Source organism: Scyliorhinus torazame, chromosome 10 (genome assembly GCF_047496885.1).
Source record: "Scyliorhinus torazame isolate Kashiwa2021f chromosome 10, sScyTor2.1, whole genome shotgun sequence".
NCBI lineage: Eukaryota > Metazoa > Chordata > Chondrichthyes > Carcharhiniformes > Scyliorhinidae > Scyliorhinus > Scyliorhinus torazame.
Genome location: NC_092716.1, coordinates 62616875 through 63770307, shown reverse-complemented (window position 1 = coordinate 63770307; position 1153433 = coordinate 62616875). Strand labels below are relative to the sequence as shown.

Genomic DNA, 1153433 nt, shown 5'->3' with positions numbered 1-1153433 from the left:
AAAATGGATGACAATCACATGTCATATATCCTGGCAGAAGGCGATGCCACGCAGAGAGCACAGCTTGACTGGATACCACTATTACACGTGAGAACACCACCCACCAGGTACGCGGTACATACTCGTGCGACTCGGCCAACGTTGTCTACCTCATACGCTGCAGGAAAGGATGTCCCGAAGCGTGGTACATTGGCGAGACCATGCAGACGCTGCGACAACGAATGAACGGACATCGCGCAACAATCACCAGGCAGGAATGTTCCCTTCCAGTCGGGGAACACTTCAGCAGTCAAGGGCATTCAGCCTCTGATCTCCGGGTAAGCGTTCTCCAAGGCGGCCTTCAGGACGCGCGACAACGCAGAATCGCCGAGCAGAAACTTATAGCCAAGTTCCGCACACATGAGTGCAGCCTCAACCGGGACCTGGGATTCATGTCGCATTACATTCATCCCCCACCATCTGGCCTGCAAAATCCTACCAACTGTCCTGGCTTGATACAATTCACACCTCTTTAACCTGGGGTTACCCCATCTCTGGATCTGTAAAGATTTAATCACCTGCTAATGGTCGCATTTCAAGCATTGTTTGGCATCTTTGAATCTGTCTATATATGTGCTTCTGGAACATACCTCTTCATTCACCTGAGGAAGGAGCAGCACTCCGAAAGCTAGTGACATCGAAACAAACCTGTTGGACTTTAACCTGGTGTTATAAGACTTCGTACTGTTCTCATGGATCAATAGAGGGCAGTGTTTCATTAGAAATGATAATGCTAGGCCTCTGCGCAAACACACTGGTAACCTTGGTAGCATTGGATGTTTGGACATGTAAACAAGATCAGTGCTACAAAATTCAGGCCATGTCCCTTATAGCCTATGCACCGTGTAATTGCCACTGCATATATCTTATTAGCAATCCAAACTTCTCAACACGTTCCCAGCACTAAGAACTGAATAAATCATAAACGTGTTGTGTTGCCTTCACTTAATTTTAATAGCTTGAATCTGGCAGCTGAGAATATTCTGTAGCTCTGTGTTTTAAAGTCTCAACTATTTATAGGACAAGAGAGTCGTTTGAAGGTATGCCACAACTCTGTACTTCACAAAGCACTTTGCCCGTGGGAAATCGGAATGCACTTTTGGACGTGCTCGATTTAATCAGGCTGGACCCTTGTCCTGCCTGTCTCCACATTCTGAAAGGCAATGGAATGGTGGCAAAGAGTGAAATGAAAATGCCGTAAACTCTCAGCAGGTCAGGCAGCATCGGTGTACAAATAGTTAACATTTCTTAACTCTACAACTGTGCAATATATGAGTTGGGGATGAATTAAAACATCTCTAACTTGGCATTGCCATGACCAGAACTATCTGATTGGTTTTCCACCAAAAGGGTAGTTTCCACTTTCAAATTCCCCGCTGTGTGCATTCTCTGGGTCTTGATGCTTAGTTTGCACCTTACAACACAGCTTAGCTGATCCCACTGAGATCAATGTCAAAATGTCCCTTTTATAAAATGTTTAAATGTTCTTTCTTAAACCTCAATTTTAACTGAACACATTTTTCACTATGAACTGATATTGAACTGGAAATGTTATGCCAGAAGATAAGTTCCTTGCTTTAAAGAAACCAGCAAAGAAAATATTAATTTGTTCTCAATCTAATGTGGCTTACTTTGCAGAGCTTCAACTCCATTTAGCTAAATAGGAAGCTCAGCTTCAGCTCACATTGTTTTCATTAAGGAAGTTAATGGGTGTGTCACAAAAAGGAACATGTCAGACGGTAATGATGTAATGACATTTCACAAGGGTTCTGAGTAATATAATTAAGGAGAAAACCCGAATGGTTGAGGTGATTTGAGAGCAGAGCAGCTCCTTATCTCTCGGGACCACGTTCCTGCAGAGAAACTCGAGAAATTCAATTGCTCTCTTTGTGCTATGCACTGTGATCCGCGCTAGCAGTGCAATGTACACATTACTACTAAAAATGTACGTGATATATAAAACTTGATGCACTTAGAATATTTTCAGCTGTTAAAATGCAGTCATCTAATTTGCAAAACAAACAAGAACATTTTGTTCACGTAATTGAGGAGCAAATAGAAGTTAAATAGTAAATAACAAGGGCAGAAATCTATTGCAGCTCTACGGTGGCAAATCTCACAGGAATTGTAAAGGTCCTTCCAGTTTGTACTAGATTTAACCATCAGGTGATTGACTGACAGGAATGTGCAGCTGTCAATGCATTAATAGTACAATTCCTACTGTTATAACCTGTTGTGTTATGTACTCTGGGATAACACACGCTGCAACTGGATGCAGCTTTAACCAAAAGATACTCCAGACCTTGAAGGCAGTTCAATCTGATTTATTGAATCAGTAGCACAGTTAGCTCAGTTCTCTATGAGTTCGACTCTCTGCTAACCTAAGTGTGGTTACTCTGTCTGACTGAACCAGACTAGCTCTTAGCCACGTGCTGGAGGCGTGATACTGTACATACACCCTGACTCACTCTGGAGATGTTCATCAGTGGAAAGAGGTGGAGTGTGAGCGCCTTGTGCCTTTTATAGTGGGATACCACTCCTGAGTGTCCTGCCTGCTCATTGGTCATGTCCTGTTCTTTGTGTTCATTAGCTGCCTGTCTGTGCCTGTCTGTATATCATTATCTGCATGTCTGCATATCATGACATCTCCCCTTTTTTTATGTTTTGTTGCACATGGGAACATACTTACATGTGGTGGCATATATTAACATATTTACAAATGGTGGCATATGTGAACGTATTTACATGTGAAGACAGCTGTCTAATGTGAGAAAACAGAACATAGCAAACAAAACAAATGTTCATAAGTCCAGTCTCCGGGGCTTGCGTCTGATCCTTGTCGACCGCCGGACAGGTGGTGGTGGGGACGACGGAGCCTTGACAGGCGGGATGGAAGCCTGACTGGTGGCCTCGTAGTTCGAGGTATCAGGAGGTGGTAAAACAACAGACAGAAACGGCGAAGAAAGCAGTTGCTGGCAGGCAACTTTGCGCAGTGCCTGTCTGTTTCGTCGCACAACAGATCCATCCATCAGCCATACATACAACATACGAGTGGGGCGCAGCCTGTCGAACAATGACAGCTGGAGCAGACCAGCCACCATCGGTATCTTGATCCTGACAGTGTCTGCCGGGGATAACACGGGCAAATCGGTAGCTTGAACATCATAGTCCTGCTTTTGCTGGTTTCGGAGCTGCTGCACCTTCTGCAGCACCGGGAGGTGATCCAGGTTGGGCAAGTGTATGGCTGGAAGTGTCGTCCGCAGGTTCCTGTTCATCAGGAGTTGAGCCGGCGACATGCCTGTGGACAGTGGGGTCGCCCTGTATGAAAGCAGTGCGAGGTAGATGTCAGAAGCAGAATCCGCGGCCTTGCAGATGAGCTGTTTCACAATGTGCATCCTTTTTCAACCTTCCCATTGCACTGCGGACAGTGTGGGCTGGAAGTGACATGTTTGAATTGGTATGACTTGGCAAACAGACCACTCGTGGCTGTTGAAGCACGGGCCATTGTCACTCATGACAGTGAGTGGGCTACCATGCCTGGAGAACGTCTCCTTACAGGCCTTGATGACGGTCCGAGATGTGAGGACTGAGAGCTTCACGACTTCAGGGTAATTGGAGAAATAGTCAATAATCAACAAGTAGTCACGACAATTCGCACGAAAGAGGACGATGCCAACCTTGGACCACGGGGATGTCTCGATTTCATGCTGCTGGAGTGTCTCCTCGCTCTGCGCTGGCTGGAAGCGTTGACAGGTCGCACAGTTGAGGACCATGTTCGAGATGTCCTGGCTAATACCGGGCCAGTAGACAGCCTGCCTGGCTCTGCGTCTGCACTTCTCGACGCCCAGGTGTCCCTCATGGATTTGGCGGAGCACCAAGCTCTGGAGACTGAGTGGAATGACAATCCGGTCCAGCTTGAGGAGGATACCATCAATCACCATCAGCCCGTCCTTTACATTGTAAAATTGAGGGCACTGCCCTTTCTGCCAGCCATTGGCGAGGTGGTGCATGACACACTGCAAGAGGGGGTCTTTGGCTGTCTCCTCGCGGATACGAACCACCTTCTCATCAGACGCCGGGAGGGTGCTAGCACACAGCTGCACCTGTGATTCAATCTGCATGGACCACTGGCTTGGTATCAGGTCATAGCAGAATCTTGTATCAATATGGCAGCGTGCCCATCCCGTCGAACACATCCAGATACTGAGCAAGAATGTGGTCAATGCGGCCTGAAGATCCACATTGGAGGATGTCATTGTGTAAACCCGCTGCACGAGGTTCAGCTGCTTACAGGCAAGCGCGCCAAGTAGGGATGTCCTGTCTGGCTTGACAATTTCAAAATGTAACTGTGCATGGGTTTTCCGGTTGGAGACGAGTAGATGGCAGGATCCCAGTGCCGTGATGGCATTTCCATTGTAGTCCAGGAGCCTGCAGCCGCTGTAAGGACCTTGGGGGGCTTCTTGATGCGTTTGAAATCTGCCTGTGAGAGGAGGTTGGAGAAGCACCTGTGTCCAGCTTAAACTGGATGGAGCAGTGGTTGACGTGCATCACCGCACGCGATTCATCCGCAGAATCCACAGCGAGGATGGATGAATTTGTGATGAATTGGCATATTCAAATTTGGTAATGATGCCCACACAGTAGGCGGAGTCCAGGCATTCTTCCTCTGGATCCGTTGTGCTGCCAGGATCAGAATCCTGTAATCGTTGTTGCACACTCTGACCGTGCCGTCGTCGGAATTGGGAGCGCTGGCCCCTGACTGGTGGTGCAGACCTGCACAAGGCTGCATAGTGTCCACTTCACAGTGACTGTCAAACTTGTCCAGGATGGTCTGAAACTTTGTCTTGTCCTGGCCTTCGGCGAAGTGAAACGAGTTGAAGAGTTCGATGGCTTGATCACCCGCTGTTGAGAGGAGAAGCGCGATCTTCCTTGCATCAGACGCACCCTCGAGGTCTGAAGCTTCGATGTACAGCAGAAACTTTTGCTTGAATGTCCGCCAGTTGGCACTGAGATTGCCGGAGGTCCTGAGCTGGTGAGGAGTCTGAATCTTCACCATGGTGCCGGGATACATGCGCTGGTCGTCACGGAACGGACTGAGGTAAACCACCTAGATTAAGCAGTCTCCTGGTAACATGTTGTGTTATGTACTCTGGGATAACACAGGCTGCAACTGGATGCAGCTTTAACTAAAAGATACTCCAGACCTTGAAGTTAGTTCAATCTGATTTATTGAACCAGTTGCACAGTTAGTACAGTTCTCTATGAATTTGACTCTCTGCTAACCTAAGTGTGGTTACTCTGTCCAAGAGGTGACCTATCTGGGCTACCGTGTGGACCGTTATGGCCTTCAGCCGGCCGAAGATAAGGTATGGGCCACTCAGCAGGCCCCCGCTCCGGAGAGGGTTACGGAACTCTGTTCATTCCCGGGACTCATCAATAATTACAGCAAGTTCATCCTAGGCCATGCGAAGATGTTGGTCCCCTGCACAGGTTCCTCAAAAAGGACCATTCGTAGACATGAGGTCGGCATTCACGGAGGTGAAGAAGCAACTCTCTTCTTTCTGGCTTCTCACCTATTTCGACCTCAGTGCTTGTGGGGCAGTTTTGTTCCGTCGGATTAAAGATGGGAAGGAGAACCCAATCATTTTTGCCTCTCGGATACGCGCCGTGGCTGATCTTAGAATCCCTACAGCGCAGAAGAACGCCAATCAGCCCATCAAGTCTGCACCGATCCTCTGAAAGAGCACCCGGCCAAGCTATTTATGGGTCATCAGCTCCAGACCCCTGTCAGCCTCGTGCTACCCTACATAAGTAGGAAGATTCGCCGAAGACAGGAATGGGTAGAGCATGGTCCTGGACATGCATCACCTTAACATTTTGCACTAGGAGACACGGTCCATGTGTAAAATCTTGTTGAGTGTGCGAATTAGGTCCTGGGCGATAAAGGTGGAGATCCAGGTGGCGGCCAAGGTGGCTGTGATGGCTGTATTGGTCGCCATGCAGATGGCGATTGAAAGTCTGGGGAAGAAGCCGGAAATTCAAGGGAAGACGATGCTGGAGCTCGAGAAGGCGTCGACGGACCAGAGTGACAGGATTATTGCTTTGGAGGCCAAAATGAAAAGGCTGGTGACAACCCAGGGGATCCTAAAAGAGAAGGTCAAGAACCAGGAGAACCAGTCCCCCTGGGAGGGGTCAGGGAGAGTATCAGCTTCATGCAGGCGGGGAAGGCACCGGGACTGAATGGGTTCCCAGTGGACCTCTAGAAAAATTTGCACCAATCCTGGCCCCGCACCTACGGGAGATGTTCGCAAATTCGCTAGCGAGGGGCACCCTTCCTCCACCGCGAACACAGGCCACCATATCGCTAATACCCAAGAAAGACAGGAACACAGTAGCACAGTGGTTAGCACAGTTGCTTCACACCTCCAGGGTCCCTAGTTCGATTCCCGGCTTGGGTCACTGTCTATACGGAGTCTCTGCACGTTCTCCCCATGTCTGCGTGGGTTTCCTCCGGGTGCTCCGGTTTCCTCCCCACAGTCCAAAGATGTGCAGGTTCAGTGTATTGGCCATGACAAATTGCCCTTAGTGTCCAAAAAGGTTAGGTAGGGTTACTGGGTTAAGGGGATAGGGTGGAGGCGTGTTCCTAAGTAGGGTGCTCTTTCCAAGAGCTGGTGCAGACACGATGGGCTGAATGGCCTCCTTCTGCACTGTAAATTCTATGATCTATGATCCATGAAGACAAAAACCTGACAGAATGCGAATCACACAGACCGATTTCGCTGCTCAATGTAGACGCGAAGATACTCACGAAAGTCCTGGAGAACTGCGTACAAGTGGTTGCAGAGGACCAGACGGACTTTGTCAACGGTAGACAGCTAACCGCAAACATCAGATGATAGATACTGACCCCATCTGGGGAGTGAACACCAGAGGTGATCATCTCCCTGGACGCATAAAAGGCCTTTGGCAGAGTTGAATGGAACTACCTCATTGAGGCACTGGAGTGGTTTGGGCTAGGGCGGGGTTCATCTCGTGGGTGAAACTCTTGTACAACGGACCCAAGGCGAGCGTTCGGCCCAACACCACCAGCTCTGAATACTTCCAGCTGCACTGAGGCACAAGGCAAGGATGCCCGCTTTCCCCGCTCCTGTTCGCCCTGGCAACCAAACCCCTGGCGATCACCCTGCAAAACACGAGAGGCTGGAGGGGCACCCGAAGTGGAGGCAGGGAGCAGAATCTCAGTCTATGTGGATGACCTGCTCCTCTACATCTCGGATCCGCAGAACGATCTGAAAGTAATCATGAAGCTCCTGGAAGAGTTTGGGGCTTTCCCGGGCTACAAACTCAACCTGAGCAAGAGCAAGGCATTCCTGATGAACGTGAACTGGGAAGAGACGAAGCTGGAGGGTCTACCATTCAAACTAGCCCAAAGCAAGTTCCAGTACCTGGGGATCCAGACTGCCCACGATTAGACACAGATCCACAAGTGGAATGTGACCAGTCTGGAGAGGAAGTCAAAAAGGACCTGCAGAGATGGGATGCACTCCCGGTCTCCCTGGTGGGAGGGTGCAGATGATTAAGATGAACGCATTGCCAAGGTTCCTCTTCCTGTTTGGACACGTAGTGATCTTCATTTCCAAGGCCTTTTTCCAAGGAATAGGCAAAATGATTAAGGTGTTTGTATGTGTGAGTGTGTGTGTGTGTGTGTGTGTGGGGGGGGGGGGGGGGGGCAATCCAAGAATCCCCAAGACTAAAGTGCAGAGGAGAAGAAACATGGGCGGCCTTCCAAACTTGCAATACTACCCACTGAGCAGCCAGAGCCGAGAGAGTGAGGGAATGGGTAAGGGAACCGAGTACGGAATAGGTGAGGCTGGAGGAGTCCTCCTGTAAGGGAACGACCCTTCGAGCCCTTGCCACTGCACCGCTCCCCCCCCCCCCCCCCGAACAAAATACACATCCAGCCACATTGAAAACATGGAACCAGATGAGACAACATTTTGGTTTAACAAAGATGTCCACCATCTGCGGTAACCACAAATTCCCGACAGCCATGGTCAACGCCACTTTTAAGAACTGGAGACAGGACGGGGGGACGCTAGCGATTAAAGACTTTTTCATGGTAGACAGACTCGCAACCCTGGACGAGCTGACGGAAAGACTGGAGCTACCGAACGGACAGGAGCTCCGACACTAACAAATCAAAAACTTTCTCTGCAAGGAGACGACGAGGTACCGTAGAGCCCTGAGAGACACATTGCTGGAGGAACTGCTGGACGTGGACAGTAGGGAGAAGGGAAACTGTGGGGACATGTACTGACGGCTTTTAGAAAGGGTGAGAACACCATTAGATGGAGCAAGACAGAAATGGGAGGATGAACTTGGGGCGGAAGTAAGGAAGTAAGGACGGCTAGAGCAAAGCACTAAGTAGGGCCAACTCCACCATCTCCTGTGCAAGGCTCAGTCTCATGTAGTTTAAAGTGGTACACAGAGCCCACCTAAGCAGAACCTGAATGAACAGGTTCTTTCCGGAGGTGGAGGACAAATGTGAACGTGCCAGGGAGGTCCGGCCAACCACGCCCACATGTTCTGGGCCTGTCCCAGATTTGTCGGGTTCTGGACAGCCTCCTTTAAGGCAATGTCCAAGGTTGTGGGGGTGACGGTGGAGCCGTGCCTGAGAGTGGCAGTATTCGGGGTGTCGAACCAGCCAGAACTACATATGGGGAAGAGGGCCGACGCCCTGGCGTTTGCTTCCTTAATCGCATGTAGGAGAATCCTGCCCAGCTGGCGATCAGCAGCAGCGCCACCCACGGCTGCAGACTGGCTGGCAGACCTCTCGGGATTTCTCCACCTGGAGAAAATCAAATACACCATCCGAGGGTCGGACGAGGGCTTCCAAAAAGTGTGTGGGGCTATTCATCAGCCTGTTCCAAGACAGGTTCGAAGCCAAGACTGACTAGGAAGAAAGGGGGGAGGGGGGACCAATGACGGCAGACAAGATTGCACAAAACAAAGGAACAAGGGGGAGGGTTGGAGCAGCAAGGAAGGAACCCAGGGAAGTAACAGGAAGGGACATGGGAAAAGAACAAGGGCTGGGAGGTGGCAGCAAACATCCCCCCCCCCCCCCCCCATAAAGCCATAGGGGTAACAGCAAGAATCACAAAATGAAAGAAAGAATATAACAATACAACACCCGTGTTGGAAGAAGGGGCCATGATGGAGCCCGACTATCAACAGGGAGATGAGGGGGGAAGGGGGAGCAAGGAAAGGGGGAGGGCCGATGAAAGGGGTACATGTAAATTGTACCTAAGAAACGGTTTATTCTGTAAATATTATGTGTTTAACATGACTAATTGTTAAATTATTAAAATTGGAAAATTCTAATAAAATATTTTTTTTAAAGGAACTCCTAAGCATAGCCAGGAGATATCCCCAAAGAAATGGGTTGATTTATGGAGATGGCTGGGAGTGGGGGTGAGTATGAGGTGAAATCAGCAAACAAAACAAAATAATCTCTTGAACAAAGCAGTTGGAAGGGGAGAAGTGTGTCCTCATGAATTGAGTGAGGAGGAGATCCCAGCATTAACTGAGGTGAAGGAAGTGACGCCAAGACGTAAGTGACCAAGAAACCAGTATGAAAGCCAACCTATGCTGAAAGTGGACGAGGAAAAATGGCAGCATGAAGTGTGTTGAAAGGAAAAGAAAGAGCGGAAAAAGTGCCATTATGCTTCTCTGATTGCTTGAATTGAGAGAGGAGCAGAATGAACCTTGAATGAACTGGAACGAGGGTGAACTGCTCCAACAGCACTGTGACAACCATCTGAACAATTGGATACAATGACAAAGGATACCCTCACACTTATATTCACCCACTCTGCACTGTTTAGAACCAATCAACACTATAGTGACAGTAGGATGTGTAAAAATAGCTTTAAAACAAGTAATTAACTGCTAATTTTCTGCTCTAAAGAAAATCCTTTTTACTACAGGCCAATAAAAGTGTCAATTATCAATACACTTTAAAACATCAATGGCAGAAACCGCAAGTACTTGAAACTGCTGTAACTTCTTAAATAACCATTATGCAGTTGACAGAAGAGATCAGCGTGCCAAAGTTGTTAGTCACACAATATTCTCCCTGGGGCTCAGGCATTTCAAAGGGCGATTGGGTTTTTGAGCTCTCAGTTAAGCCTCATTATGTATTCTTGGCTGAAATCCCAGATTAAAATGCCCTACTGTCACTATAGGGTTCATTGGTTCTGTAGTAGGACATGGAAGTTCCATAACTTAGCAGGAGATGCATGAGGGGCCATAGGGGTTAGATGTGTGGGGTTCATTCCTCAAGTAGTGGGGCATGAAATTGCATGGTTGGCGTGGGAAGTGCATGGGGGATGAGAGGGTGTGAAGGCTAGAGGGCCTTACTTTTTTCATTATAACTGTGGCAATGCCCCACTGCACCAAGATCAACCTTTTAAACAGCCACCTTTGTACCCGGCGGTCCCTATGACTGCCTCAGAACTCTTTCCCAGGATGACTGGCCTGACTGCAACTGGCCCCCAACAATGAAAATCCCATCTTTGCTGAGGAAGCCGGGCTGAGCTGGGAAATGTCCCGACTCCCACTATCTGCCTTGAGGGTGAAAGTTCAGCCCGTTGTAACACATTCATGTGTCACTGCACTTGAGGTATAACTACTTCCTTCTGATCCTGTCCTGAAGGACTCCAGCTCTATTTCATTCCTTCTCTCCCTAGCCTACTCTAAGTACTCCAGTTTTAAGATTTCCCTCCACTGAAAGTGTAAAAGCTGCAAAATTGGTGCTGTGGAAATTTGCTGGTTCAGATACTAATGGAATCTGTCAACACTCCCAAAGCTTACACTGCCGAACCATAGCTATATTATCAATTGGACTGCTTCCTAACCCTCAACTGCAAATAGAATAATGTTACAGAGCTGCTCCTTCATCGCCATCCACGCATATTGGAGCTCCTGCCTTAATCTGCTCCCTTGTTACTTCAACATTCTACTTAGAACCCTCCTGTATTCTCGATCTAATCCAGCTTTGGAACTTTATCCTTTCACCAGCATTGAGCATCGAGCCCTGCTGTGCTTCCAACTGCTGATTTCAATCTCTACACCCAATCTGCTCCCTGTAGCTCTTGGACACTCTCCCGCCCTGTACAAATGGCATCTAACCTCCTACCCTTTGCCTATTCCCGATATGTAGATGAAACATTTGTTATATTTGAATCCGCAGCTGCATGTAAAACCTGCCTTATACACCTTACTGGGCTACATCCTGCGCTCAAATTCACCTTTGAATTGGAGCTGTCAAATGAGCTTCTTTTCCTCACCATGCTAGTTGAGAAATGCCAAATAATATCTACCACAAGCATACCTTCACTGGTGAATATATGCATTGGGGTTCTCACAGTTCCATGTGCTATAAGATTGGCCTCATCAGCAACCTCCTAAACAGGGTGCGAGCCATTTGCTCACCGTGCAAGCTTGATGCTTAAACGATGGAGTATCAAAGACTTCCTGTGAGACATTGGCTACCCTCATGAGATCATTGTTCACTGTATACCATGCAAACTATTGAATGGGTCTAAGACTGCCACTTTTAGTCCTGAAAATGCACCACTTATCTCATATTACCCTGGAAGGGTGAGGTATCTCAGAGCAACAGGTGAAGCCAGCAGTTTCATGCTGCTACTTTGCAGTAGCAACACAGGTATATACTCCACTAACAAGATGCTGCTGTCAAGCCAAAAAGGCGTTCTGCCAATCACAGAAATAATTAATGTGGTATATGAAATTCCATACCGGTGTGCTGGCAGACATGTAGCCCGTCCAGATCATATCAAACAGTATATCCATTCGCAACTGACAACATTCTGACTGTACCTAACTCGTGCGTGCTTGCAAATTGCAAACCATAAGCCAGCGTTTCCTGGCCCCATGGTAATGTGACCCATCATGGGCGATCCGGCCGCCCAGCCAAATGTCCATTGACTTTTGGCAGGACTGGATGAAGCAGCGGTGGGACTGGATGACCTACCGGTGGGACTGGACGATCCAATGGAACCTCCATCCATAGTCAACAACATTAGATGTGATTCTGTGATTGGACAGCCCTTACTAAACAATCCTGATTGTGCTAAAAATTGCACTGACAACCAATTTGTCAGGCTCACGGGCAGCACGGTGGCGCAGTGGTTAGCATTGCCGCCTCACGGTGCAGAGGTCCCACGTTCAATCCTGGCCCTGGGTCACTGTCTGTGTGGAGTTTACACATTCTCCCCGTGTTTGCATGGGTTTCGCTCCCACAACCCAAAGATGTGCTGGTTAGGTGGATTGGCCATTCGAAATTGTCCCTTAATTGGAAAAAATAAATTGGGTACTCTAATTTTTTTTTAATTGTCGGGCTCACCGTATGATTCACACACACATGTGAATAGATACCTACAGTCACACTCGGGGGCCTATCCTTTGCAGACAAAAGGAAATCTCCATGCATTGTGTTTTTTTCAACTAAACAAAAATTTAGGGGACAACCATTTATGATGTTCCTTGGTCATCAAGTAGCCTGTGAAAACTCACACAGGAAGAAGAAGAATTTAAAAGAGATACAGGAGAACTGTTAGCATCTATAGAACTTCACGTTCATTAGCACATTGAGGGGAATTAGGGCATAAAACAGAAACTGGGCAAAACATTGAAGATACCAAAACTAATAGTCTAAAGTCTAGCAGAACAGTATGTTTATTTCTTTAAAAATGATACTAAAATACAGTTTTCAGAGTGAGAATTAAGTGCAGAATTTACCTGCTTCAATGAATAGAACCAGATTGTAAATAATAGTGTAAAAAATTCTATTATTAGCAGGTTCCCTGCTCGGCATCATTTTATTCTGAACAATAAACGCACATAGTATAATGTGTGATAAACCTTTGTTAAGTTCCTGAAATTAATGGGCAATTGTTCTGTTTTGTAACACTTCATCTTTTTTTCAATAACTGATATGTGCAGCATCAGCTGATTTGTCTGGTGACAGTCTGAAATGCTGACTTGCTTGTTTAATGAAAGTAAATTTGAGCTACAAACTGCACCTCGGAGAATTTCCATGGTTTGTGGGCCGTGCCACTTTGGTTATAAAGAAATATGAGTGATTGCAGCACCACTGACTTCAATGGAAATAAAAACTGTGGAAGATGTAAAATGGGCTGTTGACTCACAGTCGTTCTTTTTGTACTGCAGCGTAACAAAATTATCCCCAGGTGCTCTAATGCTCATTCGCTGGAATCCATTCTCCATAAATTATAACTTGCCTAAAACACTGCCCATATATCTTGTCCTACTTGACCATTACTTCAGCCTCGCTGAAGTTAACATGTTCTTTCCCCAAGCTGACTCTGAAATTACATCCATCTCAGTCCAAATGGTCTGTTCCTCTGATTCTGGCCTCCGATTCCCAACCAAGCACTCTGCCCACCATTGATGGCACAGGCTTCAATCCCACATTTTGGAACTGTTTAAAAAATCTTCCCAAATTTCAACGTTCCAACCTTTCAATCACCTCTCCTAAGTGCTCCTTTCCTGGTTCAGCAGCTATTTCTTTGGCCATTTCTTTAACCTCAGAAATGGTCCACCTTTTTCTTGTTGCAGTGTTTTCTTGTCACAATGTTCAGGGATCCCAGGGAAACTTTGCAAGTATTTTGGATAGAAGTTACAGTGGATTGTGAAAGTTACCTATTCAACACATAAAGTGAACACAGTAGTTGTTGGACAAAAACCCATTTAATTTGAGCTTGATGCATTTGTTTAGGTACATGAATAGAAGTAAGCGGTTTTACAACCCCACTGCATTCATGCATGTCTAATTACGGCAGTACATTATTCAATAAAGCAGAGTGTATATTGTCTGTCAAGCATATTATGCAAGTCACTGCAATAAGAAAATATTCTGTTTTATCTATCTTTCAATTGTTTAGCAATTTACAAAGATCACCAACCAAACAATGAGTCATAAAATGATGCAGAAGAGCGTTCTGGCAATCTGCCTCACCAATAAGGTTCTAATCTTGCCAATAAAAATATATTAAATGTTTGGCTGGGACCAATCGCCAGAAAATAACTCAGGGAAAACATATCCTATGAAAAGCCAGGTGTGGCTAAGACCCATGACAGTTCCCATAGCAACACCTTTTTCACTTGGAGAAAGTGAACAATGCTAATGGTAAAGTTTTTCAATGTGAGGTCATATTCAGCCAGGCAGAAGAGACGAATGATAGCAGCGCCGTGTCCTCATCTTTCACCCCTTCTGACTTCACATTTCATACCTATCTCCCAACATTTCTGTCACCAGCAAAAGCATCTTCCCTTCCACTCCTTTTTCTGGTTTCCAAAGTGAATGTTGCCTCCAGTACACCTTAGGCCACTATGCCACACCCTTAATAGCTGCTCTTCTTTCACCAATAGCTTACCTTCCAAGAACAGGATACCTAACAACTGCTCTTGTTTTAGCCACTATCCAGAGACACAAACATTATCTTGGGGGCACAATGATTTGCCTGTATTTCTACTAACCTATGTGTAGAGATGGTGGTGGCCGTGTAACTGCCATCAATTGTCATAAAAACCCATCTGGTTCACTGATGTCCTTCAGGGAAGGAAAACTTTTTTTCTAAATTTAGAGTACCCAATTCATTTTTTCCAATTAAGGGGCAATTTAGCATGGCCAATCCACCGAGCTTGTACATCTTTGGGTTGTGGGGCGAAACCCATGCAAAAACAGGGAGAATGTGCAAACTCCACACGGACAGTGATCCAGAGCCGCGATTGAACCTGGGACTTTGGCACAGTGAGACAGCAGTGCTAACCACTGCGCCATCGTGCTGCCCTGAAAGTTGTCATCCTTACCTAGTCTGGTCCAGATGTGACTCCAGACCCACAACAATGTGATTGACTCTTAACTGTACCCTAAAATGGCCTGGCAAACCAGTCAGTGGAAGGGCAATTACAGATGGGCAACAAATGCTGACCTTACCAGTGACGCCCACATCCCATTGAATAATAAAACAAAATGTGGTCTCCTCTGCATTGGGGTGACCAAATGAAGATTGGCTGATGACTTTGTGAACAGCTCTAATCTGGGTGATACCCCTGAGCATTGAACTACCTGCCAATTTGAATCCTCGATTGTACTTCCACTCTGAGTACTCTGTCTGAGGCCACCTATAATGTTCCAGTGAAGCTCAATGCAAGCTTGAGGAACAGTACCTTGGGCAGGATTTTCCTGTGGGTTTCAGAATTACCCTGTCAAGCTCAAATGGGGACCAGGAAGAGGGAAAAACATACTTGATTTCATCCTCACAACCTCCATTACAGTATCAGTAGGAGTGACCACCACACAGTCCCTTAGGAGACGTTAACATTGAGGGTACCCTCCCTCGTGCTTTGTGGCACTACGGCCATGCTAAATGGGATAGATTTTGATAAGATCCAGCAACTCAAGATTGGGCAACCATGAGGCATCAGCAGCAGCAGAATTGTATTCAACCACAATCTCAAGACCCAGCACATCTCCCACTCTAATACTACAAGCAATCCAGGCCATCAACCCTGATTCACTGAAGAGTACAGGGCATGTCAGGAAGAACACCAGGGAGACCTAAAAATGAGGTGTCAACTTCATGAACAGTGGTTAGCACTGTTGCTTCACAGCGCCAGGGTCCCAGACGATTCCCGGCTTGGGTCCATGTCTGTGCGGAGTCTACACGTTCTCCCTGTGTCTGCGTGGGTTTCCTCCGGGTGCTCCGGTTTCCTCCCACAGTTCAAAGACTTGCAGGTTAGGTGGATTGGCTATGCTAAATTGCCCTTAGTGTCCAAAGAGGTTAGGAGGGCTTAAGTGGATCGGTGCAGACGCGATGGGCCGAATGGCCTCCTTCTGCACTGTATGTTCTATTTACTTGTGACAGTCAAAATTAGTATTATTATTATGAAGCTACAACACAGGATTTGTGTACTAAACAGCATAAGCAGCAAGTAAGCTAAGCGATTCAACAACCAAAGGATCAGATCTAACTCTGCAGCCCTGTCATATCCAGTTGTGAATAGTAATGGACAATTAAACAACTCACTGGAGGAGGAGGCTACACAAATGTCCCCATCCTCAATGATGGAAGAGCCTCGCACGCCAGTGCAAAAGATAAGGCTGAAGCATTTGCAACAATCTCCAGCCAGAAGTACCGACTGGATGATCCATCTTGGCCTCTTCCTGAGGTCCCCAGCCTCACAAATGCCAGTCTTCAGCTAATTCACTACTTCACTCCACGTGATATCAAGAAATAGCTAATTACTGCAATGAACACTGCAAAGACTCTGGGCCCTAACAATATTCCAACAATAGTATTGAAAAGCTAGAGACTGTTCACAGTCAAATGGAGTTAAAGTGACCTTCAGCATGTAACCAAGGCTCTGTTTACTGCAATTTTTTGGTAGGGCAGACGGCAGCAGCTGTAGTTGCCTCTGTTATGAATATCCACAATATTTAAAGATGGCTTGAAGGCCTCACGAAAAAAAAGCCCTCAACCTCCAACTCTGCCTTCATACCCTTATTAACCACACCAGCTGCACGTTCATGGAATGGTTCACCTTTCGGTTTGTGAATGTCACCCCATCTTAGGCTGATACTTTTAGGGGACAAGCGTCCCATCGATCATGGCTTGGACCTGGGGCATGCCAGCAATGGCGGCGAACTCCATTGCCCGGGCAACCTGGTGGACTCAGTCCACTAGTTAATATATTGTGCAGAATGGGTCTCCTTGATGGTGCGGATGCACCCGTGTGAGGTCTGCGAGATCCCAGACAGGTCCCCATTGGAAAGACCCCGTGGTGAAAAGGTTCAGGGCGACCGGCACCTTGACGGCCACCGGGAGAAGATGTCCCCTTGCCCATATCTATGTGGTTCTAGGTGCGCCATGATCCAGCAGATATGCCGCATTGTCCCCCTGCTCAGTCAGAGTCTTCGACGGCATGCCCAGTCTGGCAGGTCCTCGAAAGACAAGTGCTGCCTATACACACGAGGCTTAATGCAGCGCCTCCTTCCCACCTCCTTTTCGGCCTGTTGGGTGGCTAGCTCTCCATCTTCACCAGCTGGCTCCTGTTCTGGGGCAAGCTCTTGTTCTGCAGGGAACTTCCCCGAGCAGCTCCTACTCGCACGGCCTCAGTGCATCCCCCAGGGCTGCGGCAGCAAGGCAGATGCCAACCATTCCTGATTGGATTCCAAAATCCATTGGCTGCAGGGGGTGAAAGGTAGTCATGTTAGCATGTGTGTACCCCCGTGCCCAACCAGATCCAATGGGCTACACAGTGGCCCTCGCCTGTACCACAGCCCCAGCTTTCACATGTCCCACTCCCCTCCTCCCTCCTCTCCCATCCCCACACCTACCCCAGGCTGTTCACCCTGTCATTCTGCCCTCTGCACTGCACCTCTGGCCCCGTCAGTATCCAGAACCTTGGGGGCCTCTGGCCTCAGCAACCACCCCTGCCGACAGGAGAACCGGTGGCTGGTGCTACCTATGCCAGCAGTATGCTTTGTGGTCCCCGTCCGGCTCCCTCCTGCAGCAGCTACTGTGGACGTCCTCCTTGGTGGGCCACGTGATGCCTCATCAGCAGGGTGGTGCCCAGTTGTGGGTGGGGGCACCCATACGGTTGATGTCGCTCTGCAAAATGTCTGCCTTGCAGGCTGTGGCAATGGCGGTCTGTGCATGTGAACCCTGGTCCCAGGTGGATTCCCTACCCCATGACCCTTCCCCTGGTCTCCCGCCGCCTCCCGCCGCTACTCCCCCTGGCCCTGGCAGGCTCCCCCCAACCCCCCCGCCACCCCCACCCACCCTAGTCAGCCCTGCCAGCGGCTGGACCTGCAGCTCATGGCTGCACCTTTGGGAACATGTCCTACCTCCACGCTCTCTCCCTGAGCAGCCAAGGCGCCTGTTTCCTGATTTTAAATACCACAAGCAAACCTCGCCCTCGGTAATTCCACCTGGTGCAGGCGGAGCAATTCGGGAGGCCTGGAGAATACTGGGGAGGGCCCGTTAATGATATGCCAATGGCGATTACTGTACATGCCGCTGTCGAGGCACCACAGCTTGGAATTCCGTGCGGCGCGATTTTCAACTGACGTGACATTCTCTGCCCGGTCGTGCTTGGCGATTCTGGCGTCACTGGTTGTAGAATCCGGCCCGAATACTTTGTTCCCTGTTCTCCCTCAAGGTTTTTCTTATGCAGGAGGACAGGGGGGCGGTGGCAGGGGGGAGGAAGAGGAGTCAATGGAGACAATTGACAAAAGCATCCCTTTGTGATTTTGAATTTTAGTTCTTGTGAGCTAAAGGCATCAATATTGCACTTATGTAAGCTGTACCTGCTGGCGCAATAAAAGCCGCCTAGATTATATCTCAAATAATGATTTCGCCAGCAACAGATCAACACTTAATGGCCTCCATGTGTAATTAAGTTGTTGCTTGTGCCATTTTCCTGGCGTCTGCAACCTTCTGCAGTTGCTAAGTGTTGTACCCTCAATAACGACACAAGAGTGTGGAATGGTAAATGAAGGCTTTAATAAGCAGAGAACTAACCAGCTACAGAGACGTGTGCTTACTGAGTGTCGCCTACAGGGTGTCGCCTTTTATACGGCTCCCTGGTGGGCGGAGCTGGAGGCGGAGTCCCCCAGAGTTCCAAACCCGGTCTTAAAGGTGCATCACCTACATGGTGTTAAGGGTACAGTAACCATTCATCACATTCACCCCTGTTTAAAAAAAATGCAAAGTCCGTCGGGGGTGAAGTGGAATTACATGTCTATTCTTTTCGGTGGCCTGATCGTCCTCATCGACCTTCTCAGCTCAGGCGGTGGTGCGGCGGACACAGACGTCTTTGGTGAGGGTACATCCAGGCGCACGGTGGTCGGAGCTTTCGTCCGGGTCGGGGTAGGGGGTTGGGGGTTGGGGGGATAGCTGGGGGAAAAGCTGGGACTGGGGGTAGCGGTGCCGGCGCCGGCAGGGAGTGTGGGGGGGGGGCACGTCCGATGTCTACCGACGGAGTGGGGGTCCGGGGGGGGCATCAGTGGGGGAACCAGCGGGTGCCAGGTCCCTAAGGGGAACCGTGAGGGGGGAGGGGGGTTGCATCAGTGGGGGAACCAGCGGGTGCCAGATCCCGGAGGGAAACAGTGTCTTGCCTGCCGTCGGGGTGTGCGACGTAGGCGTATCAGGGGTTCGCATGTAGCAGTTGGACCCTCTCGACCAGGGGGTCCGTTTTATGGCTCCTCGCGTGCCTCCGGAGAACAGGTCCGGGTCGTCAGCCAAGGTGGAATCGAGACCCCAGAGGTGGACTTCCTGGGGAAGACAAACAAGCGGTTGTGCAGGGTCTCATTCGTGGCCGTGCAGAGGAGCGACCTAATGGAGTGGAGGGCATCGGGTAGGACATCCTGCCAGCGGGTGGTTGGGAGACTTCTTGACCGTAGGGCCAGAAGGACAGCCTTCCAAACTGTCGCGTTCTCCCTCTCCACCTGCCCGTTTCCCCGCGGGTTATAACTGGTCACTCTGCTCGAGGCGATGCCCTTGCTGAGCAGATACTGATGCAGCTCATCGCTCATGAACGATGTACCCCGGTCGCTTTGGATATAAGCGGGGAAACCAAACAGGGTGAAGATGCTGTGCAGTACCTTTATCACGGTGGCCGAGGTCATGTCGGGACAGGGAACGGCGAATGGGAAGCGGGAGAACTCGTCGATGACGGTTAGGAAGTAGATATTGCGGTTGGTGGACGGGAGGGGACCTTTGAAGTCCACGCTTAGTCGCTCAAACGGCCCCGAGGCCTTTACAAGGTGAGCCTTGTCTGGCCGGTAGAAGTGCGGTTTGCAATCCGTGCAGATCTGGCAAGCCCTGGTCATGCCCTTGACCTCCTTGGTGGAGTAAGGTAGGTTGAGGGCCTTGATAAAGTGGGCGAGCCGGGTGACCCCCGGGTGACAGAGGTCATTGTGGTTGGCCCGCAGGTGATCCTCCTGCGCGTTGGCGCACGTGCCGCGGGACAAGGCATCTGGGAGCTCGTTGAGCTCCCATGGACAATACTTGATATCGTACGGGTAGGTGGAGAGTTCGATCCTCCACCTCAAGATTTTATCATTTTTAATTTTGCCCCGTGCGGTAATCACCACTGTTGTATATATTAGGAGATGTGTGGTAAGGCCCTGTACTACAGGTATGGGGGTAGTCCCTGCCTGCTGGCTCCGCCCAGTAGGCAGAGTATAAATATGTGTGCCCCCTATACAGCAGCCATTTCGGCAGCTGCTGTAGGAGGCCACACATCTTAGTGTAATAAAGCCGCAGTTGGATTCAACTCTCGTCTTTGAGCAATTGATCGTGCATCAATTTATTACACTAAAGTTTCAGAAGATGGACCTCCGCTTCAAGCCGGATCGCCTGCAGCTGGATCCGCAATCAAGCAACATCAAAAACGACTTTGAACGCTGGCTAGCTTGTTTCGAAGCTTACATCAGGTCTGCACCAGACCCAATTCCGGAAGATCAGAAGATCCAGATCCTCTACTCACGGCTGAGCTCCAACGTTTTTCCACTTATCCAGGACGCGCTGACCTATGATGAAGCCATGGCGCTACTGAAAGAGAACTACGCCCAGCGGACAAACCGGCTCTTCGCCAGACACATACTCTCTACTCGCAGTCAGCTCCCTGGTGAGTCCGTAGAAGATTTCTGCCGTGCTTTAATTCCCCTGGTCAGAGACTGTGACTGTCAGGCCGTCACAGCCACGGAACATTCGAACCTCCTCATGCGGGATGCTTTTGTCATGGGGATAGGGTCAGACCACATCCCCCAGCGACTTTTAGAGGGGGCCACGCTCGACCTTGCGGAAACCAAAAAGCTGGCGCTATCGACGATAATCGCCTCGCGCAATATCCAGGCCTTCAACCCCCGGCCGCGCGGCCCACTCCTCCTACGCATCGTGGACTCCGCAGACAGCAGCCCCACCGGGGACCCCACATGCCAATCCTACACCTGTGCCACGCAGCAGCCAGCCAGCCCCGGGGCCCCAGATGTTACTTCTGTGGGCAGCAAAAACACCCCCGCTAATGCTGCCCGGCCCGCAGCGCCCTTTGCAAGGCCTGCGGCAAGAAGGGGCACTTCACCGCGGGTGTGCCAGGCACACTCAGTCGCCGCGATCGCCCGACCCTCCCCTGCGTACGGCCAGTGGGCGCCGTCATCATCCCCTCCTCGGACCACGTGCGGCCCATGGGCGCCGCCATCTTATTCAACCCCGCCACGTGCGGCCCGTGGGCGCCGCCAAATTGTCCACCCCAGGATCTTCAGACCCCCCAATCTTGTCTCCCCCATGGCACATGGGTGCCACCATCGTACCAGGACCCGTGCCCCCCGGGCACCCCATCGTCCAACACCAGCGACAACCAGCCGCGACTCGTCTCGGTCACGATTGACCAGTCTCGCCCGCACAATCTAGCCACCGCCTCGATAAGCGTGAAGATCGATGGGCACGAGATCTCCTGTCTGCTGGACTCCGGGAGCACCGAATGCTTCATTCATCCCGATATGGTAAGGCACTGCTCCCTCGCGGTACACCCCACCAATCAGAGAATCTCCCTGGCCTCCGGGTCCCACTCCGTGGCGATCCAGGGGTACTGTATAGCCACGCTCACGATCCAGGGCGTAAAATTCAGTGGCTTCCCCTCTACATCCTCCCCAATCTCTACGCTGCCCTGCTACTCGGCCTGGACTTCCAGTGTAACCTCCAGAGCCTAATATTGAAATTTGGCAGGCCCCTATCACCCCTTACTGTGTGCGGCCTCGCGTCCCTAAAAGTCGACCCACCTTCCCTATTCGCAAACCTAACCCTGGATTGCAAACCCGTCGCCACCAGGAGCAGACGGTACAGCACCCAGGACAGGACCTTCATCAGGTCCGAGGTCCAGCGGCTGCTTCGGGAAGGCATCATCGAGGCCAGCATCAGCCCCTGGAGAGCCCAAGTGGTAGTGGTGGAAACTGGGGAGAAACACCGAATGGTCTGGACTACAGCCGGACCATCAATCGGTACACGCAGCTCGACGAGTACCCCCTCCCATGCATATCTGATATGGTCAATCAGATTGCACAGTACCAGGTCTTCTCAACTGTGGACCTTAAATCCGCCTACCACCAGCTCCCCATCCGTAAGGCGGACCGCCCATACACTGCCTTCGAGTCAGATGGCCGCCTCTACCATTTTCTTAGGGTTCCCTTCGGCGCCACCAACGAGGTCTCGGTCTTCCAAAGGGAGATGGACCGAATGGTCGACCGGTACAGGCTGCGGGCCACTTTCCCATACCTAGACAATGTCACCACCTGCGGCCACAATCAGCAGGACCACGATGCCAACCTTGCCAAATTTCACCACACCGCCACTCTCCTAAACCTCACCTATAACAAGGAGAAGTGAGCATTCAGCACCAATCGCTTAGCCATCCTCGGCTATGTGGTCCAGAACAGAGTTTGGGACCCGACCCCGACCGCAGGTGCCCCCTCACGGAACCCCCCCTTCCCCACTGCCCCAAGGCTCTCAAACGCTGCCTGGGGTTCTTTTCTTACTACGCCCAGTGGGTCCCAAACTACGCGGACAAGGCCCGCCCACTCATCCAGTCCACTCTTTTCCCCCTGACGGCCGAGGCTCAACAGGCCTTCAACCGTATTAGAGCCGACATCGCCAAGGCTGCGATGCACGCAGTCGACGAGACGTTACCCTTTCAAGTGGAGAGCGACGCATCAGACGTCGCCCTAGCCGCCACCCTCAACCTGGCAGGCAGGCCCGTAGCATTCTTTTCACGAACCCTTCATGCCTCTGAAATTCGACACTCCTCCATCGAAAAAGAGGCCCAGGCTATCGTTGAAGCTGTGCGGCATTGGAGGCATTACCTGGCCGGCAGGAGATTCACTCTCCTCACTGACCAACGGTCAGGAGCTTTCATGTTTAACAACACAGTGGGGCAAGATCAAAAACGATAAAATCTTGCGGTGGAGGATCGAGCTCTCCACCTACAACTACGAGATTTTGTATCGCCCCGGTAAGCTCAACAAGCCCCCTGATGCCCTATCCCAAGGTACATGTGCCAGCGCACATGGTGGACCGTCTCCGGACTCTGCATGACAACCTTTGTCACCCGGGAGTCACACGGTTGTACCACTTCATCAAGGCCCGCAATCTGCCCTACTCCGTCGAGGAAGTACGGGCAATCACCAGAGACTGCCAGGTCTGTGCGGAGTGCAAACCGCACTTCTACCAGCCGGACCGCGTGCGCCTGGTGAAGGCCTCCCGCCCCTTTGAACCCCTCAGCGTGGATTTCAAAGGGCCCCTCCCCTCCACCGGCCATAACACATATTTCCTCAGTTTGGTCGATGAGTACTCCAGATTCCCCTTCGCCATCCCATGCCCCGACATGACGTCTGCCACCGTCATCAAAGCCTTCAACACCAGCTTCGCTCTGTTTGGCTTCCCCGCCTACATCCACAGCGACAGGGGATCCTCATTCATGAGTGATGAGCTGCGTGAGTTCCTGCTCAGCAGGGGTATCGCCTCCAGCAGGACGACCAGCTATAACCCCCGGGGGAACGGGCAGGTGGAGAGGGAGAACGGGATGGTCTGGAGGACCGTCCAGCTGGCCGTACGGTCCAGAAATCTCCCGGCCTCCCGCTGGCAGGAGGTCCTCCCCGATTCACTGCACTCCATTTGGTCGCTCCTATGCACTGCGACTAACGACACACCCCATGAACGTCTCTTCGCCTTCCCCAGGAAGTCCACATCCGGGGTGTCGCTCCCGACTTGGCTCGCAGCTCCAGGACCCGTACTCCTCCGTAAGCACGTACGACTCCACAAGGCGGACCCGTTGGTTGACAGGGTGCAGTTACTCCACGCTAACCCCCAGTATGCCTATGTAGCGTACTCCGACTGCCGCCCGGATACGGTCTCCCTCAGGGAACTGGCACCAGCAGGTTCCCCACACACACACACACCCCTCCGGCCCAGCGCCACCCTCCCCTCCCCCGGCGCACCCAGCAGCAACCCCCCCGGGATCATCAGTCCTCCCCCTGCCCACACCCGAGGGTGAGGAGGATTTCGGCACGCTCCCGGAGTCATCGAGGACCAGACCGGCACCGGAATCACCGCCACCACTGCGTCGCTCCCAACGTCAGATCAAGGCCCCGGACCGGCTAAACCTGTAATTGGTTCGGGACTGTTAAAGCACCATGTATAGGACTCCAAAAATGTTTTTGCCTCTGTATATTAAACTTGTTCTGTATATAGTTCTCCGCCACCCCCGCCGGACTCAATTTTAACAGGGGTTGAATGTGGTAATCACCACTGTTGTACATATTAGAAGATGTGTGGTAAGGCCCTGTACTACAGGTACAGGGGTAGTCCCTGCCTGCTGGCTCCGCCCAGTAGGCGGAGTATAAATATCTGTGCTCCCCATATAGCAGCCATTTCGACAGCTGCTGTAGGAGGCCACACATCTTAGTGTAATAAAGCCTCAGTTCTATTCAACTCTCGTCTTTGTGCAATTGATCGTGCATCACCCCGTTGTGCGTCATCAAACATGAAGGCTACCGACCATTGGTCGGTAACGAGGGTGAACCTCCTACTGGCTAGGTAGTGCCTCCAGTGCCACACAGCCTCCACAATGGCTTGTGCCTCCTTTTCGACTGCAGAGTGTCGAATCTCGGAGACGGTGAGGGTCCGGGAGAAGAATGCTACTGGCCTGCCTGCCTGGTTGAGGGTAGCAGCCAGGGCGATGTCTGACGCATCGCTCTCTACCTGGAAAGGGATGGTTTTGTCGACCGCGTTCATAGCGGCCTTGATGACATCGGCCTTGATGCGACTGAAGGCCGACCGGGCCTCAGCCGTCAGCGGAAATGTTGTGGTCTTTATGAGTGGGCGGGCTTTGTCCGCATATCTGGGGACCCACTGGGCGTAATAGGAGATAAGCCCCAAGCACCATTTGAGGGCCTTTAGGCTACGGGGGAGGGGGAGTTCCTTAAGGGGGTGCATGCAGTCGGGGTCGGGACCAAAGAACCCGTTTTACATGACGTAGCCGAGGATGGCTAGTCGGGTTGTGTGGAAACCGCATTTTTCCTTGTAGTAGGTCAGGTTGAAGGCCTGGGCGGTCTGGAGGAACCTTTCAAGGTTCGCATCATGGTCCTGCTGATCATGGCCGCAGATGGTGTCATTGTCCAATTACGGTTAAGTAGCCCGCAGGCCGTACTGGTCCACCATTTGGTCCATCGCCCTCTGGAAGACGGAGACGCCATTTGTGATGCCGAAGGGGACCCTGAGGAAGTGGAAAAGCCGGCCGGCTGCTTTGAAAGCAGTATAGAGGCGGTCTTTCGGTCTGATAGGGAGCTGGTGGTAGGCGGATTTTAGGTCGACAATGGTGAAGACACGGTATTGAGCGATCCGATCGGCCATCTATGCTATGCGGGGAAAGGGGTGTGCATCGAACCGCGTGAAGCGGTTTATGGTCTGGCTGTAGTCCACGACCATCCATTTCTTTTCCCCGGACCGTACTACCACCACTTGTGCACTCCAGGGGCTGTTGCTAGCCTCGATGACCCCCTTTTCCAGTAAACGCTGGACCTCTGACTTGATAAAAGTCATATCTTGGGCACTGTACCGCTGGCTCCTGGTGGCGACGGGCTTACAGTCGGGGGTGAGGTTCGCAAATAGTGAGGGGGGCAACTTTCAGTGTTGCAAGGCTGCATACCATGAGGGGGGGCAAGGGTCCGCCGAACTTCAGGGTCAGGCTTCGGTGGCTGCATTGGAAATCCAGGCCGAGCAGCAGGGGGGGGCGCAGAGGTGAGGGAGGATATAGAGTTTGAAACGAATGTATTCGGCGCCCTGGATCATGAGATTTGCAATACAATACCCCTTGATTTGGACCGAGTGGGACCTGGAGGCGAGGACTATGGTTTGGGAAGCGGGATAGGTGCGCAAGGAGCAGTGCCTTACCGTTTTTGGGTGGACAAAGCTCTCCGTGCTCCCGGAGTCGAAGAGGCAGGGAGTGTCGCGCCCGTTGATCTGGACCTGCATCATGGAGTTCCGCAGGTGCTTTGGCCGCGATTGGTCGAGGGTGATCGCTCCCAGTTGCGGGTAGTCCGAGTCCTCAGACGAGTCGGATTCACAAAATGGCCGCCGTTGTCAGTCGCACGTGTCGGGTCTAGAAGATGGCCACCGCCACGATGGCCGCCCCCATGACTCGCACAAAGCCGATGACGTGTCAGAAAGGGCGTGTCCGGCTGGTGCGCAGCCGGCTTGTGGGGCCTGCGGGCCTGTGAGCTCGATTTCCGGGCCTGGTGAGCTTTTTGTTTCTGGGCCTTGGGCCTGGCCAGGCAGACCCTCGTGAAATGCCCCTTCTTTCCGCAGTCATTGCAGATGGCAGAGCGGGCTGGGCAGCATTGATGTGGATGCTGGCCCTGCCCACAGAAATAGCACGGTGTGCCCCCGGTCTGGGCGGGTCGTCACGCAGCGCAGGCCCGTAGCGTGGCCAAATCTGGCGAAGTCCGAGGGGGGCTCGCAGGGTCCGCTGGGTACGTGCCTAGGTTGTGGCGGGCCACTTCCAGTGAGGTGGCCAGCGTTACCGTGTCCTGAAGGTCTTTAGCTCCATTTACGAGGAGTCGCTGCCTGATATAGGTCGAACGGATGCCGGACACGAAGGCGTCTCGGATGTGCAGGTTCATGTGGACTTCCCCCATCACATCCTGATGGTTGCAGTTCCTGGCGAGCGCGGTGAGCTTTTCCACGTACTCGCCCAGCGTTTCCCCTGAGCGCTGCCGGCAGGTAGAGAGCAGTGCCATGTGTGTACCTCGTTTATGAGTTTGATGAAACGCTTTCGCAGGATCTCGATTGCCCCATCGTAAGTGGTCGCCTTCTCGATCATGGCGGAGATTCTTTGGCTCACCTGGGCATGGAGTAGGCGCAGCTTGCGAGGGCCTAGGATGGGAGCTTCCGAGGATTCCAGGTAGGCCTCGAAGCAGTGGAGCCAGTACTTAAAATTTTCTTTGGCCTCCGGTGTCCGTGCTTCCAGGTTGAGCTTTTCTGGCTTGAGACCGGCGTCCATCCTAATGTAGTTCAGCTTATTAAATTGTAGCACCCTCAATAATGACACGAGAGTGCGGAATGGTAAATGAAGGCTTTAATAAGCAGTGAACTAGCCAGCTACAGAGACATGTGCTTACTGAGTGCCGCCTACAGGGCATCACCTTATATACGGTTCCATGGTGGGCGGAGCCGGAGGCGGAGTCCCCCAGGGTTCCAAACCCGGTCTGAAAGGACCATTCATCCAAGTGTTTTCTTATGCAGGACGGGGGGGGGGGTGGCAGCAGGGGGGAGGAAGAGGAGTCAACGGAGACAATTGACAAAAGCATCCCTTCGTGATTTTGAATTTCAGTTCTTGTGAGCTAAAGGCATCAATAGAGCACTTATTTTCTTTAACTGTGTCAGGATGGAACTCTGTAATGTAAGCTGTACCTGCTGACGCAATAAAAGCCGCTTAGACTATATCTCAAATAATGATTTCGCCAGCAACAGATCAACACTTAATGGCCTCCATGTGTAATAAGTTGTTGCTTGTGCCATTTTCCTGGTGTCTGCAACCTTCTGCAGTTGCTAAGGAAGGTGGTGAATGGGCCAGTGAAAGGACAAGTTGTTTCGTTGCCCATATCAGGTAGACGTGATCATGTCAGCCATTCAGCCTATCATGAGCAGATACATGACCACTTTTGCCTCTGGTGATGAGCGTTTACATAAGAACATAAGAACTAGGAACAGGAGTAGGCCATCTGGCCCCTCGAGCCTGCTCCGCCATTTAATGAGATCATGGCTGATCTCTGTGGACTCAGCTCCACTCTCCGGCCCGTACACCATATCCCCGAATCCCTTTATTCTTTAGAAAGGTATCTATCTTTTTCTTAAAAACGTTTAAAGAAGGAGCCTCAACTGCTTCACTGGGCAAGGAATTCCAGAGATTCACAACCCTTTGGGTGAAGAACCCTTTGGGGGCAGCACGGTAGCCTTGTGGATAGCACAATTGCTTCACAGCTCCAGGGTCGCAGGTTCGATTCCAGCTTGGGTCACTGTCTGTGCGGAGTCTGCACATCCTCCCCGTGTGTGCGTGGGTTTCCTCCGGGTGCTCCGGTTTCCTCCCACAGTCCAAAGATGTGCAGGTTAGGTGGATTGGCCATGATAAATTGCCCTTAGTGTCCAAAATTGCCCTTAGTGTTGGGTGGGGTTACTGGGTTATGGGGATAGGGTGGCGGTGTTGACCTTGGGTAGGGTACTCTTTCCAAGAGCCGGTGCAGACTCGATGGGCCGAATGGCCTCCTTCTGCACTGTAAATTCTATGATAAGAAGTTCCTCCTACACTCCGTCCTAAATCTACTTCCCCTTATTTTGAGGCTATGCCCCCTAGTTCTGCTTTCCCCGACCAGTGGAAACAACCTGCCCGCATCTACCCTATCTATTCCCTCCATAACTTTATATGTCTCAATAAGATCCCCCCGCATCCTTCTAAACTCCAATGAGTACAGTCCCAGTCTACTCAACCTCTCGTCATAATCTAATCCCCTCAACTCTGGGATCAACCTAGTGAATCTCCTCTGCACTCCCTCCAGTGCCAAGATGTCCTTTCTCAGCTAAGGAGACCAAAACTGAACACAATACTCCAGATGCGGCCTCACCAACACCCTACACAATTGCAGCATAACCTCCCTAGTCTTGAACTCCATCCCTCTATCAATGAAAGACAAAACTCAATTAGCCTTCTTAATCACCTGTTGCACCTGCACACCAACTTTTTGCGACTCGTGCACCAGCACACCCAGGTCCCTCTGCACAGCAGCATGTTTTAACATCTTACCGATTAAATAATAATCCATTCTGCTGTTATTCCTCCCAAAATGGATAACCTCACACTTGGCAACATTGAATTCCATCTGCCAGACCCTAGCCCATTCGCCTAACCTATCCAAATCCTTCTGCAGACTCCCGGTATCCTCTGCACTTTTTGCTTTACCACTCATCTTAGTGTCGTCTGCAAACTTTGACACATTGCACTTGGTCCCCAACTCCAAATCGTCTATGTAAATTGTGAACAACTGCGGGCCCAACACTGATCCTTGAGGGACCTCACTAGTTACAGGTTGCCAACCAGAGAAACACCCATTTATCCCCACTCTCTGCTTTCTATTAGTTAACCAATCCTCTACCCATGCTACCACTTTACCCTCAATGCCATGCATCTTTAGTTTATGCAGCAACCTTTTGTGTGGCACCTTGTCAAAAGCTTTCTGGAAATCCAGATATACCACATCCATTGGCTCCCCGTTATCTACTGCACTGGTAACGTCCTCAAAAAATTCTACCAAATTAGTCAGACACGACCTACCCTTTGTGAACCCATGCTGCGTCTGCCCAATGGGACAATTTCCCTCCAGGTGCCCCGCTATTTCCTCCTTGATGATAGATTCCAGCATTTTCCCTACAACCGAAGTTAAGCTTACCGGCCTATAATTACCCGCTTTATGCCGACCTCCTTTTTTAAACAGTGGTGTCACGTTTGCTACTTTCCAATCCTCTTGGACCACCCCAGAGTCTAGTGAATTTTGATAAATTATCACTAGTGCGTTTACAATTTCCCTAGCCATCTCTTTTAACACTCTGGGATGCATCCCATCAGGGCCAGGAGACTTGTCTACCTTTAGCCCCATGAGCTTGCCCAATACTGCCTCCTTAGTGATTACAATCATCTCAAGGTCCTCACCTATCATATCTTTATTTCCATCAGTCACTGGCATGTTATTTGTGTCCTCCACTGTGAAGACTGACCCAAAAAACTTGTTCAGCTCCTCAGCCATTTCCCCGTCTCCTATTATTAAATCTCCCTTCTCATCTTCCAAAGGACCAATATTTACCTTAGCCACTCTTTTTTGTCTTATATATTTGTAGAAGCTTTTACTATCTGCTTTTATGTTCTGAGCCAGTTTACTTTCATAGTCTACCTTATTCTTCTTTATGGCTTTTTTAGTAGCTTTCTGTTGTCCCCTAAAGATTTCCCAGTCCTCTAGTCTCCCACTAATTTTTGCCACTTTGTATGTTTTTTCCTTCAATTTGATACTCTCCCTCGCCTCCTTAGATATCCATGGTCGATTTTTCCCCTTTCTACCGTCTTTCTTTTCTGTCGGTATGAACCTTTTCTGAACACTGTGAAAGATCGCTTGGAAGGTTCTCCACTGTTCCTCAACTGCTTCACCATAAAGTCTTTGCTCCCAGTCTACCTTAGCTAGTTCTTCTCTCATCCCATTGTAATCGCCTTTGTTTCAGCACAAAACACTAGTGTTTGATTTTACCTTGTCATCCTCCAACTGTATTTTAAATTCCACCATATTGTGGTGGAACTATGAGATCCCGAACTATGAGATCATTAATCAATCCTGCCTCATTACACAGGACCAGATCTAGGACCGCTTGTTCCCTTGTAGGTTCCATTACATACTGTTCCAGGAAATTATCCCAGGCACATTCTATAAACTCGTCCTCAAGGCTGCCTTGACCAACCTGGTTAAACCAATCGATATGCAGATTAAAATCTCCCATGATAACCGCTGTACCATTTCTACATGCATCCGTTATTTCTTTGCTTATTGCCTGCCCTACCATCCTGTTACTATTTGGTGGCCTATAGACTACTCCTATCAGTAACCTTTTCGCCTTACTATTCCTGATTTCCACCCAAATTGATTCAACCTTGTCCTCCATAGCACCAATATCATCCCTTACTATTGCCCGGATGCCATCCTTAAACAACAAAGCTACACCACCGCCCTTACCGTCCATTCTATCCTTTCGTATAGTCTGATACCCTTGGATATTTAACTCCCAGTCGTGACCATCTTTTAACCATGTTTCAGTAATAGCTGGTTTGCTGGTGTTTTATGACTGCCATAAGAGGCTCAGACTAATAGCATCTCTATTGACGGTGTACATCCTCACTGCCTACACTCAGACACTCTTGTGTACTCCTTTGCTGCCAAATTCATGGGAGTAATTGGCAGGAGAAGTAAGTGGTGTATAAAGTGCCTCTTCTATTTCATTGAGTTGACAGAACTGCTAAAATATGGGCCTCTTTCCTCAGAATTAACATGGTGAAAAAGAATCTGAACAAAAATGCAGTAGAGCAAATAAGATGCAAAATTTTAGAAACAGATGGCATCTCTGCACATGGCCAGTTCCAGGACTTTTATGCTGCTGTGCATGGAAACCTTTCACGAGTAGCAGGAAATTAAAGTACAGCAGTTCATTTTATGGAAGTAAAGTCAAAACAGATAAACATAGACTTCAAGTTTACAGAGGTTGGGACAAACAATTTTCTTATGATGAGAATTGAGTTATGATGAACAACTTGTTTGGATGTCTTTCCATTTGGGACTGCTTGTTTATTTTCACCACTCATTTCCAGAATTCCTCATTAAACTTTGACAGCAAATTATGTCATGCAAACAGGAAGAATTACTTGTCTGACATGTAAATCTCGAAATATTTCACCATAGTTTGAAATAGAGGAAATGACTTTTTCAGCAAAACTACTTGAAGACTTAAGATAATCTGAAAAGTTCAGCTATATCATTTTAATAAAATCTCTGATCCATGTTAAACATTATTTTGAAAGTGATTAATCTTCAAATGTCACCAAATATTCAGATTGAAATTAATGTTTGGCAATTAGTCAAAATAGATTAGCTTTGGCACAACACACACAGATGATAAGTACTGTGTTGTAAATCCTATTTAAGCCATCGTCGTTCTCGTGCACTGGAATATTCCCAGCAGGGTTCTGCCTCATTCTTTCTCTCTCTCTAACTTAGCTGTGTTGATAATTAAGTCAGATTCCTTTCCAGGAACAATATACTTGCACAATAAGTCTTTTAATCCCCTGTTACCAGCTAGATTGAAAAGGTTTATTCACATAGAGTTATTTCCACAAGAATACTGCAGCAAATATTTGGCACTGAACAAATTGCTCTCATTTGTCATGTAATCCTTTGAATCTAAGTTGAAAAACACTTGAGGAGTATAAAAATTTGATTCCTTTTCTCTTAAGAAAGCTAAACTTGGAAATCTGATTTTTAATTGATGATTAATTCTGAGGGCTTTTAAACTGTGTTTAAGCAGATACAGCAACTTGATTTAAGATCACTTTCTTCTGTGCTACCAATTGACAACAATGAAAATCATATACCATGCTGCAACATTTTTTAAGGATTACCAATTTGTAGAAGGGAGCAGCTAGTGAAAAGGATATGGGTCAGGATTCAGGAACCGACCAGAAAAAATATTTTCAGGTTGGTGCTTTCAGGAAATTACATTTTCCTGATGGAGGCACTGCTATTAGCAGAAGCGCAGTTTGTTATGTACCTAGCAAAGAAATGACTAGCATTCCTATAGTGCTTTTCACAACATTGGGATATTTTGAAGCGCTTTACAACTAATTAAGTTCTTTTGAAACGCTTGCCGAGTTTTCCAGCCTTGCCGTGGCGCAGGAGGTTTGTCAGCCCAGCCAAAACTCCATTGACCTTTGGCCGGAGCGGATGATCCCGGCAGTGGGCGGGATCAGAAATCCAGCCCGTGGTCATTGTTTTAGAATAGGTAAAAGATATTTGTAGAAATGATCAGGAATCTGTGGGAACTTTCTATTGCAGGATACTGTGACCTTGTGTGCGGAATTAGAGGAAACAACACAATGTAAACACTTGTAAGGTCACCGTTACCATTTAGCTTGTCTTATTTGAAAACTACACAATGTGTTGAGTCTACAACTGGATAAAATATCAAATGTAGTGGCTCCATTCTGACCCCATTTTCAATTATTGTTTCCACTATATAGTAACAAGTTAATACAGTCACAAACGGTTAAGTCTATGAAATACATGTAATAAGCTTTGGCAGCTGAAAGGGTTCAATGCTGTTCCCAGAAGGAGGGTGATGCTGATTTGTATTTAGACTTAACATCAAGCAATCATAAAGTTTTTTATGATTTTGCTTGTTCAAAACAATTGGACACAATAATATAATGTGGCAGCCTACTAACATTAAAATAATTTGGTTAGGATTCGTCAGCAGCTCCTCCTCACTGGGATATCAGTCAGAAGAGCTTTGGATACCAGTAATTTTTCAGCTCTCCTGACAGAACGTCACATACTTAACATAATAACATTATAACAGAATGTAAAAATCTTGTTGCAGTCCCTGTAGAGACTGGTAACTTTTTAAAAGAGATTAATTTCCCAGCGACTGACATAAAACAATTGAAATACAAGAGGCTGGATTCGCCGTTCCTGAGACTAAGTGTTGACATCGGGGCAGGATTCATGGACTTCCATGACAGCGAAATTGATGCCGCACCTGGACCAATTTAGTGGCTATTAAGGGGCTAGCACCGGCACCACGTGGAACTCAATCGGTTCCATTGAGGTGCCAGATTCACGATTGACACTCAGGAGGCCAACACGCTGCAACCGCTTATACACACTCCTTACACACACAACCCCAGCCAATAAGATGGCACTGGTTATGGCTGACAGGTCGGCTGGGGCCAGAGGGCACCAAGAGGGGTGGCCTGGGGGGACACCCAAATGACCCGTGGCTCTATGTTCACAGTGGGCAGTCAGCAGAGTGCGCAGCTGCATAGCTGCCTTGCAGGTTGCGGCAATGGTGTTCCATGTCCGTCCACCCCAACCTCACAGCCCACCTCCTGGCCAACCCACGCTATTCCCCCGGCCCTGGCAGAAGCCCCCCAGCCAGCGGCACAACTGTCAGCAAACTATGGTAATGTTGGACACTTTCCGTACCCTCTCACAATTCCTCATCAGCCACAGCACCTGCTTCACGATTTTTAAAAACACAAGTGAATCTCACCGTCAGCAATTTAGCCTATTGGACGTGGGCAATCGCGGAGGCCCCAGAGAATACCGGGTCAGGCCCGCTAATGATATACCACCGGCGTTTAGTCTATGTGCATTCTGGAACGCATTGACGCTGCTGTCGAGGCAATGAAGAATTGCGATTTGGCGTGAAATCGTCGTCCACCGTGATTTCGACGTCAGAACCGATTCTCCGCTCAATCGCGTTTCCAGGTTACTACGTCAGCCGACGGAGAATCCCGCCCAAGATTCCATATTTTAAGACTTTTACTATCTTCCATCCTGGTCATTGTCGCTAACTGAATCAGGCTTAGTGTATCCTTTGTGTTCTATTCAATTCTGAATTGACCGTCTGACCCCAAATCCTCCAACACAAAGACTAATTACTTCCTCTTTCATAACATTTCCCACCTCTGCCTTTATCACCTTCTGATTCAACTATTCTAGCCACAAGTGAATTATAGCAGGAGGAGTGGTTGAAGGGTTATGGTCCCAGGAGAGGAGTAGGGAGTGATGGTCGGCAGCAAGGGCAGGGATATGGCTTTCAGCGGGCTCGCCCCCTTCATGAAATCGGGTCCCTCAATCAGGAAATGATCAAGATTTGGTTTTCCAGGTTAACAGTGCTATGTAAATGCATATTGTTATAAATCATGCTATAAATTATGCTTCATATTTTCTTTGTTTTCATCGCTGTCCACACAGAAAATCAATGGTATCAGTGACCTATTCACCAAAGTCCGCACATATATTTCCTGCTTTGTCCAAAGGTGCATTGTCATTTAACCTGTCATCCACATTCTTGCTTCTTTGTCATCTCAACAATGTTGAACTGCATTCTGCCCTCTCTCTTCATTTATTACAATTATCCAAATCTTCATGGATTATCACATATTGGTTAACAACATTAACCACTTGTTACAATCACTGTAGATCTTTTTTTTTTAAAGAAGATATTTTCTAAAAAAAATACATTTGAATTCCCAGTGACTGCCTCAAAGGATCACATGACAAGGTTTTACATTTTAAACTTTTACAACATTCAAATTAAAAATCAATGTAGACTACAAATCATTCAGCAGATAAATAACTTATAAAATTACTAAAAATGTCTTGCTTATTGACTTTAAAACTACCAAAATCCTCACGGTATGATTATACATTCTATTGACCCTTAAGTGGACATTTCATTCTTCAGGAACCAGCCTCAGAGTTATTCTCACTCCCGATGACTTGCTTCCCTTTTTCTTCCCAGATGGGTAATTTCTAATCCCAGAACTGACTTTCACTGAGATGCAGACTGGAGATTTCTTCCTGTAATTAATCGAAGCAAAATCTTCTCGCCTCCTTTCAATCCTCACCACCTCAATCTCTTCAACTGCAGTCTGTATGATGACCAACATAAAAATGCCTTTGTCAGTCTGTGATCTTTTGTGATATAATAGAAACTGTAACCCGCCATCTCAATAACCTTTCTCCTGACTTTTTCCTGCCCAATGTGAATCACATTGGCCATGTATCCAGGCAGAAATGCTAATTAACTATCTTCCAAACCCTAATCCCACTTTATCATGAAATGATAGAGACAGATTTAATGATAATCATTTATAAATTCTGGCATTTATAACACTTTGCCTCTAGTTTGATGTGACTCACAAAATTAATGCTCTGGACCATCGTCCAGATTCCCAGACATTTATAATGTTTTATACAGTGGTACACCTGTTGTAAGGTTTTGAGAATTCAACTAATTTTCATAGAATCATAGAATTTACAGTGCAGAAGGAGACCATTCGATCTATCGAGTCTGCACCAGCCCTTGGAAAGAGCTGTAATATCTAGGGATTTTATTCTGTAACCACAGTTTAAAATTAAGTGGTTCAGTTTTGACTTATTGTTTGGCAACTAATTACTCTAATCCCACTTTCCAGCACTTGACCCATAGCCTTGTATGCCTTGGCATCGCAAGTGCACATTTAAATACTTCTTAAATATTATGAGGGTCTCTCTCTCCACCGCCCTTTCAGGCAGTGAGTTCCAGGGTGTTTATTTTTAAACTAGTTTCAAGGGATGACTAAAGCAGTGTGAACTTAGATGAAACTGTTAAATAGGAAGTGGTCTTAATTGTTGATGTTAACAGCTTTAGTGTGGTCCTGGGTTAGGATATGTTGATGAGAGGATGTGACTTTATTTACAACTGCTTGCTATCAAGAGGAAACGTGCCACTTGTTTGCCATGGAATGTTTTCTTCTGGGGTTTGAGAAGTAACAGTGGAATTGCGTCTCAGTTTACAATCCTGAAAGCTGGGGTTGTTGCAAAGGTGGGGTTACATGAGGTGAATTGCATCCTATAGTCAATAGGAGGAGTGAATTTGGACCATTTCCATAAAAAAAAGGAAGGAGGAATGGGAGACCAAGGGTTACAATTTTAGAAATCATAATTTTTGTTTGCACAGTGTTACCACGGCTTCTGGGATATGACTCTTCTGGACATAGTTCAACATCACTTAAAAGACAAAGAGGAGATATATCATCTGCGCTGAAAATACCAAGCTTTCCTGGGATCGTGAGAGATGATAAACTTCTACATTGTCTTCACTGCTTCTTTACAGAATCATAGAATCCCTACAGTGCAGAATGAGGCCTTTCAGCCCATCGAGTCTGCACATCCCTCCGAAAGAACACTCCACCCAGGCCCCACTCCCCTACCCTAGCCCGTAACCTCACCTAACCTGCACATCTTTGGACACTAAGGGGCAATTTAGCATGGCCAATCCACCTAATTTGCTTTGGACTGTGGGAGGAAACCACAGGACCCGGAGGAAACCCAGTCAGACATGGGGAGAACATACAAACTCCACGCAGACAAGGCTGTAATTGAACCCGGGTCCCTGCCGCTGTGAGCCAACAGTGCTAACCACTGTGCCACCTTGCCGCACTAAGTGCATGTAAAATCTTGCTTAATAAATTCAACTTGATTCATGAATATTAGTTATTTATACCTTGTGAGTCAAGCACAACTGAGGACTGTAGTGTTAGAAATTAAAAATTCAGACCTTAGAGTTTGTTTTAATTAGAAGGGTTTTATGCCTCAAAACCCTAAACTTTACACTCTACAGGGTATTGCTAAGACTGCACCTAGATTACTGCATAAAGTTACCCAGCCCTGCTGGCGTATTATGCCACCACCTCCCGTCCCACTCACCTGCTGTATTAAACAAAACTGGCGGAATGATGTCAGGGACGGGACCCGACGTTATTGTGCCCCACCATCTTCAGCTGCTTCATCGATGACCTCCCTTCCATCACAAGGTCAGAAGTGGAGATGTTTGCGGATGACTGCACAATGTTCAGCACCATTCACAACTCCTCAGATAATGAAGCAGTCCGTGTCCAAATGCAGCAAAACCTGTACAATATGAAATGAAATGAAAATCGCTTATTGTCACAAGTAGGCTTCAAATGAAGTTACTGTGAAAAGCCCCTAGTCGCCTCATTCCGGCGCCTGTTCGGGGAGGCTGATACGGGAATTGAACCGTGCTGCTGGCCTGCCCTGGTCTGCTTTCAAAGCCAGCGATTTAGCCCTGTGCTAAACAGCTAAATATCCAGGCTTGGGCTGACAAGTTATGTTCGCGCCACGCAAGTGCCAGGCAATGACCATCTCCTCCAAGAGAGGATATAACCTTAGGGCAGTATGGTGACACAGTGGTTAGCACTGTTACCTCACAGCGCCGAGGTCCCAGGTTCGAACCCGGCTCTGGGTCACTGTCCGTGTGGAGTTTGCACATTCTCCCCGTGTTTACTTGGGTTTTGCCCCACAACCCAAAGATGTGCAGGGTAGGTGGATTGGCCAAGCTAAATTGCCCATAATTGGAAAAAATGAATTGGGTACTGTAAATTTATTTTTTTTAAAAGAGAGGATATAACCACCGTCACTTGACATTCAATGGCATTACCATCGCTGAATCCCCCACATCCGGGGGTTACCATTGATCAGAAACTCAACTGGACTAGCCATATTGTGGGCAGCACGGTAGCATTGTGGATAGCACAATTGCTTCACAGCTCCAGGGTCCCAGGTTCGATTCCTGGCTTGGGTCACTGTCTGAGCGGAGTCTGCACATCCTCCCCGTGTGTGCGTGGGTTTCCTCCGGGTGCTCCAATTTCCTCCCACAGTCCAAAGATGTGCAGGTTAGGTGGATTGGCCATGATAAATTGTCCTTAGTGTCCAAAATTGCCCTTAGTGTTGGGTGGGGTTACTGGGTTATGGGGTTATGGGGATAGGGTAGAGGTGTTGACCTTGGGTGGGGTGCTCTTTCCAAGAGCCGGTGCAGACTCGATGGGCCAAATGGCCTCCTTCTGCACTGTAAATTCTATGATATATTAATACAGTTAAAACAGGGGAGGTCAAAGGCTAGGAATCTGTAATAATCCACAGGAGGCAGGGGTTCCGTCACCACACCAGTATTTATTTGCAATAACTTATATACAACAGCAGCTCCAAACAGTGCTGCTAGCATTCCAGTCAACTTAAGACTGCCTCACAAAGCCTACACAGGTGCTTATATGGGTCCCCTCAATGAGCTATCATTGAGGGAGCTCATACTCCAATTGGCCAACCAATAATGCCAATTGGAGGTCATTACACCCCTCCCCCCCAAGGTCCGAGGAATTCCTGCCAGCTGGCATTCCTCTGAGCTTCCTCCTGTCCGGGTCTGTCACCTCTATGTCGTCCGCCGGGTCGTTCTCTGACGTGGGTGGGGTGTACCTTATAGGTGCCCGTCTTTTCCTTGACGACCTCCTTGGAAGTTGTACTTCCTCCTCCTCGGGGAGAGGTGTCGCGGCAGCCTAGTCGAACGTGTCCATCTCCGACTCTGACGACTGGATCTGGAGAAATTTCTCAGGGCTGGGGTGTGGGTACCTTTCCCGTCTGAGCTATCCTAGCTGGAGGCGGTCCTGCTTCGACTGCCTCCAGGTGTGGTTCCGCTGGCCTTATTTGGTCGAGGTGTTTCTTCAGCACCTTACCTCCTATCGAAACTTTATATGATATGGGCCCTGTTTGGGACTCTACCGTGCCTTTGACCCACGTTGGTCCATTCCCATAATTCTTGACCCAAACCGGTGCCTCCACCTGGAAATGTCTCTGCTGCCGACTATTATCATGCCCCCTGCGTTGGACCTCCTGTTGTTTCTCCACTTTCCCCGTTAAATTTGGGAAAAGGAGACTCAGCCTCGTTCGCAGCCGCCTTCCCATTAAGAGTTCAGCTGGCGGTATGCGCGTTGTGGAATGCGGTGTGGTCCTGTAATCAAACAGCCAGCGGGAGAGCTTTGTGTCCATTGACGCTGCCGGCTGCTTCTTGAGTCCCGCTTTTAGTGTCTGGACCACTCTCTCTGCCAGGCCGTTGGACGCTGGATGGTAAGGGGCCGTTTTGAAGTGGCGGACTTCGTTTCCCTTTAGGAATTTTCCAAATTCCCCACTTGTGAATGCCGTTCCATTGTCCGACACCAATACCTCCGGAAGTCCATGTGTTGCAAACGAGGCCCTGAGCTTTTCAATTGTCGATGCTGTGCTTGCCGGCATTTACCCGGTGGACGTCCAACCATTTGGAGTGGGCGTCCACTATCATCAAAAACATTGAGCCCATGAAAGGGCCAGCGTGGTCAATATGCAGGCAGGTCCACGGTCTGCCTGGCCATTCCCACGGGTGCAATGGCGCAGCTGGTGGCACTCTTTGCCCCTGTTGGCACTCCTGGCACCGACGTACCAAGGCTGCTATGTCTGTGTCCAATCCTGGCCACCAAACGTAGCTTCGAGCTAGCATCTTCATTTTAGACACCCCTGGGTGTCCATGATGTAACTCGGTTAAGATTGCCCGACGGCCCTGAGCTGGGACTATTACCCGGGCTCCCCATAATAGGATACCATCTTCTACGGTTATTTGGTCCCTTCTGCTCCAGTATGGGTGCATCTGGGGCTCCACTGGTCTCTCCAGTTCCCCTGTTAGCAGTAAATGCTTCATCTTGGCTAAAACTGGGTATTTTTGCGTCCACAACCGAATATGTTGTGCGTCCACTGGTAGGGTGTCCAAAAAATTTTGAGTCATTACTTTCTCCTCTACTTTCGGTATTAGCGGCGGGGTGTCTGGGAGGGGAAGTCTGCTCAAAGCATCTGCATTTGCAACTCGCGTTCCCGGTCTGTACTCCAGAACGTATCTATACGCCGCCAGTAGCAACGCCCAGCGTTGGATTCTAGCTGATGCAATCGGGGGTATTGACTGGTCTTCTTTTAATAACCCTAATAACGGCTTATGGTCCGTCACTATGGTGAATTTCCGCCCGTACAGATACTGGTGAAATTTTTTTACTGCAAATATCACCGCCAGTCCTTCCTTCTCGATTTGGGCATACTTTCTCTCAGCCATCGCCAAGGTCCTCGAAGCATAGGCTATTGGCCGTTCTTCCCCATTCCTTCCTCTATGGGCTAAGACGGCTCCTACCCCATAAGGTGATGCATCACACGTGACCACCAACTCCTTCCTTGGGTCATAATGCTCGAGTACATTTTCGGATGACAGCTGTTCCTTAATGTCCCTAAATGCTCGATTTTGGCAGGCGGACCATTTCCATTCTTGTCCCTTTTTTAGTAGCTGGTGGAGGGGTTCTAGGATGGACGCCCTATTTTCAATAAATTTGCCATAATATGTTACCAATCCTAGAAATGACCGTAGCTCCTGGACCGTGGTGGGAGCTGGGGCTTCTTTTATTGCCCTTACTCGGTCTTCCAATGGGTGTAAGTCCGACTCGTCTACTTTATATCCCAGGTACGTCACTTGTGGGGCCAGAAAAACACATTTTTCTCTTTTCAGCCGTACGCCTGCCTTTGTGAAACACCTGAGCACTTCCTCCAGGTTCCTTAAGTGTTCCCAGTTTGTCCTACCCGTGATTAAGACATCGTCCAAATAAATCGCCACCTGTGGAAGTCCCTGCAGAATATTTTCCATTGTACGCTGGAATATAGCGCAGGCTGATGACACTCCGAAGGGTAGCCTAGTATAACGAAAAAGTCCCTTTAGGGTGTTGATCGTAGCGAACGTCTGGGAGTCCTTGTCCAGTTTTAACTGCAGGTAGGCGTGGCTCATGTCCAGTTTCGTGAACAAAAGCCCACCTGCCAATTTGGCATATAGGTCGTCTATTTTCGGGATCAGGTATTTGTCCAGCAGTGCGTATTTGTTTACCGTCTGTTTGAAATCTCCACAGAGACATATCGAGCCGTCTAGCTTCAAAATTGGTACCACCGGCGCTGCCCATTCCGAGAACTGTACTGGTCTGATAATGCCGTCGCGCCGTAACCTTTCTATTTCGACATCTACTTTCTTCCTTAATGCAAAAGGTACCGGCCTGGTCTTACAAAATTTTGGAAGGGCTTCTGGGTCCACGTGCAAAGTTGCTTTGGCGCCTATAATTTCCCCAAACCTTCTTGGAAGACCTCCGGGTATTTTTGGAGTACTCCACTCAACTGCCCGCTTCCACTCTGGAAAATTTTCATCCAATCTAAGTTTAGGTCTTTCAGCCAGTTCCGTCCTATTAAGTTCGGTCCGGAGCCCTCTACAATCGTCAATGGTAATCTGAGCAATTGTTTGTCATATTCCACGGGTACATGAGTCGTGCCTAGAACTTCCAGGGGTTCCCTCGTGTAGGTTTTAAGTTTCGTCAATGTTTTTGTTAGGGTTAGTGGCTGGAGTCCATCTTTGATTTTTTTAAATGCTGCCACTCCCATTACTGATACGGCCGCACCCGTGTCTATTTCAATTATTGTCGGCCGAACGTTCACCCATGGGGTAATCTTAATAGATTCTGCTTTCTTCGTCGCAATATTATATAACTGTTCCCCTTTGGAGGAGGATGGGGCATCTAGGTTGTGTACTTCCCTGCGTCCCCACCTGCTATTCCTCTTTTGCCACCTCCTTCTAGGGTTTCTGTCGCTGTTACCCCACTCTGTCTGGTGCCAGAAACGGTACTTCTCTGTTGGGGGAGCCTCAGCCGGTAGTTCCCTCTGTCTCCAGTTAGTCCTAGCAGACTTGGGGGCAATTCTGGGGTTTTCCTTTGGCCCTCTGTTCCTCAGGCTTTTCCTGAGGGCGGCTATCTGGTAGCTGGACCCATTGTTGTAGTCCCTCTCCCGGGTATCTACCTCCATTGGCGTGCCCTGTAGTTCCTGCGCCCCACTTGCTGCCTTTTCTAGGGACAGTGCGAGCTGTAACGCCCGCCTGCAGTCTAGCTGCATTTCCGCCAACAGGCGCTTCTGTACTTGGAGGTCATTTATGCCACACACTAACCGGTCCCGAAGCATTTCATTTGGCGTCGGGCCGAACTCACATTTTTCCGCCAGCCTTCTCAGGCGGGTCAAGAAATTTGTGACTGACTCTCTGTCTTCCCGCTTCGTTGTGCAGAATCTGTACCTACGCAAAATGAGGGGTGGTTTTGGGTCATAGTGCCCTTCCACCAATTTCGTTAATTCTTGGAAAGGTATCGTGTCCGGCGTATCGGGATAAGTTAGAGTACGTATAATGGTGAAGGCTGAGGGTCCGCACGCCGACAGGAGTATAACCCGTTTCCTTCCGTCCTCGGTTATCTCATTGGCCTGGAAAAAGTAACACATTCTCTCCACATACTGGGACTCAATAGTCGGGTCGAATGCATCCAACTTCCCCAAAAGAGCCATTTTTGAAAGAGCAAGGCTTACCCTCCGAGTGCGGCAGCTGGTCTCCGCAAGGTTCTTTGTTTACCTCGTCGCCACTGTAATAATCCACAGGAGGCAGGGGTTCCGTCACCACACCAGTATTTATTTGCAATAACTTATATACAACAGCAGCTCCAAACAGTGCTGCTAGCATTCCAGTCAACTTAAGACTGCCTCACAAAGCCTACACAGGTGCTTATATGGGTCCCCTCAATGAGCTATCATTGAGGGAGCTCATACTCCAATTGGCCAACCAATAATGCCAATTGGAGGTCATTACACCCCTCCCCCCAAGGTCCGAGGAATTCCTGCCAGCTGGCATTCCTCTGAGCTTCTTCCTGCTCCTCCTGTCCGGGTCTGTCACCTCTATGTCGTCCGCTGGGTCGTTCTCTGACGTGGGTGGGGTGTACCTTATAGGTGCCCGTCTTTTCCTTGACGACCTCCTTGGAAGTTGTACTTCCTCCGCCTCGGGGAGAGGTGTCGCGGCAGCCTAGTCAAACGTGTCCATCTCCGACTCTGACTCTAGCTCATTGAGGGAGCTCATACTCCAATTGGCCAACCAAAAATGCCAATTGGAGGTCATTACAGAATCCTACTTACGTAACTCACCTCCTGACTCCCCAAAGCCTGTCCACTGTCTTCAAGGCACAAGCCAGGAGTGTAATGGAATATGTAGTGATCTGTACATCTGTACATGCATCTGCACATACACCAGTGACTGCAGCACAGATGTGACAGCCACAGCATCACTAGAGAGAGCATCAGAGATGGGTATAAAGGGTCCAACCCAAGGCACAGAGCTAGTGAGCAGCAGCACACAGGGACAGCTTAGTATAGGCAGTTTACCTTGGTTTCACTGGTGATACCTCTTGACTGTTTTACATCTAGTTGAGCTCTGGAAGCAGAACGAACCCCTTGAATAAAGTGTTGTGTTAACTGTAAGTCTACAGTCGTTATTCAGAATTAGAGACTAACATATGGTACCAGGTGTGATTTCAGCAAGCCAGCTAGACACCAGCAAGAGAAGAGAACTTAAACCAGACATTCGACCAAGGAAGGCCTCGCAGCATTCGGACCCTTCAGATACCAATCGGTACGATGGACCCAATCCAAGCTCCATGCCTGCTCAAGACCACTGGTAATATGCATTCCAATTGGAAACTTTTCATACAACAGTTCAAAATATATCTAGAAGCTAAGGATCTAACCTCAGCATCTGATACCAGGAAGATAGCCTTGCTCTTATCCCTGGCAGGTCCGCAGGCATTAGAAATATATAATTCCTTTACCTACCTGGAAGAGGAGGACAAGCGCAAGCTGGAAATAATCATCAAAAAATTTGAAACCCACTGTCAATCTGAAGTCAATGAGATATTTGAAAGATTCAAGTTCACCAGGCGTTTACAAAAACCGGGACAATCTTTCAGCAGATTTGTAACTGATTTAAAATTACTCGCTCAATCCTGCAACTTTGAAAACCTCCGTGACTCCCTCATCAGAGGCCAGATAGTCAATGGTATATCTGATGAGGGACTTAGAAATTCCTTATTAAATCGAAAAGACCTAACCCTAGAAACAGCCATGCAAAGATGCTCTACTTATGAAAAAAGTAAAGAAGAATATGAGGAGTTTACTTACCGGGACCAAGGCCTTCACCACGAGGTCGAGCCCATCAAAATAGTGGCCCAGGCGTCCAGAAGACGCTCCTCTCGCGGCAATCCTGCGCGCGCGAACCTGGATGCAGGCCACATGCATGCGCAGTTCTCCCGAAGATTTGACACGGAAGAAAGGCCTACTGCACATGTGCGAGCGTGGAGGGACAGCGTCATGACGTGTCTCCACTGCGGACACGCCCACTTAAAAGGGCAATGTCCAGCTTCTGGAAAACAATGTTTAAAGTGTGGCAAATACAACCACTTTGCCTCACAGTGCAGAGCTGCACTGCAAATGAAGACAAGTCAGAAACACATGAACTTCAACGTAAAAAGCATAGACTCAACGGAGCACAAAAAAAACCAATGATGAGTATTCCTCGGATGAGGACAACCTCGCTTGCGATAACTCGTTTGTCGTGGACACGATCGGGACAATTGAGGAACATGACGCAACAATCGCCACGCCTCACCGGTCAACAGCATTGGTTCCAGCAGTGAGTGGACTGCGACTGTGCAAGTCAATGACTTTCCATTCGTCTTCAAGCTTGACACTGGGGCCTCAGCTAACCACCTCACTATCAAGGATCTCCATTCGATTCCAGGAGACCATGAAATAATACCCGCTGCATGTCGGCTGAAGGACTACAACGGCAATCAGATCACCTCAAAGGGATCATGCCATCTCCGGGTGGACAACAAGACGATATGCAAGCAGCTACAATTCGAGATTGTAGACAACAATAAATCATCACTGTTAGGCGCTAAGGCCTGCAAAGACTTGCGGCTGGTACAACGCATCTACATGCACACCCAGGATCCATCAAACCTGGAAGCTACAATCCACAGCATGCTACAAGAATACCCCGACGTATTCAAAGGCATGGGCACCCTACCCTGCCAATACAAAATCATGCTGAAGACAGACACCAAGCCGGTCATTCAGCTGCCCAGGAAGGTTCCAACTCCACTGCGGGAGAAGCTGAAAGTGGAACACAACAGACTGCAGTCACAAGGCGTAATATCGCGAGTCACACAGCCGACTGACAGGGTTAGCTCCATTGTCTGTGTTAAGAAACCTTCTGGAGATCTTCGCATATGCATAGACCCGAAGGACCTGAACCAGAACATTCGCCGGGAACACTACCCCATCCCCAAGCGTGAAGAGATCACATCTGAGATGGCGAATGCTCGTATCTTCACCAAACTCGACGCCTCGCAGGGATTTTGGCAGATACAGCTCGATGACTTGAGCAGATTACTGTGTACGTTCAACAAGCCATTCGGACGTTTCTGCTTCAATCGCATGCCCTTTGGCATTATCTCTGCGTCAGAGATCTTCCACAGGATAATGGAGCAAATGACCGAGGTAATCGAGGATGTCAGAATCTATGTGGATGACATCGTATAGTTCACCACTGAAGAAGAACACCTCTGTCGGCTGAAGAAGGTGTTTCAGAGGATTCATAAATACGGTTTGAAACTGAACCAGGCAAAATGCACATTTGCGAAGGAGTCTGTAACCTTTTTGGGTGACACCATATCATCTCAGGGTGTCAGCCCTGATGAGGCGAAAATCGCTGCAATATGGACCATGAAGACGCCACACGACAAGAAGGCGGTGCTCCGATTTCTGGGCTTCGTCAACTTCCTCGGCAGGTTCATCCCAAACCTGTCCGCATGGACGATAGCTTTACCCAATCTCCTACGGAAGACCACTGCGTTTGAGTGGACACAACGTCACCAAAATGAATGGGTGGATCTCAAACAGCAACTTGACGCAACCAGACCCACCAAGATCTCCATTGACGCCAGCCAGGACGGGATTGGCGCCGTTCTCCTCCAACAGGCCAACCAGTCTGACTGGGTCCCGGTGGCATACGCGTCCAGGGCCATGACCGCAACTGAGTGCAGATATGCACAAATCGAGAAAGAATGTCTCGGACTCCTCACTGGGATTCTGAAGTTCCATGACTATCTGTACGGCCTACCCACGTTCATAGTGGAAACCAACCACAGACCGTTGGTCCATATCATAGACAAGGATCTAAATGACATGACACCTCGTCTGTAGCGCATCATGATGAAGCTGCGAAGGTATGATTTCACTCTAGTATACACTCCAGGAAGAGATCTTGCCATTGCCGACGCACTGTCCCGATCAATTGGCACTGACAACGCACCACCAGCCCCTGTCAGAGAAATCGAGGCCCAAACACAGTTATGCATGAAGAATTTGCCTGCTTCGGATGAGAAGCTTTGTCTAATCCAACAGGAGACGCAGAAAGACGCAACCTTACGGAGGGTGCTGCACCTACTCCATCACGGTTGGACGAGAGGACAATGTCCACAATTTCAGAATGTCAAGTCAGAACTGATTGAAGTTGACGGCCTGCTGCTACGCAATGCGCAGATTGTGAGTCCGGCCACACTCCGCGCTGAGATGCTACGTAAAATTCATGAAGGCCACCTAGGAATTGAGAAATGCAAAAGGCGAGCATGGCAGGCAGTGTACTGGCCCGGCATGAATCAGGACATAACAGATATGGTCATGACATGTGACACCTGTCAAAGACAGCAACTCGCACAGTGTAAAGAACCACTGCAGCAACAAGAACTCACAATGGCACCGTGGACAAAAGTGGGCATTGACCTATTTCATGCCACAGGGTGTGATTACGTCTTGATCATGGACTATTACTCAAACTATCCGGAGGTACTGAAACTCCATGATCTCACGTCTTCATCTGTCATCAAGGCGTGCCAGGAGACATTCGTGTGACATGGACTCCCGCGTGTGGTGATGTCGGATAATGGTCCCTGCTTCGCGAGCTGGGAATGGAAAGAGTTCTCAGACCGATACAGCTTTCGGCATGTAACATCCAGTCCGCGCTACCCACAGTCAAATGGGAAAGTGGAAAAGGGTGTCCACATTGTTAAACAACTTATTAGCAAGGCAACAGATTCACGCTCAGACATCAACCTAGCGCTGTTGTCCTACCGAGCAACCCCATTGAGCTCAGGACTGTCGCCAGCGCAGATGCTCTTCAGCAGGATCATCCGGACAACCCTCCTGGCGATTCAATTCCGAGACCCCGATAACGCTCTGGTACTCGACAAAATGCGGGTACTACAGTCCAAACAAAAACAATGCTACGATCAACATGTGATCCTACTCAAGCCACTGAACATGAGCGACATCGTCAGGATCAGGGACCCAGAAGGCGGATGGTCTGAGCCAGCCACGGTGATCAGGCAGGATCAGAGCTAGGGAGCAGCAGCACACAGAGACAGCTCAGCATAGACAGTTTGCCTTAGTTTCACTGGTGATACTTCTTGACTGTTTTACATCTGGTTGAGCTCTGGAAGCAGAACAAACCCTTTGAATAAAGCGTTTGTGTTAACTGTGCTGTTAGGGAGGAGGTCCAGGATGTTGCTCCAGTATTGCTTTTGTGGTCTAGGGTCAGGTCCTGTGATTTGAACGGAACCAGTCATCTGGCCACAGTCCTGTTTGTGGGTCGCGAATGCTGTCCTGTGCTTTTGCAGAACTGCCCTAACCTGCTTGTCTGTGCTAATTGTGGTCGGGTCAAACCAAAATTCGCCTACTGTGTTAATCTTGTTTGCGTATTCACATATTGTGAGCGTTGCGGGGGCTCTTGCGGATTTTGCCATTCTCCAGACATATTGGTTGACTGGATCAAAGGACAGGTTGTGGGAATTCATAAAATCGATGCATGTGTCCCTGCTGTGAGTGGCCTGTAAATCCGCTGAGGGTGATGGTGGCTGTAGTGGGCCATGTGTCTTTCTGGAATATGGTGGAGGAATTTATTGTGGTGCGGGACCCTTCTGTGTCCCAGAGAAATTTGATGGGCTGCCCCCGTATCTTTGCTGCAACTACTGGTCGGCCGGACCTATCCCAAAGGGTGTCGCAGACCCAACTGGGGGAGCCCGAACACCGTCAGTCCGTTCCGTTCAGGTCCGTCTGATCTGAACGGGTGCTAATGCTATGTATTGGCTTTGTCCTGGTTTTATTTAGAGTGCCTGTCTGCTGGGCTCTCTGTTGCTTTTGTGGGGCATTGCATTCTCTTGCAAAGTGTCCCAACTGTCCACAGTTGTAACACTCCTGTGACTTTGTGGGGGGCTGTTCTTGCCTTCATTCACCCATGTGGGGTTCTGGTGTGCCTTAACTGTGTGTATGTCTGCTTCTGCCTGCTGTTCTTCGGGATTTTTATTCGTGGGTTTGTTTTGAACAGATTGCTCCCAGGCGCAGGACAATCTTTTTAAAACCCATTTCTCATTATGAGCCTCCTCTGAGGGATCATAATTGGCACAAACTTTTTGTCCTGTTTCTGTGGCATGGGAGATAAGGGTGCGGGTCCATTTGGCCATATTGTCTGGGGACAAATGGGCGCGGTCTAAGTCTCCGAAAACTGCTGCGAAATGGATCCACAAGTGTCCAGCAAACGCTGTGGGGTGCTCGGTTTTCTTTTGCCTGCACTTATTGAGGCCTTCTACGGGGTCACACCGGTTATACCTGATCGCGTCTAGGATCGCGGTATGCATTTCTGCAAGGGTGTCTCCTCCTACATTCTGTGGGTCGGGAAGGGCTGCTACGACCAAAGGGTCTAAACTCAAAACTGTGAGCTTTACTTGCTCTCGCTCATCCAGGCCGTACATGGTAGCCTGCTGTTTTACTCTGGCAAAGAAGTGGTGGGGGTCTGAGGTGGGGAGGAACGGTTTGATTTTATCGCACGCGTCCCGTAATTGGATCACTGTTAAGGGGGTGGTGTACAAAAATTCTGTGTTGTCCGATGTGGCTGTGCGGTGGGTGGTGACTGGGTTCATTGGAGCCTGAACTATCTGCTCTGTGGGGGGTTGAGGCGCTTTCCTCTTCTGGCGCTTTCCCTGCGCACATGTACCCTGAACATATCTCTGCGTGTCTCACTCAATTCTTCCCAATCAGGGCCATCTTCCTCATCTAGCTGTGATCCAAAGGTTTCCTGGAATCCTTTTTGAACTAAAAGCAGAGATTGCAGTTCTGCAATCTGCTTCCGGCACTTTCCGTGACAGAGCCAGCTCCCAGCTCGATAGAGATCGGGTGTCACCTGTAAAGACTGCCCCAATTAGCAAGGACGTTTTAATCCTCCCTCCACCTCCATGTGGACAATCATCAGGGGCTCCAGCTACCCGGATAATCATTGGGAACTTCTGCCCCCCCTCGCGTCCCCCACCCCCACCCCCCACGCCCGCCCCCCACCCACTGCCAGGGTGGCACTGTCAGCCTGTTCTGGGGCATTGCCAAGGGCAATGCCAGGAAACTGTCCGGGTACGTCCATCTACTCCCTTTGCATTCCCTGAGGAATACCCTCGATTGAATACCATTTTTAAAAAGCTGTTGTAAATATTTTGTGGGAATCATCAAAATCATAGAATTTAGTGCTGAAGGAGGCCATTCAGCCCATCGAGTCTGCACCGGCTCTTTGAAAGAGCACCCTACCCAAGCCCACACCTCCACCCTATCCCCATCACCCAGTCACCCCACCCAACACGAAGGGCAGTTTTGGACACTAAGGGCAATTTAGCATGGCCAATCCACCTAACCTGCACATCTTTGGACTGTGGGAGGAAACCGGAGCACCCGGAGAAAACCCACGCACACACGGGGAGGATGTGCAGACTCCGCACAGACAGTACCAAGCCGGGAATCGAACCTGGGACCCTGGAGCTGTGACGCAATTGCGCTAACCACTATGCTACCGGGCTGCGCAGGGGTGGGGTCATGTGGTGGTGAGGCCTATTAATAATATTAAAATATAGTCAAATATATTTAAATTAAGTTTCCACCCTTTGTGGGCATGAACCTCAGGATTGGCTGCTGACGGCCGGGGAAAATTGGGAGACATGGAGCCAGATTCTCCAGAAATTCCCACCTGAGATCAATGGACCTTTGCATGATCTGCGTCCCGTGTTTGGCGATCTTGTGGTGGGCAGGGCGGAAGAATCCAGCCCATGATCTCTCCAGAGAGAATCATGGTCTCTCCGGGGAAAATCTTGTTTCCTGATTTTGTCCGTATTTTCCGTCCGCATCGCCATTCTCTCTGATGGCGATTGCAGGCTGCAAATTGCCCCCATAATCTTCAGAATAGTGGAGAAGAGAATGAGGAGGGGGAGGAGAGTGAGAAGAAGGACAGAGTGTGAGGTCCAGGATGCACTGGTGGTACAGTAAGAACCTAGAGCTGCGCCAGACCCGGAGTGTAATGAAGACGTCAAACATTCTCAGTGGAGGCAGAGGAGGTCTTATGCAGCCCCTCAAGTATACATACAGAGACTGAGATATCTGCAGATGTCAATGCAAGATTCAGGAGATCAAGAGCCAGAGTTACATCACTCAGTGACACGCTTACAGGGGAACTCCCTTCGAATTACTCGGTGGGGTGGGGGGGAGCCTGTAGCTTTGAAGATCAATGTCTCGCTCAACTTTTTTTGACAGTCTCCTTTCAGGCAGCATGTGGAAACCCCAAAGGCAAAACACAGCCTGCTGCTTACCACTGAATTAAGGCCTTCACTGATGTTATATTTCTTTTTAAAAATGTATTTTTATTAAGGCATTCATAAATATATACATAAAACACAACCAAAGCCAAGAAAAAGAGAACAAGCAGGAAGTCTCACAACCAATAAATAACACCCCACCCTCCCTGCCATTCCTCTCCATCGACCCTGCCTTCCCTGTTTTTGCACCCTATAATCCCCCCCCCCCCCCCCCCCCCCCCCCCCCCACTCACCCCAACACCCTCACTACTGACATTTTAACTATCCCTCCAGCTTTGGACAAGCCCAAAACATGTGGACATCGTACGCGGGCCCCCCCCATACACCCCCTCAAAGAATCAGCCCATTCTGGCCACCATCATATGTGCCCTATGAACCACTTTGAATTAAATAAGGCTAAGTCTAGCACACAAAGAGGATGCGTTCGCTCTCCTCAGAGCCGCCTCCCATAACCCAGCCTCCACCTCTCTCCCCAGCTTTTCCTCTCACTTCTGTTTAACTTCTCCTATTGGGGCTCCCTCCCAGTCAATTAACTCCTTGTAAATCTCCGACACCCTACCCTTGCTAACTCCTGTTTTCAACACCAACTTGTCCTGCAGTCCCTGGAGCGGCAGGTCGGGAAAGGACGGCACCTGCTTCCTAACATAATCCCGTACCTGTAAGTACCAGAACCCATTCCCACTGGGCAGCTCCTACTCCTCTCCCAATTCCTCTAGGCTCAAGAAGCTGCCCCCCACAAATAGGTCCCCAAACTGTTCGATCCCAGACCGCCACCACCCCCGGAACACTGCGTACCACACCCTTGGAGCAAATCTATGATTCCCACAGATTGGTGCCCAAGCCAAGGCACTCTCCTCGGTGCTTCCGCCACTGCACTGAAGCAATGTTTCGAGGGGCATTACATCTCTTTCACATTAGATGAGCAGAGTAAACTGGATGAAACCTGAGGGTTTGTGGTGATTGCAGGTTTTCCAAGTGTACAGGAGCCATTGACTGCACACACATCACCATGAAGGCTCCTGTGGGATAGCTCTGCATCTTCACTAACAGGAAGGTTTCCACTCATTGAACATCCAACCAGTCAATGATCATCATCGCCAGATTATGTAGGTATGAGCCAGGCAGCAGCCACGATTTCTTCATTCGTTGCAACTCACAGGTATCAGACCTACTCAGCAAGCCTGAAGCTCTGGATGGATGGCTTTTAGGTGGCAAGGGTTACCATTGACTAGATGGCTAAAAACAGCTGTGAGGATGGCCAGGACAGAAGCAAAGAGGAGGTACAATGACAGCCATGGAAGATCAAGGGCCATCATCGAGCAGACAATCAGCCTCTTGAAGATGAGATTCAGGTGCCTTGACAGATTTGGAGGGGCATTGCAATAAGTTCTCTCATGTGTTTTTGTGATGGCTATAGTGTGCTATGCCCTCCATAAGCTCACTATCCAAAAAGGAGATACCCTGGAGGATGAGTGTACACAGATGAGGGCTGTTCCCCAAGAGGATGAGAATGAGGACAAGGAGGGGGATCACAGTGACATTCAGTTTGAAGGTCCTGGTCAGGATTACATGGATGGCCGTGACACCAGAGATGCCTTAATAAGACAAAGGTTTCAATAGTCTCAAATATCTAGTATCAGAGATGCATGGAAGATATATGTCCAAACCTTTACCTGTATGACTCATGTCACCATCATGCAAAGACACCTACCCTTTCCAAATATTAACATGCCTTGCATGAATATTGTCAAGCTTTTGTTTATCTCCCCATTATGTCCAACAGCCACAACATAGTATGAAAATATCAACATGAGGGACTATCAGATGTGGATTTTTTTGATGCATTTACAGATGAATAAAGGAGTAAAGGGTTATGGTGTTCGGGCGGGAAAGTGGAGCTGAGTCCACAAAAGATCAGCCATGCTCTCATTGAATGGCGGAGCAGGCTCGAAGGGCCAGGTGGCCTACTCCCGCTCCTAGTTCTTATGTTCTTATGTTCTTATGCCCTGGTGCAGGCCTCCCCCCCTCTCTTCCCGCTGCACTGGAGAGAGGCTGCTGATCTGTTACCTCCCTTTTCCTGGAGAACTCCGGAGGGTGTCCTTAGTGTGGCTGCAGTCTTGAGTGGTCAATATCTGATGGACGGAGGAGATGTTGCCCCATCAGAAGTGCCCTAACTGATGCTTCCAGATGGCACTAGCTGCTTCTCATCCTCCACCACTGGGAAGTTTGGGCCTCGCTTCCTATCTGTGAGGTCCCAGGATCTGGGTCAACACCCATGTTGCCAGCCCCCCTGTTGCCCTGGCTCTGAGGCCCTGAGCTACAGCCAAACTCACTTTCCTCCTGCATTTGTGACGCACCCTATAGCCCACTGGCACAAGATTGCACACACTGAGGACGTATTCATCATGGCTGCCCTCATGAGGTCATTGAGCCTCTTCTGGCATTGAGTGCAGGTTCTCCTCAACAATCCAACACCTTTGACCCTCTCAGCTAACTCCACACAGGCAACACGTGTTTTGATGGGGTTTCTCCTCTTCCCACCAGATGGGTTCAGCTCCTCATGTCGGTTCGGCACCGCAGTGAGGTGGGCTTTGAGGAGTCATCATTAAATCAAGAGGCTGGTTTTGCCCTTCCCCCCCTGCCTCTCCCCTGGCTCTAATGACTCAGACATCTCTGGAGGAAAACATGCAACAACTAGATGACTCCTCAATGCAAATATATGGAAAACTTGGACAGGTTCAAAAATATAACCTCCTCTACTCAACGGCAAAGTTTGAACAAAGCAGAACTCAAATAAATGCTCATTCACCTTAAAAGCCTGCATACCGTTGAAATCACAATGCGCTTCCAAATTCTGAACAGTCCCAGCATTTGCTAATTAAATTACTGGTCATTACCTCATTCTGAGTCATGACTCACAACCTTGGAGCCCAGACTCCCCGCCCACCGGGTGGAATTAAGGCCTCAAACCCGCTCTGCGATTTCAAGTGCCACAATTAGCTCTTTCTTGGCCATATTTCAAGGGTCGGCCCTAGTCAGAAGGCCATGGCTTCCCGGTGCAGAGACCAGCTACTCTGCGCAGCATGGTATTATCCACCCCATGGTGTCTTTATTTAAGGAGGGATGTACTTGCATTGGAAGCAGTTCAGGGAAGGTGATCTAGGTTGATTCCTGAGATGAAGGATTGTCTTATGAGGAAAGGTTAAGCAGGTTGGGCCTATATTGAGCCATGCGCTTTAAATATATATTTGATTCTGAGGAGGCTTAATGCTGAGAGAATTTTTCCCCTTGTGGGGGTACAGTTTCAGAATAAGGGGCCGGGATTCTCCGATCCCGCGCCGGGTGCGTGAGAATCCCACCACGCCGGACGGCCGATTCTCCGGTTCCCGGAGAATCGCCGTCAATCGCGCCCGCGCGGTCACCAAGGCGGCGGTAAGGGCCGCTGAAATAGGCCCCCATTGCAATTCTCTGTGCACAACGGGCCAAACTCCTGCCGTGTTCCGACGAGTCCCGCCGGTGTGGTTCAGACCTGGTACCACCCGACGGGAGCCCAGACCCGCGGCCGATGTGGACGTCCTGGTGGGGATCTAACTCCGGGGGGGGCCTCCATGGGGTCCAGGTCCGCGATCGGGGGCTTCCGATCGGCGGGCGGCCGCGATCTGGAGGGGGCCTACCTCCTGCTGCGTGGGCCCGCTGTTCGGTCGCCGACATGTTGCTCCACGCTGGCATGGAAACAGCAACCAGGCGCATGCGCCGGGGCGGAGATGGCCGTGGCGCGCATGCGCGGACCGCGCTGGCTGTGTAGGTCCGGCTTTCGGCGCCGGAGCAGCGCATAGCACTGCGGCGCCGTTCTAGCCTCCGAAGAAGAGGAGAATTACTGGACCTGGAGGCTCATTGATGCCGGCATCGCTCACGCCGGTTTTGATACCGGCGTCATCACTTGGCCGCGATATAGGTGAATCCCAGCCAAGGTCTCCCATTTAAGATGGAGGTGAAGATGAATTTCCTCTCTCATAGGCTTCCTCTCAATATTCTCCATCCAAAAGAACTGTGAAGGCCGGGTTATTGAATATATTCAAGGCTGTATTATACATATTTTTTTATTTTCAATGGGATCAAGGATTATGAGGGTGGTTGTGGGCAGTGGGACAAGCCGGAAAATGGAGTTGAGGATCAGATCAGCCATGATACTATTGAATGGAAGAGCTGGCTAAAGGGGCCAAATGGCCTAGTCCTGTTTCTAGTTCTTGTGTTCTTAGGATGCGAACCATGTGGGGCTCCATAGTTAGGATTTGGAATGCACAGTCTGCTCGGGTGACGGAAATAAATTCAAGAGTATCTTTCAAAACAGAACTTGAAAGAGAACTTGTGATAACCAGATTGTACTTCAAAAGAGCTGCCACCGACTGGAAAGGCCAATTGACCCACTTCTATACTGTATTATTCTATCAGTCCACAGGCACCAGGTTTGCAGCTGACATTTCTGCACATACAACCATTTGTCTTCCCTCGGTTTTTAGTTTCTCAATTCTCAAATTTTTTATTTTCATTCCTTCTAGCTGCTCTGTGCATTGCCCTGAAGACAGAGCATCTTCATCACTGAAATCTCTGCAGCCCCAAATTAAATAACTGTGATACAAAATCACTCCTGTCAGCACTTTCTCTAATGAACCCATTAATAGGTGGAGTATCAATTTCTCCCACTCCCTCCCGGAACCATGTGAAGACACCCCTCGTCCTCACCAGTCTTCATGATCAATGGATCATCCTCCACCATTTTTGGCAGCTCCAGCATGATGCCACCACCAAACGCAAAGTCCCCTGCCTTTCCCTTTTCAGATTCTGGGGAGATTTCTCCCTTCATGACATCCTGGTTCATTCCTCAGTTACCCTTAATGACCCTCCCTTCCCTATTGCACAGGAGATGCAATAGTTATCCTTTCAACTTGTCACCATCCAAGGCCCAAATGCCCCTTCCAAGTGAAAAAATGATTTACTTGCACTTCTTTCAATTTAGTATATTGGATTTGCTGTTCACAACGTTGTTGTGTTATGTAATTTGGAATAACACAAGCTGCCACTTGATGCAGTTTTGAGTAAAAGATGCTCCAGACTTTGAAGTGAGTTAACTGTGTTTTATTAAACAATTAGCACAGTTCTCAATGAGTTCGACTCTCTGCTAATCTAAATGTAGTAACTCAGTCTAACTGAACCAGCCTTGCTCTAAGCCACGTTCTGGGGTGTGATGCTGAGGAAACACCCTGTCTCTCTCTGTAGATGTTGGTCTGTGTGTTGCTAATTGTGTTTCTCTTAATTTGGCTCTGAAGCTGGCGGCCAATATGGTCGCCTTCCTTAATTCTAATTACGTTTGCTCTAGGGTCGCCAGGTATCTTTCGATACCGCCACAAGGTTCAAATCCGAATACTGATCAAAGACTTGAGACACCAGTTAGTAAGTTCAAACTCAATGCTCATTTATTTACACACACAGTCAAATATACGCATGCACAAAACTCTACAAACTAAACTATCACTACTGCTAAAAGCCTATACTTAGCTTCGGGCGCCCACTCAGTCAGAGGAACAATGGCCGTTGTTCGGTTCTGAGGCTGCTGGGGTCGAATTGGTTCGGAATAACAGGTAGGAGCGTCTGTCTCGTAGCATGCATTGACCTTGGACTTACATGTTCTGATGTTGCTGTTGGGCAGGTCTCTCCTCGGTGAGAGCCGGAGCCACAAGAGAGCGATTCTCTCTTGTGAGATTCTTCTTATACCCAAAAGGGGCTTCGCACGCTTTTGGGCGGGCCTTGAACTTGGCCCCAATTAATTGGGCCGTTTCCCAATCGTTCTCATAGATTTCCTCCAATAGAGGGGTGGGTGCCCTGATTGCTGGGTGTGTCCTAGGTAGCCGTTGGCCTGCTTTGTTCTGGCCTCCTCTGGCACCGGGGTGTCTGTCGTGGTATTGTTTACTTAAATGTTGCCTTTTTGTTCCCGGGGATGGCTCATTGGTATGGAAATGGTTTACAGTATCGGTCTTGTCTGGGTGATATGGCTCCAATCAACAGACAAACCTTGCACCTGCTTGCTTTCTTAGTATTGTCCATTTTCCCTGCAATCTTTGCAAAGTGTCCATTTTGTAATCGGGAAGTGGCCATCCCAGATGGTTACATGTGGAAAAAGGCTGGGTGTGTGTGTCTCATCCCTTTTATAGTGAGATACCACCCCTGAGTGTCCTGACTGCTCATTGGTCGTGCCCTATTCTATGTGTTCATTAGCTGCATGTTTGCATATCATGACAAATGTGATCTCCTCTATGTTAGCGAGACCAAACTACACTGGGTGACTGCATTGTGGAACACTTCGATTCAGTCCACAAGCATGACCCTGACCTTCCTATTGTCTGTCATTTTAACTCTCCACCTTGCTCCCACTCTGACCTTTCTGTCCTTGGCCTACTACTGAGTTACAATGAAGTTGCAATAATAATAATAATAATAATCACTTATTGTCACAAATAGGCTTCAATTAAGTTACTGTGAAAAGCCCCTAGTCGCCACATTCCGGCACCTGTTCGGGGAGGCTGGCCCACTGTGTTAAACCAGCCCCTATGAAGCAATGGGCAGTGCTGCCTCACAACGCCAGGGATTTGCGTTCAATTCCGGCCTTGGTGACTGCCTGTGTGGAGTTTGCACATTCTCCCCATGTCTATGTGAGTTTCCCCCAGGTGCACCAGTTTCCTCCCACAGCCCAAAGATGTGCAGTTTAGGTGGATTGGCCATGCTAAATTGCCCCTCAGAGTTCCAAGGGTAGGTCTTACAGCAATAGGATGGGGGAGGGATCTATGGAGGGTGCTCTTTCAGAGGGTCGGTGCAGACTCGATGGGCAGAATGGCCTCCTACTGCACTGTAGAGATTCTATGATTCTATAAACTCAACAGGAGTTTGAAGAATAGCACCTCATCTTTCGTCTCAGCACTTGACAGCCTTCTGGTCCCAATATTGAGTTCAACAACATTAGACCATAACCTTTGCTTTCATCTTGATCTTTGTGTTCTTTTAGGTGGGGTGGGCGGAGATGCTTGCTGACTTGTTTCTTTCTTTACCACTTCATGTTGCATTCATTTGTTATGAAATGAAATGTAGCCATTCACACCTCATGTAGACACAACCCTTTGTTCCTTTATTATATCCATTTGGCTTTTGCATTATGAAATCTTTTGTGAATTCATCTCTCCTCCACCCTATCATATACCTTCCCTTTTGTTGTTCCTGCCTCTCCCTCTCCTATGGCTGAGAAATTCTGACCTTTCTATCTTTCTTCAGTTCTGAAGAAGTGTCATCGACCTGAAACGTTTCTCTCCACAAATGCTGCCTGACCTGTAAAGTATTTCCAGGCTTCCGCAGTGTTTTGCTTTTTCACGTATTACCAAGGACATTATTGAGTGTCAGACCTGTCTATTTGAGAGAGTCAGTCAAAGGAAGGGACCCAGATCTCCACCATTTAGACTACTAATCACCACAAGTAAATTAATGTTCTCATCATCCAAATTCTAAACAGTTCCATTCATCATCCTTGTCTGAGTCCCAATACAGATAATATCAACACAATTATTCCATTACACTTTAACTTCATAAAAGTTTCATATTAATTTTTAAAATGTTATCGGTCTTACAAGCTTTTCCTATGGAAAATAGTGGTGGACTAGGTTTTACATAAAATATTTTCCCTATTAACCACAAGATAGTGAGTTGTATACATCCATTGCACTGGTTCATTCATAATTAACAGAGGCCCAGTAGTTTTAAGTTGTCTTCTAAGTGCCTGTAATAAACTAAGCAACACAAAATAAATACTACATGTGTTCATTAATGATTTGGGATGTACTTTGTTAACAAGATTCATTGATGAAAAACAATGTTTGCAATAATTTCTGAAAATCATACCTGCATCAATATTTATGTCTTCCACACTGCTGCTTCTTCAATTTCTCCAATAGCATCCCAGTGTTGCTCTTTTTATTGAGTGGAATACTATACCCCCAGTGTCACCAATAATGTTGCCAAATCAACTAGATATGGCAGTTATTAATGATAATATTGCTGTTCAGAGTCACCAGGCATCAAATGATACCACCACAAGGCTTTACCGGAATCGATCAAAGACCAAACAACCAGTTAGTCAGTTCAAGTTCAAAGATAGTTTATTTGCACACAAGCATTACTTCGACATGCAACATAAAACATTACAAGTTAAACTACACCAAACAACTACAATAACCTATACTTAACTTCAGGGCAACTGGCTCTTTGCAGATGAACAAGGCCTTTGTTCGGATCTTGCGTGGCTGGGTGGAAGAAGTGGCTTCGTTTCTGCTGGGCTCATCCGTCTGGTAGCGATCGTTGGTCTTGAACTTGTCTTCTGGTCGTAATGCTACACTTGGTTTTAGGCGTAGGCAGGGGCCAAGAGAGACCGGACACATGGCTGTGTCTCTTTTTATCCCTCTGGGATTTCGCGCTCTTTGGGGCGGTACTTAGCTTTGGACCCAATAATTCAACAGGCTTCGATCACTGCCTTCGATTTTGGCCAATAAAGAGGTGGGTGCCTTGATGGCTGGGCGTGTCCTGAGCGGTCATTGACCTTGGCTGTTTGGGCTTTCTTAGCAAAGGGAGTAGCGCCGGTTAGTTTGCATCTGTATCGGTTACCTGGGTACAGTCCTTTTGTTCTGGGGAAATGGGCCATTAGAATGCAAACAAGCTGGGGTTTTCGATCGCGCCTAGCTATCTGGGTTGCAAATACACACAGGTGGCCATTCCAGATGGCTACACCAAGCAACCCCTGGATGAGATAAGGTCAGATGCAAATTGATGATCACACAGACCAGAATCTTACCAAGCCACGCAAAGCAAAGTGTGAGTTGAGGGAGGGCAGTAAAATGGCATGGGAAAGTGAGAGTGTCGAGCCTGGCATCTTCCCGCCAATATGGTTGAATCCACAGGTGCAATTGGTTGGAGGTGGCCAATATTTCCATGTTAGTTGAGATGGGCTCCTGACTCTCTCCAAATCCCTGTGCCAGGTTGGCGCTGAACGTCTCCTCCTCAATATTAAATGCAGGTTTTCCATTGCACCAACCGTTTGAAGTGTACAACCATCAGCCGTATTCTGTAGCCTGGCTGATTAAAGACATCATCAGCAGAATCCTCCACCACAGAACTGGTTCTGGCCCATGCACCATTCTTTCCTCCTTCCCTGTCCACAGTTTACTACGAATGAGTGTCACACCACATACAAATCCTTCCTTTACCCTATCCTCAAAATTATGCACAGTGCCACTATCTGAACTGGTTGCTGCAACTGTGAAATTGAGTGAAGGTATCTCCATCTCTACCATCTTCTCTTCTTCTACTGCCTGGCCAGGTTGTACTTCTTGACTATTGGGAAAAAGCCAAGGGTAGGATTGGGTATGTTGTTGGTGGGAGTGGCGTGACGATTTAGCAGCTGGGAAACCTAGAAGTATAGGATTCCTGGGTGGTCCTGCTGAGGTGAATGGCTGTTTTCTATCTCCAGGCAGTCACATAGAAGGCTGTCAGGAAGATAGGCCTGCAACCCCAGGCAGCACCTATAGACCTGGCATCGGCAAGGGTGATATCCGATCAAAGAGAGTTGGTAACTGAGGGGTGTCGGTAACTGGGGGGTGTCAGATGAGATGTGGGTATTTGGATGGATAGAGATGAACTCCAAGGGAGTTCACATGGGCAGCCAGGGGAGTTTACTTGTTGGGTCCTCTCCTCTTGGCCCACCAGCAGTGCTGTAAAGATACTTTACCTATTGTGTCCTTTAGCTGTGAGGTTTCCCAGAGTCCTGGAAATTTTGCCTGGTGGTTTTTCAGACTATTTTAAGGAGGCTAAGTACCTCCATTTTAATGTTGCTTTTTGGACCAACCTACTTTCTTCCAGTGGATTTGTTACCCCAATCTGCTGCTTCAAATTGCAAATGGGGAATTTGCTTTTCGGTTACCTAGTTTTCTTTTAACCCCTTTACCCATCCTGGGATCTGAAATTACCCAAATAAATGTGGGGTGTTTATCAGCATAATATATAATATAATACAATATGATAAATTGTTTATTGGTTACAGTCTTTGGAAAAAAGATGCTTTGAAAAAAGGTGCTTTTGTACAAGTAGCTTTCTAAACCCAGCATGAGAAGTAAGTGGCCTGATCCTTTCTGTGAATAAATGGTCATAAGATGCTGAAATGTGACAATTCCTCTTCACGTTTCAGCATTTTACAAGTCCAGAGACAGACGTCCCGCAAATCTACGGATTCCTGTGAATATGCCACTCCTCTGCTATTTTCATCTTTGTTCCAGCAACATCGCACCTTCATCTTCACTGCCCTCCAGCAAGTCGGATTTCTGGGCAACTGCAGTCGAGAGCTCCTTGAGGCAGTAGCTTTCCTGATGTTTTATTTGCAAATTCATTTGCATGTGCAAAGAGGCCATTATTGTTCTGCCATGTAAATTAACAAAAGCTGTGGTACACTATTCATACCCTGTGTTCACCCAATTCACTCAAATTTAAACAACGTTCTGGTAGGTGTGGTTGGAGGGCTGTTGCTTAGCAAAAAAATAACAATCATTCATAGAATATTATTAGAATGCCAATTATATTTTAGTGTTTAACTGGAATAATTGGGAATTACGAATCACATTTTGTTGATTCCATACTAAGTCTTCCCATCATTTTACTCCCTCAGGTTTTCCTGCATTTGCACATACACATGGATTGTATGGATGACAAGGATAATAGCATTCCTCAAATATGTGTCCTCTGCTTTATCATTTTTCCCCAGTCTAGCATTATCAGTAAGTCACAATATAAAGCAATCAGCTTAATGCCGCGCAAATCTTTACTTTCAATATTGGTTGCTTGGAACCCTCATGGGAAATCGTTGCAGCGCCTCTTTGTTCTTGAAATCTGATCAGCTTACCAATGCTATTGGCTTCCCGCCTGATGAACTCCGCAGGGGAATATCTCTGGGCAACAAGCAGCATTGCTCAGTGACTTCAGGGGCCCTCTGTTTCATTGTCCATTATAACCCTACATTTTCTCTGACAGATCAGGATGTTTTCAAAATCGTCAGAACATTAAGCACCGTACAAAGCAAGACGCTGAATGTGAAACACAGTCTGCATTAAGGGTCCAAGAATGCCAAAGAGCTAAGCTAAAATGAATGTAATGATGCAATAGTAATTGGAGAAGTAATGTTATTCATCCTGATTCAAACCTCATTTTTAGTCGGTCTTTAAAACGAAATGCTTCAAACAAAAGTATCGAGAGGCAGAAAGAGGGCAGTATTTTACACAGCTTTGAAAACAGGAAAAGTAAATTGCTGCATCAATGCAGATAGAGTCTTCCGTTTTAAAAATATTAAACCAACCACAATTTATTCATATTTATTTCTGAGTCATATAACAAAATAATCTTTTATTTAAATAAAATTTCATGTAATAAAACATCCCATGGCACTTTACAGGAGTGCAAAAAAGATTTGACATCGAGTCACAGAAGGACATAATAGAACATAGAACAGTACAGCACAGTACAGGCCCTTCAGCCCACGATGTTGTGCCGATCATTTATCCTACTCTAAGATCAACCTAACCTGCACCCCTTCAATTTACTGCTGTCCATGTGCCTGTCGAAGAGTCGCTTAAATGTCCCTAATGACTCTGACTCCACCACCTCTGCTGGCAGTAAATTCCACGCACCCACTATTATCTGTGTAAAGAACCTACCCCTGACAGCTCCCCTATACTTTCTGTAGCACAATCAATCACTCATGAGACGAGATGAGAAGGAGTCGAACGATGGCTTTATTACGCAGATTTGTTTCCCCAGCAGCACAGTTACAGAATGCGGCTGCTGGGAGAACCCGGGCTCTTATACTCCGCCTTGCTGGGTGGAACCAGCAGGCGGCTGATCCAAACGGAACCCAGTACCTATCCACCAATAGCCTCTCGGCATCACAGGGTACCTTAATACCCCTAATACAAACCACCACATTTACCCCTTGTTAAAAAGGAACCCGGCGGGGTAGTGGGCCGTATGGTGGTAGGGGTTTCCAGAGTCGGTACCTAGGATGCCGCTAACACGGTGGCTATGCTCCGATATCAACTACTTACAATGCCACTTTTACTGGACAACCCAAAAAAAATTATTTACAGAGGCATTTCTTGCTTAACTATACTGATTTGATGAGTCGAATGGGTGCCCTGGTCATCCTCGCCGATCGTCTTAGCCCCGGTGGTGATGCAGGCGCTGGTTCGGGCCCCGCCGTCTCTGTGAGCGTCGCAATGCCTCTTCCCGCTCCAATACCCCTATTCGGGGCCGGGGGAAGGACCGATCCACCCGGAAAGGGGGCGGCTGTGCGGTGCGCTGGCGGGAGGGAGGGGGTGATTGGTGTTGGGGGTGTGTGTGTGGCTCCAGAGGGGGTCACTGGTGTTGGGGGGGTGTGTGGAGCTCCGGCGGATGCCAGGTCCCGCAGGGAGACCGTGTCATGTCGGCCGTCGGGGTACGACATGTAGGCGTATTGAGGGTTCGCGTGGAGGAGATGAACCCTATCGACCAACGGGTCCGATTTGTGCGTCCGCACATGCTTTCGGAGCAGGATGGGACCTGGGGCTGCCAGCCAGGTCGGAAGTGACGTTCCGGAGGAGGACTTCCTAGGGAAGACAAGGAGGCGCTCGTGAGGTGTTTGATTCGTTGTTGTACACATCAGCGACCGGATGGAGTGGAGGGTGTCCGGGAGGACTTCCTGCCAGCGGGAAACTGGGAGACTTCTGGACCGTAGGGCCAGTAGGACGGTCTTCCAGACCATTCCATTCTCGCTCTCTACCTGACCGTTCCCACGGGGGTTGTAACTGGTCGTCCTGCTCGAGGCGATGCCCTTGCTGAGCAGGAATTGACGCAGTTCGTCGCTCATGAAGGAGGACCCCCTATCGCTATGTATGTAGGCTGGGAAACCGAACAGTGTAAAGATGGTGCCGAGGGCTCTAATGACCGTGGCCGCGGTCATGTCGGGGCAGGGGATGGCGAATGGGAACCGGGAGTATTCGTCAATCACGTTCAGGAAGTACGTGTTGCGATCGGTGGTAGGGAGGGGGCCTTTGAAATCCAGACTGAAGCGTTCAAAAGGACGGGAAGCCTTTATCAGGTGCGCTATATCTGGCCGGTAGAAATGCAGTTTGCACTCTGCGCAGATTTGTCAGTTCCTGCTGGCGGTCCTGACCTCCTCGATGGGGTAGGGCAGATTGCGGGTCTTTACGAAGTGATAGAACCGAGTGACCCCCGGGTGGCAGAGGTCCTCGTGGAGGGTTCGGAGACGGTCCACTTCTGCGTTGGCACACGTGCCGCGGGATAGGGCATCGGAAGGCACGTTCAGCTTTCCGGGACGATACAAGATCTCATAAGTTATAGGTGGAGAGTTCGATCCTCCACCGCAAGATCTTGTCGTTCTTGATCTTGCCCCGTTGTGCATTATCGAACATGAAGGCCACCGACCGTTGGTCAGTGAGGAGAGTGAATCTCCTACCGGCCAGGTAATGCCTCCAATGTCGCACAGCTTCCACTATGGCCTGGGCCTCCTTTTCCACTGAGGAGTGGCGGATTTCTGAAGCACGAAGGGTGCGTGGAAAAAAGGCCACGGGTCTGCCCGCTTGGTTGAGGGTGGGCGCCAGAGCTACGTCGGACGCGTCGCTCTCGACTTGGAAGGGGAGGGACTCGTCAATTGCGTGCATCGTGGCCTTTGCGATACCCGCTTTGATGCGGCTGAAGGCCTGGCGGGCCTCTATCGACAGGGGAAAAACCATGGACTGGATTAGCGGACGGGCCTTATCTGCGTAGTTGGGGACCCACTGGGTGTAATAAGAGAAAAAGCCCAGGCAGCGTTTCAGGGCCTTGGAGCAGTGGGGGAGGGGGAACTCCATGAGGAGGCGCATGCGTTCGGGGTCTGGGCCTATCACTCCATTTCTCACTACGTAGCCGAGGATGGCTACACGGTCGGTGCTAAACACGCATTTTTCCCTATTGTATGTGAGATTCAGGGCGTTCGCGGTCTGGAGGAATTTGCGGAGGTTGGCGTCATGGTCCTGCTGGTCGTGGCCGCAGATGGTGACGTTGTCGAGGTATGGGAACGTGGCCCGCAAACCATACCGATCAACCATTCGGTCCATCTTCCGTTGGAAGACCGAGACCCCGTTAGTGACGCCGAATGGAACCCTTAAAAAATGAGAGCCGCCCATCTGCTTCGAAAGCAGTGTATTTTCGGTCGCTCGGGCGGACGGGGAGCTGGTGGTTGGCGGACTTAAGGTCCATCGTGGAAAAGACCTTGTACTGTGCAATCCGGTTGACCATGTCGGATATGCGGGGGAGAGGGTACGCATCCAGCTGCGTGTACCTATTGATGGTTTGACTATAGTCTACGACCATCCTCTGCTTCTCCCCGGTCTTTACAACTACCACCTGGGCTCTCCAGGGACTATTGCTCGCCTGAATTATGCCTTCCCTCAGCAGCCGCTGTACTTCAGACCGGATATGGACAGCACGGTAGCATTGTGGATAGCACAATTGCTTCACAGCTCCAGGGTCCCAGGTTCGATTCCGGCTTGGGTCACTGTCTGTGCAGAGTCTGCACGTCCTCCCCGTGTGTGCGTGGGTTTCCTCCGGGTGCTCCGGTTTCCTCCCACAGTCCAAAGATGTGCAGGTTAGGTGGATTAGCCATGATAAATTGCCCTTAATGTCCAAAATTGCCCTTAGTGTTGGGTGGGGTTACTGGGTTATGGGGATAGGGTGTGGAGGTGTTGACCTTGGGTAGGGTGCTCTTCTCCAAGAGCCGGTGCAGATTCGATGGGCCGAATGGCCTCCTTCTGCACTGTAAATTCTATGATAATCTATGATAAAAGATCGGTCCTGGGCGCTGTACCATCTGCTCCTAGTGGCGACTGGTTTGCAATCCGGGGTGAGGTTCGCGAACAGGGAAGGCGGGTCGACCTTGAGGGTCGCGAGGCTGCAGGTAGTGAGTGGGGGTATAGGGCCGCCGAATTTAAACGTTAAACTCTGGAGATTACACTGAAAATCCAATCCCAGGAGTGCGGCAGCGCAGAGGTGGGGAAGGACATAAAGGCGGTAGTTCTTGAACTCCCTCCCCTGCACCGTGAGGTTCGCGATGCAGAACCCTTTTATTTCTACCGAATGGGACCCTGCCGCCAGAATTTTTTTTTGATTACTCGGGTGGATCGGAAGGGAACAGCGTCTTACCGTATCGGGGTGTATAAAACTCTCCGTGCTCCCAGAGTCGATCAGGCAGGGTGTCTCGTACCCGTTTACAAATATAGTCGTTGATGCTGTTTGGAGCATTCGGGGCCGCGACTGGTCCAGGATCACAGAAGCCAGTCGTAGTTGCTGCATCGGGGCGTTTTCTTCAGGCCCCGTGTGGCCGTCCATCCCGGGTCCTTAGTTGTCAGCCAAGATGACGGCGTCCACAGGTCACAAACGGTCGGCAGTGGACAAGATAGCGCCGCCTATGGATCGCACGTTGCCGGGGGAGCGCAAAATGGCGGCGCCCATCCCTCCCGCATGGAGTCCGGGACCCAAGATGGTGGCGCCCGTTGGCCGCACATGGATCGCTGGGGGGGTTGAGTTTGGGGTTCTCCCCCGGAGATTGCGGCTACCCCCCTGGCCTGACACACTGCTAAAAAGTACCCCTTTTTGCCACACCCTTTACAGAGGGCCGAGCGGGCCGGGCAGCGCATTCTGGGGTGTTTCCCCTGCCCACAAAAGTAGCAGCGGGGCCCCCCCCGGGTGATCTGCCGCTCTGGCAGCGCAAGCCTGCGGGAGGCGGGGGGTCCCGGGGTTTCGGTCGTGGCGGGGGTCCACGGTGCCCAAGGGGCTGCCGCGCAGTCGGGGGCGTAGGCGTGGGCGTTCTGTGGCGCCACATCAAACGAGGCTGTGAGGGCCTGTGCCTCTTTGAGGCCTAGTGTGTCTCTTTCCAGCAATCGCTGGCGAATTTGGGATGAAAGCATACCTGCCACGAACGCATCTCGAATCAGCAGCTCTGTGTGTTCATTAGCTGAAACCGATGGGCAGTTGCAGTTTCTCCCCAGTATTAACAGCACATTGTAGAATTCGTCCAGCGATTCCCCAGGGATTTGCCGTCTCGTCGCGAGCTGGTGGCGTGCGTAGACCTGGTTGATGGGCCGAACGTAGATTCTTATCAGCATGGCGATCGCCGTCAGGAAATCGTCCGCATCCTCTATGAGCGTGTAGATTTCAGGGCTCACCCTGGCATGCAGGACCTGGATTTTCTGTTCTTCTGTAAGTATGTCGGGGGCCGTTCGGAGGTATCCCTGAAAACACGCTAACCAATGTTTAAAAGTGGCCGCTGAGTTTGCCGCGTGGGGGCTGATTCGCAGACACTCCGGAATGATTCGGAGTTCCATGTCCTTAAAAGTTTGCGTAATAAATGTAGCACAATCAATCACTCACGAGACGAAATGAGAAGGAGTCGAACGATGGCTTTATTACGCAGACTTGTTCCCCAGCAGCACAGTTACAGAATGCGGCTGCTGGGAGAACCCGGGCTCTTATACTCTTCCTTGCTGGGTGGAGCCAGCAGGCGGCTGATCCAATCGGGACCCAGTGTCTATCCACCAATAGCCTCTCGGCATCACAGGGTATCTTAATACCCCTAATATATACTACCACACCTTCCTCCAATCACCTTAAAATTATGTCCCCTCGTGACAGTCATTTCCGCCCTGGGGAAAAGTCTCTGGCTATCCACTCTATCCATGCCTCTCATCACCTTGTACACCTCTATCAAGTCACCTCTCTTCCTTCTTCGCTCCAGTGAGAAAAGCCCTAGCTCCCTCAACCTTTCTTCATAAGACATGTCGTCCAGTTCAGGCAGCATCCTGGTAAATCTCCTCTGTACCCTCTCCAAAGCATCCACATCCTTCCTATAATAAGGCGACCAGAACTGGATATAATATTCCAAGTGTGGTCTAACTAGGGTTCTATAAAGCTGCAGGAAAACCTTGCGGCTCTTAAACTCAATCCCCCTTTTAATGAAAGCCAACACATCACACGCCTTCTTAACAACCCTATCAACCTGGGTGGCAACTTAGTGGGATCTATGTACGTGGACCCCAAGATGCCTCTGTTCCTCCACACTTCCAAAAATCCTGCCTTTAACCCTGTGTTATACCGTCAATTCATGTGAGACCGTGAGAACGAGTGAATACTAGGCTTTATTATCCAGGAACCCGCCTGCCAGTATCTGTTGTACCAGTGAGTGCCACCCACAGGTGGCCAGTCTATATGTCCCCTGGTGAGGGCGGAGCCAGAGGCGGAGCCCACCGGGGTTCCAGTACAGTACCTTGAAGTAGACCGTATTATCATTTCCAGGTCATAGGTCACAGCACTATACAGATAGTTTATACTTAGGTGAATACATTCACCACATTCACCACCTGTTAAAAAAATCAAGTCCAGCGGGGGTGACGTGGGGTCATCAAATGTTCAGTCTGTCTGGAGGCCGGATCGTTCTTTTAGACCTCCTCAGCTCTGGAGATGCGGCAGGCACGGTTGTTGCAGGTGATGACTCCAGGGGCGTGTTGTCTGGAGCTTGAACTTCAGTCCGGCGCGTCGGAGACAATTGAGGGGTGGGGGTAGGCAGGGGGTTGGTGGGTGGCGGCAGGGCAGGTGTGGGGCAATACAGGAGACATATGGGGGCGTAAGTGGCGCTGGGGGTGGTGGTAGGCAGCGGGGGAAGCGCATTGGCAGCTGGCGCCAGGTCCCGTCGGGAGACCGTATCTTGCCGTCCGTCCTGGTGCGTGACAGGGGTTGGCATGCAGAAGCTGGACCCTCTCGACCAGGGGGTCAGTCTTATGGCTCCTCACATGCTTCCAGAGAAGGACAGGTCCCGGAGTTGTCAGCCAGGATGGAAGCGAGACCCCGGAGATGGACTTCCTAGGGAAGAGGAACAAACGCTCGTGAGGGGTCCCGTTCGTGGCTGTGCAGAGGAGTGGTCTAATGGAGTGGAGGGCGTCGGGGAGGACCTCCTGCCAGCGGGGGATCGGGAGACCTCTAGACCGGAGGGCCAGAAGGACGGCCATCCATACCGTCGCGTTCTCCCTCTCCACCTGCCAGTTTCCCTGCAGGTTATAGCTGGTAGTCCTGCTCGAGGCGAAGCCTTTGTTGAGCAGATACTGACACAGCTCATCGCTCATGAAAGATGTGCCCCGGTCGCTGTGGACGTACGCAGGGAAACCAAACAGTGTGAAGATGCTGTGCAGTGCCTTTATAACCGTGGCCAAGGTCATGTCGGGGCAGGGGACAGCGAAGGGGAAGCAGGAGTACTCATCAACGATGGATAGGAAGTATACATTACGGTTGATGGAGGGGAGGGGCACTTTGAAGTCAATACTGAGGCGCTCAAAGGGCAAGGAGGCCTTTACCAGGTGGGCCTTGTCTCGCCGGTAGAAGTGCGGTTTGCACTCCGCGCAGACTTGGCAGTCCCTGGTCATGGCCTTGACCTCCTCAGTGGAGTAGGGCAGGTTGCGGGCCTTAATAAAGTGGGTAAGCCGTGTGACCCCCGGGTGACAGAGGTCATCGTGGATAGCCCGAAGTCGGCTATTTTGTGCGCTGGCGTATGTGCCGCGGCACAGGGCACTGGGGGCTCATTGAGCTTCCCAGGACGATACTTAATATCGTAATTGTAGGTGGAGAGTTCGATCCTCCACCTCAAGATTTTGTCATTCTTAATTTTGCCCCGTTGTGTATTGTTAAACATAAAGGCAACCGACCGCTGGTCGGTGACGAGGGTGAACCTCCTACCAGCTAGGTAGTGCCTCCAGGGCCGCACGGCTTCCACTATGGCTTGTGCTTCCTTCTCGACCGAGGAGTGTCAGATTTCGGAAGCGTGGAGCGTTCTAGAGAAGAAGGCTTCTGGTCTGCCCGCCTGGTTGAGTGTGGCGGCGAGGGCGACGTCTGACGCATCGTTCTCTACCTGGAAGGGAACGGACTCATCCACCGCGTGCTTTGCGGCCTTAGAGATGTCGGCCTTGATGCGGCTGAAGGCCGAGCGGGCCTCAGCCGTCCGGGGAAATGTGGTGGTTTTAATAAGTGGGCGGGCTTTGTCCGCAAATTTGGGGACACACTGAGCATAGTAGGAGAACAGCCCCAGGCCTTGAGGGCCTTGAGGCTGTGGGGAGAGGGAAGTTCCGAGAGAGGGCGCATGCGGTCGGGATCGGGCCCTAGGACTCCGTTCTCCACGACGTAACCGAGGATGGCTAGTCGGGTAGTGCGGAAAAAGCACTTCTCTTTGTTATATGTGAGGTTGAGGGATTGGGCGGCCTGGAGGAACCTCTGAAGGTTGGTGTCATGGTCCTGCTGATCGTGGCCACAGATGGTAACATTGTCCAAGTACGGGTATGTAGCCCGCAACCCGTACTGGTCCACCATTCGGTCCATCTTTCTCTGAAAAACCGAGACCCCGTTAGTGATGCCGAAAGGGACCCTGAGGAAGTGGAAGAGTCAGCCGGCTGCTTCGAAGGCAGTGTAGTGGCGCTCTCCCAGGCGGATTGGGAGCTGGTGGTAGGCCAACTTCAGATCGACCGTTGAGAACACCCGGTACTGTGCGATCTGGTTGACCATCTCCGCTATGCTGGGGAGGGGGTACGCATCCAGTTGCGTGAACCGGTTAATGGTCTGGCTGTAGTCCACAACCATCCGATTCTTTTCCCCGGTCCGGACGACCACCACTTGTGCTCTCCAGGGGCTGTTGCTGGCCTCGATGATCCCTTCCCTCAACAGTCGCTGGACCTCCAACTTGATAAAAATCATGTCTTGGGAACTGTACCTCCTGCTCCTGGTGGCGACGGGCTTACAGTCGGGAGTGAAGTTCGCAAAGAGGGAAAGGGGGGGGACCTTGAGGGTCGCGAGGCTGCATACCGTGAGGGGGGGTAAGGGTCAGGCTTCGGTGACTGCATTGGAAGTCTAATCCAAGCAGTAGGGGGGCGCAGAGGTGAGGGAGGATGTACAGCTTAAAACTAGCATACTTGGCGCCCTGCATTGCGAGGTTAGCGATACAGTACCCCTGGATCTGAACCGAATGGGATCCGGAGGCAAGGGAGATTGTTTGGGATGCGGGGTAGATGTGAAGAGAGCAGCGCCTTACCTTGTCAGGGTGAACGAAGCTCTCCGTGCTCCCGGAGTCGAAAAGACAGGGGGTCTCGTGCCCGTTGACCCGGAAGACCATCATGGAATTTTTCAGGTTCTTTGGCTGCGACTGGTCGAGGGTGACTGCGCCAAGCTGCGGGTAGCCTGTGTGGTCGGCGGTATCACAAAATGGCGGCCCCCATGAGTCGCACGTGCCGGGCTGGGTCGAAGGTGGCGACCAAGATGACCGCCCCCATCGGTCCCACGTGGCGGCCGGTGCCGGAGCTGGCGGCCAAGATGGCGGCCCCCATGAGTCGCACGTGGTGGTCGGTGTTCGAGCTGGTGGCCAAGATGGCGGCCTCCACGAGTCGCACGGGGCTGATGACGCGTCTGAAGGGGGCGTTCCCGGCTGGCACGCAGCCACAATTCGGGGTCTGCGGGCCTGTCAGTCCATGGGTCGGGCCTGGTGAGTTTTCGACTTCTGGGCTTTAGGTCAGCCCAGCCAGATTCTGGCGAAGTGTCCCTTTTTGCCACAGTCGCTGTGCGGGCTGGGCAACGCTGCCGGGGGTGTTGACCCTGGCCGCAGAAGTAGCACTGCGGTTCCCCGGTCTGGACGGGCAGCCGCGCAGCACAGGCCTGTGACGCAGTCGGGTCCGATGGCAGCCGTGACAATAGTGCCCACGAGGGGTTCGCCGGGTCCGTGGGGAACGCACTGAGGCTCTGGTAGGCCACCTCTAACGAGGTGGCTAGTTTTACCGTGTCCAGCAGGTCAGTGGTCCCGTTTTTCAGCAGGCGCTGCCTGATGTAGTTTGATCGGACTCCAGCCACGTAGGTGTCCCGGATCTGTAGGCTCATGTGCTCCTCCGCCGTCACATCCCGATAGCTGCAGTCCCTTGCGAGCAGGGTCAGGTTTTCCAGGTACTCGTCCAGCGATTCCCTGGCCCGTTAATGGCGAGTAGTGAGGAGGTGTCGGGCAAACACCTCGTTTACGGTCTTCACGAAATGCTCCTTGAGGATCGTGACCGCCGCCTCGTATGTGGCAGCTTTCTCTATCATCACGGAGATTCAATGGCTCACCCGAGCGTGGAGGAGTCGCAGCTTGAGGGTTTCAGAGGGAGGCGTTGTGGAGGAGTCGAGGTAGGCCAGCAATGCCAGTGTTCGAAGATCTCCTTGGCCTCTGTCGCTCGCGCGTTGAGTTCGAGCTTATCTGGCTTAAGAGCGGCTTTCATGGTGCTGTCGCTGGATAATAAATTGTCATACCGTCAATTCACTGTGAGACCGTGGGAATGAGTGAATACTAGGCTTTATTATCCAGGAACTCGCCTGCCAGTATCTGTTGTACAAATGAGTGCCACCCACAGGTGGCCGGTCTATATATCCCCCGGTGAGGGCGGAGCCAGAGGCAGAGCCCACGGGGGTTCCAGTACAGTACCTGGAAGTAGACCGTATTATCATGTCCAGGTCATAGGTCACAGCACGATACAGACAGTTCATACTTAGGTGAATACATTCACCACAACCTGTATTCCGCATTCAAATTCGACCTTGCAAAATGAATCACTTCACATTTATCAAGGTTGAACTCCATCTGCCACTTCTCAGCCAGCTCTGCATCCTGTCAATGTCCTGTTGTAACCTGCAACAACCCTCAACACTATCTACAACTCCCCCAACCTTTGTGTCATCGGCAAACTTACTAACCCACCCTTCCACTTCCTCATCCAAGTCATTTATAAAAACCACAAAGAGCAGAGGTCCCAGAACAGATCTCTGCGGGACACCACTGGTCACCGACCTCCAGGCGGAATACTTCCAATCCACTACCACTCGCTGTCTTCTTTCGGCCAGCCAATTCTGTATCCAGACAGCCAAATGTCCCTGTATCCCATGCCCCCTAACTTTCTGAATGAGCCTACCATGGGGAACCTTATCAAATGCCTTACTGAAATCCATATACACCACATCCACACCCGACCTTCATCAATGTGTCTCTTCACATCCTCAAAGAATTCAATGAGGCTTGTGAGGCATGACCTGCCCCTCACAAAGCCATGCTGACTATCCTTAATCAAACTATGTTTTTCTAAATAATCATAAATCCTATCTCTCAGAATCCTTTCCAATATTTTGCTCACCACAGACGTAAGACTGATGGGTCTGTAATTTCCAGGGATTTCCCTATTCCCTTTCTTGAACAGGGGAACAACATTTGCCTCCCTCCAATCATCCGGAACTATTCCAGTGGAGAGTGAGGACTCAAAGCTCACCGCCACTGGCACAGCAATCCCCTCCTTTGCTTCCCGTAGTAACCTTGGGTATATCCTGTCAGTCCCAGGGAACTTATCTATCCTGATGCTTTTCAAAATTTCCAGCACATCCTCCTTCTTCATATCAACCTGTTTGACTCTATTAACCTGGTTCACACTGTTCTCAAGAGCAACAAGGTTCCTCTCTCTAGTGAATACTGAAGCAAAATATTCATTTAGGGCCTCCCCCATCTCCTCAGACTCTAGGCACAAGTTCCCTCCACTATCCCTGATCGGCCCTACTCTCACTCTGATCATCCTCTTATTTCTCACACGATTGTAGAACGCTTTGGGGTTTTCCCTAATCCTTCCCGCCAGGGCTTTTTCATGCCCCCTTCTAGCTCTCCTCAGTCCATTTTTGAGTTCCTTCCTGGCTACCTTGTAACCCCCTAGAGCCGTGCCAGATCCTTGCTTCCTCAACCTTACGTAAGCTTTTTTCTTCTTTTTGACTAGAAGCTCCACTTCTCTTGTCATCCAATGCTCCTTTACCTTACCATTCCTTCCTCGTCTCAGTGGGACAAAACTATCCAGCACTCGCAGCAAGTGCTCCTTAAACAACACCCACATTACTGTTGTGCATTTCCCCAAGAACAATTGTTCCCACTTTATGCTCCTCAGCTCCTGTCTAATAGCAGTATAATTTCCCCTCCCCCAATTAAATACCTTTCCATTCTGTCTGTTCCTATCCCTCTCCATGACTATGGTAAAGGTCAAGGAGTTGTGATCACTGTCACCCACCGAGATATCTGACACCTGGCCTGGTTCATTGCCGAGCACCAAGTCCAAATGGACTCCCCACTAGTCGGCCTATCTACATATTGAGTCAGGAATCTTTCCTGTACACACCTGACAGAATCTGCTCTATCCAAACCATTTTCACGAAGGAGGTTCCAGTCCATATTAGGGAAGTTGAAGTCACCCATGACAACAACTCTGTTACTTCTGCACTTTTCCAAGATCTGCCGCCCAATCTGTTCCTCTATCTCTCTGTTGCTATTCGGGGGGTCTATAGAAAACTCCCAATAAAGTGACTGCTCCTTTCTTGTTTCTGACTTCCACCCATACTGACTCAGTAGACAAACCCTCCTCAACTACCTCCTTTTCTGCAGCTGTGGTGCACTCCCTAATTAACAGTGCCACTCCCCCTCTTCTTTTACCTCCCTCACTATTCTTCTGAAAACATCTAAACCCCGGAACATCTAACAACCATTCCTGCCCCTGTGAAATCCACGTCTCCGTAATGGCCACAACATCGTAGTTCCAAGTAATGATCCATGCTCGAAGTTCATCCCCCTTATGCCTGACACACCTTGCATTGAAACAGACACACTTTAACCCATTCCACTGAGTGCAACTTTGCCCTATCAACTGTCTATCCTTCCTCACAGACTGGCTGCATACTATTTCTGCCTGTTCAACAGCTACCCTATCCTCTGATCCATAGCTCTGGTTCCCATCCCCCTGCATAATGGTCAAAGAAAAGTGGTTAAAGGATCAACTTAAAGTGGAACGAGAGGAAGAGAGGTTTCAGGAGGGAATTCCTATGTTTAGGGCTTTGTGGACTGAAGGCATGACCACCAGTAATGGAGTGATTGAGATTGGGGATGCAACAGAGATACGGAGAGAAACACAGATATCTTAGAGGGTTATGGAGTTAGAGGAGATTATAGAGATAAAGAGAGAAACACAATTATCTTGGAGGGTCATGGAGTTAGAGGAGATTACAGAGATAAAGAGAAAAACACAGATATCTTGGAGGGTCATGGAGTTAGAGGAGATTACAGAGATAAAGAGAAAAACACAGATATCTTGGAGGGTTATGGAGTTAGAGGAGATTACAGAGATAAAGAGAAAAACACAGATATCTTGGAGGGTTATGGAGTTAGAGGAGATTACAGAGATAAAGAGAGAAGCACAGATATCTTGGAGGGTTATGGAATTAGAAGAGATTACAGAGATAAAGGGAGAAACACAGATAGCTTGGAGAGCTATGGAGTTACTGAAGATTACAGAGATAAGGAGAGCTGAGACCAAGGCAAGAGTTGAAAATAAGGATACAAATTTTAAAAAGGAACCAATCTAGGTGGGGATTTTCCCCTCCCGTTTTTTTCCGTCAGGTTTGGCGACGGGAGTAGAAAATCTCGGAAGGTGCCCAAATCCGCATTTTACACTGACGTAAAGCGTGACAAGATTGTCCTCAACTCTGCCAGTGACGTAATGGGATTTCCAATGTTAAAACTCGGGAACATCATTTCCATACATTAGCATCTCATTATCAGGCCTTACACCGGAATCATTGTCCACAACCCCCGAAAGAAAGTCCATTCACGTCAGTATGAGGGCAGAACAGTGTGAATCACAACTGGTCTCACAATTCGTGTAAGTGGTGAGGTCCAGTAAGTGCAGCACTCAGGGGAGGGAGGATCATGCTCAGGCAATACCTAGGTAGTGGCCCTGGCACTGCCAGGGCACTGCCATAGTGCCGAGGGAGGTTGCATGAGGGGGGGGGAGCGGGTTGAGGGTTGTGTGGTTGTGGGGGAGTGATCCTGCTTACCTTTTGTGCACTGAGGCAGCCTTTAAAAATGGTGCCCTGATCTTCGAAAAATTAAGTTTCAAATTTTTTACTAAGTCTGGGACAATATGGCAGAGAAAGTACTTTTCTCACCTGTTTTCGGCCTTTGCCGCTGTTTAGGAAAATTCCGCCCATACGTTTTTGGTTGACTTCAAGTGTACAAAGGGTAGTATATGGGAGGCTTGTTTGGAGGGCTTTTGAATAATCAAGTCTAGATATACAAAGTCACGAGGTGGGATTCTCCATTTCTGAGACTAAAATGTTGATGCCGGTGCAGAATTCAGCAAAACTGGCGCTGCATGTCGACCGATTCTGTTACCATCAAGCGGCTAGCACTGGTGCCACGTGGAACACAATCGATTCTAATGAGAAATGGTGAGGGATTCGCCAGCTTCACAATTGACACTCAGGAGGCTGACAACCTGCAGCTGCCTATACACACTGCACTCCCCACACACACCATCCCAGCCAACAAGATGGCAGCAGGATGCGTGGCCCCACGTTTCATGGATGCCGAGCTGTGGGCCCTCCTAGAAGTGGTGGAGGAGAGGTGGATGACCCTGTATCCCAGACCAGGAAGGAGGCTGCCAGCCGTCATTATTCGCCGTGCCTGGGTGTAGGTGGCAGAGGTGGTGAGTGCTGTGGGAAACACTATCTGACTGGACAGCAGTGCCTGAAAAATCTGCACAACCTCCTCAGAGCGGTCAGGGTGAGTAGGAAGCACTGAACCTCTGGCACTCACCCAGTCCCACACACTCATAACCCTACACCCCCAATCTGGAGTGCAGCAGAACCCCCACCCTGCACCACATGCCGGCAGCCATACTGGCCACCACGGGCTGGTGCCCTGGCCACTGAGGCCACCAGCTACCCACCCCCTGGGCTGTATGCGTCAGACTGTCTCACACTGTTGTTTTCTGTTTGCACCCCCCCCCTCCAGGAGAAGGCCGCCCACAACCACCGGGAGCGGGCGAAAATAGGAGAGGGCCCCCAGAATTGTGACCCCTCACCATGGCAGAGCAGGGGGTCCTGGACATGGTTGGCGGCCTGGAGGAAAGGGAGGTCGGCGGGTAGAGTTCGGCCGTGGGTGAGGAAGGGAGAAACCGCTTAGTTGCGGTTCCTTGTGACACGTGTGTCAACCCCCCCCCCCCCCAACACCACCCTCATCCCCACACCATCCTCAACCTCACCCCGATCCTTACTCCCACACCACCTTCACCCACACCACCCCCCTCCTCCCCCAGCCCACGTTCTAATCATGCCTCTTGTCTCGTGTCTTGCAGGACCTGTGGGTGATGGGGTGGGCCCATCTGGCGACCCCACCCCCAGCCAGTGCCACAGCCGGTGCCTCCTCCCCCCCCCCCCCCAGTGAGCCGAGCACCATTGCAGCAGTTCGGACACCAGCCCTCCGCCCGAGACTCAGGACATCCCGGAGCTCCGGTCGGAGGATGACACTGACTTCCCGTCACAGCTGTCTCCAACACCCTCCACCATTCCAGAGACACTCACCTCGGTTGGGCACTTTAATGAAGAGGCCCCTGGGACACCCTCTGGTGTGCACCACACAGCTGATCCGGTACAGCAGGTGGAACACCCGAGGGGGCAGACAGTTGGAGGGCGGGCCGACCACAGGGACTAGTTACGCGTTTCAGGCTTCTGGAATGTGCAGTCCCATCGATTGTGAAGATGCAGTCGCAGAGCCAGGGACAACATGAGGAGTTGTCGGCGAGCATCCAGCACCTGCAACGCAGGCGGAGGAGTCCAACCGCGTGCAGGAGCAGGGGGTGGTGCCAACAATGCATGCCACCCAGGCCAACACAGCATGGATGGTGTCTACAGTGGAGGAATTGGGGGCGACAGTTTTGGCTATTGATCAGCATGTTCAAGGCCTGTGGCATTCTGTTCAGGAGCTGGCTGAGGCCCAGGACAGGGTTGCTGCCTCACAGGCAGCAATGTACCAGCGCAACCTGGAAATCGCAGCCGCACTCTTTTTTAAATTTTCTTTTTATAAATTTAGGGTACCCAATTCATTTTTCTCCAATTAACAGGCAATTTAGCGTGGCCAATCCACCTACCCTGCACATCAGTGACCCAGTGCCAGGATCAAACCTGGGACCTCGGCGTCGTGAGGCAACAGTGCTAATTACTGTGCCACCATGCTGCCCCGCAGCTGCACTCCTGAGCATGGCCCTGTCACAGCAGGCCATGGCTGGGAACATTGGCGGCATCACCCAGGCGCTAGCCGACGTGAGGCAGACAAAAGGAGAGGTGGCACAGTCCCAGAGGGAGATGGCGCAGTCACTGGCTGATGTGACACAAACCCAGAAGGTGGTGGCCTTCAATGGGTGATGTGCGGCAGCCCCAGATGGAGATAATCCACTCCCTGTTCTCCATGGCCGCGAGCATGCAGACCCTGGTTGAGACCAGAGCAGGCCTCCAGGACTGGCAGCGCCAGGTCATGGAGGAGCCTCAGGGGTTACCACTGCTCGCACCCCATCCCATTGGCCATCGGGCATCCCAAGGGAAGAGGCGAGGATGGGGCCCGTGCCAGTGACTCCTGCAGGGGAGGTGCCGGAACACGACAGCACCTCGGACTCCACCCCTTCTGGTGGGCAGTGGGTAGACAGGGCAGATTTGTCAAGCAGTCTGAGAATTTAGAGATAGTGGTTGGGTCAAGAGAGGCAATGGTGGGTATGTAATGTAGGCACTAATGCTGTGTGTTCAGATGATGTTACCGAGGGTCAGCATGTAGGTAAAAATAGGAAAGGGCTAGGATATGTCCTTGGCAGACAGGATTAAGCAAAATCCCAAGACATTTTATATGTATATTAGGAACAAGAGGGTAGCTAGAGAAAGAGTTGGTCCATTCAAGGACAAAGGAAGGAAATTATGTAAAGAACTAGAGGAAGTAGGTGAGATCCTTAATGAGTATTTTGCATTGGTATTCACAAAGGAGAGGGACACATTGATTGGTGGTGTCTCAGAGGCATGTGTAAACACTTTAGAAAAGGTCGTTATTACGAGGGATGAAGTGTTAGGTGTGTTAAAAAGCATTAAGGTAATCAAATCCCCCAGGGCCAGATGGCATCTTTCCCAGATTACTGAGTGAGACAAGAGATGAAATTGCTGGACCTTTAACAGAAATCTTTGCATCCTCGTTGGCCACAGGTGAGATCCCAGAGGACTGGAGGATAGGCAATGTTGTACAGTTATTTATGAAGAGTTGCAAGGATAATCCGGGCAATTATAGGCCAGTGGGTTTAACATCAGTGATAGTGAAATTGTTGGAAAAGATTCTCAGAGCTAGGATCTATGCACATTTGGAAGTGAATGGTCTTATTTGCGACAGACAGCATGGTTTTGTACGAGGGAGGTCATGTGTCGCTAATTTAATTGAATTTTTTGAGGAGCTGACAAAAATGATTGACGGGGGAAGGACTATGGATGTTGTCCACATGGACTTTAGTAAAGCATTTGATAAGGTTCCTCATGGCAGGTTGGTGCAAAAGATTAAATCACATGGGGTCAGGGGTGAACTAGCTGGATGGATTCAGAAGTGGCTTGGCCATAGAAGACAGAGGGTAGCAGTGGAAGGGTGTTTTTCCAAATGGAGGTTTGTAACTAGTAGTCTTCCACAGAATCAGTTCTGGGACCTGCGCTCTTTGTAATATATATAAATGACTTGGAAGAAAACATAGCAGGTCTGATTAGCAAGTTTGCGATGATACTAACATGTAGGAGTTGCGGATAGTGACGAAGATTGTCAGAGAATACAACAGGATATAGATAGGCTGTAAAATTGGGCAGAGAAATGGCAGATGGAATTTAACCCGGACAAATGCGAGGTGATGCATTTTGGTAGATCCAATTCAGGTGGGAGCTATAAAATAAATGACAGAACCATCAGGAGCATAGAGACACAGAGAGATCTGGGCGTGCAGGTCCACAGATCCTTAAAAGTGGCAGCACAGGTGGAAATGGTGGTAAAGAAAGCACATGGCATGCTTGCCTTCATAGGACGGGGTATTGAGTATAACAACTCAAAAATTATGTTACAGTTATATAGAACATTGGTTAGGCTGCATTTGGAATACTGTGTCCAATTCTGGTCACCGCACTACCAGAAAGATGTGGAGGCTGTGAAAAGAGTACAGAAAAGGTTTACCAGGATGTTGCCTGGTATGGAGGGTATTAGCTATGAGGAGAGATTGAATAAACTGGGATTGTTCTCCCTCGAGAGACGGAGGCTGAGGGGCGACCTGATAGCAGCTTATAAAATTATTAGGGGTATAGATAGGATGAACGGTTGGAGACTTTTTCCCAGGGTGGAAATGACAATTATAAGGGGGCACAAGTTCAAGGTGAGGGGAGACAGGTTCAGTGGAGATGTGCGAGGAAAGTTTTTTACACAGAGGGTGGTGGTGGCCTGGAATGCACTGCCAAGTGAGATGGTTGAAGCAGATACGTTAGCGACCTTTAAGACTTATTTGGATAGGCACATGAACAGACGGGGTATAGAAGAATTCAGGCGGTTGGTCTAGATGGGACTCGTGATCGGTGCAGGCTTAGAGGGCTGATGGGCCTGTCCCTGTGCTGTGCTGTTCTTTGTTTTTTGTTCTTTGATAAATGTAACAGATGTAAGTTGCATGATATTATTGCTGCATTTTTCTGTTGATCACAACCATACCAATCTTAGAAAAAGAATTGGTAAAACAATAATGTTTTTTGAATCTTATTTGAAAATAAGATTACATCCAGATCAGATTGTCATAATATGCACCCATGCACATCATGAGGTAAAAACAGGCAGTGACAGACACCCAGGTTAGCCAATCAACATACAGGACAGAACACAACCAATCACCAGACAGAACACCAGAGGAGGGCTTCCAGCTATAAAACACACGAGGCATCAGCACTCCGCCTCTTTCCACTGGTGACAACTGTAGTGACAGTCAGGGTGTATATATCAGTTAGCACCTTCTACACGTGGATCAGAGCTAGCCTGGTGAGTTAGTACACTTAGAGTAGTAGAGTGTCAACCCACAGCCAGTTGTGTGCATTGTTACAGAAGTTCAATAAATCGTATTGAACCAACGCCTAAGTTTGGTGTCTGCTTTACAGTTTATCTGCATCCTGTTGCAGTCCATGTTACCCCAGGGTGATATGATACCAGTAGTCTACTTCATCTAAGTAATTTACCTTGAATAATTCAGTGACGACCAGCAAGTGCCTTCCAGCGGCATGGAGAAGAACCAGGCCCCACCACAGCTCCGGATCTCCGGAAATCTCGGCGCCAACTGGCGGGTCTTCAAGCAGAAATTCAGTCTATACATTGAGGCCTCGAGCCTCGAGGATGCATCCGATGCCAGAAAATTTGCGCTGCTCCTATCGACTGCGGGGGACCAAGCCATCCAAATCTTCAATTCGCTCACTTTTGCCGACGGCGAGGACAAGACCAAGTTCCAGACCGTGTTAGCCAAATTCGACAGTCACTGTGAAGTTGAAACGAACAAGAGCTTTGAGCGCTATGTCTTCCAGCAACGCCTTCAGGGTAAGGGTGAGCCTTTCCAATCCTTTCTAACTCATCTCCGCATATTAGCGCAATCCTGCAACTACGGTGACACCGCTGATTCCCTCATCAGGGATCAGATGGTGTTTGGGGTCCACTCCGATGCCCTGCGGGAGCAGCTCCTAAAAATAAAAAACATGACCCTGACAGTAGCCATGGAGACGTGTAAAGTGCATTAACAGACGAAAAGTCGCTACTCCCGCCTTCAATCGGCAGAACAGTGTCATAATATCCATGCATGTATATAATGAAGTGCAGACAGGCAGTGATTGACACACAGGATGACCAATAAGCACACAGCACAGTGCAGCCAATCACCAGACAGGACACCACCACTATAAAGCCAGAGGGCACTAGGTTTCCAGCTCTCTCTGGACCCAGCCACTGAGACAGTCAGAGTCCACGAGCTAGCACAGTGCAAACACCATGCGGTAGCTAGTAAGTCTGGTCAGGCTAGTACAAGGTCTCCAGTCAGTTCAGTATAGTGTCGACCCACAGTTAAATATGTATGTTAGTTCTATCATTCAATAAAACCGGGTTGGATCTTCTACAGTGTTGGAGGTCTGTTACTCGCATCGCTGCATCAAGTGCAGTCCACACCGAACCGACCTGCCTAACACATCATGGTACCACGGAGTGATACTGAAAATTGACGGACCTACCTCGAGTGAATCAGCATTGACCAGCAAGCAGCCATCCGGTGACATGGAAAACATCCAGCCTCCTCCGCAGCTCCGCATCTCCGGCAACCTCGGCGCAAATTGGAAGCTCTTCAAGCAAAAGTTCCTCTGGTACATCGAGGCCTCCGACCTCGAAGCAGCATCGGTTGCCAGGAAGATCGCGCTATTTCTCTCCACCGTGGGGGACCACGCCATCCACATCTACAACTCCCTCACGTTCGCTGACGGCGAAGACAAAACGAAATTCAAAACAGTCCTGCTGAAGTTTGACAGCCACTGTGACATTGAGGTGAATGAGAGCTTTCAATGGTACGGTTTCCAGCAGAGGCTTCAGGGTAAGGATGAACCTTTTCAGTCCTTCGTCACCCATCTCCGCATCCTAGCGCAGTCATGTAACTATGACTCGACGGCTGATTCCATGATCCGGGATCAGATCGTTTTCGGGGTCCACTTCAACTTCGGCAGCAGCTCCTAAAAGTCAAACAGTTGACCCTCTCTGTCGCTATCGAGATGTGCATTGTCCATGAGCATGCCAAGAATCGTTACTCCCACATCAGGGCAGCAGAAACTGCGAAGCTGGCCTCCCACGAGGCGGACCGGTGCAGGCCATTGCACAAATGCAGGGCCTGAGCATCGAGGAGAGTGGCCGTTTCGCCCGCTCTTCCCGGGTCCCTGCGCATGCGCGCCACGACCGAGTGGACGACGAGTCCGACAATCCGACTGCGCAGGTACGTACGTTGACCGACCGCACTGTGCATGCGCAATGGCGCACAGAACACGCTGACGTCGGTGTCATGACGTGTCCGAATTGTGGCTCCGCCCATTTAAAGCGGCAATGTCCGGCAAAAAGACGCCGGTGTCTACAGTGTGGCAAGCTTGGCCACTACGCAGCCCTTTGCAGAACAACTCCACCGCTCAGCAGCCAGCGATCCCAGCTGTGGCGCAGAAGTGTCCGCTCAATAGAACAAGGAATGCCAGATTACGATCCCGACAGCCCAACAGACCCTGATGCTGAGTGCCTCAAGTCCCCATACCGGGTGGGCATCATAACTACACATGCGCTGCCTTCCTCCACCACCACACCTCTCGATCCTCAGTGTGGGTCCTGACAACGAGTGGTCTGCTGTCCTCACAGTGAACAAGGCCCGCATCCTGTTCAAACTGGACACCGGCGCATTGGCGAACCTCATCTCGAAATCCGACCTCGACACCATCCGCGCCAAACCAAGCATTCTTCCACCGACCTGCCAGCTCCTTGACTACATTGGCAACGTCATAGCTGCCAGTGGCTCGTGTCAACTGGGGGTATCCAATAAGGCGATGCTGCGGTTTGAAATCGTCGGGCCTGACAGAGCATCTCTGCTCGGTGCTCGTGCCTGCAAGCTCCTGAACCTGGTGCAACGCGTCCACACAATGTCATCATCACCGGCGACGGCCTCGCCCGATGGAAACTTGCAAGCCGACATAGATGACTTCATCACGCAGTACCACAGTGTGTTCGACGGAATGGGCACGCTCCCACACCGATACAAAATCCTGCTCAAGCCGAACGCCACCCCTGTAATTCATGCACCTCGCCGGGTGCCGGCACCCCTCAAGGATCGTCTGAAGAAGCAATTACAGGACCTCCATGACCAGGGCATCAAATCAAAGGTTACAGAGCCCACAGACTGGGTCAGCTCCATGGTCTGCGTCAAGAAGCCGTCAGGGGAACTACGCGTTTGCATTGACCCTAAGGATCTAAACCGCAACATCATAAGGGAGCATTACCCAATCCCAAAACGTGAAGAGTTGACCAGTGAGATGGCTCATGCCAAATTCTTTACTAAGCTCGATGCCTCCAAGGGTTTTTGGCAAATACAACTGGACGCGTCCAGTCGCAAGTTGTGCACGTTCAACACCCCGTTTGGTCGTTACTGCTACAACCGGATGCCTTTTGGAATCATATCTGCCTCCGAAGTATTTCATCACATCATGGAACAGATGATGGAGAGCATCGAATGGGTGTGAGTGTACGTTGACGATGACATTATCTGGTCCACAACGCCCCAGGAACACATCGCTTGCCTCAAGAAGGTATTCCAAAGAATCCATGAACATGGTCTTCAGCTCAACAGGGCCAAGCGCTCATTTGGTCAATCGGGGATCAAATTCCTAGGTGACCACATCTTGCAGCAGGGCGTACGGCCAGACGCTGACAAGGTCTCGCCGATTAACGCCATGAAGACCTCGGAGGACAAAAAGGCGGTCCTCCGCTTTCTCGGAATGGTCAACTTCCTCGGGAAATTCATTCCCAATATGGCATCCCACACCACGGCCCTCCGCCATCTCGTCAAAAAGTGAGCGACAGCGAGGTAGGTCACGACAGTCCCGGTCCTCCCGTTCTTCGACCCAACCAAGGAAACCAAGATATCAACTGTGCAAGCCAGGACGGCATTGGGGCGGTGCTCCTTCAGCGGGATGACTCCACGTCCTTGGCTCCCGGGGCGGATGCCTCCAGGGCCATGACACCCACTGAGCAACGGTACACTCAGATTGAGAAGGAGTGTCTAGGCCTCCTAACAGGGATAGTCAAGTTCCACGACTATGTTTATGGCCTACCGAAATTCACGGTAGAAACGATCCACAAGCCTCTAGTCCACATAATCCAGAAGGATTTAAATGACATGACACTTCGGTTACAGCGTATTCTTCTAAAGCTACGCCGCTACGACTTCGAACTGGTCTACACGCCAGGTAAAGAGCTGATCGTTGCAGATACCACACCGCATGAACAAAGTGACTTCATCTGCCACATAGAAGCCCAAGTGCAGTTGTGTGCCTCGAACCTTCCGGCCTCCGACGAGACAGCCAAGGATCCTCTGCTGCAGCGCGTGATGCAGCACCTCAGCAATGGCTGGCAGAAGGGACAATGTCCCCAGTTCTATAACATAAAAGACGACCTGACGGTGGTGGAGGGAATCCTTCTGAAACTCGACAGGATCGTAATTCCTCAGAGTATGCGTGCTATGGTGCTGGGCCAACTCCCTGAGGGTCACCTTGGGGTCGAGAAATGCCGACGCAGAGCTCGGGAGGCGGTCTATTGGCCGGGCATCAGCCAGGACATTGCCGACACAGTCCTCAATTGCCCTACCTGTCAGAAGTTTCAGCCAGCTCAACCCAAAGAAACGTTGCAGCAGCACGAGATTGTGACCTCTCCGTGGGCCAAAGTCGGTGTAGACCTTTTCCACGCCAAGGGGCATGACTACGTACTCCTGGTCGACTACTTCTCCAGTTACCCAGAAGTAGTGAAACTGTCCGACCCCACGTCGAAGGCGGTAATCAAAGCCTGCAAAGAAACGTTCGCCAGGCATGGGATACCACTCACGGTAATGAGCGACAACGGTCCATGCTTTTACAGCCAGGAATGGTCTGACTTTGCACAATCGTACAACTTCCGTCACGTTACCTCCAGTCCCCACTACCTGCAGTCAAACGGGAAGGCCGAAAAAGGGGTCCACATTGTAAAGCGGCTGCTGTGCAAAGCTGCAGATTCAGGCTCCGATTTTCACCTGGCGATGCTGGCATACAGGGCGACCCCACTGTCCACTGGATTGTCTCCAGCCCAGATGCTCATGAATCGCACTCTGAGGCCCACAGTTCCAGCCATCCACATTCCGACCTTGACCAACTCACGGTCCTACAGAAAATGCAGCAGTCACGGGCCCAACAGAAAGCCACGTACGATGCCCATGCCACGGGTCTGCCCGAGCTGGCCCCAACTGATCATGTTCGCGTACAGTTGCCTGAGGGCGGCTGGGCAGCCACAGCTGTTGTGCTCAAACAAGTGGCCCCAAGATCATCCCTTGTCTGCATGACTGATGGCTCCCTGCTACGGCACAACAGACGGGTACTGCGAAGAGTTCCACACCCGCTACCTGACCAGCGTGCCCCGCCGCCTACGGTGCCTCCTCCGGACGTACCCGACCACGAGGCCACCGATCTACCAGCAATCCTGTCGGTCCACGCGCCCACCTCGATGCCAGCGATCCCGCCTTTCCAAGCGCAGGCGGCTCCTAATCCGCCTCGGCGCCTATCAACAAGAATTCGTCGCCCACCACAAAGACTAAATCTATAAACAGAGCTTTTGTACATTTTTGTGACTTCACCAATTGGACCTCTGGAAATATTGTTTTGTTTGCCATGTATCTGCACTATCGCAACCTTCCTATGTATATACATTTGTTTAGACATCTTTCTGTATATAGTCAGGCACATATATATATATATATATTTATAAGCATCCACACTGTAGTATTTATTTATTTTTTAAAAGGGACAGATGTCATAATATCCACGCATGTATATAATGAAATGCAGACAAGCAGTGATTGACACACAGGATGACCAGTAAGCATACAACACAGTGCAGCCAATCACCAGACAGGACACCACCACTATAAAGCCAGAGGGCACTAGGTTTCCCGCTCTCTCTGGACCCAGCCACTGAGACAGTCAGAGTCCACGAGCTAGCAAGTGCAAACATCATGCGGTAGCTAGTAAATCTGGTCAGGCTAGTACAAGGTCTCCAGTCAGTTCAGTATAGTGTCGACCCACAGCTGAATATGTATGTTAGTTCTATCGTTCAATAAAACCGTGTTGGATCTTCTACAGTGTTAGAGGTCTGTTTCTCGCATCGCTGCATCAAGTGCAGTCCACACCGAACCGACCTGCCTAACACATCAAACAGGATCAACTTTACTCCCACGAGGCAGAGAGTGTACAGGCCATTGCCCGAATGCGGCGCCTTAGCATCGATGAAGGCGGCCATTTTGCACGCTTTTCCCAGGGTCCCACACATGCGCACGACAGACGGGAGAACAAAATGGCCGAAGACCACACTGCGCAGGTGCGAGCGGTGGCTGACCACACTGCGCATGTGCGCCGACGCACGGAGCATACGACGTCAACATCATGACGTGCCAGAACTGCGGCACCACCCACTTAAAGCGGCAATGCCCTGCAAGAGGCAGGCGATGTTTAAATTGAGGGAAGCCTGGCCATTATGCAGCCTTGTGCAGGTCTGCACCTCCGATCGTGGGCCAGCGATCCCAGTTCCAATGCAAACGCGTTCAAAGTGTGCAGCAAGGGCTGCTGGATTCGGAACCTGGTAACACCACGGATCCAGAGGACAACTGCCTGGAGTCTCCATAGCGTGTGGGCATCATTACCACGTATGACAAGGCCTCCTCAAATTCAGCAACATGCCTACCCATCCTCAACGTGGATTCTGCGGACGAATGGCATGCTGTCGTACAAGTCAACCAATGCAGCATCCGGTTCAAGCTGGACACTGATGCTTCAGCCAATCTCATATCTCAAGCAGATCTTGCTCGCATCCAAAGGCAGCCAAAAATTCTTCTGCCGGCCTGCCAGCTGCTTGATTATAATGGCAATGCCAATACTGCATTAGGGTCTTGTCACCTGCATGTCTCCAACAAGGCCATCAAAGCCACACTGCGATTCGAAATTGTCAAGCCTGACAAGGCTTCCCTACTTGGTGCCCATGCATGCAAGCTACTCAATCTCATCCAGCGCGTACATGCCATGTCCTCTGCCAATATGAATCTTCAGGCTGACATTGACAAAATCATGTCACAATACCCGCTTGTGTTCAGTGGGATGGGCACGCTGCCGTGCCGCTACAAAATCTTACTCAGGCCTGATGCCACGCCTGTGATCCATGCACCACGCCGGGTGCCGGCTTCTCTGAAGGACCGTTTAAAGGTGCAGCTGCAGGAGCTCCAAGACCAGGGTATAATCTCTAAAGTGAGGGAACCGACTGACTGGGTCAGCTCGATGGTCTGTGTGAAGAAGCCCTCTGGAGAACTGCGCATATGTATAGATCCCAAGGACCTTAACCAAAACATAATGCGGGAACACTACCCGATCCCGAAGCGAGAGGAGCTAACCAGTGAGATGGCACATGGAAAATTCTTCACGAAGCTAGATGCATCGCGTGGCTTCTGGCAGATACAACTGGACAAGTCCAGCAGGAAGCTCTGCACGTTTAATACACCTTTCGGAAGGTACTGTTACAACCGCATGCCGTTTGGTATTGTTTCAGCCTCTGAAATCTTTCACAGGATCACGGAACAGATGCTGGAAGGCATTGGGGGTGTGCGGGTTTATGTTGATGATGTCATTATATGGTCCACGACCCCATAGGAACACTTATCTTGTCTCCAACAAGTCTTTAGACGCATACATGCCAACGGCCTCAAGTTGAACAAGGCCAAATGCTCCTTTGGCATGTCATCAATCAAGTTTTTGGGTGATCAAATATCCCAGCAGGGCGTGCAACCGGACTCGGACAAAGTCAAGGCCATCAACACCATGAAGACCCCGGAAGACAAAAAGGCGGTACTCCGCTTCCTGGGTATGGTTATCTTCTTGGGAAAGTTCATTCCCAACCTCGCATCACACAGCACGGCTCTCAGGCATCTGGTGAAAAAGTCCACTGCCTTTCAGTGGCTACCCACACATCAAGCAGAGTAGCTTGAGTTAAAAGCAAAGCTCACCACTGCTCCGGTACTAGAATTTTTTCACCCAGAGCAGGAGACAAAAATCTCCACGGACGCCAGCCAGGACGGCATTGGTGCGGTGCTCCTCCAGAAGGATGACTCCCCGTCCTGGGCTCCAGTGGCCTATACGTCCAGGGCCATGACTCCCACTGAGCAGAGGTATGCTCAAATAGAGAAAGAGTGCCTGGGCCTCCTCACCAGTATTGTAAAGTTCCATGATTACATCTACGGTCTACCAACCTTCACAGTAGAGACTGACCACAAACCCCTAGTCCATATCATTCACAAGGTCTTGAATGACATGACGCCCAGGCTTCAGTGCATTCTCCTTTGACTCTGCAACAACCTCCCGGCCTCAGACGAATGAGTCGTCAACATTCGAGAAGAGACTGCCAAGGACCCTCTTCTGCAGCGGGTCATACATCACCTTGCAAATGGTTGGCAGAAAGGGCAATGCCCCCAGTTCTTTAATGTCAAGGATGACCTAACAGTTGTCGAGGGGATCCTCCTCAAGCTGGATCATATCGTTATTCCTCGCAGCCTCCAGAGCTTAGTGCTCAAACAGATCCACGAGGGACACCTCGGTATTGAGAAATGCAGGTGCAGGGCCCGGCAGGGCCCGGCAGGCTGTCTATTGGCCTGGCATCAACAAGGACATATCCAACATGGTCCTCAATTGTGCGACTTGCCAGCATTTCCAGCCTGCTCAGCCCAAAGAAACACTCCAGCAACACAAGATCGTGACCTCTCCATGGCCTAAGGTGGGAATCAACCTTTTTCACACCAATGGACGTGACTACGTGCTTATAATTGACTACTTCTCAAGTCACCCCAAAGTGCTGAGACTGTCCGACCCTCACATCAAGGACTGTCATCAAGGCCTGCAAGGAGACATTTGCCAGGCATGGTATTCCGCTCACGGTCATGAGCGACAACGGTCCCTGCTTCTACAGCCGAGAGTGGTCAAACTTCGCGAAGCTATTCCAGTTCAAGCACATTACCTCGAGCCCGCATCACCCGCAAACTAACGGGAAGGTCGAAAAAGGGGTCCATATCGTGAAGCAACTGCTCTGCAAGGCTACGGACTCAGCTTCTGACTTTAACCTTGCGCTCCTGGCGTACAGGGCAACCCCTCTGTCCACTGGTATGTCTCCAGCACAACTCCTTATGAATCGTGACCTGCGGACAACTGTTCCAGCCATTCAATTACCTGACCTGGATCACCTCCCAGTGCTGCAAAAGGTGCAGCAACTCAGAAACCACCAAAAGCTGACATACGATGCTCATGCTACTGATTTGCCTGTGCTCTCTCCGGAAGATGCTGTTCGCATCAAGTTGCCTGGTGGAGGCTGGTCAGCTCCAGCCTTTGTTGTTCGACAGGCTGCTCCCAGGTCGTTCGTGGTTCGCATGGCTGATGGATGCATTGTTAGGCGCAACAGAAGGGCACTACGCAAACTTGCTTGCCCACCACCAGATCTCAAGTTCCCAGCTGTCGTTATGTCTTTTCCGGACACCTCGCTCCATGAGGCCACCAATCTGGCTGCAATCCCGCCTGTCAAGGCGCCGTCGTCCCACCTCCACCTCTCAGGTGGTCGACAAGGATCCAACGCCAGCCCCAGAGACTGGATTTATAAATATTTCCTTTGTGCATATTGTTCTGTATCTGCCGCTAGATACCTTACATGTACATATGCCTTCACTCGCCATTTGCTTTAAATAGTTATATCTGTAAATATGTTGTATATGCTCTAAGCAACCGACAAATCTTTTTTGAAAAAGGGGGATGTCATAATATGCACCCATGCACATTGTTGCTCTTATTAGCCTTAGTTTTATTAGCTCTAATTCTGTCACCTTTGCTCACGAGTCGCCAGGTATCTTGCTGATACCGCCATGTGGTTCAAGCTCAAGTAATGATTAATAATACAGTACACCGCTTAGTAAATGTTAAATCAACGATCATTTATTATATACAGCAATAAATACTTATACAATAATACTACTCTAGACTATTACCTACCACTAAAGGCCAATACTTAACTTTGGTGATGGCCCACCAGGTCAGGGAAACGAATGGCTTATCGAATTGGGTCTAGCCTGCGGTATTCAAAAAGGCTGGTATGGGTCGATAGTCTGGAACACCTATCTGGTAGCGATCGCTGGAGTAAGACTTACTTGTTCTTTCGCCGAAGGGTCTCGAAGGTTGCGAGTAGGAGAAGAAGGGTCGATCTGAACTTGGCCCCTATCTTTATAGTTCCCAGGGGCCTCCCGCCTCTCGGGGCGGACCTTGACCCTGGTCCCAAGTGATTGGACTTGGTCCCAATCACTGGGTTCGATATGCTCCAATAATGGGGAGATTCCTTGATCGGGGGGTGGTCGTTCACCTTTCTTTGTCTCGGCCACTGCTGGCGCCGCAAGGTCTGGATCGGCTTTCAATTGCTAATTTGTAGCAATTGTTCCCGGGGATCGCCGATTAAACTGCAGATGGCTGGGTTGATGTGCTGCTAATGGTTGCAGGTATCGGTCTGGGCCGACTTCCCCAGAGCCGAATACACTGTTCTTTCTGCAGCTGTCCGTTTGTGTCCTGTTGGCTGCTTTTCCCATCAGCCTTTTCAGTTCACCATTTTAGATCGGGGTTTGGCCAAATTAATTGGGAATCAGCCATTTTAGGTGGCTACATTCTCTCCTTGTGATCCTAACGTGAAGCGTAAAGGATCACATGAATTTGTTCTTTCTGTTCCCTGACCGGGGGGACGGGGGGGGGGGGGGGGGACACCTCCTACATGGCCACTGCTCTGCCCCTAGCTAGGCACAAAAATTTTACCTAAAAATTCTAAGGGCGCTATGTCAGGCAGGGACATGCATTAAAAATTAAAAACTAGGAACCTCTAATTTTACCTTATTACACTATGCTCCATAAACATTGCATTAGCCTATCTTCCTAAAATATACAACAAAAATCACATCATTCTATAATCTTTCCAGGCTTGGCAGTCAAGCTCAGGATCATACAGTGTTTTGTTCATGAAAATGTTGTACATTCCTTTATTTACAGTCATAACGCAAGTAAATGCTCTTTATTCTTTTATTTGCGGGGGTCGGGGGTCTGGTCGTAACCGAATATAGGGGATCTGATCCGATGTACCGGGGTTCAGGCACGGTAGGCTCTCCTTCGCCATTTTCGGAGCCGCATAGTCTGCACTATACAGCAGAGTATCGCCAACGCTAACAGTGCTTCGATTACGTAAGACAGGGAGTACCAGGTTATGAACTTGGCACACCAGGATAATGCAGCGTGGCTGGTGACTGGGCCCTCGGTACTGCGGGGCAGTGAAACATTAACGGCAGGGAGGTTTGGAGTAATGGGGTCCGCGTTCCCGCGCAACCAAATGTTCATAAAAAATATGTTGAGCACGATGAAAGAAGTCCTCATGGCTGTCCTGGCTGTCCTCTTTCCTTTTCCTTCTGGTGTTCTTTTGTTTTCTCCGGTCCTGGAGCCTCTGGAGTTCTGTGAAAACAAGCATAGTATCTGAAACTACCTTGGTTTAATATCCGGTGTGTTAGTGTGTCTGTCCTTTTGGGGCCAATTATTCCCTTATAATTGGTCACTATTTGTGACTCCCTCATTTTTTTTTCAAAACAAATTTTAGGACATGGCACACTTCCCAATGGTGGACCAGTGCTTATTTACCATCCAAATGTTCCAGGATGTAAATAGCAGATGGCAGCAACCTAAAGGTCGCCTAAACAAATACAATCTTTTTGAAATGAAAAATGACAAATGAGGTTCGTATGGGCCGCGATGGGTAAGATTTGGATGGAGTCTCTGGGCAGGACGGCTACCAATGCCGTATCTCCCCTACCCGAGCGTGTTTGACCAACGGGGGAGTCCTCAGGCAGGGCGGGTCTCACGCCGTTTCTCCACTGCCTGAGCAACCGACAAGAACGGGCAAAAATGTAGTCATCGTGGTGGGGTTGCTACCGTGATTCTACCCTCGAATCACAAGAGCAGCTACGATCGGGCATCTGATACCCGAACCGGTATCAGCTGAAGTGTCTGCAGACAAGCTAGTTCTGCTGAACAAGCGTCTGGTCTGCTGACCAGGTATCTGCAGATAAGTTGGTACCTCTGAACAAGCGGGTGGAAAAATTCTCCTGTCGGACGAACAACACTTAAACAAACGTACGAACAACACAAAACATCCTGCAGGTTTCATCAGGAAGGACAACACTTCTCCCAAGCGTTTCCTTTAACATCACGTGGACATCTCAGTTCTCTGTTGCGAACAGGGTCGCAAAGGGGTTGGCGGTGTGGGAGTCGGACTCGAGGTCCTCCCCTTCTCCCGGGTGCCAAACTCTGGAGTGAATTAGGGCTGAAAGGGCTGCTTGGTGTGAGTTGGGGTTGCTTTCGTCGTTGCGGACGAGTCTGTAGGAATTGTCACGGTGCCAATGGGTTGTGTCGAGTTGTGTGGTGACAAAGTCGGGGTCGTCCGTGTGGTTCGGTGGTCGGTGGTGGGATTTGTTTAGAAAAGTCATCATGAAGGGATCACTGGAGTCAAAATCGGAGTCGCTGGGTGTGGGTCTGGTTGTATGGTGATAGTAGGGAGGCGTGCTGTGGCTATCGTCCGAGTCACAGTCGCTGTCTCTGCTGCTGCAGTCTGTGGGCATTCCGGGGTGGAGTGTAGATTTTGGGGGTGGGGTCGAGGGCGAGTCCGTATCTGGGCTTGCCGTGGTGGGGGTTGGTCTGGTTACGTTGGCTGTGGGCGGGGTGTGGTCTGCTGCGTCAAGCATGACGTGGTGGCCGTGGTTTGACTGTGCTCCATAAGCCTTTAACTGGTTGATATGAAACCACGTAGTCTTACCATTTGGGTATTTTATTTTATTTACCGATGGGCTTACTTTATCCGTAATGGCGTACGGACCCGAGTATTTTGGAGACAGGAATGTGCTGGGGTTATATACAGACAACATCACTTGCTGTCCTATATCATACTCCTTTGCATGCACTGCCTTATCGAAACAGACCTTGCTCTGTTTCTTTTTGGTGCCCAATTTAACTGCGGCTGCTAACTGAGCCGTTTTTACATTAGCAACTAATTGCTCCACGGCTTTCTCGTGAGTGAGGGCCATAACTTCAGGGCTGGTCAGGTCTAAACCTAACAAGTATTCTGTCCCTTTCATGGGGCGTCCGGTCATGAGGGTGTGTGGGGTGTAACCTGTGGAGGTGGAAACAGCATTACGCAAAAACATCAGCGCAGAAGGGAGGACTGAGTCCCAAGTGGTGTTGTTCTGCTGGACCATTTTTTGGAGGGTGGTTTTTAGGGCCCAATTCATGCGCTCCACTATACCACTCGACTGTGGGTGGTACGCAATGTGAAATTTTTGGGTTATGCCAACGTTCTGCATGACCCGTCCCATAAAGTGAGAACCTTGGTCCGATTCAATACTGCGGGGGAGTCCCCATCTTGTAAAGATGTGGTGGGTTAGGATCTTGGCTGTGGTTTTCGCGGTGTTGGTGCGGGCTGGAAATGCTTCCACCCACTTTACAGATCCAGAGATAGGGGTAACCTCAGGTTAAAGAGGTGTGAATTGTCTCAAGCCAGGACAGTTGGTAGGATTTCGCAAGCCCAGGCCAGATGGTGGAGGATGAATGTAATGCAACATTTGTTGAGGCCGCACTCATGTGTGCGGAACTTGGCTATAAATTGCCTTTAACCTGGGGTTACCCCATCTCTGGATCTGTAAAGACTTAATTACCTGCAAATGCTCACATTCTAAGCATTGTCTTGCATCTTTGAATTTGTCTATATATATGTTTCTGGAACATATCTCTTCATTCACCTGAGGAAGGAGCAGTGCTCTGAAAGCTAGTGTCTGAAACAAACCTGTTGGACTTTAACCTGGTGTTGTAAGACTTCTTACTGTGCTCACCCCAGTCCAACGCCGGCATCTTCACATGTTCGCAGTTTGCTTTTGAAAGTCCGCACCAGGTTTTCCAAATGACATCTTCAATCAAAGCTTCCACTCCACTTCTGAGAGTGAATCCAGACCAGAATTTTGCACCAACCCCTTCAGAATTTCATTTGTCTTAACGGCTTTTGCACAAATTCTGAGATTCAGCCACCGATTTGCATTGTTATTTCAACTCACGTTTCGCAGGCTGTAGTAAAATCTCATAAACCTGAAAATCACTTCAGATCTCTTTCTAGCATCGCAACCTTCTTCTCAGCTCAGTCTATCTTTACTGAACAATGCTCTGTTTTAGTACCTCTAACCTCAGCCATCTTGGAAACTTCTCTTCATTTCTCTAGTTTCCTTAGCTAGCTGTTCTTCAGATCTCTGCATTGTTTTCTCAACCATTACTCCATAGTGTGGCTTTTCTTCCAGCAAAATTAAGAGAGATGTTCCATCTCTAACCTTCGAAAACAATTGTTTCTAGCAGAGCTGTGAGAGCTGCCTTCTCTCTCACTACATATCTCCAACTGCAATGAAATTAATTAACTAAAACCTAAAAGCTTTGGGCAGCATGGTGGCGCAGTGGTTAGCACTGCTGCCTCACAGCGTTGAAGACTTGGGTTTGATCCTGGCTCCGGATCACTGCCTGTGTGGGGTTTGTACCTTCTTCCCAAATCTGTATGGGTCTCACCCCCACAACCCAAAGGTGTGCAGAGTAGGTGGATTGGCCGTGCTAAATTGACCCTTAATTGGAAAAAAATAATTGGGTACTCTAAATTATTTTTTTTACAACCTAAAAGCTTCTCTACCTTATAAGGCCCCAGTTGCTAAACAACACCCACATGCTTATGCCTTTTATTTATTCTTCACGCCTTGCCCCTCTCTAAGCACCATGGAAATTCAGTTGGAACTTAACCAACACCCATATATACAAACATCTTTGGCCGGCATGAATCTAACATAGCGCGCGATTTAATGAAAAGGTTTCTAAGTGTGGGAACGAGCGGGAACGGATGCGAGCTTCCTGCCGCTCAACCTGGTGAGGCCATCACCGGTATCAAACATTAATTGGTCCACTTAACGAGGCCCCATGGGCTTCACGCCACAAATGATGGACCCACCAGCTGATTCACCGGGACTGCGCCCACCAGCTCCCCGCCAATAAGGGGGAGAAGCACTTAAATTCATCCTGCAGAGCAAACCCCACACAGCTCGAAGTCATGCCACTGAGGAGGCCAGCCCCACGATTCAGGGATACCGACCTAGCCAGATTGTTGGACGCGGTCAAGTCCAGACGGGATGCCCTATTCCGCCGAAGGGCTTGTAAGTTCAGCCACAGGGCAGCCAGTGTCGCCTGGGAAGAAGTGGCAGCAGCCATCAGCTTGGGAAGCGTCACCAGGAGGATCAGCACTCAAGAAGATAAACGACCTCCACCAGGTCGCATGGGTGGGTTGGCACGGCCCTCTGGCCCCACCCGCCACCCCTGAACCCGCCGATGACCATGCACATGCAAAGAAGCGTGCCTGCTCACGATGCCCCCCCTATGTCCCCGCAGGAGAAGATGGCCCACAACATACAGGAGAGAGCCCAAACGGGAGGTAGGGTGCCGGAAATCAGAGTCCTCACCCGCTATGAGGAACGGGCTTGAGAGGCTGCGGGGGTGGCCGAGGACAGATCGGTCACCGATGTCGAGGTTGGACTATGGCGTAGAGGTGAGGATCCACCAGCCACCACCCAGAAGACCTGTCACACGTGAGTTGTTAATGCCATACCGACTGACCCATCCCTCCCACTGCCACATGTCCATTATCCCATAGGATCTCCATCCAACGGTGCCGGCCCATCCGGGGTGGTTCTTCCCTCCCAGCCCCCACCTCCCATGAGAACACCTTGGAGGGAGCTCCGAGAACACCACCATATTCGCGGCACAGCTATCATCCCACCCTCCACCAGACAGAGACACTCACCTCGGTGGGTGACAGTAGTGGTCAGGTTTCTGGGCACAATCTGGTGATGCACATCAGGTGGCGGCAGGAACGCCCAGGCGAGACAGCTGTCAAAAGTCTGCTGGATCCCAGGGCCCAGCTGGCTCCCAGTCAGATGCTGAGCCTCTGGACCAGGTTTACCTGGAGCTGATGTAGTCAATAGGGTGTGGCCGGGACATTCAGAGTGGGGTGTCAGCGACACTCCAGCAGGTCTCTAGGTGATTGGAGGAGTCCCAAAGGTCACAGGCGCAGGAGATAGCGCCGGTAATGTGTGGCACCGAAGTCAGCACGCCTCGGGTGGCAACCGCAGTGGACAGCCTGCTGCACAAAGTCAGCAGCGTGAGTGGTGGTGTCCAAGGCATGGCTCAGTCAGTGACACCCATGGCTCAGCACCTCGACAGCATGGCCCAGTCGCTGGGGACGTGTCTCAGTCCCAGGTGGACCTCTCTGAGGCACTGTGGAGCATGTCCCAGGCACAGATGGGCATAGCCGAGGCACTCCAGAGCATGTCCCAGGCACAGGTGGACATAGCCGAGGGACTCCAGAGCATGTCCCAGTCACTGAGGAGCATCGCCCAGGGCGTCAACATCATGCTGCAGACATTCGGGAGCCACCAGGGCTGGCAGAACCAGATGGCACAGGGACAGCCAGGGCTCAATCCAGCAGCCCCTCCGTCCTGAGGTTAGGGGGAGGAGTTGGGAGGGGTGGGGTATGGGGAACGGCACCATTGGAGCTTGGGGTAGCTAGGGGGACACATGTACAGTATTAAGAAAACGTTGCATCTGAGATATATGATACCTCTGGTACTTTCTTCCACAACGCGGGCCAACCACTAATTCCCTGCCCCAGCTCCCCAGCCATTGTTATCCTGGATTTCCACCCCTCTGGCACACCACATGCGGGTGATGGGTGTGAGCGAGCACTCAGCAGACAGGCAGGAGTCAGGCTGTGGCATTGATTGAGGAGCACCAGCGCTTTGCACACAGCAGGTAGTCATCACCATCCACCTTGTGTAATATCTGTAAGGAATTGGAGGGAGTGACAACCAGTTGTGCCTTCCACCCCAGCACCCTCCATTCTCCCATTGCTCACCCTCCATATCCCCTGCAATTTGACACTCCCTGCCCAAGCACCCTCGGCTGAAACGGGAGCCCCTGGTCACCTGACCCCAGACCCTGTACCTCGAACACCCACACGCAATGTTAGCTGGACCGGGCAATAGTCCCTTCCCTAGCTCGCCCGACCTCTGGTCATGAATATGTCCCCAGTGCTGGGGCCCAGCCCTGGGTGTTCGGATGTTGGCTGCTGCATCTGTGTTGTTGCTCCTTGTATTGTTCAGACAGTGTCCAGAAATCACGGTCTGATTGGGATGCTGGGCAATAGCTCCCACATGCTACATGGCACGGCTACCCATGGGAATCTACTTGGGAGGTGCAAAGTGCTCACTTAACTACGATTGCCAATTCACTATTAGCAATAGCTTTTAGCCGCACGGCCAGAGGCCTATACAGGCAGTGGGAGTTATGGGTGGTCAGTGGGATAGATAGGCAGGGGGTGGAGCTGCCTCCTTTATGGGTACCCACGATCCAGGGGTTAGCAGAGTGGACCTGCGGGTGCTGAGGCCCCCCTCCCCCCTTCTACAGGTGGAGGCCCGCAGCCCCCACCAATCGAGGCCGCCCCCCACGGAGGCACCCCCAGCATCCCCCCCAGAGCACTGTGGCAGCAACCCCAGGCCCCCGGGCTCATTGCCCAGGAGCGAAGATGGCTTCTCCCCTCCCCAGAGCCCCACAGCAGCCATTCCGCCAGCTTCACATTGTTAACAAGGTGTATCAATCGGCCCCATGTGACCACTTGCTGAGGAGGTGGTTAGATCATGGGAGGCCGTTAGATAGGGGGTCGCTCCCATTAATTGCATGGAGATTGGCACTAATTGGTGATTATTGGTTTCTCTCCACGGTGGGATCCTGATCTCGCCAATGGGAGCGAACCGGTTGGATTGCAAAGTGATCGACAACCAGCATGGGTTTTGATTTTGGCCCCTCCCACAATCTAATGACCTTGTCGTGCTCTTGCTCAAGCGCGAAGGGATCGCAAAATCGGACCTAATGGGCGAGATTCTCCACTCCCGCGCCGGTTGGGAGAATCGCCTGAGCCGCCAAGATTTCCCGGGACGCCGGTCCGACACCCTCCCGCGATTCTCCCAAGCGGCGGGAACGGCCAGGTCGAGTTTCGCAGGCCGGAGAATCGCCGGAGACACCCAAAATGGCGATTCTCCGGCACCCCCGCGATTCTCAGGCCCGGATGGGCCGAGCGGCCAGGCCAAAACGGCGGGTTCCCCCCGGCGCCGTCCACACCTGGTCGCTGCCGTCGAGAACAGCGCAGGAACGCTGGGGGGGGCGGCCTGCGGGGGGGAGGGGGGATCCTGCACCGGGGGGGTACCTCAAATGTGGCATGGCCCGCGATCGGTGCCCACCGATCGTCGGGCCGTCCTCTCTGAAGGAGGACCTCCTTCCTTCCGCGGCCCCGCAAGATCCGTCCGCCATCTTCTTGCGGGGCGGACTCAGAGGTGACGGCAACCACGCATGCGCGGGTTGGCGCCGGCCAACCCGCGCATGCACGGTTGACGCCAGTAATGCGGCGCCGGCCGCGTCATCTATGCGGCGCCGCCTTTACGCGGTGACAAGGCCTGGCGCGTGTAGATGACGTGGCCCCGATCCTAGCCCATTGTCGGGGCCTGAATCGTTCGGGATCGGGGCTGTTTCGCACCGTCGTGAACCTCGACGGCGTTCACGACGGCGTGGGCATTTCGGCGCGGGAGTGGAGAATCCCGCCCTATATGTTTTACCCTGCCAGGCATAGAAAAATTAAATTAAACCCACTTAAAACTACACCTTATTTCTAATGTTTCCCAATACAAATTTAAATCCCTTAAAACTACCTATTCCTCACAAATGTTCAATATAGTTTTGCAATCAAATGCACTCAAAACATTCAGCGACACTATTTCACATCAAAAATTGTAATTTGGAAGGGTTTTCATGGCAGAAACCCTCGTCAGTTGCTGTCAAGAGATCACTGGATTAACTAATCATCAGACATCAGGAGCAATCAGCGAGCATCAAAGGCAATCACTGGTCCTCCCTCTCCCACCCCCGCACACTCTCCCATGCCCTTCAATCTTCACTCAACACCTTACCCACTCATGCCCTGCCTGCTATCCCACTTAGCCTCCACTCACTCAACGCCTCCTCCTTCTCCACCCTCACCCCGACTTGGAATTAAGAACCTTGCCCAGATGTGGCAGATCTCCCACCATTCCCTTACCCCAATTTGAGATTATTGTCTGCCTCCAGATTTGGGATCCCGGCTAGATCTCCTTGACTATCAACTCAGGCCTACCACCAACCGTCTGCCACAAGACCCGAGGGCCTGGTTGGATCTCTCCCAACACAGCCACTGTTTCAGGCCTGAAATGTGTACCACCGCCACTCTTATCAATCCCGACCCTCGGGCCTCACATTCCACCATTGCTGCTATTCCGCTTCTCAGGCTTTACCTTCTGCTACTTCTCCGATGCTCGCGCCATGCATCCAGCTGTCACTCCAGTACTCCAGCCTCGCTCACTCATGGCACAATATTTAGAAACATCAATCACTTCAAAGAGAATTAAGTGCTGTCAATTTCCAACTGAGCATTTGATTGGAATGCACTTAACTCTCTTTGAAATTATTGATGTTTATAAACATTGTAGTTCAAGCACTTCAGAGTTATTCAACCATGAAAAAAGATGAATGGAGTAAGGCTGACAGCTGTGTGTGTGTGGAAGCTGTCAATCACAGCCTAGTAAGGGAAATGAATGAATGGCCTGCAGCTCAAGGATTGAGGGGTTTAAACATAGCTGACTGCTTCCATTTTCAGGAATGTACACGTTTTGCATTGTGGGGGGGAGGGTGGCCCTCAGATGGACTGTGGGGCAACCCCCTGAAGGGGTTACCCACTTGGCCCACCGTGAGGCCCTGCGCCAGGTACTCATTTGTCCTTCCCTGTGGTTATCCTCGCCCACGTGATTCCCCGCTCAGAGGACCGTGGAATCATGTGGGCCCAGAGGATATGGTGCCCGGCCCACTAAATGAAGTGGGCGCGAACCTCGTTCCCGCCGCCAGCGGGGGAGGGGGCGGGGAGCAGAGCATCGGAAACAGGTCGATGTCAAACGTCGATCCCATTTTCTTCACTAATGCGGGATTCTCTGGGGAGAATCTCCTCCACTACTGTCAGTGTGAGCCAGAGGATCCAGCCCAACATTTGTAAATGTTGCTTCTGTAAATGACTGCATCTATGAGCTAATCAGAAAGAAAGTCTAAAGTAACAGGAACTTAAAAAATAAGATGATGCACGATCAATTGCACAAAGGCTAAAGTTGGGTACAACTGTGGCTTTATTACAGTCAGATGCGTGGCCTCCTGCTGCAGCTGGCGAAATGGCAGGGCACTGGAGGTCATGCATATTTATCCAGTTCTCCGTGGGCGGATCCAGCCGGCAGGAGCTACCGGCGAACCTGTAGTGCAGGTCCTACCTTACATCTCCTATTACAGTGGATCACCACATTCACCCCCTGTTAAAAATGAGTCCGGCGGGGGTGACGTGAAACTATATACAATTAGTGCAATTATGTACAGTGGCAGGGAAAGAAAAGTCCATGTTGACGGTCCGGAGTCCGTCAAAGGTTCAGCCAGTCCGGTGCTTTGGCGCTTCGTTGGGAGCGGCGTAATGGTGACGGTGAAGTCGGTGCTGGCGGTGGTGGAGGTGGCAGCGATGGCAGCGATGGCTGTGCTGATGCTGGCCAGTCATCAGGGAACTCCGGGAGCATGCAGAAGTCCTCTTCGTCCTGTTGTGCGGAAAAGGGGAGGGGGGGGGTGGTCTGGTGGGGTCAATATTGGCGGCACGGTGGGATGTGGGGGGGGGCGCATTGGTGGGGGGGGGGGATGTGTTAGGGTAGAACCTGACGGTGCCAGGTCTCTGAATGAGACAGTATCTTGGCGGCCGTCGGGGAACACAGCGTAGGTATATTGAGGGTTGGCGTGGAGCAAGTGGACCCTGTCCACCAAGAGGTCTGCCTTGTGGAGTTGGACGTGCCTACGGAGAAGGACCGGTCCTGGAGCAGCGAGCCAAGTCGGGAGCGGCACCCCGGATGTGGACTTCCTGGGGAAGGTAAAAACACGTTCATGGGGTGTATTATTAGTGGCGGTGCACAATAGTGACCGGATGAAGTGTAGAGCGTCAGGGAGGATCTCCTGCCTGCGAGAGGCTGGGAGGTTCCTGGACCGTAGGGCCAGCTGGACGGCCCTCCAAACCGTCCCATTCTCCCGTTCTACTTGCCCATTTCCCTGGGGGTTGTCGCTGGTCGTCCTGCTGGAGACTCATCCCCTGCTGAGCAGGAACTGACACAGCTCATCACTCATGAATGAGGATCCCCTGTCACTCTGGATGAAGGCGGGGAAACTGAACAGGGTGAAGATGGTGCTGAGGGCCTTGATGACGGTGGCAGACGTCATATCGGGGCATGGGATGGCAAAGGGGAATCTGGAGTACTCGTCGACCACACTGAGAATGTACATGTTATGGCTGGTGGAGGGGAGGGGCCCTTTGAAATCCACGCTGAGGCGTTCAAAGGGGTGGGAAGCCTTCACCAGGCGCGCACGGTCCGGCCGGTAGAAGTGCGGCTTGCACTCCGCACAGACCTGGCAGTCCCTGGTGACTGTCCTGACTTTCTCGACGGAGTAGGGCAGATTGCGAGCTTTGACCAGATGGTACAATCGAGGGACCCCCGGGTGACAAAGGCTGTCGTGTAGGACCCGGAGTTGGTCCACTTGTGCACTGGCACATGTACCTCGGGAGAGGGCGTCTGCGGGCTCGTTGAGTTTACCGGGGCGATACAAGATCTTGTAATTATAGGTGGCGAGCTCGATTGTCCACCGCAAGATTTTATCATTTTTGATCTTGCCCCGCTGTGTGTTATTGAACATGAAGGTTAACGACCGTTGGTCCGTAAGGAGAGTGAATCTCTTACCGGCCAGGTAATGCCTCCAATGCCGCACAGCTTCACCGATAGCTTGGGCCTCCTTTTCGATGGATGAGTGTCGAATTTCAGAGGCATGAAGGGTGCGGGAAAAGAATGCCACGGGTCTGCCTGCCTGGTTTAGAGTGGCGGCAAGGGCGACGTCTGAAGCGTCGCTTTCTACTTGGAAAGGCAGTGACTCGTCCACTGCGCGCATCCCGGCCTTGGCGATGTCTGCCCTGATGCGGGCAAAAGCGTGTTGTGCCTCTGCCGCGAGGGGGAATTGGGTGGACTGGATGAGTGGGCGAGACTTGTCCGCATAGTTTGGGACCCACTGAGCGTAGTAAGAAAAGAACCCCAGGCAGCGTTTGAGGGCCTTGGGGCAGTGGGAGAGGGGAAGTTCCATGAGGGGACGCATGCGGTCGGGGTCGGGCCCGAGAAGTCTGTTTTGGACTATGTAGCCGAGAATGGCTAACCGGGTCGTTCTGAACACATACTTCTCTTTGTTGTAGGTCAGGTTGAGAAGAGTGGCAGTGCGGAGAAATTTAGCGAGGCTGGCATCGTGGTCCTGCTGGTTATGGCCGCAGATGGTGACATTATCTAAGTACGGAAAGGTGGCCCGCAAGCCGTACTGGTCGACCATTCGGTCCATCTCCCTTTGGAAGACCGAGACCCCATTTGTGACACCGAAAGAGACCCTAAGGAAGTGGTAGAGGCGACCGTCCGCCTCGAAGGCAGTGTATGGCCGGTCCGAATTCCGGATGGGGAGCTGGTGGTAGGCGGATTTCAGGTCAATTGTTGAGAAGACCCGGTACTGCGCAATCTGATTGACAATATCAGATATGCGTGGGAGGGGGTACGCGTCGAGCTGTGTGTACCGATTGATGGTCTGGCTGTAGTCCACGACCATCCTGTGTTTCTCCCCAGTTTTAACCACTAATACTTGGGCTCTCCAAGGGCTGTTGCTGGCCTCGATAATACCCTCCTTAAGCAGCCGCTGGACTTCGGACCTGATGAGGGTCTTGTCCTGGCTGCTGTACCGTCTGCTCCTAGTGGCAACGGGCTTGCAATCCGCAGTTAGATTGGCAAAAAGGGAGGGCGGATCGACCTTGAGGGTTGCGAGTCCGCAAACGGTAAGGGGGGGTAAGGGCCCACCGAATTTGAGGGGAGGCTCTGGAGGTTGCACTGGAAGTCCAGGCCCAACAGGAGTGCAGCGCTGAGATTAGGAAGGACATAGAGGCGGAAGTTACTAAATTCTACGCCCTGGACCGTGAGGGTGACTGTACAAAAGCCTCGGATCGGGTAGGAGTGGGATCCAGAGGCTAGGGAGATCCTTTGATTGGCAGGGTGGACCGCGAGGGAGCAGCGCCTTACCGTATCTGGGTGAACGAAGCTTTCGGTGCTCCCGGAGTCCAGCAGGCACGAGGTCGCGTGGCCGTTGATTTTAACCGTCGTCGACGCGGTGGCCAGGTTGTGCTGGCGAGATTAGTCCAGCGTCATTGAAGTGAGCTGCAGGTAGCCATTGGATGCTTTGGGTGGCGAGCGTGTGCTGTTCCAATGTCGGGATGTCCGGGGACCCTGTGGTGAAAAAGATGGCGGCGCCCATGGTGCGCACATTGTGGGGTCAGGACAAGATGGCGGCGCCCATGGTGCGCACATTGCGGGGTCGGGACAAGATGGCGGCGCCCATGGGGCGCACGTGGCCGAAGGGGGACAAGATGGCGGCGCCCATTGGTCGCACATGGACCCGGGCGGAGAAGATGGCGGCTCCCATTGTGCGTCTGGCGTGGGAGAGGGGGTGATAGTGGGTGCAATCGCAGCGACTGCGCGGGCCTGGCACACAGCCGCGAAGTGGCCCTTTTTACTGCAGGCTTTACAAACTGCAGTGCGGGTCGGGCAGTGTTGGCGGGTGTGCTTCTGCTGACCGCAGAAGTAGCAGCAGGGACCCCCGGGGTGCGCGGATCGGCATACGGCGCAGGCGTATTGCGAAGGCAGGGCAGCGGCTGTGGAGGTCGTCGGTGGGGTCCAGGAGGGGTAGGAAGGGGTAGAAGGGTGGGCAGCGCGGCGGGAGAGGTACGATTGTACGTGACGGGATGCGACCGTCATGGAGAGCGCCAAGGTTTTTGTCTCCGCCATTTCGAGCGTGGCCCCTTCCAGAAATCGTTCTCGGATGCAGTCCGACGCAATCCCTGTCATGAAGGCATCGCGCATGAGGAGATTCACGAGTTTGGCGGCCGTAACAGCCGGACAGTCACAGTCCCGGACGAGTGGAATTAGGGCCCGCCAGAAGTCTTCAATGGACTATCCAGGTAGTTACGAGTGGGTGCCGGGTACATAAGAACATAAGAACTAGGAGCAGGAGTAGGCCATCTGGCCCCTCGAGCCTGCTCCACCATTCAATGAGATCATGGCTGATTTTTTGTGGACTCAGCTCCACTCTCCGGCCCGAACACCATAACCCTTAATCCCTTTATTCTTCAAAAAACTATCTATCTTTATCTTAAAAACATTTAATGAAGGAGCCTCTACTGCTTCACTGGGCAAGGAATTCCATAGATTCACAACCCTTTGGGTGAAGAAGTTCCTCCTAAATTCAGTCCTAAATCTACTTCCCCTTATTTTGAAGCTATGCCCCCTAGTTCTGCTTTCACCCGCCAGTGGAACAACCTGCCCGCATCTATCCTATCTATTCCCTTCATAATCATATATGTTTCTATAAGATCCCCCCTCATCCTTCTAAATTCCAACGAGTACAGTCCCAGTCTACTCAACCTCGCCTCGTAATCCAACCCCTTCAGCTCTGGGATTAACCTAGTGAATCTCCTCTGCACACCCTCAATGTGAGTCATACAGTCTGAGGTGGTCTATACAATGTTAAGAACCCCGCTGATGTTACCTGCGAGAGTGTCTCAAAACCCCGAAGGGCAACCTGAAACACAGGTTCTTAGTGGTGTATATTTGTTTGGAATAATGTGAGAAACAATGTACAACCCAATTAGGAACAAGTTCAGTTGTTGCGTAAAGATTATTTATTATTGTAAAAGAAAAGGAAAAACACATGACAAAAGATTAATATACACTATGACACTTAAATATATTAATAATTACACACACCATATTATCTGAAGTTATCTTTTGTTCCCAAAATATACCCACGCTCCCTGAATTCACTGAGGCACCCTTTTTACCAAACAACATCCAATTTTAGTAACTCTATAGGTCAAATCCAGCTAATAGTTTCCACGCGATATTGCTTAGGGTACTGAGTCGAGGAAAACATCTCTTCCTCGTTCAGCGAAGGCACAAATTGCATTTTTGGAGGAGAATATCTGCATCAGGTAATATGTCTCAATGACTACCGTCTGGTGGCCCGGACATCAGTCATAATGAAGTGCTTCGAGAGGTTAGTTATGAAGTGCATCACCACTATACTCCAAGAACGCCTTGATCCACTGCAATTCACATACCTCCGCAACCGGTCCACAGCTGACGCCATCTCCCTGGCCCTACATGCATCCCTAGAGCATCTCGACAACAAGGACTCCTACATCAGACTCCTATTTATTGACTACAGCTCCGCCTTCAACTTCATAATCCCAACCAAGCTCATCTCAAAGCTCCAAAACCTAGGACTTGGCTCCTCACTGTGCAACTCGATCCTCGACTTTCTGACCCACAGACCACAATCAGTAAGAATAAACAACACCTCCTCTACAATAGTCCTCTATACCGGGGCTCCGCAAGGCTGTGTACTTAGCCCCTACTCTACTCCCTATACACACACGACTGCGTGGCAACATTTGGATCCAACTCCATCTACAAGTTTGCTGACGATACAACCATAGCGGGCTGGATCTCGAATAACGACGCGTCAGAATACAGGAGGGAGATAGAGAACCTTGTGGAGTGGTGCAACGACAACAATCTATCCCTCGATGCCAGCAAAACTAAAGAGCTGGTCATTCACTTCAGGAAGCAATGTACTGTACACAACCCTGTCAGCATCAACGGGGCCGAGGTGGAGATGGTTAGCAGCTTCAAATTCCTAGGGGTACACAACTCCAAAAATCTGTCCTGGTCCACCCGCGTCGACGCTACCACCAAGAAAGTACAACAGCGCCTATACTTCCTCAGGAAACGAAGGAAATTCGGCATGTCCACAGCCCAGTCCATCACACGAACCTGCCTCCCACCTATTGATTCCATCTACACCACCCGCTGCCAGGGGAAAGCGGGCAGCATAATCAAAGACCCCTCCCACCCGGCTTACTCACTCTTCCAACTTCTTCCATCGTGCAGGAGATACAAAAGTCTGAGAACACGCACGAACAGACTCAAAAATAGCTTCTTCCCGCTGTTACCAGACTCCTAAATTACAGTCTTATGCACTGACCTCATTAACACTACACCTCTGTATGCTTCACTTGATGCCGGTGTTTATGTAGTTACATTGTGTACCTTGTGTTGCCCTATTATGTATTTTCTTTTCTTTTATTTTATTTTCATGTACTTAATGATCTGTTGAACTGCTTGCAGAAAAATACTTTTCACTGTACCTCGGTACACGTGACAATAAACAAAATCCAATCCCAATCCAATCCAATCTGCTGTAGCTCTAAATGTTAGATGGAACAAGCCTCCATGGCTCAGATCATAGCTGGAACTGGATTGTCTGACAGTTGGATGGAGAACTAGCATTTTTTCTTAGCGAGGAAGCTCACAGTTATACTCTTCATTCTGTTTATACTCTCCTGTGGATTCAGCTGTCTACCTCTCTCTAATTCCTTGTCTTAAAAAGTTATCATTTGTATAGCCCCATGAATCTCTGGTAAACAATATTTCTGATATGGCCCTCAATTCGCCCTCAATGTCTCTGGATGCCTGCTACTCTTGTTACTGGGAAAATCGCATCTCATTATTTCTTGAGACGCCCGGTCATCTTGTTACTTGTCTGTTAGTTTGTTTTCATCTTAAGTTCACTGTTAACTCATTTATTTCCCAAATTCCTATCAATTCCACTCCCCTCAGTTCACTATGGCTAAACGGCTTAAACTGCGGCCTTCCCTCCTTGCGCCTCTGTGACGGTTGTTCCAAGTTTTAATGCATCCCACGTAGTCCTGGTTTTTGAATGTGCCAGTCTGCAACACTCGGTCGGGGGCAACTCTTTGCACTGGAAAATCAATATGTTTTGGGCAGACCAAAGAGCATATTTTATCGAGTTGATGATCTTTCAGCAGCAGCTGATGTTTGTCTCAGTGTGCATCTCTAGGAATAGCCCACAGAGCACAGAGACCAGCATCAAAGAGCTGCTCGGGATGAACCAAAACCACCTCATCTCTCTCCAGACTTTCTTTGCAAAGGCACGTTCCACAAGGAGGTGGACAACGGTCGCTTCCCCACCATAGTCATCTCCAGAGCAACATGCAGGTGGGCTGAGACTCATGGTGTAGGAAATATCTGACAGCGAGGGCTTTTCTCACCACCAGCCAAGCTAGGTCTTGGTGCTTGTTTAAAGTTCTGATGATGAGGCATTTCTAACAAATGACCTTGGCATCACTCTTGGTAAGGACAGAACTGAGTCCAGGTGCAAAGTTCTGCTGACACTTGCTGTCCAGGTTCCCACATGAATGTTGGCCTTTTTGATGAGGGTAGGGGTGGCTATCAGTGCTTGCTGAATGCCAGCAGCTTCAGAAGATGAAGAAAAGAATTGATATATTTTATGACATCAATACAGTTCTTATGATGCATTTTTATTTACATTTAGGAACAAGAGTACAATAAATACCCTGTTTCACTAATCCTTAATCTCATCCTTACATTCCATGAATGTGGAATGAGTTGCACCTCCATTTTGTTTCTCTGTTGTTAACCAGTCTTTTGTTCTATTGTTCACTCTGACATTGGGAACTCATGACGTGCGGATAAGATCAGAGGGTGGAATTCACATATTATCTGTCCAATCAACATGAAGGGTGCAAATTAAGCATCAGCAAATGATTAACCCATGGCAGCAGTAAAATAAAAACAAATGTTTCAAGCATACATGTCATCCGATTGGTCATTTGCATGACCAGTGCAACCAAGAATGTTTCCATAGTTGCAATAGCCTCAGGAAAAGTGGTACATATCCTTTTACTGCTATGCTCACAGGTGAGAGGGCAAGATCGTGTTGACAGCTGTTTGAGTGAGCTTTTCTGACACAATTGCACAATCAAATCACAACTTGTCCCCCATCTTTGTTAACGTTCATTAACTCATCTGCAAAACATTAACCCTCAAATTAGTGGTCAAACAAAAAACTATTCTGTTTAAAAATAAAATTTCATGGTGGATATCCTCTGATCACAAGGTAAAATCCAGTTTTTAATAATGAGTTGACACGGATGATTTCACTACAGCACCATTCCCAGCCAAAATGGTTTTGTGTGGATCATTCAACTGTTGACTCCCAACAGAAGTCAAGGGGGGAATTGTCATCAAATTCATGAAAAACTAATTCCAAATCAATCTTCTTTAACTTGACTCATCCAACATCTACGCGTTTAGCAGAGCTCCCCAAATATGTGAGAACCCAGCTAATCTTCCTTTTCCTTGCTGAGGGACAACATACCAATTGCAGCATCCCAATTACTGTTTCAGCTGAGATTAGTACACCCCAGAGATTACACCAGAGACTTTAGGCAATATCACATAGCACATATATCCGCTGTGTGAGCGACGGGAGTAATGCATGATTCTGACTCTTTTTTGTAAAAGTAAGTTTCATTAGTTTCCCAGTGTTTTTGTGTGGGAGCTTCATAATCGCAGCTTCCTAACATGACAATTTAAATAAATTTTTGTTCAAGTCTAACTGTTAATGTTATTTTTGGTGTCATATTTTTATAATTTGTTTCTTGTGCCCTAAAATTTCTCCTCTTGCCTCTTTCCTGAAGTAATGGCTGCGATTCTCCCAGAAAATGACTGTCCCCTTGGGCGAGGTTGGCAGGGTGTTTCCTGCCAGCTTTTTGGATGAGATCCAGACCTGGATTTATCCACACTTAGTCATTTATTTGGGCCTTGGGGAGTTTCTTCCTGGTCTAGCCCAGTTTTTTCATCAGTGGGAAGCTGAACCCGCCAGCGAACCCAGCTCCTCAGAGATCGGGGTGCCATTTTGAAAGGGTGCTTTAATCTCTAAATGAGCTTGAGGATCTCGCACAATCCCACCCAAGGACAATTCCACGATTCCCCCCCCCCCCCCCCCCCCCCGCAGACATGGGCATCACCCCCCTCTCCCAAGTGAGCACACACTGCTATAGGGTCAGTGAACGCCCACCCCCTTTTAGCCTCCCCTCCACGACCCCCGCTTCACCTCCCCAACCTTTATGACACCCTTCATACCCCCCCATCCTTCATAACCCCCCTTCACACCCACTTTCATGGGCATGGCCCCTCTCAGGCACACTGGCACTGCCATATTGCCAGTTGGGCAGTGCCAGATAGTATCTTAGCAGTGCCAATCTAGCACCTTGGCAATGCTTGATTGGCACTGCCAGGGTGCCCGGGTGCCAGGAGATGTGCCAGGGTACTGCCCTTCCCCTGGCCACCCAGGGTTCCAATGGCCTGAGACCCTCGGAGTGGCCATCATGCCTGCTCTCCGCTTGTGGTGACTCATACTAATCGACCCCCAGTTGAGGCCACGCTGGTGTGGCCGGTGATTCCCGAGCACCTGAAGAGCGCAACCTCAAAAAGGCCGCGCATATTTTAAAGAGCCTAATGGCTCTTTTAAATATGATTATCAGGATCACACCCAGGGAGATCCAGATCGCACCAGGCTCAGTGGGTCGGTTGACTTGTGAATGGTTTTGCACCCATCGCAAAGCCCGATTTGGGCCTCTCCCACAACGAGATCGGCGCCGGGTGCAACGGGGTGGTAAAACCGCACCCACTAACTTGGACTGTGTTCCACAGTGGCAGCCTTGAGTTCCCCCCCAATTGGTATGAGTTGGATAACTGTGAGTCATTGGACCACTGAATAATGGGAATAATCACAGCCACATTTGGACAGTGCACTTCCAACCAAAGAATGGGGAAGCCCAGCCAATTTTCCTTCTCCTTGCCTACAGGGGCACTGAAGCACATTCTTATTCTCCATAGCTGAGGGTACCTAATTCAGTACAGGTTAAGAGTCACACTTACCCTGCTTTGTGTGGTGATGTGCATCAATGTAAATGCATGTAGGCTAGCTAGATACTAGAGGGAGCACCGGAGACATGACACACAGACACTCAACCAATAGAACAGTTAGATAGGACACGACCAATGGGCGTTCACGATACACACAGAGGTGACACCACCACAGGGGGGCATTACACCAACCCATATATAAAGGACACCACACACATGATCTGCCTCTTTCCAGTGGAGACAGTCAGTGAGTAGAGACACAGGGTTGATTCAATATTACACCCACCACGTGGATTGCAGCAACTGGTTAGTCAGTCTGGGTATCTATAGTAGGATTAGCAGTAGTGTCGAACCCGAGTAATAGAAGTGTAAATAGTTGAATAAACGTGTTGAAGTTATCTCCACGTCTGAACCTTCCTTTGTCAAGTGCACCACAAGGAAGCCGCTTATGTTACACCTACAGCATAACAAATCACTTTGTATGGCTCAATGCCGCATTTACAATTCACTTGCCTGCGGAACCATTGGAAAAAAATATCATCCTACTCAATTTCTTAGTACAACTGTTCATGTGTGATCTTCAATATTATGACAAATAAAATGAAATCATTGAATTATTTGGGAAAAAAAAGGACTGTTTGTATATTATTGTGAAGGATTATATACAACTTGGCAAAGTGTGACTGACATTAGATTTGGATGGTTTGGTTAACACCTTTATAAATAGATACCAGTTACACATTGATGTGAACGCAGCAAAATGCTGAGTTAAGGAATCCCAACATTCTCTGGCATATACCATAACAGATACACTGGAATTTGTAACTACTTCAAATTGCTTCTTGTTAAGAGGCATCAGGGAAATTAACGCAATCCTCCTGTATGTGTTCCAGAATAGAGCCTTGACAGTGACAACACAAGTTAACTCCCCTTGCACTATTAATTTCCTGCACATAGTCACTATTGCTGGCTTCAGGGAGTCGTTTGTAAAATTTCATTCCATCCGAGCATCTGGATCTAATTGAGTGCACAGAAAATTGCGTGTGAGAGCTGGCTGTCATCCAGCCTCTTGCAAGAAGGTAACCATTTATCTGTGTCCTCAGAATAATCTGTTGCTAGATCTACTGTACCCTATATGAGCAATTAAAAACTATAAAAGTAAGATCTAAAATGTAAACACCTGAAGTTCCCCAATAATCCAGAGGATATGCAATACATTCCCTGCCAACATTACATGAATGTAGTGTGAATACATTGCATGTGCCCTCGCTTATTAACGTGAATGTTCCGTCAGATTATTTATGCATTTGTCCCCATTTACTGTCATACTCATCGCTCTCCATTTTCCCCTCACCAAGACATTAATCACATAGCAGTATTAATAGTAACTTCTTAATGTCAGAATACTGTTTACTTCCACCAATTGCTATCAGACTAACTTAACAACTATAAGATTTAATTGCACAAAAGATAGATTCATCAATTCCTTTTTTTAAACAAATTTAGAGTACCCAATTATTTTTTTCCAATTAAGGGGTAATTTAGCGTGGCCAATCCACCTAACCTGTAGATCTTTTGGGTTGTGGGAGTGAAACACACGCAGTCTCAAGGAGAATGTGCAAACTCCACACAGACAGTGCCCCGGGGCCAGGATCAAACCTGGGCCCTCAGCGCCGTAGACAGCAGTGCTAACCACTGCACCACCACGCCACCCCTAGATTCATCAATTCTGAATTCCCAACAGGGAGCTGTACTCAAGGAAGGCATAGCTTAGAGACGGAGTTGCAGGATAATACCTATGACCCTCACTCCCCGTGAGCTTAGCAATCAATGGAGCACACTGATATTCCAAATGTTTCTTGTGTGATTCTTTAATAAAATCATGTCTTTATGTTCCTTTCGTTATGCAAATACCACCTTTGGAGGGCGCACAATCGTTTTCATGGTCTCCTTAAAAATGAACGTTGGCCTTCAGAGACGACATTGGCTTTCTGAGAAAGATTGACAATTGAACCGTGAATGTTTCCATAGAATCTCGGTAGCATTTTTAAAAATCCACTTTGTTTATCCTTGACCACCTTCCCACTGATTGGTGGATGCATGGATCAGGTTAGTTCTGCATTGAGCCTGCCCCTCAATCCACCAGTTGGGAGGGCAGAGCAGTAAAAAAAATAATGGCAATTAAGTGAAGACAAACACTCAGGGAGTGTGTGAGGTGAGGGTAGCGAGTGCCAAATAGGCTATTTGATCATGGGGAACATCACTGCTAGGTCCAATCCTGCCACACCTAAGTCTCCTGAGATCATCAAAATATCTGGTTCAGCTTTTGTTTGGGAACATTGAATTTTGTTCTAATTTCCACCTGGATTGAAGGGTAAATTAGCATTTTATGTTCCTGGGTGCCTGGCCAATATGTATCCCTTAATCAACATCAGTAAAACAAACTATCTAATAATAATAATCTTTATTGTCACAAGTAGTCTCACCGCCATCAGGCTTTCTAAAATCAAAATAATTAACATTGTTACATTTATTTGTGACTTTTTGGATATGTTGAATATTATAAGAATAATAATCTTTATTAGTGTCACAAGTAGGCTTACATTAACACTTCAATGAAGTTACTGTGAAAAGCCCCTAGTTGCTACATTCCGGCGCCTGTCCGGGTACACAGGGGGAGAATTCAGAATGTCCAATTCACCTAATAGCACGTCTTTCGGGACTTGTGGGAGGAAACCGGGGCACCTGGAGGAAACCCACGCAGACACGGAGAGAACATGCAGACTCTGTACAGACAGTGATCCAAGCCAGGAATCGAACCTGGGACCCTGGTGCTGAGAAGCCATAGTGCTAACCACTATGTTACCGTGCCATCATCATATCTTTGCGGGAGATTTTGTGTCCAAATTGATTGCTGCAGTTCCTACATTGAAACAATCATACACTGCAAAAAAATTCTTAATTGGTTGTAACGCTCTTTGGAAGTCCTGTGGTTATGGAAAGTGCTACATAAATGTAAGTCTTTCATTCTTTCATTTTATTTTCAATAGGATATGCCAAAGAAATTTCTTTATACAGGAGTGATTAGAGCAGTAATTTTCAAAGTGACTATTGCAACCCGTGGGTGGGTCAAACATTCCTGATCGCGGGAAGAAGTGCCTAATGGCCGCCATCGGCTTTTAAAAATGCCAGCCATCCCCCGCATGCCCCTTGGTAGTACGCAGGTCGGAGCCAGTGAGGCAGACCACCTCCTCCTGACGTCTGCACGCTGACCCAGGAGCAAATTCTTTTTTTTTTTTTAAATCGATGGAGTCTGCTCTCCAGCAGCGGGGGCCTAGAGCAAGCCACACGCCTGTACACCAATGTCATTTGCTCTGGGCGCGAGAGAGATTCCTCCATTTGTAACTGCCGGCAGTGTTGTTGTGAGCTCCAGGGTCTCTGGTGAACAACCCATGCAGAAGAAACTGAAAACAGGAAGAAAGCAATATAAAGATGATTTCTTGAGGTACAGGTTTATTAATTGTGTCACAGAAAATCAGGATAAAGTTTGTGTGTGTTATATGCAGGGAAGTACTGGCACATGAAAGATTAAAACCCTCAAAACGTCAAAGGCATTTCAAGACTAAGCATGCCGAGTTCGAGGACAAACCTTTTGATTTTTAAATCATCAGCTGAAGTCCTTAGCAGAAATGTAAGAAAGCTCAGAGGAACAGATGGATCTTGTTCCCAGATCCCTGAAGGTGGCAGAGCAGGTGAATAAGGTAGTTCAAAAGGTATATGGTAAACTGTTCAGGCTTCCAAGTTTGTTGGACATGCAGTGCACTAATCATCCTCTGAGACATGGCACCTGTGTCTTCAAGGAGGCAATTGGGAGTTCAGGGAGCAAGAGCGTGAGGTCAGGTGTAGTGCCTGGATCTGGTATGTCTCTCTTGTGGGGCCCATGAATTAAATTCAATTTGAATTGGTTTTTGGAGCAGGCAAGGAGCTGGATTAGAGGTTTCTCCCTGTCCACACTCTGAGCTCTGGCTTTGTAACTCTGATAAAGTAATAAATAAAAACAAGGCTAATTCCTAATTTGAAATAGCCTTCAGCTGTGAAGGAAAATGATGGGACCAAGAACACTCACTCATGTTCCCTTGTAGTCATTGATTTAAAAAAAAATTTAGAGTACCCAATTAATTTTTTCCAATTAAGGGGCAATTTAGCGAGGCCAATCCACCTAGCCTGCACATCATTTTGGGTTGTGGGACCTCGGCGCCGTGGGCAGCAGGACTAACCCACTGCGCCACCGTGCTGCCCTCCTCATGGTCATTGATGCTCCTGCATCCCTTTCTGCTGCATTTGGGTGTATAGTCACCCTGCTCACAATCAAAGGGAGTGAAATTAACTTTCAGGAAACAAGCTTCAGCATGGCCATGTCCTGGGAGAGTTTGGTGAGTTGCATGCCAGTAAATGAAAGGGCTACTCACCTCATCATTTGCCCTTTATTTAGGATTAATGATATTCTCGCCATTTTTGGTCAAGATCCGGAACTCGCCATCATGAGTGGTCCGGGTGAATCACAAAATAGTTCACGCCCGTGTGTATCTTGCTTTGTCCTCTCCTGCTACTCATCCAGAGTGCCGGAACCCGTGCCGGGCGCAATGCAGTCGCTGAATCGCGCCCAGGGGTCAAACTATTCATAAGCTTTCCTTAGCTTGTTACCTTGTACTTACAAATCAGAGTAACAGCATTCTTAATTGGCAGCATCTGTTTGCATCACATGTGAATTTTTGTCAAAGGCACAATTCCAAGTGACAAACAAGGCAGGCTGAGTCCATCAGAATGTAATATAATTCCTGCTAAATAACCTCGTCTGGCAGAGTGGTTGTTCTCTACAGCTGGTGTGCGTGTTTCTGTCAAATGTTTGGAAGTTCTAATTGAGGATAAATTTAAGACTGAATTTTACCAGACCCTTAGTGAAAAACTGGGAGATGGGAGAACTGGAAATATTGTGGGGGAAGGTAGCTGAGGGAAGTCCAACATCTTTCCACTGCCATGACATATTACCATCAGTGGCATCGAGTTGTACAGCGCAGAAAAGGCCCATTGGCCTATTGAGTCTGCACCGATAATAACTACCCCGAATCTCGCACTAACCCCACTTGCCAGCACTTGTGCCATATCCTTACATGGGATGGTGTTTCAAGTGCTCATCCAATTCACAGTAACTTCATTGCCGTGTTAATGTAAGCTTAGTTGTGACAATAAAGATTATTGTTATTATTATGTGCTTTTTAAAGATTATGAGGTTTCCAGCCTCCACTATCTTCCCAGGCAGGACATTCCAGATTCTCACCACCCTCTGAGTGAAAAGAAGTTTTCTCAAATCCACCCAGAATTTCCTGCCCCTCACCCTAAAACTATGCCCCTTTGTGATTGACCCCTCAACCAAGGTGAACAGCTGCTTACTGTTTATCCTGTCCAAACACCTCATATGACTCGGCTTGGGTCATTGTCTGTGCGGAGTCTGCACGTCCTCCCCGTGTCTGCGTGGGTTTCCTCCGGGTGCTCCGGTTTCCTCCCACAGTCCAAAGATGTGCGGGTTAGGTGAATTGGCCAATGATAAATTGCCCTTAATGTCCAAATTGCCCTTGGTGTTGGGTGGAGGTGTTGAGTTTGGGTAGGGTGCTCTTTCCAAGAGCTGGTGCAGACTCAGGGGGCCGAATGGCCTCCTTCTGCACTGTAGATTCAATGATAATCTATGATTAATCTAGGACAAAGGTTCGGCACAACATCGTGGGCCGAAGGGCCTGTTCTGTGCTGTATTTTCTATGTTCTATGTTCTTATACACCTCAGCCTTCTCTGCTCTAAAGAAAACAGTCCAAGCCTATCCAGTCTCTCCCTTCAGATGCTCCAGCCCAGGCAACATCTTGGTGAATCTCCTCTGTACCCCCTCCAGTGCAATCACTTCCTTCCTATAGTGAGGTGACCAGAACTACACACAGTACTCCAGCTGTATCATAGATTATCATAGAATTTACAGTGCAGAAGGAGGCCATTCGGCCCATCGAGTCTGCACCGGCTCTTGGAAAGAGCACCCTACCCAAGGTCAACACCTCCACCCTATCCCCATAACCCATAAACCCCACCCAACACTAAGGGCAATTTTGGACACTAAGGGCAATTTAGCATGGCCAATCCACCTAACCTGCACATCTTTGGACTGTGGGAGGAAACCGGAGCACCCGGAGGAAAGCCACGCACACACGGGGAGGATGTGCAGACTCCGGACAGACAGTGACCCAAGCCGGAATTGAACCTGGGACCCTGGAGCTGTGAAGCAATTGTGCTATCCACAATGCTACCGTGCTGCCTCCAAGGCTAACCATTGTCTGTACAGCTCCAACATAACCTCCTTGCTCTTATATTCTATGCCATGACTGAGAAAGGCAAGTGTCCCACATACCTTCTGAACTACCCTATTCACCTGCTCTGTCACCTTCAAATATCTGTGAACAAGATCCATCTGTTCCTCTGAGCTTTCTTGTGTACTGCCATTCATTACATACTCCCTTGTCCTGTTTCTTCCTCTTAAGTGCATTACCTCACACTTCTCAGGGTTAAATACCAATTGCCACCTCTCTGCCCATCTGACCAACCCATCTATATCTTCCTGTAACCTATGACCCTCTTCATCACTGTTAACCACCCTACCAATCTTGATGTTCTTTTCTCGTCTATATCATTTATATATATAAAACAGAAAATAAGGCACCCAACACTGCTGGCAAGTGTGAGCTTGGGACCACTATCTAATCCTGACATTGGGTTCACAAAGCCTGCAGGAAAATTCAGCTGTAAGTGTCCTTCAAGCCACATCCTTATATACATTCATCGCAAAAGAATCCTTCCATTTAATTAACCTGACTGTTACATTTGTATGTCATCACATCGCATGCTGACATTTCGGCATTACTGACACAGCATCCTGATAATTGAGAATTCTGACTTATTCTATTCTGGTTGCAGGAGATCACTGTTCTTAATAACAGCGGAGAACCCTGTAATGCTGATTCTATAACCCTATGTTAGGAGAACATTGCAGTGTGTTGATGAAAAAGTGAACTAGCTCAGGTGTCATGAGAACTCCTGCTGCTCTTGCTTGTCATGCTATCTCTTCATTCATTCACTGATAACAAAACAGTACTTCACTGGGTCACTCCTTCTGCTATGAATATATCTCGTAAGGCAAATATCATAATCTCTCTTTCTCCTCTCTTGCCCTAGGTTTGCCCAAGGAAACATTGTCAGGCCCCATTTCCACCAGACACGCCACCAACAATCCAAAACACACTGTTACTTAATCTGCTCTACCTTAATGGTGGCAGATGACTTTTTGCCAGATGATTTTGACAGGTGAAGCTACACTTACCAAACCGAGACAGTGCGCGCGATTCTCCAGCCTCGTTGCACTTTTACTCAAGCGAAATGAGGCAGGTGAATAGTGGGAGAGGCTAAAATGAGAACTGTGCCAGGTGCCAAACAGTTTGCGATGCAACCAGCCCGCTCCCGTAGGCAAAATCAGGATTTCGCCATAGCGTGGCGAGAAACCAATTATCACCACGTAAGCCCTATTTCCGTACAATTAACGGGAGCCATGTAGCATGTGGGGCTCATTGCCTAGCATCACAATCTGCCTAGGACGTCCCTTGGCCTTCAATGCCCCAGGCGGGCTCTGGGGCTGGAATCTCCTCAGTGACTGGGACCTTTCTGTAGGGCCTCGGCAATGCCCACCTGCGACTGGGCCAAGCTCCGCAGTGCCTCAGTCATTCCCTCTGAGAGCGGGGCATGTCCCACAGAACCTCATCAAGGTCAGCCTGGTACTGGTTGACATCTCCAGCGACACCTCCACTAATGGTGCCGACATCGTGCACCAAGCTCTCCACTGCAGTCGCCGCCCAAGCCTTGGTGTGTTACATTGCCAGCGACATCTCTTGCGCCCATAGCCTCTGGGACTCCTCCAATTGGATATGGACCTGCTGGAATGTCGCTGAGATCTCCCTCTGAATGATATGGCCACACACTCCATTAACTCCCGGTAACCCTGTTCCAGAGGCTCAGCATCAGGCTGGGACCCAGCTGTGTCCTGGGATCCAGCAGACCTCTCCTGGGGGTTCCTGCCTCCACCTGATATGCATCAGCAACTGTGTGGCACTCACCAGACTGTCCTCCCGAAGCCTGATCACTAACATTTTCCCTCTGAGGTGCATGTCTCTGTGCTGGTGGAGGGTGGGGATGACAGCTGTGACACCTCGATCATGACTTCCTTGGAGTTCTCCTCCGAGGTGTTCTCCTGGGACGCTGGAGAGGGGGCCGCCTGAGTCGGTCTGGCGCCATCTGCTGGAGGACCTGCAGAAGAATGGACATGTGATCAGTGGGAGGGATGGGTCAGTCAGTAAGGCAATAACATCTCATGTTTGACTGGTCATCTGGCTGGGGCCCAGTGGTTCCTCACCTCTGCGGCGTTTGCCAGCCTCCGCATTGGTGACCGCTCTGTCCTCAGCCACCATCGTCCTCTCCAGGGCCCGCTCCTTGAAAGTAGTGAGGATTCTTATGTCCGGCACGTCTCTGCCAGTCTGGGCCGTCTCCCAGCAACTGTGGAAGAGCTTTTCCTGAGGACACACAGAGCGACCATCATTAGTCACATGCATGGTTCACAGTGGTGGGAGGGTGTGTGTGAAGGAAGGGTTGGGGGGGGTTGAAGGGAGAGGGGGGAATGAAGGGATTATTGGGGTCACATGGAGAATTGGGGGGGTGGATGCTCACGTGGGTGTGCAAAAGTTTTGAGGGATGGCGTTAGTGTCTACTCACACGTGCTGTCCAGTGCATATCATTGACCTTTTAACACCAGTCCTCCTGGTCACACTCCCAGTGCTCACAGCCACCGCCACCTCATCCCAGGTAGCACTGGCTGCCCTGTGGCTGACTCTACGGGACCCTTGGGTGAACAGGACATCACTCCTGGCCTCCACCGAATCTAGGAGTCTGGCCAGATCTACATCCCTGAATCTTGGGGCCAGTCTCCTGGGCTCCATTGTTGTGAGCTGGCTCGGTTGGCTGAGCAAGTGCTACTTAAATGCTGCTCAACCTTGTTAGCGGGTGCTGGCGGGCGCGGTGCCGGTGAATTGGCTGGCGAGCCTTCATTTGTGGTGAGAAGCCCATGAGGCCTCGTTAAGTGGACCAATTAACGTTGAATAGCATTGCCGGCCTCACTGGACCGAACGCTGGGACGCTCGCGTCAGTACCCACTCGCTACCACACTTAGTAATCTTTCCGGAGAATCACACCCAGTATATTACTATGACAATGAACCCTTTGTATATATGCAATAAGTTTTGTTTTCTTGTCCATTCTTATCATTTATTCTAAAAAAAAATCTCAAAATAAGAGTATCGATGGATAGTAACATTAAGCTCAAGCCACATGATGGGTGCACTCAGTAAAATTGCAAAGCCTTCACATGCTACTGTTGATTGTCAATAATTAAGGAGATTAAAATTGCTTTCTCAAGCAAACAAAGCTTCATATGTCTGTGGATGGACGATTAGCTTATGTTGTTGATCTCTCCAATGGGAGGGGTAGCCTAAAATGTTCCCAAAGTATAAAAATTAAGGGCTGCTGTGACTTCAATGACTGGGATAATAGTGTCGAACTTGTGGATACGTTAGGCTGCAGGTTCATTATTGGCTCCTTTGTCCATTGTGTCGCCACTCTGCTGGTAGTTCAAACAAGGCAGGGCAAGAACAATTGCTTCGCTCACCCCTGAGCCAGCAAGGTGGCAACAGAGAAATAAAAACAAAGCAGAAATAATCTCCACTTGCTCCTATTGATGTTCATTTTAAAGCTATTTAAAACTCTTTCTGTAAACATCACAGTCCCTAGGAACATTATCAATAATTTTGTATGGGTATATAGGTGAATTGGCACTGCGCCAACATGAATGCTGGAAAATTACATACCTGCTATTGTACATGGGTCACTTGCGTTGACCATCTATGAATTTCCAAGTATTTCCAGAGACCTTCAAACTGAATATTGTGAACAGGAGCACATTTCAGGAACTCAGTTATGGAAATCCATGAATCCCACATGATTTTCTCTCCAGAGAAAATGTTTTATTCTGTATCTACTCACTCGAGTCCCTTTATTATTTTAAACATCTTGCTCAGATCACCTGCCAACCTTCTAAACTCAAAGGGCTGGATTGTGCACTCCCCACTACTGGGTTTGAAGGCAGGGGGGGCTCATAAAACCTGTCTGCCGCCCACCCTCCCTTGATCTAGTTGAGATTTTACAAGAGGTGAGGGGGAGGTGTGAGGCAGCCCACTCATCCTTGGGCCTATTGAGGCTCTTAAGCAGTCAGTGAATAGTAATTCTATCTATGGCACCCTCTAAAATTCAGCCCAAGAGAATACAAACTGTGGTGGTATGTATTAGGGGTAGTACAGTACCTGTGAAACCGAGAGGCTATTGGTAGACAGACACTGGGTCCTGGTTGGATCTGCTGCCTGCTGGCTCCACCCAGCAAGGCGGAGTATAAGAGCCCGGGTTCCCCCAGCAGCCGCATTCTGTAACTGAGCTGCTGGGGAACAAGTCTTGCTTAATAAAGCCTCGATTGACTTCATCACTTCTCGACTCGTGAGTAATTGTTGTGCTACAATTTATTAAGCAGACTTAAAAAGACTATGGAGCTCCGGATCGCCCCGGAGTGTCTGCGAATCAGCCCCCATGCAGCAAACTCGGCGGCCGTGTTTAAACACTGGCTAGCATGCTTCGAAGGTTACCTTTGAACGGCCCCCGGCCGGACCACGGAAGACCAGAAAATGCAGGTCCTGCATTCCAGGGTGAGCCCGGAGATCTACACGCTCATCGAAGACGCGGAGGATTTCCCGACGGCGCTCACCATGCTGAAAGGTGTCTACATTCGGCCCATAAACCAGGTCTACGCACGCCACCAACTCGCGACGAGATGGCAAATCCCCGGAGAATCGCTGGACGAGTTCTACAGCGCGCTGTTGATATTGGGAAGGAACTGCAACTGCCCGTTGGTGAGCGCAAACGAGCATACGGAGCTCATAATCAGGGATGCTTTTGTGGCAGGTATGACTTCTTCTCAAATTCGCCAGAGACTGCTCGAGAGAGAGACTCGTTAGGACTCACAGAGGCACGGGCCCTTGCGGCCTCCCTCGACGTGGCCTCACAAAATGCCCGCGCCTACGGCCCCGCCCGCGCGGCAGCCCCTTGGGCTCCGTGGACCCCCGTTGCGACCGACTCCCCGGCACTCCCCACCCCCCCCCCCCCCCGCACGCTTGCCAGAGCACCAGACCATCCGGGTGGGCCCCCTGCTATTTTGGCGGGCAGGCGAAACACCCCCAGCAGCGCTGCCCGGCCCGCTCGGCCATCTGTAATAGCTGCGGCAAACAGGGGCACTACTCAGCGGTGTGCCAGTCCTGGGGGGTTGGCGCAATCTCCGGGGGAGAATGGGGACAGCAGACTCAACCCCCCCCAACGATCCATGTGCGGCCCGCGGGCGCCGCCATTTTGGGTCCCGGACACCACGCGGGGAGGATGGGCGCCGCCATCTTGTGACCCCCCGGCCACGTGCGATCCATGGACGCCGCCATCTTAGCTGATAGCCAAGGACCCCAGCATAGACGGCTCAACGGGGTCTGAAGAAAATGCCCCGATGCAACAACCACGACTGGCTTCGGTGACCCTGGACCAATCGCGGCCCCGGACACTCCAAACGGCAACAACAACGGTGCTGGTCAACGGGTACGAGACGCCATGCCTGATCGACTCTGGGAGCACGGAAAGTTTTATCCATCCGGATACAGTAAGACGTTGTTTTCTTTCCATTCGTCCGAGCACCCAAAAGATTTTCCTGGCAGCGGGATCCCATTCTGTAGAGATCAAAGGGTTCTGCATCGCAATCCTAACGGTGCAAGGGAGGGAGTTTAAGAATTATCGGCTTTATGTCCTTCCCCAACTCTGCGCTCCCACTCTCTTAGGGTTAGATTTCCAATGCAACCTCCAGAGCCTAACGTTCCAATTCGGCGGCCCAATACCCCCACTCACTATCTGCAGCCTTGCGACCCTCAAGGGTGAACCGCCTTCCTTGTTTGAGAACGTCACCCCGGATTGCAAACCCGTCGCCACTAGGAGCAGACGATACAGCGCCCAGGATCGAACGTTTATCCGGTCTGAAGTCCAGCGGCTGCTGAAGGAAGGCATAATCCAGGCCAGCAATAGTCCCTGGAGAGCCCAGGTGGTAGTTGTGAAGACCGGGGAGAAGCAGAGGATGGTCGTAGACTATAGTCAGACCATCAATAGGTACACGCAGCTAGATGCGTACCCTCTCCCCCGCATATCCAACATGGTCAATCGGATTGCACAGTACAAAGTCTTTTCCACCATGGACCTCAAGTCCGCATACCACCAGCTCCCCATCCGCCCGAGTGACCGCATGTACACGGCCTTCGAGGCAGACGGGCAGCTCTACCATTTTTTAAGGGTCCCATTTGGCGTCACGAACGGAGTCTCGGTCTTCCAATGGGAGATGGGCCGAATGGTTGACCAGCACGGTTTGCGGGCCACGTTCCCATACCTCGACAATGTAACATTCTGCGGCCATGACCAGCAGGACCATGACGCCAACCTCCGCAAATTCCTCCAGACCGCTAACCCCCCTGAACCTCACCTATAACGAGGAAAAATGCGTTTCTAGCACTAACCGTCTGGCCATCCTGGGATACGTAGTGTGTAATGGAGTGATAGGCCCCGACCCTGAACGCCTGCGCCCCCTTATGGAATTTCCCCTCCCCCACTGCTCCAAAACCCTGAAACGCTGTCTGGGCTTCTTCTCGTACTACGCCCAGTGGGTTCCCCAATACGCAGACAAGGCCCGCCCGTTAATCCAGTCCACTACCTTCCCCCTGTCGACAGAGGCCCGCCAGGCCTTCAGCCGCATCAAAGCGGATATCGCAAAGGCCACGATGCACGCAATCGACGAGTCCCTCCCCTTCCAAGTCGAGAGCGACGCATCCGATGTAGCTCAGGCGGCCACCCTCAACCAAGCGGGCAGGCCTTTTTCTCCCGGACCCTCCACGCCTCAGAAATCCGCCACTCCTCAGTGGAAAAGGAAACCCAAGACATAGTGGAAGCTGTGCGACATTGGAGGCATTACCTGGCCGGCAGGAGATTCACTCTCCTCACTGACCAACGGTCGGTAGCCTTTATGTTCGATAATGCACAGCGGGGCTAAATCAAGAACGACAAGATCTTAAGGTGGAGGATTGAGCTCTCCACCTATAACTATGAGATCTTGTATCGTCCCGGAAAGCTGAACGAGCCATCCGATGCCCTATCCCGCGGCACATGTGCCAACGCACAAGTAGACCGCCACCAAGCCCTCCACGAGGACCTCTGCCACCCGGGGGTCACTCGATTCTACCATTTTGTGAAGTCCCGCAACCTCCCCTACTCTGTCGAGGAGGTCCGTACAGCCACCAGGAACTGCCAAATCTGCGCTGAGTGCAAACCGCACTTTTTCAGGCCAGATAGAGCGCACCTGATAAAGGCTTCCCGTCCCTTTGAACGCCGCAGTTTGGATTTCAAAGGCCCCCTCCCCTCCACCGACCGTAACGCGTATTTCCTAAACGTGGTGGACGAATACTCCCGTTTCCCCTTCGCCATCCCCTGTCCCGACATGACCGCGGCCACAGTCATTAAAGCCCTCGGCACCATCTTTACACTGTTCGGTTTCCCCGCGTACATCCATAGCGACAGGGGGTCCTCCTTCATGAGCGACGAACTGCGTCGGTTCCTGCTCAGCAAGGGCATTGCCTCGAGCAGGACGACCAGTTACAACCCCCGGGGGAACGGTCAGGTAGAGAGAAGACCGTTCTACTGGCCCTACGGTCCAGAAATCTCCCAGTTTCCCGTTGGCAGGAAGTCCTCCCGGATGCCCTCCACTCCATCTGGTCGCTGCTGTACCACCACTAATCAAACGCCTCACGAGCGCCTCCTTATCTTCCCTAGGAAGTCCTCCTCCGGAACGTCGCTGCCGACCTGGCTGGCAGCCCCAGGACCCATCTTGCTCCGAAAGCATGTGCGGGTGCACAAATCAGACCCATTGGTCGAGAGGGTTCACCTTCTCCACGCAAACCCTCAGTACGCCTACGTGGCGTACCCAGACGGCCGACAGGACACGGTCTCCCTGCGGGACCTGGCGCCCGCCGGAACCACACACACCCCCCCCAACACTAATCACCCCCTCCCTCCCACCGGCGCACCCCATAGCCGCTCCCTTCCCGGGTGGATTGGTCCTCCTCCCGTGCCTGCCCAGGAGTAAAGAACCAGGGACGAACAGCGCAACGCTCCCAGAGACGACAGTGCCCGAGCCAGCACCTGCACCACCACCGGGGCTGAGGCGATCGACAAGGACGACCAGGGCACCCGCTCGACTCGTGGAATCCGTGTGACAAAAATCTGTAAATAATTCTGACAAAACCTGTAAATAGTTAACTGTTGAGCTCAATGCATAGCCACTGTACGAAAATAGTTCCAGGACCAGCTTTGTAACCCCTACCACCATGCAACCCACCACCCCGCCGGGTTCCTTTTTAACAAGGGGTGAATGTGGTGGTATATATTAGGGGTAGTACGGTACCTGTGAAGCCGAGAGGCTATTGGTAGACAGACACTGGATCCTGGTTGGATCTGCCGCCTGCTGGCTCCACCCAGCAAGGCGGAGTATAAGAGCCCGGGTTCTCCCAGCAGCCGCATTCTGTAACTGAGCTGCTGGGGAACAAGTCTTGCTTAATAAAGCCTCGATTGGCTTCATCACTTCTCGACTCGTGAGTAATTGTTGTGCTACACAAATCAATGTAATAAATTCAGTATTGGATTTATAAATGTTGCAAGGCTGCTGGACAAGGGGTACTAGTACCTGCTTCTTTAATAATTTGTAAAAGTGCCCAAGGCAAAGTTTACAGGAAAGCCAGAAGTTTAAAAAGGTTAAAAGAAAATGCTTGAAATCAACTGAGGGATTGAAGGAATGCTTAAGGCAACAAAATCGTAACCACGAACCCCCTTGATAATACAGATCAAAATGGCAGACAGAGAATATTCATTGAAAAATCCTAAAGATAACAAATACATATTGGTAAGGGAAGAGAATATTGGATGGTTCACCGCTGTTTAGGTAGTGAAAGAGATTAAAGTTTTGAGATGCACTGAGTATAAATACAACAGAGACAAGAAAGACAAGCTGAATGAAAAAGGATGTGTCAATCATTGAACAAAGGTAATAGAAGAGGCTTCCCACAATTGGGAACAATATTCAAATTTTGAACATAGTTGGGCTTTGTGCATAATTTAGAGTTATTAAGGGGGAAAATATGTTTACCTCAGAAGAGGAAGATAGCTTGTTGAAGGCAGCTCTCACCATGTTAGATATGTGGGAGTTGCATTTTGAGGTCAGATGGAATATGAGCCGCAGAATGCTAGCAGAGGTTGAATGATTAAGAGGGGACCCGTCAAAAGGAGTAACACTCATTGATTAGAGTGTGTGATTTATGAAGAAATGTAATCCCAAAGAGCCATTGGTCTAGAAATTTGATCGCACCTAAAAGTGGGTGTGCAAAAGACAAACCGCGCATTCTTCTGTTTATGTGGGGTTAGGGGCCACATTAAATTATCATGTTTCAGGCATGTTCAGGGTATTATAGACTGTCTGTCTATCTGAGGGGAATGAGAATTCAGGTTTCACTGGTGCCACTTAAAAGGCAGCTAGTATCTCTTAAAGTAGAGTTTTGTTCTGGCTGCAGGAACCCTTCAGAATCCAGAAATGGAGGGTGCCTACAGAGCAGCCTGATTCACATTTTCACTACAGAACGAGCATGCAGCATATTGGGCAATTAGGCATCCATTTTCTGCCTGAAAAACAGATGTATTTTTAGGCCACTGTGTTTGCTGTACATTCATTGGATAGAGGCATGAAGCAAATTCTGGGATGGGATAGCTTCCTCCAGCTATCCACCTTATTTCTCCAATGCCAGAGTTTTCTACATCCACTCAATTTCAGGTGTGAAGGGTGTAACGGAGAGGAGCACCTCTCACAGGTTGACTTGCCACACTCTTTGGAGTGACTAATCTGGGGCGGGATTCCCCGATATCGGCGCGATGTCCGCCGACCGGTGCCAAAAACGGCGCGAATCAGTCCAGCATCGCGCCGCACCAAAGGTGCGGAATCCTCCGCATCTTGAGCGGCCGAGCCCTAACCTTGAGGAGCTAGGCCCGCGCCGGATTGATTTCCGCCCCGCCAGCTGGCGGGAAAGGCCTTTGGTGCCCCGCCAGCTGGCGCGAAACTGACTTTGCCGGGCGGTGCATGCGCGGGAGGGTCAGCGGCCGCTCACGGCATCCCCGCCCATGCGCAGTGGAGGGGGTCTCTTCCGCCTCCGCCATACTGGAGACCGTGGCGAAGGCGAAAGGAAAAGAGTGCCCCCACGGCACAGGTCCGCCCGCGGATCGGTGGGCCCCGATCACGGGCCAGGCCACCGTGGGGGCACCCCCCGGGGCCAGATCGCCCCGCGCCCCCCCCCCCCAGGACCCCGGAGCCTGCCCGCGCCGCCTTGTCCCGCCGGTAAGAGAGGTGGTTTAATCCACGTCGGCGGGACAGGCATTCCAGCAGCGGGACTTCGGCCCATCTGGGCCGGAGAATCGCCGGGGGGGGCCCGCCAACCGGCGCGGCACAATTCCCGCCCCCGCCGAATATCCGGTGCCGGAGAATTCGGCAACCGGCGGGGGCGGGATTCACGCCAGCCCCCGGCGATTCTCCGACCCGGCGGGGGTCGGAGAATCTTGTCCCTGGCATTGGTCCTCACCTTCAGCCACCTCTCACTTGTGGTTCAAAGTAGCTGTTTGTGACAGTGGTCACGTCACACTCCAGTCAATCATTTCAGTGGGTGAGTCAAACCAGGTGAGGGTAGATGAGGGAGGGGGGGGTCTCCTACTCTCGCCGCCATTTGTATACCCTGACATGCGAAAACTGATTCTGGTGGTTTGGGCGGATGATGAGACCACTCTAGGTCCAACGGTTTTGAAGGCAGTTCAGCACCGTGTTGTGGAACACATAGAGCACATCGGTACAATAAAGATGTTGTGGTCACGGGATACATCCGGATCTTTCTTCAGCTGTATAGACTTGCCATGCCACTGGACCATGGTAGGTCAGGACAAGAGAGTGATGTTGACAATGCGCAACCCTCCTTCACTGTAATCCAATTCATGCACAAGTCGTGATCATCGAGATTTTATCACCTTTATATCATGTCATCTGTCATTCATCTTCTTTCTGTCGGAAATGCTGTGGCGATGGGTGAGCAATATAGCAGCAGATGTGGAGCTGTAGTCATGAACCTGTCCACAGGCACTTCAGGCCATTGAGTAATTTTGTTCACAGCAATGAAGCAGAAGTGAAACAAAATGAGACTTGTCTACTTTACAAGGGTCAGCTCAAGGAAACTGGTGGCAATTAACACATTCTTCTGGAGTGACCTTGGGAAAGAAGAATGGGAGAGCTGGTGTAGTCTTTGCTGTCATGAGCCATCTCGCCGGTAAGCTTACTTGCCTTCCCAAGGGTGCTACTAATCACCTGATCATGCTTAAACACAGCAACAGGAAAGTAGTTCTCACCAGTACTGGAAAAAAAGTAAAGAGTAAACTGTAGTGAGATTGAATGAATAAAGACATAAGGGAAACTTTGAAGGTTAGGAAAGGGGCATACAATATGTCCATGTACAGCTAAGGAGTGCATGATAAGAGAGAATGGGAGAGAAATATAAAAAACTATTTGGAAGGTAAAGATGAATTATGAAATTAAATTATGAAGGAACATAAAACAAAATAGTAAAATATTTTACAAATGCATCAATAAAAAGAAAGGCAGACTGTGATGGAAATAGAACCATTATAATAATAATAATCTTTGTTGTCACAAATAGGTTTACATTAACAGTGCAATGAAGTTACTGTGAAAAACTCCGACTCGCCACATTCTGGCACCTGGTCGGGTACACTGAGGGAGAATTCAGAATGTCCAATTCACCTGACAGCATGTCTTTCGGGACTTGTGGGAGGAAACCGGAGCACCCAGAGGAAACCGTTGCAGACACGGGGAGAACGTGCAGACTCCGCACAGACAGTGACCCAAACCGGGAATCGAACCTGGGATCCTGAAGCTGTGAAGCGACAGTGCTAACCACTGTGCTACCGTGCTCCCATTAAAGGCTAAGCAGAATATTACCACAAATAATTATGGAGTGATGGCAGAAATATTAAATTATTATTTTGCTTCAGCAAGATAAGACAGGTAGTCAAGACATTGAATGCTGAGATGCGCAATGGGACAACTGTATTTAAAATAAAGAGGGGTTGTATTGAATAAACTCAAACAGGATAAAGCCTCTGCTCTGGTTGGATTGTACGGACATACTTTAAAAGAATCTGGGGAAGAAATAGCAGAGGCAGCCTTCCGGTGATGTCACATGTGGTGAGGACGCTCGCATCGCAGCTCCCATCAGGATCCGCTCTTGGAGCGTTTTTCGCCTGTTCTTTTCATCAAAATGCTTTTTATTGTTTACAAAGGATCCCTCAATCACTGCAATGCTGAAGAAAGGGCTTAAGCAATCCACTGTAAGAAATTCCTCGACCAACTCGAAGGCGTTGTACAGATCCTCCGTGGGTAAAATGACGAAGGATGTGTCGGCGACGGCAGACTCCCCAATTACTGCCGACATGCTGTCCAGTGTACTAGCTAAAGAATTTGGCGACCACTTCGATAAGCAGTGGAAGCGGATGGAAGAAAAACTATCTCAGTCATTTGTGTAAGCCATGGGCCCTGTCCGGATGAAATTAGAAAGAACAGCGGAATAGGGCAGCACGGTAGCCCAAGTGGATAGCACTGTGGCTTCACAGCGCCAGGGTCCCAAGTTTGATTCCCCGCTGGGTTACTGTCTGTGCGGAGTTTGCACATTCTTCCCGAGTCTGCGTGGGTTTCCTCCGGGTGCTCCGGTTTCCTCCCACAGTCCAAAGATGTGCAGTTTAGGTGGATTGGCCATGATAAATTGCCCTTAGTGTCCAAAATTGCCCTTAGTGTTGGGTGGGGTTACTGGGTTATGGGGATAGAGTGGACGTGTTGACCTTGGGTAGGGTGCTCTTTCCAAGAGCCGGTGCAGACTCGATGGGCCGCATGGCCTCTTTCTGCACTGTAAATTCTATGATGATTAAGGTTAAAAAACAGGAAGAGGTGATCAAAAGCATGGAAAAAGAACTGACGAGTGATGGGGAACAACTTGCCACACTAGAAGATGAAATAGCCGTGGTGGCTGCTGAGAACAGGAGGCGTAAAGCTAAATGACCTCGAACACCGAGCTAGAAGGTAGAAGCTTAAGAGTCGGGGCAGTGGGCCTGAACCCAACTGCATACCTTGCTCGAATGTTCAGGGAAATGATGGAGGAGGGTGGAATCGTGTCCCATCCGGATTTGGATAGATCCCACTGGACCCTTCGCCAAAAAGCCTCAACCAAACGAGCCGTCACATGTGATGATAGTGCACTTCCATAGTTTTCAGGAGAAAGAGCAGGTCTTGAAATGGGCCAAGGATCATCAGGATTGGGATAATTGGGAATGCGATCTCATGCGGATATACCCAGACGTGGGAGTTGAACTGACGAGGAAGAGGGCAGCCATCAACAAGGCGAAGGCCGCCTTGTACAGGAATGGAGTTTGGTTCGAGGTGGTGTACCTGGCGAGGCTGCGGGTCACTTAAGAATCAAGGGGCTTCAATTTGATACACCCAAGGATGTTAGACATTTTAGTTGCTGTGATATGAAGAGTCTAAAGTTCTGTTCCTTTTTCACAAACACACATTTATTTCCTTCCAACAGCCTTTGCACAAAACTCTCACTATAAATCACCTGACAGAGGCCACCTGAAGCCCCTTTACATATCAGTGTCAATTAATGGATACTTAACTTAAATGAAACAACTAATTGCAATGTCTCTTAAACCATTACTTAACAGTCTCCCCTTCCTTGGAGAAAAAAAAAATTAGGTGAAAACAAAATTTCAAGAAACTCAAAAACAACACACATGATTTCCCCCCTTTGTTTTTGGACGAGAAAGAAAAACAGTCACAGAAACAAGCGCCCTTCATTTACAATTTCCAAAAGTTTCTGTGAACTCGCCCCTCTTTTCGTAAAACAGTCTGACAGTTGATAGCTCCTGTTGACCCATTTAATTTTTGTTATTTCCCCTCTGTCCAACATCTGCTTCAAACTTGCGATGTCTATCCGTAACCTCTTTTCATTGACACTTTTTGTAGAGTGCACATTTTCCCACAGGGATTTATTGTCAATGTGACAGTCAATAGGTATATTACCCAAATCCCCTAATCCCAAAATTTCTGTCAATATCATACTGATATAAAAGGCCATAACCACCGCCTCTACAAGGCTTAGCGTCTCAGCAGCCAAAGTGCTTTTTACCAGTCTCCTTATTGTCTTTGTTTCCCACACAAGCATGCAACATTTACCATTGTTCCCCAAAAGGAAAATTATAAAACCTCCTGCGCTTGAAACCCCATCACATAAATTTGCGTAGGACGCATCACTATAAACTATGAGTTTCAAGTGCCTAAGGTCACCTAAAACCGGGAACTTCAAAACACACTCCTGCATTTTTAGTTTGGCCAACGCTTTATTTGCTCTTATTATGTCTTCCACTTTGGGATCATTCATTTTTGTACTCAACTCTAAGACATCAAAACTCACGTCTGGTCTAGTCTGTCTACCTAACCAGTTCCGTTGCCCAATTAAACTTCTATCTTTGAAACAATTGCGTCTTTTTGTGAAACACAGCCACGACTAATTGCTATTGGGGTGATGCTTTCCAAATAAGATTGCTGACGTAAAGTTGCCCCTAACTTAGTCTGTCCAATTTCCAGTCCAATATATTTAAAGGAGCCTGACTTCCAACCCTGAATTCTTTCCACAAACCAGAGATTACAATAGCTTCAAAATCACTAGTCCCACCCCACAAAAAATCATCGACATGCATCACAAAAACGCCAGAAAGATTTCCTTTATAGTGCCAGTAAAACATTGCAGGATCTGCTTTCAACTGGCAACAGCCTAACTTTAACAAAACTGACCTTACCAAAAAATACCAGACTCTAGATGCATCATTTAATCCATATACACATTTGTTCAACTTCCAGAGTACCCCTTCTGTGTTAGCTACTTCTTTAGGAGGACGGAGAAAAATGTCTCTCTGGAGCTGATGCCCCTGCAAAAAGGCAGCTTTTATATCTATAGATTTGCATTCCCATGCCTTTGTGGCTAATAGAGCCAAGAAGATCTTTAAAATAACCTTTCCTGCTGTAGGTGAAACTACCCTTAAATCCTGATCTTCTAAATTTTCTTCAAATCCCCTTGCCACAAGCCTGGCCTTTGTCTTATAGGTTCCATCCAGAAGAACCTTTTCCGTGCAAATCCATCTGTGGGATAGAGCTCTTTGTCCCCTATCCGGTACTTCCGTGTATACCCCAAATTCACTCCAACTATGCAATTCTTGCTGTTTAGCTTCTTTGATAACTTTTTCATCTAATTTATTTGAAGCCACCAAAATCTCACGTGCATGTGGGCTTCTACTCCTATTAATATTCGTAGTCTTACTCATGTTCCGAGGTCTTGATAAACTACGTCCCCTCTCCCGTCTGGTATCTCGTTCTGTACTGCTACTGCTTGATCTTTCCCTTCTGCTGTGGGATGTCCTTTCAATAGTTCTCGACCTTTTCCTGTAGACCTGAGTACTATCCAATGTACTATCTGAACTGGCACTGCGTTTCTGTGCCCTCCATTTTTGAACTTCGTTTTCCCAATCCATTGTCTTGACTCCTTCCCCTGAGTGCTGTACATTCAACCAATGTTTATACTTTCCAGTGGCCTTCCCTGCTCTACTAATAACAGTTGCATATTTCCATTGACCAGACCCTTCAGGCAAGTATGTCACTTTTGTATCAACTTTTGGCAGTTGCCCTTTCGGAAAAATGGCCTGTTCTAATTCACCAGAAGTGTTGTGTTCCTCCACAGAAACCCTGTCTATATCAGTTAATTGGTCCTCATAGTTCTGTAACACATGCGTACCAGATGACTCTGGTTCCTCATCATGTCTGTCTGCTCTGTCTAAATTTGAATATTTGTAATCTGTACCCATTATCCTTGATGAATGTACCCTAACAGTTTGATTACCATGTTGCAAAATAATTGTTTTGCCATCTATGCCTATGATCTTCCCTGGGCCTTTCCATTCATTAGAATTGTCTCTCTTATAGTATGCCATGCCTCCTTGCTGAAAAACGGCATCTACTGGCCGTACGTTATGTCTTAAAGCTCTGCAAATTCTTTCAGAGGCTTCTGCTTCCAAAAAAGTTTTTCTACTGCTATGTAATGCATTTAAATGTTCAGCAAAACCAGAGCTAATTGTAGTCCCCTCCCAAGCTGGAGGCTGGTAATCCAAAATGTACAGAATTTTAGGATTTCTACCAAACACTAATTGATAAGGACTATAGCCCCCAACCAACTGCAATGAATTCTTTGCATGTACTGCCCATGCTAAAGCTGAATTTAGCCTGCAATTTGGTTGATCTGCCAAAATTTTCCGAAGCATGTCATCGAGGACAGCATGATTTCTTCCACAGACTAAATGGGCTTTCTGCAGCCGTATTCATAACTCTGATATTCATTTTTTCACACATATCCCTAAACTCATCATTAGCAAATTCTCCCCCATTGTCCGTAAGGAATTTTGCCGGTGGACCCATTCCTGTCCCTATCCATTTTTCCATGATTTGATCCAGAATTACTCTCTTTTCTTTACGTCGTACAATCTTTGATTGACTAAATCTGGTTGCTAAATCTACAAAATGCAAAATAAATATATTATTTGCATTATTCCAGATCGTACGGTCCATGGCCACAATGTCGTTAAAATCCCTGGCCAAAGGTAGGGTTACTATCGGTCATGCTGGTGTCCTTCTGTATTTCCTACAAACTTCACAGCGGTCACTAACCTGTTCTATCAGTTTAGTATAGTCGTCATCCCTTACCCCTGCATCCTTTAATAAATTTTTCAGCCTCCGAGGAGACGGATGTGCAAATTGCCTATGCAGTTTTAATACCACAAGCTTTTTATCAGCGAAAGTCCCATTTTCAACTGCCATTAACACATCCTTAACCACTCTACTTAAAATATTATTTGTCAGTAATGGAATACAATAGTGTCCCGACTGTGTAAATTGTAAGTCCACCGTCTTTCCAAAAACTGCTGCCTTATCCTGTTCCATATCCAGTTTCATGTGTGCTTTCTTCATCGACAGTCTGCTCAGAAGCAAAGGTATCTCACTTGACACAACATCCGTGCTAATGAAATGATTCACTCCGGCAATATTCCAAGGGATCACCACTCTTTTCAGCGACTTCAGAGTATTATCATCCCCAAACCTGAAACTTGTGGAACTTTCAAATTCCTTCACCTTGTTACGATTTTCAGCATTCAAAGAGTCCAGGTAACATTTTAACCAGTCAATTCCACACACAGTAGATGTGCAGCCACTGTCCAATACAGCACAATTGAAGGATTCTGCAACCACCACCGTCATTACCGGCGTAAAACTGCTTGTCAATAGGACAATGCCTTCTTTCTGGTCACTATCTTTTTCCTCTTCTGACTCTTCCGTGTCATGTGTCGCTTCAAACACTATATCATAACGAGTTGGACAGTTGAAAGCATAATGGTATTGAGAGTCACATCGAAAACATCGATTTATCATGCCCCGTGCATTTCTGGGGTTCATCTTCCTATTGTAGGTTCTAACTGGGTTTCTGTCTTCATACTTTCCTTGTCTCGGTCTCCTTCTATAGCCTTGAGCCCTGTTCGTAGCCATACGACTTCGCCATCCTGTTAGTAGTGTATCTTCCATATTCTGCCTTATTGCAGGCTGACCTATTTGGGTCATCAGAGCCATCGGAATCGAATGTTTCCCCAGAAACTTCTGTAAAGCTTTTGTCATCTGTTCGAATAAGGTATCCTTATCAGTAAACTGAACTCCAGTCACAACCAGGAGCCTATCCATGTTGCTCACTCTAGCACAGTCAAGTAATTTAAAGGGCAACACAGACTGTGGAAATTCCAGATTGTGTTTCTGCAGCCTTTTATATAGTCTGCCAAATTCCATTATAAAGTCTTCCATGGAGATATCCTCCATTTTCCGGAACTTATCAAAATCCGACCATGCTTCATACGCACTTAACAAGTCATCTTTCTTATAAATCTTATCCATATAATGTAATAAAGTCTCCAGACCTTCTTCTGAGTCTAACTCTTCCAATTCCAGTTCAGAAAGTACTTTGTTTTGGATTTTACTGCTTATGGTAAAGAAAGAGCCAATGCCATACCTTGTTTTCTCTTTCCCAAAGCAGTTACCTTAGTCCCCATAACTACTGCACTTCTCCATTGGTCGTACGATTCCCTTTCAGAAAATAAATAATCAATTAACAGGATCTTTCGGCAAGCAATCAGAGAGGCAAAGGCCATCACATCGGCCCCCTTCCCCTCGAGAAGCTCTGGCACTTCCGACACCCCAAAGATCGTCACCATAGAGTCCGGCCTGACCTCCATCCCCACTATCTTAGATAGCATCCCAAACACCACCACCCAATATCTCTCCAACTTCTCAGAGCCCCAGAACATGTGAGCATGATTCGCTGGTCCCAGCCCGCACTTCTCATACCCATCGGCCATCCCCTGGAAGAACCCATTCAACCTCGCTCGAGTCATGTGTGCCCTATGCACCACTTTGAACTGAATCAAGCTCATCCTCAACGAAAGAGAAAATGCTGGAAAGTCTCAGCAGGTCTGGCAACATCTGTAGGGAGAGAAAAGAGCTAACATTTCGAGTCCGATGACTCTTTGTCAAAGCTGATAACTTGCCTCACGTGGTGACTGGGTCCCATAGGCTCTGCTCTTGGGGGACGTTATTCACCAGTGAGGGGTGGCGCCCAATGCTGTTCACCTCCATATCCATGGAGCCCTGGAGTTCCTGGACTCCCTTCTCTGCGTTTTTACACAGGAGGGATAATTCTATGTCCTTCTTTAAGTCCAAAGAAGTCCAAAGCTCCAAAGTCCAAAGAAGTCTCCAAAAGACCAAAGAAGTCCAAAGCTCATCCTCATGCAGGAGGAGGTTGAGTTCACCCGCCGCATTGCCTCACACCATTCTGGATGCTTGTTGGTTCACACCAATCTCATGCTTGTTGTTTGGAATTGCATCCATTAAATTGCGGTCTGAATTTTCCTGCTGATTTTACTATTTCCATAATGAGAGTTACGGATCTCTACACCAACTTTACGGTGTATTCTCCAAAACGGACGTCCAACTGCCTCCACTGATTCCCGGTCTTTCATGGAGATATTTTTCTTGCTAAAATAAACCAGAAGCATGAAATAGGTTAATAGTAACATGTGAAAAATGTTTCAGCTGGTGTACAGTTGAAGTATTACTGTTGGTTGCTTACTTTTTAAATGGAAGGAAGAGGTTTTAAAGTTCATTATACAAGTATTTTGTGTTAGCGGAGGTGAAAAGACAGCTTGTAAGATACTCAATTAGTGTATCCCGACCTCTATGCAAGGTGAAGAATGATTTGTGCAACCATTCCTTTTGATAGGGTGAACGTTGGATGCCCATCGATGAAAGAGAATGGTAGCTGCTATGTACGTTTACCTACCCTCATCAGGTAATTGTCCTTTCTTCAGTAGTGTTCTGCAGTTTAGGGAGTGAGAGAATTGGCATGGTTCCATTGTCATCTCCCTCCATCTGATAGATGAGACAGGTGCTAATGATTCCTCTCGTGAGCATCCAGTCATTTCTTTCTCCCCTTTGCTGCATTTCATCCAGGTGTGTCTGTAGGTCAGCCTCATACAAATTATCTGCGCTTCTTTTCTCTTTCCTTTATGCCCTCTCTTCTTTAAAAAGCTGCCTCTGGTCTTTCCTGAAGTGGAAGGTATTTTCTAAAATGCCTGCAATAATCACACAAAAGTTGCCATGTGGATACCCAGCAGACCACGTCCACAGATTACCACTTACCTGCCCCCAAAACCGCTGACGAAATCTCCAGCCATTCAAAATTTTTTACGTTTTGCAGTTATATTGCTCCGCCTACCCCACTGCAACTCCTTGTGCAGTATTTACATTTTATGTAAGAGTTGTGCACAATCATTCGCTGGTGCATGTGAATATGGACGTGAATGACCTGATAATTTGCAGTGACCAGGTGGAAGTGTGACTCTTTGTCCATCACTCATTGAAGCTGAGAAATAACTAACTGGCAGATTGTCACGTCCATCCCTCTTCACATCCTTTACACCACAGTTGTCAACTGCCATTTACAAAACATTTTAGTGACAAACAAGAGAGGATTTTAACTAACAAAGAGAATCTTAGTAATAGTACTATAAAATCCGGATGTAAAGAATTGTGATTGCTGTTCCTTAGTGTGAGAGAGCCAAATTAAAATTGACACTGAAATCTCATGGTTGTTTAATTATTCTGGGATAAGTAGCGTACTTTGTTTTATATTAAAATACCTCGCATTTGAAGCTGAATAACTCTTTCTGAAGTAGTTAGGTTGCTAGATTCATTGTTCAGAGTGATGGTAGCACAGTGGTTAACACTGTTGCTTCTCAGCGCCAGGGACCCGGGTTTGATTCCCGGCTTGGTTCGCTGTCTGTAAAGAGTCTACATGTTCTCCCCCTGTCCGCATGAGTTTCCTCCGGGTGCTCTGGTTTCCTCCCGCAAGTCCCGAAAGACGTGCTGTTAAGTTGAATTGGACATTCTGAATTCTCCCTCAGTGTACCCAAACAGGTGCCGGAGTGTGGCGACTAGGGGACTTTCCACTTCATTGCAGTGTTAATGTAAGACTACTTGTGACACTAATAAAGATTCTTCTTCTTATAATATTCAAAATATTCAGAAAGTCACAAAATAAACATAATAATGTTAATTATTTTGATTTTAGAAAGCCTGATGGCGGTGAGACTCTTTTACAATATCATCATTGATATTGAATAAAATTACAAGTCAGAAAAAAAATATAGACCATTCATCATTTAGATTCATTCCACAAATGTCACATTGTGAAACATTTCAATTTCACAAACAAAATCCAAACTTTAAAAAATAGTAATAACTACTTCTAACTTGTAGATAATTCTGTGTGGTTCGGGAATCTTTGATCTGCTTTGCTTTTCTACTTTTTCTTCCTTGAGGCAAAAGCTTTGTGTACACTTTACTGCCACTTGCTGTCACAAGAAAAAAAACATTGTAACTTCTTTGAAGTGGTGAGACATTTTGGTTTTACATTTTTGTTTCCTTTTGGTTGCAGTCTTTATGCTTTGATTTAAGATGTTCAGAGAGGTATTCTATTTCTAAATGAATAAAACTGTTTTTATTGCAATGTCTAAACGTCTCAGAATAATGCAGTGTGTCTGGGTATATTAAATGTTTACTGGAGTGGATTTAATCTCGAAATATGCATGGAATTCATAATATTATGTATTCCTGTAGCTGCATGCCCTGTAATTTTTTAAAAATGTTTATTTTCCCCATTAAGGGGCAATTATAATATCTTCAGGAGTCCTGAGAACGTTAAACATTGAAGATTTATTCAGGCAAACAAAAGTAAATGTCGCAACGTGGCATGCAGCACATAAGTCCCAGTCGGGACGACCGATCATTCCCAATCCTGGCTGGTTTTTAAGTACCCGATTCACGAGCCACAGCTGCTAGGCTGCCGCCCCTCAATGGGGGAGCTCGCATTCCACGAGCCCCACAGGGAGATCAATTGGGTTATCCCCATTGGTCTTGTGAGGGTTATTACAACCCTCTTGCACCCCACCCCCCCCACCACGAAGCTGTAGGTCCCTCTGTCATTGGAGGTGAAGGAGGTCTCCTTTGCCATTTGCCCCCAGCTGTGTTTCCAGTGGTTGTGGGGTTGGGTCGGGGGGAGGGGGGATGTAATGCGTCGGGGAGTGCCACTTCCACGCCGATCGTCTGGGGGTCCTGTTGGCAGTCTCTCCTTGGCCAAGCTGTCGGCTGAGGCTAGGGGTGCTTCCGTCTCCATGTCTGACCCAGAATCCTCCATCCCGCGCATAGCTCTGTCCTGGTCTTTGGGGAGTATAGCTCCTTGGATAGATGGTGGGCAAGAGGGTAGAGGAATTAATTCATCTGGTGGATCTGGCTATGGTGCGGGTTCCCTGCTTTGGCAAATGTCTCATTTTATGGTTTCCTCCATGCTCACTTCTGATGCTTCTTTAGGAGTGCATGTAGTGCTGCCAATATGGTTGCCAGATTTGGAATTAATTTTCCAGAATAGTTTATGAGCCCTAGGAAAGACCGTAGCTCTGTCATATTGAATTCTCCCTGTGTACCCGAACAGGTGCCGGAGTGTGGCGACTGGGGGACTTTCATAGTAACTTTATTGCAGTGTTAATGTAAGCCTACTTGTGACAATATAGATTATTAAAAAAATTAATTGCATTCACTTGAAAGAATACCACATTCGTTCAGCATACTGGACCCAATCTTCTATGCCTGCATCAAAAGCCTCAAGTCTCCCAAAATGCGGTATTTTTCAACTTGCTCAGACCGTGATCTTGTGCAAAGGCGTTCAAATGCAGACCAGAATTGCAGCTGCAGCTTTTTCTCTTCACCAGTTTAATACCTTCAGGCGAACCATGAAGGTTAAACAACAAAGGTTTATTTAGGCAAACAAAAGTAAACGGCGCAACACAGCATAGAACACAAGTCTCAGTCTGGACTGCTGATCATGCCGGTCTCAATCCTGGCCGGCTTTTAAGTACCTGGTTCACAAGCCCCAGCTGCTAGGCCTCCGCCTCTCAGTGGGGGAGCTCCTATTCCACGAGCCCCACAGGGAGATCAATTGGGTCATCCCTGTGGGTCCCATGAGGGTTATTACAATTATCCTTCCTAATGAAAGGGTAATGCAAATTTGCAGATAATCAAGTGGATAAATGTTGCTCCTAAGTGTGTGGAACAACAAATGAAGATGAGAACAAACCAAATAATAGAAGAAACATTAGTTGTCCTCATCGAGAAAACCCAAATTGAATAGAAACAGTACAAGTAGCTGTTTAATAAGACAATGGCCTGCACTAAGCTTTGTACTGCAGATAATGGAATTGCAGAGCAGTTAATAACTTGTGCAAATCATATCCCAGAGTCCATTAAATTATGAAACCCTTTAAGCACACATTAATTTAACACTTAAATTTTGATTTTTTTAAAAATAGTTCCTTATATTTTCTAATTTTTATTTTATAATTGCCTATGGGAGGTAGCTGGCAGTTCGTACACACCAGTAAATCTTGGGTAATTTACTGTTCAACTGTAGCAAAAATAAACAAAGCACCCTATGAGCAAATGTTTTATACTTTTTATTTTATTTCCAGTCCTCCAATGTTTTGATCTGTGAATTTCTGTTGTATTTTACATCTTACGTCTCTTTCTGCTTCACTGTAACCTTTCTTAAAAAATGGTAAAAGCTCCAGTCAATAGGATAGATTTTCAAATAAATCAACGTTGGGTAAGTGAAAGGCAGTAACTCAGGCAAAGATCCATATCCAAATCACACAGAATACACTACCACCACAAACACCCTCAAGCACTCTTTTAGGCTGACCTAAAATGCTCCTACGCATTCTACATGAGAATTTCATTTGTTAAGAAGGAGGAAAATTAAGATTAAAAAAGAAAATACAGAGTAAAACAGAAAGTTGATTAGAGGCAGGCGTCTGAAGCGATGATGAGATGAGAATTTGCCTATTAGTGGAAAACAAGTATATTTACATATGTGGCTGGAGAAAACAATGGAGCTATAGAGGTGGGAACTTCAAAGTGGAGATATAAGGAAATTCACACGTACCTGCCAAAAGCCAACTCCACAGGGTGGGTAACATCAAAGGGAAAGAAATTGTATAACTGTAGAACACTAAGGAAAGAGAGTGAGACAGATAACATCAGAACTGCAGCATGTTGCAGATTAATCTCTGAAAGCAGCAGACATTTTCTGCCTTTGCTGAACCTGAAGACGATTTACCAGACGTGGCCACCTTAACCTGCATGTGGTAATTATTTTCAGGATTTAGCTCATAAAGTTACTTAAAATTGGATGTTGTTTGGGGAAAGCGGTGTTCAGAGTTCAAGTAAACGTAGGGAGTTGGGGACCAACTTCTGAAGGGCACCTAGGGATGGGCAGTAAATGCTGGTATAAACCAGCGATGCCCATATCCCGTAAATTAATTATTTTTTAAAGGGATAGTTTCACATAAAACTATGTGCATATAATCATCAGTCTATTTAAGTGTCATTGTGTATTACAATCCGTTCTGCCATGTACATTTTTGTCTTTCTTTTAAGTTAATAAATATTCTTTCTTAATTGTTCACACAACGACAGGACTGTTCCTCACTGGGTTGTACACCATTCCTCACATTATATCAAAAAAAGTGCATACACCACTACGAACTGATGTTCCAAGTTACCCTTCTGGGTTTTGGGATACCCTTGAATTTAATATCAGCAGGGCTCATAATACATTTTAGATGTGAGCCCATGGAAATTGGATTTTCAATGATTTTCTCATGGAGAATGTATTGTATGCTGAGAGCACCCATTTATAATAGGGGTTGAAGGTCAATGTTATTTCAGTCTACCATATGGGACATAATAAACATATATAATTTTTTGATATTCATGTATCAGGTCACTGATGTGTTATTTACATGGAGCAACACTTCATTTATTCCTGAAGGAAAGCTAGCAACCAATGTGAAGATGCTGATTTCTCTATAGAATAATTAATTAAAATTGAGGACATTTGTAATGATACTGCACTGGAAACAACAGCATGATGGTTATTTTACTGCACTAGTAACCCAGAGCCTGGACTAAACATCTGAAGCCATTGTTCAAATCTCAACACAGCAGCTGGCTTAATTTAATTTAATTAACCAAATAAATCTGTAATCAAAAATTAGTATGTAGTAATGGTGACCTTTGTAAGTGCCAAGACCCATGAAGCATCCCGGGAGCCTACAAGTTGGTAAGTAAACTCTAGCAATAATTGGCCTTAATTCGCTATAAACTAATCTTAATTGCATACCCACCACTTGTAGCCGGCTAGCTCTTATTCTGATCCCACCTTCAGGAAAATAGCCTGAGGGAGGTATCAACAAACTGGCAATGTCGCCCAAGGACACAACATTCTCGAGATGAAAATTCTGCCCTTGGATGATAAATATTGATTGAACTCACCAAGTCCTGAAGGACATATCTGCCAATCTGGGCTTGTGACAGGTGGTGAGAGAACCAACAAGAGGGAAAAACCTACTTGGCTTTGCCTCATCAATCTACCTGTCGCTGATGTATCTTGTTGACCGGGATCCTCACTCCTGTCAATTGATAGACACAACACTTTTAACTTTGGATCAAATCACTTATTTATTGAACACAATATAAAAATCCCAATGCTTATCACTACTACAAGAGAGGTTCTATCATGCACTGTATCAAAACACATAAATGGAGCTTCCTTCCTTTGCTACCACCATAAGTTCACAAGCATAGATTAAACTGTTATTACTTATCTAACTTCTAATTGTGAATTTGTGAAGGACATCACTACCCAATCACACTGGTCAGGCACAAGTGGCGATCGGACTCCATCTTCAAGTTGGAGGCTTGAGGCTTCTTCCTTCTGTGATTGGTTCCTCAAGGTTTCGCTGATGACACTTCTTTGTCTCTCCTTCTTATTGCTACAATGTACCAGCCTTCAGAGTGACTGAGATTCATCCTCAGCTCTAAAGCTAAGAGGGATTGAATCCCCCAGCAGCCTGTTTTCCTTCTGATACAGATCTCGCTGGCTCTGATCTCATGCTTCCAGTTGTTAGACGTTTTAGTTGCTGTGATATGAAGAGTCTAAAGTTCTGTTCCTTTTTCACAAACACACATTTATTTCCTTCCAACAATCTTTGCACAAAACTCTCACTATACATCACCTGACAGAAGCCACCTGAAGGCCCTTTACATATCAGTGTCAATTAATGGATACTTAACATAAATGAGACAACTAATTGCAATGTCTCTTAACCCATTACTTAACAGTATCCCCTTCCTTGGAGAAAACAAAAATTAGATGAAAACAAAATTTCAAGAAACTCAAAAACACACACATGATTCCCCCCGCCCCTTTTTTTTGTTTGGACGAGAAAGAAAAAAAAACAGTCACAGAAACAAGCGCCCTTCATTAACAATATCCAAACGTTTCTGTGAACTCGCCCCTCTTTTCGTAAAACAGTCTGACAGTTGATAGCTCCTGTCGACCCATTTAATTTTTGTTATTTCCCCTCTGTCCAACATCTGCTTCAAACTTGCGATGTCTATCTGTAACCACTTTTCATTGACACTTTTTGTAGACTGCACATTTTCCCACAGGGGTTTATTGTCAATGTGACAGTCAATAGGTATATTACCCAAATCCCCTAATCCCAAAATTTCTGTCAATACCATACTTATCTAAAAGGCCATATCCACCGCCTCTACAAGGCTTAGCGTCTCAGCAGCCAAAGTGCTTTTTACCAGTCTCCTTATTGTCTTTGTTTCCCACACAAGCATGCAACATTTACCATTGTTCCCCAAAAGGAAAATTATAAAACCTCCTGCGCTTGAAACCCCATCACATAAATTTGCGTAGGACGCATCACTATAAACTATGAGTTTCAAGTGCCTAAGGTCACCTAAAACCGGGAACTTCAAAACACACTCCTGCATTTTTAGTTTGGCCAACGCTTTATTTGCTCTTATTATGTCTTCCACTTTGGGATCATTCATTTTTGTACTCAACTCTAAGACATCAAAACTCACGTCTGGTCTAGTCTGTCTACCTAACCAGTTCAGTTGCTCAATTAAACTTCGCAGTTGCTCTTTTTCTATCTTTGAAACCATTGCATCTTTTTGTGAAACTCGGCCACGACTAATTGCTATTGGGCTGATGCTTTCCAAATAGGATTGCTGACGTAAAGTTGCCCCTAACTTAGCCTGTCCAATTTCCAGTCCAATATATTTAAATGCACCGGAAGCCTGACTTCCAACCCTGAATTCTATCCTCAAACCAGAGATTACAATAGCTTCAAAATCACTAGTCCCACCCCACAAAAAATCATCGACATGCATCACAAAAATGCCAGAAAGATTTCCTTTATAGTGCCAGTAAAACATTGCAGGATCTGCTTTCAACTGGCAACAGCCTAACTTTAACAAAACTGACCTTACCGAAAAATACCAGACTCTAGATGCATCATTTAATCCATATACACATTTGTTCAACTTCCAGAGTACCCCTTCTGTGTTAGCTACTTCTTTAGGAGGACGGAGAAAAATGTCTCTCTGGAGCTGATGCCCTGCAAAAAGGCAGCTTTTATATCTATAGATTTGCATTCCCATGCCTTTGTGGCTAATAGAGCCAAGAAGATCTTTAAAATAACCTTTCCTGCTGTAGGTGAAACTACCCTTAAATCCTGATCTTCTAAGTTTTCTTCAAATCCCCTTGCCACAAGCCTGGCCTTTGCCTTATAAGTTCCATCCAGAAGAACCTTTTCCATGAAAATCCATCTGTGGGATAGAGCTCTTTGTCCCCTATCTGGTACTTCCGTGTATACCCCAAATTCACTCCAACCAAGCAATTCTTGCTGTTTAGCTTCTTTGATAACTTTTTCATCTAATTTATTTGAAGCCACCAAAATGTCACGTGCATGTGGGCTTCTACTCCTATTAGTATTCATAGTCTTACTCATGTTCCGAGATCTTAATAAACTACGTCCCCTCTCCCGCCTGGTATCTCGTTCTGTACTGCTACTGCTTGATCTTTCCCTTCTGCTGTGGGATGTCCTTTCAATAGTTCTCGACCTTTTCCTGCGAACCTGTTCACTATCCAATATACTATCTGAACTGTGATGTGGAGATGCTGGCGTTGGACTGGGGTGAGCACAGTACGAAGTTTTACAACACCAGATTAAAGTCCAACAGGTTTATTTCGATGTCACTAGCTTTCGGAGCTCTGCTCCTTCCTCAGGTGAATGAAGAGGTATGTTCCAGAAACATATATATAGACAGATTCAAAGATGCCAGACAATGCTTGGAATGCGAGCATTAGCAGGTGATTAAATCTTTATAGACCCAGAGATGGGGTAACCCCAGGTTAAAGAGGTGTGGATTGTGTCAAACCAGGACAGATGGTAGGATTTTGCAGGCCAGATGGTGGGGGATGAATGTAATGCGACATGAATCCCAGGTCTCGGTTGAGGCCGCACTCATGTGTGCGGAACTTGGCTATAAGCTTCTGCTCGGCGATTCTGCGTTGTCGCGCGTCTGAACTGGCACTGCATTTCTGTGTCCTCCATTTTTGAACTTTGTTTTCCCAATCCATTGTCTTCACTCCTTCCCCTGAATGCTGTACATTCAACCAATGTTTATACTTTCCAGTGGTCTTCTCTGCTCTACTAAGAACAGTTGCATCCTTCCATTGACTAGACCCTTCAGGCAAGGTTGTCACTTTTGTACCAACTTTTGGCAGTTGCCCTTTCGGAAAAATGGCCTGTTCTAATTCATCAGAGGTGTTGTGTTCCTCCACAGAAACCCTGTCTATATCAGTTCATTGGTCCTCATAGTTCTGTAACACATGTGTACCAGATGACTCTGGTTCCTCGTCATGTCTGTCTGCTCTGTCTAAGTTTGAAAATTTGTAATCTGTACCCATTATCCTTGATGAATGTACCCTAATAGTTTGATTACCATGTTGCAAAATAATTGTTTTGCCATCTATGCCTATGATCTTCCCTGGGCCTTTCCATTCATTAGAATTGTCTCTCTTATAGTATACCATGCCTCCTTGCTGAAAAACGGCATCTGATGGCCGTACGTTATGTCTTAAAGCTCTGCGAAATCTTTCAGAGATTTCAGCTTCCAAAAAAGCTTTTCTACTGCAATGTAAAGCATTTAAATGTTCAGCAAAACCAAAGCTAATTGTAGTCCCCTCCCAAGCTGGAGGCTGGTCATCCAAAATGGATGGAATTTTAGGATTTCTACCAAATACTAATTGATAAGGACTATAGCCCCCAACCATCTGCAATGAATTCTTTGCATGTACTGCCCATGCTAAAGCTGAATTTAGCCTGCAATTTGGTTGATCTGCCAAAATATTCCGAAGCATGTCATCGATGACAGCATGATTTCTTTCACAGACACCATTACTAAATGGACTTTCTGCAGCCGTATTCATAACTCTGATATTCATGTTTTCACACATATCCCTAAACTCATCATTAGCAAATTCTCCCCCATTGTCCATAAGGAATTTTGCCGGTGGACCCATTCCTGTCCCTATCCATTTTTCCACGATTTGATCCAGAATTACTCTCTTTTCTTTACTTCGTACAATCGTTGATTGACTAAATCTGGTTTCTAAATCTACAAAATGCAAAATAAATATATTATTTGCTTTATCCCAGATCTTAAGGTCCATGGCCACAATGTCGTTAAAATCCCTGACCAAAGGTAGGGTTACTATCGGTCGTGCTGGTGTCCACCTGTACTTCCTACAAACTTCACAGCAGTCACTAACCTGTTCTATCAGTTTAGTATAGTCGTCATCCCTTACCCCTGCATCCTTTAATAAATGTTTCAGCCTCCGAGGAGACGGATGTGCAAATTGCCTATGCAGTTGTAATACCACAAGCTTTCTATCAGCTAAAGTCCCATTTTCAACTGCCATTAACACATCCTTAACCACTCTACTTGAAATATTATTTGTCAGTAATGGAATACAATAGTGTCCTGACTGTGTAAATTGTAAATCCACCGTCTTTCCAAAAACTGTTGCCTTATCCTGTTCCATATCCAGTTTCATGTGTGCTTTCTTCATCGACGGTCTGCTCAGAAGCAAAGGTATCTCACTTGACACAACATCCGTGTTAATGAAATGATTCACTCCGGCAATATTGCAAGGGATCACCACTCTTTTCAGCGACTTCAGAGTATTATCATCCCCAAACCTGAAACTTGTGGAACTTTCAAATTCCTTCACCTTGTTACGATTTTCAGCATTCAAAGAGTCCAGGTAACATTTTAACCAGTCAATTCCACACACAGTAGATGTGCAGCCACTGTCCAATACAGCACAGTTGAAGGATTCTGCAACCAACGCCCTCATTACCGGCTCAAAACTGCTTGTCAATAGATCAATGCCTTCTTTCTGGTCACTATCTTTTTCCTCTTCTGACTCTTCCGTGTCATGTGTCGCTTCAAACACTCTATCATGATGAGTTGGACAGTTGAAAGCATAATGGTATTGAGAGTCACATCGAAAACATCGATTTATCATGCCCCGTGCATTTCTGGGATTAATCTTCCTATTGTAGGTTCTAACTGGGTTTCTGTCTTCATAATCTCCTTGTCTCAGTCTCCTTCTATAGTCTTGAGCCTTGTTCATAGCCAATACGATTTCGCCATCCTGTTAGTGTACCTTCCATATTCTGCCTTATTTCAGGCTGACCTATTTGGGTCATCAGAGCCATCGGAATCGAATGTTTCCCCAGAAACTTTTGTAAAGCTTTTGTCATCTGTTCGAATAAGGTATCCTTATCAGTAAACTGAACTCCTGTCAAAACCAGGAGCCTATCCATGTTGCTCACTCTAGCACAGTCAAGTAATTTAAAGGCCAACACAGACTGTGGAAATTCCAGATTGTGTTTCTGCAGCCTTTTATATAGTCTGCCAAATTCCATTATAAAGTCTTCCATGGAGATATCCTCCATTTTCCGGAACTTATCAAAATCCGACCATGCTTCATAAGCACTTAACAAGTCATCTTTCTTATAAATCTTATCCATATAATGTAATAAAGTCTCCAGACCTTCTTCTGAGTCTAACTCTTCCAATTCTAGCTCAGAAAGCACTTTCTTTCGGATTTTACTGCCATATGGTAGAGAAAGAGCCAATGCCATGCCTTGTTTTCTCTTTCCCAAAGCAGTTACCTTAGTCCACATAACTACTGCACTTCTCCATTGGTCGTATGATTCCCTTTCAGAAAATAAGGGAGGATAGTCATATCCAGCCATCTTTATCCTCGGTTGAGCCATATATCCCCTTTTTTTTCCCTTTCTCACTCACTCCTTGGTTTGATCTGGAAAAGTTGTATCTTTCAACCCTTCACATTGACACAGCAACCATCCTCTGCTACCAATTGTTAGACGTTTTAGTTGCTGTGATATGAAGAGTCTAAAGTTCTGTTCCTTTTTCACAAACACACATTTATTTCCTTCCAACAGCCTTTGCACAAAACTCTCACTGTACATCACCTGACAGAGGCCACCTGAAGCCCCTTTACATATCAGTGTCAATTCATGGATACTTAACATAAATGAGACAACTAATTGCAATGTCTCTTAACCCATTACTTAACACCAGTCATGTGCTCACAGGGCAGCACTAATCAATCAATACCTTTTCTGGTCACAAATGTTCAAGGAGTCGTGACTCACTCGGGGGTCATATTTCTTCTCAGGAGCACAACACACAGAAGTCTGTGTTTAATCACTGTCTATATAAGGCATTGTCCAATCGGATCCTGTGCTCACTCCCTGGCTGCACATCCTGTTCTTCACTGTTTCTGTTGCTTCTGCTGATGTAGAGTTACCCTTTCTAACCATCAGGCTTTGCTAGTGTCTTCATTTGCTGGTGCATTTACAAATACCCGTTAGACTCGTTTAACTTAGCCGTATTTCCCAGTATGCTTAGGGCCAGGGCTACAATCTGTTTATGACAATAGGATGGTACGGTGGCGCAGTGGTTAGCACTGCTGCCTCACAGCACCAGGGTTCAATTTCGGCATCGGGTGACTGTCTGTGTGGAGTCTGCACTTCCTCTCCATGTCTGCATGGTTTTCCTCCAGGTGTTCTGGTTTTCTCCCACAGTCCAAAGATGTGCAGGTTAGGTGGATTCGCCATGCTAAGTTGCCCCTTATTTCCCAAAAGGTTAGGTGGGGTTTGGGGGTTAGGGTGGCGACGTGGGCCCAAGTAGGATGCTCTTCCCATGGCTGGTGGAGACTTGATGGACCAAATGGCCTACTTCTGTATTGTAAAGATTTTGTGAAAAAATATTCGTAGGAATGACCACTGCATAGTCCTTGAGGCAACTGAGTTGTTTCTTCACACAGAAGGCACCCTCCATCGTGTTACATGACACTCTCACTGTACTAAATGGGACAGATTCCAAACAGGTCTAGTAGCTCAAAACTGGGCAATTATGAGGCCACCTTTACCACCTGGAGAAGTAAGAGCAGCAGGTGCATGGGAACACAGCCAACTGAAAGATCCCTCCAAGTCACACACCATTCAGACTTGGAAATATGTCACCATTCCTTCAACATTGCTGGGTCAAATCTCTGGAACTGCTTACTTATCAGCACTAGGAGTGTACCTACACCCCACAGACTGCAGAGCTTGAAGAAAGTTGCTCACCACCACCTTCTTAAGGCAATTTAGGGATGGGTATTTAACCCTGGCCTTGCCAGCGATGCCTGCACTCCCTGAGTGTATTGAAAAAACCCGACCCTAAGGATTTTTAAATTACAAGTGATGTAATTCTTCAATGTTGAGTGGCCAATAATTCATCTCACGACACCCTGGGCTAATGCGTGATCAATTCCAGCCCCACTTAACCCAGACTCGCAGCACAGGTGAAATTAAATTTTATTTAAAATAACTGAGGTCCTTGCTTAAACCAAATAAACTACAGTCACCAGGTTTGAAACTTTACACCACAAGTAACCTTTATTATGTACTGAATTTTAATTAAATAGACAGAAAATGTAACTATCTACTGGGCCTTTCCCAATCCCCCTTCCTAACTACCCCCACTCTCTATACACACACATACAAACACACACACACAGACAACACAGAGGGGAAAGGGTGGAGGAAAGGGAAAGAAAATATTAATAAAATAAAAATATAATGATCTTTGATGCACTGGGATGACTTCCAGTCAGTGTCTTTCTGAAGTTCAGCTTTTTGTTTTGGTACTTCTTCCTTCCAGGCTTGAGATCATTTTCTTTGGAAAGGTTGTCTACCGTTTCTGCAGACCCTGCATCATTTCAGGTTAACAGCAAAGGATGTGCCAGGTCCTCACTTCTGTCAGAACAATGGGGCAGTTCTTTCACATCAGCAAGCAGGAGAGAGAGAGAGACAGAGCGTTCCTTTCACTTCTGAGGTCTAAACACTTCTGCTACCTTCTCTCAGAAAGCATCACGCAGGAATCAATCACTGACCATTGTCAGGCAGAACTCCATCCCTGGCCAACCCACTGGTTGCCAGTTAACTGATCGATCCAACTCCCTCCAAAGCTGGTTCCTAAGATCCACTCAGTGCCGAGGAGTCAGGCATCTTCCCTCCAAAAACAAACCCTAGGAACGCAGTGTCTTGACTAACAGGAAGTTTCAACCTTGAGTTTTCTGCCTCAAGGCATATCCTGATTATGGGTACACTGACTAAAATAACATTTAAAAAATGGAACAAAGAAATAGACAGGAAAGACACTTACATTAACAACACAGGATCATGCAAGTGTTTGCCAGTATCCCAGGCAGGACACATTATTCCTTCATCTTAAGATGTCTGGGTTATTTGAAGAAACCAAAATAAATGAAGAATGGTTCTCAGAAGAGCAAGGGTCTTTAGACTTACATCATGACAGCATTGTAACAGCCATACTCACCAGCTGAGACTAGATAAGGGACACACACAGTCATCATTATTGAGAATAATATTGGCATTTTGAAGCAGTGCATCGGGCGCTTCCATGAATCAAATAGAAAAGAAAATCCAACGGGATGTATGATAAGCTACCAATCCACCACCCCATTATTTGTGCTCTTGAAAGCTGAATTTAATTTCCATAATGGCTCATATTTAGAGTGACACGGGTCTGCCAAAAGAAAAGAGAAAACTATTGCTATTAATGATGCTGGACCTGAGATTGTTTACTGGGAAAGTAATTATTTTGATGCTACTTCTCACCTTGCACTAATGGTAACTTTCATATGTCTGCTCTTCCAAGCAATACATTGGGATTAATGGGAAATGTTCAAATAAAGTATTGATTTAACAGGTTTCTGAATGGGTATTGAGTGATATTGGGCTGGATCTTATAATGGGCTTTGGAACCAAATGGAATATCGAGCCCACACTTGCCAGAAACACAACCACTGGTACACTGTTCCCAGAGACAACCTTCTAACTGGCAGGCTCTCGATGCTGCCTGCCCAATCACAAGACCAGTGAGCCTGCAGCTATGGAGTCTTGGAAGCCCTACCGGGAACCTGCTGAAGCAGGTTGGGGATCAGAAGAGTGTCTCAGCATGGAATCACTTTCTGAGGAATTGAAAATGAAACAAAATAATCTGTGGGGCCACAGCTGCCAAGTGTTCATTACGAAGGGGGCAGTCCTCGCTATATGTTGGCCTGCAGCCATGTCTGTAACCTTCACAGCTCAGTGTATCAATGCTGGGCTGCTTTGCAAGATGACCCCTTGAAACTTCAGAAACCCCTTCCCTCCACCATTCCACACCCCCAACTCAAGCTGCTGGCAAGAGATTGCTCACCTTCCCGCTATGGGCTTGTAGGCATGTTGGGAAGCCCATTTGTCATCTGGAAAAGCCAGATAACATGTGAAAAATGCCTCAATTGCCCCTAAAAGCTGCCTCCCTGAAAAAAAGCCAGAGGCAGGGACATGGCGGCAGAACAGCTCAGCTGCCAGTAGTGAGAAATTACTCCAATTCCCATCCCTGTAACTGTGGCAAAATCCAGCTCACAGCACACTGTCTTTTCATCTCTGGTGTCTGTATTTGAATTCATTCTAGGTCAATAGGATAAAAATGTCTTATCACTGCTATTCACGAAGATCCTATTCGAAATGAGTGAGTAGTTTCCACGTTATATTCACTGATTGCAGATATACTGCACATATATACTGACTAAGTTATAACTTGCAACTCTATTGGTAATCTAATTCAAAGATAATATAAAGAAGACGTTGGAGTTAGGAGTGGGATAAATTGTACAGATGTAGTGGAGGAGCTCATGTGTTTGGTTCAATGCATTTTGTTGAATCAGGGTGAAGGCAGGTTTAATCTGTCTAGTGGTCACTTGGCTCAGTTGGTTGCACACTCACTGCTGAGTTAGAAGGTTATGGGTTCTAGCTTGTTTCAGCACTGAGAAATAATTAGGCTGTCACTTCAGAGAAATTTTGAACGAAGACTGCATTATAGGAGGTGGTGCAGTTCAGATGAGATGTTAAGCCAAGCATAATCTGTCTTTTAAGTGGAAGTAAAATATCTATTTGAAGATGAGTAAATAGTGACATCCTTACTAAAATTCAATGCTCAACCATCACCAACAGATTAACTATTTTGTTGCTGTAGTGGAACTGTTGCTCTGTGCAAACTAGATGCTGCATTTGCCTACACAATTACTGTATCTGTATTTCTAAGGTAATTGATTAAGTGTGAAGTGATAAGAGCAGAAGCACATAAGAAATAGAAGCAGGATTACATTTGGCCCCTCAAGCCTGCTCCGCCAATCAATAAAATCATGACTGATCTGACACAGCCTTATCTCAGCTTTCCTGCCTCTCCAAAACCCTTGAACCCCCTCATCAACAAAAATGTGTCCAACTCAGTTTTAAATATATTCAATGTCCCAGCCTCCACTGTAACGTCCTGCTGAGAGAAGAAATTACGCATCTCTTGTCTTAAGTTGGATGCCTCTTATCTTTAAACTGTGTCTCCTAGTTCTAGATTCCTCCTCAGGAAGAAACATCCTCCCAGCATCTATCCTCTCGAGCCACCTCAGAATCTTAGATGTTTCAATAAGATCACCTCTCAGTCTTCTAAACGCCAATGAGTATAGGCCCACCCTGCTCATCCTTTATCTGTAAGACAACTCCTTTGTCCCAGAAATTAGTAAAACTTCTCTGAATAGCTTCCAATCCAAGTTTGTCCTCCTTAGGTAAGGTAACCAAAAAGGCACACAGTACACTGGAAGTGGTCTTACCAATGCCCTGCACAGTTGTAGCAAGACTATTTTTATACTCCATCCCACTTGCAATAAAGGCCAATAATCTATTTGTTTTCTTAATTACTCCCTGTATCTGCATGTTGACTTTTTGTCTTTCATGTACAGGTCCTAGCCCCTGTTCCGCAGCATTCCATAGTCTCTCTCTCTCCATGTAAATAATGATGTGGAGATGCCGCCGTTGGACTGGGGTGAGCACAGTAAGAAGTCTTACGACACCAGGTTAAAGTCCAACAGGTTTGTTTCAAACACTAGCTTTCGGAGTGCTGCTCCTTCCTCAGGTGAATGAAGAGGTATGTTCCAGAAACATATATATAGACAGATTCAAAGATGCCAGACAATCCTTGGAATGCGAGCATTAGCAGGTGATTAAATCTTTACAGATCCAGAGATGGGGTAACCCCAGGTTAAAGAGGTGTGAATTGTGTCAAGCCAGGACAGTTGGTAGGATTTCACAGGCCAGATGGTGGGGGATGAATGTAATGCGACATGAATCCCAGGTCCCGGTTGAGGCCGCACTCATGTGTGCGGAACTTGGCTATAAGCTTCTGCTCGGCGATTCTGCGTTGTCGCGCGTCCTGAAGGCCGCCTTGGAGATCGCTTACCCGGAGATCAGAGGCTGAATGCCCTTGACTGCTGAAGTGTTCCCCGACTGGAAGGGAACATTCCTGCCTGGTGATTGTCGCGCTATGTCCGTTCATTCGTTATTGCAGCGTCTGCATGGTCTCGCCAACGTACCACGCTTCGGGACATCCTTTCCTGCAGCGTATGAGGTAAACAACGTTGGCCGAGTCGCACGAGTATGTACCACGTACCTGATGGGTGGTGTTCTCACGTATAATGGTGGTATCCATGTCGATGATCTGGCACGTCTTGCAGAGATTGCCATGGCAGGGTTGTGTGGTGTCGTGGTCACTGTTCTGAAGGCTGGGTAGTTTGCTGTAAACAATGGTTTGTTTGAGGTTGCGCGGTTGTTTGAAGGCAAGTAGTGGGGGTGTGGGGATGACCTTGGCAAGATGTTCATCTTCATCGATGACGTGTTGAAGGCTGTGAAGAAGATGTCGTAGTTTCTCCGCTCCGGGAAAGTACTGGACGACGAAGGCTATTCTGTCGGTTGTGTCCCATGTTTGTCTTCTGAGGAGGTCGGTGTGGTTTTTTGCTGTGGCGCGTTGGAACTGTCGATTGATGAGACGAGCGCCATATCCCGTTCGTACAAGGGGATCTTTCAACGTCTGTAGATGTCTGTTACGCTCCACCTCGTCTGAGCAGATCCTGTGTATATGGAGAGCTTGTCCATGTAAATAATACTCTGCTTTTCTATTGCTCCTGTAAAATGAATAACCTCACACTTTCTCACATTGTACTCTATTTGCCAATTTTTTGCCTACTCACTTCATCTGTCTATATCCCTTTGCATTTGGTTCCTTCATCCAGTTCATTAACATGGAAAGCACACTCGAAAATAGTTGAGGTTCTATCACTGAACCCTGTGGCACTAATTTGCCAACTTGAAAATGACCCATTTATCCCAACTCTGTTTCCTGTAACTTATTCAGTTCTCTGTCCATGTTAATATCATACCTAACACCATATGCAATTGTGTTTTAACCTTTTATGTGGCACCTTATTGAATACCTTGTGGATATCCAAATGCACATCTACAGGTTCCCTTTTACCCACCCTACCCGATACACCCTCAAAGAGCTCAATTTGTCAGGCACCATTTCCTTTTCACAAAAATATTCTGGCTCTGCCTGCTGTATTATGATTCTCCAAATGCCCTGCCACTATCTCTTTAATAGCAGATTCAAGTATTTTCCTGAAGACAGACAAGAGGCTAATTGGACTGTAGGTTCCTGTTTTTGTCTCCCTCCTTTCTTGAACAAAGGTGTTACATTTGTAATTTTCCAATCTGCTGGGTCCTTTCCAGAATCTAGGGAATTTTGGAAGACTGCAACCAACACATCCACTATCTTTGCAGCCACTTATTTTAATCCATAAGACCATAAGACATAGGAGCGGAAGTAAGGCCATTCGGCCCATCGAGTCCACTCCACCATTCAATCATGGCTGATTTCAACTCCATTTACCCGCTCTCTCTCTATAGCCCTAAAATCCTCGAGAAATCAAGAATTTATCAACTTCTGTCTTAAAGACACTCAACGTCCCGGCCTCCACCGCCCTCTGTGCAATGAATTCCACAGACCCACCACTCTCTGGCTGAAGAAATTTCTCCTCATCTCTGTTCTAAAGTGACTCCCTTTTATTCTAAGGCTGTGTCCCCGGGTCCTAGTCTCCCCTGCTAATGGAAACAACTTCCCTACGTCCACCCTATCTAAGCCATTCATTATCTTGTACGCTTCTATTAGATCTCCCCTCAACCTCCGAAACTCCAATGAATATAATCCCAGGATCCTCAGACGTTCATCGTATGTTAGGCCTACCATTCCTGGGATCATCCGTGTGAATCTCCGCTGGACCCGCTCCAGTGCCAGTATGTCCTTCCTGAGGTGTGGGGCCCAAAATTGCTCACAGTATTCTAAATGGGGCCTAACTAATGCTTTATAAAGCTTCAGAAGTACATCCCTGCTTTTATATTCCAAGCCTCTTGAGATAAATGACAACATTGCATTTGCTTTCTTGATTAAGGACTCAACCTGCAAGTTTACCTTTAGAGAATCCTGGACTAGGACTCCCAAGTCCCTTTGCACTTCAGCATTATGAATTTTGTCACCGTTTAGAAAATAGTCCATGCCTCTATTCTTTTTTCCAAAGTGCAAGACCTCGCACTTGGCCACGTTGAATTTCATCAGCCATTTCTTGGACCACTCTCCTAAACTGTCTAAATCTTTCTGCAGCCTCCCCACCTCCTCCATACTACCTGCCCCTCCACCTATCTTTGTATCATCGGCAAACTTAGCCAGAATGCCCCCAGTCCCGTCATCTAGATTGTTAATATATAAAGAGAACAGCTGTGGCCCCAACACTGAACCCTGCGGGACACCACTCGTCACCGGTTGCCATTCCGAAAAATAACCTTTTATCCCAACTCTCTGCCTTCTGCCTGACAGCCAATCGTCAATCCATGTTAGTACCTTGCCTCGAATACCATGGGCCCTTATTTTACTCAGCAGTCTCCCGTGAGGCACCTTATCAAAGGCCTTTTGGAAGTCAAGATAGATAACATCCATTGGCTCTCCTTGGTCTAACCTATTTGTTATCTCTTCAAAGAACTCTAACAGGTTTGTCAGGCACGACCTCCCCTTACTAAATCCATGCTGACTTGTCCTAATCCCACCCTGCACTTCCAAGAATTTAGAAATCTCATCCTTAACAATGGATTCTAGAATCTTGCCAAAACCGAGGTTAGGCTAATTGGCCTATAATTTTCCATCTTTTTCCTTGTTCCCTTCTTGAACAGGGGGGGTTACAACAGCGATTTTCCAATCCTCTGGGACTTTCCCTCACTCCAGTAACTTTTGAAAGATCATAACTAACGCCTCCACTATTTCTTCAGCTATCTCCTTTAGAACTCTAGGATGTAGCCCATCTGGGCCCGGAGATTTATCAATTTTTAGACCTCTTAGTTTCTCTAGCACTTTCTCCTTTGTGATGGCTACCATATTCAACTCTGCCCCCTGACTCTCCTGAATTGTTGGGATATTATTCATGTCTTCTACTGTGAAGACTGACGCAAAGTACTTATTTAGTTCCTCAGCTATTTCCTTGTCTCCCATCACTAGATTACCAGCGTCATTTTGGAGCGGCCCAATGTCTACTTTTGCCTCCCGTTTGTTTTTAATGTATTTCAAGAAACTTTTAATATCATTCCTAATGTTACTGGCTAGCCTACCTTCATAATTGATCCTCTCTTTGAGCTGGTAGTTGACTTCAGGAAGCAAAGTACTGTGCGCACCCCTGTCGGCATCAACGGGGCCGAGGTGGAGATGGTTAGCAGTTTCAAATTCCTAGGAGTGCACATCTCCAAAAATCTGTCCTGGTCCACCCACGTCGACGCTACCACCAAGAAAGCACAACAACCCCCAAACTTCCTCAGGAAACTAAGGAAATTTGGCATGTCCACATTGACTCTTACCAACTTTTACAGATGCACCATAGAAAGCATCCTATCAGGCTGCATCACAGCCTGGTATGGCAACTGCTCAGCCCAGGACCGCAAGAAATTTCAGAGATTTGTGAACACCGCCCAGTCCATCACACGAACCTGCCTCCCATCCATTGACTCCATCTACACCTCCCGCTGCCTGGGGAAAGCGGGCAGTATAATCAAAGATCCCTCCCACCCGGCTTACTCACTCTTCCAACTTCTTCCACCGGGCAGGAGATACAGAAGTCTGAGAACACGCACGAACAGACTCAAAAACAGCTTCTTCCCCACTGTCACCAGACTCCTAAATGACCCTCTTATGGACTGATTTCATTAACTCTACACCCTGTATGCTTCATCCAATGCCAGTGCTTTTGTAGTTACATTGTATATGTTGTGTTGCCCTATTATGTATTTTCTTTTATTCCCTTTTCTTCTCATGTACTTAATGATCTGTTGAGCTGCTCGCAGAAAAATACTTTTCACTGTACCTCGGTACACGTGACAATAAACAAATCCAATCCAATCCAATTTCTCTCTTTGTTATCCTCTGTTTGTTTTTGTAGCCTTCCCAATCTTCTGACTTCCCACTACTCTTTGCCACATTATAGGCTTTCTCTTTTGCTTTGATGCATTCCCTAACTTCCTTTGTCAGCCATGGCTGCCTAATCCCCCCTCTGATAACCTTTCTTTTCTTTGGGATGAACCTCTGTACTGTGTCCTCAATTACTCCCAGAAACTCCTGCCATTGCTGTTCCACTGTCTTTCCCACTAGGCTCTGCTCCCAGTCGATTTTCGTCAGTTCCTCCCTCATGCCCCTGTAGTTACCTTTATTTAATTGTAACACCTTTACATCTGATTCTACCTTCTTTCTTTCAAATTGGGGATTGAATTCTACCATATTATGATCACTGCCTCCTAAGTGTTCCCTTACTTTAAGATCTTTAATCAAGTCTGGCTCATTACATAACACTAAGTCCAGAATGGCCTATCCCCTCGTGGGCTCCATCACAAGCTGTTCCAAAAAGCCCTCCTGTAAACATTCAATGAATTCCCTTTCCTTGGGTCCACTGGCAGCATTATTTACCCAGTCCACCTGCATATTGAAGTCCCCCATGATCACTGTGACCTTGCCTTTCTGACATGCACTTTCTATTTCGTGGTGCATTTTGTGCCCCTGGTCCTGACCACTGTTAGGAGGCCTGTACATAACTCCCATTATGTTTTTTTTGCCTTTGTGGTTCCTCAACTCTACCCACACAGACTCCACATCATCTGACACTATGTCGTTTAGTGCTATTGATTTAATTTCATTCCTAATTAACAAGGCAAACCCGCCCCCTCTGCCCACCTCTCTGTCTTTTCGATAGGTTGTGAATCCCTGGATGTTTAAATGCCAGTCCTGAACCCCCTGCAACCACGTCTCTGTGATGCCTACCACATCATACCTGCCAGTCACAATCTGGGCCACAAGCTCATCTACCTTGTTCCGTACACTGCGCGCATTTAAATATAGCACCTTTAATTCTCTATTGACCGTCCCTTTTTGTTTTCTTAGTGTGGTGGACCTTGGTTTACTGAGCCTTTCCATACACTGTGTCATATTTTGTGGGATGGGGACTATTGTAACCTCTCCTGAGTTCTGTCTTTTCGTGCTTTTTTGTATTCCTAAGCAGCTACGCTTCCCACTGATTACTTCACCGCTTGGTTCCCTGACTTTCCCTTCCCCCCCAATCTCTAGTTTAAAGTCCTATTGACCACCCTATTTACTCTTTTCGCCAGAACACTGGTCCCAGCTCGGGTCAGGTGGAGGCCATCCCAACGGTATAGGTCCCCCCTGTCCCAAAACTGATGCCAGTGTCCCATGAAAAGGAACCCCTCTTTCCCACACCACTCTTTCAGCCACGTGTTAACTTCCCTTATTCTTGCCTCCCTATGCCAATTTGCACGTGGCTCAGGCAGTAATCCGGAGATTATGACCCTTGAGGACCTGTTTTTTAATTTGAATCCTAGCTCTTTATAATCTCTAAACAGGCCCTCTTTTCTAGACTTGCCTATGTTGTTGGTACCGACATGGACCACAACAACTGGATCCTCCCCCTCCCTCTCCAGTATCCTTTCAAGCCGGTCAGAGATGTCCCGCACCCAAGCACCAGGCAGGCAACATAGCATGCGGGACTCTTTATCCTGCTCACAAAGGATACTATCTATCCCCCTGATAATAGAATCCCCTACAACTACAACTTGCCTATTTACTCCCTCCCTTTGAATGGCCTGATGAACCATGGTGCCTTGGTCAGCTGACTCATCCTTCCTGCAGCCCTGTTCGCCATCCACACAGGGAGCAAGTGCCTCATACCTGTTGGACAGGGTCAAGGGCTGAGGCTCCTGGGTTCCTGACTGCTGGTTCCCTTTACCTGCCTGACTTGCAGTCACACCCTGCTGTCCCTGGCCACTGGCAGGATTTAAACTACTTACCCTGACAGGTGTGACTGCCTCCTGAAACACAGTGTCCAGGTAAGTCTCCCCCCCCCCCCCCCCCCCCCCCCAGTGTTTGAAGCTCAGACTCCAGCTCATCAACTCTGAGCCGGAGCTCTTCCCCTAGGGTGCAGACCACCAGGGCCAGGGGACTTGCCTAAAGTTTAATTAGCATTCCAGTTACTTTTTCCCTAGTGACCAGTGATTGTTCTACGTTTCTTCCTCCTCTTGATTTTCAACTATTTTTGGGATGCTTTATGTGTGCTCTACTGTGATGACAGATACAAAATATTTTTTCAAAGCCTTTGCCATTTCTTTGTTTCCCATTATTAGTTCTCCAGTCTCACCCTCTAAAGGGACCATGCAAATCTTTCTACTGCCTGTCCTGAAGATGATTGCTGTCATTACTTTCCCAAATGGAAAAACATTTCACTAACAACATTAATATCTCATTTTGCTGAGTTTAAAGATAATGTACATACACACGCACATACACATATATATACATTGTTCTGAATATCCAGTTCATAGTTCCTGTTAATATTTTGGAGGTAATGGCCGGGATTCTCAGTCCATTCACGCCAGCAGGATTCTTCATTCCCGCTGAAGTGAATGGAGTTTTGGCTGAGTACCAAATTCTCCGTTCTCACTGGCAGTAGTGGCGGAATGAACTTGGACCGGAGAACCCCGATCAATGTTTAACTCTGGGAACATTAAAGTTGTAAAGGGTAAGATAAGTAAAATGCTGAGCTTTGGAGATTGCCAGAACACCTGAAGTGAAATGGCAGTTCAATAGGTTAGCCTTGTTTGTTTAATAGGGTAAGGGTAACAGAGATAGACCCATGAAGCAGCAGGTGGGCTTATTTAGCTGGAGAACTGGAGACTGGTGCCCACACTGCTCACAAAGAAATGTGGTCTAGAGAGATATTTTGTTTTGGGAGTAGGAGGTAAATTATTTAAAAAGCATCTAGTGAACCCTGTCCACACTGTCATGGAGATGGGTGGACCTTAAGAAGTTTTTCTGGTTGCACTTTATCTCTGTGCTTGCTGAGGGAAGGTAAGTTGTAACTTGGATCTCATGTGTTTCACAGCTGGGAGCTGCCAGCAGGCTCTGAGAAGGTGATAGAAGGTAATTGGTTCTGTGCTGGAGAGAGTTAGGCTCAGAAGAACCCTTGGGAGCCATTTTATCTCAGTACAGCCAGGAGACTAGAGTTCAGAGAAACCAAGGGGGTGCCAACTTAATGAAACAAGCATTTTACAAAACAATTGGAAATGCGCCAGTGATTAGGAGTAAAGCTTTGTGAATCCCATGAAACAAAGATCCAGGCAAAGAGATTGAATGATCATTAGGTGATCAGTGGTTGAGACAGTCAGAGGCAAGACTGAGGGAATTCAGAGGCTAGATCTTCAAAAGTGAAATGTGATGAATGTAGGAGATTGTTATCATAGATTATCCAGTCTCTCCCTTCAGATGCTCCAGCCCAGGCAACATCTTGGTGAATCTCCTCTGTACCCCCTCCAGTGCAATCACTTCCTTCCTATAGTGAGGTGACCAGAACTACACACAGTACTCCAGCTGTATCATAGATTATCATAGAATTTACAGTGCAGAAGGAGGCCATTCGGCCCATCGAGTCTGCACCGGCTCTTGGAAAGAGCACCCTACCCAAGGTCAACACCTCCACCCTATCCCCATAACCCAGTAACCCCACCCAACACTAAGGGCAATTTTGGACACTAAGGGCAATTTATCATGGCCAATCCACCTAACCTGCACATCTTTGGACTGTGGGAGGAAACCGGAGCACCCGGAGGAAACCCACGCACACATGGGGAGGATCTGCAGACTCCGCACAGACAGTGACCCAAGCCGGAATCACACCTGGGACCCTGGAGCTGTGACGCAATTGTGCTATCCACAATGCTACCGTGCTGCCCCATATTATAGTTTATATTTGTTACAGTAATGTTATTAAAAACTCTGGCTTTAGGTACGTGCAGGCTAAAGCTGTAATTGATTTTAACCATTTACTTGTTTACAGATAGATGGCTAATGGAACATTGTTTTGATTTTGGAGGATCCCTGGGGTGTAAATAATTTATGAGGGATGGTGCTTAGTCCTGAATAACAGGTCATAGGACATCTTAGTGGGAGGCGACCGGAGACTGCGTTATGATGTAATTAATATGTGGAGCCAGGTCTATATGTAGTTTTGAAGTTTGCCATAGGATTTTAGTTTGACAAGACTGAATTTCAGCTTGCTCCTGGAATATTCTCTCCAAGATCCTTGCAGAAAAAAAAGCAAGTAAACTTAACTTTATTTATGTGTGTTTTTTGAACTATATTGGTTTGCTTAATTGGGGGATGTATATATAGTTGCAGGTGTATGGAGTAAGTTTAAGTTTTTTCCTTCTATTTAAGAATTGTTTGAACTGTTAAATGTAAAGCTGTTATTTTGTTGTTCATGTGATTGATTCTGTGCTTAAATTAAAGTTTGCTTTAACATAAAAGATACCTATTGGTCAGTGTTATCGCTCCTCGGATGAAGTATCCTTTCCTCACAATTTTACAAATTGCAAATTGTTGGGTTTCTTGACCAGGATCCATCAGAAACGTTGAAATCCCTCATGAGAGAGGCAGAGTTTTAATGAGTTATTGTAACTCATAGTGGTCATTGACATCTGGGTGGAATGCTGAGAAATCCATGGAACCTTCCTTGGTTCCATAAGCCATTAAATGTACGGTGTACTGTGTTCGGCCACAGTTTTCCTGTTAATTTATATTTACCTTATGTTAATTCTGAATGTTAGGGTATAAGATAAATTTTGTAGATTGTTTTAATTTTTTGACTTTGTAATGTGAAGTTTATTTTGTTTGTTTAAAACCATGGAATCTTGTGGCTTTATTCTTCTAGTGGGTAACTGGAATTTTAAACTTTGTTCACTTTAAACAAAAAGTTATTTGTCCCTGATCCGATCATAACTATATATATATGTATTTCCATGCTAAACAGCAATAGAGAACCTAATCAAAAAAAATATGCAGCACAAGATACACATGGTATGCAAAGATTCAGTTTAGATTCAAAGATTCATTGACATTAAAATTGTTGTTTATTCTACCCAAATCCTCAAGTTTCTTACAGTCCCATAGGGGATCCTGGGAATTGCTCCACTTCCAAAAATGCCTGTGAAATTGGACCAAAATAACATCAGCAAGTGAATAGCTCTCTGAGTCCAATGGAGATCCTTGCAAATTAGTGACTCAGGCTTGTGGCTCTATTTGAAAGCCGATGGCGTCCTGGTTCATCTCCTGTTTGTAGTGCACAGTGACTAAATGACAACCTGCATTCCACAGCGCAGGTTTGCTACACAAATTGCAGCGATGTAAAAACAGGACAACCAGATGGCATAGACTGCACAAGGTCAGAAAGAAGACAGAATTCCAAACAAGTAAAGACAGAAAATTAGAATGTTGGAAGATTACAGCTTAACGTCAGTAGCAATGAATGTGAAAAGACGAGATGAGAGGAAGAGAAAAAGGAGACACGCCTTGCCAATGATCAGTGAAAAAATCTGAGGAACGAAGGCCATGTAAATGCAAAAATTGAAACAACAATAAATGACTGGTAATCCCTGCAACTAGTGTTTATACATTACAAAACAATATTTTAATTTCAATTTATAACTTCATTTTCCCTCCAGGAATATCCTTATGCCTGGATTTGTGCAGCAAGCTCTGTAACTCATTATCTTCCCATCATGGTACATTTGAGATAGCAAGCGAATTCCAGAGGGAATCATGGAATGGAATTCAAATCATACCAGTTCTAAATAAAGTGCTTTGGAGTGGAAAGCTGCTGTGCTGCTTTGCCACCTATATATTTAGAACCTTACAGAAGATTAAACATGTCAGTGACTGAAATGACCAAAAATCAGTATAAAAACCAAAGGTAACTATCATAGGTCAATTTTCATACGTTTTAGGAGGAAAAAATAACTTTCTGTTAAAAAATATTTTGGGGGGACTTCCTGGAGGTCTTGGTCTCACAATTCTACTGGCGATCAGAGGCAAAAATAGGAAAACACATGCCGCATAAAAAGTTACATTTGCACCATGCAAGAAACACAAAGTACTGATTTTCGCTGAGTCGGGACAACTTGAGAGGCCTTTAAAAATAGCAGGCAGGACCTGATTCTGGCATTACCCCTCCCTCCCCCCCTGCTCCACACAGGGTCTTCTTGAAGCAGATGGGGACTTCGGAACAGAGTCGGGAGAGGTTGAAGATGTCCGCAAACACATTTGCCAGCTGGTCCATACAGGATCTGAGTGCACGACCAGGGACCCCATCAGGAACCGTCGCCTTCCGAGGGTTCACTTTCAAGAAGGCCGATCTGACTTTGGAAACTGTGCCGATGGGTATGGGCATGTCCGGGGCTGCTGGGGCAGTTGACAGCGTTTTAAAAGTTTCCTGCTTGAACCGAGCATAGAATACATTGAGTTTATCGGGGAGGGGTGCGCTGCTGCCGGAGATTCTGCTTGGCTTCGCTTTTTAGCCCGTTATATTGTTCAAACCTTGCCACAACCGACGAGAGTCCGTGACGATAGTCTGTGACTCTAGCTTGGTCTGATATTGTCTCTTGGCATCACTGATTTACTTGAGTAAGGGTGAAACATGTGCAATTCTCCAGTCCTCTGGCTCCACCCCTGTACCTAAGGAAGATCACAAGATTATGGCCAGTGACGCTACAATTTCCACCTTACTACCCTCAGCATCCATACATCTGATTTGTTCCTGATGATCTATTAACTTTAAGTATAGGCAGCTACCAGTAGCACCGATTGCTACTGCGCCAGTATCCTGGAACTTGGTATTTAAGAAGGCCTTACGAGTGCAATTGGGGATAGGCAATAATTGGTGGCCTTGCAGAGATGCGCACATTCCATAAATTAAAGTATGTTTAAAGGAAAATTCTTTGTGACACAGAAACATTAAAAGCTATATGGGAGAAGAGAGGAATTTTAAAAAATGTATTCTTTCGCAGGATGAAGGTGCTGCTGGCTAAACCAGCATTTCTTATCCATCCCTAATTACCTTTGAGAAGGAGGTGGTGAACCACCTTTTTGAACTGCTGCACTTGATGTGGTATTGGTACACATAACATTGTCCAGAAGTTCCAGGATTTTAGCCCAGTGACAGGGGAGCTTGCAGGTGGCGGTGTTCCCATGTATCTGCCTTCCTAGTCCTTCTTAGTGGTAGGGGTCATGCAGTTGGAAGATGCCATCCGAAGGAGTTTTGGCGACTTGCTGCAGTGTATCTTGTAGGTGATATACACTGCTGCCATTGTACTTCAGTGATGGAACACGTGATTGCTTAAGGTGTTGGATGGGATGCAAAGCAAGCTGGCTACTTTGACCCAGATGGTGTCAAGTCGTGAATGTCATAGGAGCTGCACGCCTGGTAGGAGTGCCAAGCAAGTGGAGAGTACTCCACCAGTCCTGACATGTAGATGGGGCCCCACTCTGGGGAGTCAGGTGAATTGCTTGCCACAGGACTCCCAGCCTCAGTAGTTATATGGTTGGTCCAGATCAGTTTCGAGTCAATTGTAACCACCAGGATGTAGAGGAGGATTCAGTGACGGTAATGCCACTGAAAGTTAAGGAGAGATGGTTGATTGTCTCTTGTGGAAGATGGACATTGCCTGGCACCTGTGTGGCGATAATGTTACTGGCCACTTATCAGCCCAAATCTGGATGTTGCCCGGGATTGTACTCAATGGACTGCATGGAGAAACGCATAGCACACAGGCCTGAGGGGCGAGATGTGTCTTATTTTTTTCTGTGCTGTAACATGCTGCGATTCACTAAACCGCGTCTTCGAACTTTGCTGCCAACCGACTGACGCCCACCGCGGGAGGCGCGGGAAAGAGCGCGAGGGGGCGGAGTCCGGCCGGCGCTGATGATTGGATGGCCGGCTGGAATAATTAAGCGCGTCGCGCGGGCAGGTGAGCGCGTGTGGAGCTCGAGCGCAGGCGGCGGTTAGAGAGAGGCGGCCCAGCGCGAGGGGGCGGAAAGCAGCCGGTCTGGGAGAGGCGGCCCAGCGAGGGGGGCGCGGAAAGCAGCCGGTCTGGGAGAGGCGGCCCAGCGAGGGGGGCGCGGAAAGCAGCCGGTCTGGGAGAGGCGGCCCAGCGAGGGGGGCGCGGAAAGCAGCCGGTCTGGGAGAGGCGGCCCAGCGAGGGGGGCGCGGAAAGCAGCCGGTCTGGGAACGGCGGCCCAGCGAGGGGGGGAAGGCAGCCTGTCCGGAAGGAGAGAGGCGGCCCAAGGAGAGGGGAAAGCAGCTGGTCCACCCCGGTCTGCACAGAGAGAGGCGGCCCAGCGCAAGGGGGAAAGCAGCCGGTCCACCCCAGTGGAGCCAGTCGGTGGGTCAGAGCTCGCTTTGCCTGGCTGGGGGCGGGGGGGAAACAAACAGCGATACCTCCGGGTGCGGCTCGAATTTGCAGTGTGAAGCAGGTAAGGGCGGTTAAGAATCGGACCTTTAAACGCACAAAGAGGGAGGAAGAATTTTTTTTAAATGTTGTATTTTGGTTGTTGGGCGGGGAGGTCAGAGTAACCCACTGTGCGTGATGCAGGCGGGGGAAGCACCCGGACTTTGTTTGTGTTTTCCCCTCCGGTCTGTTGGGGATGCTCGCCGTTGGCGGAGGCTGAAGCGGGAGCGGCCTGTGTTTATTGTTTGGGAGAGGCCGCCGGCGTGGCCCAGGGTTTACTAGGCCGCGGCTCTCTGCTCTTTTACTCTAACTCCCTATTGTTGTCAACAGCTGCCGCGCTCCGCTTCCTCCCTTCCTTTTTATTCCCCACCCATTGAATCCTGTCGGGCAGCCCTCCCTCCCCCGAACAAACGTGGCTTTTTGAAGCTCAGTTTCCCGAACGGCCGCCCAGTCTCTTAGCTGGTTCCTTCCACAGTGTTCGCTCCCACCCCCTCTCTGCAGCTCTCTCTATTTTTGTTTTGGGGTGACACAACGGAAAGATAAACACAAATGGCACGCTGGCGGATTGTTTTGTGATCCGAAAGAGTTTAACCTCGTGTGCGATGTGTGTTTTGACACAATGGAGATGTTTGTAGGCGGAAAAAAAAATCTCCCGGCCACCGCGTCTTTGTTCGGTGTTGACAAGTCAGTCGCTTTATAATTTAATACAATTCGCCCAAGGATCACAAGGTCTCTGGTCTGGCGCAGTAGCTGCTGAAGCTATTCTTCGGTTAACTCGTGAGAAAAGTACGCGTGTGTGTGAATTTTAATAATACAGGCAGTCCAACGCTACGTACATGTTGACGTTTTTTTTTAGATGTAGCAGGTGCAAACTAGGCCTGCTGTAGAGGGGTTTTCCAGCTGTTTTCGGTCTCTTCCCAAGTCGCCCCACTTTGTTAAATGCAACCTGCTTGGATGGAATGGCTGATCTGGTTGCTTAGTCACTGCTCAATTTGAAGTAGCTTACAGGAACCAGGTTAAATGGGAAAGATTACGATGCTGTGCAAAACCTGTTTGAAAGGTGACTTTGATTTTGGGGGGTTGTGGGATGGACGAAGGGTGAAGAAGATGGCAGTGAGCTGCTTCCATTGCGTGGAACCTTTCCTCTGACCGCTGATGGCAAATTTGATCTTTTCTAGCCTTAGGAATTCTGCCAGGTCAGCCGTCCAGTGAGGTCTTGGGTGGAGATGCTGACCTCCAACTGAGTGGGAGGCGAAGGCCAGGGCATTGTCTCCTTTTGAGTTCTGGCACACCAAAGACCGCCACTAATGGGCATGGCTCACCCACAAACTTGGACATGGCCTTGAATTATGTGGGCCAGGATCAGAGGACCAGAACATGTGGGAATGGTTGGCTGGACTCTCCTGACATCGCTCATCTGTCTTCACTCCTAGGAAGAAAGAACCTGCTCGTATATCTCCTGGTCAGGTATGCCCTGTGCACCACCTTCAGTTGCATCAGGCTCTGCCTTGCGCATGAGGTGAAGGAGTTCACTCTGCAATTCTCGTTTCAGTCTGTGCAGCTGACACTCCCTCCCTCCCATCTTTCCTTGTTTCGTCCAATTGGGGGGGGGCAGGCAATGATGCCTCCTTGCAGAGCAAGTTCAGTATCTGAAAACACTGGAGCTCGTTCCTCTTCGGGAGCTGGAGTTTCTCCCCCATGGTTGCCACTCTGACATCTCTATACAAGTCTCTGACCTTCACCCCTTCCGCCCTTCTCCAGGTTTCATACATGGCATCCATTCTGGCTGGGATGAATCTATGGTTTTGCAGATGGGAGCTGAGATGGACTTTTAGCTCAATGGTGGGTAGGCTGCTTCCTGGCTCTTGGTGAGGCTATCACCACCCGGCTCGTTGGGAGAAATGAGTGGGGTGGTGACCAGTGTCTGCAGGGATGACCCTGCACTCTTCCCTCACTTGTTACCCAATAGTAGAACAAGAGGTTTGGAAGTGCTACCCCCCCCCCACCCCCCACGTTTACCACCTCTCTGCAGGACCCTGGGGTTCTTTCTGCCTGCACATAGGCCGATATTAGTTATCATGAGCCGGGTCTTCATCTTTATTGCCTGCACTCTCTCCCTGACAGGGAGAGTCCTACCTTTGCAGGTCCCCCTTCACCAAGCTAGACAGGTTCCACTTATGGAGCTGAACCTGGGTATCTGAATCCACGGTAGCTGAACTTGGTTTGGGCCAATTTGAAGTTTCGGTGTCGGGACCTGTTCTCTTGGCCGTCTATCTTGGCCAAGACTTGTGGCGCTGACAACCTCATTAATTTGTCCTCGAGCAAGGTTCCTTTGTTTTGCTCGGTGACCGCTTTCTCCAGTTCCCGGATTATTGCTCCACCCTGTCCATCATTCCACGCAAGGAAGCCAGCCATCTTTATCACCAGCATTATGTCCTCCTTTACTGCCTCCCTGTGCTTGGAGTCCTATCACGATGAACTCCATCAGCCTCTGTTGATGACTGGGATAGCATTGGTAACTCTGGGTCTGCCATGTTCGGATTTGTGTTGGTTCGGCTTTTTCTCCGGGTCAAAAAAGGCCCAAAAAGTTTCCAAGCGGGAGCCACCTTTCCACCTTTTGTGCAACTGCTCAGCTCATGTCTGCCACCAGAAGTCTTGTGTTTACAATTTTTAACGAGAGGCAATTTAGCATAGCCAATCCACCTATCCTGCACATCTTTGGGTTGTGGGAGTGAGACCCATGCAGACGTGTGCAAACTCTGCACAGTCACCCAGGGCTGGGATAGAACCTGGGTCCTCTGTGCCATGAGGCAGCAGAATTAAAATGTTTACAATGTGAATGTTTAAACCTTTGGACTCAACTACAGCTCTCGGGCAGTTGGTGCTGTGTATAATACAGGCTGCATCTGTGAATCTCAAACGTTGTGGAATGGACATCCTGTCAGTCATAAGCCATCAGACTGGCCTGCTTTTGTGGTCTCTGCTATACACTCCAGTTCAACAGAGGGTTCTGTTTTGCCCCCACCTTTTTATCATATTGTGACTATTTATATTCATCCTCTGGATCTCTGTTTTTCCAATTTCATTCTCTTTTGTTATATCATTTATTCCTTCTGTCATTTTGTCCTAATCTAATTACAGTACATCCCTTTCTCCTCCACTGTTCATGAACTTGCTATCTTTGAACTTATCAAATTTCTTCCACCTGTCTTCAGTTAAGGATCACCAGGGTATGTCACGGTTCAAGTGAACGTGGTTCATTGTTTCTGCTGGCCAACCTGTTGAGTCGGATGGAAAATGTCAAATAAAAAATGACTTTGCAAAGAATCTGGCATTGTATAGTATCTTTCATGGCTTTGGGGCAGCCCTTGCAACCAAGTTTATAAAAAAAAAATAAAAAAAATGTTGTAATGTAGGAAATGTGGCAGCCAATTTGTTTGTGCGCAAAGTTCCTAATCAGTAATATGACCCTTTTTAATCTTTTTTGTGAAAATAGTTTTAAAATTATCAAGCTCAAAAGAAAAATGGACATTACCCATGTAGAGTAAATTGATGATGGGGCAGGCACAGGAAGTTTATGCTTCCCTGTTGGGTCAATGACTAGGTTTTTAAAAAAAAAAAAAAGAAGCTATTTGGGGTACATATTAATTAGTTCCCGAGCAGTTGGGACAGATGTATGCCAAATTTGAAAGGCAAGGAAGAGCAGAACAATGTTAATAGATGGGTAGGAGCATTGGGAGTTGAAACTACCTCTTGAGAAGTCATTCTCTTAAACACGTTTAAGAATTCCCTACCTTCTGTGATGAGAATCCATGTTGAAGACAAAAGGTGAAACCACCAGACCAACTAGCTGATGATCCATCATCCCCATAATTTTGAAAAGGATAGAAAGTGGGAGAGTGAAAGGAAGGTGGGGAGCATGGTAAGGGATGGATAGCTGGGAATGCTGAGTTTCTCTTCCCCCCCCCCCCCCCCCCCCCCAGACCAGGAAGGAAGATACTGAGGGTGATGGCGAGACTGTTAAGGTGGGACACATTCATTCAGCATGTTGGAAGTTGCAAAGAAAGCCCGTGGGACTTTGAAAAGGGAACAAAAGTGGCGAATACTACAGGGCAGACTGTAGCTCTAACTGGAGTTGGGAGACCGGAGATTGGATTGGATTTATTTATTGTCACGTGTACTGAGGTACAGTGAAAAGTATTTTTCTGCGAGCAGATCATAAGTACATGGAAAGGGAATAAAGTTGCAATGTATACCTTGTGTTACCCTATTATGTATTTTCTTTTATTCCCTTTCCTTCCCATGTACTTAATGATCTGTTTGAGCTGCTCGCAGAAAAATACTTTTCACTGTACCTCGGTACACGTGACAATAAACAAATCAATCCAATCTCCGGTCTCCCAAGTCCAGTTAGAGCTACAGTTTGCCCTGTAGTGAACACTGTTGTGGGAGCAGGTATGATGAATGTGATAGATGAGAGATATAACAGGATTTTTGTGTAAGGGGAGTGTTGTGGAAATCATAATAAGGAGAAATTCCTAGAGGTTCGGTAAAGGAAATTTATTTACACAAATTTATTTGCGGAGAGCGAGTGTTTTAGCTGCAAAGCCATTGCACTGCCCACTGATATTCAATTGAAGACAGCATGTTTTATAATCTGAAATAACAGCTTGAAGTAAACAGGTATGTTTATATTAAATAGACCTTGGAAAGTACGCAAGATGAAATACGTAGTACGTATGAAGGCCGAAACCAAAATATTAAGCAGTATTTTGTTTGTTACCACATTTCCCGGCATGCTTCTAAATTGGCAGCTCATTCATTTCCCTTCCACAATTCCCTCCTTGTTGATCTTTTGATCAACACCTTTTAGTAAATTATCGTGTAGGGTGGGTTATAAGGTAAGGGGATCGGACGTATGACAGTTCCCTGCGTGTCAGGAACCTGGTAGCAAGGCGGCTAGGGCTGTTCCCGCGTTCGTACAATAAAAATATCTTGCGCAACATTAAAACAGTAACCATACAACAATCAAGATTGCAATGGCGATTATAATCCAGAACACAGTCCCCTGTCCTGACGATCCTAATCACCCAAAGCCAAATACCCATCCCTCCTTCATGTAATCTTGTCACCTCTCTATGAATGTGATCCACCAGATTATCAATTTTTTCTGAGTTATCAGGGATGTACGTGCAACAGTCACTTGCAATCAGGGCACAAGTGCCTCCCTTTTCCGCTAACAAGAAATCGAGAGCCATTCTATTCAGCAGGGCAACCGCGTGGGCACGGGAGCAATAGGTCAGAAGGTGAGAGCATTGAGGGAGAACTAGGGAATAGGGACAGTGGCTCTGAGGCAGAGCAGACGGGGAGAAGTTGCTGAACACAGCGGGCCTGGTGGCCTGAAGTGCATATGTTTTAATGCAAGGAGCATTACGGGTAAGGCAGATGAACTTAGAGCTTGGAACTATGATGTTGTTGCCATTACAGAGACCTGGTTGAGGGAAGGGCAGGATTGGCAGCTAAACGTTCCAGGATTTAGATGTTTCAGGCGGGATAGAGGGGGATGTAAAAGGGGAGGTGGAGTTGCGCTACTTGTTCGGGAGAATATCACAGCTATACTGCGAGAGGACACCTCAGAGGGCAGTGAGGCTATATGGGTAGAGATCAGGAATAAGAAGGGTGCAGTCACAATGTTGGGGGTATACTACAGGCCTCCCAACAGCCAGCGGGAGATAGAGGAGCAGATAGGTAGACAGATTTTGGAAAAGAGTAAAAACAACAGGGTTGTGGTGATGGGAGACTTCAACTTCCCCAATATTGACTGGGACTCACTTAGTGCCAGGGGCTTAGACGGGGCGGAGTTTGTAAGGAGCATCCAGGAGGGCTTCTTAAAACAATATGTAAACAGTCCAACTAGGGAAGGAGTGGTACTGGACCTGGTATTGGGGAATGAGCCCGGCCAGGTGGTAGATGTTTCAGTAGGGGAGCATTTCGGTAACAGTGACCACAATTCAGTAAGTTTTAAAGTACTGGTGGACAAGGATAAGAGTGGTCCGAGGATGAATGTGTTAAATTGGGGGAAGGCTAATTATAACAATATTAGGCGGGAACTGAAGAACATAGATTGGGGGCGGATGTTTGAGGGCAAATCAACATCTGACATGTGGGAGGCTTTCAAGTGTCAGTTGAAAGGAATACAGGACCGGCATGTTCCTGTGAGGAAGAAAGATAAATACGGCAATTTTCGGGAACCTTGGATGACGAGTGATATTGTAGGCCTCGTCAAAAAGAAAAAGGAGGCATTTGTCAGGGCTAAAAGGCTGGGAACAGACGAAGCCTGTGTGGCATATAAGGAAAGTAGGAAGGAACTTGAGCAAGGAGTCAGGAGGGCTAGAAGGGGTCACGAAAAGTCATTAGCAAATAGGGTTAAGGAAAATCCCAAGGCTTTTTACACGTACATAAAAAGCAAGAGGGTAGCCAGGGAAAGGGTTGGCCCACTGAAGGATAGGCAAGGGAATCTATGTGTGGAGCCAGAGGAAATGGGCGAGGTACTAAATGAATACTTTGCATCAGTATTCACCAAAGAGAAGGAATTGGTAGATGTTGAGTCTGGAGAAGGGGGTGTAGATAGCCTGGGTCACATTGTGATCCAAAAAGACGAGGTGTTGGGTGTCTTAAAAAATATTAAGGTAGATAAGTCCCCAGGGCCTGATGGGATCTACCCCAGAATACTGAAGGAGGCTGGAGAGGAAATTGCTGAGGCCTTGACAGAAATCTTTGGATCCTCGCTGTCTTCAGGGGATGTCCCGGAGGACTGGAGAATAGCCAATGTTGTTCCTCTGTTTAAGAAGGGTAGCAAGGATAATCCCGGGAACTACAGGCCGGTGAGCCTTACGTCAGTGGTAGGGAAATTACTGGAGAGAATTCTTAGAGACAGAATCTACTCCCATTTGGAAGCAAATGGACGTATTAGTGAGAGGCAGCACGGTTTTGTGAAGGGGAGGTCGTGTCTCACTAACTTGATAGAGTTTTTCGAGGAGGTCACTAAGATGATTGATGAAGGTAGGGCAGTAGATGTTGTCTATATGGACTTCAGTAAGGCCTTTGACAAGGTCCCTCATGGTAGACTAGTACAAAAGGTGAAGTCACACGGGATCAGGGGTGAACTGGCAAGGTGGATACAGAACTGGCTAGGCCATAGAAGGCAGAGGGTAGCAATGGAGGGATGCTTTTCTAATTGGAGGGCTGTGACCAGTGGTGTTCCACAGGGATCAGTGCTGGGACCTTTGCTCTTTGTAGTGTATATATAAATGATTTGGAGGAAAATGTAACTGGTCTGATTAGTAAGTTTGCAGACGACACAAAGGTTGGTGGAATTGCGGATAGCAATGAGGACTGTCTGAGGATACAGCAGGATTTAGATTGTCTGGAGACTTGGGCGGAGAGATGGCAGATGGAGTTTAATCCGGACAAATGTGAGGTAATGCATTTTGGAAGGTCTAATGCAGGTAGGGAATATACAGTGAATGGTAGAACCCTCAAGAGTATTGAAAGTCAAAGAGATCTAGGAGTACAGGTCCACAGGTCATTGAAAGGGGCAACACAGGTGGAGAAGGTAGTCAAGAAGGCATACGGCATGCTTGCCTTCATTGGCCGGGGCATTGAGTATAAGAATTGGCAAGTCATGTTGCAGCTGTATAGAACCTTAGTTAGGCCACACTTGGAGTATAGTGTTCAATTCTGGTCGCCACACTACCAGAAGGATGTGGAGGCTTTAGAGAGGGTGCAGAAGAGATTTACCAGAATGTTGCCTGGTATGGAGGGCATTAGCTATGAGGAGCGGTTGAATAAACTCGGTTTCTTCTCACTGGAACGAAGGAGGTTGAGGGGAGACCTGATAGAGGTCTACAAAATTATGAGGGGCATAGACAGAGTGGATAGTCCGAGGCTTTTCCCCAGGGTAGAGGGGTCAATTACTAGGGGGCATAGGTTTAAGGTGAGAGGGGCAAGGTTTAGAGTAGATGTACGAGGCAAGTTTTTTACGCAGAGGGTAGTGGGTACCTGGAACTCGCTACCGGAGGAGGTAGTGGAAGCAGGGACGATAGGGACATTTAAGGGGCACCTTGACAAATATATGAATAGGATGGGAATAGAAGGATATGGACCCATGAAGTGTAGAAGATTGTAGTTTAGTCGGGCAGTATGGTCGGCACGGGCTTGGAGGGCCGAAGGGCCTGTTCCTGTGCTGTACATTTCTTCTTTGTTGTTCTTTGTTCAACCATCTCCGTTTCTATCTGGTTAACAGCTTCTGCAGTGTCATTAGCTACCTGCTCAAGGATGTCTCGTAGTTCGTATGCATTAGTGGCCATTCCTAATGGTATCATTCCCAGCATTTGTGTCCATGTCATAACTCTTGTGTCGTCCTGTGATGGGGATGGTCCTGCAGTTGCTGGACGTGATGGACATAAGGGACTACATATCCCAAATAGCAGGAGCCTTTCCAATTTTCTGGTATGGCCACAGATAAAATGTGTGCCGTTATATGCGGTCAGGTTTCCTTTACTATCAGTCAGCATTAGTCTAATCTATCCCCTTCCCAGGAGCCTCCAATGGTTAGATTTTGAACCACTGACCAGTCAAAAGATGACTAGTCCTTTAGCTGTAAGGTGGAACATAGGGGGTTGCCAATTCAAGGTCTGATCACACTGACTCGTGCCTACTGAGTGGGTCCCATATGTTTTATGATTCTTAAAGCATATACTTCCCTTTGGGACTCCAGTATAATTGGGAAGGATCAACCAGGGCAGTTGACGTGTTACATTAAACCTACATTACACCATTCCTCAGATCTATTTGTATCGTATCCAGCTAATCTTCAATCTAACGTTGTGTATCTTCACCATGCCCTGTACTATTTTGTCTTCAATCCCATTCTGCTATCTCTTTACTGGTGAATGCGATGGGTTGCATGGGGATGCCCTCCCCAAGCATCTGGGGATTTGTGAACAAACCCAACAACTGAATTTATTTACCCTCTCTGCGTATGAGTGAGACACGTATATCCAGGTGTTAGTGTTCAGTTCTCTTCAGGTCAGCGTTTCACTAGTACCCTCAAAGTTCTACCCTCAAAGTTCTGTATGATGTAGTTTACACGAGTTGCGTCGATCCCATCTGGCTTTTCTTTTACTTTAACGGCTGTTTGGGTTGTTAGCAGCGCTTGGTGGGGTCCATTCCACCTAGGAGAAAAATAATCTTTGTTTAGTGCTTTCACATATACTTGATCTCCAGGTTTAAAGGGTTTGTATTTCCGTATTTTGGATGCACCTGAGCCTGTCACACCTTTTTGATGTTTTTAAAAAATTATTATTTTTTTCCAGTGGTTTCACACATGGCCTGGGCATATTTTAGTGATGCCTCATCTGTCTATATTAAGGCTACTGCCGCTGGGGTCATTGGGGGTTTAGTTCCAGTTGTCATGGGATGTTCCATTAATATCTCATACGGGGTTAAACCCGTATTACGATTTATCAGGGCATACATTACTATGGGTATGGCATCTGGCCATAGCCCATTTTGTTGACACTTTTTGTAACTGCAGTTTTAATTATTCCATCTGCCCTTTCCACCATTCCTGAGGATTGTGGCTGATATGGTATATGCAATTTCCAATCAAATCCCATGTCTTTTGTTAGGGCTTTAGTCAATTTGCTAGTGAAATGAGTTTCCATGTCACTGTTAATACCCATTGATATCCCAAACCTAGGTATTATTTCCTTTAACAGAATATTTACCACTGTTCTAGCATCGTCTTTTTTGGTCAGAAAAGCTTCTACCCACCGGGAAAGCATGTCCACTATCACCAGCATGTATTTAAATCCCTTAGCCATCTGCATGTGTACAAAATATATCTGCAAATTTTCAAAAGGCATTTCGGGCTGTGGGAGATGATCAAAGACGGCGCGTGTTTTGCCCCGATTATTCCTCTGACAAATCATACATGTGTGGGCTACGTTTTCAATTGTTACCGTAATACCTCGAGCATACCATTGTTGACATATGGCATGTCATTCCTCCTTTGCCCACATGAGCCTGCCTGCATATGTAAAGGTCTCCATTTTCTCACTCTGGTATACACTCCGATTCCTCTTCTGTGTATGCTTTCTGATATGTTTTATTTCTGCATCTTTCTGTTGTAACTCCGCCAATTTTCCTGAACTAAAAATATCTGCCTCATCCTCCACCTGTTCTTTTTCAACCATCTGATCAAAATTTGTTTCTGATAATTGCACTTCCTTTCCACAGGGAGGATCACCCCAGATCAACCAATACAGCCAAGTTTAAAACTATTGTAAGCGACATGTGTGCTACTCCGACTCTCTTACAGGAGAAGTTTTGTTTTCCATCCAGATAGTCCAAGGTATTAGTGAAGAGGGTGGGGGGGGGGAGAAAAGAAGAGAGGAGGGGAGAGAGAAAGTGATATTATAATCCGGTTCTATTGTATGAAGTACAATTGAGTATTTGGTGTCCGGCACTATTTCGTGTCCGGTACAGTAGTTGTCTGTAGTCAAGGAGTTGCCAGTGGGAATGATTTAACCAAAGTGAAGGTTGTGGCTTTACCCGTGATTAAAGTCTGAGGTAAGTACTGTGGACAGTGCATGAGATACCAATAGCAGGGCACGTGGAATTAGGAATACTCATTGGGCATTAAATGATTCCAGATCACACCAAATGACAATGGTAGTGAATCAGATTCTGCTGATATTGATGGAATTATCTCTACAAGAACGATTCCACAAGTTTGTCAAAGGTAAAATCTAGGGACATCTGTATTCGGAGCATAAATAGATGTTTCAGCCCTTCAAGCCTGCTCTGCCATTCAATCAAATTATGGCTGATCTCTTCCTGGTCTCAAATTCACTTCCACCTGTTCCCCATATCCCTTTAACTTTTTTAAAATCAGAAATATATCTACAATTCCGATTCATAAGACATTGTAGCAGAATTAGGCCACTTGGCCCTTCGAGTGTGCTCTGCCATTCAATCATGCCTGATATTTTTCTCATCCTGCCTTCTCCCCATAACTCCTGATCCCTTTTAATCAAGAAACTACTTATCTCCTTGAGAGTTTGTTATTTGGCCTCCACAGTCTTCTGCAGCGAGTTCCACAGATTCACCACCCTCTGGCTGAAGAAATTCCTCATCTCTGTTTTAAAGGATTGTCTGAGATTGTGCCCTCTGATTCTAATTTTTCCTCGTAGTGGAAACATCCACTCTATCCAGGCCGTGCCGTATCCTGATTCCACCGTACTATGGGGCAGTGAATTCCACAAATTCACCAGCCTCTGCAAGAAGTAATTCCTCCTCGTCTCTGTTCTAAATCCAACACCTCTTAAACCTATATTCATGACTTCTCGTTCCCTGCAAGGGGGAACATTTGGTTTACGTTTACTTTATCAATCCATTTTGTATACCTCTATCATCAATCCATTTTAGTATTTATATACCTTGATCAGATCCCCATATCTTCTAAACTCTAGTATGAGCTCAAATTGTTTAAATTCTCCTCGTGCGTCAACCCTTTCATCCCCGGAATCAATCTGGCGAGCCTCCTCTGAACTGCCTCTATTGTCGCCACCATTCTTCCTCAAATAAGAAGACTAAAACTGGGCACAATACTCCCGATGTGGTGTCTCCAACACCTGTACAATTTCATCAACACTTTATCTTTCTTTTATACTCCAGTCCTTTTGCAATAAACACTAACATTCCATTTGTCTTTTTAATTACATGCTGTATCATTCTGAATTCTCCCTCTTGTGTACCCGACTAGGGTCTTTACACAGTAACTTATTGCAAAGTAAGTCCAAGATTGTTATTATTATCTGCACACTGACTTTCTGTGATTCCTGAACAAAGATACCCAGATCTCTCTGCCCAAACTTCTTCTAAATCTGCTTTCCACTTGGATGATAATTTGCCTTTTTATTTTTTCGGCCAAAATGGATAACCTCTCCATCTTTTTATTTTTTCGGCCAAAATGGATAACCTCTCCATCTAGTCGCAAACCACATTGAGACTAAGACTAAAGAGCAGTCCGAATCTAATAATAAGTGTAGTTCAGATGAGTTGAGAGTTGTGAATCTGATTATCCTAAACAACTGCTACCGGATAGGCCTGTCACTAATTGATCTTGAACAACTGGGACATGGATCTTCTAAAGCTAAGGAAGAAGACAGCAAACCCGTAACAGCCTCCCCGAACAGGTGCCGGAATGTGGCGACTAGGGGCTTTTCACAGTAACTTCATTTGAAGCCTGCTTGTGACGAGCCATTTTCATTCATTTCATTCATTTCAAATCCGAAGGCGAATTTGACTTTCCTAGAAGTAACTCGTTACAGCCCCTTGCAGTAAAACCCTTGCCATCTACTTCGGGTGCAAATATTTCCCAAAGCATGCCTGGTCTTCAAGGAAAATGTACACAAGCATGGTATCAGCTCTTCGGGATGAGAATAGCAATGACTGAAATGATGGCAGGCAAATGGCTGATTAACCTGTATCCTACCTGTGGGCCTTTTATTTTTGATTTAAAAAAAAAAAAAAAACATTTTGTTCAGGTTTTTCATTTCCTACAATATATGTAGACCAGATACAATTTACAAAAGCCAAACATTGGAAATAACCCGCCGACCATCCCTGTCCTTTTTGTTTTATTTTAAAATATTTTTATTGAATTCGTACATCTGTACACTATAGAATAGGTAAGCAAGACGGTTCGTAGGTACAACTTGCATGTTTCCCTTTCATCGGACTTCCCTGCCCAACCTTTTTGTTGTTCAGACTCCATCTTGGGCCCTTTCTTCCGTCGTACATGCTGTAGGCCCTCGTTTATTTTGGAGTTGTTACTATTGCCCCATGGCTTTGTTTGTGGTGGGGGGGGTGGCTCTGGCCCCCTCCTGGGTCTTTTCCTATGTCCTCTCCTGATGCTTCCCTGGGTTCCTTCCTTGCGCTTCTCTTTCTCTTCTCTTTTCCTTTTCCCCCCCCCCCATTGCCAATTCCTATCTGCTATGTGGTCCTGTCTGCCCTCCCTTCCTATCTGCTATTGGCCTCGAACAGGCTGATGAATAGCCACCACGCTTTGTGGATGGTGTATTTGATCTTCGTGTAATTAAGCAAGCAAGGGCATCAGCCCTCTTCCCCATATGAAGTTCTGGCTGATTTAAAACCCCGAAGATCGCTACTTTCGGGCATGACTCCACACTCTCACCCCCACAACCTTGGATATTGCCTCGCGGCAGGCTGTTCAGAACCTGACCAGGGTAGCACTGGTTAGCGCTGCTGCCTCGCAGTGCCGAGGATTCTGGTTCGATCCTGTCACTGCCTGTGTGGAGTTTGCACATTCTCCCCATGTCTGCGTGGGTCTCATCCCCACAGCCCAGTGATGTGCATGGTAGGTGAATTGGCCGCACTAAACTGGCCCTTAATTGGAAATAAAAGATTTGGGTACTCATTTACTCACTTACGTTCACACTTGTCCTCCACCTCCAGGAAGAACCTGTTCATTCAGGTTCTGATTACATGCGCTCTGTGCACCATTTTAAACTGCATGGGACTTAGCCTTGCATAGGAGGAGGTGGAATTGGCCCTGCTTAAGTGCTTCGCTCCAGAGTCCCCGACCCTACCTCCTTCCCTAGTTTGTCCTCATTTCTGACTTGCTCCATCTCATGGTGTTCTCGCCCTTCTAACAGTCGTCTGTAAATGTCCCCATAGTTTCCCTTTTCCATACCGTCTTGACTCCCACAGTTCCTCCAGCATTGTCTCCCAGGTACCTCGTCTCCTTGCGGAGAGCGATTTTGATTTGTCGATGTTGGAGCTCCTGTCTGTTCAACAGCTTCAGTCTTTCCATCAGCTCATCCAGGGTTGCACTTAAGTGGCATCTAGCATGACTGGTGAGAATTTATGGTCCCTGCAGATGGGGGCCAAGGTGGACACCTTGGTTAAGCTGAAGTGCTGTCTCATCTGGTTCCAAGTTTTTAAACATAGCTGCCACCACTTGGGCCAGATGTGCACTTTGCCTTGAGGGGGTGGGGGTGGAAACGGGAGCGCTGTTGTGGCCAGGTCAGAGGATAATTCCTGTACTGGAAGACTATTCCTTACTAGGCACCCTTACCCCCCCCCCCCCCCCCCCCCCTCACACTCTTAGCTGCGAAGTAGTAGTATTGCAGGTTCAGAAGTGCCACGCTGCCCATGTTTCTTCTCCTCTCCGCATAGAATTGGGGATTCTTGGTCTCTCTCTCTCTCTCTCTCTCTCTTTCTCCTCTTCCTTCCCCCCCCCCCCCCCCCCCCCCGGCACCACACACACAAACGGCATAATCATTTTATCTATTCCTCGGGGATGAAGATTGGTATATATCTAAACAGGAAGAGGAATCTTATGCCCTTCCCTTAAGATTTTTTTCTCTGTCCTGGAACCGTTGCAGCTTCGTGATAATTGCCCTGGGCTGCTCCCCGACTTTGAGCCTGGGCCGAAGCAACCCGTGTGTCCTGTCCCTTTCTGGGGGGGTTTGGAACGTCCTCCCTCTCCATTAGCTTGTCCTGCATTTGGGCGATGTAGCCCGTTGGGTCTCTACCCTCTATCCCCTCTGGCAGGCCCACTGTTCTGCCGCCTGGACCTGTTTTCTTGGTCCTCCACATTCCCTCTTGGGCTCCCCTGGGCTGTCACCAACCTTCTCACTTCGGTTTCCAGAGCTACGATCCTGTCGCTCTGCTCCAGGATTGTTTTTTTTTCCTGTGCCTCCCACCTGCACGGTATTGTGTTTGTCGCCCCCGACATCACCTCCTGCATCATCGTGTGGAGCTCCATCCTGATCACATCCTTCATGGTGTTTAGCTCCCTTTTCAGCACACTTCTCCATTCGTCCCCCTGGGAGGGGTGGTCACCTTGTCCTGCTCCCGCTCTGCTGTTCGGTTCGCTGGCTTTTCCTCTCCTGGTTCGCCTGAATTTCAGCGCCTCCTCGTGTGGCCGTCAGTCTGCACGCCTGCTGTTCCTGCCCCTTTCCTTTGCTGCTGCTCTTAATATCTCGCCGTCCCCTCATTTGTTATTGCCAGGCATGTTCCTTTCTTGCTTGTTTTGTCTTTGGTGGACTTTTTCAGCCGAATTCCTGATAACTTGTCTCTGTTGGGTTTGTTTGGAAGGAGAGCCACCTGATGTGCGTCCGTTCAGCACATCGCCACCACCGGAAGTCTCATTCCCTAAAAGTGGATCAGGCACCGCTCCCACCCTTGTAGGACTTTCTGCGTATTGGCATAAAAACACTCCTGGATTCATTTTAAGAATTCTGCCCTCTCTAAGCCTTTCACGCTGACTATTCCAGGGGCCCCACTCCAGCAATCTGATCGCCCCTTTTTTTGTTACTGAGTTCCACTGATTATGGCTTCATTTGAGGAATCTATTAACATCACACTAAGCACTGCCATAATGTTCCCCCTAATCAATAATGCAATTCCTCTTTTTTCTTTATGCCAGACCCGAGACCTCTATACCCTGGGATGCTTACCTGCCAGTCCTGCCCTCCCTTAAGTGTGATTGCAATAATGTCATAATTCCATGTGCTGATCCACGCATGGTCTTGCCTGTCAGGCTCCTTGCATTGAAATAAGTGTAGTTTAGCCTACCAATCCTTCCATGTGTCTTATACCCCTCTGTCCTCTGCCCACTCGTCTTGCCTGGTTTATCCTCTATATATTTGACTTCCATCTTCTCACCCACTGTACTGTTTGGATTCCATCTCTTTCCCCCCCCCCCATCCAAATTAATATAAACCCATGCCTAATAGTGTGAACAACTGCCCTTCTAGAATGCTTGTCCCCATCCTGGTTCTCCAGATCCCATCTGCCCCAGAAGCAATCCCAATGATCCAAATATCTAAAGCCCTCCCTCCTGCTCCAGCCGTTTCTCCTGCACCATCGTATGACCTCTGCCTGATCACCCTCTCCTTTCAGAATGTCCTGTAGCTGTTAGACATAATTGTTCAGGGGGGGGGGGGGGGGGGTTGGGCTGGGATAGGGTGCTCTTTCAGGGAATCGCTGCTGACTCGCTGGGTGGAGTGGCCCCCTTCTGCACTGTATGGAATCTGAGGTACTGGGCACAATGATATTGACAGACTGCATAGAGCGAGGGGGATTAGTGAAGGATTATTATCGGCTTCTTGTATCCTGTCCACGGCAGACGGCCATGTTGGGAGAAGCCCCAAATGGAACAAGTATTCGGGTGTTAAATGGATTGTCATTGTTACAATGAGCTGAGTGTTGTGATAGGAGAAAATAAATGCTTTGTAAAAAAAAGAGGAATCTGACTTTGCAGAGTGGAGAGGCTGAATAGACTGGGACTTTTTTTCCTGGAGCGCAGGAGTCTTAGGGGTGACCTTAGAGGTAATGAGGAGCATAGATAAGGTAGATAGTCTTCTCCCAAAGGTAGGGGAGTCTTAAAACCAGTTTAAGGTGAGGGGCGATACACAAGGGTCCAGGGGTAATTTCCAGAGGGTGGTGAGTGCCTGGAACAAGCTGTTAGAGGCAGGTACAATTATGTCTTCTAAAAAAAACATTCAGACCGTTATATGGGTATAGAGGATTATGGGCCAAATGTGAGAAATTGGGACTAGCTTAGTAGTTTAAAAACTGGGCGGCATGGACAAGTCGATCTGAAGAGCCTGTTTCCATGCTGTAAACCTCTATGACTAACTGAACTCACTCGGCTATCTTGCTTTCCTTAGGAGATATAAACTTGCAGTACGCTTTGGTCAGCCACCTGGTTCTACTTTCAGATTCACTTTTTCTCCTTTATCCTCCCAGCTTTGTTCCCTAACTGTTGTCGTCTTTGGGTATTTTGTTTCGGCTATTTAAAGATTGTTTTCTTTCTTCCCCCCCCCCCCCCCCCCCCCCCACCACCAAGTCAGCTTACTGCTTTCCTGTGATGTCACTCTTGGAACTTTTATTTCAATTCCAGCGTGCATGACAGCAAGAAGGTTGTCCCTCAACAGGTCCAACTGTTTCTGGCAAAAGTGCAGTCCCCGAATCTCTCTCTGTCCCAGTAGAGGTGTCCCTCGCAGGTCTGACAGTCTTTGCTCCTGGTGCAGGCTCTGAGCCTTGTGCTGTATTTATCCTCTGTGGCAAAATGATCGGTCACACATTAATGCATAAAACAAAGTGTCTTAACAAAGAGTCTTGAACCTCAAGAGGAGCAAGTTGACTTGATTTGGAAACCCACACTAAACACATTTGTGGTAGCCAGGTGATATCTCATTACGGTGAATCAACTGTGGATAACACGATCAAAGGAAGTGGCTTAAGGTTGCCAAGTGGTAAGCCTGAAGATAGGAAGCAGTCTAGAATCCAGCAAAAGAGGACCACAAAGTTGGTCAGGGAGAAGAAAACATGATTACACAAGCTAGTGAGAAACATGAGGGAGGCTGTAAAAGCTGCTTTTAATATGTAATGTAATATTTCCAAATTCACCAATATATTCCCAACTATTTTGTGTTGAGGGTGCAAGGAGGCTTCACGGGGATGTGGACAGGTTGTGACTAGGCAAGAACATGACAGATGGAATATAATGTAAACTAAGTGAAGGTATCCACATTTGGCAAATTTCTTAACTGGAGAAAGGTTAGAAAGTGTGTCCACAGACCCGAGTGTCCTTTTTCGTGAGTCTCAAAGTTAGCGTGCAGGTGCAGCAAACAATTAGAAGGCAGGTGGTATATTGGCCTTGCTGCAATTGTACAGAGCCTTAGGTGAGATTGCACCTGGGATATTATGTGGTTTGGTCCCTTAGAAATGCATTTTAGTTTCAGTAGACTAATCCCCAGGATGGTGGAATTGTCTTGAGGGGAGAATAAGGAACCGAGTTCTCTCGTGATCTCATTGACACTTTGGTGTTTTCCCCTGGCTGGGGAGTCAAGAATCAGAAGACCGTCTCAATAAAGGGTGGGCCATTAAGATATGCGGTGAGGAATTTCTTCAGGCTGGTGATCTTGGGGCATTTTCCAATTCCAACTCCCATCATTTGAAAACATTCAAAACCGAAATCATACTAATGACATCCAGCAATGTGTGAAGTGGTGTTTGATAAGGACTGCCATGATGTAATTTGATGGTGGAACAGGCTAGATGGCCTGCTCCTATGTTATGTATAGGCCCACCACTTCCATAAAAAAATGGGGAAAGCGCTTGCTAGTATCACCCACTCTACAAATAGTGCTAAGGGAAAAGTTAAATTGCAGTGCCTTTGAGATGGTTGAGGGGTGTTTTTCTGACTGGAAGCCTGTGACCAGTAGGGTCTTGCAGGTATCCGTTTTGGGGCCCTTGCTGTTGGTGGTTTATATAAATGGCTTAGGAGGGTTGATCAATAAGTTTGCAGATAATACAAAGTTGGGTCGGTGGTAAATAGTGAGGAAGATGACCTTGAGTACAGGAGGATGGAAAATTTGAGGCGATGCACTTTGGCAGGACAAACCAGGCAAGGAAATACATGAACAGCAGGACTGTAAGAGGGTCCTTGGGGACCTTGGTGTGCACATGTAGTAATCTTTATTGTCACAAGTAGGTTTACATTAACATTGCAATGAAGTTACTGTCAAAATCCCCTAGTTACCACACGGCGCCTGTTTGGGTACACCGAATTCAGAATGTCCAATTCACCTAACAGCGTGTCTTTTGGGACGTATGGGAGGAAACCAGAGCACCTGGGGGGAACCCACACTGGCACAGGGAGAACTTGGAGACTCCACACCCAAGTGACCCAAGTGGGAATCGAACCTGGCGCCCTGGGGCTGTGCAGCAACAGTGCTATCCACTGCTACTGTGCTGCACACCACCGGCCCTTGAGGTAGCAGGGTAGTGTAAGACGGCATATGGTGTACTTTGGCTGAGGCATAAGAGTTCAGAGCAGGGTGGTTATGCTGGAACTGTATTAAACAGCTGGTGTTATGGACAGTTCTGAAATCCATGTGAAGAGGGGGAAGGGTGAGAGAAATGAAATTGAGAAACATAGGATAGAGAGGAAGAAACCTATTCCCTTGGTCAGGCAGCCTAGGTTTTAAAGTGTGTGGCAGGAGGTTTGGAGATGAGCACTTGCCAAGTGGGTGGTGGGAGCTTTGAATTCTCCTGAAAAGGGAGGTGGATACAGAGACCCGTGTAACATTAGATGTGCACTTTTGATCCCAGGGTTATGGGCCAAGTGCTGGAAAATGGGATTAGAATAGTTAGCTGGTTCAAAACATTGGGCTGCAGGGCCTTTTCTGTGCTGTCACTATGATTGCTATTGCTTTAGAGCTTTTGATAATGCAGATAACTATGCAGCATAATAACATTAACTACAGTTACCAAAAAAGGGACAAAATGCTGTAAATATTCAATGGGTCAGAGCATTTGTGGAGAGAAAAGAATTGGTAGCCAATTTCTTGTTGACTCCAAGGTGTTGCATGACCTAGAGGATTTCCAGCTTCTGCAATATTGTTTTTAGCTATAGAGACTTTGCTGATGTCAAGGCTGTCATCCTCGTGGATCTTGTTCAGTCATGTGTAGGCACTTAACAAATTTGGGGGCAAATCAAGTCTATTAAAGCCATCTGCTCATCACTGGATTTAATAGCTGTTTTTCAGAGCATAGTCCTACTTTGACTACAGGGGAAAAAATGGATACATGCTAAAAGGGGAATGGATCAGCTCCATAATGTTGGTAAATGCCTGGGTGGAAGATGGTATGGAGGTTTTAAAGGAAACATTTTATTTTGTGGACTCATAAATGCTGCAGTTCTAACTTTTGTTTTCTCTTTTTTTTTTCAGAAATGAGTCGTCAGACTGCCACAACACTCCCCACCGGTACATCAAAGTGCACTCCTGCCCAGAGAGTGCCAGCATTGGCAGGAACTACAGCCTCCAACAGTGATTTAGCAAGTCTATTTGAGTGTCCAGTGTGCTTTGACTATGTGCTACCACCAATCCTTCAGTGCCAGAGTGGCCATCTTGTGTGCAGCAACTGCCGTCCTAAACTTACATGCTGTCCCACTTGCCGGGGCCCTTTGGGTTCCATTCGCAACTTGGCTATGGAAAAAGTGGCCAACTCTGTACTGTTCCCTTGTAAATATGCCTCTTCAGGTTGTGAGATAACACTGCCACATACAGAGAAAGCAGACCATGAGGAACTCTGTGAGTTCAGGCCATACTCGTGTCCTTGCCCTGGTGCCTCTTGTAAATGGCAGGGTTCTCTGGATGCTGTAATGCCACACTTGATGCATCAACACAAGTCCATCACAACCTTACAGGGTGAGGACATAGTTTTTCTGGCCACAGACATTAATCTTCCAGGTGCAGTTGATTGGGTTATGATGCAGTCCTGTTTTGGCTTCCATTTCATGTTGGTCTTAGAAAAACAGGAAAAGTATGATGGCCACCAACAGTTTTTTGCCATAGTACAACTAATTGGAACACGCAAACAAGCTGAAAACTTTGCCTATCGACTTGAACTCAATGGCCACAGACGGCGACTGACTTGGGAAGCAACTCCTCGATCAATTCATGAGGGTATTGCCACAGCAATTATGAATAGTGACTGTTTGGTATTTGACACTAGCATTGCACAGCTTTTTGCAGAAAATGGAAACCTGGGAATCAATGTAACAATCTCAATGTGTTGAAACTGACATTTCACAAATTCTCTTGTCAGAGGCCAGTATTGGGGCATTAAATGGTGTACAATGAGCTCTGAATATTGGAGGCATTGCACAACATTTGCTGCCAGGCATTTTTATCAGACTGGCTGGTTGGATTGTTCAGTCTGGGTCATAATGGTAAGATGCAGAACGCACTCATAGTGAAAGTTAACACTAATTATAAATGCAGTAAACCACTGAACAGAAGACCCTCTTTTTTTTTTTGTAGAAGGTAGTGCTATGAATCTTAAGAAAATGGGCATAAAAACAGAAATGCAAGAAGTGCTACAACTTCATTTTGATTGTACTGTCAGCTAATAGGTGTTAAACATTTGTTCTGATTGTGTCTTTACTGATGAGCCATGTTGGGCAGTTTAAGTTGCTGCTTTTCTCATTTGTCACTACATAGAACTGCTGCTGTTTGTGTAAATTTTTCTGTGTATGGCTATTTTCATGAATTTGCTTGTTTTTCATCAAATTCCCTCTTTTTTTTTTATTTTTTATACAACCAACCCCTCAAAGCCATTTAGTTCATTTAATATCTTGTTCAGTTTACAATTTTTTTCTAGATGTCTCATAATAAACTCCTCCAAGTTGACGATAAAACAATTCTAAATCCTGAAAACGCTTGAGTTGCTGTATCTAATATTACATAATGGATAACTGAACCAACATAATGCACTTTCCTTAGCTATTCAGCATTAAGTCCAGAAGCATTTATTTCATTTCAATTCATGAGCCTAATACACAAGACACTTGGGCCTGTTTCTTTCTTTCTCTTTCTCTCTCTCCCCGCCCCCCCCTTCCATTGCACATCTTCCTACGCCACCATTGTTTCCTCAATGGCACTGCCTTGTTACCTCAGTCCTTTGGGGAATAACTTCCAATTGTAAAATAAATGGAACAGGAGATTTGGAGATCTCATTTCTGTGGAGAGGATATATTGGAGCTACTTCAGTGTCAACTTCAGAATCTCTCTCTTCCCTTTTTTTAATGACCTCTGCTCACTTGAAGACAAACCTGCTTTAAAGTATTTTATTGGTAGTTGGATGTGATTAGCTAGCTGATTAGAATTGCCAAGCCAGTCTATTCTACCTACCTTGTAGATTGTTGCTTAAATGCAATAAGTTGCACAGTAGTTTTTTTAATTTTGTACAGGATAAATCAATACTTCCATATTGGTCCTTTGATTTAATTTTGTGATCATGTTTTAATGACTTGCAACTACTTACCTGAAGTTTCAAAGACTTGTCATTTCACTGTACATAAAGGTTCAGTTGTGGTCCGAGTTGTGCAGATTTTCAAGTGTCTGCAGACTAGATTAAAATTTTAACCAACTAAATCTTTCAAGTAACTTCCAGTAACTAGATCTAGCCAGCCTATACTTGATGTATGTATGAGACCCAAGCCTTTTTAAGTAGAAACTTTGAATTTCTTCCCCATAAGTTGTAGCCATGTTTTAATACTGTTACAACAAAGTACAATTTTCTGCCTGTCCCCTGTGCAGCCCTCTCCCACCCCTCACTTCAGTTGTATCTAATGAATTAGTAGTCTTCTCCTTGGTTTTGTGCTTTTAAGATGGATTAGTGGTAGCCCAGGAGTCAATATTGCCTAGAACTCTGATGCCTAAAATTAAACTTGATTCAAACAAATGTCTTTCCTCTAACTAGCAGCTTTGCAGCAAAAGATAATGTAATATAGGATGATCCAAGACTGAGTTTCTATTCATGTAACTTTTTTTTGTGAAACTGGTAGTTTTTTAAAGTCCAAACCAGTTGGGTACAATCCTATAAATGTACTAGAAGGCAGGGGTTTAATTATTTTCAAATTGTTTCATTTTAAGGAAAGCAACTTTGACTCTCCAATTGCCATTACTTAGACAGTGTTACAATGACAACATGATGCATATTAACAGTATTTAATGTTTAAAAGTTAACTAATATTAAAAGTTGAGCTCTGCAGTTAAGTAATTTGCATTGTATAGTGACTAATGTGCTAGGAGTAACTGGATTACTTTTAATAGTATGCACATGGTTAAGTTTTGAAACTACAGAAGTATAGCTTTTGATTTTTTTTCTTTATCCTTGCCTCACCTGACCAAACTTCAATCAACAAGTGTAAAATGTCCTCCTATAATGCAGTCTGCGAAATGTCAACTTGCTTTTCCGTGTATGAGCAAACTGTTTAGGTATCCGAACTGACATCTACTCTTCTAATGAATCATTGTGCAATAAGGATTTGTTCAGGAACCTTTCCAAAAATGCAGTGCCATGCCAGTAGTATAAAACAGCTACCAGCTTGACACACAGCCATTTGAGTGGTATGAAAGCTTATGACTAACTTTGTGTAATAAAACCAGCGTTTTGTTCATACAACAGTAAGCTGCATAGTTCAAGCTTGGGAACAATTCTACTACATTCAATTAGTTTTTCCATTTTCACTTGTGGAAGGAACCTACCTACAAAGAATCCTTGCTAATGAGGTAGAGTACTAGTAACTGTCATACAAAATCCCAATCCCATGTCTGTTCAGGTGTTTGTTGTCTTAAGTATGTGGAATTTCATCACTTGTACAGTGCATTACCTCGAGCTGGTCACGTACTCCTTTTTTAAACTTGATTTGGAAGTAACCAGTTTTATCCAAGGTGGTTTCTTTTCTCGTCCACTGTTTGCCTGTCTTTTCTTCAACCCCCCCCCCCCCCCCTCCTCCTTCTCCATCTTAATCCTTTAACTAGCTTTGTGGTAAACCCATTTTCATGATGCTTAAAACCATGCTGTTGTACAGTAAATGCTCTGTATGGGTTACAGTTGAAACTTTTAATACTGTTTTGCCTGAAACTTGATTTGTGTGTTTATGCTTTTATTTTAAACTCCAATAAAAGTTGATATCCCTACTGTTTTTAGTATGTTTATTGAGTTTTTACATTGCATTAACAAAACCTCTCTCCTCTCTCTCTCTCTCTATTGCCCCACTAGAAACTTGGAATGAAACTGGATAGACCCAGCACCACTTGGATTCCAGACCACTGCACCCATGTAAGAGCAGTTACCCATCCTAGCAAAATGTACACACAAATCTCATCTACAGGGAGTTACATACATATTGACAATGCAACAGTACCTCTCCCAAAAAGAGAAAGGAAATTGTCTTTGATAAAACACCCACCCAAAAATAACTCTTGCCCTGGAAAGTAGCAACCCAGAAATCATCCTCCCTTCCCTCCTTCAAACCCCCCAAAAAACACCAGAACAAATCGGCCAAGAACGAAACCAGAATAAAGAAAAGAGTGTCCAAAGAGGGACACTTGGAAGCGACAACCCTCGCAGAAAGAATATCCAGGCAACCTCCTTCCTGAACAGCCCAACCACCACATCCTCTATCTTACGACTGAACTGACCCTACGGGTAGTCCGGTGGTGGTGGCTACACAAGATATGGAGGCAATTTCGGCAGCACAAGTTAGGGGCAGGGTCGAAGCTGATGTCGATCCGAGAGAATCACGGGACGGGTTCTTCAATTCAGAATAAGTGTTGACGGCGTAACAGAAGCGGTGGACTTCGAAGACAGCAAAATTGGGGCCGTTCCCAGACACATTCATCAACAGTTAATGGGCTAGCACCGGCACCACGTGGAACATGATTGATTCCAATGAAAAACTTTCAAAGGGTCGGTATTGACACTCTTCTGATGAGCTGCAGCCGTATATATAAGCACTCCACTCCCCACACTCATCCCAGCAAGGAGAGCGGCGCCCCAGTTCACTGACGCTGACCCCGAGACCCTGGTTGGACGCCGTGGAGGAGAGGCGGGTCACCCTGTATCCCAAGGTGGGAAGGAGGTTGCTACCCGCCACTGTTCAGCGGGCCTGGGTGCAGATGGCAATGGTCGTGGGCACCGTGGGCAACACTGCCAGGACCAGCCAGCAGTGCTGTAGAAAACTGCACCAACACCACAGGACGGCCAAGGTGAGTAGGCAGCACTGCGCTCCTGGCACCAACCCCCATCTAGCACACCCGTAACCCTACCCCCCCCCCCCCCGAGGGCAACCGAACCCCCACCCTGCGCCACCGTACAGGGGCCAGGCACGCAATCTAAGGGCACACCGACCCCAGGGACTAGCTGCTGTACAGATGGGGTTTGGGCTTCGAAAGGTCCCACAGATAATAGAGATGCAGTCACCGAGCTAGGGTCAACATGACGGGCTGTCAGCAGCCATCCAGTGCCTGCAGGTGCAGTTGGAGTCCAACTGCCTGCAGGAGCAGGTGCTGCCAACCATGCGTGCCACCTAGGCCAACACCGCATGGGTGGTGGCGTGGTGGAGGCCTTGGGGACCAAGGTTTCAGCCAGGGGTCAGGATGTCCATGGTGGCCGAGGCACTATCACAGGCAGCCGTATCTGGACATCAGAAGCAGCTCCACAGAATGGCCCAGTCCCAGCGAACCATGGCTGAAGGCATCGGTGGCATTGCCTAGGTGCTGGCTGACATGGCACAGACTCTTGAGGGAGGTGGCACTGACTGATGTGGCACAGACCCAGAAGGTGGAGGCGCAGTTAGTGTGATATGGCATAGTCCCAGAGGGAAGTGTTCCACTCCCTATGCTCCACGACTGGGAGCATTGACCCCCTGGTCGGGACGGGAGCGGGCCTCCAGGGGAGCCTTGGAAGTTTACTTCATTCACACCCCTGTACCATGGAGTAGCCCGGGTGCCACTGGCCCCCCGAGGGAGCAGGAGGTCATGGGGCCCGTGTCAGACCACCACAACGCCTCTGCCGCCCCCCCCCCCCCCCCCCCCCCCCCGGCATAACTGATGGGCACATGTTCACATCATTTCAATCTGATTGGGTGCTCTGTCAGAAGGGTGTGAGGGAAGAGCTGGGCTGGCTGCAAAGGGGCTGTTAGGGGCAGGGAGATGGGCCAGGACCTCCAGTTCAGCCAGGGCTCACCACTCTGCCCCGCCCCCTTCCTCTCCACCCCACCCCAAGAGTTTGGTGGGACCTTGTGATGAAATGGCCAGCTTACATGCAGAATCACCCAGGTGGACGGTGGAAAGTGCTACCGGGGGCAGGAGCCAGATGTTGTCAAATGGTGTGGAGCACCAGCGCTCACCCCAGACCAGGTTGTCGCATGCTCCATCCCATGGACCAGGCCTGCTGTTAGTGCCAACCCAGGGCCTGCACCCTGTATTGAGGCACAGAGGGGGTTGCAAGGGGGCGAGGGTGGCCGATCAATGTCCAGGGCCCATCAGCCCTGGCATGCACGGTGTGCGGCCTCCTGTGCCTGCCCTTGCCCCATATCCAGGCCATCCTCGCCCTTCCCCACATCTTCCTCATCGGACTAGGCCTGCTATTCATCCTCCTTCAGCATGTTGCCCTTCTGCTGCGTGATGTTGTGGAGGATGCAGCAGGCCACCACTATGTGGGTGGCATAGTGGTTATCACTGCTGCCTCACAGCGCCAGGGACCCAGGATCAATTTCAATCCTGGGTCATTGTTTGTATGGAATTTGTGCATTCTCCCAGTGTCTGCCTGGGTTTCCTTCCACAATCCAAAGATGTGCAGGTTCGGTGCATTGGCCATGATGAGAAATTAGATTTGTTTATTGGATTTTGTTTATTGACACGTGTCCTGAGGTACAGTGAAAAGTATTGTTCTGCGCACAGTTCAGACAGATCATTCCATGCATGAAAAGAAAATACATAGGGCAAAGAAAATATACAATGTAAATACAAAGACACAGGCATCGGGTGAAGCATACAGGAGTGTAGTACTACACCGTAGAGAAGATGTGTGAAGAGATCAGATCAGTCCATAAGAGGGTAGTTTAGGAGTCTGGTAACTGGGGAAGAAGCTGTTTGAGTCTATTCGTGCGTGTTCTCAGACATTTGTATCTCCTGCCCAATGGAAGAAGTTGGAACAGTGATTAAGCCGGATTGGGAGGGGTCTTTGATTATGCTGCCTGCTTTCCCAAGGCAGCGGGAGGTTTGGACCGTCAATGGATGGGAGGCAGGTTCGTGTGATGGACTGGCTGATTTTCGCGACTCTTTGTAGTTTCTTATAGTCTTGGGCAGAGCAGTTGTGATGCAGCCAGATAGGATGCTTTCTATGGTGCATCTGTAAAAATTAAGAGTCAATGTGGACATGCCGAATTTCCTGAGGAAGGATAGGTGCTGTTGTGCTTTCTTGCCCCTTAGAATTCAAAAGGTTAGATGGGGTTACGGGGTAGGGTGGGTTATGGACCTAGGTACGGTGTTCTTTGAGAGAGACGGTGTAACTTAATGGGCCGAATGGCATCCTTCTGCAATGTCATGATTTTGATTCCATGTGGGAGGCTCTCCTAGTGCTACACTGTAGGCCCCCTGCAGAGCAGTCCAGGCACCTGAACCACATCTTCAGGAGGGCGAAGCACCGCTCGAGCACGCTCGTGGTTGGGACATGGGTCTCCATGTGGGTCTGTCACCTCCGAATAAGCGCCATCAGCTACTGCCGCAGCGGATAACCCCTGTCACCCAGGAGCCAACCCCTCAGCGAGGTGCACCTCGAAGAGTTCAAGAACCATTGAATGGCCAGGATGAAGGCGTCGTGCCCATTGCTCAGGTATGGGGCGTAAACGTGTATCATGTGCATCTCATGGTCACACACCAGCTATACGTTCGAGTCAAACCCCTTTCGGTTTGTGAACACCGACCTGTCATGGGCCAGTACTCAGGGGGACATGGGTCCTGTCGATCACCCCCTGGACCCGAGGCATCTTGGCGATGATGGAAAACCCTGCTGCCCAAGCATGCTGGTGGGCTCAGTCCACAATTTAATGCCTCCATGACTGCACTGATGCACCTGTGCATTGAGGTCTGAGAAGTCCGGACTGTTCCCCACTCGGCACCTGGAAGGACTCGTGCCATAAGTGTTCAGGGTGACCAACAACTTGATGGCCACTGGGAGCTGGTGTCCTCCCCCATATCCCTGCAGTGCCAGGAGCGCCATGGTCTGGCAGATGCGTCGCACTGTCCCTCTGCTCAGCAGGAGTCTTCAGCATGCATGGTCCAGCAGGTCCTCAAATAACAGGTGCTGCCTGTACACTCGCGCCCCATGCAGTTCCTCCATCCCACCACCTTGGCCTGTTGGGTAGCCAGCTCTCCATCCTTACAGGCCGCCTCCAGTTTTTCTGGGGCAGGTTCCGCTGGTTTAGGGTTCCCCTCGAGCAGCTCCAGCTTGTACAGCCTCCGTGCATCCCCCAGGTCTGCGGCGACTAAGATGAAGGCCACCATTCCTGGTTGAATTCTGAAGTCCATTGTAGGGGGAAGTGAAAGTCAGACATGTTAGCATGACGTGTACCCCTGCCCATTCAGGCCCATCGGACTATAGTGACCCCGGTCGTCCCCTGGCATGTTCGGGGTGGGGCGCTGGGGTCATCCAGTGCAGGTCCAGCACTTCTGCATGTCCTAACTCCCCTCTCGCATTGATTTCCCCTGGCAGAGGCGGAGTATCCCGGAGGCCCAGGAGAATACTGGATCATGCCCGCTAATATGCGAATGCCATTTACTGTACATGCCAAGTAGAACGCATTGACGCCGCTGTCCTTCCATGACTTTGGCTTCATGATGGATTCTCCGCCCAATCGCCTTTCCCGATTTGGATGTAGGCCGACGGAGAATCCCACCACGTGTTTGAACCGGCGAGATTGGATGCTAGGTTTCGGGGTGGTGAAAATGAAGGACTTATTTTTGGAAGGGCAGCTTGCGAGCTTGGGGGAGTTGACGGAGAAGTTTTGGATTCCATGGGAGGTATATGCATATGCGGGATTTTGCAAGGAAGGTTCCTTTGACATTTCCGATGACACCACCCTCCTTGTTGTTGGAGGGGATGTTGTCAGTGATGGGTTTTGGGCGGGGTTATTTTGGCGATTAATGGGTGGATTCTAGAGGAGGATACGGCATTGTTGGAGAGGGTTAAGGGCAAGGAGGAGGAGCTGGGGGTAGCGCTGGAGTAGGGATTGTGTTGTGGAGGGTGAATGCCTCAACTTCGTGTGAGACAAGGGTTAAAACAATTGAAGGACACACTTGACGAGGTTGAGTCGGCTGTTTGAGGTGGTGGAATACAATTGCGACGGTGTGAGAGGGGCCGGGCCAACCACGTACATATGTACTGGTCCTGTCCGAAGTTGGAGAAATTTTGGAGTTTTTTTTCAGCACCATGTCGCCGATCTTGCATTTGGAATTGGAGCCCGGTCCCCTGGGGGCCATATTGGGGTGTCGGACCAGCTGGAGCTGCAGACGGGGGGTGGGGCCGGATGCTTTAGCCTTTGTCTCGCTGATTGCTCACAGTCGGGTCCTGTTGGGGTGGTGGTCAGCTCTTCTGCTCTGAACCTCAGCGTGGCTGGGGGACCTGATGGAGTTTCTGTATCTCAAGAAGGTTAAGTTCACCTTGAGGGGTTCTATAAGAGATGGGGGCTGTTTATTCTTCACTTTAAAGAGTCGATCACCGTCACGGAGAGGGGGAGTTTGGGAGGGGGCAGGGATGGGGTTTGTGGGGGGTCATTTGTCAAGTAATATGTATGTTGGTTGGTAAAGTGGGGTATTTTCTTCTGTTTCTTCTTTGCTTTGCAATTGTTTTTTATGTATAAAATGTTAAAAACCCCAAAAAAATATTTTCAAAAAAAAAAATTACTGCAGATGCTGGAATCTGAAACACAAACAAAATACTGGACAATTGCAGTCTGACAACATCATTGGAGAGGGAGCTAACGTTTTGAGTCTGGATGACTTTGTCAAAGCTCTCAAATCCAGGCCAAGATGGACTGTTCCCACGTCGGTTCCTCAACATATTGGTCCAGAAAACCATCCTGTATACACTAGAAATTCCTGCTCTATTGTACTGTGACTAATTTGACTCACCCATCTATATGCAGTTAACGTCACCCATAATCACAGATATTGCATTCCTGATTTCCTGTTTAATGCTGTTCCCAACATTACCACTGCACTTTGGTGGTCTGTATACCACCTCTAAGAATGTTTTCTGCCCTGTGGTGTTTCTTAGCTCGACCCATACAGATTCCACATCGTCTGTGCTAATATCTTTCCTTCATATTTTCTTTAATCAATAATACAACTCCACCACCTTTTCCATTCTGTCTGTCCTTATTTAAAAACTGAAGAGCTCTCTATTTTTAATTCCCATCCTTGGTCACCTTGGAGCCACGTCTCTGTAATCCCAACTATATCATCTACCTTTACATCTAACTGCGCAACTAATTCATCCATTCTATTTTGAATGCTCTGAGCATTCAAGTATAAAATCTTAATGCAAGTCCTTTAAATGTTCCTTGACCCGTTCCTACAATTTGTAGTGTCATTCTAATACAGGACCCTGGCTTCTATGCCCATCACTTTTCTTATTCCAATTGCTGACTTTTTCTCTTATTCTTGATTTCCCTGCTCTGAATCCTTACATAGATTCCCACCCCCCCTGCCATATTAGTTTAAACCATCCCCAAACGCTCTAGCAAGTAACCCCCAAGGACATCAGTCCCAGACCTGCCCAGGTGTTACCCCTCCAGTTTGTACAGGTCCAACCTCCCCCAGAACCGTTCCCAATACCCCAGGAATCTGACACCCTCCCCCTCACACTATCTCTTCAGGGTGTATTCATCTGCTATTTCTACTCTGACTAGCACGTTGCATTGGTAGTAGTGATCACTATCTTTTGAGGTCCGACTTCTCGGCTTTCTTCCGAACTCTCTGTATTCTGCATTTAGGACCTCATCCCTTTTACCTATGTTGTTGGTACCGATGTGTACCATGACCAGTGGCTGTTCAGCCAACCCTCCAGAATATCCTATAACCACTCCGAGACTTACTTGATCCTAGTATCAGGGAGGCAACATACCATCCTGGAGTCTCATTTGCAACAGAAACGCTTATCCCCTTAAAATTGAATCCCCTATAACTATTGCATTCCCACACTTGCAATGAATTTGGCCATTGCTGCTTTCCCCTGAGAGGTCATTCCCCTCAACAGTATCCAAAGCAGTATATCTGTTTTGCAGGGGGATGGTCACATGATTCCTGCATAGACTGCCTAGCTTTCTTGCTGTGCCTGGTGGTCACCCATTCCCTTCCTGCCGGTGGAGTCTGAGCCTGCGGTGTGACCACCTCTCTATACATGCTATCCACGACACTCTGCCTTGCGGATGCTCCACAATGCCCCTAGCTGCTGTTCCAGCTCTGAAACTCAGGCTTCCAGGAGCTGCAACTGGAGACACTTCTTGCACACCTGCTGGTCCTGGGAACTGGAAAAGGTCTGGGTCTCCCACGTGGAGCAAGAGCAGACCATGGCTTGGAGCTCCGCTGACCCTTTAAATTAAATTTATCCTAGTATTAACTAATTCATCCATTCTATTTTGAATGCTCTGAGCATTCATATATAAAATCATAATGCAAGTCCTTTAAATGTTCCTTGACCCATTCCTACAATTTGTAGTGTCATTCTGATACAGGACCCTGGCTTCTATGCCCATCACATCACCATGGCTTGGAGCTCCGCTGACCCTTTAAATTAAATTTATCCTTCTAGTATTAACTAATTCATCCATTCTATTTTGAATGCTCTGAGCATTCAAGTATAAAATCTTAATGCAAGTCCTTTAAATGTTCCTTGACCCATTCCTACAATTTGTACAGTGTCATTCTGATACAGGACCCTGGCTTCTCTGCCCATCACTTTTCTTATTCCAATTGCTGGCTTGGAGTTCCGCTAACCCTTTAAATTAAATTTATCCTTCTAGTATTAACTTGGGCCCTTCTTCTCTGCTTCTGGTCAGTATAGAATATATAAATGTACTCACCCAATCAGCTCTTGATTTCCTGGTTCTGTTTTCAGATTCATTTATCCTCCAAGCTTCGTTCCTATTATCTTTTTCAGTTATTTAAGTTCCAGCTATTTAGACACAGTCCCTACTATCAGTCCCTACTACTGATCCCCAACCAATCAGCGTACTGCTTTTCTGACGTCTTCAAACCCAGCGCGGTGCTTGAATAGCAAAGAGGCTGTCCTCGCAGCTCCGGTTCCCTCTACTGCCTGAAGGTGAGTGCAAGCCTCGTGTTCCTTTTATCCTCCGCTCCCAGTAGAATGTCCCTCGCCGGTCCGGTGCTCTCTGCTGCCTCCTAAAGGCGAGAGAGCCCCCAAGCCTCGCGTTCCTTTTATCCTCCGCTCCCAGTAGAATGTCCCTCGCCGGTCCGGTGCTCTCTGCTGCCTCCTAAAGGCGAGAGAGCCCCCAAGCCTCGTGTTCCTTTTATCCTCCGCTCCCAGTAGAATGTCCCTCGCAGGTCCTGTGCACTCTGCTGCCTGAAGGTCATACATTCCTCTCTCGATGTCCCTGCCTGTCCAAATTGAGTTGAGGAAGGGCAATGAACACAAAATGAATGTCAGTGTGACCACAAGATACTAAGTGAAATTGAAAATGTAATCCAGAGTGCAATTTCAAATTTTAACCATTACAGTAGGCAAACATTTAAAAGGTCGAGTGATTACATTTCTGATCCTGATTTCTCTGCAGGAATAGCAACCTGTTAGTGAAAAGGTGTGGGATTTCAAATTTTGGAAGGGAAATGTTTTTTCTAGAGGTTCACCACTCAAATGTAGGAATTTCAGTGGTAATTGACAGTAAATGTTAATCATTTGTAAATCTTGGCAAACTGAATTATTTGCAATAATTGATCTAGATTTCAAATGCTTAAGATATATCAGTCAAATGACTCAAGAATTGAATAGCAAATTGAGGAGGATGGCAGGCTATTAACAAGTACAACGAGTTTTAATGTCTTAGGCTGAATATGACATGCATGAGAACTGGTAGAGAAATCCATCAATGATCAAAGGCAAACATAGCCCTAGAAAAAGAGCACTTTGACGTTCTGGACTATGTCGGTGGGAGTTATATCGAGATGCAAGCAAGCCTGAAAGAGGGGGAGCACAGGATAGGGTCAGATGATTACATCCAAGTATTCACATGGAAAGGCATAAACAACATGTCCTACACACATTTTGAGAGCTTTTCAGATTTGAGATAATCTTGAGTATTTAAACTGGAAATGATAAACTTAGGAAATTAACCTGCAAAACCTGAGCCAAGGGACATGGGTTTAAACTAACTAATGGAAAATTAGAATTGAATGAATCCCAGAAATAAGTGGAAGGTGAGAATGCTGGAATTATTTTAAAACTATTTGGATGATGCATTAGGAGTCTTCAGCATTATTCCAGAGCAGGAAATATGAAATTGTTATGAATAATCTTGCTCTTCTCTCCAGTATGATCTAAAAGTAGCCCATGAGGTTTGGATGGGCATCAAGATGTGACCATGTTGCATGAATGGGTTTATCCAGACTGTCTATTGTTCACACTTTATCCTTACTGGATTTTTAATGCTATGAAGGATCAAAGTACACCTGGCAAGTCTACTATAGCAGCATTCTGGAGTCCTTAGCGGATGGAGTTAGTTGTAATTTGTATTTTCTGAGATCTTTGTCATTTTACCCAATACCAGTCCGAGTTGGAGATTCTGCGATTAGGAACATTTTTTTGTTAGTGTCATCCATATGTGCCCTTAATTTGTTGTCTTGACCCTAGTCCTGCTCCCAGTTAATGGGAGGAAATATTCTAAAGAGGAAACTGGATCCTTTTAGTCCTCTTGTGTGAAATTGTAAAGGACAAGCACACCATTAACATTTACAGTTTAGTCTGTGTCAGGGAGTCTGTTAATACATTTAAAGATAGTACTGGTGAAATAACAGTGGCTTCAGCCGACTTTGGAGGAAGGTTATCCAGACTGGATGCAAAACAGCATTTACTTCTTAACATAGGTGTCTGTACATTTTTAAAAAAAATGTATTTTCAAGTTTTTACAATTATCACACCAAAACAAATGAAAGAGAAAAAGCCGTAGTTCTCGCTGCAAAACAGGCATAGCACATAACAGGAGTCATTACAAGCATAGTAACAAATAAGACCGAGTGAGCCGGGGACAATATCCCCACCGTGTTCCCTCTGCATCAAGGCAGGATACAGTCAACACAGAGTTATCATACCCATAGCTTCAAAGCAAAGTAACAGGAATAACAAACCCGAGAACCCCAGAGCTAATGGGGAGTTACACTGACACCCACAACACAATCCAACTCCCTTCCAGGCACAGAGACAACGACCATCACATGACTACAAGGAGAGGACCGGGTATCAGTCCAAGGAAATCTCATACCTCAGACCTCAAACCCAGGGTCTCCCATTGAAAATTAAGAGAGCAAAAACCCGAGCTACCAAAACCACTATCAGCACCCTTCTTGGCCTTGATCACCACCATTTACATTCACTGGCCCTCTATCCAATCCCACTGCTCCACGCTCCCCCAAAACAGTATCAATCTGATCCAATTTCCAGTTCTCTAAATTTGACAAACAGCCATCCAGACTTGAAACGTTAGCTCCTTTCTCTCTCTCCACAAAAGCTGTTAGACCTGCTGAGATTGCCCAGCATTTTCTGTTTTTGTTTCAGATTCCAGCATCCACAGTAATTTGCTTTTACCACAACTGAAGACCTGCACCTCAGAACCGAGATTTTCAGCCTGAAAAGCATCTTCGTTGGCAGCCATCATCCACCGGTGCACACAGCACCGTCAGAGCAGGAGCCCGCTCAAAAGCAACTGCGCCACTAAAGGCCAGGCCCCACCAATTCCTTCCAGCCGACACAAACATGCGAGGATTTAAACATTCTAACTCGGCTCCATCAGGCAGAAACACTGGCTAACAATTCTCAGGACATGGTATAAACCATGTAGAACAAGAAAAGGCAAAAAAGAAATATGCACAAGGATGAAAAGATGGATTAAAAGATGACCAGAGTCTGGAGGTGGTGAAAACGCAACTGCTCCCCGCTCACATCACGTGGCCCCCCCCCCCCCCATACCCGCACATTTTTGGATTTTTTCCCCCCTCCTTGGCGTGCAATTGGGTGAATTTTCCTTCCCCCTTTGGTAGGCTTAATCTAGTAAGTCGGAACTTTTTGGCATCCTCCCACTGTAAGTTTTACTTAAATACCTTGGGTTCTTCTACGTATGCAATACCTAAAAAGGGAAAATTAGAGGTAATCCAGGAGGTGTGACAGCTTTGGAGATGGATGAGGAAACCACCACTGCAACACAATTGACTATACAGGCCCAAAGATATTGAGTAAGCACTGTGGGTGCAAATACACCAGGACCAGTTCAAGAAGGTAGCTTGCCATCATCCCAGGGGCAACTAGGGATACACAATCAATGTTGGCCTTGACAATGACACCAACATCCCAAGAATAATTAACAAACAGTAGAAACTGCTGCCATAGACTTTTCCAGAAAGAAACAGCTATGTAATTATGCTAACTTTTACAGAGCATTTTCCACTTTGACCTGGCCCCTGAAACTTTAGGAAAGTTGGGGAATTAATCAATTTTAAAATAAATCCGAGGAGGAAGCATAAAAAGGACATTCAATTATGACTTTGCTGATTTCCTCAAGGTGCAGATACCATAAATGGGATCTACAATGCATTGCAGTGCCCTCTTGTGGACTCTGCTGGTTTCCACACCTGTCACAAAATTCAAAGGGTGGGATTATCCATCGGCCAAAGTCGAAATCGTGAAACGCAATTGGCCGAAGAATCGGTCGTGATGCCAAAATCGTGGCAGGGGGCCGAGTGCACACTGGAATGCCATGTTCAGGTGCCCAGACAGTGGCACCAATGCATTCTACTCTGCACGTACAGTATTTACAAAAAAATAAATTGAGTACCCAATTATTTTTTTTCCAATTAAGGGGCAATTTAGTGTGGCCAATTCACATACCCTGTACATATTTTTGGGTTGTGGGGGTGAGACCAACACAGACATGGGGAGAATGTGCAAACTCCACCAGTGGCCGGAATTCGAACCCATGTCCTCGGTGGCATGAAGCAGCAGTGCTAACCACTGTGCCACCATGCTGACCTTGCACATACAGTAAATACCATTTGCAGGCCTGACCTGATATTCTCTGGGGCCTCTGTGATGCTCCTCCTCCACTGGGGAAATTACCGATGGCAAGTTTCACGTGTGGTTTTATAAATCGTGAAACAGGCGTCGTGGCTGATGAGGGCCGGAGAGGAGGTAGGACACGCAGTGGTCTGACCATATGCTGCTGGTCCTGCCACTGGCAGGGCAGGCTGGGAGGCCTCCGTCAGGCACAGGTGGGACAGCAGGAGTTTGACCAGGGGCTGGGCCATGGGGTCCGACAGATCCCCACACAACCAGGGTGTCGAGGCACGGACCGCCATTGCTGCGGCCTGTGAAGCAGCTGTCTTGCTGCGCATCCCACTGACCGTCCACCTTGACCCCTGGTTGTGCAGAGTAGCACCAGCCATATGGGAGCCTCCCACCCGCATGCCACCTCCCACCCTAGGGCAGTAGCCCACGCAGGAGGGCGCCAGACAGTGGCTGTGGGTAGCGCCACCCAACAGTAACCCTGGCAGGGATGGCCACCAAGACCAGAGGATCCTACGGTGCCGGGCACTGATGGGGCCAGGGGTTCTGGGGGAACTTTCGGGTGTGGGGATTGGGGGGGCGGGGGGAAGGAGTGGACATGCAGGGGCAGGGTCTGCAGTGTAGACCGGGGCCACTGTGTAGACCTGGTCAGGCACGGGGTACGCACCACGCTAACATGTCTGCAAGCCTCTAATGACAATGAATTCAACCAGGAATGGTGGCCTTCATCCTAGTTGCCGCAGCCCTAGGGGATGAAATATTGTCACAAGTAGGCTTCAAATGAAGTTACTGTGAAAAGCCCCTAGTCGCCACATTCTGGCGCCTGTTTGGGGAGACTGGTACGGGACTGAGGCTGTAGGAACTGGAGCTGCATGGGTAGGACCCTGCAGCAGCGGAGCCTGCCCCAGAGGAACAGGAGGCAGCCGGTGAGGATGGGGAGCCGGCCACCCAAGAGGCCGAGGAGGAAGTGGGAAGGAGACGCCGCATGAGGCCTCATGTGTTCCGGCAGTGCCTGTCATTTGAGGACCCACCGGACCGGGAATGCTGTTGAAGACTCCAGCTGATCAGGGTGACAGTGCAACATATCTGCCAGTTCACAGCGCACTTGGCACCGCAGGGGTACGGGGAAGGACACCCGCTCCTGGTGACCGTCAAGGTGATGGTCGTCCTGAACCTTTACGCCAGGGGCTCCTTCCAGTTGCCGAGTGGGACCTGTCTGAGATCTCACAGAGCTCGGTGTGCAGATGCATCCGTGCCGTCATGTAGGCCCTATACAGTCAGCACAATACATCCATTTCAATGTGGACCAAGCCCATCAGGATGTCCAGACAGCGGAGTTCGCCATCATCGTCGAGATGCCCCAGGTTCAGGGGGTGATTGACGGGATGCATGTCGCCCTACGAGCATCAGCCCATGACAGGCCAGACTTCACAAACTGAGAGGGGTTCTACACAATGAACGTGCAGCTGGTGTGTGATCACGAGTGGCGCATCATGCACATCCGCGATCGATACCCCAGCACTGTGCACGATACCTTCATCCTGGAAGACTCGAAGGTTCCTGACCTCTTCATGGCACAGCCCCGGCTGAAGGGTTGGCTCTTGGGCGACAGGGGTGATCCACTACAGCCATGGCTGATGACGCCCATCTGGAATCTACAGACCAAAGCGGAGACCAGCTACAACAACACCTATGCCAAACCAGGGCTGTGATCGAGCAGTGCTTCGGCATCCTGAAGACGCATTTCAGGAGCCTGGATGACTCTGGAAGGGCCCTCCAGTATAGCACTAGGAGAGTCACCCACATTGCGGTGGCCTGCTGCATCCTCCACATTATGCAACAGAGGGGCGACGTGCTGGAGGAGAAGGGTGAATGCCAGTTCTCGTTCGACGAGGAGGATGCAGGAGTGCGAGGATGGGCAGGACATGAGGCATGGGAGGCCTTACATGTCTGCGTCTGGGCCCGCGCGCATGGGACGCTCTATTTGCCTCCAGGTTCACCAACGAGGGGGCCTGACCAGCGGCACGGACACACCACCACCCCCTCCAGTGAGCCCCCTCCCATGAAAACCCTCCCTGCGCAAACTCCACCCCCCCCCCCCCCCCCCCGCCTCCCACTCCCACAACCCCCTCCATGATTCCTACATGCCTCACTACGGGGTGCTGGCCCTGGATTGGCAGGAAAAGCCGGTCTGGTACATGGGATTGAGAATGATGACATCCGCTCTGCGATAAACTCTGGTGCTCCGCACTGTCTGACATTTGACTCCTGCGCACGGCAGAACTTTCCACCATCCAGCTGGGTGAACCCTGCATTTCAGTTGGCCATTCCGCCCTACTGTCTCACCAAATCCTTAGGGTGACCGAGGTGGGGACGATGGAGCGGTTGGGGGCGGGAGGAGAGAGGGATGGGGTGCAGAAGGACTTCGACAGGCTAGGAGAGTGGGCAAAGAAGTGGCAGATGGAATACAATGTGGAAAGGTGTGAGGTTATGCACTTTGAAAGGAGAAATGGAGGCATAGACTATTTTCTAAGTGGAGAGATGCTGAGGAAATCAGAAGCGCAAAGGAACTTGGGAGTCCTTGTTCACAATTCTCTTAAGGTTAACGTGCAGGTTCAGTCAGCAGTTAGGAAGGCAAATGCAATGTTAGCATTCATAGCAAGAGGGCTAGAATACAAACCAGGGATGTACTTCTGGTCAGATCCCATTTGGAGTATTGTGAGCAGTTTTGGCCCTGTATCTAAGGAAGGATGTGCTGGCCTTGGAAAGGGTCCAGAGGAGGTTCACAAGAATGATCCCTGGAATGAAGAGCTTGTTGTATGAGGATCGGTTAAGGACTCTGGGTCTGTACTCATTGGAGTTTAGAAGGATGAGGGGGGATCTTATTGAAACTTACAGGAGACTGCGAGGCCTGGATAGAGTGGACGTGGAGAGGATGTTTCCACTTGTAGGAAAGACTAGAAGCAAAGGACACAATCTCAGAGTAAAGGGACGATCCTTTAAAACAGAGATGTGGAGGAATATCTTCAGCCAGAGGGTGGTGAATCTGTGGAACTCTTTAACGCAGAAGGCTGTGGAGGCCAAATTACTGAGTGTCTTTAAGACAGGTTTTTGATCAATAAGGGGATCAGGGGTTATGGGGAGAAGGCAGGAGAATGGGGATGAGCAAAATATCAGCCATGATTGAATGGTGGAGCAGACTCGATGAGCCGAGTGGCCTAATTCTGCTCCTATGTCTTATGGTCGGGACATCGGAGCTGGCTGAACTAGGGCCCCTGCGCCAAGCCCACCACCAATATCCGCGCATTCCCCCCCTGAGCCCCTGAGCCCCCTTTGTGGCTCGCCCAGACCAGCCCACCCCATCTCTCACCCTTCTGACAGCACCGAGACAGGTTGTGATCAGGTTTTTAATGTGAACAAATAAACATACATATACAGGTTTGTGCTCTAGCCTCTATTGCTATCCTATGTGCTGCGCCCGTGCCAACTTAGCGGGTCCTAATTATATGCCTCGGTGGATCCCCAGATGGTACATTGGGAGTGGAGGCGGTCTGCTGCGAATCCCACGCTATAACTTGGATCCCTTTGGCGGCCGTCCTTTGGGGAGACTGGGCCTGCATGGGCTCGGCTGTTGCTTGGATGTCCCAGGTGGCATGGTGCCGCTCTGTTCTGCCTGCTGCCCATCAGATCACCAGTGACAGGAGGGGGGCAGTCTGAGGTGCTGTGGTATGCTGGCACCTCCCCTACAGGAGTCACCGGCATAGGCCCCATCACCTCCTCCTCACTCGGGTGCCCGTTGGCCCCTGGGCTACTCCGTGGGCTGGGGTGTGAGTAGAGCTATCCCCCACCACCTGGTGCTGCCAGTCCTGGAGGCCTACGTCCTCCCCGACCAGCGTCTCTATACTCGCGGGCATGGAGCACCTCTGGGACTACGCCACATCACGCTGCGACTGTGCCACACCTTCTGGGTCTGTGCCACATCAGCCAATGAATGTGCCACTTCCCTCTGTGCCTGTGCCACGTCGGCCAGCGCCCAGGAAATGCAACTGATACCCTCAGCCATGATCTGCTGTGACTGCTCTGGAGGGCTGCTGCATTGTCCAAATGGCTGTCTGTGATGGGCAGCCCTGTCCTGGGCCTCGGCCACTACCCGCACAGAGTGCCCAGCCTTGGACATACTGACCCATGGCCAAAAACCTCACCCCAAGAACTCCACCAAGGACGACACCCATGCGCTGTTGGCCTGGGTGGCACGCATGGTCAGCACCACATCCTGCCGGCGGTTGGGCCCCCTCCAACCGCACCTGCAGGTGCTAGACCCTGGCTCGGTGACATTTCCACTATAGATGGGACCACCATTTTCAGAAGCCTTAAAACCACCCAGACAGCTTTGTCCCTGGGGTTAGGCCGACCTCTGACTGTTCGCCCCCTTGGGGGAGCCTACCTTCATCTATTGTACCGTACCAAGTGTGTGGTGCGCACCTGATAGTGCACCAGGAGCCTCTTCACCAAGGTGTGCTACCGAGGTGTGTCTGGGATGGTTGGGGGTGTTGGAGACAGCAATGGCAGAAAGTCAGTGTCATTCCCGGACCGGTGCTCCCGGGTATCTCGGGCTGCTGGTCGAAGGCTCCCATCAGTATCTATTTCCTCCTCTCCCCTCCTCGCTGCGCTCCTCCTGGCATTGCGGATGGGGTCAAGGGGCACCAGACGGGCCAGCCACATATCCAGGAGATTCAAGTCACAAGACAAAATGCATGTTTGGACCACGGGCTGAGGTGGCGGGTGGTAGAGGGGACTGTGTGGGATGGTAACACACGTGCCATGGGGAACCACAACTCAGCAGGGTCACACTCGCTCGCCTGATGCTGCCCTCCGCCTCGCTGACCGCCTTCCGGGCCCACTGATCAGGTCCAGTGCGTGCTGCTCAGCTACGGTGAGGGGCCGGAGGTCTGGCGGTGGCGTTGCAGTTTTTCCCCTCATTCAGGACTGGTGGGCCGACTTCTGCTGGGGGGGTGGAATCGGGGAGACAGAAAATGCACTGTGTCAGACAGCATGCAGAACAAGGGGTGGGTATTTGGTGGCCTTCATGGCAGCTGGTATGGGTACTGGCAGGTTGGGGGTTTGGCGCCCCCTCCTCCCCCAGGTAAGGGGGGGGGAGGGATGGGGTTACGGGTGGGTGGGTGCCAGGGCCACAGTGCTGCCCACTCACCCTGGCCATCCTGAGAAGGCTGTGTAGTTTCTTGTGGCACAGCTGGCCGGTTTTGGTGGTGTTGCCCACAGCCTCTTCCACTTGCTCCCTGGCCTGGTGCATGGGGTGCAATCTCCTCCCCCTGGGGGTATAGGGTGGCCCACCTCTCCTCCACTGCATCCAGTAAGGTCTCCAGTTCATCTGCGAACTGTCTTGTCAGCTAAGATGGTGGGTGTGGGCAGTAGAGTTTATATGCAGCTACAGCTTGTCAGCCTCTCGAGTGTTAATCCTGACTCCGGCAAATTGGACACTGTTTTTCATTGGAATCGGTTGTGTTGCACGTGGCGCCGCTGCTAGCCCATTAACGGTTGATGAATTGCTCTGGGAATGGCACCAATTTTCCCATCATAGAACACCACCGATTCAATCCCAGCGTCACCACTTGGTCTCTGAAATGGAGAATCCCGCTGAAAGAATTTGCCATGAAGTTATCTTGACAATTTTTGACACAAGGTGATCCAGTTTTTCAGCTGCATTTGTGCAAGCTGACATGTTCCTGGATGGATTCCGGCGAACAAGTATACCCATTGGTTCCATGTCTCATCTCTCCCCCTCATGCTGATGAATGTAAGAAATTGGTATATATATTGTATTATATGTATCTGGTGCAGTAATAACTTTAAATGTCTGGGTTAAGGTGTGTGTATATTTGCTGCAGTAATGTTTTCTAAAATCTTAATTTAAAAGACAGTCACTGTGGCTGCAAAAGGAGGCAATTAAGATATCATAAAAGTTAGATCATCGTTATTTCAAATCATGCTTATGTTTCAAAGGAGGCTAATGAGTTATTATTGTGATTTCTCAGGAGTAGTTAATTAGAGACATTGGACGGGATTCTCCGTCCAGCGGCACCGGAATCGTGATCGGGCAGAGAATCGAGCATCGGCTGAGAATCGAGGTCTGCATGGGCACCCACATAATTCCATGCTCTTGTGCCTTGATGGTGACATGAATGTGTTCCAAACCCTACACTGAAATGGGGATGCAAATTGTACTGTAACAGCCATTGGCATATCATTAGTCTCCGGACTCTCATGATGCTCGGCCTCTGCTAGGCATAAGTGACACCGATGCGGTTCACTTGTGTTATTTAAAAACAGGAACCAAGCCCCGTGGCTGCTGAGGGCGAGAGGTAGGACATGTTTCTAATGGCACAATCGTGGGCTGCTAGTGCCGCTGGCGGGGGGGCACCTGCCAGGGCCGGGGGGAGTAGTGTGGGGGGGGGGGGGGGGGAAATGACCAGGAGACGGGCCATGGGTTCAGGGCGTCTCCCTCGGGACCGGGATTGTCATTGTCGCAGTCCACAATGCAGCCAGCAATATCTCAAGCTCTGCACCTGCGAACCTCAAGGCCACTCCAGGGTACCAACTTCTTGGCTGGAATGAGAGTGTGTGGGGAGTGGAGTGCGTATATGCAGCTCCAGCTTGTCTGACTCTCCTGTGCCAATGCTGACAGCAGCGAATCTGACACTGCCGTCATTTGGAATTGCACTAGTTCCATACAGTGCAAGTGCTGGCCCATTTGCATGTCCTGAATTGCTCCGGGACTGACGGCGCCATTGAGACCACCTCCCATTCTGTCCCAGCGTCAGCACTAAGTCTCTCAAACGGAGAATCCAGCCCATTGTGTTTAAACTTAAACAAGTGGATCATGGGATTTTGGTGGAATGGGGATGATGTAATTAATGGGAGGACCCAGGTCTGGGGCAGTGTGCTTTGAGTTAGTTGAGATTTGTCTGTAAACAGAACAGCAGGTTCTGCAAAAGGCTGTCAGGTTAAGCAGTTGTCGGACACAGACAAGAATCTTCAGGTTGTTTCCTGACAGGATCACTCTTTCCAAACAGTATTTTAAAGGGGTTCTTCTTCCAGAGGCTGGCAAGTAATCCTGTGTTTTATAACTTTATTTAAAAGTGGGGTTTGACCTGTGATGGGTTTTGCTTGATTGGAGATTTAAAGTGTTTCATTTTATTGTTCAATATTATTTAACAGGTAATTGTAGGCTATATATTTGTGTCGTTATAGGTAGTTGTATACTGTGTTAATAATAGTTTGTTTTAATATACCATGTCCCTATTTGTGGTTGGAATCACTCCTGGAGTGAGGTATCCTTTCTTTACAGTGTTACAAATTAAAAAAAGATTGGGGTTTCTATCTGGTATTCTTGCAATTGTTGGGGTCTGGTGCGGGATAATACGATTTGGGGCTCTTTTATCAGGATTTAAAGTATGGTTCCTAATTTGGCTTGGGATTAGTGAATTTAAAGACAGCGAGTTTGTGAGGAACTGGTGCTTCCTTTCAGGTGTTGCAGTTTAAATAGTGAGTGACTTGTGAAATGGCTCTTTGCATTGCAAAGAATTTCATTGGTATGGAAGAGGTCACTCTGGTTGGTTTACAAAGGGTGGTTAAAACAGAGCTTTTTGGATTTAGCAGTCAAGCTGCAGTTAACTTTACCTGAAGGAGCGAGGAAGATGAATACAGCTCAGCATTTACATTTGCCGGAGATACTAACTGTATCATTAGAATTAGCTAAAATTAAATTAGAAATGAAAAAATTAGAAATGTAGGAGAAAGATAAACAGAAAGAAATAGAAGTGAAGAAATTAGAAATGCAAGAAAAGTTGAGAGTGGCTATTGCAGAGGAAAAAGAAGAGGGCTTTTCAAAAGGAAATGGAAATAGGAAACTTGATGTGGAAATGGAAAGATTGGCAAGGGGAGAAATGGATAAGGGAAGAGAGAGATAGGCAATGGTAGAAACAAAGGAAAAGAAAGAGAATTTGAACTTTGGAAAATGGAAATCCAAAGAGAACATCAACGGAAAATGTGAGAGTTAAAAACAGAAGCTCAGGAAAGTCTAGAAGGAGAAACCCCATCTAATCAAAAGCCTAGTGGGGCTATATTTAAATATATTCACGCACTACCGAGGTTTGACGAGAAAGGTGTGGAAATCTTTTTAATCTCATGTGAGAAAGTGGCTAAAAAACTGAAGTGGCCAAAGACCATGTGGATATTGTTGGTTCAAACAAAGTTAATAGGTAGAGATAATGAAGTATATGCATCACTATCAGAGAAGGTATCTAGAGATTTTGGTGAGGTGTGAAAAGCCATATTAAGTGCATATGAACTAATGCCAGAAGCCTAGACAGAAGTTTAAAAATCTAAGGAAAGAACCAGATCAGACATATATAGAAATTGAAAGAATTAGATAACGTTTTGATTGGTGGATAAGAGCATTAAAAATAGACCAAATGTATGATGCTCTTAGGGAAAGGATTATTTTGGAAGAATTTAAAGATTCGCTTCCCACAGTAGTGAGACGTCATGTGGAAGAATAAAGAGTTAAATCTGCTAAACTGGCAGCAGAAATGGCAGATGATTTTGAATTAGTTCATAAATCAAGGTCTGGTTTTCAATATCAATTTCAATCTGAGAAGGTTAGAAACTGGAAAATGAGAAATACACAGGTGGGCAAGGCAAAGGAAGTCTAGTTGGAGATATTAAGGAGAGCTTGCTTCAGGTTAAAAAAGAAACCTAAGATAGTGAAAGAGAGATAAGAAAATGTAAATACTTTCATTGTAATAAAGTTGGACACATGAAGTTGCAGTATTGCTTAAGAAAAGTACTGGGAAGGCAGAGTGATTAAAACAAGATAAGCCAGTGGGGTTTATTAAAGTGGGAAAATAAACCATAGTTCCAGCGAAAGAGGTACAAAAGATTTTAAGGGATACAGCTGCAAGTAAATCTTTAATGTATGTATCTGCTAGATTTCCAGAGGCCATTCCATTAAGAAATATTAAAGCTAAGAGGGTTGTAAAATAATTAACTAAATATTTTACCAGGTATGGACTACCAAAGGAAATCTAATCAGATGAAGGATCCAATTTAATGTCAGTTATTCAGGTAAGTTATGGATAGCTTAGGAGGAAAGCAATTTAAATCAACTGGGTATCATCCAGAATCACAGGGAGTGTTAGAAAGGTGACATCAATCATTAAAGACCATGTTGAGGACCTATACTCAGGATTATCCAGAGGATTGGGAGAAAGGAATTCCATTTCTACCATTTGCAATTAGGGATGCACCTAATGAATCAACGAAATTCAGTCCATTCGAATTGACTTTTGGTCATGAGGCAAGAGGACCACTTAAATTGATCAAAGTTAGTGAGTCAGTGTTCGGAGACTTACTTTTCAGTGGCAGCGGCGGAGCTGACCTGGGATGAGAACCTGTGGCTCAGGAGAGTACAAAAGAGCAGTAATGTAAGGCTTGATCCACTTACCATTTCAGCGGTGGCAGGGCAAATCAGCAGTAATACAGGGACAGGCGGCAGCGTTTCAAAGTGACGTCACAGTTCAGAAAGTGGTGTGGGACCAACAGGAGCAGCTGATTGGTAAGTCCTGAGGCATTGTCCAACTATATTAAATTGTAAGTCGTTGCTTAAGCAAGGGTAGGGACTTATTTATTTATTTTATTTTTATAAAGTCTCCTAAAGTTTTAAATTTAAAGGGTATAGTCATGGCAGGAGAGCTCAAAGCCATGGTATGCTCCTCCTGCTCTATATGGGAAGCTGGGCACATTTCAAATTCCTGGCACCAGCTTATGTGCAGGAAGTGTGTTCAGCTGCAGGTCCTGGAAGATCGGGGTTCAGAGCTGGAAGAGCGGCTGGGGGCACTGTGGAGCATCTGGAAGTCTGAAAGCATCATGGGTAGCACATTTAGAGGTGGTCACATTGCAGCTGAAGGGACTTGAAGGAACGGAATGGGTGACCACCAGGCAGTCCAAGAGAAACAGGCAAATAGTTCAGGAGTCCCCTGGGATCCCGTTCGCAAATCGGTATTCCATTTTGGAGGCTGATGAAAGCGCTAGTTCCTCCAGGGGGTGCAGAAAGAGCCAAACTTCTGGCACTTCAGGCAGCTTCTCTGTACAGGAGGGGAGGAAGAGCACGCCTCCTGTTTGGTCCTCTTAATACAGGTTTGCTCAGTGTCAAGAGAGGAAAATCCAGACCATTAACTCTTGTTTGACTTTCCACGAATGATGCCAGTTCCTTTTGAGAATTTATAGCATTAAAAAATGTTTTTAGTTCAGTGTCTGCAGAATTTTCCTTTTTTGTAGTCCTTCCCATAATCTGCTCTAGCTGTGATCATGGTTTTACAGACCAAGGCAAAATTATTAACCAATTCATCTGAAACAAAATTTTTAACTATGGTTCCCCACCACATTGTAGAGAGTGGCCCAGGTCTTGACTCCTCCTAAAACAATTTGTGAAGGTTACAGGAGGAGTGTCCAATGAAAATGCAGGGAACTGGGATTAAGACAATGCAAATACAGATGGATTATGTGGGATTGCTGGCAGTGCAAAACGTTGGCTTTGGGAGCCTGCTAACTTTATAATGCCATTTCTTTGTGCAGAATCAGCACATGGCTTCTGCAGAATTATTAAGCTAGACTACATAAGAGCAAATTCATGAGTGTGTGCTTTGACATGGAGCTTCACTTAGAAGGCCTGCATACTGGGAAGTGCAGCTAGTTCCTCTGCTTATTCATAAAGCCTACCATCTATATGGAGGATGAAAATATAGTTTGGCATATTAGAATACTATCTTCAGAAAAAAATGATTTAAAACTGCTTAAGTAGACATTGCGATATTTAAGAATCCTTTGCACTGAATCAGAACTATTACATTATTCTTTATGCTGCAAGTCACTTTCTTTTCAGAATCGTGCAAACCAACAGCTCCATTATATTTGCTTCAGCAATGAGTCTTTAATTTTTGTTTGTGATTTTGTCCTGAATAAACTTTGGCTTGATCACTAAGGAAATCACTGGAGATAAATTTATTTTGTGCTTTCCATACGACCAGGGGATTTTCACAGTAACTTCACTGCAGTGTTAATGTAAGTCTACTTGTGACAATAATAAAGATTATTATTGTTAATTTCCAAGGAACTTAAAAGAAATATCCAGCCTAAAATACAATCCGCTCTGCGAAACAAAATTATGGGCAAAGATTTATTGCAAATTTGTTTGGACAAAAGAAACAAAGCATGATTAGGTTGGAGAAAATATTTTTTTGCCAACATTACAGCTATGAGCAGTAACGGTTAAATATCATCACTTTATAGATAAGTTTTTATTAACAGATCCATAGAATTTACAGTGCAGAAGGAGGCCATTCGGCCCATCGAGTCTGCACCGGCTCTTGGAAAGAGCCCCCTACCCAAGGTCAACACCTCCACCCTATCCCCATAACCCAGTAACCCCACCCAACACTAAGGGCAATTTTGGACACTAAGGGCAATTTATCATGGCCAATCCACCTAACCTGCACATCTTTGGACTGTGGGAGGAAACTGGAGCACCCGGAGGAAACCCACGCACACACGGGGAGGATGTGCAGACTCCGCACAGACAGTGACCCAAGCCGGAATTGAACCTGGGACCCTGGAGCTGTGAAGCAATTGTGCTATCCACAATGCTACCGTGCTGCCCCTATCCATCATCGTTGTTGCTGGGCCCACAGCTCAATAAATTTCTTGACAGTACAATTTTCATTACATTGTATGTGTCACAATGTAACAGAAATATTGTTAACTTTTTAAGAAAGAATTTTGGCAAAATAGATTTAATGTATTTATTACTCATTTTGTTTGATATTATTCTTTATCTCCAGCTCATATGTAATTTCTTGTCGAAAAAGCCCAAGTCAAAAGTTAGCCACTGGATGGTATGCATTGTGGTCCAAAACAATTTTCTCTCTTTGCCCAAGATAAGTGTTTTGCCTTCAGATCATACCTTCCTTTGACAACATAGCACAGCTCAGGGTGTAGCCTGAATCCAACCATTCTGTAATGCATCATAAATCAAGTGCAATAATTTCTTCAGAAATGATGTATTAGTTGCATCATGAAACTTGCATTAAAATTTAACCTACAATGAAAACAGATTTAAGTAGCAAAGATTTTAGAGTTTACTATTCAGAATACTATGTTTTGAGTCAGCTGGAAATCCTCCATCAAATGCAGCATTAAGTACATCATCCAACCAAAAAGCAGTTACAAAATCCAGATCTTCCCTCACATTGGCAGGAATCTCATCAAGGTCCTTCTCATTACGTTTTGGTAGAATAACTCTCTTCAGACCAGCTCTGTGTGCAGCTAGAACTTTATCCTTTATTCCACCCACCTATTAGTACACAGAAATTAAAAATGTTAAACAGATAATAAATAAAGTAGGTAGGTTCCAGTTCCTCCAAAAATGAAAACTGATAATTTAATCACATAGCTCCTGTTTGAGAAGCACTAACAATAACACTCCCTCCTTATAAGACAATTGTATAGAATATATATATACACACATTATATATATGAAAATGAACTGAAAATTGCTTATTGTCACAAGTAGGCTTGAAATGAAGTTACTGTGAAATGCCCCTAGTCGCCACATTCCGGCACCTGTTCGGGGAGGCTGGTACGGGTATATATATCAAAGTTTTAGCATAATGTTTCCCATTGAAAGTTGAAGATTTTCAGACTGTGCCCACCAGGTGTAGATGCTGTTAATTCTTGCAAACTGTACTGCCCTGAGATAAGAAACCCAGGCAGCCTGACATTAGGTACTTTCTCCTTTACAGATTGATTGATTTATATGCAGCATGAAGGAAGGCAGGGTGCTTAAACAAGATCATCTGAGATCGCAACAGAAACTGACATTGCTGAGGCAAGGAAAGGTTTGCCACAGCATTGTGATAGAGTTGTTGATTGAAGAAATTAAATCCTAAATTCAAAAATGCTGTCTCTGAATGTAACCTCTTTGGCTGTTTAGTCAAAGAACTGTTTACCAATTACAGTAAGAAGTCTTACAACACCAGGTTAAAGTCCAACAGTTTTGTTTCGAATCACTAACTCTCGGAGCACAGCTCCTTCCTCAGGTGAATGAAGAGGTGGGTTCCAGAAACATATATATAGACAAAGTCAATGATGCAAGACGATACTTTGAATGTGAGTCTTTGCAGGTAATTAAGTCTTTACAGGTCCAGACAGAGCAACTGGAGAGAGGGATAATCACAGGTTAACGAGGTGTGAATTGTCTCAAGCCAGGACAGTTGGTAGGATTTTGCAAACCCAGGCCAGATGGTGGGGGGTGAATGTAATGCGACATGAATCCAAGGTCCTGGTTGAGGCCGTACTCATGTGTGCGGAACTTGGCTATAAGTTTCTGCTCGGCGATTCTGCATTGTCGCGCGTCCTGAAGGCCACCTTGGAGAACGCTTAACCGAAGATCAGGGGCTGAATGCCCTTGACTGCTGAAGTGTTCCCTGATTGGAAGGGAACATTCCTGTCTGCGATTGTCACACGATGTCCGTTCATCCATTGTCGCAGCGTCTGCATGGTCTTGCCAATGTACCATGCTTCGGGACATCTTTTCCTGCAGCGTATGAGGTAGACAATGTTGGCCGAGTCGCACGAGTATGTACCACGTACCTGGTGTACTCACGTGTGATGGTGGTACCCATGTCGATGATCGGTGAAGCCACCGAGTTTGCAGACTGCTTTGGGCTCACTTTATGCCTCTCTGTATCATGCCATGTGGCAAAATATTGTACATCTCGTCCTTCTTTCTCAGCTCTCCCAGTGAAAGTACAAAGTTGCTGGATATCCCAATCTCGACCAGTCAACCTCAGTTGGTGGTTAAAAGCCTTTCATTTTGGAAATGCCTCAAATCTTATCAGCAGAATTCTTCATGCCAAAATCTAAGTGCTGACACCGGGACTGAATCGGTGATGGTCTATGACAGCAAAATTGGCACCGTTCCCAGATCAATCTACCGTTCCACTGGCACCATACGGAACACGACCGATTCCAATGGAAAACTGATTCGGGATTGGCACTCAAGAGGCCGACAAGCTGCAGCCACATATAAACACTCCACTCCCCACACGCACTCATCCCAGCCAACAAGATGGCAGCAAGGAGAGCGGCACGGCGGTTCACCAACGGCGAGCTGGGGATCCTACTGGGTGCAGTGGAGGAGAGGCGGACTACATTGCTGTAGTCGCCGAGGCGAAGGTCGACATCGGGTGAGCAAGTGAGACCCTGCTGAGTTGTGGTTCTCCATGGCATGTGTGTCACCACCCCCACCACCACCTCTCCACACCCACCTACACCACCACCCCCACATCCCCTCCTCCACCACCTTCCCCCACAACCACCCCTCCACACCCACACCAGCATCTCCCCACACCCCCACTACACTGCCCCCTCCCCACCACCCCATCGCACTGCGCACCCCTCCTACACAAACACACACCTCCTCCCCCACACACACACCCTCCCCCACACACCCCCTCCCATATTCCCCTTGCACTCCCCCTCCACACTGCCCCCTCCAGCACCACACCCTCCTTCTGACTGCCACCTCCATCACCACCCAAAACTCCAACACCCGGTCCAATCATACGTCTTATCTTGTGTCTGCAGGATCACAGGACTGCCCTCTCACAAGCAGCCATGTGTCTGGGCCACCTCAGTGGGCCATGGCTGAGGACGTTGGCGACATTGCCCAGGCGCTGGTCAACATGGCACAGACCCAGAAGGTGGTGATGCAGTCACTGGCTGATGTGGCACAGACCCAGGAGGTGGTGGCACAGTCGCAGCGTGATGCGGTGCAGTCCCAGAGGGACTGTTGTCCACTCGGTGCTCCATGGCAGTGAGCATCGAGACCCTTGTCGGGTGGGCGTGCGCCTCCAGGACTGGCAGCGTTAGGTGCCGGGAATCTCAGGAGTTAGATCCGCTTGCAACCACATCACATAGAGAAGCCCGGGGGCTATAGGGCAGTCCAGGGAGGAGGTGGTGGTGACTCCCTGATGGGAGGTACCGGAATAGCACGGCCACCAAAAGGGACCCAGGTCACAGTGCTGGAATCGCAGCAGGCTGCCTCCACTCCTGATGTACCGCCTGGGGATTTAAAAAAAATTTGATCATGGGACATGGGCATCGCAGGCTGTGCCAGTATTTATTGCCCTTCGCTCATTGCCCTTGAGGGGTTAGTTAAGAGTCAACTGTCATGTGAGAGTACCCTTTAAGAAATGAGTGTTTAAGAAATGTACCTTTAAGAAATGGAGCTGCTCATGTTACTGGAGTGATGTCAGAGTGTGGGTGGAGCTGAGCTCCACTTCTGCTTTTTAGTTTCAGTTTGAGAAAGAGCTTGGGGGTGTCTGTGTTTTTCAGTGAGCTGAATCTGAAGCTAAAAGTGAGCTGCATTGCTGTGATCTCTGCCATCCAAAGACTATCTATGAAACTAAAAAGCAGAAGTGGAGCTCAGCTCCACCCACACTCTGACATCACCCCAGTAACATGAGCAGCTCCATTTCCTAAAGGTACATTTCTTAAACACTCATTTCTTAAAGGGTACTCTCACATGACACAACCACATTGCTGTGGATCTGGAGTCACATGTAAGCCAGACCACCTAAGGATGGCAGATTAACTTCCCTAAAAGGACATTAGTACACCAGATGAGTTTTAATGACAATCGACAATGCTCACACGGTCACCATTAGATTTTTAATTCCAGATTTTTAAAAAATTGAATTCAATTTTCACCATCTGCAGTGGCGGGATATGAACCTGGGCTCCCAGAGTATTACTCTGGGTTTCTGGTGTACTAGTCCAGTGACGATACCACAATGCCACCATCAGGGGTATGAAGTCGGAGAACGCCCCTGGGCCGGATGGGTACCCGGCGGAATTTTATAAGGAATTGTGACAGACCTGGCACCACACCTGTTGGGAGCGTTTAATGAAGCACTGGAGAAGAGGATGTTGCCGGAGATGATGGCGCAGGCAGTAATCACACTAATCCCAAGAAAACGGAAGGACCCAGTGGAATATGGGTTGTATAGACCCATATCACTATTGAACACGGATGTGAAAGTATTGGCTAAGTTGTTGGCGGGGAGTATGGAGGATTGTGTCCCGGGGTGGTTGCAGAAGACAAACAGGTTTCGTGAAGGGCAGGCAGCTCGCGAGTAATATAAGACGGCTGTTGAATATGGTGATGAATCCGTCGGGGGCTCTGGTACCGGAGGTGGTGGTGTCCATGGACGCGGAGAGGGTATTTAATTGGGTGGAGTGGCGGTACCTGTTCGAGGTTTTGGGAAGGTTTGGGTTTGGGCTGAGATTTGTGGCATGGGTGCGGTTGCTGTATGTGGGACCAAGGGCGAGGGTGAATGATGAGCTCACAAACCTTTGACTTACACAGGGCTATGAGGCAGGGATGCCCGCTGTTGCTGTTTGCGCTGGCCATAGAGCCGTTGACGATGGCTGTCGGGGTCGGTGGAATGGCGGGGGATTATATGGGGACAGCGGGAACATTGGGTGTCGCTTTATGCCAATGGCCTCTTGCTGTATGTTTCGGATCTGTAGGAGAGTATGGGAAGGATTATGGGCCTGCTGGGGAGGTTTGGAGGATTCTCGGGGTACAAACTGAATGTAGGGAAAAGCGAGGTATTCCCGGTGAATGCCCTGGGACAGCGGGCTAATTTAGGGGGGGGTGCCGTTTATGGTAGCGAGGGATAGGTTTAGGTATTTGGAGATCCCGGTAGCAAGGGAATGGACGGGGCTCCATAAGTGGAACTTAATGAAGCTGATGGAGGAGGCCAGGGAGGATCTTAGGAGGGGAGGGTCCAAGCGGTGAAAATTAATAGTCTGCCGAGGTTCTTGTTTATCTTTCAGGCTCTCCCAATCTTTATACCAAAGCCTTTTGTCGGAAGGTGGACACAATCATCTCGGACTTTGTATGGGCGGGGAAGGAGCCGAGGGTGGGGAGGACCCAGCTCCCTGCTACAGAGGCAGCAGGGGGGGTTGGCGTTGCCGAACTTGCTTCATTATTATTGGGCAGCGAATGTGGACAAGGTGCGGCAGTGGTGGGAAGGAGAAGGGGTAGAGTGGATTAGGATGGAGGAGGAATCTTGTAAGGGGTATTGTTTGAGGGCTATGGTGACGGCAAGGAGTGAGGCACTGCGAAGGGTAAACGGGACATCCTCTTGTGCAAGGATGAACCTGATACAGTTTAAGGTGGTGCACAAGGTGCATATGACTGGGGCGAGGGTTCTTTCAGGGGGTAGCAGATGAGTGTGAGAGGTGTGGGCGGGGGCCAGCGAACCACGCACACATGTTTTGGGGTTATGAAAAATTGGGAAGGTTCTGGGTGGGAGAGTTCACCGTCTTAGCCAGGATAGTGGAGGAGGAGGTGGACCCGGACCCTTTCATGGTGATATTTGGGGTTTCAGAGAAGCTGGAGCTCATCGCGGCCTTTGTCTCTCTGATTGCAAGGCGACGAATTTTGCTGGAGTGGTGGTCGGCATCGCCACCGGGGGTAGCGGCTTGGTTGCATGACCTGTACGACTTCCTGCAGCTAGAGCGGATAAAGTATGAGTTAAGGGGCTCAGAAGGAGGGTTTGAGAAAATGTGGGGGATGTTTGTGACCGTGTTTGAGGAGCTGGTCGGCGCAGGGGGCTGGGGGATGGGAGGGTGAAAAAGGGGAAAATTCTGTACAGACTGTATAGTTGATTGTTGGGAAGTATATTTCCCGGAATGTTTATTTGCTGTAACCTGTTTTCTTACATGTTTGCTTTGAAAGCAGACCAAGGCAGACCAGCAGCACGGTTCAATTCCCGTACAAGCCTCCCCGAACAGGCGCCGGAATGTGGCGACTAGGGGCTTTTCACAGTAACTTCATTTGAAGCCTACTTGTGACAATAAGCGATTTTCATTTCATTTAATTTCAAATACATTTAAAAAAAACCACAATGCCACCTAGATGTAGCATTAGGGCGCGCAAGGCCAGAAAAGAAGGCATAAGTTATGTCGGCACGGGTGCAGGGCACAGTATAGGATTAGTGGCGAGGGCACAAACGTGTATATATTTGTTCACATTAAACACCTGTGCACAACGTTACAACCTGCCTCGGTGCTCTATTAGAGGGTTGGACTGGTCTGGACTGGCCTTGCCCAGGGAACGCATTTCAGCCAGCCTCACCGCTCCTGTGACCCACCCCCCATCCCGTCCCACCCACGCCCCCATCTCCACCACTTCAGAAATTCAATGGAATTGTGTGATGGAATGGCCAGCTTGCGTGCAGGGATCGCCCAGGTGGATGGGCAGGAGTCAGACGTCGAACAATGCGGAGCACCAGAGCTCATCCTCCATCCCATGGACCAGACACGCTGTTACTGCCAACCTAGGGCCCACACCCATAGTGAGACAGGTAGGTATCACGGAGGGGGTTGCAAGGCGGAATGGGGGTGGGGGGTGTTTGTGAGGGAGGGGGTTCATCGGGTGGGGCTGGGGGGAATAAGATGTACGTGCCGCTGGCCAGTCCCCCGAGTTTTTTTTTGATATTCTTTTTTTTTAATTAAATATTTTATTGAAAATTTTTGGTCAACCAACACAGTACATTGTGCATCCTTTACACAATATTATAACAACACAAATAACAATGATCTATTTTAGAAACAAAAAATGAATAAATAATAAATAACAAAAATGAAAACTAGCCCTAATTGGCAACTGCCTTATCACAAGTAACACTCTCCAAAAATATAATTTAACAGTCCAATATATAATTATCTGTAGCAACGACCTATACATACTATACAGTATATATTAACAACCCTGAGAGTCCTTCTGGTTCCTCCCCCCCCCCCCCCCCCCCCGATCCTGGGCTGCTGCTGCTACCTTCTTTTTCCCATTCCGTCTATCTTTCTGCGAGGTATTCGACGAACGGTTGCCACCGCCTGGTGAACCCTTGAGCCGACCTCCTTAGGACGAACTTAATCCGCTCTAGCTTTATAAATCCCGCCATGTCATTTATCCAGGTCTCCACCCCCGGGGGCTTGGCTTCTTTCCACATTAGCAATATCCTGCGCCGGGCTACTAGGGACGCAAAGGCCAAAACATCGGCCTCTCTCGCCTCCTGCACTCCCGGCTCTTGTGCAACCCCAAATATAGCCAACCCCCAGCTTGGTTCGACCCGGACTCCTACTACTTTTGAAAGCACCTTTGTCACCCCCATCCAAAACCCCTGTAGTGCCGGACATGACCAAAACATATGGGTATGATCCGCTGGGCTTCTCGAGCACCTCGCACACCTATCCTCCACCCCAAAAAATTTACTGAGCCGTGCTCCAGTCATATGTGCCCTGTGTAATACCTTAAACTGAATCAGGCTTAGCCTGGCACACGAGGACGACGAGTTTACCCTGCTTAGGGCATCTGCCCACAGCCCCTCCTCGATCTCCTCCCCCAGCTCTTCTTCCCATTTCCCTTTTAGGCATCTACCATAGTCTCCCCTTCGTCCCTCATTTCCCTATATATATCTGACACCTTACCATCCCCCACCCATGTCTTTGAGATCACTCTGTCCTGCACCTCTTGTGTCGGGAGCTGCGGGAATTCCCTCACCTGTTGCCTCGCAAAAGCCCTCAGTTGCATATACCTGAATGCATTCCCTTGGGGCAACCCATATTTCTCGGTCAGCGCTCCCAGACTCGCGAACTTCCCATCCACAAACAGATCTTTCCGTTGCGTTATTCCTGCTCTTTGCCACATTCCATATCCCCCATCCATTCCCCCCGGGGCAAACCTCTGGTTGTTTCTTATCGGGGACCCCCCCAAGGCTCCAGTCTTTCCCCTATGCCGTCTCCACTGTCCCCAAATCTTCAGTGTAGCCACCACCACCGGGCTTGTGGTGTAGTTCCTCGGTGAGAACGGCAATGGGGCTGTCACCATAGCCTGTAGGCTAGTCCCCCTACAGGACGCCCTCTCTAATCTCTTCCACGCCGCTCCCTCCTCCTCTCCCATCCACTTACTCACCATTGAAATATTAGCGGCCCAATATTACTCACTTAGGCTCGGTAGTGCCAGCCCCCCCCTATCCCTGCTACGTTGTAAGAATCCCTTCCTCACTCTCGGGGTCTTCCCGGCCCACACAAAACCCATGATGCTCTTTTCAATCCTTTTAAAAAAAGCCTTCGTGATCACCACCGGGAGGCACTGAAACACAAAGAGGAATCTCGGGAGGACCACCATCTTAACCGCCTGCACCCTCCCTGCCAGTGACAGGGATACCATATCCCATCTCTTGAAATCCTCCTCCATCTGTTCCACCAACCGCGTTAAATTTAACCTATGCAATGTGCCCCAATTCTTAGCTATCTGGATCCCCAGGTAACGAAAGTCCCTTGTTACCTTCCTCAACGGTAGGTCCTCTATTTCTCTACTCTGCTCCCCTGGATGCACCACAAACAACTCACTTTTCCCCATGTTCAATTTATACCCTGAAAAATCCCCAAACTCCCCAAGTATCCGCATTATTTCTGGCATCCCCTCCGCCGGGTCCGCCACGTATAGTAGCAAATCGTCCGCATACAAAGATACCCGGTGTTCTTCTCCTCCCCTAAGTACTCCCCTCCACTTCTTGGAACCCCTCAACGCTATCGCCAGGGGCTCAATCGCCAGTGCAAACAATAATGGGGACAGAGGGCATCCCTGCCTTGTCCCTCTATGGAGCCGAAAATATGCAGATCCCCGTCCATTCGTGACCACGCTCGCCACTGGGGCCCTATACAACAGCTGCACCCATCTAACATACCGCTCTCCAAAACCAAATCTCCTCAACACCTCCCACAAATAATCCCACTCCACTCTATCAAATGCTTTCTCGGCATCCATCGCCACTACTATCTCCGTTTCTCCCTCTGGTGGGGCCATCATCATTACCCCTAACAACCTCCGTATATTCGTGTTCAGCTGTCTCCCCTTCACAAACCCAGTTTGGTCCTCGTGGACCACCCCCGGGACACATTCCTCTATTCTCATTGCCATTACCTTGGCCAGGACCTTGGCATCTACATTTAGGAGGGAAATAGGTCTATAGGACCCGCATTGTAGCGGGTCCTTTTCCTTCTTTAAGAGAAGCAATATCGTTGCTTCAGACATAGTCGGGGGCAGTTGTCCCCTTTCCTTTGCCTCATTAAAGGTCCTCGTCAGTACCGGGGCGAGCAAGTCCACATATTTTCTATAGAATTCGACTGGGAATCCATCCGGTCCCGGGGCCTTTCCCGCCTGCATGCTCCTAATTCCTTTCACCACTTCTTCTACCTCGATCTGTGCTCCCAGTCCCACCCTTTCCTGCTCTTCCACCTTGGGAAATTCCAGCCGATCCAAGAAGCCCATCATTCTCTCCCTCCCATCCGGGGGTTGAGCTTCATATAATTTTTTATAAAATGTCTTGAACACTCCATTCACTCTCTCCGCTCCCCGCTCCATCTCTCCTTCCTCATCCCTCACTCCCCCTATTTCCCTCGCTGCTCCCCTTTTCCTCAATTGGTGTGCCAGCAACCTGCTCGCCTTCTCCCCATATTCGTACTGTACACCCTGTGCCTTCCTCCATTGTGCCTCTGCAGTGCCTGTAGTCAGCAAGTCAAATTCTACATGTAGCCTTTGCCTTTCCCTGTACAGTCCCTCCTCCGGTGCTTCCGCATATTGTCTGTCCACCCTCAAAAGTTCTTGCAGCAACCGCTCCCGTTCCTTACTCTCCTGCTTCCCTTTATGTGCCCTTATTGATATCAGCTCCCCTCTAACCACCGCCTTCAACGCCTCCCAGACCACTCCCACCTGGACCTCCCCATTATCATTGAGTTCCAAGTACTTTTCAATGCACCCCCTCACCCTTAGACACACCCCCTCATCTGCCATTAGTCCCATGTCCATTCTCCAGGTTGGGCGCCCTCCTGTTTCCTCCCCTATTTCCAAGTCCACCCAGTGTGGAGCGTGATCCGAAATGGCTATAGCCGTATACTCCGTTCCCCTCACCTTCGGGATCAATGCCCTACCCAGCACAAAAAAGTCTATTCGCGAGTAGACTTTATGGACATAGGAGAAAAACGGGAACTCCTTACTCCTAGGTCTGCTAAATCTCCACGGGTCTACACCTCCCATCTGCTCCATAAAATCTTTAAGTACCTTGGCTGCTGCCGGCCTCCTTCCAGTCCTGGACTTCGACCTATCCAGCCCTGGTTCCAACACCGTATTAAAATCTCCCCCCATTATCAGCTTTCCCATCTCTAGGTCCGGAATGCGTCCTAGCATCCGCCTCATAAAATTGGCATCATCCCAGTTCGGGGCATATACGTTTACTAAAACCACCGTCTCCCCCTGTAGTTTGCCACTCACCATCACGTATCTGCCCCCGTTATCCGCCACTATAGTCTTTGCCTCGAACATTACCCGCTTCCCCACTAATATAGCCACCCCCCTGTTTTTCGCATCTAGCCCCGAATGGAACACCTGCCCCACCCATCCTTTGCGTAGCCTAACCTGGTCTATCAGTTTCAGGTGCGTTTCCTGTAACATAACCACATCTGCCTTAAGTTTCTTAAGGTGTGCGAGTACCCGTGCCCTCTTTATCGGCCCGTTCAGCCCTCTCACGTTCCACGTGATCAGCCGAGTTGGGGGGCTTCCTACCCCCCCCCCCTTGTCGATTAGCCATCACCTTTTTCCAGCTCCTCACCCGGTTCCCACGCAGCTGTATCTCCCCCAGGCGGTGCCCCCCCGCCCATCCTCTCCCATACCAGCTCCCCCTTCTCCCCAGCAGCAGCAACCCAGTAATTCCCCCCTCCCACCCCCCCCGCTAGATCCCCCGCTAGCGTAATTACTCCCCCCATGTTGCTCCCAGAAGTCAGCAAACTCTGGCTGACCTCGGCTTCCCCCCGTGACCTCGGCTCGCACCGTGCGACGCCCCCTCCTTCCTGCTTCTCTATTCCCGCCATGATTATCATAGCGCGGGAACCAAGCCTGCGCTTCTCCCTTGGCCCCGCCCCAAATGGCCAACGCCCCATCTCCTCCACCTCCCCTCCTCCCCCCATCACCACCTGTGGGAGAGAGAAAAGTTACCACATCGCAGGATTAGTACATAAAACCCCTCTTTGCCCCCCACATTCGCCCCACCACTTTTTAATAACCCGCTCATTCCAGTTTTTCTTCCACAATAAAAGTCCACGCTTCATCCGCCGTCTCAAAGTAGTGGTGCCTCCCTCGATATGTGACCCACAGTCTTGCCGGTTGCAGCATTCCAAATTTTATCTTCTTTTTATGAAGCACCGCCTTGGCCCGATTAAAGCTCGCCCTCCTTCTCGCCACCTCCGCACTCCAGTCTTGATAAACGCGGATCACCGCGTTCTCCCATTTACTGCTCCGAGTTTTCTTCGCCCATCTAAGGACCATTTCTCTATCCTTAAAACGGAGGAATCTCACCACTATGGCTCTGGGAATTTCTCCTGCTCTCGGTCCTCGCGCCATCACTCGGTATGCTCCCTCCACCTCCAACGGACCCGCCGGGGCCTCCGCTCCCATTAACGAGTGCAGCATCGTGCTCACATATGCCCCGACGTCCGCTCCCTCCACACCTTCAGGAAGACCAAGAATCCTCAGGTTGTTCCTCCTTGCGTTGTTTTCCAGTGCCTCCAACCTTTCCACACATCGTTTCTGATGTGCCTCCTGCGTCTCCGTCTTCACCACCAGGCCCTGTATATCGTCCTCATTCTCGGCTGCCTTTGCCTTCACGACCCGAAGCTCCCGCTCCTGGGTCTTTTGTTCCTCCTTTAGCCCTTCGATCGCCTGTAGTATCGGGGCCAACAGCTCTTTCTTCATTTCCTTTTTGATCTCTTCCACACAGCATTTCAAGAACTCTTGTTGTTCAGGGCCCCATGTTAAACTGCCACCTTCCGACGCCATCTTGGTTTTTGCTTGCCTTCCTTGCCGCTGTTCTAAAGGATCCACTGCAATCTGGCCACTCTCTCCTCCTTTTTCCATCCGTATCCAGGGGGGATTCCCTTCTGGTTTACCGCACAGTGTTTTTAGCCGTCAAAATTGCCGTTGGGGCTCCTATCAAGAGCCCAAAAGTCCGTTTCACCGGGAGCTGCCGAAACGTGCGACTCAGCTGGTCATCGCCGCACCCGGAAGTCCCAGTCCCCCTAGTTGATGAACCTGGAGGCGATTAGAGTGCCCCGTGCGTGTTGGCCCTGGCGCACACATTGTGCTGCCTCCCGTGCCTGCCCTCTGCCAGCATCTTCCTCATCGGACAAGGACTGGCGTTCATCCCCTTCCTCCAGCACTTCACCTCTGCTACTCGATGTGACGCAGCAGGTCACCACAATATACTGGAGGGTCTCTCTAGTGCGGTCCAGGGACCTGAACCGCATTGGCGTCGTTGTAGCGTTTCTCCGTGTCAGTCTGTGGCCTCCGGATAGGTGTCATTAGTCACTTCCGCAGCGGATAACTCTGTTGCCCAGGAGCCAATCAGAGGGGCACCTTGAAGAGGTCAGGAACCGTAGAGTGTGCCATGATGAAGGCGCCGTGCACACTGCCCGGGTAATGGTCGGAGACGTGCATGATGCGCATCTCATGGTCACACACAGCTGCACGTTCATCGAGAGGAACCCCTTTCAGTTTGTGAAGATCGGCTTGTCATGGGTCGGTGCTCGTAGGGCTTATTTTTCAAAGAATTTCACAATTGCTACAATTACATTTTGCCTCGTCATGTCTCAATTTGGCTCTTTTCCTTATGCTTTTGGGCTCTTGCAGATCAACAGCTGCAGAAGTAGCATTTTCGATAGACAGTCAAAGGCCAAGCAGAGATTGGGAGAGTTTATTCTAGGGCCAAACACAAGAAAATGGGGTCGGTGGGGGCTCAATGTGGCTGATGAAGAAGTAGAGGGGCTTATGAGAGACAAGGTTGAGAGGATAGCTAAGAACAGCAAAGAATGACAAAAAGATTAGCATGGAGTGAAAAATCAGAGTACGGGAGAAAGATAGTTAGAAATATAAAGAATTTCTATAGATATTTAAATAGGTAAAGAGTTAACAAAGTGAGCGTAGGTCTATAGAAAGTGCGTCTGGGTATTGATAATGGAAGCAGGGAGATGGCAGATGAATTGAACGGGTATTTTACATCTGTCTTCACGATAAAGGTCACAAGTAACATTTCAGAAATAGCTGTAAATCAGGAAATGGAAGGGAAGGAAGAACTCAGAAAAATTACAATCACCAGAGAAGTAGAACTGAGTAAATTGCTAGGGCTGCAGCTAACAAATTCCTGGGTCCAGGTGGACGTCATCCTAGGGTCTTGATAGAAGTGGCTAGGGAGGTAGTTAATGCAGTGGTTATAATTTTCCAAAATTCCCTAGAATCGAAGGTTCTACTAGATTGGAAAATGACAAATTAAACATCTTTATTCGAAAAGGGAAGCAGAAGTGGGAAATTACAGGACAGTTAGACTAACATTTGTCATAGGGAAAATGTTTGAAGCTATTAGTAAATATGTTATAGCAGGGCACTTAGAAAAATTCAAGGCAATCAAGCAGACTCAACATCATTTTGTGAAAGGAAAATCATGTTTAACCAATTTATTGGTGTTCTTTGAAGGGGTCACATGTGTTATGTATAAAAGCGAACCGGTGGATGTACTGTACTTACGTTTCCAAAAGGCATTTGATAAGGTGTCACATCAAAGGTTATTGCGCAAAATAAAAGCTCATGATGTAGGGAGTAACATATTGGCATGGAGAGAAGATTGGCTAGCTAACAGGAAACAGAGATAGCATAGGAAGTAGTGATCACAATATGATATTCAGTTTGAGAATGAGAGACTTATATCGGAAACAACTGTGTTTAACTTCAGGGGAATTACAATGAAATGAAGATAAGAGTTAGCTAAAATGGACTGGGTGGATAGGGGCAGCACAGTGCCAGGGACCCGGGTTCAATTCCAGCCTTGGCTGACTGCGTGAAGGTTGCACATTCTCCCCGTGTCCGCGTGGGTTTCCTTCGGGTGCTGTGGTTTCCTCCCACAGTCTAAAGATGTGCAAGTTAGAGAATTGGCCATGTTAAATTGCCCCTTCGTGTCCAGAGTATGAAGTTGAAAGAAAAAGCATATAAGGAAACAAAAGTCAGTGATAGCCCCGAAGACTGGGATAAATTCAGAATCCAGCAAAGGAGGACTAAAATGATAAAGAGGGAGAAAATAAACTACAAAGGCAAACTAGCGAAGAATATAAAACTGACAATAAGAGCTTCTTTCAATATATCAAATGGAAGAGAGAGGTCAAAGTGAACATAGGCCTCTTATAAAATGAATCTGGGGAGATAGTAATGGGGAACAAAGAAATAACAGAGGAGTTAAACATATTTTGCATCAGTCTTTACGGTGGAAGATACTTCAAACATCCCATTAATACTCAATAATATGGGGGAGGAATTAAATGCCATCACCATCACTAGAGAAGTAGTATTAGACAAACAAATGGGGCTAATGGCAGATATGTCTCTCTGCCCTGATGGCTTGTATCCTAGGATCCTAAAAGAAGTAGCTAGAGATAGTGGATGCATTGGTTGTAATTTTCCCAAAATCCTTGGGATTCCGGAGAAGTACCAGAGGATTGGAAAACTGATACCTCTATTCAAAAAGGAGGCAATAGGATAACTATAGGCCAATTAGCCTAACATCAACCTCACAAAAGGTTAAGTCATAAGATAAGAGCTCATGGTGTTGCAGGTAAGATATTGCCATGGAAAGAGAATTGGCAAATGGGCAGGAAACAGCGAGTGGAGATAAGGGATTCTTTTTCACGTTGGCGACCTGTATCTAGTGAGGTTCCACAGGGATCAGTACTGGGATGTCAGCTGTTTACAATATATATTGATGACTTGGAGGAAGAAAGTGAAATGTACTGGACCCAAATTTGCAGATGACACAAAAATATTTGAAAAGGCAAGTTGCGAGAGGGATACAAACAGCTTGCAAAGAGATATTGGTAGGTAAATGGGCAAAAAGTTAGCAAATGGAGTATAATGTGGGAAAATGTGAAGTTCTTCATTTTGGAAGGGAGAACAAAAGAACAAGATTATTTAATGGAGAAATACTGCAGAAAGCTGCAGCACAGAGGGACTTGTGGATACTTGTGCACAAAACATAGAAAGCGGGCACACAGGTGCAGCAGGTAATCAGGAAGGCTAATGGAATGTTGGCCCTTATTTCAAGGGGGTTGGAATAAAAGACGAGGGAAGTTTTGCTGCAGCTGTGCAAGGTACTGTTAAGACCATATCTGGAGTACTATGAGCAGTTTTGGTCCCCTTATTTAAGGAAATATATTATTTCATTGGAGATGGTTCAGAGAAGGTTCATAAGGATGATCCCCGGTATGGAGGGAATATCTTATGAGCAAAGATTCAACAGATAGGGACTCTACTCATTGGAATTTAGAAGAACGAGAGGTAATCTCATTGAAACATATAGGATTCTTAAGGGGCTTGACAGGATAAATGCTGAGAGGATGTTTCCCCTCATAGGAGAGTCTAGGATCAGAGGGCATAGTCTCAGAATAAAGGGGTGACAATTTAAGACTGAGATGAGGAGGAATTTCTTCTCTCAGAGGGTTGTGAGTTCTTGGAACACCTTGCCACAGAGAGCTGTGGAGCAGAGTCCTTATGTATATTTAAGGCTGAGATAGATAGATTCTTGATCAGTAGGGAAATCAAGGGTTATGGAGAAAGAGCAGGAATGTGGACATGAGGAATGTCAGTTCAGCCACGATCCTATTGAATGGCAGAGCAGGCTCGAGGGGCCGAACAGCTTACTCCTGTTCCTATTTCTTATGGTCTTATAAATGTGTTTTTTTCTGGTTGGCAGTGGTATGCCACAAGGATCAGTGCTGGTGCCTCAACCTTTTACAATTTCTATAAATGACTTGGATGAACATTTGGTTGCAATATTTGCTGATAACATACAGATAGATAGTAAAGTAAATTATAAAGAGGACATCAGGAAGCTACAAAGGGACACATTACGTGAGAGGGTAAAGAGCTGGCAAATAAAGTATAATGTGGGAAAATGTGAGATTGTCCATTTTGATAGAAGAATAAAAAATAAACTTATCTAAATGGTGAGAGATGGCAGAGCAATTTAGGTGGAATAGGTGCCAGGAGGAGAGGAGAGAAACCAAGATGTAATAAGACCACACCACCACCATGGTGGCTTGGCATGTTAGATGGTGATAGATTTTGTAAAATGGGAGGTTTCAGTAGGAGTCAGGACATCGCCATTCAGGGTGCACATCCAGTAAATATTTAAATAAAAACAAAGAAATAATTCAAAAATATTCTCTGGTAAGAAAGGTACAATGGTATAACTGGAGTTGAAGGCTAGCTATCCTTGACAATATTTAACATACATAGAAGATAGGAGCAGGAGGAGGCCTTTTGGCCCTTTGAGCCTGCTCCGCCATTTATCACGATCATGGCTGATCATTCAACTCAATAGCCTAATCCTGCTTTCTCCCCATAGCCTTTGATCCCATTCTCCCCAAGTGCTATATCTAGCCGCCTCTTGAATATATTCAATGTTTTAGCATCAACTACTTCCTGTGGTAATGAATTCCACAGGCTCACTACTCTTTGGGTGATATATGATATATTTTCACAAGAAAAAGAACTGCAGTGTGAAGAGTGAGACTAAATTGGAGCCACAAAGAATCTAATTAATGTCATTATTAATATTTGAATAAAGTAAAGTGAAACTATATACATTTATTAAAGTTTATCTAGTTTATGTGTTAAACACTGATTAAATCTTCTCCATATTGATGCATAATTGTAATACGAGTGAGAGTTAAGGATAATTTTCTTCAGAAATTTAGATACTCACAGGTAGAACAAGGCCTCGCAATGTTATTTCACCTGTCATAGCAACATCAGAACGCACCAAATGGCCACTGAACAGAGAGGCAAGGCATGTTACTATAGTGACACCGGCAGATGGTCCATCTTTTGTAACAGCTCCAGCTGGAAAGTGTAGATGTATATCAGTGTTGTCAAGGAGATCAAAGCTTCCACCAGCTAAAGGGGAGAGACAAGTTTCCATGGTTATTGTTACATTAAAAACATATTCCCATATTAAATGAGACCATTTTCTGGAATAAATTTCTGCAGATAAATTTAAAATTCTCATATAACCATTGGTTCCATACTTTTCTGCATGGGGCTCTTAGAAATAATGATACAAATTTTGGAAGAACTTGTATAATTTCAAACATCTCCCCAAGGAGTTCCTGACGAGAACTACTTCCTTCCGCAACCTCCTCTCGTGTTTTTTTAACTTCTTGCATTTTAAGCTGAAATTCTCTCTCCTGCTCTCTTTTTCCTTTGTTAATCTTTCCATTTCTATATCAAGTTTCCTCATTTCAATTACCTTTTGCAAAACTTTCTCTTTTTCTTGTTTTCCCATTCTTTTTTCTTTTTCTGCAGCTTGAGTTCAGAATTTTCATCATTATTTCCTTTTATAATGGCATCTTAACCAATTCAATTGTCTCACTTTTTGTAGAATTTGGTCTATCAGGCAACCCCTGCAATTTTAAATATTTCACTATACGTACAATAATCTCAGCTTTCCTTGTCCCTGTAGGTAATCCTAATTTTAATTTATCTGCCAATTCCAACAGTTTAGCCATAAATACATTTTTCAATTTTGCCACAGTTATGTTATCCACTTCCAAATAAGTCTGAACTAGAGTGAGAGCCATTTTTTCTGCAGTCTTTTTGCTTTAAATAACAAGTTTTCACTTGCTTTCCACGTTTCTCACATTTGTTACCTTTAAAAAGTCAAATTCTCTAGACCAAACAAACTATGCTTTTTAAAATATCCCAGTCCAAGAACCCTCAATTTATATGTTACGAAATCCCGCCAATGTTACGTGCGAGAGTGTTCCAACCTGAAACACTGATTTTATGTTTTGGCTATTAGTGAGACATGTCTGCGGAAACTGAGACATCAAACCTCTCTTTCATTAAACAAAAAAAGTATCTATTAATGTAGAAGAAAGATAATGAAACACTACAAATAACAATCTTATACCTTGGCACATTAACAGTAAACACTTAATCCCTCAAAGACTGGAAACCCAAAAGCATCTGCCTACGTAATGCTAAACTCGACTGAGACCACTCCATTTCCCAAATGTAGGAGGGAAAAAGAGCCTCCAGAGGTACACTTACGGCAGCAAGGAAAAGCCTGCCTGGAACCTAAGTCTCCCAAGAACTTAATCCAATTAGCATAGTACAAGCCAGCATGCCACAGGTAACACATCTTCCACTTCAGCGACAGGAACTAATAGGACAGTGATCAGCCTGGCCTCTGGCCTGTCTAGGAAAGACATTGTACAGCTAGCTACATGCAAATATCAGGGTCATGGAGCAGTTACCACCCCATCACGGACCGATTGTTTAGACACGGTCCTTTTGTATTACAAAGCAGGTGGGCAAAATGTACCTCCAGAACGATTAGGAGCAATGTATGTAAAACAGTGTATCCGCGTCATCTAATCGGGAATGACTGTAATCCCATCACGTTGCCAGTACCGATAATCGGTTGCATTGTACTATTTGTATCACTCATATCATGTTGTATCATTTTAAATCTCTCCGTATCGAACCAAAACAGTATAAAGAATTGCGTGGGGGCTTTGTTCGGGCAGAGCTACTTGGACCGAGCTGCAGTTCTAACAGCCGAGTTTAGCTCTCCCGCATGCATGTGGCATTAAAAGACTTTTTGCTAAAGTTTCATATGGTCTGAATAACTCGACTCATTTAACGCCGCTAACACCAAACAACCACAAATCTATTGGTCAAATCTAGTCAGCGACTCCTGCACCATTTGGCTTAATTGACCAGGGCTCGAATATGTCTTTGGTTCAGTGAAGAAAATGATCTTTTGCACAAACAGACTTTTTGCCTTCAGCACCTCACTAACTGAGCTGTTTCCTGAGATTGGCAGCCCCTCTCGTGGTTTTGAAAACCTCGAGCACAATCTACCAGCCACCTCGCGCCAGGCGAGAGAACGAGCAGGCCGGTTAGATAGCGAGAGAGGCCGAAATTGGGAACCATGTCGGGCGCTGATCGGTTACCGATCTAATCGTTGGTGAGATCAGGATCCTGCACGCGGCATGGCGAGAACCAATAATCATCAATTAAGACCAATCTCCATCCTATTAACAGGTAGGACCCACTATCGAATGGCCTCCCGTGATCTAACTGCCTCCCCAGCGAGTGGTCACGTGGGTGCCGTTTAGTACACCTGTTTTAAAAAAGTGAAGCTGGCTGAGTAGCTGCTGTGGGAATCCGAGGTGGTTGAGTAACCATCTCGGAAATCGTGCAGTCAGCCCGGGGAACTGGGGCCGCTGCCCCAGTGTGCGCACACGAGGGGGGGGGGGGGGGGGGCGGTTGTTACTGCCTAGCATCAGACTGGAAGGCCTGAATACTTTGACTGAACCCCGGAGGCATCAACACCACAGAGGCAGCAGCCAACATTCCAACACCCAGGAGCTGGGCCACAGCACAGTGGACATCCCCGCGACCAGAGGCTGGGTATGTGGACTGGTGAGGGGACTAGCACCCGGTCCAGGTAACGTTCGCAGAGGGTGTTTGGGGTACAGGCTCTGGGGTCTGGTGCCCAGTGGACCCTGAGGTGGCCAGGGTGTGGGGGGGGGGGGGGGCATGTGCAGGGCAGGTTGGATGGCACCCTGAGAGCTGGAAGGGGATGTAAGGGTAGAGGACGACTAGGGGATCCAAAGATACCGGGTGGAAGCCACATCTGATTGTCAGTCTCTCACCCTCTCCAATTCCATAGAATATCTCATAATGGATGATATTGTGGACCCTGCGGAAACTGCCATTGTGGTGCTGGTTGCAGGCCAGGCAAACAGAAGCCGGAGAAGTCAACGGCAGCAGCGATGACAAAGGCTCAAGGCAGCGGTGCATGTGCAGGGGCCTGCCTCACACCCCGAGGACCTTGCCACACATCAGGCCAGGGAGGAGCCCAGAGGGGGAGGCCTGCGAAGGCCCAAGGTGTACAGGCGTTGCTGGTCCTTCGAATAGATGACACAGCATGTGCTGCAGGAGACTCTGCCTCAACAAGGGGATGATGGAGCACCTGTCCTTGCGGACTTAGTACCATATGGAGAAGGGTGATACCCGCTTCCTATGGCTGTCAAGTTCACCGCAGACCTGAACTTCTACACTTTGTGATCGTTCTAGGGCTTAAGCTCGGACTGGTGTGGCATATCCCAACCTACAGCCCATAAGTGCATCTGTGAAGTCACGGATGCCCTCTTTGCCCGGGCAGCTGACGATATAAACTTCAACCTGGACCAAACACAACAAGATGCCAAGGAAGCAGGATTCTCTACCATCGCCAAGATGCCCCAGGTTCAGGGGCTAGTAGATGGCACGCATTCGCCATCAGGCGGTCTGGGATCAACACCCTTCATCAACAGGAAGGGGTTCCCCTAAATGTCCAGATTGTGTGCGACCAGCACGTTTATGCACGTGTGCGCACGCTTCCCCGGGATGTGCTTGACAGCTACATCCTGGGGAGTCTTTGTTGGCTCATGGGGGGTGAGGGGCACCCGCTTAAGAACTGGCTGGAGACTCCGCTACGGAGGCCGATGACTGATTCAGAAACACGATATAATGAGGCCCATGTGGCCACCCGGGCTGTCATTGAGCAGTGCACCGGACTGCTACAAATGCGTTTCCAATGCCTCGACCGCTCTTGTGGTTCAATGAAGTACACCCCCAGGAGGGTCACCTGCCTCCACAACCAGGAACAGCAGCGGAGCAACATTCTGGAGGTGGGGGAACATGTGGCCTCCGAGGAGGAGGAGCTGGACCAGCAAGGGCTAGAAGACGAGCCTGAGGAGGAGGCGGACGAGCCTGAGGAGGATCCATGGGACTAGCCGGAGGATGGAGGGCAGATGGCTGCGGCAAAGGATCGGCATGCCCGGAGGACCAGGGAGGCCCTCATCCTCATCCCTTCATTTAGGACGTGGCTTCATTCGTCATCTCTCCCCTGCCCCCGAAAAAAAAAGTCCGCCTCACCCTGCCCCCTCAAGGCAATTAATCCACTCAACCACGCCCCCCCCTCCCCCACTCGAGTCTCCAGGGTGATGGGGCTGCGTTGGCACTGTCAATATACAAAGTAGGAGGGTGATGGTACCCCGCTGTGAGCTGAGCTCTGGTGCTCCTCAATTTATGCCATAGTCTGACTTCTGTCTGTCTGCTGAGTGTGCGCTCACACTCATCAACTACATGCTGTATGCCTTGGGGCGGCGGCAAGGGGGGTGGGCATTCCATAGCACAGAGCCCAGGGGCTGGTGCTGGGCTTGGGAGGACAAATGGGGGGATGCAGTGTGGAGTAACGTGACAAAGGCTTCACATGTCTTGGGTGCAACGTATGTTTAATGGTATACAAGTACAATAGTGCCTCCAACTGTGTTGCGAGTTTCTTTTACTCTGTCTTTTCTGTGGCTCTGTTCCAATTATGGCAATCAGTGAGTTTGCCCTTCCTTTTATGTCATCTATGTCCGAATGCTTAGAGTCGCCAGGTTAGGTGAATTGGCCAATGATAAATTGCCCTTAATGTCCAAATTGCCCTTGGTGTTGGGTGGAGGTGTTGAGTTTGGGTAGGGTGCTCTTTCCAAGAGCTGGTGCAGACTCGGGGGGCCGAATGGCCTCCTTCTGCACTGTAAATTCAATGATAATCTATGATTAATCTAGGACAAAGGTTCGGCACAACATCGTGGGCCGAAGGGCCTGTTCTGTGCTGTATTTTCTATGTTCTATGTTCTATGTATCGAATAATACCACCACAAGTTTCAAATGGCTAGCGATCAAAGAGCCAAACACCAGTTAGTTAGTTCAAGGTCAAGGGTATTTTATTTACACACAATTAGTCATGCAACATAAACACTACTAGTTAACTACACCTATCAACTAAGACAACCTGTACTTAACTTCGGGCACCCGGCTTAGGTCAGAAAACAGTAGCCGCTGTTCAATTCTGGATCTCTTGGGTTCGAAGGAGTAACTGCTGCTCAGCTGGGCTCATCCGTCTGGTAGCGGGCGTTTAACTTGGACTCGCTTCTGGTGTTGCTGCACTTGGCGATGGCCGTGACCGGAGTATCAAGGCCAAGAAAGAACGAACATATGGCGAACTCTTCTTATACTCGGGGGGGTTTTCGAGCTCTTTTGGGCGGTCCTATGATTTGGGCCTTACTAATTGGGTGATCCCTGATCACTCCGTTCGATTCCTTAGCCAATAAGTGGGCGGGGATCTGGATGGCTGGGCGTGTCCCAAGCAGTCCCCGCTTGCGTTTCCCTTGAACAGGGAGTGGCGCCAAAATGTCTGAGACTGTCCCGGTTGCTTGAGTACCAGTCCTTTGTTTTGGTGAAGATGTGCCATCAAATGTTAATCGGCCCCATTAAAATGCTACTTGGACGGAGTTTCGATACCGTCTGGACTTTTTGCTGACAAATATGCATTTCAGGCTCTGAGCCTGCCTGAGTCTTGGCTTGTCCATTTTACCTGCCAGGCTTTGCGAATTTCTCTGTACCTAGTTGGAAGTGGCCATCCCAGATGGCTACACTCTGTCCTCTTGATCCTCAACGCGAAGCGTGAAGGATCACAATACTGGGTCTTCTTTGTTATCTGAAATGCCGGGTACCCTTAACCAAGGACAGGTTCTACTCTACTCTGTCCTATGGGTCCAAAAACATTTACCTAATTTTCCCTAAACAACACATGTCTAAGAATTTCTAAGGGGCCATTTAACATTCAGTAAAAGGGAAACCTCTAACTGTCTCTAACTAGACTACACTCATGCTGCGATTTAACAATCAAAGAACTTATCTTACAATACAAAATAAATCTGATAGCAGCATCACATTTCTTCCTAATCTAACATTCACATACAGAGAAGTAACTTTATTAACAAAAACAACAACCGCGAATTTATTAAGGAGAAAGGTTCAGAAAGAGTGTGGGGTTTGCTGGAGTCCGAGGAATGGGGCTCGAAATGTGTATACTGGAGGGGCGGGATGCTCTCCTTTTCCATTTTCGCAATCTAATTGTCTGAGTGACACTGTACAATATGGCTGTCACTAGTAAAGCTTCCACTGTGTAGAACAGTGATTACCATTTGACGAGATTCTCACACCATGTGGGGGTATCGGTGGCTGTGTGTGTATGTGGTGTAGTGTCCGGGCTGGGTGGTGTTGTGCTGGGTGGTATTGTTCGGGGCCTGTGTGGTGAGGGGGTAGAGGTGGGTAACGCACACAACTGGACAGTTCCAGCGACGATCATGATGCCGATCATCAGGGTCGTCTTCATCTTATTCGGGCTTTCCTTCGCCGTCGAATATCTTCGTATCCTCCTAGGGGAACAAGCGTAGTATCTGTTATAATCGTGTTGTTTAACATCTCGTATGTCTGTCTGTTTCTCCTTAATGTCAATTTCCCATTATAATCGTCACCATATGTGACTCCCTCATTTTTTTTTTTTAAAACCCACCATTTGCGGAGTCAAGACATCCGAAGAAAAATTCTGTGTCACAGTGCGAGCACGCTCGCAGCCTGTGGTCGATGGGCTGAGTGGGCGGACAATTTCTCCGTCCGTTGCAAACTTGTTTTTCCAACCAAGTGTTCCTGACATGTAAATAGTATGTGGGGGATAGCAACCGAAGGGTTGCCGGAAAGGGCAAAAGTTGTGGCAAAATGCATTCTTTAAACCACAGGACTAGAAAAGAACAGCAAAAGAGTTTTGAAAACAAGTATCCGAATGGGGTGGTGCGTATGATCCACGGCAGGGCAAGAATGGGTGGGATCCCCGGATAGGGCGGTGATCAGTGCCGTTGCTCCACTACCCAAGCTTGGCTGACCAAATGTGTAGGGGGTCCCCAGGCAGGGTGGGGATAAGTGTCGTTACTCCATTGCCTGAGTGACCTTCCAAGAGCAGTAAGAATTTGTAACTATATGGGCTCCAGACAAACTTGTTTCACTAACTGCCATGTGGCGTCAGACGAGTAATTATGGCTGCATCAAGAACTTTGGTGTGAGGCCGAAAGAATAAACTGTATCAAGAAACGTAGTGAGATCGACACAAATAGTCGCACAAAGAACAAACATTCAACATTCAAAAATAACAAATTAAAGAAAGAAAAAGCGGGCTGGCTCCATCAGGGTACAGGACACCGTAAATCTCCATCGGTTCCTGACTCTCATCATCTGGACACCTCAAGATTCCATTTCAAAAAGATTTGCAAAGGGGTTACCATGGTGGGAGTCAGACTCGGAGTTGTCACCCTCTCCCCGGTGCCAAACTCTTTTCTGGAGTTTGCGTGCTAACGCGGCGTGTGCTGGTGTGGGGTCCATTTCGTCATTTCTCGTCAAGCGACAGGAATTGTCATGGTGCCAGTGCTTCATGTTCCGTAGGGAGGTTGCAAGGGGGGTGTCGCTATCGTCGGGTGGCGGGTCAGGTTCCGGTGTGGGCAAATAAATCGTTTCAAAGAGGCTGAGCGTATCGTGGTCGGGGTCTCTGGGCCTGTAGTGACTGGGGCCTGTTTCATGGGATCTCTGTTCGGGTCTCTCAGGGGCTTCAGTAGTGCTGTCGCTAGCAGCCAAATCAAGTGTCAGGGTGAAATTTGATTCTGGGGGCATGGTTAAGGTCGTGTCTGTGGACGTGCTGCTGCTGCTGGGGGAGGGGGAACTTGGGTTGTCAGTGGGCGGGTCCTCATTGTTTGCCATCGCCAATGAGAGGAGGTGCGAGTGGCTGCACTGTGTTCCATAAACCTTAAGCTGATTTACATGGAACCATCCTGATTTTCCATTCGGATACGTGAATTTATAAATTGAGGGGCTTACTTTGTCCGCGATTGAATCGGGTCCTGCAAATTTAGGGGAGAGGAATGAGCTAGGGTTGTATAAGGTGATCATTACTTGCTGTCTGACTGTATACTCTGTCGGGTGTACTATTTTATCAAAGCAGGCTTTACTCTGCTTTCGTTTAGTGCCTAGTCGAACAGCTGCAGCGATCGGTGCTGCTTTAATATTCTCTATCTTGTGCTGGACTGCTTTCTCATGGGTCAGGGCGGTGACCACGGTGCTGGCCAAATCATGTCCGAATAAGTATTCGGTACCCTTCATGGATCGTCCGGTCATGGGGGTATATCCTGTTGAGCTCGACACTGTGTTCCTAATAAACATCAGTGCGAATGGGAGCACTGTGTCCCATGTTGTGTTGTGCTGCTGCACCATTTTCCTAAGTGTGGCCTTTAGTGCCCAATTCATGCGCTCCACAATACCGCTGGACTGCGGGTGATAGGCAATGTGGAACTTTTGCCTAATGCCAAATATCGTCATCACATTTTTCATGACCCTTCCCGTAAAGTGGGAACCTTGGTCCGACTCAATACTACGGGGGAGTCCCCATCTCGTAAAAATTTGGTCTGTTAAGATCTTCGCCGTGGACTTGGCTGTGTTTGTTCTCGAGGGAAACGCTTCGACTCATTTCGTAAATGTGTCTATCACCTCACACATACTTGTATCCATTTCGGCAGGGGGGGGGGTGGGGGGAGGGGACCAATATAATCCAATTGCAGGTTTGGTCACGGGCCACTTACAGGGCAGGTGTGGCGTAGCTGGGCTTTATTTGCATACCTATCGGGGTTGTTTTGAGCACAAATTAAAGTTTTCGATGTAATGGGACACGTCGGTTTTTAAATCAGGGCACCACCAGAGGGGTCTGAGGTGGGCAAGGGTGGATTCAATCCCTTGGTGTCCATGCCCGTCATGGAACTTACAAATTATCTCATTCCTGTCCTGGGTGGGGACTACATAAATTCCATCTTTTAAAACGATTCCCTCATGGACCGTCAAAGAATTCCTAAACTTTTCATCGGGAGCTGGGAAGTTCCCTCTTAAAATGTCTTTTAACGCTTCGTCTTCTTTCTGTGCTTGGGCTAGGTCTTCGATGTTGGTCTGTGAGTCCTGAACTGCGTGTACTGGGGCCCTCTCGGGGGGTTGCCAAAAGTGGCCATGTCGTGAGCCTGCCTTCGCTAGGGCGTCAGCTTTCAAATTACCAGGTGGGGAGGAACGATGGTGACTTCTCACTTTGACGATGCCATATTTCCTGCCTTTAGCTGTCTGAAGGAGATGTTTGAGCAGCGGGGCTGATGGTAGAGGTTTCCGTCGGCGGAAATAAATCTACTCGATTCCCACAGGGGTAGGAATTCCGTTAGGCTGTTGCAGACATACAAACTGTCCGAATATATGTCTGCAGGGGTCGGGAATGAATCGGGGTGCTGGACAATGTAAGCAATGGCCGTTAACTCGGCTGCCTGCGAATCTAAGTGTCCAGGCAACTTTAAAGCTATCTCTTCTAAAGCGCATCCCTGCACGTCCTCTACATAAATACCACAGCCTGTTATCCTTTTTCCCTCAAGGACTGTGGAGGAGCCATCTACGTAAATTCTCAGTGCTTTGTCTGTGGGCTGGGGCCCGATACCTGTCTTTCTTGGAACCGACTTGGGAACAAAGGGGCCTGTGCTGTGCGTTGGGGCTATGATCTCGCACTCATGTGGGGCTCCTGCAGAATGCAAATTATCGGCCAGAAACGTGTGCGTTTTTGTCCGTTTTATAATGATGTCGCATCCCTGTAGGAGTAGAATCCATTGCGCTGCTCGGATTTGGCTTACTGTGTCGTCATTTAGTCTGCCGTCCGATAAAAGCTGTGTCGGGGTGTGCTCGGTCAAAATGGTTACTGGATTGAGTCCGGCTATATACGAGAAGTGTTGTACCACCCAGAAAACTGCTAACAGGTGCCTTTCGCAGGCTGAAAATCCTTGTTCCACTGGATCTAAGACTCGTGAGGCATAGGCTACGGGTCCGAGACGATCGTGCCTTCCCTGTAGTACAGCCGAAAGAGTTCTGTCTGTGGTCGCTTCCTCTATCGCGCATGGGGAGTGGGGATCTGGAGCTTGCAAAGCGGGGACTGTGCTCAGGGCACGTTTCAATGCATCCATGGCATCCGTGTGCTGTGGAAGTCATTTTCATGGGGCCTGTTTCTTCAGTAGCTCGGAAAGTGGGGCTGCTTTTGTGGCGAATCTGTCTATATGGTTCCGACAATATCCACCCAGTCCTAAAAATGACCAGAGTGCTGTAACGTTTGGGGCAAGGGCAAATTTACAATGGAATCAATGCGTTTGAGTTCTATTTCACGCTTCCCATGCGTGATGACCGTACCTAAATATGTGACTTTTCCCTGAAGGATTTGGGCTTTCTTGGGGTTAATTTTGCATCCAATCGTTGTAAGGAGTTCTAATAATTCAGAAAAAAGCGAGATGTGCTCTTCCTTGGTGTCAGTCTGTAGGAGCAAGTCGTCCACATACCGAACAAGGCATTCAGGGTGGAAAAATTTAGATAATCCGTTTGCCAATTGTCTGTGAAAAATGGAGGGGGTAGTTGTGGAAACCTTGTGGAAGGCACGTCCTTGTGTACTGCTGTCCCTGGAAGGTAAAAGCAAATTTATACTGGCATGCTTTGTCCAGTGGTATGGACCAAAAGCCATTACTGATATCTAATACCGAAAAAAATTTCGACTGGAGTCCCTGTCTCAACATGGTCTCGGGACTTGTGGCAACGGTGGGGGCTGCTAGGGGAGTCACTTTGTTCAATTCTCTGTAGTCAATGGTCAGTCGCCATGATCCATCGGGTTTTCTTACTGGCCAAATCGGGGCATTATTTGTCGATGCAACAGGTCGAATCACGGCTTGATTCATTAAACTTTGAATTACCTTGGCTATCTCTCCCTCGGAATTCTGGGGGAAGCCGTGCTGTTTCTGGGGCTTGGGATCGGGACCTGTAATGTTTACTACTCCTGGGATTTTGCCGCAGTCGTGCTTGTGCTGGGCAAATGCTGTTTTATGTCTTTTCAAGACCCCTCTAACCGCTTTGTCTGTGGTAATGGTTTGTGGATCAAACTAGTACTCTCCTACTGAGCTGATTCTATGGGCATAATCTCCTACTGTGAGCGTGGCGGGGGCTTGCGCTGCTCTAGCCATTTTCCATATGCATCGGTTGACTGGGTCGAATGAAAGGTTGTATGCGCTCACGAAATCGATGCCTAGGATGTGTTCTGCTGCCTGGGGCAAGTCTACTAAAACAACCAAATGTTTTGTCCTAATATTACCGAGCTGTACGTCCACAGGGGACTGTGATGTGTCCCTGCTGGAGGTGACCTGTAAAGCCACTAACGGTAATGGTATCCGTAGTGGGCCATATCTCCTTCTGGTACATGGTGGAGGAGTTTAAAGTGGTTCAGGACCCTCCTGTGTCCCAAAGGAACTTTATGGGGTGTCCCCGGACTGTGCCTGCAACTACTGGTCTTCCGGACTTATCCCAAATGGTATCGCAGACCCAAGTTGGGGAGCCCGAACACCGTCAATCGGTGCCACTCATGGCCGAATTATCTGGTTGGGCGCTAACGCTGTGAATGGGTCGGGTAATGTTTCTGGGGGGGGGGGGGGGCATTTGAGTGCTGATTCCTTTGCTGCTTCGGGGGGGCTTGACATTCTCGGGCGTAATGTCCTTTCTGTCCACAATTATAGCAGTCCTGTGTCTTGGGGTGCTGCGCTGTACCTCTGCCTTCATTTACCCATGCGGGGTCTTGGTATGCCCTTACTGGATTCATTGTGGCGTCTACTCTCTCATGCTCTGTCTTTCTCTGTACAGACTGTTCCCAAGCTCTGGACAATCGTTTCAGAACCCACACTTCATTGTGTGCTGGGTCTGAGGGGTCGTAACTGGCGCATGCCTTCTGTCCTGCCTCTGTGGCATGGGATATACCAACGTCCGGGTCCATTTGGCCGTATTGTCTGCTGATAAATGGGCGCGGGCTAACTCACCAAATACAGCAGTAAAATGGATCCAAAGGCATCCAGCAAACGCTGTTGGATGCTCTCCTTTTTTCTGCCTGCACCGGTTGAGTCCGTCTACCGGATCTCCTCTATTATATCCTATGGCGTCTAAAATGGCCATTTTCATTTCTTGGAGGCTACCTCCTCCTACATTTTGTGGGTCGGGAAGGGCTGAACTAACTGAGGGGTCTAAGCACATAACTATGAGCTTAACCTGTTCCGGCTCGTCTCAACCATACATGAGGGTTTGTTATTTCATTAACTCGAAAAAGTGACGTGGGTCCGATGTGGGGTGGAAAGTATCTATCTTCTCGCGGGCATCTCGTAACTGGGTGATAGATAATGGGGTGGTGTACACAAAATCGGGTTGGCCTTCCGTGGTAACCCTGCGCTGTGTGGTGATGGGGTTCATTGGGTTGGGTGCTGCCTGTGCAGTCGGTGATGCGGGTGCTTTTCTTTTCGGGGCCTGGGGGCTCTATTATGATTCTCAGTCTCGCTTACGTACCGTTGGGCAGTTTCATGGAGTTCCTGCCAATCAGGGCCGTCTTCCTGGTTTAGCTGTGGGCCAAAGGTGTCTCCAAACAAATTTTGAACTGATAGCAGGGATTGCAACCTTGCAATTTGCTGCCTGCATTTGGCATGTTCCACCGAACTCTGTCTCTGTTCCGTGATGGAACTGTGGAGTGCTCGGAGGGCTGCTTTTAGATCATCGCACTGTTTCTTTAACTGCTGTACCTGATTCTCTGTCTCTTCTTTTACCATTACAGCACGTTGTGTGTCCTGGTAGGCCTTATCGTATTGGATTTGGAAGCTGCTAAGGTGGGCGAGACAGGATTGATGTGCCCTCTTGACATCATCCATTTCCTTGTCTTTCGCTGCTAACTGCTCCCGGAGCTGTACATTTAATCTCTCGCTTTCACTTAAATGTCCCTCTCTACTTTTCTCCTTCTCTAGCTGCTTGCGGGGCGTCCTCACAACCTCCTCTGTGCCTCGCAATTGTGCCAGACAGGACACAATTGCCATCGGCTTACGAACCTTAGTCAAATTCTTTTTATGGATCTCGGTCAGGCTGTCCCACCAAGTCTGTCCTATGCTGCCAGGACCTGTCTCTTCATTTGTGCAAAACTCAGACCATAGGGGCCATCCTTTCCCCTTTAGGTACTTCCTGATCTCTTCTTCCCATACGGGACACTGTTCTGATCTATTGGTCGCTGCGACCTCGGGCTCTTGTGGATGCATAATGCGTGCCATTGCCTTCATGGCCATCCCTACAAATATTTCTGTCTCCCGGAAATTTGGAACAAGGGAGAATAAAGCGGTGGTGCAAACACGGGTACGGCTCAAGCTATTTTCCGGTTTACGCAACTCCCGAAAGTTTCACGCAACAAAATCTATCGAGTTTACCTTATATCCCTTGGTTAGTACGCAAGCAAATTACACACTTCTGAATTCTGGAGGTTTGATCAAAATTGGTTTCGCTTGTGGTTTCTTTTACTTTGCCAATTTGGATTCTAATCCAAATGCTTTTGTGGGTTCTCTCAGAGTGACACGGTCACTTCTGGGTCGAATCCCGTCAGATATCGCCAATAACTGTTGCTAGTTTCTTTTACTTTGTCTTTTCTGTGGCTCTGTTCCAATTATGGCAATCAGTGAGTTTGCCCTTCCTTTTATGTCATTTATGTCCGAATGCTTAAGAGTCGCCAGGTATCAAATGGTACCACCACAAGTTTCAAACGGCTAGCGATCAAAGAGCCAAACACCAGTTAGTTAGTTCAAGGTCAAGGGTACTTTATTTACACACAATTAGTCATGCAACATAAACACTACTAGTTAACTACACCTATCAACTAAGACAACCTGTACTTAACTTCGGGCACCCGGCTTAGGTCAGAAAACAGTGGCCGCTGTTCAATTCTGGATCTCTTGGGTTCGAAGGAGTAACTGCTGCTCAGCTGGGCTCATCCGTCTGGTAGCGGGCGTTGAACTTGGACTCGCTTCTGGTGTTGCTACGATTGGCGATGGCCGTGACCGGGGTACCAAGGCCAAGAGAGAGCGAACATATGGCGAACTCTTCTTCTTATACTCGGGGGGTTTTCGCGCTCTTTTGGGTTGTCCTTCAATTTGGGCCTTAGTAATTGGGTGATCCCTGATCACTCCGTTCGATTCCTTAGCCAATAAGTGGGCAGGGATCTGGATGGCTGGGCGTGTCCCAAGCAGTCACTGACCCCGTTGTTTCCCTTGAACAGGGAGTGGCGCCGAAATGTCTGGGACTGTCCTGGTTGCTTGAGTACCAGTCCTTTGTTTTGGTGAAGATGGGCCATCAAATGTTAATCGGCCCCATTAAAATGCTAATTGGACGGAGTTTCGATACCGTCTGGACTTTTTGCTGACAAATATGCATTTCAGGCTCTGAGCCGGCCTGAGTCTTGGCTTGTCCATTTTACCCGGCAGGCTTTGCTAGTTTCTCTGTACCGAGTTGGAAGTGGCCATCCCAGATGGCTACAACTGTCCCTTGCTACCGATGATCTACCCACTCACTCTGATCCTCAATCTTCCTAGGCCTTCGAGCTCTATCGCTACGTTTACCTGTTTCCCTAGGATGCACATCCGAGGTGGAGGCACCCTACTGCCTATGGCGCCTGTGGCTTTTGATGGCCTGGCGTGCGTCCTTTGGAGAGCTTGGGGCTGGAGGGACCCTGCCAGCTTGCCGGTGGCACATGCTTTGCTGTGCCACCCTGTTCTATATGCTGAACCCAAGATGTGCCCGTGTCAGGTGGGGTATACTCGGGAGGGCTGATGACCGCCGTCATCTTCCTGTAGGTGGGCTCTAACTCGGCCTCCAGCATTCCCTCCTCCCAATCGGTGTCCGTAGGGCCCTGTATGTCACCTTGGGAAGGGGGGGGGGGGGGCAGCTGGATTGGACTCCGGCTGCGCCACGTTATCTGGCGACTCCCCAAAGCCATGGTGCTGATGCCCTGGGTGATGCTCCTCTGTGATGGGGCCGTGCTCTGCAGTGCCTCACCTATATCCTCCTGCTTCTGCGGCACAGTCAGTGACTGGGACAGCCCAGGGGCGCCTCAGCGATGTCCACCTGAGACTGGGCCATGTACCGACTCGGCAATGTCCACCGCTCAGCCATGGCAGTCACTGTCTGATGTCAGCACCACTGATGCTGCTGACATCATACTCCAGGCTCTGCACTGCGGTCGCCACCCTGGCAGTGTTGGCTTCAGTGCCACACATTGCCGACACTGTCTCCTATGCCCGTAGCCGTTGGGACTCCTCCAATCGACTATGGACCCACTGGAGTGTCGCTGACATTCCCTTCTGAATCTCTCAGCCACACCCTATCGACTGCATCAGCTCTGGGATAGCCTGGTCCAGAAGCTTAACATCTGACTGGGACTCACCTGGGTTCTGGGATGCAGCAGACCTCCGGCTACTGTTCCTGTTGCCAGTTGCAGGTGCAATGTGTTAACCAGGGTGCAGGGTAAGCACATTCCCTTTAGAGTGAAGGGCAAGGCTGGTAGAAGTAGGGAACCCTGGATGACTCGAGATATTGAGACTCTGGTCAAAAAGAAGAAGGAGGCATATGACGTACATAAGCAACTGGGATCAAGTATATCCCTTGAAGAGTATAGAGATTGTCGAAATAGAGTTAAGAGGGAAATCAGGAGGGCAAAAAGGGGACATGAAATTGCTTTGGCAAATAATGCAAGGGAGAATCCAAAGAGATTCTACAGATACATAAAGGGGAAAAGAGTAACTAGGGACAGAGTAGGGCCTCTTAAGGATCAACAAGGGCATCTATGTGCAGAGCCACAAGAGTTGGGTGAGATCCTGAATGAATATTTCTCATCGGTATTCACGGTGGAGAAAGGCATGGATGTTAGGAAACTAAGGGAAATAAATAGTGATGTCTTGAGAAGTGTGCATATTACAGAGGAGGAGGTGCTGGAAGTCTTAAAGCGCATCAAGGTAGATAAATCCCCGGGACCTGATGAAATGTATCCCAGGATGTTGTGGGAGGCTAGGGAGGAAATTGCGGGTCCCCTAACCGAGATATTTGAATCATCGGCAGCCACAGGTGAGGTGCCTGAAGATTGGAGAGTGGCGAATGTTGTGCCCTTGTTTAAGAAGGGCAGCAGGGAAAAGCCTGGGAACTACAGACCGGTGAGCCTAACGTCTGTAGTAGGTAAGTTGCTAGAAGGTATTCTGAGAGACAGGATCTACAAGCATTTAGAGAGGCAAGGACTGATTCGGGGCAGTCAGCATGGCTTTGTGCGTGGAAAATCATGTCTCACAAATTTGATTGAGTTTTTTGAGGGAGTGACCAAGAAGGTAGATGAGGGTAGTGCAGTAGACGTTGTCTACATGGACTTTAGCAAAGCCTTTGACAAGGTACCGCATGGTAGGTTGTTGCAGAAGGTTAAAGCTCACGGGATCCAGGGTGAGGTTGCCAATTGGATTCAAAATTGGCTGGACGACAGAAGGCAGAGGGTGGTTGTAGAGGGTTGTTTTTCAAACTGGAGGCCTGTGACCAGTGGTGTGCCTCAGGGATCGGTGCTGGGTCCACTGTTATTTGTGATTTATATTAATGATTTGGATGAGAATTTAGGAGGCATGGTTAGTAAGTTTGCAGATGACACCAAGATTGGTGGCACAGTGGATAGTGAAGAAGGTTATCTAGGATTGCAACGGGATCTTGATCAATTAGGCCAGTGGGCCGACGAATGGCAGATGGAGTTTAATTTAGATAAATGTGAGGTGATGCATTTTGGCAGATCGAATCAGGCCAGGACCTACTCAGTTAATGGTATGGCGTTGGGGAGAGTTATAGAACAAAGAGATCTAGGAGTACAGGTTCATAGCTCCTTGAAGGTGGAGTCGCAGGTGGACAGGGTGGTGAAGAAGGCATTCGGCATGCTTGGTTTCATTGGTCAGAACATTGAATATAGGAGTTGGGACGTCTTGTTGAAGTTGTACAAGACATTGGTACGGCCACACTTGGAATACTGTGTGCAGTTCTGGTCACCCTATTATAGAAAGGATATTATTAAACTAGAAAGAGTGCAGAAAAGATTTACTAGGATGTTGCCGGGACTTGATGGTTTGAGTTATAAGGAGAGGCTGGATAGACTGGGACTTTTTTCCCTGGAGCGTAGGAGGCTTAGGGGTGATCTTATAGAGGTCTATAAAATAATGAGGGGCATAGATAAGGTAGATAGTCAACATCTTTTCCCAAAGGTAGGGGAGTCTAAAACTAGAGGGCATAGGTTTAAGGTGAGAGGGGAGAGATTCAGAAGGGCCCAGAGGGGCAATTTCTTCACTCAGAGGGTAGTGAGTGTCTGGAATGGGCTGCCAGAGGTAGTAGTAGAAGCGGGTACAATTGTGTCTTTCAAAAAGCATTTAGATGGTTACATGGGTAAGATGGGTATAGAGGGTTATGGGCCAAGTGCGGGCAACTGGGACTAGCTTAATGGTAAAAAACTGGGCGGCATGGACTGGTTGGGCCGAAGGGCCTGTTTCCATGCTGTAAACTTCTATGATTCTATCTGCAACTGTGTGGTGTTCTCCAGATTGTGCCCCGACCCTGTGACTAGTCTGCTTCCTTACTCACAGAACTCTGGCTACTAAATATATCAACCACAAAGCACACCCTGTTCCCTATTCTTAGTTTCTGCCCCGACATGCTTTACAAAATTCATGGCAGTTTGATATTATTTGTGCAAAACAATACATTCATTTTAATAGCATCTTATCATTTTGTGACAATAATTCAATCATTTTGCATTAAAAACTATAAATAAAGGAGGCAGCATGGTGGCGCAGTGGTTAGCACTGCTGCCTCACGGCGCCAAGGTCCCAGGTTCGATCCCGGCCCTGGGTCACTATCCGTGTGGAGTTTGCACATTATCCCCGTGTTTGCGTGGGTTTCACCCCCCACAACCCAAAGATATGCAGGGTAGGTGGACTGGCCACGCTAAATTGCCCCTTAATTGGAAAAAAAATTGGGTAATCTCAATTAAAAAAACTATAAATAAAGAGTAAACTTTCAAAATTTATTCAAGGTGTCATGAGAATGTCGCTTTAAGAAATATTTGGCTGCTCATGTTACTGCAGTGATGTCAAGAGTGTGGGTGGAGCTGAGCTCTGGTTCTGCTTTTTAGTTTCACTTTGAGAAAAGCCTGGGTGTGCCTGTCTTTTTGGTTTCGTTTTTCAGTGTGTTGCAGCTGAAGTTAGCCAAAGCAGCTGTACTGTTGATCTCTCTGCCATGAAGGACTATCTCTTGATCATTTGGTGAATTCAGAAATTTAAATGTTTTCAGTATTGAATGTAAACCCTGATGTGCTTCTGTTTAAAGTTTGTTAAGTCTTTTGGATGTTAAAAGGACAGCTTAAAGGATTACTTAGTGTTGTATTCTTTGGGGGTTATCTTTGAATTAACGGTTGCTAAGATATTCACTGTTTGTTTTAAAAAGGTTAACTTGAGTTCATAGAATAAACATTGTTTTGTTTTAAAAAATACTTTTCCATTTCTGCTGTAGCACTCCTTTAGAGTGGGCCGTGTGCTCCCCATACCACAATCTATTAAAAGTTGTGGATCAGGTGAACTCCATGATACACTTTGGGGTTCTCTAAACCCTGACCCATAACAAAGGGTTTGAAAAATATTGAGCTGGATTCTCCGATCGCCACAGTCGGGTTCGGCGATCAGTCGGAGAATCCACTTTTACGCAGGAATCAGGGACGGCGCCATTTTTGTGATGCTCCACCCCCTCAAAAATGGCATACTTGTGTGCTGACACTGTTCGGGGACCTCGCGTAGCGGCTGCGGACTGTGTCCAGCAGTCGGGAGGGAGGGGGGGTGGGGAAAGAGAGCCATTCCGCTGACAGGGGGGGGGGCTTTGGCGGAGGCTGGGGGGACCGTTGGGGCGTGGTCCGGGGGTGGCGGGGCTGGTTACAAGGGGGCAGTTTTTGGCAGTCTGGGTCCACGCACGGCGGGCGCCACCGTGCGCAGCCACTGACCCAGCCATTCTGCGGCCTTAACCGTAGGTAAAGCCGAGGCTATACACTGCGCAGCTGCTAGCCCCTCCACCGGGCAGAGGATCGATGTGGGGGCAGCGCCGACTTTCTGGTTGTAAGACCAGACCGATCTTTCTAGCCTGTTCCACAACCCCCCCAAACTAAATTTCACTTTGAGCAATATATATCCTCAATCAATGTCACTAATGCAGATTATCTGGCTATTATCTCATTGTTTGTAGGTCGTTACTGTGCATTCATTGGATGTCACAGTTCCATACATTAGCACGGCTACAGTTTACAAGTATTTCACTGTTGTAAAGTGCTTTTGGGCATCAGGAGGTTATGAAGGTTCTACATAAATGTAAGTTTCTTCTTTCATTTTTCTTTATAGCCTGGTCCAGAAGCCAAGGATTTTGTTAATTTTTTCGGTAAATTTAAATTCTACAGGGAGATCTAATCATACGATTGGCATAGGTTTAAAGAAGCACTTATACTATCAGAATAATCTATAGACTTCCCTCCCAGTTCTCTGAGCTATAATTATAGATCTGCATTTATTTGAACAATATGGAAATTTCACACAAACCTTTTATTTAGAATGCAATGTTCAGCATGTTTCCCTTGACAAGAAGGAAAAAGATAAGAAAATAAACCTTTTGAAAAAAATAAGCTGACTCCACATTCTGGTAGGTAAGGATGTTAATGGAACTTTGCAAAAATAAATGATACAAGGCAAAAACCTCAGTGGACGAGAAACCAATCATCATGAGCCCAGAACTCGATCAAATATTTAAACTATGCTGTTCTTAAGCATGAAAGGTTGAGTGTACTTAAGTAATATACAACAAAAAAAGAATTCTGGTATCCAGCAAATGTTAATGATGGTGTGCCCTGAACTTGAGCTAATTTTGTACAAGATTGGATTCTTGATTGTACGATGTCCAATCATGACCAGGAATTGAATACTTTATTTAGGGCATATATAAATGCTCACAACATCATCAATTATAATTGGAGAAATTTGCTTGCTAGAAAAGAAAAAATATATAAAAATATCTGGGTGTCTTATGTTTCCATCAATCAAACAGTGAAGTTACATTTCTTACAATCATAATGAACACTGCTTCACCCAGGCTGAATCAGGTCATTCAGTCTGGACCAGGTCAGCTTGACAACTGAGGCACTATTTTTGATGCTAAAACAGTCTATTTCCACGTCTCTTAGTACTTGTGGTAAAATTTATATTCAAAAAATCTCAAATCCCCATGTTTTCTTATATTCTTTTATAGGTTATGAGCATTGTCCATTGTGAATTGCACTCGAGAAGGTGGTGGTGAGCCATTTTCTTGAACCACTGCAGTCCATCTGGTGTAGGTACACCAACATTGTTGTTAAAAAGGAAGTTTGAGGTTTTTGGCTCAGTGAGAATGAAGGATCGGCATTATAGTTCCAAGTCAGAATGGTGTGTGGCTTTGACGAGATGCTAGAGATGGTGGTGTTTCCATACTTCGGTAGCCCTTGTTGTTCCATTGGGTAGAGGCAATGGGTTGGAAGGTGCTGTTAAAAATTTTGCGAGCTGCTGCAGTGCATCTTGTACATGGTACAAACTACTGCCACCATGTGTGAGGAGCGGAGGCAGTAAATGTTTAAACTGGGTGGATGGAGTGCTGATAAAGTAGGCGGCTTTGTTCTGGAAGGTGTCAAGCTTTTTGCATGTTGTTGGGACTGCTTTCATTCGGGCACGAGTGGGATATTTCATCACACTCCTAACATGTGCCTTGTAGATCGTGGATAGGCTTTGGAGAGTCAGGTGGTGAGTTCTATGCCACAGAATTCCCAGCCATATGTAGCCATTGTACTCTATGCCAGGCATTGTCAAACTCGGGGGCGCGACCCGCGGGTGGGTTGCAGGCAGGTGTCGGGAGGGTCTTGGAGCCGTCCGTCGTGGCACTCCCGATCGCGCAAATCCGCGCGCAACAGCCGGCTTTTAATAATGCTGGCTGCAAGCGGCCTTCAAAATGGCCAGGAACAGATTTTAAAAATGCGGCCGCACTGCGCATGCGTGCCCGATCATAGTTCTGCGCATGCGCACCGATGATCGGGCACGCATGCGCAGTGCGGCCGCATTTTTTTTCATATGGTCGCAGCCTTTTTTCCCCCAAGTTCGGGGGGGCCAAAGGGACCATTGGGGCCAAAGGGACCCAAAACCATTTCCTCCATTTTTGTCAGCAACAAACAAGGTAAGAGAAAATGGTGGGTCGCACAGGTCGGCCGGCGTGGGTCGCGAAGGTCGGCCGGTGTGGGTCGCGAAGGTCGGCCGGCGTGGGTCGCGAAGGTCGGCCGGCGTGGGTCGCGAAGGTCGGCCGGCGTGGGTCGCGAAGGTCGGCCGGCGTGGGTCGCGAAGGTTGGCCGGTTGGTAAAAATGGGTCCCCGGAAAAAAAGTTTGAAAAGCACTGCTCTATGCTCTGTATTTAGTCAAGATTTATTTTGTCTTTTGTAGCATTAAGAAATAAATATTTAATGGATGAAGACTGCAGCTGTCAACAGACTTTGTTGAAATTATTATAATGGAGTTCTTTTCATTACAGAGTTTATTTTACATACCATTTGTGAAGTGATACTTCTTTGCATTGCTGCGCAACCAACTTATTGCAAGATGGGCCGATTCCTTCATAACATCCCCTAACTGCCCTGTTAGAGTCAGTTGACCCTCTCCTTCCATTCGGCTTGCTTCCACAAACATGATCTCACCACCTAATGGTGTCCAAGCCAAGCCTATTGCCACCCCGGGCTGGCTCAAACGCTGGGATACCTGTGGAGCATAAAAGAGGAAAAAATTCCAAGTTTTATTAATGGTGTTCATTCATTTATTTTCCAGAAAATTCAATTTTAAAGCCATATTTAAGTAGCCTTCCAATGGTTCAGTTGCTAATTATTCTGCCTTGTGTAGAATTGCACTGTGAAGGTTACAAAATGTCAGGCCTGATCTCTGATCTGTACTACTGAGGTTATGATAAGGGTGCCACAATTTCTGCAATGCACTTTGGGAAAGAAAGAGATAAGAAAATCAGCCAAGATCATTGTCTAATGATCCCTGCTGTAAAGCAGAAATATGAAAATACATGTAAAACTATGAATTAGGAGGAGTAGGCCATTCCGCCCAAGCCTGCTGTCATTCAATATGATCATGGCTGATTTGATTGTGGCCTCATTTCACCTATCCCTGATGACTCTTTTGTTAGTCAAAAATCTACTCTCCGGAGAAGAGAGTTCCAAAGACTCACACCCTCAGAGAAAAAATTTCTTCTCATCTCCATTTTAAATGGGAGACTCCTTATTTTGAAACTGTGTCTCCTAGTTTACGTCTCTCCCAAAAGCAGAAACATTCTTTCAGCACCTATCCTGTCAAGTCCCCTCAGGATCTTTTTTATGTCAATAAAATCACCTCTCCTTCTTTTAAACTTCAATGGATACAGATCCAGCTTGTCCAACCATTCCTCACAAGATACCCCCTCCATCCCAAGTATCAGTTGAGTGAACCTTCTCAGAACTGCTTCTGAAGCATAAAGATCCTTCCTTAAATAAGGAGACGAAAACAGAAAGTCTCTACACACCTCTCACACTCATCTGTTACCCCCTGAAAGAACCCACTCATTCTCACCTCAGTCATATGCACCCTGTGCACCACCTTAAACTATCAGGCTCATCCTCGCACAAGAGCAGGTCCTGTTTACCCTTCGCAGTGCCTCACTCCATACTCCCCAATTGATCTCCCATCCCAACTCCGCTTCCCATTTCTCCTTGATCTTCACCACCCGCTCACCTCCCTGCTCCCCAGTCACTTGTATATATCCTCAATTCTTCCCTCCCCTGCCACATCTGGAAGCAGCAGTTGCTACTGCAGGGTGTATCCTGGCAACTTACGGAACCCCTTCCAGACCTTTCGCGAAAAGTCCCTAACCTGCAGATACCTGAACTCATTCCCCTTTCGCAGCTCTACCCTCTCCCTTAGCTCCTCCAGACTGGCGAACTCTTCCTCCAAATACAAATCCCTTACCTTAACCAGCCCCACTTCCAACCAGCCCCACTTCCCTCCACCTCCTGTATACGCTATCCATCCCCCCCACGGCTCAAACCCATGATTCTCGCACAGCGGCATTAACACGGACATCCGTTCCTTCCTGAAATGCCTCCTCAATTGATTCCATATCTTTACCATGGACTGCACCACTGGGCTCCCTGATACCTATTCGGAGCTTTGGCAACGCTGCCATCACCACAGCCCTCAAACTAAACCTCCTACAAGATTCCTCCTCCATACAAATCCACTCTACCCCTTCTCCTTCCCACCACTGCCGCACCTTGTCCATATTCGCCGCCCAATAATAATGAAGCAAGATCGGCAACGCCAACCCCCCGCTGCTGCCTCTGCCTCTATAGCAGGGTCCTCCCCACCATCGGCACCTTCCCCGCCCATACAAAGTCCAAGACGATCGTGTCCACTTTCCGAAAAAAGCCCTTTGGTACAAAGATCGGGAGAGCCTGAAAGATAAACAAGAACCTCGGCAGCATATTCATTTTCACGACTGAGACCCTCCCCGGCAACGTTAAGTGCAGTGTATCCCACCTCCTAAGATCCTCCCTGGCCCCCTCCACCAGCTACATTAAATTCCACTTATGGAGCCCGTCCATTCCCTCGCTACCTGAATCCTCAAATACCTAAACCTTTCCCCTTGCTACCGTAAATGGCATCCCGCCTAGATTAGCCCGCTGTCCCAGCTCATTCACCGGGAACCTTGCTTTTCCCTACATTCAGTATGTACCCAGAGTACCCTCCAAACCTCCCCAGCAGGCCCATAATCCTTCCCATACTCTCCAACGGGTCTGAAACATACATCAAGAGCTCATTGGCGTAGACTGACACCCAATGCTTCCTGTTCCCTCATGCCGACTCCCTGAAAGCCATCCCAAACAGCTCTATGGCCAGCGCAAACAGCAACATTGGGCACCCCTGCCTCGTACCCATGTGTAAGTCAAAGCTTCGTGAGCTCATATCATTCGTCCTCACCCTCGCCGTTGGTGCCACATACAGCAACCACACCCATGCCACAAATCTCGGCCCAAATCCAAACGTTCCCAAAACTTCAAACAAGTACCGCCACTCCACCCAATCAAATGCCTTCTCCACCTCCATGGACACCACCACCTCACCACCACCTACGGTATCAGAGTTCCCGAGGGATTCATCACCACATTCAACAGCCGTCTTATATTACTCGCGAGCTGCTTGCCCTTCACGAAGCCTGTTTGATCTTCTGCAACCACCCCCGGGACACAGTCCTCCATCCTCCCCGCCAACAACTTAGCCAATACTTTCACATCGGGCGGATGTGGCGCAGTGGATAGCACTGGGACTGCGGCGCTGAGGACCCGGGTTCGAATCCCGGCCCTGGGTCATTGTCCGTATGGAGTTTCCACATTCTCCCCATGTCTGCGTGGGTTTCACCCCCACAACCCAAAGATGTGTAGGTTAGGTGGATTGGCCATGCTAAATTGCCCCTTAATTGGAAAAAAAAATAATTGGGTACTCTAAATTTAAAAAAAAAAATACTTTCACATCGTGTTCAATAGTGATATGGTACATTCCACCGGATCCTTCCTTTTTTTTAGGATGAGTGTGATTACTGCCTGCGTCATTGTCTCCGGCAACTCCCCCTTCTCCAGTGCTTCATTAAACGCCAACATATGTGGTGCCAGGTCCTCCGCAAATTCCTTATAAAATTCCGCCGGATATCCATTCAGCCCAGGGGCCTTCCCTGACTTCAAACCCGATACTATCCAGCACCTCCTTCCTGATACTATCCAGCACATCCCTCAGCCACAGGGGCTCCTCCAACGCCTGCCTCTTTGCTTCCTCCACATGGGGAAATTCCAGCTTGTCCAGAAACTGCCCCATGTCCTCCTCTCCTCCCCAGGTCCAGCTCGTAAAGCCCCTGGTAGTACTCCCTAAATGCCTCATTTATCTTCTCTGGCTCTGACACCACATCCCCAGCCCCAGTCCGTATCTTCAGTATTTCCCTGGACGCTGCCTGCCTCCGCAGCTGGTGTGCCAGCATGCGGCTCGCCTTCTCCCCATACTCATATTGCACCCCTCTTGCCCTACGCAGTTGCCCTACCGCCCTCCCCGTTGTCAGCCTGTCAAACTGCCCCTGCATCATTTTCCTCCTCGCCAATCTCTCCACAGTGGGCACCCTTGAATATTCCCTGTCCACCTCCACTATCTCGCTCACTAGACAGTCATGTTCCTACTTCCTTTCCTTATCCGCACGAGCTGTAAACAAAATAATTTCTCCCCGAACCACTGCCTTCAGTGCTTCCCAGAAAATACCCGCCGACACCACCCCATTCTGATTCAACTTCACATACTCCTTAATCGCCGTCTGCACCTTCTCATAATAACCTCCATCCACCAACAACCCGAATCAAACCTCCGCCTTGGCCTATGCTCTCGTCCCGTTCTAAACCGAATCTCCAGCCAGTGGGGTGCATGGTCCAAGATAACTATCCCCGCATACTCTGCCCCCTTCAACCTAACCAAAATCTCCCGACTCACTACAAAGCAGTCAATCCTCGAATGCACCTTAACGACGTGTGAAAAGGAATACTTCCTTTCCCCTGGATTCTTGAAACGCCTTGGGTCTACCATACCCATCCTCTCCATAACCCCCCCCCCCCCCAGCTCCCATTCGTACCCTACCCATTGACCTGAGGCTCGGTCTATCCACCCTCAGCTCCAGGACACAGTTACAATCTCCTCCCAACTGGTAGGTGGCCAAATCCGGGATCACTGCCAACAACCCCCTCAAAAAACGCACATCGTCCAATTTGGGGCATACACATTTATCAACACTACCAGTGCCCCTTCTCACTCACAATCACATATCTCACAGCCGGATCCCTCACCTCCTTCGCACTCACAAATTCCATTTTTTTGGTCATTAAAATCGCCATTCCCCTCAATGTTAAATCAAACCCCGAGTGAAAAGCCTGCCCGACCCACCCTTCCTTAACCTAACCTGGTCCTTCACACGGAGGTGCATCTCCTGCAGAAAGACCACCCCCACTTTCAGGCTCCTGAGGTGCGCGAATACCCGTGACCTTTTAGCCGGCCCATTCAGTCCCCGGACGTTCCATGTTACCAGCCTTACGCCTCCAATCCCCTCTACCATCCATCATCTTCCCTACTTAACTCCCGCCCCCTTAATTCCACCCTATACCTAGCCCATCCCAAATGGCCCCTTTCTCCGCCCCTGACCATGTCGTCACTCACCCTCTGCCACATCGCAGCAACCTTCCCCCCACCCGCCCCTCTCCCCCCGGCCACTCTTCTCGGCCTTCTCCCCCACCGCCTCACTTCCATTCACCAGCATAACGTGCTAGCGCAGCCGCCCCTGCCAAAAACCACCTCCCAATGACCTCCCCCCGCCACTCCTCAGCACAAGGAAGAAGGCTCCCTGCTGACCATACCCTCCCCCACCCAAACAAGGACTTCTCCTGAACTCCAGGCAGCCTCATCCAAAAGCAAACAAACAAATATGAAACAGTCCCATAAAACAGCAGGGGGGGATTGGAACATCCATCCCCACATAAACTTTTCACCCTACAACTCCTTACAATCTCAACATTAAAAAGCAAAACCCACACCAAAAAAAAGACGAAAATCCCCCAATCCTTACACCCACTTCAAACATGCTCCCGACCATTACGAAGTACCAGCACCCCGGTACCCAACCATTGCCCGCTCAGTTCTCCCTCAGTTTTTGCTCCTTAATGAAGTCTTCGGCCACTTCTGGGGTCTCGGAATAATACTCCCGGCCTCCGAACGTCACCCATAATTTCGCCGGGTAGAGCACCCCAAACCTGATCTGCCATCGATACAGCACCGCCTTGGCCTTGTTGAAACCTGCCCGCCGCTTTGCCAACTCGGCTCCAATGTCCTGATAAATTCAAACATTATTTCCCTCCCAGTCGCAGGTATGCTTCCCCCTGGCCCATCGCAGAATTTTCTCTTCCTCCACGAATTTGTGGAGACTCACGATCACCGTTCGCCGCAGCTCCCCAGCTCTAGGCTTCTGCCTCAGAGACCTATGCGCTCTGTCCACTTCAGGCGCCTTATCTAGCACCCCTTCTGCCACCAACCCCGCCAGCATCTTCGAGACGTACCTCGTGGCACTCACACCTTCCACTTCTTCAGGCAGGCCCACTATTCGCAGGTTCTGCCTTCTCGAGGTATCCTCCTGTTCCTCCACCTTTGTCCTCAACGTTTTACACAGGAGCCCCACCTCCATCTCCAGAGCCACCACACGATCGCTGTGGTCCGAGATCACTCCTTCGATCTCTCGAATCTGTGACCCCTGTTCCTCCAAACACCTCTCCACCTGTTTCAGAGAACTCTTCAGGGGTGCCACAGCTTCTTCGATGGCCTTTGCGCGAACCGCGCGCATTTCTTTCCTCTGTTGATGGAATTCTGCCGTGATAAAAGACATCAGCTCGTCCATCTGGGGCCTTCCAGCCCTTCCCCCGCCTGCATGTTTACTGTGGCTGCTGCAGTACAAGCTTCTTCCAACTTTTCAGCCAAATCTCTCAGTTTTCTGCCGGGTCTGGTAACCAGCAATCATACCACTCCCGGGGGAAACTACACCTCCAACATTCACCTACGCCTTTTCATCAAAATTCCACCCAGTACTGGGGGAAAAGAGCTCTTTTCTGTGACTTTAAGCAGGAGCTGCCCTGTGTGTGACCACTCACTCCATGGTCACAAACGGAAGTTCGACCAACACCTTTCAGTATTCCAGATGTGGTCTCACCAAAACCCCATACAACTGTAACTATGCATCCCTACTTTGATAATCTATTCGCCTTGCAATAAACAAAATTCCATTAGCCTTCCTAGTCACTCGCTGTACCTGCATACTAATATTTTGTGATTCATTTACCAAGGCACTCAGATCCTTCTTTACCGCAAGTGTTCTGCAGTCTCACTTCATTTAAATAATATGCTACTTTTCTATTCTTTCTACCAAAGTGGATACATTCAGATTTTCCAACATTATACTCCATGTGCCAAATTTTTACCCACTCACTTAACAGATGGCTCTTTTGTAGCCATCTGGGATGGCCACGTCCCGATTACAAAATGGACACTTGCAAAGACTGCAGGGAAAATTGGACAATGCTAAGAAACAAGCAGGTGCAAGCCCTGTCTGTTGATTAGAACCTTGAACGTCAGACAGGACAGAAACTACCAAACGATTTACATCTCCGGGGACAAAAGGGAAACATTTAGATACACAATGTTAGGACAGACTCCCCGGCGCCAGAAGAAACTAAGACAAAGCTGACTGACCGTCACCAGGACATGCCCAGCGATCAGGGAACCACCCATCTATTGGATGATTGGGAAAGACCCAATTAGTTGAGGCCAAGTTCAAGGCCCGCCCAAAAGAGAGCGAAGCCCTTTTGGGTATAAAAGGTATCCCCCAAGGGAGAACGCCCTCCTTTGGCTTTGGCTCTCACCGAAGAGAAGAGAGAAACCAGCCTAGCAGCTACAGCAGACCAAGTAAGTTCCAAGTCAACGCACGCTACGAGATAGACGCTCCCAGTTGCTACCGTGTAAACAGCTCAACCCAGCAGTCTCAGAACCGAGCAATGGCCATTGTTCCTCTGACTGAGTGGGCGCCCAAAGCTAAGTATAGGCTTTAGTAATAGTGGTAGTTTAGTTTGTAGAGTTTATGCATGAGTAGATTTGACTGTGTGTAAATAAATGAGCATTGCCTTTGAACTTACTAACTGGTGTATCGAGTCATTGATCAGTATTCGGTTCTGAACCTTGTGGCGGTGTCGAAGGATACCTGGCGACTCTTGAGCAAACGTGATTAAATAGAGCCAAATTAAGAACCATCCAAAAGTTAGCAACATTTACTGGTGACGTCTGACGGGACTCGATTTAGAAGTGGCCTAACCACTCCCGAGAGAACCCAAAATTTGAATTGAGAATCCAATTGGGAACAGAAAAACCACAAGCGTCAAAACAGTACTGATCAAGTCTCTGAGATTCGGAAGTGTGTTAATGCATGCGTACTAACAGTAAACCTGAAAGATTTTGTTGCGAAAAACTGTCGGGAGTTTTGTAGGCCGGAAATTAGCGTAAGCCGTACCCGTGTTTACATCACCGATTTATCACCCCCTGTTCCAAATTCGTTAGAGATCCTAGTAGAGAGAATGGCAATGAAGGCAATGGAACATCTTATGAACCTCCAGGAATTTGAGGTCGCAGCGACCAGCAGTAGAGTAGGACAATGTCCCGTTTGGGAAGAAGAGATCAGAAAATATCTCAAAGGGAAAGGATGGCCCCTTTGGAGTGAATTCTGTGATAATGAGGAAACAGGACCCGGGACTATAGGACATACTTGGTGGGAGAACCTGTCAGAGATCCACAAGAAGAGCTTAGGGAAAGCTCGCAAGCCGATGGCAATTGTGTCCTGTTTGGCACAATTGCGAGGCACAGACGTGGTCGTTAGGACGCTCCGTAGAGAGATAGAGGAGAGAGACAGAACCAGTGAGGTAGACGTGAGTGAGGTAGAGAAAGAGAATCGAGATCTGAAAGAGCGGTTAGCAGCAAGGGACAGAGAGGTGGATGATGCCAAGATGGCACATCAGTCTTGTCTCGCGCATTTGAACAGCTTTCAGACACAATACGATAAGGCCTACCAGGACACGCAACGTGTGGTCTTGGTAAGACAAGAAACAGAACAGCAAATTGAGAAATTGCAGTAGCAGTGCAATGATTTAAAAGCAGCCCTACGAGCACTCCATACTTCCACGATGGCACAAAGGCAGAGCTCTGTAGACCATGCAAAGTGCCGGTAGAAAATTGCAGAATTGCAATCTCCGCTGTCTGTGCAAAATGGCTTTCAGAGTACCTTCGGACCCCAATTAGATCAAGAAAACGGCCCCGATTGGCAGGAATTGAACGAGACTGCCCATAGATACGTACATGGGACATGTACGCAGGAAAAACCCCAGAAAAGGAAAGCGCCCCAACCCCCAACCAAACAGGCAGAACACACCCCCATGAATCCTGTGACCACACACCGCAGGAGAAGGAGAAGCAGACTTCCTTTACACAACCCCGTTAACCGTGACCCAATTACGGGACGCGTGTGGAAACATTACACCGTTCCATCACACATCTGACCCCCACCAATTTTTCGCGAAAGTCAGACAACAGGCTACCATGTACACCCTGGACGAAAAGGAGCAAGTGAAGCTCACAGTTTTAAGCCTCGACCCTTCAGTCGTAGCAGCCCTTCCCGACCCACAGAATGTAAGAGGAGGCACACTCCAAGAGATGCACACAGCGATCCTTGATACGATCGGCTTTAACAGAGGAGAGCCCGTAGAAGGCCTAAATAAGTGTAGGCAAAAGAAGACAGAGCACCCCACAGCGTTTGCTGGACGTTTGTGGATTCACTTTACTGCAGTTTTTGGAGAGTTAGCCCGTGCCCATTTGTCCCCAGATAATATGGCCAAATGGACCCGAATTCTTGTCTCCCACGCCACAGAAGCAGGACGAAAAGCTTGCGCAAATTATGACCCCTCAGACGAGGCCCACAATGAAAAATGGGTTTTGAAGAGATTGTCCCGCGCTTGGGAGCAATCAATTGCAGGCAAAATCACATTTATAACACCTGATGAAGAGCAGGTAGAAATGAACCCAGTTAAGGCACACCAGAACCCCGCATGGTTAAATGAGGGCAGGAACAGCCAGCCCCAGCCAAAACCTCAAGAATGTTATAATTGTGGACAGCTAGGACACTTTGCACGAGAGCGCAACGCGGCCCTGAAGCAGCAGAGAAACCAACAGACAGGCACCCTAAACAAGAATAGGGCAAAGCCGATCCATAGCGTTAGCGCCCGTTCAGAGAGTACAGACATGAACGGCACCGACTGACGGTGTTCGGGCTCCCCAACTTGGGTGTGTTTGGGACAAGTCCGGTAGACCGGTAGTAGCAGGCAAAGTTCGGGGACAACCCGTGGAATTTATCTGGGACACAGGAGGGTCCCGCACCACACTCAATTCCTCCACGATGTTCCAGTGAGACACGTGGCCCACAACAGACACCATTACACTCAGCGGTTTTACAGGCCATTTACAACAGGGACACATCACAGCCCCTATAGCAATACAGATAGGGAACATCGCAACCAAGCACCCCGTAGTTTTAGTTGATCTGCCCCAGACAACAGAACACATCCTTGGGATCGACTTCATGAGCTCCCATAACCTTTCTTTCGACCCAATGAACAAGTGTGTATGGAAAATGGCTAAGGTGAGCCCCCGCCATGCTCACAGTAGGAGAATACGTAAATAGGATTAGCTCAGTAGGAGACTTCTGGTTCAACCCTCGAGCTGAGAATATGGCTCAAGCTATAGAATGTCAAACAGAGTTGTAGTCTGGAGCTAGAATCAAGCTTGATGGGAAAATGAAATGTCAAAGAGAGTTTTTGGTCTAATGGAATTTCAAGGCATTTTTGTTATCTCTTGACTTCCGGGTGCGGCGATGACCAGCTGAGTCGCACGTTTCGGCAGCTCCCGGTGGAACGGACCTTTGGGCTCTTGATAGGAGCCCCAACGGCAATTTTAACGGCTAAAAACATCGTGCGGTAAACCAGGAGGGAATTCCCCCTGGACACGGATGGAAAAAGGAGAGGAAAGTGGCCGGATTGCAGCGGATCCTTTGGAACAGCGGCAAGGAAGGCAAGCAAAAACCAAGATGGCGTCGGAAGGTGGCAGTTTCATATGGGGCCCTGAACAACAAGAGTTCTTGAAATGCTGCGTGGAGGAGATAAAAAAGGAAATGAAGAAAGAGCTGTTGGCCCAGATACTACAGGCGATCGAAGGGCTAAAGGAGGAACAAAAGACCCAGGAGCAGGAGCTTCGGGTCGTGAAGGCGAAGGCAGCCGAGAATGAGGACGATATACAGGGCCTGGTGGTGAAGACGGAGATACAGGAGGCACATCAGAAACAATGTGTGGAGAGGTTGGAGGCACTGGAAAACAACGCAAGGAGGAACAACCTGAGGATTCTTGGTCTTCCTGAAGGTGTGGAGGGGGCGGACGTCGGGGCATATGTGAGCACGATGCTGCACTCGTTAATGGGAGCGGAGGCCCCGACGGGTCCGTTGGAGGTGGAGGGAGCGTACCGAGTTATGGTGCGAGGATCGAGAGCAGGAGAAACTCCCAGAGCCATAGTGGTGAGATTCCTCCGTTTTAAGGATAGAGAAATGGTCCTTGGATGGGCGAAGAAAACTCGGTGCAGTAAATGGGAGAACGCGGTGATCCGCGTTTATCAAGACTGGAGTGCGGAGGTGGCGAGAAGGAGGGCGAGCTTTAATCGGGCCAAGGCGGTGCTTCATAAAAGGAAGATAAAATTTGGAATGCTGCAACCGGCAAGACTGTGGGTCACATATCAAGGGAGGCACCACTACTTTGAGACGGCGGATGAAGCGTGGACTTTTATTGTAGAAGAAAAACTGGAATGAGTGGACTATTAAAAAGAACGTTTGGACAAAGTGGTGGGGCGAATGTGGGGGGCGAAGAGGGGTTTTATGTTCTAATCCTGCGGTATGGTAACTTTTCTCTCTCCCACAGGTGGTGATGGGGGGAGGTGGGGAGGGAGAGGAGATGGGGCGTTGGCCATGGGGGGCGGGGCCAAGGGAGAAGCGCGGGCTTGGTTCCCGCGCTATGATAATTATGGCGGGAATAGAGAAGCAGGAAGGAGGGGGCGTCGCACGGTGCGAGCCGTGGTCACGGGGGGAAGCCGAGGTCAGCCAGAGTTTGCTGACTTCTGGGAGCAACATGGGGGGAGTAATTACGCTAGCGGGGGGTCTAGCGGGGGGGGTGGGAGGGGGGAATTACTGGGTTGCTGCTGCTGGGGAAAGGGGGGAGTGGGTACGGGAGAGGATGGGCGGGGGGGCACCGCCTGGGGGAGATACAGCTGCGTGGGAACTGGGTGAGAAGCTGGAAAAAGATGATGGCTAATCGGCAAGGGGGGGGGGGGGGTCACGTGGAACGTGAGAGGGCTCAACGGGCCGATAAAGAGGGCACGGGTACTCGCACACCTTAAGAAACTTAAAGCAGATGTGGTTATGTTACAGGAAACGCACCTGAAACTGATAGACCAGGTTAGGCTGCGCAAAGGATGGGTGGGGCAGGTGTTCCATTCGGGGCTGGATGCGAAAAACAGGGGGGTGGCTATATTAGTGGGGAAGCGGGTAATGTTCGAGGCAAAGACTATAGTGGCGGATAACGGGGGCAGATACGTGATGGTGAGTGGCAAACTACAGGGAGAGATGGTGGTTTTGGTAAACGTGTATGCCCCGAACTGGGATGATGCCAATTTTATGAGGTGAATGCTAGGACGCATTCCGGACCTAGAGACGGGAAAGCTGATAATGGGGGGAGACTTTAACACGGTGTTGGAACCAGGGCTGGATAGGTCGAAGTCCAGGACTGGTAGGAGGCCGGCAGCAGCCAAGGTGCTTAAGGATTTTATGGAGCAGATGGGAGGTGTGGACCCGTGGAGATTCAGTAGACCTAGGAGTAAGGAGTTCTCGTTTTTCTCCTATGTCCATAAAGTCTATCCGCGCATAGACTTTTTTGTGCTGGGTAGGGCATTGATCCCGAAGGTGAGGGGAACGGAATATACGGCTATAGCCATTTCGGATCATGCCCCACATTGGGTGGACTTGGAGATAGGGGAGGAAACAGGAGGGCGCCCACCCTGGAGAATGGACACGGGACTAATGGCGGATGAGGGGGTGTGTCTCAGGGTGAGGGGATGTATTGAAAAGTACTTGGAACTCAATGATAATGGGGAGGTCCAGGTGGGAGTGGTCTGGGAGGCGTTGAAGGCGGTGGTTAGGGGGGAGCTGATATCAATAAGGGCACATAAAGGGAAGCAGGAGAGTAAGGAACGGGAGCGGTTGCTGCAAGAACTTTTGAGGGTGGACAGACAATATGCGGAAGCACCGGAGGAGGGATTGTACAGGGAAAGGCAAAGGCTGCATGTGGAATTTAACTTGCTGACTACAGGCACTGCAGAGGCACAATGGAGGAAGGCGCAGGGTGTACAGTATGAATATGGGGAGAAGGCGAGCAGATTGTTGGCACACCAATTGAGGAAAAGGGGAGCAGCGAGGGAAATAGGGGGAGTGAGGGACGAGGAAGGAGAGATGGAGCGGGGAGCGGAGAGAGTGAATGGAGTGTTCAAGACATTTTATAAAAAATTATATGAAGCTCAACCCCCGGATGGGAGGGAGAGAATGATGGGCTTCTTGGATCGGCTGGAATTTCCCAAGGTGGAAGAGCAGGAAAGGGTGGGACTGGGAGCACAGATCGAGGTAGAAGAAGTGGTGAAAGGAATTAGGAGCATGCAGGCGGGAAAGGCCCCGGGACCGGATGGATTCCCAGTCGAATTCTATAGAAAATATGTGGACTTGCTCGCCCCGGTACTGACGAGGACCTTTAATGAGGCAAAGGAAAGGGGACAACTGCCCCCGACTATGTCTGAAGCAACGATATCGCTTCTCTTAAAGAAGGAAAAGGACCCGCTACAATGCGGGTCCTACAGACCAATTTCCCTCCTAAATGTGGATGCCAAAGTCCTGGCCAAGGTAATGGCAATGAGAATAGAGGAATGTGTCCCGGGGGTGGTTCACGAGGACCAAACTGGGTTTGTGAAGGGGAGACAGCTGAACACGAATATACGGAGGCTGTTAGGGGTAATGATGATGGCCCCACCAGAGGGTGAAACGGAGATAGTAGTGGCGATGGACGCCGAGAAAGCATTTGATAGAGTGGAATGGGATTATTTGTGGGAGGTGTTGAGGAGATTTGGTTTTGGAGAGGGGTATGTTAGATGGGTGCAGCTATTGTATAGGGCCCCAGTGGCGAGTGTGGTCACGAATGGACGGGAATCGGCATATTTACGGCTCCATAGAGGGACAAGGCAGGAATGTCCTCTGTCCCCATTACTGTTTGCACTGGCGATTGAGCCACTGGCGATAGCGCTGAGGGGTTCCAAGAGATGGAGGGGAGTACTTAGGGGAGGAGAAGAACACCGGGTATCTTTGTATGCGGATGATTTGCTACTATATGTGGCGGATCCGGCGGAGGGGATGCCAGAAATAATGCGGATACTTGGGGAGTTTGGGGATTTTTCAGGGTATAAATTGAACATGGGGAAGAGTGAGCTGTTTGTGGTGCATCCAGGGGAGCAGAGTAGAGAAATAGAGGACCTACCGTTGAGGAAGGTAACAAGAGACTTTCGTTACCTGGGGATCCAGATAGCTAAGAACTGGGGCACATTGCACAGGCTAAATTTAACGCGGTTGGTGGAACAGATGGAGGAAGATTTCAAGAGATGGGATATGGTAGCCCTGTCAATGGCAGGGAGGGTGCAGGCGGTTAAGATGGTGGTCCTCCCGAGATTCCTCTTTGTGTTTCAGTGCCTCCCGGTGGTGGTCACGAAGGCTTTTTTTAAAAGGATAGAAAAGAGTATCATGGGTTTTGTTTGGGCCGGGAAGACTCCGAGAGTGAGGAAGGGATTCTTACAGCGTAGTAGGGATAGGGGGGGGCTGGCACTACCGAGCCTAAGTGAGTACTATTGGGCCGCTAATATTTCAATGGTGAGTAAGTGGATGGGAGAGGAGGAGGGAGCGGCGTGGAAGAGATTAGAGAGGGCGTCCTGTAGGGGGACTAGCCTGCAGGCTATGGTGACAGCCCCATTGCCGTTCTCACCGAGGAACTACACCACAAGCCCGGTGGTGGTAGCTACACTGAAGATTTGGGGACAGTGGCGACGACATAGGGGAAAGACTGGAGCATTGGGGGGGGTCCCCGATAAGAAACAACCAGAGGTTTGCCCCGGGGGGAATGGATGGGGGATATGGAATGTGGCAAAGAGCAGGAATAACGCAACTGAAAGATCTATTTGTGGATAGGAAGTTCGCAAGTCTGGGAGCGCTGACCGAGAAATATGGGTTGCCCCAAGGGAATGCATTCAGGTATATGCAATTGAGGGCTTTTGCGAGGCAACAGGTGAGGGAATTTCCGCAGCTCCCGACACAAGAGGTGCAGGACAGAGTGATCTCAAAGAAATGGGTGGGGGATGGTAAGGTGTCAGATATATATAGGGAAATGAGGGACGAAGGGGAGACTATGGTGGATGAACTAAAAGGGAAATGGGAAGAAGAGCTAGGGGAGGAGATCGAGGAGGGGCTGTGGGCAGATGCCCTCAGCAGGGTAAACTCGTCGTCCTCGTGTGCCAGGCTAAGCCTGATTCAGTTTAAGGTATTACACAGGGCACATATGACTGGAACACGGCTCAGTAAATTTTTTGGGGTGGAGGATAGGTGTGCGAGGTGCTCGAGAAGCCCAGCGAACCATACCCATATGTTTTGGTCATGCCCGGCACTACAGGGGTTTTGGATGGGGGTGACAAAGGCGCTTTCAAAAGTAGTAGGAGTCCGGGTCGAACCAAGCTGGGGGTTGGCTATATTTGGGGTTGCACAAGAGCCGGGAGTGCAGGAGGCGAGAGAGGCCGATGTTTTGGCCTTTGCGTCCCTAGTAGCCCGGCGCAGGATATTGTTAATGTGGAAAGAAGCCAAGCCCCCGGGGGTGGAGACCTGGATAAATGACATGGCGGGGTTCATAAAGCTAGAGCGGATTTAGTTTGTCCTAAGGGGGTCGGCTCAAGGGTTCACCAGGCGGTGGCAACCGTTTGTCGAATATCTTGCGGATAGATAGATGGGGGAAAAAAGAAGGCAGCAGCAGCAGCCCAGGGTTTGCGGGGGGGGGGGGGGGGGGGGGGGGGATGGGGGCGGGGGGAGGTGTAGCTTGTGACAAGGCAGTTGCCAATTAGGGCTAGTTTTCATTTTTGTTATTTAATATTTATTTATTTTTTGTTTTTTGTTTATATAAAATAGGTCATTGTTATCTGTGTTGTTATAAGGTTGTGTAAAGGATGCACAATGTACTGTGTTGGTTGACCAAAAATTTTCAATAAAATATTTATAAAAAAAAAAAATTTTTGTTATCTCTTATGTTTTTGCGCTAGACAGTTTGCAGTAACAAAACATGGCCTTGGGAATCGTTTCTAATTCTACAGATAACTATATTTTAGCTGAGAGCCACAGAGTGCTGTAATTCTCAGGCCTCCTCTAAGGGGGCTGTCCTTAGGAAGGAAACATTGTCATTTAATTATATAAGTAATTGTCTGCTGTATTAACTTCGACTTATTACTGTAGACACTCTGATGTACAGTGCTCAAGTCCCGGCCGTGAATAAACGTACGTTGAAGTAACTTGGTGTTCGATTGATCATTTCATCCGGACTGAAGGGAAACGAAAATTCACATTTGGTAGCAGAGAATGGTTCTCACAGAGCCTTGCCAGGAGTAGACGGTGTAACTGGCAGATCGTGTCCGGAGGCGAAGGAGGAATTGGGCCCCCAAATGTGAGTACCCTTGTTACCACTTTGGTTTCCCCCTCCGCTGTACCGAGCGCGACCTCGTCCTACCATCTGTTTCTGGAGAGACTCTTACGAGATCAGGTCAGTCCGGCGAACCCGTTACAGTCCGGGTTAGAGGCCCGGGAAGGGTTGGAGTCCCGTAGGAGGTTAGAGTCCTCCTCAAATTCCAGGGTTGGAGTCCCGTAGGAGGTTAGAGTCCTCCTCAAATTCCTGGGTTAGAGGCCCGTAAGAGGTTAGAGTCCTCTTCGAATTAGAAAGGTGCTTGGCTGTTGATGATCCTTCTGGTTGCTTGATACCTTCGCGATAAAAGGTTGCCCTTAAAACAAGTGATTGTCTCAACCAGTGTCTCGACTTGGTCGACACTCCGGATTGACGATTGGCTACAGCGGAGAACGGATAACTCCGTCTAAATTATAGTACTTCTCACCAGGTGCGGATGACGCCTTAAACTCCACAATAAACAGGGTTTCACCATTGCGTACCCTGTCGGAACACTCAAACAATTTCTTAAATCTGTTAGTTCTGTCTTTAATTCTCTGAGTCTGTCTGTCTGTTGTTCTGTCTTTGATTCCCTGAGTCTGTCAGTCTGTTTAAATCAGTCCTCTATCTCTCTCTTTTCATGTTTCATTTCCAGACTTTGACCTTCTAAAAGTCACTTTCGAACAATTGCCTAAGCCTCCTGATTGGGTAACGGGGCAGGATAAACCCGTTTAAATTCTTGATTGAATAGGCGATTTAGGATCGCTACCAAAATTAAATAGGTAACCACAAGGATCATCCGAGGATAGGAGACAATGGGTAATACTCTGGATAGCACCTCTGATAGTGGAAGCACGCTTCAGACTCTTTGTGAACAGTATTCGGAACATTCTCAGCAGCTGCGGCAGTTATCGTGAGAATTGCATAAGAATTTGGGAAAGGGGAAATGGCCCCTGGGAGGATTAAAAGATTTGCCTACGGTTATAGAGGCACAGCAGATTATTTGGCAACATAACCGTAGCTCCACGGCTAAGAAATTGATTGAGTTATGGCGTGAGTACTGCCAAAAATTAAAAGCTACATCTTTATTGGCTAGTTGGCAGGCTAACGCTTTAAAATTGGGTATTGAATTAACAGAAGGGGGAATTGTTAAGACTGCGGAGGTTTTGAGAAAGGAATGTGCCCACCATAGAAAAAGACCCAAGTCTGTAAAACCCCCCATTTCTAAATCGTGTACGGTCAAATGGCCGGCCTTGCCTTGACCGAGGGAGACGATGAGGATGACCCTGAAAATTGGCAATATAGGGGACGACCGACCGTTACATCGCCACTACGACCGCCTCCACCTTACATTCAAGCCCTTTATCCACCACTTCCACCGCCAGCACCTCCACCGTCGCAAGGAGGTCCGGCGACTCGCACTCGTTCTAAAACCCATGCTAATCAATTCCCACAGATGAATCAAGAGTTAGTCCTGGGAAAAGAGGGGGCACCAGAGGTGGATTTCCCTGATTACCCAGACGATTATCAACCGCAGTGTCAGTTCCCCGCTCGGCAAGTTCCCAATATAGCATACAACCCTGCCAACCCCCGAGGCCCAACAACCAGGCATTTCAAAATAATTATTATAATTAATAAATTAATCAAATTTGATACTACTGATTCAGTATTAATAAATTATACAATATGTTAATAATACAGTCAAACAGTTGATTGATCAGTAACATTTCAATAATAGTATTTCAGCTCAAATTCATCAATTGGGGGTACAGTTGGGTTAGTTTGAATCATTCTAAAAGTTGGTCCCCTGCGTTTAGCGAAGTTTTTTATGCACTTAGCACATTGGTATGTAATGTAAATGATGAATACAGCTATACAGGAGAATAAGATTATTCTTATTGTGGACATTCCAGTGTGTCCAAGCCACCCACAAATTTTATCCCAGAGAAAGATAAATTGGGGTGGATCAAGTTTTTTGATTTCTTTTTGGATATGTAATGCCAAATCTTTAACTTCTTTCGAGTTATTGGGAATGAAAGTGCAACATTCTGCACTTTGACATCTTCTGGATTATACACAAAAGCTTGTTTGACGAATGTGATATAAAATAGTTACTTTAGAGATATTAGTTACTGTAATGTAGAGATAGGCCAGTCTCATTCTGGTGAGTTCACAGACAAAGAATTTCAGACCGCATGGCAAAGCAAGGAGGAGGTGTGTCCACCAAAGGAGGAGAAAAGGATGCTGGGTAATAGGGGCCAGAGGAAGGGATTGGAAGTGAGCCAATCAGAATGTATGACCAGGTCAGGAGGGGTATAGGATGACCTATGGGAATCGTGTATGTGAAACTTGATACCATTTGAATTGATTTGCAGAGATCCCTTTGTCTCTTTGTTCATTCGCTTTCCGGGGTGTAGGAGACTGGATGTGCCTTATGCCTCTGTGAAATGAATCAGGCTTGCAAGCCAAATAAAATAACTAATGCTGTACCTGCAAATCCATCTCGACTTTTATTGAGGCCAGACTGACGGGTAAAGAAATTTGTATTTTGTCATTTGGTGCCGAAAACCCGGGACTTCTCAAGACGGTTCTGACCAACCGCGAAATCAGAATTAGACTGATTATGAACAGGGAGAGTGGGAAGAAGGGGCCCACAATGTATAGCTGGAAAATTACCGCGCATTGCTTTTTCCCCTCTTCTTATCGTCTGATTAGTCTGGTCACTCGCGGTTGGTACGGAAAGATCGTCTCGACGAAATCAAAGGTCAGTCTGGGGACTAGCAAATTAAACTGATGGGATATCATAATTGATAGTTCAGTTTTGGGTTAATTGTGTTGTTGACGACTGATGTGACTTCAGCAGATGAGGGTTCAGTTAAATAAGTGTTTCTAAATCTGAAGATGGTTCAATTCCATGTGTCAGTTCTGATTCGGCTTGGGTTAGGTTATGGGTTGATGTGACATCTAAATCTGAAGATGGTTCAACTCCATGTGTGAGTTCTGATTTGGCTTGGGTTAGGTTATGGGGTGATGTGACATCTAAATCTGAAGATGGTTCAACTCCATGTGTGAGTTCTGATTCGGCTTGGATTAGGTTATGGGTTGATGTGACATCTAAATCTGAAGATGGTTCAACTCCATGTGTGAGTTCTGATTCGGCTTGGGTTAGGTTATGGGTTGATGTGACATCTAAAACAGATGATTCAATTCCATGTGTGAGTGTTTTAAATCTATAGTTGATTAAGCTAAAATTGTACCCTTGGACTGTGGTGGCGAAGGGCGCAGTTCTGAGGACTAGTTGAGATTGTGGGGAATTGCTTGGATAAATTTCAAGACAAAGAACATCCATAGAGCTGGATGCTGCATGTTGGTTGAAGCAGAAGTCTCTCAAAGGGTTAACAGCAGCAGCCGAAGTTAAAGACGACAGACAGTGCTTCTCACTCAGGCCTTGAGATAACAGCAGCAGCCTGTAGTGTAATCGGATACCTTTCCTTTGAGTCAGTGAACTCCAGCAAAGTTACGTTTTGAATTAATTAAAGGAAACCAGTGGGTTTCTCCACCTCTTTGATAAAAGTTATTATTTTCGAAAGCAATTGATTGAAATTGCCAGAATCTTAAGTTTTACTTACTTGAAATAATGTTTATCTCATTTTATTTGTGAATTAATAGAAACTTAAAGAAGATCACTGACACCATTTTAAAAAGTGTAAATCTGGAGATGACAGTTGACTTTGCTCCGGTATACATCACCTCCCTCATTGATAGCAGCCAACATTTTTGAGAATGTAAGAAAAACTTGTTAAAAGAAAAATTGTTAAGATAAAGAATTAATTAAGTTGTAAATGTTAATTAGATTATGGAGACAATATTGTCAAGAGGAAAGAGATAGGATCATGTTATCAAGTTGGCAGGACAATGCCCTTAAAATGGGAATTCCAATTAGTGAACAGGGAAAAAAAAACATTACAGGTCTTGAAAAAGGAATGTGCATTCAAAAAAAAACGCGCAAGTAAAGACAGGAAAGGCTCGGGTCAAACAAAAGATGGGCTACATAGTTCAATGGCTGGTCTTGAATTGACAGGAAATGATCAATTCGATGATTTAAAAATGTCAGTAAAAGTTCCGACTGCACCTGTAGCATTGTCTGCACTAATTCCAGGACCACCAGAGTATAATAATTTATATCCAGTCACTGCTCCCCAGATTCCAATCATGCCAGTAACTCCAGCCCTTTTGGTTGATAGCGTGGGTCCCGATTTACCATCTTCACGATCAGTAGGGGAAGAGGAGCTCTGTTCCGCAAGCCCAGTTAGCTCTAGGACCCGATCTCGGACAGCGAGAGAAGGGCTTGATCCTAACCAGAAACAATTAAGCATACCACCTAAATCCCTTCAGACCAAGGGGAAACCGCAAATTGAGAACAAAGGGAGATGCCAGGATTGAAAGAGAAAGAACTCCCTCTAGTGACAGGGAGGGACGTCGAAGTCTTGGAAGAACCAGAGGAAATAGCTAGAGTGCCCCCTGGTGAGACTCGGAGACAGTTGCCGATTAGGAAGATACCAATCACCTGAATTATGCTAGCCACGCCGCACTTCAGCAAGCCCATGCGTTAGACTACGATAGAGGAACACAAATCCTGAATGCGTTGAATAGCACATTTCAAAAGCCCATAAATATTTCTGCTATCTTAGAACTAAAACCTAAGAAGATTGAAGAGCCAGAGGAATTTCTGGAACGTTTTAATGAAATCTACCATGGGCAGTCAGGCGACTTGCCATATCAAAATGGTCAGAATTCCCCTCAATATTGTGCTATGTTAGTGCATTGCCTACCACCTTCCGTGGCTACTGCTGTGAAATGTAATAACATGAATTGAACAGAGAACGACCCTTCCCAGATGGCAAGGGCAGTCAGATTTTATTGGAAGGAGGGTGTGGGCCAGGAAGGAGGCTCAGTTACAAGAATTAAGACTGAGTATGTAATGAAAAAGGATGATCTGCGACCCCAACAAGCGGCAGAAACGGTAGCTTACCAGCTGGAGCCCCAATATTGTGACTTTGGGTGAGTGGATCAGCGAGGGGGAGGATATCAAACCCACCCAAAGGGACCCTCAGCTCCTTTTTATGGCCCACCATATGCACCAACAGCTTTACAACCGCCGTCCCCTCTGAGGGGCCATTGGTCTACTGGGAGAAGAGGACGGGGCAGATATAGAGGGAGCAATGCATGTTTTAATTGCAGCCGTGCAGATCACTGGCAACAGGAATGCCCCTTTAAAAGACAGGCAGCAGAAGGAGGGGGTACCCACCAAGGGGAGGACAGACGAGATACACTGACTTCTCCTAGGCAAACCCTTTCCCAACACAGGATTGACTAGCTAATTTAGTCATAAGGACTCTCCAATCGGACAGGGAACCGATTAACTCTCTGCAGATAGGAGATGAACATCACCCATTTGTAATCGACACTGGAGCAGCCATGTCTTCTCTGTAATCAGAACTTCGCCTACCACTATCTGACCACACCCAGCATTTGTCGGGGTTCCAAGGACAGGTGTGTGAGTATCCTATTTCTGAACCTGTGACAGTCACTTACGAGAATAAATCTGCAGATCATCAGTTTGTAGTGACTACTGGATTGGACTGTAAATTGTTGGCCCGAGATTTACTGTGTATCTTCCAGCTACAGCTAGAGTACGGAGACGAAGGGGTAACGGTCCAATCATGGAGGATGAGACAACAGTGCTATATTTCTATCACCCCCAGTGGTGGACATTAGACATTGAACATTCACTGCATCACGTTACCCTGGCCTATGACAGAACCGGACAAAACAGGGAGTTAGAGGAGAAATACCGGCAATTAATTGGGACCGAATGGCCAGTCAAAGTTACAGCCACAGTCACGGGAAAAGAAGGTACAGCCGATTTTGTTACAATACCACCACATTTATGGCCACAGTCAGCTTCGGTAAGCCCTCATATTACACGTCAGGTCCACGACCAGTACCATGCCAGGGATTTGGGGCCTATGGTAAGGAGGGCAGTGGATCATTCAGATCCAACAGAGTACGCACTTCAAGTCACGCCAGACGGCACTGCCATAAAATATTTTGAGGTCCCTGAAACGATTAACACTCGACTGCAGCCCCGTCTATGGACAAAATTAATCCGAGAGCTGTTGCAACAGGGTATTTTGGTCCCTTGCCAATCAGAATGTAACACCCCCATACTTGCTGTGCCTAAACCAGCCAAGCCAGACCAGTACTGATTTGTACAGGATTTACGTTCAATCAATGCCATCGCATAGCCGTTACATGCTCTCACTCTCCAACAGGATATTACGGTGTATAGCTTCCACTCGGTCATCGCACTACTGAGGCAACTGCAGACTCAGCATCTTACCGCAGCTCGTCAGAATAGGTATGAGATATACCTTTTGAACAATCCACGTCTGACATTTAAACACTGTACCACTATCAATCCAGCCTGTTTTCTTAGTGGTCCCCCTGTCCATGAAGACGCACCTGGCCACGACTGTTTAGCCTTGATTCAGGAAACTACACCAATAAGGGACGATTTGAGTGATATTTCGTCAGAACAACCTGACATGATTATGTGTGGTCAAATATCCCACCGGGGTTTAGTTAATGACTTACTGCAGGCCCTCCTTATGCCCGTGCAGATTTGTCGTCATTAAATGCGCTGCCCACACAAATGGTAAGACCCCAGTTGACGCTGGTAATGAACAAGCAGATTGTGCAGCGCGGACAGCCGTGCAAATTCAGCAAGAGATGGTGCCTAAAATGTTACGTCAGACTAAACGATCTACTATAAATATGTCTGCTTCTGACAAGTCAATGCCAACCATCCAAGACGTCATAAGGTTACAGGAGGACACTCCTGAGAATGATAAACAAATGTGGAAACGGTTAGGTTGTACATATGATTCTGTTTCCTCTTTATGGACCACGCCAGCACATCAGACTTGTATGTCTGATGTACTGGCTTTATGGGTCATCGAATGTGTACACTTTGCAACTCATTGTGGGGCTCGGGGGACTAGTGATTTGTTGCTGGACACTTGGTGGCACCCTAAAATGCAGGGGTTGGCCCAGAGTATCAGTAATCGGTGTTTGATTTGTCAGCAATATAACACCGGAAAAGGTATCCCTTGTGGGATGGGGCAAACCCCGTTGCCCAGTGGTCCCTTTGAGACGCTACAAATGGATTACATTGAGTTGGAAAGGTGTCAATGTTATAAATATGTTTTGGTCATTGTGGATGGGTTCAGCAGATGGGTTGAGGCGTATCCGACTACCGATAATAAAGCTGCTACTGTGGTTAAAGTTCTGATGCGGGAAATCATTCCCCGGTACAGTATACCAGCTCAGTAGAGTTCTGATAACGGGCCTCATTTTCTTGGACAGATTAACCTGCCTCCCTTCCCCAGTGCTATTTTACAGGTGTGGAGCATGATGGGGTGGCTACGTACCGTCTGTGTGATATTCGGCCTCACCTCGCTTGGAGTGTTATTGGCGACGGACATGGAAAAGGGAAATTTGATTTTGGATGTGTTAAGATTGGTGCGATAAAGGTAACATCAGACCGTCAGGAGAGCGTAGGAAGAGGCTGTGAGAGAGAGAGAGGGACTAGAGAGAGGACGGGGCGTGTGAGAAGGGAAGTACAGCTAGAACGTAGGTTATCGGGAGATACACTTAATTTAGTTAAAGGCCAAACTGAGGAAAACCTGGGTAGTATGAATCACTTCTACCAGATTTACCACCGCTTGTCTGGCCACGGACGGGTTGTCTGCTACCCGAACCCCGCCGCGGTGTCTAGGTTATTTTCTGTTTCACCGCTTTGGGGCACTCCCCAAACGGTGGTTCATTGTCAGCGTTCCGAGCCACTGCCTGAGCAAGTCTCTTCCTTACGATCCGGGTTCAGCATCACCAGTTATTTGCCTTCCCCTTCCTCGGGATAATCCCCACTCACAGTATGATAGGCTGCAACGGTGGAGGGCGTACATACCTAGCCACTTCGCTCCCAATAGGGATTCCAGGTCGTACGAGAATTGTTTCAGCAGTGAAGGATACGGCTGTTTGCTGGTAGAGGTGGAAACAAATATAACATGTCTGTTCCCCACCTGTACGGACAGGAGGTGTCATATCACCCAGGCGTCATATCACCCAGGTGTCTGGCCAATGCGTTTGTTACAACACCACTGGCGTTCTATTGAACGCCGGCCTCCAGCTCCTTTGTGGCTGGGCGAATGTTTCTCATATCACTGTTGGGACTAGGGCTTTCCGCATTGCTAGGCGGCCCGAATGGGCGTTCCAAAGCTGGATAAACTGGGCTACTGGGGGATCCTTATGCAACCGATATGCTGATTGTGATGCTAGCCTGCACACGGAGCAAGGATACTACTTTTTAGTAAATGGCACAGCGACCAATGTTTTGTCACCCCCATTTCCCCGCCAAATTGCTATTGGGACTCTAGTCCCTACCACAGTCCCCTGCCCTTCGGCGTGGATGCTGCATAATCAGTTAGCATGCCGGGCAGTCTCAGCTGAATTCTGCGAGAACTGGAAAAAACCTCAGGTTCTCGCACCCAACCGGGGCCCCTCAGCCTGGTGGGGAATTCGGAGCGTCTTGACACTGGGAGGTGTGGGGGTTCCTTGGCTGTCAGCGATAGGAATTATTTTATTTGTGGCCTTACCATCTTGGGAAATGAAACCTTGGGAGTCCTCGGGGCAATAACCAAGGAATTGTCTCAGCTGCGGTTGTTTGCAATGCAGAACCGGTATGCTCTTGACTATCTTCTGGCCCGTGAGGGTGGGGTATGCGCCATAGTACAGGGCAAGTGTATCATGGGAGTTCAAGACTTAACCGCTAACATCACTAAATTTATGGATCACATACGGGATCACCTGGACGGAATGCAGGATCCTGGCTCTTGGGGAAACTGGGGATTTGGAGGTTGGAAGGACTGGTTGGTAAATATGGTCATGTATTTAGCAGTGGCTATTGGCTGCATCTTTGTGGGCCCAGCCATCCTTAAATGTGTGATGGGTAGAATGCGGGGTACACTGGAACAGATCAACACCCCTAAAATCTTAGCTGTCAAAATCCATGAGGGTGCAGCAGATGAAGGGGGGCTACGCCAGGAATTGGAAATGCAGTGACGGATCTTTTTAGATGAGGGACCGTAGCTATGGATTGGATAGTTCGGTTATCATGGAATGAAAAAAGGAGAGAATGACGAATGTGATATAAAATAGTTACTTTAGAGATATTAGTTACTGTAATGTAGAGATAGGCCAGTCTCATTCTGGTGAGTTCACAGACAAAGGATTTCAGACCGCATGGCAAAGCAAGGAGGAGGTGTGTCCACCAAAGGAGGAGAAAAGGATGCTGGGTAATAGGGGCCAGAGGAAGGGATTGGAAGTGAACCAATCAGAATGTATGACCAGGTCAGGAGGGGTATATGATGACCTATGGGAATCGTGTATGTGAAACTTGATACCATTTGAATTGATTTGCAGAGATCCCTTTGTCTCTTTGTTCATTCGCTTTCCGGGGTGTAGGAGACTGGATGTGTCTTATGCCTCTGTGAAATGAATCAGGCTTGCAAGCCAAATAAAATAACTAATGCTGTACCAGCAAATCCATCTCGACTTTTATTGAGGCCAGACTAACGGGTAAAGAAATTTGTATTTTGTCATGTTGAAAGGGTTAATTTTCTTGCAGAGACAAAAAGAGGCGTATAGCTAGGAATGATGCCATTCGCATCTCTAAACTTAAAAAAAAAAATATTTGTCACTCAAATGGACTAGGAGTAAAAGTTGGATTGCTGCCAAATTCCCGTTATCAAATGTCTTTGAACGATCTGTTCTTTTGGAATATAGATTTGCTTTTAATCAGAGCTGTTTTGGTTTTTTTTTTAAAAACCAGCTTCCACATTGTTTGAAGTTTTAATTCCCAGGCTAATTCTAAACATTTATTTTAAAATATCAAACACAATAACTTATTAAACATATAACTGAACCATGCTGTCTCTTGGTTTTCTGTAGATTAATTTGTTGATTCTATTAAAGAAGGCACTACTAAGATATGTTAATTTCTTAAAATTAATAAAGCAATATTCAGAATAATGACAGTTCTCTTAAATTGACAGTTCTTGACTATCCCGCCTGCACTCAGATCCTTGCTTCTATTTACAACAGCCTCCAGTCAGCGGGTAACCTTACCCTCCAGCAGGACATTGTGGTTTACAGTTCCCACTCTGTCACGGCACTGCTCGGACAGCTCCAAACCCAACATTTAACCATGGCTCGGCAGAACAAATAAGACCATAAGACATAGGAGTGGAAGTAAGGCCATTCGGCCCATCGAGTCCACTCCACCATTCAATCATGGCTGATTTCAACTCCATTTACCCGCTCTCTCTCCATAGCCCTTAATTCCTCGAGAAATCAAGAATTTATCAACTTCTGCCTTAAAGACACTCAACGCCCCGGCCTCCACCGCCCTCTGTGGCAATGAATTCCACAGACCCACCACTCTCTGGCTGAAGAAATTTCTCCTCATCTCTGTTCTAAAGTGACTCCCTTTTATTCTAAGGCTGTGCCCCCGGGTCCTAGTCTCCCCTGTTAATGGAAACAACTTCCCTACATCCACCCTATCTAAGCCATTCATTATCTTGTAAGTTTCTATTAGATCTCCCCTCAACCTCCTAAACTCCAATGAATATAATCCCAGGATCCTCAGACGATAAATACGAGATTTATCTCCTGAATAATCTCAAGCTCCAATTTCGCCACTGCACCACTATCAATCCAGCAAGTTTTCTCTCCGAACCACCCTCGGAATGCTCACAGCCGGGCCACGATTGTCTGACGCTCCTCAGAGAGGAAGCCTCCGTGCGCGATGATCTCACTGACACTCCCCAGCCCGATGTAGACTTAACTGTTTTCACCGACGGCAGTGCTTCCGTCAGCGAAAGGGGGGAGATAGATTATCAGGGTACACTATAGTTAATCAGCAGGGAGAAACCCTGGAAGCAGCAGCATTTGAAATGCCGTTCTCCGCCCAACAAGCCGAGCTATTTGCACTTATCCGAAAGTGCGTGTTAGGAGAAAATAAGAAAATAAACATTTACACAGACTCCAGATACGCATTTGGAGTCACACACGACTTTGGTCATATGGAAGAACAGGGGATTTCTTACATCTGCAGGCACTCAGATATCCCACAAACAGTTAGTTACACAATTACTATAGGCTTTAATGCTCCCTAAACAAATAGCCGTAATAAATTGCGCTGCCCATACGACACTGGTGGACGCAGGTAATCGGCAAGCGGATCACCAAGCCAAAGAGGCTTCTCGCTTAAAAGACATGGTGGTACCAAAATGATGAGCCAGACTAAAAGCTCTAAGGGTCAGTCTCCCTCTGAAAAACCAATGCCGACCATCACTGACGTCATTCAGTTACAGGAGGATGCTCCTGCCTGTGTAAAAAGACTATGGGAAGAATTGGGATGTTGTTATGGTCCTGTAAACAAATTGTGGGTCACCCCGGCAGGGCAAACTTGTATGCCCGATGCATTAGCAGCCTGGGTCACCGAATGTGTTCACTTTGCAACTCAATGTGGTGCGCGAGCTACGGGTGATGTATTGCTCAAAACTTGGTGGCATCCAAGACTGCAGGATATAGCGCAAAACATTAGCAGTCGTTGCCTAGTATGTCAGCAGTATAATCCTGAAAAAGCAATACCCTGTGAAATGGGTAAAACCCCGCTACCGGAAGGTCCCTTTGAGACACTCCAGATGGATTACATTGAGTTGGAAAGATGCCAATGTTATAAACATGTATTGGTTATTGTTGATGTATTTAGCAAATGGATAGAAGCTTACCCCACTGTAGATAACAAAGCTTCCACGGTAGTAAAAGTTTTGATGCGAGAAATTGTTCCTAGATTTGGGATTCCATATCGATTAAGCTCTGATAATGGACCTCATTTTGTGGGACAGATCAATGAGGAATTTTGTACTCCGCTGGGAATAAAACAACAATTACATTGCGCATACCGACCCCAAGCAGCGGGAATGGTAGGAAGGGCTAATCAGACATTAAAAACAAAACTGGCAAAACTACAGGCAGAGACTGGACCCACTTGGCTCAAATTATTGCCTATTGCCCTCTTCCAAATACATGCAACCCCAGCTGGAAAGACACGACTGAGTCCCGCCGAAATTTTATACGGAAGACCATTGCGTACTCCTTGGGATCAAGGGAAACATAAGGAAGTACAGTTTCACCATATGACCACTGAAATGGCCAACTATGTGATAGCCTTGACTAAAGTACTAAAAGGCCTCCATTCACGGGTACGAGCTGCTTATGAGGAGATACCTCCCTTGTCTAGTTCTGTCACTATTAATCCGGGGGAGTATGTTCTGATTCGTAATTGGGTTAGGAAAGGATTAGAACCCCGATGGGAAGGATCACACCAGGTCCTACTCACTACTCCCACTGCTGTAAAAGTGGAAGGCAGAAATGCCTGGATCCACATCCACCATTGTAAGGTTGTGAAAATGCAATAGAGAATAACCCTCTGTTTCGAGCCCTAGGTAATAACTTCAGCATCATTCACGGGATGAAGGACAGCCTTATTATCGTAACCCTGCTGGGACTTTTGGAAACTGGAGGAGAGGCCAAGCGAAGAACCTATGGCCCCAAGGGAAGACGGACTCATCACCTCTGTCGAGGAGACACCTTACAATGCACCAGTCAAAGCCCAGGAGACGGACCTTGGAACGCGACCCCTGCGGACGGATGTTCGGCCTACGTACAACGATGCAATTGGACCATACTCATCAGGGGAGTGACTAAGGGCAACCTACCCTGTCATCCGGTCAACTGTAAATGGGACTATAGCTGCAGAAACAAAAAAAAGGCTTTACCCTTGGGATGCGTTGACCAAGGGAGGGTAAGGCTGCGGAAAAAAAGGGAATTACATGTAAACACGTATCTGTATATGTCATATGTGTACGCAAAGGACATGAATGTTTCTGGTTGCTGGGTATGTACACATATCCCGACCCATGCTAAGGGAGGGATCCCCCTCAGACCTGTCCGCTTAACCTGTCAGAAACAGTAGAATGGTATATTTACCAGAATGGTACTCGTCAATCCCCCAGGACTATAAGAATTGCATCTATGGTAAGACACCCAGACGGCGGGGCAGCTTCTAGTTTATCGTTTCTCCCCATATCCCCAAGACCTTGGAAAGAGGGGGGCTATCCAATGAACACCTTTGAGATGTGGTACCAACCAAGTTATAACAAATCTCACCAGCCTCCGTTTCTTACCCTCACTAATACCACCAACATGGGAAGACCACTGGGAATAATATGTTTAGTAAGGAATATGGTTAAAGGGATATTTGTAGGTGCTAGTCAATGCGAGCACAGATTTGTGGTGGCCAACATATCCGAGGTCTATCCCGTATATATGTCTCCTCAGTTTTATGGGTGTACACTGGACGTCCCCTACGCTAACGGGATAGGTACCTTCAAGTACTCCTTGATGGCTGAAGGGTTTGATGTGGACAAACTCACTTCGTACAATGGGACGTAGTTTATTTGTGGCCACAAGGCATATCCCTGGCTGCCAGAGAATTGGACGGGATCTGTTATCTGGGGTATGTAGTCCCCTTTATACACCACCTCGCCAATTTAGGCAACCATTACCAAATGATGAAGTGACAAAAGAGAGAAATAACCAAAACGCAATGATACTTTGGGATCCTGCTTCCCCCTATCGGGGTAGCTCTTGCAATGAAGGAAATAAGGAAGACAGCAAAAATCCTGGAGGAGGTAGCAAATGACACCACTGAAGTATTGACTGAGATAAATAATGAAATGGTGGCAATAAGAACCGTAGCCCTACAAAACCGAATGGCCCTCGATTACCTCCTTGCAAACAAAGGTGGGACTTGTGCCATGATCGGTTCGGAATGTTGCACCTACATTCCCGATAGTTCGGAGAACATCACTCACCTCATGGATCATATCCACAAAGTGGTTAAGAAACTGCATGAAACATCAAGGGATGGGTGGTTAGATTGGTTATTTGCCGGATCATGGGGGTCTTACCTGGTGCATGGATTAATAATCCTGGTAGTTGTAATACTTGTAATAATTATGCTTAGCTTCCTAATGAAATGCTTGTGTAAAAGTGTCAGTGCAGCAGTAATTTCTCAACAGTTAATGCAGCACCATGAAGTGCGCCTTGAAGAGTTAATGGATGTGAAAGAAAGTGCAGAGGAACGTAAGAAAATGATAGAAGTACAGATAGAATGGGAGAGACTGAGACGATTGGCTATGGATTAGAAGTTATCATGAAATGATAAAAGGGGGGAATGAGAATATGGCTCAAGCTATAGAATGTCAAACAGAGTTTTAGTCTGGAGCTAGAATCAAGCTTGATGGGAAAATGAAATGTCAAAGAGAGCTTTTGGTCTAATGGAATTTCAAGGCATTTTTGTTATCTCTTATGTTTTTGCGCTAGACAGTTTGCAGTAACAAAACATGGCCTTGGGAATCGTTTCTAATTCTACAGATAACTATATTTTAGCTGAGAGCCACAGAGTGCTGTAATTCTCAGGCCTCCTCTAAGGGGGCTGTCCTTAGGAAGGAAACATTGTCATTTAATTATATAAGTAATTGTCTGCTGTATTAACTTCGACTTATTACTGTAGACACTCTGATGTACAGTGCTCAAGTCCCGGCCGTGAATAAACGTACGTTGAAGTAACTTGGTGTTCGATTGATCATTTCATCCGGACTGAAGGGAAACGAAAATTCACAGAGCCATTAGTGTAGACAAACAGGTTAGGGCAGTCCTGCAGGAACACAAAGCAGCATTTGCACAGCACAAGCACAACTGTGGCAGTTTGACTGGCTTTGTGAACGTTACAGGTCCCTACCCTAAACCCCAGAAGCAGTACGGATTTCCCCAGGAGGCAGAGGGAGAAATCTCCAAAGTGATAGAGTTTGTTGGATCAAGGCAAACTCAGATCAGTAGCCTCCACAAACAACGCACCGATTTGGCCCGTCAGGAAACCGGATGGATCATGGCGATTGACCATCGATTACCGGGAATTGAACAAAGTAACCCCAGCAGCAGCCCCCATCATAGCCACGAGTCCCGAGACCATGCTCAAACAGGGACTCCAGTCAAAATTGTTTTCGGTTTTGGACATTAGTAATGGCTTCTGGTCCATTCCATTGGCTAAAGCGAGCCAGTACAAATTCGTCTTTACATTCCAAGGGCAACAATACACGTGGACGTGCCTTCCACAAGGCTTCCACAACTCCCCCTCCATTGTCCACCGACAGCTGGCAAATGGATTAGCAAAATTGTCCCGCCCAGATTGTCTGGTCCAGTATGTAGACGATTTGTTACTACAGACAGACACAAAGGGAGAGCACATTTTGCTTCTCGCCGAGCTCCCAGCACTCCTAAAAGAAATTGGTTGTAAAGTCAACCCCAAGAAGGCCCAGATTCTGAAAGAAAAAGTGATTTACTTAGGAACAGTGATCACTCATGGTAAGCGCGAGATCGAGCACAAGAGGACTGACTCGATCGTCAAATTGCCCCTTCCCAACGCAATTGCTGCCAACTCTGCTGCATGCGAGGCTAAGTGTCCTGGCAACTTCAAGGAAATTTCATCCATGGCGCGTCCCTGCGCGTCCTCTACATATATACCGCAACCGGTAATTCTCTCTCCGTTTAACACTGTGGATGAGCCATCCACATATATCTTCAGGGGTGCGCACGTGTCTGTGGGCTGGGGTCTCTGGGGTGTACTACCTGTTTTCCTGGGAGGTGTTTTGGGAATAAATGGGCCTGTGTTGTGTTTAGTGGTGATGATCTCACATTCGTGGGGGGTGCCTGCATACTGCAGATTATCGGCAAGGAATGTGTGGGTTTTGGTTCTCTTTACCGTGATGTCCCGTCCCTAGCTCATCTCAGACCGCTTTGCTGGTGGCCTGATTTAAAAATCGATGTCACACACTACGTAGAGAATTGTTTAATCTGTGCCCAGAACAATCCGGACAGATATGCTAAAAAGGCTCAACTTAGCCATACCCGCCCCGTTAATGGACTCTGGACAAATCTCCAGATAGATTATATAGGACCCCTACCCCCGTGCAGAAATGGTTACAAGTATGTGTTAGTGGTCATAGATACCTTCACAAAATGCCGTTTCTCCACTGCCTGAGCAACCGGCAAGAACGTGTAAGAATGTGATCGTCGTGAGGGGCTGCCTCTCGAATTAGGAGAGCAACTATGAAGCATTTCCGTCACGAACTAATACAGCCAAGATGACGGCTAAAATATTAACACACCACACCTTTACAAGATGGGGCCTCCCACGCAGTATAGAGTCCGACCAAGGCTCCCATTTCACCGGACGTGTAATGAAAAACGTCCTCACGATTTTCGGAATTACAAAAAAGTTCCATATCGCATATCACCCCCAGTCAAGTGGTATAGTAGAACGAATGAATAGGACATTGAAAGCCACCCTCAGGAAAATGGTTCAGCAAAATAATAGTACCTGGGATTCAGTACTCCCATTTGCTTTGATGTTTTTAAGAAACACAGTATCTACATCCACAGGTTACACCGCCCACACCCTCATGACCGGACGCCCCATGAAAGGCACTGAGTATTTACTAGGACTGGATTTGGCCAGCCCCGCAGTTACAGCCCTCACACATGAAAACGCGGTCACACAACTAGTACAGAACATAAAGGCAGCCCAACGCGCCGCAGCAGTGAGACTTGGAACCAGGAAGAAACAGAGCAAGGCTTGTTTCGACAAAACAGTACATGCCACTGAGTTTACAGTAGGGCAACAAGTTATGCTTTCCCTTTACAACCCCAGTTCATACCTCTCCCCAAAGTTTTCCGGACCGTACTCAATTTCGGACAAAGTCAGCCCCTCAGTATACAAAATAACTTATCCCAATGGTAAGTCTGCGTGGTTTCAGGTAAACCAGTTCAAGGCTTATGGCTCGCAGAATAACCACACACACATCCTGCTCGCAGCAGCAGACGATCACGCCCCGCCCACAGATGAAGTATTCCTACCCTCCCCCAACAACTCAATCCCGTCCTCAGACAAAACTTCAACTCCGCCCCCAGAGGCACGACTCCGCCTCTCCCTTTCCTCAACCAGCAGCAACAGCGACAATGATAGCGATCACAATGACGACAGCCACAGCACACCACGATACGACTACACCCTTGCACCAGGCCCCACTCCCAGTGAATCTGAGCATGATTCTACCGACCCATTTGAGATCACTTATATCAAAGCCCCTGACCCAGACCCACCGCCCGACGATTACGGATTGAAGCATAGTAGCTCCAACCACGACACACGATTCTGGCACCGAGACAATTCGTTCAGGCTCATCCGGACTGATGAGGTGGACCCCAATTCGCCCCAAGCAGCTTTAGCACGGTTACTACAGACAAGAGTTTGGCAGCTGGGAGGAGATGGTGACTTAGAGTCTGACTCCCACCAAACAAATCCCTTTGCGACCCTGTTCGCTATTGAGCAGTGAGATGTCCAGATGATGCAGAAAAAGGAACCGATGGAGAGATACGGTGTCCTGTCTGATGGAACCTGCACCATGGGCATCATTCTCCGACCCCCCGCCGGGTTGGAGAATCGCCGGGGGCTGCCGTGAATCCCGCCCCCGCCGGTTGCCAAAGTCTCCGGCACCGGATATTCGGCGGGGGCGGGAATCGGGCCGCGCCGGTTGGCGGGACCCCCGCTCGATTCTCCGGCTCGGATGGGCCGAAGTCCCGCCGATAAATTGCCTGTCCCGCCGGCGTGGATTAAACCACCTTTTGAACGGCGGGACAAGGCGGCGTGGGCGGGCTCCGGGGTCCTGGGGGGGCGCGGGGCGATCTGGCCCCGGGGGGTGCCCCCACGGTGGCCTGGCCCGCGATCGGGGCCCACCGATCCGCGGGCGGGCCTGTGCCGCGGGGGCACTCTTTCCCTTCCGTCTCCACCACGGTCTCCACCATGGCGGAGGCGGAAGAGACTCCCTCCGCTGCGCATGCGTGGGAAACTCAGCGGTCGCTGACGATCCCGCGCATGCGCCGCCCGGGGATGTCATTTCCGCGCCAGCTGGCGGGGCAACAAAGGCCGTTTCCGCCAGCTGGCGGGGCGGAAATTCCTCCGGCGTCGGCCTAGCCCCTCAATGTTGGGGTTCGGCCCCCAAAGATGCGGAGCATTCCGCACCTTTGGGGCGGCGTGATGCCCGTCTGATTGGCGCCGTTTTGGGCCCATACGCACCCCATTTTGTCTCGTTACGTTCAAAATTCTTTTGTTTCGTTTTGGCAACCCTCAGGTTGCTTCCCTATGCTATTTACATCCTCAAACACTGGGATGGTAAATCACACAGGCTGCGAGACGGCTCGCAGTACTGCAGTATTTTTTTGAGATGTCTTGTCCAAATATTCGTTTTTTTTTTTTAAATGAGGGAGTCACAGATGGTGACCAATTATAAAGGGAAATTGGCAGTAAAGGACAGATAGACAGACATACGAGATCTTAAGCAAGATAATAACAGAAATTATGCTTGTGTTCACAGAACTCCAGAAACCACAGAGGAAGACAAAGAAGTCCGACAAAGATGAAGACATCCTTCGTGTTCACATGGATCTTAGCGGGATCCCTTCAGTTGCGCGCGGACGCTACCCCCCTGACCCCTACCACACAAACCATAAGTGACCCTCACCCCTGTAATACACGGAACCCCGAGTTAACTAGCCCAGCGACAGCTAGCAATACCTCGACCTGGTGTGATAAGTTTATCACCTGGTACTCACTCTCATATGTAGTTGAAGCACTCTTAGTGCTGGCGATACTTTGGAGTGTCGTGCAAACGTTTAGAGTCAGGAAATGGCGAAACAGAGCATATCGCTCTCGCACCCCGGTATACAGATTTAGGTCCCCCATTTTCGGATTTCACCAGACCCCCGAACCCATTGGGACTGATTAAAGAGCATCCATTTTGTGTAATGTATTCTATGGAATAAAGAGATGTAAACCTCTGTGTCTGACTGCCAGGCCAGAGAAATTTGCGTGCTGCTATTTTGTACAGTTTAAGATGTGTAGATTAGTTTTGGAATATTTGTATTTTTGGATTGTTTAAATAAGGATAGTTTATTGAGAATAGTTAGGAAGTTCCAGTTTTTTTATTTTTCTGTAATACATGTATTGTCATAGCGTCCCGTAGAATTTTTTGATAATGAACGTATTTAAAATGGTTAAGGTAAAATTGTGTTGCATAGGATAGGTCAGTGTAGAGCCTAAGTATGGGTGCCCCGGGGATCAGAGGATGAAGACGCCATGGTAATGTGATCCTTCACGCTTCGCGTTGAGGATCACAAGGAGGGTGTGTAGCCATCTGGGATGGCCACGTCCCGATTACAAAATGGACACTTGCAAAGACTGCAGGGAAAATTGGACAATGCTAAGAAACAAGCAGGTGCAAGCCCGGTCTGTTGATTAGAACCTTGAACACTCAGCCAGGACAGAAACTACCAAGCAATTTACATACTAATGAGCCATCTCCAGGGACAAAAGGGAAACATTTAGATACACAATGTTAGGACAGACCCCCCCGGCGCCAGAAGAAGCTAAGACAAAGCTGACTGACAGTCACCAGGACACGCCCAGCGATCAGGGAAGCACCCCTCTATTGGAGGAAAACCGATACCGATGATTGGGAAAGACCCAATTAGTTGAGGCTAAGTTCAAGGCCCGCCCAAAAGAGCGCGAAGCCCTTTTGGGTATAAAAGGTATCCCTCAAGGGAGAACGCCCTCCTTTGGCTTTGGCTCTCACCGAAGAGAGAGACCAGCCTAGCAGCTGCAGCAGACCAAGTAAGTTCCAAGTCAATACACGCTACAAGATAGAAGCTCCTAGTTGCTACCATGTAAACAGCTCAACCCAGCAGCCTCAAAACCGAGCAATGGCCATTGTTCCTCTGACTGAGTGGGCGCCCAAAGCTAAGTACAGGCTTTAGTAATAGTGGTAGTTTAGTTTGTAGAGTTTATGCATGAGTAGATTTGACTGTGTGTGAATAAATGAGCATTGCTTTTGAACTTACTAACTGGTGTATTGAGTCATTGATCAGTATTCGGTTCTGAACCTTCTGGCGCTGTCGAAAGATAGCTGGCGACTCTTGAGCAAACATGATTAAATAGAGCCAAATTAAGAACCAACCAAAGGTTAGCAACACTTTACAGACTCCTTAAGTCCTCTACACAACTTACTTGCCTCTCAATCTTTGTGTCACCAGAAAATTTAGCAACTGGTCCCTTTATCCAAGTCATGGATAGCAATGATCTCTGTGGCACTCGGCACATCTTGCCAATGACCCATTTATGCTTACTCTCTGTCTCCTGTAAGCTAACCAATCCTCTATTCATACTAATATCTTACCCCCTACAGCATGAGCTCTTATTTTGCTTTGTGAACTTTGATGTGGCACCTTGTCAAATGCTTTTTGGTAATCTAAGTACAGAACATCCCTCTTTTTTTAAATATGTTTATTCAAGGAATTTTCGATTTTATACAGAAAACAATAAGAGATATTACATCAAAAATCAACCTTCACAAATCATCCCCAAACCTCCCCGACCCAGCCCCTGCCCCGTTTTAACTGTAATAACAAAAGAAAACCCCCAAAACCCATCCCCTTACAACCCCACACAATGCTGATGCTTCACCACTCATTAAAGAAGTCGATGAACAACCTCCACCTCGAGAAGAATCCCTCATCTGTGCCTCTAATCTCAAACTTTATCTTTTCCAGGTGCAGAAACTCTGCTAAGTCACTCAGCCACACCGTCACTTTAGACGGCTCCGAGTACCACCACCCTAACAATATTTGGCTCCGGGCTATCAGGGAGGCAAACGCCGACACCATCTGCACTCCTGGATTCTCAGAAACTCCAAATATTGCCACCCATGGGCTTAGAGCCACTCCCCCCCACCGCCAGCAGTTTCAACAGAGTTCCTGCAAAGGCCTCCTAAAACTCCTCCAACTTTGGACATTGGACAAAAATTTGCTGATCTCCTTGTACAACGCCCGCATCAATGTTCTACTCCTGAAAAGAACGGACTCATCCTTGACATTGTCATGCGCATCCTGTGCACAACCTTAAATTGGATGAGACTCAATCTCACACAGGAGGACGCGTTTATCCTCCGTAGAGCCTCGCTCCATAGCCCAACCTCTACAACCCCCCTCCCCCCCAGCTCCTCTTCCCATTTCCGTTTTATTTCCTCCACCGAAGACCGCCTTCTCTCCATCAACTTCCCATACATGTCCGAGATCCTTCTCTCCCCAAACTCGTCCTTGGATAAAAGTTTTTCCTACAGGGCTGAGGGGACGATAGCTTCGCAAATGCAACCAAATCCTTCCAAACAAAGTGCCTAACCTGCAAACATCAAAACCCATTCCCCCCTTGGTAGCTACCTCTAGCTCTCCCAACTCTGCAAATGTCCCCTCCACAAACAGGTCCCTAAAGCACTCTATCCCCACCCTCTCCCACACCCGAAACGTGGAATATAGGCCTGTCAGAACAAAATGTGATTGCCACAGTTACATCCCCTCCATCTTAAAATGCTGCTGGGGTAGACTTCCGGGTGCGGCGATGACCAGCTGAGTCGCACGTTTCGGCAGCTCCCGGTGTAACGGACTTTTGGGCTCTTAATAAGAGCCCCAACTGCAATTTTAACGGCTAAAAGTACTGTGCGGTGAACCAGAAGGGAATCCCCCCTGGATACGGATGGAAAAAGGAGAGGAAGGTGGCCGGATTGCGGTGGATCCTTTAGAGCAGCGGCAAGGAAGGCAAGCAAAAACCAAGATGGCGTCGGAAGGTGGCAGTTTAATATGGGGCCCTGAACAACACGAGTTTTTGAAACGCTGCGTGGAAGAACTCAAAAAGGAAATGAAGAAGGAGCTGTTGGCCCCGATATTACAGGCGATCGAAGGGCTAAAGGAGGAGCAAAAGACCCAGGAGCGGGAGCTTCGGGTCGTGAAGGCAAAGGCTGCCGAGAATGAGGACGACATACAGGGCCTGGTGGTGAAGACGGAGATGCACGAGGCACACCATAAACGATGTGTGGAAAGGCTGGAGGCGCTGGAGAACAACGCGTGGAGGAACAACCTAAGGATTCTTGGCCTTCCTGAAGGTGCGGAGGGAGCGGACGTCGGGGCATATGTGAGCACGATGCTGCACTCGTTAATGGGAGCGGAGGCCCCGGCGGGTCCGCTGGAGGTGGAGGGAGCATACCGAGTGATGGCGCAAGGACTGAGAGCAGGAGAAATTCCTAGAGCCATAGTGGTGAGATTCCTCCGTTTTAAGGACAGAGAGATGGTCCTTAGATGGGCAAAGAAAATGCGGAGCAGTAAGTGGGAGAACGCGGTGATCCGCGTATACCAAGACTGGAGTGCGGAGGTGGCGAGAAGGAGGGCGAGCTTTAATCGGGCCAAGGTGTGCTTCACAAAAAGAAGATAAAATTCGGAATGCTGCAACCGGCAAGACTGTGGGTCACATATCAAGGGAGGCACCACTACTTTGAGACGGCGGATGAGGCGTGGACTTTTATCGTGGAAGAAAAATTGGAATGAGCGGGTTATTAAAAAAAAAGAACGTTTGAAACAAAGTGGTGGGGCGAGTATGGGGGGCGAAGAAGGGGGGAAAGAGGAGTTTTATGTTATTAATCCTGCGATGTGGTAACTTTTCTCTCTTCCACAGGAGGTGGTGGGGGGAGGAAAGGAGGTGGAAGAGATGGGGCGTTGGCCATTGGGGGCGGGGCCAAGGGGGAAGCGCGGGCTCGGTTCCCGCGCTATGATAATCATGGCGGGAATAGGGAAGCAGGAAGGAGGGGGCATTGCACGGTGCGAGCCGAGGTCACGGGGGGAAGCCGAGGTCGGCCAGAGTTTGCTGACTTCTGGGAGCAACATGGGGGGTGTAACTACGCTAGTGGGGGATCTAGCGGGGGGGGTGGGGGTGGGAGGGGGGAATTATTGGGCTGCTGCTGCTGGGGAGAGGGGGGAGCTGGTATGGGGTGGGATGGGCGGGGGGCACCACCTGGGGGGGGACACAGCTGCGTGGGAACCGGGTGAGGAGCTGGAAAAAGGGGATGGCTAATCGATAAGGGGGGGTGGTAAAAAGCCCCCCAACCCGGCTGTTCACGTGGAACGTGAGAGGGCTGAACGGGCCGATAAAGAGGGCACGGGTACTCGCACACCTTAAGAAACTTAAGGCAGACGTGGTTATATTACAGGAAACGCACTTGAAACTGATAGACCAGGTGAGACTACGCAAAGGTTGGGTGGGGCAGGTGTTCCATTCGGGGCTAGATGCAAAAAACAGGGGGGTGGCTATATTAGTGGGGAAGCGGGTAATGTTTGAGGCAAAGACTACAGTGGCGGATAGCGGGGGCAGATACGTGATGGTGAGTGGCAAACTACAGGGGGAGACGGTGGTTTTGATAAACGTATATGCCCCGAACTGGGATGATGCCAATTTTATGAGGCGTATGCTAGGACGCATCCCGGACCTAGAGGTGGGAAAGTTGGTAATGGGGGGAGATTTCAATATGGTGTTGGAACCAGGGCTGGACAGGTCTAGGTCCAGGACTGGAAGGAGGCCGGCAGCAGCCAAGGTGCTTAAAGATTTTATGGAGCAGATGGGAGGAGTAGACTCGTGGAGATTTAGCAGACCTAGGAGTAAGGAGTTTTCGTTTTTCTCCTCTGTCCACAAAGTCTATTCGCGAATAGACTTTTTTGTTTTGGGAAGGGCGTTGATCCCGAAGGTGAGGGGAACGGAGTATACGGCTATAGCCATTTTGGATCACGCTGCACATTGGGTGGACTTAGAGATAGGGGAGGAAACAGAAGGGCGCCCACCCTGGAGAATGGACATGGGACTAATGGCAGATGAGGGGGTGTGTCTAAGGGTGAGGGGGTGCATTGAAAAGTACTTGGAACTCAATGACAATGGGGAGGTCCAGGTGGGAGTGGACTGGGAGGCGCTGAAGGCAGTGGTTAGAGGGGAGCTGATATCAATAAGGGCACATAAAGGAAAGCAGGAGAGTAGGGAACGGGAGCGGTTGCTGCAAGAACTTCTGAGGGTGGACAGGCAATATGCGGAGGCACCGGAGGAGGGACTGTACAGGGAAAGGCAAAGGCTACACGTAGAATTTGACTTGCTGACAACGGGTACTGCAGAGGCACAGTGGAGGAAGGCACAGGGTGTACAGTACGAATATGGGGAGAAGGCGGGCAGGTTGCTGGCCCACCAATTGAGGAAAAGGGGAGCAGCGAGGGAAATAGGGGGAGTGAGGGATGAGGAAGGAGAGATGGAGCGGGGAGCGGAGAGAGTGAATGGAGTGTTCAAGGCATTTTATAAAAAATTATACGAAGCTCAACCCCCGGATGGGAGGGAGAGAATGATGGGCTTTCTGGACCGGCTGGAATTTCCCAAGGTGGAGGAGCAGGAAAGGGTGGGACTGGGAGCACAGATTGAAATAGAGGAAGTAGTGAAAGGAATTAGGAGCATGCAGGCGGGGAAGGCTCCGGGACCGGATGGATTCCCAGTTGAATTTTACAGGAAATATGTGGACTTGCTCGCCCCGCTACTGATGAGGACCTTTAATGAGGCAAAGGAAAGGGGACAGCTGCCCCCGACTATGTCAGAGGCAACGATATCGCTTCTCCTAAAGAAGGAAAAGGACCCGCTGCAATGCGGGTCCTATAGACCTATTTCCCTCCTAAATGTAGACGCTAAGATTCTGGCCAAGGTAATGGCAATGAGGATAGAGGATTGTGTCCCGAGGGTGGTCCATGAGGACCAAACTGGGTTTGTGAAGGGGAGACAGCTGAATACGAATATACGGAGGCTGCTAGGGGTAATGATGATGCCCCCACCAGAAGGGGAAGCGGAGATAGTGGTGGCGATGGATGCCGAGAAAGCATTTGATAGAGTGGAGTGGGATTATTTGTGGGAGGTGCTGAGGAGATTTGGTTTTGGAGATGAGTATGTTGGATGGGTGCAGCTGTTGTATAGGGCCCCAGTGGCGAGTGTGGTCACGAATGGACGGGGATCTGCATACTTTCGGCTCCATAGAGGGACAAGGCAGGGATGCCCTCTGTCCCCATTAGTGTTTGCACTGGCGATTGAGCCCCTGGCAATAGCATTGAGGGGTTCCAAGAAGTGGAGGGGAGTACTTAGAGGAGGAGAAGAACACCGGGTATCTCTGTATGCAGATGATTTGTTGTTATATGTAGCGGACCCGGCGGAGGGGATGCCAGAGATAATGCGGACACTTCGGGAGTTTGGAGAATTCTCAGGATATAAACTGAACATGGGGAAAAGTGAGTTGTTTGTGGTGCATCCAGGGGAGCAGAGCAGAGAAATAGAGGACTTTCCGCTGAGGAAGGTAACAAGGGACTTTTGTTACTTGGGGATCCAGATAGCCAAGAATTGGGGTACATTGCATAGGTTAAATTGAACGCGATTGGTGGAACAAATGGAGGAGGACTTCAAGAGATGGGACATGGTATCCCTGTCACTGGCAGGGAGGGTGCAGGCAGTTAAAATGGTAGTCCTCCCGAGATTCCTCTTTGTGTTTCAGTGCCTCCCGGTGGTGATCACGAAGGCTTTTTTCAAAAGGATCGAAAAGAGTATCATGAGTTTTGTGTGGGCCGGGAAGACCCCGAGAGTGAGGAAGGGATTCTTACAGCGTAGTAGGGATAGGGGGGGGCTGGCACTACCGAGCCTAAGTGAGTACTACTGGGCCGCCAATATCTCAATGGTGAGTAAGTGGATGGGGGAAGTGGAGGGAGTGGCGTGGAAGAGATTGGAGAGGGCGTCCTGTAGGGGGACTAGCCTACAAGCTATGGTGACGGCCCCATTGCCGTTCTCACCGAAGAAATACACCACACGCCCGGTGGTGGTGGCGACTTTGAAAATTTGGGGACAGTGGAGACGGCATAGGGGAAAGACGGGAGCCTTGGGGGGGTCCCCGATAAGAAACAACCATAGGTTTGCCCCGGGGAGAATGGATGGGGGATTTGGAATATGGCAAAGAGCAGGAGTAACGCAACTGAAAGATCTGTTTGTGGATGGGAAGTTCGCAAGTCTGGGAGCGCTGACCGAGAAATATGGGTTGCCCCAAGGGAATGCATTCCGGTATATGCAACTGAGGGCTTTTGCGAGGCAGCAGGTGAGGGAATTCCCGCAGCTCCCGACGCATCAGGTGCAGGACAGAGTAATCTCAAAGACATGGGTGGGGGACGGTAAGGTGTCAGATATATATAGGCAAATGAGGGACGTGGGGGAGATTATGGTAGATGAGCTGAAAGGGAAATGGGAAGAAGAGCTGGGGGAGGAGATTGAGGAGGGGCTGTGGGCGGATGCCCTAAGTAGGGTAAACTCATCGCCCTCGTGTGCCAGGCTAAGCCTGATTCAATTTAAGGTGTTACACAGGGCGCATATGACTGGAGCACGGCTCAGTAAATTTTTTGGGGTAGAGGATAGGTGTGCGAGATGCTCGAGAAGCCCTGCGAATCACACCCACATGTTCTGGTCATGTCCGGCACTACAGGGGTTCTGGGTGGGGGTGACAAAGGTGCTTTCGAAAGTAGTGGGGGTCCGGGTCGAACCAAGCTGGGGGTTGGCTATATTTGGGGTTGCACAAGAGCCGGGAGTGCAGGAGGCGAGAGAGGCCGATGTTTTGGCCTTTGCGTCCCTAGTAGCCCGGCGCAGGATACTGTTGATGTGGAAGGAAGCCAAGCCCCCGGGGGTGGAGACCTGGATAAATGACATGGCAGGGTTTATAAAGCTGGAACGGATTAAGTTCGTCCTAAGGGGATCGGCTCAAGGGTTCACCAGGCGGTGGCAACCGTTCGTCGAATACCTCACAGAAAGATAGAGGGAATGGAAAAGAAGAAGGCAGCAGCAGCAGCCCAGGGGGGAGGGGGGGAGGAACCAGAAGGAGTCTCAGGGTTATTAATATATATGTATAATACGTATAGGTCGTTGCTATAAATAATTGTATATTGGATTGTTAAACCATATTTTTGGAGAGTGTTTATCTGAGACAAGGCAGTTGCCATTTAGTTTTAGTTTTCGTTTTTGTTATATATTATTTATTCTTTGTTTATAAAACAGGTCATTGTTATTTATACTGTTACATTATTGTGTAAAGGATACACAATGTACTGTGATGGTCGACCAAAAATTTTCAATAAAATATTCTTAAAAAAAAAAACACCGCCAAACATAATAACCCGGCACCAACATGCAGTTCCCATCCCTCCCCAGGTGTATTCACCCAAATTCCAATGTTGTTATGAGTCCCCCAGTCCATGGTCCCTTAAGAACTTACTCGCAAAAGTGGGCTCAGGAAGGAAGGTGGCCTCACACGCGCAGGGAGGCCAAGGGTAAACGGGGGAAGCCGAGGTCAGCCAGAGTTTGCTCACTCCCGGAAGCAATATGGGGGGAGCAATCAAGCTAGAAGGGAATCTAGCAAGGGGGGGGGGGGATGATTAACTGGGTTGCTGCTGCTGAGGGTAAGGGGTAACTGATACGGGATGGGATGGTCGGGACGGGAGGGCGCCGTCTGGGGGACAAAAGGGTGCGTGGGACCCGGATGAGGAGCTTGTTTAAAAAAGGGGATGGCTAGTCGACGATTGGGGGGGGGGGGGGCGGTTTGGTGAGGCGGTGGTGCTGGTGAACGTATATGCCCCGAACTGGGATGACGCGGGTTTTATGAAGCGTATTTTGGGGCACATCCCGGACCTAGAGATGGGAAATTTGGTAATGGGGGGGGACTTCAACACGGTGCTGGACCCAGGGCTGGATCGGTCCAGATCTAGGACCGTGAGGAGGCCGGCAGCGGCCAAGGTGCTTAAGGGGTTTATGGAGCAGATGGGAGGAGTAGATCCCTGGAGATTTGCTAGACCGAGGGGTAAAGAGTTTTTCTTCTTCTCCCACGCCCATAAAGTATACTCCCGGATAGACTTTTTTGTCCTAGGAAGAGCGCTGATCCCGAAAGTGGTAGGAACGGAATATTCGGCTATAGCCGTTTCAGATCACGCCCCACATTGGGTGTATCTGGATCTAGGAGAGGAGAAGGAGCAGCGCCCACTTTGGAGATTAGACATGGGACTGTTGGCGGATGAGGGGGTATGTGGAAGGGTGAGGGGATGTATTGAAAGATACCTAGAGGTCAATGATGATGGAGCGGTCCAGGTGGGAGTAGTATGGGAGGCGCTGAAGGCGGTGGTTAGGGGGGAGCTGATTTCCATAAGAGCCCACAGGGGGAAACAAGAGGGTAAAGAAAGGGAGAGACTGATTGGGGAGATTCTGAGGGTGTATAGGCAATATGCGGAGGCCCCGGATGAAGGGCTATACAGGGAAAGACGGAGACTACAGATGGAGTTTGACCTGCTGACCACGGGTAAGGCGGAGACGCAGTGGAGGAAGGCACAGGGAATACAATACGAGTATGGGGAAAAGGCGAGCCGATTGCTGGCTCAACAACTTAGGAAGAGGGGGGCGGCGAGAGAGATCGGAGGAGTTAGGGACGGGGAGGGAAGAATGGAGCAGAGAGCGGGGAGGGTGAACGGGGTGTTTAAGTCATTTTATGAGAGGCTCATATGAGAGGCTTTTATGAGAGTCCCACCCCCCGGAGGGGAAAGAGGGAATGATACACTTCCTGGACCAGCTGGAGTTCCCGAGGGTTGAGGAGCAGGAGGTGGCAGGTTTAGGAGCGCAGATTGAGGCGGAGGAGGTGATTAAAGGAATTGGGAACATGCAGGCAGGAAAGGCCCCGGGACCAGATGGGTTCCCGGTGGAATTTTACAGGAAATATGTGGACCTACTGGCCCCACTCCTGACGAGAACCTTCAATGAGGCGAAGGAAAGGGGGACACTATCCCCGACAATGTCGGAGGCGACGATATCGTTGATCCTGAAACGAGACAAAGACTCGCTGCAGTGCGGGTCATACAGGCCCATCTCCCTCCTAAATGTAGGTGCCAAGTTACTGGCCAAAGTGATGGCGACAAGGATAGAGGACTGTGTCCCAGGGGTGGTACATGACGATCAGACAATGTTTGTTAAAGGGAGGCAATTGAATGCCAATATACGAAGGTTGCTGGGGGTGATGATGATGCCCCCACCGGAGGGGGAGGCGGAGATAGTGGTGGCGATGGATGCAGAGAAGGCATTTGATAGAGTGGAGTGGGACTACCTGTGGGAGGTACTGAAGAGATTTGGGTTTGGAGAGGGGTTCATCAGATGGGTTCAGCTCCTGTACGGGGCCCCGGTGGCAAGCGTGATTACAAACAGACAACGATCCGACTATTTCCGATTACATAGGGGCACAAGACAGGGGTGCCCCCTGTCCCCGTTACTGTTCGCGTTGGCAATCGAGCCATTGGCCATAGCGCTGAGGGGCTCTAAGAAGTGGAGGGGGGTGCTCAGAGGAGGAGAGGAACATTGGGTGTCATTATATGCGGATGATTTGCTGCTATATGTGGCGGACCCAGTGGAGGGGATGCCAGAGATAATGCAGACACTCAGGGAGTTTGGAGAGTTCTCGGGATATAAATTGAATATGGGAAAGAGTGAACTTTTTGTGATGCACCCCGGGGAACAGGGCAGGGGGATAGACGATCTGCCGCTGAGGAGAGTAGCAAGGGATTTTCGATATCTAGGGATCCAGCTGGCCAGGAACTGGGGAACCTTGCATAAACTTAACTTGACGCGACTGGTAGAGCAGATGGAGGAGGACTTTAAGAGGTGGGACATGGTGCCCCTATCATTGGCGGGCACAGTACAGGCGGTTAAAATGGTGGTCCTCCCGAGGTTTCTTTTTGTGTTTCAGTGCCTCCCCATACTGATTACAAAGGCCTTTTTCAAGAAAGTGGACAGGAGTATTATGAGCTTTGTGTGGGCTGGAAAGACCCCGAGGGTAAAGAGGGAGTTCCTGCAGCGCAGTAGGGACAGAGAGGGATGGGCACTACCGAGTCTGAGTGACTATTATTGGGCCGCCTACATGTCTATGAAATGTAAGTGGATGAGGGAAGACGAAGGGGCGGCGTGGAAAAGGCTGGAGATGGCGTCTTGTAAGGGAACAAGTTTAAAAGCACTGGCGACGGCGCCGTTACCGTTCCCCCCGAAAAAATACACCACAAACCCAGTAGTGGTGGCGACTTTGAAGATTTGGGGGCAGTGGAGATGACATAGGGGAGTGACGGGTGCCTCGGTGTGGTCCCCGATAAGGAACAGTCACAGGTTCGTCCCGGGGAGGATAGATGGGGGATTCCAATCTTGGCAGCGAGCAGGAATTGTGAAGTTGAAGGACTTGTTCTTGGACGGGACGTTCGCGAGTTTGGGAGCATTGGTAGAAAAATACGGGTTGCCACCTGGGACTGCCTTCCGATATATGCAAGTGAGGGCATTTGCGAGGCAACAGGTGGGGGAATTTCCGCAGCTCCCGGCGCAAGGGATCCAGGACAGAGTGATTTCGGGGGCATGGGTTGGTGAAGGTAAAGTGTCCGATATATACAGGGAAATGAGAGACGAGGGGGAGACGATGGTAGAGGAGCTGAAGGGTAAATGGGAATAGGAGCTGGGGGAAGAGATTGAGGAGGGGCTGTGGGCAGATGCCCTAAGTAGGGTAAATTCCTCGTCCTCGTGTGCCAGGCTTCGCCTGATCCAATTCAAGGTTCTACACAGGGCACATATGACGGGAGCAAGGCTGAGCAGATTTTTTGGAGTGGAGGATAGGTATGGGAGGTGCGCGGGAAGCCCGGCGAACCACACCCACATGTTTTGGTCATGTCCGGTATTGCATGGGTTCTGGGTGGATGTGTCAAGAGTGATCTCAAAGGTGGTGGGGGTGCGGGTCGAACCGAGCTGGGGGTTAGCTATATTTGGGGTTGCAGAAGAGCCGGGAGTGCAGGAGGCGAGAGAGGCCGATGTTTTGGCCTTTGCGTCCCTAGTAGCCCGGCGAAGGATTCTATTTATGTGGAAAGAAGCCAAACCCCTGGGCGTGGCGCCTGGATAAACGACATGGCAGGGTTTATAAAATTGGAGTGAATAAAATACGCACTAAGAGGTTCGGCTCAAGGGTTCACCAGGCGGTGGCAACTGTTCCTTGACTATCTCCAGAGTGATAAGGGAAAACAGGAAAGGCAGCAGCAGCAACCCGAGGGGTGGGGGGGGGGGGGGGGGGTGTATTCGGTGTTTGGGGGGTTTCTTTTTTTTTCTCGTTTGTTTTTTCTTTCTCTCCATGCTAGTTGTTTATATTTATTTTTTCAGTATTATTATTTTTTTTTTTCTTGTTCTTTTTCTGCACTTGTTGTTAGTTTAATATATTGTTTAAATAACAGTCAATGTACATTTTGTTACAAAGTTGTAAAAATGGAAAATTCTTTTTGATCAAAATCTTTAACAAAATATATTAAAAAAAAAAAAGAATTTACCCGCCTCATCCGGCATATCGAAATAATATTCCTGACCCACAAACGAGCAGGGTACAACACTCCAAACCGCACTTTGTTCCTGAATAGGGCTGTCTTGACCAGCTCTGCTCCCAGGTCCTGATAAATGCGCACCGCATGACCTTTCCATGTACACTCCCTTGTCTCCTTTGCCTAATGCAGCATTTTCTCCTTGTCCAAGTAGCCGTGTAGCTGCCCAATGATCCCCCACAGCAGCTCTCCCAAATGAACTAAGTATGGGTGAATATAAGTCACGATCTTGCCATTACAGCCAGCGCAAAACATTCTGTCAATTTCGCCCAAAATGAAGTGGGTAAATCGCGCCCTAGAATCTTTTTCTGTAGTGAGGAGCTAAACTCGCTGGCAAGACCAGCGGCTCAGAGATTGTAACACCGTTTTGAAAGGAAGCCCCGAACTCAAAGAGAGACCCCAAACACCCTATCCATGGACAATGCAAACCCCCGCAGACATGGGCAACACCTCCATCCTCAACCCTCGAAGGGAAACCTTCCACCTCCCCCCCTCCCATCACGAAAAGTTAGTGTGGCTCATTTAAATACAATCATCTGGATGAAGCCCAGTGAGGAGGTGATCCAGCTCACTCCGGGCATAACAAGTCGGGGGATTCATGATCGGCTCAAAACCCGTTTGGGTCTCTCCGGCAGTGCTCCCGGTGCAACGCGGTGGGAAAATCGCGGCCAGTAAGTTCAAGTTTTTCCTTTTGTTTTAGAACTGTTTAACTGGTAATTGTAAAGCTATTTTCTTTTATGTTAATGTGGTTAGTACTGTGTTTAAATTAAAATTTCTTTCAACATAAAAGATACCTATTGGTCACAGCCATCACGCCTGGGGTAAAGTACCTATTGGTCACAGCCATCACGCCTGGGGTTTGGTCACAGCCATCACGCCTGGGGTAAAGTACCTATTGGTCACAGCCATCACGCCTGGGGTAAAGTATCTTTTCCTCACAATTTTTACAAATTAAAAAAACTGTTTGGAGTTCTCGTACAGTATCCAACAACTGTTGGGGTCTGGTCTGATATCCTAACATCAGTTTCTCTGCTCTTCACCCCCTCAAATAATTGTATGAATACTGTAGAATGCCACACGAGCTCACATTTTCTTAAATTAAATTAAAAAACACAAAATTACTTTGTCACCTCTAGGTATTTAAGAATAACTTTAGAAAAGCTCAGCAGGTCTGTTAGCATTATCGGGAGAGAAACATAGTTAGCATTTAGAGTCCATTGACTCGTCGGCCTGCTGAGCTTTTCCAGTATCTTCTGTTCTTGTTTCTGGTTCCATCATCAACAGCATTTTGCTTATTTAAGAAAAACTCTTAATTTTGTAATAGGTTTTCTCTTTAGGGTTTAATACAGGAGTTCTGGGAGCTTTATCTGTCAGTTAAATCTGTTGCAAAGTAATAAAATTCTTCTTGATATTATTAGCTCTGCAGTTAATACCTTCTGGCAGCATGGCGGCACAATGGTAATCACTGCTACTTCACAGCACCAAGGACCCTGGTTCAGTTCCAGCCTCCAGTGACTATGGAGTTTGCACGTTCCCCCAGTATTTGCAAGGGGTTCCTCCGGGTGCTCCGAATTCTTCCCACAGTCTAAAGATCTGCAAGTTACGTGGATTGGCCATGCTAAATTACCCCTAAGTGTCCAAAACTTTTAGGTGGGCTGATGGGGCTAGGGTGGCCGTTTGGGGCTGGGTTGGGTGCTTGTTCGGAGGGTCGGTGCAGACTGAATAGGCCGAATGGCCTCCTTCTGCACTGTAGGGATTCTATATTATAACTAGAAATATGGAAAAATGCTTATCGCATTTTTTTTGATTACATGTGAAATAGAAGTTGGTCACTGTCCTACATTTATTTAATAACAAAAGTAAAAAATAACCCCTCCCTTCCTAGATAAAGCTTGAATCTAGTATTATTCTCCCAGGTCCTCTGGTCAATCTGAAGGCACACTCCTACCTGCCACCATACCTCACCTACCACTGTGATAGAGCTTTTCTAGGACACCTCTACAATGAACATCACAACGCAGCATAGGCAGTGTGGTACTTTACTCAAGTGGTTCTAAAACCTCAATAACATTTATTTTTAAACAGAAGTGGCTGGTAAAGTATAACTTTCTTCTTTTGAGAAAGTGGTATTTACTTCCTTCCAATTCCTTCAAATATCCAATAAGAGAGAATCTGACTATCTCCCTTTGACCTTTAATGACATTACCATCACTGAATCCCCTTCCCTCAACGTCCTTGGGGTTACCATTGCCCAGAAAATGCACTGCACCAGCCATATAAACACGGACTACAAAAGCAGGTCAGAAATTGGGAATTCTGCAGCAGGTAACTCACTCCTGACTGTCCACCATCTACAAAGCAGAAATCAAGAGTGTGATGGAATACTCTCCACTTGCCTGGATGAATGCACCGCCAGCAAGGCTCAAGAAGCCTGACACCATCTAGGTACAAAACACCGGCTTGATTGGCACCCATCCACCGCATTAAATGTTAACTCCCTCCACCACCAAATCACAGTATCAGCAATGTGTATCATCTACAAAATGTACTGCAACAATTCACCAAAGATGCTTCAACATCATCATCCAAACCAGCAACCTCTTACCACCTTGAAGGACAAGGGCAACAGATGCATGGGAACACCACCGCCTACAAGTTCCACTCAAAGCCACACACCATCTTGGATTGTAACTATATCACTGTTTCTTAAATGTCGCTGGGTCAACATTCGTAAACTTTCCCTTTTAACACCACTTTGAGTGACCTACACCATATAACCTGCAGTGTTCAATAAGGCAGCTCACTTTCTCAAGGGCGAATACAGAGAATAAATGCTGACCTGGAGGTGCCCACACCGATGAAAGAACAACAAAAACAAATATTGATTTAGAGGGGCATCTGCCTCTGGCATTCCGCCAATGATGTTCCTTTGACTGGCCACAAGAATTGCTTTTTAAAATAAATTTAGAGTACCCAATTCTTTTTCTTCCAATTAATACGGAAGGTATACGGACCCCTTAAATGTAGAAGATTTTAATTTAGACGGGCAGCATGGTCAGCGCAGGCTTGGGAGGGCCGAAGGGCCTGTTCTTGTGCTGTAGTTTTCTTCGTTCTTTGTAAGGGGCAATTTAGGGTGGTCAATCCACCTACCCTGCACATCTTTGGGCTGTGGGGTGAGACCCATGCAGACACAATGAGAATGTGCAAACTCCACACGGCCAGTGACCTGGGGCCGGGATCGAACCCGGGTTCTCATTGCCGTGAGGCAGCAGTGCTAACCACTGCTCCACCGTGCCGCCCATTGGCATGAGAATTGACTAGGTTCTTAAACATTTTCTCTCACTAAAGGAACATGCTCCTGTTTAGCGCTTTGTGTTAGCAAAACACAGTTCTAATACAATCACTTATCTCTTCATGTTCAACACCTGATACAATTCACAAAACCACACGCTGAAGAGACTTGCTCCACTGATGCATACCAAAAAATCTCTTAAACAGCTTGTTCTCATGCTAATTGTGCATTAAATGAAAGTAAATAAATGTGAAGAGCCATGCTCCACTGTAAATCAGGACGTGGAACGGGGAAGAGGAACTTGCTGAAATTAGGATCACGAGGGGTGCGGTACTGAGCAAACTGATAGAGCAGCCGGACAAGTCTCCGGTTCCAGGTGAACTTCATTCTAGGAGGTGGCTAATATGTTTGTAGATGCATTGGTGTTAATGTTGCAAAATTCCCGAGATTCAGGAAAGGCTTGCGAGGGAGGCAGAGAACAGGGAAGTCTAGGATAGTTTGCTTGGAGTCTGTCATGGGGAAGGTGTTAGAATAATCATTAAAGAGGTTATAGCTGGGCACTAAGAAAAACTCAAGGAATCGGGAAGAGTCAGCATTGTTTTTTTTTTTAAAAGGAAAATCATATTTCACCAATTTAGAGTTCTTTGAAAGAGTAACATGTGCTGTGGATAAGGGGGAGCTTGCAGACTTCTGTACTTGGATTTCCAGAACAAAATCGATAAGTTGTCACATCAAAGGTTATTGTGGAAAATAAAAGCTCATGGTGTTGGTGGTAACAATTAGCTTGGGTAGAAGATGGTTTTCTGCTAGTCAACCAGAGAGTATGGATAAATGGGCCCTTATCTGATTGACAGGATGTGACGAGTAGAGTCCCACAGGGGTCTGTGCTGGGGTCGCAACATTTTGCAATTTATATCAATGACTTAGATGAGGGGAGCAAATGCATGCTAGCTAAATTTGCAGACAACACAAAGATAGGTAGAAAAATCTATTGTGAAGACATAGGAGATTGCAGATGGATATAGATAGGTTGAGTGAGTGGGCAAAAATCTGGGGGATGAAGTATAATGTGGGAAAACATGAAGGGCAGCACGGTAGCCTTGTGGATAGCACAATTGCTTCACAGCTCCAGGGTCCCAGGTTCGATTCCGGACTTGGGTCACTGTCTGTGCGGAGTCAGCACATCCTCCCCGTGTGTGCGTGGGTTTCCTCCGGGTGCTCCGGTTTTCTCCCACAAGTCCAAAGATGTGCGGGTTAGGTGGATTGGCCATGATAAATTGTCCCTTAGTGTCCAAAATTGCCCTTAGTGTTGGGTGGGGTTACTGGGTTATGGGGATAGGGTGGAGGTGTTGACCTTGGGTAGGGTGCTCTTTCCAAGAGCCGGTGCAGACTCGATGGGCCGAATGGCCCCCTTCTACACTGTAAATTCTATGATTCTATGTTCGCGTTGGTGAAAGAATAAAAGAGCAGAGTATTATTTAAATGGACAACGACTGCAGAATTTCAAGGTGCTGAGGGATTAGGTATAATACAATGCATGAGTCACAAAAAGCTAGTTGGCAGGTACAGCATCTAATCTAGAAGGGTAAGAAGTCTGGCAACACCAGGTTAAAGTCCAACAGGTTTGTTTCAAATCACTAGCTTTCTGGAGGACTGCTGCTTCCTCAAGTGAATCATCTGAGGAAGGAGCAGTGCTCCGAAAGCTAGTGTTTGAAACAAACCTGTTGGACTTTAACCTGGTGTTGTAAGACTTCTTACTGTGCTCACCCCAGTCCAACGGCGGCATCTCCACATCATAATCTAGAAGGCTAATGGAATGCTATTCTTTATTACAAGAGGAGTTGGACAAATAAGTAAGGATGTTATGCTTCAGTTCTACAGGACATTGGTGAGACCACATCTCTAATACTGTGTGCAGTTTTGGTCTCTTATTCAAAGAAGAATGCAAATGCATTGGAGGTGGTTCAGACAGGGTTTACTAGTTTGATACTTGGAATGAGTGGGTTGTCTTCTGAAGATAGATTGGACAGGCTGGGCTTGTTTCCACTGGAACATGTATGTGATGCACAACCCACAGCAATGTGATTGACTCTTAACTGCCCTTTAAAATGACTTAGCAAACCACTCAGTTCAAGGGCAAGTAGGGATGGGCAACACTGGCTTTGCCAGTGACATCACATCTCACAAACAAATACAAATTTTGAAAGTAATTTAAAAACACAGTTTGTTCCTGATTTTCATAAATATTCTGACAATTTATCCTGGTTATTTGCTTCAGAAATATTTTCCAAGGTTTGCTAAAATAATAATTATTAAATTCAATCTTACCTCCATTTCATAGATAGGAGGTCCTAGAATGTCTTTCAGTGCGTGCCGATCAATCACAATTGGCATTTCAGGAGGCAATGCAACGTCAGTTGTGTCAGTGATGGATTCAGATTTGTTCTCCTCAGGGACACCCTCTTTTCCTATAATAAAGGGGGAAAAAGTTACTATTTTTATAAAGACATCACCTTGACCAGCTTGCTATGAAAATATATTTCTCAGCATCACAGAAATAGACATATGCTACCTTGAAAAATTGGATAAAGCCCCAAAATGGGGGTGGGGATTGTAATGGGCTGTTAATGTGCACCTGTTCACTGCAAGCAGCACATAAACCTTCTGCTGTCTGACTCATCATGATTGCAATGTTGCACACTAAGTGTGCTGCTGAGTGCCTGCATGTCTCAGTAGAGGATGCAAAATCTTGAGAGGTTAGCATTTTTTAGCTTTGTTCATTCAAGGCTTGTGGGCATCACTGACGAGGCCAGCCTTTATTGCCCACCCCTAACTGCCCTTGAGAAGGTGGTGGAGATTCACCTTCCTGAACCGCTGCAGTCCTTCTGGCAAAGGTACACCTATAATCCTGTTAGGACGAAAGGGGTTTCAGGATTTTGACACAACGACAGCGAAACAATGGCAATATAGTTCCAAGTCAAGGTGGTGTGGCTTCGAGGGAACTTGTAGGTGGTGCTATTCTCATGCATTTGCTGCCCATGTCCTTCTCAGTAGCACCGGTTGAAGGTTTGGAAGGTGCTGTTAAAGGAGCCTTAGTGAGTTGTTGTAGTGCATTTTGTAGATGTACATTAGTGGTGGAGGGAGTGAATATTTCAGGTAGTGGATGGGGTGCCAATCACGAAGGCTGTTTTGTGCTGGAAGGTGTTGAGCTTCTCGAGTCTTGCTGGAGCTACACTCATCCAGGCAAGTGGAGAGTATTCCATCACACACCTGACTTATGTCTTATAGCTGGTGGACAGGCTTTCGGGAAGCAGGTGAGTTGCCACATATTACGATCCTGGACCAAACCCCCAACAGTTGCTAGGATACTGGACAGAAACCCCAATATTTTAACTTTGTAAGACTGTGAGGAATGGATACCTCACTCCAGGTGTTATTTCATACAAAAGAGGGGTATGGTATTTTAAAACAAACTTTATTATTAACACATCACACAATAAAATAGCTTACAATTACCCCTTAACCAATGCTAATCAATACAGTGACACAATAACCTTTTACTGCACAGTGCCAATATCTGAGCTGGTGGCTGCGAATGTCAGATCGAGCAACAGTATTTCATCACTATCCAACTTTTCACAGCTTGAATACACGGATGGCACGCCAGCAAAATTGGGGTTTGTTTAAACTCAAAACCGAGTTCAAATGGCCCTGCTGGTTCAGATTTCACCACTGTGTGAATCACATCTCACCCCTTTTCGCTGCTGGCGAAAACAGGAGCTGTTGAAAATGGGAGTGAATCATCCGGATCTGGGTCCTGCCGCTATTTGGCTAAGCCACAGTCGCCACAATCACAAAAATCCAGGCTCATAACTCTGTAATGAAGTTTTGATCTAAACCATTTAACTCCTTGTACTGGGAGTTAATCTATTTTATTATAAATGCTTCGTGCATTCAGAAAAAGAGCCTTTATTTTTGTTTTACTACTATTCTTTGAATGAACCATAGGATTATAAGTCGTAGGAGTTGAAGTAGGCCATTCTGCCCATCGAGTCTGCTCCGCCATTCAATGAGATCATGACTGATTTGATATGATGATCCTCAATCCCACTTTCCCACCTTATCCCCATAACCTTTCATTCCCTTACTGATTAAAAATCTGTCTATTTCAGCCTTGAAGATACTCTTTTTTTTCTTTCTTTTTTTAAAATTTAGTGTACGCAATTAATATTTTCCAATTCAGGGGCAATTTAGCGTGACCAATCCACCTACCCTGCACATCTTTAGGGTTGTGGGGGTGAAACCCACACCAACACGGGGAGAATGTGCAAACTCCACACGGACAGTGACCCAAAGCCGGGATCGAACCTGGGACCTCGGTGCCGTGAGGCAGCAATGCTAACCACTATGCCACCGTGTTGCCCAGCCTTGAACATACCTAACGACCTAGTCGCTACAGCCCTCTGCAGTAAACAATTCCACAGATTCGCTACCCTTTGGGAGAAGAAATTCCTCCTATCTCTGTCTTAAGTGGGTGATCCCTTAGTCTGAGATGGCCCCCTCTTCCACAAGGGAAAACAATCTCTCAGCATCTACTCTGTCAAGACCCTGATAATCCTATGTCTCAATAAGATCACCTCTCATTCTTCTAAATTCCAATGAGTACAGACCCGACCAACTCAACCTCTCTTCGTAACATCCCTCCATACCCAGGATCAACCTAGTGAACCTTCTCTGTACTGCCTCCAATGCCAGCATATCGTTCCTTAGATAAGGAGACCAAAATTGTTCACAGTAGTCTAGGTGTGGTCTAACTAGTGCCTTCTAAAGTTTTAGCAAGATATCCCTATTTTTATACTCCATTCCCTTTTGAAATAAAAGGTCAACATTCCGTTTACCTTAACTATTACCTGCTGAACTTGCAAGCTAGCTTTTTGTGATTTATGCATGAGAGCTGCCAGGTCTCTCTGTGCTGCAGTTTTCTGTAATATTTCTCCATTTAAATAATATTCAGCTCCTTTATTCTTCCTACCAAAGTGCATAACTTCACATTTTCTTACATTATATTCCACCTGCCAAGTTTTTTCCCACTCGCTTAACCTATCTATATCCCTCTGCAGACTCTGTCATCCTCTACCATTTCCTGGTTCCTCATTATTCCTTCTCCTGTCTCATTCTGAGTCGCCCATGTTCACTTTGGCTTCCCTCTTCCCTTTTTACACATTTAAAGAAGTTCTTACTGTCCATTTTTATATTACTTGCTAGTTTACCGTCATAGTTTATCTTCTCCCTCATTATTAATTTTTTGGTAATCTTCTGTTGGTTTTTAAAACTTTCCCAATGCTCTGGTTCATCACTAATCCTTGCCTTTTTTACATGTTGACTGATATCACAATCTGTCTACTTTTCATATTTGTGATGCACACTCTTAACCGCCACTCTTAACGCCCTCACCAAAATAGCAACCCTGGAAGTGTACTCACACATACGAATTTCATTCAGCACCCAAAACTCCATCTGGAGCATATGGCAGTATGGGGCCAAGTTCTACAGTTCAAGCATTTAGGGAGGACCAGATTGTTAAGGGAAGGAACTTTTGCAATATTTAAATATTTTAAAAAGAGAAATACATCAAAGAACATAATAACTAGGAGCAGGAGTAGGCCATCTGGCTCCTCGAGCCTGCTCCACCATTCAATGAGATCATGGCTGATCTTTTGTGGACTCAGCTCCACTTTCCGGCCCGAACACCACAACCCTTAATCCCTTTATTCTTCAAAAAACTATCTATCTTTATCTTAAAACATTTAATGAAGGAGCCTCTACTGCTTCACTGGGCATGGAATTCCATAGATTCACAACCCTTTGGGTACAGAAGTTCCTCCTAAACTCAGTCCTAAATCTACTTCCCCTTATTTTGAGGCTATGCCCCCTAGTTCTGCTTTCACCCGCCAGTGGAAACAACCTGCCCGCATCTATCCTATCTATTCCCTTCATAATTTTATATGTTTCTATAAGATCCCCCCTCATCCTTCTAAATTCCAACGAGTACAGTCCCAATCTACTCAACCTCTCCTCATAATCCAACCCCTTCAGCTCTGGTATTAACGCAGTGAATCTCCTCTGCACACCCTCCAGTGCCAGTACGTCCTTTCTCAAGTAAGGAGACCAAAACTGAACACAATACTCCAGGTGTGGCCTCACTAACACCTTATACAATTGCAGCATAGCCTCCCTAGTCTTAAACTCCATCCCTCTAGCAATGAAGGACAAAATTCCATTTGCTTTCTTAATCACCTGTTGCACCTGTAAACCAACTTTTTGCGACTCATGCACTAGCACACCCATGTCTCTCTGCACAGCAGCATGTTTTAATATTTTATCATTTAAATAATAATCCCTTTTGCTGTTATTCCTCCCAAAATGGATAACCTCACATTTGTCAACACTGTATTCCATCTACCAGACCCTAGCCCATTCAATTCACTTAGCCTATCCAAATCCCTCTGCAGACTTCCAGTATCCTCTGCACTTTTTGCTTTACCACTCATCTTAGTGTTGTCTGCAAACTTGGACACATTGCCCTTGGTCCCAACTCCAAATCATCTATGTAAATTGTGAACAATTGTGGGCCCAACACTGATCCCTGAGGGACACCACTAGCTACTATTGCCAACCAGAGAAACACCCATTAATCCCCACTCTTTGCTTTCTATTAATTAATCAATCCTCTATCCATGCTACTACTTTCCCCTTAATGCCATGCATCTTTATCTTATGCAGCAACCTTTTGTGTGGCACCTTGTCAAAGGCTTTCTGGAAATCCAGATATACCACATCCATTGGCTCCCCGTTATCTACCGCACTGTTAATGTCCTCAAAAAATTCCACTAAATTAGTTAGGCACGACCTGCCCTTTATGAACCCATGCTGCGCCTGCCCAATGGGACAACTTCCATTCAGATGCCTCGTTATTTCTCCTTGATGATAGATTCCAGCATCTTCCCTACTACTGAAGTTAAGCTCACTGGCCTATAATTACCTGCTTTCTGTCTACCTTCTTTTTTAAACAGTGGTGTCACGTTTGCTAATTTCCAATCCGCCGGGACCACCCCAGAGTCTAGTGAATTTTGGTAAATTATCACTAGTGTATTTGCAATTTCCCTAGTCATCTCTTTTAGCACTCTGGGATGCATTCCATCAGGGCCAGGAGACTTGTCTACCTTTAGCCCCATTAGCTTGCCCATCACTACCTCCTTAGTGATAACAATCCTCTCAAGGTCCTCACCTGTCATAGCCTCATTTCCATCAGTCACTGGCATGTTATTTGTATCTTCCACTGTGAAGACCGACCCAAAAAACCTGTTCAGTTCCTCAGCCATTTCCTCATCCCCCATTATTAAATCTCCCTTATTAGGAGGATTATTAAATTGAAAATTGCTGTAAGGAGAAAAGCGTTCCCTAAAATATTCCACTTAAGTAAATACAGTATCATGCACAGACATTATTGTGTGCCTGTCTCTGAATTAAATTTCTAATTAGTAGTCACTCAGCACATAATTCATATCAGCATGTGATTTAAATAGGAAGTTATATCAGGATGCGATGAAATAAAGTTTGTATATTACAAACCTCGGTCATTGGAAACGCACGTATGCTTCTGCCACTCCTAAGTCATAGCTAGTTGAGTACATGATAGGACTAAACAATTTATAGAAATAAAATTAATGAATGGGATATAATTTTTCCCAATATATTTTTACAAATAACTAGGTTTTGTTTGAGAGGTTGCAGCATCCTAAAGATTCAGATCTAACAGGTACAGATGATATATGGATTGCTGGAGTTCTCTACATCTCTGTGAGGTATATGAGAGTCAGAGTCATAAAACTCACATTTTCATTACCCGATTATCCTAATTTTGTTCTCCCAGTCGCGGCAAAGGCTTAGACATTTGCTAGTATTCAGGGCCAGAACAACACCGCAACTTCCAGGGACCCCAATTCCACTCAAATTCAGACATTGTGGTATGCCTCAATGGATTCCAGAGAGCTTACACTCATGGTCTTACTGGATCTTGGCAGTGTAAATACTTGGTTTGACTGCCTTGCAGTTATACCTGTACTTATAATGATTTACTTACGTTATGGAGTGCAGTCCTTTAAATCAACAGGAGTATCCGCTCTTTGTAAAACTTTCAACCATTTCCAAATTATTACATCTTGTATCAGGTCTCTGGAATGTCTCAGATTGCTGGACTAAGCTACTGAGCTATTTCAATACGGTCATTATTTTACAGGAAAACGTGGTTTGTGAGGTGTTGATTAACTTCCATTACAGTAAGAGACAACTAGCCCCTCTCTGCTCGGCTCCCCAGTCCCACGACAGTCAGAGAAGAGCTGGCAGGGGTATGGGGGGAAACATGAGGAACTGGCCTACAATTTGAATAATAATAAATTTAAAAATTGACTAATCACCAAGAACACTCATGCATCAGTGAGCTGAAGGTAGTGCTCAAAGGGCATGTCTTCAACTCGTGACATTAGAAAGGGCCTGGCTTCAACATTATTGCACCATGCCACTAGGCCTCCGCACTCACCTCACCGCTGGATCCTTGTTACAGCTGCAAGGGCACGTCCTCGCTGCAGCCAATGAAAAATAATTGGCACATCGTTTTTAATGCAGCCAGCAGTGTACACCTCTGTTTCGCCACTGACTGCAAGATCCAAGCCATTTTGTGAGCAGGATACTGCCGAGGCCTATTTGTTGGGAAGCCATGTTTACTTCTGTATCTCTATGATTTGAAAACAATTTCAATACTCTGTGAAGCAGAGGTATCTAAATAAACTTTTAATCCATAACGTACACTCTTGACAAATACACAATCATTGTAGCATAATTGTTGAGCAAATAAAGCTTTGCTACAAAAAAAATCATCTCCATGACTATCTCACTGGGGTTATCTCAACTTGGTTCAGTTGGTGGCACTCTTGCTTCAGAGTCATAAGGCTGTGGTTTTGACACAATTCAAACAGACACTAAGCTGGCACTGCAGTACAACACAGAGGGAAACAAACAGTAAAAACTGGGAAATAAGAATTCTGGTTCGAACTGTTTTCTCTTTCCTGGATACAGTAAGTATTCTGCATTGTCAGAGAAGCTGCGATTCTCCTCTACTAATTCAAGTGGATTTTAAGATCCAACAGCGTTATTTAAAGAGCATAGAGTTTGCCTAGTATGCTGGCCTGCTCTTCTCCTTCAAGCAATCAACAGCATAAAAAGTATTTTATGGTTATTCATCTTATTAATGTGGAACCCTGCCACTGAATTTGTCTCTGCAATGGTCTCAACACTGAATAAAAAATTACATTTCTGAAACCTGATGAGATGCTAAAGAAATGCTATAGCTGAATTTAGTTTGTCATTCGTTGTAGCATAAGCTCATTGAGCTAGAGGATTGAGAATAGGACTTCAGTCCTCAAGGTTTCAATATTAAAAAAAAAATTTAGTGTACCCAATTATTTTTTTCTCCAATTAAGGAGCAATTTAGCATGGCCAATCCACCTAACCTGCACATCTTTGGGTTCTGTTCTTCTCTTGCAAAACTACAAAAAGAAACTTGGGTGTTCCATAAGAGTCCATGCATCTAGTCTACGGCAAAGTTCTCATTCCGGGGCCAACTCTAGCCCCTGTCTGTCTGCCCCACTAACTACCCATAACTCCCACTGACCGCTGAAGCAACTAGCCGTGCAGCTGCGGGTTATTGCTAACTGGGAATTGGCAATCGTAGATAAGTGAGCACTTCACAACTCCCAAGTGGATTCCCGTGGGTAGGCACGGCACGTAGCATTTGGGAGCCATTGCCTAGCATCCCAATCAGACCGTGGTGCCTGAATGCTGCAGGATGCAAAACCATGGGCACAGCAGCCAACATCCGAATACCTAGGGGCATATCTGCGACCAGAGAGTGGGTGTGCACAACATAGCGCCCGATCCAGATAAAGTTACATGCAGATGTCTGGGATACAGGGTGTGGGGTCCAGTGACCAAGGGCCCCCTCTGTGGCTGGATGGCAGGGGGTGGGGAGCAATGGGAGAATGGAGCGTCCCGGGGTGGAAGACATCACTGGTTGTCAGTCTCACTCTCTCTAATTCCTTACAGATATTACACGGAATGGATGATATCTTGGACCCTGCGGAAGCTGCCCTCGCGGTGCTGCTGGCAGGCCAGGCAGCCAGACGCCAGAGAAGGCAATGGGAGCAGCATCGGCAGAGGCTCACGGTGGCGGTCCATGTCGCAGATCATTTCTACGACAAAGTTCTGGAAATGATAACACATTCTCAGGCTTATCCTCCATTTCTGTTGAGGAACATGCGAGGGGTGATACCGTGTTTGTTTTCTTGAGAAAATGAGCTGATAAAGCTTTGTATTGGTACCAACATGGAACAGTGACTTTTCATTGTAGTTTAATGGTACCTGTGCTTGGTCCCTCTAATGCTTCCGGCAGGAGTCAGGGGTCTGGGGTCTAGGGGTTCCTGCTGTGACACGGGCTTCAGCTCGCTGGATGGCACTCAGAGAAGGGAGGACACATATGGGTGGGGGATGTTTGGGGGATTTGAGGGTCCAGAGGGAAGCCATAACTGGTTGTCAGTCTTGCCTTCTCCAACTCCTTCTCCTAGATAGCACGATGGATGATGTTATCGACCCTGCAGCGGCAGCTCTGACGGTGCTGGTGGTAGCCTGGGCGGCCATACACCAGAGAAGGCGGCAGCAGCGTTGACGTAGGCTAGAGGTGGCACGCCACGCACCCTGCCGTCCATCAGGCAGAGGAGGGATCCAGAGGCGGGTGCCAGCGATTACTCAAGGTGTACAGGTGTCGATGGACGTTCGAGGAGATGTTGGACAGCATGTGCCACAGGAGGCTCCATCTCAACACGGACGTGGCACCCATGGTGGAGGAGGATGCCCGCTCCCAGTGGCCATGAAGATCACCGCAGCCCTGAACCTTTATGCCACTGTATCATTCCAGGGCTCGAGTGGGGACTTGTGCAGCATATGCTGCAGGATGCAACACCATGGGCACAGCAGCCAATATCCGAATACCCAGTGGCATATCTGCGGCCAGGGAGTGGGTGTGCATAACATAGTGCCCGATCCAGGTAAAGCTACGTGCAGATGTCTGGGATACAGAATGTGGGGTCCAATGACCAAGGGTCCACACCTGCATCAGTGAGGTCACGGATGCCCTGTATGCCCGGGACACTGACAATATCATCTTTGAGATGGAACAAGCCTATCAAGATTCACGGGCAGCAGGATTCTCTGCCATCCTGGAATGTCGCAGGTCCAGGGGGTAATAGATGGCACGCATGTTGCCTTGTGCACACCAGGGTAACAGTGAGTGCCCTTCATTAACAGGAAGGGGTTCCACTCCCTGATGTTCAACTTGTGTGCCATTACTACCTCCGGATCATGAATGTGTGCCCACTTCCCAGGGAGCGTGCATCTGGGACAACTCCATCCTGGGACACTCTTGAGATCCCCGTTGTCTTACAGGATCACCCCAGGGTGACAGGTTGGCCCTTGGGGGATAAGGGGTACCCGCTGAGCTCCTGACTGATGATGCCAGTGCGGAGGTCCAGAAGGCCCATGTTGCCACACATTCTGTCATCGAGCGGTGCATTGGACAGCTCAAAAGCAATTCAGATACCTGGACCGATGCCTGGTGCACTGCAGTATATCTACCACTCATCTACTGCTTTGTGGTGGTGTGCTGGCACAGCAGCGAGGCGATGTGCTGGAGGAGGAGGGATATGTGGCCTCGTCGGAGGAGGAGTTGAACCAGGAGGGGCTGGAGGACAGGCAGCAGTGAGGATCTAGCTTGCCCAGAGGGTCAGGAAGGCCCTCATTCTCACCAACATATCGTAGGATGAGGCTTTGTCTGTCAAATCGCCTCCTCCCCCTCCCCCCCCAACTTTCACCCCATCCTTCCGACCCTCACACTCATCACCTGCACAGGGACTGCATCAGGGGCTCTTGCTCTAGGGCAGGCGGTGTGGGAGTGGAGGGCAGTTGAGGATGTGGTTGCAGGCTCCACATCAGGCTGTGATTAACGTCACAGAGGTTGCACATGCATCAGGTGGAACATGTTTTAGCAGTGAACATTCAAAACCTCCATTGTTCCTAGCTACAGATGATCTCACGGCCGTATCCCAGTATCTGTATCGGCTTTGGGATAACCTTGCCAGAGGCTCTGCATCTGGCTGGGACCCAGCTGAGTCCTGCTGACTCACTTGGATGTTTCTGTCTCCACTTGATGTGCATCAGTATCCATGTGGTGCGCAACAGACTGTGCTCCAGAAGCCTGTCCACAAATGCCGCCCACCGGGGTGTGTCTGTGCTGGTGGGGATGACAGCTGTGATGTCTACATCGTGGCATCCTCAGAGCTGACCTCCGAGGTGGTCCCTTGGTTGGCAGGGGGGTGGACGACACCGGATGGCCCTGTCCCATCAGATGGAGATCCTGCGGGAGAAGGGACATGTGGTCAGTGGCAGGGAAGGATCATTTTGTCTGACATGAACAACTCACCTGAAGCAGGTCATCTCGGTGAAGGGACAATGGATCCTCACCTCTGCAGTGCAGACCAACCTCACAGTCATTGAGGCAACCAAGCAATCTCCAGGACCCATTTCTCATAGGGGATGAGGACGGTTGTCCGGAGCTCCGCCACGCATCCGGGCCCTTTCCCGCCTTTTATGGACTAACTTCTCCTGCAGGGCAGACAGAGGGTATTGTGAGCCGCGCACTTGTTGCATTGGGGTGAGGGGATTATGGCAGGTGACATGTGTGGACACTGCACCTGAACATGAAGGGGTTGTGCTGGTGGGTGTCAGGATGTGCTGGGGCACAAGTGCGATTATCAGAGGTGAGGAGGGTGCGACATGCCAGCTGCTGACAGGGGGGTGGCAAGCGGAACTGATTCAAGGGGGCCGGTGTTAACTTACCCTTGCAGCCCAATGGAGGTTGTTGATCTTCTTCCGCCATTGGATGGCGGTCCACCTTGTCACGCTGCCCGAACTGACAGCTGCTGGCACTGTCTCCCAGGCGGTTTTGGTGGCCCTGCTGTTAGTCCTCGGACTCCTTCGGGGGAACAGGGTGTCCCGTCTCACCTCCACAGCATCCAGAGGCCTGGCCGGGTCGCAATCCCTGAAGCGTGAGCAGGTCTGTGTGGTGCAATGCTTGCGTGTTGACTGGGAGTGAGTTCGAAGAGAGTATCTAAAAACAGCTCCCCCATGTTAGTGGGGGTCAGGCGAATCAGCTGTTCCGGCCTGAGGCACATGTGGTATCACTGAATGCCGTTAAATACAGGCCGCGGTGTCGACAGGTCGGCCGGTGGGAAACACCAAGGAAGTCACGCCCAATACGACACTTAGAACCTTTTCCATTAAATCGTGCCCCTTATTTCTGGTATCAAAGAACAAAGAAAAGTACAGCACAGCAACAGGCCCTACGGCCCTCCAGGCCTGCGCCGACCATGCTGCCCGTCTGAACTAAAATCTTCTACACTTCCAGGGTCCGTATCTTTCTATTCCCATCCTATTCATGTATTTGTCAAGATGTCCCTTAAACATCACTATCGTCCCTGCTTCCACCACCTCCTCCGGCAGCGAGTTCCAGACAGCCACTACCCTCTGCGTAAAAAACTTGCCTCGTACATCTCCTCTAAACCTTGCCCCTCGCACCTTAAACCTATGCCCCCTAGTAATTGACTCCTCTACCCTGGGAAAAAGTCCCAGACTATCCATCTGTCTGTGCTCCTCATAATTTTGTAGACCTCTATCAGGTCGCCCCTCAACCTCCTTCATTCCAGTGAGAACAAACCAAGTTTATTCAACCTCTCCTCACAGCTAATGCCTTCCATACCAGGCAACATCCTGGGAAATCTCTTCTGCACCCTCTCTAAAGCCTCCAAATCCTTCTGGTAGTGCAGCGACCAGAATTGAACACTATACTCCAAGTGTGGCCTAACTAAGGTTCTATACAGCTGCAACATGACTTGCCAATTTTTATACTCAATGCCCCGGCCAATGAAGGAAAGCATGCCATATGCTTTCTTGACTACCTTCTCCACCTGTGTTGCCCCTTTCAGTGACCTGTGGACCTGACACCTAGATCTCTCTGACTTTCAATACTCTTGAGGGTTCTACCATTTACTGTATATTCCATACCTGCATTAGACCTTACAAAATGCATTACCTCACATTTGTCCGGATTAAACTCCATCTGCCATCTCTCCGCCCAGGTCTCCAAACGATCCTGCTGTATCCTCTGACAGTCCTCATTGCTATCCGCAATTCCACCAACCTTTGTGTTGTCGTCCGCAAACTTACTAATCACACAAAGGTTGTTGGAATTACGGATCAACTTTCTAATCTAGTTTTAAACTTTATCTGAACCCCAATACCCTTTTTCTAAAATGGAGATCAGAATTGATCATAGTATTCCAAATGGGTCTAACTAAGGTTCTATATAAGTTTGACATTACTTCTCGGCGTTTCAGTTTTATTCCTCTAGATGATCACTGCTGAAACTTTCACCTTCCAGTGAAGTCATGCACATAAAACAAATTATGAACCAAAAAATGAATTTGTCAGCAGAAAACTGCTGTTTAAAATCTTTCTACCGAACACATGATTAAATCATACCTGCTCTCTCAAGAAGTCAGTAGGCTTATCAAGTCAACAGCTGAACAACGGTGACAAAAAGGGAAAAGAATCATGTGTTGGATGATCTCATGAACAGCAACTGAGTGCTATGGTATAATTGTTCTTATTCTTAGCATTCCTGGTATAGAATGGAGAACGGTGGGATTGGAGTTAGGGGGGGAGGAAGGTGGAATCTGACAAGTTTCATGCTTCTGATCGCTATCAAGCACCCCTGTTGGAAGGAAATGCAAGCATGTATAGGACAGTGAAGGCAAGAGGTTCAAATATCCGAGCAAGAAATCAACAGCTACAGGAGATGGGGAATAAGTAAATTGCATGGAATAAACAGACACAGGTTATTAAGCCTAACTTTGCTTGTGTTTATACTCCAGGTGTCTCCTCCAATTCCATCTGCCTTGTCTTACCCTTCCAGTATATCTTCGTATTCCCTTTTCTCTCATTTACGTAATTAGTTTTATGTGGAAACTATTTACCTCAAGCACTTCCTGTGATACTGAGTTACACATTCTAACTGCTTTTGGAGTAAAAACATTTCTTCTTCATTCCCCATTGGATTTATTAGAAACTACCTTGTACTTATAACCAGTTAAGTGAGTCATTTCACTTGCAATGTATGATTGTGCCACTGATTGGAGTCAGAGAGAGAGAGACCATTTGAATGTGATTGCTTTCACCTGCAGCAAGGGGCTGGTGCTGCTCCTGCTGGTGCAGCATCTTTTTTGGGTGGTGCTGAAAGGCCAAGGCCTAAGACTTAACAAGCCTATAGAGAATACTGGAGCAGCAGCTTGAGGAGAACACAGTTTGAAAAGAAGAACTTACATAATATCGAGAGGTTAGTGCTTCGTGTTGAAGGGAAAAAGGTCTGTTTTCCAACTGATTGATTGTACTGAGGTGGGGATGGGTGAAGACAAGCCTTCAGTTTAGACTTAAGCCAGGCCCCTCCCGAGATGAAGACCCTCATCTCCACCCAACATGGGGCCCATGTCCATCCTGTGCCCCCTCCTCATCCTCCCTCCTATGCTCCCTTTTCACTCTCTCATTTTCTCTCCAACAATAATCCTAACACCTGGAGGAAAGAGTTCTTCTAATTCCTCGCACTCCCCCAACATCAACAACTAGAAAAATCACTTAGAATGGGTGTAACACCACCGGAATGGCGGGCGTCACCATCTTTGTTAGTGGCAGGGCCACCTATATAGGAGTGGCGGCTTCTTAGGCCCCGGTCCTCCTTGGGCCCATCACCCTTCAAATTAGCAACAAAAAAACTAGAAGTGAAATGCTACACCCATCCTAATATGAGAATAGAGGCATGTGTCAAGGCAATGGCCGGGGTTGTTGGCCCCGAGGCTATTGTTGCAATCTCCAAAATGTATGGCAAAGCCATCTTTTTTGTGAAGGTCAAGCAGACGGTCAACTTCGTCCTAGAAATGGCGCTCACAGTGGGTGGGGCCTTCCTGGTGATGGACCCATTGGAGGCCACTGCTCAGAGACTCATAATATTCAATGTCCCACCCTTCATCCCCATTGAGCTCCACCTCCCCCACTTCCATCAACTGGGAGGTATGGTCCGTGGTGGCGCCGATCCCGCACGGCCTGAAGGAAGCCTCCCTCCAGCATACCTACTCTTACCGGTGCCATTGTCTACCTGAAGGAGTGCACGGAGGAAGGCTTTGATGTTATCTACAAAAGGGCCATCTGCCACAAAGAACAAAGAAATGTACAGCACAGGAACAGGCCCTTTGGCCCTCCAAGCCCGTGCATACCATGCTGCCCGACTAAACTACAATGTTCTACACTTCCTGGGTCCATATCCCTCTATTCCCATCCTATTCATGTATTTGTCAAGATGCCCCTTAAATGTCACTATCGTCCCTGCTTCCACCACCTCCTCCGGTAGCGAGTTCCAGGCACCCACTACCCTCTGTATAAAAAACTTGCCTCGTACATCTACTCTAAACCTTGCCCCTCTCACCTTAAACCTATGCCCCCTAGTAATTGACCCCTCTACCCTGGGGAAAAGCCTCTGACTATCCACTCTGTCTATGCCCCTCATGATTTTGTAGACCTCTATCAGGTCTCCCCTCAACCTCAGTCGTTCCAGTGAGAACAAACTGAGTTTATTCAACCGCTCCTCATAGCTAATGCCCTCCATACCAGGCAACATTCTGGTAAATCTCTTCTGCACCCTCTCTAAAGCCTCCACATCCTTCTGGTAGTGTGGCGACCAGAATTGAACACCATACTCCAAGTGTGGCCTAACTAAGGTCCTATACAGCTGCAATATGACTTGCCAATTCTTATACTCAATGCCCCGGCCAATGAAGGCAAGCATGCCGTATGCCGTCTTCACTACCATCTCCACCTGTGTTGCCCCTTTCAGTGACCTGTGGACCTGTACTCCTAGATCTCTCTGACTTTCAATACTCTTGAGGGTTCTACCATTCACTGTATATTCCCTACCTGCATTAGACCTTCCAAAATGCATTACCTCACATTTGTCCAGATTAAACTCCATCTGCCATCTCTCCGCCCAAGTCTCCAAACAATCTAAATCCTGCTGTATCCTCTGACAGTCCTCATCGCTATCCGCAATTCCACCAACCTTTGTGTCGTCTGCAAACTTACTATTCAGACCAGTTACATTTTCCTCCAAATCATTTATATATACTACAAACAGCAAAGGTCCCAGCACTGATCCCTGCGGAACACCACTGGTCACAGCCCTCCAAGTAGAAAAGCATCCTTCCATTGCTACTCTCTGCCTTCGATGACCTAGCCAGTTCTGTATCCACCTTGCCAGCTCACCCCTGATCCCGTGTGACTTCACCTTTTGTACTAGTCTACCATGAGGGACCTTGTCAAAGGCCTTACTGAAGTCCATATAGACAACATCCACTGCCCTACCTGCATCAATCATCTTTGTGACCTCCTCGAAAAACTCTATCAAGTTAGTGAGACACGACCTCCCCTTCACAAAACCATGCTGCCTCTCACTAATACGTCCATTTGCTTCCAAATGGGAGTAGATCCTGTCTCGAAGAATTCTCTCCAGTAATTTCCCGACCACTGAAGTAAGGCTCACCGGCCTGTAGTTCCCTGGATTATCCTTGCTACCCTTCTTAAACAGAGGAACAACATTGGCTATTCTCCAGTCCTCCGGGACATCACCTGAAGGTTGTGAGGATCCAAAGATTTCTGTCAAGGCCTCAGCAATTTCCTCTCCAGCCTCCTTCAGTATTCTGGGGTAGGTCCCATCAGGCCCTGGGGACTTATCTACCGTAATATTTTTTAATACAACCAACACCTCATCTTTTTGGATCTCAATGTAACCCAAGCTATCTACACACCCTTCCCCAGACTCAACATCTACCAATTCCTTCTCTTTGGTGAATACTGATGCAAAGTATTCATTTAGTACCTCGCCCATTTCCTCTGGCTCCACAGATTCCCTTGCCTATCCTTCAGTGGGCCAACCCTTTCCCTGGCTACCCTCTTGCTTTTTATGTACGTGTAAAAAGCCTTGGGATTTTCCTTAACCCAATTTGTCAATGACTTTTTGTGACCCCTTCTAGCCCTCCTGGCTCCTTGCTTAAGTTCCTTCCTACTTTCCTTATATTCCACACAGGCTTCGTCTGTTCCCAGCCTTTTAGCCCTGACAAATGCCTCCTTTTTCTTTTTGACGAGGCCTACAATATCTCTCGTTATCCAAGGTTCCCGAAATTTGCTGAATTTATCCTTCTTCCTCACAGGAACATGCCGGTCCTGAATTCCTTTCAACTGACACTTGAAAGCCTCCCACATGTCAGATGTTGATTTGCCCTCAAACATCCGCCCCCAATCTAGGTTCTTCAGTTCCCGCCTAATATTGTTAGAATTAGCCTTCCCCCAATTTAGCACATTCATCCTAGGACCACTCTTATCCTTGTCCACCAGCACTTTAAAACTTACTGAATTGTGGTCACTGTTCCCAAAATGCTCCCCTACTGAAACTTCTACCACCTGGCCGGGCTTATTCCCCTTCCCTAGTTGGACTGTCTACATATTGTTTTAAGAAGCCCTCCTGGATGCTCCTTACAAACTCTGCCCCGTCTAAGCCCCTGGCACTAAGTGAGTCCCAGTCAATATTGGGGAAGTTGAAGTCTCCCATCACCACAACCCTGTTGTTTTTACTCTTTTCCAAAATCTGTCTACCTATCTGCTCCTCTATCTCCCGCTGGCTGTTGGGAGGCCTGTAGTAAACCCCCAACATTGTGACTGCACCCTTCTTATTCCTGATCTCTACCCATATAGCCTCACTGCCCTCTGAGGTGTCCTCCCGTAGTACAGCTGTGATATCCTCCCTAACCAGTAGCGCAACTCCGCCACCCCTTTTACATCCCCCTCTATCCCGCCTGAAATATCTAAATCCTGGAACATTTAGCTGCTAATCCTGCCCTTCCCTCAACCAGGTCTCTGTAATGGCAACAACATTATAGTTCCAAGTACTAATCCAAGCTCTAAGTTCATCTGCCTTACCCGTAATACTTCTTGCATTAAAACATATGCACTTCAGGCCACCAGACCCGCTGTGTTCAGCAACTTCTCCCTGTCTGCTCTGCCTCAGAGCCACTGTCCTTATTCCCTAGTTCTCCCTCAATGCTCTCACCTTCTGACCTATTGCTCCCGTGCCCACCCCCCTGCCATACTAGTTTAAACCCTCCCGTGTGACACTAGCAAACCTCGCGGCCAGGATATTTATGCCTCTCCAGTTTAAATGCAACCCGTCCTTCTTATATAGGTCACACCTGCCCCGGAAGAGCTCCCAGTGGTCCAGATAACAGAAACCCTCCCTCCTACACCAGCTGTTTAGCCACGTGTTTAACTGCTCTATCTTCCTATTTCTAGCCTCACTGGCACGTGGCACAGGGAGTAATCCCGAGATTACAACCCTAGAGGTCCTGTCTTTTAACTTTCTGCCTAGCTCCCTGAACTTCTGCTGCAGGACCTCATGCCCCTTCCTGCCTATGTCGTTAGTACCAATATGTACAACGACCTCTGCCTGTTTGCCCCCCCCTTCAGGATGCCCTCTACCCGTTCGGAGACATCCTGGACCCTGGCACCAGGGAGGCAACATACCATCCTGGAGTCTCTTTCACGTCCACAGAAGCGCCTATCTGTGCCCCTGACTATAGAGTCCCCTATTACTATTGCTCTTCTGCGCTTTGACCCTCCCTTCTGGCTGCTGCTGTTTTCCCCTGATATCCCCCCAGACAGTATCCAAAGGGGTATACCTGTTCGAGAGGGGGACAACCACAGGGGATTCCTGCACTGACTGCCTGCCCTTTCTGGTGGTCACCCATTTCTCTGTCTGCACCTTGGGTGTGAGCACATTTATATAACTGCGATCTATGACGCTTTCCGCCACCTGCATGCTCCTAAGTGCATCCAATTGCTGCTCCAACCGAACCATGTGGTCTGTGAGGAGCTCCAGTTGGGTGCACTTTCTGCAGATGAAGCCATCCGGGACGCTGGAAGCCTCCCGGACCTGCCACATCTCACAGTCAGAGCACTGCACCCCTCTAACTGACATTGCGTCAATTAATTAGTAAATTAAAATTAAAAGTTAAACATTTTTTTTTTTTAAAGTTACTGTTAACTATCTGTTTCCTAGCACTAGATTTCTACTATAAATGTGAAAGCTAAATATAGTACTAAATTATAATTAAGTAATTATGTTTAATTAGTTACCAATGCTTAATTTTTTAAAATTTAGTGTAGCTTCCTAACCAGCCACTCAGGTCACAGCTTTTCTGTGATGTCACTTCAGTTTCCACCCCCCCACACACAATTTGAAAAGGTAATAAAAATAAAAATGAGTAAAAATCACTTACTTACCTTCTTACCTTCTGAGGGTCTCAGATGTTCTCAGGTTCTCTCCCTGACAGAGACTGCTCCTCCTCCTCCGAACGGCTCCCGAAACTAGGCCATGATCTTTTTAAATCTCCGCTCCGACTCGCAGCTCCAGCGCTTTTTAAATCTCCGCTCCGACTCGCAGCTCCCGCGCTTCTTAAATCTTCTGGTCTGTAGACAGTGTGCCTGTCAGAAAGAACTGCCCCACCTCCAAGGCTGAAGATACCCGGTCGGCTGCAGCTGGTACCCCCGCACCTCCCTCCACCATCTCTCGATCTCCACCTTGTAAGGAGGACTGATAATGACAGCAAATGAGACCAAAACAAAGCCTAAACCACAGCAGCCGAGAATTCAAGCTGAGGGGAGCGAGGGTGGAACAACCCCTCCCTATCGTGGTCTCCCTGACTTCACCCGGAAGAGGTGCCACTCGCGGGGCGGCGGGGGGCTTTCCAACCAGGAAGGACAATAAAACATGTCCCAACCTTGCCAAACCCCATGAAAGAGACATGGCGTCGCTTTCCGGTGGGTCAGAGATGCTCCGCCGATCCGCAGTGTCCTAAGCAGAGCCCTTCGGGGGTCGAGGAGAGCAATGGCCCTGGGCCACACCCCCAGAAACTCCAGCTTGTGACACTGAGACCCAATGATTCGCCGGGGGAACTGTGGCAGTGTCACAGATTTTGGGTCATTGGATGGTGGCAGCGAGGAGGGCTCCCCTCTCCACCCCAACCTTTAATGTTGGGCACCTTTGTCATGGGTCCGCAGCTTTTTCCAGACTCACCAGGTGGCCCGGCGTCTGGTGGGTAGAGTGGGTCTGAGCCACTCTTCTGGCTCAGAGCCTCGAGAGGAGCCCAAGGAGGATCCCTCTGTCATCAATCTTAGGTGTGGGATTGGGACGGAGTCAGGGCTGGTTGGCGGATCCATGCCATTCGTCGTACTCACTGTGGCGGAGGCCTCTGACCTGGATGGCGACTGCCCAGAGGAGGACGGCTGCTCAGAGGTAGGCACGGGCGATGAGCTCGAGTTCATCTGGAGCGAGACAGTGAATTCCCTCGTGCCCCCTGCCAAGTCACTCCTCATCCCACCGGGGGAACTCCAGGACTTCCAGTTCCTCAACCGCCATTGCTGGAAGAGAGTCCACCTGGCCTTTGTCAAGCTAGTTGGAGCTGCCGCTGTTAGTCCAGTCCGCGAGTGCCTATGCAAAAGGGGCGCTGGACATGGACCAGAACAAGTGGCGCTGGCTGAATGGCTTCCTCACCGGGCTCCTGAAGGCGTGGAGGGGCACATGCCTCCTCTCCATTTGAGCATTAAAAAGTGGTGATTATGAAGGTGACCATAGCCAGTCTCAACATCAACGGCAGCAAAGGGGCACTATGCAGGTTCCAGATCTTCTCAGTGCTCCAGCGCATGAAATATGTGGAGTGCTTCCCCGAAACCCATACCGTTCCGGAAGACAAAACCACATGGCTCCTGGAGTCGCGAAGTGGGAGGTCTACAAGAGTCATCTGGCCTCTCATTCTGGCAGGGTTTCTATCTTGTTGGCCCTGCATTTTCAGCCGGCGTGGGGGTCAAGGAGCCTGTGCCAGGCCGATTGCTGCACCCAAAGGTCCGCAAAGGGGGCGTGGTGATTGACTTTGTGAATGTCTACCCTCCTCTGCCTAGCCAAATGACGTTCGTTGAACAGCACGGTGACAGTGGTTAGAACTGTTGCCTCACAGCACCAGGGATCCGGGTTCAATTTGGGCCTCGTCTGTGTGGGGGTTTACACATTCTCCACGTGTGTGCGTGCATTTCCTCGGGTTGCTCCGGTCTCCTCCCACAGTTCAAAGATGTGTGGATTAGGTGGATTGGCCATGCTAATCACAAATTCACAGAATAATACAGTGCAGAAGAGGCCATAGGCCCATCGAGTCGGCACCGAATCATGAATGACACCTGACCTGCCTACCTAATCCCATTTGTCAGCACTTGGCCCATAGCAGTGTCCAAAGATGTGAAGGTTAGGTGGGGTGACGGGGATAGGGTGGGGGTGTGGACCTAGGGTTGAACTTGATGGGCCAAATGGCCTTCATCTGCACTGTAACAAGTCTATGGAACAAGTGTCCACTTTTCTCGGCTTCATCAACGCAAACGAGTGCATCATCCTCGAAGCCAGGGACTGCCTTGGTACTCAGCGCTGCACATTGGGGGACCTGGTCGGTTCCCTTGACTTGGTTGATGTATGGTGACATCTTCATCCTGACTCCAGCATGTTCACTTACGTGAGGCCTGGAGTCAGAGCATCCAGAATCAACTGCCTGAGCATCCAGAATTGACTATACATTTCAAGGAAGTACCTGGCCTGCATTCTGTTGGCTTCTGTGCAGCAGGTGCCATGCTCGGAATGCCGTCTGGTGTGGGTGGAACTTGTTTCAGAAATCCAAGGTCAAGGACTTGGAGAAGGGGGGTTTGATCTGGTGTCATGTCTTGGTCAGCCCGATGAGGACCCGGCCCTGCTGCTGGTGTATGAAGAGAAGAAGGGGCAGGCTGAGGGACCGGAAACTCGTTGGGTCCTGCAGTGTGTACGTGAGGTCGCGGATTTGTTTCCTTCTGAATTTGGACCATGGCTCCCCTTTCTATTGCTGAAAAAAGCCATTGGGTCCGCCAGCAGCTCTCTATGCTGCAGGCCGATGACGGATCCCGTGTCTCAGATCCGGAGGGCGTCAGCGCCCATATCCAAAGTTTCCACACTGCCGTTTTCTCTCTGTATCTGTCCAGCGAGGATGCTTGCAGAGTTCAGTGGGAGGGCATGCCACAAGTTGACCCGGACAGTCCCATAAAGCTCAATGCCCCAATCAGCCTGAAACAGCTGACTGATGCCCTCACCAGTCTCTCCAGGAGCAAGACCCCAGGGCTGGATTGGCTGACCATGGGGTTCTTCACGGTGTTCTCAGACATCCTGGCGAACAACTACGCGGCGGTCTTGGGGGAGACTATCGTGAACGGAGAGATACCCCTTTCATGGTACAGGGTTTATTATTGACCTGCTGCCCAAGAAGGGGGTCTCTGCCTGCTAAAAGACTGGCACCCGGTCTGCCTCCTCAGCACGGACTATAAGATTTTTGCCAGGGCACTGCTTTCCTACTTTGGCACGGAGCTGGACGATCCATTCTGACCAGTCCTACACGGTCTCGACCATTGGCGATAACATTCATCTGGTCCAGGAACTGATCCACCTTTCCCAGAGGGCTGGGCTGTCAAGCGTCTTCCTGTCTCTCGGCCTTGAGGATCACGAATACTTACTCAGAACACAATGGGCTTGCGAGTTGGGGGTCGCACTTGGTCACCTAGATCAGACTTCTCTACACTTCCACAGAATGTCTCATTAAGGTTAATGGGTAGCTGACAGTGCCCCTTAGGACAGGAGTGGATCAGGGCTGCCTCTTGTCTGGCCAACTGTATTCTGCGCTTCTTGCGGAGGGTGTTGTCGGGAATGGTTCCGAGCCGGGCATTGGGGTGGTCCTTTCGGTCTATGCTGATTACGTGATCCTCATGTTCACAGACCCTGCTGACTGTGGAGGGTGCGTGAGTACCAGGATGTGTACTCTGCTGCGTCCTCTGCCAGGATCAACTGGGCCAAGTGTTCCAGGCTCCTGGTCGGTCCATGGCGGATGGATCCCCACCCAGAGGAACTTATGCCTTTCACCTGGAGCAGGACCACCCTCCTCAACCTGGGAGTCCATCTTTGCCTGGCTAAGGAATACTGGCTGACGAATTGGCAGGAGATGGAGGCCAAGGTCACCGCTTGCCCGAGACATTGGGCCAGGACTATTCTGAGTGTTGTCTTACAGGTTCTGGCCATAGCCCAGCTGGTTGCCTCAATATTGTGGTACCGGCTGCTCACTGACCCCTCCCCTTGTCACAGAAATCTAGAGAATGCTCATACAGTTCTTCTGAGACAAAAGACTACTGGGTGGCTGCTGAGGTTCTGAATCTCCCGCTCAGGAAGGGTGATCAAGTGATGGTATGCCTTTATACCCAGGTGGCAACCTTCTGCCTTCAGCCTCTGCAATGATCCTTCTATGTCGAGCTCCCTCCTAGATGGTGTGCCCTGGCAAAGTATTTTTTCCACCAGGTTCAGGACCTGAATTATGTATGATGTGCAGATCCTGCGCATAGACCGGACAGGCCTTCGTAATTCCTTGCAGGCATTGCCCATCTTTTACCAGGGCCTACTTAAAGGCTGAAACATGGCCTCCGCGTGTCACAGCTCCCTCCCGTCTGGAGTAGCGGCAGTCACCAGGGAGCTGCTGTTCAGGAATCCGCACCTCCATCAATACTATTGGCTGGCGGGAGAGGGGGTTCCTGTATGGATTGTTGCAACCTGTATCTTTAACTCAAGCAGAAGCAGTGACCCATGACTTTAAGAAAGCAGTCTGCATGAAGCAGTCTTTAATTCAAACAAGCAGATTGCAGAGGGCTATGCTGCCTTTAGTTCAAACAAGCAGATTCCAGAATGATTTGACCGACTTGGCTGGTGGTCAATGGACTGGCTCAAACTGCTGGCCTATGCCAATAGCCTGTAATAATTGGTTCTGATTTCTCTAGAATATCTTTCTCCAGTAAGGCAGTGTTGGCGTTTCACTTTCAGTTCAGAAGCTCGAAGGACCTTCTCTGATTATGATGAAATCTCTCTGAAAAATCCAGTGCAAGATCTCTTTTCTTTCCCCAGGAAGGCTGAATGCCATTCCAGTCAAATTGCAAAGTTTCAGATTGAAACTTAGGCTGGATGCTGGGTTTGATTCGAGAACATGGGGCGAGATTCTCCGACCCCCTGCCGGGTCGGAGAATCGCCGGGGGCTGGCATGAATCCCGCCCCTGCCGGTTGCCGAAGTCTCCGGCACCAGAGATTCGGCGGGGGCGGGAATCGCGCCGCGCCGGTTGGCGGGCCCCACCGCTCGATTCTCTGGTTGCCGAAGTCCCGCCGCTAAAATGCCTGTCCCGCCGGCGTAAATTAAACCACCTACCTTACCGGCGGGAAAAGGCGGCGCGGGCGGGCTCCGGGGTCCTGGGGGGGGGCCCCCACGGTGGCCTGGCCCGCGATCGGGGCCCACCGATCCACGGGCGGGCCTGTGCCGTGGGGGCACTCTTTCCCTTCCGCCACGGTCTCCACCATGGCGGAGGCAGAAGAGACTCCCTCCACTGCGCATGCGTGGGAAGCTGTCAGCGGCCGCTGACGCTCCCGCGCATGCGCCGCCCGGAGATGTCATTTCTGCGCCAGCTGGCGGGGCACCAAAGGCCTTTTCCGCCAGCTGGCGGGGCGGAAATTCGTCCGGCGCCGACCTAGCCCCTCAATGTTGGGGCTCGGCCCCCAAAGATGCGGAGCATTCCGCACCTTTGGGGCGGCGCGATGCCCGTCTGATTTGCGCCGTTTTGGGCGCCAGTCGGCGGACATCGCGCCGTTTCCGGAGAATTTCGCCTAAGAATCTTATGAGAGAAGTAGACTCAGAGGTGGACTTTTTGAGTTGAAAGCCCACCATCACCAACTGTACATTGGGGGCTTTAATCACTCTGCCTGTGGGAGGACAGCCTACTGCAAAGAATTCAACATCAAAAGCAGGACACATCCATTTTTACCTTGATCCCTATAATTCTCACGCCTTTCCACCCCTCTGACTTTGTTTGTCTTATGTGTGTGGGTAGAGGGTGGGACAATAATCATAGAATCATAGAATTTACAGTGCAGAAGGAGGCCATTCGGCCCATCGAGTCTGCACCGGCTCTTGGAAAGAGCACCCTACCCGAGGTCCACACCTCCACCCTATCCCCATAACCCAGCAACCCCACCCAACACTAAGGGCAATTTTGGACACTATGGGCAATTTAGCATGGCCAATCCACCTAACCCGCACATCTTTGAACTGTGGGAGGAAACCGGAGCACCCGGAGGAAACCCACGCACACACGGGGAGGATGTGCAGACTCCGCACAGACAGTGACCCAAGCCGGAATCGAACCTGGGACCCTGGAGCTGTGAAGCATTTGTGCTATCCACAATGCTACTGTGCTGCCAAAGGGGGGGGGTAGTAGGTTAACTTGCGTTATTCTGTTGTAATTACTGGATATTTCATCTTTAGTTCTGTCAGTAATGGCGTCTTCTGGTGACGGGATATGCTGGGAAGTCGCACATTAGGTGGTTTGCCTCCCACAAACCCAAAAATAGGCTCTTTCACCCGAAATAGCCCACTAATACAAAGAAAATAAAAGCCCCACACCTCAAACATCAGCAACCCGAAGTGAAATGGCAAACAACAGCCACGCCAGAGGCCACGTGGAAACTAGAAGTAGAAAAAGCCAGGAGAAACAAACGGCTGAGCCAGCAGACATACGAGGCGACGAAACTAGGGCCTCGCCAGAACGAGAAGGATTGACCCGCTGCACAAAGGGGATGGGTGGAGTTTCTCAAGGAAATGGAGAGAACACAGGGAAGAGACAAAAACCGACATTCAAGCTGCAGTCAGGGGTTCAGTCGCGGAAGCTCTGGCGACCATGCTTCTGGCCTTAGACAAGGCGGAGTGACGACTGGAAGCTCAGGAAAGCACTATTAAAGAACCGGAGAAAGCCACAATGGACCATGGTGACCGGATCGTCATCCTGGAAAAAGAAACAGCAAGGTTGGTCGTGACATAGGGGGTCTGAAGGGAAATATCGACGACCAGGAAAACGAATCGAGGCGCCAAACCCTTCAGATTGTGGGCCTGCTGGAGGGGACTATGTGGCCCAAATGCTGGGCAATCTGGTGGAAAGGGATAGCGCTCCAACCCACCAGAAATAAATAGAGCCCACTGGTCGCTCCGCCCAAAGCCCAGAGTCGGGGAACAGCCGAGGGTAATAATCACTAAAATGCACGGGTACCAAGACTGGGAAAGAATCCTGCGCTGGGCGAGGCAGACAAAAAACTGCAACTAGGAAGGTCACCAGATCAGGATTTACCAGGACATTGGGGTTGACCTGGCCAAGCGGCGGGCAGAATTCAAAGGGCAAAGGCTGCCCTGTACAAGAGCGGCGTAACGTTTGGGATGCTGTACCTAGCCAATCTCTGGGTCACATTCTAAGGCAGGGAGCACTTTTTCATGGTCCCTGCAGACACGGACAAGTTTGTCCTGGAAAACGGGTTTGAGAAGCGGCAGCAGGGGCAGCGGTGAAGAGATCATCTGAAGAGACTTTTTTTGTTTATTTGTTAACTGTGAACCAACTTGATGAACACTGCGCAGGACTGCACTGCCTCGTTCTGGGGACAGGAGGTGCAATAGAAGAAGGAAAGAGCGAGGTCAGCAGAGCGCAGGAACGGGTGAGAGGAATAGCAGGCAGGGAGCTCAGAAAACAGGCGACGGGAGGACACACAACCAACCCCAGGAGGGGGGCCACCACACTCGCAGAGAAGCTAGCACCAGGAAGCGTGAAGGAAAGAGAAGCCGCGGTGCATCTTCTGCAAGGGAGTGTGTGCCTGGCAAGGGGGTCGGCAAACATCAGCAACAGGGGGATGACTGGGGGTAGAAACAGAGGGAAGGCAGCTGGGGGAGGGGGACGACGACAGCAAGCCGGCCCGGGGGGGGAAAGAGAGAGGAATACCACATGGGGAACATAGGAACAAAGAGAGAAGGGTATTAGGCTGGCTGCAATAGGCCACACAGGCGACTTGGAACAGAAAGGCACTGCAAGCAACCACTTTGAAGGGTCCCCAAACAAAGGGAAACCCTAGAGTGCAGGGGTGCATCCACCAGGTAAGTATGGTTGATCCCACATGAGCGTGGGGACAGAAACCCCCATCAAGATAGTCACCTGGAATGTCAGGGAACTTAACGGCCCAGTGAAGAGATCCAAAATCTTCATCCACCTGGAAAGTTTGAAAGCCAACATAGTCTTCCCTCCTCCAAGAGACACACCTAAGAGAGAGGGACCGACTGCTGGTAAGGAAGGCCTGGGTGGGACAGACCTACCATTCCTGTTACTGGACAAGAGCCAGGGGGGTAACCATACTACTAAATAAGAGGACGATGTTTACTGCGACGAGGACAGCAATAGACCCAGGGGAACGGTACGTCATGGTCAGCGGTGTTCTAGACGGGGCACCAGTAGTCCTGGTTAACGTGTACGCTCCCAACTGGGATGACACAGGGTTTATTAAAAAGAACATGGCAGAAATCCCCGATATAGTCATGCACCGACCAATCTTGGGGGGGGGGGGGGGGGGGGGGGACTTCAACTGTGTACAGGACCCACGGACAGACAGGTCGAATACCTAAACAGGAAAGACCTCTAACATGGCAAAAGAACATGGCATATTCATGGAGCAGATGGGGGCTGTGGACCCATGGCGGTTCACCCACCCAGGGGAGAAGGAGTTCTCACTCTTCGCCCAGGTACACAATGTACATTCACGGATCAACTTCTTTGTAATGGGGAAATCGGTGCTTCCAGGGCTAGTAAGAGCGGAATATTCCATGATCGTAATCACCTATCACACTCCACATTAGATGAATGCGAGGTTGGAGACGGGCCATGCCCAACGCTCCCATTGGAGGTTGGACATGGCCGTCCTGGCCGATAAGGCTTTCTGCGAGAGAATATCACAGGCCATAGACGAGTACATTACTAATAACCAGAATGGGGAGGTCTCATCCTCCACGTTCTGGGAGGCGTTAAAGGCTGTGATCAGGGGTGAAATTATCACCTACAAAGCACAAAGGGAAGAGAGGGTGGGTTAGGCAACAGCTTGTCGACTCCATACTGGAAGTAAACCGGCGATACTCCAAGGCCCCGACCAAAGAGCTCCTGGCGGAGAGGAAAAAGCTACAAATGGCCTTTGACCTGCTCTCCACGAAGAAAGCAGTGCACCAACTCCGCCAGGCACGGGAGACCCTGTATCAGCACGGAGACAAAGCCAGCCACCTGCTGGTTCACCAGCTGAGAAAGCAGGCAGCAAAGAGGGAAGTACCCCAGATTAGGGACAGCAAAGGCAACCTAGTAGCGGAGCCACAAAAGGTCAACAAAGTATTCAAGACCTTCCACCGGGGCTGCATACCTCCGAGCCCCCAGCAGGGGACTTGAGGATGGAACAGTTTCTCAATGGACTGGACAAACCAGTCGTGGGAAAGGACAGGAAACAGGGGTTGGAAGCTCTGCTAGAAATAGGAGAAGTCATGGAGAGCATCAACTCCATACAGGCAGGGAAGGCCCCGGGACCAGACGGATTCCCGGCAAACCTCTACCAAAAATTCTCGATGGCACTGGCCTCACACCTGCAGATGTTCACAGACTCGCTGGCGAGGGGCACTCTGCTGCCCACGCCAGCACAAGCCTCAATCTCGCTATTACCCAAGAAAGACAAAGACCTAACAGAATGCGGATCCTACAGACCCATTTGGCTGCTAAACGTAGACTCGAAAATATTGGCCAAGATCCCAGCCAAAAAGCTGGAGGACTGCGTACCAGAGTGGGCAGCAGAAGACCAAACAGTCTTTGTCAAGGGTAGACAGCTAACATCGAACATCAGGCGCCTGCTGAACATAATCATGACCCCATCTGGGGAGAGAACACCTGAAGTGATCATCTCCCTGGGCGCAGAAAAGAAAGGCCTTTGGCAGAGTCGAATGGAAGTACCTCACAGAGATGCTGGTGTGGTTCAGGCTTGGATAAGGGTTCACCACCTGGGTGAAACCCCTGTATGCTCCCACAGAGAGCATACAGACAAATACCACCAGCTCTAAGTACTTCCAGCTGCACAGAGGAAATCCCCGCTACTGTTCGCCCTAGCGATCGAGCCACTGGCGCTCGTGCTTAGGGCTGCAAAGAACTGGAAGGGGATCCGGAGAGGAGGCAAAGAGCACAATGTCTCGGTCAATGCATGTGACCTGCTCCTCTACATCTCGGACCCGCAAAACAGCATGGAAGGAATCATGGCACTCTTGAACGAGTTTGCAGACTTCTCAGGCTGCAATTCAACCTGGGCAAAAGTGAGGTCTTCCCGGTGAGCCCGCAAGGGGGAGTGGCAGAGCTGGAGGGAATAGCATTTAAACAAGCCCAATACAAATTCGCTACCTGGGGTTCCAAATCACTCATGACTGGACAGGGATCCACAAATGGAGCCTGACCAGCCTGGTGGAGGAAGTAAAGAAGGACTTGCAAAGATGGAACACACTCCCACTCTCGGGGAGAGTGCAGACGATGAAGATGAATGTACTGCCCAGGTTCCTCTTCCTGTTCAGATCCATTACGATCTACATCCCCAAGGCCTTCTTCAATTCATCAGAAAAACTAATCATGGCATTTGTGTGTGTGTGTGGCGGGGGGGGGACAGCACTTCGGGCTAACCGAAATGTCCATTAAGGCCGCCATCTGCAATAACCACAGGTTCACGCACGCGACAATGGACGCCACCTTCAAAAGGTGGAGACAGGACGGATGGACGCTGACAGTTAGGGACTTCTACACTGACAACAGATTGACAACACTCGAGGAACTAATCGAGAAGTTCCAGCTGACCTGGGGTGGGGGGTGGGGCACGAACTAAGAAACATGCAGGTCAAAAACATCTTACATAAGGAAGCGAGGATATACCCACGACCACCACAGCCATCGTTATTAGAGGACCTACCGGACGTGGACATCTTAGGGAAGGGGAACTGCAGCAACACGTATGGGCGACTATTAGGGAGGGCTAATCCACAACTGGACGAGACAAGAAAAAAGTGAGAGGAGGACTTGGGGTTCGAAATAGGGTGGGGCTCTGGAGCGAAGCACTGCATAGGGTCAACTCCACCTCCACTTGCGCAAAGCTAAACCTAATGCAGCTGAAAGGGGTACACTGAGCTCACTTAACTAGAACTCCAATGAGCAGGTTCTTCCCGGAGATGGAGGACAAATGAAACGGTGCCAAGGAGGCCCGGCCAACCACGTCTGTATGTTCTGGTCTTGCCCCAGACCTGTTGGGCTTTGGACAGCCTTCTTTGAGGCAATATCCAAGGTAGTGGGGATGAGGGTGGAGCCTTTCCCAAGATTGGCAGTCTTCAGGGTATCAGGCCAGAGCTCTTCATGGGGAGGAAGGATGACGCCCTAGTTTTTGCCTCCCTAATCGCCCGCCAGAGAATCCTGCTCGGCTGGCACAACCCAAAGATGCAGACTGGCTGTCCGACGTATCGGAATTTCTCAAGGTGGAGAAAATTAAATTCGCCACCAAGGGGTCGGGACAGGGCTTCCATAAAATATGGGAGCCTTCGCCTAGTTGTTCCAAGACCTGTTTGTAGCCAACTGCCAATAAGACAGAGGAGAGGTTAGCCACAGTATAACGACAGGGGGGAAGGTGGGGGGGGGGGGGGGGGGGGAAGGGGAATAAAGAGTCATGGAGCCCAACCATGCCCAGCAAATAACAAAATACACGGTATCACACCAACCCAACAGTAACAGGTTATAAGAGCTGATGAGGGAAGAGGGCACAGAGCCAGACGACTAGAAGGGAGAGGGGTCAGGAAGAAAAGGGTGAGAGCAAAGCAGGGGAACCAGCAAGAATAAAACACCTACTGGAGAACATAAAATAAGCTCTAGCTGTTGTAATTAACAAAAGATAACCAATGTAAATAATGGGAGACGACCGATATATTTTGTATAATATGAAAAATCCTTTAACAAAACAGTAATTGTGATTCAATTTTCAAACCTGGTGACCAAATTATTGGCCAGCCAAGGGCCAACCGTTAGGGAATTCTCACAAATTATTGGTTAATTCACTTGTGTTGGGACTCTGGGGCTGGAATCGATCGAACACTGCCCAGGGTGTCGTAACAGACTTAAGATTCACAAACCAACTGCTTCCAGAAATGGGTGGCTTTTCTTGACAAGAATCAGGGGGCACAGAAAGCAGAACAATCTGTCAGAAGAGTGAGGAGGAACGGGTTCTCAGCAGGCGTACATATCTACTGAGTGTCCTTAGGGAGAGAACAATCTCCAGGAGTGGTGTGATGTCCTGGAAGCCCCTTTGCTCTCGTATTCAGAGCCATAACAGTCTGAGTTGCCAAGAAAACAAACTGAGATTGCATGACAGCAATCTTGAGCTTCCACTGTAGCACCTGGGAGACATTGAGCAAATGGTGCTTGTGCTGCATTGAAAGCTGAGAAATCAGCCATCAGAATAATTAATGCAGCTGGCTTTACATCTCATGCCGAATAGGATGAGCTCCAAGTTCAACTTAAAGACCTGTATGAAGTTGGTACCAGATTGCTCCATGCTCCTCGACATTGAATGTAGGTTTTCTGACAGGTTTTCCAGTACTTCAGTAATTTCACTGTAAAAACCCATCAACTCTCTTCTGTAATAAAAAGAGAAAATGCTGAAAAACTCAGCAAGTCTGGCAGCATCTGTGGACAGAGGAATAGAGTTCAATATGACTCAACTTAGTTATCATCCGCACACCGCATCTGAACTAGTAAGTGATCTCCCCCTATTCTTTCCCCTTGCTCTGACTGCAGCGTACTTGTACCCGGTGTCTCATTACGTGTGGAATCCCCCCCTCTAATCCTGTATATGAGATAAGTTAGACCTCAGCTGGAATATTATGTACGGTTCTGGGCGCCACACTTGCTCATGCAGCAAACATTATGGGCAGGATTCTCCAGCTTCTGAGCCATGTGTTTCTTGGCAGCGGGAGGCAGTGCGCCATTCGCTGGCAGCGGGATCATCTGATTCCGCTGCTGTCAATGGGAATTCCCACTGAAATCACCCCATGCCGCCGGGAAACCTACGGACGGAGGTGCGCTGCCAGTGGGACCAGAGGATCCCACCACCAGTGAAAGGCCAGAAAATTCCGGCCTATGATGAACAAACGACACCAATTGGGCCTGCTAACTGAATTATACTCAGCAGGTGTGGGTTAATCATGCATCGCAATTCTCATACCTTTTCGGGGCAAAGCCAATTTAACCCCCCCCCCTCCAGAACTGCATACAGTACTTTAAGAGCCATCTAATCAGAGCTCTTTAAAGTTTAATACTTTAGTTTACTGCTTTTAAATTCTATGTCCCTAGAACAGTGCCTTGTTAGCATTTTTAATTATTCTGCTGATGATGCTGCTTTTCTTGATTTGTTCACCCATATCCATAGATGTCTTTGCATTTACTTGAACCATATTTACTACCGAATAGTGCAAGATCAGTTTCTGTTGACACAAGTTATTGTTTATTGTATTCTGGAGAGCTATTTTAAACTTCTACCTAGCAGCTTGGTCAAGAACTAACAAATACGAAGGTGAAGTCCAAGTCTGACTTGCAATCATGGACTCTGATCTCATGATTCTGAACTAATGTTCATACCGAGTGCTCTTAATCCCGTGGCAACTCTAAAAGGCCAAATGCCAGCCCAGATGAAACATGTCTCCAGGTCTCTCCTAAATAACTTGGTTTCAGTTATCCTTGGCAAAGCATGCATCCTTCCCATTCCAATTCTTGGTTTGACAGTTACCGATTTTTCATTTCATTCTCAAAACACAGCTAAGTAATCTGAATCTATCAAGACTGTATTCTATCATGGAAGGGAAGCAGTATCAATTCCCATAGAGATGTATTTTATGATTAATCAGTCAAACAAACATGAAGCACATGAAAAAGTGGAAGTTTTCATGAGGAAACAATGTTATGGGTGGCACGGTAGCACAGTGGTTAGCACTGTTGCTTCACAGCGCCCGAGTCCCAGGTACGATTCCCGGCTTGGGTCACTACCTGTGCGGATTTGCACTCTTCCCCCGTGTCTACGTGGGTTTCCTTCGGGTGCTCCAGTTTCCACCCACAAGTCCTGTAACACGTGATGTTAGGTAGTTTGGACATTGAATTCTCCCTCTGTGAACCCGAACAGGTGCCGGAGTGTGGCGACTAGGGGATTTTCACAGTAACTTCATTGCTGTTTTAATGTAAGCCTACTTGTGACAATAAAGATTATTATTATCCTATTTGACCAGCAACATGCATACATAATGGTTACAAACAAGTCAGGCACAACACATCCTACTTTCTCAACGGCAATATTGTTGCCACACAGGTTTCCTACAATAACGGATGTACAAGAAAAAAATGGGCAGAATTTTCTCAACTATGGCAATGAAACCGCCAGCCCCAAAGTCAGCTTTCCCCACCGTATTGTGAGGCACATAATAAGAAACAAAGGGGGGGGTCCAATGAAATCATTCTGGCAGGGTGGGCTCTGATTTAAGCTGCCCCATCAGCTACTTCTGTTGTAAAAGATCAGCAATACAAGAATGAAAGAATAGAAACCTCCCTCCCACCCCTCACAGCAACCCCCGGCACTTCCCGGGTATGACCTTTTCCCGTGAGCCAAGCACACACCTAAACGTCTGCGATGAGGTCTGCTCACCCAGGTGCACACTGTTGGTGACCTGTCGTGATTCACAATAGGCAGTATAATTGGTTGGGGGTGGTGGTACTATCTGGCATAAAGGACTGATAATTATATTTAAATATATTCAAATGGGAATCCCAATGTTCAATGTCAGAATTCTCGTTACATCATTGGTGGGGTGCAGGGACAATGGAATGGAAAATCCCACCTCAGTAAACTGCAGTTTGGGACTGCTTCAGGATTCCCTGTTCCCATCACCAATCCTAACCCCCTAAACAAGCACGCAAAAGCCCCCCAACATGTCTAATGTACTATTTGGACTGTTAACAATCAGTTCACCTGTACAAAATAATTAAGAATGGCAAATCATTCTCCCCATGTTTGTGTGGGTTTCGCCCCTACAACCCAAAAATGTGCAAGCTAGGTGGATTGGCCACGCTAAATTGCCCCTTAATTGGAAAATATGAACTGGGTACTCTAAATTTTTTTATTTTTTTTAAAAAAAGAATGGCAAATCATTGCAACTAACGAGTGAAAATAAATCTGATTTTGAAAGGAAAATTCAACAAAACATCCCCTGTTGATAGTTATTGCTTTCCAATCTTCTGAAGCTCTGCTGTCAAATCAACTTCAATTGATTTCAAGCATATGGCTAATCCAATCCATAGACCATGGCTGGGATTCTCCATTCCGGAATCTAAGTGCTCCCACTAGCGTAGAATCGGGACTGGACGCCGTTGGTGCAGCATCAAGGTACGGGTCACAGTCCTTGGCCATGCAGAATTTATGCGTGACAGAAGCGCACTGGTTTCCATCCAAATGCCGATATCAGGTCGCTATATTGAGCGGATGGCCCGATCCAAGTGTCCAGTGGCAGGTCCCGCTCCCCCGCCCACAATGCAAATCCAGCAATAATAGCAAGACTGTTTATGAATATTGTGGTTAGCTTCAAAGCAGGGTACTTGAGATGCATTCAAGTGCAAAGGGAAAGATAAATAAACAAACCTCCAGCAGCTGTGTCTGAATCATTGTCAATCACAGGCTAGTGAATTGTATTGCTCTGTGAAATTGAATGGATGTTTAGTTTTTCAAAGGATCTCAGGCTAGTTGAAGCCCTTTCAAGTGTTCTAGACTTTTGAGGCAGCCTCTGACACTTCAAAAAGCAGCAGTTTTAAAGGCAAAGGGCAGAGGGGGCATATGTTAGGAAAGGGAAAGTGTTCCTGCACTGATTCCTCACTGGACTGCCTGGACAGATCTTCAGCTGTCTGGCAGAGCAGCTCAGGGTGAGGAAGCCACTTCAGAGTTTAAAAAATCAGACCAGGAGGATGTTGTTGAGCAGAGGGCTGCCTGAGATCACCATGCCAAGAGTGATCTTCAGGTTGTCCAGGGCTGGAAAGGACAGTCCTGACGCGGGTCTCCCAACCCGGGGGAGGATCCAGGGGTCAGTCCCTTAGCCACAGCCCATCCAGCCTCCAAGACCCTTGGGGGGCCTCCCCCTCTGCAACTTGGCAGCGGGGCACATTAGCTATGGATCGACCCCCTTGACCCCCCATCAGGGTCCACCATGCCAGGGCTGCGCTTGGCCATAATTACACCAAAGTCCGCCTGGTGGATTTCCCGCTGTGGGGATCCAAGCAACACGCTGGGGGTAGAAGAATCAGGCTTCCAGCCTGTTAATTGCATACTCATACATGCAGATCAGCAATTTATATTTACCTGCTGGCAGAGGGCGGGTAGCCAGCTACAGGCAGCGTGGGAGCGGAGACTGGAGACAGATCTGCTGCCTGGCACTGATCCCATTTTCAGCAGATACCCCATTCTCCATCCAATCAGAATTCTTGATTGCAGCGGCAGGATATGGAGAATCCCGGCCTATGTCTTCTGTTTCACACTTCTCAATTTCCTCTCTATCGAAGCATTATCATTAAGCTCAATAATTATATCCAATAGTAGCAAATTAATAGCTTCATCCTTTTTCCAAGTCTATAAGAAGCATTGTAGAAATAAAAAAGTTATTTTTCCAAATACAGAAGCATATCAAAATGTACTTCTGCGTGCTAGCATAAACATCAGACATTTGGTAAAATAAAGATAGCTAGTTGCAAGCCGAGGAAACTGCATTCACTTATGAAGGAAAACATTAAAATATGCACAGAATACAAAAAAGTTCTCAAAACAATGACAAAATCAAAACTCAATTTACCTCCTTAACTTATCTCAATGAAATTACAAAGTCTAATTAGGAGGCTATGGAGGCTGGACAATTTCCAACACTAATACAAAAACTGAAAATTAAAGAGCCCGCATAATAAACCTCAAAATGATTTTGATTGCTATTTTTCACTGATAAACAAATAACTGAAAACTAAACACACCTCAAACCATGGAACCTTAAACGGCATTTGCAACCAAGGGGTTGCTATCTGGATTAAGCTAAATATTGAATTACACTGATAATCAGTGTAATGTCCAAAAGTGCTCCATTGTGCGCAACTGTCTCTACACTTCTAAATCAATTCCTAAAATAAGCTGGTTGACCTGCACTCATTCGCAGAAACTCAGACTGGGAAAAACCTAAAAGACCTCTGATCGAAAACAAACTCTCCCACAGCTGTGCAATAATAACAATGTTTTTTCTGACTTCAAGTTTAAAGAAAATTAGAAAAGTACGATGTATTTCAAATATTAATACTAGCAGGCATTGAGAGCTGTTTTCTGCTGTTGGTGGAATTAGCGTGTAAAAGGCTGAAATTTAATATACTGACATGTCAAATTATCGCACTGAATTGATTTGGGGAACAAATCTAATCAATATTTTGGATATTGTTGCAACAAATTTTCTCGCAGATTTCACAATCTATCAAAGTATCAGTCATGTTGATGTTCGGGGAAGAAAGAGTGATACTGAAATTTTCACGGCCAGATACAGTGTTTTAAATAAAACTCAAATTTACAAAGCACTTTCTCAACAATGAAATCCTCCCAGTGTTCAAATCCATAACTTTCACATGGAACAACAACATTACCACACTATTTGCATATGCTGTAAGAGTTGTACTAGTTTCACAGGACAATCAAATATAATTTTAACAGTAAAGAAGCTTAGAAGAATAAGGTCAGTAGTAACACATCATGGATGAATAAAGAAAGCAGGGGAAATTTGTAACTAAAAGAGGCAATTTTTTTGATTGTCTCTTTTTTCATCAGGGTGATAAAATCACATTTGCTTTTCTTACAGTCTGCTGTTTTTCTCATTACAGTCTAACATGATGATAAATGAAAAGGATGCCCTCTGGTATCTCCTTGAAGAAGTCCTTATGTAACATGAACGATAAAGGAATGGTTGACGAAAACAAAAAGATTTGGATAGAAGTCAACAAAACAATTAGAAAATCAATCAGAAAGTACGGAAATAAATGGTCAAGGAATATAAAAATAATGTAAAGTATTCTCAAAGCATATAAATAAGAAAAACCAGGTTAGGGATGGGGCCGGTAAGTTTACATTATTCCTATAAAAAAAGGTAGCACAAGACTTTAACGAAGTAACAGAAAAATGTTGATTACGGGAATTAAATGGTTGTCGCCATTATGAATTTTAAAAAGGCATGTTACAAAGCACCACACAAAAGAAAACAAAATTGAGGCTCATGGAATTGAAGAGGTTGCATCAACTTGAATAAAAGAAATTGGCTTAAGGACAAATAAAAGTGAGTGACGGCAAATAGTTGTTTTTGAGACAGAGAAGGGTAGGCAGTGATGCTCCCAGCTAGGACGACTGTTTTTGCATATAAATGACTTGGATATTGAAATACAGAGTAAAACTTCAAAATCTGCCATGATACCAAACTTGAAAGTATGGCAATTGACGGGGATGTTAATTCGCTTTCAGCTTGGTGAGATGAGGTCATTGCTGGGAGGAGCTATGGCATCAGGCATTTTGAGAAAGCATTTTCAGTTGAGTTCTGATCTGGCTGAAGCCTGGGTGGCACGGTAGCACAGTGGTTAGTACTGTTGCTTCACCGCGCCAGGGACCTGGGTTTGATTCCCAGCTTGGGTCACTGTCTGTGTGGAGTCTGCACATTCTGCCCGTGTCTACGTGGGTTTCCTCCGGGTTCTCTGGTTTCCTCCCACAAGTCCCGAAAGAAGTGCCCTTTAGGTGAATTGAACATTCTGAATTCTCCCTCAGTATACCCAAACAGGTGCCATAGTGTGGAGACTGGGGGATTTTCACAGTAACTTCATTGCAGTGTTAATGTAAGCCTACTTGTAAATATTATTATTACCAAAACAAAGTAAGGCAGTTTGTTCTCACTGTAGATTAGTTAAAAGAGATTAACTGTATTTAAAGCAGTGCAGACTTGTCTGAGGACAAGAGGGAAATGAAACAAGCTAGTTGAGACAGCTTTTGAAGACATTCAGCCAGAGTTTCTGCAGGGGTTCAGACCTGAGTCAGATCTGTTCTGTAAAGCAGCGTCAAGAGATCAAATTCTCAAAGAATAACTCTGTAAAGCAAGTATTACCCTGTGCCATTGGTATTTAAGGTGGATTGAGAGCAGAGATTGTTTATTTCCTTGTTGTTTAGGTGGGAATAAAGATAGCAAGTAAGGGTATTGTATTCAATGTGTTGGGCAGTATTGGTCATGGGGTAATTGCAAGCAATTTTCAGGTGTGATGTTAAAGATTTTAATACTGTGTTAGTAAATAACATTTTTAAAAAAAAATTCTTTGTACAATCACTCCTGGAGCAAAGTATCCTTTCCTCACAGTCTTACAAAATTAAAATAAAATATTGGGGGTTCGGTCCAGTTTCCTAGCCAAGGTTGGGGTATGGTCTGGGATTGTAATAAGCGTGATCGAACTTAACGGGATCAGCATGTTTTAAGTACTTCAGGGAGCTTCTATCACAATGTGGGAATTAAATCTGTACAAATCCTGGTGGCAACCATTAAATGCCTTCAATTATCAATTCACCTGATTCTATAAAATAATTTCATCATGTATTATTTTATGTTAATCTGCATTGAACAGATTGTCCCTAGAACTATCTCATTTTCATTTTTTCTTCCTACATTCTGACTGTGACAGTTTACACTAAGGTTTTCTTAATGCAACCTTGGCATGGGATAGGAGACAACTTTTTTTTACCCTACCCAATCTGTTCTTTATTGTGGCCCTAGAATTAATAGATTGTTGACTTATTTTCTGATTGGACTCTGACATTTTTTGAATGATTTTTATTGTGTACCTGAACAGGTGCCGGAATGTGACGACTAGGGGTTTTTCACAGTAACTTAATTGCACTGTTAATGTAAGCCTACTTGTGACAATAAAGATTATGATTATTTGGTTCCACAATTCTACTGCTCCCTTTCAAAAAAGTTGTCAAAACGTCCTTTTTCGCCCTTAACTTTATGCTATTTGCCTGCATCGCAAATCCTGAGCTCAATAAGAATTTTCCCGAATCTAAATTCGTCATATTTCTCTTCTCCCAAGAAAAAGGTCTCAAAGTAGACACTTTTTCCTCAGTTTAGCAATCAGTTCTAAAACCCTTCTTTTCCACAGTAATGAAACCATAACTGAACACAGCAACCAGTGTAGCCTCACCAAGACCACATATATTTTCAATGTTACATCCTTGGACATGCAAGTCACACCTTTAGTACGTATGTGTCCTAAGATTTTATTTGTTTCCGTCACTGCCAAAGACAGTGAACTAGAAATGTTATCCACCAAAACTCTCAGAACTCATTCATGCTCTGTTATCTCAACCATATTGTTATTTAATAAGTAATATACAATTTTTCTTATTCCACCTAATCTCATTATTCTACATTATGCTGAGGTCCAGTTTGCACCTCTCATCTCACTAATTTAGCTTGTCTATATTAGTTCAGATGAATGCATATTGGTTAGCATCAATTAATTTGACCATTGGGCACGATTCTCCGTTTGGGAGACTATTTTCTCCCACTGCAGGTGAATTGCTGGGAGTGCAGGTCAGGAAGAGATTCACTATCCTTCGCTATGCAAATTCATGGATGGTGAGGAATACGAGGGGTGGCCCCCACTCTGCTGTGCAAAGCAGCATCCCATCTGCGGATCTTCTGGGTCTGCACCCCCTGCACCCCCCCCCCCCCCACCCCAAGTATGGGGGTGGCAGTCTGGAAGTTGGATCACACACACAGCTGCATTCATGAGTAACTCTGAAGTGCTCTAACCACAATGTTTGTAAACACTTCAGAGTTAAGTGCATTCCAATCACCCCCCTTCACACTTGAGTGATTTTGAAGTGTTCAGCTGGAAATTGACAGCACTTAACTCGCTTTGGTGTGGTTGACCTTTGTAAACATTGAGGTTCAACACTTCAGAGTTAGTCAAGCGTGAAGGGAGATAAATGAAGCAAGGCTAAAGCTGTGTGTGTGTGGATGCTGTCAAACAAAGCCCAATGAGGGAAATGAACAAATGGCTTGCAGCTTTAGGATCTGAGGGATTTAAACACAGGTCACTGCTCTCTCTTTCCAGGAATTGACACATGATACTTCTTCTGTCTGAGCCAGCAGGTGTATGCCCAGGTGAGTGTTACAACTGTAATTTTTTTCACTGCCTCTGGCTGGACTGCTCTCTAGCTTCCAGACAGGGGTCTCTTTTCTGGGGAGGTACCTGACAGATTTCTCTTTTCTGGGGGGTGCATCCTGACAGGGGACTCTTTCCTGGGTGGGCTTTCTGAGAAGGGTCTCTTTTTTGGGGCGTCTCTGGGGGTCTCCCTATTTAGAGGTCTCCCTATTTTGGGGATGGTCTCTTTATTTAGCAGGGTCTTTGTGAAAGGTCTCCTTTGTGGGGGTCTCCGGGGGGGGGGGGGGGGGGAATGTCCTTCAGATGGACTTTGAGGGCAACTTCCTTAAGGAGTTACCCCCTTGGCCCATGGCGAGGTCCAACACATCAGGGCCAAGCTTGACAGGACCAGCAAGTGATCCTCAGCAACCTGATTCCCGGCCCAGAGGACTGGAGAATCACAAAGGCCTGGAGAAAATGATGCCTGGTCCATTGAAGGGATGGAAGTAGGTAATTTGTATCCTCCTGCTGGCGCATGGACGCGAACTTCAATTCCGCCACCAATGGGGGGCCAGCGCCCCGGAAATGGGGGCGCCGATCCCGATTTTCCCCTGACGCCCAATTCTCCATCACATCTACTGGTGGCAGAGAATTTTGCCCATTATCTGCCATCTTGCACACATAGAACAATACATCTGCCTCTAAAGCCATTTCTAACAATAATAATTTACAGCAGGCAGTGGCCCTAACACTGACCACTCTGACATTTCTTCACATGCATTTACATTTACTCTCTGCCTCTCAGTCACATAATAATCCATCTTTTCCACGAGTATGAACTTTGTCAATTAGTCTGTTATGGGGAACAGTACTTCCTTTGTGGTCTCCTTATATCTAAGTGTCACAGAATATTTTTGTATGATCAAAAAGATGATTTTCTTGAATAAAAAGAATTGTGAGCTCACCTTCTTTCGCAGCCACATGTGTGCTACTGGAATTTGTAACCTTGTGTTGACCTTCTGCCACTTTTACAGCCACTGCACGACAAATAGCTCCAATCTTTCTCTCAAGAGAGCGAACACCTGCCTCCCTGGTATATCTGGAAAGCATCAAAGCTTTTTACATATATAACTTGTTCTCAAGAATATTTATTATAAATTATGAATAGGAGACATTGGGTGAAATTTTCCATTTGAGAGACTAAATGTTGATGCCGGGACTGAATGACATGGAGTTTACGTTCCCGTTGGGGGCATTTGTTCTGGAGCAATTAAGGATATGCTAATGGGCCAGTAGTCTGCCCACGTGAATCTAGAGCAATTCTCATTCCCGCCGGCATTGGATTCGCTGGGGCCGGAATTGGCACTGAGAGTTTTACGAACTGGAGCTGCTTATAAGCACTCCACTCCCCAAACACACTCATTCCAGCCAACAAGATAGCTCCATGGAGAACAGCACCTCACTTTGTGGATGCCGAGTTGGATCGAATGCTGGATGCAATGGGAGAGAGGTGGGCTGGAGGCTATCGCTCACGGGCCTAGGCGGTGGTGGCAGAGGCGGCGAGTGCTGTGGGCTTCATCAGGTGGACTGACTTGCAGCATCGGAAAAAGATGAATGACCTCCTTAGGTCAAGCTCGGGTGAGTCACCACCTCTGTGCCCCTGGCATCATTCCTGTCCCTCACTCCTCAGCCACCCTACCGCCCTAAGGCCAATCAAAACCCATCTGCCCACATCTACCTCACATCCCACCCTGCAGCAAACCCCAACATCTGCACTGTCCTCTTTGACCAGGTGCTTGACACACATGCCACCAGCTACAGACCCCCCCATGTGTCTCACCATGTCCTTTATGTATCCCCGATGAAAAGACGGCCCATAATCGGCAGGAGAAAACTGGAGGGGGAGAGACAGCACCTCAGGGCTCTCACCCCTGCCGTGCAGATAGTGCTAGCCGGTGAGATGGAAGGGAAGACTATCTCTGAGGCGGAGGTCTTTAGTATTAGTATTAGAACATACAGTGCAGAAGGAGGCCATTCGGCCCATCAAGTCTGCACCGACCCATTTTTTAAGCCCTCACTTCCACCCTATCCCCGTAACCCAATAATCCCTCCTAACCTTTTTAGTCATTAAGGGCAATTTATTATGGCCAATCCACCTAACCTGCACGTCTTTGGACTGTGGGAGGAAACCGGAGCACCCGGAGGAAACCCACACAGACACGGGGAGAATGTGCAAACTCCGCACAGACAGTAACCCAGCGGGGAATCAAACTTGGGACCCTGGCGCTGTGAAGCCACAGTGCTATCCACTTGGGCTACCGTGCTGCCCACAATGGGTCTGAATGGGACAACCAAGTAAGCCCCCTAGTGTAAAGTGATGTCCCGATAGCAAGTGAGTCATTCCTGTCCCCCAGACCATTCCTTCCCGAGATCTCATACTGTGTCTTGTCTTTTGTCTTGCAGGATCACCAACAGACAAAGCAGACTCGTCTGGGATACCTCGCACCCCCCACCCACAATTCCAACACACACCAGAGGACCAGTCCAGGGCCGACACCAGCCTCTCGTCACTGCATTCACCATTAACCCAAATACTATTATCTCAGTGGGTCATTTTAGTGAAGAGGCTCCTAGGTCACCATCCGGTGCGCACGTCAGGTTCAGCATATCAGGTGGAGGGAGCGACTCCTGAGGGAGTGGGCAGTCTGTGGGTTACCTGATCCCAGGAAACAGCTGTAGTCCAGACAGGTGTATCACTTCTGAAAAGGATGATCCCATCACTGATAGAGTTGCAGACACAGAGCCAGGGCTTACACAAAGGAGTGTCAACATCCTTTCAGTGACTGCAGGCACAGCTGGAGGAGTCCAACTGCCTTCAAGAGCAGGAGACGGTGCCAACGATGCGTGGCACCTAGGTCAACATTGAATGGGTGGCAACCGCGGTGAAAGCCTTGGGTGAAAAAGTCACAGGTATGGGTCAAGACGTCCAAGGCCTGGGGTACACTGTGTGGTCGATGGCCGAGGTCCAGACAGGGGAGCTCAGTCACAGGCAGCCACATGGAAATTGATGCGGCACGCCAGATTTTGGCCCAGTCACGAAGGATCATGGCTGAGGGTGTCGAGAGCATTGGCCAGGTGCTGACTGACCTGGGCCAGGCACAGAGAAACATGACTGAGATAGAAAGGGACATGTCCCAGTTTCAGTGCAGAGGGCATCAAGATCCTGGTTGAGACAAGAGCGGACATCCAGGACGGCAGCTTTAGGTGGCGGTGGAGCCTCCAGAGTTCACTCCTGCCTCACCTGCACCCCAAAGAGAAACCGGGGACCATCCCAGGAGAGGAGGAAGTGATGGGGCCCATGCCAGTGACTCCCGTAGGGGATTTGCTGGAACACCTCATCGCTTCTGAATTCCCCCCCTCCTGACATTGGCACATCTGATGGGCAGCGGCAGAACTGTGTTGCACCTCGTCACCGTTGACATCCAAAAGTCAGCCGGGTCAAACAGGTACAGGCCCTCCAGAGGACAGCCGCCAAAAGCATCTCAGGTCAGAGGGCGAGGTACGCAGCAGGCATCCTCCACATCTGATGTGCTGTCCTGGGTCACACCTAGGGTCACACCTAGAGGAATGGTAGGCCATGTAAGATAATTGTGCAGCACGGTAGCACAGTGGATAGCACTTGGCTTCACAGCGCCAGGGTCCCAGGTTTGATTGCCCGCTGGGTCACTGTCTGTGCGGAGTCTGCACGTTCTCCCCGTGTCTGCGTGGGTTTCCTCCGGGTGCTCCGGTTTCCTCCCACAGTCCAAAGACGTGCAGGTTAGGTGGGTTGGCCATGCTAAATTGCCCTTAGTGTCTCAAAAGGTTAGGTGGGGTTATTGGGTTACGGGGATGGGGTGGAAGTGAGGACTTAAGTGGGTCGGTGCAGACTCGATGGGCCAAATGGCCTCCTTCTGCACTGTATGTTCTATGTTCTCTATATAAAGTTAGACCCAGTTAAGTTGGCACGAGTGCAGCCATAGGTTAACGGTAGGGATTAGGGCACAATACTATAAATGGTCATGATTAAGCACCTTTGCACCAAAACTGTGACCTGCCTCAATCCTCTGTCTGAAGGGTGTGAGGGGGTCGGTGGTGTGAGGTGTGGGTGCTGGAACATGGCATTGGGCAGGGCCCCCAGGACAATTGGATGTTCCACCTGGGGTCACCCTCAGAGGCAGCAGGGAACAGGGCCAGGCGTGTAAGGCCGCCTTGTAGGATAGCTTACCCTGTGAGTGACCCATTACCACTCACCATCTTTATAACACCCCCACCCCCACAAATAATGTGGGCTAGTGAGATGGAATGGCCAAGACAGATGCAGGGATCAACCGGGCAGACAGAGAATTCGGAAGGCAGGAGTAACAATGAGGAGCACCAGAGCTCATCTCACAGCGAGTCATCATCATCTTCTGTCCAGTGGACAAAACCCGCTGATACTGCCAACCAAGGGCCAACACTCTGTTGTGATGTTGGTGGCACCCTCAGAGTGGGGAGAGGGAGCTGGGGTGTTGAGATGGAGTGAAGGGAGGAGGGAAGGGATGTAACTGGCCGTGGGGAAGGGGGCACAACTTGAAAGGGGCAGCGGGTTTGGGAGAGTATGGAGAGGTGAGACTGGGTAGCGGAGCTTCTGATGGCCAGGCCTCTTAGTTTGAAAATCGGGTAGTGATTAGGTTTTTTCGCGAGTGGTGGTCTTGAAGCACATGCTGGGTGGCCTGCCATGCCAGCCCACATTCTGTGCCCAATCGTCCTGGACGCCCTCCTCACCCGAAGAGGCCTGTCGTTCTTCCTCCTCCTCCAGCATATCACTCACCTGCTGCGCGATATTATGAAGGACGCAGCAGGCAACCACGATTTTGGACACCCTCCTGGGGCTATATTGGAGCGCACCACCAGAGAGGTCCAGGCACTGGAACCGCATCTTTAGGACGCAGAAGTATTGCCCGATGACGCTCCTGGTTTCTGCGTGGGCATCAGTGGAATAGTTCTCCACCTCGGTCTGGGGCCTCTGGGCTGGCACCAATGGGTTGGCACCAATAACCACCACTTCAGCGGGTAAGTCTTGTCAGCTGGACCTGGGGCATGCCAGTTATGACAGCAAATCCCGCTGCCCAGGCATCTGGAGGGCTTAGTCCAAATTGAAGGTGATATAGTCCACTGCGCAGGCAAAGAGGGCATCCGTGGAGACTTCCAGTGACGGTGATTTGCTGAGCAGATGCACATCAGGTGGCTCTCCTCCCAACCAGAAACAAGATGGCCCCGCAAGCAGCCACCTTGGCGGATCCCTAAACAAACGGAAACCCCGGAGTGCAGGGGTGCACCCACGTGGCGTACATATAGTTGCCGACCATGTTGGGAGCCCACTGGACAAAGGGAAACCCTGGAGCGCAGGGGCTCGGCCTCAAGGTGAGAATGGTGACCGCGGCCATTTTGGACGGCCCCTAACAAAGGGAAACCCCGGAGTGCAGGGATGTGTCCACCGGGTAAGTATGGTTGATCCCGCAGGAACAGGGGACAGAAACCCCCCACCAGGATTATCACCTGGAATGTCAGGGCACTCAACGGCCCAGTGAAAAAGTCCAGAGTCTTCGCCCACTTAAGAAGTCTGAAAGCCGACATAATCGTCCTGCAGGTGACACACCTGAGGGAGAAGGACCGACTGCGGGTAACAAAGAGCTGGGTGGGACAGACAAACCATTCAAGTTATGGGAGGAGGGCTAGGGGAGTAGCCATATTGATTAGTAAGAGGACAAGGTTCACTGAGACAAAGATGGTTACGGACCAAGGGGGCCGGTACGTCATGGTCAGCGGTGTCCTGGATGGTGCAATGGTAGTACCGGCAAATGTCCCCTCGTGCCAGCCATTTCCATCCACGGGAGAAGGCTCTCACTGTCCACCCTATCCAACCCCCTGATCATTTTGTATGCCTCTATTAAGTCTCCTCTTAACCTTCTTCTCTCCAACGAAAACAACCTCAAGTCCATCAGCCTTTCCTCATAAGATTTTCCCTCCATACCAGGCAACATCCTGGTAAATCTCCTCTGCACCCGCTCCAAAGCCTCCACGTCCTTCCTATAATGCGGTGACCAGAACTGTACGCAATACTCCAAATGCGGCCGGACCAGAGTTCTGTACAGCTGCAACATGACCTCCCGACTCCGGAACTCAATCCCTCTACCAATAAAGGCCAACACTCCATAGGCCTTCTTCACAACCCTATCAACCTGGGTGGCAACTTTCAGGGATCTATGTACATGGACACCTAGATCCCTCTGCTCATCCACACTTTCAAGAACTTTACCATTAGCCAAATATTCCGCATTCCTGTTATTCCTTCCAAAGTGAATCACCTCACACTTCTCTACATTAAACTCCATTTGCCACCTCTCAGCCCAGCTCTGCAGCTTATCTATATCCCTCTGTAACCTGCTACATCCTTCCACACTGTCGACAACACCACCGACTTTAGTATCGTCTGCAAATTTACTCACCCACCCTTCTGCGCCTTCCTCTAGGTCATTGATAAAAATGACAAACAGCAACGACCCCAGAACAGATCCTTGTGGTACTCCACTTGTGACTGTACTCCATTCTGAACATTTCCCATCAACCACCACCCTCTGTCTTCTTTCAGCTAGCCAATTTCTGATCCACATCTCTAAATCACCCTCAATCCCCAGCCTCCGTATTTTCTGCAATAGCCTACCGTGGGGAACCTTATCAAACGCTTTGCTGAAATCCATATACACCACATCAACTGCTCTACCCTCATCTACCTGTTCAGTCACCTTCTCAAAGAACTCAATAAGGTTTGTGAGGCATGACCTACCCTTCACAAAGCCATGCTGACTATCCCTGATCATATTATTCCTATCTAGATGATTATAAATCTTGTCTCTTATAATCCCCTCCAAGACTTTACCCACTACAGACGTGAGGCTCACCGGTCTATAGTTGCCCGGGTTGTCTCTGCTCCCCTTTTTGAACAAAGGGACCACATTTGCTGTCCTCCAGTCCTCTGGCACTATTCCTGTAGCCAATGATGACATAAAAATCAAAGCCAAAGGTCCAGCAATCTCTTCCCTGGCCTCCCAGAGAATCTAGGATAAATCCCATCAGGTCCCGGGAACTTATCTATTTTCAGCCTGTCCAGAATTGCCAACACCTCTTCCCTACGTACCTCAATGCCATCTATTCTATTAGCCTGGGGCTCAGCATTCTCCTCCACAACATTATCTTTTTCCTGAGTGAATACTGACGAAAAATATTCATTTAGTATCTCGCCTATCTCTTCAGACTCCACACACAATTTCCCATCCCTGTCCTTGACTGGTCCTACTCTTTCCCTAGTCATTCGCTTATTCCTGACATACCTATAGAAAGCTTTTGGGTTTTCCTTGATCCTTCCTGCCAAATACTTCTCATGTCCCCTCCTTGCTCGTCTTAGCTGTCTCTTTAGATCCTTCCTCGCTACCTTGTAACTATCCATCGCCCCAACTGAAACTTCACACCTCATCTTCACATAGGCCTCCTTCTTCCTCTTAACAAGAGATTCCACTTCCTTGGTAAACCACGGTTCCCTCGCTCGACGCTTTCCTCCCTGCCTGACCGGTACATACTTATCAAGAACACGCAGTAGCTGATCCTTGAACAAGCCCCACTTATCCAGTGTGCCCAACACTTGCAGCCTACTTCTCCACCTTATCCCCCCCAAGTCACGTCTAATGGCATCATAATTGCCCTTCCCCCAGCTATAACTCTTGCCCTGCGGTGTATACTTATCCCTTTCCATCATTAACGTAAACGTCACCGAATTGTGGTCACTGTCCCCAAAGTGCTCTCCTACCTCCAAATCCAACACCTGGCCTGGTTCATTACCCAAAACCAAATCCAACGTGGCCTCGCCTCTAGTTGGCCTGTCAACATATTGTTTCAGGAAACCCTCCTGCACACACTGTACAAAAAACAACCCATCTATTGTACTCAAACTATATCTTTTCCAGTCAATATTTGGAAAGTTAAAGTCTCCCATAATAACTACCCTGTTACTTTCGCTCTTAACCAGAATCATCTTTGCCATCCTTTCCTCTACATCCCTAGAACTATTAGGAGGCCTATAAAAAACTCCCAACAGGGTGACCTCTCCTTTCCTGTTTCTAACTTCAGCCCATACTACCTCGGAAGAAGAGTCCCCATCTAGCATCCTCTCCACCACCGTAATACTGCTCTTGACTAGCAGCGCCACACCTCCCCCTCTTTTGCCTCCTTCTCTGAGCTTACTAAAACACCTAAACCCCGGAACCTGCAACATCCATTCCTGTCCCTGCTCTATCCATGTCTCCGAAATGGCCACAACATCGAAATCCCAGGTACCAACCCATGCTGCCAGTTCCCCTACCTTGTTTCGTATACTCCTGGCATTGAAGTAGACACACTTCAAACCACCTACCTGAACACTGGCCCCCTCCTGCGACGTCAAATCTGTGCTCCTGACCTCTATACTCTCATTCTCCCTTACCCTAAAACTACAATCCAGGTTCCCATGCCCCTGCTGCATTAGTTTAAACCCCTCCAAAGAGCACTAACAAATCTCCCCCCCAGGATATTTGTGCCCCTCAGGTTCAGATGTAGACCATCCTGTCTGTAGAGGTCCCACCTTCCCCAGAAAGAGCCCCAGTTATCCAGAAATCTGAATCCCTCCCGCCTGCACCATCCCTGTAGCCACGTGTTTAAATGCTCTCTCTCCCTATTCCTCATCTCACTATCACGTGGCACGGGCAACAACCCAGAGATAACAACTCTGTTTGTTCTAGTTCTGAGCTTCCATCCTAGCTCCCTGAAAGCCTGCCTGACATCCTTGTCCCCTTTCCTACCTATGTCGTTAGTGCCAATGTGGACCACGACTTGGGGCTGCTCCCCCTCCCCCCTAAGGACCCGGAAAACACAATCCGAGACATCACGTACCCTTGCACCTGGGAGGCAACATACCAAACGTGAGTCTCTCACGCTCCCACAAAATCTCCTATCTGTAATACCTCTACCTCTTTGAGGTACTGGAGCAGTTTGGGCAAGGAGCAGGGTTCATCTCGTGGGCGAAACTCCTGTACAGTGCCCCCCAGGGGAGCGTGCAGACCGACACCGCCAGCTCTGAATACTTCCAGTTGCACAAAGGCATACGGCAGAGATGCCCACTGTCCCTGCTCCTGTTCGCCCTAGCAATTGAACCCCTGGCAATCGCTCTACGAGACCCGAAAAGCTGGAAGGTCCTCGAAAGAGGGGCCAGAGAAGGGTCTCAATCTGTGCTGATGACCTGCTCCTCTACATCTGAGACCCAGAGAATGGCCTGAAAGCAATCATGCAGCTCCTGGAAGAGTTCGGATGAGAATAGGAGCACGGTGGACACGATGGGCTTGAACACAGCTGGTGGTCCTGCGGAATGGGCTAGCTGATAGCGCAGAGGCCTTCACCAGTGACAGGGAGAGTGACACTGTGCTAGGGAGGGTGCCAACGGCCATGGTGCATGTGTCCTTTGTTTGGGGGGAGCTCTGCTATTCACCTGTTTCCTCTGCAGTGGGGAACTGCTTCTGACGAGTGCACTGGGTGCCAGCACCTGGTGGGCCACTGATTGAGTTTGACCACACCCATCCCACTGATGGGTCAGCTGGGGCCTGAGAGTTTCCATAAGGGTGGACCAGCGGATATATGGATAGCAGTCAGCAGAGTGAGTCGCCAGGGGCCTGTAACCTGTACCAAGTGGGTGCAGCAATGGCAGCCTGAGCCAGGCCACCGCACTCCCGAGGGGAGACACCCCAAATCCACGGTGCTGTCACCAAGTCACTCCCTGCTACTCCCCACTGCCCTGGCAGCCACCTCCCAGCAAGTGATACAATTTTTAAACAGTTTTTAAAAGTTTGCTTACTTTCTCTCTCTCCCTCAGCAGCCATGGCGCCCAGTCCCAGCTTGTAAATACCTGTAGCAAACCATGCCCACATGACTTCCTATGAGGGGCGTAGAATTGCAAAGGCCGGAACATATTGGGTCCAACCCGCTAATAACATGTAAATGAGTGTAAATGCTTGTTTTGCATGCCACCAGCGGCGCAGGACGCAAACCTAGTTATTGCAACCAGCGAGGGACCAGAGCATGGCATTCGATTCGGCGCAGGGCACGAACCTCGATTTTGGTCAGATGCTCGATTCTCCACTGATCGCAGCTCGCGTTGAGGAGCAGAACATTTAGCCCATTATGAGCATAATAGTACATTGTGCATTAACATAGGTGGGATCATCCCTAAACTGTTAATTGATCTTTGCTCCCATAATCACCCCATTTCCTCTTTGCATAGGGAATTTATCAGCACCAAAGCAAAGATGAGAATGAGAAGGCCTATTTTGAATGGTCCCACTGACAGCTTCCTAAATTTGAGTTGATCATTGCAATTTTGTATCAACACCAAGAAATCTTTAGAATGGCCTTTAGAAAATAAGGTCCTGTTACTGCACTTGAAAAATATCCTACGCACCCATTCCCCATACTTCCAACCTACAGTGCTTTGACAGGCAGGAGATTGGTCTTCAGTTTGCACTGAGTTAGAAATGAGTAGCACACTCCAGCCTCATTCTTTTTTCAACAACTATTTTATAAGGTTCATGAACCAAAGTTTAATTTTTTTTGAAAGCACAAAGCAATGTTTATTGAGATATTGAACAGAAATTTCCTACAATAGCATAATTTCAAAATTACATCATAACATACAGTTTTACATTCCAATTTCCATAATATACTTTCAATCTAATTTGCATATAATGCAGCAAACTCAATAAGTCCATAAGATATGGGAGCAGAATTAGGCCATTCGGTCCATCGAGTCTGCTCCGCCATTCAATCATGGCTGATATGTTTCTCATCCCCATTCTTCTGCTTTCTCCCCCTAACCCCTGATCCCCTTATTAATCAAGAACCTATCTATCTCTGTCTTAAAGATACTCAGTGACTTGGCCTCCACAGCCTTCTGCGGCAATAAGTTCCACAGATTCACCACCCTCTGGCTGAAAACGTTCCTTCTCACCTCTGTTTTAAAAGATCATCCCTTCAGTCTGAGTGTGTGTCCTCGGGTTCCGGTTTCTCCTACTAATAGAAACATCCTCTGCGCGTCCAGTATATCTAGGCCTCTCAGTATTCTTTAAGTTTCAATCAGATCCCCCCCTCATCCTTCTAAACTCCATCGAGTACAGACCCAGATTCCTCAACCGCTCCTCATATGCTAAGTCCTTCATTCCGGGGATCATTCTTATGAACCTCCTCTGGGCGCTCACAAGGCCAGCATATCCTTCCTTAGATACGGGGCCCAAAAGTGCTTACAATATTCCAGACCAGAGCCTTATACAGCCTCAGCAGTACATCTCTGCTCTTGTGTTTTAGCTCTCTTAACATGAATAGGTACATTGAATTTGCCTTCCTAACTGTCAACTGAACCTGCATGTTAACCTTACTACTTAAGAGAATCCTTAAGTAGGTCTCTGAAGTCCCTTTGTGCTTCTGATTTCTGAAGCCTTTTCCCATTTAGAAAATAGTCTATGCCTCTATTCTTCCTATCAAGGTGCATAACCTCACACTTTTCCACATTGTATTCCATCTGCCACTTTTTGCACACTCTCCAAGCCTGTCCAGGTCCTTCTACAGCCTCCCTGCTTCCTCAACACTGCCTGTCCCTCTACATGTCTTTGCATCATCTGCAAACTTAGCAACAATGCCCTCAGATCTTCCAGATCGTTAATGTATATTGTGAATAGTAATGGTCCCAACACTGACCCCTGAGGAACACCACTAGTCACTGGCTACCATCCTGAAAAATACTTCTTTATCCCCACTCTCTGCCTTCTGCCAGTCAGCCAATCCTCTATCCATGCCAGTACCTTGCCCCTAACACGATGGGCTCTTCCCTTATTTAGCAATCTCCTGTACGGCACCTTGTCAAAGGCCTTCTCGAAATCCAAATAGATCACGACCACTTGTTCTCCTTTGTCTAACTTCCTCGTTACCTCCTTAAAGAATTCTCACAGATTTGTCAGGCATGACCTCGCCTTGACGAAACACATGCTTACTAAGTCCTATTTTACCATGCACTTCCAAGTACTCTGCAATCTCATCCTTAATAATAGACATCTTACCAATGACCGAAGTCAGGCTAATCGGCCTCTAATTTCCCATCTTCTGCCTCCCTCTCTTCTTAAACGGGATGTTACATTCACCATTTTCCAGTCCTCTGGGATCCTCCCTGCCTCCTGTGATTCCTGTAAGATCACCACCAATGCCTGCACAATTTCCTCAGCTATTTCCTTCAGAACCTTGGGGTGTAGTCCATCTAGCCCGGGTGATTTATCCACCTTCAGACCTTTGTTTCCCCAGCACCTTCTCCTTTGTGATGGCCACTCCACTCACCTCTGCCCCCTGACTCTCATGGAAGTTCTGGCATGCCACTGCTGTCTTCCACCATGAAGACTGAAGAAAAGTACCTATTCAGTTTTTCTTCCATTTCTTTGGTCCCTATTACTACTTCTTCAGCCTCACTTTCCAGTGATCCAATGTCCATTCTTGTCTTTCTCTTACCTTTTATATATCGAAAAACTCTTGCAATCTTCTTTTATATTACTAGTTATTTCATCTTCTCACCACTTATTTCTTTTTCAATTCTCCTCTGCTGGCTTTTAAAGGCTTCCCAATCTTCTGGCTTCCCACTAATCTTCACCACATTATATGTTTTTTCCTTTACTTTTATGCTGTCCTTGATTTCCCTTGTCAGCCATAGTTGCCTTCTCCTCCCCTTAGCAGTTCCTCCTCCTTGGGATGAATTTCTGTTGTGCCTCCCGAATAACCCCCAAAACTCCCTGCCATTGCTGTTTCACTGTCTTCCATGATAGGCTCCCCTTCCAATCACTCTGGCCCGCTCCTCCCTCATGTCTTTGTAGTTACCTTTACTCAATTGTAAAACAGTTACATCTGATTCCCTCTCAAACAGCAGGGTAAACTGTATCATATTGTGGTCACTGCCTCATAAGGGCTCCTTCACCTTAAGTTCCCTAATCAAGTCTGCCTCATTACACATCACCAAATCCAGAATTGCCTGTTCCCTAGTGGGCTCCACCACAAGTTGCCCACAAATCCCTTTTCTCGGGGTCTTCTACAAACCTGATTCCCAGTCCAACTGCATATTGAGGTCCCCATGATTACTGTAATATTGCCTTTTTTATATGTCTTTTCTACCTCCTGGTATATTTTCTGCCCCACATCCTGACTACTGCTGAGGGACCTGTTCACAACTCCCATCAGGGTCTTTTTTCCTTTGCAATTCCTCAATTCTACCCACAGATTCTATGCCTTCTGATCCTCTTTCACTTCTTTCTATCAATTTAATTTAATTCCTTAATAACAAGCAACTCCGTCCCCTCAGCCATTCTTTCAGTCCTTTCGATAGGACACATATCCTTGGATATTTAGATCTTAACCCTGATCGCATTGCAGCCACGTCTCTGTGATGACCATAGCATCGTACCTGCCAATTTCAATGTGCGCAAGCAGTTTACCTTGTTTCGTATATTACGCGCATTTAGGTACAACACTCTCAGTCCTGTGTTGACCGCCCCCCTTCTCATAGTTGTTCCCTTTTTGCTGTGCCTTAAGTTAGATTCCTGCCACTTTCTATACTCTCTGTTCTATTACATGTTCTGGAAACTTTACTAAGCTTCCCTGAGCCCTCAGCCCCTTTAACTAGTAAAGTCCTCATCATTAACCTGCACACCCGCCTTCTCCTTTAACTTTGATTTTCTAATTTTCCATGCAACTGAACCCTCCTCCCACAATTTATTTTAAAGCCCTGTCTACAGCCCTAGTTACGCAATTCACCAGGACTCTGGTTCCAGCATGTTTCAGGTGAAGACCATCCCATCGGAACATCTCCTTCCTTCACTAGTGCTGGTGCCAATGTCCCATGAATTCAAACTCATTTCTCCCACACCAACCTTTGAGCCACACATTTACCTCTTTAATCTTATTGATCCTGTGCCAATTAGCTCGTGGCTCAAGTAGTAATCTGGAGATAACCACCTTTTTGGTTCTGCTTTTTAATTTAGCTCCTAGCTGCTCATATTCCTTCAGCAGAACCTCTATCTTTGTTTTACCCGCCGTTGGTACCGACGTGGACCAAGCAACTGGATCTTTACCCTCCCACTCCAAGATTGGTGGCACGGTAGCACAGTGGTTAGCACTGTTGCTTCACAGCACCAGGGTCCCAGGTTCAATTCCCGCTTGGGTCCCCGTGTCTGCGAGTGTTTCCTCCGAGCGTTCCAGTTTCCTCCCACAAATCCCAAACGACGTGCTTGTTAGGTGAATTAGACATTCTGAATTCTCCCCCAGTGTATCCGAGCAGGCGCTGGAGTGTGGTAAGTAGGGGAGTTTCACAGTAACTTCATTGCAGTGTTAATGTAAGCCTACTTGTGACACTAATTAAGATTATTAATATTAAGTTCCTCTGCAGCCCAGATGAGATATCCTGCACCTGAGCACAAGGTAGGCAACATAACCTTCAGGACTCTCGATCCTGGTCAAAAAGAACAGTGTCTATACCCCTCACTATACTATCTCCAATTACAACTACATTTCTTTTTTCTCCCCCAACTTGAATGGCCCCCTATAACCACAGTACTGAGGTCAGTTTGCTCATTCTCCCCACAGTCCCCGCTCTCATCATAGGGAATAAGAATCTTGAACTTGTTGGACGACAAGGGCTGAGGCTCCTGCAACCCTGGCTCCTGAATCCTTCTACCTGCTTCATTCATAGTCATACCCTCCTGTCCCTGAACACTGGCCGAATTCAAGGTACTTAATCTAAGGGGTGTGACTGCTTCCTGAAACACAGAGTCCAGGAAATTCTCCCCCTCCCTGATGTCTCGCAGTGTCTGAAGCTCAGACTCTAGCTTATCAGCTCTGAGCCAAAGTTCCTCAGGCAGCCAATACTTGCCACTGATCTGCTCACTAGGAACCACAGTGGGATCCATCAGCTCCCACATCATGCAGACACAACACATGTAGGTACAACACATGGTGTATATGTTGTACAACTCAACGGCACAGCAGGGACCTGAGCACAATCACAATCTAAGTCCAAGGAGAGCTACCAATGACATGACCAGGATAGACAACATAACAAACTCAGCATGATCTTCAAAAGAACAGAAATGTTTATAACTAATTTTAAAATGGTTACTCAACAGCAGCTCAATTGGACATTCCCTTGCCAGGCTGTACTGGCAGAGATGGATAATACACATTTGAATTGTGGGATGAGCAGCTGCTTTCAGCAAATTAGGCACTATAAATGCCAGATGTCTCTATTTATTCATGAAGACACTGAGCAGAGTTAATAAACTCCTTAATCTCCATTGGTCAAGGAGACAGGTCTTTTACAGTGGAACACCAAAAAGCCAGTAAGGCAGCAGCAAGCAGCAAAGAGAAATCCTATTTCAAGAACACAATTCAATGATTGCATCGCTCCCTAAGAAAGCAGGAACCAAGTAGCAGAATTCTCATAGAAGCTGGTACCATTACACATGTACCTTTCACACAATAAGTCAACAGTTTGTGCAGGACCTATATTTTCCTCTTGATTTTGCACCAGAAACACAGGTCAAAAAAAACAAGTCATAAAAATGGCATACCTACCTCTTAAGTCTTGGGTTGTCATGTTTTGTTCATCAAAAATTTCACTGTCCATATCCTATCTCACACCATTAAGTATAATACCATTGTTGCACTGGCACAATTTACTTGGTAACATTTTAAAATACACATTTTTGCTTTGTTTCATTCCTGTGCTTCTAAGTAGATTCACCATTATCAAAGTTGAATCTGCCCCTTTTCATCCTGAAGCCCTCCCATGCTCCGCTGAGCAGGCTTTGAAGCGTGACCACCTTTGAGCAAATTATTTATGCTTAAGCAACTTTCATTTTGCAAAGCAAGTTAGAGTCACAGAGGTTCACAGCAGAGAAAAGGCCTTCAGCCCATCGTGTCTGTGCCGATCATAAAACCACCACCTAAGTATTCTAATCCCATTTTCTAGCACTTCCATAGCTTGTATGCCTTGGCATCACAAGTGCACATTTAAATATTTCTTAAATGTCTCTGACTCCACCACCTTTTCAGGCAGTAAATTCCTACCACCCTCTGGGTGAAAATAGCTTTCCTCACATCCACTCTAAATCTCCTGCCGCTTACCTTAAATCTATGCGCCCTGGTCATTGATCTCTCCACTAAGTGGAAAACTTTCTATCTATTCCTCTCATAATTTTATACATCTCAATCATATTCCCCCTCAGTCTCTTCTGCTTCAAGGAAAACAATCCAAGTCTTTCCAATCTCTTCATAAGTGAAACTCTCCAGCCCAGGCAACGTTCTTGTAAATTTCCTCTGCACCCTTTCCAGTGCTTTCCCATCCCTCTATAATGTGGATTCTTGAACTGCACACAATACTCTAGCTGTATCCTAACCAATGTTTTATTTTGTTTTATAATCTTAGCGTACCCAATTCATTTTTTCCAATGAAGGGACAATTTAGCACGGCCAATCTACCTAGCCTGCACATCTTTGGGTTGTGGGAGCGAAACCCACGCAAACACGGAGAATGTGCAATCTCCACACGGACAGTGACCCAGAGTCAGGATCGAACCTGGGACCTTGGCATCGTGAGGCTACAGGGCTAACCCACTGCGCCACTGTGATGCCCACCAACGTTTTATACAGTTCCAGTATAATCTCCCTGCTCACCATTGTATCCAGCGACTTGGCTGGACACACGCTTCCAGTCAGACAAACAACCCTCGACCATCACCATCTGTTTCCTGCCACTCAGCCAATACTGGATCCAAGTTGCCAAATGTCTTTGGATCCCATTCGGCTCATACCTCGCACACACACACTTACACACACACACACACACACAGTCGCTGCTTTAAGGTGGTCTATTGCAGGGTTTTTAGAAGTGCGGGTCGCAACCCACGGGTGGGTATCGGGAGGGTCGCTGAGTGATCGGTCACTCCATTTCCGCGGTGGTCCTGATCTCGGGGGAAGCACCCAACCTGGCGCCACTTCCAAGGCTTCTGTCAGTGCGGTAAATGTGAACTGCGGTAAAGTCCCGAAGGGCTAATAACTTGGAGACTGTTATTGTCAAATAGCACCCTTTCACTCTCGATGCTGAGCTGGTGTTTAGTTGGAGGCTGAGGTTAAAGAGAGCAGCCCCGTCCATCACTGCTCATCATGTCAACTCAGATCCTCCGTGGCATTGTCCCCCGTTTGCATCGTGTCATTGGGCCCCTGCTTGCACCGTGCCAAGGTGCAGCGAGGCTTTTACCCTGTTACACTGCCCCACAGCTGTCCACTCATCAAAAGTTTAAATGTCAACTGAGCACCAACAGAATGATGGAAGCAAGCGGAAAGAAGCAACAGTAAACAAGAATTAACTGCTCACAGGATCGACACCGACCTTTTGTTTTCTTTATTCACAGCCGGGGCAGCCAGAACAAGTGCAGAGTTCGCGAAAAGTCAAACGGGCAACACATTGGCCGATGCTTCAACAGTAGCTAAAGTTACAACATCAGTTCCTATAAAGCCTTTAAGGTTAGACGAGTGGAAGAAATTGAAAGTAGAATGATACAATAAAACTTGTTTTGAACATGATGGGAAAACTACTGTCTACTCGTGATGTGGCTAAATCACTTTTAGTTTTTGTGACAATGGAAACTGGTACTGTTGATTATGAACTCCTTCTGAAGTACTTGGCATTGTGTGTCCAAAAGCTACGTCTGAGCGAGATGCTTGATTTATCTGTCATTATGCAAACTAGATTCAACGTATTGGACGTTGGAGTTTCCATCCTTTTCACCAGTGGTTTTAGTATGCCAGATTATTGGAGAGAGGCTGTGATGCTTTTAGATACAATCAAAAAAATGATTAACCCATCACCACGGAATTCCGAAGATATCATTATTTCTGCACTCTCGCATAAAAGAGTACAAACTGCTTGGAGGTTATTTAAAGATATGGAAGGGATAAACTTAAAACCAAATGAAGAAACCTTACTAGCTTCTTTTGATTGTGGCAAGTCATTTTGTCATGATCAATATGAAAATAAGATGACGTATATCCTTTCTTACCTGAGAGACAATCAGATTTATCCTGGGAAACATTAAATACACAGCATTCATTCATGGTTTGCGAGGTAAATATTTAATTACAATGCCCTTTTTCAAAGTTCTGCACTGTAGGGATTCTCTGATTCAATGTATAGCCACTACATGCTTTTACATCGCGAATGGCAGCTACTGCCACCTTTTAAAGTGGAAATAAATTAGGCTGTTTGGACTCTTCCAGCCAGATGCGGCAACTGTAGCCACCTAAAGTGGCCAACTCCCGATTTAAAATGGCAAACGGCAAAGGCTGATGGGAAAGTCAGCCAACAAGACAGAACCCAGCAGCTGCAGGTTTGCTGTGTATTTACCTCAGCAAAGCCAGACAACCTCGATACCAGCGGCCATCAGCATAACAAAGTAGCAGCCATCTGCATACTGATGAGCAATCCCCGGGAACAATAAGTAACATTTTTGACACACAAAGCAAAGCCAGACTCCTCGGCGCCAGCAGGAGCCAACACAAAGGAGGTGAACAAGCACCTCAAGACCGCCCATCGATCAGGGCTCCAGTATTGGAGAAAATCGAACCAAGCGATTGCGACAAAGTCCAATCACTTGGGACCAGGTACAGGGTCCGCCCCAAAAGGCGGGAAGCCCCTGGGGACTACAAGAGTTGAGCCCCAAGTTCAAATCGCTCTCTTCTTCCTGCCCGGGTCACCCAGCAACATGAACCAACATTGACCGTGACCGGTGCAGTGACTCCAGTGATCACCGAAACCAGTAAGTCTTAATTGAACGCTCGCTACGAGATAGGCGCTCCTAGCTACCAATCCGTACCAACTTCGAATCCCGCAGACTCAGAACCCGAACGAAAGGCCATTTGTTCCCTTGACCTGGTGGGCCAGTCCAAAGTTAAGTATAGGCCTGTTAGTTGTAGAAGTAGCTTAGACGTAGAATTTGTGCATGAGTAGCGATTACTGTGTATAATAAATGTGCTTTGATTTAAATCTTACTAATCGGTGTATTGGGTTATTGATCATTACTCAGACTTGAACCTCGTGGCGGTATCATAAAGATACCTGGCGACTCGAGAGCAAAGGTAATAAAACAGAGCAATTGAACCAAGGAGAAAATCAGCAACACAACGGAGAGCATTACACGTGATGTAAAACACTCTCCAGATACGTGCTTTTGGCACCAAATTACAGAGCAGTGTTGCTTCCATTTTCCAGCTGCAGGCAAGCAAGCGAAGTGAACTGTGAAGGTGAATGGTTTTCTTAAAAGTAAGAGATGGCCAGAGACTCAAACAGGCAGTTTATCTATTGGACAAAATCTTGCAACAGAATCTACTGGAGAGCGGCACAGGAGAATCCAGGAAACTTAACCTGGGAACAAAGTAGTGTAAAGATGATTTCTTGCAGTGTGGTTTTGTCAATTATGCCAATGCAAATAAGAATGCAAAGTCCATGTGTATTAGATCCAGGTAAGTACTGGCAAATGAGAAGGGAATTTTCAGATTTTGAAAGAGAAATGGTGGATGAAAAGTTCTTTTGAGGTCGAGGCTCCAGTGTCAGTTATTAACTTGCAGCTGACTCCAACTAAAAGATTATGCTGCTGTAGCTGACCTGTGAGACCACATTAAAAACACGTCAAAAGCCCATGAGGCTTTCAGCATTCTGGTGTAGCCATCTCCCAGGTGTATCTAGTGCTGAGCAAAACAAGCATTTTGTTGCTATTGTCCTTCATGAGGAACTACACGTGCGAGGTTGGATTTTCTGTTTTCATAAACAAGAAGACGGCAGAAAGGAACTGGCTGACGTCTGCACCTGATCTGCCCATTGCCCTCTTCTCCTATGAACCTGATTCAAGTGAGATCATGAGAACCAACCAGGCTCCGCTTTCGCATTAAAGGTAAGCAAATGTGGCGTGTATCACAAAAGTCCGTTGACATGGGTCGTGAAGGTCAGACGGCATAGGTCCAGAAGGTCAGCCAGTAGGCAAAAAATGGGTCCTGGGAAAAAAAGTTTGAAAAACACTGGTCTATTGTGCCCTCCACAACCTGGCACAGCAGTGGGGCGATGTTCTGGAGGTGTTGGAGGATGAATATGCGGCCACCGAGGAGGAGGACAACGAGGAGGATGAGGCAGATCAGGAGGGGCTGGACCATGAGTCCATGGAGGACACACAGGACCATCTGGAGGATAGAGGACAGGAGGCAGCGGTGAAGTTCCGGCGTGCCCAGAGGCCCTCATTCTCACCCACCTCACATAAGACGTGGCTAATGCCCCCCCACCAATTGCCCAGGGCCGGCATTGTCAACGGGTCCATGTCGAGGGCAGGAGGGTGATGATAACCCGCTGTGAGCTGAGGACTGCTGCTACTCAGTATGCCATAGTCTAACTCCTGTCCATCTGCCAAGTGTCGCTCGTACCATCACCTGCAAGTGGTATGCCTTGGGCAAGGTGGGGATGGGGGTCAGATCCAGGACCAGATGCCTGTGGGGCTCGAGCAGGGGGTTGGAGACCGGCCCGCATTACAGAATAACGTGCTCAAGGTTTCACATGATATGGGTGTAACGTGTTTTCTTGTTGTACAATAGTGACCCCAACTGACTCCAGCCCCGATGGTGCAGCCCCCTTCCACCCTTTCCCTGCCCCCCCCCCACCCACCACCCCCCCACAAACCTCACCCCACGCCCTCACAGTGATCCTTACCGTGTCCCGTGGCTTTTAATGGCCCTGGCAGATGACCTCTGGGTGCCCTGGGACAGGAGGGTCCTAACCCACTCGCCGGTGGAACATGCAACCTTGTTTCGGATGCTGACTACGAGATGCGTGGTTGTTGGGAGTGGGCGCCTTGGGAATGCTTGTGGCCGCCGTACGGGCACTCTGGTCAGCCCCCTCTTCGCAGTCAGTGCCCTTAGAGCTCTGGGGATCACCTCGCGATGGAGCTGGACTGATCTCCGGATGCCCCTGCGTCATCTGGCTCTGGCAGCCCAGATGGCTCTCCAATGACTGCACCATAGTGTCTATGCCTTCAGTGATGCCCCTTGTGACTGGGCCACGCTCTGCAGTGCCTCGCCAATGTCCACGTGCGTTGGGACATGGTCCTCAGCGACCGGGAAATGCTTTGGTGCGCCTCAGCGATGCCCACCCGAGACTGGGACATACTCCACTACTCCCCGTCCAGGTCCAACTGAGACTAGGACATGTCCCCCAGTGACTGGGACATGCTGCCGAGGCACTTAGCCATGGCCGTCCGATTGGGCAACGCCTTGGACACCACCACTCATGGTGCTGGCATCGTGCTCCAGGCTCTCTACTCTGGTCACCACTAGTGTTTGCCTCGGTGCCATGCATTGCCGGCACTATCTCCTGCGCCCTCAGCCTTTGTGACTCTTCCAATCGGCTGTGGGCCTGCTGAAGTGTCACTGACATCTCCTTCTGAATCTCTCGGCCGCACCCTATTGACTGCCTCGGCTATGGACAAACCTGGTCCAGAGGCTCAGCATCTCACTGGGACCCAGCTGTGTCCTGGGATCCAGCAGACCTCCGGCTGCTGTCTCGATTGGATATTCCTGCCTCCAGCTGATGTGCATCAGCAACTGTGTGGTGCTCACCAGAATGTGCCCCAGATGCCTGTCCACTACTTTCGCCCACCGAGGTGTGTGTCTCTGCACTGGTGGAGTGTGAGCATGCCGCGACTATTGTGTTGGCATCCATGGAGCTGTCTTCCGTGGTATTTTCTTGGGAGGTGGGGTGGGGGTTTGGGACACCACTCTGGATGGGCCAGCCCATTGGATGGAGATTCTGTGGGAAAATGGACATGTGGTCAGTGGGGGGCAGGAATCATAGAATGCCTACAGTGAAGGAGGCCATACGGCCCATCGAGTCTGCACCGTCCTTAGAAAGAACATACTTATCACCTAACCTATTGGACACTAAGGGCCAATTTAGCATGGCCAATTCACCTAACCTGCACACCTTTGGACTGTGGGATGAAGCCAGAGCACCCAAAGGAAACACACAAAGACATGGGGAGAAAGTGCAAACGCCACACAGACAGTCACCCAAGGCCAGAATTGAACCCATGTCTCCGGAACTGTGAGGCAGCAGTGTTAACCACTGTGCCACCATGTCGCCCATGGATCCGGGATCAACATGCTGTTATGTACAACTCACATCTGAACTGTTCTCTAGTTGGGGGCTGGTGGTTACCACCTCTGTGGCGCAAGCCAATCTGCATCAGTAACAGGCGGGACTGATGCCAGGGGTCGATGCCAACTCACCCCTGCGGCCCAGTGGAGGTCATTTAGATTTTTGCAGCACTTTGTGACGATCCTCCGGGTCACGTTTCCCACCCAGGTGGCACTGGCTGCCCCTCGTGGGGCATGGTATCCTGTTGCAACACCACAGCGTCCAGCAAGCAGGCCAGGTTGACATCCCCAAATCTTGGAGCCGGTCTCCTTGGTGGCATGGCTGCATGCTATGTGGGGTTACCTCTGTGGGATCGTTGTAAGCATTGCTCCCCTTTGTTACCTGGGTGCTAGTGCGGTCCCAGCGAATCAACCGGTGGGCCAGTCAATTACAACTTGAAGCCCGTGACATGTCGTTAAGTGGAGCAAGTAACGTTTGATACCAGTGGCGGCCTCGCCGGTTCAATCATCGCGAAGCGTGCGGTAGTTCCTGTTCGCTACCGCACTGAAGAAACATCTCCATTAAATTGCGGCCCTATTGGTCTTCCGGTGGCAGTCGTGAGCGGAGCGGGCGCAGCAAAAAGGCTCCCGCAGGTCCACGAAGTCGGGGCTACTTCAGGTGATTGCGCCCGAAGCCCAAAGCAGGGGACCACCCGAAAGCAGTTATAGCTAAACTGCACCGGTACCAAGATAGGCAAACAATCCTGCGCTGGGTCAGGAAAAATAGATTCTGCAAATGGGAAGGACACGCATTAGAATTTACGAGGACATTGGGGCAGACCTAGCCAGGAGATGGGCCGAGTTTAATAGAGCAAAAGCAGCTCTTCACAAGGGCAAAGTGCGTTTTGGTATGCTGTACCCAGCGAAACTCTGGGTCACATACCAAGAAAGAGAATACTTCTTTACAGCCCCTGCTGAAGCAAACAAGTTTGTCGAAGAACACAGGCTGGAAGACCACCAACGAGGGTAGAAATGAGGGGCCCCTGGCAAGGGGCAACAACATGCCGACATGGGGGGGGGGAGGGGAGGGGTGAGGCAACACCGGGCCCCCCGCACCAGTCATGATGAGCGCACCCTGAACAAAGAGCAAACCACTGCCCGAGGGACCGCTTCAGGTGGGAGGCCAGGCCCCAGCACGAGGGAACGAGAGTAGCGGAGAAGGGAGAGCAAGCATGAGGAGTGCAGGGTAGGATAGGGGAAGAGCGGGCAGAAAACCGCAGAGGCTCGGCAGGGGAGAAGCGAGACAGTAACTCCCGAGAGGGGGGCCACCGTACTAGCAGGAAAGCTAGCGCCGGGGGCATGCAACAAAGCAGGGTTGCAGCGCGCCCCCAACAGGGGGGAAGGCGCCAGACTGGCGGTGGGGGGATCACTCAACAGAGATGGGAGAGCAAATGGGGATGGGAACAGGGAAAAGTGGGACTAAGGAGGCCTTGACAGAAATCTTTGGATCCTCACTGTCTTCAGGTGATGTCTCGGAGGACTGGAGAATAGCCAATGTTGTTCCTCTGTTTAAGAAGGGTAGCAAGGATAATCCAGGGAACTACAGGCCGGTGAGCCTTACTTCAGTGGTCGGGAAATTACTGGAGAGAATTCTTCGAGACAGGATCTACTCCCATTTGGAAGCAAATGGACGTATTAGTGAGAGGCAGCATGGTTTTGTGAAGGGGAGGTCGTGTCTCACTAACTTGATAGAGAAGGCAGAGAGTAGCAATGGAAGGATGCTTTTCTAATTGGAGGGCTGTGACCAATGGTGTTCCGCAGGGATCAGTGCTGGGACCTTTGCTGTTTGTAGTATATACAAATGATTTGGAGGAAAATGTAACTGGTCTGATTAGTAAGTTTGCAGACGACACAAAGGTTGGTGGAATTGCGGATAGCGATGAGGACTGTCAGAGGATACAGCAGGATTTAGATTGTTTGGAGACTTGGGCGGAGAGATGGCAGATGGAGTTTAATCCGGACAAATGTGAGGTAATGCATTTTGGAAAGTCTAATGCAGGTAGGGAATATACAGTGAATGGTAGAACCCTCAAGAGGATTGAAAGTCAAAGAGATCTAGGAGTACAGTTCCACAGGTCACTGAAAGGGGCAACACAGGTGAAGAAGGTAGTCAAGAAGGCATACGGCATGCTTGCCTTCATTGGCCGGGGCATTGAGTATAAGAATTGGCAAGTCATGTTGCAGCTGTATAGAACCTTAGTTAGGCCACACTTGGAGTATAGTGTTCAATTCTGGTCGCCACACTACCAGAAGGATGTGGAGGCTTTAGAGAGGGTGCAGAAGAGATTTACCAGAATGTTGCCTGGTATGGAGGGCATTAGCTATGAGGAGCGGTTGAATAAACTCGGTTTGTTCTCACTGGAACGAAGGAGGTTGAGGGGCGACCTGATAGAGGTCTACAAAATTATGAGGGGCATAGACAGAGTGGATAGTCAGAGGCTTTTCCCCGGGGTAGAGGGGTCAATTACTAGGGGGCATAGGTTTAAGGTGAGAGGGGCAAGGTTTAGAGTAGATGTACGAGGCAAGTTTTTTTACGCAGAGGGTAGTGGGTGCCTGGAACTCGCTACCGGAGGTGGTGGTGGAAGCAGGGACGATAGTGACATTTAAGGGGCATCTTGACAAATACATGAATATGATGGGAATAGAGGGATACGGACCCAGGAAGTGTAGAAGATTGTAGTTTAGTCGGGCAGCATGGTCGGCACGGGCTCGGAGGGCCGAAGGGCCTGTTCCTGTGCTGTACATTTCTTTGTTCTTTGTATATGGGAGAGGGGGAAAAAGGGCGAGACTGGGAGAGGAGGGGACACAGGGAGGGAGAGACTGGGGAGGGAGGTCACAGGGAAGGAGGGACAAATAAAGTTAGAAAAGGAATAGGGCTACAAAGTGCCACAACCAAGGGCTCAAAGCAAGGAATCGCTGCAAGCACCCACCCAGTGCGGTCTCTGGGCGAAGGGAGATCCCAGAGTGCAGGGGACTACCCGCATGGCGGACGCACAATGGGCGGCCATGTCTGGTGCCCCCGGGACAAAGGGAAATCCCGGAGAACAGGGACCCGACCGCATGGAGAGAGCAGTGACAGCGGCCATCCTGGACGGCCCCCTAACAAAGGGAAACCCCGGAGGGCAGGGGCGCGTCCACCAGGTAAGTATGGTTAATCCCACAGGAGCGAGGGGGCAGAAGCCCCCCACCAGGATAGTCATCTGGAACGTAAGGGAACTCAACAGCCCAGTGAAGAGATCCAGAGTCCTCACCCGCCTAAGAAATATGAGGGCCGACATAGTCTTCCTCCAAGAGACACACCTGAGAGAGCAGGACCGACTGCGGGTAAGAAAGGGCTGGGTGGGACAAACCTACCATTCCTGCTATGGGACAAGGGCCAGGGGGCTGGCGATATTGATCGGCAAGAGGACGATGTTTAGGGCGACAAGGACGGTTACGGACCCAGGGGGACGGTACGTCATGGTCAGCGGGGCCCTGGATGGAGCACCGGTAGTACTAGTTAACGTGTATGCACCCAACTGGGACACGAGTTTCATCAAGAAGACTATGGCAGAAATCCCCGTCATAGCGACGCATCGACTAATCATGGGGGGGGGGGGGGGGGGGGGGAACGGGGGGGACGACTTCAACTGTGTACAGGACCCAAAGACAGACAGATCAAACCCCAAAACGGGGAAAACCTCAAGCATGGCAAGGGAACTCAAGTCACTTAATGGAGCAGATGGGAGTGGTGGACCCCTGGAGGTTCGCCCACCCGGGGAGAAGGAATTCTCCTTCTTCTCCCCAGTACACAACGTATGCACCAGAATTGACTTCTTTGTGGTGGGGAAAACGGTGCTTCCGGGGATAGACAAAGTGGAATACTCCGCAATTGTGATATCAGACCACGTTACACACTACATGGACATGAGGCTGGAGACGGGCAGGGCCGAACGCCCCACATGGAGGTTGGACGTCGCCCTACTAGCTGACAAGGCCTTCAACGAAAGGATATCACGGGCCATTGCAGAGTACACAGAGAACAACCAGAACGGGGAAGTCTCACCCTCCACGTTCTGGGAAGCGCTAAAGGCCGTTCTCAGAGGGGAAATCATCGCTTTCAAAGCGTGAAGAGATTGGGAGGAAAGGGCGGCTAGGCAGCAGCTGGTCGACTCCATACTGGAGGTAGACCGTAAACACTCCAAGGCCCCGGCCGTAGAGCTCCTGGCGGAGAAGACAGAGCTACAAAGGAACTTTGACCTGGTCTCCACCAGAAAAGCAGTGCACCAACTCCGCCAGGCACGTGAGACCCTATACGAACACGGAGACAAAGCCAGCCGCCTGTTGGCACACCAGCTGAGAAAGCAGGCAGCCACCAGAGAAATTGCACAAATCAGGGATACCAGAGGCATGTTGGAATCAGAACCAGAAAAGATCAACAAAACCTTCCAAGAGCTGTACACCTCAGAGCCCCCAATAGGGGAGTCCAGGATGAAACGGTTCCTTGATGGACTGGACATACCAGTCGTGGGGGAGGGCAGAAAACAGGGCTTGGAAGCACCACTAACACTGGGAGAGATCATGGACAGCATTAGCTCCATGCAGGCGGGGAAGGCGCCGGGACCCGACGAGTTCCCGGCTGACTTCTACAAAAAATTTGCGACAGCACTTGGCCCGCATCTGTGGGAGATGTTCACAGACTCGCTAGCTAGGGGCACACTGCCACCCACGCTAGCACAGGCCTCAATCTCACTGATACCTAAGAAAGACAAAGACCCAACGGAATGTGGGTCATACAGACCCATTTAACTGCTGAATGCAGACACCAAAATACTGGCCAAATCCTAGCCAAAAGGCTAGAAGACTGTGTACCTGAGGTGGTTGCAGAGGACCAGACGGGCTTTGTCAAATGTAGACAGCTTACCTCGAACATCAGGCGCCTCCTGGGAGAGAACACCAGAGGTGATCGTCTCCCTAGATGCAGAAAAAACCTTCGACAGAGTTGAATGGAAATACCTCATAGAGGTACTGAAGCGGTTCGGGCTTGGAATAGGGTTCACCTCCTGGGTAAAGCTCCTATACAACGCTCCCATGGCAAGCGTACGGACCAACAATACCAACTCCCGATACTTCCAGCTGCACAGGGGCACGAGACAAGGATGCCCACTGTCCCCGCTACTGTTCGCTCTAGCAATCGAACCACTAGCAATCGCGCTCAGAGCAGCAAAAAGCTGGAGGGGGATCCGAAGGGGAGGCAGAGAGCACAGAGTCTCACTCTATGCAGATGACCTACTCCTCTACATTTCGGACCCAAAAAGCAGCATGGACGGAATCATCGCGCTCCTGAAAGTGTTTGGTGCCTTCTCCGCCTACAAACTCAACATGAGCAAAAGCGAGATCTTCCCGGTATACCCACAAGTAAGTGGGGCAGCACTAACGGGACTGCCGTTTAAACAAGCCCGATACAAATTCCACTACCTGGGGATCCAAATAGCCCATGACTGTAAAGGGATCCACAAATGGAACCTCACCAGTCTGACGGAGGAAGTAAAAAAGGACCTACAAAGATGGAACACACTCCCACTCTCCCTCACGGAGAGAGTCCAGACGATCAAAATGAACGTACTGCCCGGGTACCTCTTCCTACTTAGATCCATTCCGATCTATGACACCAGCACTGACTGACGCCACCTTCAAAAGGTGGGGGCAGGACGGAGGGACACTGACAGTCAGGGACCTATACACGGACGGCAGCATCGCAACATTGATGAACTGGCAGAGAAATTCCAGCTAGCCAGGGGGAACGAACTAAGGTATCTACAGCTCAAAAACTTCCTACGAAAGGAGACAAGGACGTACCCACAACCGCCACGACAGACACTACTGGAAGAACTAAAGGACGCAAACATACTAGACAAAGGAAACTGTAGTGACATGTATGACCGACTGATAGAAAGGGCCGACACTGTACTGGACGCAACAAGAAAGAAATGGGAGGAGGACCTGGGGATTGAGATAGGGTGGGGACTCTGGAGCGAAGCACTGCATAGGGTCAACTCCACCTCCACGTGCACAAGGCTCAGCCTGACGCAACTAAAGTGGTACATAGAGCCCACTTAACAAGAACCCGTATGAGTAGGTTCTTCCCGGAGGTGGAGGACAGATGTGAGCGGTGCCAAGGAGGCCCAGCCACGCCCACATGTTCTGGTTTTGCCCCAGACTTGTGGAGTACTGGACAGCCTTCTTCGAGGCAATGTCCAAAGTGGTGGGGATGAGGGTGGAGCATGCCCGAAAGTAGCGGTCTTCGGGGTTTCGGACCAGCCAGATCTATTCCTGGGGAGGAGGGCGGACCCCCTTGTCTTTGCCTCCCTGATTGCCCGCCGTAGAATTCTGTTCGGTTGGCGGTCAGCAGCACCGTCCAAAGCTGCAGACTGGCTGTCCGACCTCTCGGAATCTCTCCAAATGGAGAAAATCAATTTCACCATCCGAGGGTCAAACGACGGCTTCCACAGAACATGGGAGCCATTCACGCAATTGTTCCAGGACCGGTTTGTGGCCAATGAACGAGAGGAAGAATAGCCAGGTAGCCATGAATCAGGGGGAGTAGCCGGGGCATGGGGGGGGGGGGGGGGGGGGACGACGACAGCTAAGCCTACGAGGAAAGAAAGGTGAACCATGGGAGGGGGGGGGGGGGAGAGAGAGGGAAGGAGTGAAGAGACAGGGAACAAGAGAGGAGAATCGGGGGGGGGGGGGGGGGGGGGGGGGGGGGGGGGGGGGTGAGAGGAGGAAGGGAAATGAGAGCCGGAGGGAAGGCACGGGGTATAATAACGAACAGGGCATCTCCAGGAGTAGGGAACGAGGAGAATAAAGACGAAAGACGGAAGGACGCAGAAGTGGTGGTGAGCACGAGACGGCAGCGAGATCCGTCTGGGAGAAGCGACAACAACACCAAACTCATTCGAGTATTGCCCACTGTAATTGTCTCTCCGGCACCCAAATGTATATTTACCTCCCCGGTCTCCACCACGCCCCCCTCCTCCCTCCCCCCCGCAAACAGTCGCCTACCTATGTGTTGTAAATAATTTTGCCAGTTGTACAGAATTGCTGCTGTTGAGCTGGTGCACAATATCCTACCAGTTATCCTATTTTTTTTTTTTTAATTGTATTTTCTTTTTACTATTTACTATTTTCTTTTCTTTGGTTTGTTTGGGTGTGCCCTTCTCTTCTATATATGTGTGTATATATATATATATATATATATATATGTTTCTTATCCTGTGTACATAACAGGATATACTTTGTTCAAAAACCCAATAAAAAACATTTATTAAAAAAAGATTACGGCCCTATTTCTAATCATAGAATCATAGAATTTACAGTACAGTAGGAGGCCATTCAGCCCATCTAATCTGCAGTGGCCCTTGGAAAGAGCATCCTACCTATGCCCATACCCGCAACCCAGCAACCCCACCTACCCGTTTTTTGGACACAAAGGGCAATTTAACATGGTCAATCCACCTAATATCCATATCCACCCCATATCCTCCATTTCAATGAGTAATTTGTGTCAAGGACCTTTTCTCGGCTGTGCAGCTTTAACACTCCATAGTTATCCCATAAGAGTCAAATGAAAAGCACGTGGAACTCCTAGCTCAATGAACAGAGGGTGGGATTCTCCATTTCTGAGACTAAGTGTTGACTCCGACGCAGAACCTGTGAACTTTCACGACAGCAAAACTGGCGCTGAGGCTGAATTGAATCAGCAACTGTGGAGGGGATAGCACCGACACCACATGGAACACAATCGATTGCAATGAAAAACGGTGCAGGAATCGCCGGGTCCATGTTTGACATTCGGGAGGCTGACAGGCTGCAGCCGCATATACACATTACAATCCCCACACACACTCATCCCAGCCAACAAGATGGAGTCCGTCCATTCAGCTGATGGGTTGGCTGGGGCCAGAGGGCACCTAGGTGGTGGCCTGGGGGGACACCTATATGACCGGTGGCCCCAAGTTCACAATGGGCTATTAGCGGCATGTGCAAGCATGGCTGCCTTGCCAGCTGCAGCAATGGTGTTCCGTACTCGTCCACCCCTACCCCACAGCCCACCTCCTCTGCTACTCCCCCTGGCCCTGGCAGAAGCCTCTGCGGCCAGCGGCGCGACTGTCAGCAAACTATGGCAATGTTGGACACTCTCCGTAGTCTCTCTCTCTCCCTCAGCAGCCACGATGCCTGTTTCACGACTTTTAAAAGCAGAAGGAAACTCGGCCCATCGGAGGTAGAGCATCGCAGAGGCCCTGGAGATACTGGGTCGGGCCCGCTAATGACATGCAAATGGTGTTTCCTGTATGTGCGTTCCGGACCGCATTGACGCTGCTGTCAAGGCGACAGAGAACTGCGATTTGGCGTCAAATCGACGTCTGACGCAGTTTTAGCATCGGAACCTATTCTCCACCCAAATCGTGTTTCGATTTTCCCTGGAACCCCCCCCAATCAGTAAATGTTCACGCCACTCCTCCCAGCCCCCACACAGGCATGAGAGTGACTCAGCCCCACCCCGGCACCAGTGCTAGCCCCTCAATAGTAGCGGAATCAGTCCAGGTGTAGTGCTGGTTTATCTGTCATAGAAGTCCACGGATTCTGCGTTGGCATCAACACAGAAACAGATAATCCCGTCCCTTATCTTTTTAGGAATGGCATACGTGGTGGGTGCACTAAGACATTTAATTAATTTGATGGACATTAGTAAATTTTAAGTAATGACCAATGCTTGGATAACAAATCATGTTCTAAGTAACAGACAGTTGTTTGAATGAATCAGAAAGCCTCAGCTGAGAATTAGAACCAATGAGAGTAAATAAGGGGTTAGACCACAGATATGGATTCCCTTAAAAGACTTTGAGGAGTTCTCGAATTCCTACTTTCCTGAGTTCTTGAATCATCTATCTGTTATCTGATTTCTTTATGCTTTTATGTTTAACACTTTTCGCTATGTTCTGACTAGTTTATGTTTTATTTGATCTAAGTTCTGATTCAGTTCTTATGCTAATGTTTTTAACTGAATATTTAGTAATAAAGTGTGTTTTGGACAGGACACCTCCATCAACTGGACTAAGTACCTTATTTTTGGGAGAAAAAGAAGAAATCCGACAGGTGGGGGGGGGGGGGGGGCTGGAGCTGGCCAATCTAATGAATTACTACTGGACGGCAAATATTGCTATGGTTAGGAAATAGGTCGTGGGGGAGAATTTTCTATGCACTTTTCTCAATTCCATTCATATGGTTTACTTTAGGGCACCATATAATGCTTTAATTCATCATTTGGCTCTTTTGGATTATATTTATCAATCATTAAAATAATGTATTGTGCAGCATTCCCAACTACCTTCTCAGTTTCTTTAATTTAGCTCGATAGAAAAATTTAATGTGAAGAAAAGTAATATCCAGTTCCCCACTTGCTCCAGTAATAGTTCTCTATTACTTAATTTTGCCCAGAAATTGGAGGTGTCTGGTCATAAATTAAGCTTTTAAGCCTTTTGTTTCCGAAAGAAGTGTTTTACTTCAAATATCACTGACCTGCTGATGATACCTTCAGTTGCCTCTTTTGGAATTTGAATCTGTTGAGGTGTTAGCCCATGGAGCTCTAACTGTTTAGGAATCAAGTGTCTGTGAGCAATTTCAATCTTCTCCTCTTGAATATAACCTAGTATTTAAAGAATCAACCAATTAAAATAGTGCAAGTGGCTCCGATGGTAGGAATGAAATTTAACATATAGCTGTACAGAAAAATTAACTTCCAATTCTTATTGCTTCTATTTACTTCATAGAATTCCAGTTTGCATTGCTCCTTTGTGAAATGCAAACGTTATTCCATACTAATTTTGCAGTATAATACTCCTAATATGGTTTAGACAGCTTTTAAAATATGAGAAGAGCTGCTCCCCAAGGAAACGTTGTTTGATGAGACAGCTCAGGATCTCTGATCTCTGTGATTAATTTCACAATGTTTGTTTACACAGGTCAAGTAGTTTCAAAGGTTTGTGGTTTTTGAAATTTTAAAAGAGCTTGGATGATTGACACTTTTATTTACTTGTACTTCAGACTTTTGTTTCAATAAGAGAAACCTCTCAAAGAATAACATTTCCCAGTTTTTTTTTTTAAATACATTCAACATTACACTATAGGGTTCATTATGTGCAGTGGGACAATTGGGATAGAAGTGTCAGAGCTGGTATACAGGACATGAGGGATTTACTTTTCAAGAAGGTCCACTCATGTAGACTAAGATTCACGACTCCTCTAAGGGGACATGAACCAAAGCTCTTTCAATAATCTTGCCCATCCCCATGAAAATTACAGAGGAGTTGAAGTGCTCCTTTTACATTGTTAAAAAGTTTCACGTTTTACGTTGGCGTAACCGCATGATGCAACTGTCCCTTCCCTGGTCAGTGATGGGATGCGTTTCATCTGAATATATTAACATGAATTATCAGACCCATACACTGAAATTATCCCGTCAAAAAAACAATCCATGGCGGCATGACAGCACAATGGCATGAAGCCCAACTGGTCTCCAAAGATGTATACCTTGTGAGCAGACCTCCAGGTGGGGGGGGGGGGGGGGGGGGGGGTCTCAGGTGAATGCAGTGCTCAGGGGAGAGGGTCATGCTCAGGTAGTACCCTGGCATCCCGTGGCACTACCTGAGCAACCCAGCCCCAGAAGTGCCTGGGCAGTGCCAGGAGGTACCCAGAGTGCCCGGGGGTTTCCAGGGTTAAATGGTTTGATCATTGTGCGCTGGGGTGGCATGATCCTCACGTTTCTAAGTTGCTGGAGGGCAGGCGAATCAGAGGCCGCTCTGTCAGCAATCAGTCGTGGGACCCATCCCTTGAAGTGTGTTTGTCTCATTCCCGGACTATATGTTGGCAAAAGCTTTTCCTGTCCAAAAATGACCTTTGCTGACATCCAGGAAAACCTTGTCTCATGCTTTTCCAAGTGGCTGCTAATTTTTTCCAAAATTATTTTTCTAAAAGCTTCGCCACCACTGATGCTAAATAACTGGCCTGTAACTGCTAGCGTTTTAACCAAGGATGTAACATTTGTAATCCTACAGCCTTCTGGCACCATCCCTGTATACAAGGAGAATTTGTTGTCAGCACCTCTGCAATTTCTAGTCTTATTTCACTCAAGAACCCAGATTGCATCATACATGGGATATCAACTTTAGGAATTGTCAGCCTTTCCAGTTCCTCCACTATAGCTTTACCGTATCCCAAATCCCAGCAACCTCCCCATCTACCATATTCCTTGGTAAACATTGACACAATGTACTTGTTCAGTACCTCAGCCATGCCTTCTATCTCCAACAGCAGACCTCCATTTTGATTCCCAATCCCTCTTGTGCATCACCCCATCCTTTCACCCCACTACTGAAAGTTACACTCCTTGGTCTCCCTTCTCCTACACAGCCCTCAGTAAAACCATATTTGATCCACATTTTGGACATCTCATCTGATATCTCCTTTACCTTGCTATGTATCTTTATTTTCTGCTTCTTTGAAGTACTTTGGGACATTTTTCAACATAAAAGTCACTATATTAATAAAACATTTGGCTGCTGTTGTGTACTCAGCTGGGTAGTGTTTTTTTCTGTTCACCTTTTGGCAACAGCTGGAATACATTTGATGGTGAATAGATCAACTTTGCATTTGATTTGTAAGTAATAACATCAAAAGGCAATCCCCAAAGTAAAATGAGCATTAATCTGAATACTTAATGACTTATTAAAATAAAAATATAAAATTTTAAGTAGGTAACATGTGCCAAAATTTACTTCATCTTTATAAAAATCATATTGCCACAAATTTCAAATTTTGCAATATACTGATAGCTCTTATGATACATGTTCATTACATCAGTTAACATTTTAAAAACACATTTAAGGTAGCAGCCATCACACCAATTAAATAGAGAACAAAAAGAAAACAAAGAACATCATTATGCTGCACATGGACTGATTTTGAATCTAGTATATATTTATATCAGTGCATAGTTAGTTTACCCAAATTATAAAATCCCTCCCTACATGTTCCCCAGACCTTGGAAAATAACACAAAAAACGTAAATGTAAGCAAGAAGATTCCCACTCTGAAAGTCATTTCCCATTTCTGAAAGTCAATTAAATCCACAGGATCAGTTTTATGTTAGGAGGCATTACGAGTTATCGTAAGAACATAGGGCGGGATTCTCTGACCCCGCGCCGGGTCGGAGAATCGCCGGGGAGGGCCGCGTTGAGCGGCATCGTGTGATTCGCGGCCCCACACGATTCTCTGACCCGGCGCGGCGTCGGAGAATCCCAGCCTATGTTCTTACATTTACTCATAATGCCTCCTAACATAAAACTGATTCTCCCCGCGCGATGGGCTGAGTGCCCGCCGAGTTTGGCCGAGTCCCGCCGGCGTCGCTCTTGTGTGGTCCTACCCGGCGGGACCTCTGGCGTTCATGCTGTGGGGGGGGGGGGGCCTGGTAGGGGGAAGGGGTGATCCGACTCCGGGGGGGTCCTCCACGGTTACCTGGCCCGCGATCGGGGCCTACCGATCGGCGGGCGGGCTTATCCCCGTGGGGGCCTATGTTCCTCCGCGCCGGGCCCCAGTAGGTCTCCGCCATGTTGCGTCAGGGCCGGCACGGTGAAGGCAACCCACGCGCCTTCACAAACCCGCGCCGGCCAGGAAGTGCATGCGCAGACCCGCGCCGCCCGTGCTGGCGCCCATATCGGCAGCTGGAGTTGTGTGAGGCTCTCCAGTGCTGTGCTGGCCCCGTTGGGCACAGGTTCGCTGATCCTAGGGGCCAGATGACGGCGTCATAAAACGCTCCGGCGTTTATGACGGCGTCAGCACTTAGCCCCAGGATTGGAGAATCCCGCCCAGGGTCTAGGAGGTTCCATCTATTAATTTTAATTAATAAAAACAATGGGCTGTGTGCCTCAACTTCAAATCAATGTTCCTTGCTCCACTGCTTGCTGACAGCATAAAATCAGCCCCAAGTTAGTAGAGAGTTGATAACAGTTAATTTCCCAGTAATTTTTAAAAATTAAATCAAGAAATTCCACATATGCAAAGGAGCCACAGGAACCTTTTATTTTTTTCTTTGCACTCATGCTGCTGCTCTGTAAAAATTGTTGTTCTAATAAACAAATCTCCCGAAGTGTAACTTATCTAAAATGTTATGCTGGGCGGGATTCTCCAATCCCTCGGCAGAGTGTCCACTCCGTCGTAAACGCCGTCGCGTTTTACGACGGAGTGAACGGGCCGCTCCGACGTCTAATTCTGGCCCCTACCCTGCCAGCACGGCGCTGGAGCGGTTTGCGCGCTCATGCTGCAGATCCCGGTGCGAACTGGGCGCCGCGGGATCCGCGCATGTGCAGTTGCGCCAATGAGGACATGCTCAGTGGCGCCGGCACCAACGCGCGCATGCGCAGTGGCCTCCATCAACGCGCCGGCCCCGACGCAACATGGCGCAGGACTACAGGGGCCGGTGCGTAGGAAAGGTGGCCCCCAGCCACAGAGGCTGGCCCGCCGATCGGTGGGTCCCTATCGCGGGCCAGGTCACATCGGAGGCCCCCCCCCGGGGTCGGACCCCCTCTGCCCCCCCACAGGTTGCCACCCGACCCTTACACGCCGAGGTCCCGCCGGCTCAGAGCAGGTTAGAACGGCGCCGGCGGGACTCGGCTCCTTTCCTACGGGCATCTGGGCCGGAGAATTGGTGGGCCGGCCGCCTTGAGTGGCCCGCGACTGGTGCCGCGCCAACCATGCCGCGGAGAATCGCGTGCCGGCATCAGGGTGGCGTGGCCCGTTCACGGGGATTCTTCGGCCCGGAGCGGGGCTGGGAGAATCCCCCTCCGTGGTGTCTGAAAGTGATCATTCATTTAAAAAGTTGTCAACTCCTGCTTCAAAGCTTTGAACACTTTAGGAATTGTTTACCTGCCACCTGGATGAGTTCCATTCTATCGAGCAAGGCTGGGGGAATGGTAGCAGTAGTGTTGGCTGTCGCTATGAAAAGCACTTGGGACAGGTCAAAGGAGACATTTAGGTAGTGGTCAGTGAAACTATGATTCTGCTCAGGATCCAACACCTGATGATAAATAAGGTAAATAAATGATAAATGTAACAAACACTTTACAGGGCATTGGAAGAATAAAATGTTGACAACTGCTTTAAAACAAGCATTTCACATTAAAAAAATCCGAACCATATTGTTAGCTTTCACAACTTTTTCCACTTCTAAATGTTCACCATTGCTAGACAGACTTCATTCTCAAGCTAGTAGGAGGAAAAAATTGTTCAACAGATCCCCACAAAAGGAGTACTAAACGACACCCACGTGATTTCTTGCTGGGGAGTCGAGTAATTCTCGGGAGGCCGCTGCATTCAAATTCAAAGTAATTCATGCAAATAAGGGTTAATGATATTCTTGCCATCTTTGGGCGAGTTCCAAACTCAATATCAGGAGCAGGCCGGGTGAACTGCAAAATGGTTTATCTAGATTTTGGCTGTTCCCGCTATTTACCCGCTGCCCTGATCCACACCGGTCGCAAAGTGGTGGTTAAATAGTGCCCTCCAATGGGCCGAGTTCTGACGGCACAGTTCACGTGTGCTTTTAAATATCTTGAACCTGGCGTGGTGGCTGCTGAGAGAGCGAGAGGTAGGACACGGAGAGGAGCGACTGCGGGCTGCCGGCCCGGACACTGGCCATGCTGGCTGGGGCCCTGCCAGAGCCGCGGGGGGGGGGGGGGAAACAGGTCAAACGGCCGGAGTGACCCCCCCCCCCCCCCCCCCCCCCCCCACGGGACTGGGGCGGTGCGGTGCCCAGGCACCGACCACCATTTCAGCGACCATCTTGCCCACTGACCACTCACTTGGCCCTTCGTTCACCACAGTGACACATTTCAATGTGGACCGAGTCCATCAGGGTGCCCAGGCAGCAGGGTTCATCGCCATTGCCAGGATCCCCTGGGTCCAGGGGGCAATCAACAGGATGCATGTCGCCCTACGGGCACCTGCGGATAACAGGCCGCTCGACACAAACTGAAAGGGGTACCACTCAATGAACGTTCAGCTGGTCTTTGACCATCAGCCGCATCATACCCGTCTGCGCCTGATACCCGGGCAGTGTGCACAATGCTTTCATCCTGGCACACACGGCGATCCCCGACATGTTCGCAGGCCTCGACTGATGAGGAGGATGTGGAGGAGGGCGAGGATAGGCAGGACATGGGGCCCAGGCAGGCACGTGAGGCCACCCAACGAGTGCCAGGGCCATGCACACGTGATGCTCTGATCCCCTCCAGGTTCACCGATTAAGTGGAGGAGGGCTGGCCAGGGGCGCACGTCTTCTGGGCCGCTGCTTGGGTGACCCAGGTGGTATGGGGCTGCCCTGTTCTGCCTGCTGCCCACCTGATACGCCGGGTCAGGAGGGGGGAGGGGAAAGAGTCCGAGGTGCTGCGGTGTTCTGGCATCTCCCCTGCAGGAGTCACTGCCACGGGCCCCATCACCTCCTCCTCCCTCGGAATGCCCGATGGCCCCCGGGCTACTCATGGGATGGGAGCGGGAGCAGCGAGGGCACGAGCGGAGCTATCCCCAGAAGCTCAGCTGCCACAGGGCCTGCACGATTGCGGCCATGGAGCACAGCGAGTGGACCATCTCCGTCAGGGACTGTGCCACATCACGCTGCAATTGTGCCACCACCTTCTGTGTCTGTATCACATCAGCCAGTGACTGCACAATCTCCCTCTGGGACTGGACCACCTCCCTCTGTGCCTGTGCCACACTGGCCAGCACCTGGCAATTCTCAGCCATGGAGCACCGCAGCAAAGTCCAGGTGGCTCTGGCACATGGCTGCCTGAGGGTTAGCCCTGTCCTGGGGCTCAGCCAGCGCCTGCACAGAATGTCCCAGGCCTTGGACATCTAATCCATAGCCGAAATCGTCGCCCCAATGCCTCCACCGCAGACGCCACCCTTGCGGTGTTGGTTTGGGTGGCACACATAGTCGGCAACACCTCCTGCTCCTGCCTGAGGTTGGGCTCCTCCAACTGCACCTGCAGGTGCTGGATGCTCGCCGACATCCCTTCATGTAGTCAATGGCTCTCTAACTGCAACTCCACTCTAGTTGGGACTGGATGTTCCAGAGGCCTGGGACCCATCTGGACGACAGCTAGTTCCTGGGTTCGGTCTGCCCTCCGATCAGCCGTCCCCTTGGATGCTCCTACCTCCACCTGCTGTACCGGATCAGCCATGTGGTGCGCACCAGAGAGCGTCACAGAAGCCTCTTCAGTAAAGTGCCCAACCGAGGGGAGTGTCTCTGAATTGGTGGAGTGTGTTGGAAATTCACTGTCAACCTCCGACCCAAGCTCCGGGGTATCTGGAGTCTCAGGCAGAGGGCTAGTGTCCGACCTGCTCTCCTCGTCACTGCCTGGCTGACAGGGGGGCTCCAGCTCTGGCTGGGGCTGCCAGATGGACCCGCCCCATCTCCGGCAGGTCCTGCAAGACACAAGATAACAAGCATGATTAGACCGCAGGCCAGTGTTGGTGGTGGAGAGTGAGGACGGTGTGGGACATCGACCAACTTGTCATGGGGAACCGCAACTCAGCACTGTCTCACTTCCTCGCCTGGAGCCACACTCCACCTCGGCGACCTCCCGTTCCTCTGGGCTGCCACCCATGTCCAGGGCCCTCTACTCGGCCATGAGGGTGAGGGGCCGCAGGTCTGTTGGAACCCTCCGATCACATACAACGACAGTGTTAGACAGTCCTTCGCAACGACAGTGTTAGACAGTCCTTCGCATGCTGCCCAGGGGCTGGGTAGCTGGTGGCCTTAGTGGCCAGGGCACCCGGCCATGGCGGCTGGTATGAGTGCTAGCATATGAGGCAGGGATGGGATTCGGCCGTCCCCTTGGGGGTGGGAGGGGAAGGGGGGTTAGGGATGTGTGGGAGGCAGGGTCAGTGTCAGGGGCACGGTACTGCCTACTCACCCTGACGGTCCTGAGGAGGTCGTGAAGTTTTTTTGGCACTGCATGCCTGTCTGGACGACGTTGCCCATTACGCTCACCAACTCTGCCACCTGCGCCCAGGCACGAAAGACAGCGGTGCCTGGCAGCCACCTTCCTGAGCCAGAGTACAGGGTCATCCACCGCTCCTCCACAGCGTCCAGTAGGGTCTCCAGATCTGCGTCCGTGATGGCTGAGATGCTGAGTGTGGGAGGAGAATTGTTTATGTACTGTTGAGGCTTGTCAGCCTCCTGAGTGTCAATCATGGACCCGGCGAATCCGCACCATTTTAAATCAGGATTGTTTGTGTTCTCCATTGGCATCAACACTTAGGGCTGGGTTCTCCGATCGCTGACACCAAAATTGCAGACAATCCACTTTCACGCTGGAATCGAGGGCGCAGCCGTTTTTCTGATACTCTGCCCCCTCAAAAACATGCCGTCGGGACGGCCTCAGGACGTCACCTGAGGCTCTCCCCCGACGAGCCGAGTCCCCAACGGCGTGGGACACGTGTCCTTACAACTTTCAGAGACCTCGCATGGTGGCTGCGGACTGTGTCCAGCGCCGCCAGTCGGGGGGGGGGGGCAATTCCGCTGGCAGGGGGGCTGGAGGAACAGGTGGGGGGGGGGGGGGTCCGGGGGATTACAGGGGGGCAGTTTTTGACAGGCCGGTTCCGCTCGTGGGCGGCACCATGCTGTACGGCGCGGCCGACGCAGGCCGTCACCTTGCGCATGCGCAGCCACAGACCCGCCCATCCTGCAGCCTTATCCGCAGGTGGCTTTACGCGGTGCAGCTGCTAGCCCCACACTGGGTGGAGGATCGGTGAGGGGGCACCGCCGACTTTCTGGTCGTAAGACCAGATATATCCTGCGGGCATAGCTGCAGAATCGGAGAAGCCAGCCCATGCTCGTCTGTTTTGAAACTTCAATGGAACTCGGCGTTTATACTTAAGCCAAGAAAAATAAAAGCTCCTTTGCATAAGATTTATTCTTATTATCATTTGCAGTGTTCAATGCAGACTAACGGGTCAAGTGCACTCCTTGCCCACATCAGTCAGTGCGTAATTTAAATTCTGGAATATTCTATTTTGTACCTCCAACAGAGCAGCTGCAGGGTCTCCCTGTAGACTTTTTCCTAATTTATCTACTTCATCCAGCAGGAACACCGGATTATTCACGGCAACAGTCCTTAGCCCATTGATTATTCTGCCAGGCATGCTGCCCACATATGTTCGCCTGAAAGACACAACATTCAAGTACTGTAGAAAATAAGAGCCAAGAGGATTTTTGTTGAACAAGGAGAAATCTTAAATGCCAAGATCAATAAAAAATGGCACTAACCAAAATGAAGAGAGAGGAAATAAGGCGCGCTGTCACAGATTATGCATGGTCTCTCAACACTTGCTTTTGCTTAAAAGTGTTACATTTCCACAAACAGTTCAGGTCGATTTTGAACTAAAATTTATACTCTATTTATAATTGGGCAAGTCAGTATAATCTAATTGCGGTAATTACTCATTGTTGGACAAAGAAATGGGACTGTTGAAGGCATAAAAATAATACACTACCAGAATAATACATATGCACCAAAGTTACTTAGTCAAATTAATTTGGAATAAAAGAGTCAAAAGATGCAGAAAGATGTTCAAAAGGCACAATTCATAAGAAAAATAAAACTGGAATCAGTGCACAAGGAGTTAATATTCTCTGTTCAGAATGGTGGTTCTTCAGACTGAAGTAAATGTTTGAATGAAACTGACAGGCGTTTTCCCAGAGCTTCCTACAAACCCTCGCCCAGTGATCACAATTTTGTACTTCTACACTCAACAGCCCTCTGCTGTTCTCGCACTATAAACCCACTCTTCCCATATTCCAAGGTCACCTTCCCAGCATACTAAAACCATATCCCAATCTTAATAATTCCACTTCTCTTTCTGTCGCCAAGCTAGAGCATTTCCCCCATCATTTTGCTCTGGATTCTGGACTTTTAGAAAGGGCAAGATACAAGTTCATTCTAAACAAAAACCTAGCAATATAAATAAGCACTAAAGTTTGCTTCCACCTCTGCCATCACCTCAGCTCATCAGCTGCTGAAGCACTCGTCCATGCCTTTATTACCTCTAGACATGATTATTCAGAAGCTCTCTGGGCCAACGTTCTGTCTTCCTGCAGCTCACCCAAAACCATGCTGCCCATATTCTAACTTCTGCCTATACTCTGTACTCAATACCACCGTGCTCACTGACCTATATTGGCTGCAGATGGGGCAATGCCTCCATTTTAAAATGTTCAACTTTGTTTCCAGATTTCTCCAGGGCTTGTTCCTCCCCCAGTCCTACATGCAGAGATACTTCAGCGGGATTTGGATAGACTGAGTGACTGGGCACATGCATGGCAGATGCAGTATAATGTGGATAAATGTGAGGGTATCTGCTTTGGTAGGAGGGCAGAGTATTATTTGAATGGATGCAAATTGAGAGGGGTGGATACTCAGCGAGACCTTGGAGTCCTCGTGCATCAGTCGCTGAAAGTAAGCGGGCAGGTAGTTTGCAGTAAGAAAGCAAATGGTATGCTGGTATTCATAGCGAGAGGATTTGAGTATAGGAATAGAAATGTTTTACTGCAATTGTATAGGGCGTTGGGGAGGCCACACCTGGAGTATTGTGTGCAGTTTTGGTGTCCTTATCCGAGGAAGGATGTTCTTGCTATGGAGGGAGTGCAGCGAAGGTTTACCAGGCTGATTCCTGGGATGGCGGGACTGATATACGAGGAGAGACTAAATCGGTTAGGATTATATTCATTGGAGTTTAGAAGAGTGAGAGGGGATCCCATAGAAACTTACAAAATACAAAACTCTAACAGGATTAGACAGGGTATATTAAGAAACAATATTCCCGATGGTGGGGTGTCCAGAACTAGGGCTCATTGTTTGAGGATAAAGGGTAAACCATTTAGGACTAAGGTGAGGAGAACTTTCTTCATCCAGACAGTGGTGAATATGTGGAACACGCTACCACAGAAAGTAGTTGAGGCCAAAACGCTCTGTAATTTCAAGAAGAAAATAGATACAGCTCTTGGGGCTAAAGGGATCAGGGGCTAAAGGGATCAAGGGCTATGGGTGGGTTGGGGGGGATCAAGGTATTGAACTTGATGTTCAGCCATGATCATAATGAATGGTGGAGCAGGCTTGAAGAGCAGAATGGCCTTCGCCAGCTTCTATTTTCTATGTTTTCTGGTCTCTGCATTCATCCAATTCTTGTGCAGTCCTGACTATCACTCCACTATTAGAACAAAGACCAATACAGCACAGGAACAGGCCCTTCTGCCCTCCAAGCCTGTACCGGTCATGATGTACCGGTGGCCAAAACCCTCAGCACTTCCTAGTACCTTATCCCTCTATACCCATCCTATCCATGTGTTTGTTAAGATGCCTTTTGTACGCCATTAATGTATCTGCTTCCACAATCTCCCTTGGCAGCGTGTTCCAGACACTCACCACCCTGTGTAAAAAATCTGCCGTACACACCTCTAAACTTTGTCCCACGGACCTTAAACCTAAGCCCCCAAGTGACTGACCCCTCCACATCTGGGAAAGAGTGCCTGCCCATCCACTCTAGCCATGCCTCTCATAAGCTTGCAGACCTTCCTCTATCAGGTTGCCCCTCAACCTCCGTCGTTCGAATGAAAATAGTCTGAGTCTATTCAGCCTCCCCACAGAGCTAACACCCTCCAGACCAGACAACATCCTGGTCAACCTCCTCTGCACCCTCTCCAAAGCCTCTACATCCTTCTGGTAGTGTGGCGACCAGAATTGTGCACAATATTCCAAGTGCTGTCTTACCAAGGTTCCATACAACTGTAGCATGACTTGACAGGTTTTATACTCGATGCTCCGTCCAACAAAGGCAAGTATTCCATGTTTTCTTTACTACCTTGTCCACTTGTGTTGCCACTTTCAAAGATTTGTGGACCTGTACGCCCAGATCTCGGACTTTCTATATTCTTAAGAGTTTTGCCATTTACTGTATATTTCCCCTCTATGTTAGACCGACCAAAATGCAGGACCTTACATTTGTCCGGATTAAACTCCATTTGCCATTTATCTACCCAAGTCTCCAACCTATCTATGGCCTGCTGTATCCTCTGACAATCCTCAACACTATCTACCACTCCACCAACCTTGGTGTCATCCGCAAACTTACTAATCTCACCAGCTACATTTTCCTCCAATCGTTTATGTATACTACAAATAACAGAGGCCCCATCACCGATCCCTGTGGAACACCACAAGTCACAACTTTCCATTCAGAAAAACACCCTTCTACTGCTACCCTCTGCCTTCTGTGACCAGTTCTGTATCCATCTTGCCATCTCACCTCTGATCCGATGTGACTTTACCTTTTGTACTAGTCTGCCTTGAGGCTCCTTGAAAAGGCTTTACTGAAGTCCCCATATCAATCATCTTTGTCACCCCCTCAAAAAACTCAAATCAAGTTAGTGAGGCATGACCTCCCCCTTCACAAAACCATGCTGTCTATCGCTAATGAGTCCATTTGTTTCAAAATGGGTATAAATTCTGTCCCTGAGAATTCTCTCCAATAATTTACCTACTACCGACCTGAGACTCACCGGTCTATAGTTTCCTGGATTATCCACTTAAACAGCGGTACCACATTAGCTATTCTCCAGTCCTCTGTAGCCAATGAGGAAACAAAGATATCAGTCAAGGCCCCTGCAATTTTCTCCTTTGCTTCCCTCAGTATTCTGGGGTAAATCCCATCAGGCTCAGGAAATTTATCTACCTTAAAATCTTTTAAAACACCCAATACCTCCTCCTTTTTGATGTCAACATGACCCAGATTAACCACACACCCTACCCAAGAATCATCTTCCACAAAGCCCTTGTCTTTGGTGAACACTGACGCAAAGTACTCATTAGTAACCGCCCCCCCCCCTCTCAATTTCCTCTGGCTCAATACATTGATTCCCCCCACTGTCCTTAAGTGCTCCAATCCTTTCCCTGGCCATCCTCTTGCTTTTTACATACGAATAAAAAGCTTTGGGATTCACCTTAATCCTACTTACCAAGGACTTTTCATGGCCCCTCCTAGTCCTCCTAATTTCCCGCTTAAGTACCTTCCTACTTTCTTTATGCTCCTTAAGGGTTTTGACTGTCCATACGCTATTAGACCATACAAAAGCCTCATTTTTCTTTTTGATGAGGTTCACAATATCCCTAGTCATCCAAGGCTCCCAAAACTTCCCATACTTATCCTCCGTTCTCTCAGGAACGTGACTTTCCTCAATCCTAATCAACTGTCACTTGAAAGACTCCCACATGACCAATGTTGATTTACCCTCCAACAGCCTCACCCAATCCAAATTTTTCAATTCCTTTCTAATGTTATCGTAATTTGACTTTTCCCCAGTTCAGCACCTTAGCCTCATCCCTATCCAAAAGTATCCTAAAACCTACGGAATTGTGGTCACTACTCCCAAAAGATTCCCTGACTGAAACCTCAACCACCTGTCCAGTCTCAATCCCCAATACCTAGTCCAGTACTGCCCCTTCCCTAGTTGGACTATCTGCATATTGCATCATGAAGCCTTCCAGGATACACCTTACAAACTCTGCCCCATCCAAGTCCCTAGCACTAAGTGAGTCCCAGTAGTCACGTGAGAGTACCCTTTAAGAAATGGGTGTTTAAGAAATGTACCTTTAAGAAATGAAGCTGCTCATGTTACTGGAGTGATGTCAGAGTGTGGGTGGGGCTGAGCTCTACTTCTGTTCTTATAGTTTCAGTTTGAGAAAGCTTGGATGTGTCTGTGAGCTGCACTGCTGTTGATCTCGGCCATGAAGGACTATCTCTTAATCATTTGGTGAATTCAGAAGAATTATAAATGTTCTCAGTCTTGAACGTAAAACCTAATGTGCACCTGTTTTAAGGTTTGTTAAGTCTTTTGGATGATAAAAGGACAGCATATAGGTTACTTAGTGTTTTATTCTTTGGGGGATGTATTTGATTTACTGGTTGCTAACATGTTCACTGTTTGTTTTAGAAAGGTTAACTTGAGTTCATAGAATAAACATTGTTTTGTTTCAACAACCACTGGTCCATTTTCTGCTATACTATACCTGTAGAGTGAGCCGTGTGCTCCCCATACCACAATCTAGTAAAAGTTGTGGGTCAAGTGAACTCTATGATACACTTTGGGATTCTCTAAACCCTGGCCCATAACAATTGGGGGCTCGTGGGGGATAAAAGTCTATCTATTGGATTGGCTTAGTGAACTTAAAGACAGTGAGGGGTGAGCATATTGTGGTTGCTTTTCAGGTGTGGTATTTTCGTTTAAGTGGGGAGTGTGTTGTGGACAATGGCTCTTTCAGAGGCTCTGAGGTTTTTGGGGGTGGAGACGGTCACACGCAGTACCTTACGGATAGAGACTAAAAGCAGACTGTTAGATTTGGCAAAAACACTGCAGTTAACACTACCTGACAAAATGCAAAAAGATGAGATAATTATGGCGGTGGCTAAGCACTTAAAGTTGCCTGAGATACAGTCTGACTCATTAGAAAAAGATCCAGTTGCAGATTAAGCAACTTGAACATGAAAAAGAACTAAAGCAGCTTGAATACGAAAGAGATAGAGAGGAAAAAGAAAGAGAGAGAGGAAAAAGAAAAGGAGAGCGAAGAAAGGAGAAAAGAAAAATAGCCCTAGCAGAACAAAAAGAAAGAGAAAGGGAGATACAGATCAGGGAAAAAGATAGAGAGAGTTTGTACTTCAGAAAATGGGCATGAAACATGACAGTCAGTTAAAATTGGCAGATGTAAAGAGAAACATACAGTTGGATGATAGTGATGACGATAGTGAGAAAGTGCATCAAAGTCAGAGGCTTGGTGAGGATCTATTTAAATAGGTCCAAGCATTGCCAAGGTTTGACGAGAAGGAGGTAGAAGCCTTTTTCATTTCATTTGAGAAGGTAGCTAAACAAATGAAATGGCCACTGGACATATGGGTATTACTGATTCAAACAAAGCTGGTATGTAGGGCTAGTGAAGTGTTTGCATCACTACCGGAGGAGGTATCTGGGACGTATGAGGAGGTGAAAATATCCTTCTTAGGTGCATATGAACTAGTGCCTGAAGCTTACAAAGGATTAGAAATTTAAGGAAAGAATTTGGCCAAACATACATGGAGTTTGAAAGGCTGAAACAGAGTAATTTTGAGAGGTGGATAAGGGCTTTGAAAATAGATCAAACGTATGAAGCCCTCAGAGAAATTATACTTTTGGAGGAGTTTAAAAATTCAATTCCTGATGTAGTGAGAACTCATGTGGAAGAACAGAGGGTTAAAACTGTGAGATTCGCAGCAGAACTGGCAGATGGTTATGAATTAGTTCATAACTCAAAGCTTGGTTTCCGACATCAGTTTCAGCCTGTGAGGGATAGAAACTGGGGACATGAGAAATACTCAAGTGGGAAAGGTAAAGGTGATCTGATGGGAGATAATAGGGAGGGTGTACCTCAGATTAAAAAAGAAATCCAGGAGGGTGGAAAAGAAATGAAAAGTTTCAAATGTTTTCACTGTAATCAAATAGGCCATGTAAAGTCACTGTGTTGGTGGTTGAAGAAAAGCACTGGGAAGCCTGATGTGGTAAAACATGATAAGACAGTGAACATAGAACACAGAACATTACAGCACAGTACAGGCCCTTTGGCCTTCGATGTTGCGCCGACCTGTGAAATCAATCTAAAGCCTGTCTACACTATGGGTTTGTTAGAGTGGGATAGGAAAGCCCAAGGGAAGCAAAGGAAGTGCAAAAGATTGTACAGCCTGATGAAGAGGTGATTGATAAGAAGGTGCCAGGTCACTTTAAAGAATTTACTTGTGTAGGTAAAGATTACTCATGTGTATCAGGAGCAGGTAAAGAAGTCACAATTTTAAGAGATAGGGGAGCTAGTCAATCTTTAATGGTAAGAGATGAGGAGTTATGTAGTTTGGGAAGAATGTTGACAGAAAAGGTGGTAATATGTGGAATTCAGGGCGAGAGGAGTAGTGTTCAATTATATAAGGTAGGTTGGAAAGTCCAGTGAAGAGTGGTGAAGTGGTAGTAGGAGTAATAGAGAAACTATCTTGTCCAGGAACACAGTTTATCTTGGGTAATGATATAGCTGGATCGCAGGTGGGAGTGATGCCTACTGTGGTTGATAAGCCAGTGGAAAATCAGACAACTGAATTGTTGAAGGACGAATATCCTGGGATTTTCCCGGATTGTGTAGTAACAAGGTCGCAATGTCACAGGTTAAGACAAGAGGAAAAATCAAAGAGTGAAGATGAAGTTGAAGTGCAATTATCAGAAACGATTTTTGATCAAAACAGGTGGAGGATGAGGCGGATATTTTTAGTTCAGGAAAATTGGCGGAGTTACAACAGAAAGATGTAGAAATAAAACGGATATATCAGAAAGGATTCACGGAAGAGGAATATGTGTACCGTAAAAGTGATGTCTTGATGAGAAAATGGAGACCTTTACATATGCAGGCGGATGAAAAGTGGGGAGAGGTTCATCAAGTAGTGTTGCCGGTAGGGTATAGAAAGGAGGTGTTGCGAGTTGCACATGAGATACCAGTGGGAGGTCATTTGGGAATAAGGAAAACTCAAGTTAAAATCCAAAAACATTTTTATTGGCCTGGACAACATAAAGATGTGGTTAAATTTTGTCAATCATGTCACACATGTCAAGTGATAGGGAAACCTCAAGCAGTGATAAAGCCAGCACCCTTAATACCTATTCCAGCATTTGAGGAACCTTTTACAGGGGTCCTAATTGACTGCGTAGGACCGCTTCCGAAAATAAAAAGTGGGAATCAATATCTTTTGACTACAATGGATGTGTCTACTAGGTTTCCAGAGGCCATTCCAGTACATAATACTACAGCTAAAAAGATTGTGGCGGAATTACTTAAATTCTTTACTAGATATGGACTACCCACAGAAATACAATCAGATCAAGGATCAAATTTTACCTCGAGGTTATTCAAAGAAGTAATGGATAGCTTAGGAATAAAACAATTTAAATCAATTGCGTACCATCCAGAATCGCAGAGAGCGTTGGAAAGGTGGCATCAGACATTAAAGACAATGTTGAGGGCTTATTGTCAAGATTATCCAGAGGATTGGGATAAAGGAATTCCATTTGTACTGTTTGCAATTAGGGATGCACCTAATGAGTCAACCAAATTAGTCCTTTTGAACTAATTTTTGGTCATGAGGTAAGAGGACCACTTATATTGATTAAGGAAAAATTGGTGGGTGAGAAATCGGAAATTACATTATTGGATTACGTGTCAAATTTTAGGGAACGATTAAAGAGCAGGTGAATTGGCCAGACAACATTTGAAAATTGCACAAAATGTGAAGAAACGGGTCGCAGACAAGAAATCCAAAGTTCGTAGTTTTGCCAGTGGAGATAAAGTTTTAGTATTGTTCCCAGTGGTAGGTGAACCTTTAAAAGCTAGGTTTTGTGGACCTTATCAGATTGAAAGGAAATTAAGTGAGATGAATTATGTGGTAAAAACACCAGATGGAAGGAAGACTCACTGAGTGTGTCATGTGAATATGCTTAAAAGGTACTTTGACAGGGAAGGAGAGAAAAAGGAGGTTTTAATGATTCTAACTCAAAGTGACAAACCAAATCCAGATGACTGTGATTTCGACATACCTCAAATTAAATTGGAAAATGAGGATGTTCTTAAAAATTGGGATAAATTGTTGAATTATCTTCCAGAGGAAAAATAAACTGACCTGAAAGAGTTATTGATATCGCATGGGCAAGTTTGTGGAGATAAATTGGGAAGTACTAAAATGGCTATACATGATGTAGATGTGGGAAATGCTGTTCCAATCAAAAAAACATCCATATAGACTTAACCCTTTAAAATTGGCACAGGTTAACAAAGAGATTGAGAGTATGCTTTAAAATGGCATAATTGAAGTGGGTTGCAGCCAATGGAGCTCACCCACAGTGATGGTACCAAAACCAGATGGTACCCAACGGTTGTGTGTGCACTATAGAAAGGTTAATGCAGTTACGGACTCTTATCCTCTCCCACATTTGGAGGATTGCATTGAGAAAGTGGGACAATCAGCTTTTATTTCCAAATTGGATTTGCTTAAAGGTACCTTTATCCAAAAGGGCGAAGGAGATTTCAGCTTTTGTGACTCCAGATGGTATATATCAATTCAAGGTTATGCCATTTGGCATGAAAAACGCCCCAGCCACATTTCAACAGTTGACTAGCACAGTCATTTCAGGATTGCCCAATTGTGCAGTATACATCGCGATCTGGTAATTTTCAGCCAGACATGGACAGAACATTTGAAACATCTGATGGAGTTATTCGATCGACTTCAGGAGGCGGGTTTGGTTATAAACCTAGCCAAAAGTGAATTTGGAAAAGCCAAAGTCACTTTCCTGGAGGAGTTTCCGATACCCTCGAGCCAAAGGGAAATTATGCGATTTCTTGGCATGAGTGGATTTGATCGAACATTTGTGCAAAAGTTTTGTAGCGTGATTGCTCCACTGATGGACTTGCTGAAGAACCGTCGCAAAGTTCAATGGGCAGCGGACTTTTAACAGGCATTTGACTGCCTGAAAACTGTGATAACCAATGCTCCTGTGTTGCAGAAGTGCAAGGGACTCTATGATCAGATTGAACTAAATTATCTGACTTTAAAGAGAAATGCCGAGGCGTAGAGGAATTGATGGATCGTGCAGAGACTTTCTTGTTCAAAGAGACTGTCAATCGAGAAGGATTTCAGTTGCACGAAGAATGGAAAAAATGGACTATATTATTGTACCTGTTTGCGTGTGTTGTTTTTTTTAAAACGAAAAGTATATTTATTGTGTGCATTTCTTAAAGGATGGTGAAATGGTGAAAACTGAAACCATCTTGAAGCTGATGGGAGTTTTTTTCTTAGGGGGGCAGGTGTCACGTGAGAGTACCCTTTAAGAAATGGGTGTTTAAGAAATGTACCTTTACGAAATGGAGCTGCTCATGTTACTGGAGTGATGTCAGAGTGTGGGTGGAGATGAGCGCTACTTCTGCTTTTTTAGTTTCAGTTTGAGAAGGCTTGGATGTGTCTGTGAGCTGCACTGCTGTTGATCTCTGCCATGAAGGACTATCTCTTAATCATTTGGTGAATTCAGAAGAATTATAAATGTTTTCAGTCTTGAATGTAAACCCTAATGTGCTCCTGTTTGAAGGTTTGTTAAGACTTTTGGATGATAAAAGGACAGCATACAGGTTACTTAGTGTTTTATTCTTTGAGGGGTATATTTCATTTACTGTTTGCTAAGATGGTCACTGTTTGTTTTAGAAAGGTTAACTTGCGTTCATAGAACATTATTTTGTTTTTAACAACCACTGGTCCATTTTCTGCTATACCATACCTGCAGAGTAAGCCGTGTGCTCCCCATACTACAATCCATTAAAAATTTAGGGGGGATGCTATTTACGGTAGTGAGGGATAGGTTTAGGTATTTGGGGATTCAAGTAGCGAGGGATTGGACGGGGCTCCATAAGTGGAACTTAACAAGGCTGGTGGAGGAGGCCAGGGAGGATCTTAAGAGATGGGATACACTGCACTTAACATTGATGGAGAGGGTCCAAGTGGTGAAAATGAAAATTCTGCCGATGTTCTTGTTTATCTTTCAGGCTCTCCCGATCTTTATACCAAAGGCCTTTTTCGGAAAATGGACACGATCATGTTCGGGCTTTGTATGGGCGGGGAAGGAGCCGAGGATGGGGAGGACCCGGCTACAGAGGCAGAGGCAGCAGGGGGGGTTGGCTTTTCCAAACTTGCTACATTATTATTGGGCGAAGAATGTGGACAAGGTGCGGTGGTGGTGGGAAGGAGAAGGGGGAGAGTGGGTTAGGATGGGGGAGGAATCTTGTAAAGGGAAGATATGGAATCAGCTGAGGAGGCATTTTAGGGGGGAAAGGATGCCGGTGCCAACGCCGTTGTGCGAGAATCATGGGTTTGAGCCGGGGGGGGGGGGGAGATGGATAGTCTATACATGAGGTGGAGGGAAGTGGGGCTGGTCAAGGTGAGGGACCTGTATTTGGAGGAACGGTTCGCCAGTCTGGAGGAGCTAAGGGAGAGGGTAGAGCTGCTGAGGGGGAGTGAGTTCAGGTATCTGCAGGTTCGGGTCTTTGCGCGAAAGGTCTGGAGGGGGTTCCCTAGGTTGCCGAGATACACCCTGCTGGAGCAACTGCTGCTTCCGGATGTGGAAGGGGAAGGAAGAATTGGGGAGTTATACAATTGGCTGAGGGAGCAGGGAGGCGAGCGGGTGGTCAAGGCGAAATGGGAAGCGGAGTTGGGAGGGGAGATCAATTGGGGAGTATGGAGTGAGGCATTGCGCAGGGTAAACGGGATCTCCTTGTATGCAAGGATGAGCCTGTTACAGTTTAAGGTGGTGTACAGGGTGCATATGACTTGGGCGAGAATGAGTGTGTTCTTTCAGGGGGTAGCAGATGAGTGTGAGAGATGTGGGCGGGGGCCAACAAATCACGCACACATCTTTTGGGGTTGTGAAAAATTGGGACGATTCTGAGCAGAAGTGTCCACGGTCTTAGCCAGGATAGTGGAGGAGGAGATGGACCCGGACCCTATGGTGGCGATATTTGGGGTTTCAGAGAAGCCGGAGCTCATAGAGAGGAAGAAGGCCGATGTCGTCGCCTTCGCCTGTCTGATTTCACGGGCAGCGAATTTTGCTGGAGTACGGCATCATCACCGGGGGTAGTGGCTTGGTTGTGTGACCTGTACGACTTCCTCCGGTTAGATAAGATAAAGGATGAGTTAAGGGGCTCTGCAGGGGGTTTAGAAAACGTGGGGGATGTTTGTAACCTTGTTTGAGGGGCTGTTCATTGTTGGGGGGGGGGGGGGGGGGGGGGGAGTGAAAAAGGGGAACAATCTTTACAGACTGTATGGCTGATTGTTGGGAAGTATGTTTTTCGGGGTGTTTGTTTGCTGTAACCTGTTTTGCTACATGTCTGTAATGAAATACATTTTTAAAAAAGGTAATCGAATTAAATACTTAAACTCAAGAATATTACTGGGACATTCATAATACTTTGAACAATGGATAACTATAATTCAACAATCTGGTTAGTATAAAACAGTATATCTTCCAACACCAAAGGAAAAGACAAAAGCATGGGCCTGGTAATATCTCCAAGCAGATAGTGCAGTGGCTGGTAACAGTGTGGTGGCTGGTAACAGTGTGGACAAGTCTAGACATAGAGAACCAGTTTTCTGTCACTCTTAGACGACACCCAAAGAGCAACAGGGCATTGCGTGGTAAAGCTGCTGCTGGAATTCTATAGATTTAAAAATCTATAAGAACTGTTGCCATCAGAAATCTTCTTATAATCTTTATTGTGGGTGGCACGGTAGTATAGTGGTTAGCACTGTTGCTTCACCGCGCCAGGGTCCCAGGTTAGATTCCCGCATGGGTCACTGTCTGTGCGGAGTCTGCACGTTCTCCCCGTGTCTGTGTGAGTTTCCTCCGGGTGCTCCGGTTTCCTCCCACAAGTCCTGAAAGACGTGTTTGTTAGATGAATTGGACATTCTGAATTCTCCCTCAGTGTACCCGAACAGGCGCCGTAGTGTGGCAACTAGGGGATTTTCACAGTAACTTCACTGAAGTGTTAATGCAAGCCTACTTGTGACAATAATAATAAAGTTTATAAAGAAGAAGGCATGAACTATTAAATCCAAAATATGCCTCGAAGCTAAATGTAAATTTGAAGTAGCTTGTGTATATAACACAACAAATAGGATTGGATTTTGTTTATTGTCACGTGTACCAAGGTACAGTGAAAAGTATTTTTCTGCGAACAGCTCAACAGATGATTAAGTACATGAAAAGAAAAGGAAATAAAAGAAAATACAGGAAGAAGGATCTGTCCTTGCTGAAAACAATTCTATTCCCTGTCAGGGACCTATAGAGAGCCATAATGTAATTAAGAAACTATTTCCTGAAGTAGTTTAAAAATGATCATTTTAGAATTGGTCACTGATTTTGGAACATTTCTGTGATTCTGCAAGTTGTCACAGGTTACCAAAATAACACACATCACACAGTTAAAATACTGCAACATTCTACTCAAGCCAATTGAAATATTATTTCAGAAATCACAATTTTGTATTTGGATTAGATGTCACCTTGCCCAAGTCTGGTCAGCTGTTCTTCATTTGGTAGAGTTAACTCTACAAAGATCATGGTGGAGTGCACAAAAATGAACTTTTAACTGACTACCATTTTACTACCGAGTCTACTGAATTTTACTACTGAATTTGCCTAACACAGTGGCTGAGGGCAAATTGTTTGCAGACATCAATAATAGTAGTTTACAAGACCAATTTACTATTCAACTCAGAGCTGCACTTTCTACATTCTGACTTCTGCACAGAATGTGTGTGACTGACTGACTCAGGGAGCAAAAGATCCAGATGCATACGGTTCTCCTTCTATTTTGTCATTTTACTGGTCTATTATTGAGTTATTCAAGAGGTGACAGAAATTTCAAATAAAGAACTAGAAGGTAAGAAGCATCACTTGTAGGAGGAAAGCAAGTGTAGTTGTTTAAAGGACCACTGTAGGAAAAAGACCTGTACAAGGGGATCGCTGACAAAACACGGTAAACAGCTGTTCATGGAGCAGGTCAGCCACGACAAAATTCTATTTTTTTTAATTTTCTAATCTAATTTAATATCTGCTAGGCAAGGATCAAACTGGGCCTTACCCTGGCCTGCATGTGCCAGTACTGTACCATAATACACTGACTCCGGAGTCATAAATGACTAAACCTGCTTCAAGTTTTAAGAAATAATGTATTATTATAATTGTCCAATGGTGTAATGGAGCTAGAGATTAGGAAAGTTCCCAGACTTTGGCCTTAAGTGCTCCCGCCTGCAGAGACTCGGTCCTGGTCTCTGCTAGCGCTAGGAATGGTCCCCAGGTGCGATTCCCTCTGATTTTACATGCAAGCGTATGCATGGAGGAGAGTTTGTGGAATTCTGTCAGATTCCCGGTATCAGGCCACCATTTTGAGTAGGCGACCCGATATCGAAGCCCCCTCACAACTCAAATCCTGTTGTTCCCCCGCCCAACTCCGCTGACAAGGAGGGGCACACTCTCCCCACCACCACGGGAATAAAGGGTCACCACCCAATAGCATGCATGTATGTGGGTGACCCAAACCCACCCAAATTGACACCCCCATCAGAGACGGCCACATCAGACCCCCCCATCCTCCATCAGACCTCCAACAGAACCCCCCCCCTATCAGACCCCGAACAGATCCTCTCCGAAGACAGATGCTTGTGGATTGTTTTATTTTCCCTTCACGCTTGAATGTATTGCTATTGCCTTGCTTTGATGTTAACCACAAATGGCCTTTGCTACCCTGGATTAGCAATGGCAAAAATCAATCAGCATTGAACTTCTGATCACTACCCAGTAGCCTTTGGTGGAAGCATGCATGTGTTTATATTGAGTAATGACAGGATTGAGTACAGTTATGGTACTCCCAACCCAGGTTAGACATGTACGCGAGTAATACTAACTGGGCAAATTACCAGAGGGTGACTAAAGCTTTGAAACCTTATCATTGTAAGAGATCAACACTTCTGGGATGTGTGTGGATAAAATTGAAGCACTCATAAATATCAATGGCATAATACCTGTGACCACGAATATCAGATTGATCACATACGCCACCCAATGCTATCCTGTAAAACTCCCTGCCGACGGTCTTTGCTATAGATCTGCCCACGCTGGTCTTCCCCACACCAGGCGGTCCCACAAAGCAGAGGATAGGTCCTTTCAGGTTGTTTTTAAGTTGTCTGACTGCAAGGTACTCCAATACCCTCTGTTTGAGCTTCTGCATTGCATAATGGTCACTGTCAAGTAAAATTCTTGCAGCATGAAGATCTAGGCGATCTGTAAACCAATCAGAAATGATTTGTTGCAAACAGACATAGAGTATCTTATAATGTAATTAAACATACTGAACTATATTCCAATTTATATTTTCAATATAAGGAGAATTGTGCCCCTGAAAAACTATGGGCTCAATTCAACTAAATGGGAACAAAGTCCCATAACAAGCGTGTTTAGCAGAGTGTTTCCCGGTGCTCGCAGAGTGTTTCTCGGTGCTCGCAGTGCCAAGAAACACATGGATATTCAATGCGACTCACGCGGTATAAAATGTCTCAGCGGGGAAACGCGCGGCCGAGGCTGTACATAGCCCCGTTTTGTAGACTGGGGAGCTCCGAGGCCCCGAAGCAAACCACGATCCCCCCCACAACACGAACACACTATGGGTGGGTCAAGGCCCACCCCTGCACCTGCCCCTCAAGATCCATGCAGGGCATCCCTGCCCTAGTGCGTGCATGTAAATGCCTGCTTGGCACTTTGGCAGTGCCAACCTGGTGCCCTGCCCATGCCAGCTAGCAATGCACCCAGGTGGCACTGCCAGGGCTCGCCCAAGGTCTCCGAGGCGAAGGGATGAATCCCAAAGTCATAGGTACCTCGGGAATCTGCACGTTAGAGTGAAACTGTCTCGCTCTAATATGCAGATTTGCCAAAAAGTGATGCTGCCCACAATGTGCGAGATTTACATCGCGACGCGGCGTTGCAAGCCAGGTAGATCCCTGGAGTGGGGTCTTCCACCTTTTATCGGCTATACTGAACTCCAGTGAGCTGCTTCTCAGATGCAGTGTGGTTATTGGATTGCGCCGCATGAAAGCAAGTGGAACAAAACAGAATATTTAAAATACTTTTGAAAAATGTTGATCTCAGGAGGTGGCACAGAATGTATAGAGGTGCACAGAATGTAAGTTTTAATCCAACCAAAATAATTGGAATTTCATAAAAATTCAGGTTGATGTAATTGCACATCACCAACAATGTTAAAACTGGCAATATCTTCTTTCCCAAAAGTACCGTTGGCTGCAGGAATTTGGTTGAACAAGGATCAGTCACTCTCTGATAACTCACTTAAGTGACTTTCTTCACACGCGGGTCCTACACTATATTTAACATGTGGAGCAGCACAGTCAAACCACATTCTGTCTTATTGACATGGTCACATCTATGCATATTCCACCAGGGGTGAATGGAAAGTGACCATAAATGCCGACTGATTATTTTCCTTCTAGGCCGAGAGCACTGAAACAACAATAGAACATAATGTCACCCCAGCTGTGGCCATCCAAATCAGCTCAGGTTGGTTTAGGCACTGGTTTCCATTCCAAGATAAACCATTTAGGTTGTTTACCAGTCATATTAAATCCTGAAATACAGAATGCAGTCTTCCATGTCTGGTTTTGTGGAAACATTTTATTTTACTTCAGCAATGCCATTAATTACAAGTTGTTTCTGTATCTAAATAAATCACACTGAACACACCAATCGTTGTTTTAAGGCGTGACAAGAGTAAACGAACAATATTTTTTCTTAAAAACGTCCAAATAAGTTGGATGATCTCGCATCAGTACAAATTAATTTTGGTATTATTTTCTTGGAATTTCCAAACATCAAAAACCTCATTTTGCTTTCAATCAATTTTCTACAGTTTTGTACACTGCACTACTTTGCATTAACCAGTGAGTGAGTTTTATCACTCCAGAGACAGCTGTTTGGTGGATTGTTGATCTATATTTCCCTTTACACTTGAATGCATCTCCATTGCCCTGCTGCAATATAACACTCTTGCTAGGATTGTCAGCTCCTCACCACATCAAATACAGCCAAGCGCTTTGACCTCCCCTGGGGGGGGGGGGGGGGGGGGGGGGGGGGCAATTACTACGCCACCTCTCTTGAACGGGGAGGGGGAGCAGCAACACCAGCAGTCTGAACCGGAGGGCTGGGGCGGCACGATGGCACTCTGAACCAGGGGGCCACACTGTGAACAGGTGAGGCACTCTGAGGAGGATAGGGACTCTGATGGGAGATGGGGAACTCTGATGGGGAGATGCAGTTGGGCAGGGAGGCAACGTTTACATTTTTAACGGGGAGAGGGGGACCTTCCAATGGACTTTGGAGGGCACCATCCTTATTTATTGACCGCGTTTACCCAACGCGGGGAATACCGCGTCAGGGACATGTTCGAAAATACCAGCACCAATTCATAATAATAATAATCTTTATATGTATCACAAGGAGGCTTACATTACTGCTGCAGTGACGTTAATGTGAAAATTCCCCAGTTACCACACTCCGGAGCCTGTTCCGGTACATTGAGGGAGAATTCAGAATGCCCAATTCACCTAACAAGCCGTCTTTCGGGATTTGTGGGAGGAAACCGGAGCACCCAGAGGAAACCCACGCAGACAAGGGAAGAACGTGCAGACTCTGCACAGACAATGACCCAAGTCAGGAATCGAACCCGGGTCCCTGGAGCTGTGAAGCAACAGTGCTAACCACTGTGCTATCGTCATGCCCGTATGAATCCCAGCTGAGAGGCCTGGGGCATCAAGGTGGGGCGGAGATTTAGGTTTTCAGATCATTAATCGGATGCAAATAGTTGCAAATCACCCATTTGCTTGATGCCGCTGGTGCAAGGTGTGTATATCGCTGCCGCCGATAGCAGTGACCGGAGCGTCGGAACATGCCGAATTTGGCTGTAGCTCAATTCTCCGCCAGATCGGGAACCCTTCCACCAGCGGCGGGCAATGGAGAATCCACCCTTATGTTTCCTATTCTTTCTGGTAAATAATGTTACTTGTTTCTTAAGGCCTGACACGGTGATCAATGCAGTAGCATTTAACATATTGCAGAGAATGAAAAAATGCAAAAAATCGCTTATTGTCACAAGTAGGCTTCAAATGAAGTTACTGTGAAAAGCCCCTAGTCGCCACATTCCAGCGCCTGTTCGGGGAGGCTGTTACGGGAATCGAACCGTGCTGTTGGCCTGCCTTGGTCTACTTTCAAGGCCAGCGATTTAGCCCTGTGAAAGACGTCCGAATCTACGTTAAATCTGATGAGTAGATGATCACAACAGGACTGTTTGCAAAGGGATCGTATTGAAGAACTGTAACTTCCCAATCACAGAGTACAAAGCAATTAACTGCACTGAACCATTAGGAACATTACCAAAGCAACTTCATTCGACAAGAATGTGCATTTACACAAAACATACAAATTTGTACTTTTCAAATATACATTATGGTCAATTTTCTTCTAAAGCCAGTAAAATGCAGATAGTGAATCAGGCAATGAGAATTATTAATGGATTATCACCTATAAATAGTATAAAGCAGAGCAACAACTAACAGCAGCTTTTCAATGCATTACACATTGATTTCCACTATAAATAATTTCATGTCACTCTCGTTACCCATCAACAATTAAACAGCTGTAGCTGTACATTCCAACTACGTGAATGTAATAACATCAAGCTAGTGTGTAAATTGTGTATGAATATATCAAATGTTTTTAATAAGTTTCCAACTACAAGAAGCAGCACTTGTCCTCCATGTATTTAAAACAAATCCCCCAAGGTGGTTTAATGGGAAACATAATCGTAAATGATTTTTATGAGAGAATTTATGCAAACTTAAGCCTTTCAATTCACTTTTAACATGTTTAATCAGTAAGTAGACAACTGTTAGTATAAAAGATTAGTCAGTGAGACAAAGGCAAAAGAAGAATAAGATTGTATAAATGGTGAAATGTATGGGAAGAGCCCAAGTCAGAAAAGGAAAATACTCAAACTGGCTGAAGAAAAGAAACAACAGGTCAAAATAATAATAATCTTTATTATTGTCACAAGTAGGCTTACAGTAACACTGCAATGAAGTTACTGTGAAAGTCCCCTAGTTGCCACACTCCGGCGCCTGTTCGGGTACACAGAGGAAGAATTCAGAACACCAATTCACCTAACAAGCACGTCTTTCGGGACTTGAGGGAAGAAACCGGAGCACCCAAAGGAAACCCACGCAGACACGGGGAGAACGTGCAGACTCCACACAGACAGTGACTCAAGTGTGAATTGAACCCGGGACCCTGGTGCTGAGAAGCAACAGTGCTAACCACTGTAATAAATAAAAAGAAGCAAACCGCTTCATGGCTCTTGATGCGTATGCAATGGGTATCCAATAGGTCTGATCGTCTTGCTGGAGTAAGACTGCACCTAAGCCATTTTGACTTGCATCTGTCGAGATTTTTGTGGGCTATTTAAGCTTGGAGCTTGTATTGATTGTTGTTTGAGGTCCAGTCATTCTGCATTATGACGTGGAGTCCACTCAAAATCAGTGTTTTTCTGAATCAGGTTTCGTAGAGCAACAGTTCTTGAGGATAAGTTGGAGATGAATTTCCCGAGGAAATTTACAAAACCAAGAAACCTTAGTACAGCTTTCGTGTCATTTGGTTGCTGTATTTTCTTTATTGCTTCTATCTTTTCTTCATCCGGTCTGATACCATGGCTGAGATGGTATCACCTAGAAACTTTAACGACGAGGGAGTAAATGTGCATTTAGACTGGTTTAATTTTAAACCATACTGATGTACACGTTTGAATACTTTCCTTAGCTTAGCAATATGCTCTTCCTCAGTGGTAGACCATTTAATGATGTCATCCACATAGAGTTGAACACCATCTATGTTTTCAGTCATTTGCTCCATAATTCGATGAAAAATCTCTGAGGCAGATATGATCCCGAAGGGCATTCTATTAAAGTAGTACCTTCCATAAGGCATGTTGAATGTGCAGAGGAGTTTGCTGGAGTCGTTACCGGTAGTCTTCAGCTGTCTTGGCGCCTGCAGGTGGTCCATCGAGTCGATTTGCTGTTGAGGATCCATTTGCTGCGAGGATATTCTCAGTGGAACAGTCAGTATCGGAACTTTTCATTTTCTTTCCTAATCTTATTACCAGTTGTTCTTAAAGCTTCTTTTTACCTGGTACCATGTTATATTACAGAATTGTAATATAAATATTGCTCATTTGTCTTGCCGAGTTGTATTGAATTCTCATGATAAGCAGTCAAAACCATCCAGACGATGACAAATTATTTATTGAGTAACAAAATTATATGCTCGTGAGTTCTTTCACTTTAATACATCGACTAGTAAAACAAATAACTCAGATTGGATTAAACTAACAATTATGATAATACACAGCACTCTGATCTGGTCACGTCTTCACTCTAGCTGTCCTACACACACACAGCAAAGAAAGAGCGGGAAACTCCTTACATAGCTCCTGTTAGTGATCATCTGTCTGTACTGACTTCACATTAACTAAACATGTATTAGCACATAGAGATCACTACAGTTAGTATGGCACTTCACTTCTCTTCCTTCTATTGTAATTTTATTTCTCTGCATTATATATCAGCAAAATAAACAAAAGCTTCATGTAACTCCATATACTGAAACCCATGTAAATTCTCCCCACTAGAAAACACATCCTAGCCACTCTCCTTCTGCTCCTAGATGTGACACAGCATGATATAGTGTAAGAGGAAAAAGATTATAAGGCTTCTTTGCTTCCAAACAAACCACCATGTTATCACACAGGCCATCATTCACCTTTTCTTCCCAACACAGACCCAGAAACATCCAGTGGGTTCCCAGGGACGTTAAATAAAAATGAACTGGAGAGGCACTATTTGGAGCGCAAATGAGAAGCATGAGTTGAGACTGAGAGATGACGAAGAAAGTGCTGAGGCCACACCAGAGTATGGTGTCTAGTTTTGGTCCCCTTACCAAAGGAGGGTATACTTGCCATAGAGGGATCTTCACCAGGCTGACTCCTGGGATGGTAGGATTCTCTGATGAAGAGAGACTGGGGAGACTCTGTATTCTCTAGAATTTAGAAGAATGAGAAGTGATCTCATTGAAGCATAAACATTTTTAAAGGACTCAACAGGGTAGATGCATGAAGGATATTTCCCCTGGATGATGGCGAGTCTAGAACCAGCGTACACAGTCTCAGAATAAGAGGACAGAGATGCGGAGGAATTTCTTCACTCACAGGTTGATGAATTCTCCAAACCAGAGGTGTGTGGACTCCCAGTCCGTGAGTATGTTCAAGTCAGAGATCAACAGATATCTGGAAATTAAAAGTATCAAGGGATATGGGGATGGTGTGGAAAAATGGCATTGTGGTTGAAGATTAGCCATGATCTAGTTGAATAACGGGAACAGGCTTGAGGGGCCGAATGGCCTACACAGGTTCCTATAATCCAATGCCCAGGGGATGAGGAAATATTGGCACTTGTGATCCAGTTCGAATGGCTCCTACTTTTAAAAGAATGCTTCCAGAGTTTCAAACACTGCTGCCCAAGAACCAAGGATGGTCTCCAAGAACAGACAGCGATATCAGGTTAATAAAAGCATTCACACCTTTGGGTGCGTTCCTCTTCATCAGTTTCCATTAACAAGTCTTTTTTAAGGCAAAACAATGCTACATGCATCACAATTCCCAAATCCTTGTAACCCTAGCCAGATTATAGCCAGAGTGCAGGGTCAAAATGATGGAAAATGGAATGCACGATATTGGGTGCGATTTAACGGCCACGTTGCACCCGGCGTGGATCTGGGCCCACCGGTTAAATAACGAGAGAGGCGAAAATTGGGATCCTTGCCGGGCCCAAATCAACCGATTCGCCATCTAATCGGCCCGCTCCCGGTGGCGGGTTCCAGATTTCGCCCAAAAGTGGCGAAAAGATCATTGACACCAATTAAGATCAATCTCCATCACATTACCGAGATGCAAGTCCAATCTAACGGCCATCTGGGAACTAACCAGCTCCCCAGCGAGCTATCATGCAGGCATCGTTTAGCACTCCTTTATTAAAAAATGAGAAGCTGGGGCAATAGCTGCTGTGGATCTGAGGAGGTGAATAGCCATTTCCAATCTCCAGCATGCTGCGCCAGTGCTTGGGGTGGGGGGGGGGGCTGCACAATTGAAGGCTACTGCTAATAAGGAGTTGGCATTGTTAGTTATGTGAGCACTTCACAGCTTCTAATTACATTCTCGTGGGTACACGTGCCATGTCTCACACGAGTATTATTGTCTAGCAATCCAATCAAACGGTAAGACCTGGATACTTTGCCTGAACCCTGGAAGTGACAGCACCACAAAGGCAGCAGCCAACAGTCAAACACTCACAAGCTGGGCTTCAGCACTGGGGATATCTTCACGACCAAAAGCCTCCCTAATCTTCCCGACACAGGTCTGGAGTCTGGGGGCTCCTGTTGTGGCCAGGGTGATTGTGCAAAGCAAGGTTTTCCGACACAGTTGGACGGTGGATGGCACTGAGAGGAGGTGGGACACGCAAGGTTGTAGGAGGCTTGGGAGATTTCAGGGTCCCGGGGTGGAAGCCGTAACTGATTGTCAAGTCTCTCTCCTTCTCCAATTCCTTACAGATACAAAAATGGATGGTGTTGTTGACTCTGCACTCACACCATCCTCTGAACGGTGTCTGCATCGGGGGCTCTTAATCTTGGACCACTGTGCCCGGGGAGGGGCTGCAGGCAGGCCCGCTGTGGAGAATAATGTGACAGAGGTTTCAAATGTATCAGGTGTTATATGTTTAATGGTAAACATTTGAAACTTACATTGCCCCCAGCTACAGACCCTGGATGCACATCAGAGGTGGAGGCGGCCTGCTGCATTTGGCACCCTGTGGCCTTTGATGATTGTCCTCTGGAGGGCCTGGAGCCGAAGGGCCCCAGCAGACTTACCGGTATCATTGGTATTGCTGTGCCACCTTGTTCTGCCCACTGTCCTCGAGACGCGCCGGTGGTGGGGGGATGGATATGGATGAGGTGGTGACCGCCATCGTCTTCCTGGTGGCAGGCACCAGGTCAGCCTCCAGGCCTCCCTCCTCCTAGATGGTGCCTATAGGACCCTGGGGTCTCCATGGGACGGAGGGCAGCTAAAGTGAGCTCCAGACGCCTCAAGAGTCATCTGGCTCTGCCAGTCATGGCGGCTCCCCATTGTCTGCACCATGGTGCTGGCGCCTTTAGCGATGGTCCACAATAGCTGGGACATGCTCTGGAATGCCTCGGCAATGTCTACCTACGTCTGGGCCATGCTCCGCAGTGCTTCGGCAATGTCCACCTACATCTGGGCCATGTTCCGCAGTACCTCAGCAAAGTCTACCTACGTCTGGGCCATGTTCCGCAGTGCCTCGGCAATGTCCACCTACATCTGGGCCATGTTCCGCAGTGCCTCAGCAATGTCTACCTACGTCTGGGCCATGTTCCGCAGTGCCTCGGCAATGTCCACCTACATCTGGGACATGTCCCTCAATGACTGGGACATGATTTTGAGGCCCTCAGTCATGAAAAATTCCAGGCCCTCAGCCATGAAAAATTCCAGTCACTCTCTGATAACAGGTGTGAATTGGCCATTTAATACTCTTAATTGGCTTCCCCCTACTTACCAATAGGAAAATGGCCCCAGGTGGATTAGTAAACTAGCACACCATTTGATAGCCCAAATTTTCACAACCATCTGCCTTTGTGCACACCTCTTAAAGTGGCAAAAATAACCTTACATTGTATTACTGATATCTCAAAACAATTAAAACAAAGATATCAGAATTCAAGTGACATGGTTAATTGAGTATAACTAAAAAGAATTGGTCAACCACCTTGTGATCTACTATTTCCCGCCAGTAGTTTCATATTATATTATTATTTGTGCACAATAGCAGTCATTGTTTGTACAAAGGCAACACAGACGTAAAGCATTCTTTAGCAATCTACAGGCATGTGTAATATTCACTACGTAAGCATTTATAGAACATAGAACAAACAGTGCAGAAGGAGGCCATTCGGCCCATCGAGTCTGCACCGACCCATTAAGCCCTCACTTCCACCCTATCCCAGTAACCCAATAACCCTCCTAACCTTTTTGGTCACTAAGGGCAATTTATCATGGCCAATCCACCTAACCTGCACGTCTTTGGACTTCCTGTGAACTAACTGTTGAGTGCAAGATGAAAAGCTTTGAAAGTGATCTCTTTCTTCATCGGTAGTCAAGTTCTGTACTGCCAAACAACTATTTGTATTGGAAATTAATTATCATAGAATCCTTACAGTGCTTCGTCCTCTCAAAATAAATTATTTCAGTTCTATGAGCATTTGTTCATCTTTTTTTTGCTTCTGGGTTACTGAGAGTAGCTTCTTACCTGTTGTGCTTTTATTCCAAGGCAGTTCCACCATTAGTTCCAGGTAATTCCTGGTCAAAGCAAACTCCGGCATAGACTGAGGCATCTTCTTTAACCTGCAAAAGGAAAACCTTATTGGTCAACATAAAGAACATGAACGTGGAGTTTTCGATGAGTTCTTCTCAAACTTTTACACCCATTCTATCCAACTGAACTTGGGGTCACTTTTGTGATGGGAGAAGTGATTCAAACCACCCAAAAACAGATAGAAAATATTTTCAAATAGTTAAAATCAGAATTATCCTGGGGATGAGCTTTGAAGCATGGATAGACAATTTAATCCAAAAGATATATCTGAATCATTTACTAATTTAAAATGAAACATAGGAACATATGAAACAGTGAATGGAATCTCAAAACATTTAATCATGATCCAAGGGTGGCGCGGTGGTACAGTGGTTAGCGCTGCTGCTTCACAGCACTAGAGATCTGGGTTCAATTCTAGCATGGACATGCTTCTTCTGTCAGCAAAAGGACATGACCTTGTGTGTGAAAATATGTTGCTTCTAGCAAAGTGTCATGTGAGAGTACCTTTAAGAAATGGGTGTTTAAGAAATGTACCTTTAAGAAATGGGTGTTTATCAGTGATGTCAGAGTGTGGGTGGAGCTGGGCTGTCTGTCAGCTTTCTACTTTCATTTTAGGCTGTTTGCTGCAGGGTGTGTTTTAGTTTTGTTTTCAGTGTTGGAGCTGAAGCCAGTCCAAGCAGGTGTACTGCTGTTCTCTCTGCCATCAAAAGACTATCTCTTGATCGTTTGGTGAATTCAGAATTATAAATGTTCTCAGTAGTGAATGTAAACCTAATGTGCTTCTGTTAAAAGGTGTTTCTTTTGTCTTCTGGATGTTGTTTGGGAAGTTATTAAGGATTTCTTCGTGTTATATTCTTTGGGGGTTGTATTTGAATTAATGGTTGCTAAGATGTTCACTGTATGTTTTAAAAAGGTTAACTTGATTTCATAGAATAAACATTGTTTTGCTTTAAAAAATACTTTTCCATTTCTGCTGTACCGCACCTGGAGAGTGGGCCGTGTGCTCCCCATACCACAATCTATTAAAGGTTGTGGGTCAAGTGAACTCCATGATACACTTTGGGGTTCTCTAAACCCTGGCCCATAACAAAGGTTGTGAGCCATTCAACAAGCCCAACCAGTGTAGTTCTAGCACAATTAGCATTCTTTTATTTTTATAAATTTAGAATACCCAATTATTATTTATTTCCAATTAAGGGGCAATTTAGTGTCGCCAATCAACCTAACCTGCACATCTCTGGGTTGTGGGGGAGAAACCCACGCAGGCATGGGGAGAATGTGCAAACTCCACACAGACAGTAACCCAGGGCCGGGATTCGAACCCGGGTCCTCAGCGCCGCAGTCCCAGTGCTAACCACTGCACCACGTTCCGCCCTCCAATCAGCATTCTTTAGCAAGTGTTATCCAATTGTGGAATAATATCCAATGCCCACAGGGTGCGATGAAAAGCGGGAGAGATGCCGTTGATTTAAAAGCGGGAGAGGAGCCAGAGATTTAAGAGCGCGAGAGAGGCGCAAGAGATTTAAAAGCACGAGAGAGGAGCCGGAGATTTAAAAGAGCAGGAGAGGAGCCGGAGATTTAAAAGCGCGAGAGAGGAGCCGGAGATTTAAAAGCGTGAGAGAGGATCCGGAGATTTAAAAGCGAGAGAGAGGAGCCAGAGATTTAAAAGCACGGGAGAGGAGTCGGAGATTTAAAAGCGCGGGAGAGGAGTCGGAGATTTAAAAGCACAGGAGGGGAGCCGGAGATTTAAAAGTGCGGGAGAGGAGCCGGAGATTTAAAAGCGCAAGAGAGGAGCCAGAGATTTAAAAGCACGGGAGAGGAGTCGGAGATTTAAAAGAGCAGGAGAGGAGCCGGAGATTTAAAAGCGCGAGAGAGGAGCCGGAGATTTAAAAGCGCGAGAGAGGAGCCGGAGATTTAAAAGCGCGAGAGAGGAGCCAGAGATTTAAAAGCACGGGAGAGGAGTCGGAGATTTAAAAGCGCGGGAGAGGAGTCGGAGATTTAAAAGCACAGGAGGGGAGCCGGAGATTTAAAAGTGCGGGAGAGGAGCCGGAGATTTAAAAGCACGAGAGAGGAGCCAGAGATTTAAAAGCACGGGAGAGGAGTCGGAGATTTAAAAGTGCGGGAGAGGAGTCGGAGATTTAAGAGAGTGGGAGAGGAGCCGGAGATTTAAAAGAGCGCAAGAGGAGCCAGAGATTTAAGAGAGTGGGAAAGGAGCCAGTGATTTTAAAGCGCGAGAGAGGAGCCGGTGATTTAAAAGCGCGAGAGAGGAGCCGGAGATTTAAAAGCGCGAGAGAGGAGCCGGAGATTTAAAAGCACGGGAGAGGAGCCGGAGATTTAAAAGCACGGGAGAGGAGCCGGAGATTTAAAAGCGAGAGAGAAGCCGGAGGTTTAAAAGCGAGACAGGAATTTAAAACGAGGAGCCGGAGATTGAAAAGCGCGAGAGGAGCCGGAGATCTAAAAGCGGGCGAGTTCAGTAAGGAGCAGAGAGAAACTGAAGAGTGACGTCACAGGAGGGCTGTGATTGGATTGGCCAAGCGAGGACATGCTGGTAAGTAGTGGTGACTGGTAAGTAGTTTTTCTTAGTCTATTTTTGTTGTTGTTTTCTGGCATTGTAGTTGTATAAGTTAACCTAAGGTTTAAGACAAGGCTAGATTTCCCAGACCTGTGTCATTCTCCTCGTGTGCAATGTGGGAGCTCAGGGACACGTCCACTGACCCTGGCTCCTTCACGTGCAAGAACTGTGTCCAGCTGCAGCTCCTGTTAGATGCTTGATGGCTCTGGAGCTGCGGATGGACTCACTTTGGAGCCTCCGCGATGCTGAGGAGGTCGTGGATAGCACCTTTAGCGAGTTGGTCACACCGCAGATGAAAATTACTGAGGGAGATAGAAAATGGGTAACCAAAAGGCAGAGCAAAGGTAGGAAGGCAGTGCAGGTGTCCCCTGCGGTCATCTCCCTGCAAAACAGATATACTGATTTGGATACTGTTGGGGGAGATGGCTCACCAGGGGAAAGCAGCAGCAGTCAGGTTCATGGCACCGTGGCTGGCTCTGCTGTGCAGGACGGCAGGAAGAAGAATGGCAGGGGTATAGTGATAGGGGACTCAATCGTAAGGGGAATAGACAGGTGGTTCTGTGGACGCAATCAAGACTCCAGGACGGTGTTCCGGTGGCGGCTATGAAGGAGTAAGTCGCACATTTGGTGGTTCCCGCTCTGGTCGGACTTTTGGACCTTTCCCCCGACTTTTTTCCGGTTTTAAGTTGTAAAGTCGAAGGCTGAGGCAATTGGGCACCGTTTCCACGTATCGGTGTATGGAGGGAAGAACCAGAAGTGCATGAAAAGGCAGAAATAGAAAGATAGGCAAGAGCTGTGCTGAAGCTGCAGCAGGAGACAGCATGGCCGAGGACTGGACTCCTGGTGTGTTGGCCCAGCGATCAACGGAGCAGTTGATGCAGGTCATCCAGGACGGCTTTGCCAAGCAGAAATGGGACTGCCTGGACCCGATTAAAGAGTGGATTGATTGGGTGGAGCACAGATTGGACGCCCAAGATCGGGCAATCCAGAAGGTTGAGAAGGCGCTGGCTGAGCAGGAGGAGCATCAAACTGCCGTGGAGCTGGAGGTGGGGATGCTGCGGGACCAGCAGAAAAGGCTTCTGGAGAAGGTGGAGGACCTAGAGAATAGGTCCCACCGGCAGAACATAAGAATTGTAGGGCTCCCGGAGGGGTCGGAGGGAGCTGATGCTGGGGCATACATAGCAGGTATGTTTGAAAAGCTGCTGGGGGAGGGGACATTCACCTGACCCTTGGAGGTGGACAGGGCGTACAGAGCGCTTGCGAGGAAGCCGCGAATGGGGGAACCTCCGAGGGCAATGGTGGTGAGATTCCACAGGTTCCTGGACAAGGAATGTATTCTTCAGTGGGCCAAGCGAACGCAGAGCTGTAAATGGGACAACAGTATCCTGCGGGTGTACCAGGACCTGAGTGTGGAGGTGGCTAGGAAAAGGGCAGGCTTCAACCAAGTTAAGTCAATCTTCTTCAAGAAACAGGTGAAGTTTGGGCTGCTGCATCCGGCTCGTCTCTGGGTCACATATGAGGATCAGCATCATTATTTTGAGTCGCCCGAAGACGCGCTGGACTTCGCGAAAAGAAAAGGACTGGTGTTGGGCTGAGAACTCTCGAACTTTGATGCAACGTTTGGCTCATATTGTTTTTTTATTATTTTTTCCCTTCTGTTTTTGAGTTCTGTTTAAGAAGTGGGGGGGGGGGGGGGGGGGGAAGTTTATTCGTTTTCGGGCTTTTTTCTTTTTGGTGAATGTTGGCAATGCCTTTTTCTTTGATGTGCACTTTTGTGGGATGGAGGCGTGCTTGTTTGGGTTTTGGTGTTTTTTCTTTTCAGCTGGGTGATTGTGTGGGGATCGTTAGATGAAGGAATTTGTTTGTATGAGCGGGTGGGGAGGGGAGTGAGGGAACAATAGGTGGGAGACATTTTGGTGCCGTGACAGGGGCCACCAAGCTAACTGGATGAGCTAGCTCACGGAAGCGCAGTGTGGGGTGTGCATATGTTTAGGTTATTGTATGGGTTAGGTTTTAGAGTGGTTGCTAGGCGGGGGGGGGGGGGGGGGGGGGCTAGTTGTTCTGCTGACGAGGGAGGGACTTTGGTTGAGGGACAAAGAGGAGGTCGGTGGCGGGGGCTGCCCGGGGGCGGGTCGGAGGAGGCACGGCGCATGGGCTGGAGGCGGGCCCAAGAAAGTGGATGGCTGATCGGCAGAGGGCAGGGGGCACTTTGCCCCCCAACTAGGTTGATCACCTGGAATGTTCGAGGGTTAAATGCGCCGGTTAAGAGGACGCGTGTGTTCGCGCACCCAAGGGGACTGAAGGCGGACGTGGTAATGCTGCAGGAGACGCACCTTAGAGTAGTGCACCAGGTTAGATTGAGGAAAGGCTGGGTCAGTTAGGTCTTCCACTCGGGGCTGGACACAAAGACTAGAGGGGTTGCGATCTTGATTAATAAGCGGGTGATATTTGAGGTGGGTAGAATAGTTTTGGATGTGGGGGGTCGATATATTATGGTTAGTGGTAAGCTGGAGGGGATGAAGGTAGTGCTGGTTAATTTATATGCGCCAAATTGGGATGACGTGGAATTTATAAAGAGGATGTTGGGGAAGATACCGTACCTGGACTCGGACAAGCTGGTCATGGGAGGGGACCTTAATACAGTTATTGATCCTGGCCTGGATCAGTCATGCTCAAAAACAGGCAAGGTGCCAGAAATGGCAAAGGAACTGAAAGGGAGGGTGGATCCATGGAGATTTAGGCAGCCGAGGGTGAAGGAGTTCTCCTTCTACTCCCACATGCATAAGGTATACTCCTGGATCGATTTATTTGTTTTGGGAAGGGCCTTGCTGGCAGGGGTGGTGGACACAGGGTACTCGGCGATCACAATCTCGGACCATGCTCCACACTGGGTTGACCTGCAGGTTAGTAAAGAAAGCAATCAGCGCCCGCAATGGAGGTTAGATGTAGGGCTATTGGCGGACGAAGCGATGTGCGAGAGGTTGAGGAAATGCATACAAAATTACCTGCAGGTAAATGATACGGGGGAGGTCTCAGCAGCGTGGTTTGGGAAACGCTGAAGGCAGGGGTGAGAGGAGAGTTGATCTCGATCCGGGCTCACAGGGACAGGACGGACAGGGCAGAGACGGACCCACTGGTAAAAGAGATGTAACAAGTCGACAGGAGGTACGCGGAGACTCCAGAGATAGGGCTTTTAAGGGAACGGCGGAGGCTACAGGCAGAGTTCGGCTTGTTAACCACAGGGAGGGCAGTGGAACAGCTCAGAAAGGCAAGGGGGGGGCGATCTACGAGCATGGTGAGAAGGCTAGCAGGGTGCTTGCACAGCAACTCAGAAAGAGGGAGGTGGCTTGAGAAATAGGGAAAGTTATTGACGGGGATGGGAACTTACTTGGGGATTCGGCAGGGCTGAGTAAGGCGTTCGGGGATTTCTGCAGCAGGCTGTACAGGTCGGAACCTCCTGCGGGGACGGAGGGGATGAGGCACTTCCTGGAGGGGCTGACTTTCCCGATGGTGGACGGGGAGGTGGTAGAAGGGCTGGGGGCCCCAATCGGGTTGGAGGAGATAGTGGAGGGCTTGAACGCCATGCAGTTGGGTAAGGCCCCGGGACCGGACGGGTACCCAGCGGAGTTCTACAAAAAGTTCTCCGGGATATTGGGATCGGTGCTGATGAAGGTGTTTAATGAGGCAAGGGAAAGAGAGGTTCTGCCCCAGACGATCTCACAGGCCACAATTGCGCTTATCCTGAAACGGGACAAGAACCCGGAGTTATGTGGGTCTTACAGGCCGATTTCCCTGTTGAACGTAGACGCCAAACTGTTGGCCAAACCTTTGGCCTCCAGGATTGTGGATTGTGTACCGAACGTCATTGTGGAGGATCAGACTGTGTTCGTTAAGGGCAGGCAGCTGGTGGCCAATGTAAGAAGGCTGTTAAACGTGATCATGATGCCCCCGGAAAGTAAGGAGGTGGAGGTAGTGGTCGCGATGGATGCGGAAAAAGCTTTTGACCGGGTTGAGTGGGATTATTTATGGGAGGTTCTGGGGCGGTTCGGATTTGGGAGGGGCTTTATTGACCGGGTCAGGTTGCTGTACCAGGCCCCTGTGGCAAGTGTACGGACGAACAGGATGATTTCGGACTATTTTAGCCTGCACCGGGGAACGAGACAGGGATGCCCCCTCTCCCCACTGCTGTTTGCTCTGGCTATAGAGCCGCTGGCAATTCCTCTGTTGGCCTCAAGGGGCTGGTCCAGGGGGGGCACAGAGTCTCGCTGTATTCGGATGACCTGCTTCTGTATGTTTCAGATCCAATTGAGGGGATGGAAGAAATCATGGAAATTTTAGGGTAATTCGGCCGGTTTTCGGGGTACAAGCTTAATATGGGGAAGAGCGAGATGTATGCGGTCCAGGCGAGGGGTCAGGAGAGGCGACTGGGGGAACTGCCGTTTAGGTTGGTAGGGTCAGTTTCAGGTACCTAAGTATTCAGGTGGCGCGGGATTGGGACCGGCTACATAAATTGAACTTGGCCCGGTTGGTGGATCAGATGAAAGATGATTTCCGGAGATGGGATGCACTCCCGTTGTCTCTATCTGGGAGAGTCCAAACTATGAAAATGACGGTCCTCCCGAGATTCCTGTTTGTATTTCAATGTCTCCCCATCTTCATTCCGCGGTCCTTTTTTAAGCGGGTCAATAAAGTTATTGCAGGCTTTGTATGGGGGGCAAGTCCCCGCGAGTGAGGAGGGTAATGCTTGAGCGGAGTCGGGGAGAGGGAGGGCTGGGACTGCCGAACTTTAGCAATTATTACTGGGCGGCTAACATAGCCATGATTAGGAAGTGGCTGGTGGGGGGGGGTCGGCTTGGGTGCGTATGGAGGCGGCTTCTTGCAAGGGCAGAAGCTTGGGGGTGCTGGTAACTGCGCCTCTGCCGTTCCAGCCGGCGCGGTACTCCACCAGCCCCATGGTGGTGGCGGCCTTGAGAGTCTGGGGGCAATGGAGGAGATATGTGGGAGCACTGGGAGCATCGGTCTGGTCCCCAATCTGCGATAATCACCGGTTTGCCCCGGGGAGGATGGACAGGGGGGTTCCGAATATGGCGGAGAGCGGGGATCGAGAGGATGGGGGATTTGTTTATAGAGGGGAGCTTTCCGAGTATGAGGGCGCTGGAGGAGAAGTTTGCATTGGTGGGGGGGAACAAATTTTGTTATCTGCAGGTGTGGGACGTTCTGCGTAGACAGGTATCAACCTTCCCACTCCTGCCGCTAAGGGGGATTCAGGACAGGGTAGTTTCCAGAGGATGGATAGGTGAGGGGAGCGTTTCTGACATTTACAAGGAACTTATGGGATCAGGGGAGACGCAGACCGAGGAGCTGAAGCGAACGTGGGAGGAGCAGCTGGGGGGAGAGATAGAGGAGGGCCTTTGGGCAGACGCGTTGAGTAGAGTCAATGCGACCACAACTTGTGCCAGAGTCAGCCTGATTCAATTCAAGGTCGTTCACCGGGCCCACATGACAGTGGCCCAGATGAGCTGATTCTTTGGGATGGAAGACAGGTGCGCAAAATGTGCGGGAGGACCAGCGAACCACGTGCACATGTTCTGGGCATGTCCAAAGCCGAGGGGATTTTGGCAGGGGTTTGCTGATGCCATGTCCAAGGTATTAAAAACAAGGGTGGCATTGAGTCCAGAGGTGGCGATTTTCGGGGTGTCACAGGATCCGGGGATCCAGGAGAAAGAGGCAGACGTTCTGGCCTTTGCTTCCCTGGTAGCCCGGAGGCGGATATTACTAGCATGGAGGGACTCAAGGCCCCCGAAGTCGGAGACCTGGCTATCGGAAATGGCTAGCTTTCTCTGTTTGGAGAAAATTAAGTTCGCCTTGAGAGGGTCACTGTTAGGGTTCGCCCGGAGGTGGCAACCATTCATCGACTATCGACTTCTTCGCGGAGAATTAATCGTCGGGGGGGGGGGGTAGGTTAGCGTGGATTAGGGGGTTAATTAATGATGGGATCTGTTGGGGAGGTTGGTGGCATTTGCATTATGTTTATATTTTCATGTACATTGTTTATATTGCTGCTGTTACAATGCCAAAAAAACCCTCAATAAAATGTTTATTAAAAAAAAAGACTCCAGAACGGTATGTGGCCTCCCTGGTTCAAGGGTCAAGGATGTCTCAGAGCGGCTGCAGGACATTTGGGGGGGGGGGGGGGGGGAGCGTACTGAACAGTCAGCTGTCGTGGTGCACATAGGCATCGACGATATAGGTAAAAAACGGGATGAGGTCCTACAAGCTGAATTCAGGGAGTTAGGAGATAAACTAAAAAGAGATAGTGCAAGAGGGAGGGATGCAAATTCCTGGGACATTCAACCCTCTCTCATTCCATGTGATCGGAATGGGGGGGGGGGGGTGAGGGGTTGCTAGTGTTGTTAGGGAGGGTTTAAACTAATGTGGCAGGGGGATGGGAACTGATGCATGAAGTCCCAAGGAGGAAAAAACATGCTCAGGGGAGGACAAGGCATCCATGGCTGACGAGGGATATCAAGGACAGCATAAAAGCTAAAGAAAAAGCATTCAAAGTGGCGAGGATTACTGGGAAGCCAGAGGATTGGGAAGCCTTTAAAAGGGAGCACAGGACAACAAAAAAAGCAATAAGGGGGGAGAAGATAAAGTATGAGTGCAAGCTAGCTAGTAATATAAAGGAAGATAGGAAGAGTTTTTTTCAACATATAAAAGGTAAGAGGGAGGCAAAAATGGACATTGGACCACTGGAAATTGTGGCTGGAGAAGTAATAGTAGGAAACAAAGAAATGGCAGAAGAACTGAATAGTTACTTTGCATCAGTCTTCACGGTGGAAGACACCAGTGGGATGCCAGGGCTCCAGGAGAACCAGGGGGCAGAGGTGAGTGCAGTGACCATCACTAAAGGAGAAGGTTCTGGGGAAACTGAAAGGTCTGAAGGTGGATAAGTCACCTGGACCGGATGGACAACACCCCAGGGTCCTAAAAGAGATAGCTGAGAAAATTGTGGAGGTATTGGTGATGATCTTTCAGGAATCACTGGAGGCAGGAAGGGTCCAGAGGACTGAAAAGTGGCTAATGTAACACCACTGTTTAAGGGAGGGAGGCAGAAGACGGGAAATTATAGGCCGGTTAGCCTGACTTCGGTCATTGGTAAAATTTTAGAGTCTGTTGTTAAAGACGAGATCGCGAAGTACTTGGAAGTGCATGGTAAAATAGGACTGAGTCAGCACGGCTTTGTCAAAGGGAGGTCGTGTCTAACAAATCTGTTAGAGTTCTTTGAGGAGGTAACAAGAAAGTTAGACAAAGGAGAACCAGTGGACGTGATTTATTCAGATTTCCAGAAGCCCTTTGCCGCATAGGAGACTGTTGAATAAGTTAAAAGCCCATGATGCTAAGGGTAAGATCCTGGCATGGATAGAGCATTGGCTGACTGGCAGAAAGCAGAGAGTGGGGTAAAAGGGGTCTTTTTCAGGATGGCAGCCGGTGACTAGTGGTTTACCTCAGGGGTCTGTGCTGGGATCACAACTTTTCACAATATACATTAGTGATCTGGAAGGAGGAACTGAAGGCTAAGTTTGCAGATGATACAAAGATTTGTAGAGGGACAGGTAGTATTGAGGAAGCAAGAGGGCTGCAGAAGGATTTGGACAAGCTAGGAGAGTGGGCAATGAAGTGGCAAATGAAATACAATGTGGAAAAGTATGATATAATGCATTTTGTAAGGAAGAATTTAGTCATAGACTATTCTCTAAATGGGGAAATGCTTAAGAAATCAGAAGCACAAAGGGACTTGGGAGTCCTTGTTCACGATTCTCTTAAGGTTAACGTGCAGGTTCAGTTGGCAGTTAAGAAGGCAAATGCAATGTTAGCATTCATGTCAAGAGGGCTGGAATACAAGACCAGGGAGGTACTTATGAGGCTGTATAAACTCTGGTCAGACCCCATTTGGAGTATTATGAGCAGTTTTGGGCCCCGCATCTAAGGAAGGATGTGCTGGCCTTGGAAAAGGTCCAGAGGAGGTTCACAAGAATGATCCCTGGAATGAAGAACTTGTCATATGAGGAACGGTTGAGGACTCTGGGTCTGTACTTGTTGGAGTTTAGAAGGATGAGGGGGATCTTATTGAAACATACAGGATATTGCGAGGCCTGGATAGAATGGATGTGGAGAGGATGTTTCCACTTGTAGGAGAAATTAGAACCAGAGGACACCATCTAAGACTAAAGGATCGATCCTTTAAAACAGAGATGAGGAGGAATTTCTTCAGCCAGAGGGTGGTGAATCTGTGGAACTCTTTGCCGCAGAATGCTGTGGAGGTCAAATCACTGAGTGTCTTTAAGACAGAGATGGATAGGTTCTTGATTAATAAGGGGATCAGGGGAGAAGGCAGGAGAATGGGGATATATCAGCCATGATGGAATGGTGGAGCAGACTCGATGGGCCGAGTGGCCTAATTCTGCTATGTCTTATGGTCTTATGGATTCTCCTAAATAATCTCTTAAGTTAATTTGTGGCGGGTTTTTCAGGAAGTTTACTGCCTGCTCTGCTGGCGAGTTCCCAACCGCTATTCAATGACAGTCACTTTTCTGGGCCCCAGGGAGTTTATCTTCAGTTTAGCCCACACTTCGAATTTTTTTTAGCAGTGGGGAGCTGAACTCAAGAGATCGGGCCACCATTTTGAAAGGGTGCCCGATCTCTAAGTGAGCTTGTGGGACACCCAAACTCCCCAACCATGGGCAATGTCACCTTCCACACACCTGGACACTACCCCACGCCCTCCAAGTGAGGACACCCCGCTATGGGGCCTCTGGGGGTGGGGGACCCCCATTCCCCCTTAACCACCCTCATTTCATCGTCATGGCAGAAACGTGGACCAGCACTGAATGACACCCGGCTGCAGCCTCCCTGGGGAGGTCGAAGAATCAAGGGAGGCCAGTGGATCCCGCGCAGGTAGGTCGTAAGTAGGTTTAAGATCTACTTCCGCAAGCGTCATTTAGGCCCGCCCATTTGGGGCAGGGTTCTGACTCCGAAGTCTCACGGGACTCTGGAAAATCTCGCGAGGCGCGGTGTTTGTCGGCAGGCTCGCAGGAGGGCTTCCCTGAGATTCTTCAGCCGCGGCCGGAGATCGCACCCACTATTTATTTTTCAGCAACAAGGATTTACCAATACTGCTGCTGATGAGAAGCTAGGTAGCTCTGATGAGGAGTTAGGTAGTAGTTGAGTTATCTGCGAATGTACTCCAAATCAGAATGTTGATTTGAAACATATACATTCGTGTCATTAATTTAGTTTTACAGAGACAGAGAACAACATCAGGGTAAACTGTCAAGACATTAACCGTTACAGGATATATCATTCGTCACACATGTTGAATATATTTTCTTGTAACAGCGTACACATTCAAAAGATTAATCCAAAATATTGGGTACCTTTCCTGGTCTATAAATCAGGTTTGACCAAATGGATTAGGTTATTTTATTCTTTTAAAAATGTCACCAAGCAATTTAGGTATTTTGTTCTTCAACTTTAGCCACAACAAATGTTGATTTTACTGGTCAATAGTCATCATGTACCTTTTGATCTCCTTAATACAAACTTTCATTGCCTGCTCCGGCATATTTGTATTTTTAATCTTCTTCTCCAACATGACAATATCATCACCATCATCATCATCATCTTCAACAACATCCAAATGCAATGGTCTTCCAAGAAGTTGATTGTTTCTCCGAATTGGTCGGATGGCCACAATCTAGTGGTTGTACAGTACTTCTGGTAAGTATGACAGAATCTCTAACATCGGTTTAACAACTTACAATGCCTTTAAACATAGAAAATAATCTAAAGGCACATCACAAAGTATCATTAAATCTTCAGAACTCAAGAAACATTTTCTACTTGGTTTGATTGAGATTGTGTAGTACTGCTTGGCCATTAATCCAGTCTAGCAAATTCTTCAGACAATGTAACCAAACTAACGTTCAGATGTTTATCCCAAAATGAACATGGATGTTTACCAGACTTGTCCCCGGGATAGCAGAACTGTCCATTGAAGAGACATTGGGGAAATTGGGGCAGTGGGGCTGTATTCTCTAGAATTTGGGTAAATGAGAGGAGATCGCATTAAAAACAACAAAATACCTAAAGGGATATACGGATAGGTGCAGGTAAGATGTTTCCCCTGGCTGGAGAGTCTAGTACCAGGGAACACAATTTCAAAATAAGAGGAAAGCCACTTAGGACCGAGATAAGGAGAAACTTATTTAATGAAACGGTTGTGAATCTTTGGGATGTGTAAGCTCAGTCTTTGAGTATGTTCAAAGTAGAGATTGACCCGATTTCTAAATGCCAATGGCATAAAGAGATATGGGGATAGTGAGGGGGAGAAAGGCACTGAAGTGGATGATCAGCCATGATCATGTTGAATGGCAAAGCAGGCTCGATCGGTTGAACAGCCTACAGTTCTGCTCCTATATTCTTATGCCTTCCAAATGTTTCTGAAAATATGGTTTGTCACGTCATTATAAAATTAACACAAAACTGTAATTTTCTGGTTTTTGTAAATATCCAACGTACATTAATATCGCACCTTCGATATAGTGAAACATCCCAGAGCACTTCACAAAAGTGTAATCAGACAAAAACTGTCACAGCGCCATCGAAAGACATCTTCAGATAGATGGCTAAGATCTTAGTCAAAAAGGTAGATTTTTTCAGAGGATCTTGAAAGAAAGAGTTGCAGAGGCTTAGGGAAGGAATTCCAGAGCAGGTGGACTACTAGAGTATAGACACCACTAGAAGAGAACACAGTCTCTGTAGAAAATGTTCAAAGATCTGGACTGAACTTAATTGAATGAAGAAGTATGTAAGTGACTGACTGAATAGTTTTTTTTTAAAACTGCAGCTGCTCCATAAATGTACTTAAAATTTAAAGTCTGTGTTAAGTGCATTTGTATGTAAGTGACAGTGTTAGTAAAACTTGAGCAGGGAAGAGTGAGGAGCACGGAATGCTCTTGGGTCCAGAACCACTAGATTCTTGATTATGCTTTACACAACATGAATACAGCTTTAACATCGTCTATCATTCTACAGTACCTTAGGTTTAAAAAAATCAAGTACAGTTTGTGATCACCTAGCCTCCTTCAGCAACCTTCATCATTAACTTTCTGCAGGATTCACACCTGACTATATATTGGATTAAAATAGCTGATAATAATGAATTTATACAGGAAGTCATTCCTACCCTCATTCACACCTGACTATATATTGGATTAAAATAGCTGATAATAATGTATTTATACAGGAAGTCATTCCTACCCTCATTCACACCTGACTATATATTGGGTTAAAATAGCTGATAATAATGTATTTATACAGGAAGTCATTCCTACCCTCATTCCCAGCTGACTATATATTGGATTAAAATGCCTGAAAATAATGTATTTATACAGGAAGTGACTGATAATACAGGAATAGCTGATAATAATGTATTTATACAGGTCACATTGAGATCCAAAAAGGCGAGGTGTTGGGTGTCTTAAAAAATATTAAGGTAGAAAAGTCCCCAGGGCCTGATGGGATCTACCCCAGAATACTGAAGGAGGCTGGAGAGGAAATTGCTGAGGCCTTGACAGAAATCTTTGGATCCTCACTGTCTTCAGGGGATGTCCCGGAGGACTGGAGAATAGCCATTGTTGTTCCTCTGTTTAAGAAGGGTAGCAAGGATAATCCAGGGAACTACAGGCCGGTGAGCCTTACTTCAGTGGTAGGGAAATTACTGGAGAGAATTCTTCGAGACAGGATCTACTCCCATTTGGAAGCAAATGGACGTATTAGTGAGAGGCAGCATGGTTTTGTGAAGGGGAGGTCGTGTCTCACTAACTTGATAGAGTTTTTCGAGGAGGTCACTAAGATGATTGATGCAGGTAGGGCAGTGGATGTTGTCTATATGGACTTCAGTAAGGCCTTTGACAAGGTCCCTCATGGTAGACTAGTACAAAAGGTGAAGTCACACGGGATCAGGGGTGAGCTGGCAAGGTGGATACAGAACTGGCTAGGTCATAGAAGGCAGAGAGTAGCAATGGAAGGATGCTTTTCTAATTGGAGGGCTGTGACCAGTGGTGTTCCACAGGGATCAGTGCTGGGACCTTTGCTCTTTGTAGTATATATAAATGATTTGGAGGAAAATATAACTGGTCTGATTAGTAAGTTTGCAGACGACACAAAGGTTGGTGGAATTGCGGATAGCGATGAGGACTGTCAGAGGATACAGCAGGATTTAGATTGTTTGGAGACTTGGGCGGAGAGATGGCAGATGGAGTTTAATCCGGACAAATGTGAGGTAATGCATTTTGGAAAGTCTAATGCAGGTAGGGAATATACAGTGAATGGTAGAACCCTCAAGAGTATTGAAAGTCAAAGAGATCTAGGAGTACAGGTCCACAGGTCACTGAAAGGGGCAACACAGGTGGAGAAGGTAGTCAAGAAGGCATACGGCATGCTTGCCTTCATTGGCCGGGGCATTGAGTATAAGAATTGGCAAGTCATGTTGCAGCTGTATAGAACCTTAGTTAGGCCACACTTGGAGTATAGTGTTCAATTCTGGTCGCCACACTACCAGAAGGATGTGGAGGCTTTAGAGAGGGTGCAGAAGAGATTTACCAGAATGTTGCCTGGTATGGAGGGCATTAGCTATGAGGAGCGGTTGAATAAACTCGGTTTGTTCTCACTGGAACGAAGGAGGTTGAGGGGCGACCTGATAGAGGTCTACAAAATTATATGGGGCATAGACAGAGTGGATAGTCAGAGGCTTTTCCCCGGGGTAGAGGGGTCAATTACTAGGGGGCATAGGTTTAAGGTGAGAGGGGCAAGGTTTAGAGTAGATGTACGAGGCAAGTTTTTTACGCAGAGGGTAGTGGGTGCCTGGAACTCGCTACCGGAGGAGGTGGTGGAAGCAGGGACGATAGTGACATTTAAGGGGCATCTTGACAAATACATGAATACGATGGGAATAGAGGGATACGGACCCAGGAAGTGTAGAAGATTGTAGTTTAGTCGGGCAGCATGGTCGGCACGGGCTTGGAGGGCCGAAGGGCCTGTTCCTGTGCTGTACATTTCTTTGTTCTTTGTACCCTCATTCACACCTGACTATATATTGGATTAAAAAATAGCTGATAAGAATGTAGTTACACAGGAAGTCATTCCTACCCTCATTTCTACCTGACTATATATTGGATTAAAATGCCTGAAAATAACGTATTTATACAGGAAGTCCTTCCTACCCTCATTCACACCTGACTATATATTGGGTTAAAATAGCTGATAATAATGTATTTATACAGGAAGTCATTCCTACCCTCATTCTCACCTGACTATATATTGGGTTAAAATAGCTGATAATAATGTATTTATACAGGAAGTCATTCCTACCCTCATTCTCACCTGACTATATATTGGATTAAAATGCCTGAAAATAATGTATTTATACAAGAAGTCATTCCTACCCTCATTCACACCTGACTATATATTGGATTAAAATAATGTATTTATACAGGAAGTCATTCCTACCCTCATTCACACCTGACTATATATTGGGTTGAAATAGCTGATAATAATGTATTTATACAAAAAGTGATTCCTACCCTCTTTTCATCATTTGGCTTGGACTTTCGAGTTTTTTGAAGTAACTTTAGCCCTTCAATTTGGCGAACAAGCAATGGTATGGTCTTCTTAAATCTCTCTTCTAAACCAACAGCATCTAGTATCTGAGTGTCAGAGACAAGATGAGAACAGAAAGAAAATGAGACATTATTGAAGTTTAATACGTTAAATACGCAAACCTAAAACCACAAACAAATACAGAAAATGCTAGACAATCTCAGCAGGTCTGACAGCTTCTATGGAGAGCGAATGGAGCGAACGTTTTGAGTCTGGATGACTCTTTGTCAAACCCTAATTTCAGGCAGCAAAGCTCCAAATAATAACGTAAATTAAAAAATTATATCATGTATCATGTTGTGCGAACATAAAAATGCTAAACTTACAAGTAAAGGAGCTGCAAAGTTTCTAATAATTAAAAATAATTAAGAGTTAGCAGAGCTGCTCTTTGCTACCAGTCATGGACACAGTGACAAAAAAGGGATTTGAACAGAAGAACATAATAAAGATAAGCAGCTGTCGACCATAAGGCCCCTTTAGACGGCCCGGCCATTGAACACGATCATGGGATGATCTTCGATCTCAACCCTACTTTCCCACCCGCTCCCTATATCTCTTGATTCTCTGAGATCAAAAATATATCTCAAGCTTGAATTTACTTAACAATGGATACCTCTGGGGCAGACAATATAAAAAATTCACAACCCATAGAGAGAAGAAATCTCTCATCTCAGCTCAAAATGATCAACCCGTCACCTTGACACTATACCTGTTTTTTAGATTCCCTACACAGGAAAAACAATCTCTCTAGTGGACATGCCTAACCATTTGAAAATGAGATTACCTGTGTTTAATGTTTAACTGTTATCCCTTAAAAATGGAAAGAGAATAGTATTGGGGGAGGGGGAAATTTTAGAACTTTTTTTTAAAACTGCAACTGCTCCACATAGCAAAAATGTCCTTAAAATGTAAAGTCTATGCTTGGCATCAAGTGTAATAGCATAAACAGTCGTACCTGCAGCTTTTCATTCGTACTTGTGCGGATAATCGATGCCAAGATGTCAGGCAGTGTTTCTTTAGGAAGGCGATCCAGCAGATTCCTTAGCTTGGCAACCACTGGTACTGACATATCCAACATCTCCACCAACTGCATACATTAAGGAATTATCCATTACTACATTAGTAGTAAGTGATGTGGGTCACTTTACTATCTGATCCTGAAAAACTTTGGGAATCTCAAGGATTTCTCCATTAAATTGCAGCACCTTGCTGTTAACTCATTAGAAAACAACATCCAAGATTTCAAAATCTCAAGATCATTGGTGGGGTTTAAGCGATTGCATGTTATGAAATTCCAAGGTCAGGAACTCAAAATCCTGACGACCCTCAGAGCTGACACATGCGCAGGCTGGGAGCAGGCTGCAAATGTCCAGTTCAGCAGCATCTTCATGTTCACTCCCAGAATAGGCCCTGCACGCCTTCACATTTAAAAAAAAGAACAGCATGAAAATCCAAGTCAGGTGACCCGGCATGGAGCACCATGAGTGGCATGTGCCCTAAGTAAGGCACAAGGGAGAGGGAAGGGTGAAGGTCCCAACAAGTGTCCCAGACCCAGGGACAATGGACAGGGATAGGAACAGGTTCCAGTTGGGAGAAACAGTCTCAAATTAAAGAAAGAGCTGCGGGGAGATGGCATTAAGTGAAGTGGGCTTGGAAGAAGCCCTGATAGTTGAAGAAGGCTCAAGAGAAGGCCAGAGGGTCAGAGTGGGCAGTCGAACACCGGTAACTCTGTGCTACAGGCCGTTGAGGCAAAGGACTGTGAGATATGGCAGGTCCGGGAGGCTTCCAGCGTCCCGGATGGCTTCATCTGCAGAAAGTGCACCCAACTGGAGCTCCTCACAGACCGCATGGTTCGGTTGGAGCAGCAATTGGATGCACTTAGGAGCATGCAGGTGGCGGAAAGCGTCATAGATCGCAGTTATGTAAATGTGGTCACACCCAAGGTGCAGGCAGAGAAATGGGTGACCACCAGAAAGGGCAGGCAGTCAGTGCAGGAATCCCCTGTGGTTGTCCCCCTCTTGATCAGATATACCCCTTTGGATACTGTCGGGGGGGATAGCCTATCAGGGGAAAACAGCAGCAGCCAGAGCAGTGGCACCACGGCTGGCTCTGATGTTCAGAAGGGAGGGTCAAAGCGCAGAAGAGTAATAGTAATAGGGGACTCTATAGTCAGGGGCACAGATAGGCGTTTCTGTGGACGTGAAAGAGACTCCAGGATGGTATGTTGCCTCCCTGGTGCAAGGGTCCAGGATGTCTCCGAATGGGTAGAGGGAATCCTGAAGGGGGAGGGCAAACAGGCAGAGGTCGTTGTACATATTGGTACTAACGACATAGGCAGGAAGGGGCATGAGGTCCTGCAGCAGGAGTTCAGGGAGCTAGGCAGAAAGTTAAAAGACAGGACCTCGAGGGTTGTAATCTCGGGATTACTCCCTGTGCCACGTGCCAGTGAGGCTAGAAATAGGAAGATAGAGCAGATAAACATGTGGCTAAACAGCTGGTGTAGGAGGGAGGGTTTCCATTATCTGGACCACTGGGAGCTCTTCCGGGGCAGGTGTGACCTGTATAAGAAGGACGGGTTGCATCTAAACCGGAGAGGCATTAATATCCTGGCCGCGAGGTTTGCTAGTGTCACACGGGAGGGTTTAAACTAGTATGGCAGGGGGGTGGGCACGGGAGCAATAGGTCAGAAGGTGAGAGCATTGAGGGAGAACTAGGGAATAGGGACAGTGTGGCTCTGAGGCAGAGCAGACGGGGAGAAGTTGCTGAACACAGCGGGTCTGGTGGCCTGAAGTGCATATGTTTTAATGCAAGGAGCATTACGGGTAAGGCAGATGAACTTAGAGCTTGGATTACTACTTGGAACTATGATGTTGTTGCCATTACAGAGACCTGGTTGAGGAAAGGGCAGGTTTGGCAGCTAAACGTTCCAGGATTTAGATGTTTCAGGCGGGATAGAGGGGGATGTAAAAGGGGAGGTGGAGTTGCGCTACTTGTTCGGGAGAATATCACAGCTATACTGCGAGAGGACACCTCAGAGGGCAGTGAGGCTATATGGGTAGAGATCAGGAATAAGAAGGGTGCAGTCACAATGTTGGGGGTATACAACAGGCCTCCCAACAGCCAGCGGGAGATAGAGGAGCAGATAGGTAGACAGATTTTGGAAAAGAGTAAAAACAACAGGGTTGTGGTGATGGGAGACTTCAACTTCCCCAATATTGACTGGGACTCACTTAGTGCCAGGGGCTTAGACGGGGCGGAGTTTGTAAGGAGCATCCAGGAGGGCTTCTTAAAACAATATGTAAACAGTCCAACTAGGGAAGGGGCGGTACTGGACCTGGTATTGGGGAATGAGCCCAGCCAGGTGGTAGATGTTTCAGTAGGGGAGCATTTCGGTAACAGTGACCACAATTCAGTAAGTTTTAAAGTACTGGTGGACAAGGATAAGAGTGGACGAGGATGAATGTGCTAAATTGGGGGAAGGCTAATTATAACAATATTAGGCGGGAACTGAAGAACATAGATTGGGGGCGGATGTTTGAGGGCAAATCAACATCTGACATGTGGGAGGCTTTCAAGTGTCAGTTGAAAGGAATACAGGACCGTCATGTTCCTGTGAGGAAGAAAGATAAATACGGCAATTTTCGGGAACCTTGGATGACGAGTGATATTGTAGGCCTCGTCAAAAAGAAAAAGGAGGCATTTGTCAGGGCTAAGAGGCTGGGAACAGACGAAGCCTGTGTGGCATATAAGGAAAGTAGGAAGGAACTTAAGCAAGGAGTCAGAAGGGCTAGAAGGGGTCACGAAAAGTCATTAGCAAATAGGGTTAAGGAAAATCCCAAGGCTTTTTACACGTACATAAAAAGCAAGAGGGTAGCCAGGGAAAGGGTTGGCCCACTGAAGGATAGGCAAGGGAATCTATGTGTGGAGCCAGAGGAAATGGGCGAGGTACTAAATGAATACTTTGCATCAGTATTCACCAAAGAGAAGGAATTGGTAGATGTTGAGTCTGGAGAAGGGGGTGTAGATAGCCTGGGTCACATTGTGATCCAAAAAGACGAGGTGTTGGGTGTCTTAAAAAATATTAAGGTAGATAAGTCCCCAGGGCCTGATGGGATCTACCCCAGAATACTGAAGGAGGCTGGAGAGGAAATTGCTGAGGCCTTGACAGAAATCTTTGGATCCTCGCTGTCTTCAGGGGATGTCCCGGAGGACTGGAGAATAGCCAATGTTGTTCCTCTGTTTAAGAAGGGTAGCAAGGATAATCCCGGGAACTACAGGCCGGTGAGCCTTACTTCAGTGGTAGGGAAATTACTGGAGAGAATTCTTAGAGACAGGATCTACTCCCATTTGGAAGCAAATGGACGTATTAGTGAGAGGCAGCACGGTTTTGTGAAGGGGAGGTCGTGTCTCACTAACTTGATAGAGTTTTTCGAGGAGGTCACTAAGATGATTGATGCAGGTAGGGCAGTAGATGTTGTCTATATGGACTTCAGTAAGGCCTTTGACAAGGTCCCTCATGGTAGACTAGTACAAAAGGTGAAGTCACACGGGATCAGGGGTGAACTGGCAAGGTGGATACAGAACTGGCTAGGCCATAGAAGGCAGAGGGTAGCAATGGAGGGATGCTTTTCTAATTGGAGGGCTGTGACCAGTGGTGTTCCACAGGGATCAGTGCTGGGACCTTTGCTCTTTGTAGTATATATAAATGATTTGGAGGAAAATGTAACTGGTCTGATTAGTAAGTTTGCAGATGACACAAAGGTTGGTGGAATTGCGGATAGCGATGAGGACTGTCTGAGGATACAGCAGGATTTAGATTGTCTGGAGACTTGGGCGGAGAGATGGCAGATGGAGTTTAATCCGGACAAATGTGAGGTAATGCATTTTGGAAGGTCTAATGCAGGTAGGGAATATACAGTGAATGGTAGAACCCTCAAGAGTATTGAAAGTCAAAGAGATCTAGGAGTACAGGTCCACAGGTCATTGAAAGGGGCAACACAGGTGGAGAAGGTAGTCAAGAAGGCATACGGCATGCTTGCCTTCATTGGCCGGGGCATTGAGTATAAGAATTGGCAAGTCATGTTGCAGCTGTATAGAACCTTAGTTAGGCCACACTTGGAGTATAGTGTTCAATTCTGGTCGCCACACTACCAGAAGGATGTGGAGGCTTTAGAGAGGGTGCAGAAGAGATTTACCAGAATGTTGCCTGGTATGGAGGGCATAAGCTATGAGGAGCGATTGAATAAACTCGGTTTGTTTTCACTGGAACGAAGGAGGTTGAGGGGCGACCTGATAGAGGTATACAAAATTATGAGGGGCATAGACAGAGTGGATAGTCAGAGGCTTTTCCCCAGGGTAGAGGGGTCAATTACTAGGGGGCATAGGTTTAAGGTGAGAGGGGCAAGGTTTAGAGTAGATGTACGAGGCAAGTTTTTTACGCAGAGGGTAGTGGGTACCTGGAACTCGCTACCGGAGGAGGTAGTGGAAGCAGGGACGATATGGACATTTAAGGGGCACCTTGACAAATATATGAATAGGATGGGAATAGAAGGATACGGACCCAGGAAGTGTAGAAGATTGTAGTTTAGTCGGGCAGTATGGTCGGCACGGGCTTGGAGGGCCGAAGGGCCTGTTCCTGTGCTGTACATTTCTTTGTTCTTCTTTGAACCCCTTTGGAGCAGTGGTGTTCTGCTGGGCAAGACTGAAGATTTCAAACTATGCTTATAAGTTGATGTGGAATGTACTCGGAAATTCAGGGGAAAAGAATCTCAAAAGTCCTGCGAGGGCGTTGAAGCCGTCTGAGTGGGAGCGATTTTTGGAAAGAATTCCAAGGCAGGATCTTCCAAGGTGAAGACTGGAAACACTCATGAGAAAGACAAAGCTTCAGTGAGATTGGTTCACAATGTGACTAATGTCTGGGTGAGTTGTTGAGAAATTCATGGAATCATGTTTGGTCGCAATTGGGATTTATTATGTAGTACGGTTTGCTCAACAACAGTTTGTCTGTTAATTCACATGTACCTCATACTTACCCTGAATGTTAGAGGATAAGACAGATATTGAAAATTGTTTTATCATTCTGAACTTCTATCGTAAAGTTTTTTGTTTGTTCAAAATCTTTGGAATCTTGTGCTTTGTTGTTTTTTGCACTGGAGGGCCGACTGGGCTGCATTAGAGTGCTAAAGTGGGAGTTAGGTGACTGAGGGAGTTAGGTGAGGAGGGTGCAAGGTGCTCCTTTCAATTCTTACATTTCCTCAAAGAGCGTATGGGGAGCCGGGAGTTTACAAAGAGTGCAGCTGACTGGGAGCAGAGTCCAAGGGCAGAGTTCCAGCTGGTTCACAGGGCAGATTCCCAGCTACATTCTGCAAGGTAAGAATTGTTTTTTTTGTTTTTGTTTTTAGGGGGCAGCAAGCTATATTTGTATCATTCAGCAGAATCACCAATTTTATGAAAATTGCTTATTGTCACAAGTAGGCTTCAAATGAAGTTACTGTGAATTCCCTAGTTGCCACATTCCAGCGCCTGTTCGGGGAGGCTAGTACGGGAATTGAACCGTGCTGCTGACCTGCCTTGGTCTGCTTTAAAAGCCAGCTATTTAGCCCAGTGTGCTAAATCAGCCACTAAACCAACCTGTGGAAGGGAAATAGACCCTGCCAAGTGCTGCTAACAACCCGAACAGCCGTTAAAGTAAAAGAAAAACCAGATGGGATCCACACAACTCGTGTAAACTACATCATACGGAACTTTCAGAGTACTAGCAAAATGCTGACCTGAAGAGAATGACGGCGTTGATGTTTTAATATTATCATATTAATCCAACATCATGTAGAGGGTAAACTGCATACTAACACCTTATTATACATGTCTCACTCATACGCAGAGAGGGTAAATAAATTCAGTTGTTGGGTTTGTACACAAATTCCCAGATGCTTGGGGAGGACTTCCCTGTGCGACCCATCCCATTCACCAGTAACGAGATAGCAGGGTGGGCCCTGCGACAGAATAATACAGGGCATGGGGAAGATACACAGGATATGTTAGATTGGAGATCAGCTGGATACGATATGAATAGGTTTAAAGGATGGTGGTGGCCTAGATTTAATGTAACACGTCAGCCGCCCTGTGTGATCCTTCCCAATTATACTGGAGTCCCAAAGGGTAGCATATGCTTTAGGAAACATAAAACATATGGGACCTACCCAATCGCACGAGTCAGTGCGACCAGACTTCGAATTGGCAACCCCCTGTGCTCCGCCTTACAGTTAAAGGACTATTCATCTTTGACTGGTCAGCGGTCGAAAATCGAACTAGTGGAGGAAGGGGATCGATTAGACTAATGATGACTGATAGTAAAGGAAACCTGACCGCATATAACGGCACACATTTTATCTGTGGCCATACCAGAAAATTAGGAAGGCTCCTGCTATTTGGGATATGTAGTCCCTTATGTACATCACGTCCAGCAACTGCAGGACCATCCCCATCACAGGACGACACAAAGTGTTATGACATGGACACAAATGCTAGGAATGATACCACCATTAGGAATAGCCACTAATGCATACGACCTACGAGACATCCTTGAGCAGGTAGCTAATGACACTGCAGAAGCTGTTAACCAGATAGAAACTGAGATGGTTGCTATAAGAGCGGTTGCCCTGCTGAATAGAATGGCTCTTGATTTCTTGTTAGCTGAAAAGGGAGGCACTTGTGCCCTGATTGCAAGTGACTGTTGCACGTACATCCCTGATAACTCAGAAAAAACTAATAATCTGGTGGATCACATTCGTAGAGAGGTGACAAGATTACAAGAAAATGAGGGATGGGACTTTGGCTTTGGGAAGGTAGGATCGTCAGGACAGAGGATTGTGTTCTGGATTATAATCGCCATTGTAATCTTGATTGTCGTATGGTTACTATTTTAATGTTGCACAAGATATTTTTATTGTATTAACACGGGAAAACAGTCCTAGCCGCCTTGCCATCTTGCTACCAGCTCATAACATGCAGGGAACTGTTATACGTCCGTTCTCCTTACATTATAAACCACCCTTCTCTACGGAGGACACGATAATTTACTAAAAGGTGTTGATCAAAAGATCAACAAGGAGGGAATTGTGGAAGGAAAATTAACATAAACCAACTTCGAAGCATGCTGGGAAATGCTTGACTATAGTTCAACACTACTTTTGAATGAAAATAAGTAGGTCAGGTAACATAAATGAAATACTGCTGAAATATTCTGGTTTCGACTGATTATGAAAACACATTGTCCTCCGAAAGATAACAAAATGTGCACTCGAGTTGTTTTTAGCCAAGGGCAAGAACATACGTACTACGTATTTCATCTTGTCTACTTTCCAAGGTCTATTTAATATAAACATGCCCGTTTACTTCAAGCTGTTATTTCAGACTATGAAACATGCTGTCTTCAATCGAATCTCAGGGTGCAGTGCAATGGCTTTGCAGCTAGAACACTCTCTCTCCGCAAATATATTTGTGTAAATAAATTTCCTTAAATCGAACCTCGAGGAATTTGTCTTTATTATGATTTCCACAACACAACCAGTGCTAAACCAATTTTAGAGGGTTCACATGAGCAAGTAGCAGCAATATATATATATATATTTCTTTTTAAGGGCCTCACACGTGTTTAATCTTTAATCATTTATTTATTTCTCCTTTTAAATCTCTGTGAATTCAGATCAGAGGGGATGGAAGCTAGGGCAGTTGCATGCTCCTCCTGTAGGATGTGGGTGGTGAGGGACACCACTAGTGTCCCCGCATTCAGCAGAGGGCAGTAGAGCGGAGCTGCTGATTGGCTGTTGCGGGGGAAATTTGCATACGTCCGTGGGCTCACCCTAACTTGAAGGTGTACCTGAGCAAGAGACCCCAGCTGTTCAAGTGAAGACAAGCATCCAGTAGAGGGCAGTAAAGCGGAGCTGCTGATTGGCTGTTGTGGGAGAAATTTGCATACGTCTGTGTGCTCACCCTAACTTGAAGGTGTACCTGAGCAAGAGACCCTAGCTGTTCAAGTGAAGACAAGCATCCAGCAGAGGGCAGCAGAGCGGAGTGGCTGATTGGCTGTTGCGGGGGAAATTTGCATACATCCGTGTGCTCACCCTAACTTGAAGGTGGTTTGTGGAGGAGCTGTTGTCAAGGGACACTTAAACCCAAAACACTTCTTCAGTGTTTCCCTCCCTACCCCCTCCTCTAACCAAAAAAAACCACTGTAAAGATCAAGAAGAAGGCTCAAGGGCAGGTAGAAGTCGAAAGAAGTTGAACCGTGACGTCACAGCCTGCAGGTAAGGGACTGGCTGGTGACTGGTAAGTAGTTTTTCTTTTATTTTCCCTCAGGTGTTATCATGCAGTGCGCAGAGGTTGCTGAGAAGGGAGTGAATAACAGGTAAGCTCTTTTCCTTTTTTTATCTAGAGCGGATGGCAGGGAAGGTAGTGCAATGTTCCTCCTGCAGAATGTCAGTCAGTGTCCCTGCTGATTTCATCTGTGGGAAGTGCACCCATCTCCAGCTCCTCAGAAACCGCGTTAGGGAACTGGAGCTGGATGAACTTCGGATCATTCGGGAGGCAGAGGTGGTCATAGATAGAAGCTTCAGGTATGTAGTTACTCCGAAGAATATAGATAGATGGGTGACAGTGAGAGGGGCTGGGAGGAAGCAGTCAGTACAGGGATCCCCTGTGGTCGTTCCCCTTAGTAACAAGTATACCGCTTTGGATACTGTTGGGGGGGACGAATTACCAGGGGTAAGCCATGGGGTACAGGTCTCTGGCACAGAGTCTGTCCCTGTTGCTCAGAAGGGAAGGGGGGAGAGGAGTAGAGCATTAGTCATTGTAGACTTCATAGTTAGGGGGATAGATAGGAGATTCTGTGGGAACGAGAGAGACTCGCGGTTGGTGTGTTGCCTCCCAGGTGCCAGGGTGCGTGATGTCTCGGATCGTGTTTTCGGGATCCTTAAGGGGGAGGGGGAGAAGCCCCAAGTCGTGGTCCACATAGGTACCAATGACATAGGTAGGAAAAGGGATAGGGATGTAAGGCAGGAATTCAGGGAGCTAGGGTGAAAACTTAGATCTAGGACAAACAGAGGTATTATCTCTGGGTTGTTACCCGTGCCACGTGATAGGGAGACGAGGAATAGGGAGACAGGAGTTGAACACGTGGTGACAGGGATGGTGCAGGAGGGAGGGTTTCAGATTTCTGGATAATTGGGGCTCATTCTGGGGTCGGTGGGACCTCTACAAACGGGATGGTCTACACCTGGACGAGAGGGTACCAATATCCTGGGAGGGAAATTTACGAATGCTCTTCGGGAGGGTATAAACTAGTTCAGCAGGGGCTTGGGAACCTGCATTGTAGCTCCAGTATACAGGAGGTTGAGAGTAGTGAGGTCATGAGTAAGGTTTCAAAGTTGCAGGAGTGTACCGGCAGGCAGGAAGGTGGTTTAAAGTGTGTCTTCTTCAATGCCAGGAGCATCCCGAATAAGGTGGGTGAACTTGCGGCATGGGTTGGTACCTGGGACTTCGATGTTGTGGCCATTTTGGAGACATGGATAGAGCAGGGACAGGAATGGTTGTTGCAGTTGCCGGGGTTTAGATAGTTCAGTAAGCTCAGGGAAGGTGGTAAAAGAGGGGGAGGGGTGGCATTGTTCGTCAAGGACAGTATTATGGTGGCAGAAAGGACATTTGATGAGGACTCGTCTACTGAGGTAGTATGGGCTGAGGTTAGAAACAGGAAAGGAGAGGTCACCATGTTAGAGGTTTTCTATGGGCCTCTGAAAAGTTCCAGAGATGAAGAGGAAAGGATTGTAAAGATGATTCTGGATAGGAGCGAAAGCAACAGGGTAGTTGTTGTGGGGGACTTAACTTTTCAAATATTGACTGGAAACGCTATAGTTCGAGTACTTTAGATGGGTCTGTTTTTGTCCAATGTGTGCAGGAGGGTTTCCTGACACGGTATGTAGATAGGCCAACGAGAGGCGAGGCCATATTGGATTTGGTACTGGGTAATGAACCAGGACAGGTGTTAGATTTGGAGGTAGGTGAGCACTTTGGTGATAGTGACCACAATTCCATTACATTTACTTTAGTGATGGAAAGGGATAGGTATATACCGCAGGGCAAGAGTTATATCTGGGGGCAAGGCAATTATAATGCGATGAGGCAAGACTTAGGATGCATCGGATAGAGAGGAAAACTGCAGGGGATGGGCACAATGGAAATGTGGAGCTTGTTCAAGGAACAGCTACTGCGTGTCCTTGATAAGTATGTACCTGTCAGGCAGGGAGGAAGTGGTCGAACAAGGGAACCGTCGTTTACTAAAGCAGTCGAACCACTTGTCAAGAGGAAGGAGGAGGCTTATGTAAAAATGAGACATGAAGGTTCAGTTAGGGCGCTCGAGAGTTACAAGTTAGCTAGGAAGGACCTAAAGAGAGAGCTAAGAAGAGCCAGGAGGGGACATGAGAAGTCTTTGGCAGGTGGGATCAAGGATAACCCTAAAGCTTTCTATAGATATGTCAGGAATAAACGAATGACTAGGGTAAGAGTAGGGCCAGTCAAGGACAGTAGTGGGAAGTTGTGCTTGGAGTCCGAGGAGATAGGAGAGGTGCGAAATGAATATTTTTCGTCAGTAGTCACACAGGAAAAAGACAATGTTGTCGAGGAGAATACTGAGATTCAGGCTACTAGACTAAAAGGGCTTGAGGTTCATAAGGAGGAGGTGTTAGCAATTCTGGAAAGTGTTTAAATAGATAAGTCCCCTGGGCCGGATGGGATTTATCCTAGGATTCTCTGGGAAGCTAGGAAGGAGATTGCTGAGCCTTTGCCTTTGATCTTTAAGTCATCTTTGTCTACAGGAATAGTGCCAGAAGACTGGAGGATAGCAAATGTTGTCCCCTTGTTCAAGAAGGGGAGTAGAGACAACCCCGGTAACTATAGAACAGTGAGCCTTACTTCTGTTGTGGGCAAAATCTTGGAAAGGTTTATAAGAGATAGGATGTATAATCATCTGGAAAGGAATTATTTGATTAGAGATAGTCAACACGGTTTTGTGAAGGGTAGGTCGTGCCTCACAAACCTTATTGAGTTCTTTGAGAAGGTGACCAAACAGATGGATGAGGGTAAAGCAGTTGATGTGGTGTATATGGATTTCAGTAAAGCGTTTGATAAGGTTCCCCACGGTAGGCTACTGCAGAAAATACGGAGGCATGGGGTTCAGGGTGACTTAGCAGTTTGGATCAGAAATTGGCTAGCTGGAAGAAGACAAAGGGTGGTGGTTGATGGGAAATGTTCAGACTGGAGTCCAGGTAGTACTGGTGTACCACAAGGATCTGTTTTAGGGCCACTGCTGTTTGTCATTTTTATAAATGACCTGGAGGAGGGCGTAGAAGGATGGGTGAGTAAATTAGCAGATGACACTAAAGTCGGTGGAGTTGTGGACAGTGCGGAAGGATGTTAGAAGTTACAGAGGGACATAGATAAGCTGCAGCGCTGGGCTGAGAGGTGACAAATGGAGTTTATTGCAGAAAAGTGTGAGGTGATTCATTTTGGAAGGAATAACAGGAAGACAGAGTACTGGGCTAATGGTAAGATTCTTGGTAGTGTGGATGAGCAGAGAGATCTCGGTGTCCATGTACTAGATCCCTGAAAGTTGCCACCCAGGTTGAGAGGGTTGTTAAGAAGGCGTACGTTGTGTTAGCTTTTATTGGTAGAGGGATTGAGTTTCGGAGCCATGAGGTTATGTTGCAGCTGTACAAAACTCTGGTGCGGCTGCATTTGGAGTATTGCGTGCAATTCTGGTCGCCGCATTATAGGAAGGATGTGGAAGCATTGGAAAGGGTGCAGAGGAGATTTACCAGAATGTTGCCTGGTATGGAGGGAAGATCTTATGAGGAAAGTCTGAGGGACTTGAGGCTGTTTTCGTTAGAGAGAAGGTTAAGAGGTGACTTAATTGAGGCATATAAGATGATCAGAGGATTGGATAGGGTGGACAGTGAGAGCCTTTTTCCTCGGATGGTGATGTCTAGCACGAGGGGACATAGCTTTAAATTGAGGGGAGATAGATATAAGACAGATGTCAGAGGTAGGTTCTTTACTCAGAGAGTAGTAAGGACATGGAATGCCCTGCCTGCAACAGTAGTGCACTCGCCAACACTAAGGTCATTCAAATGGTCATTGGATAGACATATGGACGATAAGGGAATAGTGTAAATGGGCTTTAGAGTGGTTTCACAGGTCGGTGCAACATCGAGGGCCGAAGGGCCTGTACTGCGCTGTAATGTTTTTAAAAAACCTGCGGGAAGTGCACCCAACTCCAGCTCCTCGGAGGCCGTGTTAGGGAACTGGAGCTGGATGAACTTCAGATCATCCGTGAGGCAGAGGGTGTGATGGAGAGGAGTTACAGGGAGGGAGCTGGGTTACAGTCAGGGGAAGGAAAGGGAACGGGCAGACAGTGCAGAGACCGCCCATTGCCGCTCCCCTTCAAAACAAGTATACCTTTTGTTGTTTGGGGGAGGGGGGGAAAGAGAGAGAGAGAAAGAGACCTACCATAGGAAGGCCGTAGCGGCCAGGTCTCTGGCACTGAGCCTGGCTCTGTGGCTCAGAAGGGAAGGGGGAAGAATAGAAAACTGATAGGAGACCCAATGGTTAGGGGAACGGATAGGATATTCTGTGGTTGCGAACGAGACTCCAGGAAAGTATATTGCTTCCCGGATGTCAGGGTCAGGGATGTCTCGGATTGAGTCTACAGGATTCTTATGGGGAAGGGGGAGCAACCAGAAGTCGTGGTGCACATAGGCACCAATGACATAGCTAAGAAAAGGGATGAGGATCTAAAAGGTGATTTTAGGGAGTTAGGTTGGAAGCTAAAGAGCAGGACAAGCAAAGTAGCAATCTCAGGATTGCTACCGGTGCCACGTGCAAGTGAGGCAAGGAACAGAGAATGAGTGCAGCTGAACACGTGGCTACAGGGCTGGTGCAGGCCGGAAGGTTTCAGATATGTAGATAATTGGGATACCTTCTGGGAAAGGTGGGACCCATACATGAAGGACGAGTTGCACCTAAACTGGAGGGGCACCAATATCCTGGGCGGGAGGTTTGTTAGAGCTCTTCAGAAGTTTCAAACTAGTTTGGCATGGGGATGGGAACCAGAGCTACAAATGAGAGGATAGGGTAGCTGTTGAACACGCAGAAATAGTATGCAGCAAGTCTGTGAGGAAGGATAGACAGCTGATAGTGCAAAGTTGCACGCAGTGGGATGGGTTAATGTGTGTCTGTTCAATTCAAGGAGTGTCAGGAATAAGGGATCAGTACTTGGAACTACGATGTTGTGGCCATTACGGAGACATGGATTTCACAAGGGCAGGAATGATTGTTCGATGTTCTGGAGTTTAGATGTTTTAAGAAGAATAGGGAGAGAGGTGAAAGAGGAGGGGGAGCGGCACTGTTAATTAGAGACTGCATCACAGCTGCAGAAAAGGAGGTAGTCGAGGAGAGTTTGTCTACTGAGTCAGTATGGGTGGGAGTCAGAAACAAGAAAGGAGTAGTCACTTTATTGGGAGTTTTCTATAAATTCCCCAATAGCAGCAGAGAGATGGTGGAACAGATTGGGCGGCAGATCTTGGAAAGGTGCAGAAGTAACAGAGTTGTTGTCATGGGTCACTTCAACTTCCCTAATATAAACTGGAACCTCCTTTCTGCAAATGGTTTGGATGGAGCAGATTTTGTCAGGTGTGTCCAGGAAAGATTCCTGACTCAATATGTAGATAAGCCGACTAGGGGGAAGGCCATATTGGATTTGGTGCTTGGCAACGAACCAGACCAGGTGTCAGGTGTCTCAGTGGGAGAGCATTTCGGTGGCAGTTATCACAACCCCTTGACCTTTACCATAGTCATGGAGAGGGACAGGAACAGATAGTATGGGAAGGTATTTAATTGGGGGAGGGGAAATTACACTGCTATTAGACAGGAGCCGAGGAGCATAAATTGGGAACAGATGCTCTCAGGAAATGCATAACAGTAATGTGGGGGTTGTTTAAGGAGCACTTGCTGCGAGTGCTGGATAGTTTCGTTCCACTGAGACAAGTAAGGAATGGTAAAGTGAAGGAGCCTTGGATAACAAGAGAAGTAGAGCTTCTAGTTAAGAGGAAGAAGGAAGCTTACGTAAGGTTGAGGAAGCAAGGATTTGGCACGGCTCTAGGTTACAAGGTAGCCAGGAAGGAACTCAAAAATGGAGAGCTAGAAGGGGGCATGAAAAAGCCCTGGTGGGAAAGATTAGGGAAAATCCCAAGACGTTCTACACTTTTGTGAGAAATAGGAGGATAATCAAAGTGAGAGTAGGGCCGATCAGGGATAGTGGAGGGAATTGGAGTCTGAAGAGGTAGGGGAGGCCCTTAATGAATATTTTGCTTCAGTATTCACTAGAGAGGGACCTTGTTGCTCATGAGAACAACGTCAACCAGGTTAATAGACTCAAACAGGTTGATATTAAGAAGGAGGATGTGCTGAAAATTTTGAAAAGCATCAGGAAAGATAAGTCCCCTGGGCCAGACAGGATATACCCAAGGTTTCTTTGGGAAGTGAGGGAAGAGACTGCTGCCCCGTTGGTGATGATCTTTGCATCCTCACTCTCCACTGGAGTAGTACCAGATGATTGGAGGGGGGCGAATGTTGTTCCCCTGTTCAAGAAAGGGAATAGGGAAATCCCTGGGAATTACAGACCAGTCAGTCTTGCTTCAGTGGTGAGCAAAATACTGGAAAGGATTCTGAGAGATAGGATTTATGATCATTTAGAAAAACATAGTTTGATTAAAGATAGTCAGCATGGCTTTGTGAGGGGCAGGTCAAATCTCACAAGTCTCACTTAATTCTTTGAGGATGTAACGAGACACATTTATGAAGGTCGGGCAGTGCATGTGGTATATATGGATTTCAGCAAGGCATTTGATAAGGTTCCCCATGGTAGGCTCATTCAGAAAGTCAGGGGGCATGGGATACAGGGAAATCTGGCTGTCTGAATTCAGAATTGGCTGGCTGAAAGAAGACAGCGAGTGGTAGTGGATGGAAAATATTCTGCCTGGAGGTCGGTGACCAGTGGTGTCCCGCAGGGATCTGTTCTGGGACCTCTGCTCTTTGTGGATTTTATAAATAACTTGGATGAAGAAGTGGAAGGTGGGTTAGTAAGCTTGCCGATGACACGAAGGTTGGTGGAGTTGTAGACAGTGTCGAGGGCTGTTGCAGGGTACAACAGGACATTGACAGGATGCAGAGCTGGACTGAGAAGTGGCAGATGGAGTTTAACCTGGATAAACGTGAAGTGATTCATTTTGGAAGGTCGAATTTGAATGCTGAATACAGCGGTAAAGGTAGAATTCTTGGAAGTGTGGAGGAACAGAGGGATCTTGGTATCCACGTACAGTAGATCCCTCAAATTTGCCATCCAGGTTGATAGGGTTGTTAAGAAGGCGTATGGTATGTTGACTTTCATTAACAGGGGGATTGAGTTTGATAGCCGTGAGGTTTCACTGCAGATTTATAAAATCCTGGTTAGACCACACTTGGAATATTGTGTCCAGTTCTGGTTGCCTCATCATAGGAAGGATGTGGATGCTTTGGAGAGGGTACAGAGGAGATTTACCAGGATGCTGCTTGGACTGGAGGGCATGTCTTATGAAGAAAGGTTGAGGGAGCTAGGGCTTTTCTCACTGGAACGAAGGAGCAGAGGTGACTTGATAGAGACGCACAAGGTGATGAGAGGCATGGATAGAGTGGATAGCCAGAGACTTTTCCCCAGAGCAGAGTTGGCTGTCACAGCTGTCACGAGGGGATATAATTTTCAGATGATTGAAGGAAGGTATAGGGGAGATGTCAGAGGTAGATTCTTTACATAGAGAATGATGGGTGCGCGGAATGCACTGCCAGCGGAAGTAGTGGAGTCAGAGTCATTAGGGACATTGAAGCGACTCTTGGACAGGCACATGGACAGCAGTAAATTGAAGGGGTGTAGGTTAGGTTGATTTTAGATTAGGATAAATGGTCGGCACAACATCGTGGACGGAAGGGCCTGTACTGTGCTGTACTGTTCTATGTTCTAATTCACTAAATAGGAGTCTTGAATCTCAAACTTTATCTACTTTATGCAAAACGTTATTGGTCCCCAACCTGATTTCTCCCATGACCTGGGTTCTGGCCAAGGATCATAATAATGTGTTTAATTGAATGGAGGTAAGCTGGTTGAGCCTGGGGAAAACACACCTGCTCCTCTGACCCCGAAGCAGTGCAATAAAGGGACTCCTCTCACAGACCCAGTCCTTTTCACATTTTGCGCAGGATTCTCCATTCTGCAGTTGAAGTGCTTCAACCAGCAGAGAATCGAGACTGATATGCCCTAGCGCTAGGAGAAGCACCCAGGTGCGAGTCACAATCCTTTGGCAAGCAAATATATGCAGAGCAGCAAGTGCATCAGATTCCCATCACTCTCTGGCTCAGGCCACCATTCAGAACAGGAACGCTGATCCCAAGGTCCAGCATTAGGCACCACCCGCAAAGCTAAAATGTCGACCCCCTGCTGACGAGGAGCGCACCCAAACCCCTCATCATGGAGAGGCGTCCTCCACCCGCCCCCACCAGAGGAATAACTGGCAACTCTCCCACCACAGTACAAGGGTGCCCCTCAGCAAGGAGGTGCCCATCCCCCTAGCAGGGGAATAACAGGGAACCCCCACCCCCAACACACATAATGGTGATCCCCCCCCCTCCACTCAGCTACGTCCTGCCAGTCCCCACCCCCTGGCATTGCCAATGGTGCACTGCCTCCTTGCACCATGGTACTGACAACCTGGCACGATAGACCCCGAGAGGGTGAAAGGGGGTCATTACATTGCTAATGTGCCCATCTGCTGCTGCAAGGCTACAGGGGGTGATTCCCCAGAGGTCCTGGGGGTTGCATAAGCTCCCCAGGATGGGGATCCCGCATGAGGAGTCCCTCTTCCAGCTATGGGCAACCCAAAGATTACCCTTGGCATGATGATCACAAGCAGACATCTGTTGAACAGCATCATCCGGGTCAGACTTTTAAAACTCTGAAGTAGCCTCCTCACCCTGAACTGTGCTGCCTGACAGCTGATGAGCAGTCCAGGCAGTTCAGTGAAGAAGAACACTTTCCCTTTCCCAACATCGACTGCCTCAGCCCTATGCCTTTGAAACTGCAGACTTTTGAAGTGTCAGAAACTTCCTAGAAACCGCTCAACACTTGAAAGGCTTCAAATCCAGAGATCCTTTGAAATGTTAAGCATCCATTCAATTTCACAGAGCAATACCTTTCACAAGCCTGTGATTGACAGTTTAATGGTACAGACACAAACCTCCTAGTGTTTTTTTATCTTTCCTTTCACATTTTTTCAAAAAACATTTTATTGCGGCATTTACAATTTTTTAACAACAATTTCAAGAGGAAAAACAACAAAGTAACACCCACCCAACCAACAACCATACCCAGCCAACATGGCTTACATACACAGTCCCCCAGTCCCCCTTCCCCACTCACTCATCCCCCGCTATCTCCCTCCCTCCCTACCCCATTTTGTATCTGCTAACAGCTTAATTTCCCCCAAAGTCGATAAACGGCTGTGACCTCTGGGCAAACCCCAACGTCGATCCTCTCAGGGCAAACTTGATCTTCTCAAGCCTGAGAAACCAGCATGTCACGAACCCATACCCCCGATTTTGGGGGCTCAGAGTCCCTCCACGCCAATAAGATCCGTCTCCGGGCTACCAGGGAGGTAAAGGCCAAAACATCAGCCTCTCTCACCCCCTGGTCTCCCGGGTCTTCCGACACACCAAAAATCGCCACCTCTGGACTCGGAACCACCTGTACCTTCAATACCATGGACATGACATTGCCAAATCCTTGCCAGAATCCCCAAAGCTTCGGACATGCCCAAAACATAGGCTCATGGAGCACACCAGAATAACAGGGAGTGGGATAGCTTGATCTTGGTTTCGGACAATGCTCGACACACCATCGAGGGCCGAAGGGCCTGTTCTGTGCTGTACTGTTCTATGTTACTCCCGCACACCGCCCACACCTATCCTCCACCCCTTCAAAGAACCTGCTCATACCGGCCACAGTCATATGCGCCCTGTGGACCACCTGGAATTGCATCAGGCGGAGCCTGGCACACGACGAGGACGTGGTAACCCGACTCAAGGCATCCTCCAACAATCCCGCCTCTAATTCCTTGCCCAACTCTTCCCCCCCATTTTCGCTTTACCTCCCCTATCGGAGTTCCCTACCATACCATGAGCTCTTTATAAATTTCTGAGACCTTCCGCTCCCCCACTCCCGTTTTCAACACTACCTTGTCCTGTATCCCCTGGGGCGGTAGGAGCGGAAAGGTCGAAACCTGCTTCCGTACAAAGTCCCTTACCTGCAGATAGCGTAACCCATTCCCACCTGGCAGCTTAAACCCCTCCTCTTAAGTCCTCCAAGCACAAAAAACTGCCATCAATAAACAGGTCCCCTAACCGTTCAATCCCAGCTCGCTGCTACATCCGAAACCCCCCCATCTAGCTCACCTGGCACAAATCGGTGATTGCCACAAATTGGAGCCCTTACCGACGCTCCCGCCTATCCCATGTGCTTCCGCCACTGTTCCCACACCCTCAAAGCCACCACTACCAGAGGTGCCTCTACCAGTGACCCTAAACTTGTGCCCCTACACGCTGCCGCCTTCACCCGCTCCCATACCGACCCCTCCCCCACTACATGATCATTGCTATGTTCGCCGCCCAATCGTAGTTCCAGCCCGCCCCGCCCCACCCCCCTCAGCCCCACTCCAGCAGCACCTTCTTTACCCGCGGTTCACCCATACGAACCCAGAGATACTGTGTTCACCCTCTTGAAAAAAAGTATTTCGGATAAAAATAGGCAGGCATTGACATACAAACAAAAACCTCGGGAGAATAGTCATCTTTACCGTCTGCACCCTCCCCGCCAGTGACAACAGGTGCATATCCCACCTTCGAAAGTCCTCCTTCATCTACTCCACTAACCGAGCCAAATTCAAAATGTAGCTGCTCCAACCCCCGTGCCACCTGGATCCCAAATGCCGAAACCTCCCTCCCACCACCTTGAACGGCATCTCCTCTCCTGCCCCCTCGCCTGAATCGCAAACACCTCGCTTTTGCCTATATTCCATTTGTACCCCAAAAACCGACCAAATTCTCCTAGGATCCCCATAATCTGAGGTCAGAGATATACAAAAGTAGGTTGTCCGCATATAACAAGATCCTGTGCTCCACCCCCCAGTCTCCTGCCAGTCCTTTGACGCTCTCAGCGCCATCGCCAATGGCTCTATAGCCAAGGCAAACAACAGTGGGGAGAGTGGACATCCTTGCCTCGTCCCTGGAGCAGCCTAAAATAATCCGCGCTCACTTAGTTCGTCTGCACGCTCGCCACCGGTGCCTGGTGCAGGAGCCGGACCCAGTCCACAAAACCCTGCCTAAACCTAAACTGCGCCAGGACCTCCCACAGGTACTCCCATTCCACCCGATCAAAGACTTCTCCATTTCCATGGCGACCACCACCTCCTTTCCCTCGGAGGACATCATAATCACGTTTAGCAGCCTTCTAACGTTGGCCGCCCTTTCACAATCTCTGTCTGGTCCTCCCCTCTCACCCCTGGCCACAGTCCTCTATTCTCGAGGCCAAGATCTTGGCCAGCAATTTGGCATCTACATTTAGAAGGGAGATTTGCCTCTATGACCCGCATTGTTCCGGGTTCTTATCCCGCTTCAGGATAAGAGAGATCGACGCCTGTGACATTGTTGCGGGGGTGGGGGTTACCCTTCCTCCCTAGCCTCATTAAACGCCCTTACCAGCAAGAGCCCCAGCACGCCTGAAAACGTTTTATAAAATTCCACCATGTACCCGACCGTCCCTGGGGCCTTGCCAATCTGGGCCCCTAGGTCCTCCACCAGTTCTTCTTCCACCCTCGGAAACCCACTCACCATGACTTATCTGCCCCCCCCCCAACCGAGTCCGCCACAATACTTCTCACTTCAAACGCCACCCGCTGATTAATCAGAATCGTCATTCCCTTTGTTTTAGAATCTAGTCCCGAATGGAATACCTACCCTACCCACCCCTTCTTCAGTCTAGCCTGATCCACCACCCTCAGGTGTGTCTCCTGTATCATTGCCACGTCTGCCTTTAAGCTTTTCAGATGAACGAACACACGGGCCCTCTCTTGACTGGCCCATTCAACCCTCTCTCATTCCATGTGATCAGAATGGGGGGGGGAAGAGGGGGGGCTAGCGCACCCCCCCCCCCCCCCACCATCCTCCCGGTGCAAACTTTACAATCCCCAACAAACACAAAGAAGAAAAAACAACCCATTAACAATGAAACAAACCCAAAACAGAACTGAGCAACGGCCCCAAAGATAGTGCAAAAGTGGTTAAGGAAACCAAAATACAAAATATAAGCACTCCCTCCAGAGTTCAATGATCTCATTCTCCTGCCAGTCCATTTTCTTTAATAAGTTCCAACGCCTCCTCTGGCGATCCAAAGTAGAGTCCCTGGCCTCCGTACGTTACCCACAGACATGCTGGGTACAACATACCGAACTTCACCGCCTTCTATAAGAGGGCCAACTTCACCTTGTTGAAGCTCGCCCTCCTTTTGGCCAGCTCCGCACCCAGGTGCTGGTAGACACACAGCTTGCTGCCTTCCCATGTACAGCACCTTGACTGCCTGGCCCACCTCAGAATCTGTTCCTTATCCAGGAACCGGTGCAATCACACCACCATCGCCCTCGATGGCTCGTTTCTCTGCAGCTTCCTCATAAGTGCCCTGTGCGCCCGGTCCACCTCGAAGGACCGAAAATAACGCTCCTTCACCCAGCAGCTTCTCGAACACTCGCGCCACATATGCACCGGCATCCGCTCCCTCACTGCCCTCCGGCAGGCCCACGATCCTCAAATTCTGCCTGCGCAACCTATTCTCCAGGTCCTCCACTTTATCCTGCAGTCTCTTCTGTTCATATTTCATCAACCCCATTTCCACAGTCACCGAGACAAGCTGTTCCTCATGCTCTCCCACAGCCTCCTCCACCTTCCGAATTGCCTGGCACTGGGCCTCCAACCACATTTCGATGCGGTTGATCCCCGCCTTTATAGGATCCACCACCCTGGCCAGGTGCTCCAAGTTCTCCTTCCTCTGCTGGGCAAACCTCTCGTGGAGAAAGGTCACTGATTGCTCTGTCGACCACTGGGCCAGGAGGCTCGGACCCTGACCCTCCGCCATCTTCTCCTGGGTCGCAAGCTCCACACTAGCTTTCAACAGTTGTTCCCTCCTTGTTCGACCACTTCTGGTCCACAAATCCATAAACCGATGGGATACTCTATTCTTCCACCTCTCCTGCACCTTATACCATTACTCAGCTCCGCTGTTAGCCGGGGAAAAGGTTCAAAAAATCAACGAGCGGGAGCCACCAAATGTGTGACCACTCACTCCATGGTCGCCTCCGGACGTCACTTCCTTTCACGTTTGAACACATCTCAAGTACCCTATATTGATCATAACAACAATGTATATTAACACTCGTTATGACTGACAACTGCTGACCTCTTCAACAATGCCAAGTGCTTTCTGCCATTACAAAAGAGTAAGTGAAACCACTATTTAATGCATTGGTTGGTGCTCGAGCACATGGCCACTGTCTGAAATCCCCCCAATTTCTTGGAGAAAGCTGTGGAGAGACAAATTCTATACTCAGGAAGATTAAGAAAAAGAGAAAATCTTTTAGGAAATATATGAAATTTAGTGGGCCTGTTAGCCACGGGCACAAATCTTGTCATGGCTGCTAAGAACCAGGCTTTGCACTGCAGATGCCACCCTTGCAGTGTTGGCCTGGGAGCCACGCATTTCCGGCACCATCTCCTGCGACAGAAGGCTTTAAGACTCTGCCATTCGGCCTTGCAGTCGCAGGACTGTCGCTGACACCCCCTCCTGATATCCCAGGCTTTGCCTTTGCATCTCAAGTGGCTATGGGACAATCATGTCCAGAGGCATGGTAACTGGTTGGGGCACAGCTGAGTGCTACAATCCAGCAGACCTCATACTGTCCAATCCCTGGGGCGTTCCTGCCTCCACCTGATGTGCATCAGAAGCAGTGCAGTGCTCACCAGATACCGACCCAGTAGCCTGCCTGCTAAGATCGCCCACCTAGGAGTGTGTCTCTGCGCTGGTGAATGGTGCAAGTGATAGCCATGGAGCTTCCTCACTGTCCACTTCAGATATCTCCTCCAAGATCAAAGGTGGGCGAATGGACACTTCTGTAGACGGGCCAAGCTGATCGGGTGTTGTTCTTGCAAGGAAAGGGACATGGTATTAGTATATGGCGGGCAGGTCAGTGGTCTGGGATACGCAGAACTCACTTAAGACTGGTCATCTGGATAAACATGTAGTGGCTGCTAATTTCTCTCTCGCAGGTCCACCACATTCTCAGGACAGGCCCGCTCCTCCCCTGCAAGCTCTAGGGCTCTCTTCTCAAAAAGGAGTCAGGATCTTCAGCTTGGGCATCCCACCGTCCTTCTTTTCTTGCTCACAGAGGTTGTGAGAAAGCTGCTTATGCACAAACACAAATAGGGGTGATGTGAGCTGGCCACCTGGTGGGTCAGACGTCTCTGCTACCTGGCATGTGTGGGCCTGCATGTAAGCAGGGTCCCTGTTAGGTGGCAGCATATAGGATCCAGGTGACATTCAGAATGGCGATGGCAAGGTGGAGTGCAGAGATGATACGGGTAGCACTTATACTGGCAGAACAGAGTAGGTTGTTCATCTTCTTGCGACACTACACTCCCGCCCTGTTGCGCAGACTGCTGGCACTGACCAGTGCTGTGAACGTCTCTCAGGCGGGGTTTGTTATCTTGCTGATGGGTCTCCTGCCAGCCCGAGGGGATATTGTTGCCCATATCTCCTCCACAGCATCCAGCATATGGGGAAGGCTCCTCCATGAATCATGGAGCAGGCTTCCTGGCTGCCATCATCGTAGCTTGAATGAGAGCAAGTGCTGTGAAGCCATTTAAATGCAGCCCCCCCCCCCCCTTGATTAAAGTGCTCAGATGATCCCTGGGACAGGTGAATCAGATGCCTCGCTATATACTTGTAAATAAAATATTAGTATCAAAATGAGGGAAGGGAGTGGGTTGGCTAATGGGCCTAGTTTTAGAACGACCAGTGAGGACAAAGAGAGATGAGGAATCAGGAAAAGGAAGTGGGGGACGGCTTGAGTATTGACAGTGAACAAAGAAATGGTTGCCTCCCAAAGGGCAAGAAAGAGAAGGGTTAAATTGCAAATATCTAAATGCTGGAGTATAGTGTACAAAATTGGGGAACTGGAAACGGAAATTGCTCTAGAAGAAAATATGGCATAGTAGCATTGACAGAAACGCGGCTCCAACAGAACAGGACTGAATACTTAACTTCCCAAGTTATAAGGAAACAGGGAGGAAGTGTAGCATTATTGGTCAAAGATGGAATCTTGGTCCTTGAACGAGATGCAGTTCCTGAATTAGTCTCTATGGTTGGAGGTGAGAAACAGAAAGGGAGTGGTTACCTTGTTGGGTATTTATTATCAACTTCCAAATAGTGGGGAGCAAGTAGAAGAGAGCTTTTGTAGGCGGATTATGGAAATCTGCACAAAGGGTTGTGATAGTGGGAATTTCAATTACCCCAAGGTAGACTGGGAGAAGGTTTTAGTGTGGGGTACGGAAGAGGGGAAATTCCTGCAGTGTGTGTGTTGGAGAACTTTCTGGAACAGTACATTTCCAGTCCTACAAGGGAGGAAGCTGTGCTGGATATGGTACCAGGAAATGAGGCAGGCCAGGTGGAGAATGACAGAGTGGGGGAACAGTTGGAAACTGGCGATCATAATAAAATAAAGGTTCAATATTAAGTTGGAAAAGGATAAAAAAGTCACGTATTTGATCTCAGAATGGAGAAGAGCAAATTTTACGGATCTAAAAGTTGATTGGAAATGCATTTTGGTAGATAAAACAGTAGAATCATATATCCATAGAGTCCCTGCAGTGCAGAAGGAGATCACTCGACCAATGTAGTCTATACCGACCCTCTGAAAGAGCACCTAGGCCCACTTCCCCGCCCTATCACCTTAACCCCACCAAACGTGCACATCTTTGGACATTGGACATGAAGGGGCAATTTAGCACATCCGATTCACCTAACCTGTATATCTTTGGACTGTGGGAGGAACCCGCAGCACCCGGAGGAAACCCACGCAGACACAGGGAGAAAGTGCAAACTCCATACGGACAATCACCCAAGGCCAGAATTGAACCCGGGTTTGTTGCCCTAATGGGAAACTTTCAAAGGAGAGATGAATAAGGTGCATACCCATAATAAATAAATACAGGGTATCCAGAGCTGCAGTACCCTGGGTCACTAAGGTAATTGAGGAGAAAATAAGGAAGAAATGCATGCCAGAATAATAATAATAATAGAAATCAAGAAGAGTATCTCAAATGCAGGAGTTAGGCTAAGGTTGAAGTAAGGAAGGCTAAAAGGAAACATAAGGAAAAGATGGCAGGCTGCACTAAAACAAATAGTAAAATGCTCTTCAAATATCTTAATAGTAAAACATTAGCGAAGAATAGAGTGGGGCTCTTAAAGGACAAGGAGGGCAAGCTACTCACTGAAGCAGAAGGTATGCCAGAGGTACTAAGTGAGCACATTGCTTCTGTATTTACCAAAATAGAAAATGGCAAAAATGGCCCAGTTGCATTGAGCAACTGAGTAGTATAGTGATAGCTAAAGAAGAGGTGCTGAAAAGGCTGGCAAGCACTCCAGGTAGAGAAGTCGCCAGGCCCGGATGGGATGCATCCTAAGAAAGCTGAGAGAGGCGAGAGAGCAAATTGTGGAGCTGTTGACAGAAGTTTTCCACACTCTGAACACAGGATTGCAAATGTGACACCATTGGTTAAGAAGGGGGCAGAGTATAATGCAGGAACCTATAGGCCTGTCAGTTTAACATCAATAATGGGAAAATTGATACAGGCCATAATACGGGATAAGATAAATGCACTTAGTGAAAAGTAAGTTACATAACTATACAGTCAACACGGCTTTGTCAAGGGCAGGTATTGTTTGACAAATTTAATTGAGTCCTTTGATGAGGTGACACAGGCAGTAGATGAGGGTACAGCTCTGGATGTTGTATATTTGGACTTTCAGAGGGCAGCATGATGGCGCACTGGTCATGGCGCTGAGGTCCCAGGTTCAGTTCTAGCTCTGGGTCACTGTCCTTTTGAAGTTTGCACATTCCATTCTCCCAGTGTTTGCGTGGGTTTCACCCCCACAACCCAAAGATGTGCAGGGTAGGTGGATTGGCCACACTAAATTGCCCCTTAATTGGAAAAAATTAATTGGGTACTCTTAAATTTAAAAAAAAAAATATTTGGACTTTCATAAAGCATTTGATACGGTGCCACATGGTAGGTTGGTAAGCAAATTAGAAACATTTGGTATTGATCGGTCCTTGGCAGCAAGTATGAGACGTTGGCTAAGACTGGAGACGAGTTGAAAGTAGTGTTCCCCAGGGCTCAGTGTTGGGACACTTGCTTTTTTTGATTTATCTAAATGATTTAGAGATGAGCATAGAGGGCAAAATCTCTAAATTTGCAGATGATACTAAGCTAGAGCAAATAATGAATTGTGAGGATGACGCTGAGTGACTTCAGAGGGACACTGACAAGTTGGTAAAAGAAACATGGAGGGACAATACGGGCTCAATAGTACAACTTTTGAGGGGAGCACAAGAGCAGAGGGACCTCAATGTTCAAGTGCATAATTCTCTAAAGGTGGCCAGGCAAGTTGAAACAGTTGTTAAGGTGGTTTATAGGATCCCTGGATTAATAAATAGAGGCTTAGAGCATAAATCAAGGAAGTGATGCTACAGCTTTACAAATCATTGGTAAGACCATATTTGGAATATTGTGTTCAGTTCTGGGCACCTTATTTAAGGAAGGATATTAAAGCCCGAGAGAGAGTGCAGATGAGATTTACTAGAATGATACCAGCAGTGAGGAATTTTAGATAAAAGGAAAGATGGGAGAAATTGGGCTTGTTCTCCTTAGGGCTGAGGTGTTCAAAATTATGAACAATTTTGACAGGGTAAAGAACCGCTAGTGGTTAAGCCAGTGACTAAGGGTCACAATTTCAAGATGGTCAGCAAAAGAGCTAAGAGTGAGATGAGAAGAAACACCTTTACTCAAAGTGTTGTTGGGATCTGAAATATGCTGTCTGGGAGAGTGGTGGAAGCATAGTCCACAGGAGGTTTCAAAAGAAAGCTGGATATATATTTGAATGAGATGAAATTAGAGGGTTGGGGAATGGGACTAGCTAGGTAGCTCTTTCGGGAGCCGGTGCAGACAACATGGGCCGAATGGTCTCCTTCTGTGCTGGAAGATTCTGATTCTAAAATATCTCTTGTCCTGACGCTGACAAAAATCCAATGGAAGTTGCTTTAACTGCCTGAAATATGATACATTCACATGCAGTTAAGTTTTGTTCTACATATAGCTCACTTTGCATTCAAATCTTCTCATGCAGCTAAGATTTACCGTGATGATTACAGTATTCATTTTGCCAAATTGTGACGTTGTAGACAACCTTCTTGTTTAATTAAACCAAGACTGATACAGGCAATCTTCAGATTTAAGACACAATTGGTTCCCGAAAATCTTGTCCTAAGTTGAAACTTTGGACGGCAGAACTGATTTTCCGATAGGAACATTATTATAAATGGGGGATCGGTTCCTGGCCCAAGGCGCGATACCCTATTGAATAGTGCTCTTGTAAACAGTGAAATCGACTTGGTTCAGAGGTTGCTTCCTTTCCATCAATTTGTGGCCGTGACACCGTGAACAAGAGATCTGGAGTCACCCCTTATTTGTGGTATAATAAATTTGTTTCACTCTCCAAGGTCTCTCAAATGCACTGTTCGTTTATCAGTGAAAGGTTTGTAGTAAAATTACTGGCTCACATGTTTTCTCACTTCCTGAATATTCATCTGGGAAACGGATCACAGAACCATTAGATAACCCATCCAGTAGTTACTCAAAAGACACAAGTGGTAACTTTTTGTAAAACATGCATCCAACCCACCAATTTCCAGTCAGTTAGTTTTAATAATCTTTATTGTCACAAGTAGGCTTACATTAACACTGCAATGAAGTTACTGTGAAAAGCTCCTAGTCGCCATACTGTTTGGGTACACAGAGAGTATTCAGAATGCCCAATTCACCCAACAAGCACGTCTTTCGGGGTTTGTGGGAGAAACTGGAGCACCCGGAGGAAACCCACTTAGACACAGGGAGAATGTGCAGATTCTGCGCAGACAGTGACCCAAGCGGGAATCGAACCTGGGACCCTGGTGTTGTGAAGCAGCATACCTAACCACTGTGCTACCGTGCCACCCAAGCTGGGGCTTTTATCACGTTAAAAAGTTTGTGAGATCTTACTTCAGTAAACTTGCCTGATTTCCCATGATACAATAATCCCCACACTTTCAAAGATATTTTAGCATCACTTCCGATGGCGGCCATGGAGGAGGAGGTCTCACATTCGATAGCTCCCGCCTTTAACGGACCCTCGGACCTTTTTCCCACGATTTTTCTCGGATTTTATGGGATAAATCGGTGAACTGTGCTACAGGAAGGAGGATTCCCTCTCTGGTGTATGGAGAATTGGACCAGAAGCGGCCGTGTGAAACGACTCAGTCCTGGTAGTGAGAAGCAAGCGGAGCTGGTACCGCGGGATAGCATGGCGGAGGGCAAGGGCCGAGGAGAGACGGCACAGTGGTCAACGGAGCAGCTGGTGAAGTTTTTTGAGGATTGCTTCGCCAAGCTGAAAAAGGATACGCTGGACCTGATCAAGGCTTTGATTGATCAAATAGTCTTGAATCAGGAGACCCAGGGGAAAGCGATACAGGAGATCGAACAAATTTTATCCGACCAGGAGGACTATATAACTGTGCTGGAGAACAAGGTGGAGGTGTTGGACGACCGCCAGAAGAGGATGCAGGAGAAGCTGGAGGACCTGGAGAATAGGTCCAGGAGGCAGAACCTCAGAATCGTTGGCCTCCCTGAAGGCAGTGAGGGATGCGAGGGCATATGTGACGGACATGCTGGAGAAGTTGATGGGGGCTGGGGCGTTCCCTCGGCCCCTGGAGGTGGATAGAGTGCAGAGAGCCCTCGCGAGGAATCCCAGGGCGAATGACCCGCCAAGGTCCATGGTGGTTCGTTTTCACCGTTTTACGAATAAGGAATACGTCTTGCGGTGGTCCAAGAAGGAACGGAGCAGCAAGTGGGAGAATTATGAGTTACGTATTTATCAGGACCTGGGAGCGGAGTTGGCCAAGAGATGGGCTGGGTTCAAATGGGCAAAGGTGACCCTCTTCAAGAAGGGGGTGAAGTTCGGGATGCTGTACCCAGCGCGGCTGTGGGTTACGCACGAGGAACGGGACTTTTATTTTGAGGCGATATATGGACATTCATTAAAGAAAAGAAGCTGGAGACGATTTAAAGGACATTTAAGCTGCAGAGAAGTTTTGTAGCGGTGGTTCGTAATACTGTACTGGTTTTTTAAAAGAAAAAAGATTTTATGTCGTTCTGGGTGAAATAGTGGGCTGTGGTGATGGCTGTAGGGTGCTTTGTCTTGCAGGGATTGGATGCGGGGGGCGGAGGTGTCTTGAAGTTAGAGCTATTCCTCGGGAGACTGGGTTTTGTTTTAAGTGACTGTCTCTTCACTGGTTTATGTTAATTTTGTGGTTTTTTTGCTGCTGTTTACTTACTGGGGAATGTGATTCTGTTAAAAGGTTTATTCATGTGGGGGGGGGGGAAAAGAGGTTCGAACAATAGGGAGACAGGCGGTTTGGCGCCAGGGACTGGGGTTATCGGGGTCAGCATGGTTCAGCTGACTCTCGGAAGTGCAGTGGGGGGTGAGCAAGTGTTAAAACTGGTACTTGACCTGGGGGATGAGGTTTCTGGTGCTGTTGGCGGGGGGGGGGCTGCTTTGCTGACTGGAGAGGAACTATTGTCGGGGAATAAATGGGAGGTCGGGAACGGCTGCCGCTCATGGGGGTACTCGAGGAAGCGGGGGGCACGGGCTCAGGGCTGGCCTAAAAAGGGTGATGGCTAGTCGGCAGGGTGGGGGTGATGGAAGCCCCCCTTCCAGGCTGATTACGTGGAATGTGAGAGGACTGAAATGGGCCGGTCAAGGGGGCTCGCGTGTTCACGCATCTAAGGGAACTGAAGGCAGACGTGGCAATGCTACAAGAGACACATCTTAAGGTCATAGACCAGACGAGATTGAGGAAGGGCTGGGTTAGCCAGGTGTTCCACTTAGGGCTGGACTGAAAGACCAGGGGGGTAGCAATTTTGATTTGTAAGCGAGTGGCATTTGAGGCTGGGAAAATCGTGTCAGATAAGGGGGGTAAGTACATAATGGTGAGTGGAAGGTTGGAGGGTGTACGAGTGGTGCTCGTGAACATATGTGCTCCAAACTGGGACGACGTGGAATTTATGAGGCGTGTGCTAGGTAAGATCCCGGAATTAGAGTCACATAACCTGATCATGGGGGGGGACTTTAACACAGTCATTGAACTGGAATTGGACCAGTCAATATCCAGGTCAGGGAGGAGGCTGGCTGTGGCAAAGGAATTGAAGGGCTTTATGGTACAGATGGGGGGTATAGACCCATGGAGGTTTACACGGCAGAGGGCGAAGGAGTTTTCTTTTTCTTCCTCACGTCCATAAGGTGTACTCTTGTATTGACTTTTTTGTTCTGAGCAAGGCGCTAATACCGAAGGTGGCGGGGATGGGATACTCGACAACTGCAGTGTCGGATCATGCTCCGCATTGGGTGGATTTGCAGGTTAGTGAGGAGAGAGGGCAACATCCGTTATGGAGACTGGATGTGGGGTTGCTAGCGGATGAATCGGTCTGCGGGCGGGTGAATAAGTCCATCCAGAACTACCTGGAAACAAATGACACGGGAGAGGTATCTGCAGCGACGGTTTGGGAAGCTCTGAAGGTGGTTGTTAGAGGGGAACTAATTTTGATTCGGTCCCACAGGGAAAAGGGGGAAGGGGCGGAGATGGAGAGATTAGTGGAGGAGATACTCCGGGTGGACAGGAGATATGCAGAGGCCCCGGACGGGGGCTCCTGAGGGAGCGGCGGAAGTTGCAGGCAGAGTTTGAGTTGTTGACCATAGGGAAAGCAGTGGCGCAGTTGAAGAAGGTAAAGGGGGTGGTTTATAAGTATGGGGAAAAGGCGAGTAGGATGTTGGCACAACAGCTTAGGAAGAGAGAGGCGGCCAGGGAGATTGGTAGAGTGAAGAATAGGGATGGTAACATGGTCTTGGACCCGGGGGGTGAACAAAGTTTTTAAAGAATTTTACAGTAAATTATGAGTCAGAACCCCCGGCTGGAGTGGAGGGGATGAGGCAATTTCTGGATCAGTTGATGTTTCCGAGGGTGGAGGCGGACCTGGTGGAGGGGCTGGGAGCCCCAATTGAGATTGAGGAAATTATCAAGGGGCTGGAGGGCATGCAGTCGGGCAAAACTCCGGAGCCGGATGGCTACCCGGTGGAATTTTATAAGAAGTTCTCAGAGATATTGAGCCCACTGCTGGTGAGGGCATTTAACGAGGCTAGAGAGAAGGGAATCCTCCCTCCCGACAATGTCGCAGGCCTCGATTTCACTTATTCTTAAACAGGAGAAGGATCCTGAGCAGTGTCGGTCATATAGGCCGATCTCGCTTTTGAATGTGGATGCCAAGTTGTTGGCTAAGATATTGGCCACAAGGATAGAAGACTGCGTTCCGGGGGTGATAGGGGAAGACCAGACGGGATTCGTTAAGGGCAGGCAACTCAAGGCCAACATTTGGAGGCTTTTAAATGTTATTATGATGCCCTCAGAAAGAGGAGAGGCAGAGGTGGTGGTAGCGATGGATGCGGAGAAGGCTTTTGATCAGGTGGAGTGGGAGTACCTGTGGCAGGCGCTGGGAAGATTTGGGTTTGGGTTTGGTGTGGGCTTTATTGGATGGGTGCGGTTGCTCTACCAGGAGCCTGTAGCGAGCGTGCGTATTTTAAATTACATCGAGGGACGAGGCAAAGGTGCCCCTTCTCCCCATTATTGTTTGCTCTAGCTATAGAGCCATTGGCCATGGCACTAAGAGCTTCGAGGAACTGGCAAGGGCTGGTTCGGGGGGGGGGGGGGTGAAGCACCGGGTCTCGCTCTACGCGGTCGATTTGCTTTTGTACATTTCGGACCCGCTGGAGGTGATGGGGGAGGTTATGCGGATCTTAGGGGAATTTGGCAGTTTCTCGGGGTATACATTGAACATGGGGAAGAGCGAGATGTTCGTGATTCAGGCTACAGGGCAGGAGGAGAGGGAGAGCTGCCGCTTAGAATGGTAGGGAAGAGCTTTCGCTATCTGGGAATCCAGGTGGCTCGGAAATGGGAGGCACTGCAGAAGCTTAATATATCCCGGTTGGTGGAGCAAATGGAAGGGGACTTTAAGAGATGGGACATGCTCCCGTTGTCACTGGCGTGGAGGGTACAGACGGTGAAAATGACGGTCCTGCCCAGATTTCTGTTGGGTCTTTCAGTGCCTCCCTATCTTCATCCCCAAGGCTTTTTTCAAGCGGGTGAACACGATCATCTCGGGCTTTGTTTGGGCGAATAAAACCCTGCGGGTGAAGAAAATGTGGTTAGAGTGTAGTCGGGGGGAGGGTGGGTTGGTGCTGCCGAACTTCTGCAACTACTACTGGGCGGCTAACATAGCCATGATTAGGAAGTGGGTAATGGGGCCGGGGTCGACATGGGAGCGGTTGGAGACGGCGTCATGTAAAGGCACCAGTCTGGGAGCATTGGTAACGGCGCCTCTGCCGTTCCCGCCGGCACGATACTCCACAAGTCCGGTAGTAGTGGTGGCACTGAGGATCTGGGGGGGCAATGGAGGAAGTATAGGAAGGTAGCGGGTGCGTCAGTCTGGACCCCGATTTGCAACAACCACAGGTTTGCACCGGGCAGGCTGGATGGCGGGTTCCAGAGCTGGCAGAGGGCATGAATTAGAAGGATGGGGGATCGGTTTATAGATGGGAGCTTTCCCAGCTTGAAGGTGCTGGAGGATAAATTTAAACTGCCGTCAGGGAATGGTTTTAGATATTTGCAAGTGCGAGACTTCCTGAGAAAGCAGGTGCCGGCCTTTCCGCTGCTGCCGCCACGGGGGATACAGGATAGAGTAGTTTCCGGTATCTGGGTGGGAGAGGGGAAGGTGTTGGATATCTACCAGGAGCTGCTGGAAGCGGAGGAAACCCTGGTGGAGGAGCTTATGGGCAAGTGGGAGGCCGAGCTAGGTGGAGAGTTAGAGGCGGGTCTATGGACGGACACCCTAGGCAGGGTCAATTCCTCCTCTTCATGTGCCAGGCTTAGCCTAATACAATTTAAGGTGGTCCACCGGGCACACATGACGGCGGCAAGGATGAGCAAGTTTTTGGGGGTAGAAGATAGATGTGTGAGGTGCGCGGGAACCCCAGCAAACCATGTCCACATGTTCTGGGCATGACCGAAGCTCAGAGGGTTTTGGCAGGGGTTTGCGAAGGCAATGTCCATGGTGCTAGGAACTCGGGTGGTGCCGAGTCCAGAGGTAGCGATCTTTGGAGTGTCAGAAGATCCGGGAGTTCAGGGAGTGAAAGAGGCCGACGTCCTGGCCTTTGCCTCCCTAGTAGCCCGGAGACGGATCCTTTTAATGTGGAGGGACTTGAAGCCCCCGAGTGTAGAGACCTGGGTCAGTGACATGGCTGGGTTTCTCAGTCTTGAGAAAATAAAGTTTGCCTTAAGAGGGTCAATGTTGGGGTTCTCTCGGATGTGGCAGCCAGTCGTCGATTTTCTTGGGGAAAATTAAAATGTCGGCAGAAGCAGCATTCTGAGGGGGGGGCAGGCGGATAGGTGTTAGATGGTTGAAGTGTGTGAAGATTGGGTCGGGTGGGGAAATGGTTATTTCACCATGTCAATGTTATTGTTATAACATTTTTTGCAAATACCTTAATAAAAATATTTTTTTTAAAAGATACTTCAGCATCTGAGAAGCAAATTGCCCTTCCTGAGATTGTGAAATGCAGAACCTAAAGGAACTGAATGGTTGGTAAAGACCAACAGGATGTCAATTAACAAACATAAGTACCGTTCATCGGAGCTCAATTGTCATAAAGCTAAAGACTGCTTTATACAAGAAAATGATATGGAAAATAAATGCAAAACATCTTAAACAGTCTTGTTGCAAAACCAACTTAACAGACCTGTATTGCATATTTGTAGAACTGCTGTGAAAGTTCACTCAGCTCCCCAATACCATTTGTGTATTGTTCCAGACGATCAAGTTGCTCCACTTCAGCTACTGGATAAGGTTTCTCCTTCAGTACCTCGACTATTTGAAATCGACAGAGGCCTGTGATCAACAGGGTATAGTGTGGCTTTGGCCAATTACTACCCACGATCTGTACAGCAATACCAGCTGTGCCAATCCTACAAAGAAGAAAAACAACCATTCAGAAAATGAAAGGAAAGGTAGAGTATGAATTTACCATCTGTATTTTTTTTTAAAATCACATGAATGATATAAAATTATTAAATGCAGCAATAAGAGGATTACAATATATATGCACAGATGGATAACGTCCCTGCTTATAGCCTGATAGGAGATCTAAAGAAAGCAAAACGACAATTGGGAGATCTGGATCGATACAGTACTTCATGGGGAGATGTACTGGCATTCAAATTGTTGCATTGGTTTTTGGATTTTAATTGACATTTAACGTTCTCCTAAAACAGAGGTAGGTTTAAGTGATCTATATTTGTGATGTTATATATTAGGGGAGGCAGTGGCGTAGTGGTATTGTCACTGGACTAGTAATCCAGAGACCCAGGGTAATACTCTGGGGACCAGGGTTCAAATCCCACCCTCGCAAATGGTAAAATTGGAATTCAATAAAGAAATTTGGAATTAATAGTCTAACAATGACCATGAAAACATTGTCGTAAAAACCTACCTGGTTCCTTAATGTCCTTTGGGGAAGGAAACCTGCCGCCCTGACCTACATGTGACTCAGCAATTTGGTTGATTCTTAAATGCGCTCAGGGATGGGCAACAAATGCAGCAGCGACGCCTACATCACATGAACGAGTAAAAAAACATTTTTTTTTAAAGTAAGGTGTAGGACGTCATGCAAGCATGGGAGCACATCTTGCACATTTCATAAGTATCTGTTTTTGGGATGTATGTCTTGCACTGTGTCCCTGGATGATCATGATCGGAGTTTGGTCACGAGGAGCCGAGTTAAATCATGGCTCCCATTGTAAATTATGTTTTGGGTGATGGTCACTACTCCGTGGTGCTCACTTTGATGAATGAGAAGTATCCGGAAACGCAATAGAGAATCCTGGTATTTGATAGAGTAATTTCCCTGATGAAGGTCCATGGAAATCCAGCTGCATGGTGCGCTGTCCTGACCATCGATGGCAATGGACGCTGGAAAAGGAGCATTCGTGAGCCCTTCTCCTGCGATATGTGGGAGACGAGTTCCCATCTGAGTATAAAAATAGGCTGCCATGCTGTTGTGGTCTTGATTTGGAGGCTGGGTGCATCAGACTCGATGGAGCACAGTGAATCCAGTTTTTGAGGCCTGGGGTTGGGTGGAAACGCTGACCACTGGCCTTATACTATCCTGTTCTCGATGCTCATCATTAGGGGTTGGAAGTGGCTGGTTGTGTCTAGTCACCCCCCCCAACAATCCTCTTCCCCAACCACAACCCACCACCCCCCTGCTGAGGCTTAGGTTGCTAATTGCCTGGGTGTTGAGGCGGTGACGTGATGGAGAAAGCGCTTCGTACAATCATTTGAGAGAAGTCCTGAAGGCTGTTCGACGATCCTGTTGTGGCTTTGGCCTTTTCCAGCAACATTGGCAGTACTGTCATCCTGCAGTTCATCACTAATCCCTTCTGATCGTGTTGATTTTATGTTGCTGATTCCCTTTCTAGCAAGGGTGTGCGATGCGTGAGCACAAAGGCCGTCCATTATCATGTTTTAGTGAAAATCGTAATGAGTCGGGAAACAAATGTATTTTTGCACGGTCTTGCCCATTTTTATGTGCTATAATCCTTGCAAGTAGACACCTCTTAACTCCTTCATGGAGAAGATGAGTAGAATCACAGCAGGGTGATGGGTGGTCGGTTGGTGTGCTGCTGGGCAGCGGGGTTAGTTAAATCCTTACTCGGATTGACGAGAGCCCTCAGTTAGAGCCAATTGTATTGAGTTTTTATTTTGTTACTCTGAATTTTGAGAATCCGTGCTTAACTCCTTCGAAGGCCTGGCAGATCATGAATCCTGAAGAGAATCAGGTTCCTTCTGGTTCTTTCTTGTGGTAGCCGTTTTTGGAGTCGGGGGCAGTGCATGCTCAAGTGTGGTTGGTTAATCCTTATAGAATTGTAGAAGCGAGAGTCTGTATGTTATCCATCACGCTGTTGGAGCCCTTTTCTTCGGTTTGGGGGTAGGCTGATGGGAGAATTAGGTGCGACCACAAATGGTTTCCTGAATGTCCTCCTTGTCGTGACCGTATCTTCAATGGGGTGGGGCTTGTGTGATTTATTTTTGGCATCGGTGGGATGGGCACACTGCCTTGGTCGTGAGGTGTATGGCCAGCTGGGTAATAGGTCTTGGTGTGTGCTGGGTGTCCGGACACCTACGGATTAGAGTGTTGGACTCAGCCAAGTCCGGTGCTGTGTTTGGTTCCCTTCTCGAAGGTGCTTATTAGGGACATCCTGAGAAGCTGAGCATTTTTTGATCTGCTTAAATATCCTTGGTTTACTGACTCCTTTGCACACGAGGGCTTGGGTTTGAGCTGTGACATGTACTATGGTTTATATCCTGTTGCCCCCTTTATGACTGGGATATTCCCTTATCTGAACGAGCAGCTTTTTCTCTTCTTCATAAGTGATGGGGATAGGCCGAAGGAACACGGATCCTTGGTTGTATCCTGGTCTTCACTTATCCTGGGACCCTCTGCTCCTGGTAGTTATCCCTTTTTTTTGTATCCTTCTCGATCAGTTTGTTAAGGTGCTGACAGCACCGACCATAATACGAATCTATAGCTGCTGGTCCTCTCTGTATAAATATGGGAGATGATGATCATTCTGTATTGTGCCCGAGGTCAGGGTAGTGTTGCGGTTGTGTGGCATGTGTCAAATCCTCTTAGAACTGGGGTCCTCACATATTTTCTTTATATTTTTTCATTTTTGTTATGGTGGACATAAAGTATCCGTGATTGGATCCTGCATGAGTAGACAGATCTGTATCCAAGGGGAGGAGGTTAAAATGTGTCATTGGTGCCTCTGGTGCTGCTGTGCTAGTGCGCGCCCAAACGTGGCACAAAAAAATTATCCTGAATTCTCTTGGTTAATGAGAGCCATTGCCGGTGGGAAGGTATGCACCATTTTACCATGTTTTCATGGCTTTATCCTTTTTTCCCTTGCTCTGGTGCAGATAGAGGCAACAGGTTGAGTCTGATGATTATACTGAGCCAGCTAAATTACTGCTCTCCTGTCCCCATCTGTATCCATGCACCTTGAAACTTATTTTCTTGTGGAGCTGTACCATTCTTGTGGTTTTCTAATTAAATTTAGAGTACCCAATTACTTTTCTTTCCAATTAAGGGGCAATTTAGCCACCCTGCACACCTTTGGGTCGTGAGGGTGAGACCTCGCAGACATGGAGAGAATGTGCAAACTCCACACGGACAGTGACCCGGGGCCAGGATCAAACCCGGGTCCTCGGCATTGTGAGACAGCCGTGCTAACCACTGCATCACCGTGCCACCCTCCATTCCTGTGGTTTTGTTGCGTTATTTGTTACAATTAAAAATCTCAATAAAAATACTTTTAATAAGGTACAGATTTAAGTGGGTTTAATTCTGTGCTTTTGTGTATGGATACAACTCCAGTTAGCTTCATGTTAAACAAAGTTGTTTGCATGTAGGGAAATTTTGGTTGCAGTTCGAAGTGTGTTTCTATTGTACTGAGAGAGTTTATGATGTGCAAAGTAAGTAAGCGATTGAGGAAAGAATAAAATAGCAATTTGAGGCCAGTTTTAGAGAGACAACCTTTTTGAGTTCTAGTGTTAAACCGGATCGAGGCAGTCAGAGGTAGGAAGACAAAGGGTGAACAGCGCTCAGCTCTGCTAGAAGCAGAAAAGCCACACAATAGAGTAACATGCCAAAAGCAAGCTCCAGAGAAGCTAAAGAACAGTTAGTTCTAGAAGCTAGGAGTTTCCAGAAAGGTTGAAGTTAAAGGAACAAAGAGAAACTGCCAATGGAACAGGATATTAGTCACTGAAGCTAAAGGCAGAGTTGGAAGTGCAAATCTGGGTGAAACTGGCTGGAGAAAAGCCCGAGGTTGGAAACAATCATAAGTGCAGTGTTCTTATTTCCAGCCTTTGAAAACAATATTATACTGTTGGGGGTCTTGAGTTGTGTAGAAGTTTGGATAATGGGGCAATTCAAGACAAAGGAAGGCTGAAAGGAGTGCTGGAAAACCTGGAGGTGGATCCTTGATGAAAACAGCTGATGGAAAACATTAGTTGAAAGAGGATTTCAAAGCGAGTATCTTTGAAAGTGGAATTTGGAAAAACTTGTGGGACAACCATCTGGGGGGAATTTGTGGAGAAATCCACGGAAGATTGGAATCTTAGTCTAACACTTGGGTAACTACACAACTGGCCTCAACACCCCCCCCCCCCCCCCCCGCCCCCCCCCCCCAACCAGACCACCCACACCCATTTACCATCTCAACCATCTTACCTTCTATACCTACCCTACCCATTCACTCACCCATACACCAACATTATGACTGGACCTTTAAACTTATCATACAGCAGCCAGTGTTGTTAAAAAGGGAGCATATCCTGTCTTCCCTCCACAACTCTACTCTGTTCCGACAAAGTTCCCAAAAGGGGATGTTGCATTGTGTATTTCTATGAAAGTCAGGCTTGGAACACGACAGAAGAAGTGTGCAGCAGGGTCAAGTCAGAGGAACTTTCAAGCTCAGCAGCAATCTGACTAATGTTGCGCCTGCTGGGAAGATATGGGGCCCATGTGTAAGGTTGACTCAGTTTGTAGCATTCTCATTTCTGTATCAGAGGATAAGGAGTTCAGACTCAAATACAAACTTCAGTAGTTATGAGTTATATGGTCAGACGTGTTGCCTATTTGAAGAGATGTTAAACAAAGGCCCTATTTGCATTTTCAAGTGGAAGGAAGTTATTCCATAGCACTTTTTGAAGAAAAGCAGTCGGTTCCCTCAATGCCCACTAATCACTCCTATTTCTGGCTTCTCACTGTCTACAAAATTAGCTGCTACATTTGCTTACATAACAACAGTGGCTACAATTGCAAAACAAATCCATCAGTTGATTTGATTTATTGTCACATGTACCGAAGTACAGTGAAAAGTACTTTTCTGTGGCCGAGGGAACGTACACAGTAGACAAAAGAATAATCAACAGAGAACATTGACAAATGGTACATTGACAAAACAGTGATTGGTTACAGTGCGGAACAAGGGGTCAAACAAAGCAAACACAAGAGCAGCATAGGGCGTCGTGAATAGCGTTCTTACAGGGAACAGATCAGTCCGAGGGGGAGTCATTGAGGAGTCTTGTAGCTGTGGGGAAGAAGCTGTTCCTATGTCTGGATGTGCGAGTTTTAAGACTTCTGTACCTTCTGCCTGATGGAAGGGTCTGGAAGAACGCAATGCCTGGGTGGGAGGGGTCTCTGATAATGCTGTCTGCCTTCCTGAGGCAGCGGGAGGTGTATACAGAATTAATGTGGGGGAGCAAGCTTGTGTGATGCGTTGGGCTGAGTTCACCACAACTCTGCAGTTTCTTGCGATCTTGGACCGAGCAATTGCCATACCAGGCTGAGATGCAGCCGGATAGGATGCTCTCCATCACCCATCTGTAGACGTTTGAGAGAGTCGATGCAGACATGATAAATTTCTTTAGCTTCCGTAGGAAGTAGAGACGTTGTTGGGCTTTCTTGACTGTTGCATCAACGTGAGTGGACCAGGACAGACTGTTGGTGATGGTGACCCCCAGGAACTTAAAGCTATCGACCATCTCCACTTCGGAGCCATTGATGCAGAGGGGAGTGTGTGTCATGCTACGCTTCCTGAAATCGATGATCAGTTCCTTGGTCTTTCCAACATTTAGAGAGAGGTTGTTGTTGGTACACCGTGCAACCAAGTGATTTATCTCCCTCCTCTAGTCTGATTCGTCGTTGTTTGAGATACAGCCCACCAGTCATATCATCCGCAAACTTATAGATTGAGTTGGAGTTAAATCTTGCCACACAGTCATGTGTGTATAGGCAGTACAGTAGAGGACTGTGCACACGTCCTTGCGGGGCTCCGGTGTCGAGGGCTATTGTGGAAGAGGTGCAGTTGCCTATCCTGACAGATAGGTCTTTTGGTGTGGAAGTCGAGGATCCAGCTACACAGGGAGGGGTCAAGTCCAAGATTGCGGAGTTTGGTTATTAGTCTTGTTGGGATAATGGTGTTGAAGGCGGTGCTGTAGTCTATGAACAGCAGTCTCACATCGGTGTCCTTGTGTCGAGGTGTTTGTGTTGATTGCAGAGCCAGTGAGATATCATTTGCTGTGGAGTGGTTGCGGTGATAGGCAAACTGCAGTGGATCGAGACCATCTGGGAGGCAGGCAGTGAGCCGTCTCATGACGAGCCACGCAAAGCATTTCATGATAATAGACGTTAGGGCTACCGGTCAGTCGTTGTTGAGGCAGGCTATCTTGTTCTTTTTTGGTACTGGTATTATGGTGGTCTTCTTGAAGGGGGTGGGGACCTCAGAGCGGAGGAGAGAGGTGGTGAAGATATCTGCGAATACACTCACCAGCTGGTCTGCGCAGGCTCTGACTGCTCGCCCAGGGACTCTGTCAGGGCCCGTCGCATTCCGCGGATTCACTTTCAAGAAGGCAGCTCTCACCTCGGAGGCTGTAATAGTGGGTATGGGTGTGTCCAGGGCTGTTGGGGCGGGTGGCACTGATACATTGTCTGACTACTTAAAGCGGGCATAGAACTTGTTCAGATCATCAGGTAGGATACTCCAGCCCCAGATATTCCGCTTGGCCTTGCTTTATAGCCTGTGATCTTGTGTAGGCCCTGCCATCGTCAACGTGGGTTAGTGGCATTGGCCTGGGACTCTAGTTTGATGCAGTATTGCCTTTTTGCATCCCTGATGGCGTTAAGCACTTTTAGGACATCCAGAGGTATTGTTTAAATGCAAGCCCTTATTTATACATATCTGTGCAGCTTGAGCAGATTATAATGTTATTTCAGTGAGGAGGCAGCAATTGCAGCAAGAGTTCACATGTCCAAAGCAGCTGATCGTGAAATTGCCTAGGAATGGGCATAAGAGCAGTGGATTGAGGAGTAAGGATTGGAGTACAAGGCTAGTGAGAGCAATAAGAAGGGAGCATTGAAAAAAGATCGCATGAGAATAAATCAGGCAGCAATCAGGCAGCTGGAGATATTGGAAATATTCAACATGTCAGGCAGCATCTGTGAAGTGAGGAACAGAGTTAACTTTTGATATCGATGACCTTTCATCAGAACTGGAAAAAGTTAGAGGTGTAACATGTCTTCAGCAAGTACAAAGGCAGTGAAAGGAGCAACAGGCTGTGAAACACTCCCGGCTGGAGTTCTTGGGAAGGATCAGAGAACAGATCCAGAATGAAGCGAGAGGTCAAAAAACAAGGATGAAACATTTACAACCATCAACTAGAAGAACAGAGTAAATGGTCCATTTCAGCTTCCTCCTGAGGTCCCCAATATTACAGACGTCACTTTGCAGACAATTCTATTTATCACTCCACTTGCTTTTGAGAAATTGCTGACGGCAGTAGACATGGCAAAGGCCCCTGCCAACATCCCAGCAGTGGTACTGAAGACTTGTGTTCAAGAAACAGCTGCGCCCTGGCGAAGCTGATCTAGTCCAATTACCACACTGGCATCCACCCGGCATGATCACGTCCAGGCCCAACCATCTTCAGTTGCTTCATCAATGACCTTCAGAAGTGGAAACGTTTGCTCATGATTGCACAAGGTTCAGTACCATTCGCGACTCCCCAGATGATGAAACAATCCGTGCCCTTTTGCAGCAAGACCTGGACAACATTCTGGCTTGGGCTGACAAGTAACATTTGTGCCACACAAATGCAAAGCAATGACCATATTCCATTGACATTCACTGGCATTACCATCACTGAATTTTCCGCCGTTAACATCCTGGGGGTTATCACTGACCAAAAACTGAACTGGACCAGCCATATAAATGCTGTGACTATAAGAGTAGGTCAGAGCTTTGGAATTCTGCAGTAACACACCTCCTGATTCCCTACATTCTGTCTACATGACACAAGTCAGGAGCGTGATAGAATATTCACTACTTGATTTGATTGGTGCAACTCTAACAATACTCAAGAAGCTCAACGTAAGCCACGACAAAGCAGCCCATTTGATTTGCATCCCATTCACCACCATCACATTCACCACCTGAAATATTCACTCCCTCCACTCACGCACAGTGACAGCAGGGTGTACCATATGCAAGATGTACTGCAGCAACTCAAGGCTCCTTCAACAGCACCTTCCAAACCCATAATCTCTATTAACTAGAACAGTGGTCTTTCAAACTTTTTTTTCCTGGGATCCATTTTTGCCAACAGACTGACCTTCGGGACCCATGGCACATTCGCTTGCCCAGTCTATCCTGAGTCAAGGCAGTCTTTGGGACACTGAAGTTTTCTTGCCCCAGGCAAAGGAGAGAAAAAAAATCATCTAGTTTTTGTTCATATTCACTATCCAGTAGCTCCTGGTGCGTTAGCCTTATGTTATTACAAGTGCAAAAATTGCTATGAAGGAAGATCCAGAAAGACTACTCTATGATGGACTCTACTTAAAAGTTAATCTCTGTAGGGAAAATTCTGCAAAATTTCCCCATGACTTGCAACAATAATCAGGGAAAACTTGAGGAGACCTGTGCATTTCCACAACCCTAGCAATTCTGAGAAGCCAAAGGAGCATTAATTTTGTGAAGGTTGAAAGACTGCACACTCAGATATCGGAAAACTCATTAAAGGTTATGAAATATCTACAAATGAATACTTTTTTAAAATGCAGAATCTCTTACCTTCCTATTTCAGTGCTAATGATTATCCATCCTGCCACCATCTCAAAAATAGAGTTAGGCAGAAAAGTAAGATTTAGAGGGCAACCTTCAAGTTACCATACACCTGTCACCATTATCATTCTGCGAGGTGGGGACCACAGATTTGGGACGCTATGTCACCACAGAGTATTCTGGGTTCCACTTCTGGTATTGTTCAAAGTGCTAAGGGGCCAATACTTTAGTGTGGCTCAAAATAAATCACCAGATGAATGGAGTCTGGTGACAGCAACTGACTCCCAATACTGAGCAGTTGCAACAAGTCAGGAGTGGGGCTAAGGCCAGTGGGGCTAAGGCACAGCAGCCAACACAAGACATTCATTGCACACCATTAAGTAAGTGAGCTCAGCCACTATCCTTTGCTTCCATATTTTCCCCATCTCTTCTGTCACAGTTCTGTCTGTACTCACTCTCTCTCTCTCTCTCACTGGACTGTTTGAAGGAAAGGACTGTGTGTCCATGAACCTGAATCCCCCACACCTCCCACGTTAACAAAAGTGCAGACCGCGCGACCCTCAACTCCGCACCTTCTGATGCCCTTCCGAGATCTGACCTGCACTTTGAAAAATCTTGATTCGGAAGAACAAGGGCAGCAGGTGCACGATAAGGCCACTACATGCAAGTTCCTCTCCAAGCCACATGCCATCCTGACTTGGAAATATATCACCATTCCTTTACTGTCACTCAGTCAAAGTCCTAAAACTCCCTTCTAGCGAGCAGTGGGTGTACCTATACCAGTGGTGCAAAGTGGCAGCTCATCACAACCTTCTATGGGTAATTTGGGATGGATAACAAATGCTGGCCTTGTCAGTGACGTTTACATCCAAATAAAGAAAAATGCTAACTACATATCACACACCTATCAGCAAACCTAAAGACTCACTGCAATCTTCCTTTTCACAATATTAGGTATGCAAATGCAGTATTTTGAAACACTGGTAATTTCATGGTGAGCCTGGAGAGATGCCTTTTACAAAAAAAAGCAGTACTACACTATGTAATGTATTATTATTTAGTATGGTTAACATCATGGAGCAATGGTACTCAGAACTGAAGCTCCTCCTCCCATGTTTATTCTTGTGACCCTTCCTCACAGCTAATGTTTTACTCTGGCCTTAACTCATCAACTGAAAAACTGGAGGAACCACACGAGAAAGGCACAATATCAGTTCATAGGTTTAATGGAAATAAAGTTTTAGATTCCTGTGTTACACAATCATATAAGTCGATCTTGAGGAACGTACATGTACTAATCGCAAAAAATGGATGGATCCAAATCCGTAACAGTGGATTTCTGAATCGAGATAAACATGGCTTTGAAATGCCTCAGACTGTTGATTGTGTGAAGTGCAATAAACAGACCGTTTAACAAGAGAATGAGAGGCATGATGATGGAGATAGTAGCATATAATACTGGGCCACAACACAAAGGTTGTCAATTCAAATCCCATCATGGCAAACTTTGAAAATGAATTTTAAGAACTGATAGTCATGGGTTAGCACAAGAAAACAATGTCAGGAAATCTTTGTTTTCTTCTTGCACAAAACCCAACTGGTTCATTAGCATCTTTCAAAGAAGGGAAACTGTCACTACCACCCAGTCAGACCGGAGGTTGATGATTGATGCTCCTTTCGGTGGATAGAGTTACTCAAAACTAATGTCCCCTCACCTTCTCAGGATAATTGGGAATGTACATGATGTATATTTGCCAGCATCCTCCATTTTTTAGAAGACTTCATCATATCATAGAATCACCACAGTGCCGAAGGAGGCCATTCGGCCCATCAGTCTGCACCAAACCTCTGAAATAGCACCCTACCAATGCCCTCGGCCCTGGTCCTCGCCTCCCCCCCCCCCCATAACCCAATAACTCCATCTAACCTTTTGAACACTAAGGGGCAATTTAGCATGGCCAATCCACCTAATCTGCACATCTTTTGACTGTAAGAGGAAACCGGAGCACCTGGAGGAAACCCACGCAGACATAGCAAGAACGTATAAAATCCACAATGCCAGTGACTCAAGGCTGGAATTCAACCTGGATCCCTTGTGCTGTGAGGCAGCAGTGCTAACCACTGTGCCACCATGCCACCCAAACATAAAAACAGTATGATTTCTAGGTATGTATTGTCTGATATTGTTACTGATGTATTATTTTTTAATACGGTGCCTCTGTGCTTTGCACTGTATGGAAATAGATATATAAATAAATATATTGTGCACAAATAAAAAGAAAATTGGACAAAGATATTCAGATTTTAAGGAAGCGGAAATTGACAAAAAGATGATGACCAGTTCTGAACATTCATGAAATCATAGAATTTTCCAGCAAAGAAAGAGACCATTCGGCCCATTGTGTCTGTACTGGCTCCTGAAAGAGCTACCTAACTAGTCCCATTCCCCAGCCCTATCTCTGCAGCCTTCTAAATTCATCACTTTCAAATATATATCCAACTCTTTTGAAATTGCGACCCCTAGTCACTGACTTACCAACTAGTGGAAACAGAATATCATCCTTACCCTTTCAAAATCGTTCATGATTTTGAACACATCAATAAGGTCACCTCTTAATCTTCTCTGCTCCAAGGAGTACAAGCTCAATTTCTCCCATCTTTTCTTGTATCTAAAATTCCTCATTATGGGTATCATTCTAGTAAATCTCCTCTGCGCTCTCTCCAGGGTTTTAACATTCTTCCTTAAATATGGTGCCCAGAATTGAACACAATATTCCAAATATGGTCTGAACAATGATTTATAGAGCTGTTGCATCATTCCTTGTTTTTAAACTCCATGCCTTTATTTATAACCTAATGATCCTATAAGCCTTCTTAACAACTGTTTTAACTTGCCTGGCCACTGTCAAGAGAATTATGCACTTGAACCCGAAGGTTCCTCTGCTCTTGTACACCCCTCAAAGTTGTACCAGTGAGCCTGTATTGTCTCCCCATGTTTCTTCTCCCAAAATGCATTACCTCACATTTCTCTGCATTGAAACTCACCTGCCCATTTGACCAACTTGTCAGTGACCCTCTGAAGTCAATCAGAGTCATCCTCACAATTCAATATTCTCCCTAGTTTAGTACAGGCTGCAAATTTACATATTTTGCCCTCAACAACAATCTCTAAATCGTTTTTATAAATCTGAAAACGCAAGGGTCCCAACACTGAGCCCTGGGGAACACTACTTTCGCCTCCGGTCTGAGAAATGCCCATCCAGATCTACACCATTTCCCATCTCAGCCACCTTCTAATCCATGCTGCCAAAGACCCATTAATCGCAAACATTTGTAATTTGCTAACCAACCTGCCATGTGACACCTGATCAAATGCTTTCCGAAAATCCAAATATCCTCCACACACATCGGCTGCCTGTGTCACCTCCACAAAGAACTCAATTAAATTTGAAAGACACGGCCTATACTTGTCAAAGCTGTGTGGACTGACTCGTAAACCCATTTGCAGCCTCTGATGAGAAGCACCAGGGTGACTGGTGGTCACTGCCCCTCACCCAGTGCCCAGTCTGTTGGTCGCAGATCCTCGCCCAGTGCCCAGCCTCTTGGCCCCTCACCCAGTGCCCAATTTAATGGTCACTGCACCTCACCCAGTGTCCAGTTTGATGGTGTCAGGGTGACGACTTTCTTCAGAGACCTACCTGTGTAAGTGAGGCAGATCCTCGGACTCGCTGTCGGGGTCGCTGGTGTTGGGGATGACCCCGATGATGGTGCTTTTCACCGATGTCCCCCTCAGGAGGCGGCTCTTCACCAGCTGGAAGTTTCGAGAACTTTCCACGCTGATGCGCATGGACGAGCCGGGCAGTAAAACCCCTTCCTTTGTCAGGAGTAGAGGGAGCCGGCTCGGGATCTGGATGGCAGTTGAGCCCATACCGATACTGGAGCCAAACCGAGTCAGGCCGAGTTGGACTTCACTCCCCGGGAGCCAAACAAACCAACGAATATTAACCGTCAATTCACCCAGTACGGATCCCCGCGGCTGCCACAACAGCGCGAACTGACGGCAGCCTGCCGGCAGCGGCGCATGCGCTTTATGGCATGCCCCACATTTGCTCCTCATGTGGGTGTCTAACCAGTTTGACACAACTCAGAATGATAGTGCTGCAGAGCCTTCAAGTATAATTTCATTAAATATTGGGTTGACATGTGGCATTTTACATTCTTGACAAATAAAGGAAAAAACTTATATGTATATAGCATTTATCAGACTTAAGAACTCAAAATGCTTTCAGCCATTAAAGTTGGAGGTGTTTTTGGTTCCCGAATGAATCACTGACAGCAATGACCTTCAACAAATAGTATTTTATTCTCTAGCTTAGCAGCTACTTCAATACTGGCGCTCTGCTCGCGCTCCCACGATAACACCCGCGTTCCTGCCATGTGACCTCTTATGCAGCTACGGAATCATTTTCAGGTGACCACTCGATCGACAGAAGTATTTTCTGAAATATGGTCATTGTTCTATTGTCGAGGATCATGAAGCCAATTTGCATGCAACAAGGTCCCATAAACAGCAGTGAAATATATGACTAGATAATCGTTTTAGTACTGAATAATAAATATTGACCTGGACACCTGGGAGAACTGCCATACTCTTCCCATCAAGCTATGGGATCTATGTCCACCTGAGACGGCAGTGACTTGTGTCATGATATGTATATTAACTGGGATGTAAAGAGATAACAAGTTAATGATAATGCATCTTACCACTAGAGGGAACCACAGAACAGTCATAAACATCATGTGATTGGGGGATTCTGGGATTAGAGGATGATTAGATGATTAGGAGTTAAAAATTAGGAGAGAGTTGGAAGAGGGTCAGGCATGGAGAGCAGTTGTATACTTGAGAGTTCTGTAAGTTATGCTAAAGATAGCATAGTTTTATATTATAACCTACTTTTGGAAAGTGAACAAATCTTTGTAGTGTTATACATTGATAGTGTTCTTCGTTAACAAAGCTTTGTGTTCTTTATTAAACACTACGCATATGAGCCAACCAGATAAAGCAGAATAGAGAATAAACACCTTGGTTTAAAATCTCATCCAAAAGACAGTACCTCCAACACTTAACAACCGCCTCGTACTGCATTGTAATGCCAGTCTGGGTTCAGCATTTAAGTCTTTGAAGTGGAAGGATACCCCACACAATCGTTGACAGAGCCCTCAATTCTCTCTGTTACATTTTACCACAATTCTTTTCCCCCCACCCCCATTCCCCTACCTTCCAGAAATACAATAGGGTTCCCCTTCTCCTCGTCTTCCAGTCTGCCAGCCTACATATTCAACAGTTCATCCTCTGCCATTTCCATCACTTCCAGTGGGATAGCCTAAATAATCTTCCCCTCACTCCCCGTTCAGTATGCCAAATTAGTGTTTCCCTGGGACACCTTAATCCACCCCTCTATCATCCCCAACAACTATGCGACTCACCATGTAATCACAGGAGATGGAACATCGACCCTTTTTACCTCCTCCCTTCTGACCATCCAAGGACCCAAACATTCCTTCCATGATAAACAGCAATTAACTTAAATGTTACAATTTAGAAAATAGGGCACGATTCTCCCAAAAAATGGCGAAGTGTCATTTTGGTTGGGAATCATGGGGTGATTTCCATCGGGTGTACGGGCACAATAAAGATCACCGTTCACCCAGACTTGATCACTTGTTTTGGAACTTGGGAGATTCTCAGTGTATTATCTCATACTGCGAATTTTTCTGGAGAAGGGAACTAGAGACCCGGCAATACCGGCTCCTCAGAATGCCCAAACCTCAAAGTTAAGTTGAGGATCCCCCACTCACGAACATCGTAACCTCCCTCCCTTCCGGCAGACGTGGGTAACACCCCCAAGTCTCGATCCCGGAGGAGCAACCTTTCCCCATCTGAGTCACCCCCCCCAACATGACCCACACATAAGGGTAACCTGGCCACAGCCCAACATCCTCGTCGGCATCGGGACATTACCTTCTCTCCCTCCCAAGTGAACATAACCCGCTATGGGTTCGCAGAGGAACGCAGTTCGCAGAGGAACCCCCAACTTTAAGGACAGCCTCTGTTGAGACCCCGCCCCCTTTCAGGCATCTTGAAAAATATTACGGTGGATGGGTCCCCAGGGCCTGATGGGATCTACCCCAGAGTGCTGGGGGAGGCTGGAGAGGGAATTGCTGAGGCCTTGACAGAAATCTTTGGATCCTCACTGTCTTCAGGTGATGTCCCGGAGGACTGGAGAATAGCCAATGTTGTTCCTTTGTTTAAGAAGGGTGGCAAGGATGGTCCAGGGAGCTACAGGCCGGTGAGCCTTACGTCAGTGGTAGGCAAATTACTGGGGAGAATTCTTCAAGACAGGATCTACTCCCATTTGGAAGCAAATGGACGTATTAGTGAGAGGCAGCATGGTTTTGTGAAGGGGAGGTCGTGTCTCACAAACTTGATAGAGTTTTTCGAAGAGGTCACAAATATGATTGATGCAGGTAGAGCAGTGGATGTTGTCTATATGGACTTCAGTAAGGCCTTTGACAAGGTCCCTCATGGTAGACTGGTACAAAAGGTGAAGTCACACGGGATCAGGGGTGAGCTGGCAAGGTGGATACAGAACTGTCCAGGTCATAGAAGGCAAAGAGTAGCAATGGAAGGGTGCTTTTCTAATTGGAGGGCTGTGACTAGTGGTGTTCCACAGGGATCAGTGCTGGGACCTTTGCTGTTTGTAGTATATATAAATGATTTGGAGGAAAATGTAACTGGTCTGATTAGTAAGTTTGCGGACAACACAAAGGTTGGTGGAATTGCAGATAGCGATGAGGACTGTCAGAGGATACAGCAGGATTTAGATCGTTTGGAGACTTGGGCGGAGAGATGGCAGATGGAGTTTAATCCGGACAAATGTGAGGTAATGCATTTTGGAAGGTCTAATGCAGGTAGGGAATATACAGTGAATGGTAGAACCCTCAAGAGTATTGAAAGCCAGAGAAATCTAGGTGTACCGGTCCACAGGTCACTGAAAGGGGCAACACAGATGGAGAAGGTAGTCAAGAAGGCATACGGCATGCTTGCCTTTATTGGCCGGGGCATTGAGTATAAGAATTGGCAAGTCATGTTGCAGCTGTATAGAACCTTAGTTAGACCACACTTAGAGTATAGTGTTCAATTCTGGTCGCCACACTACCAGAAGGATGTGGAGGCTTTAGAGGGGGTGCAGAAGAGATTTACCAGGATGTTGCCTGGTATGGAGGGCATTAGCTATGAGGAGCGGTTGAATAAACTCGGTTTGTTCTCACTGGAACGATGGAGGTTGAGGGGCGACCTGATAGAGGTCTACAAAATTATGAGGGGCATAGACAGAATGGATAGTCAGAGGCTTTTCCCCAGGGTAGAGGGGTCAATTACTAGGGGGCATAGGTTTAAGGTGCGAGGGGCAAGATATAGAGTAGATGTACGAGGCAACTTTTTTACTCAGAGGGTAGTGGGTGCCTGGAACTTGCTGCCGGAGGAGGTGGTGGAAGCAGGGACGATAGTGACATTTAAGGGGCATCTTGACAAATACATTAATAGGATGGGAATAGAGGGATACGGACCCAGGAAGTGTAGAAGATTGTAGTTTAGTCGGGCAGCATGGTCGGTACGGGCTTGGAGGGCCGAAGGACCTGTTCCTGTGCTGTATTTTTCTTTGTTCTTTGTTCTGTCCCTCAGGGGTCCTCCATGCGCCTGCTTCAGGCCTCCCCTTCACCCTCCCCCACCCTTCATGCTATCCCTTCACCATTGTGTCAGGGTGGCACTGCCACTGTACCAATGATCTGCTAGGGTGTTACATTGGCACTGACCGTGTGCCAGAGACACTGCTGTGCCCCATCAACGACGATCTAGGGGTTTCAATGGCCTCTGAGTCCCCTAAGCATGGCCATTACATTTGGTTTCTGTTTTTTGGAAACGAGAACTGATTTTCGTCGGCCTCAGGCTCCGCCAGTGGGGCCGGTAAATCCTGGGAGCCGGGAGGCTCCGGCCTCGATCAGGCTCCTCATACTTAAATGAGTTTTAAGACTCATTTAAAAATGCTAATCTGGATCAGGCCCAGAGAGGGGCTCTCCTGCTTTTCACCGGGAATAGCGGGAGAGGCGCTGGGTGGAAAATCAAGCCCATGGAATTCTTTATTCAGGATGCAGTCCCCTCTACATTGTGGTGTCTAAATGCAGATTAAATGACCACTTCACAGAACATCATATTTTGCCTTGCATCACATCCCTTTTGTCATTAATCTCTGTGCAATTCCATCATATAACAGACCTTAACTTTTTGCACTATCTTTCCCTTCCTCTTTTCCAGGCCTCTATACCTGTCATATATCTACTTTTTTCCATTTCAAATGCTGCTAGGTCTGCTGAATATTTCCAGCATTTATTGTTTTTATTTCAGGGTTTCCTATAACTGCTGTATTTTGTTTAGTGTTAGGCTCAAATGTTGAAAGGACTCGGACTCAGGCCAAATCAGGGTATCTTTCAAGGAGCTCTGCAGCAGTAATTCTGATCTCCTTCCCAGGACCCAGTGATGCAATACCAATTACGATGAGGCGAGAGTAGAGAGTAATCGAGGCTTTATTACGCAGAGATGTGTTGCCTCTGCTGCAGCTCGGTGAGCACACACATTTATACTCCGCCTACTGGGCAGAGCCAGCAGGCAGGGATCTACCCCCGTACCTGTAGTACAGGAGCCTTACCGTATTACATCTCATATGTGTACTATATACAAACAGTGGTGACTACCACACCCAGTTCAGATAAACCACTGGTACTGATAGGCCACCATCATCATATGGTAGTGTAAGATTTAGCTCAACAACTCAACGGTGAATTCTTTTAATTGCTTCCTAGCCCATCCACACAAATTAATTATCCACTCGGAAATGGTTTGGAATGTTTATCGGTTTTGGGGATAATTTTTGACTCCTTTGCATCAACAGGCAATGATAAACTCAATTATCTATCCTTCTGCTCAATTAGTTCTGAGTAAGCGCCTGTATGCAAAGCCTGCTGAGCCCCAGGGTTCTTCGGAAGATTCAAGCAGAACAGGCAAGACCGACTGATAAACCATTTTAGTTTCGGAACATTGAAATATACCATTGCAAGCTCGTTACTCTAGAAGGGAAAACTCATTCACTCTTGTGAGTTCAGGTTCTTTCTGTGACAAAATATTGTCACATGCTTTCAGCTTATAAAGTTAGTAACATTCAGACATGTCTTGTTGATTACTCCTAATTAATCAGGCATCGGAATAATGAGATTTTCAGGCCGAAAATAATTTTTCAGTTTCAAACACTAAAAAAGACAACCCTATCTTCATACTGCCATCCTTACAAATTGGAATTGGATCATTCTGTCCTTTTGTAGCATTGTACGTAAAACAAATAGCTTTTCATATGGATGCTAAGTTGTTTTGAAAATCTTGGAATACTTTTGGTGAGTAATAGAATGTAGAACATTACAGCATAGTACAGGTGACCCCAAGCTGCTCAGTTAATCTACCTCTGTACCAAAGAATAACAAAATGGATGATGCAATACATTTTGTGCAGTTCTAAAGAATAGACAAGATATCATCTTGGTGATCCAAAAGGCCATTCGTAAACAGATTTCTTTACTGATTATCTAATAGTTCTGACCAAGCAATCATTAAAGCATATGGTATGCTACCAAAAAGAAAATGCTGGAAAATCTCAGCAGGTCTGGCAGCAACTGTAGGGAGAGAAAGGAGCTAATGTTTCGAGTCCAGATGATCCTTTGTCAAAGCTTTGACAAAGGGACATTTGGACTCAAAACGTGAGCTTCTTTCTCTCCCTTCAGATGCTGCCAGACCTGCTGAGATTTTCCAGCATTTTCTTTTTGGTTTCAGATTCCAGCATCTGCAGTAATTTGCTTTTATCCATATGGTATGCTAACCTGCATTACAAAATAATTAGAATATAAGAGTAAATAAGTCTGCTGCAATCCCAAGGAGACTGATATGTGACTTTCCTAGCCACTGATGGAAAGAATTGAAGAAGTCATATTTTAAGACTTTTACTGTAACTAACAAACAAAAATAAAAATAGACTAAACATTACTTACCAGACAACCAATAGAGCAATCTAAAGAAAAGGTACTTCACATTAACTAACTAACATAACCACAATACTTTACTACCCGTTACACCATGCATCCAACATGTTGCCGGACTTACCACAACATTTGCTAGGATATCAGGCAGGAATCCCAATATTTCTTTTAATTTGTAAAACTGTGAGGAAAGGATACTTCGCTCCAGATGTGATTCCACACATAAGTATGGGTATTAGAACAAACTTTATTATTAACACAGTATTAAACTACCTTGACATCACAGAAATATAGCTTACAATTACCAATTAACTTAAAAATAAAAAAAATCGCTTTAACTTCTAACTGACACCTCCTTTATCTCCAATCAATAAAAACACCTCACAGATCAAAATCACTTTTAAATAAAGTTAGCAAACACAGGATTACTTGTCTTCTCTAGATGGAGATATATTTGACGTGCTGTTAGGGAATTTGGACATTCTGAATTCTCCTTCCGTGTACCCGAACAGGCACCGGAATGTGATGGCTGGGGGCTTTTCACAGAAACTTCATTGCAGTGTTAATGTAAGCCTACTTGTGACAATAAAAATTATTATATTTTGAAAGACTGCTTGGGGAGAGACAAAAAGATCATGTTCGGTTAATGCTGCATCTCTGACAGCCTTCTGCAGAGGTTATTGTTCAGCTCACAGCTTCCTGTAATACTAATCCAAGAACTGACTACCACAGACCTGTCCCTTCTCGTTACAACATCATCTTTATCCCACTCAAATCCCATGACCTAATTATTTATGTTTAAACACAATGTCCCTAATTATCTACTCCCCAGAAATCAGAACAAAAATCAATTAAGCCTCTCCTTGTAAACATAAGCATGGTTTGAAATAACGATGATCTCATTTTTGTGATATCATAATTGCCCCTTTTTAAAGCCAAAGAGTCTGGTGTCTTTCAAACCAGGATTTAAAAAAAAGATATTACTGTAGCAGATAGATACACACCCTAACCCAGTGTTCTTCAAACTGTTTTTCGGGGGACCCATTTTTAACAACCGGCCAACCTTCGGGACCCAACCCGGCCGACCTTTGAGACCCACGCCGGCCGACCTGCGCCACCCACCATTTTCTCTTACCTTGTTTGCTGCTGATAAAAATGGAGGAAATGGTTTTGGGTCCCTTTGGCCCTCGTACACGCTCCTCCAATGGAACCTGTTGGGTGAAGTTGAATCTTCTGGTGTTGGAAAGTATGGAATCTCCATCTGTCCAAAGTTCTGAATTTCTTTGCTGTAAAATTTTATCAAATAAACCCCCCCTGAACTTGTAAAAAAAAAAAATCAATAAAATAAATGAAAAAAATAAAAATTAAATAAATAAAATAAATGAATAAATTAATGAAAACCACTATAGAACTTGTAAAACAAAAAGCTGCAACTGTTTAAAAAAATAGCGGCCGCACTGCGCATGTGTGCCCGATTATCGGTGGACCGATCATCGTGTGCGCATGTGCAATGCGGCTAAATTTTTTTTTAACATGTTCTCGGCCGCTTGCAACCGGCATTATGAAAAGCCGGCTGCTGCGTGGGGATTTGCGCGATCGGGAGCGCCGCGGATAACGGCTCTGCGACCCTCCCGACACCCACCCGCGACCCACCCGCGGGTCGCGCCCCCGACTTTGAAGAACACTGCCCTAACCCAGGCTTTAAAAACATTACTGCAGCAGGTACACATAATCCAATATATGTACCAATTTCTTACATTCATCACAATATGTAGCCTTGAAAATTATGTCCCACACTCCTCACAGATTTTCAGTAGGTTGCCCTCCCCTATCACACCAGTACAAGTCATTGAGTGTGCTTTGAACATGGTTATACTCAATACCATGAATATCCTTTAACCAGCATCCAACATTAAGGTACCCTTCTGCAACTCCATGGTCCCTACATATCCACATGTCCCATCACTTCGAATACCGAACTACTCTCATTCATATCCTGCTTGATGGCAAACATAAAACAGTCTTTTCCTCTGATTTTCACAGCAGTAGTTGTCTCTGTCTCCCTCGCTAGATTTTTGAGTCTTGTGTGTCTAGAAAAGCAGATACACTTCATTAGTATCAAGATGTGAAATCTGGCACTTGCTTTTTACAGGTTTCATTCAGGGCTTCTTTCCCATAATAACTAACTCACATGGGCCTGACTCCAGGCCAGGCTCAGTATGACCTCACCAATTCAGCACAATCTATTTCTATTTAAATTAAAGGAAACATTTTAAAATAGTAATCTTTATTATTGTCACAAGTAGGCTTACATTAACACTGCAATGAAGTTACTATGAAAGTCCCCCTAGTCGCCACACTCCGGCACCTGTTCGTGTACACAGAGGGCGAATTCAGAGTGTCCAATTCACCGAACAAGCTCGTCTTTAGGGACTTGTGGGAGGAAACCAGAGCACCCGGAGGAAACCCACGCAGACATGGGGAGAACATGAAGACTCGGCACAGACAGGGACCCAAGGCAGGAATCGAACCTGGGACCCTAGCACGGTGAAGCAACAGTGCGAACCACTCTGCTACCGTGCTGCCTTCAACATGTATGTCTTATAAAGTCTTGCATTTGTAACAAGTTTTATTGTGATTTTATAGGGGCTTGAGGCACATCTGAGGTGTTGCATGCAGGTTTGGTCTCCTTACCTAGGGAAGGATATACTTGCCTCAGCATGTGAGCAATGAAGTTTCATTGGACTGTTTTCTTGGTTGATAAGAGATAATGAGTAGAGTAGGCTTCTATGGTCGCAATGAATCAAACCTGGAAAGCTGTGAGTATGCTTCGACCCAAAGTATCTAAATAATGTGCTGAAGGGATCTCACTATCCCATGACAACCATTGAACACATTGAAACCATTTTACTGCAACTTGGCAACGCAAAGATCTTCTTTGATGGGATGAATGGCTATTGGCAAGTGATGCTGGATGAAAGCAGTAGCTTTCTAACCACATTCTGGACACTGTTCGTGAGATATAGATGGTCATGCACAACATCTGGCATTTCCATGGCTCCAGAAAAGTATCAATGGAGACAGCATGAGATAATCAGTGATGTTCTCGAAGTGGAAGCATAGTGGATGATCTACTATTGGGCAATACAATGGAAGAAGCCATACATGACCATGACCAGAATAAAATACAACTGCTAGTGAAAGCTTGCCTGATGAACTTGAAGCAAAACGGAAAACAAAATTGCAATTAAAGATGCCTTAAGTCAAACATGCAGTTTATTTACTAACAGCAAGAGGTCTCCGTCTGGATCCTGATAAGGTGAGAGTTGTAGCAGTGATGCATTGACCAACAGACATGAAACCACTGCAAAGATTTGTTGGATGTGTGAACTATTTAGCATCATTTTTGCCCAATTTGTCTTCAGAGTGTGAACCATTACGCAAGCTCACTGCCAAAGAGTTGCTGTGGATAATGGGGCACAGAACAAGAAGCAGCATTCACTGAAATCAAACAACTAATGACGACAATGCCAGTGCTGAACTACAATGGCATCAATGATGAGGTCACCTTGCAGTGTGACAGTTCTTAGAGCAACCCTAATGTAGCAAGACAACCAGTCGCATTTGTATCCAAGGCATCAATGCAAATTGAACAATGTTATGTTCAGATTGAGAAAGTGTGCATGGCTGTTGTTTTTGCTTGTGAGCATTTTCATCAATACCTGCTTGGGAGAGACAAAGTAACAGTGAAGGATGACGACAAGCGATTCAAAACATTTTTCTTGAACCACTTTTAGCTGCTCCAAAGGATCTGCAAATAATGTTTACAGAAATATCATCTGGATGTGACATACAAGCAAGGGAAACACATGTACATCACAGACATGTTGCCAAAAGTCGAAATCCACACAAAACAATTGAGGTGCGACAACAGAATGTGAAATCTTCCAGATTCAATATGAACATAATCTGGCCCCTCGAGCCTGCTCCGCCATTCAATGAGATCATGGCTGATCTTTTGTGGACTCAGCTCCACTTTCCGGCCTGAACACCATAACCCTTAATCCCTATATTCTTCAAAAAACTATCTATCTTTATCTTAAAAACATTTAATGAAGGAACCTCAACTGCTTCACTGGGCAAGGAATTCCATAGATTCGCAACCCTTTGGGTGAAGAAGTTCCTCCTAAACTCAGTCCTAAATCTACTTCCCCTTATTTTGAGGCTATGCCCCCTAGTTATGCTTTCACCCGCCAGTGGAAACAACCTGCCCGCATCTATCCTATCTATTCCCTTCATAATTTTATATGTTTCTATAAGATCCCCCCGCATCCTTCTAAATTCCAACGAGTACAGTCCCAGTCTACTCAACCTCTCCTCGTAATCCAGCCCCTTCCCCGGTCTGGGATTAACCTAGTGAATCTCCTCTGCACACCCCCCCAGCGCCAGTACGTCCTTTCTCAGGTAAAGAGACCAAAACTGAGCACAATACTCCAGGCGTGGCCTCACTAACACCTTATACAATTGCAGCATAACCTCCCTAGTCTTAAACTCCATCCCTCTAGCAATGGAGGACAAAACTCCATTTGCCTTCTTAATCACCTGTTGCACCTGTAAACCAACTTTTTGCGACTCATGCACGAGCACACCCAGGGCTCTCTGCACAGCAGCACGTTTTAATATTTTATCATTTCAATAATAATCCCATTTGCTATTCTACCTCCCAAAATGGATAACCTCACATTTGTCAACATTGTATTCCATCTGCCAGACCCTAGCCCATTCACTTAACCTATCCAAATTCCTCTGCAGACTTCCGCTATCCTCTGCACTTTTTGCTTTACCACTCATCTTAGTTTCGTCTGCAAACTTGGACACATTGCACTTGGTCCCCAACTCCAAATCACCGATGTAAATTACGAACAATTGTGGGCCCAACACTGATCTCTGAGGGACACAACTAGCTACTGATTGCCAACCAGAGAAACGCCCATTAATCCCCACTCTTTGCTTTCTGTTAATTAACCAATCCTCTATCCATGCTACTACTTTACCATTAATGCCATGCATCTTTATCTTATGCAGTGATCTTTTGTGTGGCACATGTCAAAAGCTTTCTGGAAATCCAGATATACCACATCAATTGGCTCCCCATTATCTACTGCACTGGTAATGTCCTCAAAAAATTCCACTAAATTAGTTAGGCACAACCTGCCCTTTATGAACCCATGCTGTGTCTGCCCAATGGGACAATTTCCATCCAGATGCCTCGCTATTTCTTCCTTAATGATAGATTTCAGCATCTTCCCTACTACCAAGTTAAGCTAACTGGCCTATAATTACCTGCTTTCTGCCTACCTCCTTTTTTAAACAGTGGTGTCACGTTTGCTAATTTCAAATCCGCCGGGACCAACCCAGAGTCTAGTGAATTTTGGTAAATTATCACTAGTGTATTTGCAATTTCCCTAGCCATCTCTTTTAGCATTCTGGGATGCATTCCATGAGGGCCAGGAGACCTGTCTGCCTTTAGCCCCATTAGCTTGCCCATCACTACTTCCTTAGTGATAACAATCATCTCAAGGTCCTCACCTATCATAGCCTCATTTCCATTAGCCACTGGCATGTTATTTGTGTCTTCCACTGTGAAGACCGACCCAAAAACCTGTTCAGTTCCACAGCCATTTCCTCATCTCCCATTATTAAATCTGCCTTCTCATCCTCTAAAGGACCAATATATACCTTAGCCACTCTTTTTTGTTTTATATATTTGTAGAGACTTTTACTATCTGCTTTTATATTCTGAGCAAGTTTACTCTCATAATCTTTCTTACTCTTCTTTATAGCTTTTGTAGTAGCTTTCTGTTGCCCCCTAAAGATTTCCCAGTTCTCTAGTCTCCCACTAATCTTTGCCACGTTGTATGCTTTTTCCTTCAATTTGATACTCTCCCTTATTTCGTTAGATATCCGCGGTCGATTTTCCCTCTTTCTACTGTCCTTCCTTTTTGTTGGTATAAACCTTTGCTGAGCACTGTGAAAAATTGCTTGGAAGGTTCTCCACTGTTCCTCAACTGTTTCACCATAAAATCTTTGCTCCCAGTCTACCTTAGCTAGCTCTTCTATCATCCCATTGTAATCTCCTTTGTTTAAGCACAAAACACTAGTGTTTGATTTTACCTTCTCATACTCCATCTGTATTTTAAATTCCACCATATTATGATCACTTCTTCCAAGAGGATCCCTAACTATGAGATCATTAATCAATTCTGTCTCATTACACAGGACCAGATCTAGGACCACTTGTTCCCTCGTAGGTTCCATTACATACTGTTCTAGGAAATTATCGCAGATACATTCTATAAACTCCTCCTCAAGGCTGCCTTGACCTACCTGGTTAAACCAATCGACATGCAGATTAAAATCCCCCATGATAACTGCTGTACCATTTCTACATGCATCAGTTATTTCTTTGTTTATTGCCTGCCCCACCATAATGTTACTATTTGGTGGCCTATAGACTACTCCTATCAGTGACTTTTTCGCCTTACTATTCCTGATTTCCACCCAAATGGATTCAACCTTATCCTCCATAGCACCGATGTCATCCCTACTATTGCCCGGATGTCATCCTTCAATAACAGAGCTACACCACCTCCTTTACCATCCACTCTGTTCTTCCGAATAGTTTGATACCCTTGGATATTTAACTCCCAGTCATGACCATCCTTTAACCATGTTTCAGTGATGGCCACTAAATCATAGTCATTCACGATGATTTGCACCATCAACTCATTTACCTTATTCCAAATACTACGAGCATTCAGGTAAACTACACTTATGTTGGCTTTTATCCCTCTGTTTTGAATCTTAACACCTTGATCAGTAACCTCTCCTAAGTTATTTTTCCTCTTAATGTTTCTCCTCATTTTCCTTGTCGATGAACCCATGTCTCCATGTAACAACCTGCCCCGTCGCTTTCCATTTATGTTTTGACTTCCCGTTTTATTCCTTTTAGTATTACTGGGCCTATTCACTGAGCTCCCCTCAATCACTGTACCTTGTACTGTCGCTCTTTTTGATTTTTGACGATGGCTTCTCTGCCTTACACTTTCCCCCTTACTGCCTTTTGTTTCTGCCCTTGTTTTACTACCTTCCGACTTCCTGCATCATTTCCCATTCCCCTGCCACATTAGTTTAAACACTCCCCAACCGCTCTAGCAAATGATGTCCCCCCTAGGACATCAGTTCCAGTCCTGCCCAGGTGTAACCTGTCCAGGTTGTATAGGTCCCACCTCCCCCAGAACCGGTCCCAATGCCCCAGGAATCTGAAACCCTCCACCTGATACCATCCCTTCAGCCACGTATTCATCCTATATATCCTGTCATTTCTACTCTGACTAGCACATGGCACCGGTAGTAATCCTGAGATCACTACCTTCGAAGTCCGATTTCTTAACTTCCTTCCTAGCTCCCTGTATTCTGCTTTTAGGACCTCATCCCTTCTTTTACCTATGTTGTTTGTACCAATGTGTATTACGACCACTGGCTGTTCACCCTCCCTCTCCAGAATGTCCTGTACCCGCTCCGAGACATCCTTGACCCTAGCACCAGGGAGGCAACATACCATCCTGGAATCTTGTTTGCGGCCACAGAACCGCCTGTCTATTCCCCTTAAAATTGAATCCCCTATAACTATTGCAATGTCACACTTATCACCCCTCCCCTCTGCAGCAGAACCAACAAGTTTGGCTGTTGCTGTTTTCCCCTGAGAGGCCATTCCCCTCAACAGTATCCAAAGCGGTATATCTGTTTTGCAGGGGAATGGCCACAGGAGACTCCTGCACTACCTGCTTCGCTCTCTTGCTCTGTCTGGTGGTCACCCATTCCCTTCCTGCCTGCGGAGTCTGAGCCTGCGGTGTGACCGCCTCTCTATACGTGCTATCCAAGATGAAGCAGCAGCTCGATGTGATATGGAAGTCATCAACCCAGTGCAGACATTGAATCTGGCAGGCACCTTGCTCAAATCCAGTGATTTGCCCAACATGATGAAACTCTTCAAGAAGTAGTTATGAAAGGATGGTCTGAGAGCACCAAGGACAAACCTGTGGTCACAAGAGAATATTGGGCATACCAGTATGAATTAACAGCCCAAGGTGGCAACTTGTACCAAGGAAATAGAGTCATCATCCCTAAGAAGATGAGAGGAGAGATGTCAAAGTACATCCATACAGGCTATCAAGGAATTTAATCAAGCCTGATAAAGTCAAGAGAAATTCTCAACTGTCTAAACATGAGCAATGAAATTAAAGACCACGGGTTGGATTCTCCGCTGCTCAATGCCAGCAGCGAGAATCACGATCGGGTGGAGAACGTCAGATGCAGAAAAATCAGGATTTGCTCCCAGTGCCGATTCTGACGTGATGCTCTGGCCTGCTTCAGACCACCATTGCTGCAGTTTGTTATTTAAACCCACCACTTTGGTGCAACTTACAGGCCCCTTGTTGTTCGTACTGCTGACTGCCCACTGTATCTTGTAAATGGTTTGAGAGCCTCTGGTCATGCAGGAAACCACCAGGTCGCTCCTCCAGAAACCCTCAAGCCACACCAGTATCATCAACGGGATGGAGTGGCAAAGCTCAATCACCAGCCTACCAGGCGTTGGCACTCAGTGCATTCCTTATAAGTGCTGCCCCACTGCAGGGAAATCAGGGAATTAGCAGAGCTCACCGCACACAAACGACACATGCACCATGGCCTTTGGCACCGTCCCTGGCACACTGCCCGTCTCAGAGTAGAGACCTCACCAGTGATCCTATCAGCTAGCCCACCCCTCAGGACCACAAGCTGTCTGCAAGCCCTGCCTGGCCACTGCACCCCTGCTCCCATCCATCCTGCCCCAGCCAGGAAATCTGACCAGCTCTTTGTCACAACCTGTGCTCCATCCAGCCCCGACATCACACTGCAGCTGAGGTCCCAGCAAACACACACTTTCCTCCCTTACCTCCATCTGTAGTACCTGCCCGTACACAAGCTCTTAGCATGGAGGCGACTGTCAGCACCGTGGGGTTCGCTGGCTAGCCCAACATTTGTTCCCCATCCCAAATTGCCCTTGAGAAGGTGGCGGTGAACTGCCTTCTTGAACTGCTGCAGGATGGTGAGTCACTTGGGGGGGTATCAAAAGTGTTGGTTTTCCATGTATTTGCTGCCTTCGTCGTTCTAGATGATGATGGTCGTGGGTTCAGAAGATGCTTCCTAAGGAGCCTCAGTGAGTTCCTGCTGAGTTATGTTATTTTTCTGTTTCAGTTGTTTCTCTTGATTCCTTGCTTGGGAACTGACCCCTATGGATGTTGGTAGTTTAAGCTAATTTTCTTTTAAAATTCCTCTTTTAGCCACATAATCCAATCTCTCTCAAAGCGTTGTGCCCTCCTATGTTCTCAAGCTGTAGTCAATAAATAATTTACATTGAAGATGTTCAAAGTCCAATGTGATGGTTGTCTGTTGCATCAATGGTACTTTTTGAAATTCAGTTTCTTTTCCTCAATGAGAAGGAATGTTGCAGCTCATTTTTCCCTATCCATCCTTTATTCAGGAAGATGTGGTGATCCCCATTTGGGGAAACAACTCCAGGAAGTGACGTTTATGCACTGCAGAGGACTGATTCTGATCAGCCGTGTTGTGATCAGCATGGCTGTCCTACCATTGTCCATCCCAAGATCTATCTCTCTTGGCCTTTTGGTGATAAATGAAAGATCCATCTCTGGGTAATTTGGAAAACACTCTAACAATACAAGTGGCAGGAAATCGGTCTATTTGCATGTCTGAGGAGACATAGGAGGTGGGATTCTCCAATAATGGGGCTATGTCCTACTCCCCCATGAAAATGTGGGCAAATCACTCTGGACTTTCCTGACATGGCACCCACACCGCGGACTGGCACCAAAAAGATAGGCCCCACCGAGATCGCGGATTGTTGGCTCCCGATCGATAGCCTGGCTGTCTGTGAGGCCCCCCCCCCCCCCGGGTGAAAGATCCCCCCCCACCTGCCCCCAATCAGGGCGTCTGCAGCCACCACACCGACTTCCCTATGGGTGGGACACGAGAGAACTATGCCGTCGGGAACTCGAGCAGTTACACTTGAGAATCGCCGCGAGGGCCTCTATCAATGACCCCTACCCGCGCCGCGTAAACCGCAAGCGCACGATTTGCGGCGATTCTCCAGAGGCCGGAGAATTGCGGGAGCAACATCGCGCTGGATTTCGATGTTGAAGCCCATTCTCCGCCCCGGCGCGGAAGCGCGGAGAATTCCACCCCAGCTTTCTTGTTCTTGCTCCAAATGAATATGGTCACATGAATATGGACCATAAATTTATTTATTAATTTCCTTACTTTCTCTTGATCCATATGTTATTGCATAAAGCACACGTGAGCCAGGTCAAATTCATTCAGGCCACTGCTAGCCCGGTCAGACAAAATGCTTCTTGATATTGGTGATTCTGTGCTCACCTGTCTCACAATGGACCTACTTTTTCTAGGGCATCTCAGAGTTTGCTTTCAGAGCTGGATTATTTTCAGATGTTGGCATAGTTATTGAACAGCATTAACTTCTAGACCAAGGTTTTTCTGTATCAATGGTTGAAATTCACTTCAGATCTTGGAAACTTTCCGCTAATTAAATTTATGTCAAGATGATGAATGTTTGCAGGATGATGTTGAAGTCTATTATCATTACAATGCCGTCTGTTTATTATATATCTGCAGTGCTTGCCTAAACTGGGTCAAAAGGCCAATTCAATTGCAATGACTGCCAACACAGTGTTTTGCAAACAATTATCACCTCCCCACTCCCCTCAAAACAAGTCATTAATGACGGATCAGGTGGAAGATACTCGTATGGTATCAACAGCTGCGATGGTGGATGAAGGCTGAAGCTGTTGTCCGTGAACTCAGGTACTGAAGCATTGATGTCATTGCCTTGCAAGAGAACCGAAGAGCAGGCATAGAGCAGCTGAGCGAAGATGGCAATGGTTTTCATGGAGAGGAAAATTTGAGGATCGGCCCAAGACACATGGAATTGGATTCACCATCAAGAACAAACTCGTTAGCTGACTCTTGGAGTTCCCTATTGGCACCAACGAGCGCTTCATGACCCTCCATCTACAACTTGTCAAGAACCAGCAGGCAACAATCGTGAGTACCTAATTCCCAACCGTTGATGCCAATGGTAAATCCAGAAGAAAGCTTCTACTCAAACCTAGATAGCATACTCTCCAAAATTCCTAACGAAGATAAGATCATCCTCCTTGGGGACTTCAATGCCTAGAGTTGGAAAGGATGCCCAAATGTGGGAAGGAACCATCTGAAAGGAAGGAGTTGGGATTTGCAATTCCAATGGTGTGCTCTTGCTCAACAAATGCACGGAGCACCAGATTGTCATCACTCACACACTGTTGCACCAAAAAGAGAAGTTGAAGACTTCCTGGATCCATGATCAAAGCACTGGCACATGTTCGACTTAGTCATCACTTGATCCTGTGATCAAAAGTATGCCTTCATCACCATAGCAATGACCAGTGCACATGATTGTTGGACAGACCGCCAGCTCATTCACTCCTCAATGTCCATCAAACTCCACCAGAAACAGTGGAAGATGAAGAAACAACTCAGAAAAAAAATCAACGTTCAGCGGTATCAAGAGCCAAGCATGCTAGTGAACTTCCAACAATGTCTTCTCCAAAATGTCCCTAGTGTCCATTCTAATAGAACGGAGGAAAGCTAGAAAGAGCTGAAGATGGCCATCATCTCAAGCTGCAAAGAAACCATCGACTACAAGGCCAGGAAACACCAAGGCTGGTTCGACAAGAACAACCACACCATTCAAGACTTCATCAACAAGAAGAGGAAGGCTCTCTGTGCCTGGCAAAATTACATAATCAGCAAGGTAAATAGGTGAACTCACAATCAGCCAAGATGGATATATAAAGAAGGACTAAGGAAATCAAGAACAAATGGTGGACTGAGAAAGCTAAGGAGCTGCAACTCCTCACTGACAGCACAACACCCAGGACCTCTTCAGTGCCACCAAGGCAATACATGGACCCAACAACCAAGGCTTCAAATGATGGAACCCTCATGGCAGACTGACAAAACATCAGCCTCCGTTGGGGAGAACACTTCAAAGAACACCTAAACTGTGATACAATCATAGGTGAGGACATGTGTGAAGAAATCGCCCAACGCCCCATCAAAGATTATCATGGGCTCCTAGCAAGCATGGACAAACTTCAAGTCGCCATTAAACACATGAAGAATGGAAAAACCGCAGGACTGGTTGGGATCCCAGCGGAGATTTTCAAACTTGGTGGAGAAGAGATCACCTGTCATCGCCAGTAGCTGTTCCTGAAAATCTGGGATGGAGAAGAAATTCCTGCTGACCTCAGGGATGCCATCATCTTCGAAAAAAGGAGATAAAATGGACTGTGGGAACTACTGAGGAATCTCCGTATTCCCAATTGCTGGGAAGGTCATCACCCGAATCCTCACCACCCACCTTCTCCCAGTCTCTGATGAATTCCTTTCGGAAAGCCGGTGTGGCTTCTGACCAAACCACAGAAATGATTTTCACTTCAAGGCAACTTCAAGAGAAATACCAGGAACAACATCAATTACTCTACATGGCCTTCATAGATCAAGGCTTTTGACTCAGTCAATTGAGAAGTGCTATGGAAGACCTTGTCAAAGGCCGACTGTCCAGAGAAATTCATCAACATTCTCCGACTCCTCCACGACAAGATGTCGATGATAGACCTCACCGACAGAAGACAGACACCTCTGTGGCCAAAACTGGAGTCAAGAAGGAATGTGTCATTGCCGCCACTCATTTTTCCATCTTCATCACTTCCACCCTTCACCTTGTCAAGAACAAGCTTCCCAGTGGCGTGGACATCATCTACAGGATGGGCAGAAAACGTTTTAACCTCAACCAATTGAAATCCAAGAAGAAAATTACACTGACATCGCTCGTTGAACTTCAGTATGTGGATGATATCGCCATTTCCACTTTCTCAGAAGAGAATCTCCAAGCCATGCTTGCCACCTTTGCGGAAGCATACCGAAGAATCAGTCTCAGCCTCAACCTGAAGAAGATTCAAGTCCTTTACCAAACCACCCAGGGCAAGATCCGGTCTCTCTCTCCATCAAGATCAATGGCGAAACACTACCAAATGTGGAATATTTTCCCAACCTTGGTAGCCATCTCTCATTAAAGACTGACATTGATGCAGAGATCCAACATCGTATCCAATCTGCAAGTGCCTCCTTCAAATCCTAAGGCCAGGTGTCTTTGAAGACCGCGACATCTGTGCTGACACCAAGATCTTTTTGTACAAGGCAGTCATCCTTGCAACTCTTCTATACGGCTCCGAAATGTTGACTACATACGTACAATGCTGTCTGAGTCGGAGGACAGGCGTACTAACATCACCATCCTTGAAGGAACCAAGAGTACCAGCATTGAGGCCATGGTCATCTGAAACCAACTACACTGGACTGGCCATGTGCTTAGGATGTCCGAGTCACAACAGTCAAAGAAAATCTTCTTCACCCAACTCGAGGAAGGCTCCCGAACAAGACGAGGACAAAGGAAGTGTATCAAAGACACCCTGAAGGCTTACTTTAAGAAATGCAACTTAGACATCAACGCCTGATAGACCCTTACTCAGAATAGACCTACACTTGATTGAAGGGATAAAAGTATTTGAGAACACACAGCGGCAAGAGGAAGCCCGGAAGAGGAGCTTGAGAAAGGAACACCTATCTCGAGTCCAAGGACTGACCCCCACCTCCCTTAAACACCTGCCAAGTGTGCGATCAAAGATGTGACTCTAGGATCGGGCTCATCAGCAATGAAAGGACCCACATAGCCTATGACCAATAACACAGTTTTTTCAGGGAATAATCAGACTCGTTATTGAGTGATCACCGAAGAAGAGAAGACATCCCTCCGAATTTGGCACAGCTTGCTCTCTCTCCTAACTTATATCAGGGATGTCAAGAAAATGAGAGCATGATTGGCAGTTTAGTAGGTCACTGTTTAAAATGGCAAATTATCTTGCACATCATTATCTTTCCAATGGGCCTTGCTGTGCTGTTACATGTTTTAGGTTATAAAGCTTTTCACAAAGTTATTTTTCAGTAGGGTAGGTTAAAAAAGGACGAGGCTATTATGCATGCATTAGCCTTTCATTTAATGAGTGAACAGGGTCGTACATGGAGGGTGGCCCTAATGAGATCAGAGGAATGAGAAAAAAGAAACATGTGTCTGCAGCGTGTGAAGGCTACTATCACCTGAAGAATATCAACAGCCGGACGAGGTAGTTGATCTTAATTATCATGTTCTTTGTTCGGAATCAAATGTACCTGGCTGCCTTTAATTATGGCTGCATTACGTTAAATAATGATGCTGTATTGTCTAGTTGTTGCACAACTTTCCACAAAGCACTGGGCGGGATTCTCCGCTGGCAGGATTCTCCGTTTTGCCGGCGCCCGGGTTTTTTGCGACGGCCTGGGGCTGCCCCACAATGGGAAACCCCATTGACCGGCCAGCGTAACGGAGAATCCCAAAGGTGGGTAGAGGCAGAAATGTGGCGGGGCGGAGAATCCAGCCCATTGTCTTTGTTTACTTTAAATTGTCACATTTCCTGATCAAAATTACCTATAAAATCACATAGGTGACATGGAAATATGGAATGATTGTTGGACTAAAGTTTCTGGGATTCAACTCATTGTGCGCGTTTCACCACCACAAACCAAAGATGAATTGGCCACGCTAAATTGGCCCTTAATTGGAAAAAATAATAATTGGGTATGCTAAGTTTATTAAAACAGCAAGCGACCGGAATGTTGGGGTCATGCTTGTGGACAGAGCCATGATGTTCCACAAAGCGGTCACCCAGTCTGTGTTTAGTCTCCCCACTGTAGTCTCTGTGATTTCAGGGGAAGGTGCCATGGGTGGGAGGTGTAAGGTTCGGGGTAATGGAGGAGTGTACCAGGGTGTCATGGTACTCACTGTAGAATGCTGACAAGGGAGAGCAGGGGAAGATGTGTTTAGTGGTGGCATCATGCTGGAGTTGACGGAAATGGAACGCGGAGGCGATGGTGTGAAAACTGAAGACAAGAGGGACCCTGTCATGGCTCTGTGAGGAAGGGAAGGTGTGAGTGGAAAGTTGCGGGAGATGTGTTGGACATGGTTGAATGCCCTGTTAACCACAGTGTGGGGGAATCCTTGGTTGAGGAAAAAGGCAGACATGTCACAAGTGCTATTCTTCAAGGTGGCATTAATGGAACAGATATGGTGGAGGCAGAGAAACTGGGAGAATGGATTGGAGTCCTTACAGGGAGTGGGGTGTGAGGAGATGAGGTTGAGATATCTGTGGGGGTCAGTGGGTTTGTAATGAATATTAGTTATCAATCTATCATCAAAGTAGAGGCAGAGTGTTCAAGGAAGGTTTAGATCTGAAATGTTAACTCTGTTTCTCTCCGCAGATGCGGCCAGACCTGCTGAGTATATCCAGCATTTTCTGTTTTTATTTCAGATTTCCAGCATCCTCAGTATTTTGCTTTTGTTAAAATTGAACTCCCTTCTGCATGTTTAGATGGGTGTAAAATATCCTGTAATGTAACTGGAAGATGTTCTCCCAGTGTCCTCATCCGCATTTATCCCTCAACCAACACTGCCAAAAACACATTAGCTGGTCATTCAACTTGCTCCCTTTTCCTGGACCTTGTTGTGTACAAATGTGTTTCTCATCTTACTATATATCTGACTACACATGAAAAGTTTCGACTCAATGTTTGTCGAAACAGAGTCTTTAACTGTCCATCATTGTTAATGTCAGTGTCAGTACTTCTGGATGTCTGGAGGAATATAAAACAGCTCTATAAATGAAAATCTCTTTCTTTCCAGATTAGAAAGAAGTTTATCTCAGTTAGTTCTGCTTATGTAACAGAAACGTGCTTGCTTATTTTCTCTATGTTACATATTTAAGTAGTATATCCCTGCTGGTGGAACGTCACGTGATCTGTAGTGACCTGTAGTGACATCATCAGTGTTTGCACAGGCATTGGTTCTCCTCTTAGACTTGTCTGAGCAACATCTCCTGAATAAACTTTGCATCGGGTTTTGAAGAAATCCAAGTATGTGGCACCTCCATACTTCTTCCTCTTTGTGGTAATTTAAGAACATGATAGGATTAGTACAAGGATACAGCAAAGAGCAACCAGAGAGACTGAAAAGGTGGCAGGATTTGATTATGAGGAGTGATTATATAAATTGCACAGGTTCTCAATGGAAGCAAAAAAATTGAGAGGCTCCTAAAGCTCTCCAACACTGGCATTTTCATTACATTATGCCTAGGTCTGTCATAGAGTAAACAATAGAGATTGATTTGCTTCGATTAGCCATCATTATTGTTGTGTTCTGTAACCACAAGGCTCTAAGAAGACGAATCAGACAGATTGTGACATTATTTCATCTGATAATTCCAATGGTCCTTAGAAAAACAAAGTAAATCTTTTTTTAAATCAGAGACATATCTGATGTTATAACAGTCATTGACTGGGCTTAATGAACCTAATGAAAATAGGTAAGTATAAAAGGTGTTTTGCAAATAATTTACTTTTTTATTTATTTAAATTTAAGTTCCAAAGTTTGAATTCATGCTCAATACTCACTCCCATTCAGTTTTTGTCTTGCTTATTTTATTTCGGTGCGAAGGGAAGAGTGAAATTATTTTATTCATTTATTTTTTTAAAACGTATTTTATTACAAACTTGTATGGAAGCAGGTTACAACAAGTAAACACCCCGGGAAACATACTTCCCAACAATCAACTATACAGTCTGTACAGATTTTTCTCCTTTTTCAGCCCCTCCTCTCCCCATCACCACCCCCTGCGACAAATAGCTCCTCAAACACGGTCACAAACATCCCCCACCTTTTCTCAAACTCCCCTGCTGAGCCCCTTAATTCATACTTTATCTTCTCCAACCACAGGAAGTCATACAGGTCACCCAACCAAGCCGCTACCCCCGGTGGCGATGTCAACTGCCACTCCAGCAAAATTCACCGTTGTGCAGTCAGAGAGGTATAGGCCAAGACATCAGCCTTCCTGCTCTCCATGAGCTCCGGCTTCTCTAAAACCCCAAATATCGCCACTAAAGGGTCCGGGTCCACCTCCTCCTCCACTGTCCTGGCTAAGACCGCAAACACTCCTGCCCAGAATCTTCCCAATTTTTTGCAACCCCAAAACATGTGGGTGTGATTCGCTGGCCCCCGGCCGCACCTCTCACATTCATCTGCTATCCCCTGAAAGAACCCACTCATTCTCGCCCAAGTCATATGCACCCTGTGCACCACCATAAACTGTATCAGGCTCATCCTTGCATAGGAGAAGGTCCCGTTTACCCTTCGCAGTGCCTCACTCCATACTCCCTGATATAAATTGACTTTTCCAGTCAGAGATAAAAGATTTAATGAAGAAATCCTGGTTGGAAAAATCCTTAAATCCTTAAGCGTAATTAACTAAATCAATATATTAACCACGTGAGTGAGAAAAGCTGAATGGCTGTGAATTGATTAGGTAAAAATGTTCAGATTTTGCAAGTTGAGCAAACTGCTAGAGTCTACAAGGTCAAATAGCAGAAAGACTCTTTGTGTTAAAGAGCTGGGCTGAGATCCCAGTTCCGTTTCCATGGTAATGACAAGTCAGCCCATAGTGATAAGTCCTGGTGGGAAATGTGTTTCACTCAAACAATGTTACGGAAAATTACACCAAATCCTTTATCTCTTAAATTGACAGACAGACAGTTTTTCCGAATTGAATGAATTATAAATTAGTTCAAACCAATCACAGCTGTAAAGAGGGTGACACTTTAAGATAGTAATCTCCTTAAAAGATCCGTTGTCAGGATGGGAAATCCATTCCGGAATCACTTTAATCTATTTTTTGAAACCTATTCTGCTTGCTTTGCAAAATCGCCATTTTCTTTTCTTTGAAATCTTTTGTACTGTGCTCTTGATTTGAAGAAATTACCAAGAAATATAATTGTATTTTGAATTCAACTACTGTATTTGCTAAAAGACAATCGATCTGACTAGTTTGCTGCAGTGCTAGTTGGAACTTTCCAAAATTTTGTATTGAAATTGAATCACCAGTAGACCCTAAAATAGATGAGAAATAAAGTTTCAAATAACTTTGCCAAAATGTTCAGTCTGTAATCTCTTTTATTTGGGAACTAAGAAGTGATAACACATATCCAGGGTTCCGAATAGACACAGAGATCCATCACTCCCCAATTAATCTCCATTCCCAATTCCCCTTCCCATTTTTCCTTATCACCACCTCTCGCTCACCTCCTTGCTCCCCCAGCCACTTATATTTATCCCCAATTTTTCTCTCCCCTTCTGCATCCGAAAGCAGCAGTTGCTCCAGCAGGTGTATCCCGGCAACCTAGGGAACTTTTCCAGACCTTTCATGCAAAGTCCCTAATCTGCAGATACCTGAACTCACTACCTCTCGACTGCTCTACCCTCTCCCTGAGCTCCTCCAAACTGGCGAACCCTTCCTTGACCAGCCCTGCTTCCCTCCACCTCCTGTATACACTGTCCATCTTCCCAGCTCAAACCCATGATTCTCGCACAGCGGCGTTAGCACCGACGTCCCTTTCACCTTAAAATGCCTCCTCAGCTGATTCCATATCTTCACCGTGGACTGCACCTCTGGGCTCCCTGAATACCTACTCAGAGTCATTGGCAATGCTGCCGTCACCATAGACCTCAAAATAGACCCCTTACAAGATTCCTCCTCCATCCAGGCCCACTCTACCCCTTCTCCTTCCCACCATTGCTGCACCTTGTCTACATACACCGCCCAATAACAATGAAGCAAGTTCGGCAATCCCAATCCCCCTGCTGTCTCTGCCTCTGTAGCAGGGTCCTCCCTACCCTCGGCACCATTCCCGCCCATACAAAGTCCGAGATGATTGTGTTCACTTTCCGAAAAAAGGCCTTTGGTATAAAGATTGTGAGAGCCTGAAAGATAAACAAGAACCTCGGCAGAATATTCATTTTCACCACTTGGACTCTCCCCACCAACGTTAAGTGCAGTGTATCCCACCTCCTAAGATCCTCCCTGGCCTCATCCACCAGCTTTGTTAAGTTCCACTTATGGCGCCCCGACCATTCCCTCGCTACCTGAATCCCCAAATATCTAAACCTATCCCTCGATACCGTAAATGGCATCCCCCCTAAATTAGCCCGCTGTGCCAGCTCATTCACCGGGAATACCTTGCTTTTCCCTCCATTCAGCTTGTATCCCGAGAACCCTCCAAACCTCCCCACCAGGCCCATAATCCTTCCCATACTCTCCAACGGATCCGAAACATACAGCAAGAGGTCATCGGCATAGAGCGACACCCGATGCTCCCTCTGTCCCCTCATTATCCCCTGCCATTCTGCCGACACCCTGAGAGCCATTGCCAATGACTCTATGGCCAGCGCAAACAGCAGCAGTGACATCGGGCATCCCTGCCTCGTGCCAGTGTAAGTCAAAGCTTCGTGAGCTCATATCATTCGTCCTCACCCTCGCTCTTGGCGCCACATACAGCAACCGCACAATTTTGGGGGGATTAGTGTGATTACTGCCTGCATCATCATCTCCGGCAACTCCCCCTTCTCCAGTGCTTCATTAAACACCCCCAACAGATGTGGTGCCAGGTCTGCCGCAAATTCCACCGGGTACCCATCCGGCCCAGGGGCCTTCCCCGACTTCATACACCTGATACTATCCAGCACCTCCCTCAGCCCTAGGGGCTCCTCCAATGCCTGCCTTTTTGCTTCCTCCACCTGGGGAAATTCCAACTTGTCCAGAAACCGCCCCATGCCCCCTCCTCTACTCCTGGTCTGCCTCATAAAGTCCCTGGTAGTACTCACTAAATGCCTCATTTATCTTCCCTGGCTCCGACACCGCATCCCCAGCCCCAGTCTGTATCTTCAATATTGGAAGAGTGAAATTATTAAACTCAAAGTAATCAATATGGATAAATGTACTCCCAGAAAACAATTCTATTTGTTAGAATACTGCCTGGAAAATCATCTGTGCAGGAAAGGCCAATGTATGAGATATGGGCCTGTATTCTCCGATTCTGGGGCTATGTCTCCATGCCAGCGTGGGAACGGTGGTGTTTTACACAGGAAAAAATGGCATAAAACGGCCAACGATTCCCCGTTTTGCTGGAGGCTAGCAGGAAAGCAGTGTAGAATGCCTGGCTCTAGCTGCCGGAGAATTGTCGGGTCCGTGGCCGCCTATGCACACGGAGGCGGCCTGCAGCGGCCGCTCTGTGCAACATGGCGGCGGCCGCTCGCGAATCCAGTCCTCAAAATAGACCCCCCTTCAGCCGGCTTGCATGCCCCGGACGATCCCCCTACAGTACCCACAGCCCTTGATGAGGTCCCCCCTTGCCCGCGGATCCACAGCCACCACACCAAGTTCCCAACGGATGAGGTCACACGTGTCCCGCGCCGTCAGGAACTCGGCCGGTTGGGGGCGGAGCATCGCGGGGCGGACCTCAGGCAACATCCTGAGGCTGTCAATGCGTGGCGCGGCGGGTTTGGAGGGGGTGGAGCATCACGAAAGCGGCACCGCCCCCGATTTGGTTGGGGACTTTGATTCTCGAGCCGATCGGCGAACGCGGTTTTGCTGTCGGCGACCAGAGAATCCAGCCCATGGAGTTCATGAGGTCAGAGATTTTGGCCTGGAAGAGGGAGGTTAAAAAAAAAGGTAGGGATATCTGTTTTGATTATGGATTGTTCTACAGAAGGATGATATACGCTAGGAAGTTAAAAGACGATATAAAAGCTCAGGAGCCCGAAGAAAGTAAATCCAAAAGAGGTTTAATTTGAAAACAAAAGTAAAGGCCGCAAACGCAGCTTCTGGCTCCAAGATCCCAAATGGGACTACCGTTCTCACCGCTCCCAGTCTGGGCTGGCTTTATCAGATGATTTCTACGAGCCCCAGCTCTCAGTAGCGGGGGAGCTCATATTCCACGAGTCCAATGGGGAGATCAATATTGGGGTCTCCGTGGGGGCCATGAAGATTGTTTAGACGGAATCTTATTGGTTAGATTTAAGAAAGGGAAAAAGAGCTATTACAATTTTGTTTTTACTGCAATTCCCAAACAGTGGGGGCGATTGAGGAGCAAACCTGCAGGCAAATGTCAGAGAACGGTAAAACTAATGGACCAGTAACAGTAGATGTTTTCATTTTCCCTTTTACAGACTGGGATAAAAAGAAGAGTAAAGAACAGGGAGGGTAAAGAATTGTTAAAATATGTACAGGACAATTTTCATAAACAAGGTAAAATCAAACGTGAAAATTCTCAACTGGAAGAGAATTGATTTCAGGCCTGGGAAGGGATCTAGCACATGTGAAACATGAACAGACAAGGATTGGCCAGGAAAACAGTAAATGAGCAGTGGCACGTATTCAAGTGGAGAATATTTGGGGACAGAGCACAATTATTCACAGGAGGAAGGAAGATAGACGTTATATTAAAAAAGAGAAATAAAGTCTATGATAGATGTCTGCCGCAGAATACAGGAGAATGTCAGGCAGAATGCAGGAAGTGTGACGAGAAATTGAAAAAGAATATAAAAATGCAAAGTGAAAATAGAAAAGATTATCAGATAAAATAAAAGGGAACTTAATGTTATTCTACAGATATATAAAAAATCAATAATAGTTAAATAGATGATGAAGCCAATTCGTGACAAATGTTGTGGAGGCAGAGGACATGACTGAGATCATAAATGATTACTTTGTATCTATCTTGTAAGGACCCTTTCTTGATTCCCTTATTTCCTATTTATTTTACTTTATCGTTATTGCTTTTGGTTCATGGATCTTTAATGAAGACATACCTTTAAGTCAGGCCGGGAAAGTGAGGAACTCAAAGGTTTCAGAATAGTCCACTGTGCTATGAAATTTTAGCTTTTAAATAGAACACCAAAAAACTGTGGCAAACACCCCACTAAACTCACCCAAAATGACACTTAGAAATGCTTCAGTTAAATCGCAGCCATAGTAATTTTCATGAATAAAAGTTAAGTTTACAAACCTAATGGCAGTAATTATTGGACAGCCAATAACTACTATTTTTTAACTTAAAATTTAATTTCAATTGCGTTGCAACTCCGGTTCAAGTGAAGCTGGAATTGACCACGCAGAGCCCAGGGTGTCATAACAATAAAAATGGATCAAGTTAACATCATAGTAGAGATATTGGATAGAAAGGAGTTGCTAAATAGTTTGGTATCGCATAAAGGTAACAGGTTACCCAATCCAGATATGGTGAATTGTAGTTTGCTGGAGGAAGCAAAGGGAAGAGACACCACAAATTTCAGATAACAATCTTTCAATCCTCCTTGGATTACCAAAGTCAGATGCCCTCAGGAAGGGGATCCCAATTCCTGACTGGACCCACTCTCATGCATTATATGCAAGCTCACCTGGTGGGAGGAAAAAACTGAGAGAAAGTTACATGCAAAAGTGAAATACTCAGGATGCTGGAAGTCGGAAATGAAAAGTAAATGGAACTATTCAGCATGTCAGGTAGCATCTGTGGAGAGAAACAGAGTAAATGTCACAAGTCAAAGACATTTCATCAGAACTGGGAAAAGCTAACAGAGTTTAAAAAAAGGTTAAAGCAGAAAAAAAACAAGAACAAGAGAGTGAAAAGCCTCCCAGCAAAGCTGGTTCAAGGTGAGGGGGGATAGGTTCAGTGGAGATGTGTGGGAGAAGTTTTTTTACACAGAGGGTGGTGGTGGCCTGGAATGCACTGCCAAGTGAGGTGGTTGAGGCAGATACGTTAGCGACCTTTAAGACATATCTAGATAGACACATGAACAGACAGGGCATAGAAGGATGCAGGCGGTTGGTCTAGATAGGACACGTGAGTGGCACAAGCTTGGAGGGCCGAAGGGCCTGTTCCTGTGCTGTATTGTTCTTTGAAACAAAAGGGGAGGTTGAGTTTATTGTCTGAAATGAACTCAACAATGAGTTTGGAAGGCAGTGAAGTGCCCAGTCAAAAGCAGAGATGCTATTCCTTGAGATTGCGTCGAACATCATTGGAATCTTGCTTTATGTTACATGGGTTGCTTAGTTTGAGATCATTCTTTTCAGGAATTAGAATTTTGATTTCAGCAGGAAACGAAGCTGTCATTTTTGTCAACTGGTCCCTGTGAAACGGTTGACCTGGATGTTTGTACTGGGGTCGGGAGCATTTCCCGGCTCTGAAAACCCGACAGGGGAGAACCTGGTCCAGAAGGTCACATTTTCTTTCAGGTGTGGTGTCAGGCGAGGCAACCCCGGAATGAACACGCATGACACTGGGTGTGAAGGCCTGCCTTGGTGCATTGGCACTGTATCAGCCCTCCGGCCCTCATCCCCCCCACACTCCCCATGCCCCACCCATGACAACCCATGCCACTCATGCTCCCACCCAACCCTATGGCCTCTCAAAGCTTCCATGACAACATATTCTCCTCTGCCTGTGCTCATTTCACCTCATACCTTCCAATGTCCCCACCTACCCCTTATGGCCCTTTATAGCCCCATGCCAACTTAGTGCCACCTCATGTCAACCCATGCCTCCACCCCTCAATGTTTGTCCTTAAAGCTACCCTGCCAAATAAATCAGTATCCATAATGAACAGACCTCAGGACCCATGCTGTGATTTCAAAAAAATGTTTTGATTGTCTGTTGCATTATTTATTTACTTTTTAAATATTATTTATAAAAACCCATTTCTATATTCATATTCCTATAACTACATAGAACATAGAACATAGAACAATACAGCGCAGTACAGGCCCTTCGGCCCACGATGTTGCACCGAAACAAAAGCCATCTAACCTACACTATGCCATTATCATCCATATGTTTATCCAATAAACTTTTAAATGCCCTCAATGTTGGCGAGTTCACTACTGTAGCAGGTAGGGCATTCCATGGCCTCACTACTCTTTGCGTAAAGAACCTACCTCTGACCTCTGTTCTATATCTATTACCCCTCAGTTTAAAGCTATGTCCCCTCGTGCCAGCCATTTCCATCCGCGGGAGAAGGCTCTCACTGTCCACCCTATCTAACCCCCTGATCATTTTGTATGCCTCTATTAAGTCTCCTCTTAACCTTCTTCTCTCCAACGAAAACAACCTCAAGTCCATCAGCCTTTCCTCATAAGATTTTCCCTCCATACCAGGCAACATCCTGGTAAATCTCCTCTGCACCCGCTCCAAAGCCTCCACGTCCTTCCTATAATGCGGTGACCAGAACTGTACGCAATACTCCAAATGCGGCCGAACCAGAGTTCTGTACAGCTGCAACATGACCTCTCGACTCCGGAACTCAGTCCCTCTACCAATAAAGGCCAACACTCCATAGGCCTTCTTCACAACCCTATCAACCTGGGTGGCAACTTTCAGGGATCTTTGTACATGGACACCTAGATCCCTCTGCTCATCCACACTTTCAAGAACTTTACCATTAGTAAAATATTCCGCATTCCTGTTATTCCTTCCAAAGTGAATCACCTCACACTTCTCTACATTAAACTCCATTTGCCACCTCTCAGCCCAGCTCTGCAGCTTATCTATATCCCTCTGTAACCTGCTACATCCTTCCACACTATCGACAACACCACCGACTTTAGTATCGTCTGCAAATTTACTCACCCACCCTTCTGCGCCTTCCTCTAGGTCATTGATAAAAATGACAAACAGCAACGGCCCCAGAACAGATCCTTGTGGTACTCCACTTGTGACTGTACTCCATTCTGAGCATTTCCCATCAACCACCACCCTCTGTCTTCTTTCAGCTAGCCAATTTCTGATCCACATCTCTAAATCACCCTTAATCCCCAGCCTCCGTATTTTTTGCAATAGCCTACCATGGGGAACCTTATCAAACGCTTTGCTGAAATCCATATACACCACACCAACTGCTCTACCCTCATCTACCTGTTCAGTCACCTTCTCAAAGAACTCAATAAGGTTTGTGAGGCATGACCTACCCTTCACAAAGCCATGCTGACTATCCCTGATCATATTATTCCTATCTAGATGATTATAAATCTTGTCTCTTATAATCCCCTCCAAGACTTTACCCACTACAGACGTGAGGCTAACCGGTCTATAGTTGCCGGGGTTGTCTCTGCTCCCCTTTTTGAACAAAGGGACCACATTCACTGTCCTCCAGTCCTCTGGCACTATTCCTGTAGCCAATGATGACATAAAAATCAAAGCCAAAGGTCCAGCAATCTCTTCCCTGGCCTCCCAGAGAATCCTAGGATAAATCCCATCAGGTCCCGGGGACTTATCTATTTTCAGCCTGTCCAGAATTGCCAACACTTCTTCCCTACGCACCTCAATGCCATCTATTCTATTAGCCTGCGGCTCAGCATTCTCCTCCACAACATTATCTTTTTCCTGAGTGAATACTGACGAAAAATATTCATTTAGTATCTCGCCTATCTCTTCAGACTCCACACACAATTTCCCATCCCTGTCCTTGACTGGTCCTACTCTTTCCCTAGTCATTCGCTTATTCCTGACATACCTATAGAAAGCTTTTGGGTTTTCCTTGATCCTTCCTGCCAAATACTTCTCATGTCCCCTCCTTGCTCGTCTTAGCTGTCTCTTTAGATCCTTCCTCGCTACCTTGTAACTATCCATCGCCCCAACTGAAACTTCACACCTCATCTTCACATAGGCCTCCTTCTTCCTCTTAACAAGAGATTCCACTTCCTTGGTAAACCACGGTTCCCTCGCTCGACGCCTTCCTCCTTGCCTGACCGGTACATACTTATCAAGAACACGCAGTAGCTGATCCTTGAACAAGCCCCACTTATCCAGTGTGCCCAACACTTGCAGCCTACTTCTCCACCTTATCCTCCCAAGTCACGTCTAATGGCATCATAATTGCCCTTCCCCCAGCTATAACTCTTGCCCTGCGGTGTATACTTATCCCTTTCCATCATTAACGTAAACGTCACCGAATTGTGGTCACTGTCCCCAAAGTGCTCTCCTACCTCCAAATCCAACACCTGGCCTGGTTCATTACCCAAAACCAAATCCAACGTGGCCTCGCCTCTTGTTGGCCTGTCAACATATTGTTTCAGGAAACCCTCCTGCACACACTGTACAAAAAACGACCCATCTATTGTACTCGAACTATATCTTTTCCAGTCAATATTTGGAAAGTTAAAGTCTCCCATAATAACTACCCTGTTACTTTCGCTCTTATCCAGAATCATCTTCGCCATCCTTTCCTCTACATCCCTAGAACTATTAGGAGGCCTATAAAAAACTCCCAACAGGGTGATCTCTCCTTTCCTGTTTCTAACTTCAGCCCATACTACCTCGGAAGAAGAGTCCCCATCTAGCATCCTCTCCGCCACCGTAATACTGCTCTTGACTAGCAGCGCCACACCTCCCCCTCTTTTGCCTCCTTCTCTGAGCTTACTAAAACACCTAAACCCCGGAACCTACAACATCCATTCCTGTCCCTGCTCTATCCATGTCTCCGAAATGGCCACAACATCGAAGTCCCAGGTACCAACCCATGCTGCCAGTTCCCCTACCTTGTTTCGTATACTCCTGGCATTGAAGTAGACACACTTCAAACCACCTACCTGAACACTGGCCCCCTCCTGCGACGTCAAATCTGTGCTCCTGACCTCTATACTCTCATTCTCCCTTACCCTAAAACTACAATCCAGGTTTCCATGCCCCTGCTGCATTAGTTTAAACCCCCCCAAAGAGCACTAACAAATCTCCCCCCCAGGATATTTGTGCCCCTCAGGTTCAGATGTAGACCATCCTGTCTGTAGAGGTCCCACCTTCCCCAGAAAGAGCCCCAGTTATCCAGAAATAACTACATTATCCCTTATGACAACAAATTTCATTCAATTGCATAATGCCTTGTAAAAACAAGCATTGGAATTTATAGTACCATTTCGAAGAGTCCAAGACCACTTAGAGCTTTCAATCTAACTGCGTAATGGTAAGCACCCTACTGAGAGGATGGACAGTTCTGAAATCAGTCATGCAGTTTTGAGGACAGAATGGTGATTTTATGGACAACAGCATCAGTTACTAGGTACTCCTTTAACTTTTGCAGGCATTTCTGGAGCAAGTCTGACTTACAGTTTTACTGAACTACTATTTTTCACTGATTGCGGCTGGTGAATATTAAGAATTTTAAAACATTTAAACCTCTGTTTAATCCACATATTCCATAGAATTACATATAAAGTACAGCACAGAAAAGTCTATTTGGCCTAACTGGTCTCTGCCAATATTTATGTTCCATTTGAACTTCCTCAACCATCGTCATTTAACACTATCACTAAATATGTCCTTATATTTCATTTTCTCTCATGTCTTTGTCTAGCACCTCCTTAAATTTTGGTTGCCTTAAGAACTCCATCTGATAGGGCGTTCCACATTCTAATTGTATGGGCCAGGGTTTTAAAAAACTCCAAAGTATATTATGGAGTTCACCTGACCTACAACTGGTTATTGATTTTACTTACGATGAGCACAAGAGCCTGCCTTTCAGGTGTTATTCAACAGAGGCCTTAAGCACTTTTAATCAAAAACAAGCTTTATTCTACAAATTTAGTCAACATTTATATAAATATCCACAGTAAGTATTATCAACTACAAACATAAAGGCCCTACACAGCTACAGTAATCTAGGTATAACCCTTAATGAATTCCCCCTTTAACTGTTCTAATTCAGTAACAAAATCCAAGTAAAACCAGAAACCCCTTTTCAAAGGTGTGGCCCAGCACACAGCACTCCTACTGGTATAAGATTTGTTAGTGATACACCCTGTTCCCTTTCTCAAACAGCAGGTTTGAATTCCTTCCAGAAAGCAGTTATCTCTTTTAAGTTATCAAGTAGTCTGGAAACAGCTTTTAAAATGCAGATAGAGAAACATTTCTTTCAACCTGTGCAGTTCAAAACCAGTCCAAACTCAAAGCGAAAGTAAAGCTCACAGAGCCACAAACCAGCTCCAAACTCAAAGCGAAAGTAAAAACTCCCAGCGCCACAGCCTAGCTCTACCCACACAATGACATCACTGAAGCCATGTGATAAGACAAAAACATTTCTTAAAGGGACACTCCCAGGACACTAACCAATCTCTGAGAAAAGAAACATCCCCTGAACACCCCCATTGGACTTATTAATCACTATCTTATGTTTCCTAATTCTGATATTCCTTCCAAGTGGTAAGATATTGGCTAAAAGGATGATGATGTTCTGTGATATTATTTTCACTTAACATTGCAAGTTAACAAGATAGTGTACCATCGGATCTATTTTAATCACAAAACATTGTTAGGAATGCAATCTCTGAATAAGGAGCACTACACTTATAGACTAAGAGGTCTTGCAGCACAGGGGATAACATCCCTGCCTCTGAGCCAGAAGCTCTGGATTTGAGTCCTACCCCAGGACCAGATGGCCAAGGAAAGTGCATTCATAATGCAGCCAGACAAGTTAAGTATCAACCTACAAAATCCTTTCAACGCACCAATGACAGGCGACAAGAGTGGGAGAGACTCCTAGTCAGCCAGACTTGATGTAGAACGTCGCACCTCAAGCCTCTGGCAACAGGCTAGTGCCCTGTCCCAGGAAAATATGGCCCAGTGCACCATTAGGTGCAGGCAGTGCAATAATAACACTTGGAGATTAACTAAATTGTGCAACCTGATCTATTTGACAATATGCAGTTTGAACCGCAAGGGCAGGCATGTTTCACTAACACATAATGAAAATACAGTACTTCAGATGCTGGAAATCTCAAATTAAAAGAGAAAATGTTGCCTGACCTGCTGAGTGTTTCCAGCAGTTAGTGTATTAAAGCCTCAGTTAACTTTATCAACTCGTCGTGTATTATTGATGGTGTATCAGTGGTCTTGGACCGAGCAATTGGCATACCAGGTTGTGATGCAGCCAGATAGGATGCAGCCAGATAGGATACTTTCTCTGGTAAGATATGCCATAGAGAGCATCCTATCTGGTACATCGACAAACAGTGATTGGTTACAGTGCGGAACAAGGGGCCAAACAAAGCAAATACATGAGCAAGGGCAGCATTGGGCATTGTGAATAGTGTTCTTAGAGGGAACAGATCAGTCCAAGGGAGAGTCGTTGAGGAGTCTTGTAGCTGTGGGGAGGAAGCTGTTCCTATGTCTGGATGTGTGGGTTTTCAGACTTCTGTACCTTCTGCCTCATGGAAGGGTCTGGAAGAAGGCAAAGCCTTGGTGGGAGGGGTCTCTGATAATGCTGTCTGCCTTCCTGAGGCAGCGGGAGGTGTAGACAGAATTAATGTGAGGGTGGCAAGCTTGCGTGATGCGTTGGGCTGAGTTCACCATACTCTGCCGTTTCTTGTGCCCTTGGGCTGAGCAGCTGCCATACCAAGCTGTGATGCAGCCGGATAGGATGCTCTCTATGGCACATCTTACCGTAGAAAGTATCCTATCTGGCTGCATCACAACCTGGTATGCCAATTGCTCGGTCCAAGACCACTGATACACCATCAATAATATACGACAAGTTGATAAAGTTAACTGAGGCTTTAATACACTAAACAGCAAGCCTCCAGCCTCTGGACCTGAACTGGGGCCGGAGGCTGAGACTTGCCACTTTTATACAGAAGCCCCGAGGGGCGGAGCCACAGGCGGAGCCAACTTGGACAAGCCCAGGCATGTATGATACAGTCCAGTCCAGACAATACAATCACATGATTTACCACAACCACAAGATACTTCAGAGAGTCGTGAACAAAGCCCAGTCCATCACACAAACCTGCCTCCCATCCACTGACTCCATCTACACCTCCCGCCGCCTGGGGAAAGCGGGCAGCATAACCCACCCGGCTTACTCACTCTTCCAACTTCTTCCATTGGGCAGGAGATACAAAAGTCTGAGAACACACACTCTGTTACCACAGTCCTAAACGACCCTCTTATGGACTGACCTCATTAACACTACACCCCTGTTACATTGGAGTAACCCTGGAGTTACATTGTGTACCTTTTGTTGCCCTATTATGTATTTGCTTTTATTTCCTTTTTCTTTTCATGTACTTAATGATCTGTTGAGCTGCTTGCAGAAAAATACGTTTCATTACACCTTGGTACAAGTGACAATAAACAAAATCCACAGAATCTGTCTGTAGAAGTTTGTGAGAGTCAATACAGACATGCCAAATTTCTTTAGTTTTTGAAGGAAGTATAGACGTTGTTGGGATTTCTTGACTATTGTATCAACGTGAGTGGGCCAGGACAGACTGTTGGCGATGGTGACAGTTGGTGATGGTGACCCCCAGGAACTTGAAGCTATCGACCATCTCCACTTCGGAGCCATTGATGCAGACGGGATTGTGTGTCGTGCTACGCTTCCTGAAGTCGATGATCAGTTCCTTGGTCTTTCTGACATTTAGAAAGAGGTTGTTTTCGGTACACCATGCAACCAAGTGATCTATGTCCCTTCTGTAGTCTGATTTGTCGTTGTTTGAGATACGATCCACCACAGTCGTATCATTCGCAAACTTATAGATTGAGTTGGAGTTAAATCTTGCCATACAATCATGTGTGTATAGGGAGTACAGTAGAGGACTGAGCACACATTCTTGCAGGGCCCCAGTGTTGAGGACTATTGTGGAGGAGGTGCTGTTGCCTATCCTGACAGATTGCGGTCTGTTGGTGAGGAAGTCAAGGATCCAGCTGCACGGGAGGGGTCAAGGCCAAGATTGCAGAGATTGTTTATAAGTCTTGTCGGGATAATGGTGTTGAAGGCAGAGCTGTAATCTATGAACAGCAGTCTCACATAGGTGTCCTTCTTGTCGAGGTGTTCAAGTGTTGATTGTAGAGCCAGGGAGATAGCATCTGCTGTGGACCGGTTGCGGTGATAGGCGAACTGCAATGGATTAAAACAGTCTGGGATGCTGGTGTTGTCTCATGACTAGCTGCTCAAAGCATTTCATGATAACAGACGTCAGGGCCTCCGGTCGGTAGTTGTTGAGGCAGGCTACCTTGTTCTTCTTTGGTACTGGTATTATAGTAGTCTTCTTGAAGGAGGTGGGAACCTCGGAGCGGAGGAGTGACATGTTGAAGATGTCTGCAAATACACTCACCAGCTGGAGGAGGAATACGTCCTCTCACCTAATGTTTGTGTAAGTTTAATTTGGGATTTATATCCTCATTCTGCTATGTAAAGCAAAGTGAAAGAATAGCATTTGATACCAAATGATGATGATGTTTTCGTTTTTTCCTGATTTACAGTTCTAACTGTCAAACAAATGTATTAAATGAGCGACAGTAATCCAGAGACCCAGGGTAATCCTCTTTGGACCCCGGTTCAAACCCCACCATGACAATAAAACATCTGGAATTAAAGGTCTAATGATGACCATTGAACCATTGTCGATTGTTGTGAAAGCCCATGGCCACTACCATCCAGAGAGACAAGAGCAGCAGACTTGGAAATATATTGCTGCTTCTTCACTGTTGTTGGGTCAAAATCCTGGAATTACCTCCCTAACAGCACTGTGGGTGTACTTACACCCCAGGGACTGCAGCGATTCAAGAAGGCAGCTCACCACCATCTTCTGAAGGGCACCCAGAAATGGGCAATAAATACTGGCCTAACCAGTGATGCCCACATCCTGTAATTTTTTTTTTTAAATGTCCCATAGAAGCTTGCAGTCTATGATGTTCAGCCTATGCCAGTTGTATTCTGATGAAATTCTAAGCTAATTCCACTTCCCCAGCTTCTCTCCATACCCAATATCTTCTTCTGCTTCGAAACCTTTCTAACATTTCCTTAAAATGTCCAATGGTCTCTGTCTCAGCTATCATTGCAAGCTCCTCAATATTCCAGAAAACAATACTTCCTGTAACCTGCCTCCTAACTCTTTTGGTGATCATTTTTAGATTAATGATTCCTTGTTACTGACTCCCCAACCAGAACCTCTGCAAAACAAGCAATAACTAATCTTTTTTGCAGAAGAGGTGCCAAGTGCAGAACCTGACAGGAGAACATAAAGTTCAGCTTGGGGACTGTTTTGCAGAACTTTGATATTGAAAAGAATCTTGCTCTGTCCACCCATACAACCTCCAATCATTTTTTCATTTGGGCTCGCACACTCAAAACAACTTGAGTGAGACTTCATGTCAGAAAGTCTCATTAAACTAGGCCTTACGCATGATGATTACTGAGTATTCCATTCTGTGATATCCAGATTTCAAATTGAATATCCAATGTTGGGTATTAATTGGGATTTGAAAAACTTGCAAATTAATTCACTTTTGTATCATTTCAATCTAAGAATAAAACAGAGAATGACAAAACAGTTTGAACTTTGATCTTTTGCTTGTAAATTTACAATGTCAGTGCAATCCAGATAAATCATTTTACAACTAAACTCCATGAACCATGTTTTCAAATCACAGTTATAACCCTTGGCCTAATTGAAAATAAGTTCTGTAACTGGTAAACCTATTGAGATGCTTATTGTATTGTGCGTATCTTATTCTGTGAGCAGAATGATTTGGAAGGCCGATGAACATCAATCTTGCTGTTTGTGTTAAGAGTTGTCAAAGTTCATTCAACGTTGTTCAACTTTGTACATATTTCAAAGTAAATAATTCACTTGATTTTGATCGAAGTAATATTACCAGTAGATGCTGGCAACAGGGAATCTCACCTGGTACCAATGTATCCCAGAAAATTGTGGATATGCAATGCATAATTGTTTTGTCCATTGATTTGGACAGAATGTGGTAATCCGTCCATGATTTTCCAATATGGTGGTGGGCAAGGGTCTTTACTGCCAGTACGTTACATTGACAATAGATCAGAATAAACCTTCCATTTTTGTAGAGTCACAAAATAAACTTTGTTGCGCTCGTTGAGTTAATAAGTAACTTTATGTTACTTAATGAAGCGGGTTCGCTTCTCATGACCGAAGTCTGGAGTTTCCTTCTGTTGCAACATGATTTTCAATCAATAATCCAACAGGCAAAGTGGAAAATAGAGCAGAGGTCTGTTATATAATGGGCAGCTTGGTTATGAACCCTTTAGCTGCATGTGTGGGTATCAGGGTGGGATAAAGGGAGAAGACATCCATGTATACTTGGAGGCAACATCATGTCAGTGCATCCCTGTCATACCAAGTATAATTGAGCACTGGCTCTGTGCAGCTGCTGATCAGTGACATTAGTGAAACTCTGAGAGACATCAGCTGGGATCCTCCAAGGAGCAGCAAACATCTTCAGATTGTCACTCCACTCAGGAATTTCTCTTACCCAACACGGCTCTTCTTCGGAATCTTCCACACCCAGCTTTTCAAAAAATCTGGAGTGCGGTGTTCATCGGAGAACTCAGTCAAAGCGGAATAGAGCTGGGAGAAGACAGGGTACTCCTCCTTTTAATGGCATTAGCTGCCGTACAGCTTTAAATGTCCAGCCTTTCAGTGTTAATGAACGGATGAGTGAATTGGTGAGTTCACCTGAACAGTGCCAGGTAGGTAACAAGAATTTGTACCAGAACATTTGCGTAACGGCAGCAAGTTGTGTCAAATGGTTGTTTTTCTGACTTAAATTTGTTAAAGAGTTGCTTCTTTTATTCTGCTCTAGGATATGGACATCACTGGCAAGGCCAACATTTGTTGCCCATTCCTAATTGCCCTTCAGAAGGTGGTGATGAGCCGCCTTCTCAAACTGTTGCAGTCAAACTGGTGCAGATACAGGTGGCACGGTGGCGGAGTGGTTAGCACTGCTGTCTCACGGCATGGTGGATCTGGGTTCGATCCGGGTCCCGGGTCACTGTCCGTGTGGAGTTTGCACACTCTCCCCGTGTCTGTGTGGGTCTCACCCCCATAACTAAAAGATGTGCAGGGTAGGTGGATTGACCACGCTAAATTGCCCCTTAATTGGAAAAAAAGAATTGGGTACTCTGGTGCAGAAACACCCACAGTTCTGCTAGCTTGGAGTTCCACTGAAGTAACAGCAATGTAGGTCCAAGTAAGGATAGTGTGTGACTGGGAGGGGAACTTGCACATGGTGGTGTTCCCATGCGTCTGCTGCCCTTGTCCTTCTAGGTGGTATGGGGCAAGAGGTTTAGAAGGCGCTTTCGAAGGAACCTCGGTGAGTGTTGCAGTGCATCTGATTGTGATGGTAGTGGAAGGAGCAAATGTTTACATTTGTATCTGGGGTGCCGATAAAATGAGCTGCTTTGTCCCGGTGTTTCTCAAGGGTCAGTGCTAGGACTACTGCATATATATTACTTGGATATTGCTATACTAAGTAAAATTGTAAAATTTGCCCATGATTCAAAACTAAGAGGTGTGGCTGGCAGTGAGAACGATACCAATCTACTGCATAAGGGTGTACATCAATTAGTAGAATGGGCAAGCAAGTGGCAGATACAATTTAACACGGAGAAGTGTCAGGTGATGCATCTTTTAGAAGGAACAGAAAGCAGAAATGTAAACTTAATGGTACAGTTCGAATAAATGTTCAGAGACAGACAAACCTGGAGGTTCATGTCTTTAAAGGTGGCAGAACATATTCAGAGAGTAGTTAGCAAAGTTTATGGTATCTTGGGCTTCATAAATCAAGATATTGAGTACAATAATAGGTACGTTATAAAGCTTTAGTTAGGCCACAATAAGAATATTGCCTCCAGTTCCAGACGTTGCTCTTTAGAAAGGATGTGAGGGCCCTTGAGAAAATTAAAGAGATTTACTAGAATCATAGAATCATAGAATTTACAGTGCAGAAGGAGGCCGTTCAGCCCATCAAGTCTGCACCGGCTCTTGGAAAGAGCACCCTACTCAAGCCCACACCTCCACCCTATCCCCATAACCCAGTAACCCCACCCAACACAGGGCAATGGATGAGGGATTTTAGCTACAAGGTTAGGTTGGAGTAGCTGAATGTGTTCTTCGTAGAGCAAAGGATATTGAGGGTAGCAAAGTGATGGAAGAGGTTGTCAACAATGTAGTGATCTCTGTCTATGTTAATACATGATTAGTTAATGTGCAGTCAGTACAGACAGATGACCACTAGATGGCAACATTAACAGGACCTATATAAGGAGTGTCCCGCTCTTTCTGTAGGTTAGTGTGTGTGTCGTGCAGCTAGAGTAAAGACGTGACAGATCAGAGTGTTGCGTATCATAATTGTTAGTTAAATCTAATCTTAGTTAATTATATTACTAGTCAAAGTATTAAAGTGAAAGAACTCACAAGTATTATTTTGTTACTCAATAAATAATTTGTCACCAACTGGAAGACTTTGACTGTTTATCATCAAGTTAAATACAACTCGGCAAGACAAATGAATAATATTTATATTACATTTTGGGAATATAACAAACAATATTATCAAATTACACTTACCCAGCAATAACCTGCGCACTGACACATAGTTTGTGTCCTGCCAGGGCCACCCAACTCCTGACCTCATTAGAGCCTCGGTCCAAATATGGACAAAAAGTACAACTCAACGGGTAAGATAGAGTCACTGCCCTTGACGTTAGGCAGCATGTGACCAAGAGTGGCATCAACGAGCTCTGTCAAAACTGGAGTCAATGGGAATTGGGGGGGGAACTGCTCTTCATGGGTTGGAGTCATACATAGTACAAAGGAATATCATTGTGAGTGTTGGAGGTTAATTCATAGATTCATAGAATTCAAAGAATCCCTGCAGTGCAGAAGGAGGCTATTCGGCCCATCGAGACTGCACTGATCCACTCCGCCCTGTACCCGTAATCCCGTAGCCTAACCTGCACATTCCTGGGCACGAAGACTGCAATTTTATCATGGCCAGTCCACTAACCTGCATTTCTTTGGACTGTGGGAGGAAACCGGAGTACCCGGAGGAAACGCAAAGACACAGGGAAATTGTTCAAACTCCACACAGTCACCGAAGGCCGGAATTGAACCCGGGTCCCTGGCACTGTGAGGAGCAATGCTAACCACTGTACCACTGTGCTTCCCAGGCTCGTAATCATCTCAGTCCCAAGGCAGCACTCCAGGAGTTCCTTAGGGTAATGTCCTCGGCTCAAGCATCTTCAGCTGCTTTGTCAATCACAATACTCATTCCCTCCATCACAATATCTGAAGTGGGAATATTTGCTAATGATTGCACAATATTCAGAACTATTCGCCACTCCTCAGATACTGGCGCAGCCCTTGTCCATACGCAGCTGGAGGTGGACAACATTCAGGCTTGTGCTGATAAGAGGCAATTAAAATTTGGACCGCACAAGTGCAGGCAATGACCATCTCCAACAAGGAAGAATCCAACCATCTCCCATGATATTCAATAGCATTATCATCGTTGAATCCCCCAGAATCAACGTCCTCCGAGTTACCATTGACCAGAAACTGAACTGGACTAGCCATATAAGTACTGTGGCAACAAGAGAGCAGGTCAGAGGCTGTGAGAAACTTGCCTCCTGACTCCCCAAAGCCTGTCCACAAGCTACACGACTTCAGTCAGGAACATAATAGAATTCTCTTGATTTGCCAGGACCAGTGCAGCTCCATTGACACTTATGAAATTTGACACCATCCAAGTCAAAGCGGTCCACTGCATTAACACCCACCACCTAAAACATTCACTCCCTCCACTGCCATCACCAGTGGCAGCAGTGCATACCATATACAAGATGCACTGCAGCAACTCAGCAAGGCTCCATCAACAGCACCTTCCAAACCTGCGACCTCTACCAACTAAAGGATAAGGACGGCAGCTGCATCAGAAAACTACCACATACAAGTTCCCCTCCAAGCCATTTGGCATCTTGACTTGAAAATCTATTGTCATCCCATCACGACCTTGAACTCTCTCCCTAAAAACACTATGGGTGTACTGAAACCATATGGCCTGCAGTGATTCAAGAAAGTGGCTTTCCATGACCGTCTCAAGGGTAATTAGGGATGGGCAATAAATACTGTCCTAGCTAGTGACATCCACACCACATAAAAGAATAAATTTTAAACATTGATAGAGATGTATAAGATTATGACAGGTTTAGATAAGGTAGAGAAAGAAAGTTTGTTCCCATTTATTGATGATACAAGGACTAAATGTCACAGATTTAAAGGTTTGAGCAAGAAATATAATGAGAGAGGTTTTGAGGAAGAACTTTTCAATGCAGCTAATGGCAAAATTCTGGAACTCGCTGCCTACAGGAGCAATGGAACGAAAGATAGTGAATTTGATTTGATGATCTCTTCAGCAAAATAAGATTACCGGTCTATGGAGCTGGGAAATGGGACTGTTTGGATTGTGCTCGACAAAGAGCCGATTTGGACTCAATGGGCCAAATGGCCTCCTTCTGTGTTGTAATGACTATGAATTAGGACTCAGTAAGATCACTGTTGACACACCAAAGAGACAACACAGAAAAATATCACAATTGGCATTTTAAAAGTATTAATGTCCGAATCCACAGTTATAGTGGATCGAGAAGGCGGCTCACCACTTTCTCAAAGGCATTATGGATGGGGAATAAATGCTGACCCAGCCAGTGTCGTCCGCACCCTATGAAATGATTTTTAAAGAAGAAAATCACAGTAAAGGCTAATGCGTCCACAAATTAAATGCTTACTTCGAAAGACATGGCACAATGACATGAATCACATTTTTTATGAAGACAATGGCCGAGATTCTCCAATCCTGCACTGGGTTGGAGAATCGGCGGGGGGGATGCGAAAATCGCGCCGCGTCGCTCTGACGCCGGGCCGTCGATTCTCCAGCGACCGGAGAATCGGCACCAATCGCGCCCGTGGGGTCGCCGCTACGCGGTCGGGGGCCGTTGAAAGCGACCCCCCTCTGGCGGTTCACCGCACATCGACGGGCCGAGTGCCCGCCGAGTTCAGCCGAGTCCTGCCGGCATCGTTCGGCTGTGGTTCTACCTGGCGGGACCTCGGAGTTCTGGCTGCGGGGGCCATCCTGGTGGGGGGGGGGGGATCTGACTCCGGGAGAGGGCCTAAACGGTGGCCAGGCCCGCGGTTGAGGCCTACCGATCGGCGGGCGGGCTAATTCCAGGGGGTGCCTATGTACCTCCGTGCCGGGTCCCTGTAGGGCTACGCCATATTGTCCGGGGGCCGGCGCGGAGATGGCAACCCATGCGCATGAACAGACCTGCACCGGCTGTGGCGCGCATGCGCGGTCCAGCACCAGTTGTGGCGCGCCGGCTTTCGAGCGCCGGAGCAGCGGACAGCACTTGGGCGCCGTACTTGCCCCCTAGGAAGGGATGAATGCCTGGGCCTGGAGGCCCATTGATGCCGCAGTCGCTCCCGCCGGTTTTGACTCTGGCGTCAACACTCTGAAATCCCGGCCAGTATTCCATTAAGGTCTGATAAACTTCAGTCACTTCTGCACACTCCCTACCTTTGTACAGAGTAGTTCCTGTCCAAAATGACCTTTGAAATGAGCAAGATGAAAATGAGGCTTTCAAGAGAGAGCGAGAGAGAGAGAAGCCAGGAGCCATTGTTCATCCAAAACAATTCCTTTCAATAGGCCACCAGCTACAAAGCCAGCATACGGTCTCTAGCCCTGCACCGGAAAAGCCACACCGATTCGGGCATGACAGAAGAGAGAGAGAGAGAGGGATCTCCCTTTATAAAAACAAATACACAGCAAACGCAAGAAACCCAACAACCAAGTCAAACCTGCCAGCGCTCAAGCCAGTGCACGCTCCCCTCTCCCGGCTCCAACAACAGCCCCACGTCGGTGAAGGGGCACCTGCAAACAGCTCAGTTCACCGGAAAGGGACAGGCAGCGCACGGTTGAGGAGAGATAGAGGGAACAACCCTCCCCCTCACCAGCACTGGGAGGAACCCCTCAACCCCCAGTGCACAGAAGCAGGAGATCCGCAACTGGCGAGCACCCAGTGCCAAGCCCAAAATAACAATACACAACAAAAATACAATAATAACCATTCAATCCCCCAACAGTAAAATACAACCAACATCAGTACAGACAGTGCACATAGTCAATTGGGCCACCACCCTACTACTCTTCCAGTTCCAGCATCTGGTCTCTGGATCCATCCAGTCTAAAACTGCAAAAGCGAGTCCGTTCTCCTCCACTTTCAGCCCGGCAGCAGGCGAACCAAGATCCGCTCCTCGCTCCACTCCAAGCCGCTAAGCAGAAAGGCAGCCAGTGACAAATATGAGTCCCAGGCAAGCACTTTCCTCTCTCTTCCCTGCAAGCAACTGGCAGCAGCAACAGACTCCCCTTTCCCACCATTCAACCGATCGTAACACCGTTCTCCCTTGCTGTAGTCCAGGTTTCAAAGTCCGGAAAAGGCAACCAGCATACAGAACAGCACAGCACATCCAGAAGCAGGGTTACAGACAGATACAGCAGGAGCTCAGAGACAGAGTCCCCTCCTGCACCTCTGAGCATGAGCTACTCAGGTGGAGTGAGCACCTCCATTGAGGGGGGCGGGGAAATCATTAGCAGTTTCACCTGCATAAATAGAGCTGGCCAATGTGGTACCAGCTAGAGGAGTAAAGCAGTGTTGAAGTACTACTGCTGCTGTGTACATATAATTGTAAATAAAGTTATTTTCTTTTGACTCGACAAACTCGTTCTGGATTCTCCATGGCCCTCACAAAACCAGGATTACAAGACAATACAAACCTGTATAAAGCTAGTCAAGCTTAAGTTCTGAGTCTGATTATTCAGCGTGTGTTAATGTCGTTTTTACTACTGGTAATTCTTCTATAACAATATTGATTTTATAGAAGCATATGAAATGCTTATCTGTATCCAGCGAGGTGTGGAATACAAAAGCAGGGATGTATGCTGGAACTGTACAGTATGCTGGAACAGTATAAAATGCTGGTTAGGCCACAGCTTGAGTTTTGTGTACAGCTCTGGTCACATTACAAGAAAGATCTAATTGCTTTGCAAAGAGTGCAGAGGAGATTTACAAGAATGTTGCCATTCTTGAAAATTACAGCCGGGAGGAGAAATTGGATAGGCTAGGATTGTTTTCCTTAGAGCACATAATGTAAAGGTGTGACCTAATTGAGGGGTACAAAATTTTGAGGGGCCCAAACAGAGTAGACAGGAAAGACTTGTTTCTTTTAAGACAAAAAGAGTGGCTAAGGTAAATATTGGTCCTTTGGAAGATGAGAAGGGAGATTTAATAATAGGAGACGGGGAAATGGCTGAGGAGCTGAACAGGTTTTTTGGGTCAGTCTTCACAGTGGAAGACACAAATAACATGCCAGTGACTGATGGAAATAAAGATATGATAGGTGAGGACCTTGAGATGATTGTAATCACTAAGGAGGCAGTATTGGGCAAGCTAATGGGGCTAAAGGTAGATAAGTCGCCTGGCCCTGATGGGATGCATCCCAGAGTGTTAAAAGAGATGGCTAGGGAAATTGTAAACGCACTAGTGATAATTTATCAAAATTTACTAGACTCTGGGGTGGTCCCAGAGGATTGGAAAGTAGCAAACGTGACACCACTGTTTAAAAAAGGAGGTCGGCAGAAAGCGGGTAATTATAGGCCGATAAGCTTAACTTCGGTTGTAGGGAAAATGCTGGAATCTATCATTAAGGAGGAAATAGCGGGGCACCTGGAGGGAAATTGTCCCATTCGGCAGACGCAGCATGGGTTCATAAGGGGTAGGTCGTGTCTGACTAATTTGGTAGAATTTTTTGAGGACGTTACCAGTGCAGTAGATAACGGGGAGCCAATGGATGTGGTATATCTGGATTTCCAGAAAGCTTTTGACAAGGTGCCACACAAAAGGTTGCTGCATGAACTAAAGATGCATGGCATTGAGGGTAAAGTGGTAGCATGGGTAGAGGATTGGTTAACTAACAGAAAGCAGAGAGTGGGGATAAATGGGTGTTTCTCTGGTTGGCAACCTGTAACTAGTGGGGTCCCTCAAGGATCAGTGTTGGGCCCGCAGTTGTTCACAATTTACATAGACGATTTGGAGTTGGGGACCAAGTGCAATGTGGCAAAGTTTGCAGATGACACTAAGATGAGTGGTAAAGCAAAAAGTGCAGAGGATACCGGAAGTCTGCAGAAGGATTTGGATAGGTTAGGTGAATGGGCTAGGGTCTGGCAGATGGAATTCAATGTTGCCAAGTGTGAGGCTATCCATTTTGGGAGGAATAACAGCAGAATGGATTATTATTTAAACGGTAAGATGTTAAAACATGCTGCTGTGCAGAGGGACCTTGGTGTGCTGGTGAACGAGTCGCAAAAAGTTGGTGTGCAGGTGCAACAGGCGATTAAGAAGGCTAATCGAGTTTTGTCTTTCATTGCTAGAGGGATGGAGTTCAAAACTAGGGAGGTTATGCTGCAGTTTTGGTCTCCTTACCTGAGAAAGGACATATTGGCACTGGAGGGAGTGCAGAGGAGATTCACTAGGTTGAATCCAGGTTCACTAGGTTGATCCCAGAGTTGAGGGGATTAGATTATGACGAGAGGTTGAGTAGACTGGGACTGTACTCATTGGAGTTTAGAAGGATGCGGGGGGATCTTATTGAAACATATAAAATTATGAAGGGAATAGATAGGATAGATGCGGGCAGGTTGTTTCCACTGGTCGGGGAAAGCAGAACTAGGGGGCATAGCCTCAAAATAAGGGGAAGTAGATTTAGGACCGAGTTTAGGAGGAACTTCTTCACCCAAAGGGTTGTGAATCTCTGGAAATCCTTACCAAGTGAAGCAGTTGAGGCTCCTTCTTTAAACGTTTTTAAGAAAAAGATAGATACCTTTCGAAAGAATAAAGGGATTCGGGGATATGGTGTACGGGCCGGAGAGTGGAGCTGAGTCCACAAAGATCAGCCATGATCTCATTGAATGGCGGAGCAGGCTCGAGGGGCCAGATGGCCTACTCCTGTTCCTAGTTCTTATGTTCTTATGTTCCCCTAGCTGAGGGGCGAGTTGGCAGTGGGTGTAGATTTAAGGTGATTGGTTGAAGAATTAGAGGAGACAAGAGAAAAACATTTTTCACTGAGAGAATGGTGGACATCTGGAATTCACTGTCTAAGTTGGTGCTTGAAGCTGAAACACTCACCTCATTTAAAATATGCCTGGGCCTGCATTTGAAGTGCTGTAACATGCAGGGCTACGGACCAATGCTGGAAAATGGGATAAATGAGCAGCTGCTTATTTTTGTCCAGCATAGACACAATGGGCTGAATGGCCTCTTTCTCCACCATATCTTTGCTGTGGTTCTATGGCTCCACAGTTCAATTACAACAAAAACAGCATTTCCATGTTAGTCTGTGCTGCCGTCACTGCTTAAAAAAGACCCATGCACAAATCATTGCTTCTCAGGGCCAGGAAATGATCATTTTCAATGGTATTTAAAAGTGCATTCTCCTGCTCTAATTTACATCATGTTTCACAGATATCTCATTTGTATCTTTAGTTAGATTTTGGTACAGAAACAAACGTTTTTACTTGTGGAAATTCCTGCAAATGAGCTTGCTGCCTTTGTGAATTGCAAATGTGTCCTGTTCCAGGGGAAAATGTGATGTTGCCATATCATGTTCAGAGTAAGAGAGATATGAAGAGGAGCCGTATCTTTTCAGTGCTGATAAAGGCATCAAACATTTTCAGGCACTGCAACCAGGTTCTGCAAGTGATGCGGGAGGCACTAATCCACTCCCCTCCTCTCTCCTTACCTGCCAGCTTCATTGTTGTGGCAGCCATCAGGAAAGAAAGTTTCGTTCCCAGCCCTGACCTCTCACTCACACCTCCAGCAGCGTATCAGACAGCTAGGATGCTCTGGGATTGGCACTGGTTCTGCTGCTCCACAAATGTGCTATTAACAGACCAACAATCAAACCTATTCCTCATCTTCAAGTCTGGCTTTAAGCAGCACGATCAGCACAGGCACATTGCCATTCATGTTTAAATGATGTTTGATTACAAAAATGAATTGGTCCACCTGCCAATGTCAGTAACCAGCAGGAATTCCTCACGGGCAGAACAGTGTGCTGTACAATGAATTCATAAACTATGTGAATAAAGTGCCATTCTCCTGGCACAGTATGGATATCCACCCCCGTTACACCAGCTGGCTTGGTACGCATCAGCTGCTTAATTCTGTGAGCTCTGGATGCACGGCCATATGTTCTCACACCTGATTCTCAGGTAATGTCTGCCAAGAGTATTCATCCTAATTCCCAGAGTTCCCTCACCAGTATATGACAAACATCTGCTTTCAGTGTAGTGGAAATATATAAACAGGGCAGATTGCAGTAGTCCAACCAGTTGGTGATATAGGAGACATTAAAGTCCAGTGATAATAACAAGGTCTTCCCATCACCATTGCTTGATCTACGAAGGACTTTGGCTTGTTCAGTAATTGCACACCATCTATCAATTAAAAAGCATATTTTAAAACATAGAAAAGGTGAGCAAACAATTGTATTAATCAAACAGCTTCTTCCCCGCTGTTACCAGACTCCTAAACGACCCTCTTATAGACTGACCTCATTAACACTACACCCCAACTTCACCCGATGCCGGTGTTTATGTAGTTACATTGTGCACCTTGTATTGCCCTATTATGTATTTTCTTTTATTTCCTTTTCTTTTTATGTACTTAATGATCTGTTGAGCTGCTGGCTGAAAAATACTTTTCACTGTACCTTGGTACACGTGACAATAAACAAATCCAATCCAATCCAATCCAATTCACACAGCAATCTGTTTGCCATCAAGACAATGATCGGGTAAGTAATTTAACAAATAGTTTCTGTAATTTGGTGAGACTATGGTCAACTCTTGGTCATGGTGCAGGTAAGGAGGGAGTCAGGGAGGTTGTGGTGGGATTGAACATTTGCCTGCCACAGGAATGCACCCTGTCAAATATCACAACTGGAATGACCAGTAAGAAATGGGGAAAATTGAGAAGTGAACACAGCATATCCTTTCTACCCAAAATTAACAATCTGGCGTGAGTGGCTGGGAAACCCAGACTCACCTCTTTGTTTCAAAAAGCTGAGCGACCAGTTTAGAAGGACCAACAACATTTCTGAATTTGCCAAAGAAATAGGGAATAATAATAATCTTTATTATTGTCACAAGTCGGCTTACATTAACACTGCAATGAAGTTACTGTGAAAATCCCCTAGTCGCCACATTCCGGAGCCTGTTCGGGTACACTGAGGGAGAATTCAGAACGTCCAATTCACCTAACAGCACATCTTTTGGGACTTGTTGGAGGAAACCGGAGCACCCGGAGGAATCCCACGCAGGCACAGGGAGAATGTGCAGACTCCGCACAGACAGTGACCCAAGCCGGGAATTGAATTTGGACCCTAGTGCTGTGAAGCGACAGTGTTGCCCATGGTGCTACCGTGTCACCCCATAAATCATCAAATAACAGCGGCAGGGCCCGAAGCAATTGCTGTGTTTAATACGTTTAAATGTGCAAACAATGAAGATAGTAAACATTTTAACAAAGTAATTCGAAGATTTGATGCCCAGAAAGAATGACATTTATGAACGTTATGTGTTTAGATCACGTTTACAGAAGACAGAAGAGTCCATAGATCATTTCATCACTGATTTAAAATTTAAAGCCAAACCTGTAATTTTTCTGTGGTGGAACCTTCCATGATTCGGGACCAGATTGTGTTTGGTGTGAATGAAAATAAGCGGAGGGATTGGTTGCTGAGGGAATCGAATCTGTCTTTGGAACAAGCAATTTAAGATTTGTCAGGCTCATGGGCTAGCAGCACAGCATTCTAAAATGCTTCTCAGGAATGGCGCATCTTCTTGGAGGAAAGCACCACGGTCGCCACCATTTTTCTAAAAAGGCGGGAAATTTCCCCAAAAAAGTTGGAAAGTTCCTGCAGTTCCTCACACACCAACAAACAAGTTAATCAGGACAAAGTATTTCTGTGTAAAAGATGTGGTCAAAGGCTCAAATCAAGGCAGTGTCCAGCGTTTGGCAAGTTTATTTCCAGATGCAAAGGAAAAAAATCTCTTTGCTCAGAATTGTTACTCGAAGCTCAACCCCAGATCAGTCAGCACAGTGGAAGTCACAGTCTCCAGTGATGAAACATCATTGATTGTTGGAGTAATAACACAGAAGAATAATTTTGGGAGGCATTAAAAAATTCTCCAGCACTTAAAAAAATGCAAACTGATACTCCATTTAAAATAAATGCGGCTGATGAGGACAAATGGCTGCTGCCACGTGAAGTGAATGGTACAGTGTCCAATTGAAGTTAGACACTGGTGCCAAAGCCAATTTAATCAGCACGACTGATTTTTTAAAATCTAAAAATTCAGTTGATTAGAAGAAATCACAAAATATCTCTGAGAGATTATAATGGTTCAAGCATAAAATGTTAGGTGCTTGTGATCTGAGTGTGGTGATAAAGAACACAATTTATTCCGTCCCATTCTGTATTGTATCTGAGGGCTTGGATTCATTACTAGGTGATCAGTCCTGTGAAGAATTAGGTCCGATGCAGTTGGTATATAGCATCCACAAAGGATCGAATCAACACTCCAACGATTTTGAGAATATTATCAGCAAATTCAGAGATGTGTTCACAGTTTTTGGTACACTACCATTCACCTACAAGATACAACTCAAAGAGAATGCAAAACCTGTGATACGGGCACCAAGAAAAGTACCTGCACTTCTTCGGGATCACCTCAAAAAGGAGCTAGACAGAATGACAAAATTAAAAGTAATCAGAAAGATAGAGGAACCTTCCGATTGGGTAAACACCATGGTTTGTGTAAAGAAAAAGAATGGCCATATTAGCATCTGATTGGATCCTGAAGATCTTAACGAGACTATCAAAAGAGAATATTATCAAATACCAAAGGGTGAGGATATCACATCTGAGATGGCTGGTGCACAATTCTTTACGAAACTTGACACATCTCAAGGTTTCTCTCAACTGAAGCTCGAGGAACAAAGTACAAAATACTGCACTTTTAATACGCCATTTGGACAGTATTGCTTTCTGAGAATGCATTTGGCATAATTTCGGCATCAGAGATTTTTCACTGTGCCATGAAATACATAATCAAAGGTGTACGTGTATACGTGGATGATATCATCATTTGGGGCTCAACCATAGAAGAGCACAATACAAGGTTGCTTAAAGTTCTAACGAGCTTCAGGGGATGAAGCTCAACAAGCTAAAGTGCTAATTTAGAGTAATTGAGGTCCCATTCCCAGGTGACAAGCTCTCATTGCATGGCGTTGAACCTGACAAGGACAAAATCCAAGCAATTCCCAACATAACAAAACCACACGACAAGGAAGACATCTTAAGGGCGATGGTTATGATCGATTTTATAGGGAAAATCATTCCAAACCTGCCAGCATAAAAACAACACATTTACATGGGGCGGGATTCTCCAATAATGGGGCTATGCCCCCACGCCGGCGTGAAAACTGGCGCCAGCCACTCCGGTGTCAATGGCCCCCGAAAGTGAGGAATTCTCAACTTTCTCGGGGGCTGGGTTGCCGCCAGAATGGTTCCCCCGGCTCCAGCCAGCGCTAAACGGTTGGCGCGAGTTCGCGCATGCGCAGAATGGCCGGCGTATTTCCACACATGCGCGGAACGGCCGGCCTATTTCCACGCATGCGCAGAACGGCCGGCCTATTTCCACGCATGCGCGGGGGTTCCCTTCTCCGCCCCGGCCCCCGGGTAATATGGCGGAGCCCTACAGGGGCCCAGCGCGGAGTAAAGTAGGCCTCCACGGGTCCAACCTGCCCACCGATCGGTAGGCCCCGATCGCGGGTCAGGCCACCGTGGGGGCCCCCCCGGGGTCGGATCCCCCCCCCCACCCTCTCCTCCAGGATGACTCCGGCACACTTACCTTCTAGGTCCAGCCGTGTGTGAGGAGAGTAATCCACGATGGCGGGACTGGGCAATACCCGTCGGCCACTCGGCCCATCGAGGCCCGGAGAATCGCCGGGGGGGGGGAGCGCTGTCAACGGCCCCTGACCGGCGCAGCAGGAATCCCACCGGCGCCCGAAAAATGGCACCGGAGAATAGGGAAGTCGGGGCGGGATTTGCGCCTTCTCTGCGCCGGGTCGGAGAATCCCGGCCATGATCCCCTGCACAAGACAACGGATTTCACTTGGACTGAGCAACATGAACAAGAGTGGAAGGAGCTCAAGACTTCACGAACCACAACGTCAATTCTCATATTTTTTGACCCATCGAAGGAGATTAAAGTGTCAACAGACGCATCCAACGATGGTCTCGGAGCAGTTGTTCTGCAACTCAAGCATAACGATTGGAAACCAGTCGCATATGCATTACGATCCATGACAACAACAGAGCAGAGCTATGCTCAAATTGAAAAATTTGGGTTTAGTTGTAGGTTTGGAGAAATTCCACGATTACGCCTATGGGCTTGAGACAGATCATCGTCCTTTGGTAAAGAACATCAAAAGAAATCTCAAACAGATGTCTCCGCGCATTCAGAGGTTGATGATGAAGGTACAACTCTATGGCTTCAATCTCATCTACACACCAGGCAAATATTTGTTCTTAGCAGATGCATTATCGAGAGCATCGATACAAAATACTAGTAGTGAAATTGCTGAAGATGTAGATCTGCATGTCAATCTTATTTCCACACTACTACCAGTATCAGATACGAAACTACTGAGATCCAAGAAGAGACCAGGAAGGATCAAACTCTTCAAGAGGTGATGAGAAATATTAACTCACACTGGCCCACAGGTCAATGTACGGAGTTCTACAACATAAGATCTGAACTCCGTATCATTAATGGAGTGGTACTTTGTTTGAACGCGATAGTTAGACCTCAAACTCTTCGCAGGCATGTACTAAAGAGGATACTTGAATTACATCTCGGGATTGAAAAATCCAAGCGGAAACTCTCTTTACTGGACAAGTGTAAACCAGGATATTGACACAATATCAGTTGTTGTGACACATGCCAGATGCATCATTGCAAGCAAAAAAGAGAACCTATGCAAATATCTGATTTACCTACGTCAGCATGGCAGAAAGTAGCTATGGACCTCTTTCACCTACGAGGGAAAGATTATTTATTGATCATAGACTACTTTTCAAACTATCCTGAAATGGCTCTACTAACAAGCTTCATGGCAAGCAGTGTAATACTGCATGCCAAGTCAATTTTAGCTAGACATGGACTTTCTCAAGTCCTCATGAGTGACAACGGTCCTTGTTTTAACTGTAAAGAGAGGCAACACTTCGGAGTCACATATGATTTCAATCATGTCACATCGAGTCCATTGTACCCTCAAGCCAATGGAAAAGCCAAAAAAGCTGTGCATACTATTGAGCAATTGTTGAAGAAAGCAATGGACAGCCAATCTGATCCATATCTCACACTATTGAGTTATAGAGGGTCACCATTGTCACATGGTTAATCACCAGCAGAGTTACTCATGAATAGAAGGTGTGGTGAAATGCCTGTGAATAATATTGTATATCCTCAGCAATGTGACCTCCCTCCGGTAGGTGGTGTCAGCATCAGTCATGTGACATCCGGCTCTCGTCAGAAGGTTGTAAGGTGTATACTAGGACAGTCGCACATAAGAGTAGTTCCAGGAGAGTTTATGTAACTCAATCAGTAATCTGTATAGCATCTGTTTGTTACCTTACCACATGTACATCAATAAATCATTATTCTAGTTAAATCACCAGAAGTTCTGTATGAATCATTGCAAACACAAGAGGCGGGATTCCCACCAGCACCAACCGGCGCGGCGGCCCACTCCGGCGCCGAAGAGTGGCGTGAACCACTCCGGCATCGGGAATCCTCCGCACCTTCAGGGGCTAGGCCGGCGCTGAAGTGTTTGGTGCCGCGCCGGCTGGCACGGAAGGGCTTGGCGCCACGCCAACCGGCGGCGAAGGGTTGCCGCATGCGCGGAAGCACACGCGCAGGGGGTTTCTTCTACGCACCGGCCATGGCAGAGGTTGACAGTGGCCGTTGTGGAGGGAAAGAGTGCCCCCACGGCACAGGCCCGCCCGCGGATCGGTGGGCCCGATCGCGGGCCAGGCCACCGTGGGGGCAACCCTCGGGGCCAGAGCCCCCCGCGCCCCCCCCCCCCCCCCCCCCGGGGATGCTGCAGGCCACCCGTGGAGCTAGGTCCCGCCAGTAAGGACCTGTTGTGATTTACGCCGGCGGGACCCGTCGAAAACGGGTGGCCACTCGGCCCATCGCGGGCCGGAGATTCGCCAGGGGGGTCCGCTGCCAGCAGCCGCCAACCGGCACGCCGTGATTCCCGCCCCCGCCAAAACCCCGGCGACGGAGAATTTGGCATCCGGCGGGGGGGTCGGAGAATCCCGCCCAAGGTCACAGAACACAACAGAAGGTTGCATACCACATTTCCACACTTGACAAAGGAGGAGAATGCAGTGATACTGCAGCAAATGCAAAACATTACAGCAAAATAAAAGCATTTCTATGATAGAGTGCTTAGAACTTTACCTCCTCTGAGTATATGATGACATTGTGAGAATTGAAGATTTAGGCAATTGGTCGGTAAAAGCCATTGTACTTGAAGAAGTAGTTCCTCGTTCCCACAATTACAGGCAGAGGCTGGGTTGGTTTTTAGAAGAAATTGTCACATACTCTTGAAAACCAGAGAAGACTTTCACAACAACATGCTGGATGACGAATCAATGTTAGCTGCAGTGTCAGATAGTTCAGCAGTTCCTGAGCATGAGAATGTCATGGAGAACACTGAATCTACAAGTTCTGAGCAGCAATGTCAAAGACCATAAGACCATAAGGCATAGGAGCAGAATTAGGACACTCAGCCCATCGAGTCTGCTCCGCCATTCAATCATGGTTGATATTTTCTCATCCCCATTCTCCTGCCTTCTCCCCATAACCCCTGATCCCCTTATTAATCAAGAACCTATCTATCTCTGTCTTAAAGACACTCAGTGATTTGGCCTCCACAGCCTTCTGCGGTAAAGAGTTCCACAGATTCACCACCCTCTGGCTGAAGAAATTCCTACTCATCTCTGTTTTAAAGGATCGTTCCTTTAGTCTGAGATGATGTCCTCTGGTTCTAGTTTCTCCTACAAGTGGAAACATCCTCTCCACGTCCACTCTATCCAGGCCTTGTAGTATCCTGTAAGTTTCAATAAGATCCCCCCTCATCCTTCTAAACTCCAATGAGTACAGACACAGAGTCCTCAACCGTTCTTCATACGACAAGTTCTTCATTCCAGGGATCATTCTTGTGAACCTCCTCTGGACCCTTTCCAAGGCCAGCTCATCCTTCCTGAGATACGGAGCCCAAAACTGCTCACAATATTCCAAATGGGGTCTGACCAGAGCCTTATACAGCCTCAGAGGTACCTCCCTGGTTTTGTATTCTAGCCCTCTTGACATGAATGCTAACATTGCATTTGCATTCTTAACTGCCAACTGAACCTGCACATTAACCTTAAAAGAATCATGACCAAGGACTCCCAAGTCCCTTTGTGCTTCTGATTTCCAAAGCATTTCCCTGTTTAGAAAATAGTCTATGCCTAAATTCCTCCTTCCAACGTGCATAACATCACACTTTTCCACATTGTATTTCAGTTGCCACTTCATTGCCCACTCTCCTAGCTTGTCCAAATCCTTCTGTAGCCCCCTTGCTTCCTCAATACTACATGTCCCTCTACAGATTTTTGTATCATCTGCAAACTTAGCAACAGTTCCTTCTTCCAGATCATTAATATATATTGTGAAAAGTTGTGGTCCAGCACAGACCCCTGAGGCACAGTACTAGTCACTGGCTGCCATACTGAAAAAGACCACTTTATCGGATCTTACCTTTAACATCATGGGCTTTTAACTTATTTAACAGTCTCCTATGCGACACCTTGTCAATGGCCTTCTGGAAATCTACATAAATCATGTCCACTGGTTCTTCTTTGTCTAACATCCTTGTTACCTCCTCAAAGAACTCTAACAGATTTGTCAGATATGACCTCCCTTTGACAAAGCCGTGCTGACTCAGTCCTATTTTACCATGCACTTCCAAGTACTTCGCGATCTCATCTTTAATAACAGACTCTAAAATCTGACCAATGACCAAAGTCAGGCTAACCGGCCTATAATTTCCCGTCTTCTGCTTCCCTCCCTTCTTAAACAGTGGTGTTACATTAGCCACTTTCCAGTCCTCTGGGACCCTTCCTGCCTCCAGTGATTCCTGAAAGATCATCACCAATGCCTCCACAATTTTCTCAGCTATCTCTTTTAGGACCCTGGGGTGTAATCCATCCGGTCCAGGTGACCTATCCACCTTCAGACCTTTCAGTTTCCTCAGAAACTTTTCCTTAGTAATGGTCACCGCACTCACCTCTGCCCCCTGGTTCTCCTGGAGCTCTAGCATTCCACTGGTGTCTTCCACCGTGAAGACTGAAGATCAACCAGAGTCAGAAGAAAACCTGATCGGCTCAATTTATAGATTTGAACTATTTGTACATACTATGCTTGCTGTTATTGTGTGTGTGTGTATATATATTTGTTAAACAAGTTTTTAAAATTAAAAAAATAATACTGTTAGACTTAGGCTCAAGATATCACATGTAAATATACTGATGATAATTTATCATCAGTATATTTATTCCTTCAAAGGAAAGGGGGCCTGTCCAAAACATGGCATCAGGTCAACTAAATTCATTTAAAGAGTTTGTTGGTAAGATTCATAGCAGCACATGAGCCCATTTTTCTGTGGGGCAGAAATTGAAGTGGAAAAAAAGTACAGGGCTATGGGAGAGGAGCAGGGAGTTGGTCTAATTGGATAGCTCTTTCAAAGTGCTTGGCCAAATGACATCCTTCTGTGCTGCTGGACTGCAAAATTCAACTTAATAGTGCATTTCTGGAAATTATAGTTTCCATTTTTGGTCCAAAATGGAGTCCTCGCTGTGCACATAAAGTTCAGGTGTGGGCTGTGGTAGTTGCCATTTTGGGTAGGTGAGTGGTGTGGGCATTAAGTGGTACCTGTACCAGGCGGATTGTGACATCTGCCAACATGTAATGCCGATTTGTCTCTAGAGGTTCCATTTATGACTTCAGTCCTCTTGGTAGTGCTGTCCCTTAACCTTGCACATCTGAAAATGCATTCAGCATCAGGAAAGATCCCATGGATTAAGCTGTTGCTGCTGGTGCACAGCTCATTGTGTCTCCTTCGCCTCCCCCCCACCCACCTCCCCCCCCCATCCCTGCCCCACCCCTTTTGTTGCACAGTGATGAGACTCGAAGGCCAGTTCTAAACTAGGTGGTAGAATAGTCCTGGAAACTTGTATTCCGTGTGCTCAGACTCCCTGAGCATGGTGGTGCTGTTGTAGTCTTTCTCAGACTGGTGTCTTCAGTGTGGACAACCTGGAGTGTTCCGTCAATTGGGAAGGCAGAGGCGTAGTGGAATTGTCACTGGTCTAGTTAAAAGAGACCCAGAGTGATGCCCGGGTACCCAGGTTCAAATCCTGCCACTGCAGATGGTGGAATTTGAATTCAATACAAATCTGGAATTAAAAGTAATTCCATTGTAAACATTGTAATATATGTAAAAGTCGATTGATGAAACTATTGTTGATTGTCGTAAGAACCCATCTGGTTCAATAATGTCAATTAGGGAAGGAAATCTTCTGCCCTTACCTGGTCTGGCTTACATGTGACTCCAGACCCACAGCAATGTGGTTGACTCTTAACTGCCCCCCTCAAGGGCAATTAGGGATGAGCAATAAATGCTGGCCCAGCCTGCGACACCCACGTCACATGAACAAATTTTAAAAATGTGGTCAGTGGGTTCAGGGCTCACTGTGTTGGCTTTTGGAGGAGTCGGAATGTCCACAGATGTGCCTGTGTCGTAGGCCACGTGTGGCAAAGTGTCTCTTGAGCTTGGTGAGTGCTCTAGTATCTGTTGGTGCTGGTTCCGATACCTATAGGCGGTTGGGTATGTAGTGGCACCATCTGAAGCTACCAGCTAACTGTTCAGTTATGGGGCATGACAATGTACCATCACCAAATTGTCATGGCCACTTGTGGTCTGAATCCTGACTGTTTAACCAGGTGTGAGAAGGCCGAGTCTGTGAGCATCCTGATCATTATGCGTTTTGCTTCTCAATCAGTATTGCATGAGCGCTTCATTCACATTGGTTTGGGCTGCAGCAGGGCGTTAGCAGTAGGAATCCTGGGTCTGGGACACCTGGAAAAGGGTCGTTGTGCTGATGAGGGCAGGCCCTGTCATGGTGGATTTCACAGGCTGAGCTGTGCAGCACAGGAGTCTGTGCAGTCCCGTGCACATTTCTCTAGAAGATGCTTAGCTGAGTGAACCGCCTATTCTGCCAAACATTTGACTCGGTATAGGGGGCTGCAGTGATATGCTCAAGGTTTCACGTGTGTGCAAAGTTTTGAAATTCAGTGGCAACCGTTGTCTGTCAGTAGTGTAATGGTCGAGACATTTTTAGAACCCCAAATGTATCATGGAGTTCAACCAACCTCCCCCTTTAATGTATTTGTTGCTTTTCCTAGCACACGGCTAGTTCCCTAGGTGTGGGATTACAATTATGGACACATGGGTTTTTAAACACAAAACAATGTTTATTCCATGAACTCAACTTAACATCTTAAATAAACATTGGATCTCTTAACACCCCTTACTTCAAAGGTAACTCTGAAAATATTACAACAGTAAATAATTCCTCAAAATGTTCCTTCAAGCTTCCAAGAGACTTAACACCTTAAACCAGAATCACATCAGGTTAAATGCTTTACTATTATGAGTTTAAATCACCTAAATGATCCAGAGATAGTCTTTCATGGCAGAGATCACAGCAAATCTAGCTCACTGAAAACACAGACACCCCCCAAGCTCTTTTCCTCCAAATTGAAACTTCAAAATGGCTGAACTGCTCAGCTCCACCCATTCTCTGACATCACTGTTTTCTTAAAGGTACATTGCTTAAACATCCATGTCTTAAAGGTACTCTCACATGACACCTCCCCCCAAGAATAAAAAATAAACCATCAACTTCAAGATGGTTTCATTTTTCACTTTTGCACCATCCACTAAGAAATGAACACAGTAAATATACCTTTTTGTTTAAAAAAAAACAACACACGCAAACAGGTATAATAATATAGTCCATTTTTCTTTGTTCTTCTTCCTCCAACCAAAATCCTTCTCGATTGACAGTCTCTTTGAACAAAGTCTCTGCACGATCCATCCATTCCTCTACTCCTCGGCATTTCTCTTCAGAATCAGATAATTTAGTTCAATCTGACGACAGAGCCCCTCGCAATTCTCCAATACAGGAGCATTGGTGATCACAGCTTTCAGGCAGTCAAATGCCTGTTGAAAGTCCGCTGTCCCTTGAAATTTTTGATGTTTCTTTAGCAAGTCCATCAGGGGAGTAATCACGCCACAAAACTTTTTGCACAAATATTCGATCAAATCCACTCATGCTAAGAAATTTGTCTTGAGGGTATCGGACACTCCACAAGGAAAGTGATTTGGGCTTCTCCAGATTCACCTTTGGCTAGGTTCATCACCAAACCCGCCTCCTGAAGTTGATCGAAGATGTTTCAAATGCTCTTTCTATGTCTGGAAGTTGGAAATAAAAGCAGTTTGTCCCACTTTCTCAATGCAATCCTTCAAACGTGGGATAGGATAAGAGTCCGTTCTTGTAACTGCATTCACCTTTCGATAGTCCACACACAACTGTTGGGTACCGTCTGGTTTAGGTACCATCACTATGGGTGAGCTCCATTGGCTGCAACCCACTTCAATTATGCCATTTTTAAGCATACTCTCAATCTCTCTGTTAACCTGTGCCAATTTTAAAGGATTAAGTCTATATGGATGTTGTTTGATTGGAACAGCATTTCCCACATCTATATCATGTATAGCCATTTTAGTACTTCCCAATTTATCTCCACAAACATGCCCATGTGATATCAATAACTCTTTCAGGTCAGTTTGTTTTTCCTCTGGAAGGTAACTTAACAATTCATCTCAATTTTTAAGAACATCCTCATTTTCCAATTAAATTTGAGGTATGTCAAATTCACAGTCGTCTGGATTTGGTTTGTCACTTTGAGTTAGAATCATTAAAACCTCCTTTTTCTCTCCTTCCCTTTCAAAGTACCTTTTAAGCATATTCACATGACACACTCGGTGAGTCTTCCTTCTATCTGGTGTTTTTACCACATAATTCATCTCACTTAATTTCCTTTCAATCTGATAAGGTCCACAAAATCTAGCTTTTAAAGGCTTACCTACCACTGGTAACAACACTAAAACTTTATCCCCACTGGCAAAACTACAAACTTTGGATTTCTTGTCCGCTACCCGTTTCATCACATTTTCTGCAACTTTTAAATGTTGTCTATCCAATTCACCTGCTCTATTTAATCGTTCCCTAAAATTTGACACGTAATCCAATAATGTAATTTCCGATTTCTCACCCACCAATTTTTCCTTAGTACATTTAAGTGGTCCTCTTACCTCATGACCAAAAACTAGTTCAAAAGGACTAAATTTGGTAGACTCAATAGGTGCATCCCTAATTGCAAACAATACGAATGGAATTCCTTTATCCCAATCCTCTGGATAATCTTGACAATACGCCCTCAACATTGTCTTTAATGTCTGATGCCACCTTTATAACGCTCCCTGCGATTCTGGATGGTATGCAGTTGATTTAAATTGTTTTATTCCTAAGCTATCCATAACTTCTTTGAATAACTTTGAAGTAAAATTTGATCCTTGATCCGATTGAATTTCTGTGGGTAGTCATATCTGGTAAAGAATTTAAGTAACTCCTCCACAATCCTTTTAGCTGTAATATTACGTACTGGAATGGCCTCTGGAAACCTAGTAGACACATCCATTATAGTCAAAAGATATTGATTCCCACTTTTTGTTTTAGGAAGCGGTCCTACACAATCAATTAGGACCCTTGTAAAAAGGTTCCTCAAATACTGGAATGGGTATTAAGGGTGCTGGTTTTATCACTACTTGAGGTTTCCCTATCACTTGACATGTGTGACATGATTGACAAAATTTAACTACATCTTTATGTAGTCCAGGCCAATAAAAATGTTTCTGGATTTTCGCTTGAGTTTTCCTTATTCCCAAATGACCTCCCACTGGTACCTCATGTGCAACTCGCAACACCTCCTTTCTATACCCTACCGGCAATACTACTTGATGAACTTCTGCCCAATTTTCATCCGCCTGCATATGTACAGGTCTCCGTTTTCTCATCAAGACATAATTTTTACGGTAATAACACTCTGGTGGACTCTCAGATTCCTCATCCATATATGCTTTCTGATATATCCGTTTTATTTCTACATCTTTCTGTTGTAACTCCGCCAATTTTCCTGAACTAAAAATATCCGCCTCATCCTCCACCTGTTCTTGTTCTTTTTCAACCATCTGATCAAAAATCGTTTCTAATAATTGCACTTCAACTTCAGATTCACTCTTTGATTTCTCCTCTTGTCTTAACCTGTGACTTTGCAACCTTGTTACTACACAATCCGGAAAAATCACAGGTTTTTCATCCTTCAACCCTTTAGTTGTCTGATTTTCCACTGGCTTATCAATCACAGTAGGCATCACTCCCACCTGTGATCCAGCTATATCATTACCCAAGATAAACTGTATTCCTGGACAAGATAGTTGATCTATTACTCCTACTACCACTTCACCACTCTTCACTGGACTTTCCAACCTTACCTTATATAATGGAACGCTACTCCTCTCACCCTGAATTCTACATATCACCACTTTTTCTGGCACCATTCTTCCCAAACTACATTATTCCATATCTCTTACCATTCAAGATTGACTAGCCCCTGTATCTCTTAAAATTGTGACTTCTTTACCTGCTTCTCCTGATACACATGAGCAAACTTTACCCACACAAGTAAATTCCTTAAAGACATCTGGTACCTTCTTAACAATTACTCCTTGAACAGGCTGTACACTCGTTTGCACCTCCATCGCTTCCCTTGGGCTTTCCTTTACCACTCCAACAAACCCCACTGTCTTATCTGTTTTACCACATCAGCCTTCCCAGTGCTTTTCTTCAAACACCAACACTGTGACTTTACATGGCCTAGTTTATTACAGAGAAATCATCTGAAACTTTTCATTTCTTTTCCACCCTCCTGGATTTCTTTTTTAATCAGAGTTACACTCTCTTTATTGTCTCCCATCAGATCACCTTTACCTTTACCACTTGAGTATTTCTCATGTCCCCAGTTTCTATTCCTCACCGGCTGAAACTGATGTCAGAAACCAATCTTTGATTTATGAACCAATTGATAATCATCTGCCATTTCTGCTGCTAATCTCACAGTTTTAACCCTCTGTTCTTGCACATGAGTTCTCACTACATCAGGAATTGAATTTTTAAACTCCTCCAAAAGTATAATTTCTCTGAGAGTTTCATGCGTTTGGTCTATTGTCAAAGCCCTTATCCACCTATCAAAATTACTCTGTTTGAGCCTTTCAAACTCCATGTATGTTTGACCAAATTCTTTCCTTAAATTTCTAAACCTTTGTCTGTAAGCTTCAGGCACGAGCTCATATGCACTTAAGATCGATTTCTTCAACTCCTCATACGTTCCAGATACCTCCTCCGGTAGTGATGCAAACACTTCACTAGTCCTACCTACCAGCTTTGTTTGAGTCAGTAATACCCACAGGTCCTGTGGCCATTGCATTTGTTTAGCTACCTTCTCAAATGAAATGAAAAAGGTTTCTACCTCCTTCTCGTCAAACCTTGGCAATGCTTGGACATATTTAAACAGATCCTCACCACATCTTCGACTATGACGCTCTGTCTCATTATCCTCATCCTTCTCCTCCAATTGTACGTGTCCCTTTGCGTCTCCCAATTTTAACTGATTTTCATGTTTCAGAGCCATTTTCCAAAGTTCAAACTCTCTTTTTCCCTTTCCTCTCTATCTCTTTCTTTGTTTCTTTCTTCTCTCTCCTTTTCTTTTTCCTCTCTATCTCTTTCTCTTTCTTTTTCTGCTCTCTCTCTCTTTCGTATTCAAGCCGCTTTAATTTTTTCTCATGTTCCATTTGTTTAATTTGCAACTAATTTTTGCCATTTCCCATGAGTCAAACTCTATCTCAGGCAACTTTAAATGCTTAACCACCGCCATGATTACCTCACCTTTTCGCATTTTGTCAGGTAATGTTAACTGCAATGTTTTTGCCAGACCCAACAGTCTGCTTTTCGTCTCTGTCCATAAAGTACTGTGTGTGACAGTCTCCACCCCCAAAAACTTCTGAGCCTCTGAAAGAGCCATTGTCCACAACACACTCCCCACTTAAACTAAAATACCACACCGGAAAAGCAACAATCCTTCACTGTCTTTAAGTTCACAAAAGCCAATCCAATAGATAGACTTTTATTCCCCTTGAGCCCCCAATTGTTATGGGCGAGGCGTTTTCAGAACCCCAAAATGTATCATGGAGTTCAACCAACCTCCCCCTTTAATGTATTTGTTGCTTTTCCTAGCACATGGCTTGTTCCCTTGGTGGGGTTACAATTATGTGTGGGGTAATTGTAATTATGTGCACATTAATACAATTACCCTTGTGTGGGGTTACAATTATGGACACGTGGGTTTATAAACACAAAACAATGTTTATTCCATGAACTCAACTTAACATCTTAAATAAACATTGGATCTCTTAACACCCCTTACTTCAAAGATAACTCCGAAAATATTACAACAGTAAATAATTCCTCAAAATGTTCCTTCAAACTTCCAAGAGACTTAACACCTTTAAACAGAATCACATCAGGTTAAAGGCTTTACTATTATGAGTTTAAATCACCTAAATGATCCAGAGATAGTCTTTCATGGCAGAGATCACAGCAAATCTAGCTCACTGCAAACACAGACACTCCCAAGCTCTTTTCCTCCAAACTGAAACTTCAAAATGGCTGAACTGCTCAGCTCCACCCACTCTCTGACGTCACTGTTTTCTTAAAGGTACATTGCTTAAACATCCATGTCTTAAAGGTACTCTCACATGACAGTAGTCTCTGTGGGATACCACGGTGAAGTGTCTTTTAAGCTTGATGATGAACGTGGTACTCATCCTTTTTGGCACGTAATCAAGTTCAAACCACACAGAATATGCATGAACTGAGATTAGGTGGTATTTAACATTCCATTCAAAGATATCAGCTGCTGTAAATGACCATGGGGGGCCTCATTTAAATGCAACAGTTCTTTTGCTTGTTGTGGCTTGAATGCATTGCATGGTGAACATCTGGAGACTTCCCATTCCATGTCAGTGTACATGGAGGGCCAGGAGAGTGATTCCTTAACCCTAAATCTGGTTGCTTCCAACCCGGGGTGCCCTGCGTGAAGTGGTTGGATGTCGTATCTTTTTTTTTTTAAACGCATTTTATTCAAACTTGTATCAAAGTAGCTTACAGCAAATAAACACCCTGGGAAACATTGGATAAAAGCAAATTATCGCGGGTGCTGGAATCTGAAATGAAAGAGAAAATGCTGGAAAATCTCAGCAAGTCTGGCAGCATCTGTAGGGAGAGAAAAGAGCTAATGTTTCGAGTCCGATGACTCTTTTCTCCCCACCTTTTTTCAAACTCCCCTGCTGAGCCCCTTAACTCATACTTTATCTTCTCTAACCGCAGGAAGTCATACAGGTCACCCAACCAAGCCGCTACCCCCGGTGGCGATGCCGACCACCATTCCAGCAAAAGTGGTCGCCGTGCAATCAGAGAGGCGAAGGCCAAGACATCGGCCTTCCTCCTCTCCATGAGCTCCGACTTCTCTGAAACCCCAAATATCGCCACCAAAGGGTCTGGCTCCACTCCCTCCTCCACTATCCTGGCGAAGACCGCGAACACCCCTGCCCAGAATCCTCCCAATTTTTCACAACACCAAAACATGTGCGCATGATTCGCTGCCCCCACCCCGCCCACACATCTCACACCCCCTGAAAGAACCCACTCATTCTCGCCCGAGTCATATGCACCCTGTGCACCACCTTAAACTGTATCAGGCTCATCCTTGCACAAGAGGTGGTCCCGTTTATCCTTCGCAGTGCCTCACTCCATACTCCCCAATTGATCTCCATTCCCAACTCCGCTTCCCATTTCTCCTTGACCTTCACCACCCGCTCGCCTCCCTACTCCCCCAGTCACTTATATATATCCCCAATTTTTCCCTCCCCTTCCACATCCGGAAGCAGCAGTCACTCCAGCAGGGTGTATCCCGGCAATCTAGGGAATCCCTTCCAGACCTTTTGTGCAAGGTCCCTAACCTGCAGATACCTGATCTCACTACCCTTCGGCAGCTCTACCCTCTCCCTTAGCTCCTCCAGACTGGCGAACCCTTCCTCCAAATACAAATCCCTCACTTGACCAGCCCCACTTCCCTCCATCTCCTGTATACACTATCCATCCCCCACGGCTCAACCCATGATTCTTGCATAGCAGCGTTAACACCGACATCCCTTGCACCCTAAAATACCTCCTCAGCTGATTCCATATCTTCACCGTGGACTGCACCACTGGGCTCCCTGAATTACTACTTGGAGCCATTGGCAATGCTGACATCACCATAGCCCTCAAATTAGACCCCTTACAAGGTTCCTCCTCCATCCTAACCCACTCTACCCCTTCTCCTTCCCACCACTGCCGCACCTTGTCCACATTTGCCGCCCAATAATAATGAAGCAAGTTTGGCAACGCCAACCCCCCCCTGCTGCCTCTGCCTCTGTAGCTGGGTCCTCCCCACCCTCGGCACCTTCCCCGCCCATACAAAGTCAGAGATAATTGTGTCCACTTTCCGAAAAAAGGCCTTTGGTATAAAGATCGGGAGGTCCTGAAAGATGAACAAGAATCTCGGCAGAATATTCGTTTTCACCACTTGGACCCTCCCCGCCAACGTTAAGTGCAGTGTATCCCACCTCTTAAGATCCTCCCTGGCCTGGATGTGATATCTCTGAAGAGAAGTAGGGATATCAACTTGCTGGCCACGCAGTATCACTCCATCCTATATGGTTAGTTAATCTCTGATGGCGCAGAATTAGCAGAGCTCTTGGGGAAGCTCCATTGAGGATACTGACCAGCATCTCGTGATGATGTTGTACAATTGTCTGCATGTGATGTCCGTCTTTCAGGCATCTTTGAGTACTTGGAATCTACAAGCTGAGAGCATCTCTATCGTCATGATGTCTATGTCTTCCTCACAATCTGCCTGGTCTGTAGTGGGTAAGAAGGCTCTGGAGAGGGATCAGTCAAGTACAGCTCCTTACCACGTTTGTAGACTACACTAAAATTGTACTGTTGCAGCTTTAGAATTATCCGTTGCAGCTGTACAGGTGCAGTGTGAAGATGCTTTTTTAAGATGATTATGACTGGCTCATAATCAGTTTCACCAGCCGTACGATGACCATATATGAAGTCATGAAATTCCTGACAGGAAAAGGCTCAAACAAATAGTTCCTTTTCAATTTATACATAAGAAGTCTCATTGTCAGTGAAGGCCCTTGAAGCAAAAGTCTGCCAATTTGGATGCAGATTGCACCAACTCAGTGCTGGGAGGTGTCTGCTGATGTAAATGTGGATGCTTCAATGTCAAAGTATTGTAGCATTGGTGGGGTTGCGACTGTCTGTTTGAGTCTGTTAAAGACCATTGAGTGATGCACCATTCATCGTCTTGGTGGAGAAGGTGACAAAGAGCTCCAGTAACCTCACTATAACATGGATGAACTTAGAAGATAATTTGCCATACCGAGGAAGCACTGTAAGGTGTTCTTGCCCACAGGGATGGGCATCTGACATATAGCCATTGTTTTGTCTGAATCTGGCTTTACACCATCAGCTCTGAGTAAATGACCCATATAGGGAACCTGATTGAACCTGTATCCACATTTTGCTGAGTTAAGGTTCAGCTTTATGGTCCTGATTCTGTCAAAGATGAGACAAAGAGGTGCATCATATTCTTGCATAGTGCCACTCCAAACCAGGATGTCATCAACAATGATTTTACAGGGTTGACCTGCAAAGAATTGCTCCATGCACCGCTGGAAAACCTCGCTGCCAGTGGAGATTCCATAAGGCATACAAAGAAAACAAGGTCTGCCTACCAGAGACAGGAATGTAGTTACTTTTGAAGATTCTTCATCTTAACAGGATCTGGCAGAACCCACATTTTGCATCGAGGATACTGAACACCTTAGCATTTGGCACGTCTGCTATCATCTGTTTCACTATCTTCATAGGATGATGAGGTCTGAGCAACACCTTGTTCAAGTGCATTGGATCAATGCATGTCCTGACTGTGCCATCTTTCTTTACTGTGGCCACCATTGCTGAAACCCATTCTGTGACCTAATTTATAGAAGTATTGACACCTGGTGTTGCCATCCAATGCAGCTCATTGACTGTTTTCTATTTCATGACTACTGTACTCTCCTCAGTGCACAAACTGTTGGTGGTACCAAATCATCTAGTCTCACGTGATATACAACTGGCAGCTTACCAATGACATAACAGTTGAAGAGGTCTTTGTATGCAATCATTTCTGGGTCTGATGTTGTAGAGCATGCAGTCCTGGATCAAGCTGAATGAGCCCCAATGAAATGTTGTCCCAAAGACCTAATAATGGCCTTACATTCTGGTCAATTATATGAAACCTGAAACTGCCCTGTGTGCAGTGGACTGTAACTATACCTTTGGTGTGGATGGATTACCTGCCATAAGCCACGAGGTCCACTTGCATACTGGGGTCTGGTGCTGCATATGGGTCGGGTTTCCCATAACATTCAACTGGCCAAGGCATTATACTTTGCTCCAGTGTCAATCTTGACCTTCAGCCTTGCGTTGCTGCAACTCATCTTGAGAATGGTGAAGATATCAATCTTTTCTGTGATAGCGTCAATACTCTCGCAATATTGTTGTTGGAGACTCTGTGGTTTTGCTGCTTTGGATGAGCATTCACCTTGCTGAAGCTCCTACCCCGAGAGGACTGACTGGATGCCATGTTGCTGATGGTAGAGGAAGGCTGCTGTGGTTAGTGTAATGAGTCCACTTTCCACATTTGTTGCATCATTTACCGTATGCAAAACAAGCCGTTTTGTTCTGAGGGTGATGGCCACTGCCGTTGGAGCAAGGTGCACCTTGTACTGCAAATACTTCTGTTTCCCACCTAAAATCTATTTTCCTAATTGTCCGTTTAACATGGAGTTACAAATGGCTGTTTGTAATGTTAAATCAGACTAGATTGCTGTGGACAACATAGACAATTCATTCTCTATACTGGCTCAACAGTGAAGGACCAAATGTATATTTCTTTGCTAAGATTTTCAAAGTGGCACAGTGGTTAGTGCTGCTGCCTCATAACGCTAAGGACCTGGGTTCAATTCCGGCCTTGGATGACAGTCTGTGTGGAATTTGCATGTTCTCCCCGTGTCTGCAAGGGTTTCCTTCGGGTGCTCCAGTTTCCGCCATGCTAAAATTGCCCCTTAGTGTTCAAGGTTGTGCCGGTTAGTTGGGCTTAGAAACATACAAAATAAGAGCAAGAGGAGGCCATTTGGCCCTTCAAGCCTGATCCACCATTCATTATGATCATGGATGATCAACCGACTCAATAGCCTGATCCTCCCCCTATGGCTCAAGTGCTATATTTAACTGCTTTTGAAAACATATGGGCCGGGATTCTCCCCTTACCGGTGGGTCGGGCCGTACCGGCGCCAAAGAGTGGCGTGAACCATTCCAGCGTCGGGCCGCACGGAAGGTGCGGAATCCTCCGCACTTCCGGGGCTAGGCCGGCGCTGGACTGGTTGCCGCCGCGCTAGTGGTGCACAGTGCCTCCGCTGGCCAGTGCGAATTGGTGAATGTGCGGGAGCGCCAACATGTTCTGGCACATGCACAGAACCGCTGGCGTGATCCCTGTGCATGCGCAGGGGGTTTCTTCTCCGCGCCGGCCATCGCAGAGCTTTACACAGACCGGCGCGGCACAGGCCCGCCTGCAAATCGCAGGCCAGGCCATCGTTGGGGCCCCCCTGGGCCGGATCCTCCCGCGCCCCCTCCCCCGGGACTCCGCAGGCCACCCTCAGAGCCATGTCCCGCCGGTATGGATCTTGTCCATTTCACGCCGGCGGGTCCAGCCGAATACAGGCGGCCACTCGGCCCATCGGGGCCTGGAGAATCGCCGGGGGGGGCCACTGCCAACGGCCCCCGACCGGTGCGGCACCAGAAAAATGGCGCCGGAGAATTTGGCAGCCGGCGTCGGAACGGCGGGGTGGGATTCACGCCGCCCCCGGAGATTCTCCAACCCGGCGGGGGGGTTGAAGAATCCCGCCTAAAAAGTTTTGGCTTCTCCAATTTCCTGAGGTAATAAATTTCACAGGCTTACCTCTCTCTAGGTGAAGAAATATTTCCTCATCTCTGTCCTGAATGGTCTAGCCCGTAGCCTCAGACTGTGACCCCTGGTTCAGGACACCTCCACCATCGGGAACATCCTTCTTGCATCTACCCTGCCTAGTCCTGTTCGAATTTAATAGATTTCTATGAAATCTCCCCCTCATTATTCTGAACTCCAGCAAATACATTCCTAACCGACTCAATCTCTCCTCATATGTCCATCCTGCCATCCTATCAGCCTGGTAAACATTTGCTGCACTCCCTCTATAGTAAGAATATCTTTTCCTCAGGTGAGGAGCCCAAAACTGCGCACAGTATTCCAGGTGTGTCCTCATCAAGGCCCTGTATGAATGCAGCACGATATTCCTGCTCCTGTATTCGAACCTTCTCCCTATGAAGGTCGACATACCATTTGTTTCATTTACCGCCTGCTGCACTTGCATGCTTACCTTCAGCAACTGGTGTATAAGGACATCCAGGTCTTATTGCGCATTCCTCTCTCCTAATTTATAGCCATTCAGATAATACTTTGCCTTCCCAATTTTGCTACCAAAGTGGATAAACCTCACATTTTTCCAAATTATACTGCATGTGCCATTCATTTGCCCACTCACTCAACTTGTCCAAATTACACTGAACGATCTCTGCAATCTTCTAACAGCTCACCCCCCCACCCAACTCTGTGTTGCGGTGATAGGGTGAGGCTTGGTGAGTGCTCCTTTGGAGGGTTGGTGCAGACCCAATGTGCCGTGTCATAATATACACATCAGTATATGATGGTGCAGAGACACACACTAACTGACACACTGCAAGACCAATCAACACACAACACAGCAGCCAATCACCAGTTAGGGCACGGTCACTATAAAGACAGAGGGCACTAGTTTTCCCACTCATTCGGGATGCAGCCTCTGAGACAGACAGAGCCCGCAGTCAGTCGCACAAACATCCACCATGTGCTAGCAGTATAGGCTGGTCAGATTAGGCATAGGTCTTCAGCCAATCTAACATAGTGTTGACCCACAATGCAAGTATGTTTAACAGCTCTTAATTAAATAAAATAGAGTTGTACTATTACAAGTGTTGGTAGCCTATGTTACTGCTAAGGTAAACACAGTCTCCACAAATCCAGAGTACCCAACACATCATGGTACCAGTATGTGATGTTAGAGTTTAATAGGCCTACCTTCAAGTGATCTGCCTTTGACCAGCAATCAGCCATCCGGTAGTATGGACAGCGTCCGCCCTCCGCCGCCGCTCCGCATCACCGGCAACCTCGGTGCGAACTGGAAAATCCTTAAACAACGATTCCAGCTATACCTCGAAGCTATAGACCTGGAAGCTGCCTCAGACATGAGGAAAATTGCTCTCTTCCTTTCCACGGCCGGGGACCACGCCATCCATATCTTCAACTCTCTCACTTTCGCTGAAGGTGAAGACAAGTCCAAGTTCAAGACAGTCCTGCTCAAATTCGACAGTCACTGTGACATCGAGGTAAATGAAAGTTTTGAGCGCTATGTCTTTCAACAGCGTCTGCAGGGTAAGGATGAACCTTTTCAATCTTTCCTCACCCACCTTTGCGTCCTCGAGCAGTCCAGAAATTATGGCTCCACCTCCGACTCGATGATCCGTGACCAGATCGTTTTTGGTGTGCAATCGGACCCCCTACGTCAGCAGCTCCTCAAGGTTAAACATCTCACCCTTGCGATAGCCATCGAGACCTGCGTTCTGCATGAACACACCACTAACCGATACTCGCACATTCAAGCGGCTGAAACGGCGTGGCAAGGTCCCCACGAGGCAGAGCGGGTACAAGCCATTAAACAACTCCTGGGCCTAAGCCTGGATGAGGGCGGCCATTTTGCACGCTTTTTGCGGGCTCCCGCGTATACGCACACTGACCGAGGGGACGGCGAGGCCGAAGACCGCGCGCACTACGTACGACCGCACCACACATGCACGGTGGCACACCGAACATTCTTATGTCACGACGTGCGGCAACTGTGGCTCCGCCCACTTAAAGCGGCAATGTCCCGTAAAATCCCGATGCTGTCTCCATTGTGGCAAGCTTGGCCACTATGCAGCCCTATGCAGATTTGCTCAACCTACTACCTCTCATCGCTCCAACCTGCCATGCAGGGATGTCCGAACCATTCAGCCACCGGTCACCGATTCCGACTCCGACTTGATTCCGGACCTTGACACCGAGGACCCTGAAGCACCATTTCGGGTGGGCATCATCACCAAACACAAGATGCTCCAGAAGACAAGTCTCTCCCAATATTCAGCATTGATCCGGACGACGAGTGGTGTGCCATCCTCACGGTCAACCGATCCCGCATCCGATTCCACCTGGACACCGGCGCTTCAGCCAACCTCATTCCGCGGTCTGACCGCGAAAACCTCCATGTCAAGCCTACCATCCTACCATCCGCCTGCCAGCTTCTGGACTATAATGGTATTGCTATAATGGTATAATGCCATTGCTGCCAGTGGCTCTTGCCAGCTTGAAGTGTCGCACCGGTCATTAAAGGCTAACCTGCCATTTGAAATAGTGGGATCCACTAAAGCCTCTCTGCTTGGTGCTCAGGCGTGCAAACATCTAAAACTTGTCCAAAGGGTTCACTCCCTGTCACCCGCTGATGCTTCCGCATCTCAGGACGCTGACTTTTGGACGCAGCTGAATGCCATCATCGCCCGATACCACGGTGTATTCGAGGGCATGGGCACACTCCCATACACTTATAAAAGCTTGTTAAAACCAAATGCCACGCCTGTGGTGCACGCACCTCGCAAGGTATCAGCACCCCTCAAGGACCGCCTCAAGCAGCAGCTGCAGGACCTCCAGGACCAGGGCGTAATTTCAAAAGTTACAGAACCGACTGACTGGGTCAGCTCTATGGTGTGCGTGAAAAAACCATCCGGCGAATTACGCTTATGTATTGATCCCAAGGACCTGAACCGCAATATTATGAGAGAACACTATCCCATTCCAAAGTGCGAAGAACTCACCTGCGAGATGGCTCGCTCCAAATTTTTCACCAAGCTAGACGCATCCAAGGGGTTCTGGTAGATCCAACTCGACGCATCCAGTCGGAATCTCTGCACCTTTACCACCCCATTTGGCCGGTATTGCTACAACCGGATGCCGTTTGGCATCATCTCTGCATCGGAAGTTTTCCACAGAATAATGGAGCAGATGATGGAAGGTATCGAAGGGGTTCGCGTATATGTGGATGACATCATCGTCTGGTCTACCACCCCGCAGGAGCACATTGATCGCCTCCAACGCGTCTTCCGACGAATCCATGAGCATGGCCTCCGCCTCAACAGGGCCAAATGCTCCTTTGGCCAAACAGAACTTAAATTTCTCGGAGACCACATTTCACAGTTTGGCGTACAGCCGGATGCTGACAAGGTATCTGCCATTAAGGCCATTAAGATACCGGAGGACAAGAAGGCGGTCCTCCGCTTCCTGGACATGGTCAATTTCCTGGGGAAATTCATCCCTAACCTCGCCTCCCACACCACGGCTCTCAGGAACCTGGTTAAGAAGACGACCGAGTTCCAATGGCTCCCCGCCCACGAACAAGAATGGTGGGAACTCAGGGCGAAGCTGGCCAAGGCCCCGGTGTTGGCATTTTTCGATCCGGCCAAAGAAACAAAGATCTCCACGGATGCCAGTCAGTCCGGCATTGGAGCAGTGCTCCTTCAACGTGACGATGCCTCCTCATGGGCTCCTGTCGCATACGCATCACATGCAATGACGCCCACCGAACAGCGCTATGCACAAATTGAAAAAGAGTGACTGGGCCTTCTTACCGGAGTCGTCAAATTCCAAGACTATATCTATGGACTCCCAAAGTTCACAGTCGAGACAGACCACAGGCCACTGGTCAATATCATTCAAAAAGTCCTGAACGACATGACGCCGCGCCTGCAGCACATTCTCCTTAAACTCAGGCGGTACGACTTTGAACTCGCCTACACCCCGGGTAAGGAGCTCATCGTCGCCGATGCAATCTGCCAATCTGTCACCACACCCTGCGACCCAGCGGGCTTTGTGTGCCAAATTGATGCTCAGGTGGCATTCACCGCATCCAATCTGCCTGCCACGGATGAACGACTCATCCATATTCGTCGTGAGACGGCCAACGATCCCCTGCTCCAACGTGTCATGCGCCACCTGACAGACGGGTGGCTCAAGGGCCAATGCCCTCAATTCTATAACATTAAAGATGACCTGGCGGTGGTAGATGGAATTCTACTAAAGCTGGACAGGATCGTCATTCCGCACAGCATGCGGAACCTCGTCCTTGAGCAGCTCCATGGGGGCCACCTGGGAGTGGCGAAATGCCGCCGACGGGCCCGGGAGGCAGTGTACTGGCCTGGAATCAATGAGGACATTGCCAACGCCATTCTTAACTGCCCAACATGCCAGCGTTTCCAGCCTGCTCAGCCAAGGGAAACCTTGCAACCCCATGAGTTGGTCACGTCCCCCTGGACCAAAGTGGGCATCGACCTGTTCCATGCACTTGGCCGGGACTACGTCCTCATAGTGGACTATTTTTCAAACTACCCAGAGATAGTTAGGCTACACGACCTCACCTCAACTATGGTCATTTGGGCGTGCAAGGAAACCTTCGCTTGCCATGGCATCCCACTCACGGTCATGTCCGACAATGGCCCGTGTTATGCCAGTCAGGAGTGGTACAATTTTGCCAAACGATACAACTTCACACATGTCACGTCCAGTCCCTATTACCCCCAATCCAATGGCAAAGCTGAAAAGGGGGTGCACATTGTCAAACGACTCCTGTGCAAGGCGGCCAATGCAGGATCCTATTTTTACCTCACCCTGCTTGCTTACGGGTCAGCTCCATTGTCAACCAGCCTGTCACTGGCTCAATTGTTGATGAATCGCACTCTGCGGACGACGGTGCCAGCCATTCATGTCCCGGACTTGGACAACCTTCCGGTCCTTCGTCGAATGCAGTTGTCTCGGGCCCAACACAAATTGGCGTACGACGCCCACGCCACGGATCTCCCTGCTCTGGCTCCTGATGACAAGGTCCGTGTCCAACTTCCCGATGGTGGTTGGTCCACCACCGCTGTGGTGCTCAGACAAGTGGCCCCCAGGTCATTTTTGGTTCGTCTAGAAGACGGCTCTCTTCTTCGCCGAAATAGGCGGGCACTACGACTCCTTCCTCGCTCGCGACCACATCATCATGTCCTGCCCCGCCGTCACGACGAACCTGTCACGGACTTTGCAGATCTCCCTTTCGCTCTGCCACCCTCTGAGTCTGACACAGTCCCGCCCATTCCAGAACAGGCGGCCCCTGACCCACCCTTGAGGCGGTCAATCAGAATTTGTCGCCCATTTCAGAGACTGAATTTATGAACTGCCTGAATTCATGGACTCTTTGAACTCATGAACTGATTGTTTCGCTACCCTGTTTGATTAACTCACTGGTTTGTACATACTGTTGTTCCAGTTATATTTTGTGTTACATATTGTCCATCTGCACTAGACACGTTCCAATGTAAATATCTTAGAGTTTCTGTACATAGTCCTGTAAATATGCTCGCATGTGCCACACATAGTTAGGAACATTCACATTCTACATTATTTATTGCCACAAACACATTTTTTTTAGAAAAGGGGATGTCATAATATACACATCAGTATATGATGGTGCAGAGACACACACTGACTGACACACTGCAAGACCAATCAACACACACAACACAGCAGCCAATCACCAGTTAGGACACGGTCACTATAAAGACAGAGGGCACTAGTTTTCTCGCTCATTCGGGATGCAGCCTCTGAGACAGTCAGAGCCCGCAGTCAGTAGCACAAACATCCACCATGTGCTAGCAGTATAGGCTGGTCAGGTTAGGCATAGGTCTTCAGTTAATCTAACATAGTGTCGACCCACAGTGCAAGTACGTTTAACAGCTCTTAGTTAAATAAAATAGAGTTGTACTATTACAAGTGTTGGTAGCCTGTCTATGTTACTGCTAAGGTAAACGCAGTCTCCACAGATCCAGAGTACCCAACACATCAGGCCGGATTGCCTCCTTCTGCACTGTAGGGACTCTATGGATCTGCTTTTTGGTTTGTCGAATTATTCTCCTTACCGGAAGACAAATATTTTCTGCTCGCAGAAAAATACTTTTCACTGTACCTCGGTACACGTGACAATAAACAAATCCAATCCAATCCAATCCAATATTCACAAACTATTTTAGAATTATTTCAGAATCCTCCTTTTCCTCCTCCAAATGAGTTGATGCTCTCTGGGCCCACAAAGTTAAATAAGGTATAAGCTTGGATCTTTTTTGACTTGTCATTGATATTTTATGAAAACCTTTAATAAAAATTAATTCAGTCTTAAGCTGCATTATTCAAAAAGGGAGTGAGACAGAAAATGGGAAAATACAGGCAGTGAGCCTAACATCTGTCGTACGGAAAATGATGGAAACTATTATTAAAGAAGTTACAGCAAGGCATTCAATAAGCTCAAGGTAATCAGGCAGAATCAACATGGTTTGTGAAAGTGAAATCAAATTTAACCAACTTATTGCAGTTTTTTGAGGAAGTCACCTGTGTTGTTGATAAAGGGGTATTAGTGGATGTACTGAACCTATTTTTCCAGAAGGCATTTGGTAAAGTGCCACATCAAAGGATATTGTGGAAAATAAAAATTCATTCTGTAGGGGACAACATGGATAGAAGATTGGCTGGCTAACAGGAAGCAAAGAGTAAGCATAAATGGGTCCTTTTCAGGCAAAATGTAACGAGTGGTGTGCCGCAAGGATCAGTGCAGAGACCTCAAACGTTTACAATTTATATAAATGACTTGGATGAAGGGAGTAAAGGGTTGTTTGCCAAATTTGCTGATGACACAAAGGTCGGTAGGAAAGTACGTTGTGAAGAGGACATAAGGAGGCTACAAAAATATATAGATAGTTAAATGAATGGGCCAAGATCTGGAAAATGGAATATACTGTGGAAAAATATGAAATTGTTCATTTTGGCAGTAAGGTTAAAAATAATATTTTTAAAATTATTACAACACTCTGGGCTAGTCATGGTCAATTCCAGCCCCATTTGACCTGGAATTGCAACACAAATGGAATGAACAATTCATTTTTTAGAAAATACCGGAAGTCTCTGGTCTTTGGCTGCCCAATAACTACAGTCGCAAGGTTTGTAAATTTAAATACAATTACATTTTTATTAATAACAATAATTACGAGTAAATAGGCAGAAAATACAACTGGTTAACTGTTAACTAGTTCCTACCCCTTCCCCACCCCCACCCCTCGCACCCTCTACACACACACACAAGGCAGACAAACACAGAGGGAAAAGAGTGGTGTAAAGAAAATACGAAAGTGAAAAGGATAAAAGGTCTATGTTTCAGATGGACATCTTTCAATACACTTTTCTTCAGTCTAAACCATCAGTTGGAGGTTTTTGCTTTCAGGCTGTAAAGGTTTTCACAATATATTCATAAAAGTCTCAAAACTTCTCTGCAGGTTCAGGAAGCAACAGATAGGCAGTATTTCTGGAAAACGAGAGAGAGACAGCCACTCACAGCTGCTTCTCTTAGCATCCAGGACCCAAGTATCCTTTCCTGGGTTCTTTGAAAACCACCCCACATGGGTAGGATTCAATCGCCGCCTGTCACCCGGCAGAATGTAGCCTTTGGCCAATTCATTGGCCACCAGCCAACCAATTGAACTGTATCCCTCTGATTTCTCTGGTGCCAGAAAGTCTGAGTTCTGCTGTTCAAAAGCTAAATCGTCAATAGCGCAGCGTACTACTGAGTTCCTCGTTTCCTCTGCTCCACTTAAAGGTATAAGTCCATTCAATGTCCAGGGATAAAAATGATAACGACAAAGTAAAAGAATTGACAAATAAGAAAATCAAGAGTAAGGGCCCTTACAAAATAATGAGAGATTACCGAGCTCTGAGGTGCAGAGGAATCTGGGTGCATGAATCACAACAGGCCAGTATGCAGGTACAGCAAGTAATGTGAAAAACTGATAGAATTTTATCATTTATTGCAAGGGGAATTGACTACAAAAGTTGGGAGGTTCTATTTCAATTGTACAGGGCATTAATGAGACCACTTTCGGAGAACACTGTACTCTTATTTAAGAAAAATTGTAAAAACGTGGGAAGCTATTCAGACAAGGTTTACCAGACTAAAACCTGGAATGGATGGGTTGTTCTGTGAGGAAAGGTTAGGCAGGCTAGGCTTGTATCCGTTGGAGTTCAAAATGAAATATATAAGGTCCTGAGGGGTCTCGACAGGATGGATGTGGAAAGGATAATTTCTCTTGTGGGAGTTTCTAGAACTCGGGATCACATTAAAATAAGGGGTTATTTATTTGAAAGAAATGCAGAAAAATATTTACACTCAGAGAATCAGAGTCTTTGGAACTCTCTTCCTGAAAAGGTTGTGGAAGCAGAGTTTTATATATTTTTAAGACGTAGTGGATAGATTCTTGGAAAGCAAGGGGTGGAGTGCTGTCGTTTATTCAGGGTTTGCAAAGTGCAGATTTGAGGATATGATCAGATCAGCCATGACCTTAGTAAATGGCGGAGCAGGCTCGAGGGGGTAAATGGCCTACCCCTGCTCCTTGTTTGTATGTTTGTCCCTAAAGCATTCTTCTTCATTGAAATTCAGGTCGGACAATTGCTCCCTAAAGCTGCAATATACTGGTCCTTTACATCTAGTTTATCTTTATTGGTGTGTAAAAATGCAAAGTGAATAGTGAATAGGACAAAAAACACAGATGAATAATATTGATGAATTCCATGATATGGAAATTAAGATTGCTATTCATTAAAACTGTATTATAAATGATCACAGTGTTCCTGGGTAATCAGGAGTAAGGATATCCTCTTAAACAGGAGGCAGTTGCCTAGAAAGTACATTGGCAACCAGGCAGAATTCTGCTTCCATGGCCACTTTCACTACCACATGTTTGGTATTGCTTTCTGACAAAAGAAATTGTTTTGAAAGTAGGTGCTTGTGTGAGGAATATTAATTTGAAACTGAAGAGATCAGGAGGAGGATGAGTAGAACGTGTATGTGGTAAAAAGGATTATGTGTGGAATGTTGCTGGGAGGCAGAAAACTATTATGAAATTAATTTTGGTTAAGTAGAATAGTTTTAAGACCATAGTTATTACCATAGTTTTTACCCTGAACCATTAAACTCCTTAGTTCTTCATGTGAATCACTCATTTGGGGATTCAGATTACTTTCTTTCCATCCACTGTTTACCAGGAGGAGAAAAGTATTTCTACTGGTTTACCTGCTGCCACCAGACAGCTGAACCACTTTCCTGAATCCAAGACTTCTGTGGCTTGGTGTTGATTAACATTGATACTGCAGTATCCAATATTCTAGCAATTAAATATACAGCAGCATTATTTCATTTGTGTAACTGAAACGAGATACCAAGATCTCTGCTGTAACACTCAACTGGTGTAAATTTTTAAATTTAAATAGTCTTCATTGTCACAAGAAGGCTTACATTAACACTGCAATGAAGTTACTGTGAAAAGCCCCGAGTCGCCACATTCCTGCGCCTGTTCGTGTACACAGAGGGAGAATTCAGAATGTCCAAATTATAACAGCACGTCTTTCAGGACTTGTGGAAGGAAACCAGAGCATCCGGAGGAAACCCACGCGGACATGGGGAGAACGTGCAGAATACACACAGACAGTGACCCAAGCCAAGAATCAAATCTGGGATCCTGGAGCTGTGAAGCAACAGTGCTACACACTGTGCTACCGTGCTACCCCAAGGGTGTAAAAACTATGATAATAGATACTTCTTCTATTTACATCAACAATTAATCTGTGACTCTTTAACCTCAACAGCACTCCTCCCAATATTATAATACATTCCCAGAAATGGAATTTCCAGATTCCCATGGTGAAGATCCACAGAATAAATACCACAAGTACTCCCAGAGTTTGAAAACAATGATTCCTTTTCGTCCAAAGCCAAAGTAAGTGGGAAAATAATATTTTCCACAATGCAAAGTCCTCATGATTTTCAGAATTAACCATCCTTTATCATGTGCATTTTGCAGGAATCCATCTCCATCCCCAGTGGATGATGCTGGTTTATTTTCATTCATCTTTTTCTCATGGCTGACACCAATCATGATAAAAGGGTTGAAGAAGGAACTGAATCAGGACAACGTGCCTCCCCTGTCCCAGTCCAATTGTTCAGACGTGAATGCCAGAAGGTGTGTCAATTTGGAAATATATTTTGGGTGATCAGAATGTATATAATTATGCATAAAACAAAATAAAAATTCCTTTGTTATTTTGCTGAAAATATTTATAGATTCTTGCGTCTTTGGAAGAATGAAGTGGAGAGAATGGGCAGTGAGAAAGCTTCCTTGGAGAAAGTGGTTCTACAGTTTCAGCGAACAAGGCTTATTATAACTACAATTTGTTCAGTTATGACTATGATTTGTAGCTTTTTGGGACCGGTAAGCAGTCACATGTCTATTAGTTTAAATTAACTGATTGTTTATTAGCTGAATGCTTTATTTGGTATATTTAAAACAACATGAAATAACATGGCGTTTAGATAAACATCTGACGTATGATTAATAAACTACCATTTCTTCAAGCAAACCCTCCTTATGAAAATAACAATCTCGAACATAATCGCATATTATTTATGTCTCTCCCAGTTTCTGAAAGGATTTGAAACATTTTCTCTGTAATATGACCTTTACAATAAGGCCTACTTTTAAAGGTCATACATAAAATGAAGGTCAAAACAATTCCAGGAAGTCACACAACCATCGGGTAAAACTGCCATTGTTTGGCACTAACCTGCCAATGTCACTCACAAACAAAATCAATATGAAAAAGGAAAAATATCACACTCGTGAAGCAGACATAAATGTTCAGAATTATGACAGAAAACTACATTGTTGAATGGTAGCACAGTGGTTAGCACTGTTGCTTCACAACGTCAGGGACTCGGGTTCAATTCCCGACTTGGTGACTGTACGGAGTCTGCATGTTCTCCCCGTGTCTGCGTGGGTTTCCTCCGGGTGCTCCGGTTTCCTCCCACTAAGTCCCGAAAAGACGTGCTTGTTAGGTGAATTCTCTCTCAGTGTACCCGAACAGGCACCGGAGTGTTAGCGACTGGGGGATTTTCACAGTAACTTCATTACAGTGTTAATGTAAGCGTTCTCGTGATAATCATAATGATTATTATTATTATAAGTCCTGTTCACACATCAATGCTGATCTTGACTGCATTGGATCCCCATTCCCTTAGCCTTAAACCTAAAATCCTTGCCAACTTTGTCACTCAATGGCCTGACTCCAGCGTATTTCTATTAATGTCCTCCAACTTGACGTTCCTTCGTCCATGAACATTCCATTCCACTGACACCAGCCTTTAGTGATGCTCTGCTGTTTGCTCCAACAATAATGGTAAAGTGTCAGCCAGTGGCGTTTAAAGGTCTGGAACTCTCTTCCTAGCTTTCTACCTCTGCTCCTCTGCCCTTTAAAAGCCCTGGAAACTAACTCAACCCAAGTTTTTGCTCATCCCTTTCAATGTCCTCTTTCTTGCCTGTTATCCATTTTCTTCACACTCACTGTCACTTGCCTTTGGAGTGTTTTTCACATTCAAGGAATTACATTGATGCAGGTTACAACTGTTATTTTTGTAGAAACCTAAAATGGGCGTGCCCCATCCGGCATCATATTGAGCACAAAAATGTCATGGTATTACTACTGCTTAACTACTACTTCTGTTTCTTATTTTACAGGCAGTGCTAGTTCATGCCATACTCCAGTATGTTGAGAAAAAGTCAGAAAATCTTGTTTACGGTGTTGGTCTGTGCTTTGCCTTATTTACTACAGAGATGGGGAAAAGTATTTTCTTCTCTGCCTCCTGGGCTATCAACTATCAGACTGCCATCCGACTAAAAGGTGCCATTTCTACATTGGCATTTGTTAAGATGGTTCATCTTAAAAGTTTAAACAGCATTTCCATTGGTGAGGTAGGCATTTATCTATAATGTAAGATTATTATAGTTGTCCTTTGTTGTTTGTCCTCAATGCTCATACCATATTAAACTAGCTGGAGCAGATATGCCTTGACCCAACTTTATTCTGGCAGGCCTGTGACTGTGTTTAAAGTTAACAAATATAATGTGATTTTAGGTTAGGGAGGATTTTGATAGCCACCTCCCACATTATAATAGTGACTACACTTCATTGGTGCTGAAGCACTTTGGGATAATCTGGTGTCATGAAAGGTGCTATATAAATGGAAAGACTGATTTTATTTTTTATTGAGAGGCAGAAGACAGATTTGAGCAAATTCTGTTTAGTCTACCTCCCCAACTTAAGTACTTTTGGATCCTAGGACTCTTCTCACTGCTTCCAGAATCAGGGAGCCTCAGGTAAAACCTTCCAGGCACATGCGCAGAAACCAGTGCAACCAGGCTCCAAAAGCCTTTCTTGTGCTTCCAAACACCACCACTTAATTTTCCCAGTTCTGAGATGCCTTAACTCCTGGCAGATCCCCGGAAACACTACTTATTCCTGGAAGTCCACTCCAGCACTGGTCATCCCACCTGAACGCATCCTGTGCGGTCAACACTGAGGTCTCAGTCAGACTCTAAGCACCCCCAAATGTCATGGAACTGATGTGATCTAATTCCAGCACTACCCCTGCACTTCTCTCTCCAATGTTACCCAATCATGCCATGACGCTAACAGTCTCACATCCTCCAGTCCAAGTAATAATAGATTCCAGTTCCATCCGCCAATGGTTCCAGACAACCGGACTTCTCCATGTAATACTGTATTACCTTACGCCCCATCGCTGCCAGTCTGTATCATCACCACTCAGTAATTCCACATAACAGAATTAGCCCTCTGCCCAGAAATATCCCAGGTCCAGCCTGTAGTGTGCTAGACACCAAACTCACATAAGCACTGGAATACTGAAAACCTTTTTGTCAAATATTACTCACAGCCTTTGGTACTTTGCCTATTTTACATAACACAGGATACATGCAGTCCTCCTATATCCTGGTACTCAACACACACTACTGCTGGACTCCAGAAATTCCACAGCTTCAACCACATATTTCAGCCCTGGGTAATCCCAACCCTAAAACCACTCCAAATACTTCCAAAGTCTCCCCAACCTACTGTTCATTGCTGTTGAACTCCATTTGCTACAACTTTTTTACCATCTTCCTGTGATTCCTATGCTATAATATAATGTATAAAAACAAGACTTGCAGTAATATTGCACTTTTCATGATATGCCAAAATGCTTTATAGCCAATGAGGTATTCAATGTTAAAAGTGCAGCTGCAGTTGTAATGTAGGAATGGCAGTGGCTAATGTGTGGACAGCAGTATTGGACGGAGTGACCGTTGCACAGTGCTTGTGGAGACAAAGCCCCGTCTTCACGCAGAGCAGAATCCTCAGTGTGTTGTGTGGCAATATCACCGTGCTAAATGGAATCGATTATGAACAGACCCAACAACTCAAATCAGGGCAGCAGGTGTGGACCATTAGCACAATCAACCACAATTTGTAAACTCATGGCCCGGCATATCTCCCACTCTACCATTACCACTGTTTTGTTATGTTGTCTTTGTAACATAAACGGCTTCCTTGTGGAACATTTGTCAAAGGAAGGTTCAGACGTGTGGATAACTTCAACACATTTATTAAACTATTTACACTTTTATAACTTGGGTTCGACACTACTGCTAATCCTGGCCAGGTCTAAGAACTCGAACTCACAGACCCAATGGGTATTATAGCTACCCAGACTGACTAACCAGCTGCTGTTTTCCACGTGGTGGGTGTAATATTGAATCAACCCTGTGCCTGCCCTCACTGACTGTCTCCACTGGCCGAAGGCCTGATCATGTGTCTCGTGTCCATTATATGTGGGTTGGTGTAATGCCCCCCTGTGGTCGTGTCACCTCCTTGTGTATCGTGAATGTCCATTGGTCGCCTCCTATCTAACTTATCCATTGGTTGAGTGTGCGTGTGTGATGTTTCTGGTGCTCCCTCTAGTGTCTAGCTAGCTTACATGTATTTACATTGATGCACATCATCACATCCTCCCATTTTTATATGTACATATTTTCTGTACACTTTAAGAAAACTGAACAAAGAACAGGTAGATAAGGTAAGGTATATACAAGTCATGGGAACAGTGATTAAACAGTAAGTCCAAATCATTCGTGTGAGTCCATAAACCATCAAACATCATGGTCAAATGTCTCTCTTGGTTATGAATGCCAACAACGTTTCCGTGCCACAGGAACCAAGAAGTGGTCAAATCACTTCGCTGTCTGATTTGGAGTCTTTTTCTTTTTTTATGTTTGTGGTGGTGTTGTCGGATGTCATCTTGTAGCTGATAAGGTGTTGACGTTGAAGATGTACCATCAACAGTATCATTCGAGGTTATGGATGTGCCAGATGTTGAAGTCGGATGAGACTGTACATACTGGTTCTGGCCACATGCTGTGCTGGAAGGGTGATTCTGCTGAGAAGCGTTGAAGCATGTCGCTTTGGAGACAGAATTGCTGCTCGCATCAATGTCTGGTGATGGTGGGAAACTAGAACCTAGCATCTGATAGGAATATGCTGTCTGGCCAGGCTGTGGTGCAGCAAATCCTGGGCTGTAACTAAGGCATCCAGTCTGTAGTGCAGAGTGCGCTGGCGGTAGTCCTCCTTCGGTCTTGATCCCATTAGTGGGCAATCCGTAGTGCTGGCGTGTTTGAGAATATGCTGCATAGACTGCTGGCTGCTGCATGCCTGAATACTGGGTTTGTCCAGCATGAGCTGTCATTGGCTGCACTGTCGGTGTGGAACAAATGTGTGGACATAGCCGTGGTGAAAATTGGTGTATTCCTCTTGGACTGTAGCCGCTGCTTATTATTGCTGACCCAGTGTAATTGTTACTTGATCCATCTCCTTTTGTTGTGGCATCTGCTGTCACCCTGAGCGTGCCATCACTGAGGTTGCGGCACTGCCTGTCTGGAGTAAAGTCTGGCTTACGTGAATCAGAGTCGGCGTTTGGTTGCTCCCCATCTGGAGTCTGGTCTGTTTTAACTGAGTCGGTGTTGGTTTGTTGATGCTCCCTGTCCGGAGTCTTAGCAGGTTCACTGGAGTCAGCTGAGATTTCTTGAAGCTGCACGTCTGGAGTCGGAACATGCAGGAATGCATTGACCTGTGGAGAGGTTCGAGCGAATGAGGGTGGAAGTATCGTGGTGTCACCGGAGTCACCAGTGGTCTCACAGTGATCGTCGAGCGCCTCTGTACACACTAGCTGAGGTCTGTCACTTTGCACCTCTTGCATGGGAAGTGGGATGCTGTCGTCACTTGTCTCACATACCGTGGGTAGATCCTCAGTAGCTGCTTGCTGTTCACTAGGGTTGGGTAAATTGTCAGAGTTTTCATCTGGTGGTGCAAACAATGTGGGTGGACTGTCATTGTCTTGCTGTTGTCCTTCATTTGGGCTTGAACAGTCATCATCGCTTTGTTCTTCATTGTAGCATGATAGACCGTCATGGTCGTCCTGCTGTGCAGTGGAGCGTGGTAGACTGTTATAGTCTTCTTGCTGTTTACGTGAGCATGGCAGACTTGCATCGTCTGCCGCTAGTTGGTCAGAGGAGGTTGCTAGACCCTCATGGTCTTGTTCCTGCAAGGACTGCGCATCGGAGTCATGCGTTTCTGCAATTGTGGAGCCTGTCCACGAGCTTGCTTTTGAGTCTTGTGACACTGGAGTCACTTCTTGTTCATGCAAGGACTGCGGTGTGGAGTCTTGCGTGTCTTCTTTCGTAGAGTCGGGAACCCTGAGCAGGGCGTGGACGACGCTCTGTGTGGCTGCAGGCCACTCTCTGTGGGCTTGTACCGCTCTCTGTCTCTTAATTTCAGGCTGCAGCATCATCCTGCACTGACGAGTTGGGATGTCATATCTACTGGGTTGAAGATCCTCAAATCCAAAGAATGAATCCGCGTCTGCGTCGGATTCAATATGGGGGTCGCCAATGTGCAACACGTCCAGTTGCGGTTCGGATTTGGTACTGGGGTAGCCTCTCAAGGTGAAAGGTTCGTCCGAGTCGTAGTCGTCTAGGACCATGGAGCTGTCATTGGGCTCGCGGGGTCCAGAGAAAATGTAAAGGTCGGTATCGAAGTATTCAAGGTCGGAATCATCGGTTTCTGCGTAGGTAACTGCTTGTTGCAGGGTTCTTCGGAGGTTAAATTCATTTCCTGGTTCAATTTGAGGCATTGTGCTGTCATTCCAGGTGAAGGAAGGTTGTTTTACAGCTTTAAAAGATTTTTTCTTAGATTTGGGACGTTTCCCCTTTAAATTGGTGCGGTCTGGGGCCTCTGACGTCATGACGCGCGTGACGTAGCACGTAGGAAGCGCTGGCGCATGCGCAGATCGCTGTTCCTTTATCGATGGCCGTTTTCTTGATTGCGCATGCACGGCGTCTCGCGCATGCGCAAACGAACCTTCCCGTTCTGCGCACATCTCGCGCAACTGCGCTAGTGTAGTCCCTTTAACAAGATGCCCGCCGACCAAAATCGTTCTCTGGTCCGGGATTTCGGCCTCGAGGTGAGTACTGGCGCTTCTCTTACCTTTTCTTGCCGATTGGAGTGTGTTTTCCTCACAGTATTTGCCGAATTTGTCCAGGACTGCCTGGAAGTCGCACCTGTTTTGCCCCTTGGAGAACTTGAATTTTTAAAAGATTTCTTCTGCTCTTGCACCGGCGATGGTGAGGAGAAGCTCTGTTTTTTCATCATCGGCCAGGTCTTCAAGTTCGGCTGCCACCAGGAAGAGTTCAAACATTTGCCGGAATACCTGCCAGTTTTCGCGGAGATCGCTGTGCACTGGAGCTGCTGCGGAACCGAGAGCTCGAGCATCTTGCCTGGGTATTGCTGGTTGTCAATGTACGCTGAGGTATGGCTATCTGGATTTAAACAGTTCACTACTGGTACCCTGTTTTGTTATGTTGTCTTTGTAACATAAGCAGCTTCCTTGTGGAACATTTGTCAAAGGAAGGTTCAGATGTGTGGATAACTTCAACACATTTATTAAACTATTTACACTTTTATAACTTGGGTTCGACACTACTGCTAATCCTGGCCAGGTCTAAGAACTCGAACTCACAGACCCAATGGGTATTATAGCTACCCAGACTGACTAACCAGCTGCTGTTTTCCACGTGGTGGGTGTAATATTGAATCAACCCTGTGCCTGTCCTCACTGACTGTCTCCACTGGCCGAAGGCCTGATCATGTGTCTCGTGTCCATTATATGTGGGTTGGTGTAATGCCCCCCTGTGGTCGTGTCACCTCCTTGTGTATCGTGAATGTCCATTGGTCGCCTCCTATCTAACTTATCCAATGGTTGAGTGTGTGTGTGTGATGTTTCTGGTGCTCCCTCTAGTGTCTAGCTAGCTTACATGTATTTACATTGATGCACATCATCACAACCACAGGATCAAGTGACAGCATTAATCCTAGTTCAATATAAAGTGCAGGAGAGCATCCCAGGAGCAGCACCAAGCATACACAACCTAAAAAGGAGCTGCCAACCTGAAGAAGTTACAATATAGGACTACTTACACACAAACAATGGTCGCATGATGATCCCACATCTATGGATCAGGTATAAGCTCTGTGGTCTTGCCACGTCCAGTTGTGAATGGTGGTGGACATTTAAACAGCTCACTGGAAGAGGTGAAGATTTCACAAATATTTCATCCTCAATGATGGGGGAGCTCGGCTACTCATGTGGTTAGTTCTGGAGCACATCAGTGTAAAAGACGAGGCTGAAGAATTTGCAATCATCTTCAGTCAGAAGTGCCAAGTAGATGATCCATTTCAGTCTCTTCCAGAGATCCCAGAATGAAATATGTCAGTCTTCAGTTGATTTCAAAAAATAGCTGAAGGCACTGGATCCTGCAAAGGCTATGGGCCTTGAAAACATTCCAGCAATAGTACTTGTGCTCCAGATCTAACCACATCAGTAGCTGCGGTGAATGCATAATTACTGATAATTCACCAGTCCACTGTGTTATGTTAATAACCCTATGGGCTCTACCTATGGGCCATTGTGTGGCTTCACCCACAGGGATATGTTGGGGCATGTACGGGCTCCGCCCATGGCTCCGCCCCCTTTACAGGAAGTATAAGAGCTGCTGACCTGCAGGGCCGCCTTCAGTGTTGTACCGGTCACAGGCAGGCTCAGTTCTAAGCTAATTAAAACCACGGTTTACTTCTCCACGTGTCTTCGAGTGAATTGATGGTCGCATCAATTTAATCAGCTTAAAATACTACTATGCAATCAGCCCTCAAACCTGACAGACTGGAACTCGATCCACAGGCCGCGGAGGCGAAATAAATGTTTTCACATTGGCTTCGATGCTTCAAGGCCTATCTCGCCGCGTCGTCTACGCCATCCGTCACTGCTGAACAGAAGTTGAGCCTCCTCCATGCACGGGTGAGCCATCGCATTTCTGTCCAGCTCGACGAAGCCGCTTCCTATACAGATGCCCTCGCACTACTTGAACGCCTCTATGTGCGGCCTGTGAACGAGGTATACGCGCGACACGTCTTCACCACTCGCCGCTAGCGCCCCAGGGATTCGCTAGATGATTACCTACGCGAACTCAAAGCCCTCGCACGTAACTGCAACTACCAGGCCGTTACGGCCACTCAGCACATAGAGCTCGCCGTCCGAGACGTTTACGTGGCGGGGGTCCGAACAAACTATGTGAGACAGCGCCTGCTCGAAAAAGGCACCCAGGACCTGGACGACATGGTAAAACTGGCTACCTCTCTGGAGGCCGCTTTTCAGAGCCTTACTGCGTTCCCGGCCGATCACGCGACCCCCTTGTGGGCCCCCGACCCAAGACTACCCCAGGCATGTGCCATGCGGCCACCCGCCCATCATGGGGGGGCTACCCTGCTACTTTTGCGGCCAGTCCCAACACCCCTGATTGCACTGCCCGGCCCGCAACGCGAACTGCAGCAGCTGCGGGCAAAAAGGACACTTCGCCAAGGTCTGCTTGGCCAGGTCTAAGAACTCGAACTCACAGACCCGATCCACAGACTCACAGGCCCGCAGACCCCGCAAGGTGGCAGCATGTCTGCCGACTCCGCCTCCGCATAACATGTGCGACTCATGGGGGCCGCCACCTTGGCCATCCTCCCCCACGCGGGCGGCCACGTGCGATCCATGGGGGACGCCATCTTGGACATCATCTTCCTCACCGCCCGCCACGCTCGACCAACGGGGGCCGCCATCTTGGCCGGCATCTGCTATGCCGCTCGACGCGTATGACCTACACGGACAGCCATCGTGGGGCCACCCCAGCACCTCCGATCATGCCGCCGGCTACCCACACCTCAGCGCGGTCACCCTGGACCAGTCGCGACCTAAGCACCTCCGGAGCTCCATGATGGCCGTCCGGATTAACGGGTACGAGACACCTTGCCTTTTCAACTCCGGGAGCACAGAGAGCTTCATTCACCCGGACATGGTAAGGCGCTGCTCGCTCCCAATATTCCCGACGCAACAGACCATATCCCTCGCCTCTGGGTCGCACTCGGTGCAAATCCAAGGGTGCACGACTGCAACCCTAGCGATATAGGGTGCTGAGTACGCAAATTTTCAACTATATGTGCTCCCAGACCTCTGCACTCCTCTCCTTTTGGGACTCGACTTCCAGTGCAACCTCAGGAACCTAACTCTTAAGTTCGGGGGGGGCCCTGCCCCCACTCACCATATGCAGCCTCGCGACCCTAAATATCGCCCCCCCCCTCCCTCTTCGCAAACCTCACCGCCGATTGCAAGCCAGTAGCCACCAGAAGCAGGCGGTATAGCATGCAGGACAGGACGTTCATTAGGTCCGAGATCCAGCGTCTCTTGCGGGAGGGGGTCATAGAGGCCAGCAATAGCCCCTGGAAAGCTCAGGTGGTGGTCGTCAAGACCGGGGAAAAGTTCCGGATGGTGGTTGATTACAGCCAGACCATTAACCGGTTTACGCAACTCGATGCGTACCCACTTCCCCAGATTGCAGACATGGTAAATCAGATTGCGTACTACCGCGTGTTCTCCACGGTGGATCTGAAGTCTGCATACCAGCAGCTCCCAATCCGCCCGGAGGACCGCCACTACATGGCGTTTGAGGCACACGGCCGCCTTTTCCATTTCCTCCGGGTCCCCTTTGGCGTCACAAATGGAGTTTTGGTGTTCCAACGAGCGATGGACCGAATGGTGGACCAGTACGGGCTGCGGGCCACGTTTCCGTACTTGGACAATGTCACCATCTGCGGCCATGATCAGCAGGACCACGACGCCAACCTCCACCGATTTGTCCAAACCGCCCAAAAACTCAACCTCACCTACAACAAGGAGAAATGCGTTTTCCGCACAACCAGGCTCGCCATCCTCGGCTACGTCGTGGAAAACGGGGTCCTAGGGCCTGATCCTGACCGTATGCGCCCCCTCCTACAACTCCCTCTCCCTCACTGTCCCAAGGCCCTGAAGAGGTGCCTTGGATTTTTCTCCTATTACGCCCAGTGGGTCCCCCAGTATGTGGACAAAGCCTGCCCACTATTTAAGGCCACCCTCTTTCCATTGGCAGCCGAGGCCCGCCAGGCTTTCAACTGCATCAAGGTGGACATCGCAAAAGCTGCGATGCGTGCGGTGGACGAGTCCGTCCCCTTCCAGGTGGAGAGCGACGCCTCCGAGGTCGCTCTCGCCGCCACCCTCAACCAAGCAGGCAGACCGGTAGCGTTTTTTTCATGCACCCTCACCATCTCCGAAATTCGACACTTCTCGGTCGAAAAAGAAGCTCAAGCCATCGTGGATGCCGTTCGGCACTGGAGGCACTACCTCGCTGGTAGGAGGTTTACCCTCGTCACCGACCAACGATCGGTTGCCTTCATGTTTGACAATACGCAGCGGGGCAAGATCAAGAATGATAAGATCTTGAGGTGGAGAATCGAACTCTCCACCTATAAGTACGATATAGTATATCGTCCTGGGAAGCTCAACGAGCCCCCAGATGCCCTGTCCCACGGCACATGCACCAGCGCGCAAGATGACCGACTACGGGCTATCCACGATGACCTCTGCCACCCGGGGGTCACCCGGCTCGTCCATTACATCAAGGCCCGCAACCTGCCCTACTCCACCGAGGAAGTCAGAGCTATAACCAGAGTCTGCCAAATCTGTGCGGAGTGTAAACCGCACTTCTATCGACCGGATAAGGCCCACCTGGTAAAGGCATCCCGGCCCTTTGAACGCCTCAGTGTCGATTTCAAAGGGCCCCTCTCCTCCAACAACCGCAACACGTACTTCCTTAACATCATAGATGAGTTCTCCCGCTTCCCGTTTGCCATCCCCTGCCCTGATATGACCACACCCACTGTCATTAAAGCCCTGCATAGTGTCTTCACCCTGTTTGGTTTCCCCAGTTATGTCCACAGCGACAGGGGCTCGTCGTTCATGAGCGACGAACTGCATCAGTACCTGCTCAGTAAGGGCATCTACTCGAGCAGGACTACCAGTTATAACCCCAGGGGAAACGGGCAGGTGGAGAGGGAGAACGCGACGGTCTGGAAGACCGTCCTACTGACCCTGCATTCCAGGAATCTCCCAGTTTCTCACTGGCAGGAGGTCCTCCCCGATGCGCTCCACTCTATTAGGTCCCTCCTTTGCACGGCCACAAAACAGACTCCGCATGACCGTTTGTTTGTTTTCCCTAGGGGAGCTACCTCAGGGGCCTCGCTTCCGCCCTGGCTGATGACACCGGGTCCAGTCCTCCTCCGAAAACATGTTCGGAGCCATAGGACCGACCCCCTGGTAGAGAGGGTCCAGCTCCTGCACTCCAACCCACACTATGCGTACGTCGAACACCCCAATGGCCGGCAAGATACCGTCTCCCTCCGGGACCTGGCGCCCGCAGGCTCCAACACCACTCCCACTACTGCATCCCCCACACTATGTCCCGTCCAACCTCCCATGTTCCCGCGCTCCCTCCCACCCGCCGCACCGGTCCACAGGAATGAAGCTCCGGAAGAGCCGTTCCTGGAGTCCACGCCTGTGCCTGCTCCGGACCCACTTCCACAGCCACCCGAAGCGGCTGCAACACCAGTGCTTCGGCGGTCGCAACGTACGATCCGGGCACCGGACCGACTGAATCTATGAGCCCGTCACCCCCGCCGGACTTCATTTTTAAACAGGGGGTGAATGTGGTGAATGTATAATTACTGATAATTCACCAGTGCACTGTGTTATGTTATTAACCCTGTGGGCTCTACCTATGGGCCATTGTGTGGCTTCACCCACAGGGGATATGTTGGGGCATGTATGGGCTCTGCCCATGGCTAATGAGCATCTCCGGGCACCATGGTGGCACAGTGGTTAGCACTGCTGCCTCACGGTGCCGAGATCCCGGATTCATTGCCCGGCCCGGGTTACTGTCCATGTGGAGTTTGTACATTCTCCCTGTGCCTGTGTGGGTCCCACCCCCACAACCCAAAAAAGATGTGCAGGGTAAGTGGAATGGCCACGCTAAATTGCCCCTTAATTGGAAAAAATTCGGTCGGTTGGGATTTATCCTAGGATTCTCTGGGAAGCTAAGGAGGAGATTGCTGAGCCTTTGGCTTTGATCTTTAAGTCATCTTTGTCTACAGGAATAGTGCCAGAAGACTGAAGGATAGCAAATGTTGTCCCCTTGTTCAAGAAGGGGAGTAGAGACAACCCCGGTAACTATAGACCAGTGAGCCTTACTTCTGTTGTGGGCAAAGTCTTGGGAAGGTTTATAAGAGATAGGATCTATAATCATCTGGAAAGGAATAATTTGTTTAGAGATAGTCAACATGGTTTTGTGAAGGGTAGGTCGTGCCTCACAAACCTTATTTAGCTCTTTGAGAAGGTGACCAAACAGGTGGATGAGGGTAAAGCAGTCGATGTGGTGTATATGGATTTCAGTAAAGCGTTTGATAAGGTTCCTCACGGTAGGCTACTACAGAAAATACGGAGGCATGGGATTCAGGGTGATTCAGCAGTTTGGATCAGAAATTGGTTAGCTGGAAGAAGGCAAAGGTGGTGGTTGATGGTAAATGTTCAGACTGAAGTCCAGTTACTAGTGGTGTACCAAAAGGATCTGTTTTGGGGCCACTGCTGTTTGTCATTTTTATAAATGACCTGGAGGAGGGCGTAGAAGGATGGGTGAGTAAATTTGCAGATGACACTAAAGTCGGTGGAGTTGTGGACAGTGCAGAAGGATGTTACAAGTTACAGAGGGACATAGATAAGCTGCAGCGCTGGGCTGAGAGGTGGTTTAATGCAGAAAAGTGTGAGGTGATTCATTTTGGAAGGAATACCAGGAAGACAGAGTACTGGGCTAATGGTAAGAATCTTGGTAGTGTGGATGAGCAGAGAGATCTCGGTGTCCATGTACATAGATCCCTGAAAGTTGCCACCCAGGTTGAGAGGGTTGTTAAGAACAGCTTTTATTGGTAGAGGGATTGAGTTTCGGAGCCATGAGGTCATGTTGCAGCTGTACAAAACTCTGGTGCGGCTGCATTTGGAGTATTGCGTGCAATTCTGGTCGCCGCATTATAGGAAGGATGTGGAAGCATTGGAAAGGGTGCAGAGGAGATTTACCAGGATGTTGCCTGGTATGGAGGGAAGATCTTATGAGGTAAGGCTGAGGGACTTGAGGCTGTTTTCGTTAGAGAGAAGAAGGTTAAGAGGTGACTTAATTGAGGCATACAAGATGATCAGAGGATTAGATAGGGTGGACAGTGAGAGCCCTTTTCCTCGGATGGTGATGTCTAGCACGAGGGGACATAGCTTTAAATTGAGGGGAGATAGATATAGGACAGATGTCAGAGGTAGGTTCTTTACTCAGAGAGTAGTAAGGGCGTGGAATGCCCTGCCTGCAACAGTAGTGAACTCGCCAACACTAAGGGCATTCAAATGGTCATTGGATAGACATATGGACGATAAGGGAATAGTGTAGATGGGCTTGAGAGTGGTTTCACAGGTCGGCGCAACATCGAGGGCCGAAGGGCCTGTACTGCGCTGTAATGTTCTATGTTCTATGTTCTATCTCAAACTCAGAACATTATTGCTCAGGATGATATCTTCAAAGGCATTGGCTTTCCTAATCCATTATTATCACCAATGAGTTAAGACAATTTGGAAGATAACTTGCATACTTTGATGAAACCACTGAGAAGATCAACTGGAATGAGGAGACCACCAAACAGATTAAATTTGTAATGACTGTAATAACTAATAATCTGTCATCACCAATATGACTTAACAGTTATTTTTGCAACTGAATGTAAAAACAAGTTAATGATTCTTGCTCGCTACTGCAATGTTCAAATGAAAAAAGTTACAAAGTCTATAACCCTTTTTTCCAAAGAAAGGGGGATGTGACATTATCATAAATGTAAAGAACTGCAAGGTTAGTGTAATGTCGAAGTCAACCACGAGAGGGAGCTAGATGCACACCTATATAAGACATTGATGCTAAGCCTGTGGGGGAGAAGTTGAGGAGAAAGCTAGAGAACAGACTGAGGAAAGATAGTGTGAGTGGGAGCAGATCATAGTTAATGTAAGAGTATAGAGATTAGTAGCAGATGAGTGTAGATTATATGCTTATTATCAACTGTGTATTTCTAGGAGTAAGTGTTGAATCCAATTAAGTAGTGTTCATAAATTTATAATTATTTTGTGGTCTTTCTGGACACTATGCCAACCATCCTAAAATTAGCAACACAAAGAACACCAAAGCTTCTAAAAACCTTAAAATCGTAAGACCTATTAGTTTGGTTAAGAAATTAAACATGCAGCCACCATCGCTGCTAAATATGTGACTTATTATAATTAAAGGTGTACGTGTCTTCTGAGCTCTGTTTCTAAATGTATCTTGTATGTCCTGAAGCTACTCTATATATGGCAAGAGTGTAAGCCTCTCTGAAACACCATAATTTAAAAAAAAATGTAGAGTACCCAATTCATTTTTTCCAATTAAGGGGCAATTTAGTGTAGCCAATCCACCTACCCTGCACATTTTTGGGTTGTGGGGGCGGAACCCACGCAAACACGGGGAGAATGTGCAAACTCCACACGGACAGTGACCCAGAGCCGGGATTGAAACTGGGACCTCGGCGCCGTGAGGCAGCAATGCTAACCCACTGCACTGACCCTGAAATACCTTAACGATGAAAATTATATTTGTTCCTTTGAAACCGAGGGACTAAAAACCTCTCCCCAAAAATGATAATTTTTCTCTTTTTAAATGGAAATGGAACATTGGATTTAAGGTTTGTGTTGCAAAAAAAGGGAAAATTTGTGGTGGAAACAAACATTATACAAAGCATGAAAGCAAAGGTAGGTTTGCAATATTTTAGTGTTAGATACAGATCGATTTGAAATCAGACTCAGAGAGCGAAAAAAATGACTTGGAATTAATTTATTCTTATTTTTTTTTGCAGGCTGTGAACCTGCTATCAACTGATGGTCAACAACTCTTTGACGCTGCTATGTTTTGCCCTGTAATACTTGGTAGTCCAGTATTGCTGATCAGTTGCACAATATATTCCTACATTATCCTTGGACCAACAGCCTTGTTGGGAATTGTTGTTTTTATTTTATTGATACCTGTTCAGGTATGAAATTGCAATGAAATGCCCAACAAAACATATGATCACAAATTTTAACACATCAAACAAGTCATATGTGTCAGTTAATTTTGAGAACCCTTACTTTTGAGTTTGATGATTGGGAGTTCAAGCTTCAAATTATGAGTTTGAACTTTTAACCTACATTAAAAGGAAGAACTTGCATTTATTTAGCATCTTATCCTACTTAGGACATTACAAACAATGGATTATTTTTAATGTGTAATCACTGCTATTTTGCCGGTAAATTTGCCAAACTCCCACAAAATCAATTCAATAATAAAGGTCTCTGTACTATTTAAATAGTGACATTCAATCTTTTACATCCATTTGAGCATGTATATCAAGGCCCGGATTTAGATGGGACATTTCCTGGCTTCATCAAACAATGAACCGGTAAAAAGAGTCCACAGATCGGGTTTTCATTCCGGGTGGTGGGGAGGACAGTGGTGAGCTGGAGCAGATGCCACCCCTGGAATTAGTGCACAGGCTGCTAGGTGCAGAGTCGGGCTGGGCAGAAGGCCTGACTCTGTGCTCTGGCATTTTGTTGAGGATATTTTAAAAATGATGAAAACAAAATAGAGCCCTCCATCATCTCAGCCATCACCCCTCTCACTCCCCCCACGCCCTATGGGGTGACCCCATGCACTATCCATGCTATCCCATGCTATGTCAGCCGTTTCCATCCCCATGGCCCCTTCACTCTATTTTACCCCATGTCACTCTACACACTCCCAAAGGCCCCTCATGTCCCTATGCCTCGTCATGTTCCCACCCACCACCTAAGGCCCCTCATGCCACATTGCTAACCATACCCCTCTATCTACTCTCCACGGCCCCTCATACCCCCATGCCCCACATTCATCCTTTATTGCCCCAATGCCAATTTTGTGCCAACTCATGCCAACCCTTATTCCCCTCCCACTACCTTTTTCCCTTATCCCCTCCATGCCAACTCATCTAGCACCCACCATTAGCGAACTTCAAGAGCCATGCTGACATAAAAGAAATTGATATGTCTTTGATGACAGTACTATGTAAAAAGCACTCCCTTTGTCAAAACAATACTTCCTTGTGAAAACAGACATTTATTTTCTATAAATACTTGGAGCTATCAATGAAACTGCTCACTTAATAAGCACAATCATTATGATAATGTTAGGTTGTATAATCAGTCATGCAGCACAAATCCTATAATCATAACCCTCAGCCTGATATCAACAGAGTGAAATATCAGGCATTGATTTTTCTTAAATGCCACTCTTACTTTTCCGTCTAAAGTCCAGCAGAGTTAAATCCTTTGACAGCTTTGACAGTTCCCATGAATTTTGGCAGTTGTTAAAAATATCTAATTTGCGTTCATATTTGTTTATCTCTGGGAAGATTATTGTTAGGAAGGTAAGATAATGCTGGGCTTTAGAGATTGCTGGAACACCAAAAAGAACCTGGCAATTCAGAAGGTTACGGGTGGGATTCTCTTGGCACCCAGCCACGTGTTTCTCGGTGGTACGCCATTCGCTGGCAGTGGGATTCTCTATTCCTACTATTTGCCAATGGGACTCCCCATTGAAGCCACCTGATGCTGCCGGGAAACAGGTGGGCAAGAAACAAGAATCCCAATGGCTGGAAAATTCCAGCCTATGTGTTTGTTTAATAGAGTCAGAATGGAAACGGTGGAGCCATAAAACTTACTTAGCTGGTCAACTAGAGACATGAGGCGTGATTTACCGGCTGTTCACGCCGGCAGGATACTCTGGTCCCACGCTGGCACACGGGTTTCCCGGCACCGAAGGATGCAGTTGCCAGGAAATACCATTGACAATGGTGGGATCGGTGAGATCCGCTCACACGGTGGGTTGGTTGATAAATCCCACCCATGATGTCTGCTTACAAAGAGGTGCAGTCCAGAGAGATATTCTGCTTTGTTTTGGGAGTAACAGCTAAATTAGCTTAAAATCATTCTGTGATCTTGGTCAGCATGGAGATGGGTGGAGCTTAAATGGATTCTCTGGTTTCAATTTATCTACAGTGGGAAAGAAGGTCCAAATCAAAATGTTTGCAGGCTCCAGGTAATTAGGGCTGAATTGTTCAGTGCTGCTGGCTCAGGAAAGTCCTGGGGTACTGGGATAATGGCAGAAGGTTGCTGGTTTTGAGCTGGTGACAGATAAGGCTTGGGAGCCATTTGCAGCTTGGTGCAGCCAGGAGTCTGAACATGGCACAGTGCCAGCTTAGTGTAGTTAAGCAATCTGTGCTAGATTAGGAAGGGTCAAGCAATTGGAGGCAGGAGTGCAGCTTTGTGAATCCCATAGAGAACCATCTCAGGAGAAGAGATTAAACCATCCAGAGGTGAGCAGTTATTGAGGCAGTCAAAGTCAGAGTGGCTTTAAGGGAATTCAGAGGCTAGACCTTCAAAAGTGAGGAGTTAAAATCCCTTATGAAGGAGACAGAGTTCTCACAAGATTTTGTGACTCATAGTTGTCACTGACGTCTCAGTTGGCTGCTGAGAAATCCATGGGATCTGTTTGGGTAGCATCAACCATTTAATGTGCAGTATGGCATGTTTTACCACAGGTTGACTGTTAGTTCATATCTACCTCAGATTAATTATGCATGTTTGAGTGTAAAATAGGTATTGGAGATTGTTTTTTTTTTACTTTGTCTGTTAAAGTTTATTTTGTTTGTTGAAAACCATGGAACCTTGTGGCTTTATTCACCTGGTGGGTAACTGGTATTTCAAACAATGTCTACTTGAACAAAATGTTACCCTCTGTCTTTTGTGCCCAAGCCAGTTCTGTAGTCAACTTGTCAGCTCTCCTCTGATCATGTGACTTCACCTTTTGTACCAGTCTACCATGAGGTACCTTGTCAAAGGCTTTACACAAGTCTTTGTATACTACATCTACTGCCTTTCCCTTAGCTATCATCTTTGTCACAGCCTCGAAAAACACAATAAAATTAGTGAGGCACGACCTCCCCTTCACAAAACCATGCTGCCCATTACCAATAAATCCATTTCTTTCCAAATGTGAGTAAATCCTGTCTCGAAGAATCTTTTCCAATAATTTCCCTACCACTGACGTAAGGCTCACCAGCCTATAATTTCCTGGATTATCCCTGCTGCCCTTCTTAAACAATGGAACAACATTGGCTACTCTCAGTCGTCTGGAACTTCACCTGTAGCCACTGAGGATAAAAAGATTACTGTCAAGGCCCCAGCAATTTCCTCCCTTGCCTCCCTCAGTATTCTGGGGTAGATCCCATCAGGCCCTGGGGACTTATCTACTCTAATGCATTTCAAGATGAATAACACCTCCTCTTTATTAATATCAACATGACTCAGAATATCTACACCCTCTACCCTACAATCCTCATCCACCAAGTCCTTCTCTTTGGTGAATACGTTTTTAAAAAATAATTTTATCAGGGTATTTGCAAGTTTTTATAATAATAATAACAGCGACATAAACGTGGTACAATAAACATTTCCACCCCCATCACCCCCCCCCCCCCCACCCCCGCCTTTGGAATTCTGCTTCTGCTGACATTTTAATTTTCCCTGAGAAAGTCGACAAACGGCTGCCACCTCCGGGTGAACCCAACCATTGACCCTCTTAAGGCGAACTTTATTTTCTCGAGACTGAGAAACCCAGCCATGTCACTAACCCAGGTCTCTACACTCGGGGCTTTGAGTCCCTCCACATTAACAAGATCCGTCTCAGGGAGGCAAAGGCCAAGACGTCGGCCTCTTTTGCCCTCTGAACTCCCGGCTCTTCCAACACTCCAAAGATCGCCATCTCCGGACTCGGCACCATCCGTGTTTTGAGTACTGTGGACATTGCCACAGCGGAACCCTGCCAAAACCCTCTAAGCTTCGGGCATGCCCAAAAACATGTGGACATGATTTGCTGGGCATCCTGCGCACCTCGCACACCTGTCCTCTACCCAAGAAAACTTGCTCATCCGGGCCACCGTCATGCGTGCCCGGTGGACTACCTTGAATTGTATCAGGTTAAGCCTGGCACATGATGAGGATGTATTAACCCTGCTTCGGGCATCTGCGCACAAACTCGCCTCTATCTCTCCTCCTAGCTCGTCTTCCCACTTGCCCTTAAGCTCCTCCACTGGAGTTTCCTCCGATTCCAAAAGTTCCTGGTAAATATCTGATACCTTCTCCTCTCCCACCCAGGTACTGGAGACTACTTTATCCTGTATCCCCCCTGGTGGCAGCAGCGGAAAGGCCGGAACCCGCCTTTCAAGAAGTCTCGCACCTGGAGATACCTAAACCCATTCCCTGATGGCAATTCAAATTTATTCTCCAAGGCTTTCAAGCTGGGAAGCACCCGTCTATAAATATATCTCCCATCCCCCTAATTCCTGCCCTTTGCCATCTCCGGAACCCACCATCCAGCCTAACTGGTACAAACCGATGATTATTATAAATCGGGGTCCAAACCGATGCTCCCTCCACTCTCTTGTATCTCCTCCACTGCCCCCAGATTCTCAGAGCCGCCACCACCACCGGACTTGTGGAGTATCGGGCCGGCGAGAACGGAAGAGGTGCCATTTTCAGTGCTCCCAAACTTGTGTCTTTACATGACACCACCTCCAACCGCTCCCGCACCAGCCCCTCCCCCACTACCCACTTCCTAATCATGGCTATATTAGCCACCCAGTAGTAATTGCAAATGTTCGGCAGCACTATCTCACCCTCCCCCCGGCTATGCTCCAGCAACACTTTCTCACTCGGTGGGTTTTACCCGCCACACAAAGCCCGAAATAACCTTATTCACCTGCTTGAAAAAGGCCCTCGGGCTCAAGATGGGGAGGCACTGAAAGACAAACAGAAATTTGGGGAGGACCGTCACTTTCACAGTCTGTACCCTCCCCGCCAGTGATAGCAGGAGCATGTCCCATCTCTTAAAGTCCGCTTTCATTTGTTCTACTGTTGCTAACTTTTGGTTGGTTCAATTGGCTCTGTTTTATAACCTTTGTTCTCGAGTCGCCAGGTATCTTTATGATACCGTCACGAGGTTCAAGTTCACGTAATGATCAATAACTCAATACACCAATTAGTAAGATTCAAATCAAAGCACATTTATTATACAGAGTAATCGCTACTCATGCATAAATTCTACCTCTAAGCTACTTCTACAACTAACAGGCCTCTACTTAGCTTCGGACTGGCCCACCAGGTCAGGGGAACAAATGGCCTTTCGTTCGGGTTCTGAGTCTGCGGGATTCAAAGTTGGTACGGACTGGTAGCTAGGAGCGCCTATCTCATAGCGAGCATTGACTTAAGACTTACTGGCTCTTGGCGGCAGCTGCACCGGTCACTGTCAAGGGTTGGTTCACGTTGCTGAGTGACCCGGTCAAGAAGGACGATTTGAACCTGGGGGCTTAACTTTATAGTCCCCAGGGGCTTCCCACCTTTCGGGGCAGTCCCTGTACCTGGTTCCAAGTGATTGGACTTTGTTCCAATCGCTTGGTTCGATTTCTCCAATACTGGAGCGCTTCCCTGATCGATGGGCGGTCTTGAGGTGTCCGTTAACCTCTTTTGTGTTGGATCATGCTGGCGCCGAGGAGTCTGGCTTGGCTTTGTTAATCCCAAATGTTTCAATTGTACCTGGGGATTGCGCATTAGTATGTAGATGGCTGCTACATTATTATGCAGATGGCTGCTTGTATCGATGCTGTCTGGGCTTTTGCAGAGTTTAATGCACAGTAACTTGCACCTGCTGGTTTCTGCCTGTGTTGGCTGAATTTCCCTTCAGCCCTTGCTGTTCTTCCATTTTAAATCGGGACTTGGCCAACCCAGGTGGCTACACTACGAGCCGGGATAGGTTTAACTTGTGCAGTTCCTTCCATTCCCGGGCCATCTTGATTCCCAGGTATCGAAAGCTCCTTCCTTTTAAAAAAAAATATTTTTATTCTCCTCCTTTTTCATTTTCTCCCAAATTTACACCACCAACAATAAACAATAATCAGTAACAAATATGTCAATCGCCATATCAATAACAACAATCCCATCCTCCCACCAAACCCCAAACATTAGCCCGCATAGTCACATAAACAAATGACAAAAAGGAATCAGGAATCACCCGTAGCCACCATTAACACACATCGCCCTCCCTCCCCCAACCCTCCCAACCACCTCCCCAACTAATGTTCGATGTTATCCAGTTCTTGAAAGTGCATAATGAATAATGCCCATGAATTGTAGAACCCCTCCATCCTTCCCTTCAGTTCAAACTTAACCTTCTCAAGAGTCAAGAATTCCAACAGATCCCCCCGCCATGCCAGGGCACTGGGTGGAGAGGTTGCTCTCCAACCCAGCAGGATCCGCGAGGCGATCAATGAGGCAAAAGCTACAACATCTGCCTCCGCACCTGTTTCCTACCCTGGCTGGTCCGACACGCCGAATATGGCCTCCTGGGGGCCCGGGTCCAGTTTCACGTGCACGACTTTAGAAATTACCCTAAAAACTTCCTTCCAGTAATCCTCTAGCTTTGGACATATGAACGTGATTAGCGGAGCCCCACCCCCCCTGCAACGTTCACACACATCTTCTACTTCTTCAAAGAATCCTCGCCCTCGTGAGGTGTGCTCTGTATACCACCTTCAGCTGTATCAGCCCCAACCTCGCGCACGAGGTGGAGGCATTCACTCTCCGGAGCACCTCACAACAGAACCCCTCCTCCAGATCTTCTCCCAACTCTTCCTCCCACTTTGCTTTTATCCCTTCCAGTGGTGCTTTCTCCTCTTCCAAAATAGCCCTTCTCCAGTCCCCCTGTCGTCAGCACCTCCTCCAGCAATGTGGAGGCCGGCTCCACCGGGAAGCCCTATATCTCCTTTCTGGCAAAATCTCCAACTTGCATGTATCTAAACATTTCCCCCTGCTCCAGCCCATACTTCGCTTCCAGCTCCTTCAGTCCTGCAATCCGACCCCCAAGAAACAAATCCTTTAGTGTCTTAATCCCCTTCTCCTCCCATTTCCGAAAATTTCCATCCCACCTCCCTGGCTCAAATCTGTGGTTCCCCCGAATCGGCATTTCCCTTGACCCTGCCCCCAACACTAAGTGTTGGTGAAACTGTCTCCAAATTCTCAATGAAGCTATTATTACCGGACTCCCTGAGTATTTCCCCGGGGCTATCGGAATGGCGCTGTTGCTAGTGCTTTCAATCCCGACCCCCTGCACAAACTCTCCTCCATTCTGACCCACTGGGAATCAACCCCTCTGACCCAGCTCCGCACCTTCTCACATTCGCCGCCCAGTAATAATACATCAGGTTCGGAAAACCCAAACCCCCTGCCTGTCTTCCCCTCTGTAGTAGCACCTTTCCAACTCTGGCCACCTTCCCTCCCCATATGAACGACGTAATACTTTCCTCAATCTCTCTGAAAAAAGCCTTTGGCAGGAAAATCAGCAGGCATTGAAAAATAAACAGAAATCGCGGCAACACGTTCATTTTAACCACCTGTACCCAACCCGCAAGTGACAGAGGGAGACCATCCCAACTTGCCAGATCAGCTATGACTCTCCTCACCAAACTAGAAATGTTGTACCTGCGGAGCCCCCCCATTCCCGGGCAACCTGCACTCCCAGGTACCTAAAGTGAGTCCCTGCCCTACGAGATTTCAGCCCCCCCACCCCTGTCCCACCCCCGGCCGAGACATCACAAAATACTCACACCTGTCTAGATGTAGTTTGCACCCCGAGAAAGACCCAAATACTCAAAGCAGCTCCAATATTCCCCCTATCGACACACTCAGTTACGACACGTATAACAGCAAGTCATCGGCATATAAGGACACCCTATGAAATGAAATGAAATGAAAATCGCTTCTTGTCACAAGTAGGCATCAAATGAAGTTACTGTGAAAAGCCCCGAGTCGCCACATTCCAGCGCCTGTTCAGATCCGGAGCTACCACCCACTTCCCTGCCCTATCCCTTACCTGCACAATTTCCCTTGCTGCTGCTTCCCTCCGGAGCTGACCTGCTAACATACGCCTTATTTCCGTGTTCGTAAACTGCACCCCTTGCTCGTCTCAGTTGGCGCACCGCCTTCCTGGTAGATATCGGTCAAAGCTCGCCTGTAGTTCCATCCACTTTTCCAGCTTTACTGGGTCCCCATTTTCTGCATAACTCCTATCTACCTCCAACATCTCACCTATTACCCTCTGCCGCTCCAACCTCACCTCTTTGTCCACCCTGGCCTTAAACAAAATCACCTCCCCCCTCACCACCGCCTTTAGAACCTCCCAGACAACTGCCTTCGACACCTCACCCGTATAGTTGAAACATACATATTCCTTAATTACCTTTTCAATTTTGTCACAGAACACGTGGTCTCCCAAAAGCTCCACATCTAATTTCCAACCCGGCCTCTGTGCTACCCCCTTCTCCAGCACAATATCCACCCAATGCGGAGCATGATCTGACACTGCAATTGCCAAGTATTCCGACCCCTTAACCCCAGCCAGCAAAGGCTTCCCCACCACGAAAAAGTCGAGCCGCGAGTATACCTTATGGACCGCTGAGAAAAACGAGTACTCCCGTTCCCTCGGGTGCAGAACCCTCCAAGTGTCCACCCCTCCCATTTCCATCATTAGCCCAGCCAATGCCTTTGCATCCACTTGATGGGACCAGCGAGCGCAGCCGTGACCTGTCCAACCTTGGCTCCTGCATCAAGTTCCAGTCCCCCCCCCCACTATCAGTTTGTGTGTGTCCAAGTCGGAGATGGCCCCAAACACCTTCTTTGCGAATCCCACATCGTTCCAATCGGGGCCGTATACACTTATCAGCGCCCCTAACCTTCCCTTCAGCGCCCTTGTCACAATCACATATCTATCTCCCTGATCTGCCACCACCTTCTCCATCTGGAAGCGTACTCTTTTGCTGACCATTAACACTACCCCTCGAGCCCTTCCGTCAAATCCAGAATGAAATGACAAATCAAAATTTTCTTTACCCGTCAGTGTGGCCTCAATAAAAGTCGAGATGGATTTGCAGGTATAGCATTAGTTATTTTATTTGACTTGCAAGTCTGTCTCAATTCACAGTGGTACAAAACACATCCTGCTTTCTGTGCCTCCGGAATCGAGTGAGTCTGTAGGACAAAGGAATCTCTACTGATACATTCAAATGGCATCAAGTTTCACATACACGATTCCCATAGGTCATCCTATACCCCTCCTGACCTGGCCATACATCCTAATTGGCTCACTTCCAATCCCTTCCTCTGGCCCCCTATTACCCAGCATCCTTTTCCCCTCCGTAGCTGGACACACCTCCTCCTTGCTTTGCCATGCGTTCTGAAATCCTTTGTCTGTGAACTCACCAGAATGAGACTGGCCTATCTCTACATTACAGTAACTAATATCTCTAAAACAATTATTTTATATCACATTCGTCAGAAACACCTGACTAACCCAGCCCGTTTTAAGTCTCACCTGGTCCATTACCCTCAAGTGAGTATCCTGCAGCATTGCTACATCGGCTTTTAAACTTTTAAGGAGTGCAAGCACCCTTGACCTCTTGACCGGACCTCCTAACCCCCTCACGTTCCACATGACTATCCCAACTGGAGGTCACTCACCCCCCCCCCCACCCTTCTTATCCACCATCATCATACCACCGGGCCCTGCCCCATGAGCCTGACCCGCCCCTATCCATTATTAACATCGAACCCTTCACCCCCTCCCAAAAACCCTCTCTACATTTCCTCTCCAAAAAACATCTCCCAGCATCAATCCCTTCCCCCCCCTCGCTCGCCTCGTAAGCCCATCGAAACCTGCTAACCATTTCCACCATTTGCCCAGCCAACGCCTTCGCCCCCCCCGATGGGATCAGCGAGCGTGGCCATGACCTGTCCAATCTTGGCTCCTGCACCAAGATCCAGTCTCCCCCCCCACTATCAGTTTGTGTGTGTCCAAGTCGGGGATGGCCCCAAACACCTTCTTTGCGAATCCCACATCGTCCCAATTGGGGCTGTATACACTTAACAGCGCCACTAACCTCCCCTCCAGCGCCCCTGTCACAATCACATATCTACCCCCCCTGATCTGCCACCACCTTCTCCATCTGGAAGCGTACTCTTTTGCTGACCATTACCGCTACCCCTCGAGCCCCTCCTTCAAATCCAGAGTGAAACACCTGACTAACCCAGCCCTTTTTAAGTATCACCTGGTCCTTTACCCTCAAGTGAGTCTCCTGCAGCATTGCTACATCGGCTTTTAAACTTTTAAGATGCGCAAGCACCCTTGACCTCTTGACCGGACATCCTAACCCCTTCACGTTCCACATGACTATCCTAACTGGGGGTCTCTCACCACCACCCCCACCCCACCCCTCTTATCCACCATCTTCAGATCACCGGGCCCTGCCCCATAAGCCTGACCCGCCCCTATCCATTATTAACATCAAACCCCTTCCCCCCTCCTAAAACCCTCCCCCCCCTGCATTTCCTCTCGAAAAAACATCTCCCAGCATCAATCCCTTCCCCCCGCCCCCCACCTCGCTCTCTTCTTCGGCCCATCGAAACCTGCTAACCAGGCTCCAATGTCCGCAGCCCTCCTCTCACCTCACCTCCGTTCACTAGCCGACTTTTGTTAGCTAGCGCGGGTGGCTCCCCCCGCCAAGATATACCGTCCTCTCCCATCCAGTCCCAGAGAAAGAAAACACAAAAACAACAATCCAACCCATACAATTGACTAAACTAAGATATAACCATCGCAACACAGAATGCCAACCAATAACTTGAACTCTGTAACAATGTGAAGAGAAGTAAATTACAATACACGTCAGTGTATTTATACATTTTCCAGCTCCCCAATCACAGTCCACAGTCTCTCTTCCAGCTCCGCTCCTCACATCTGTCCCAAGCCTCCTGCCCTCACGAACGCCTCAACCGCCTCCGCTGTCTCGAAATAAAAGTCTTTGGCATCATACGTCACCCTCAGCTTCGCCGGGTATACCATACCAAATATCGAAAGCTCCTTCCTACATTCTAAACGGCAGCTCTCCCAGTCTCTCCTCCTGCCCTCGTGCCTGGATCGCGAACATTTCGCTTTTCCCCATGTTCAATTTATACCCTGAAAAAGTACGAAATTCCCTGCATAACTTCCCCCATCCCCTCCAACGGGTCTGAAATATCCAAGAGCAGGTCATCTGCGTAAAGCGTGACTCGGTGCTCCCCCCCCACCACACTCCCCCACCCCCCCACCCCCACCCGAACCAGCCCTTTCCAGTTCCTAGAGGCTCTTAACGCCATGTCGGTGTAGTTTAAAATACGACAACCTCAGCCGGTTCGTACGCACACTCGCTACTGGTGCCTGATAGAGCAACCGCACCCAGTCAATGAAGCCCTCACCAAACCCAAACCTTCCCAGCGCCTCCCACAGGTAATCCCACTCCACCCAATCAAAAGCCTTCCCCACATCCATCGCTACCACCACCTCCATCTCCCCTCCTTCTGAGGGTATCATAATAACATTTAAAAGCCTTCGAACATTGGCCGTGAGTTGCCTGCCCTTTACAAATCCCGTCTGGTCGTCCCCTATCACCCCCTGGCTACAATCTTCTATCCTTTTGGCCAGTATCTTAGCCAGCGGTTTGCCGTCCACATTCAGTAGAGAAATTGGCCTGTGTGACCCGCATTGCTCCGGATCCTTCTCCTGTTTCAGGATCAATGAAATCGAGGCCTGCGACAATGTTGGGGGGAGGACCCCTTTCTCTCTTGCTTCATTAAATGTCCTCATCAGCAGTGGGCTCAATATCTCTGAAAGCTTCTTATAGAATTCCACCGGGTAGCCGTCAGGCCCCGGGACCTTTCCCGACTGCATGCCCTCCAGCCCCTCAATTATTTCCTCAATTTCAATTGGGGCTCCCATCCCTTCCACCAGATCCTTATCCACCTTCGGGAACCTCAACTGACCCAAAAACTGCCTCATCCCCTCCACCCCAGCCGGGGATTCCGACTCATATAATTTGCTGTAAAAGTCCTGAAACACCTCATTCACCCCCACTGGGTCCAGGACCGTAATCCCACCTCTACTCTTTACTCTCCCTATCTCTCTGGCCACCTCCCTTTTTCTGAGCTGGTGCGCCAACATTCTGCTAGCCTTTTCCCTATACTCATAAGTCGCCCCCTTGTCTTCCTCAGCTTTTCCACTGCTTTCCCTGTTGTCAACAGCCTAAACTCCGCCTGTAACCTCCGGCACTCTCAGTAGCCCCGCTTCCGGGGCCTCTGAGTATCTCCTGTCCACCTGGAGTATCTCCTCAACTAACCTATCCCCCTCAGCCTGTTCCGCCTTTTCTCTGTGGGCCCGTATCGAGATTAATTCCCCCCCTGACCACTACCTTCAAAGCTTCCCAAACCGTTGCTGCAGAGACCTCCCCCGTATCATTTGTTTGCAGGTAGTTTTGGATGGACTTGTTCACCCGGCCACAGATCACTTCATCCGCTGACAACCCCACATCCAGCTTCCATAGCGGGCGTTGTCCTCTCTCCAAACTAACCCGTAGATCCACCCAATGTGGGGCATGATCCGACACAGCGATTGTCGAGTACTCAGCATCCACCACCCCCGGTATTAGAGCCCTGCTCAGAACAAAAAAGTAAATGCGAGAGTATACCTTGTGGACATGGGGGGGAAAAAGAAAACTCCTTCGTCCTTGGCCGTGCAAACCTCCATGGGTCTACTCCCCCCATAAACCCCTTCAATTCCTTTGCCGCGGCTGGCACCCACCCTGTCCTGGATTTTGACTGGTCCAATCAATGGCTGTGTTAAAATCTCCCCCCATGATTAAGTTGTGTGACTCGAAGTCTGGGATCTTACCTAACACCCGCCTCATAAATTCTACATTGTCCCAATTCGGAGCATATATGTTCACGAGTACCACCCGCACCCCCTCCAGCTTCCCACTCACCACTATATACCTACCCCCGTGTCTGACACGATTCTCCCTGCCTCGAATGCCACTCGTTTATTGACCAAGATCGCTACCCCCCTGGTCTTTGAGTCCAGCCCTAAGTGGAATACTTGGCCAACCCACCCCTTCCTCGATCTCGTCTGGTCTATAACCTTTAGGTGTGTCTCTTGTAACATTGCCACAAGCGCTTTCAGCCCCCTCAAATGCGCAAACACGCGAGGCCTCTTGACCGGCCCATTCAACCCACTAACGTTCCATGTAATCAGCCTGGTCGGGGGGGCTTCCTGCCCCCCCACCCCCTCGTCGACTAGCCATCGCCCTTTTTTGACCAGCCACCAGCTCGCGCCCCCGGCCTCCTCGAGCCCCCATTCGGGCATTTGCCGACCCAACCTCCCATTTGTCCCCGAGTAACAGTTCCTCCCCTGACAACAAAGCAGCACCCCCCTCCCCCCCTGCTCCCTCCCACCATGGTAACAGCACCAGAAACCCAACCCCCCATATCAAGCTCTAGCTTAATATCTGCTTGCCCCGCACTGTGCTTCGTGAGTCAGCTGACAAAGCTGACTTGATAGATCCCACCCATGGCACCAAACAGTCTGTTTCCCCATTGTTCTCTCCCCCCTCTCCCCACTTGGACAAACATATTCAAAGCAACACATTCCCCAGTAAACAAACATCAGAAAAACAGTGGAAAAACAACCACAGAAATAATAACCACAGAAACCAACCCCCCTCCAACCAGCTCCCAGTAAGACAAAGTTAACTTTAGCCATTGAAACAGCCCCTTACTGCACACAACACTACTTATTCAAACCAGCACAAAAGTGATCGTCAAAAAAATCACCACTACAATACTCTCCAAGGATTCAGTCTCTTTAGTTCACATCCAGTCTTCTTTCCTTGATGAAAGTCAATACATCATCTGGTATTTCGAAGTAAAAATCCCGTTCCTCATATGTGACCCACAGACGGACTGGGTACAACATCCCGAACTTCACCCCCTTCTGAAAGAGGGCCGCTTTTGCCTGATTAAACCCAGCTCGTCTTTTGGCCAAATCCGCGCCCAGGTCTTGATAAATGCGCAGCTCGCAATTCTCCCACTTGCTGCTCCGTTCTTTCTTGGCCCACTGCAGAACGTGTTCCTTGTCCAGGAATCGGTGCAAACGTACCACCATCGCCCTCGGCATCTCGTTCGCGCGGGGCTTCTTCGCGAGGGCTCTGTGCGCTCTATCCACTTCTAGTGGCCGAGGGAACGCCTCAGCCCCCACCAACTTCTCCAGCATGTTCGTCACACAGGCCCTCACATCCGATCCCTCACTGCCTTCAGGGAGGCCAACGATTCTCAGCTTCTGCCTCCTGGACCTGTTCTCCAGGTCCTCCAGCTTCTCCTGCATTCTTTTCTGGCAGTCATCCATCAATGGGTGTTTCTGTGGGGATTAATGGGTGTTTCTCTGGTTGGCAATCAGTAGCTAGTGGTGTCCCTCAGGGATCAGTGTTGGGCCCACAACTGTTCACAATTTACATAGATGATTTGGAGTTGGGGACCAAGGGCAACGTGTCCAAGTTTGCAGACGACACTAAGATAAGTGGTAAAGCAAAAAGTGCAGAGGATACTGGAAGTCTGCAGAGGGATTTGGATAGGCTAAGTGAATGGGCTAGGGTCTGGCAGATGGAATACAATGTTGGCAAATGTGAGATTATCCATTTTGGTAGGAATAACAGCAAAAGGGATTATTATTTAAATGATAAAATATTAAAACATGCTGCTGTGCAGAGAGACCTGGGTGTGCTAGTGCATGAGTCGCAAAAAGTTGGTTTACAGGTGCAACAGGTGATTAAGAAGGCAAATGGAATGTTGTCCTTCATTGCTAGAGGGATGGAGTTTAAGACTAGGGAGGCTATGCTGCAATTGTATAAGGTGTTAGTGAGGCCACACCTGGAGTATTGTGTTCAGTTTTGGTCTCCTTACTTGAGAAAGGACGTACTGGCACTGGAGGATGTGCAGAGGAGATTCACTAGGTTAATCCCAGAGCTGAAGGGGTTGGATTACGAGGAGAGGTTGAGAAGACTGGGACTGTACTCGTTGGAATTTAGAAGGATGAGGGGGGATCTTATAGAAACATATAAGATTATGAAGGGAATAGATAGGATAGATGCGGGCAGGTTGTTGCCACTGGCGGGTGAAAGCAGAACTAGGGGGCATAGCCTCAAAATAAGGGGAAGTAGATTTAGGACTGAGTTTAGGAGGAACTTCTTCACCCAAAGGCTTGTGAATCTATGGAATTCCTTGCCCAGTGAAGCAGTAGAGGCTCCTTCATTAAATGTTTTTAAGATAAAGATAGATAGTTTTTGAAGAATAAAGGGATTAAGGGTTATGGTGTTCGGGCCGGAAAGTGGAGCTGAGTCCACGAAAGATCAGCCTTGATCTCATTGAATGGTGGAGCAGGCTCGAGGGGCCAGATGGCCTACTCCTGCTCCGAGTTCTTATGTTCTTATGTAATCTCCATCTTGGTCTCCAGCACGGTTAGGTATTCCTCGTGCTCGGACACCTTTTTCTCCATCTCCTCGATCGGACGTCCATGGGTTTCTTGATTCTGCCTTACGAATCGAAGCCTTGATCGGGTCCACTCTTTGGTGAATACTGAGGCCAAGTATTCATTTAGTATCTCGCCCATTTTTGCTAGTTCCACACATAGATTCCCTCCAGTATCCTTGAATGGACCAACCCTTTCTCTGGCTACCCTCTTTCTCTTTACATATGTATAAAATGCCTCAGGATTTTCCTTAATCCTGTTTGCCAACGACATTTCATGACCCCCTTTGGTCTTCCTAACTTCCACCTTAAGCTCTTTCCTATTTTCTTTATATTCTTCAAATACTTCATCTGTCCTTAGCCTTTTAGACCTTACAAATGCTTCCTTTTTATTTTTGACAAGGTTCATAATATACCTCGTTATCCAGGGTTCTCTATACTTGCCACCCTTATCTTTCATCCCCATCGGTACATGCCGGTCCTGAATTCTAATCAACTGACATTTGAAAGCTTCCCACATGCCGGATTTAGATTTTCCCTCAAACAGCCTCACCCAGTTAACACTCTCCAGATCCTGCCTAATTCTGTTGTAATTAGCCTTCCCCAGTCTAACACCTTCACCTGAGGCCCATCCTTGTCCTTATCCATAAGCAGCTTAACACTTACAGAATTATGATCACTGTTCCCAAAATGATCTCCTACTGAAACATCGATCACCTGGCCGGGCTCTTTCCCCAGCACCAGGTCTAATATGGCCCCTTCCCGAGTTGGGCTATTTACATATTGTTTCAAGAAATCCTCCTGGACCCTCCTTCCAAATTCTGCTCCATCTATGTCTCTTGCAGAAAGTGGGTCCCAGTCAATATAGGGAAAGTTAAAGTCACCTACCACAACAACCCTATTGTTTATGCATCTTTCCAAGATCTATCTCCATACCTATGTTGCTTCGCTGCATCTACCACATCGAATATGCACGCTTTGGATTTCAGGCACCAATCTCACCAAAATCATACATAAGTGGAGGCAGCTGTGACTTATATGGACAGCTAATTCTGAGAACCACAGATGTGTGATTTATAATCCATCTCCCACCCCCACCACCCGCTCCCCTCGCACCATCCATCACCCCCTGTTCACAGACTCTTCACCAACACAAAGATTCAGGTCTGAGTGTCTGTCAATTTGTCTAGCTGTAAAAGACTTGCAGTTTTGTTTTGATGTTCTGGCCAACTCTTCTCACTCAATTAACACCAGAAAAAACAGATTAATTCTCATTATTGCTCATACTGATGTCATACTTTACCTCAATGTTGCCATATTTCACTACCTAATAATGCTTTAAGCTAATTCAATATTAAGTGCTTTGAGATATTTGTAAAAGAGGTGATTTAAGGGACTATTCAAATTGTAATTTCTCTACAATTGGCTTGAGCAAAATTTGAATATAAAATATATTAACTAACAAAAGCCTACTTTGTTCTGTTATAGGCCAGGGCTCAGAGAACCCCAAAGTGTATCATGGAGTTCACCTGACCCACAAATTTTAATAGATTGTGGTATGGGGAGCACACGGCCCACTCTACAGGTGTGGTACAGCAGAAATGGAAAAGTATTTTTTAAAGCAAAACAATGTTTATTCTATGAACTCAAGTTAACCTTTTTAAAACATACAGTGAACATCTTAGCAACCATTAATTCAAATACAACCCCCAAAGAATAATAACACTAAGTAATGCTTAATAACTTCCCAAACAACATCCAGAAGATAAAAGAAACACCTTTGAACAGAAGCACATTAGGTTTACATTCACTACTGAGAACATTTATAATTCTGAATTCACCAAATGATCAAGAGATAGGCTTTTGATGGCAGAGAGAACAGCAGTACACCTGCTTGGTCTGTCTTCAGCTCCAAAACTGAAAACAAAACTAAAACACACCCTGCAGCAAACAGCCTAAAACAAAAGTAGAAACTGACAGACATCCCAGCTCCACCCACACTCTGACATCACTGATAAACACCCATTTCTTAAAGCTACATTTCTTAAGCACCCATTTCTTCAAGGTACTCTCACATGACAATTCTTATTATTCAGTACACAAAGGTCAAAATGGTAAGTACAGAGGTGGGGGGCCATTCAGACCATCCAGCTCATTCTTCTGTCGAAACATAAATTTGTCCTATTAGAGTATCCACCTGTCCCGTGTGACCATTCGACCCTGTCCAATTGTCTGGCCAAGGAAAGTGACTTGGGCTTTTCCAAATTCACTTTTGTCTAGGTTTATCGCCAACCCGCCTCCTGAAGTCGATCGAATAACTCCATCAGATGTTTCAAATGTTCTGTCCATGTCTGGCTTATTATTATCAAGCCTCGCTCACCCTGTGTGCTTTTGTCGTGTGTGTGTGTTTGTAGAGGGTGGGGGCAAGTTAAAGTGGGGAGGAATTAGATAATAGTTTACCAATTGTATTTGTTGTATATTTCATTATAGTTCTTGTTATAAATGAACAGTACTTGTGTTTAAATTTATAAACTTGCTGACTGGAATAATTGGGCAGCCAAAGGCCAAAGACATTGGGTATTTTTCCAAGAATTATTGGTTAATTTAATTGTGTTGCGACTCGGTTCAAGGGGGGCTGGAATTGACTGCGCCCTAGCCCAGGGTATTATAAATTAATTAACAGATAATAAAAACTGGCAGGGCAGGTGATGTATTGTGACTGCCGAATGTTTGGTGTCTGGATATCAGGGTGACCCAGGACAAATATGTTTGTATGCTTCGAGGACTTGGAATCATTGAGTTGGAGGTTGAGCTGCAGACATTGCACTGCAGCAGGGAGGGATAACTGGACATTTTGTACTTGAATGCATTCATATCCCTTAGTAGAAGGCCTTCTGACTTGGTCAGTGGTCAGGAACAGAAGGGTGTGACTGCAAGTGAAGCTGGTAAGGGGATTTAGAAGGTAGAAGTGGGACAGCCTCAGCATTTTCAATTGTCCAACAGGTTCAAGATTCTTGCAATCTGTATAATTGAAAGTGGTGGCTGCAGGGTGGACTTCGTGACCTGATCTCGATACCATGGTACAAGAAGCCATTCAAGCAGCGTACATTAATAGGAACCTGGTGGTAGTTAAAATATTAATGACCTCATGGCGAAGGCACCCTGAGGAAACAGTGATCATAATGCAATTTAATTTGACATTCACTTTGATGGAGAGAGGAGAGGAGTGGGTCTGAGACAAGTGTTTTACGCTTAAATAAGAGTAATCATGAATGCAAGAGGACAGCTGGCTAAAGTGAACTGGGAAATTAAATTAACATAGAACATACAGTGCAGAAGGAGACCATTCGGCCCATCGAGTCTGCAACGACCCACTTAAGCCCTCATTTCCACCCTATCCCCGAAACCCAACAACCCCTCCTAACTTTTTTGGACACTAAGGGTAATTTAGCATGGCCAATCCACCTAACCTGCACATCTTTGGATTGTGGGAGGAAACCGGAGCACCCGGAGGAAACCCACGCAGACACGGTGAGAACGTTCAGGCCCATGGTAGCACAAGTTCTAAATAGTCAGTATTAAGGGATAGGTCCGTAGAGATGCTGTGGCAGACATTTAAGGGGATATTTCAGAATACTCAGAAACAATACATCCCAATACAACTGGGCGGCATGGACTAGTTGGGCCGAAGGGCCTGTTTCCATGCTGTAAACTTCTATGATTCTTCTATGATTCAGTGAGAATGAAAGACCAGGAGGAAGGACACATCATCCATGGCTAACTAAAGAATTAAATGAATAAGCGTATAATTCAGCAAAGGTGAGTGGTGGGTAAGAAGATTGGCCAGAATATGAAGGACAACAAAAAATAATTCAACGATTAATGAGTGACAAAATAAAGTATGGGCGGAATCTGGAGTCCGTTCTCACCACCTGCAGGATCAATGGTGAGGGCTATGAATCTTGCGAGAATTGAGAAATGCGATTCTTGCTGGAGAGATCGCGTTTCCTGATTTTCCCCACCCCTTACCAACGATGTCATGAGATTCATGCCTCATATTAATAAATTTGAATACATTTCAATATTATCCCCCCCCCCCCCTGCTAAATGATCCCCATTCACTAAATAGTCAGAACTCGCTGATGTAATGTTACATTGACTAGGTTTACAAGAGTCTGGGTCAAGCGGGAGGTGGTAGAGGGGATCCTTGGGGGGGGGTGCAGAGGTACGTAAAGCCCCCCAGAGGGAGAGGGACATGCTCAGCCAGTGCCGTGTCACCGGCATAGGTGGACACTATGCCAACCTCGCAATATTAACCTGGCAGTTCCAACCTGTGCCAGGGCAGCTCCGGGGCAGACCCGAGTAGAAGTGCCTGGGGGGGTGTTTTGGTGTGGTGTGGACGGAGGGGAAATTGGAAATTTTGGGGGCTGTTTGCCAGCGATGAATGTCGGTGGGGTGAGAGCGCTCGAGGCTTTCATGATGGGGGCTGGGGGCCATTCGCTGTTGGAGAAGTTGATGGGGGCTGGGGCGTTCCCTCGGCCCCTGGAATTGGACAGAGCGCACAGAGCACTCGCGAGGAAGCCCCGAGCGGACGAGCCGCCAAGGGCCGTGGTGGTACATTTTCACCGTTTCATGGACAAGGAACACGTTTTGCGGTGGGCCAAGAAAGAACGGAGCAGCAAGTGGGCGAACTGTGAGCTGCGCATCTATCAGGACCTGGGAGCGGATTGGGACACCCATTAAAGATGGCACCCCGACTTCTGGTGGCGGCCATGGAGGAGTAGGTCGCACATTTGATAGTTCCCGCCTGTAACGGACTTTTGGAATTTGCTCCTCCGGTTTTTTCCGGATTTTATGGATTAAATCGGTGAAGAGTGAGACAGTGAGGACAAATCCCCTTCGCTGTATGGAGCATTAGACCAGAAGTGGTTGTGCGAGAAGACAAAGTCCTGTAAGGGTGACGCAAGCAGAGCTGGTAATAAGGGACAGCATGGCGGGGCAGCAGGGCCGCGGGGAGAAGGCACAATGGTCGACGGATCAGCTGGTGAAGTTTTTCGAGGACTGCCTCGCCAAGCTGAAGAAGGACATGCTGGACCCGATTAAGGCTTCGATTGATCAAGTGGTTCAGAATCAGGAAACCCACGGGAGAGCGATCCAGGAGGTAGAACAAAGTTGTCCGAGCACGAGGGGTACATAACCATGCTGGAAGAATGCAAGAGAAGCTGGAGGATCTGGAGAATAGGTCCAGTAGGCCAAATCTCAGAATTGTCGGCCTCCCTGAAGGCAGTGAGGGATCAGATGCGAGGGCGTATGTGACGGACATGTTGGAGAAGTTGATGGGGGCTGGGGCATTCCCTCGGCCCCTGGAATTGGACAGAGCGCACAGAGCACTCGCGAGGAAGCCCCGAGCGGACGAGCCGCCGAGGGCCGTGGTGGTACATTTTCACCGTTTCATGGACAAGGAACACGTTTTGCGGTGGGCCAAGAAAGAACGGAGCAGCAAGTGGGCGAACTGTGAGCTGCGCATCTATCAGGACCTGGGAGCGGATTTGGCCAAGAGGCGAGCTGGGTTCAATCAGGCAAAAACAACCCTCTTTAAGAAGGGAGTGCAGTTCGGGATGCTGTACCCAGCCCGCCGGTGGGGGGTCACATGAGGAACGGGACTTCTACTTTGAAACGGCAGATGAAATATGGACCTTTATTAAAGAAATGATGCTGGAGGCGAATTAAAAGACACTGAAGCCTTGGAGAAGTACTCTGGCGGCGATTTGTGTGCTGGATTGTATAAACCTAAGTAGTGCTATGTGAAATAATGGGCCGTGTGGATGGCTAAAGGTTGCTTTGCCTTGCAGGGAGCTGGTTAGAGGAGGGATGGGCTTTGAAGTTGGTTCTGCTTTTTGGGTGACTATTTTTCTAAAGTGACTGTTTCTTCAGTTTTTTCTGATGTTTGTTTACTGGGGAATGTGATGCTTTTAAAATGTTTATTCATGTGGGGGGATGGGGGAGAACAATAGGGAGACAGACTGCTTAGTGCCAGGGGCAGGAGCTATCGAGTCAGCATGGGTCAGCTGACTCTTGGAAGCGCAGTGGGGGATGGGCAGGTGTTAAACTGAAGATTGACTTGGAGGATTGAGTTTCTCGTGTCGTTGCTGGGGGGGAGGGAGGGAGCTGCTTTGCTGACAGGGGAGGAACTGTTACTAGGGGACAAATGGGAGGTCGGGAATAGCGACTGCCCGAGGGGGGGCTCGAGGAAGAGAGGGCGCGAGCTCGTGGGTAGCCTAAAAAGGGTGATGGCTAGACGGCAGGGGGTTGGAAGTCCCCCCGTCCAGGCTGATCACATGGAACGTTAGAGGACTGAATGGGCCGGTCAAGAGGGCTCACATATTCGTGCATTTGAGGTGACTGAAGGCGGACGTGGCAATGCTACAAGAGACACACCTAAAGGTTACAGACCAGACGAGATTGAGGAAGGGGTGGGTCAGCCAAGTGTTCTACTCAGGACTGGACTCAAAGACCAGGGGGGTAGCGATCTTGATCAGCAAACGAGTGGCATTCGAGGCAGGGAGAATCGTGTCAGACAAGGGGGTTAGGTACATAATGGTGAGTGGGAAGCTGGAGGGGGTGCGAGTGGTACTTGTGAACATATATGCTCCGAATTGGGACAACGTGGAATTTATGGGGTGTTAGGTAAGACCCCAGACTTAGAGTCACATAACCTGATCATGGGAGGGGACTTCAATACAGTCATTGATCTGGAATTGGACCGGTCAAAATCCAGGACAGGGAGGAGGCCGGCTGCGGCAAAGGAATTGAAGGGTTTTATGGAACAGATGGGGGGAGTAACCCATGGAGGTTTACAGGGCCGAGGACGAAGGAGTTTTCCTTTTTTTCACATGTCCACAAGGTATACTCTCGCATCAACTTTTTTGTTCTGAGCAGGGCGCTAATACCGAAGGTGGTGGATACTGAGTACACGGCAATCGTAGTGTCGGATCATGCCTCGCTCTGGGTGGATCTACGGGTTAGTATGGAGAGAGGGCATCGCCCGCTGTGGAGACTGGATGTGGGATTGCTAGCGGACGAAGCGATCTGTGGGCGGGTTAACAAGTCCATCCAGAACGACCTGGAAACAAATGATACGAGGGAGGTCTCTGCAGCGACTGTCTGGGAAGCTTTGAAGGCAGTAGTCAGAGGGGAATTAATCTCGATACGGGCCCACAGAGAAAAGGTGGAACGGGCTGAGAGGGACAGGTTAGTTGAGGAGGTACTCCAGGTGGACAGGAGATATTCAGAGGCCCCGGACGCAGGGCTACTGAGGGAGCGGCGGAGGCTACAGGTGGAATTTGGGCTGTTGACCACAGGGAAAGCAGTGGAAAAGTTGAGGAAGGCAAGGGGGGGGCGATCTATGAGTACGGGGAAAAGGCAAGCAGAATGTTGGCGCACCAGCTCAGGAAAAGAGAGGCTGCTAGGGAGATAGGTAAAGTAGAGTAGAGACAGTAATACTGACCTGGACCCAGCGGGGGTAAACGAGGTATTTAAGGACTTCTATAGTAAATTATATGAATCAGAGCCCCCGGCTGGGGTGGAGGGGATGAGGCAGATTTTGGATCAGTTGAGATTCCCGAAGGTGGAGGAGGACCTGGTGGAAGGGTTGGGAGCCCCATTTGAGATTGAGGAAATAATCAAGGGGCTGGAGGGCATGCAGTCAGGCAAGGCCCTGGGGCCTGACGGCTACCCGGTGGAATTCTATAAGACGTTTTCAGAGACATTGAGCCCACTATTAGTGAGGATATTTAACGAAGCAAGAGAGAAGGGAGTCCTCCCCCCAACAATGTCGCAGGCCTCGATTTCATTGATCCTGAAACGGGAGAAGGATCCGGAGCAATGCGGGTCATACAGGCCATTTTCTCTACTGAATGTGGATGCCAAACTGCTGGCTAAGATACTGGCCACAAGGATAGAGGACTGTGTCCCGGGGGTGATAGGGGAAGACCAGATGGGATTTGTAAAGGGCAGGCAACTTAAGGCCAATGTTCGAAGGTTTCTAAATGCCCTCAGAAGGAGGGGAGGTGGAGGTGGTGGGAGCGGTGGATGCGGAGAAGGCTTTTGATCGGGTGGAGTGGAATTACCTGTGGGAGGCGCTGGGAAGGTTTGGGTTTGGTGAGGGCTTTATTGACTGGGTGCGGTTGCTCTATCAGGCACCAGTAGCGAGTGTGCGTACGAACCGGCTGAGATCGGGGTATTTTAAACTACCCCGAGGGACGAGGCAAGGGTGACCCTTCTCCCCACTACTATTTGCTCTGGCCATAGCGTCATTGGCCATGGCGTTAAGAGCCTCTAGGACCTGGAAGGGGCTGGTTCGGGGGGGGGCGGGGGTGTGGGGCGGTGGTGGTGGAGCACCGGGTCTCGCTATACGCAGATGACCTGCTCTTGTACATTTCGGACCCACTGGAGGGGATGGGGAAAGTAATGCGATCTTGGGGGAATTTGGCAATTTGTTTGGGTATAAATTGAACATGGGGCAAAGCGAGATGTTTGCGATCGCGGCAAGAGGACAGGAGAAGAGACTGTGAGAGCTTCCACTTAGAATGGTAGGGAAGAGCTTTCGATATCTGGGAATCCAGGTGGCCTGAGAATGGGAGGCACTGCACAAGTTAAACCTAACCCGGTTGGTAGAACAAATGGAAGGGGACTTTAAGAGATGGGACACGACCCCACTATTACTGGCGGGGGGTGGGGGTGGGGGGGTACAGACTGTGAAAATGACGGTCATCCCCAGATTTCTGTTTGTCTTTCAATGCCTCCCCATCTTGATCCCTCAGGCCTTTTTCAAGCGGGTGAATAAGGTTATCTCGGGCTTTGTGTGGGCGGGTAAAACCCTGCGAGTGAAGAAAGTGTTGCTGGAGCGCAGTCGGGGGAAGGGTGGGTTGGCGCTGCCAAACTTCTGCAACTACTACTGGGCGGCTAATATAGCCATGATTAACAAGTGGGTAGTGGGGGGGGGGGGGGGGATGACATGGGAGTGGAAGGAGGTGGCGTCATTTAAAGAAACAAGTTTGGGGGCACTGGTAACGACATCTCTGCCGTTCTCGCCGGCCCGATACTCCACAAGTCCGATGGGAGTGGCGGCTCTGAGGATCTGGGGGCACTGGAGGAGATATAAGAGAGTGGGGGGAGCATCGATTTGGACCTCGATTTATAATAACCACAGGTTTGTACCGGGTAAGCTAGATGGTGCGTTCCGGAGTTGGCAAAGAGGATGAATTAGAAGGATGGGGGATCTATTTATAGACGGGAGCTTTCCCAGCTTGAAAGCTTTGGAGGATAAATATAAATTGCCAGCAAGTATTTGCAGGTGCGAGACGTCCTGAGAAAATAGGTGCCAGCCTTTCCGCTGCTGCCGACACGGGGGATACAGGACAGAGTAGTCTCCAGTACCCGGGTGGGAGAGGGGAAGGTATTGGGGGCGCTATTCTCCCCCCCCCCCCACGCCGGGTGGAAGAATTGCCGGGACGCCGCGCGAATCGTGCCACGCCGCCCCGACCCCCACACGCGATTCTCCCACCCCCCCGGAAACCAGCGGCGCGCGATTTGCACCGGGCCGCTCGGAGAACCGGCGAGCGGCGATTCTCCAGCCCGGATGGGCCGAGCGGCCGCTCCGACACGACAGGTTCCCGACGGCGCCGTCCACCCCTGGTCGCTGGGGGGGGGCGGCCTGTGGGGGAGGGAGGGGGCTTCTTCACCGGGGTGACCTCCGATGGGGTCTGGCCCGCGATCGGGGCCCACCAATCGGTGGGCCGGCCTCTCCCCCCCCCGGGCCTACCTCCGCCATGTTGGTGAGGGGCCGGCGAGCGTAAGACGTTCCCCACGCATGCGCAGGATGGCGCGGCCCAACTGCGCATGCACAGGATTGGGCTGCCCCGACTGCCCATTTGGCACCCCTTAAGGACGCTGGAGCAGCGTGAACCGCTCCAGTGCTGTTCTGGCTCCCTGTGGGGGCCAGAATAGGTCATGCCCGGGCCCTGTTCGCAACGTCGTGAAATGCGACGGCGTTCATGACGGCGCGAACACTTGGCCTCCATATCAGAGAATCGCCCCCTGGATATTTACCAGGAGCTTTCGGAGGTGGAGGAAACCCAAGTGGAGGAGCTTAAGGGCAAGTGGGACGACGAGCTAGGATGTGAGATAGAGGCGGGTCTATGGGTGGATGCCCTAGGCAGGGTTAATACCTCCTCATCAGGTGCCAGGCTTAGCCTGATACAATTTAAGGTAGTCCACCGGGCATATGTGACAGTGGCTAGGATGAGCAGGTTTTTCGGGGTAGAAGATAGGTGTGCGAGGTACGCGGGAAGTCCAGCAAATCATGTCTACATGTTTTGGGTATGCCCGAAGCTTAGAGGGTTTTGGCAGGGTTTTGCTAAGGCAATGTCCACGGTGCTAAAAACACAGGTGGTGCCGAGTCCGGAGGTAGCGATCTTTGGAGTGTCGGAAGAGCCGGGAGTTCAGGAAGCGAAAGAGGCTGATGTCTTGGCCTTTGCCTCCCTGGTAGCCCGGAGACGGATCTTGTTAATGTGGAGGGACCTGAAGCCCCCGAGTGTAGAGACCTGGGTCAGTGACATGATTGGGTTTCTCAGTCTCAAGAAAATAAAGTTCGCCTTAAGAGGGTCAATGTTAGGGTTCTCCCTGAGGTGGCAGTCATTCGTCGACTTTCTTGGGGAAAATTAAAATGTCAGCAAATGCAGTATTCCAAGGGGGGGGGCGAGGGATTGTTGTATGGTTGAGGTGTGTGAAGATTGGGCTGGGCGGGGGGGATGTTTATTTTACCATGTAAATGCCATTGTTTATGTTACTGTTATGAAAATTTTCAAATACCTCAATAAAATATTTTTTAAAAAGATCTGTTTGGAGCCAGTTGCCGGCTCTATGTGGCCCACCACGCCTACTCATTTGTTTTAGCAAAGAGGCTCAAGAATCCATGAGAAAACTGGTCTGTGCAACTGGAGTGTTAACACGCCAGTTTTCTGTCTGAGCCAGGCACTTTGCCAAATTCTGGTAAGATTGCACACTATGAGAGAAAACTAGCTCGAAATATAAAACAGACAGTGAATATTTGTACGGGAATTTAAAAAGGAGACGAGCAGATTAAGTGAATGTTGGTCTAGAGAGTGAGATTTGGGAAATAATAATGGAAAATAAGGAAATGGCAGGTGAATTGAAAATACTTTACATTTGACCTCATTGTAGAGGATCTGTAACATTACAAAAATAATTGTGGATCAGGAGGTAAAAGGCAATGAAGAACTTAATTCAAATCACCAGAGAAAGGGTATTACGAAAGTTAGTGGAACTAAAAGCTGGTCAGTCTTCAAGTCCTGATGGACTTTATGCTAAGGGCATTGTCCTGTCAAGAAATGCTAAGGGTATGTCTGAGACAACTAAGGTGGAAACTATTGAGTCTTTTTCCCTAACACTTTATATGCCTGCTAGATGGGAATGAATATGTGCTTGTCCTGATGAACCTTTCCTGTAAGGAGCATAGTTTGCGCCTGAATGGCTGTCTCGTGGTGCTTCACGGAATCTTTCTGGCACAATTCCTGATCATTTATTCTCTCCATTATCAATGGAGGGAATAGATGATCATTTACTGCTGTATCAAATCTGACTGGGCCATGTCTCTCCCAAATGCTACGGCAATGAAGGATGTAAATCTAGCAGTCTTCCAATGAATGCATGTTTGTCAATAATCACAGGATGGTCCTGTTGAACCACTCTGTGAGGGCAATGTTAACATAACTCGGAGCTTTGGGTGCATACTACCATGTAACAGATCTAAATGTTGATCTCTCAATTAATCATGAATGAGAGCTGGCGTTTGGATAGATGTTGCTGACTGGATATCGCTCCGTCTCGAGATGGTCCAGTGCTAACCACTGACAAATATTTTTTTCTTAGAGCCACCTTGTAAAGCTGCTGTAACACTGGCATGAGTGTATCCATTTGTGCAATAGCATCTCAGCTTCTTGAAGGATGCAAGGGCCACTGGCTTGTTGCAACCATGTTTGAAAGGACTGCACTATGTGTAGTTGCTTCAGGCTGTGCACTCACATAGTGCTAAGCACATTCCACAGCAGCCAGTTTGCCCCTAGGCTACAGCGCTTTCCAATGACTCCCATCGTTAGATTTAAACATAGAACAAAACAGTGCAGGAGGCCATTCAGCCCATCGAGTCTGCACTGACCCACTTAAGCCCTCACTTCCACCCTATCCCCGTAACCCAATAACCCTTCCTAACCATTTTGGATACTAAGGGGCAATTTATCATGGCCAATCCACCTAACCTGCACATCTTTGGACTGTGGGAAGAAACTGGAGCACCCGGAGGAAACCCATGCAGGCACGGGGAGAACGTGCAGACTCCGCACAGACAGTGACCCAGTGGGGAATCGAACCTGGGACCCTGGTGCTGTGAAGTCACAGTGCTAGCCACTTGTGCTAACGTGCTGCCCTTTATTATTTATAAATAATAAAGGTGATATATGCTTCCTCCGTGATCATTGTGAGATTGACAATCTTTTGTTATCTGTTGAAGATGACAATAAAGGTGTTGTCGTGTCCCCCTGCATCAAAAGCATGAAGAGAACTGCGCTCATAACAACTGGTCTTCACCATATTCCTCCTGGAATCTTCATGTGGCTTGTCTGAATCCTCGCCCTCTTTAGATTTATCCCCTTCAACGTTCTCCTCATCCGAGGAGATGTCCAGTTCCTCCATGTCATCCTATGACAACACATTCCCCCTTTGAAGTGTTGTGCAGGGCGCAGCAAATAAAAATGATGTGGGACACTCGCCACGGCGAATATTGGAGAGTCCCACTCGAGCAGTCCAAACATCTGAAACACATCTTTAAGAGACCATTAGTCTGGCTTATTAAGGATCTTGTGTGTGAATGAGCAGTATTGTACCTCTCCTCAGATGCACTCTGTGGATGCCGAATAGGCATAAACTCTCTCAATTATATTTGGTATGTGTGCGATGGTAACCTTCAGAACAACTGACATTGGATGCCCTCCATGTCCCTGCTATGTGAGTTCCACATGGACAATGTGGGCGGCATGATAGCGCAGTGGTTAGCACTGTTTTGCTTCACAGCTCTAGGGGTCGGTCCCAGGTTCGATTCCCTGCTGGCTCACTGTCTGTGTGGAGTCTGCACATTCTCCCTGGGCGGGATTCTCCAATCCTGCGCCGAAGTGCCCACGCCGTCGAGGTTCATGACGGCACGAAACGGCCCCTATCCCGACCGATTCAGGGCCCGATAATGGGCTAGGAGCGGGGCCGCGTCATTTACACGCGCCAGGCCTTGTCTGCACGTAAAGGCGGCGCCGCATACATGACGTGGCCGGCGCCGCATAACTGCCGTCACCCGCGCATGCGTGGCTGCCGTCCTCTCCGAGTCCGCCCTGCAAGAAGATGTCAGATGGATCTTGCGGGACTGCGGAAGAAAGGAGGTCCTCCTTCAGAGAGGACGGCCCGACGATCGGTGGGCACTGATCGCGGGCCAGACCCCATTTGAGGCCCCCCCCCCCCCCGGTGCAGGATCCCCCATCCCACCCCCCGCAGGTAGCCCCCCCAGCGTTCCCGCGCTGTTCCCTCCAGCAGCGACCAGGTGTGGACGCCGCCGGGGGAAACCCGCTGTTTTGGCTTGGCCGCTCAGCCCATCCGGGCCTGAGAATAGCGGGGTGGTGGAGAATCGCCATTTTGGGTGTCTCGGGCGATTCTCCGGCCTGCGCAGCGCAGAACTTGACGGGGCCGTTCTCGCCGCTTGGGAGAATCGTGGGAGGGCGTCGGACCGGCGTCGCGGGAAATATTGGCGACCCAGGCGATTCTCCCAACCGGCGCGGGAGTGGAGAATCGCGCCCCCTGTGTCTGCGTGGGTTTCCTCCCACAAGTCCCGAAAGACGTGCTGTTAGGTGAATTGGACACTCTGAATTCTCCCTCTGTGTACCTGAACAGGCGCCAGGGTGTGGCGATGAGGAGCTTTTCATAGTAACTTCATTGCAGTGTTAATGTAAGCCTACTTGTAACAAAAAAAGATGATTAAATATGAGCTACCACATCACCAGACAAGTGAAGGAACCTAGAGAACAGTCTTTCACTGAACATAGTCTCACCAAAAGTCTTTGTGAATTTGGCCCCTCTTTGTCAGTATCCCAGTCTTCCTGGGGCCCCACTGTCTCTTGCTCCTCAGGACAATTATCTTACTTGAGCTGTGGCAATTGATGATGGGCCCTTCTTCTCCTCATTCAAATCAAAGCTATAAAGAAAGCAGTGTTGTCTGCAGCCTGCATTCTTCGCTCCCCCTTGTATCTGGGAATGGATACAATTAAGAAATCCATAGCAATTCCCATTGAATTGTCTTCCATCATATACAAGGCAGGAATGCAGCCTCCCACCCTTGACCTCCCTCAGTCTGCACATCACATACCAAGGTCACCACTTGATATCAGTCTGGAAGATAAGAGGTGGCTGAGCTCTCCCCTCAGATTTTACTGTAATGATAATGAAGGTCTTAATTAGGAACTACAATCAGCTTTGTGTTGACTGTCTTCCAGTGGCCTTGACAATAAATATCAAAACCCACGCCTTACACTTATGGTGGTACCTTGAATGCCATGAGCACTGAGAATGTGGAGGCCTGTAGGGCCCTTGCTGCCTCTGTGCAGCAGACATATTCATTGATTTTTTTGACCCAACATTCACTCTCATATGTCTCTATAAGGATCTGGATCCAACTAAAACGATGTGCACCGCAGCACCTCAACTTAATGGATTCTCGCCTGAATGCACAGCATTAGTAAATGGGCTAAACTCATTGTTCATTAAACCCCCAGGTCCAGCACACAGCTGAGCCATGCTGACCATGGTTTGAGCAGAACAGTTATAGGGTGTCTCTTCAACCAAACAATAGTTTTTATGCTGTGAGGCAGTGCTCAGATGCTATTTCCTCCCACATGTCCAGAGCCCATCCACGATCAATTATTTCTAACTTGCTTTTCGAACTGCATCATTGTAAAGTCAGTTCAAAAATGGTATTGCTGACTTTGTCTGGGAGACCAGCTTCCAACCTCTCCCTATCACCCATCATGTTCCTCCCATCTTCCTCCATACTCACTACCTCCTAATTCCCCTTTCTCCAATTACAATCCAACCTCCCATTTTGCTCATTATCCATGTGGATATTCCTGTTCTCGCCCTGATCTCTTCAATGCTAATGTCCTTTGTCAACCTACCTCCTTCCTTCACCAGGCCAAATGCACGCTGACTTTACAGGAAAACCGCCACCATCCAATAGCCCTCCCCATGACATTTCAGCCACATACAGGATACAAATGCCTCCCCTGGCTATGACTGTGTTCCATGCCTCACACACGGCTCCAATCCCCAGGACCAAATTACTTAGGCGACTGACCACACCGTATCGTCACAGCCCAAAGAGAGACCTTGCTCTGCCTAAGACTTACATGCCGTGCAGAGCCCTCTATCATGGTCCACACAGCCCTGGAAAAGTATCTTCAATATGTACTGGCCCCTGGCATTGTCCAGACACTGCCCCCTGGCACTATCTGAACACTGTCCCCGGCATTATCCAGACACTGCCCCCTGGCACTATCTGAGCATTGCCCCCAGCACTATCTGAGCCCTGCCTCCTGGCATTACCCAGACACTGCGCCCTGGCACGATTTGAGCACTGCCTCCTGGCATTGTCCAGACACTGCCCCTGGCACTATCTGGACATTGCCCCCGGCACTATCTGAGCACTGCCCCCTGGCATTACCCAGACACTGCCCCCTGGCACTGAACACTGCCCCCTGGCATTACCCAGACACTGCCCCTGGCACTATCTGAGCACTGCCCCTGGCATTAACCAGACACTGCCCCCTGGCACTATCTGAGCATTGCCCCCAGCACTATCTGAGCCCTGCCCCCTGGCATTACCCAGACACTGCCCCCTGGCACGATTTGAGCACTGCCTCCTGGCATTGTCCAGACACTGCCCCTGGCACTATCTGGACATTGCCCCCGGCACTATCTGAGCACTGCCCCCTGGCATTACCCAGACACTGCCCCCTGGCAATACCCAGACACTGCCCCTGGCACTATCTGAGCACTGCCCCTGGCATTAACCAGACACTGCCCCCTGGCACTATCTGAGCACTGTTCCCTGGCAGTCCAGACACTGCCCCCTGGAACTATCTGAGCACAGCTCCCTGGTATTGTCTAGACCCTACCTCGGCACCATCTGAGCAGTGCCCCCTGGTATTACCCAGACACCGCCCCCTGCCACTATCTGAGCAATGCCCCCTGGTATTACCCAGACACCGCCCCCTGCCACTATCTGAGCACTGCCCCTGGCCTTACCCAGATACTGCCCCCTGCCACTATCTGAGCACTGCCCCTGGCCTTACCCAGACACTGCCCCCTTCCACTATCTGAGCGCTGCTCCCCGGCAATGTCCAGACACTGCCCCCGCCATTATCTGAGCACTGCCCCTGGCCTTACCCAGACACTGCCCCCTTCCACTATCTGAGCGCTGCTCCCCGGCAATGTCCAGACACTGCCCCCGCCATTATCTGAGCACTGCCCCCGCCACTATCTGAGCACTGCCCCTGGCATTACCCAGACACCACCCCACCATTTTCTTTACTTTTTTGGATGTTCCCATATGCTTCCCACTATTTTCCTACTTATTTTCTCCAAAGGTTCAGCAAAGTATGTCTTTCTTGCTATTTCACTTCATGTTGCCTCATTCATCTACTTAGTGCCACCTTTGCTTAATCTGCATTTCCCTGTCAATAATATATATGTATCCTTTTTCTTGGAAGTATCTCCTGACAGGTGTTCTATTTGCCCAGCTGATATTATCTTGTGTGCCCTCCCCGATCAAACAACTTGCCTGTTTATGAAACTGGCAGACAGTAACATTGCAATGGATTATTTCTGTGTGTTTCTTATTGGTTTCAGATGCTCATGGCACAACTTACCACAGCATTCCGACGCAAAGCCATTAGGCAGACAGACACTCGGGTGCGATTAATGAATGAGGTGTTGACACATATAAAACTGATAAAAATGTATGCATGGGAAAAATCATTTGCACGTTCTATTAGCGGTAAGATAAGTTTTCAGTTAATTGAAATTCATTAGAACTATGATCATGACATTAATTTTACATACAACATAAAAACATATTTTAACTACAAACATGTTCCATTTATAAAGTTATTTCAAAGTGGCCACAATTCTTTGAAGAGACTGTAAAAGTGAAAAATGAAATTTGCTTATTGTCACAAGTAGGCTTCAAATGTAGTTACTGTGAAAAGCCCCTAGTCACCACATTCTGGGGCTTGTTCAGGGAGGCTGGTACGGGAATTGAACCGTGCTGCTGGCCTGCCTTGGTCTGCTTTAAAAGCCAGCGGTTTAGCCCAGTGTGCTAAACCAGCCCCTGATGTGCAACAAGCACCTGTGTATCTAATATTTAAAGCAAATATGATTTAAAGCAAACAGCAGCTTTATATTTTCTTTAAAATTGAAAAAGCATAGGGCGGGATTCTCTGACCTCGGGCCGGGTTGGAGAACCGCCGGGGGAGGGGGGGGGCACGCGGCGCCAGTTCGCCGATTCTCCACTGACCGGAGAATCATTGCCATTGGCGCCGTTGGGCCGAGATAGGCCGAGTCCCGCCGTCGCCATTCACGTGTGGCCCTACCCGGTGGGACCTCGGCGTTCGTCCTGCGGAGGGTGGCCTGGTGGGGGGTAGGGGGGATTCAACCCGGGGGAGGCCTCCACTGTGGCCTGGCCCGCGATCGGGGCCTACCGATCGGCAGACCGGCTTCTCCTGGTGGGGGCCTATTTTACTCCGCGCCGGGCCCCTGTAGCTCTCTGCCACGTTGCGCCTGGGCCGGCGCGGAGAAGGCAACTAGCGTGCATGCGCGAGTTCGCACCAGTCATAACGCGCATGCACAGACCCACAGCGCCCGTTTGACGCCGATATCGGCAGCTGGAGCTGCGTGAGTTGCTCCAGTGCCGTGCTGGCCCCCTGTGAGCGCAGGATTGCTGGTCCTGGGGCCCGTTGACGCCATCGTAAAACGCGACAGCGTTTACGACGGCGTCAACACTTAGCCTTAGGATCAGAGAATCCCGCTCATAATTTCCCCCATATTATGGACGTTACAGGACTCAAAACCCCTGCTTTGATGTGGACAATTTGTCTTTATCATTTTCTAAAACAGATGTGCGAAAAGATGAACAGAAAATATTAGAAAAAGCAGGATATGTTCAGAGTGTGAATAATTCAATTACCCCCGTTGTACCGACATTGGCCACAGTCCTCGCACTTATGGTACACACACAGCTGCGATATGATTTGACTGCATCCACGGTAAGAGGAAATGGAGAGAACATTGATTGTGCACTGAGTGAAAGGTAATCCTGACTGGTTGCAAATCCATTCCTTTAAACTTTACAATTCATTTATCTCATCACTCTAGGCATTTACTGTGATTGCCATTTTCAACGCAATGAAATTCGCATTGGGTAGTCTGCCAATTTCAGTTAAAGCATTCGCAGAGGCTAAAGTTTCTTTACAAAGACTAAAGGTAAATCAGTACCTTTGCTAATAATTTTACATTTGTTGCTTTAAATATATACGCGCAAGTTGCTTTTCAAAACATAATTAAACAATTCTCAATATTCTCATTCAGATTTATAAATTGATTTTCCATTATTAGAAAATCCTGGTCATGAAAGATCCTGTTGTATATGTGAAAAATTTGCAAGACTCTCCATATGCAGTGCTGATGGAAAATGCTTCACTTTCATGGGACAACACAAATGGCAATGGGGAATCAAATCCTGCCGACAAGATTTCACACGGAAAAAATGTTTTTAGTGCAAATGAAACAAATGAGTCCAGTATTTCTGGTCAATTGCCGGAAATGACACCGAAAGCATCAATGACTCTTCAAAACATTAACTTCTGTTTGGACAAGGTACATGTTCACAGAAATTCCCCGTTAATTTTGAACATTGTGGGCGGGATTCTCCGTTTCTGAGACTTAAGTGTTGACGCCAACGCAGAATGTGTGGACTTTCATGACAGCACATCTGGCTCCACATCAGGACCGATTTCATTTCTGTTTAGGGGCTAGCACCAGCGCTGGGTGGAACACAATCAATTCCAATGAAAAACGGTATGGGATTCTGCGGATTTGTGATTGACACTCTGGAGGCTGACAAGCTGAGGCCGCACATACACATTACAATTCCCACACACACTCATCCCAGCCAACAAGATGGCACTGGTTGGTCTGGGGCGCATCCATACAGCTGATGGGTCGGCTGGGGCCAGAGGGCACCTAGGGGGATGCCCCGGGGGACACCTTTACAAACTATGGCGATGTTGGACACTTTCCGTACACCCTTTCCCTCCTCCACGAAGCCGGTTTCACGATTTTTAAAAGCACACGTGAACCGTGCAGTCAGCCCATTGGAGGAGGGGAATTCGGAGGCCCCGGAGAATAGCAAGTCAGGCTTGATATGCAAACTAATGATATGCAAACAGTGTTTCATGTACGTGCGTTCCGGTACACATTGACGCCGCTGTCGAGGTGATGGAGAATTGCGATTTGGCATCAAATCGGCGTCCACCGCGATTTTGCCGTCAGAACCGGTGCCCAATCACGATTGCGGCATCGGCCAATGGAGAACCCCACCCCTTGTGTTTGACGAGATGTCCAAGAAGTCTAATAAATAACATGATATTTTCTTCCAGGGATCGCTTTTAGGAGTTTGTGGAAATGTAGGGAGTGGGAAAAGCTCTTTAATATCTGCTCTATTGGGACAGGTAGGCACATTCTGGATTATTTAGTAACAAAAATGAAGATTATTCACACCTGTTTAAAACATTAAAGTGTATGTACTTAGGTCAAAATAGTTAGGTTTCAATGCATATTAACAAAGTATAAATAAAGTTAAACTTCTCCAAAAATTTTTTTTTGTCTAGAATATAAATTCATTAAATATCAAAATTTACCTATGACAAAGTTATAGTGCAGCAGTAACCATGCTAGAACTTTGCAGAGACAGTAGGAAATAAGGAAGAATATTTCCAAAAAGGTCAGAGTGCCAAGAGCAGCCAGGAATGTGTGTCAGCAACATGCTTGGTTTGCGACAAGGGCTTCCTCCTTGACTTTACAGGCAGAACCCCATGAATAAGTAGCTACTGGAGTTGCTGTCCTATGCAGGATGGTCACCCCACCCTGAGAACTGACCACCCCTGACCACCACTAACCACACTGGCGCTCTCAATTCACATTTCCAGCAATATGCAGGGTCATTCTAATTGGAGTTGAAAGGTGGAGGGGAAAAAATGCCCAGCTGCAGAGCACAATTCTCTCCAAAAATAGCTAAGATCATTTGTGGCGGGTTTTTCAGGAATGTTTCCCGCCAGCTCTACCAGCGAGTTCCTCACCGCTATTCAATGACACTGAGTCACTTTTTTGGCCCATGGGGGGTTTCCCACCAGTTTAGGCCACACTTAGAGGGTTGGATTCTCCACTGTTGGGATTCTCGCTGCGCGAGCAGCCCGGGGATTTCCCGACGGCGTGGGGCTGCCCACAATGGGAAACCCCATTGGCCGGCTGGCGAGACGGATAATCCTGGGGGCGCGCCACACCAGACATGTGGGGCTGGATTCTCTGCTTTTGGGACTATGTCCCCACACCGCCGTAAAAACTGTGGACTATCACGCCAGAAAAACTGGCGTGAAAGGGCTACATGTTCCTAGCCCTGCAGGGGGCTAACAGTGAACCTGTAAACTAGCAGCTTTTGCTGCAGATACGAGACCCTGCACTTCTGGGTCAGAGGTCACAGAAGCGCACGGCGACAGCCTCCAGTGGACGCTCTGTGCTCCATGGCGGACTCTAGAGACCGCGCAGCTGGACCCTGAACATAGTGTCCCCGATCGGACACACACCCAACCTCCCGCCTAATAATTGCCCGGCCGTATAAGGACCCCACCGACCAGGGCGGCCACGGACTGAGTCCGCAGCCGCCACGCTAGTATCCCAACCGGCAGGACCATGTTAGCTCCACGGCATCGTGACTTCGGCCGGTCGAGGACGGAGAATGGCGGGGCGGATCTCCAGCAATGGCCGCAGGTAGGTGATATGCCGCGGGGCCCGGAGAATCAGGGAACCGGCACCGGACCTGAGTCCGTGCGGGGAAATTGATTCTCCATCCCAGCGTCGGCCGCGATTTTGGCGTCGGGGTGCGGAGAATCCAGCCCCTGGTGAGGCGGGGCAGAGAATCCCACCCAGAATTTTTTTGAGCTGGGGGGTTTAACTCAGAGATCAGGCTGCCATTTTAAAAGGGTGCCCCGATCGCTAAGTGAGCTTGTGGGTCCCCCCCAGCCATGGGCAATATCACCCCCCACACACATTGACACTACCCCACCCCCCCCAAATGAGGACAATCCATTATGGGGGCCCTGGGGGTCACCCTTCTTCAGGCCCATCCAAGCTCCCTTACAAAACCCCCTCCCTTCCATGACCCCCCCCCCCCCCCAACCCAAACTCCCCCACTTACCTGTCCTGCACTCCTACCCTTCAAACCCCCCTTCACACTCATTTTTGGGCAAGGCCCCCCTGCCCCTGGGCAGTATTCCTTGGCACTCAGGCACCCTTGCACTGCCACCCTGGCACCCAGGCAGTGCTTCTGCTGTCTTGGCAGTGCCAAGGTGCCCACATTCCAGGGGGAGGGCCAGGGAGCATCCTGCACTCACCCTGACCACCCAGGTGTCTCCGATGGCCTGGGCGACCCCCAGGGGCCGTTCCGCCTGGTCCATATCTGTGTGGACCAGCACTGACTGGTGCCCGGCTGCAGCCACCCTGGGAGGCTGAAGAATCGAGGAGGGTGTTGGATCCCCCGCAGGTAGGTTGTAAGTAGGTTTAAGGCCTAATTCCGTGAGTGTCATTTGGTCCCGCCCATTTGGGGCGGGTTTCCGACTTTGACGTTTCGCGGGACTCCGGGGAATCGCGGGAGGCGCGGTGGAAGGCTTTCCCGGCATTCTTCGGCTGCATAGCACTCAAGCGAGAGCCTAACAGGGCCACCGATTCGCGCCATAAGATTTCACCTCAAGGTGCCAAAAATTCTGAGCAAATTAATTCAAGCAACATTTTATATTATATTTGACCCACTATTTTGAAAAATAGAAAGTATTACCAGAGCTTTGGATGATCAATTACAACTTGAATATTTTTTCCTCATACAGATGAATTTACAGAAAGGAGTGGTAGCCGCCAATGGATCATTTGCTTTTGTCTCTCAGCAAGCTTGGATATTTCATGGCACTGTCAGAGAAAACATACTATTTGGAAAGATGTATGATGAGGAAAGGTATGTATGATGAGGAAAGGTACATTTGCTAAATTGATGGGGCACGGTGGCACAGTGGTTAGCACTGCTGCCTCACAATGTCAGGGACCCGGGTTCAATTCCGACCTTGGGTGACTGTGTGGAGTTTGCACATTTTCTCCGTGTCTGTGTGGATTTCCTCCGGTGCTTTGGCCTCCCCCCACAGTCCAAAGATGTGCAGGTTAGGTGGATTGGCCATGCTAAATTGCCTCTTTGTGTCTAAAGATGTGCATGTTAGGTGGATTGGCCATGCTAAATTGCCTCTTTGTGTCTAAAGATGTGCATGTTAGGTGGATTGCCATGCCATATTGCCCCTTTGTGTCCAAAGATGTGCAGTTTAGGTGGACTGGCCATGATCAGTGCGCTGAGTTACAGGGTTAGGATGGGGGAGTGAATATAGGTAGAGTGCTTTTTTGGAGGGTGGTGCCGGCTCGATGGGTTGAATGGCGCCCTGAACTGCAAAGATTCTATGATGTAATCTGCTGCATTGTTTTGAGATACTGAGTAAGCAATCTTTAGTTTGGGGAATCACCCTTCAGAAGGTAATGACCAATATTTTAAATGCACCTCTTTGTTAGCATGTCCCTATTATATTGATCTATTTCAGCTTATATCATATTTAGAATAAGCCACCCCATGCTCTTTGAGCATTATGACTGATTTGAAATTGAAAATATCACAGTAACTGATTAAAACCTTTCACTTTAATATTTTGAGGAGCCTAATTATATTTCTGCATCCAAACCAAAACTATAGAACTAAATTGTAATTGATTATAATCATATAGATGGAAAGGTTTTCTGGTTCTGTGTTTCTGTAACTCAGTGCGATGATATTCTGCCTTATTAGTAAGTTATAAATACTTTATTCAGCTAGTAAAAAAGATCAAAACATAAACAATTTTAAACATTGCAAGGAGTAGACAGGGACAGCGGAACCTAATATTTCTACAGATTACTTTACAGGTGTATAGAAGGATCTGTATGTCCATTCTTAAAAATATAATTAAAGCATAAAATACTGGGTATACTCAGCTAGCCAGGCAGCATGTATGGAGAGAGCAGAGCATTTTTAAAAATTCAAACCCTTTCCAAAACTGAAAACTAAATTGTGAAAAAAACATTAATAGCTTTAAAAAAGGGATATCTTGAAAATAAAACACCTTTCAAGAAAGGAATGGTAAATGGAATAATCTCAGTCAAATAATAGACAAAAACACCAACTATTAAAGAAAAAAGATAATATGAGAAATGAAAAGCAAGGAAAGTGCTGTAAGAGCAGAAACATGCACATATTCGAGAATGGACATGTACAAATTCACATCACACAAACACTAAGAAAACAGGATATGGTTAAGTTGCAGAGAAGATATTAGTGTCAGACAATAAGAAATGTAAGGAAAAAAATTAAAGAAATAAAATAACTGACAGGATAGAAAGTATGAATAGCTGAGATGGTGCAGGTAGAAAGGAAGCTGGTAAAACACACTTTAGTGTGTAGGCTCCAGTCAGTGAAGAACCAGGGAACAAAAAAGTCAGGTTGAGAACAAGGATGCCGATCACTCAGCCAGTATGACATTTGATAATATTTGGAAATTGCAACAAAGTTCAAAACTTGTTGTCAATTTTTTTCAGCTGTTAGGAGGGATCCTGGCTGGGGGAGGGGGGGGGGGCTGGTTGCTGCTGCTATGGTCAAGGGGGAGCTGGAGCGAGTAGAGGGGGTTGGGACGGGGGTCTACTGCCGTGGGGAACGGGCCGGGCGTGGGGTGCGGGCGCGTGGCTGGCCAAGGAGGGGTTATGGCTGGTCGGCGGGGGAGGGGGGCGGGTCGCCCCCTGATCCGGCTGATAACCTGGAATGTAAGGGGACTGAACGGTCCAGTCAAGTGGGCCCGGGTGTTCGTGCACCTGAAGGGGCTGAAGGCGGATGTGGTCATGCTCCGGGAGACACACCTGAAGGTGGCAAACCAGGTAAGATTGAGGAATGGGTGGGTAGGTCAGGTGTTTCACTCGGGGCTGGATGCCAAAAGTCGGGGGGTGGCGATCTTGGTGGTAAAGAGGGTGTCGTTCGAGGCGTTGAGCATTGTGACAGACAATGGCGGCAGGTACGTAATGGTAAGTGGTAAGCTGCAAGTGGAGAGGGTGGTGCTGGTCAATATGTATGCCCCAAACTGGGATGATGCGGGTTTTATGCGGCGCATGTTGGGTCGGATCCCGGACTTGGAAGTGGGGGGCCTGATAATGGGGGGGGGACATTAACACGGCGTTGGACCCGGCACTGGATCGCTCCAGGTCTAGGACGGGTAGGAAGCCGGCGGCGGCTAAGGTGCTGAGGGGGTTTATGGACCAGATGGGAGGGGTGGACCCTTGGAGATTTGCAAGGCCGGGGGCTAGGGAATTTTCATTCTTCTCGTATGTTCATAAGGCTTATTCACGGATCGACTTCTTTATTATGAGTAGGGCGCTGATAGCGAGAGTAGAGGATACCGAGTACTCGGCGATAGCCATTTCGGATCACGCCGCGCATTGGGTAGACCTAGAGCTGGGGGGGGAGAGGGGCCAGCGCCCGTTGTAGCGCTTGGAGGTGGGGCTGTTGGCGGACGAGGAGGTGAGTGAGCGGGTCCGAGGAAGCATAGAGAGCTACCTGGAGGCCAATGATAACGGGGAGGTCCGAGTGGGGATGGTATGGGATGCGCTGAAGGCGGTGGTTAGGGGAGAGCTGATCTCCATTAGGGCCCACAAGGAGAGGAGAGAGCAGAGGGAGAGGGAGAGGCTGGTGGGGGAGATAGTGAGGGTAGACAGGAGGTATGCGGAGGTGCCGGAGGAGGGACTGTTGAGGAAGAGGCATAGCCTCCAGGCCGAATTCGACCTGTTGACCACCAGGAAGGCGGAGGTGCAGTGTAGGAAGGCCCAGGGACAGTGAGAGCCTTTTTCCTCGGATGGTGATGTCTAGCACGAGGGAACATAGCTTTAAATTGAGGGGAGATAGATATAAGACAGATGTCAGAGGTAGGTTCTTTACTCAGAGAGTAGTAAGGGTGTGGAATGCCAACACTAAGGGCATTCAAATGGTCATTGGATAGACATATGGACGATAAGGGAATAGTGTAGATGGGCTTTAGAGTGGTTTCACAGGTCGGCGCAACAACGAGGGCCGAAGGGCCTGTACTGCGCTGTAATGTTCTATGTTCTATGCTGGCGCATCAGCTTCGGAAGCGGGACGCAGCTAGGGAGATCGGGAGAGTTAAGGATAGGGGAAGAGTGGGGTTGACATCAATGGGGTCTTCAGGGACGTTTATGAGGAATTGTATCGGTCCGAGCCCCCACTGGAGGAGGGAGGGATGGGCCGCTTTCTGGGCCAAGTGTCTGTGGTGTCCCGGTGTCTGTGATTCCGGGAGCGTGGCCTCGATCTCTGTGGCAGCTTCAACGCCCCTAGACGGCGCTGGTGGGGAAAACGGTTGACCTGGGAAGGGAGCATCTGCTGGGTGCGTCGGTGGGTGGGGGGGGGCCTAGACGGGCCGGCGGAAGGACCGATCCCCCTAGAAGGTGCACTGGTGGGAGGGAGGGAGGGACTGGTGGCTGGGGTGTGCGTGGGGCTCTGGCGGGCGCCAGGTCTCGTAGGGAGACCGTATCTTGTCGGCCGTTGGGGTACGCCAGGCGTACTGGGGGTTAGCATGGAGAAGATGGACCCTCTCGACCAATGGGTCTGACTTGTGCGCCCGCACGTATTTTTGGAGCAGGATGGGTCCGGGAGCTGCCAGCCAGGTCAGGAGCGAGGTCCCAGAGGAGGACTTCCTGGGGAAGACGAGATGTTCATGAGGTGTTTGGTTGGTTGTGGTACAAAGCAGTGACCGGATAGAGTGGAGGGCATCCGGGAGGACTTCCTGCCAGCGGGAGACTGGGAGATTCCTAGACCATAGGGCCAGTAGGACGGTCTTCCAGACCGTTCCGTTCTCCCTCTCTACCTGTCCGTTAACCCGGGGGTTGTAACTGGTCGTCCTGCTTGAGGCGATGCCCTTGCTGAGCAGGAATTGCCGCACATAAAGGAGGACCCCCTATCACTATGTATGTAAGCGGGGAACCCGAACAGTGCAAAGATGATATGGAGGGCCTTGATGATGGTGGTTGCGGTCATGTCGGGGCAGGGGATGGCGAATGGGAACCAGGAGTACTCGTCAATCACGTTCAGGAAGTACGTGTTGCAGTCGGTGGAGGGGAGGGGGCCGTTGAAGTCCATGCTGAGGTGTTCAAAGGGACGGGAAGCCTTTACCAGATGCGCTTTCTCTGGCCGGTAGAAGTGCGGTTTGCACTCCGCGCAGATTTGGTAGTCCCTGGTGGCTGTCCTGACCTCCTCGATGGAATAGGGCAGGTTGCGGATGCGGGTCTTGATGAAGTGGAAAAAGCGAGTGACCCCCGGGTGGCAGAGGTCCTTGTGGAGGGCTCAGTGGCGGTCCGCTTGTGCGTTGGCACATGTGCCGCGGGACAGGGCATCAGGAGGCTCGTTTAGCTTCTCGGGACGATACAAGATCTCATAGTTGTAGGTGGAGCGTTCGATCCTCCACCGCAAGATCTTATCGTTTTTATCTTGCCCCGCTGTGCATTATCGAACATGAAAGCAACCGACCATTGGTCAGTGAGGAGAGTGAATCTCCTGCCGGCCAGGTAATGCCTCCAATGTCGCACAGCTTCTACTACGGCCTGGGCTTCCTTTTCGACTGAGGAGTGGTGGATTTCAAAAGCATGGAGGGTACGTGAGAAGAAGGCCACGGGTCTGCCCGCTTCGTTGAGGGTGGCCACCAGAGCTACGTCAAACGCGTCGCTCTCGACCTGGAAGGGGAGGGACTCGTCGATGGCGTGCATCGTGGCCTTTGAAATGTCTGCCTTGATGCGGCTGAAGGCCTGGCGGGCTTCTATCGACAGGGGAAAAGCTGTGGATTGGATCAGGGGACGGGCCTTGTCCGCATAGTTGGGGACCCACTGGGCATAGTAAGAGAAAAACCCTAGGCAGCGCTTCAGGGCCTTGGAGCATTGAGGGAGGGGGAACTCCATAAGGGGGCACATGCGTTCAGGGTCGGGGGCTATAACTCCATTTTGCACGACGTAGCCGAGGATGGCTAGGCGGTCGGTGCTAAACACACATTTATCCTTGTTATATGTAAGGTTAAGGATCTTTACGGACTGGAGGAATTTTCGGAGGTTGGTGCCGTGGTCCTGCTGGTCGTGGCTGCAGATGGTGAGATTATCGAGATACGGGAATGTTGCCCGTAAACCGTACCGGTCAACCATTCGGTCCATCTCGCGCTGGAAGACCGAGACCCTGTTAGTGACACCGAAGGGAACCCTTAAGAAGTGATAGAGTCGCCCATCTGCCTCGAAGGCAGTGTATTTGCGGTCACTAGTGCGGATGGGGAGCTGGTGGTAGGCGGACTTAAGATCCACCGTGGAGAAGACCTTGTAATGTGCGATCCTGTTTACCAGGTCAGATATGCGGGGGAGAGGGTACGCGTCCAACTGCATAAACCTGTTGATGGTCTGACTGTAGTCGATGACCATCCTATGCTTCTCCCCAGTCTTTACCACCACTACTTGAGCTCTCCAGGGACTGTTGCTAGCTTCAATGACTCCTTGAGGGTCGCGAGGCCGCAGACAGTGAGTGGGGGAGTATAGGGCCGCCGAATTTGAAATTTAGACTTTGGTGATTACACTGGACGTCTAAACCTAGGAGTGTGTCGCGCAGAGGTTGGGATGGACGTAGAGTCGGTAATTTGTAAACTCCCTTCCCTGGACTGTGAAAACAGAAACCCTTTATCTCTACTGAGTGGGAACCGGAGGCCAGGGAGATTTTTTGATTAACGGGGTGGACAAGGAGAGAACAGCGCCTTACCGTGTCGGGGTGTATGAAGCTCTCCGTGCTCCCAGAGTCGGTGCCCGTTGATTAGTACTGTTGTTGTAGAAGTTGAGAGTGTTCGAGGCCGGGACTAGTCCAGGGTCACCGAGGCTAGCCGCAGCAGTTGAGTGTTCTCTTCGGGCAGTGTACGGTCAGCCGAGCTGGGGTCCTGGGAGTCCATCCAAGATGGCGGCTCCCATTGGTCGCACATGGCTGGGGGTGCGCAAAATGGCGGCTCCCATCCATCGAACATGGCGTCCGTGGGACAAGAGGGCGGCGCCCGGGGGCCGCACGCTGCCCTGGAGGAGGAAGATGGCGGCGACCGCTGGCCGCACGGGGACCGTGGAGAGGTTTGTGGTGGCGGTCCGCAATCGCCGCCGGAGACCGCGGCGACCGCACGGGCCTGGCATACCACCACAAAGTGGCCCTTCTTAACCGCATCCCTCGCAGGTGGATGCCTGGGCTGGGCAGCGCTGCCGGGGGTGCCTGGCCTGCCCGCAAAAGTAGCAGCGGGGCCCCCCGGGGTTGCCAGGATGCCTTGCAGCACAACTTGTGGGGGCACGGGGGATATCTCGGGGTCAGCTGCGGAGGGGTTCCACGCTGCCCAGGGGGCTGCCGCGCAGTCGGGAACGTAAGCGCGGGCGTTTCTGGAGGCCACATCCAGGGAGCCTGCAAGGGCCCGTGCCTCCTTGAGGCCTAGGGTGTCTTTTTCCAGCAATCGCTGGCGGATTTGGGAGGACAGCATACCTGCCACGAAAGCGTCCCAGATCAAGAGTTCTGTGTGGTCGCTCGCTGAAACCTGCGGGCAGCTGCAATTTCTCCCCAACACCAGGAGCGCACTGTAGAATTCTTCCAGCGATTCCCCAGGGATTTGTCGCCTCGTTGCGAGCAGATGTCAGGCGTAGACCTGGTTTACTGGGCGAATATAATATCCTTTTAGCAGCTCCATTGCTGCACGAAGTCCTACGCATTGTCGATGGGGGTGTAAATTTCCGTGCTCACCCTCGAGTGCAGGACTTGCAATTTTTGTTCTCCAGTGGGTGTGTTTTCTGCCGTTCCGAGATATCCTTTAAAACATGCCAGCCAGTGCTTGAAGATTGCCGCTGAGTTCGTCGCGTGGGGGCTGAGTTGCAGACACTCCGGCTTGATTCAGAGCTCCATCCTTTTAAATCTAGCTTATTAAATTGATGCACGATCAATGACCATTAAAGCAAGGTTGTAGTCCAACCGAAGGCTTTAATAAGCTAGATGTTTCCCCCAGCAGCTCAGGTACAAAATGCAGGCTGCTGGGGTGGCACGGGCTCTTATACCCTGCCTTGCAGGGCGGAGCAACCATACAGTTTGACCAATAGGGAGCTTACAATATCTACCAATGGTGTTCCAGCATTACCAGGTACCGTAATACCTCTACACAGACTACCACACCTCCATACCAGGCAACATCCTAATAAGCTGCTTCTGTGCCCTGTCCAAAGCACCCACATCCTTCTGGTAGTGTGGCGACCAGAATTGTACATAATATTCCAAATGTGGCCTAACTAAGGTCCTGTACAGATGCAGCATGACTTGCCAATTTTTATATTCAATGCCCTGACCGATGAAGGCCAGCATGCTGTATGTCTTCTTGACCACCCTATCCACATGCATTGCCACTTTCAGTGATCGGTGGACATGCACGCCCAGATCTGTCTGCCTGTCAATACTCAAAAGAGTTCTACCATTATTGTGCAATTCCTACATGCACTGGACCTTCCAAAGTGCATTACCTCACACTTTTCCTTATTAAAGTCTATTTGCCATTTGTCCGCCCAAGACTCCAACCAGTTTATATCCTGCTGTATCCTCTGACAATCCTCTTCACTATCCGCAACTCTTCCAATTTTTGTATCATCTGCGAGCTTATTAATTAGATCAGCTACATTTTCTTCCAAATCATTTATACACACCACGAACAACAAAGGCCCCAGAACTGATCCCTGTGGAACGCCGCTAGTCACAGGCGTATATTCAGAAAAACACACTTTTACTGCTACCCTCTGTTTTCTGTGCCCAAACCAGTTCTGTATCCACATCCTGAGGCATTACGCCCTTCCTCCAGCAGAGACAGAGATGTTCATGCAGATGTTACAGGAGTGCTGATTTCTATGTTTGATAAGTTCAGGCAGTATAGCATCAGCACTTGGAGCTTTGCTCAAGGCAAGCAAGTCAATCACTTTGCTAATCTCCATTGTGCATTTGATATTCAGCTCTGTTGTAAAAGGCAGGCCCTCTGTTATGTCTACAGCTTCCTCCATGCCCTAGAATACACCTCAAGTGAGTGTTCCAGCCATTTTTCCAACTGCTGTCGCCGATAACCTCCTTGCATTTGTTTTCAATGGATCAGTTTTCTTTGCTGATGGATCAGTTGCCATTTTGATCCCATCAAACATGCCCCTGGGAATTCCTCAAAGGACATCTGGATGGCAAAGTTGTCACCAGTTGTCATTGATGTGGTGTTGCACTATGTGACTGGAGAATGTGTGGTACTATGTGATTGTGCTAACTCTGCAATTGTTTATATTGGAAAAATTAAGAATGATTCCGCTATAGAACATTTTCTAATCATGTTTAACTTCTTTATAAACCTGCAGGTATAAGAAAGTAATAGAAGCCTGCTGTCTACAACAGGACCTGGCTATATTCCCCTTTGGAGATTTAACTGAAGTAAGAAACTTTAGTCAAGAATGAGAAGATTGATCTCAGAGACATTTAATCAGATATTCCGAGGTAAATGAAAATGTTAATGGATTTTTTAAATTAAATCAAAGATAGGAGAACGAGGGCTCAACCTGTCAGGTGGGCAGAAGCAACGAATTAGCATTGCTCGAGCTGTGTATTCAGACCAAGATATTTACCTGTTGGATGATCCCTTATCAGCTGTGGATGCTCATGTTGGGAAACACATCTTTGAGCAGTGTGTCAAAAAAACACTCCGTGGGAAAACAGTGATTCTAGTCACTCACCAGCTGCAGGTAACGTACTGAAAACTGGACATGGTCATGGGGTGAGAGAGAGCAGGACATTTTGAGATGAGGATTTAACATGAAGTGCTCCGTTAAATGTGTAAAAGTTGGGATAACCCGGGTTACATTTCCCGAGCCAACACCAGAAATGTGGCATCATCACCAAAGATAAAGCAAAATACAAAAACAGAAAGCACTTAAAACACAGAGCAGGCCAGGAACCTCTGAGTATGGGCATGAGGTAGAACTGGCAGATGTTACACTTGAGCATAATTTCAGAGCAAATAGAACAAGAGGTGGTAAAAAGGAAAATCACAAATACATGGAATAATCTGTGCTTGTAGAGAACAGGAGAGTTTGAAAGACAGGAGTAATTTGAAAATGAGACAATGGGAGGCATCATGGGAAAATCAAAGAAACTGGGATTCTCCGGTCCCCCAGCCGCATGCTTCCTGGCAGCGTGCTGTTCGCTGGAGGTTGGAAGAAAGAATCCAGCCACTTGTCAATGGGATTTCCTATTGAAGCCACCCCACGCCATTGGGAAACCCAGGGCGTGGGTGTCCTGCCAGCAGGAAAAGAGAATCTCAGCAGATGGAGAATTGCAGTCCAGGTATTTGCAAGATGCAGACAGAGTATAAATAGATGAAGAGGTAGGGGCTAGGTATGTAAAAAGGAAAACAGTGGGCCAACAGCCTGGTCGAGAGAAAAAGCAGGTCTACACCAAAGATACAGAACACCTCCCTGGTAATGTGTTCTGGTGGAGATTAATTACTTATTAGTAGTGAGTGTGAACTATATTTTTAAGCTTTTTTGCATTCTTTCATTGAATTTAGTTTGGTGACTTTTTTTGGATTTATTATGTACTTGTTTCATTTGCTGCCTATCATTGAAGGGAATCTAATAGGATGGATGCCCCTGTGGCAATTCTCCTTGCTTCAGCCAGCTAATGGACAAGATGGATACAAACTGAACCAACTTTACCCAAGAAGGTGGTTCCACAGACAGTGACCCAGAGCCGGGATTGAACCTGGGATCTCGGTGCCATGAGGCAACCGTGCAAAAAAACAATCATGCTACAAATCCTTCATCAGAGAATTTAGTTTCTGAACTTTACCATCAATTTGTCCTGAAATATTCATGCACCGGAATGTGATTGCTGCGTGTTCCTTTGAAAATTACCATGAACTCCTATGCACGTCAGCTCGCATGTCGTGCATCTGTGTATCTAATCTTTGTGCACTGGCAGTGGTGGGTTCCCTCATCATGGCAGGGGCCCTGCCAGGAGGCACTCCTGCATAACCAGCCTGTTTCAGGAAACTGGGTTGAGATCATGCAGTGTCAGGACTGCCCAACCGCCAAATGGAGAATCCACTTTGACGTATTTAACAACTTTTATAGCAGCAAGTGTCATCCTAGTTGGTACGGTACAAAAAGAGAGTGGGTAAGTTAAATACACCATTGAAATTTATACATTGAATTCTGGATAAATATACCTGCATTCAAAACTCCCAAATTTCTCAGTAGAAATGTGTGTTTATCCAGGGATGTAAAATTCAGTAAGATTAATTTTTATTGAAAGAAACCATTTAAGTATATGTGCTATACTTCGATATTCATTGCACTAACATTGAATTGGCATTCATTTCTGAAAAGTTCATGCTGCCTGTCAGAATACATGAAGCAGTTTCTCTGGTGACTTACCCCAGTGACTGTAATATTGGAGTAGCTTCCACAGAAGGGATGCAGACTTTTCTAATTAGAAGCACAATGCTTTGCAGAGTATCAGGATTGACAGGTTTGTACAGATATACCCCATGTTCATTTATTTTTACATTTATCTCCAGTACTTAGAACATTGTGATGAAATCCTTTTATTGGAGGAAGGCAAAGTTAAAGAAAAAGGAAAACATGTGTTACTAATGAATAAAAATGGACACTATGCCAACCTGATCAACAATTACCAAATGAACCAACCAAATGTAAGAAAATCACAGATTGTTTATGTTGAAATGTATTATGTGTTTCTGACCAGTCTTTTGCCTTGTACCAGGCGGAGATTTAAAAAGCGCGGGAGCTGCGAGTCGGAGCGGAGATTTAAAAAGCGCGGGAGCTGCGAGTCGGGGCGGAGATTTAAAAAGCGCGGGAGCTGCGAGTCGGAGCTGAGATTTAAAAAGCGCGGGAGCTGCGAGTCGGAGCGGAGATTTAAAAAGAGCGGGAGCTGCGAGTCGGAGCGGAGATTTAAAAAGAACGGGAGCTGCGAGTCGGAGCGGAGATTTAAAAAGAGCGGGAACTGCGAGTCGGAGCGGAGATTTAAAAAACAGTCTCTGTCAGGGAGAGAACCTGAGAACATCTAAGACCCTCAGAAGGTAATGATTTTTACTCATTTTTACTTTCATTACCTTTTTAAATTGTGTGTGGGGGGGGGGGACTGAAGTGACATCACAGAAAAGCTGTGACCTGAGTGGCTGGTTGGGAATCTACACTAAATTTAAAAAATTAAGCATTGGTAACTAATTAAACATAATTACTTAATTATAATTTAGAGGGGTATCTAAGCCAGAGATCGGAGAGTACTATATTTAGCTTTCACATTTACAGTAGACATCTAGTGCTAGGAAACAGATAGTTATAACATTTTTTAAAAAAATGTTAAACTTTTAATTTTAAGTTACTAATTAATTGACGCAATGTCAGTTAGAGGGGTGCAGTGCTCTGACTGTGAGATGTGGCAGGTCCGGGAGGCTTCCAGCGTCCCGGATGGTTTCATCTGCAGAAAGTGCACCCAACTGGAGCTCCTCACAGACCGCATGGTTCGGTTGGAGCAGCAATTGGATGCACTTAGGAGCATGCAGGTGGCGGAAAGCGTCATAGATCGCAGTTATATAAATGTGGTCACACCCAAGGTGCAGGCAGAGAAATGGGTGACCACCAGAAAGGGCAGGCAGTCAGTGCAGGAATCCCCTGTGGTTGCCCTCCTCTCGAACAGGTATACCCCTTTGGACACTGTCGGGGGGGATAGCCTATCAGGGGAAAACAGCAGCAGCCAGAGCAGTGGCACCACGGCTGGCTCTGATGTTCAGAAGGGAGGGTCAAAGCGCAGAAGTGCAATAGTAATAGGGGACTCTATAGTCAGGGGCACAGATAGGTGCTTCTGTGGACGTGACAGAGACTCCAGGATGGTATGTTGCCTCCCTGGTGCCAGGGTCCAGGATGTCTCCGAACGGGTAGAGGGCATCCTGAAGGGGGAGGGCAAACAGACAGAGGTCATTGTACATATTGGTACTAACGACATAGGCAGGAAGGGGCATGAGGTCCTGCAGCAGGGGTTCAGGGACCTAGGCAGAAAGTTAAAAGACAGGACCTCTAAGGTTGTAATCTCGGGATTACTCCCTGTGCCACGTGCCAGTGAGGCTAGAAATAGGAAGATAGAGCAGCTAAACACATGGCTAAACAGCTGGTGCAGGAGGGAGGGTTTACATTATCTGGACCACTGAGAGCTCTTCCGGGGCAGGTGTGACCTATATAAGGACGGGTTACATCTAAACTGGAGAGGCATAAATATCCTGGCCGCGAGGTTTGCTAGTGTCACACGGGAGGGTTTAAACTAGTATGGCAGGTGGGTGGGCATGGGAGCAATAGGTCAGAAGGTGAGGGCATTGAGGGAGAACTAGGGAATAGGGACAGTGTGGCTCTGAGGCAGAGCAGACAGGGAGAAGTTGCTGAACACAGCGGGTCTGGTGGCCTGAAGTGCATATGTTTTAATGCAAGAAGTATTACGGGTAAGGCAGATGAACTTAGAGCTTGGATTAGTACTTGGAACTATGATGTTGTTGCCATTACAGAGACCTGGTTGAGGGAAGGGCAGGATTGGCAGCTAAACGTTCCAGGATTTCGATGTTTCAGGTGGGATAGAGGGGGATGGAAAAGGGGAGGCAGAGTTGCGTTACTGGTTAGGGAGAATATCACAGTTGTACTGCGGGAGGACACCTCAGAGGGCAGTGAGGCTATATGTGTAGAGATCAGGAATAAGAGGGGTGCAGTCACAATGTTGGGGGTTTACTACAGGCCTCCCAACAGCCAGCGGGAGATAGAGGAGCAGATAGGTAGACAGATTTTGGAAACGAGTAAAAACAACAGAGTTGTGGTGATGGGAGACTTCAACTTCCCCAATATTGACTGGGACTCACTTAGTGCCAGGGGCTTAGACGGGGCAGAGTTTGTAAGGAGCATCCAGGAGGGCTTCTTAAAACAATATGTAGACAGTCCAACTAGGGAAGGGGCGGTACTGGACCTGGTATTGGGGAATGAGCCCGGCCAGGTGGTAGCAGTTTCAGTAGGGGTGCATTTCGGGAACAGTGACCACAATTCAGTAAGTTTTAAAGTGCTGGTGGACAAGGATAAGAGTGGTCCTAGAATGAATGTGCTAAATTGGGGGAAGGCTAATTATAACAATATTAGGCGGGAACTGAAGAATCTAGATTGGGGGCGGATGTTTGCGGGCAAATCAGCATCTGGCATGTGGGAGGCTTTCAAGTGTCAGTTGAAAGGAATTCAGGACCGGCATATTCCTGTGAGGAAGAAGGATAAATACGGCAATTTTCGGGAACTTTGGATAACGAGAGATATTGTAGGCCTCACCAAAAAGAAAAAGGAGGCATTTGTCAGGGCTAAAAGGCTGGGAACAGACAAAGCCTGTGTGGAATATAAGGAAAATAGGAAGGAACTTCAGCAAGGAGTCAGGAGGGCTAGAAGGGGTCACGAAAAGCCATTGGCAAATAGGGTTAAGGAAAATCCCAAGGCTTTTTACACGTACATAAAAAGCAAGAGGGTAGCCAGGGAAAGGGTTGGTCCACTGAAGGAGAGGCAAGGGAATCTATGTGTGGAGCCAGAGGAAATGGGCAAGGTACTAAATGAATACTTTGCATCAGTATTCACCAAAGAGAAGGAATTGGTAGATGTTGAGTCTGGAGAAGGGTGTGTAGATAGCCTGGGTCACATTGAGATCCAAAAAGACGAGGTGTTGGGTGTCTTGAAAAATATTAAGGTAGATAAGTCCCCAGGGCCTGATGGGATCTACCCCAGAATACTGAAGGAGGCTGGAGAGGAAATTGCTGAGGCCTTGACAGAAATCTTTGGATCCTCACTGTCTTCAGGTGATGTCCCGGTGGACTGGAGAATAGCCAATGTTGTTCCTCTGTTTAAGAAGGGTAGCAAGGATAATCCAGGGAACTACAGGCCGGTGAGCCTTACTTCAGTGGTAGGGAAATTACTGGAGAGAATTCTTCGAGACAGGATCTACTCCCATTTGGAAGCAAATGGATGTATTAGTGAGAGGCAGCATGGTTTTGTGAAGGGGAGGTCGTGTCTCACTAACTTGATAGAGTTTTTCGAGGAGGTCACAAAGATGATTGATGCAGGTAGGGCAGTGGATGTTGTCTATATGGACTTCAGTAAGGCCTTTGACAAGGTCCCTCGTGGTAGACTAGTACAAAAGGTGAAGTCACACGGGATCAGGGGTGAGCTGGCAAGGTGGATACAGAACTGGCTAGGTCATAGAAGGCAGAGAGTAGCAATGGAAGGATGCTTTTCTAATTGGAAGGCTGTGACCAGTGGTGTTCCACAGGGATCAGTGCTGGGACCTTTGCTGTTTGTAGTATATATAAATGATTTGGAGGAAAATGTAACTGGTCTGATTAGTAAGTTTGCAGACGACACAAAGGTTGGTGGAATTGCGGATAGCGATGAGGACGGTCAGAGGATACAGCAGGATTTAGATTGTTTGGAGACTTGGGCGGAGAGATGGCAGATGGAGTTTAATCCGGGCAAATGTGAGTTAATGCATTTTGGAAGGTCTAATGCAGGTAGGGAATATACAGTGAATGGTAGAACCCTCAAGAGTATTGAAAGTCAGAGGGATCTAGGAGTACAGGTCCACAGGTCACTGAAAGGGGCAACACAGGTGGAGAAGGTAGTCAAGAAGGCATACGGCATGCTTGCCTTCATTGGCCGGGGCATTGAGTATAAGAATTGGCAAGTCATGTTGCAGCTGTATAGAACCTTAGTTAGGCCACACTTGGAGTATAGTGTTCAATTCTGGTCGCCACACTACCAGAAGGATGTGGAGGCTTTAGAGAGGGTGCAGAAGAGATTTACCAGAATGTTGCCTGGTATGGAGGGCATTAGCTATGAGGAGCGGTTGAATAAACTCGGTTTGTTCTCACTGGAACGAAGGAGGTTGAGGGGCGACCTGATTGAGGTCTACAAAATTTATGAGGGGCATAGACAGAGTGGATAGTCAGAGGCTTTTTCCCAGGGTAGAGGGGTCAATTACTAGGGGGCATAGGTTTAAGGTGAGAGGGTCAAGATTTAGAGTAGATGTACGAGGCAAGTTTTTTTACACAGAGGGTAGTGGGTGCCTGGAACTCGCTACCGGAGGAGGTGGTGGAAGCTGGGACAATAGTGACATTTAAGGGGCGTCTTGACAAATACATGAATAGGATGGGAATAGAGGGATACGGACCCAGGAAGTGTAGAAGATTGTAGTTTAGTCAGGCAGCATGGTCGGCACGGGCTTGGAGGGCTGAAGGGCCTTTTCCTGTGCTGTACATTTCTTTGTTCTTTGAAATCGGTGCTCAAGCCCCTAGCTACATCCGAGTCAGCTGGAGTCAGCCATGGCTCAGTTGGTGCTGCTGTTACCTCAAAGATACAAGGTTCCAGCTGTGAGTGCCATTCCAGGGCTTGAGCACAATAATCAAGGTTGACAATGGAGGGAAATAGTATCTTTTGGATGAGACGTTAAACTGAAGAACCGTTTGCCCATTTGGGTGAATGTAAAAGATGCCATGGCATTATTTCCATTCTGAGCAAGGGAGTGTTGCCAATCAGCACCGGAGTAATGTTGCCAATTAATAATGATGCTCTTTTTAACTGGATACTGATAGTTATTAATGATAATGTTGCTTTTCAGAGTCGCCAGGTATCAAATGATACCACCACAAGGCTTTACCGTATTGATCAAAGACCAAGCAACCAGTTAGTTAGTTCAAGTTCAATGATAGTTTACACACAAGAATTACTTTGACATGCAACATAAAACACTACAAGCTAAATTACACGCTAAATTACACCTAACACTACAACAACCTGTACTTAACTTCAGGCACCCGGCTTTATGCAGAGGAACAAAGCCTTTGTTCGGATCTTGCGTGGCTGGGTCTGGAGAAGTGACTTTGTTTCTGCTGGTCTGTCTGGTTGCGATCGTTGGTCTTGAACTCGCTTTGGGTCGTGGTGCTGCAATTGGTATCAGGCGTAGGCCGGGCCAAGAGAGTGCCGGTGCGCCGGGCCCAAAAGAGACCGAACACATGGCAGTGTCTCTTTTTATCCTTTGGGGGTTTTGCGCTCTTTTGGACGATCCTTAGCTTTGGACCCAATCATTCAGCAGGCTTCGATTACCGCCTACGATTTTAGCCAATAAATGGGGAGGGTGCCTTGTTGGCTGGGCGTGTCCTGAGCGGTCATTGACCTTGGCTGTTTGGGATTCCTGGGTGAAGGGAGTGGTGCCGACGAGTCTGTATCTGTATCTTATACCTGAGTACAAGTCTTTTGTTCTGGCGAAATGGGCCATTAGAATGCAAATCGGCTGGGGGTTTCGATAGTGTCTAGTTATCTAGTGGCCAAGATACACTTAAGCTCGGAGTTCGTCTGAATCCTGCATTGGCCACATTTCCCGTGATTCTTTGCAAATGGCCATACTCCCCTTTGTAAGTGGCCAGGTTTCCCTTTGTAAATGGCCATCCCAGATGGCTACAGCAGTTTTTCCTGGTCTCCTGGACAGTATTTATCCCTCAATCAACACCACTAAATCAGATTATCTGGTCATTGTCACATTGCTGCTTATGGGAATTTGTGGTGCTCAAATTGGTTGGTGTGTTTCCCACATTACAATAGTGACTAGCCTTCAAAGGAGTACTTCCTTGGCTGTAAAATGCTTTGAGATGACTGGTGTTTATGAAAGCTCAATATAAAGGCAAATATTTTTTTTCTTTCATACATTTACATTGCATTTATCATTCCTAAGGTAATGCAGCATTCCATTCAAGCATATAATAAGGGCCAATGCATATATCTACATTAGAAGTATTCATTGAGAGAAAATCTTTAATAGCATTTATTCAAACTAACTAAAACACAAGTATGATCAGCAATTTTGAAGTCAGGGAGGGAAAACATCAGCTGCTCTGTGAATTTTATGTTGTTACATTAATATTTAGGTCGCTGGAGAAATTCTCGAGCCAGCAGTGCTTTAATTAGTCAGCGAGCTGCAAGTGGGATAATTAGGCCTTTGCTGTTAAAGAGTTATGTTACAGTCATTTCTCATTAATCCAACTCTTATTAATCTGACAACCTAATTTTAAGCAGAATTTTATCTTGAAAAGGCATTCACATCTTGTGCTGATGTAATTCAGCTAACAAGGTTATCATTCCAGCATTAATCTGACATTTTTAAGAATGTGAATATCTTAAAACAGGCTAAAGATCCGGTTAAGAATGATTGAACATTATAGAACTAACCAAGGCCAAAGATGATCAAATATTCCATGAAACACAGTTAGCTCCTCAGTGTTGGATCCTGATAATATCATCTCTAAATTGTATCTGATTTGATTTATTGGAGGAAATGTAAGCATTGAAAGATACTGTGACGCTTTCAGAAGTATCTTCAAGAACAAAAGGAGGAATTTTGTCCTACTTTTGCTCTGTTAATAAAATGGATATGGCAGAATTCATAAAAAGGTCACTGGAGAAATTATTGGGCTAGTTGTTCCTTTCCAATACCAGGGCTAGGATTTTACTGCCCTCCTACCCAGCAGGATATTGTGGTCATTAGCAATTTAAATTATCCCCCCCAACCCCCGGTGGGTGGGGGGGGAAAACACGTTATCCTGGTCTATAATTTATTTCAAAAGTGAAAATGCTAGAGATGTGGCAAATCTGAAATAAAAGCAGAAAATGTTGGAATTACTCAGAAGGTCAGTCAGCATTTTCATCAGCATTGAAAGGTCACTGACCGGCTCTGTTTTTCTCTCTCCAGAGGTGCATGCATTCTTTATTTTCTTGTTAAATCCCTCATCGGTACCGTTAAAACTTTTCTCCTCAGTTTGTTTAGCCTCGGCTCTTCTGACCGTAAGGTCGATTTGTCAATTGGTTTCTCCCTGTGTGGAATGCTGCTGGCAGGGAGCCGGTCAGGAAATCTGTGTCCGACAGACATTGATTTCTATTCATTCAAATAAGTAAGCAGAAAACAAGGGGCTTCACTTATGGTTTCTTACTCAGAGCTCTCAAGAGTGCTGTTCCGCACTGCGAGTGCCTGATCAAGAAATCAGCCCTTTTTCTCTTGTCGACTTTTTTTCCTTTATGCAATTGTTATTTGCAAATCTTCATTGTTGATTATATCCTTCTTCTCCGACGTTACTCGCTGATTGCTGTTGCACTTTCTGTCACAATGTCCTGCAGTGTTAATAATATTTTCTGTGTATTACAGAATGTAATCACTTCTCAAATGAAATTACACTTCTGGGTTACATAGTTGAGAAAGATTTCCTTTATGTGATATGATTCTATTCATAAAGACTGGACTTAGAATTTCACCAGATATTAAAATCTTCATTCAATACTCCACCATGCTTATTATTTCAAATTTAAAATATGACCTTCATTGCCAGCAGAAAGTCTATGGGTGGGATTCTCCACTTGCCGACACCATCATTCTACACCACACTCTGGCTACCTAGCCAACTGAGCTAATCCCACAGAGAGACTTGAACAATTATACTACAAATGCTATGTTGATTTACAGTTCAATATTTATTCCATTCTGCATTTAGTGTTCAGGAGAGCAAAACAAGATACCACTTAGCTCTGATATAGGAAAACTGGATGGAACCTCTCCGTCAAGCACATGGTTAAATGGCTCAGACAATGCTGGTAAGTGTGCCATCATTAAGAAAAGCATTTTGCATAAAATCATATTATTCAGGAACAGCAGTAGGCCATTGAACTCTTCAAGTGTGTTCTGCCATTCAATTAGATCATATTCATGCACCTCTGCTCCATATCATTTGTAGCCTTGTCGAAAGAAACAGACTGATCTCAGTCTTGGGAATTAACTGACCATCCACAGCCTTTTGGAAGTGAGTTTACCACTACCATTTATGATTATAAAAAATGCTTCTTGATTTCATTCTTAATTAGTCTTTCTTTAATTTTGTTCTGGATTTGCTCACCACGCAGAGGAAACTCTTTCTCTGGACCTCCCCTTTTTGAATCTGCCTTTCATTTTAAAAAGATAAAGTAAATCACCCCTAAACCTTCTAAACGTGGGGGAATACAAACTAAGTTTATGCATCCTGCCCTCGTAATCTAAGGGCGGGATTCTCCGACCCCCCGCCGGGTGGGAGAATCGCCGGGGGTCGGCGTGAATCCCGCCCCCGCCGTCCTCCCAATTCTTCCGCCCCCCAGAAACCGGCGTGGCGTGAGTCGCGCCGCCCGCCTCGGAGAATGCCGGGGTCCGGCGTGACTCAGTGGGACCCGGGGCTGTCCAGATTCTCCGGCCCACGATAGGCCGAAGTCCCGACCGTTCTATGCCGGTCCCGCTGGCGTAAATTGGAGTTGGTCCCTTACCGGCGGGACCTGGTGGCGCGGGCGGGCTCCGGGGTTCATGGGGAGTCACGGGGGGGGGATCTGGCCCCGGGAGGTGCCCCCATGGTGGCCTGGCCCGCGGTCGGGGCCCACCGATCCGCGGGCGAGCCTGTGCCATGGGGGCACTCTATTCCTTCCGCACCGGAGGCCATGGTCATCCACCATTCCCAGTGAGGAAGTGACTCCATGTGCGCATACGCGGGGATGACGCCAGCACACTGGTGCTCCCGCGCATGCGCCGACTAGCACCGGCCGGCGGAGGCCCTTTGGCGCGGCACTTTTGGGGCGGCCCGACGCCGGAGTGGTTCACACCACTCCGTCCCACCAGGACCCCCCGTCCAGTCGGGTACGGAAGAATCCCGCCCTAAACCTTTAAATCTCAATATCACTAATGTCCTATAGGGAAGGAAATCTACCATCCTTGACTGGTTTGGTCTAGATGTGACTCCAGATCCACAGCAATGTGGTTGACTCTTAAAGGTCCTCTGGAACGGTCTAGCAAACCTGTCAATTGTACCAAACTATTAGAGCAAAATCAACAAAAGAATGAAACCGGATGGACGACGTGGCATCGACCTAGGCACCTATATAGTCGGGAGGGAGTTGTCCTGGGAGTCTGCAAAGTTGACTATGGATCCCATGAAGTCACATGACACCAGATAAACATGAACAAGAAAACTTCCTGTTGATTACGACCCACTTCTCCTCCTCAGCAGATTAATCAGTGTTCCTCCATGTCGAACTCCAACTGGAAAATGCACTGAGGGTGGCAAGGACACACATTGTACTCTTGGGTGGAGGACTTCTGACCAAGTTGGCAGAATCCTGTAGGACATAGCTGCTAGACTGGGCCTGTGGGAGGTGGTGAGGAAACCAACAAAAGGGAAAAACGTACGTGACATTGTCCTTGTCATGTGAGAGTACCTTTAAGAAATGGGTGTTTAAGAAATATACCTTTAAGAAATGGGTACTATCAGTGATGTCAGAGTGTGGGTGGAGCTGGGCTGTCTGTCAGCTTTTTACTTTTATTTTAGGCTGTTTGCTGCAGGGTGTATTTTAGTTTTGTTTTCAGTGTTGGAGCTGAAGCCAGACCAAGCAGGTGTACTGCTGTTCTCTCTGCCACCAAAAGACTATCTCTTGATCATTTGGTGAATTCAGAATTATAAATGTTCTCAGTAGTGAATGTAAACCTAATGTGCTTCTGTTAAAAGGTGTTTCTCAAGTCTTCTGCATGTTAAAAGGACAGCTTACTGATTACTTAGTGTTGTATTCTTTGGGGGTTTTATTTGAATTAATGGTTGCTAAGATGTTCACTGTTTGTTTTAAAAAGGTTAACTTGAATTCATAGAATAAACATTGTTTTGTTTAAAAAAAATACTTTTGCATTTCTGCTGTACCACACCTGTAGAGTGGGCCGTGTGATCCCCATACCACAATCTATTAAAAGCTGTGGGTCAGGTGAACTCCATGATACACTTTGGGGTTCTCTAAACCCTGGCCCATAACAGTCCTCATCAATCTACCTGTCGCAGAGGTATATGTCCATGACACTATTGGTGGGAGAGACAACAGCACAGTCCTTGTGGAGAACATAAGAACTTAAGAACTAGGAGCAGGAGTAGGCCATCTGGCCCTTCGAGCCTGCTCCGCCGCCATTCAATGAGTTCATGGCTGATCTTTGTGGACTCAGCTCCACTTTCCGGCCCGAACACCATAACCCTTAATCCCTTTATTCTTCAAAAAACTATCTATCTTTATCTTAAAAACATCTAATGAAGGAGCCTCAACTGCTTCACTGGGCAAGGAATTCCATAGATTCACAACCCTTTGGGTGAAGAAGTTCCTCCTGAAAAACAAAACAATGTTTATTCTATGAATTCAAGTTAACCTTTTTAAAACAAACAGTGAACATCTTATACTCTCCATCAGGTTATGTGGCACTATACTCTGCAAAATGGGAAATGTTTAGAACAGATATAGCAATTCAAAACTGGGAACCCATGCGGCTGTGGGCCACCAGCAGCAGCAGAATTGTACTCAACCACAATGTGCAACACGACAGCCCAGCATATCCCTCACTCTTTCATTGCCATCAAGCTGTGGATCAACCCTGAGCCAATAAAGAGTGGAGAAGGATATGCCAGGAGTGCCATCAGGCACACCTAGAATTTAGGCATGTCAAATAATGGAAGCAGCATGTGACCGACAGAACTAAGACATTCCATAAATAAGGATATCAGACCTAAGCTCTGCAGTCCTGTCACATCCATTTGTGAATGACAGTGGACCTGGGTCACTGTCCGTGTGGAGTTTGTACATTCTCCCTGCATTTGTTTGGGTCTCACCCCCACAACCCAAAAGATGTGCAAGGTTTGGTGGATTGACCACACTAAATTGCCCCTCAATTGGAAAAAAAGAATTGTGCACTCTTTAAAAAAAAATGTTTTAAGTGAATGGCGGTGGACAATTAAAGAAATGGACAAAAAAGTTCCATAAATGTTAAATATCCCCCTTCTCACTAATGGGTGGGGGGGCGGGGGGAAATGGGGGGCACAGCACATCAAGAGACAAGGCCGAAGAATTTGCAACCATCTTCAGCCAGAAATGCTGGGTGGATGATCCAACTCGGCCTCCTCCTGAGGCCCCAGCATCACAGACGTTAAACGTTAACCCATTCAATTCACCCCATGTGATATCAAGAAGACACAGTCACCCCTGGCAACATTCTGGTCGCAGTACCAAAGGCTTGTACTCCAGAATTTGCGTCCCCCCCCCACCCTCCCAACGCAGCCAAGTAATTCTAGTACAGCTACAATACAGGCATCTACCTGACAATGCGGAAAATTGCCCAGGTATGTCCAGTCCACAAAAACAGGACAAATTCAACCCGGCCAATTACCAGCCTATCAATCTACTCTCAATCATCAGCAGGGTGATGGAAGATCCCATCGGCAGTGCTATCAAGCAGTACTTGATCAGCAATAAGCTGCTCACTGATGCACAGTTTGGTTCCGACAGGGCCACTCAGCTCCTGACCCGATTACAGCCTTGCTCCAAACATGGACAATAAAGGTAAATGTAAGAGGTGTGATGAGACAGGCTGCCCCGACATCATAAGACCATAAGACACGGGAGCAGAATTAGGCCACTCGGCCCATATCATGGCTGATATTTCTCTCATCTCCATTCTCCTGCTTTCTCCCCATAACTCCTGATTGCCTTATAATCAAGAACCAATCTATCTCTGTCTTGAAGATACTCAGTGATTTGGTTTCCACAGCATTCGTTCGCAGAGTTCCATAGATTCACCACTCTCTGGCTGAAGAAATTCCTCCTCATCTATGTTTTAAAGAGCGTCCTTTTAGTTTGAGATTGTGTCCTCTGGTTGTTGTTTTTCCTACAAGTGGAAACATCCTCATCCACTCTATCCAGATCACAGTATCCTGTAAGTTTCAATAAGTTTCCTCCCTCATCCATCTAAATGCCAGTGAGTGCAGATCCAGAGACTTCATACGACAAGTTCTTTATTCCAGGGATCATTCTTGTGAACCTCCTCTGGATCCTTTTCAAGGCCAGAACATCCTTCCTTCGATACGGTGCTCAACACTGCTCACAATACTCCAAATGGCGTCTGACCAGAACCTTATGCTGCCTCTGAAGTACATCCCTGGTCTTGTATTCTAGCCCACTCGACATGAATGCTAACATTGCATTTGCCTTCCTAACTGCTGACTGAACCTGCACTTTAATCTTGAGAATCGTGAACAAGGACTCCCAAGTCTCTCTGCGCTTCTGATTTCCGAAGCATTTCTCCATTTAGAAAATAGTCTATGCCTCCATTCCTCCTTCCAAAGTGCATAACCTCACACTTTTCTACATTGTATTCCATCTGCCACTTCTTTCCCCATCTCCTAGCCTGTCCAAATCCTTCTGCAGTATCCTGCTTCCTCAATACGACCTGCCCCTCTACAGATCTTTGTATCATCTGCAAACTTAGCAACAGTGCCTTCAGTTCCCTCTTCCCAATCATTAATGTATATTATGAAAAGCTGTGGTCCCAGCACCGACCCCTGAGTCACACCACAAGTCACCGGCTGCCATCCTGAAAAAGACCGCTTTATCCCCACTCTCTGCCTTCTGCCTGATTTGTCAGACATGACCTCCCGAAATGAATGAAATGAAATGAAAATCGCTTATTGTCACAAGTAGGCTTCAATGAAGTTACTGTGAAAAGCCCCTAGTCGCCACATTCCGGCACCTGTTCGGGGAGGCTGTTACAAGGCTGTCCCTTTGACAAAGCCGTGCTGACTCAGTCCTATTTTATCATGCACTTGCAAGTACTCCGTGATCTGATCTTTAACAAAGGACTCTAAAATCTTACCAATGGCCGAAGTCAGGCTAACTGGCCTATAATTTCCTGTCTTCTGCCTCCCGCCCTTTGAAAATAGCGTTATTACATTAGCCACTTTCGAGTCCTCTGGGACTCTTCCTGAATCCTGAAAGATCAACACCAATGCCTCCACAATCTCCTCAACTATCTCTTTCAAAACCCTGGGGTGTAGTCCATCCGGTCCAGATGATTTACCCACCTTCAGACTTTTCAGTTTCCCCAGAACCTTCTCCTTAGTGATGGCTATTGCACTCACCTCTGCCCCCTGATTCTCATGGAGCTCTGGCAACCCATTGTGTTTCCACTGTGAAGACTGATGCAAAGTAACTACTCAGTTCCTCTGCCACTTCTTTGTTTCCTATTATTATTTCTCTGGCCACGTTTTCCAGTGGTCCAATGGCTATTTTTGCCTGTATCTTACCTTATATGTTGAAAAAGCCTCTTCCTATCTTCTTTTATATTACTAGCTAGCTTGCCTCATATTTCATCTTCTCCCCCCTTATTGCTTTTTTAGTTGTCCTCTGCTTGATTTTAAATGCTTCCCAATAAGTCTCGCCACTTTGTATGCTTTTTCTTTGACTTTTATGCAGTCCTTGACTTCCCTCGTCAACCATCGGTGCTTTGTCCTCCCCTTAGCATTTTTCCTCCTCCTTGGGATGAATTTCTGTTGTGCCTCCCGAATAACCCCCAAAACCTCCTGCCATTGCTGTTCCACTGTCTTCTCTGCTGGGCTCCTTTTCCAATCAACTCTGGCCCGCTCCTCCCTCATGTCTTTGTAGTTACCCTTATTTAATTCTAATACCGCTCCATCTGATTCCAGCTTCTCCCTCTCAAACTGCAGTGTAAATTCTATCATATTGTGGTCACTGCTCCCCAAGGGTTCCTTCACCTTAAGTTCCTTAATCAAATCTGCCTCATTACACATCACCAAATCCAGAATTGCCTGTTCCCCAGTCAGCTCTGTCACAAGCTGCTCCAAAAAAACATCTCTTAGACATTCCACAAATTCCTTTTCTTTGAATCCACTACCAACCTGATTTTCCCAGTCCACCTGCATATTGAAGGCCCCAAGATTATTGTGATATTGCCTTCTTTTAATGCTGTTTCTATCTCCTGATTTATTTTCTGCCGCACATGCTGACTACTGCTCGGGGGCCTGTACATAACTCCCATTAGGATCTTTTTACTTTTTTGATTCTTCAACTCCACCCAGAGATTCTATGCCTTCTGATACTATATCGCGCCATGCTATCGATTTAACTCCATTCCTTACTAACAATGCAACCAGCCCCCTTTGCCCATCTGCCTGTCCTTGTGATAGGACACATATCCTTGTATATTTAGATCCCAGCCATGATCCCCTTACAGCCATGTCTCTGTGATGCCCACAACATCGTACCGGCCAATTTCAATGTGCGCAACAAGCTCATTTACCTTGTTCCGTATACTGCGCGCATTTAGGTACAACACCCTCAGTCCTGCATTGACCACCTTCTTTCTCACACTTGTCACCTTTTTTGCTCTGCCTGAGAGTGATGTTGTTCTCTTATTTTTGTTCTCTATTTCCTCTTCAGTTATTACACCACCAAAGCTATTGCTCTAGTTCCCACCTCCTGCCATACTAGTTTAAATCCTGCCGAGCGAAGCTAGCAAATCTCCCAGCCAGGATATTGGTGCCCCTCCAGTTTAGATGCAACCCGTCCTTCTTGTACAGGTCCGACCTGCCCCGGAAGAGATCCCAATGATCCAGAAATCTGAACCCTACCTCCGACACCACCGGTTTAGCCACGTGTTCAGCTGCACTATCCTCCAATTTCTAGCCTCACTGGCAAGTGGCACAGGTGGTAATCCTGTAATTACAACATTTGACTCAGTTTGGCTTCAAGGAGCCATTGCCAAACTGGAGTCAATCGGAATCGGGGAAAATTCTCTACTGATTGGAGTTATGCACAGCACAAAGGAAGGTTGTTGTGGTTGTTGAAGGTCAATTATCTAAATCCCAAGGCATCACTGCAACATTCATCAGGTTAGTGTCCTCAGCCCAATCATTTTCAGCTGACATTCCCTCCTTTATACTTTTCACCCGAGGAAGGAGCAGTGCTGCGAAAGCGTGTGTTTGAAACAAACCTTTTGGACTTTAACCTGGTGTTGTAAGACTTCTTACTGTGCTCCTTTATAAAGTCAGAAGTGGGAATGTTCACAGAATCCCAGAATAATACAGTGAAGAAGAGGCCTTTGGCCCATCGGGTCTGCAGCGATGCATGAAAAACACCTGACCTGTCTACCTACTCCCACTTGCCAGCATTTAGCCCATAGCTTGAATGTTATGATGTGCCAAGTGTGCATCCAGGTACTTTTTAAAGGATGTGAGGCAACCCGCCTCGATCACCCTCCTCGGCAACGCATTCCAGATATCACCGCCCTCTGGGAAAAGTAGTTTTTCCTCAATTCCCCTGGTTAGAACATACAGTGTAGAAGGTGGCCATTCAGCCCATCGAGTCTGCACTGACCCATTTAAGCCTTCACTTCCCCCCTATCCCCGTAACCCAATAACCCCTCCTAACCTTTTTGGTCACTAAGGGCAATTTATCATGGCCAATCCACCTAACCTGTATGTCTTTGGACTGTGGAAGGAAACCGGAGCACCCGGAGGAAGCCCACGCAGACACGGGGAGAACGTGCAGACTCCACACACAGTGACCCAGCAGGGAATCAAACCTGGGACCCTGGCGCTATGAAGCCACAGTGCTATCCACTTGTGCTACCGTGCTGCCCTGGGTTAGCACTGTTGCATCACAGCACCAGAGACACGGGTTCGATTCTCGACTTGGGTCACTGTCTGTGCGGAATCTTTTTAAAAAATATATATTTATTCAAATTTTTCAACAGATTTTAAACCCCCCCCCCCCCAACAAAAAGAAAGAAACAAGAACACAACAATCAAAAGTTATAAAACAATTATACATTGGATTTCCCCCATATACAATAACCCCCCATATGACATTTAAAAGCACCAATAGGGGAGCCCCCCCCACCCACCCAAACGCCCCCCCAAAAGAACCCCCCCCCTCGCCCCTGGGCTGCTGCTGCTGCTGACCTCCTCCTAACGCTCCGCGAGATAGTCTAGGAACAGTTGCCACCGCCTGAGGAACCCTTGCACAGACCCTCGCAAGGCAAACTTTATCCTCTCCAGCTTGATGAACCCTGCCATGTCATTGATCCAGGCTTCCACACGAGGGGGCTTTCCATAATAGCAAAATCCTCTGCCGGGCTACCAGGGACGCAAAGGCCAGAATACCGGCCTCTTTCGCCTCCTGCACTCCCGGCTCGTCCGTTACCCCAAATAATGCCAACCCCCAGCTCGGCTTGACCCGGGCTTTCACCACCTTGGACATAGTCCTCGCAAAACCCCTCCAAAACCCATCCAGGGTAGGGCACGACCAGAACATATGGACATGATTTGCCGGGCTTCCCGAGCACCTCCCACATCTGTCCTCCACCCCAAAGAACCTACTCAACCTCGCGCCTGTCATATGCGCTCTGTGAGTAACTTTGAACTGTATTAGGCTGAGCCTGGCGCAAGAGGAGGAAGAATTAACCCTACTCAGGGCATCAGCCCACAGACCCTCATCTATCTCCTCCCCAAGCTCCTCCTCCCACTTGCCCTTTAACTCCTCCACCGAGGCCTCCTCCTCTTCCTTCAGCTCCTGGTAAATTGCCAAAACTTTGCCTTCTCCAACCCATACACCCGAAATCACCCTGTTCTGAATCCCCTGTGCCGGGAGCAGCGGGAATTCCCTCACCTGCCGCCTCACAAACGCCCTCACTTGCATGTACCTGAAAGCGTTTCCCGGGGATAACCCAAACTTCTCCTCCAGCACCCCTAGGCTGGCAAACGTCCCATCGATGAACAGGTCCCCCATTCTTCTAATCCCTGCTCGATGCCAGCTCCGAAACCCCCCATCCATCCTTCCCGGGACGAACCGATGATTCTCTCAAATCGGGGACCAAACCAAGGCTCCCACCTCGCCCCTGTGTCGCCTCCACTGCCCCCAGATCTTCAACGTCGCAGCCACCACCGGACTCGTGGTGTACCTTGTTGGCGAGAGCGGCAGCGGTGCCGTCGCCAGCGCCCTCAGGCTCGTGCCCACACAGAACGCCATCTCTAACCTCTTCCACGCCGCCCCCTCTCCCTCCATGGGGAGTTGGGGTAAGGCCCATCGCCACATTGGCTGCCCAATAATAGCCGCACAAATTTGGCAGTGCCAGCGCCCCCCTGTCCCTGCGACGCTCCAGAAACACTCTCTTCACCCTCGGGGTCTTATTAACCCACACAAAACCCATGATGCTCCTACTTACCTGTTTGAAAAAGGCCTTGGGGATCAGAATGGGAAGGCACTGGAACACAAAAAGAAATCTCGGGAGGACCGTCAATTTGACCGACTGCACCCTACCCGCTAGTGAGAGTGGCAGCATATCCCATTTTAAAAAATCCTCCTCCATCTGCTCCACCAACCGTGTCAAATTGAGCTTCTGCAGGGCCCTCCAACTCCTAGCCACCTGGATCCCCAGGTAACGAAAGCTCCTTTCCGCCCTCTTCAGCGGTAGCTCGTCTATCCCCCTTCCCTGGTCCCCTGAATGCACCACAAAGAGCTCACTCTTCTCTACGTTGAGTTTATACCCCGAAAAGTCCCCAAACTCCCTTAGGATCCGCATGACCTCTGCCATCCCCTCCACTGGATCTGCCACATACAGCAACAGGTCATCAGCATACAACGATACCCAGTGTTCCTCTCCCCCCGGACCAGTCCCCTCCATTTCCTGGACTCCCTTAGTGCCAATGCCAGAGGCTCAATTGCCAGTGCAAACAACAAGGGGGGCAGGGGGCACCCCTGCGTCATCCCCCGGTACAGCTGAAAGTACTCCGACCTCCGCCGATTCGTAGCCACACTCGCCACCGGGACTCTATATAGCAGCCTGACCCAGCTGATGAACCCCTTCCCGAACCCAAACCTCCGCAACACTTCCCAAAGATACTCCCACTCCACCCGGTCAAAGGCCTTCTCCGCGTCCATAGCTGCCACTACCTCCGCTTCCCCCTCCACCGGGGGCATCATAATCACATTGAGGAGCCTCCGCGCATTTGTATTTAATTGCCTACCCTTCACAAATCCCGTCTGGTCCTCATGAATCACCCCCGGGACACCGTCCTCAATTCTCATAGCCAGCATCTTTGCCAGCAACTTAGCATCAACATTGAGGAGCGAGATCGGTCTATACGACCCACATTGCAGTGGATCCTTGTCCCGCTTCAGGATCAAAGAAATCAGCGCCCTAGACATTGTCGGGGGCAAGGTTCGCCCCTCCCTCGCCTTATTGAAAGTCCTCACTAACAACAGGCCCAGCAAGTCTACGTATTTCCTGTAGAATTCAACCGGGAACCCTACAGAAAATGAAAAAATCTATCCGGGAGTAGGCTCTATGGACGTGGGAAAACGTGGGAAAAAGAAGGAAAATTCCCTGGCCAGCGGCCTGACAAACCTCCATGGATCCACTCTCCCCATCTGGTCCATAAACCCCCTGAGCACCTTGGCCGCAGCCGGCCTCTTACCCGTCCTGGACCTAGAGCGGTCCAGTGCTGGGACCAGCACCTTGTTGAATTCCCCCCCCCATTATCAGGCTTCCTACGTCCAGATCCAGAATCTGACCCAACATGCGCCCCCCCCCTCCCCCCCACCCTCCCTGCCGACTAGCCATCTCCTTTTCTAGGCCAGCCACGTGCCCGCGCCTCCCGCACCCTCCAGTCCCCCAGGCAGCGGACCTCCGCCCCGACTACCTCTTCTACTTCCAGCTCCCCTTTGGCCAATGCAGCAGCAACCCTGTTCCGCCCCCTCCCCCCAACCCCCGCTAGATCCACATCTAGCCATTTTGCTCCCCCCATGACACTCCCGTAAGTCAGCTGACTCCTGCTGACCCCGGTCTCTCCCGCCATTCCATCGACCCCCCAGTGTGAGAATCCCCCCTCCCCTTGGCAGTCAGTGTGCGCTCCTCTCCAGCACTGCCCTTTCCCCACGGCCCCACCCCCATCCTTCCCTAATGCGGGAAAAAGCCCGCGCTTTCCTGAGCCAGCCCCGCCCCCTCTGGCGCAGCTCCTTTTTGCGGCCTTACGCCAACTCCCCATCCCCGGGCCTCCACTCCCCCTCTTCCTCCGTGGGGGCCTGCCCCTCCAACACCGACGCCCACACTCTCCCACAGCCCCCACATCAAATCCATTCACCCACCACCCCCCAGCACTCAAACCAAAAGAACATTCCCCAAATGTAATAAACACAGTGAACACAGTAAACATCCCCCCACGACAAACCCTCAATTTGAGTCCAACGTTTCAGTCTGCATAAAGTTCCATGCCTCATTGGGCATTTCAAAATAGTGGTGCCGATCTTGGAACGTGACCCACAATCGCGCTGGCTGCAGCATCCCGAACTTCACCCCCTTCCGATGGAGCACCGCCTTAGCCCGATTGAAACCAGCTCCCTTCTTAGCCACCTCCGCACTCCAGTCCTGGTAAATTCGGATCTCCGTGTTCTCCCACCTGCTGCTCCGCTCTTTTTTGGCCCATCTCAGGACACGCTCTCTGTCCATAAAGCGGTGGAACCTCACCACTACAGTCCTTGGCAGCTCGTTGGCTTTGGGTCCCCTTGCCAGGACCCGATGAGCCCCATCTAGCTCCAGGGGCCTTGGGAAAGCTCACGCGCCCATCAGCGAATTGATCATCATGCTCATATATGCCCCGGCATCGGGCCCCTCCACTCCTTCAGGGTGACCCAGAATCCGAAGATTCTTCCTCCTCGACCTATTCTCCAGGTCCTCGAATTTTTCCGTCCACCTCTTGTGCAGCGCCTCGTGCGCCTCCACCTTCACCGCCAGGCCCAAGACCTCATCCTCGTTCTCCGAGGCTTTTTGCCGCACCTCCCGGATCGCCGCCCCTTGGGCCTTCTGGGTCTCCACAAGCTTCTCAATCGCCGCCTTCATTGGTGCCAGCATTTCTGTCTTCAGCTCCTCAAAGCAGCGTTTAAGAAACTCCTGCTGCTCCTGCGACCACTGCGCCCATGCTGCTTGGTCTCCACCCGTCGCCATCTTGCTTTTCCTCCCACGCACTTTTTGCTGCCCCAAGATCACTTTTTTCACCGCTCCACTCCTGGTCCAATCCATATAATGTCAGGGGGGCCTTGCTGTCACCTTCCCACACTGGAAGCCGTCGAACAATTGCCGTTGGGGCCCCTCTGGAGAGCCCAAAAGTCTGTTCCCGGCGGGAGCTGCCGAACGTGCGACCTACCTAGGCATAGCCGCAACCGGAAGTCGTCTGTGCGGAGTCTGCACGTGCTAACCGTGTCTGCGTGGTTTTCCTCCGGGTGCTCCAGTTTCCATCACACAAGTCCCGGAAGACGTGCTGTTAGGTCAATTGGACATTCTGAATTCTTCCTCAGTGTACCCAAACAGGCGCCGGAGTGTGGTGACTAAGGGATTTTTACAGTAACTTCATTGCGGTGTTAATGTAAGCCTACTTGTGACAATAACAAAGATTATTATTATTCCCTATTTCTTTGGCAAGTTCAGAAATGTTGTTGGTCCTTCTAAATCTCCTGCCCCTCATCATGGACTTGTGTCACCTTGTAACTGACCCTTCAACTAAGGGGAACAGCTGTTCCCTATCCACCCTGCTCATGCCCCTCATAATCTTGTACACCTTGATCAGGTCACCCCTCAGTCCTCTCTGCTCCAATGAAAACAACCCAAGCCTATCCAACCTCTCTTCTTAACTTAAATGTTCCATCCCAAGCAACATCCTGGTGAAATGCCTCTGCATCCCCTCCTATAATGTGGCAACCAGAATTGCACACAGTACTCCAGCTGTGGCCCCACCAAAGCTTTATACAACTCAAACATGACCTCCCTGCTCTTCACTAATGATTTCACAATGTTCAGTACCATTATGCAGATACAGATGTCTATGTTCAAATGCAGCAAGACCTGCACAAAATTTAAGCTGAGGCTGTTAAGTAAAATTCATGCCACACAACTGACCGGCCATGGCCATCTCCAACAAGGGAAAATCTAACCATCTCCCCACGACATTCAATGGCATTACCATCACTGAATCCCCCACTATTGATATCCCGTTGATTGATACGATTAACCATAATCTTAACTGGACCAGCCATAAAGTTTCTGCAGCTACAAGAGCAGATGAGAGGTTGGAATCTCTGAGGTGAGTAACTCATCTCACTCCCCAAAGCATGTCCGCTATCTTCAGGTACAAGTCAGGAGTGTGATGGAATACTCTCCATTTGTCTGGATGAGTGCAGCTCCAACAACTCAAGAAGCTCAGTACTATCTAGAACAAAGCAGCCCGCTTGATTAGCACCCCAACCACAACCTTATGCATTCACTCCCTCCATCACTAACGAACAGTATCAGCAGTGTGTACCATCTATCAGATACACTGCAACAACTTATCCAGCCGCCTTCAAAATTACCTTCCACACCTCCACCAATTAGAAGGACAAATGCAACAAATACCTGGGAACACCACCACCTGGAAGTTCCCGTCCAAGTCATGCATTTCAAAACCCCGGGACTCCCCTCCTAATAGGACTATACCTACATCATATGGGCTGCAGCAGTTCATGAAGGCGGCTCCCAACCACCTTTTCAAGGGCAAATAGAATGGGCACTAAATGCTGGCCTGACCAGCGATGCCAACATCTCAGGAAAAAATAAAAGATTAATCTGCGCTGTACCATCCACAACACCAATGTCCCTGTCCTGAGTTCCTGGGCGGGATTCTCTCAGCCCAGGCCGGGTCGGAGAATCGCCGGGACGGGCGCGAAGCCGCCCCGACAGCAGTCTGCCGATTCTCCGGAGAGCGGAGAATCGGCACCATTGGCGCCGGCGCGGTGCCGGTCGGGGGCCGCTCTACGGGGCCCCTCCGGTGGTTATCGGCCCGGGATGGGCCGAGTGGCCATACAAAAAAAACGACTCCCGCCGGCGCTGTTCACACGTGGTCTTACCCGGCGGGACCTCGGCGTTAATGGATTCGGGGGCGGTCTGGTGGGGGGGGGGGGTCCGACCCCGCGGGGAGGGGGGGGGGGTCTTCCGCTGTGGCCTGGCCCGCGATCGGGGCCTACCGATCAGCGGGTCGCCCTCTCGGGCTGAGGGCCTCTTTTGTTCCGCGCTGGGTCCTGTAGCCCTACGCCATGTTGCGTCGGGGCCGGCGCGGAGAAGGGAGCCACCGCGCATGCGCGGCAATCGCGCCAGGCCCACTGCACATACACGAACTGGCGCCGGCCCCACTGCGCATGCGCAGACCCGCAGCGTCCATCTGAGACCGGGATTGGCAGCTGGAGCGCCGTGGGTCATTCCAGTGCCGTGCTGGTCCCCTGTCAGGGTCAGAATCGCTGCTCCTGAGGCTATGTTGACGCCGTCGCGTTACGACGGTGACAACACTTAACCACAGGATCAGAGAATCCTGCCCGTAATGTCCAAAAGTGAAAATAGTGCAAGGGTGGGGTCTAACCCACGCCCCGTAAAACTGAAGCATCATTTTGGCATTCCAACCCTTTTACAATAAAGGCTTTTTGGTTACTCCTTGTGCCTGCTCACCGGCTTTTAGTGATTTATGTACATAGACACCAAAATCATTTAACTTCTCATCAGCTCCTCGTGTCCCATTATTCTGAATGTATTTACTCAATGCAGTTTCAAACGCAGTTTGACAAAACTGTTTTGTAATTTTAGCATTTGATATGACTGATGAGACAAATGATTCAACGGAAGGAAACACCAAGAATGCGAAAGCAATGCAGCTGGATGGAAATCATGAAAAAGGTAAAACTATATGAAAGTTTTTACATCGGCTTTGTGCTGTATTGAAATTTGCTGTGACAGGAATGTAAATTCTAACATTTAGCTGTCACACCACTAGGTGGTGTCGTATTATATTTTAACATCCAAATTGCTCAAAATGTATACTGGAACCAATTAGTTTTGTTGTGTAAAGGATTAACGTAAATAGACAGTGTAAATCATCAGCAATGTAAGATCACATGACAACAGAGTATGCTGAGAGATAGTTCTAATAAAAGTTAAAGTTTACCAACAGCCTTGCCTCCAGCAGTGTCTCTCAATCCTAACGAAGGACAATCTCAGCTAAGATCCACAATGATGATAACAGATGCTGTTGGTGGAGGTAATAGATTAAGCACCAAGTAACTGGTCCGGTGACTGAAAATGCAGCAAGCAAAATGACTGCAATGAAAGGATATTGTGGGAACAAATGCCAACAGAACTTAAATGGCAAAACTCTTAGGAATATATAAAGTCAAAGAGATCTGGTCCACAGATCTTTGAAGGTGGCAACACAAGTGGACAAGATAGTCAAGAAAACATATGGAATGCTTGCCTTCATTGGACGGGGCATTGAGTATAAAAACTGGCAAGTCATGCTACAGTTGTATAGAACCTTGGTAAGGCCGCACTTGGAATATTGCACACAATTCTAGTCGCCACACCGCCAGAAAGATGTGGAGGCTTTGGAGAGGGTGCAAAGAAGGTTTACCAGGATGTTGCCTGGTCTGGAGGGTGTTAGCTATGTGGAGGGACTGAATAGACTCGGACTATTTTCATTACAAAGACAGAGGTTGAGGGGTGACCTGATAGAGATTTACAAGATTATGAGGGCCATGGATGGAGTGGATGGGCAGGCATTCTTTCCCAGGGTGGAGGGGTCAGTCACCAACAGGCATAGGTTTGAGGTCCGTGGGGCAAAGTTTAGAGGAGATTTGTGAGACAGGTTTTTTACCAGAGGGTGATGAGTTCCTGGAACGCATTGCTAGAGGAGGTTGTGGAGAGGATACATTAATGGCATTCAAAAGGCATCTTGACAAACACAAGGATAGGATGGTTATAGAGGGATATGGCACAACAAAGTGCTGAGGGTTTTGGCAAAGGTTGGTATCATGACCGGTACAGGCCTGGAGGGGTGATGGGCCTGTTCCTGTGCTCTATTGTTGTTTGTTCTTTGGAAGGCTAAAGTGAAAGAAAGCCTGGAGAAAACCCTACCCTTGCCAGAGTGCCTCAACCATGTGGCAGCTCCGGATCAAGTAGCAGAACTGCAGCGGTACAGAACTGCTTCAGAACTAGCAGAGAAGCCTAGTAAGGAACAGGTCGGTACCCTTATCTTATTGGGTGGCGGCCGGTTTAGCTCATTTGGCTGGGCAGCTGGTTCATGATGCAGACCGAGGCCAGCAGTCTGAGTTCAATTCTCATATCAGCTGAGGATATTCATGAAGGCCATACCTTCTCAACCTTGCCCTAGCCTGAGGTGTGGTGATCGTCAGGTTAAATCACCATCAGTCAGCTTCCCCCTCAAAGTGGAAAGCAGCCTATGGTCATCTGGGACTATGGGGACTTTACGTTAACTTTATCCATATCTATGCCATAGGCAATAATGCAGATGAAGCACTAGTCAGACAAGACATAAATAAACAAACGACAACATACAAAGATGCTATAAAAGCTTTTGATGTATATTTCAGTCTTAGAAGGAACACAATTATTGAAAAGGTGACATTCAAGAGATGTTTCGAAAGACTAGGAGAGAAATAGATTCCTTCATTAACAATTGGCATCAACTAATGGAGAATTATAAATATGGAGCCCTGAAAGACAACTTAATTTGGGATTGCATTGTTATAAAAGACTTTGAGGAAAGTTTATCAGATTTTCTACAGTCAAGGGAGGATTTAATGCCATCAAAGACTATGGACGGGATTTTCTGTTTGCCGACGCCAAAATCGGGATCGGGATTGGGCGGAGATAAAGTTTCGACACCAAAATTGTGGCGGGTTATTTTTCTGTCACTTCGACAGCGGCGTCAATGCATACCGGAATGCACGTACAGCAAATACCGTTTGCACATCATTAGCAGGCCCAACCCGGTATTCTTCGTGGCCTCTGCGATTCTCCTCCTCCGATCGGCGCGGTTGACTTGTGCTTTCAAAAATAGTGACACTGACGTGGTGGCTGTTGAAGGAGAGAGAGAAGGTATGACGCAGAGTGGAGCGACTGTGGGCTGCTGGGCCGGACACTGGCTGGGCGGGCTAGGGTGGGGGGTGGGCACTGCCAGGGCCGGGGGAGGGGGGGATGGGTGGAACCTGTGGCCAGGGTGACCCCCCCCCATGGAGACTGGGGTGGTGCCCAGGCACAGACCGCCATTACCGCAGCCATCTTTTGCTGCGCACCCATCGACGGCCCACCTTGGCCCTTGGTTCTGCAGAGTGACACCGGCCGGATGGGCGCCCCAACCTCGCACCTCACCCTCCGCCACCCACCCACCCCCCATCAGAAATGGGTGACCACCAGGAGGGGCAGGCAGTCAGTGCAGGAATCCCCTGCGGTTGTCCCCTTCTCGAACACGTATACCCCTTTGGATACTGTCAGGGGGGATAGCCTATCAGGGGAAAACAGCAGCAGCCAGAGCAGTGGCACCACGGCTGGCTCTGATGTTCAGCAGTGAGGGTCAAAGCGCAGAAGTGCAATAGTCATAGGGGACTCTATAGTCAGGGGCACAGATAGGCGCTTCTGTGGACGTGAAAGAGACTCCAGGATTGTATGTTGCCTCCCTGGTGCCAGGGTACAGGATGCCTCAGAACGGGTAGCGGGCATCCTGAAGGGGGAGGGCAAACAGGCAGAGGTCGTTGTACATATTGGTACTAACGACATAGGCAGGAAGGGGCATGAGGTCCAGCAGCGGTGATTCAGGGAGCTAAGGAGAAAGTTAAAAGACAGGACCTCTAGGGTTGTAATCTCGGGATTACTCCCTGTGCCACGTGCCAGTGAGGCTAGAAATAGGAAGATAGAGCAGCTAAACACGTGGCTAAACAGCTGGTGTAGGAGGGAGGGTTTCCGTTATCTGGACCACTGGGAACTTTTCCGGGGCAGGTGTGACCTGTATAAAAAGGACGGGTTGCATCTAAACTGGAGAGGCATAAATATCCTGGCTGCAAGGTTTGCTAGTGTCACACGGGAGGGTTTAAACTAGTATGGCAGGGGGGTGGGTACCAGATCAATAGGTCAGAAGGTGAAAACATTGAGGGAGAACTAGAGAATAGGGCCAGTATGGCTCTGAGGAAGAGCAGACAGGAAGATGTTGCTGAAAACAGCGGGTCTGGTGGCCTGAAGTGCATATGTTTTAATGCAAGACGTATTACGGGTAAGGCAGATGAACTTAGAGCTTGGATTAGTACTTGGAACTATGATGTTGTTGCCATTACAGAGACCTGGTTGAGGGAAGGGCAGGATTGGCAGCTAAACGTTCCAGGATTTAGATGTTTCAGGCAGGATAGAGGGGGATGTAAAAGGGGTGGTGGAGTTGCGCTACTGGTTAGGGAGAATATCACAGCTGTACTACGGGAGGACACCTCAGAGGGCAGTGAGGCTATATGGGTAGAGATCAGGAATAAGAAGGGTGCAGTCACAATGTTGGGGGTTTACTACAGGCCTCCCAACAGCCAGCGGGAGATAGAGGAGCAGATAGGTAGACAGATTTTGGAAACGAGTAAAAACAACAGGGTTATTGTGATGGGAGACTTCAACTTCCCCAATATTCACTGGGACTCATTTAGTGCTAGGGGCTTGGACGGGGCAGAGTTTGTAAGGAGCATCCAGGAGGACTTCTTAAAACAATATGTAGATAGTCCAACTAGGGAAGGGGCTGTACTGGACCTGGTATTGGGGAATGAGCCCGGCCAGGTGGTAGAAGTTTCAGTAGGGGAGCATTTCGGGAACAGTGACCACAATTCAGTAAGTTTTAAAGTGCTGGTGGACAAGGATAAGAGTGGTCCTAGGATGAATGTGCTAAATTGTGGGAAGGCTAATTCTAACAATATTAGGCGGGAACTGAAGAACCTAGATTGGGGGCGGATGTTTGAGGTTAAATCAACATCTGACATGTGGGAGGCTTTCAAATGTCAGTTGAAAGGAATTCAGGACCGGCATGTTCATGTGCGCAAGAAGGATAAATACGGCAAATTTCGGGAACCTTGGATAACGAGAGATATTGTAGGCCTCGTCAAAAAGGAAAAGGAGGCATTTGTCAGGGCTAAAAGGCTGGGAACAGACGAAGCCTGTGCGGAATATAAGGAAAGTATGAAGGAACCTAAGCAAGGAGTCGGGAGGAATAAAAGGGGTTACGAAAAGTCATTGGCAAATAGGGTTAAGGAAAATCCCAAGGCTTTCTACACGTACATAAAAAGCAAGAGGGTAGCCAGGGAAAGGGTTGGTCCACTGAAGGATAGGGAAGGGAATCTATGTGTGAAGCCAGCGGAAATGGGCGAGGTACTAAATCAATACTTTGCATCAGTATTCACCAAAGAGAAGGAATTGGTGGATGTTGAGTCTGGAGAAGGGTGTGTAGATAGCCTGGGTCACATTGAGATCCAAAAAGACGAGGTGTTGGGCGTCTTGAAAAATATTAAGGTAGATAAGTCCCCAGGGCCTGATGGGATCTACCCTAAAATACGAAGGCGGCTAGAGAGGAAATTGTTGAGGCCCTGACAGAAATCTTTGGATCCTTCAGGTGATGTCCCGGAGGACTGGAGAATAGCCAATGTTGTTCCTTAGTTTAAGAAGGGTAGCAAGGATAATCCGGGGAACTACAGGCCAGTGAGCCTTATGTCAATGGTAGGGAAATTACTGGAGAGAATTCTTCGAGACAGGATCTACTCCCATTTGGAAGCAAATGGACGTATTAGCGAGAGGCAGCATGGTTTTGTGAAGGGGAGGTTGTGTCTCACTAACTTGATAGAGTTTTTCGGAGAGGTCACAAAGATGATTGATGCAGGTAGGGCAGTGGATGTTGTCTATATGGACTTCAGTAAGGCCTTTGACAAGGTCCCTCATGGTAGACTGGTACAAAAGGTGAAGTCACACGGGATCAGGGGTGAGCTGGCAAGATGGATACAGAACTGGCTAGGTCACAGAAGGCAGAGAGTAGCAATGGAAGGGTGCTTTTCTAATTGGAGGGCTGTGACTAGTGGTGTTCCGCAGGGATCAGTGCTGGGACCTTTGCTGTTCGTAGTATATATAAATTATTTGGAGGAAAATGTAACTGGTCTGATTAGTAAGTTTGCAGACGACACAAAGGTTGGTGGAATTGTGGATAGCGATGAGGACTGTCAGAGGATACAGCAGGATTTAGATCGTTTGGAGACTTGGGCGGAGAGATGGCAGATGGAGTTTAATCTGGACAAATGTGAGGTAATGCATTTTGGAAGGTCTAATGCAGGTAGGGAATATACAGTGAATGGTAGAACCCTCAAGACTATTGAAAGTCAGAGAGATCTAGGTGTACAGGACCACAGGTCACTGAAAGGGGCAACACAGGTGGAGAAGGTAGTCAAGAAGGCATACGGCCTGCTTGGGGCATTGAGTAGAAGAATTGGCAAGTCATGTTGCAGCTGTATAGTTAGGCCACACTTGGAGTATAGTGTTCAATTCTGGTCGCCACACTACCAGAAGGATGTGGAGGCTTTAGATAGGGTGCAGAAGAGATTTACCAGGATGTTGCCTGGTATGGAGGGCATTAGCTATGAGGAGCGGTTGAATAAACTCGGTTTGTTCTCACTGGAATGACGGAGGTTGAGGGGCTACGTGATAGAGGTCTACAAAACTATGAGGGGTATAGACAGAGTGGATATTCAAGGGGCTTTTTCCCAGGGTAGAGCAGTCAATTATTAGGGGGCATAGGTTTAAGGTGCGAGGGGCAAGGTTTAGAGGAGATGTACGAGGCAAGTTTTTTTACACAGAGGGTAGTGGGTGCCTGGAACTCGTTGCCGGAGGAGGTGGTGGAAGCAGGGACGCTAGTGACATTTAAGGGGCATCTTGACAAATACATGAATTGGATGAGAATAGGGGGATACGGACCCAGGAAGTGTAGAAGATTTTAATTTAGACGGGCAGCATGGCCGGCATAGGCTTGGAGGGTCGAAGGGCCTGTTCCTGTGCTGTACTTTTTTTGTTCTTTGTTCTATCACCCGGTCACCACCCACAGGCAGACAACCCAGGGCAACACCAACAGTAGCCGTGTGCAAACTCCTGGCGAGGGCAGTGCCAGCATCAGGGGCGGGCGCCAGAGCCAGGGGCCCCCAAGGTGTCGGCCACCGATGGGGCCAAGGGTGCAGGGATGGGGATGTGGGAGAAGGACAATGGGAGGCAAAGCCCACGGTGCCAACTGGAGCCACCATGTACCCTGGTGCACCTGGTTGGACACGGGGGTTTGCACCATGCCAACATGTCGGCCTTTCACCCGCTGCAGACAATGGATATTGGAATTCCACCAGCAATGGTGGTCTTCACCAAGTCGCCGCAGCCCTCGGGGCTGCCCTGTGCTGTATGAGCGGGCGCTGCTCGAGGAAGAGGAGGAAGCTGCAGCAGTGGAGTGTGGAGCAGTGGAGCACGCAGCAGCAAAGCGTGCGGTAGAGGGACAGGTGGCAGCCGCCCAGGAAGGAGAGGGAGCAGTCCAACAGGCCAAGGAAGAGGATGTGCCAAGGAGGTGCCGCATGAGGCCTTGTGTGTACCAGCACCGCCTGTCATTTGAGGACCTGCCAGACCGTCAAAGACTCCGGACGAGCAGGTAGCCAGTACGACATATCTGCCAGATGATGGCACACCTGGCACCGCGGGGGTGTGGGGCAGGTAACTGGCTCCTGGTGGCCGCCAAGATGATGGTCTTTACACCACGGGGTCCTTCCAGGCGCCAAGTGGGGATCTGTCCAGATCTCACAGACCTCTGTGCACAGGTACATCCACGCTGTCACGGAGGCTCTATATGCCCAGGCGGCTCACTTCAATGTGGACCGAGCACACCAGGATGACCGGGCAGCAGGGTTTGCCACCATCGCCAGGATGCCCCGGGTCCAGGGGGTGATCAATGGGATGCATGTCTCCCTACAAGCACTTGCAGATGACAGGCCGCTCTACACAAACCGAAAGGGGTTCCACTCGAAGAATGGAACATATCAGCTGCGCATCATGCACATCTGTGCCCGATACCCGGGCAGTGTGCACTACCCCTTCATTTTGGCATACTCGATGATTCCTGACATGTTTGAGATGACCCCTCTGGCTGGGGGCTTGGCTCCTGGGTGACAGGGGTTATCCGCTGCAGTCGTGGCTGATGCCGCCTTTCCGGAGGACACAGACCGACGCGGAGACTCACTACAACGATGCCCGTACAGCGACCAGGTCCGGGTCGAGCAGTGCTTCAGATTCCTGAAGATGCTGTTCAGGTGTCTGGACTGCTCTGGAGAGGCGCTCCAGTGTGATGCTAAGAGGGTCGCCCGCATCTTCGCGGCCTGCTGAGTCCTCTACAACATCACGCAGCAGATGGGTGATGTGCTGGAGGAGGAGGAATGCCAGGCCTATTGCACTACAGGGTAGAGGCTCTGGGTTGCTAGTAACAGCGGGTCTGGTCCATGGGATTGAGGATAATGACAACCCGCTCTGCGATGAACTCTGGTGCTATCCGTGCGGTGTTGGCCTGAGCGGCACGCATTGTCGGCACCACCTTCTGCTGGTACACGCGGCTGGACTTATCCAACTGCACCTGCAGGTACTGGATGCCGACAACACCTCAGTAGCCCCTGGCTCTGCGACTGCATCTCCACAATAGAAGCTCAAGACCCATTTGGATGGCAACTAATTCCTTGCGTTGACCTGTCCCCTGACAATCCGCCCCTTCGGGTGTTCCTACCACCATCTACTGTCCCGATCAGTTGTGTGACGAGCACCAGATAGTGTCCCAGGAGCCTCTTAACTAACATGCCCAACCGTGGTGACTGTCTCTGGGATGGTGGAGGGTGTTGGAGACAGCTGTGAAGGAAAATGACTCACCCTCCGACTCGAGCTCCGGGGTCTCCTGAGTCTCGGGCAGAGGGTTGATGTCCGAGCTGCATTCAGCGTGGGTGCTCTGCTCACAGGGGAGCTCCGGCTGTGGCACTGGTTGGGGACGGGGGACGCCAGATGGACCCGCTGCATTTCCAGACATGAAACAGAAAATGTCTGTGTTAGACAGTTCGACTCCTGCAGCCCAGGGGGTGCATGGCTGGTTGCCTCAGTGACCAGGGCACCCGGCCATGGCGGTCGGTATGGGTGCCAGCATGTGGGGCAGGATGGGGGTTCAGCCGCCCTCCGTGTTGGGGGGGGGGTGTAGGTTACGGGTGTGTGGGACGCAGGTTAGTGCCAGGGGCTCAGTGCTGCCTGCTCACCCAGGTCGCACTGAGGAGGTTGTGCAGTTTCTTCCGGCACTGCTGACCAGTCCGGTCCATGTTGCCCACTGCCTCTGCCACCTCCACCCAGGCGCGACGAACAGCGGCAGCTGGCAGCCTCCTTCCTGGGTTGGGGTACAGAGTCAGCCTCCTCTCCTCCATGGCCTCCAGGAGGGGTTCCAGCTTGGCGTCGGTGAAATGGTGCCGTTCTCCTTGCTGCCATCTTGTTGGCTGGTATGGTATGTGTGGGAAGTGAAGTGTTTAAATGCAGCTGCAGCTTGTTAGCCTCCTGAGTGTCGATCGTGAAACCGGCGAATGCGGAACCTTTTTTCATTGGAATTGATTGTGTTCCACGTGGCACCGGTGCTAGCCCCTTAACAGTAGTGGAATCGGTCAGGTGTGGCACCAGTTTTGCTATCATGCAAGTCCACGAATTCTGCGTTGGCGTCAACATTTACTCTCAGGAACGGAGAATCCCGCCGCATGTAGTTGATAAGACAGGTGGAAATGAGAAAGCAAAATTGTGTATTTCTTTGAGGTGACAGAGAGATTTTGTGGAGAAAACTGACTGGCACAGTGCAGTTTGTAGGACAGCGAGGTGCAGCGCACTGTGGAACTGTAAACAGCCTGAAAAGATACACATAGGCAAAATCATACACAAAAACTGTCTCATGAGGCCCTGGCTGAAATTGATACTGGCCATTTGTAAGAGCACTCCGTCAATGCATAAACATGTTATCGCTATATGAACTTTGGAAATTACCCACTCCAAAGGACAGGACCATGCTATGAATATGCAACAAACTTCCAGACACAGCTGATCAACTTTGCAGCAGGACAAAGAATAAACAAAAGGTTTCAGATTCCAGCTACCGCTGTAATTTGCTTTTATTTTAGACAAAAGAAGCATCAGACTCAATAATGAGCTGATGGTTGGTCAGACGAGGGTGTTTCAGAGGACAATGGGTCTTGATTGAATCACCATGGATAAACAGGAGCATCCAGGGCTGTACGGAGGAAGAGTATGGCCTTACGACCAAAATGTCGGCGGCACCCCCGCACCGATGCTCCGCCCGGTCGAGGGCTAGCAGCCGCGCCACGTAAAGCCTCTGGCTTTACTTGCGGATACGGACGCAGAATGGATTGCGGTGGCCGCGCAGTACATGGCGCCGGCCATGCGCGGACCTGGCCTGCCAGATAGTGCCCCCCTCGTCATCCCCCGCCAGTCCCCTCGGCCCTCGCTGATGCAGATCGGCTCCCTCGACTGTGGCAGCGCTGGACACAGTCTGCAGCCGCCATGCCAGGTTCACGAAAGTTCAGAGGACACGCGACCGACGCCGTTGGAGCCGGCCCATCGGGGAGGAGCATCGGGGGAGGGCCTCAGGTGACGTCCTGAGGCTGTCCCAACAGCTTGCAGCGTACTCAAGTATGCCGTTTCTGAGGAGGTGAAGCATCTGAAAACGGAGCCACCACTGATTCTGGCGTAAAAATGGATTCTCCGGCCGATCACCAAACTCGATTTCGGCGTCGGCAATTGGAGAACCTGCCCCCTGTCGTTCCCATTAACAGGTTAGGGTCTGGATGGGACAGCGGTCAGTTGAGAGCGTATACCGGCGACTCAATGCTAGCAGACCAGTAGAAAGAAAGGAAAATCAGAACTTCAGCGATAACCTGGGATTCCCCCAGACACAACCATCGCAAGAAGACGGGACCCTGGGTTTTGAAGCCCAGAGAAGACAACTAGATTGAGTGATCAGAGCCTGGCCAGCCTCCTTCACTTAGTCTGCGTAAAACCTGAAGCTCAGCTGTGAGTCTGAGTAATACTTTGTTGAGTGAGAGAATTGTGAATAAAATTGCATTAAACCATGTACCTGTTTTGTCCTTTGTTCATTTCGCAAATAAGGGCACTTGAGTAAAACGTTTGAGTAAGTAAACTGGTCGAAAGTATCAGAGGTTTACAGGTACAACAGCACCGACTCAGCGAAAACAGGGAAAGAGCAAAAAAGGCTAAACTCAGCGTTCTCACTGTGGTGGGAACAACTGCAGTGGAGCAAAGAACGTCTCACCAAAAATGTGTGGCATTCTTGTAAGAGTGGAAGTCACTTTAAAGTTCCATGCTGCAGCAAAAAGCTCCTAACTCATAAATATAAGGAGGAACTAATTGAAACATGCAGCATTCAATAAATTTAAGACACTGTCATTATCGAGACGTAACATAATAGATCTATATATATATGCAACTGAAATATTTTACAAAGTCATTTTTTACTGTGCTGTTAAAAATGGAGAATTGCTGAAATAACAAATGGTCCAGCCAGTCACCTGCAGCAGTTTCAAGGTAACATTGGCCATGGCGAAGGGTCCAGATAACTCCGGTCAAAGGAAAATCTTTGCAAATTATAATCTCCCATAATGGTGCTAATGGCCAAAGCAGCGCAAACACCATGGGCACAGTAAGAAGTCCTACAACACCAGGTTAAAGTCCAACAGGTTTATTTGGAATCACAAGCTTTCAGAGAGTAGCTCCTTCATCACTCAACTGACGAAGGAGCTGTGCTCCGAAAGCTAGTAATTCCAAATAAACCTGTTGGGCTTTAACCTGGTGTTGCAAGACTTCTTACTGTGCCCACCCAAGTCCAATGCTGGTATCTCCACATCATGGCTAACACCATGGGTTCAACAAAGAGAGTGACAGTTCGTTAACCTGACACCAGTGTCTCCAAAAACAAAAGGAATCCCAACACCAATTGAACACCTAGATTCCAAACAATGCATCCTGTGTCCAACTGTTGCTAACTTTCTCCTTGGTTCAATTGCTCTGTTTTATTACCTTTGCTCTCAAGTCGCCAGGTATCTTTATGATACCGCCACGAGGTTCAAGTCCGAGTAATGATCAATAACCCAATACACCGATTAGTAAGATTCAAATCAAAGCACATTTATTATACACAGTAATCGCTACTCATGCACAAATTCTATGTCTAAGCTACTTCTACAACTAACAGGCATATACTTAACTTCGGACTGGCCCACCAGGTCAGGGGAACAAATGGCCTTTCGTTCGGGTTCTGAGTCTGCGGATTCGACGTTGGTACGGATTGGTAGCTAGGAGCACCTATCTTGTAGCGAGCGATGAATTAAGACTTACTTCGTTCGGCGGTCACTGCACCGGTCACGGTCAATGTTGGTTCGTGTTGCTGGGTGACCCGGGCAGGACGAAGAGGTGAAGAGAGCAATTTGAACTTGGGGCTTAACTCTTATAGTCCCCAGGGGCTTCCCGCCTTTCGGGGCAGACCCTGTACCTGGTCTCAAGTGATTGGACTTTGTTCCAATCGCTTGGTTCGATTTCTCCAATACTGGAGCGGTTCCCTGATCGATGGGCGGTCTTGAGGTGCTCGTTCACCTCCTTTGTGTTGGCTCCTGCTGGTGCCGAGGAGTCTGGCTTTGCTTTGTGTGTCCAAAATGTTACTTATTGTTCCCGGGGATTGCTCATCAGTATGTAGATGGCTGCTACATTGTTATGCTGATGGTCGCTGGTATCGATGTTGTCTGGCCTTTGCAGAGCTAAATACATAGCAAACTAGCACCTGCTGGTTTCTGTCTACGTTGGCTGACTTTCCCATCAGCCTTTGCCGTTCGCCATTTTAAATCGGGAGCTGGCCAATTTAGGTGGCTACACACCATCCGTGTGATCCTAACGCGAACTGTGAAGGATCACATAACTACGTTGCTTTCCATTCCCTGACCCAGTGAGCACTTATTTCATGGCCTCTACACTGACCATAACTATGCAAAAAAATTTTAACTGACAATTCTAAGGGGCGCTATGTCAAACAGGGACATGCATTACGAAACAAGAAAATGGGAACCTCTAACTATCCTTAATACACTACACTCACTTAAACATTTCATCACTCTAACTTCCTCAACCATACAAACAAAATCATAGCAGTATATACACATTTTTCCTGGCTTGGCAGTCAAGCTCAGGATCGTACAATTGCTCATGAACATTTATTTATTTGCAATAAAAACGCAAATGAATGCTCTTTATTATAGATCGCGGGGGTCGGGGGTCTGGTCGTATCCGAAAATAGGGGATCTGGTCCTATATACCGGGGTGCGAGTCCGGTAGGCTCTCCTTCTCCACTTTCTCAGACGCATAGTTTGCACGATGCAGCAGCGTATCGGCAATACCAATAAGGATTCTATCACGTAGGACAGGGAATACCAGGTTATAAACCTGTCACACCAAGATGGTGTGGTGTCGCTGGTGACTGGGCTCTGGGTACTGTGGGGAGGTGAATCATTAACGGCTGGGGGGCTTGAGGTCATGGGGGTCACGTTCGCGCGCAACCAAATGTCCATTATCACGATGTACAATCCGGAGGATGTCCTCATGGTTCTTCTTCTTTCACTTCTCTTCTTTTCTCTTCTCCTCTCTTCTCCGGTCCTGGAGCTTCTGGAGTTCTGTGGGATCAAGCATAGTGTCTGTAACTATCTTGATTTAACATCTCGTATGATAGCCTGTCTGTCCTTTAGTGCCAATTACTCCCTTTATAATTGGTCACTATGTGTGACTCCCTCATTTTTTTTCAAAAACCGAATTTTAGGACAAGACACACTTTTAAATAGTGAACCAGTGCGAGCCGTCTCGCAGACTGTGCGGTTTACCATCCAAATGTTTCAGGATGTAAATAGAATATGGTTGGCAACCTAAGGGTTACCTGAAACAAAACAAAACTTTTTGAACTAAAACTTTCCAAAATGAGGTGCGTATGGGCCGCGACGGGTAAGAGTTGGATGGAGTCCCTGGGTAGGACGGTGACCAATGCCGTGTTTCCCCTACCCGAGCGTAGTTGACCAGAGGGGGGGGTTCCCAGGCAGGGCGGGTCCCAAGCCGTTTCTCCACTGCCTGAGCAACCGACAAGAATGGGCAAGAAATGTAGTCATCGTGGGGGGCTGCCGTATTGGTTCTACCTTCGAACCAGAAGGGCAGTTATGAACGGGCGTGTGGTATCTGTCGACAGACGAGTTCCGCTGAACTGCTGTCTGGGACCTTAACAAGTCTCTGTGGGCAAGTCCTCAGAGGTTTCTGCTGAAAGGGCGTGGGGCCGTGGAAAAAAAAAATTTCCGGTCTGACATACAACATTTAACAAAACACTACAAACAACATAAAACATGCTGCAGGTTCCATCAGAAAGGACACCGTTTCTCCCAAGCGGTTCCTTTAAAACATCATCTGGACACCTCAGTTATCGGTTGCGAACAGGGTCGCAAAGGGGTTCCCGTTTTGGGAGTCAGACTCAAGGTCGTCATCTTCTCCCGGATCCCAAATTCTTGAATGTATCAGGGCTGAAAGGGCTGCTTGGTATAATTTCGGATCGCTCCCGTCATTCCGGACGAGTCTGAACGAGTTGTCTCTGTGCCAATAGGTGGTGTCTAGTTGTGTGGGGACGGAATCGGGGTCATCATGGAAGGTCGGTGGTCGGTGGTGGGGTTTGTGTAGGAAAGTGATCGTGAAGGGATCACTCGAATCGTGGTCAGATTCACTGGGTGTGGGTCCTGTTGCATGGGGATAGTAGGGAGGCGTGCTGTGGCTATCGTCCGAGTCACAGTCGCTGTCTCTGCTGCTGCAGTCTGTGGGCGTTCCGGGACAGAGTGTATATTTCGGGGGTGGAGTCGAGGTTGAGTCCGTGGCTGGGTTGGACGTGTTGGGGGATGGTAGGGTTACATTGGCTGTGGGCGGGGTGTGGTGTGCTGCGTCGAGCATGACGTGGTGTGCGTGGTTAGACTGTGTTCCATATGCCTTCAGCTGGTTGATATGGAACCACGCAGTCTTTCCATTGGGATACTTTATCTTGTAGACGGAAGGGCTTACTTTGTCCGCAATGGAGTACGGACCCGAGTACGTTGGTGACAGGAATGTGCTGGGATTGTATAGGGACAGCATGACTTGCTTCATACACTGTACTCAGTCGCATACACTGTCTTGTCGAAACAAACCTTGCTCTGTTTCTTGTGCCCAATTTCACTGCGGCTGCTAGCTGAGCCGTTTTAACATTATCCACTAATTGCTCTACTGCTTTCTCGTGTGTGAGGGCCGTCACTTCGGGGCTGGTCAAGTCTAAACCTAATAAAACTTCTGTGCCTTTCATGGGGTAGCCGGTCATGAGAGTATGTGGGGTGTAACCTGTGGAAGTTGAAACTGTATTATGCAAAAACATGAGCACAAAAGGGAGGACTGAGTCCCAAGTGGTGTTGTTTTGCTGGGCCATTTTTCTGAGGGTGGATTTTAGAGTCCGATTCATGCGCTCCACGATGTGGGTGGTACGCAATGTGGAATTTTTGGGTGATGCCAAATATCGTGAGGACGTTCTTCATGACACGTCCCGTAAAATGAGAACCTTGGTCTGATTCAATGCTGCGAGTGAGTCCCCATCTTGTAAAGATGTGGTGGGTCAAAATTTTGGCTGTGGTCTTTGCCGTGCTTGTCCTGAATGGGAATGCTTCCACCCATTTTGTAAACGTGTCTATCACCACGAGTACATATTTATAACCATTCCTGCAAATGGGCAATGGTCCTATAAAATCAATCTGGAGGTTAGTCCAGGGGCCATTAACGAATCGGGTGTGACTGAGTTGAGCCTTTTTGGCATATCGGTCCGGATTATTCTGGGCACAGATAAGACAATTCTTGATGTAGTGATTTACATCGTCCTTTAAATTCGGCCACCAACAAAGCTGCTTGAGGTGGGCTGTAGTGGGATCGATTCCCTGATGTCCATGACCGTCATGGAATAAACAAATCAGTTGATTCCTGTCCTGTTCAGGAACCACATAAAGGGTGTCTTTTAACACCACACCGTCATGTGTGGTCAGAGCATTTTAAAATCTCTCGTAGGGTGCTGGATAGTTTCCTTTTAAAATCTCCCTGAGATTGCTGTCCTGCTTCTGGGCCTCCACTAGATCCTCGATCCTAGTCTGTGAGACCTGAACTGCATTCACTGGTGCGCTTTTGGAGGGTGTCCAAAAATATCCGTGTCTGGAACCTGCTTTAGCCAGTCCGTCGGCTTTTACATTTCCAGGGGGGGAGGAACGATGGTGACTTCGAACTCTGACTATACCAAAAGTCCTGTTCTGTGCTCTCTCTAAGATGTGACGGAGCAATGGGGCTGAGGGGAGTGGTTTTCCGTCTGCGGAAACAAATCCTCTTGCTTTCCACAGGGGCAGGAATTCCGTGAGGCTGTTGCAGACATAGAGGCTGTCTGAGTATATGTCTGCTGGGCTGGGGAAGGAATCTGGGTGTTCCACTATGTATGTGATGGCCGCAAGTTCTGCTGCCTAAGCGCCTAAGTGTCCTGGAAGTTTTATTGCTATTTCTTCTAGGGCGCGTCCCTGAGCGTCTTCGACATAAATTCCGCAAACTGTTATGCGCTTCCCATCCAATATTGTGGAATATCCATCCACATATATCCTTATGGGCTCACACGTGTCTGTGTGCTGGGGGCTCTGGGTTGAACTACCTATCTTTCTGGGGGGTGTTTTCGCAATAAAGGGGCCTGTGTTGTGGTGTGGAGAGATAATTTCACATTCATGGGGGGTTCTGGGGTACTGTTGGTTGTCGGCTAAAAAAGTGTGAGTCTTTGTTCGTTTCACAGTGATGTCCCGTCCCTGCAAAAGAAGGGTCCATCTAGCTGCTCTAATCTGACTGACTGTGCCGTCCTTGAGTCGTCCGTCCAGTAAAAGTTGGGTGGGGGTGTGTTCTGTGAGGATTGTGATGGGGTTCAGTCCGGTAATGTACGAAAAATACTGAACTGCCCAAAATACTGCGAGCAGGTGCCTCTCACAGGCTGAAAATCCCTGCTCCACAGCATCTAAAATTCTGGAGGCGTAAGCCACGGGCCTTAACTGTTCGTGCCGTTCCTGAAGGAGCACGGCCGAAAGGTTGCGGTCTGTGGTTGCTACCTCGATAGTATAAGGGGAAAGCGGGTCTGGAACTTGTAGTGCGGGGGCTGCTATGAGTGATTGCTTCATCGCATCCACAGCATCCGTATGCTGCGGAAGCCATTCCCAGGGGGCTCCTTTCTTTAGGAGGTCTGAGAGGGGTGCTGCCTTGCTGGCGAAACCATCAATGTGGTTTCGGCAGTAGCCAACCAGTCCTAAAAACGACCGGAGGGCTGAAACGTTCTGGGGCAGGGGCAATTTAGCAATCGAGTCAATACTTTTATGCTCGATCTTGCGTTTACCATGTGTGATAATTGTTCCCAAATATATCACCTTATCTTCCAAAATCTGGGCCTTTTTGGGGTTAACTTTACAACCAATTGAATGTAAGAGTTCCAGGAGTTCGGCCAGAAGCTTGATGTGCTCTGTCTTGGTGTCTGTCTGCAGTAGTAGGTCGTCTACATACTGGACCAGACATTTGGGTCGAGAAAATTTGGCTAAACCATTTGCCAGCTGTTGGTGGAAAATGGAGGTGGAGTTGTGGAATCCTTGTGGCAGGCATGTCCACGTGTATTGCTGATTTTTAAAGGTGAAGGCTAATTTGTACTGGCACGCCTTTGCCAATGGAATGGACCAGAATCCATTACTGACATCCAAAACCGTAAAGAATCGGGAATTGTGTCCCTGCTTGAGCATGGTCTCGGGGCTTATGGCTACTGTGGGGGCTGCTGCGGGTGTGATTTTGTTGAGTTCCCGGTAATCGATGGTCAGTCGCCATAATCCGTCGGGCTTTCTCACTGGCCAAATCGGGGCATTATTAGTGGAGGCTACTGATCTAAGTGCGCCCTGCTCTAATAAACTTTCGATTACTTTGGCGATTTCGCCCTCTGCCTCTTGGGGAAATCCATATTGTTTTTGGGGTCTAGGGTCAGGTCCTGTGATCTGTACGGAGCCAGTCATCCGTCCACAGTCGTGTTTGTGGGTCGCGAATGCTGCCCTGTTCTTTTACAGAACTGCCCTATCCTGCTTGTCCGCACTAAGCGTGGTCGGGTTGAACCAAAATTCGCCTACTGCGCTAATTTTGTTTGCGTATTCTCCTATGTTGAGCGTTGCGGGGGCTCTTGCAGACTTTGCCATTTTCCAGACACACTGGTCGACTGGATCAAATGATAGGTTGTGGGAATTCATAAAATCGATTCCCAAATTGTGTTCTGCTATGTGGGGCAGGTCACCTAAAACCACGGGGTGCTTGGTGGTGATGGTACCGATTTGAATGGGTACAGGGGCTGTGATGTGTCTCTGCTGTGAGTGGCCTGTAAAGCCGCTGAGGGTGATAGTGGCTGTCGTGGGCCACGTGTCTTTTTGGAACATGGTGGAATTGATTGTGGTGCGGGACCCTCCTGTGTCCCATAGAAATTTGATGGGCTGTCCCCGGATTTTCGCTGCAACTACCGGTCGTCCGGACCTATCCCAAAGGGTGTCGCAGACCCAATTGGGGGAGCCCGTACACCGTCAGTCCGTTCCGGTCAAGTCCGTCTGATCATCACGGGCGCTAACACTATGAATTGGCTCTGTCTTCTTCTTAATCAGAGTGCCTGTCTGCTGGGCTCTCTGTGGCTTTCTAGGGGCATTGCACTCTCTTGCAAAGTGTCCCAACTGTCCACAGTTGTAACACTCCTGTGACTTGGGTGGGGGGCTGTTCTTTCCTTCATTCACCCATGCAGGGTTCTGGTGTGTTGTAACTGCCTGTATATCTGCGTCGGCCTGCTTTTCCTCGGGAATTTTGACTGCGGGTTTGCTTTGTACAGATTGTTCCCCGGCGCGGGACAATCTTTTCACTACCCATTTCTCGTTATGAGCCTCCTCTGAGGGATCATAATTTGCGCACGCTTTCTGTCCTGGTTCTGTGGCATGGGAGATAAGGGTGCGGGTCCATTTGGCCATGTTGTCTGGGGCCAAATGGGCACGGTCTACGTCTCCAAAGACTGCTGCAAAGTGGATCCACAGGCGTCCAGCAAACGCTGTGGGGTGCCCGGCTTTCTTTTGCCTGCATTTGTTGAGGCCATCTATGGGGTCACCCCGGTTATAACCGATCGCATCCAGGATTTCTGCAAGGGTGCCTCCTCCTACATTCTGTGGGTCGGGAAGGGCTGCTGCGACTGAAGGTTCTAAACTTAAAACTGTGAGCTTTACATGCTCTCGCTCATCCAGGCCGTACATGGTCGCCTGCTGCTTTACTTTGGCAAAAAAATGGTGGGTGTCTGAGGTGGGAGGAATGGTGTGATCGTATCGCACACGTCCCGTACTTGGGTCACTGTTAAGGGGGTGGAGTATAGAAATTCCGCATCGTCCGATATGGCTGTGCGGTGGGTGGTTACAGGGTTCACTGGAGCCTGAACTATCTGCTCTGTGGTGGGTTGGGGCGCTTTCCTCTTTTGTGGCTTTCCCTGCGCACATGTTCCCTGAACATATCTCTGCGCTCCGGTTTCCTTCCACAGTCCAAAGATGTGCAGGTTAGGCGGATTGGCCGTGATAAATTGCCCTTAGTGTCCAAAATTGTTCTTAGTGTTGGGTGGGGTTACTGGGTTATGGGGATAGGGTGGAGGTGTGGGCTTGGGTAGGGTGCTCTTTCCAAGAGCCGATGCAGACTCGATGGGCTGAATGGCCTCCTTCTGCACTGTAAATTCTATGAAATTCTATGATTGCCATCGGCTTGCGAGCTGTCCCTAAGCACTTTTTGTGGATCTCGCTCAGGTTCTCCCACCAAGAATGTCCTAAACTCCCGGGGCCTGATTCCTCGTTGTCACAGAATTTGCTCCAAAGGGGCCATCCTTTCCCTTTGAGGTACTTCCTGATCTCTTCCTCCCAAATGGGACATTGTCCCACTCTACTACTGCTGGTCGCTGCGACCGCAAATTCCTCTGTGTTCATGAGGCGTTGCATTGCCTGTATTGCCATCTTTCCTATCCGAATGCTGCTCTTCCAATTTGGGACAGGGGTAGTAAGGCGGTGCTGTAAATACGGGTACGGCTTTCGCTACCTTCTGAAATACAAACTCCCGACAGTTTTGCCGCAACAAAAAAATCTATCAGTTTTACCTTATCGCCCTGTTAGTTACGAATGCATACACACACTTCTGAATTATGAGTATTGATCAGAACTGCTTGAACGCTTGTGGTTTTCTGTTCCCAATGGGATCTCTAATTCAAATTCTGGGTTCTGCCGGAGTGGTTATGCCACTTCTAGATCGGGTCCCGGCGGAGTCGCCAAATAATGTTGCTAACTTTCTCCTTGGTTCAATTGCTCTGTTTTATTACCTTTGCTCTCGAGTCGCCAGGTATCTTTATGATACCGCCACGAGGTTCAAGTCCGAGTAATGATCAATAACTCAATACACCGATTAGTAAGATTCAAATCAAAGCACATTTGTTATACACAGTAATCGCTACTCATGCACAAATTCTACGTCTAAGCATCTTCTACAACTAACAGGCCTATACTTAACTTTGGACTGGCCCACCAGGTCAGGGGAACAAATGGCCTTTCATTCGGGTTCTGAGTCTGCGGGATTTGAAGTTGGTACGGATTGGTAGGTAGGAGCGCCTATCTCGTAACGAGCGTTGAATTAAGACTTACTTTGTTCGGCGGTCACTGCACCGGTCACGGTCAATGTTGGTTCGTGTTGCTGGGTGACCCGGGCAGGACGAAGAGGTGAAGAGAGCGATTTGAACTTGGGGCTTAACTCTTATCGTCCCCAGGGGCTTCCCGCCTTTCGGGGCGGACCCTGTACCTGGTCCCAAGTGATTGGACTTTGTCCCAATCGCTTGGTTCGATTTCTCCAATACTGGAGCGGTTCCCTGATCGATGGGCGGTCTTGAGGTGCTCGTTCACCTCCTTTGTGTTGGCTCCTGCTGGCGCCGAGGAGTCTGGCTTTGCTTTGTGTGTCCAAAATGTTACTTATTGTTCCCGGGGATTGCTCATCAGTATGTAGATGGCTGCTACATTGTTATGCTGATGGTCGCTGGTATTGATGTTGTCTGGCCTTTGCAGAGGTAAATACACAGCAAACTTGCACCTGCTGGTTTCTGTCTATGTTGGCTGACTTTCCCATCAGCCTTTGCCGTTCGCCATTTTAAATCGGGAGCTGGCCAAATTAGGTGGCTACACAACATTGAGGAGGTATGTCACATGGCCTCACCCAAAATGCACTGTGATAACATTTGTTGGAACTTAACTCCAGCAGTTCCTGTTTGACTTCCAAAGTGAGCAGAACTCCAGGCAAGAGCTTGCGCTGTGTTGATGGCACCGTCAAGCCAGTGGCAGCAGAAAGACCTTGGGTTCTCATTAAACCTGCCAACTGCTGTAACCTCGGAACTCGTGCCGCCAGACTGACTCATGCAGCCACATATTCCCACTCTACTCCCCACACACACTCAACCCAGCCAACAAGATGGCACCCCGGTTTGCGGACACCGAGCTGGAGGCCCTAGAGGAGAGGCAGGCTATCCTGTACTCTGGGGTGGGAAGGAGGTTGCCATCTGCCGCCATACACATGACCTGGACGCAAGTGGCAGAGGTCATGAGTACCGTGGGCCCCACTGCCAGGACCTGGACAGCAGTGCCGCAAAAAACTGCAGCCAGAGTGAGTAGGCAGCACTGTGCCCCTAGCACCAACCCCCATCCCACACACCCGTAACCTTCACCCCACCTGGAGGGCGACCAAACCCCACCCGCCGGCGGTGCGCACTCACCACCTTGCACAACATGACAACACCCATATCGGCCGCCATGGCTGGGTGCCCTGGCCACAGAGACCATCAGCTGCCCATCATCATGCTGCCTGCATCCGACTGCCTAGTACTTTTCTCCTTTCTGTTTACTCCCCACCAGGGGATGAGGTGCAAAACCGACATGAGAGAGAGAGAAGACTAGAGGGGAACCGCCAGACCTGCGGCACCCCACCGGAACGGAATGGTGTGCACTTGACATGGTTGGTGGGGCCAGAGAGAGGGCAGTCGCAGGGGTGGAGGTCGACATCGGGCGATCAAGTGAGCCCCTGCTGAGTTGTGGTTCCCCATGGCATGTGTGTCATCACCACCTCATCAACCCGACACCACCCCCTCACACTTCAACTCCACCACCTCATCACCCCAACATCATCCTCTCACCGCCCCCTCACTAACCTCTTACCAGCCCTCAACACCCCCTCACTACTCTCTTACTGCCCCCACATCACCCCTACACCATCGCCCACCACCCCAACGTGTGATCTAAGCATGCGTCATGTCTTATGTCTTGCAGGATCACCTGGTACCAAGGCGGACTCCGGCCCTTCTGGTGCCCCCGCATCCACAACCTCACGTGGATATCAGTGACGAGGAGGACACGGGCACAGAAGGGAGCTCCCAAACAGCAGCCCGAGACACGTCGGAGCACCAGTCCGGGGAAGACATTGAGGCTCCTGGGGCACTATCTGGTGCACCACACACGTGCTGTGGTACATCAGGTGGAGGTAAAAACCCCCGAAGGGGTGGACGGTCGGAGCTCGGCCCACCCCTCAGTGACTAGCTGCCATTTGGATGGGTTTTGGCCTTCTGGAAAGGGAGGTACCATCGATATGGAGATGCAGTCACAGAGCCAGGAACTACGTGAGGGGTTGTCAGCAACCATCCAGCGCCTGCAGGTGTAGTTGGAGGTGTCCAACCATCTGCAGGGGCAGGAGGCTGTGCCAACCACATGTACCACCCAGGCCAGCACCACATGGGTGTTGTCCGTGGTGGAGACCTTGAGGACGAAGGTATCAGCCATGGGTCAAGATGTCCAAGACCTGGGGCACTATGTGTGGGCAGTGGTCAAAACACAGGACAGGGCTGCCCTATGACAGGTAGCCATGTACCAGGGCCACCTGGACATTGTAGTGGCACTCCAGAGCTTGGCCCAGTCACAGTGGGTCATGGCTGAGGGCATTAACAGCATTGCCCGGATATGGTCAACCTGAACCAGTCACAGAGGGAGGTAGCAGTCACTGACTGATGTGGCACAGTCCCAGAGGGAAATGGCCCACTCCCTATGCTCCATGACTGTGAGCATCAAGACCCTGATCGAGACCAGAGCAGGCCTCCAGGACTGGCAGCGTCAGGTGGCGGGGGAGCCTCAGGTTTGCTTTGGTCACACTCCCATCCCAAAGAGTAGCGCAGGGGCCATTAGACACCCCGAGGAAGGATGAGATATTGGGATCAGTGCTGGTGACTCCCGCAGGGGAGGTGCTGGAACACCACAGCACCTCGTACCCCCTCCCCATGAGGCTTGGACCATGACGACGTGTGTTGAGTGTTCCCACTTTTGTCTGCTACCCCGACCTTGCCCTCTGCACAGCTGCAGTTCTGCTCCTCGCTTGCCAGCTCAAGGGTTCTCTGCTCATAGGGTATGAGGCATCTCAGGCTCGGTCGTGACTCTGGAAGGCTGTGCCCGCTCACGCCGTTTGTGCTGCAGTTTTTCCTGCAATGAGACAGATGGGGAGAGTGTAGGTGGGGGTCCTGCCAGGTCAGATGGTGATGAAGTCTAGCATGTGTGGGAGGTGAGTGACAGTGAGCATATGAGAAACAGATGATTTACAGAGGGGACCATGAGAAGTGTGTGGGTGTGGGTGGGGGGGGGGGGGGGGGGGGGGGGGGGAGGTGGCATGACAAGTGTTGGGGTTCATGATGTGGCTGGGTGAGAGATCACTGTGGAGGTGTGATGGGTGTGTGAAGGGGTGCTGCTGAACACGTTAGGATACAGACTTTCCCTCCTGGATGCACAAAGAAGGTCATTCATTTTCTTCTGGCACTGTTGCCCCATTCTCTAATGGATCGAGCTGGCATTTACTATCACGGCCATTGCCTCCCAGGCGGGGATGGTGACCTTACTTCATGGGTGCTAATACAGGTAGAGGATGTCACAAGTTAGAATCCCTACAATGCAAAAGGAGGCTATTCGGCTCATCGAGTCTGCACCAACCCTCTGAAAGAACACACGAGCTAGGATCAGGCCCCCACCGTATTCCCATAACCCAGTAACCCCACCTAACCTTTTGGAAACTAAGGGGCAATTTAGCATGGCTAATCCACCTAACCTTCATATCTTTGGACTCACGGCTCTGCTCCACACCATCCAGGAGTTTGGTGATGGCTCCCCTTCGTGAAACATGGTGCTGTCTTCCTGGCAGCCATCCCCTTGACTGGGCTTTGAACAACTGCTGGGGAGACGTTTAAAAGGAGTGTCCCATTGAGTACAGAGATTAAGGACGGGATTCTCTGTTGCCCGATGCCGATATCGTAATCGGCAATCGGGCGGAGAATCCCTTCTGATGCCCAAACCGGGGCGCCGCTGGTTTGAAGCCGGTTTTCAACTCTCCACCCTCTCCAAAATGGCATTATCGCGTTGTGTGCCACACGCTGTTGAAACGACATTGGCACATCATAGAAAGGCCATTCGCCATGCTCCACCCCTGATGGGCCGAGTTCCTGACCGCGCGGTTGATGTGTGGGCAGAGTTTTCAGGGTCCGGCTTGACGGCTGCGGACTGTGTCCAGTGCCGTCACACTCGGCCGGGATCCATGCCGCTGGCCGGGGGGGACTTCCGTGAGGGCTAGGGGGACTGGTGGGGGGTGGCCAGGTGTGGTCTGTGGGGCCGTATTTGGCGGGTCGGGTCCACGCAGAGCTGGCACCATGTTGTACGGCGCGACTGCTGCAGGTCGTCGGCGTGAGCATGCGTGGCCAGGGCCCTGACCATTCTCAGGCTGTTTTTGGTGTGGGAGCCGGGAATTGTACCCAACGTCGCTGCTAGCCCCTAACCTGTCTCAGAATCGGTGAGGGTTTGGCGCCAATTTTGGCATCGTAAAACGCCCAGGCATTCTCTGTTTCAGCCGGCACTTAGTCACTGAAACGAAGAATCCAGCCTCATGTCGTCCCAGGACAAGCGTGTCAGAGGCAAACCACCATGAGCATGACATGAATCACGTGGATAAAAAAATGATGTTAAAGAGGCTGAATATTCGGTGAGTTTTCCCACCGTTGGGATTATTCCCAGTTTTTCTCACCAGAACTGACACTTTGAAAAAACATGGTAAGATTCCATCCTTAGAGTCCCATACTTCATTGACCACAAAATTTCCACCAGCAACAACAGCTAAATGAAATTCAAAAACAAGTGAAGAATGTGCTCAAATTCAGCAATGCTGCATCAAAGAATGGCCAGAATAGTGAGGTTTCTGCGATCCAGGCAAAGGGGCAGGAGAGGAGACTGAGGGAGATGCCGTTCAAAGTGGTGGGAGGGAGTTTTAGGTACCTGGGGATTCAAGTGGCAAGGGACTGGGGTCAGCTTCATAAACTAAAATTGGGCAGGTTGATTGAGCAAATGAAAGGTGACTTCCGTAGGTGGGACATGCTCCTGCTGTCATTGGCGGGGAGGGTACAGACTGTGAAAATGACAGTCCACCCGAGATTGCTCTTCGTGTTTCAGTGTCTTCCAATCTTCATCCCCAAGGCACTTTTTAGGAAGATGAATGCGGCGATCTCTGGTTTTATATGGGCCGGGAAAGCTCCAAGGGTGAAGAAGGTCCTTCTTGAGCGGGGGCCCGGGGAGGGGGCTTGGCCCTTCTGAACTTTATTAATTACTACTGGGTGGCTAATATATCTGGTTCAGAAATTGGTGTGGGAGCGAGTGGAGGCGGCATCTTGCAAGGGCACGAGTCTGAATGCTTTGTTAAAGGCACCTCTGCTGTTCTTGCCGGCCTGGTACTCCACAAGCCCAGTGGCAGCCCTGAGAGTGTGGGGACAATGGAGGCAGCATATGAGAATGGAGGGGGCGTCGGTGTGGTCACCAATTTGTGATAATCACTGGTTCGCTCCGGGAGGCTGGACGGGGGCTTCTGGAGGTGGCAGCGGGCAGGGATTGAGAGATTTGGGGATCTCTTCATTGAGGAGGATTTCCCGAGCTTGGAGGAGCTCATGGAGGAGTTTGAATTGCCGGATGGGAACGGGTTCCGATACCTGCAGGTACGGGATTTTGTTCGGAGGCAGGTCCCTCGCTTCCCTCGCCTCTCACTAAGGGGGCTACAGGGTAAGATGATGTCAAAACAAGGGTTGGGGAGTGGAGGGGCTCGGAAATATATAAGGAACAGATGTAGTGGGGAAGGGTTCCAATTGGGGAGGTGCAGAGGAAGTGGGAGGAAGAGCTGGGTGGGGAGTTGGGAGTCGGGTTATGGGAGAAGGCCCGAAGGAGAGTCAATGCATCCTCATCGTGTGCCAGGCTTAGCCTGATCCAATTCAAGGTGGTCCACAGGGCTCATATGACTGTGGCCCAGATGAGTAGGTTTTTAGAGGAGGTGGAGGACAGGTGTGGGGGCAGTCCTGTGAACCATGTACATATGTTTTGGGCATTTACGAGGCTGAGGAGATTTTGGCAGGAATTTTCAGATGTCATGTCAGAGGTCTTAGAAGGGAGGGTGACTCCGAGTCCAGAGATGGCAATATTTGGGATGTCGGAAGATCCGGGAGCCCTGGGTGGGAGGAGGCCAGCGTTTTGGCCTTTGCCTCCCTGGTAGTACAGAGACGGATTTTGTTGGGATGGAAGGACTCGGAGCCTCCAAAGTCGGGGATTTGGGTCAGTAACATGGCAGGGTTTCTTATGATGTGGAAATGCTGGCATTGGACTGGGGCGAGCACAGTAAGAAGTCTTACACCAGGTTAAAGTCCAACAGGTTTGTTTCGAATCACTAGCTTTCAGAGCACTGCTCCTTCCTCAGGTGAATGAAGAGGTAGGTTCCAGAAACATATATATAGACAGAGTCAAAGATGCAAGACGATACTTTAAATGCGAGTCGCCCTTTTGGGATCTTGTGTGCTATCTTGCATCTTTGTAGAAACTTAATGTCACTGTCTATATGCGCGATCTTCTTGGAGAGCCTCTCCACTTTGAGCCGGCAGTTTGAGGTGTTGATGGTAGCCATGATGTGGAGATGCTGGCATTGGACTGGGGCGAGACTCTGTCTATATATATATGTTTCTGGAAGGAACCTCTTCATGCACCCGAGGAAGGAGCCTGATCCAATTCAAGGTGGTCCACAGGGCTCATATGACTGTGGCCCAGATGAGTAGGTTTTTAGAGGAGGTGGAGGACAGGTGTGGGGGCAGTCCTGTGAACCATGTACATATGTTTTGGGCATTTACGAGGCTGAGGAGATTTTGGCAGGAATTTTCAGATGTCATGTCAGAGGTCTTAGAAGGGAGGGTGACTCCGAGTCCAGAGATGGCAATATTTGGGATGTCGGAAGATCCGGGAGCCCTGGGTGGGAGGAGGCCAGCGTTTTGGCCTTTGCCTCCCTGGTAGTACAGAGACGGATTTTGTTGGGATGGAAGGACTCGGAGCCTCCAAAGTCGGGGATTTGGGTCAGTAACATGGCAGGGTTTCTTATGATGTGGAAATGCTGGCATTGGACTGGGGCGAGCACAGTAAGAAGTCTTACACCAGGTTAAAGTCCAACAGGTTTGTTTCGAATCACTAGCTTTCAGAGCACTGCTCCTTCCTCAGGTGAATGAAGAGGTAGGTTCCAGAAACATATATATAGACAGAGTCAAAGATGCAAGACGATACTTTAAATGCGAGTCGCCCTTTTGGGATCTTGTGTGCTATCTTGCATCTTTGTAGAAACTTAATGTCACTGTCTATATGCGCGATCTTCTTGGAGAGCCTCTCCACTTTGAGCCGGCAGTTTGAGGTGTTGATGGTAGCCATGATGTGGAGATGCTGGCATTGGACTGGGGCGAGACTCTGTCTATATATATATGTTTCTGGAAGGAACCTCTTCATGCACCCGAGGAAGGAGCAGTGCTCCGAAAGCTAGTGATTCGAAACAAACCTGTTGGACTTTAACCTGGTGTTGTAAGACTTCTTACAGGGTTTCATAGGTTAGAGAAAACTAAGTTCTCCTTCAGGGGTTCATTACAGGGATTCGCTCGGAGGTAGCAGCCGTTCATCGACTTCCTTAAGGAGAACTGACCCGTCAGTGGGGGCGGGGGGGGGGGGGGGGGGGGGGCATGGAAGTGACGAATAAGGGCAGTGAATCCAATATATGGGTAGTTCGGGTTTAGGGCTGGGGGGAGTTGGGTAAGTCATTGTGGGGATGTTGGATCTCTCTGTTGTTCAAAATGTTAAAATATTAAAATTATAAATGCCTCAATAAAATATTTTCTAAAAAAAAGAAAGGCGCCCAAACGAGCAGCACAGAACACTGGAAAAGGACACATCGATACGGGACAAGACGGAGGAGAGAGCGAGAGAGAGAGAACTCCATTTCCCCCCCAAAATAAGACAAAATAGAGGAAAATTACGAGAAACTCAACAAACAATTAAGGACATCGCAAAGCTGCCTGCACTCATGCCAGTGCACGCTCCCCTCCCCCGGCTCCAGCAACAGCCCCACGGCAGCTCAGTCCACTGGAAGAGGACAGGCAGCGCGCGTTGAGGTGAAAGAGAGAGAACATCCCTCCCCCTCACTAGCACCGGGAAGGACCCCTCAACCCCCAGTGCACAGAAGCAGAGGGGTCACAACTGGTGAGACCAGCCGCAAGGCCCAAAATAACAATGCACAACAAAAATACAATAATAGCCATACAATCCCCCAACAATAAAACCAAATCAACATCAGTGTTAGCGGTACACATAGTCAATTGGGCCACCACCCTGCTGCTCTCACAGTTTCGCCATCCAGTCTCCAGACACCATCCAGACCAAAACTGCAAAGGCGAGTCCGTTCTCCTCCACTTTCAGCCTGGCAGCAGGGCAACCAAAATCCACTCCATACTCCACTCCCAGCTGGTAAGTTGAAACGCAGCAAGTAACAAGTACGTGTCCTGGGCATGGCAACTGCCGGCAAGAACTCGCCTCTCTGCAAGCAACTGACAGCAGCAACAGGCACCTCTTGCCCTCCATTCAACCGATTGTAGCACCGTTCTCCCATGCCGTAGTCCTGGTTTCAAAGTTTGCAAAACGCAGCCAGCATACAGAATAACAGACCATATCTGAAATTAGCGTTACAGCCAGAATCTGCAGGAGCTCAGAGAAAAACAGACTGCATGTGACAAGCCTAAGGATATTTTACATTTATTGACAATTCAAGAATACAAAAAAATCAGCAACATGGAAAAATGCAGTTACGAAAATCAGTAATACGCTATAAGCACTTAATCACCAGCTCTCCAGCCAGCACACAACCACCACACCCCGTCCCCAACTGTAGCCCCACATCGGCGGAAAGGTGCCCAACGAGCAGCACAGAGCACTGGAAAAGGTCACACTGGTGTAGGGCACGGTTTGAGAGAGAGAGAGAGAGAGAACACCCTTCCCCTCCCAACAAGGGGCACAGTTCAACCCAAAACAGTTCTTTTAAACAAGCCACCAGCTACAAAGCCAGTATAGGGCCACCTTTCATCCCTCCCCGCCCAACCCTCCCATGGTAGCCCCACATTGGTGGAAAGGCGCCCAAATGAGCAGCTCAGTCCACTGGAAAAGGACACAAGGATACCCTGCCCTAACGGTATCGCCACATCAATGGAAAGGCACCCAAACGAGCAGCACAGACCACTGGAAAAGGACACACCGATGCGGGGCATGGTGACAGAGAGAGAACTCCCTTTACAAAAAAGAAAGACAAATACAGAGCAACCACAAGAAATCAAAAAAACAATTAAGTACAAGGCAAAGCTTTGGGCACTCAAGCCAGCACATGCTCCCCTCCCCCACCCTCCCCCAGCTCCAGCAACAGTGATAGTCTCTACCCAGTTCAAAGGAAAACATGGAGAACTTGAATCCTATACATCCTCCAAGAGAGCTGAGAATAAGATCAGGGAGATTGGTGAAATCACCACAGCACTATCTCTGTGAACTGGGGATAAAGACAGAGACTTTGGGGGGAAGATGTAGGATAACAAACCAGGCAAATGAAATTTGTGATGGTACTGCAAGCTCAATCTGTGAGGAGACCTTTCTACGATGCCTGAATGATTTTGCCACTTCACACACCAGTCCCTTTCCTTTCTGGCCTCTATTTGTGGTTGTGACAGTTTCATAGTAAAATCTGGGTGGTGTTATGCTGACTGTAAATGATTGCTACAAACTGGTTGACATTGCTGAAGTTCATTTCATGATTAACGCTTTTTGCTAGGGGAATGATGGGGTTCATCCCATCAGTCTGCATTAGATTCAAACCAAAACCACACAGGGGAAATTTTACACTTACCCACAGTGTTACCCAGTCTCTAAAAATGTCTGATTTGAAAGGGACTTCTGAAAATATTTGATATTACCCATTGCAGATTACCAAATCGGAATTAACATTTGGCTATAATTTGGAAAGGTTGACTGAGGTACCATTAAAAGTAAATCTCTTTATTTTATTATATAACAGTCATATTGAACTTCAAAGTCATAATGTATTTCATAATGTTGCTGCATTTTGGACGCCTTTTGCAATCTATAATGAGAAACATAAATGAGTGTAACAATTGAGAATAGTAATTGAATCATGCATTTACTTTTACAGCACAACACGAGCAGCTTACAAAAGATGAAGTGAACAAATCAGACTCAACATTAGGAAAAACATTTCATTATTATGTTAAGGCAGGAGGAGGTAAGAAACATTCATATCCCTTTAAATTGTGCCCTATCCATGAGACTGTCTTCTATTTGAGTTGAGCTGTTAATAAGAATGGCAGCCATTTTGTTTAAGGCAACTACCACCGTCCTTGAGAATTCCACCATAGTTTAAAGCATATGGATGTTACTATTCTCTCGACAGATGACTAGACCTGCCCAGTATGAGCCTGGTATACATCCTAGATATTGCTGCAGTATCCCATATGCCTTCTTAACCATCTTATCTACTTGTCCTGCTGCCTTCAGGAATCTTTGGACATGCACGATAAGATCCCCTTGATCCACTGAACTTCCTGGTGTCCAACGTTCATTGTATATTCCCTTACATCATTAGTCTTCCCAAAACATCACCTCACACTTTTCAGGGTTAAATTCCATTTGCCACTGTCCATCTGGTCAGCCTGTCTATATCATCCTGTAATCTAGGCTTTCCTCCTCACTATTTACCACACTATCAACCTTTGTGTCATTTGCGAACTAACTGATCATACCATCCACATTCATGTCTAGATCATTAATGTACACTATATACAGCAGGGACCAAACACTGATCCTTGCGATATCTCACTGGACACAAGTTGCCAGTCACAAAAACAACCTTCGACCATCACTCTCTGCCTCCTGCCACAATCCAATTTTGGAACCAATTTGGCAAATTGCCCTGGATTCCATGGCTCTTACCTTCTTATTCAGTCTCCCATGCGGACCCTCATCAAAAGCCTTACTGAAGTCCATGTAGACTACATCAATGACATAGCAACCTACCCACATTCAACCATTCATATGACATACATAATATAGTGCCTAATAGCACATTAGTTATTATTATTTATGTAGTTTTAAAATCGCACCATGATCTGTCACGGTGATTTGAATCCCTGCTGAATGATGCTGAACCAGATGTTTATATTCTCATATTGCCATATCAATTTGTAATATCCAGTCTACAGTGGAGCTGAATTATAAAACTGTTTTTTTCAGAAATGCAACAAGTGAGAGAGATTTACCATTAGGTGTTCGACAACATAGTGCGGGAGGTCATTTTCCCCGCGCCCTACCCGTGTTTCTCAGAGTCGGGAGGCAGCCTGCCTTTGGCTGGATCTTCTGCTCCCGCCACAGTCAATGGGATTTCCCATTGAATCCACCCACCATTGCCTGCCGTAAACCCGCGGTGGGGGTTCGGCGTTGGCAAGACAGGAAGATCCCACTGGCAAGAACAGCTGGGAAATCCCCCTCAATCATGTTTTTTAAATTGCCAGTACTTTGTCCAGAGCTAATACCTAACTTTAATTTCTTTAATTTTGGGTGCACCTGTCAGTATATTATTCCAATAAGTACATAAATAATGTCGGACCATATCATTCACATAGAATTAGAATTCTGAAGAAGGAGCTGCATCCAAAGTTATTTTACCTGTACCTTCTACAAATGCTTTCTGACCTGCTATGTTCATGCTGTATCTTCAGTTTTTTTCCAGATTTTCAGCATCTGCAACATTTGATTTTTTTACAATTATCTGGCAGTTTGTGTTTGTGCATTTCTACAAATGTTCCTTATGAATTCTGCATGATTTTACTCTTTGAATTCTTGAAAGCAGTAGTAATTTTTTCTTACCACTCACTTTATACTTTTAATGTCACATTCTGAGCATTCTACCATGTCAGCTCAGGACTGATTTGCAGCAATGACACATCCATGTGTGATTCACTTCATACCTTTCAGATTAATTTAGTTTAAGTACGCTTTTTGATGAGTACTTTCTTTTTTTTAAATACATTTAGAGTATCCAATTCATTTTTTCCAATTAAGGGGCAGTTTAGCGTGGCCAATCCACCTAGCCTGCACATCTTTGGGTTGTGGGGGCGAAACCCACGCAAACACGGGGAGAATGTGCAAACTTCACACGGACAGTGACCCAGAGCCGGGATCGAACCTGGGACCTCGGCGCCACGAGGCAGCAGGGCTAACCCACTGCTCCACCGTGCTGCCCCTTGATATGTACTTTCAAAAATGATAATTCACCGCAGATCATTTATTGAATTGTTTATTCTGATTTATTTTCTAGGCTATATGCTCTTTTTATTTGTTCTCTTTCTGTTCATCCTTATGATTGGCTGTACAGCCTTTAATGGATGGTGGTTAAGCTATTGGATACAACAAGGAGCTGGGGTAAGTCCTCCTGATACAACTAATGCAAGAAGTCATCTGTAAATGTATGAAAAGTTTAATCCTTTAAATTATTTTCATATTTTATTCAACTTTTAGAGTAAATTACCCTATACTTTGCAAAGAATTGTCTCTCCAAATATTGAAAGAAAATTCTTATAATTCCGTTAATTGAAGGCTTACAAATGGTTTATTACTGTATTATGCATTCATTATATGAAACATATAACAGTTTCCAGAGTTAAATATTAGAAAGTATAATTAGAAAAACATAAGCAAAAGAGCATTTCTTAATTCACGATATTTGAATAAATGGACAAATTTCTTCATTATCTTCAGTACAAGTCACTTCTGTGAAATCATGATTTGTGATGATAAATTCTTTGAAGTCCAAAGTGCTGTTTGAGCACCAATACAAAATTGAGCATAATTACTTGGTCTATCACAATTAAAGGAATATTCTTTGCTTCAGTTCATTATCCGATCTTAATTGTCACAAAGATTGTTCTCGCAAATATTGTATGAAATCCTTTTTATTTTGAAAACTGGATTACCAAAGGGCTAAACTATTTATGTGACATATGCAAAGAACATTCTTTATGCTATTAGAATTTTTAAAATAATAATTTTATTAATGAATTACTGAATATAACACTGAAATCCTTTCCACTTAAATGAAATTCACACACGATATATGGGTAAGCGGTTTGCTCTTGCATTTAAACAGCATGGGTTAGATTTTTGTTTTGGGTTAGCACAATACCAGGGTTCCAAGGTTAAATTATGAGGAGTGATTTCAAAAATCAATGCAATCTCTGTAATTTTGAATGGTTTAAAAAAATAAATTTAGAGTACCCAATTATTTGTTTCCAGTTAAGGGGCAATTTAACGTGGTCAATCCACCTAACCTGCAGATCTTTGAGTTGTGGGAGTGAAATCCACGCAGACACGGGGAGAATGTGCAAACTCCACATGGACAGTGACCCAGGGCCGGGATCGAACCTGGGTCCTCACGCCGTAGACAGCAATGCTAACCACTGTACCACCATGACTTCAATGTTGAAGGTTAAAGGCTGATTTGATTGAAGTTTTCAAGATTTTTGGGGGAACAGATAGGGTAGATAAAGAGAAACCATTTCAGCTGTTTGAGAAGAACATGTTGTGAAGGCTGTTAAAAGGGTAGCCAGGATCCATGGCATTATTAATAGCGAACTAGAGTACAAAGCAATGAACATAGAACATAGAAAAATACAGCACAGAACAGGCCCTTCGGCCCACTGTGTCTTGCCGAACTTTTGTCCTAGATTAAGAACAAATTAATCTACACCCCATCATTCTACCGTAATCCATGTACCTATCCAATAGTCGCTTGAAGGTCCCTAATGTTTCCGACTACTTCCACAGGCAAAACCTATATAAAACATTGGATAAGACTCAACTAGAATATTTGTGTTCAATTCTGGGCACCACACTTTGGGAAGCAAACAGCATAGATAGAAGGTGAAAGAAATTTACCAGAAAGGTCCCAGGATCGAAACTTTGCAATTATATGGAGAGACAAGAGAGGCGGTTGTTCTCCTTAGAGCAGAGACAGTTAGATAGAGATGTTCAAAATCATAACATTTTTTGAGAGTGAATAAGGAGAAACAGTTTCCAGTAGCAGAAAGACCAGTAACCAGGAAAGACCGATTCAATGCAATGGGTAAAATAACTTGAGGCGGTATGAGGCAAAGAAAACTTGCATTGCATGTCCTTCTATTCTAGAATACAGGGCGGTGAAAGAAAATTCAATGCTAACTTTCAAAGAGAAATTGGATAAATATGTGAAGGGATAGAAATTGCAGGAATATTGGGGAAAGACTTTGGGATGTAGAACTAAATTGATATATTTACCAATGAGCTGGCACATGAACGCTGGGCCACATGACTGTATCATTGTGCTGTATCAGTCAATGCTTCTGAGAATAAGTACTCTGATAAGTTACAAACAACAAAACCTATTGCATGTACTTTGACAGCAAAAAGCACTTCCAGATGTTAATATCAGAAATAATTTCTCCAATTGCATCTAATGTGTACAGCAGTAGCCAGTAATGCAAATGGTACGATACAAATTATGCAGTAAACAACAGCATGCAGCCAGAGACAACTGTAATAATGATTGATGCCTCACTAAGCTCACAGAGTTCAGAAAAAAGTCAGGAGAATTTATACCAAGGGGATTGCCCAGAGGCTTCCCATGGCTAAATATATGGAAGTAAAAGTTTGGTTCAACTGCAGATTATCAATATTCTGTGAATTTCTCAATTTAAAATCCAAAGTTCGATATAATTAAACTGAGAGAAAATCTTACAGGAATGGTAAAATTGTGTGCAAAAATTCCTTGACCTGTTCTGTGTTGATATGTTGGATTGAAACAGAGCGATAAGATGCATCTTCAACAGCCATTATTTTTAATGGGACAAGATGAAAGTCTAACTTAAATTTTAACAAAATTAAAAATCCTCATTTGGCACAATATTACTGATGCCCAATTCACAAAGACATTAGTTAGAAATTATGCTCTTTAGCAGGGTAGAATTCTGCTGCATTGGGAGTTGAGGGGTAGGAATTTAGGGTAAAATCCATTTCCAGCCCTTTCTGGCAACAAAGGCAAATTGTGATGATAAAGTGCTTCTTCCATCCATGAACTTCAGCATCCCGTTCCAATCCCAGCCTTACTCTTGGGGAAGGACTGGTAGGATGCACGGTGAAAATCCCACCAGTTCCACCTCCTGCATGGTCAGCACTAAGTATGCTGACTTTACTGAGTCATACATGAGTACACCAAGTTAGTATTCAAACAGCAATTAATCCAAGAGAAACCAAATGAGGATTTGGATATGAAAAGACCAGCAACAGGGCAGCGCTGAAAGGAAATTCACAATGTTTATGCTTAGACATCCCAGCAAACTTCTCACAGCTCAGCTTCAAGAATACAATTTCTAGTCTATTGTATGCTTGATGTCGCAGGAACAAAACTTTTGACATTGACTGATTTATATTTAATTCTACAAAGGCTGACTGTCTTGCACAAAGGAACAACACCACAACAGTGGATTGTAGCAGCATCACTGACAACCCCCAGCTAGGATTCTACCAACTAATCTTTGGAATGGCCATTGTTGTAATAATCGTTCTGAGTGTCTTTAAGGGATATGTTTTCACTAAGTTTACCATGAAAGCTTCTTCTACATTACATGACAATGTATTCTACAAGGTAAGATGCATGTTTGATACAGAATTTTATAGATTACAGTTATAAAGGCTATTTTCAATAGTAGATAACAAACAACTTTAAACTAATATATTGAAATATAAGGACCAAACCTTTGTGCCTTACCCTGTGGCGAGTTTGGTGGAGGGTGTGTGTGTGTGGGGGGGGCATTTAATTCGGTGGAAGGGTAGCAGGTTGGGACATTGTCACCTTCCCGCCTCTATACTAGGTCCATGGCGGGAAGGCCCATGGATGGTTTTCCTACCCCACGACCCATGTTGAGTTCCAAGGGAGTAAGGTGAGGCCTCTACATTAATGCTAGGAGCATTATAGGTAAGACTAATAAGTTAAGGGCATGGATTAGCACGTGGATTTGTGATATTGTTGCCATCACATAGACATGGTTGAGGGAGCATCCGGACTGGCAACTCATCCAGGTGAGATAGGGGAGGGTGTAAAAGAGCAGGTGGTGCAGCATTATTAATTAAGAAGTCAGTTATTGCAGTAAGGAGGGTCTTCAAATCAGGCTTTGTGGGTAGAGTTTAGAAATAACAAGAAGACAGTCACATTGCTCGGAGTGTATTCTAGGCCCCCAGTCAGCAGGCAATAGACAAGCAGATATGTAGTCAATTCACTGAGGTGTGTAAAAATAATAATAATAGAATAATTATAAATAGGGGATTTTAACTTCCCCAACATTAATTGGGATAGGACAGCACGGTGCCTCACGGCACTGAGGACATGGGTTCGATCTCGGTCCCGGGTCACTGTCCGTGTGGAATTTGCACATTCTCCCTGAGTCTGCGTGGGGCTCACCTTAACAACCCAAAAATATGTGCAGGGTTAGGTGGCTTGGCCATGCTAAATTGTCCCATAATTGGAAAAAAAGAATTGGGTATTCTAAAATTCTGAAAAAAAACCTGGTCCAGGATTCTCTAGCGAGTCAGTTGCGCCCCGCCGCCGGGCTTCCCCAGTTTCCTGCGACGATTCTTGGGCACCCGCGGGATTCCCGCCACACCAGTCGGGAATCCCCCCCCCGCCCCGGTGATTCTCCGGGCTCCGATGAGTTTGCCCGGGTCCCGCCAGTGTAGGTTACTCAGGTCCCTCACGGCAGAACCTCGAAGGTGAGTGTGCGGGGTCCGTCCGAGGAAGGGACGGGGAGATCCGACCCCGGGGGGGCCCCCACGGTGGCCTGGCCCACGATCGTGGCCTACCGATCAGTGGGGGTGCTGGTTCTGTGGGTGCCTACTTTACTCCTCGCCGGGCCCCTGTAGGGCTCCGCCATATTGCCCGGGGGCCGGCCAGGAGAAGGAAACCCCTGCGCATGCGCGGAATCATGTCGGCTGTCCTGCACATGTGTGAACTCGCGTGGGCCGTTCCGCGCCAGCTGTAGCTGCGGGGACCACTCCTAGCCCCCTAGGAAGGGGAACATTCCCCATTATCGGGGACCACTGACGCCAGAGTGGATGGCGCCGCTTTTCACTCCGGCGTGGGGACATAGCCTCATTATTGGAGTATCCCACCCATGAATTGGGAGAGTTATTGTGTAAAGAGTTTAGAGGGCCGGATTTCTTGAGATGTATTCAGGAGTGCTTTTTATGCCAACAAGGTCCAACAAGGAACAGTGCAGAGCTGGATCTAATTCTGGGGAACATAGCCAGCCAGGTCTTCGAGGTGGCAGTGAGGGAGCATTTTAATGATGGCGACCATAGCACAGTACGATTTAAATTTGTTATGGAAAAGGAAAAAGATTGTCTGCAAAAATGCTTTTGGACTGGGAGAAGGAGATTCTTTTTAAATGAGGCAGGGTCTGACCAAAGTAAACTGGGAACAGCTTCTTGTGGCAGAGCAGTGGGGGGACATTCAAAAGGACATGGGCAGAGTCCAACATCTTCGCTTTAGGGAGAAATGTGGGAGCAACAAGCCCAGAGAATGCTGGATGTCGAGGAATATTCAGGACTAGATAAGAAAGAAAAGAGAGGCTTTTAGCAGGGACAAAGGGATCAAATCAGCGGAGGCTTCAGTTGGGTCTAGAAAGTGCAGGGGGAAATTTAAGAAAGCAATTAAGAGAACAAAGAGGGGAGCATGAAAAAGCACTGGCAGGTAAGATTAGTGAGAATCCCAAGATATTTTATAAGTATCTTAAGGGGATGAGGATAACCAGGAAAAGAGTAGGGCCCATTAGGGATCTAGGGGCAAGCTGAGCATGGAATTGGAGGACATTGTAGGGTGTTTATTGAATATTTCATATCTGTCTTCACTCGGGAGGAGAATGTAGGTACAGAATTCGTGGAGAGAGACTGGGAGATTCTTGACATAGGAAGTGAGGAGTTGTAGAGCTTTTGGTGGGCTTAAAAGTGAACAAATCCCCAGGTTTGTATTCCACGCTGTATCCCAGTCTGTGGGAGGCAAGGGAGGAAATTACAGGGTATCTGACCGAACTTTCTAATTCCTATCTGACCACAGGAGAGGTGCCAGAGGATTTGAGGACAGCTAATGTGGTTCTTTTTTTAAAGAAGGGTGGTAGAGAAAAAACAAGAAATTACAGACCAGTGAGTCCCACATCAGTGGTCGGGAAATTATTGGAGAAAACTCTGAAGGAAATAATCTATGTCCATTTGGAGAGCAAGGTTTGACAAGGGATAGTCAGCATGGCTTTGTCAGAAGGAGGTCATGCCTGATGAATTTTTCAAGGAGGTGATCGGGTGTGTAGTTAATGTAGTTTATATGGGTTTCAGCTAAGCCTTTGACAAGGTACCAAATGGGAGACTGTTAAAGAAGGAAAAAAATACATGGGATCCTGACTAACTTGGCAAGTTGGATCCAAAACTGGCTCAGTGGTAAGAGACAGAGGGTCTGTTTGGCAGAAGTCTGTTTGTGTGATTGGAAGTCAGTGTCCAGTGGCATACCACAGAGTTCAGTTCTAGGTCCCATATTGCTTGTGATGTATATGAAAGATATAGATGAGAATGTGGGTGGATGGAAGTAAGTTTGCGGATGATACGAAGATTGGCAGGGTGTTAATAGTGAGGACTAAGGCCTTAGGTTGCATGAAGATAGAGATGAGTTGGTCAGATCAGTGGCAGATGAAATTTCACCCTGAAAAGTGAGGTGATGCACTTTGGAAGGAGTAACACGACAAGGGAGTACGCAATGAATGGCACGGCACCAGGAAGTTCAGAGAAACAGAACGATCTTGGGGCGCTTGTCCACAGATCCCTGAAGACAGCAGGGCAAGTTAATAGGGTAGTTAAGAAGGCATACGGGACACTTGCCTTATCGTTGTAGCACAGATTATAAGAACAGGGCCATTGTGTTGGAGCTTTACAAAACTTTGATTAGACCACAGCTAGGAGTATTGTATGCAGTCTGGTCACCTTATTCTAATAAGGATGTGATTGTACTGGAGAGAGTGCAGACAGGATTCACTAGGATTTTGCCTGGGATGGAGCATTTGAGTGATGAAGAGAGGTTGGATAGGCTCGGGTTGTTTCTTTAGAGCAGAGAAGGCTCAGGGGGCTCTGATTGAGGTCTATAAGATTATGAAGGTTATGGACAGGGTGGATAGGAAACAATTGTTCCCCTTTGTTGAAGGGTCAATAATGAGGGGAAATGATTTTAACGTGAGGGACAGGAGGTTAAGTGGGGATTTGAGGAAAATTCTTTTTACCCAGAGGGCAATGGGAGTCTGGAATGTACTGCCCAGGAGGGTAGTAGAGGCAGGAAACCTCACAACCTTTAAAAGGTACATGGATAAGCATTTGACATATCACAAAATTCAAGGCTATGGGCCAAGTGCTGGAAAGTGGAATGAGTGTAGATTTAGGGCGGGATTGTCCGGCTGCGACCGCCCAGCAACCGGAAACTCCCGCCCGAGGTCAATGGACCTTTACCTAGTCCGCGGCCCGACCATCTTGCGGCCGGCGGGCAGAAGAATCCAGCCCTGTGTGTAGTTTTGAAGGTGCAGACTCGATGAGCCAAAGGGTCTCTTCTGCTCTGTATAACTCTATGACTATGAAAACAATTGAGGCCCTCAAGTGGTCAGATTAATGGCCACTTAATGGCCTCATCCTGCTACCATTGGTATTAACCCAGAAATGGAGGGTAGGGATCTCCATGCGGGGAGCTTGATTAACAATTCTGCTTTACTTACAGGCTGTTGGAGGAGTCTGGGTGGTGGTGGTGGACCGAGGAGCTCCTTTTAGGGCACTGGCATTGGGCTGGCAGGGCAGTTGAAAGCCAGTCCCCTGTCCTTGTTGCCACCCCACTCCCCCGTGATCAAAATGTCACTCCTTTCTCGCCATGACTAACCTGTGCATCGTCCATCCTTGATTTGATGTTCGGGTGGACGTAGTACCGGCAGCAGCCACCAGTTCCCCAGTGGCACTGCGAGTACAAAAGAGATGCTGGCCTCTGATTGGCTGCTTTTGGTGGGCAGGGCTTCTGCCTGTGGGGCGCATCTACTGAGGGAAGGCTTCCCACAGGCCTATCAAGTGCTTGAGTGGCACAAGATGCGGCGGGCCTTCTCAAAAAGATGTGATGCAGGGCAGCCTATCGCTTCCACAAGATTAAGCTCATAATCTTTTATCTCAGGAAATATAAAAGGGCAATAATTTTGATTATGTTCAAGGTACAAGTGTCAAGATGAAGTCAAACTTTAAGAGATGCGACATACCTCAACATCTTGAATTGATTTACTTTTCTGCAGTTCATAACATTGACAAAACAAACTTAGAATTTTTTGGTAGTTCTCCTCTTCAGTCATGTACCTTTGGGTGGGGGAGTGAACTGGGTGATGAGATCAACAGAAACCCTCGTTACATTACTGAAAAGGAGTTTCCATTGATCTTCTGCCAAAGTTACTGCAACTGATCCGCAGACCCCTGAGCAAATTTCTAGTGAGACTGTCTTTAATATACTGGTATTTTAATTACAGACACATTCTGTTTTAATAAACCCATTCCTGTTAACTAATTGTATAAACTTGCATGTCAATTAAATCTGTCAGGTTGCTCAATTGTTTGCCAATCTGTTCATTAGCATTGTAAGATGTTCATTTATCGAGACCTCACAATGCTGGTGGACCCTTGTACGTATCACTGGCCCCCTCTAAAGTGACCAAAAACAGATGTTTTAAAAGAAAAGTGGTTTAACACCACCTCGCTCCACCCACCCCTACCTTGTGTCACTCTCAAGAGCAGACAAATGGCAGGTTTCCTCATAAGTTTTAAAAAAGGATAAATATTCACTGCTCGGCATGCAAAAGATCTTCATAGCAGCACACACACACACAAAATGGTAATTCCAAAAGAGGTAGCATACTTAGGTCTTCTTTAGTCCAATGAAGAAATAGAGGATGCGATCTACTGGCCTCATCGTGCCAGGTGAGAGAACGAGCGGGCCAGTTAGATAGTGGGAGCGGCTGAAATCGGGATCCACGCAGGGCGTCGATCGGTTTCCAATCTATCCGGCCCACTCCTGTTGGTGAGATCAGGATCTGCCATGGTGTGGCGAGAAACCAATTAAGACCAATCTCCATCCCATTAATAGGAAGGACCCCCTATTGAACGGCGTTCCATGATCGAACTGCCGCCCCAGCGGGAGGTCACACAGGAATCGTTTAGTACACCTGTTTAAAAATGTCAAGCTGGCGAAGTAGCTGCTTTGGGATCCAAGGAGGTGAGTAGCCATCTTGGAAATCGGGCAGTCAGCCGGGGGGCATGCTGCCCCGGTGCGCGGTGGGGGGTTAGGAGATGGGGGGTGGACCGGGAGGGGGGGGACCGGGGAGGGGGGGTGGAGGGACCTCCGGGAAGTGGGAGTTGGCGGGGACCTTGGTGCGCTGGGATGTATGTGCAGGGCGGGTTGGTCGGCACACTGAAGGTTGGCAGGGAATGTGAGGGACACCTGGAGGATTCAAGGTTCCCAGGGTGAAAACCATAGCTGATTATCAGACTCTCACCCTCTCAAATCCCTTACAGATATCACATTATGGATCTCGTAGTTGAAGGTGGAGAGCTCGATCCTCCACCTTAGGATCTTGTCGTTTTTGATTTTGCCCCTCTGTGCATTATCGAACATGAAGGCTACCGACCGTTGGTCGGTGAGGAGAGTGAATCTCCTGTCGGCCAGGTAATGCCTCCAATGTCGCACAGCTTCCACTATGGCTTGGGCTTCCTTTTCCACTGAGGAGTGGCGGATTTCTGAAGCGTGGAGGGTTCGGGAGAAAAAGGCCACGGGACTGCCCGCTTGGTTAAGGGTGGCCGTTAGAGCTACGTCGGAGGCGTCGCTCTCGACCTGGAAGGGGAGGGACTCGTCGATGGCGCGCATCGTGGCCTTTGCGATATCCGCTTTGATGCGGCTGAAGGCCTGGCAAGCCTCTGTCGACAGAGGGAAGGTCGTGGTCTGTATTAGAGGGCGGGCCTTGTCTGCGTACTGGGGGACCCACTGGGCGTAGTATGAAAAGAACCCCAGGCAGCGTTTCAGGGCTTTTGAGCAGTGCGGGAGGGGAAATTCCATGAGGGCGCGCATACGTTCGGGATCGGGGCCTATTATCCCATTGCGCACTACGTAGCCCAAGATGGCTAGCCTGTTGGTGCTAAAAACGCACTTGTCCTCGTTGTACGTGAGGTTCAAGGCTTTAGCGGTCTGGAGGAATTTTTGGAGGTTGGCGTTGTGGTCCTGCTGGTCGTGGCCGCAGATGGTTACATTGTCGAGATACGGGAACGTGGCCCGCAACCCATGTTGATCAACCATTCGGTCCATCTCTCGTTGGAAGACCGAGACCCCGTTTGTGACGCCAAATGGGACCCTTAGGAAATGGTATAATCGCCCGTCTGCCTCGAAGGCTCTGTACTTGCGGTCACTTGGGCGGATGGGGAGCTGATGGTAGGCGGACTTGAGGTCCACGGTGGAGAAGACTTTATATTGGGCAATCCGATTGACCATGTCGGATATGCGGGGGAGAGGGTACGCGTCTAGTTGTGTGTACCTGTTGATGGTCTGGCTATAGTCTATGACCATCCTTTGCTTCTCCCCTGTCTTCACTACTACCACCTGTGCTCTCCAGGGACTATTGCTGGCCTGGATTATGCCTTCCTTTAGTAGCCGCTGGACTTCGGAACGAATGAAGGTCCGGTCCTGGGCGCTGTACCGTCTGCTCCTAGTGGCGACGGGTTTGCAATCCGGGGTGAGGTTCGCAAACAAGGACGGGGGTTGCACCTTGAGGGTTGCGAGGCCGCAGATAGTGAGTGGGGGTATTGGGCCGCCGAATTTGAAGGTAAGGCTCTGTAGATTGCACTGGAAGTCCAATCCCAGTAATGTGGGGGCGCAGAGTTGGGGAAGGACGTGGAGCCTGTAGTTTTTGAACTCCCTCCCCTGCACCGTTAGGGTAACTATGCAGAAACCTTTGATCTGTACGGAGTGGGATCCTGCAGCTAGGGAAATCTTTTGTGCGCTGGGATGGATGGTCAAAGAACAGCGTCTTACCGTGCTCCCGGAGTCGACTAGGCATGGTGTCTCGTGCCCGTTTATCAGCACCGTTGTCGTCGTCGTCTGGAGTGTCCGGGGCCGAGCTTGGTCCAGCGTTATTGAAGCGAGACGTGGTTGTAGTATTTGAGCGTCTTCTTCGAACCCCGTGGAGCCGTCGACACTGGGGTCCGTTGTTGCCGTCCAAGATGGCGGCGGGGGTGGACAAAATGGCCGCCCCATGCGTCGTACAGGTCTGGGGTGGTCCAAGATGGCGGCGCCCTTCCTCCCCTCGTGGTGGCCGGGGCCCAAAATGGCGGCGTCTGCGGGTCGCACATGGGGCGCTGGGGGGGGTTGGGGAACGTTAGGAACGCGCAGGGCTCCCTCATCTCTAGGGACAGCGGTGGTCGGGACCCAAATTGGTAGCGCCGGCGGGTCATACATGGGGCGCGGGGGGGGGGGGAAGTTTGGGGGGCGTTAGAGACGCGCAGAACTCCCTCTTCTCCATGGAGAGCGGTGGTCGGGACCCAAAGTGGTAGCGCCGGCGGGTCATCCATGGGGCGCGGGGGGGGGTTGGGGAGCGTAAGCGGCGTGCAGGGCTCCCTGTTCTCCCGGGACCGCGGTGGTCGGGACCCAGAGCAGCTGCGCCTGCGGGTCGTACGTGGGACGCTGGGGGCGTTGGGGAGCGTAAGCGGCGTGCAGGGCTCCCTGTTCTCCCGGGACAGCGGCGACCTCGCGTTCCGGCACACAACCGCGAAATGGCCCTTTTTCCCGCAGCTTTTGCAGATTGCTGCGCGGGCCGGGCAGCGCTGCCGGGGGTGTTTCGCCTGGCCGCAGAAATAGCAGCGGGCGCCCCCGGTGCGACTTGGCGTTTGGACTGCGCAAGCCTGTGGGGTGTCCGGGGGGGGGGGTGGGGGGTTTGTCGCGACGGGTACGTACGGAGCCCAATGGGCTGCCGCGCGGTCGGGGCCGTAGGCGCTTGTATTCGCGCGGCCACGTCTAGGGAGGCTGCTAGGGCCCGTGCCTCTGAGTCCTAGCGACTCTTTTTCTAGAAGTCTTTGGCGGATTTGGGAGGAGTTCATACCTGCCACAAAAGCATCGCGCATTAACATGTCCGTGTGTTCAATTGCGTTCACCGACGGGCAGCTGCAGGCTTGTCCCAAAATTAGTAGCGCGGCGTAGAATTCATCTATCGATTCTCCGGGACTTTACCGTCTCGTTGCGAGTTGATAGCGAGCGTAGATCTGGTTTACTGGGCGGACATAGAGACTTTTCAGTGCTGCGAACGCCGTCTGGAAATCCTCTGCGTCCTCGATGAAAGAGAAAATCTCGGTGCTTAACCTCGAGTGCAGGACCTGTAGTTTTTGGTCTTCTGTGACCCGGCCGGTGGCCGTTCTGAGGTAGGCCTCGAAACAAGTCTGCCAATGCTTGAAAGCTGCTGCCGCGTTCACTGCGTGGGGGCTGATCCTCAGGCATTCCGGGATGATCCTGAGCTTCATAGTCCTTTTTAGGCACGCTTAATAAATTGTAGCGCACAAAGACTCCGAGAGACGAATAGAGTGAAGTCGATGAGGCTTTATTAGGCGTGACTGTATCCCCCACAGTTCGGTAGTAGACTGCCTGCGGGGGAGGACTCCAGGTACTTATACTCCGCCTTCAGGGCGGAGCTAAAGGTCAACGTCCAACCAGGACCCGGGATCTGTCAGCCAATGACATCATGGCTGCACAGTCCCACATGACCCCTAATGCATACTACCACAGCGGACAGCATGTGCCGCAAGAGAATCTGCCTTAACAAGGAGACACTGCAATACCTGTGCCATATCCTTGCGGACTTGACACCACATGGAGGAGGAGGATACCCATTTCCGGTGGCCGTTATGGTTACCACAGCCTGAACCTCTACGCCTCAGGATCATTGCATGGCTCGAGCGGGGACTTGTATGGCATCTCCCAACCTAAAGCCCATAAGTACATCCGTGAAGTGACGGATGGCCTGTTTGCCTGGGCAAGCGATGACATAAACTTTGACCTGGACTAAACACAACAGGATGCCCAGACAGCAGGATTCTCCGCCATCGCCGGAAAGCCCCAGGCCCAGGGGGTAATAGATGGCACACATGTCGCCTTGCGCGCACCAGGAACTCCCTTCAGTAATAGGAAAGGTTTCCACTCCCTGAACATCCAGTTTGTGTGGAAGCACCAAATGAAGATCATGCACGTGTGTGCAGCTTCCCAGGGAGTGTGCACGAAAGCTACATCCTGGGGCAGTCGGAGATCCCCGGCATCTTCGAGGAACATCCCAGGGTGACTGGTTGGCACTTGGGAGATAAGGGGTATCTGCTTAGGACTTGGTTGATGATGCCAGTACGGAGGCCAGTGTCTGATGCGGAGCCCGATATAACAAGGCCCATGAGGCCACTCAGGTTGTCATTGAGTGGTGCATCAATCTGCTCAAAATATGGTTCCAATGCCTCAACCTCTCTGGTGGTGCAGACCCACCGGAGGGTCGCCTGCTTTATAGTGGTCTGTTGTGTCCTCCACAACCTGGAACAGCAGCGGGGCAACATGCTGGAGGTGGAGCAGGAACATGCAGCCATCTCCGAGGAGGAGGACGAGGAAGAGCTGGACCAGGAAGGGCTGGAGGATGAGCTGGTGGTTTCCTGCGCCCGGGGAGGACCAGCGGGATCATCCGGAGGCTAGAGGACAGGCAGCGGCAAGGTTCCAGCATGCCCGGAGGATCAGGGAGACATTCAACCTTATCTGCTTCACATAGGATATGGCTTCGTCCATCATCTCTGCCCCTCTTCCCTTCTCACCCACCATCCTCCCACCCTGTGCTTCCCTGGTCCAATCACCCTGCCCCCCCCTCAATGGCAATCCCCCCACCCAGCCACCCATCACTTGCCTCTTTCGCCCTGCCCCTCCATTGCCCTGTTCCACCCTCCCAGGGTTTCTGTTACATCATTCCAGGGTGATGGGCCTCTGTTGGCACTGTCAGCAGGTCAATATACAAGGCATGAGGGTGATGATAACCCACTATGAGCAGAGCTCTGGTGCTCCTCGATTTCTGCCATAGTCTGACTCCTGTCTGCCAGCTGAGTGCACGCTCACACACATCACCTACACATAATATGGGGGATGGGGGGGTGCAGGTCCTGAAGCAGAGAGCCTGGGGGGGGCGCAGACCGGCCCGCAGTGTGGAATAACGTGACAGGTTTCACATGTCTCGGGTACAACGTATGTTTAATGGTGTGCAAGTACAATAGTTACCACAACCGATGGTGCCCTCCCATCCCCTCCTCCCTCAGTGCCCTCTCAGTGATCCACAATCTTCCAAGGCTTCCAAGCTCTAGGTGTTTCCCGAGGATGCACATCAGAGGTGGAGCCAGCCTGCTGCCCTTCGCGTTCTGTGGCCTTTGACGCCTCTGGCGGGCATCCTCTGGATGGCCTGAAGCGAGAGGGTCCATGCCCACTTGCTGGTGCCACCTGCGTTGCTGTGCCACCACCCATGCTGTAGTTGCCACCCTAGCAGTGTTAGCATCGGTGCCACACATTGCCGATGTTATCATTGGGACTCCTCCAATCTGCTATGGACCCATTGGAGTGACGCTGACATCTCCTCTGAATCTCTCAGCCACACCCTATTGACAGCGTCAGCTCTGGGCTCTAGTGGATGGCTCAGTGGCACAGTGGTTAGCACTGCTGCCTCACAGTGCCCGGGACCCGGGTGCAACCTTGTAGTTTGTAAGTTCTCCCCGTGTATGTGTGGGCTTCGCTCCACAGTCCATAGATGGCTATGATAGATTGTCCCTTAGTGTCCAGGGATGTGCAGGTTAGGTTATGGGGATAGAACGGGTGGACAGGGGAGTGGACGTGGTCATTCGAAGGCTCGGTGCAGACTTGATAGGCCGAATGGCCCCCTTCGGCAACGGAGGGATTCTATGAGTCTATGATAGCCTGATCCAGAGGCTCAGCATCTGACTGGGACTCAGCTGGGTCCTGGGATCCAGCAGATGTCTGACTGCTGTCCCCTCTGGACGATCCTGCCTTCACCTGATGTGCATCTGCAACTGTGTGGAGCTCCCTGAATGTGCCCTTGAAGCCTGTCCATTACTTTCGCCCGCCTGCTTGGTTGAGTGTGGCCGCCAGAGCGACATCGGACGCGTCGCTCTCGACTTGGAAGGGGAGGGACTCGTCGATGGCGCGCATCGTGGCCTTTGCGATATCCGTTTTGATGCGGCTGAAGGCCTGGCGGGCCTCTGACAACAGGGGAAAAGTAGTGGACTGGATCAGTGGGCGGGCCTTGTCTGCGTACTGGGGGACCCACTGGGCGTAATAAGAAAAGCTCAGGCAGCGTTTCAGGGCTTTGGTACAGAGGGGGAGAGGGAACTCCATGAGGGGGCGCATGCGTTCGGGGTCGGGGCCTATCACTCCATTACGCACTACGTAGCCCAGGATGGCTAGACGGTCGGTGCTAAACACGCATTTTTCCTCGTTGTAGGTGAGGTTGAGGGCGTTAGCAGTCTGGAGGAATTTGCGGAGGTTGGCGTCGTGGTCCTGCTGGTCGTGGCCGCAGATGGTGACATTGTCGAGGTACGGGAACGTGGCCTGTAAACCGTGCTGGTCGACCATTCGGTCCATCTCTCGTTGGAAGACCGAGACTCCGTTCGTGACGCCGAATGGAACCCTTAAGAAGTGGTATAGCCGCCCGTCTGCTTCGAAGGCAGTGTACTTGCGGTCACCCGGGCGAATGGGGAGCTGGTGGTAGGCGGACTTAAGGTCCACGGTGGAGAAGACCTTGTACTGTGCAATCCGATTGACCATGTCGGATATGCGGGGAAGAGGGTACGCATCTAGCTGCGTGTACCTGTTGATGGTCTGACTGTAGTCTACGACCATCCTTTGCTTCTCCCCTGTCTTCACTACTACCACCTGGGCTCTCCAGGGACTATTGCTGGCCTGGATTATGCCTTCCTTCAGCAGCCGCTGTACTTCGGACCTGATAAACGTCCGGTCCTGGGTGCTGTACCGTCTGCTCCTAGTGGCGACGGGTTTGCAATCCGGGGTGAGGTTCGCAAACAGGGAGGGCGGTTCGACCTTGAGTGTCGCGAGGCCGCAGATAGTCAGTGGGGGTATAGGGCCGCCAAATTTGAATGTTAAGCTCTGGAGGTTGCATTGGAAGTCCAACCCCAGGAGGGTGGGAGCGCAGAGGTGGGGAAGGACGTACAGCCGGTAATTTTTGAACTCTCTCCCCTGCACCGTTAGGTTTGCGATGCAGAACCCTTTGATTTCAACGGAGTGGGACCCCGCCACCAGGAAGATTTTTTGGGTGCTTGGCCGAATTACAAGGGAACAGCGTCTTACCGTGTCAGGGTGAATAAAACTCTCCGTGCTCCCCGAGTCGATCAAACACGGCGTTTCGTGGCCGTTCACCAGCACCTTTGTCGTTGTCGTGTGGAGCGTCCGGGGCCGCGACTGGTCGAGGGTCACCGATGCCAAACGTGGTTGGTGTATCAGACCGTTGTCTTCAGGCAGTGTGGAGCCGGCCACACCGGGGTCCTTGCCTGTCAGCCAAGATGGCGGCGTCCATGGATCGCACGCGGTTGGGGGTGGACAAAATGGCCGCTCCCATGAGCCGCACGCGGCCGGGGGTGGACAAAATGGCCGCTCCCATGGATCGCACGCGGCCTGTGGGTGGGAAGATGGCGGCGCCCGTCCCCCCCTCGTGGTGTCCGGGGTCCAAAATGGCGGCGCCCGTTGGCCGCCCGTGGGTCGCTGGGAGAGTTGAGCCCGTGGTCCCATTTGTTCCCCGGAGATAGCGGCGACCCCACGGGACTGGCACACCGCTGCGTAGTGCCCCTTTTTACCGCAGCTTTTGCAGGTGGCCGAGCGGGCCGGGCAGCGCTGGCGGGGGTGTTTTGACTGCCCGCAAAAGTAGCAGCGGGGGCCCCCCGGGTGGTCTGGGATTCTGGCTGCGCACGCTTGGGGAGGGGTTGGGGTTGCCGGGGGGTCGGTCGCGGCGGGGGTCCACGGAGCCCAAGAGGCTGCAGCGCGGTCGGGGGCATAGGCGCGGCGTGCGGAGGGGTTGGGATTGCCGGGGGGTCGGTCGTGGCGGGGGTCCATGGAGCCCAAGGGGCTGCAGCGCGGTCGGGGGCATAGGCTCGGGCGTTTTGGGAGGCCACGTCGAGGGAGGCTGTGAGGGCCCGTACCTCTGTGAGTCCAAGAGAGTCTTTCTCTAAAAGTCTCTGGCGAATTTGCGACGATGCCAAACCTGCTACGTAAGCGTCTCTGATCAGGAGGTCCGTATGTTCGTTCGCCGTAACCGCTGGGCAGTTGCAGTTTCGTCCCAGGATCGTTAGAGCGTTGAAGAAATCGTCTAGCGATTCCCCGGGGATTTGTCGTCTCGTCGCGAGCTGGTAGCGTGCGTAGACCTGGTTGACGGGCTTAATGTAGATCTCCTTCAGCAAGTTGATCGCCTCTGGGAATTCTTCCGCGCCCTCGATGAGTGAGTAGATTTCGGGACTCACCCTGGAACGCAGGACCTGCATCTTCTGGTGTTCTGTTGGTCTGCCGGGGGCTGTTCGGAGGTATCCCTCAAAACACACCAGCCAGTGTTTAAACGCGGATGTTGCGTTTGCTGCGTGGGGGCTGATTCACAAGCACTCCGGGGTGATCCGGAGCTCCATATTCCTTTTTAAGTCTGCTCAATAAATTGTAGCACCATCGATCACACACGAGGCGAGACGTAAAGAACTTCAATCGAGGCGTTATTGAGCAGACTTGTTCAGACACGTTCCCCAGCAGCTCACTCACAGAATGCAGCTGCGGGGATTACCCAGGTTCTTATATCCCTCCTATCTGGGTGGAGCCCAGTAGGTGGAGGATCCAATCGGGATCCAGCATCTGTCCTCCAATAGCTGCTCGGCATTCCTGGTGTACCATATTACCCCTAATACATACCACCACACCCGCCAAGGCTTGTGTCTGCGCTGGTGGAGGGGCATGTGGAGGTATTGTGCTGGGGAAGGCATGGGGTCATTGGCCCCGGGGGTAGCAGGCACGTCCGGTGCCAGGGTGCCGATGCTAACTCACTTGCAGCCCGGTGGAGGTCATCGAGCTTCTTACGGCACTGGGTGGTGGTCCTCCATGTCGCACTCCCCGAGCTGACAGCCGCTGGCACTGCCTCCCAGGCCGCACTGGCTGACGCTCTGACCTCCATCAGGGGAACAGGCCTTCCCATCTTGACTCCACCGCGTCCATTAATCTGGCCAGGCCGGCATCATGGAGCTTCTCTGAGCGGTGGCATGGCTGCGCGCTGTCTGGGGTTTGCTCTGCGGGATGGGTTAAGTGCTGCTCCCCCTCGTTAGTGGGGAACTGCCAAGCGCGGTCCCAGCGATTCAGCCAGTGAGACAGTCATTTGCGGCATGAAGCCCGTAGGTCTCCATTAAGTGGCCTAATTAACATTTGATACTGGCCTGAGATGTAATCACCTTTCCTTTTTCACATTTAGGTCCCTCCATTATTCCATATCTTCCTCCAGCATCACTACATTCTCTTTTGTCACAAAAGCATGAAGTTAATCACATTACATCCGAGGTATAAATGTTACCAAGTCTGAATCCAGTCAGCAGTAGCAGGTTGCAGTGGGGCAGAGAGGGACCTTGTCAGCAATGATTTCAATAAAAACTGGATTCAGGGAAGGTTCGGTCACTCCTAATCTGCAGCTGCGCAAAACAAACAAATCTTCAAATGTATCCATAGAGGGCACTGAGTTTCTCTTTGTTTTATGGATGAGTGCAAGTCACTCTCTACTGTATTGGAGAGCAGGAATACCACAGTAATTCTGCAGACATGTCTTGGGCTATTGGGCTGCCAGAGGTAGTAGTAGAGGTGGGTACAATTGTGTCTTTTAAAAAAAATTTAGATAGTTACATGGGTAAAATGGGTATAGAGGGTTATGGGCCAAGTGCGGGCAACTGGGACTAGCTTAATGGTAAAAACTGGGCGGCATGGACTGGTTGGGCCGAAGGGCCTGTTTCCATGCTGTAAACTTCTATGATTCTATGATTCTATTCTATGATTCTATTATCACTCGGGTTTCCAGATGAATGTGCTGAGTGTAGTTATAAATCACTGGTCCAGATAAATTAAACCACTATGTGTTGGGAATCTACAGTGGCAGACAGAGAGAAGAGAATAATAAATGCTTTGTTGCTCTTACCTTGGGGTGTATCACTGTCAGAGCATTTTTAAGACCTTGCTTTATTTATCCATTTTGTACAAGGCCAGAGTTAGAAAATATTACAAGTCATTGGCCGTCATTCTCCGACCCCCCGCCGGGTTGGAGAATCGCCGTAGGCCGCCGTGAATCCCGTCCCCGCCGGTTGCCGAAGTCTCCACCACCGGATATTCGGCGGGGGCGGGAATCGGGCCGCGCCGGTTGGCGGGCCCCCCCGCTCGATTCTCAGGCCCGAATGGGCCGAAGTCCCGCCGATAAATTGCCTGTCCCGCCGGCGTGGATTAAACCACCTTTTCAACGGCGGGACAAGGCGGCGTGGGCGGGCTCCGGGGTCCTGGGGGTGGCGCGGGGTGATCTGGCCCCGGGGGGTGCCCTCACGGTGGCCTGGCCCGCGATCGGGGCCCACCGATCCGCGGGCGGGCCTGTGCCGTGGGGACACTCTTTCCCTTCGCCTCCGCCACGGTCTCCACCATGGCGGAGGCGGAAGAGACTCCCTCCACTGCGCATGCGTGGGAAACTGTCAGCGGCCGCTGACGCTCCCGCGCATGCGCCGCCCGGGGATGTCATTTCCGCGCCAGCTGGCGGGGCAACAAAGGCCGTTTCCGCCAGCTGGCGGGGCGGAAATTCCTCCGGCGTCGGCCTAGCCCCTCAATGTTGGGGCTCGGCCCCCAAAGATGCGGAGCATTCCGCACCTTTGGGGCGGCGCGATGCCCGTCTGATTGGCGCCGTTTTGGGAGCCAGTCGGCGGACATCGCGCCGTTTCGGGAGAATTTCGCCCATTGTCTCAGGACCTATTCCTTTTGAAAATTCTTTTCTCTATTAATTGACGTTCTCCATTCCACAGGTGAAGTGTCCAGGACAATTTGAATGCTAAGAAGCGGATGATAAATGCAATAATTTATTTACTGCATTATCCATTATTCAACATGTTGATTAACAAGTATTCACACAAATATTGTGGAGGTCATTGTTTTAAGAAATACATTAAAACAAGTTGTAGATCATCATTTACTAATTATTTGGAACAAAGGCAAAAATAATTCAAGTTACAGCTTACTTCTCAAAGGGCGGGATTCTGCCATAATCGGCGGGGTGGGTACTCCGGCGGGACGAAGTGGCGGGAACCACTCAGGGGCCGGGCCGCCCCAAAGTTGCGGAATACTCCGCACCTTCAGGGGCTAGGCCCGTCCTGGAGTGGTTTGTGCCTCGCCGGCCGGCGGGAAAGGGGCTTGGCACCACGCCAACCGGCGCCAAAGGGCCTCCGCCGGCCGGCACGAGTTGGCACATGCGCAGAGGGCTTTGTTTCCGCACCGGCAATGGCGGACTGGTACGGAACAATAGCGTGCCCCCATGGCACGCCCGCGGATTGGTGGGCCCAGATCGTGGGCCAGGCCACTGTGGGGGCACCTCCCGGGGCCAGATCCCCCCGCGCTCCCCCAAGAACCCCAGAGCCCACCCGTGCCGCCAGGTCCCGCCGGTAAGGACCTACTCCAATTTATGCCAGCGGGACTGGCAAAAAACGGGTGGGACTTCGGCCCATCGCAGGCCTGAGAATTCGGGGACTCGCGCCGGTCCCCGCCATTCTCCGAGGCGCCAGGCCGGTTTTTGGGGGGCCGGAGAATTTGGAGGATGGCGGGGGCGGGATTCACGCCACCCGGCGGGGGGGTCAGAAAATCCCACCCAAAGAATCTATCCACAAGAGCAGTGAAATCTGCATTTTATTGTTTAACATTTTGCATTTTCAATTCTTTGTTTTAATGGGTTGTGGGTGTCGCTGGTTAGGCCAGCATTTATTGCTCATCCCTAATTGCCTCTGAGAAGGTGGTGGTGAGCTGACTTCTTGAACCGCTGCAGTCCATGTGGTGTAAGTACATCCACTGTGCTGTTAGGGAGGGTCTTCCAGGATTTTTACACAGCGACAGTGAAGGAATGGCGATATATTTCCATGTCAGGATGGTGAGTGACTTGGAGGGGCTTCCAGGTGGTGGTGTTCTCATGTATCTGCTAACCTTGTCCTTCTAGATGGCAGTGGTCGTGGGTTTGGAAGGTGCTGCTCAAGGAATCTTGGTGAGTTCCTGCAGTGCCTCTTGTAGATGGTACACATTGCTGCCACTGTGCAGTGGTGGTAGACAGAGTGACTATTTGTGGATAGTGTGCCAATCAAGTGGCTGCTTTGTCCTGATTGGTGATGAGTTTCTTGAGTGTTGTAGGAGCTGCACTCATCCAGGCAAGTGGAGAGTATTTGATCACACTCCTGACTTGTGCCTTGTAGGTGGTGGACAGGCTTTGGGGAGTCAGGAGGTGAGTTACTCACCACAGGATTCCTAGCCTCTGACCTGTTTATTTAAATGGTATTTAAATGGCTAGTCCAGTTCAGTTTCTGGACTATGGTAATCCTTAGGATGTCGATAGTGGAATATTCAGTGATGGTAATGCTATTGAATGTCAAGTGGTGAAGGTTTGATTCTCTCTTATTGGAGATGGTCATTGCCTGGCACCTGTGTGGCATGAATGTTACCTGCCACTTGTCAGCCCAAATCTGGATATTGTCCAGGTCTTGCTTCATTTGCATGTGGACTGCTTCAGTGCCTGAGGAGCCGTGAATGGTGCTGAACATTGTGCAATCATAAGCGAACATCCCCACATTTGATCTTATGTTTGAAGTAAGGTCATTGATGAAGTAGCTGAAGATGGTTGGGCCTAGGACACTATCCTGTAGTGATGACCCGGGACTGAAATGACTGACTTTTAACAACTACAACCATCTTCCTTTGTGCCAGGTATGACTCCAACCAAAGGAGAGTTTTCTACCTGATTCCCATTGACTCCAGTTTAGTTAGGGCTCCTTGATGTCGTGCTTGATCAAATGCCCTGTTGGCAAGGGCAGTCACTCTCACCTCACCTCTGGAATTCAGCTCTTTTGTCCATGTTTGAACAAGGCTGTATTGGGTTCAGGAGCTGGGTGACCCTGGCAGAACCCAAACTGAGCATCAGTGAGCAGGTTAATAATTTTGTAACTAACAAGATATAAATTATTTTTAAGGTATATCTTGAACTAAAGTTTATAATTTATTGAACTGTTCAATACAGTACTCTCCTAGAGACTTGGCAATATGAAAACTTAAAGCAAATATTAAGTTTGACATGCTCGAGACGTACGCTGAAGGCTTCCAAAGGGGTTTATTGAAGAAAGGCAAAGACAGTTAAGTAACAAGCACAGAACACTATACCACAGATCTTTACACTTCAGTTCCCTGGTCCACACTGCCCGAGGTCCTGCTCCCGGGCCCCATCGCGAGCTCTCCATTGGCCGGGGTTCACGTGCTTCCACGTGATTGGCCCAGAATCTGTCATATGGTCTGTGGAGCCCCCTTAAAGGGGCCAGGCTACCACAACATGCTAATGTTTTAAATGTATTGGGCGCGATTCTCCGTAAAAATTTGTAAGTGTGCCAGTGAGCAAGAATTGCCGCGGGATTCTCAGCGCCCGGCCGGCAACAGTATTCAATGTTAATTGGTCCACTTAACGAGGACTCACGGGCTTCTCAGCCCAAATGCCGGCTCACCAGCTGATTCGCAGGACCGTGCTTGCCAGCCACCCCGCTAACATGTTCGAGCAGCACTTAAGCCGCACTTGCTCAGCCAACATCAGCCAGCTCGCAACAATGGCACCGAGGAGACTGGACCCAAGATTAGGGGATACTGAGGCTCCTGAACACGATGGAGGCCAGGAGGGTTGTCTTGTTCCACCGGGGGTCCAGGAGGATAAGCCACAGGGCAGCCAATGCTGCCTGGGATGAGATGGCAGCAGCAGTCAGCTCGGGCAGTGTGACCAGGAGGACTAGCCTGCAGTGGCAGAAGAAGATCAATGACAGTCGGGCAGCACGAGTGAGTAGACACCAATGTCCCATCCCCACCCCTCCCCACCCCCCAAGGGAGCATCACCCAGGCGAGCCCCAACCCTCCCTCAATACCCCTTCCCTTCAGCCCTCCCTCCACTCATCACTTCAACCATCCATCCACCCCAATCCTTCCTTCACGCCCCCCCCCCCCCCCCCCCCCCCCCCCACAACTGTGAACCACACATGGGGCTAATGATGCCCTCTGTGTCTCCTCAGGAAAAGCCCTCCCATAATCGGCAGGAGAGGGCCCAGACTGGTGGTGGGGTGCCGGACTTGTAAATCTGTAAATCCTCACCCACTTCAAGGTAAGGGCCCTGGAGATGACCGGGGTGGCCGACGACAGGGCGGTCACCCACGCGGAGGTTGCCGCATACCGCAGAGGTGAAGAACCACTGGGCTCCACCCGGAGGAATTGTGAAACGTGAGAATTGATCGCCTTAATGACTGATCCTTCCCTCCCACTGACCACATGTCCATTTTCCCGCAGGTCCTCCAGCCAACAGCACAGCCCATCCCAGGCGGCACCCTCTCCTGACTCCGAGGAGAACACCTCAGAGGAGAGCTCCGAGGGTGCAACTGTTATAGCTGCGGCACACCCTCCACCAGTGCGGGGAGAATGTGCAGACTCCGCACACACAGTGACCCAAGCCGGAAATCGAACCTGGGACCCTGGAGCTGTGAAGCAACTGTGCTAACTACTATGCTACCATGGTGCCCCTAATAGTTGGGGGGTGGTAGGGGGGGGGACTGCATCATCGGGAGAGTGGGGACCTGTATTGAACAATAACCACCCTTGTGCACAACCTGTAGGAAGCCTGTCATTTTCTTCTGCAATGCATCACTGCGTGCAGGTGACGGGTTTGAGCGAGCACTCAGCAGACAGGCAGGGGTCAGGCTAAGGCATAGATTGAGGAGCACCAGCTCCCAGCTTTCTGCCGGTTATCATCACCCCCGCCCCCCCCTCCCCCCCAACTGACACTGCTGACACAGTCCCAGCACCCTGGATTGATGTGACACATATCCTGGGAGGGTGAGAAGTAGGGGTGGTGGGTGGGTAAGGATGTGATGATGGAAAGGCCACATCCTAGGAAAATAGGGCCAGAAAAAGGGCCTCCCTGGCCCTCTGGGCTTGCTGGACCCTCACCGCTGCCACCTGTCCTGCAGCCTCTGGCTGGGCCTCAGCTTCCTCCTCGGCCTCGTCCTCCAGCCCCTGCTGGTCCGGCGCCTCCTCATCCCGTCCCCCTCCATCTTGTCCACCTCCTCAGAGGTGGCCACATGTTTCTCATCACCAACCTCCAGCTCGTCGCCCTGCTGCTGTGCGAGGTTGTGAGGGACACAGCAGACCATAACAAAATGGGCGAACCTCCAGGCGATGTACTGGAGGGCACCACCAGAGCACTGGAGCCATCAGAACCGCATCTTGAGAGACAATACACCGCCCAATGACACCCCGGTGGCTGCATGGGCCTCGTTTTACCAGGTCTCTACTTCACTCTCCAGCCTCCATACTGGCTTCATGAGCCAGGTCCTCAGTGGATACCACTTATCCCCCAAAAGCCAGCCGCCCATCCTGGGGCGCTCCTCAAAGAGGGCAGGGATGACCGACTGCCCCACTATGTAGCTGTTGTGGACATTCCCCAGGAAGCGGGCACACACGTGAATTATCTTCATCTGGTGGTCGCAGATGATTTTAATATTGAGGGAGTGGAAGCCCTTTCAGTTGATATAGGGCACACCCAGAAGGCCCGGTGAGCGCAGGGCAACATGCATGGCATCTATGACCCCCTGGACCTGGGGCAACCCGGCAATGGCGGGGAAGCCTGCTGCCCGGGCATCTTGCCGGGCTTGGTCCATGTCAAACACGATGCAATCTTAAGCCCGGGCATACAGGGCATTCGTGACCTGCCGGATGGGCTGTGGTCTGCGAGATACCACACAGGTCCCCTCACGAGCCCTGGAATGATCCCATGTTGTAAAGGTTTAGGCTGCGGTGACCTTGACAGCCACCGGGAGCGGATGTCCTCCTCCTCCAAGTGGTGCCAAGTCCATGAGGATATGGAACAGGTGCTGCGCTATCTCCTTGTTGAGGCGGAGCCTCCTGTGGCACACGCTGTCATTTGTTCAAATGACCAGCGATGCCTGTACACCCTGAGCTGTTGCGGGGCTCCCCCTTTGTGCTGATGGACATCCGGGTCCTCATGGAATGGGGCGGGGTACAGCACATGGGCTGCCGCCTCGAGCATCTGCAGACACTGCTGCTGCCACCTTCTCTGGCGTCTGGCCACATCGCGTAGTCCCAGCACCATTAGAGCAACCTCTGCTTCCAAAATTCCTGCCATAATGTTCAATCAGTTCCGGGCTTGAGTCACTGTCTGTGCGGAGTCTGCATGTTCCCCCGTGTCTGCTTGGGTTTCCTCCGGGTGCTCCGGTTTCCTCCCACAAGTCCTGAAAGACGTGCTGTTAGATAATTTGGACAATCTGAATTCTCCCACATTGTACCCGAACAGGCACCGGAATGTGGCGAACAGGGGCTTTTCACAGTAACTTCATTGCAGTGTTAATGTAAGCCTACTTGTGACAATAAAGATTATTATATCTGTAAAGAAGTGGGAGAGGGTGTTAGACTGACAAACAGCGGTGGCTCCCACCCCAGGACCCTCTAATCCCCCACTGATCCCCCCGGGCCCATACCCGGCCGCAGCGGCCCCCCTCACCGGGCCCTAGACACAGTACCCCAGATACCCGCTCACAACATCAACTGGACCGGATGCTGGTTTCCCCACCGTGGCACTCACGGATCCTCCGGCCGTGGACATAACCCCCGGAGCGGTGTCCCATCCCCTGGGTGTTCGGATGTTGGCTGCTGCGTCCATGCTGTTGTCTCCCGCAGTGTTCTGACACACTTTCCAAGCATCACGGTGTGATTGGGACGCTAGGCACTGACTCCCACATGCTGCACGGCTCGCCCACCCACGGGAATACACTTGGATTGTGTGAAGTGCCCACTTAGCCATGGTTGCTAATTCCCTATTCGCAATAGCCTTCAGCCACGCAGCCAGGGGCCTCAGCAGTCGGTTGGGCTTATGGGTGGTCGGTGGGGCATACGTCCAAGGACAATGGTAGCCCCCGGAAACGGACAAACATGATCCAGGAGTTGGCATGGTGATGCAGCGCGTGGTTGCCCCCTCCCCCCAGTGCCCCCCCTCCCATGGCAGCCCACCCCCAGCCGAGTGTCCCCATACCCCGCGAGCATAGGGGCAAGAAGCCCAGCGCCCTCGGGCTCTTTGCGTGCGATGAAAGATGGCTACTCACCTCATCAGTTCCCCACAGAAGCCCTTCTGCAGGTTCATTGGTTTCTCACCACGCTACGGCGAGATCCTGATTTTGCCGATGGGAGCGGGCCGGTTGCATCGCAAACTGTTTGCCACCTGCGTGGATCTCATTTTTGGCCTCTCCCGCTATTCACAGCCTTGTTTCGCTTGAGCGAGAGCGTAACAAGGCCGAAAGATTATGCCCATTGTCTTCAACCATGATTTTATGGGCAGAAGTCACTTTCTTCCTCTGTTTGGAAAATCATTTTTGCATTTGTAACAATTCAAGGGATGCTGGACAGGAGCATGCTCAGGTTGGGGGGAGGGTACTCGCCTAGGAAAGCCTGCATTTCCAGTGAAGGCACCTACAGGCCTAGGCCACCATCAATCCAACATTCTGTTGGAACCTCCTGGCTCGAGAAATGGCAGGGTAACTGCAGAAGTACACAGGAAGCCTCTCTGGAGGAATACAAGTTTCAGCTGCTGGATTGTTGTAAGTGTAGCAGAAGAGCATGACCTAGACAAGGCTGCCAGAATTGTCAGTACACAAACCACTCAGGTTGGAAGCCAAGGCCACCTCAGGCCTATGTTTTACAAGTATACCAGCCCTCTGAAGAGGAACAACCAAGGCTGCCCTAATAAAGATAAAGCTCATCGTCAATGTTCATTGTTTAGAGATGGAGGTAGATACAGGAGCTGCTACCTCCATCATAGAAGAACTGACATTCTATTGTCTCCAAATGGGTATTCTGTCCTTAAGGGATACCACGGCTAGACTAGCCACGCGTACAAGACAACCTTTGAAAATCATGGGGATGATGCACGATCAATGACCACGAAAGCGAGGTTGTAGTCCAACTGAAGGCTTTAATAAGCTGGATGTTTCCCCCAGCAGCTCAGGTACAGAAAGAAGGCTGCTGGAGCGGCACGGGCTCTTATACCCTGCCTTGCAGGGTGGAGCTACCGTACAGCTTGACCAATAGGAAACATACAATATCTACCAATGGTGTTCCAGCATTACCAGGTACCGTAATATCTCTACACAGACTACCACATTCACCCCCTGTTAAAAAAAGAGTCCGGCGGGGGGGGGGGGGGGGGGGGGGGTGGCTTGATATTACAACATGGTAACGTGGTAGAAATTATATTTATGGAGGTACCGTAATACCTCCGTACAGCATTTTGTAACTATTTACTGATTCACAATTAACTATATATACTTTAAAATGAAGCAATCAGTCGATCGGGTCGTCCTCTGTGATCGTCGAAGCTTTGGTGTTGACGCTGGTGGAGGCTCGGGCGTCTGTGACTCCGGTAGCATGGCCTCGATCTCTGTGGCAGCTTCAACACCCCTAGACGGCGCTGGTGGGGAAAACGGTTGTGCTGGGAAGGGAGCGTCTGCGGGGTGCGTCGGTGGGTGGGGGGGGGCCTATATGGGGCGGGCGGAAGGACCGATCCTCCTGTAAGGTGCACCGGTGGGAGGGAAGGTGGGACTGGTGGCTGGGGTGTGCGTGGGGATCCGGCGGGCGCCAGGTCCCGGAGGGAGACCGTATCTTGTCGGCCGTCGGGGTACGCCATGTAGGCGTACTGGGGGTTAGCGTGGACAAGATGGACTCTCTCGACCAACGGGTCCGACTTGTGCGCCCGCACGTGTTTTCGGAGCAGGCTGGGTCCGGGAGCTGCCAGCCAGGTCGGGAGCGAGATCCCAGAGGAGGACTTCCTGGGGAAGACAAGGAGGCGTTCATGAGGTGTTTGGTTGGTTGTGGTACAAAGCAGTGACCGGATGGAGTGGAGGGCATCCGGGAGGACTTCCTGCCAGCGGGAGGCTGGGAGATTCCTGGACCGTAGTGCCAGTAGGACGGTCTTCCAGACCGTTCCGTTCTCCCTCTCTACCTGTCCGTTAACCCGGGGGTTGTAACTGGTCGTCCTGCTCGAGGCGATGCCCTTGCTGAGCAGGAATTGACGCAGTTCGTCGCTCATAATGGAGGACCCCCTATCACTATGTATGTAAGTGGCGAACCCGAACAGTGTAAAGATGCTATGGAGGGCCTTGATGATGGTGGTTGCGGTCATGTCGGGGCAGGGGATGGCGAATGGGAACCGGGAGTACTGGTCAATCACGTTTAGGAAGTATGTGTTGCGGTCGGTGGAGGGGATGGGGCCTTTGAAGTCCATGCTGAGGCATTCAAAGGGATGGGAAGCCTTTATCAGGTGCGCTTTCTCTGGCCGGTATAAGTGCGGTTTGCACTCCGCGCAGATTTGGCTGTCCCTGGTGACTGTCCTGACCTCCTCGATGGAGGAGGGCAGTTTGCGGGTCTTGATAAAGTGGAAGAAGCGAGTGACCCCCGGGTGGCAGAGGTCCTCGTGGAGGGCTCGGTGGCGGTCCACTTGTGCGTTGGAACATGTGCCGTGGGACAGGGCATCAGGAGGCTCGTTTAGCTTCCCGGGACGATACAAGATCTCGTAGTTGTAGGTGGAGAGTTCGATCCTCCACCGCAAGATCTTGTCGTTTTTTATCTTGCCCCGCTGTGCATTATCGAACATGAAAGCAACCGACCGTTGGTCAGTGAGGAGAGTGAATCTCCTGCCGGCCAGGTAATACCTCCAATGTCGCACAGCTTATACTATGGCCTGGGCCTCCTTTTCGAGGAAGGAGGAATTTTCGGAGGTTGGTGTCGTGGTCCTGCTGGTCGTGGCCGCAGATGGTGACATTATCGAGATACGGGAATGTTGCCTGTAAACCGTACCGGTCAACCATTCGGTCCATCTCACGCTGGAAGACCGAGACCCCGCTAGTGACACCGAAGGGATCCCTTAAGAACTGGTAGAGCCGCCCATCTGCCTCGAAGACAGTGTATTTGCGGTCACTAGTGCGGATGGGGAGCTGGTGGTAGGCGGACTTAAGATCCACCGTGGAGAAGACCTTGTAATGCGCAATCCTGTTTACCAGGTCGGATATGCGGGGGAGAGGGTACGCGTCCAGCTGCGTAAACCTGTTGATGGTCTGACTGTAGTCGATGACCATCCTATGCTTCTCCCCGGTCTTTACCACCACTACTTGAGCTCTCCAGGGACTGTTGCTAGCTTCAATGACTCCTTCCCTCAGTAGCCTTTGGACCTTTGACCTAATAAAGATCCGATCCTGGGCATTGTACCGTCTGCTCCTGGTGGCGACGGGTTTGCAATCCGGGGTGAGGTTCGCAAACAGGGAAGGCGGACCGACCTTGAGGGTCGCGAGGCTGCAGACAGTGAGGGGGGTATAGGGCCGCCGAATTTGAAAGTTAGACTTTGGAGATTACACTGGAAGTCTAACCCTAGGAGTGTGGCCGCGCAGAGGTGGGGAAGGGCGTAGAGCCAGTAATTTTTAAACTCCCCTGGACCGTGAGGTTTGCTACACAAAACCCCTTTATCTCTACTGAGTGGGAACCGGAGGCCAGGGAGATTTTTTGATTAACGGGGTGGACGGGGAGAGAACAGCGCCTTACCATGTCGGGGTGTATGAAGCTCTCCGTGCTCCCAGAGTCGATTAAGCAGGACGTCTTGTGCCCTTTGATTAGTACTGTTGTTGTTGCAGTTGAGAGTATTTGAGACCGGGGCTGGTCCAGGGTCACCGAGGCTAATTGCAGCAGTTGAGTGTTCTCTTCGGGCGGTGTGCGGTCAGCCGAGCTGGGGTCCTGGGAGTCCATCTAAGATGGCGGCTCCCACTGGTCGCACATGGCTGGGGGTGCACAAAATGGTGGCGTCCATCCATCGAATGTGGCGTCCGCGGGACAAGATGGCGACGCCTGGGGGCCGCACGTGGCCCTGGAGAAGGAAGATGGCGGCGCCCACTGGCCGCACGGGGACCGTGGACAGGTTTGTGGTGGCAGTCCGCATTCGCCACCGGAGACCGCGGCGACCGCACGGGCCTGGCATAGCACCACGAAGTGGCCCTTTTTACGGCATCCCTTGCAGGTGGATGCGCGGGCCGGGCAGCGCTGCCCAGGGTGTTTGGTCTGCCCTCAAAAGTAGCAGCGGGGCCCCCCAGGGTTGCCAGGCTGCCTTGCAGCACAAGCTTGTGGGGGGATGCGAGATGTCTCGGGGTCAGCTGCAGTGGGGTTCCACGCTGCCCAGGGGGCTGCCGCGCGGTCGGGAACGTAAGCGCGGGTGTTTCAGGAGGCCACATCCAGGGAGCCTGCAAGGGCCCGTGCCTCCTTGAGGCCTAGGGTGTCTTTTTCCAGCAATCGCTGGCGGATTTGGGAGGACAGCATACCTTCCACGAAAGTGTCCCATAGAACATAGAACAATACAGCGCAGTACAGGCCCTTCGGCCCACGATGTTGCACCGAAACAAAAGCCATCTAACCTACACTATGCCATTATCATCCATATGTTTATCCAATAAACTTTTAAATGCCCTCAATGTTGGCGAGTTCACTACTGTAGCAGGTAGGGCATTCCACGGCCTCACTACTCTTTGCGTAAAGAACCTACCCCTGACCTCTGTCTTATATCTATTACCCCTCAGTTTAAGCCTATGTCCCCTCGTGCTAGCCATTTCCATCCGCGGGAGAAGGCTCTCACTGTCCACCCTATCTAACCCTCTGATCATTTTGTATGCCTCTATTAAGTCTCCTCTTAACCTTCTTCTCTCTAACGAAAACAACCTCAAGTCCATCAGCCTTTCCTCATAAGATTTTCCCTCCATACCAGGCAACATCCTGGTAAATCTCCTCTGCACCCGTTCCAAAGCCTCCACGTCCTTCCTATAATGCGGTGACCAGAACTGTACGCAATACTCCAAATGCGGCCGTACCAGAGTTCTGTACAGCTGCAACATGACCTCCTGACTCCGGAACTCAATCCCTCTACCAATAAAGGCCAACACTCCATAGGCCTTCTTCACCACCCTATCAACCTGGGTGGCAACTTTCAGGGATCTATGTACATGGACACCTAGATCCCTCTGCTCATCCACACTTTCAAGAACTTTTCCATTAGCCAAATATTCCACATTCCTGTTTTTCCTTCCAAAGTGAATCACCTCACACTTCTCTACATTAAACTCCATTTGCCACCTCTCAGCCCAGCACTGCAGCTTATCTATATCCCTCTGTAACCTGCTACTTCCTTCCACACTATCGACAACACCACCGGATCAAGAGTTCTGTGTGCTCGCTCGCCGAAACGTGCGGGCAGCTGCAGTTTCTCCCCAACACCAGGAGCGCACGGTAGAATTCTTCCAGCAATTCCCCAGGGATTTGTCGCCTCGTTGCTAGCAGATGTCGGGCGTAGACCTGTTTTACCAGGCGAATATAATGTCCTTTTAGCAGCTCCATTGCTGCATCGAAGTCGTCCGCGTACTCGATGAGGGTGTAAATTTCCGGGCTCACCCTCGAGTGCAGGACTTGCAATTTCTGTTCTCCCGTGGGTGTGTTTTCGGCCGTTCCGAGATATCCTTTAAAACACGCCAGCCAGTGCTTGAAGGTTGCCGCTGAGTTCGCCACGTGGGGGCTGAGTTGCAGACACTCCGGCTTCATTTGGAGCTCCATCCTTTTAAATCTAGCTTATTAAATTGATGCATGATCAATGACCACTAAAGCGTGGTTGTAGTCCAACTGAAGGCTTTAATAAGCTAGATGTTTCCCCCAGCAGCTCAGGTACAGAAGGAAGGCTGCTGGGGCGGCACGTGCTCTTATACCCCGCCTTGCAGGGCGGAGCTACCATACAGCTTGACCAATAGGAAACATACAATATCTACCAATGGTGTTCCAGCATTACCAGGTCCCGTAATACCTCAACACAAACTACCACAGGGGACCACCACGACCCGATACAATATAGACAGCAGTCGGCCCAACTCCCACTCATAATTGTGCGAGGGATAAGGTCAAGTAACATGGGCAGTGATTGGCTCCAGAAGATCCAACTGGACTGGCTAGAAATTTTTAAATTGGGGACTAGTGGATTTTATGAGGTTAATAATAAATACCCCAAAGTCATCCAAGAGGGCCACAGTAAAATAAAAGGAGCCAGGGCCAAAATCTATGTTGACCCCAACACCGTGCCAAAATACTTTATGGCACAGCCAGCCCCATACACATTGCTTGAGAAGGTGGAAACTGAGTTTGAGCGGTTGGAAAACCTCAGGATAATATAGCCAGTGCAGTTTGCAGAGTGGGCCACATCTGTAGTTTCCGTCATCAAACCCAACAAGTCAATCCATCTTAGCAGGGATTATAAACTTACAATCAACAAGGTCTCAGAACTGCACCAGTGCCGCATGTCACGCATAGAGGAATAGTGTGGCAAATTGGCAGGTGGCCAAACCTTTACAAAAACATGGCATAAGCCACACCACCCTACAGCTGAAACTAGATAAACCATCCAGAAAGTACATCACGATTAAGATCCATAAGGATCTGTACAAACATACATGCCTGACCTTTGGAATCTCGTCGGCATGCGCCATCTTTCAGCATGTCATGGAAAATATTATTCAAGGGCTACCCAAGATGGCAGTACATCTCGATGACGTATTACTGCTGGGTCTACTGAACAAGAGCATCAAGCAAACTTGGAGGAGGACCTGAGCTCCTAATGGAGCTACACAACAGTCACCCAGAGGTTTCAAAAATGAAGATGCTCAAGATAAGCTCAGGTTCGATTCGGATAATGCAGACTTGGTGAAGCAATGCTCCTAATGCCAGGAGAACCGAGGCTCCCAGCTTCGGCCTCGTTACATCTGTGGGAGTGGCCAAGAAGACCATGGGTATGGGTACATGTAGACTTTGCTGGTTCATTTTTGGCATTGATGTTCCTCATCATACTAAGTTGCCCACACAAAACAGATGGAAGTGTACCATATGCCCTCAGGCCATAACTTAGACTTTAAAAAACAGGATGAGGAAACAACCGACTGGTTCCATGAACACAATGTTGGCTTGATTCCTGTTCGACTACCGAGCTACACTACACACAACAGGAGTCGCCCTGGCGGATATATTGATGGGGACGACGACTTCACACCAGGCTGAGCCTGCTATTTCCCAATTTGGTAGTGAGGTGGAGTCCAAACAGGGTAGTCAAAGAAAACCACGTCTCCAACTCCAGTTGAGAGTCTCTGGCATAGGGCCTCAGCCTGTGGGGGACCCCAGGGTCGTCTCCCCAACAGTGAGGACTCAAAATATGATATGGAGGCTGAGGGCACTGGTCTACCTTGGGAGACCAGTACCGAGGACGAACCAGCATCAGTGACCCTCAGGCGCTCCTTGAGGAAGCGAAGGTCACCCGTCTGCTTCAGCCCCCCCCGATCTGACTCCACCTGACTCGAGGCTGAGCATTAAAAGGCAGAAGAGGCCTTACCATTGTGGGAACAATGAAACAGACATAAGGAGGTGGGATGTCATACCTCCTACGAAGACCACGGGGGATTGCTGACTGATCTCCCTGTGGGCTTTTGTGGAGTATGAGATCTCGTAGTGAGCAGGCCGAGGGGTCCACGATGGTGATTCGATAGCTGGGCTTTAAATACTGATCCCGACCTGGACCAGAAAGTTCCCGATGGCCCTGGGGTGGGACGCTTGCTCTGTAAACTGTGGCTGTCGGGGAGTAAACCTTCTTTCCTTCGAGCCTGGATTCACCTGTGATTATTAGTGACCTTTGAAAGATGTTCCATTTTTAAAGGGTCTGTCAAAGATCTTTCAACAACTGCAATGTAAAGCTTCAAGATGTATTCTTCATCTCTTGCCTCAATCAAAGATAGACTGTCACTACTTCCACCATGATATCACGATACTTGCCAAACATGAATTGCAATGTTTGTCACACAAAGAAATTTATTGTCTTGATTCTTGCTAATTACTTAAAATTAGTGAGCTTATTAGAATCTCTTCCCCAATAAGTTTGAATTACCCTGAAAGAGCAGTTGGTAACTGTTAACTCTTCTGGTGTTTCTTCTGCCATTGCCCTCTGGTTTGAGATAAACTTAGTGTTCAGAGGCTTTTGCTCCCCAATATTATATCCTGTTCTTAATAAAATGTGCTTCCAATTGGTTTCTCCAAACATGGAGGGCCAGATTTTAAAATAGAAACAGAATTGAAGGCAGATGGCTCTGCAATTTCCCATCACTGGCCAACAAGCTGGTCTCCGACCACCGTCCAACCTGTGGGTCTTGTTAGTGCAGGCAGGATTGGGGGGGGGGGGCTGACGGGGAGAGGGTTGGCGGGAGGGGACTGTGACAGCAGTGGATAGCTTATTTGCCCAATTAAAGGGCTGGCACACCCTCTACTGAGGCAGCAGCTGTTAGGTGGAGGGAGCCAATGTTCCATTCAGATGGTGACCCAACCCCTTCACCCCCCCCCCCCCCCCCCACCTCCCTTTCATCACATCCACCATTGCTGTTAGTTCAGAGCTATAGTCATCCAGTGGAGGGGTTATCCCTTCACAATAACGATCTGGCAACGTCTGCACTTTTAATGGTAAAAAACTTTTAAATATTATTCAGACAGCGCAGAGCACTTCCACCTTGAAGCATTTTCTCTCTCTCTTTCTCTCTCCCAACTGCATAAGTAGCACCCACCACTGATGGTGGGACTGCCAATATCAGTGCTGAAAGGATTCGTACTGGCACTCCAAACATGGGATCCTACCAGCATCCTTAATTGGACAACAAGCGCACACCCTGGCCATAATTGACCTGGTTGTCAAAAGTTGCAACAAACGTCAACTGCCTACTGCTGGGTTGGGACCTTGAAGTTCATGAGCCACCATGTGAAACAACAATTCAATTCATGGTTGCATTTTCTGCCTAGTTTCATCTACACAGCAAGGATATCTCAGACGTGAATGGTTCCTACATTGATCATTTACACAAGTATTCCTGATGAATGGACAGTCAAAACCTATTTATAACAGACAAACAATCATCTTGCAAGAGTTATTAAAAAGTACTAACATAAGCCTCACTTTATATTCACTTGGTTAATAACCACTTAATTTAGAAATGACATTTAATTTGTTTTCTGCTTTTTGAAAAAAGATTTTAAACTGTCCAATGAAGTTCTTTGACGTCACCCCAAGTGGAAGGCTAATTAACCGTTTTTCGAAGGACATGGATGAAATAGATGTGAGGCTACCTTTTTATGCTGAGAATTTTCTGCAAATGGCATTGATAATACTGTTCACAATGGCAACTGTTGCAGCAGTGTTTCCATATCTTCTCATCGCGTTGGCTATTATACTTTTCCTTTTTGCTGTCCTGTTCAGGTTAGTTTTATGTTTGTTATTTTTTTAAAAATACATTTAATAATGAAATGTGGAAGCAAAAAAAGGGCATGGCTGTTAATTTACAGCTTTACATAAATTCAATCCTATTTCTGGTCTGAAGGATTTAGAGATTTTTACTGGTGTAGTGGAGATTAAATTCAGTTTCATGTTAGAATTCTCCACATCAGTCTTGGGATGTGAAGCTCTGTGCAAAGATCAAAAAATCATAAAATATACCCCACTGGGATCAACATTAAAAAAATTCCAGATGGCAAATTGAAAATTCAAGATCACTTTTGGAAGATTTAATGACACATTGAGGCTACCTATGGTTACCGTGTAACAAGACATCAGAGAGTTTAAACTAAAAGATGCAAATGCTGGAAATACACAGTTGATCCAGCAACATTTGAAAAGAAAGATCAACATCTTGAGTCCTTGCTCGGAAAATCTATTTAAAATATTTTAATGAAGATCCTACACTTGAAATGTTAACCCATTTTTTCTCCTTTCAGGAACTGGCAGCCTTATCTGCTGATTTCCAGGATTTTCTGTTTTTATGTCACAATAGACACTTCACTATTAGTTACCTTCTGCTGAAAGTGTTTGAGTACCTCTATCAAGTTCTTAATTATAATAATAATCTTTATTTTTGCAAGTGGGTTACATTAATACTGCAATTAAGTTACTTCAATGGAAGTGCAAGAGAAACTACATTTAATTGCACGCAATTTTAATAGGAAAACGAGCTTGTGATTTTTGTTATGTCAGTTCATTACGCTGATTATATAACCAGGCATTAGCTGTGGCTCAGTAGTCACATGTACACATCTGAGTCATTCAGACGCCACAGTCTTGAGTATGTTGTCTAGGTATTTTTAAAGTAGCGTTGTGGGAAGTCTGCATTGCCATCAATGGGCTTCTTCGGATAACCAACCTGCCCTCCCAGGGGGACATGAAAGATCCATCACACTATTCAATGAGAAACATAGGAATTGATTTGGTGTTTTGGTCAGTATTACAAAAAACAAATGACCTGGTCATTATATCATTGCTCTGACCTGGGGTACATCGACCCATGACCTTCCATGCACAATAGTCCGTTTTGCCTAGGTTCAGTATGCTGGAATTAGGATAGACAGAGCCATAATAGAGCAACCGAGTGACCTCATTGCTGCTCGGCAGTCTTCTCCCACGCAAGTCACTTGATGAGCTGAGGGAGGATCCAGTAGAAAGGGATTGGAAACAGTTGCAGAAATGATGAAGCTATCTCTCAGGGCAATGCTGCATTCATCCCACCCAATTGCACAACACGAATCATTTAGGACGCGCTATACAACCTGAAGAACCAGGCAGCGATGGAAGTACTGTCTCCTGACTCAGCACACGTATTCCGGAAAAAACTACCGCGACAAAAACGTAAAAGAAATCTCAATCTAAATCAAAAGTTCATATAATGAAAATTAAGATAATAAATTGATTCAATCAAATAAAAGCAAACAACTGCAGTCACTGGAAATCTGAAATAAAAACAAAAGTGCTAGATAAACTCAGCAAGGCTGGAATATCAGGAGAGAGAAACAGTTAATGTTTCAAACCCATATGACTTTTCTTCAGAACTGAATCTGATCTATTCCTGAACTCCTATTCTGCTCCACCACCTCCACCTTCCTCTCCAACTACATAATCCATCACATCTCTGTCCTCTTCAGCTGTGAAGAAGAGTCATACGGACTCGAAACGTTAACTCTATTTCTCTCTCTACATATGCTGCTGAGTTTATCCAACTTTTTCCAACTTTATTTTATATTATATGTAACAAATTGATTATTTATGAAAACCACCTTGCGTACATGTAATTAGTACTGGTTGTAAACATGGTGGGACTTCTCCAGAACACATTTGGAGTAAATTAACAGGCACATTGTCAACTAAAAAAAACCCAGCAAGTAATACTGCCATGTATTTAAATATGCTTTGACACCTTAATGACAGCAATGCACAAAACGGTTCTGCACATAAAGCACAGCCTAAGGCAAATCAGATGAGAAACAGGCCAAATGTCTGCTAAAATGATTCATCAAACACCTACTCACCAGTGCAGTGTAGGATTTGAAGGAAATATCTGCTGTATTTTTTGAGATATGCCTTCTAATTAAATCTAAAATTGAGGCAACTTCATTTAAAACGAAGAATTTCAACCAGCGTAACCTCGATAAATATCTTATTACATTCCGAATTAACAAACAGATATAAAAATAAAAACACAAGTTCCAACAGAATCAACAATGGGCAGGAGGGCTTCCAGTGGCGACATGAAAGTGGAGGTCGCACATTGGGTGGCCCCCATTAGAGCCTTCATTTTTTGGCCCTTTTCACCCAGTTTTGAGGGAGATTTTATATGATCGGTCTCCAGTAAAGTTGTGGTTATCAGAGGATGTTGAAAACTCAACAGAAGAATACAGGAAGAAAAGGAATGAGCTCTCGTCCACCTGAGAGCTCGAGTTCGGTGAGGAGTGCTGTGGAAGGAAAGATGGTGGGGCCAAGCTCGCTGGGTGGGACTGCACCATAACTGTGGACATGCAGGCCGAGGTGATGGCGGTGGAGTTTGAGCGGCAGTTTGCCAAGCATTTTGAGCAGCATGGAAAAGAGATGATGGGAATGCTCAAACAGTTGGTGGATGGCACGTTGGCCCCAGTGACGGTGCTCTTGAAAAGACATCGACAGTGGTGCGGGAGCAGGTAGAGGTGTTGCAGAGCATGGACGAGGCATTCTTAAGGCATATCGACCAGCCCGCCTCAGTGGGAGAGGAACTGTGGAATGTGGAGGAGAGTAATAAAGGACTGAGAGCCAAAATGGAGGACTTGGGGCACAGGACACGGTGCAGAATCTTCGGATCGTGAGGGGTCGGAGGGCCGGAGTTGCCGGGGTACGTTTGGAGATGTTTACCAAGTTCTTGGGAGAGGAGGCGAACATGTCCCTCTTTGAGCTGGATAGGGCTGATCGGTCGCTCTGGCCGAAGCCAAAGGCGAGTGATCCACTAAGAGCTGTGATGGTCTGTTTTCACAGCTATCAGATGAAGGAGAAGGTCTCGAGATGGGCCAAGCTGAATCAGGAGGTGAGGTGGGAAGGCAGTGGTATTCATATAGACCAGGATGTCACGGAGGAGCTGGCAAAACGACGGACGGCTTTTAACAGGGCGAAGGCGACACTTTTATTGGTGCAATGTGCAGTTCGAGGTGGTCTACCTGGCGAAATTTAGTCACGCGTAACTCCAGAAACTATTACTGAGGTGGCAGAGGAGGCGGAGGCGCTCGTGAAGGCTGAAGGATTGGGACTGAATTGAGTTTGTACTTGTTTTCTTATGTTGTGGTTGAGAGGGCTTGGTCTGGGGACAGTGGGATAATGTGTTGTGGAGGGGGGGGGCTCTTTCCCCTTTTGTTTAGGGGATTTATCATGTTTGGTTGGTTTAGAAGGACTGGGCATGTGGGGGTTTTCTGTTGGTTTTTGTACGAGGTATGTGGGGGAGGGAGCTCTGGTGGGTACGACCTCACTTGCAAACTTAAAATGGCGTGTCCACGGGTGCGAGGTGGGGGAATGGCAACGGCCGAGCCTGTGTGGACAGGTTTCGATGGGCCTGGGAAGTGTGAATACTGGAGGTATGGGGAGGATGCAGGGAGGAGTGGTTTGGAGGAGAAGTGGTTGGATGGTTTCTGGGAAGGGGGGGAGAAGGACCAGAATAGGCTTCAGAAGGATTGGGTGAGTCAGGTGTTCGGGTTTTGATAGCAGGGCCTGAGGGTTAGTGGTACTGGTGGGTAAGAGAGTTAGGTGTCAGATGGAGACGGTGGCGGCAGATCCGGAGGGCAGATACGTTATATTAACGGGTGCTTTGGAGGGGCGGTTGGTTTTGTTGCTTAGCGTGTATGCCCTGAATTGGGATCATTTATGGTTTATCAAGAGGATGTTGGCGGCTAAACCAAGTCTGGACAGGCACCAGTTAATATTAGGTGGGGATTTAAATACAGTGTTGCATCCGAAAATGGATCGATCTAAGCCGTGCTCATTGACCCCTTCGCGGGAAAACAAGGGTGTGGGCAGCTTTTATCAAGGAGATGGACGGAGTGGACCCATGGCGGTTCTTACATCCAGGGGGCAGAGAGCATTCCTTTTTTTTCGCCAGTGCATAATGTATAATCGAGGATTTATTTATTTATTATGGGGAGGTCGTTGTCGGGGGTGAGGAAAGCGGAATACTCAGTGATTATCATTTCGAATCATGCTCCGCATTTGGTGGATGTGGTCCTTGAGAAGGAGCCTGAACAGAGGCCGGAGTGGAGCTTGGATATGGGTCTGCTTGTGGATCTGAATTTTTCTGTGAGGATGGGGAAGGTGATTGTTGATTATGTGGGGTTTCATAAGAAAGAGGAGGTCTCACCTTCGGTGGTTTGGGAGCTGCTGAAGTCGGTGGTAAGGGGCGGGATCAGGTGGATAGGGAGGCAAGAGAGGAGCGGCAGCAGCAGGTGGATGAAATCTTGGAAGTTGATGGGAAGAAAACGGGGAGATGTCGGCAGCCACTTTTGGGAAGCGCTAAAAACGGTGGTCCGAGGCGAGATTATCTTGATCAAGGCATATGTGGATAAGGAAAGGAGGGAGGGATATGAATGGCAAATGAGCAAGATTGTGGAGGTAGATAGGGAGTACGCGAGGATGCCCGCCATGGAGGGATTGACGAGGAAAAAAACATTACAGGGGCAATTTGGATAGGCTGACAACGGGGAGGGCTGTAGGACAGTTGTGTCGGGCAAGAGGGGCGCAGTACGAATATGGGGAGAAGGCTGACAAATATTAGCGCATCAGCTACAGAGGCAGGTCGCGTCCAGGGAAATATTGAAGATACGTACTGGGGCAGGGGATGTAATGTTGGTGCTGGGGCAGATAAACAAAGCGTTCAGGGATTATTATAAGGAGCTGTAAAAGGACGGACCCGGGGGGCGGGGGGGGGGGGGAGGTGAAGCGGGGGACATGGGACAGTTATTAGACAAACTGGAGTTCCCACAGTTGGAGGAAGAGAAGAGACAGGCGCGGAGGATCCCCAGGACTGAGGGAGATATTGGAAAGTATAAGGGGTATGAAGTCGGGGAAGCCCTGAGGCCTGATGGCTACCCGGCGGAATTTTATGAGACGTTCACTGCGGACCAGGTGTAACACCTCTTGGGGGCTTTTAATGAGTCGTTGGAGAAGGAAGAGCTGCCAGAGACGATGACACAGGCAACGATCACATTAATGCCAAAAAGAGGAAGGACCTGTTGGAATAATGGGTGGTATAGGCCCATATCATTATTAAATACACACTTGGAAGTGCTGGCTAAATTGGTGACGGGAAGGATGGACGGATGTGTCCCAGTCTTGGTTGCAGAGGTCAAACAGGCTTCGTAAAGGGCAGGCAGCTTTCCAACAATATAAGGAGGCTATTAAATATGATCATGACCCCGTCGAGAGCTCAGATACCGGAGGTAGTGAAGTCCATGGATGTGCCAAATGCATTCGACCGGGTGAACTGGCAGTCCCTGTTAGATGTCCTGGAAAGATTTGGGGTAGGATGAAATTTGTGGCGTGGGTGCGGCTGTTATATGTGGCACCGAAGGCGAGTGTGTGGACCAATGACATGGGTTCACAGAACTTTGAACTACACAGAGGTACAAGGAAGGGGTGCCCGCTGTCGGCGCTGCTATTTGCGCTGGCTATAGAGCCTCTGGCAATGATTCTTAGGGGTCGGCAGAGTGGCGAGGGATTATGAGGGGATGAAGGGAGCAATATAGTTTGTTGCTATATGCGGACGAACTACTATTGTATGCTTCAGACACGCTGAAGAGCATGAAGAGGATTATGGGCCAGTTGGGGAAGTTTGGGTCGTTCTCGGGATATAAGTTAAATGTAGGGAAAAGCAAAGTGTTCCCGGTAAATGAGTTGGGTCGGCGAGTCAATTTAGGGGAGGATACCATTTAAGGTGGCCAGAGACAGGTTTAGATACCTGGGAATTCAGGTAGTGAGGGAATGGGCGATGCTACACAAATGGAATTAAACAAAACTGGTGGAGGAGGCTAGGGAGGATCTCAAGCGGTGGGATACGTTGCACTTGACTTTGGCAGGGAGGGTCCAAGTGGTAAAGATGAACATTCCTGTCCATATGACCAGACATTCATTTTTTAAAAAAATCTAGTGTACCCAATTCATTTTTTTTCCAATTAAGGGGCAATTTAGCATGGCCAATCCACCTAACCTGCACATCTTTGGGTTGTGGGGGCGAAGCCCACGCGGACACGGGGAGAGTGTGCAAACTCCACATGGACAGTGACCCAGAGCCGAGATCGAACCTGGGATCTCGGCGCCGTGAGGCAGCAGGGCTAACCCACTGCGCCAACCTGATGTCCTATTCCAGAGACTCATAACCTTTATACCAAAGGCCTTCTTTTGAAAACTAGGCACGATTATTTTTCACTTTGCATGGGCAGCGAAGGTGCCACAGATTAAGAGGACGCTGTTCAGAGGCAAGGTAGCAGGGAGGGTTGGCATTGCCGAACCTGCTACATTACTATTTGGCGGCAAATGTGGAGAAGGTGAGGCGATAGTGGGAAGGTGAGGCGACAGTGGGAAGGAAAAGGGGTAGATTGGTTAAGATGGAGGAGGAATCCTGTGGAGGGTCCAGCTAAAGGGCTATGGTGACAGCAGGGTTGCCAATGGCACCAAGCAGATACTCGGAGAATCCTGTGGTGCAATCCACGGTGAAGATCTGGGACCAGTTGAGAAGGCACTTTCGGATAGAGGGAATGTTGGTGTTAACGCTGTTGTGTGAAAACTACCGTTTTGAGCTGGGGGGATAGATGGCATGTATAGGAAGTGGAGAGAAGTGGGGCTGGTTTAGGTGAGGGATTTGTATCTGGAAGAAGGGTTTACCAGTATAAATGAATTGAAGGAGAGGGTAGAGCTCCTGAGAGAATGAGTTTAGGGGCTGGATTCTCCGATTCTGGGGCTATGTCCCTACACCTCATGGGAACGGTGGTGTTTTACGCCAGAGAAAATGGCGCAAATCAGCCACCAATTCCCCGTTTTGTTGGGGGCTAGCATGCCAGCAGTGTAGAGCACCTGGCTCTAGCTGCCAATTCGCCCCGGAGCATTGCCGGGACCTTGGCCGCGCTTGCGCATGGTGGCGGCCTGCAGCGGCCGCACCGTGCTACATGGCGCCGGCCGCTCGCGGACCCGACCGGCGAAACAGTGTCCCCTCTTCGGCTGGCTCGCGCCCCCCGGACCACCCCCTCCACAGTGCCCCCAGCCCCGAATAATGTCTCACCCTGCCCGTGGATCGGTCGTCCCCAAACTGTGGCGTCGCTGGACTGAGTTCGCAGCCGCCACGCCGAGTTCCTGATGGGTGAGACCACATGTGTCCCACACCGTAGGGAACTCGGCCAGTCGGAGGCGGAGCATCGGGGAGTGGCGCTGCCCCCGATTTGGTCGGAACTCGGATTCTCCAGCTGGTCGCTGAACGTGATTTCGGCATCGGCAACTGGAGAATCCAGCCTTAGGTAACGTGCGCGGAAGGTTTGGAAAACCCAGGTTGCCGAGGTATAGCCTGCTGGAGTAACTGTTGCTTCCAGATGTGGAAGGGGAGGGCAGAATCAGAGCCATATACAAGGGGCGAGGAGAACATTGAAGTGAGCGGGTGGTGAAGATCAAGAAGAATGGTTTTGTGAGGGCCATGAAGAATCCAGCACGAGTTTGTAGAATCAAAAAGAAATAAATTTATTTACAATGACATATATACAGCAGCAGTACTCCACCACTGCTCTCTCCTCTCCAGCTGGTTCCACACTGGCCAGCTCTATTTATGCAGGTGACTCTGCTAATGATTTCTCCGTCCTCCTCATTGGGTGAGTTCATACTCACTAAGGATTGTGGGATTGCCATTAGTCCCCAGCCAATAATAATCTGGCAGGTTATAACAAATGGGGGAACTGGGAGGGGAAATAAACTGGGGAATATGGAGTGAGGCACTCCGAAGGGTAAATGCGACCTCCTCATGCACAAGGATGAGCCTGATACAATTCAAGATGGGAAACAGGGTACATATGACATGGGCAAGAATGAGTGGGTCGTTTAGGGGTTAGAAAACGGGTGTGAGATGTGTGGGTGGGGACCAGCGAATCACGCACATATGTTCTGGGCCTGCGAAAAGTTGGAGAGATCTGGGTGGGAGTGTTCGCGGCACTAGCAAGGATAGTGGGGGAGGAGGTCCTGCCGGACCCTTTGGCGCTTAAAGAAAAAAGAAAGGTACAGCACAGGAACAGGTCCTTCGGCTCGTTAAGCCTGCACCGACCATGCTGCCTGTCTAAACTAAAATCTTCTACACTTCTGGGGTTCCCATCGTATTCATGCATTTGTCAAGATGCCCCTTAAACGTCATTATCATACCTCTCTATCTTTAATGAATGAATTTCAATCTATGGGGCGAGATCTTCCAACTCCTCACCTCGTGTGGTGGATTCAGTGGGAAATCCCATTGACAACAGCAGGACCAGAAGATCCCGCCGTCAGCCAATGGCAGGCCGCCTCCCACCACCGGGAAACACGCCACAGGGTGGCCATAGAATCTCACCCATGACCTCTAGTTATAGATCTACTCAACAGATGAAATAATTTTTCTCTACCTACTCCATCAATACTTATCATTACCTTGAAAACCCCAACTGTGTTACTCTCTAGCCTTCACTGTCACAAAGAGAAAAGACCCAACTTATCCAACCTTACTGAGTAACCCTGGTAACATCCTTAATCTTCTCTGTAGACCTTTTTGAGGCCTTTACATCTTTTCTGAAGTGTGGTGCCCATAATTGGCCGCATACTCAGGGATAACCAGAAGTTTCTACATTTCTATCATGATCCCTTTGCTTTTACATTCACCTCCTTTACTTATAACCAAGTAACCCATATGTTTTTATAACCACTTTAACAACTTGCCCTGCAATATTTAAGGCTGGTGTATATGGGCATCAAGGTCTCTCTGCTTCTTCAGAATTGTGTTACATATGGAATACTTTCTTTCCGCAGGAGTGCTCCCAAACTGCATCACTTCATACATTTCCTCATTGAACTTCATTGTTATGCTTCTGCCCATTTCACCATCCTGTCTGTCCCAACAATTCTCATCGTTCCCAAGTTTTGTATCAACTATAAACTTTAGCTGGAAGAACTCAGTGAACTATTTGAGATTCATGCGGTGCTCGACTGAAGCTCTCCCCACAGTTCAGCGAAATCATGATGTTGTGGCGCCGAGCCAAGACACGGCATTTACTTTTGGAAATTTGATGTGAGCCAAACTAAGTTCAAATTGGCAACTCCAGGTAAGTTTGGGGTCATGCCAGTTTTTGAGTTCTCTACTTCATGTGCCCTTTCAAGTAACAACACACATGATTGGAGAGCCAAAGTTCTTCAGTACCTGTGTGAGTATTTTATTAAAAGAGTATACTAAACTGTAACACAATTCTAAAAATGCAGAGACCTTGGTGCCCATATACACAACCAATAAGTAATGATGTGGAGATGGGCATTGGACTGGGGTGAGCACAGTAAGAAGTCTTACAACACCAGGTTAAAGTCCAACAGGTTTCTTTCGAATCACTAGCTTTCGGAGCATTGCTCCTTCCTCAGGTAAATGAAGAGGTAGGTTCCAGAAACATATATATAGACAAAGTCAAAAATTCAAGACAATACTTTCAATGCAAGTCTTTGCAGGTAATTAAGCCTTTACAGATCCAGAGAGAGGGATAATCACAGGTTAAAGAGGTGTGAATTGTCTCAAGGTAGGACAGGTGGTAGGATTTCACAAGCCCAGGCCAGATGATGGGGGGTGAATGTAATGTGACATGAATCCGAGGTCCCGGTTGAGGCTGTACTCATGTGTGCGGAACTTGGCTGTATGTCTCTGATCGGCGATTCTGCGTGTCCTAAAGGCCACCTTGGAGAATGCTTACCCGAAGATCAGAGGCTGAATGCTCTTGACTGCTGAAGTGTTCTCCGACTGGAAGGGAACATTCCTGCCTGGTGATTGTCGCGCGATGTCCGTTCATCCATTGTCGCAGCATCTGCATGATCTCGCCAATGTACCACGCTTCGGGACATCCTTTCTTGCAGCATATTAGGTAGATAACGTTGGCCAAGTCGCACGAGTCACATACCTGGTAGATTGTGTTCTCACATGTAATGGTGGCACCCATGTCGATGATCTGCCACGTATTGCAGAGATTGCCATGGCAGGCTTGTGTGGTGTCGTGGTCGCTGTTCTGAATGCTGGGTAGTTTGCTGCAAACAATGATTTGTCTGATGTTGCGCAGTTGTTTGAAGGCAAGTAGTGGGGGTGTGGGGATGACCTTGGCAAGATGTTTGTCTTCATCGATGAAGTGTTGAAGGCTGCGAAGAAGATGTCGTAGTTTCTCCGCTCCGGGGAGGTATTGGACAACAAAGGGTACTCTGTCGGTTTTGTAATAGGACACAAGTAATAGGAGGAAGGCTTTCTGATTTTTATTTATGGTTATTGGCTGATTCACCACACATGGCTTGAGGAGAACAAGAATGTGCTTAACACCTGACAGCTTGTGCCTGAGCATGGTTCCAACGTGTGTTATGAGACACAGTAGCCACCAGGATGTGATCTTCAGATTTCTAAGCACCCACTGTTATAATCTTTCAAGCCGTGCTCTGAAAGTACACAAATGTCCACTCCTGGAATTATCCTCATCAATATCTAGCAGCTGGTGCCATTGACAGAGCAGATCTATATGTCCTCTTGGTTCTTATTGTACGGAATAATGAAGCGAGGGAAAGTCATTTAAAGTCAGGGAGAGAATCTATACAAAATAAATCCTAAATGTTCTTTTCCATGCAGACTTTTTGAAAAAGGCATCAATGAACTGAAGAGATTAGACAATATTAGCAGATCGCCATGGCTCTCTCACATTACCTCAAGTATTCAAGGCATGAGCACAATTCATGCCTATAATAAAACAGATGAGTTTATTGAGCGGTAAGTGAAGCTTTTTATATCTCTGATAGCCTGCTCAACACAGTAAAATATGATCAAACTTCTACAGCCATGTTTTAATATTAAATTGTCAAAAATGGTGTGCTTTATTCTTTTTACAGATATAAAGACTTAAGTGATAAAAATTCTCGCCATTTTCTACTGTTTAACTGTTCCATACGATGGCTCTCTGTGAGGATTGATTCGCTCACAGCTCTCCTGACTCTTATTGTGGCTCTCTTTGTTGTCTTGAGTCCTGACTCAATTCCTGCATCAAATAAGGGACTTGCTTTGTCATATGTCATTCAGGTGAGGAAACTAATTCAATTTTTCTCTTTTTGTTTATCCTAACTGATCTCTTGAAGTATAGCACACTTGTTTCTGAGATAGCACAGATGCAATAAAATTCTGTTAAAAACCAACTTCAATACATTTAAAGATTTTTCTATTCAGTGAAAACTATATCTCCATCAACAAGAAAATGTTTAAAATAAGGACACTACCTCAACTGTATGAAACAAGATTTGTTTTAAAAATCTGTGCCATACTACAAATAGTCCATGTTCAATATTGTTCTTGGAAAATTCATTACTAAACTGATACCTTTATAAATGTCTCCGGCACCGGAGATTCGGCGGGGGTGGGAATCGCGCCGCGCCGGTTGGCGGGCCCCCCCGCGCGATTCTCCGGCCCGGATGGGCCGAAGTCCCGCCGCTAAAATGCCTGTCCCGCCGGCGTAAATTAAACCACCTACCTTAGCGGCGGGACAAGGCGGTGCGGGCGGGCTCCGGGGTCCTGGGGGGGGGCGCGGGGTGATCTGGCTCCGGGGGGGGTGCTCCCACGGTGGCCTGGCCCGCGATCGGGGCCCACCGATCCGCGGGCGGGCCTGTGCCGTGGGGGCACTCTTTCCCTTCCGCCTCCGCCACGGTCTCCACCATGGCGGAGGCAGAAGAGACTCCCTACACTGCGCATGCGTGGGAAGCTGTCAGCGGGCGCTAACGCTCCCGCGCATGTGCCGCCCGGAGATGTCATTTCCGCGCCAGCTGGCGGGGCACCAAAGGCCTTTCCCGCCAGCTGGCGGGGCGGAAATTCGTCCGGCGCCGACCTAGCCCCTTAAGGTTGGGGCTTGGCCCCCAAAAATGCGGAGCATTCCGCACCTTTGGGGCGGCGCGATGCCCGTCTGATTTGCGCCGTCTTGGGCGCCAGTCGGCGGACATCGCGCCGTTTCCGGAGAATTTCACCCCATGTGCTGAGTGTCTCACTAGGATAGTGATAGGGCTGGGTCCACAGGTTAGCTGGTGAAGCACGTACCCAAGCCAGTAGTTACTTGTTACCGTTGATTCGACAATAAAACAGAGTTGCACCATCTACAGCCGTGTTGGATCATTTGTGCATCAGAATACCCAACACAACATGATATCAGTAGTGGACGCAAACCAGCAACTGTGAGACCTACCTGTACCCTTTCAGAAATCCGCCACCCTGCTCCATGGAAAACATCAGCCCACCGCAGCCGCTCCGAATCGCTGGTAATCTCGGCGTGAACTGGAAGCTATTTAAACAGCACTTCCAGCTATTCCTCGAAGCCACAGACAGGGAGAATGCATCGGACACCAGGAAGATCGCCCTCCTCCTCTCCGCAGCGGGGCAACACGCCATCCACATCTATAACTCCCTGGCATTCGCGGAGGGCGAGGACAAAACAAAATATAAGACGGTGCTTCTGAAGTTCGATGAACACTTCAGCGTGGAGGTCAATGAGAGCTTCGAGAGGTACCTATTCCAGCAGTGCCTGCAGGGTAAGGATGAGCCTTTCCAATCTTACCTAACACACCTCCGTATCCTCGCGCAGTCCTGCGACTATGGGGCCACCTCCGACTCCATGATACGGGATCAGATAGTTTTTGGGGTCATCTCGGACACCCTACGCCAGCTGCTCCTTAAAACAAACCGCCACACCCTAGCGACTGCCATCGAGACCTGCGTCCTCCATGAGAACGCGACCAGCCGGCACTCCCAAATCCAGGCGGCCGAAACAGCACGGCACGGGTCCCACGAGGTGGAGCGGGTCCAGTCAATCGAGTTCCTCCTGACCCGTGGCCCGGACAAGGGCGGCCATTTCGCGCGCTTTCCGAGGCCTCCCGTGCTTGTACGCGCCAAAAGAGGGGATGTTGCCGCAGAGGAACGTGATACGCAGGAGCGCTCTACGCAGGACCGCACTGCGCATGCGCGGTGGCGCAACGAATGCCATGATGTCACGACATGCGGCAACTGTGGCTCTGCCCACTTAAAGCGGCAATGTCCGGCCAAAGCGCGACAATGCCTTTGATGTGGCAGGATGGGCCACTATGCTGCCTGCTGTTGAGCAGCTCAACCTGCCAACTCCCAACAATTCCGCCAGCCTCGCTGGGCAATTCAGCCCCCATACACTGAGTCATATCCAGATAGTATGCAGACCAGCGATACCGAAGACAGGGAGCTCTTCCGCGTTGCGGTAATCCACAAGAACCGGATGTCCCCAAGTCGGAACCACAAGCCGCTGCCAGTGCACAGCATTGATCCGGGCGATGAGTGGTGTTCCACCCTAACGGTCAACCCAAATTTGTCCCCCACCTAATAGACTGGACTTATGAGCCTGTTAGCACATTGGACTCACGGAATGTTTTACAGTACTGTTAACGAGTTTTTTTTTCTTGTCGTTCATTGTTCCAGAAGTTTTCTCTCGTCGTTTGTTGATTGCATTTGTTCTGTTATTGGTACAACCTCGTTGTTCTGTTGCACCTGACACCTTCCTCATGTACATGTTGTAAATATTGCACACACATACTCAGATGCACTCAGTACACATTTCTATTTATTAGCATGTAGGCACATATCCTTTGTGAAAGGGCGGATGTCATGATATCCAGATCAGCATATCATGGTGCAATCACACACACACTGATGGACAGGCAGTTGGACCAACCAGCACACACATAACATCGTAGCCAATCACCAGTTAGAGCACATGCACTATAAAACAGGGAACACCACAGTTCCCGCTCATGCTACCAGGAGATAGCTCAGAGCACAGAGCTCACAGCGTGCCACTCAGACATAGACCATGTGCTGAGTGCCTCACTAGGATAGTGATGGGGCTGGGTCCACAAGTTAGCTGGTGAAGCACGTACCCAAGCCAATAGTTAGTTGTTACCGTTGATTAGACAATAAAACAGAGTTGTACCATCTACAGCCGTGTTGGATCATTTGTGCATCAGAACACCCAACACCACACACTCCTAAAGTGTAATCACTGTTGCAATAAGGGAAAATGCTGAGATATTGAAAGATACTACATAAATTCAAGTTATCTCTTTTTTACCTTTGCCTAGAATTAAAATAACTAACATCCTACAATTAAAAAGCACAACCTCTGCACAACTATTCCATTGAGTGCAATATCTAAGTTCTGTTTGCAACTTACAGAATGAGCTTGTGAGAGTCGACAGTAATAAAACAATTCTTCCTCTGCCAGACTTTCAGAGAAAATAGCAACTTCATTGCAGTTTCTCATTTGGTTACAAGATGCTTCTGAGTGTCAATTTGCAAAACCAATGTGAGTTTCGTATCAAAGACAATTCTTACTGTTCCTAAGTGCCTTTACAAATGTGGACACTAGCAGAATGAATAGTCTGATCACATAGATGCTAAATTTACTGAATCATACTGGTTGGTACAATCTGTACATTATTGTGTAAAGTAAATTGCACTATCACCAGGATAAAGAGGTCTCATATCTTAAATACTGTATGCTATGGCTAACATGGTGATAAAGGTGCATTCTTCAATTAGATTGCCCCTGTTCTGTCCCTTTTATCTATCAAAATAAAGAAGCTTGAAAGCTTACAGTTCAGGACCTGTCTCTACTTGACCGTAAGAAGGTCTGAATCCCACTTGTTCTTGGAAAGGGCCAATCTGCCAAGTGTTTTAAATTATTTTCGGGGTTCAGGCCATGACAGGTTCCACCATTTTTGAAATAAATTTAGAGTATCCAATTCATTTTTTTCCAATAAGGGGCAATTTTGCGTGGCCAATCCACCTACCCTGCCACATCTTTTGGGTTGTGGGGGCGAAACACATGCAAACAAGGGGAGAATGTGCAAACTCCACACGGACAGTGACCCAAAGCCAGGATCAAACCTGGAACCTCGGCGCCGTAAGGCAGCAATGCTAACCACTGTGCCACCGTGCTGCCTACAGGTTCCAACATGGGAGATGCGCCAAGCCAACCAAAATTCCATGGACTTCGGCAGACCAGAAGATCCTTGTCGTGGATGGGGCTCCATATTGGGGCTACACCTGTCCTCTACCAACACATAAAAACCTGAATAAGGGCAAAGTCATGACATAAGAACATAAAAATATAGAAGGATTAGACATACAGTCCCTCAAGCCTCTCCACCATTTAATATGATCGTGGTTGATCAATTCCACTTTTATACCTATTCCCCATGCACCTTGACATAGGGAGTTCCTGCCACTGGATCTGACCATCATTTGTCTTATGTCTTAGGGGTGTCCCTTTAAGAAATGTTTTTGTCTTAGCCATGACTTCAGTGATGCCATTGAGTGAGTGAGTGAAGCTGGGTTCTGGCCCTGGGTTTTTACTTTTGTTTTTGTGTTTGAACTGGTTTTTACAGCACAGGTTGAAAAATAAGTTTTTTTTCTTCTCTATCTGCATTTTAAAAGCGGTTTCCAGACTGCTTGATAACTTGAAAATAAATAATTGTTTTCTGGAAGAAATTCAAACTGGCTGTTTTGGAAAGGACACAAGAGCATCCAAACCAGGTCTTGAGTGCTGTGTGCTGGGCCACACCTTTGAAAAGGGTTTTCTGGGATCTTGTTATTAAATTGGAACAGCTAAAGGGGGAATTTATTAAGGGTTATACATAGAGTACTGTAGCTGTGTGTGGTATTTATGTTGGTAGTTGATAAAAACGCTTACTGTGTGTGTCTATTAAAATGTCAACTAAATTTGTGGAATAAACTTTGTTTTTGATTAAAAGTGCTGAAGGCCTCTGTTGAATAACACCTGAAATGCAGGCCCTTGTGCTCATCGTAACCAAAATCAATAAACAGTTGTAGGTCAGGTGAACTCCATGATATACCTTGGAGTTTTCTAAACCCTGGTCCATAACACTTATAAGTTCATTCCTTACAAGGTAATCAAAAAGCTTCCAGATAGACTGAAAACCTAACACACCTGGGAGAGACCCCAAGGAATTTAAAGGCTGGTACATATTTAAATTGTTCAAAGGCAAAATACCGCAGATGCTGGAAATCTAAAAAAAAATCCACAGAAAATGCTGTCAATACTCAGCAGGATAGGCAGCGTCCATGGATAGAAACAGAGTTAACGGCCTGGATCTTCAAAACATGGTCTGGAATCCTCTAACTCGTATAGTTTTTAAAAAAATAAACAATTTTAATTAGGTATTTTTCGGCATTGTAAACAGTAGAATTACAGAACAAGAAACCAAAGGACTGTACAGTAAACAAAGTACATAGTGCAATTGCCATAGCCCGTCCCACCCAGATCTGCCTAATTGACTCCCTATACTACATTCCCCTAACCTCCCCCCCCCCCCCCACCTCCTGCTGACGATTAATTCTCCGCAAAGAAGTCAATGAATAGTTGCCACCTCCGGGTGAACCCTAACAACGACCCTCTCAAGGCGAACTTGATTTTCTCTAAGCCCAGGAAACTCGCCATGTCTGACAGCCAGGCTTCCGACTTCGGGGGCTTTGACTCCCTCCAAGCTAGTCTCCGGGCTACCAGGGAAGCAAAGGCCAAGACGTCGGCCTCGTTCTCCCCCTGGACGTCCGCGGCCACAGAAACCCCAAATATCGCCACCTCTGGACTCATTGCCACCCTCGTGTTCAATACTCTAGACATGACGTTCTCGAACCCCTGCCAGTATCTCTTAAGTTTTGGACAAGCCCAAAACATGTGAACATGGTCTGCCAGTCCTCTCAGACACTTTACACACCTGTCCTCTACGCCGAAGAATCTGCTCATCCCGGACACTGTCATGTGGGCCCGGTGGACGACCTTAAATTGAATCAGGCCAAACCTGGCACATGTTGCAGTCCCATTGACCCTGCTCAGCGCGTCCGCCCACAGGCCTTCCTCAATCTCCCCTCCCAACTCCTCATCCAATTTACGCCTCAGCTCCTCGGTCTGCGTCTCCTCCGCCCCCATGATCTCCTTGTAAATATCCGAGACACTTCCCTCCCCCACCCATCCTCTAGACACTACCCTATCTTGGATCCCCCTTAGTGGCAAGAGTGGAAAAGATGGCATCTGCCTGCGCAAAAAATCCCGCAACTGAATATACCGGAATTAATTTCCCCTCATCAACATAAACTTGGCCTCCAGCGCCCTCAAGCTAGGGAAGCTTCCTTCCAAAAACAAATCTCCCATCCGCTCAATCCCCGCCCTCCGCCATACCCGAAACCCCCCGTCCAACCTCCACGGGGCAAACCGATGGTTGTCACATATCGGAGACCAGACCAATGCTCCCGTTGCTCCCACATGCCTCCTCCGCTGTCCCCAGATCGAAGGGCCACCACCATTACAGGACTGGCGGAGAAGTGCGCCGGTGGGAATGGCAGAGGCGCCATCCCCAACGCCCCCAGACTGGTACCCTGACATGTGGCTGCCTCCACCTGCCCCCAAGTCGACCCCACCCCCACCACCCACTTCCTTATCATGGCTATGTTAGCCGCCCAATAATAGTTGCTGAAATTCGGAAGTGCAAGCCCCCCTTCCCCCCGGTTCCACTCGAGCATCACCCGCTTCACTCGCGGGGACTTGCCCGCCCATACAAAGCCCAAAATGATCTTGCTTACCCCCTTAAAAAAGGAATGTGGAATGAAAATGGGGAGACACTGGAACACGAATAAGAACCTCGGGAGGACCATCATTTTAACTGTCTGTACTCTCCCAGCTCCCAGCGGGAGCGCATCCCACCTCTGGAACTCCCCTCGCATTTGATCTACCAGCCGGGGCAGGTTCAGCTTGTGCAGTCGACCCCAATCCCGCGCCACTTGTATTCCCAGGTACCTGAAACTGTCCCCAACTAACCGGAACAGCAGCTCCCTCAGCCGGTCCCCTTGGCCCCTCTCCTGAACTACAAACATTTCACTTTTCGTCATATTCAATTTGTACCCTGAAAACCGGCCGTATTCCCCCAGGGTCGCCATGATTCCGTTCATCCCCGCCATCGGGTCTGAAACGTACATCTGCTTACAATGAAACTCCATGCTCCACCCCTCCCCGAACCAGCCCCTTCCAACACTCTGAAGCCCTCAAAAGCCCTCAGCGGCTCTATAGCTAGCACAAACAGCAGTGGGGAGAGGGAGCACCACTGTCTCATCCCCGGTGTAGTCGAAAATAGTCGAAAGTCGTCCTGTTTGTCCTCACACTCGCCTCCGGGACCTGATATAGCAGCCTGACCCAGTCGATGAAACCCACCCCAAATCCAAACCGTCCCAGCACCTCCCATAAGTACTCCCACTCTACCCGGTCAAACGCCTTCTCCGCGCCCATTGCTACCACTACCTCCACCTCCTTTCCCTCTGGGGGCATCATGATCACATTGAGCAATTTTCTTATATTCGCCACCAGTTGCCTACCTTTAACGAACCCTGTTTGGTCCTCCCTAATAACACTCGGCACACAATCCTCAATCCTAGTGGCCAAAAGCTTTGCCAGCAGTTTAGCATCCACGTTAAGAAGGGAGATCGGCCTATAGGACCCACACAACTCCGGGTTCTTGTCCCGTTTTAAAATCAAGGAGATGGTAGCCTGCGACATCGTCTGGGGCAGCACCCCTCTGTGCCTTGCCTCATTAAAAACCTTGACCAGCAGCGGCCCCAATATCCCGGAGAACATTTTATAAAATTCTACCGGGTACCCATCCGGACCCCTGGTGCTTTACCTGACTGCATGGCCTTTAAGCCCTCAAATATCTCCTCAGTTCCGATCGCGGCGCCCAGCCCTTCTACTAGCTCCCTACCCACTTTTGGGAATGTCAGGCCGTCTAAGAAGCGTCTCATCCCCTCTGGCCCCGCGGGGGGCTCCGAGCTATAGAGTCTGCTATAAAAGTCCTTGAAAGCCCTGTTCACATCCGCTGCATCCCGACCAAGCTACCGCCTCCATCCACCACTTTGCCTATTGCCCTAGCCGCCTCCCTCTTTCTGATCTTCTGAGCCAGCATCCTGCTGGCTTTCTCCCCATGTTCATATACCGCACCCCTCGCCTTTCTGAGCTGTTCCACTGCCTTGCCCGTGGACACCACCCCAAACTCCACCTGCAGCCTCCTCCGTTCCCTCAAGAGCTCCGCACTTGGGGTCCCGGCATACCTCCTGTCAATCTGCAGGATCTCCGCTAACAGACAGTCCGTTTCTGCCCTGTCCGTCTTGTCTCTGTGATCCCGGATTTAAATCAGCTCCCCTCTCAACACTGCCTTGAGCGCCTCCCACACCATCGCTGCTGAGACTTGATTTGATTTGATTTATTATTGTCACATGTATTAGTATGCAGTGAAAAGTATTGTTTCTTGCTGTACAAACAATGCATACCGTACATAAGGAAGGAAAGTGAGACTGCAGAATATAATGTTACAGTTATAGCAAGGTGTAGAGAAAGGATCAACTTAATACGAGGTAGGTCCATTCAGAAGTCTGATGGCAGTAGGGAAGAAGCTGTTCTTGAGTCGGTTGGTACGTGACCTCAAACTTTGGTATCTTTTTCCTGACGGAAGGAGGTGGAAGAGAGTATGTCCGGGGTGAGTGGGATCCTTAATTATGCTGGCTGCCTTTCTGAAGCAGCGGGAATTATAGATAGAGTCAATGGATGGGAGGCTGGTTTGCGTGATGGACTGGGCTACATTCACGACCTTTTGTAGTTTCCTGCGGTCTTGGGTAGAGCAGGCTCCATACCAAGCTGTGATACAACCAGAAAGAATGCTTTCTATGGTGCATCTGTAGAAGTTGGTGAGGGTCGTAGCTGACATGCTATTTCCTCAGATTTCTGAGAAAGTAGAGTCGTTGGTGGGCTTTCTTAACTATCGTGTTGGCATGGGGGGACAGGCTGTTGGTGATCTGTACACCTAAAAACTTGAAGCCCTCGACCCTTTCTACTTCGTTCCCATTGATGTAGACAGGGGCATGTTCTCCACTACGCTTCCTAAAGTCGATGATAATCTCCTTCGTTTTGTTGACATTGAGGGAGAGATTATTGTCGTCGCACCAGTTCACCAGGTTCTCTATCTCATTCCTATACTCTGTCTCGTCGTTGTTCGAAATCCGACCCACTACGGTCATCAGCAAATTTGAAGATCGAGTTGGAGGGGAATTTGGCCACACAGTCATAGGTGAATTAGGAGTATTGTAGGGGGCTTAGGACACAGCCTTGTGGGGCACCGGTGTTGAGGATGATCGTGGAGGAGGTATTGTTGCCTATCTATACTGATTGTGGTCTGTCGGTTCGAAAGTTCAGGATCCAGTCACAGGGAGGAGCCGAGGCCAAGGCCACGGAGTTTAGAGATGAGTTTCCCCATATCGCTGACCTGCAGGTAGTTTTGTACACACTTCCTCACTCTCTCGCACACCCCTACGTCCGCCAGCAGTCCCACATCCAGCCTCCACTGTGGTGCTGGAAGCTCTCTTCACTCACCTGTAGCTCGACCCAATGCGGGGCATGGTTGGAAATGGTGATTGCTGAATACTGCGCATCCACCACCCCTGTCAGTAGATCCCTACTCAGTATAAAAAATCGATCCGGGAGTAGACCCAATGGATGTGCGAGGAAAAGGACGTCGTCGTCCCCCTAACCAGCTTGTGGGAGTCCAGGTCAGGTATCTTCCCCAGCACCCTTTTTATGAAATCCGCATCATCCAAGCTTGGCGCATATATGTTGACCAGGGCCACCTTCCTCCCTTCCAGCTTACCGCTAACCATAACGTAGCGACCTCCCCCATCTGAAACAATACTCCCCACCTCAAACTGCACCTGCTTGTTCACCAGAATCGCGACCCCCTGGTCTTAGTATCTAGCCCTGAGTGGAATACCTGACTAACCCAGCTCTTCCTCAACCTAATCTGGTCCACTACCTTCAGGTCCGTCTCCAGCAACATTATCATGTCCGCCTTTAGAGCCCTAAGATGTGCGGACATCTTTGCCCTCTTCACCGGCCCATTTAGCCCTCTAACGTTCCACGTGACCAGCCTAGTTGGAGGGCACCGCCCCCCCCCCCCCCCCCCCCCCCCCCCTTGCCGGTCAGCCATCCCCTTTCCTAGGCCTTCCTACAGCCCCTGCCCCGCGCCTATGTGGCCCTGCCTCCTGGCAGCGTCCATCCCCAATCTCTTCTCTGCTTCTAAAATCAAATCCCTGCCTCGTCAGCCGAATTCCCCCTCCCACCCCCCCTAGCAACAACACTCTGTAACCGAACCCCATCCCAAATCTGATTGTATACACCCCGCCCCGCCCCCCTCACTGTGTTCCCGCAGACTAGCTCACCCAGCTAGCCTGGTGGCCCACAGCTCCAGCGCCAGCATGTCGCCCACCTATTGTTACCTACCTGCCCTCCCCCCGCCATCGACACCATCGCCCTCGTCAACCCAGCCCCGACAACTGCCCACTTTAAGAAACAGACGCCAACCAAAGTCAGTGTAAAGAAAAACAAAGCCAAACACTCGCCATAATACAGATCAAAGTAATACTACTCAAAATAATACAAAGTCAAAAATCCCCACCACCATCCCCTTCGCAACACAGAAAACCCACCGAAATCGAGTAATTTAAAAAAAAACTACTTTCCCCTTCTTAAACAGAGCACAGTTATCGAAGAGAGAAAGCCAAGAATGCAAACGAACGAACGGATAAATCAGAGCAGACAGCATTTAAAACGACCAGGAAAAACAGTTTCTCAAACTAAGAGCAGAATGTTCTCAAGTTGGCACCAGTCCTTTCTCCTGGCGAACTCCATAGCGTCCCCGGGCGACTCAAAGTAATGATGTTGGTCCTCATGCGTAAACCAAAGTCATGCCGCATACAACAGTCCAAACATAACCTGCTTCTTGAACAGGATCGACTTGACTTGATTAAAGACTGCCCTCCTCTTGGCCACCCCCACGCTTAGATCTTGGTACACCCGCAAAATGCTGTTGTCCCACTTACAGCTCCGCGTGCGCTTGGCCCACTGGCGCTCCTTATCCAGGTACCTGTGGAACCTGACCATCATCGCCCGAGGGGGGTCTCCCTGCCGCGGCTTCCTCGTCAGCGCTCTGTACGCCCGATCCACCTCCAACGGTCGGGGAAAGCCCCATCTCCCAGCAGCTTCTGGAACATGTTCGCCACAAACTCCCCAGAATCAGCCCCCTCCGGGAGACCAACAATCCTTAGGTTCTGCCTCCGGGTCCTGTTCTCCAAATCCTCTACCTGTGCCAGCAGCCTTTTCTGTCGGTCCCTCAGCATTCTGACCTCCATCTCCACAGCCACCTGGTGTTCCTCCTGTCCAGCTAGCGCCTTCTCCAGTTTCTGGATCGTCTGGTCCTGGGCATCTAGCCTCCGCTCCATCCTCTCGGCCGTTTTCTTAATCAGGTCCAGACATTCCATTTATGTCTGGTGAAGCCTTCCCGGATGACCTGCATCAGCTCCTCCGTTGATGGTTGGGCCGAAGCCCCATGGGTCTTGACACCGGCCATCTTGTCCGCTGCTGCAGCCAACACCCAGCTCGAGCCTGTCTTTTTGTTTCTTCCCTTTCGAACCCTTCGGGCTCTCTGTTCCATATACCAATATATACCACAGACACTTGTTCACTGCTTCTTCAAGTCCAGTGCTTAAAAGTGCAAAGAAAATAGGACGGAAAGGTCCAAATGTCTAGCCAGAGCTGGAGCCACCAAATGTGCGACCTACTCCCTCATAGTCGCCACCGGAAGTCCCTAACTCGTATAGTGTTCGGTCCCAATCCCATAATGTAAATGCACTCATGGGGACAGAGGTGAAGTTGGCCCTCAATTAGTGTCACTCAGTGACACCAGGAGGCAGGAGATGTCTGCAGAGTGAAAGCAACAAAGGCAGCTGCCATGTCGGAGTCTGCTGCTGCCTTGCAGAACAGGGCAGGTATCATCTCGGAGGGCCAACAACTTACCGGCACAAAAGTGGCCAAATGGAAGGTAAAACACATGTTCTTGCTGAAGATCCCCCAGCTTCCGAAATTCTTTACCGTAAAAAACCTTTAACTTCTGCTCATTTTAATCCTGACAGCTGTTTATTAATGGACAACAGACTGTTTGGGTTTGACAATTTCTACTTTGCAAAATTCCTTTCTTGGCCTGTTAACAAGTTCCTCAAGTAATTTAGTGGGCATTCATCGAACGTGAATCCCAACTCCCACTGTCAGGGGCATTAATATGACATGCCACACTCCAGCAATGCAATTTTCAAATCAAGTCCTAAAAGCAATTGAAAATCCCGGCCAACATTTCAGGTCAATCGTGTTTAATTGAGAAAATGTGACAGGTTTAACAAGTGAAATGCAGGGGGGTGGAAAGGGGGTGGAAAGAGAACAATAGAGAAGATCTGTAATAAATTAGAAGACAGGATTGATGGATGATAAAAGGGTTGTTGGTACAAGACCAAAAGCGCGATAAGCAAAAAAGATCTGTCTGGATGAGGAGGGAGTGGCAGAATAATGTAGAGCAAAAACAAAAGTAAAACAAGAATAAAACGGAAATCTGCAAAGGAAATGTAAATATAAATTGTGGCAGAGAACATGGTCAGAAATTGTGAAGCACAATGCTGAGTCCAGAAGGCTGTAAAGTGTCTTTGTTCCTCGATTGTTCATCGTATATTAACACTATGCGCAGTACTGAATTCAAAGTGTTCATTGCTTACAGCTGACAGGATTATGCCAACTCTGCACAAGAGTGGGAGTTGAAACAAAAGCCAGATTCATATCTGTAGAACGAATATTGGAATATGTACTGGTAAGCACATAAAGACACACATGCATTCTGAATCCTAATTGACTGATTTTCCTTAACAGTTATTTACAATTATATATTTCTATCAGACGTGTGTTTCAGAAGCCCCATTTCACCTTAAAAATGCAACTGTTTCCAAAGAATGGCCTAATCGTGGTGCAATAGCATTTAAGAATTATCAGATGAAATACAGAGAAAACACTCCAATAGTCCTTAAAGGATTGCATTTAAATATAGAAGCTCAGGAGAAAATCGGAATTGTTGGAAGAACTGGATCAGGTAAGACATTTGAAAAACAGCTCTTGATTATGACAATAGAAGACATCAATAAATGAAATAGCCTTGACTAGTCAGAGGTTATAACAAGAGATGCAGTTTTGTGGGAAACAGTAGTCAATAATTATATTAAAGTCACTGTTCCCATGTGTTCACAAAAGCCTATGTTGTTTAGGTGGGCCATTTTACTTTCTGGAATGAGACCCAACATTGTTTCAATCCATGTTTGTCTAAAAACACAATGATCTAGAATACAGTTTTGGTCATGTTGCAGAAACCCCAAAATAGTTGGGGACTTTAACTTTCCCAACATTAACTGGAACAGCCATAGCACTAGGGGTTTGGATGGAGAGAAATTTGTCGAGTGTATTCAGGAAGAATTCCTCGTTCAATGTGTGGATGGCCCGACTGGAAAGAGGGCAAAACTTGACCTCCTCTTGGGGAATAAGGAGGGGAGGGGACGGAAGTGTTAGTGAGAGATCACTTTGGAATCAGTGACCATAAATCCATTAATTTTAAGATAGCTATGGAGAATGATAGTTCTGGCACAAAAGTTAAAATTCTAAATTGGGGCAAGGCCAATTTCGAGGGAATGAGGCGGGAACTTTCAAATGTTGATTGGGGGTGCCTGTTGGCAGACAAGGGGACAGCTAGTAAGTGGGAGACTTTCAAATATGTGTCAACTAGGGTTCAGGGTGAGCACATTCCTCTAGAGTGAAGGGTAAGGCTGGTAGAAGGAGGGAACCCTGGATGACTCGGGATATTAAAGCCATGGTCAAAAGGAAGGAGGCATATGATATGCATAGGCAGCTGGGATCAAGTGGATCCCTTGAAGAGTATAAGGCTTGTTGGAATAGAATTAAGAGAAAAATTAGGAGGGCAAAAAGGGGACATGACAAGACTGTCTTGGCAGATAAGGCAAAGTAAAATCCAAAAAGCTTTCACAGATACATAAATGGTAAACGGGTGACTAGGGAGAGGGTAGGGCCTCTTAAGGTTAAACAAGGTCATCTATGTGCATATCCACAAGGAATGGGAGAGGTCCTAAATGAATATTTCTCATCAGTATTTCCTGTTGAGAAAGGGACGAATATTAGGGAAATTGGGAAAATAAAAAGTGATATCTTGCGGAGTGTACATATTACAGAGAAGAAGGTGCTGGAGGTATTAAAGCGCATCAAGATAGATAAATCTCCCGGACCTGATGAAATGTATCCCAGGACGTTGTGGGAAGCTAGAGAGGAAATTGCCGGCCCCCTAGCTGAGATATTTGAACCATCGACAGCCATAGGATATGGGCTAGTGGGACTAGCTTGGTGATAGAAACTGTGCGGCATGGACAAGCTGTGCCGAAGTGCCTGTTTCATCTATGACTCTATCTATGACACTCCTTATTTGCCACTGCCGGTACTCTAATTGTCCAAAGTTAGATTTGGGTTAAAATTTGCTGTTATTACGCCAACATGCCTGCAGTTTCTTTCTCTCATTTATTTGCATATCTATGTCCCATTTATCTTCATACTATTTCGGACTCTGTAATATATTCCAAATAGAGTTAGCATTTTTGTTCCTATTCCTTCACTGCATTCAAAGAGATTTAGGTTTTACAGCATCGCTTCCATTATTCCTAGGTTTTAATACTGTAATGGAATGTAACCCATCCCCTTTTCCTAGTTCATCCTGCCCGAATACTTTCCAAGCAGTGATACCTCGTTCCGAGTGTTGGCTTTAGCCAGTGGCGGGATTCTCTCAGCCTAGGGCTGGAGAATCCCCGCGACCGGCTCGAATTGCGCCACGCCACCCGGACGCCGGCACAAGATTCTCCGCAGATTCTCAGGCCGGGATGGGCCGAGCGCCAGTCGTGGAAACGCAGAGTCCCGCCGGCGCCGCCCACACCTGCTCTCAGCCGGCGGGAACTCAGCGTTGAAGGATCGGGTGGCTGCCTGTGGGGGGGAGGGGGGACCGACCCCGGGGGGGCCTCCGATGTGGCCTGGCCCGCGATCGGGGCCCACCGATCGGCGGGCTGGCCTCTCTGTCTCCCGGCCTCCTTTCTTTCGCGCCGGCCCCAGTACTCCTGCGCCATGTTGCGTCGGGGCCGGCGCGGACAAGGGAGACACCAAGCATGCGTGGAAAGCGCGCCGTTGGGACTGCGCATGCGCAGGTTTGTGCCGGTGGGACTACGCATGCGCGCATCCCCCGGTGCCCATTCGACGGCTGGATCAGTAGCTGGAGAGCAGAGCTGGCCCCCTGTAGGGGCCAGAATTGCTGATCCTGAGGCCGTGTTGACGCCATCGAGAAATGCGATGGCGTTTCCGACGGCGTCAACACTTAACCTCAGGATCAGAGAATCCCGCCCCATGTCTCTGGCTTCTCAGAACTCACATTCTTACAAATACAAAACAGTTTTTTTTAATAAGAGGATAGCCGGTCACTGATCTGAATCCTGAAATTTGCAAACAAGTATCTCTGCTTGATTTCAGTAGTTTAGAAATAATTAAAGGGACTTGACTTTGTCTATTTGATGGATTGGCCTGAAGCAATAAGACTGACAAAAAGCTAAACCTCACAAGCATGTTCCAGATCCCTATTCTACACACGAACAATACAATGAGTGTTCCGCTAGTCTCAGTGAAAGATTATTCATCTTTTTCCGTACAATTAATATCATTATCAGAATGGATAACAAAGGTTTTTCAGGTGGCAAGTTATAAACAAAAGCCCATGACAAATGTTCACACACGTGAGTAACTTGGGTTCCAACAAAATACAGGATATAACCCCATACTGACTCCAGCAATGACTTGTGGTAGTTTAAAGCTGCAGAAACAAGATCAACAAATAGCAACAATATACTTCCCCATGCTCCACACTTATTAAATTAGTTAGTTTGCCTTTATGGGAATATGGGCAGTGGGGATGGGGGCAGGGGGAGGGGGCAGAGGAGGGAAGATCATGGGGTAAGAAGTTACTTGTGCAAAACTGCAATATCAAACAATTCAAGGCACCCCACAATAGAAGCTGGAGATTGGAGAAGATTCCTAGAATAAGAGTTTGATGAAGTATTCACTGAAAAGTTTCGGTAAGGTACAATTTACAAATTATGCCAAAAATTCTGCCTTCTAAGGAGATCGTAAAAGATGTCATACCTTTCACTGAATCCATAGAATCACTGCAGTGCAGGAGGCCATTCAGCCCATCGAGTCTGCACCAACCCTCTAAAAGAGCATTTTACCTAGCCCCACTCCACCGCCCTATCCTCATAACCCGGTGCATTGATTATTGTCGATCCACCTAACATGCACATTTATGGACTGTGGGAGCAAACTCCGGAGCACCTGGGGTAAACCCATGGAGGCACAGGAGAAAGTGCAAACTCCACACAGTCAATCAAGACCGGAATCGAATCCGGCTCCTTGGCACTGTGACGTAGCAGTGCTAACCACAGTACCACTGTGCCCCCCAGTGCCTTGGTCAATATTTATCTCTCATGTCTCTAAAAGGAAACAGGGGCGGGATTCTTCGGAAACCAGCTGGGCGGGCAACTCCGGCAGGAAGGAGTGGCGGAATCCTCCGCACCTTCAGGGGCTAGACCGGAGCCATGCCGGCCGGCATGGAAGGGGCATGGCACCACACCAACCGGTGCGAAATGGCGCACGCGCAGGAGCGCCAGAGTGTACTGGCGTCATCCCAGCCCATGCACAGGGGGGTTCATCTCCGCGCCAGCTATCGCGGATCGGTACACCAGCCGGCGAGGAGGAATAGTGTGCTCCCACGGCCCAGGCCTGCCCGCGGATCGGAGGGCTCCGATCGCGGGCCAGGCCACCATGGGGGCACCCCCCGGGGCCAAATACCCCCGCACTCCCCCGATGCCACCCGCGGAGCCAGGTCCCGCAGGCAAATACCTGTCGTAACATACGCCTGTGGGACCCGCCGAAAACGGGCGGCCATTCGGCCCATTGCGGGCCGGAGAATCACCGGGGGGGGCCGCTGCCAGCGGCCGCCGACCGGCACGGCGCGATTCCCACCCCCACCAAATCCCCACCGCCAGTGAATTCGGCAGCCGGCGGGGGCGGGATTCACGCCGCCCTCTGGCGATTCTCCAACCCGGCGGGGGGGTCGGAGAATCCCGCCCCAGATAATCTGGTCATTATCACATTGCTATTTGTGGAACTTTATTGTGAACATACGGATTGCTACATTTCCAATATCATAACAGTGACTACACTTCAGCAATACTTAATTGGCTGTAAAGCATTTGGGATGTTGCGAACAACGCTGTGCAAATCTGAGTTTGTTCTTTCTTCCTGTTATAATGTTCCCAAAATCTTGGTTCACAATGCAGTAAAACATCTTCAGTCATTTCAAAAGAATGTTGTCAAATAAAGTTTGACTGAGTCAAAGGAGAGATATTAGGGCCCATGACAAAACTGAGGTTTCAAGAAATGTCTTGAAGGAGGTGGCGTGGCTGCGCAGTGGTTAGCACTGCTGCCTCACAACATTGAAGACCCGGGTCACTCTTGGTGTGGAGTTTGCACATTCTCCCTGTGTCTGCATGGGTCTCACCACCACAACTCAAAGATGTGCAGGGCAGGTGGATTGGTCACACTAAATTGTCCCTTTGGGAAAAAAAAGAATTGGGTACTCTAAATTTATATTTAAACAAAAGGTGGAAAGATAGGAACCGAAACTGGGAGGTTTAGGGAGGGAAATCTGGAGCTTAGGACCTAGGCAGCTGAGGGCACCTGTTAATGGTGGAGCAATTCAAATCAGGGGTGTTCAAAAGGCCAGAACGAGGTGAGCACAGATATCTCAGAGGGTTGTCGGCTGAAGGAGATTCCAGAGGTAGAGATGGACAAATGGTTATGAAAGCAAGGGATTTAAAATCAAAGCTTTGCTTCACCAGGAACCAATGTAGGTCAGCGAGCATAGGGTGGTGGGTGATTTGAAATGAGTTACAACACAGGCAGCAAAGATTTGGTGACTGAAAGTTTACAGAGGGTAGAATGTGGGAGGATAGAGCTGCCGGCTAGAAAAGTACAGAGATAAAAAAGGCACGGATGAAGGTACCTGTGGAATCTAATGTTGTGTTTTCAGATTATGTCACTAAGGGGCAGCATGTGGATGAAAAAAGAAGCCGACATTCATATCACTTTGATAACATACAAAGAACCTTCTAAAATATTAGCAATTTATGTTGCAGGCAAATCATCACTGAGTGTTGCCTTGTTCAGACTAGTTGAACCACTCACAGGGACCATCCTGATTGACAACATTGATGTTTGCACTGTTGCTTTGGAAGATCTGCGAAGTAAACTTTCAGTCATTCCGCAGGACCCAGTTCTGTTTGTTGGCACAGTGAGGTAGGAACTCTTCATATATTCCACAACTCTTAGCAGATGTTGACAGCATGTCCAGGGGCTGGTTTACCACGGTGGGCTAAAAAGCTGGCTTGTAATGCAGAACAAGACCAGCAGCGCAGGTTCAATTCCCGTACTGGCCTCCCCGAACAGGCGTCGGAATGTGGCGACTAGGCCTTTTCACAGTAACTTCATTGAAGCCTACTTGTGACAATAAGTTATTATGAAATGAAAATCGCTTATTGTCACAAGTAGGCTTCAATGAAGTTACTGTGAAAAGCCCCTAGTCGCCACATTCCGGCGCCTGTTCGGGGAGGCTGGTACAGGGATTGAACCGTGCTGCTAGCCTGCCTTGGTCTGCTTTAAAAGCCAGCGATTTAGCCCTGTGTGTTATTATTATTAATAAAATATTGTTTTATTTTCAACTTGCTCCATGTTTCCTCTTTTGGAACCTTTCCTACACACTTCACTTCCCTTGAATGTGCAGACACTTGTTCCCAGGTTTCTATCCTGGAATAGATGGGTTTAGCATCTTGATAACCAAGAAACTGCCTCCTTTAAGATAATAGCATCTTACTTCAATTCCATAGTCATTTATAGAACCAACCTATCGTCTACAAGTTTGCTGACAGTACGACCATAGTGGGCCAGATCTCGAATAACGATGAGTCAGAATACAGGAGGGAGATAGAGAACCTAGTGGAATGGTGCTGCGACAACTCTCCCTCAATGCCAGCAAAACTAAAGAGATGGTCATTGACTTCAGGAAGCAAAGTACTGTACACACCCCTGTCAGCATCAACGGCGCCGAGGTGGAGATGGTTAGCAGTTTCAAATTCCATGGGGTACACATCTCCAAAAATCTGTCCTGGTCCACCCCACCCACGTTGACGCTACCACCAAGAAAGCACAACAGCGCCTATACTTCCTCAGGAAACTAAGGAAATTTGGCATGTCCATATTAACCCTTACACACTTTTACAGATGCACCATGGAAAGCATCCTATCTGATTGCATTCCAACCTGGTATGGCAACTGCTCAGCCCAGGACCGCAAGAAATTTCAGAGTCGTGAACACAGCCCAGTCCATCACACGAACCTGCCTCCCATCCATTGACTCCATCTACACCTCCCGCTGCCTGGGGAAAATGGGCAGCATAATCAAAGACCCCTCCCACCTGGCTTACTCACTTCTTCCATTGGGCAGGAGATACAGAAGTCTGAGAACACGCACAGACTCAAAAACAGCTTCTTCCCCGCTGTTAACAGACTTCTAAATGACCCTCTTATGAACTGACCCTTGTATGCTTCATCCGATGCCAGTGCTTATGTCGTTACATTGTGTACCTTGTGTTGCCCTATTATGTATTTTCATTTATTTCCTTTTCTTTTCATGTACTTAATGATATGTTGAGCTGCTTGCAGAAAAATACTTTTCATTGTACCTTGGTACACGTGACAATTAACAAAATCCAATCCAATCCAAGCCACTCCCAGCAGCACAACCAATTGGACCTTTGGTCGTATCCCATCCTATAGCAGAATTTATGACCTACATTTGGCACCTTTACATGAGCTGCAAACCAGCATTCCTGCTATTGTGGTGCACACGGTCCAACTTAAGAACAAGCAAGTAGGAAAATCAGGGACTGTCAAAAATTACCATTAGCCAAGAAAATAGTTGTCATGCAGACATAATTCAATCAACAAAAATATTTATTAATAAAGCCAGGTGCCCTTGCTACTTTTTTGGTAGACAATTCACATGAAAGTCTGTGATTTTGGTATCATTATCAGGCATCAGAATTTTATTTCCCAGAGGAACACTTTGGAATCAAAAGTGAGCAGCACAAACCTTAATGGAAGGATTAAACAATTAGGTTCAGATCGCTGTGTCACCTCTTTCCTTCTCCTTTTGAAATGAAAGTTGAAATATTATAATATTCATATATTATCATCATCACTCAAATCCATGAACAGGAATTTATTACAATCAGAGAACATTGAATAAATTTGAAAACTTGCAGGTATTTCGAAAGTATTATCAATCTGTGTTTGTGTTAAATCTGATAGTGTCTCCTTACAGGGCTGGAAAATGTACCTCATTGGTTGAGGTGGCAGGATGAGTAATCAATAACATGGCCCATATCCTGTCAAATTGTTTTGCTTGAGTGTTTTACTGTATCACTTTAAATCTTGCATTATTTTGTTTCCATTTCTGTAGCATTTAGCATCTTGATAACCAAGAAATTGCTTCCTTTAAATTATAAAATTTAAAAAATAAATAAATTTAGAGTACCCAATTCATGGGTGGGATTCTGCCGTAATCGGCGGGGCGGGCAACCCCGGCGGGAAGGAGTGGCGTGAACCACTCCGGCGTCGGGTCGCCCCAAAGGTGCGGAATGCTCCGCACCTTCAGGGGCTAGGCCGGCCGGCCGGTGGGGAAGGGGCTTGACGCCACGCCAAACGGCGCTGAAGAGCCTCCGCCACCCGGCGCAAGTTGACGCATGCGCGGGAGTGCCAGTGTGTGCTGGCGTCATCCCAACGCATGCGCAGAGGGCTTCGTCTCCGCACTGGCCATGGCGGACCGCTACAGCCGCTGGTGTGGAAGAATAGAGTGCCCCCGCGGCACAGGCCCGCCCGCGGATCGGTGGGCCCCAATTGCGGGCCAGGCCACTGTGGGGGCACCTCCCGGGGCCACACACCCCCCGCGCACCCCCTCAGAACTCCTGAGGCCGCCAGCGCCGCCAGGTCCCGCCGGTAAGGACCTACTCTAATTTACGCCAGCGGGACTGGCAAAAAAAACGGGCAGCCACTCGGCCCATCGCGGGCCGGAGATCGCCCGGGGGGGGGGCGCTGACAGCCAAATCTTCGGCGCCGGAGAATTCCGCAGCCGGCGGGGGCGGGACCTCCGACCTGGCGGGGGTCGGAGTATCCCGCCCCATTTTTTCCAATTGAGGGGCAATTTAGCATGTTCAATCCACCTACCTTGCACATATTTGGGTTGTAGGGGCGAAACCCACGCAAACACGGAGAGAATGTGAGAATGTGCAAACTCCACACGGACAGTGACCCAGAGTCGAGATCGAACCTGGGACCTCGGCGCCGTGAGACTGCAGTGCTACCACTGCACCACCGTGCTGCCCAGCTGCTTCCTTTAAAATAAGAGCACTTTACTTCAATTCCATAGTCATTTATATAAATATTGACTTGAATTTATCTCCAATTAATTAAATTCTGTACTTTTCCAAAGGTACAACTTAGACCCTTTTGTGAATTACAAAGAGGAAACTATTTGGGAAGCTCTCGAAAGGACCTATATGAAAGATATGGTATGCTTAAAACAATTCAAAGACACACTATGCTCATAAATATTAATAAACCAGGTGATTATACTCCTGTGGTCTTTTATAGACCCTGGATAATTATTTACATTGTACTTTTAGTAACTACTTTGGAACATTAGATTGTTTTTGTAATGTTTAGTGGCTCAAAAAACAGTTTTCTATAATCACAGCAGGTGATTATTCCAGCAAGAATTCCAGATAATGGCGGGAATGCTCCAGCCGTTTGTTGGCGGTGAGATTCTCTGATGGGAACGCTTTTCCCTGGCTGCAGGTCACTCATGTTCAACAACTCACCATTTCACCTCTAAGCTCCCCTCTAAAGTCCACACTCTTTTAGCATCTGTAGCTGGTAGCCTGAAGTGTGTGGCCAAGTAACGATATTTCATTATCTTCAGTCTATTTATCTTGCACTTCACTTGCCCATACCACTGAAAAGAGAAATGTAAAACAGTACTGTCATGGGAAGGTTGGGGTAGCATGAGGTGCAAACTTAGAACTCTTGCAGCTTGGAAATCAGAAGCGATTGTGTGCAGGGAGGGAAATAGGATTTAAGAGGGAGGATTAGGTAAGTGCATATCATCATCTTTGATCCTTTTGATCCACCCCAGTGATAGCCAGCACCAACTCCTCCATTGAGATGAGGACATAGGCCTATGCTACCCTAGCTGGTTATTGCCTTTGACTGTGCTGCAAGAGAGAGGAAAATGTATCAGTAAGTATTGTTCAACCTGTTCAGTTGATTTGGCTGTCATGATTGAATAGCTATGTGCAAGTGGGGAGATAGGAGATACAAGGCTTTTTTTTTGTTAATTCTTTCACAGAATGTGGGCATCACTGACTCGGCCAGTATTTATTGCCCATCCCTAATTACCCTTAGGAAGATGGTAATGAACCACCGGCTTGAACCGTTGTAGTCCATGTGGTGTAGGTACACCTACTGTACTGTTAGGAAGAGGTTTCCAGGATTTTGACCCAGTGACATTGAAGTTCCAAAGTCAGGATGATGAGTGGCTTGGAGTGGAACTTCCAGGTCGTGGTATTCCCAAGCCCTTGTCCTTCTAGGTGGCAGAGGTCTTAGGTTTAGAAGGTGGTGTTGAAGGAGCCTTGGTGAGTTGCTGCAGTGCATTGGTGGTGGATGGGGTATCAATCAAGTGGGATAAATGGTAAATGTGTGTGGAGAGGTGAAGCTGTGAATGCTGGCTATGAGTTGTGACTGAAGGAAATTGGTGAGTGAGAGATAAAGGTGAGGTGCTGTGAACAGTGGGTGAGGCAATGGCACAGCTGTTGGAGTGCAGAATATGCAATGACTGACCTCGATATCTTGTGAGGTAATTAAACTTCTTTTGTCGCAGCATTGAAGTCCTCAGGACTACCCTGCTGTCAGTGACCTATATGGATGTCTGCTATCATGCCTTCTCAAGAGTTTGCCCGGAAAGACTTCTGGACCTTTGTGGACGGAGGACCTCTCTTCTGTTGATCTCCTGCACCAAGGCCTCCAGTACTGTATTGGAGGAGATTGATGTCCACTGTGTTATGCTATTTTTGTGTCTTTTCAAGGTCAAAGTCACTTACATAGAACATAGAACAGTACAGCACAGTACAGCCCCTTCGGCCCACGATGTTGTGCCGACCACTTATCCTAATCTATGTTCAACCTACTTGTGCGATGAATTCCATCAACTCCTTGAGCCAAAATGCACCTTCCCTTTAAAAGGTGCAGGCTTGCTTTAGGCCGCTCAGGTAGCTTGAACTCATATGGGTCTCTCAGGATTTAGAATGGCCAAATCATAAGACAGTCATTCAATGTTGCACTTCAATGAGCAAGCAGCATGAATTCTCAATCCCAAAGCTTGGGTCTTATTCAACATACACTCCTCTACTGACTTCAGTTCATAATACGTTGGATGTTATTTTATAATCTAGTCACAATCCGAACAGTTTGCACAGGATTATGCATTAAATTTACTTTGTGATGGGATACTGACTGAGCTACACCTTCAATTTGTTTTCTTTGACCCAAAGCAAAGGCTTGTCCTTTAGCAAGAATGAGCCCTAAAATAATAACAATTATGAAATATGTAACACTAAGAACTGAACTACATTTTTAAAATAAATTTAGTTGCCCAATTATTTTTTTCCAATTAAGGGGCAATTTAATGTGGCTAATCCACCTACCCTGCACTTCTTTCGGTTGTGCGGGTGAAACCCAGGCAGACACGGGGAGAATGTGCAAACTCCACACGGACAGTCACCCGGCGCCGGGATCGAACCCAGGTCCCCAACGGCGTAGGCAGCAGCGCTAACCACAAGGACTGAATTTCATGATAGATTTTGAAGTCCTGCTGCCACAGCTGGAGGTGGGATGTGATGCGCTATCAATTACGAAGAGACGAGAGTAGAGAGTAATCGAGGCTTTATTAAGCAGAGATATGTTGCCTCCTGTAGCTGCCACCAGAAATGGGAGCAGCTCGGTGTGCACACACATTTATACTCCGGCTACTGGGCGGAGCCAGCAGGCAGGGATCTACCCCCGTACCTGTAATACAGGAGCCTTACCGTATTACCTCTAATACACGTATTATACAAACAGTGGTGAGTACCACATTCACCCCCTGCTAAAAAGGAGTCCAGCGGGGGTGGTGGAAAACTATTTGCAAGTATGTGAGAATTTAAAGTTTACACTCTTTTGAAAATTTACAAATTTAGCCGGTCGGGTGCCTTGATTCTCCGCCGTGAGCGTCTCAGTCCCGGTGGTGATGCGGGCGCCGGCTTGGTCGCCTGTGACTCCGGGTGCATGTTGTCCTCATCTTCATCTTCGGGTGGAACCAGTGGGAGGATGGATCGTCCTGGGGCGGGGGCTGTAGTGAGGTGCGCTGGGGGGAGGGTGGGTGGTGCCGGGGCAATCGGAGGGGGGGGTGTCGGGTGGTATGGGGCCGTGGGTGGGGACCCAGCTGGTGCCAGGTCCATGAGGGAGACTGTGTCCTGGCGGTCGTCGGAGTATGCCACGTAGGCGTACTGCGGGTTTGCATGCAGCAGCTGTATCGTTTCGATCAACGGGTCCGCCTTGTGGAGCTGCACGTGTTTGCGGAGGAGGACGGGTCCTGGAGCTGCCAGCCATGATAGGAGCGAAACCCCGGAGGTGGACTACCTAGGGAAGGCAAGGAGACGATCATGGCGGGTTTAATTAGTCACAGTGCAGAGTAGCGATCGGATGGAGTGGAGCGCGTCGGGGAGGACCTCCTGCCAGCAGGAGACCGGGAGATTTTTAGACCGCAGGGCAGCAGGACAGCCTTCCAGACCGTCCCATTCTCCCTCTCCACCTGCCCGTTTGCCCGGGGGTTGTAGCTGGTCATCCTGCTCGAGGCAATGCCCTTACTGAGCAGGAACTGACGCAGATCATCACTCATAAAGGAGGATCCCCGATCGCTGTGGACGTAAGCGGGGAAACCGAACAGGGTGAAGATACTGTTGACTGCTTTAATGACTGTGGCGGACGTCATATTGGGGCGTGGGATGGCGAATGGGAACCTGGAGTATTCATCGACCACGTTAAGGAAGTACGTGTTTCGGTCGGTGGAGGGGAGGGGCCCTTTGAAGTCCATGCTGAGACGTTCAAAGGGGTGGGAGGCCTTCACCAGGTGCGCTCGATCTGGCCGGTAGAAGTGCGGCTTTCCACTCCGCGCAGACCTCGCAGTTTCTGGTGACAGCCCTGACCTCCGCAATGGAGCAGGGCAGGTTGCGGGCCTTTATGAAGTGAAAGAACCGGGTGACCCCTGGGTGACAGAGATCATTGTGTAGGGCCCGGAGTCGGTCCACTTGTGCGCTGGCACATGTACCTCGGGATAGGGCATCGGGGGGCTCATTGAGCTTACCAGGGCGATACAAAATTGTAGGTGGAGAGCTCGATCCTCCACCTTAAGATTTTATCATTTTTGATCTTGCCCCGCTGTGTATTATTAAACATGAAGGCAACCGACCGTTGGTCAGTGAGGAGAGTGAATCTCCTGCCGGCCAGGTAATGCCTCTAATGCCGCACAGCTTCTAAGATGGCTTGGGCCTCTTTTTCGATCGAGGAGAGCCGAATTTCGGAGGCATGGAGGGTGTGGGAAAAGAATGCCACGGGTCTGCCTGCCTGGTTGAGGGTGGCGGCCAGAGCGATGTCCGATGCATCGCTCTCGACCTGGAAAAGGAGGGTCTCATCGACCACGTGCATCGCGGCTTTGGCGATGTCAGCCTTGATATGGTTGAAGGACTGGCGAGCCTCAGCCGTCAGGGGGAAAACTGTGGAGTGGATGAGTGGGCAGGCCTTGTCCGCATAGTTAGGGACCCACTGGGCGTAATAGGAGAAATACCCCTGGCATCGTTTCAGGGCTTTGGGGCAGTGGGAGTTTCATGAGGGGGCATGCGGTCGGGGTCCGGCCCTAGACCTCCATTTTCCACAACATAGCCAAGGATGGCTAAGCGGTTGGTGCGGAACACGCACTTCTCCTTATTGTACGTGAGGTTCAGGAGTTTGGCGATGTGGAGAAATTTGAAAAGGTTAGCGTCGTGGTCCTGTGGTCGTGGCTGCAGATGGTAACGTTATCTAGGTACGGGAAGGTGGCCCGCAGCCAGTACCGGTCAACCATTCAGTCCATCTCACGTTGGAAGACCGAGACCCTGTTAGTGACGCCGAAGGGAACCCTAAGGAAGTGGTAAAGGCGGCCGTCTGCTTCGAACGCAGTGTATTGATGGTCCGCCTTGCGGATGGGGAGCTGGTGGTAGGCAGATTTCAGTTCCACTGTAGAAAAGACCTGGTACTGTGCAATCTGATTGACCATATCAGATATGCGTGGGAGAGGGTACGCGTCAAGCTGCGTGTACCGATTGATGGTCTGACTGTAGTCAATGACTATCCTGTGTTTCTCCCCAGTCTTAACTACTACCACTTGGGCTCTCCAGGGGCTGTTGCTGGCCTTAATGATGCCTTCCCGCAGCAGCCGCTGGACCTCCGACCTGATGAAGGTCCTGTCCTGGGAACTGTACCGTCTGCTCCTGGTGGCGGCGGGTTTGCAATCCGGGGTGAGGTTTGCAAACAGGGAAGGTGGGTCGACCTTAAGGGTCATGAGGCCGCAAACGGTGAGAGGTGGTAGGGGTCCGCCGAATTTTAGAGTTAGGCTTTGGAGGTTGCACTGGACATCCAGGCCGAGTAACAGGGCAGCGCAGAGGTTGGTGAGGACGTAGAGCCAGAAGTTGCTGAACTCTATGCCCTGGTTGGTGACGGTCGCGTTGCAGTACCCCCGGATTTCCATGGAGTGGGATCCGGAGGCCAGGGAGATTCTTTGGGTAACGGGGTGTACCGCGAGGGAGCAGCGCCTTACTGTAGCGGGGCAGATGAAGCTTTCCGTGCTCCCGGAGTCCAGAAGGCAGGATGTCTCGTGCCCATCGACTGTCACCGTCGTCTTCGCAGTTGCGGCCGGGACTGGTCGAGCGTGATGGAGGCGAGCTGCAGCTGGTGTTCGTGGGCCCCGGGCTGGTCGGCGGCGGTTGCAGGCGATGAGCAGCCAGATGAGGTGTTCGACGAGCAGAGGTCGTGAGGCGCCATCCAAAATGGCGCCAAAGATGGCGGCGCCCGCGGCGGGTGGCATTAAAGATGGCGGCGCCCACAGGCCGCACGTGGTCTGATGGAAGGAAGATGGTGGTGCCCATTGACCGCGCGTGGGCTGCGGGGATGAAAATGGCGGCGCCCACAGGTCGCACGTGGCGGGTGCGGGAACAATGGGGATGGATACAGCGGCGACCGACCGGCCTGGCACACCGCAGCGGAAAGTCCCTTCTTCCCGCAGGCCTTGCAGATTGTGCTCCGCGCTGGGCAGCGCTGCCGGGGGTGCTTTGTCTGCCCGCAGAAATAGCATTTGGGCCCCCCGGGGTTGGCTGGCTGCCGCGCGGCGCAGGCTTGGGGTTGGCTGGGGGCGGCCGCTGGTGGGGCCCATGATGTCCATGAGGGCACCGTGCGGTCGGGGGTGTACCACTGTACGTTACAGGAGGCAACAGTCAGTGAGCTTGAGAGGTGCCTGGTTGCCGCAAGGTCGAGCATACCCTCTTCTAGTAGGCGCTGGCGGACGTACGCTGACCCCATGCCGTAACAAAAGTGTCCCGGATTAAAAGTTCAGTATGTTCGACTGCCGAAACTGCCTGGCAATCACAGTTCCTCGCCAGGATGTGCAGGGCGTGCGAGAAATCGTCTAAAGACTCACCAGGGAGTTGCTGTCTCGTGGACAGGAGGTGCTTGGCGTACAGTTTGGTGATTGGGCGGATTTAATGTCCTTTCAGGAGTATTGTTGCTTCCGTGTAAGTAGGCGCATCCCGGATAAGGGGGAAAATATCACAGCTCACCAGTGAGTAGAGGACCTGGCGTTTCTGTTTTTCCGAGGGTTGGTCCGTCGCGGATCGGAGGTAGCTCTCGAAACAAGCGAGCCAGTGGACGAAGGCCGAAGCAGCGTTGGCTGCTTGCGGGTGCAGCTGCGGGCGATCAGGCTTGATGCGCAGTTACATCGCTGTAATGTCTCTGCTTAATAAATTGATGCACTATCAATTATGACGAGACAAGAGTAGAGAGTAATCAAGGCTTTATTAAGCAGAGATATGTTGCCTCCTGCAGCTGCCACCAGAAATGGGAGCAGCTCGGTGTGCACACACATTTATACTCCGGCTACTGGGTGGAGCGAGCAGGCAGGGATCTACCCCCGTACCTGTAGTACGGAGCCTTACCGTATTACCTCTAATACACGTATTATACAAACAGTGGTGACTACCACAGGATGCGAACCTGTTCCTGTGGCAGGATCCAAGGGCAGTATTTGCCGGTGGCAGTGACTTAAGAGGCCCCTCCAAGGTTGTGCACAGGAGCACTGTTGCCATGAGGGAGGGACCATTGCCATAAGGGGAGCCTATCGTGGACTGGAATTCCCATGAAGGATGGCCCTACCTCCCCCTCCTACCGCTCTCCAGAACCTATTGGTAGGCCGCCAAGTTTACTTGATGGTGTCCCCTCCTGATGTGGGAAGATTGGTCATGTGAGGGAAGATCCTTAATTGACCACTTAAGTGGTTTAATACCGAGAGCAGCATGCTGTAAAATCCCTCCCACTGGTAATATGTCATGGAAGCGGGAAGACATGGGGCCCCCTTTCTGATACTTTCCTCTGCTACATTGCCAGCCCTCCTGCCTCCCAGCCCAACACCAAAGGGCTGTGAAATTGCAGCCCGATGGTTGGTTAACAATTCTGGTTAAAGATTGTTTTCAATTTTTATGTGGGAGAATCAGAACAACTGTTCCCTGGTTCATTGTGGAAAAATGATTCTATTTTGAAGATTTCAAAACTTCCAAAGAAACTGGAATCAGAGGTGATTGAAAACGGGGAAAACTTTTCTGTCGGAGAGCGTCAGTTGCTTTGCATGGCAAGAGCGCTTCTGAGAAACTCAAAGGTAAGCAAAAGAAGCCTGAAGATAGGCTTTAACGAAAGGGTGAAATGCGTTAAAAGACTAAACAGATGTTATCAGAAATATCTCAAAGTGGACAGTTGCTGAAAACAGATCAGTCACATTAATCTGGAATTGTTATCTGACCTCGAACATTGAGTAAATTAAAGCCAAACACATGCAGTGTGGGTGGATTTAACCCTGTAAAGGCAAAACAAAACTGAAAAGAACATTCCACATATTGAAAGTCTTATTACAAACCTTCAAACTGCTCCCTCAAGTACTTATTGAAATAAAAACAGAAAATGCTGGATAAACCCAACGAGTTTTCTCATTGAATGCACCCCTCGCCGCCATTCCACCAGCCAAAAAATCCCGGCCAACGTTTCGGATCGAAATGATCCTTCTACATTTTGTACTGAACTAAGGTCACTGTTATGTAGAGAAACTAAGCTGCAAAAATTAAATTAAACAAACTTGAGTGTTTTCTGATATAAAAACTGGTAAAATAAATCAGTGGATTGATGGGGATAAGTGTGATCAGTTATCATTCTAATTTCCATTTTCTGTAAACATTGTGATCTTTCATTTTTCTTCCTCACCATGCCCAGCCTGGATAGCTTACTGCACTGTTTGCCTATATCACAACAGAATTTCTACATCAAAATAACTCATTCTTAAATATCAGGAAGTGGAGATAGTTTTCAGTGATCTATAGTTGTATTGTTGGATGTTAGAAATAAGGGGCAGGACTTTCTGACCACCCCCAACCCAAGACCGGAATCCCACCTGAGGTGGATCTTTAACTGGTCCATTAAATTTTCTGTCCTGCCTGGAAAATATACCCCAAGGTATAGATTTAAGTGTGTTTAATTTAGTGTATTTGTATAAAAAAGGGCAAAACTCTAGTTAGATTCATGTTAAACAAAGGTGTTTGCATGTATGGGTATTGTATGGTTTCATTTTAAACTGTATCTCAATTGTGCTCAGAGAGTTTACAGTGTGAAAGTTAAAGAATAAGAAAGAATAAAATGTTGCTTAGCCACCAAAAGCCACTTCAGGAAAGAAAGATCTTGTCATTGTGTTGAACTGAAATCAAGCTGGATGGGGCCAGACCATGAAAGAGAAGGTAGCTCTCACAGCCCTGCTAGAAGAAGGAAAGCCATTAAAGGAATAATGAGTAAGAAAGCAAAGTTAGTTCTAGAAATTAGTCACTGAAAAGAGAGGTTTCCATGGAGATTGAAGTCAAAAGGAAAAATGGAACTGGAATTTGAGCAGGGTACATTTCAGTAAAGCTAAAGCCAGAGCTGAATGTGCAGACCTGGGTGAAATTGACGAGGGAAAAAACAAACATCTGAAGCATTTGTAAAGTTGGTGCATTATTTCCTATCGTTGAAACTTTGGTATTCTATTGGGGACTGAGTACTTGAAAGTATGGACGGAAACTTAAATGCATGTGGCAATTCAAGACAAAAGAAAATCCTGGAGGTGGATCCTTGCTGAAAACAGCTGAGGGAAAGCATTGTTTGTAAGAAGATTCTAAAGCCTGTCTTTTGAGACTGGTATTTGGAAACCTTCGTGTGACGATCAACTGGAGGCAAATTTAAGGAGAAATCCACAGAAGTCAGATTGCTTTCAGAGTGGGCAGTTGTCTGACCACAGTTAGCCTGTTAGCTTATGGGGATTGTGTGTTTACTAAGATACATTTATAAGATACATTTTATAACCTTTGTCATCCTTAAAGTCTGTGTACAGTTGTGAAGATACGGGGAAGTGAAAGAGTATTGTAATCAAACTTTCATGTTTAATGAATTTTTTTGTTGTTAGAAGCTAATTGGCAATCCTGTGACTCTGTTAATCCACATTTTGTAAAACAAATCTCTACAAGTTACAGGGTTCCATTCTGGGACCTTCCTGTCTTCCTATACAGTAGTAACATCAACTGGGATCATAAGACCATAAGATCCCCTTATTAAGCAAGAACCTATCTATCTCCGTCTTAAAGACACTCAGTGATTTGGCCTCCACAGCCTGCTGCGGCAAAGAGTTCTACAGATTCACCACCCTCAGGCTGAAAATATTCCTCCTCATCTCTGGTTTAAAGGATCATCCCTTTAGTCTGAGATGGTGTCACCTGGTTCTAGTTTTTCCTACAGGTAGATAGAGTGGACGTGGAGAGAAACATCCTCTCCACATCCACTCTATTTAGGCCTCGCAGTATCCTGTAAGTTTCAATAAGATCCCCCCTCCTCCTTCTAAACTCAAAAGAGTACAGACTCAGAGTCCTCAACCGTTCCTCATACGACAAGTTCTTCATTCCAGGGATCATTCTTGTGAACCTCCTCTGGACCTTTTCCAAGGCCAGCACATTCTTCCTTAGATACTGGGCCCAAAACTGCTCACAATACTCCAAATGGGGTCTGACCAGAGCCTTATGCAGCCTCAGAAGTACAACCTTGGTCTTGTATTTTAGCCCTCTTGACATGAATGCTAACATTGCATTTGCCTTTTTAACTGCCGACTGAACCTACCCATTAACCTTAAGAGAATCGTGAACAAGGACTCCCAAGTCCCTTTGTACTTCTGATTTCCTCAGCATTTCCCCATTTAGAAAATAGTCTATGCCTAAATTCCTCCTTCCAAAGTGCAAAACCTCACACTTTTCCACATTGTATTTCATTTGCCACTTTGTTGCCCACTCTCCTAGCCTGTCCAAATCCTTCTGCAGCCCCTGCCATCTCAATACTACCTGTCCCTCTACAGATCTTTGTATCATCTGCAAACTTAGCAACAGTGCCTTCAATTCCTTCTTCCAGACCATTAATGTATATTGTGAAAAGTTGTGGTCCCAAACAGACACCTGAGGCACACCACTAGTCACCGGCTACCATCCTGAAAAAGACCCCTTTTTCCCCACTCTCTGCCTTCTGCCAGTCAGCCAATCCTCTAACCATGCCAGGATCTTACCCTTAACACCATGGGCTTTTAACTTATTTAACAGCCCCCAATCCGGCACCTTGTCAAAGGCCTTCTGGAAATCTAAATAAATCATGTCCACTGGTTCTCCTTTGTCCAACTTCCTTGTTACCTCCTCAAAGAACTCTAACAGATTTGTCAGATATGACCTCCCTTTGACAAAGCCGTGCTGACTCAGTCCTATTTTACCATGCACTTCCAAGTACTTCGCAATCTCATCTTTAATAACAGACTCTAAAATCTTGCCAATGACCGAAGTCAGGCTAACCGGCCTATAATTTCCCATCTTCTGCCTCCCTCCCTTCTTAAACAGTGGTGTTACATTAGCCACTTTCCTGTCCTCTGGGGCCCTTCCTGGCTCCAGTGATTCCTGAAAGATCATCATCAATGCCTCCACAATTTCCTCAGCTATCTTTTTTAGGACCTTGGGGTGTAGTCCATCCAGAGCAGGTGACTTATCCACCTTCAGACCTTTCAGTTTCCCCAGAACCTTTTCCTTAGCAATGGTAACTGCACTCACCTCGGCCCCCTGGTTCTCCTGGGGCTCTGGCATCCCACTGGTGTCTTCCACTGTGAAGACTGATGCAAAGTAACGATTCAGTTCGTCTGCCATTTCCTTGTTTTCTTTTATTACTTCTCTAGCCACATTTTCCAGTGGTCCAATGTCTATTTTTGCCTCTCTCTTACCTTTTATATATTGAAAAAACTCTTCCTATCTTCCTTTATATTACTATCTAGCATGCACTCATACTTCATCTTCTCCCCCCTTACTGCTTTTTTAGTTGTCCTCTGCTCAATTTTAAAGGCTTCCCAATCCTCTGGCTTCCCACTAATCCTCGCCACTCTGTATACATTTTCTTTAGCTTTTATGCTGTCCTTGACATCACTCGTCAGCCATGGATGCCTTGTCCTCCCCTTAGCATGTTTCCTCCTCCTTGGGATGAATTTCTGTTGTGCCTCCCTAATAACCCCCAAAAACTCCTGCCGACTGTCTTTCCTGCTCGGCTCTTTTTCCAATCAACTCTGGCCAGCTCCTCCCTCATGTCTTTGTAGTTACCCTTATTTAATTGTAATACCGTTAAATCTGATTGCAGCTTCTCCCTTTCAAACTGCAGGGTAAATGTAGGGTAAATTCTATCATACTTTGGTCACTGCTCCCTAAGGGTTCCTTCACCTTGAGTTCCCTAATCAAGTCGGCCTCATTACACATCACCAAATCCAGAATTGCCTGTTCCCTAGTAGGCTCTGTCACAAACTGCTCCAAAAAAAACATCTTTTAGACATTCCACAAATTCCTTTTCTTGGGATCCACTACCAACTTGATTTTCCCAGTCCACCTGCATATTGAAGTTCTCCCATGATTATTGTAATATTGCCTTTTTTACATGCCTTTTCTATCTCCTGATTTATTTTCTGCCCACATCCTGACGACTGCTCTTTTTAACTTTGCGATTCCTCAACTCTAACCACAGAGATTCTATGCCTTATGATCCTGTATCACTCCTTGCTATCGATTTAACTTCATTCCTTACTAACAATGCAACCCCGGCCCCTTTGCCCATCTGCCTGACTTTCGATAGGACATATATCCTTGGATATTTAGATCCTAGCCCTGATCCCCTTGCAGCCACGTCTCTGTGATGCCCACAACATTGTACCGGCCAATTTCATTGTCCGCAACAAGCTCATTTACCTTGTTCCATATACTGCGCGCATTTAGGTACAACACCCTCAATCCTTCATTGACCACATCCCTTTTCACACTCTCCTCAGTCACTGTACCCTGTACTGTGGCCATTTTTGATTTTTGACTATGGCTTCTCTGCCTTACACTTTCCCCCTTACTATTTTTTGTTGCTGGCCCCGTTTTACTTCCCTCTGACTTCCTGCATCCCCCCCCCCCCCCCCCCCACAATGTCCTGCAGCCGCTCCATGACATCCTTGACCCTTGCACCAGGGAGGCAACATACTATCCTGGAGTCTTGATTGCGACCGCAGAACCGCCTGTCTATTCCCCTTGCGATTGAGTCCCCTATCAATATAGCCCTGCCATTCTTCATTCTGCCCTCCTATGCAGCAGAGCCACCCACGGTGCCATGAACCTGGCTACTGCTGCCTTCCCCTGGTGAACCATCTCCCCCAACAGTATCCAAATCAGTATATCTATTTTGCAGGGAGATGACCACAGGGGACAGCTGCACTGCCTTCCTACTCTTGCTCTGTCCTTTGGTCACGCATTTTCTATCTCTCTCAGTAATTTTCACCTGCGGTGTGACCAACTCGCTAAACATGCTATCCACGACGTCCTCAGCATCACGGATGCTCCAAAGTGAGTCCATCCGCAGCTCCAGAGCCATCAAGCGATCTAACAGGAACTGCAGCTGACACACCTCTTACAGATGAAGGAGTCAGGGTCAGTGAACGTGTCCCTGAACTCCCACATCGCACACGAAGAGCATGACACGTGTCTGGGATCTCCTGCCATGTCTTAAATATTAGGTTAACTTCTACAACTACAATGCCAAAAAAAAAAAAGACAAATGAAAAGAAAAACTACTTACCAGTCACAACTACTTACCAGCAGGTCCTTGCTTGGCCAATCAAATCACAGACCTCCTGTGACGTCACTCTTCAGTCTCGCCTCTCTCTCCGCGCTCTTTATTGAAGTCCCGCTCCTCTCTCCGCGCTCTTTATTGAAGTCCCGCTCCTCTCTCCGTGCTCTTTATTGAAGTCCCGCTCCTCTCTCCGTGTTCTTTATTGAAGTCCCACTCCTCTCTCCGCACTCTTTATTGAAGTCCCGCTTCTCTCTCTTAGTATTATCTGTTCATTCTCAAGTAATTAAAGAAGTGTTATACAAATGAAAATTCTTTTTTCCTACTGAAGAAATTCTCTATGATTAATTTACTGTATTGTTACTCCATTAGATTATAGTTTTAGATGAAGCCACAGCATCCATTGATTCAGAAACAGATTCATTGATTCAACAGACCATCAGAGAAGAGTTTAAACACTGCACAATGCTGACGATTGCACATCGAATAAACACAGTTCTGGAATGTGACAGAATTCTAGTTATGGATAATGGAAAGGTAAAGAACGCCCTGTACAACATTGCACAAATTCCCTAGATGTTTTTGTACACGATTAGCATGTTTCTACTGACATTACCAACAGACAACCTTGCTTCTGGACAATTGAAACAGCTGTATATTTAATCACTTGATCATTAGACAGAAACTATTGGAATTATTATTTTTATACACTGTTGTCATTGAATTAGAAAAAAAATCCAAGAGTCGGATACTTGTAAGGTTTTAACTTGTTCATCCCATTGTCACAATGACTTACCAGCAGGTCCTTGCTTGGCCAATCAAATCACAGACCTCCTGTGACGGCACTCTTCAGTCTCACCCCTCTCTCCGCGCTCTTTATTGAAGTCCCGCTCCTCTCTCCGCATAACAGTGCGTATAAATCCTGGTAATTATTACTTTAGGTCGCAGCACAATAGAAATGGAATCACTAGAACATACTGATGGAGTTACTTATCTGATGATAATAAAATATCAGTGGGTATCAGCTTAACCTCTAACTGGATGACTAGAAATAGCAATGTGATATGATGGTGATCGTGTTTTCCCTCCCCCATTAGATAGGCAAAGCCCATCTTTACTACCATGCTAAAATTCACAACTCTCGTTGTAACATTATTCATTATTGCCAGCATGAATATACAACCGACTGTTTTTCATTAGTCTGCATTTGTTAGAAGGCTGATAAGATAATTGCAAAATTCACTTATTCTTTTTCAGGCTGTGGAATTTGACAAGCCAGCTGTGCTGCTGCAAAATCAGAGTTCAATTTTTGCATCTATGCTGGCTGTTGCCAACAAAATGAAGCCATAAATATGCAAAGAAAGTCCAAATTCAGAATTGCTACAGAAAGATGCTTTGATTAGATCAGAGGACAATTGACTCAAATGTTCTTAAATATAAATGCGTTTATGAAGCTGAATGTGTTTTTTTGAATGAGCCACTATAATGAGCAATTACTTGTATAATCTCCAGTTTCAGCCATCGAGGGGTGAAAATAAATTGGCTCCAAGCTTTATTATTGTGATGATACTGAAGTTAATCATCATTGGGTTTTGTGGTAATTTATTTCAGGAAATTAAATATTAGGGTCACTATAAAAAACGATTGTGATCTGTATTATTTTATTGATTGAAATTCCTTATTACAACAGTTATGCACACAGATTGGTTAACACACTGAAGTCAGATATTGCTAGCTCTCTTCTGCATGCTGGAAGGAATTTACTTTATTGCCTGGTCAATATTTCAGGGAAGAGCAGAGACAAGCATAGTATGCAAGTCCTTGGTATGAACGATCTGATTGATGCAAATTTTTCTTAGATTCTAACCCAGACAAGTTGCCAGAATAAAGACTGCTGGGAGAATGTTTATGCATTAGCACATTTCCAATTGTATCAATTTAAAAGATGGTATCAATATGCTGATGTAGATTGATGGAAGTGGGTTGGGGACTTTGGAGCAAAGCACTGAGTAGGGCCAACTCCACCTCTTCCTGCGCTAGGCTAAGCCTCATGCAGTTTAAAGTGGTGCACAGAGCCCACCTAACTGGAACACAAATGAGGTTCTTCCCAGAGGTGGAGGAAAAATGTGAACGGTGCCACGGAGGCCCAGTCAACCACGTCCACATGTTCTGGGCATGCCCCAGACTTGTCGGGTTCTGGATACCTTCTTCGAGGCGATGTCCAGGGTTGTGGGGATGAGGGTGGAGCCGTGCCCGAGAGTGGCAATCTTTGGAACAAAGAAAATTACAGCACAGGAACAGGCCCTTCGGCCCTCCCAGCCTGCGCCGATCCAGATCCTTTATCTAAACTTGTCGCCTATTTTCCAAGGATCTACTTCCCTCTGTTCCCCGCCCGTTCATATATCTGTCTAGATGCATCTTAAATGATGCTATCGTGCCCGCCTCTACCACCTCCGCTGGCAAGGGGTTCCAGGCACCCACCACCCTCTGCGTAAAAGACTTTCCACGCACATCTCCCTTAAACTTTCCCCCTCTCACCTTGAAATCATGACCTCTAGTACTTGACATCCCCACTCTTGGAAAAAGCTTGTTGCTATCCACCCTGTCCAGACCTCTCAATATTTGTAGACCACAATCAGGTCCCCCCTCAACCTCCATCTATACAACGAAAACAATCCTAATCTACTCAACCTTTCTTCGTAGGTAGCACCCTCCATGCCAGGCAACATCCTGGTGAACCTCCTCTGCACCCTCTCTAAAGCATCCACATCCTTCTGGTAATGTGGCGAGCAGAGCTGCATGCAGTATTCCAAATGTGGCCTAACCAAAGTCCTATACAACTGTAACATGACCTGCCGACTCTTGTACTCAATACCCCGTCCGATGAAGGCAAGCATGCTGTATGCCTTCTTGACCACTCTATCGACCTGCGTTGCCACCTTCAGGGTACAATGGACCTGAACTCCCAGATCTCTCTGTATATCAATTTTCCCCAGGACTCTTCCATTGACCGTATAGTCCGCTCTTGAATTAGATCTTCCAAAATGCATCACCTCGCATTTGCCTGGATTGAACTCCATCTGCCATTTCTCTGCCCAACTCTCCAATCTATCTATATTTTGCTGTATTCTTTGACAGTCCTCCTCGCTATCTGCAACTCCACCAATCTTAGTATCATCTGCAAACTTGATAATCAGACCACCTATACCTAAGTCCAGATCATTTATGTATATCACAAACAACAGTGGTCCCAACACGGATCCCTGTGGAACAGCACTAGTCACCTTTCTCCATTTTGAGACACTCCCTTCCCCACTACTCTCTGTCTCCTGTTGCCCAGCCAGTTCTTTATCCATCTAGCTAGTACACCCTGAACCCCATACGACTTCACTTTTTCCATCAACCTGCCATGGGAAACTTTATCAAACGCCTTACTGAAGTCCCCTTCCCTCATCAATTAACTTTGTCACTTCCTCAAAGAATTCTATTAGGTTTGTAAAACATGACCGTCCCTGCACAAAACTATGCTGCCTATCACTGATCAATCTATTTTCTTCCAAATGTGAACAGATCCTATCCCTCAGTATCTTCTCCAACAGTTTGCCTACCACTGACGTCAAACTCACAGGTCTACAATTCCCTGGATTATCCCTGCTACCCTTCTTAAACAAAGGGACAATATTAGCAATTCTACAGTCCTGCGGGACCTCACAGTGCTCAAGGATGCTGCAAAGATATCTGTTAAGGCCCCAGCTATTTCGTCCCTCGCTTCCCTCAGTAACCTGGGATAGATCCCATCCGGACCTAGGGACTTGTCCATCTTAATGCCTTTTAGAATACCAAAAACTTCCCCCTTCCTTATGCCGACTTGACCTAGAGTATTTAAACATCCATCCCTAGCCTCAACATCCGTCATGTCCCTCTCCTTGGTGAATACCGATGCAAAGTACTCATTAAGAATCTCACCTATTTCCTCTGACTCCACGCATAAATTCCCTCTTTTGTCTTTGAGTGGGCCAATCCTTTCTCTAGTTACCCTCTTGCTCCTTATATACGAATGAAAGGCTTTGGGATTTTCCTTAACTCTGTTAGCCAAAGATATTTCATGACCCCTTTTAGCCCTCTTTATTGCGCGTTTGAGATTTGTCCTACATTCCCGATATTCCTTCAAAGCTTCATCAGTTTTAAGTCGCCTCGATCTTATGTATGCTTCCTTTTTCATCTTAGCTAGTCTCACAATTTCACCCGTTATCCATGGTTCCCTAATCTTGCCATTTCTATCCCTCAGTTTCACAGGGACATGTCTGTCCTGCACTCTAATCAACCTTTCCTTAAAAGACTCCCACATTTCAAATGTGGATTTACCTTAAACAGCTGCTCCCAATTCACATTCCCTAGCTCCTGCCGAATTTTGTTATACTTGGCCTTTCCCCAATTTAGCACACTTCCTTTAGGACCACTCTTGTCTTTGTCTATGAGTATTCTAAAACTTACGGAATTGTGATCACTATTCCCAAAGTAATCACCAGCTGAAACTTCAACCACTTGGCCGGGATCATTCCCCGATACCAGGTCCAGTATGGCCCCTTCCCGAGTTGGACTATTTACATATTGATGCACGATCAATGACCACTAAAGCAAGGTTGTAGTCCAATTAAGGCTTTAATAAGCTAGATGTTTCCCCCAGCAGCTCAGGTACAGAATGAAGGCTGCTGGGGCGGCACAGGCTCTTATACTCTGCCTTGCAGGGCGGAGCTACCATACAGCCTGACCAATAGGAAAACATTCAATATCTACCAATGGTGTTCCAGCATTACCAGGTACCGTAATACCTCTACACAGACTACCACATTCACCCCCTGTTAAAAAAGAGTCCGGCGGGGGTGGTGGCTTGATATTACAACATGGTAACATGGTAGAAATTATAGTTATGGAGGTCCCGTAATACCTCCGCACAGCGTTTTGTAACTATTTACAGATTCATAATTAACTATACACTTTAAAATGAAGCAATCAGTCGATCGGGGGCCCTGGTCGTCCTCTGTGATCGTCAAAGCTTCGGTGGTGATTCCGGTGGAGGCTCGGGCATCTGTGTCTCCAGGAGCGTGGCCTCGATCTCTGTGGCAGCTTCAACACCCCTAGAGGGTGCTGGTCGGGAAAACGGTTTACCTGGGAAGGGAACGTCTGCAGGGTGCGTGGGTGGCAGAGGTCCTTGTGGAGGGCTCGGAGGCGGCCCACTTGTGCGTTGGCACATGTGCCGCGGGACAAGGCATCAGGGGGTTCGTTTAGCTTCCCGGGACGATACAAGATCTCGAAGTTGTAGGAGGAGAGTTCGATTCTCCACCGCAAGATCTTATCATTTTTTATCTTGCCCCACTGTGCATTATCGAACATGAAAGCAACCGACAATTGGTCAGGGAGGAGAGTGAATCTCCTGCCGGCCAGGTAATGCCTCCAATGTCGCACAGCTTCTACTATGGCCTGGGCCTCCTTTTCGACTGAAGAGTGGCGGATTTCGGAAGCATGGAGTGTACGTGAGAAGAAGGCCACGGGTCTGCCCACTTCGTTGAGGGTGGCCACCAGAGCTACGTCAGACGCGTCGCTCTCGACTTGGAAGGGGAGGGACTCGTCGATGGCGTGCATCATGTCCTTTGCAATGTCTGCTTTGATGCGGCTGAAGGCCTGGCAGGCCTCTATCGACAGGGGAAAAACTGTGGACTGGATCAGGGGACGGGCCTTGTCCGCATAGTTGGGGACCCACTGGGCATAGTAAGAGAAAAACCCAAGGCAGCGTTTCAGGGCCTTGAAGCAGTGAGGGAGGGGGAACTCCATAAGGGGGCACATGCGCTCAGGGTCGGGGCTTATAACTCCATTTCGCACTACGTAGCCGAGGATGGCTAGGCGGTCGGTGCTAAACACGCATTTATCCTTGTTATATGTAAGGTTAAGGATCTTTGCAGTCTGGAGGAATTTTCGGAGATTCGTGTCGTGGTCCTGCTGGTCGTGGCCGCAGATGGTGACATTATCGAGATACGGGAATGTTGCCCGTAAACCGTAACGGTCAACCATTCGGTCCATCTCGCGCTGGAAGACCGAGACCCCGTTGGTGACACCGAAGGGGACCCGTAAGAAGTGGTAGAGCCGCCCATCTGCCTCAACAGCAGTGTATTTTCAGTCACTAGTGCGGATGGGGAGCTGGTGGTAGGCGGACTTAAAATCCACCGTGGAGAAGACCTTGTAATGCGCGATCCTGTTTACCAGGTCGGATATGCGGGGGAGAGGGTACGCGTCCAGCTGCGTAAACCTGTTGATGGTCTGACTGTAGTCGATGACCATCCTATGCTTCTCCCCGGTCATTACCACCACTACTTGAGCTCTCCAGGGACTGTTGCTAGCTTCAATGACTCCTTCTCTCAGTAGCCTTTGGACCTCTAACCGATCCTGGGCACTGTACCGTCTGCTCCTGGTGGCGACGGGTTTGCACCCCGGGGTGAGGTTCGCAAACAGGGAAGGCCGGTCGACCTTGAGGGTCGCAAGGCCGCAGACAGTGAGGTGGGTATAGGGCCGCCGAACTTGAAAGTTAGACTTTGGAGATTACACTGGAAGTCTAAACCTAGGAGTGTGGCCGCACAGATGTGGGGAATGACGTAGAGCCGGTAATTTTTAAACTCCCTTCCCTGGACTGTGAGGTTTGCTACACAAAACCCCTTTATCTCTACTGAGTGGGAACCGGAGGCCAGGGAGATTTTTTGATTAACAGGGTGGACGGGGAGAGAACAGCTCCTTACCGTGTCGGGGTGTATGAAGCTCACCGTGCTCCCAGAGTCGAGGCGTCTCGTGCCCGTTGATTAGTACTGTTGTTGTAGCAGTTGCGAGTGTTCGAGGCCGGGACTGGTCCACGTTCACCGAGGCTAATCGCAGCAGTTGAGTGTTTTCTTTGTGCGGTTGTGGTCAGCCGAGCTGGGGCCCTGGGAGTCCATCCAAGATGGTGGCTCCCATTGGTCGCACATGGCTGGGGGTGCACAAAATGGCGGCGCCCATCCATCGAACGTGGCGTCCGCGAGACAAGATGGCGGCGCCCGGGGGCCGCACGTGGCCCTGGAGGAGGAAGATGGTGGCGCCTGCTGGCCGCACAGGGACCGTGGAGAGGTTTGTGGTGGCGGTCCGCATTCGCCGCTGGAGACCGTGGCGACCGCACTGGCCTGGCATACCACCACGAAGTGACCCTTTTTACCGCATCCCTTGCAGGTGGATGCGCGGGCCGGGCAGCGCTGCCCAGGGTGTTTGGTCTGCCCTCAAAAGTAGCAGCGGGGCCCCCCGGGGTTGCCAGGCTGCCTTGCAGCACAAGCTTGTGGGGCGATGGGGGAAGCCTCGGGGTCGGCTGCGGAGGGGTTCCACGCTGCCCAGGGGACTGCCGCGCGGTCAGGTACGTAAGCGCGGGCGTTTCTGGAGGCCACATCCAGGGAGCCTGCAAGGGCCCGTGCCTAAGGTGTCTTTTTCCAGCAATCGCTGGCGGATTTTGGAGGACAGCATACCTGCCATGAAAGTGTCCCGGATCAAGAGTTCTGTGTGGTCGCTCGCCGAAACCTGTGGGCAGCTGCAGTTTCTCCCCAACACCAGGAGCGCACGGTGGAATTCTTCCAGCGATTACCCAGGAATTTGTCGCCTCGTTGCTAGCAGATGTCGGGCGTAGACCTGATTTACCGGGCGAATATAATGTCCTTTTAGCAGCTCCATTGCTGCATCGAAGTCTTCCGCGTCCTCGATGAGGGTGTAAATTTACGGGCTCACCCTCGAGTGCAGGACTTGCAATTTCTGTTCTCCCGTGGGTGTGTTTTCGGCCCTTCCGAGATATCCTTTAAAACACACCAGCCAGTGCTTGAAGGTTGCCGCTGAGTTCGCCGCGTGGGGGCTGAGTTGCAGACACTCCGGCTTGATTCGGAGCTCCATCCTTTTAAATCTAGCTTATTAAATTGATGCACGATCAATGACCACTAAAGCGAGGTTGTAGTCCAACTGAAGGCTTTAATAAGCTAGGTGTTTCCCCCAGCAGCTCAGGTACAGAATGAAGGCTGCTGGGGCGGCCCGGGCTCTTATACCCCGCCTTGCAGGGCGGAGCTACCTGACAGCTTGACCAATAGGAAAACATACAATATCTACCAATAGTGTTCCAGCATTACCAGGTACCGTAATACCTCTACACAGACTACCACACATACTGCTCTAAAAACTCTCCTGGATGCTCCTTACAAATTCTGCTCCATCTACGCCTCCAACACTACATGAGTCCCATTCAATGTTGGGGAAGTTAAAATCTGCCATCACGACCACCCTATTGCTCCTACATTTTTCGGTAATCTGTCTACATATTTGTACCTTTACTTCACGCGCGCTTTTGGGAGGCCTGTAGTAAAGTCCCAACAATGTTACTGCACCCTTCCTTTTTCATAGCTCTACCCATATTGCCTCAGTGCTCGAATCCTCCATCGTGCCCTCCTTAATCACAGCTGTGATATCACCTCTGACAAGTAATGCAACTCCTCCACCCCTTTTACCTCCCTCTCTATCCCTCCTGAAGCATCTATACCCTGGGATATTTAGTTGCCAGTCTTGCCCTTCCCTCAACCAAGTCTCAGTAATACCAATAACAACATAGTCCCAGGTACTAATCCAAGCCCTAAATTTATCTGCCTTACCTGCTACAGTTCTCGCATTGAAACAAATGCACCTCAGACCACCTGTCCCTTTGCGTTCATCATCTCTTCCCTGTCTACTCTTACCCTTAGTCACAGTGAGTTTATTATCTAGTACCTTACTGGCTTTAATTGCTGCCTCTTTACTGACCTCTAACTTCCTAATCTGGTTCCCATCCTCCTGCCACATTAGTTTAAAACCTCCCCAACAGTGTTAGCAAAAGCACCCTCTAGGATATTGGTTCCAGTCCTGCCCAGGTGTAGACCATACGATTTGTAATGGTCCCACCGCCCCCAGAACAGGTTCCAATGTCCCAAAAATCTGAACCCCTCCCTCCTGCACCATTTCTCAAGGCACATATTCATTCCGTCTATTCTTGAATTTCTACTCTGACTGTCTCGTGGCACTGGTAGCAATCCTGAGATTACTACCTTTGAGGTCCTACTTTTTAACTTATCTCCTAACTCCCTAAATTCTAATTGTAGGACGTCATCCGTTTTTTTATCTATATCGTTGGTGCCTATATGCACCACAACTGGCTGTTCACCCTCCCCCTTCAGTATGTCCTGCAGCCAATCTGAGACATCCCTGACCCGTGCACCCGGGAGGCAACATACCATTCGGGAGTCTCGTTTCCGACCAAAGAAACGCCTGTCTACTCCCCTTACGATTGAATCCCCTATGACTGTAGCCCTGCCAGTCTTTTTCCCGCCCTTCTGTGCAGCAGAGCCAGCCACAGTGCCATGAGCCTGGCTACTACTGCCTTCCCTTGGTGAGTCATCTCCCCCAACAGTATCCAAAACGGTATACCTGTTTTGGTGGGAGATGACCGCAGGGGACACCTGCACTGCCTTCCTGCTCTTTCTCTGCCTTTTGGTCACCCATTTCCTGTCTCCCTTACCAATCCTAATCTGCGGTGTGACCAACTCACTGAACGTGCTATCCACGACCTCCTCAGCATCGTGGATGCTCCAAAGTGAGTCCATCCGCAGCTCCAGAGCCGTCATGCGGTCTAACAGGAGCTGCAGCTGGACACACTTCCTGCACATGAAGGAGTCAGGGGCATCGGCTGCGTCCCTGAACTCCCACATTGAGCAAGAGGAGCATAACACAGGTCTGGGATCTCCTGCCATTTTTACGCTCCCAACAGTAAGTTCAAAAGAAAAAAATTACTCCCCTTCTCAGCAAGCACTCACTCAGCAAACACTGCGCCCCGCACGAAAGCACCTCAGGGAAAAGAAAAACTACTTACCAGTCACAGCCAATCACTTACCTGCAGGCTGTGACGTCACGGTTCAACTTCTTTCTACTTCTAGCTGCCCTCGAGTCTCCCTCTTGATCTTTACTCGGCTGGTATCCTTACAGTGATTGTCTTTTTTTGGGGGTTTGAGGAGGAGGTAGGGAGGGAAACACTGAAGAAGTGTTTCGGGTTTAACTGTCACTTGACAACAGCTCCTCCACAAACCATCTTTTGGATGCAGTGATCGCAATGCACAGATGCAAATTTTCCCCGCAACAGCCAATCAGCAGCTCTGCTCCACTGCCCTCTGCTGGATGCTTGCCTTGACTTGAACACCTAGGGTGTCTTGCTCAGGGACACTTTCTGGATGCAATGACCGCAATGCACAGATGCAAATTCTCCCCACAACATCCAATCAGCAGCTCCGCTCTACTGCCCTCTGCTGGATAAGCCAAATCTTCATATGGGGAAGAGGGTGACGCCCCGGCTTTTGATCCTAATCGCATGCCGGAGAATCCTGTGGTGTACCTCATGTGAAAAGCGTTGTATATAAGAAACAAACTTGTTTGTAAATACCAGATGGACTTGAGCTGTTACTCTGTAAAAACTGGAAAATACCAATAAATATATATTTTAAAATATATATATATATTAGAAATAAGATCTAGATTTAAGTGGGTTTAATTTAGTGTTTTGTGCAGGAAATGGTACAACTCTAGTTAGATTCATGGTGGACAAAGGTTTTTGCATATATTGGAATTTTCAGTTGCGGTTCAAATTGTGTGTCTATTGTGCTGAGAGAGTTTACAACGTGTAATGTAAATATGAGCTTGGGGAAAGAATGAGCTGTTGCTTAGCAAACAGGGCCCACTTTTAGGAAAAATACCTTTTTGAGTTTAGTTTTAATTGGAAGCCAGGGCAGCTGAAGATAGGCAGTGAGAGAGTGAACAATTATCTGCTCTGCTAGAAGTAGGAAAGGCATACAATGGAGTTATGAGCAAGAAAGCAAGTCCAGAGAAGCTCAACGACAGTTAGTTCTAGAAACTAAAAGTTCCAGGAAGTTTGAAGTGAAAGGAACAGAGGAAACTGCCATTGGATCAGGATACTGAAACTAAAGACAGAGCTGGAAGTGCAGACCTGGGTGAAATTGAATAGAGAAAAGCCAAAGATTGGAAGCAGTTGTAAGTCCGGTGTCCTTATTTCCAGCCTTTTGAAACAATGGTGTTCTGAGTTTTAAGTGTAGACGTTTGGATGCTGTGGCAATTCAAGACAACGGAATACTGAAAGAGGAGGTGGAAGCCTGGAGGCAGAACATTGCTAAAACAATGAGGAGGAAACCATGTTTGGAAAATGTGGAGGCAGACCCTTGATGAAAACAGCTGAGATAAGGCATTGCATAAAAGAAGATTTTAAAACTAGTCTTTTTGAAAGTGCAGTGAGGAAGCAGTCGTGTGATAATCATCCAGGGTGAATTTGTGGAGAAATCCACAGACCAATTGAGTGACATCTGCTACTGGGTTTCAGAGTGGGGTGTTATCCTTGAAATTGTCTACATTTATGAAGATAAATGAGAGTGAAGGAATGTTGTATTATAGTCAAACTTTTCATGTTTAATGAATGATTTTTTCTTGTTGTTAAAAGCTAATCGACTGTCCTGTGGCTCTGTTCCTCCATGTTTTCTAACAAAAAGTTAGAGGTAAGATCTTTTGAGCCAGGGTCTGTTCTGGGATCATCCCGTCCCGTTCTAACATCACCTGGGATCGTAACATCAGTTTTAACATGATCAAAAACATTATGGACAAGATTTTTTGATACTGTCAGTGGCAGGCATCTTGCCAAGCAGGATGGGGATAAAGTGTACAATGACCAAAAATCAGTTTGTCACCCATGTAAAAATAGTTTGCTATTTTCCACGACTGTCTTTCACGGCAGATCGGGCAGCCTGCCCTGCCACTCCAGGAAATGCATTTGCACATCATGAATACTCATTAAAAACCAGCTCGCCAGAGTCATACACCCACTCTAGATCAAAAGGCCACACTGACAACTATTTGGACTGACGTGATTCACGACCGGATCTAAGTGACAGTACCTGAACAGCACTACTTCATTCATAATGTCAAGGTGTGAGCACATGGTGTTCGCCGATGTCTCACTGCACATTGCTTGCAGCTGCTCTGACACCATGCCAAGGTGCAGGGGGTTGGCATCAGAGCATAGGCTTACCAAGCGAGACCAGCGAGAAGGCCAGGGACCCAGGTTGGGGGGGCGGGGGGGGGGGGTGGCAATGGCTTGACTAGGGGGGGGAGAGGGGGAGCTGAGACATGACAGAGGAATGGGAAGGGGCTGGAGGGAAAGGCCTTATTAGTGGCGGGGTGGGGAAGGGTATGGGCAAGTGGCATTGGAGCACAATGAATAGGGTGTACAGAGGCACATGACTCAGGGGGGGGGTAAGGTGGCATGGTCATGACTAGCAAAGATACATGTGAATAAGGCTGAATTAGTCAGGCCACAAAACATAGACAGTCCTGGGCAATAGAGCCACAGAGAGTTGGGACCAGAAAGCATAAAACACTCCAATGGACCTGTGCCACAATTTAGAAGTCTTTGCTTGCCATGCCTACCCTGGCTCCAGTCCAGGAAGTGGGACAGCTCGTCAGTCCTTGGTCAGTCCCTCACATATGTCGGTCTTGGAGATTGGTGGCTTGATATTGGGTTGCAGATGGCAGTCAGTCAGGGGAGGCATTTGCAGTCTGTAGAAGGGGAAACAACTCAATAGTTAAGAAGGCACTCAATAGTCTCATAGGCAGGGGCCTTGGCAAGTCACAGTACAATTGGCTTCAAGGTGGAGAGTTGTCAGGCCTCCCTGGGGCATTGGGACATCAACTTCAAATGGTTCTGAGGAAAGGGCAGGGGGAACAGGGATATCAACAACCATCACGACGGGGTCAACGATTAAAGGGGGAGGAAGGAGAGTGAAACCTGGAGGGAGGGAAACCAGCACATGATGATCCTATAGCATGATGGGAGAGATTTAAAACAAAAAAAAAAATGTTGAGTACCCAATTCATTTTTCCAATTAAGGGGCAACTTAGCCTAGCCAATCCACCTAACCTGCACATCTTTGGGTTGTGGGGGCAAAACCCACGCAAACATGGGGAGAATGTGCAAACTCCACACGGACAGTGACCCAGAGCTAGGATCGAACCTGGGACCTCAGCGCCGTGAGGCTGCAGGGCTAAGCCACTGCGCCACTGTGCTGCCCCCGATGGGAGAGATTTTGACTGTCACAGGAGAGGTGGGGGGAGCTGGAAGCTGGTCTGGTAGTAAAACCTCAACATCACCATTTTACAAGCTGATCCACTGATGCAGCTTAAAAGCAACATTTGAAATATATTGCCGGGGAGGGCTCCCAGTGCTTGTGAGAGGAGTCGACCACTGCACTTGTGGGCTGAATGAAGGGGTACCCTACTCATTTCCACTTTTGCAATTGGAGAGGATGTTAGAAGCAGTCTTACATCAATTTAGAGATTGCGGCACCGTAATTCATGTTGCACATTCTTGCGAGAACCTATTCCCAATCCGGGCCAATGCAGGATTGGCTTCTAAAGCCCCTTTGTCCCTAGTGTGGGAAATCCTGAGTGTCTGAAGAAATAAACTGAAAAGGGGCAATGAGCCAAAATGAATCAGCCTAATGGCCCAAAAACCTTGCAGCTGGCACATTCCAGATTTGAACATCCCACCCCCTTGCCCCACTAATACACTCAAAGCACAATGCAAGTTGGGCTTGCTGTGTCAACCAAAGGAAACAGCCTGACCATGGCCTGATTGGTAGACCTTAGACAAATGCCTCACGGGTTGGAGGTTGGACAAGTCTGCTCTAATAATCATGGATTTGGAAAGATGAGGACTAATAGTGGCGTCAGGTGTGAACATGGACATAAGATAATGCTGCAGGTCAACAAGAACACATCAGGGGCGGGATTCTCCGTTGGCAACGGTGAATTAGGAAACTCGATTGGGCGGAGAATCGGTTCTGATGCTGAATTCGTGGCAGGCGCCGATTTCACAGCAAATCGCAATTCTTCATCGCCTCGACAGCGATGTCAATGTGTTCCAGAACGCACTACAGTAACGCAGTTAGCATATCATTAGCAGGCCTGACTGGGGGACCCTGGGGCCTCCGCGCTTCTCTGCCTCCAATAGGCCGAATTTCTGATGGCAAGGTTCACTTGTGCTTTTAAAAATCAGGCTCCGTGGCTGCTGAGGGGGAGAGAGGTGGTATGGTATGTGCCACATATCGGCATAGTTTGCTGACATTTGTGCTGCTGGCCGGGGGCTTCTGCCAGGGCCAGGGGGAGTAGCTGGGGGGGCCGGGAGGTGGGCTATGGGGTCAGGGTGGACGGGTATGGAGCACCATTGCTATGGCCTGCAAGGCAGCCATGCATCTGCGCACACCTATGACTGCCCATTGTGAACTTAGCGTCACAGGTCAAAAGGGTGTGCTCCCAAGCCACCCTCCTAGGTGCCCTCTGGTCCCATCCAACCCATCAGCCGTATGGGCAGGCCCAGCGCAATCAGTGCCAACTTGTTGGCTGAGATGCTGTATGGGGAGTGCAGTGTGTATATGCGGCTGCAGGTTGTTGGCCTCCTGAGAGTCAATCGTTAATCCGCACTGTTTCTCATTGGAATGACTGTGTTCCACATGGCACCAGTGCTAGCCCCTTAATGAGAAGTGGAATGAATCAAAACCTACATTTGTGAAATGGGAATAAAGGTTGTGTTTACCTATTCTGCCTTTGTGCTCCTAGTATTTCTTATCTTTTCTAATCCTACCACTACATTTTGGAGCATCCTCATGCCCCAAAGAAGCAGGAGGAGGCCATTCAGCCCTTTGAGCCTGCTCTGCCATTCAATATGATCATAACTGATCATCGAGTTCAATACCCCGATCCCACTTTCCCTCATATCCTTTGATCCCTTCAGCCCCAAGAGCTATACCCAATTCCTTCTTGAAACTGCACAATGTTGTTTCCTCAAATACCTTTTTGGTAGCGAATTCCACAGATTCACCACTCTCTGGGTTAAGAAATTTCTCCTCACCTCAGTCCTAAAAGGTTTACCCCTTATCCTCAAACTATGACCCCTAGTTCTGGACTACCCCACTTTCGGCAACATTCTTTCTGAACTACCCTGATTAATCCTTTTAGAATTTTGTAAGTTTCTTTGAGAACCCCCTCACTCTTCTGAACTCCAATGAATATAATCCTAACTGATTTAGTCTCTCCTCATATAACAGTCCTGCCATCCCAGGAATCAGCCTGGTAAAACGTTTGCTGCACTCTCCTCAGATAAGGACAAAATTGCAGACAATACTCCAGATGTGGCCTCACCAATGCCCTGTACAATTGCAGTAAAACATCCCTTTTCCTATACTCAAATGATCTTGGCGGGCATCCACTCGAGGGCGCCAGTCGGCTTTGGGTCTTTTGCTGTGGGGCAAGTGCACCCTCCTTGACCTGTGGAATGTAGCTGATGAGGTCAACCCAGAGTCACCTGGGTGGATGGCTCCGCATGTCCACCTGTCCTCCCAGTGGTGCTAACCATTGCACCCCCTGTTGCTAACTTTTGGTTGGTTCAATTGGCTCTGTTTTATAACCTTTGCTCTCGAGTCGCCAGGTATCTTTATGATACCGCCATGAGGTTCAAGTTCAAGTAATGATCAATAACTCAACACACCAGTTAGTAAGATTCAAATCAAAGCACATTTATTATACACAGTAAATCGCTACTCATGCATAAATTCTACTTCTAAGCTACTTCTACAACTAACAGGCCTATACTTAGCTACGGACTGGCCCACCAGGTATGGGGAACAAATGGCCTTTCGTTCGGATTTTGAAACTGCGGGATTCAAAGCCGGTATGGACTGGTAGCTAGGAACGCCTATCTCGTAGAGAGCGTTGACTTGAGACTTACTTCAGTGATGCGGCAGCTTGGACAGTTCACTCTCAAAGGTTGGTTCGCGTTGCTGAGTGACCCTGTCAAGAAGGACGATTTGAACTTGGGGCTTAACTTTTATAATCCCCAGGGGCTTCCCGCCTTTCGGGGCGGACCCTGTACCTGGTTCTAGGAGATTGGACTTTGTTCCAATTGCTTGGTTCGATTTCTCCAATATTGGAGCGGTTCCCTGATCGATGGGCGGTCTTAAGGTGTCCGTTAACCTCTTTTGTGTTGGCTCCTGCTGGCGCCGGGGAGTCTGGCTTAGCTTTGTTTGTCCCGAATGTTGCGATTGTTCCCAGGGATTGCTTATTAGTATGTAGATGGCTGCTACATTATTATGCAGATGGCTGCTTGTATCGATGCTGTCTGGGCTTTTGCAGAGTTTAATACACAGTAACTTGCACCTGCTGGTTTCTGCCTGTGTTGGCTGAATTTCCCTTCAACCTTTGCTGTTCTCCATTTTAAATCGGGAGTTGGCCAACTCAGGTGGCTACACACCCTCCTTGTGATCCTAACGCGAAGCGTGAAGGATCACATAACTGCGTTGTTCTCATTCCCTGACCCGGCGAGCACTCTTCTATGGCCTCTACACTGACCATAACTATGCAAAACATTTTTAACTGACAATTCTGAGGGGCGTTATGTCAAACAGGGACATGCAATACAAAACAAGAAAATCGGAACCTCTAACTACCCTTAATAAACTACACTCACTCAAACATTTCATCACACTAACTTCCTAAACCATACAAACAAAATCATAGCAGTATTATACACATTTTCCTGGCTTGGCAGTCAAGCTCAGGATTGTAGAATTGCTCATGAACATTTCTTTATTTACAACAAATCGCAAACGAATGCTCTTTATTATAGATCGCGGGGCTCGGGGGTCTGGGCATATCCGAAAATAGGGGATCTTATTCTATATACCGGGGTGCGAGCGCTGTAGGCTCTCCTTCTCCATTTTCTCAGACGAATAGTCTGCACGATGCAGCAGAGTATCACCAATACCAATAAGGACTCTATCAAGTAGGACAGGGAGTACCAGGTTATAAACCTGTCACACCAAGATGGTGTGGTGTCACTTGTGACTGGGCTCTGGGTACTGTGGGGAAGTGAATCATTAACGGCTGGGCGGTTGAGGTCAGGGGGTTCGCATTCGCGCGTAACCAAATGTCCATCATCACGATGAGCAACGCGGAGGATGTCCTCATGGTTCTTCTTCTTTCACTTCTCTTCTCTTCTCTGGTCCTGGAGCTTCTGGAGTTCTGTGGAAATCAAGCATACTGTCTGTTACTATCTTGGTTTAATATCTCATATGATAGCCTGTCTGTCCTTTAGTGGCAATTACTCCCTTTATAATTGGTCACTATGTGTGACTCCCTCATTTTTTTTTCAAAAACCGAATTTCAGGACAAGACACACTTACAAATACTGAACCAGTGCGCACCGTCTCGCAGACTGTGCGGTTTACCATCCAAATGTTTGAGGATGTAAATAGCAGAGGGTTGGCAACCTAAGGGTTACCGGAAACAAAACAAAACTTTTTGAACCAAACTCTCCGAAATGAGGTGCATATGGGCCGCGACGGGTAAGAGTTGGATGGAGTCCCCGGGTAGGATGGCGACCAATGCCATTTGTGCCCTACCCGAGCGTAGCTGACCAGAGGGGGGTTCCCAGGCAGGGTGGGTCCCAATGCCGTTTCTCCACTGCCTGAGCAACCGACAAGAACGGGCAAGAAATGTAGTCATCGTGGGGGTTGCCGTATTGGTTCTTCCTTCGAACCAGAAAGGCAGTTATGAACGGGGGTCTGTGTATCTGTCGACAGACGAGTTCCTCTGAACTGGCGTCTGGGACATTAACAAGTCTCTGCGGACAAGCTAGTTCCTCTGAACTAGCGTCTGGCTAAACTAGTTTCTCTGACTGCCAGTGGGCGTCAGAAGGGTGGTGGCGTGGGGGTGTGGAAATTTGTTTTCCAGTCTAACATACAACATTTAACAGTACAAGTACAAACACCATAAAACATGCTGCAGGTTCCATCAGAAAGGACACCGTTTCTCCCAAGCGGTTCCTTTTAAAACATCATCTGGACACCTCAGTTATCGGTTGCGAATAGGGTCGCAAAGGGGTTCTCGTTTTGGGAGTCAGACTCAAAGTCGTCCTCTTCACCCGGATGCCAAACTCTCGAGTGTATCAGGGATGATAGGGCTGCATGGTGTGATTTTGGATCGCTCTCGTCATTTCGGACGAGTCTGTACTAATTATCTCTGTGCCAATAGGTGGTCTCTAGTTCTGTGGGGACGGAATCGGGGTCGTCATTGTAGGTCGGTGGTGGCATTTGTTTAGGAAAGTGATCGTGAAGGGATCACTCGAATCGTGGTCGGATTCGCTGGGTGTGGGTCCTGTTGCATGGGGATAGTAGGGAGGCGTGCTGTGGCTATTGTCCGAGTCACAGTCGCTGTCTCTGCTGCTGCAGTCTGTGGGTGTTCTGGGGCGGAGTCTATAGTTCAGGGGTGGAGTCGGGGTTGAGTCCGTGGCTGGGCTGGACGTGTTGGGGGAGGGTAGGGTTACGTTGGCTGTGGGTGGGACGTGGTCTGCTGCGTCGAGCATGACGTGGCGTGCGTGGTTAGACTGTGTTCCATATGCCTTCATCTGGTTGATATGGAACCACGCAGTCTTTCCGTTGGGATACTTTATTTTGTAGACGGAAGGGCTTACTTTCTCCGCAATGGAGTACGGACCCGAGGACTTAGGTGACAGGAATGTGCTGGGGTTGTATACGGAGAGCATGACTTGCTGTCCTACACTGAACTCTTATCGAAACAGGCCTTGCTCTGTTTCTTTCTTGTGCCCAATTTCACTGCGGCTGCTAGCTGAGCCGTTTTAACATTCGCCACTAATTGTTCCACTGCTTTCTCGTGTGTGAGGGCCGTCACTTCGAGGCTGGTCAAATCTAAACCTAATAAAAATTCTGTGCCTTTCCTGGGGCGTCCGGTCATGAGGGTGTGTGGGGTGTAACCTGTAGAAGTTGAAAATGTATTTCGCAAAATCATCAGCGCAAAAGGGAGGACTGAGTCCCAAGTGGTGTTGTTTTGCTGGACCATTTTTCTGAGGGTTGATTTTAGGGTCCGATTCATGTGCTCCACGATACCACTCGACTGGGGGTGGTATGCAATGTGGAATTTTTGGGTAATGCAAATATCGTGAGGACGTTCTTCATGACATGTCCCGTAAAATGGGAACCTTGGTCGGATTCAATGCTGCGGGGGAGCCCCCATCTCGTAAAGATGTAGTGGGTTAAAATCTTGGCTGTGGTCTTTGCAGTGTTTGTTCTGGATGGGAATGCTTCCACCCATTTGGTAAACGTGTCTATCACCACGAGTACATATTTATAACCATTCCTGCAAGGGGGCAATGGTCCTATAAAATCAATCTGGAGGTTGATTAATGGGTCAGGTGTGACTGAGCTGAGCCATTTTGGCGTATCTGTCCTGGTTGTTCTGGGCACAGATAAGGCAATTCTCAACGTAGTGAGTAACATCTTCTTTTAAACTCGGCCACCAGCAGAGCTGCCTGAGGTGGGCTGTAGTGGGATCGATTCCCTGATGTCCATGACTGTCATGGAATAAACAAATCAGTTGATTCCTGTCCTGTTCAAGAACCACATAAAGGGTGTCATTTAACACCACACCGTCATGTGTGGTCAGTGTATTCTTAAACCTATCAAAAGGTGCTGGGAATCTTCCTTTTAAAATCTCCCTGAGATTGCTGTCCTGCTTCTGGGCCTGCACGAAATCTTCGGTATTAGTCTGCGAGACCTGAACAGCATTCACTGGTGCGCAGTCGGTGAGTGTCCAAAAATATCCGTGCCTGGAACCTGCTTTAGCCAGTGCGTCGGCTTTTACATTTCCAGGGGTGAAGGAACAATGGTGACTACGAATTTTGACTACACCAAAAGTCCTGTTCTGTGCTCTCTCTAAGATGTGACGGAGTAATGGGGCTGAGGGGAGGGGTTTGCTGTCTGCGGAAACAAATCCTCTTGCTTTCCACAGGGGTAGGAATTCCATAAGGCTTTTGCAGACATAGAGGCTGTCCGAGTATATGTCTGCTGGGCTGGGGAAGGAATCTGGGTGTTCCACTATGTATGAGATGTCCGCACGTTCTGCTGCCTGCGCGCCTAAGTGTCCAGGAAGTTTTATTGCTATTTCTTCTTGGGCGCATCCCTGCGCGTCCTCGACATAAATGCCGCAACCTGTTATGCGCTTCCCTTCTAATATTCATAAGATCCATCCACATATATCCTAATGGGTTCGCACGTGTCTGTGTGCTTGGGGCTCTGGGTTGAACTACTTATCTTTCTGGGGGGTGTTTTAGCAATAAAGGGGCCTGTGTTGTGGTGTGGAGAGATAATTTCACATTCATGGGGGGTTCCGGGGTACTGTAGGTTGTCGGCTAAAAAGGTGTGGGTCTTTGTCCTTTTAACAGTGATTATCATAGAATTTACAGTGCAGAAGGAGGCCATTCGGCCCATCGAGTCAGCACTGGCTCTTGGAAAGAGCACCCTACCCAAGGTCAACACCGCCACCCTATCCCCATAACCCAGTAACCCCACCCAACACTAAGGGCAATTCTGGACACTAAGGGCAATTTATCATGTCCAATCCACCTAACCTGCACATCTTTGGACTGTGGGAGGAAACCGGAGCACCCGGAGGAAACCCACGCACACACGGGGAGGACGTGCAGACTCCGCACAGACAGTGACCCAATCTGGAATCGAACCTGGGACCCTGGAGCTGCGAAGCAATTGTGCTATCCACAAGGCTACCGTGCTGACCGTCCCTGCAAAAGAAGGGTCCATCTAGCTGCTTTTATCTGGCTAACTGTACCGCCCTTGAGTCGTCCGTCCAGTAAAAGTTGGGTGGAGGTGTGTTCTGTGAGGATTGTGATGGGTTCAGTCCGTTAATGTAAGAAAAATACTGTACTGCCCAGAAAACTGCGAGCAGGTGCCTCTCACCGGCTGAAAATCCCTGCTCCACAGCATCTAAAACGCTGGAGGAGTAAGCCACGGGCCTTAACCGTTTGTGCCGTTCCTGAAGGAGCACGGCCGAAAGGGTGCGGTCTGTGCTTGCTACCTCTATAGCGTAAGGGGAAAGCGGGTCTGGAACTTGTAGTGCGGGGGCTGCTATGAGTGCAAAGAGTCCACAGCATCCGTATGCTGCGGAAGCCATTCCCAGGGGGCTCCTTTCTTTACAAGGTCTGAGAGGGGTGCTGCCTTGCTGGCAAAACCGTCAATGTGGTTTTGGCAGTGGCCAACCAGTCCTAAAAACGACCGGAGGGCTGAAACGTTCTGGGGAAGGGGCAATTTAGCAATCGAGTCAATACATTTGTGCTCGATCTCGCGTTTACCATGTGTGATAATTGTACCCAAATATATCACCTTATCTTCCAAAATCTGGGCCTTTTTGGGGTTAACTTTACAACCAATTGAATGTAAGAGTTCCAGGAGTTCGGACAGAAGCTCAATTTGCTCTTCCTTGGTGTCTGCCTGCAGTAGTAGGTCGTCTACGCACTGGACCAGACGTTCGGGGGCGAGAGAATTTGGCTAAACCATTTGCCAGCTGTCAGTGGAAAATGGAGGGGGAGTTGTGGAATCCTTGTGGAAGGCATGTCCATGTGTACTGTTGATTTCTAAAGATGAAGGCAAATTTGTACTCGCATGCCTTTGCCAATGGAATGGACCAAAATCCATTACTGATATCCAAAACCGTAAAGTATCGGGAATTGAGTCCCTGCTTGAGCATGGTCTCGGGACCTGTTGCTACTGTGGGGGCTGCTGCGGGGGTGATTTTGTTGAGTTCCCGGTAATCGATGGTCAGTCGCCCTGATCCATCGGGCTTTCTCACTGGCCAAATCGGGGCATTATTATTTGAAGCTACTGATCTAAGTACGCCCTGCTCTAATAAGCTGTCAATTGCCTTTGAGATTTCTCCCTCTGCCTCTTGGGGAAATCCATATTGTTTTGGGGGGCTGTGGTCAGGTCCTGTGATTTGTACTGAACCAGTCATCCGGCCACAGTCGTGTTTGTGGGTCGCGAATGCTGTCCTGTTCTTTTGTAACACTGCCCTAACCTGCTTGTCCGTGCTAAGCGTGGTCGGGTTAAACCAAAATTCGCCTACTGCCCTAATTTTGTTGGCGTATTCTCCTATTGTGAGCGTTGCGGGGGCTCTGGCAGGTTTTGCCATTTTCCAGACGCATTGGTTGACTGGATCAAAGGATAGTTTGTGGGAATTCATAAAGTCAATTCCCAAAATGTGTTCTGCTGCGTGGGGCAGATCGACTAAGACTACGGGGTGCTTGGTGGTGATGGTGCCGATTTGAATGGGTACAGTGGCTGTGATGTGTCCCTGCGGTGAGTGGCCTGTAAAGCCGCTGAGGGTGATGGTAGCTGCAGTGGGCCACATGTCTTTTTGAAACATGGTGGAGGAATTGATTGTGGTGCGGGACCCTCCTGTGTCCCAGAGAAACTCGATGGGCTGTCCCCGAATTCTTGCTGCAACTACCGGTCGTCCGGACCTATCCCAAAGGGTGTCGCAGACCCAACTGGGGGAGCCCGAACACCGTCAGTCCGTTCCGTTCAGGTCCGTCTGATCTGAACGGGTGATAACACTATGTATGGGCTCTGTCTTATTCTTACTTAGAGTGCCCGTCTGTTGGGCTCTGTGGCTTTCGTGGGGCATTGCATTCTCTTGCAAAGTGTCCTAAATGGCCACAGTTGAAACACTCCTGTGACTTTGGTGGGGGGCTGTTCTTGTTTTCATTTACCCAGGCAGGGTTCTGGTGTGTTTTAACTGTGTGTATGTCTGCTTCTGCCTGCTTTTCTTTGGGATTTTTAACTGTGGGTTTGTTTTGTACAGACTGCTCCCAGGCGCGGGACAATCTTTTTACGACCCATTTCTCATTATGAGCCTCGTCTGAGGGGTCATAATTCGCACAAGCTTTTTGTCCTGTTTCTGTGGCATGGGAGATAAGGGTGCGGGTCCATTTGGCCATGTTGTCTGGGGACAAATGGGCGCGGTCTAAGTCTCCTAAAACTGCTGCAAAATGGATCCACAGGCTTCCAGCAAACGCTGTGGGGTGCTCGGTTTTCTTTTGCCTGCACTTATTGAGGCCATCTACGGGGTCACCCTGGTTATACCCGATCGCGTCTTGGACCGCGGTATGCATTTCTGCAAGGGTGCCTCCTCCTACATTCTGTGGGTCGGGAAGGGCTGCTACGACCGAAGGGTCCAAACTCAAAACTGTGAGCTTTACGTGCTCACGCCCGTCCAGGCCATACATGGTCGCCTGCTGCTTTACTCTGGCAAGGAGGTGGTGGGAGTCTGAAGTGGGGTGGAACGGTGTGATTTTCTCGCACGCTTCCCATAATTGGGTCATTGTTAAGGGGGTGGTGTACAGAAATTCTGTGTCATCCAATGTGGCTGTGCGGAGGGTGGTTACTGGGTTCATTGGAGCCTGAACTATCTGCTCTGTGCGGGGTTGGGGCGCTTTCCTCTTCTGGGCTTTCCCTGCGCACATGTTCCCTGAACATATCTCTGCGCTGTCTCATTTAACTCTTCCCAATCAGGGCCGTCTTCCTCATCTAATTTTGCTCCGAAGTTTTCCTGGAATCCGTTCTGAACTAAAAGCAGAGATTGCAGCTCTGCAATCTGCTTCCGCCACTTTGCGTGGTCTAGTGAGCTTTGTCTTTGCTCCGTGGTGGCAGCATGGAATGCTCTTAATGCTGCCTTCAGGTCACTACACTGCCTCTGCAATGCCTCTCCCTGCTTCTCGGCTTCCTCTCGTACCAGGACTGCACGTTGCATGTCCTGATAGGCCTTTTCATACTGGGACTGGAAGCTGCTTAAGTGCGCCAGACAAGACTGGTGTGCCCGCTTGGCATCATCCACCTCTCCGTCTTTTGCTGCCAACTTCCTCCTCAACTCTAAGTTCTCTCTTTCTACCTCACTGACATCGACCTTGCTCATTCAATGTATGCCTTCTACCTCTTTCCGGAGCGTCCTAACGACCTCCTCTGTGCCTCGCAATTGTGCCAAGCAGGACTCGATTGCCATCGGCTTGCAAGCTTTTCCTAAGCTCTTCTTGTGAATCTCGCTCAAGTTCTCCCACCAAGTATGTCCTATACTCCCGGGACCTGTTTCCTCGTTGTTACAGAATCCGCTCCAAAGGGGCCATCCTTTCCCATTGAGGTACTTCCTGATTTCTTCTTCCCATACGGGACATTGTCCTACTCTACTGCTTCTGGTCGCTGCGACCGCAAATTCCTCTGGGTTCATGAGGCGTTGCATTGCCTGCATTGCCATCTTTCCTATCTGAATGCTTCTTTTAAATTTGGAACAAGGGGGACTAAGGCGGTGCTGTAATTACGGGTACGGCTTTCGCTAATTTCCGAAATACAAACTACCGGCAGTTTTGTCGCAACAAAAATCTATCAGTATTACCTTATAGGCCTGTTAGTTACGCATGCATACACACACTTCCGAATTATGAGGATTGATCAGAACTGCTTGAACACTTGTGGTTTTCTGTTCCCAATTCGATCTCTAATTCAAATTTTTGGGTTCTCCCGGAGTGGTTGAGCCACTTCTAGTTCGGGTCCCACTGGAGTCGCCAGTAATATGTTGCTAACGTTTGGTTGGATAAATTGGCTCTGTTTTATAACCTTTGCTCCCGAGTCGCCAGGTATCTTTATGATACCGCCATGAGGTTCAAGTTCAAGTAGTGATCAATAACTCAACACACCAGTTAGTAAGATTCAAATCAAAGCACATTTATTATACACAGTAAATCGCTACTCATGCATAAATTCTACTTATAAGCTACTTCTACAACTAACAGGCCTATACTTAGCTACGGACTGGCCTACCAGATCAGGGGAACAAATGGCCTTTCGTTCGGATTCTGAAACTGCGGGATTCAAAGCCGGTATGGACTGGTAGCTAGGAGCACCTATCTCGTAGAGAGCGTCGACTTGAGACTTACTTCAGTGATGCGGCAGCTTGGACAGTTCACTCTCAAGGGTTGGTTCGCGTTGCTGAGTGACCCTGTCAAGAAGGACGATTTGAACTTGGGGCCCAACTTTTATAGTCCCCAGGGGCTTCCCGCCTTTCGGGGCGGACCCTGTACCTGGTTCTAGGTGATTGGACTTTGTTCCAATCGCTTGGTTCGATTTCTCCAATACTGGAGCGGTTCCCTGATCGATGGGCGGTCTTGAGGTGTCCGTTAACCTCTTTTGTGTTGGCTCCTGCTGGTACCGGGGAGTCTGGCTTAGCTTTGTTTGTCCCGAATGTTGCGATTATTCCCGGGATTGCTTATTAGTATGTTGGTGGCTGCTACATTATTATGCAGATGGCTGCTTGTATCAATGCTGTCTGGGCTTTTGCAGAGTTTAATACACAGTAACTAGCACCTACTGGTTTCTGCCTGTGTTGGCTGAATTTCCCTTCAGCCTTTGCTGTTCTCCATTTTAAATCGGGAGTTGGCCAACTCAGGTGGCTACACCCCGTGCAGAACTAGCTCCAATATTTATTAGGGCTGAGTCCAGCGGCTCATCATCTGCCTTGAAGTCTGCAGGAACATGGTGTCTAGAAGTCCTCCGAGTGCCAGTGACCTTGTATGTCCCTGCCTCCACCTGCTGGGGACCTTAGTCTGTGTTGTGCTCAATAGATTGTGCCTGGAGCCTGCTCTCCAACAGGATCCTACCTAAGTCTGTGTCTCTACGTTGGTGGAGAGTATGGGTGAACTTTGTGACAGTTCTACATCTAGTGCGTCCTCAGGATCCTCATTCGAGATGGTCAAGGGGCCGTAGCTGATTGGTTGGCTGCCAGTGAGCCTCTTCCTTTTCCTGCTGGTGCCTGTCAAAGAGAGAAGAAATAAAGAATGATTGACTGCATAGTCACCAACATTACAAAGCATTCACAGTTTTGTTCACAGGTGAACGATGAGCTTGTCCTCGCTGGCTTGAGAGAAGTCTGCCTCATGCTTGACGCAAGCACGGTCCCAATCCTCGCCAGTCAGCTTTGTCACCGGCTCTTCATTGATGTGAGAGGCCTGAGGTCAGGCATCCTCCCTCCCCTCTGGGATCTCTGCTCTTTGTTGTGGGTGATCTTCTCCTGCAAAAAGACAGATGGACAGGCAATGAGCAACATGGATGCCAGAACAGATGATAAGGATGCCAATCTTATGTGGGTGTTGATCGAACCTCTGTAAGAAGTGAGGACATAAGCTGTAGGGGATATGAGAAGTGATGAAGATGTCAAAGTGTGAGTGAGATAAACCTGTGCTGGCAGTGTGTGAGATGCCTATGAACTGTAACCCCATGACTGCCTGATGAGCTTGTGAGAGTTGAGAGTGAGGAGGAGGTTGGCTTTCCTTGGCAGAGCAGATGAGGTTATTCACCTTCTTCCTATACTGGATGGCAGTCCTCTTCTGAGGAGTGTTCGTGCTGATAACCATGGTGACCTGCTTCCAAGCTGGCGTTCTGAGGTTGGTGATCCTCCTTCTGTCATCACAGGGGTAAAAGATGTTTTGACGCTCCTCAACTGTATTGAAAAATTCCCCCAGCGCAATGTCGCTGAACTTTGGGGCAGTTAGCTTTTTCTTTCTCTGGGCTATCTCTTGCAATGACCAATCCTGGGCTGCAGAGAGTGAATGATGTGCGTGTTGTGGTTTAAACATGGCACCTCGAAGGATGGTCGGATGAGGTCGCGGCTGGGCAGACAAATCTCAGCCCTCCTCGCCACGAGACAGGACGTACTTCACGTTCATGAATAAATAATGAGCTCCACACCAACTGACAGGAAACGCGTCAGTTCTCCTGCCCCCCAGCACACTTAGTCTCCCAGCGGAAAATTTCGCCTTTACTGTCAATTATTAGTTCAGTGATCCCATTCATTTGAAACAAATAGGATGCAGCCTCACCATTTATCAACTGCCACATTTGGAACCTCTCTACAAATCATAGAATCATATACAATGAACACACTTCAGAAAACACACTCAAACAATTTTAATCTGAACATTTAAGCAGAAATAAGGCAACAGAGATTGGGAAGGACGTGTAGTGAGCATTTTGGTTCAGAGACCAGATAAGAAATTAGCATCCATTCTCAAGGTTCAAATGTCTGTAAAGCAGTAGCTGATAGAGCTGCGTCGTAATGATTTTTATATACCAAGGATAGTACATTTTATAGCTACCATAACACATGGGTATCTTGCAATGGGCACTCAGTTGGATTTTTTCCCTAACCTTTCACCTCCAACTAGTTTTGTGTTGTAAATTCAGGAAGGGTAACTTAGTAATGGGAAGGTTAATAGGGGTATTATAGTGAATAATGGGACTAATGTTAGGAAAGCAAAGGTAGTTTTAAGGGGTCCATATTTGTATTGATAAAGATTAGAAATAAGGGCTTGATTCCTCTGGCCGTTGGGATTCTCTTTTCCCACTGGAAATGCTCCTCTGCCTGTGCATTTCCCAGCAATGTATTGTGGCTTCAATGGCAATCCCATTGTCAAGCAGCGGGAAGAGAGAATCCCACCACAAGTGAATGGCGCGCCACCAAGAAACACGCCGCTGGGGAACTAGAGAATCCCGCCCAAAATATAGTTTAAAGTGGATTTAATTTAATGTTTCTCTGCCTAGAAGTGTAAAATTTATAGTTAGATTCATGTTGGACAAATATGTTTGTATGTGTGAGGGTTGATTAAGTTCTAATGGTTTGAAAGGGGTACGGCATGAAGAATAAATAAAAGGCATAAACCTTTGGATGTTGTTAACAACCAAGTTTTTTACTTGTTTTTCTCGGTGAAGAATCTTTGGAGAGAGAACCTTCCAGGGCCAAAACTGAAACACCTCTGTTCAGATTAAAATCCTAAGAAGAATTAACTTTTCAGACAGACCTGGTTCCTCCCTTAATCACATCATCTGTATCCAAAACATAATGCATTCTTCTGTCTCCTCCCACAAGGTGTCCCATGACCTGTTTAGCCAGGACCAAGCACAAAACTCTTCATAAACTATCTACTCCCCAGTTGTTCTTCAAACATAAACAACATTCCATTAGCTAGCTAGCTGTAGACAAGTAAATAATTCTCAAATCTATTAACAGAACACTTCACCTGAAAAATCAGTGATTACCTCACTTTTACGATCCCTTAATCACAGCTTTAGCAGACATACTGACTGTATGCATCTTAACCCAGGCTTTGATAACATTACTACAAAAACAAACTATAAATTGGCAATTTCTTACGTTCATCACATAAGGTAAAGATGCTTTTACGTTTTAGTTTCATCTGCATTTGTGGGCAGTTTGAGATAGGTAGTGAGAGAGAAATCAGCACTCACATCTCTGCAAGATGTAGTTGGTTTAGAAGGCAAGAGAGGGAACATCTTTCTCAGCTTTGTTAGAAGGAAAGCCATACCATGAAGGCAATGGTTAGGAAAACAAGTGCAGAGATCTGAAGACCAGCGAGTTAATGAAGAGAAGTTTCTAAGAAGTCTGAGGTTAAAGGTAGAGACAGAGCACTGTTCAGTAAAGACAAACAGGTCTGAGAAGAAGGTTGAGATGCCAGAAAGATAACTGAAGTGATTTATGGGATTTTACTACAGCCTGTGCAACATGAGTTGAAATAACTATGGGAATTGGTGGCTGGATCTTAGAGTTTGTGTTAGAACAGTTAAGACAAAAGAAACCTAAAATGAGGTGTATAAAGCCCAGGACTGAATTTGATGTTAAAAGTGAAGTGGAAGCTTTGTTTAAAAGTGTCATATGTAAAACCTGGACCGGAATTTGGAATACAATCCAAAGCATTATTATGAAAGAAGATTTTAAAGCGTGTATTTGGAGTGGAGCTTGGAAACTCTCTTTGATAATCATCCAGGGGGGCTATGAGAAGATATACACTGACACTAATTTGGATTCAGAGTGGAATGTATGTATTTGACCACAGTCATCTTGTGTGCTTAATGGGGACTTTTTGTTTCAACTAGATAATTGTTGCTTAAGATGTACTTTGTAATCCCTGTTATTCTTTAAATGTATGTGTATTTGTTAAGCTAAGGTGGGGGAGTAAAAGCATATTCTATCGTAATCTGATTTTTAAATATTTAATCATTATTTTTCTTGTTGTTAAAACTAACGAGTGATCCTGCGGCTCTGTTCCTCCGCATTTTATAAAATAAAAGTTACAAGTCAGGGATTTCCCAGTTTGTAATTTTAGCCTTACCAATGGAGCACACAAAACTAAATAAGTTCTCTTTTAATCTTGGGACTCGCCGTCAAATACAATTTTTATATGACCTTCGCTGCATTAAAGTATCTCAAGGCCCTTCACAGGAGGAACCACCGAACAAAATTTAACACTGAGACACAAAGAGTTATTAAGATAGCTGGCTAAAAACCTGGCTGAAGTAGTAAGTATTAGTTAACATCTTAAAGGATAATCTCTAATAAAGTGCAAGAGGCAACAAATGGCAGATTTGTGCAGCATTCTAGAGAACAAGTGAAAAAAGAACTAAAATCAGAAAATACTGAAAGTCCTCAGCAAGTCAGGCCGTATCTGGAGACAGAGAAACTGAGGATGAAATTTTACAGCCGTTCTCGCCAGCGGGATCTCCTGGTCCTGCTGACAGTGAACTCCCACTGTGAGTTTCTTGGTGGCGGGGGGTGGGATTGCAGAGAATGGGAAACCCTGTTGACCAATGGCAAACCAATTCCATGGAAAGCGCTAAAATCCCACTCAGAGTTAACATTTGAGTCTAATGACCCATCACAGATGGAAAACCTTAGGGGTGTAATAGGTTTTAAGCAAGCACAGAAGGTGTACGGCACGGTGGTATACTGGTTAGCATTGCTGCCTCACGGCGCCGAGGAACGGGTTTGATCGGCCCCAGGTCACTGTGTGGAGTTTGAACATTCTCCCTGTGTCTGTGTGGGTCTCACCCCCACAAGCTAAAAGATGTCAGACTAGGTGGAATGACCACACTAAGTTGCCCCTTAATTGGAAATAAATAACTGGATACTCAAAATTTATTTTAGGAAACCAAGTACAGAAGGGTGTGGAGGGGAGGAAAGAATGCAAGGTAATGTTTGTGATAGGATAGGGCAGAAGAGATTAAATTACAAAATGAGTGATGGACAAAAGAGGGTGCGGGAGGAGGAGCAAGGTAATGGGACAAAAAGGGAAGCAAAAATTAGATCTAGAGGAACTGTCAATGGCATCAGTAGAATCATTGCCAGCACCTAATGGGCAAGAAAAATGAGAGCAGTGCTTGTGATATGAAAGTTTTGAACTGAATGTTATGTCTGGAAGGTTATAAAGTAATGCTGTGGTGTTTTATGAGAGTGAAACCTGCTGCAATTGCAACATTTTCAAAACTGTCCATAAAAAAGATGAATGGCTAACGGTGCATTGCTTGAAAAGCAACGTCAGCAAACTGAGTGGGATAACATTAGGTCAGATGGTAATTTATATTTAGGTTTCCACTAAAAAATCCAGATCATTGCCCAGCCTCCAGGTGTTCTATTTATTACATTTCTGCGCAATTATTTTTACAAATAACAGAAGTAAGCTTTGATGTTTCAATGATTTTAGCGGTGTCTTTTCCAGATGAAAAATGACCGTGATGCATTGTTAGTTTAGGTCCACAACTCTCACCAAGAACAGTGAATTATGACAATGTTTTAAAAAGTGTTAAAGGTTCATGTGTTATGAGTGCCACAGGGACAAATGAATTACGATTGGCCTTGACATTAATGCCTGGAAATCCTAAATGGCAGTAGTATTTACAACCTAATGCAAAGGTTCTCACAGAAATATCAACACTGCTTTAAACCTTAATTCCTGTTACTCGCCCATTCAGTTCAATCCATTTGCAGTTGGCTCTTTAGTCGGAAATTTGGATCAGCCTGCAGAAGTCTCCAGAGAATTTAAAGTGGTTCGAGATGCTATTACTGACCTAAAGATCCACGGGTAGGCAACCTATGGCTCGCGAGCCAAGCGTGGCTCAATACAGGCACAAATATGGCGTTTTGGGTTATTCACAAAATACATGCAACTTCTAAAATTAAAATGAAAAATTAGTTGAAAATTTTTAAAACAAGTAAAATTAACGAAGATGAGGGGCACAGAATTTTTCAAAAGGCGTGGACAGACTTGTATACACTTGTGGATAGGTCTGGGTCTCCACCCTGTCTCAAAAAAAACTAACTTGGAATGGCATTTCCTGCCAAGGCACGCTGCATTTGCTACAAAATACCGTGAGGGTGACGCCCAAAATAAAGTCTTGTGAGGAGCTGCACCTAGCATGATCGGCAAATACAGGGCATCCTTTTTTGTCAGAACAGCTGAACAGTCCGTTTTTGAACTTTCATTGCATTGAGCATCAGGAAGCACTTTGTGTGCAGCCTTGTGGAACCAACCTCGGAAATGTAATAGGATTGGTTGTTCGCATTGTCAATTGGATTCCTGTTCGAGGCCTCATCACCGTCAATTTCAGTCACTACTCAAGAAAGTAATTTCCGAATACTCCGATCTATTAATACACAGCACTCTTCATGGTTACCTCGTGGCAATGTTCTGTCTCACCTGCAGGTGTTGCCTCCTGCATTGAGATTAAGTCATTTTTGGATATGAGGGGTGTTAAAAACATTAAATAAAGTCAGTGAGTACAATGTTTCACTCATGCTATTATTAATCAATGTCAATTATAAATAATATCAAGTTATATATTTTCAGTCATGCAAATGGACGTACTTATAATGACTCTTTGTTGGCCACTTGTTCTGAATTTTGATGTAGGTTGGCTCTTGGTTCAAAAAGGTTGCCGACTCCTGGTACAGATGAAACTGGTAAACTCACCACTTTGAGGAAGTCAGAATACAATCATTTCAGTTTTTTAAATAAAATGGCCAACAGAGCATTCAATAAGTGAGTAAAAATTAATTTTAGATAACACTCTGTTGGCGAATGTCGTACAGTTACGTGAGTCACCGAAGGGTCACTTAAGGGCCAGCTTCTGGTTGATCGGCAGTTTTAATGGGAGTGATATCCACCCCACACTGGAACAGCTTGAACAGGAAATTCCCCACGGTGGAGATGGGAACCCTGATAGCCATAAGTAGGCTGCCTGATTGGGATTTAATCCTAACAGGTCTTCCAGAAATGGCAACGGTGGGTTGGCACCAGTTCTCCAGCCAGTGGACGGGCCCATCGCTGTGACCATTAAATTCCACCGATCATTTCTAAAACCTTCCCTCCATTTAGATAAAATTGACCAGTCTGTAGTTGCTGGCCTTATTCTTACATGTTTATTTGAACAAGGGTCTAACATTTGTAATTCGTCAGTTCTCTGGCACCACTCCTGAATCCAAGAAGGATTGATAGATTATGGTCTTCAATTTCCAATCTGATTTCCCTCAGTATCCTGGATGCATTGCATTTGGTCCTGGTATCATAGCAACTTTAAGATCTGCCAGCCTAATGCCACCCATCAAGTGTCTCAACTATGTATTCTTTCACTGAGGAGAGTGTGAGAGAGGTGAGAATGCGCGAGGTTGAAAACAGCTTGAGAGTGCAGGGAGAAATCGGAGTGCCAACTTTGGAGCTCCTGAGGTGATGTTACGATTCAAAAGTGATGCAGGGAAAGCAGAAGCAGGTGATTGGGTGAGTAGGCCGGGTAAGTATATACTACTTTTATCACTTATCATTTGTAAGGTTTGTATTTTGTGGTTTATAGTTTGTAAGGGCTATATTCTGTAGCAATGAGGCCCAGAGAAGAACAGTCCCAGAGTAATTGATATTTGCTCCAACGATGTGGAATCTGTATGGCTAGAGCTGAGAAACACTAAGGGGCAAAAAACATTAATGGGGAGGTTGGATATAGACCCCCAAACAGTAGTGGTGATGTTAGAGATGGAATTAAACAAGAAACTAGGGACCTGCGATAAATAACATCTGCAATCATGGGTGACTTTAATCTGCATAAAGAACATGGAATCATAGAATCCCTACAGCACAGGAGGCTATGAGACCCATCAAGTCAGCACCCACCCTTAGAAAGACCACCCCGCCTCGTCCCAATCCCCGCCTACTTCTGCAACCACACCCTAAGGGGCAATTTAACATGACCCATCCACCTAACGTGCACATCTTTGGGCTGATTGGGCAAATCAAATTAGTAATAATACTGTAGTGGAGAAATTCCTGGTGTGTGTAAAGATGGTGTCCTGGGCCAAAAGCGTTGAGGAACCAAATGGAGAACAAGTCTTCTGAGAGTGCGTATTGTGTAATGATAAAGAAATAATGGCAATCAAGTAGTACAAGACCGCTTGGGGGTGAATGGCCCTAATATGATAGAATTCTTCATGAAGCTGGAGAGTGACATAGTTGATTCTGAGACTAGGGTCCTGATTCTAAATAAAGGAAACTCCAATGGTATGAGGGGTGAGTTGGCTATGATGGATTGGGCAAAGTTACTTTAAAGGAATTACAGTGGATAGCCAATGGAAAAAAATCAAATAGTACATGGGTGAACTGCAACAATTGTTCATTCCTGTTTGCCGCAAAAATAAAATGGCATAGGTGACAAACTATTGGCTTACAAGAGAAATTAGAGATTGTATTAGATCCAAGGAAGAGGTATATAAATTTGCCAGAAAAAAACAGCAGACCTGAGGATTGGGAAAAATGTAGAATCAGCAAAAGATTGATTAAGATGGGGAAAATAGAATACATGAGTAATCTTGCAGGGAACATAAAAATTGACTTTGAATCATTATCGTGACTTATGCCTTGTAGACAGATTTTGGAGAGTCAGGAGGTATTCATGCTAGTCCAGGTCAATGGTAGCCCAGGATGTTGATAGGGGAGGACTCAACGATGGTAATGCCATTGAATGTCAAGGGGATACAGTTCGATTCTCTCTTGCTGGAGATGGTCATTGCTTGGCACTTGTGTGGCATGAATGTTATTTGCCACTTATCAGCTCAAGCCTGAACATTGTCTAGGTTTTGCTGCATATAGACGTGGACTGTTTCAGGAATTGGAAATAGTACTGAACATTGTGCAATCATCAGCAAGAATCCTACCATGTGGCAACAAATGGGGTCTATGTAGCATGGGGAAGGGTGACTGAAAGGCAGAGTGGTGAGAGAAGACACCCTGGCAGCACAGAGGTCATTCATCTTTTTCTGACATTGAACCACTATCCTCTTGTGGCACTCACTACCGTCTCCCACATGGGGTTTCTGACCTCGCTAGAAGGTCCCCTGCCAGCCTATGGGTATATGACCACCCTTTTCTCCTCCACAGCATTCAATGAATGGGTGAGGGCCCCGACCGTGAAGAGGGAAGCAGGCATCTTGCTGCCATCCTCCTGATTTGACTGAGAGCAAATGCTGTGGGTCTGTTTAAATTCAGCGTCCCCTTGTTAAAGCTGCTCAGATTACCCCCAGGGTGGGCAAATTAGGTGCCTTGGGCTACAGGTGCTGCATTTTTCATGCGAGGATTCTCTTTTTTACAAATGCCTAACAATTGCGGCCTGGATGGGGCTGACAGGATTTGCACTGGTTTTGTGCTGAGATTGACAGTTAGCCTAATTTTGGGAAAATTCTGCCTCTTGTCTGCTCTCAAATTGATGTAAAAGATCCCATCGCACTATTCACGGTAGCACAGTATTTAGCACTGTTGCTTCACAGCGCCAGAGACATGGGTTTGATTCCCAGTTTGGGTCACTGTCTGTGTGGAATCTGCACGTTCTCCCCATGTCTGCGTGGGTTTCCTCCGGGTGCTCCGGTTTCCTCCCACAAGTCCGGAAAGAATTGCTTGTGAGGTGAATTGGATATTCTGAATTCTCCTTCAGTGTACCCGAACAGGCACCAGAGTGTGGCGACTAGGGGATTTTCACAGCAACTTCATTGCAGTGTTAATATAAGCCTACTTGTGACACTAATAACGATCATTATTTTTTTTAAAGACAGGGGAGTTATCTTCAGAACCCTGGGCATTAATTATCCATCAATGAACAAGGCTACAGAGTATCTGGCCATATCACATTGTTATTTCTGGGAGCTGCTATGAACAAATTTGTTGTTGCATTTCCAACCACAGTAAGTACTTCTTTAGCTGTAACGGGCTTTGAAGGTCCTGTGGTTACAAAAGGCTCTCTAAAAATACAAATTGTGGCTTCTTTATAACCCTTTAAAATGGTGACGGAGGCTCTTCAAAATCTGTCCAGATTTGTAGGAAGAACATGGAAAGACAATATAAAGTAAGCGGTACAATTCTTAAGGTGGTGCAGGAGCAGAGGGAATGGGTGTATTTGTGCATAAATCATTGAAGGTGGCAGGATAGGTGGAGAGAACAGTTAATAAAGCAGATAGAATCCTGAGTTTTATCAATGAGGTTATAGAGTACAAGAGCAAGGAGGTTATGCTGAACTTATTTAAGATACCATTTGATCTTGGCTGGAGTATTGTGTACAGTTCTGGGCACCACACACCAGGAAGTATGTGAACGTATTGAAGAGATTTCAGAAGAGGTTTACAAGAATGGTTCTAGGGATGAGAGATTTCAGTTATGTTAGCTGAGTTAAATGAGTCGAGTTCTTCAGACTGTATGAAACTTAAACAAAATAGCTTTATTTGCCACATGCATGCGGGAGAGCTAAAACACAGCCGTCTTAACTACAGCTTGGTCCAAGCTGCTCTGCCCCAACAAAGCCCCCACGTAATTCTTTATACAATTTCGGCTCGATAGAGTGATTCAAAATGATTCCACATGATATGAGTGATTCAAATAGTACAATGCAACTGATTATCGGTATCGGCAACGTGATAGGACTACAGTCATTCCCGATTAGATGACGTGGATACACTGTTTTACAGACATTGCTCCTAATCGTTCCGGATTACATACATTGCTCCTAATCGTTCCGGAGGTACATCTTGCCCACCTGCTTTGTAATACAAAAGGCCAGCATCTAAACAATTGGTTTGTGATGGGGTGGTAACTGCTCCATGTCCTTATATTTGCATGTAGCTAGCCGTACAATGTCTTTCCTAGACAGGCCGGAGGCCAGGTTGAACGCTGAAGTGGAAGATATGTTACCTGTGGCATGCACTATGCTAATTTGATAAGGTTCTTGGAGACTGTCGGTTTAACCCTTTCCAGGCAGGTTATTCCTTGCTGCCCTAAGTGTACCTCTGAGGCTCTATTTTCCCTGCTAGGATAAATTGGAGAGATTAGGATTGTTCTCCTTGGAGAGAAGAGGAGATTTGATAGAGATGTTCAAAATCATGACAAGGTTGGACAGAGAACGAAAGGGCACAGATTTAAAGTGATTTGCAAAAGAAGTTAATATGATGTGAGAAAAATCTTTTTCATCTGGTGAGTAGTTTGGGTCTGGACTACACTGGCTGGAAGTGCGGTGGAGGCAGATTCAATTGAGGCATTCAACGATTATTTGAATTGAAAAGGAAGAAAAATGGCGCAAAGTCATAATGCTCAACTGGAGAGCCAGTGCAGACACTGTTGTTTGGTTTTGTATACCTTACGAAGGAATCCACCAAACACCTCGACTTGTCCAAACCAGAATCTTTATTGAGTCTCCTGTGGTAAGATAGCAATCTGTTACAGAGCACGTTATCACAGTCTGCTTATTACTCCTCTGGAACTGCATCTAGCACTGACCATTCACTTGTATGTCTTATTACCCTCCGCCAACAACTGCCTAAGCCAGATTTGTTTTCACTTATAAGAGAGTCCCTGGTCACATGACCATGGTCTTCAGACCTCATGGACCACCACCTGCTGGTTGGAGGTCACACACCATCCATCTATGATATTGCCAAAGGCATATCACCACATCCCCTTCCTCATAAAACATTAAGATTTGTTTACAAGCAACATTGATTTCTTTATACAATCATGATATTTGTCTCACAATGTGAATGAGGTTTGCTAGGGTGTCCATAAACATGCTGGGCCTGGAATTTGTCCTTCGCCTTTGCACAGATCATTGTGCCTCCCTCATGGGGGTCACCTCTCTGATCATTCAAGCTGTTTCCAGCCTCTTCGAAGACTGGCTTACAGGCCGGCCTCTTGTTTCTTTTCCTCTTTGCTCCGTACCTTTGGAAGGCCTGTGTCCATGATTGCCACACGTGTGTCAGCAGCCTGTTTCTTTTCCGCTTTCTGGCATTACTCTGTTTGCTGCTTGTCGTTGATGCGGTTGCTGGTTTGTTAGTGGGATGAGCTGGCTCTCCAAGTCTTCTCTTTATTTTGAGAACACAATTGTTTTGTGTCTCTTGCTTTCATGGTTTTGCGAATCAGCCTCTGGCATGGTGCTGGTTGTTATCGTGTGCGAAGAGGTCTGCAGTGTTTCAGGTGTTGCGTCATCTTTGGGTGGTATGACCACGCCCACTTCTGTGGCCTCACCAACATGTTGGAATGCCTCTGTTTCTGGTGCCTGAGTGAAGGTTCGAACTGGGGGTCAGGTACCACCCTTTCTTGGCTCGCTGGAGCATCGCTCACTTGTCCTTTGTCACTCAAGATTACATTGCTCTCTGGTTGAGCTGATCCAGGCACTGGGTCATCTTGGTCAAACTCACAAATGTGGGAGTGGTCTGTGGAGCTGCATAATGACATTTTCCTCAACTCTTCCTCAAGGTCATTTTCAGAGTTGCTACTACTGCAATATCTATGTCGCTGTCATCACCGTCGTCATTTATGTCCTCCCATTCGTCATCAATGTTGTCGATGGTTTGGGAATGAATTTCAGGGACCATTTCAAAGACCTGGAACCAATCACCACGTAGCTCCGAGGCCAGTTTTTCCAAGATTGAGATGATGTCTTCCATCTCTCGCTCAGTCAATGGCTGATCTTCTGTTGTATCAGCAGCTTCAAATTTTAATCTCCAAACTCCCAGTCTCCACGTCTAGGCGTCCACCATGACCTCCTTTTCATGTCTTTCAGACCACCGGAGTAGTATCTCTGGAGCCTTGTCATTAAGCCCGACTGTGCTACTGGAAAAGAGATCTGCAATGAGTTCATTCTGGTCGTCACCTGTCTCACCTTCCATGCCATCACTTTCTGCATCATCGTCGACATCTTCGAGCAGATACTCGTAGTAGTCGTCATTGGATTCAGCATCGTCACAATGATCTCTCCTGTAAAATATAACATTGCACATGGAATTATGTGTTCATGCAGTAGGCTGCCAAGTTCAAAGTCAGCTTTGAGTTTGGCTGCCAAACTTTGGCTTAACATTCCATGCTGTTGAACTTCAGGAGGACTGAAGAAATTAAAGAATGATTCATTTTGGTACAGTGTTTATCACTGTTCTGCGAGTGCTTCGACCTTTGTGCTTTGGTTCAGTTTTAATTGTTTTCAACGTTCCAATTTTACCCTCTGTCCAGTCGATCTTACTGCATGTGCACCTTAAGATTTCTGGTTCATCAAAGAAAGATTTGAGCAGTCGCGAGTCCAACCGATAAACTTTGGTGATCACCTCATTTGTGAAATACTTATTTAGCTCGAATTTAAGAGTGAAGCTCCACGCCTTCCCATGGTCTGTCCATTTAACACTCACATCTTGCGGATGCTTCAATACAGGTTCTTCATGCTCCCGTATCATGCCACTGAGCCAATGCACGTTCTTGAAGACTGTTAACCAGAATTGCGGAATGCTCACCGGCCGTTTCGTCCCCTCGTCTGATTTGGCGTCTTCCACCTGGAGTTTTTCCGAACCCTCATCAAATGTGCACACTGTAATATCTGGTAGGGATCTTAAATGTTCAGCTGACCAACCATCTTCTCGGACACATAGTCACTAGGCTAGATGCAGGTAGTCACATGACATTCCTCCTAGGACTGAGTCAACATCCATGTCTACAATGTGAAAAAGTAATGTGTGCTTCATGTCTGCCACGGATAGCATCAGTCTGCAAACATCAAAGGTCTCCATAGGTCTTGTTCTGAAGTCTATAATCAGCCCTGTCCGATCAGCGAACGTCCGCTGCACATTCAGCTTTTGCAAAGCAGACCGACTGATGTTATTGGCTGCACCCAGAGGAAACCCACGCAGACACGGGGAGAACATGCAGACTCTACACAGACAGTGACCCAAGCCGGGAATCGAACCGGGGACCCTGGAGCAGTGAAGCAACAGTGCTACCCAATGTGCTACCGTGCTGCCCCGTTAGAGTGAGAGTGTAGGTTGTAGATTAGAGAGATAATTAATTACTGTCATAACATATCAAAGAATTGTTCAGTATCACCATCGATTTAAATTTAGATGTGAAGGTCTTCGGAGAGTTCTTACTATCTTCAGTCTTTCTTAAGATTTTGTTTTCATCATTCTTGTCCTTACTTTTTTGGTTCCTAGCCGCGATGATATCAATGAAAAACTGTTCTTCGGTATTTATCTCATCAACTGCATGCACCGCTCATGCATGGTCCATTGTGGAAGGCGGAAAACATTGTTTTGCAAAATGCCCAATACGGACGCACCTGGAACAGACTTTTCCATATTCAGGGCATTGCTGTGGGGCATGTTGAACGCCACACTTTTCACACACGCTGGTGGCGACGGCTCCTGTCAACCACTTAAAATGGCCGCCCGCACTGAGACCACGTTTCTTCATGACGTGCGTCATAGCACTAATGGCGCTGGATTCTTCTTCTGAGTTGACCCCAAAATGATGTGAAGAAGTGTGCTGTTTTGCTGTGCAGGCACTTCGTTCGCAAGACGTATTTTAATGTGGCTTTCTGATCGAAGCCCTTCTTTCTGGGTAAACCTGCTAACTATATTACATTCACAATCTTCGCCATTTTTCATAGAACAATACCGTTCGATGTATTTTAACGCTTCATCATAGCTTCTGTTCTGCTCATCGGCGCCACAGACAAATGTATTATATAGTTGCTGTTCTGTGAGTCTGTCTTCAAGCAGTGCCTGCAGACTGTAATGATATGTATAATCTAAGGAGAGTAAAGGGTTAACAAGATGATGATAATGTATTTATTATATTATTATTTTTTATAAAAATTTAATTTAGTTGTTAGCCAGATCTTGGTAGAAAGTTAGAGGAATGGCAGGGAAGGGAGTGCAATGTTCCTCCTGCAGGATGTTTGAGGTGAGGGATGCAGTTAGTGTCCCTGCTGATTTTACCTGCAGGAAGTGCTGCCATCTCCAGCTCCTCCAAGACCGAGTTAGGGAACTGGAGCTGGAGTTGGAAGAACTTCGGATCATTCGGGAGGCAGAAGGGGTCATAGATAGCAGCTTCAGGGAATTAGTTACACCAAAGATTGGAGATAGGTGGGTAACTGTAAGAGGGACTGGGAAAAAACAGTCAGTGCAGGGATCCCCTGCGGTCGTTCCCCTGAGAAACAAGTATACCGCTTTGGATACTTGTGGGGGGGACGACTTACCAGGGGTAAGCCATGGGGTACGGGCCTCTGGCACGGAGTCTGTCCCTGTTGCTCAGAAGGGAAGGGGGGAGAGGAGCAGAGCATTAGTAATTGGGGACTCTATAGTCAGGGGCACAGATAGGAGATTTTGTGGGAGCGTGAGAGACTCACGTTTGGTATGTTGCCTCCCAGGTGCAAGGGTACGTGATGTCTCGGATCGTGTTTTCCGGGTCCTTAGGGGGGAGGGGGAGCAGCCCCAAGTCGTGGTCCACATTGGCACCAACGACATAGGTAGGAAAGGGGACAAGGATGTCAGGCAGGCTTTCAGGGAGCTAGGATGGAAGCTCAGAACTAGAACAAACAGAGTTGTTATCTCTGGGTTGTTGCCCGTGCCACGTGATAGTGAGATGAGGAATAGAGAGAGAGAGCATTTAAACACGTGGCTACAGGGATGGTGCAGGCGGGAGGGATTCAGATTTTTGGATAACTGGGGCTCTTTCTGGGGAAGGTGGGACCTCTACAGACAGGATGGTCTACATCTGAACCTGAGGGGCACAAATATCCTGGGGGGGAGATTTGTTAGTGCTCTTTGGGGGGGTTTAAACTAATGCAGCAGGGGCATGGGAACCTGGATTGTAGTTTTAGGGTAAGGGAGAATGAGAGTATAGAGGTCAGGAGCACAGATTTGACGTCGCAGGAGGGGGCCTGTGTTCAGGTAGGTGGTTTGAAGTGTGTCTACTTCAATGCCAGGAGTATACGAAACAAGGTAGGGGAACTGGCAGCGTGGGTTGGTACCTGGTACTTCGATGTTGTGGCCATTTCGGAGACATGGATAGAGCAGGGACAGGAATGGATGTTGCAGGTTCCGGGGTTTAGGTGTTTTGATAAGCTCAGAGAAGGAGGCAAAAGAGGGGGAGGTGTGGCGCTGCTAGTCAAGAGCAGTATTACGGTGGCGGAGAGGATGCTAGATGGGGACTCTTCTTCCGAGGTAGTATGGGCTGAAGTTAGAAACAGGAAAGGAGAGGTCACCCTGTTGGGAGTTTTTTATAGGCCTCCTAATAGTTCTAGGGATGTAGAGGAAAGGATGGCGAAGATGATTCTGGATATGAGCGAAAGTAACAGGGTAGTTATTATGGGAGACTTTAACTTTCCAAATATTGACTGGAAAAGATATAGTTCGAGTACAATAGATGGGTCGTTTTTTGTACAGTGTGTGCAGGAGGGTTTCCTGAAACAATATGTTGACAGGCCAACAAGAGGCGAGGCCACGTTGGATTTGGTTTTGGGTAATGAACCAGGCCAGGTGTTGGATTTGGAGGTAGGAGAGCACTTTGGGGACAGTGACCACAATTCGGTGACGTTTACGTTAATGATGGAAAGGGATAAGTATACACCGCAGGGCAAGAGTTATAGCTGGGGGAAGGGCAATTATGATGCCATTAGACGTGACTTGGGGGGGATAAGGTGGAGAAGTAGGCTGCAAGTGTTGGGCACACTGGATAAGTGGGGCTTGTTCAAGGATCAGCTACTGCGTGTTCTTGATAAGTATGTACCGGTCAGACAGGGAGGAAGGCGTCGAGCGAGGGAACCGTGGTTTACCAAGGAAGTGGAATCTCTTGTTAAGAGGAAGAAGGAGGCCTATGTGAAGATGAAGTGTGAAGTTTCGGTTGGGGCGATGGATAGTTACAAGGTAGCGAGGAAGGATCTAAAGAGAGAGCTAAGACGAGCAAGGAGGGGACATGAGAAGTATTTGGCAGGAAGGATCAAGGAAAACCCAAAAGCTTTCTATAGGTATGTCAGGAATAAGCGAATGACTAGGGAAAGAGTAGGACCAGTCAAGGACAGGGATGGGAAATTGTGTGTGGAGTCTGAAGAGATAGGCGAGATACTAAATGAATATTTTTCGTCAGTATTCACTCAGGAAAAAGATAATGTTGTGGAGGAGAATGCTGAGCCCCAGGCTAATAGAATAGATGGCATTGAGGTACGTAGGGAAGAGGTGTTGGCAATTCTGGACAGGCTGAAAATAGATAAGTCCCCGGGACCTGATGGGATTTATCCTAGGATTCTCTGGGAGGCCAGGGAAGAGATTGCTGGACCTTTGGCTTTGATTTTTATGTCATCATTGGCTACAGGAATAGTGCCAGAGGACTGGAGGACAGCAAATGTGGTCCCTTTGTTCAAAAAGGGGAGCAGAGACAACCCCGGCAACTATAGACCAGTGAGCCTCACGTCTGTAGTGGGTAAAGTCTTGGAGGGGATTATAAGAGACAAGATTTATAATCATCTAGATAGGAATAATATGATCAGGGATAGTCAGCATGGCTTTGTGAAGGGTAGGTCATGCCTCACAAACCTTATTGAGTTCTTTGAGAAGGTGACTGAACAGGTAGACGAGGGTAGAGCAGTTGATGTGGTGTATATGGATTTCAGCAAAGCGTTTGATAAGGTTCCCCACGGTAGGCTATTGCAAAAAATACGGAGGCTGGGGATTGAGGGTGATTTAGAGATGTGGATCAGAAATTGGCTAGCTGAAAGAAGACAGGGTGGTGGTTGATGGGAAATGTTCAGAATGGAGTACAGTCACAAGTGGAGTACCACAAGGATCTGTTCTGGGGCCGTTGCTGTTTGTCATTTTTATCAATGACCTAGAGGAAGGCGCAGAAGGGTGGGTGAGTAAATTTGCAGACGATACTAAAGTCGGTGGTGTTGTCGATAGTGTGGAAGGATGTAGCAGGTTACAGAGGGATATAGATAAGCTGCAGAGCTGGGCTGAGAGGTGGCAAATGGAGTTTAATGTAGAGAAGTGTGAGGTGATTCACTTTGGAAGGAATAACAGGAATGCGGAATATTTGGCTAATGGTAAAGTTCTTGAAAGTGTGGATGAGCAGAGGGATCTAGGTGTCCATGTACATAGATCCCTGAAAGTTGCCACCCAGGTTGATAGGGTTGTGAAGAAGGCCTATGGAGTGTTGGCCTTTATTGGTAGAGGGATTGAGTTCCGGAGTCGGGAGGTCATGTTGCAGCTGTACAGAACTCTGGTACGGCCGCATTTGGAGTATTGCGTACAGTTCTGGTCACCGCATTATAGGAAGGACGTGGAGGCTTTGGAGCGGGTGCAGAGGAGATTTACCAGGATGTTGCCTGGTATGGAGGGAAAATCTTATGAGGAAAGGCTGATGGACTTGAGGTTGTTTTCGTTGGAGAGAAGGTTAAGAGGAGACTTAATAGAGGCATACAAAATGATCAGGGGGTTGGATAGGGTGGACAGTGAGAGCCTTCTCCCGCGGATGGATATGGCTGGCACGAGGGGACATAACTTTAAACTGAGGGGTAATAGATATAGGACAGAGGTCAGAGGTAGGTTCTTTACGCAAAGAGTAGTGAGGCCGTGGAATGCCCTACCTGCTACAGTAGTGAACTCGCCAACATTGAGGGCATTTAAAAGTTTATTGGATAAACATATGGATGATAATGGCATAGTGTAGGTTAGATGGCTTTTGTTTCGGTGCAACATCGTGGGCCGAAGGGCCTGTACTGCGCTGTATTGTTCTATGTTCTATGTATATCAACACAAGATGGCATCACTGAGTAGTCTTATAAAAGGCTGCGTCTCTAGGAATTCTGGGAGAAGCTGTTGGAGAAGTTGATGTCATAGAATCATAGAATCTACAGCGCAGAAGGAGGCCATTCGGCCCATCAAGTCTGCACCAGCTCTTTGAAAGAGCACCCTACCCAAGCCCACATCTCCACCCTATCCCCATAACCCAGTAACCCCACCCAACACGAAGGGCAATTTTAGACACTAAGGGCAATTTGGCATGGCCAATCCACCTAACCTGCATATCTTTGGACTGTGGGAGGAAACCGAATGTCGAAGGATAGTGTGAAGTTGAGTTATAACATAACAATCTTTATTGTCACAAGTAAGACTACAATGAAGTTACTGTGAAAATCCCCTAGTCACCACATTCCAGCACTTGTTTGGGTACACAGAGGGAAAATTCAGAATGTCCAAATTACCTGACAGCATACCTTTTGGGACTTGTGGGAGGAAACCAGAGCACCCGGAGGAAACCCACGCAGACACGGGAGAACGTGCACATTCCACACAGACAGTGACCCAAGCCACGAATTGAACCTGGGACCCTGGAGCTGTGAAACAACAGTGCTACCCACAGTGCTACCATGCTGCCCCGTTAGAGTAACAGTGTAGGTTATATATTAGATAGATAATTATTTGCTGTATCATAGATTCATAGAGCATAGAACAGTATAGCACAGTGCGGGCCATTCGGCCCACAATGTTGTGCCGACCACTTATCCTCATCTAAGATTAACCTAACCTTCAATTTACTGCTGTCCATGTTCCTGTCCAAGAGTAGCTTAAATGTCCCTAATGACTCTGACTCCACCACCTCCACTGGCAGTGCATTCCACGCACCCACCACTCTCTCTGTAAAGAAGCGACCTCTGACATCTCCCCTATACCTTCCTCCAATTACTTTAAAATTATGTCCCCTTGTGACAGCCATTTCCGCCCTGGGGAAAAGTCTCTGGCAATCCACATCTCTCATCACCTTGTGCTCGTCTATCAAGGCACCTCTGCTCCTTCTTCGCTCCAGTGAGAAAAACCCTAGCTCCGTCAACCTTTCTTCATAAATCATGCCCTCCAGTCCAGGCTGCATCCTGGGAAATCTCCTCTGCACCCTCTCCAAAGCATCCACGTCCTTCCTATAATGAGGTGACCAGAACTGGACACAATATTCCAAGTGTGGTCTCACCAGGGTTTTATAAAGCTGCAGCAAAACCTCGCAGCTCTTAAAACTCAATCCCCCTGTTAATCAAAGCCAACACACCATACGCCTTCTTAACAACCCTATCAACCTGGGTGGCAACTTTGAGGGATATATGTACGTGGACCCCAAGATCCCTCTGTTCCTCCACACTTCCAAGAATCCTGCCTTTTACCTTGTATTCAGCATTCAAATTCGACCTTCCAAAATGAATCACTTCACATTTATTGTCACAAGTAAGACTACAATGTCCAAATTGTGCCAAATTAAGACTACAATGTCCAAACTCAGAGTGCATCTGAGTTTAGGTGAGTGACTGAGTGCTGATTGGAACAGAGTGCATCTGAGTTTAGGTGAGTGACTGAGTGCTGATTGGAACAGAGTGCATCTGAGTTTAGGTGAGTGACTGAGTTCGGGTGAGTGGCGAGAGAGGGCTGTGTTTTTGTTGGTGTTAGGGTTTATCCTTGAGGTTCCATAAAATTTTTTTTTTAAATATTTAAATGAATTAACGAGTTGAATATGGCTGGACAGGTGACGTGCTGTTGCTGTATGATGATGGAACTGGTGGATCCCATTGAGACCGTCAGTGACCACATCTGCAGTGGCTGCTCGAGGAACTTCGGCTCAGAATTGATGAGCTCGAGACCGAGCTGCACACACTGCGGCACATCAGGGAGAGGGAAAATTACCTGGACGCTTTGTTTCAGGAGGCAGTCACACCCGGTAGAATAAGTACTGTTAATTCGGACAGTGGTCAGGGACAGAGTGGTGTGACTGCAAGGGAGGCAGGTAGGGGGATCCTGAGTTTAGGAGTTGAGGAGCCTCAGCCCTTGACCTTGTCCAACAGGTATGAGGTACTTGCTCCCTGTGTGAATGAGGAAGAGGGCTGTAGGGAGGATGCGTTGACTGACCACTGCACCGTGGTACAGGAAGCCATTCAAGAGGGGGGAGCAAAAAGACAAGTGGTAGTTGTAGGGGATTCTATAATTAGGGGGATTGATGGCATCCTTTGTAAGCCAGAGCGAGAGTCCCGCATGGTATGTTGCCTGCCCGGTGCCAGGGTGAGGGACATCTCTGATCGGCTTGAAAGGATTTTGGAGAGGGAGGGGGAGGATCCAGTTGTTGTGGTCCACGTTGGGACTAACAACATAGGTAAGACTAGGAAAGAGGACCTGTTTGGGGATTATCAAACACTAGGGACTAAATTAAAGAACAGGTCCTCCAGGGTTATAATCTCTGGATTACTACCCGAGCCACGTGCCAATTGGCATCGGGTTGAGAAAATTAGGGAAGTTAACACGTGGCTAAAGGAGTGGTGCGGGAAAGAGGGATTCCATTTCATGGGGCATTGGCATCAGTACTGGGGCAGAAGGGACCTGTACCGTTGGGACGGTCTTCACCTGAACCATTCTGGGACCAGTGTTCTAGCGAATAGGATAAATAGGTTGGTCACAAGGACTTTAAACTAGCAAGTTGGGGGGAAGGGAAGTGTAAAGCTATGGACAGTATAATGGTTAATGGAGATCAAGGCAGCAGGTTACGTGACAGGTTATTATGTAGAGATATGGGTTCAAAGACAAGGAAAATTAGGAGAAAGGGGAAGAGGAAAAATAAATTGCAAAAAGTTACTGATCAAGGTGTTAGGATTCATAACAAAGACATAAAAAACAGCATAAGTGTACTTTACCTGAATGCTCGTAGTATACGAAATAAGGTAAATGAGTTGATGGCGCAAATCATCGTGAATGACTATGATTTAGTGGTCATTACTGAAACATGGTTAAAAGATGGTCACGACTGGGAGTTAAATATCCAAGGGTATCAGACTATACGAAAGGATAGAATGGACGGTAAGGGCGGTGGTGTAGCTTTGTTGTTTAAGGATGGCATCCGGGCAATAGTAAGGGATGATATTGGTGCTATGGAGGACAAGGTTGAATCAATTTGGGTGGAAATCAGGAATAGTAAGGCGAAAAGGTGACTGATAGGAGTAGTCTATAGGCCACCAAATAGTAACAGGATGGTAGGGCAGGCAATAAGCAAAGAAATAATGGATGCATGTAGAAATGGTACAGCAGTTATCATGGGAGATTTTAATCTGCATATCGATTGGTTTAACCAGGTTGGTAAAGGCAGCCTTGAGGAGGAGTTTATAGAATGTGCCCGGGATAATTTCCTGGAACAGTATGTAATGGAACCTACAAGGGAACAAGCGGTCCTAGATCTGGTCCTGTGTAATGAGGCAGGATTGATTAATGATCTCATAGTTCGGGATCCTCTTGGAAGGAGCGACCACAATATGGTGGAATTTAAACTACAGTTGGAGGATGACAAGGTAAAATCAAACACTAGTGTTTTGTGCTTAAACAAAGGCGATTACAATGGGATGAGATAAGAACTAGCTAAGGTAGACTTGGAGCAAAAGCTTCATGGTGAAGCAGTTGAGGAACAGTGGAGAACCTTCCGAGCGATCTTTCACAGTGTTCAGAAAAGGTTCATACCGACAAAAAAGAAAGACGGTAGAAAGGGGAAAAATCGACCGTGGATATCTAAGGAGGTGAGGGAGAGTATCAAATTGAAGGAAAAAACATACAAAGTATCAAAAATTAGTGGGAGACTAGAGGACTGGGAAGTCTTTAGGGGACAACAGAAAGCTACTAAAAAAGCCATAAAGAAGAGTAAGGTAGACTAGGAAAGTAAACTGGCTCAGAACATAAAAGCAGATAGTAAAAGCTTCTACAAATATATAAGACAAAAAAGAGTGGCTAAGGTAAATATTGGTCCTTTGGAAGATGAGAAGGGAGATTTAATAATAGGAGACGGGGAAATGGCTGAGGAGCTGAACAGGTTTTTTGGGTCAGTTTTCACAGTAGAGGACACAAATAACATGCCAGTGACTGATGGAAATAAAGATATGATAGGTGAGGACCTTGAGATGATTGTAATCGCTAAGGAGGCAGTATTGGGCAAGCTAATGGGGATAAAGGTAGACAAGTCTCCTGGCCCTGATGGGATGCATCCCAGAGTGTTAAAAGAGATGGCTAGGGAATTTGTAAACGCACTAGTGATAATTTATCAAAATTCACTAGACTCTGGGGTGGTCCCAGAGGATTGGAAAGTAGCAAACGTGACACCACTGTTTAAAAAAGGAGGTCGGCAGAAAGTGGGTAATTATAGGCCGGTAAGCTTAACTTCGGTTGTAGGGAAAATGCTGGAATCTATCATTAAGGAGGAAATAACGGGGCACCTGGAGGGAAATTGTCCCATTGGGCAGACACAGCATGGGTTCATAAAGGGTAGGTTGTGTCTGACTAATTTGGTAGAATTTTTTGAGGACGTTACCAGTGCAGTAGATAACGGGGAGCCAATGGATGTGGTATATCTGGATTTCCAGAAAGCTTTTGACAAGGTGCCACACAAAAGGTTGCTGCATAAACTAAAGATGCATGGCATTGAGGGTAAAGTGGTAGCATGGGTAGAGGATTGGTTAACTAACAGAAAGCAGAGAGTGGGGATAAATGGGTGTTTCTCTGGTTGGCAACCTGTAACTAGTGGGGTCCCTCAAGGATCAGTGTTGGGCCCGCAGTTGTTCACAATTTACATAGACGATTTGGAGTTGGGGACCAAGTGCAATGTGTCCAAGTTTGGAGACGACACTAAGATGAGTGGTAAAGCAAAAAGTGCAGAGGATACCGGAAGTCTGCAGAAGGATTTGGATAGGTTAGGTGAATGGGCTAGGGTCTGGCAGATGGAATTCAATGTTGCCAAGTGTGAGGCTATCCATTTTGGGAGGAATAACAGCAGAATGGATTATTATTTAAACGGTAAGATGTTAAAACATGCTACTGTGCAGAGGGACCTGGGTGTGCTGGTGCACGAGTCGCAAAAAGTTGGTGTGTAGGTGCAACAGGTGATTAAGAAGGCTAATCGAGTTTTGTCTTTCATTGCTAGAGGGATGGAGTTCAAGACTAGGGAGGTTATGCTGCAATTGTATAGGGTGTTGGTGAGGCCGCATCTGGAGTATTGTGTTCAGTTTTGGTCTCCTTACCTGAGAAAGGACATATTGGCACTGGAGGGAGTGCAGAGGAGATTCACTAGGTTGATCCCAGAGTTGAGGGGATTAGATTATGACGAGAGGTTGAGTAGACTGGGACTGTACTCATTGGAGTTTAGAAGGATGCGGGGGGGATCTTATTGAAACATATAAAATTATGAAGGGAATAGATAGGATAGATGCGGGCAGGTTGTTTCCACTGGTCGGGGAAAGCAGAACTAGGGGGCATAGCCTCAAAATAAGGGGAAGTAGATTTAGGACGGAGTGTAGGAGGAACTTCTTCACCCAAAGGGTTGTGAATCTCTGGAATTCCTTGCCCAGTGAAGCAGTTGAGGCTCCTTCTTTAAACGTTTTTAAGAAAAAGATAGATACCTTTCGAAAGAATAAAGGGATTCGGGGATATGGTGTACGGGCCGGAGAGTGGAGCTGAGTCCACAAAGATCAGCCATGATCTCATTAAATGGCAGAGCAGGCTCGAGGGGCCAGATGGCCTACTCCTGTTCCTAGTTCTTATGTTCTTATCCAGGTTGAACTCCATCTACCACTTCTCAGCCCAGCTCTGCATCCAGCCAATTCCTGTTGTAACCTGCAACAGCCCTCGACACTATCTATAACTCCACCAACCTTCATGTCATTGGCAAACTTACTAGCCCACCCTTCCACTTACTCATCCAAGTCATTTAGAAAAACCACAAAGAGCAGAGGGACACTACTGGTCACTGACTTCCAGACGGAATACTTTGCATCCACTCCCACTCACTGTCTTCTTTCGGCCAGCCAATTCTGTATCCAGACAGCCAAATTTCCCTGTATCCCATGCCCCCTCACTTTCTGAATGAGCCTACCATGGGGAACCTTATCAAATGCCTTACTGAAATCCATATACACCACATCCACTGCCCGACCTTCATCAATGTGTCGCGTCACATCCTCAAATAATTTAACGAGGCTTGTGAGGCATGACCTGCCCCTCACAAAACCATGCAGACTACCTTTAATCAAACTATGTTTTTCAAAATAATCATAAATCCTATATCTCAGAATCCTTTCCAGTATTTTGCTCACCACAGACGTAAGACTGACTGGTCTGTAATTCCCAGGGATTTCCCTATTCCCTTTCTTGAACAGGGAAACAACATTTACCTCCCTCCAATCATCCGGTACTACTCCAGTGGAGAGTGAGGATGCAAAGATCATCGCCAATGGCGCAGCAATCTCCTCCCTTGCTTCACGTAGTAACCTTGCGTATATCCTGTCTGGCCCAGGGGACATACCTATCCTGATATTTTCAAAATTTCCAGCACATGCTCCTTCTTAATATCAACCTGTTCGAGCCTATTAAGCTGGTTCACACTGTTCTCACGAGCAACAAGGTCCCTCTCTCTAGTGCACACTGAAGCAAAATATTCATTTCGGGCCTCCCCTAAGTCCTCAGACTCTAGGCACAAGTTCCCTCCACTATCCATGATCAGACCTACTCTCACTCTGATCATTCTCTTATTTCTCATGAAAGTGTAGAACGCCTTAGGGTTTTCCCTAATCCTTCCTGCCAGGGCTTCTACATGCCCCCTTCCAGCTCTCATAAGTCCATTTTTGAGTTCCTTCCTGGCTACCTTGTAACCCTCTAGAGCTGCGCCAGATCCTTGCTGCCTCAACTTTACGTAAGCTTCCTTCTGCCTCTTGACTAGAAGCTCCACTTCTCTTGTCATCCAAGGCTCCTTCACCTTACCATTCCTTCCTTGTCTCAGTGGGACAAAACTATCCAGCACTCGCAGCAAGTGCCCCTTAAATGACCCCCGCATTGCTGTTGTGCATTTCCCTGAGAACATCTGTTCCCAATTTATGCTCCTCAGCTCCTGTCTAATAGCAGTATAATTTCCACTCCCCCAATTAAAAACCTTCCCATACTGCCTGTTCCTATTCCTCTCCATGACTATAGTAAAGGTCAAGGAGTTGTGGTCACTGTCACCAAAATGCTCTTCCACCAAGACATCTGACACCTGGCCTGGCTCATTGCCAAGCACCAAATCCAATATGCACCCCCCCCACCACCCCCCCCCCCCCCCCACCCCCCACCCCAGTCGGCCTATCTACATATTGAGTCAGGAATCCTTCCTGGACACACCTGACAAAATCTGCTCCATCTAAACCATTTGCACTATGGAGGTTCCAGTCAATATTAGAGAAGTTAAAGTCACCCATTACAACTCTGTTACTTCTGCACCTTTCCAAGACCTGCCATCCAATCTGTTCCTCCATCTCTCTGCTGCTATTGGGTGGTCTATAGAAAACTCCCAATAAAGTAACTGCTCCTTTATTGTTTCTGACTTCCACCCATACTGACTCAGTAGGCAACCCCTCCTCGACTACATCCTTTTCTGCAGCTCTGATGCACTCTCTAATTAACAGTGCTACTCCCCTTCCTCTTTTACCTCCCTCCCTCCCTATTCTTCTGAAAACATCTAAACCCTGGAACATCTTAACAACCATTCCTGCCCCTGTGAAATCCATGTCTCCGTAATGGCCACAACATCGTTGTTCCACATACTGATCCATGCTCTAAGTTAATCTCCCTTATTCTTGATACTCCTTGCATTGAAACAGACACACTTTAACCCATCCCACTGAGTGTAACATTGCTCTAGCAACTGGCTATCCCTCCTTACAGACTCGCTGCATACTATTTCTGCCCATTCAACAGCTACCCTATCCTCTGGTTCCCACCCCCCTGCCAAACTACTTTAAACCCTCCCAAAGAGCTCTAGCAAACCTCCCGCCCAGGATATTGGTGCCCTTCCTGTTTAGGAGAAACCCGTCCCTCATGTACACGTCCCACCTTCCCCAGAAGGCACCCCAATAATCTAAATATCTGAAGCCTTCCCTCCTGCACCAGCCCTGCAGCCGCCTGTTCAGCTGCACTCATTCTCTGTTCCTTGCCTCACTAGCAAGTGGCACCGGTAGCAATCCTGAGATTACTACTCTGCTCGTCCTGCTCTTTAGCTTCCAACCTAACTCCCTAAAATCACTTTTTAGATCCTCATCCCTTTTCCTAGCTATGTCATTGGAGTCAATGTGCACCATAACTTCTGGATACTTCCCCTCCCCCTTAAGAAATCTGTAGACTCAATCCGAGACATCCCTGACCCTGGCACCTGGGAGGCAACATACCTTCTGGGAATCTCGTTCGCAACCACAGAATCTCCTATCCGTTCCCCTATCCATTAAGTTCGTATCACTATCGCTTTTCTGTTCTTCTCCCCTTCCCTTCTGAGCCACAGAGCCAGGCTCAGCGCCAGAGATCTGGCCGTTATCCCCTTCCCCTGATTGGTGCCCTTCCCCTGGTTGGTGCCCTCCACCCCCAAACAGCATCCAAAGTGCTATACTTCTTTTGAAGGGGAACGGCAACGGGCGGTCCCTGCACTGTCTGCCTGTTCCCTTTCCTTTCCTTAACTGTAACCCAGCTACTCTAGTCCTGAACCTTGGATGTGGCTACCTCCCTGTAACTTCTCTCTATCACCCACTCTGCCTCGCGGATGATCCAAAGTTCATCCAGCTCCAGTTCTCTCACGCAGTCTGCGAGGATCTGGTGTTGGGTCCACTACCCTCAGGTGTAGTCAGTGGGGACCTAGCGGTTTCCCTTACCTCCCACATCCTACAGGAGGAGCATGCAACAGCCTTAACTTCCATCCCCGCTGATCTAAATTCCCAAATAGATTTAAAAGGGAAAAAAAGAAATTTAAGATTAAACACCCATTAAGCCCTTAAAAAAACTCTTACCTTAACAGAATGTAGCTGAGATACTGCCCTGTGAACCAGGTGCTAGGCTCCCCCCTCTGGACACTGCTCCCACGATTCCCGGCTGCTCCTGGGGTTCCTGTAAAGACAAATCCCGAGTGACACTCGCGCTCTTTCACTGTGCCCTCGCCGCTCTGCTCGCACTCTTTCACTGTGCCCCGCCGTTCCCCTCGCGCTCTTCTATCCTGTGCACCCGCCAATCTCCTCGCGCTCTTTTACTGTGCCCCCACAGCACTCATCGTGCTCTTTAATCCTGTGACGCCGCCGCTCTCCTCGCGCTTTTTCACTGAGTCTCCACCGCTCTTCTCGGGCTCTTTTATCCTGTGCCCCCGCCGCTCTCCTCACGCTCTTTTACTGCGACCCCACCGCTCTCCTCGTGCTCTTTCAACCGGTGTCCCTGCCGCTCTCCTTGCGCTTTTTTATCCTGTGTTCCCGCCGCTCTCCTCGTGCTGTTTTATCCTGTGCCCCCGCCACTCTCCTCGCGCTCTTTCATGCTGAGTCCCCACCGCTCTTTTATCCTGTGACCCCGACGCTCTCCTCACGCTCTTTTACTGTGTCGCCGCCACTCTACTCACGCTTTCACTGAGTCCCCACCGTTCACCTCGCACTCTTTTGGTGTCCCCGCTGCTCTCCTCGTGCTCTTTTATCCTGTGTCCCCGCCGCTCTCCTCGCGTTTTTCAGAGTCTCCGCTACTCTTCTCGTGCTCTTTCTGTGCCCCCGCCGCTCCCCTCTCGCTCTTTTACTGTGTGCCCGCCACTCTCCTCGCGCTTTCACTGAGTCCCCACTGCTCTCCTCGCGCTCTTTTGCTGTCCCCGCCGCTCTCCTCGCACTCTTTTACTGTGTCCCCGCCGCTCTCCTCGCGCTTTCACTGTGTCCCCACCGCTCTCCTCGCGCTCTTTTATCCTGTGTCCCTGCCGCTCTCCTCGCGTTTTTCAGAGTCACCGCCGCTCTCCTCGCGCTCTTTCTCTGTGCCCCCGTCGCTCTCCTCGCCATCTTTTACTGTCCCCGGCGCTCTCCTCGCGCTTTTTTATCCTATGTCCCTGCTGCTCTCATCATAGATTATCATAGAATTTACAGTGCAGAAGGAGACCATTCAGCCCATCGAGTCTGCACCAGCTCTTGGAAAGAGCACCCTACCCAAGGTCAACACCTCCACTCGATCCCCATAACCCAGTAACCCCACCCAACACGAAGGGCAATTTTGGACACTAAGGGCAATTTAGCATGGCCAATCCACCTAACCTGCACATCTTTGGACTGTGGGAGGAAACCGGAGCACCCGGAGGAAACCCACGCGCACACGGGGAGGATGTGCAGACTCCGCACAGACAGTGACCCAAGCCAGAATCGAACCTGGGACCCTGGAGCTGTGAAGCAATTGTGCTATCCACAATGCTACCGTGCTGCCTCTCCTCAAGCTTTTTTATCCTGTGTCCCCACCGCTCTTCTCGCACTCTTTAATCCTGTGCCCCTGCCACTCTCCTCGCGCTCTTTCATGCTGAGTCCCCACCGCTCTCCTCGCGATCTTTTACTGTGTCCCCGCCGCTCTCCTCGAGCTTTTTTATCCTGTGTCCCTGCCATTCTCCTCGCGCTCTTTCATTGAGTCCCCGCCACTCTCCTCGCGCTCGTTTGCCGTGACCTTGCCGCTCTCCTCGCGCACTTTCACTAAGTCACCGCCGCTTTCCTCACGCTATCTGATCCTGTGTCCCCGCCGTTCTCCTCGCGTTCTTTTACTGTGTCCCCGCCACTCTCCTCGTGCTTTGACTGAATCCCCACCGCTCTCCTCGCGCTCTTTTGCTCTGTCGCCGCCGCTCTCCTCCTGCTCTTTTACTGTGTCCCCGCTGCTCTCCTCGTGCTTTCACAGAGTCCCCACCGCTCTCCTTGCGCTCTTTTGCTGTGTCCCCACCGCTCTCCTCGCGCTCTTTTATCCTGAGTCCCCGCCGCTCTCCTCGCGTTTTTCAGAGTCTCCGCCGCCCTCCTCGCGCTCTTTCTCTGTGCCCCCGCCACTTTCCTCGCGCTCTTTTACTCTGTCCCCGCCACTCTCCTTGTGCTCTTTCATGCTGAGTCCCCGCCGCTCTCCTCGTGCTGTTTGATCCTGTGTCCCCGCCACTCTCCTTGCGTTTTTCAGTCACTGCTACTCTTCTCGCGCTCCTTTACCCTGTGCCCTGCCGTTCTCATCGTGCTCTTTCACTGAGTCCCCACCACTCCCCTCGCACTCTTTTACTGTGTCCCCGCTGCTCTCCTCGCACTTTTATCCTGTATTCCCGCCGCTCTCCTCGCACTCTTTTATCCTGTGCCCCCCAATCTCCTCGCGCTCTTTCATGCTGAGTCCCCCATCGCTCTCCTCGCGATCTTTTACTGTATCCCCGCCGCTCTGCTCAAGCTTTTTTATCCTGTGTCCCCACCGCTCTCCTCAAGCTTTTTTATCCTGTGTCCCCACCGCTCTTTCATTGAGTCCCCGCCATTCTCCTCGCGCTCGTTTACCCTGTGACCTCGTTGCTCTCCTCGCACATTTTCACTGAGTCACCGCCGCTTTCCTCGCGCTCTCTTATTCTGTGTCCCCGCCGTTCTCCTCGCGTTCTTTCACTGTGTCCCTGCCGCTTTCCTCGCGCTCTTTTACTGTCAATGCTATTATTTTGTTAACTGTTTCTCAATAGAGTGTGCAAACCAATTTAAGTAGTGTAAAATAAACTAGTTTTGACTTAAACATATAGCTTGATGTTCTTTGTCAACTCTACGACTTTGGCTATCTTGGAGAACAATACAAGGAACGTAACACAGACCTCGGGCTAAAAGGTGGAGTTGGAATTGCTGCTTAAAGAAGCACCAATGTTTTTCTATGTTACCCGTGAACCGGAGCTGGCGGGGTCCCCTGACCTCGTGAATCTGTAGCTCCAGCATCATCTGGTGCGTTGAGTCACCTCAGGCTGCAGGTCACCGGTTCGGTCTTCCAGCCAAATGCCTAACGTTGTCATTGCCGTCGTTATCTTTAAATCTTCAGCACTTGTAGAAACATGTTATGTTTGGGCTTGTGTACCTTACGAAGGAATCGACCAAACACCTAGACTTGTCCAAACCTGAATCTTTATTGAGTCTTGTGTTGTAAGATAGCAATCTATTGCAGAGTACGTTATCATGGAGTCTGCTTATTACTCCTCAGGACCTGCGCCGAGCGCCGACCATTCACTTCATTATCTTATTACCCTCCGCCACCAACTGCCGAAGGCCAGATGTGTCTTCACTTATAAGACAGTCCCTGGTCACATGACCAAGGTCTTGAGACTGCATGGTGTGTCCGCACCACCACCTGCTGGTTGGAAGTCACACACCATCCATCTATGATATTGCCTAAAAGCATATCACCAGACACGATGGGCCAAATGGCCTCCTTCTGCACCGTAACAACTCTGTGATTATGTGCTAATCTGCCTTATAAGGAACACTGTCCACACAGGCTGCTTACTAAATTAAAGAATAGTAAGCCTGACCATGAAACTCACTTGGACAACACTCGCTCCATTGCCTACCTGCATATTGCTAGCATCCAAAAATGTCCAATATATATCAGATAACTTACCGGGAGCTCACTAAATTTTCCACGTTAGTGCTACTGGTGTGCACTAGTGTACAGATCAAGAAACTGCTTTCCTCCAACTTACAGTTCACTAACATTAAGAAGGAACATTGTAAGGAAGGAGTATAAATCAGCTGGCAGTGAGGTAAAGTGATGGGGTTGGGGGACACTTCTGAGTTTAAAAGGGATGGATTGAGGAAGGATAAGCTCTTGGGCAGGAACATGGTGGAAGGTGGCACAGTGGTTAGCACTGTTGCCTCGCAGTGCCAGGGCCCCAGCTTCGATTCCAACATTGGGTGACTGTGTGGAGGTTGCACATTCTCCCTGTGTCTACGTGGATTTCGTCCAGGTGCTTCGGTTTCCTCCCACAGTCCAAAGATGTGCAGGTTGGGTGAGGTTACGTCGATAGGGTGGGGGAGTGGAACGAGGTAGGGCGCTCTTTTGGAAGATCGGTGCAGACTCAATGGGCCGAATGGTCTCCTCCTGCACTGCAGGGATTCTATGAATTCAATGGACAGATAGTTTGGAAGGGGCCTGTAGCTACATTGTTGTGGGCCTCCCTATCCTGTAATAGACAATGCATTAATACTCTGAAATCTCCCTATCACACTTTCAGATTTTTGGTCATTTGTTCTCCTGGAAATGATTTTAGGACTGTGTTATGTTTGCCTTTTTTTTCAAATCAATGTGAGTTTGCACAAATTTAACAAGATGGGTCACAGGCTGCAGGCGTTAATAAATGCATATTGGAATCAGTTTCAGGAAAGTCATAACTCACAAACTGATACAATACGGCCTATTGTTTCATCCAAGGACGGCAGGGACATTAAGTGGTTCATCATCTTGTTGCAAATATTCACAGCCAGTGAAGCAGTCCTAGCGTCCGTCAGGGTGCGCCACGTAGGCGTACTGCGGGTTCGCATGCAGCAGCTGTACCCTTTCGACCAACGGGTCCGCCTTGTGGAGCTACACGTGTTTGCGGAGTAGGACGGGTCCTGGAGCTGCCAGCCACATTGGGAGCGAAACCCCGGAGGTGGACTTCCTAGGGAAGGCAAGGAGATGTTCATGGGGGGTTTCGTTAGTTGCAGTGCAGAGTAATGATCGAATGGAGAACATAACTCCTGTGAGAGGTGGTAATCAGTTTCATTTACAGGCCCGAAGGAAGGCTCTGCATGGGAATGTGTCAGAGATATTGACCCTCTTCTTCGAGGAGTCAGAATGAGGAGAAAAAAGAAAAACACTTTCAAAGGATTTTGATCAAAAAGATGATGAGAGCCAACTCCTGGCCTGGAGCTGGAAGCTAATAAAGTCAGCCATCAGGTCTTGTGATGGAGAAAAAGACATACAAAAACAATAAAATCTACCCACAAAAAGGGCAAGGATGTGATTTATTACCTTTTTTCCTCAATTTTTTTGGAAGGGAGCAGGTAGATTGAATGGGAATTGATTTACTGTTCGTCTATATGTTCACTTATTGTCTGTGAAATAAAGTTCTTTAGTGATATGAATCAGGTTTCATCTCACAAATGAGGTAAGCAGAATTGTTCAGTTCACTTACTGTGTCTACAGTGCTACAGAAATAGTTGCTCAAAGACCATCTCGGAACCTAAAGAAACATTTTACAGAGGAATTGCCAAATTCAGGTAAAATTAGTTTGCAGATAAATAATTTAAAGTTGAACCCTTTGAAATAGCTCATAGATGCTCCAAATATACAATCCTGTTCACTTAATTGAAACACAGCACATAAAATAACAAAACTGACATATAATTACCCTTTTCCAACATTTTTAGTAATAAGCAATTTGCAGATGTTGTAATGCCATTCAGAAGCAACAAGTGGCTACATGAACATCTTGTCAAGTGTCTCATCTCATTGATTCATGACTAGATGATGACAGATTGTCAGCACTTGTACTTCCAAGTTGATGCACAACAACAATCTTGCATGTCTGCAGTGTCAGGATAAATATTAATGTTCTTTATCTAGTCACTTGCTCACCGTTGTGAGTCGAATGAAACATAATCTGTCATCTAGTGTATTGAAAGTTAAGCTTTTGAAAAATCATAAAGAATTGATTCAGAAATTAACTATATAGTTCAACAGCAGCTGATAAACAATGTAACTTTCCACACTTGTGATTAGGCGACAGCGCATCGGGTTCCAAACTAAAATTAATTCTCTTGAAACAGATTTATATTTTTCAAAGGCTTCCACTAAAAAGTACATATAACTCTTGGATGCCACCATTTCCTGCTCAATACAAATAATGCCAAGTGTTTCATACTTTCATTTACTAGATTTTGAATGACCATTTTTCTTAATATTAAGTGAAAAAGTAAATGAGTAAATTTGCTAAAACTGCCCAAAACAGAAATTTCATTTTGGGGTGATGCACTATCAATTACGACGAGACGAGGGTAGAGAGTAATCGAGGCTTTATTAAGCAGAGATGTGTGGCCTCCTGCAGCTGCTACCAGAAATGGTGGCAGCTCGGTGAGCACACACATTTATACTCCGCCAACTGGGTGGAACCAGCAGGCAGGGATCTACCCCCGTACCTGTAGTACAGGAGCCTTACCGTATTACCTCTAATGCAAGTATTATACAAACAGTGGTGACTACCACATTCACCCTGTTAAAAAAGAGTCCAGCGGGGGTGGTGGAAAACTATTTACAGGTATGTGAGCATTTAAAGTTTACAGTTTGGTGAAAATTTACAAATTTAGCCGGTCAGGTGCCTTGATCCTACGCTGTGAGTGCCTCGGTCCCGGTGGTGATGCAGGCGCCGGCTTGGTCGCCTGTGACTCCGGGAGCGTGTTGTCCTCATCTTCATCCCCCGGTGGCACCAGTGGGAGGACAGATCGTCCTGGGGCGGGGGCTGTAGTGAGGTGCGCTGGAGGGAGGGTGGGTGGCGCCGGGGTAATCGGAAGAGGGGGAGGTGTCGGGTGATGTGGGGCCGTGGGTGGGGATCCAGCGGATGCCAGGTCCCGGAGGGAGACTGTGTCCTAGCGTCCGTCGGGGTGCGCCACGTAGGTGTACTGCGGGTTCGCATGCAGCAGCTGTACCCTTTCGACCAACGGGTCCGCCTTGTGGAGCTGCGCGTGTTTGCGGAGTAGGACGGGTCCTGGAGCTGCCAGCCACATTGGGAGCGAAACCCCGGAGGTGGACTTCCTAGGGAAGGCAAGGAGATGTTCATGGGGGGTTTAGTTAGTTGCAGTGCAGAGTAATGATCGAATGGAGTGGAGCGCGTCGGGGAGGACCTCCTGCCAGCGGGAGACTGGGAGATGTTTGGACCGTAGGACCAGCAGGATGGCCTTCCACACCGTCCCATTCTCCCTCTCCACCTGTCCGTTTTCCCAGGGGTTGTAGCTAGTTGTCCTGCTCGAGGCAATGCCCTTGCTGAGCAGGAACTGACGCAGCTCATCACTCATAAAGGAGGATCCCCGGTCGCTGTGGACGTAAGCGGGGAAACTGAACAGAGCGAAGATGCTGTTGAGTGCTTTAATGACCATGGCAGACGTCATATCGGGGCATGGGATGGCGAAGGGGAATCTGGAGTATTCATTGACCACGTTCAGGAAGTACGTGTTTCGGTCGGTGGAGGGGAGGGGCCCTTTGAAGTCCATGCTGAAGCGTTCAAAGGGGCGGGAGGCCTTCACCAGGTGCGCTCGATCTAGCCGGTAGAAGTGCACTCCTCGCAGGCCTGGTAGTCTCTGGTGACAGCCCTGACCTCCGCAATGGAGTAGGGCAGGCTGCGGGCCTTTATGAAGTGAAAGAACCAGGTGACCCCTGGGTGACAGAGGCCATCGTGTAGGGCCTGTTTTGTTATGCTCTTGGCGTTGCATAAGCTGCTTACTGACCTATTGGTTGACTGTCTGTGTGTCATGTCTCTGGTGCTCCCTCTAGTGTCTAGCTAGGTGTAGTGCATGTACATTAACCCTTTGTGTACTTACAATGATGTATATCACCACAGGGCCCGAAGTCGGTCCACTTGTGTCCTGGCACATGAACCTCGGGGTAGGGTATCGGGGGGCTCGTTGAGCTTACCGGGGCGATACAAAATCTCGTAATTGTAGGTGGAGAGCTCGCTCCTTCACCTTAAGATTTTATCATTTTTGATCTTGTCCCGCTGTGTATTATTAAACATGAAGGCAACCGATCGTTGGTCAGTGAGGAGAGTGAATCTCCTGCCGGCCAGGTAATGCCTCCAATGCCGCACAGCTTCTATGATGGCTTGGGCCTCCTTTTCGACAGAAGAGTGCTGAATTTCGAAGCATGGAGGGTGCGGGAAAAGAATGCCACGGGTCTGCCTGCCTGGTTGAGGGTGGCGGCCAGGATGACGTCCGATGCATCGCTCTCGACCTGAAAGGGGAGGATCTCGTCGACCATGTGCATCGCGGCCTTGGCGATGTCAGCCTTGATACGGTTGAAGGCCTGGTGGGCCTCAGCCGTCAGGGGGAAAACTGTGGAGTGGATGAGTGGGCGGGCATTGTCCGCATAGTTAGGTACCCACTGGGCATAATACGAGAAAACCCCAGGCATCGTTTGAGGGCCTTGGGGCAGTGGGAGTTCCATGAGGGGGCGCATGCTGTCGGGGTCGGGCCCTAGAACTCCATTTTCCACAACATAGCCAAGGATGGCTAAGGCTTGGTGCGGAACACGCACTTCTCCTTATTGTACGTGAGGTTCAGGAGTTTGGCGGTGTGGAGAAATTTGAAAAGGTTAGCGTCGTGGTCCTGCTGGTCGTGGCCGCAGATGGTGACGTTATCTAGGTACAGGATGGTGGCCCACAGCCCGTACCGGTCAACCATTTGGTCCATCTCACGTTGGAAGACTGAGGCCCCGTGAGTGACGCCGAATGGAACCCTAAGGAAGTGGTAAAGGCGGCCGTCTGCTTTGAACGCAGTGTATTGGCGGTCCGCCTTGCGGATGGGGAGCTGGTGGTAGACAGATCTCAGTTCCACTGTAGAAAAGACCCGGTACTGTGCAATCTGATTGACCATATCAGATATGCGTGGGAGGGGGTATGTGTCGAGCTGCGTGTACCGATTGATGGTCTGACTGTAGTCAATGACCATCCTGTGTTTCTCCCCAGTCTTTACTGCTACCACTTGGGCTCTCAGGGGCTGTTGCTGGCCTCAATGATACCTTCCCACAGCAGCCGCTGGACTTCTGACCTGATGAAGGTCCTGTCCTGGGCACTGTACCGTCTGCTCCTGGTGGCGACGAATTTGCAAACAGGGATAGTGGGTCGACCTTAAGGGCCGTGAGGCCGCATACGGTGAGGGGTGGTAGGGATCCGCCGAATTTTAGAGTTAGGCTTTGGAGGTTGCACTGGAAGTCCAGGTCAAGTAACAGGGCAGCGCAGAGTTTGTGGGGGACGTAGAGCCGGAAGTTGCTGAACTCTACGCCCTGTATGGTGAGAGTGGCGGTACGGTACCCCCGGATTTCCACGGAGTGGGATCCAGAGGCCAGGGAGATTTTTTGGGTTACGGGGTGTACTGCGAGGGAGCAGCACCTTGCCGTAGAGGGGTGGGTGAAGCTTTCCATGCTCCCAGGGTCAAGAAGGCAGAATGTCTTGTGTCCATCGACTTAAACCGTCGTTGTCGCGGTTACGAGGTTGTGCGGCCGGGACTGGTCGAGCGTGATGGAGGCGAGCTACGGCTGGTGTTGGTAGGCCCCGGGCTGGTCAGCGGCGGTGGCAGGCGATGAGCGGCCAGATGAGGTGCCCGACGAGATGGGGTCCTGAGGCGACGCCAAAATGGCGGCGAAGATGGCGGCGCCCACGGGACACACGTGGCGGGCGGCGTTAAAGATGGCGGCGCCCACGGGACGCACATGGTTTGATGTGAGGAAAATGGCGGTGCCCACGGGCCACATGTATTCTGCTGGAAGATGGCAGCACCCACGGGCCACACGTGGGCTGCGGGGACGAAAATGGCGGCACCCACGGGTTGCACGTGGGGGTTGCAGGAACAGTGGGGCTGGATACAGCGCCGATCGACCAGCCTGGCACACCGCAGCGAAATGTCCCTTCTTCCCACAGGCCTTGCAGATTGCGCTCCGCGGCAGGCAGCGCTGCCGGGGGTGCTTTGTCTGCCCGCAGAAATAGCATTTGGGCCCCCCGGGGTTCGCTGGCTGTCGCGCGGCGCAGGCTTGGGGTTGACTGGGAGCGGCCGCTGGTGAGGCCCACGATGTCCATGAGGGCGTCGTGCAGTCGGGGGGGGGGGGTACGACTGTACGTTACGGGAGGCAACAGTCAGCGAGTTTGCGAGCTGCCTGGTTGCCGCAAGGTCAAGGGTACCGTCTTCTAATAGGCGCTGGCAGATGTACACTGACCACATGCCCGGAACAAAAGCGTCACGGATTAAAAGATAAGTATGTTCGACTGCCGAAACTGCCTGGCAATCATAGTTCCTCGCCAGGATGTGCAGGGCATGCCAGAAATCATCTAAAGACTCACCAGGGAGTTGCTGTCTCATGGACAGGAGGTGCCTGGCGTACAGTTTGTTGATTGGGCGAATATAATGTCCCGTCAGGAGCTCCATTGTTTCCGTGTAAGTAGGCGCATCCCGGATAAGGGGAAAAATATCGGATCTCACCCGTGAGTAAAGGACCTGGTGTTTCTGTTCTTCCGAGGGTTGATCCGTCGCGGATCGGAGGTAGCTCTCGAAACAAGCGAGCCAGTGGTCGAGGGACGACGCAGCGTTGGCTGCTTGCGGTGCAGCTGTAGGCGATCTGGCTTTTAAAAAATATATTTTTTTATTCAAATTTTTTACATATTTAACACAGTAGTAAACACAAAGTGCCCCCCACCCCCCCTCCCCGGGTTGCTGCTGACCACCTCCTAACGCTCCGCTAGAAAGTCTAGGAACGGTTGCCACCGCCTGAAGAACCCTTGGACAGATCCTCTTAAGGCAAATTTTACGCTCTCCAATTTAATGAACCCTGCCATGTCGCTGATCCAGGCTTCCACGCTTGGGGGCCTCGCATTCTTCCACTGTAGCAGAATCCTCCGCCAGGCTACCAGGGACTCAAAGGCCAGAAAACCGGCCTCTTTTGCCTCCTGCACTCCCGGCCCGTCCGATACCCCAAATAGTGCGAGCCTCCAACTCGGCTTAACCCGGGTGTTTACCACCTTAGACACCGTCCTCGCAATGCCCCTCCAGGACCCATCCAGCACTGGGCACGTCCAGAACATGTGGGCATGATTTGCTGGGCTCCCTGAACACCTCACACACCTGTCCTCCACTCCAAAAAACCGACTCAGCCTTGCCCCCGTCATGTGCACCCTGTGCAGAACCTTACATTATATCAGGCTAAGCCTGGCACAAGAGGAGGGAGAATTTACCCTACCCAGGGCGTCCGCCCACGTACCCTCGTCTATCTCCTCCCCCAGCTCCTCCTCCCATTTACCTTTCAGCTCCTCCACCGAGGCCTCCTCCTCCTCCTGCATCTCCCGGTAGATCGCCGAGACCTTGCCTTCTCCAACCCACACCCCGGAGAGCACCCTATCCTGGATCCTATGTGCTGGCAGCAGCGGAAATTCCCTCACCTGCCGTCTTACAAACGCCCTTACCTGCATGTACCTGAAGGCATTTCCAGGGGGAGCCCGAATTCTTCCTCCAATGCCCCAAGGCTCGCCAACGTCCCAACTTTAAACAGGTCCCCCATCCTTCGAATACCTGCCCTGTGCCAGCTCAGGGACCCCACATCCATTCTCCCCGGGACAAACCGATGGTTCTCTCGGATCGGGGACCACATCGAAGCTTCTGCCTCCCCCCTGTGGCGTCTCCACTGCCCCCAAATTTTGAGGGTCGCCGCCACCACTGGACTCGTGCTGTACCTTGTCGGCGGGAGCGGCAGCGATGCCGTCACCAGCGCTCTCAGGCTAGTGCCCACACAGGACGCCATCTCCAGGCTCTTCCACGCCGCACCCTCCCCCTCCATTACCCACTTGCGCATCATCGCCACATTGGCAGCCCAGTAGTACCCACACAGATTAGGCAACGCTAGCCCTCCTCTGTCCCTGCTCCGTTCCAGAAACACACTTCTCACCCTCGGGGTCTTTTTCACCCGTACAAACCCTATGATGCTCCTGCTGACCCGCTTAAAAAAGGCCTTAAGGATCAGGATGGGGAGGCACTGGAATATAAAAAGGAACCTCGGGAGCACCGTCATCTTCATAGAATTTATAGTGCAGAAGGAGGCCATTCGGCCCATCGAGTCTGCACCGGCTCTTGGAAAGAGCACCCTACCCAAGGTCAACACCTCCACCCTATCCCCATAACCCAGTAACCCCACCCAACACTAAGGGCAATTTATCATGGCCAATCCACCTAACCTGCACATCTTTGGACTGTGGGAGGAAACCGGAGCACCCGGAGGAAACCCACGCACACACGGGGAGGATGTGCAGACTCTGCACAGGTAGTGGCCCAAGCCAGAATCGAACCTGGGACCCTGGAGCTGTGAAGCAGTTGTGCTATCCACAATGTTACCGTGCTGCCCTAACCGTGCTTCACCGACTGTACCCTACCCGCCAGTGAAAGTGGCAGCACATCCCTCCTTTTAAACTCCTCCTCCATCTGCTCCACCAGCCTCGTCAAGTTGAGCTTGTGTAGGGCCCCCCCAGCTCCTGGCCACCAGGATCCCTAGGTACCGAAAACTCCTTTCCGCCCTCTTCAGTGGAAGCTCGTCTATCCCCCTTCCCTGGTCCCCCGGGTGTATCACGAATAGCTCACTCTTCCCCATGTTGAGCTTATACGCGGAAAAGTCTCCAAACTCCCTGAGGATCTGCATCACCTCCGGCATCCCCCCACTGGGTCCGCCACATACAGTAACAGGTCGTCTGCATACAGTGATACCCGGTGTTCCTCCCCCACCGCACCAGCCCCCTCCAGTTCCTGGACTCCCTCAAAGCCATCGCCAAAGGTTCAATTGACAACGCAAATAGCAGGAGGGACAGTGGGCACCCCTGCCTCGTCCCCCGGTACATCTGAAAAGTATTTCGACCTCCTCCGATTTGTGGCCACACTCGCCACTGGGGCTTCGTACAGTGACCTAACCCAACTAACGAACTCCTCCCCGAACCTCCTCAACACTTCCCACAGGTACCCCCACTCAACTCTATCGAAGGCCTTCTCCGCATCCATAGCCGCCACTATCTCCGCTTCCCCCTCCACTGCAGGCATCATGATTACATTTAGGAGGCTCCGCACATTGGTGTTTAGCTGCCTTCCCTTCACGAAACCCATCTGGTCCTCGTGGATCACCCCCGGAACACAATCCTCAATTCTGGTAGCCAACACCTTCGCTAACAGCCTCGCATCCACGGTGAGGAGCGAGATTGGCCTATACGACCCACACTGTAAAGGGTCCTTGTCCCGATTCCAAGATCAGCGCCCTGGACATCATCGGGGGTAGGGCCCCCACCTCCCTCGCCTCATTGAAAGTCCTCACTAGTAGTGGGCCCAACAGGTCCATATACTTCCTGTAAAATTCCACAAGGAGACCATCTGGCCCCAGGGCCTTCCACGCCTGCATATTCCCCAGCCCCTTAGTCAGTTCCTCCAGCCGTACCGGTGCCCCAAGCCCCGCCACCTGCCCCTCCTCTACCCTTGGGAACCTCAGCCGGTCTTGAAAACGATGCATCTCCCCCTCCTCCGTCGGGGGCTCAGACCTATACAGCCCCTCATAGAAGTCTCTAAATACCCCATTTATTCCCACCGCACTCCGCACCGTGTTCCCCCCTTTATCCCTATCTCCCCCGATCTCCCTCACCGCCTCCCGCTTCCGCAGCTGGTGTGCCAGCATCCGGCTAGCCTTCTCCCCGTATTCATACACTGCCCCTTGCGCCTTCCTCCACTGCATCTCCGCCTTCTTGGTAGTCAACAGGTCGAACACGGCCTGGTGGCTTTGTCGCTCCTTGAGTAGTCCCTCCTCGGGGACCTCTGCATACCTCCGATCTACCCTTAAAATATCCCCCACCAACCTCTCCCTCTCTCTCCTCTCCTTTCCCTCCTTGTGGGCCCTAGTGGAGATTAACTCTCCCCTAATCACCGCCTTCTGTGCCTCCCAGACCACCCCTACCTGCACCTCCCCATTATCGTTCACCTCTAGGTATCTTTCAATGCACCCCCGGATCCGCCCGCTCACCTCCTCATCCGCCAGCAAACCCACCTTCAGGTGCCACAGTGGGCGCTGGTCCCTCTCCTCCCCTAGCTCGAGCTCCACCCAGTGCGGGGCATGATCTGAGATGGTTATGGCCGAATACTCCGTGTCCTCCACCCTCAGGATTAGCGCCCTGCTCAAAACGAAGAAGTCAATCCGGGAGTAGGCTTTATGGACGTGGGAAAAGAAAGAGAATTCCCTGGCCCCCGGCCTAAGAAACCTCCATGGGTCCACTCCTCCCATTTGGTCCATAAACCCCCTCAGTACCTTTGCCGTCGCCGTCCTCTTACCCGTCCTGGACCTGGAGCGGTCCAATGCTGGATCCAATACCGTATTAAAGTCCCCCCCCCATTATCAAGCTCCCTGCCTCCAGGTCCGGAATACGGCCCAACATGCGCCGCATAAATCCGGCATCGTCACAATTCGGGCCATACACAATCACAAAGACCACCCGCAGCCCCTGCAGCTTACCGCTCACCATCACGTACCTACCCCCATTGTCTGCCACGATGCTCAGCGCCTCAAACGACACCCGCTTCCCCACCAAAATCGCCACCCCTCGATTCTTTGCGTCCAACCCCGAGTGGACAACCTGCCCGACCAACCCCTTTCTCAGCCTAACCTGGTCTGCTACCCTCAAATGCGTCTCCTGGAGCATGACCACATCTGCCTTTAGTCCCTTCAGGTGCGCGAACACACGGGCCCTCTTGACCGGCCCGTTCAGGCCTCTCACATTCCAAGTTATCAGCCAGATCAGGGGGCTGGGGGCTGCCCGACCCCCCCCCCCCCCCCCCCCGCCCGCCCCCCCCCGCCCGCCCCCCCCCCCCCCCGCCCGCCGATTAGCCATCACTCTTTCTAGGCCAGCTGCGTGCCCGCACCTCCCACGACTCTCTCTTCAGGCTCCAGCTCCCCTTTGGCCAATGCAGCAGCAACCCAGTCCTCCCCCACCCTCTCAACCAGCTAGGTCCCCCCCCTAGCTGCGTTGCTCCCCCCACAGCACTCCCGTAAGTCAGCTGACACCTGCTGACCCCGGCCGCTCCCGCCACTCCATCGACCCCCGCAGTGTGAGAATCTCCCCCCCTCCCCTGTCCATCAGCGGGCGCTCCTCTCCAGCACCACCCCTCCCCCCCTGACCCCATCCCCTTCCTTCCCTAGCGCAGGAAAAAAAAACGCGCTTTCTACCAAGCCGGCCCCGCCCCCTCAGACGCAGCTCCCTTTCGCGGCCTGATCCCAGCTCCCCCACCTAAGGCCTCCCCTCTCCCCTCGTCCCCAATGGGGCCCCCTCTTCCAACCACCAATGCCCACACTCTCACTACGAACCATTTCACCCTACCCAACCCAGCACCCAAAACAAAAACAGTACCAAACAGAACAGACCATCACCCCAAAACACAACAATCACATCAATCCCCTCTCGACATTCCCTCACAACCGACCCTCAATCCGAGTCCAGCTTTTCGGCCTGGATAAAGGTCCACGCCTCCTCCGGCGTCTCGAAGTAGTGGTGGCGGTCACTGATAGTGACCCACAGTCGCACAGGCTGCAACATTCCAAATTTCACCCCCTTCCGATGCAGAGCCACCTTAGCCCGATTGTACCCGGCCCTCTTCTTGGCCACCTCCGTGCTCCAGTCCTGGTATATCCGGACCTCTGCATTCTCCCACCTGCTGCTCCGCTCCTTCTTTGCCCACCTTAGGACACACTCCCTGTCCACGAAGCGGTGGAACCGCACCAGCACCGCCTGCGGTGGCTCTTTGGGATTGGGCCTGCTCGCCAGGACTCGGTGGGCCCCCTCCAGCTCCAGGGGCCCCGGGAAGGCCCCCGCGCCCATCAACGTGTTCAGCATCATGACCACGTATGCTCCAACATCCGACCCCTCCACTCCCTCCAGGAGACCCAGAATCCGCAGGTTCTTCCTCCTCGACCGGTTCTCCATGTCCTCGAACTTCTCCTGCCATTTCTTATGCATCGCCTCGTGCGCCTCTACTTTCACCGCCAGGCCCAAGATTTCGTCCTCGTTCTCAGAGGCCTTTTGCCGCACCTCCCGGATCGCCGCCCTTTGGGCCTTCTGGGTCTCGAGCAGCTTGTCTATCGAAGCCTTCATCGGCTCCAACAGCTCTGCCTTCAATTCCGTGACGCAGTGCTGGAGAAACTCCTGCTGTTCCTGCGACCACTGCGCCCACGCCGCCTGGTCTCCACCCACCGCCATCTTGATTTTCCTCCCTCGCACTTTTCGCTGCTCCAAAACTACTTTTTTCACCGCTCCACTCCTGGTCCAATCCATACAGTGCCGGGGAAATGTTAATGTCACCTTCCCACACTGGGAACCGTCGAACAAATGCCGCTGGGGGCCCTAAAAAGAGCCCAAAAGTCCGTTTCTGTCGGGAGCTGCCGAATGTATGACTTAGCTCCGCAGAGCCACAACCGGAAGTCTAGGCAATCTGGCTTGATGCGTAGTTCCATCGCTGTAATATCTCTGCTTAATAAATTGATGCACTATCAATTATGACGAGACGAGAGTAGAGAGTAATCGAGGCTTCATTAAGCAGAGATGTGTTGCCTCCTGCAGCTGCTACCAGAAATGGTAGCAGCTCGGTGTGCACACACATTTATACTCTGCGGAACCAGCAGGCAGGGATCTACCCCCGTACCTGTAGTACAGGAGCCTTACCGTATTACCTCTAATACAAGTATTATACAAACAGTGGTGACTACCATAAGGGGGTTTCACAGTAACTTCATTGCAGTGTTAATGTAAGCCTAATTGTGACAATAAAGATTATTATTGAGAGGTTGTTTGTCAATATGTGTTTTCCATTAGCCAAAAGAACAATCAAGTTCACAGATTTATGCATAACTATCATGATTGGCTCAATAGGTGTAATAGCAATTAGTTATACAAGTTTTAATCAGAGATGAGGTTTCGCGCTTGAAGGGCAGCACGCCATTTAATAGAAGAGTCAAAGATTGACAAGACTGACAATTCTGTATGATGTACAAGATGGATACACTTAAGGAAAGCTACTTATCTAACTTTTACCAACAAATGTAGTCTAGTATGCCATCCAATCATTTAGTTTTTAGTAGTACAGAACTTGAGTACTGCTGAAAATAGAGACATGCTGTCAAAGCTTTTTATCTTGCACTCATCAGAACAATTCTCAAGAATACCAATTGTAAAGAGAACAACAATTTATACTGCATGAGAAGAAAGTGCTGATTGATTGGCAAGTGGAATGCATTGCCATGGAGAAATCAACAGAGAACAGTTAACTGCCACACTTTGTTTAAATTCAAACCGGGCAGGTTGACTTTGATGAGTCAAGGCATTGTCATGGGGAATGAACCAGGAGATGGCTGTCCCCCAAGCTTTTGTTTAGTTGAAAAAGGCGCAATGAGTGGACATGCTTCTTCTGTCTGCAAAGGATGGAATGACACCTAACCTTCTACACCCCTTGCATATTTCCGATATGTCGATATGTTTCCGATATTCAAATCCGCAGCTGCATGCAAAAATTTCCTTATAGACCTCAATGGACTCCATCCTGCACTCAAACTCACCTTTGAAATGGAGCAGTTGAATGAGCTCCCTTTCCTTAATGTGCAAATTAAGAAATATGCCAGTGGGCTATTACTGACTCCCACAAGCCTGCCTTCACTGGCCAATAGGCTCATTGAGATTCCTACAATTCCACATGCCATGTTCACAATCCTGTAAATGGTGCCAAAGCTATGTGCTCACCATGCAAGCTTGGAGCTGAACTAAGACACATCAAAGCTATCCTATGGAATAATGACTACCCTAATAATGCTTGCTGCTTATCGCACAAAATCATGAATGCGCTTTAGGCCACCACTTGCAGTGTTGAAAATTGCTACTTTTCAGTAACAACACGAATAGTCATCCCAGATGGCTACACAACCTACTTGATTTGGATTTAAACAGAACTGGGCAGTTAATAATAATCGCTTATTATCACAAGTAGGCTTCAATGAAGTTACTATGAAAAGCCCCTAATCACCATGCCTGTTTGGGGAGGCCGGTACGAGAATTGAACCTGTGCTGCTGCTTTGCTCTGCATTACTAGCCAGCTATTTAGCCCACTGTGCTAAACCAGCCCCTTTAATTATTTTCTGATGCATTTTCCATGGTGATGCCTCTACCAGAGCCCAATGTCTTCTCATGCAGTATAAACTGTTGTTCCCTTTACAATTGGTAGTCTTGTGAATTGTCCTGATGAGTGCAAGACGAAAAGCTTCAACAGCATGCAGTTTTTCAGGAACATTCAATTATTTCTTAAACAATTCAAGCTCTTTGTCTTCACTCTCCCACATGGTTATCCATTCCAGGTGATTATTGCTTTCTGTGAAGAACTTCCTGACATTTTTAAAAGCAAAATACTGCGGATGCTGTAGATCGGAAATAAAAACATAAAGTGCTAGAAAAATTCAGCTTGTCTGACAGTATTAGTGGGGAAAGAAACACAACCAACGTTTTGAGTCCAATGTGGCTCTTCTTCTTAAGATAAATTATACAAAGAGTCATCTTGGACTGAAAACGTTAACTCTGTTCCTCTCTCAACTGAAGCTGCCAGACCTGCTGGGTTTTTCCAGCACTTTCTGTTTTAATACTGACATCGTTGATTGCGAGACAGTGTTTGGCATATTGAGTCCAAAGCATGCCTAGATCGCCTTCAATTTCATTTTTAGGTATTTCAGACACTTTGAGTATATATTGTTATGCAAGGTTTTATAAGATGATGATGATTTGAGCTGTCTATTTAATTCAAGGTGAAACGGAGTAATGTAGAGGATCAGGTGATTTCCTTGTTCTTACCTGACAACAAGCATATGCACCTTGGTAGCCATGGTAACAGGTTGAGATCCACAGGAGCACGGTGCAAAAAGGGCATGAAAACCAAAGCAAGAGCAACTGGGCTGACAGTGGACAAACTTCTGATCTCGTCTCACAGGGACAAGAACTGCAGCTGGCATGGTCAGCAGTGTAGAAAAAGCTGCGAGTCATCAACAAACTATGGGCAGAACGCGTGAGGGAGGACAGTTTCTGGTCGAAGAGATGCATTCTATGACATTATAGCTTCAGCAAAGTTTTCCCTGGCAAGGCCGGGATGAGTAATTACGTGAATGGGTCTAACTGCTGCTGGTCAGTTCGGAAAGTCTCCAAATACAAATGAATGGTCTTTCAACGTCACAGCATGGTAAAATGGAGAAAAGTGAACCAATTGGAAGCTGGGAGTGACTGTATAAAGATTGTAATCCTGTAGGGAATGTGCTGTAATGCTTATGTATGCGGCACACAGTTATCAATTGCGTTACAGCATTCATGAGGTTTATCTTTTCTGTAGTTTAGAGTATTGATTGCCTACAAGGTAATGTTTAGGTTAGGTGCTTTTAGCTTGTTTGTTACAGTAGAAGTCTTAAAATTTGAATTCTTGTTGTGCAATCGCTTTCACTTGATCACTGGACGGACATTCAAATATATTTTTGAAATTGTCTGGCTCTATGGAATCGTTGCAATTATTTCCGTTATTTAACGGAAAAAGTTCTGTGTAGTTTCGGGAGTGACTGGTTGGGTGCTTCCTGATGGCCATGCTGACGAGATCACAGCCCATATTCAACAGCACTTTGTGCTACTCACCATACTGGCTGATTCGTTAGACTCATGCCTCAGAGCCTTGCTTCTAAAAAGAGGAGCTGCTTTTTAAATGCTCCCTCATTACTCATTCCGAGACACACAAGCATGGCAGTGTGCAGACCTTGTCTTCGCTTTGGGGATGCTGACCTGGCCAGGCTTCTGGATATAATGAATGCGAGATTATCATAGAATTTACAGTGCAGAAGGAGGCCATTCAGCCTATCGAGTCTGCACCGGCTCCTGGAAAGAGCACCCCACCCAAGGCCAACACCATCACCCCATCCCCACAACCCAGTAACCCCACCCAACACTAAGGGCAATTTTGGACACGAAGGGCAATTTATCATGGCCAATCCACCTAACCCGCACATATTTGGACTGTGGGAGGAAGCCGGAGCACCCGGAGGAAACCCACGCACACACGGGGAGGATGTGCAGACTGCGCACAGACAGTGACCCAAGCAGAGATGGCGCATACTGTTCCCCAGAGGGAGGTCGGAGTGCCAGCAGCACGGCCACCAATGCCTCCAGTGAGGTAGCCATGATGTGGAGATGCCGGGGTTGGACTGGGGTGAGCACAGTAAGACGTCTTACAACACCAGGTTCAAGTCCAACAGGTTTGGTTTGAATCACTTGTTTTCGGAGCACTGCGCCTTCCTCAGGTGAAGGAGTCACGAGCTTTCGGAGCACTGCTGTTCCTCACCTGGTGTTGTAAGACGTCTTCCTGTGAGGTAGTGGAAGCAACTGGCACTGTGGCCAGCGTGACCAGGGGAACCGCTGAACAATGTCAGAAGATGAGGGCAGCATGGTAGCACAGTGGTTAGCACTGCTTCACAGCACCAGGGTCCCAGATTCGATTTCCGGCTTGGGTCACTGTCTGTGCGGAGTCTACATGTTCTCCCCGTGTCTGCATGGGTTTCCTCCGGGTGCTCCGGTTTCCTCCCACAGTCCAAAGATGTGCAGGTTAGGTGGATTGGCCATTCTAAATTGCCCTTAGTTTCCAAAAAGATTTGGTTGGGTTACAGGGATAGAGTGGAGGTGTGGGGCTTACGTGTGGTGCTCTTTCCAAGGGCTGGTACAGACTAGATGGGCTGATTGGCCTCCTTCTGCACTGTAAATTCTATGTTCTTGACCAACAATCTCCACCGAGCTGCAATTTACTACCTCTCTCCTGGCATCAGTTCCACCTGTCACCCCTTAAATTCCCAACTGCCCTCCCTCCACAAATCACTGGCTGACACCTCGCACCCTCCGCACATTTGGTCTTCATGTTTGTTCCTCAGCATCCCCTAGCACCCTCCAGCACAATCTCTTTGTGTCAAATTGCGGTACCCACACATACCACCTGCCAAAGACCCGCCGATCCATCAAGGCTCACAATGCCCCCCTCTTTGTCCCCACAGCATAAGTTGTCCCATAATAAGTGTGAAAGGGCCAAGGTGGGCGGCGGAATACCAGAGATCCACACCCCCTATGTATTTATTATTCAGTTGTACATCCTACCTTTCTAGCCATTTCATTTACTTTAGACTGAAGCTAGCCTAGGCTTCAGCCATTGTAATGCAAATACGCCTAGGCCTATATGAGGTATCTGAAAACTGAAATTATCTGAAATCTAAAATGCAATTGGAGCTAGGGTAGTTGGATAAAGGATACTCGACCTGTAGTTGCAGTGGAGGCCATACGGCCTAGGTTCATAAGATTAGTTCCTAGGACTAGAGAGGCTGAGCAAATTTGACCAAAGTTAAGAATAAAAGGTGATCTCATTGAAACATACAAGATTCTGAAGGAGCTTGGCAGGGTAGATACTTGAGCAGCTATTTCCCCTAGCTGAGAAATTTAGAACAGGGGACAAAGTTTTGGGATAAAAAGTTAATAATTTAGGACTGAGATGAGTACTTCACTGAGAGGGATGTGAATCTTTGGAATTGTCTACCCAGAGGGTTGTGGTTGAAGAACCCCGCTGAAAATAGCCTATCAGTCATAAATCACCTGTCGACCATTACACTGTGTTTTCCGACATTGAACCAATTTTGGATCCAACTTGCCACATTCCCTTGGATTATATGGCCTTTTAGCTTGTTTGACTGATCTACCTTGTCAAAAGCCTTGTGAAAATCCATGTAAAATACATTGGATTGGATTTGTTTATTGTCACATGTACCGAGGTACAGTGAAAAGTATTTTTCTGCGAGCAGCTCAACAGATCATTAAGTACATGAGAAGAAAAGGGAATAAAAGAAATTACATAATAGGACAACACAACATATACAATGTAACTACGTAAGCACTGGCATCGGATGAAGCATACAGGGTGTAGTGTTAATGAAGTCAGTCCATAAGAGGGTCATTTAGGAGTCTGGTAACAGTGGGGAAGAAGATGTTTTTGAGTCTGTTCGTGCGTGTTCTCAGACTTCTGTATCTCCTGCCCGATGGAAGAAGTTGGAAGAGTGAGTAAGCCAGGTGGGAGGGATCTTTGATTATGCTGCCCGCTTTCCCCAGGCAGCGGGAGGCGTAGATGGAGTCAATGGATGGGAGGCAGGTTCGTGTGATGGACTGGGCGGTGTTCACGACTCTCTGAAGTTTCTTGCGGTCCTGGGCCGAGCAGTTGCCATACCAGGCTGTGATGCAGCCCGATACGATGCTTTCTATGGTGCATCTGTAAAAGTTGGTAAAAGTCAATGTGGACATGCCGAATTTCCTTAGTTTCCTGAGGAAGTATAGGCGCTGTTGTGCTTTCTTGGTGGTAGCGTCGACGTGGGTGGACCAGGACAGATTTTTGGAGATGTGCACCCCTAGGAATTAGAAACTGCTAACCATCTCCACCTCGACCCCGTTGATGCTGACAGGGGTGCGTACAGTCAATTACTGAAGTCAATTACCAGCTCTTTAGTTTTGCTGGCATTGAGGGAGAGATTGTTGTCGCTACACCACTCCACTAGGTTCTCTATCTCCCTCCTGTATTCGGACTCATCGTTATTCGAGATCCGGCCCACTATGGTCGTATCGTCAGCAAACTTGTAGATGGAGTTGGAACCAGGTTTTGCCACGCAGTCGTGTGTGTACAGGGAGTAGGGTAGGGGGCTAAGTACGCAGCCTTGCGGGGCGCCGGTGTTGAGGACTATTGTGGAGGAGGTGTTGTTGTTCATTCTTACTGATTGTGGTCTGTTGGTCAGAAAATCGAGGATCCAGTTGCAGAGTGGGGAGCCAAGTCCTAGGTTTTGGAGCTTTGATATGAGCTTGGCTGGGATTATGGTGTTGAAGGCGGAGCTGTAGTCAATAAATAGGAGTCTAATGCAGGAGTCCTTGTTTTCGAGATGCTCTAGGGATGAGTGTAGGGCCAGGGAAATGTGTCTGATGTGGACCGGTTGCAGCGGTATGCGAATTGCAGTGGATCAAGGCGTTCTGGGAGTATGGAGGTGATGCGCTTCATGATCAACCTCTCGAAGCACTTCATTACGACTGAAGGGCCATCAAGTGCATGTCTCTCATCAAGCTGGTCGTTATTTCCTCAAAAGTCTCAATCAAGTTAGTCAATCTTCCCATGACAAATCCATGCTGACTGCCTGCTTAATGGTTAATTTGTGCCCTTCTAAATGACAATTAAATGTGAAAGCATATACTCACACCAATGGAGATGAAAGAATATGGCAGCGAATTGACAAAAAGTGCCTAACCATCAAAATTAAGCAGTTTTAAAGAGTTCATGGAACACTAGCCGACACAACCATACATCAATGTATTTTGATGAGCAGTTTCCATTAAAATCTGACTGTATTAGACTAATTTGATGTCAACATTAGAAGCTAAAGAAGGAATTGGAAAAAAAAAGTGATCAGTATCTGGTAATTGACAACATGCTGAGGGGGTTGTGGACAGGCAAACTAATGGTGGGGGAACAGAGGTGTTCCAGGACGGGGTTGCCCCTGGGCTTTTGGGAGGAGGGGGGTCATGGTTGAGGGGCTTTTTGTCTCAGAGGTCTTCAAGCCATCTTTAAATATTGTGGATACCTATATTCCAGCCATCTACAGCTGCGATATGTCCTACCAAACACTTCCAGGAGAAAGACCTGTTCTTGGTTCGTGCACAAGGTCACTAACTCTTTTGAGCAGCCTCTAGCTTCACAGCTGATTGTTATTGCTAACGAGGAATTGGCCTTACTAGTTGTGAGAGCAGTTGCTTCTCGTGGGTGCACATGCCATGTCTCAGATGGTGATTATTGCAACACAATTTCAATCAAACTTTAAAGCCTAAACCGTTTGACTTAACTCTAGAAGCGTCCGCATCTTAGAGGCAGCAGCCAATAATCAAATACTCGAGAGATGGGCTTCTGAGCTGGAGATATATCCTCAGGAGCATAGGGTAAAAGTGTGGATCAGGGGAGGGCACCTGAGCACGGTTTTCCTAATGTTCCCGGCAAGTGTCTGGGGTCTTGGGGCTCCTGCAGTGGCTGCAGGTGAGTGTGCAGGTTTTCCAGCACAACTGTCTCGGTGGATGGTACTCAGAGAAGGCGGAACAGGGGAGGCAGTGGCGTAGTGGTATTGGTGCTAGACTAGTAAACCAGAGACCCAAAATCATGCTTCTGAGGACCTGGGTTCGAATCCGACCAAGGGAATTTGAATGAAAATCTGAAATTAAAAGTCAAATAATGACCATGAAACTATTGTTGATTGTTGTAAAAACCCATCTGGTTGACTAATGTTCTTTAGAGGTGGTAATCTGTCGTCCTTACCTGGTCTGGCCTACACGTGACTCCAGACCCTCAGCAAAAGGGGCTTTTCACAGTAACTTCATTGCAGTGTTAATATAAGTCTATTTGTGACAATAGAAATTATTATGTGTTTTGTAAGGGCCACGAAGCATCCAGCACGAGTTTTAAGGATACAAAATAATAACGTTTATTTACTATAACAATATATACATAACAGTAGCAGTAACTTCCCTTGCTACCTTCTCCTTCCTGCTGGTTCCTGAACTGGCCAGCTTATTTATACTAGGAGTTTCTCCGCCCCCCTCATTGGGGAAGTTCATACTCCCATAGGATTGTGGGATAGTCATTAGTCCCCAGCCAATCGTAAGTAGGCAGGTTATAACATCCCTTCCCCGCAAAGTCCAAGGAATCCACCGAAGACCCTGGCGAAGGAAGGCGTCGAACTCGTTTGGCCGCAGGCCGGACGCCATTTGCACGCGGCGCTGGATCAGGCGGCGTGTAACGAGACGGAGACTGGCGCTTCCGTGATGAACGGCGCGGTTGTACATCCACGGCCTGTGGACCCGAGGATTCCCCCTCTGATGCATCCTGTGTCTCCATCTCGGAGTCAGAGTCTGCTGCCTCCGTCATGTCAGCGTCTCTATCTCCATTCGGTCCCGTAACGACCTGCGCAAGCTTCGAGTGAGGCACCAGTGGAAGATTTTGAGGACTACCTTCCCTTGTCTCTGGTCTTTGCGGCTGTTGAAATGAGCTCCGGGGGCGGGGAATCTTTTGAGGGGATGATCTTCTGGACCGGACGTGGTCTACATGTTTTCGCTGGAGACGACCCTGGGCTTGCACTTGGTACGATATAGGGCTCGTTTGGCGAAAGATTACACCAGGAACCCATTGGGCACCACCAGCAAAATTCCGCACGAATACTGGGTCACCGGGCGCAAACTGCCGAATCGGACGATGCCGAGACAATCCCTGTCCCTGCCGTTCTTGTGTGCGGCGTACTTTTGCGCCAATGTCCGGGAAGACCATACTAAGGCGGGTGCGAAGTCTTCGGCCCATTAGGAGTTCTGCGGGAGCTACCCCAGTCACTGCATGGGGGGTGGTCCTGTACGTAAACAAAAAGCGAGCCAGTCTCGTGTCCATTGATCCGGAAGACTGCTTTTTTAGGCCTCTTTTGAATGTTTGCACTGCACGCTCTGCAAACCCATTTGAAGCCGGGTGGTAAGGGGCAGTGCGGATATGGCGGATGCCGCTCATCTTTGTAAACCTAGCAAACTCCTCACTCGTGAATGGAGTGCCATTATCCGTGACCAGCACCTCGGGGAGGCCATGCGTACTAAATGATAAACGCATCTTTTCAATTGTTGCGCAGGACGTTGTCCCCTGCATCTTATGCACCTCCAGCCATTTGGACTGGGCGTCAATTAGTAGTAGGAACATGGATCCCTGAAAAGGGCCTGCAAAATCTGCATGTAAGCGTGCCCAAGGCCGCCCTGGCCATTCCCAGTGATGTAGGGACGCGGCCGGTGGAAGCTTCTGATGCTCCTGGCAAATGGAGCAGTTTTGGGCCACCTTCTCAATGTCGGTGTCGAGGCCTGGCCACCAGACATAACTCCGGGCCAACATTTTCATCTTGGTCACGCCCGGATGCCCATTGTGCAAGTCTGATAATATCAGCTCCTGGCCTTTTTCCGGGACAATCACACGCGTCCCCCACAAGAGGATGCCGTCTTCCACGCTGAATTCTGACAGCTTGGAGGAAAATGCCCGCAACTCGCCTGGGAGCTGTCTATGCTGCCCACCATACAGGACTATGTGCCGAACCTTTGACAAGACTGGCTCCGTCTGGGTCCACTCACGGATCTGTGATGCCGTGACAGGCAAGGTGTCCATAAAATTTAGGGTTACAACCACCTCACTGGTCGTGGGGGTCGACATGGGGCCGGTCGATAAAGGCAATCGGCTCAGTGCGTCGGCATTTGCTATCTGCGTACCTGGTTTGTGCTCCAGAGAATACTCATATGCAGCAAGCAACAAAGCCCAGCGCTGGATCCGTGCAGAAGCAATGGGCGGTATTGGCTTATCCTCTCTGAAGAGTCCCAGCAGGGGCTTATGATCAGTCACGATAGTGAAATGGCGGCCGTACACATACTGGTGGAAGCGTTTCACCGCGAAAACCACTGCCAGGCCCTCCTTCTCGATCTGCGCGTACTTTTTCTCCGCTGCAGTCAATGTGCGGGAGGCGAAAGCTATCGGTCGCTCGGCCCCGTTCTCAATCTTGTGGGACAGGACAGCCCCAATACCATACGGGGATGCATCACATGTGACAAGCAAAGGCTTTCCCGGATCATAGTGGGTTAGTAACCCAGACGACGACAATTGTTGCTTTACCCGCTAGAAAGCGGTTTCTTGCGGCTGACCCCAAACCCAGGTGTGATTTTTCTTTAGCAGCAGGTGCAAGGGGGCCAGTGTAGTTGCCAGATTGGGGAGGAACTTCCCGTAATAGTTTACGAGACCGAGAAAAGAACGAAGATGCGAAGTGTCAGTCGGGGTGGGGGCATGTTGAATTGCACGCACCTTCTCTACGACGGGGTGCAGACCCTCGCGGTCCACCCGATAACCTAGGTAGACTACTTCTTTTGCCTGGAATACGCACTTTGTGTGACGTAAACGGACTCCAGCCTCCGAAAGGCGTCTAAGGACAGCCTCCAGATTTTCCAAATGCTCTTACTCCGACGTCACTGTAATCAACACGTCATCTAGGCAGACAGCCACACGTGGTAAACCTCTCAAAATGCCCTCCATAACACGTTGAAAAATTGCGCAGGCAGAGGATACTCCAAAGGGCAACCGTGTATATTCATACAGGCCCCGGTGTGTGTTAATTGTTACATATGGTCGGGAGGCAGGGTCCAGCTCCAACTGCAGGTAGGCGTGACTCATATCTAATTTTGTGAATGAGAGTCCACCTGCCAGTTTCGCGTAGAGATCCTCTATGCGAGGCATTGGGTATCGGTCGAGTCGGGAAACTGTATTCACTGTAAGTTTATAGTCGCCACACAAGCAAACTGTGACATCTGGCTTCATTACTGGTACAATTGGTGCTGCCCAGTCAGCAAAACGGACGGGCCTGATAATACCCAAACTCTCCAAACGAGTGAGCTCCTCTTCTACCTTCTCGAGCAAAGCGTAAGGCACTGGGCGCGCCCAGAAATAGAGCGGCGTGGCTCCTGGTTCAACTTGGATACGGGCTACGGCCCCTTTTATTTTCCCTAAACCAGGCTGGAATACCTCTGGGTATCGTCCTAGCACCTCAGTCAACCCTCCAGAAACTGTTTGGAGGATGTGCTGCCATTGCAACCGCAAATGGAGCAACCAGTCCCGACCCAACAGGCTGGGCCCATGGCCACGCACTACGATAAGTGGGAAACGCCCCTCCTGGTGTCCATAGACAACAGGGGTCATTGTAGTTCCTGCAATGTCCAGTGGTTCCCCCGTGTAGGTGGCCAACCTGGCCTGTGAGTCAGTTAATGTAAGGGTCTGTATACCCTGCTTGATGCGGTCGAATGTCCTCTGGGCGATCACGGAGACCGCTGCGCCAGTATCCAACTCCATCTCCAGCGGGTGGCCATTGACCCGTACTGTCACCTTAATGGGGGCCACACGGGGAGCTGCCACACAATGCAGCTGCAGGCAGTCGTCCTCCATCTCCACGTCCTCAGGAGTGGTCGCCGCAGGTTAATCCACATGGAAGGTACGGCCTCTGGGCTGGTCCCAGTTACGGCCCCTGGACTGGTCCCAGTTTTGGTCGGAACGACGGCGCCTCTGGCGTCCCCAGGACCGCCGTCCGCGACGGGATCGGCGCCTACAAGTCTGACACGGACATGGCTCCTCATCCATTGGCTCTGGAGAAGGCTCCCTTCGGGGAGGAATGTCCGATGGCCACTGGCGTCGGTCCGGTCGTTGCCTCGCCCAAGGTACCGCAGGAGTGCGGGGGGGACGTTTTTGGGCGGAAAGGGTTGCGCCCCAAGGCATGCACTTCCATTCCCTGTAGCTCCTGTACTCCTCGCTCTGCGCTCTCTCGGGACAAGACTATTTGTATTGCCTGTTGAAAAGTCAATGTTGGCTCCGCTAACAACTTTCTCTGGGTTGCTGCATTGTTAATACCGCAAACCAAACGGTCGCGTAACATTTCTGACAAGGTTTCACCATAGTCACAGTATTCCGCAATCCCGCGTAGCCTGGATAAAAAAATCGGCAAGGGATTCTCCAGGGGTCCTCTCAGCGGTATTAAACCGGTAACGCTGGACTATCGTGGACGGGGTTGGGTTAAAGTGTTGCCCCACTATATTCACAAGTTCGTCAAACGTTTTGGTGTCCGGCGCAGCTGGGTACGTAAGGCTCCTAATCACCCCAAACGTATGCGGGCCGCAGGCGGTGAGCAATATGACCACCTGGCGCTCGCTTTCGGTGATATTGTTTGCTCGGAAATAGTAACGCATCCGTTGTGTGTACTGGTTCCAGCTTTCCAGCGCAGCATCAAAAACATCCAAACGTCCGTACAGAGGCATGGTATAATAGAAAACAACTTCCAACCTGTATCCAACAAAAATCCAGGGAGGTGGCTTCAGCAGTGTAGACAGCTATTCACTTTTACCTTCGTCGCCAGTTTTGTAAGGGCCACGAAGAATCCAGCACGAGTTTTAAGGATACAAAATAATAACGTTTATTTACTATAACAATATATACATAACAGTAGCAGTAACTTCCCTTGCTACCTTCTCCTTCCTGCTGGTTCCTGAACTGGCCAGCTTATTTATACTAGGAGTTTCTCCGTCCCCCTCATTGAGGAAGTTCATACTCCCATAGGATTGTGGGATAGTCATTAGTCCCCAGCCAATCGTAAGTAGGCAGGTTATAACAATGTGGTTGACTCTTAAATGTCCTCAGGGTTGAGCAATAAATGCCTGCCCAGCCAGTGACGCCCACATCCCATTCACAAATAAAAAAAGGATGGGGAGGCTTGGGGGAATTTGAGGGTCCGGGGGTGAAAGCCCTAATTGATTTTCGGTCTCTCTCCTGCTCCAATTCCTTTCAGATCTAACAATATGGCTGGTTATACCAGCCACCACTGAGCCACCATTCAGTGTCCCTCCTATCTTAAAACCATCCATCCCTCCAATTCTGCTGAGAATGTATTTACTGCATAGGGAGAAACAGGCTTGTGAGAGAATGCAGTCTTGTTTAACCCCTCCTTTGAAGTTGCTTCTCATGTCTGATTGCCACTACCTGTTCAGTACATATTCCTGATGCTACAAGATCTTTCTGTTGATATTGATGCCTTCCAGCACTTTCAGGTGATGATTGTGTTGGACTTCATCAAATGCTTTAGGATAATTAATATAACATTGGTAGAGGTTGTTTTGCATTCAATGGCTCTTTCTGCTAAGGGTTTTAGAAGATTGATTGCATTTTGTGTTATTTTATCTTCGACAGAGCCTCACTGAGTATTTGAAATCTCGGATTTAATTTTCTCTCTGACTCTGGTCATTAGGATTCTGATTTACTACACGGCTCATTAGGCTGATTGCTGTATTTTGCATTTCATGTGCCAGGTTTCTTTAGCAAAGTGATGAAAACAGGCTTAGATCCTCAGGGATAATAACAGTGTCGCAATCTTGTTGGTTACAATAGCTGGCTTTTCAGTTCATTTTTCTATAGCTTCTCTTTTGTCATTTAAAAAAAAAATACATTCTTTCATAGGATGTGGGCATCACTGGCAAGGCAATTTATTGCCCATCCCTAATTTCCTTACAACTGAGTGACTTAGAACATAGAACAGTACAGCACAGAACAGGCCCTTCGGCCCTCGATGTTGTGCCGAGCATTGTCCGAAACCAAGGTCAAGCTATCCCACTCCCTTTCATTCTGGTGTGCTCCATGTGCCTATCCAAAAACCGCTTGAAAGTTCCTAAAGTGTCCGACTCCACTATCACAGCAGGCAGTCCATTCCATACCCTAACCACTCTATGAGTAAAGAACCTACCTCGGACATCCCTCCTATATCTCCCATCCTGAACCTTATAGTTATGTCCCCTTGTAACAGCTACATCCACCCGAGGAAATAGTCTCTGAACGTCCACTCTATCTATCCCCCTTATCATCTTATAAATCTCTATTAGGTCACCTCTCATCCTCCTCCGCTCCAAAGAGAAAAGCCCGAGCTCCCTCAACGTTTCCTCATAAGACCTATCCTGCAAACCAGGCAGCATCCTGGTAAATCTCCTTTGCACCCTTTCCAATGCTTCCACACCCTTCCTATAATGAGGTGACCAGAACTGCACACAATACTCCAAATGTGGTCTCACCAGGGTCATGTACAGTTGCAGCAAAACCCCACGGCTCTTAAACTCAAGCCCCCTGTTAATAAACGCTAACACACTATAGGTCTTCTGCACGACTTGCTGGCATTTAATAATAATCTTTATTGTCACGAGTAGGCTTACATTAGCAATGCAATGAAGTTACTTTGAAAAGCCCCTAGTTGCCACATTCCGGAGCCTGTTCAGGTGCACGGAGGGAGCATTCAGAATCTCCAATTCACCTAACAAGCACGTCTGTCGGGACTTGTGTGAGGAAATCGGAGTGCCCGGAAGAAACCCACGCAGACATGGTAAGAACGTGTAGACGCTGCACAGACAGTGACCCAAGCCGGGAATCGAACCCTGGCGCTGTGAAGCAACGGTGCTAACCACTGTGCTGCGGTGTGCCATTTCAGAAGGCAGATTTTCTTCCCTACAGGACATTAGTGAACCAGATTGGTTTTTAAGTTAATGGAAGAAAGGAAAAAAAAGCAAAATGGTCAGAATTGGAATATAACAGACTGAAGCAAGAAATAAAAAATAAAAAAATCTGCAAGTAGTGGAAATAAATTTATCCTGAAAGAAAATGTTTTTTATTCTTGCAGAGATTTATTAGGTTATGTAAGAGGAATATAGGAATTAAGAGCAGAAGTAGGCAATTTAGCCCTTCGAGCCTGCTCTGCCATTCAATCAGATCATGGCTAATCTCTTTCTGGTCTGAAAGCCACCTCATTACCTGTTCCCCATATCCCTTTAACCGTTTTTAAAATCAGAAAAATATCCATATCCCTCTTGAAACCATTTAATGATTCAGATTCCACCGCACTGTGGGGTAGCAAGTTCCACAAATTCACCACCCTCTGAGAAGTTGTGCCTCCTCATCTCAGTTTTGAATCTACTGCCACTCAACCTGTATCTGTGACCTCTTGTTCTAGGTTACCACACAAGGGGGAACATTTGGTCTACATTTACTTTATCAATCCCTTTCAGTATTTTATATACCTCGATCAGATCCCCTCTCATCCTTCTAAACTCCAGCGAGTATAAGCCCAAACTGTTTAATCTCTCCTCAGACGCCAATCTCTTCATTGCCAGAATCAATCTGGTGAATCTCCTCTGAATTACTTCCAATGTCACCACATCCCTCCTCAAATAAGGAGACCAAAACTGGACACAATACCCCAGATATGGTTTCACCAACACCCGATACAATTGCAACAATACTGCTCTACTTTTATACTTCAGTCCTTTTGCAATAAATGCTAACATTCTATTTGCCTTGTTACATTTTATATCTGCTTACAGGCTTTCTGCAATTCATGAACAAAGACACCCAGATCCCTCTGCCCAGACGCATTTTGAATTTGCTTTTCATTTAGATAATAATTTGCCTAACTATGTTTTGGCAAAAATGGATAAACTCACATTTATCCCCATTAAACTCCATCTGCCCAATCTCCTAGCCTACCTATATCCGTCTATAAAATCTGTATCTCCTCTTCATTGCCTGCTTTCCCACCGATTTTAGAATCATCCACAAATATTGCTTTGTGCCTCTGTCCCTGCCTGCAGATTATTTGTATAGATTGTAAAAGTTGCGGTCCGAGGACTGAACCTGCAGCACCCCACTAGTTACAGTTCGCCAGCCAGAGGACACAGTTAACCCGATCCTCTGCTTTCTGTCAGTCGGCCAATCCTCAATCCAATCTAGTATTCTACCCCTAAACCCCTGCGATCTTGCCTTCTAGGTCAATCTTTTATGCAGCACATTGTCAAACGCCTTCTGGAAGTCTAGATGTACCACATTCACAGGTTCACCAATATCCACCTTGCTGATCACATCCTCAAAGAACTCAAACAAGTTTGTCAAGCATGACTTACCTTCATAAAACCATGCTGATAATGGTGGATTGAACTTTGTCTTTCCAAATGTTCTGTCATTTCCTCCTTAATGATTGATTCCAGCAACTTCCCCACCACAGAGGTCAAGCTAACCGGTCTATAGTTTCCTAATTTGTGCCTCTATCAGAGACAATGGTGGAAGCAATGCTGTAATGATGCACTCTCAAAGACTTCTTTAGAAATACTAAAAGGTACTTATTAATAAGAAAAGTTGTACAGAGGTCAGCAGTCCCCTCGGCTGCCCTAGGACAGCCCACTGGCTGCCTTCATCCCTACATGTCTTCTTACTGTCTTCTGCCCAAGAGTGGATTCCTGGGTTGATTATCCACTCTCAGTCCCAATTGGTCCCCCAAGCCAGGTGACCTTCTACTGCCGTGTTGCTCTTAAAGGGACAAGCACCACAAACCACCACATTTCTCCCCCTCTGTCTCCATTATACAGTCTTCAATATCTAAGTTACTCAGTCCTAACCTCTAACATTATAAATGAGTTGGACAATTTTAATAGTTTTTGAGGAGTTTTTCTGCTTCCCGTAGAGCGGTGTAATTCTGCAATCGGAGATGCTTCCACAGGATCAACGTTAACAGGAACTGCAATAATGACTACCTCTTCTGGCACAGGCGATTCATCTCTATTTGCTTCCACAGAGACATCAGTTATGTTAATAACAGGTCGATCAGGTAGTTTGATGCTTACAGATTTGAAAACATTTTGTGATGGTAACACTGACTGCTGGAGTGACTCTACTCCCCAAGTGGTCCACATGTTTACGAAAGTTCTGTTCCTCCATGCCGATTGGGCACGTCAGGAATCTGGTCTCAGAGAATAATTCCAGGGATCTAGCTTGATCCTTTACTGGAGTTTCATGTCTTGTCAATGCACTTAATATGGCTTTTTTATTGTTGCGGTGGAGATGGCTCATTGATGAGATCTTGAGGGTTGCGTTTTTATTGGTCGGCTTTAACTATGAACACTTCCAAATATAGTCTTACACTGAGCTCTTCCATACAGGATTGTCGCTTTTCCATTTGTGTGACCATTTCAGCAATCTTGGGCGGGATTCTCCCATACCCGGCGGAGCGGGCGGTCCCGGCGCCGAGGAGTGGCGTGAACCACTCCGGCGTCGGTCCGCCTGGAAGGTGCAGAATCCTCCGCACTTTCAGGGGCTAGGCCGGCGCCAGCGGGGTTGGTGCCACGCCAACCGGCGCGGAAGGGACTTGGCGCTGCACCAATTGGCGCGGAAGGGGCTCGGCACCTCGCCAACCGGCGCCGAAGCACCTCCGCCAGCCGGCACGGGTTGGCACATGCACGGGAGTGCCAGCGTGTGCTGGCGTCATCCCAGCGCATGCGCAGGGGGGTTCGTCTTCGCACCAGCCATGGCGGAAGGTCCACAGCAGCCGGTGCGAAGGGAAAGAGTGCCCTCACGGTACAGGCCCGCCCGCAGATCAGTGGGCCCCGATCACGGGCAAGGACACCATGTGGGCACCCCGCGGGGCCAGATCCCCCCGTGCCCCCCCCGAGGCCGCCCGCAGAGCCAGTTCCCGCCAGTAAGTACCAGGTCTAATTTACGCCGGCGGGACTGGCCTAAAACGGGCGGCCGCTCGGCCCATTGCGGGCCAGAGAATCAGCGGGGGGGGGCGCTGCTAGCGGCCGCAGACCGGCGTGGCGCGATTCCCAACCCCGCCAAAACCCTAGCGCCAGAGAATTCGGTTGCCGGCGTCGGGGCGGGACTCATGCCATACCCCGGTGATTCTCCAGCCCGGCGGGGGGTCAGAGAATCCCACCCCTTGTTCTGGCACACAATCTCAGTTTCTTTCTTTGTCTGGATTGTTGATGTCGTGTTGGGTGCTCTGCTACATAGACAAACCAACACGGTTGTGGATGGTACAACTCAGTTTTATTACTAATACTAACAATAATAACATCTGTAAACTGGTTACTGTGGTTCGTTCATTACCCTCTAACCTGTGGACCTAGCCCTAACACTATCTTGGAGAAGCACTCAGCACATGGTGAATGTCTGAGTCGCTTGCTGTGAGCTCTGTCCCCGGAGCTGTCTCCTGCTGGAATGAGCGAGAAGTGTCGTGTCGTGTTCCCCGTTTTATAGTGTGTATGCTCTTGCCTGTGATGTTGTGTGTGTATTGATTGGTCCATTGATCTGTCCATCAGTGTGTATGTATGCTTGCACCATGATGTTTATCTGAATATCATGACATCCCCCCTTTTTTACAAGAATATGTGCCTTTGTGGTAATAAATATAGATGTGTACTGAGTGCAGCTGAATGTGTGTGTGTGCAATATCTACAGCATGTACATGAGGCTAAACTATATATAGACATTGGAAGGTGTCAGGTGCAACATAGCAACGAGGTTGTACCATAAACAAAACACGTGTAAACATTAAGCATCAAAACGAACTCCTGTAACAACAAAAAGAGAAACATTAACATTGTGGCATAATACGTCAGTGATTTCAATGTTCAAACAGGCTCATAAGTCCAACCTAGTAGGTGGGCGACAAATTTGGGTTGACCACCTCAAGGGTGGGTCAGGATCCACCGGCTGAGGAATGGGCCTGGACACAGGCGACAGAGGAATGGGCATGGTGGCAGGAATCTCCACGACATCAGGAACAACAGGAGTGCGTGGCACCGGTGTATGATCACGTAGCGAGCGCGAAGAGCCCGGAGATTGCGCCTGTGAATGGAGCCATCAGACATGCAAACCAGGAACGAGCGGGGAGGCACACGTCGGAGAACTTTGTCAGTTGCCGACCAGCCACCCTCTGGTAAGTGGCTGCGGACGTTGTCTCCAGGCGCCAGGGCAGGGAGATCAGTTGCCCGAGTGTCATGTGCCACCTTCTGCTGAGCACGCTGCTGTTGCATCCTTTGCAGTACTGCAGCATAGTTGGGTGTAGGGACCAGAATGGATGGCACAGTCCTGAGGGTGCGACCCATCAACAGCTGGGCTGGTGAGAGGCCAGTGGCTAGTGGGGCCGAGCGATAGGCCAGCAGGGCTGAGCAGAAATCCAACCCGGCATCAGCACCCTTGCAGAGGAGCCGCTTGACGATGTGAACGCCCTTTTCTGCCTTGCCATTTGACTGGGGATGCAGAGGGCTGGACATCACGTGTGTGAACCCATACAAAGCAGCAAAAGACCATTCTTGGCTTGCAAAACAGGGCCCATTGTCCGACATGACAGTAAGCGGAATGCCATGGCGAGCGAAGGTGTCTTTGCATGCCCTTATGACAGCGGACGATGTCAAATCGTGCAGGCGTATGACCTCTGGATAATTCGAAAAGTAATCTCTGATGATGACGTAGTCCCTGCCAAGTGCATGAAAAAGGTCCACATCCACCTTCGCCCAGGGGGACGTCACCAACTCATGGGGCTGAAGCGTCTCAGGGGGTTGTGCCGGCTGAAACCTTTGGCAGGTGGAGCAGTTGAGCACCATGTTGGCAATGTCATCGCTGATGCCTGGCCAGAATACAGCTTTTCGGGCCCTCCGTCTGCACTTCTCAACCCCCAGATGGCCTTTGTGTAGTTGGTCTAGGACCAGCTTGCGCATGCTGTGTGGAATCACAATCCGGTCCAGCTTTAGGAGGACACCGTCAATGATGGCCAAGTCGTCCCGGACAGTGTAGAATTGTGGGCACTGTCCTGTGAGCCACCCTCCCGTCATGTGGCACATCACACGTTGTAGAAGGGGGTCAGCCGCAGTCTCCTGGCGAATACGGGCCAGACTTGAATCGTCAGCTAGCAGATTTGCTGATGTGAAGGCCACCTGCACTTCGACCTGACAGACGAACCCCTCCGAGTCGGGCGGTGTGCTCACTGCTCTGGATAGGGCATCCGCAATGATGAGGTCCTTTCCCGGGGTGTAGACCAGTTGGAAGTCGTACCTCCGGAGCTTGAGTAGGATGCGCTGGAGGCGAGTGGTCATCTCGTTCAGTTCCTTATGTATGATGCTGACCAGGGGGCGATGGTCGGTTTCCAGGGTAAACTGGGGGAGACCATACACGATTTCATGGAACTTGTCGATGCCGGTTAACAAACCCAGGCACTCCTTCTCGATCTGCGCGTAGCGCTGTTCTGTGGGGGTCATGGCCCGCGAGGCATAGGCGACCGGGGCCCATGATGCAGTGTCATCCCGTTGCAGAAGTACCGCTCCAATGCCGGACTGGCTGGCATCCGTCGAGATCTTCGTATCACGAGAGGTGTCGAAATACGCCAATACCGGGGCTGCGGTGAGCTTAATTTTGAGCTCCTCTCATTCCTTCTGGTGTACGGGCAGCCACTGGAACTCCGTGAACTTCTTTACTAGGTGGCGAAGAGCCCTTGTGTGGGAGGCAAGGTTGGGAATGAACTTCCCCAGGAAGTTGACCAGGCCTAGAAAGCGTAGCATTGCTTTCTTGTCTGCCGGCTGCAGCATGGCTTAATGGCGCTGACCTTGTCTGCATCCAGACGCACTCCTGACCGGGATATGTGGTCCCCCAGAAACTTTAGCTCAGTTTGGCCGAAAGAACACTTGGCTCGGTTGAGGCACAGGCAATGTTCCCGTATCCGCGCAAAGACACGCTGGAGACGACTGATGTGCTCCTGTGGTGTGGTGGACCAGATGATGACGTCGTCAACATAGACACGCAGCCCTTCAATGCCCTCCATCATCTGTTCCATGATTCTGTGAAATACCTCGGATGCCGAGATGATGCCAAACGGCATTCTGTTATAGCAGAACCTGCCGAAAGGAGTGTTGAAGGTGCACAGCTTCCTGCTGGACTGATCCAGTTGGATCTGCCAAAAACCCTTCGAGGCATCAAGCTTTGTGAAGATTTTAGCCCGGGCCATTTCGCTCGTGATCTCTTCCCGTTTGGGTATGGGGTAGTGTTCCCTCATGATGTTGTTGTTCAGGTATTTTGGGTCGATGCAGATCCGGAGTTCGCCAGAGGGCTCCTTAACACACACCATGGAGCTGACCCATGGCGTGGGCTCCGTGACCCGGGATAGTACCCCTTGGTCCTGGAGATCCTGCAGCCGCTGCTTGAGGCGGTCTTTGAGTGGGGCTGGGACCCTGCGAGGTGCGTGAATGATCGGGGTGGCATCCGGTTTGAGCCGTATTCTGTATGTATAGGGCAGTGTGCCCATGCCCTCGAATGCTTCCTGGTTGTGGGCGAGGAGCGAGTGGAGCTGTGCCCTAAATTCCACATCCGGGAAGTCTGATGTGCCTCCTGGAGACAGAGCGTGTACCCGCTGAACGAGGTGGAGAACCTTGCATGCCTGTGCGTCTGGCAGGGAGTCCTTCGATGATCCAACTATCTCAAAGGAGTGTGTGGCCGTGTATGTATTATGTGTCACCTGGAGCTGGCAGGATCCCATGGCCGGGATAACGTTTCCGTTGTAGTCGACCATCTTACAACGGGATGGCGGAATTGGTGGTCTGACCTTCAAGGTGTAGAAGGCTGACCATGCTATTAGGTTGGCAGAAGCACCAGTGTCCAAACGGAATGTTATTGGTGATCGGTTGACCGTTAGGGTGGCACACCATTCATCACCCGGATTGACACTGTTCACTGGCATCGGCTGGTGGGTCCTGCTTGGAGACATCCGGTTCCTGTCAATGACCGCAACACGGAAGGCTTCCCAGTCGTCTGTATCACCAGTTTGTATATCGTCCAGGTATGACTCGGAGTACGGAGGCTGAATGGTCTGCACGTCCCTGCGAGGCTGTCGGAATTGGGGAGCGTTGGCAGGTTGTGCTGCTCGACAGCAGGCAGCGTAGTGGCCCATCTTGCCACAGCGGAGGCATTGTTGGTTCTTTGCCGGACATTGCCGCTTTAAATGTGCGGATCCATAGTTGCCGCACGTTGTGACATCATGGCGTTCATTGCGCATGTACAGTTCGGTCCTACGTAGAGCGCGCCTGCGTGTCACGTCCCTCTGCGTCGACGTCTCTTTTGGCGCGTACAAACGCGGGAGGCAGCGGAAAGCGCGTGAAATGGCCGCCCTCGTCCGGGCCGCGGGCTGGGAGGAACTCGATCGCCTGGCCATGCTCGGCCTCGTAGGACCCCTGCCTTGCCGATTCGGCCGCGTAGGACCCCTGCCGTGCCGATTCGGCCGCCTGGAATTGGGAGTAGCGGCTGGTCGCGTTTTCATGGCGGACGAAGGCTTCGATGGCGGTGGCTAGGGTGAGACTTTTAATTTTGAGGAGCTGCTGGCGCAGGGTGCCCAAGGTGACCCCCAAAACAATCTGGTCCTGAATCATGGAATCGGAGGTGGCCTCGTAACCGCAGGACTGCGCGAGGATACAGAGGTGTGTCAGGAAAGATTGAAAGGGCTCATCCTTACCCTGCAGGCGCTGCTGGAAGAGGTACCTCTCGCAACTCTCATTTACCTTGACGCTGAAGTGTTGCTCGAGTTTGAGAAGGACCGTCTTGTACTTCGTCTTGTCCTCACCTTCCGCGAACACCAGGGAGTTGTAGATGTGGATGGCGTGTTGCCCTGCCGTGGAGAGGAGGAGGGCGATTTTCCTGGTGTCTGAAGCATTCTCCCTTTCTGTGGCTTCAAGCAAGAACTGGAAGCGCTGTTTAAACAGCTTCCAGTTGACGCCGAGGTTTCCAGCGATTTGGAGCGGCTGCGGCGGGCTGATGGTGTCCATGGCGCAGGATGGCGGATTCCTTAAGATGCGTAGGTAGGTCTCACAGTTACTGGGTTCCAACCCTGGTACCATGTCGTGTTGGGTGCTCTGCTACATAGACGAACCAACACGGTTGCGGATGGTACAACTCAGTTTTATTATTAACAATAATAACATCTGTAAACTGGTTACTGTGGTTCATTCATTACCCTCTAACCTAGCCCTGCGGACCTAGCCCTAACACTATCTTGGAGAAGCACTCAGCACATGGTGAATGTCTGAGTCGCTTGCTGTGAGCTCTGTGCCCTGAGCTGTCTCCTGCTGGAATGAGCGGGAAGTGTCGTGTTCCCCGTTTTATAGTGTGTATGCTCTTGCCTGTGATTGGCTGTGATATTGTGTGTGTATTGATTGGTCCGTTGATCTGTCCATCAGTGTGTATGTATGTTTGCACCATGATGTTTATCTGAGTATCATGACAGTTGATTTTGCTGTCAATGTAAATGTTTTGACCTTTTCAGTTAATTTCTTATTGCCAACCTTCCTTCTTCAAGCTCTTATTCTCCTGATTCAATTATTCACTCGACTTGTTATTATTTTCTAGTTGCTCTTTTCATGAAGCTCAGCCTGGTATACATTGTCACATTAAGTTCTCCTCCTTAATTTCATTTTGTAAATTGTTGCAACTTTTTAAAAAGGTTTGTTGTCAGTCATTTCAACTTATTTCAATGTCTTCTCTCGAGCTTTAATTCTTTCTGCTGATTCCTTTATATGTTTAATAGTTCCTACTTTCTTTGAAGTCTTTAATTTCTGCTTTTCGTCCGAGGGGAATCACTCATGCTTTTACTGGACATATATATTTCACAAATGAAACCTTCATTTCTACTTGACTTAACTTCAACCAAACCCTTTTGGCTTCGCTGTTGGTCAGGAATGTCTCTGATGAAGTGTTGACTTGTTTCCATTCTGCAATTTTCTCGTTGCCCTTCATTTGGTCTTTCCCCATTCACTCGGGTCTCAGATGTTCAGTTTCCCTTGGTGAAACATTATCAATAATTTGCAGGGCCAAATAGTGTTAAGATTAAATAATCTTGGGAAAGTTTAACTAATGGTAATCACTCCTCCAGCAAACTAACAATATCAGTATCAATATAAATAGCCTGGACTGCACTGTCCCCATGAATACCTGAAACATTAATTTTTTTTAAAAAATTTGCTTCACAATCAATTGTCATGCAACCTCAAGCTTTCCACAGTATTTCAATTGAGATTTGCTTCAAAGCCAAATGCTGCAAATATTCAACCTACCCGATTCTAAATTTCAGCTTGCCCTGGAAGAGCTCTGGAGAATTAGAGATAAGCCATTCAATGTGAATGACAAGTTCATGCTGGGCACATTTAGTGTAGACAATCTTCTTTATGTCTCCCTGGAGACAAGGGGTTTGAAATCACTGCCTCCTCATATCCGAACACTCCGAGCGACACCTGGCAAATAGCAGTGAAGAAAAAGCGAGTAAAGCATCTGAGCCTGATTTTTAAATATAGTGATATAATAGATAGTAAAATAAAGAATTCTAGTTAATATGTAATGGATAAACATATATATATAAAGTTAGTGTTAAGCAATAAAAGGCTATAAGCACAACAAAAACTAAAAGTGCGGCATTAAACATGCCAAATTGTTTGCTCACTATTAGTCTTTACCATCAATAAGATTCCAAATTATTTTGTATTGTTTCAAAATTGTGCTCCAGTTTGGGGTGTGAAAGTGAGGCAATACAGCAATTTGAATTACAATGGAAAAAGTTAATAAGAATACTACAGCAGCACATGCAGTAACATTCCTTTACTCAAGATGCCTTGTTAAATGTGATGGAAAGCCTCCTCCAGAAACGGTATCAATTTCCTCTTGGCTGTTAACCTTTTTGGTATGTGTTGACAAAAATGCAAAAAATATTTTAGCAAGAAACAGATTTGTGAAAATTGAAATTGACCTGTGTGTAAATATATTGGAGATGAGTTGTTTAAATAAGAGGATATTCAGATTGCAACTCCTTTTTAATATATCTGTGCAAAGTCAAAATCCAAATAAAAGCAGCTGTTATTTAGCCATTTAGCTGCATTGTAAAATAAAAACTCCCTGTTAAATTAATGATTTTTAACAAGCCAGGCTTATACAAAAGGAAAAACAAACAATTTGCTTCTGGTGTCTTATTCCTCATCCTTTGCGTAAAATTATCTGAACATCAGGGGGCAGCACGGTAGCACAGTGGTTAGCACTGTTGCTTCACAGCGTCAGGGTCCAGGTTTGATTCCCACTTGGGTTAGTGTCTGTGCAGAGTCTGCATGTTCTCCCCGTGTCTGTGTGGGTTTCCTCCGGGTGCTCCGGTTTCCTCCCACCTGCTTGTTAGGTGAATTGGACATTCTGAATTCTCGCTGTGTGTACCTGAAGAGGCGCGGAGTGTGGCAACTCAGGGATTTTCACAGTAACTTCAATGCTGTGTTAATGTAAGTCTACATGTGACAATAATAAAGATTATTATTATAAAATCAAGGTCTTTGTTCAAATAGGTGACACAATGAATTAGAACACAGAGCTTTTATCAATGAAATCTGGGCCGGAGTCCAGGTTTCACGTTTGTCAAGAAAGTATCCAATTTCTGCTCACTCAATGGGTTGTAAATAAAATAGAATTTAGTTGAATCTCCCAAGATGCCAGGATGCATGAGTATACCAAGAAATTGTTCATACTTTTTCACATGATTGGAAAATTTATTCAAAGCAGTTAAAAAATATATATCAGCCATGGGAATTAATATTTTTACAGCTGATCTTTTGGGCAGAGGGTAAAGAATGGTGAAAGAAAATGTACAAACATTCTGCTCATCAGCACTGTATTGCGGGCCAGGGTTTTGAGAACCCCAAAATCTATCATGGAGGTCACCTGACCCACAATTTTTAATAGATTTTGGTTATGAGGAGCACAAGGGCCCACTTTACAGGTGTGATGCAACAGAGATCTAAAGTACTTTTAAAACAAAACAATGTTTATTCTATGAACCAGTTAACATTTTATAAACACACAGTAAACATCTTAGCAACTATCAACTCAAATACTCCCCCCAAAGAATACAGTACTCCATAAGTAACTCTTAATCTTTCCTAGCAACATCCATAAGACAAGTACCCTCTTTAACAAAGATATCAGGTGTAAATTCGCCACTGAGAGCAGTTATCACTTTTAAATTAGCAAGTGATTTGAAGACATTCTTTTTCATGAAGAGATCATAATTACACCTTGTTTGGCTGGATGCAACTCCAACTCTGAAAATGAAACCAAATACACACTAGCTGCCTGCTCAAAATCAAAAGTAAAAGCAACCAGACAGCCCAGCTCAACCCACACTCTGACATCACTGCAGCTATTTGATAAACACCCATTTCTTAAATCTACATCCACTACAGCTATTTGCTAAACACCCATTTCTTAAAGGTACTCTCACATGACACCTCCCCCGATAAAAAAAATAAACCATCAACTTCAAGATGATTTCATTTTTCACCTTTTCACTTTCCTTTAAGAAATATGGACAGTGAATATGCGTTTTCTTTTCACAAAACAAAGCACGCAAACCTTTATAATAACATAGTCCATTTTAGTTCTTCTTCCTCCAACTGGAATCCCTCGTGATTGACTGTCTCTTCGGACAAGAAGGTATATGCACGATCCATCCATTTCTGTATGCCTCGGAATTTCTCTTTAAAGTCAGATACTTTAGTTCAATCCGATCACAGAGCCCTTTATTATTCTTCAACGCAGGAGCATTGGTTAACAGCTCTCAGGCTGTCAAATGCCTGTTGATACTGCACTGTACACTTAAATTTGCTACGTTACTTTAGCACGTCCGTCAGTGGAGAAACCACGCTGCTAGAATTTGGCACCAATTTCCGGTAGAATCCACTCATACCAAGAAATCTTATTATTTCCCTTCGTGTCGAGGGTATTGGAAACTCCCCAGTAACTTTTGTTTTCACATCCCGTGGGACCATTCGACCCTGTCCGATTGTATGGCCAAAGAAAGTGAGAAGGGCTTATCCAAATTCACTTTTGGTTAGGTTTACCGCCAAACTTGCCTTCTGAAGTCGATCGAATAACTCCATCAGGTGCTTTAAATATTGTTTCCATGTCTGACTGAAAATAACCAGATCATCGATGTATACCGCGCAATTGGGTAATCCTCAAACGACTTTGTTAATTAACCGTTGAAATATGGCTGGGGCGTTTTTCATGCCAAATGGCATAATTTTGAATTAGTATATACCATCTGGAGTCACAAAAGCTGAAATCTCCTATGCCCTTTCGGATAAAGGTACCTGCCAGTAACCTTTAAGTAAATCCAGTTTGGAAATAAAAGCTGATTGTCCCACCTTCTCAATGCAATCCTCCAAACGTGGGATAGGATAAGTGTCCGTTCTTGTAACTGCATTAACCTTTCTATAGTCCACACACAACCGTTGGGTACCGTCCGGTTTTGGTACCATCACTATGGGTGAGCTCCATTGGCTGCAACCCACTTCAATTATGCCATTTTAAAGCATATTTTCAATTTCCTTTTAAACCTGTGCCAATTTTAAAGGGTTAAATCACATCTGGATGTTGTTTAATTGGAACAGCATTTCCCACATCTACATCATGTATAGCCATTTTAGTGCTTCCCAACCTATTGCCACAAACTTGCCCATGCGATATCAATAACTCTTTCAGGTCATTTCATTTTTCCTCTGGAAGGTAGCTTAACAATTTATCCCAATTTTAAAGAACATCCTCGTTTTCCAATTTAATTTGAGGGATGTCAAATTCAAAGTCATCTGGATTCTTCACTTTGAGCTAGAATCAATAAAACCTCGTCCTTTTGCTCTCCTTCCCTTTCAAAGTACATTTTAAGCATATTCACATGACACACTCGGTGAGTTTTCCTTCTTTCTGGGGTTCTTACCACATAATTCACCTCACTTAATTTCCTTTCAATCTGATACGGTCCACAAAACCTTGCTTTTAAAGGTTCACCTACCACTGGTAACAATACTAAAACTTTATCTCCACTGGCAAAACTCCGAACTTTGGATTTCTTGTCCGCGACCCGTTTCATCACACTTTGAGCAACTTTTAAATGTTGTCTAGCCAATTCCCCTGCTCTATTTAATCGTTCCCTAAAATTTGACATGTAATGCAATAATGTAAGTTCCGACATCTCACTCACTAATTTTTCCTGAATCAATTTAAGTGGTCCTCTTACCTCATGACCAAAAATTAGTTCAAAAGGACTAAATTTGGTTGACTCATTAGGCGCATCCCTAATTGCAAACAGTACGAATAGAATTCCTTTATCCCAGTCCTCTGGATAATCGTGACAATAAGCCCTCAACATTGTTTTTAATGTCTGATGCCACCTTTCTAACGCTCCCTCCGATTCTGGATGGTACACAGTTAATTTAAATTGTTTTATTCCTAAGCTATCCATAACGTCTTTGAATAACCTTGAGGTAAAATTTGATCCTTGATCCGATTGAATTTCTGTGGGTAGTCCATATCTAGTAAAGAATTTAAGTAACTCCTCCAAAATCTTTTTAGCTGTAATATTGCATACTGGAATGGCCTCTGGAAACCTAGTAGACACATCCATTATAGTCAAAAGATATTGCTTCCCACTTTTTGTTTCAAGAAGCGGTCCTACGCAATCAATTAAGACCCTGGTAAAAGGTTCCTCAAATGCTGGAATTGGTATTAAGAGCGCTGGTTTAATCACTGCTTGAGGTTTCCCTATCACTTCACGCGTGTGACATGATCGACAAAATTTAACCACATCTTTATGTAGTCCAGGCCAATAAAAATGTTTTCGGATTTTAGCTTGAGTTTTCCTTACTCCCAAATGACCTCCCACTGGTACCTCATGTGCAACGCGCAATGCCTACTTTCTATACCCTACTGCCGATACCACTTGATGAACTTCAGCCCACTTTTCATCCGCCTGCATATGTAAAGATCTCCGTTTTTTCATCAAGACATCATTTTTATGGTAATAACATTCTGGTATACACACAGATTCCTCCTCCGTGTATGCTTTGATACATCTGTTTTATTTCTATATCTTTCTGTTGTAATTCCGCCAAATTTCCTGAACTAAAAATATCCGCCTCATCCTGCACCTGTTCTTTTCCAACCATCTGATCAAAAATTGTTTCTGATAATTGTACTTCAACTTTATCTTCACTCTCTGATTTCTCCTCTTGTCTTAACCTGTGACTTTGCGACCGTGCTACTACACAATCCGGAAAAATCCCAGGATATTCGTCCTTCAACAGTTCAGCTGTCTGATTTTCCACTGGCTTATCAACCACGGTAGGCATCACTTCCACCTGCGATCCAGCTATATCATTACCCAAGATGAACTGTATTCCTGGACAAGATAGTTTCTCTATTACCCCTACTACCATTTCACCACTCTTCACTGGATTTTCCAACCTTACCTTACATAATGGAACACTACTCTTCTCACCCTGAATTCCACATATTACCACCTTTTCTGGCAATATTCTTCCCAAACTACAAAACTCCTTATCTCTTACCATTAAAGATTGACTAGCTCCCATATCTCTTAAAATTGTTACTTCTTTACCTACTCCTCCTGATACACATGAGTAAACTTTATCCACACAAGTAAATTCTTTAAAGAGATCTGGCACCTTCTTATCAATTACCTCTTGATCAGGCTGTACAATCTTTTGCACCTCCTTTGCTTCATTTGGGCTTTTCTTTACCACTTTAACAAACCCCACTGTCTTATCCTGTTTTACCACATCAGCCTTTCCCGTGCATTTCTTCAACCACCAATACTGCGACTTTACATGGCCTAGTTTATTACAGTGAAAACATTTGAAACTTTTAATTTCTCTTCCACACTCCTGGATTTCTATTTTAATCTGCGGTACACTCTCCTTATTATCTTCCATCAGATCTCCTTGACTTCTACCACTTCATTATTTCTCTTTTCCCCAGTTTCTATCCCTCACAGGCTGAAACTGATGTCAGAAACTAATTCATTATCATCTGCCATTTCTGCTGCTAACCTCGCAGTTTTCACCATCTGCTCTTCCACATGCGTTCTCACTACATCAGGAATTGAATTTGTAAACTCCTCCAAAAGAATAATTTCTCTGAGAGCTTCATACGTTTGGTCTCTTTTCAAAGCCCTTATCCACCTATCAAAATTACTCTGTTTGATCCTTTCAAACTCCATGTATGTTTGACCAAGTTCTTTCCTTAAATTTCTAAACCTTTGTCTGTAGGCTTCAGGCACTAGTTCAAATGCACCTAGGATTGATTTTTTTCACCTGTTCATACATCCAGATACCTCCTCTGGTAGTGATACAAACACTTCACTCGCCCTACCTACCAGCTTTGTTTGAATCAGTAATACCCACATGTCCAGTAGCCATTTGTTTAGCCACCTTCTCAAATGAAATGAAAAAGGCTTCTACCTCCTTCTCATCAAACCTTGGCCACGCTTGGACATATTTAAATAGATCCCCACCAAGCCTTCGACTATGACGCTTTCTCTTTATCCTTATCACTAGTCTCCAACTGTACGTTTCCTTTTAAATCCGCCAATTTTAACTGACTGTCATGTTTCAAGGCCATTTTCTGAAGTTCAATCTCTCTTTTTCCCATTCCTCTCTCGCTTTTATTTTTGTTCTGCTGGGGCTATTCTTTCTTTGCTTCTTTCTTCTCACTCCTTTTATTAATCCCTGATCTGTATCTCCCTTTCTCTCTCTTTTTCTCTTTCCTCTCTCTCTTTTTCTCTCATTTCGTGTTCAAACTGCTTTAATTCTTTTTCATGTTCAAGTTGCTTGATATGTAACTGAATTTTTGGCGTTTCTAATGAGTCAGACTGTAACTCAGGCAATTTTAAATGCTCAGCTAGCACCGTAAGTACCTCTTCTTTTTGTGTGCTGTCAGATAACACTAACTGCAATGTTTTTTGCCAAATCTAAACGGCTTTTCTTAGTATCTGTTCATAAGGTACTGCGTGTGACCTTCTCCACTCTCAAAGATTTCCGAGCCTCTGAAAGAGCCGTTGTCCACAACACACTCCCTACTTAAACTGATATACCACACCTGAAAAGCAACTACAAAAATGCTCACCCCTCACTGTCTTTAAGTTCACTAAGCCAATCCAATCATGAAAGATAGACTTTTATCCCTCGAGCCCCCAATTAAATTACGGGCCAGGGTTTTGAGAACCCCGAAGTGTATCATGGAGTTCACTTGACCCACAGCTTTTAATAGATTTTGGTTATGAGGAGCACAAGGGCCCACTCTACAGGTGTGATGCAACAGAGATCTAAAGTGCTTTTAAAACAAAACAATGTTTATTCTATGAATCCAGTTAACATTTTATAAACACACAGTAAACATCTTAGCAACTATCAACTCAAATACTCCCCCCAAAGAATACAGTACTCTTTAAGTGACCCTTAATCTTTCCTAGCAACATCCATAAGACAAATACCCTCTTTAACAAAGACATCAGGTTTAAATTCTCATCACTTTTAAATTAGCAAGTGATTTGAAGACATTCTTTTTCATGAAGAGAGAGATCATAATTACACCTTGTTTGGCTGGATGCAGCTCCAACTCTGAAAACCAAACCAAACACACACTGTAGCTGCCTGCTCAAAAACGAAAGTAAAAACAGACAGACAGCCCAGCTCCACCCACACTCTGACATCACTGCAGCTATTTGATAAACACCTATTTCATAAAAGTACACCCACTGCAGCTATTTGATGAACACCCATTTCTTAAAGGTACTCTTACATGACAATTGACATCCCTTACACAGATGGATAAGACAGTGTTATTCTTCCTGGGAACTTGGGTCTCAACAGATTGGCTGACATGTTTCCTTACATAACAGTGATGACTTCATTTTAAAATGTACTAAATTTCAGTGTTTAAGGATGTTCTCAAATTGTGGAATGTAATTTCTTTCTTTGTAATGTTCAGGGGTGAGAATTTATTTCATTCACAACAGCAACATAAATGAGACATGCTTTGGATGACACTTGTATGGACACTCTTTGTAGTGCATGGAAATGGAATATTGGGTGGTTTAAATATGAAAATCTTTCATTTTTTCACATGACTTACCTATGCAAGCAATAGAAAAAAAATGTGGTGAATGAAAAAAATGCTAAATTAACAGCAATATTAAATAAACAAAGAAAAATTACCAAAGAACTGTTATACTGTTGAGTAAAGTGTGTACTTACGTTTTACCCTGAACTAAAACCCTAGTAATTGATGGAGCAATGCTGTCCACTTGTTTACCTAAAGTACTTGCAGTGAAGCGTACATTAGACCTGGTAAACAAAAAACAAAGTTCTACGAAATATTAGCTGTATTAAATAATTTAAAGAAGAGCCAACTAACACTACAGTATTCAAACATATATTTCAGTGGCAGACTATTGCCCTTATCAGGAGCTTTCGACTTACTTGAGTCGATTTCAGCGGGAGCGGTGCGCAAGTGATTTCTGGGAGGTAAGTTTCTCCTTTAAAAACACTTACCTTCACAGGAGCAGGCCAGTCGATTTCAGCGGGAGCAGTGCGCAAGTGATTTCTGGGAGGTAAGTTTCTCCTTTAAAAACACTTACCTTCACAGGAGCAGGCCAGTCGATTTCAGCGGGAGCGGTGCGCAAGTGATTTCTGGGAGGTAAGTTTCTCCTTTAAAAAAAACCCACTTCTTTTCTGGTTTATTTTTTTCGACCCGCGGACTTCTGGGAAGGTGCCCCCCCCCCCAACCAATAGATTCTGGTGGAGAGGAAACCCGAGACACTACACGTGTAGTGTCTCCCACCCACCCTCCTCCACTAACCTAATAATAAGACCCATTGGTGTGAGGTAAGTGCCATATTATATTATTATTATTAGCATTATTATATTATATTATTAGCATTGCGCAGGTCAAGGAGACACAGCCGGAGTGAGAGAGATACAGACAGTGAGAATTTGCTAGTTTGGTGCAGTGAGGTAACCAGGAAAGGTAAGTGGTTAATCTAATTGTGCTGTTTTTCAGTTAAAAGTGCAGGGTAGTGTCTGATTGGCTGAAGCTGCCCCCACCATAAACTTAAATTAAATTAATTAATTAGTGATGGCTAGTCAGGTGATGTGCTTGAGCTGCTTGGTGTGGGAGCTGGCAGATCCCATTGCGAGCTGCAGCGACCACATCTGCAGTAAGTGTTGGCTGCTCGAAGAGCTCCGGCTCAGAGTTGATGAGCTGGAGTCTGAGCTTCAAACACTGAGGCACATCCGGGAGGGGGAGACTTAGCTGGACACTGTGTTTCAGGAGGCAGTCACACCTGTCAGAGTAAGTAGTTTAAATCCTGCTAGTGGCCAGGGACAGCAGGGTGTGACTGCAAGTCAGGCAGGTAAAGGGAACCAGCAGTCAGGAACTCAGGAGCCTCAGCCCTTGACTCTGTCCAACAGGTATGAGGCACTTGCTCCCTGTGTGGATGGCGAACAGGGTTGCAGGAAGGATGAGTCAGCTGACCAAGGCACCATGGTTCAGCAGGCCATTCAAGGGGAGGGAGTAAATAGGCAAGTTGTAGTTGTAGGGGATTCTATTATCAGGGGGATAGATAGTATCCTTTGTGAGCAGGATAAAGAGTCCCGCATGGTATGTTGCCTGCCCGGTGCTAGGGTGCGGGACATCTCTGACCGGCTTGAAAGGATACTGGAGAGGGAGGGGGAGGATCCAGTTGTTGTGGTCCATGTCGGTACCAACAACATAGGCAAGTCTAGGAAAGAGGACCTGTTTAGAGATTATAAAGAGCTAGGATTCAAATTAAAGAACAGGTCCTCAAGGGTCATAATCTCCGGATTACTTCCCGAGCCACGTGCAAATTGGCATAGGGAGGCAAGAATAAGGGAAGTTAACACGTGGCTGAAAGAGTGGTGTGGGAATGAGGGGTTCCTTTTCATGGGACACTGGCATCCGTTTTGGGACAGGGGGGACCTATAGCGTTGGGATGGTCTCCACCTGAACCGAGCTGGGACCAGTGTTCTGGCGAAAAGAGTAAATAGGGTGGTCAATAGGACTTTAAACTAAAGATTGGGGGGGAAGGGAAAGTCAGGGAACCAAGAGGTGAAGTAATCAGTGGGAAGCGTAGCTGCTTAGGAATACAAAAAAGCACGAAAAGACAGAACTCAGGAGAGGTTACAATAGTCCCCATCCCACAAAATATGACACAGTGTATGGAAAGGCTCAGTAAACCAAGGTCCACCCACACTAAGAAAACAAAAAGGGACGGTCAATAGAGAATTAAAGGTGCTATATTTAAATGCGCGCAGTGTACGGAACAAGGTAGATGAGCTTGTGGCCCAGATTGTGACTGGCACGTATGATGTGGTAGGCATCACAGAGACATGGTTGCAGGGGGTTCAGGACTGGCATTTAAACATCCAGGGATTCACAACCTATCGAAAAGACAGAGAGGTGGGGAGAGGGGGCGGGGTTGCCTTGTTAATTAGGAATGAAATTAAATCAATAGCACTAAACGACATGGGGTCGGATGATGTGGAGTCTGTGTGGGTAGAGTTGAGGAACCACAAAGGCAAAAAAACCATAATGGGAGTTATGTACAGGCCTCCTAACAGTGGTCAGGACCAGGGGCACAAGATGCACCACAAAATAGAAAGTGCATGTCAGAAAGGCAAGGTCACAGTGATCATGGGGGACTTTAATATGCAGGTGGACTGGGTAAATAATACTGCCAGTGGACCCAAGGAAAGGGAATTCATTGAATGTTTACAGGAGGGCTTTTTGGAACAGCTTGTGATGGAGCCCACGAGGGGACAGGCCATTCTGGACTTAGTGTTATGTAATGAGCCAGACTTGATTAAAGATCTTAAAGTAAGGGAGCACTTAGGAGGCAGTGATCATAATATGGTCGAATTCAAGCTCCAATTTGAAAGAAAGAAGGTAGAATCAGATGTAAAGGTGTTACAGTTAAATAAAGGTAACTACAGGGACATGAGGGAGGAACTGACGAAAATCGACTGGGAGCAGAGCCTAGTGGGAAAGACAGTAGAACAGCAATGGCAGGAGTTTCTGGGAGTAATTGAGGACACAGTACAGAGGTTCATCCCAAAGAAAAGAAAGGTTATCAGAGGGGGGGATTAGGCAGCCATGGCTGACAAAGGAAGTTAGGGAATGCATCAAAGCAAAAGAGAAAGCCTATAATGTGGCAAAGAGTAGTGGGAAGTCAGAAGATTGGGAAGACTACAAAAACAAACAGGATAACAAAGAGAGAAATAAGGAGAGGATCAAATTTGAAGGTAGGCTAGCCAGTAACATTAGGAATGATAGTAAAAGTTTTGTTAAATACATTAAAAACAAACGGGAGGCAAAAGTTGACATTGGGCCGTTCCAAAATGACGCTGGTAATTTTGTGATGGGAGACAAGGAAATAGCTGAGGAACTGAATAAAACTGCGTCAGTCTTCACAGTAGAAGACATGAGTAATATCCCAACAATTCCGGAGAGTCAGGGGGCAGAGTTGAATATGGTAGCCATCACAAAGGAGAAAGTGCTAGAGAAACTAAGAGGTCTAAAAATTGATAAATCTCCGGGCCCAGATGGGCTAGATCCTAGAGTTCTAAAGGAGATAGCTGAAGAAATAGTGGAGGCGTTGGTGATGATGTTTCAGAAGTCACTGGAGTCAGGGAAAGTGCCAGAGGATTGGAAAATCGCTGTTGTAACCCCCCTGTTCAAGAAGGGAACAAGGAAAAAGATGGAAAATTATAGGCCAATTAGCCTAACCTCGGTTGTTGGCAAGATTCTAGAATCCATTATTAAGGATGAGATTTCTAAATTCTTGGAAGTGCAGGGTCGGATTAGGACAAGTCAGCATGGATTTAGTAAGGGGAGGTCTTGCCTGACAAACCTGTTAAGAGTTCTTTGAAGAGATAACAAATAGGTTAGACCAAGGCGAGCCAATGGATGTTATCTATCTTGACTTCCAAAAGGCCTTTGATAAGGTGCCTCACGGGAGACTGCTGAGTAAAATAAGGGCCCATGGTATTCGAGGCAAGGTACTAACATGGATTGATGACTGGCTGTCAGGCAGAAGGCAGAGAGTTGGGATAAAAGGTTCTTTTTCGGAATGGCAACCGCTGACGAGTGGTGTCCCGCAGGGTTCAGTGTTGGGGCCACAGCTGTTCTCTTTATATATTAACGATCTAGATGACGGGACTGAGGGCATTCTGGCTAAGTTTGCCGATGATACAAAGATAGGTGGAGGGGCAGGTAGTATGGAGGAGGTGGGGAGGCTGCAGAAAGATTTAGACAGTTTAGGAGAGTGGTCCAAGAAATGGCTGATGAAATTCAACGTGGGCAAGTGCGAGGTCTTGCACTTTGGAAAAAAGAATAGAGGCGTGGACTATTTTCTAAACGGTGACAAAATTCATAATGCTGAAGTGCAAAGGGATTTGGGAGTCCTAGTCCAGGATTCTCTAAAGGTAAACTTGCAGATTGAGTCCGTAATTAAGAAAGCAAATGCAATGTTGTCATTCATCTCAAGAGGCTTGGAATATAAAAGCAGGGATGTACTTCTGAAGCTTTATAAAGCATTAGTTAGGCCCCATTTAGAATACTGTGAACAATTTTGGGCCCCACACCTCAGGAAGGACATACTGGCACTGGAGCGGGTCCAGCGGAGATTCACACGGATGATCCCAGGAATGGTAGGCCTAACATACGATGAACGTCTGAGGATCCTGGGATTATATTCATTGGAGTTTAGGATGTTGAGGGGAGATCTAATAGAAACTTACAAGATAATGAATGGCTTAGATAGGGTGGATGTAGGGAAGTTGTTTCCATTAACAGGCGAGACTAGGACCCGGGGGCACCGCCTTAGAATAAAAGGGAGTCACTTTAGAACAGAGATGAGGAGAAATTTCTTCAGCCAGAGAGTGGTGGGTCTGTGGAATTCATTGCCACAGAGGGCGGTGGAGGCCGGGACGTTGAGTGTCTTTAAGACAGAAGTTGATAAATTCTTGATTTCTCGAGGAATTAAGGGCTATGGAGAGAGAGCGGGTAAATGGAGTTGAAATCAGCCATGATTGAATGGTGGAGTGGACTCGATGGGCCGAATGGCCTTACTTCCACCTTCCACTCCTATGTCTTATGGTCTTATGGTCTTTACTCAGAGTGTTGTTGCGATCTGAAATATGCTGCCTGGGGGAGTAGTGGAAGCATATTACATAGGAGGTTTCAAAAGAAAGCTGGATATATATTTGAAAGAGATTAAATTAGAGGGCTTCCCAAATAGGGCTGGGGAATGGGACTAGTTAGGTAGCTCTTTCGGGAGCTGGTGCAGACACAGTGGACCGAGTGGCCTCCTTCTGTGATGGAAAATTCCACGATTCTAAAATATCTCCTTTCCTGAAGCTGACAATAATCCAATGGAAGTTGCTTTAGTTGCCGGAAAATTGATACGATTTTAACATGCAGTTAATTTCTTTTCACATATAACTCACTCTACATTCAAATCTTCTCATATAGCTAAGATTTACCGTGATGATTACAGTATGCATTCTGCTAAATTTTGACGTTGTAGACAACCTTTTTGTTTAATTAAACCAAGACTGATACATGCAGTCTTCACATTTACGGCACAACTGATTCTCGAAAACCATGTCCTAAGTCAAAATGTTGGAAGTCAGAACCGACTTTCCAATAGGAACATTTTACATGAGGGATTGGTTCCTGACCCAAGGCGCGATACCCTATTGAATAGTGCTCTTGTAAACAGTGAAATCGACTTGATTCAGATGTTGCTTCCTTTCCATCAATTTGTGGCCGTGACACCGTGAACAAGAGATCTAGAGTCACCCCTTATTTGTGGTTTTATAAATTTGTTTCACTCTCCAAGGTCTCTCAAATGCACTGTTCGTTTATCAGTGAAAGATTTGTGGTAGAATGACTGGCTCTCATGTTTTCTCGCTTCCTGAATATTCATCTGGGAAATGGATCACAGAACCATTAGATAATCCATCCAGTAGTTACTCAAAGGATTCAAGTGGTAACTTTTTGCAAAATATGCATCCAACTCACCAATTTCCACTGAATCTGTTAGTTTTAAGCTGGGGCTTTTATCACGTTAAAGTTTGTGAGATCTTACTTCAGTAAACTTGCCTGATTTCCTATAATACAATAATCCCTACAATTTCAAAAGTACTTTTGCATCTGAGAAGCAAATTGTCCTTCCTAAGTGTGAAAGGCAGAATATAAAGGAACAGAATAGTTGGTAAAGACCAACAGAATGTCAATTAACAAACATAATAAGTACCATTCATCGTAGCTCAATTGCCATAAAGTTGAAGACTGCTTTGTAGAATAAAATGATATGGAAATTGCATGAATAAATGCAAAACATCTTAAACAGAGCAGTTGCAAATCAACTGAACAGACCTGTATTGCATATTTGTAGAACTGCTGCGATAGTTCACTCAGCTCCCCAATACCATTTGTGTATTGTCCCAGATGATTAAGTTGCTCCACTTAAGCTACTGGATACGATTTCTCCTTCAGCACCTCGAGTGTTTGAAATCAACAGAGGCCTGTGACAAACAGGATATAGTGTGGCTTTTGCCAATTACTACCCAAGACCTGTACAGCAATACCAGCTGTGCCAATCCTACAAAGAAGAAGAAAAACTGTTCAGAAAATGAGAAGAAAGGTAGAGTATGAATTTACCTTTTGTGTTTAAAAAACACTATCACATGACTGATATAAAATTATTAAATGCAGCAATAAGAAAATTACAACAAAGAAAAAAATATATACAGATAGATAAAGTCCCTGTTTATAGCCTGATAGGAGATCTAAAGAAAGCAAAATGACAATTGGGAGATCTGGATCGATACAGTACTTCATGGTGAGATGTACTGGCATTCAAATTGTTGCATTGGTTTTTGGATTTTAATTGACATTTAACGTTCTCCCAAATAAGAATGTATCAGGAAACAGAGGTAGGTTTGAGGATCTATATTTGTGATGTTATATATTAGGGGAGGCAATGGCGTAGTGATATTGTCACTGGACTAGTAATCAAGAGACCCAGGTTAATATTCCAGGGTGTTAGGAATGGGTTAACAGACCTTACAATTAAATACTAATTTGATGTCAATTATCCAATAGAAGTCACTGATAGATAAAGGGGTTATCGGTGGCACTATTTGCTGGTGGAGATTTGTGTGCGAAGTTGGATCAAAGAAATAAAGCTGTTTTGTGGAGAAGCAGAACTCTTGTCTCCTTTACAGCAACCCAGAAGCTTAAACATGGGGACCAGGATTCAAATCCCACCATGGCAGAAGGTAAAATTGGAATTCAATAAAGAAATCTGGAATTAATAATCTGGAATTAACGATGACCACGAAAACATTGTCGTCAAAATTGGGGATATATATAAGTGACTGGGGGAGCAGGGAGGTGAGTGGGTGGTGAAGATCAAGGAGAAATGGGAAGCGGAGTTGGGAGGGGAGGTCAATTGGGGTGTATGGAGTGAGGCACTGCGTAGGGTAAACAGGACCTCCTCTTGTGCAAGGATGAGCCTGATACAGTTTGAGATGGTGCACAAGGTGCATATGACTCGGGCGAGAATGAATGGGTTCTTTCAGGGGGTAGCAGTTGAGTGTGAGAGGTTTGGGGGGGGTGGCAGCGAATCACAGGCACATATTTTGGGGTTGCGAAAAATTGGGAAGATTCTGGGCGGGGGTGTTCGTGGTCTTAGCCAGGATAGTGGAGGAGGAGGTGGATTCGGATCCTTTGATGGCAATATTTGGGGTTTCAGAGAAGTCGGAGCTCATGGAGAGGAGGAAGGCCGATGTCTTGGCCTTCACCTCTGTTTGCACGGCGGCGAATTTTGCTAGAGTGGCGGTCGGCATCACCACCGGCGGAAGCGGCTTAGTTGGGCGACTTGTAGGACTTCCTGTAATTAGAGAAGATAATGTATGAGTTAAGGGGCTCTTCAGGGGGGTTTGAGGAAAGGTGGGGGCTGTTTATGACCATGTTTGAGGGGCTGTTCGTCTCAAGGGAGGGGGGTGAAAAAGGGGAAAAATCTGTCCAGACTGTACAGTTGATTGTTGGGAAGTATGTTTCCCGGGGTGTTTATTCGCCGTAACCTGTTTTGATACATGTCTGCAATAAAATATATTTTTTTAAAAACATCAAACAGCAGTGGTACTCAGAACTGAAGCTCCTCCTTCCATGTTTATTTTTGTGACCCTCCCTCACAGCTAATGTTTTTCTCTGACCTTAACTCACGAGTGCAAATGGTTCACCAACTGAAAAACTGGAGGATCACACAGGAGAAAGGCACAATATCCAGTTCATAGGTTTAATGGAAATAAAGTTTTAGATTCCTGGGTTACACAATCATATAAGAAGATCTTGAGGAATGTACATTAATGCTGCAACTTAAGAAACATAGGCCGGGATTCTCCCCTACCCGGCGGGGCGGGATCCCGGCGGGATAGGGTGGCGTGAATCACTCCGGCGTCGGGCCGCCCCAAGGGTGCGGAACCTTTAGGGGCCAAGCCCTCACCTTGAGGGGCTAGCCCCGCCAGAGTGGTTGGCGCGCCGCCGACCAGCGGGAAAGGCCTTTGGCACCAAGTCAGCCGGGGCCGAAAGGACTCCACCGTTCTGCAGAAGTCCGCGCATGCGCGGGAGCGGCTGCTGACGTCATCCCCGCGCATGCGCATGGGGGGGGGGTGTCTCTTACGCGTCGGTCATGGTGAAGACTGTGGCCGAGGCGGAGGGAAAAGAGTGCCACCAATCGGTGGGCCATCGCAATCTGGGAGGAACCTACTTTACTCCGCGCGGGCCCGCTGTATGGGTCCGCCATGTCGGCAGGCGCCCGCACCGAAGTGGCCCGCCGTGCGCATGCGCGGTCTGGACAGCAGAGCCCTGCCGGCAACCAGAGTTGTGGGACGCATGCCGGGGCCGTGGTAGCCCTATGGAAAACGGGGAATCACCCCGGACTTTCAAGAAAAAAGTCCAGAATGATTCTCACCAGTTTTCCGCCGGGCGCGGGGACTTAAGCCCCAAAAGCGAAAATCCCGCCCAAGATCTACCAATGGCAAAAAAGATCTCAATGACGGATCCAAATCTGTAACAGTGGATTTCTGAATCGAGATAAACATGGCTTTGAAATGCCTCAGACTGTTGATTGTTAGACGTGCAATAAACAGACCTTTTTAACAAGAGAATGAGAGGCATGATGTTGGAGATAGTAGCATATAATACTGGGCCACAACACAAAGGTTGTCAATTCAAATCCCATCATGGCAAACTTGGAAAATGAATTTTAAAAACTGATAGTCATGGGTTAGGGCAAGAAAACATTGACAGGAAATCTTCCTTTTTATTCTTGCAAAAAAAACAACTGGTTCATTAGCATCTTTCAAAGAAGGGTAACTGCCACTACCACCCAGTCAGGCCAGTGGTTGATGATTGATGCTCCTTTAAATGGTGAGAGTTGCTCAAAAACAATCTCCCCTCACCTTCTGAGGGTAATTGGGAATGTACAAAATGTATGTTTGCCCATATCCTCCATATCTGTAGAAGACTCCATAGTATCTAAGAACCACTACAGTGCAGGAGACCATTCGGCCCATTAGTCTGCACCGACCCTCTGAAAGAACACCCTACCAATCTCCATGCCCCCCCCCCCTCCCCCCATCACCCAATAACCCCATCTAATCTTTTGGACACTAAGGGGCAATTTGGCATGGCCAATCCACCTAACCTGTATATCTTTACACTGTAGGAGGAAACCGGAGCACCCGGAGGAAACTCACGCAGACATGGGGAGAACATACAAACTCCACAATATCACACAGACATGGGGAGAACATAAAAACTCCACAATGACAGTGACGCAAGACTGGAATTCAACCCGGATCCCTTGCGCTGTGAGGCAGCAGTGCTAACCACTGTGACACCATGCCACCCAAACATAGTGTGATTTCTAGATATGTATTGTCGGATATTGTTACTATGTATTTGTTTTTAATTTTGTGCCTATGTGCTTTGCACTGTATGGAAAAAAAGATATATAAATAAATATCTTGTGCACAAATTTTTTAAAAATTGGACAAAAATATTCAGATTTGAAGAAAGAGGAAATTGACACAAAGATGATGACCAGTTCTGAACATTCATGGAATCATAGATAAATATAGGACAGAGGTCAGAGGTAGGTTCTTTACGCAAAGAGTAGTGAGGCCGTGGAATGCCCTACCTGCTACAGTAGTGAACTCGCCAACATTGAGGGCATTTAAAAGTTTATTGGATAAACATATGGATGATAATGGCATAGTGTAGGTTAGATGGCTTTTGTTTCGGTGCAACATCGTGGGCCGAAGGGCCTGTACTGCGCTGTATTGTTCTATGTTCTATGTTCTATAGAATTTTCCAGCAAAGAAGGAGACCATTCGGCCCATCATGTCTACACTGGATCCTAAAGAGCTACCTAGCTAGTCCCATTCCCCAGCCCTATCTCTGCAGCCCTCTAAATTCATCACTTTCAAATATATATCCAGCTCTTTTGAAATTGTGGACCCCTAGTCACTGACTTACCAACTAGTGGAGACAGAATATCGTCTTTACCCTGTCAAAATTGCTCATAATTTTGAAGACCTCAATAAGGTCACCTCTTAATCTTCTCTGCTCCAAGGAGAACAAACTCAATTTCTCGAATCTTTCCTTGTATCTAAAATTCCTCATTACAGGTATCATTATAGTAAATCTTCTCTGCGCACTCTCCAGGGCTTTAACATCCTTCCTTAAATAAGGTGCCCAGAACTGAACACAATATTCAAAATTTGGTCTGACCAATGATTTATAAAACTGTTGCATCACTTCCTTGCTTTTCAACTCTATGCTTTTATTTATAATCCTAATGATCCTATAAACCTTCTTAACAACTGTTTCAACTTGCCTGGCCGCCGTCAGAGAATTATGCACTTGAACCCTGAGGTCCCTCTGCTCCTCTACTCCCCTCAAAGTTGTACCATTGAGCCTGTATTGTCTCCCTGTTTCTTTTCCAAAAATGCATTACCTCAAATTTCTCTGCATTGAAATTCACCTGCCAGGCGACTGCCCATTTGGCCAACTTGTCAATGTCTCTCTGAGGTCACTCAGTGTCATCCTCACAATTCACTATTCTCCCTAGTTTAGTATCATCTGCAAATTTACAGATCGTGCTATTAGGTAATTTGGACATTCTAAATTCTCCCTCTGTGTACCCGAACAGGTGCCGGAATATGGCGACTATGGGCTTTTCCCAGTAACTTCATTGCAGTGTTAATGTAAGCCTACTTGTGACAATAAAGATTATTATCATCATTTTGCCCTCAACACCTATCTCTAAATCGTTTTTATAAATCAGAAAAAGCAAGGGTCCCAACACTGAACCCTGGGGAACACCACTTTCAACTCCTCTGCAGTCTGAGAAATGCCCATCTAGACCTACCCCATTTCCTATCTCTTAGCCAACTTCTAATCCATGCTGCCAAGGACCCATTAATCCCAAACATTTCTAATTTTCTAACCAACCTGCCATGTGGTACCATATCAAATGCTTTCTGAAGTGCCCAGTCTGATTGTCATCACCCAGTGTCCAGTCTGATGGTCACTCACCCAGTGCCCAGTCTGATTGTCATCACCCAATGCTCAGTCTGATGGTCACTGTCCCTCACCCAATGCTCACTCAGATGGTCACTGCCCCTCACCCAGTGTCCAATCTGATGGTCATGCCACTCACCCAGTGTCCAATCTGATAGTCATTCACCCAATGCACAGTCTTATGATAACAGCTACTCCCTCACCTGGTTCCCAATCTGATGGTCACAGCCCCTCACCCAATGCCCAGCCTCTTGGCCACTGCCCCTCAACCAGCGCCCAGTCTAATGGTCACTCACTCAATGCCCAGTCTGATGGTCACTGCCCCTCCACCTGTGCCCAGTCTGATGGTAACCGCCCCTTACCCAATGCCCAGCCTCTTGGCCACTGCCCCTCAACCAGTGCCCAGTCTGATGGTAACTCACCCAATTTCCAATCTGATGGTCACACCCAATGCCCAGTGTCCAGTCTGATGGTCATTGTCCTCACCCAGTGCTCACTCAGATGGTCACTGCCCCTCACCCAGTATCTAATCTGATGGTCGCTGCCACTCACCCAGTGCCCAGACTGATGGTCACTCACCCAAACCCCAGTCTCATGGTCACTCACCAAGTACCCAGTCTGATGGTCACGCATCCAGTCCCGTATCTGGTCACTGCCCCTCACCCAGTACCCAATCTGATGGTCACTGATCCTCATCCAGTGCCCAGAGTGATGGTCACTCACCCAAGCCCCAGTCTGATGGCCATTCACCAAGTTCACAGTCTGATGGTTACTGCGCCTCACCCAGTCCCAGTCTGTTCGTCACTGCCCCTCACCCAGTCCCAGTGTAATGGTCATTGCCCCTCACCCAGTCCCAGTGTAATGGTCATTGCCCCTCACTCAGTGCCCAGTCTGATGGTAACTGCCCTTCACACAGTGCTCAGTCTGTGTTCTTCACCAAGTGTCCAGTGTGATGGTCAATTTCCTTCAACCTGTGTCCAGTCTGATGGTCAATGTTCTTCACCGTGTGTCCAGTCTGATGTTTACTGTCACTCACCCAGTGCCCAGTCTGATGGTTACTGTCCCTCACCTAGTGTCCAGTCTGAAGGCCCCTGCAGCTCACCCAGTGCCCAGTTTGATGGTCAGTCCCTCACCTAGTGCCCAGTTTGATGGTCACTGTCCCTCACCCAGTGTCCAGTTTGATGGTCACTGTCCCTCACTCAGTTGCCAGTTTGATGGTCACTGCCCATCTCCCATGGTCCAGTTTGATGGTCACTGTCCCTCACCCAGTGTCCAGTTTGAAGGTCACTGCCCCTCACTCAGTTGCCAGTTTGATGGTCACTGCCCATCACCCAGTGTCCAGTTTGAAGGTCACTGCCCCTCACTCAGTTGCCAGTTTGATGGTCACTGCCCATCACCCATGGTCCAGTTTGATAGTCAGTCACCCATTGCCCAGTGTCCAGTCTGATGGTCACTGTCCTCACCCAGTGCTCACTCAGATGGTCATTGTCCCTCACCCAGTGTCCATTCTGATGGTTGCTGCCACTCACCCAGTGCCTAGACTGATGGTCACTCACCCAAGCCCCAGTCTGATGTCACTCACCAAGTTTCCAGTCTGATGGTCACTGCACCTCACCCAGTCCCAGTCTGTTGGTCACAGCCCCTCACCCAATACCTAGCTTCTTGGCCACTGCCCTTCAACCAGTCTGATGGTCACTCACCCAATGCCAAGTCTGATGGTCACTGTCCTCACCCAGTGCTCACTCAGATGGTCACTGTCCCTCACCCAGTGTCCAGTCTGATAGGCGCTGCCACTCGCCCAGTGACTAGACTGATGGTCACTCACCCAAGCCCCAGTCTGATGTCACTCACCAAGTTCCCAGTCTGATGGTCACTGCACCTCACCCAGTCCCAGTCTGTTGGTCACAGCCCCTCACCCAGTCCCAGTCTGTTGGTCACAGCCCCTCACCCAGTCCCAGTCTGTTGGTCACAGCCCCTCACCCAGTGCCCAGCCTCTTCGCCACTGCCCCTCAATCGGTGTCCAGTCTGATGGTCACTCACCCAATGCCAAGTCTGATGGTCACTGTCCCTCACCCAGTGCTCACTCAGATGGTCACTGCCCCTCACCCAGTGTTAAATGTGATTGTCACTGCCCCTCACCCAGTGTCCAATCTGATGGTCACTGCCACTGAACCGTGTCCAATCTGATGGTCACTCAGCAGTGCACAGTCTTATGATAACAGCCCCTCCCTCACCCAATGCCCAATCTGATAGTCACTGCACCTCACCCAATGCCCAGCCTCTTGGCCACTGGCCCTCAACCAGTGCCCAGTCTGGTCATTGTCCTCACCCAGTGCTCACTCAGATGGTCACTGTCCCTCACCCTGTGTCCAATCTGATGGTCGCTGCCACTCATCCAGTGCCCAGACTGGTGATCACTCACCAAGTTCCCAGACTGATGGTCACTCATCCAGTCCCCAGTCAGGCGACTGCCCCTCACCCAGTGCCCTCTTTGATGGTCACTGCCCCTCACCCAGTGCTTAGGCTGATGGTCACTTACCCAAGCCCCAGTCTGATGGTCACTCACCAAGTTCCCAGTCTGATGGTCACTACACCTCACCAGTCCCAGTCTGTTTGTTACTGCACCTCACCCAGTGCCCAGTCTGATGGTCAATGGCCTTCACTCAGTGTCCAGTCTGATGGTCTATGTTTTTCACCCAGTGTCTAGCCTGAGGGTCAATGTCCTTCACCCTGTGACCAGTCTTATGATGGTTACTGCCCCTCACCCAATGCTCAGTCTGATGGTCACTGTCACTCACTAGTGCCCAGTCTGATGGTTATTGTCCCGCACCTAATGTCGTCTGAAGGCCCCTGCCCCTCAGCTGGTGTCCAGTATGATGGCCCCTTATCCAGTGTCCAGTCTGATGGTCACTGTCCCTCACCCCGTATCCAGTCTGATGGTCATCGACCATCATCCAATGTCCAGACTGATGGTCACTCTCCCCATCCAGTGTCCAGTCTAATAGTCACTGTCCCTCACCCAGTCTCCAGTCTGATGGTCATCAGCTCTGATCCAGTGTCCAGTCTGATGGTCACTGCCCCTCACCCAGTGCCCAGTTTGATGGTCACTGCACCTCACCCAGTGTCCAGTTCGATGGTCTCTGCCCCTCACCCAGTGCCCAGTTTGATGGTCACTGCCTCTCACCCAGTGCTCAGTTTGATGGTCACTGCCCCTCACCCAGTTTGATGGTCACTGTCCCTCACCCAGTGTCCAGTTTGATGGTCACTGTCCCTCACCCAGTGCTCAGTTTGATGGTCACTGTCCCTCACCCAGTGCTCAGTTTGATGGTCACTGTCCCTCACTCAGTGCTCAGTTTTATGGTCACTGTCCCTCACCAGTGCTCAGTTTGATGGTCACTGCCCCTCACCTAGTTTGATGGTCACTACCCCTCACCCAGTGTCCAGTTTGATGGTCACTGCCCCTCACCCAATTTGATGGTCACTACCCCTCACCCAGTGTCCAGTTTGATGGTCACTGTCCCTCACCCAGTGTCCAGTTTGATGGTCACTACCCCTCACCCTTGCTCAGTTTGATGGTCACTGTCCCTCACCCAGTGCTGTTTGACGGTCACTGCCCCTCACCCAGTGTCCAGTTTGATGGTCACTGCCCCTCACCCAGTGCCCAGTTTGATGGTCACTGCCCCTCACCCAGTGTCCAGTCTGATGGTCACTGTCCCTCACCCAGTGTCCTGTCCGATGGTCATCAGCCCTTATCCAGTGTCCAGTCTGATGGTCATCAGCCCTTATCCAGTGTCCAGTTTGATGGTCACTGCCCCTCACCCAGTGCCCAATTTAATGGTCACTGCACCTCACCCAGTGTCCAGTTTGATGGTGTCAGGGTGACGACTTTCTTCAGAGACCTACCTGTGTAAGTGAGGCAGATCCTCGGACTCGCTGTCGGGGTCGCTGGTGTTGGGGATGACCCCGATGATGGTGCTTTTCACCGATGTCCCCCTCAGGAGGCGGCTCTTCACCAGCTGGAAGTTTCGAGAACTTTCCACGCTGATGCGCATGGACGAGCCGGGCAGTAAAACCCCTTCCTTTGTCAGGAGTAGAGGGAGCCGGCTCGGGATCTGGATGGCAGTTGAGCCCATACCGATACTGGAGCCGGACCGAGTCAGGCCGAGTTGGACTTCACTCCCCGGGAGCCAAACAAACCAACGAATATTAACCGTCAATTCACCCGGTCTGGATGCCCGCGTGTACCGGCAGCGGCACAAATTAACGGCAGCCTGCCGGCAGCGGCGCATGCGCTTTATGGCATGCCCCACATTTGCTCCTCATGTGGGTGTTTGACCAGTTTGACACAACTCAGAATGATAGTGCTGCAGAGCCTTCAAGTATAATTTCATTAAATATTGGGTTGACATGTGGCATTTTACATTCTTGACAAATAAAGGAAAGAACATACACGAATATAGCATTTATCAGACTTAAGAACTCAAAATGCTTTTAGCAATTAAAGTTGTAGATGTTGTTGGTTCCCGAATCACTGACAGCAATGACCTTCAACAAATAGTATTTTAGTCGCTAGCTTAGCAGCGACTTCAACACTTGCGTTTTGCGCGCGCTCCCAGGATAACACCCGCCTTCCTGCCATGTGACCTCTTTGCACTGGATGGTGTCAGGGTCTACAGAAGTATTTTCTGAAATGTGGTCATTGTTCTACTGTAGACAAACATAACGCCAATTTGTGTCCACAAGGTCCCACAAGCAGCAATGAAACATATGACTAGATAATTGTTTTAGTACTGAATAATAAATATTGACCTGGACACTTGGGAGAGCTGCCATTCTCTTCGCATCAAGCCATGGGATCTATGACCGCCTGAGACAGCAGTGCCTTGGTTTAAAATCTCATCATAAAAACAGTACGACCAACACTTAACAACTGCCTTTACTGCATTGGAATGCCAGTCTGGGTTCAGCATTTAAATCTTTGAAGTGGAAAGGTATCCCACACAATCGTTGACAGAGCCCTCAATTCTCTCTCATACATTTTCCCACAATTGTTCTCCCCCACCCTCATCCTCCCATTCCCCATGCCTTCAAGGAATGCAATAGGGTTTCCCTTCTCATCTTCCAGCCAACATATTCAACAGTTCATCCTCTGCCATTTTCATCACTTCCAGGGTGATGCCATAGCCTAAATAATCTTCCCCTCACTCCCGGTTCAGCATGTCAAATTAGTGTTCCCTCCGCAACACCTTCGTCCACTCCTCTATCATCCCCAACAACCATGCGACTTACCATGTAATCACAGGAGATGGAACATTTACCCTTTTTACCACCTCCCTTCTCACCATTCAAGGACCCAAACATTCCTTCCATAATAAACAGCAATTAACTTAAATGAAAGCAAATTACTGCGGATGCTGAAATCTGAAACTAAAAGAGAAAATGCTGGAAAATCGCAGCAGGTCTGGCAGCATCTGTATGGAGAGAAAAGAGCTAACGCTTCGAGTCCAGATGACTCTTTGTCAAAGCTAAAAGATAAAGTGGGACACATTTATACTGTGGGATGAGGGAATGAAAGTTGAGTCATAGTCACAGAAACCAAGGGAAAAGAGTGCTAACGGCAGTCCCCTGAGGGAATGAAAGGTGTGAAAGGCCAAACAGCAGAGAAACTGACATCAGAGGGTGTGGCAGATGTATGGGGGAGAGGGAAGCAAAGGGGAGAAAAGGTAAGGAGAGGGGGATAAGATAGGGGGAAAATATATATATAAAGAAATAAAATGTAAAAGACAGTTAAAATGAAACAGAATGAAAACAAATGGGTTGAGCTAATCATCTGAAGTTGTTGAATTCGATGTTCAGGCCGGAAGGCTGTAGCGTGCCTAACCAGAAGATGAGATGCTGTTCCTCCAGTTTGCGTTGAGGTTCACTGGAACAATGCAGCCAGCCAAGGACAGACATGGAGGCATGGGAGCAGGGTCTTGTGTTAAAATGACAAGCAACTGGAAGATCAGGGTCCTAAATGCGCACAGGCCGAAGCTGTTCAGCAAAGCGATCACCCAGCCTATGTTTGGTCTCTCCGATATAGAGGAGACCACATTGGGAGCAGTGAATGCAATAGACCAAATTGAAAGAGGTCCAAGTGAAACGCTGCTTAATCTAGAATGAGTGTTTGGGGCCTGGGATGTTAAGCACGGAAGAGGTAAAGGGGCATGTGTTACACCTTCTGCGATTGCATGGGAAGGTGCCATGGGTGACTAGAGAGGTGTCGGGTATGCTGGAGGAGTGTGTAATGATATGTATAATCTAAGCAGAGTAAAGGGTTGACAAGATGATGTTCATGTATATCAACACTAGATGGCATCACTGAGCAGTCTTATAAAAGGCTGCGTCTCCAACCATTCTGGGAGAAGCTGTTGGAGAAGTTGATGTAGAAGGATAGTGTGAAGTTGAATTAGAGTGTAGGTTATATATATCAGAGAGATAATTAATTACTGTATCATAGATTCAATACTATTATTTTGTTAACTGTTACTCAGTAGAGTGTGCAAACCAATTTAAGTCGTGTAAAATAAACTAGGTTTGATAAACATTTAGCTTGATGTTCTTCGTCAACACGATGACTTTGGTTATCTTGGAGAACAATACAATGAACATAACAAAGTGGACTAGATTATCTTGGAGAGAATGGTCTCTGCGGAGTGCTGACAGAGGGAGTGAAGGGAAGATGTGTTTGGTGGTGGCATCACGCTGGATTTAGCAAAAATGGCAGAGGATTATGTTTTGCATACGGAGGCTAGTGTGGTGAAATGTGAGAACGAGGAGGACCCTATCCTTGTTCTGGGAGGGAGTGATGGTAGTGGTGCAGGAGATGGACCGCACACTGTTGAGGGCCGTGTCAACAACTGTAGGTGAAAATCATGGTTGAGGAAGAAGGAACTCATTTTCGGAGCACCGCTTTGGAAAGTGACGTCATCGGAACAAATGCGACGGAGGTGAAGGAGCTGAGAGAAAGGGATGGAGTCCTTACAGGGTGTAGGGTGCGAAGAGCTGTAGTCCAGATAGCTGTGGGAGTCAGTGGGCTTGTAATGGATATTGGTAGATAGTCTATTGCCGGAAATGGAGTCAGTAAGGTCAAGGAAGGTAAGGGACGTGGTCCAGGTGAAAGTGATGGAGGGGTGAAAACTGGAAGTGAAGTTGATAAATTTATCCAGGTCCGGATGAGAGCATGAAGCGGCAGGAAAATAGTCAGCGATGTACCGGTAAAGGAGTTGTGGGAGGGGAGCTGGGTAGACATACCCCATAAAAAAAGCAAGCGTAGCTAGGACCCATGCGGGTCTTGAATGTCTCAATTTAGAATACAGGGCATGATTCTCCCAAAAAATGGCGAAGTGTAATTTTGGGGGGCATCATGGGGTGATTTCCACTGGGTGTATGGGCGCAATCAAGATCGCCATTCACCCATACTTGAACATTTGTTTTGGAGCTTGGGAGATTCTCAGTATATTATCCCAAACTGAGAATTTTTTCTGGAGAAGGGAACTAAAGACCCCTGCAAGACCAGCTCCTCAGAGATGGGGGCGCCCTTTTTAAAGGGTGCCCACACCTCAAAGTTAAGTTGAGGAGCCCTATATCCCCCACCCACGAATATCGCGATCTCCCCCCACTCCCGGCAGACTTGTGTAACACACCCAAGTCTTGATCCCGGAGGGGCAACCTTTCCCACATCTGAGTCACCACCTCCTCCACCTCAACCCCCATATGACCACACATAAGGATAACCCGGCCACAGCCCAACACATGCTCATCGGCATCGGGCCATCGCCTCTTCCCCCTCCCCAGTGAGCATAACTTGTCATGGGTTTGCTGACGACCCCCCATCTTTATGGCCACCTCCCCTTTTACCCCCTGCCCCTTTAGAGGCCCTCTCCATGCACCTGCTTCAGCCCCCCCCTCCACCCCTACCCTTCATACTATCCCTTCCCCCTTCATGCTGGCCCTTCATTCACCCCCATCCTTCGTACCCCCCTCCCCCCCTCTCCACCCTTTATACACACCTTCAGGCACCCCTTTATGCACACCCATCATGCACCCTTTCACCACTCCCACCCCCCGGCCCCGCCTCTTAACATTGCTCGATGGCACCTGAGCAGTGGCAACCTGGTACCCCTATGGTGCCAACTGCTGCCAGGATGCCAGGGCGACACTGTCACGGTGCAGTTTAGCACTGCCACAATGCTGGATTGGCAGAGTCAGGATGGTACTATCATTGTGCCTGCTTGACACTGCCAGGGTGCCATATTGGCATAGCCATTGTGTCAGGTTGGCACTGCCACTGTGCCACATTGGCACTTTCTGTGTTCCAGGAGTACTGCTCTGCCCCATCACCGACGACCAGGGGTTCCAATGGCCTCCGAACCCCCCAAGCATGGTGTAGCGCACAATGACTTACGAGAGAGACGAATAGAGGTGAAGTCGATGAGGCTTTATTAAGCGTGACTTGTTCCCAGCAGTTCAGCAACAGACTGGAGCTGCCGGGAGAAGCCCAGGTTCTTATACTCCGCCTTCAGGGCGGAGCTAGGGATCAACAGCCAACCAGGACCCGGGATCTGTCAGCCAACAGCATCACGGCTTCACAGTCCCACATGACCCCTAATGCATACTACCACATTCACCCCTTGTTAAAAATGAACCCGGCGGGGTGGTGCTTCGCATGGTGGTAGGGGTTTACAAGGCTGGTCCTGGGAGGAGAACATTTTTGGCATGTCCTTTCAATGCTCTACACTTGGCCCTACATTGGGCTATGTACAGGGTTTGTGAACTATTTACAATATTCGTAAGAGGAAAAGAACATTCTCATTAAAGTTCACAACATTCTTGTGTTACACCGTTGCCACGAGTCGAGCGGGCGGTCTGGTCTTCCTTGTCGATCGCCTCAGCCCCGGTGTTGGTGCAGGTGCTTGTTCCCGCGTTGTCGTCTCCGGGAGCTTTTCGGTGTCTGCTTCTGTTTCACTCCTGGTCGGGCATGGGAGGAGGACCGATCCTCCCGGGAAGGGGGCGGTCGCGGGGTGCGCTGGTGGCAGGGAGGGGGTGATCGGTGTCGGGGGGTGTGCGTGTTGCCGGCGGGCGCCAGGTCTCGCAGGGAGACCGTGTCCTGTCGGCCGTCGGGATACGCCCGTAGGCGTACTGCGGGCTCGCGTGGAGGAGATGAACCCTCTCGACCAACGGGTCCGACTTGTGCGCCCGCACATGTTTCCGGAGCAAGATGGGTCCTGGGGCCGCCAGCCAGGTCAGCAGCGACGTTCCGGAGGAGGACTTCCTGGGGAAGACAAGGAGGCACTCATGAGGCGTTTGGTTAGTGGTAGTACACAGCAGCGACCGGATGGAGTGGAGAGCGTCCGGGAGGACCTCCTGCCACCGTGAAACTGGGAGATCCCTGGACCATAGGGCCAGTAGGACGGTCTTCCAGACCGTGCCGTTCTCCCTCTCTACTTGCCCGTTCCCCCGGGAGTTGTAGCTGGTCGTCCTGCTCGAGGCTATGCCCTTGCTGAGCAGGAACTGGCGCAGCTCGTCACTCATGAAGGAGGACCCCCTGTCGCTATGGATATATGCGGGGCAACCGAACAGTGAGAATATAGTGCTAAGGGCTTTAATAACTGTGGCCGCTGTCATGTCAGGGCAGGGGATGGCGAAAGGGAAACGGGAGTACTCGTCCACCACGTTCAGGAAGTATGTGTTTTGATCGGTGGAGGGGAGGGGCCCTTTGAAATCCAGACTGAGGCGTTCAAAGGGGCGGGAAGCCTTGATCAGGTGCGCTCTATCTGGCCTGAAAAAATGCGGTTTGCACTCAGCGCAGATGTGGCAGTTCCTGGTGACAGTACGGACCTCCTCCACGGAGTAGGGGAGGTTGCGGGACTTTATAAAATGGTAGAACCGAGTGACCCCCGGGTGGCAGAGGTCCTCGTGGAGGGTTTGGAGACGGTCTATTTGTGCGTTGGCACATGTGCCGCGGGATAGGGCATCGGACGGCTCGTTCAGCTTAAGGACGGTACAAGATCTCGTAGTTGAAAGTGGAGAGCTCGATCCTCCTCCTTAAGATCTTGTCATTTTTAATTTTGCCCCGCTGTGCATTATCGAACATGAAAGCTACCGACCGTTGGTCAGTGAGGAGAGTGAATCTCCTGCCGGCCAGGTAATGCCTCCAATGTCGCACAGCTTCCACTATGGCTTGGGCTTCCTTTTCCACTGAGGAGTGGCGGATTTCTGAGGCGTGGAGGGTTCGGGAGAAGAAGGCCACGGGTCTGCCCGCTTGGTTAAGGGTGGCCGCTAGAGCTACATCGGAGGCGTCGCTCTCGACCTGGAAGGGGAGGGACTCGTCGATGGCGCGCATCGTGGCCTTTGCGATATCCGCTTTGATGCGGCTGAAGGCCTGGCGAGCCTCTGTCGACAGGGGGAAGGTAGTAGTCTGTATTAGTGGGCGGGCCTTGTCTGCATACTGGGGGACCCACTGGGCGTAATATGAAAAAAAAAACAGGCATCGTTTCAGGGCTTTGGAGCAGTGTGGAAGGGGAAATTCCATAAGGGGGCGCATGCGTTCGGGGTCGGGGCCTATTATCCCATTGCGCACTACGTATCCCAGGATGGCCAGCCGGTTTGTGCTAAACACGCACTTGTCCTCGTTGTATGTGAGGTTCAAGGCGTTTGCGGTCTGGAGGAATTTTTGGAGGTTGGCGTCGTGGTCCTGCTGATCGTGGCCGCAGATGGTTACGTTGTCGAGATACGGGAACGTGGCCTGTAACCCGTGTTGATCAACCATTCGGTCCATCTCCCGTTGGAAGACCAAGACCCCGTTTGTGACGCCAAATGGGACCCTTAGGAAGTGGTGTAGTCGCCCATCTGCCTCGAAGGCTGTGTACTTGCGGTCACTTGGGCGGATGGGGAGCTGGTGATAGGCGGACTTGAGGTCCACGGTGGAGAAGACCTTATATTGGGCAATCCGATTTACCATGTCGGATATGTGGGGGAGAGGGTACGCATCTAGCTGTGTGTACCTGTTGATGGTCTGGCTATAGTCTATGACCATCCTTTGCTTCTCCCCGGTCTTTACTACTACCACCTGTGCTCTCCAGGGACTATTGCTGGCCTGGATTATGCCTTCCTTCAGCAACCGCTGGACTTCGGACCAGATAAATGTCCGGTCCTGGGCGCTGTACCGTCTGCTCCTAGTGGCGACGGGTTTGCAATCCGGGGTGAGGTTTGCAAACAAGGATTGCGGTTCAACTTTGAGGGTTGCGAGGCCGCAGATAGTGAGTGGGGGTATTGGGCCGCCGAATTGAAACGTTAGGCTCTGCAGTTTGCACTGGAAATCTAATCCCAGTAATGTGGGTGCGCAGAGTTGGGGAAGGACGTAGAGCCTGTAGTTTTTAAACTCCCTTCCTTGCACCGTTAGGGTCACTATGCAGAACCCTTTGATCTCTACGGAGTGGGATCCTGCAGCTAGGGAAATCTTTTGCGTACTGGGACGGATGGTCAAAAAACAGCGTCTTACCGTGTCGGGGTGGATGAAGCTTTCGGTGCTCCCGGAGTCGATCAGGCATGGTGTCTCGTGTCCGTTGATCAGCACCGTTGTTGTCGTCATCTGGAGCCGTGCTTGATCCAGCGTCACCGAGGCCAGATGTGGTCGTAGTGTCTCAGCGTCTTCTTCGGACCCCGTGGAGCCGTCGATGCTGGGGTCCATTGTTGTCATTCAAGATGGCGGCATCCATGAATCGCACGCGGCCGGGGGTGGACAAAATGGCCGCCCCCACGGATCGCACATGGTCGGGGGTGGACAAAATGGCCGCCCCCATGCATCGCACATGGCTAGGGGGGGTCACAAGATGGCGGCGCCCATCCTCCCCTCGTGGTGGCCGGGACCCAAAATGGCGGCGCCCGCGGGCCGCACATGGGGCGCTGGGGGGGTTGGGGAGCGTTTGGGATGCGCTGGACTCTTTCTTCTCCGGGGACAGCGGCGATCCCCCGGGACCGGCACACCGCCGCGAAATGGCCCTTTTTCCCGCAGCTCTTGCAAGTTGCTGCGCGGGCCGGGCAGCGCTGCCGGGGGTGTATCGCCTGCCCGCAGAAATAGCAGCGGGCCCCCCCGGGATGGTCTGGCGTCTTAACCGCGCAAGCCTGTGAGGGAGGGGGGGGAGGGGGTTTGTCGCGACGGGGGTCCACGGAGCCCAAGGGGCTGCCGCGCGGTCGGGGCCGTAGGCGCGGGCGTTTTGCGAGGCCACATCTAGGGAAGCTGCAATGGCCCGTGCCTCCGAGAGTCCTAACGACTCTTTTTCTAAGAGTCTTTGGCGGATTTGGGGAGAGTTCATACCTGCCACAAACGCATCGCGAATTAACATGTCCGTGTGTTCCGTCGCGTTTACCGGCGGGTAGCCGCAGCCCCGTCCCAAAATTAGCAGCGCGGCGTAGAACTCTTCCAGCGATTCTCCGGGACTTTGCCGTCTCGTTGCGAGTTGGTAGCGTGCGTAGACCTGGTTCACTGGACGAACGTAGACGCTCTTTAGTGCTGCGAGCGCCGTTGGGAAATCCTCTGCGTCTTCTATGAGAGGGTAAATTTCCGGGCTTACCCTTGAGTGCAGGACCTGTAGTTTCTGGTCTTCTGTGATCCGGCCAGGGGCCGTTCGGAGGTAGCCTTCGAAACAAGTCTGCCAGTGTTTAAAAACTGCTGCCGTGTTCCCTGCGTGGGGGCTGATCCGCAGGCATTCCGGGGCGATCCTGAGCTCCATAGTCCTTTAAGCACGCTTAATAAATTGTAGCACACAATGACTTACGAGAGAGCCGAATAGAGGTGAAGTCGATGAGGCTTTATTAAGCGTTCCCAGCAGTTCAGCAACAGACTGGAGCTGCGGGGAGAAGCCCAGGTTCTTATACTCCGCCTTCAGGGCGGAGCTAGGGATCAACAGCCAACCAGGACCCGGGATCTGTCAGCCAACAGCATCACGGCTTCACAGTCCCACATGACCCCTAATGCATACTACCACACATGGCCATTACATTTGGTTTATGTTTTCTTCAGAAACCAGAACTGATTTTCGTCGGCCTCAGGCTCCGCCAGTGGGGCCGGTGAATCCTGGGAGCCGGGAGGCTCCGACCTCGAACAGGCTCCTCATACTGAAATGAGTTTAAGACTCATTTAAAAATGCTAATCTGGATCAGGCCCAGAGAGGGGCTCTCCTGCTTTTCACCGGGGATAGCGGGAGCGGCGCTGGGTGTAAAATCAAGCCTATGGATTTCTTTGTTCAGGATGCAGTCTCCTCTACATTGCGGTGTCTAAATGCAGATTAAGTGACCACTTCACAGAACATCACATTTTGCCTTGCATCACATCCCTTTTGTCATTAATCTCTGTGCAATTCCACCATAGAACATACCTTACATTTCGTATTATCTTCCCCTTCCTCTTTTCCAGGTCTCTATACCTGTCATATATCTACCTTTTTCCATTTCAAATGCTGCTAGGTCTGCTGAATATTTCCAGCATTTTCTGTTTTGATTTCAGGGTTTCCCCCAACTGCTGTATTTTGTTTTGTGTTAGGCTCAAATATTCAAGGGACGTGGACTCAGGCCAAGGAGGAGGCAGAGAGCAGAGAGTCTCTCTCTACGTGGATGACCTGCTCCTTTGCATCCCGGACCCACAAAGCAGCATGCAAGAAATCATCACGCTCCTGAAAGAGTTTGGTGCCTTCTCGAGCTACAAACTCAACATGAGCAAAAGTGAGGTTTTCGCGGTGAACCCGCAAGGGGGAGGGGCAGCACTGGTGGGTCTGCCGTTTAAACAAGGCCAACACAGATTCCGCTATCTGGGGAACCAAATCGCTCATGACTGGACAGGGATCCACAAATGGAACCTGACCAGTCTGACAGAGGAATCAAAAAAGACCTGCAGAGGTGGAACACACTCCCACTCTCCCTGGCAGGGAGAATCCAGACGATCAAAATGAGCATACTGCCCAGATATCTCTTCCAACTAAGATCCATCCTGATCTATATCCCCAAGGTCTTTTTCAACTCACTGGACAAATTAATCATGGCGTTCGTATGGGGGGGAGGGGGGGGGGGGGAAAGAATGCTAGCATTACAAAGAAGGTCCTAAAAAAAACAAAATCCAGGGGAGGGCTAGCCCTCCCAAACCGACAATTCTACCATTGGGCAGAGACGGCGGAAAGAGTGATGGGATGGATAAAGGAGCCGAAGGCTGAGTGGGTGCGTGCAGAGGAGGCCTCCTGCAAGGGGACCTCCCTCCGGGCCCTCGCCACGGCGGCACTCCCAACCCCGCCCAAGAAACACTCCAGCAGCCCAGTGTTGATAGCCACCCTCCGGACGTGGAACCAACTACGGTAGAAATTCTGACCAACCAAAATGTCCGACAAAGCCCCCATCTGCAATAACCACAGACTCACACCAGCACTCACTCACGCCACCTTCAAAAGGTGGAGACAGGATAGGGGGACATTGACAGTCAGGGACCTATACACTGACGGTAGGGCACAACACTGGAAGAACTGACACAGAGATTCCAACTAACTTCGTTCTCCCCGTGTCTGCGTGGGTTTCCTCCGGGTGCTCCGGTTTCCTCCCACAGTCCAAAGATGTGCAGGTTAGGTGGAATGGCCATGATAAATTGCCCTTAGTGTCCAAAATTGCCCGTAGTGTTGGGTGGAGTTACTGGGTTATGGGGATGAGGTGGAGGTGTTGACCTTGGGTAGGGTGCTCTTTCCAAGAGCCGGTACAGACTCGATGGGCCGAATGTCCTCCTTCTGCACTGTAAATTCTATGAGTAAAGGCAACAAACATAGAACCTGCAGCTTAAACACTTCTTCCGGAAGGAGACAAGGACATACCCGCGATCACCACAACAGACACTATTAGAAGAGCTACTAGACGCAGACATCCTAGGCAGAGGGATCTGTAGTGACATGTATGAACGGCTGCTAGAGATGGCTGACACCGAACTGGTCATGACAATGAGCAAATGGGAGGAAGACTTGGGGTTCGAAATAGGGTGGGGATTCTGGAGCGAAGATCTGCACAGGGTTAACTCTACCGCCACATGTGCGAGGCTCAACCTAACGCAGCTAAAAGTGGTACATAGAGCCCACTTGACCAGAAACCACGTGAGATACCCTCAATTACAACTCAAGAGAGATGATTGGGAATACAAAGGCTTTAATTAGCAGAGAACCAGACAGCTACCGAGAAGTGTGCTCACTGCACACTGCCCACTGAACATTACCTAATATATGGCTCCCTGGGGGGTGGAGCCGGAGGCCCCCATCCTTCCCTCAACATTTTGCCCCCGAGTTTGAGATGTGGCCGTCTTCTGCGCCAGCCTGGGAGCACGCGCATCACCACCCCCCGCTTGCTGACCCGCGCCAAAACGACGACGGGCACGGTACCCGACGCTGAGGCGTCAATGGGCCCGGGATGAGCTTGAGTGTCCGCGGTGGCTCCCAGGCCGGAGTTCTGGGGCGCAGGGGTCTCTCGGCTGATGGGGTTGGGGTATTTGCAGCCGATCCCCGCCTTGCCTTCTTTCGAGCCTTACAGTCTGATGGATGCTCTCTCTCCTCCACTCCGGCAGCCGACCCAGCCAGTCTGCGCCAGCATGGTGTCTCCCTGTAGGGTCGGGGTGGTAATGCCAATGGAGGGGGAGGGGCCAGTGGTGCCACTCGCAGCCACCTTGGTGTCAATGGTGGCTTTGGAAGCGGGGCAGTTCTTCCGCACATGCCCCACCTTCTTGCAGGCGTGGAACCGCACGCCATCTGCAGACCAGAAGATGCGGCTATGGGAGACCTCGAATCCCCCCCAAATACATCCTCCTGGGCCAAGCGGATGAAAGCCTGGCGCCGGAAGGAGTAGATGTGCCTGAGGGGTGCATCTTTCAGGCCGAGAGGGAGTGGCGCTACCTCAGAATGAACCTCCCCCAGTAGTTCGAGGTGGGGCAGGAGGAGCTCGGTCGGGACGTAAGGCGGGTCATTGGACAATATGACTCGCTCGGCAGTGGCCTCAAAAGGGTCCACTGCCACGTAGGTCCTGCCCGCCGCGGGCCCCTTTTCAAGGACGAGGTGAACCGCCCTCTCAGCCCTCAGGAAGAACACGACTTTCCCGTACATTCGAGAGGCGGCCACAATGGCCGAGGGGCCGATGACCCCGGCCATCGCGTAACCGCACGCCTCTATGGTGACGGTGGGATGAGCGTAGCACTTTACGCCCAGCTTTCGGGTCAGCAACTGAAAAGTTGGCGGGGCTGCGGGAGCAGTGGAGGCCGAGGAGGCTACCACCCCTGCATAGGTGGCTCTGGTCGACCCCGCCACTGGCGTAGGTGGAGTGGCCATCAGGGCAAGTGCCACGCCCACCCCAATGAGGGCTTTGTCACTGTAGGAGCGGTTTCAAGGCCTGGGTATTGAGTTGGCTTCCATGTGGGCTTTTCTCCTGTGGCTCAACTCAGTACAAAGAGTAGCAGACACATCAACAATCTGAAGACGGTTTAATATTCCACAAGTTTGCATTCAGGTATGTGAGAGATAAGACCTGGAAAGCTGTCAAGGTCCTTCTACAGAACAAAGATACAAACTCAGCACATATACAACATTCAAAAATCAATAGCCCTCCCAGTTGGATGTGATCCTATCCCTGAAGCTGCTATGTTTAAATTCACCCAATAGAATTGCAAGCAATGTTTAAACTTCACCCAATAAAATCACAAGCAACCCATAATTGAATCCAGGATTCTCATCCTGACAGCTATGTACAATCGCAACATCCTGTGCTGTTTGTTTGTGAGAAACAGAACAGAACCAGCACCCTGGATTGTTTCACTATTGATTACTTATTACTGCTATGTCCTAAAAATACATGTTTAATGGTTAATAATGATTACTCGGTACTCTTCCTATAATTCATCCCAATCCTTAATAAAGTAACTTATGTAAAACTAATCTAGTGGAATGCTAACTATTTAGTGTTAAGAGGTATCATCGCTGACCCCCCCCCCCTTCAATCCCCCCTTTTGGCCCTTGGCTAGCCCAGGAACAAACCATTAAAGAGACATACAGAATTTGTTGGAGTCTGACCTTGGTGTGGAATGGACAACAGGCAAGAGCTATAACAGTTCCTCTTTAGCAAGGGATCGACAGTCTGTCTGCCATTCCATAATGCGGCATCTGAAGCAACAGAGCGTGATAAAAAAAGACAAGCAATATAAACAGCTACAAAATTACAACAACTTGCGATATAATACGTATCCATGGAAGGATATTGGTATTTAGTCCCCAATTCCATATTTTAGAGAAAAAGATCTGTGACTGAAACTGTTCCGCCGCCTTCTCGGCGTGAGTCTGGATGAGCTCCCACTCCTTGTTCCAGAGGTGGTCAATTTGCGTCGCCTTCTTCTTAAGTCGGCCCCGCAAGTGCGGGATGTGTGGAAGTCCCTTCTAGACGTATCAGTGAGTCCGTTGGTCATTGTCAATTCGCTCAAGGTCATCTGCTTCCACGATGGACACATCCCTGTATGGAGTCAGTTCATGTCGGCCAATGGTAATGGACTCGGATAAATTGGTTAGAACAACATTATGTCCAGGCAACTCACACACAATGCCACGCTTGGTATAATTGTGGTATGAATTCACAATGCAGTAGTTGTCCAAGTATTGAGCACGATTAAATACAGTCTGATTGGTTAATTCGACCGCTAACGTGCAGTTCCCATACGTAGTATACCCACAGTAATCTTCCGTACTAGTGGCTCGCTCTAGGCACAACCAGTTATTTCCCCCACCCCCCTTTGCATACCCGGAGGTCGATAGAGAATATCCTACTTGCCCTTTGGATTGCATGTGCAGGGGCATCCTTCAGTTTAACTAACACACCATTCCCATAGTATCCCAAGTTGTTCACCTGAAGAAGTTCATGAGTACTGTTCTCCTCTACCCTGTGAATATGCAACATCATTCCCACTAGGAGGGTGTGGTTATCATTCGCAAAGGGAATGCGACTGGCCAATGTCAACTCCCTCAGGTGTTCAGGAGCTTGGTGGGCAGTTTTGACCCACGCCATCAATTGATCATTGCTCACCCAATTAGGTACTTGGTGTGCAGCCAGCTAGAGTAGGTTGGCCTGAAGGCTTTGTAATAAGTATGTTGCATACATATTACTTGCCTGCACGCGGTGCACATCCTTCGAGACAGCACTCCGTCTATCAATTAACTCATTAATCGTGGTCTGATATGGTTGCAACCGTTTAAATTCTTTCCACACAAGCTGATTGGCTTGCTGGCTAAGGCCTGTAGCTGTTTCAGCCACCTGGTATATGTCCTTAACTGTAGCTCTCATTTGCCCTTTCGTAACCTCAATCTCCTCACTTATCTCAGCAATGTCAAGGGCATTGACAGTCAAAACTCCTGCCCCATAACATCCAACCGCCAGTTCCACTATGCCTCTCTGTTGTCGCTTACGTGTTGCCAATCCACTCCCATCCAAAATCTCCCTCTCCAAGGCTACAAACAATCCTTGCCATAGCAATAGGCTGATAAGTGTAGACTGGTGAGATTAACCATAATGTTCACATGTTCATATCCAGGTACGATTGTCACTAATTCGTCAGAGGGAGACAGAACTAACCCGTGTCCCACAGTGTGGCTAGTGATGTGCTCATCACATTCGGGCTTAGGGGTTGTCCTTGGACTCGTGGTTGTACTCAAGACGGAGCTTGCCAGTGTCACAGTGGTGGTGGTAGGCTTCTGCCTGGTCCCCACCTGTATCCGGTGGGGTCCCTGCTTCCTACAATATCCCACCCGATTCTTGGGCTCCTGAGCTGACTGGCTGCCTACCGCACTTCGCTGATACAAAGCTGTTGCTCTGTCACATATCATCTCATGATGTTCAGTATGGTTAGGTGCCTGGCAGAGATCTACACAGTGAATTTCCAGACGTTCCCCTATTACTTTATATTTCACAATTGGGCGATTTGGGCCATCGATTGCATTTAACGTTCTCTGATCGGTCATTTTAAAAAAGTGTCATCTTGACTGGGGCAAAGGTCCTCCATCCCAGCTTTCCATATCACCTGTAATTCCCTTGATCCTGGGTTCCCAACTGATCTAGGGCATAGGTATTTCGGAATTGCAAGTAATTTGTATAAGCTGCCCCGCAAGAACATATAGAGTCCTGTTTGTGCATACATCCTGAGTCCCATCACAATAAAAACCTATACCTCTCCTCCCCTTTGCATCTCTCATAACATTTACAGCAGCCCCGCGTGACATTGGTATGCGTGCGATCATTGGTTCCTCTATCCGCAATATCCGGCGCCTTCCGCGTCCCTGGCGAGGTGGTCGATGTTGATGGCTGCAACCAAAACTGAAGTGGGACTCCAATGTGTACTAGCAATAGAATCCTATGGGAATAAACAAACACCTTCCGGCGCTCAATTTGCATTATATTATTCGCATTATCTTCACTCCTTCCTCGGATTTGTCTAATATCCTGAACCACTCTGGTGGCCCATCTATAAATCCAGATAAGTCCCATTACAAGTGCCACAGCTGGCAATGCCATGGCTACCCCCCGCTCCTTGGGTCCGCCGACCTACCGGAGGAATCTTTCAATCCTTGTGATTATGGGACTACTCATGAGGATATGGTTTCAACAGCGTCCATTGCCGCCACCACGGACCGGGTTTCTCGTCTATTAGGGCACATGTTTGTTCAGCAATGATTACTGCACAGGGTCCCTCCCATCGAACCCCTAGTCCCTTTTTACTGTGTTATGTGTTTGACCATGTCCCTATCCCCTGGTGTCGGTAGTTCTGGGGTATCCTTTCCAGTCAGTTTGGTTGAATCTCTATGTTGTTGCTGTGCAATTACCTGATCTTTAAGGGCATGCAGGTGGTTCACCAGATCTTGCATGCATTGGAGTACAGTTCCTTTGCTTACCTCAAGTTCCACCCCTCCAGTTATCACCTCCTCTGGGAGGCGCATTGCTCTTCCTGTCATTAACTCAAAAAGGGTTAGACCCGTGCCCTGCGCGGGGGTGGCTCTTTGACACAACAATATTTCCGGCAGGGCCCGTACCCAATTATTCCCTTCCTGCAATATAGCTTTGGCCAGGCTGTTTTTTAAGGACCGATTCATCCGCTCTACCATTGCCGAGCTTTGAGGATGGTATGGGATGTGGAACCTGTCATAATATACACCAGTATATCATGGTGCAGCCACACACACTGATGGACATACAGCAAGACCAATCAACACACACAACACCGCAGCCAATCGCCAGTTAGAGCACACTCACTATATAGACAGAGGGCATCAGAGTTCCCACTCATTCGGGATGCAGCCTCTCAGAAGGACAGAGCTTACAGCTTACAGCACAGATCTTCACCATGTGCTGAGTGCATAGACTGGTTAGGACAGGCATAGGTCTTTAGTTTAATCTAACATCGTATTAACCCACAGTGAAAGTATGTTCAACAGTTTCTAACTTAATAAAATAGTGTTGCACTATTTTAAGTGTTGGTGGCCTGTATGTGTTCCACGGATCCAGAGCACCCAACACATCATGGTACCAGTAGTTGAGGGATGTTAGAACTTCTTAGACCTACCTGCAAGTGATCTGCCTTCCACCAGCAAACAGCCATCCTGCAAAATGGACAGCGTCCGCCCGCCGCCGCCGCTCCGCATCACCGGTAACCCAGAGGCCAACTGGAAGATATTCAAACATCGCTTCCAGCTCTATCTTGAAGCCACAGAGCGGGAAGCTGCCTCAGACACCAGGAAGATCGCTCTCTTCCCATCCACGGCCGGGGAACATGCCATCCACATTTTTAATTCTCTCAACTTTGCTGATGGTGAAGATAAATCAAAATTCAAGACGGTCCTCCTTAAGTTTGACACTCACTGCAACTTCGAGGTGAATGACAGTTTCGAGTGCTATGTATTCCAACAGCATTTGCAGGGTAAGGATGAACCTTTCCTGTCCTTTCTCACCCACCTCCGCATCCTTGCGCAGTCCTGTAATTACGGGTCCAACTCTGACTCCATGATACGCGACCAGATCGTTTTCGGTGTTCAGTCGGACCCCCTACGCCAGCAGCTCCTCAAGGTAAAGCAGCTCACCCGAGCGATTGCCATCGAGACCTCCGTGCTACGCCAATAGTCGGTATTCCCACATCCAAGCGGCTGAAACGGTGCGGCAAGGTCCCCATGAGGCAGAACAGGTCCAAGCAATCGAGCAACTCCAGGGCCTCAGCCTGGATGAGGGCGGCCATTTCGCGCGCTTTTCGCGGACTCCCGCGCTTGTGCGCACTGAACGAAGGGACGTCGACGTCGACGAACGTATTGCGCAGGCGCGCACCACGTACGACCGCATCACGCATGCGCGGTGGCGCAGAGAACGTACTGACGCTACAACGTGTGGCAACTGTGGCTCCGCCCACTTAAAGCGGCAATGTCCTGCCAAATCCCGGCGATACCTGCGATGTGGCAAACTTGGCCACTCTGCTGTTTTATGCAGCTCAGCTCAGCCTGCCAACTCTCATCACTCCAGCCAGCCTCGCAGGAATGTCCGGGCCATTCAACCCATGGTCACCGAGCCCGATTCGGACCTGCTACCCGATATTGACACTGAGGACCCGAAGGCGCCTTTTCGAGTCGGTATCGTTACAAAAAACAGGGTGTCCCCGAAGCAAAGAATCCAACCTCTATCGGTATACAGAATCGATCCGGACGATGAGTGGTGTGCCACCCTTACGGTCAACCGGTCCTAAATACGATTCCGCCTGGACACTGGTGCTTCCGCCAATCTGACCTCCAAAGCCTTCGTGTCAATCTAGCCATCCTCCCATCAGCCTGCCAGCTATTAGATTATAATGGCAATGCCATTGCTGTCAGCGGCTCATGCCAACTTGAAGTGACGCACAGGTCACGCAAAGCCAACCTTCCCTTTGAAATCGTGGGCTCCTCGAAAGCCTCCCTGCTTGGCGCGCAGGCATGCATCTGTTGAACCTAGTTCAGAGAGTTCACTCTCTCTCTCCTGCTGATGCATCTGCCTTTCAGGACACTGACTTCAGGGCGCAGCTCAACGCCATTATCAACCAGTACTACGACACCTTCGAGGGCATGGGCACGCTCCCGTACACCTACAAGATTTTATTAAAACCGAATGCCACGCCTGTGGTGCACGCACCTCGCAGGGTCCCAGCACCCCTTAAGGACCACCTCAAGCAGCATCTGCTGCAAGGACCTCCAGAACCAAGGAGTGATTTCCAAAGTCACGGAACCGATCGACTGGGTCAGTTCCATGGTATGTGTAAAAAAGCCTTCCGCCGAATTGAGAATTTGTATTGATCCCAAGGATTTAAATCGCAATATTATGAGAGAGCACTATCCAATTCCCAAGCGCGAAGAGCTCACATGTGAGATGGCTCGCGCCAGGCACTTTACCAAACTCGACGCCTCAAAAGGATTCTGGCAAATCCAGCTTGATAAATCCAGCAGGAAACTCTGCACATTTAACAGCCCCTTTGGAAGATATTGTTACAACAGGATGCCGCTTGGGATCATCTCTGTATCAGAAGTGTTCCAGAGGATTATGGAACAAATGATGGAAGGTACTGAAGGTGTTCCCATCTGTGTCGATGACATAATCATTTGGTCCACCACCCCGCAGGAGCATGTTAGTTGCCTCCAGCACGTATTCAGAAGTATACATGAGCATGGCCTCCGCCTCAACAGGGCCAAATGTCCTTTTGGTCAACCAAAATTCGTCGCCCACCTCAGAGACTAAATTTATGAACTTTTCGAATTTATGGACTCTCTAAATTGTTTCGTTGCTTTTTTTGATCGTTTCCCTGGTTTGTATATAGTGTTAATCTCGTTACTCTTGTTACATATTGCTTCTCTGCACCAGGCACCTTCCCATGTAAATAGTTTAGTTCTCATGTACGTAGTCCTGTAAATATGTCTTTGCACCCCACACGTAGTTAGGAACATTCTCACCACACATTATTTATTGCCACACACATACATTTTTTTTAATAAAAGGGGGGATGTCATAATATACACCAGTGTATCATGGTGCAGATACACACACACTGATGGACACACAGCAAGACTAATCAACACACACAACACCGCAGCCAATCACCAGTTAGAGCACACTCACTATAAAGTCAGGGGGCATCAGAGTTCCCGCTCATTCGGGATGCAGCCTCTCAGTAGGACAGAGCTTACAGCTTGCAGCACAGATCTTCACCATGTGCTGAGTGCATAGACTGGTTAGGACAGGCATAGGTCTTTAGTTTAATCTAACATCGTGTTAACCCACAGTGAAAGTATGTTCAACAGTTTCTAACTTAATAAAATAGTGTTGTACTATTTTAAGTGTTGGTGGCCTGTATGTGTTCAACGGATCCAGAGCACCCCACACATCAGAATCTTTGCCGGATTCCCAAAACCTTACAAGCCTCTTTCATGACTTTTCCCGTGAAATGGGCCCCTTGGTCAGAATCCAGTTGGAGGGGCACCCCCCACCTTGGTATTATTTCATTAGCCAATATCAAAGCCACGGTACTAGCGGTGGCGTCCTTACATGGGAATGCTTCCACCCACCGGGTGAATTGATATACAATCACCAACCAGAATGTTTTACCCTGTACCCGAGGCAAAGGCCCAGTAAAATCCAATTGCAAATTTTCCCATGGTCCTTTGGGCCAGGGCTGACTTCCCATTTTTATCTTGCAGGGACGGCCTGGTTCCACCAGGGCGCACTGTATACATCGCTGGCAGAATTTGATCACATCCCTGCCCATTCCCTTCCACCACCAACATTCCTTTAATAGTTTGATCATATTGTCCCTCCCTATGTGCGCTTGTCCATGGTATATGACTAACAGGGATTGTTGCACGGCCTCAGGGGCTATTATCTTTCCCTCTCTCCTCCATATTCCATCATGGCCTATCCGTCCCCCGTTCTTTCTCCACCCCTCCTTTTCCTCCACTAGTGCTCGTTCGTGCACCTCCCCTACATCAATATCAGCATTGCCTGCAGCCTTCACGGCTGCTATTCCTAGAGTCTGCATCCCAACCCATTCCTGCTCTAATAGGTCTTTTGCTGCCTGATCGGCCCAACTGTTACCTCGCTGAGCTGAATTCTCAGTTCCCCGATGGGCTTGGACCTTAATCACGGATGCTTCGAAGGGCTGTCGTGTGGCCAGGATCAAGTCCTTGATTAAATTCTTATGCTGTATGTGTCCTCCGCTGGAGGTCACAAACCCTCGCCTATTCCAAGCTGTCATGTAGTCATGAACTACACCAAAAGCGTACCTACTGTCCATGTACACATTGATTCGCTTTCCCTTGCCCCATTCCAGGGCCCTTGTTAAAGCTATTAATTCAGCTATCTGTGCGGAGTGGTTCCCTGGGATCTGTTCTCCTGTAATCAACGCACCTTCACTATCCACTACAGCCATGCTGTACGGGGCTCTCCTCCTATATATTTCCTTGCTCCATCCACATATAAGTTGCTCACTCCATCTCCCACCAGTGGCTCTTCTGCCAAGCCTCCACTAGTGTCCTCCTCTACTTCCACAATGCATTCATGCTCCGTTCCCTGTATCGTTAATCCCATCGCGGGATTTTCCCTCATATTCGTACAGATTTCCACATGTCTGTCCCCAGGTAAAATATTAGCTTCCCACTTTGAACGTCTACTATCCGAGACACCCTTCAGTCTTCCTGCCTCTAAGAGTTGAACAATGGTCTGAGGGCTATGGAGGATTATCTTACCCATCAGGGTGATGGGTTCTGATGCATTTATTGCCCATGAAGTGCACGCCTAGGCCCGCACACATCGGTGCATGCCTGTGGTTACCGTATCCATTTGGGCGGAGTAGTATCCGACTGGTCTTAATTTATTCTCATGCCTCTGGGCTACGGCAGCGGCCTGCATTCCACTATCCTCTTGGCAGAAGATGTGGAATGGCTTACTGAGTGATGCACTGTCAATTACCACAAAGACGAGATGTGGAGATGCCGGCGTTGGACTGGGGTGAGCACAGTAAGAAGTCTTACAACACCAGATTAAAGTCCAACAGGTTTGTTTCGATGTCACTAGCTTTTGGAGCGCTGCAGCACTGAGGAAGGAGCAGCGCTCCGAAAGCTAGTGACATCGAAACAAACCTGTTGGACTTTAACCTGGTGTTGTAAGACTTCTTACTGTGCACAAAGACGAGAGTAGTGGAATAAAGATGTTGTGCCTCCTGTAGCTGGAACCAGAATGGCTGCAGCACTGACGAGCACACACATTTATATGCCGCCTACTGGGTGGAGCCAGCAGGCAGGGATTTACTCATGTACTTTTACTACACGGGCCTTACCGTAATACATGTAATACTATTAGTGGTGACTACCACATTCACCCCTGTTTAAAAAAACAGTCCGACAGGGGGCGTGGAAAACATTACAAGTTCAGTCTGTCAGGGGCCTTGACCCTCCTCTACCTCAGTCCTGGTGGTGATGTGGGTGGCGACTTGGTCACCTGTGACTCCGGGAGCGTGTTGTCCTCGTCTTCGCCACCCCTGAGTGGTACCGGCGGGAAGACGGATCTTACTGGGGCGGGGGCTACGGTGAGGTTCGCTGGAGGGAGGGTGAGTGGTGCAGGGATGAATGAGGCAACGGGGGGGGGGGGGTGGGTGGGGGGCGGTGTCAGGTCGGGGGCCGTGGGTGGGGATCCAGCGGGTGCCAGGTCCGCGAGGGAGACTGTGTCCTGGTGCCCGTCGTGGTGTGCCACGCAGGCATACTGCGTGTAGGAGGCGGACTCTTTCGACCAAGGGGTCCGACTTATGGGTCAGCACATGCTTGCGAAGGAGGACGGGTCCAGGAACTGTCAGCCATGTTGGGAGCGAGACCCCGGAGGTGGACTTCCTGGGGAAGGCAAACACCCGTTGGTGAGGGGTCTCGTTAGTTGCGGTGCAGAGGAGCGACCGGATGGAGTGGAGCGCGTCGGGGCGGACCTCCTGCCAGCGGGAGACCGGGAGATCCTTAGACCCCAGGGCCAGCAGGACGGCCTTCCAGACCGTCCTGCTCTCCCTCTCCACCTGCCCGTTTCCCCGGGGGTTGTAGCTGGTCATCCTGCTTGAGGCAATGCCCTTGCTGAGCAGGAATTACACACTCATCGCTCATAAAAGAGGATCCCCGATCGCTGTGGAAATAGGTGGGGAAACCGAACAGAGTGAAGATGCTGTGGAGTGCTTTAATGACCGTGGCAGAAGTCATATCGGGGCATGGGATGGCGAAAGGGAACCGGGAGTACTCAGCAATCACGTTCAGAAAGTACGTGTTGCGGTCGGTGGAGGGGAGGGGCCCTTTGAAGTCCATGCTGAGGCGCTCAAAGGGGCGGGAGGCCTTCACCAGGTGCACTCGATCTGGCCGGTAGATGTGTGGCTTCCACTCTGCGCAGACCTGGCAGTCTCTGGTGACGGTCCTGACCTCCTCAATGGAGTCGGCAGGTTGCGGGCCTTGATGAAATGGAAGAACCGGATGACCCCCAGGTGGCAGAGGTCATAGTGGAGAGCCCGGAGTCGGTCCACTTGTGCGCTGGCACATGAACCGTGGGATAGGGCATCTGGGGGCTCGTTGAGCTTCCCCGGCGGTACAAAATCTCGTAATTATAGGTGGAGAGCTCGATCCTCCACCTCAAGATCTTGTCGTTTTTGATCTTGCCCGCTGTGTGTTATTAAACATGAAGGCAACCGACCGTTGGTCAGTGAGGAGAGTGAATCTCATGCCGGCCAGGTAATGCTTCCAATGTCTCACAGCTTCCACAATGGCTTGGGCCTCCTTTTCGACAGAGGAGTGCTGAATTTCGGAGGCATGGAGGGTGCGGGAGAAGAAGGCCATGGGCCTGCCCGCCTGGTTGAGGGTGGCGGCCAGAGCTACGTCCGATGCATCGCTCTCGACCTGAAAGGGGTGCATCATGGCCTTGGCGATGCCTGCCTTGATGCGGTTGAAGGCCTGGTGGGCCTCAGCCGTCAGGGGAAAAACTGTGGACTGAATGAGTGGGCGGGGCTTGTCCGCATCATTAGGGACCCACTGGGCATAGTAGGAGAAAAATCCCAGGCATCGTTTCAGGGCCTTGGGGCAATGGGGGAGTGGGAGTTCCATGAGGGGGCGCATGCGGTCGGGGTCAGGCCCTAGAACTCCATTTTCCACGACATAGCCAAGGATGGCTAAGTGGTTGGTACGGAATACGCATTTCTCCTTATTGTACGTGAGGTTAGGGAGTTTGGCGGAAAGGAGGAATTTTTGGAGGTTTGCGTCGTGGTCCTGCTGATCGTGGCCGCAGATGGTGCTGTTATCTAGGTACGGGAAGGTGGCCCGCACTCCGAAACGGTCAACCATTCGGTCCATCTCTCGCTGGAAGACCGAGACCCCATTAGTGATGCCGAAGGGAACCCTAAGGAAGTGATAGAGGCAGACATCTGCTTCGAACGCAGTGTATTGACGGTCCTCCAGGCAGATGGGCAGCTGGTGGTGGGCGGAATTCAGGTCCACTGTGGAAAAAACTCAATACTGCGCAATCTGATTGACCATGTCAGAGGGGGTACGCGTTGAGCTGTGTGTGCCGATTGATGGTCTGACTGTAGTCAATGACCATAATGTGCTTCCCCCCAATCTTTTCTACTACCACTTGAGCTCTCCAGGGGCTGTTGCTGGCCACAATGACCCCTTCCCGCAGAAGCCGTTGGACCTCCGACCTGATGAAGGTCCTGTCCTGGGCACTGTACCGTCTGCTAATGGTGGCGAAGGGTTTACAATCCGGGGTGAGGTTCGCAAACAGGGAATGTGGATCGACCTGAAGGATCGTGAGGCCGCATACGGTGAGCGAGGGGTTAGGATCCACCGAATTTTAAGGTTAAGCTTTGGAGGTGGCACTGGAAGTCCAGGCCGAGTAACAGGACAGCGCAGAGGTGGGGGAGGGCGTAGAGCAGGAAGTTGCAAAACTCTACACCTTGGACAGTGAGGGTGGCGATGCAATACCCCCGGATTTCCACGGAATGGGATCCGAAGGCCAGGGAGATTTTCTGGGTGACTGGGTGTACCGGGAGGGAGCAGTGCCTTACCGTAGTGGGGTGGATGAAGCTCTGTGCTCCCGGAGTCAAAAAGGCAGGTCGTCTCGTGCCCATCGATTTTCACCGTCGTCGTCGCAGTCGCGAGGTTGCGGGGCCGGGACTGGTCCCGGGTGATAGAGGCGAGCTGCGGAAGGTGCTGGGAGGTCCCAGGCTGGTCAGCGGTGGCTGAAGTAGCGGCAGGCGATGAACGGCCAGACGAGCACGGGTCCTGAGGCGCCGTCCAAAATGATGCCGATGATGGCGGCGCCCACTGGGCGCACATGGCGGGCGGCATCAAAGATGGCGGCGCCCATGGGCCGCACATGGCTTGCGGTGAGGAAGATAGCGGCGCCCACAGGCCGCATGCGGCTTGCGAAGAGGAAAATTGCGGTGCCCCTGGGTCGCTGTGGGGGGTGTAGGACCGCTGGGCCTGGAAACAGTGGCGACCATTCGGGCCTGGCAAACAGGAACAAAGTGCCCCTTCTTCCCCAGCCATTGCAGGTCAGGCTCCGCGCCGGGCAGCGCTGCCTGGGGTGCATGTGCTGCCCGCAAAAATAACACTTGGGCCCCCCAGGGTTGGCTGGCTGCCGCGTGGCGCAGGCTTGCGGTGAGCTGGAGTCGGCAGCTGGTGGGCCCACGATACCCACGAGGGTACCGTGTGGTCAGGGGCAGAGGATTGAACGTTACGGGAGGCCACTTCGAATGAGTTAGCGAGCTGCTAAAGATCAAGTGTACCCCCTTCCAGTAGCCGCTGGCGGACGTATGCAGACTTCATGCCCGTAAAGTAATCATCTCGAATTAAACGTTTGGTGTGCTGGACTGCCAAAACTGCCTGGCAGTCACAGTTCCTACCTAGGATGTGCAGAGCACGTCAGAAATCGTCCAGAGAGTTGCTGTCTCATGGCCAGGAGGTGCCTGCCGTTTACTTGATTGACTGGTCAAACGTAATGTCCCTTCAGGAGCTCCATCGCTTCAGAGTAAGTGGGCGCATCCCGGATGAGAGGAAAAATGTCAGGGCTCACCCGTGAATAGAGGACTTGGAGCTTTTGGGAGTCCGAGGGTTCCTCTGTGGATGTTCGGAGGTAATTTTCGAAGCAGGCCAGCCAGTGGTCAAAGGCGGATGTAGTGTTGGCTGCTTGAGGGCTCAGCTGCAGGCGATTAGGCTTGATGCGGAGATCCATCATTTAAAAGATTTTGCTCAATAAATTGATGCACTATCAATTAGCACAAAGACGAGAGTAATGGAATAATCGAGGCTTTATTGAGCAAAGATGATGTGCCTCCAGTAGCTGTTACCAGAATGGCTGCAGCACCGGCGAGCACACACATTTATACGCCGCCTACTGGGCGGAGCCAGTGGGCAGGGATTTACCCATGAACCTTTACTATACGGGTCATACCGTAATACATGTAATACTACTAGTGGTGACTACCACACTGAGGTCTGGCAACCCCAGGGTGGGCGCCTTCACCATTGCTTGGTTTAGTTTGGAAAAAGGCTGCGTCTCCCCCTCCCCCCACTCGATCCTGTCTTTGCTAGCCTTTCCTCCCTTGGTTAAATCCTGTAGGGGTTTCGCAATGGCTGCGTATCCCTCCACAAAGTTCCTGCAATAGTTAAATAATCCCAGCACTTGTCTGACCCCTTTCACCGTGTGGGGTCTCTGCATGCAAAGCATGGCTTTCTTTCTGTCTTCCGGGTCTTTCCTTGAGCAATAATATGTCCTAAATATGTCACCTGACTGTCCAAGCTGTGCTTGGTTTGGATTTAGTTGGAGTCCAGCGTCTTGGATCGCCTGCACCACCTGGTGGAGGGCCAGGCAGTGTGATGCTGAACTGTTTGAGGCGATTAGAATATCATCCACGTATTGTAAAATAATGGTCCCGACACAATGTAGGGGTTTGATTATCTGGGCCATATTCTTATGAAATATAGCGGGGCTGTTGTGGTACCTTTGTGGTAAGCGGGTCCAGGTGTACTGCTGGTTCCCCACTGTAAAAGCAAACTTGTACTAATGCTCCTCAGCCACGGGGATAGACCAAAACCCGTTAGCTATGTCTAGAACTGTAAATATCAAGTGTTCAGGCCCTATCGTATTTAGAATACTCGCCGGGTTTGCTACTATCGGGTTGATGCATGATCAACGACCACTAAAGCGAGGTTGTAGTACAACTGAAGGCTTTAATAAGCTAGATGTTTCCCCCAGCAGCTCAGGTACAGAAGGGCGGAGCTACCATACATCCTAACCAATACAAAGCATACAGTTTCCACCAATGGTGCTCCAGCTTATCAGGTACCGTAATACCTATAATACCACATTCACCCCCTGTTAAAAAAGAGTCCGGCGGGGGTGGTGGCCTGATACTACAAACATGGCAACGTGGTAGAATTAGTTATGGAGGTACCGTAATACCTCCGTACAGTGTTTTGTAACTATTTACAATTCTGATAGCTATGTACATTTGATGATTTACATTTACAGTTTACAGTTTACAATTTAAAATGGAGCAATCTGCTTCATTTTAAATTGTAAACTGTAAACTATCAGTCGATCGAGGGCCCTGGTCGTCCTCTGTGATCGTCGGAGCTTCGGTGGTGACTCCGGTGGAGGCTCGGGCATCTGTGACTCCGGGAGCGTGGCTTCGATCTCCATGGCAGCTTCGGCACCCCTAGACGGCGCTGGTGGGGAAAACGGTTGACCTGGGAAGGGAGTGCCTGCGGGGAGCGTCGGTGGGTGGGGGGGCTTAGACGGGGCCGGCAGAAGGACCGATCCTCCCGTAAGGTACCCCGGTGGAGGGGAGAGTGGGACTGGTGGCTAGGATGTGCGTGGGGTTCCGGCGGGCGCCAGCTCTCGTAGGGAGACCGTATCTTGTCGGCCGTCGGGGTACGCCATGTAGGCATACTGGGGGTTAGCATGGAGCAGATAGACCCTCTCGACCAACGGGTCCAACTTGTGCGCCCGCAAGTGTTTTCGGAGCAGGATGGGTCCGGGTTCTGCCAGTCAGGTCAGGAGCGAGATCCCAGAGGAGGACTTCCTGGGGAAGACAAGGAGACGTTCGTGAGGTGTCTGGTTGGTGGTCGTACAAAGCAGTGACCGGATGGAGTAGAGGGCATTTGGGAGGACTTCCTGCCAGCGGGAGACTGGGAGCCTCCTGGACCGTAGGGCCAGTAGGTTGGTCTTCCAGACCATTCCGTTCTCCCTCTCTACCTGTCCGTTACCCCGGGGGTTGTAACTGGTCATCCTGGTTGAGGTGATGCCCCTTGCTGAGCAGGAATTGACGCAGTTCGTCGCTCATAAAGGAGGACCCCCTATCACTGTGTATGTAAGCGGGGAACCCGAACAGTGGAAAGATGCTATGGAGGGCCTTGATGACGGTGGTTGCGGTCATGTCGGGGCAGGGGATGGCGAATGGGAACCGGGAGTACTTATCAATCACATTCAGGAAGTACGTGTTGCGGTCGGTGGAGGGGAGGGGGCCTTTGAAGCCAATGTTGAGGCATTCAAAGGGACGGGAAGCCTTTTTCAGCTGTGCTTGCTCTGGTCGGTAGAAGTACGGTTTGCACTCCGCGCAGATTTGGCATTCCCTGGTGGCTGTCCTGATCTCCTCGATGGAGTAGGGCAGGTTGCGGGTCTTGACAAAATGGAAAAAGTGAGTGACCCCCGGGTGGCAGAGGTCCTCGTGGAGGGCTTGGAGGCAGTGCACTTGTGCGGTGGCACATGTGCCGCGGGACAGGGCGTCAGGAGGCTCATTTAGCTTCCCGGGACGATACAAGATCTTGTAGTTGTAGGTGGAGAGTTCGATCCTCCACTGCAAGATCTTGTCGATTTTTATCTTGCCCTGCTGTGCATTATCAAACATGAAAGCAACCGACCGTTGGTCAGTGAGGAGAGTGAATCTCCTGCCAGCCAGGTAATGCCTCCAATGTCGCACAGCTTCTACTATGGCCTGGGCCTCCTTTTCAACTGAGGAGTGGCGGATTTCGGAAGCATGGAGGGTACGAGAGAAGAAGGCCACCGGTCTGCCCGCTTGGTTGAGGGTGGCCGCCAGAGCTACGTCGGACGCATCGCTCTCGACCTGGAAGGGGAGGGACTCGTCGATGGCGTGCATCGTGGCCTTTGCAATATCTGCTTTGATGCGGCTGAAGGCCTGGCGGGCCTCTACCGACAGGGAAAAAGCTGTGGATTGGATCAGGGGACGGGCCTTGTCCGCATAGTTGGGGACCCACTGGGCGTAGCAGCTGAAAAACCCTAGGCAACGCTTCAGGGCCTTGGAGCAGTGAGGGAGGGGGAACTCCATAAGGGGGCGCATGCGTTCAGGGTCGGGGCCTGTAACTCCATTTCGCACTACATAGCCGAGGATGGCTAGGCGGTCGGCGCTAAACATGCATTTATCCTTATTGTATGTAAGGTGAAGGATTTTTGCGGTCTGGAGGAATTTTCGGAGGTTGGTGTCGTGGTCCTGCTGGTCGTGGCCGCAGATGGTGACGTTATCCAGATATGGGAATGTTGCCCGTAAACCGTACCGGTCAACCATTCGGTCCATCTCACGCTGGAAGACCGAGACCCCGTTGGTGACACCGAAGGGGACCCTTAAGAAGTGACAGAGCCGCCCATCTGCCTCGAAGGCAGTGTATTTGTGGTCACTAGTGCGGATGGGGAGCTGGTGGTTGGCGGACTTGAGATCCACCGTGGAGAAGACCTTATAATGCTCCCATTGGTCCTGTTTACCAGGTCGGATATGCGGGGGAGAGGGTACACGTCCAGCTGCGTAAACCTGTTGATGGTCTGACTGTAGTCGATGACCATCCTATGCTTCTCCCCGGTCTTTACCACCACTACTTGAGCTCTCCAGGGGCTGTTACTGGCTTCAATGACCCCTTCCCTCAGTAGCCTTTGGACCTCTGACGTAATGAAGATCCGGTCCTGGGCACTGTACCGTCTGCTCCTGGTGGCGACGGGTTTGCAATCCGTGGTGAGGTTCGCAAACAGGGAAGTCGGGTAGACCTTAAGGGTCGTGAGGCCGCAGACAGTAAGGGGGGGTATAGGGCCGCCGAATTTGAAGGTTAGACTTTGGAGGTTACACTGGAAATCTAAACCCAGGAGTGTAGACGCGCAGAGGTGGGGAAGGACGTAGAGACGGAAATTTTTTAACTCCCTTCCCTGGACTGTGAGGTTTGCTACACAAAATCCCTTTATCTGCACTGAGTGTGAACCGGAGGCCAGGGAGATTTTTTGATCAATGCGGTGGATGAGGAGAGAACAGCGCCTTACCGTGTCGGGGTGTATGAAGCTCTCCATGCTCCCAGAGTCGATTAGGCAGGACGTCTCGTGCCCGTTGATGAATACGGTCGTTGTAGCAGTTGAGAGTGTTCGAGGCCGGGACTGATCCAGGGTCACCGAGGCTAATCGCAGCAGTTGAGAGTTCTCTTCGGGCAGTGCGTGTTCAGCCGAGCTGGGGTCCTGGGGGTCCTCCAAGATGGCGGCTCCCATTGGTCGCACTTGGCTGGGGATGGACAAAATGGCAGCGCCCATCCCTCCAACGTGGCATCCGCGGAACAAGATGGCGGCGCCCGGGGGCCGCACGTGGCCCTGGAATAGGAAGATGGCGGCGACTGCTGGCCGCACGGGGACCGTGGAGAAGTTTGTGGTTGCGGTCCACATTCGCCGCCGGCGACCGCGGCAACCGCACGGGCATGACATGCCCCCATGAAATGGCCCTTTTTGCCGCATCCCTTGCGGGTGGATGCGCGGGCCGGGCAGCGCTGGTGGGGGTGCTTGCAAAAGTAGCAGCAGGGCCCCCCGGGGTTGCCAGGGCGCCTTGCAGCACAGGCCTGTGGGGGGATGGGGGAAGTCTAAGGGTCGGCCGTGGACGGGTTGCACGCTGCCCGGGGGGCTGCCGCGCGGTCGGGAACGTAAGGTGGGCATTCCTGGAGGCCACATCCAGGGAGCCTGCGAGGGCCCATGCCTCCCTGAGACCCAGAATGTCTTTTTCTAACAGTCGCTGGCGGATTTGTGAGGATAGCATACCTGCCACGAAAGCGCCCCGGAGTAAGAGTTCAGTGTGTTCGCTCGCCGAAACTTGCGGGCAGCTGCAGTTTCTCTCCAACACCAGGAGTGCACGGTAAAATTCTTCCAGCCATTCCCCAGGGGTTTGTCGCCTTGTTGCAAGCAGGTGCCGGGTGTAGACCTGGTTTACCGGGCGAATATAGTGTCCTTTTAGCAGCTCTATTGCTGCATCTAAGTCTTCCGTTTCCTCGATGAGGTTGTAAATCTCCGGGCTCACCCTTGAGTGCAGGACTTGCAGTTCCGGCCGTCCCGAGATACCCTTTAAAACATGCCAGCTAGTGCTTAACGATTGCCGCTGAGTTCGCCGCGTGGGGGCTGAGTTGTAGACACTCCGGCTTGATTCGGAGCTCCATCATTTCTTCTTAAAAACTAGCTTATTAAATTGATGCACGATCAATGACCACTAAAAGGTTGTAGTCCAACTGAAGGCTTTAATAAGCTAGATTTTCCCTAGGTATCAGCTCAGGTACAGAAGAAGGCTGCAGGGGTGGCACGGGCTATTGTACCCCGCCTAGCAGGGCGGAGCTACCACACATCCTAACCAATAGAAAGCATACAGTTTCCATCAATGGTGCTCCAGCTTATCAGGTACCGTAATACCTATAATACCACATGGGTATTCCCTGGTTGCATGTCTATTTAGGGCAGTGTACTTGATGGTCAGTCGGTAGCTGCCATCCGTTTTTTTAGCGGGCCATATAGGTGAATTAGTACTGGAGGAAGTTTTAGTTACAATCCATTGCTGTTCCAGACCAGCAATGATGCCTTTGACGGTTTCCAATGCTTCCAGTTTAACAGGATACTGCTTGTGTGGAGGGTGAACTCTTCCAGTGATTGCTATGGGGGTGACGGCAAGCTAACCGCAATCCTGCTTGTGCGTGGCCCAGACCTGGGGGTATTGGGAGGCTAGGTTTTGGGAGACCAGATGCCCTCGCCTCTGTACCAACAGAAGGGAAAGGATGGGGTGGTGGGGAAAGAGGGGAAAGGAGGGTGATGGGGAGGGAGGGAGACGAAGTGTTGGTGAAGGGGGGGCCCAATTGGGCACTGCCTGAACTATCTACAGAAGCAGAAAAACAAAAGAACCTTCAATTATGATGTGGCAGATTCTGGGAGTTCCCCAGAGGGGGTGAGGGATGACATAGTGTCAGGCACCAGTGAGACCTGCACCCCGCTACAGAGTGTCCCGTGCACCCTGCACTCTCGACACTGGACGGCTGACAGCCTTCGGACAGCTGCCCTCCGGGCCCAAATCCTCCACCACACTGAGTGCGGCCGGCGACACGGGCCCAACTCAGGGGCTGCCTTGATCCCGCCACTGGGATCATCGACAGGCGAGATCCCCTCAGGCTCCTCCCGGGGTCCCCGGCCAGCGGGAGGCGGTGGTGCAGATGCCTGCTCCGCCCCCACCGTCTGGTCACTGGAAGGCCCTGAAAATAACTCCGGAAACAGGTCCGGGATGGTGGCAGAGGTGCCCGAAGACAGCGGTTGGGACAGAGGGTCTTCCAAACCATAACCCGCTAAGAACCTAAGAAGCAGGGGGTTATCGCTGACCCCCTCCACTGAGAAATTGAACAAGTCCGGGGTTACAAATTGTACTGGGTGGAAAGGGCCCTCTCGGGTCCCGTCCGACCCCAAACACACTGCTCGGGGAACAGCGGCAGCTGCTGGGTTTGCCTCACTAGAGCCTGCCTCTTTTCTTTCGGGGACTGGGCATGACATCTACGGAAAAGAACCTGGAGTGACGCTGTTTGCAGGGGAGAGGGTCACACGCCGGGGAGACCTCTATCTCTGGAGTCCCTTCCAGGCTGACTCCTTGTCCCTCAATGCTTTTCTCCAGGATTTGTGGCTGGGACAGAGCACCCTCTGGTTCGAGGTCGCGCATCTCACTACTGCCACCCAGAGGGGCCCGCACAGACATGTCGCTGGGCCCGGCATCCAATGGTGAAATGTCACCGGGCTGAGGGTGTTGCTGGGTGATGGTGGGGTGAGATGTAACAGCTGCACCTGGGTCAGTAGCCAGGGGGACTGGGTCAGTCAGGGTCAGAGGGTCAGAAGGATCCAAACCTGATCGCTGGCGAATCGCCCTGTTGGTCTTCCTCTCAGCCTTCCGGCCACGTGGCTGCCTCTCACCTTCATGCCAGTGGAAGTAGAGGGGGCGGCAGCACCATCAGCGGCAGTGTTAGAGGTGGGGTAATTTTTTCTAATATGACCCACTTTCTTGCAGGCGTGGGAATAAAAGGCAGGACATTAGAGAGGATAACTCTCTCGGCAGTGGCCTCCAGCGGGTCCACCGCCAGGTAGATCCCGCCCACCGTGATCCCTTTTTCCAGGTGGACCGCCCGCTCAGCTCTCAAAAAGAAGACAGCTTTGCCATACACCTTCGAGGCTGCAACTATGCCGAAGGGCCAACAACCTCGGCTATAGCACAGACTCAGGCCTCGATTGACATGGTGGGGTGGACGTAGCACTTAACTTTGGGTCATGAGGCGAAACGGTGACCTAACCCCAGGAGCAGTGGGGAGGGTGGAGGCCACCACTCCCGCATAGGTGGCTGTAGAGGACCCCATCACTGGCGTAGGTGCTGTTGTTGCCATCCCGATCAGTGGTGGGTGACAGGGCAGAAAGGGGAGGGAGAGAGTAACTGAAGGGGAGGAGGGCGTGTGGGGGAAGGCACAGAAGGATGGGGCACAGGGGGACGGACCACGGTGTGCCCCGAGTACAAGGGAGGGAAGGGAAGGGAGGAGCAGGAAGTTAAGGCACAAAAGGTTGGCCGGCGCCGAGGAAAGTCTTGCGGGCTGGTCCCCCAAAAGGTCTTCAATCCATCAGCGGCTGGGTGGGTAAGGGACAGGATCTTCAGCCCAGCAAGGGCCCAGAAAAATAGTCCAGGGATATTATCCTGTTTCAGTGTTATCGGCAGATGAAAACAAGATAAAATCCAGTTGCACCAATCTTCTTCTCCTCTTCGTCCCCTTCCAAGTGTTGCAGCAACCTCCTGTTTGCTGGGAGGCCTTAGGCCCGAGGGCTCTGTAGGTGAAACAGGCAGCAAACTGCAAACAGTCCCAGCTCCAAGGGCCCTGTAGATGGAACAGGCAGCAAACAGTCCTGGCCCCTCCTCCTCTCTTTCTGCTGCAGGCTCTGTAAATGCAGGGAGGCAGGCAGTGTTTCAATCCAGTCCCAGGCTGGAACTCTATCCACTCCAGGCCAGGCCAAACCTTCACTCGTGAAGACTGCTTTGCCTCTCTTGCAGCTCCCAGTAACATCCGGTGAGCTTCAGATAAACCAGGCAGCAGCAAATGTCATCCTCCCTCTCGCCTTTCTCCTTCATCCAGGCAATTCAGCAACCACCAGCTCTGCACACAGCAGCAAACAGAGCAACAAAGAGAGCAACTGCAGCCACTCAAGGTGGATTGGCCATGCTAAATTATCCCTTAATTGGTGATGCACTATCAATTACGACGAGACAAGAGTAGAGAGTAATCGAGGCTTTATTACACAGAGATGTGTGGCCTCCTACAGCTGCTGCCGAAATGGCTGCAGTTCGGAGAGCACACACATTTATACTCCGCCTACTGGGCGGAGCCAGCAGGCAGGAATCTAACCCCATGCCTGTAGTTCAGGGGCCTTACTGTAATACCCTTGTATGCAGTGCAGTATACACGATATAATACAACAGTGGTGACTACCACAGTTGGAAAAAAAAATTATTGGGTACTCTAAATTTTTTTCTTTTAAAGTAGATGAGGAGGTAGGTAACTAGGTAGGGTTGGTGAGGTATCTGGGTAAATGAGGAGGTGAGACGGGTAGATAGGTGGGTCAGGCTGTAGTCAGGCCAGGTTGGTCAGAAACTAGTCAAATCTGGTTGGACGGGTAATCGGGTGGTCTCGGTGTAGTCAGGTCTGGTCGAGAGGGAGTTGGTGCTGGTGTTGGGAGGTAAACAAGGGGTCAGAGTTTTAGTCGTGTCAGGTCAGGTTGGGAGGCAATAAGGAGAGGTTGTCAATAGGTCGGGGGAGTAGTTGGTGGGGGATGGGGTGGGCATCAGTGTGAGGTGATGATTGGGAGGGTTGATTGTGGAGCTACCCAGGAGTGAGGCTATGATTTAAACTGTCTGACATTTCCTGGATAACTATTCAGCTAAGTATATCGTAACTGTACCAAGTATCCAACTCTGAGTTAGAGACATTCGCCGAGGGTTCTGGTGAAAGGGGGGATTGCCTATTGGACATTGAAACTTCCCGGGCATTTCCAACATAGGTCAAAGTGTTAGAGCTTCCACAGATGAGTACCAAAATGTGTTTGCAAACAATACTCTCCACTGAGCTTTACAATCACATCCAGCCATTCAGGAGTGAATTACATTCATACTGCAAAATGCAGGATTTTATCTCCATTTATGCCATCCGAGCAGGTTACTTCAGGAATTGTCTAAGAGGGATTAGCTGTAAGTTTTCTTGCAGCAGATTATGCTGCCCTTCTCTCAGCAATCAATCGATGGGGCAAATGCCTGAGTCAGAAAGTAGAGGGTTCAAGTCTGTGGTGGTATGTATTAGGGGTAATGTGGTACCTGTGAAGCCGAGAGGCTATTGGCTGTCAGGTCCCGGGTCCTGGTTGGATCTGCCGAATTCTGGCTCCGCCCTGAAGGCGGAGTATAAGAGCCCGAGCTTCTCCCCGCAGCCTTATTCTGTTGCTGAGCTGCTGGGGACAAGTCTTGCTTAATAAAGCCTACTTCGACTTCATCGCTTCTCGTCTCGCGTAAGTCATTGTGCGCTACAATTTATTAAGCGAGCTTAAAAGACTATGGAGCTTCGGATCGCCCCGGAGTGCCTGCGGATCAGCCCCCTCGCAGCGAACTCAGCAGCCGTATTCAAACACTGGCAAGCATGCTTTGAAGGCTACCTCCGAACGGCCCCCGGCCGGATCACAGAAGAGCTGAAAACGCAGGTCCTGCATTCGAGGGTAAGCCCGGAGATTTACTCGCTTATAGAAGACACAGAGGATTTCCCGACGGCGCTCGCATTGCTGAAGGGCATCTACGTTCAGCCCGTAAACCAGGTCTACGCGCGCCACCAACTCGCGACGAGACGGAGAATCGCTCGAGGAATTCTACGGCGCGCTGCTAATTTTGTGACGAGGCTGCAACTGCCCGCCGGTGAACGCGATCGAACACATGGACCTGCTAATTTGTGATGCATTCGTGGCAGGTATGAACTCTCCCCAAATCCGTCAGAGACTTTTAGAAAGAGAGTCGGTAGGACTCTCAGAGGCACGGGCCCTCGCAGCGTCCCTTGATGTGGCCTCCCAAAACGCCCGCGCCTACGGCCCCGACCGCGCGGACCCCCGTCGCGACCAACTCCCCAGCATCCCCACCCCCCCCCCCCCCCCGGCAAGCTTGCACGGTTAAAGCGCCAGACCATCCCGGGCGGGCCCGCTGCTATTTTTGCGGACAAGTGAAACACCCCCGGCAGCGCTGCCCGGCCCGCGCAGCTACTTGTAAGAGCTGCGGCAAAAAGGGCCATTTCGCGGCAGTGTGCCGGTCACGGGGGGTCGCCGCAATCCCCGGAGAAGAACGAGGACAACAGATCCCGAACACTCCCCAACCCCCCCAGCCCACCCGCGGGCGCCGCCATTTTGGGTCCCGGGCACCACGAGGGGAGGATGGGCGCCGCCATGTTGTGACCCCCCAGCCACGTGCGATTCATGGGGGTGGCCATTTTGTCCACCCCCGACCACGTGCGATCCATGGGGGCGGCCATTTTGTCCACCCCCGGCGACGTGCGATTCATGGACGCCACCATCTTGGTTGACAACAAAGGACCCCAGCATCGACGGCTCCACGGCGTCCGACGAAGACGCCGCGACACTACTACCACGACTGGCTTCGGTGACACTGGATCAATCGCGGCCCCGGACGCTCCAGACGACGACAACAACGGTGCTGGTCAACGGATACGAGACGCCATGCCTGATCGACTCCGGGAGCACTGAAAGTTTTATTCACTCAGACACGGTAAGACGCTGTTTTCTGACCATCAATCCAAGCACGCAAAAGATTTCCCTAGCTGCAGGATTCCACTCAGTGGAGATTAAAGGGTTCTGCATCGCAAACCTAACGGTGCAAGGGAGGGAGTTTAAGAACTACAGGCTCTACGTCCTGCCCCAACTCTGCGCGCTCACATTACTGGGATTAGACTTCCAATGTAACCTCCAGAGCCTAACATTCCAATTCGGCGGCCCAATACCCCCACTCACTATCTGCGGCCTCGCAACCCTCAAGACATTTATCCGGTCTGAAGTCCAGCGGTTGCTGAAGGAAGGCATAATCCAGGCCAGCAATAGTCCCTGGAGAGCCCAGGTGGTAGTCGTAAAGACCGGGGAGAAGCAAAGGATGGTCATAGACTATAGTCAGGCCATCAAGAGGTACACGCAGCTAGATGCGTACCCTCTCCCCCGCATATCCGACATGGTCAATCGGATTACTCAGTATAAGGTCTTTTCCACCATGGACCTCAAGTCCGCCTACCACCAGCTCCCCATCCGCCCAGGTGACCGCAAGTACACCACCTTCGAGGCAGACGGGCGGCTATACCACTTCCTAAGGGTTCCATTTGATGTCACGAACTGGGGTCTTGGTCTTCCAGCGGGAGATGGACCGAATGGTTGACCAGCACGGGTTGCAGGCCACGTTCCCGTATCTCGACAACGTAACCATCTGCGGCCACGATCAGCAGGACCACGACGCCAACCTCCAAAAGTTCCTCCAGACCGCTAACGCCCTGAACCTCACATATAACAAGGAGAAATGCGTTTTTAGCACAAACCATTTGGCCATCCTGGGATACGTAGTGCGCAATGGAGTAATAGGCCCCGACCCCGAACGCATGCGCCCCCTTATGGAATTTCCCCTCCCCCACTGCTCCAAAGCCCGGAAACGCTGCCTGGGCTTCTTTTCATATTACGCCCAGTGGGTTCCCCAGTTCGCAGGCAAGGCCCGCCCGCTAATACAGTCCACTACCTTCCCCCTGTCGACAGAGGCTCGCCAGGCCTTCAGCCGCATCAAAGCGGATATCGCAAAGGCCACGATGCACGCCATCGACGAGTCCCTCCCCTTCCAGGTCGAGAGCAACGCATCCAATGTATCTCTGGCGGCCACCCTTAACCAAGCGGGCAGACCCGTGGCCTTTTTCTCCCGGACCCTCCACGCCTCAGAAATCCGCCACTCCTCAGTGGAAAAGGAAGCCCAAGCCATAGTGGAAGCTGTGCGACATTGGAGGCATTACCTGGCCGGCAGGAGATTCACTCTCCTAACCGACCAACGGTCGGTAGCCTTTATGTTCGATAATGCACAGCGGGGCAAAATTAAGAATGACAAGATCTTAAGGTGGAGGATCGAGCTCTCCACCTTCAACTATGAGATCTTGTACCGTCCCGGAAAGCTGAACGAGCCGTCCGATGCCCTATCCCGTGGCACATGTGCCAACGCACAAATAAATCCGCTCCACCGACCACAGCGCGTACTTCCTGAACGTGGTGGACGAGTACTCCTGTTTCCCCTTCGCCATCCCCTGCCCCGACATGACAGCGGCCACAGTCAGTAAAGCTCTTAGCACCATATTCACACTGTTCGGTTTCCCCGCGTATATCCATAGCGACAGGGGGTCCTCCTTCATGAGTGACGAGCTGCGCCAGTTCCTGCTCAGTAAGGGCATAGCCTCGAGCAGGACGACCAGCTACAACCCCCGGGGGAACGGGCAAGTAGAGAGGGAGAACGGCACGGTCTGGAAGACCGTCCTACTGGCCCTACGGTCCAGGGATCTCCCAGTTTCCCGGTGGCAGGAAGTCCTCCCGGATGCTCTCCACTCCATCCGGTCGCTAACCAAACGCCTCATGAGCGCCTCCTTGTCTTCCCCAGGAAGTCCTCCTCCGGAACGTCGCTGCCGACCTGGCTGGCGGCCCCAGGACCTATCTTGCTCCGGAAACATGTGCGGGCACACAAATCGGACCCGTTGGTCGAGAGGGTCCACCTTCTCCACGCGAACCCGCAGTACGCCTATGTGGCGTACCCCGACGGCCGACAGGACACGGTCTCCCTGCGGGACCTGGCGCCCGCCGGCAACACACACATACCCCCGACACCAATCACCCCCTCCCTGCCACCGGCGCACCCCGCGACCGCCCCCTTCCCGGGGGGATCGGTCCTCCTCCCGTGCCCGCCCAGGAGTAAAACAGGAACAAACAGCGAAACGCTCCCGGAGACGACAACGCCCGAGCAGGCACCTGCTCCACCACCGGGGCTGAGGTGATCGACGAGAAAGACCAGACCACCCGATCGACTCGTGGAATCCGCATGACACCAAGAAAAGCAAGAATGTTGTTGTAACAAAATTTTTTTTGCTCGTATTGTAAATAGTTCTCACAAACTTGTACATAGCCCAGTGTAGGGCTGAAGCTGTATTAACAGTCCGAAATCTGTTCCAGGGCCAGCCTTGTAAAGCCCTACCACCATGCGAACCACCAACCCGCCGGGTTCTTTTTTAACAAGGGGTGAATGTGGTGATATGTATTAGGGGTAATGTGGTACCTGTGAAGCCGAGAGGCTATTGGCTGTCAGGTCCGGGCTCCTGGTTGGATCTGCCGACTTCTGGCTCCGCCCTGAAGGCGGAGTATAAGAGCCCGAGCTTCTCCCCGCAGCCTTATTCTGTTGCTGAGCTGCTGGGGACAAGTCTCGCTTAATAAAGCCTAGGTCGACTTCATCGCTTCTCGTCTCGCGTAAGTCATTGTGCGCTACAAAGTCCCACTCAGAGACTTAAGTATAAAAATCTAGGCTGACACTCCAGTGCAGTATTGAAAGTGCTACTCTATCAGAGGATCTGGCTTTTTGACGAGAAGTTAAACCAAAACTGCATCTATTTTCTTCGATAGATCTAAAGAATCCCATACCACAAATTTAAGGAAGAAGAAATTCTGCCTTGTTCTTGGCCAATATTTATTTCTCAAAGAAAATAATTAAAAAGATTTTCTGGTTATTATTCCTTTGCTGTTTATGGGACCTTGCTGTTCACAACTCAGCTGTTGTGTTTCCTACATTACAATAGTGACTACACTAGAGAAGTATTTAATTTATTGTAAAGTGCTATGGGTTGTCCTGAAGTTATGAAGGATGCTAAACATGGAAGCAATTCATCTGAACAGTGGCAGGTAGGTAACAAGAGTCTGTACCAGAACATTTGCGTAACGGCAGCAAGTTGTGACACTCATGACACGGTGGATCGGGGTTCGATCCCGGTCCCGGGTCACTGTCCATTTATAGTTTGCGCACTCTCCTCATGGGTCTCACTCCATAACTCAAAGATGTGCAGGGTAGGTGGATTGGCCACACTAAATTTCTCCTTAATTGGAAAAAAAGAATTAGGTACTCTAAATTTAAAAAAAAGAAGTTTGTTTTTTAATCTGATGCAGATATACCCACAGTTCTGCTAGCTTGAAATTCTAGTGAAGGAACAGCAAAGTAGGTCCTAGTCAGGACAGTGTGTGACTGGGAGGGGAACTTGGTGGTGTTCCCATGCGTCTGCTGCCCTTATCCTTCTAGGTGGTAAGAGGTAAGAGGTTTGGAAGGCGCTTTTGAAGGAACCTTGGTGAGTTGCTGCAGTGCATCTTGTATAGGATACACACTGCTCCCATTGTGTGATGGTGGTGGAAGGAGCAAATGTTTAAGTTTGTATCTGGGGTGCCGATAAAGCGGGCTGCTTTGTCCCGGTGTTTCTCAAGGGTCAGTGCTAGGACTACTGCATATATATTACTTGGATATTGCTACACTAAGTAAAATTGTAAAATTTGCCCATGATTCAAAACTTAGAGGTGTGGCTGGCAGTGAGAACGATACCAATCTACTGCATAAGGGCATACATCAGTTAGTAGAATGGGTAGGCAAGTGGCAGGTACAATTTAACACGGAGAAGTGTCAGGTGATGCATCTTTTAGAAGGAAGTGAAAGCAGAAATGTAAACTTAATGGCACAGTTTTGAAAAAATGTTCAGAGACAGACGAACCTGGAGATTCATGTGCTAAATCTTTAAAGATGGCAGAACATATTCAGAGAGTAGCTGGCAAAGTTTATGGTATCTTGGGCTTCATAAATCAAGATATAGAGTACAATAATAGGGACGTTATACTGAACCTGTATAAAGTTTTAGTTAGGCCACAATAAGAATATTGCCTCCAATCCAGGGAATTGGAGAGTGGCGAATGTCGTGCCCCTGTTCAAAAAAGGGACTAGGGATAACCCTGGGAATTACAGGCCAATTAGTCTTACTTCGGTGGTAGGCAAAGTAATGGAAAGGGTACTGCAGGATAGGATTTCTGAGCATCTGGAAAGACACTACTTGATTAGAGATAGTCAGCACGGATTTGTGAGGGGTAGGTCTTGCCTTACAAGTCTTATTGAATTCTTTGAGGAAGTGACCAAGCATGTGGATGAAGGTAAAGCAGTGGATGTAGTGTACATGGATTTTAGTAAGGCATTTGATAAGGTTCCCCATGGTAGGCTTTTGCAGAAAGTAAGGAGGCATGGGATAGTGGGAAGTTTGGCCAGTTGGATAACGAACTGGCTAACCGATAGAGGTCAGAGAATGGTGGCGGATGGCAAATATTCAGCCTGGATCCCAGTTACCAGTGGCGTACCACAGGGATCAGTTCTGGGTCCTCTGCTGTTTGTGATTTTCATTAATGACTTGGATGAGGGACTTGAAGGGTGGGTCAGTAAATTTGCAGACGATATGAAGATTGGTGGAGTTGTGGATAGTGAGGAGGGCTGTTGTCGGCTGCAAAGAGACATATGTAGGATGCAGAGCTGGGCTGAGATGTGGCAGATGGAGTTTAACCCTGAAAAGTGTGAGGTTGTCCATTTTGAAAGGACAAATATGAATGCGGAACACAGGGTTAACGGTAGAGTTCTTGGCAATGTGGACGAGCAGAGATCTTGGGGTCTATGTTCATACATCTTTGAAAGTTGCCACTCAAGTGGATAGAGCTGTGAAGAAGGCCTATGGTGTGCTAGCGTTCATTAACAGAGGGATTGAGTTTAAGAGCCGTGAGGTGATGAGGCAGCTGTACAAAACTTTGGTAAGGCCATATTTGGAGTACTGTGTACAGTTCTGGTTGCCTCATTTTAGGAAGGATGTGGAAGCTTTGGAAAAGGTGCAAAGGAGATTTACCAGAATGTTGCCTGGAATGGAGAGTAGGTTGAGGGTGCTAGGCCTTTTCTCATTAGAACGGAGAAGGATGAGGGGCGACTTGATAGATGTTTATAAGATGATCAGGGGAATAGATAGAGTAGACAGTCAGAGACTTTTTCCCCGGAAGGAACAAACCATTACAAGGGGACATGAATTTAAGGTGAATGGTGGAATATATGGGGGATGTCAGAGGTAGGTTCTTTACCCAGAGAGTAGTGGGGGCATGGAATGCACTAACTGTGGAAGTAGTTGAGTCGGAAACATTAGGGACCTTCAAGCAGCTATTGGATAGGTACATGGATTACGGTAGAATGATATAGTGTAGATTACTTTGTTCTTAAGGGCAGCATGGTAGCATTGTGGATAGCACAATTGCTTCACAGCTCCAGGGTCCCAGGTTCGATTCCGGCTTGGGTCACTGTCTGTGCGGAGTCTGCACGTCCTCCCCGTGTCTGCGTGGGTTTCCTCCGGGTGCTCCGGTTTCCTCCCACAGTCCAAAGATGTGCAGGTTAGGTGGATTGGCCATGATAAATTGCCCTTAGTGTCCCAAATTGCCCTTAGTGTTGGGTGGAGGCGTGGGAAGGAGTGAGCAAATATGTTTAAATTGAAGTCCAATGGTCAATGTAATTGGTAGTGAATAGGGTGGCTGTCGACTCCAGAATTAAATCAATGGTTTGGTTACGTGGGCGGAGAAGTGCCAAATGGAATTCAGTCCCGAAAAGTGTGAGGAAATGTATTTGGGGAGGGCAAACAATGCAAGGGAATGCTCAACAAATGGGAAGATACTCAGACGGGCTGAGGGAGTGAGAGACCTTGGATTGCATGTCCTCAAGTTCCTGAAGATTTCCGGACAGGTGGACAACGTGGTCAAGAAAGCATTTGGAATGCTTTCCTTTATTCAACGAGGTGTTGAATGCAAAGCAGGGATGTATGCTGGAACTGGATAAAATGCTGGTTAGGTCACAGCTGGAGTTTTGTGTACAGCTCTGGTCACATTACAAGAAGGACATAAATTGCTTTGGAAAATGCTTAGGAGATTTACAAGAATGTTGCCAGGGCTTGAAAATCGCATCTATGAGGAGAAATTGGATAGGCTAGGATTGTTTTCCTTCGAGTAGAGAATGTTAAGGGGTGACCTAATTGAGGTGTACAAAATTTTGAGGGGCCTAAACAGAGTAGACAGGAAAGACTTGTTTCCCCTAGCTGAGGGGCGAATTGCCAGTGGGCGTAGATTTAAGGTGATTGGTTGAAGAATTAGAGGAGACAAGAGAAAAACCTTTTTCACTGAGAGAATGGTGGACATCTGGAATTCACTGTCTAAGTTGGTGCTTGAGGCTGAAACACTCACCTCATTTAAAATATACCTGCGCCTGCATTTGAAGTGCTATAACATGCAGGGCTATGGACCAATGCTGGAAAGTGGGATAAATGAGTAGCTGCTTATTTTTATCCAGCATAGACACAATGGGCTGAATGGCCTCTTTCTCCACCATCTCTTTGCTGTGGTTCTATGGCTCCACAGTTCAATTACAACAAAAACAGCATTTCCATGTTAGTCTGTGCAGCCGTCACTGCTTAAAAAAGACCCCTGCACAACATTGCTTCTCAGGGCCAGGAAATGACCATTTTCAATGGTATTTAAAAGTACATTCTCCTGCTCTAATTTACATCATGTTTCACAGATGTCTCATTTGCATCTTTAGTTGGATTTTGGTACAGAAACAAACGTTTTTACTTGTGGAAATTCCTGCAAATGAGCTTGCTGCCTTTGTGAATTGCAAATGTGTCCTGTTCAGGGGAAAATGTGATGTTGCCATATCGTGTTCAGAGTAAGAGAGATATGAAGAGGAGCCTTATCATTTCAGTGCTGACAAAGGCATCAAACATTTTCAGGCATTGCAACCAGGGTCTGCAAGTGATGCGGGAGGCACTAATCCACTCCCCTCCTCTCTCCTTACCTGCCAGCTTCATTGTTGTGGCAGCCATCAGGAAAGAAAGTTTCGTTCCCAGCCCTGACCTCTCACTCACACCTCCAGCAGCGTATCGGAAAACTAGGATGCTCTGGGATTGGCACTGGTTCTGCTGCTCCACAAATGAGCTGTTAACAGACCAACAATCAAACCTATTCCTCATCTTCAAGTCTGGCTTTAAGCAGCAGCAGGTCTACTGGATTTTCCTTGCTCTCAAGCAGTGGGCTCCCTTTAAGCAGCACGATCAGCACAGGCACATTGCCGTTCATGTTTAAATGATGTTTGATTACAAAAATGAATTGGTCCACCTGCCAATGTCAGTAACCAGCAGGAATTCCTCACGGGCAGAACAGTGTGCTGCACAATTAATTAATAAACTATGTGAATAAAGTGCCATTCTCCTGGCACAGTATGGATATCCACCCTCGTTACACCAGCTGGCTTGGTACGCTCCAGCTGCTTAATTCTGTGAGCTCTGGATGCACGGCCATATGTTCTCACACCTGATTCTCAGGTAATGTCTGCCAAGTGTATTCATCCTAATTCCCAGAGTTCCCTCACCAGTATATGACAAACATCTGCTTTCAGTGTAGTGGAAATATATAAACAGGGCTGACTGCAGTAGTCCAGCCAGTTGGTGATGTTGTCAATCAAGTTCAGTGACAATAACAAGGTTTTCCCATCACCATTGCTTGATCCAGGTCTTCGCATGAAGGATTTCGGCTTGTTCAGTAACTGCACACCATCTGTCGATCAAAAAACACAAAGTAGACTTCCGGTGGCAGCCATGGTGTGAGCGGTCGCACATTTGGCAGCTCCCGCTCGAGGCTGTTTTGATCAGACCTTTTCCCCACAGGGAGGGTGGATGTGTAGTTGACGAAGGTGTAGGGCTGGACAGAGGGAAGTCTGACTCCACTGGTGAGACTGGCGGATGGATCCATGGACCAGAAGTGGGTCGAGAAGAAGGGAGCAGCTGGAGCAGGAGAATCTGTGTGCACCACAGCTTAAGATGGAGAGAAGCCCATGAGGACGTAGCCAAGGCTGTAGATCTGTTGAAGTCGGGAATCGATCGAGTGGAGCAGAGACTGGAGTCCCAGGGCCACGCTATCCAGAAAGTGGAGGAGGCGGTGGGGGAGCACGAGGAGCAGTTAGCTTTGTTGGCAGCCGAGGTGTGAGTAATGCGAGAGACCCAGAAGCGGCTACAGGAGAAGGTCGAAGGCCCTGAAAACCGCTCCCGGAGGCAGAACTTGAGAATTGTAAGGATGTCTGATGGCATCGAGGGAGCAGACGCTGCCACTGTGTGGCCAGAATGCTGGAAAAGCTGCTGGGCGAGGGGGCCTTTGACTGGCCTCTGGAGGTTGACCGAGTGCAAAGGCCGCTGATGAGGAGACTGCAGGTGAACGAGCCTCTGAGGGCAATGGTGGTGCGTCTTCACCGGTTCCCAGATAAGGAAAGGATTCAGAGATGGGCGAGGCAGGCGACGAGATGGACCTGGGAGGGGAGTGAGCTGCGAGTGTATCAGGATCTGGGCCCGGATCTGGCAAAGGGGAGGGCCGGGTTTAACCGGGTGAAGGCTGCCCTCTTTAAAAAGGGGTTGAAGATCGGGATGTTGTACCCGGCTTGCCTCTGGGTGACCTTTCACAGCAGAGAGCACTATTTTAGGACATCAGGGCAGACGATGGAGTTTTTGAGAGACAATGGACTGGCAGGTGAAGGAGAACATTGGACTGTGGGGGAGGGGTATGGAGATAAATGTTGTTTCTTTTATTTCCTGTTTTTTGGTCATCTCTGTATATTTTGTTCTGTTGTTGGTTGCAAAGTTTTTCTCCTTCGAGGTGTTTTGATGCGATGAGGGGTTTACTTTCTTTGTTGTTGTTTTTGTGTTGCATTGTTGGTTGCGAGGTTGTGCGAGTGGAGGTGTCGGGGAATCAATGGAGGGTAGGAGGTTTAGGCGCATTGGGCGGGGGCTGCCAGGCTAGCTGGACAGGATAGTTAACGGGAGCACAGTGGGGGCTGAACAGGTGGTTAGTGAAGTTGAGGGGATGGGGTTGTTGATTTGTTTAGGGGAAGGGAGAGTTGCCGACGAAGGTGTTGTTGCTGTGGCATTATATGGGAGGGAGTGGTGACGGTGGACATCTGGGGGTGGGCCTGGAGGGTCGCATGGCATGGGTGGTGATGTGTTGGGTGCTCTGGATCCGTGGAACACATACAGGCCACCAACACTTATAATAGTACAACATTATTTTATTAAGTTAGAAACTGTTGAACATACTTTCACTGTGGGTTAACACGATGTTAGATTAAACTAAAGACCTATGCCTGTCTTAACCAGTCTATGCACTCAGCACATGGTGAAGATCTCTGCTGTAAGCTGTAAGCTCCGTCCTTCGAAGAGGCTGCATCCCGAATGAGTGGGAACTCTGATGCCCCCTGTCTTTATAGTGAGTGTGCTCTAACTGGTGATTGGCTGCGGTGTTGTGTGTGTTGATTGGTCTTACTGTGTGTCCATCAGTGTATGTGTCTGCACCATGATACACTGGTGTATATTATGACATCCCCCCTTTTATAAAAAAAATGTATGTGTGTGGCAAAAAATAATGTATGGTGAGAATGTTCCTAACCAAGTGTGGGGTGCGAAGACATATTTACAGGACTACGTACATGAGAACTAAGCTATTTACATGGGAAGGTGCCTGGTGCAGAGAAGCAGTATGCAACAAGAGTAACGAGATCAACCCTATATACAAACCAGGGAAACGATCAAACAAAGCAACAAAACAATTCAGAGTCCATAAGTTTGCAAAGTTCATAAATTTAGTCTCTGAGGTGGGCGACGAATTCTGGTTGACCGCCTCAAGGGTGGGTCGAGAGCCGCCGGTTCAGGAGCGGGCTGGACTGCGTCAGAGTCAGTGGGATGCAGAGTGACAAGGAGCTCTGCATAGTCCGTGGCAGGGTCAGCAGGAGGGCGAGGCGAAACTGGAGGATCACGTGGCAAGCGTGGAACGAGATGAAGGGCGCGTCGATTGTGGCGCAGAATAGAGCCATCCGGTAGACGAACCAGGAATGAGCGGGGTGACACCTGCTGAAGGTCCACAGCGGTTGCAGACCAGCCACCATCCGGAAGATGGACGCGGACGTTGTCATCTGGAGCCAGAGCAGGGAGATCAGCTGCACGGGAGTCATGAGCCGCCTTGTGCTGTGCACGAGACAGCTGCATCCGGTGAAGGACCGGAACGTGGTTGGGGTCTGGGACATGGATGGACGGCACCGTCGTCCTCAGGGTGCGACCCATGAGTAACTGGGCTGGCGACAGGCCAGTGGACAGTGGGGCGGAGCAATAGGCCAGCAAGGCAAGGTAGAAATCGGACCCAGCATCGGCAGCCTTGCATAGGAGCCGTTGGACTATATGTACTCCCTTCTCTGCTCTGCCGTTGGATTGAGGGTACAGGGGACTGGACGTCACATGGGCAAAATTGTACCGCCTGGCAAAGTTGGACCATTCTTGGCTGGCGAAGCAGGGACCATTGTCCGACATAACCATGAGCGGGCTGCCGTGGCGAGCAAAGGTTTCTTTACATGAACGAATGACTGCAGACAAGGTGAGGTCGTGCAACCCTATCACATCCGGGTAATTCGAAAAGTAGTCCACGATCAGGACATAGTCTCTACCCAGCGCTTGGAACAGGTCGATGCCCACCTTGGTCCATGGTGACGTGACCAACTCATGGGGCTGCAGGGTCTCACGTGGTTGGGCCGGCTGGAAGCGCTGACAAGTGGGGCAGTTGAGCACTGTGTTGGTTATGTCCTCATTAATGCCGGGCCAGTACACTGCCTCTCGGGCCCGTCGGCGGCACTTTTCCACGCCAAGGTGGCCCTCGTGTAGTTGTTCCAGGACAAGCTGGCGCATGCTATGCAGGATGACAATGCGGTCCAGTTTTAGAAGAACCCCGTCTACTACCGCCAGATCATCTCTGACATTATAGAATTGAGGACATTGGCCCTTGAGCCACCCGTCCGTTAGGTGGCGCATGACACGCTGTAGCAAGGGGTCAGCCGCCGTCTCGCGGCGAATTTGGACGAGGCATTCATCTTAGGCAGGTAGATTGGAGGCCGCGAATGCCACATGGGCGTCAACCTGGCAGACAAATCCCGCTGGGTCACATGGAGTCTTGACTACCCTGGAGAGGGCGTCAGCAATGATTAGGTCTTTGCCTGGGGTCTATACCAGCTGGAAGTCGTATCGCCGGAGCTTGAGAAGAATACGCTGGAGGCGAGGCGTCGTGTTGTTCAAGTCTTTCTGTATTATATTGACCAGCGGGCGATGGTCGGTCGAGACGGTGAATTGAGGAACTCCGTAGACATAATCGTGAAACTTAACCACACCGGTCAGAAGGCCCAGGCACTCCTTTTCTATCTGCACGTAGCATATGCAATGGGGGCCCATGATGAGGCCTCATCACGTTGAAGGAGCACTGCCCTAATGCCGGATTGACTGGCATCGGTCGAAAGTTTGGTCTTCTTTGCTGCATCAAAGAAAGCTAAGACCAGGGCCGTGGTCAGTATTGTTTTGAGTTCTCTCCATTCGTGCTCGTGGGCAGGGAGCCATTGGAAGTCTGTTGTCTTCCTAACCAGGTTCCTGAGAGCTGTGGTATGAGAGGCGAGGTTAGGGATGAATTTCCCTAAAAAATTGACCATGCCCAGAAATCGGAGGACCGCCTTCTTGTCCTCTGGTGTTTTCATAGCTGTGATGGCAGCGACCTTGTCCGCATCCGGCTGCACACCCAATTGGGAGATGTGGTCCCTGAGGAACTTGACTTCCGTCTGACCAAAAGAGCATTTGGCCCTGTTGAGGCGGAGGCCATGCTCATGTATACGTGTGAATACACGCTGGAGGCGACTAACATGCTCCTGAGGGGTGGTGGACCAAATGATTATGTCATCGACACAGACGCGAACACCTTCAATGCCTTCCATCATTTGTTCCATAATCCTATGGAACACTTCTGATGCAGATATGATCCCAAACAGCATCCTGTTGTAACAATATCTGCCAAAGGGGGTATTAAATGTGCAGAGTTTCCTGCTGGATTTATCGAGCTGGATTTGCCAGAATCCTTTTGAGGCGTTGAGTTTGGTAAAGAGCTTGGCATGAGCCATCTCACATGTGAGCTCTTCGCGCTTGGGAATTGGATAGTGCTCCTTCATAATATTGCGATTTAGATCCTTGGGATCAATGCAAATTCTCAATTCGCCGGAAGACCTTTTTACACATACCATGGAACTGACCCAGTCGATCGGTTCCGTGACTTTGGAAATCATTCCTTGGTTCTGGAGATCCTGCAGCTGCTGCTTGAGGCGGTCCTTAAGGGGTGCTGGGACCCTGCGAGGTGCGTGCACCACAGGCGTGGCATTCAGTTTTAATAAAATCGTGTAGGTGTACGGGAGCGTGCCCATGCCCTCGAAGATGTCGTGGTACTGGTTGATAATGGCATTGAGCTGCGCCCTGAAGTCAGTGTCCTGAAAGGCAGACATGTCAGCAGGAGAGAGAGAGTGAACTCTCTGAACTAAGTTCAACAGCTTGCATGCCTGCACGCCAAGCAGGGAGGCTTTCGAGGAGCCCACGATTTCACAGGGAAGGGTGACTTTGCGTGACCTGTGCGTCACTTCAAGTTGGCATGAGCTGCTGGCAGCAATGGCATTGCCATTATAATCTAATAGCTGGCAGGCTGATGGGAGGATGGCTGGTTTGACATGAAGGCTTTGGAGGTCAGACCGCGCAATGAGATTGGCGGAGGCACCAGTGTCCAGGCAGAATCGTATTTGGGACCGGTTGACCGTAAGGGTGGCACACCACTCATCGTCTGGATCGATGCTGTATACCGATAGAGGCTGGATTCTTTGCTTCGGGGATACCCTGTTTTTTGTAACGATACCGACTAGATAAGGTGTCTTCGGGTCCTCGGTGTCAATATCGGGTAGCAGGTCCAAATTGGACTCGGTGACCGTGGGTTGAATGGCCCGGACATTCCTGCGAGGCTGGCTGGAGCGACAAGAGTTGGCAGGCTGAGGTGATCTGCATAAAGCAGCATAGTGGCCAAGTCTGCCAAATCTCAGGCATTGTCGGGATTTGGCAGGGCATTGCCGCTTTAAGTGGGCGGAGGCACAGTTGCCGCACGTTGTAGCGTCAGTACGTTCGCTGCGCCACTGCGCATGCGTGGTGCGGTCGGATGTGGTGCGCGCCTGCGCAGCACGTTCATCGACGTCGCCGTCCCCTTGTTCGGTGCGCACAAGCGCGTGAGTCCGCGAAAAGCGCGCAAAATGGCCGCCCTCATCCAGGCTGAGGCCCTGGAGTTGCTCGATTGCTTGGACCTGTTCTGCCTCGTGGGGACCTTGCTGTGCCGTTTCAGCCGCTTGGATGTGGGAATACCGACTAGTGGCGTGTTCGTGTAGCACGCAGGTCTTGATGGCGGTCGCTTAGGTGAGCTGCTTTACCTTGAGGAGCTGCTGGCTTAGGGGGTCCGACTGAACACCGAAAACGATCTGGTCGCGTATCATGGAGTCGGAGGTGGGCCCGTAATTACAGGACTGCGCAAGGATGCGGAGGTGGGTGAGAAAGGACTGGAAAGGTTCATCCTTACCCTGCAAACGCTGTTGGAATACATAGCGCTCGAAACTGTCATTCACCTCGAAGTTGCAGTGACTATCAAACTTGACAAAGACCGTCTTGAATTTTGATTTATCTTCACCATCAGCAAAGGTGAGAGAATTGAAAATGTGGATGGCATGTTCCCCGGCCGTGGATGGGAAGAGAGCGATCTTCCTGATGTCTGAGGCAGCTTTCCGGTAGAGCTTCAAGGTAGAGCTGGAAGCGATGTTTGAATATCTTCCAGTTGGCCTCTGGGTTACCGGTGATGCGGAGCGGCGGCGGCGGGCGGGCGCTGTCCATTTTGCAGGATGGCTGTTTGCTGGTGGAAGGCAGATCACATGCAGGTAGGTCTAAGAAGTTCTTTTTCTTTTTTTAAAATATATTTATTCAGATTTTTCACCAGATTTTCAACAAAAAGAAAGAAACAAGAACACAACAATCAAAAATTATACAAAAATTATACATTGGATTTCCCCCATATACAATAACCCCCCATATGACATTTAAAAGCACCAATAGGGAAGCCCCCCCCACCCAAACGCCCCCCTAAAAGAAACCGCCCCCCCCCCCTCCGCCCCTGGGCTGCTGCTGCTGCTGACCTCCTCCTAACGCTCCGTGAGATAGTCTAGGAACGGTTGCCACCGCCTGGAGAACCCTTGCACAGACACTCGCAAGGCAAACTTTATCCTCTCCAGCTTGATGAACCCTGCCATGTCATTGATCCAAGCTTCCACACTAGGGGGCTTTGCATCTTTCCATAATAGCAAAATCCTCCGCCGGGCTACCAGGGACGCAAAGGCCAGAATACCGGCCTCTTTCACCTCCTGCAGTCCCGGCTCGTCCGTTACCCTGCTGTGAATCCCTACTGTGCAGAAGATGGCCATTCGGCCCATCAATTCTACACCGACTCTCGGAAAGTGCACCCTACCTAGGCCCACTCTCCCCCCCTATACCCACAATCCTATAACTCCATGAAACCTGCAAATCTTTGGACTGTGGGAGGAAATCGGAGCACCCGGAGCAAACCCACGCAGACACAGGGAGAAACTCCACACAGGCAGTTACCCAAGGCTGGAATTGAACCTGGATCCCTGGTGCTGTGAGACAGCAGTGCTAACCACTATACCACCGTGCCATCCTATCCTATGGAGCTCCTGAAGTGATGTCCCGGAGCTGAGATGGTTGATATCCAACAACCGCAACTATCTTCCCCTGTGTTCGGTATGACTCCAATCAGTGGACAGTTTCCCCCCAATTCCTATTGATTACAATAAGGCTCCTTGATGACACATTTGGTGAAATGCAACCTTGATGTCAAGGGTTGTCACCCACACCTCACCTCTGGCATTCAGTTCTTTTTTTCATGTTTGAACCAAGGCTATAATGAGGTGATTCTGAAACTCAGCGTCAGTGAGCAGGTTATTGCTGAGCAAGTGTTAGATTGAACTGTTGATGACCTCTTCCATCACTTTATTCATGTTCAAGAGTAGTCTGATGGGTCAGTAATTGACTGAGTTGGATTTGTCCTGCTTTTTGTGTACAGGACATACCTGAGCAATCTTCCACATTGTTGGGTGGATGCCAGTGTTGTAGCTGTACTGGAACAGTTTGGCTATGGGTGCAGCAAGGTCTGGAGCTCAAGTCTTCAGTACTGTTGCCAGAATATTGTCAGGCCCCACATGATAGGAATAGAGGTTCTGTGGTGCAGTGGCTAGTGTTCCTGCCTCTGTGATGGAAGATCTCGATTCAAGACCCATTCCAGGACTTGATGGCCACAGAAGCTGGGTTCATAATATTGATTATGAACCTGCAAACCTTCCAATATACAGATGGTAAGCGCAGGCGGGTCTTCTGGTCAGCCATGCTTGTTATGGAGTGGCACCCCTCAACTCTGGCAACAGGCTTGTGACCTGTTCCAGGAAAAACTAGCTATGGAAACAACAGTAAACATATGCTTTGTCTGCCTCGTGGTGACTAGGTGAGAGGCAGAAGAATACAATAATGGGAATATAATGCCATTGTTATAATGAATGGAGAATTTCTCTTTTGTTGTAAATTACTTGTAAATTACTTTCTTTAATTGTATTTATATATTTGCGTATATTAAAATGGAAAATAATGGGCAGCACGGTAGCATAGTGGTTAGCACAATTGCTTCACAGCTCCAGGGTCCCAGGTTCGATTCCCGGCTTTGTCACTGGCTGTGCGGACGATCTCCCCGTGTGTGCGTGGGTTTCCTCCCACAGTCCAAAGATGTGCAGGTTAGGTGGATTGGCCATGCTAAATTGCCCGTAGTGTCCAAAATTACCCTTAGTGTTGGGGTGGGGTTATTGGGTTATGGGGATAGGGTGGAAGTGTGGGCTTGGGTGGGGTGTTCTTTCCAAGAGCCGGTGCAGACTTGATGGGCCGAATGACCTCCTTCTGCACTGTAAATCCAATGAAATCTAAATTGCATGTGCTTTATTTTTGTAGAAGTATGAAGTGATGCATTTTGCAAGAAAGAATGAGGAGTGGCAGTATAATTTAACTCATACAATTTTATAGGGAGTGCAGGAACTGAGAGACCCAGGGGTTCACATCGATAGGGCAGGATTCTCTGAGCCCGCGCCGGTTCAGCGAATCGCCGTTCCCGACGGTATTTTGTTATTCTGGCAACAAGAGAAAACGGCATGGTTGAGATCGACGCCGAGCGGCCCGGAGAATCGCCTGAGGGAATCCGTTTAGCGAATCTCCGGGCTCCCGGCAATTCTGCAGCCCGGATGGGCCGAAGTCCCGATGGCATGGCCCCAGGTCACACCGGCGCCGTTCTAATCTGCTTTTAAAAATCGTGAACCAGTCATGCTGGCTCACGATGCGGAAGCAGGATGTGAGGGGTCGGTGTGGGGGGGACATATGGCTAGCGGGACGGTCACGGCTGTGGCTGGGGCCTAGGGGGTGAGGGCCTCCAGGTTCAGGAGGGGGCATGGGGAGGACAACCCCGCCGGCCGGGAACGGCGCGCCATGGCAGGGAGGTGCCAAAGCCACGGCCGCCATTACAGCGGCCAGGCCGATGGGCACCAACCCCGGGCGCTGGTTGAGCACAAGCCTCCCGGCCGTGCAGATGGGTGCCGGACCCCCCAGTGGGAAGCCCACCCAGCCGGCGGCATCCACTGGCGGGTAGGTCCAGGGCTGCACCCATGGCAGCCCCCAGTGAGGGCAGTGCCATCCAACAGTGGCGCCGAGCAGGAGGGACGGGCGACAGGAGTCGTGGCACAGAGGGTGCGGCCAGGGGTGGATGTGCAGGCGTGGCTGTGGCGCAAACAGCCAACCAGGGCGGCCATGTAGCCCATGGCATCTGGTTGTGGAAGGGGCCATGCGCCATTGTTAAACCTGTTGTCCGACAGGTGCATGAGGAGGACAACGACGAGGCACAGGATGAGGATAACGATGTGAATGAGGAAGGGGAGGAGGAGGAGAGGGTGAGGGGAGAGGAGGAGGTGGTGGTGCCACGGCGCCGGAGGCGCCTGATGAGGCCTCGTGTACCGGCGCTGCATGTCCTTCGAGGACCTGCCAGATAGAGCATGCAGGAGGAGACTCCAGATGAGCCGGGAGACCGTCGGCCATATCTGCCATCTGATGGCACACCTGGCACCGCGTGGAACTGGGGGAGGACATGCTTTCCCAGTGGCCGTCAAGGTGACAGTGGCCCTGAACATTTATGCCACAGAGTCGTTCCAGTCGCCGAGTGGGGACCCATCTGGCATCTCCCAGCCATCGGTACAGTGGTGGATCCGTGCAGTGACAGACGCCCTGTACGACATCGCGGAGCGCTGCATCCAGTTCCCTGTGGACCGGGCCCACCAGGATGCCCAGGCAGCGGGATTCGCTGCCGTGGCTAGGATACCCATGGTACATGGGCCGATCGATGGGGTGCACATCGCCATGTGGCCATCAGCGGATAACATGGCCGTCTTCATGAACAGGAAGGGCTCCTACTCCATGAACATTCAAGTGGTCTGTGACCACCATGATTTGTTATGTTGTAGATGTAAATCCTCAAATCCAAAGAACGAATCCACGTCTGCGTCGGATTCAATACGGGGTCGTCAATGTGCAACGCGTCTAGTTGCGGTTTGGATTTGGTACTGGGGTAGCCTCCCAAGGTGAAAGGTTTGTCCGCGTCGTAGTCTTCTAGGACCATCTCATCACTGTTTGCGTCGGAGCTGGCATTGGGCTCGCGAGGTCCAGAGAAAATGTAAAGGTCGGTATCGAAGTATTCAAGGTCAGAATCATCGGTTTGGGCGTAGGTAACTGCTTATTGCAGGGTTCTTCGGAGGTTAATTTAATTTCCTGGTTCAATTTGAGGCATTGTGCTGTCATTCCAGGTGAAGGAAGGGTGTTTTACGGCTTTAAAAGATTTTTTCTTTGATTTGGGATGTTTCCCCTTTAAATGGGCGTGGTCCGGGACCTCTGACGTCATGACGCATGTGACATAGCGCGTAGGAAGTGATTGCGCATGCGCAGATTCATGTTCCTTTTCTTTGGGCCTTATTCTCATTTGCGCATGTGCGGCTTCGCGCAACTGCGCAAGTGCAGTACCTTTAGAAAGATGGCCGCCGATCAAAACTGTTCTCTGCTCCGGCATCTCGGCCTCGTGGTGAATATTGGCACTTCTCTCACCTTTTCTTGCTGGTTGGAGTGTGTTTTCCTCACAGTATTTGCCAAATTTGTCCAGGATTGCCTGCAGGTCGCTCCTGTTTTGCCCTTTCGAGATCTTGAATTTTTAAAAGATTTCTTCTGCTCTGGCACCGGCCATGGTGAGGAGAAGCTCTGTTTTTTCAGGATAGGCCACTTCTTCTAGTTTGGCTGCCACCAGGAAGATTTCAAACTTTTGCCGGAATGCCGGTCAGTTTTCGCGGAGATCTCCATGGCACTGGAGCTGCCGCGGAACCCGGACCTCGAACATTTTGCCTGGGTATTGCTGGTTGTCACTGTACGCTGAGATATTGCTATGTGGATTGAAACAGTTCACTCCTGGTATCATGATTTGTTATGTTGTAGGTGTAACATAAGCGGCTTCCTTGTGGTGCACTTGACAAAGGAAGGTTCAGACGTGGAGATAACTTCAACACATTTATTAAACTATTTACACCTCTATTACTCGGGTTCGACATACTGCTAAACCTACTATAGCTACCCAGACTGACTAACCAGCTGCTGCAATCCACGTGGTGGGTGTAATATTGAATCAACCCTGTGCCTGTACTCACTGACTGTCTCCACTGGAAAGAAGCAGATCATGTGTGTGGTGTCCTTTATATATGGGTTGGTGTAATGCCCCCCTGTGGTCGTGTCACCTCCGTGTGTATCGTGAATGTCTATTGGCCGTGTCCTTTCTACTTGATCTATTGGTTGAGTGTGTGTGTGTGATGTTACTAGTCCTCCCTCTAGTGTCTAGCTAGCCTACATGTATTTACATTGATGCACATCACCACACATCAGATGAAGATCCTGCACATCTGCGCCCGTTACTCGGGCAGTGTACATGACGCGTTTATCCTGACACAATCATTCATCCCCGCCATATTCGAGGGACCCCCCCCCCCGGCTGAGGGGCTGGTTGCTGGGCACAGGGGTTACATGTTGCGGTCATGGCTGATGATGCCTATACGGAGGCCACAGCCCGATGCGGAGACCCGCTACAATGTGGCCCATGCAGCAACCAGGGGTGGGGTCGAGAGGTGCTTTGGGACGCTGAAGATGGAAGATGCCCTTCAGATGCCTGGACCGCTCTGGAGGGGCCCTCCAGTACCCGTCGAAGAGGGGCGGCCGCATTGTTGTGGTCTCCTGCGTCCTGGACAATATAGTCCAGCAGAGGGGCGATGTGCTGGAGGAGGAGGAGGAGGGAGAAGGGGAGCCCGAGGAATGGCACGCCTCCGCAGATGAGGAGGATGGGGAGGAGGGGGGGGGGGGGCAATCGACGGGACAGGGGGCTGGATATGGACGGGAGGCTGCACGACGCCACCAGCTTGGCCAGCGAACACGGGACACGTTGATCGCCGCACGTTTCACCAACTAGGGGGTAGGGGCTCGCTGATCATGGGCACTGACCCCACTACACGACACCACCTCACCACCCCGCACCTCCACCTCTTACAACACCCATGAGACGCACCTCCCCCACCACCCACCACGCTTAGCTCCCACACGACCACATGCACAACACCCCTCCATTACACATCCACCTGCGGCACAACGGGCTTGGCTCACACGGTTGCCTGTGGAAGCGGGTGTGGTCGATGTCATGGAGGATGATGACAACCCGCTGTGCGATGAGCTGTGAGACTCGTGGCCATATTTACACTCTCCATCTGGGGGGTCCCTGTATGCCGCCTGATCACTGCATCACATGGCCCTGTTGAATGGCTGGGGGCGGGGTGGCATGGACATCAGGGGCGGCAGGGGAGTGGGAGCGCACATTACACTCACCGAGGCTCAACGTACTATCGCCCCTCAACCACAGTGGCACTCAGTCCCCTACCTGACCCCGCATCGGACACATCACAGAGTCAGCTTGCATTGGTGTAACAGCGAGATTAATTAGGATGTTTACATACTCGTACCCTAGCCCCTATAACTAATCCGTGCCCTGCACCAGTGCCAACTTACTAGGTAGATATCTTTCTGGCTTTACGGACCCTACCACCACATTTCTGTGCCTCCCCAGATGGTACAGTAGGAGTGGAGACTCCTGCCCTGCGACCTGGCTTCCCGTTTGCGCTCATTTTCTGGGGCGGCCCAGCTTGGATGGACCAGGCTCCTCTCTGGGCGTGCTGGATGGCGTGGTGCCATCCTATTGTGCCCGCTGCCCACCAGATGCACCAGGGACGGACCGGGGGGAGTCCGAGGTGCCGCGGTGTTCCGGGGCCGCCCCTGCAGGAGTCACTGGAACGTGCTCCAGTACCTCTTCCTCCCTCGGGGTGCCTGTTGGCCCCCGGGCCTCTCTATGCCACAAGGGGTGCGAGCAGAGGCAAGCCCCGAGGCACCACCGACACCTGGCACTGCCAGTCCTGGGGGCCCGCTGTGGTATCGACTAGAGTCCATACGTCAGCTGCGATGGAGCCCAGGGAGTGAGCCATCCCTATCTGGGACTGCGCCACCTCCCTCTGGGCTTGTGCGACGCCATCCAGAATCTGGGTGTGGTGAACGTATTATGGCAACCATTCACCACTGTATTGCATTGTACTATGTTGTTGTCCTTGTGGGATCCACCTATGGACCATTGTACTGTATTACACCGCTTGTATCATGTTGGTGCCCTTGTGGGCTCCGCCCCTGGCTCCGCCCCCTTGAGGGGAGGTATATAGAGCAGCTGCCCTGGAGGCGGCTCTCAGTGCAGAGCAGTCGCAGGCAGGCACTGTTCTAGTTGATTAAAGCCACTGTTCACTCCCACTCTCTGTCTCGTGTGAATTGATGGTCGCATCAATTTAATCAACTACAACATCGCGATGGAAGCAGCCCTCAAATCTGACCGACTGGAACTCGACCCACAGGCCACGGAAGCCAAAGAGATTTTTTCGCACTGGCTCCAATGTTTCGAGACCTATCTCTCCGCCTCCTCCTCGCCCTCCATCACCGACGAACAGAAGCTGAGCCTCCTCCATGCCCGGGTGAGCCATCGAATCTCCGTGCAAATCGAGGAAGCGACCACATACACAGTCACGCTCGCGATCCTGAAGCGGCAATACGTGAGGCCGGTGAAGAAGTGTTCGCGCGGCATCTCCTTACCGCCCGCCGCCAACGCCCCGGGGAATCGCTGGAGGAGTACCTACGTGAACTGAAAGTCCTCGCGGGAAGCTGCAACTACAAGGCCGTCACGGCCTCACAATACATGGAACTCGCCATCCGGGACGTCTATGTGGCTGGAGTCCGGTCCAACTACGTCAGACAGCGCCTGCTCGAGAAGGACACCCTCGACCTAGAAGAGACGGTAAAACTAGCCACCCCCTTAGAAGTAGCGTTTCAGAGCCTCAGCGCTTTCCCCTCCGACCACGCGACACCCTCGTGGACACCCGACCAGAGAGCACCCCAGGCCTGTGCCGCGCGGCTGCCCGCCCAACCCGGGGGGCTGCCCTGCTACCTTTCCGGCCAGAACCAGCACCCCAGGCAGCGTTGCCCGGCTCGGAATGTGAACTGTAGCGACTGCGGCAAGGAAGGACACTTTGCCAAAGCTTTCCTGGCCAAGTCCATGTCCTCCAACTCACAGGCCGACTCTCAGACTCACAGCATGGTGGCTTCCGCAGGCAACGGGATTCTCCATCCCGCCAGCCCCGTTTTCCAGTGCGGCGATCCCCACAGGCAACGGGATTCTCCATCCCGCCAGCCCCGTTTTCCAGTGCGGCGATCCCCACAGGCAGCGGTATTCTCCGTCCCGCAAGCCCCGTTTTCCAGTGCGGCGATCCCCACAGGCAACGGGATTCTCCATCCCGCCAGCCCCGTTTTCCAGTGCGGCGATCCCCACAGGCAGCGGTATTCTCCGTCCCGCAAGCCCCGTTTTCCAACGTGGCGGCTCCCATAGGCAACGGGATTCTCCATCCCGCCAGCCCCGTTTTCCAGTGCGGCGATCCCCACAGACAGCGGGATTCTCCGTCCCGCAAGCCCCGTTTTCCAACGTGGCGGCTCCCACAGGCAACGGGATTCTCCATTCCGCCAGCCCCGTTTTCCAGCCTGGCGGCTCCCACAGGCAGCGGGATTCTCCATTCCCACAGCCAGCCAATGGGTTTTCCTATTGTGGCCCCCCCACAATGTCGGGAAACCCGCGGGCATTGGTGCGCTGCTGGGGAAGCGGCGGATTCCGCCGACAGAGAATCTCGCAGCCTCTCTTTCAGGGTCCTACTTACAGAAACATACAATAAATAGGAGCAGGAGAAGACTTTTCGGCCTTCAAGCCTGCTCCACCATTCATTTTGATCAAGGCTGATCATCCAGCTCAATAACGTGTTCCCATCTTCCCCCTCATATCCTCAGATCCCTTTAGCCTCAACAGCTATATCTAACTCCTCTTGAAAACAAATATTTTGACCTCAATTGCATTCTTTGGTAGAGAATTCCACAGGCCCACCACTCTTTGGGTGAAGAAATTTCTCCTTAACTCAGGCCTAAATGATTTATCCTGGGCCCACAGAGTGTGACCACTGGTTCTGAACTCCTCTGGAATCAGGAACATCCTTTCTGCATCTACTCTGTCTAGTTCTGTTCGAATTCTATAGGTTTCTATGATATCCACTCTCATTCTTGTGAACTTTAGTGAATATAATCCTAACCGACTCAATCTCTCCTCATACATCAGTCCCACCATCCCAGGAAACAACCTGGTAAACCTTTGCTGCACTCCCTTCATAGAAAGAGCATCCTTCCTCACATAAGGAGACCAAAACTGCACACAATATTCCAGGTGTGGTCTCTCCAAGGCCCTGTATACTGGCAACAAGACAGTCCTGCTCCTGTACTCGAATCCTCTCGCTATGAAGGCCAGCATACCATTTGCCTCCTTTACTGCCTGCTACACCTGCATGTTACCTTCAGTGGCTGTTGTGCAAGGGCACACAGGTCTTGTTGCACATTCCCCTCTCTCAATCCAAAGCCATTCAGATAATGTTCTGCCTTCCTATTTTTGCTACCAAAGTGGATAACCTCACATTTATCCACATTATACTGTATCTGCCATGCATTTGTCCACTCAATCGACTTGCCTAAATCACACTAAGCATCTCTGCATCCTCCTGACATCTCACCCTCTGGTGAATCTCTGTGTCTAGTCGGAATCTATGCGATATCCCCTCTTAGTTCCCAAAGAACAGAGATTCAGGCTGTGCTTTTTGGCAAAGTTTTGTTGAACTTTATTTGTCAGCTTTAGGGTCTACTGGTAAACTTTGGTTGCAATACTAAATTAGGTCAGATTGATTGTTTTTAGCGAATACAGTAGTTGAGTTTAAAACACAATTACAGATCGGGGTAATTTCTTCAAATCATGATACACAGTAAAAAATTACTGAGTGATTTAAACAAAAGAAAAATTGTGATTTGGCAACAGCAGCAGTAAGGAAATAGGTTTCAGAAAGTGATAGATTGATTCCGGAATGGATTTTTCCATCCCAACAAGTGATTTTCAAGGAGATTATTATCTTAAAGTCTTGCCTTCTTTACAGTCCAGTCCAGTCCAGACAGATTGTTGCATACATTAAAAAACATAGGACATTCAAAAATACACAATGTAAATACATAGGCACAGGCATGGGTTGAGCATATGGAGTGTGGTACTACTTAGTGGAGAAGATGTGTGCAGAGATCATATCAGTCCATAAGAGGGTCATTCAGGAGTCTGACTACAGCAGGGAAGAAGTTGTTTTTGAACCTGTTACACTGCGTGTTCTCAGGCTTTTGTATCTCCTGCCCGATGGAAGAAGTTGGAAGAGAGAATAACCCAGGTGGGAGGGGTCTTTGATTATGCTGCCTGCTTTCCCAAGACAGAGGGAGGTGTAGACAGAGGGAATGGATGGGAGACATGTTCACGTGATGGACTAGACTGGGCTTTATTCACGACTCTCTGTAGTTTAGTATGGTCTTGTGCTGAGCAGTTGCCATACCAGGCTGTGATGCAGCCAGATAGGATGCCAGGTGATCATTGCCTTCAAGGCTTACTGCAGCTGTAGAAGTTTCTGCCACATTCTTTATGTTATGGAAATAAACCCTTCAATCACAATCCAAGATTTCTTGAAGGAATTCAACATCCTTATGTTATGATCCCAGTTGATATTATAACTGGACTGGAAGACCCCAGAATGGAACACAGCCTCAAAAACCGTAACTATTCCTTTTTAAAAATAAAACATGGAGGAACAGAGTCACAGGACCACTAATTAGTTTTAACAACAAGAGAAAACATTTATCAAACACGAAAAATTGGATTTTAATACAAGACTCCTTCACCCCCCCTCCCACCCTGAGCTTAACAAATACAGACAGATTTAAAGATTAACATGAATTGCAAAATACATCTTCAGGTACAATGGTCTGATTAACACAAAAAGTCCCTTTTCAGCACAAAAGATGACTGTGGTCAGATACACACTCCGCTCTAAACCTATGTTTGTGTCTGTGGTTTTCTGCTCAGAATCCCCCCAAAATGACTGTCACATGGGAGTTTCCAAACTCCACTCCCCAAAACAGGCTTGAAATTGTTCTCTTATAATCATGTTTTCCCTTGGTGGTTCGCATCCCGAAACCCAGCCCAAGGGTTACAAATGACACTTTCAAACAAAGCTTCTTCTCCCCTTTTATTGATAAATCCAGTGCAGGATTTCACACCAAACCCTTTTGGATTTCTTTGCCTTAACTGCTGTGCAAACTGCTCACAACTGCTTTAACGTTCAATGCCCAGATGGTATTAAAAAGGCATCAACATTTCATCCACCTCTGAAGTGTACAAATGATCTGTTCTGAGCTGCACGCAGAACAACACTTTTCACTGTACCTCAGTGCACGTGACAATAAACAAATCTAATCCAAGAAGTCTGCTGTCCTACTTTAAGTTCACCACACTAGCAGAAGGGTGTGATTGCACTGGAGAGGGTGCAGAGGAGATTCACCAGGAGGTTGCCTGGGCTGGAGTGTTTCAGCTATAAAGAGTGATTGCATAGGCCACGGTTGTTTTCCTTGGAATAGGAAAGGTTGAGGGGGGACCTGATTGAGCTTTATGAAATTCTGAGGTGCATAAATAGGGTGGATAGGAAGGAAGCTTTCCCCCTTGCAGAGGAGTCAATAACTAGGGGTCATCAATCTAAGTTTTGGGACAGGGGGTTTAGAGGGGTTGTGAGGTAAACCTTTTTCACCCAGAGGGTGTATGGAATCTGAAACTCACTGCCTGAAAGAGCGGTAGAGGTGGGAACCCTCACAACTTTTAAGAAGTATTTAGATGAGCATTTGAAATTCCATAGCAAACAAGGCTACGTGCCAAGTGCTGGAAAATGGGATTAGGATAGGTCGTTGCTTGATGGCTAGCTCAAACACAATGGGCTGAAGGATCTCTTTCCATGTTATAAACTTTATGAATCTAAACTAATTACTGTGATTGTCTCTTGAACTCAGAACACCTTGTTTACTCTTCTTTGAATTCTTCTGAACAATACTTTGGTCTATGTTCACTTAACTCCAGACTTCTTGCACATTCCTTCTGTCCCAATTGGTTATCTGGACTGTAACGTGTACTTTAGGAAGCCTGCCTATTTGCAGCTCCCGTCCTGCTCAATCTTTCTTTTGGCAAAGTTGAAAGATGTTCATTCCCTGAGATTCTATCCCCAACTGTTCTCAAACTACCTAAACTAAAACTTAAAAGCTTTTTACCTTACAAGGACTTCCAGTTGCTATGCCATGCCCGCCTGCTTATGCATTTTATTTATTTTTCACACCATAGCCCTCTCTAAGCACAATAGAAACTCAGTTGGGACTTAACCAAACCCCACACATACAAACATCTTTGTCCAGCATGAATTTAACTATAGGTTTTACTCTTTCAGTCACAGAAACATTAAATTAATCCCACCTAAAACTATACCTTATTTCTAACATTTACCAATACAAATATTAATCCGTTTAACCTAACCTTTGTTTACCTAGCACTCAAAACAATAGACGTAATGATGCACTCATGGGATGAGGTTAGAGTTTCAACCATAAATGCCTGCTGGAAAAGGTTTGGTCTGAGGCTGTGAATGATTTCACAGGGCTCCCCAAAGTGGAGGCTGAAGTGTCCAGGATTGTTAAATTGGCAATATAAGTTGCGGAGGAGGGATTTGAAGACCTAGCCATAAATGAAGTAGAGGAAATGCTTCAGTCTCACCAAGATGGACTCTCTACAGAAGAATTGGTCAAACTGATTAAATTAAATTAAATTGAACAGTGGCATAAACGCAGGAAGAAGAGCCTAAAATGTCTAGTTTTACAACCAAGATAAAGGCACATCTCTTAAGATCAGCTGAAGATTTAAGTAAACAGACGACAGTACATGATGCAATCATGGAAAGAATCATTGCCTTTAGTTTCACGATTGACACCGCAATTGCTCCTTATTGAGAACTTTACAAAACTGGAAAGTAAAAGCCGAAGCAGTCAACAATAGCATTGCTCTTTTTTATCCACATCAACATCTACTTCACCCATCCCTTCCACCTCCAAATTCAAGTAATCTGTACTGTGACAAATTGACATTGTTCTTATTTTCCTACTTTGTTAAACAATTTCTCCAATAAAGTTGTCTTGAATTAACGCAAAAATATGGATTTTAAAAAGTCAAATTTTGAGATAGCTGGAACCTATCTAATTCACTCCCATTATAAAGTATTTTCACCATTTCATATTTCTTACTATGCTAGAATTTGAGGGAACATAAACCCTGTGAAGAGCAGGGCTTATTATATGTTGTCTAACTCTGGGTATCATTATTTAGTAAAGATGTGAAGGCTTTGGACAGGGTAGAGAAGATATTTACTGGAATCATTCCAGTGATGAAGGATTACAGTTGAGTGGGGTAAACTTGAGAAGCTAGTGTTGTTTTCTCTAAAGCAGAAAAAAGCTAAGAGATTTGATAGAAGTCATTCAAATTATGAAGGCCTTAAGCAGAATAAATAAGGATAAACTATTTATTTATCAGGATCTATTTTGGGACCTCTGCTCTTTGTGGTTTTTTTATAAATGACTTGGATGAGGAAGTGGAAGGGTGGGTTAGTAAGTTTGCCGATGACATAAAGGTTGGGGGAGTTGTAGATAGTGTTGAGGGTTGTTGCAGGTTACAACAGGACATTGACAGGATGCAGAGCTGGGCTGAGAAGTGGCAGATGGAGTTCAACCTTGATAAATGTGAAGTGATTCATTTTGGAAGGTTGAATTTGAATGCTGAATACAGGGTTAAAGGCAGGATTCTTGGAAGTGTGGAGGAACAGAGGGATCTTGGGGTCCACATACATAGATCCCTCAAAGTTGCCACCCAGGTTGATAGGGTTGTTAAGAAGGCATATGGTGTCTTGGCTTTTATTAACTGGGGGATTGAGTTTAAGAGCCGCAAGGTTTTGCTGCAGCTTTATAAAACCCTAGTTAGACCACACTTGGAATATTGTGTCCAGTTCTGGTCGCCTCATTATAGGAAGGATGTGGGTGCTTTGGAGAGGGTACAGAGGAGATTTACCAGGATGCTGCCTGGACTGGATGGCATGCCTTATGAAGAAAGGTTGAGGGAGCTAGGGCTTTTCTCACTGGAGCGAAGAAGGCAGAGAGGTGACTTGATAGAGGTGTGCAAGGTGATGAGAGGCATGGATAGAGTGGATAGCCAGAGACTTTCCCCAGGGTGGAAATGGCTGTCACGAGGGGACATAATTTTAAGGTGATTGGAGGAAGTTATAGGGAAGATGTCAGAGGTAGGTTCTTTACACAGAGAGTGGTGGGTGTGGGGAATGCACTGCCAGCAGAGGTGGTGGAGTCAGAGTCATTAGGGACATTTAAGTGACTCTTAGACAGGCACATGGACAGCAGTAAATTGAAGGGGTGTAGGTTAGGTTGATCTTAGATTAGGATAAATGGTCGGCACAACATCGTGGGCTGAAGGGCCTGTACTGTGCTGTACTGTTCTATGTTCTATGTTCTATTTCAGTGTCTGAGGGGTCAGTTACCACAGAACACAGAGTTAAGATAATTCTCAAAAGACCCAGAAACACCATGAGAGAAAACATTTTTCATGCAACAAGTACTAAGATTTGAAATAGGGCATTGGATATAGACTCAAAGGAAGCCTTCGATAGGAAATTGAATAAAATGATAAAAAGTTGCAGAAGTTTAGGAAAGAACAGGGGAGTGAGACCAACTGAGTTGTTCTTTGAAAAAGTCGGTATGGACTGGATAGCTGAAAGGCCTCTCCAGGTGCTGCATTAATCTATAATCTTATGACTAAATGGCTATAATTCTATGACTAAATAGCTATTTAATTAAAGTCACTTTGAATCTGCTCCCACCAGTCTTTCGGGTAGTGAATTCTAGATCCCAGCAATTCATACTGATCCTATGGATCCCACTCCAGCAATGATTCCACAGTATTGCTCCAGAATACCCATCTCCAGTGCTGTCAGACATCAAGACGTCAGCCAGACTGCCAGCACCCCAAATAATGTCAGATCGGATGCCTAACATTTCAAACCGCTTTCTGCCCATTGTTACCCAATCTTCGGTCACCCCCAGTGCTGTTACACACCAACATTCTCCAGTCCTAATAATAACAGGCCCCAATGCCAACCCCCAACATTCCTGGATAACTGGACCCCTTCACATAAATAACAAAATCTGTAGTACCAAAAACAACTTTCTACCAGTGCTGGCTATCGACTATCCCATAATTCCGCAAGAAGGAACTGGCCCTCTGCTCAAACACTTCCCACGACACGCTTTCAGTGTGCCAGACACAAGGTGCTGGATTCTCCGCTTCTCAGGCTATGTCCTGACGCCGGCATGGGCATAGTGGCCTTTTCCGACCAAATATTTGGCGCAAAACGCCAAACAATCCTCCATTTTGCTGGGGGCTAGCAGGAAGGCAGTGTGGAGCACCTGGCTCTAGCTGCCGATATGCCCCGGAGAATTTGGCAGCAGCTTGCAGCGGCCGCACCATGCAACATGGTGCTGGCCATGCGCGGATCCGGCTTGCAAAATAGTGCCCTCCTTTGGTCGGTTCGCGAGCCCCGGACCGCCCCTCAACAGTGCCCCCAGCCCCTGCCAAAGTTCCTCCTGCATGCAAATCGGCTCTCACCTGACTGTGGCGGCGCTGGACTGAGTCCGCAGCCGCCACGCCGTGTTCCCGATAGGCAAGACCATGAGAGACCCACGCCGCCGGGAACTCACTGGTCGGGAGCGGAGCATTGGGGGGTGGGCCTCAGGCAATGTCCTGGAGAACGCCGCTTTGGAGGGAGCAGAGCATTGTGAAAGCAGCACCGCCCCCAAACGTGATTTCGGCGTCGGCGACCAGAAAATCCCGCCCAAGAAATCCACTCAATTGCTGTCACATTGATAATCACTCTGAGGGATTTTCGTTCCCTCCTAATGTCGCTGTGATCTTGAATCACTATTTGAATGGCTGGTGGAAGTAGATTCAATTGTAATTTTAAAGAAAGAATTTTGATATGCAATAAAGTCCCACCATTCATGGGGGTTACGTTCGTGCAAAACTTCTCAAATGGCAACATCGAGAAAGTTGAACATGCTTTTCAATGAGAGTCAGTTAGATAGGTTCCAGCAATGTGAGGGCAGCATTGGTTTGTACTGTAAATTGTGGTGCAGTACCTTTACACGATAGATAGTGGGAGCCACTGAGCAATACATGAACGTCTTAAAACGAGACTATCCTCATTTAAAGAAAAAAGGAATCACCTCAAAACAGCCAATAAAATTGTTGAACAGATCCGTTATTGTAGCTCTAAACCGAGAGATTAGAACATTTCCAGGTTAACCTCTCCGTTCGGGCTGTACTCCCACTGCAACCATTCCAGGCACCACTACCCTGTCGGAAAGCTGCTTAAGAAAAAGAGAATTAAATGCCACGGCCTCGATGAATGGAAGGAATCCGCTTCAAGAGGCTTCAACATCACGTCCCCGTTAAAATGTGAAGAGGTCTTTGCTCTGTCATGGCTGCCATCTCTTCAGGGAAAGAGGAGAGAGGGAAACAAAACACGGGTAAGCAAACAATTGCTCGCGACGGGCAATGCAATGTACAAAGGCTTTAGCATGGGTAAGTGAATAGGAAAACAAGGAAATTGTAAAAGGTGAAATTTGATTGTATACTTGAAAAGGAAACCTTGCAGGGCTTTGAGGAAAGAGCAGAGGAAAGAGGACAATTAGATAGCTTTCTCAAAGGCTTTGTGGACTGAATGGCTTCTTTCCATCTGTAAGATTATTAATATATACACAATGTTCCCTGATTCTATCACCAATTATCAGAAATCTGAGTTATTTAGCTAATGACCATCCCTGCCAGTGGAATGTTTCTCCCTATTAACTCTTTGCTGCCATGAACCTTATCAGTAACTTTATATTTTTGAACATCTCTATTAAACAACTCAGCTCTTGAGTCTCTTCATATCACTGAAGTTCCTCATCCCTCATCAGCATGATAGTAAATCTCCTCTGCACCCCCTTCCGAATATTGACAAATCTCAGGGGCAACCAGGGGGTTTGGAGAGTAATGTTATCCTGCCATTGGTATGCAGTGGAAGAGAAGACAAAATGTTATTTAGATGTACATCTAATTTCCCAACCTTCACTTCAGTGTACCTCTCAGTTATTTACCCACCTGTCCGAAACCTACTAAATGCACTGGTACGATTCAAAGTAGCAGCAGGTTAGAGTGTTGGTGGGTGTTGGGATTGTCATTTTGTAGGTGGGGGGGGGGACTGCTGTCAGGGAGGGGCTTTTGAAATGGGGTTTGGGGAGGGCCGATGACGGTGGACATCCGAGGTGGGCCCTGAGGGGGTGCGCGACGCGAGCTGGAGTTTGCCCGAACTGGGATGGTGTAGAGTTCATTAGGCGGGTGTCGGTGAAGATCCCGGACCTGGACTCGCGCCAGTTGGTAATGCGGGGGGGAGGATTTTAGCACAGTTTTGGATCCAAAGTTGGAATGGTCGAGTCCGATGTCAGGAAGAGGATCGGCGGTGGCGAAGGATCTGAGTGGGTTTATGGAGCGCAAGGCGGGGGTGGATCCGTGTAGGTTTGGTAGGCCAAGGGCGAAGCAATTATCGTTTTTCTCCCACGTGCATAGCGTGTACTTCCGAATCGACTATTTTGTGTTGCAAAGGACGTTGCTAGCGGGGGCGGTCAGTTCCGAGTGCTCGGCAATTGTAATATCGGACCATGCGGGTGGACTTACAGGTGAATCGGGGTGGGGAGGGCCAGTTTCCGCAGGGGTGGTTGGATGTGGGACTCTTGGCAGATGAGGAGGTCTGTGAGCGAGTGAGAGCAGCCGTTCGGGGATATGTAGAGCTGAATGACACGGGTGAAGTTTCGGCCACCGCGTTGTGGGAAGGGGATGGCCCATGAATATGGGGAAAAGACGAGTAGGATGTTGGCACATCAACTGAAGAAGCAGGATGCAGCGAGGGAGATCGGAAAAGTGAAGGATAGAGGGGGAAAACATGGTCTTGGACCCGGTGTGGATGAATGGGGTGTTTGGGGATTTTGTAAGAGGCTGTATGGGTCGGACCCCCAGCCGGGGTGGAGGGAATGAGCTGATTTTTGGAGAGGTTGGAGTTCCCGAGGGTGGAGAAGGACCTGGTGGAGGAGCTGAGAGCCCCCATGGGGCTGGTGGAGGTGATTGAGGGTCTTGGGGCAATGCAGGTAAGGAAGGCGGGTTTCCAGTAGAATTTTTCAAAATGCGTTTGGGGGTCCTGGGGCCCTGCTGGTGAGGGTGTTTAATGAGGTGAGGGAGCAGGCGTACTGCCCCCGACACTATTGCAGGCCTCAACCTCCTTAATTTTAAAGAAAGACAAGGATCCGGAGCAGTGTGGGTCCTACAGGCCAATTTCGAACGTGGACACCAAGCTACTGGCCAAGATTTTGGCCTGAAGGATCGAGTATTGTGCAGTGAAGTGCAAGTGGGAGGGTGAATGCATCCTCATTGTGTGCTAGGCTTAGCCTCATCCAGTTCAAGATGGCCCACAGGGCACATATGACTGGCCAGGAAGAGCAAGTTTTTTGAAGGAGTTGAAGACAGGTGTGGGCGGTGTGCGAATCATGTCCACATATTTTGGGCATGTCCGAAGCTTGGGGGGTTCTTGCAGGGGTTCGCCGATGTTATGTCAGAGGTCCTGAAGGTGGAGGTGGTCCTGAGTCCAGAGGTGGTGATCTTTGGTGTATTGGAGGACCCGGAGTCCAGGGGGCAGAGAGGTCAATGTCTTGGCCTTTGCCTCCTTGGTAGCCAGGAGACGGATATTGTTGGAATGGAGGGACTCGGGGCCCCCAAAACCGGGGGTGTGGGTGAGTGACCTGGCAGAGTTTCTTAGATTAGAAAAAAGAAAGTTCGCCTCGAGGGGTCCTGTGGATGGGTTTGCCCGGAGGTGGCAGCTGTTTATCGACTTCTTTGAGAAAAGTTAAGATGTCAGCAGTTGAGGGAGGTTAAAATGAGGAGGCAGGGGAGTTGGGAAGTGGGGGTGGGATAGTGGAGTATTTTGTTGAATTTGTTAATTGCAGCCCTGTCGGTTTGTTTTGGTTTGTGATTATGTTTGTTGTGTGAAAATATAAATGCCTGAATAAAATATTTTTCAAAAAAAGATTCACAGTAGCACAAGGCCGTTTTTCTGTGGGGCAGAAATTGAAGTGGAAAGAGAATGCAGGGCTATGGGGGAAGAGCAGGGAGTTGGTCTAATTGGATAGCTCTTTCAAAGTGCTTGGTCAAATGACATCCTTCTGTGCTGCTGGGCTGCAAAATTCAACTTAATAGTGCATTTCTGAAAATTATAGTTTCCATTTTGGGTACAAAATGGGGGCTGGTTTAGCCCAGTGGGCTATACAGCTGGTTTGTGATGCAGAACAAGGACAGCAGCATGCGTCCAATTCCCATACCAGCTGAGAATTCTAAATTCGCCCTCCGTGTACCCCAACAAGCACCAGAATGTGGTGACTAGAGGCTTTTCACAGTAACTTCATTGCGGTGTTAATGTAAGCCTGCTTGTGACAATAAAGATTATTGTTAAAATTAAAAATGGTGTCCTCGCTGTGCCTATACAGTTCAGGTGTGGGCTGTGGTAGTTGCCATTTTGGGTAGGTGAGTGGTGTGGGCATTAAGTGGTACCTGTACCAGGCGGATTGTGACATCTGCCAATGTGTATTGCCGATTTGTCTCTAGAGGTTCCATTTATGACTTCAGTCCTCTTGGTAGTGCTGTCCCTTAACCTTGCACATCTGAAAATGCATTCAGCATCGGGAAAGATCCCATCGATTAAGCTGTTGCTGCTGGTGCACAGCTCATTGTGTCTCCTTCACCCTCCCCGCCCCGCCCCTTTTGTTGCACAATGATGAGACTCGAAGGCCAGTTCTAAACTAGGTGGTAGTATAGTCCTGGAAATTTGGAAACCGCCCTGAGCATGGTGGTGCTGCTGTAGTCTTTCTCAGACTGGTGTCCTCAGTGTGGACAACCTGGAGTGTTCCGTCAATTGGGAAGGCAGAGGCGTAGTGGAATTGTCACTGGTCTAGTTAAAAGAGACCCAGAGTGATGCCCGGGTACCCAGGTTCAAATCCTGCCACTGCAGATGGTGGAATTTGAATTCAATACAAATCTGGAATTAAAAGTCGATTGATGAAACTATTGTTGATTGTCGTAATAGCCCATCTGGTTCAATAATGTCAATTAGGGAAGGAAATCTTCTGCCAATACCTGGTCTGGCTTACATGTGACTACGCCCCCAACCGCGCGGCCCACTCCTCTTACGCTTCATGGGCCCCACAGGCAGCCGCCCCAGCGGGGGCGCTACCCACCCAGTACGCCTGCGCTACGCGCCAGCCAGTGATCTCTGGGGGGCCCCGATGCTATTTTTGCGGCCAACAAAGACACACCCGCCAACGCTGCCTGGCCCACGCTGCCCTTTGTAAGGCCTGCGGGAAGAAGTGCCACTACGTAGCGGTGTGCCAGGCCCGCTCAGTGGCAGCGGTTGCCCCCACCCCCCCTGGTCACGGACAATGGGCGCTGCTATCCTCCCCTCCTGCAGCGGTGTGCCAGGCCCGCTCAGCGGCAGCGGCCCCCCCCCCCCACCCCCACCCCCCCCGGTCACGGACAATGGGTGCCGCTCTCCTCCCATCCTCCCCAGGCCATGTGTGAGCAATGGGCACCGCCATCTTCTCCCCCGCACAACACGTGCGTTTCATGGGCACCGCCATCTTGCTCCACCCCCGCAATGTGTGTTCCATGGGCGCCGCCATTTTGTAACCCCCCAGGGCCTCCGGGCGCCGCCATCTTGTCCACCCCGCAGCACACGGAGACCAATGGCGTTTCAGGACCCCGATGCAGCGGCCGCCTCACTACCCGACGATCAACCACGACTCGCATCCATGGTAATCGACCAGTCCAGACCACACACTCTGACCAACGCATCCACCAGCGTGAAAGTCAATGGCCACGTGACCTCCTGCCTACTGGACTCCGGGAGCACCGAGAGTTATGTACATTCAAATATGGTAAGGCGCTGCTCCCTTAAGGTACACCCTACCAATCAAAATATCTCCCTGGCCTCTGGATCCCATCGCGTAGCGGTCCGGGGGCACTGCACGGTCACGCTCACAGTCCAAGGCGTAGAGTTCCACGGTTTTCGCCTCTACGTCCTCCCTAATCTCTGCGCTGCACTTAACCTTGGCCTGGATTTTCAGTGCAACCTCCAGAGCCTAACCCTTAAATTCGGCGGACCCTTACCACCCCTCACTGTGTGCGGCCTCGTGACCCTAAAGGTCGATCCTCCTTCCCTCTTTGCCAACCTAACTCGAGATTGCAAACCCGTCGCCACCAGGAGCAGACGGTACAGAACCCAGGATAAGGCCTTCATCAGGTCCGAGGTCCAGCGATTGCTTCAGGAGGGAGTCATCGAGGCCAGCAACAGCCCCTGGAGAGCTCAAGTGGTAGTGGTTATGTCTGGGGAGAAAAATCGAATGGTCGTGTACTACAGCCAGACCATCAACAGGTACACGCAGCTCAACGCGTACCCCCTCCCATGCATATCTGACATGGTTAACCAGATTGCACAGTACCGGGTCTTCTCAACGGTGGACCTGAAATCCGCTTACCACCAGCTCCCCATCCGTAAATCGGACCGGCCATACACCGCCTTCGAGGCAGACGCCGGCTATATCACTTCCTTAGGGTCCCCTTCGGCGTCACCAATGGGGTTTCGGTCTTCCAAAGGGAGATGGACTGAATGGTCGACCGGTACGGCTTGCGGGCCACTTTTCCGTACCTAGACAATGTGACCATCTGCGGCCATGATCAGCAGGACTACGATGCCAGCCTCGCTAAATTTCTCCGCACCGCCACTCTCCTCAACCTCACGTATAACAAGGAGAAGTGTGTGTTCCGTACAAACCGCTTAGCCATCCTCGGCTACGTGGTCCAGAACGGAGTCCCGATCCCGACCGCATGCGCCCCCTCATGGAGCTTCCCCTCCCCCACTGCCTCAAGGCCCTCAAACGCTACCTGGGGTTCTTCTCGTATTACGCTCAGTGGGTCCCAAACTATGCGGACAAGGCCTGCCCACTCATACAGTCCACTCATTTACCCCTGACGGCAGAGGCCCAACAGGCCTTTGCCCGGATCAGAGCTGATATTGCCAAAGCTGGAATGCACGCTGTAGACAAAACACTTCCTTTCCAAGTAGAAAGCGAAGCATCGGACGTCGCCCTTCCGCCACCCTCAACCAGCCAGGTAGGCCCATGGCATTCTTTTCCCGCACCCTCCAGGCCTCCGAAATTCAGAACTCATCCGTCGTAAAGGAGGCCCAGGCTAGCGTTGAGGCTGTGTGACATTAGAGGCATTACCTGGCCGGCAGGAGATTCACTCTCCTCATTGACCACGGTCGGTAACCTTCATGTTCAACGACACACAGCGGGGCAAGATCAAAAATGACAAAATCTTGCGGTGCAGAATCGAGCTCTCCACCTATAACAACGAGATTAAGTATCGCCCTGGCAAACTCAACGAGCCCCCAGATGCTCTATCCCGAGGTACATGTGCCAGCGCACAGGTAGACCGACTCCGGACCCTGCACGACAGCCTTTGTCACCCAGGGGTCACTCGGTTGTACCACTTCATTAAGGCACAAAATTTGCCCTGCTCCGTCGAGGAAGTAAGGACGATCACCAAGGACTGCCAGGTCTGTGCAGAGTGCAAACCACACTTCTACCGGCCTCAGTGGATTTCACCGGCTGAGCTGTGCAGCACAGGAATCTGTGCAGTCCCGTGCACATTTCTCTAGAAGATGCTTAGCTGAGTGAAACACCTATTCCGCCAAACATTTGACTGAATATTGAGGGCTGCAGTGATATGCTCAAAGTTCCTCGTGTGTGCAAAGTTTTGAAATTCAGTGGAGATGAATTGGCAAGCGTTGTCTGTCATGAATCTGTGGGATGCCATGGTGAAGTGTCTTTTAAGCTTGATGATGACCGTGGTATTTATCTTTTATTTTCATGTACTAAATGATCTGTTTGAGCTTCTTGCAGTAAAATACTTTTCAATGCACCTCGGTACAGGGGACAATAAACAATTCCAATCTGATCCAACTATCATAAAATTCATTTTGGTTCAGTATCACAGAAAATAGTTTCAAGACCATAGTTATTACCATAGTTTTTACCCTGAACCATTAAACTCCTTAGTTCTTCATGTGAATCGCTCATTTGGGGATTCAGATTACTTTCTTTACATACACAGTTTACCAGGAGGAGAAAAGTATTTCTACTGGTTTACCTGCTGCCACCATACAGCTGAACCACTTTCCTGAGTCCAAGGCTTCTGTGGCTTGGTGTTCATTAACATTGATACTGCAGTATCCAATATTCTAGCAATTAAATATACAGCAGCATTATTTCATTTGTTTAACTGGAAAGCCATACCAAGATCTCTGCTGTAACACTCAACTGGTGTAAAAGCTATGATATTAGAATCTTCTTCTATTTACATCAACAATTAATCTGTGACTCTTTAACCTCAACAGCAATCCTCCCAATATTATAATACATTCCCAGAAATGGAATTTCCAGATTCCTATGGTGGAGATCCACAGAATAAATACTCCCAGAGTTTGAAAACAATGATTCCTTTTCGTCCAAAGCCAAAGTAAGTGGGAAAAGAATATTTTCTACAATGCAAAGTCCTCATGATTTTCAGAATTAACCATCCTTTATCATGTGCATTTTGCAGGAATCCATCTCCATCCCCAGTGGATGATGCTGGTTTATTTTCATTCATCTTTTTCTCATGGCTGACACCAATCATGATAAAAGGGTTGAAGAAGGAACTGAATCAGGACAACGTGCCTCCCCTGTCCCACTCCAATTGTTCAGACGTGAATGCCAGAAGGTGTGTCAATTTGGAAAGATATTTTGGGTGATCAGAATGTGTATATAATTATGCATAAAAACAAACTAAAAATTCTTTTGTCATTTTGCTGAAAATGTTTATAGATTCTTGCGTCTTTGGAAGAATGAAGTGGAGAGAATGGGCAGTGAGAAAGCTTCCTTGGAGAAAGTGGCTCTGCAGTTTCAGCGGACAAGGCTTATTATAACTACAATTTGCTTTGTTATGTGTATGATTTGTAGATTTTTGGGACCGGTAAGCAGTCACATGTCTATTAGTTTAAATTAACTGATTGTTTATTAGCAGAATGCTTTATTTGCTAATTTCAATAAACTTGAAATAACATGGCGTTTAGATAAACAACTGACGTATGATTAATAAACTACCATTTCTTCAAGCAAACCCTCTTATGATGGCTTGTACTTTGTCTTTGTCTGGCTTGATACCATTGGCTGCAATGTTGTCACCTAAGAATTTCAAAGAAGAGGCGGCAAACATACATTTAGCTTGGTTCAGCTTTAAACCGTAGCTGTGTATTCTTTCGAACACTTTTCTAAGATGATTTATATGTTCTTCTGGCGTTGTGGACCAGATGCTTATGTCATCTACATAAACACGAACACCTTCTAGATTTTCCGTCATTTGTTCCATTGTACGGTGAAAAATTTCCGAAGCAGATATGATTCCAAAGGGCATTCTGTCAGAACAATATCTTCCGAAAGGTGCGTTGAAGGTACAGAGGAGCTTGCTGGAGTCATCTAGTTGCATCTGCCAAAAACCTTGCGAAGCATCAAGTTTGGTAAAAATTCTGGCATTTGCCATTTCAGACGTGATTACCTCACGCTTTGGTATTGGGCAGTGTTCTCTTCTAATATTACGATTGAGATCTTTTGGATCCATACAGATTCTAATGTCAACAGTTGTTTTTTTGACACAGACGAGGGGGCTAACAAAACCAGTCGGTTGCAGTACCTTTGATATTATTCCTTGTGCTTGTAATCTTGCTAGTCCTACCTTCAATCTGTCTTTGAGAGGAGCAGGTACACGTCTGGGTGGATGTATCATAGGCTTGGCATCTTTTTTAAAAAGTATCTTGTATTTGTATGGTAGTGTACCCATGCCTTGAAATACATCAGGGCATTCCTGTAAAAGTTGCTGGATGTCTTCTGTAAGTGTAGCTGATTCACAAGTATTGAGAAAATACTTTGAATGAGTTGCAAATCCTTACAAGCTTGAGCACCCAATAGTGAAGAACGATTGCCATCCACTACCTCGAATCTGATTTGTTTGTGAATGTCCCGATTAGTGACATTCAAATAACACGATCCATGTGATATAATTGGATTGCCATTATAATCTTTCAAAGAACACTCTGGAAGAATTATGTCATGGTGACTTTTAATCATAGACAAATCTTTGGAATTAAGAAGATTCGCTGAAGCACCAGTGTCTAATTTGAATGAGATTGGAACATTATTAATACGGACAGTCGTCATCCATTCATTGCTGACAACGTTGACTTCTTGATCTTTTGTTGATTGAAGATCCTTTTTATTTTCATGTAGAGCTTTTTGTGTTGCATAAAGATTATTTTTGCTTGCTTGCAGAGTCGTCTGCGTAGAAGCCTCAACCACTCCAACGAAGAAAGTATTTTCTAACAAGAAAATATCATAATCTTTTGTTGAAATCTTGGTGAATGTTGATTTGTTCATCCTTGTCAACAGCTCTCATATTGTAGTTCTTTTTATGTGCAGGAGGAGGATAACTTGCAGATGATTGACATTGAGAAGCATAATGGCTAAGCTTGGAAGATCTCAGAGAGCGTTTTCCAAAAGCAGGGCATTGTGCCTTTAAGTGGGCATGACCACACCTATGACACATCATCACATTGTCATTGTGACGTATGTTTGACGTTCACACATGCGCAGACCTCTTTTTCGATGTCTCGCATTTCTGTGCATAGTGCGCATGGCCCGAGCTTGAGAATGCGTGCGCTGGGTAGTTGTTGTTCCTTACAGTCTTCTATACTGCCTGTGACACCATTTTTATTTTTTCAGCCCCGTGGAATACTTTGCGCCTTTTTCCTTGGGATAAAATTCTAAATACTGACTTTTGGTCTGTTCACTGGAGATGCATTTCTCTATCGTGATTTTCAACGTTAAATCGTTTTGCCGAATTAAAGCTTCTCGCACAGTATCATCAGTAATTCCATAAACAATTTGATCTCTCACAAGAGAATCATGAAGATCCGCATGGTTGCATGTTTTAGCTAAGAGTTTGAGATCTGTAATGACGTTATTCACCAGTTCACCAACTTTTTGAACACGCTTATGAAACCTGAATCTTTCTAAAATTTCATTAGTTTGCATCTTGCAATGGTCATCGAATTTTGCAATAATTTGATCAAACTTTGACTTATCTTCAGTAGCAGCAAAATTAAATGAATTATATATTTCAATCGTTTGCAGTCCTGCTAGGGACAGAAACAAAGCAACTCGTCTTGCATCAGACACAGTGTATAAATCACTAGTTCCAGATAGAGTTGAAATTGTTGTTTAAACAACTTCCAATTTAAATTCAGATTACCAGTGGTCTTTAGATGTCTTGGAGCTTGAAGTTGGTCCATCAATACTCTGTTTTCATTGAAGATTCCGATTTTTCTAATTTTATTGTTCAAATTTCTGTACTAGTCTTTCTTAAAAGCTTAATTTATCCTGGTACCATGTTATATTACCTGACATAATATATATATTACTCTCCTGAACCAGCCGAATTGTTGAAATGAGCAGTAGTCTTCATGTAAACATAAACTAATTTATTGAGTAATCTAAATAAATATTGTGAGTTCTTTTACTTAATACTCAACGAGTGAAATAACAAAACAATTGTAGAGATAACTAATTCAATTATACAGTACAATGCTTTGATAACAAATAACTTCTTCTCCCTCTAGCTTTACTATGTCTGTTCACTCTTCACTCCTGATTCACACTCTCATCAGAAAGAGTGGGAAAACTATTAATATAGGTTCTGATAGTGAGACCTCTAGTGTTCAATTGCCTGTATTGGCATTACATATATTGATCATGTATATTGATATACAGAGATCACTACGCTCATGACACTAATAAAGATTATTAACACTGCTCCAAACTCTGGTTCTGGATCGATTTGTAGACCATGATTTCCTTTTCATATCGGGCAGGATAGTGGCAGAAACAGGGAGAAAATGAGGTTGCAACACCCTCCACAATGTTCCTACCCAACTTTAATTTTACAGTCCCCACCCCATCTCCACATCGACTGCTGGGGTGGAGGATGGGGGGAATGTAAATTATGGTGAAGGTGTGAGGCTCAATGGACCATCTTATTTTCTTGACTTCGATTGCTGTCGGATCCACCAGGATAGGAATGTTGATAATCTTTGGGAGACGGGAAGAATGTCTCTAATAAACCCTATTGAGAGGAGCAGTCCCCATAGTAAACTTATTTCCTTCAAAGAATCCCATCATAGAATCCTTACAGTGCAGAAGGAGGCTATTCGGCCCATCGGGTCTGCTTCGCCCCTCTGAAAGATTACTCCACCCAAGCTCACTCCCCGCTCTATCCCAATAGCCCCTGAACCTAACCTACAAATCTTTTATGGACACTACTAAGGGGCAATTTATCATTATCAATCCACCTAACCAGTACATCTTTGGACTGTGGGAGGAAACTAGAGCACTTGGAGGAAACCATGCAGACACGGGGAGAATGTGCAAACTCCACACAGTCACCCAAGGCCGAAATCGAACGGGTTCCTTGGCACGGTGAGGCAGCAGTGCTAACCACTACACCACCATGCCACCCTTCTCAGTATGCTATGTATCTTACCATGTGTAGGTTCTTTTTGCTATTGCACCCCCACACCCCCACATCTTGCGTCCCCTATCAAAGTAATCTGCCCCACAATAAGTCGGCACTGGGCGTACGGTAGCACAGTGGTTAGCACCGCTGCTTTGTAGCAGCAAAGAGCTGGGTTAGATTCCCGGCTTGGGTCACTGTCTGTGTGGAATCTGCACTTACTCCCCGTGTCTGCGTGGGTTTCCGCCTGGTGCTTCTGTTTCCTCTCACTAAGTCCCAAAAAGACATGCATGTTAGGTGAATTGGACATCCTGAATTCTCCCTCAGTGTACCCGAACAGGCGCCCGAGTGTGGCGACTAGGGGATTTTCACAGTAACTTCATTGCAGTGTTAATGTAAGCATACTCGTGACAATCATAATGATTATTATTATTATAAGTCCTGTTCACACATCAATGCTGATCTTGACTGCATTGGATCCCCATTCCCTTAGCCTTAAACCTAAAATCCTTGCAAACTTTGTCACTCAGTGGCCTGACTCCAGCGTATTTCTATTAATGTCCTCCAACTTGACGTTCCTTCGTCCATGAACATTCCATTCCACTGACACCAGCCTTTAGTGATGCTCTGCTGTTTGCTCCAACAGTAATGGTAAAGTGTCAGCCAGTGGTGTTTAAAGGTCTGGAACTCTCTTCCTAGCTTTCTACCTCTGCTCCGCTGCCCTTTAAAAGCCCTGGAAACTAACTCAACCCAAGTTTTTGCTCATCCCTTTCAATGTCCTCTTTCGTGCCTGTTATCCATTTTCTTCACACTCACTGTCACTTGCCTTTGGAGTGTTTTTTCACATTCAAGGAATTACATTGATGCAGGTTGCAACTGTTATTCTTGTAGAAACCTCAAATAGATGTGTCCCATTCGGCATCATATTGAGCACAAAAATGTCATGGTATTACTACTGCTTAACTACTACTTCTGTTTCTTATTTTACAGGCAGTGCTAGTTCATGCCATACTCCAGTATGTTGAGAAAAAATCAGAAAATCTTGCTTACGGTGTTGGTCTGTGCTTTGCCTTATTTACTACAGAGATGGGGAAAAGTATTTTCTACTCTGCCTCCTGGGCTATCAACTATCAGACTGCCATCCGACTAAAAGGTGCCATTTCTACATTGGCATTTGTTAAGATGGTTCATCTTAAAAGTTTAAACAGCATTTCCATTGGTGAGGTAGGCATTTATCTATAATGTAAGATTATTGTAGTTGTTCTTTGTTGTTTGTCCTCAATGCTCATACCATATTAAACTAGCTGGAGCAGATATGCCTTGACCCAACATTATTCTGGCAGGCCTGTGGCTGTGTTTAAAGTTAACAAATATAATGTGATTTTAGGTTAGGGAGGATTTTGATAGCCACCTCCCACATTATAATAGTGACTACACTTCATTGGTGCTGAAGCACTTTGGGATAATCTGGTGTCATGAAAGGTGCTATATAAATGGAAAGACTGATTTTATTTTTTAATGAGAGGCAGAAGACAGATTTGAGCAAATTCTGTTTGGTCTACCTCCCCAACCTAAGTACTTTTGGATCCCAGGACTCTTCTCACTGCTTCCAGAATCAGGGAGCCTCAGGTAAAACCTTCCAGGCACATGCGCAGAAACCAGTGCAACCAGGCTCCAAAAGCCTTTCTTGTGCTTCCAAACACCACCACTTAATTTTCCCAGTTCTGAGATGCCTTGTCTCCTGGCAGATCTCCGGAAACATTACTTATTCCGAGATCCACTCCAGCACTGGTCATCCCACCTGAACGCATCCTGTGTGGTCAACACTGAGATCTCAGCCAGACTCTAAGCACCCCCAAATGTCACGGAACTGATGTGATCTAATTCCAGCACTACCCCTGCACTTCTCTCTCCATTGTTACCCAATCATCCCATGACGCTAACAGTCTCACATCCTCCAGTCCAAGTAATAATAGATTCCAGTTCCATCCGCCAATGTTTCCAGACAACCGGACTTCTCCATGTAATACTGTATTACCTTACGCCCCATCGCTGCCAGACTGTATTATCATCACTCAGTAATTCCACATAACAGAATTAGCCCTCTGCTCAGAAATCTGCAGTGTGCCAGACACCAGAAACCCATTGGTCCACTGAAAACCTTTTTGTCAAATATTGCTCCCAGCTTTTGGTACTTTGTCTATTTTACACAACACAGGAAACATGCAGTCCTGCTATATCCTGGTACTCAACACACACTACTGCTGGACTCTAGAAATTCCACAGTGTTAAGGAAAGGGTTAAGAGGCATTCCAATTAAATGTCTCGTTTATGTTAAGTATCCAATAATTGACACTGATATGTAAAGAAGCTTCAGGTGGCCTTTGGGGCATGTGATGTGATGATAGAGTTTTTGTACAGAGTTGTGTTAAAGGAAAATAAAGGTGTTTGTGAGAAGGAGCAGAACTTTTGACTCTTTATACAACAGCAGCTAAATGGCTAACAGTGGTAGCAGAGGACGGTTGCTGTGCAAATGTGAAGGGTTGAAAGCAAGGAGTGAGTGAGAAAAAAAAAAGTATATATAATTGCTGAACCTAGGATAAAGATGGCCGGATATGCCTATCCATCCTTATTTTCTGAAATGGGATCGTACAGCCAATGGAGAAGTGCAGTTGTTATGTGGACTAAGGCAACTGCCTTGGGAAAAAGGAAACAAGGTATGGCATTGGCTCTTTCCTGACCTTATGAGAGTAAAATCTGAAGCAAAGTGTTTTCTGAGCTGGAATTGGACGAGTTAGACTCAGAAGAAGATCTGGAGACTCTATTACGGTATATGGGTAAGATTTATGAAAAGGATGACTTGTTAAGTGTGTATGAAGCCTGGTCAGATTTTGATAGATTCCGGAAAACAGAGGATATCTCCATTGAAAACTATATAATGGAATTTAGCAGACTATATGAAAAGCTACAGAAGCACAGCCTGAAATTTCCACAATCTGTGTTGGCATTTAAATTACTGGATTGTGCTAGAGTGAGCAAAAAGGATAGGCTCCTGGTTTTGACAGGAGTTAAGTTTACGGATAAGGATTCCTTATTCGATCAGATGACAGAGGCCTTAAAAAGTTTTCTGGGGAAACATTTGATTCCTATGGCTCTGATGACCCAAATGGGCCAGTCTGCAATAAAGCAGACTATGGAAGATACACCACTGACAGGATGGCAAAATCGTACGGCTACGAACAGGTTGCAAGAGGATGGAAGGAGACCGGAAATTTATGAGGACAGAAACCCATTTAGAATCTATAATAGGAGGAGGGACATGGAGAATGGAAATAGGAAGATGAACCCCAGAAATGCCCGGGGTATGATAAATCGATGTTTTCGGTGTGACTCTCAATACCATTATGCTTTTAACTGTCCAACACGTTATAATAGAATGTTTGAAGCTACACATAAAACGGATGAGTCGGAAGAGGAAAAAGATAGTGACCAGAAAGAAGGCATTGTCCTATTAACAAGCAGTTTTACTCTGGTAATGAGAGTGTTGGTTGCAGAATCCTTCAATTGTGTTGTATTGGATAATTGCTGCACATCTACTGTGTTTGGAATTGACTGGTTAAAATTTTACCTGGACTCTTTGAATGCTGAAAATCTTAACAAGGTTAAGGAATTTGAAAGTTCCACAAGTTTCAGGTTTGGGGATGATAATACTCTGAAGTCGCTGAAAAGAGTGGTGATCCCTTGCAATAGTACCGGAGTGAACCATTTCATTAGCACAGATGTTGTATCAAGTGAGATACTTTTGCTTTTGAGCAGACCGTCGATGACGAAAGCACACATGAAACCGGATATGGAGCAGGATAAGGCAACAGTTTTTTTGAAAGACGGTGGACTTACGATTTACACAGTCGGGTCACTGTTGTATTCCATTACTGACAAATAATATTTCAGGTGCAGTTGTTAAGAATGTGTTAATGGCAGTTGGAAATAGCACTTTAGCTGATAAAAAGATTGTTGTATTAAAACTGCGTAGGCAATTTGCGCATCTGTCTCCATGGAGGCTGAAATGTTTATTAAAGGATGCAGGGGTAAGGGATGAAGACTATACTAAGCTGATGGAAAAGGTTAGTGATCGCTTTGAAGTTTGTAGGAAGTACAGAAGGACACCATCATGACCGATAGTAACCCTATCTTTGGCCAGGGATTTTAACAACATTGTGGCCATGGACCTTAAGATCTGGGATAAAGCTAACAATATATTTATTTTGCATTTTGTAGATTTAGCAACCAGATTTAGTCAATCAACTATTGTACGAAGTAAAGAAAAGAGAGCAATTCTGGATCAAATCATGGAAAAATGGATAGGGACAGGAATGGGCCCACCGGCAAATTTCCTTACGGACAATGGGGGAGAATTTGCTAATGATGAGTTTAGGGATATGTGTGAAAACGTGAATATCACAGTTATGAACACAGCTGCGGATAGCCCATTTAGTAATGGTGTGTGTGAAAGAAAGCATGCTGCAATAGATGACATACTCTGGAAAACTTTGGCAGATAGACCAAATTGCAAGTTAAATTCAGCTTTAGCATGGGCGGTACATGCAAAGAATTCATTGCAGATGGTTGGGGGCTATAGTACCTATCAATTAGTGTTTGGTTGAAATCCTAAAATTCTGTCCATTTTGGATGACCAGCCTCCAGCTTGCGAAGGGACTACAATTTTTTTTAAAATAAATGTTTTTTATTGGGTTTTTGAACAAAGTATATTTACTGTTATGTACACAGAATAAGATACATATATAACATACCAAAAAAAAAGTAATAATAAAAAATAAAATAAAGTAACTGGCAAGGTATTATGCACCAGTTCAACCGCAGCAACTCTGTACAATTGGCAATATTATTTACAATACATAAGTAGGCATCTGTTTGTGTGGAGGGAGGCGGGGAGACTAGGGAGGTAGATACACATTTGGGTGTCGGAGAGACAATTACAGAGGGCAATACTCGAATGGGCCTGGTGTTGGTGTTGTCACTTGCTTCTCCAGGACGGATTTCGCTGCCGTTGTCATCTCGCGTTCACCTCCGCTTCAGCCGTTTGTCCCGTCTTTCGCCTGGATTCTCCTTGCTCTCTGTTCCTGTATATGCCAAGTTTGTTATCATTTCCTGTGCCCTCCTTCCGGCTATCATTTCCCTGCCTCCCCCCTACCCCCCCCCCCCACCTCCCTGGTTCTCCTCTATTGTTCCCTGTCTCTTCACTCTTCCCCCCCCCCCTTCTACTCCCCCCCCCCCCCTCCTGTGGTTTGCCTTTCTTTCCTCTTTGGTTTAACAGTCGTCGTCCCCCTCTCCGGTCTATCTCTCCCTCTCATGCCTTGGCTACTTTCCCCTGATTCTTGGCTACCTGGCTATTCTTCTGCTTGTTCGTTGGCCACAAACAGGTCCCGGAACAATTGGGCGAATGGCTCCCACGTTCTCTGGAAGCCGTCGTCTGACCCTCGGATGACAAATTTAATTTTCTCCATTTGGAGAGATTCTGAGAGGTCGGGCAGCCAGTCTGCAGCTTTGGGTGGTGCTGCTGACTGCCAGCCGAACAGGATTCTATGGCGGGCGATCAGGGAGGCAAAGGCAAGGGCGTCCGCCCTCCTCGCCATGAATAGATCTGGCTGGTCTGATACCCCGAAGACTGCCACTTTTGGGCATGGCTCCACTCTCATCCCCACCATTTTGGACATTGCCTCGAAGAAGGCTGTCCAGTACCCCACAAGTCTGGGGCAAGACCAGAATATGTGGGCGTGGTTGGCCTCCTTGGCACCGTTCACATCTATTCTCCACCTCCAGGAAGAACCTACTCATACGGGTTCTTGCTACGTGGGCTCTATGTACCACTTTTAGTTGCGTCAGGCTGAGCCTTGTGCAGGTGGAGGTGGAGTTGACCCTATGCAGTACTTTGCTCCAGAGTCCCCACCCTATTTCAATCCCCAGGTCCTCCTCCCATTTCATTCTTGTTGCATTCAGTACGGTGTCGGCCATTTCTAGCAGTCGATCATACATGTCGCTACAGTTTCCTTTGTCTAGTATGCTTGTGTCCAGTAACTCTTCCAGTAATGTCTGTCGTGGCGGTTGTCGTGGCGGTTGTGGGTATGTCCTTGTTGCCTTTCGTAGGAAGTTTTTGAGTTGCAGGTACCTTAGCTCATTCCTTAGCTCATTCCCCCTAGCTTGCTGGAATTTCTCTGTCAGTTCGTCCAGTGTTGCGATGCTGCCGTCCGTGTATAGGTCACTGACTGTCAGTGTCCCTCCGTCCTGCCCCCACTTTTTGAAGGTGGCGTCTGTCAGCGCTGGTGTGAACCTATGGTTGTTGCAGATGGGAGTTTTGTCCGACATTTTGGTCAGGCCAAATTGCTGCCGTAGTTGGTTCCAGGACTGGAGGGTGGCGATCACCACCGGGCTGCTGGAGTGTTTTTTGGGTGGGGATGGGAGTGCTGCCGTGGAGAGGGCCCGGAGGGAGGTCCCCTTGCAGGAGGCCTCTTCCACGCGCACCCACTCAGCTTCTGGCTCCTTGATCCATCCCCTTATTCGTTCGGCCATCGCCACCCAGTGGTAGAATTGTAGGTTTGGAGGGCTAGCCCCTCCCTGGATTTTGTATTTTGTAGGACCTTCTTTGGGATCCTAGCATTCTCCACTCCCCCGCCTCCCCCCCCCCCCCGCCCCGCCATACAAACGTCATGATTAGTTTGTCTAATGCTTTGAAAAAGGCCTTGGGGATGGAGAGCGGAATGGATCTATGTGGGAAGAGGTACCTGGGCAGTACGTTCATTTTGATCGTCTGGACTCTCCTCGTGAGAGAGAGTGGGAGTGTGTTCCACCTTTGCAGGTCCTTTTTTACTTCCTCTGTCAGACTGGTGAGGTTCCATTTGTGGATCCCTTTCCAGTCATGTGCTGTTTGGATCCCCAGGTAGCGGAATTTGTGTTAGGCTTGTTTAAACGGCAGTCCCGTTAGTGATGCCCCACCTACTTGTGGGTGTACCGGGAAGATCTCGCTTTTGCTCATGTTGAGTTTGTAGCCCGAGAAGGCGCCAAACTCTTTCAGGAGCGTGATGATTCTGTCCGTGCTGCTCTGTGGGTCCGAAATGTAGAGGAGGAAGTCATCGTCATAGAGTTAGATTCTGTGCTCTCTGCCGCCCCTTCGGATCCTCCTCCAGCTTTTTGCTGCTCTGAGTGTCATAATATCCACTCATATATATAATGAGATTCAGACAGGCAGTGATTGACACACAGGATGACCAGTAAGCATACAACACAGCACAGCCAATCACCAGATAGGACACCACCACTATAAAGCCAGAGGGCACTAGGTTTCCCGCTCTCTCGGGACCCAGCTACTGAGACAGTCAGAGTCCACGAGCTAGCAAGCACAAACACCATGCGGTAGCTAGTAAGTCTGGTCAGGCTACTACAAGGTCACTAGACAGATCAGTATAGTGTCGACCCACAGCTGAATATGTATAGCAGTTCATCTAGTTGAATAAAACAGTGTTGGATCTTCTCCTGTGATAGACGTCTGTTTCCACCTTCCCTGCATCGAGTGCAGTCCACACCGAACCAACCTGCCTAACACATCACTGAGCAGAATTGCTTGTGGCTCCTTCGCTCGAGTGAACAGCAGCGGGGACAGTGGGCATCCTTGCCATTGCCCCTGTGCAGCTGGAAGTATCGGGAGTTGGTGTTGTTGGTCTGTACGCTCGCCATGGGAGCTTTGAATAGGAGTTTTACTCAGCAGGCGCCTGATGTTCGAGGTTAGCTGTCTACCTTTGACAAAGCCCATCTGGTCCTCTGCGACCACCTCTGGTACGCAGTCTTCTAGCCTTTTGGCTAGCATTTTGGCCAGTATTTTGGCATCTGCGTTCAGCAGTGAGATGGGTCTGTATGACCCACATTCCGTTGGGTCTTTACCTTTCTTAGGTATCAGCGAGATTGAGGCCTGTGCTAGCGTGGGTGGCAGTGTGCCCCTAGCTAGCGAGTCTGTGAATATCTCCCGCAGGTGCAGGGCCAGTGCTTTTGCAAACTTTTTGTAGAAGTCCACTGGGAACCCGTCTGGTCCCGGCGCCTTCCCCGCCTGCATGGAGCTAATGCTGTCCATGATCTCTCCCAGTGCTAGTGGTGCTTCCAGGCCCCGTTTTCTGCCCTCCCCACGACTGGTATATCCAGTCCCTCAAGGAACCGTTTCATCCCGGACTCCCCCAGTGGGGGCTCTGAGGTATACAGCACTTGGTAGAAGGCCTTTGAGGTGTTGGGTGCTCTGAGGTACAGACAAACCAACACGGTTGAGATTGGTACAACGCAGTTTTATTCCATCTAACTATTTATACATCAGACTTGGTACTCAGCATGCTGTGACTGTGTGAGTGTCTTGCTATGAGGTCCTGGCCCTGTGCTGTCTCCAGATGGACTGCCCAGGAAGTGCCGTGTTTCTTGTCTTGTACTGTGTCTGCTCTTGTCTGTGATTGGCTGTCGTGTTGTGTGCTAATTGGTCCGTTGGTCTGTTTATCATTATGTATGTGTTATGACGTATGTTTGAATATTATGACAGTCCCCTTTTTTACAAGATTATGTGCCTACGTGGTTATAAATATAAATGTGTCCTGAGTGCAGCTAAAGGTGTGTGTGTGTGCGCGTAATATTTACATCATGTACATGGGGCTTAACTATATACAAGGGGCGATGTCAGGTGTGACATGCTAACGAGGTTGTACCATAACAAAAGAAGAACAACGTGGAAATTTGGAATGATCAACGAGGCCTGTAACGATAAAACAGTGACATGTTATAAAACAGTGGTTGTAAAAGTTTGACGTGTGAACAGTCTCATAAGTCCAGTCTAGTAGGTGGGCGACGAATTTGGGTTGACCGCCTCAAGGGTGGGTCGAGAACCACCGGCTGAGGTGCGAACCTGGCCACGGGCAGCGACAGAAGGGGCATGGTATATGGCAGCTCCACGGAGTCGCTATCAGGAACCAGTGGAGGACACTGTGTCTGTGTAGGGTCCCGTTGCGAGCGTGGAAGTAAGCGAAGGGCTCGGCGATTGCGCCTACGCATGGATCCAGGAACGAGCGGGGAGCCACGCATCGGAGAACTTCGGCAGGTGCTGACCAGCCACCGTCTGGTAGGTGGATGCGGACGTTGTCTCCAGGGGCCAGGGAGGGAAGATCAGTTGCCCATATGTCGTACGATCTCTTCTGGCGATCGCACTGCAGTTGCATCCTATGCAGTAGCAGAGCATGGTCTATTGTTGGTGCCAGGATGGAAGGCACAGTGGTTCTGAGGGCGCGACCCATCAGCAGCTGTGCTGGTGAGAGACCAGTGGCTAGTGGGGCCGAGCGATAGGCCAGCAGGGCAAGGTAGAAGTCCTACCCGGCAGCAGCAGCCTTGCAGAGGAGCCACTTGGCAATGTGAACGCCCTTCTCCGCCTTTCCATTGGACTGGGGATGCAGAGGGCTGGACGTCACGTGTGTGAAGCCATACGAAGCAGCAAAGGACGACCATTCATGGCTGGCAAAACAGGGCCCATTGTCCGACATGACAGTCATCGGAATGCCGGGGCGAGCAAAGGTGTCTTTGCAGGCCCTGATGACAGCAGACAACGTCAAATCGTGCAGGCGTATGACTTCTGGGTAGTTTGAGAAGTAGTCAACTATGATGACATAGTCCATGCCGAGCACGTGAAATAGGTCGACACCCACCTTCGCCCAGGGGGACGTCACCAGCTCATGGGGCAGAAGCGTCTCAGGAGGTTGCGCCGGCTGAAACCTTTGGCAGGTTGTACAGTTGAGCACCATGTTGGCAATATCGTCACTGATGCCCAGCCAGTATACCGCCCCTCGAGCCCTCCGTCTGCACTTCTCGACCCCCAAGTGGCCTTCATGTAGTTGGTCGAGAACCAGCTGGCACATGCTGTGCGGACTCACAATCCGGTCCAGCTTCAGAAGGACACCATCAATGATGGCTATGTCGTCTCGTACATTGTAGAATTGTGGGCACTGCCCCTTGAGCCACCCTTCCGTCATGTGGTGCATCACACGTTGTAGAAGGGGGTCAGCCGCAGTCTCACGGCGAATGTGGGCCAGACGTGCATCAGTAGCTGGCAGCTGGCAGATTGGCCGGTGTGAAAGCCACCTGTGCCTCGACCTGACATACGAACCCCTCCGCATCTGGCGGCGTGCTCACTGCTCTGGATAGGGCATCCGCCACGATGAGGTCCTTCCCTGGAGTGTAGACCAGTTGGAAGACGTACCTCCTGAGTTTAAGTAGGATGCGCTGGAGGCAAGGGGTCATCTCGTTCAGGTCCTTGTTTATTATGCTGACCAGGGGGCGGTGGTCAATTTCGACCGTGAACGGTGGAAGACTATAGACGTAATCGTGGAACTTGTATAAACCGGTTAGCAAGCCCAGGCATTCTTTTTCGATTTGCGCGCAGCGCTGCTCTGTGGGGGTCATGGCCCGCGATGCATAGGCTACTGGGGCCCATGATGCCGTGTCATCCCTCTGCAGGAGCACTGCTCCAATGCCGGATTGGCTGGCATCAGTTGAGATTTTGGTGGCACGAGACGTGAGTTTGCGTTTGAGCTCCTCCCATTCCAGCTGGTGCGTGTATTGCCACTGGAACTCTGTGGATTTTCTGACGAGGTGGCGCAGAGTCGTCGTGTGGGAGGCAAGGTTGGGAATGAACTTCCCCAGGAAGTTGACCATGCCAAGGAAGCGTAGGACAGCCTTCTTGTCGGCCGGCTGCGGCATGGCTTTGATGGCGCTCACCTTGTCTGCATCCGGACGGACCCCTGACCGGGAGATATGATCCCCCAGGAACTTCAACTCGGTCTGGCCAAAGGAACACTTGGCTCGGTTGAGGCGCAGGCCGTTTTCCCGTATGCGGGCAAAAACGCGTTGGAGACGATATATGTGCTCCTGCGGTGTGGTGGACCAGATGACGACATCGTCCACATATACGCGCACCCCTTCGATGCCTTCCATCATCTGCTCCATGATTCTATGGAAGACCTCGGATGCCGAGATGATGCCAAATGGCATCCAGTTGTAGCAGAACCTGCCGAAAGGGGTGTTGAAGGTACATAGCTTTCGGCTGGACGGGTCCAGTTGGATCTGCCAAAATCCTTTAGAAGCATCCAGTTTCGTGAATATCTTCGCCTGGGCCATTTCACTGGTGATCTCCTCCCGTTTGGGTATGGGATAATGTTCCCTCATAATATTATTATTGAGGTCTTTGGGGTCAATACAGATGCGGAGCTCGCCAGAGGGCTTCTTGACACACACCATGGAGCTGACCCATGGCGTGGGCTCCGTGACCCTGGATCGGACCCCTTGGTCCTGGAGATCCTGCAGCTGCTGCTTGAGGCGGTCTTTAAGTGGCGCAGGAACCCTGCGAGGTGCGTGAATGACCGGGATGGCGTCCGGTTTGAGGCGAATTCGGTAGGTGTATGGCAGTGTTCCCATGCCTTCGAATGCCTCCTGTTGTGGGCAAGGAGAGATTGGAGCTGTGCGTAGAAATCTGCATCCGGGAAGTCAGACGTGCCATCAGGAGAGAGAGAGAGAGGAGTTGTTGCACAAGGTGGAGAGCCTTGCATGCCTGTGCGCCCAGCAGGGAGTCCTTCAATGAGCCAACTATCTTGAACGAGAGTGTGGCCGTGTGTGTGTTGTGTGTCACCTGGAGCTGGCAGGATCCCATGGCCCAGAAAACGTTCCCGTTGTAGTTGACCATCTTGCACCGGGATGGCTGGATTGGTGGTCTGACCTTTATGGCGTAGAAGGCTGACCATGCTATGAGGTTGGCGGAGGCGCCAATGTCCAGGCGGAAAGTGATCGGCGATCAGTTGACCGTTAGGGTGGCACTCCATTCATCACCCGGATTGATGGTGTTGACCCGGTTCGCATCAATGACCGCAACCCGGAAGGCGTCTTGGTCATCTGTGTCGTCGGTTTGGATGTCATGATGTGGAGGCTGAAAGGTCCGCACATTCCTGCGAGGTTGTCGGAGATGTGGAAGATCAACAGGTTGAGCCGCTCGACAGTAGGCAGCGTAGTGGCCCATCTTGCCACAGCGTAGGCATTGTTGGGTTTTTGCAGGGCATTGCCCTTTTAAATGTGCAGCTCTACAGTTGCCGCACGTCATGGCGTTCGTTACGCCACTGTGCATGCGCAGTTCGGTCTTGCGCCGGGCGCGCCTGCGCAGCACGTCCCTCAGTGTTGCCGTAGGTTTTGGCGCACACAAACGCGGGAGGCCTTAAAAAGCGCGCAAAACGGCCGCCCTCGTCCGGGCCGCGGGCCGGGAGAAACTCGATTGCCTGGACGCGTTCGGCCTCGTGGGCGGCCTGGCTTGCCGATTCGATCGCATGGGACCCCCTCCATGCCGATTCGGTCGCCTGAAATTGGGCATATCGGCTAGTCGCATTCTCATGCAGGACACAGGCTTCAACTGCAGATGCTAAGGTCAGGCCTTTAATTTTTAGAAGCTGCTGGCGTAGGCCACTGGAGGCAACGCCAAAAACGATCTGGTCCCAGATCATGGACTCTGAGGTGGTGTCGTAACCGCAGGACTGCGCGAGTATGCGGAGGTGCGTCAGGAAGGACTGAAAGAGCTCATCCTTACCTTGCAGGCGCTGCTGAAAGACATACCTCTCAAAGCTTTCGTTGACCTCAACGTTGAAGTGCTTGTCGAGCTTGAGGAGGATCGTGTCATACTTAGCTTTGTTCTCACCTTCCGCGAACACCAAGGAGTTGTATACATCGATGGCGTGCTGACCTGCGTCAGTGAGGAGCATGGCAATCTTTGTTTCGTCCGAGGCGCCCTGTTTTTCATTGGCTTGCATGCAGAGTTCGAAGCGCTGCTTGAAGAGCTTCCTTTGTGCCCAGGTTCCCAGCGCTTGCAACGGCTGCGGTTTGTTGTGGGTGTCCATGGCTCAGGATGGCAGATTTGCCGGTAGGTGATGGGTGCTCTGAGGTACAGACGAACCAACACGGTTGCGATTGGTACAACGCAGTTTTATTCCATCTAACTATTTATACATCAGACTTGGTACTCAGCACGTTGTGACTGTGTGAGTGTCTTGCTATGGGGTCCTGGCCCTGTGCTGTCTCCAGATGGACTGCCCAGGAAGTGTCAAGTTTCTTGTCTTATACTGTGTCTGCTCTTGTCTGTGATTGGCTGTCGTGTTATGTGTGCTAATTGGTCCGTTGGTCTGTCTATCATTATGTATGTGTTATGATGTATGTTTGAATATCATGACAGCCTTGAAGGTTTTGTTGATCTTTCTGGTTCTGTTTCTAGCGTGCCTCTGGTATCCCTGATTTGTGCAATTTCTCTGGTGGCTGCCTGCTTTCTCAGCTGGTGTGCCAACAGGCAGCTGGCTTTGTCTCCGTGTTTGTATAGGGTCCCACGTGTCTGGCGGATCCCACGTGTCTGGCGGAGTTGGTGCACTGCTTTTCTGGTGGAGACCAGGTCTAAGTTCCTTTGTAGCTCTTTCCTCTCCATCAGGAGCTCAACGGTTGGGGCCTCGGAGCATTTACGGTCTACCTCCAGTATGGAGTCGACCAGCTGCTGCCGAGCCACCCTTTCCTCCCTATCTCTTCGCGCTTAAAAAGCGGTGATTTCCCCTCTTAGTACGGCCTTTAGCGCTTCTCAGAATGTGGAGGGTGAGACCTTCCCGTTCTGGTTGTTCTCCGTGTACTCTGCTATGGCCTGCGATATCTTTTCATTGAAGGCCTTGTCAGCTCGTAGGGCGACGTCCAACCTCCATGTGGGGCGTTGGGCCCTGCCCGTCTCCAGCCTCACGTCCATGTAGTGTGGAGCGTGGTCTGATATCACAATTGCGGAGTATTCCACCTTGTCTATCCCCGGAAGCACCGTTTTCCCCACCACAAAGAAGTCAATTCTGGTGTATACGTTGTGTCCTGGGGAGAAGAAGGAGAACTCCTTCTCCCCCAGGTGGGTGAACCTCCAGGGGTCCACCGCTCCCATCTGTTCCATAAAGTGACCGAGTTTCCTTGCCATGCTTGAGGTTTTCCCCGTTTTGGGGATTGATATGTCAGTCGTTGGATCCTGTACACAGTTGAAGTCCCCCCCGCCCCCCCCCCATGATTAGTCGATGCGTCGCTATGTCAGGGATTTCTGCCATGATCTTTTTGATGGAGCTCGTGTCGTCCCAGTTGGGCATGTACACGTTAACTAGTACTACCGGTGCCCCATCCAGGGCCCCGCTGACCATGATGTACCATCCCCTGGGTCCGTAACCATTTTCGTTGCCCTAAACATCGTCCTCTTGCTGATCAGTATTGCCAACCCCCCCCCCCCCCCCACCGGCCCATAGCAGGAATGGTAGGTTTGTCCCACCCAGCCCTTTCTTACCCGCAGTCGGTCCTGCTCTCTCAGGTGTGTCTCTTGGAGGAAGACTGTCGGCCTTCATATTTCTTAGGTGGGTGAGGGCTCTGGATCGTTTCACTGGGCCGTTGAGTCTCCTTGCATTTGAGATGACTATTCAGGTGGGGGGCTTCTGCCCCCTCGCTCCTGTGAGATTAACCATATTTACCTGATGGACGTGCCCCTGCCCCCCGGGGTTCCCCTTTGTTAGGGGGCCGTCCAGGATGGCCGCTGTCACTGCTCTCTCCATGCGGTCGGGTCTCTGCGCTCCGGGGTTTCCCTTTGTCCAGGGGGCTCCCGACATGGCCGCCCACTGTGCATCCACCTTTGACAAAGCCCGGATGGTCCCCTGCACTCTGTGATCTCCCTTCGCCCAGAGACCGTACTGGGTGGATGCTTGCAGTGATTCCTTGTTCTGAGCCATTGGTTGTGGCACTTTGTAGCCCTATTGCTATTCCCTTTCTAGCCTTGCTTGTCCCTCCTTCCCTGTGTCTCCCTGCCAGCCACCACCCCCCCCCCCCCGGTCCCTCCCTTTTCCCCCCATTTTTCTCCCCCTCTCCCGTATACCCCTCTTTTGTCCCTCTTTCCCCTGTTCCTATCCCCATTTGCTCTTCCGCCTCTGTTGAGTGGTCAGTCACCCCCCCCCCCCCCCCCCCCCCGGGCCTGGAGCCTTCCCCCCTGTTGGGGGCGCGCTGCAGCCCTTCTTTGTTGCATGTCCCCGGCGCTAGCTTTCCTGCTAGTACGGTGGTCCCCCTCTCGGGAGTTACTGTCTTGCTTCTCCTCTGCCCAGCCTCTGCGGTTTTCTGCCAGCCCTTCCCCTATCCTACCTTGCACTCCTCTTGCTTGCTCTCCCTTCTCTGCTACTCTCATTCCCTCGTGCTGGGGCCTGGCCTCCCACCTGAAGCGGTCCCTCAGACAGTGGTTTGTTTTTTGTTCAGGATGTGCTCGCCGTGGCGGGTGTGGGGGCGGGGGGCCTGGCGTTGCCTCACCCCCACCCACTGTCGGCGTGTTGTTGCCCCTTGCCAGGGACCCCTTATTTCTACCCTAGCTGTTAGTTTTCCAGCCCGTGTTCCTTGACAAACTTGTTTGCTTCGGCGGGGGCTGTGAAGAAGTGCTCTCTTTCTTGGTATGTGACCCAGAGTTTCGCTGGGTACGGCATACCAAAACGCACGTCGCTCTTGTGAAGAGCTGCTTTCGCTCTATTGAATTCGGCCCGTCTCCTGGCTAGGCCTGCCCAAATCTCCTCGTAAACTCTAATGAAGTGTCCTTCCCATTTGTAGGTTCTGTTTTGCCTGGCCCAGCGCAGGATTGTTTCCCTGTCTTGGTACCGGTGCAGTTTAGCTATAACTGCCCTCGGGTGGTCCCCTGCCTTGGGCTTTGGGAGCAGCGACCGGTGTGCTCTGTCCATTTCTGGTGGGTTGGGGAAAGGTTTCCTCCCCACTAAGTTGCCCAGCATCTCAGCCGCGTATGCCGTGGGGTTTCTTCCCTCGATCCCCTCTGGTAGGCCCACTATCCTGACATTTTGCCTCCTCGAGCAGTTTTCCTGATCGTCCACTCTGCCCTTCAGGCTCCCCATGCGGTGTGTCCAGTCTCGCCACCTCCTTCTCCAGGGCCGTGATCCAGTCGCTCATGTCAGTCGCGGATTTTTCCTGCTCCTTTAATGGTCGCCTCTTGGGCTTCCAGTTTTTCCTCTTGGGCTTCCATTGTCTCCTCTGCTCTGCGCAGGGCGAGCTGCACCTCCGCCAGGGCCTCTAGCTTGTTTTCCTGCAGACGTTCCCTCAGCGCCTCGGCAAAGGCTGCCTTAAAGTTCCAGTTCCCCCCGGCACAGGTGGAAAATGCTCCTGTCTGTCGAGTTCTTTTTGTTGCGGCGAACCTTCAGTTCTGCCGCTTTGTGCGCCGATTAGCTCATCTGAACGGGCTCACCCATTGTCCCGTCTGCTTTTGGTGCCCTTTCTCCCTCTGTTTTGACTCCCTTCTGGCATTTTTTTCCTTCCCCCCCCCCCCCTTTTTTTTCCTCCTTTCTGTTTTCCCCCCCCCCCCCCCCCGTTTTTTCTTTTCCCCTCCCTTCTCTCCCTTAACACTTTTTTTTCTAAAACTCGTTTCAGGAAAAAATTATTTGAAACAAAAAGTGAAAAAATTCTTTCTCTTTAAAAGTTTTCTTTTCAAAGTTTTTTTTTGAGAAAGGGGAACTTCTTTTTTTTCCCCTCACGTCGAGAGAGAGAGAGGCTTCTGGGCCACCGCTCGTCTTGCCCCGCGTTCTGCTGCCGTGCGTGGGGGGGGGGGGGGCGGATAGCTTTGCTCCCGAGCGCCCAGGTCTCCCACTTTAATTCGCTTTGGAGTCCGGGTTCTTCTTTGTCGCCACTCTCTTGTTGCGGGGGACCCAAACGGATAAACCTGCACGCTTGGGTGCAAGTTCCCGGCGAGGAGCGGGACGCAACTTTGTTCCCCCCCCCCCAGGAAGCCAGAAGCCGACCCCCGGGAAGGGACTACAATCAGCTCTGTCTTTGCTGACCACTTAAATGCATTACGTAGCAATAGAAAAGCTTTTTTGGAAGCAGAAGTCTTTGAAAGAATTCGCAAAGCACTAAGGCATAATGTACGGCCATCAAATACCGTTGTTCAGCAATGAGACATAGTATACTGTAAGAGAGACAATTTTAATAAATGGAAAGGCCCAGCAAAGATCATCGGCACAGATGGCAAGCCAATTATTTTGCAACATGACAATCAAACTGTTCGGGTGCATTCATCAAGGATAATGGGTACAGATTACAAATTTTCAAATTGAGACAGAGCAAACAGACATGACGAGGAACCAGGGTCATCTGATACGCATGTGTTTCAGAACTATGAGGAACAGTTAACTGATATGGACAGGGTTTCTGTAGAGGAACACAATACTTCTGATGAATTAGAACAGGCCATTTTCCTGAAAGGACGACTGCCAAAGGTAGGTACAAAAGTAACATAGTTGCCTGAAGAGTCTAGTCAATAGAAGGATGCAACTGTTATTAGTAGAGCAGGGAAGGCCAGTGGAAAATATAAACATTGGATGAATGTACATCATTCAGGGGAGGGTATCAAGGCAATGGATTGGGAACATGGGGTGGGATTCTCCGACCCCCCGCCGGGTCAGAGAATCGCCGGGGGACGGCGTAAATCCCGCCCCCGCAGGCCGCCGAATTCTCCGGCGCCGAAAATTCACCAGGGGTGGGAATCACGCCGCGCCGGCTGGCGCCCCCCCCCCCCCCCCGGTGATTCTCCGATCCGCGATGGGCCGAAGTCCTGCTGCTATCATGCCAGTCCCGCCGTCGTGAATCAAACTACCTACATTACCGGCGGGACTGGTGGCGCGGGTGGGCTCCGGGGTCCTGGGGGGGGGAGGGCGCAGGGCGATCTGGCCTTGGGGGGTGCCCCCACGGTGGCCTGGCCCGCGATCGGGGCCCATCGATCCGCGGGCTGGCCTGTGACGTGGGGGCAGTCTTTTCCTTCCCCCTCGGCCATAGCCTCCGTGATGGCCAATGCGGAAGTGACACTGATGCTCCCGCGCATGCGCAGACTTCTGCCGGTTGGCGCAGTCCCTTCGGCCCCAGCTGGCGTGGCGCCAAAGGCCTTTCCCGCCGGCCGGCAGAGCGCCAACCACTCCGGCGCGGGCCTAGCCCCTCAAGGTGAGGGCTTGGCCCCTAAAGGTGTGGAGAAATCCGCACCTTTGGGACGGCCCGACGCCGGAGTGGTTCCCACCACTCCATCACGCCGGGACCCCCCACCCCGCCGGGTAGGGGAAAATCCCGGCCATGACGTTCAAAAATGGAGGGCACAGAAACGCAGTGCCAGTTCAATAGTACATCGGATAGTGAACAGGTTTGCAGGAAAAGGTCGGGAACTATTGAAAGGACATCCCACAAAGCAGAAGGGAAAGATCAAGCAATAGCAGGGCAGCATGAGATACCAGGCGGGATAGGGGACGTAGTTTATCAAGGTCTCGGAACATGGGTAAGACTATAAATACTACTAGGAGTAGAAGCCCACATGCATGTGAAATTTTGGTGGCTTCCAATAAATTAGATGAAAATGTTATAAAAGATGGCAAACAGCAAGAACTGCATAGTTGGAGTGAATTTGGGGTATACACGGAAGTACCGGATAGGGGACAAAGAGCTCTATCCCACAGATGGATTTACATGGAAAAGGTTCTTCTGGATGGAACTTATAAGGCAAAGGCCAGGCTTGTGAGACTGGGGGGATTTGAAGAAAACTTAGAAGATCAGGATTTTAGGGAGATTCACCTACCGCAGGAAAGGTTATTTTAAAGATCTTCTTGGCTCTATTAGCCACAAAGGCATGGGAATGCAAATCTATGGATATAAAAGCTGCCTTTTTGCAGGGGCATCAGCTTCAGAGAGATTTTTCTCCTAAAGAGGCAGCCAACACAGAAGGGGTAATCTGGAAGTTGAACAAATGTATATATGGATTAAATGATGCATCTATAGTCTGGTATTTTTCGGTAAGGTCAGTTTTGTTAAAGTTAGGCTGTTGCCAGTTGAAAGCAGATCCGGCAATGTTTTACTGGCACTATAAAGGGAATCTTTCTGGCATCTTAATGATGCATGTCGATGATTTTTTGTGGGGTGGGACGAGTGATTTCAAAGCTATTGTAATCTCTGGTTTGAGGAAAGGATTCAGGGTTGGGCTTCCGGTGCATTTAAATATATTGGACTGGAAATCGGACAGACTAAGTTAGGGGCAACTTTACATCAGCAATATTATTTGGAGAGCATCAGCCCAACAGCAATTAGTCGTGGTCGGGTTTCACAACAAGACACAGAGGTTTCAAAGATGGAAAAAGAGCAACTGCGAAGGTTAATTGGGGGTAGACAGACTAGACCGGATATTAGTTTTGATGTCTTAGAGGTGAGTACAAAAATGAAAGAATAACAAAGTGGAAGACTTAATAAGAGCAAATAAAGCATTAGTCAAACTAAAAATGCAGGAGTGTGTTTTGAGGTTCCCGGCTTTAGGTGACCTTAGGCAAATGAAACTCGCAGGGGCGGGATTCTCCAACCCCCTGCCGGGTCGGAGAATGTCTGGGGGGCCAGCACGAACCCGCCCCGACGCCGGCTGCCGTATTCTCCAGCGCTGTTTTTCTGATGGGGTTCATGCCACGCCGGCTGGGGGCCGTTGGCAGCGACTCCCCCGGCAATTCTCCGGGCCCCGATGGGTCGAGCGGCCGTCTGTTTTTGGCCAGTCCCGCCTGCATGGGTTACGCATGGTCCCACACGGCAGGACCTGGCAGGTAGGTCGGGTGGTGCGGTCCTCGGGGGGGGGGGGGGGGCGCAGGGGGATCCGACCCCGGGGTAGGCCCCACGGTGGTCTGGCCTGCGATCGGGGCCCACCGATCTGCGGCGGGCCTGTGCCGTGAGGGCATTCCTTCCTTCCGCGCCGGCCATGGCGGAGCCCTACAGGGACCGGCGCGAGAAGAGAACCCCCCACGCATGCGACAAAACATGTCGGTGGTTCCACGCATGCGCAAGATCATGCCGGCCCTTTGGCGCATGTTTGAACTTGCGCAGTCCCTTCGGCGCCGGCTGGAGCGGCGGCAATTCCTCCGCGAAAGTGGAGGTAAGTGGTGAATTCCTCACTTTAGGGGGCCGTTGTTGCCGGAGTGGTTCATGCCGGTTTTCACGCCGGCGTCGGATCATTTCAGCGTAAAACGGAGAATCCCCCTGATAGTTTACAGTGATGCGTCCTATGCAAATTTATGTGATAAGGTTTGAAGCGCAGGAGGTTTTATAATTTTCCTTTTGGGGAACAATGGTAAATGTTGCCCTCTTGTGTGGGAAGCAAAGAAAGTAAGGAGAGTGGTCAAAAACTCTTTGGCCGCTGAGGCATTAAGTCTTGTAGAGGTGGTGGATATGGCCTTTTATATATCCCAGATATTGACAGACATTTTGGGATTAGGGGGTTTGGAGAACACACCCATTGAGTGTCACATTGACAATAAATCCCTGTGAGAAAATGTGCACTCTACAAAAAGTGTGAATGAGAAAAGGTTAAGGATCAACATCACAAGTTTGAAGCAGATGTTGGACAAAGGGGTGATAGCAAAAATTAAATGGGTCGACAGCAGCTATCAATTGTTTTACGAAAAGAGGGCTAGTTCACAGAAACATTTGGATATTGTTAATGAAGGGTGCCTTTTTCTGTGACTTTGGTTTTTTTTTCTTCCAAAACTGAAACAAAAAAAGAAGGGGGGGAAATTGCATATTTGTTTTTGAGTTTCTTGTAATTTTGTTTTCACCAAATTATTTTTTTCTCCAAGGAAAGGGAGACTGTTAAGTAATGGGTTAAGAGGCATTCCAATTAAATGCCTCATTTATATTAAGCATCCAATAATTGACACTGATATTTAAAGAAGCTTCAGGTGGCCTTTGGGGCATGTGATGTGAAGATAGAGTTTTGTACAGAGTTGTGTTAAAGGAAAATAAAGGTGAGAAGGAGCAGAACTTTTGACTCTTTATACAACAGCAGCTAAACGGCTAACACACAGTAACTTCAACCACATTGAAGTTGAAAACTCACCACTATTCTTAGAATTCCCCCTATACCAAAAAGGGCCGACATTCTAAATGGTGAACAGGGATTCTCACTCCCTGACTGTTATGCAGGCTTAGGTGGGTGCTATTCAGGTCAAACTATATTTTCAAGTTATCCCCCGGTATAACCCATACCTTCACAGAAGAATTTTATCTACTTACCACTTAGTCGCATCGATCCTGGGTCCCGCATTGCTAAGTAATTAAAATACACTTTGTAATAACCATTGTTTCAGGTTAATACTTTGAAGTTATTTCATTATTATATTTTTTCTTTTAAAAGATGCTATCACTGTCTTTACAGAAAAGTAAAAAGATCTTGCTTCTGGATTCTCCTGGTTGGTTGAAGAGATCTTCAGGTCCACCTTGACAATCAATCTTCTTTAGCTTTTGGTCTTTCGGGATTCACTGTTCTGCTCGGTTGCTGTGCTCTATCTTTCCCATGACCGAGCTAACTCTTCTGGCTGTCCCCTTTCTTAGGGTGTATATCCCCCTTCAAGCAGTTATTAAGTTTTTATGACATTATTGTAAAGTAACTTTATTTCACTTGGATTGCAATAGGTACCTTTAATCTAAATTTTTCTAACACAACTAACTATTCATTTTGAGCATGACCTCATCTCATAGATCTGATTACATTGTATCCTTTGTGATGTTCAAAAATGCTTTGATTTCAAAGTGGTGTGACTTTTGACTCCTGTCATTTCTATAGTTTTATTATTATCAAATTGTGTCCCCAGCTCATAATTTTGACTTTGATTTGGGGCTAATTTGTGTTCTTGTAGACAGGTTGTCTCCAGCTTTCTTTAATTTACCTGATGTCAGCAGAACTTCACACCTACACATTTGTCACCTAATTCAACGGAAAACCTCATCCATTCTTTTCCATCTGCTTACTTAGATAGCTAACTGCAAGAAGGTGCGAAACATTGCTTTTAGCTGTGTACTAAAATTCACTCGATTGTGACTTGAAAGACCTCCCTGTTTTGTTTGCTAAGCCTGTTTGACAAAGGCTATCTGCATTTCACAGTCCTCTCCTGCAGCTGCTGTTAACCCTTCGTGGGATTTTTCCCTACATTCTCTCATGCACTCTTAGATCAGGTATTGTCAGACTTCCACGTTTCAAATGACATATCTTTCCACATTTTCAATTACAACATATTTCAGCCCAAAGTGCAGCTGCAGTTGTAATGTAGGAATAGCAGTGGTTAATTTGTGGGCAGCAGTATTGGACGGAGTGACCGTTGCACAGTGCTTGTGGAGACAAAGCCCCGTCTTCACGCAGAGCAGAATCCTCAGTGTGTTGTGTGGCAATATCACCGTGCTAAATGGAATCGATTATGAACAGACCCAACAACTCAAATCAGGGCAGCAGGTGTGGACCATTAGCACAATCAGCCACAATTTGTAAACTCATGCCCCGGCATATCCCCCACTCTACCATTACCACAGGATCAAGTGACAGCATTAATCCTAGTTCAATATAAAGTCCAGGAGAGCATCCCAGGAGCAGCACCAAGCAGACACAACCTAAAAACGAGCTGCCAACCTGAAGAAGTTACAATATAGGACTACTTACACACAAACAATGGTCGCATGATGATCCCACATCTATGGATCAGGTATAAGCTCTGTGGTCTTGTCACATCCAGTTGTGAATGGTGGTGGACATTTGAACAGCTCACCGGAAGAGGTGAAGATTTCACAAATATTTCATCCTCAATGATGGGGGAGCTCGGCTACTCATGTGGTTAGTTCTGGAGCACATCAGTGTAAAAGACGAGGCTGAAGAATTTGCAATCATCTTCAGTCAGAAGTGCCAAGTAGATGATCCATTTCAGTCTCTTCCTGAGATCCCAGAATGAAATATGTCAGTCTACAGTCGATATCAAAAAATGGCTGAAAGCACTGGATACTGCAAAGACTATGGGCCTTGAAAACATTCCAGCAATAGTACTGAAGACTTGTGCTCCAGAACTAACCACATGAGTAGCCAAGTCCTTCCATTGCAGCTACAACACTGGCATCTACCCTGCAATATGGAAAATTGCCCAGATACGTCCTGTCCACAGAAAGCAGCACAAATCTAACCTGGCTAATAACTGTCCAATCAGCCTACTCTTAATCAACAGCAAAGTGTTGGAAGCAGTTGTCGACACTGCTATCGAGCAGCACAGATTCAGCAATAAGCTGACACCAATGCTCAGTTTGGGTTCTGCCAGAGCCAATCAGCTTCTGACCTCCTTACAGCCTTGATTCAAACATGGAGGAAAGAGGTGAACTCAAGAGATTATAATAATTGCCATTGATAGCATGGCAGAATTTGACTGAGTATGGCATCAAGGAGCCCAAATAAACCTCAAGTCAATGGGTATCAGGGGGAAAAGTCTCCACGGGTTGAAGGCACAACTCACACAAAGGAAGACGGTTGTGGTTGTTGGAGGTCAATCATCTCAGCCCCGGGACTTCGCTGCAGGAGTTCCTTAACGTCTTCGGCCCAACCATCTTCAGCTGCTTCATCAATGATCTTCCCTCCTTCATAAGGTCAGACGTGGGGATGTTCACTGATGATTGCACAATGTTCAGCATCATTCGCAACTCCTTAGATATCGAACTAGCCTGTGCCCGTTGCAGCAATCAACTTGGATTGAACAGTAATATTCATGCCACATTTGTGTCAGGAAATGAGCATCTTCGGGCGGCACGGTGGCGCAGTGGTTAGCACTGTTGCCTCGCGGCACCGAAGATCCGTGTTCAACCCTCGCTGGGGGTCACTGTCCATGTGGAGTTTGTACATTCTCCCCGTCTGTGTGGGTCCCACCCCCACAACCCAACAAAGATGTGCAGGGTAGGTGGATTGGCCACGCTAAATTGCCCCTTGATTGGAAAAAATAATTGGGTAATTTAAATTTAAAAACAACATAATGAACATCTCCAGCAAGAGAGAATCTATCAATCGATCTCCCCTTGAGATTCAATAACATCGCTGAGTCCCCCACCATCGACATCCTGGGGGTTACCATTGGCCAGAAACTGAACTGGACTAACCATATTAATACTGTGACTATAAGAGCAAGTCAGAGGCTGGAAATTATATAGAGCAGTGTTTTCCAAACTTTTTTGTCTGGGGCCTATTTTTACCAACTGGCCATCCTTTGGGACCCACATCGTTCAGCCAACCTTCGCGACCCATCCAGGCCAATCTTTGTGACCCATGCTGACTGAACTTTGTGACTATTTTGCTTATGTGACAGGTGAGCCTGCTTTGTCCTAAATCAAGAGGTTCAGCCTCGAACTCACCTTGCTTATTCTTGAACTGCTTTTGAAGTTTTGAATGTTTAATCTTTCATTTGCTAGTACTTCCCTGCACATAAGCACATGGGCATTACAACCTGATTTGCATTGGCACAATTAATAAAGCCATACCTCAAGAAAACATCTTTATACTGCTTTGTTTCTAATTTCAGCTTCTTCTTAATGGGTTGTTTATCAGAGGCCCTGGAGCTCACACCAGCACTGCTTTGTCCTGCCGTAGAGTCTCCTGAAAAGTTCTGTCCAGCAGATTCAGTTCTGAGTTCCTGGCCTGTTTGTGTCTCTCATCCTCTCTTCCTTAATTCAAACTGATCCATCTTCAGTTATTTTCACACTCCTGTTTCTTGCTTGCTGGCAGCTACAAAGTGGAGGAATCTCTCCTTCAGGATTTTGCGGCCAAACACAGATCGCATGGCGTATGTGCCGGGCGCGTGACCTGCTCTCTCACCACTTCTGGTGCGCTGACATCAGGAGGAGGTGGTACTAGGACAGCGCGCTGATGTTCGAATGAGACAGTTCTGGGATAGCACGCTGGCGTATGGAGGTAGCATTGTGCCCCGCAGAGCACTGGGCCTGTGCACTGCCGGAACTGCCTGAGGGGGCATGCATATGAATGGCATTTCCTTTTTATTTTAAACAGTACATGGTGTCTCATGAGTTTTATTTGTGAAGACAGAGGGCAGTAGAGCGGAGATGCTGATTGGCTGTTGTGGGGTAAATTTGCATACATCCGTGTGCTCACCCTAACTTGAAGGTGTACCTCAGCAAGAGACGCTAGCTGTTCAAGTGAAGACAAGCAGCCAGCAGAGGGCAGTAGAGCGGAGCTGCTGATTGGCTGTTGCGGGTAAAGTTTGCATACATCCGTGTGCTCACCCTAACTTGAAGGTGTTTTGTAGAGGAGCTGTTGTCAAGTGATACTTAAACCCGAAACACTTCTTCAGTGTTTCCCTCCGTACCCCCTCCTCTAACCAAAAAAAACCCAACCGCTGTTAAGATCAAGAGGAAGGCTTGAAGGCAGGTAGAAGTCAAAAGAAGTTGAACCGTAACATCACAGCCTGCAGGTAAGGGACTGGCTGGTGACTGGTAAGTAGTTTTTCTTTTATTTTCCCAGAGGTTGCTGAGTGAGTGCTTGCTGAGAAGGGGAGTGAATAACAGGTAAGCTCTTTCTTTCTTTGTCTTTTTTTATCTAGAGGCGATGGCAGGGAAGGGAGTGCAATGTTCCGCCTGCAGAATGTTTGATGTGAGGGATGCCGTCAGTGTCCCTGCTGATTTCATCTGTGGGAAGTGCACCCATCTCCAGCTCCTCAGAAACTGCGTTAGGGAACTGGAGCTGGAGCTGGATGAACTTCGGATCATTCGGGAGGCAGAGGTGGTCATAGATAGAAGCTTCAACGATGTAGTTACTCCGAAGAATAAAGATAGATGGGTGACGGTGAGAGGGGCTGGGAGGAAGCAGTCAGTACAGGGATCCCCTGTGGTCATTCCCCTTAGTAACAAGTATACCGCTTTGGATACTGTTGGGGGGGGGACTTACCAGGGGTAAGCCATGGGGTACAGGTCTCTGGCATAGAGTCTGTCCCTGTTGCTCAAAAGGGAAGGGGGGAGAGGAGTAGTGCATTAGTCATTGGAGACTCCATAGTTAGGGGGATAGATAGGAGATTCTGCGGGAACGAGAGAGACTCGCGGCTGGTGTGTTGCCTCCCAGGTGCCAGGGTGCGTGATGTCTCGGATTGTGTTTTTGGGATCCTTAAGGGGGAGGGGATCAGCCCCAAGTCGTGGTCCACATAGGTACCAACGACATAGGTAGGAAAAGGGATAGGGATGTAAGGCAGGAATTCAAGGAGCTAGGGTGGAAACTTAGATCTAGGACAAACAGAGTTATTATCTCTGGTTTGTAACCCGTGCCACGTGATAGCGAGACGAGGAATAGGGAGAGAGAGGAGTTGAACACGTGGTTACAGGGATGGTGCAGGAGGGAGGGTTTCAGATTTCTGGATAATTGGTGCTCATTCTGGGGTCGGTGGGACCTCTACAAATGGGATGGTTTACACCTTGCCCAGAGGGGTACCAATATCCTGGGGGGAAATTTGCTAATGCTCTTCGGGAGGGTTTAAACTAGTTCAGCAGGGGCTTGGGAACCTGAATTGTAGCTCCAGCATACAGGAGGTTGAGAGTAGTGAGGTCATGAGTAAGGTTTCAAAGTTGCAGGAGTGTACCGGCAGGCAGGAAGGTGGTTTAAAGTGCGTCTTCTTCAATGCCAGGAGCATCCGGAATAAGGTGGGTGAACTTGCGGCATGGGTTGGTACCTGGGACTTCGACGTTGTGGCCATTTCGGAGACATGGATAGAGCAGGGACAGGAATGGTTGTTGCAGGTGCCATGGTTTAGATATTTTAGTAAGCTCAGGGAAGGTGGTAAAAGAGGGGGAGGGGTGGCATTGTTAGTCAGGGACAGTATTACGGTGGCAGAAAGGACGTTTGATGAGGACTCATCTATTGAGGTAGTATGGGCTGAGGTTAGAAACAGGAAAGGAGAGGTCACCCTGTTAGGGGTTTTCTATAGGCCTCCGAAAAGTTCCAGAGATGTAGAGGAAAGGATTGCAAAGATGATTCTGGATAGGAGCGAAAGCAACAGGGTAGTTGTTATGGGGACTTTCACTTTCAAAATATTGACTGGAAACGCTATAGTTCGTGTACTTTAGATGGGTCTGTTTTTGTCCAATGTGTGCAGGAGGGTTTCCTGACACAGTATGTAGATAGGCCAACGAGAGGCGAGGCCATATTGGATTTGGTACTGGGTAATGAACCAGGACAGGTGTTAGATTTGGAGGTAGGTGAGCACTTTGAGGATAGTGACCACAATTCGATTAAGTTTACTTTAGTGATGGAAAGGGATAGGTATATACCGCAGGGCAAGATTTATATCTGGGGGAAAGGCAATTATGATGCGATGAGGCAAGACTTAGGATGCATCGGATGGAGAGGAAAACTGCAGGGGATGGGCACAATGGAAATGTGGAGCTTATTCAAGGAACAGCAACTGCGTGTCCTTGATAAGTATGTACCTGTAAGGCAGGGAGGAAGTGGTCGAGCAAGGGAACCGTGGTTTACTAAAGCAGTCAAAAATCTTGTCAAGAGGAAGGAGGAGGCTTATGTAACGATGAGACAGGAAGGTTCAGTTAGGGTGCTCGAGAGTTACAAGTTAGCTAGGAAGGACCTAAAGAGAGAGCTAAGAAGAGCCAGGAGGGGACATGAGAAGTTTTTCACAGGTAGGATCAAGGATAACCCTAAAGCTTTCTATAGATATGTCAGGAATAAACGAATGACCAGGGTAAGAGTAGGGCCAGTCAAGGACAGTAGTGGGAAGTTGTGCTTGGAGTCCGAGTAGATAGGAGAGGTGCTAAATGAATATTTTTCGTCAGCATTCACACAGGAAAAAGACAATGTTGTCGAGGAGAATACTGAGATTCAGGCTACTAGACTAGAAGGGCTTGAGGTTCATAAGGAGGAGGTGTACTAGAAGGGCTTGAGGTTCATAAGGAGGAGGTGTTAGCAATTCTGGAAAGTGTGAAAATAGATAAGTCCCCTGGGCCGGATGGGATTTATCCCAGGATTCTCTGGGAAGCTAGGGAGGAGATTGCTGAGCCTTTGGCTTTGATCTTTAAATCATCTTTGTCTGCAGGAATAGTGCCAGAAGACTGGATGATAGCAAATGTTGTCCCCTTGTTCAAGTAGGGGAGTAGAGACAACCCCGGTAACTATAGACCAGTGAGCCTTACTTCTGTTGTGGGCAAAATCTTGGAAAGGTTTATAAGAGATAGGATGTATAATCATCTGGAAAGGAATAATTTGATTAGATATAGTCAACACGGTTTTGTGAAGGGTAGGTCGTGCCTCACAAACCTTATTGAGTTCTTTGAGAAGGTGACCAAACAGGTGGATGAGGGTAAAGCAGTTGATGTGGTGTATATTCAATAAAGCGTTTGATAAGGTTCCCCACGGTAGGCTACTGCAGAAAATACGGAGGAATGGGATTCAGGGTGATTTAGCAGTTTGGATCAGAAATTGGCTAGCTGGAAGAAGGCAAAGGGTGGTGGTTGATGGGAAATGTTCAGACTGGAGTCCAGTTACTAGTGGTGTACCACAAGGATCTGTTTTGGGGCTACTGCTGTTTGTCATTTTTATAAATGACCTGGAGGAGGGCGTAGAAGGATGGGTGAGTAAATTTGCAGATGACACTAAAGTCGGTGGAGTTGTGGACAGTGCAGAAGGATGTTACAAGTTACAGAGGGACATAGATAAGCTGCAGCGTTGGGCTGAGAGGTGGCAAATGGAGTGTAATGCAGAAAAGTGTGAGGTGATTCATTTTGGAAGGAATAACAAGAAGACAGAGTACTGGGCTAATGGTAAGATTCTTGGCAGTGTGGATGAGCAGAGATATCTCGGTGTCCATGTACATAGATCCCTGAAAGTTGCCACCCAGGTTGAGGGTTGTTAAGAAGGCATACGGTGTGTTAGCTTTTATTGGTAGAGGGATTGAGTTTCGGAGCCATGAGGTCATGTTGCAGCTGTACAAAACTCTGGTGCTGCCGCATTTGGAATATTGCGTGCAATTCTGGTCGCTGCATTATAGGAAGGATGTGGAAGCATTGGAAAGGGTGCAGAGGAGATTTACCAGAATGTTGCCTGGTATGGAGGGAAGATCTTATGAGGAAAGGCTGAGGGACTTGAGGCTGTTTTTGTTAGAGAGAAGAAGGTTAAGAGGTGACTTAATTGAGGCATACAAGATGATCAGAGGATTGGATAGCGTGGACAGTGAGAGCCTTTTTCCTCGGATGGTGATGTCTAGCACGAGGGGACATAGCTTTAATTTGAGGGGAGATAGATGTAGGACAGATGTCAGAGGTAGGTTCTTTACTCAGAGTAGTAAGGGCGTGTAATGCCCTGCCTGCAACAGTGTACTCGCCAACACTAAGGGCATTCAAATGGTCATTGGATAGACATATGGACGATAAGGGAATAGTGTAGATGGGCTTTAGCGTAGTTTCACAGGTCGGGGCAACATCGAGGGCCGAAGGGCCTGTACTGCGCTGTAATGTTCTATGTTCTATGACTAATAACTTATAATACACCATTATAATGACACAATTGCAGAGGTTTCAAACACTCACACAAATTTCACATGCTGAAATCCCACTTGCCCTGCCCCAGAGGAGAAACACACACAATTTATTTTCTGTGATTGCTGCTGGTGCCTTCTTCTTGGATCTCTGATTGAAGACCTAACAGATTGCTCCAATCCCTGTTTATTTAGCTATCATATAATTCCTCCTCTCTCTGATGGTGTAGGAATTGAGGTACTTGTGGAAGCCAGTGAACTGGTTCTGACTGCTAGCATTGTAACCCGCCATTCACATCCCTCGCATAAACTTCACTCGGCCTCTCTCCTTGTCCTTCACAGGCCCCGAGCTCCATCAGTCTCACCGCCAGAGGTACCACCCCCACCTCCTGTTCTCCTCCTATTGGTCAGCAGAACAAGTAGATGTTGGATGTGACGTTAGGAAAGCTAATCACCCATTGGATAATCTGGGTGGCAGTCGGATGGAGCAAGGCAAAATGCTGCGGCTGCTGGCAGACGGGGCTGGAATTCTCAATCGAAAAGCCGGTCGCTCCTCTGTTGGGTGCTCCTCTGCCTTAAGAAGTGCCATGACCGATCGCTCCGCGACCCTCCCGACACCTACCCGTGAGTCACGACCCTGGGTTTGAAGAACCTTGATGTAGGATAACTAACCTCCTGATTCGCCAAAGCCTGTCCAGCCTCTACAAGGCACAAGTCAGGAGTGTGATGTGTTTTGGGCCAGGGCATAGAAACTCCAAAGTGCATTATGAAGTTCACCTGACCTATAACTTTTAAGTTGAATTTGGCTAGGATGAGCACACGAGCCTTCACTTCAGGTGTGACATCCTAGCACTTTTATCAAAACAAAGTTTATTATAAGAATGTAGTTAACATATATAAAACACAGCAAGAATTTGTTATCAATTACAAACCTAAAGAAAACACACCAGCTACAGTAATCTATGTATATAACTCTTAATGAATCCCCCCTTAGTAGCTGTTCCAATTCAATACAAGATCCAATAAACCAAAACCACTTTCAAGGACGTGGTGCAGCACACTGTAATCTCACTTGAAAAGGACTGGTCCTTTCCCTGAAATTCTGATCCAGTTCCAACCAGCAGATTCAAAATTCCTTCTGGAAAGCAACTCTATCTTTAAAGTTACCAAGGCAGTTTGCCACACCCAATGTGCTTTCAGTTCCCTGGATCAGCTTTGAAATGAAAACAGGGAAACACTGTTTCTCTTCTGCAGTCCAAAGCAACAAACCGAAACTGAAACCCAAAAACCTAAACCCCCTTCTCACCTGACAGCCACAGCCCAGCTCCACCCACAAATGACACCACTGAAGCCAGGCTACAAGTCATGTGGTAAGACCAAAGCTTTCTTAAAGGGGCACTCCTATGACAGATTGAATACTCTCCACTTGCCTGGATGAGTGACACCGTGCAGGACAAAACAGCCCGCTTGTTTGGCACCCCTTCCATAAACATTCACTCCCTTCACCACCAATGCAGAGTGGCAGCAGTGTGTGCCTTATGCAAATTAGCAGCAACTCACCAAGGCTTCCTCAACAGTACTTTCCAAACCCACGACCTCTACCACTAAGAACAACATCAGCAGATGCATGGGAACACCACCACCCTTATGTTCCACAGCACATACCATCCTGCCTTAGAAATATATCACAGTTCCTACACTCTCACTGGGTTAAAGTCCTGGAACTCCCTGAACAGCACTGTGGGTGTACCTACATGGACTGCAGCAGTTCAAGTTGGTAGCTCACCACCACCTTCTCAAGAGTAATTAGGGATGGGCAATACATGCTGGCCTAACCAGCGATGCTCACAGAAAGGAATGAAAAATCTCCCACAACAGTAATATTTTAATGATCAGATAATCTGTTTTTAATTGTGATGATTGTGGGGTAATTATTGTCAGGGAACTGAAATACACAGGTGTAGGAACATATAAGAATAACGAAGGCCACTCATTTAGTTTTATGGAATAATAGAGGGAGGTGCAAATCAGTCTCCAAAATATCCCAAAATATTCCTCGGTAAAAATGTGAAACTTATCAAGTCACAGTGAATAGGCGGATCTGACAACACATTGAGCATACTTATATTGTGACAGATTGGGCGAGTGAGAGATTGGGTGAGTTTTTATTGAAAGGAGATCAGGAAACACATTTGCCTAAAAGTGAGTTTAGCAGGCATACAGAGTGAGCTTGAACAAGTAAGGCTACGCAGGTAGGTGTGTGCATACTGACTTATTTGGACAGGGCAAGTAGATTGTGCATGTGAAGTTCAGCTGAAGGCGAAGGCAGCTAAGTGATTGCAGAGAATTTGGCATCAACTGGCACTCGGTTTCGAAGGGCTGGACTTAATGGGCCGCCACAGTCCTCACTTATCACCTTGGTTAAAAAGTTGGGGGGAGCCCACCGACGATCCCGATAACTTAGTAGTCCTGTAGTTCTGGCAGTGCCAGCCGGGAGCAGTAGTCACTGCTGGGACTAATGGCAGTCCCAGCATGCTGCGAAGCTCAGGTCTATCAGGGGTCAGGGTTCTTGGCAAGGCTAGTGGTGAGGTTGGGGGCCTGGGTTCAATAGTCCATAGGGAGGTTGAAGGGGGAGATGACCTCGGCAATGCCTCTAAAGGGCCCAGACAACCAGCAGAGGAGGTTCCCATCCTCCACTTGCCCAACATCAGCCGACGCAGTTGAAGTTGCCGATCTTCTTAGATGGTGTAGGCCACCTCTGCCATGGTAAAATGCCTGTGGCAGCAGGTTAAGGCCCTTAATTTACCATTAATTGGTCAATTGAGGGTTTCAATAACCCAAGGGTGGGTAGGCCACCCAATGCTCTCCCATAAAATTTCGGACAGGTCAGGGTGGCAGGTAAGTGGCGGAAAGGCCACCACTTGGACTTTAAGTGCCCTAACTTCAAACCCACCAGCGAGGGAACAGAAAATCCATCCCAAAGTGTAGTTGGCTTGAAAACTACTTTCTGAATATTTTAAGTATTTGAGTTTCCGAGTCCTTCAAGCCTCGTTAATATGACAGGATCTTGCAGGAAATGGGAGTTTCTGGAAACAATAACAAATTTAATTGTGCCCAATATCTGAGAAATATTTCACTCAACAACAGGGTGGAGAGTTCCTGGACCACCTACGTTTCTAGGGCATTCAGAGCACAGGTAGAAAGAAATGGTGAGGCTGAGGAAAGGTAGCAGATGATCAACTACTCGAGGAAAACGGAAAAAGACTCAGGCAAGAGCAGCACAAGAAACATTCGGGAACTACCAGCAATGAGTGCTATTCAGGAGAGAATTCCAGGAATCAGCAGTGATGAAGGAATGGTGAAATATTTCCATGTTGGGATGAAAAACTTGCTGCTGGTGGTGTTCCGATGCATCTGCCACTCTTGTCCTTCTAGTAACTGGGCAAGTTTGGAAGGTGCTGTTGAAGGTGCCTTGATGAGTTGCTGCAGTGCACATTGTTTGATTGTACATCCTGCTGCCACCATGCGCCAAAGGTGAGGGAATTGATGTTTAACGAATTTGAATGGGTGCCGATCAAATGTGCTGCTTTGTTCTGGAGCTTCTTTTAGTGTTGTTGGAGCACACACATCCAGGCAACAGGCAGTCCTCTCTCAGACTCCTCACTGGTGCCTTGCAGATGCTGGGTCACTTCCCATAGAATACACAGCCTCCATCGGAACTGTTCTTGTTGTCATAATCCTAAGGTGGCCAGTCCAGTTAAATTCTTGGTGGCCTCAATGGTGGCCTCCTGGATGTTGGCAATGGGTAATTCAAATATGACAATGTCAAGGGGAGATGGTTAGATTCTCTATTGTTGGACATGGTCATTGCTTGACAATTGTGTGGCATTAATGTTACTTGCCACTTATCATCCCAAGTTTGAATGTTGTCCAGGCTTGCTGCTTGCAGGCACACACTGCTTCATTATCTGAATAGTTGTGAATGGAACGGAACACTATGTCTTCATAAGTGGCAGCACAGTGGCACAGTGGTTATAATAATACTAATCTTTATTGTCACAAGTAGGCTTACATTAACACTGTAATGAAGTCACTGTGAAAAGCCCCTAGTCGCCACATTCCGGCGCCTGCTCAAGTCCACAGATGGAGAATTCAGAATGTCCAAATTACCGAACAGTCCGCCTTTCGGGACTTGTGGGAGGAAACCGGAGCACACGGAGGAAACCCACGCAGGCACCAGGAGAATGTGCAGACTCCACATAGACAGTGACCCAAGCCGGGAATCAAACCTAGGACCCTGGAGCTGTGAAGCAACATGTGCAAACCACTGTGCTACCGTGCTGCCAAGCCCTGCTGCCTCACAGGGACCCGGATTTGATTCCGATCTTGGGTGACCGTGTGGAGTTACATTTTCTCCCTGAGTCTGTGTGGGTTTCCTCCAGGTGCTCAGGTTCCCCCCCAACAGTCCATGATGTGCTGGTTAGGTGGATTGGCCATACTAAATTGCCCTTAGTGTCCAAAAGATGTGGAGTTTGGGTGGGGTTACAGGGATTGGGTGGGAGATTGGGCCAAGGTGGAATACTTTTTCGGAGGATTGGTGCAGACTCGGTGGGTTGAATGACCTCCTTCTGCACTCTAGAGATTCTTTAATTCTATGACTGCTTCCATTTCTAACTTCATTTGTGTTATGACTCCAGCCAGTGGAGAGTTTTCACCATGATAGCCATGGACCTAAGTTTCACTAAACTTCCTTGATGCTGCACTCAAATGCTGCCATGATGCTAAAGATAGACTTTCTCGTCTTACCTGTGGAATTCAGTTCTTTTGTCGATGTTTGGACTAAGACTGCAAGGTGGTCAGGAGCCAAGTAGCCCTGGTGGGACCCAACCTGAGCATTGATATACAGGTCACTTTATAGTGCTGTCAGTGACATCTTCCATGACTTTGCTGATATATGGATGGCAGATGATGCGGTAGCGATTGGATTTGTCCTGCTCCTTGTGAACTGAACATGTTCCACTTTCTCAGGTAGATGCTAGTTTCGTAGATGGGTTAGTAGTCCAGTACCTTCACCACTATATTACCATTCTCCTTTGTTCCTTATTGGTCATATTCATGATGTATTGTGTTTGGCTGGGGTCTCTATATAAGTGAGTTAATACAAATGTTGTTTGGATATCTAATATTTAAAAGCTAAAGGAATTAGAATCAGTGTAGAAATTTTGTTCAGGCAGACTGTGATATTTTGTATTGGCACCTAGCTGAGGGAACAACTCCTATATGGGTTTTGTGGCAGAGCCAACAAGCTGAAAATGCTGAAGCAGAGCTTTATTCATCAAATTTACAGATCTTCAAATTTAAATGATGTGATTCTGAAAAGGATTCTGTAATCCATTATAGTCTTGCTTTTGTATTGCATTTTAATTATTTGTTAATTATTGTTTGTCTCATTATTAATAGGTGCATAAATGTATTTGTTGTTTAAATCAGATTTTATGACCATCAATTGGGCACACACTTATGTTTGCGGGCTGAAATAGCATGGTTGGGACTGAGCGAACCATTCACTTTCTTTTCTGCCTCCTCCACCCTGCCGAAAACTGTAAAGCCCGGTCCTATGTTAACTCAAGTAATCAGGTTAATGCAAATTGTGCAATACCTCTCTCCAGAAAGAAGAGAATATCTGGGGCGTCATTCTCCGACCCCTGCCGGGTTGGAGAATGGCCGTTGGCCGCCGTGAATCCCGCCCCCGCCCCCGCCGAAGTCTCCGGTACAGGAGATTGGGCAGGGGCGGGAATCGGGCCGCGCCGGTTGGCGGGACCCCCCGCTGGATTCTCCGGCCCGGATGGGCCGAAGTCCCGCCCAGAAATTGCCAGCGTAAATCAAACCTGGTATTTACCAGCGGGACCAGGTGGCGTGGGCGGGTTCCGGGGTCGTGGGGGAAGGCACGGGGCGATCTGATCCCGGGGGGTGCCCCCACGGTGGCCTGGCCCGCAATCGGGGCCCACTGATCCGCGGGTGGGCCTGTGCCGTGGGGGCACTCTTTCCCTTCCGCCTCCGCCACGGCCTCCACCATGGCGGAGGCGGAAGAGACTCTCCCCACTGCGCATGCGCGGGAAACTGACAGCGGCCGCTGACGCTCCCGCGCATGCGCCGCATTTCCGCGCCAGCTGGCGGGGAGGAAATCCCTCCGGCGTCGGCCTAGCCCCTCAATGTTGGGGCTAGGCTGCCAAAGATGCGGAGCATTCCGCACCTTTGGGCCGGCGCGATGCCCGTCTGATTGGGGCCGTCTTTGGCGCCAGTCGGCGGACATCGCGCCGTTGGGGGAGAATTTTGCCCCAGATATCTTATTGGTTATATTTATGATGTATTGTGTTTGGCTGGGGTCTCTATATAAGTGAGTTAATACAAATATTGTTTGGATATCTAATACAGCATCAGGCTGACCTGCAGAGTACCAAACCTGAATGTGGAAGCACAACTACCCGCTTCTGAAAACCTTAAAATCATAAGACCTATTAGTTTGATTAAGAAATTAAACATGCAGCCGCCATAAATAAAAGGCGTACGTGTCTTCTGAGCTTTGTACCCTAAATGTACCTTGTATGTCCTGAAGCTACTATATACATGGCAAGAGTATAAATCTCTCTGAAACATCTTAATGAAAATTATATTTGCTCTTTTGAAACCGTGGGACTAAAAATCTCTCCCCAAAAATGATTATTTTTCTCTTTTTAAATGGAAATGGCACATCGGATTTAAGTTTTGTATTGCAAAAAAGGGAAAATGTGTGCCAGAAACAACACTGTTCAAAGCATGAAAACAAAGGGAGGTTTGCAATCTTAGTGTTAGATACAGATCGATTTGAAATCAGATTCAGAGAACGAAAAACGTGACTTGGAATTAATTTATTCATTTTTTTTTGCAGATTGTGAACCTGCTGTCAACTGATGGTGAACAACTCTTTGAAGCTGCTTTGCTTTGTCCTTTAACACTTGGTAGTCCAGTATTGCTGATCAGTTGCACAATATATTCCTACATTATCCTTGGACCAACAGCCTTGTTGGGAATTGTTGCCATTATTTTATTGATACCTGTTCAGGTATGACATTGCAATGAAATGCTCAACAAAACATATGATCACAAATTTTAACACCTCAAACAAGTCATATGTGTCAGTTAATTTTGAGAACCCTTACTTTTGAGTTCGATGATTGGGAGTTCAAGTTTCACATTCTGAGTTTGAACTTATAACCTAAATTAAAAGGAATAACTTGCATTTATTTAGCATCTTATTATGCTTAGGACATTACAAATAATGGATTATTTTTAATGTGCAATCACTGCTATTTTGCAGGTATGTTTGGCAAACTCCCACAAAATTGAATTCAAAAGATCTCTGTACTATTTAAATAGTGACATTCGATCTTTTATATCCGCTTGAGCATGTAGATAAGGGCCCGGATTTAGATGGGACATTTCCTGGCTTCACCAAATCTGAACCGGTAAAAAGAGTCCACAGATCGGGTTTTCATTCCGGGGTGGTGGGGAGGACAGTGGTGAGCTGGAACAGATGCCACCCCTGGAATTAGTGCACAGGCTGCTAGGTGCAGGGTCGGGCTGGGCAGAAGGCCTGACTCTGTGCTCTGGCATTTTGTGGAGGATATTTAAAAAATGATGAAAACAAAATAGAGCCCTCCATCATCTCAGCCATCACCCCCTCACTCCCCACGTACCCTATGGGGTGACCCCATGCACCATCCATGCCAGCCCATGCCATGTCACCCCTCTCCACCCCATGGCCCCTTCACTCTATTTTACCCCATGCCACTCTACCCACCCCCAAAGGCCCCTCATGTCCCTCTGCCACCTCATGCCCCCACTCACCACCTAATGTCTCTCATACCACACTGATGACCCACCCTCTATCTACACTATAAACCCTCATGTCCCACACTCATCCTTTAATTGCCCCAATGCCAGTTTTGTGCCAACTCATTCCAACCCTTATTCGCCATCCACTATGCTTTTCCCTTACTCCTCCATGCTAACTCATCTAGCAACCACCATTGGCGAACTTCAGGAGCCATGCTGACATAAAAGAAATTGATATGTCTATTGATGACAGTACTATGCAAAAAGCACTTCCATTGTCAAAACAATAATTCCGTGTGAAAACAGACATTTCTATTCCATAAACACTTGGAGCTATCAATGGAACTGTTCACTTAATAGGCACAATCACTATGATAATGTTAGGTTGTATAATCAGCCATGCAGCACAAATCCTATAATGATAACCCTCAGGCTGATGTCAACAGATGAAATGTCAGGCATTGATTTTTCTTAAATAGCACTCGTGATTTTTTCATTTTAAAGTCCAGCAGAGTTAAATCCTTTGACAGCTTTGACAGTTCTAATGAATTTTAGCAGTTGTTAAAAATTGGTGTTCATATTTGTTTATCTCTGGGAAGATTATTGTTAGGAAGGTAAGATAATGTTGGGCTTTAGAGATTGTTGGAACACCAAAATGAACCCGGCAATTCAGAAGGTTACGGGTGGGATTCTCTGGCACCCAGCCACGTGTTTCTCGGTGGTACGCCATTCGCTGGCAGTGGGATTCTCTATTCCTACTATTTGCCAATGGGACTCCCCATTGAAGCCACCTGATGCTGCCGGGAAACCGGTGGGCAAGAAACATGAATCCCAATCACTGGAAAATTCCAGCCTACGTGTTTGTTTAATAGAGTCAGAATGGAAGAGATGGAACCATAAAACTTACTTAACTGGTCAACTAGAGACATGAGGCATGATTTACCGGCTGTTCACGCCGGCAGGATACTCTGGTCCCACGCTGGCACACGGGTTTCCCAGCACCAAAGGGTGCAGTCACCGGGAAATCCCATTGACAAAGGTGGGATCGGTGAGTCCCGCTCACGCGGTGGGTTAGTCGGTAAATCCCACCCATGATGTTCGCACTGCTTTCAAAGAGGTGCAGTCCAGAGAGATATTCTGTTTTGATTTTGGAGTAATAGCTAAATTAGCTTAAAATCATTCTGTGATCTTGGTCAGCATGGAGATGGGTGAAGCTTAAGTAGATTCTCTGGTTTCAATTTATCTGCAGTGGGGAAGGAGGTCCAAATCAAAAAGGTGTTGGCAGGCTCCAGGTAATTAGGCCTGAGAAAGTCTTGGGAATTGTTCAGTACAGCTGGGCTCAGGCAACTCCTGGGGTACTGGGATACTGGCGGGAGGTTGCTGGTTCTGAGCTGGTGACAGATAAAGCTCAGAAGACTTCGGAGCCATTTACAGCTTGTTGCAGCCAGGAGACTGAAACTCAGAGAAATCTGGTGCAGTGCCAGATGAGCGAAGTTAAGCAATCTGTGCTAGATTAGGAAGGGTCCAGCAATTAGGGATGGGAGTGCAACTTTGTGAATCCCATAGAACACCATCTCAGGAGAAGAGATTAAATCATCTGGAGGCGATAAGTTATTAAGGCAGTCAAAGTTGGAGTTCTCAAGATTTTGTGATTCGTAGTTGTTACTGACGTCTCGGAGGTCTGCTGAGAAATCCATGGGATCTGTTTGGGTAGCATCAACCATTTAATGTGCAGTATGGCATGTTTGACCACAGTATGACTGTTAGTTCATATCTACCTCAGATTTGAGTGTAAAATAGATATTGAAGATTTTTTTTTTTTTACTTTGTCTGGTATAGTTTATTTTGTTTGTTTAAAACCATGGAATAGTGTGGCTTTATTCACCTCGTAGGTAACTAGGATTTTAAACATTGTCTACTTTAAGCAAAATGTTACTAGTCCCTAACTGGATAATTTTATTTATTTTGTGAATGAAAAGTCCCTAAGCCAAGCATTTTCTTGCAGTCCTGCTGTGTTGTGTGGATAGTCCTCCACTGAGTCTGTGGATTGAACATTCTTTTATGATGTGGTGAAAGTATGCTCTCTCCCATAGGCACTTAGGGGACTAGGACTAATGCCCCATCTGTGGCGGTTGGCTAAGCAGGGGCCTTGGCCAGTCCTAAATCTGAACTCTTTCCTCAGAATGTTGAAACCAGGTAGCTGTTAGGTTGGGTTTGAGACCAGGTACTTCTTTACCATGTCCAAAGATTCCCATTAATTTTTCCAGGTGGAATATGCATTGAAGTCCTGTGTGGGAGGGATCATAACCCAATGTGTTCCAATGCGTTTTGACAAATTCGAATGAGCTTTGACAGTTCTTTGGTAACTTTGGTAGTTCTTTGACAGATTGACAGTTTTTTAACAGCTTGACAGTTCTTTGACAACAAGCCAATTCCAATGAGTTGATATACTTTTTACGCATAATTAGGTCTACTTTTAAATATCCCGAATGGCACCAAATCCCAAAGGGTGCCTTATCCCTCCCAAAGGAAGTCTTGACTCTCCCAATGTTATCCTGGGACCATTTCCAAAAAGAAGCCTCTTACCTCTCCAAAAGGGTACCCTGGCTATTCAAACAAATCCACAAGGTTCATGCCTACATCTACCACATCTAATGTGCACACTTTGGGTTCCAGGCACCAACCTCATCAAAATCAGACATAAGTGGAGGCAGCTGTGACTTATATGGACAGCTGCTTCCGAGAACCACAGAAGTGTGATTTCTAATCCATCCTCCTCCCCCACCAACCTCACCCCTCCCACAATCACCCCCCCCCCCCCCCCCCCCGCCGCCCACAGACTCTGTGGTCAAACATTGTTTAAATGCAGAAGTATTTCCTGAACTTGTCGTTTACCAGTTTGTGCCTCTGCCTGTATTTTCTGTAGTCATTGCTTAATTTGAAATAGTGTTTGACATTAGTCTTTTCTGTATCACTTAGAACCTTAGGTTCTTCTTCAAGACCCTGTCTCATATATCTTTTTAACATTTCCTCACAACTTGTCTTCTTGGCATCACTTCAAGTGTCTGAGTATGTTATTTGTGTGTGGAGGGGCGTTTGTTGCGCGAATGGCCATACTTTGATTTTTTTTGGGGGGGAGAAAATCCAATTTTCTCGGGACTCCTGACCACACGCCATTTTCCTCTGGCCTTTCTTCAATCAGTAATCCCTCGTGTGCAAACAACTCCCCCTGCTGAGGTTGAGTTCACCATTTTAAATGGGGGGTGAAAAAGCAGATTTCCTCCCCTGAGCCGAAGTTGCCTGATGGTGCGGGGATTTGGAGGCCCTTAAAAGGACTTCAGGTTTCGGAGTTTATGAAAAAACTGGAAAGCTGGCAGAGTTGCAAAAAACATCCTGAAAGGTAAAACGTTTTACACCTTCAAATGTTGCCATCAGGTGCTGAAATGTAATGTAGGTGTGTTTTCAATGTCGTGAATCATAATTGGGGTTTGTCCTGCAAAGGCAAGTTATTCCATTGGCCAGCACTGACAGCAAGCATACAAGTACAGCAACCAGTTAGGAAGGTAACTAGTATGTTGATCTTTATTGTGAGAGAACTTGAGTTCAGGAGAAAGGGTGTCTTACTGCAGCTGCACAGGGCTTTGGTGAGATTGTACCTGGAGTACTGTGCAGTTTTGGTCTTCGGAACAAAGAAACTCCACAGAGGGAGTTCAGTGAAGGATCACTAGACTGATTCCTGCAATGGCAGGATTGTCGTATGAAGAGACTTTGGGTCTAATTGAAATGTATAGAATTCTAACAGGGTTGGACAGACTGGATGCAGGGATGTTGTTTCCTCTAGCTGGGCGAAGCTGTCTAGAACGAGGGGTCACAGTCTCAGAATATGGAGAAGGACATTTAGGACATGAGATGAGGGGACATTTCTTCACTCTTATGGTGGTAAACTTACAGCCCAGTCCATCACACGAACCTGCCTCCCATCCATTGACTCCATCTATGCTTGCCGCAGCCTGGGAAAAGCGGGCAGCTTGATCAAAGACCCCTCCCACCCAGCTTACTCACTCTTCCAACTTCTTCCATCGGGCAGGAGATATAAAAGTCTGAGAACACACACGAACAGACTCAAAAACAGCTTCTTCCCAACTGTTAACAGATTCCTAAACGACCCTCTTGTGGACTGACCTGATTAATACTACACCCCTATATGCTTCACCCGATGCCGGTGTTTATGTAGTTACATTGTGTACCTTGCGTTGCCCTATTATGTATTTTCTTTTCTTTTCATGTACTTGATAATCTGTTGAGCTGCTCGCAAAAAAATACTTTTCACTGTACTGTACCTGTACGTGATAATGAACAAAATCAAATCAAACCACAGAAGGCTAAAGAGGCCAAGTTGTTGAATATATTTAAGAAGAAAATAGATTGATTTCTAGACTCAAAAGGTGTCAAGGGGCATGGCTCTGGAGTATGGCGTTGAGATAGCGGATCAGCCATGATCATGCAGAATGGAGGAGCAGGTTCAAACAGCCAAATGGACCACTCCTGCTCCTATTTCCTATGTTTCTATGTAATTATTCACATACATTATAGTACTTTTCCTGTTGAGAAAGTGCCATAATGTATTAAAAAATGTCCTCTGATGTTATGATTTTGTTTTCTGATTTAATTGGACTCGCAGATTTGGCTGTTTAAAAAAAATCTTGCTTCTGAAGACAGAAAAAATGGTTTGCAGCGGCTTCCTCTCTATTGTTTGACAAAACAAATGTATATCTGTTTTTGTAATGAAAACTGTTCCATTATGAATGCTTGGCTGGTTTTCAAAGGTTTTAGCTCAGTCGGTGGTCTTATTGATACAAGATCTATTAAACCATTTACGAGCCTATAAACACCAATTATGCCTTTAACATGGTTCAATGTTTTGTTTACAAACCTAATAGGTACTGGAGGGATTTCAACATTTTTTCCCTTGGGTTCTTTGGTTCAGTACCAAAGGCAATGGGTTTGAATTCAGGGTTGTCTTAGGTTTCTAGAGGTTTCATGGTTTTTCAATGATGTTAAAATAATTTCTATTATTATTGCATAGATCCTGAGAACTGTACAGAAAGATACATGGTGACATGGAAGTGCCTTGGGGTGGCATGGGGAATGTGAGGAGGCATGGGAGAATGTGAGGTAGCATGGGGGATTGGTGGATGGTGAGGTACGAGGTTTAGAGGGCTTTAAACAATGTTGGGAGCCGGGTTGCTGTTTAGGAGAACTGAAGTAGACATTTTAACAAGTCTGCCTCTGCACCCAAACTGCTCTCACACTCCATAACAATTTGTAAAATGCACTGCAAACCTGACTCCGTGTGAAAAGACACAATTCCCTCCTAAAGTCACATTTGGGTGAGGTTTGCATTTTGCTAGCCACCCAAATGTGCAGGTTGGGTTTATATGATCCCAGATGAAAATTTGTCCCTGGAATAGGATGTCGGAAATTTAAAAATTATGGATAATAAAAATGGCAAGGCAGGTGATATGTTACGACTGCAGAATGATGTTTGGTCGCTGGATACCAGGGTGATCCAGGGCAAATATGTCTGCATGGACTGTATATGCTTTGCGGACTCCAAATCATTGAGATAAGAAGTTGAGCTGCAGACGTTCCAATGCATCAGGGAGTGATAAGGTTCCCTGGACACTTAGTTGTAGAAGGCAGTAACATCCCTCAGGAGTGGGCCTTCTGACTTGGTCAGTGGTCAGGGTGCGACTGCGAGTGTGGCTGATAAGAGGATTTAGAAGGTAGAAGTGGGACAGCCTCAGCATTTTCAATTGTCCAACAGGTTCAAGGTTCTGGCAGTCTGTAGAATTGAAAGTGGTGGCTGCAGGGTTGGATGAGTGACCTGACCTCAACACCATTGTACAAGAAGTCATTCAAGCAGCGTAAATTTAGAGGAACGTGGGGGTAGTTACATTAATTAATGACCTCATGGCGAAGGTACCCTGAAGAAACAGTGATCATATTGTGATGTAATTTGTGAGGCACGATCAATGACCACTAAAGCGAGGATGTAGACCAACTGAAGGCTTTAATAAGCTAGATGTTTCCCCCAGCAGCTTAGGTACAGAATGAAGGCTGCTGGGGTGGCATGGGCTCTTATACCCCGCCTAGCAGGGCAGAGCTACCATACAGCTTGATCAATAGGAAGCATACAATTTCTACCAATGGTGTTCCAGCATTACCAGGTACCATAATACCTCTACGACCACATTCACCCCCTGTTAAAAAAAAGAGTCCGGCGGGGGTGGTGGCCTGATACTACAAACATGGCAACGTGGTAGAATTAGTTATGGAGGTACCATAATACCTCCGTACAGTGTTTTGTAACTATTTACAATTCTCGTAACTATTTACAATTGATGATTTACATTTACAATTTAAAATGAAGCAATCAGTCGATCGGGGGCCCTGGTCGTCCTCTGTGATCATCGGAGCTTCGATGGAGGCTCGTGCGTCTGTGACTCGGGGTGCGTGGCCTCGTGGCAGCTTCAACACCCCTAGACGGCGCTGGTGGGGAAAACGGTTGACATGGGAAGGGAGCGCCTGCGGGATGCATCGGTGGGCGGGGGGGCCTAGACGGGGCCGGCGGAAGGACGGATCCTCCTGTAAGGTGCCCTGGCAGAGGGGAGAGTGGGACTGGTGGCTGGGGTGTGCGTGGGGCTCCGGCGGGTGCCAGGTCTCGTAGGGAGACCGTATCTTGTCGGCCGTCGGGGTACGCCACATAGGCGTACTGGGGGTTAGCGTGGAGAACATGGACCCTCTGGACCAACGGGTCCGACTTGTGCGCCCGCACGTGTTTTCGGAGCAGGCTGGGTCCAGGAGCTGCCAGCCAGGTCGGGAGCGAGGTCCCAGAAGAGGACTTCCTGGGGAAGACAAGGAGACGTTCGTGAGGTGTCTGGTTGGTTGTGGTACAAAGCAGTGACCGGATGGAGTGGAGGGCATCTGGGAGGACTTCCTGCCAGCGGGTGACTGGGAGATTCCTGGACCGTAGGGCCAGTAGGACGGTCTTCCAGACCGTTCCATTCACCCTCTCTACCTGTCCGTTACCCCGGGGGTTGTAACTGGTCATCCTGCTCGAGCCAATGCTCTTCCTCAGCAGGAATTGACGCAGTTCATCGCTCATAAAGGAGGACCCCCTATCAATATGTCTGTAGGCGGGGAACCCGAACAGTGCAAAGATGCTTTGGAGTGCCTTGATGGCGGTGGTTGCGGTCATGTCGGGGCAGGGGATGGCGAATGGGAACTGGGAGTACTCGTCAATCATGTTCAGGAAGTGCGTGTTGCGGTCGGTGGAGGGGAGGGGGCCTTTGAAATCCACGCTGAGGCGTTCAAAGGGACGGGAAGCCTTTATCAGGTGCACTTTCTCTGGCCGGTAGAAGTGCGGTTTGCACTCCGCGCAGATTTGGCAGTCCCTGGTGGCTGTCCTGACCTCTTCGATGGAGTAGGGCAGGTTGCGGGTCTTGATAAAGTGGAAAAAGCGAGTGACCCCCCCGGGTGGCAGAGGTCCTCGTGGAGGGCTCGGAGGCGGTCCACTTGTGTGGTGGCATACGTGCCGCGGGATAGGGCGCCAGGAGGCTCGTTTAGCTTCCTGGACGATACAAGATCTCGTAGTTGTAGGTGCAGAGTTTGATCCTCCACCGCAAGATCTTATCGTTTTTTATCTTGCCCTGCTGTGCATTATGGAACATGAAAGCAACCGACCGTTGGTCAGTGAGGAGAGTGAATCTCCTGCCGGCCAGGTAATGCCTCCAATGTCGCACAGCTTCTACTATGGCCTGAGCCTCCTTTTCGACTGAGGAGTGGCGGATTTCGGAAGCATGGAGGGTACGTGAGAAGAAGGCCACGGGCCTGCCCGCTTGGTTGAGGGTGGCCACCAGAGTTACGTCAGACGCGTCGCTCTCGACCTGGAAGGGGAGGGACTCGTCGATGGCGTGCATCATGGCCTTTGCAATGTCCGTTTTGATGCGGCTGAAGGCCTGGCAGGCCTCTATCGACAGATGCTGTGGATTGGATCAGGGTACGGGCCTTGTCCGCATAGTTGGGGACCCACTGGGCGGAGTAACTGAAAAACCCAAGGCAGCGCTTCAGTGCCTTGGAGCAGTGAGGGAGGGGGAACTCCATAAGGGGGCGCATGCGTTCAGGGTCGGGGGCTATAACTCCATTTCCCATTACGTAGCCGAGGATGGCTAGGCGGTCGGTGCTAAACACTCATTGATCCTTGTTGTATGTAAGGTTAAGGATCTTTGCCGTCTGGAGGAATTTTCGGAGGTTGGTGTCGTGGAACTGCTCGTTGTGGCCGCAGATGGTGACATTATCGAGATACGGGAATGTTGCCTGTAAACCGTACCGGCCAACCATTCGGTCCATCTCGCGCTGGAAGACCGAGACCCCGTTGGTAACACCGAAGGGAACTCTTAAGAAGTGATAGAGCCGCCCGTCTGCCTCAAAGGCAGTGTATTTGCGGTCACTAGTGTGATGGGGAGCTGGTGGTAGGCGGACCTAAGATCCACCACGGAGAAGACCTTGTATTACGCAATCCTGTTTACCAGATCAGATATGCGGGGGAGAGGGTACGCGTCCAGCTGCGTAAACCTGTTGATGGCTGACTGTAGTCGATGACCATCCTATGCTTCTCCCCGGTCTTTACCATCACTACTTGAGCTCTCCATGGACTGTTGCTGGCTTCAATGACTCCTTCCCTCAGTGGCCTTTGGACCTCTGACCTAATAAAGATCTGGTCCTGGGCACTGTACCATCTGCTCCTGGTGGCGACGGGTTTGCAATCCAGGGTGAGGTTCGCAAACAGGGAAGACGGGTAGACCTTAAGGGTCGCGAGGCCGCAGACAGTAAGGGCCGCCGAATTTGAAGGTTAGACTTTGGAGGTTACACTGGAAATCGAAACCCAGGAGTGTAGCCGCGCAGAGGTGGGGAAGGATGTAGAGACGGAAATTTTTGAACTCCCTTCCCTGGACTGTGAGGTTTCCTACACAAAATCCCTTTATCTCCACTGTGTGTGAACCGGAGGCCAGGGAGATTTTTTGATTAACGGGGTGGACGAGGAGAGAACAGCGCCTTACCGTGTCGGTGTGTATGAAGCTCTCCATGCTCCCAGAGTTGATTAGGCAGGACGTCTCGTGCCCGTTGATGAATACGGTCGTTGTAGCAGTTGAGAGTGTTCGAGGCCGGGACTGATCCAGGGTCACCGAGGCTAATCGCAGCAGTTGAGAGTTCTCTTCGGGCAGTGCGTGTTCAGCCGAGCTGGGGTCCTGGGGGTCCATCCAAGATGGCGGCTCCCATTGGTCGCACTTGGCTGGGGATGCACAAAATGGTGGCGCCCATCCATCTAGCGTGGCGACCGCGCGACAAGATGGCGGTGCCTGGGGGCCGCATGTGGCCCTGGAGTAGGAAGATGGCAGCGCCCGCTGGCCGCGTGGGGACCGTGGAGAGGTTTGTGGTGGCGGTCCGCATTCGCCACCGGAGACCGCGGCAACCACACGGGCCTGGCATACCCCCACGAAATGGCCCTTTTTACCAGATCCCTTGCAGATGGATGCGCGGGCTGGGCAGCGCTGCCGGGGGTGCTTGGCCTGCTCGCAAAAGTAGCAGCGGGGCCCCCCGGGGTTGCCAGGCTGCCTTGCAGCACAAGCTTGTGGGGGGATGGGGGCTGTCTCGGGGTTGGCTGCGGAGGGATTCCACACTGCCCAGGGGGCTGCCGAGCGGCCGGGAATGTAAGCGCGTGCGTTTTTGGAGGCCACATCCAGGGAGCCTGCAAAGGCCTGTGCCTCCCTGAGACCTAGAGTGTCTTCTTCCAGCAATCGCTGGCGGATTTGGGAGGGCAGCATCCCTGCCACGAAAGCGTCCCGGACCAAGAGTTCGGTGTGTTCGCTCGTTTAAACTTGTGGGCAGCTGCAGTTTCTCCCCAACACCAGGAGTGCACGGTGGAATTCTTCCAGCGATTCCACAAGGATTTGTTGCCTCGTTGCTAGCAGATGTCGGGCGTAGACCTGGTTTACCGGGCGAATATAATGTTCTTTTAGCAGCTCTATTGCTGCATCGAAGTCTTCCGCTTCCTCGATGAGGGTGTAAATCTCCGGGCTCACCCTCGAGTGGAGGACTTGCATTTTCTGTTCTCCCGTGGGTGTGTTTTCGGCCGTCACGAGATATCCTTTAAATCACGCCAGCCAGTGCTTGCAGATTGCCGCTGTGTTCGCCGCGTGGGGGCTGAGTTGCAGACACTCCGGCTTGATTCGGAGCTCCATCCTTTTATATCTAGCTTATTAAATTGATGCACGATCAATGACCACTAATGCGAGGTTGGAGTCCAACTGAAGGCTTTAATAAGCTAGATGGTTCCCCCAGCAGCTCAGGTACAGAATGAAGGCTGCTGGGGTAGCCCGGGCTCTTATACCCTGCCTAGCAGGGCGGAGCTACCATACCGCTTGACCAATAGGAAGCATACAATTTCTACCAATGGTGTTCCAGCATTACCAGGTACCGTAATACTGGGGCTGTTTAGCACAGGGCTAAATCGCTGGCTTTGAAAGCAGACCGAGGCAGGCCAGCAGCACGGTTCAATTCCCGTACCAGCCTCCCTGAACAGGTGCCGGAATGTGGCGACTAGGGGCGTTTCACAGTAACTTCATTTGAAGCCTACTTGTGACAATGAGCGATTTTCATTTCATTTCATTTCACCTCTACTACCACAATTTGACATTCACTTTGAGGGAGAGAGGCGTGGATCGGAAACTAGTGTTTTATGCTTAACTATGTGCAATTATGAAGGCATGAAGACAGAGCTGGCTGAACTGGAAAATTAGATTAAGGGATAGGTCTATAGAGGTTCAGTGGCAGACATTTAAGGGGGTATTTCAGAATACACAGAAAAGATACATTCCAGTGAGAAAGAAAGACCCTCAGGAAGGACACATCATCCATGGCTGACTAAAAAAGTTTCAAATTAAATGAAAAAGTGTATAATTCCGCAAAGGTGAGTGGCGGGTAAGAAGATTGGCCAGAATATGAAGGACAACAAAAAATAATTAAGAGATTAATGAGTGACAAAATCGGCGGAATCTGGAGCCCACTCTCGCCACCCGCAGGATAAGTGGTGAGGACAGTAAACATTGCGAGAATTAGGAAATGCGATTATCGCTGGAGCAATCACGTTTCCAAATTTTCCCCACTCCTCACCGACGATGTCAAGAGATTCCCGCCTCATATCAATGAATTTGAACACATTTTAATATTATTCGCTCCCCCCTCGCTAAATGATCCCCCCTCACTAAGTAGTCATAACTCGCTGACATAATGTTACATTGACCAGGTTCATAAGAGGTTGGGCCAGACAGGAGATGATAGAGGGGATTCCTCGGGGGTGCAAAGGCAACTGCAGCCCCCCAGGGGGGAGAGGGACATGCTCAGGCAGTGCCATGACACAGTCCCCGGCATACGTAGACACTGTTCCAACCTTGCAATGCCAACCTGTACCGGGGCTGGTGCCAGGATAGACCCGAGCAGAAGAACTCTCTTATCAGATGCAGTCCATGTACGACGAATAGGCATCATTTCCCATGTCTTCATGGGTTCCCATATCATCCCAGGTGCGAACCCTCCATGCATTGAACTCTTTCAATTATATCTGGTATATGTGTGATGGTAACCTTCAGATCAAATGACATTGGATGCCCTCCATGTCCCTGCTATGTGAGTTCCTTCTGGACAATGTAGCAAATATGAGCTACCACATCCCCCGACAAGTGAAGGTGCCGACAACACCGTCTTTCACTTACCATAATCACACCAAAATTCTTTGTGGATTTGGCCCCTCTCTCATATGCCTCTGTAAGGATCAGGATCCAATTAAAACAATGTGTACCGCAGCACCTCAACTTAATGGATTCTCGCCTGAATGCACAGCATTAGTAAATGAGCCAAGCTCATTGTTCATTAAACCCCCAGGTCCAGCACACAGCTGAGCCATGCTGACCATGGTTTGAGCAGAACGGTTGCAGGGTGCCTCTTCAACCAAACAAGGGTTTGTGTGCTGCACTCCTCCCACACGCCCAGAGCCCATCCCCAATCAATTGTTTCTCATTTGTTTTTCGAGTTGCATCATTGTGAAGTCAGTTTAAAAATGGTACTGCTGACCTTCGTCTGGGAGGCCAGCTTCCAACCTCCCCCCATCACCCATCATGTTCCTCCCATCTTCCTCCATACTCACTACCTCCTAATTCCCCTTTCTCCAATTACAATCCAACCTCCCACTTTGCTCATTATTCATGTGGATATTCCTGTTCTCACCCTGATCTCTTCAATGTTGATGCCCTCAAGATCTTTGTCAACTTAACCCCTTCCTTCTCCAGGCCAAATGCACGCTGACTTTACAGGAAAACCGCCACCATCCAATAGCCCTCCCCATGACATTTCAGCCACATACAGGATACAAATGCCTCCCCTGGCTGTGACTGTGTTCTGTGCCTCACACACGGCTCTAATCCCCAGGCAGATTCCTTAGGCGACTGACCACACCATATCGTCACAGCCCAAAGAGAGACCTTGCTCTGCCTAAGACTTATATGCCGTGCAGAGCCCTCTATCATGGCCCACACAGCCCTGGAAAAGTATTTTAAATATGCCCCAGCAGCATGGCTTCTGCCCCAGGACAGCCTTTTACCGCTCCACCCACTTCTGTAGTCCTGTTTCTGTCTACTCCCCACCCCTTCCCTAGTCCCCCTCCCCCCCAGGCCTGTGTCTGACTTCTTTCTTCCCTCACATAGTCCTGCCACCATCTGCCCCCTCCCCACATGTTTTACCACCTGTGCCCAGTCTTCGTCCATCTTGTGAGACAGGCAGAAATGCTATTAAAGGTGGGCAAAAACTGCATCTACTGAGCTCCAAATCATCTCTAAACTGAAGCTCATCAGGTGCATAGCACTTGTATTGAGTTGGGAAACAAACCTTTCTAATTATTTTGTGGTCCAGTATAACTTGGAGAGGGAACATAATGCCAGAGAGTTGGCCTTTTCATGAGATACAAATGTGATCAATATGTGGCGAGATTCTCTGACCCCCCCGCCGGGTCGGAGAATCGCCGGGGGCTGGCGTGAATCCCGCCCCCGCCGGTTGCCGAATTCTCCGGCACCGGAGATTCGGCGGGGGCGGGAATCACGCCGCGCCGGTTGGCGGCCCCCCCCCCCCGCGATTCTCCGGCCCGGATGGGCCGAAGTCCCGCTGCTAGAATGCCTGTCCCGCCGGCGTAAATTAAACCACCTACCTTACTGGCGGGACAAGGCGGCGCGGGCGGGCTCCAGGGTCCTGGGGGGGGCGCAGGGCGATCTGGCCCCGGGGGGTGCCCCCACGATGGCCTGGCCCGCAATTGGGGCCCACCGATCCGCGGGCGGACCTGTGCCGTGGGGGCACTCTTTCCCTTCCGCCTTTGCCACGGTCTCCACCATGGCGGACGCGGAAGAGACTCCCTCCACAGCGCATGCGTGGGGATGCCGTGAGCGGCCGCTAACGCTCCCGCGCATGCGCCGCCTGGCAATGCCATTTCCGTGCCAGCTGGCGGGGCACCAATCAGTCCGGCGCGGGCCTAGCCCCTCAAGGTTAGGGCTCTGCCCCCCAAGATGCCGAGGATTCCGCACCTTTGGGGCGGCGCAATGACCGACTGAGTTGCGCGGTTTTTGGCGCCGGTCGGCGGACATCGCGCCGATACCGGAGAATTTCACCCATGGTTCCCAACATGGATCAACAGGAAACTCGACTCGTCTTTAACCTGCCATTAAGTTTAGAACAAAACACCAAACTAATTTCCTGCTGGCAGGAAACAGATTTTCTTCGATCATGCTGAACGTTATGCCAAGCCATTGGCAGGAACAGAAAACTCCACCCAAGGGACAACATTTTCGGCAAAGACCGATGGCAAGTGGAAAAAGCGGTGTTGAAACTGCCAATGTCAATGGCACCCTGGAACCAATCCGGTGCCCTCCCAGCACTGCCTGGGCACTATCCCTGGCACTGCCCCCAGCATTATCTGTGCACAGCCTTCCGGCACTATCTGAGCACTGCTCCCTGGGATTACCCAGACATTGCCCCTAGCACTATCTGAACATTGCCTCTTGGGATTACCCAGACGCTGCCTCCTGGCACTATCTGAACACTGCCCCCGGCACTATCAGAGCACTGCCCCCTGGCGGTATCTGAGCACTGCCCCCTGGTATTACCCAGGCACTGCCCCCGGCACTATCTGAGCACTGTCCCCTGGCATTACCCAGGCACTGCCCCTGGCACTATCAGAGCACTGCCCCTGGTGGTATCTGAGCACTGCCCCCTGGTATTACCCAGGCACTGCCCCGGCACTATCTGAGCACTGCCCCCTGGTATTACCCAGGCACTGCCCCCGGCACTACCAGAGCACTGCCCCTGGCGGTATCTGAGCACTGCCCCCTGGTATTACCCAGGCACTGCCCCCGGCACTATCAGAGCACTGGCCCTGGCGGTATCTGAGCACTGCCCCCTGGTATTACCCAGGCACTGCCCCCGGCACTATCAGAGCACTGCCCCTGCCGGTATCTGAGCACTGCCCCCTGGTATTACCCAGGCACTGCCCCCGGCACTATCAGAGCACTGCCCCTGGCGGTATCTGAGCACGGTCCCCTGGCATTACCCAGGCACTGCCCCCGGCACTATCAGAGCACTGTCCCCTGGCATTACCCAGGAACTGCCCCGGCAATATCTGAGCACTGCCCATTGCGGTATCTGAGCACTGCCCCCTGATATTACCCAGGCACTGCCCCCGGCACTATCTGAGCACTGTCCCCTGGCATTACCCAAACACTGCCCCAGCACTAACTGAGCACTGTCCCCTGGCATTACCCAGGCACTGCCCCATTAACTATCTGAGCACTGTCCCCTGGCATTACCCAGACACTGCCCCGGCACTATCTGAACACTGCCCCCTGATATTACCCAGACACTGCCCCAGCACTAACTGAGCACTGTCCCCTGGCATTACCCAGGCACTGCCCCATTAACTATCTGAGCACTGCGCCCTGGTATCACCCAGACACTGCCCCGACACTATCTGAGCACTGCGCCCTGGTATTACCCAGACACTGCCCCCGGCACTATCTGAGCACTGCGCCCTGGTATTACCCAGGCACTGCCCCGGCACTATCTGAGCACTACGCCCTGGTATTACCCAGACCCTGCCCCGGCACTATCTGAGCACTGCGCCCTGGTATTACCCAGGCACTGCCCCCGGCACTATCTGAGCACTGCCTCAGCACTATCTGAGCACTGCACCCTGGCATTAACCAAACACTGTCCCTGGCACTATCTGAGCACTGCGCCCTGGCAATATCCAGACACTGCCCCTGGCACTATCTGAGCTTTGCCCCCTGGCACTATCTGAGCACTGCCCCAGCACTAACTGAGCACTGAGCCCTGACATTACCCAAACACTGCCCCAGCACTAACTGAGCACTGTCCCCTGGCATTACCCAGGCACTGCCCCATTAACTATCTGAGCACTGCGCCCTGGTATTACCCAGACACTGCCCCTGGCACTATCTGAGCTCTGCCCCGGCACTATCTGCGCTCTGCCCCTGGTACTATCTGAGCACTGCCCCCTGACACTGAGCACTGCCCCTGGTATCACCTAGGCACCGCCTCCTGGCACTATCTCAGCACTGCCCCCGCCACTATCTGAGCACTGCCCCTGGCACTATCTGAGCTCTGCCCCGGCACTATCTGAGCACTGCCCCCTGCCACTATCTGAGCACTGCCCCCTGCCACTATCTGAGCACTATCTGAGCTCTGCCCCGGCACTATCTGAGCACTGCCCCCTGGCACTATCTGAGCACTGCCCCCTGGCACTATCTGAGCACTGCCCCGGCACTATATGAGCACTGCCCCTGGCACTATCTGAGCTCTGTGCCGGCACTATCTGAGCACTGCCCCCTGGCACTATCTGAGCACTGCCCCTGGCACTATCTGAGCACTGCCCCTGGCACTATCTGAGCACTGCCCCCTGGCACTATCTGAGCACTGCCCCCTGGCACTATCTGAGCACTGCCCCGGCACTATATGAGCACTGCCCCTGGCACTATCTGAGCTCTGTGCCGGCACTATCTGAGCACTGCCCCCTGGCACTATCTGAGCACTGCCCCTGGCACTATCTGAGCACTGCCCCTGGCACTATCTGAGCACTGCCCCCTGGCACTATCTGAGCACTGCCCCCTGGCACTATCTGAGCACTGCCCCCTGGCACTATCTGAGCTCTGCCCCGGCACTATCTGAGCACTGCCCCCTGGCACTATCTGAGCACTGCCCCTGGCATTACCCAGACACCGCCCTCGCCATTTTCTTTGCTTTTTTGGGATGTTCCCATATTCTTCCCAGTGTTTTCTTACTTACTCTCGCCAAAGGTTCAGCAAAGTATGTCTTTCTTGCTATTTCAATTCATGTTGCCTCATTAATCTACTTAGTGCCATCTTTGCTTAATCTGCATTTCCCTGTCAAGAATATATATTTATCCTTATTCTTGGAAGTATCTCTTGACAGGTGTTCCATTTGTCCAGCTGATATTATCTTGTGTGCCCTCCCCAATCAAATAACTCGAAATTAAGAAACTGGTTTATGAAACTGGCAGACAGTAACATTGTAATGGATTATTTCTGTGTGTTTCTTATTGGTTTCAGATGCTCATGGCACAACTTACCACAGCATTCCGACGCAAAGCCATTGGCCAGACAGACACTCGGGTGCGATTAATGAGTGAAGTGTTGACACATATAAAACTGATAAAAATGTATGCATGGGAAAAATCATTTGCACGTTCTATTAGCGGTAAGATAACACAATTTTCAGTTAATTGAAATAAGAGATATCATTCATTAGAACTATGATCTTTTAAAAAAAAAAATGTATTTTGTTACAAACATGTATTAAAACAGGTTACAGCACTTAAACACCCCGGGAAACATACTTCCCATCAACTATACAGTTGACATTTTTTCCCCTTTCACCGCACCCCCCCCTCGACGAACAGCTCCTCAAACACGGTCACAAACATTCCCACCTTTTCTCAAACGCTCTGCAGACCCCCTTAAATCATATTTTATCTTCCCCAACCGCAGGAAGTCATACAGGTCACCCAACCAAGCCGTTCCCCCCGGTGGTAATGCTGACCGCTACTCCAGTAAAATTCACTGCCGTGCAATCAGAGAGGTGAAGGCGACGACATCGTCCTTCCTCCTCTCCATGAGCTCCGGCTTCTCTGAAACCCCGAATATCGCCACCAAAGGGCCCGGGTCCACCACCTCCTCCACCTCCTCCACTATCCTGGCTAAGACCCTGAACACGACTCTGTATTTTGGGTTTTTTTTTTTGGCGGGAGGGCTCTTTTTTTTCAGTGGGGACGTTGTTTGCTTAGTTCACCTCTGTTTATCATGGGGGGGTTTGTTTTTTTGGTGGGAGGGCTCTTTTTTTCTCAGTGGGGACTTTGTTTTTGTGCTTCACCTCTTTTTCGGTTTTGTTTTTTGTGTGGGAGGGTTCTTTTTTTTTCTCAGTGGGGATTTGGTTTTCTTGGTTCACTGCTCTTTTTCGGATCCTTTTTGTTTTGCTCTCTTGGGTGGGAGGGTTCTTCTTTTTTTTTACTTAATCTTTCTTTGTCTCTCTTTTCCGGGGGGCTCCCCCCCTCTTTTTTGTTCTCTCACTTTTTCCTTCCTCTTTTTCTCACTCTCCTTCCACAGCACCGTGAAATGATCTTTGTTTTGTTTGGTTTCGTTTTTTTTAAACTCACTAAAACTCCCACCGATCTGTTCCCCGAACGTGAAGAACACAGGAGATGAAAGAAGGATAAATAAAATGACGGAAAAAGTCAGGCCGGAAGCCATATGGGGACCAGAAGTGGAAGGGGCCTGGAATGGAGGCAATTGGACGAGCGGACCAGCGCACGACGCAGTGGAACGCAAGTCTCGCCGGAGCGAAAAAGGGCAGAATAGCCAAGTACAAAACCCTCCCTCATCGGGAGGGAACTGGACGGCGGCATCCTTCTCGGAGGCAATGAAAGAACACTGTCAAGAAATCAAAACGGACATAGAGGCCGCGATTAAAGTTGCGCTTGCTGAAACTCTGGTGCAAATACAGATTGCTCTGAGCAGGGCCGAAAAGAAACTGGAGGCCCAAGAAGCCACCATCAAAGACCTTGAAAGAGCCGCAACCGACCAAAGTGACCAGATCGTGGCACGGGAAAAGGAGGTGAAGAGACTGGCCGCATTGCAGGGTAACCTGAGGAGGAAGGTCGAGGACCAGAAATAGACAGGGTTCACCGGTCGCTGCGACCGAAACCCAAGGCCAGTGAACAACCAAGGGCCATCATAGCCAAAGTACGCGATACCAGTACCGGAAAATCATTCTGCACTGGGGCAGGCAGTCCAGGAACTGCATTTGGGAAGGATACGAACTCCGAATTTATCAGGAAATTGGGGCTGACCTGGTCAAGTGCAGGGCTGAATTTAACAGGGCTGATGCACAATCAATAACCTCAGAAATGAGATTGGAGACAATTGAAGGCTTTAATACGCTAGATGTTTCCCCCAGCAGCGCAGGTACAGAAGAAAGCTGCTGGGGCAGCACGGGCTCTTATACCCCGCCTTGCAAGGTGGAGCTAACATGCAAGCTTATCCAATGGAACAAGTACATTCTCCACCAATGGTATTCCGGCATTACTAGGTACCATAATCTTCCTAACACAGACTACCACATTCACCCCCTGTTAAAAACGAGTCTGGTGGGGGTGGTGGCTTCGTATTACAACATGGTAGAAGTGGTAGAAGTTATAGTTATGAAGGTACTGTAATGCCTCCCTACAGCGTTTTGCCTCATTACAACTTTTAACTATTTACAACAGTAATGTACATTTCAAAAGGAAGCAATTAGTCGATCGGGGGCCCTGGTAGTCCTTTACGATCGTCGTAGCTTTGGTGGTGATATCGGTGGAGGTTCTGGCGTCTGTGACTCCGGGTGCGTGGTTTTGGCTTCTGCGGCGGCTTCATCACTCCTAGAAATGGCTGGTGGAATGGCCGACTGGCCTGGGAAGGAGGCAGCTGTGGGGTGCGCTGGTGGGCAGGGCCTAGACGGGGCAGGTGGAAGAACCGATCCACCTGGGAAGGTGGCGGCTATGGGGTGCGCCTGTGGGTGGGAGGGTGGTGCTGGTGGCAGGGGGTTGTATGGGGATCCAGCGGGCGCCAGGTCCCGTAGGGAGACCGTATCCTGTTGGATGTCGGGGTACGCCACGTAGGCGTACTGAGGGTTAGCGTGGAGGAGATGGACCTTCTCGACCAATAGGTCCGATTTGTGCGCTCGCATGTGTTTTTGGAGCAGGACGGGTCCGGGAGCTGCCAGCCAGGTCGGGAGTGAGGTCCCAGAGGAGGACTTCCTGGGGAAGACAAGGAGACGTTTGTGAGGTGTTTGGTTGGTCGTGGTACACAGCAGTGACCGGTTGGAGTGGAGGGCATCCGGGAGGACTTCCTGCCAGCGGGAGACTGGGAGATTCCTGGACCGCAGGGCCAGTGGGACGATCTTCCAGACCGTTCCGTTCTCCCTCTCTACCTGTCCGTTACGCCGGGGGTTGTAACTGGTCGTCCTGCTCGAGGCGATGCCCTCGCTGAGCAGGAATTGACGTAGTTCGGCGCCCATAAAGGAGGACCCCCTATCACTATGTATGTAGGCGGGGAACCCGAACAGCGTAAAGATACCATGGAGGGCTTTAATGACGGTGGTTGCGGTCATGTCGGGGCAGTGGATGACGAATGTGAACCGGGAGTACTCATCAATCACGTTCAGGAAGTACGTGTTGCGGTTGGTGGAGGGGAGGGGGCCTTTGAAATCCATACTGAGGCGTTCAAAGGGACGGGAAGCTTTTATCAGGTGCACTTTCTCTGGCCGGTAGAAATACGGTTTGCACTCCGTGCAGATTTGGCAGTCCCTGGTGGCTGTCCTGACCTCCTCGATGGAGTAGGGCAGGTTACGGGTCTTGATGGAGTGGAAAAATCGAGTGAAAAATGCCCGGGTGGCAGAGGTCCTCGTGGAGGACTCGGAGGCGGTCCACTTGTGCGTTGGCACATGTGCCGCGGGATAGGGCATCAGAAGGCTTGTTTAGCTTCCTGGGACGATACAGGATCTCATAGTTATAGGTGGAGAGTTCGATCCTCCACCGTAAGATCTTTTTGTTTTTTATCTTGCCCCGCTGTGCATTATCGAACATGAAAGCAACTGACCGTTGGTCAGTGAGGAGAGTGAATCTCCTGCCGGCCAGGTAATGCCTCCAATGTCGCACAGCTTCTACTATGGCCTGGGCCTCCTTTTCTACTGAGGAATGGCGGATTTGGAAGGCGTGGAGGGTGCGTGAGAAGAAGACCACGGGTCTGCCCGCTTGGTTGAGGGTGGCCGCCAGTGCTAATTCGGACGCGTCGCTCTAGACCTGGAAGGGGAGGGACTTGTCGATGGCGTGCATCGTGGCCTTTGCAATATCTGCTTTGATGCGGCTGAAGGCCTGGCGGGCCTCTAACGACAGGGGAAAAACTGTGGATTGGATCAGTGGACGGGTAACCTCAGAAATGAGATTGGAGATAATTGAAGGCTTCAATATGCTAGATGTTTCCCCCAGCAGCGCAGGTACAGAAGAAAGCTGCTGGGGCACGACGGGCTCTTGTACCCCGTCTTGCAAGGTGGAACTAACATGCAAGCTTATCCAATGGAACAAGTTCATTCTCCACCAATGGTATTCCGGCATTACTAGGTACCGTAATCCTCCTAACATAGACTACCACAAGGTCGAAGGCAGCGCTGTACAAAAGCAGTGTACGTTTCGGAATGTTGTACCCAGCCAAGCTCTGGGTCACATACCAGGGCAAAGATCATTCTTTTACGGCCTCGGCTGAAGCTGATAAGTTTGCCGCAGTTTGTAGACTGGAGCAGCGACAACAGGAGAGGCAGGGGAGTGACCAGGCAAAGAAAGGCAGCGTGGTAGCAAACCAACAAGACAGGGGGGTGGGGGGAGAAAAGAACCTCTACCCTCCTCCACCGCCCCCCCCCCCCCCACCCACCATAACCCACACGAACTATGAACCGCCACCCAAATGACCGCTGCAGGAGGAAGAGGGTGGCCCTTTTCGTGCAGACGAGGGCAAGGCAGAAGGAAGGGGGAGGAACAAGCGTAGGGCAAGAAGGGGAAAGAACAGACCGAACCACAGAGAGTGAGTGGGAGGACAACAGGTCAGTAACTCCCGGAAGGACGGTCACCACACTAGCGTGAGAGCTAGCGCTGGGAGCATGCAGCAGATAGAGGCCGCGGCGGCCCCCCAACGGGGGGGGGGGGACAGTGCCTGGCCGGGGGAGGGTGGGGGATGGAGGATAGGAACAAGCAGCGGGGATGGCGAAGCAAAGGAGAAAAAGAGCTGGGGGAAGGGGGACGTGGTGTGGGGGGGGGGGGGGGGGGGGGGGAGTGAAAGGGGATGGGAGAGGGGGGGACGGGAAGCGGGGTTCATAGGGAAAGGGTCAGGAATGGAGCGAAACAGAAAATATGGCTACATAGGGCCACAACCTGGGGCCTGGAACAAAGAAGCACTGCAGACAACACCCCAGTATGGTCTCTGGGCGAAGGGAGATCTTGGAGTAGAGGGGTCCACCTATGTGGCGAACACACTATTGGCGGCCATGTTGGGTGCCCCCTGGACAAAGGGAAACTCCGGAGCACATGGATGCGACCACATGGGGAGGACAGTGATAGCGGCCATCTTGGACGGCCCCTTAATAAAGGGAAACCCCGGAGTGAAAGGGCACGTCCACTAGGTAAGTATGGTTAATCCCACAGGAGCGGGAGGACAAACAAACCCCACCAGGATAGTCACCTGGAACGTCAGGGGGCTTAACGGCCCAGTGAAAAGATCCAGAGTCTTCACCCACCTAAAAAAATGAGAACTGACATAGTTTACCTCCAGGAGACACACCTGAGAGAACAGGACCGACAGCGAATAAGGAAGGGCTGGCTGGGACAGACTTATCATTCCTGCTATGGGGCGAGGGCCAGGGGGGGTAGCGATTCTGTTAAATAAGAGGACAATGTTTAAGGCGACGAAGACGGTAACGGACTCAGCGGGACGGTACGTCGTGGTCAGGGGGGCACCGGTAGTACTTGTCAACGTGTACACTCCCAATTGGGACAACACAAAATTCATTAAAAAGACCATGGGCGAGATTCTCCGACCCCCCAGCGGGTCGGAGATTGGCCGTTGGCCGCCGTGAATTCCGCCCCCGCCGAAGTCTCCAAAGGGAGAAAAGTTGGCGGGGCGTCAATGGCGCCGCAGACCTTGGAGAATGGCACGGGTGGGCGCAAGGCAATCGATTTTGGGCCTGTCGATATTCTCCCGTCCGGATGGGCCGAAGTCCCGCCGACGTGATGACGGGTCACGTCGGCGTAAATCAAACCTCCTTTCAATCGGTGTCAACCTGTGCTCAAGGTTTACGCCGACCAGCGTGGAGGTGGGTGACGGCCTGGGGGGTTGGCCGCTGGAGAGGCGATGGCGTGGCCGCAGTCTGAATGTGTGGGGGAGAGGTTTGTGTAGGGTTTTGTGTGTGTGTGTGCGGCGGAGGGGGGGTGGTTAGAGTGGGCTGGGCTCCGGGGCCGTGCCGGGGAGGAGGATGGGGTCCGTGCCGGGGAGGAGGATGGGGGAGGGTCCGTGCCGGGGAGGGGGGATGGGGGGTCCATGCCGGGGAGGGGGGATGGGGGGTCCGTGCCGGGGAGGGGGGATGGGGGGGTCCGTGCCAGGGAGGGGGGATGGGGGGGTCCGTGCCGGGGAGGGGGGATGGGGGGGTCCGTGCCGGGGAGGAGGATGGGGTCCGTGCCGGGGAGGGAGGAGGATGGGGTCCGTGCCGGGGAGGGAGGAGGATGGGGTCCGTGCCAGGGAGGAGGATGGGGTCCGTGCCGGGGAGGGGGGGTGCGAGGGCAAGTGAGTTAGTCCACCTGGCCAGGTGCCAGCCTCCAACAGTTGGACCCATGCGGTCCATGCCACCTGGCTGGGGGGAGGAGGGGGTATGGGCAATGATGACATGTCGTCGTTCCCCCCCCGCCACCAGGCCGTCATGTTTTCTGATCAGCCAGCGATGTTGGCCGCCATGGCGGCAGCCACTAATGTATGTTGCCCTGGATGAGGAGGAGGAGGAGGAGCGTGCCAGAGAGCCGGCGCAGGCTGCCGCAGAGGGGCAGGCGGGAGCCGCCCGGGCTGGAGGGACACCTGACCGACAGGACGAGGAGGGGGAGGAGGACGTCGCGGCCCCACGGCAACGGAGGCACCCGAGGGCGCCCCGTGTGTACCGGCCCCGGCAGTCATACCAGGACCTCACGGACCGGGAATGCAGAAGGAGACTCCGGATGAGGCGGGAAACCGTGGCACACATCTGCCACCTGCTGGCACACCTGTCACCGCGTGGCACTGGCGGGGGACACCCTCTCCCCGTGTCCGTCAAGGTTACGGTGGCCCTGAACTTTTATGCAACGGGGTCATTCCAGGCACCGAGTGGGGACCTGTCCGGCATATCGCAGACATCGGTGCACCGGTGCATCCGGGCAGTGACAGACGCCCTATATGCCATGGCGCACCGCTACATCTGCTTCCCTGTGGACCGGGCCAGCCAAGATGCCCGGGCCATGGGCTTCTCTGCCGTGGCCGGGTTCCCCATGGTCCAGGGCGCGATTGATGGGATGCACGTCGCCGTGTGGCCACCTGCAGATAACAGGGCCGTGTTCACCAATAGGAAGGGAACCTATTCGATGAACATACAGGTGGTCTGCGACCACCGCATGATGATCCTGCACATCTGCGCCCGTTACACGGGCAGTGTACATGACTCATACGTGTTGTCGCGGTCATACATCACCGGCATGTACGAGGGACGCCATCCCCGGCTGAGGGGCTGGTTGCTGGGCGACAGGGGCTACCCATTGCGATCGTGGCTGATGACGCCTGTACGGAGGCCACGCAATGAGGCGGGGAACCGCTACAATGATGCCCATGTAGCGACAAGGGGAGTGATAGAGAGGTGCTTTGGCGTGGTGAAGATGCGTTTCAGGTGCCTTGACCTCTCTGGGGGCACCCTCTAGTATCGGTCAGATATGGTCGGCCGCATCATTGTGGTGTGCTGCGTCCTGCACAACATAGCCCAGCAGAGGGGCGATGTGCCACAGGCAGAGGAGGGCGGAGTGGAGGAGCAGCAGGAAGAGGCGCAGTCGTCCCCAGATGAGGGGGATGGGGGCAATGGTCAGGGCAGACGGGCTAGACATGGGCGGGTGGCTGTCCACCGTTACCGGCTGGCCCAGCGGGCATGGGACAGGCTGATAGACGCCCGCTTCACTGACTAGATGGGCGTGGGAATCGGGTAATATGGCCACAGACTGCACACCATGGCAACAGCCGACCACCCACACCCCCACCCATCCACCCACCCAGCACCCTCACCCCCCCTCCCCAACCCCCCCCCCCCCCCACCCCACCCGCATGCATACCACCCCCCCATTGCCGATCCACCTGCGGCACAACGGCCGGGCTCACACAGTTGCCGGTGGACGCGTGTCTATCGCAGGCCATGGGGGATGATGACAACCCACCCTGCGATGAGCTCCTGGCTCCACATCGTTGGACTATGTCTGACCCATGGCCACAGTACCACCATCCACCCGGACCATCCCTGCATGCGGCTGTGACACTGCCGCGCACGGTCCCGTCCTCTGCCCGGGGGGATGTTGCTGGTGGCCCAGGGGAAGGGGGCAGACTCACCTGGGGCTGAGGTAAGACCACCCCTCACACACACACTTGCACTCAACGTACATGACACCCCCGCACGCTTTTGACAGAGCACAAAGGCAGCTTCTGTAGGTGTAACATTGACTTTAATAAGCAAAGGAGTCCATGCACGTGCCCTAGCCCCTAAACTCATCTGTGCCCTGCACCCGTGCCAACTTACTCAGTGTCTAATTGTTTGGCCTTATGGGCCCTTTAACTACGTCTACGTGGTTCCCCAGACGGCACAGCAGAACTGGAGGTGGACTCCTGTGATTCCTGCCCTCTGACACAGGATCCCTTTGGTGGCCGTTTCCTGGGGCGTCCTGGCCTAGATGGGCCAGGCTGCGGCCCGGGCGACTGGGATGGCGAGCTGCCAGCCTGTCCTGCCCATTGCCCATACGATGCACCTGGGACGGAAGGGGGGGAGTCCGAGGTGTCGCGGTGTTCCGGGACCTCCCCTACAGGGGGACCCGGGATGGACCACAGCACCTCCTCCTCCCTCGGGGTGCCCGATGGCCCCCAGGCCTCTACATGGGTGGGGGATGCGAACGGACTGGCCATCCGACGCCCCCCCCGACATCTGGCGCTGCCAGTCCTGGAGGCCCATGCTGGTATCGAAGGGGTCTGCAGGTTTACAGCCATGGAGCTCAGGGGATTGGCAAACCCTGTCTGTGACTGTGCGACGCCGGCTCGCACATGGCCAATGGCGCCAATGCCCTCAGCGATGGCCTGCAGAGACTGGGCCATGGCCTGCAGAGACTGGGCCATGGCCTGCAGAGACTGGGCTATGGACTGCTGAGACTGGGCCATGGCGTTGAGCGCCACTGCCATCTGGCGCTGGCACTGGCTCATGGCCTCCTGTGAGAGGGCAGCCCTGTCCTGGGCCATAGGCGCCGCCTGCATGGAAAGCCCCAGGCCTCGCAAACCGTTCCCCATGTCTGACACCGTCGCACCCATTGCCTCCACCGCGGACGCCACCCGTTCGGTGTCGGCCTGGGTGGCACGCATGACCGGCACCACTCCCAGCTCCTGGATGCGGGTGGACTCCTCCAACTGCGACTGCAGCCGCCGCAAGCCGGCCGTCACCCTCTTCGCTCGTCTCCGGTTCGGTGGTTGCATCGGATCTGTGGGTGGGTGTGGTAACTCCAGGAACCCGGGATCCATCTGGGCGACAGATGTTCGCTTGGGCTGGGCTGCCCTCCGACCGCCCGGCCCCTCTGCTGCTCCTACCTCCACCTGCTGTACCGGGACGGCTGTGTTGTGCGCACCAGTGAGTGTACCAGAAGCCTCATCGCTAAAGTGCCCAACCGAGGTGAGTGTTTCTGCGATGGTGGAGGGTGTTGGTGACAGCAGTGGCGTTGTGTCGTGCTCTTCGTCCCACTCTGAGTCCATGGCACTTTGGGGTGGGGGTTCGTCTCCACCCATCCACTCTGTGTCACTGTCCGGTATTTCGTTTTCCTGGGTAGTGCTGTCCTGGGGAGGGGTGTCCTGGGGAGGGGTGTCCTGGGGAGTGGTGTCCTGGGGAGTGGTGTCCTGGGGAGTGGTGTCCTGGCTTGGCTGTGACGGGGGCCTGTGGCTGCCCCTCTCGTCGCTGGGTGGCACACGCCTGCGCCGTCGCACCCGCACGAGACGGGGGCGTCGTCTCCCTGTTGCTCCAGGTCTCTCCGTCTCCAGTGGTCTCCAAGGGACATCCTGCGGGCGTCGCATGCCGGAGGGTCCGGGTCTCTCCGTCTCCCGTGGTGTGCGAGGGGCATCCTGCGGGCGTTGCATGCTGGAGGGTCCGGGTCTCTCCGTCTCTCGTGGCCTCCGAGGGGCATCATGCGGGTGTCACATGCCAGAGGGTCCGGGTCTCTCTGTCTCCCGTGGCCTCCGAGGGGCATCCTGCGGGCGGTCTGCATCTGCGGGGATGGGTGCCTCGACGTTTGCTCCTGCGATACACAATGAAGCATGCATGGTGAGACATGCAGGCAGTAATCAGGTGATATGGGGGAGGGGGATATAGGGGAGGGGGGATATGGGGACGGGCTGTCGGTGGCTCACTTGCTAATATGCCCCCGACCTCTGCATCAGCAACCTCCCGGTCCTCAGGTCCGCCAGCCAGTTCCAGGGCCCTTTCCTCGTGTTCGGTCAGTGGCCTCTCATCAGCGGGGCCTCCTACAGTCCTCACATGCTCCCTGGTGTTGTGTGCGCGCTTCTCCTGTGGGGGGTGGTGGCAGGGGTAAAAGGCAACAGTGTTAGACAGGTATATGAATGCACGCCATCGGTTGCGCGTGCATTGCAGAGGTTAAGGTTAGGGCTGGATTCACTTGGGGAAATGGAGGAAGGAAGATATGGGGGAGGGGGGGATATGGGGGAGGGGGCATATGGGGGATATGGAGGAGGGGGGATATGGGGGAGGGGGGATATGGAGGATGGGGGATATGAGGGAGGGGGGATATGGGGGATATGGGGGAGGGGGGATATGATGGATGGGGGATATGGATATCGGGCAGGGGGGGGAGGCTCACCCTGCCTGCTCTGACGAGGTCGTTCACCTTCTTGTGGCACTGGGCGCCTGTCCGTGGTGTCAGAGCCACAGCGCTGACGGCCTCTGCCACCTCCCTCCTCAGACGCCGGTTGTGGCGTGGGGCAACTCTGCGGCCGTGTCCGGGATACAAGGCCTCCCTCCTCTGCTCCACTGCGTCCCGGAGCGCCTCCACATCGCGTGACTGGAACCTCGGGGCTGAGCGGCGGGCGGCCATCTGGTCGGGTGTTCCAGTCGGGTGTTCCGGTTGGGTGGGGGGGGGAGCAGTGGATCCTGATGAGCCGTCACGCCGTGTGGCGCGTATGACGGCTCATCAGGACCCACTGCTCCCCCCCCACCCGACCGGAACACCCGACCGGATGGCCGCCCGCCGCTTTTGCGAGACTTTGCGACGTTTGGGGCGGCGTGATGAAGGTCGGATTTGCGCCGTTTTTGGCGCCGATCGGCGGACTTTCACCGATAACGGAGAATTTCACCCCATGGCGGAAATCCCTGACATAGACACACACCGACTGATCATGGGGGGGAACTACAGGACCCAAAGACAGACAGGTCGTACCCCAGAACAGGGAAGACCTCTAACATGGCGAAGGAACTCGGTCGCTTCATGGGGCAGTTCGGGGCAATGGATCCATGGAGGTTCACCCACCCAGGGGGGAAGGAGTTCTCCTTCTTCACCCCAGTCCACAACGTATACTCGAGGATTGACTTCTTTGTGGTCGGAAAATCGGTGCTCCCAGGACTGGTCAAGGTGGAATACTCTGCAATCGTAATCTCCGACCACGCTCCATTACACAGATGTGAGGGTGGAGACAGGCAGTACCGAACGTCCCACATGGAGGTTGGACACAACCCTACTGGCCGACAAGGCCTTCAGCGAGAGGGGATCACAGGCCCTAGTGGATACACGACAAATGACCAAAACAGGGAGTTCTCACCCTCCACGTTCTGGGAGGCACTAAAGGCTGTGATTAGAGGGGGAATTATCGCCTTTAAAGTGCGAAGGGATAGAGAGGAGAGAGCGGCTAGGCAGCAGCTGGTCGACTCCATACTGGAAGTAGACCGTAAATACTCAGATGCCCCGAACGTAGAGCTCTTGGCGGAGAGGAAAAAGCTACAAATGAACTTTGACCTGCTCTCCACGAGGAAAGCAGTACACCCATTCCGCCAGGCACGGGGGACCCTACACAAACACGGGGACAAAGCCAGCTGCCTGTTGGCGCACCAGCTGAGAAAGCAGGCAGTCACCAGAGAGATTGCGCAAATTGGGGACAACAGAGGCCCGCTAGAAACGGACCCAGACAAGGTTAACAAGACCTTCAAAGACTTTTACCGGGGACTGTACACCTCAGAGCCCCCACCAGAAGGAAGACTTGGCGTTCGAAATAGGGTGGGAACACTGGAGCAAAGCACTGCACAGGGTCAACTCTACCTCCACATGCGCAAGGCTCAACCTAATGCAGCTAAAAGTGGTACATAGAGCCCACTTGACCAGAACCCGAATGAGTAGGTTCTTCCCGGAGGTGGAGGATAGATGCGAACGGTGCCAAGGAGGCCCGGCCAACCACGCCCACATGTTCTGGTCTTGCCCCAGACTTGCTGGGTACCGGACAACCTTCTTCGAGGCAACGTCCAAAGTGGTGGGGATGAGGGTGGAGCCATGCCTGAAAGTAGCGGTCTTCGGGATATCAGACCAGCCAGATCACTTCATTAGGAGGAGGGCTGATGCCCTTGCCTTTACCTCCCTGATCGCCCGCCGTGGAATCCTGCTTGGTTGGCGATCAGCAGCACCACCCAAAGCTGCAGACTGGCTGTCCGACCTATCGGAATTTCTCCAAATGGAGAAAATCAAATTCACCATCCGGTGAAGATGGCTTCCACAAAAAATGGTAGCCATTCACAGACTGTTCCGAGACCTGTTTGTGGACAACACATAAATAAATAAATAGCCAGTAGCCAGGGGGAAATAGCCAGGACAAGATAGAAAGAGGAAAGCGAGGGAGGACCGGGCAGCAGGCGGGGGTGGGGGGGGGTGGCAGGGGCAAGGTGAGGAAGCCAAACCCAGCGAGAAAAAGGGGGGGAAGAGATGGGGGGGGGGGGGGGGTCAAGGAGAGAGGAGCTGGGGGGGGGGGGGGGGGAATAGGGAGGATTGTATGCTGAGCCAGCCACACGACAACAGACTGTAAACAGAGAAACCTAAGATGAATCTTTGTGACTGTACAATAGATGAAAACGAACAGTAATGTATATAATTTTGAAAATGGCAATAAAAATTTTTTTTTAAAAGATCGCAAATACTCCCACCCAGAATCTTCCCAATTTTACGCAACCCCAAAACATGTGCGCATGATTCGCTGGCCCCCGCCTTCATCTCTCATACTCAACTCCTAGCCCCTGAAAGAACCCACTCATTCTCACCTGAGTCATATGCACACTGTGCACCACATTAAACTGTATCAGGCTCATCTTTGCATAGGAGAAGGTCCCGTTTACCCTCACTCGTCTTACACAGCGCCTCACTCCATACTCCCCAATTGATCTCCCCTCCCAACTCCCCTTCCCATTTCTCCTTGATTTTCACCACCCACCCACCTCCCTGCTCCTCCAGCCACTTGTATATATCCCCAATTCTTTCTTCCCCTTCCACATAGAACTATGATCTTGACATTTATTTTATATACACATAAAAGCATATTTTAACTACAAACCTGTTCCAAATAAAAAGCTATTCCAAAGTGCCCACAATTCTGTGATGCAACTGTGAAAGTTATGTTCAACAAACTCATTTGTACATAATCGTATTTAAAGCAAACATGTTAGCAGCTTTATATTTTCTTTAAAATGAAACAATGAAAAAGCATAATTTCCCAGGAAGAAAACTTTCAAGTATTACACATTTCATGGATGCTATAGGACTCAAAACCCCTGCTTTGATGTGGACAATTTGTCTTTATCATTTTCTAAAACAGATGTGCGAAAAGATGAACAAAAAATATTAGAAAAAGCAGGATATGTTCAGAGTGTGAATAATTCAATTACCCCCGTTGTACCGACATTGGCCACAGTCCTCGCATTTATGGTACACACACAGCTGCGATATGATTTGACTGCATCCACGGTAAGAGGAAATGGAGAGAGCATTGATTGTGCACTGAGTGAAAGGTAATCCTGACTGGTTGCAAATCCATTCCTTTAAACTTTACAATTCATTTATCTCATCACAGGCATTTACTGTGATTGCCATTTTCAACGCAATGAAATTTGCATTGGGTATTTTGCCATTTTCAGTTAAAGCATTCGCAGAGGCTAAAGTTTCTTTACAAAGACTAAAGGTAAATCAGTACCTTTGCTAATAATTTTACATTTGTTGCTTTAAATATATACGCGCAAGTTGCTTTTGGAAACATAATTAAACAATTCTCAATATTCTCATTCAGATTTGTAAACTCATTTTCCATTATTAGAAAATCCTGGTCATGAAAGATCCTGTTGTATATGTGAAAAATTTGCAAGACTCTCCATATGCAGTGCTGATGGAAAATGCTTCACTTTCATGGGACAACACAAATGGCAATGGGGAATCAAATCCTGCCGACAAGATTTCACACGGAAAAAATGTTTTTGGTGCAAATGAAACAAATGAGTCCAGTATTTCTGGTCAATTGCCAGAAATGACACCAAAATCAATGACTCTTAAAAATGTTGACTTCCGTTTGGGCAAGGTACATATTCACAGATATTGCCCCTGTTAAATTTGAACATTTTGTGTTTGACGAGATGTCCAAGAAGCCTAATGAATAACATGATTTTTTTTCCAGGGCTCGCTTTTAGGAGTTTGTGGAAATGTAGGGAGTGGGAAAAGCTCTTTAATATCTGCTCTATTGGGACAGGTAGGCACATTCTGGATTATTTAGTAACAAAAATGAAGATTATTCATTCCATGTGTTTAAAACATTAAAGTGTATGTAAAGTTTGTCCAGTAGCACAACTGGAATTATCAAAGTGTATGTACTTAGATCAAAATAGTTAGGCTTCAATACATATTAACAAAGCATAAAATAAAGTTAAACTTCTCCAAAATTAATTTTTTGCTGATTGTTAAAGTCAAGATATGTGATTGGTTCTATATGTTTTATTTTGTCTATAATATAAATTCATTGAATATCAAATTTTACCGATGACAAAGTTATAGTGAAGCAGTAACCATGCTAGAACTTTGCAGAGACAGCAGGAAGTAAGGAAGAATATTTCCAAAAGGTTTGAGTGCCAAAAGCAGCCAGGAATGTGTGTCAGCAACATGTTTGGCAGGCCACAAGGGCTTCCTCCTTGACTTTACAGGCAGAAGCCCATGAATAAGTAGCTACTGGAGTTGCTGTCCTATGCAGGATAGTCACCCACGCTGAAAACTGCCTGCCCAATCAGAGGCCTGGCAGCTCAGAAAGCTCAGCAGCACCATCAGGAAGGGTGGCAATTGCTGAGGATGAGAAGGACCCTGCAGCCTACACCAAGTAGACCAAAGAAAATTTGAAGAAACCTAAAAACTGTAGTAATGAGAGGCAACCCCTCTGAGGTAATAGCTGAGGGGATATTTGTTACCTTCCCTGCCTGCACTACCACTACCCCCCCCCCCCTCCCCTACATCCACGAATAAAGCAACTTCTCTCCACCCCTGGCATGTTACTACGACGCCATCAGCATTCAGCTAGCGACATTACCGGGGTCGATCTGACATCTGGAAAATGTCAATGGCCTGGTAAAGTAACACTTCATCGGATCCTAAGTTCCCTCCTTGTGGCAGGACATCTGTCCAAAGCCAGTCCCTTGAATGTTCCCCAAGAGTGGAACAGGTTCAAGGAGCCAATCCAGCAGGGCTCACTCCCCCATTCCTGATTTCCAGGCCTCCTCCTGTGGTGATCCTGCCTTGTGAAGGCCAGCAGAATTCTCCCCAAGTGTCAGTCTGGGCTCCACCAGAAAAAAATCAAGTGAGAGTCAATCCCCTGAATTGCAGGAGCAGCAGGAGGAAAGAAATGCACTTGTCAAAGAACTCGGCCACATTTCCCTCCTTTTCTCCTGAAGGGTTGGCAGAGAGCCACTCGAATTTCATGCATGACACTATGGAAGCATCTGGAGACGTTTCATACCACTGTTTGTCCAGTAGCACAACTGGAATTATCATATTGCTTGATTTCATCATTTTCTCTTTGCGTTTTGCACTGCATTTTTTCAAAATTTTCTCAAATTTCCATTGTTTAATTTTTCTTTCCAGTTAATTGAATTTTTCTTTCCCTAAATTTATTTCTCTTTCGGTGTCTAATTTGACTTTAATTCATCCTATTTCCTTCTTTACTAACGCGTCTGTTTTGCTCGCTATCCTTAAATTTAATTGGTTGAAGAGATAGACTACCATTGCAGTCATTCCCCAAGGTTTATGACACCCCCCCACCCCAACCACAGTGTCGCTCTCAATTCACATTTCCAGCAATATGCAATGTCATTCTAATTGGAGGTGAAAGGTGAGAGGAAGAAAAAAACAGCTGTAGGATTTCACCACAAAGTTTCAAAAACTGAGCAAATGAATTCAGGCAACATTTTCAATTATATTTGACCCACTATTTTGAAAGGTAGAAAAGTATTACCAGAGCTCTGGATGATCAACTATAACTTGATTCTTTTTTCCTCATGCAGATGAATTTACAGAAAGGAGTGGTAGCCGCCAATGGATCATTTGCTTTTGTCTCTCAGCAAGCTTGGATATTTCATGGGACTGTCAGAGAAAACATACTATTTGGAAAGATGTATGATGAGGAAAGGTATGTACGATGAGGAAAGGTACATTTGCTGAGTTGATAGGGCACAGTGGCACAGTGGTTAGCACTGCTGCCTCAGTGTCAGGGACCTGGGTTCGATTCCAACCTTGGGTGACCACATTTGAGGAGTTTGCACATTCTTCCTCTGTCTGCCTGGATTTCCTCCGGGTGCTTTTGCTTCCTCCCAAACTCCAAAGATGTGCATGTTACGTGGGATAGCCATGCTAAATTACCCCTTAGTGTCCAAAGATGTGCAGGTTAGGTGGATTGACCATGATCACTGTGCCGAGTCACAGGGATAGGAGGGGAGAATGAGTCTAGGTAGAGTGCTCTTTTGGAGAGTGGTGCAGACTCGATGGGCTGAATGGCCTCCTTCTGCACTGCAAGGATTCTATGATGTAATCTGCTGCACTATTTTGAGATACTGAGGAAGCAAACTTCAGCTTGGGGGAATCACCCTTCAGAAGGTAATCACCAATATTTCAAATGAACCTCTTTGTTAGCATGTCCCTATTATATTGATCGGTTTCAGCTTATATCCTATTCAATAATAGCGAAAGACTATTATTTTGATGCGCCGGAGGAAGCAGATGAGTTTGTAAAGAAACATGGACTGGGAGCGAACTAATTTGTGAATTGTTTGGGGCATTTGTATCTGTATTTATTGTGGATTTTTGTATTGTGCGTGACGAGATGTAGTTGTTGTTGTGGGATTTTTCTGGCTAAGTTTGTAGTTTGTATTTTTGCAGTTGTTTGTGGGATGGGTGTTGGTTTTCTTTTACCCTTTATCTTTTTATATTAAAGTTGGATGTGGGTGGTGGAGCTGGTTGTTGGTATGAGTATTTTTCTGATTTTACCCCGTGCAGGGGTCACCTTGATATCTGTAAAGTTAGTTAATGGGAGCGGATGAAAGGGTGTGTCTGCAGCTCATTACTTTACGTTTTTTTCTTTTACGCAATGAGCTTAAGATTTTTGTTCTTGGTTTATTTTGGGTTGAGGTGGGACGGGGGAAGTGTAGGGGCCTTTGTTCTCCTTTTGGCTGTCTGTTTGTTTATTGGGTTGTGGTGTGACTGGGATGCAGGGTGGGGAGGAGGGAGGGGGACAGGAAAATGCTGACGGTGATGAATTCTTTGTTCTGGTCTGATAGAGGGGATGGCAGCCATCTTGGGTAGCCTTGGATTCGGCACTCTTTGAGTTGCAGTCGGATTATCTCACATGGTGGGTATGACTGGCTGTGGAGCTGGGGTGGGGGTAGAGGGCACCCTGTCCGGTTGATAACTTGGAATTCTAAACGGCCTGTAAAAGAGTCACGGGTGTTTGCGCACCTGAGAAGTTTGAAGGCTAATGTGGTGTTTTTACAGGAGACCTATTTGCAGATCAAGAACAAACAAGGTTACGGAAGGGTTGGGTGGGGCAGGTTTACCGTTTGGGTCTCGATGGCAGGGCTTGGGGGGGCTGTGGTGTTGATCAAGAAGAGGATATCTCTTTCAGCTGCTAAAATATTGGTGGATCCAGGTGAGAGGTATGTAATCGTTAGTGGGTTGTTACCGGGCACATCGGTGGTAGGGTAACGTGTACGCATCGAACTCGGATGATATGGTGTTTATCAATAAGGTGATGGCTTCTATTCCAGAGCTGGATTCACATCAACCAATTCTGGAAAGAACTTCAATTGCGTTTTTGATCCTAGGTTGGATAAGTCAAGTCCTAAGTCTCTCAGTCCATCAGGGGTAGAGAAGGCGATATTGGTCTTTATGAAGCAGACGTGGGGGGGTAGACCTGTGGAGATTTAGCTATCCGAGGGATGAGGAGTTTTCTTTGTTCTGACACATCGATCGGGTCTAATCCCGGATTGACTTCTTTATGGTGGGTAGGTCTCTTCTTCTAAGGGGCAGGATATTCGGCGATTGTTATCTCGGATCTTGCTCCGCACTTTGTGGATCTGATGTTGGAGTTGGGCCCCGCTCAGCGATCTCCATGGAGATTGGGTGTGGCGGTACTGGTGGACAAGGGATTCTGTGAGCGTATATCCTCTGACGTTGGGGAACACAATGGGTTGAATAGAACATAGAACATAGAACATAGAAAATACAGCACAGAACAGGCCCTTCGGCCCACGATGTTGTGCCGAACCTTTGTCCTAGATTAATCATAGATTATCATTGAATTTACAGTGCAGAAGGAGGCCATTCGGCCCTTTGAGTCTGCACCGGCTCTTGGAAAGAGCACCCTACCCAAACTCAACACCTTCACCCAACACCAAGGGCAATTTGGACATTAAGGGCAATTTATCATTGGCCAATTCACCTAACCTGCACATCTTTGGATTGTGGGAGGAAACCGGAGCACCCGGAGGAAACCCACGCAGACACGGGGAGGACGTGCAGACTCCGCACAGTCAGTGACCCAAGCCGGAATCGAACCTGGGACCCTGGAGCTGTGAACAATGCTACCGTGCTGCCCTTGAGAACAAATAAATCTACACTATATCATTTAACCGTAATCCATGTACCTATCCAATAGCTGCTTGAAGGTCCCTAATGTTTCCGACTCAACTACTTCCACAGGCAGTGCATTCCATGCCCCCACTACTCTCTGGGTAAAGAACCTACCTCTGATATCCCTCCTATATCTTCCACCTTTCACCTTAAATTTATGTCCCCTTGTAATGGTTTGTTCCACCCGGGGAAAAAGTCTCTGACTGTCTACTCTATCTATTCCCCTGATCATCTTATAAACCTCTATCAAGTCGCCCCTCATCCTTCTCCGTTCTAATGAGAAAAGGCCTAGCACCCTCAACCTTTCCTCGTAAGACCTACTCTCCATTCCAGGCAACATCCTGGTAAATCTTCTTTGCACCTTTTCCAAAGCTTCCACATCCTTCCTAAAATGAGGCGACCAGAACTGTACACAGTACTCCAAATGTGGCCTTACCAAAGTTTTGTACAGCTGCATCATCACCTCACGGCTCTTAAATTCAATCCCTCTGTTAATGAACGCGAGCACACCATAGGCCTTCTTCACAGCTCTATCCACTTGAGTGGCAACTTTCAAAGATGTATGAACATAGACCCCAAGATCTCTCTGCTCCTCCACATTGCCAAGAACTCTACCGTTAACCCTGTATTCCGCATTCATATTTGTCCTTCCAAAATGGACAACCTCACACTTTTCAGGGTTAAACTCCATCTGCCACTTCTCAGCCCAGCTCTGCATCCTATCTATGTCTCTTTGCAGCCGACAACAGCCCTCCTTACTATCCACAACTCCACCAATCTTCGTATCATCTGCAAATTTACTGACCCACCCTTCAACTCCCTCATCCAAGTCATTAATGAAAATCACAAACAGCAGAGGACCCAGAACTGATCCCTGCGGTACGCCACTGGTAACTGGGATCCAGGCTGAATATTTGCCATCCACCACCACTCTCTGACTTCTATCGGTTAGCCAGTTTGTTATCCAACTGGCCAAATTTCCCACTATCCCATGCCTCCTTACTTTCTGCATAAGCCTACCATGGGGAACTTTATCAAATGCCTTACTAAAATCCATGTACACTACATCCACTGCTTTACCTTCATCCACATGCTTGGTCACCTCCTCAAAGAATTCAATAAGATTTGTAAGGCAAGACCTACCCCTCACAAATCCGTGCTGACTATCCCTAATCAAGCAGTGTCTTTCCAGATGCTCAGAAATCCTATCCTTCAGTACCCTTTCCATTACTTTGCCTACCACCGAAGTAAGACTAACTGGCCTGTAATTCCCAGGGTTATCCCTAGTCCCTTTTTTGAACAGGGGCATGACATTCGCCACTCTCCAATCCCCTGGTACCACCCCTGTTGACAGTGAGGACGAAAAGATCATTGCCAACGGCTCTGCAATTTCATCTCTTGCTTCCCATAGAATCCTTGGATATATCCCGTCAGGCCCGGGGGACTTGTCTATCCTCAAGTTTTTCAAAATGCCCAACACATCTTCCTTCCTAACAAGTATTTCCTCGAGCTTACCAATCTGTTTCACACTGTCCTCTCCAACAATATCGCCCCTCTCATTTGTAAATACAGAAGAAAAGTACTCGTTCAAGACCTCTCCTATCTCTTCAGACTCAATACACAATCTCCCGCTACTGTCCTTGATCGGACCTATCCTCGCTCTAGTCATTCTCATATTTCTCACATATGTGTAAAAGGCCTTGGGGTTTTCCTTGATCCTACCCGCCAAAGATTGTTCATGCCCTCTCTTAGCTCTCCTAATCCCTTTCTTCAGTTCCCTCCTGGCTATCTTGTATCCCTCCAATGCCCTGTCTGAACCTTGTTTCCTCAGCCTTACATAAGTCACCTTTTTCCTCTTAACAAGACATTCAACCTCTCTTGTCAACCATGGTTCCCTCACTCGACCATCTCTTCCCTGCCTGACAGGGACATACATATCAAGGACACGTAGCACCTGTTCCTTGAACAAGTTCCACATTTCATTTGTGTCCTTCCCTGCCAGCCTATGTTCCCAACTTATGCACTTCAATTCTTGTCTGACAACATCGTATTTACCCTTCCCCCAATTGTAAACCTTGCCCTGTTGCACGTACCTATCCCTCTCCATTACTAAAGTGAAAGTCACAGAATTGTGGTCACTATCTCCAAAATGCTCCCCCACTAACAAATCTATCACTTGCCCTGGCTCATTACCCAGTACTAAATCCAATATTGCCCCTCCTCTGGTCGGACAATCTACATACTGCGTTAGAAAAGCTTCCTGGACACACTGCACAAACACCACCCCATCCAAACTATTTGATCTAAAGAGTTTCCACTCAATATTTGGGAAGTTAAAGTCACCCATGACTACTACCCTATGACTTCTGCACCTTTCCAAAATCTGTTTCCCAATCTGTTCCTCCACATCTCTGCTACTATTGGGGGGCCTATAGAAAACTCCTAACAAGGTGACTGCTCCTTTCCTATTTCTGACTTCAACCCATACTACCTCAGTAGGCTGATACTCCTCGAACTGCCTTTCTGCAGCTGTTATACTATCTCTAATTAATAATGCCACCCCCCCACCTCTTTTACCACCCTCCCTAATCTTATTGAAACATCTATAACCAGGGACCTCCAACAACCATTTCTGCCCCTCTTCTATCCAAGTTTCCGTGATGGCCACCACATCGTAGTCCCAAGTACCGATCCATGCCTTAAGTTCACCCACCTTATTCCTGATGCTTCTTGCGTTGAAGTATACACACTTCAACCCCTCTCCGTGCCTGCAAGTACTCTCCTTTGTCAGTGTTCCCTTCCCCACTGCCTCATTACACGCTTTTGCGTCCTGAATATCGGCTACCTTAGTTGCTGGACTACAAATCCGGTTCCCATTCCCCTGCCAAATTAGTTTAAACCCTCCCGAAGAGTACTAGAAAACCTCCCTCCCAGGATATTGGTGCCCCTCTGGTTCAGATGCAACCCGTCCTGCTTGTACAGGTCCCACCTTCCCCAGAATGCGCTCCAATTATCCAAATACCTGAAGCCCTCCCTCCTACACCATTCCTGCAGCCACGTGTTCAACTGCACTCTCTCCCTATTCCTAGCCTCGCTATCACGTGGCACCGGCAACAAACCAGAGATGACAACTCTGTCTGTCCTGGCTTTTAACTTCCAGCCTAACTCCCTAAACTTGTTTATTACCTCCACACCCCTTTTCCTACCTATGTCGTTGGTACCAATGTGCACCACGACTTCTGGCTGCTCACCCTCCCCCTTAAGGATCCTGAAGACACGATCTGAGACATCCCTGGCCCTGGCACCCGGGAGGCAACATACCTTCCGGGAGTCTCGCTCGCGACCACAGAATCTCCTATCTATTCCCCTAACCATTGAATCTCCTACAACTATTGCTTTACTATTCTCCCCCCTTCCCTTCTGAGCCCCAGAGCCAGACTCAGTGCCAGAGACCTGGCCGCTAGGGCCTTCCCCCGGTAGGTCATCCCCCCCAACAGCATCCAAAACGGTATACTTGTTTTGAAGGGGAACGGCCACGAGGGATCCCTGCACTTTCTGCCTGTTTGTTTTTTTCCCCCTGACTGTAACCCAGCTATTCTTGTCCTGTACCTTGGGTGTGGTTACCTCCTTGTAACTCTTCTCAATCACCCCCTCTGCCTCCCGGATGATCCGAAGTTCATCCAGCTTCAGCTCCAGTTCCCTAACACGGTCTTTGAGGAGCTGAAGTTGGGTGCACTTCCCGCAGGTATAGTCAGCGGGGACACCGGTGGTATCCCTCACCACCCACATCCTACAGGAGGAGCATGTAACTGGCCTAGCCTCCATCCCCTCTTACCTGACAGAATATAGCTGCCCTGTGGACTAACTAGATCTCCGCCCACCGACCCACGAATAGGAACTAGGCAGTTTCACCTTCCATGTTGTGGGAAGCTCTGAAGGCAGTGGTTAGGGGGAGAATATCTTACAAGGTGAATAAGGATAAATCTGGTCGGATGGAGAGGCAGAGGCTGGTGGATTCCGTTCTCGAGGTGGACTGCCAGTACTCGATTGCCCCTTCACCGGAGTTGTTGGTGAGTAGGAAGAAACTGCAGATAGGTTTGAGTTGCTCTTGATGGTTAAAGTGGTGAACCAGCTGCGGAGCTCGAGGAGAAGCTTCTACGAATATAAGGAGAAGGCTAGTCATCTTTTGGTGCACCAGTTAGGCCTCCCGGGAGATAGTGCAGATAAGGGGTTTGAGTGGCAGGTTGGCTTCTGCTCCAGGGAAGGTTAATGCAGCGTTTGAGGCCTTTTATCAAGAGCTATATAAGGCAGAGTCTCCAGAGGAGAGACTGTCAATTGTGCAGTTTTTGGACGGGTTGTCTTTCCAGTCATGCAGCCGGGGAGAAGGGGGAAGTTGGAGGCGAGGATGGGTCCGAAGGAGGTTATGAATACTATGGGGACTATTGGGTACCCCACAATGTATTTTAGTTTATTGACAACTCAACAATACTAAGAAGAGTCAGCACTATGCAAAGAAAACACAGTCATGAAAAGCAGTGGCGTGTTGGAACTGCCGATTGCTGAGTCGAGTGCCATATCCTGGTTCGTATGAGGGGTTCAGCGTCTGTAGATGTCTGTTATGCTCCTCCTCATATGGACAGATCCTGTGTATACGGAGGGCTTGGCCATAGAGGATGGCTTCTTTAATGTGTTTAGGGTGGAAGCTGGAGAAGTGGAGCATTGTGAGATTATCCGTGGGCTTGCAGTAAAGTGAAGTGCTGAGGTGACCGTCCTTGATGGAGATGATTGTGTCCAAGAATTCAACCGATTTTGGAGAGAGTCCATGGTGAGTCTGATGGTGGGATGGAACTTATTGATGTCATCGTGTAGTCGTTTCAGTGATTCTTCAGCGTGAGACAAAGGATGTCCTTGATGTATCTGGTGTATAACATTGGTTGAAGGTCCTGGGAGGTGAGGAACATAAGAACTAGGAGCAGGAGTAGGCCACCTGGCCCCTCGAGCCTGCTCCACCATTCAATGAGATCATGGCTGATTTTTTGTGGACTCAGCTCCACTTTCCGGCCTGAACACCATAACCCTTAATCCCTTTCTTCTTCAAAAACTATCTATCTTTATCTTAAAAACATTTAATGAAGGAGCCTCTACTGCTTCACTGGACAAGGAATTCCATAGATTCACAACCCTTTGGGTGAAGAAGTTCCTCCTAAACTCAGTCCTAAATCTACTTCCCCTTATTTTGAGGCTATGCCCCCCAGATCTGCTTTCACCCGCCAGTGGAAACAACCTGCCTGCATCTATCCTATCTATTCCCTCCATAATTTTATATGTTTCTATAAGATCCCCCCTGATCCTTCTAAATTCCAACGAGTACAGTCCCAGTCTACTCAACCTCTCCTCGTAATCCAACCCCTTTAGCTCTGGGATTAACCTAGTGAATCTCCTCTGCACACCCTCCAGTGCCAGTATGTCCTTTCTCAAGTAAGGAGGCCAAAACTGAACACAATACTCCAGGTGTGGCCTCACTAACACCTTATACAATTGCAGCATAACCTCCCTAGTCTTAAACTAAATTCCTCTAGCAATGAAGGACAAAATTCCATTTGCCTTCTTAATCACCTGTTGCACCTGTAAACCATCTTTTTGTGACTCATGCACTAGCACACCCAGGTCTCTCTGCACAGCACCATGTTTTAATATTTTTTCATTTAAATAATAATCCGTTTTGCTGTTATTCCTACCAAAATGGATAACCTCACATTTGTCAACATTGTATTCCATCTGCCAGACCCTAGCCCATTCACTTAGCCTATCCAAATCCCTCTGCAGACTTCCAGTATCCTCTGCACTTTTTGCTTTACCACTCATCTTAGTGTTGTCTGCAAACTTGGACACATTGCCCTTGGTCCCCAACTCCAAATCATCTATGTAAATTGTGAACAATTGTGGGCCCAACACTGATCCCTGAAGGACACCACAAGCTACTGATTGCCAACCAGAGAAACACCCATTAATCCCCACTCTTTGCTTTCTATTAATTAACCAATCCTCTATCCATGCCACTACTTTCCCCTTAATGCCATGCATCTTTATCTTATGCAGCAACCTTTTGTGTGGCACCTTGTCAAAGGCTTTCTGGAAATCCAGATATACCACATCCATTGGCTCCCCGTTATCTACCGCACTGGTAATGTCCTAAAAAAATTCCACCAAATTAGTTAGGCACGGCCTGTCCTTTATGAACCCATGCTGCGTCTGTCCAATGGGACAATTTCCAACCTGATGCCTCGCTATTTCTTCCTTGATGATAGATTCCAGCATCTTCCCTATTACCGAAGTTAAGCTCACTGGCCTATAATTACCCGCTTTCTGCCTACCTCCTTTTTAAACAGTGGTGTCACGTTTGCTAATTTCCAATCCGCCGGGATCACCCTAGAGTCTAGTGAATTTTGGTAAATTATCACTAGTGCATTTGCAATTTCCCTAGCCATCTCTTTTAGCACTCTGGGATGCATTCCATCAGGGCCAGGAGACTTGACTATCTTTAGCCCCATTAGCTTGCCCATTACTACCTCCTTAGTGATAACAATCCTCTCAAGGGCCTCACCTGTCATAGCCTCATTTCCATCAGTCACTGGCATGTTATTTGTGTCTTCCACTGTGAAACCTGCTCAGTTCCTCAGCCATTTCCTCATCTCCCATTATTAAATCTCCCTTCTCATTCTCTAAAGGACCAATATTTACCTTAGCCACTCTTTTTTGTTTTGTATATTTGTAGAAACTTTTACTATCTGTTTCTATATTCTGAGCAAGTTTACTCTCATAATCTATCTTACTCTTCTTTATAGCTTTTTTAGTAGCTTTCTGTTGCCCCCTAAAGATTTCTCAGTCCTCTAGTCTCCCACTAATCTTTGCTACTTTGTATGCTTTTTCCTTCAATTTGATACTCTCCCTTATTTCCTTCGATATCCACGGTCGATTTTCCCTCTTTCTACCGTCCTTCCTTTTTGTTGGTACAAACCTTTGCTGAGCACTGTGAAAAATCGCTTGGAAGGTTCTCCACTGTTCCTCAACTGTTTCACCATGACGTCTTTGCTCCCAGTCTACCTCAGCTAGTTCTTCTCTCATCCTGTTGTAATCTCCTTTGTTTAAGCACAAAACACGAGTGTTTGATTTTACCTTTTCACCCTCCATCTGTATTTTAAATTTCACCATATTGTGATCGCTCCTTCCTAGAGGATCCCTAACTATGAGATCCTGAATCAATCCTGTCTCATTACACAGGACCAGATCTAGGACCGCTTGTTCCCTCGTAGGTTCCATTACATACTGTTCTAGGAAACTATCGCGGATACATTCTATAAACTCCTCCTCAAGGCTGCCTTGGCCGACCTGGTTAAACCAATCGACATGTAGATTAAAATCCCCCATGATAACTGCTGTACCATTTCTACATGCATCAGTTATTTCTTTGTTTATTGCCTGTCCCACCATAATGTTACTATTTGGTGGCCTATAGACTACTCCTATCGGTGACTTTTTCGTCTTACTATTCCTGCTTTCCACCCAAATGGATTCAACCTTATCCTCCATAGCACCGATGTCATCCTTTACTATTGCCCGTATGTCATCCTTAAATAACAGAGCTACACCACCTCCCTTACCATCCACTCTGTCCTTCCGAATAGTTTGATACCCTCGGATATTTAACTCCCAGTCGTGACCATCCTTTAACCATATTTCAGTAATGGCCACTAAATCATAGTCATTGGCCACTAAATCATAGTCATTGGCCACTAAATCATAGTCATATGAGGAGGTCTTGTTCAAACTTGTGCATGAAGATGTTGGCACAGTGAGATGCGACAACGGATGAACGGACATTGCGCGACAATCGGCAGGCTGGAATGTTCCCTTCCAGTCAGGGAACACTTCAGCAGGCAAGGGCATTCAGCCTCTGATCTTCGGGTAAGTGTTCTCCAAGGTGGCCTTCAGGACAAGCGACAACGCAGAATTGCCGAATAGAAACTTATAGCCAAGTTCCGCACACATGTGTATGGCTTCAAACGCGACCTTGGATTCATGTTGCATTACATTCACCCCCCACCTGGGCTTGCGAAATCCTACCAACTGTCCTGGTTTTAGACAATTCACACCTCTTTAAACTGGAATTACTCCGCTCTCTGGGTCTGTAAAGACATAATTACCTGCAAATGCTCGCATTCAAAGCATTGTCTTGCATCTTTGACTTTGTCTTTCTGGAACCTATCTCTTCATTCACCTGAGGAAGGAGCAGTGCTCCGAAAGCTAGTGATTTGAAACAAACCTGTTGGACTTTAACCTGGTGTTGTAACACTTTTTACTAAGTACTTGGAGCTTTGCTCAAGGCAAGCAAGTCAGTCACTTTGCTAATCTCCATTGTGCGTTTGATATTCAGCTCCGTTGTAACAGGCAGGCCCTCTGTTATCCTAGAGCTTCCCCCATGACTATATTCTCCCTAGAATACACCTCAATGAGCGTTCTAGCCATTTTACCAACCATTTATTGCTGCCGGTGATGACATCCCTACCTTTGTTTTCAATGGATCAGTTTTTGCTGATGAATCTGTTGCCATATTGATCCCATCAAACATGCCCTGGGAATTCCTTGAGCCAAAAGACATCTGAAGGGTAACGTTGCCACCAGTAGTCATTGACATGGTGTTGCACTGTGTGACTGGGGAATGTGTTGGACTAGTGATTCTGCTAACTCTGTAATTGTTTATAGTGGAAAAATTAAGAATGATTCAGCTACAGAACATGTTTAACTTCTTTATAAACCTGCAGGTATAAGAAAGTGATAGGAGCCTGCTGTCTACAACAGGACCTGGATATGTTCTCCTTTGGAGATTTAACTGAAGTAAGAAACTTTAGTTAAGAAAGAGAAGATTGATCTCAGAGACATTTAATCAGATATTGCAGGGTAAATGAAAATGTTAATGGCTTTTTTAATTAAATCAAAGATAGGAGAAAGAGGGCTCAACCTGTCAGGTGGGCAGAAGCAACGAATTAGCATTGCTCGAGCTGTGTATTCAGACCAAGATATTTACCTGTTGGATGATCCTTTATCAGCTGTGGATGCTCATGTTGGGAAACACATCTTTGAGCAGTGTGTCAAAAAAACACTCCTTGGGAAAACAGTGATTCTAGTCACTCACCAGCTGCAGGTAACGTACTGAAAACTGGACATGGTCTTGGGGTGAGAGAGAGCAGGACATTTTGAGATGAGGATTTAACATGAAATGCTCCGTTAAATGTGTAAAAGTTGGGATAACCCGGGTCATATTTCCCGAGTCAACACCAGAAATGTGACACCATCACCAAAGATAAAACAAAATACAAAAACAGAAAGCACTTAAAACACAGATCAGGCCAGGAACCTCTGAGTGTGGGCATGAGGTAGAACTGGGAGATGTTACACTTGAGCACAATTTCAGAGCAAATGGAACAAGGGGCAGTAAAAAAGGGAAAACACACACATAAATGGAATAATCTGTGCTTGTGGAGAACAGGGGACATTTAAAAGACAGGAATAATTTGAAAATGAGACAATTGGAGGCATCATGGGAAAACCAAAGAAACCGGGATTCTCCGGTCCCCCAGCCGCATGCTTCCTGGCAGCGTGCTGTTCGCTGGAGGCTGGAAGAAAGAATCCAGCCACTTGTCAATGGGAGTTCTCATTGAAACCACCCCACACCGTTGAAATTTAAACATTGAATTCTGGATGAATATACCTGCATTCTAAACTCAAATTGTCTCAGTAGAAAGGTGTGTTTATCCAGGGATGTAAAATTCAGTAAGGTGACATTTTATTGAAAGGAACTAGTTAAGTATATGTGATATACTTCAACATTCATTGCACTAACATTGAATTCTATTTTAGCATTAATTTCTGAAATGTTCATGCTGCCTGTCAGAATACATGAAGCAGTTTCTCTGGTGACTTACCCCAGTGACTGTAATATTGGAGTAGCTTCCACAGAAGGGGTGCAGACTTTTCTAATTAGAAGCACAATGCTTTGCAGAAGTATCAGGATGACAGGTTTGTACAGATATACCCCATGTTCATTTATTTTTACATTTATCTCCAGTACTTAGAACATTGTGATGAAATCCTTTTATTGGAGGACGGCAAAGTTAAAGAAAAAGGAAAACATGTGTTACTAATGAATGAAAATGGACACTATGCCACCCTGATCAACAATTACCAAATGAACCAACCAAATGTAAGAAAATCACTGATTGTGTATGTTGAAATGTATTACGTTTTTCTGACCAGTGAAATCGGTGCTCAAGCCCCTAGCTACATCCGAGTCAGCTGGAGTCAGCCATGGCTCAGTTGGTGCTGCTGTTACCTCAAAGATACAAGGTTCCAGCTGTGAGTGCCATTCCAGGGCTTGAGCACAATAATCAAAGTTGACAATGGAGGGAAATAGCATCTTTTGGATGAGACGTTAAACTGAAGAACCATTTGCCCATTTGGGTGAATGTAAAAGATGCCATGGCATTATTTCCATTCTGAGCAAGGGAGGTTTCCCTGGTGTCCTGGACAGTATTAATCCCTCAATCAACGCCACCAAATCAGATTATCTGGTCATTGTCACATTGCTGCTTTTGGGAATTTGTGGTGTGCAAATTGGCTGCGGTGTTTCCCACATTACAATAGTGACTAGCCTTCATAAAAGTACTTCATTGGCTGTAAAATGCTTTGAGATGACTGGTGTTTACAAAAGCTCAATATAAACGCAAATATTTGTTTTCTTTCATGCATTTATCATTCATAAGGTAATGCAGCATTCCATTCAAGCATATCAGGGCCAATGCATATATATACATGCAAAGTATTCATTAAGCGAGAACCTTGAAGAGAATTTCATTCAAACAAACTAAGACACAAGCAAGATCAGCAATTTTGAAGTCAGGGAGGGAAAACATCAGCTGCTCTGTGAATTTTATGTTGTTACATTAATATTTAGGTCACTGGAGAAATTCTCGAGCCAGCAGTGCTTTAATTAGTCAGTGAGCGGCAAGTGGGATAATTAGGCCTTTGCTGTTAGAGTTATGTTACAGTCATTTCTCATTAATCCAACTCTTATTAATCTGACAACCTAATTTTAAGCAGAATTTTATCTTGATAAGGCATTCAAATCTTGTGCTGAAGTAATTCAGCTAACACGGTTATCATTCCAGCATTAATCTGACATTTTTGGAAATGTGAATATCTAAAAACAGGCTAAAGATCCGGTTAAGAATGATTGAACATTATAGAACTAACCAAGGACAAAAATGATCAAATATTCCATGAAACACAGTTAGCTCTTCAGTGTTGGGATCCTGATAATATCATCTCTAAACTGTACCTGATTTGATTTATTAGAGGACATGTAAACATCGAAAGATACTGTGGAGTTTTCGTGAAGTATCTTCAAGAACCAAAGGAGGAATTTTGTAGGACTTTTGCTCAGTTCATGAAACGGATACGGCAGAATTCATAAAAAGGCTAGAGTAGGCTTGTTGGGCCAGGTGGTCTGTTCCAATAAAAGGGCCAGGATTTTACTGCGCCTTCCACCTAGCGAGGTATTGTGGTCATTAGCAATTTAAATGATCCGCCCCAAAGCATCCCCCCCACTCCCCAGTGGGTGGGGGGAAACACGCCGTATCCTGGCCTATAATTTATTTCAAAAGCGAAAATGCTAGAGATGTGGCAAATCTGTAACAAAAACAGAAAATGTTGGAATTACTCTGGTCAGTCAGCATTTTCATCAGCATTGAAAGATCATTGACCGGCTCTGGTTTTTCTCTCTCCACAGATGCACGCACTCTTTATTTTCTTGTTAAACTCCCCATCGGTACCATTTAAATTTTTCTTCTCAGTTTTTTAAGCCTCAGCTCTTCTGTTTTTTAAAATCTTTTTCAATCTCCTTTTTCACATTTTCTCCCAAATTTACACCCAACAATAAACAATAATCAGTAATGATACCCATGCAATAATCATACCCTCTTCCAACTCTTTCTCCCACTTTGCCTTGATCCCTTCTAGTGGCGCCTTCGCCTTCTCCAAAATAGCCCGTAAACCGCGGATACTACCCCCTTCTCCAGTCCCCCTGTCGTCAGCTCCTTCTCCAGCAATGTGGAAGCCGGCTCTACTGGGAAACTCTGTATCTCCTTTCTGGCAAAGACTCAAACCTGCATTAATCTAAACATTTCCCCTGCTCCAGCAGTTCCTTCAATCCCGCAAAGCGACTCCAAGAAACAAATCTTTTAAGAGTCCTAATTCCTTTCTCCTCCCATCTCCGAAAATTTCCATCCCGCTTCCCTGGCTCAAATCTGTGGTTCCCCCGAATCGGCATTTCCCTTGACCCTGCCCCCAACCCGAAGTGCTGTCGAAACTGCCTCCAAATTCTCAACAAAGCTATTACTACCGGACTCCCTGAGTATCTCCCCGGGACCGTCGGGAGCGGCGCTATCGCTAGCGCCTTCAATACTGACCCTCTACCCAAACTCTTCTCCATTCTGACCCATTGGGAGTCGACCCCTCTGACCCAGCTCTGTACCTTCTCCACATTTGCCACCCAGTAATAATACATCAGGTTCAGAAGACCCAAACCCCCTGCCTGCCTTCCTCTCTGTAGTAGCACCTTTTTAATTCTGGCCACCTTCCCTCCCCATATGAACGAGGTAATCATCCCTTCAATCTCTCTAAAAAATGTCTTTAGCAGGAAAATCGGCAAGCATTGGAAAATAAACAGGAATTGTGTCTGCACATTCATTTTAACAGCCTGTACCCGACCTGACAGTGACAGGGAGACCATCCCACCTTGCCAGATCAGCTTTCACCCTCCCCACCAAATAAGAAATGTTGTACCTATGGAGACCCCCAGTCTCGAGCAACCTGCATCCCCAGGTATCTAAAGTGAGTCCCTGCCTTACGGAATGACAGACCCCCCACCCCTGGCCGAGACACCACAAAATATTCACTCTTGTCTAGATTTAATTTGTACCCTGAGAAAGACCCAAACACCCGAAGCAGCTCCAGTATTTCCCCTATTGATACACTTGCTTCCAACACGTATAATAACAAGTCATCGCCATATGCTCTATCACCCCCGCACTATCCCTTTCCATACCCCTGAGCTTCTTAATGCGATGGCCAATGGCTCATTCGTGCGTGCAAACAGCAGGGGTGACATAGGACATCCCTGCCTAGTCCCACGGTGGAGAGAAAAGTATCTTGAGCTGATGTTATTTGTGCGGCCTCGGCTCCTTATATAATAGCTTTACCCAGTCAACAAATCTTGGTCTAATTCCAAACCGCTCACGAACTGCCCCTCCATCAGTACCATAACCACATTCAATACCCTCCTAGTGTTCGAAAAGAGCTGCCTCCCTCTCACAAACCCTGTCTGATCTTCACCTATCATCTTCGGGAGGCACTCCTCTAGCCTACCTGCCAGTACCTTCGCCAATATCTTTGCGTCCACCTTTAAAAGTGATGAGGGCCAATACGATCCACACTCCGTCTTATCCTTATCTTTCTTAAGTAACAGGGAAATCGATGCCTGCCCCAACATTTGTGGCAACCCCCCCTTCCCTATTGCATCCTCAAACATCCCCACCATCAGCGGCACCAGCTTATTTTGAATTTTTTATAATGGTCTACCGGAAACCCATCCGGCCCTGCCACCATCCCTGACTGCGTCCTCCCAATTGCATCTTTATCTCATGCTCCACTATCGCCCCTCTAATATGGCCCTGTCCCCCGCCCCTAACCTCGAGTACTCCAGCCCATCTAGAGATTCCTGCATCTCCCAGCCTCCCCCAGGTGGCTCTGACCTGTACACCCTCTCATAGAATTGTTAATCTGATCTGGAGCTACCACCAACTTCCCTGCCCTCTCCTGCACCTGGACAATTTCCCTTGCCACAGCCTCCCTATGGAGCTGACCCGTTAATATACGACCCGTCCTCTCTCCATGCTCGTAAACTGTCCCCCTTGCTCGCCTCAATTGGCATAGCGCCTTCCTGGTAGATAGTCGGTCAAAGCTCACCTGGAGTTTCTTCCTCTTTTCCAACTGCGCTGGGTCCCTATCTTCTGCATACCTCCTGTCTACCTCCAGCATCTCATCTATTAACCTCTGACGTTCCAACCTCTCCTCTTTGTCACCCCTCACCACCGCTTTTAAAGTCTCCCAGACAACCGCCTTCAACACCTCACCCGTGCAGTTAAAACCTACATATTCCTCGATTACTTTTTCAATTTTGTCACAGAACCTTCGGTCCCCCAACAGTCCCACATCTAACTTCCACCCTGGTCTCTGTACATCCCCTTCTCAAGTACCATATCCACCCATGCGGAGCATGATCTGATATTGCAATTGCTGAGTACTCTGACCCTTTAACCCCAGCCAGCAGCGCCTTCTCCACCATGAAAAAGTCAATCCGTGAGTACACCTTATGGACCGCTGAGAAAAATGAGTACTCCCGTTCCCTCGGGTGCAGGAACCTCCAAGGGTCAACCCCTCCCATTTCCACCATTAGCCCAGCCAGCGCCTTGCCCCCCCCCCTCCCCCTCCCCCCTCCCCTGACGGGACCAGCGAGCGTGGCCGTGACCTGTTCAATTTGGGCTCCTGCACCAAGTTCCAGTCCCCCTCCACTATCTGTTTGTGTGTGTCCAAGTCGGGGATGGCCCCAAACACTTTCTTCGCGAATCCCACATCTTCCCAGTTGGGACCATATACACTTACCAGCGCCACTAGCCTTCCCTCCAGCGCCCCTATCACAATCACATACCTACTCCCCTGATCTGCAACCACCTTCTCCATCGGGAACCATACCCTTATGCTGACCAAAAAATTAAACTCTACAACAATGTGAAGTCAAGTAACTTACAATACAGGTCAGTGAAAAGATAGTTAAACCATTTATACATTTTCCAGCTCCCCAATCACAGTCCACGATTCCTCTTCCAGCTCCACTCCGCACTTCTGTCCCAAGCCTTCTGTCTTCCTGAACGCCTCAGCCGCCTTCACTATTTCAAAATAAAAATCTTTGGCGTTGTATGTCACCCTCAGCTTTGCCGGGTATACCATACCAAATCGCAGTCCCTTGTTGTACAGTGCCGTCTTCACTCGGCTGAACATCGCTCGCCTCTTCGCCAATTCCACCATCAAGTCCTGGTAAATCCGAACTCTGGCACCATCCCACTGCACCTCCCACTTTTGCTTCGCCCAGTTTAACACCTTCTCCTTCATGTGGTATTTATGGAAGCAGATAATTACTGCTCTCGGCGGCTCGTTTACTTTGGGTTTCGGCTTTAACGACTGATGAGCTCGGTCCAGTTCATACCGGGAGGGGTCTTCACCCTCCCCCATCAACTCTGCCAGCCTCTTCGCAAAGTACTGACATGGCCTTGAGCCCTCTGCCCCTTCAGGCAAGCCCACAATTCTCATACTTTGCCGCCTCGAGCAGTTCTCCAAGGCCTCGAACTTTGTTCGGAGTCCTCTGTTGACCTCCACTACCCTCTGTATTTCATCTCCCATCGAGGTGAGCTGGTCGCTGTGCTGCGACATGGCCTCCTCCAGTTCCTTCATTTTTGAACCCTGTTCTCTCACCTCGGCCGATGTCTTTGCCACATCCACCCTCGCCGGGGTGATTGCCTCCTCCACCAATGATCTCAGTGTGACCGCCATCTCCTGCCTCAAAGCCTCCATGTGCCTCGCAAACTGCTTCTCCAGCTCCACAGCCATCACCTCGGTCAATCTTTCCACTGTAAGTAGTGGACCCCACCACGGGGTCCAGCATCCACCATCTTGTCAGCGCTTTTACTGGTCCTCTCCTTTGGCGGCGAACCCGCGTTTCCTCCCTTCTTCACGGCTGTTTTTGGCATCCCTGAACCACTTAGTATTTTTCTCCTTCTTTCTTCAATCTCGAGATAAATAAATAATAAAATAAAAAAAATGAAATTTAAAAAAAAATATATAAATTATAATAAAAATAATTTTAAAAAACGTATTTTTATTTAAAAAAAAATCAAAAATCAAAGTTCAAAACATCTCTTCTCCTGGGACCAGACTTCAAACATTACAAAAAATCATTTTCAGCGGGTGGGGGCACCCGGTGTGCGCTGCTTCCTCTCTACATTCGTGCTGGATTCAGGCCTCGCCTCAGGTTTCCTCCCCCCCTCCACTTGCTTCGGGCTCGTTGCCCCTGCTCCTCCGGTTACGGGAGTCCCTACTGGCCCGACCCGGCGCCCGTCCATCAGCCCCAACAGCTGAAGAAATCACGACCAGCGAAACCATGGGGAAACCTCTGGAAAACGGCGAAATGCTGCCGACCGGCAGGAGCCTCTCTCCAGCACGACCGCTCCGCTCGCGCGTGCCACCGGAAGTCAAGCCTCAGCTCTTCTGACTGGAAGGCTGATTTGTCAATTGGTTACCCCCAGTGTGGAATGCTGCTGGCAGGGAGTCGGTCAGGAAATCGGTGGCCCACAGATATTGATTTCTATCCAATCAAATGAATAAGCAGAAAACCAGGGGCTTCACCTTATGGTTTCTTACTCAGAGCTCCAAGAGTGCTGCTCTGCACTGCGAGTGCCAGATCAAGAAATCAGCCTTTGTTCTCTTGTCGACTTTGTAGTGATCTGCATCACTATTTCTACACAAGGGGTTAATGTAAATATACTACAACCAAGTAACCACTAGAGAGAGCATAGAGAGGTATAAAATAGATGGGCGGGATCCAGGATCTCACTCTTCACAGGAACGGCAGCTAGTGAGCAGGACACAGACAAACAGTTCAGATGTAACATCTAGTATAAGCTCTGAAGAGAGAATGAACTTACTCAACAAAGCATCTCCTTCAACTGTAATACTACGAGCCTTATTCAGACACAAGGAATAATATATGGTACCAGAACTAGCTTCAGAACGCTTACTAGACAGATTACACAAGATCAGACAAAGGAAGATCGAAAACAGATGAAAACTCGTATCGGACGTTCGACGTGGGGAGACTTCGCTGATTCGATGGAACTCGTTGGAACTCCACTGCAGCTGACACAATCGATAATTTAAGTCATAACTGAAAATTTGTAAACAAATGTTCGAAATATACATCGTAGCTAATGATTTGAATACGCCTCTGAAGAAACAAAAAGAGCACTGCTACTAGCAGGACATTAAACTAGAAACATCTATAACTGCTTTAATTACTTGAGAGGTGAAGACAACACCAAATTAGAAGTAATACTCAAAAACTTTAAAGATCACTAACACCAGTAACAATGCTGCTTTAAAACATTCAATGCTCGGAGACCAAATTGCACAGGGAATGAGTGATGCGAAACTCAAACAATCATTATCAGAACAGAAAGGTTTAACGCTGGAAATCGCGATTGAAACGTGCAGATCGCAAGAAAAATATAACATTAAGTTTTTACCAAGCAAGAACGCCGAAATGTTCTTCTCCACGGGTCTAAAGAAGTTAAAATGGCGTTTGAGCACTTTTTCAACTGCCCGGGGAACAAAAGACATAAACCTGGTTCTGCGCATGCGCAGGAAACCGCAGTCCGTTCTGCGCATGCGTGGATTGAAGAAAGACGTTTTTACGCAGTCGGAAAAAGATCGAACACCGTTTGAAGATGGATCTGTGCATGCACAAGCCACGCATGCGCAGTTGAACAATAAGTGCACACCGTTAGAAGATGGATCTGCACATGTGCAATCCACGCATGCGCAGTTGAAGAAAAAGTGTACAGTAAAGGAAAATTGATTTGCGCATGCGCAATCGAATGCTACACATGACATCATGAGCGTCAAGATATCAGAAGACTCGGGCCACGCCCACTCAAAGGGGAAATGCACGTAAATCACAAATAAGACTCTTAAAGGCACAAAACCAAAACATTCAACCTCAAAAGGCACAACATTGCCTGAACTACTACCATCAGTTGAAAATAACTTCTGCAGCACCCTCCGGAACTAGCAATTTGCAGCACAAAAAGTGAAGAGCTCAATAACAAATCCAAAGCCAAAGAAGATGATTTGTTATTTAAAAGTGAAACGCTCAATAGCAAATCCGAAACCACAGAAGATGATTTATTAAAGAATACTACTCAGACATGGCTGAGTTGTTTGGATACGATCATCAGCGACCCGCTTGAAAAGCTCAACATGACTCTACTCATGGTAGATGAATCCAATACCATGATGCAATGGCAGATTGTCGATACATTGGATGACAGCAACCTGTCAAATACCCAAGAAGAAAACGACGCCACACAGCGATTACTGACCGAATCCGTTGGGAAGAGCACAGATCGACTCCACAGAGAGAACACTGCACAACTCCAGAGAGCGATGGAAGATTTCACAGAGAAAGCGACGCCAGCCTCCACAGAGAGATCGTTGACAGACTCCATAATGGAAGCAATTAAAGATCCAGACCGCCAACCGTGCACGAAGAAGACCATGAAGGTCTATCCACCTTATTTGAACAATCAGAAGAAGACTATGAAAGTCTACCCAGCTCATTTGAACAACAAGAAGACAATGAATGTCTACCCACTGTATGTCAGAACAGTGACAATGTTATCACAATTAGCACACACGATGTGCAAGATCACAGCGAGACTGACAGATCTCAGCTCGTCTGTACAGAAGCACTCAACAATCAAAGTAAAACTACTCAAGTCCAGTGAGACCGCATCAATTAAAACCTCATCCACTCTTGACAACCCACAAGAAACTGAAACCTTGACGACGTTGACTCCAGAAGAGGAGCACCAAGAGATCAACGATGAAGCAAATCTAGCAGAAATGACTAAAGAAAAGAAGCACCAAGGAATCAAAGGGGAATCACATCAACCACAAATGACTGATGTCACCAGAATCAATGCAACATCAGATCATTCTCACAATCCTCAAGTCGAAATGCTCAATGAAACATCAGATACCACAAAGGACACTGATACCAATAACTTTAAGAATGACTCAAATCATCCACACAGAACAGTCATTGAGCGCAACAAGAACAACAACAAAAACCACAAGAACAACAAAAACAACAACAACAAGCACAACAAGAAGAACAACGAAAATAACAAGAAGCACAAGAACAACAACAATAACAAAAATGACAAAAACAACAAGAAGCACAACAAAAACAAGAACAACAATGACAACAACAAGAAAGATGACAACAGAAACCACAAAAACAACAACACAAAGCACAAGAACAACAACGAAAACAACAAACACAATGACAGAAACAACAAAAACAACAACAATGTAACAACAACCTGTACAACCTGGTACAACTCTGCACATGAAGGACCATGCAACAGCACAGTCCAAAACAATGTCAAGAGTACAAACATACCATGGCATGACAACAAATCTCTCAAATTCACATTTGCTCCGGAACAGATGAGCACACCAGCTTTCAAGGCAGATGACATTCTGACTCGATACCGCAAGCACAGGAAAAAGTCCAGGTCAGACAACAAAAGTAATTCGACCACTCGAACACCTCATAATGACCTGTTGGTTACTTAAACACAAGAAGACTGACGACAGTCACAAAAAAATGACAACATCAACATCACCACTTCAACAAAAGAAGAAGAAAGAAACTCAACCGAATAAATTCATAAAGTTTGGACTCATACATTTTTAAAATTAAGATTGGACTCATAAATATTAATTGGCTTTGTATAATCATCAATATCATCACAACTTGTACATATCATCATTTATCTACCTATTTTGTACAATTTTCTTTAACAAAGTACAGAAAATATGTAAAAAGAAAAAAGGGGGGATGTAGTGATCTGCATCACTGTATATACACAAGGGGTTAATGTAAATACACTACAACCAAGTAACCACTAGAGGGAGCACCAGAGAGGTATAAAATAGACGGACAGGATCCAGGATCTCACTCTTCACAGGAACGGCAGCTAGTAAGCAGGACATAGACAAACAGCTCAGATGTAACATCTAGTATAAGCTCTGGTGAGAGACCAAACTTACTCAATAAAGCATCTACTTCAACTGTAAGACTACGAGCTTTATTCAGACACAAGGAATAATATAGGCTTCTTTTGTTTAATGCAATTGTTATTTGCGAATCTTCATTGTTAATTATTTGCTTCTTCTCTGAAGGTTCTCGCTGTTTGCTGTTGTACTTTCTGTCACAATGTCCTGCAGTGTTAATAATATTTTCTGTGTATTACAGAATGTAATCGCTTCTCAAATGAAATTACATTTCTGTGTAACGTAGTTGAGAAAGATTTCCTTTGTGTGATATGATTGTATTCATAAAGACTGGGCTTAGAATTTCACCAGATATCAAAATCTTCATTCAATACCCCACCATGCTTATTATTTCAAATTAAAAATATGACCTTCATTGCCAGCAGAAAGTCTATGTTTATGTACATATCAAGCAACCAGCAAATCGAAAATGATGAACTAATGGTGTCTGGCTATTCGAGCAGTAGAGCACAGACGAGTTGAGCACTACTTGTTATATCAGGAAGATTGAAGGTGTTCAATGTTCCAGGAGTTGCAGTACCATGGTGCTTACTGAGCACCTGTTCAGTATTCACTGAGCAAGCGATATGTAACAGTGCCAAGTCATAGAGTGAGAGAGTTTAGCAGAGACTATCTCCAGATCAAGTCATCTAGGGTGTCAGCCAAAGGATAGAGTTGCCAGTGCCAGACAAGTGTCAGTACACCAGGCTTTAAATACACCAATTCTTTATCTTTCCTCCTTGACTTATTATAACTTTGTATCCAGTCATTAAATATATACTGAAAACAAAACTTTAGGTTATTTCTTTGCTGAATATGGTTTTAAAATCTATAAACTTGGGCCAGCTGTTTCTCATTCCTACTTAATAGTTTTTTACCTTTTATTTAATTTCAAATATGGATTGCAAATGTAACCTTTCAGCCATAGGATGGATGTTCATCTTTTCTAGTTTCAAATGTGAGCAAGCTCTTAATTACATGAAGCCTTTATTCATCATAAAAATAAGGAAAAGTAATGCAAGATTCCAAAGACATGCTTGTTAGGTGAATTGGACATTCTGAATTCTTCCTCAGTGTCCCTGACCTGGCGGCGGAGTGTGGCGACTAGGGGATTTTCACAGTAATTTCATTGCAGTGTTACTGTGAGCCTACCTGGGACACTAATAAAGATTATTAGATTATTATTTTTTTTAATAAATATTTTATTGAAAATTTTTGGTCAACCAACACAGTACATTGTGCATCCTTTACACAATATTATAACAACACAAATAACAATGACCTATTTTATAAACAAAAAATAAATAAATAATAAATAACAATAATGAAAACTAGCACTAATTGGCAACTGCCTTATCACAAGTAACACTCTCCAAAAATATACTTTAACAGTCCAATATATAATTATCTGTCGCAACGACCTATACATATTATACAGTATATATTAACAACCCTGAGAGTCCTTCTGGTTCCTCCTCCTCACCCCCCCCCCCCTACCCCCGCCACCCGATCCTGGGCTGCTGCTGCTGCCTTCTTTTTTCCATTCCATCTATCTTTCTGCGAGGTATTCGACGAACGGTTGCCACCGCCTGGTGAACCCTTGAGCCGACCCCCTTAGGACGAACTTAATCCGCTCTAGCTTTATAAACCCTGCCATGTCATTTATCCAGGTCTCCACCCCCGGGGGCTTGGCTTCTTTCCACATTAACAATATCCTGCGCCGGGCTACTAGGGACGCAAAGGCCAAAACATCGGCCTCTCTCGCCTCCTGCACTCCCGGCTCTTGTGCAACCACAAATATAGCCAACCCCCAGCTTGGTTCGACCCGGACCCCCACTACTTTTGAAAGCACCTTTGTCACCCCCATCCAAAACCCCTGTAGTGCCGGGCATGACCAAAACATATGGGTATGATTCGCTGGGCTTCTCGAGCACCTCGCACACCTATCCTCCACCCCAAAAAATTTACTGAGCCGTGTTCCAGTCATATGCGCCCTGTGTAATACCTTAAACTGAATCAGGCTTAGCCTGGCACACGAGGACGACGAGTTTACCCTGCTTAGGGCATCTGCCCACAGCCCCTCCTCGATCTCCTCCCCCAGCTCTTCTTCCCATTTCTCTTTTAGTACATCTACCATAGTCTCCCCTTCGTCGCTCATTTCCCTATATATGTCTGACACCTTACCATCCCCCACCCATGTCTTTGAGATCACTCTGTCCTGCACCTCTTGTGTCGGGAGCTGCGGGAATTCCCTCACCTGTTGCCTCGCAAAAGCCCTCAGTTGCATATACCTGAATGCATTCCCTTGGGGCAACCCATATTTCTCGGTCAGCGCTCCCAGACTCGCGAACTTCCCATCCACAAATAGATCTTTCAGTTGCGTTATTCCTGCTCTTTGCCACATTCCATATCCCCCATCCATTCCCCCCGGGGCAAACCTATGGTTGTTTCTTATCGGGGACCCCCCCAAGGCTCCAGTCTTTCCCCTATGCCGTCTCCACTGTCCCCAAATCTTCAGTGTAGCCACCACCACCGGGCTTGTGGTGTAGTTCCTCGGTGAGAACGGCAATGGGGCTGTCACCATAGCCTGTAGGCTAGTCCCCCTACAGGACGCCCTCTCCAATCTCTTCCACGCCGCTCCCTCCTCCTCTCCCATCCACTTACTCACCATTGAAATATTAGCGGCCCAATAATACTCACTTAGGCTCGGTAGTGCCAGCCCCCCCCTATCCCTGCTACGCTGTAAGAATCCCTTCCTCACTCTCGAGGCCTTCCCGGCCCACACAAAACCCATGATGCTCTTTTCAATCCTTTTAAAAAAAGCCTTCGTGATCACCACCGGGAGGCACTGAAACACAAAGAGGAATCTCGGGAGGACCACCATCTTAACCGCCTGCACCCTCCCTGCCAGTGACAGGGATACCACATCCCATCTCTTGAAATCCTCCTCCATTTGTTCCACCAACCGCGTTAAATTTAACCGATGCAATGTGCCCCAATTCTTGGCTATCTGGATCCCCAGGTAACGAAAGTCCCTTGTTACCTTCCTCAACGGTAGGTCCTCTATTTCTCTACTCTGCTCCCCTGGATGCACCACAAACAACTCACTTTTCCCCATGTTCAATTTATACCCTGAAAAATCCCCAAACTCTCCAAGTATCCGCATTATTTCTGGCATCCCCTCCGCCGGGTCTGCCACGTATAGTAGCAAATCGTCCGCAGACAAAGATACCCGGTGTTCTTCTCCTCCTCTAAGTACTCCCCTCCACTTCTTGGAACCCCTCAACGCTATCGCCAGGGGCTCAATCGCCAGTGCAAACAATAATGGGGACAGAGGGCATCCCTGCCTTGTCCCTCTATGGAGCCGAAAATATGCAGATCCCCGTCCATTCGTGACCACGCTCGCCATCGGGGCCCTATACAACAGCTGCACCCATCTAACATACCCCTCTCCAAAACCAAATCTCCTGAACACCGCCCACAAATAATTCCACTCCACTCTATCAAATGCTTTCTCGGCATCCATCGCCACTACTATCTCCGTTTCCCCCTCTGGCGGGGCCATCATCATTACCCCTAACAGCCTCCGTATATTTGTGTTCAGCTGTCTCCCCTTCACAAACCTAGTTTGGTCCTCGTGGACCACCCCCGGGACACATTCCTCTATTCTCATTGCCATTACCTTGGCCAGGACCTTGGCATCTACATTTAGGAGGGAAATAGGTCTATAGGACCCGCATTGTAGCGGGTCCTTTTCCTTCTTTAAGAGAAGCGATATCGTTGCTTCAGACATAGTTGGGGGCAGTTGTCCCCTTTCCTTTGCCTCATTAAAGGTCCTCGTCAGTACCGGGGCGAGCAAGTCCACATATTTTCTATAGAATTCGACTGGGAATCCATCCGGTCCCGGGGCCTTTCCCGCCTGCATGCTCCTAATTCCTTTCACCACTTCTTCTACCTCGATCTGTGCTCCCAGTCCCACCCTTTCCTGCTCTTCCACCTTGGGAAATTCCAGCCGATCCAAGAAGCCCATCATTCTCTCCCTCCCATCCGGGGGTTGAGCTTCATATAATTTTTTATAAAATGTCTTGAACACTCCATTCACTCTCTCCGCTCCCCGCTCCATCTCTCCTTCCTCATCCCTCACTCCCCCTATTTCCCTCGCTGCTCCCCTTTTCCTCAATTGGTGTGCCAGCAACCTGCTCGCCTTCTCCCCATATTCGTACTGTACACCCTGTGCCTTCCTCCATTGTGCCTCTGCAGTGCCTGTAGTCAGCAAGTCAAATTCTACATGTAGCCTTTGCCTTTCCCTGTACAGTCCCTCCTCCGGTGCTTCCGCATATTGTCTGTCCACCCTCAAAAGTTCTTGCAGCAACCGCTCCCGTTCCTTACTCTCCTGCTTCCCTTTATGTGCCCTTATTGATATCAGCTCCCCTCTAACCACCGCCTTCAACGCCTCCCAGACCACTCCCACCTGGACCTCCCCATTATCATTGAGTTCCAAGTACTTTTCAATGCACCCCCTCACCCTTAGACACACCCCCTCATCTGCCATTAGTCCCATGTCCATTCTCCAGGGTGGGCGCCCTCCTGTTTCCTCCCCTATCTCCAAGTCTACCCAGTGTGGAGCGTGATCCGAAATGGCTATAGCCGTATACTCCGTTCCCCTCACCTTCGGAATCAACGCCCTACCCAGCACAAAAAAGTCTATTCGCTAGTAGACTTCATGGACATAGGAGAAAAACGAGAACTCCTTGCTCCTAGGTCTGCTAAATCTCCACGGGTCTACTCCTCCCATCTGCTCCATAAAATCTTTAAGTACCTTGGCTGCTGCCGGCCTCCTTCCAGTCCTGGACTTCGACCTATCCAGCCCTGGTTCCAACACCGTATTAAAATCTCCCCCCATTATCAGCTTTCCCATCTCTAGGTCCGGAATGGGTCCTAGCATCCGCCTCATAAAATTGGCATCATCCCAGTTCGGGGCATATACGTTTACCAAAACCACCGTCTCCCCCTGTAGTTTGCCACTCACCATCACGTATCTGCCCCCGTTATCCGCCACCATAGTCTTTGCCTCGAACATTACCCGCTTCCCCACTAATATAGCCACCCCCCTGTTTTTCGCATCTAGCCCCGAATGGAACACCTGCCCCACCCATCCTTTGCGTAGCCTAACCTGGTCTATCAGTTTCAGGTGCGTTTCCTGTAACATAACTACATCTGCCTTAAGTTTCTTAAGGTGTGCGAGTACCCGTGCCCTCTTTATCGGCCCGTTCAGCCCTCTCACGTTCCACGTGATCAGCCGGGGTGGGGGGCTTCCTACCCCACCCCCCATTTGTCGATTAGCCATCCCCTTTTTCCAGCTCCTCACCCGGTTCCCACGCAGCTGTATCTCCCCCAGGCGGTGCCCCCCCCGCCCATCCCCTCCCATACCAGCTCCCCCCTCTCCCCAGCAGCAGCAACCCAGTAATTCCCCCCTCCCACCCCCCCCCCCCCGCTAGATCCCCCGCTAGCGTAATTACTCCCCCCATGTTGCTCCCAGAAGTCAGCAAACTCTGGCCGACCTCGGCTTCCCCCCGTGACCTCGGCTCGCACCGTGCGACGCCCCCTCCTTCCTGCTTCTCTATTCCCGCCATGATTATCATAGCGCGGGAACCAAGCCCGCGCTACTCCCTTGGCCCCGCCCCCAATGGCCAACGCCCCATCTCCTCCACCTCCCCTCCTCCCCCCATCACCACCTGTGGAAGAGAGAAAAGTTACCACATCGCAGGATTAGTACGTAAAACTCCTCTTTCCCCCCTTTTTAACCCCCCTCTTCGCCCCCCACATTCGCCCCACCACTTTGTTCAAACGTTCTTTTTAATAACCCGCTCATTCCAGTTTTTCTTCCACAATAAAAGTCCACGCTTCATCCGCCGTCTCAAAGTAGTGGTGCCTCCCTCGATATGTGACCCACAGTCTTGCCGGTTGCAGCATTCCAAATTTTATCTTCTTTTTATGAAGCACCGCCTTGGCCCGATTAAAGCTCGCCCTCCTTCTCGCCACCTCCGCACTCCAGTCTTGATAAACGCGGATCACCGCGTTCTCCCATTTACTGCTCCGAGTTTTCTTTGCCCATCTAAGGACCATTTCTCTATCCTTAAAACGGAGGAATCTCACCACTATGGCTCTGGGAATTTCTCCTGCTCTCGGTCCTCGCGCCATCACTCGGTATGCTCCCTCCACCTCCAACGGACCCGCCGGGGCCTCCGCTCCCATTAACGAGTGCAGCATCGTGCTCACATATGCCCCGACGTCCGCTCCCTCCGCACCTTCAGGAAGACCAAGAATCCTCAGGTTGTTCCTACTTGCGTTGTTCTCCAGTGCCTCCAACCTTTCCACACATCGTTTCTGATGTGCCTCATGCGTCTCCGTCTTCACCACCAGGCCCTGTATGTCGTCCTCATTCTCGGCTGCCTTTGCCTTCACGACCCGAAGCTCCCGCTCCTGGGTCTTTTGTTCCTCCTTTACCCCTTCGATCGCCTGTAGTATCGGGGCCAACAGCTCTTTCTTCATTTCCTTTTTGAGCTCTTCCACACAGCATTTCAAGAACTCTTGTTGTTCAGGGCCCCATGTTAAACTGCCACCTTCCGACGCCATCTTGGTTTTTGCTTGCCTTCCTTGCCGCTGTTCTAAAGGATCCACTGCAATCCGGCCACTTTCTCCTCCTTTTTTCATCCGTATCCAGGGGGGATTCCCTTCTGGTTTACCGCCAAGTGTTTTTAGCCGTCAAAATTGCCGTTGGGGCTCCTATCAAGAGCCCAAATGTCCGTTTCACCGGGAGCTGCCGAAATGTGCGACTCAGCTGGTCATCGCCGCACCCCCAGAACTTATTAGATTATTATTAAGTGACATACTATCATGGGACTCTGCCCAAGGAAATATGTAACTTCGGCAAACCTTTCTCTTCACTTAGAGCAAATACTTACTCAGCGGCCCTTACTCCACAATAACCTGCTCATGGATGCTCAGTTTGGGTTCCGCCAGGGTTACTCAGTTCCGGACCTCATTACAGCCTTGGTTCAAAAATGGACAAAAGGGCTGAATGCCAGAGGTGAGGTGAGAGTGACTGCCCTTGACATCAAGGCAGCATTTGACTGAGCGTTGCATCAAGGAGCCCTAGCTAAACTGGAGTCAATGGGAATCAGGGGGAAAATTCTACATTGGTTGAAGTCAAAGGAAGATTGTTGTGATGGTTGGAGGTACATCAGCTCAGCTTAATATATCATTGCAGGAGTTCCTCAGAGTAGTGTCCTCGGCCCAACCATCTTCAGCTGCATAATCAACGATCTCCTTTCTAGGTTAGAAGTGGAGATGTTTGCGTATGACTGCACAATGTTCAGCACCATTCACGACTCCTCAGATAATGAAGCAGTCCATGTCCAAGTGCAGCAAGACATGGACAATATCCAGGCTTGGGCTGGCAAGTGGAAAGTTACATTTGAGCCAGGCAATGATCATCTCCTACAAGAGAGGATCTAAGCATTGCCCTTTGACATTCAATGGCATTGCCATTGCTGAATCCCCCACAATCAATATCCTAAGGGTTACCGTTGATCAGAAACTTAACTGGACTAGCCACATTAATACTGTGACTTCAAGGGCAGGTCAAAGGTTAGGAATCCTACAGCAAGTAACTCACCTCCTGACCCCTCAAAGCGTGTCCACCATCTAAAAAGCACAAGTCAGGAGTGTAATGGAATACTTGAGTGCAACTCCAACAACACTCAAGAAGATCGCCACCATCCAGGACAAAGCAATCCACTTAATTGTTCACCCTCCCACAAAAATTCAAACTCTCCACACCAACGAACATCTACAAGGTGCACTGCAGTAACTCACCAAGGTTCCTTAGATAGCACCTTCCAAACCCACGACCACTACCATCTAGATGGACAAGAGCAGCGGACGCCTAGGAACCCCATCACCTGGAGATTCCCCTCCAAGTCACTCACCACCCTGACTTGGGAATATATCGCCGTTCCTTCATTAATGCTGGGGCAACACCCTGGAACTCCCTCCCTAACAGCACAGTAGGTGTACCTACACCACATGGACTGCAGTGGTTCAAGAAGGCAACTCACCACCACCTTCTGAAGGGCAACTGGGGATGGGCAATAAATGCTGGCCTAACCAACGATGCCCACATCCTGTAAATGAATTTTAAAAATAAGGAAAGAAGCAAATTGAAAATAATGAAGAAAATGATTATGAAACCAGACATGTGGCTTATGGTGCAGCAACATCAGGAATTTGTTCAATCCAGGAGACCAGATTGAGTTGGATCCAAAATCCTCTCTGCAAGTTCAAAATTGATCAAATTTCTGTAATTGAGATAAGCCTCAGATGCATAAAAACATATTAGAAAGACCAGTAAAAGTATTTAGTCATCGCCCACAAGAGGCTATCACGTCTCATTCTGTTGGACAGAGAGAGAGAGAGAGAGAGAGATAAATGGTAATAAAGTCTGAGGGCACCAATCAGCATCAAGTATGGGAGACACCCCTCACAGGCAGTACAGGGATTAAACATACACCATTGGCATAATTCTACACCACACACTGGCCACCTAGCCAACTGAGCTAACCCCACAGAGAGACTTGAACAATTATACTACAAATGCTATGTCGATTTACAGTTCAATATTTCTTCTATTCTGCATTTAGTGTTCAGGAGAGCAAAACAAGATACCACTTCGATCTGATACAGGAAAGCTGGATGGAACCTCTCCTTCAAGCACATGGTTAAATGGCTCGGACAATGCTGGTAAGTATGTCATCTTTAAGAAGGGCATTTTGCATTAAATCATATTATTCAGGAACAGCGGTAGGCCATTGAAATCTTCAAGTGTGTTTTGCCATTCAATTAGGTCATATTCATGCACCTCTGCTCCATATCATTTGTAGCCTTGTCGAAAGAAACATACTGATCTCAGTCTTGGAAATTAGCTGGGCATCCACAGTCTTTCGGAAGCGAGTTTACCACTACCATTTATGATTTTTAAAATGCTTCTTGATTTCATTCTTAATGAGTCTTTCTTTAATTTTGTTCTGGATTTGCTCACCACGCAGGAGGAAACTCTTTCTCTGGACCTCCCCTTTTTGAATCTGCCTTTTATTTTAAAAAGATAAAGTAAATCACCCCTCAACCTTCTAAACGTGGGGGAATACAAACTAAGTTTATGCATCCTGCCCTCGTAATCTAAACCTTTAAATCTCAATATCACTAATGTCCTTTAGGAAAGGAAATCTACCATCCTTGACTGGTTTGGTCCAGATGTGACTCCAGATTCACAGAAATGTGGTTGGCTCTTAAATGTTCTATGAAACGGCCTAGCAAACCTGTCAATTGTACCAAACTATTAGAGCAAAATCAACAAAGGAATGAAACCGGATGGACGACCTGGCATCGACATAGGCACCAATTTAGTCGGGAGGAAGTTGCCCTGGGAGTCTGCAAAATTGGATCCCATGAAGTCTCATGACACTAGGTAAACATGGACAAGAAAACTTCCTGGTGACTACTACCCATTTCTCCTCCTCAGCTGATTAATCAGTGCTCCTCCATGTCGAATTCCAACTGGAAAAAGCACTGAGGGTGGCAAGGACACACATTGTACTCTGAGTGGAGGACCAACAAAAGGGAAAAACATACGTGACATTGTCCTCGTCAATCTCCCTGTCGCAGAGGTATCTGTCCATGACACTATTGATGGGAGAGACAACAGCACAGTCCTTGTGGAGACAAAGTCCCATCTTCACATTGCGAATTATGTGGCTCAAGAGCAGATGAGAGGTTGGAATTTCTGAGGCTAGTAACTCATCTCACTACCCAAAGCATGTCCGCTATCTTCAGGCACAAGTCAGGAATGTGATGGAATACTCTCCACTTGTCTGAATGAGTGCAGCTCCAACAACTCAAGAAGCTCAATACCATCCAGAACAAAGCAGCTTGCTTGATTGGCACCCCAACCACCACCTTATGCATTCACTCCCTCCATCACTGCCGAACAGTATCAGCAGCAAGCATCTATCAGATGCACTGCAACAACTTATCCAGCCTCCTTCGAAATTACCTTCCACACCTCCAACAATTAGAAGGACAAATGCAACAAATATTTGGGACACCACCACCTGCAAGTTTCCCTCCAAGTCATGCATCATCCTGACTTTGAACTATATCTGTGTTCCTTCCCCGTTGCTGGGTCAAAACTCTGGGATTCCCTTCTTAATAGAACTATGTGTGTACTTACATCATATAGAACATAGAACATTACAGCGCAGTACAGGCCCTTCGGCCCTCGATGTTGCACCGACCTGTGAAACCAATCTAAAGCCCATCTACACTATTCCCTTATCGTCCATATGTCTATCCAATGACCATTTGAATGCCCTTAGTGTTGGCGAGTCCACTACTGTTGCAGGCAGGGCATTCCACGCCCTTACTACTCTCTGAGTAAAGAACCTACCTCTGACGTCTGTCTTATATCTATCTCCCCTCAATTTAAAGTTATGTCCCCTCGTGCTAGACATCACCATCCGAGGAAAAAGGCTCTCACTGTCCACCCTATCTAATCCTCTGATCATCTTGTATGCCTCAATTAAGTCACCTCTTAACCTTCTCTCTAATGAAAACAGCCTCAAGTCCCTCAACCTTCCCTCATAGATCTTCCCTCCATACCAGGCAACATTCTGGTAAATCTCCTCTGCACCCTTTCCAATGCTTCCACATCCTTCCCATAATGCGGCGACCAGAATTGCACGCAGTACTCCAAATGCGTGCAATTCTGGTCGCCGCATTATATGGACTGCAGCAGTTCAAGAAGGCAGCTCCTGACCATCTTCTCATGGGCAAATAGGGATTGGCACTAAATGCTGGCCTGACCAGCAATGCCTACATCTCAGGAAAGAATAAAAAATTAATCTGCGCTGTACCGTCCACGACGCCAATGTCCCTTTGCTGAGACGTAAGGTCCCAAAGTAAAAACAGTACGAGGATAGGGTCTAACCCACACTCCGTAAAACTGAAGCATCATTTTGGCATTCCAACCCTATTACAAAAAGGCTTTTTGGTTACTTCTTGTGCCTGCTCTCCGGCCTTTACTGATTTATGTACATAGACCCCAAAATCATTTCACTTCTCATCAGCTCCTAGTGTCTCATTATTCTGAATGCAGTTACTCAATGCAGTTTCGAATACAAAAGTTTGACAAAACTGGTTTGTAATTATTAGCATTCGATATGACTGATGAGACAAATGATTCAACGGAAGAAAACACCAAGAATGCAAAAGCAAATCAGCTGGATGGAAATCATAAAAAAGGTAAAATTATATAAACGTTTTTACATAGGCTTTGTGCTGTATTGAAATTTGCTGTGATAGGAATGCCAATTCTAACTTTAGCTGTCACACCACTAGGTGGTATCGTATTATCTTTTAAAATCCAAATTGCTCAAAATATATACTGGAACCAAATATTTTTGTCGTGTAAAGGATTAATGTAAATAGACTGTCCAAATCATCAGCAATGTAAGGTCACATGACAGCAGAATATGTTGAAAGATAGTTCTAATAAATGTTTACCAACAGCTTTGCCTCTGGCAGTCTCCCAATCCTTTATTTTTTTAATAAATTTAGAGTACCAATAATTTATTTTTCAATTGAGGGGCAATTTAGCATGACCAATCCACCTACCGTGCACATCTTTAGATTGTGGGGGTGAGACCTACCCAGACACGGGGAGAATGTGCAAACTCCACACCGACAAGGCCGGGATCGAACCCGGGTCCTCAGCACTGTGAAGCAGTAGTGGTAACCACTGCACTTGTGTGCCGCCCTAGTCGCTCTCAATCCTAACCAAGGACAATCTCACCTGATATCCACGATGATGATAACAGATGGTGATAGTGGTAAAGGTAATGGAATAAGCACCAAGTAACTGGTCCGGTGACTGAAAAAGCAGCAGGCAAAATTACTGCAAGAAAAGGATGTTGTGGGAACAAGTGCCAACAGAACTCAAAGGAAGGCTAAAATGAAGGAAAACCTTGGAGAAAATCCTACCCTTGCCAGAGTGCCTCAACCATGTGGTAGACCTGGTTCAAGTAGCAGAACTGGTGTCATGAGATGAAATGAAAATCGCTTATTGTCAAAAGTAGGCTTCAAATGAAGTTACTGTGAAAAGCCCCTAGTCATCACATTCCGGCGCCTGTTCAGGGAGGCTGGTACGGGAATCGAACTGTGCTGCTGGCCTGCCTTGGTCTGCTTTAAAAACCAGCGATTTAGCCCAGTGTGCTAAACCAGCCCCTGTACAGAACTGCTTCAGAACTAGCAGAGCAGCCTAGTAAGGGATAGGTCAGTACCCTTATCTTACTAGCTGGGGTGGCCGGTTTAGCTTATTTGGCTGGACAGCCAGATGGCCTCTGAGCTTCAGAGTTTCACGATAGCGCCGACAACCTTATTGTTGGAAGAGGTATTGACTGCAGGGGGAATGGAGAAGGCGGTGCTGTCGGCGATCTACAGGAGGATTTTGGGAGAGGACGGGGTGTCTATGGAGGGGAGTAAAGCCAAGTGGGAGGAAGAGATGGGGGAGGTTATGGAAGATGGTTTGTGGTGTAAGGTGCTCCGGATGGTGAACAGCTCAACCTCATGCTGAGGTTGGGGATGATGCAGTTGAAGATCATGTATGGGGTGCACCTCATGAGGGAGAGGATGAGCCGACTCTTTGAGGGAGTTGAAGACACATGTGAGCATTGTGGGAGAGGCCCTTTAAACCATTTATATATGGTCCTGTCCGAAGCTGAAGAGGTACTGGAGGGAGGTTTTCGGTATTATTTCAGGGGTGCTACACGTGAACCTGGAACAAGGGCACCTACAAGCCTTTTTTGGGGTGTCGGACTAGCCCAAGCTGCAGACGGGTGCAGATGTTTTAGCCATCGCCTCGCTGATTGCCCGGAGGCGGGTCCTGTTGGGGTAGAGGCCAGCTTCTCCACCCAGTGTCTCAGCTTGGCGGGGGGACCTGCTGGAATTTCTGCATCTCGAGAAGGTGAAATTTGAGCTGAGGGGGTGAAGGAAGGGTTCTACAATTCAAGGGGACTGTTTATTTTGCATTTTCGAGAGTTGGGGGAGGGGGGTTGGGTTATTGTTGCTTTGATTACACTGTTCACTGATTGACTTTTAATTTTTTACCTGGAACGTACAGGTGGATGTGTTGGTCTGTATACTGAGGGGGGGGGGGGGCTGGTTTTGTTTGGGGGATTGTTATCATATTTGTTTTTTCTTTGTTTTTTTCTTTTGTTGTTTATTTGAGGAAAATGTTGAAGATGAGGAAAATTAAAAATTTTTAAGAAAAGACAAAAGTCAGAGATCCGGCTGACAGACCACCTCCACTGCTACAAATCACATGACGGTAAATCCTGCCCCTCGTCTTGCATGTGACTGTTCCACACAGGCTTGCTGCTTTATGAGCTCTGCCCTTGGCTCTGCGCTGACCACTGACTACATACTTTACCCTCTGTGGACTGTGTCACTCTCCAGACCTCCATTGGTCCTTTTCTGTGTCAAGTACCTTCTCTACAATGCTTGCAGCCCCCGCCTCCCCTATCAGATTGCAACACAGTCTTATGTTTTAACAGTTCATTCACAAACTCTGTCTGTCACTTGTGAAGGCGATGGTCATGATACTCTGTTTCTTTGGTTGTGTGATCAAGTCAAAATCATTCGAGCATTTCTGTTCCGCATCTTTCCCATCACACATGTTACCAAATTCGCTCTTGAGCATATCTATTAGTGTGACCATTCAGCAATCTTATTCTGGCATGTCATCTCAGTTTCCTTCATCGTCTGCATCACCTGATCTTCTGTTTGGGTATGAGGCACTCTTTATGTTATAACTGGAAATAAGGAGTTCTTTATACCAAACATCCACTTCCTTCTCCACCCCGAGGATTTTTTTCAGTCTGGCACCTCAGGCTGCAGTTTGGTCTAAGGCCGCTCCAGCTCCATCTCCCTCAGTCAGTTTACCTATTTCTTTAACAACTTATTTTTCTTCTTTTGATAACCAGTTAAAGTATCCTTGGATGAACTAACAACTTCACGTGACCCTCAGTGCTAAGAGAGTTCTCTGCAGTGATCACAAGCACCAACCTGTGCCCAAATTCAATCCAACTGAGTCTTGTTTCTCAACTGTTGCCGTCCCAAACTCTCCCTCAGTTTAGAGCTGTTTGTTTGTATCCGATGCTTCAGCTGTCCTCCTTGGTTTCTGATCTTTCTGCTCAGAGTGTCCTAGTTTCACTCTTAGTCCATTTGTCTCATGGAAACAGTGTTCTGTCAGCGTATCGACCTTCACTTCCAGTTCTTTGGGGAAATGTCCTAATCCTTTTTCTACCAGCTTAATACTGTGTTACTCTTCACCTCGGTATTTGTGGTGATGTAAGGTTAGACCTGCAGTACAGGTTCGCCGGTAGCTCCTGCCGGCTGGCTCCGCCCAGGGAGAACTGTATAAATATGCATGACCTCCAGTGCCCTGCCATTTCGCCAGCTGCAGCAGGAGGCCTCGCATCTGACTGTAATAAAGCCACAGTTGTACCCAACTTTAGTCTTTGTGCAACTGATCGTGCATCAGTGTTCTTCCACGATCACTGTGGCTTTCTTTGGGCCATAATAGCTTTCTCCAGCCAAAAAGTATCACAACAATCCTCTAGTCCCCTACTCTTCTTTTCCATTTAGTTTATCCATCTCTGGTTCCCTCAAGGTGAATCAAGGGCAGCACAGTGGAGAGTGGTTAGCACTGCTGTCTCACAGCTCCAGGGTCCCGGGATCAATTCCGGCCTCAGGTGACTGTCTGTGTGGAGTTTGCACTTCCTCCCGGTGTCTGCGTGGGTTCCCTACGGGTGCTTCCGGTTCCTCCCACAATCCAAAGATGTGCAGGTTAGGTGGATTAGCCATCATAAATTGCCACTTAGTGTCAAAAAAACAGGTTAGGTCGGGTTACTGGGTTATTGGGTGGAGATGTGGCCTTAAATAGTGCGTTCTTTCCAAGAGCTGGTGCAGATTCAATTTTTCCAAATGGCCTCCTTCTGAACTGGAAAACAAAATTCTATGAATCCAACATTCTCTCTAACAACATTTGATAATTATATCTTTTGTATGAACAGATGGACATTTTCTCTGCCAAAACCTTAGACCCTCAATGCCTGCAGTCCACCAGCGCAGGGATCGCTAACCACCCTATCTCCCTCCCCCCCCCCCTCCCACCACGCACCGCCACTCCCCCCCGAAAGGCTGTGCTCAGGTTGGGAGCCTAAATCCTTTAGCCTCCTCACTTTCCCGTGCTTTTGGAATAGATTCTGAAGTTCCTTCAGGTACTTTTCCCTTTTTACGTTTGACACTGCTCGCTATACCCTCCTTTCTTTGTTTTTCTCTTTTAACTTTAGTTCCCTTTTTCATAAGCTTGAGATCACACCTCTCACTTCTGAGGGTTATTTTCTCTTTGTTTGCATTTTTTCCCAAACTTCTAACTGTCCTCGTCAATTCATCTTTGCTCTGCTTCTATCCCTCTGGGTCTAGAACTATCTGTTCACCCAACTGACATTCAGGTGAGTCTTTCCTTCCTTCAGAGTTCAATTTAACCAAATACTCAAAGGTTGGTTGTATCCCCAGATTCGATCCCATCCTCATCGCTAATGTAGTGGCCTGGCAGCGATGAGGCGGGGGCTCTTCATGGAACAGAGTTTATTGATAACAAAGAACAATTGTACAGAGGTCACTGGCCTTATTGTCCTGGAGCAACATGGAGCTGCTCTAGCCTTTACATCTTTATTACATGGCTCCCCGATTTATTCTGTCTGAGAGGGGACTCCACCTCTGGGGTAATTGCCCGCTCTCGGTCCCCATTGTTTCGTGGAGCCATGTGATCATCCTCTGTTGTACTATCTTAAGGAAACATGCACCTTAATCCACGACAGAAGCTTACAAATTTGGTTACACTACTAGTTCATCCATTTACCCGAAAGCTAATGGGGAGACTGAACGACGTGTGAGGATGAGGAAGGCTTTTTGAAGAAACATCAGCTTAGCACTCTTGGGCTACCATTCCACATCACTCCAGAAGAGTCTGGCTCCGTCCAAACATCTAATGGGTAGACAACTACGGACTCAACTTTCTGTTCTTCCGCACATGCTTATGTCCTACCTCACAGCAACAGATCTACAGAGAGTAAGGGAGATGGATGATGAATATCATGCAAAGCAAACCAGAAACTACAATAAATTCCATAGAATACATAACTTACCACAACTCCAGGCAGGGGAGTCAGTATCGATTGTGATAGCCAAGTTTTGGAATAAGCACTACATCCAAAATCTAATCTTGTGGAGACTGAAAATGGCCCAATGAGAAGAAAAAGATGTGTACTCATATTTACAAGAAGACCTCATGGAACAGTTACCCAGAAGATCAGGAAGATTACCGGGACATTGATCTGGTAGTCTCTGATAATTCACATACTACTCTACCTAGTTCAAAGGAAAACATGGAGAGCTTGAATCCTATACGTCCACCAACAGAGTTGTGAATAAGGTCAGGGAGATTGATGAAACCACCACAGCACTATCTCTGTGAACTGGGCATAAAGGCAGAGACTTTGGAGGGAAGTTGTAGGACAGCATAAACAAGGCAAATGAAATTTGTGATGGTACTGAAAGCTCAATCTGTGAAGAGACCTTTCTACGATGCCTGAATGATTTTGCCACTTTGCACACCAGCCCCTTTCTTTTCTGGCCTTTATTTGTTATTGTGAAGGTTCAGTAGCAAAATCTGGGTGGTGTTATACTGACTGTAAATGACTGCTACGAACTGGTTGGCATTGCTGAAGTTCATTTCATGATTAACGCTTTTTGCTAGGGGAATGATGGGGTTCATCCCATCAGTCTGCATTAGAATCAAACCAAAAACCACACAGGGGAAATTTTACACTTACCCACAGTGTTACCCAGTCTCTAAAAATGTCTGATTTGCAAGGGGCTCCTGAAAATATTTGATATTACCCATTGCAGATTACCAAATCGGAATTAACATTTGGCTATAATTTGGAAAAGTTGACTGAGGTACCATTAAAAGTAAATCTCTTTATTTTATTATATAACAGTATTTGCATTTCATAATGTTGATTATTGGATATCTTTTGTAATCTATAATGAGAAACATAAATGAGTGTAACAATTGAGAATAGTAATTGAATCATGTGTTTACTTTTACAGCACAACACGAGCAGCTTACAAAAGATGAAGTGAAAAAATCAGACTCAACATCAGGAAAAACATTTCATTATTATTTTAAGGCAGGAGGAGGTAAGAAACATTCATATCCCTTTAAATTGTGCCCTATCCATGAGACTGTCTTCTATTTGAGTTGAGCTGTTAATAAGAATGGCAGCCATTTTGTTTAAGGCAACTACCACTGCCCTTGAGAATTCCACCATTGTTTAAAGCATATGGTTGTTACTATTCTCTCGACAGACACCTCAATCTGTCCAGTATGAGCCTGTTATACATCCTAGATATTGCTGCAGTATCCCATATGCCTTCTTAACCACCTTATCTACTTGTCCTGCTGCCTTCAAGGATCTTTGTACATGCAACCTAAGGTCCCCTTGATCCACTGAACTTCCTGGTGTCCAACCGTTCATTGTGTATTCCCTTACATCATTAGTCTCCAAAAATGCACCACCTCACACTTTTCAGGGTTAAATTCCATTTGCCACTGTTCTGTCCATCTTACCAGCCCATCTGTAGTGTCCTGTAATCTAGACTTTCCTCCTCACTATTTACCACACTATCAACGTTGTGTCGTCTGCGAACTTACTGATCATACCATCCACATTCATGTCTAGATCATTAATGTACACTATATACAGCAGGGGACCCAGCACTGATCCCTGCAGTACATCACTGGACACGGGTTGCCAGTCACAAAAACAACCTTTGACCATCACTCTCCGCCTCCTGCCACTAAACCAATTTTGGATCCAATTTGGCAAATTGCCCTGGATCCCATGACTCTTACCTTTTTGATCAGTCTCCCCTGCGGACCCTCATCAAAAGCCTTACTGAAGTCCATGTGCCATCTTGGCTGGAGTCTCAGGACCCCAATTCGGATGACCACACACCGTCTGAGGAAAACCTCCAACTTTTGCCACGACTTGCCTCGGTGACCCTGGACCAGTCTCGGGCCCGAACGCTCTCGACCGCAACGAAGATTGTGCTCATCAATAGCACAAAACATCCTGCCTGATCGACTCCCGGAGCACAGAGAGCTTCATACACCCCAACACGGTAAGGTGCTGTTCTCTTCCCATCCACCCAGTTAACCAAAAAATCTCCCTGGCCTCCGGGTCTCACTCTGAAGAGATCAAAGGGTTCTGCGTAGCGAACCTCACGGTCCAGGGAAGGGAATTTTAAACATTTCCGCCTCTACATCCTCCCTCACCTCTGCACTGCCACGCTCCTAGGGTTAGACTTCCAATGTAACCTCCAGAGTTTAACTTTTAAATTTGGCTGCCCTATACCCCCCTCACTGTCTGCAGCCTCACGATCCTCAAGATCGATCCGCCTTCCCTTTTTGCGAACCTCACCTCAGATTGCAAACCCGTCGCCACCAGGCCAGACGGTACAGTGCCCAGGACCGGACTTTCATTAGGTCGGAAGTCCAGCGGTTACTGAAGGAAGGTATTATTGAGGCTAGCAACAGTCCCTGGAGAGCTCAAGTAGTGGTTGTAAAGACCAGGGAGAAGCATAGGATGGTCATCGATTATAGCCAGACCACCAACAGGTTTTAGCAGCTCGACGCGTACCCCTTCCCCCGCATGTCTGATTTGGTCAATCAGATTGCACAATACAAGGTCTTTTCCACGGTGGATCTAAAACCCGCCTACCACCAGCTCCCCATCCACCCTAGCGACCGCAAATACACTGCATTCGAAGCAGATGAGCGGATCTACCACTTCCTAAGGGTTCCCTTCCGTGTCACAAATGGAGTCTCGGTCTTCCAATGGGAGATGGACCGAATGGTTGACCGGTATGGTTCACGGGCCACGTTTGCGGCCACGATCAGCAGGACCACGACACCAACCTCTGAAAATTCCTCCATACCGCAAAATCATCTTGCCCTCCATCCAACCAGTCGGAGCTCTGTTTCCCCTTGCCGTTGTCCAGATTTCAAAGCCTGAAAAAGGCAGCCAGCATACAGACTAACACACAAGGTCCGGAAGCAGGGTTACAGCCAGAAGCAGCAGGAGCTCAGAGAAGAACAGCCTGCATGTGACAAGCCTGAGGTTCACCAGTGTGAGCTACTCAGGTGACTAGGGGATGGAGCTCCCTGCTAATTGGAGAAACTCCCCACAGAATATAAACCGTGACCTGGAAGCAATTCGGGGAAGGATACCCTGTGGGCAGTGGAGAGGAGGATTATTGGTTATTGGATAGGCACACCAGAATGACAGGGAGTGGGATAGCTTGATCTTGGTTTCGGACAATGCTCGGCACAACATCGAGGGCCGAAGGGCCTGTTCTGTGCTGTACTATTCTATGATCTATGATCTATGATCTAGACTACATCAATGACATAGCAACCTACTTACATTCAATCATTCATATGACAGACATAATATAGTGCCTTATAGCGCATTAGTTATTATTACTTATGTAGTTTTAAAATCACACCATGATCAGTCAAGGTGACTTGAATCCCTGCTGAATGATGCTGAACATATTGTTTATAATCTCATATTGCCACATCAATTCGTAACATCCAGTCAACCAGTGGAGCTGAACTGTAAAACTGTTTTTTTCAGAAATACAACCAGTGAAAGAGATTTACCATTTGGTGTTCAATAACATAGTGTGGGGGGGTCATTTTCCCCGCCCCCTTTCCGAGTTTCTCAGAGTCGGGAGGCAGCCTGCCTTTGGCCAGTGGCTGGATCTTCTGCTCCTGCCACTGTCAATGGGATTTCCCATTGAATCCACCCACCACTACCTGCCAGGAAACTCGTGGTGGGGGTTTGGCGTTGGCAAGACGGGAAGATCCCACTGGCAAGAACAGCTGGAAAATCCCTCCCCGATCATGTCTTTAAAATTGCCAGTACTTTGTCCAGAGCTAATACCTGACTTTAATTTGTTTAATCTTGGGTGCATCTATTAGTATATTTTCCCAACAAATACATAAATAACGTTGGACATATCATTCACATAAAATTAGTGTTCTGAAGAAGGAGCTGCATACAAAGTTATTTTACCTGTACTTTCTACAAATGCTTTGTGACCTGCTATGTTCATGCAGGTCAGCATGAACATGGTAGCACAGTGGCTAGCACTGTGGCTTCACTGTGCTAGGGTCCCATGTTTGATTCCTAGCTTGGGTCACTGTCTGTTTGGATTCTGCACGTTCTCCATGTCTGCTTGGGTTTCCTCCAGGTGCTCTGGTTTCCTCCCACAGTAGACGTGTTAGGTAATTTGGACATTCTGAATTCTCCCTCCGTGTACCCGAACAGGCACTGGAATGTGACGACTCGGAATTTCACAGTAACTTCATTGCAGTGTTAATGTAAGCCGACTTGTGACAATAATAAAGGTTATTACATTATTATTAGATTAGGCATCTTCTGGGGTTTTTTTTCAGATTTCCAGCATCCGCAACATTTTGTTTTTTATGCAACTGTCTGGCAGTTTGTGTTTGTGCATTTCTACGAATGTTCCTTATGAATTCTGCAAAATGTTACTCTTTGAATTCCTGAAACTAGCAGGAATTTGTTCGTATCACTCACTTTAGACATTTAATGTCCCATTCTGAGCATTCGACCGTGTCAGCTCAGGACTGATTTGCTGCAATGACACAGCAATGTGTGATTCACTTCATACCTTTCATATTAATGTAGTTTTAGTACGTTTTTTGATGTCTACTTTCAAAAATGATGTTCACGGCAGATCATTTATGAATTGTTTATTCTGATTTATTTTCTAGGATACATGCTCTTTCTATTTGTTTTCTTTCTGTTCATCCTTATGATTGGCTGTATAATCTTTAATGGATGGTGGTTAAGCTATTGGATACAACAAGGAGCTGGGGTAAGTTCTCCTGATACAACTAATGCAAAAAGTCATCTGCAAATGTATGAAAAGTTTAATCCTTTAAATTATTTTCATATTTTGCTCAACTTTTTAGAATAGATTACCTCTCAATTTTGAAAGAACATTCTTATTCCATTAATTAAAAGATTACAAATGGTTAATTACTGTACATGCGTTCATTATATTAAACATCAGTTTCCAGTCTTAAATATTAGAAAATGTAATTAGAAAAACATAGCAAGCAAAAGAGTATTTCTTCATTCCTGATATTTGAATAAATGGACAAATGACTTCATTACCTTCAGTATAAGTCACTGTAGAGGGTTCCATCTCTGCTACTCCACTACTGGGCCGATATCTGGGGTTTGAGTATCTGTGTGTGTCTCTCTCCAGCTGGCACTGAAACTTCAGAGGCCAGGGGATGCCGCACTGGGACACCTCCACGGAAGAGAGCACTGAATCAAGCCTGCCGTTTATCCCTAACCGGAAGCCTGAGGCTTATATCACACAGATATCCAGACCCCCACCAATGCCCAGGTGATTCTCTCTCTTGCCGGTGGTGCAACACCCACCCGGTTCGTACTTCGCTGGAGTAGCTTTCCCAAGAGAGAGAATAGGACACTGCTGTTTATTACCTAACCAGCAGCCTGTCCTGAGTGAACGGGTTTGAATCATTCAAGATGACCCTAGATTCTCGACCCCGGAATTAAGGTGAGGAATATCTTAATCAATTGGTCAGAGATCGCTGGTGAGAGATTGAAGAATTTAAACAACTCCAATTATCAGCAAATCGAGGTTTATTGCAACACCCAGGTCAAAATCATCAAACAGAAGAAATTATAATAAAATCTTAAACTCTAACACAAACTAAGTCTATTCAGAAAGTACTATAACAGACACAACGTAAAATCTTATTGTTACACAATTTTAGCAAGGGCATAAAACACAAATCAAGCCCCCTTCCCCAAAGCCTCAACCACTATCAAGGTCAAGGGAGTTTCGCAAGCTGCTGCAGGGTACTTACGGTCACAGGCTGCGAGAGGTCAAGTCGAAGGTGGAGAGGTCAAGCCAAGAGACCCTCAATCGCAACACAGCCCCTTTTATATCCGTTTTACCTGGCTTTTTCCTGTGTTCAGCCAGCCCCTTTTGCATTGAATTGGTAAGGTTTAAAGTTCCCGCTGGTCCCACCCCCTTTGAGCGGGTCAGACCTGTCGACTTCCGGGTTTTCCTCCCCTTTGCGTTGTATCGGTCCAAGTTTAAAGTTCCCGCTGGTCCCGCCCCCTTTGAGCCGGGCAGACCTGTTGACTTCCGGGTTCGCCTCGCAGGTCCGCTCCTTCCAGCCAGGCAGACCTGCCGCGATTTGAATTTGGCGCCGACTCCGCCCCCTCCACCCAGTGAGTTCCTGCCGGTGGCTTCTGTCAGGATTGGAGTCCCTCCCCCAGGTCCGCCTCCAACTTGGGTTTTTTCTACCGTTTATCTTCAAGGGCTTTTCCAGTGCAATATACTGAGCCCAGACAGTCTGCTTTTTGGGATAACAAGGTTAAGCTCTCTTGTGAAGATTTTCAAAGTCTTCCATCTGCTCCGGAGATCGCTGCTATTCTCACCTTGCTATGTTGATGGGGTGTTGATTAGATTCTGCTCTGGTGGAGGCCAAGTCATTTACATCTGCATGGGGCTATGACCATCCCATTGTCCTGCTTGCAGGCAGGCCCCTTTGTAATACCATGCCCCTTTGTCTGTGTTTTAATCTTATCTAGTTGTCTGGCTCCTTCTTCCTTGTAGCTCCTGGGGGGGTTTGTAAATACCTATGCCCCTACTCAGCTCAGCGGACCAAGCCTGCTGGGAAATTTGGTTACGTTCCCTTGGCTGAAAAGTGTCCAGTTTACAGTCTCTGGGTTTTATTCTTGGGCAGTCCAAAAAGGGCCGAATTGCCCGAAAACCTTACATCACTTCTGTGAAAACATGATTTGTGATGATCAATTCTTTGAAGTCCAAAGTGCTATTTGGGAACCAATACAAAATTGAACAAAATTACTTGGTCTATCACAATTTAAGGAATATTCTTTGCTTCAGTTCATTGTCCGATTTTGTTTGTCACAAAAATTGTTCTTGCAAATATTGTATGAAATCCCTTTTATTTTGAAAACTGGATGGCCAAAGGGCTAAACCATTTATGTGACATATGCAAAGGACATTCCTTATACCATTAAAATTTTAAAAATAATAATTTTATTATTGAATATAACACTGAAATCCTTTTCTCTGAAATGAAATTTACACACGATATATGGGTAAGAAGTTTCCTCTTTGCATTTAAACAACATGGGTTGGATTTTAATTTTGGTTTAGCACAACACCAGGGTTCCAAGGTTAAATTACAAGGGGTGATTTCAAAAATCAGGGCTGCATTCTCTGTAATTTTGAAGGTTAAGGGCTGATTAGATTGAAGTTTTCAAGATATTAAAGGGAACAGTACGAAGTCTTACAACACCAGGTTAAAGTTCAACAGGTTTGTTTTAAATCAATTCGAAATACTTCCCCAGTCCAACGCCGGCATCTCCACTTAAACGAAATAGATAGGTATATAGAGAGAAACCACTTCAGCTGTTTGAGAAGAACATGGTGTGAAGGCTGTTAAAAAGGTAGCCATGATCCATGGCATTATTAATAGCGAAATAGAGTACAAAGCAAGGAACTTGGCAAAATCTGTATAAAACAATGGATTTACCAGAAAGGTCCCAGGATCGACACTTTTCAATTATATGGAGAAACAAGAGAGGTGGTTGTTCTCCTTAGAGCAGAGGCAGTTAGATAGAGATGTTCAAAATCCTGATATTTTTTGAGAGTGAATAAGGAGAAACAGTTTCCAGTGGCAGAAAGGCCAGTAACCAGGAAAGACAGATTCAATGCAATGGGGAAAAATAACTTGAGGCGGCATGAGGTGAAGAAAACTGGCATCGCAAGTCCTTGTGGTCTAGAATACAGGGCGGTGAAAGAAAATTCAATGCTAACTTTCAAAGGGAAATTGGATAAATATGTGAAGGGATAGAAATTGCAGGAATATTGGGGAAAGACTATGGGATGTGGAACTAAATTGATATATCTACCAATGAGCTGGCACATGGGCGCTGGGCCACATGGCTGTATCATAGTGCTGTATCAGTCAATGCGTCTGAGAATAAGTAAACAGATAAGTTACAAACAATAAAACATATTGCATGTGCTTTAACAGCAAAAAGCGCTTCCAGATGTTAATATCAGAAATAATTTCTCCAATTCCATCTAATGTGTACAATAGTTGACAGTAATGCAAATGGTACAATAAATACAAATTATGCAGTAAACAACAGCATGCAGCCAGGGGCAACTGTAATAATGATTGATGCCTCACTAAACACACAGAGTACAGAAAAAAGTCAGGAAAATTTATACCAAGGTGATTGCCCAGAGGCTTCCCATGACTGGTTCAACAGCAGATTATCAATATTCTGTGAATTTCTCAATTTAAAAGCCAAAGTTCTACATAATTAAACTGAGAGAAAATCTTACAGGAATGGTAAAGTGGTATGCAAAAATTACGTTCTGTGTTGATTTGTTGGATTGAAACAGAGCGATAAGATGCATCTTCAACAGCCATTGTTTTTAATGGGACAAGATGAAAGTCCATTTAAAATTTTACAAAATCTTAACAAAATTAAAAATCCTCATTTGGCACAATATTACTGATGCCCAATTCACAAAGAAATTAGTTAGAAATTATGTTCTTTGGCAGGGTTGAATTCTGCTGCATTGGGAGTTGAGGGGTAGGAATTTAGGGTAAAATCCATTTCCAGCCCTTTCTGGCTACAAAGGCAAATTGTGATGATAAAGTGCTTCTTCCATCCATGAACTTTAGCATCCCGTTCCAATCCCAGCCTTACTCTTGGGGAAGGACTGGTAGGATGCACGGTGAAAATCCCACCAGTTCCACCTCCTGCATGGTCAGCACCAAGTATGCTGACTTTACTGAGTCATACAGGAGTACACCAAGTTAGTATTTAAACAGCAATTAGTCCAAGAGAAACCAAATGAGGATTTGGATATGAAAAGACCAGCAACAGGGCAGCGCTGAAAGGAAATTCCAGCAAACTTCTCACAGCTCAGCTTCAAGAATGCAATTTCTAGTCTATTGTATGCTTGATGTCGCAGGAACAAAACTTTTGACATTGACTGATTTATATTTAATTCTACAAAGGCTGACTGTCTTGCACAAAGGAACAACACCACAACAGTGGATTGTAGCAGCATCACTGACAACCCCCAGCTAGGATTCTACCAACTAATCTTTGGAATGTCCATTGTTGCAATAATTGTTCTGAGTGTCTTTAAGGGATACGTTTTCACTAAGTTTACCATGAAAGCTTCTTCTACATTACATGACAACGTATTCCACAAGGTAAGATGCATGTTTGATACAGAATTTTATAGATTTCAGTTATAAAGTCTATTTTCAACAGTAGATAACAAACAACTTTAAATTAATATATTGAAATACAAGGCCAAACATTTGTGCCCTCCCCTGTGGCGAGTTTGGTGGGGGGGGGGGGGGAGCATTTAATTGGGTCGAAGGGGAGCAGATTGGGATCTTGCCACCTTCCCGCCGTTATCCTAGGTAAGTCCATGGCGGGAAGGCCCATGGACAGTTTTCCCACCCCACGTCCCATGTTGAGATCCAAGGGAGTAAGGTGAGGCTGGATGGCCTCTACATTAATGCTAGGAGCATTATAGGTAAGACCGATAAGTTAAGGGCATGGATTAACACGTGGATTTGTGATATTGTTGCCATCACATAGACACGGCTGGGGGAGGGGCAGGACGGAATATAGGATCTTCAGTTGAGGTAGGAGGGGGTGTAAAAGAGGAGTTGGTGTCACATTACGAATTAAGAAGTCAGTTATTGCAGTAAGGAGGGATGATATTTTAGAAGGGTCTTCAAATAAGGCTTTGTGGATAGAGCTTAGGAATAACAAGAGGACATTCACATTGCTCGGATGTATTATAGATCTCCAGTCAGCAGCCAATAGAGGAGCAGGTATGTAGACAATTCACTGAGATTTGTAAAAATAATAATAATAGAATAATTATAGTAGGAGATTTTAACATCCCCAACATTAACTAGGAGGGCTGTACGGTGGCGCAGTGGTTAGCCCTGCTGCCTCACGGCGCTGAGGACCCGGGTTCGATCACAGCCTCGGGTCACTGTCTGTGTGGAATTTGCACATTCTCCCCAAGTCTGCGTGGGTCTCACCCTCACAACCCAAAGATGTGCAGGGTAGGTGGATTCGCCATGATAAATTGCCCCTTAATTGGAAAAAAAAAATGGAGTACCTGAAACGTATGAATTGGGAGAATTATGGTGTAAAGAATTTAGAGGGGTCAGGTTTATTAAGATGTATTCAGGAGAGTTTTTAAAAGCAATATATACAAGGTCCACCAAGGAACAGTGCAGAGCTGGATCTAATTCTGGGGAAAATAGCCAGCCAGGTCTTCGAGGTGGCAGTGAGGGAGCATTTTAGTGATGGCAACCGCAACACAGTATGATTTAAATTTGTTATGGGAAAGGAAAAAGATTGTCTGCAAAAATGCTTTTGGACTGGGGGAAGGCAGATTTTCCTAAAAGAAAGCAGGGTCTGACCAAAGTAGACTGGGAACAGCTTCTTGTGGGAGAATCTACAGCAGAGCAGTGGGGGGCATTCAAAAAGGAAATGGGGAGAGTACAGGTCCAATATCTTCCCTTTTGGGTGAAATGTGGGAGCAACAAGCCCAGAGAACCCTGGATGTCGAGGAATATTCAGAATATACTAGACAAGAAAGAAAAGAGAGGCTTTTAGCAGGGACAAAGGAATCAAATCAGCGGAGGCCTCAGTTGGGTATAGAAAGTGCAGGGGAAATTTAAGAAAGCAATTAAGAGAACAAAAAGGGGGGGGGGATGAGAAAGTACTGGCAGGTAAGATTAGTGAGAATCCCAAGATATTTTATAAGTATATTAAGGGGTTGAGGTTAACCAGGAAAATATTAGGGCCCATTAGGGATCAAGGGGACAATCTGTGCATGGAGTTGGAGGACATTGGTAGGGTGTTAAATGAGTACTTCACATCTGTCTTCACTTGGGAAAAGGAGGATGTAGGTACAGAATTTGCGGAGAGGGTCTGTGAGATTCTTGAACAGTTTGACATAGGGAGTGAGGAGCTTTTGGTGTGCTAAAAACTGGACAAACCCCCAGGTCCTGATGATTTGTATCCACGCTGCTGTGGGAGGCAAGGGAGAAAATTACAGGGGCTCTGACCGAAATTTCTAATTCCTATCTGACCACAGGAGAGGTGCCAGAGGATTTGAGGACAGCTAATGTGGTTATTTTTTTGAAGAAGGGTGGTAGAGATAAACCAGGGTATTACAGATCAGTGAGTCCCACATCAGTGGTAGGGAAATTAATGGAGAAAATTCTGAAGGAGATAATCTATCTCCACTTGGAGAGGCAAGGTTTGATCAGGGATAGTCAGCATGGCTTTGTCAGAGCGAGGTCATGCCTCATGAATTTGATTGAATTTTTCAAGGACATGATTGGGTGTGTAGTTGAAGATAGTGTAGTTGATGTAGTTTATATGGATTTCAGTTAAGCCTTTGACAAGGTACCAAATGGGAGGCTGATAAAGTAGGTAAAAACACATGGGGTCCTGGATAACTTGGGAAGTTGGATCCAAAACTGGCTTAGTGGTAAGAGATAGAGGGTGGTGGTAGAAGGCTGTTTGTGTGATTGGATGTAGTGTCCAGTGACATACCACAGGTCCCATATTGCTTGTGATGCATATGAATGATATAGGTGAGAATGTGGGGGGGATGTAAGTAAGTTTGCGGAAGGCACGAAGATTGGCAGGGTGGTTAATAGTGGGGAAGAAGATCTTAGGTTGCAGGAAGATCTAGACAGGTTGTCAGATCAGTGGCAGATGAAATTTTATCCTGAAAAGTGAGGTGATGCACTTTGGAAGGAGTAACAAGACAAGGGAGTACGCAATGAATGGCACGGCACCAGGAAGCTCAGAGAAACAGAAGGATCTTGGAATGCTTGTCCACAAATCCCTGAAGAAAGCAGGACAGGTTAATAGTGTAGTTAAGAAGGCATACGGGGCACTTGCCTTTATCAGTCCTGGAAAAAATTATAAGAGCAGGGCCATTGTGTTGGAGCTTTACAAAACTTTGATTAGAGCACAGCTGGAGAATTGTGTGCAGTTCTGGTCAACTCACTATAATAAGGATGTGATTGTACTGGAGAGAGTGCAGAGAAGATACATCAGAATTTTGCCTGGGATGGAGCATTTGAGTGATGAAGAGAGGCTGGATAGGCTCGGGTTGTTTCTTTAGAGCAGAGAGGGCTCAGGGGGACCTGATTGAGATCTATAAGATTATGAAGGTTATGGACAGGGTGGATAGGAAGCAATTGTTCCCGAGTTGAAGGGTCATTAATGAGGGGGACATGACTTTAACGTGAGGGGCAGGAGGTTAAGTGGGGATTTGAGGAAAATTCTTTTCACCCAGAGGGCAGTGGGTGTCTGGAATGTACTGCCCAGGAGGGTAGTAGAGGCAGGAAACCTCACAACCTTGAAAAGGTACATGGATAAGAATTTGACATATCACAAAATTCAAGGCTATGGGCCAAGTGCTGGAAAGTGGAATGAGTGTAGATTTAGGGCGGGATTGTCCGGCTGCGACCGCCCAGCAACTGGAAACTCCCGCCCGAGGTCAATGGACCTTTACCTAGTCCGCGGCCCAACCATCTTGCGGCCGGCGGGCAGAAGAATCCAGCCCTGTGTGTAGTTTTGAAGGTGCGGGCGCGATGAGCCAAAGGGTCGCTTCTGTTCTGTATAACTCTATGACTATGAAAACAATTGAGGCCCTCAAGTGGTCAGATTAATGGCCACTTAATGGCCTCATCCTGCTACCATTGGTATTAACCCAGAAATGGAGGGTAGGGATCTCCATGCGGGGAGCGTGATAAACAATCCTGCTTTACTTACAGGCTGCTGGAGGAGGCTGGGTGGTGGTGGTGGACCGAGGAGCTCTTTTTAAGGCACTGCCTGCTCGAGCGACCTGGCATTGGGCTGGGTGGGGCAGTTGAAAGCCAGTCCCCTGTCCTTGCTGCCATCCCACTCCCCCGTGATCAAAATGTCACACCTTTCTCGTCATCACTCACCTGTGCCTGGTCCATCCTAGATTTGAATCTCGGGTGGTTGTAGTACCGGCAGCAGCCACCAGTTCCCCAGTGGCACTGCGAGTACTGAAGAGCTGCTGGCCTCTGATTGGCTGCTTTTGGTGGGCAGGGCTTCTGCCTGTGGGGCACATCTACTGAGGGAAGGCTTCCCACAGGCCTATCAAGTGCTTGAGTGGCACAAGATGCGGCGGGCCTTCTCAAAAAGATGTGATGCAGGGCAGCCTATCACTTCCACAAGATTAAGCTCATAATCTTTTATCTCAGGAAATATAAAAGGGCAATAATTTTGATTATGTTCAAGGTACAAGTGTCAAGATTAAGTCAAGCTTTAAGAGATGCAACATACCTCAACATCTTGAATTGATTTACTTTTCTGCAGTTCATAACATTGACAAAACAAACTTAGAATTTTTTGGTCGTTCTCCTCTTCAGGAGAACTACCTTTGGGTGGGAGTTTTGTAAGGGCCCCGAAGAATCCAGCACGAGTTTTAAGGATACAAAATAATAAAGTTTATTTACTATAACAATATATACATAGTAGTAGCAGTAACTTCCCTTGCTACCTTCTCCTTCCTCTTGGTTCGTGGACTGGCCAGCTTATTTATAGTAGGAGTTTCTCCGCCCCCCTCATTGGGTAAGTTCATACTCCCATAGGATTGTGGGATAATCATTAGTCCCCAGCCAATCGTCAGTAGGCAGGTTATAACAGGGAGTGAACTGGGTGATGAGATCAACAGAAACCCTCGTTACATTACTGAAAAAGAGTTTCCATTGATCTTCTGCCAAGGTTACTGCAACTGATCCGCAGACCCCTGAGCAAATTTCTAGTGAGGCTGTCTTTAATATACTGGTATTTTAATTACAGACACATTCTGTTTTAATAAACCCATTCCTGTTAACTAATTGTATAAACTTGCATGTCAATTAAATCTGTCAGGTTGCTCAATTGTTTGCCAATCTGTTCATTAGCATTGTAAGATGTTCATTTATCGAGACCTCACAATGCTGGTGGACCCTTGTACGTATCACTGGCCCCCTCTAAAGTGACCAAAAACAGATGTTTTAAAAGAAAAGTGGTTTAACGCCACCTCGCTCCACCCACCCCTACCTTGTGTCACCCTCAAGAGCAGACAAATGGCAGGTTTCCTCATAAGTTTTAAAAAAGGATAAATATTCACTGCTCGGCATGTAAAATATCTTCATAGCAGCACACACACACACACAAAATGGTAATTCCAAAAGAGGTAGCATACTTAGGTCTTCTTTAGTCCAATGAAGAAAAAGAGGATGCGATCTACCGGCCTCATCGTGCCAGGTGAGAGAACGAGCGGGCCAGTTAGATAGTGGGAGCGGCTGAAATCGGGATCCACGCAGGGCGTCGATCGGTTTCCAATCTATCCGGCCCACTCCTGTTGGTGAGATCAGGATCTGCCATGGTGTGGCGAGAAACCAATAATCACCGATTAAGACCAATCTCCATCCCATTGATGGGAAGGACCCCCTATTGAACGGCATCCCATGATCGAACCGCCACCCCAGTGGGCAGTCACTCAGGAATCGTTTAGTACACCTGTTTAAAAATGTCAAGCTGGCGAAGTAGCTGCTTTGGGATCCAAGGAGGTGAGTAACCATCTTGGAAATCGGGCAGCCAGCCCGGGGGTGGTGGAGCTGCTGCCCCAGTGTGTAGGTGGGGATTGGGGAACTTCCAGGGAGGGACCTTTTGAGGGGGGGGGGGAGAACCTGTTTTTGCGGCGGGGGTGTATGTGCAGGGTGGGTTGGTCGGCACACTGAAGGTTGTCAGGGAATGTAAGGGTGGGGGACACCTGTGGGATTTGAGGTTCCCAGGGTGAAAGCCATAGCTGATTGTCAGTCTCTCACCCACTCCAATTCCTTACAGATATCACATTATGATAATATCGTGCACCCTGCGGAAGCTAACATCGCGGTGTGAGTGGCAGATGAGGCAGCCAGACGCCGGATAGGGCAGGGGCATCGACAGAGGCTCGAGGCAGCAGCCCATGTGCGGGGCCCACCTCACACCCTGAGGACCCGGCCAGGGAGGGGTCCAGAGGAGGAGGCCAGTGATGGCCCAGGGTGTACAGGCGTCACTGGTCTTTTGAACAGATGGCAGATAGCATGTGCTGCAAGAGGCTCTGCCTTAACAAAGTGACGGTGCGGTATCTGTGCCATATCCCTGCGGACCTGGCACCAAATGGTGGAGGTGGATATCCGTTTCTGGTGGCCGTCAAGGTCCCCGCAGACCTGAACTTCTCCCCCTCTTCCCTTCCTATCCACCATCCTCCCACTCTGTGCTCCCCTCCCAAATTGGACCGCCTCACCATGGCCCCAACCCCTCACCCAACCACCCATCATTCGTCCCCCTCCCCCTGCACCTCCATTGCCCTGTTCCACCCTCCCAGGGTCTGTGTTACATCATTCCAGGGTGATGGGCCTGTGTCGGCACTGTCAGTGGGTCAATATACAAGGCACGAGGGTGATGATAACCCGCTGTGAGTTGAGCTCTGGTGCTCTTCGATCTGTGCCATCGTCTCACTCCTGTCTGTCTGCTGCGTGCACGCACACACCCAGCACCTGCGTGTGACCATAATATTTGTTTTTCATTGTCCTCACAAATGATTGTTGGCATACAATAGTGCTTGAGTTTCACTCATTTACATATCCTTTTGATAGAATGGGATTCTTCTCACACCCATTCTTTGGAATTCCACACCAAAGCCATGAATTCTGTAAGTCCGTTTTGAACGAGTTGCTGTAATTATTTGGACAATGGACGCGATTAATCCACAGGAAAGGTTTGTTGCATTTTAATGTCTCCTCAAGGAAATGTCCTGGAAGGCAATTTGCATTTTAATTTCTTGTCCAGTAATGCCGTCTATCTTCCACGTCCTTGTGTAGTTCCATGTATATTGACAAGAACTTGATTTGATTTGAATTATTGTAACATGTACTGAAGTACAGTGAAAAATATTTTTCTGCGGCCGAGGGAACATATACAGTACGAACATCGTAGACAAAAAGAATAATCAACAGAGAACATTGACAAATGGTACATCGACAAACAATGATTAGTTACAGTGCAGACTAGGGGCCAAACAAAGCAAATACATGAGCAAGAGCAGCATAGGGCACCATAAATAGTGTTCTTATAGGGAACAGATCAGTCCGAGGGGGGAGTTGTTGAGGAGTCTTGTAGCTGTGGGGAAGAAGCTGTTCCTATGTCTGGATGTGCGGGTCTTCAGACTTCTGCCTGATGGAAGGGTCTGGAAGGAGGCAATGTCTGGGTGGGAGGGGTCTCTGATAATGCTGTCTGCCTTCCTGAGGCAGTGGGAGGTGTATACAGAATCAATGTGTGGGTGGCAAGATTGTGAGATATGTTGAGCTGAGTTCACCACACTCTGCAGTTTCTTGTGACCAGGGCTGTTAGGGCAGGTGGCACTGATGTATTGGCTGACTGTTCAAAGCGGGCATAGAACTTGTTCAGTTCATCGGGGAGGGATGCTCCAGCCCCAGATATTCCGCCTGGCCTTGCTTTGTAGCTGTGATCTTGTGTAAGCCCTGTCATAGACGTCATGGGTTTGTGGTTTGCCTGGGACTCTAGTTTGATCCGGGATTGTCTTTTGGCATCCCCGATGGCTTTCCATATGTCGTACCTGGATTTCTTATATAGGTCAGGATCATCAGACTTAAATGCCTCCGTCCGGAACTTCAGCAGGGAGTGAACCCTTTGGTTGAGCCAGGGTTTCTGATTGGGGAACACCCGTATTGTCTTCTTTGGTACACAGCCCTCGACACACTTACTGATGAAGTCTGTGACGGTGGTTGCACACTCGTCCAGGTTAGCTGCCACGGCCTTGAATATGGACCAGTCCACAGACTCCAAGCAGTCGCGGAGGATGTCCTCTGATGACTCCGACCAGCACGGCACAGTTTTTTTGACTGGCTCAGCACGCTTGAGTTGCTGTTTGTAGGCCGGAAGTAGGAGTACTGACTTGTGGTCCGATTTGCCAAAGTGTGATCGGGGAATGGAGAGGTAGGCGTCTTTGATTCTCTTGTAGTAGTGGTCCATGGTGTTTGCACCTCTGGTGGGGCAGGAGATATGTTGATGGAGTTTGGGTAGAACCTTCCTGGGATTGGCCTGGTTGAAGTCTCCAGCACGATTGTTAGGGCTTCAGGTGATTTGTTTCTTGGTTGTTGATGGTGGGGTGTAGTTCGTCAAGTGCTTTCCTCACTTCCGCCTGGGGTGGGATGTAGACTGCTGTGATGAGTGTACACAGGTGAATTCCCGTGGAAGGTAGAAAGGGCGACAGGTATTCTAGGTCTGGGGAGCAGTAGCACGCTAGGGACACCACATCCGAGCACCAGGAGGTGTTAATGAGGAGGCAAACTTGCCTGAGGCCATCATGGGGTCCATCCGGTGGATCGAGAAGCCTCCGGGTTGGATGGTGCAGTCTGGTGTGGCCGGAGTAAGCCATGTCTCGGTGAGCAGAGCACACAGCAGTTTCTCACTTTTCTCTGGGAGGAAAGTTGAGTGTTGAGGTCACCCAGCTTGTTCTCAATCGCTTGGACGTTTGCCAGGAGTATGCTGGGGAAAGGAATCTTGAAGCTGTGTAATTTAAGTTTCACCTTCAGACCGGCATGTTTTCCCTGCTTCCTGAGTCGGCGGCTGCTCTTGGATGGCAGGGCTGGCTTTGCATAAGGTAAGTGATTGCATTTGGAGGAGTCGTGGATGATGGTGGCGGTGTCAGGCTCACTGCAGGGGTTTGTACGTGGGCCATTCTGGTCTCGAGGGGCGGCGAGGTCGGGTTCGCCTTCCGGTGTGGTTGGGTGGATACCTGTCGTTCCGGAGTTGGCTCGGGCATTCCCACTTCGCTGGTGAAGTCCGCGCCCTCGCTGTCTAGTTACGCTGCGATTGGCATAATAGAGAAACTCCCGCAAAGCTTTTGTACTCAGGACATCCCAGAGTTCCTAGTCCCCAACAATGGTACCAAAACAAAAATGCTGGAAAATCTCAGCAGGTCTGGCAGCATCTGTAGGGAGAGGAAAGAGCTAATGTTTCAAGTCCAGATTACGCTTTGACAAAGCTGCCCCACCCAGCGTTGACAAAGGGTCATCTGGACTCAAAACGTTAGCTCTTTTCTCTCCCTACAGATGATGCCAGACTTGCTGAGATTTTCCCACGTTTTCTCTTTGGTTTCAGATTCCAGCATCCGCAGTAATTTGCTTTTTTCCCCGACAATGGTACAGCCTTTTCCAGAAGGGAGTTCCAAGTGTTCATGAAATCAAAAAGTATCAAGCACATCTGAACAGCACCATTTAGCCATCATCCAATGGTCTGGCAGGACGGGCAGACAGACTTTCAAAAACGGGATGAGGAAACAGCCGACTGGTTCCATGGAGACAACGTTGGCTTGATTCCTGTTCGACTACCGAACCGCACTGCACACAACAGGAGTCGCCCCGGCGGAATTATTGATAGGGACGACGACTTCACACCAGGCTGAGCCTGCTATTTCCCAATTTGGTAGTGAGGTGGAGCCAAACAGGGGAGTCAAAAAAGACATTAGGATGCCAGGAGGACGGAGAGAGGAATTAAGAAAGGGAATGCCATATATGTACGGAGTTTCGGGGATGGCTCCAGTTGGTTCCCTGCAGTCATATTGGAGAAGACAGGACACATTTCCTACAAAGTCTTAAAAAAAACATCTGCACATCTGCAACCTACTCCAGTCTCCTACTTCAGTCGAAACAGCCTCTGGCACTGAGCTTCAGCCCGTGGAGGACCCCAGGGTCTTCTCCCAACAGTGCAGACTCGAAATATGATATGGAGGCTGAGGAGACTGGTCTACCTTGGGAGACCAGTGCCGAGGACGAATCAACATCAGTGATCCTGAGACGTTCCTTGAGGAAGCAAAGGTCTCACTCCCCCGATCCGACTCCACCTGCCACGGACTCAACGCTGAGCATTAAAAGGCAGAAGAAGCCTCATCATTGCGGGAGCCATGAAACAGACTTAAGGGGGTGGGACGTTATAACCCCTACAAAGACCACAAGGGATTGTTGACTGATCGCCCTCTGGGATTTTGTGGTGTATGAGATCCCGTATTGAGCAGGCCGAGGTGTCCCCGGTGGGGACTCGATAGCTGGGCTTTCAAGACTGATCCCGACCTGTACCAGGGACTTCCCGATGGTCCTGGGCTGGGACGCTTGCTCTGTAAACCGTGGCTGTCGGGGAGTAAACTTTCTTTCCTTCGAGCCTGGGTTCACCTGCAATTATTAGTGACCTTTGAAAGATGTTCCATTTTTAAAGGGTCTGACAAATATCTTAATTTCAACTAGCTGCAATGTAAAGCTTCAAGATGTATTCTTCATCTCTTGCCTCAATCAAAGATAGACTGTCACTGCTTCCACCATGATATCACTATTCTTGCACGGCCAACCATGAATTGGAATGTTTGTCACACAAAGACATTTATTGTCTTGATTCTTGCTAATTACTTAAACTTAGTGAGCCTCCCCAATAAGTTTGAATTACCCTAAAAGAGCAGTTGGTAACTTTTAACTCTCCTCGTGTTTCTTTTGCCATTGCCAGAGTACATTATACTGCCCTCTGGTTTGAAATAAACTTAGTGTTAAGAGGCTTGTGCTCCCCGATATTATATCCTGTTCTTCATAAAATGTGCTTCCAATTGGTTTCACCAAACATGGGCGGCCAGATTTTAAAACAGAAACAGAATCGAAGGCAGATGGCTCTGCAATTTCCCATCACTGGCCAACAAGCTGGTCTCCGACCACCGTCCAACCTGTGGGTCTTGTTAGTGCAGGCAGGATTGGGGGGAGGGAGGGCTGACGGGAAGAGGGTTGGCGGGAGGGGACTGTGACAGCAGTCGATAGCTTATTTGCCCAATTAAAGGGCTGGCACACCCTCTACTGAGGCAGCAGCTGTTGGGTGGAGGGAGTCAATGTTCCATTCAGATGGGAACCCAACCCCTTCACCGCCATCCCCCTTTCATCACATCCACCATAGCTGTTAGTTCACAGCTATAGTCATCCAATGGAGGGGTTATCCCTTCACAATAACGATCTGGCAACGTCTGCACTTTTAATGGTAAAAAGCTTTTAAATATTCTTCAGACAGCGCAGAGCACTTCCATCTTGAGGCATTTTCTCTCTCTCTTCCTCCCAACTGCATAAACATTTTGTCTCCACAGTAAGGATATCTCAGAAGTGAATGGTTCTTACATGTAAATTGATCATTTACATGAGTATTCCTGATGAACGGACAGTCAAAACCTATTTATAACAGACAAACAATCATCTTGCAAGAGTTATTGAAAAATACTAACATAAGCCTCATTTTATATTCACTTGGTTAATAACCACTTAAATTGGAAATGACATTTAATTTGTTTTCTTCTTTTTAAAAAAAGATTTTAAACTGTCCAATGAAGTTCTTTGACATCACCCCAAGTGGAAGGCTAATTAACCGTTTTTCGAAGGACATGGATGAAATAGATGTGAGGCTACCTTTTTATGCTGAGAATTTTCTGCAAATGGCATTGATAATACTGTTCACAATGGCAACCATGGCAGCAGTGTTTCCATATCTTCTCATCGCGTTGGCTGTTATGCTTTTCCTTTTTGCTGTCCTGTTCAGGTTAGTTTTATGTTTGTTATTTTAAAAAATATATATTTAAGAATGAAATGTGGAAGCAAAAGGGCAGGGCTGTTGATTTACTGCTTTGCATGAATTCAGTCCTATTTCTGGTCTGAAGGATTTAGAGATTTTTACTGGTGTAGTGGAGATCAAATTCAGTTTCATGTTAGAATTCTCCACATCAGTCTTGGGATGTGAAGCTCTGTGCAAAGATCAAAAAATCATAAAATATACCCCACTGGGATCAACATTTTAAAAATTCCAGATGGCAAATTGAAAATTCAAGATCACTTTTGGAAGATTTAATGACATATTGAGGCTACCTATGGTTACCGTGTGCAAGACATCAGAGGGTAGCACAGTGGTTAGCACTGCTGCTTCACAGCACCTGCGACCCGGGTTCGATTCCCGGCTTGGGTCACTGTCTGTGTGGAGTCTGCACGTTCTCCCCGTGTCTGCGTGGGTTTCCTCTGGGTGCTCGGGTTTTCTCCCACAAATCCTGAAAGATGTGCTTGTTAGGTGAATTGGACATTCTGAATTCTTCCTCAGTGTACCCGAACAGGCGCCGGAGTGGGATGACCAGGGGATGTTCACAGTACCTTCATTGCAGTGTTAATGTAAGCCCACTTATGACACTAATAAAAATTATTATAAATGCTGGAAATGCACAGTTGGTCCATCAACATTTGAAAAGAAAGGTCCTTGCTCATAAAATCTATTATTTAAAATATTTTAATGAAGAAACTGGGTGGCATGGACAAACTGGGCCGAAGGGCCTGTTTCCATGCTGTAAACATCTATGACTCGATGATTCTATGAAGATCCTACACTTGAAATGTTAACTAATTTTTTCTCCTTTCAGGAACTGGCAGTCTTGACTGCTGATTTCCAGGATTTTCTGTTTTTATGTCACAGTAGATACTTCACTATTCGTTACCTTCTGCTGAAAGTGTTTGAATGCCTCTAATAAGTTATTAATTATAATAATAATAAACTTTATTGTTGCAAGTGGGCTTACATTAACACTGCAGTGAAGTTACTTCAATGGAAGTGTCTTATCCCACGCAAGTCATTTGATGAGCTGAGGGAGGACCCAGCAGAAAGGGATTGGAAACAGTTGCAGAAATGATGAAGCTGTCTCTCAGGGTAATGCTGCATTCGTCCCACCCAATGACACAACACGAGTCATTTAGGACGCGCTATATAACCTGAAGAACCAGTCAGTGCCCCGTGTTTGCGTGGGTTTCACCCCCACAACCCAAAGATGTGCAGGGTAGGTGGATTGGCCATGCTAAATTGCCCCTTAACTTGAAAAAATGAATTGGGTACTCTAAATTTATTTTTAAGAAAGGAGAATATGACTTTTCTTCAGGACTGAATCTGATCTATTCCTGAACTCCACCTTCTGCTCCACCTTCTCCACCTTCCTCTCCAACTACATAATCCATCACATCTCTGCCCTCTCCAGCTTTGAAGAAGAACCATACGGACTCAAAATGTTAACTCTATTTCTCTCTCTACAGATGCTGACAGAACTTTTTCTGTCTTTATTTTCTATTATATATAATAAATTGATTACTGTATGAAAACCACCTTCTGTACATGTAATTAGTACTGGCTACAAACATGGTGGGACTACTCCTTCTCTCCAGAACATGTTTTAAAATAAAACCTCAGTAACACAGGCACGTTGTCAACTAAAAACCCAGCAAGTGATACTGCCATGTATTTAAATATGCTTTGACACCTTAATGACAAAAATGCACAAAATGATTCTGCACATAAAGCACACCCTAAGGCAAATCAAGCAAGAAACAACCCAAATGTCTGCGAAAATGAATCATCAAACACCTACTCACCAGTGCCAGCATCCCAGTATAGGGATTCAAGGAAATTAATTGTTTTGAGATATGCCTTCTAATTAAATCTAAAATTGAGACAACTTCATTCAGAAGGAATCATTTCAACCAGAGAAACCTCGTGATAAATATGATCTTATTACATTCCAAATTAACAAACAGATATAAAAATAAAAACACAAGTTCCAACAGAATCAACAATGGGCAGGAGGGCTTCCAGTGGCGACATGAAAGTGGAGGTCGCACATTGGGTGGCCACCATGAGAGCTTTCATTTTTTGGCCCTTTTCACCCAGTTTTGAGGGAGATTTTATATGATCGGTCTCCAGTAAAGTTATGGTTATCAGAGGATGTTGAAAACTCAACAGAAGGATACAGGACGAAAAGGAATGAGCGCTAGTCCGCCTGAGAGCTTGAGTTTGGTGAGGAGTGCTGTGTGAGGCAAGATGGCGGGGGCAAGCTTGCCGGGTGGGGCTGCACCATAACTGTGGACATGCAGGCCGAGGTGATGGCGGTGGAGTTTGAGCGGCAGTTTGCCAAGCATTTTGAGCAGCATGGAAAGGAGATGATGTGAATGCTCAAACAGTTGGTGGATGACACATTGGCCCCGATAAAGGTGCTCTTGAAAAGACATCGATGGTGGTGCGGGAGCATGGAGAGGTGTTGCAGAGTGTGGACGAGGCATTGTTGCGGCATATCGACCAGCTCATCTCAGTGGGAGAGGCACTGTGGATGGTGGAGGAGAGTAATAAGGAACTAAGAGCCAAAGTGGAGAACTTGGAGAACAGATCACGGTGCAGAATCTTCGAATCGTGGGACTGCCTGAGGAGTTGGAGGGCCAGAGGCTGATGGGTACTTTTGGAGATGTTTACCAAGTTCTTGGGAGAGGAGGCGAACATCTCCCTCTTTGAGCTGGATAGGGCTGATTGGTCGCTCTGGCTGAAGACAAAGGCGAGTGATCCACCAAGAGCTGTGATAGTCTGTTTTCACAGCTATCAGATGAAGGAGAAGGTCCCGAGATGGGCCAAGCTGAATCAGGAGGTGAGATGGGAAGGCAGTAGTGTTCGTATAGACCAGGATGTCACGGAGGAGCTGGCAAAACGATGGACGGCCTTTAACAGGGCAAAGGCGATACTTTTATTCGAGTAATGTGCAGTTCGAGATAGTCTACCTGGCGAAATTTTGAGTCATGTGTAACTCCAGAAACTATTACTTTGAGATGGCGGAGGGGGCGAAGGTGCTCGTGAGGACTGATGGATTAGGACTGAACTGAATTTAGACTTTGTTTTCTTACGTGGTGGTTGAGAGAGCTTGGCTTGGGAATGGTGGAATAATGTGTTGGGGGCACAGTGTTCTTTCTCCTTTTGTTTTGGGAGTTTATTGTGTTTGGTTGGTTTAGAAGCACCGGACATGGGTTTTTTTTAGACAGGGGCTGTTTAGCACAGGGCTAAATTGCTGGCTTTGAAAGCAGACCAAGGCAGGCCAGTAGCACGGTTCAATTCCCGTAACAGCCTCCCAGAACAGGCACCGGAATGCGGCGACTAGGGGCTTTTCACAGTAACTTCATTTTTGAAGCCTACTTGTGACAATAAGCGATTTTTATTTTTCATTTTTTCTGTTGGTTTTTGTATTAGGTATGTGGGGGGGAGGGGGCTCATGCGGGGACCGCCTTGCTCACAAACTTAAGTTGGCGGGTGAATGGGTATGAGGTGGGAGGAAGGGCCGGGCGGGTGAACGGGTATGAGGTGGGAGGAAGGGCCGGGCGGGTGAACGGGTATGAGGTGGGAGGAAGGGCCAGGCCAAGCCTATGTGGACAGGTTTTGATAGGCCTGGGAAGTGTGAATACTGGGGGGATAGGGAGTATGCAGAGAGGAGTGGTTTTGGGGGGGGAAGTGGTTGGAGGGTTTCTGGGAAGGGGAGAGGGGTAGCTGGCTAACAGGGACTAGGGGGTAGGGCTTGTGTGGGCCAGGGGTCGCAATGTGTGGCAGGGCCGGTGGTCGGTGGTTATGGCTGATAGGAGGGGGCGAGGGGGTGACGGACCCCCAGTCCAAATGGAAGCGTGAAAGGTGCGGGGGTTGGGTGGACGTGTGAAGCGGGCAAGAGTCTTCATGCATTTGAAGAGCTTGAGAGCCGATATGGTGCTGCTGAAGGACACCCATTTGAGGGTGAAGGACCAGAATAGGCTTCAGAAGGATTGGGTGAGTCAGGTGTTCGGGTTTTGATAGCAGGGCCTGAGGGTTAGTGGTACTGGTGGGTAAGAGAGTTAGGTGTCAGATGGAGACGGTGGCGGCAGATCCGGAGGGCAGATACGTTATATTAACGGGTGCTTTGGAGGGGAGGTTGGTTTTGTTGCTTAGCGTGTATGACTTGAATTGGGATCATTTATGGTTTATCAAGAGGATGTTGGCGGCTAAACCAAGTCTGGACAGGCACCAGTTAATATTAGGTGGGGATTTAAATACAGTGTTGCATCCGAAAATGGATCGATCTAAGCCGTGCTAATTGACCCCTTCGCGGGGGAACGAGGGTGTGGGCAGCTTTTATCAAGGAGATGGACGGAGTGGACCCATGGCGGTTCTTACATCCAGGGGGCAGAGAGCTATCCTTTTTTTTCGGCAGTGCATAATGTATAATCGAGGATTGACTTATTTATTATGGGGAGGTCGTTGTTGTCGGGGGTGAGGAAAGCGGAATACTCAGTGATTATCATTTCGAATCATGCTCCGCATTTAGTGGATGTGGTCCTTGAGAAGGAGCCTGAACAGAGGCCAGCGTGGTGCTTGGATACGGGTCTGCTTGCGGATCTGAGTTTGTGTCTGAGGATGGGAAGGTGATTGTTGATTATGTGAGGTTTCATAAGAATGGGGAGGTCTCACCTTTGGTGGCTTGGGCGGCGCTGAAGATAGTGGTAAGGGGTGAGATCATCTCGAATAAGGCTCAGGCGGATAGGGAGGCAAGAGAGGAGCGGCTGGTGGATGAAATCTTGGAAGTTGATGGAAAGTATGCAGACGATCCCACTCCGGAGCTTTTGGTCAGCAGAAAGGAACTGCAGATGCAGTTTGACCATTTGTCTACAGGAAAAGCAGTATGCCAGTTAAGGCGGGCACAGGTTGTGGTGTACGAGTACGGGGGAAGGCCAGTCGCCTGCTGCTGGAGCAGTTCTGCAGGCAGACGGCCTCGTGAGAGATTGTTCACATCCAGTATGGGGGCGAAGGGGCTGGTGGTGATTCCGGAGCAGGTGAACAGGGCATTTGAGGAATTTTATAAGAGGTTGTATATGTTGGAGCATCAGGGGATGAGTCAGATATGAGGGAGTTTTTGGAGGGGCCGGAGTGTCCTCAAGTAGGAGAGGAGGAGAAGGCAGGGTTGGAGGATCCAGTGGGGACGGAGGAGGTTCGGATGGCGATAGTGAAGATACAAATGGGCCAAACGGTGGCGCAGTCGTTAGCACTGCTGCCTCACAGCGCCAGGGACCCGGGTTCGATTCTGTGGTAAACACCACTGGTAACACATTGCATGTATTACGGTACTGCCACTGTATTACAGGTACCACAGTAAATCCCAGCCTGCTGGCTCCTCCTAGCAGGCGGCGTATAAAAGTGTAAGCTCTCCTGCGCTGCTCCCATTCTGGTTGCAGTTGCAGGAGGCACAACATCTTGTGCAATAAAGCCTCGATTGTTTCTCCATTCTCGTCTCTTGGTAATTGACGGTACATCAATTTATTGCACAATATTTTAAAAGATGGACTTCCTAATCAGGTCTGATCGCCTGGAGCTAACGCCACGTCTGCCTTCAAGCACTGGCTAGCCTGCTTTGAAGGCTACCTCAGAGCACCCACTGAAGAACTCTCGGACCCACAGAAGCTCCAAGTCCTCTACTCACGGGTGCGCCATCAAAATTTTCCCCTCATCCGGGATGCGCCCACCTACACAGAAGCGATGACGCTACTAAAGGGACACTACATTAAGTCGGTGAATCAAGTGTACGCCAGGCACCTCCTGGCCATTAAAGGGCAACTCCCGGGGGAAACTCTGGACAATTTCTTGCGGGCGCTACAGATTCTCGGTAGGAACTGTGACTGCCAGGCAGTTTCGGCAGTCCAACACACCGAACTACTAATCAGAGACGCTTATGTCACGGGCATTAAGTCTACGTACGTTCGCCAGCGGATATTGGAAGGGGATACGCTCAATCTTGCAGAGCCTGTGCCCTGGAAGTGGCCTCCCGTAATCTGGAGGCCTATACCTCCGACCGCACGGCACCCTCATGGGCATCGTGGGCCCCACCAGCTGCCGACTTGAGTACACCGCAAGCCTGCACCGTGCGGCAGCCAGCCAACTCCAGAGGGCCCAAACGTTATTTTTGTGGCCAGAGCAAACATCCCAGGCATCGCTGCCAAGCGCGGAGCACGACCTGCAACGGGTGCGGGAAGATGGGCAACTTCGTTTCCGTTTGCCAGGCCCGGTTGGTCGCCGCTGTTTCCAGACTCGGCATTGCTACACCCCCCATGTGTGATCCAGGGGCGCCGCCATCTTCTCCATCACTAGCCACATGTGCCTCAGGACCCTGCTCGTCTGGCCGTTCACTGCCCGGTGATACCTCCTCCTCTGCTGATCAGCCAGGGACCTCCCAACATCTTCCGCAGCTCGCCCCCATCACCCTGGATCAGTCTCGGCCCCGCAACCTCCCGACCGCTATGACGATGGTAAAGATCAACGGGCACGAGACGACCTGCCGCATTTACGCCGGGAGCACAGAGAGTTTCATCCACCCTGCTACGGTAAGGCGCTGCTCCCTCTCGGTACTCCACGTCCCCCAGAAAAACTCCCTGGCCTCCAGATCCCATTCCGTGAAAATCCAGGGGTTCTGTGTCGCGACCCTCACCGTTCAGGGCGGAGAGTTCAGCAACCTCAGGCTCTATGTCCTCCCCCATCTCTGCGCTGCCCTGTTACTAGGTCTTGACTTTCAATGCCACCTCCAAAGCCTTCCTTTGAAATTCGGAGGACACCTGCCCCCCCTCATCATCTGTGGCCTCACGACCTTTAAGGTCGATCCACCTTCACTGTTTGCAAACCTCACCCTGGACTGCAAGCCCGTCGCCACTAGGAGCAGACGGTACAGTGCGCAGGACAGGGCCTTTATCAAGTCGGAGGTCCAACGGCTTCTGCGGGAGGGGATCATTGAGGCCAGCAACAGCCCCTGGAGAACTCAAGTGGTGATAGTGAAGACTGGGGAGAAGCAGAGGATGGTCATTGACTACAGTCAGACCATCAACCGGTACACGCAGCTCCACGCATACCCCCTCCCACGCATATCTGACATGATCAATCAGATTGCGCAGTATCGAGTCTTCTCCACAGTAGACTTGAAGTCCGCCTACCACCAGCTCCCCATCTGCCCGGAGGACAGCCAATACATTGCATTCGAAGCAGATGGCCGCCTCTATCATTTCCTTAGAGTTCCCTTCGGTGTCACCAATGGGGTCTCGGTCTTCCAGTGAGAGATGGACCGAATGGTTGACCAGTATGGGCTGCTGGCCACGTTCCCGTACCTAGATAATGTCGCCATCTGCAGCCACGATCAGCAGGACCACGACGCAAACGTCCAAACATTCCTCCATACAGCCAAACTCCTTAACCTCACCTACAATAAGGAGAAATGCGTGTTCCGCACCAACCACTTAGCCATCCTTGGCTACGTTGTGGAAAATGGAGTCCCAGGGCCCGACCCCGACCGCATGCGCCCCCTCCTCGAACTCCCTCTCCCCGACAGCCCTAAGGGCCTGAAACGGTGCCTGGGGTTCTTTTCCTACTATGCCCAGTGGGTCCCTAATTACGCGGACAAAGCCCGCCCACTCATCAAGTCTACAATTTTTCCCCTGACGGCTGAGGTCTACCAGGCCTTCAACCACATCAAGGCGGACATCACCAAGGCCACGATGCACGCGGTCGACGAGACCATCCCCTTTCAGTTCCTGCTCAGCAAGTGCACCACCTCGAGCTGGGTGACCAGCTACAACCCCCAGGGAAACGGGCATGTGTACTTCCTCAACGTAATTGATGAGTACTCCCGGTTCCCCTTCGCCATCCCATGCCCCGACATGACTTCTGCCACGGTCATTAAAGCCCTGCATAGAAGCTTCACTCTGTTCGGATTCTCCACTTATATCCACAGCGACCAGGGATCCTCTTTCATGAGTGATGAGCTGCGTCAGTTCCTGCTCAGCAAGGGCATCGCCTCGAGAAGTATGACCATCTGCAACCCCTGGGGAAATGGGCAGGTGGAGAGGGAGAACGGGACGGTCTGGAAGGCCGTCCTGCTGGCCCTGCGGTCTGGAAATCTCCCGGTCTCCCGCTGGCAGGAGGTCCTCGCCGACGTGCTCCACTCCATCCGGTCGCTCCTGTGCACCGCTACTAATGAGACCTCTCACAAACGTGTGTTTGCCTTCCCTAAGACGTCCACCTCCGGGGTCTCGCTCCCAACATGGCTGACAGTTCCTGGACCCGTCGTCCTCCGAAAGCACGTGCAGAGGCATAAATCGGATCCCTTGGCTGAGAAAGTCCACCTCCTCCATGCAAACCCGCAGTACGCCTACGTGGCACACCCCGACGGGCGACAGGACAGTCTCCCTCCGGGACCTGGCACCCGCTGGGTCCCCACCCACAACCCCCGACATGATACCGCTCCTATCCCCTCCGGTTGCCTCATTCACCCTTGCGCCACCCACCCTCCCACCAGTGAACCTCACCACAGCCCCCACCCCAGCAGGATCCGTCCCCTCACTGGATCCACTAAGGGGTGACGAAAAAGAGGACAACACGCTCCCGGAGTCGCAGGTGACCATGTCGGCGCCCACACCACCACCAGGACTGAGGCAATCGCAGCGGAGGGTCAGAGCCCCTGACAGACTCAATCTGTAATGTTTTTCTTCACCCCCTGCCGACTCTTTTTTAAACAGGGGGTGAATGTGGTAAACACCACTGGTAACACATTGCATGTATTACGGTACTGCCACTGTATTACAGGTACCACAGTAAATCCCAGCCTGCTGGCTCCTCCCAGCAGACGTCGTATAAAAGTATAAGCTCTCCTGCGCTGCTCCCATTCTGGTTCAAGCTGCAGAAGGCACAACATCTTGTGCAATAAAGCCTCGATTGTTTCACCATTCTTGTCTCGTGGTAATTGACGGTACATCACATTCCCACCTCGGGTGACTGTCCATGTGGAGTTTGCACTTCACCCCCTTGTCTGCGTGGTGCTATGTTTCCTCCGGGTGCTACGATTTCCTCCTACAGTCCAAAGATGTGCAGATTAGGTGGATCGAACATGCTAAATTGGCCCTTAGGGTGAGGTTACAGGGCGGGGGATAGGGCCTAGGTAGGGTGGCCTTTCAAAGGGTTGGTGCAGACTTGACGGGCAGAATGGTCTTTTTCTGTACTGTAGGGATTCTATGATTCTAAAGCACCGGGCTGGATGGGTTCCAGGTGGAATTCTATGATACGTTTTTGGGTATCCTGGCACCACCCTGTTGGTGGAGATGTTTGAGGATGCAGTGGCTAAAGGGACGTTCCTAGAAATGAGGGGACAGGCATCTGTTTCGCTGTTGGTAAAAAAGGATAAGGACCCGATGGAGTGTGGGTCGTATTGGCTAATATCTCTGCTGAATGTGGATGCCAAGATTCTTGACAAAGCTTAGGTTAGAGAAATGCCATCCACAACTAATTGGGGAGGATCAGACGGGGTTTGTAATGGGGAGGCAGTTGTCCTCGAATGTGCAGTGCTTGTTAAATGTGGTGCCCTCCCCATAGAAGTGGGGGAGGGGGGAGATGGAGGTGGTGGTGGCTCTGGATGCGGAGAAGGCGTTTGATCGAGTAGAATGGAGTTATTTGTTTGCAGTGTTGGAGCAGTTTGGATTGGGCCTGCGTTTGTGGTGTGGGTCAAATTGTTATGTAAGGAATCGAAGGCGAGTGTTTATACAAATGAGGTGAACTCGGGATATTTTCAGCTGCAGAGATGAAAGAGATAGGGGTGTACCATGTCCCTCCTTTTGTTTGAGCTGGCTATAGAGTCCTTGGCAATTGTGCTGAGGAGCTCGAATAAGTGGAGGGGGATAGTCAGGGAGTGTGGAACCTGAGGTGTCCCTGTACGCTGATGGACTTTTGTTGTATATTTCTAACCCGAGTCCCACGGTGGGGGATACAATGGGGCTGCTCAGGCAATTTGAGGTTTTTTGGGATATAAATTTAATTTGAAGAGAGGGTTTTTTGGGTTCCTCTCTGGGGGCAAGAGCTGGTCTGGGGGGGCGGGATTACCATCTCTTGTGGCGACTACTCATTTCAGGTACCTGGGGGTGCAGGTGGCTCCTGACTGGGCCCAGCTCCGTAAATCAAATTTTCCTAGCCTGGTGGGTAGGGTCAAGGCAGATGTGTTGAGATGGGGCAGCCTCCCCTATCATTGGCATTCTGGGTGCAGGCAGTAAAGGTGAATATCTTGCCACAGTTTTTATTTTTATTCAGTGCTTGTCGGTCAATTTGCCGAAGGCGTTTTTTATGGGGGTGGAGTGCCTGATTTTGTCATTTTTTGGTCGGGTAAGATGGCGAGGATTCGGAAGACGGTTCTTCAGAGAGGGCGACAGTTGGGGGGGGTTTGGCTCTTCCGAATCTGATGTATTAATAATGGGCAATGAGTGCCGAGAAGATGCGGGGCCGCGGTAGGGAGACAGAAGCAATATGGGTGAGGATGGAGGCAGGCTCATGGGGGGCTGCGGGCACTGGCAACAGCGCTGCTCCCGTTTGACCCTGGGAAATACTCAGGTAGTCTGGTAGTGATAGCCACACTGAAGATTCAGAGGCAATTTTGGCAGCATTTTAAGTAAGGGGTGGGATCGAATCTGATGCCGGTTCGAGCGAATCATGTGTTTGAGCCGCTGTAACTGGATGGTAGGGTTCAGGGATGGGAGGAGCAGAGGGCGATGGAAACGAAGGACCTATTTTTGGATGGGCGGGTTGTAGGTTCGGAGGAGCTAACCGAGAAGTTTGGGATTCTACGGGGGCGGACTTTAGATTTATACATGTGCAGGACTTTACACAGAAGGCTTTCCCGACGTTTCCGGTGACACCTCCCTCCTCGTTGTTGGAGGGGGTGTCATCAGTGATGGGATTGGAAGGGGGGGAAAATCATCTGGACGATTTATGGGAGGATTTTGGAGCAGGATATGGTGGCGCTGGAGGGGATTAAGGCAAAGTGGGAGGAGGAGCTGGGGGTGGCAATGGAGGAGGGGTTGTGGTGTGAGGTGTTGCAGATGGTAAATGCCTCAACCTCATGTGCGAGGCTGTGGTTAATAAAATTAAAGTTGAGGCATAGGGATCAGCTGACGAGGTCAAGGATGAGCCGTTTTTTTGAGGGGGCGGAGGACTTTTGCGAGCGGGTAGGAGGGGCCAGGCCAACCATGTCCATATAGATTATCATAGAATTTACAGTGCAGAAGGAGGCCATTCGGCCCACCGAGTCTGCACCAGCTCTTGGAAAGAGCACCCTACCCAAGGTCAACCCCTCCACCCTATCCCCATAACCCAGTAACCCCACCCAACACTAAGGGCAATTTTGGACACTAAGGGCAATTTAGCATGGCCAATCCACCTAACCGGCACATCTTTGGACTGTGGAAGGAAACCGGAGCACCCGGAGGAAACCCACGCACACACGGGGAGGATATGCAGACTCCGCACAGACAGTGACCCAAGCCGGAATCGAACCTGGGACGCTGGAGCTGTGAAGCAATTGTGCTATCCACAATGCTACCATGCTGCCCTGGTCCTGCCCGATGTTCTGGTCCTGCCCGAAGTTGGTGACATTTTGGGGGTTGTTTTTCACCACCATGTCGGCGATCCTATACTCCGCATAGACAGTGACCCAAGCCGGGAATCAAATCTGGTTTTAGCCTCCGTCTCGCCGATTGCTCCAGACAGGTCCTGTTGGGGTGGAGGTCAACCTCTCTGCCCAGTGCCTCAATATGGCTGGGGGACCTGATGGATATTTGGAGAAGGTTAAGTTTCCTTGAGGGGGGGGGCGATTGAGGGGCTCCACAAGAGATGGGGTCTGTTTGTTCTTCACTTTAAAGAGATGGTTCCCGTCAGTGTGGTGATGTGCATCAATATAAATGCATGTAGGCTAGCTAGACACTAAAAGGAGCACCAGAAACATCACACACACACACTCAACCAATAGATCAGTTAGATAGGACGCGACCAATGAACATTCACGATGCACACGGAGGTGACACGACCACAGGGGGGCATTACATCAACCCATATGTTAGGATTAGCAGTAGTGTCGAACGTGAGTAATAGAAGTGTAAATAGTTTCATAAACGTGTTGAAGTTATCTCCACGTCTGAATCTTCCTTTGTCAAGTGCACCACAAGGAAGCCACTTATGTTACACCTACAACATAACAAATCATGGTACCAGGACTGAACTGTTTCAATCCACATAGCAATACCTCAGCGTACAGTGACAACCAGCAACGATACCCAGGCAAGATGTTCGAGACCCGGGTTCCGCAGCAGCTCCAATGCCACGGTGATCTCCGTGAAAACTGGCGGGCATTCCTGCAAAAGTTTGAAATCTTCCTGGTGGCAGCCGAACTAGAAGAAGTGGCCAATCCTGAAAAAACAGAGCTTCTGCTCACCATCGCAGGTGCCAGAGCACAAGAAATTTTTTTTAAATTCAAGTTCTCCAAGGGGCAAAACAGGAGCGACTTCCAGGCAGTCCTGGACAAATTCGGCAAATACTGTGAGGAAAACACACTCCAACCAGCAAGAAAAGGTAAGAGAAGCGCCAGTACTCACCACGATGCCGAGATCCCGGAGCAGAGAACGATTTTGATCGGCGGCCATCTTTCTACAGGGACTGCACTTGCGCAGTTGCGCGAGAAGTGCACAGCGTGGGAAGGTCTGTTTGCGCATGCGCGAGAAGCTGCTTTATATATGGGTTGATGTAATGCCCCCCTGTGGTCGTGTCACGCATGTGCAAACACGAAAACGGCCATCGGTAAAGGAACAGCGATCTGTGCATATCCAATCGCTTCCTACGCACTACGTCACATGTGTCATGACGTCAGAGGCCCCGGACCACACCCGTTTAAAGGGGAAACATCCCAAATCAAAAAGAATATCTTTTAAAACCGTAAAACAGCCTTCCTTCACCTGGAATGACAGCACAATGCCTCAAATTGTACCAGGGAATGAAATTAACCTCCGAAGAACCCTGCAACAAGCAGTTATCTACGCTCAAACCGATGATTCCGACCTTGAATACTTCGATATCGATCTTTACATTTTCCCTGGACCTCGCGAGCCCAATGCCAGCTCCGACGCAAACAGTGATGATATGGTCCTAGAAGACTACGACTCGGACGAACCTTTCACCTTGGGAGGCTACCCTAGTGCAAATCCGAACCGCAACTAGACGTGTTGCACATTGACGACCCCCATATTGAATCCGACGCAGACGCGGATTCGTTCTTCGGATTTGGGGACCTTCAGCCCAGCAGATGTGACATCCCAACTCGTGAGTGCAGGATGATGCTGCACCCTGAAACCACGAGACAGCAAGCGGTGTAAGCCCAAAGAGAGCGGCCTGCTGTTACACAGAGCGTGGTCCACGCACCGCTCAGCGTTCCCGACTCTAAGAAAGAAGACACGCAAGACTCCACACCGCAGTCCTTGTGCGAACAAGAAGTGACTCCAGTGTCACAAGCCTCCACAGCGAGCTCGTGGACAGCCTCCATGATAGAAGCAACGCAAGACGCCGACGCGCAGTCCTTGCAGGAAGAAGACCATGAGGGTCTAGCAACCTCCTCTGACCAACTAGCGGCAGACGATGCAAGTCTGCCATGCTAAAGTAAACAGCAAGAAGACTATCATAGTCTACCATGCTCCAGTGCACAGTAGGACGACCATGGCGGTCTATCATGCCACAGTGAAGAACAAAGCGACGATGACAGTCCAAGCCCAAATGCAGGACAACAGCAAGCCAATGACATTCAAACAACATTGTTTGCACCACCAGATGAAGACACTGACAATTTACCCAACCCAAGTGAACAACAAGCAGCTACTGAGATCTACCCACGGTATGTGAGACGAGTGAGGACAGCATCCCACTTCCCATGCAAGATGTGCAAAGTGACAGACCTCAGCTAGTGTGTACAGAGGCACTCGACGATCACTGTGAGACCACTGGTGACTCCGGGGACACCACGATACTTCCACCGTCATTCACTCGAACCTCTCCACAAGTCAATGTATTCCTGCATGTTCCGACTCCAGGCGTGCAGCTCCAAGAAATCGCAGCTGACTCCAGTGAACCTGCTAAGACTCCGGACAGGGAGCATCAACAAGCCAACACCGACTCAGTTAAAACAGACCAGACTCCAGATGGGGAGCAACCAAACGCCGACTCTGATTCACGTAAGCCAGACTTTACTCCAGACAGGCAGTGCCGCAACCTCAGTGATGGCACGCTCAGGGTGACAGCAGATGCCACAACAAAAGGAGATGGATCACGTAACAATTACACTGGGTCAGCAATAATAAGCAGCGGCTACAGTCCAAGAGGAATACACCAATTTTCACCATGGCTATGTCCACACATTTGTTCCACGGCCAATGACAGCTCATGCTGGACAAACCCAGTATTCAAGCCTGCAGCAGCCAGCAGTCTATGCAGCATATTCTCAAACAGGCCAGCACTACGGATTGCCCACTAATGTGATCAAGACCGAAGGAGGACTACCGCCAGCACAATCTGCACTACAGACTGGATGCCTTAGTTACAGCCCAGGATTTGCTGCACCCCAGCCTGGCCAGACAGCATATTCCTATCAGATGCGAGGTTCTAGTTTTACACCATCACCAGACATTGATGCGAGCAGCAATTCTGTTTCCAATTCGACAAGTTTCAACGGTTCTCAGCAGGATCACCCTTCCAGCACAGCACGTGGCCAGGACCAGTATGTACAGTCTTATTCAACATCACCATATGGCACATCCATGATCTCGAATGATACTGTTGATGGTACCTCTTCAACGTCAACACCTTATCAGCTACAAGATGCCATCCTACATCACTATCACAAACATCGAACATCCAAATCAGACAGCAAAGTGATTTGACCACTTCTTGGTTCCTGTGGCACAGGGACGTTGATGGCGTTCATAACTAAGAGAGACATTTGACCATGATGTTTGATGGTTTTTGGACTCGCACGAATGATTTGGATTTATTGTTTAATCACTGTTCCCATGACTTGTATATAACTTAACTTATCTACCTGTTCTTTGTTCAATTTTCTTAAAAGTGTACAGAAAATATGAACATATAAAAAAGGGGGGATGTGGTGATGTGCATCAATGTAAATGCATGTAGGCTAGCTAGACACTAGAGGGAGCACCAGAAACATCACACACACACACTCAACCAATAGATCAAGTAGATAGGACACGACCAATAGACATTCACGATGCACACGGAGGTGACACGACCACAGGGGGGCATTACACCAACCCATATATAAAGGACACCACACACACGATCTGCCTCTTTCCAGTGAGTAGAGACACAGAGTTGATTCAATATTACACTCACCACGTGGATTGCAGCAGCTGGTTAGTCAGTCTGGGTAGCTATAGTAGGATTAGCAGTAGTGTCGAACCCGAGTAATAGAAATGTAAATAGTTTAATAAACGTGTTGAAGTTACCTCCACGTCTGAACCTTCCTTTGTCAAGTGCACCACAAGGAAGCCGCTTAAGTTACACCTACAACATAACAAATCAGTCAGGTGCCATGGGGAGGGGGGTCGATGACAGGGGACCTCCGAGGGCGGGCCTGAGGAGTTGCAGGATGTGGGCTGGAGGCTGGCCCAGGAGGGGATATAGTTGATCAGCTAGTGGGGGGTGGGGGGGGGGGGGCGGGGTGACGGGGGGAACCGGGAGGGGGGTGTCCCCCCCGACCAGACTGATCACATGGAATGTAAGAGGGTCGAATGGGCCGGTCAAAAGGGCTCGCGTATCTGCACATCTGAGGAGTCTAAAGGTCTACGTGGCATTTCTGCAAAAAACGCACCTGAAAATTGGGCATCAAACTAGGTTTAGGAAAGGAAAGGGTGCGTAGGGCAGGTATTTCATCCTGGATTGGACTCGAAGGAAGGGGGGTAATGATATTGAGAAATAAACGGGTAGCTTTTGAAGTGGGGAGCATAGTGGCAGATTCTGGAGTCGGTCTGCCATTCGGGGATATGTGGAGTTGAACGACACGGGGGAAGTTTTGGCGGCCACGCTGTGGGCAGCATTGAAGGCAGTAGTAAGGGGGGAGTTTATTTCGATACGGGCACACAGATATGACAGAGCGAACGGAGATGGCGAGGTTAGTGGAGGAGACTTTGCAGGTGGCTAGGAGGAATTTGGAGGCCCCGGGAGGGACAGAAACTGTTGAGGGAGCGACAGAAACTGCAGATGGAGTTTGGGTTATTATCTATAGGTAAAGCGGGAGCGCAGTTGAGGAGCGCAAAGGAGGAGGTTCATGAATATGGGGCAAAGGCGAGTAATATTTTGGCACATCAACTGAGGAAGCAGGAGGCAGTGAGGGAGATCATAAAAGTGAAGGATATGGGGGGACACAGTCTTGGATGCGCTGGGGGTGAATGGGGTTTTGGGGGATTATTACTGGAGGCTGTAGGAGTCGAAGCCGCCAGCCGGGGGGAGGGAATGAGGCAATATTTGGAGGGGTTGAGCTTGGAATACTTCAGGCTGCACCGGGGGACAAGCAGGGATGTCCACCCTCCCCATTGCTCTTTGCCTTGGCTATAGAGCTGCTGGCAATGTCGCTGAGAGCATCAAGGGATTTGGAGGGGATAGTATGGGGGGGGGGGGGGGGGGGGGTGGAGCATAGGGTCTCACTGTATCCAGATGACTTGCTGCTGGATATTTCGAACCCGGTGGAAGGTACTGGGGGGATTATGAGGATTTTGGAGGGATTCGGCCAGTTCTCGGGGTATAAATTGAACATGGGGAAGAGTGAAGTTTTTCCGATCCAGACGAAGGGGCAGGAGAAGAGGCGGGGGGAGTTGCCGTTTAGGGTGGTGGGGGTGAATTGTCGGTACTTGGGCATCCAGGTGGCGCGGGGGTGGGAGCAGCTGCACAAGCTGAATTTGGCTCGGTTGGTGGAACAGAAGAAGGGGGACTTTAGGAGGTGGGATGCGCTCTCGCTGTCATTGGTGGGACGGGTGCAATCGGTGAAGGTGACAGGCCTCCTAAATTCTTGTTTGTGTTCCAGAACGTCCTGATTTTTATTCCGAAGGCTTTTTTTGAGAAGGGTGTACTCGGTGATTTCAGGGTTTGTTTCAGCAGGTAAAGCTCCACAGATGAAGGAGGTGCTACTGGCGATCATAGCTATGGTGCAGAAGTGGGTAGTGGGGGAGGGGCTGGTATGAGAGTGGATGGAGGCAGCCTCTTATAAAGACACATGGTTGGGGGCATTGTTAACGCCGCCTCTGCCGTTCTCGCCGGCCAGGTACTCCACAGGCCAGGCCAGGTGGTGGTGACGGCCCTGAGGGTGTGGGGACAGTGCTGGCAGCATCGGAGGCTGGAGGGGGCCTCAGTTTGGGCACTGATTTGCAGGAATCATAGATTTGCTGCGGGGGTGGGGGTGGGGGGCTTTTGGGGGCTTTTGGGGGTGGCATCGGACGGGGATTGAGCGGTTTGGGTACCTGTTCATTGACGATGGCTTTCCGAGCCTGGAGGAGTTGGAAGGGGAATTTGAGCTGCCCGTCGGGAATGGATTCCAGTATTTTCAGGTGAGGGACTTTGTGCGGAGGCAGGCATCGACCTTTGCTCACCTGCCGCCCCAGGGGCTACAGGACAAGGTGGGGTCAAAACCAGGGGTTGGGGAAGATGCCGGAAATTTACAAGAAACTGATGGACTGGGAGGGAGCCCTGATAGGGGTAGTGAAGTGCATGTGGGAGGAAGAATTGGGTAGGGATTGGAGGCTGGGCTGTGGGAGAATGCCCTGAGGTGGTACACAAGGCACATATGACTGTGGCCAGGGTGAGCAGGTTTTTTTGAAGGGTGGAGGATAGGTATGGGCGGTGTGCCCGCGAGGGCCCGCAAATCATGTCCACATGCTTTGGGCATGTCTGAAGTTTGGGTGATTCTGGCAGAGATTTGCCAACATGATGTTGGAGGTCCTGAAAGTGAAGGTGGTTCCGGGTCCAGAGGTGGTGATCTTTGGAGTGTCAGAAGACCCGGGTGTCCAGGGGGCGAGAGAGTCCAATGTCTTGGCCTTTGCCTCCCTGGTCGCCCGGAGACGGATATTGTTCGAATGGGGACTCTGGGCCCCTGAAACCGGGCGTGTGGGTGAGTGACCTGGTGGAGTTTCTCAGGTTAGAAAATATAAAGTTTGTCTTGAGGGGTTCTATGGAGGGGTATGCCCGGAGGTGGCAGCTGTTTATCGACTTCTACAAGAAAAGTTAAGATGTCAGCCATGGAGGGGAGAGGTGTTTAAAATGGGGAGTTGGGAAGTGGGAGGGTGCGGGTTGGTGGGGTATTTTATTGAGTTGGTTATTTGCAGCCCTGTTGGCTTGATTTGATTTGTGATTATGTTTGTTGTGGTCATATATAAATGCCTCAATAAAATATATATATTTTTAAATTAGCTACCAAATTATAGGTCTTCTTGAAAAGTGCCTTCCCTCTTTTCTAAATTATACAAGAAATCTTAAAGGAGGATTTTTGACATAATTTTAAAATAAACTAAAGATAGAGGGCGCGATCTACCCGAATGGGGACAAAGTCCCATAGCGCGAGAATCCCCCCACCGTCCAACACCCATTCGGGTAGATTTGAGGCCTCAGTAGCGGGCTCCCCAACGAGGCCGCACTTAGCCCCGTTCTGCACTGAGGAACTCCGCAGCGATTGATATGGGGCGGGATTCTCCGACCCCCCGCCGGGTCGGAGAATCGCCGGGGGGTGGCGTGAATCCCGCCCCTGCCGTCCGCCGAATTCTCCGGCACCAGAGATTCGGCAGGGGTGGGAATCGTGCCGCGCCGGTCGGCAGGGTCCCCCCGGCGATTCTCCGGCCCGCGATGGGCCGAAGTCCCGCTGCTGCTATGCCGGTCCCGCCGGCGTGAATTGAACCAGGTCCCTTACCAGCGGGACATGGCGGCGCGAGCGGGTTCCGGGGTCCTGGGGGGGGGGGGGGATGTGCGGGGCGATCTGACCCTGGGGGTGCTCCCACAGTGTCTCACTAGCTGTCTCACTCTAATATGCAGATTTCCCAGAAAGTGATCCCGCCTACAATCACATCACAACATTTTAGAACAAAGAACAAAGAAAAGTACAGCACAGGAACAGGCCCTTCGGCCCTCCAAGCCCGTGCCGACCATGCTGCCCGTCTAAACTAAAATCTTCTACACTTCCTGGGTCCATATCCCTCTATTCCCATCCTATTCATGTATTTGTCAAGATGCCCCTTAAATGTCACTATCGTCCCTGCTTCCACCACCTCCTCCGGCAGCGAGTTCCAGGCACCCACTTCCATCTGTGTAAAAAAACCTGCCTCGTCCATCTCCTCTAAATCTTGCCCCTCGCACCTTAAACCTATGCCCCCTAGTAATTGAGCCCTCTACCCTGGGAAAAAGCCTCTGACTATCCACTCTGTCTATGCCCCTCATAATTTTGTAGACCTCAATCAGGTCACGCCTCAACTTCCGTCGTTCCAGTGAGAACAAACCGAGTTTATTCAACCGCTCCTCATAGCTAATGCCCTCTGTTATAACCTGCCTACTGACGATTGGCTGGGGACTAATGACTATCCCACAATCCTATGGGAGTATGAACTTCCCCAATGAGGGGGGCGGAGAAACTCCTACTATAAATAAGCTGGCCAGTCCAGGAACCAGGAGGAAGGAGAAGGTAGCAAGGGAAGTTACTGCTACTGCTATGTATATATTGTTATAGTAAATAAACTTTATTATTTTGTATCCTTAAAACTCGTGCTGGATTCTTCGGGGCCCTTACAAAACTGGCGACGAAGGTAAAAGTGAATAGCTGTCTACACTGCTGAAGCCACCTCCCTGGATTTTTGTTGGATACAGGTTGGAAGTTGTTTTCTATTATACCATGCCTCTGTACGGACGTTTGGATGTTTTTGATGCTGCGCTGGAAAGCTGGAACCAGTAGACGCAACGGATGTGTTACTATTTCCGGGCAAACAATATCACTGAAAACGAGCGCCAGGTGGTCATATTGCTCACCGCCTGCGGGCCGCATACGTTTGGGGTGATTAGGAGCCTTACGTACCCAGCTGCGCCGGACACCAAAACGTTCAACGAACTTGTGAATATAGTGGGGCAACACTTTAACCCAACCCCGTCCACGATAGTCCAGCGTTACCGGTTTAATACCGCTGAGAGGACCCCTGGAGAATCCCTTGCCGATTTTTTATCCAGGCTACGCGGGATTGCGGAATACTGTGACTATGGTGAGACCTTGTCAGAAATGTTACGTGACCGTTTGGTTTGCGGTATTAACAATGCGGCCACCCAGAGAAAGTTGTTAGCGGAGCCAACATTGACTTTTCAACAGGCAATACAAATAGTCTTGTCCCGAGAGAGCGCAGAGCGAGGAGTACAGGAGCTACAGGGAATGGAAGTACATGCCTTGGGGCGAAACCCTTTAGCCCAAAAACGTCCCCCCCGCACTCCTGCGGTACCTTGGGCGAGGCAACGACCAGACCGACGCCAGTGGCCATCGGACATTCCTCCCCGAAGGGAGCCTTCTCCAGAGCCAATGGATGAGGAGCCATGTCCGTGTCAGACTTGTAGGCGCTGACCCCGTCGCGGACGGCGGTCCTGGGGACGCCAGAGGCGCCGTCGTTCCGACCGAAACTGGGACCAGTCCAGGGGCCGTAACTGGGACCAGCCCAGAGGCCGTACCTTCCATGTGGATGAACCTGCGGCGACCACTCCTGAGGACATGGAGACGGAGGACGACTGCCTGCAGCTGCATTGTGTGGCGGCTCCCCGTGTGGCCCCCATTAAGGTGACAGTACGGGTCAATGGCCACCCGCTGGAGATGGAGTTGGATACTGGCGCAGCAGTCTCCGTGATCGCCCAGAGAACATTTGACCGCATCAAGCAGGGTATACAGACCCTTACACTAACTGACTCAGGCCAGGTTGGCCACCTACACGGGGGAACCACTGGACATTGCAGGAACTACAATGACCCCTGTTGTCTATGGACGCCAGGAGGGGCGTTTCCCACTTATCGTAGTCCGTGGCCATGGGCCCAGCCTGTTGGGTCGGGACTGGTTGCGCCATTTGCGGTTGCAATGGCAGCACATCCTCCAAACAGTTTCTGGAGGGTTGACTGAGGTGCTAGGACGATACCCAGAGGTATTCCAGCCTGGTCTGGGGAAAATAAAAGGGGCCGTAGCCCGTATCCAAGTTGAACCAGGAGCCACACCGCGCTATTTCCGGGCGCGCCCAGTGCCTTACGCTTTGCTCGAGAAGGTAGAAGGGGAGCTCACTCGTTTGGAGAGTTTGGGTATTATCAGGCCCGTCCGTTTTGCTGACTGGGCAGCACCAATTGTGCCAGTAATGAAGCCAGATGCCACAGTTCGCTTGTGTGGCGACTATAAACTTACAGTGAATACAGTTTCCCGACTCGACCGATACCCAATGCCTCGCATAGAGGATCTCTACGCGAAACTTGCAGGCGGACTCTCATTCACAAAATTAGATATGAGTCACGCCTACCTGCAGTTGGAGCTGGACCCTGCCTCCCGACCATATGTAACAATTAACACACACCGGGGCCTGTATGAATATACACGGTTGCCCTTTGGAGTATCCTCTGCCTGCGCAATTTTTCTACGTGTTATGGAGGGCATTTTGAGAGGTTTACCACGTGTGGCTGTCTACCTAGATGATGTGTTGATTACAGGGACGTCGGAGCAAGAGCATTTGGAAAATCTGGAGGCTGTCCTTAAACGCCTTTCGGAGGCTGGAGTCCGTTTACGTCACACAAAGTGCGTATTTCAGGCAAAAGAAGTAGTCTACCTAGGTTATCGGGTGGACCGCGAGGGTCTGCACCCCGTCGCAGAGAAGGTGCGTGCAATTCAACATGCCCCCACCCCGACTGACACTTCGCATCTTCGTTCTTTTCTCGGTCTCGTAAACTATTACGGGAAGTTCCTCCCCAATCTGGCAACTACGCTGGCCCCCTTGCACCTGCTGCTAAAGAAAAATCACACCTGGGTTTGGGGTCTGCCGCAAGAAACCGCTTTCCGGCGGGTAAAGCAACAATTGTCGTCGTCTGGGTTACTAACCCACTATGATCCGGGAAAGCCTTTGCTCGTCACATGTGATGCATCCCCGTATGGTATTGGGGCTGTCCTGTCCCACAAGATGGAGAACGGGGCCGAGCGACCGATAGCTTTCGCCTCCCGCACATTGACTGCAGCGGAGAAGTACGCGCAGATCGAGAAGGAGGGCCTGGCAGTGGTTTTCACGGTGAAACGCTTCCACCAGTATGTGTACGGCCGCCATTTCACTATCGTGACTGATCATAAGCCCCTGCTGGGACTCTTCAGAGAGGATAAGCCGATACCGCCCATTGCTTCTGCACGGATCCAGCGCTGGGCTTTGTTGCTTGCTGCATATGAGTATTCTCTGGAGCACAAACCAGGTACGCAGATAGCCAATGCCGACGCACTGAGCCGATTGCCTTTATCGACCGGCCCCATGTCGACCCCCACGACCGGTGAGGTGGTCGCAACCCTAAATTTTATGGACACCTTGCCTGTCACGGCATCACAGATCCGTGAGTGGACCCAGATGGAGCCAGTCCTGTCAAAGGTTCGGCACATAGTCCTGTATGGTGGGCAGCATAGACAGCTCCCAGGCGAGTTACGGGCATTTTCCTCCAAGCTGTCAGAGTTCAGCGTGGAAGACGGCATCCTCTTGTGGGGGACGCGTGTGGTTGTCCCGGAAAAAGGCCAGGAGCTGATATTATCAGACTTGCACAATGGGCATCCGGGCGTGACCAAGATGAAAATGTTGGCCCGGAGTTATGTCTGGTGGCCAGGCCTCGACACCGACATTGAGAAGGTGGCCCAAAACTGCTCCATTTGCCAGGAGCATCAGAAGCTTCCGCCGGCCGCGCCCCTACATCACTGGGAATGGCCAGGGCGGCCTTGGGCACGCTTACATGCAGATTTCGCAGGCCCTTTTCAGGGATCCATGTTCCTTCTACTAATTGACGCCCAGTCCAAATGGCTGGAGGTGCATAAGATGCAGGGGACAACGTCCTGCGCAACAATTGAAAAAATGCGTTTATCATTTAGCACGCATGGCCTCCCCGAGGTGCTGGTCACGGATAATGGCACTCCATTCACGAGTGAGGAGTTTGCTAGGTTTACAAAGATGAACGGCATCCGCCATATCCGCACTGCCCCTTACCACCCGGCTTCAAATGGGTTGGCAGAGCGTGCAGTGCAAACATTCAAAAGAGGCCTAAAGAAGCAGTCTTCCGGATCAATGGACACGAGACTGGCTCGGTTTTTGTTTACGTACAGGACCACCCCCCATACAGTGACTGGGGTAGCTCCCGCAGAACTCCTAATGGGCCGGAGACTTCGCATCCGCCTTAGTATGGTCTTCTCGGACATTGGCGCAAAAGTACGCCGCACACAAGAACGGCAGGGACCGGGATTGTCTCAGCATCGTCCGATTCGGCAGTTTGCGCCCGGTGACCCAGTATTCGTGCGGAATTTTGCTGGTGGTGCCCAATGGGTTCCTGGGGTAATCTTTCACCAAACGGGCCCTATATCGTACCAAGTGCAAGCCCAGGGTCGTCTCCAGCGAAAACATGTAGACCACGTCCGGTCCAGAAGATCATCCCCGCAAAAGATTCCCCGCCCCCGGAGCTCAGTTCAACAGCGGCAAAGACCAGAAACAAGGGAAGGTAGTCCTCCAAATCTTCCACTGGTGCCTCACTCAAAGCCTGCGCAGGTCATGACGGGACCGAATGGGGACAGAGATGCTGACATGACGGAGGCAGCAGACTCTGACTCCGAGATGGAGACACCGGATGAATCAGAGGGGGAATCCTCGGGTCCACAGGCCGTGGATGTACAACCGCGCCGTTCATCACGGAAGCGCCGGTCTCCGTCTCGTTATACGCCGCCTGATCCAGCGCCGCGTAAAAATGGCTTCCGGCTGCGGCCAAACGAGTTCGACGCCTTCCTTCGCCAGGGCCTACGGTGGATTCCTTGGACTTTGGGGGGGAGGGATGTTATAACCTGCCTACTGACGATTGGCTGGGGACTAATGACTATCCCACAATCCTATGGGAGTATGAACTTCCCCAATGAGGGGGGAAGAGAAACTCCTACTATAAATAAGCTGGCCAGTCCAGGAACCAGGAGGAAGGAGAAGGTAGCAAGGGAAGTTACTGCTACTGCTATGTATATATTGTTATAGTAAATAAACTTTATTATTTTGTATCCTTAAACCTCGTGCTGGATTCTTCGGGGCCCTTACAAAACCCTCCATACCAGGCAACATTCTGGTCAACCTCTTCTGCACCCTCTCTAAAGCCTCCACATCCTTCTGGTAGTGTGGCGACCAGAATTGAACACTATACTCCAAGTGTGGCCTAACTAAGGTCCTATACAGCTGCAATATGACTTGCCAATTCTTATACTCAATGCCCCGGCCAATGAAGGCAAGCATGCCGTATGCCTTCTTCACTACCTTCTCCACCTGTGTTGCCCCTTTCAGTGACCTGTGGACCTGTACACCTAGATCTTTCTGACTGTCAATACTCTTGAGGGTTCTACCATTCACTGTATGTTCCCTACCTGCATTAGACCTTCCGAAATGTATTCCCTCACATTTGTCCGGATTAAACACCATCTGCCATCTCTCCGCCCAAGTCTCCAAACGATCTAAATCCTGCTGTATCCTCTGACAGTCCTCATCGCTATCCGCAATTCCACCAACCTTTGTGTCGTCTGCAAACTTACTCATCAGACCAGTTACATTTTCCTCCAAATCATTTATATATACTACGAACAGCAAAGGTCCCAGCACTGATCCCTGCGGAACACCACTAGTCACAGCCCCCCAATTAGAAAAGCACCCTTCCAATGCTACTCTCTGCCTTCTATGACCTATGATGAGGAGATGCCGGCGTTGGACTGGAGTGAGTACAGTACGAAGTCTTACAACACCAGGTTAAAGTCCAACAGGTTTGTTTCGATGTCACTAGCTTTCGGAGCGCTGCTCCTTCCTCAGGTGAATGAAGAGTTTTGTCTCTTCATTCACCTGAGGAAGGAGCAGCGCTCCGAAAGCTAGTGACATCGAAACAAACCTGTTGGACTTTAACCTGGTGTTGTAAGACTTCGTACTGTTCTATGACCTAGCCAGTTCTGTATCCATCTTGCCAGCTCACCCCTGATCCCGTGTGACTTCACCTTTTGTACCAGTCTACCATGAGGGACCTTGTCAAAGGCCTTACTGAAGTCTATATAGACAACATCCACTGCCCTACCTGCATCAATCATCTTTGTGACCTCTTCGAAAAACTCTATCAAGTTAGTGAGACACGACCGCTCCTTCACAGAACCATGCTGCCTCTCGCTAATACGTCCATTTGCTTCCAAATGGGAGTAGATCCTGACTCGAAGAATTCTCTCCAGTAATTTCCTTACCACTGATGTAAGGCTCACCGGCCTGTAGTTCCCTGGATTATCTTTGCTACCATTCTTAAACAAAGGAACAACACTGGCTATTCTCCAGTCCTCCGGGACATCACCTGAAGACAGTGAGGATCCAAAGATTACTTTCAAGGCCTCAGCAATTTCCTCTCTAGCCTCCTTCAGTGTTCTGGGGTAGATTCTATCAGGCCCTGGGGACTCATCTACCTTTATATTTTTCAAGACGCCCAACACCTCGTCTTTTTGGATCTCAATGTGACCCAGGCTATCTACACACCCTTCTCCAGACTCAAGATCCACCAATTCCTTCTCTTTGGTGAATACTGATGCAAAGTATTCATTTAGTACCTCGCCCATTTCCTCTGGCTCCACACATAGATTCCCTTGCCTATCCTTCAGTGGGCCAACCCTTTCCCTGGCTACCCTCTTGCTACCCTTTTGCGAGATTGCATTACATCTCGTGAGGTGTGGCGAGTCGGGTAGATCCCGAAAGTGGGATCACCCAGCATCTACTGGTCGCGTTGCGTCGCACTGCTTTGCGGGTGCAGCACGACATGTCGATCCTGCCCAGAATCTTAGATGATTACAGCACAAAATTAGGCCATTTGGCCATTCTGTCTGTGCTGGCTCTTTGAAAGAACATTTGTGCTTAAAGAACAAAGAAAGGTACAACACAGGAACAGATCCTTCGGCTCTCCAGGTCTGCATCGACCATGCTGCCCATCTAACCTAAAACCTTCTACACTTCTAGGGTCTGTTTCCCTCTATTCCCATCCTATTCATGTATTTTCAAGATGTCCCTTAAACATCACTGTCATACTGCTTCCATCACCTTCTCTGACAGCGGGTTTGAGGCTCCCACTACCTTCTGTGTGAAACATTTCTCTCGCACGTCTCCTCAAAACTTTGCCCCTCGCACCTTAAACCTATGTCCCCGAATAATTGACTCTTCCACCCTGGGAGAAAGCCTCTGACTATCCAGAAGTCTGACATCCCTATTTTCTGTACATGATCTTGCATATTCCTTATTTAACTGTCAAAGTCTCTTTTAAAATTATTTGTGGAATCAGCTGCCATCACCTTTTCAGGAGGAAAATTCTGTATCCCAACAACTGAGTGAAAACATTTCTTCTCCTCTCCTCTCTCTATCTTTAACGAATGAATTTCAATCCATGGGGCGAGATCTTCCAGCTCTTCACCTCAAACCGTGTGGTTCGATGGAAAATCCCATTGACAGCAGCAGGACCAGAAGATCCCGCCGCCGGCCAATGGCAGGCCGCCTCCCACCGCCGAGAAACACGCCACAGGGTGGCCATAGAATCTCACCCATGACCTCTAGTTATTGACCTACTCAACAGATGAAATAATTTTTCTCTACCTACTCTATCAAAACCTCTCATTGCCTTGAAAGCCCCGACCGTGTTACTCTCTAACTTCTGTCAGACCCAACTTATCCAATCTTACCGGATAACCCTGGTAACATCCTTAATCTTCTCTGTCGACCTTTTTAAGGCCTCTACATCTTTTCTGAAGTGTGGTGCCCAGAATTGGTCAGGGATAACCAGAAGTTTATACATTTCTATCATGATCCCTTTGCTTTTACATTCACCTCCTTTACTTATAAACCCAAGTAACCCATATGTTTTTATAATCAATTTAACAACTAGCCCTGCAATATTTAAGGCTAGTGTATATGGGCACCAAGATCTCTCTGCTTCTTCAGAATTGTGTTACATATCGAATACTTTCTTTCCACAGTAGTGCTCCCAAACTGCATCACTTCCTACTTTTCCTCATTGAACTTCATTGTTATGCTTCTGCCCATTTCATCATCCTGCCTTTGTCTCAACAATTCTCATCACTACCACGTTTTGTATCAACTATAAACATTCGCTGGGAGAACTGAGTAAACTATTTGAGATTCATGCGGTGCTAGACTGAAGCTCTGGCCACAGTTCAGCGAAATCCTGATGTTGAGGCGCCGAACCAAGACACGGCATTTACTTTTGGAAATTTGATGTGAGCCAAACTAAGTTCAGATTTGCAACTGCAGGTTAGTTTGGACTGGTGCCAGTTTTTGAATTCTTTACTTCATGTGCCCTTTCAAGTAACAACACACATGATTGGAGAGCCAAAATGTGCTTCAGTACCTGTGTGAGTATCATATCAAAAGAGTATACTATATTGTAACACAATTCTAAAGATACAGAGAGACCTTGGTGCCTATATACACAACCCATAAGCAATAGGAGGAAGATTTTCTGATTTTTATTCATGGTTATTTGCTGATTCACCACACATGGCTTGAGGAGAGCAAGAATGTGCTTAACACCTGACAGCTTGTGCCTGAGCATGGTTCCAACGTGTGTTATGAGACACAGTAGCCACCAGGATGTGATCTTCAGATTTCTAAGCACCCACTGTTATAATCTTTCAAGCCGTGCTCTGAAAGTACACAAATGTCCACTCCTGGAATTATCCTCATCAATATCTAGCAGCTGGTGCCATTGACAGAGCAGATCTATATGCCCTCTTGGTTCTTATTGTACGGAATAATGAAGCGAGGGAAAGTCATTTAAAGTCAGGGAGAGAATCTATACAAAATAAATCCTAAATGTTCTTTTCCATGCAGACTTTTTCAAAAAGGCATCAATGAACTGAAGAGAATAGAGAATATTAGCAGATCGCCATGGCTCTCTCACATTACCTCAGGTATTCAAGGCATGAGCACAATTCATGCCTATAATAAAACAGATGAGTTTATTGAGCGGTAAGTGAAGCTTTTTATATCTCTGATAGCCTGCTCAACACAGTGAAATGTGATCAAACTTCTACAGCCATGTTTTAATATTAAATTGTCAAAAATGGTGTGCTTTATTCTTTTTACAGATATAAAGACTTAAGTGATAAACATTCTAGCCATTTTTTACTATTTAACTGTTCCATGCGATGGCTCTCTCTGAGGATCGATTGGCTCACAGCTCTCCTGACTCTTATTGTGGCTCTCTTTGTCGTCTTGAGTCCTGACTCAGTTCCGGCATCAAATAAGGGTCTTGCTTTAACATTTGCTATTCAGGTGAGGAAACTAATTCAATTTTTCTCTTTTTGTTTATCCTAACTGATCTCTTGAGGTAGAGCACACATGTTTCTGAGATAGCACAGATGCAATAGAATTCTGTTCAGAATTAAGTTCAATACATTTTAAGATCTTTCTATTCGGTGAAAAATATATCTCCATCGACAAGAAAATATTGAAAATAAAGACACTACCTCAACTATATGACTTGGTCACAGACTACCTGCACGTTCATGGAGTGGGACCCCAGCCTGTTCATGAACCTGGTTATGCGATGGTGGCCACATGGCGACATGCACCCCATCGATGACCCCCTGGACCATGGGTAACCTGGCGACTGCAGCGAAAGCCCCTGCCCGGGCATCCTGGTGGGCACGGTCCAAGGGGAACTGTATGTACCGGTCCATAACGTCAGTCACTGCACGGATGCACCTGTGAATCGATGCCTGGGAGATGCCGGACAGGTCCCCACTCAGCCACTGGAACGACCCTGTCGCATAGAAGTTGAGCACGACCATCACCTTGACGATCACAGGGAGAGGGTGTCCACCCCCAGTCTCCATGTGGCAGGTGTGCCATCAGGTGGCAGATATAGGCGACGGTTTCTCGGCTCATCCGGAGACTCCACCTGCCTGACCTGTCCAGAAGGTCCTGGAAGGACATAGGGCGCCAGTACACATGGGGCATCACCAGGTGCCTCCGTGGCACCATCGCCTCCTCTTCATTGGCATCCTCATCCTGTGGCTCCCCCTCGTCGTGGTCCTCCTCCTCCTCCTGCGCCTCTTGGGCGGGCGGCCTTCCAGCCTAAGAGGCTGGCACCTGCCCCACTGTGGCATGCTCTTCTGCTGCAGCCTCCGCTGCCTCCCTATGATGCCCCTGCTAGAACTCACACAGGGCTTCATGCAGGGCAGCGGCCCCCGCCACAGCGCCAACAACGCTGGAAGATGCCCAAACATCATGATCTACAGGGGGTGAGGGTAAACAAAGTTCCATCATGGCTCATACCCCCCTCCACAACCAGGTGCCATGGGCTACATGGTAGCCCCAGTTGGCAGCTCGCGCCCCAGCCACGCATGCCCGCAACCTCCGTTCGCCCCGCGGTGCCCCGATACCTGTCGCCTGTCCCTCCTGCCAGGGCCACTGTTTAATGGCGCTGCCCACACGGGGGCTGCCGTGTGTGCGGCCCTGGATCTACCCATCGGTGGGTACCGCCGTCTGGGTAGGGTGGGGGTCTGGCACTCATCCAAACGGCCGAGGGTCTGGGCTGAGCCAGCGACCGAGGTGGGGTGCCCATCAGCATGGCCGCCGTAATGGCATCCATGGCGTTGGCACCGCCCTGTCATGGCGGGCCGTTCCCGGCCGCCGCGGCTGTCTCTCCTCTCCCCCGCCGCCAAGCCATGCCCGTTTCACCAGCCTGAGGTCCCCCTACGCCGAGCCCTACCTCCTCCAGCCGCAACGTCAGCCAGCGCGACTGGTTGACATATTTCTAACTCTGGCGGGACGTCAGCCCATCCGAGCCGAAGTATCGCGGGGGCCCGGAGAATTGCACATCAGGCTACCTCACGCAATTCTTCGGGCCGCGAGGCATCCGCCGCGTTCGCGCAGTTTTGTGGGTTCAGATGTTTGCGCCCTGGCATTGGAACGGTGACGCGGGCCACTCGGCGTAAACGTCTATTCTCCGCGCCCACGCCAGCTCGGAGAATCCTGCCCCAGATTTGTTTTTAAATTATGTGCCGTACTACAAACAGTCCATGTTTAATATTGACCTGGGAAAATCCATTGCTAAAAATCATACCCCATTCGTAAAAAGGGGAGTAAATTATTTGAATTTATAATTGATACATTTATAAATGTATAATGGTTTGCATACAGCCAAATGAGGAAGAAAGCCCAAAATAAAAAGAGCAGGAAGAGTGACTGACTAGGTTCTTATCAAATAAGATAATCTTGACTTCCGGGTGCGGCGATGACCAGCTGAGTCGCACGTTTCGGCAGCTCCCTGTGAAACGGACTTTTGGGCTCTTGATAGGAGCCCCAACGGCAATTTTGACGGCTAAAAACACTGTGCGGTAAACCAGAAGGGAATCCCCCCTGGATACGGATGGAAAAAGGAGGAGAGAGTGGCCAGATTGCAGTGGATCCTTTAGAACAGCGGCAAGGAAGGCAAGCAAAAACCAAGATGGCGTCGGAAGGTGGCAGTTTAACATGGGGCCCTGAACAACAAGAGTTCTTGAAATGCTGTGTGGAAGAGATAAAAAAGGAAATGAAGAAAGAGCTGTTGGCCCCGATACTACAGGCGATCGAAGGGCTAAAGGAGGAACAAAAGACCCAGGAGCGGGAGCTTCGGGTCGTGAAGGCAAAGGCAGCCGAGAATGAGGACGATATACAGGGCCTGGTGGTGAAGACGAAGACGCAGGAGGCACATCAGAAACGATGTGTGGAAAGGTTGGAGGCACTGGAAAACAACGCAAGGAGGAACAACCTGAGGATTCTTGGTCTTCCTGAAGGTGTGGAGGGAGCGGACGTCGGGGCATATGTGAGCACGATGCTGCACTCGTTAATGGGAGCGGAGGCCCCGGCGGGACCTTTGGAGGTGGAGGGAGCATACCGAGTGATGGCGCGAGGACCGAGAGCAGGAGAAATTCCCAGAGCCATAGTGGTGAGATTCCTCCGTTTTAAGGATAGAGAAATGGTCCTTAGATGGGCGAAGAAAACTCGGAGCAGTAAATGGGAGAACGCGGTGATCCGCGTTTATCAAGACTGGAGTGCGGAGGTGGCGAGAAGGAGGGCGAGCTTTAATCGGGCCAAGGCGGTGCTTCATAAAAAGAAGATAAAATTTGGAATGCTGCAACCGGCAAGACTGTGGGTCACATATCGAGGGAGGCACCACTACTTTGAGACGGCGGATGAAGCGTGGACTTTTATTGTGGAAGAAAAACTGGAATGAGCGGGTTATTAAAAAGAACGTTCGAACAAAGTGGTGGGGCGAATGTGGGGGGCAAAGAGGGGTTTTATGTACTAATCCTGCGATGTGGTAACTTTTCTCTCTCCCACAGGTGGTGATGGGGGGAGGAGGGGAGGTGGAGGAGATGGGGCGTTGGCCATTGGGGGCGGGGCCAAGGGAGAAGCGCGGGCTTGGTTCCCGCGCTATGATAATCATGGCGGGAATAGAGAAGCAGGAAGGAGGGGGCGTCGCACGGTGCGAGCCGAGGTCACGGGGGGAAGCCGAGGTCAGCCAGAGTTTGCTGACTTCTGGGAGCAACATGGGGGGAGTAATTACGCTAGCGGGGGATCTAGCGGGGGGGGTGGGAGGGGGGAATTACTGGGTTGCTGCTGCTGGGGAGAGGGGGGAGCTGGTATGGGAGAGGATGGGCGGGGGGGCACCGCCTGGGGGAGATACAGCTGCGTGGGAACTGGGTGAGGAGCTGGAAAAAGGTGATGGCTAATCTACAAGGGGGGGGGGGTAGGAAGCCCCCCAACTCGGCTGATCACGTGGAACGTGAGAGGGCTGAACGGGCCGATAAAGAGGGCACGGGTACTCGCACACCTTAAGAAACTTAAGGCAGATGTGGTTATGTTACAGGAAACGCACCTGAAACTGATAGACCAGGTTAGGCTACGCAAAGGATGGGTGGGGCAGGTGTTCCATTCGGGGCTAGATGCGAAAAACAGGGGGGTGGCTATATTAGTGGGGAAGCGGGTAATGTTCGAGGCAAAGACTATAGTGGCGGATAACGGGGGCAGATACGTGATGGTGAGTGGCAAACTAGAGGGGGAGACGGTGGTTTTGGTAAACGTATATGCCCCGAACTGGGATGATGCCAATTTTATGAGGCGGATGCTAGGACGCATTCCGGACCTAGAGATGGGAAAGCTGATAATGGGGGGAGATTTTAATACGGTGTTGGAACCAGGGCTGGATAGGTCGAAGTCCAGGACTGGAAGGAGGCCGGCAGCAGCCAAGGTGCTTAAAGATTTTATGGAGCAGATGGGAGGTGTAGACCCGTGGAGATTTAGCAGACCTAGGAGTAAGGAGTTCTCGTTTTTCTCCTATGTCCATAAAGTCTACTCGCGAATAGACTTTTTTGTGCTGGGTAGGGCATTGATCCCGAAGGTGAGGGGAACGGAGTATACGGCTATAGCCATTTCGGATCACGCTCCACACTGGGTGGACTTGGAGATAGGGGAGGAAACAGGAGGGCGCCCACCCTGGAGAATGGACATGGGACTAATGGCAGATGAGGGGGTGTGTCTAAAGGTGAGGGGGTGCATTGAAAAGTACTTGGAACTCAATGATAATGGGGAGGTCCAGGTGGGAGTGGTCTGGGAGGCGTTGAAGGCGGTGGTTAGAGGGGAGCTGATATCAATAAGGGCACATAAAGGGAAGCAGGAGAGTAAGGAACGGGAGCGGTTGCTGCAAGAACTTTTGAGGGTGGACAGACAATATGCGGAAGCACCGGAGGAGGGACTGTACAGGGAAAGGCAAAGGCTACATGTAGAATTTGACTTGCTGACTACAGGCACTGCAGAGGCACAATGGAGGAAGGCACAGGGTGTACAGTACGAATATGGGGAGAAGGCGAGCAGGTTGCTGGCACACCAATTGAGGAAAAGGGGAGCAGCGAGGGAAATAGGGGGAGTGAGGGATGAGGAAGGAGAGATGGAGCGGGGAGCGGAGAGAGTGAATGGAGTGTTCAAGACATTTTATAAAAAATTATATGAAGCTCAACCCCCGGATGGGAGGGAGAGAATAATGGGCTTCTTGGATCGGCTGGAATTTCCCAAGGTGGAAGAGCAGGAAAGGGTGGGACTGGGAGCACAGATCGAGGTAGAAGAAGTGGTGAAAGGAATTAGGAGCATGCAGACGGGAAAGGCCCCGGGACCGGATGGATTCCCAGTCGAATTCTATAGAAAATATGTGGACTTGCTCGCCCCGGTACTGACGAGGACCTTTAATGAGGCAAAGGAAAGGGGACAACTGCCCCCGACTATGTCTGAAGCAACGATATCGCTTCTCTTAAAGAAGGAAAAGGACCCGCTACAATGCGGGTCCTATAGACCTATTTCCCTCCTAAATGTAGATGCCAAGGTCCTGGCCAAGGTAATGGCAATGAGAATAGAGGAATGTGTCCCGGGGGTGGTCCACGAGGACCAAACTGGGTTTGTGAAGGGGAGACAGCTGAACACAAATATACGGAGGCTGTTAGGGGTAATGATGATGGCCCCACCAGAGGGAGAAACGGAGATAGTAGTGGCGATGGATGCCGAGAAAGCATTTGATAGAGTGGAGTGGGATTATTTGTGGGAGGTGTTGAGGAGATTTGGTTTTGGAGAGGGGTATGTTAGATGGGTGCAGCTGTTGTATAGGGCCCCAGTGGCGAGCGTGGTCACGAATGGACGGGGATCTGCATATTTTCGGCTCCATAGAGGGACAAGGCAGGGATGCCCTTTGTCCCCATTATCGTTTGCACTGGCGATTGAGCCCCTGGCGATAGCGTTGAGGGGTTCCAAGTAGTGGAGGGGAGTACTTAGGGGAGGAGAAGAGCACCGGGTATCTTTGTATGCGGACGATTTGCTACTATACGTGGCGGACCCGGCGGAGGGGATGCCAGAAATAATGCGGATACTTGGGGAGTTTGGGGATTTTTCAGGGTATAAATTGAACATGGGGAAAAGTGAGTTGTTTGTGGTGCATCCAGGGGAGCAGAGTAGAGAAATAGAGGACCTACCGCTGAGGAAGGTAACAAGGGACTTTCGTTACCTGGGGATCCAGATAGCTAAGAATTGGGGAACATTGCACAGGTTAAATTTAACGCGGTTGGTGGAACAGATGGAGGAGGATTTCAAGAGATGGGATATGGTATCCCTGTCAATGGCAGGGAGGGTGCAGGCGGTTAAGATGGTGGTCCTCCCGAGATTCCTCTTTGTGTTTCAGTGCCTCCCGGTGGTGATCACGAAGGCTTTTTTAAAAAGGATTGAAAAGAGCATCATGGGTTTTGTCTGGGCCGGGAAGACCCCGAGAGTGAGGAAGGGATTCTTACAGCGTAGCAGGGATAGGGGGGGGCTGGCACTACCGAGCCTAAGTGAGTATTATTGGGCCGCTAATATTTCAATGGTGAGTAAGTGGATGGGAGAGGAGGAGGGAGCGGCGTGGAAGAGATTAGAGAGGGCGTCCTGTAGGGGGACTAGCCTACAGGCTATGGTGACAGCCCCATTGCCGTTCTCACCGAGGAACTACACCACAAGCCCGGTGGTGGTGGCTACACTGAAGATTTGGGGACAGTGGAGACGGCATAGGGGAAAGACTGGCGCCTTTAGGGGGTCCCCGATAAGAAACAACCATAGGTTTGCCCCGGGGGGAATGGATGGGGGATATGGAATGTGGCAAAGAGCAGGAATAACGCAACTGAAAGATCTATTTGTGGATGGGAAGTTCGCGAGTCTGGGAGCGCTGACCGAGAAATATGGGTTGCCCCAAGGGAATGCATTCAGGTATATGCAACTGAGGGCTTTTGCGAGGCAACAGGTGAGGGAATTCCCGCAGCTCCCGACACAAGAGGTGCAGGACAGAGTGATCTCAAAGACATGGGTGGGGGATGGTAAGGTGTCAGATATATATAGGGAAATGAGGGACGAAGGGGAGACTATGGTAGATGAACTAAAAGGGAAATGGGAAGAAGAGCTGGGGGAGGAGATCGAGGAGGGGCTGTGGGCAGATGCCCTAAGCAGGGTAAACTCGTCGTCCTCGTGTGCCAGGCTAAGCCTGATTCAGTTTAAGGTATTACACAGGGCACATATGACTGGAGCACGGCTCAGTACATTTTTTGGGGTGGAGGATAGGTGTGCGAGGTGCTCGAGAAGCCCAGCGAATCATACCCATATGTTTTGGTCATGCCCGGCACTACAGAGGTTTTGGATGGGGGTGACAAAGGTGCTTTCAAAAGTAGTAGGAGTCCGGGTCGAACCAAGCTGGGGGTTGGCTATATTTGGGGTTGCACAAGAGCCGGGAGTGCAGGAGGCGAGAGAGGCCGATGTTTTGGCCTTTGCGTCCCTAGTAGCCCGGCGCATGATATTGCTAATGTGGAAAGAAGCCAAGCCCCCGGGGGTGGAGACCTGGATAAATGACATGGCAGGGTTTATAAAGCTAGAGCGGATTAAGTTCGTCCTAAGGGGGTCGGCTCAAGGGTTCACCAGGCGGTGGCAACCGTTCGTCGAATACCTCGCAGATAGATAGACGGAATGGGAAAAAGAAGGCAGCAGCAGCAGCCCAGGATCGGGGGGGGGGGGGGGGGAACCAGAAGCACTCTCAGGGTTGTTAATATATACTGTATAGTATGTATAGGTCGTTGCTACAGATAATTATATATTGGACTGTTAAATTATATTTTTGGAGAGTGTTACTTGTGACAAGGCAGTTGCCAATTAGGGCTAGTTTTCATTTTTGTTATTTATTATTTATTCATTTTTTGTTTATAAAATAGGTCATTGTTATTTGTGCTGTTATAATATTGTGTAAAGGATGCACAATGTACTGTGTTGGTTGACCAAAAATTTTCAATAAAATATTTAATAAAAAAAAAAATAAGATAATCTTGTGGCTATGGGAGTCTTCAACCGAGTTAAATTGTTGCACTTGATTAATCAACAGAATTAAATATACTTTTCATATTCCGTATCTCAGCTTACGGAATGGATGTCATTGTAGCATAACACTGGTCTGCATTGTAATGATATGTATATAGACTGGGATATAAAGAGTTAACAAGTTAATGATAATGATTCTTACCACTAGAGGGAACCACAGAACAGTCATATAAATATCATGTGACTAGGGATTCTGTGATTAGATTAGAAAATGATTAGATGATTAGGAGTTAAGAGTTAGGAGAGAGCTGGAAGAGTGTCAGGCACAGATAGCAGTTGTCTACTTGAGAGTTATGTAAGCTGGAGATAACATAGTTTTATATAATAACCTTCTGCTTTAGGAATGTGAACGGATCTTAGTAGTGTCATAAATTTATGGTTTTGTTCGTTAACAAAGCTTTGTGTTGTTTATTCAACACTACGCATCCGAATCATCCAGGTAAAGCAGAATAGAAAATACAACATAATACAAGAAGATTACAGCTTTAAATTTTAATGTACGACGTTACAACATGGTACCAGAAGTGCTCTTAGAGTAGAATAGTTAGGTTTAGGGAGAATGAAAGAATCTCCATTCGAAGAAAAAAGAAAACGTGCAAAGAACAATCTCAACCAGACTCCAGAATCAACAATCAGACTCCAGCAACGGCCAGAAACATCTCAGAAAGAAATAGTCAACCGAAGAGTCATGGAAGGCCTGCAGCTTCCAACAGCATTTAGCATATCGGGTAATGTAGATGTAAACTGGAAAATATTCAAACAAGAGTTTGAACTGTATCTCTCATCCTCCAACCTAGAAACTGCCAGTGATAAGTGAAAAACTGCTTTATTGCTACCAATGGCTGGACAACAGGCTAGAGAAGTGTTTAACTCATTCTGCTTTGAGAATGAAGCTGAAAGAAATGACTTTGAAGTGGTCATTAAAAAAATTGAAAATTATAGTGAGTTTAAAAGAAATGAAAACCTGTGTAAAAGACTACACAAGCAACAAAAAATTATGCCGGAAGATTTGATTAAAATGTCCTGTGCGTGGGAGGGGAGATCAATTGGGGAGTAAGGAGTGAGGCACTGCTAGGGTAAACGGGACCTCCTCTTGTGCAAGGGTCAGCCTGATACAGTTTAAGGTGGTGCACAGGGTGCATATGACTCAGACGAGAACGAGTGGGTTCCTTCAGGGGGTAGTAGATGAGTGTGAGAGGTGTGGGCAGGGGCCAGCGAATCATGCGCACATGTTTTAGGGTTGTGAACAATTGAGAGGATTCTGGGTGGGAGTGTTTGCGGTCTTAGCCAGGATAGTGGAGGAGGAGGTGGATACGGACCCTTTGGTGGTGATATTTGGGGTTTCAGAGAAGCCGGAGCTCATGGAGAGGAGGAAGGCCGATGTCTTGGCCTTCGCCTCTCTGATTGTAGGGCGGCAGAGTTTACTGGAGTGACGGTCGGCATCGCCACCGGGGGTAGAGGTTTGGCTGGGTGACCTGTACGACTTCCTGCGATTAGAGAAGATAAAGTATGAATTAAGGGGCTCTTCAGGGGGTTGAGGAAAGGTGAGGGATGTTTGTGACCATGTTTGAGGGGCTGTTCTATACGGGGGAGGGGGAGGGTGAAAAATCTGTACAGACTGTATAGTTGATTGTTAGGAAGTATGTTCCCGGGGTGTTTATTCACTGTAACCTGTTTTGATATATGTTTGCAATAAAATATCTTTTTTTTTAAACCTAAAAATGTCCTGTGCGATGAAAGAATCTAGAAATAGAAGTGCCAAAACATTGAATCGAAGTAAAAAAATGCGGGCTTTGGAAGATGGAAATTTCAGACATGCGCAGTTAAAGACAGTTGCGCGATTTGGATTCTGAATGTCCTGGGCATGTGCGGGACCAGTTCGCACATTGAAAAATGACACGATCCGGACGAATACCGCTCTGCGCATGCGCAGAAGATTGCGCATGCGCACTTGAAAAAAGAGCGCACTCCGGACGAAGATCGATTTGTGCATGCATAATGCATGTTTGCACATGGCGTCACGGGCGTGATGACATTAGAACGTTGTGGACACGCCCACTTAAAGAAACACTGCCTGGAAATCGAAAACACAACTTTTTTGTTATAAATATATTTTATTAAAATTTTTCAATCAAACAAAAATTTCCCATTTTACAACTTTGTAATAATATATACATTGATCGTTTTTTAAAAATAAATAATATGCTAACTAACGGCAACTGCCAACAACAAAATAAGAAACAATAAAAATAGTAACTAAGATAGTAACTTCGTAACATCTAATATAAATAACTAATATAAAACCCCTGAGGACCCAAATGAGCCCCCCCCCCCCCCCCCCCCCCCCGGGTTGCTGCTGCTACCTTTCCTATTTTCCCTTATCGCTCTGCGAGATAGTCGAGGAACGGTTGCCACCGCCTGGTGAACCCTTGAGCCGAACCTCTTAGTGCGTACTTTATCCGCTCCAATTTTATGAACCCTGCCATGTCATTGATCCAGGCCTCCACACCCGGGGGCTTAGCTTCTTTCCACATAAGTAGAATCCTTCGCCGGGCTACTAGGGACGCAAAGGCCAAAACATCGGCCTCTCTCGCCTCCTGCACTCCCGGCTCATCTGCAACCCCAAATATAGCCAACCCCCAGCCTGGTTCGACCCGGACCCCCACCACCTTTGAAATCACTTTTGCCACACCCACCCAGAACCCATGCAATATCGGACATGACCAAAACATGTGGGTGTGGTTCGCCGGGCTTCCCGCGCATCTCCTGCACCTATCCTCCACTCCAAAAAATCTACTCAGCCTTGCTCCAGTCATATGCGCCCTGTGTAGAACCTTGAATTGTATCAGGCTGAGCCTGGCACACGAGGACGAAGAGTTTACCCTACTTAGGGCATCTGCCCACAGCCCCTCCTCGATCTCTTCCCCCAGCTCCTCCTCCCATTTTCCCTTCAGCTCCTCTACCATCGTCTCCCCCTCGTCTCTCATTTCCCTATATATATCTGACACCCTACCATCACCCACCCATGCCCCCAAAATCACTCTGTCCTGGATCTCTTGCGCCGAAGCGGCGGAAATTCCCTCACCTGTTGCCTCACAAATGCCCTCACTTGCATATAGCGAAATGCAGTCCCAGGTGGCAACCCATATTGTTCTGTCAGTGCTCCCAGACTCGCGAACGTCCCGTCTAAGAACAAGTCCTTCAATTTCGCAATTCCTACTCGCTGCCAAGATTTAAATTCCCCATCTATCCTTCCCTAAACGAACCTATGGTTGTTCCTTATCGGGGACCACACTGCCCCCAAATTTTCAGAGTTGCCACCATTGTATTTTTTGGTGTATTTTTTCGGGGAGAACGGTAACGGCGCCATCGCCAGTGCTTTCAGACTAGTTCCCCTACAGGACGCCATCTCCAATCTTTTCCACGCCGCTCCTTCCCCTTCCCTCATCCACTTACATATCATTGACACGTTGGCGGCCCAATAATAATCACTTAGACTCGGCAGTGCCAGTCCCCCTCTCTCCCTACTGCGCTGCAGGAACCCCCTCTTTACTCTTGGGGTCTTTCCAGCCCACACAAAGCTCATAATACTCTTGTCCACCTCCTTTAAAAAAGGCCTTTGTAATCAGTACAGGGAGGCACTGGAACATAAAAAGAAACCTCGTGCCAAGTTAAGCTTATGCAAGGTTCCCCAGTTCCTGGCCACCTGGATCCCTAAATACCGGAAATCCCTTGTTACCCTCCTCAACGGTAAATCGTCTATTCCCCTGCCCTGTTCCCCAGGGTGCATCACAAACAGTTCACTCTTCCCCATATTCAATTTATATCCTGAAAATTCTCCAAACTCCCTGAGTGTCTGCATTATCTCAGGCAACCCCTCCACTGGGTCCGCGACATACAACAACAAATCATCCGCGTATAATGACACCCGATGCTCTTCTCCTCCTCTAAGTACCCCCCTCCACTTCCTAGAACCCCTCAGCGCTATGGCCAGTGGCTCAATTGCCAACGCAAACAGTAACGGGGACAAGGGACACCCCTGTCTTGTGCCCTTATATAGTCGGAAGTGGTCAGATCGTTGCCTATTTGTAATCACACTTGCCACCGGGGCCCTGTACAGGAGCTGAACCCATCTAATGAACCCCTCTCCAAATCCAAATCTCCTCAGTACTTCCCACAGGTAGTCCCACTCCACTCTATCAAATGCTTTCTCTGCATCCATCGCCACCACTATCTCCGCCTCCCCCTCCGGTGGGGGCATCATCATCACCCCCAGCAGCCTCCGTATGTTAGCATTCAATTACCTCCCTTTAACAAACCCTGTCTGGTCGTCATGTACCACCCCTGGGACACAGTCCTCTATCCTCGTCGCCATCACCTTGGCCAAAAGCTTGGCATCTACGTTCAAGAGGGAAATAGGCCTGTATGACCCGCACTGGAGCGGGTCCTTGTCTCTTTTCAGGATCAGCGATATTGTCGCCTCCGACATCGTCGGGGGTAGCGTCCCCCTTTCCCGAGCCTCATTAAAGGTTCTCGTCAGAAGTGGGGCCAGCAGGTCCACGTATTTCCTATAGAACTCCACCGGGAACCCATCCGGTCCCGGGGCCTTCCCTGCCTGCATGTTCCCAATTCCTTTTACCACCTCCTCCACCTCAATCTGCGCTCCCAGTCCTGTCATCTCCTGTTCCTCAACCTTCGGGAACTCCAGCTGGTCTAGGAAACGCATCATTCCCTCTTTCCCTTCCGGGAGTTGAGCCTTATATAGCCTCTCGTAAAATACCTTAAACACCCCATTCACCCTCTCCGCTCCCCGTTCCATCTTTCCCTCCTCGTCTCTAACCCCTCCGATCTCTCTCGCCGCCCCCTCTTCCTAAGTTGTTGGGCCAGCAGCCGGCTCGCCTTCTCTCCATATTCATACTGCACTCCCTGTGCCTTCCTCCATTGTGCCTCCGCCTTACCCGTGGTCAACAAGTCAAAGTCCGTGTGCAATCTCCGTCTTTCCCTGTATAGCCCTTCATCTGGAGCCTCCGCATATTGCCTACCCACCCTTAAAATCTCCCTCAACAATCTCTCCCTTTGTTTACCCTCTTATTTCCCCTTATGGGCCCTTATGGAGATCAGCTCCCCTCTAACCACCGCCTTCAGCGCCTCCCAGACCACTCCCACCTGGACCTCTCCGTCATCATTAATCTCTAGGTACCTTTCAATACATCCCCTCACCCTTACACATACCCCCTCGTCCGCCAACAGTCCCATATCTAATCTCCAGAGTGGGCGCTGTTCCTTTTCCTCTCCTACTTCCAGATCTACCCAATGTGGGGCATGATCTGAAATGGCTATAGCCGAATACTCCGTTCCTGCCACCTTCGGGATCAGCGCTCTTCCCAGGACAAAGAAGTCTACCCGGGAGTACACTTTGTGGACATGGGAGAAGAAGGAAAACTCTTTACTCCTTGGCCTAGTAAATCTCCAGGGATCCACTCCTGCCATCTGCTCCATAAAGCCCTTAAGCACCTTGGCCGCTGCCGGCCTCCTCCCAGTCCTAGATTTGGACCGGTCCAGCCCTGGGTCCAGCACCGTGTTGAAGTCCCTCCCCATTACCAACTTTCCCATCTCCAGGTCCGGGATGCGCCCCAACATACGCTTCATAAAGTTCACGTCATCCCAGTTCGGGGCATATACATTCACCAGCACCACCGCCTCACCTTGCAATCTGCCACTCACCATCACGTATCTACCCCCACTGTCTGCCACTATGGTCTTCGCCTCAAACGATACCCGTTTCCCCACCAGTATTGCCACCCCTCTATTTTTCGCATCCAAGCCCGAGTGAAATACCTGTCCCACCCATCCTTTTCTTAATCTGACCTGATCCGCCAGTTTCAGGTGCGTCTCCTGAAGCATGACCACGTCTGCCTTTAGCTTCTTTAGGTGCGCAAGTACCCTTGCCCTCTTAACCGGCCCATTCAACCCTCTCACGTTCCACGTGATCAACCGGGTTGGGGGGCTCTTTACCCCCACCCTCGTCGACTAGCCATCCCCTTTTTTAGACCAGCTCCTCACCCGGTTCCCACGCACCCGCTTATCCCCCCGACGGCGCCCTCCCATCCCAACCATCCCACCCCGTAACAGCTCCCACTTCCCCTTAGCAGCAGGAACCCAGTTAACACCCCCCCCGCTAGATCCCTCTCTAGCTTAGTTGCTCCCCCCCATATTGCTTCCGGAAGTCAGCAAACTCTGGCTGACCTCGGCTTCCCCCGTTTATCCTTAGCCTCCCATTATGTGAGGCCCCCTCCTTCATTGCGCCCCCTTTTCCCGCCACAATTTCCATAGCGCGGGAACAAAGCCCGCGCTTCCCTCTCGGCCCCGCCCTTGATGGCGCAGCTCCCTCTCTCCTTCCCCCTCCCCTTCCCCACCGGCGCCCACATTTCTTCGTGTCCCCCCCCTTCGAGGGGAAAGAAAATTTTCCCCCATCTGATTCACAGTCCCTTGCCACCACCTCACTACTTCATTTCAAACACTCTTACTCCAATCTAGTCCAACTTCTCCTCTTCAATAAATGTCCACGCCTCTTCTGCCGTCTCGAAGTAGTGGTGTTTACCCTGGTATGTAACCCACAGTCTTGCCGGCTGCAACATTCCAAACTTCACTTTCCTCTTGTGGAGCACCGCCTTGGCCCGATTGAAACTCGCCCTCCTTCTCGCCACCTCCGCACTCCAATCCTGATACACGCGGATCACCGCGTTCTCCCACCTGCTGCTCCGTGTCTTTTTCGCCCATCTCAGGACCATCTCCCTGTCCTTGTAGCGGTGGAACCTCACCACTATTGCTCGAGGTATTTCTCCTGCCTTTGGTCTTCTCACGAGGACTCGATACGCTCCCTCCACTTCCAGGGGGCCCGTCGGGCTCCCTCTGCCCCTTCGGGAAGACCCAAGATTCTTAAGTTCTTCCTCCTCGAGCTATTTTCTAGGGCTTCCAGTCTCTCCATACACCTCTTATGTAGGGCCTCGTGCGTCTCCGTCTTCACCACCAAGCCCTGTATCTCGTCCTCATTCTCGGCAGCTTTTGCCTTCACCCCACGGAGCTCCATCTCTTGGGTCTTCTGCGCCTCCTTTAACCCCTCAATTGCCTGCAGCATCGGCGCCAGCACCTCCTTCTTGAGCTCCTCCACACATCGCCGGAGGAACTCCTGCTGTTCCAGACCCCATACCAACTGGCCTCCCTCCACAGCCATCTTGCTTCTCACTTCCCTTCTTTGCCGCTGCTCCAGAGGATCCTCCGCAATCTGGCCACTATTATCTCTTCTGTCCATTCACATCCGGGGGGGGACTCCCTTCTATGTCGCCTCACAGTGGGTTTAGCCTTCGAAAATTGCCGTTGGGGCTCCCGATAAGAGCCCAAAAGTCCGTTAAAATGGGAGGTGCCGAAACGTGCGACTTAGCTGGTCATCGCCGCACCCGGAAGTCCGAAAACACGACTTTTAAACGCACAGAACAGAAGTTTTTTTTACCTCGCAAGGCAGAACATTGAAGAAGACTTTTGCAGCATCATGAAACAAATTGTTTGCAGCATGCAACAAGAAGAAAATGTTAACAAATTTAAAGCTAAAGAAGATATATCTTCAATTGAAGAATATTACTCAGATATGGCAGAGATATTCGGTTTTGATGATTATTCTATTAGTAACAAGATTGAAAATCTAAATAGCATTCTACTAATTGTAGATGAATCCTACATTGATGGAATTGCATGCCGTTGCTACATTGGACAGCAGTAATCTGACAAATGATCAACCAGAAATGAAAGACTCCAGAAAGAGAGCACTGGAAGACTCCAGCGAGAGAGCAATGAAAGAAGAAGACTATGAAGGTCTATCTAGTTTATTTGATCAACAAAAAGAAGACTACGACGGTCTATCACTGTATTTGCGAATAGTGACAAAGTGATCACAAGGAGCATACAAGCTATGCAGGACAAAAGTGAGACTGACAGATCTCAGCTGGACTGTACAACAAAACATGACAATCAGAGTGCAACCATGAATGAATCAATTGAGAATACATCAATTGTGAAGAACCTCCAAGAAAATGACATCTTGGAGAAGTTGACTCCACAAGAGGAGCACCAAGAAAGGTTGCCCACAAAGGTTAAGAGGGTGAATTTGGCTGCTCCATTCCCGACACTGTAACAATATCTGTACTTCAGAAATATTTTATCAGCTGTAAGGTACTCCTAAAGTGTAATCACTGTTGCAATGTAGGGAAAGTGCTGAGACATTGAAAGATACTATATAAATTCAAGTTTGTTTTTTTAACCTATATCTAGAATTTAAAAAACTAATTTTAACCATCCTGCAATTAAAAAGCACAACCTTTGCACAACTATTCCATTGTTACAAAAAGGGAGAATATTTTGACTGCAATATCTAAGTTCTGTTTGCAAATTACAGAACGAGCTTGTGGGAGTCGTCAGTGCACGGTAGCTCCAGGGTCACAGGTTCGAATACCAGTTTGGGTCACTGTCTGTGCGGAGTCTGCACGTTCTCCCCTTGTCTGCGTGGGTTTCCTCTGGGTGCTCCGGTTTCCTCCCACAAGTCCCGAAAGACATGCTGTTAGGTAATTTGGACATTCTGAATTCTCCCTCTGTGTACCCAAGCAGGTGCCAGAATGTGGCAACCAGGAGCTTTTCACAGTAACTTCATTGCAGTGTTAGCGTAAGCCTACACATGACAATAAAGATTATAAAATAAATAATAAAACAATTCTGCCTCTGCCAGACTTTCAGAGAAAATAGCAACTTCATTGCAGTTTCTCATTTGGTTACAAGATGCTTCTGAGAGTCAGTTTGTAAAACCAATGTGAGTTTCGCATTAAAGACAATTCCTACTGTTCCTCAGTGCCTTTACAAATGGATCACATAGATGCTAAATTTATTGAATCATACTGGTTGGTACAATCTGTCCATCATTGTATAAGGTAAATTGCATTATCACCAGGATAATAAGGCCTCATATATTAAATACTGTATGCTATGGCTAACATGGTGGTGAGGCGCATTCTTCAATTAGGTTGCCTCCTGTTCTGTCCCTTTTATCTATAAAAAGAAATAAGCTTGAAAGCTTACAGTTCAGGACCTGTCTCTGCTTGACCGTAAGAAAGTTTGAAGCTTTGGAAAGAGTGCCAATCTGCCAAGTGTATTTAATTATTTTCGGGGGTTCAGGTCATGACAGGTTCCGCCATGGGAAATGCGGCAGGCCAACCAAAATGGACTTTCGGCAGACCAGAATCATAGAATTTACAGTGCAGAAGGAGGCCATTCAGCCCATCGAGTCTGCACTGGCTCTTGGAAAGAGAACCCTACTTAAGCCCATGCATCCACCCTATCCCCGTAACCCAGTAACCCCACCTAATCTTTTTGGACACTAAGGGCAATTTATCCTGGCCAATCCACTTAACCTGCACATTTTTGAACTGTGGGAGGAAACCAGAGCACCCGGAGGAAACCCACACAGACACGGGGAGAACGGGGAGACTCCGCACAGACAGTGACCCAAGCCGGGAATCGAACCTGGGACCCTGGAGCTAAAAGCAACTGTGCTAACCACTGTGCTACTGTGCTGCCCTAGAAGATCCTAGTGGTGGATGGGACTCCATGTTGGGGCTACACCTGTCCTCTACCAACACATAAAGTCCTGAATAAGGGCAAAGACATGACATAAGAACATAAAAATGAAGCAGGATTAGACCACACAGTCCCTCAAGCCTCTCCACCATTTAATATGATTATAGTTGATCAATTCCACTTTTCTACCTAATCCCATGTACCTGCCACTGGATCTGGCCCTGCCCGTCATTTGTCTTATAAGTCTAGCCGCACGGTAACACAGTGGTTACCACTGTTGCTTCACAGTGCCAGGGTCCCAGGTTCGATTTCTACTTGGGTCACTGTCTGCACATTCTCCCCATATCTGTGTGTGTTTCCTCCTGGTGCTCCAGTTTCCTCCCACAAGTCCCAAAGTCCATGCTTGTTGGGTGAACTGGACATTCTGAATTCTTCCTTTGTGCACCCGAACAGGCGCCGGCGTGTGGCGACAAGGGGCTTTATCTTAACTTTATTAAAGTGTTAATGTAAGAGCTATGAAGAGCCAGGAGGGGACATGAGAAGTCTTTGGCAGGTAGGATCAAGGATAACCCTAAAGCTTTCTATAGATATGTCAGGAATAAACGAATGACTAGGGTTAGAGTAGGGCCAGTCAAGGACAGTAGTGGGAAGTTGTGCTTGGAGTCCGAGGAGATAGGAGAGGTGCTAAATGAATATTTTTCATCAGTATTCACACAGGAAAAAGACAATGTTGTCGAGGAGAATACTGAGATTCAGGCTACTGGACTAGAAGGGCTTGAGGTTCATAAGGAGGAGGTGTTAGCAATTCTGGAAAGTGTGAAAATAGATAAGTCCCCTGGGCCGGATGGGATATATCCTAGGATTCTCTGGGAAGCTAGGGAGGAGATTGCTGAGCCTTTGGCTTTGATCTTTAAGTCATCTTTGTCGAGAGGAATAGTGCCAGAAGACTGGAGGATAGCAAGTGTTGTCCTCTTGTTCAAGAAGGGGAGTAGAGACAACCCAGGTAACTATAGACCAGTGAGCCTTACTTCTGTTGTGGGCAAAATCTTGGAAAGGTTTACAAGAGATAGGATGTATAATCATCTGGAAAGGAATAATTTGATTAGAGATAGTCAACACGGTTTTGTGAAGGGTAGGTCGTGCCTCACAAACTTTATTGAGTTCTTTGAGAAGGTGACCAAACAGGTGGATGTGGGTAAAGCAGTTGATGTGATGTATATGGATTTCAGTAAAGCGTTTGATAAGGTTCCCCACGGTAGGCTACTACAGAAAATACGGAGGCATGGGATTCAGGGTGATTTAGCAGTTTGGATCAGAAATTGGCTAGCTGGAAGAAGACAGGTGGTTGATGGGAAATGTTCAGACTGGAGTCCAGTTACTAGTGGTGTACCACAGGATCTGTTTTGGGGCCACTGCTGTTTGTCATTTTTATAAATGACCTGGAGGAGGGCGTAGAAGGATGGGTGAGTAAATTTGCAGATGACACTAAAGTTGGTGGCGTTGTGGACAGTGCGGAAGGATGTTACCAGTTTCAGAGGGACATAGATAAGCTGCAGCGCTGGGCTGAGAGGTGGCAAATGGAGTTTAATGCAGAAAAGTGTGAGGTGATTCATTTTGGAAGGAATAACAGGAAGACAGAGTACTGGGCTAATGGTAAGATTCTTGGCAGTGTGGATGAGCAGAGAGATCTCGGTGTCCATGTACATAGATCCCTGAAAGTTGCCACCCAGGTTGAGAGGGTTGTTAAGAAGGCTTTCGGTGTGTTAGCTTTTATTGGTGGAGGGATTGAGTTTCGGACCCATGAGGTCATGTTGCAGCTGTACAAAACTCTGGTGCAGCCGAATTTGGAGTATTGCGTGCAATTCTGGTCGCTGCATTATAGGAAGGATGTGGAAGCATTGGAAAGGGTGCAGAGGAGATTTACCAGAACGTTGCCTGGTTTGGAGGGAAGATCTTATGAGGAAAGGCTGAGGGACTTCAGGCTGTTTTCGTTAGAGAGAAGAAGGTTAAGAGGTGACTTAATTGAGGCATACAAGATGATCAGAGGTTTGGATAGGGTGGACAGTGAAAGCCTTTTTCCTCGGATGGTGATGTCTAGCACGAGGGAACATAGCTTTAAATTGAGGGGAGATAGATATAAGACAGATGTCAGAGGTAGGTTCTTTACTCAGAGAGTAGTAACGGCGTGGAATGCCCTGCCTGCAACAGTAGTGGACTCGTCAACACTAAGGGCATTCAAATGGTCATTGGATAGACATATGGACGATAAGGGAATAGTGCAGATGGGCTTTAGAGTGGTTTCACAGGTCGGCGCAACATCGAGGGCCGAAGGGCCTGTACTGCGCTGTAATGTTCTATGTTCTATGTTCTAATGGAGGCTCAGAAGATAAACGTCCTGTACTCCAGATTGAGCTCCAGCGTGTTCCCATTGATCCAAGATGCCACAAATTACACAAAAGCAATGGAACACCTCAAAGAACACTACGCGCAGAAGACGAACACGCTCTTCGCCAGGCATGTACTTGCCACCAGCTCGCAACTACCTGGTGAGTCCATCGAAGACTTCTGGAGGGCCCTAATTCCACTCGTCCGGAACTGTGACTGTCAGGCCGTCACGGCCGCCGAACACGCGAATCTCCTCATGCGCGATGACTTCGTGACGGGGATTGCGTCGGACCGCATCCGAGAACGATAGCTGGAAGGGGCCACGCTCGAACTGGCGGAGACGAAAACCTTGGCGCTCTCCATGACGGTCGCATCCCGTAACGTACAATCGTACCTCTCCCGCCACGCTGCGCACCCTTCTACTCCTTCCTACCCCTCCTGGACCCTGCCGACGACCTCCTCAGCCGGGGCCCTGTCTTCGCAATACGCCTGCGCCGCACGCCGATCCACGCACCCCGGGGGTCCCCGCTGCTACTACTGCGGTCAGCAGAAGCAACCCCGCCAACACTGCCCGGCCCGTACTGCCGTTTGTAAAGCCTGCAGTAAAAAGGGCCACTTCACGGCTGTGTGCCAGGCCCGCGCAGTCGCTGCGATCGTGCCCGCTATCACCCCCTCCCCCACGCCAGACGCACAATGGGAGCCGCCATCTTCTCCTCCCGGGTCCATGTGCGACCAATGGGTGCCGCCATCTTGTCCCGACCCCGCAATGTGCGCACCATGGGCGCCGCCATCTTGTTCCACCTTCGGCCACGTGCACCCCATGGGCGTCGCCATCTTGTCCCGACCCCGCAATGTACGCACCATGGGCGCAGCCATCTTATCTCCCACAGGGTCTCCAGACATCCTGAGCGCGCACGCTCGCCACCCGAAGCATCCGATGGCTACCCGCAGCTCGCTTCGATGACGCTGGACCAATATCGCCAGCACAACCTGGCCACCGAGTCGATGACGCTTAAAATCAACCGCCACGTGGCCTCGTGCCTGCTAGACACCGAGAGCACCGAAAGCTTCGTTCACCCAGATAAGGTAAGGCGCTGCTCCCTCACGGTCCACCCTGCCAATCAAAGGATCTCTCTAGCCTCCAGATCCCACTCCGCCCCAATCCGAGGCTTTTGTACAGTCACCCTCACGGTCCAGGGTGTAGAATTTAGTAACTTCCGCCTCTATGTCCTTCCTAATCTCTGCGCTGCTCTCCTGTTGGGCCTGGACATCCAGTGCAACCTCCAGAGCCTCACCCTCAAATTCGGCGGGCCCTTACCCCCCCCCACTTACTGTTTGGGGCCTCACGACCCTCAAGGTTGATCCCCCCCCTCCCGTTTTGCCAATCTAACTGTGGCTAGCAAGCCCGTTGCCACTAGGAGCAGACGGTACAGCACCCAGGACAAGACCTTCATCAGGTCCGAAGTCCAGCGGCTGCTTAAGGAGGGTATTATCGAGGCCAGCAACAGCCCCTGGAGAGCCCAAGTGGTAGTGGTTAAAACTGGGGAGAAACACAGGATGGTCGTGGACTACAGCTAGACCATCAATCGGTACATGCAGCTCGATGCGTACCCCCTCCCAGGCATCTCTGATAAGGTCAATCAGATTGCGCAGTACCGGGTCTTCTCAACAATTGACCTGAAATCCGCCTATCACCAGCTCCCCATCCGGAAGTCGGACCAGCCATACACTGCCTTTGAGGCAGACGGTCGCCTCTACCACTTCCTTAGGGTCCCTTTCGGTGTCACAAATGGGGTCTCGGTCTTCCAAAGAGAGATGGACTGAATGATTGACCAGTACGGTTTGCGGGCCACCTTTCCGTCACCATCTGTGACCATGACCAGCAGGACCATGATGTCAACCTCGATAAATTCCCCTGCACTGCCAGTCTTCTCAACCTGACCTAGAACAAAGAGAAGTGTATGTTCAGCACGACCCGGTTAGCCATTCTCGGCTATGTAGTCCAAAACGGACTTCTCGGGCCCGGCCCCGAGTGCATGCGCCCCCTCATGGTACTTCCCCTCCCCCACTGCCCCAAGGCCCTCAAACGCTGCCTGGGGTTCTTTTCCTACTACGCTCAATGGGTCCCAAACTATGCGGACAAGACCCGCCCACTCATTCAGTCCACACAAGTCCCCCTTGCGGCCGAGGCACAACATGCTTTCGCCCGCATCAGAGCAGACATCGCCAAGGCCGGGATGCGCGCAGTGAACGAGTCACTGCCTTTCCAAGTAGAAAGCGACGCTTCAGACGTCGCCCTTGCCGCCACTCTAAACCAGGCAGGCACACCCGTGGCATTCTTTTCCCGCACCCTTCATGCCTCTGAATTTCAACACGCATCCGTCGAGAATGAGGCCCAAGCCATCGTTGAAGCTGTGCGGCATTGCCTGGCCGGTATGAGATTCACTCTCCTTACGGACCAACGGTTCAATAACACACAGTGGGGCAAAATCAAAAATCATAAAATCTTGCGGTGGAGAATTGAGCTCTCCACCTATAATTACGAGATCTTGTATCACCCCGGTAAACTCAACGAGCCCCCAGACGCCCTCTCCCGAGGTACATGTGCCAGCGCACAAGTGGACCAACACCGGGCCCTCCACGACAGTCTTTGTCACCCGGGGTCCCTCGATTGTACCATCTGGTCAACGATCGCAATCTGCCCTATTCCGTTGAGGAAGTAAGGACAGTCACCAGGGACTGCCAGGTCTGTGCGGAGTGCAAGCCGCACTTCTACCGGCCGGACTGTGCGCGCCTGGTGAAGGCACCCTGCCCCTTTGAACACCTCAGCGTGGATTTCAAAGGGCTCCTCCCCTCCACCGACCGTAACGCATATATTCTCAGTGTAGTCCAGAGTGCAGAATCATGAGTACTCCAGATTCCCCTTCGCCATACCATGCCCCGATATGACGTCTGCCACCGTCATCAAGGCCCCCAGCACCATCTTTGCTCTGTTCGGTTTCCCCGCCTACATCCACAGTGACAGGGGATCCTCATTCATGAGTGATGAGCTGTGTCAGTTCCTGCTCAGCGGGGGTATAGCCTCCAGCAGGATGACCAGCTACAACCCCCGGGGAAACGGGAAAGTAGTTGGGGAGAATGTGACGGTTTGGAGGGCCGTCCAGCTGGCCCTACGGTCCAGGAACCTCCCAGCCTCTCGCTGGCAGGAGGTCCTCCCTGACGCTCTGCACTCCATCCGGTCACAATTGTGCACCGCCACTAATAACACACCCCATGAATGTGTTTTTACCTTCCCCAGGAAGTCCACATCCGGGGTGTCGCTCCCGACTTGGCTTGCTGCTCCAGGACCGGTCCTTCTCCGTAGGCATGTCCGACTCCACAAGGCGGACTCCTTGGTGACAGGGTTCACCTGCTCCACGCCAACCCTCAATATGCCTACGTTGAGTTCCCCGACGGCCGCCAAGATACTGTCTCACTCAGGAACTTGGCACCATCAGGTTCCACCCCAACACACACCCCCACCAATGCGCCCCCCCCTCCCCCCACCTCCCACCATGCCGCCGATATTGACCCCACCAGACCACCCCCCTCCCCTTTTCCGCACAAGAGGACGAAGAGGACTTCGGCACCCTTCCGGAGTTCCCCGATGACTGGCCAGCATCAGCACCGCCACCACCGCCATCAGTTCCACCACCGCCAGCACCGACTTCACCGACACCGTTACGTCGCTCCCAACGAAGCATCAAAGCACCGGACTGGCTGAACCTTTGACGGACTCCAGACCGTCAACATGGACTTTTCTTTCCCTGCCACTGTACATAATTGCACTAATTGTATACAGTTTCACGTCACCCCCGCCGGACTCATTTTCAACAGGGGCTGAATGTGGTGAACCACTGTAATAGGAGATGTAAGGTAGGACCTGCACTACAGGTTCGCCGGTAGCTCCTGCCGGCTGGCTCCGCCCACGGAGAACTGTATAAATATGTATGACCTCCAGTGCCCTGCCATTTCGCCAGCTGCAGCAGGAGGCCACGCATCTGACTGTAATAAAGCCACAGTTGTACCCAACTTTAGTCTTTGTGCAATTGATCGTGCATCAGCAAGTTCCTGAAGGAACTTGGGCATTCATCGAAGGTGAACTGGTTCCACGTTCCCAACTGCCACTGTCCCCTTGAAAACTGCATTGCTATCCAGAGGCAGTAACATGACATGCCATACTCTCGCAGTGCAAATGTCAAATCAAGTCCTACAAACAATTGAAAATCCCGGCCAACATTTCAGGTCAATAATGTTTCATTGGGAAAATGTGACAGGTTTAATCAAGTGAAGTGGAGGAGGGTGGAAAGAGAACAAAAGAGAAGATCCGTGATAGGATAGACAACAGGATTGATTAGATGATAAAAGGATTGTTGGTACAAGACCAATGCGATAAGTAAAAAATGAAAAGATCTGTCCAGAGGAGGCGGGAGTGGCAGAATAATGTACAGCAGGGACAAAAGAAAAAACAAGAATAAAACTGAAACCTGCAAAGGAAATGTAAATATAAATTGTGGCAGAGAACGTGGTCAGAAATTGTGAAGCACAATGCTGAGTCCAGAAGGCTGTAAAGTGTCTTTGTTCCGCGATTGTTCATCGTATATTAACACTATGCGCAGTACTGAATTCAATGTGTTCATTGCTTACAGCTGACAGGATTATGCGAACTCTGCACAAGAATGGAATTTGAAACAGAAGCCAGATTCATATCTGTAGAACGAATATTGGAATATGTACTGGTAAGCACATAAAGACACACATGCATTCTGAATCCTAATTAACTGAAGTACTTTTGCTTCACAGTTATTTACAATTATATATTTCTATCAGACGTGTGTTTCAGAAGCCCCATTTCACGTTAAAAATGCAACTGTTTCCAAGGAATGGCCTAATCGTGGTGCAATAGCATTTAAGAATTATCAGATGAAATACAGAGAAAACACTCCAATAGTCCTTAAAGGATTGCATTTAAATATAGAAGCTCAGGAGAAAATCGGAATTGTTGGAAGAACTGGATCAGGTAAGACATTTGAAAAAGTGCTCTTGATTATGACAATAGAATACATCAATAAATGAAATAGCAAAATATCTGCCTTGACTCGTCAGAGGTTATAATAAGAGATGCAGTTATGTGGGAAACAGTAGTGAATAATTATATTATACTCACTGTTCCCGTGTGTTCACAAAAGCCTATGTTGTTTAGGTGGCCCATTTTACTTTCTGGAATGAGACCCAACATTGTTTCATTCCATGTTTGTCTAAAAACACAATGATCCAGAATACAGTTTTGGACATGTTGTAGAAACCCCACTCCTTATTTGCCACTGTCGTTACTCTAATTATCCAAAGTTAGATTTGGGTTAAAGTTTCCTATTATTACCCCAACATGCCTGCAGTTTCTTTCTCTCATTTATCTTCATATCTGTGTCCCATTTTTCTTTATACTGTTTAGGACTCCGTAATATATTCCAAATAGAGTTAGCATTTCTGTTCTTATTCCTTCACTGTATTCAAAGAGAGTTAGGTTTTACAGCATCGCTTCCATTATTCCTAGGTTTTAATGCTGTAATGGAATGTAACCCATCCCTTTTTCCTCGTTCATCCTGCCCGAATACGTTCCAAGCAGTGATACCTCACTCCTAGTGTTGACTTTAGCCATGTCTCTGGCTTGCCACAACTCACATTCTTACAAATACAAAACTGTTTTTTTAAAAAGAGAGTCGGTCACTGATCTGAATCGTGAAATTTGCAAACAAGTATCTCTGCTTGATTTCAGTAGTTTATAAATAATTAAGTGACTTGACTTTGTCGATTTGATAGATTGGCCTGAAGCAATAAGAATGACAAAAAGCTAAACCTCACAAGCATGTTCCAGATCTCTATTCTACACATGAACAATACAATCAGTGTTCTGCTAGTCTTATTGAAAGGTTGTTCGTCCTTTTCAGTACAATTAATATCATTATCAGAATGGATAACAAAGGTTTTTCAGGTGGCAAGTTATAAACAAAAGCCCATGACAAATGTTCACACACGTGAGTAACTTGGGATCCAAGAAAGTACAGGATATAACCCCATACTGACTCCAGCAATGACTTGTGGTAGGACAAAGCTGCAGAAACAAGAGTAACAAATAGCAACACTAAACTTCACCTTGCTCTACACTTATTAAATTAGTTAGTTTGCCTTTATGGGAATATGGGCAGTGGGGATGGGGCCAGGGGAGGATGCAGAGGAAGGAAGATGATGGGATAAGAAATTACTTCTGCAAAATTGCAATATCAAAGAATTCAAAGCATCCCAAATGGAAGCGTGAGATTGGAGAAAATTCTGAGAATAAGAGTTCAGATGACGTATTCACTGATCAGCTTCAGTAAGGTACAATTTACAAATTATGCTAAAAGATCTGCAGTCTAAGGCGGATGTAAAAGATGTCATACCTTTCATTGAGTCCATAGAATCACTGCAGTGCAGGAGGCCATTCAGCCCATCGAATCTGCACCAACCCTCCAAAAGAGTACTCTACCTAGGCCCACTCCCCCACCCTATCCTCATAAACCTGTGCATTGATTATGGTCAATCTGCCTAACCTGCACATCTGTGGACTGTGGGAGGTACGGAGCACCTGGAGGAAGCCCATGGAGACACAAGAGAAAGTGCAAACTCCACACAGACAGTAAATATTTATCCCTCATGTCTCTAAAAAGAAACAGATCATCTGGTCATTATCATATTATTATTTGTGGAACTTTATTATGAACATACTGATTGCTATTTTTTCCAATATCACAACAGTGACTACACTTCAGCAGTACTTAATTGGCTGTAAAACATTTGGAATGTTGTGAAGCACGCTGTGTGAATCGGAGATTGTTCTTTCTTCCTGTTATAATATTCCTGAAATCTTGGTTCACAACAACAAAAAGGTGCATTCATGTAGCATCTCAGCCATTTTACAGGAATATTATCAAATAAAGTTTGACAGAGCCTAAAGAAAGGTATTAGGGCCCATAACAAAACAGAAGTTTCAAGGAATATCTTAAAGGAGGAAAGAGAGAGGCGGCATGGTGGCACAGTGGTTAGCACTGCTGCCTCACAGCATCGAGGACCTAGGTCACTCTCCGTGTTGAATTTGCACAATCTCCCCGTGCCTGCATGGGTCTCATCCCCACAGCCCAAAGATGTGCAGAGCAGGTGGATTGGCCACACTAAATTGCCCCTTAGGAAAAAAAAAGAATTGAGGGTTCTCTAAATTTATATTTAAACAAAAGGAGGAAAGATAGGAAGCGAGACTGAGAGGTTTAGGGAGGGAAATCCAGAGCTGAGGGCCGAGGCAGCTGAGGGCACCTATTAATGGTGGAGCAATTAATATCAGGAATGCTCAAGAGGCCTGAATGAGGTGAGCACAGATATCTCAGAGGGCTGTCGGCTGAACAAGATTCCAGAGGTAGAGATGGACAAAGCCCTATGGTTATGAAAGCAAAGGATTTAAAATCAAAGCTTTGCTTCACCAGGAACCAATGTAAGTCAGCGAGCATAGGGTGGTGGGTGATTTGAAATGAGTTATAACACAGGCAGCAAAGATTTGGATAACTGCAAGTTTACAGAGGGTAGAAGGCGGGAGGACAGAAAGCTGCTGGCAAAGAAAAATACAGAGATAACAAAGGATCGGATGAAGGTACCTGTGGAATCTAACGTTGTGTTTTCAGATTATGTCACTAAGGGGCAGATGTAGATGAATGTAGGAAGCCTACATTCATATCACTTCGATAACATGCAAAGGACTTTCTAAATTAGCAGTTTCCTGTTGCAGGCAAATCATCACTGAGTGTTGCCTTGTTCAGACTCGTTGAACCACTCACAGGGACCATCCTGATTGACGACATCGATATTTGCACTGTTGCTTTGGAAGATCTGCGAAGTAAACTTTCAATCATTCCACAGGACCCAGTTCTGTTTGTTGGCACAGTGAGGTAGGAACTCTTCATATATTCCACAACTCTTAGCAGATGTTGACAGCATAATACAATATTGTTTTATTTTCAACTTGCTTCATGTTCCCTCTTTTGGAGCCTTTCCTACACACTTCACTTCCCTTGAATGTGCAGACACTTGTTCCCAAGTTGCCATCCATATCACCTAGAACCAGCCACTCCGAAGAGCACAACCAATTGGAGTGCAGGATCTTTGGTCATAATGCATCCTATGGAATTTATGGCCTACATTTGGCACGTTTACGTGAGCTACAAACCAGTATTCCTGCTATTGTGGCGCACATGGTTCAACTTAATAACAGGGAAAGTCAAAAATTACCATTAGTCACTTCCGGTGGTGGCTATGAGGGAGTAGGTCGCACATTTGGTGGCTCCCGTTTCAGTCGGACTTTTGGACCTTTTCCCCCCCTGACCTTTTTTGCGCTTTTGAGCGCGGAACTGGAAAGCAATAGTACTCAGGCGCTGAACCCATACAGAGTTGTATGGACCTAAGAAGCCGGAGGGACCGTAACAGAAGAAGTGGTCAAGCAAGGGCACGGTGGAGACTGTGAGAGAGATCAATATGGCCGATGTCCAGAGTAAGGCGCCGACAGCCCAGCCTACAATGGAGCAGCTGCTACAGGCCATGCAGGAGGGCTTTTTAGCTCTGAAGCGTGATAATTTGGAGCCACTCCAGAAGTCGATGGACCGATTGGAAAAAAGGCTGGATGATCAGGCGGGGAAGCTCCAGAAGCTGGAGAAGACGGTGGAGGAGCAGGCCGACTTTCAAACAGTGGCGGACGTGGAGATTCGGAGGTTGAGGGATCAGCAAAAAATGCTCCTGGAAAGGCTGGAGGACCTGGACAACAGATCTCGCAGAATGTAAGAATCGTTGGTCTCCCAGAGGGGGCTGAGGGGCTGGATGCTGCCATGTATATGGAGAGCATGTTTCTGAAGCTGCTGGGGAACGAGGTGTTCCCTCGCCCGCCGGTGGTGGACAGGGCACACAGAGTGCAGATGAGGCAGCCGCGACGAGGGAGTCCCACACGAGCGATGGTGGTCCTGTTCCACAGGTACCTGGACATGGAGCGGGTTCTGCAATGGCCAAGAGCACACAAAGCTGTACTTGGGACAATAGCACCCTGCGTGTTTACCAAGACCTGAGTACTGAGGTGGCCAGGAGGAGGGGAGGCTACAGGCAGGTGAAGGAGATTTTGTATAAGAACAAGGTGAAATTCGGGCTGCTTTTTCCGGCGTGACTGTGGGTTACGTATGAGAGTCAGCACCACTATTGCGAGGAACCTGAGGAGGTGATGGACTTTGTTAAGAAGCAAGGGCTGGCCCTGAGCTGAGGACTCTTGGACTCATGGTAGAACGTTTAAGTCTATTTTGTTTCTCTCTCGCTGTGAGGGATGCCTGCATGCTTGGGTCCTTTCTTTTCGTTTGTTCAACCTTTTTAGGTGGAGGTATTTTGGTTGCGATGTGTTTTTCTTGTTCTTTTTCGTGGTTTCCTTGAATGTTTCCTTTTTGGGTTACTTGTTTGGTGGAGTTTTGGTTGGGGGAAAATACAAAAAAGAAAATAGTTTAAAAGATGCGGTTCTGATAGGGGTTTCGGGGGAATGTTTTGCAATCTTTTTCTGTGTTTGGAGGGGAAGGGTTGTGAGTGCCTGGTACTTCTTATCTCTATTTGTTTGATTTAAATTGCACTATTGTTGGGGATGTTTCTGACTTGTATAGAGTTTCTGTTTAAGCAGGGCTGGTCTGATCCAGTTTAAGGTTGTGCACTGGGCCCACATGACGGTGGCCCGGATGAGTAAATTCTTCGGGCTGGAGGACAAGTGTGCCAGATGCGCCGGTGGGCCGGCTAATCACGTGCACATGTTCTGGTCGTGCCCTAAACTCAGGGGGTATTGGCAGGGATTCGTGGGCATCATGTCCTGGGTTTTGAAAACTGGGGTGGTAATGAGTCCTGAGGTGGCAATCTTTGGGGTGTCGGAGGACCCGGGAGTCCAGGAGGAGAAGGAGGCCAACGTCCTGGCCTTTGCTTCCCTGGTAGCACAGCGACAAATACTGTTGGCATGGAGGGACTCAAAGTCTCCGAAGACCGATGCATGGCTATCGGACATGGCGAGCTTTCTCGGTCTAGAGAAAGTTAAGTTCGCCTTGAGAGGTTCACTATCAGAGTTTGCCCGGAGGTGACAGCCATTCATTGACTTCTTTGCGGAGAATTAATCGTCAGCGGTGGGGGGGGGGGGGGGGGGGGGGGGGGGGGGGGGGGGGTGCGAGGTAGGGTAGGGTAGGGGGTGGTTTAAGCAGGTCCTTGCGAGAATGGAGTTGTGGTTTGTACTATGCGTTATTTGCTTTTCTTTTTGTACAGTACTTTACAATGTCATTGTTTTATATGCCAAAAATACCTCAATAAAATTGTTTATTAAAAAAAGAATTACCATTAGTCAAGAAAACAATTGTCATGCAGACATAATTCAATCAACAAAAATATTTATTAATAATAAAGCCAGGTACCCTTGCTACTTTTTTGGTAGACAATTCACATGAAATTCTATGTGATTTTGGTATCATAGAATTCATAGAATTTACAGAGCAGAATGAGGCCATTTGGCCCATTCAGTCTGCACCAGACCTTGGAAAGAGCACCCTACTTAAGCCTACACCTCCACCCTATCCCCGTAACCCAGTAACCCCACCCAACATTTTGGACACTGTGGGCAATTTAGCATGGCCAATCCACCTAAGCTGCACATCTTTGAACTGTGGGAGGAAACCGGAGCACCCGGAGGAAACCCAAGCAGACACGGGTGGAATGTGCAGACTCCGCACAGACAGTGACCCAGCCTGGAATCAAACTTGGAACCCTGGTGCTGTGAAGCAACAGTGCTAGCCACTGTGCTACCGTGCCGCCCGTTATAGGGCATCAGAATTTTATTTCTCAGAGGAACTCTTTGGAATCAAAACGTGAGCACCACAAACCCCAATGGAAACATTAAACAATTAGGTTCAGATTGCTGTGTCACTTTTTCCTTCCCCTTTTGAAATGAAACTAGAAACGTTGTAATATTCATATATTATCGTCAAGACTCAAATCCATGAATAGGAATTTATTACAATCAGAGAACACTGAATAAATTTGAAAACTTGCAGGTGTTTCAAAAGTATTATCTACCTGGGTTTGTATTAAATCTGATAGTGTCTCCTTACAGGGCTGGAGAATGTACCTCATTGGTTGAGGAGGCAGGATGAGTAATCAATAACAGGCCCATATCCTGTTTGTTTGTTTGAGTGTTTTACTGTAACACTTTAAATCTTGCACTATTTTGTTTCCATTTCTGTGACATTTAGCATCTTGATAACCAAGAAACTGCCTCCTTTAAAATAAGAGCACTTTACTTCAATTCCATAGTCAGTTATATAAATATTGACTTGAATTTATCTCCAAGTAATTAAATTCTGTACTTTTCCAAAGGTACAACTTAGACCCTTTTGGGAATTACAAAGAGGAAACTATTTGGGAAGCTCTCGAAAGGACCTATATGAAAGATATGGTATGCTTAAAACAATTCAAAGACATACTATGCTCATAAATATTAATTAATCATGTGATTATACTCCTGTGGTCTTTTATAGACTATGGATAATTATTTGCATTGTACTTTTCGCAACAACATTGGATTATTTTTGTAATATTTAGCCGCACAAAAACAGTTTTCTGTAACCACAGCAGGTGTTGTTTTCTGGATTATTTCAGCAAGAATTCCAGATAATGGCGGGAATGCTCCAGATGTTTGTTCGCAGTGAGATTCTCTGATGGGGACGCTTTTCCCTGGCTTCAGGTCATTCAGGTTCAACGACTCACCATTTCACCTCTAAGCTAGCCTCTAAAGTCCACACAATTTTAGCATCTGTAGCTGTGATCATGTGATGATGTTTCATTATCTTCAGTCGATTCTTATCTTGCACTTCACTTGCCCATACCACTGCCTGATCATTGAAAAGAGAAAGCCACAACGGTAGGGTTATGGAAAGGGGAGGGGGTAGCATGAGATTCAATCTTAGAACTCCTGCAGATTGGAAATCAGACGAGATTAAAGAACAAAGAACAGAACAGCACAGGAACAGGCTCTTCGGCCCTCCAAACCTGCGCCGTTCATGAGTCCTGTCTGGACTAATCGCCTGTATCCTTCTATACCCTGTCTGTTCATGTGTCTACCTAGATAAGTCTTAAAGGTCGCTAACGTATCTGCCTCAATCACCTCACTTGGCAGTGCATTCCAGGCCGCCACCACTCTCTGTGTAAAAACTTCCCCTGCTCATCTCCACTGAACCTATCCCCCCTCACCTTGAACTTATGCCTCCTTGTAATTGTCATTTCCGCCCTGGGAAAAAGTCTCCAACTGTTCACCATATCTATACCCTTCATAATTTTATAAACTTCGATTAGGTCGCCCCTAAGCCTTTGTCTTTCTAGGGAGAACAATCCCAGTTTATGCAATCTCACCTCATAGCTAATAGCCTCCATACGAGGCAACATCCTGGTAAACCTTTTCTGTACTCTCTCCAAAGCCTCCACGTCCTTCTGGTAGTGTGGTGACCAGAAATGGACACAGTGGCCGGGATTCTCCGACCCTTCGCGCCACAATCGCGCTCGGCCTGGGGGCGGAGAATGGGGCATCGGACCCGCGATCGGGTCGACACAGCACCGGTCAGGGGCCGTTGAACGAGGCTCCCGCGGCGATTCTCCGCGGACGGCCGGGCGAGTTCCCGCCAGCGTTGTTCACGTATGGTTCCACCGGGCAGGAGCTCGGAGTCGCGGCTGCGGTGGCTGTCCTGGTGGGGGGTCCATCACCAGGGGGGGCCTCCACGACAGCCAGGCCCGTGATCGGGGGCCACCGATCGGCGGGCGCGAGCGATCTGAGGGGGGCCAGAAGTGCAGGGCCCCGTATCGGCAGCTGGAGCTGCGAGGATTACTCCGGCGCCCTTCTAGCCCCCTTAAAAATGCAGAATCACTCCAGACTTTCTAGAAAAAAGTCCGGAGTGATTCGCGCCCGTTTTCTTGCGTGCGTGGGGACATAGCCCCATTATTGGAGAATCCCGCCCAGTATCCCAAATGTGGCCTAACCAATGTTCTATATAACTGTAAAATAATTTTCAAACTTTTATACTCGATGCCCCGTCCGATGAAGGCAAACATGCCATATGCTTTCTTTACCATCATTTCCACCTGTCCTGCCACTCTTAAGGATCTGTGGACCTGCACGCCCAGATCTCTGTGTGTGTCTATGCTCCTGGTGGTTCTGCCATTTATTTTATAGCTCACACCTGAATTGGATCTACCAAAATACATCACTTCGCATTTGTCCGGGTTAAATTCCATCTGCCATTTCTCTGCCCAATTTTACAGCCTATCTATATCCTGCTGACAATCTTCGTCACTATCCGCAACTCCTGCAATCTCAGTATCGTCCGCAAACCTGCGAATCAGACTAGCGAATCAGCTATGTTTCCTTCCAAGCCATTTATATATATTACAAACAGCAGAGGTCCCAGTACTGATCCCTGCGGAACACCACTAGTTACAGACCTCCATTCGGAAAAATTCCCTTCCACTGCTACCCTCTATCTTTTGTGGCCAAGCCAGTTCTGAATCCATCCAGCTGTTCACTCCTGTCCCCGTGTGATTTAATCTTTTGCACAGCTGTCATGAGGGACCTTGTCAAATGCTTTACTAAAGTCTGCGTAGACAACATCCACACCTTTTCCCTCATCAATAATTTTTGTCACCTCCTCGAAAAACTCAATTAAATTAATGAGGCGCAACCTATCTCGTATAAAACCATGCTGTCTGACATTAATAAGACCATTCACTTCCACCGATGCTCCGTCCGGTGGAGGGCTAGCAGCCACGCCACGTAAAGCCCCTGCTGATAAGGACACAGAATGGCCAGGTCCGTGGCCGCGCATTCGCATGTGAGGCGGAATAAAGGTGCAGGAGAGTGAGGGAAAGAGATTGACCCTCTGGTGCATGGAGCTGACAGTCAGAATCGGTTGAAAAGGAGGGAATCAGTTGGTTGGAGCTGGTGCGGCGCCTGTGACACACATGGAGATGGCGGAGGGGCAGGGTGCGTTTCTGCCAGGTTAGTGGTCAACGGACCAGCAGGTGAGTTTCTTGAACGAGAAGTTCACCCAGGATGGAAGGAGAGCCTGGAGTACCTGGCCCGGGCGGTGGATTCGATCAGGGCGGTGGTCGACCGCGTGGAAATGAAGCTGGCGGCCCAGGGTCAGGCGATCCAGAAGATAGAGAAGATGGCAGAGGAACACGAGGAGTAGTTTGCCTCGATGGCAGTGGAGATGGGGCTGATGCGCGAGCAGCAGAGGCGGCTTCAGGAGAAGGTCGAAGACCTAGAGAACCGGTCACGCAGGCAGAATAAAAGGATCGGGGTCCTGCCGGAGGGGAGTGAAGAAGCCGGGCTGGCGCGCACTGCTGACAGGGGAAGGGTATTTAAAGTATAAGTGGAGGAGGATCGATGACGGTGGGCGCCCGAGGGCGGGCCTGGGGCGGTGCGGGACACTGGCCGGATACTAGTCACGTGGAACGTGTTCGCACACTTAAAGCGATGAAAGGCGGATGTGGCCATGTTACAAGAGACGCACCTAAAGGCGGGGGACCAGATTAGGCTGAGGAAGGGATGGGCTGGGCAAGTATTTCATTCATTGTTGGATGTTAAAACGAAGGGGGTGCCAATTTTAATCAATAAGTGGGTGGCAGGCCAGCAGGGTGGCGCAGTGGATAGCACTGCAGTCTCACGGCGCCGAGGTCCCGGGTTCAATCCCGGCTCTGGGTCACTGTCCGTGTGGAGTTTGCACATTCTCCCCATGTTTGCGTGGGTTTCGACCCACAATCCAAAGATGTGCAGGCTAGGTGGATTGGCCACGCTAAATTGGCCATTAATTGGAAAAAAATGAATTGGACACACTAAATTAAAAATAAATAAATAAATCCAGCAATGGAGGCTGGATGTGGGAATGTTAGCGGAGAAAGTGGTGTGTGAGCGGGTGAGGAAGGCCATCCGGGATAGGGTAGCATGGTAGCAATGGTTAGCACAGTTGCTTCACACCTCCAGCGTCCCAGGTTTGATTCCCATCTTGGGTCACTGTCGGTGCGGAGTCTGCACATTCTCCCCGTGTCTGCATGGGTTTCCTCCGGGTGCTCCGGTTTCCTCCCACAGTCCAAAGATGTGCAGGTTAGGTGGATTGGCCATGCTAAATTGCCCTTAGTGTCCAAAAAGGTTCGGTGGGGTTACTGCGTTACGGACATAGGGTGGAAGCGTGGGCTTAAGTAGGGAGCTCTTTCCAAGAGCCAGTGCAGACTCGAAGGGCCTATTGGCCTCCTTCTGCACTGTAGATTCTATGTTGAGATGAATGACACGAGGAAGGTTTAGGAGGCACTGAAAGCAATGGTCAGGAGGAAGTTTATTTTGATTCGGGCACACTGGGAACAGGTGGAGATAGAAAGGATAGTGGAGCAAATCTTGTGGACAGGAGATATGCAGAGGCCCCTGAGGCAGGGCTGTGAAGGAACGGCAGAGGCTGCAAATGTAATTTGGGTTGTTATCCATGGGTAAGGCGGTAGGACAGTTGCGAAGGGTGAGAGGGGCGGTATATGATTATGGGGAGAATGCGAGCAGGATGTTAGCGCACCAGTTGAGGAAGCAGGAGGCGGCGAGAGAGATTGGGAAAGTAAAGGGCACAGGTAGGAAGATGGGATGCGATTCTCCAACCCCCCACCGGGTCGGCGAATCGCCGGGGGCTGGCGTGAATCCCCCCCCCCCGCCGTGTCCAGAATTCTCCGCCACCAGAGATTCGGCGGGGGCGGGAATCTCGCCACGCCGGTCGGCGGGCTCCCCCGGCGATTCTCCGGCCCGGGATGGGCCGAAGTCCTGCCGCTGTCAACCCTCGCCAGCCGGTGTGGATTAGACCTCCTTTTGAACGGCGGGCCAAGGCGGCGCGGGTGGGCTCCGAGGTCCTGGGTGGTGCCCCCACAGTGGCCGGGCCCACGATCGGGGCCCACCGATCCGCGGGCGGGCCTGTGCCGTGGGGGCACTCTTTTTCTTCCGCCTTCGCCATGGTCTTCACTATGGCGGTGGCGGAAGAGATCCCCTCCCCTGCGCATGCGCGGGGATGCCGTGAGCGGCCGCTGATGCTCCCGCGCATGCGTCGCCCGGTGAAGTCCTTTCGGCGTCGGCTGGTGTGGCGCCAAAGACCTTTCCCGCCAGCCAGCGGAGCAGAAACCGCTCCGGCGCGGGCCTAGCCCCGCAAGGTGAGGGCTTGGCCCCTAAAGGTGCGGAGAATTCCACACCTTTGGGGCGGCCCGACGCCGGAGTGATCCGCGCCGTTTTTGGCGCCGGGTAGCGGACATCGCGCCAGTTTGCAGAGAATCCCGCCCCTAGTCCTGGACCCGGAGGGGGTGAATGGGGTGTTTAGGGAATTTTATGGCAAATTATACGAGTTGGGACCCCCAGCCGGGGAAGAGGGAATGAGGAGGGTTGGAATTGCTGAAGGTTGATGAGGAGCTGGTGATGGGACTGGGGCCTCAATTAGGCTTGTAGAAGTAGTAGAGGGGCTGGAGGCGATGCAATCGGGGGTTCTCGGGGGTGTTGGGACCGCTGCTGGTAAGGGCCTTCAATGAAGCAAAGGAGTTGGGAGTGCCCTCTCGAATTTCATTAACTACTGCTGGGCGGCGAATGTTGCGATGGTCAAGAAGTAGGTAATGGGGAAGGGGTCGGTATGGGAGCGGGTGGAGGTGGCATCCTGTACGGACACGAGTTTGGGGCACTGTTAACGGCACCACTGCCATTCTCGCCGGCTCGGTACCCCACAAGCCTGGTAGTAGCGGCAGCCCTGAGGGTGTGGGGACAGTGGAGGCAGCACATGGGGTTAGAGGGGGGGGGGGGGTCGCTATGGGCACCAATATGTGACAACCACCGGTTCTCTCCGGGGTTGGCTGGACGGGATATTTCGGAGGTGGCAACGGGTAGGGATCGAGAGATTTGGGGATCACTTTATTGATGAGGGTTTCCCGAGCTTGGAGAAGGAGAATGAGTTGCCAGTGGGAATGAATTCAGGTATCTACAGGTGAGGGATTTTGTGCGGAGCCAGGTTTGCACCTTCCCGCACCTGCCGCCCCAGGGACTACAGGATAAGGTGGTGTCGAGAACAGGAGTTGGATAGGGGATTGTCTCACAGATCTATAAGGGGCTGATGACGTGGGAGGGAGCCCCGATTGGAAAGGTGAAGAAAAAGTGAGAAGAAGAGTTGGGTGGGTAATTGGAGGCTTGGTTATGGGAGGAGGCGAGGAGAGTTAATGCATCCGCGTCATGCGCCAGGCTCAGCCTGATACAGTTTAAGGTGGTCCACAGGGTACACATGACTGTGGCCCAATGAACTGGTTCTTTGAGTAGGTGGAGAATAGGTTTGGGCATTGTACGGGGTGCCTGCGAATCATGGCCATATGTTTTGGGCATGTCCGAGGCTGAGGGATTTCTGGCAGGGGTTTGCTGATGTCATATCAGAGGTATTAAAGCTGACGGTGGTTCTGAGTCCAGAGATGGTGATCCGGGATCCCAAGGGGTGAGAGAGGCCGGCGCCCTGGCCTTTGCCTCCCTGGTGGCCCAGAGACGGATCTTACTAGGGTGGAGGGATTCGGAGTCCCCTAAGTCAGGGGTGTGGGTTAGCGATATGGCGGGTATTTCAGACTCGAAAAAATTAAATTCGCCATGAGGGGTTCGTTGCAGGGGTTTGCTCAGTAGTGGCAGCATTCATCGACTTCTCCAAGAAAAATTAAGCTGTCCGTAGGGAGGGAGGGGGGGGAGGGGAGGCATGGGAGAGATGAGCAAGGGTAGGAGGGGTGTTTGAGGAAGGTGGCATTGATTGTGTAAGTCATGTTGGCTGGGGTCTGTGCCCAGGGGGTTTGTTGGTTATATTGTTGTGCTTTTGTTTTTGTTGAAATTTGATGTTTAAAATTGTTAAAATTATATATGCCTCAATAAAATATTTTCTTAAAAAAAAGAGATGGTGGTGAGCCACCTGCTTGAACCGTTGCAGTCCATGTGGTGTAGGTGCACTTACTGTACTGTTAGGAAGAGGTTTCCATGACTTTGACCCAGTGACATTGAAGTTCCAAATGTCGCAAAGACAGGATGATGAGTGGCTTGGAGTGGAACTTCCAGGTCGTGGTATTCCCATGCACTTGTCCTTCTAGGTGGCAGAGGTCTTGGGTTTGGAAGGTGCTGTCGAAGAAGCCTTGGTGACTTTCTGCAGTGCATTGGTGGTGGATCGGGTACCAATCAAGTGAGATAGCCCCTCCAGGGTTGTGCACAGGAGCACAGTTGCCATGAGGGAGGGGCCATTGCCATAAGGGGAGCCTATCATGGGTTGTGGAATGCCCATGAAAGAGGGCCCTATCCCCCTCCTCCCACCGCTCTCCGGAACCCATTGGGAGGCTGCCAATTTACTTGATGGTCATCCCATGTAGAGGTGTGGCCTCCTGATGTAGGAAGAGTGGCCATGCAAGGGATGAAGTGATCCTTAATTGACCACTTAAGTGGCTTAATACCTGATGGGCAGCTTGCTGCCAAATACCCCCTCCTGGCAATATGCCATGGAAGCGGGAAGACAGGGGGCTCCCTTTCTGACACTTTCCTCTGTCACAGTGCCAGCCCTCCTGCCTCCCAGCCCAAGTGCAAAGGGCTGTGAAATTGCAGCCCTAAGGTTATAAAACATTTATTTGACTATCACCACAATCCTGATAATCAACAAAGGCATTGGTTACATTCTCGTGTACTGGTTAAAGATTGTGGTTAACAATTCTGGTTAAAGATTGTTTTCAATTTTTATGTGGGAAAATCAGAACAACTGTTCCCTGGTTCATTGTGAAAAAATGATTCTATTTTGAAGGTTTCAAAACTTCCAAAGAAACTGGAATCAGAGGTGATTGAAAACGGGGAAAACTTTTCTGTCGGAGAGCGTCAGTTGCTTTGCATGGCAAGAGCGCTTCTGAGAAACTCAAAGGTAAGCAAAAGAAGCCTGAAGATAGGCTTTAACGAAAGGGTGAAATGCGTTAAAAGGCTAAACAGATGTTATCAGAAATATCTCAAAGTGGACAGTTGCTGAAAACAGATCAGTCACATTAATCTGGAATTGTTATCTGACCTCGAACATTGAGTAAATTAAAGCAAAACACATGCAGTGTGGGTGGATTTAACCCTGTAAAGGCAAAACAAAACTGAAAAGGATATTCCACATATTGAAAACCTTATTACAAATCTTATAACTGCTCCCTCATGTCAAGTGAAGTACTTATTGAAATAAAAACAGAAAAAGCTGGATAAACCCAACGGGTTTTCCTGTTGCATGCACCCCTCGCCATATCACCAGCACCATCAGCCAGAAAATCCCAGCCAATGTTTCGGATCGAAATGACCCTTCTACATTTCTTATTGAACTAAGGTCACTGTTGTTATGTGGACAAACTAAGCTGCAAAAATTAAATTAAACAAACTGAGTGTTTTCCAGGATAGAAACCAAGCTCTTGCAACTGGTCAAATAAATCAGTGGATTGATGGGGATAAGTGTGATCAGTTATCATACTAATTTCAATTTTCTGTAAACATTGTGATCCTTCATCTTTCTTCCTCACCATGCCCAGCCTGGATAGCTTACTGCACTGTTTGCCTATATCACAACAGTTTCTACGTCAAAATAACTCATTCTTAAATATCAGGAAGCAGAGATAGTTTTCAGAAATCCATTGTTGGATGTTCGAAATAAGGGAGGGGACTTTCTGACCACCCCCAGCCCAAGATCGGAATCCCACCTGAGGTGGACCTTTAACTGGTCCATTACATTTTCCGTCTCGCCTGGAAAATTTACCCCAAGGTACAGATTCAAGTGGGTTTAATTTAGTGTTTCTGTGTAAGAAAGGACAAAACTCTAGTTAGATTCATGTTAAACAAAGGTGTTTGCATGGATGGGTATTCTTTTTTTAAATTTAGTGTACCCAATTCATTTTTTCCAATTAAGGGGCAATTTAGCGTGGCCGATCCACCCAGCCTGCACATCTTTGGGTTGTGGGGCGAAACCCACACAAGCACAGGGATAATGTGCAAACTCCACACAGACAGTGACCCAGAGCCAGGATCGAACCTGGGACCTTGGCGGCGTGAGGCTGCAGGGCTAACCCACTGTGCCACTGTGATGCCCTTGGATGGGTATTTTATGGTTTCATTTGAAACTGTGTCTCAATTGTGCTCAGAGAGTTTACAGTGTGACAGGTCTGGAATGAGAAAGAATAAAATGTTGCTTAGCAACCAGAGGCCACTTTAGGAAAGAAAGATCTTGTGATTGTGTTTAACTGAAATCAAGCTAGACGCGGCCAAACCGTGAGAGAGAAGGTAGCTGTCAAAGCTCTGCTAGAAGCAGGAAAGCCATGAAAGGAGTAATGAGTAAGAATGCAAGTTCCAGAAGCTAAAGTACAGTTAGCTCTAGAAGCTAGTTAGTGAACAGCGAGGTTTCCATAAAGAATGAAGTTAAAAGGAAAACTGGAACTGGAATTTGAGCAGGGTACATTTCAGTAAAGCTAAAGCCAGAGCTGAATGTGCAGACCTGGGTGAAATTGGCGAGGGAAAAACCAAACATCTGAAGCATTTGTAAAGTTGGTGCATTATTTCCGAACTTTGAAATTTTGGTATTTTGTTGGGGACTGAGTACTTGAAAGGATGGATGTAAACGTGAATACATGGGGCAATTCAAGACAAAAGAATACTGGAAGGACAGTTGAAAATCCTGGAGCTGGATCCTTGCTGAAAACAGCTGAGGGAAAGCATTGTTTGTAAGAAGATTCTAAAGCCTGTCTTTTGAGACTGGTATTTGGAAACCTTCGTGCGACGATCAACTGGGGGGAAATTTGAGGAGAAATCCGCAGAAGTCAGATTGGTTTCAGAGTGGGGAGTTGTCTGACCACAGTTAGCCTGTCGGCTTACAGGCATTGTGGGCGGGATTCTCCCAGCCCTGGGCTGGGACGGAGAATCCCCGTGCCTGGACCAGGCCACCCCGACGCTGGCACGCGATTCTCTGCAGATCGGCAGCATTGGCGCCGGCGTGGTTGGTGCGACGCCGGTTGCGGCCTGCTCTACGCAACTCCCCCCCCCGCGATTCTCCGGCCCGGATCGGGCGAGCGGCCATAAAATATAAACGAGTCCCACTGATGCCATTCTAACCTGCTCTGAGCTGGCGGGACCTCGGCGTTGAAGGGTCGGGTGGTGGCCTGTGGGGGGGGAAGGAGGGGTCCGACCCCGGGGGAGGGGGCTTCCGATGTGGCCTGGCCCACGATCGGGGCCCACTGTTCGGCGGGCCAACCTCTCTGCCTGGGGGCCTCCTTTCCTACGCACCGGCCCCTGTAGTCCTGCGCCATGTTGCATCAGGGCCGGCGTGTTGAAGGAGGCCACAGCGCATGTGCGTGTTGGCGCCCGCGCCACTGCGCATGCGCGGATCCCATGGCGCCCAGTTCACGCCGGGAGCGGCAGCTGGAGCGGCGTGAACCATTCCAGCGTCATGCTGGCCCCCTGTAGGGGCCAGAATTAGTCCTGGCAGCGGCCCATTCACGCTGTCGTAAAACACGACGCCGTTTACGACGGCGTGGACACTCTGCCGCAGGATTGGAGAATCCCGTTGTGTGTTTACTAAGAACATTATGGTAGAAGATACATTTTGTAACCTATGTCATTCTCAAAGTCTGTGCATATTTGTGAACATAAGGGGGAGTGAAAGAGTATTGTAGTCAAACTTTCATGTTTAATACATTTTTTTTGTTGTTAAAAGCTCATTGGCAATCTTGTGACTCTGTTAATCCACGTTTTGTAAAAGAATATAATGATTACAGATTTTTGAGCCAGGGTTCCATTCTGGGACCTTCCTGTCTTCCAATACAGTAGTAACATCAACTGGGACCATAGCATTCTCAAGTAATTGAAGAAGTGTTATACAAATGAAAATTCTTTCTTCTGACTGAAGAAATTCTCTATGATTAATTTACTGTTTTGTTACTCCATTAGATTATAGTTTTTGATGAAGCCACAGCATCCATTGATTCAGAAACAGATTCATTGATTCAACAGACCATCAGAGAAGAGTTTAAACACTGCACAATGCTGACGATTGCACATCGAATAAACACGGTACTGGAATGTGACAGAATTCTAGTTATGGATAATGGAAAGGTAAAGAACGCCCTGTACAACATTGCACAAATTCCCTAGACCTTTCTGGACACAATTAGTATGTTTCTGCTGACATTACCAACAGACAACCAGCTGCTGGACAATTGAAACAGCTGTATATTTAATCACTTGACCATTAGACAGAAACCATTGCAATTACTATTTTTATAGACTGTTGTCATTGAATTAGAAAAAAATCCAAGAGTCGGACACTTGCAAGGTTTTAACTTGTTCCATCCCATATCTCCATAACAACTGTGCGTATATATCCTGGTAATTATTACTTTAAGTAGCAGCACAATATAAATGGAATCACTAGAACATACTGATGGAGTTACTCATCTGAAAATTATAAAATATTAGTGCGTATAAGCTTAACCTCTAACTGTATGACTAGAAATTGCAATGTGATATGATGGTGATCGTGTTTTCTCTGCCCCATTAGATAGGCAAAGCCCATCTTTACTACAATGCTAAAATTCAGAACTCTCGTTGTAACATCATTATTCATTATTGCCAGCATGAATATACAACCGACTGTTTTTCATTAGTCTGCATTTGTTAGAAGGCTGATAAGATAATTGCAATATTCACTTATTCTTTTTCAGGCTGTGGAATTTGACAAGCCAGCTGTGCTGCTGCAAAATCAGAGTTCAATGTTCGCATCTATGCTGGCTGTTGCCAACAAAATGAAGCAATAAATATGCAAAGAAAGTCCATATTCAGAATTGCTACAGAAAGATGCTTTGATTAGATCAGAGGACTATTGACTCAAATGTTCTTATATATAAATGCGTTTATGAAGCTGAATGTGTTTTTTTCAATAAGACACTGTAATGAGCAATTACTTGTATAATCTCATGTTTCAGCCATTGAGGGGCGAAAATAAATTGGCTCCAAGCTTTATTATTGTGATGATACTGAAGTTAAACATCATTGGGTTTTGTGGTAATTTATTTCAGGAAATTAAATATTAGAGAGTCACTGTAAACATGTATTGTGATCTGTATTATTTTATTGATTGAAATTCCTTATCACAACAGTTATGCACACAGATTGGTTAACACACTGAAGTCAGATATTGCTAGCTCTCTTCTGCATGCTGGAAGGAATTTACATTACTGCCTGGTCAATATTTTGGGGAAGAGCAGAGGCAAGCATAGTATGCAAGTCCTTGGTATGGACGATCCGATTGATGCAAATCTTTCTTAGATTGGAAGCCAGACAAGTTGCCAGAATAAAGACTGCTGGGAGAATGTTCATGCATTAGCACATTTTCAAATATATCAGTTTAAACAATGGTATCAATATACTGATGTAGATTGAATGCAGAGGTTTTGACTTGTACGTGTAACAAACACAAAGTTTCAGAAACAGCCAGCAATCAAGGCAACATCCATGGAGGCAACAGACAAGTGCCATTGTAGCTGTGGACCCTTCATTACAATATATCTTGTGATGATTTTCACAACTGCCTGAAGATCAAGTTAGTTATCAGTCATTGTGTGCAATGTAAAATATTTGGCAAGGACTCATTAACCCACACATTCTTGCCTGAGTCATATGTACCCTGTGTACAACCTTAAACTGTATCAGGCTCATCCTTGCAAAGTGCCTCACTCCATACTCTACAATTGATCTCCCCTCCCAAACTCCCCTTCCCATTTTTCCTTAATCCTCACCACGTGCTCACCTCCCTGCTCTCCCAGCTAGCTGTAGATATCTCCAATTCACCACCCATAACTGCAGACTGGCTGGCAGACCTGGCAAAATTTCACCACAATCATAATCTTTAATATTGTCACAAGTCGGCTGATATTAACATTAACACTGCAATGAAGTTACTGTGAAAACCGGAAAAGATCAAGTACATCATTCCAGGATCGGACAAGGTCTTCCACAAAGGGTGGGGGCCATTCATCAGCCTGTTCCACGACCTGTTCGAGCACAACA

General features: G+C 48.3%; 4 protein-coding genes and 1 pseudogene across 11 annotated transcripts; 4 read left to right on the top strand and 1 right to left on the bottom strand.

Moving 5' to 3' along the window:
• The first annotated feature begins 166037 nt into the window (after positions 1-166037).
• Positions 166038-190094, top strand: siah1 (siah E3 ubiquitin protein ligase 1). Of its 2 annotated transcripts, none has more exons than XM_072518205.1 (2): positions 166038-166522; positions 186336-190094. In XM_072518205.1, exon 2 carries the CDS (start codon positions 186338-186340, stop codon positions 187184-187186), a length of 849 nt encoding a protein of 282 aa, XP_072374306.1. In that variant the 5' UTR covers positions 166038-166522; positions 186336-186337; the 3' UTR covers positions 187187-190094. The 2 variants fall into 2 exon arrangements, with proteins under 2 accessions (XP_072374306.1, XP_072374307.1); XM_072518206.1 differs by lacking the exon at positions 166038-166522 and adding an exon at positions 167752-167964.
• A 23380-nt stretch (positions 190095-213474) lies between these two features.
• On the bottom strand, positions 213475-473824 carry lonp2 (lon peptidase 2, peroxisomal). The gene is made up of 15 exons (XM_072518204.1): positions 473496-473824; positions 460857-461082; positions 427419-427550; positions 426388-426510; positions 422323-422498; positions 410104-410198; positions 400639-400897; positions 385981-386122; positions 381826-381976; positions 377425-377551; positions 346419-346552; positions 306232-306371; positions 252984-253191; positions 231255-231445; positions 213475-214675 (listed from the first exon to the last, which is right to left on the bottom strand). Exons 1-15 carry the CDS (start codon positions 473723-473725, stop codon positions 214454-214456), a joined length of 2556 nt encoding a protein of 851 aa, XP_072374305.1. The 5' UTR covers positions 473726-473824; the 3' UTR covers positions 213475-214453.
• LOC140384770 (mitochondrial ribonuclease P catalytic subunit-like) lies at positions 362797-363761 on the top strand (annotated as a pseudogene).
• On the top strand, positions 460978-757438 carry abcc12 (ATP-binding cassette, sub-family C (CFTR/MRP), member 12). 6 transcript variants are annotated; one of them, XM_072518199.1, is made up of 30 exons: positions 460978-461124; positions 554403-554533; positions 554618-554776; positions 554878-555025; positions 556328-556561; positions 570078-570251; positions 602749-602896; positions 604015-604163; positions 604273-604380; positions 604513-604773; positions 605556-605627; positions 608055-608179; positions 616711-616783; positions 616888-617091; positions 618927-619061; positions 626967-627066; positions 641969-642058; positions 672026-672115; positions 674207-674310; positions 677366-677566; positions 709501-709727; positions 720664-720801; positions 720921-721107; positions 733743-733832; positions 733919-734108; positions 739306-739465; positions 742716-742794; positions 750162-750275; positions 756170-756334; positions 757055-757438. In XM_072518199.1, the coding sequence occupies exons 1-30, from the start codon at positions 461113-461115 to the stop codon at positions 757145-757147; spliced, it is 4161 nt and encodes a 1386-aa protein (XP_072374300.1). In that variant the 5' UTR covers positions 460978-461112; the 3' UTR covers positions 757148-757438. The 6 variants fall into 6 exon arrangements, with proteins under 6 accessions (XP_072374300.1, XP_072374302.1, XP_072374301.1 ...); XM_072518198.1 differs by lacking the exon at positions 460978-461124 and adding an exon at positions 513113-513585; XM_072518200.1 differs by lacking the exons at positions 460978-461124; positions 733743-733832 and adding an exon at positions 513111-513585.
• Positions 757439-946409: 188971 nt separating this feature from the next.
• On the top strand, positions 946410-1152471 carry LOC140430605 (ATP-binding cassette sub-family C member 12-like). 2 transcript variants are annotated; one of them, XM_072518197.1, is made up of 29 exons: positions 946410-946548; positions 946633-946791; positions 946896-947043; positions 951622-951855; positions 987007-987180; positions 1004699-1004846; positions 1018334-1018482; positions 1018589-1018696; positions 1018829-1019086; positions 1019183-1019254; positions 1021050-1021174; positions 1032492-1032564; positions 1032668-1032871; positions 1033796-1033930; positions 1052439-1052538; positions 1055005-1055094; positions 1061029-1061118; positions 1064786-1064889; positions 1069127-1069327; positions 1080586-1080812; positions 1109087-1109224; positions 1109344-1109530; positions 1133869-1133958; positions 1134050-1134239; positions 1137033-1137192; positions 1140674-1140752; positions 1148161-1148274; positions 1151316-1151480; positions 1152089-1152471. In XM_072518197.1, exons 1-29 carry the CDS (start codon positions 946460-946462, stop codon positions 1152179-1152181), a joined length of 4104 nt encoding a protein of 1367 aa, XP_072374298.1. In that variant the 5' UTR covers positions 946410-946459; the 3' UTR covers positions 1152182-1152471. The 2 variants fall into 2 exon arrangements, with proteins under 2 accessions (XP_072374298.1, XP_072374297.1); XM_072518196.1 differs by lacking the exons at positions 946410-946548; positions 946633-946791; positions 946896-947043; ... (17 more) ...; positions 1109087-1109224; positions 1109344-1109530 and adding an exon at positions 1133600-1133719.
• Positions 1152472-1153433: the final 962 nt, after the last annotated feature.

Bases quoted from the DNA above. Each gene is read 5' to 3' on its own strand.
- siah1 (XM_072518205.1), top strand. From the start codon at position 186,338: ATGAGTCGTCAGACTGCCACAACACTCCCCACCGGTACATCAAAGTGC.
- lonp2 (XM_072518204.1), bottom strand. From the start codon at position 473,725: ATGGGCTCAACTGCCATCCAGATCCCGAGCCGGCTCCCTCTACTCCTG. The intron at 377,552-381,825 runs GTAAACAATTCC...TTTAAATACTAG, and splicing joins GGAACTCATCCAGGTGGCAG to GTTATATTCAAGAGGAGAAG. The intron at 346,553-377,424 runs GTCAGTGATATT...GATGCTTTCCAG, and splicing joins ACTGAAGGTATCATCAGCAG to ATATACCAGGGAGGCAGGTG.
- abcc12 (XM_072518198.1), top strand. From the start codon at position 513,550: ATGAGTGAATTGGTGAGTTCACCTGAACAGTGCCAG. The intron at 555,026-556,327 runs GTAAGCAGTCAC...CTTATTTTACAG, and splicing joins TTTGTAGCTTTTTGGGACCG to GCAGTGCTAGTTCATGCCAT. The intron at 750,276-756,169 runs GTAAGCAAAAGA...TTACTCCATTAG, and splicing joins CGCTTCTGAGAAACTCAAAG to ATTATAGTTTTAGATGAAGC.
- LOC140430605 (XM_072518197.1), top strand. From the start codon at position 946,460: ATGGAATTTCCAGATTCCTATGGTGGAGATCCACAGAATAAATACTCC. The intron at 1,019,255-1,021,049 runs GTAGGCACATTC...TTCCTCATGCAG, and splicing joins TATCTGCTCTATTGGGACAG to ATGAATTTACAGAAAGGAGT. The intron at 1,080,813-1,109,086 runs GTTAGTTTTATG...TTTTCCATGCAG, and splicing joins CTTTTTGCTGTCCTGTTCAG to ACTTTTTCAAAAAGGCATCA.